The 1,077,500-nt window shown below is 42.1% G+C and overlaps 3 protein-coding genes, 1 non-coding gene and 3 pseudogenes across 15 annotated transcripts in view; 3 read left to right on the top strand and 4 right to left on the bottom strand.

Annotated features, from left to right (window-relative positions):
- Positions 1-35,414, bottom strand: part of LOC126267250 (mitochondrial inner membrane protein OXA1L) — a 37,836-nt gene extending 2,422 nt beyond the window's left edge. The window contains exons 1-5 of one of the 3 annotated variants that reach the window (XM_049972269.1): positions 35,182-35,414; positions 24,137-24,515; positions 14,509-14,652; positions 5,141-5,226; positions 2,427-2,699 (exon numbers count right to left, since the gene is read on the bottom strand). In XM_049972269.1, coding sequence (XP_049828226.1) covers positions 2,427-2,699; positions 5,141-5,226; positions 14,509-14,652; positions 24,137-24,515; positions 35,182-35,259 — 960 coding nt within the window. In that variant the 5' untranslated portion in view covers positions 35,260-35,414. Of the gene's footprint in view, positions 1-2,426; positions 2,700-5,140; positions 5,227-14,508; positions 14,653-24,136; positions 24,546-35,004; positions 35,032-35,181 lie in introns of those variants that run through there. The other 2 variants (XM_049972268.1, XM_049972270.1) reach the window with 2 other exon arrangements.
- A 135,437-nt stretch (positions 35,415-170,851) lies between these two features.
- On the bottom strand, positions 170,852-869,814 carry LOC126267249 (uncharacterized). 9 transcript variants are annotated; one of them, XM_049972258.1, is made up of 7 exons: positions 737,395-737,472; positions 566,243-566,281; positions 281,039-281,220; positions 244,442-244,603; positions 203,509-203,716; positions 189,351-189,546; positions 170,852-172,863 (listed from the first exon to the last, which is right to left on the bottom strand). In XM_049972258.1, the coding sequence occupies exons 3-7, from the start codon at positions 281,210-281,212 to the stop codon at positions 172,668-172,670; spliced, it is 936 nt and encodes a 311-aa protein (XP_049828215.1). In that variant the 5' UTR covers positions 281,213-281,220; positions 566,243-566,281; positions 737,395-737,472; the 3' UTR covers positions 170,852-172,667. The 9 variants fall into 9 exon arrangements, with proteins under 9 accessions (XP_049828215.1, XP_049828218.1, XP_049828219.1 ...); XM_049972261.1 differs by lacking the exons at positions 566,243-566,281; positions 737,395-737,472 and adding an exon at positions 869,563-869,814; XM_049972262.1 differs by lacking the exons at positions 566,243-566,281; positions 737,395-737,472 and adding an exon at positions 823,367-823,686.
- On the bottom strand, positions 211,818-211,935 carry LOC126268269 (5S ribosomal RNA; annotated as a pseudogene).
- Positions 214,977-215,051, top strand: Trnas-cga (transfer RNA serine (anticodon CGA)). The gene has a single exon. It is a non-coding gene; the product is annotated as a tRNA-Ser (tRNA).
- Positions 646,796-646,913, top strand: LOC126268470 (5S ribosomal RNA; annotated as a pseudogene).
- Positions 869,815-929,942: 60,128 nt separating the features above from the next.
- Positions 929,943-1,077,500, bottom strand: part of LOC126267463 (UDP-glycosyltransferase UGT5-like) — a 264,174-nt gene continuing 116,616 nt past the window's right edge. Inside the window, exons 2-8 of one of the 2 annotated variants that reach the window (XM_049972734.1) lie at positions 1,001,826-1,002,011; positions 993,083-993,342; positions 978,410-978,700; positions 966,353-966,446; positions 961,358-961,580; positions 940,246-940,465; positions 929,943-930,671 (exon numbers count right to left, since the gene is read on the bottom strand). In XM_049972734.1, coding sequence (XP_049828691.1) covers positions 930,389-930,671; positions 940,246-940,465; positions 961,358-961,580; positions 966,353-966,446; positions 978,410-978,700; positions 993,083-993,342; positions 1,001,826-1,002,011 — 1,557 coding nt within the window. In that variant the 3' untranslated portion in view covers positions 929,943-930,388. The remainder of the gene's footprint in view (positions 930,672-940,245; positions 940,466-961,357; positions 961,581-966,352; positions 966,447-978,409; positions 978,701-993,082; positions 993,343-1,001,825; positions 1,002,012-1,077,500) is intronic. The other variant, XM_049972733.1, reaches the window with a different exon arrangement.
- LOC126268447 (5S ribosomal RNA) lies at positions 998,580-998,698 on the top strand (annotated as a pseudogene).

Below are 1,077,500 nucleotides of genomic sequence, written 5' to 3'. Positions count from 1 at the left end.
AAACTTTGTTAATTCAACCCAGCTCAAAAAGTTGGGCTCAGAACTATACAACTCAGTATGACACACAGCAGAGGGTAGAGGATGGAACTGTATTTCATTTAAACAACAAATTTGTGATAAACTTGTGACACCATAAATGATACTTCCTATGACCTCTGTAAAATGTTAATTCCCTTTATCTCTCAAAGCTATTCTTAATACTACAAGGGTGCTGGGATGTGGACTACAAGATCAACAAACTTCCCAAGAAAATCATGTTCACACACTGAATTGTTTATTGTTATTCCCTGTACGGCATGAAACCACTATTTATTGCATAGAGATGGTATAACTGATACTTCCACAAACTGTGCAAATCATAGTTTCCTAGGGTGAAACAAGTGTTGAGTGTCTAGTTAAACTTACCACACTACAAACAGACAGCCTTAACTGAAACACTGGGAGTGTCATTTCTACAGATAATAGTTGTGAAGGAGTTCAGTTTCTACAAGCATACTGTCATATTTTAACCCACAAGTCGTTGATTCATAAAGTAACGTGTTTGGAGACAGTATGAATCCCTTGGGGAGGCAGCATCACCATCATAGTAAAATATATAGTGCAAGGTGGTTTGATAAGTCTTGTAGACTTCCACAAAAGTATGAAACCTTTTTGTTGAATCTTCTTCATTGGAAGCTCGATTATTCTAAAAATCATAAAAAGAATTTCAATAATGTACAGTGTACACCTTATTGTTGACAGCAGTCTGAATTGATCAGCGTGTCAAATGTGACTGAAAATGAAGGAAACAGAGTTTTGTGTCATCATCAACCATTTTCATTTGAAGGATTGGCCTGCCACACACATCAAAGCAGGACTAGATGAAATTCACATGGACTCTACACCATCATTGAAGACTATTTACTTCTGGATTAATGAATTTACATGTGATCGAAAAACACCAAAGACAAAGCGCACTCTTGCTGTCCTATTGAGGTCACGCGAAAGGAAACCACTGACAAAATGCACGATACAGTAACGAAAGACCGCTGAATAAAAATTCTTGACATTCCTTAGCTGTAGTCATTTCAACTGAGCAAGTGAATAATATCATGCATAGAGAATTGACTATGATGAACCTGTGTGCGAGGTGGGTGCCTTGATTGCTCACAGTCGAAGAAAAGTGCATCCAGCACAACATTTCAACATTACAATCTGCCGATTTGTGACTGTTAATGAAACCTGAATCTATCATTACGCACTGTAATCAAAATGGCAGGCAAAACTATGGACACCGGCTGGTGTAAGTGCACTGAAGGAGGCGAAGACCATTTTGTCAGCTGGTAAGGCGATGGCTACTTTTTTGGTATTTAGAGATTAGTTGGAAAAATGCAGAACGGTGACTGGACTCTATTATGTTTGATTGTTGGATCATCTGAAACTTGCATCAGCTGGAAAAGGACCAAGGTTGGATGGAAAAAAGTGCTCTTTCACCAGGATAATGCATCACCCCACATATCAGCGATAACAATGGTGAAAGTGCAGGGATGGACTTTGAATTGGTTCCTCATCCACACTGTTTACCAGAATTGGCCCCAAATGACTTCTTCCTGTTCCCTAACTTGAAACTTTTGCTTGCTGGGAAAATTTTTTCTTGAAATAAGGAAAAAGCTGGAGGAATGCTGGATCAAGCATACATCCCTCAAATGAAACTTGAGAAATACGGTGAATTTTTTTAGCTTTTTTTACCACCACACTTATTCAACGACCCTTGCACATTGGAATACACTTTTCTCAATGGTTAGAAACTGTGCAGCTGGATTGTGCATTCATATATTCAATTGTTACCACAGGCCTGTTGGTGACCAGAATATGAAGCAACACCTGCAGGTATAGTACAATGACACAGCAATAGTTACATCTGAACCTGAGCAAAAATTGGTGGTATGTGAGATACAGTGGAAGATCTGTAAGGCTCACACATCATTTATACAATGAATGCACAACAGAAACTCCATGGCTATAGTTACAAATTATCATAATCTATGAAGGACAGGATGGACATATTGTTCCACTGTGTTCTCTTTGACACCATCTGATCATACTGTTTGTTCTAGCTGCCTTCTGGCTTCCAAAATATGCCTTGATCCTACTCTCAGATATTCCCTTTCTGTGCAACATAATACATTTGACTCTCTCTTTTCTATTTGTGTCGAGTCCCATCTCCCCTCCCCCATTTCTATCTTTCCTCCACCTACTCATATATCGTACAAGAATTCTACTGTCAAATTTTTTGTAAAAAACATGATAGACTCCCACTTGGAAATAAAGATAAATGAGAAGTGAGCCAATAAATAAGAAGTGAGCCAATAAATGAGAAGTGAAGCAGTGTTTCTGTAAAGCTATAAGACTGACTGTGTACATATTTTTATAAACAATCAACTTACGCCAGGGAAATTTATGGTGAATGGAAACACACATATTGGCAAAGCCCTGAGGACATACTTCATCATTCCCATATTTGCTGCCTGTAGCCGAGCTGAGTCTGCTCCAATTTCAATAGTAAGCAACATTGTGCAGCTTGTTATGATAGGCAACAAATAATATTGGTCAGGCACAGTCAAATCTGTGAACCAGAAGAGTCCACCAGTCATCATGCTTTCTACAGGAACATTTGCCATTCTACGCAAGCCTATGAAGAATGAGATGAAGAGTGGTGCCTGGAACACAAATACAAAAACATGAATAAATGTCTAAAAATATGCAAACTAATTTGGGAACATCATTCCATCACATCCATCTACCTTCTACTCTATCTTTTAACAACAATTATATCTCAATTTATCGGCATAGCAAGATTTTTTTAGTATAATCTTATATAACAGAAAGTTTAGTTAATTTCATGGCTGAATAAAGAGCATGCTTAACACTGACTCATTCCCATAGTAACTAGTACATCTATACTGACAGTTCAACAGCAGCACAGAAAGTTTTTATGTTATTTAAGTGCTCTCTCTCTCTCTCTCTCTCTCTCTCTCTCTCTCTCTCTCTCTGTGTGTGTGTGTGTGTGTGTGTGTGTGTGTGTGTGTGTGTGTGTGTGTGTGTGTGTGTGTGTGGTGGGGGGGGGGGGGGGGGCATGCTTGCGCGGGTGTGTGTGCACTTGCAATTTCTGTGCTTCAGTATTTTCTAACTATGCTCTCTCAGCTACAGTGAAAATCATGAGCAACCAACTGAAGGAGGAGAAAAAAAGAACTTGTTTGTTTCTCTGTGGTTGATGAGAAAAAAATATGCTGCAATTTTACAAACAGAGACATGGGAGGTTCTTTTTTGAGGGGTGGGGGGGGGATCAAAGGAACTGAAATCTTCTATTTTAAGAGACCAAACAATCCACATTTAGAAACTATGGTGAATTCTGGAAGCCTGAACAAGCAAAACTCTGCTCACACTAATCACTCATGAAATCTGAGAAGTTATGATGAAGGTGATCAAGCTGATGATGTATTTCGTAATTTCCACAAAGCTTTTCGTTCAATTTCTCATTATAACTTTGTACAGAAAATAAGAGTGGATGGAATTGTCAATCAATAAGTGATGCCTGTAATATTTTTCTCTCTCTGATGCTCTTACATTCAGACAGGTGTTAAGAGTTAAAAAGATCTGCAAATGTGTCAAATATTTAGGCACTACAGCTAAAAGGGCACATAAATCCATTTTCAGGGAAAGCTTATGCCAAGCGGTGAGACACTGGAAGAAATCTTAAAAAGTGTACTTTGTTTAAGCAGGAGGCTTCTTACAGAATTTCTGTCTGATTCATTCTTGAGCAAAATATGGAAGACAACAGCCCCTCTTGCCTTCTAGGGAGACTTCTGATTTTATTTAAAATGTACTTTGAGGCAAATAAGACCAAAATCTTTGGCAAAAAATCTAACTTCACTGTGACCCTACCACAACACTGTATGACTGATGTAGGGTTAGAAGTATATGCAGTTTTTTTTGCTTCAGAGTGCCGCAAAAATATTGTACCTCTTGCATATAAGTAACTTACCATATCTCCAACAAATAACACCCTAATTTTAAAATTAAATAACACAAAAACTAATACCAAAAGAAGAACGCAATAAATAGTATGTTTATTGTGAAAGCTGTAACAATTTCATGCACAGGTTTTGAAATAGCAGTTACAAAGGCTTCCAACAGGCTGCATATGACTTGTATCAGCTTGCATAAATAAACTCTTCCTTTGCAAGCACTTCTTTTCACAATGTCCAAGACTCACAGTAGGATGCCAGACTGACAACTCAAGCTCATCCAATGTCTTTCCATATGTACTACAAAAAGTAGTCACAAAGAGTCAGACTGGGTGAAGCATTCATCAAGAATCCAGAACACCTGTTTGGTGGGATGTGGTCGGGACCCATCTTGCTTGAAGAACATACACTACTTATCAATTCTCACATGGGGAAGGGGCTAACAATGCCTCTTCTGCATACCACAGCTCAAACATCAACTTTGGAAGAATGTAGTGGAAATTTTCAGAATCCCAAAATCGCCAGTTTTTCCCCACAAATACTTTCAGGTGGAAGTATACTTCATCTGTGAGCCAGATGCAGTGAGCAACACCAATCCTTAATTATCTATCATTGTGAGAACCTGGTTTGCAAAGACAGCATGTTGTGGCACAGTGGGTATGGGCATGACCTGACAACTCTGGATTTTATATGAACACTTGTAAAATATTTCTCAGTATTGTATACATGCTGGAATGATTCAAATCAGTCTCTGCTTACTGACCACTTTCGTGTTTTGTTTACAAATATTAACCTCTAATCCACGATAGTAATTCTTCCAGGATGGTTTCAGAACTGAATTGTTCACATGTGAGGCTGTTTACATTTAATTTATTCTGCAAAATCAGTCAGGTCTTTCTTTGCGAAAATAATAGGTTTAATCAATGCTTCAGCTTTTTCGTCATCCACCCGCACCCTCTTCCACCTGGTCAATTTTTCCACTGCTTTATCTGCTTTAACTTGTTCCACTATACAAAGCATCTATGTATTTTACGATTTTCCTTCTAAAAGCTCCTTGGCCACTGGCTGCTTTCCTTTTCAACAAAAAAGGCAATCAAAACATATGTTTAAAGACAAAATAATGAAATGCATACCTGAGCCAAAGGAACAAGCATATTTTTGAAGGGGTTGATTTCCTTTTCCTTCATGAATGCTGATAGTTCTTGAGCATATCGAGCAGCTGAAAATTGTGTTAATAAATGAGAACCTCTTAAATAAATCTTCAAAAAATGAGACAGTATTTCTAATGAAACTAGAAAGAAAAACTGAGTCCCCCTGCCCCCAAACTCGCAGCACAACAGAGGTCCACAAATCTAACTCCCCAGTAAGGCCAATTTGTTAACTTCAAGAATACACTGGCATACATACTTTCCTAATTATTAACTAATAGTGTCACTGAATTTTAGTATTTTGAAACCATATACCCAATAAAAAATACATGTGAGTTAACTTAACAATGATTCAAAGAAGTAAATATCCCCAGAGAAGCTACATTTACCTCATTTGATATTATTAATCCATTCACAAATTTGCCTGTCAAAGAGACATTTGAAATTACGAGAAAAAACCTTATCCCCAGAGAAGCTACATTTACCTCATTTGACATTATTAATCCATTCACAAATCTGCCTGTCAAAGAGACATTTGAAATTACGAGAAAAACCTTATGAAATACACAACACTAACAATAGCAGAGATTTCCCAGTTAGCCGATCTGCTTAACTAGTGATATTCCATAATTACTTCTCATTTAACAATAAAAACTACCAACAAATAGAATGCTTAGCTATGGGTAACAACCTGTCAAGTCCCCTTGATGACATATTTGTCAGCCACCTAGAAAACAAATTTTTTGAAGGACAAACTAAACTTTCTGAAAAAAAAGTATATTACAGAAGATAAACTTCTCACTCTACAATAAAACGACATTCACAACTGAACACGAAACAAATCAATCCTTAAATTTCTTAGACCCCACAACTGTTGATGAACAGCATGAAAAAATTTTTTACATTTACAAGAAACCAGCTTACACTGATATCACAATACACAAATTATCACACCATCCAAACACATGTAAGTAAGTTGCTTTTAGATCCATGTTGAACAAGACATATACAAAACATTTAAAAGCCAAAGAATAACACACAAAATTGATGCTGTCAAAACAATTGCAATAAATAATGGGTATTCACAAAAATCAACTCACAAACTATCCAACAAAATACAGTTCAACATCAGTAATAGAAGCACTACAGGAATAACAACCTTCACAAGCATTTCCAATTTAAGCAAGACATCAGAAAAAATTGCTGACTTATTTAGAGACATCAATATTCTCCACAAGCAACAAACTTGGGACACCCCTGTCTCACACAATAAACATTATGACCCGAATAATGATAACAGAAACAGTTGCCCTGCAAATTACATAGGTAAAACAGGAAGAGCTTTCCATACATGTTACAAAGAACTCACTGACAGTTTTAGACTTAATCACTTTGATGGATGGTTGGTTGATCTGAGGGAGGAGATCAATCAGCGAGGTCATCGGTCCCATCGAGTTAGTGAAGGATGGAGAAGGAAGTTGGCCACACCCTTTCAAAGGCACCATCCCGGCATTTGCAAGTGATTTAGGAAATCACAGAAAATGTAAATCAGGATGGTTGGACGTGAGTTTGAACAGTCATCCTCCCAAATGAGTCTCCAGTGTGGTAACCACTGCGCCGGGCCACCTCACTCGGTAACCACTTTGACAAATCCACAATAGCTAATCACATATAATTCAACAGATACCAACTAAGTGACATCCACAACAGTGTAACTGTACTCCACAACAGTGTAACTATACTCCACACAGAAAGCCACAGTTAAAAACTTTTTCCACTGGAATAATTAGAAACATTGTTACAGAAAGAAAAAAATTCTGAAAATATGTTGACTGAACAAATGAACTTTAGTAGCCACAGTTTTTTCATTATTTTTTCCTAAAGAAACAAATGTTAAATAGTGCAACCAACTGATAACGTACAGCCATATTTGTATTATAAATGACATCTATGTATAATATGTAACAGCTTTGTATTTTCTCTGAAATAATGACACCCATTTGTTTGTAGTAATTCAGCACCTTTATATTCGAAATTTTTTGACTTGGGCTTGCAAACATGTTACAGAATGGAAAATGTATATATGTACATAAACATGTCTACTCATATTGCAGATCAGGACCATATATCCACTACTGGAAACAATAAAAGTTATTTTTCAATTTGTCTTAATTTTGCAAACTTATATTCACAATATGCCACTTTGTAATACACCAAGATAATCTTACCAGGAACAGAATTGACCTAAATTAAGAAAAAAAATTGATGTAGACTGTCAAAGCATCTGAAGATGAGCCCCAATGGCTCCAAATGCATCATGCATTGAAATAAAATCACAATTTGTGACTGGAGGCTATTGTTCTTTATTCTATGAATTTCTTGTGAAGGTAACACAACTGTCTGTTTACTTATACTTTGATAAGACTTACTTTAGAAAAAGGAGTTATATGTTATACAAACATGATATGGTAATAACAAAAAATATACACTTATACAAAGGTATACTCCACTCACCTCAGCAACTATGTAGGATCAGTGAAAATTCCCCAAGAAATAAATGAGAAGCATCTTGAGCAATAAAAGTATTTTCAGAAACTTGGCTTTTTCAAAGTCATGGAACCAAAGGAAATGAAAGATCAAGGGAGTACGTGTGGAAACACACAAACAGGCCATTTAAATGAGGTGACTGGGGAAGAAGGATACAGAAAAAGCTCAGGTAAGTATGAAAATGGGGTTGGTCTGTAGTAATATCAGTTTCTGAGAGGAAATAGTGGAACACAAATGAAATGAGACAGCAAAAGGAAGAAACTGGTGATAGGCGAAGACACTGGGAGCATGAAGATCGAAATACCATTATCAGTCAACTATTTCAGCAAAAACCTGTGCCTATCAAAATGTTAATGTATTTTTGGACCTAATAATGATTGACAACCTTCTCTGGAAGAAAGATTATGTTGAAGACTAACTTGGCAAGTAGATAGCAGGAGAGTGAATGATCTTTCTGGTGGATCAGAAGAACTATACTCTCTGAAATTAGTGGGAAGTCTCTTAATGTGGAAGGCAGACACCCCTCTTAAACCACGATGAAGTTTTAATTGACTTAGGAAGTCATTTCTGTTAACAGAATAGTGTAAGGCATAAGGCAACCAGATAATTTGTACCAGACCAGAAAATGACTAATATTGCATGATGGTGTTATGTTATCTCGCAGTCTAAAGTATGTAGATGGCATTTGGTTAACACGAATGGTTTGAAGAGTTACACTGCCGACTAATCGTAACATTATTAATGACAGAAACATTCACATGATAGTATTGCTCAAAAGAACAGGCACTGCAGAGAACTGCAACTTATAGCAATGACTCCAGGAGCTGTCTTTAAAGTAGTCTGAGTACTAGAAGACGACCAATATGAAGGACAAATCTAAATTCATACACCGACACTACAGCACAATCCTTGCATATTGACTGTACAAAAACAACCAACAAAATCTCATCCCATGCATATTTTTGATAGAAAATGGATGTCCAAAAGAATAACATTTTGCAACACTGTAGTTACATGTACAACAAGTAGCTATAAGTGTTCTGCCCACTTAGAGCAGTGGGTAGAGTTTTGTGCTAGAATACTTGAACCCAATTCTGGGTCTAGGTGTACTTATTTTACTTTATAATTTTAGACTGTGTGATATGGTATCTGGCTTATCAATGATTACACAGTATAAAACATGAGCAGTTATTTAATACTAACACAGAAATGAGAGTTCAGACGTTTTTACTATTCTGTTTCTGAAGATTTATTTTCCGTTTAAATGGTTACTATACTCATTACCACGAATTACATCCCCCTATGCATTCTGGTCCACTGGCAACATTGCTTCCCTGTTTTTCAGTTATTGCCCTTTCCCAGAGTAAAAAATAAATAAATAAACAATAATACATTGAGGTGACAGAGGCCATGGGATACCTCCTAATATCATGTCAGACCTCCTTGTGCCCGGCATAGTCCAGCAACTCCACATGGCATGGACTCAACAAGCCATTTGAAGTCCCTGCAGAAATACTGAGCCAGCCTGCCCCTTTAGCTGTCCATAATCGTGCAAGGGTTCTGGTGTAGCATTTTGTGCACAAACTGACTTCTGCATTATGTCCCATAAACATTCAATGGAATTCATGTCGAGTGATCTGGGTGACCAAATCATGTGCTCAAACTGTCCAGAATGCTCTTCACACCAATGGTCTGGTGGCATGGTGCATTGTCATCCATAAGAATTTCACCATTGTTTGGGGACAGGAAGTCTATCAATGGCTCCAAATGGTCTCCAAGTAGCCGAACATTACCATATTCAGTCAATGATCGGTTCAGTTGGATCAGAGGATCCAGCCCACTGCACGGACACTTGGCCCACCCCATTATGGAGCTGCTACCAGCTTGCACAGTGCCTTGTTGACAACTTGGGTCCATGGCTCCATATCGCCTGTGTGACATTCAAACCCCACCATGAGCTATTACTAACTGAAATCAGAATTCATTTGTCTAGGCCACGGTTTTTCAGTTGTCTATGGTCGAACCAAAATGGTCACAAGCCCAGGATAGGCACTGCAGGCGATGTTGTGCTGTTAAAGGCACTTGCATCAGTCGTCTGCTGCCATTAACGGCAAATTTCACTGCAATGTTTTAATGGATACACTCATCACATATCCCACATTGATTTCTGCAGTATTTCACAGGTATTCTCAGCACACTATTGACACTGTGGATCTCGGAATATAGAATTCCTTAATGATTTCCTAAATGAAGTGTCCCATGTGTCTAGCTCTTACTACTATTCTGCATCCAAAAACTGTTAATTCCCGCTCTGTGACCATTATCACTTCAGAAATCTTTTCATAGGAATTACCCGAGTACAAATGACACCTCCACCAATGAACTGCCCCTTTATACTTTGTGCATGTGATACTAACGCCATCTGCATATCGCTATCCCATGATTTGTCACCTCAGTGTAATAATAGTAATAGTAATAATAATAATAATAATAATAATAATAATAATAATAAACTGGTCACTCTTACTGAATACAGTGTGTGTGTTTAACGACTCTACATTGGTAAGTTTTGTAGTTATTTCTATCCTATAAAAGGTAATTTATTTGTAACTGATTATGAATATTTCTGACATATCTTACCAGTGATTCTTATTTTCAATGTTAAAAAAAACCCTAGTTGAAGGATATGTGTTTTGAAGATACTGTGTACTACAGCATTATTGGGCAGATAAAAATTAGAAAATAAGAAGAAAAAAGTTGTATTTGCAACAGGAACTGAACTCCTGAATTCAAGTATTCTCATACGAAACTCTACCCACTGTACCAACTGGGCAGCACAGCTACAGAGTACTGAATGAATGTAGTTATATACATGTGATCACAATGTTGCCAAATTTCCATTTTTGAAAACCATTTTTTCTGAAAATAGTCAAGGAATGAAATTTTGTAGCAGACACTTTTTTACTTTTAGTTTGCATGAAATCTCATTGTGGTGTCAGAGTATGCGAATCTTGATTCACCCTGAATATGTGAACAACTCAGTGCGCTAGCGATGTACTACAGCACCAGGATCCACAGACAATGGCAAATTTCTCTGGCAATTATCTCTGTTATGAAACCTCAATTTTCTAAAGAATTGGGTAAATACCAATATGAGAACAATAACGAACATCAATACCTATGAAAACAGCACAAAAATTCAAACAACAGAAACACCAGGATGGAATAATGACAATATTATGAAAAGGATAGATTGTTACGCCTCATATATTGGAGATGAGTCGCAGATGGGCACAGCAAGAATACTATCAAACAAGTAGTCATTGGTCAAAAAGGCCTTCATCAGAACTGGACAACATACACTCACACAAACACAACTCACACACACATAACCACAGTCTCAGACTGCTGGGGCCAACTCTGGTCTTTTTGACTGATAGCTACTTGTTTGACATTCTTTTTGTTGTGTCTATCTGCGACTAACATTTCCGCTATACATTGAAGTTATATTTCTTTAGGCATAGTATCTTTAATGCTCAAGATACCGTACTGACATCTTGGACGGTCATGCCGAGTGACTGACTCAAGAATTAGACTAGATATCTGAATACATGTAGAATGTCTAGTGAGCAAATGGGTTGAGGAGTGTGGTGGCTACCAATTAAGCAAGTGTAGGTTGTTCTTTGTCAACATCTGGCAATTTTTTGAGGGTCTGTGAATCCCATGAGAATTTCAACAATTTCTTTGAAGCCATGGAGACAGATACCAGTTGAGCTAGTTCAGATACCCACTGAAAGCAGACAGCTTTGTTGTGAAGTGGTACAACAGGCTGACGTGATCCCACTCCTTACAAAAACTTAATTGCAACTTTCATCCTGGAGACAGCTTTGTAAAACTTTCAGCGTATGACCATGACCAACTGAATTAGAAATAGCTGCTTTGCTGGAGAGAGTGTCCTCATCACAACAGTGAATAGAATAGTTTGGTGCGTCACCTAAGGAAATCAGTACTGCGACAATGTATTTATGACAGAGGTCACCATCAACTATGATAAATGGTATCAGCAGATACATGTGACAGAACAACAAATCATTTCCAATTCAATGTTGGAAACAGTGGCCATGAGCTGCCACATAACTCAGAAGCATCACCTCACTTTGTGATACAGTGGGGTATGTGTATCTCTGCTCATCACACAACAATCCATAAAAATTGTAGCAATAATATTTTTGGGTGCAGTGAGTTTTAAACGAATTGTATCCAAGGTGAATAGCTTGAACCAGAGCCTTTTTTAATTTTTAAAAGATATATTTAACAACATTGGGGGGGGGGGGGGGGGGGGAGAAGATGACACATATCTAGTATCAATGGAAATCGACCCCTAACAAAGATAAAAAATGTTAGTTTTGCAAAATCCCAAACAGGAAAACGCCTTCTGTAGCCAGTAATCTGGGTCACACTGAGCTTCAGAGGTGCTTCCTATGCCACCTGAAATCAAACACGTACGTAGCTTCACTGCAGAGGGACAGATCAATCTCCATTAGCAGCTGCAGTGGATCATCATCTCAGTTACAGTGATGTTCCACACCATAGATGAATGTAATAATGGAGGGAGAAGGAGCTTAAAGATTGGGGAAGGATGGGGAAGGAAATCGGCCACACCCTTGGAAATTAACTATCCCAGCATTCGCTTGAAGCAACTTAACAGAAATCATACAAAACCTAAATCTGGATGGCCGGATGTGGGTTTGCGCCATCATCCTGCCAAACGCAAGTACAGTGTGCTAACCTCTGAACTACCTTTCTTGCTGAATGTAATAGTACAGTGCGGAAGGAACTACTTGGCTGTGGCACAAGAATTTAGTACATTTCCAGTGTAGTGTGAATATGAAGCTGAACTGATTTTCAATTAAAGGCATCTAAGATTTAATGAATTTTGTGTTGTTACAGTGTGCCACCTGCATGATATATCATGTCGCAAGTGGATGTTAACCAGAACTATCCACATTACAGTGAGCAAACCTATATTGAACTTACTTGAACATATGTTTTGGTTCATTGTCTGGAACTGAAATTGTCAGGAACCTAGGCTTTCAGTTCCAATCAGTGCAAGATGGTGTCAGGAAAAAATATGTGAAAGAAATTTTCTGAATCTGGAAAATTGGGATTCAGGACACACCTGTTAACACTAAGAAGATTTATCATGTTAATTCAAATGAAGAATTTTCGTCATCCTCTTGCAGATTTTAGTGTGCTTCCTTTTAAAGTTAAAACACCACATGTCAATCTGTGGGCAGCAGGTCACAGGTAATCAATTTTGGCTATTTACTAGCTGCTCACAAAAGTAGTCTGTTGGTCCCTGGTGAGGGACTGGAAGGAAGACTTTAAAGCCACCCCAGCAAGGTCATCTACCTTCGATCCTATTACGCACATCTGTCGACACTAAAGAAAGCAATGTGCATCTTGGAGCTAGCTCCAATCAACTCTCAGAAGTCCATTCCACAACACACTGCCATCATCATCTGGAAAAACGATTGCTATCACATTTGGACAAGTATGGTCCATCAATTGCTCATGAATGTAAACCAAATTTCTGTTTGTCTCAAAGTCTATTACAGTGGGCATTATATTGTGAATGAAGGATTGTATTTCTTCACAAATGAAATTTTCAGTCTCTAAGATTGTTGTGCAAATAGTATACATTAAATCCAAGACAAAATGTCATGCTTATCAGTTAACTATGAGCTACCTTCAATATTTTGAGTTAATTACAATACAGAATTATGATAAAGACATATAATTCATCATATAATAATGAATCGAATGGAAATCACTTTTTTCTAGCATCTGTTGCAAAAAATGGATAATGATTTCTATTTATTGGAAGGTGGGAGACCGAGTGGATAAGATACTTTACTTAAAATGGGTTGTGGGCTGCAACTACCATCTCTAGCACAATATATGGACAGTACTACAACTGTCCACTGCTTAACACATTATCATCAAATTTCCTGCTGTAAGCAGTACAGAACCAACTGCAACTTTGGAACCTAAGCTCATTGTAAAACAATGGTGTATGGTTGACTCAAAGCTTTTCTGTGCAAGCATTAAATATGGAAAAGGAATGTGTTAGCAATGATCATGGTAGCGTATGTAAACAGTTATAATGTTCAGTCCCATACTGATTCAGAGTAAAATGAGCAACTTATATCATTGGATGTGTGGCTCCAGTTGCCCGAGACTGCAGTCATATGTGTGAGTTGCATCTGCGTGTGTGTGTGTATTACTGATAAAGGCCAAAAGCTTTATTGGTGATATCTTTTCTTTTTTGTGCCTATCGGCGACTCAGCATCTCCGCTATAGGGTAAGTAGTAACTTTCCTTTTCATAATATTGTTACAATAACACAAATTGTAATAAATACTGCCATCAATGGCAAATATGATGTCTTTTTTTTTAAAAAAATCCATGAGGTTGTTATCCTACAACAAATACAGTTGATTAAAGAGTCTGGTTGCTATTCGATTGATCCTTTAATATAATAAAAGGAACCCTCATTTATGGAAAATGCTGAGCATACAAAAATTCATTTGTGAAAATGTTAGAATAATTTTACAAGAATAGAAGTGAAAGCAAACAAGCATAGACATAATACTAATATAGCAAAAGTGACCAAAAATTACCCCCATAATTATAATTTACATAACCCAAACACTGTACAGCATCTGCAATTTTGTGTTTTTCATTCTTAATTTTGAAGTTACTCTACCAAAAAGTGACGGAAAACTCAGTTAACATTGTAATTACCTTCCATTGCATTTCCCATTTGCCTAGCTTCAGTCATTTTAAGTTGTAATACTTGAAGCTGAGGAAGATTATTATTCATTTTAGCACTATTTCTTTGAGCAGCTATCACTAGAGGAAACATCAGGACTCTTACTACAACTGTCCCTGAAAAATAAACACAAGCATTAAAAGAACGTTCGTCTACTTAACACTGTCGACAACATGTAAATTAAAATGCAGTTTTACATTTATACTAAAATGTCAAAAGTTTAAGGTGGTCAAGAAGTTCAGAATCTACTATATTTAAAAACTAAACCACAACGTTCTACGATTAATATCTGTATTCTGTAATAAGTTTGCTACCGATGGTTTGATTTTCCTCCATCACATATCTAAAATGAAACACCTATTGCAGAATTGAGGAAAATGTTATAAAACCCCTAAATATGAGCAAAAACATGTGTAATTGACGTATATGATCAAAAATCGCAATCCTCTTACAAAATTTGTATTACATCTGACTAGGTGAAGTAAATTAAATATCAACACAATGTGTATACAATAATTTGTAGCAATGAATTTCATCAGTTCTTAAAAATTAAAGTTGTATAAAAGCAAGTAAAAACTTATTAAAAAATACTGAACTTGGAATCTGGGTACAAAGTAATCTAACTGTTTTCCAACATGATACGACTATAATTTATAAGTTCACAACATTACTCAGAAAAACACAAAAAATGATGAATATGTTAAATTAAACTAAAAACGTCACAGCAGCTAAGCAGTTAAACCATAAGCATACATGCAGTTATCTGCTAATGATGTACTTCATCACCAATGGTGTTATTCTTTAACACTTTTCCTTTGAGCTACACTTCATATGCTCACCACTGTTTCTTATTTTAGGCTTGATGGGAGAAACAGAGAAGTGAAAAAAATGAGTTTACTTCCCCAATTGACATTATAAGCTTATCAGCAGTTAGCTCAGAGAATTTCTGTACACTTGGCAAAATGTAAACTTGGAAGAAAGCTCAGGAGCTATAGTTTCAATGCATGCCCTCTACCACTGCTACCGATCTCTACAATCTACAGTATGTTGTTTGTGTGGTGCAAGGTATATAGTGTATATATGAGTAGTGTATGTAGTTGTTGCGATTGTATCTTGTCGGATTTCAACATGAAAGTCCTTAAAATATGCTATCGCAAAACCCTTGATCTATTTCCATGTGACACCTCTGTCATACCATATCATGTACACAAAAAGTATGGTTTTAGCACTTCACAAGTTGCTTTCACCCCTACTTGTACTCCCATAACTGAAGGGCCTCTCTCCCTCTCTACACATCCAGTAGGTGAGCTCATTTTACACGTGTTAGTGTGGCAAAAAATAAAAAAAAAAAAAAAAATAAAAATAAAAATAAATAAATAAAAAAAATGACGATAATGGAATGTAGTCTAATTAAGTCGGGTGATGCTGAGGGAATTAGATTAGGAAATGAGACACTTAAAGTAGTTTTGCTATTTGGGGAGCAAAATAACTAATTATGGTCGAAGTAGAGAGGATATAAAATGTAGACTGGCAATGGTAAGGAAAGTGTTTCTGAAGAAGAGAAATTTGTTAACATTGAGTATAGTTTTAAGAGTCAGGAAGTCTTTCTGAAAGTATTTGTATGGAGTGTAGCCATGTATGGAAGTGAAACATGGACAATAAATAGTTTGGACAAGAAGAGAATAGAAGCTTTCAAAATGTGGTGCTCCAGAAGAATGCTGAAGATTAGATGGGTAGATCACATAACTAATGAGGAGGTATTGAATAGAATTGGGGAGAAGAGGAGTTTGTGGCACAACTTGACAAGAAGAAGGGACCGGTTGGTAGGACACGTTCTGAGGCAGGGGATCACAAATTTAGCATTGGAGGGCAGTGTGGAGGGTAAAAATCGTAGAGGGAGACCCAGAGATGAATACACTAAGCAGATCCAGAAGGATGTAGGTTGCATTAAGTACTGGGAGATGAAGAACCTTGCACAGGATAGAGTAGCATGGAAAGCTGCATCAAACCAGTCTCAGGACTGAAGACCACAACAACAACAACAACAACAACAACAATAATAACAACAGTATGGTGTGGCAGCTGTACTGGCTATTGGGTGACTTAACAAGTCACTATCCAATAAGAGTTCACTAGCCGGAAACAGGCGACATTTAATCAATTATGACCAAGACATTCTTCAAGACTCAGTGTTTGAATTTAAAAGGTTAATGACTGACAAGCTAGTTCCAGTTTCTGCTGTGGTACTTGATAACCTTAAAGCAGCCATTCCAAGTGTGCCACTTCTCATCCATTTTGGCTGAAGCATGCACCTTCCTGTTTTCCAGCCAATAACCTCGATGAGTTTTGCTTCTTTATGTGATAATGTCACACATGCTAAACTGACAGTAATTTGAGACATGAAGCAGCGGCATCCTGTCAAACCCAAGTACAGTGAGCTAACCTCTGAACTGATAAGACTGAGTTATGAGTGACACAAGAAAAGGTGGTGGATGGGCCTTCGGTACATATTGGCTCTGTCCGGAACAATTCATACCGACTGTCTTGTTTTCCATTATCACTGCAAACTAGCAGTAGTTGTATCATAATTGCGTGGTGAAGCTAAATGTTGCAAGTTGTGTTGGCAATATCAACCCATGGATTAAATCAGCATTTCCTCTCTCACATCTTCCTTCTTCACAAGGGCCTAAAATATCCCTTAATTCTGTCACCACTTGTGATGCAAAACATCTGTCTCTTGAGCCACTTATAATGTGTTCAGTCATGTCAAATGTGAATAGGAAGAAAACAGGACAGTCAAGCGAGACATCGAGTAAGAACTTAGAATCAAGGTAAACTGCACTAGGAAGATATGTAAAATTGGAGGATTTTTAGCCTTGATCTTATGGGTTTTTAACAGGGTCTATGAATTTATGGTGTAGAATACCGAAAAACTTAAAATCGGAAAATGTAAAATCGAAGTTCCACTGTAATTTGAAATTAAGGTTCCCTTTTTTCTGCTTGCATCCTCAGTTTAGAGCACAAGACATTAAGAGTTTTCGGTTCCCACAGCAATATTCAGAATGAATAATTATATTGAGGTGCAGTTTCAGTATGTTCTAGTGGACAATGTTGTACATTTTCTGACCTAATCCATTAAATTTCAGGCATGCAGCCATGCAAATAAAATTTCTTCTACTGATATTTCATCCTGGTATCGTCCAACCATCCTCAGAGTAAGTCACAAGACTTGCGACTTATTCTGAGAATGGCTGGATGATACGCCACTGTTCGCGAACAGCTGAGCGTGTTGATGGCCGCGGTCAGCCGTCTTCAGGCTGCTGCCTCGGAGTGTACCGGCAGTGGGGAGTCTGGTGCGTTGCAAGGTACACCCCAGGTGTTACATGATTCACCCACTGTCCCTGCTGTCGAGACATCTTCGCGGGTACCGGGCGCAGTTGGGCCACCCTCTCCCCAAGGGGAGTGGCGGGTTCAGCGGCGTTTGCGGCGCACGAGGCGGAGGGTCAATGTGGAGGCTGGCCGTGTGGCATCACCCGCTCTGCCTGTGATTGGACTGCTCCTTCAGCAAGGTCCAAGCAGGGACACGGGTGGAGGGGTTTATTAGTTATTGGGAGCTCCAACGTTAGGCGGGTGATGGAGCCCCTTAGGGAAATAGCGGAAAGGTTGGGGAAGAAGGCCAGTGTTCACTCTGTCTGCTTGCCGGGGGGTCTCATCCGAGATGTGGAGGAGGCCCTACCGGCAGCGATAGAGAGCACTGGGTGCACCCGACTGCAAATTATTGCTCATGTCGGCACCAATGACTCCTGCCGTCTGGGTTCAGAGGTCATCCTCAGTTCATACAGGCGGTTGGGGGAGTTAGTGAAGGCGGAAAGCCTCGCTCGCGGGGTGGAATCAGAGCTAACTATTTGTAGTATTGTTCCCAGAACCGATCGTGGTCCTCTGGTTTGGAGCCGAGTGGAAGGCTTAAACCAGAGGCTCAGACGATTCTGCGGAGAGCTGGGGTGCAAATTTCTCGACCTCCGCTATCGGGTGGAGAAATGTAGGGTCCCCTTGAATAGGTCAGGCGTGCGCTACACGCCCGAAGCAGCTACGAGGGTAGCGGAGTACGTCTGGAGTGCACATGGTTTTTTTTTTTAGGTTAGAGAATTCCCTCCCTAAGCCTGACAAGACGCCTCCAGAGACGCGGCAAGGCAGGAGTAGGCAAAATGCAACAGGGAATAACAATATTAATGTGCTAATAGTAAACTGCAGGAGCGTCTATAGAAAGGTCCCAGAACTGCTCTCATTAATAAACGGTCACCACGCCCATATAGTACTAGGGACAGAAAGTTGGCTGAAACCACATATAAACAGTAATGAAATCCTAAACTCAGATTGGAATGTATACCACAGAGACAGGCTGGACAGCGAAGGGGGAGGCGTGTTTATAGCGATAAGAAGTGCAATAGTATCAAAGGAAATTGACGGAGATTCGAATTGTGAAATGATTTGGGTGAAGGTCACGGTTAAAGCAGGCTCAGACATGGTAATCGGATGTCTCTATAGGCCCCCGGGCTCAGCAGCTGTTGTGGCTCAGCACCTGAAGAATAATTTGGAAAATATTTCAAGTAGATTTCCCCACCATGTTATAGTTCTGGGTGGAGATTTTAATTTGCCGGATATACACTGGGAGACTCAAATGTTCATAACAGGTGGCAGGGACAAAGAATCCAGTTAAATATTTTTAAGTGCTTTATCTGAAAACTACCTTGAGCAGTTAAACAGAGAACCGACTCGTGGTGATAACATATTAGACCTTCTGGTGACAAACAGACCCGAACTATTTGAATAAGTTAATGCAGAACAGGGAATCAGTGATCATAAAGCGGTTACTGCATCAATGATTTCAGCCGTAATTAGAAATATTAAAAAAGGTAGGAAGATTTTTCTGTTTAGCAAAAGTGACAAAAAGCAGATTACAGAGTACCTGACGGCTCAACACAAAAGTTTTGTCTCAAGTACAGATAGTGTTGAGGATCAGTGGACAAAGTTCAAAACCATCGTACAATATGCGTTAGATGACTATGTGCCAAGCAAGATCGTAAGAGATGGGAAAGATCCACCGTGGTACAACAACCGAGTTAGAAAACTGCTGCGGAAGCAAAGGGAACTTCACAGCAAACATAAACATAGCCAAAGCCTTACAGACAAACAAAAATTATGCGAAGCGAAATGTAGTGTGAGGAGGGCTATGCGAGAGGCTTTCAATGAATTCGAAAGTAAAGTTCTATGTACTGACTTGGCAGAAAATCCTAAGAAATTTTGGTCCTATGTCAAAGCGGTAGGTGGATCAAAACAAAATGTCCAGACACTGTGCGTCCAAAATGGTACTGAAACAGAGGATGACAGACTAAAGGCCGAAGTACTAAATGTCTTCTTCCAAAGCTGTTTAACAGAGGAAGACTGCACTGTGCTTCCTTCTCTAGATTGTCGCACAGTTGACAAAATGGTAGATATCGAAATAGACGACAGAGGGATAGAGAAACAATTAAAATCGCGCTAAAGAGGAAAGGCCGCTGGTCCTGATGGGATACCAGTTCGATTTTACAGAGTATGCGAAGGAACTTGCCCCCCTTCTTGCAGCGGTGTACCGTAGGTCTCTAGAAGAGCGAAGCATTCCAAAGGATTGGAAAAGGGCACAGGTCATCCCCGTTTTCAAGAAGGGACGTCGAACAGATGTGCAGAACTATAGACCTATATCTCTAACGTCGATCAGTTGTAGAATTTTGGAACACGTATTATGTTCGAGTATAATGTCTTTTCTGGAGGCTAGAAATCTACTCTGTAGGAATCAGCATGGGTTTCGAAAAAGACGATCGTGTGAAACCCAGCTCGCGCTATTCGTCCACGAGACTCAGAGGGCCTTAGACATGGGTTCACAGGTAGATGCCGTGTTTCTTGACTTCCGCAAGGCGTTTGACACAGTTCCCCACAGTCGTTTAATGAACAAAGTAAGAGCATACGAACTATCAGATCAATTGTGTGATTGGATTGAGGAGTTCCTAGATAACAGAACGAGGCATGTCATTCTCAATTTTGAGAAGTCTTCCGAAGTAAGAGTGATTTCAGGTGTGCCGCAGGGGAGTGTCATAGGACCGTTGCTATTCACAATATACATAAATGACCTGGTGGATGACATCGGAAGTTCACCGAGGCTTTTTCCAGACGATGCTGTGGTGTATCGAGAGGTTGCAACAATGGAAAATTGTACTGAAATGCAGGAGGATCTGCAGCGAATTGACGCATGGTGCACGGAATGGCAATTGAATCTCAATGTAGACAAGTGTAATGTGATGCGAATACATAGAAAGATAGGCCCCTTATCATTTAGCTACAAAATAGTAGGTCAGCAACTGGAAGCAGTTAATTCCATAAATTATCTGGGAGTACGCATTAGGAGTGATTTAAAACGGAATGATCATATAAAGTTGATAGTCGGTAAAGCAGATGCCAGACTGAGATTCATTGGTAGAATCCTAAGGAAATGCAATCTGACAACAAAGGAGGTAGGTTACAGTACACTTGTTCGCCCACAGCTTGAATACTGCTCAGCAGTGTGGGATCCGCACCAGATAGGGTTGATAGAAGAGAAGATCCAACGGAGAGCAGCGCGCTTCGTTACAGGATCATTTAGTAATCGCGAAAGCGTTACGGAGATTATAGATAAACTCCAGTGGAAGACTCTGCAGGAGAGACGCTCAGTAGCTCGGTACGGACTTTTGTTAAAGTTTCGAGAACATACCTTCAGTCAAGCAGTATATTGCTCCCTCCTACGTATATCTCGCGAAGAGACCATGAGGATAAAATCAGAGAGATTAGAGCCCACATAGAAGCATACTGACAATCCTCCTTTCCACGTACAATACGAGACTGGAATAGAAGGGAGAACCGATAGAGGTACGCAGGGTACCCTCCGCCACACACCGTCAGGTGGCTTGCGGAGTATGGATGTAGATGTAGAATATCGGTGGATGAAATTTTATTTGCTTGGCTGCATGCCCAGAATTTAGTGGACTATTCACTACACCGCAAAAAGTTGGAAACACACATTATCTAATCTATTCAAATATTTTAAGGTTTATATCTGTCAAACTATTACACAAACTTTTTTTTAATTCGTGGAACTATAAATTTTCTCATGGAGCACCGGAAAGAGCATTTTAGAAGACTTCAGTGGCATAACATGTGGAACCTGTTTAAATAGTAACAAGACAGCTGCGCTGCAAAACCACTGTCTGCCATGTAGAGAAGAGATCCCACAAATTTGAATCGTATCCTAAAAATGCAGGTAAACATGTGATTGAGGTGCAATGCCTGTGTTTACCTATACAATTAACATCAGATTGTGCTCTGCTGTTGTAGCAATTGGGCAACCTGATTGTCAAGCTATTCAAGACTTTCAAACATATATGACAGTTGAAAAAGTGTATACGGTTTTCAGTTATGGCAAATATTACCAACTTGTTTGAGTAGCACTTTGGCCACACACTAAAAGACATTCTGATCATAAGTTCTCACTATCCGTTTTTCCAACAAAAATTAAAAAAGTGAAATGCGAAGAATAAAGCATGTCAATGAAATAGTAATTGATGAGAAAAATTATGCTAACATTTTAGCAGCAATAATACACAATCCATGTGTCAATATGAGGCAGCCTGTATATGGTCAATGGAGTATTTTGTAAGTACTACTTTCCTATGCATTTCAGCCTTTCTACACTTTGTGCTCTCAACCCTTTATGGTAATGACTTTCAAGATCAGTAATAGTTCTTTGAAAACTTCAAAACAATGATGTGTTTCTGTGCAAAATTTTGTTTATGAATGAAGCATTATTTACAAACAAGGGCAAATCAATACTCGCAAGGTGCACCATTGCTCAGGTGAAAATCCACAGGGGCTGAGAGAAATTTTTCCCAATGTGGTTCGAGCTTTTCAGGAATCACATTTAGTCAGTGCAGTGGCACCACTTGTGTAATAAAGAGTCCTCTCCCAATCCCATTTATTTACCCATCGTAGCAACCACCCTGTTTTTGTAGTTATAAATGGCACTCACTCAGAATAATATAGTTGCTTTAAGTTTTGTTTCTCTATACGAATCTCATATTGTGAGCATTTTGTTATTTTACAATTTTATAGTCCCTGCCCCCCCCTCCATTATCCTTCTTCCCTCCCCTACAGGCCCTAACTGAACCTTGTATGTATTATGCATTGCCAAGCATACTATCGTTTTTTTATAATGTATATTTAGATTCACATTTAGGTTTCTGTTCCTATTTCTGTATTATTTCATTTCATTATCACATTGTTCATTTATTTCTATAGGCACAAATAGCATCACTGCACCAATATAGTTCAGTACAGCTGGCAGTTTCTGGTAGTCAAGGTTTGTAAGGCCATCTCTCCATCAGTTGCATACTGATGCTGAGGACTGACATGCGACGCCACACTTTAATAAAGACTTTAGTTCTAGGTGTCTTCTTTTGGAGAATTCTTTACAATACCTTCTGTATGTTAACTGTTAATGATTCCCATCAATTACATTTGTGGCTATGACACTGTACTTTCGTTTAGCAGGTGTTCTGATGATGGGTTGCGCCTGAAACGCATTATTATATTGCACAATTTTTTTTTTTTTTTTCAACAGTCAAACAGTTGATTCTGGTGACTTATTCAGATGGGCGTAAACCTTCTCAAGTTTACGCCACAGTCACAAATCTCGTAAGTAACTTTACGTTGCACTTTAACATAATGGTGGTTCTAGACATTTGCTCATACAGTGGTTTCACAGCAATGCTGACTTAGAACAGAAAATGCGCGATTAGATAACACTTTGCTGTGAAGCTCTACAATTCACGAACGATGCTGCATTCTAGCAAGATTTCCAGAACGCAGTAAAGCAGTGACAGGCCTCAAACGACACGTGAGCTTTTATGAGATCCATTTCTCAAATGAGAAATCCATCTCTAGTCCCATGGTAAAACTTGATACTGAATGTGAAGCTTAAAGCCGGTTGTTTATAAAAGAACCAATATGAATCACTTTGACATAGTCCCAGCAAAGAAAAACCCAGTGCAATGGAGCACAATGTCCTGTAGTTTTGATTACACAATCGATCATGAACAAAACTGATGTTACCAGCTGCCCATTTATTTATCATGCCAAACATATTTTCTGGTCAATTGTATTATTTATTCCAATTTTGAAATTACACTAAAATTGATTTCAGAACTGTAAGATTCCATCATTAGACATCTGTAATGGATACCACTATTAATTAAGAATCCACAAATTAAATATATCTTAGTAAACTAGAAAAGATTAAAACATCAACAGATTTGACATGTTACACAATCTTGAGAGCCTGTAGCTTACTGTCACCTAGATGCCAGTTAAACCTTAAAGACTACTTATGTCCACGAGTACAACCACAAGAGTCGCAGTAAGTATGCAGCTCTCGTCGTTCTTTTTTCCAGAACATAATTATTTTACAATGGACAGCAGTGTACTTACTATATTCAAGCACTCTCTTTAAGTCAGCAGCACTGCGGCTTGTGCACTTACCTACAACAATTGAACCCCACCAAGGAAGTCCACAATCTACGTGGAGAAATTCTAAGCAGTGCTGGACAAGTCCTATAGGTGACCATCCACCAAGACCTAAACTGACGAATGATGGTTCTGTACCAACTGCCTGTGCAGCTTCTGATGCTACATCAAGAACTGGTGGTGGAGGTACTGGTGGCTCAGGTATCTTTTCAAGGATTGTTTCTGACAAGCTAGTTCCAGTTTCTGCTGTGGTACTTGATAACCTTAAAGCAGCCATTCCAAGCGTGCCACTTCTCATCCATTTTGGCTGCAGCATGCATCTTCCTGCTTTTCCAGCCAGCAGCCTCGATGAGTTGTGCTTCTGTATGTGATAATGTCGCACATGCTGAACTGACTGTAATTTGAGACATGAAGCAGAGTCAGTCTGTAATGAAAAGTATTTTTATACAGCATTAATGTTAATAGTTTTCACATAATACTGTTCTTTACATCAGAGACAAACTTTCCTCATTATTATTAAATGACTGTTGTTCTGAAGCAGTTTACAAAAAAATGTTTTCAAAATTGATAATGAACAAAATGTTACTATGCAAACCTGTACAACACATGCTGTCAAATATAAGCAATACTACATAACACAAACTTGTACAATGGTGAGTATGAGGCAAATTTGAATGTTCATATACACTGCACATTGATTTGCTCCTTACACAAGGAGTCTTGAGGAATACTGAGAATATTAAGAATATGTTGATAGAATAGAAAATTATCATTGTACACTAGCTAATGGAGCAGTATTAATGAAGTAATACCTAAGCAGTACCAATCAAGAACATTTGCTTTTATCTATTTATATTTGAGATGACTGTAATTTTATATTTTAATAATCATAAAACCCAAATTTTTATAGATCGTTTCTGTTTCAATTGTATTACTCAACCCTGTGTACCTATAGATGTACATTGTTCACATAGGTATTTTCTTATGAATACTTCTAGAAAAAATTGTATTACCTGTAGGCCCTACAGGCTAATTTTAACAGAAACATACATCATACAGTACTAGCTTACATTTGCCTTTACTGGATTGAAAAATGCTTTTATCTTTACATATTGAAAAGGGATACCAAATTTCTATATTGTGTCATTTTGTATCTCAGCAAATAATTTTTGCACAAGTATAAATAATTCCACCTGGACCTAAGATGACTCAGCACTTCTATTTACACCTCAGAACAATATGAGACAAAGTTTGCAGCACATGAACAGGTTTTGATCAACTTGTTGGCCACCTTATTCCCTTTACATTTCTTAACTTCCAAGATGTCAAGGAAAGCTACATACTCTATTTCATTGGTGTGTGATGAGATCTGCATTCTGAGACTCTTGAATGCTCATCATTGGTCTGAAAGTGCGGAAGTCACTTCACAATTAAGATTTAAACTTGCTGCTGTGAAACAAGTTCTAATCATGTTAACAAGATATGAGGGAGTAACACAGCACTTGCTTACCAATTGCCTCTCTAATAACAACAGAATGAAGTCATGGGAGAAAGACTGTATGAAACATGGTAAAACTTCCTTCACAATTTTTAAGCTTACTTTATCCAAGTTAAACAGTTTACAGTCTTGCATTCTACAGACCCGAGCCATAACATGAAAATGTTCAATATAAGGCTGATCTTGGATAATGATGACACTGCTGAGGAAATAATGATTTATCATGAGCCATTAGACATATAGACTTCTCCATGCATTATCGCCTTCACTGTACACATCCATATTGCTCCTACATATTTTCTAATGTCTTCTACAGGCCATTGTCTCTACCCTTTCTTAGCTCTTGAAATTCAGCAAGTTCCTTTCCTGGCTCATACTTTGCATAGCTATTAGTCTTTTATTGCAAACTTTCCTTTTAGACCACACTGGAAACTTAGTTTTGAAAATTGTTTATTTTACCAGAAGCATTCCAGCCATTTTCACTCTCCCGTTGTTTTTTTTTTTTTTTTTTTTTTTTCCTTTCCTAGTAATCTCTTTCACTGTTGTAATAACTTTTAATCTGGTTCCACGGTCAATGTTCATTTGTAAAATGATCTTTAAAGAGGATTGATCACACATTTTGTGTTAACTGTTTTGCAGGTAACGTACAAAAATTAATGAAACTACAGTTACTTAGTTACCCTACAGCACCAGAGTTAGCCACATATGATGCCAAACTATTTTCCTCTCTTGCATAAGGAGCATGTCATAGAGGCACCATGAAGAGGGGGAAAGTATGCCTCTTAATACACAGTGACAACTGTCATCAAGTAATGTAGAAAAAACATATGGGATATTGTGATAGTTCCAGCAGCTCACAGAACAGTCATACCACATGAGAGGTTCAAATATGTGATTCAGTTCTTCCTCATTACACCCATTCTTGAAGTATGTGCATATTGAGGCAACTCTTTCAGATCAAAATGTCGGTGCAGAGCATCCAGGGCATATATCATACTGCTGATCCAGTACTTTCCAACAACACAGAGGCCAGATACCTCATGCAGACAATTGGGTGTGGAATTATGAAATTGCAAGAGATTATCTTTTAGCAAAATAAGGCAACTTTTATTTAGTTTCCACTACGATGGCTGTTGATCTGTATTTAAAAAACTAGAGAATTCCCATTAAGGGGTAAGGTCTACTCATGTATTTGAATTATGTCAAATTTAACTTAACATTCATGTCTGTGTTACTGTGTGGAGGAACCTCCTCCAAGTCTGAGCTGCGGCTAGTTCTCACTAGCAGTTCTCTCTTCAAGTGTTCCTTGGCTGTTCTGTCATTCACTTCACATTATGTCTTCAGGCTACCTTCTGATATTTGACAATTTGACATATAGACTACTGTGGTTTTTGCTAAATATGCAGCTCAATGGTATGGCTTAATGATGGTATCATGTTTTGTAAGATATTCTGGAGGTAAAACAGACCCTTAGTTGGACCTCCAAGCATTGTGTTATGAACATCAACAAAATTAAAACAAGTATAATGGATGTAGTTGAATGAAATGATCCAAAGCTGAGAGAATTAAATCTGGAAATTAGAGACAAAATGTAGTAGGTGATTTTTGTTATTTGCAGCAGTACAAGTCATAACGGCCAAAGAAGCGAGTATTTAAAATTCAGACTGGCAATAAAGAACTTACGAGAGAAAGACAAATTTGTTAACATTGAACATAAAACTCAATATTTAGACCTTTCTGAGGTATTTATCTGGAACAGAGCCTTGAATGGAAGTGAAAAATTGACGATAAAACAGTTCAGACCAGAAGGGAATTTAAGCTTTTGAAATTTGATGCTACAGAAGAATGCTGAAGATTAAGCTAGTAGGTCACATAACCAATAGGGCAATACTGAAGTGAACTGAAGAAAAAAATACGAGCTTGGCACATAGGACATTGTCTGAGGTATCAAGGAATCACCAGTTAATGGAGAGAAGAGTGGAACATCAAAATGAGCAAGACTACACAGGCTTAAGTATTATAAGCAAGTTCAGGGAGATTTAGGTTGCAGTGATTATGCAGATATGGAGAGGCCTGCACAGATAGGTAAGCATGGAGAGCTCATCAAATTAGTCTTCAGACTGAAGACAACAACATGTTAGCTTGCTTGACTGAGATGTTGTCCATGTCTTCACCACGTTCCAGAAAAAATAAATTCTCATTGAACTAAAACATTTGTCCAAGTGACTTACTTCTGCTCTGACTGCATGAAAAGCAGAAATATTTTGTCAGAGCGCATCTCTTGATCAGTGGTTGTCAATCTTTTTTGCTTAAAACCCAATACTGACACTGTAGGGTAACACCTCGGGCTGGAAAAGAAGGGGAATGGAGGAGTAAAGTGGCTGCTCAATGACAACTTCATTTTTGCCAAACCACGGTTATTGATAGCCTACAACTTACACGTTTTGAATTGCCATATTATAGGGTATCACACCAAATACTTTTAAGTCAAATAGAACATAATATATTGTAACTACATGCACTTCTCTGAAGGCTCAGATGGCCAGTTTCCCGTATCTAAGTGCATACTGTGGTCACTTTACCACAACAGGATCCCATGGTTTTTTTCCCCTGATTTCCACACACATTTTTTAGGCATCTTCAAGTGCCACATGGAACTACATTTTTAGACCAAAAGACATTGTTTAAACATTGAACCACAATGAGGTAACAAGAATAATATAACAAAAATGTTTTTAATAAAAATAACTGCACGTGCTTCCTTGGTCAATCTCACTGACAATGGCAACATACATCAATTAAAACTAGCCTGGCCATTACCTGACAGCCAGTGGCGCTGTTCACAGCCAAAAATATGCCACTTTCCCAGCCCCTGAAATTTTACTGTACCTTCCCCCTACCGATCTTATTATTAACTGGTAACCTACAGAAATTAGTACGTTATATTTATAACAGTATGTGGAATATGCAACGTGATGACAAATATTCTGAACGTCACTTTTTTTTTTATTCATTGCATGGTGCTACAACACATTAATTCAACTGCATATTACTTGCCACAAACATGTAGCCTACTGTATTTGAAAGTGACCATCTCAATAATGTGCATCCACTTCTGTCAGACATTTATAACACACTAGTTGAACGTGCTGGTTGCGTATGGCCGTGAGTTGTCAGAAATGAAAGACAAACAATAAAATACTCCCACTCTCGCTTCTATTAAACCTGTAGTGACTGCCCTATATACCACTCTGTCCCTGGCATGAGTGGTAGACTTTATATAGCTCAAGGCTGAATTCACCATTGGTAATTAAAATATTACTGTCTCTAAGTATTTTCATTTCTTACTAAGCAAGAAAAATGCGCTCTTGACATGCTCTTGACATTAGTTGACTTTTTGGATTCAGCTGTTTGTTGCTTGGTGCATGTTATGATAACATTCAGCTGGGGGAGAACCACAGGCTGCATGAATACTTTATTCAGGCCACAGTTTGACAACCACTGTCCTCAGATGTGTGAGAGCTACTTTTAGACCAAGGAATTATGCCCCGTAAAACACTTTAAAAATAAGGGTGACTTATTTGTGCATGTTGGTCGTTTCTTTCAAAAGATGTCTTCTTAAACCCTCTATACAACTGTTTCCTAGCAGACAGTCAATCTGCAAGTATGGAAACTACTTTCAATCATCACACAAAAGACTTTTGGTTTGTATAATTTTGGACAAAAGTGAACTTGGCAATGGATGTGAAAACATGTTCAAATACCTTCAGTTGCTCCTCTTGAACAATCTTCCGCACAGTGGTTGGGGCTTCCATTTTTCTTAATGGGTGTTTATTGGATCTTTTCCCTTCTTGCCTTCCCCTTCCTTCGATTTACTTTTCAACATTCACAACAATTAAGTTAGGCCAGGATATAGGCAGAATCATACAAGCATCACTCTATATCCTTTCAAACAAGTTCTTTCTCTAATTTATTCTTTCAATTTCTCATTCAGACTTATGAGTGAGTCTGTGTACTCCAACATTAACACCTTAATGGCTTTCCAATGAATTAATAACACAGAGTATATAACTTCTTCATTTGTCACCTCAAATATGTCTGTTTTTATTAAAGAATGGCAAGATCGGGGACAGTGTAGTTTCTAAAATATTCTAAGGAGCAATGTTGGCAGTTCTCATGATGTGGTGTGATAGAAACTCAAGAGGATGTGTGAGTGAATGATCAGGCTGTCTGTCAGACAAAGAGAAGAAGTTATTAATCTGTGGTGATTTCAATGTAAACTTTCTAAGTAATTCTGATAGGAAAAGTGAACTAGAAGTGTTCAATTTCCCTACACGTGTAGCTCAAGACAGTAGCACGCTAATATTGCTGTTGTGGTCTTCAGTCCTGAGACTGGTTTGATGCAGCTCTGCATGCTACTCTATCCTCTGCAAGCTTCTTCATCTCCCCGTACCTACTGCAACCTATATCCTTGTGAATATGCTTAGTGTATTCATCTCTTGGTCTCCCTCTATGACTTTTACCCTCCACACTGCCCTCCAATACTAAATTTGTGATCCCTCGATGCCTCAGAACATGTCCTATCAACTGGTCCCTTCTTCTTGTCAAGTTGTGGCACAAACTCCTCTTCTCCCCAATTCTATTCAATACCTCCTCATTTGCTATGTGACCTACCCATCTAATCTTCAGCATTGTTCTATAGCACCACATTTCGAAAGCTTCTATTCTCTTCTTGCCAAAACTATTTATCGACCATGTTCACACTAATAGATAATGTATTTGTACAGAAAGAGGATGTAAAACAAACACTTGATTTCCCTGTGGTAACTTACAAAACCTAACAGGGTGTACAGGTCAGAAACCATTAAGTAAAAATGTGAGGTCGCTCAACCAGAGGAAGCTTAAGAAATGTTAATTGGGGAGATGTATATAATGAGCTAAATGCCAATGATAAATGCAACATATTTCTTGGTAAATTTATATTCCTTTTTGAACATTGTTTCCCAAAGAAAATTACTAAATTTAACACCACACACTTTTAAAAGAAACCTTGGATTACCACAGGTATTAAAGTGTCTTCAGGGAGGGAAAAAAAAACTGTATGAGACAGTAAGAACTGGTAAAGATCCAGAACTAGTTTTACACTATAAAAATTTTTGTAACATATTGAGAAAAGTTGTAAGGAAATCAAGAAATATGTATGCTAGAAAAGAAATTAACAACTCCGGCAATAAAATCAAATCAATATGGAATGTTGTTAGAAGGGAGACTGGAAAAGTAACCACTTGGGTAGGTAGTATTACTATTAAAGAGAACGAGGCCATCCTAACCAACAGTACACAAGTAGCTATTATATTTAACAACTGTTTCTAAAGTGTAGGAGAAAAAACTGGCGAGAACAGTTCAAAAGAAAAAGCCAGTCTATTTTGAAAAAAATTAGTCAGATTAAGTTTCGCGTAACAACCTCTTGTGCAATAAGTAAAATTATTAAATCTTTGAAAAATAAAAGTTCTGTTGGAGTAGATGACATCTCTAATAAGATACTAAAACAATGTGGAGCAATTACAGCTGATGTTCTGAGTCACAAATGTAATGCATCACTAACTCAAGGGATTTTCCAAGACAGGTTAAAATATGTAATTGTCAGGCCTCTATGTGAAAAGGTGGACACCACAGATGTCAATAATTATCGGCCAGTATCTTTGCTTACAGCATTTTCAAAAATCTTCGAGAAAGTAATGTACTAAAGAATGGTTAGCCGTCTCAACAGTAATGCGATACTTAGTAAATCACAGTTCGGATATGAAAAAAATGTTGTTCCACTGAGACAGCAATATACAATTTTACTGTCCACATAATAGAGTCTTTAAATAGTAAAATGAGAACAATAGGAATTTTATGTTTGTCCAAAGCATTTGATTATGTGAACCATGACATTATGTTATAGGAATTACAATTCTATGGTATAAATGGAGTAGCATACGAGTGGTTTAAGTCATACCTACAGAACAGGAAGCAAAAAGTTTCCTTATGTGGGTCAAGTGATCTAAATAAGTTTGCCACTTCATTTAACTGATGTGAAATTACGTTACGTGTTCCACAGGGTTCAATCATGGGTCCCCTTCTGTTCTTGATACATGTGAACGACCTCCCTTCCTATCTGAAACAGGAAGCTGAACTGACACTGTTTGTTGATGATACAAGCATCATTATTAATCCAGTAACAGAAACCCCAATTGAAAATTATACAAATAAGGTCTTTGGAAAAGTCATTAATTGGTTTTCTGCAAATGGGCTTGCTCTAAACGTTGAAAAAACACAGTACTGTTCCTTCAATAAAGGTAACACATCAACAGAAGTCAGTAGATAGGGTAGAGCATAGCCTACTAAGTTTTTGGGTGTACATATAGATAAGAATCTTAATTGGAAAATTCATATTTTGGATCTTCCAAAGCAACTAGGTTCAGCAACTTTTGCAATCAGAATAACTGCCTATTTTGAGGATATAGAAATTAGAAAGCCAACATACTTTGCATACTTTCACCCTCTGTTGTCATACGAAATAATATTTTGGGGTAACTCAACATTTAGACAAAAAGTATTCACTGCTCAAAAGAAAGTGGTTAGAATAATGTGTGGGGGTTCATAGTCGCACATCTTGTAGACGTCCTTTTAAAAGATTTGGAATTCTTACAACAGTCTCACGGTACATTTACTCACTAATGAAATTTGTTCTCAACAACATGGACCAGTTTAAAACCAACAGCGACATTCATGATTATAATACCAGAAAAAAGAAATACTTACACTATCCTTTACTCAACCTATCTTTGGCACAGAATGGGGTAAAATATGCTGCTACAAAAAGTTTTGACAAATTACCAGATGAAATACAATGTCTGACAGACAGCAGTAATGGCTTCTAAAATAAACTGAAATCATATCTCCTTGACAACTCCTCCTATGTAGATGAATTCCTCAAAAGGAATAAATAAATGTATAAATATAGTATATGCATTTTGTGCCATTTAAGGGAATGGGGTAAATAATAGAAATATTAATATTTAAATCTGTATTGTAATATATAAATATATTTAAAAAATCTTGTATCATATGTGCATTTCTTGCGCACTTGACACGTTCCACATCATAACGGTTACCGTACTATGCAATTGATCAATGGAACATGCAAGCAACTAACTAACTAACCAGCTGTAAGTATCCAATAGGCAGCAGAATTTATAGCAGTGGGTTTCATTTATTGTGCCAAACTATGATGTGAATATAATCACAGAATGCACACTAAACTTTTCTTCTACAACTAGAGGTGGGATTGTGCTTAAGAAACTAATTCAGTACTGAACTTTTGCTCAACCACAGATAATTAGTGATAAATATCATGTCAAACAACATATTTTAATACACAAGTTTCCACCCTTAATTAACCTCTTAAGATATAACTCATTGTGTGATAACTGTTAAGTGACGATGCAGTGCGTAAATGCTACTTACGCATTTTGCAACTCCTAGGTAGCGTTCTAGGAACACACTGATGAGAAATGCAATAGCATAGGCAAAGAGCTGGTTTTAAGCAGACGATGGGAAAATGGCAAACAAATAATATGCTGAAGGAAAACATCAGACACGAGTCAAAAAAGCATGGTGTTTGACACCAAACCACATCAGCCCAGCTGATATTGGAATCTTGATTTGACACTGAAGTATTATCCCACGTTGACTCTCACTTCTGAAGCGATATCCAAGAATTTTTCCTTCAAGATGTCAAAATGTGTTTTGTAGCAGTGGTGTGAAGCTAATTTCTCATACCTAAACTGTAATATAATGCCAGGATGTTTGATATACCTAAAAGAAAAAAATACTGAAAACAAAATTACAGCAGGTACTGTGGAACTACAAAACACTGTGAGGGTGGGAATATGAGCCAAGTCAATACATAGCCTATCACACCAAGTAATGTCTGACAGCAAGACAAACTCATATTGGAATGGGGAAACATTCAATTTCAACAGTAATGATATAATTGGATAATTTTCACATCTCTCACAGATTCTGGCTGAAACAATCCACCAGTGGATACATGAAACATGTGACCTGCAAATGATATGTGCAGAGAAGCTAAGTATTCTGGAAAGCACTGACCCTATTTTTCAAGTTAGGCAATTTAATTGGTTGCATACAATTATACTGGCGTATTTTATATACTCTCATTCCCTATTGACCTGCAACAATTTCCAAGACAAAGTCTATTTCTTTAATTTTGTCACCCAAGAAATGGCGGAATCCGCAGTTTAACACAGGTATACAACGTTCAGTATACATAGGAAAAAATGTAAACGAATTTATTTTAATAAATATCTGGCACTGGTGAGTCATAAAAAGATAAAATAAGAAACAGGTATGTACAAGTCAGTTGTTTTCCAATCTAATGCCTTATGTTCAATAGTAGGCCTATGCTTAATTTATGACAGTGTCACCTCACCATTTTACACACACTCAAATAGTAGCATTCCTCTCCTCTACTCTGTCAATCAATGTAACCCCCTTTCCCTGAGTTATTTCCAGCAAACCTTACAAATTAACTAATGTTCCAAAATCCTTATGACAACATGCCACCAAACCTCTACAGTAATTCAATGTCTCTAGAACTTCTCTCTGTTTCTGCTAAGATCTGAACATTCGTCTAATTCATGGAATATATGTCCGAATTACTGACTGCTAACCATCAATCTCCTACAAAACAATGCGCAGCATCAGTATGACACAAAGGTCCTGAATGTCTGCCTTTCAGTTATTAGGTTCTAAATTGATTCAAATATTCCTGCCACAGAATCAAGACTTGATGTCCAAGAATGAAACCTATAGGCCAACCTCTCCATTTATTGCCATCTCCTCAAACTACCACATCCACTTTCATGGCTATGAGTTCTCTATAGGTCCTCATGCTGTAGCGCTACCGTTGGTATGTGTACGTCCTTTAGCAGATTATGAATGACGAAACTAAATGCTCTGTCATTAGTGTGGCAATGCTTTATTTAGCGGTATGATGAAGAGTCAATAATATACTATACCGCGAACGTGAAATGGCTTAAAATAAGGTAAAAGTCAGATATATAAAGTGCAGTTGCTTGGCAGTGGCTCTGCTTAGCAACATATCTGAGAACGATAACAGTGATAGGCCACTGATTTTCGACAGCAACACATTTTACTAGAACGACGTATTTGCCGAGATTTTAACTAATTGGCAGACGAAATACAATCAATTAACAGATACTTCGAAATTATCTGTCACCAAGTAGTCAATACTCATACACATCAGTTTCTGCTGTATATTTGTAACATAGTTTACTTGCAAACACAAACAAACCATATAAATCATGTAACATAAGAATCACTGTAAACCATCACGTGAAAACCGATAGGACGTAACTGCTTCAATTACGTATTAACGAAACTCTCCAGACAGTCATTACAGAACCTACAAAACGACCATGATCTGCACACTATAAATACATGAACTATAAACTGCTGTTTCTTGATGTACCTTCAATACTTTCGCTATGAACACACAATTCGTTACAGTCGATCCACGCGCGTTACAAGTAAACACACTTGCCGCCATCTCTCTAATCTAAGATATTGTTGTGATGAAAACACAGGTACCTAGTCCACGAGCAACTACAATGAGTACGGTACTACTGGCGTTCGGCTGAAATCGACCGATTGAATATGGCGCGAACGAAAACGTTTAAGCCGCGTTAACCTCCTGTTCATAAAACGTCGTTACTTACAATAAATAAAGGTCTGAGAGCACGTCTGTGTGATGTCAGCAATGTACTGTTAGCCCGTATTACACAACACACCTAAGGGCCCTTTTAGACGATAGATTGCGAGCCGGCTGCAGTGAGCTGCATCGATTTATATAACACGCGGTCAAATGAGAGCTTTCAGACGAGCGCGTGTGAGCGGGTGCTTAGGCTCTCTGCAGCTGACCCGCCGGCTGTTCAGCGAATCGCCTGCTAATACGTTCATGAAGAAGAGAGCACTTGAGCAAAGCAGACGACTCTTGGTGTCCATTGTCAGCCTTTATTTTCAACTGGCAGATTATTGTCACACCGAAAAAAAAAGAGATGTTGAACAATTTATACTGGAAATTCAATTTAGGATTCCTCCAAAGCAGATTATCCTAATAAAAACAAGAAAGCTGAGGCATGGAAGGAATTATACAGGGTTTATAACGCCAACTACAAGACGTTGCCCCAGGAAGAGGAGAAAATGATCGGCAAGAATTTCATTTTCATAGCTTACAACATTTTTTTTTCAACAGAACTCATTTGTGATATATCTCATATGGTACAATTTCATTCCTTCTGTGCAGCTTAATTAGTGCTGTTATAAATAAAAACACACAACACTTGAGGCGCTTTTATTTAAACTTTGTGTGTATTTATTGGCAATACATAAAATATTCTGTTAAGAAGCCATGGAACACGCAGTTAGTTACATTAGTTCGATGCTTTCTTCTGTCGGTTCTTGGTAGAACAGTTTCATACGAGTTTTGTTTCACAATAGTTAAAATAGAGGTAAGAATAATTACCACTAAATTTTTAATTATTCTTTCAACGATATGAGGCTTAATGTTCTTCTAATTGGTTAAAAAAACAGTGCAGAAAGTGTAAATGGTTGTCTTTATTTTTGTAGGCATCGGCCTTGCCGCAGTGGATACACCGGTTCCTGTGAGATCACCGAAGTTAAGCGCAATTGGGCGTGGCTGGCATTTGGATGGGTGACCATCCAGGCCACCATGCTCTGTTGCCGTTTTTCGGGGTGCACTCAGCCTCGTGATGACAATGGAGGAACTACTCGACCGAATAGTAGCGGCTCCGGTCACAGAAAACCATCATAACGACCGGGAGAGCAGTGTGCTGACCACACGCTCCTCCTATCCACATCATCAACTGAGGACGAGACGGCGGTCGGATGGTCCCGATGGGCTACTTGTAATTTTTGTAAATTAAGTAACAAAATTTCAATACTGATTTCTAGTCTGCTGTGCTAGATGATAATTCCATAGTACATAAGATACTCCTTCAGTTTTACACATGTGAGTACTGCGATATACGTTTCTCAGTATCTCTGTAGAAATATTCAACGAACTTGTTCCTTACACCTGTTGCAGTGTTTGGTCTGCTGTTGGTAATCATTTCACTGTCGAAATCAATTAAATCTTCCTACTGTAGCGTATCTTTCAACTGATAACCATCACGAACTCTAACAACATTGTGAAGTATGACACAGGCTTTCGCAATGTTTTCTGCAAGATCAAGTGAAACGTTCGAAGGTCGGTGGAAAATTCGCCATTTGGTAGACTGGTTTACAGAAGTACACTCCATAAAACCTGTGGCTCTAGTGAAACGATAATTGAATACTCTATTTCCCAGTGGTATGGCTCTATCTGCAAACGGACACATTACATTATGTGGCAGGGCGAATGCCTCATGTGCAACAAATACGAATGGTATTTTTGGTTCAGATGTCCCAGACAGTGGGCATGCGAATGACGGATTCAGTTCTCTTTCTCAAGTTTTCTACCAATAGCAATTTTTTAATAGAGACGAATCCGAACTTTTTCCATAGTCCGAGCGTCTACTGCTGAAAAACAATAATTAGAATCAGACAGTGAGGAGAACAATAGAAAAGTAGCCTTTACAACTGTAAAACACTGATGCACTGTCTTTAGGTTGAATCATTTCCGCCTGTTTCTCGTCCATTGCTACAATACAGTTTGGAAAATCAGCTGCTGCAAAAAATTCCAGTGGCAATTTCTTCCCATATTTCCTTACTTTGTGTTGGCATTGTGATGTCTCTCAAGTGGTCCCAAATCTTCATACATACGTCGTTTATTATTTTAGATATATAATTCCAAGTCTGAAGCTGTAGGATAAATCTGCCATGGTACATCCTGATCCAAGATAACTGTGGAGATGTAAATACTAATTTCAACATAGAAATGCTTTTTAGGATTTTATTCTGTGAATATTCTTTCCACATTGAATTTCAGAAAATGGTTTACAAAAGGAATGGAAAAATTTAAGATTCTCTTTTGTGAGATATTTTCGTAAGATAAGAAATTCGAAATCAGGTTCTGCTGGAGGTAGAAGAGCGAAATATATTAGTGCCGAAATCCTTTCGTTTTTTACCCCAATTTTGGAAAACAAACTGTAAGTAATGTTGCATCTCTTTTTCTGAATGAGAGTGGAAGTCTTTTCTTGTGTAAAATTTGTGTTAGTAACCTGCAACAGCGTTGTGGATGTAACAGACAAATAATTTCGAACAAATATTGCATTTCGTTCCCAGAATGGTAACGAACATTCCTGATGATGGTGATTTTTCGCAAGATGCAGGGGAATTTGAAAAGGGTCAAAGATATGAACGACATAGTGAGGCTACCGATGAACAAAGACCACAGAGGAAATGGGAGCCTAGCAGCACAGATGGAAATCAGTCTGATATCAATAAGCTTTGTGATGTTCTACACAAAAATATCGAGCGACGTGAGTATTCAGATGAGCAGTCTTCAGATGAGGGCAAATTGTTTTCACTATCTTTAGTCAATGACTTAAGTGATATCCCTAACAAATCTTCACGCCAGTCTTCAACACAGCTTCTTCCCAATCGTGTTTTACAAAGTTTTCCACAACACACAAATCAGCTGTTTCATCCCAACCAAACAGTGTTTTTTTCCAGAAATCCCACATCAAAAGACACACTGTTCACAATCAGCACAACAGATTTATTAACTAAAACACCACTGTCGCTACATTCCTCAGTCAACACTGCCTTAGGAACAATCATCATGTGACAATCCATCTGTTACTCCTTCTGTCTAATAGATCTGCTTCGTCACATCACTGGAATGAATAGAATTTCGGCACATCGCAGATTACGTGTAATAAATAGCATTGTATTTTGATGACATGTGGGGGCAAAAGAGGGAACAATAAATACTTTTACACTTCAGTACATTATTTCATTTTCTTCTTACCTCTGAGTCAAGGCAATCCTCTCCTCAAGAGAAATGCATTTTCTAATGTTGGTGTCCTGCACATTGAATTGTGGTTTCGAAATAGCACAGAGCTGATCAAACGATGATACTGGCATACAATAGAAATTAAAAAACTTTTGTGGCCCCGTCCTCCTCTTCCTTTTTTTAAATACAGCCAGAGCTACTACAGTGGCAAATTATTCCACTTCCACCACGTTATGAGAATCACCAGCTTAGAAACAACTGTGATGTGAAGGTGTGAGGTGAGGCTCGTGTGAAATGCTGGCGTAACTACAGTGAGGCGTCCAATAGCTGTCTTAAGTGGTTCGCTGCAGCCAGCTTGCAGTCTCCTTTCTAAAAGGGCACATACACTTTTGCACCTGCGACCCAACTGTACAGGTCTGGAACTGCCAACTTTTTCATAAGCCTGTCACGCGATACACTTGCGTCCGCAGTGACACAGATAACAATCGTCAGACGCTCTCACCAGAGATCGCCCGATAACAGCGGATGACAGCTTGGTCATTTTGCGTCTGATCTCATTCGTCAGTTTTTGGCGGGGCTGAGCATGTTAAGTTATGTTAGTATCCAGTCTGTGTATGAAGGAGGTTAGATTGTAACCTCCATGGGTGGGATGGATACCACGAGTCCTCTTTGCTTGGAGACGAGTGCTGCCTTGCGACATTTGCTATTAAAAGATGCCTAATGAGCTATATCTGTCTCGAAAAGAACGGTTCGAGTACTATATACTCTGGCTTCAGTTATTGGAATTACCAGAGAAGCTCTACGAAATACCCATATATTACGAAAATATGTAGTTTCAATGAACACCACACTAAGGATCTCTTCAAAACATGTTGTTCAGAGAAAGGTTTTATATGCTACATTGACAACTTTGGTGTATAATGGTTTGGCCAATTAGGCCACATGCACATAAACGTTAACGTACTTGGTGAAAGTGGATGTTTTTATTATACAATGAATGCACGAAATGTGTAAGTGCATATGCAAGCATCATTTAATTAATGAAAAGTAGATTTGCGATTTCACAGCAGCTCACTTTGTTCTCAGAATGGCGTATTAGAGTTCAAATCACATGTCTAGGCAAGCACTAGAAGTCTGTTTTGCTGAATTTATTTGAAGTTGTGCAGTTATATATCAGTTAACTTTCAATGACTGCCATTCAGCATATGTATGAAAGACAAACATGAAGTCTCGAATAAGATACTCTGCACATCTAAAGCTCTGTAAAGTGGAAAAACATACGTGCACCACATATGTAAACCACAAACCACTTTATGGTACAGAATAACCAGACTACTGACATGAAAACGCCAATAAGAAGTAACAATAATTTATAGACAGCTAATGTCCACCTACCACAACCCAAAAAGACCCACTACAGTAACTTTAAACGTAAGGAACACCATCCTTGTCACTTGAACAAATTATTTTTCGAGGTGATAATCTACACCTGAAATCCCCGATGATGATTTTTTCCTACTTGCTGTTTCCATTAAACCTGCGATTTCAGTCCATAGATTCAGAGTTATATCTGATTACGATATTTCTCCTTTTCAGGATGCCACAAGCTACTCCTTTGACTGAATGCATCATTTTTCCACTGTCCATGTTTTGTGTTGTGTTAGCCATTTGTGACCGAAAATAACAAACTCTCAAGCGACGAGATCAGCTACATTGTGACCTCACACGTAGTGGCGCACTGTTTTCAAAAGATCGGCAGTCTTCGAATGACGTCGGTTGTCGGCGGAATCCACCGATATCGGTGTCATTGCGACTGCAGCCTAACGTGTAGTCTGCACTAGCACTCCAAGGGAACATACGCAGAACCACAGGCTTGTTTGCGTCAGTTACATCGTTGAGTGTGAACGGTGACATTTTTGTAAAGCTGCTATTTATTCGCACTAAAACTTGTGAGAGGTGTAACTTCGTATTTATTAAGCAGTTATTGTTATCTTGTGCAGCTATAATGAAATTACGTTACGATTATACAGCATTATGGACAATGTGTTCCTTTTATGTCCTGTTGGTACAAGAAAATGACTATCTGTGTTTAAGTTTCACAGCATTTTAGACATGTACGATGTAGTTACCTATGCATCATTTGCCTTAAGTACTCGCCTTAGCCGTTAGGAGAAGGGCAGAACAACGAGGTAATACCAGAAGCAGGAATTGGGTTCGACTCTGGCTAGGAAGAAGGGATGAAGGCAGGACGACGGCCGTAGTGACCGAGCGGTTCTAGGCACTTCAGTCTGGAACCGCTCGACCGCTACAGTGGCAGGTTCGAATCCTGCCTCAGGCATGGATGTGTGTGACGTCGTTAGGTTAGTTAGGTTTAAGTAGTTGTAAGTTCTAGGGGACAGATGACCTCAGATGTTAAGTCCCATAGTGCTCAGAGCCATTTGGACCATTTTGAAGGGAGGGCGTATATCTCTTGTTAATGCAGGAGTTAAAGCCTGAAGATCCACAAGTATTTAGGAACTCTGTCAGAATGGATGTACCTTATCGATGGTACACTATAGGACGTGCGCAAGTGACAGAACAATGAGGGACGCTATTTCATATCAGTGCGACCGCAAATATTCATAGTGACTTTTTCAGTTCTCACTGGTCACGGCCAGCACAACTACTCAGACTCTTGCGGCTATTCTTACAACACTACCCTTCCTGTCATGTTGAAATAGTACAAAAGATGCAATCAAATAAAATAAATGCTGTACTTTCACCAATTAAGGCGATAGGTACACATCCAAAGCAAAATTAGATCCAGATTTACGTGAAACATGTAAACTCAGAATTAAGTATGCCTGGACGTACTTTATTATGGTAAAGCGTGTCTAGAGGATCACACAGACACCTTTCCTTGTCGTGTGCCTCTGAAAATACGCTTGTTTTCTTTTTTACATTCCATTTCTGCAATAAGAAGCTATCATTGTATGTAAAACTTTTGTCAATGGCAATTAAAAAAAGATAATTATGATTTGTATTATTATTCTATTAATAAAAAATTACTCCATGAAAAATGTGGAGCATATTTCATGCAATAGCCAAAAGAGTCCATGTTTGCACATTCCACCACCTAGGGAACGTTTTTGGAACAGCAGTTTACCGATCTGAAATAATGTGACTGGTTGCTGTTTTTAACACCTAATTATTTACAAGCATGAAAGTAATTTATGGACAACAAGGTTATGTTCTTTCAGAAATTGTCTCTAATAGACAATCATTGTGTGCACCTCATTAGTGGTAAAAGACTGAAATTGATTTATTGATTTTGCAGTAGTAAATAAGGCATATTTTACCTCATCTTTTTCGATTTTATCTGTTTTTCACTTTAAGTGATCTACTCATCCATTTTAAAATCATGTACATATTGTAATGTCGCATATTTAAGTATACTTTTTACACCAGAATAGTAATGTAGTTCTACCATAACACAGTTCTAAATCGACCTAGTGAAGCCACATTGGATGTTGTCCAGCTCGTATTTGGCATGTCTTACATTATAACCATATTATAACTTATCTCCTATAAATAAATGCTGTTCCAAAACACTAGCACACTGAGGATTTCTCGAAAAGATACAATTTATTGATCTTAAATGTCAGATAATGAGTTATTGCATTTATAGGTTTCACGAGACCTATGGCACAGGAGAAAGCTGTGACAAGCAAATTATCATTGTGGTTTAGTCCAAAATCAAGTCCACACTGAGTGTGAAACTTGTTTTCGAAACATGTTTCCTCCTATTTGATATCCACACTCTTTACAACCATGTTTCGAAACATGGAAACATTAATCTGTAGCAATGTTTCAGGCCCGTTACCATACATCACAACTGCAAGCCTCAAGTATTTGTTTATATGTTGTGTTGTGTTTGTCAGTTGTTACGAGTTGTCTAGAGTCTTGATGTCGTGAGTATTTTGATCGATTTTGGTTAAAAATGGAGTGGACTATGCAGCGAACAGTGGAATTGCTATGACTTTTCCAGGCAGAGGACTTTTTGTGGGACATAAGGAAGAAGAATTATAAAAACAGTAATAAAAAACAGGATACAATAACATTCATCCATAGTTATTTTCCCATGGTTCACTTCCTTATGGGCTTACAAAGAAATCTGCAAATTCTTCTCGAATCTGTTTGTCTGTATTAGAAGCTTTGTGTGATACTTTTTGGCATGCAGCAGAAATCGATGCAATGTCATCTCGACTCCATGTTCCTGGGAATATCTCCCCTGTCTGTCTGTCATAAGAATCGAAGCTTCCTTGAGGGCTAAATTGCTTCTGTGCTCCAACATTTCCCCTTAAAAATGGTGAAGACACGCAGCTGTAAGAGTGACAGTTCGTTCCTTTGTCGGTGCAGCAACATAGGTCTTCTAAAGACGCGAAAAACCGAAGCCATAATCCCGAATGCATTCTCCCCACTATTCTCGCCCGAGACAATCGGTACACAATTAAAAATTATTTTTTTGGAACCTTGAATATGCCTTCCTGGGTAACTTTTCATTGTGTTTTCTTGAACGGAAAGACGTCGTCTGCCACGAAAACATAGGGTAAGGCCTTTGTCCCCCAGGCTGGTATTCAGCTTGTGGCAAGCTCTGTTTATTCTTGTTAATAAGTTCACTTAGCTCGCATTCTTGAAGACATCGCCATCTGAAATTCTTCCTTGGCGACGAATACATGCACACAAAAAGTTATAGATGCTGTCCTTCCACAAAGCTAAATGGACCTTTGCAGTTTCAAAATTCGCTACCACTAGCAACAGAGCACTGTATGACAATGTGCCTGTTATCAACTGCTTCCACACAATGGGGAAGTGAAGTATTTGTGTGAACACACATGATAGTTATTTTCAGTCTCCAGCATCTAACAGAAATAAATTTGATTTCAGACTGTGGAAGATTCGATAGATGGAGGGAACGATGAGGAAGAAGACATTTCTGGTCCTTCAACATTGACTTCTCCACCAAGGAAATCATCAAGGTGAGCGGGCTGTGCAAAGCCAGACAACAGAACATGGAATGTGGCTTTCACATTATTAAGTACTGTTCTAAAGCGACAGGAACAGCAATTAAATGATGAATGTAGTGCCTACAGACAGTACATGGCGCCAATGCTGCGGAAAATGCCACAGGTATGAAGAACCACAACAATGATCGAACTGGAGGAAGTGCTATTAAGTGAACAAATAGACTATTATGAAAGTCTGGAGTCATCCGTATATGCAGATGCTTCAGGGCATCAGCAACTTGTGTTGATTCCCCTGTCATATTGATATGACAACAAAGTGGTGGATGAAATAATGTTTGACGATTTTTGTAATGGAATATAGAAGAAATAAAAAATAGATAATATGCTTGTTTAAATGTATTTTTCATTTACTTACCTTTACATAATCCTTCAGTACTTCCACTAGTGCTCCACAAACTTCAGCTACTATTTGAGTTATAACTTGCTTTGAAATGTGAAATAAATACACCAGGCTCTGAAATGATTCTCCCATTGCAAAAAAACCAAGAATAAGTGCAAGTCTTTGGTTCACAGAAATCGCTTTCCTGAAATTTGTGTCTTTTTTTGAAACAATTGGTGCTATCATATTTGCCGGAAATTCAAATTCACTATATTTCATGTGAGTGAAGTTACAGAAACCTGAGCTGTCTTCCATACTCAGCTCCTGTAGCAAATTATTCCTACCACTTCTTCCATAATATGTTTTCGGCCACCAACGATGACGATAACATCCTTCATTTTGTTTGCATTCAGCTTCCAGTATTGACTGTGCAGCACCACACATCATTACAATTGCCTCACCACCCAACATAGCAGCAGACGATATGAAAACAATAGCGTTGCAGACGTTAGGAATACACTAGGAGAAACGTTTCCCCAACCAACACTGTGAACAGAAACAGAGACAGGAAACGAAGATAGGAACAGACGCAAAACGCGACAGGAGACAAGTTTTCCACCTGAAACATGTTTCTAGTGGCAGTGTGGATGTGGCTTAACATCCTTAGAAGCAGACAAGGAGGCCAGATTGCAAATGCGCTAGTTTTGGTTCGCATCTTGCAATCTGTAAAAATGTTCTTATTCACTTTCATGCATATGAGAGCTGGGACTCGTCATTGTCAATAATTCACAAATTAAGCATGAAACACGGAAATGGGAGTGAATATTCAAAACACATTGATTATCTGATGAAAACAAAATATCACTCATAGCCAGAGCAGAAAACTTAAAAAAGAGCGACACATGTGAGAAAGAATTAAAAGGTGACTTAGTCTCACCGTCAGTTGCCTATAAAGTATAAAAGAAAATGTACAAGCTAGATTTTTTAGGAGACTCTTTTTTCCAAACAAGAATGTCTTCAAATTAAGCACATAAACAGACCAAATATATTTTGGTACTGGTGCAGGCATATTTCTGCTGGTGTTTCAGTTGCTTCCAATAGCAAAGGAAGAACTTTACCTTCCTGGCAGCGAACTGAAATTTTTCGCACGAACTAGAAAATACTTCACATAACCAGCACATTTATTCAGCAGTGAGGGAAATTCTCCTTAAGTACTTTTTTAATATATACCACTACCTAAATGACTAATATGTAGTTGACAGATTCTCACTTGCAAAGAGAGAAAATACAGCAATAGTTGTAATTTTCGCACAAAGTAGAACATACTTCACTTATGGACCGTTGGGGGAGCTTCTAAAGTATTTTCGTACTATATACCTCTATGTAAATAACGAGTATAAAGTGGGCAGATTGTAACTTTCAGATTAGAAAAGGCAGTACTTGTTTCCAAATTTGTAATGAATGAACCATTTAAACATATAATGAGCTTCTGCTTTACTTCATCTGCTAGAGTGGCTGCCTCAGTCACGACGATACCTTGACAACAGAGATATCTATTGATGCCTTCGTGACAGCCAATGTTATATTGAAAAGTAGCGCAGCCACTGTAATTCTCGTAGGTAAGTCACTGGAGCTATTAGATGATGGTAAAATTTTTCGTCATAATCGTTTGGGAACAGATGCCAAACAATTAACAACAGCATATGAAAGAGAAATGGAAACAGGTGTGAGTGAAATTGTGGATAGCGAGTGGAGAAGCTCGAACTGTGGTTCATGAGCTACATTCTGGCAAAGCATTGTGTAAATCATAAAAAAATATATAACTGGTGCCGTGTCTTAGTATTTAAATCATGAATACTATGTGAGCTAAAGATCGTCTCATGGCGAAGTTTCGGATTTCTACCTACAGGCGAAATGTATTCCACCTTTCAATATAGTACTCAAATCCTACAGTGTACCATTTTACATATTATTTGACAAACATGTGAACCAATATATAAATCATCTAATGAGGAATTTATGTAGGTTTGGACAGGTTATTTGGAGTAAACTTAAATACATTTATTTCACTTATATACACTTTCAATGCACCTGGATTTTCATATCTCCTTCCATATCCTTTCTTTTTGTGCATAAACTTAACATCATCCATAGTACAGAAACTAAAAATGCAGATGATTGCTGTCGCTATTTCTTTGCAAGATTCCAACCGCTTATTAAGACCAATTAATGCTGGCTGTCATTCATATCACATCAAATTACGTGCCATCAAAATGCTCTGCAGTGCATTTCAAATGGTTGCATTCATAATGGCTGTCACTTCACGACACATCATGTCACAGCACTGTCACAGTTTCACAGGAAGAAAGTTTTGATGGCTGATGTCATCTGTCTGTTGTTGATCACATGAACCCAGAAGCTCATTTCCTCTCAATATGCAGCCATGAGCGGATCTCCATATTTCGTTTTGATGTTGTTTTCGTGGATGATATCACCTGGGCCTCTATTATCTTTATAAAGTGTACATATACTGGTACCATATTTAATATTTTACAATGAAATGGATTGCAATATGGCTGCAACTTGAAGTAAAAAAAAAAAGAATTTTGGGTAGAATCAGATTGATCAGGCCTATTTATTGTTAAGTAGCTCTGTGGATTGTACCTGAAACAGTTCTGCAAGTATCAATGGTCAATATTTATATAGACTCACTAGCTAATTTCAGTACAAATAAGGCACTTGAACTATTAATAAGCAAATACAAAGTGTAAATAAAACCTAAAGATCTTGAAGGGAAAGGAACTGGAGGAAATATGACTATTCCACAACAATTTGCACTTTACTGACAACTAAACTTAACCTTAAACACACCAATTTTTCGCCGGATGTGATAGTAGCTCATAGCACCATGTTCCTTCTAGCAATTCAGGGTGCAGTTTGATGCAACAAATAAAAAAACGGATGCTTCAGCTTTCTAAAATATAAAATACAGATTCTTCTTCCGCAAGCTCCTTGGATAGTGTATGGATTTCTCCTTCTGAACCACATAATGACATTTTTCGTACCCACACTCTCTTTTGCGCTGTTTTGCACTTCTGCCTTCAATCTCTAATATATATATGTTATCCCTGCAAGCTGCAAACCATTTGACTCCAATAAATGTCATTTTTGTACAAATGTGGACTCCAGCGTCCACATATATAAGCTAATGTGCTGTTTATGTGGACTTCGAGTATAAAAAAGTTGAAAATTATCTTGTGAATACTGCAGTTCTCATGAAGAAACAGTTAAAGGCAGCAATGCGACTTGCGATCACATGACTTGAATTGACTAACGTGCCATGAAACGCCTGACAGTGTGAATAAACCTTGACGGGATGTTGTCATGATGTGACGGTATCGTCATGTCCAGTGTGGATTGGTCTTTAGTGTTTTTGTAGTCGATGTGCTATGTGGTATGAAGAAATTTCGTGTTCTTCATACTTTGCAATGATCACTGTGGTGGTAAATAGGATGATTCAGTAGGTTCTGGCCCATTTTGCATTTTCTAGCTCACTCACTAATTTCACGCATTCCTTTACTAGAAAATGAAGTCTTACTGAGAACCAACTGAATCATCATACTATAATCACTTTTTCAGGTCCAAATCCCTTAATTTCATTTAAATTACTTAGAAAAAATGTAAAGATGGAAATTTTTTTATATTATGTTTACCAATTTTCAAAATAATTATTTTTTTCATAGTGTGAACATAAGGAAATAAAATTTAATATTTTTTATAAAAGGTGAATGTAAGAAACTAAATAAAATGCATTATGGTGAATTTAAGAACTCTATTCGTTACCTAAAATTTTCCTAATTCTTTCTTCTTGAGCAGTCATAAGATTTTTATGAACTGGCGATTGTAAACGTTTTTTGAGAGAAGTCTTATTTACAGTTCTACCACATTCACAATTAACTTTCAGGTAATATTTTTTACATTCTTTACAAATCAACAAAATCCATCTTTTCTATACTTATCTTTATGAAATTCTTTAACATTCTTTTTCATTTTGGTTATTCTAGACCGTCACCACACTGCTTTAGCTGTTTAGTATTGTCCATCTTAAGGATTATAAAATTTAATAGGAAAAATAAAAATTGATTCTTGAAAACTGCAAAACAACCACCACATTGTTCTTATTTTGGGCTCCTCTGACCCTATGTACACAGAGCTACATGAAGACTAAGTTCTGAATTAACAGAACTGCTTCATTTATTCATGCTGTTATTAATACATATGCAAGGGTGTTGATTGTTTTGCCAAATGGCTAGCTCTCCTTCAAATACTAACTTTTTGATGACTCTGTGAGATAATGGCTTAAGTCCTTCAGTTAATGTACTCAGTTAAGGGGTTTGACAGAGTAAAGAACTTCTAAGATTTTATATATATAGTTGGTACTCCTGTCACAAACTACTTTCTAAATGCACTTTTATCAGTTTATTTCGGGTGTATATAAATTACTTTGTTCACGATTTGGTATTTTATTTGAAGTAATGAGATTTAAATAACATGTAAAAGTTAGTATGAATACTGAAAACAACTCTAATAATAATAATAACGTGTGTTTAAAGAGAAACATGTTCCCCCATTATTTTCAGTGGATCATGCATTACTGCCATCTCTGAATGAGGTTATGAACTGTTTAGTTCAGTGCAAGAGAATGTTCTGCCCACACAGTGCGAAAGAATGTTTTTCCGCAAACAGCACAAGAAGATGTTTATGAAACTTCACGCATCGCGCGACCTTGCCTGCAGTGATGGAAAGTATTGCGATATCTTTTCTAGAGGCTGCATGCTGCCAGATAAAATAAGAATTGCAAACTCTTGAGCACTGTCCATTGATATTACGCAGATATTAACCGAGTTTGAAAATTCAAAATGCTAATGTAATCTACATAAAAAGAGCTATTCAGAAAAATGAGAATTGAATATAATTTTCTAATTTACTTACAGAATTTTTCAGTTTTTATTTTTTCTTTCTTTCTGACATTACTTCAAAATAAAATGCAAACAAGCTGTAAAGATTTCTTGTTTTTTTCTCATTTTAAATCATTAACAGTTAAAAATTTACAGGAAATATTCTGGGCTGTGCATTGTCAGTTACACTTTTCTTACCATACATTGTTACATACGCTAAAGTATCTGTAAGAATTTTTTCACTTAAAGTTGTACAAAGTTTCATAGTCAGGGCTCAACAAGCTTTCAGCAGCAAATTGATTAAGAATGTAGGGAAGTCTGCAAAGAGAAAGAAAGTCTTGTTGCTAGGTAGTTCGCATGCTAGGGGTGTGGGCCAACTTCTGCAGGATGAATTAGGGTTGGATTACCAGGTCACAAGTTTTTTCAAACCTAGTGCTGAACTTGGGCAGGTTACAGAGGATTTAAGTTCACTATGTAAAGGTTTTACTAAGGAAGACACCGTGGTTATTGTGGGTGGGCCGGGCAACAGTATTGACAGAGATCCGGGGTACAGCATAAAGTGTGACCTGGCAAAGACTGCATCGGCATCGAATCATACCAGTGTTGGGTTTGTGTCGGTTCTGGAGCGCCACGACCGACCTCATTTGACCTCTTCTGTCAGGAGAGTTAATTTGGACTTGGAACGGCTACTTGGATCTGGTGCAGGGTCACACATTGGTGTGGTTCCTGTTGATTCACTCTGTAGGTGGGACTATACTAGACATGGCCTACACCTCAACAGGAAAGGGAAGGGTAAACTGGCTGGGCTGATAGCAGGAAATTTAAAGGGGGGAGGAACTACATCTCATGTTGGAAACTCTTTTTTAGTGAAAGATCAGTGTCCAGTGGGAAACTCAGCCAGGCAAGTACTAAAGATGTTAAAAAAGTTCAAGATACTCACAAAAGTAAAGTGAAGAGTAATGTTAGTATATTTCATCAAAATATTGGGGGATTGAAGAATAAAAGTACTAAAGATGTTAAAAAAGTTCAAGATACTCACAAAAGTAAAGTGAAAAATACTGTTAGTATATTTCATCAAAATATTGGGGGATTGAAGAATAAAATTGATGAGCTTCTGCTTTGTTTAGAAGATATAGAAACCAAGAATGTAATAGATATACTATGCCTGTCTGAGCATCTCATTGTCACTGATATGCAAAAGGTTAGCATCAATGGGTACAAATTAGCTGCACATGTAAGTAGAGATAATATGATGAGAGGAGGAGTTGCCATATATGTCAAAAGCTTCCACAGTGCAAAAAATTTAGAAACTAAAAATTTTTGTGTAGAGCAACATATGGAAGCATGTGCCACTGAACTTAAACTAAATGATGGCACTTTCATAATTGTAACAGTGTATAGGTCCCCCTCAGGAAATTTCCAGCTATTTCTAGAAAACTTGGATGCTTTGTTGTGCTATCTGTCAGACAGGGGGAAGCAAATTATCATTTGTGGGGATTTCAATGTTGATTCCCTGAAAGAGTGTAATAGGAAGAATGACCTTTTAGTATTACTCAGTTCTTTCAATTTGAGCTCCGTCATTGATTTTCCTACTCGGATAACAAGGAACAGCAGTACATTGATAGATAACTTTTTTATAGACCAAGATAAGTTTAAGGACATAAATGCTTATCCTGTTGAGAATGGTCTTTCAGATCATAGTGCACAGCTTGTTACAGTACATGACATAGCTCCATGCAGTATAATAAATCAGACTTTCAAAGCAGTGCGTTCAATTAACAATATAAATATTGCAAACTTTAGGGAAAGCCTACAGCAGCTAGACTGGGATGAAGTGTATAAGGAACCTGATGCAAACTCGAAATATAACTTATTTCACAATACATTTTTAAGGGTATTTGAAAATTGTTTTCCCAAGAAAATAGTTAAACATAATTCCAAGAAAACATATAAAAAACCTTGGCTAACTAAAGGAATAAGAATATCTTGCAACCGTAAAAGAGAACTGTATCTAACAGCAAGAGGGAGTACTGACCCCGAAATTGTTCAATATTATAAAAACTATTGTGCGGTACTAAGAAAAGTTGTTAAAAAGTCCAGAAGCATGTGTATCATGTCTGAGATCAGTAACTCTGATAATAAAATTAAAGCAATTTGGAATATTATTGAAAGGGAAACAGGGCAACCAAGAGCACAGGAAGACTTTAGTGCAATAAAACTGAATGACAAGTGCACTAACAAACAATCAGAAATTGAAAATATTTTGAATAATCATTTTTTAAATGTTGTGGAGAAAATAGGATCTAGATCTTCACTAGAATAGGCAAGGCTATTAATAGAAGAGGCCATACCTGCGCAGTTTGAAACAACTGTAATTCCACCAACCTCTCCCTCTGAAATCAGTAAAATAATAAACTCACTGAAAAGTAAAAGCTCTTACGGAATTGATGGCATTTCCAGCAAAGTACTTAAAGCTTGTTCCCCACAGATAAGTAGGATTCTCAGCCACGTATGTAATAGCTCTTTGGAGCAGGGTGTTTTCCCTGATAGACTGAAATATGCCATTGTAAAACCATTGCATAAAAAGGGGGATACGTCGGATGTCAACAACTACCGCCCAATCTCTCTTCTGACAGCTCTATCAAAAATTTTTGAGAAAGTAATGTATTCAAGAGTAGCCTCCCATATTTGTAAAAATAAAGTACTAACAAAATGTCAGTTTCGTTTTCAGAAAGGCTTTTCAACAGAAAATGCTATATATGCTTTCACTGATCAAATATTAAATGCTCTGAATAACCGGACATCACCCATTGGTATTTTTTGTGATCTCTCAAAGGCCTTTGATTGTGTAAATCATGGAATTCTTTTAGATAAGCTAAATCATTATGGTTTGAGTGGGGCAGTGCACAAATGGTTTAATTCATACGTAACTGGAAGAATGCAGAAAGTTGAAATAAGTGGTTCGTGTAATGTTAAAACAACAGCTGATTCCTCAAACTGGGATGCTATCAAGCACGGGGTCCCACAGGGTTCGGTCTTAGGTCCTTTACTGTTCTTGATATACATTAATGACTTACCATTCCACATTGATGAAGATGCAAAGTTAGTTCTTTTTGCTGATGATACAAATATAGTAATAACATCCAAAAACCAAGAACTAAGTGATGTAATTGTAAATGATGTTTTTCACAAAATTATTAAGTGGTTCTCAGCAAACGGACTCTCTTTAAATTTTGATAAAACACAGTATATACAGTTCCGTACAGTAAATGGCACAACTCCAGTAATAAATATAGAATTTGAACAGAAGTCTGTAGCTAAGGTAGAATTTTCAAAATTTTTAGGTGTGTCCATTGATGAGAGGTTAAACTGGAAGCAACACATTGATGGTCTGCTGAAACGTCTGAGTTCAGCCACGTATGCTATTAGGGTTATTGCAAATTTTGGTGATAAGAATCTCAGTAAATTAGCTTACTATGCCTACTTTCATTCACTGCTTTCGTATGGCATCATATTCTGGGGTAATTCATCGTTGAGTAGAAAAGTATTCATTGCACAAAAACGTGTAATCAGAATAATTGCTGGAGCCCACCCACGGTCATCCTGCAGACATCTATTTAAGGATCTAGGGATCCTCACAGTAACCTCACAGTATATATATTCCCTTATAAAATTTGTTGATAATAATCCAGCCCAATTCAAAAGTAATAGCAGTGTGCATACCTATAACACCAGGAGAAAGGATGATCTTCACTATGCAGGGTTAAATCTGACTTTGGCACAGAAAGGGGTAAATTATGCTGCCACAAAAGTCTTTGGGCACCTACCAAACAGCATCAAAAGCCTGACAGATAGCCAACTAACATTTAAAAATAAATTAAAAGAATTTCTAGATGACAACTCCTTCTACTCATTGGCTGAATTTTTAGATATAAACTAAGTAAAAAAAAAACGTTAATCATTAGTGTCATGCAATATTTTGTGTAATGTAATTTCTTGTACAGACATCTTTTATTAACCTGACACGTTCCACATCATTACGAAGTGTCGTATTCATGATCTATGGAACAAGTATTAATCTAATCTAATCTAATCTAATCTAATCTAATCTGTGAAGACACAATATTCTTTCTATGAGTCATGTGAACTACATAGACTGGATAGATCGTTATGAAATTATATGTAGTTATGTCAGTGTCTGATTTGAGTAGTGTAACTCATTTAAAATAGTGAAATGCATCGTCTGCTTTGAGAAAATTATTTAAAGGATTAATATTCCACATTTCCCATGGGAAAATTTCGTTTCCTCCATCTTTCAAGAACATGTGATGTGAGTCAAGAGGAAAGGTTCATGCTTTGAGGGATGACAGCATTAAAATTCTGAACAAAAAGCTTCACATGAACATATCCCCTATTACGAATGGTTTTTAAGATAGAACATATTTCATATCAATTTTGTACATTTCACTTGAATAACTCGAAAACTGTACCTTCCAAAGAAAATGTCTTACAGTACAAAATTAAACTGTATTAAATTTCCTACAAAAAATTTCTATTCATTTTTTCTCTAGAACTAATGGTTTGTGCGAAGAGAGTGTGAGAATATTAAAAACTCACTTGACACACATGCGTTGTAGCTTACGTAGTAGTTTTTATAGGCCAACTTGAGGTAACATATTGAGGTAGCACATTGAGACGAACTGTTTGATATGGGACACTTGTAGTCTATCAAATCGGTAAACTACCTCAAATTGGCCTACAAAAACTATATAAGCTACAGCGCATGCATGCCGAGCGAGTTTTTCAACATTCTCGCATTCTCTTCTCACAAACAATTAGTTCTAGAGAATAAATGAATAGGACCTTCTTTTGTAGGAGATTTAATGTAGTTTAATTTTGTACTTAGACTCGTTTTCGCTGAAAGGTGGGGGTTCCAAGTCATTCAAGAAAAACGTACAAATGTGATATTAAATGTGTTCTATCTTGGAAACCATTCGGAACAGGACATACATCGATATGAAGTTTTTTTGTTCAGAATCACTAACATTATCACCTCTAAAAGCATGTACATTGCCACCTGACTCACCCTATATTTTGTAGATTAACATGGTCGAATAATGAAGGGTCGAGTAACTGATTATTTTTACGATTTTTGTGAAATGTAACAAATACGAAATATGGCATATCAAATTCCACTGACTTACAGTAATTTGTAATTGGCCTATCAAGTTAGAAACTTTTTCTTACCACTTAATCCTGCAACTTCTACACTTTGTAGTTCATAAAGAAATAACAGAATTTTCAGATTTATCAGAACTCATAAGTTCATTCATATTTGACAACTGATACACAAATTTCCATCGATTCTATTACAATTTTTCCTTCCTTAGGAAGTGTATCTTCAATTTCTATTCCAGCATCATTGTAATAAGTCCATCTAAGAATTGCATCTCCAGAACTAGAAGACCTTGAAAAAATTATGCTAAATCTCCTTCGCACATAATTTCTTAATAATCTTTAAAAAATTCACAAAGTATTGGTAATGGATAAAGTACTTCATTTTTCTTACTCTTAATTTTTCCATTATAAAGAATACGTCTTTCGAAGCTTATTTTATTAATAACAAATGAAGTCAAATATAACATAGCTGAAACTTCCTGGCAGATTAAAACTGTGTGCCCGACTGAGACTCGAACTCGGGACCTTTGCCTTTCGCGGGCAAGTGCTCTACCAACTGAGCTACCGAAGCAAGACTCACGCCCGGTACTCACAGCTTTACTTCTGCCAGTACCTCGTCTCCTACCTTCCAAACTTTACAGAAGCTCTCCTGCGAACCATGCAGAACTAGCACTCCTGAAAGAAAGGATATTGCGGAGACATGACTTAGCCACAGGCTGTGGCTAAGCCATGTCTCCGCAATATCAAATTTTGACATTTTATACTTAGTTGAACAATGAAAAATTAAATATTTTTTTGGTGATTTTATGAGTGAAGAATTACCTAATGAACCAAAAATTAGAATATGGAATAATTAATTTTGATACATCTGATCATTCTGAGACTCATTCAACTGGTTATTATGAGAATAATAATAAGAGGTTTAACATCTTGGTTCAAGTGAGTTGTACTATAAGGGATGACTTCTGAATTTTGAGCAAGTAATATGTGGACATTTGTGTCTACTTGATTTCAAACTATTACGCATGATTTGTAAGTTTATGATAATTTGATGTCAATAAAGGACATTTTTGGAAATAAGGAGCAGCACAAAGGTCACACGATTAAAGGACAAATAAATTTAGAAAATGTAAAAGATGAATTAGATTCAAAACTTGATCCAAAAATAGAAAGAATAATTAAGCAATTCCATAAAGAATGATGTGTCATTTTTAAAACAACTAAATGATACATTGATTTTAAAAGTAGGACAAGTGTGAATGTAAATGATCTAGTAAATGGTTATGCTACTGTTACTAAATAGTACCTAGAAGAACAATATATTACAAATTGTGTATATACAAGCATTCTAATGCAGTTGAACAATCATGTGAGTAATACAGAGTTCAATGAAATAATTTCACAGATTCATAAAGATGATTTCAACACCATAACAATTCTTGATGAAAAATGAAAAGCATACATACAGATATTACATTTGGTTGAGATAGATGTAACAGACACGAAACACACTATGTGATAGACAAATAATTAAATGTACTCTTATGGCTGGAGATGAACAAAAAAATAAAAATTGTTGAATGTGATTTGAGTCTTAAATTAATTAATTTTGTTGGTAAGAATATATTCAGAGATTTGGAATTTGTCGATTTGGATATTATAGTAAGTGAATATGAGAAACTATATGAAACAAGTCATTGTAATAATCTAACAATAATTGTTCAAAATCCAAATATTGTAACTATAAGATTAAAGGAAAAGGTAAGAACAGTTCAGTTGATGTTACATTAATTACATTTGGCTAAATATTTTAAATTTAATGAATTTTTATTCTCCTAAAATGAAAACCATAACTACTTTTTGGCAAAATCATAAACCTTACAGATTAACAAATTAAAATGGGAGACAAAGAATTGAAGGTCTTTGTACAATAAGTAATATTAAAAGGAGTAAATGCGCTAAAGATTTTTGTAGGCAATGGGATGAGCAAATTGCTCATGTTTAATATTTATGATGAAATTTTTAGCTGTTTCCGATGTTTTTTGAGAATTATCTTGTGCCATTTCAGTTGAAGATGAAACAGGTCAGAATATAGTTGATGCTTTAGAACAAATATTTAGAGAGGGCGTCAGTTCTAAAAATTTACAAATGGACAATGTAAAACAATTTTATAATAAACGTTTTCAAGAATTGATGAAATATATATTTATCATTAACAACTTTCACAGAATTAAAAGCGACTGCTGACAAACGATTTAGAAAAACACTTAGGGAAATATGTGTAAAAATTTTTCTCACTAACGAAATTATAAATGGACTGATCTACTCTGTAAATTAGTTGATGAATGTAACATAGCAAAACATTTAACTATAAAAATGAAATGAAAAGAAGTTAATGAAAAAGATTATAAACCAACTGTTGTTATAGATAAAGATAAAAATAATTTTAGGAAAGGAGATAAAGTTAGAATCAATAAACGTAAAGAGTTTTAGAAAATAAATGTGCAATTAAATGGTCAGCAGAAATTTTTGAAATTGAAGAGGTTATTCATTCTGGCGACACTCCAATCAGTAATCCAATCACATATAAACTGGTAAGATTAAGTGCCGAGAAAAATAATGGGAAATTTTTATAAAAAAGAACCACAAAAAACAAAATATCCCGATGGATAGCTTGTTAAATAGTTTTGAGAAAGAAAGATGACAAAGTATACATTGATTGGTTAGGATGTGACAATTCACACAAAAGTTTTTAAATAAGGATAATATCATCTTCTATGTTGGACCTAGGTCTACCAGTAAAAATTATTTTTTAGTAAAAAAGGTTATATATATAAATGGGAGCCTTTATTGAAACATAAAATCAGTTTGATATTCATTATAATATTCATTCTGCTATTGTTTTATGATATTCAAATAAAAGTTAACAAAGCGATTCAAGATTCGATTCGTTTGAGGATTCTAAATATGAGCTGATGGATTGAAATGATGGATATAGTGAGATGTGTTTATTAAACATATTGAACAAATGGTTATGAATGTTATATGAAATTGAATCATGAAAAATGTGTTTGGAAATTTACTTTTATTGATAAATGAGTAGTGTACGTGTTCGACGACCCTTGTTCATTCTATTTTCAACATCTCCATCAATTAAATTAATTTAAAAATATATTATAAAAATTTAAATATATAACTCTATCAAACAGTACGATCGTGGAAATTAGCCCATTCATTTTTACCATCTGTGTGTTAACTTATGAAGACAAAGATATTGTCTCTAAATTCATAAATCAATAAACTGATGAAAATGTGAGTTATTTATAAAATCTCAATGGACAAGAAATATTTAATGGTTATGAATAGATCACAAAACAGACGTAAGTTGCTTAATTTATTACATGAATTTTATTTTCAGATTTGGATAAAATTCGTGAATAATGTTTTTGACTCTTTCAAAATATTTCTTTTTTTAATTCTGTATCTTTTTGATTAGAGAAGATTTTTCTAGTGATTGTCTAACTGTACTAATGTTATCATTCATAGCTTTCCTAAATAATTGATGTTAGTTCCTCTCTAGTCAGATGACATAACACAATTTTATCTGTTGTGTTGTTGTTTGCCTTAGTTGTGAGTTCTTGAGAACTTTAAATGGCTATTTTTCTAGAGAAAGTAGTAATAGATAGTAAGTATTTTATCTCTAACTTCATAAGAATTTAAGTTGGTTCATTCAACAACAAGTTACTTTCTCTATCAATAAAAATATCTAAGTAATATGTCATCAAACGACATGTTGCAGAATTCTCTACCATCTTCTTTTCTATGTGTTTTAAATGCTTATTCAAACATTTCTTCAATAATGCCATAGTCTAGACTTACTCTTAAATAGTAGTATTCAAATTTATTATCTGGATGTTCACCTGTATTGGATCTAGATAATCCAGATATGAGTAACTTGTCTGTTGTTCCACCAACTTTATAGAAATGATCTTCCTATGGTTATTTTGTAGCCACTACATAAATCATTTCGTTCTGTTGTATTTTTGACATTTATTATTTTTTGTTTTAACTTAATTTTTTAGAGTTTTCTCGTCATAACTATATAGCAACTTGTTGTTTTTGTTCATTTTCTATTTATAATTTCTTTTGGAAATCTATAGCAAGTTCTTTAGATTAACCTTTTTCAATAGGAGATATATATTTAATATAATTGATTAATATTTTTTTCTAATGTCATTATCTCTCAGTTCATCAGCAACTTTAGTTCTTAATTTCATTACTAGTTTTTTAAAATTATTAGCAGTTAATAAAACCCATGTCTTTTTTGGATATCATTTGTCTGATCTCTTTTTTTCAAATATATTCATATTCTAAGGCTCAGGGAAACATCACATTTTATTTCTGTGCATTCACGATTATAATTAATTAATGATTGTATAGAATGATATTTTATTAAATTTTCAGAGACTTTGATATCAGACATCGAATTTTTATAATGAATAAAGTTTAAAATATCATTTGTAATTAATACATTTTTCTTCAAATAAAGGCAGCGAAATTTCCTAAATTTAAGTCATTTCTGAAAGTATTTGTATGGAATGTAGCAATGTATGGAAGTCAAACATGGACGATAAATAGTTTGGGCAAAAAGAGAATAGAAGCTTTCGAAATGTGGTGCTACAGAAGAATGCTGAAGATTAGATGGGTAGATCACATAACTAATGAGGAAGTATTGAATAGGATTGGGGAGAAGAGAAGTTTGTGGCACAACTTGACCAGAAGAAGGTATCGGTTGGTAGGACATGTTCTGAGGCATCAAGGGATCACCAATTTAATATTGGAGGGCAGTGTGGAGGGTAAAAATCGTAGAGGCAGACCAAGAGATGAATATACTAAACGGATTCAGAAGAATGTAGGTTGCAGTAGGTACTGGGAGGTGAAGCAACTTGCACAGGATAGAGTAGCATGGAGAGCTGCATCAAACCAGTCTCAGGACTGAAGACCACAACAACAACAACATATATAAATGGAATAACAAAAATATAAAACAGTATTATAAAGGAGCAAATAAAAGATGTTAGCCGTAATGGAAGCAGCATTTAGAATATGGAAAAAATATATTAATATTCATTTTTCTTGTGGTATTAATAATACTGTTATTTTAATTATAATTAAAGATGGGTACATTCACATGAAACATCTGGTCATCGGTGTTCAAAGACTGTAAGTGACAAAACACTGTGTGTTTGGTCATGCATTTTTTCCAAATAAGAATAGTGGTCCTGTAGAGATACATATGGAGAAATATGTGATGCTATATGCAAACTACAAAAAACCCACCTGAATATCAAACAAATTTAGTTGAAGTATTACTTCATGAAATTGGACAGCCATTAGGTACAATGATTTAGATGGTTATGAATCAATAATATATCCATTACACAATGGTACACATTATGAATCATTACAAGATGATATTGATGGCACTGAACATTTATATGGAAAAAATATCAACACAAACAACTATAGCATAATCTAAACCAGTTATGCTAACACAGATTTAAATGAATAAAGTAAAGCACTAGGCTGAATTTAATAAATTTGATCACTTATTAATTATGAATTGTGTTCTATAAATTTTTTATCAGAAATTGGTCCAGCTACGAAGTCACCATGACCCACAAATTGGTTGAAATTTTTACCTCAAGACTTACAAAAAATAGATGGATTGCCTCAAAGACCAAATAGTAAAGTTTATTATTTGTTGACAGCATGACGTATATGGCTTATTTACAAACGTCACAATTAATTCCGAATCAATATTTAGTACAGGATTATTTAGAAACTTCTTCATAAATGGTTTAGTCAACACTTATTCAGCCAGAACATTTTTATTCTTTAATGATGTTTTCTGTGTATAATTAGATGAATGAAAATTTACTTATAAATCACAGGAGTTTTAACTAGAGAATTTCCAGGGTTAACTACCAGAATGTACTGTGCATTCAGATCCATTAAAAGATTGTTCGATTTTTACAATGATGATACTTTTTATTAATATATCGCCTTGTGGTGTCAAGTCCAAATTTGTAAATATTTTAATTCTGAGAAGAAAATTGATGATATTACTTCATATAAATATACGAAAGATGGATATAGAATTGTGTCTAGACATTGTGTAAGTGCATATCATGTAAAATTTAAACAATAATCGAATTCCTTATGTATGTAGAAAAAATATTCCTAAACATTATTTTAGAAAACATTTGCAACGAATTCCGAGTGAAGACCATTTGAAAATATTATTGTCAATGAAAAATGAAACAGCAGAAAAAGTGTAAAGCTTGTCAACATATGAAAAAGTTAGACTCTTTTTACAAAAATCCTTCTTACAATGATAATCATAATAATAAATGCTAAATGTGTTTTAAAATACACGAAAAATAAGAAAGGATAATCATCTCATACTTAATTTTAAATGTCTATTAAAAATATCCTAACTGATCGAATTTTCAAATATTAATTTTTAAAAATCTGTTGTATTTTATTTTATATAAATAGGAATGCTAAATGGTGGAATTCAAAGTTGTTCCTCTTTATGATTATTGTAAAAGAAATAATTTATGAGGATATAGTAAATTAAATGAAGCCTATCTAATTAGATTTATTAAAAAGACATCAAGTCACAAATTGAACTCTACAAGGAGGAAGCGATTGGAGACAATTACCTAATCGTAAAATTAAAAATGATGATAATATTTTCGGAACTGTAGAAGATACTACATTGAAAAATATATTTCCCTTTTTCTAAGAAATCATTGAGAAACCAAAAAACTAGGAATGTTAATGAAGATAAACCATTGAAAAAATTTCCATTTTCTATCGATGTGATTGTGAAACAAAAAAACAATAACCAATAAAGAAGTATGATGTGATTGTTAGATTAATTTATTTGAGAAACCAAGAGACAGTAGAAAGTTAAAGATTAACTAGTTGATACTGCATTTGAAAACAGTGTACAAACCATAAATTTTGAAAATAATATGAATGCAACTGAACCTAATCATTTCTTGACTGTGGCAAAACCGAAAATTATGAAAGAACTAAAAGATAATCTAAGAATACGTCGTGGATAGAAAGTAACGTTTCAGGCTTTTGTGCATACTAGGTGCAGATAAGCAGAAATATTATGGAATTTTAGTTCCAAGTAGATAACTATTTTATCACATATGAAAGAGAGGTAATTATAGCATATAAGATTGGTAAACAAAATATTTTATAAAAAATACGAAATTTTCAAGCACATGGATCTGGATCCAAACTAAATAGAATCATCGGTTTACAATCATGAATTAACAGATATGTTCCACTGAGAGCATCATCTTACATCGATTTGCCAGATAAAATAAAGTTAAAGAAGCATCTATTAATAGGAAAAATACAGATCAAAAGTGGGCTATAAAATCAGTAGATAAAAATTCAGAAACAGTCAGAAAATATAAAAATGTTGGTCTGAAACATGATGAAAGACTTTTGAATTTCCTATAGTGGTTGATTATATTCCAAAAATTGAAAATATAATTAATGTATTAATGTTTATTCGTTTGATGAAAACTATTAAGTGTATCTATTAAAGAATATGAAAAGTAAGAAAGAGTAACATGTAAAACTCCTTTATTTCAAGGAGGTAAACAATTCATAGTACTGTTATATAGTAAGTTGATCTAGGCGTTTTTTCATGAAATTAATAAACATGATGAAGTAAAAGGTTTTTATGCAACATGTTTACTCCATTCAACTAGTAACGAAGAATTAGGTATTCACACATCAAACTGTTTAGTCAGCAAACAATTAAAGTAGAAATGCTAGAGAAAGGTGCCTATGTAAATTTTAAATATTGTCGATATATGTGAAAGCTCCATTCATTATTCACTCTGATTCTGAAAGTTTGCTATTGAAGATGGACAACTGTCAACAGAATCCAGAAATTTCATATACCATGAAATATCAGAAGCATGAACCAAGTGTTATTGCATTAGACTAGTAAACGGTCACTATAATGATCCTATCTTTTATAGAAGAACAAATTGTCTAAAAAACTTATTCAATGCAGAAAAATAGAGGTTGAAGAAAATGGAAGAATTTATTCTGAAGTTGGAGAAATGAAGTCATTAAGTTCTGAAGAACAATAAAAGTATGCAAGATCGAGGAAATGTACGTTGTGTAACTGTCATTATTTAAATAAAAATATAAAGGTTCATCGTGATAATTTGATTGAAAACCATATAAATCCACTATGTAATAAATGTAATTTGCAGTTAAAACATCTGAGTTTTGTACCAATTTATTTACATAATTTATCAGGATGTGATTTGCATCTGTTTGTGAGAGAACTTGGTTATGATGGGAAAGAAGTAGAACTGAGACCAAACAAGGAAGATAGATATATTAGTTATGGTAAGAGAGCAGATAGTTTGAAAATGAGATTTATTGACAATTTAAAATTTATTGCTTCTTCACTTGATAATCTTCCATCAAATTAGAAAAGTGAGAAAATGAAAAATAACAGAAATTTTTTCCCAGAAGATTTACTCGGTTTAGTGACCAGATAATGTATACATTCACATCCTGATTATATGGATTCTTGAAAAAGTTTGAAGAGACACAATTACCAGCAAAAGAAGAATTCTATAACAAACTGAATGACTGAAAGAAATGATGAAGATTACAAACATGCAAAAATAGTTGACAACATTTAATATAAGAAAACTAGATGAATATTATGATCTGTTGTATTGTTATTATCTGATGAACTTAAAAATTTTAGAAAAACGTTTATAAAAGTGTAGGATTTAGATCCATCTCGGTATTTCACTGCACTAGAATTGTCTTACTATGTAATGTTGAAAATGAAACAACCACATGATTTATTACATTATTAAGATGTGATATTAATGGTTGAATTGGGAATAAGAGGAGGAAAATCACAGTGTTGTAAAAGGTACATTAAAGTGAACAATGAATTTATGAACGATTTTGATGGTAAAAAGGTATCTAAGTATCTAGCACTTTAGATGTGAATAATTTATATGTATTGCTATGAGTAAGTATTTAGCAAATGAAGAATTTGAATGGATAAACCATTTTAAAAAGTAAGTGAAATTTGAGATACTGATGAAATTCGAGATACGAGGGCCACTCCAAAAGAAATTATTTATGTAAAAATACAGTTTTCGTTCTACATGTGTGAAAGTTTTACATTGTGTAGATACATCCTTCCCACTTGTTTTTAAACTTAGTTCAACCTGTTCCCGTGAGTGGCGCTGTCACAGCATGTCTTCAAGATGGCTGCTACACTTGACGTTCGTCAGAAGCAACGTGCTGTCATACCTGTGAAAACAAGACAGTGGGAAACATCCACATGAGTTTGAACAATGTGAATGGAGATGCTGCTGTCGATCGTGTTACAGTTAGTCAGTGGGCAAGCAGGTTATGTGATGAAGGTGGGCACAGCAATATTGAGGCTTGTCCTCGCAGCAGCAGGCCTCGTATTGCACACACTCCGGACAATGTGCAGAGAGTTACCGAATTGGTGACTGCTTACAGACACATCACAGCGAACGAATTGTCACGCTACATTGGTATAGGGGAAGGAATGTTTGCAGAATACTGAAAGTGTTGGCGTTAAAAAAGATTTGTGCCAGGTGGGTTCCTAGGATGTTGATAGTGGCTCACAAAGAAACACGAAACGGTATGCAGCGAACTTATGGAACAGTATGAGAATGGTAGAGATGAATTTCTTGGAAGCATTGTGACTGGTGATGAAACATGGATCCATCATTTTTCATCAGAGACGAAGAGGCAATCAACGGAGTTGCATCATGCAAATTCAACGCAGAAAAATTCAAAACCACACGTGCCTCTGGAAAAGTTATGGCTATGGTGTTTTTCGATTCCGAAGGTCTCTTGCTTGTGGAAATCATGCCAAGTGGAACCACCATAAATTCTGATATATATGTGACGACACTGACGAAACTTCAATTTTGACCGAGTCATGTTCGACCACATCAGCAGAAGCAGGATGTTTTGCTGTTGTACAACAATGCATGGCCACATGTAAGTCAGAAAACCATGGAAGCGATCACAAAACTCAAATGGACAACAGTGAAACACCCGCCTTACAGTCCTGACCTGGCTCCAAGTGACTATAATCTCTTTGGGAAACTGAAAGACTCTCTTCGTGGAACAAGGTTTGAAGATGATGACTCCCTTGTGCACGCTGCCAAACAGTGGCTCCGACAGCTTGGATCAGAATTTTACCATGCGAGTATACAGTCTCTGGTTGCAAGATTGTTAACTACTTTAGAAATAGAATATAAATATGTAGTACATTATTGAAATATCAAGTAGTATATATCATTAGGAACGAAAGTAATAAAAATACACAGAATTTTAAAACTTAACCAAATGCAGTGATTGAGAAAATGAGAACTAAATACAGAAACGATTTTAAAAAGGATTTGTATACACTGATGAATTATTCTGATGAATAATTCGGTCTTTGGCAAGACAATGGATAGTATTACAAATAGAGTTGATATAAAATTAGTCAGATGCAGGAAATGTGTTAAATTAATAGTAAAACTGAACTTTAAAGCAAGAACTATATTTAATGAAAATCTTGCTGCTGTTCATTTGAATAAGACAAAAATCATGTTTAATAAACACATCTATGTTGGTATGAATATACTTGATTTATTTTAAAAACGGATGTACGATTTTCTCTATAGAAGCTGAAATATGGAGAAAATATTGAATTGTGTTATCAAGATACAGACAGTTATATCTATAATGCACAAACTGAAGATTTTTATGAAGATATGAAATCGATGGTTGATGTATTTGATACTAGTGATTATCCTGAAAACAGTATTTACGGTATTCCAAAAGTTACAAGAAAGTTGTAGGAAAAATTAAAGATGTATGCAATGAAAAATAATGGAAGAATTTTGATGTGTGAGAACAAAAATTTACGATTATAAAGTAGGTGATAAAGCATTAAAAATCTAAAGGAATTAAGAAATCCATTGTCAGAAACTAGAATAAGCTTAGAAGATTATAAAGATTGTTTGTTCAACAATAGGAAACAGTACAGACGAATTAATATGATTTGAAGTGAAAAACACAAGATATACAACTGAAATAAACAAGAAAGAGTTGAGCCCTCGTGATGACAAAAAATATATTTTCGTAAATGAAACAGGTACATTACCATAGTCATTACAAATTATAAAAAAGCTAATAAAATGTTTTCTATGTAAATGGGGACTCTAATCAACAAGCTCAGCTTACAAGTGCCTCAAAAGAGACTGAAAAATGAAGTGAGTTAGAGATAAATGTTCTATATAATGTTATTGGATGTGAATATACTAGACATGGATAAAGACTTTGTATTGAGTTTAATAATGAGTTTAAGATTATTTTACCAGATAGATATTCTAAATTATTACTGATTGGGATTTTTCATTAATTGAAATGAATAAAGTATAAAGGAATGAAAGAACTTAGAAATAGCAATAATGAATTTCATGATATTAAATTCACAATGAGAAAATTTTGGAGTTTTTGATAACGAATTCTTTGTTCCAGGGTTTTTGAAGCAGGAACCCGGAAATTCAATATATGAATCCCCGGTGTAAGCTTATATGCCATAAAATAATAAAAGATACTTTTTGGATTCACCTTAATGCATTTCATTTATTTTCTTGCATTCACCTTTTATAAAGAAATATTACATTTTATTTTATTATGTTCACATTTTATAAAAATATGTTAAATTTTATTTTTTGTCATTCACCTTTTGTATGAAAAAACTCCATTATTTTGAAAATTGGTGAATGTGACACCAAAAATATTCATTTTTATTTATTTTTCTAAGTAATTTAAATGAAATTAAGTGAGTTAGACCTTAAATATAGTAGGATGACACAGAAGGTTCTGTGTATGGTTTCATTTTCTAGTCAAGGAACAAGTGAAATGAGTCAGTGAGCTAGAAAATGAAATCTGAGTCACAACTTAGTGAATTATCTTACTCTGATAGCCATGCACCAAATTTATATCGTCGTCACTTTATATCTTGAATGCAATAATGTGAATCAACAAGTAAACAATGGCCCTAGCTCAAACATTTATCACAAAGTGAGATGGCACAGTGATTAGCACACTGGACCACTATTTGGTGGGACTACAGTTCAAACATGCTACCAGTTATCGCGGTTTAGGTTTAATGTGATTTCCTTAAATTCCCTGATGCAAATGATGGGATGGTTCCTTTGAAAGGGCATGGCCGACTTCCCCCTCTTTCTTCCCTAATCCGATGGGACCAATGACCTCCTATTTTGGTCCCTGCCCCCAAATCACCAATCTACAATCTAAGATTTATCAGAGATGTTCGCTAAAACCTTCCCTACTATTGTGCCAAAGATTTAATCAAAGGGCTTTGACACAGACATACATATGTCTGTTGACTTTGATAAGTATTTATCATTGGCCATGAATGGTACATTGTTGATGTTACACAGACATCCACTCAAGGCTATTTACCATACGTCACAGCCAGAATCTGCACTACACACCTACTGTGCACAACATTATTTCTCCCAGCTTGCTTGTATATAAATGCTGCTCTGCTGCTAAAACATTAATTTGAAAATATGTCATTTTCTATGGATGACTTGTTCCCTACACATCAGGAACAAATTAAATCACGTATGTATCTTGCCACTGGCCCAACTTTTAATTCGAAGAGTTGGCTTAAAATTCGTGAACTTGGAACACAATCTACTGAAGTAAGTTAACACAAGGTATTAGGTCTTGCGCACTACGACCTACAGGAAATAATGCAAGTTTACATTGTCAGTGACACTAACAGACAGTATGAGAAGTATGCCAAATTTTGGCATTATAAGTTTTTTCATGCTGTGAAATAATTATGGACATGGTTTAGTGCTAAGAACAAGGAACAGCGTGAGTACTGTTAAGACATGCACATTAAATGCATGTTATAATCAATGGCTCTATGTTATAAGATGAAAGTACTGCATCTCCAGTGCACAATGGCTTGAAATATGCTTACACATTATCAAAGGAGCAACACTGCCTGCATTACAGTTATCTCGTAAACTGAAGTTCTCTACAGACTTTCATTTTTCAAATTTTTAATCACTTGTTCCTTGTTACTGGGACGAATACCATGTTCTTGTTTTTCGAGTGAAGTGCTTGTGATTTACTTTCTTCTTTTTGATGAAAGCATTAAGGATTAATGTTTTTATTGTGCAGGAATTTTTATTGTTTCTATATGAATACTGGTGAACCACTCTGTAGGTGCTGTACACAAATATTAAAGACACTTATTTCTAAGAGTAAGCTTCTCCATTCATGTAAAAGAGAAAACATTAATTGAAAGCCACATTTCTTGGGTTTAAGCACACACCATGGCAAAGTACTTAATGGAATCTATCTCCCTCAAACACTCTCTCATACAATAACCTCATCGATTATGACCGACAAAAATTTCTTAGTTAACCAGGTTCTTGGAAATCCTAAAGAGTAAATAAATTTTGTATATTCAGCTTGTCTTTTCTACATTTTAAACAAATAACTTCTTTTAGCCTTGCATCCTAGAGAAATATGAAGTACAATATCAGTTCCTTTTGTGTTACAATTATGGAAATAACAGCTTAAAACAGCAAAGTCTAGCACTATGTAAGACTCTATGATCACCTTTACATGTAAATTATACCATGGATCGAATTACCTGAAGGAATGGAAAACAAACGTGATAACACTGGTAAACTGTATACTGGTGTATCTTTCTGCTTACAATAAGAGCAAGCTTTCAACAATGTCATCATGGTCACAAGTCTGGGTAGATAATTAGTTTTGAGAGCCAGACTCATAGTGCTTTTCAGTACATAAGTTACCTAATTTGTGATTGATCTGTGAAGATACCATGGATCGAATTACCTGAAGGAATGGAAAACAAACATGATAACACTGGTAAACTGTATACTGGTGTATCTTTCTGCTTACAATAAGAGCAAGCTTTCAACAATGTCATCATGGTCACAAGTCTGGGTAGATAATTAGTTTTGAGAGCCAGACTCATAGTGCTTTTCAGTACATAAGTTACCTAATTTGTGATTGATCTGTGAAGTTGTCGTACCCGTTACCTTTCTTAAAAAGGCGAGTTTAGTTACAGTGCCGAAATCTTTGTCCATGTTTTTCAAAGACAAGGCATTTAACTAAATTTTTACGTGTAATTAACAGCGATTTTAAAAGTAAGTGTTCAGTATTCATGCCACTAAAACTCAGAAATGAGTCCCAGTACGATCAAGGAAGTTACATGGTTAGTAGCCTACTATCCTCCGTCTGCGAAGAAGGTTCCCATTTTTACTTGAAGGGAGTGGTTTGAAGACATAAGGGCTCGGACGTTTCGCCCTCTGGAAATTTCTAGAAGATTACAGAGTATTCTAGAGCATTCCACTACATTCCAGAATGTTCTGGAATGTTCCACAATGACCGGGGTTGTTATGGAATAGTCTGGAACATTTGGGAAGATTACACAATGTTTGGGAACATCCACGATCATTGTGAAACATTCTGGAACACACTCGAATGTTGTGGAATGTTCTGGAACATTGTGGACCATTCTAAGCCGCTTTGGTATGTCCTGGAATTCGCCACTGGTGGGGATACCCATTGGTAAGGATGTATAAGGCAGACCCCTCATGGGTTCGAATCTCAGTTCCTTACCAGTGACGAAGGAAAAAACCGATAAAGTGGTGCAGTGAGCGAATAAAAACGAACAGTGCAGTGTGAGTAATGACAGTAATAAGGAAAATAAAGTGTTAACCTTGTGTTAAGTGTATTTGTTAATAAAAAGTTGATTTGATTTATATTTTAGACAATACTCAAATGTAAAAAGAGGATGAGATCTTGCCAATTCCGAAGCAAACGGGCGAAAACAAAAAGAACAGCAATAAAACGAAGCAGGCGCGTAGAACATGTTCAAGAGCCAACGAATGAGAATGAGCACTGTGAGAAGCAGAGAAACTGAAGAACACCCGAAATGTATGGATTGAAGAATTGTAACACTGTCCTATAATAAAAGACTGCTACCTTAAGCCAGCTATGAAATGATCACCCTATGGTAAGTGTGACCGAGGTCAAGTGGACAGTGCCACCTAACAAATGAAGCATTCCACTCCAACCCGATGAAATAATATATCACACACAAAAAGGTCGTAATCGGAAAATGGATAACATCTGCCAATTTTGTAACGCGAAATAATCATCAGAGAAACACTGGGATTCTATTGCATGAATGGAAAAATTCGATTACTACCGCGGGAAGCAACTAAGAAGGAATTTTTACATTACGTGACTGGGGAAACTCCAGAATCGAAACAGTTTCTACAAAGTATAAAAGTGTAAAACGCCTGCTTCCTAATAACCTCTGTCGATGTCTCTTTGATCAACACTAACAGACATGAAATCGATTATTTTTCTTCCATCCAAGGATAAATCTATCATAAAATGGGATTATGACTCCTACTACAGAACGAAGACCATACATTTCTGCAAGTATATTTCATCAGAAACGAACAAAAAGAAATTGTTCAACAATGCACTTATATTAGTGGATTGAGACAAGAAGTAGTCCGATGTGTACAGAGGATCTTACATGAATACAATTAATTCTCTCTGGATTCCAGCGGCTATCTGATTTGGTGAAGGCTGCCGGTCTTGCTTACGAGATGAAGGCAGAGCTCACCATCTGCAGCATCGTTGACAGAAAGACTGCGGATCTTTGGTGCAGAGCCGGATGGAGGGTCTGAATCAGAGGCTCAGACGGTATTGCGACCGTATTGGCTGCAGATTCCTTGACTTGCGCCATAGGGTGGTGGGGTTTCGGGTTCCGCTGAATAGGTCAGGAGTTCACTACACTCAGCTGGCGGCTACACGGGTAGCGGAGGCTGTGTGGCGTGGACTAGGCGGTTTTTTAGGTTAGAAGGCCTCGGGAAAGTACGGGGTGGGCTGCAATGTCAAAGGGTGCTTGGCAATTACAGGACGTGCTTGGATCAAGGAACAGTCGGAATTTTAGTTGTAAATTGTTGTAGTTGCGCTGGAAAAGTCCCTGAGCTTCAAGAGCTAATAGAAAGCACAGAAGCTGATATCGTTATAGGTACAGAAAGCTGGATAAAGCCTGAAATAAGTTCTGCAGAAATTTTTACGAAGTCTCAGACGGTGTTCAGGAAAGATAGATTAGGCAGAATTGGTGGTGGAGTGTTTGTGTCTGTCAGTAGTGGTTTATCTTGTAGTGAAGTCGAAGTAGATACTCCGTGCGAATTGGTGTGGGTGGAGGTTATACTTAACAGCCGAATTAAGTTAATAATTGGCTCCTTCTACCGACCCCCAGACTCCGATGATACAGTTGCGGAACAGTTCAGAGAAAGTTTGAGTCTCGTAACAAATAAATACCCCACTCATACGGTTATAGTTGGTGGGACTTCAACCTACCCTCGGTATGTTGGCAAAAATACTTGTTCAAAACCGGTGGCAGGCAGAAAACGTCTTCCGAGATTGTCCTAAATGCATTCTCCGAAAATTATTTCGAGCAGGTAGTTCACGAACCCACGCGAATTGTAAATGGTTGCGAAAACACACTTGACCTCTTGGCCACAAACAATCCAGAGCTGATAGAGAGTATCATGACTGATACAGGAATTAGTGATCACAAGGTCATTGTAGCTAGGCTCAATACCATTTCTTCCAAATCCATCAGAAACAAACGCAAAATAGAAGCCTTCCTAAAAGACAATTTCCATTCCTTCCGAACTGACTATGCGAATGTAGACGAGATGTGGCTCAAATTCAAAGATATAGTAGCAACAGCAATTGAGATATTCATACCTCATAAATTGGTAAGAGATGGAACGGATCCCCCGTGGTACACAAAAAAGGTCCGAACGCTGTTGCAGAGGCAACGGAAAAAGCATGCGAAGTTCAGAAGAATGCGAAATCCTGAAGATGGGCTAAAATTTACAGACGCGCGAAATTTGGCACGTACTTCGATGCGAGATGCCTTTAATAGGTTCCACAACGAAACATTGTCTCGAAATTTGGTAGAAAATCCGAAGAAATTCTGGTCGTATGTAAAGTACACAAGCGGCAAGACGCAGTCAATACCTTCGCTGCGCAGTGCCGATGGTACTGTTATCGACGACTGTGCCGCTAAAGCGGAGTTATTGAACGCAGTTTTCCGAAATTCCTTCACCAGGGAAGACGAATGGAATATTCCAGAATTTGAAACACGAACATCTGCTAGCATGAGTTTCTTAGAAGTAGATACCTTAGGGGTTGCGAAGCAACTCAAATCGCTTGATACGGGCAAGTCTTCAGGTCCAGATTGTATACCGATTAGGTTCCTTTCAGATTACGCTGATACTATAGCTCCCTACTTAGCACTCATATACAACCGCTCGCCCACCGATAGATCTGTACCTACAGATTGGAAAATTGCGCAGGTCGCACCAGTGTTCAAGAAGGGTAGTAGGAGTAATCCATTTAACTACAGACCTATATCATTGACGTCGGTTTGCAGTAGGGTTTTGGAGCATATACTGTATTCAAACATTATGAATCACCTCGAAGGGAACGATCTATTGACACGCAATCAGCATGGCTTCAGAAAACATCGCTCTTGTGCAACGCAGCTAGCTCTTTATTCGCACGAAGTAATGGCCGCTATCGACAGGGGATCTCAAGTTGATTCCGTATTTCTAGATTTCCGGAAAGCTTTTTACACCGTTCCTCACAAGCGACTTCTAATCAAGCTGCGGAGCTATGGGATATCGTCTCAGTTGTGCGACTGGATTCGTGATTTCCTGTAAGGAAGGTCGCAGTTCGTAGTAATAGACGGCAAATCATCGAGTAAAACTGAAGTGATATCAAGTGTTCCCCAGGGAAGTGTCCTGGGACCTCTACTGTTCCTGATCTATATAAATGACCTGGGTGACAATCTGAGCAGTTCTCTTAGACTATTCGCAGATGATGCTGTAATTTACCGTCTAGTAAGGTCATCCGAAGACCAGTATCAGCTGCAAAGCGATTTAGAAAAGATTGCTGTATGGTGTGTCAGGTGGCAGTTGACGCTAAATAACGAAAAGTGTGAGATGATCCACGTGAGTTCCAAAAGAAATCCGTTGGAATTCGATTACTCGATAAATGGTACAATTCTCAAGGCTGTCAATTCAACTAAGTACCTGGGTGTTAAAATTACGAACAACTTCAGTTGGAAGGACCACATAGATAATATTGTCGGGAAGGCGAGCCAAAGGTTGCGTTTCATTGGCAGGACACTTAGAAGATGCAACAAGTCCACTAAAGAGACAGCTTACACTACACTCGTTCGTCCTCTGTTAGAATATTGCTGCGCGGTGTGGGATCCTTACCAGGTGGGGTTGACGGAGGACATCGAGAGGGTGCAAAGAAGGGCAGCTCGTTTTGTATTATCACGTTATAGGGGAGAGAGTGTGGCAGATATGATACACGAGTTGGGATGGAAGTCATTACAGCATAGACGTTTTTCGTCACGGCGAGACCTTTTTACGAAATTTCAGTCACCAACTTTCTCTTCCGAATGCGAAAATATTTTGTTGAGCCCAACCTACATAGGTAGGAATGATCATCAAAATAAAATAAGAGAAATCAGAGCTCGAACAGAAAGGTTTAGGTGTTCGTTTTTCCCGCTCGCTGTTCGGGAGTGGAATAGTAGAGAGATAGTATGATTGTGGTTCGATGAACCCTCTGCCAAGCACTTAAATGTGAATTGCAGAGTAGTCATGTAGATGTAGATGTAGAACTGATTGGCCTATTCAAACCAGCACTAGACCGAATGATTTCTGATGACCATAAAATTATAATTCGAGCCGAGAAAAGACCACATGGAGGACATGAACGTCCATTTAACGCAATTCAGATAGACGAAGACACCAAAGTAATTGTGGAAAATGAAAACACAAGACGTGACATAGTTGTACAATGAAGAGAAGGACTACAATGCATTGCAGACACGCCATTCATATGATGCCCTCCAATATCCATTAATATTTCCGCACAGAGAGGATGGATATCATTTTAATGTGAAACAAATCCACCGTGAAACAGGAGTAGAAATAAACAAAAAAGTTACTTTCAAGGTCTTCTAAGCTTACCGCTTATTGATCAGGGACACTGAAAAATACAATCACATTCCCAACATCGACCATTTATTCCAACATTTCCTGGTAGATATGTATGCAAAAATAGATCCGGAATGGATGCTTTACGTAAGTTTGAATGAGACGAAACTACACATGGGAGATTACATCCACCTTTGCGACATTGCAACAATCTTAATCTTACACTAATCATACATAGGCATTTCGAGAGACATGCACTGCACAAATACTCTCAAGATGCCATGACTGGCGGAAAACAGTAATGTTTCTCCTGATTGGCGGTCGCAGCCAGATTGGCGCATATTGCCAAGTCCAATATCAACAAAATCATGTAAGCTGAACTCGCTAATCCACAAGAAGATCCGGAACTGTACGACATAGTAGTGTAAAACGTGATTCACGGATGGTGTGGGCAATTAAACCACAATTCGGCTTGCAAGAGTGATGGAAAATCAACAAAAAAAACCAAAACTGTACTTGAACAATACACAAAATATGAACTCTAGGCAGTGACCAATTGAAAACAGATAATCAATGGTTTATACCATAATACACCACTTTCCAAAATGTTCCAAGCACACATAAATGTACAATACTGCAATTCAGTGAAATGCATCAAATATGCCTGTAAGTATGTGAACGGAGGCTACATGGCAGTATTACAAACAGCCAAAGACAGCGAACAACAAAACAGAAACAACGAGATCCTCATGTACCAAATGCGAAGATCCATAAACAGTAACAAAGCAGCATGTCGGATTTTTGGTTTTCCCATACACAAACGCGAACCAACTGTGCAACATCTAGCAGTACATCTGGAGAATGTACAGAGAGTTTACTACACAAAATACACCGCCAGAAAAATTGCAAGCGAACCATCTCAAAACACAACATTACCTGCTTTTTACCAACTGTGCCAAATCGATCCTTTCCCGAAAACATTAATGTATGTCGACGTCCCTACCCACTATACGCGGAACACAACAAGAAAAAACTTTCAACGACGAATATCATCACGGAAACTGGCGCACTAGGCCCAGTATACACCATACATCCGAACAACGCCGAATATTTCCATCTCCAAATGTTGCTACACGTAATACAAATAGTTTCAAGGATCTCAAGACTGTTGACAGTTATCTAGTAGCAGCGAACGACAAACACTGGTAATTAACACTATTTGATGCCTCACTCACAGCATCAGCTGAACAAATGAGAGAATTATTCGCCATAATTCTAACAACAGTTAACTAACCGAATCCAAAAGAACTGTGGGAGTCCTTAAACCAGGCATGAGTGATGACATACTGTACCACATCCACCAAACTTATCCTGAACTGACCGTAAAATTCAATGACGACATCTTCAATGAAGCACTCATTCGCCTAGAAGATATATGTTTAGCAATACACAACCAGACCGTAGTACAATTTGGGATGCAAGCACCACAAAAAGATGCTGTCAGTGTGCTGAACTTCGAAATTACAAAGGAAATAAGCTACAACATCAATGAAGTACTTCAGTATATTGCTCACAGCAAACCACTCCTCAATGACAATCAAAAGGAAATTTACAAAATTATCATGGACCAGATTAGTAATGGCACTGGTGGAATTATTTGCTTGGACACACTTGACGGCACCGTGAAAAATTTTTTAATAAATCTATTACCGGCGGAAATACATGCTAAACAACACATCCCACTTGCACTGGCATCATCTGGCATTGCAGCCACACTTATGGAAGGAGGACAAACTGGCCATTCTGCCCTACAACTGCCAATGAATATAGCTAAAGAACAATTACTGGTATGTTTAATCTCAAGAGCAGCTGGACAGGGTGAATTTCTAATGCAGGCTAAAATTATCTTCTGGCATGAAAGCACAATGGCACATAAAAAAATCACTCAAAACTATGACAGAACATTACAAGACTTGCAAGGAAACTCTGAAATGATGGGAGGAGCTCTACTCATACTCTCATGAGATTTTCGACAAATATTTTCAGCTATCCCCCGTCAACCTCAGCAGACAAGACCAGCACATGCCTAAACAATCACCTCTCTGGCCACACGTGCAAATACTGTGACTAACAAAAAATAGGATAGATGAATTATCAAAAGACGAAACAACAGGCGTTTTGCTCAACAACTTTTACAAACAGGTGAAGGCACATATCCTACTAACCAGATGCCCAGCCTCATTAAACTGAAAAGTGATTTCTGCAACATAGCCACTGCTGAAAACCAACTTATATACCAAATTTACCCAAATATTGTTAACAACTATTCAGTACAGACTGGCTCTTTGAAAGGGCAATTTTCGCAACTAAAAATAATATTCTCGAAGATATGAACTTTATTATTCAAAAGAAAATTCCCAGTGAGGAGAGAATATACAAATCGATCGACATGCTTGTAAATGTTGAAGAAAGTATGAACTTTCCTACAGAATTTCTAATCTCTTTGCAAGTACCATGAATGCTCTTACACTGCCTTTGACTTAAAATTTGATCTCTGATCACACTACTCAGAAATATCAACTCACCAAAACTATATAATGGAACAAAGGTGACTGTCAAACAGATATCGAATAACACCATCAAAGCCGAACTTATGACAGGAGAGTAGAATGGACACATGTTATATATCCTCAGAATACCCCTGATCTCTAGTGACCTGCCATTTGAATTTGAAAGACTGCAATTTCCAATCAAGTTAGCCTACAGTTTTAGAAATAACATAGTGCAAGGACAAGCTTTAAAATCTTGTGGCATCAACCTTAGAGACTTCTGCTTCTCTCACAGTCAACTATATGTAGCTTGCTATCGAGTAGGAAATTCGAAAAATTTGTACACATATACACCACGTACCAAAACGAAAAAATATTGTTTAGAGACAAGTATTGTAAATACACACATAAAAAAAAGTTTCACATTACCTCGGTACCGAGAGTACCAGAACCTGTACAGAAAATTGAAATAGAGCTCAACATAAACATCATTTCCGCCCTTTTTATTGCTCATGAAAACCATACGGTGAGACCTTCAGAGGTGGTGGTCCACATTGCTGTACACACTGGTACCTCTAATACCCGGTTATCGAGAAGGAAGTGATTCACAAGATGTGCAGGAGGGGGGCGTGAATTGTCGTCCATGAAGACGAATGCCTCGGCAATATGCTGCCAATATGGTTGCACTATCGGTCAGAGGATGACACTCACGTATCTTACAGCCATTACGACGCCTTCCATGGACACTAACGGCGTACGTCGGCCCCACATAATGCCACCCAAAAACAGCAAGGAACCTCCATCTCGCTGCACTCGCTGAACAGTGTGTCTAAGGCGTCCAGCCTGACAGGGTTGCCTTCAAACACGTCTCCAACGATTGTCGAAGGCATATTCGACACTCATCGGTGAAGAGAACGTGATGCCAATCCTGAGCAGTCCATTCAGCATGTTGGTGGGCCCATCTGCATTCCGCTGCATGGTGTCATGGTTGCAAAGATGGACCTCGCCACGGACGTCGGGAGTGAAGTAGGTCATCATGCAGCCTATTGCGCACAGTTTGAGCCGTGACACGATGTCGTGTGGCTGCATGAAAAGCCTTATTCAACATGGTGGCTTTGCTGTCAGAGTTCCTCCGAGCCATAATTCGTAGGTAGCGGTTACCCACTGCAGTAGTAGCCCTTGGACGGCCTGAGCAAGGCATGTCATCGACAGTTTCTGTCTCTCTGTATCTTCTCCATGACCGAACAACATCGTTTTGGTTCGCTCCGAGACGCCTGGGCACTTCCCTTGTTGAGAGCCCTCCTGGCACAAAGTAACAACGCGGACGCGATTGAACCGCAGTATTGACCTCTAGGCGTAGTTGAACTACAAACAACACAAGTCGCATACCTCCCTCCTGGTGGAATGACTGGATCTGATCGGCTGTCGGCCCCTCCGTCTTATAGGCGCTGCTCATGCATGGTTGTTTACATCTTAGGGTGGATTTAGTGACATCTCTGAACAATCAACGGGACTGTGTTTGTGATACAGTATTCACAGTCTACGCCTATCTTCAGTAGTTCTGGGAACCAGGCTATTGCAAAACTTCTTTTTATGTGTGTAATTAGAATATGTTTTCAGTAATTTTTTAGCTTGTATACTTTAAAATTTATTCTTTTGTTCCAGCTACCACACAATCTCACATCATCTCCTTAAGGGAACCCCAGATAGTTTAAACTAAGACATTATTTAATTATAATGTAATCTGAGGTGCAGGAATAGCGTTATTAGTATTTTGATGTCTATATAAACTGACATAACATGAGACACAGTACACAAACAAATTCTACAGCTACACGACTACTCGGAAATGCACATTTACGTGATTAGCAAAGGGTTATCGAGCTACAGTTCCCCACTTCCCTACCTTCTACGCTCGAATAGCTTACAGGGAAGTCGAATGCTTGAAACTTTACATGCGTTTTTGTTATGAGAAGTGTTGCTAGGTTAGTTATAAAGCATTTTACTTCTTCTGAACCGCCAAGCTATTTCTAACATAACAAAATAAAATATTTTTGCTGTGAGAAAACATTATGAACATCTGGAAATGTGAGTGACGCTGTTGTTTGTTGTTAAACCAATTCTTCTCCTAGAACAGTTTGAAAGCCTGGATCTGTTACAAAGCACAAAAATGTTTTAATTTTTACTTCATTTGAAAGGTCGCTCCACATCACCCCTCCTCTTCCTTTTTATTCCATCATGGTTATCTGGAAGGAACTTCCCCAGTCCACTAATACTTTTGTTGTTAAACCTGTATAAACTCTTCACTTTCTCTCTTCAGTATATCGTCAGGCAATGTATGTGTTTTTTTCCTGCTCAAGCTTCATAAATTTTGTGATTTTTGCTAAAAAACTTGGTAGAACGTAACCTCAACAAAACTATTCAGCCAGGAGTATGCTACAAAGCTCACTTCAAAACTTGGTGACTGTTCTCCGTTTGTGAGAAACTTCTCTGGTTTTATTGATTCGAAATCGGAGAATGTTTTTCACATTGAGCAACCTCCCCCATTCTTTAACTCAAACTGTGAAAATTCTCAAGTGGTGCATATTCTTTAACTCATTTTTTCCATGCAAACCTATGCAAAGGTGGAGCTAAGGTTTTGGGGTACACTAGGAAATATATTTTTTCGTCTTGTTTACTAATAAATACTCTAAGTCTACATCTACATTCATATTCTACAAACCACTGTGAAGTGCATGGCTGAGGGTACGTTCTATTGTACATGTTATTAGCATTTCTTCTACATCTACATCTATACCGTGCAAACCATGATGAGGTGCATGGCAATGGCTACATCTCATTGTGCCAATTATTAGGGTTTCTTCCCATTCCATGGGGTGCAGGAAGAATCGCTGTCTGAGTGCCTCTGTGCCTGGTGTAATTATTCTAATCTTGTCTTCAAGATCTCCACGTGAGCAATATGTAGAATGTTGTGGTATATTGACACAGTCATCATTTAAAGTTGTTTCTTGAAACTTTTTTATTCTTCAGTATCACTGTAAGACTCTCCCATGGTTCAAAAAAACCTTTGGCCATTTGTGCTGCCTTTCTCTGTAACATTCAATGATTTGTAAGCAATCTCCTTTGAAGACTGATTGCACTTTACCCACAACAGATCATATGTGATCATTCCATTTCATATCCCTACAAAATGTTACATCCAAGTATTTGTATGAGTTCCCTGATTCCAACTGTGACTCTCTGTTGTTATAATCAGAGAATACTATGGTTTTTCGTTTTGTGAAGTGTATAGTTTTACATTTCTGAACGTTTAAAGCAAGTTACCAATCTTTGCACCTCTTTGAAATCTTATCAAGATCTGACTGAATATTTATACAGCTTCTTTGAGACATTACTCCATTACAGATGAATGTATCACCTGCAAAAAGCCTGAGTTTACTGTTAATATTGTCTGCAAGACCATAATATACAATAAGAACACTAAGGGTCCCAACACACTTCCCTGAGTTACACCTGAAGTTACTTCTACATCTGACAATGACTCTCCATCCAAGATAACATGCTATGTAATCCCTACCAAAAGTCCTTAAACCGGTCACTAATTTCACTTGATATGCCAAATAATAAAACTTTTGACAATAAGCTTAGGTATTGTACTGAGACAAATGTTTTTCGGTTATCAAGAAATACTGCATCTACCTGACCACCTTGATCCAAATCTTTCAGTATGTCTTGTGAGAGAAGTGTGAGTTGGTTTTCACATCATCGAGCTTTTCGGAATCCACACTGGTGGAAATGGAGGAGATCATTTGTACAGGAAACATTAAAACATTAGGCATTCACACACCATAATTTAGGCTGAAAGTGAAGTAGATCGTCAACTGATGCACCCCTTGTAGAACAAATAATGACTCCAGTTTTGTGATGTGACGCTACATGTTAATGCAAACACATCTTTCCAGTTCTCCTATACTTCGGCCTCAAAAATTTTCCCACAATGTCATCAAAGTTAAGAGAACGACATATTTCATTGGAAGGTTACCCTCATCTGCGGCATGTAGAGGCCAGGCCTACTAGATGAGTGAACCTACCAACTGAGTGCTTTTATTATTCATAGATCAGAAATATTTTCATGATTTATCATACCCACTACAACTATGTTTGAAATTTGAGCTCTAGCACCTAACAGTTAAGCTATAATTTATTCTCGTCTTTATTTCTTAACGCAGCGGAATGGGTCACACATCTGACTAATAGCTTATGCACATCTGATGGGCTCACTCCACACTGGCAAGACCACATTTCCTTTCTGTGGCATATATTTTAATCAAAGCTTGGGCATACTAGCAAAAATGGAGCTTATGGTATAATACCTCAACAAAATGGCTACTCACAACTCAATAATCAAGAAACCGTTTGTTTCATATATCTCCTCTTTTATTATAATAAATCCTTTCATGATAATGTTACATAATTTCTTGAATTACGCTTAAACACAATAATTAAACAAAGGATTCTCCACCCACTGGGCATGACATTACACAAGCATTTTACTATTCTATGGTCTTGTAATGTTTCTGTTTATTGTTACTGTGCACTTTCTGCTTCATCCTCTCCCACACTCTCATAAGCTGATTCACTAGTGACGTAATGAATTTACTGGCTATTGGGCAGTACTAAGGAAAATCATGCTTGATCCTCCATGTTTGAAACTAATTCACTACTGTCTCATGCAAATCATATAGATTAAATTTAGAAAATAAATCATATTGGCAGTATAAAACACATCACAAAAACAAAATGTTTGGTTATCTACTTGTTCTGTTTCCCCACATCAATCAATAGTCATCCCAGATTTACACTTCACTGACCCACATAATAAATTTTCCTACCACAAACTCTAGAGTATTTATACACATCTCCCTGTGCAATGCAGCCCACATGGTGTTGTTGAGTAGATGGCTGACTCACCTTAATTCTCTCTCAGACTATCAGAATATCAGGCTAGTGTCACAATGAATGTATCTCATAATGGAAATTTTGGTATCTTAATTTTCTCACACACGGAACCTCAAAGCTTGGACAAGCACTTCTATTTTTTATTGTCCCATTGTCTGGTTAAGGCCCACACTGTACTCACCATACGGAAGTGCTTGTCTTTAATTCAAGTTCTGAACATGCAGTTCTTAAATATTTTCAAATTAGGTATACACATGCAAGTATTTCGTTGTAGTATTACCACACAACTATGCTTGAAATTAGAGCTCTAGCACCTAATGCTTAAGCTATAATTACAACATGTGGTTTTATTGTGAATGTTAGTCACTTCCAAAGAATCCTGTGTTCCCCATGAATTTCACTTGCCCATCTTTTTCTGAACCATTCACATGAGCCTCCCAGCAATAGTTTCTGAAAAGAGAAATCATTATTTTTATCTACTCTTAAATATTCCACATGCATACCATTTTCATTTAATTCTTTTTTAAGGAGCACACATAAAACACGTCTTCACACCTCAGGAACCAGCAATAGAGTGCCAAACTACGGCCATTCATTAGGTCATCCCACCCTTCCACAGAAGTGGGGCCTGCCACAGTGGCTGAGCGGTTCTAGGCGCTTCAGTCCGGAACCGCGCGACTGCTACGGTCGCAGGTTCGAATCCTGCCTCAGGCATGGATGTGTGTGATGTCCTTAGGTTAGTTAGGTTTAAGTAGTTTTAAGTTCTAAGGGACTGATGACCTCAGATGTTAAGTCCCATAGTGCTCAGAGCCATTTGAAGAGAAGTGGGGGAGGACCTTGCCACTGTACTGGTCAGCCACATTCCAGGTTCTCTAGTGCTCTGGTATACCTCCTCTCTTTGGTTCGGCCAAAGGTGACCAGAGGACTGTCTCAAAGATGATTATAGAATCTACCTTCACCATCTGTGGTCAGCAGATGACTAGCCTTTAATCCAATTCACAAACATCAACAAACTGGATATAGGGATCTTTTTAAGGAAGTGCACATCTGAATAATTAAATATATAAATTGTCGTTCTTTCCTACATTGGTATCCAGATTCGGTGTATTACATGAAATAGTGTTATTACACAAAAAATGCTGTTCTGACAAGGACAACGAAATATGTTGTTGTACATATATACTGTACCCTTCATCATGTTTAGGTCTTAGAACTGCTGAAGCACGTAATCTGGACCAAGACATTAAGTTTTTAAGAAACATTTTGTTTAGTTTAATTTTGAAAATGATCTTCCTGCCATAACAGAAATACTGATAGAGTCAAGCAGAGATGAAGAGGTGTGCAGACGTGTGGGACGCTACTTGGAAGAAAAGTGGATACTCAAATGAAAACGAGACAGATGGAAAAGAGATGTGGGTGGGTCACATGTTGCTAAGGTTGCTCTAACAATGCAGAGGAGTTTCGCTGGGAAGTCCTTACATATCCTCCATACAGTCCCAATCTCTCCCTAAGTGATTTACATCTTCTGGCTGTCCTCAAGAGAGACATTTGTGGCTCTGGATTTGGTTCAGTTGAAGAGGTGGACGACTGGGTACAAACATGATTCTGTAGGTAACGGCAAACATTTTTCCAAGAAGGATGCTGACTGTCTTGTCTCACAGTGAGATAAATATATCAACAGTTATGGCGATTAGCTTTGAAATAATGAACATTTACTTCCTTTTTTCCATCTCTCTTTTTTCCATGAGTGCCCCTTATATTTTCCAGAAACAGAAAGATTGTGAAACATTTAAGTAGCAATAGGTTTCTTGTCTTCCAAAATTCTTGTGACATAAGGCTTTTAGGCTAAAATTTCATGTGAAATACATGTGGTAAAATCTGATTCATTGTTTCTAACCTGAATTTCTATTCTTCTCCGGATATCTTCATTTTCTAACTTAAAAATCGATTAACAGGACATAAGAAAGAAAAATACTCTTTAACATTCTATAGGTTGATAAAACATGTTTAATTATTAAATTAAAAAATCAACAAAAGTTTTGAAAACTGTAACTTGAAAAGATTTAAGTGTATCCACATTTCTATTATCTGAAGATAGCTCATAAAAAATTTCTCTCACTTCATAGGTACATTTGAGGTCAACTTTGGAGCAATGCTCCAAACTTCCTCCAGAACTTTCACTCCTCCCACTGCAGCTTCATCCTTCTCAAGGTGACTTGATAGTTTCGCACACCCTGAAGAAGTTGAGAGGCACTCATTAATGTTCAGTTCACTATACTTCAGCATTGGGAGACTGCAATAGTTTGGAAACTAGGATAATATTTTCCAAAACCTTATTTTGGAATACGTGAGGCAGGACGAAATCAAAAGTTTCTATACTTTTTATCAAATAAAAAGGGTCTTCCCTCTCTACTTTCTTCTTACTCTTTAAATGATACTCGATAGGGCATACAGAATTTGTATGCAATTCTGTTCGACTGATAACAATGTATCAAATCTCGTTGGCTCCATTTTCTTCAGAGTCATTGCAGCACATCTGTCTGTTGCATCAGTTTCATTTATTTGTTGGTACCGAACCACAAATACACTAATTAAAACAGAAAGACACTGCATTTTCTTATAAAACTGTTGTAGTTCACTACATTCATATTGGTATCGCTTAGAACCAAATTCAAATTAGTGTTTAAAAGGGTATGGACTCAGAATCTGGGACCTGTTATTTAATTCTTGATTGCAAACCTGAGTGTAATCCACTCACAGATGCAGCACCATCACACCCTGGACCTCTTCACTTATCCAGTTGTACATTCATCTTCCTTAAATCAGTAAATACTTCTTTTCCAAAACTCTCGCCACAATGGACCCTAATCTCACAGCATCCTAAAAACAATTCCTTGATTCAAAACTCCTTTCCATCTTGTTTAGATTAGATTTACTTTCATTCCAATTGAGCCATAGTGAGGAGGTCCTCCAAGATGTAGAACATCTCAGAAAAACAATAATATGTGACTAATATTTACAACTGAAACAAATAAGCTAATGTACCTTCTGCAGGTCCCAAGTGAAATGATCGTATTTTTTTAATGAACACTATATGAAAGAATCATTTTACAAACAATTGAGCTGTTGGTTTGAAAAAGTGAAATATTTTTAATGAAAATTTCATTAAGGAATAAATATATTGGAAGCAGTAGTTAGTATCCCTAGTTCCCTATACAGGCTACTGCAGGATGTTCTCGAGTTCACATCACATATAGCTCTTATTCACGTTTTTTTGCATGGAAAACTTTAGCTTGGTTTGATGAATTACCCCAAAAAAATAATCCCATACGACATTATGGAATGAAAGTAAGCATAGTATGCCAGATTTTCCATTTTTACATTCCCTATGTCTGACACAATTCGTATTGCAAATAGAGATTTGTTAAGACACTTCAGCAGTTCTGTGTTGTGCTCCTCCCAGTTGAATTTATTATCAATCTGTAATCCCAAGAATTTAACACTGTCCACTTCTTCTACCTGCTTGTCATTGTATGTTAGGCATATACTTGTGGGACACGCCTTACAAGTTCTGAACTGAATGTAGTGTGTTTTTTGAAAGTTTAGTGACAAAGAATTGGTTAAGAACCAGTGATTAATGTCCACAAATACTTTATTAGCCGATCTTTCTAAGACTACACTTGATTTGCTATTTATTGGAATGTTTGTATTACCAGCAGACAAAACGAACATGGCATCTCGCAATGTTACTGATGAAAGGTCATTGGTACACACAAGAAAAAGTAAGGGCACTAAGCTAGAACCTTGTGGGACCCTACATGCAATTACTTCCCAGTTGGATGATGCCTGATAGCTTAATACATGTCTCTTTCCTAGTAGCACCCTTTGTTTCCTGCCAGAGATATAAGATTTGAACCGTTTTGCGGCATTTCCTGGTCCCACCAGCCTCCTCCTTCACTATATCTCATATTGTCGTTATTTTGTTATCTGATATGACTAGTTTTTCCTTGTAATATATTTGCTTTGATGTCCATAAAACAGTCTTTCATAATTAGCAGTATTTCTTGTAATGTGCTATAGCATCAACATCAGAACTGTTTTGGATTGACAGATACAGTTTACTTTTTGTTTTACAAGATACCTCTATTCCTTGAATAGTCCGTGACATCTTTATGGAACGTGCTCTAACCTTGGTTAATGTTGGGAGAAAACAGATTCAAATAAGGTAAGCGCTTTATTAGCAAAAGTGTTTTATTTTTCATTCATGCCATGAGCACTGTAAACATCACTCCAGTGAATGTCTCTGAAGAGAGTCCTAAAATAATCAATTTTTGGCTTATTGATTACCCTCATGAGTTCAGATTTAACAGATTTTATATCCTGTTCAGTAATAACATTTAACAAACTGAACTGCATGTCATTGACTATTGGTTGTGTAATATAATTTTGTTCATTGGACTTTTCTATAAATATATTATCAACAGTTGTTTGTGAGCAATTGGCTACCCTAGTGGGGAAATTTAGAGTGAAAATTAAGTTGAATGATATTGTTAATAACTCAAATAAGTTCTTATTGGGAGAGTCTTTAAGGAAATCTACATTGAAGTCATCAACAACCACTATTTCTTTGTTTTTGATTGTTAAATGTGCCAGTACAGCTTGAATGTGGTTTATGAATAGATTAAAGTTACCTGCAGGTACTCGATGTACACTTAATATTATGAAGGTTTTTTTCTGAAATTCTACTTCTGTTGCACATGCTTCCATATGCTTTTCTAGGCAAATTTATGAATGTCTATGTTCTTAAATTGATGACAGTTCTTGATGAATGTGGCAACACCTCCTTTCTCCATTTAAGCTCTACAGAAGTGAGACGTTAACCTAAATCCTGTAACACTTAAAAGTGCTAGACCAGTGGTCACATGATGGGTTTGTGGACTCTAATTCATGTGTGCAGATAATTAATTGATTAATTTTATTTCTCAGTCCTCGAATATTTTGACGCAATAAAGATACCTGACATTTCACAATGACTGAGTTAAAATTGAGTAGAGTTTAAATTTCTGCTGACTGTTGAAAATTCGTAACCAACAGCTGTTTATGCTGATGTAATAAGCCAGAATGATGTTTTTTGGTTTCTTTCTCAAACTGAAGGTTTGTATCAATCCTAACCTCTCTTAAAACTTGGTTCCTTAAAACTTGGTTTAAAACTTGGTTTATTTCTGTCCTCCCTACCCTAAAAAGGGTATTTCCTGAACCCTATAATCACTGGTATTTTATGACTCGTGACAGTGTCTCGCTCCTTTAACTTTCCTGCTATTTTCCCAGCCAGTTTACTCTTCCCTTTCCTGTTGAGGTAAAGGCCATGCTTAGTATAATCCCACCTATTGAGAGAATCAACAGGAACCACATCAATGTGTGACCTTGCACCCAACACAAGCAACCATTCCAACTCCTAATTAACTGTATTGACAGAAGAGTTCAAATGAGGTCAGTCACGGTACCTATGAAGAGATACAAGCTCAACACCAATATGCTTCGATGCTGATGCAATCTTTGCCAGGTCACACTCTGTACTGTGCCCAGTATCTCTGTTAATACTACTACCTGGCCCACTCATTATAACCATGGTGTCTCCCTTAGTGAAATCCTTGCAAAGTGATCCCAAATCCTTTGTCACCTGCTCCAGACCAGTACTAGGTTTCAAAAAATTGGTGACCTGGTATTCTGATCCTAGTTCATCCTGCAAAAGTTGTCCAACACCTCTTCCATGGGAACTACCTAACAACAACACTTTCTTTCTCTTTACTGATTTCCCTACATTCTTACTTTTCATTTTGCTGCTGATAGTTTGTTGTGCCCTGTCTACACCTGCAACTGCTTGAGGCTCATCAGCTTCTACCTGAAGCACCAGGAGAACTTAATTTTCCACATTCACCCTAGCTGTCAGACAAAGTTCTAGGCCTGTTCCTCCTGTTGCCTGTCGCCATTTCCCACATCTCTTTACCCTTCTCCGTCCTTAACCTGTCAAGATCACCCCTGGCTTTGTCTAATTTAGCCTGAAGGGGGGCGATTTTACCCACGTGTTCTAGTATCTTCCTATTCTATGACATATCCTACAAAACCACTGATGAGTCTCATTTACTTCCCCTATTCCCACGCGACTACAGTCACTCACACGAAAAAAACTACAGCACCCATCACACTAAAGCCCTAACCTAACCAAAAAAAATGTTCAAATGTGTGTGTAATCTTATGGGACTTAACTGCTAAGGTCATTAGTCCCTAAGCTTACACACTACTTAACCTAAATTAACCCAAGGACGAACATACACATCCATGCCCCAGGGAGGACTCGAACCTCCGCCAGGACCAGCCGCAAAGTCAATGACTGCAGCGCCTGAGACCGCTCGGCTAATCCCGCGTGGCACCTAACCTAACAATTCTACGGCAAGTCAAGCACTTTTCACTCATGATAAACGTAATAGTTTATTAAGAATAATTCAAAGAAATCACAGATAAACACGAAAATATAATTCCATAAATTTGGCCTATACGCAACTGTTTGTAAACAAAAACAATAGTGGAAAGTTTCTGAAACAACTTAAGCTTTACGCTACTTTGCGGAAATGTGAGTTAAATAATGAAGAGGTACGCTACAGTTAAATTGCTGGAGAGCGCAAAGAACAATTAAACTAAATTCTATTGATATGCTGTGGCAAAACGTAAACAGAAAGTACGACTGTAAACCGACTATACGATCTTTTTACTTAACTCTGTTTACTTAACAACAACAACACAGAGTTTGTCCTTTTCTCATACAGTGAGAGTTGTATCTACAGGGGATCTAGGAAAATGTAGATAGTCTTTGATAGATAACATCTTTGGAACAAAATGACATACCATTGCACTTTTTTGCAGTGGTGTAGTCCATTGCTGTATCAACAGATCCAGCAGGTGAAAGTGCAGCAATGAATGAAGTAAGAATGTCGTTTGAGCAATGCAAGGCTGTATTAAGGTACAACAGCAATGGTGTAAAATGTGCAGAACTCACTGACCAATACGTACAAAAATTTGTCATATTTGGGACACATTTGAAGCCCATGGTGGTGTTCAGGAGGTGCGTAAGGACAGGCCTGGCCGACCAGAAACATCAACAAGTCCAGCTTCCAGCAGTGCTGTTTTTCAACTTTTTACTTTGTCACCACAAAAATCTGTGAACCAGGGTGCACGTTAAAGCTGCATAAGCCGATCAAGCTAATAGAAAGTGTATATACATCATTGCAAGCCAACAATAAGGATGACATAGATCGATGAACATACGTTATTGCACGCCAAGAATAAGGACGACATAGATTGAAGGACTGAGTACTGCGAGTGGTTTGAAGGCATGATTTGTGAGGATGAACGTTTTTCAGGGATGGTTATTTGGTCTGACGAGACACAGTTCAAACTGAATGGTACTGTAAACCACCACAGCAGCGTTTACTGGGCTCCTGAAAGTCCTCACGTTCACATGGACAAACACGTTAATCTACCAGACATTAATGTGAGCTGAGCCCTGTCCTTGCAGTTTGATTGGCCCATTAATGTCTGAAGGTACCTTAACTGCTAAGGCGTATCTTCATATGCTGCAAACATCTATTCTAACTGCAATTCATGAGGTGTTTGGAACTGAAAGGTTTTACCTACAACAAGATAGCGCTCCACCTCACTACAGCAGACATATCAGAGCCTACTTGGATGAAAATCTACCTGGACAATGGATAGACTGAAGAGGAGCTGTTGGGTACCCATCATGTTCTCCACATCTTACATCTCTTGGCTTCTGCCGTGGGACACCTCGAAAAATAAAGTTGATCAACAGACACCAGCTACACTAAACGAGCTACAAGAATCCATCGAAACTTCCTGTGTGGTTATGGCACCGAAAACACTGACAGCTGTAGTTTTGTCAATATTACAGGGCATTGACGTTGTTGGTTGCTAATGGGGTCACTTTGAACACATAAATTAACCTTTCCTCCAATGCAAAAACTATGATATGGCACTCTGTTCAATTAATATTGACCATCAAAGAGCGTTTACATTTTTCTGGACCCCTCGGTACAACAAGTGAAATGAATGGCTGCTGTTTAATTTCATTGCTGATCCGCTCTGAAACACAATAACTTGAAAGTTCTGTCATCTCGTTTTGAATTTGTGAGCTTAAAAAGTTTGCTTCAGTTTTTTCATTTAGAAGGCATGACCTCAGAAGAGGACAATATCTAGAGAGGAGGTCTAAGAAATTGCCATTCTGTTCCCCTATTTCCGATTTACGATGGCCACCAAAAGCAATCTGACATAGAGCTAACGACCTTGGAACATCCGGTACTATATAAATGATAGCATCCTTTGGTTATGACCTTCACCTACAAGAGTATTATTGGTTTTGTGGTGTTTCTGCATTCTGTTAGTAATGCAGACATTTAAATATTAAGCAGAAGATCCATGTACTTGTATTTGCTTGTTTAGACGTTGTCAGTCATTAATCTCTCCTTTATGCCATGCATTTTCTCCACCTATGAATGACAAGCACACTACACATTACGTAGTATAACCATAACTAATCAATTTTCTGAAGTGTTTTAGTGTAATCATAATAATAAATGCTACCAAACTACCTATTTGTTTTAGGGTCTCTGAGAAAACGACCACGAGGCTGGCATGTCCTATTATTTACAATTTTTCGTTTACTCCTCTTCATTCAGTTTACCTTGGAATAATCCTCTATCAGCGCTAAATGATGCATTTTGCTGATTATCTAGAAGTTCGTGATGGATCAGTGTCTATTACTGGTGGTCTGTTTACAAATTGTGCATAATCAGAATTTATATGTGATTCATTTTCACAGCTGTTCTTATGTCCTCTATGAACCTGCAGACTGTCAGAATGTTCTCCCACTTCGTTTTTGCAGCTGTACTGTCTTCCACTTTCAACTTTTAAACAGTCAGATTATTTCCCAATTTCTTTCGTTACTATATGTAGTACATATCTGTCCTGGGTGTGTAGCTGATCGCTGGAAATTTGTAGATATCTTCATTGTTATTTTAACTTCTTAGTCTTGGGAGTCCTAGTTTTCTCTTTTGAGCACTGATTAAACATTACCTGCTTCTAGACATCGTGGCTTTCTACATCTACATCCACGGCTACATGGATACTCTGCAAATCACATCTAAGTGCCTGGCAGAGGGTTCATTGAACCACCATCACAATTCTCTATCATTCCAATCTCGTATAGTGTGCGGAAGAATTAACACCGTATCTTTCTGTACGAGCTCTGATTTCCCTTATTTTATCTTGATGATCGTTTGTCCCTATGTAGGTTCACATTCGAAAGAGGAAGTTGGTGATTGGAGTTTCGTCACAACTTAAAAGGCCTTTCTTTAAATGATGTCCAGCCCAAATCTTGTAACATTTCTGTGACACTCTCGCCCATATTTCGTGATAATACAAAACTTGCTGCCCTTCTTTGAACTTTTTGGCTGTACTCCGTCAGTCCTATATGGTAAGAATCCCACAGAGTGCAGCAGTATTCTAAAAGAGGACGGACAAGCGTAGTGTAGGCAGTCTACTTAAAGATCTGTTAGATTTTTCAAGTGTCCTGTCAATAAAACACAGTCTTTTGCTACTCTTTCCCACAATATTTGCTATGTGTTCCTTCCAATTTAAGTTGTTTGTAATTGTATTTAGTTGAATTTACAGCTTTATGATTAGACTGATTTATATTGTAACCAAAGTTTAATGAATTCCTTTTAGCACTCATGTGGATGACCTCACACTTTTCGTTATTTAGTGTCAACTGCCAATTTTCGCACCATTCAGATATCTTTTCTAAATCGTTTTGCAATTTCTTTTGATCTTCTGATGACTTTATTAGTCGATAAACGACAGTGTCATCCGCAGACAAACTAAGACGACTTTCCAGATTGTCTCCCAAATCGTTTATATAGATAAGGAACAGCAAAGGGGCTATAACACTACCTTGGGGAACGCCAGAAATCACTTCTGTTTTACTCGATGACTTTTCGTCAATTACTTCGAACTGTGACCTCTGTGACAGGAAATTACAAATCCAGTCACATAACTGAGACGATATTTCATTAGCAAACAATTTCACTATGAGACACTTGTGTGGTACTGTGTCAAAAGCCTTCCAGAAATCCAGAAATACGGAATCGATCTGAAACCCCTTGTCAATAGCACTCAACTCTTCATGTGAATAAAGGGCTAGTTGTGTTTCACAGGAACGATGTTTTCTAACCCCATGCTGATTGTGTGTCAATAGACAGTTTTCTTCAAGGTAATTCATAATGTTCGAACACAATATATGTTCCAGAATCCTGCTGCATATCGATGGTATTGATATGGGCCTGTAATTAAGTGGATTACTTCTACTACCTTTCTTGATTATTGGAGTGTCCTGTGCAACTTTCCAGTCTTTGGGTATGGATCTTTCGTCTAGCGAATGGTTGTATATGATTGTTAAGTATGGAGCTAATGCATCAGCATACTCCAAAAAGGAACCTGACTGGTATACAGTATGGACCAGAAGACTTGCTTTTATTAAGTCATTTAAGTTGTTTCACTACTTAGAGGGTATTTACTTCTACGTTACTCATGTTGACAGCTGTTCTTGATACGATTTCTGGAATATTTACTTCGTCTCCTTTTGTGAAGGCATTTCGGAAGGCTGTGTTTAGTAAATCTGCTTTGGCAGCACTGTCTTCGATTGTATCTCTATTACTATCACGCAGAGAAGGCATTGATTGTTTCATGCCGATAACATACTTCACATACAACCAGAATCTCTTTGGATTTTCTGCCTGAAGTCCACGCTAAATTTCGAGCTCCTGTAAAAGATCACCAATCTTGGCGATTTTGTGTCTGTTTAAATTTGGCACGTTTGTTCATTGTTTCTGCAACAGTGTTTTAACCTGTTATGTATACCAAGGAGGATCAGCTCAGTCGTTTGTTAATTTGTTTCGTATAAATCTCTCAATTGCTGCTGATAGTTTTTCTTTGAATTTAAGCCACATCTGGTCTACACTTACATTATTAATTTGGAATGAGCAGAGATTGTCTCTCAGGAAGGCGTCAAGTGAATTTTTATCTGCTTTTTAAATAGATATATTTTTTGCTTATTTTTGGATTTGGGGATTACAATATTCAATTTCGCTACACAAACCCTGTGTTCACCAATCCCTGAATCGGTTTTGATGCTCGTTATTAACTCAGGATTATTTGTTGCTAAGAGGTCAAGTGCGTTTTCACAACCGTTTATTATTCGCATGGGCTCATGAACTAGAACTAGCTGCTCAAAGTAATTTTCAGAGAATGTGTTTATCACAATTTTGGACGGTATTTTATGCATACCTCTGGAATTAAAAATGTATTTTTTCCAACATATCGAGAACATATCCACCACCAACTATTATCGTATGAGTCGAGTACGTATTTGAAATCAAACTCAAGTTTTCTTTAAAGCTTTCAGCAACTGTACCATATGAATTGGGAAGTCAGTAAAAGTATCCTATTTTTATTTTATTCTGGTTGCCAACAATGACCTCTGCCCATAGTATCTACTTCAGTTTCGCGATAAGTTAAACTACTTCTAACAGCAACAAACACGCCACCACCAACCGTTGTTAGTCTATCCTTTTGGAACACCATTAGTTTCTTCGCAAAAATTTTGGCTGAGCTTATATCCGGCCCTGGCGCGACCTCCCACTCTACCACAGGTGAGGGGTCAACCTCTGAGCTAGCAGAAACTGGGTTACCACTGGTGAGGACCAATTGGAGGAATCGATAAGTTAAACTGCTTCTAACAGCAACAAACACGCCACCACCAACCATTGTTAGTCTATCCTTTTGGAACACCATTAGATTCTTCGCAAAAATTTTGGCTGAGCTTATATCCGGCCCTGGCCCCGGTGTGATCCCCACAGCCAGCCCACAACAGTATTGCACGCCCACTGTACCCCCAAGTTGTGTAACTGAAGCCATCACAGCCTGAAGCTGAGAGCGAAGTGTCACCAACTTGGCTCACATCCACACACAACAATCGCAGTCCCTGTCCATACTAAAGACTGTGACAAATTAAGCTATGTGGATAAATGGGCTATCGACTCGCACTACGGAAATCTACTGTAGACCCTGACTAAAACTCAGGAACTGTGTCTAATAATAGGCAGATATTAAAAAAAATAACTACTGAAGCACTCAGGCGAAACTAAATAACTTGCTCCTGATTGTGAACTTGTAATATGAGAGGAGAGCTTCTGTAAAGTTTGGAAGGTAGGAGACGAGATACTGGCAGAAGTAAAGCTGTGAGGATCAGGCGTGAGTTGTGCTTCAGTAGCTCAGATGGTAGAGCACTTGCCCGTGAAAGGGAAAAGTTCCGAGTTCGAGTCTCGGTCGGGCACACAGTTCTAATCTTCCAGGAAGTTTCATATCAGTGCACACTCCGATGCAGAGTGAAAATCTCATTCGGGAACTTGTAATATGTCACAAAGTCGGTTTACTTTCCGACGCAAACGGAAACGCGAGAACTGTGGCTATTAGATATTAAATTTACACGCAGATACTCAGGAAAGTAAACTATTAAAGCACACGGATGACATAATAAAATTCGCTCCGGGTTAGGAACTCGTAAATGTCACAAAAGCGGTTACTTCCGTGTTGCTGCGTCTGTCTCGCTCTGCTACTACTGCCTGACTAACTTAATGCAAACGTATAAGAGCAGTCCATATAAAGAAAAACCAGAAATACATTTTACATTAATTGAATCACACCTAAAGGAAACAAACTACATTACACAGATAATTGATGTACCCAATTATAATCTCAGAATCACGTTCTGTTGGCAGTTTACTTCCATTGTAATATTGCATCGGTCACAGCCATATGAAAAAAAACGTAAGGAATTGTTAGTAGGCGAGTCTGTTGTTGTTAACGTCAGCTGAAGGAAACACACAGTGAATAAGGTAGCGCATTCCAGAACACTAGCTGACGTACAGGCCGCTGCTTGTGTAGAGAAGCAACACTGATGGAGTGTGCCTGTGTGCCACACACAGTGCTGGCCGCCACAAGCTGTTAACATTCTTGTTAGCACTGAACAATAAAGAATACTAAACACTTTTTGGCAGTCTTCGGTTCGCTTCTCCTTAACCCTTTAAGGCTCAGAGGCTAAATTTTTAGCCATCGCATTTATCTCTGAATGTGCAAATCATTATTTTTAATTTAGAGAGACTGTTTCTGGGAAATTTACTTCTACTCAGCCTACCATAAACTGTAATTTTGTAGTGAATATTATTCCTAGTTATCTCACTATTGGGAGGCGCAATATTTGGCCACTGTTCACATAGTAAGTGGCCAAATATATTCTTCTGAATTTTTCGTAACTCATTTTGGTTTATTTGTTCAGTACAAAGAAGAAAACATTGATTAATTGCTCAATGGAATTTAATGTAAACTTTAAACGATACAATTAGTATTTCAAAACAATGTCTACTGACACCACACTGAGTTTATCACAACATATGAAAAATGCCAAAGAAAACTAACCATGAAATGGTACAAAACAATCCAGACACAATGCCACTTCACAGCTTTGCAGATAGTGTTAGACCTTTTGACACCTTTCTTTGTGCTGCAGTAAGCACATCTTCTGCAACTACCTCTGACTGGTAAATGATCCCCAACATTAGTAAATTGTGGCAATGATCTTATAGCTCTGCCACTCTTCTTTTTTATCTTGTAACTTGAAATTGTTACTACAACATTTGGTCTTCTCCCTTTCTGAACTCTACTGCATTACTTCCCATCAGTTCATCTGCAAGCAGCCTACAGAACCTCAAATGTGTCATTGGCTTTTCTCTATGTGTTGACAGTTGCATAGTTGACTTGCATATAATGTACGCATTCACAATATCATAGTCTATGAGAAAGTAGAAAAGTATCATTCTTCATCTTCAAGACTTCCAAGAAATACAGTAGCAAGACACAAGTTGGCCAAACAGGTTGACACCCCCCATGTATTCACGTATACTGAAAGGGCATGGAATGTCTTCTTTTTCCCCTGACTTTTCACTCCTTCCAACAACTGTTTGTGCACTTGGATTGTGCATATTTGATCCAATTACAACATATTTTTTTGCCTCTATCCTTCCATTTACAGACTGATACCTCTCCTGCTGTAGCAAAATCACTGTCTCCAATATTAAGGTCAGTGTTTTTGCACAAAATATGTTTTGGATAAAACTTTCTGTTTGTCTGTATAGTTCCACATGCAAATAGGTCCTGTGAAACAATGGTATAGTTGCAAAAAATTTGTCAAAGAAGACAAGTAACCATTTGATTGGAACTCACTTGTCAACCTTAGCACTACTGCTTCACGTAAGGTAGATTTATTAATTCCTACACTTTTTACCTTCATATACCTCAAATGCTAATAAGAACCCTGTAACTGCACAAGGCATTGCCAATACTTTGAACCCACGCCTGACATGCTTCAGGGGCATATATCTCTGAAACCTACCATGGAATCATCTATAGACAGGTACCGACTAGGACTGAAAGCACTTTTATAAACCTTATGATGGTTTACCAATGGTCTTACCTTGTACAACTAGTCAAAGTCTTGGTTACCTCTTTGTATCATTTTTTCATTATCATTGAGGTGAAGGTTTCTCATAATTTTGAGAAATCTCTTCAGTGACATTACCTTACAAATTCTTGGCACTTTAAAATCGGCATCAACTGGCCAGTAGAGCCTAAAACTTGGTAAAACATGGTATCCCATCCGAAAGGAAGGCCTTCAGTTCAGCAACAGAAAGATATAATTCAACAATTCTCTGTTGATCATACAAATTTGACTCTTTCACAATTGTTTCCAACATTGGTCCCATACATGCTAGAAAAATCTGGAGTGGTGATGATAAATCAATTGGGAAATTGACCCATGTGGCTGAGTGAAATGAAGAGTGGAAAATGTTTGACGAACTGCTACAGTTTTTGAGAAACAAAAAGTAATATTGTTTTCATCACCAGAACCATCATTAATAGTATCAAGAACATCTTTCTGAGTTATAATTGCACTGTCTAGAGAAAGGTTAGGTGCTATTTCTCCTTCACAGTCACTTTTTGAATCCACTACTTCCATGTCTTGCAGTACAGTGGCGAGAGTTGGCTCACCCTGATAGTCACTGTCAGCTGGCGGTCTTGTGCTAACACTGCCTACAGTGATGTTTGTGGCATCGTCTGCATCACTGTCACCTTCTAAATCTGAGTCGAAAACTTGATCATCACTGATTCCTTCAAGAAAGCAATTTCTGGCTTCAGCACTGATGTTCTCCAGTTCAGCTGCAGTATAATAATTTCTGGACATTCTATGAGACAAATAAACGAGAACTGAGCCTTTGAATAACATAATTGCATTTCACATAACACATAATGTACATAATAATCCATGATTTGATACAAATATACGGAAAGTCACAGCATGACAAAGTAGCTGTAAAGCCATACTGTCTTAGTTCAATCAAGTGATCTAATGAATGGACATGATGATCCTATACTGCAAGCAGCCGAAAGTTTAATTCAGAAACTGAAGTTGTTATTGTTATTTCTTCTGAGAAGTACACAGATATTTTCATAAACATTAACGATTGACACAACATAAAACAATTGTTTACTATTCCATCAATGTAACACTGGAAATAACGTTATAACTTAAGTGAGAACGACGCCTCTATATATACAACAGCATATAATTCATAAATAGTGAGTCTGTTCCGCATTTTTAAACGTTTTCTATGTAACATCGACGATAGGCGGCACCTCAAGTGGCGGGAGTGGACAGTGGACAAATAGTTGTCAAAATTTCATATATGTGGCAGCACTAAATAGAGTCGACTGTCCTCAACAAAAGTGGCTACATATTCGACCACAGAACATTCGGGTGCAGTATTGTAGATGATAAGGTTCGAAACTAATGGGTATTTGCAGAGATATTGGGTCGTAGTGGAAGTGTCCAAATATTTAGCCACGACTCGATAACCACAGAACAACATCGAGTATTGTGAGCGTTAAAGGGTTAATTAGTTTATGTTGCTAAATTGAGAATAAGAATAAATTTTAAAAAGAATGTCGGATTCGAAGAGCCCACTACTTTTTTTAATTGTTGCTGGCAACACTGTTTTCGCATGTTTTCTTGTCAGTGATTATTGAGGTTATGTTTTTATACTGTGCTCTTGCTTTCCAGGTCAGTGTTTGAGGGGTATTGACATGAAAAGATACAGTACAATCAGTGAGTGCTTAGTGTGAAAATTCACTACAAGAATGCTGATCGTTCTGCAGCAACTTTTAGGAAATTCCATACCATTCTTGGACACATCAGTGCACCAAAATCCTTTGTCGATAGGTTGAGCAATAAATCTGAAAAAAAGAAAAAAAAACAGTGGGCATCAAAAGCCCTGGAAACCCTCAGAGCAGCAGGAGTGAGGCAAACATTGTTGCTGTTGTGCTCAAGAAATACGCATGTGTCCGGTAACAAATCACAGAACTGTAACAAAAGTTCTGCATTTTCACATATTCAGAGTTCAGTTAGCACAGGAACTTAGGCTAGAGGATTACTGGAAACGACGGCAATTTGTGCAATGGATCCTGGAGAGCCATGATTTCACAAAGTGCATCATTTTCTCAGCTAGTGCTCACTTCCATATAAATAGCTTTGTAGACAAGGATAACTGCAGAATGTGGGGATCAGAGAATCCAAGAGTAGTTCTTGAGAAAGACATGCATTCTCAGCGAGTTACTGTTCGGTGTAGGATTTGGAGAGGGTCTTAATTTATATTTTTCAAGGTGAACAGGAAAGTGTTATCACGGTGAATGGAGATTGTTGGCATGTGATGCTCACTGATTTCCTCTGGCCCCATCTGGATCAAAATCACATAGAGAGAATTTATGGTTTATACAAGACGCTGAAACTTGTCATATGTCAGGATACAGAACTACCACACTGTGTGAAAAGTTCATGGCCAGATTAATCTCATTATGAGGAGACCAAACCCATCCACCTCGATCTTGTGATCTGACACCTTATAACTATTTCCTAAGGGGTAAGCTAAATCACGCTTTTACCGAAACAAATTCTGTAAACTGTTGGAACTCAAATGTAGGGAAATGTGTGGTTGGGAGAAGGTTAATTTCATGGACCAAAGAATCATGTGTAGGACTAATAACGGGGGGGGGGGGGGGGGGGGGGGAGTAATACGCCCGATATTGTGTTTCATACTTAAATCTCAACTTCTCCTGTTTTGTTTGCTTATTTCAAATAAATAAATTCGATGGTAATTTCCAAGAAATGGTGCCTCACTATGAACAACATGTATCAAAAGCTCGACTCTCGAGATGTTGACGAGGAGATGGCAAATGGAGAATGTATTGGAAACAGAAAGTCATTAAAAAGCAGAGGGTCACAGCACTTTTTCCACTCTCGCCAATTTATTACAGAAACGAATAATGTCACTTACATTACGCATCAGGAATATCTCTGTTGTAGACACTATTCCTTTTTCCCTGTATCCAGGGCACACATTTGACACATCTTCTAGGAAAATTGGAAGAGCCTCACAGAAGAGAGATTTACAGACCTCAACTTATCGAATCAATTAACGTATAGGGAGGTGCCAACGATCATAAGACTGTGGTAGCATCTATGATAGTGGGTCTTACAAAGAATGCGAAGGAAATAGGAAGATGTGGCAGGATACAAATTTCGGAGTATCTTAGCAGTCAGCATAAAATATTCGACGATGAGGAAGAAAATTTGGAGACAAATAGGAAAAAAAACAAAGGCATCGTGCAATATGCCATAGACAAGTATGCTCCAAGTAAGGTCTTAAGGATGGGAAAGACCCACTATGATTTAAAAGCAATGTTACAAAACTGTTATGTAAATAAAGAGAACTTCATGACAGATTCAAGAGAAGTAAAAGGCTAACATATAAACAAAACCTGAACAAAGTGAAAATGAGCGTAAGGAGAGCAATGAGAGAAGCGGTCAATGACTTTGAAAGTAAAACTTTGTCAACCGATCTCAGTAAAACCCCAAAGAGGTGCTGTTCGTATGTACAAGGAGTAGAAGTATGAACCCTGAATTTGATAGCAATAATTACACATCTGTTGTTTGAAAGTGATAAAGAATATTTTCTTCAAAATAATGTCCATTGCTATTTACATATTTCTCCCACCTCTCTTGCAGGCTATAAATGCCACACAAAAAAAAGAGTTCTTCTTTTGAAGCGAAACAGTCAGCGAGCCATTTTCTTACATTGTCATCGAATTGAAATGTCATTCAGCGAGAGACTGTCCCAGTCATGCAAATAGATGATAATCGGACGGAGCCAAGTCTGAAAAATAGACTGCATGCCTTAGTATTTCCCATCTGAACGCCTGCCTCGTTTCCCTGACACGTTTTGTTGTGTTTGATGGGGCGTTATCTTGCAGCAATATGACTTTGTGTTGCCTTTTTCGATATTCCAGTCGCTTTCACGTAATTTTCGATTTAAACCAATTATTTGCTGTTGGTAACGATCAGTGTTAACGGTTTCACCAGGTTTTAGCAGCTCATGATAAATTACACATATCTGGTCCCACCAAACACAGAGCATTGTCTTGTTGCCAAAGCGATTTGCTCTAACACTGGATGTCAATGGTTTTCCTGGATTCACTCATGATTTACGACGCTTAGGATCCATTTTTCACCACCTGTCACTCTTCCTTTTGTATTTGGCGAGCAGCATGTCACTAGTGGTCTTGCGATTTGCTTCCTGTATTTAATTCTGTTCATGCAAAACCCATTTTCGCACTTTCTGCACATTTCCACAGCTTTCATCCGAAGAGAAACGGCTTTTTGGGTCACATTCAGTTGTTCCTGTTAAGTTTGAGTATCATCTCCATCCAATAAGGCCTCCAATTCGTTGTCTTCGAACTTTTCGGTGGTTGCCCATGCCCATTGTTTCTTGCATCAAAATCACAACTTTTGAATTTTTTGAACCACTCAAAACACTGTGTTTTCCAAAGAACATGTTCGCTGAAAACCTTGACAAGCATTTGATGCGATTCTGCAGCAGTTTTCTTCAAATGATAACAGAAAACCAATGCTGTTCGCAAATTGTAGTTCGTAGGCAAACAACTCGACATGTTCATGGGTTTGAAACAGATACTGATGAACGGAACTTGGATTACTGTTTGTTGACATTCGTCGTCGGCTTTTACAGGAAGTAGAAGGCGCCGCAGACGCGGTCTCATGGGCCCTACACTGACGACTAGCACCATCTGTAGGGAAATTCCGGTTTCATACTTCTGCATCTGGTAAAATCAGTAAGTGGATCAAAAACATCTATCCATTCACTCGGTGACGATACTGGCACCAAAACGGAAGATAACAGAGAGAAGGTCAAAATACTGAATTCGGTCTTCCAAAACTGTTTCACTGCAGCCAAGATCGTAGCATGGTCCCTCCTTTCAGTCATCGTATGAATGTCGAAATGGCGGATACTGAGATAACCGATAGCAGAACAGGAAAGCAACTGCAATCGCTAAATAGTGGAAAATCTTCGGGATCAGATGGGATACCTGTAAGATTCTACATAGTTATGTGAAAGAACTTGCTCCTATTCTAGCAGTAATTTATCAAAGATAGCTTCAGCAACGAAGGGTACCTAACTACAAGAAGAAAGCACAGGTTATTCCTGTTTTTAAGAAATGCCATAGTACAGAAGCACAAAACTATAGACCTATATCATTGACATCAGTCTGTTGTCGAATTATGGAACATGTTCTATGCACAAGAATTATGACTTTTTGGAGAAGGAAAATCTTTCCTATAAAAATCAACATGGATTCCAGAAACAGGGATCCTGCGAAACCCAGCTCGCTCTGTTCTTCCATGAGATCCACAGCGCCACAGACAACGGTACGCTGGTTAATGGTGTGTTCCTTGACTTCAGGAAATCATTTGAAACCGCCCTGCACTGCCATTTAATGAAAAAGATACGAGCTTATCGAGTATCAGAGTAACACGTCAGTCTTAACGAAACAAAATGGACAGTTGTAAAGGTAATTTCCGGAGTACTCCATGGAAGTGTGATAGGACTTTTACTATTTGCAATATTCTATATAAATGGTCTAGTAGGAATCGTCGGATGCTTCTAAGGCTGTTCGCAGATAATGCAGTAAATATTGAGCAATAAAGCCATAAGACAGCAACGATTTGCAAAATGGCCAAAGAACTGATGAATGGTGCAGGTTCTAGCAGTTGACCCTGAACGTAAATAAATTTAACATATTGCACACACATGAGAAAATAAATCGACTGCTGTGCAGCTACACCATTCATAATAAACCGATGTAAACAGTATCTATAGTAAAATATCCAGGACTAACTATCCAGAGCGACCTTAAGTGAAATTACCACATAAATCAAATAGTGGACAAGCAGATGCAAGGCTCAGATTCAAAAAAAGGATCTTAAGGAAATATCACTCATTCATGAAGGAAGTGGCTGGCGCTTGTTGGACCTATTCTTGGGTATTGATCATGTATCTCAGATCCCTACCAGGTAGGAGTGACAGAAGAGATATAGAAGATCCAATGAAGAGTGGCGCGTTTCGTCACAGGACGATTTAGCCGGTGTGAGAGTGTTACGGAGATGCTAACAAACACCACAGGCAGATGTTACAAGAGAGGCATTGTGCATCATGGAGAGATTTACTATCTACATTTCGAGAGAGCACTTTCCGGGAAGAGTCAGACAACATATTACTTCTACCTACATATGACCACGAGGCGAAAATTCAAGAAATTAGAGCAAATACGGAGGCTTACCAACAATCATTCTTCCCACACGCTATTCGCAGGACCCTCCGCCACACACCATTAGATGTTCTGCGGACTATGGTGTAGATGTACCAGATAAGTCATAAGTTGTGAAAATATAAAAACTGAAATATTTACTCTCATTTGACGTTCGTAGTCAAAGTGGAAAACAACACCCATATTTCCAACATTGGAAGTCGAGCTTACAATATGTCACTATCAGTGAGGCCGCTACTCTGATGAGTACCATTTTTTGGAAATTACCAGTTCGATTTATTGTGGCTTCGGATCCAGCATTTTTTCTTAGGCAACCCTCTGTTTGGTGCCTCCCAAAATAAGGAGCCAGCTTTCCACGGAGACTGCCCCCATCTAAGATCCTCTGCTCCCCCCCCCCCCCCACACTCCCTAATACTGTGGGGTCTGCGGAGCTGTTATTTACACCGTTGAACCTAATAACTTACCGAAACGTAGAGGATAGAGTACATTCTCTGTTTTATTCACATGAACCACTGCCTCACTTATTTTGCGCTAATAAAAAGCTGCCCTTCTTTTAACTTTTTCGGTGTTCTATTTGGTAAGGATCGCACACCCCTCGGAAATACTTTAGCCGAGGACAGACAGATGGAGTACAGGCAGTATCTTCAGTGGATTTGTTGCATTTTATGAGTATTCTACAATAAAATGTAGTCTACAGTTCACATTCTCCACAACACTATCTATGTTATTATTTCAATTTAAGTTGTCTGTAAATGTTATATCTAAGAAATTAGTTGAATTGACAGCCTTTAGATTTGTGTGATTTATAGTGTAACCGAAAGGTAACAGATTCCTTATAGTACTTATGTGGATGACTTGACACCATTGTTTAGGGTAATTGTCAATTTTCACACCATACGGATATTTTGTTTAAATAATTTTTTTGTTTTGACCTTTCGATCACTTTACTACATGATAAATGACAGCATTATTTACAAACAATCTAAGATGACTGCTCAGATTGTCTCCTAAATTACACTACTGGCCATTAAAATTGCTGTATCAAGAAGAAATGCAGACGATAAACAGGTATTCATTGGACAAATATACTACACTACATCTGACATGTGATCACATTTTCACGCAATTTGGATGCATAGTTCCTGAGGAATTAATACCCAGAACAACCACCTCTGGCCGTAATAGCGGCCTTGATACACCTGGGCATTGAGTCAAACAGAGCTTGGATGGCTTGTACAGGTACAGCTGCCCATCCAGCTTCAACACGATACCACAGTTCATCAAGAGTAGTGACTGGCGTATTGTGACGAGCCAGTTGCTCGGTCACCATTGATCAGACGTTTTCAGTTGGTGAGAGATTTCGAGAACGTACTGGCCAGGGCAGCAGTCGAACATTTTTTGTATCCAGAAAGGCCCGTACAGGACCTGCAACATGCGGTCGTGCATTGTCGTGCTAAAATGTAGGGTTTTGCAGGGATCGAATAAAGGGTAGAGCCACGGGTCGTAACACATCTGAAATGTAACGTCCACTGTTCAAAGTGCCGTCAATGCGAACAAGAGGTGACCGAGACCTGTAACCAATGGCACCCCATACCGTCACACAGGGTGATGCGCCAGTATGGCGATGACGAATAAACGCTTCCAATGTGCGTTCACCGCGATGTCGCCAAACACGAATGCGACCATCATGATACTGTAAACAGAACATGGATTCATCTGAAAAAATTACGTTTTGCATTCGTGCACCCAGGTTCGTCGTTGAGTACGCCATCGCAGGCGCTCCTGTCTATGATGCAGCGTCAAGGGTAACCACAGTCATGGTCTCCGAGCTGATAGTCCATGCTGCTGCAAACGTCATCGAACTGTTCGTGCAGATGGTTGTTGTCTTGCAAACGTCCCCGTCTGTTGACTCAGGGATCGAGACGTGGCTGCACGATCCGTTACAGCCATAAGGATAAGATGCCTGTCATCTCGACTGCTAGTGATACAAGGCCGGTGGGATCCAGCACGGCGTTCCGTATTACCCTCCTGAACCCATCGATTCCCTATTCTGCTAACAGATTGGATCTCGATCAACGCGAGCAGCAATGTCGCGATACGATAAACGGCAATCGCGATAGGCTACAATCCGACCTTTATCAAAATCGGAAACGTGATGGTAGAGGCATCACAACAACGTTTCACCAGGCAACGCCGGTCAACTGCTGTTTGTATATGAGAAATCGGTTGCAACAATTTCCTCATGTCAGTATGTTGTAGTTGTCACCACCGGCGCCAACCTTGTGTGAATGCTCTGAAAAGCTAATCATTTGCATCTCACAGCACCTTCTTCCTGAGGTTAAATTTCGCGTCTGTATCACGTCGTCTTCGTGGTGTCGCAATTTTAATGGCCAGTAGTGTATTTATGTAACATTAGGGCAGCAGAGAGCCTACAACACTGTTTTGTAAATTGATACTATTTATGCTGGAACAGCTCTACTGAAATATACAACAGGTACCATATAGTTAAACGTGCTTGAAATGTCTCAAGAGAGTTACAAAAAGAAATTACTTTAGTTTCAAACATAAACTGATTGTTACTTTAATTACAAATCTCAGCCAGTTTGTGCTGAATTAGTCAAAAATGCAAGGAGTTTAAATGTCATGGATATGTTAATAAGTTCACAAATAACAATAATAATTGAATATGGCTCACAGCCTGGAGGAGGTAACAATGCAGGTAGTTGGCACTGGAAACTTACCGGTATTATATTTCTGATAAATCTGTCTGTCTTCCATTTATCTTAACTCTTTTTCATTCTACATCTAAATAATAGGAAAAATGTTGTTGTTGTTGTTGTTGTTGTTGTCTTCAGTCCTGAGACTGGTTCAAATGGTTCAAATGGCTCTCAGCACAATGCGACTTAACTTCTGAGGTCATCAGACGCTTAGAACTTAGAACTAATTAAACCTAAGTAACCTAAGGACATCAAATACATCCATGCTGGAGGCAGGATTCGAACCTGCGACCGTAGCGGTCGCTCGGTTCCAGACTGTAGCGCCTAGAACTGAACGGCCGCGCGCCGGCCGCGGTGGTCTCGCGGTTCTAGGCGCGCAGTCCGGAACCGTGCGACTGCTACGGTCGCAGGTTCGAATCCTGCCTCGGGCATGGATGTGTGTGATGTCCTTAGGTTAGGTTTAAGTAGTTCTAAGTTCTAGGGGACTAATGACCACAGCAGTTGAGTCCCATAGTGCTCAGAGCCATTTGAACCATTTGAACGGCCGCTCCGGCCGTCTCCTGAGACTGGTTTGATCCAGATCTCCATGCTACTCTATCCTGTGCAAGCGTCTTCATGACCCAGTACTTACTGCAACCTACATCCTTCTGGATCTGCTTAGTGTATTCGTCTCTTTGTCTTCCTCTACGATTTTTACCCTCCACACTGCCCTCCAATGTTAAATTTGTGATCCCTTGATGCCTCAGAACTTGTCCTACCAACCGGTCCCTTCTTCTTGTCAAGTTGTGACACAAACTCCTCTTCTCCCTAATTCTATTCAATACCTCCTCATTAGTTATGTGATCTACCCATGTAATCTCCAGCATTCTTTTGTAGCACCACATTTCGAAAGCTTCTATTCTATTCTTGTCCAAACTATTTTTCGTCCATGTTTCACTTCCATACATGGCTACACTCCATACAAATACTTTATGAAACGACTTCCTGACACTTACATCTATACTTGACATAAACAAATTTCTCTTCTTCAGAAACGCTTTCCTTGCCATTGCAAGTCTACATTTTATATCCTCTCTACTGCGACCATCATCAGTTATTTTGCTCCCCAAATAGCAAAACTCATCTACTACTTTAAGTGTCTCATTTCCTAATCTAATTCCCTCAGCATCACCCAACTTACTTCGACTACATTCTATGATCATCTTTTTGCTTTTGTTGATGTTCATCTTATATCCTCCTTTCAAGACACTGTCCATTCCGTTCAACTGCTCTTCCAAGTCCTTTGTTGTTTCTGATAGAATTACAATGTCATCGGTGAACCTCAACGTTTTTATTTCTTCTCCATGGACTTTAACACCTACTCCGATATTTTCTCTTGTTTCCTTTACTGCTTGCTCAATATAGAAACTGAATAACATCGGGGAGAGGCTACAACCCGGTCTCACTAGCTTCCCAACTGCTGCTTCCCTTTCATGCCCCTCGACTCTTATAACTGCCATCTGGTTTCTGTACAAATTGTAAATAGCCTTTCGCTCCCTGTATTTTACCCCTGCCACGTTTAGGATTTGAAAGAGAGTATTCCAGTCAACATTGTCAAAAGCTTTCTCTAAGTCTACAAATGTTAGAAATGTAGGTTTGCCTTTCCATAATCTATTTTTCGTCAGTATTGCCTCACTTGTTCCAACATTTCTGCGGAATCCAAACTAATCTTCGCTGAGGTCGGCTTCTACCAGTTTTTCCATTCGTCTGTAAAGAATTCGCGTTATTATTTTGCAGCTGTGACTTATTAAAATAATAGTTGCGTAATTTTCACATCTGTCAACACCTGCATTATTTGGGATTGGAATTATTATATTCTTCTTGAAGTCTGAGGGTATTTCGCCTGTCTCATACGTCTTGCTCATCAGATGGTAGAGCTTTGTCAGGACTGGCTCTTCCAAGGCCGTCAGTAGTTCCAATGGAATGTTGTCTACTCCTGGGGCGTTGTTTCGACTCAGGTCTTTCAGTGCTCTGTCAAACTCTTCACGCAGTGCCGTATCTCCCATTTCATCTTCATATACATCCTCTTCCATTTCCATAATATTTTCCTCAAGTACATCGGCCTTGTATAGACCCTCTATATCCACCTTCCACCTTTCTGCTTTCCCTTCTTTGCTTAGAACTGGGTTTCCATCTGAGCTCTTGATATTCATGCAAGTGGCTCTCTTTTCTCCAAAGGTCTCTTTAATTGTCCTGTAGGCAGAATCTATCTTACCCCTAGTGAGATATGCCTCTACATCCTTAAATTTGTTCTCTGGCCATCCCTGCTTAACCATTTTGCACTTCCTGTCGATTTCGTTTTTGAGACGTTTGTATTCCTTTTTGCCTGCTTCATTTACTGCGTTTTTATATTTTCTCCTTTCATCAATTAAATTCAATATATCTTCTGTTACCCAAGGATTTCTATTAGACCTCGTCTTTTTACCTACTTGATCCTCTGCTGCCTTCACTACTTCATCCCTCAAAGCTACCCATTCTTCTTCTACTGTATTCCTTTCCCCCATTCCTGTCAGTTGTTCCCTTATGCTCTCCCTGAAACTCTGTACAACCTCTGGTTCTTTCAGTATATCCAGGTTCCATCTCCTTAAATTCCCACCTTTTTGCAGTGTCTTCAGTTTTACTCTACAGGTCATAACCAATAGATTGTGGTCAGAGTACACATCTGCCCCTGGAAATGTCTTACAATTTAAAACCTGAAACCTGTCAGTATCCCCAGCCTTTTTGCATGTATACAACCTTCGTTTATGATTCTTGAACCAAGTGTTACCTATGATTAAGTTATGCTCTGTGCAAAATTTACCAGACAGCTTCCTCTTTCACTACTCTCCCCCAATCCATATTCACCCACTATGTTTCCTTCTCTCTCTTTTCCTACTCTCGAATTCCAGTCACTCATGACTATTAAATTTTCGTCTCCCTTCACTACCTGAATAATTTCTGTTATCTCATCATACATTTCATAAGTTTCGTCATCATCTGCAGAGCTAGTTGGCATATAAACTTGTACTACTGTAGTAGGCATAGGCTTCATGTCTATCTTGGCCACAATAATGCGTTCACTATGCTGTTGGTAGTCGCTTACCTGCACTCCTATTTTTTTATTCATTATTAAACCTACTCCTGCATTACCCCTATCTGATTTTGTATTTATAACCCTGTATTCACCTGATCAAAAGTCTTGTTCCTCCTGCCACCAAACTTCACTAATTCCCACTATATCTAACTTTAACCTATCCACTTCCATTTTTAAATTTTCTAACCTTCCTGCCCGATTAAGGGATCTGACATTCCACACTCTGATCAGTAGAACGCCAGTTTTCTTTCTCCTGATAACGACATCTTCTTGAGTAGTCCCCGTCCGGAGTTCCGAATGGGGGACTATTTTACCTCCGAAAGATTTTACTCAAGAGGACGCCATCATCATTTAACCATACAGTAAAGCTGCAAGCCCTCGGGAAAAATTACAGCTGTAGTTTCCCCTTGCTTTCAGCCATTCGTAGTACCATCACAGCAAGGTCGTTTTGGTTAGTGTTGCAAGGCCAGATCAGTCAATCATCCAGACTGTTGCCCCTGCAACTACTGAATAGGCTGCTGGCCCTCTTCAGGAACCACACGTTTGTCTGGCCTCTCAACGGATATCCCTCCATTGTGGTTACACCTATGGTACCGCCATCTGTATCGCTGAGGCACGCAAGCCTGCCCACCAACGGCAAGGTTCATGGTTCATGGTGGTAGGGAAATAAATGATAGTTATCTATTTTGTAGGATCTAATGCTCATGAAAGGAAATGGAGTTGAAATAGTGGCAGTGAAAACATTGATTATCATAACAAATTGAAGTGTCATGATAACCACCTAAGAATGACACTGAACAACAACCAAATTCAACAGCAGTACCTGTAACTAAAGCACACTCGGTGCATTATTCTCACTCAACATTCCAATTTGCTTGTGTGCTCAAAGAAGTGACTGCAGTGAGAATGATCCGGGTTGTCATATTTTTTTAAATTTAGCATTCATGTCATCATACAAACAATGTTGGACTTCTCATACATAGACATCCAAAATATGGACTGTACAAAATGAAACTGCCTACAGTGTATGCCAGCAAACTTACAACTTATTTGCATTTGAATGGTGTGTAGTTATTTGTTTCTCAGTGGGAACTATATAGAGAATAAATAGTAAAGTAGATAATAAAGTATTATACATATAAAGAGAGAAACTCCTTATGGGATTAATCACACAACTGCATTACATATACTAGAGAATAGTTCATAAATCCATTTTATTTATCAAGATACTCATTTACTAAGTAGCAGCCTTTATCATGTAAAAATTGTCTAAGTTCTAATTTAAAATTTATATCATCCTTTAAGTCTTTAATGTACTGACATAATGTATTAAATGGGTTAATTAGCACGAGTTCATGCTCTTTTTATTTGTTCTATGTTAGATAATTCCGGTTCCTTATGTTACAGTTGTGGCAGTCAACATTTGTGTGTTGGTTGCTTAGTTTTACTTTGTTTAAGAGTACACACTAAAATATACAGCGTGATGGCAGAGGAAGTATTCATAATATTCTGAAAATAGGTCTGCAATAAGCTTCTATAGGACTGTGGATAATTTTTGGAGAGGCTGATTCTGTAAAATAATTAGATTTGAGCTGAGCCAGAATGCTTTTCCATATGAGCTACACAATGAAAATATACAAAGTATGCCATTCTGATGCCTTCTGAGGTGCAAACATTTGTGATAACTCTCACAGCTAAGCAGGGAGCTAATTACCCAGATATCAATGGAAAAGAAGGAGATCTTACTAAATCCTTGAGTCCCTTCAAGGAATCATGATTTTGAAAGTGTTGCAAGCCATTTGCAAAGAAAATTTAATTGTGCTTTGTTAGATCAATATGCACCATGGCTAGTATACCCCAAGCAACTAAAAGGTGTCCTATGCAAGCACTTTTTTTTGTTCCCTCTTGTCACTGGCACTGTTAGATGCATTTTGGGATCATTTATCACTAGGCCATTCACAAAAATTGAAAAATACGCATGAACACCATCAGAAACAGGTTAAAACCCAGCTTCACCTTGTAAACCCCTCCATATACAAAAAGTATTAGATTGCTGGCCAGCTCTTTTGACAAGAAATACAGTACATCTGTTTATGCGTCAGTGCTTGTAGTTATATGATGAGAGGAATACGTACAGTTTAAGAATTTGAATTATAGTACTTATTAGGTTGGTGTAGCGATCTGCTTCTGCTTTCTTCAACTGTTTTCAAAAGTTAGGCTGTGGGTTGTTTAATCATTAAACCGACCACAAGATGTTTTCCATTTGCTTATTTCCAAAAGCCATGTCAGCTCCTCACTGTATGTCAGTCACTACTTATAAAAACACAGGTTGTTGTGCAACACTACCAAGCGTCAAAGCATAACAAGCTATTGGCTTCCACCCATGGGGGTTACCTCTATGCTTCCACCACTGATATCTCTCTCTGTCTGATGTCACACAAAGCACTCCCTTTCTTTGTATACAAAAACAGATGCTTTCCGATATGTAGGTAATGCCACATTTACTAGTTAACTCAACAATTTTGTTTTAATAACTTTGATTCTTGGAATTACACTTTTGGGGTCAATTCTAGTGTCCAATTCCACTCTTCAGCTATGAGCAATGACATCGTACCTAAGGCAGAGCCTTTGAAAACAACTGATGATATTCATAAACAAACGAATGTAGCATACAATAAAATTACACAGTTCACATGATTAGTTACATAGCCACAGATTATACTAACAAGAATTAAAGGTAACAAAAATAAATAAGAACAGAAAAAGAGAAGTACACATGTTTGAAGTAAATTATTATCGTAATTTATGTGATTAAGAAAAGCAAAGAGAACCATTAAATCGAGTGCAGCATAGAGCATGGTGAAGTCATAATACTAAGAATGAGCATTAACTCATAATACTAATTGTTAAATGTAAAGGGACAAGTACACAAGTAACGAAAATTGACAAAAAAAGTAGGGGCTAACAAATACTGGAAGCGTTAAATGGAACTGACCTCTATTGGTTAATTCTAGTTACCGAATCCAGCCATTCCATCATTTGTTATTCAGATCGTTTTAACAATAAGTGTGTGTACTAAAGTGTTACAGGTTTTCTACACATGGCATTACAATCTTCATTACTATGAAAAAGAGAAAAATTTGGAAGCTGCATATACAATATTTATTAGTTTTTCGGAGCAGTTCTCAGATCAATAAGAAATTTAGAAATCCTACAAAAACATATTCCACAGATTTACTACAAGAATGTCCAAAATTATGAATCATCGAAAAGTTGGAATCGATAACTAGAATTGACCTATGTAGAAGATCAGTTCCAGTTACCAATTCAAATTTTTGTTATACACTCCAGTAGTTTTAGAGGGAAATTATAAATGTAGAAATGGTATTACGTTTCAGTTCATACAGTTGCAAAAATAATTTATGTATGAATCATGGAGCAATTGGAATCTGTAACTGGAATTTACTTACATAGGTTAATTCTAGTTAACGATTCCAATATTCTTTATTTTTTGTAGATATTCGTTTGTCATGTATTGGATTTTCTTTCAGAAGTTAGTATGTCGATTTTTCTACATTTTATGCTTGTGTTTCGTATTTGTTGTCAGTCATTTAATTTTTCCATTTTGTGATACATTTTAGTTTCTCCTCTCCCAAAACTCCCATTTTCCTGCGTCTCTCCCATTAAGTGCTATACCTAATATAAAATTAATGCTATTTTATAACAGTATTACTTTACCACGTTCTTTACTGTAATGCAATTTAAGGGCTCTCTGGGCTTTTCTAGTCGCATAACTTACGAGAATCCTTCTAACCAGGCATGGAAATTTGTTTTTCTTGTTATTAGTTATTTTCGGTTCGTTTCGATTTCAGTCGTGACTAAGTAAATAACAGCATGAATGTGATTGTAGTTTTATCGTATGCTACCTGAATTTGTTTACAAGAATGATCCGTTGCTCTCATAACGGGCGTCTTGGGAGCCCTGTGTAATTGCTTCATGACATCATCAGAAATACCAAAAGCATGACGGCGCTGCCTGGTGACTAGACCTTTAAGCCACTTGTTGGCCACGCCTTTATGATGCAGACTCGCCTTCAGCTGTCGTTTTGGAATGTCAAGTCAATCCAGATTGTTTGAATGAAGCTGCTATTAAGAAAGTAAAGGTAGAAACTGGGATCGAATGCGAATAGTCTCGATTATGGTGACATACTAACCCGCAGCATAGTGAGAGTAGAGACAGATTAGAGTCTTACGTTATAGATTCAAGCCAACTGATTATTAGGTGAATGCCAGAGTGATTTATGGCATAACACATATTATGCATTCAGGACAATACCTCTAATTTTTTAACATATTATGTGCAGCTTACTAATGTAACTACGAATAAGGCGTTTGTAGTACGAATTTGTCTTTGCATCCATACCAGCAGTAGCAATTGCGGGAAAACGGATCACATACGGTAAAGGATACGTAGTGGAAGGCCCCTTGCATTTTCCCAGTTTGTGTACAATATCTGTACGCAATTTGCATCAGAAAACGCGTTGTATGCTTGTTAATTTTCTAACATATGCTTTTGGCCATGACCTAGCAACATTATTTTTTATTATGAAAGATGCGTTAAATACGGGTAAGAGCATTTAAATATGATGCAAACAAAATATCTAATAGATTACCTATATGCAGCGTCTTTGCCTTAGGTATGACATTGCTCAAAGCTGATGAGTGGAATTGGACACTAGAATTTATCACACTATTATTTGGTTAGTTGTATTTAGTTTTTATAATAAAGCAGATAACCGAAAAAAATAATTGGCATTTTATATCTTTAATTAAGCTAGTCAAATTTGCTCATTTATCGATCTTTAAATCGACATGTAATAGATGTGATTCAGAAACATAAATGCAGTTGTGTCAAAAAGCTTTTGTTTGCTTGCACTAATAAACGTTTAAATAAAGTTATAACCCATTCTACTTTTCCTCTTAACATAAATATGAAAATTAAATCGAAATTATTTAACCGAGATTTGGGATTTTTCTATGTGATAAAACTGGTTTAATTACTGTGTGGATTATATCTCCTTGCACTGACAAATTCGTTAGTGTTTGTTTATATATGTGATGGTCTAAATTTGGGAAATGTAATAGTAATGTGAAGGAAATGCTGTGGTATCGATCTCTTTGTTAACGGTAAAGAAAGTGTTCCACAGGCTTGTTTCATTAAACATCTCCATTATACAATATTGGACATAGAAATTGTTTCACATTATGTGACACAACATGTCCTCTCTGAGAAATAACTTTTGTATAAAATTTTGGCATGTCAACGAGATTCACAAAAATACTAAGTTAGTTACAAAGAAAACCTGAGCATAAGGTACATTGTAATGTAGAAATAATTTGTAAAGAAACCATATGTAACAAGTCTGTGATTATTCACTGACAGAAAGAGACAAATGTATTAATCTTCAATAATATGAAGGACATGACTTAATAAAAGTTTTGGGTACATAGTTGAATGCAAAGGTTAGTAACATATATGGTAACAAGACTGTAGTTGGTAAAATCATTTTTTAAACTTACAGCAAGCTTAGCTTTTAAAGAAAGAATTATATCTATGTATAATAGCATTGTGTGCAGTATATTTATAGAAGAGTTCATGAAATAATGTTTTCCGTATCAACCTATCTATTGCATTTGTACCTGGTTACTAGGCAGCAATGATATTTGTTGTGATTGTTTAATCACAATGAACACTGTAACAATGATCATGTATATACATCATAAGTAATACTTCATGATTAGCAAAGGTGTTACAAAAGCTTGACATGTAAGACACAGATAGTTAAGTACAGCTTTCATTTTGTTTATACCTGAGCAACTTTGTTTCATCATTAGTGCAGTGAAAAATGGCATTAACGAGACCATAAAAGTTTTCAGCTGAGGTATTTAAGTATTCTAATAAGGAATTTAACCAAATTGATTCAATTGTTAAGAGCTAACACTATATTTTACGGACTATAAGAAATTACAGACTATAAGACACACCTTAATTTTTAAGCAGTATAAGAGCATTACTTGTGCCACACTTCTTGACAGATTTAACAATAATGTCTTCCCTCATTCTGGACAATGACTATGTTATCCACTGGCACACTGGTTTGATTATGGGTTGTCTTAAAGCTCCATTAATTCATGTTGGGTTTCATCTGTCATCCATTTGTTCCATTCCTCTCTCATATTAACTTCATATGGTTTATTTACCGAGGCAGCCTCTTCCATCCAGCCCTTGTTATGTACTCCAACGACAACACCTGGTAGTATTTCACAAAGTTTTAGCTTTTTTTTGCACTTTAAAATTACCATTGCATTAAATTTAGTAGCATCAGCACTACATGAAAGGACAACAGTATAGTGCAATTTTCCATGCCCACTTGTTTTTATGGTTACAGTTTTAGCACTTTTCATAGCAACAGTTCTGTACCTTGGCGCATCAAATGTCAGTGGAGTTTCATCCATATTCACTACTTGGTTTAATGCCACACTGTTGGTCTTTTAGTATTGAGTAACAAAGTGAAGGAAAGATAATATCTTCTCTTCACACTCTTGTGGCATTTTCTGAGATTTTTTGGCTTGGTTTGCACAACACCACCAACCAACTCTACCCTTAATGTCTGTTAAGATTCACTGTAATGCTAGCTTACATGCATGTATTTGAATCATTGTTGTAATAATTCCAGTGCCATTTTGATGACATCTTTGAATCCGTTTAAATACATCATCTTTTCGTTTTGCCCATTTTGCATTCACTCCTCTCATGCACATTTAGTATTCCTCAATTTTTTCAGTTCTTCTTTACTAGCCCACCAATTGTGAATAGCTTTTTCTGTTGGTGAAAGGCTGAAATGTCACTCAGCTGCTCTGTTTCCACATTCTTTGTTCTAAGCTATTAGTGTTTTCATATGAATTAGTAAAGAAAAACATTCGAAAAATGTGCAGAATTGAAAATAGCTGATTGTCACAGATTTTAGTGTCAATATTGTACCATCATCTAGTTTTCCTTGACGAATAATGAATAATATATATATATATATATATCGGTGTCCTATTTATCTTGACCACACTAAATAACTGTTTGTCCAGAAGAGGCAAATTACAAAATGTTTCAGGCAAATGTTTCTTAGCTGGCAGGGGGACATCAATCAGCATGATTGTCTATGTTGTAGCTTTGTTATTTTTACAGAGATATGAAGACAGGATGATTTTTTTTTAAATTGCACCCTGTATTCTTTATTCAGTAGTTCATTCCCTCTCCCAAAGAACTATTCAAAAATCTATCACAGTGTACCATTTACTGCAATACAATGTTATCAGTTACATAACACAACACTGATGTCAATGCTTTCAGCACTTTAGTGCTGGTACTCAGGGTAATGCAATATATCTATGTGCTGACATTGATTCAGATGATACAGTTACTGAAACGTTCAAAGAAAACTCGCGTTTGATTTGAAACATATTCTCAACTCATACGATAATATTTGGTTGTGACTGTAATTTACCCTTGATATGTTGGCGAAAATACGTGTTTAATTTCGAAGTTATGCATAAAACATCATCACAAATTGTGCTAAATGCATTCTCAGTAAATTTCGAATAGTTAATTCATGAGTGCATGCAAATAGTAAACGATTGTGAAATCACACTTGACATCTTAGCAACAAATAATCCTTAAATTAATAACGAGCATCAAACCCGATTCAGGAATTAGTGAACACAGAGTTCTTGTAGCGAGATTGAATATTTTAATCCGCAAATCCAAAAATAAGCAAAAAATATACCTATTCAAAAAAGCAGATAAAAATTCACTTAACGCCTTCCTGAGAGACAATCTCCACTCATTCCAAATTAATAATATAAGTGTAGACCAGATGTGGCTTACATTCAGAGAAATAGTATCGGCAGCAATTGAGAGATTTATACGAAATAAATTAACAAACGATGGAGCTGATCCTCTTTGGTACACAAAACGGGTTAGAACACAAGTTGCAGAAATAACGAAACAAACATGCCAAATTTAAACAAACGCAAAGCCGCCAAGAGTGGCGATCTTGTACAGAAGCCCGAAATTTAGCGTCGACTTCAATGCGAGACGCCTACGGGTTCCGCAACGAAACTTTGACTCGAAATCTGGCAGAAAATCCAAAGAGATTCTGGCTGTATGTGAAGTATGTTAGCAGCAAGAAACAATCAATGCCTTCTCTGAGCGATAGCAATGGAGATACTATCAAAGACAGTGCTGCCAAAGTAGAGTTACTAAACCATGGAGGTAGAATAAGGGGAGATGGCGCTACAGACTTACGCTGCACGTAGTTTTGAAGCCAGCGGGCGGGGCCGGCCGCCATATTGGATCCCCCAAAACATTATCAGACGAGTGTTTACAATTGCTTCTTGTTCATTATATCTGTCATGTGCACGCGATATTCGTGTTATATAGAAAATGTTACACTGTTTAAGTGAACAACAAAGCATAAGGAACGCAACTTCAAACGTTTTTCTGGTCTTAAATGCGCATTCGGTACAGTAATACGACACGAAAATAAGACGCTTTTGGCCTCAGTACTGTAATTGTTTATACACTTCGAATAACCGAGATGAGAAGTATGTGCCATGAAAAGCGTGCTTTCCTAATTCATTTCTACTCACTTTCATTGTGTTTGTGTCGATAATTGATAAAGCCAGAACTCCAAAAGCAATGATTGATAGTTTAGAGGCACCAATTTGTATTCGTTGTATTTTCAAGTCAATTGCAAAATTTTAATGTTCCAGTTTGCAAGAAACTTACTTCGTTTTCTTTGGTGTCCCATAGATGTATGCAGGGATGATATAAACAAGCCAGCTGTCATGTCAACAAAGTGAAAGATTCGTTAAATATGAAGGAAAAGAACTGAGTTTGAGATTGTCAGGCCCAACGTAGTTAACACAACCGCTTTGTTTTTAAATTGTATCTACCAAATGACATTCAGTGTGGCAAATAACAGTAATTTACAGGATAACCTGACAACACAGTGATTAATGTAATTATCTAAGCCTGGCTTTAGGTAGGGAACTTTGCTTTAACAAATATGTAACCCTTTAAGTACTTATAATTTAACCACTGTAGCAGGTGTTCTGCACATTTTTATGAAGATTTAATTAAGTAAATGTAGTTACATTACTTTTATATTAAGTTCTTGCATTTTAAAACATTAGTCCCCATATCCAGGATATTTCTTGTCAGGACGTTTCGGTTACTTGGGAATAACCAAACAATGAAAACCAAGTGTATTGCTCACCTCCAGAGAGCTCTTCGCGTTGGGTTGATACGAAATCTAAAGTCAAATCACAGAAATAAGACCATACTGTAAAACTTTATAGTGCATCAGAATTGCAAGAGTATATAAGAATAGCGCCTAAATAAGCCCACTTACGAATGAAATGTGATTTGTTTAAAGTTTAGACTACAATCAGAACGATTAGTACACCCGTAAGTGACGGAAGCCGGCATTTTTTTTTATCAAAACACTTCACGACTACACGGAATCAAACCACCAGAAGCGACTGTTTTGGGGTTGCTAACATGGTGGATCTTCACTTGGGTCGGCTTCAAGTTTGTGACGTCATGACAACTCCTCTTATTTTTTATCTCCGTGTACTAAACACAGCCTTCCGAAATGCCTTCACTAAAGAAGATGAAGTAAATATTCCAGAATCCGAATCGAGAACAGCTGCCAACATGTGTAACATAGAAGTAAATATCCTTGGAGTAGTGAAGCAATTTAAATCACTTAATAAAAGCAAGTCTTCTGGTCCAGACTCGTATACCAATTAGGTTCCAGGCAGCCGGAGTGGCCGAGCGGTTCTAAGTGCTACAGTCTGGCACCACTACGGTCACAGGTTCGAATCCTGCCTCGGGCATGGATGTGTGTGCTGTCCTTAGGTTAGTTAGGTTTAAGTAGCTCTAAGTTCTAGGGGGACTGATGACCTCAATTGTTAAGTCCCTTAGTGCCAGAGCCGTTTGAACCAATTAGGTTTCTTTTGGAGCATACTGATGCATTAGCTCCATACTTAACAATCATAGACAACCGTTCACTCGATGGAAGATCCGTACCCAAAGACTGGAAAGTTGCACAGGACACTCCAATATTCAAGAAAGGTAGTAGAGCTAATCCACTTAATTACAGGCCCATATCAATACCATCGATATGCAGCAGGATTTTGGAACATATATTGTGTTCGAACATTATGAATTACCTTAAAGAAAACGATCTATTGACACACAGTCAACATGGGTTTAGAAAGCATCGTTCCAGTGAAACACAACTAGCTCTTTAGCCACATGAAATGTTGAGTGCTATTGACAAGGTATTTCAGATCGATTCCATATTTCTGGATTTCCGGAAGGCTTTTGACACTGTACCACACAAGCAGCTCGTAGTGAAATTGCGTGCTCGTGGAATATCGTTTTAGTTATGTGACTGGATTTTTGATTTCCTGTCACAGAGGTCACGGTTCGAAGTAATGGACGGGAAGTAATCAAGTAAAACAGAAGTGAGTTCTGGCGTTCCCCAAGGTAGTGTTATAGGCCCTTTGCTGTTCGTTATCTATATAAACGATTTGGGAGACAATCTGAGCAGCCGCCTTCGGTTGTTTTCAGATGACGCTGTCGTTTATCGACTAATAATATCATCAGAAAATCAAAACAAATTGCAAAACGATTTTAAAAGAAGTATCTGAATGGTGCGAAAATTGGCATTTGATCCTAAATAACGAAAAGAGGGAGGTCATCCACAAGAGTGCTAAAAGGAACTCGTTGAACTTCGGTTACACGATGAATCAGTCTAATCTAAAAGCCGTAAATTCAACTAAATACCTAGGTATTACAATTACGAACAACTTAAATTGGAAGGAACATATAGAAAATGTCGTGGGGAAGGCTAACCAAAGACTGCGTTTTATTGGCAGGACACTCCAGAAAATGTAAGGAGACTGCCGACACTACGCTTGTCAGTCCTCTTTTAGAATACTGCTGCACGGTGCGGGAACCTCGCCAGATAGGACTGACAGAGTACATCGAAAAAGCTCAAAGAAAGGCAGCACGTTTTGTATTATCACGAAATATGGGAGAGAGTGTCACCGAAATGATAAAGGATTTGGCCTGGAAACCATTAAAAGAAAGGCGTTTTTCGTTGCGACGGAATCTTCTCACAAAATTCCAATCACCAACTTTCTCCTCTGAATGCGAAAATATTTTCTTGACACTGACCTACATAGGGAGGAACGATCACCACGATAAAATAAGGGAAATCACAGCTCGTACAGAAAGATGTAGGTGTTAATACTTTCCGCGCGCTATACGAGATTGGAATAATAGAGAATTATGAAGGTGGTTCGATGAATCCTCTGCCAGCCACTTAAATGTGATTTGCAGAGTATCCATGTAGATGTAGACAGCGGACAAATGTAAACATAAGTAGAATGCACACCCGTCATTCCGTCAACCAGAGCTGTGTGAGTAGAATGTACACCAACGGAGAGAAGGTAGAAATGTTATTCATCTATGGGGAATGTAAGTTAGCAGAACAGTAATTGCAATACTGTTTTCTTATGTACGGGTACATTTAGTACAGTAGTTTAGTCCTTTTAAATACTGTTGTATAGAGTAGGGAAAAAGTAAGGGCTGTCCTTCCTACAAACTGCATCGACATGACGTTTCTTTTATTGTTTTTGTTGAAGGTAGGCGAAATGCTACGCAGGCAGCGGAACTGCACAGAGAGTGATATCGGGACAAGAACCCACCTTCCCGATGGATGTTTTCTCGTCTTGCTGCGGTACTTCAGGAAACGGGAAGTTTCAACCCACAGCAACGCAATCGTCGTAGCAGTCGCACATACGAAGCTGCCGAAGTTACTGTTCTCGCTTCCGTTGTTAGGAATCCACATATGAGCACACGACAGCCTGAACAGGAGATTGGCATTCCTAAAACCATTGTACATCGTGTTCTTACACGTCACCAGTTCCATCCTTATCATGTACACCTGCATCAAGAATTGCATGGGAATGATTTCCAGAATCTTGTAAAGCTCTGTCAGTGGGCATATCAGCAAATTCTCGTCAACCCAGACTTCTTCTCCAGTGTTCTGTTTACTGATTAATGTTCCTTCTCAAACAAAGGACAGGTAAACACAAGGAACATGCATTATTGGTCCAGCGAAAACCCACGATGGCTTAGACTGGTGGAACATCAGCATCAATGGAGAGTTAACATCTGATGTGGGATGCTTGGTACTATAACTATTGGCACTTATTTCATCAATGGTAGTGTAAACGGCACAGCGTATGCCAACTTCCTCAGACGAATCCTTCGTCCTCTTCTGGATGAAGTGCCGCTAAGGACCAGAATTCGTATGTGGTACCAACATGACGGATGTCCAGCACATAATGCCTTACGTACATGTCGTATTATGAACCAAAGGTATCCTGCCAGATGGATTCGTCGAGGAGGAGCAGTTACTTGGCCTGCAGGGTCTCCTGAATTAAATCTTCTGGACTTTCTTCTTTGGGGATGCTTTAAAGACGTTGTCTATCGCTATGTTCCAGTAACTCCAGAGGACATGCAGGAACGTATCGTGCTTGCTTGTAATTCTCTTCAGCAGACAACAGTGGAAGCAGCAAACAATTCTTTCATTCAACGAGTGCACCAGTGTATTGGTGTTCAGGTTCACCACTTTGAGCACCTTTGAATGTTCTACTCCTGGGCAATGCTACAGGAGAGTCATAGTCAATTTTGTGTTATGTTTTTACTTGGTTTTCATTTAGTTTCTGACAGCTCCAGCATGTGGACGAGTTTATGATCCCGGACTCAAAGTCAATGTTGTGTTATGTAATTAATAATGTTGTGTTTCAGTGAATGGTATACTATGATTCATTTTTGAATTGGTATATAATAGAGGGAAACATTCCAAGTGGGATATATGTATATATAAAAAACATTTGTCTGCCTGTGTCTGTATATGTGCGGATGGATATGTGTGTGTGTGTGTGGTAAGGTTTTCCGCTCCCAGGATTGGAGTGACTCCTTACCCTCTCCCTTAAAACCCACATCCTTTCGTCTTTCCCTGTCCTTCCCTCCTTCCCTCTTTCCTGATGAAGCAACCTTGGGTTGCGAAAGTTTGAAATTTGTGTGTGTGTTTGTGTGTTTTTTATTCTGTCTATCTACCAGTGCTTTCTCGTTCGGTATAATTCATCATGTTCAAATTCTTCTCACATTCATTGTGCATTGTTCAGGAGTAGAGACTTTTTTTCCCCCTATATTCTGACAGAAATCTTTTTACGAACACTCGTTTTTTTAAAATGATTAATCAAACTAAGCATTCCCTTAGATAAAAAAAAAGTATTTTTGATACAAGTGTCAGTAGTGCAGATACCTATTGGTACACATGGTTAGTAGAACACTGAGAGTTATGTATAATGTTGATTGGTATTGTGTCGTGTTTTAGGAAACAAATACTGAGCTCATGTTGGAAGTACATATACATTTGTTTCAAATTCATAGGTACGGAAATAGATTTTGTGTTCCGTAGAACAGATATCGAATATTAATATTCTGCATAATTTGATACTCCTCCCTTCCATCTGTGTTTTTCTTTTTTCTTATTTATTTCTTATACATGTTTTATGATAGTGTTCCTTAAGCTATGCACATTATGTTATTAGTTTACATTTCGACTTCAGCTTTTACTATTTCACTTGTTTTAGTATCAGAACATGTTTATTGTTACCCAACACAAAGCATTAAAAAAATCACTAATCAGGTGCCTTTCTACACCAAAAACAAGACTCTCCTCATCTTCTGCATCCACAAGGAATTTTTTCTTAAACACATTTCAATCCATTGACAAGTACTTACCTAAATTCCTCTACTCTTTAACATATTAAAATATATGCCCTGTCCATGTATAAATTTGTATACACTTTTTTTGCTAAATTGTTATTATCTACCCTCTGGTTTGATATGTACTCCTCCCACAAGTTCCATACATTGTTGTAGCTTTCATAATATATTTAAAAGTCCAATGGTTGTCACAGCTAACAATGTCTGTCTGACCTTCCCCCACCTCAGCTATTTCTTTTTGAATTTATGTTTACTGTTTTAAAGTTACCTAATTTTTCATAAGTAGACATTTATGCAACAGACATTAGTGATTTCCATAATAAAGACAATGTATAAACTGTCATTAAATATTTTGCTGAATGATCATTATGCCAAATAGAATACACTGGTAAGTAGATTAGTTTGTTTCCATAAGTTATAGATTTTTGTCCATATACTGATGCAGGGTTCATCTGGCAGGGCTTTCTCATTAGGTATCATACTTGTACAGCTTTAGCTCAGTGACACTGTGTAATCCAAATAACCTTCTGGATTTTGGATGCAAAAATTGATATGCATTAGGAGGTGGATTTTCTATTACCTCAAAGGGACCTACAAATATGTTGAAAAATTTCTTTATTTCAGCAGTCATTATAATTGACTTTTCCTGGGATTTCACTAATGTCAAGCCACCCACTTTAAATTCTGAAAACTTGCCTTTTGCGTCATGCCTTCCTTTCTTATTTCTCCTTGTTTTTTCATAGTATTCCTGAGACTGAATTCCCTTTCCTGTGGAGACATGATTCTACAAGCTGGATATTGTATAATTTCTGTAAAGAAACTTACTGGTCTTCTGTCATACATGGTTTTGAAGGGTGTGCATCCAGTTGATGTATGTTGCAGACTATCCATGATATCTTCAAATCTGATAACTTGAAATAATTTATCCAATCTACATGGTTTTCATTACAGTAGGTTCTACAAAGCCTTCCAGTTTCCCTTATGTATCTTTCAGATGGGTTGCTGGATGGATGATAGACTGAGCTTAAGATGTGTCTAATTCTGGTGTGGTCAATGAAATCCTTCCAAGTTTAAGATGTGAACTGTGGCCCATTAGCTGAGTGGAGAGCTTTAGGTTTCCCAACTTCGCTGAAATACTCACTGGTAAATTTTGTAATCAGCTGTTTACTGGTCACTTTCTTTAGTGGGTATAGTTTGATCAGTTTTGAGAAAAGTCTACAACTACAAAAATATAGCAATAACCCCCTTTTGATTTTGGTAGAAGTCCATTTATGTCGACTGCAGTAAGATCCAGTTTTTTTTCTGACAATATGTACTGCATCAACCACTTACTGTTTTGGTTATTAGCTGTGACTCTTTGACCTTTCTCACAAGTAGCAAGTTTTCCCCCCTAGCAGTATTGTAAGAATATAGGTTTTCTTGTATTTTCTGTGTACTTTTAATGGTTCCACAGTGTCCAATGCTTTCATGAATGTAAGTTATGAGTGTGTCAGTATGTTGTTCTGACCAGCATAGTTTCCAATCTCTAAGTCAGGCTTGTACATTCTAAACAATACTCCCTTAAAGAGAACATCATTCTAGTCAGTTGTTTCTCCTTCATTTTTTTCTGGAGAATGTTTAACTAGTCTGCAGTTGTTATCTTGAGTTTGATTTCTACTAAATTTTTGCAAATTTTCAAAATTGCTTTTTACTGTCTTTAAATACATAATTTTAAACTGATTTTCTTCATCCCCTGTACTGTTTTGTGTGTCATTTCCTATTGGTATTCTTGAGAGATCAGCAGGTATTACCTTTTCTTTGCCTTGAATGTATTTTACATCATTACTGAAGTAGTATAAAAATGCCATCCTGGTAATTCTGTTGTGATAAAGCATACATTTTTGAATGTAAGATAATGCTCTGCAGTCAGTATATATGATTACTTTATGACTTAAGAGGTAGTTTTTAAACTTATTAAGGACCCAATGTATGGCTAATAATCCGTTCTCTGTTATGATACAGGATTTCTCATGTTTCTTTGACTCAGCTGTCAACAGCTATTGATTTGTTTTCTATCTTTCCTGCTTCTACCTTTTCTTGAAAAAGATGTGCTCCCCATTCCACTGTTACTCCTATCACATTGTAAATGATCGGACAAGGCGTTCTGCCTCACCTGTTGGCTACAGATGGAAGGGAGGTGTCATAATGTGGCAGATGCCATTGTGTGTGCATATGTCTTTGAAAGATTGTGCTTCAAACTGAGGACTGTTGTCTGAAACCAGGATGCAAGGCAAGCCCTCTATGGAGAATATCATTGGCCGGGCATTGACAGTTGTGTCTACTTTTGGAGATGGATAATGAATGACTTAACAAAAAAGAAAAAAAAAGCATCAATTGCCAATAACTAGGAAGTATCTAAAAAGAACTAAAGAAAGCAATATGGGCTGTGCAGGGATGGCCATAGCAAAAACAAATTGTCAGCACTGACTGCTGAACTATCACTATGTCATGCAGAAGTGTTCCACCTCATGATCGACAGGCAGCCAAAACACATGGTGCTGCACCAACAGTTTTGTGTCAGAGATCTCCCAGTGAGCAGATGTAATAAGCGGAGGATCTTCTGCCACAGAGCTGCAGCAACCAGGTCGCAGAAAGAAACCCCTTCCACCGACAAGAAGAATAATGCCATCTGAGAGGCAGGGGCAATGGTGTAGTGCATAAAAATTCTGAAGCAGGTCCGATGCCTAGACCAGAAGAGAGTTAGTCTATCCTTATTGTATCATATGTATGGGCTGCCAAGGCACCTGGTCCACTGCCACAACAGAAGCAATGTCGAGGAACTAATGATGGGGATGCTGCCCACTGTGTGGCTCGCCTCAGTAACCAATTGAAAGCACAGCAGTTCTTTTTGATAGAATGAGGGATCAGGGCCCATGTGAAGAAGGTACAGAGCAATTACATTCACATTTATGACATGGGTCAAAAATGGGTATCATAATTGGATTGGGACAAAGAGAATCCAACATGAAAACAGGGAGCAGCTTTTTCTAATAAGGATGCCAATGGACAAAACAGTGATACCAAGGAATTTTAGTTGGTAATTGAATTCAGTTTTGCACCATGCAAGAACACATGGATTTTTTAAAGCAATGGAAACTCTAGGAAGGAATATTGACAATGTAGGGAAAGATAGATTGCTACTTACTGTAAAGATGAGACATTAAGTTGCAGACAGGCACAATTAAAAGGCCCTTATGCATAACCTTTCAAACACAGCCTTCATCAGAAAAAGAGAAACACACCCCATTCATTCACAGAAGCAAGCACACCTCATGCACACATTACCAGCAATTCAGGCCAAAATTAATGTGTCTTCTTCTTTACAGTAAGTAGTAATGTATCTCAATGTATGCTCACAGAGATGCCCAGAGGTGCCTCACACAGAGAGCATCCCAGAGTGCCCCTGAGAGCTAAAACACCAAGAAGAATCGCTTCTCGGCTTTTAGCAAGATCAATGTGTAGTTTTTTTTTAATTTTATTTTTTATTTTTTTATAAGGAATAAGGGAAAGGAAAAACTTCATTCAACTATGATAATAAATACAAATATCACCCTGCAAATCAAATCTATTTTGAAACGGGCCTTCAACTTTCACCCAAATATAAATCCCCTCACTCGCTGCAACACGCCGTCTATTCCTCGCATGAAGAGATAACGGTTTGTTTTTTAAGGCATATATGATTTTTTTAAGGCATATATAATAGCAAGAGCTTTTTCCACCAGAGAATAAAGTTGCTGAGCTGAGTAGAGTGTTTTGGTGCATAAGCAATAGGCTGTTTGGAGGCATGGCCAGGACTAGATGCTCGCCACATTGAAATGTGGCAAGACACGATGCAGAATGAAGACTGTCCTTAAGCTGCACAAAAGCATGCTCACAGGCTGCAGACCAAACAAAAGGAGCACTTTTCTGAGGCAACAGACGCAAGGGGTGGGCAATAGTAGCTGCTCTGGGAATAAACTTGTGAGAGTACACCACTCTACTGAGCAATGCCTGAAGTTCTTGTATATCAGATGGAGATGGCAAAGCCATAATGGCAGTGACATGTTATTTCATGGGACGCACACCCTGCTGGGAAATTCAAACCCAAATAAACAATGGAAGGCTGGAAAAACTGAGACTTAGCGAAATTACATTTGAGGCTCACGACTTGTAGAAAAAGTAAACAAAGAGGTTACATAGGTGGTCCTATGTGGGAGTACCTGTCAAGACAAGATCATCAAGACAGTTAATGCAGGAGGGACAATCTGATCTAAACAATATTAAAAGATGGCGGGCGCACTAGGAACCCCAAATATTAGCAGCTAATAATTAGCTGTTGATACTAACAGAAGCCAAAGGCATGTTTATGACAAGCAACTGTTCTGATGGTTCTTCCAGGTGGAAACCAAAGGTATTCCTTGGAAAATTCAATTTTGGAAAAGAATTGATTCCTGGACAACTCTCTTAGCAGCTTCTCAAGGCAAGATAGGGGGTAAGTGTCTATGACTCCTGTGCATTAATAGTGACCTTGAAGTCACCACATAGCTGAAGTTGACCAGGCAGGTTCTTCATGCTCACTAAGGGTGTAGCCCTCTGACTAGAGGAAATCAGTCTAATCACCCGCAATGACACGAAATGATTGAGCTTTGTCTCAACCTGGTTAGATAAAGGTACTGTCACTGGCCATCCATGAAAAAAAATGAAGGCGGGTGGAGGGTTTTTGAGGGTGACGAATGCCTTGTAATTGTTTGCACTGCCTGACCGTGGAGCAAACAGACCAGAAAATTCAGAACACAAGGAATCAAATTCATGATAAGGCACTTGGTCTGACACCAGATGTACCACGACTGCAATAGAAAAACCAAAAGAAGCAAAGGCATCTAACTGAAAGAAATTTTCAGTACTCACATAATTAACCAACAAGTATGAAACAGAACATCGCCTGCCCGATTGGTCGTGCGGCCTAACTCACGGCTTTCTGGGTGGGAAGGAGCGCCGGTCCTTGCCATAAATCTGCCCGGTGGATTTGTATCGAGGTCTGGTGAGCCAGCCAGTCTGTGGATGGTTTTCAGGCGGTTTTCCATCTGCCTCAGCAAATGCAGGCTGGTTCTCCTTATTCCACCTCAGCTACATTATGTCGGTGATTGCTCTACCGCCATTACTCTACCAAGCAAACATAGGGGTTACACTCGTCTTGTGCGCAACGTTCCCTGGGGGGGGGGGGGGGTCCACTGGGGGCTGAACCGCACAATAAGCCTGGATTCGGGGTGGGGCGGTGGAGGGGTGAAGTGGGCTGCGGTAGTCGTCATGGGGTTGTGGACCACTGCGGCTGCGGCGAGGATGGAGGCTCTCCGTCGTTTCTAGGTCCCTGGTTAACATAACATAACATGACATGACATGCAACAGAAGAGACATCTGACTTGTAAACTGTGTTGGCCATGATTTAGTCAAGAATAGGAATATGCTGTTTGTTATACCTTACCAGTTGTCCATCCGTGTATGCCAACGGTGGTGACTCTAGCCTGGTGTACGTCTTTGAGTTGAGTAGGAACACGGCAGACCCTGTGTTGACTTACAGGATTAATGGCTTATCCATCATGCACACTTCAATGAAAATTTTGTTCTGGCCTGCAGATAACAGCAAACACAATGATAAAACAGTGTGAATATCAACATTCATTGGTTCCTGCAGTGACTCTTGGAGAAGTGATGGGGAGGAGGTAGAGGATGAAAACCAGTGCTATGTGATTTCTTTTTACATTTACGTCAGGAGCTTCACCATTTGAGACAGGTCACCCGCATAAGGTGTATGAAACAAGAGGGGCATGAAGGAAGTGGTGTTTGCTGTTCCTGCTGTTGCCGGCGTGTTCTACATCAGCCTGGTTGGCTTATTTGTACTGCAGCTACCAAACTAGGCTCGATATGCTGGGGCTGCATGCTGTCAACAGTGGAAACATCGCTCCAAGGCTACAGCCTGTCGGCTTGTGGGGCAGCAAACCTCTAACGGCTCTGCAAAATTTAAAGCCTATTCTAATGTAGGATCCTTATACTGAAGGGCACCTATACGCACCTGGTTATATGGTGCCAAACAAATGGTCATGTCTCTTATCATGGTGTCTGCATAAGAATACTGAGACTTAGCTGTGATGAGCCTAAACTTACAATTGAGGCAGTGAAGCTTGGCTACTCAAGCTTGATATGATTGCTGTAGCTTTTTTTGACATTAGTTGAATTCAACACACACAACAGCCACATGTGTTCACTTGTGTTGATAAAAGGACAGCAAACTACACATGTAATGAAAAAACCTCTGTGTGGACTACCCAGAATACCTAAAAATGTTGACAAAGTCACTCCTCGTAACCATCCCACTCTTCTGCACATCCATCATTGGGGTTAAATGGCAGTAGATGAACAACCAGTTGCTGAACCTGAGTCAACGAGTTCAACAATCATTTCAACATGACTGTCTGCACCTGCTGTTGGTGCAGAAGTGACTGGAGTAAAGCCTAGATGGAACAACGAAACAGCACGAAAAGCACAGAATCCTAAACACCGAAAACTCAACCATCAACTTCACTATTTATATTCTGAATAGGAACACAAGGACACACATGGCCATAAAAGAGATACAATTTATTGGGTCATGGAGTGACATCAACAGGAATACGATAAAAGTAGTTTACATGTATCAAATCCATGTAATGACTGAGGGCCTGGAGGCCCATGTATGCCCTTATAAAGATGGTGGTTCCCTCAGGTAGTTGTGGGTGTGACATCTGTCAGTCAGTTCACATTGCACTTGTTGTAGTGGCCCGACTTAAGTCCACTGTGGTCAACAGGTGTAGTAACTGGCAGGTGACTGCAACAGGGTATTAACCAAAGGTGATGATAGACTGAACTGTAATTTGTGTTACAATTGGTAGTAATATTTGTAGAATTGGTTTAAACTTGTAGAAAATTTTATTACTGATGATAATATACAGATTAAAGTTGAATCTTTTACCCCACCAAAATAATCAGGGTTTAGGGATTTATCATTCTGAAAATGCTCTCAATGTCATTCAACATTTATATTTTCATTTATTTCAAAGAAAACAACTACTAACTCAGTACTGTCATATACACAGTCCACTCGCATTAATGTTAGCACTGCATATGTTTGACACTGGCAAGCAAAAACCATTCACAGATAGGAGGTGGCAGCACTACCAATGCAGTGCATATAAAGAATGTTGGGGGGCAGCGGGGGGGATGCGTAATAGAGTGCAGTCATTGTTGTGATGTGGAAACAGAGTAGTTTACCTGACATCCAGAAGGGTATAATCATTAGCTTTCAGGCCTAGGGTAGAAGCGGTTCCAAAATGGTTAAGTTTGTAAACTGTTTGCATGCCTCCACAGTTAAAGCATACTGTGTGTGGCAAAATGGTGCTATCCAGAACTGGCACTGAGGCAACTGTGGTGCATCACAGGCCATAAATGATAGCTCTGAATGATAGTTGTGGAGATGTGTATGAGTGAATAAATGTGCAACTTTTGAACAGCTGAATGACCAGATGAGCCAAGGGGCTACCAACAGTTTGTCTTTAATGACTGCTCAGTGACCTTTGCTTCATATGGGCCTCCACACCTCTCCAGGGGACACCACCTTGATGAAGCACTGTCCGTGCTGGTGGAAAGGCTTGCGTATCTGCGTGAAGCTGAGGGCTATGCTGAAGGTAGAGGACCTACTGCCAGAAAGGCCTCTGCTAATGGATCAGACTAAGACTGTCCCACAATGTCCTATCTTCCCTATCCACTCCCAGTCCTACCCAATTCCCTTTCCAACCCGAGGGGTGCATGACACATGGAAAGATGTCTCACAAATGGAGCCTCAGAGATACCGGGTGACCTACCTGAGTAAGTAGCCTTGCACCGTGGGGGTATTCGTGGTGTGGACCATGTACATCCTCAAATCTCATAAGACCAATATGGACAAGATTAAAGAAAATAAAGAAAAACAAACTGAGGGGCAAATTGAGACCTCAGACACCCAAACATTGGGGCCAGGACCAATGGTAGACATTCCCACTACTGAATCATGGTCTAGCCTGAGCCAGAAGTGGGGACTGTAACCGAGAAGTTAGACCAGATTAAGATCAAAACCTTGTCTGGCACCCAGGGGAGGAAACTACTCAGGGAACAGAGTAGAAAGGATGGGAAAGAATGGCTTCCTAAAGACAAGTGGAGGGAATTAAAGGAACTTGAACCTAAAACCCCCAGGAAAAAACTGCCTCAGGTTGAAGGAGATACACAGACCCCCACAACGTGAAACACAGGTAGCAAGAGGATAAAGGAGGAATCTAAGACTCCCTCCTCCCTGGATAAGTGAGTCCAGAAAAAAACTGAGGCAAGAAATAGGGAAACAGACCTATAGTACTGCAGGCTCCGTTTTTAGGATGGCAGTTATCCAGGAAGGCTACCACTTGCGGCCATCACCTCACAGCAGGAGGAATTGGTACAGATGGCCCACTTTGAAAAGATTGGGGGGATGCTGACCCAGGACCAAACTTCAGGAGGGTCTATCTAGATCACGGTGCCCTGATTTTTATCTGTGAGAGGGTGCACATTGTGGAATGGCTTAAGGACAATGTGCCCATGATATCCCCATGGGAAGATGCAAAGCTGCACATCAAGGCTGCAGAGGAGTTTCATAAGACAGCAAAGGTGTCAATGTGGGTACCAAAAATCCTTGACGAAGTCTCTCCTAAGACTCTGTTTGAGAAAATAGGGGCCCAGAACCCAAAAGTCTCAACAAAAGACTTGAGGGTGATCAACCAGAAGGTTGTACCGGAAGGATGAACGCTGGTGGTGGAGGTCGGAGAGAAGTCCCTGAAGGCAATGCGGGAGCAGGACCTGAAATTGTTTTTAGTGTTCTCACAGGTCACGACCAGTGTTGTCAAAGACCTCAAAGATGGCAGCAAGACAGGGACTGGAGGTGCTGCAGATTAATCTGGAGCACAGTAAAGGGGCCTCCGCTGCCCTGAGCCATTGCCTGGGGAGGCAGGAAATGGACATGGCCCTGATACAAGAACCCTGTTTATATAAAGAGGGTGTATCGGGCCTCAGTAGCACTGGAGATAAGCTGATTTATGCTAGAAATCAAAGAAACTCCAGAACATGCATCTATGTAAGAAATTGAATTTCTTTCATGCCAATGATGGATTTTTGCTCCAAGGACTTAGTGACTATTAAAATGCAGCAATGTGAGGAAGGTATCACGAGGGAAAGTATTTAGGCCTTAGCATACCTTCCTTATGAAGACAGCTCTCCTCCTCCTTTTGAGGTGAGGAGACTGGTAGAGACAGCAAAGTGACCAACTGCTGGTAGATGTGACGCCAATGCTCACAACCTTGTGTGGGGCAGCAAGGACACCAACAGTCCCCCTGAATAGGTCAGGCATGCACTACACGCCGGAAGCGGCTACGAGGGTAGCGGAGTACGTGTGGAGTGCACATGGGGTTTTTTTAGGTTAGAGAATTCCCTCCCTAGGCCCGACAAGACGCCTCCTGAGACGCGGCAAGGCAGTAGGCAAAATGCAACAAGGAATAACAATATTAATGTGCTCATAGTAAACTGCAGGAGCGTCTATAGAAAGGTCCCAGAACTGCTCTCATTAATAAACGGTCACAACGCCCATATAGTACTAGGAACAGAAAGTTGGCTGAAACCAGACGTAAACAGTAATGAAATGCTAAACTCGGATTGGAATGTATACCGCAGAGATAGGCTGGACAGTGAAGGGGGAGGCGTGTTTATAGCGATAAGAAGTGCAATAGTATCGAAGGAAATTGACGGAGATTCGAATTGTGAAATGATTTGGGTGAAGGTCACGGTTAAAGCAGGCTCAGACATGGTAATTGGATGTCTCTATAGGCCCCCGGGCTCAGCAGCTGTTGTGGCTCAGCACCTGAAGAATAATTTGGAAAATATTTCGAGTAGATTTCCCCACCATGTTATAGTTCTGGGTGGAGATTTTAATTTGCCGGATATAGACTGGGAGACTCAGACGTTCATAACGGGTGGCAGGGACAAAGAATCTAGTGAAATATTTTTAAGTGCTTTATCTGAAAACTACCTTGAGCAGTTAAACAGAAAACCGACTCGTGGCGATAACATATTAGACCTTCTGGTGACAAACAGACCCAAACTATTTGAATCAGTTAATGCAGAACAGGGAATCAGCGATCATAAAGCGGTTACTGCATCGATGATTTCAGCCGTAAATAGAAATATTAAAAAAGGTAGGAAGATTTTTCTGTTTAGCAAAAGTGACAAAAAGCAGATTTCAGAGTACTTGGTGGCTCAACACAAAAGTTTTGTCTCAAGTACAGACAGTGTTGAGGATCAGTGGACAAAGTTCAAAACCATGGTACAATATGCGTTAGATGAGTATGTGCCAAGCAGGATCGTAAGAGATGGGAAAGAGCCACCGTGGTACAACAACCGAGTTAGAAAACTGCTGCGGAAGCAAAGGGAACTTCACAGCAAACATAAACATAGCCAAAGCCTTGCAGACAAACAAAAATTACGCGAAGCGAAATGCAGTGTGAGGAGGGCTATGCGAGAGGCTTTCAATGAATTCGAAAGTAAAGTTCTATGTACTGACTTGGCAGAAAATCCTAAGAAATTTTGGTCCTATGTCAAAGCGGTAGGTGGATCAAAACAAAATGTCCAGACACTCTGTGACCAAAATGGTACTGAAACAGAGGATGACAGACTAAAGGCTGAATTACTAAATGTCTTCTTCCAAAGCTGTTTAACAGAGGAAGACTGCACTGTGCTTCCTTCTCTAGATTGTCGCACAGTTGACAAAATGGTAGATATCGAAATAGACGACAGAGGGATAGAGAAACAATTAAAATCGCTCAAAAGAGGAAAGGCCGCTGGTCCTGATGGAATACCAGTTCGATTTTACACAGAGTACGCGAAGGAACTTGCCCCCCCCTCTTGCAGCGGTGTACCGTAGGTCTCTAGAAGAGCGAAGCGTTCCAAAGGATTGGAAAAGGGCACAGGTCATCCCCATTTTCAAGAAGGGACGTCAAACAGATGTGCAGAACTATAGACCTATATCTCTAACGTCGATCAGTTGTAGAATTTTGGAACACGTATTATGTTCGAGTATAATGTCTTTTCTGGAGACTAGAAATCTACTCTGTAGGAATCAGCATGGGTTTCGAAAAAGACGGTCGTGTGAAACCCAGCTCTCACTATTCGTCCACGAGACTCAGAGGGCCTTAGACACGGGTTCACAGGTAGATGCCGTGTTTCTTGACTTCCGCAAGGCGTTTGACACAGTTCCCCACAGTCGTTTAATGAACAAAGTAAGAGCATACGGACTATCAGATCAATTGTGTGATTGGATTGAGGAGTTCCTAGATAACAGAACGCAGCATGTCATTCTCAATGGAGAGAAGTCTTCTGAAGTAAGAGTGATTTCAGGTGTGCCGCAGGGGAGTGTCATAGGACCGTTGCTATTCACAATATACATAAATGACCTGGTGGATGACATCGGAAGTTCACTGAGGCTTTTTGCAGATGATGCTGTGGTGTATCGAGAGGTTGCAACAATGGAAAATTGTACTGAAATGCAGGAGGATCTGCAGCGAATTGACGCATGGTGCACGGAATGGCAATTGAATCTCAATGTAGACAAGTGTAATGTGATGCGAATACATAGAAAGATAGGTCCCTTATCATTTAGCTACAAAATAGCAGGTCAGCAACTGGAAGTAGTTAATTCCATAAATTATCTGGGAGTACTCATTAGGAGTGATTTAAAATGGAATGATCATATAAAGTTGATCGTCGGTAAAGCAGTTGCCAGACTGAGATTCATTGGAAGAATCTTAAGGAAATGCAATCCGACAACAAAGGAAGTAGGTTACAGTACGCTTGTTCGCCCAATGCTTGAATACTGCTCAGCAGTGTGGGATCCGCACCAGGTAGGGTTGATAGAAGAGATAGAGAAGATCCAACGGAGAGCAGCGCGCTTCGTTACAGGATCATTTAGTAATTGCGAAAGCGTTACGGAGATGATAGATAAACTCCAGTGGAAGACTCTGCAGGAGAGACGCTCAGTAGCTCGGTACGGGCTTTTGTTAAAGTTTCGAGAACATACCTTCACCGAAGAGTCACGCAGTATATTGCTCCCTCCTACGTATATCTCGCGAAGAGACCATGAGGATAAAATCAGAGAGATTAGAGCCCACACAGAAGCATACCGACAGTCCTTCTTTCCACGTACAATACGAGACTGGAATAGAAGGGAGAACCGATAGAGGTACTCAGGGTACCCTCCGCCACACACCGTCAGGTGGCTTGCGGAGTATGGATGTAGATGTAGATGTAGATGTAGAGGTACCTTCTTGCATTTCTTTTAGCTAACGACTTGGAGCTCCTGAATAGGGGCAATGAACCTACATTCAGGAATAGCAGAAGGGAAGAAGTAATTGACGTAACCTTTGGTTCCATGATGATGGGCAGCTATGTCAAACAACAACTTGTGGTGTTAGGGCCATCCTCATCGGACCACATGTACATTAAATTCAAGGTTGAAATGGGAATCAGACAGACCATGACCTATAGAAATTGCAGGAAAACAGATTGGGAGACATACAGAAGGGACCTTGACTTAGGCTTATTGGAAATGAAAACCTCAATAAGGAATCTAGTAGAGTTTGAGGAAGTAGCAGAGGCTGTTACCTCTGCCATAGTGACCTCATATCAGGACAACTGCACAGTCACCAAGAAGTGCACAAATAGGAGTGTGCCTTGGTGGAATAATAGCTTTGAAATGCAAAGAAGACAGGTACAGAGACTGTTTAACACTGCGAGACATAAGGGAAAATGGGCAATCAGACAAGCAAAGAAGGCATCCTGGAAGGTATTCTGTGGGAAAGTGGAGAGCATGGCTGCTCGAGCCATACTTCACAGGATTCTCACTACAGTACCAACAAATCCAGGAGGTATGTTGAAGAAGGAGAATGGGCAATATACAAAGACAGCACATGAGATGCTGGAACTGCTCCTCAAAACTCACTTTCCTCAATATTCTCTGCCAGACAACACAGACCAGAATGTAATCCCAGAGAGATAATGTTTCTCAGGAACTTGAAGAGAGGACTGGGAATTGGCCAAGGAGTGTGTGGACTTTAACAAAAGTCAATGGTTGGTGGGAACATTCCATTGTTCAAGTCACTTGGCCCAGATGGAATTTTTGCAGCTCTCCTGCAACAGGCAGGAGAGAAGCTCATAAGAGTCCTATGCAGGTTATTCATGGTTAGCCCAGCAGTAGGAATCATTCCCAATGCTTGGAGGGCAGTGAAGGTTGTCTTCATTCCAAAGCCTGGGAGGATTGATCATACCAAGGCCAAGGATACGAGACCAATCAGTCTGTCCTCCTTCATACTCAAAACATTGGGAAAACTGCTTAATGTTTATGTTGAGGAGAGGGGGCTAAGTATGGCCCCTCTATGTTCAAACCGACCTGTATATCAACCAGGTAAATCATGTGAGACAGCTTTCCACCAACTCATTAGGAGGGTGGAGAAAGAACTTCACTTCCAAGAAATAGCCCTCTGCATCTTCCTGGATATCGAGGGGGTCTTTAGCAACATGACCTTCGATTACAGGGATGGGCAGCAGAGGTGCATGACCTAGGGACAACTATATGTAGATGGACAAGGGCCATGCTTAGTGGAGGGAAGGTAGAGGCTGCCATGATGAATGAAAAGATGGTAATTAACACCACTAGAGGCTGCCCACAAGGAGGAGTTCTGTCCCCATTATTGTGGAATCTAGTGGTGAACGAACTCATTGAGGAACTAAATTCCAGACAATGCTTCTGCCAAGGATACACAGATGACCTTGTCCTAGTAATACTTGGCAAATTTACTGACACAGTTAGAAGTATGGCACAAGGAGGATTGGACATTGTGCAAAATTGGTGAATCAAATAGGATCTGAGGGTTAATCCTAAGAAGACTTGTGGTGCCATTTACGAAGAGACATCTAAAGGAATCTAAAGCTCTTTGATGAAACTCTGCCTGTTAAGGGGATAGTGAAATATCTAGGGGTAACCTTAGATGAGAAAGTAATGTGCCCCCCTCACATTAAGAGCATCTGCTCCAAGGCAAAAAGTTCTCTAGTGAGTACCAGAAGGGTTTGTGGCAAAAACTGGGGCCTAAGCCCCAGGGGTGTGCACTGGATGTATACCACAGTGGCTAGACCTAGGCTTTCCCACGGGGCCGCAGCGTGGTGGAAGAAGGTAGAACAGCAGGTTACAGCTAAGGAGCTTGCTAAGGTGCAGCGACTGGCCTTTTTAGGTATAACAGGTGGAACTAGCAGCACACCAACTGCTGGAATGGAAGCCATGCTGGATATGCCTCCACTACACCTTCAGGTCCAGATGGAAGCAGGAGCTGGGGCATAGAGACTTAAAGTTGGGCTTGTGACAGATGTCAGTAGGTAGCATGCAAATCAGTTACACTTGCACCCTTTTGGGACATCATTGCCATGGTCTTCTGGTCTGCTGGATGTCAGGGTTGGTCATGATTAGAGACTGGATTATATGCATTTGCAAGTTACATATGCATTTGCATGTTGCTTATGCATTTGCATATTTAGCTGCTTTTCAGCGGTTATTACGTATTTGAACTAAAAACTAATGATGATACATATTTTTGCTCTATGTTTACAATATTTTAAAAATTTAGACTGGCGGTCTCTAACTCGATCTAGTTTTGATGTCTCACAGCTTGACCATGACCTAGAACTGCATGCAATCACTAATCGAGAAGCCACTGTCTAGTGAAGTCGTTACAGAAGAGGAACAGGAACAGCCAGACAGAGTCAATACTCCAGCACCTGCACCCCCTGTTAATCCCCTCTGCTGTCATACCATACGCGTCAGTAACAGTTAAGTTAAACTACACAAGCTTTTAGTCACAGCCGGCCGCTTTGGCAGAGTGGTTTAGGTGTTTCAGTCACAGATTCAAATCCTGCCTCAGGCATGGACGTGTGTGATGTCCTTAGGTTAGTTAGGTTTAAGTAGTTATAAGTTATTGGGGACCGATGACCTCAGATGTTAAGTCCCATAGTGCTCAGAGCCATTTAAACCATTTTTAGTCGCACATCCTTCGTTTTCAGTTTAACTTACTCTTTACTTGTACACAGCTGAACGTGTTTATAATGTGTAGTGTGTGACATGTTGTGCGCCATGCCGCCCAAAAAAAGAGACATTGTTTCATGGATAGCTGCTCATCTTGGAACATTTACATTTTGTGGAATTATGTTTTATATTGTCAAGTTTGTGAGGAAAATTGTTCTGTGCAAAAAAGTTTCAAATAGACCAGCATGTCAAGACAAGTCTTCATATCATGGAAATACAGGAGAAAGGACCACGACAACATCTGACAACAGCAAGTTGCAGTAGCAGGGATTTGTCTAAAGGTAACCAAAAAAGTTGGTTTAACATAGATCTATGTGAAGCATTCATTGCAAGCAATATTCCTCTTCACAAACTTACAATCCCTATCCTCAGAGGCTTCCTGTGCAGTATTGCTTAAATCAAAATATACCAGATGAAACAACATTGTGTAAAAATTACATACCGACAATTTACGTTAATGTTCTAGATGTTCTGGAAGAAATACGCAATGAACTCAAGAACAGCATTATCTGGATTTCAGTTGAGGAGACTACACACACTTGTGGCCACTGCATCTCAAATTTAATTGTTGGTGCTGTAACAGAAGAGTCATCTTCTTTCTATTTAGCAGCCTGCAAAGAACTTGAAAAAGGAAGTCATTCTATGATCCAAGATTAGTGAATGAGAGTATTATACATATGTTTCCAGAATCTTCTGCAGATGAAAGGATTTTTGTGTTTATTTCAGATGCTGCTCCCTATATGATTAAAGCAGGAAAAGCCCTCCGATTATTTTATTCCAATATGATTCATGTGATGTGCTTTGCTCATGGAGAGCATTGCCTTGCTGAAGAAGTACGTTCCATGTTTGTGGATGTAAATAAACTGATTTCATCCACAAAGAAAGTGTTTCTAAAGGCTCCTGCTCGCATCAAGACCTACAAAGAAAAACTACCAAATGTGCCTTTACCTCCCGAACCAGTGGTAACTTGTTGGGGTATGTGGATCAAAGCTGTGTTGTTTTACAGTGAACATTTCAAGGCCATTAGAGGTGTAGTAAACTACTTTGATAGTGCAGAGGCTTTGGCAGTTTGCCAGTGCAAGGAAGCTTTTAATGACTACAGTATTTAAAGAGCCATAGCTGTGATTAGCACTCAGTTTTCCCATATACCTGCAAGTATTAAAATGCTTGAAACTCAAGGTTTGGCATTGAATGAATCTATTCAGTTAATGAACAAAATTATTCTAGTGAACTCCTTATAGCTGGAGATATTCCCAAGAAAACTTAAAGAAAAGTTTTAAAACATATTAAACAATGACCCAGACTTCTAACCCTTGTACCAAATTGATAGTTTTATTAATGGGGTGGGTAAACTTTTACCAGAAACAATAATGTCAACATAGAACCCACGTTCAAATACTGCCCAGTTACCTCAGTTGATGTAGAACGTCCTTTTCTGTTTATAAAAATGTTCTGAGTGATTGAAGGCACAGTCTTGCTACCGATCATTTGGAACAGTACTTGGTTGTTTGTGATTACAGCAGTAGAAAAATGTAAAATAAATTGTAATGGCTCTGAGCACTATGGGACTTAACTTCTAAGGTCATAAGTCCCCTAGAACTTAGAACTACTTAAACCTAACTAACCTAAGGACATCACACGCATCCATGCCCGAGGCAGGATTCGAACCTGCGACCGTAGCGGTCGCGGGATTCCAGACTGTAGCGCCTAGAAGTGCTCGGCGCACCCCATCTGGTCAATAAATTGTAAATGATGCTATGGTCCAATAGTGTTAATTAAATGTTAATGCTGTTCAAAGAAATTCATGGTTGTATGTTCTTTTTTAAATAAAATATTACAAAGTTTTGAGCCTGCCCCTCTCTGTGTGATATATCTTGAAGTTGGTCCTGTACATGTGGATTGTTTCATTGAGACTCACTTGCATTGCATTTGCTTGCTACCGGCAACAATGGCAAAGAAGGAACAATTCTTGAAACATGGTATGCATCCCCATTTTGCAAATTTTTAGAAAATAAGCCCAGAAATGCCCCCTTCCTAACCTCTACCAGTAAGTATTCAGAAAATATCAGCATTCTAAATGTACCAATTTTTCGCATGGCCAGCACTCTTCCTCATAATTGATATGCACAGGTAACAGTAACTACCATGTTTTTTTATTATTTGATCTTACAAATTTCGACACTTTTCATGCATTTTTAAGCATTTTTCATGCATATTTACATGCATCTTTTAAGGTTTGTATGATGCATATCTAGTCATGGCTTTGTTCTGGGTGTGGGCTCCCACTTGCAGTGGTGTGCTTCTACATTGCCACCCTCTCTATGCCCTCCATTGTTCTCCCATCACCTGCAGCCTCGGGGCCCAGTGAGACTCACACCAGCACCTATCAATATGGAGCCCATGAATTCTTATCCATCTTATTTCTCCTCATATGGTGTAGCTAGAATTCCCATGTTTTGACAGATATTTACAGTGAGCTCACCTACAAGTTTTGGTTATTATTCTTGTGGCTCTTTTTTGTAGTTAGAAAATAAAATCATGTCACTTCATTGCATACTGACTTTGAGCATTTCATTCTATTTCTTTGTGCTCTGCAAGGATGGTCTTGTTTTCTTAGTGACTACAGTGTTACTGTCATCAGTAAAGAGAATTTTTCCCTGTGACTAAAAATACTGTAAAAGTCATTATATTTATTTAGTGTACAGTACTACGTCTAATCAAGACTTAGAAATACACAATAAGCAGTACTGCAGAATTCCGTAGTTTGCATCAAAACAGCAAAAGCCATTTAAGCTACCACGAACCAAAAATTCAAAATTCCAAGAGCTAAGCAAGGAAAATTTGAAGAATTATTAACCATGAAATTAATAAACTTGGCAAGGCAAATGATATTTAACTACAAGACACAGTAGTTGTGAGACAGATGATATAAAATTAGAATCATTGGCTACTAAATTCAATGAATTCTTCCTAACAGTAGCAGATAGCACACTGAAAAAAAATCAGCCATCAAAAGTAGATCCAATAAACTTACTCAGACAGTTAATGCATACACCTCCAACAGACTTAAGTTTTACCAACTTCTCTGATAGAGAGAACCCAAAAATTGTTAAGTCACTAAAAAGGAGTCACTCTTGTGGCTATGATAGTATCTCAGCCAAGGTAATAAAATCTTGTGCTGCATTTTCCACACCAAGTATGTGTGAAAATCTGAAACTGGCTACTAGGGAGAAAGTGTGCTCTACATGATTGGCTTATTACAAACTGTGTTCATTTTAGTTTTTGCATTTCTAGAACTGTTTGCTATGATGGGCTTGGTAGCAAATGAATGTACAGAAAAGTGATGATATAGAATGAGATTTTAATGCAGTGTCTTAGGCACACTGAAATGCATATTTCATACTATAGCAAGGTAAGGATGGGAAGAAACAGTGTATCACCATGTGCAGGAATCACAGTAATATGGTATGAGAAGTTGAGAGAGTAGACACCAGGACAAATGGAAATTTGGGCTGCTCCTGGAAGTGTGCTCAGGTACTCAAAGTATTTGAGGTGACCACTCATGACAAGCAGGAAATCTGAATTCAAGACCTGGTCTGGCACAAATTTTCATTTATTCTGAAATATTCTACAATTTATTGCCTATTCATAAATTCTCGTATGAGACAACACCTCTGCTGAATAAAAATAAACAAATAAATGAACAGGAAAGGAGACAAAATATATTTGAAGAATTACAGAGGAATCTCACATCTTCCAGTAACATACAAAATCCTCTCTAAAGATTTGCTGAACCAACTTGAGCCACAAGCAGACCCACATATTGGAAAGTATCAGACAGGATTCAAGAAAGGGAGGTCCTTTATTGAACAGATCTGGAACACCAAAACCATACTAAACATCAGATGATGCCGGAACACTACAGTCACATATGAGCGTTTCAAAAAAAGCTTACAATAATGGTGATAGACAGCCTAAAAGATTTCAGAGCTGATAGAAAGACCAGAGGCTTCATCCAGGAAACTTTATTAGACACCACTTCAAAAATGAAATTCATGAGAGAAATCTCAGACCCATTCAAAATACACAAAGGAGTCTGACAAGGAGATGACTTACCACATCTAGTGTTCAACATTGTGCTGGAAAAAATAATCAGACAATGGGAAAAGCATGTCAAAGGTATCAAAATTGGAAAAGAGGAAGGAAAAAGAATCATTGTAAAATGCCTGGATTTTGCTGATGACCTGGCTATATTAACAAACAACAAAGATGAAGCCAAGCTAGCACTAGATTAACTACATGAAATCTTGTTTAAAATTGAACTCCAAATTTCCTATGAAAAAGCTCAGTATATGGACACCAAATCAACTGGAAAACTTTCACTGAAAACACAGTATGGAAAAATCTCACAGGTCACTTGCTTCAAGCACTTTGGAGAAACCATTTAACCCACAGGACTGAACACAATCTCCAACAGAGAAAGAATATTCGAACTGCAAAAAGTGTACAAACTGACATGGAACACTATAACTAAAGAGCAATTTCTTGTAATGCAAATCTACAGCGCGACAACTCAGTTGCTTTACTAGAAGAAACAACAGTTGTTAGAGGGATGACAAAAATTCTTATAAAAACCAATGCTCCTGTACTCTGGGATGGAACTTGAATCAAACGACGTACAAAGGAACTCAATAAACATGCAGACAACATCACATGTAAAGTTTGGAAAAGATGCCTATAGTCCTATGGACACTTAGTAGGATGGATGAAAAGAGACTCACTAAGAAAATTTTTAACATCATTAATGCAAGTAAATTAAAGACTAACTGGATAAAAGAAACACAAGAATACCTACAACAACTAGAAATTCAGAAGAAGAAATTGAGGCCAGAGGACGTTCAGAAGTAAAATAAAAAAAAGAAACTAGAACAAATCCCAACCAAAGAAACAGCTGAGAAGAAATGAACAGATGAAAGGAAGAAAAAATACAGTGAAAAAAATGAAGAGGTTTTTGGGAAAAAAGAAAGGAAGAAAAAGAAGTAAGGAAGTGAGAAGTGAAGCTGTGTTTGACTCAATTCACATGCTCACCTAAAGGGGAATAGTTGAGAATAATAATAAATGAACAATGAGTGTTTTGAAATTCTGACACAACTGGATATTCATAATGACACTATGTGTAGGCAGGAAGTAAAGGTTCTTACCAAACATGTTCTGTTTCTCACCTGCGTCACACCATTCAATATTTATGCTATGCTTTGCAACATTTTACATACATAAGTTGTTCCATGCTCATGGGCTTACCACATTACGAAGACCAAAAATATCAAACGAGAACTGAGAGATCTGTTCAAAGTGTTTCAAGCCAGTAGATACGAAAACATATAATGAGAAGAACAGGAAGGAAGAATGAAATAGTGTAACATGTTCAAATGGCAGCCTTACCATATGTCATATGTGTCAGAATAGGTAATGTGCTCTACCAAAGAAGCTTCTAAGCAATTGTATGGTCTGGCTGCAGGATCCACTAAGGGTGAAGTAAAGAACACTGTGTGGCATTTGCTGTGTTATTCAGTGGTTTGGTATTTAACTAATTTGTAAATGAAAATGATAATCTTATTTTATTACAATGAGTAATTACTAAATAATTTTTCTCCGGCTAAAGATTTGGTCAAGTTGCTAAAGAACTCCCAGTTAACATTGCATTAAAGTGTTGTCAGTAATTGTGTAAGTGTCACTAAATTGCAGTTCATACAACAGATTCTATACAACTATTGATTATAATGGAAACAGCAAAATGATCATTAAAACCACTGAATATCAGGTGCGCACAACACTGACGTATGTCACCTGAAACAATATTCTTCATAACTCGTGCGTAATTAATTTTAGTTCCATACATCAGCAAGAAAAGTTTGTTATATGGATCGTGCTATGAGTGCTGTTTTTTAAAGAACCAATCTGATTCGAATTATTTTTATTAAAATGAGTTCGGTACCACTGGTGCACATTTATTTTTACACATTTTTTTTGCCTTCGGCATTTATGTTTGCAGAGTTGCGTAATTTGAATTTGCCACTGAGATAATTGTTAACATGGTGGCAGACAATTAATAGAGACTTTCTATTGTTAGAGCAAATTTCCTTTTAACAGGATAAGTATTTGAAATGCTTATTAAGCTTTGCTTTCATATTGTGCACTATTTGAACTAATTTTCATCAAGCAAACCTTTGATACTTTCGTAAGAAACAGAGATAAAAACGTGATACAAATTGCTATCATCAATGGCTGCGCTCCTTGCAGCAGAAAGAAATAATTAACACAGATAATGCTTATTGAGAGAGGAATTAAAGTTACAAATAATTATTCACTCATATTTATAATAATAGTGAACTCGTGAACTCTATTCTCAAGTAATAATTAACAAATAATTACAATTTCTTAGCAGACCTCAGTTTGATATATGTCTTGTGTCTGCAACCTACAAAAGCCAACCAACAGAAGGTAAAAACAAAGGAAGACAAAACGCAGATCATAAAAGGAATGGATGTTGCAATTGCAGATGTGTACAAAACGTTCTGTGGTTGTGGTGCCACCTGCATAAGAGAAACCATAGTGCCTGTTGAAACCTGCATAGAAGAACACATATGCTCAGTTTGATTTGGGCAGAACAGCAGATCAGCACTAGGTGAACACCATTGTGGGCAGCCTATAAAGTTCTAAAAAGCCTGAGTGGTTTTGAAACAATCTTGGAGTACACTCTCACAAAATAAGGTGTCAAATAGAAGTACTGAAGCAGCCTATCATCATCATCAGAGTAGATGTGTACAAGGTCCTGACGTCCCAACTGCCAGTAGTCCTTGAATGATAGTTTGCAGGTGGTTACCAGGCAGAAAACTGACCAGAATGGGTACTGTACAAACTGCGTAAACAAAGTGCATTCCCGGAACTAGCATTATATAACTGCCATCACCTACAAGGAAACATGGCCCCTAGAATCTTATTACAAATTTGCAGTGGAATGCTAGTTAGCAGCAAGATTTGAAATTCATAAATGAGGTACACTATACCTGCTCCTGTACCAACACAAACAAGTGTCATTTTAGTGCAAAAAAAAGGAAAAAAAGAAAGAATACAGATGTCTCTGTTCTTAGAAATTGACTGAGGCACAACATTTGAAATACCCACCTCTATTTAAAACAGACTACATCCTGAGGAATGCTACTGCAACATGGATTAAATATTTTTTTTCATTTTAGTATTTCATATGATGGTGGAACTGTAGACTCAGAAAGATTTTAATGAAATTCTGCATTATTTTCTGCAATAGCATTCATTTTAAAGCTGTCATTTGTAAAGTGTCCGCAGCTCGTGGTCTCGCGGTAGCGTTCTCGCTTCCCGAGCACGGGGTCCCGGGTTCGATTCCCGGCGGGGTCAGGGATTTTTCACCTGCCTCGTGATGACTGGGTGTTTGTGTCGTCTTCATCATCATCATCAATCATCCCCATTACGGTCGGAGGAAGGCAATGGCAAACCACCTCCACTAGGACCTTGCCTAGTATGGCGGCGCGGGTCTCCCGCGTCGCTCCCCTACGCTCGGTAAACGGAGTATGGGACTCATCATCATCATCATCATCATTTGTAAAGTAATTCTCTGAAAATCTGTTATTGACTGGGTGTTATAGCTCACACAAAGAACACATATACTGTTGGGAATGTTAATTGTTTGGGAGAAGAGAACCTTTGTGTTCCTTGGGAAATGAAGGCCAATTCAGACAGAGCACCACATTATCTGGCCCCATGCCCATTACAGTCAAGGTGTGACGGATGCTCCAGAGATTGTTCATTGATGACTGTTTTGCAACAATAGCCATGTAGTTCTTCTTTAGCACATTCCATATTAAGGTGTCTGTTGAGGTCTTATCATATTAAGATGTCCGTCGAGGTCTTCTTCCTTCACCCCCCCCCCCCCCCCTCCCCCCACTCTAAATGTCTGTGTATCATTTGATCCCATGCTTATTTAACAGTCTGAATTGACTGTCCATTGATATTGGACCAAGTATTTTCCATATTATTTTTCATTTACGTTACAACCAAGTTTCTCCCTCCTCTTTCTTGGCATACACTTCTCTTCATGTTCATTAATTTTCATATTCTTCCTCATTCTTCTACAGTCCCAAAAGGTGCCCTTCATCAGAATATCTTCAAATCACAATGTAAAAATCAACTAAACCAGTCCCTCCTATCTTCTTATCCAGATTCTTTTTGTTATGTTTCCTTCCTTTATATACCATTTAGATCTGTTGGGGGAATTGCATCACAAGAATCTTGTAGTAACTACTTTAAGGAACTTAATATTATGGCAGTATCAAGTACATATATTTATATTTCCTTGGTGTATACTAAGGAAGATATAAATTAATGTAATCTGAGGAGCTTGGTACAGCTGCATGACACAAGAAATGCACATACAATTGACATGCCATACACCAGACTAGCAAAGATCCATCACAATTATAAACATCATAGCATCATGTTTTTTTTTAACAAACTCTGATAAAGTGTGTATGAATAAGTTCAAAAATAAAGTTGGTAAATGAAAGAATTTCACAAGACAGGATAACAGAACATTTACTTTTACGCTGAAAAGTTATTTACAATAATAAAATGTGGTACTGTAGAATATGTAATCTAATGTGAAAAGACTGGTGTGTAAACATAATGTAATACTGTAGCTATATTAATTAATTAATGTAAACATATTAATGTGTTCTGTAAAGTCTAATGATGAAATATTTCATGTTATTAAGTATCTCTATCATTTGTCTCTTATTTTTAAGTATGATCTTCTCTACATTCTTTATTTTTCTCTTCATCTACGTCTACATACACCCAAAATCATTGTGAAGTGCATGGCAGAGGATACTTCCCACTGTAACAATTGTGAGAAGCACCAGTTGTGTATGTTGAGTGAAGAGACTTAATTATTCTTTGGCTGGTCAGCAGAGTGGTGATTATTCATTTATTCTTTGTTCGTTTATTCTTGAGATAGTTCTTTGTTTATCAGTTGTAAAGTGATAATCCACTGTGTAAACAATAAAATAAATAGTTATTGTGAGATATTCTGTGAGTATCTGTTATGTGGTGACCCCAAAAGCACAAAAGGAAAGAACATATTCAAGCAGGCACAGAGCAAGATGGTGGCTTTGCATTATGGTGATCAAGACTGGGTAGAAGAACAACTTTCATACTTGAAAGAGGACCGAGGGACCTGCAGACACAAGCTGCATCATGTAGACACAGAGAGTTGCATTGACAAGTAATATATATGTCGGACAAAGGAGCTGTGGAGTCTAACATGCCTGCCAAGCCAACGATGAAAACGCAAGTGCCAGAATTCCTGCTAGAGAAACCAGTACTTTTGTTTGGATATTAGAACTAGCTTTTATGCAGAATAATGTCACAAACGACTATACAGTGTTTTTAGTTTCAGTTAATATCCTAGACACTTGAGCGGTGGAAATGGAACTGGACATTGTTTTGAAGCCTCCTGCACAACCATTTGAGAGACATGGTGGTCCAATACATGGCCAAATCCGTAGTCCAGCACATGCAGCAGATATTTTATTTGAAATGTGTTAGTGACAGTAAATTTTCTGAATTATTGGGACTTCTCTGGAGTAGTGTGGGGGAGGCAGAAATGTCTGTTAAGACGATTTGGCATGTGTGGCTGATGCAGCTGCTACTGTCAGTGCAAATGGCAGTAATAACTTGTAGGTAGGATAACATTTGTTCTGTTAGGTCACTCAGTGACAAAGTACATGTGGCAGTGGAGCAGGCAAGCGCTTCAGCAGTAGCACAGGTAATGGCCAACTGCAACACAGTGGAAGCCACAGCTACACAATAGAAGCCAAGAAAGTCTGTTGATGAGCAGCTCTGCAGTCTAAAGTCACAGTTAGGATGAAAAAAAAAGCATCAGAATCAAACAAATGAGACAAAATGAGGAACTGTAAAGTAGAGGGACATTCACCCAGCAAACAGAGGCAAAAGCCAGAGGAATAAGATGGTAGAGTATGTTGGTACCACAAGACTTATATTGGTCAACCATGTGATATACAGTCCCCTGCACATTCCCAGATGGCCCCTGTGGCCTGCAGTAGGTGCAGCAGGCCACATAGTTTCACAAGAGCGGCAGAGTGGATATGAAGGGATGGACATAAAGACCACAGACAGCGGTGGTGGAGAGAGAGAAGACAGCCACGGCGCAACACTCAAGAATGGCCCTGTTATTCAAGATAGTACTTCCACGCAGATGCAGGCATCCAAGAAGTCTTGCCCACTCTTGTTGTCACACTAGTTGTACGCAATGGGCAGAAAGGCGAATTGATGTTACCTAATCGACTTGAGCTTGGACATTACAGTACTGCTGTTTAATTGGAATCGGAAAGAGATGGTGGGTGCAGGACTCCATGTAACTGCCACTAACAACTCACCCATTGTGACTTGCCGCAAACAGCAGATGACTACGGACATAGGTTTCAGCAAAGTTTTTAAATGGAGAGTAATACTGGCTGACGTTCACGAGCTGATTATAGGTGCAGATTTCATCCACCACCATGGACTGGAGTTGCAGCTGAGCACAGTGCAAGGTAGGAGAAGCAGTGGATGATAATTGGCACAATAGAGAGAAGTACAAGCAATGCAGTCACTTCACCTTACGATTCAATCAAACCTGAAAAGAGCAGAAGATACTGCATACTGTAGTACACCACAGCTAGCTAACTGGTCTCGTGACAACTGAGAAGACTAGTGCACAACTAGTCCATAGAAGCAAAAACAGAATTTGACAAGATGTTATGGACTGGCATTGTAAGAAGATCAGATAGCCCATGGGCATTGCCACTTCAGCTCATTAGGAAGACAGGTGGCACATGGTTTCCCTGTGGGTATCATAAGGTTCTCAATGCATGAACAATACCTGACCATTATCCCATACCTAACTTTCAAGATTTTGTGAATGTTTTAGCTGAGGCTACAATCTTCTGCATGATAGACTGCAAGAAGGCATACAACTAGATCCTGGTAGCTGGAGAGGACATTCCCAGGATGCCTATGATAATACTTTTGGGACTATTTGAATATCTCCATGTGCCATTTGGACTAAGAAATGCATCCCAGACCTGGCAACGGTTTCTGGATAAAGTGTTGAAGAGCCTGGATTTCAGCTTCATATATCTGTATGAAGTTTCAATAATTTCATGGACAGCTGAGTTACATGACAAGCAGCTTAAAGCAGTAATGGACAAATAAAGGAACTTGGACTCATAGTGAATGAAACAGTGTGTGTTCTCTGCCAGGGACAAGTGGTATTTCTTGGGCATGTGGCATCAACATCTGGTATCCATCCACTCAAGGAGAAGGTGGAGGCTTTAAGGAACCATCCTAGGCCAATCAATTAACAGCAGTTATGAAGATTTCTGGATTCTCAACTTTTATTGACTCCATGTACTGGGGGGGGCAGTGGAGATGAAGGCAGTGATGGCAGAGACACTGGTGGGTCCAACAGAACAGGCAAACAGTCTAAACCAGGGACACAGCATGTAGCAGGCTTTTGAAAAGCTAAGAGCTAGCTTAAAAAAAGCACTACTGTTGTCTCACCCAGTTCATAATGTGCCATTGGTGAATGTCATAGATGCCAGCTAATTGGCTATTGGTGCAGCATTCTATTGAAATGTGGAGGGCATTTAGATGCCTTTAGGCCTTTTCTCCCAAAAGCTATTGCAAGCACAGGTTAAGTGGAGCACATATAATACAAAAATTACTGGCCATATATGAAGCTATACTACACTTATGGTTATATGTGGCAGCTTGGCCATTTACAATCTACACCGATGTTAAACAATCATGTTCACTTTCCAGATGGTGAAAGAAGGATGTTCTTCTTGGCAGTCCTACCATAGGGATGGCGGTTATTACTGAACCAAATGGTTTTCAGTTATATCAGTTTTTTCTACACCAGTTTAACAGAACTGTTAAAATCACTCAAAATAACCAGTTTCTGGAATAACTGATTTTTGGTTCTTTATTCTTACTATTACATGTAATAAATGTAAAACGTGAACAAAATCTGAAAAATTTTGATGCAGTTTCGAGGTACATACATGGTGTTTCAGAATGACATTACACAAAAAAAAGAAAAAAAAGTCTGGTACACATGAGCTCAATATTGCAGAGAAAAATTAGTCCTTCCACTGTTTGATACTTTTCTTGAAAAGTGATAAGTGGCCAGCTACTACAAAATATCACCAATATTCAATATTGATTCTAATTTCTTGTAAATCTGCTCAAAAATAGTGTTTTAATTGATCATACAACTATTTGGGCATTAGGAATAGTCATTGCTAAGTGGTGGAAACTGGGGATGAATAAATGTTTTTCAAGTCATTTTCATGAGCTACAAGCTGATAAAGGCATACTGTGTAGGCACAGGCTGCTGGGCAAGTACCTTTATTTTTATTGTATACTATACAACTTGACTAGAAGAAGGGATTGGTTGGTAAGACATGTTCTGAGGCATCAAGGAATCACCAATTTAGTATTGGAGGGCACCGTGGAGGGTAAAAATCATAGAGGGAGACCAAGAGATGAATACACTCAGCAGATCCAGAGGGATGCAGGTTGCAGTAGGTACTGGGAGATGAAGAAGCTTGCACAGAATAGAGTAGCATGGAGAGCTGCATCAAACCAGTCTCTGGACTGAAGACCACAACAACAACACACTATGAATGAATTGTTGTGAAATTTTAATTTATTGCTGTATTATAATTTACTTCCTCTTTCATTATTTCATACAATTGGTAGACCAACCGTCAATCTTTTAAAGCTAATGAATCACTGTTATTCACTGCTACATCAGTTTGTAAAAATATTTCCAGATTAGGGTTGGTACCTTTCTTCAGTTCAACGGATTTCTGGCAATGACAGTGAGAAACTTCTAGTAATCTTCTAGTGTTGCAAGATGACGAAGAATGCAGGCTTTTATCTCCATTGAAAATACTGGATTAGTTGTGTCCTCTAACAGTGAGACTAAAGTAGGGAACATATGCAGCATGTCACTTTCAATTCGGTTTTGCCACAGCTCCAATTTCTCTATAAACGTCTTCACACTTTTGTTCTAAGATAGTACAGTTGCCTGATTACTGTGAAGTGAAATGTTAAGAATATTTAGTTTCTGAAAAATGACAGTGAAGTAAGCTATTTTCAATAGAAAATATCTGTTGCCAAAGTCGTCTGCTAGAGAGTGACTTTTTTTTTTTTTAAGAAACAGTGTGCCTTATTCATCAGTTCAGACATTATTTTTTGTACTTTACCCCTTGAAATCTATGGAGCACTATCAAAAAAGAGCAACTGAGTGTGTTCAGCACCCATGTCTTCACATAGCATTTTAAAAAGCCTTGAAATTATAGATTTTGCCTTAATAATATTAACTGTTCGTATAACTCTTTGCAGCAACTTTATGAAGTGGTGGGCTAAGTTGTTTAGTGTCCAGAGCCTCCAGATGTTTTATGTAATGAGTCAATACTGTGACAGGAGCTACAGTTTCAACTTTTGCTTACAATCCACCATGAATTTCAAACATTGAGCAAGCTCCATCTGTGCATACTCCAATGCATCTATTCCATGATGTCCCATTTTGGTAAAGAAGTATTGATCATGTCAAAAAGACTTTGAGCATAGTTGTTTTCAGTATCAGATCACAGGAAAGCAATTCCTCTGGAATTTTAAATTTGCCACTGAAACAAACATAAGCCAAAAAATGAGCATCTTTATGGATATCAGTCGCTTTGTCCACTTGAAGTGCAAAACAGTTGTTACACAATTGATCGAGTAAATCATCAGAAATGTCTAAAATTCTTATATGCATTGTGTCATTAGAGATAGGACACTTTTCAACTGTTGAGCAAATGACTCACCAAACATTGTTGATATTGTATCAACGGCTGCTCAAAAAACCAGTGTTTCTGCAACTGTATGTGAAATCTGGTAAGAGGACAAACGGGCCTTAGAAGTCATATTGATCATTCTAACAACATTCTTCTTGGTAAACAATAAAACATTTAGTTCCCTGACAAATAATTCTTTTGTTTTCCCTTTCATTCAGCAAATGTGGTTTCAAGGTGCCTCTCTAAATTGTTAGGCTTCATGCTATCAGCAGCTAAAATGGTTAAAAAATTACACACAGCAGACATTCTTCTCCACTTATTGTGGTTTTCGTAAGGAGTAGCAACAAGTAGTTCTCATCGTATCTTTTTGTTTTTGCTTTTGGAGTATCTTCCTCCTATCTGCCAGTTGATGGACCATTGGTGTCTTCATGTCTGTCACTAACCAGCAGATTATACTTGGATTGTCAAAAGAGATAGAGGTGAAAGCAGTTAAAATTCTAAGAATTCATGTAGATTCTAAGTTAACGTGGGAAACACACATCAACAATATCTGCACAAAATTGTCTCGAGTTATGTATTTAATGTGGAAACTGAGAAGCCTAGTGACGAAAGAATATTTAAGAGTTATTTATTTTGGACTCTTTCGGTCACATATAGAATATGGACTGCTGATATGGGGACACTCTCTTCACATCACTGAAGTTCTAAAAATTCAGAAGAAAGTGATAAGGGCAATGAGCAATTCTGGTAGATTAGAGCACTGCCGGCCACTGTTCATTCAGCTGAAAATATTAACAGTTATTAATCTTTATATATACACCTCAGCATTGTATGCAAAAAACAATATAGCAGATTTCGAAATGAGAGAAAACATACACCACCATAATACCAGAGGCAAAACAAAATTAGACATACCTAGGCACAGGCTGACAAGAACAGGAAATGCCCATCTAATCAATAGTATAAAAATATTTAATAAACTTCCATTTTCTTCTCGGTCGGCTCACATAAGTAGCTTCAGGAGCAAGCTACTAAAATGGTTACTAATCAATCCTTTTTACAATATAACAGAATTTATGAATATAAAATCAATTGACATTAATTTTTAAGTATTTCATTATGTGATGTCACTGAATGTGTTTATCTTATGTTATGGTGTATGTTAGCATCTATGGGTACTATTTGCAATGTTCATTTAGCTTTAAGATATTATTCAAGGAAAGTGTTATATTATATCCATGTAAATTGCCTATTCCACCTCAGGTGGTCAATGGTGAAAAAAGAATATGAATATGAATATGACCAGGAACTATGACAATACTATGGAAAGGATAGATTGCCACTTACCATATAGTGGAAATGTTGAGTCGCAGACAGGCAGAACAAAATATGGTTCAAATGACTTTGAGCACTATGGGACTTAACATCTGAAGTCATCAGTCCCCTAGAGCTTAAACCTAACAAACTTAATGACATTACACACATCCGTGCCCAAGGCAGGATTCGAACCTGTGACCGTAGCGGTCGTGTAGTTCCATACTGAAGCGCCTAGAACCGCTTGGCTACACCGGCTGGCCAGGCAGAACAAGAAGATTACTAAACACATACACACTTGGCCAGAAGGCCTTCTTCCAAAAAGCTGTGGAGTGGGAGCAGGTGAGAGCAGAGATGGGTGAAGGGCGATGACTAACAAAGGTTGAGGCATGGAAGGTTATGGAATGTAGGATATACTGCAGGGAGAGTTCCCACCTGTGCAATTCAGAAAAGCTGGTCTTGGTAGGAAGGATCCAGATGACACAGGCTGCGGAGCAGTCATTAACATGAAGAATGCTGTGTTGTGCAGCATGCTCAGCAACTGGGTGGTCCAGCTGTTTCTTGGCCACAGTTTGTCGGTGGCCTTTCTTGCAGACAGACAGCTTATTGGTTGTCATTTCTATGTGGAATGAAGCACAGTGATTGCAGCTTGTAGCCCACATGACTGCTTTCACAATTAGCCCTCCCTTTGATGGATGATTCTTGTAACTGGACTGGAGAAGGTATGCTGGGAGGATGCATGAGACACGTCTTGCGTCTAGGTGCATTACAGGGATATGAGCCATGAGAAAAGAGGGATAAGAGCAAGGGTTGTGTAGGGATGGATGAGGATGTTGTGTAGATTCTAAAGGCAGCAGAATACCACTGTGAGAGGGGTGGAGAGGATGGTGAGTAGGACATTCCTCATTTCAGGGCATGATGAGAGGTAGTCAAAACCCTGGCAGAGAATGTGATGCATTTGCTCCAGTCCTCGGTGGTACTTAGTCACAAGGGAAATGCTCCTCTGTGGCGGGACAGCGGGACTTTGGGAGGTAGTGGGTGACTGGAGAGATAAGATATGGGAGATCTGTTTCTGTACAAGGTTAGGAGGGTAATTACAATCTGTGAAGGCCACAATGAGACCCTTGATATATTTCAAGAGGGCTGCTCATCACTAAAGATGCAACAACAATAAATTGCTATGTTGTATGGAGGGGACTTCTCTATATGGAATGGGTGGCAGCTGTCGAAATGGAGATATTACTGGTGATTGGTAGGTTTGATATGGACAGAGGTACTGATGTAGCAATCTTTGAAGTGGAGATCGACATTGAGGAATGTGACATGTTGATGTCACGAAGATGTCATCAATGAATCTGAAACAGGTGAGGAGTGATTAGGAACGATTTCTCAAGATGGCCCTTGAATAGGTTGGTATACCTGTAGGATGGTACCAAGTGAGTGCCCATTCCCATAACCTGGATTTATTTGTAGGTGGTGCCTTCAAAGAAGAAGTAATTGTGGGTGAGGATGAAGTTGATGACGGTGACCAGGTAGGAGGCTGTAGGTTTGGAATCTGTAGGGTGTTGGGAAAGGTAGTGTTCAATTGTGGCAAGACCATGAACATTATGGATGTTAGTGTAAAAGGAGGTAGCATCAACAATGATGAGCAGGGCACTGTGTGGTACAGGAACAGGAACTGTGAAGAGTCAGTGGACAATATGGTTGGTAATTTTTATGTAGGAGGGTGGGCTGTGGGTGATAGGCTGAAGGTGTTGGTCAACAAAAGCAGCAATTCTCTCAGTCGGGGCACAGTAACCAGCCACAATGGGGCATCCAGGATGGTTGGCTTTATATACTTTAGGAAGCATGTAGAAGGTAGGAGTGTAGAGTGTAGTAGGGATGAGGAGAGACATAAGACTCTGGGAGACCTTCTGGGATGGGCTTAAGGATTTGAGTAAAGACTGGAGATTCTGTTGGATTTCTGGAATGAGGTCATTGTGGCAGGGTTTGTAGGTGAACAAATCTGACACCTGGCAGAGTCCTTCTGTCAGTTAATCCTTGTGAACAACAGTGGTGGTGCCTTTGTCAGCAGGTGGGATAATAAAGTCGGAATCAGATTTATGGTGGTGGATTGTGGCTCTTTCTGTGGAAGTAATGTTAGCTTGCATGTTGAAGAATTTGGGGAATGATGATGAGGAAAGGTTCGAGGTTAAGAAAGTCAGTAAAATTAACAGGGCGTGATTTGGGGCAGTAGAAGTGGATCATGGTTGAAAGGAGGAGTGAACTGAAACAGACATGGTACAATGTGGTTCAACATTAGTCTTAGGTTGAGTCTGACTGATACGGTTGGTGGCAAAAAGTGTTTCCACTGTAGGAACTGGGAGAAGAGGGAAGGTCTTTAACAAGTCCAGCCTGATTTAATTTGGAAGTGGAACAAAAGGTAAGACCTTTGGAAGGGACTGATACTTCTGCAGGGCTAAACTTATGGAGGAAATACTCATGACTGTTTTATGGGTCTGTATGACGATGGAACAAAGTCTTTGAGGGTGAGGTAAATGTAATAGATCTGCAAATGAGGGTTTGTCAGCTATGAGGGACTGTGGGGAAGATTTGGGACTGTTGCAGAGGTGGTAGATAGTGGTAGGGAAAGTTGGGAGTAGGAAGTGAACAGATTGGAGAGTTGTTTGAGCTGGCATTGTGCAGGCAGCTCTAGTTCCAGGAGGGGAAAATTTTCTTTTTGTTAGATGGGATCCAGGAATTTGGGATTGCGCAGTAGGAGAATTTGATGGATGGAGAGGAGGTACAGCAAGAAGGTTTGGTCCTGATTGACATGGTTTTGCAGGACAATGTTGGTGAGGGTTAAGGGCTGGCAGATTCTGAACAGATGGAGGTCATTGTGGAAGGAGAGTTTGCAGCTGGAGATGGGAAATTTGATGGCAAGGCTATTTGAGGGTATCCCACAAGCCAAGCAACAATTCAGGAACAGTATGTGGGATCTCGTTCTCACTAGAGATAAGGAAACTTTTCATGGTGGAGGATAAACATTTGTAAAAAACATAAATAACATAGGAATATGTGAGGAAAAAATCACAAACGTACACCAAAATACATAGGAAAAATCACAGAAAGGATGGAGTGGATGAAGTATGGGGAAACAAGAAGAAACCTGGGGCAATAGGTCGCTTGGTAAAGGCAAAAATGAACTCAAAACTACTTGAAAAACTGATGAGATCAAAGATAAAAATACTTAAAGATATTGTAATGGGGGTTGTAGGTCTGTGGGCGGGTAGTGTATGAAAAAGAGGAAAGGGACCGCTTCATAATGCAGTCAAGTCTTTCTCATGAAGTCTGAAAGACTGTGAGGAGGTGTCGAGGTACACAAGCCAAAGGTTGCAGCATGTGCAATAGTTAAAGATACAGTCACGGTGCACTGGCCAACATAACACAGCTCACCCGATCATTTCAAACAATGCTAAAAATTTAAACTTGGTTTCATTGCTGTCAGCTGCATCTGGTGTAAAAAGACATAAGGCGTAATTCAATTCAGGTCAATGGCATCTTCTTTGTTTGAAGGAAATTACCAACATAATTGTTTGATATCAAGAATTTTTTAAAATATAGCTGCCCCGTGGGGGTCACTCCCCACAATTTGAGAACCACTAGTGTAGACCAGGTGGGTGCAAGTCTTGCTCACTGCATGTACACGCATACCTTAAACCATGACACACGAAAACTGGGACATTATTGTCCCAGTGATGCTATACCAATTCGTATTGCTGATTTCTGTCAGCATTGTTATTAAAATGGCACTGATTGCTTTTCCCATTTTCTATAATAACACGATACCTCAAACCAATGAAAATTTTATGAATAGAAATTATTTCTTGTTTTGAAAAAAGGTTTATTTAAAAATGAAAAAATTTAGAGCTGCTGCTATTGATAATCAATATTTTGATTCCTTTACTTGGTTATTAGTAAAAAATAAAAATCAACTGTTATAACTGAGGCCAGGCAAATACTGAAAAATACTGGTTATTCATAACTAAGATACTGGTATCAGTTTTAAGCAGTCCGTTTTTCCCATCCCTATTTCTCCAACAGGAGTTTGTTAGGCACTTTACTATTGATATAAGGCACATTAAGGACAGAACATAGTGGCTGATTTTTCTCAAGGATCAGTGCAACTTCTGCCATGATAATTTATGACCAATTGAGAGTGGAACACGCCACCAACGAATAGCTACAACAGTTGTTGTAAAGCAGCTACATCCCTTAAGTTCAAGGAAGTGTGGTTGATAGGCAGGAAAGGCCTAATTTGGTGTGGTATGTCCAAGACTCAGCCTAGGCCATTTGTGACTCATCACTCTGAAAGTCAGTTCTTGACAGCATCCACAATCTCACACGTCTTTGTATGAATGCCACAGTCAAGCTGATGATGAAGAAATTTGTATGGCTAGGTATGAAGGAAAATTGCAACATGTTGGTGAGGGCATGATGGCCTGTCAGAGATACAGAGTTGGCAGACATGTGTACCAGCCAGTGGGTGACTTTCCCAAGACTCAGGTGCGCATAGACCTCGTGGGCCCTCACCCGCTATTGTTAATTGTTTATGGCTATGAACAGTTATATATGTTGGGCAGAAGCAACTCCTGTAACAGACACATAATCAGAAATGACAGCAAGGTCCTTATTAAATATGTGGATTTCACATTTCAGATGTCCTGCTCACATCACCGTCGGCCAAGGGCGACAACTTGAGTAAATTTTGTTTCCTGATCTCTAAATAATGTGGGTCCCCACAATACCATACCATAAGCTACCATCCCTCAAACAATGGAATGGTGGAGAGATGGCATAGAACACTAAAGGTCATGCTATGTTCCATGATAGTTACTGGACATCAGCTGTTCCACTAGTCTTGTCACAACTACGTACAGCAATTAAGCCAGACATTGGGACTTAAGCTGCTGAGATGGTTAATGGGGAAAAATTCTGTGTACTGTCAGAGTTCTTTTCAACACAGCTGGCATCTGTGAATCTCAGTCTTCAGACATGAAGTAGGGAGGCATGGTCATTACTATGGAAGTTGGATGGAAACAAAATTAAAATAAGGAAGAACACTCATATATTAGCTAAAAGGATTGCTTCACATTTACTGTCCACATCAAGAGTACCAAGGGATAAAAGTCACATAATATACATCAGATACAAACTTCCATTGCTGAAAAGGAACACTAATGAAAAATCTCAAGAACTTTCTCTGTATCTGAAGTTTCTGCTGTTTTTCAAACTCTAAAACCTGGAAAGGCACCAAAAAGTGATGGAATCCATCCAGAATTTCTTCTGCATAGTGGGAACTATGCCAAAAGATGGCTGGTGGACTTCTTGTCTGACATTATAATATTTGTTTCAATGTCACAAAAAATGAAGCAATACTCAAGCCCGGCAAGGCACTAGAGCAGCCTAATAACTATTGCCCAATCACACTACTGAGCACTATTTACAAGTTACTTGAAAGAATTATATATGATCAGATTAGTCTAGTGCAGAAGAAACCCCCTGGATTCAACCACCTTCGGACAATTTGGACTATCCTGAACCGGATCCGAATAGGCCATGGAAGATGTGCAGACATTTTCTACAAGTGGGAAAAATCTTTATCACTGCCATGTGACAGTGGTGTGGAATGACAGACAGATGCCCTATGTTGTATTAACATGTCCCGCACTTGCCTACAAGGATCCTTTCAAAGATTTCCTGACGGTGAAGAGTGATGTTGTAAAATAAATGAAAGACCCATTTTATGGTGGAGAGTGTGTATTTAAAAGTGAACATGTAGTAGTTTTGTAATCTTTGTGTATATATTGCCATATAATAAGCAAGTAAATAAATAAATAAATAAATGGAACCAGGCTGCCATATATGTTGCAATAATTGAAGCTCCAGATAACCAGGCTATGTCCACCCCAGCATCATGTCATGGGGATTCAGAAATTGTTTATACATAAAGACATTGTGACATTCCCATGTGATGTTGCGGGCAGATGCTATACATGTACCATCACAACCACTATATTGGGGACCTTCCTGCATATTAAAATACAACCTACATATGATCCAAATAGCATACATTGAATGACCTCTGACAGTGTCATGGGAGCAGGTGAAACCAATATATGTGCACACTACAGACACACCTGTTCAACAGCAAGAAAACATCACTGCTACAATGGTGACTTTGACCCCTGCCAATACAGAAAGCCATACAACCAACAGCACTGCTACCTGTGAGACGACAAGTGAGGTCACAAAAGAAGCAACTTATAGTGACTTATAGGAGGGCTAGTTGACAGTATGGCACAAGTTCCTTCACATTCTGGGAGCTCCGTTCTATTGTGAGGAGGGGAGGGGGGGGGGGGGGGGGGGCATTCTGCGGAAAGCTTGAAACACCAGTTACAAACACATAGTGCAGAAACTTAATTATTCTTTGGCTGAATGGCAGAGTGGTATTTAGCCTACTTGTTTACTCTTTGTGAGTTTGTTCTTCAGCTAGTTCTCTGTTTGTCAGTTGTCAGGTGATAATTTGCTACTGTAATCAGTAAAATAAATAGTTATTGTTTGATATTCTGTGAGTGTCTGTTTTTTTAGACTAAACTAAGAGCAATGAATAAACAGTTATTAGTGCTGTTTGCTATTCCATTCACATATGGAGTGTGCAAGAATGAATATTTAACCACCTCTGCTTGAAATCTAATTAGTTTAATCTTGCCTTTATGGTGCATGTGTGAGCAATACATATGTACATACTGAGTTTTAATATATTCCTGTATTCATAATTGAAAGCTGGTTCTTGAAACTTTGTTACTATGCTTTCTCAGGATAGTATGTATTTAGCTTCAAGCAGCTGCCAGTGCAAAGCATCGTGGATTCCAAAAGCATCAATCAAGCAAACCCAATTTGCACATTTTTCACATGATATCTTGAAAGCCATGGATCAAGAGTCAGGTAGATAGAGTATTTCTTGGTTTCCAAAAAGCATAACATTACATTACATCAAGGCAATTTCATCTCAAATCATACAGGTCAATAGTGATTGTGTCACATCACTATTTCAAAGTTTGCTGAAAAAAATATATGTTGAAGTTCTACATGATACTTCTCCAAAACTACAGTATTTTGATTTTTTTTATGATTTAAAATGCTACAGACCTCTCTTTAAATGAGAGTATTTGTGAAAATGTTGTAATGAAAGGGAACATTGAAAGTTTGTAATACAGAACCAAAAATGATAGAGATCTGAATTTATTTTCAATAAATACATTGTTTCCAGTATTATAAGACATGATTAATATGTACACACTTCTGAACCTTTTTTGGGAAAAAAAACTGTGAAAATTTTTTTTGTGAATATCAAAGAAATGAGAAAGTGGAAGGACCACTGTCTGTCAGCTATGACATTAACACATTAAATTCTGGAAACATCAAAATATTTGTACATAAAAGTGAAAGAATCAAAAATATTTTGGTTACTGAGAAATTAATTTCTCCAAAACCCTCATCCCAAATGCACTAAAAATTTCATGGTACATTAGTTTGTCATTGAACTTAGGGAATGTACAATCAGAGTGGGCAGTACTTCTCTGTACAAAATGTGAGAAAGTTTTTAGGTAGACGTAGCTCTACTCTCATGGTCAAACAATAATGGACACTTAAATTGATCACTGATTTTAAGTAAATGTCATGCAAAACTTGTATTTCTGAATCAATATAATTACTTTACAGCATTATAAGTGAGTGGGAAAACATCTCATAATTATGTTTGAAAGCATTTTATATTAAAACTAAGATATATAGAATACTTATACCAATTTTTCTTTTTATGATGTTATTCAAGAATTATTATTGTCTTCTGTCATGATTTTACTTCTTTATGACTTTCCATGAATTAAAATTGCCTACAATGAAGCAATCAATGCTACAGTGTTGAAACGAATTCATTTGTTTTTTTCATCTGCTTCTGATTGAACATGCACAGCCGAGTTGAATTTGCACACACACAAGAGTAGTTCTTGGGAAATAGTAACTGCACATTGATCTTTTGATGATGACCATTTGAAAGCATTAGAAGGACCATGAGGTGTCATAGAGGTTATATCTTGCAGCTCATGAGAAACACTTATTATTTGTCTCACCCACCACTGATTGCCATACACACAAGATATGAAGTGGCTCAGTACAAAGTCTTCTAATGTATACTGTGGTTGCTGCATTTCATTCACAGTAAAGAGCTGCATTTCATGGAGAGCTGTTATTGCAATGTATACACCACACCAGGATGAAGCGCAGTAGTGACTCGATTGAATTCCTGTCACAGTCTTCATAGTAGACCACTCTTCTCTCTCTTTTTCTTTTTTAAACAGAATTCCCTTAATATACTATTATTTAGAATTAAGAGTTTCATGTTTGTTATTAATGTTGATATGGTGTGTACAAATCCAGTATCATCTCTTATAGCACCAATAGCTTCATGCTGGAGATAAAATCCTGCTGCAAGATGTTTACAGAAATCTCTTATCCTGCCACAGGCACTTTTTTCATAACATGTTGCTGAAAATATCCACTTTTTGTCTTAATTGCTGCACTACAGTGTTGACAAAGCTCATAAAGCTGAAAGCGGTTTTTAAAATGAGATGCTGTACCATCAGTCACATACACATGTTTAGAAAATGCATGGCCTCCAGATGCTATATCATCAGTTATGGTGCTGAAAGGGTAGGATGCATGTGCACTGTCATAAATGAAATCGTCACTGATAGCAAAACAGTGTTATGCTCCAAGGTAGTGAGCAACACATGTGAATGAATATTGATACCTGCGATGTGTGCCAGTGATAACTTTGACTTTTAGTTGCGGCTTATTTTACTTCTACTATGGCCTGTCTCTGAATCCTCCAGTTGTGATGGTGAGCTGTTCCTTTCATGACCCATTGCCAAACCTCTGTAACAAACTCCTGTGGCTCTACTGTCTGCTTCACCAACTTACCTCTCTCCCACAATGCAAAGGTTACATCATTATCAATATCCTGAAGTTGTAATGCTTCAACAGTCATCATTTCAGCACCATGACATGTTGCATACTCCTGCAACCAATATTTATCTTGCAGTTCTTGACATATATACAAAAGCATCAGGTCCACCTCTTTGTACTTCTTTCCTGTTCCACTGTTTATGATGAAACAAGTACATGTGCATACTTCCTTCATTGGCATTTTACCCATTTTGGTCATAAAAAGTAGAACTTTGAGAGGCCAATTTTTACATTCAGTTTCTCCTTTTTCATTAGGAGATAGCTTCCCTTATTGATATTATCATATATCTTTGTACCTTTTTAACTTTTTATTGATTTTCACTAATAGAGATAACATCAACCTGGTTAGGACTTTGCCTGCTGCAATCTTTGTCATCACTTAGGTAATATTCCAGAGCAACATTAAGTGCATCATCTTACAATGGATACCCACAGTAAGAACCTGGACATGCCCAAATACTCTTCTCATTCTTTATTTTACCAGCTGTTTAAATCAGATAATGTGAGGAAGTGGGTATGTATCTCTGTATCTACTGCTTAGAGTAGTTACCTGGTATCAGTGTGAGAAAATGCACCTTTGCAGTGGCTACTGGAATAGCAGTAGTTTGGTTTTGAAACCACACATTGCATTTCATGCACATATCAATATCTTCTGGTTCTGCACCAAGTGCATCTACATTATATGCTTCACAAAGTTTTGAAGATCTTGTGTGCATAAAACTTTTCAATTTCTTCCACTTCTCTTTTTATGTACTGTATCTTCTTGTGCTTCTTACCTTTCCTGAATGTTTAAAGAGGCTGTAGTAGGAGCTTTAGCAGAAATGCTAACAGTCAATGCATCAACAACTTCACACCAAGGAATATCTGCACTGTCTTTTTCAGTTTCACATTTGGGTGATAGTGATTGTTCAGGTGGAGTTGTCACTAAATTTCTTTATGTACTGAGCATAGCAATTCCTGCACAATGGATGTGATGCTAAAACTGTTACTTGAGGACAAAGATATTTCTGCAATACCTCTGACAGATTTCCAACAACCTTGAAGTGTTTTTCGCTTTTCTTGAACACCACCTTCTTGTGCCTTTTATTCTTGGTGCATACACCTCACTCTTTCACTACTGTATTTCCTCACTGACACTATATCAAACAAAGAGTTCAAGCCAAACACAAAACTCAATGAGAATGGTTTATGCGCAATTTTTCGCTCATTTGTTGTAAACAGCATGCATATTTTACACTAGAAATTCAGTGATGCAGAATACAAAGAATGTCGAAAAAATTTTAATGCTTTACACAGAAAAATATTACCCACTGGATTTGTAACGACATATTAACCAAACAATATTTTCTGTAGTTCTCAAAAGTTTTCAGATGGGGGTTTTTGAGTAAATAATTCAAAAAACTCATAAAAATGCAATTTTTTACATTTTTTTGTAATAAATATTTACATAATACAGGTAGCTGGAGCAGAGAAGATACTGTTTATAATTACATCAGTAGTATCTGGTAATATGACAGGGAAGATAGAATTCTGTCACTTTCCAAATGAGAAAAAAAAGTTTTTGAATGGAAAAATTAACTTAAATTTCGTATCTTCATCTCAAATTTGTAAGTTAAAGGAAGCCCATAAGTTTGCATGTCTTAGCTAAATTTCAACATACTAAGAGGGTGCAAGACATCTCCAGTACTTTTGGTTTTTAGATATATATTTTTTTCTGTACTGTTTTAAGAGTTATTTACAAAATATACATTTTTCAAAGGGCTGTACCATTTACAGAAATTAAGAAAAAAAAACTTTATTTCTTAACACTTGTGAAGTGGAGGTCTAATATATATTTTTTCCAGAGAAATTCATGACAATGAACTGACACGACCTGTATGATTTGAGGTGAAATCACCCATTAATCCCATTAATACTTGTTTCATAGATAATGAATATGACATTTTGTAATGATGTGGAAAGCATCAGTTTAACATAAGTTTTCTTTATACAACATAAAGGTGTATAACTTTGCTTCCACTGGATTATGCCCAACATTTGAAGCTCTAATGAAACAAATTGGTTGCACATATATCATTCAGAATATTTTCCATCACTGGCCACTACTTTCCCCCATCTTTCAGGCAATGTATGAATCCCGCATTGAACAAATTGTTCATCTTTTGAAGCAATCACGAAACGATCTAATTTGTAACTTCTTCACGAGATCAGAAGTGTTGGTCAGCCAGGCCATGCGCCATTGATCTAAACAGGTAATAAAGGGAGAAATGTCTGGAGAATACATTGGGTGGGGTAGGACTTCCCAATTTAACATTTCCAAATACATTGTGACCTCTTTTGCAACATGGGATCGAGCGTTGTCATGCTGAAAAATCACTTTATCGTGCATCTCACTGTATTTCAGCTATTTGCCTTTTAATGCTCTGCTCAGATGTATTAATGGCATTTGATAACAAGCACCTGTGATTGTTTTGCTTGGTTTTAGCACCTCATAGTACATGGTGTCGAGCTGGTCCCACCAAATGCAGAGCATGATCTTGGAGCCATGACTATTCAGTTTGGCCGTCAATGTGGAAGCTTGGCTGGGATATTCCCATGTCTTTTTTGCATTTAGGGTTATCATAATGAACCCATTTTTTGTCCCCAGTCACAATGTGATGCAGAAATCACTTCCGTTTTTGCCTGTAAGCAACTGTTCACAAACACAGAAACGCCATTCAATGCCTTTTGGTTTCAGCTCACATGGGACTCAAGTTCCTTCTTTCTGAATCATGTCCACAGCCTTGAGACGTTTCGAAATGGCTTTCTGTGTCACTACCACTAATCATGCCAATTCTTCTCGAGTGTGACACGAGTCTTCACTCAGCAATGTCTCCAATTCTGCATCTTTGGAAACATTCTCTCTTCCACCACTATGCTAGTCCACAATGTTAAAATTACCATTCTTGAAATGTTGAAACCACTCATGACACATTCTTTCACTAATAGCATCCTTACCATATGTACTTATGAGCATTCGATGAGACTCAGCTGCTGTTTTCTTCATATTGAAACAGAACAGTAACGCCTCCCACATGTGATGAGAATTAGGCTCGTAAACTGATATTTTCAATCAAGAACAGCTTTATGATGCAGACACAAATTGACTAATTTTTTAATGAGGTTATGTTGACTAAGGTCCAAGCTAACTGCCTGATATCTGTGATCTGTTTCTTTCGACCACTACTTACAGTTGTCACCACCTATCAGGAAATGGCAGAAGCAAAGTTGTACATCCTGTAATTAATTTTTTATACAGTTATTACTTCATTTCTTCAAATTCATCTACTGAGTAGAAAGGGTTGTCACTCAGAAATTCTTTTCATTTGTTTTCAAATGTTGTTTGGCTATTGTCACTCTTTTACTGCTATTTGGCAATGAACAAAGATTTTTGTGGCTGCATAATGCACCCCTTTCTGTGCCAAAGTCAGATTTAACCTAGAATAGTGAAGCTCATCCTATCTTCTAGTGTTCAATTTGCAGAGAATAACTTAATAATTTTATGAAAGACATTATTTAGTTTCCACAGCTAGTCATAAATGCACTTCACTATTATTTTTTAGTTGAGACGGGTTATTAATAACAAATTTATATATTTTGTGAAGGTACAGTGAGTATCTCGAGTTCCTTAAATAAATGTCTGCAAGGTGAATTTGGGCATGCTCCAACTATTATTCTGATTACATGCTTTTGTGCAATGAATACTTTTTCTTCTGGTGATGAATTACTCCAAAATATGATTCCATATGAAAACAGTGAATGAAAATAGGCATAGACGGCTGATTTACTGATATGTTTATCACCAAAATTTGCAATGACTCTAATGACATAAGTAGTTGAATGTAACCATTTCAGCAGATCATCAATGTGTTTCTACCATTTCAATTTCTCATCAGTGCACACGCCCAGAAGTTTTGAATATTCTTCCTTAGCAACAGACTTCTGTTCAAAGTCTATATTTATCATTTACTGTACAGGATTGTATGTACTGTGTTTTCCCAAACTTTAAGTCAATTTTCAGAGTGCCACTAAATAATTTTCTGAAAGACATTATTTACAGTTACCTCAGTGGACTATCGTTGTTGGGCGTGGTTACTACACTTGTATCATCAGCAAAAAGAACTAACTTTGAATCTTCATGAATATAGAGTGGCATGTCATTAATATATATTAAGAACAATAAGAGACCTTAGACTGAACCCTGTGGGACACCATTCTTGATACCTCCCCAGTTAGAGGACCACACTATCTGTACTGTTAACTTTAACCTTCTGCATTCTTCCAGTTAAATATGAATTAAATTATTTGTGCACTGGCCCACTCATACCACAATACTTAAGCTTATCTAGAAGAATTTCACAATTCACACAGTAAAAAGCCTTTGAGACATTACAAAATATCCCAGTGGGTGATGTTCAGATATTCAAAGCATTTAATATTTGATTAGTGAAAGCATATATAGCATTGTCTGTTGAAAAGGCCAACTGCAAATTAGAACAGCATGCCACCCTCCACCTCAAAAAACTATCCAATCTCCTGGTTTCCCACCTCCGGAAAGGCAACTCACTCACCCTCTACAACCTTCTTAAAAAACCTTAATCCTACTCCCAACATCACTACTGCTGAAGCCCAGGCTATCCGTAATCTGAAGGCTGACCGATCCATCATCATTCTTCCGGCGGACAAGGGTTCCACAACCGTGGGACTTGATCGTCGGAAGTATGTGGCTGTGGGACTGCATCAGCTTTCAGACAACACTACATACAAAGTTTGCCAAGGTAATCCCATTCCTGATGTCCAGGCGGAGCTTCAAGGAATCCTCAGAACCTTAGGCCCCCTACAAAACCTTTCACCTGACTCCATCCACCTCCTGACCCCACCGACACCCCGCACCCCTACCTTCTACCTACTTCTTAAAATTCACAAACCCAATCATCCTGGCTGCCCCATTGTAGCTGGTTACCAAGCCCCCACAGAACGTACCTCTGCCTACGTAGATCAACACCTTCAACCCATTACATGCAGTCTCCCATCCTTCATCAAAGACACCAACCACTTTCTCGAACTCCTGGAATCCTTACCCAGTCTGTTATCCCCAGAAACAATCCTTGTAACCATTGATGCCACTTCCTTATACACAAATATTCCACACGCCCAGGGCCTCGCTGTGATGGAGCACTTCCTTTCACACCGATCACCTGCCACCCTACCTAAAACCTCTTTCCTCATTACCTTAGCCAGCTTCATCCTGACTCACAACTTCTTCACTTTCGAAGGCCAGACATAACAACAATTAAAGAGAACAGCCATGGGTACCAGGATGGCCCCCTTGTACGCCAACCTATTTATGGGTCGCTTAGAGGAAGCCTTCTTGGTTACCCAGGCCTGCCAACCCAAAGTTTGGTACAGATTTATTGATGACATCTTCATGATCTGGACTCACAGTGAAGAAGAACTCCAGAATTTCCTCTCCAACCTCAACTCCTTTGGTTCCATCAGATTCACCTGGTCCTACTCCAAATCCCATGCCACTTTCCTTGACGATGACCTCCATCTGTCCAATGGCCAACTTCACACATCCTCCCACATCAAACCCACCAACAAGCAACAGTAACTCCATTATGACAGCTGCCACCCATTCCACATCAAACGGTCCCTTCCCTACAGCCTAGGTCTTCATGGCAAACTAATCTGCTCCAGTCCAGAATCCCTGAACCATTACACCAACAACCTGAAAACAGCTTTCGCATTTCACAACTACCCTCCCGACCTGGTACAGAAGCAAATTACCAGAGCCACTTCCTCATCCCCTCAAACCCAGAACCTCCCACAGAAGAAACCCAAAAGGGCCCCACTCGTGACAGGATACTTTCCGGGACTGGATCAGACTCTGGATGTGGCTCTCCAGCAGGGATACGACTTCCTCAAATCCTGATCTGAAATGAGATCTATCCTTCATGAAATCCTCCCCACTCCACCAAGAGTGTCTTTCCGCCATCCACCTAACTTTCATCACCTCTTGGTTCATCCCTATGAAATCCCCAAAAAACCTTCCCTACCCTTTGGCTCCTACCCTTGTAACCGCCCTGGTGCAAAAACTGTCCTATGCACCCTCCCACCACCACCTACTCCAGTCCTGTAACCCGGAAGGTGTACATGATCAAAGGCAGAGCCACATGTGAAAGCACCCACGTGATTTACCAACTGACCTGCCTACACTGTGAAGCTTTCTATGTGGGAATGACCAGCAACAAACTGGCCATTCACATGAATGGACACAGGCAGACAATGTTTGTTGGTAATGAGGATCACCCTGTGGCTAAACATTCCTCGGTGCAAGGCCAGCACATCTTGGCACAGTGTTACACTGTCCGTATTATCTGGATACTTCCCACTAACACCAACCTGTCAGAACTCTGGAGATGGGAACTTGCCCTTCAGTATATCCTCTCTTCCCGTTACCCACCAGGCCTCAACCTCAGCTAATTTCAAGTTGTCGCCGCTCATATCTCACCTGTCATTCAACAACATCTTTGCCTCTGTACTTCTGCCTCGACTGACATCTCTGCCCAAATTCTTTGCCTTTACAAATGTCTGCTTGTGTCTGTATATGTGCGGATGGATATGTGTGTGTGTGTGTGTGTGTGTGTGTGTGTGTGTGTGTGTGTGTGTGTGTGTGTGTGTGTGTGTGTGTGTGTGCGAGTGTATACCTGTCCTTTTTTTCCCCCTAAGGTAAGTCTTTCCGCTCCTGGGATTGGAATGACTCCTTACCCTCTCCCTTAAAACCCACATCCTTTCATCTTTCCCTCTCCTTACCTCTTTCCTGATGAAGCAACCGTTGGTTGCGAAAGCTTGAATTTTGTGTGTGTGTTTGTGTTTGTTTGTGTGTCTATCAACATGCCAACACTTTCGTTTGGTAAGTTACATCATCTTTGTTTTTAGATATATTTTTCCAACGTGGAATGTTTCCCTCTGTTATATTCATATCATTAATTTTCAATGCGTTTGATAGAAATAAAGTCTTCTTGTGCTCTAGGTTGCCCTGTTTTCCTTTTAACAATATTACAAATTGTTTTAATTTTATTTTTGGATGTGCTAATTTCAGACTTATTGCACATACTTCTGGACTTTTTAATAATTTTTCTTAAGACAGTGCAGTAATTTTTATAATGTTTCACTGTTTCTGGATCATTACTCCTTCTAGCTATAAGACACATTTCCCTTTTCTGTTCTCAAGATATTTTTATCCATTTATTGAGCCATGGCTTTTTAGATGGTTTATTACAATTATATTTTGCTGTTTGTTTAGGGAAACTGTTTTTAAACATACTCACAAATATATAATGAAACAGATTAAATTTTAAATTAGTATAAGGTCCCCTCTACACTTCATACCAGTCTTAACTGTTGCAAGCTTTCTGTAAAATTTCAATTGTTAAATTGTTAATTGAATGCACAATTTTGGAGGACTGTTTTGAATTACTGCATGGAGCTATGTCATATACTGTAACTGGCTGTACATCATTATCAGACAGATCATTGTTAATAGGAAAAGTTCTTATGTGATTAAACTTATCTTGGTCTATATAAACATTATCTATCAGTGTGCTGCTTAGGAAAATCAATACTTGATATCAGATTGAAAGAAACAAGTAATACCTCAAAGTCAAGCTTTCTCTCTGACTCTTTCAGAAAATCTACATTGAAATCAGCACAAACAAAAATGTCTGACAGATAGCACAGCAAAGAATCCAAATTTTTCAAAAATAGCTGAAAATTTCCCCTTGGGGACCTATACATGACTACAATTGTAAAAGTACCATTATTTAGTATAAGCTCACATGTACATGCTTCTATATGTTGCTCTACAAATTTTTTTAGTTCCTAAATTTTTCACACTGTGACAGATTTTAACATATATGGCAACTCCTCCTCTCTCCATAGTGTCTCTACTTATATGTGCTGAAAGCTTGTATGCACCTACATTAACTTTTTCCATAGCTGTGATTATATAATGTTCAGACAGTCATAGTACATCTGTTCAACTCTTAGTTTCTAAATTTTCTAAACAATCAAGAATCTACTTTTGGTTTTTAATCCCCTGATATTCTGATGTAATATGCTAACATTATTTCTCATTGTGCTTTTATGAGAATCTTGTGACATACTAACATTATTTTTCACTGTACTTGTATGAGAATCTTGTTATATTTTAAGATATGTAGTACCTGCCTGTCCAATCTTCTCGTTAAGCTTAATTTCATTCAATGTTGAATAATTGGATGCTGATCTTAGCTTAAAAAAGAGATACTCTCATGAGTTTCTGTGTCTCCCCTTAAGGATTTTGCTGTCATCCCAGCCAATTTACCCTTCCATGTCCTATTGAGATCCAGGCTATGTCTAGTGAAGTCCCACCTACCAATACCATCAACAGGATCCAAACCTATGCCTGACAAAGTAGCCACCCAAAGCATTTGGCCTATTTCTGTATTGATCCCCCTGATGTAGCTGTTCAGTTGGAGCCAATTATACTGCATGAAAGCAGCGTGGTTCATTGCAGATGCTATTTTTACCAGGACACACTCAATACTGTAGCCCTAATCCCTATCAATACTGTTCCCCACTTCACCCACTACTACAACATGATCCTGCTTTGTATAACCCTCGTACAGTGATCTCACATTCTCTATCACTTGGCTAAGACATGCACTGGGCGCGAAAAAGCTTGTGATCTGCTATGTGTAACCTAATTTTTCTTGCAAGATTTCTTTAGAATTTGTGTTGCGCATCTCTGCATATGTTCAATGTCATCTTTCAAATGTTATCAATATCTGACTGAATATTTGTGCAGGTTTTATCAGACAGTACTTCATTACAGATAACTGCATCATCTGCAGAAAATATGAGCTAACTGTTAATATTGTCTGCCAGTTATTAACACAAATATGAACAGCAAGGATCCAAACTCACTTCCCCGCTGCACACCTGCAGTTACTTCTACATCTGTTGATGACTCTTTATTCGAAATAACATGCTGCATCCTTCCTAACAAGAAATCCTCAGTCCAGTTACAAATGTGGCTTGATATCCCAGAGGATCATACTTCTCTATACTTCTCTGATAAGTGTAGGTGGGGGTACTGACTGAAATGCTTTTTGGAAACCAAAAAATACTGTATCTACCTGACTCTTGATCCATGGTTTTCAGGATGTCATGTGAAAAATATGCACATTGTGTTTTGCTTGATTGATGCTGTTGGAATCCATGCTGTTCGCATTAAGGAGGTCATTCAGTTTGAGATACCTCATTATGTTTGAGCTCAGAAATATACTTTATTATATAAATAAAATAGAAAGAAACATTCTACATGGGAAAAATATATTAAAAACAACAATTCCATGACTTAGCAAATGGGAAAGCGCTGGTAGATAGACACAATAAAAAGACAAACAACGCTTTCCAGTTTGGTAAGTCATGGAATCTTTGTTTTTAATATACATTATTAGTAATATGTCATGTTTCTTGCTTGCATTTGACAATAACTTTAATTGTGGTCCTACATTAATAATTAGTAAATGACGGTGGTATTCTGAGACCAAACTTCAATTGTTGGAACAGGTGAGACAAAGAAACAACCAAGAAGTTCTTCAAAAGTATGAATTTACTTTTATTTCTATAATACAAAACTGTAAACAGAGAACTAAACATTTTATTACTTAGTATTTCAAAATCAAATTAAGTTAGGACTCCATGTGTTTTCCAATAACTATAAACATGTGATGCTTTTAGAATAAATTTTACCCTTTGTGAAACTTTTCCACATCACTGTTGTGCTATGTGTTTTTTTTTATGATACAGTTTTCTCACACTACTCTCTACATAAAATCTGCTTCTTTTTTCTATAGCTTCCCTGTTACTGGAAATAGGAAATTTAATACTTCAATAAGGAGTCTGTAGTAAATGAGGTTGAAACAGAAGATAACTCAGCAATTATCATTGCTTTGTATCTAATCTGTTGACTGTTATTAGCACCCAAAGGATCTAGTTCTATCATCTAATCCAGATTGAATACATGATTTTGGCTTATTATTGTGAACACCTGTCATAGAAATTGCATATAGAAAATTTAAAAGTCCTTAAAGCTGATCAACATATACAGTTAGAGTAAAGAGATTTACAGTTGTGAAGTGTCCATTTTGAATCTTACATGTCTGTGGAACTAGATATCTCCACCACGTAAGTAAGTATATGCCCATGTACATATATTTTTATATAAAATATAATCACCTATACAAACTAGCTCTTTAACCTAATTACATAAAAATCTACACTATAACACTAAATTATACAGGCTCAACTCATAATATGAGTCGACATTTTGTGCAGGTTTACTGTTCTGTAGTATATCAGAAACCACATTAATTCTAGTCAAGGCATTTTTTTACTTTCTTACTATTTAACAGTTACAGACAAAAATAAAATTAATGTCAATGTCAGATAACAAATTTAAACATCTGAAATTCAACCACTTTGAATGGCACATACCAGAATAAAATAATTTATAGTTTCAGCATTCATATTTACACTTCTATAAACACTATACTATACATCTTGAGTAGTTGCAATAATATATACATGCTTCTCTCAAATGAGCTTGTTAATTATCACTATGGATTTAGCTCTATCATGTAAAATACATGTCTCAGGGTACACTTGTCAGTCTGACTGCATATTCAAATGTTAGATGCAACAGAAAATGAAAATTCAACAATGAAACACTGACCCATAATTGACATTCACCCATCTGGAAGAGCTGGTGATATATACTCAAAGACATTTACATTAACCACAGGAATTACAATATGGAACAGAACAAAGAATACTTTAATTCAGTGCAACACAGATTTATGTGTAATACTATAGTAATCATCAGTTTTATATTTGGTCGTGTTGAAATGTTACAATATATTCACAGCAGTGATCAAGAAAACAATACAGTTCACTGCAGAAAGACATTTTGTTCAAGTTAGTAGTGTTTCAGCATAAGTGCTGACAGATATAGTAGCTGATCAGTCTGTCAAATTATAAACATTAACAGTTTCTTCTGACGTTTACTACAACTAACTGTTATTAGATTTGGGATCATTAAAATCGCTGCACTATTTACAGTAATTTAAAACAGCCTTTCTTTGGCACTTCTATATTATTATCTAACTTTCACTGTGCTGCTCTTGAGCTTTATCACTGCCCAGCTAGTGCTTATTCAAATGCAGTGAAGGCATATAAACCTACTGTAGTATTTCAGGAATTAATACCGCAGCTTTAAAATTCAGATATGTTTTGAGATATTGCCATTGGAGAATTAGAGAGAGAAAGAAGTAGATAGTTCTGCACTGTGCTTAGAGTGCTGTAGTGAGATACCTGAATGTGGGATTGGGTGCCATTCGGCTAGCTGGTTGCTATGTCTGTGACTGTGATGGTGAAATGCTGGTTGATTCAGTGATGATGGTTGGCGTAGGTACATCAAGAGAATCATACAAAGGGAACTCACAACACAGCACAAATTTAAGAAACCATGGCACTTCTACGTAGAAAGAAGGTGGAATGGGAATCAGTGGTGACGTAGATGCCTTGTAGTAACGATATTCAGCATTACTGAAAAAGAAGAAATTTATTAAATGTGACAATCTACATACATGTCACATATGCATATACATTTACTTGTGCCCATAATTGTATTTGATGCATAAGAAGCAAATTAACTTACCATGTAAGTGGAACAACTGGATCAGATGTGAATGTTACTAAATTTTCTCATACTATGTAATTTCTACTGTTTGGAAGATTTAAAATTTTCATATCAGAAGAAGAATCAAGATAGGAAACAAGAAGACAGGGTATTCGTTGGAAGGAGAAGTTGCTCAAAAAACTGAATCATGAGAAATGCAAGATTCAGGAAATGGTTCTAAATGCTTTCCAGTATATTATTATATTAATAATACAGTATTTTAATAAGCTATTTTAACTGCCTGTATTTTTACTGATCTAACACTAGATACATGCCAAGACCAAATATTTATTTCTGTATACTATGTTTGGTCTGTTAAAGCAGCAGAACAATTAACTACAATTTAGCGAGCCACTCCAACTTGTAGGAGAAAGGAAGACCTCTTCTGCCTCACAAATAAGGTCCATTTTTATGATAACATAAATAATAAGTAAAAATGGGGACAACCATTCACTGAGCTGATGTATTTGTGGTGTGCAGACATACATAAAACCCCAGATAATTTCACTAGCCTTTGACCTACTACTACTTTCTTTCAGTTTCAGAATGAACTTGGGAGATCAGGTAGAGATGGGAGGGGCAGATGGAAAGTGATTCATTATTAACTTCAGCGTTGGACCTGAGTAAAAGTTTGGAAAGTTTACTGAATGGTAAAGAAAGCTCTAATCAATAGGAATTAAAGAAATATGGGAGCAAGGAAAAGAACAAAATTTATATAGATAAATATTAATCCACAATAAATATAAACTAAGAAATATTGGAAGTTGGAGTGAAAGAAATTCTGTGATTAAGAAAGTGAAAATAACAGTGCATTCATCACATAATGCTTTATGAATTTGGTTTAATTTTTGATTCTATGTATAATTTTTACTTACATTCTGAATATAAGAATATTGTCAAAGTTTTGAATATATTTTTTAGTTCTAAGTTCTGTTTGTTCACTTAAGATGTTTTTTTGGATTTTTTTCCAGATGTATGCAAATTTCTGTTTCCTCTAAGGATTTCATGAATTTTACATACAATATAAAATGATTATTATAAAAGATAATAAATTTTGTTAAATCATATCTCTGACATATAAATCGATACTGTAAACAGCCATGCACAAATATGACAAAACAAAGGTAAATCATAATTGAAAAATAACATTTAGGACATTATACTGTAAGTAAGAATTATACATAGAGCCAAACATTGTATGGTAGGTATTATTAAATAGACCTATGCATTTCAAACAGTTTGTCGGGCAAAATCAAACAATGGGAAATCCAGGTAGGAACTTCAACGACGCAGGGAAAGATCAATTCGCTACTTACTGTAAAGAAGGCACATTAAGTTGCAGACATGCACAATTCAAAGATACTTACGCACAGCTTTTGGACACAGCCTTCATCAGGAAAAGAGAAACACACACCGTTCATACATACAAACAACGCACATCTCACACACACATGACCACCAACTCTGACAGATCATGACATTCTGGCCTAAGCTACTGTACTTGGCAGTCATGTGTGTGCGAGGTGAGCTTGCTTGAGTTTGAATGGCGTGTGTTTCTCTTTCATTGATGAGGGCTGTGGCAAAAGCATTGTGTAACTGTCTTTTTAATTCTGACTGTCTGCAACTTAACTATCCTCTTTGTGGTAAGTAGCAATCTATCTTTTCCTACTTTGTTGATGCAGTATGTTGAGGCTGCAGAACAGCATATACAAGAAATAAAAAGATATATGTTATATTTAAACTGCTGTAGTGTGTAAAGTGAAATATGGAGTAAGAAATAGCTAGAATCTAGATTCACCAGAAAATGGTTATACATTAAGAAAGACAAACTCTGAACAAAGATAATGTGATTTTTAGACTAAATTAACAAACAAAGGGATCCTCATAAATCTGTAACAGAAAGAGGGGCTGAATCGTGTTTTACCAGCAGTCAACAATGAGAAAGCTGAATACGGGCATAAAATAGAGTGGTCACCATGTCTGATTACCATGCAGCATGCTTAGGTTCAATTACTGGCTGCTTGGGGACTGCATGATGTGTTGTAATGTGTTGTCAACTATAAAAGACTTGCAACTTGGCACCAAACTTCTCCAGGTGGGGACTCCTGTCCATCAGTGCCATATGATAATTTCATTTTATTTCCAGACTAACTTGTAAAAAGAAGAATGTTCAAGAAGAAGGAATGATCATTAGTGTTTAATGTCCCATCAACATTGATGCCATTAGAGACAGAGCACAGGCTTACAATGTTTTGAGCTCAGGGAAGAAATTGGCCGTTCCCTTTTGAAGGAACCATCCTCGCAAGTGCAGGGAGCAATTATGGATTAGATTAGATTAGATTAGATTAGATTAGATTAATACTTGTTCCATAGATCATGAATACGACACTTCGTAATGATGTGGAACGTGTCAGGTTAATAAAAGATGTCTGTACAAGAAATTACATTACACAAAATATTGCATGACACTAATGATTAAGTTTTTTTTTTTTTTTTACTTAGTTTATATCTAAAAATTCAGCCAATGAGTAGAAGGAGTTGTCATCTAGAAATTCTTTTAATTTATTTTTAAATGTTAGTTGGCCATCTGTCAGGCTTTTGATGCTGTTTGGTAGGTGCCCAAAGACTTTTGTGGCAGCATAATTTACCCCTTTCTGTGCCAAAGTCAGATTTAACCGTGCATAGTGAAGCTCATCCTTTCTCCTGATGTTATAGGTATGCACACTGCTATTACTTTTGAATTGGGTTGGATTATTATCAACAAATTTCATAAGGGAATATATATACTGTGAGGTTACTGTGAGGATCCCTAGATCCTTAAATAGATGTCTGCAGGATGACCGTGGGTGGGCTCCAGCAATTATTCTGATTACACGTTTTTGTGCAATGAATACTTTTCTACTCAACGATGAATTACCCCAGAATATGATGCCATACGAAAGCAGTGAATGAAAGTAGGCATAGTAAGCTAATTTACTGAGATTCTTATCACAAAAATTTGCAATAACCCTAATAGCATACGTAGCTGAACTCAGACGTTTCAGCAGACCATCAATGTGTTGCTTCCAGTTTAACCTCTCATCAATGGACACACCTAAAAATTTTGAAAATTCTACCTTAGCTACAGACTTCTGTTCAAATTCTATATTTATTACTGGAGTTGTGCCATTTACTGTACGGAACTGTATATACTGTGTTTTATCAAAATTTAAAGAGAGTCCGTTTGCTGAGAACCACTTAATAATTTTGTGAAAAACATCATTTACAATTACATCACTTAGTTCTTGGTTTTTGGATGTTATTACTATACTTGTATCATCAGCAAAAAGAACTAACTTTGCATCTTCATCAATGTGGAATGGTAAGTCATTAATGTATATCAAGAACAGTAAAGGACCTAAGACCGAACCCTGTGGGACCCCGTGCTTGATAGCACCCCAGTTTCAGGAATCAGCTGTTGTTTTAACATTACACGAACCACTTATTTCAACTTTCTGCATTCTTCCAGTTAAGTATGAATTAAACCATTTGTGCACTGCCCCACTCAAACCATAATGATTTAGCTTATCTAAAAGAATTCCATGATTTACACAATCAAAGGGCTTTGAGAGATAACAAAAAATACCAATGGGTGATGTCTGGTTATTCAGAGCATTTAATATTTGATCAGTGAAAGCATATATAGCATTTTCTGTTGAAAAGCCTTTCTGAAAACCAAACTGGCATTTTGTTAGTACTTTATTTTTACAAATATGGGAGGCTACTCTTGAATACATTACTTTCTCAAAAATTTTTGATAGAGCTGTCAGAAGAGAGATTGGGCGGTAGTTGTTGACATCCGACGTATCCCCCTTTTTATGCAATGGTTTTACAATGGCATATTTCAGTCTATCAGGGAAAACACCCTGCTCCAAAGAGCTATTACATACGTGGCTGAGAATCCTACTTATCTGTGGGGAACAAGCTTTAAGTACTTTTCTGGAAATGCCATCAATTCCGTAAGACCTTTTACTTTTCAGTGAGTTTATTATTTTACTGATTTCAGAGGGAGAGGTTGGTGGAATTACAGTTGTTTCAAACTGCGCAGGTATGGCCTCTTCTATTAATAGCCTTGTCTCTTCTAGTGAAGATCTAGATCCTATTTTCTCCACAACATTTAAAAAATGATTATTCAAAATATTTTCAATTTCTGATTGTTTGTTAGTGCACTTGTCATTCAGTTTTATTGCACTAAAGTCTTCCTGTGCTCTTGGTTGCCCTGTTTCCCTTTCAATAATATTCCAAATTGCTTTAATTTTATTATCAGAGTTACTGATCTCAGACATGATACACATGCTTCTGGACTTTTTAATAACTTTTCTTAGTACCGCACAATAGTTTTTATAATATTGAACAATCACAGAAAACCTAAATCTGGGTGGTTCGACATGGATTTGAAGCATCATTGTCCTGAATTTGAGCCCAGTGTGCTAACCACTGTCCATCTCACTCAGTAATAATGTTCGTGCACCAGTGATATGGTAGTGAATTATTTTACAGAGAAGTTGGAAACAATGAAGCTCATTGTAAGACAAAGGAAAGAAATCTATCAGCTTGAACTTAAGGAGTTCGACACAAAAAGAAAACTGTAACATCTTTGGGCATATTATGCTCTGTCAGTAACATTGTAGTAAATGAGAAGAAACCAGACTGTTATTAGGAGTATTGTGAAAAGTGTACACTGAATTCTGGTATTTAATAGTATTTTCCCTGAATAAAACATATTGTGCCATGATTAAAAATATTTACAGTAATCCTTAAAATATTTTTCCAAGAGAATGCATGTAGAAATTGCATGTTGGCTAAACTGAGGATTATTGGCAATAAAAGTTCTCTGATTACTTAGGAGTATTAATGTCTCACTAAAGTAGTCATTGAATATGTGCTGACAAGATGGAATTTGATTTACTTTGACATGGTGAAATTATGATCTTCTTCCACTGAAACATAATAATCATACTCTAAGGGAAAAAAGAAAAAAAAATGCATTTGTCATTTACAACATGATTTCTGACTTTGGAATATTCTCATTTCTAAGGATATTGTGTTTCACTGCTCAATATTTCTGACAACTATGAGGCAGTAAGAAACATAGTGAATGTGTTGAGGAAAATTTACTACAGACAGGCATTGTTATCCTGATGCAATATCGCCTAAGTATTATTCTATGTAGTATGTTTCTTGTAAATGGGTTTTCCATGACTGCTGCAGCCGCAGCTATCATTAAGGTCCTGTGAGCTGGAATAACTATTTTTAAGTCCGCTCATTTACAGTCACTGCATTCTTATTAGCTAAAAGATGTGCAAAACAATTGTATGGCTAATGATAATTCAGACTGAAACACTCAATAAAGGAAACTGAGATACCCCAACTGCAGCTTTAACACTGTTCCTTAACTCAAAGCAAGTTTCGGGTATCCCGCAGAAAGATAATAAAAGAAATTCTGATAGTCAAGAAAGGGAAAACTGTAATGTAAGGGCAGTAAAGAGAACTGTAAAATACTGATGAGTTATTCACAGAGTAATGGAAAAAACTAGTGTATAATTATTTACAGGTGTTCTATCTGTTTTTGTGAACTTTTGCTGTGACTTCTCTGCAGTACAGTACATAAAAAATGCTCATTCATGTAGTTTGCTAGGTGGTGTGGATCATTTATTGCTTTTCCTACTACGTTATCAGTATGTTATTATACCTTTGTTTTTCTCTCTCTGTTTCCTTTTTAATGACATTCCAGAGGGTTAGAAAAGTTAAGTGTTAGGAAGTTTTTTGATGGTATTTGTCTGGAGTATAGCTTTGTATGGAAGTGATATATGGACAATAAGCAATTCAGACAAGCAAAGATATAAGTTTTTGAAATGTTATGCTGCACTAAAATGTAGAAAATTATATGAGTGGATCAAATAACTAGTGGGGAGTTATCAAACTGAAATGGGGACAAAAGAAATTTGTGACACAGCTTGATTAAAAGAAGGGATCAGTTGAGAAGAAATATACTAAGGCATCAAGGAAACATCAATCTGAAATGGAAACACAAGCAGGTGATAAAAATTATAGAGGAAGACTGAGGCTCGAGTACATTAAGGAGGTTGAAACTGATGTTGGTTGTGGCAGTTGTACACAGAACAGACTAGCATGAAGAGCTGAATTGAAGCAATCTTCAGACTGCAGGTCACATGAATAACAACAAAGAGAACTCAGACAGCTAGCCTGAGGAAAAAGAAGAAGAAGAGCAGAAGAAAAAGAAGAGCAAAAACCTGAAAAGAAGTAATAGATAATAAGGTATAATCATTTTAGATTTAGTGTTTATATCATTAATTGATATAAAACTAAATAGTCATTCATTGAGGGGTTGAATACCTAACTCTTTCACTGAACTGAATAATAGCAGTTATTTAGATCAGTATCGTTCAATGCACAGTTAAGGCATTACTGCAGTGTTATCCGCCCGGAGGTCTTGTACACTTCTGAATACCTAGTAATGAACAAAAAGGCCTAATTGAAAAACTGGAGGCCAAGGAAAGAAAGATTTTGAGAAAGAACTTAGGTCTCATCAAAGAGAATGGGGAATATAGAAGATGTCATAATCATGAACTGTATTCCCACATAGAGAAGATAACCAATACCATTTGGAAAAAGAGGATTATGTTTTATGGACATATGACCTGAATGAGCCCTGGAAGTCTCACCAATCATACGATCACCTACTTTCAGAAGAAGAAAACAAAATGGGCCTGGTTCACAGAGGTAGAGAAATACCTTAAAGATGTGGGGATCACCCATGATGACATCTTGGAGCATGTCCCACTCAAGGAGAAACTTATGGTGTGGCAGGGTTTCCAAGAAAAGCCAAAACTAAAAACAGGAAAGGCTTTGACCCAGGAGAGGAAGGAGCAATGCCGAGAACGAATTTGGGAACACTGGGAAAACATCAGAACACATAAACCAAGACAGTTGAAATAATGTATTACAAAGATGGCCTGTATGAAATGAATGAATGAAAGTAATTGGTATATTTACTGAGTAACATCTAGTTCTTAAACACATCCAGTGTGTTCTTTCCCTCCACTGACAGGTGTATAGTATATTATAATCACTGTCTGATAACTTGAATATTTTGTGAATAAAACTGTCTGGCTCACTAAATAAATATTCTATTTATGAGGCATTTCAGCAACTGCAATCATCAGATATCTGCAATTAAGATTAAAAGAACATAAAGAATGGAAGTTGTTTGTTATACAACATCAAGCTACAAAAAATTATAAGATTAAAAATGTTTCTAAAACATTCTCTCAGCAAAAAAACTTTGAATGTACAGAAGAAGGTTCAGAGTCAGTATTAAAACATATGCCTGATTGGGGTGTCACCTAACCAACAGCTGAAAAATTTATTTATTTATTTATTCTCTTTAAGGTATTGGTCTTCTGACTGGATTGATGTGGCCTGGCATGAATTCCTCTCCTGTGCCAACGTTTTCCTCTCAAAATAGTAGTTGCAACCTATGTCATCAATTATTGTATTTGCTTGGTGTATTCCAAACTCTGTGTTCCTCTACAGTTTTTACCCTCTACAACTCCCTCTAGTACCACAGAAGTTATTCCCTGTTGTCTTAGCAGGTATCCTATCAACCTGACCCTTCTTACTGTCTGTGTTTCCCATATATTTCTTCCCTCACTGATGAAACGGAGAACCCCCTCATTCCTTTCCTTATCTGTTCACCTGTTTTTCACAATTCTTCTGCAGCACCACATCTTAAATGCTTCAGTTCTCTTCTGTTCTATTTTCCCCACAGTACATGTTTCACTACAATACTGTGATCCAAATGTAATTTCTCAAATTAAGGCCTGTGTTTGATATTAGTAGACTTTTCTTAGCTAGGAATGACCTTTTTGCCAGTGCTTATCTGCTTGAATCATTCTTGCTACATTTGCCATGGATTCTTTTGCTGCCTAGATAGCAGAATTCCTTGACCGCATCTACTTTGAGATCCCCAGTTCTGATATTAAGTTTCTCACTGTTCTCATTTCTGCTACTTGTCATTACTTTCATCTTTCTTTAATTTGCTCTCAATCTACATTCTGTACCCATTAGACAGTTCATATAATACAACAGATCCTGTAATTCTCCTTCACTTTTACTGATGACAGCAGTGTCATCAGTGAATCTTATCATCAATATCCTATCATCTTGAATTTTAATCTTGCTCTTGAATCTTCCTTTTATTTCCGTCATTGCTTCTTTCATGTGTAGATTGAACAGTAGTGGTGAAAGACTATATCTCAGTCTTACACCCTTTTTAATCTGAGCACTTCGTTTGTGGTCTCCTACTCTTATTGTTCCCTCTTCTTCCTGTAGATATTATATATTATCTGTCTTTCCCTATAGCTTACCGCTGCTTTTCTTGAATTTCAAGCATCTTCCACCATTTTAAATTGTTGAATGCTTCTTCTAAGTTGGCATGTCCTGTGAATGTATCTTGATTTTTCTTCAGTCTTGCTGCCATTATCAACGCAATGTCAGAACTGCCTCTCTGGTGTCTTTAACTCTCCTACAGACAAACTTATCATCATCTAACAGGTCCTCAATTTTTTTTCCATTCTTCTGTATGTTATTCTTGTCAGCAACTTGGATGTGTGAGCTGTGAAGCTGACTGTATGATAACTCTTGGACTCATCAGCTCTTGCTATTTGTGGAATTGTATGGACAATGTTTTTGAGAAAATCTAATGGTATATTGCCAGTGTCATACATTCTACACACCAGCATGGATAATTATTTTTTTGCCACTGCCCAATTATTTTAGAAATTCTGATGGAATATTATCTATCCCTTGTGCCTTAACTGATCTTAAGTCCACCAAAGCTTTTTTCACTGGATTCCCTATTTCTTCCCTATTCACTCCTGTTTCTTCTTCTATCATGCCACTGACCAAGTACTCCCCCTCATAGAGGCATCCAATGTACTCCTCCATTTATCTGTTCTCTCCTCTGCATTTAAGTATGGAATTTCCATTGCACTCTTAATAGAGGCATCCAATGTACTCTTTGCAGTTATCTATTCTCTCCTCTGCCATTGCACTCTTAATGTTACTGCCCTTGTTTTTAATTTCATCAAAGTTTGTTTTGACTTTCCTATACGCTGAGTCATTCCTTCTGAAAATCCTTTCTTTTCCCATTTCTTCACATTTTTCATGTAGCCATTTCGCCTTGGCTTCTCTGCAATTTCTGATTATTTCCTTAGACTCCCTGCACTTTATTTATTTCATTCATTAGTGACTTGTAGCTCTGCGATCCTGAATTTCCGAGAACATTTTTGTGCTCCAGAATGTCAAATCAAATATTTGTAACAAATCCTCCTCCTGTTATATCATTTCTGCTGTCATTCATATTACCCTATACTTGTCTGGCCAGAAATCCTTGTTGTCTTTGCATTTCATTTCACTGATCCCCACTATATCTGGACTGAGCCTTAGTATTTCCCTTTTGAGATTTTCTTCATGATGTCAAAACTTCTGACATTCCATGCCCTGACTTATAGAACACTATTTTTTCATTGGGTATTTGATCCTTCCTCATGGGCACCACCTGTGAGGAAACCATGGGTAACACAAGAAATACTTCAGCTGATCCCCCAGAAAGTGGGACTAGTCTGGAATCTTTCGCCAATGGAGAGATCATCATGAAACTCTTTCAATTTCAGGCCACATGTCCTGTGGATACACACTATGTGTCTTTAATGCAATGGATTCTGTTGTCTTCTACATCGTCAGGCTGTTGATCAGTGCTGAATTTTTTGCCTTTTAGGGCCAGTTTCTCGTCCCAAGGTCAAGTGAGTGCTGTGAACCTCCGTCCACTCCTCTGCTCTCTTTGACAAGGCCATTGGCAGAATGAGTGACTTCTTATGCCAGAAATATTAGGAAACTAGTAGTTTTTATCACAGGTTTTTGTGTTGCCCTAACAGAAATCTTGTTTTGTGTGTTTGCTTCAATTCTTATAGGGAATTAGCAACTTTTTGACTCAACAGATTAAAAGATAATTAACAGTCTTAATTTAAAGTTCTTTGTTCACTGCCTTGCACCAGCCAAGATGCAGACCCACTGTGAATGCTGTTCTCAAACATGGGATGAGTTGGTTGATGTTTGTAAGCAGCTGGCAATCACCTTGACTACTGTCAAGTGATTGGCAGCTGCTGATCAGTATTGGAACAGCTCCTGAGAGTTTGGTACTTGTGATATCTCTATCAGAGGCACCTCAAGTACTATCCTCTCCCATGGATCCTGTCTCCTCTGCAGAAAGTACAAAATCTGTCATTACCCATCCCCATTATGAGAGGCATGTCAATGGTAGATCTAGGCCTCATGTACAGGATAGAGGGGGACCAGGGAGGACTCAGGGTACTGTACTAATCTCCTAACCAACAAGTTTCGGGTGCTGTCTTTCACTGAAACTGAAACGGTGCCAGTGGGACTCACTTAACCTGTTTTGGGAGAAAACTGTTTTGTCTGGTGTCAGGACGATACAAATACAAAAGGGTAGGGGTCTATTAATTGTCAGCAGTTCAAACATATGACAAATAATGGTACCCTTTAGGGAAATGGCAGCAAGGGACAGGAAAGGACACCAGGTGCACTCAATGTGTGTGCCTGGGGGCCTCATTCAACATGTTTAAGAGGCTATTCCAGCAGTCACTGAGGGAACAGGGTACAACCAGCTGCAGACTGTGGCACACATTGGAACAAATGGTGCCTGTCTATTGGGTTCTGGGGTCATTCTTAGATCATTCCAGCGACTGGCAGAGAACACTGAGCAGACCAGCCTTGTGCGTCAAGTTTCAACAAAGCTCCCAATTTACAGCATTGTACCCAGGACTAATTGTGGCCCTTCATTTCTGAGTCAAGTGGAAGGACTGAGCCACAGACTTTGAAAATTCTGTTACAGTCGAGGTTAAAACTTCCTGGAATTGCATCATAGGATTGAGAACTGTAGGGTCCCCCTAAATAGGTCTGGTGTGCACTATATATCAGAGGCTGCTACTCAGGTAGCTAACTGTGTGTGGGGCACACACAAGGTTTTTTTATATTAGGTGACTCTCCCTCCACTCCAGATAACAATAACTGTAGGAAACACAGAAGTATCAGTATAAGATTAGGTAAACCAGAAGTATCAGTATAAGATCAAAATAAATGTCTCCAATAGGAGACAGTATTAAAATCCTAATGGTGTACTGCTGAAGCATTCGCAACAGAGTGCCATAGTTTTAACAGCTTAAGAAAAGCAGTGGAGCTCACATAATACTAGGTACAGAAAGATGGTTCAAACATGAAATTAATAATAGTGAGATGTTTGGGGAAAATTCAAGTGTGTATCAGTACAATAGGCAAATGGGAAATGGAGCTGCTGTATTTGTCACAGTAGACAAGAAACTCAAATCTATTGAGTTAGAAGCCAAAGCTGCACATGAGATTGTATGGGCAGGATTCAGTATCAGGGGTGGGCATAAAATGATAATTGGATCATCCTATTGCCCGCCACACTCATCTCTTGATGTAACCGGAAACTTTAGAGAAAACCTCAGTTCACTTAAATGTAAGTTCCCCTGTCATACAGTACTCATCAGTGGAGACTTCACTCATCCAACAATTAAATGGAAAAATTACAGTTCTGTTAGTGCTGGGTGCGATAAGACATCCTGTGAAACATTACTAAATGCCTTCTGTGACAACCTAGAACAGATAGTTAGGGATCCCACTCATGATGAAAATATATTGGATCTAATGACAACAAATAGAACTGACTTCTTTCAGGATATCCATATCAAAACTGGTTTCAGTGACCATGACACAATTGTGACAACAGTGATTACCGAAGTAACAAGGACAACTAAAACAAGCAGAAGAGTATATATGTGCAGTAAACTAGATACAAAATCAGTAGTGTCATGAGGAAGCTGAAACTTTCAGCACAGGTGAGGAGCATGTAAAGGAATTCTGGCTCAAGTTTAAAATTGTAGTTGGATAGGTATGAAACCAGTATAACAGTTCTCAATGGAAGGAAACTTCCATGGTATACAGTCACTGCAAAGAAACAGAGAGATGCTTAATAAAACATGTTTGGCTGTCAAGAGAGGAATGTGAGATGCCTCTAAGCACTACCATAGCAGAATATTTCAAGGAATCTTTCATAAAACCAAAAGAAATTCTGATTATGTGTAAAGGCTGTTAGGACACCAAAGTTAGTGTCCAATCCCTAGTGAATGAGACAGGAACTGAAACTGAGGATGGCAAACCAAAAGCTTAAATGCTTAACACCATTTAAAAATGTTCCTTTACAAAAGGAAAACCCAGGAGAATTGCCTCAATTAAATCCTTGCACCACTGAAAAGATAAATGAAATAAGTATTAGTGTCAGTGGTGTTGAGAAACAGCTGAAAACGTTAAAACTGAACAAAGCACCAGGCCCCAGTGGAATCCCTACCAGATTCTGTTCTGGATTTGTGGCTGAGTTAGCCCCTCTTCTCCCTATAGTCTATCATAGATCACTTGAGCAAAAGACTGTGCCCAGTTCTTGGAAAAAGATACAGTCGGATCTTGATAAGATTTCAAAGTGATGCAGAAATTGGAAACTTTCTGTAAATGTTCAGAAATGTAAAATTTTGCACTTCACAAAATGACAAGAATTGTGTCTCCTATGAGTGTAATTACTGTAGGAATTGGCCAACTCATACAAATACCTGGTTGTAACACTTTGTAGGCTTATGAAATGAAATGATTACATAGGTTCAGTCATAAGTCAGGGAGGTGCTAGACTTTGGTTTATTGGTAGAATACTGGGGAAGTACAATGAATCTACAAAGGAGATTGCTTACAAATCACTTGTGCAACCAGTTCTAGAATATTGCTCAGATGTGTGGGACACATACAAGATAGTGGGAGAATGTCACAGAGATACCGAAGAAACTGAACTGGAAGACTCTTTGAATTTAGACATAAACTATCCCAGGAGAGTCTATTACCAAAGTTTCAAGAACCGGTTTAAATAATTACTCTAAGAATATACTACAACCACCTATGTATCACTCACATAGGGATCATGAAGAAAACACTAGCAAAATTACTGCAAACACAGAGGCATTCAAAGAATCATTCTTCCTGTCGTCTGTATGTCAACGAAACAGGAAGACACCCTAATAACTGGTACAATGGGACATAGCTTCTGCCATGCACCTTGAGGTTGCTTGCAGACTATAGATGAAGATGTAGATGTCTTCGGCAACCATAGCTGATTTTCTTTTTTTTCAAAAATTCTAGTAGTGGTAAGGTTCAAACCAATGACTGAGGATGTTTCTGGTTACTAGTCAAAGACATTACCCCTAGACCATGGGTGTCAGACAAAAATTATTCTAGCTTGGAGGTGCCACTAGTGTGGGTAATGTTGCTATCAAATTTTGCTGTTGCTTTATTATTATTCTATTTTTTTCATTTCCATTTATAAAAAGATGAACATTCTTTAAATTATAGCATACAAAATCAAACTACAAAACACAGGTTAAAAATAATATAATTGCATACTCTTGACATTAACTTTTCACATGGTGGCAATTTGTCAGAGGAGAGTTCACCTACACTTAACAACTAGTATTCATTGGACCTGTTAATAATAACTATACAACACCCACATGAATTTCAGTACTGAATACATTATACATTAACAGAAAGTGGTGGTTATAAAAATAGTACTTCCTGTTATGTGACATGTGATGAAAAAATTACACTGAAGAATTTTATTAGAAACAAAGAAATAAGTTTACATTGAATTTGATAATCTCCTTTTAAGTACTGTCCTTGGCTAGCAATGCACTTATCCCAACATTGACTCCTCTCAATGTAAGGAACGGTCTCAAAATATTTTCCTGTACACAAAGTTTTAATTTCTGGGAAGGGCCACAAGTTGCATGGTGCTAAATCTGGTTATCAAGGTGGATGTGGACAAACAGGAACGTTTTTTCCAACCAAAAACTCATAGATCAAAAGAGAGGTGCAGCATGGCATATTGTCATGATGAAGAAAGAAGCCATTAGCCCATTTTTCTCGTCTCTTTCTTCGTGCACTGTTTCTCAAACACTGCAATATTCCCTTGAAAACTCCATGTTTACAGTTGTTCCCCTTGGAAAAAACTCTGGCCATCCTATGCTCTCAATTAAGGAAAAAAATGAGCAGCACTTTGGTATTCAATTTTGACTGATGTACCTTTTTAGGGTGAGGAGATTCACAGGTTTTCCATTGTGAAGTCTGAATTTTCATCTCAGGGTCATACACATGGACCCAAGTTTCACTTATAGTTACAATTTTGATCATTCAGTTTCTACAATCTGTCATACAGTTTTCCATCTGTTTATCACTTGAAAGTCTATGAACAAATTTTGCATTTGAGGTTAATGGATGTCCTGAACATTGCTTGTCATCTACTGACTCATTTCTGCATTTAAATTGCTCATACTGCTTGTAAACAATCTTAAAAGTCACAGCATTATTGCCATACACCAATTTCAACAATTTTATAAGTTTCATTGGCACTTTTTTCCAACTGGAAACTTAATGTTCATGCATTGTTTGAAATTATGCATGACAGACATGGTAAACACAACCCCATTCTAGTGTTTCTGGATGCTGACTGACAACTCAGAATATGTTCCAAATTGACAGTGCCTGTCTCAATGGATCAGGCTGTCAGTCAAATTACATGTAATGGTTGTGACATCAACAGCTGCTGCCAAACATTTCATTTAGCATATTTTTCCAACACACCTCATAATTACATATGACCAATTAAAAAAGTCTGTGCCCTATGAACTAAAACTTAGCCAAACAAGAAGCTTAAGTATGTAGACTTGTAAAACAGATCATAAAAAATGAAACAATTTGATTATTCAATTCAGCTATTTTGGAAGGCAGCTCCACCTTTAGATCATTCACTAGAAACGAATAATAATGATAATAATACGAAAGGATAATCATGTTATCCTTGAATGTATAAATATGCCTTCTTCAGGTCTACGATACAAAGAATCTTGGCGTTGCTTTTGGGTGAGAAAGGGACTGAGAAAGTTCAAGAGTGCTAACGTTGGCATAGATTTCCTTACCATAGGTAGCCTAGAAAATAGGTTATGCCACAAAATAGAAAATAAATGCAACAAGTATATTGACTCAGGAGTGAATAAAATAAACTGCAACAACTATAATAATTTTTATTTAGGACAAACAGGGAGTAAATTCATGACAAAATTAACAGGGTTCGCTCCTGCAAGGGGAGCAGTAGTACACTGATGACACTTAAAAATGGAGAAGTGTAAGGAAGTTTAGGTAAGTGAAAGCATGGAAGTCTTGTTTTATTAGTGTGTTGTATGCTGACTGTGCCATATCTCCTGTTGTTGGCAGGGCCACATCACACCACGAATTTGCTCTGCTGGCAGAGCTCCCACTGGTTGTACTACAAACAACCTACCTTGGGACGCAAGTAGCTCATTCTTCCACAAGATGGAGATGCCTTCCAAAATATTTGAACTGAATAATCAAATTGTTTTATTTTTTGTAATCTGCTTTACAAGTCTACAAATTTTAGTGTTTTGTTTGGCCAAGCTTTAGTTCATAGGCCACAGTCTTTCATTTATTGGTCATGCATAATTATAACAGCAAACGCTACTTTATAATAGTAACTTTCTATTAATGTGAAACATATTTACTACTAAAGTTTATGTGGCTGTGTACAGGTATTATTAACAGATTCAATGAATACTTCTTGTTAAGTTTCAGTGAACTCACACTGACTGACTGCCACAATATAGAAAGTTAATGTCATGAGTATGCAATTATATTAATTTAAACTGTGTCCTATAATTTGGCTTTTTATGTTTGTAATTTAAAGAACATAAGTCTTTTTATAAGTGTAAATGGAAGGGAAATGATTAGGCTCAGGTTTTAATACTGATACTGAACCTTGTTTTGCAAGTCTGAAGTTCTCTGAAGAGTGAATTTTTTGAAAATATTTTTAACACTTTAATATTTTGTAACTTGAAGTTGTATAAAAACACATATCACCATGTATGTTCCTTTAATCTTAATTGCAGATATCTGATGATGGCGGTAGCGTAAGTGGCGTAATAAATAAAGGCATTTATTTAGCTACCCAGACAGTATTATTCATGAAATATTTCCAAATAATTGTGGACTCATTCAAGAAATTTATTTCTTTTATTGATAAGAAATTTTGATGCATGACTGATATTTGTATTTAGTTTGGGCTTTTGTAATTTGTACTTACTCTCTATATCTCTCATCTGCTGACTTTTCCAAAAGAGGCATGCCAGATAGAAACAGGATAATAAATGTTGTAAACAGTGGGGAGAGAATGGCTATCCATTCAATGCCTTCAAGTACATTTATAGAAATAATAAATATTCCCCACCATAATACAATCTCTCCAAAGTAGTTTGGGTGTCTTGACAGCCTCCACAGACCTGAAACACACAGAAAAAATACACATTATATATTCAGTTTATAAAAGACAAATTCAGAAACAAATTACAAATTCAATACTATTGTAGCATGTTGTCTTCACATTTTGAGTAACTGCTGATTTTCCTCTTCATATTTCCACTTGGTTATGAACTTTATATTTAATTTGTTGTTGTCCAGACATAATTTTTACCTCCAGTTCATTTTTTTATGATGCAGATTTGTTTTTCTTAGAACATTATAGAAATACTGTCTTGCCACTAATTCCTAGGACTGGTTATTACATATTATACATTCACTTCAAAAGATTTGTAGACATCAAAATCCACAACACACAAACACCAAAAATATGCTTGCATAAAATCAGTAGAGTAATTAAAATATAATTAGAACTTTTCATATCAGAAAGTAAATCATTCTGAATCGTGCTTATGGTGGAAGATTTATTTCAATTTGCAATATGACACAATGTGAAAAACCTTAATGAACAGTAAATTTTCAGTTGTAAGTTAACTTATGTAATTGTTCCAATAATGAGGTTTAGGAAATGTAATTGTTGTTATTTTATACAGTGTAGCATGGTAGTGACCATGTGGAATAATCTGTAGAGAAATGTGCAGGCATTATGGAGTCAGTCTTGTAGGGTGATTGTATTTGGATTGTCTTTGGAGTCAATCAGTACAGAAAGTATTCTATTCTGCTGATTTATTATGTCAAGTTTGATATATTTTTATGAGATTTGATAACATTGTGAAGATCAAACTAGAGTCAAGGGTAAATAATTTCACTAATTAGTGTGCTACTTTTTTGTTCCTTCACACATGATGCATCCATTAGAAATATAATGGAGTGAAGCAACACTGTCAAAAATTATTCTTACAGGAGCAAATAAGAGATAAGTGGCATTCTACTATGAACAGTTCAAATAATTTTGTAATGTGCTTTGAAAATAAGCTAGAAGCCAAAGTACACAATTTGCTATTTTTCATCAACATAACATTGTAGTAGAATGTTACATCATGAAACATGATTTCAGCACTTCGTAATAATAATAAATATCAGAATTAAACTGAAAATTTTTGTAAAATCTCAATGTATTGTCAATTACATGTTATTTACAGGAAATTAGTTTGTATTCCTCATTACAGCATAGTTTTACGTCTGATGTTCCACTGGCAGACAGTTAATTGTGAACTGTAGACTAGTCATGTAGATGTCGTCATTTAGATGTAGACAGCAAATCATCTTAGTTTTTACAAGTGAGTGAGGTGGAGGAATTTTCCTAGACCTTGTTGAATGGAATATTTGGGGATTCACTTACAGTGATTTAGTGAAAACATTGAAAAACCTATCTGCTCTGAAAATAATTGTGATGCAAACAGCAAATCAAAGTGAGTGTTGTGCTATAATCTTGGAAATAAAAATGGGTTAGTCAGTACAATAATCTTACTTAAATTCATTCCCTCCATTTTGAGAATATGATTAAAAAATTATAATTGGATGTTGATGCTATAATGGCAGTAGGCCTACTTGACCTCACCACAAAGCATTTGTAATCCTGCAAATTGGTGTCATAAAGTTACTGTATTCTACAGCTAGAAATGTCACATAAGTGACACCACAATGTACCCATACCCTATAGTGACAAACATTATGTACACAATCTGTCTTCAAATCAAATTAATGGTTTCTACTGCATTTTCATGCTTCATCTGTATATGTGTGTATGAGAAAGAGGACCAATGGGGCACTTACATAAATAGGTAAGGTACACAAACTAAATGTTATCATCAGCTGACCATAGTATGAGACTAGCTGTTAATATAATGAGCAGATTCTCTCTGCATATGATCATATCCCTGTCACCCACACCATCACTCACACCAGCATAACTCAAGGGGTTCTGTAAGGATCAGTGCTTGGGAACTGCTGTCTGCAATGTCTGTAAATGGCCTGCCCAGTGACATACTATGCAAAGCTGTGCTTTATGTAGGTGACACAAGTCATACATTTTGGAAAAAATGTTGACATACTGAAACAACAACAAAAAAGAGTACCTTAAGTTATCAAATACCTGGTTTAAAGATAATGTCTTGTTTGTTAATTATGAAAAGATTGTGAGCATATTTTCAGAATAATCATGCTGCCACTGAGTGCAAATCCTTTAAATTCCTCTGCATATATCTACATTTGAAATACACTTGAAAGAGTCATACTGAATATATTTGTAAAAATCTGTCATGTGTTATTTATTTGTTGTGTAAAAAAAGGACTTGCATTTCTGAAAAGTTGTTGCTTCAGTCCTATTATGCTTTCTGTCACTGCCACATAAGATTTATCATTTTTGGTGGGATTATTTTCCTGGAGCAAGACAAATTTTCATCATGCAGAAGATGACCTGCAGACACATGTTCAAAATCTTTAAAACTAAAATATCTTGTAGGTCTTGTTTTAAACAGCTACATACACTAACTGTCCATACAATTGCCTTTTGCACATCAAAATAATTATAAGATATATAGACTAAGACAGCCTGTAGCTTAGCATAAAATATGCCAAGATTTAGAAATAGATATATCTATCCATATTTTATCATGTATATTTGAATAAATTGTATGTAGTAATATACAATATGTAATCCCAGTTTTCTTCTAATTTGTCAGACCCCACTGTAAAAGAGATTTTTAAATTACTCATAACATCAATTGGATTTAAATATTTAGAGTTGGATGAGTAAATTAATAAAATACAAACTACATGAACAAGTCATATTCAGAACAAAAACACTTAAATCAATTTCTTTTGTAATACTGTTTCTTAAAATATCCACCAGAACACAGTGACATTTGGGGAGAACAAACTGCAATTATCTTCAGTTTATAAGTCATAATTTCCATCAGGATCACAAACTCATTCAACTCATTCTTGATCATTGCCATCAATGGTCCCTCCTTGAAGTAAAAATAATTTTGGTCACACAAATTGGCAAAATACAATCAGGATTTGTTTGTTGTATCTGAATAATAATTCATGCACATTGGAAATGACAATGTCAATCAAGGGTGCCCATAAAATAGTTGTTACAGGGGCCTAGATCTGGGGGTATGGTATATTTTTAATATTTTGGAAGACAAATGGTGACTTGCAAGCAAGCCATAAAATTTTTTCAGGTCTAACCATGTTAAAAACCAGTGTAATACTGACTTTTGAACCATTTTATTGAAAGAAAAACAACTGAATACACTATATTTTTCCTTTTCCCGACAGCAAAGAGAGATAGAGAGAGAGAGAGAGAGAGAGAGAGAGAGAGAGAGAGAGAGAGAGAGAGAGAGAGAGGGGGGGGGGTGAGGGTGGCAGACCATAGGTTTGAGCATCCTTGGTGGCAAAGTTGCAATACTACAATATTTTTGAACAATTTGTTCTTTGGATAGTCAGATAAGGTCATAAAAGAGAATACAGGACACAACTTCTTCAAGACTTTGATCTGATATCTGAATGTATATAATGATTCCATTATGGGAATGAGCCATCCTTGTCAGGGCCAAAAAAGACTGCATGTTGGGCATCAACTTCTGAAATTCTAATCAAATAAGTAGTTCAAGATGCTGCTTTCAGTGGCTAAGCGATGAACATGTTCTCTAATGACATGACATGTGAGACTTTACTGCAGTCAGAGTGACTCACTGTCAGCCACAGCCAGATTTTTCTTAGCACTTCTCTGGGTAACTTAGATTTACTGCCTTAAAATTTTCATCTTTAGGTTAAAAAGTGCTGTTTGTATGATTTTCTTCTAATAACAATACACATCAGACCAAGTGAGTTGTCTGCCATTGCATATTTTTACAACTGAAGCAAGCACCCTTTTGTTTATCTTTCACTACTGAACGTGATGGCGATGAGATTAAGTCACAGGAGTTAGTTTTGAAAGAAATATGAATATAATTCCCTCTAATTATACTGATTTACGTTTCACTGGCTTCTCTAAATCATTTCAAGAGTATAGGAAGATGGTTCCTTACATCACCACTAGAAATTTTCTTCCTCAATTTTTCTGGACACAAGAGAAATCAACAACAAATTTAATTTTAAGTTTTATAAGCCTACAGTCCAATTTATTGATAATATGGCCTCAAGAACTATCTGTACTTCATGTCTGGTTGGATACATGTTACCCTACACCATGATGTACCTGATATGTATAACAGTTCATATTATTATTTAACAAGTGATGGATTTTTTAAAAATGAAAGTATTTTTATGAAATCTGCATTTGTTAAGTCACAGTTCTAATCAGTTTTAATTATTGGTATGCACTCAGAATGTTTAGCATTTATCATGGTTCTCATTTTATTCTGTGGTAAGCCATGTCACTATTAAATCACAAAGTGATAATTCAAGTCCTTTCCAGAATAACTTTTTGACTCTGCAGCAAAGTGTGTGGGTATGAAACTTCTTAGCAAATTAAAATTGTATGCTGGACTGGGACTCACTGGTAAGTGCTCTGACAACTGAGGAACCCTAGCTTGATACATGACCTGTTGTTACAGCTTTACTTCCACAGCACCTCATCTTCTACTTTTCAAACTTCACAAATGTGCAGTAGAGTGAAACATTCATTCTGGAAATAATCACCCAGATTGTGGCTGCTCCCAGTCTTTGCAATATTCTTTCTTGCAGAAGTGCTAGTCCTACAAGTTTCACAAGAGAACTATGAAATTTGTAAGACAGGAGACAAGGTATCAGCAGAAGTAAAGCTGTGAGGATAGGTTGTGACTCATGCTAGAATAGTTCAGTTGTTAGAGCATTTGGCTGTGAAAGGCAGGTCTGAGTCCCATTCCAGTACACAGTTTAACCTGCCAGGAAGTTTCATTCCAGTTTTTTGTTCCACTATCTTGACACTAGCAACGTTCAGTCCTTGCTTTAGTCCCATGATGAAATGCATTACCCTTGCTCACACTATTGTGTTTAGAAATGTATTACTTTTCTTAAGTCAGCTGGAGGTCTGGTCACTTTTATCACGGTGCTGGTCCGGATCTTTGAAAATCAGTTGAATCAGTTCTGCACAAAACCAGTTGCGTACGTGTTTTCTCACACCTGCTTACTTAATATAGAATGGTTCTTTACAGTGAACCATATGGAACTCCATTTACTGCCCAAGCACTACTGTGTATTGTCAAAAGTGGACTATCAGACCTTTTCTGCCAAAAAATAAAAGTAAAATCAGGTATGGAAAAATTCACTGAACTGAAAGTCTGCAAAAGACATTTATCAGAAATCAGAATACAAAATTTTTCAAAAGACCTAGCAAACCAAAGCTGGGATGAAGTGTATAGCGAAACAAATGCAAATGTGAAATTCTCCAAATGTTCAAAATTATTTAAACAGAACTTTGAAATGACAGTTCCAAAAGTATCCGCAACAGAATCAGTGTCTCATAAAAACAAATAGCAGGTATTAATAAGTTCTTAAAAATCCTTAAGTACCTCAGTTACATGAAAAAGAGCCATAATGAGCCAGAGTTCTTACATTTTTATCACCGGTACAAAAAGTGTAGTAGAAAGGTGCTGATTGTTGCAATAAAGCAGTTTAATGACAAAATAATACACAATGCAGAGAATAAAGCAAACCAATTTGGAATGTCATAAAAAAGGAAACAGGGAAAGGAAAAACAAAGGATTAACAACATACTGATGACAGAGTAGGATAAAGTAATAAATGATCCACATCACCTGGCTGACTATGTGAATGACCAATCTTCAAGTATTGTGGTGTAGTTACATCAGAAATTAACAAGAAATAAATAGACAACTGTAAATAATTATGCATAAAGTACCATGATGTTACTACCAACCACAGAGAATGACATCAGTAAAACTGCACAAAAACTAAAAAATAAAAAGTTCACAGAGTTAGATGAAGTGCCAAAGTGTCTACTGAAACAATGCATAGGGGGTATACAAGCTCCCTTAATAAACATAATAAACTAATCCCTCCTGTCTAGGAAATTTCAGAGTATTTAAAATGGGCTGCTAAGGAAAGGCACTGTAGAAGAGACAGAAAATTATCAACCCTTTTCCCTGCTTTCTCCATTCTCAAAAATTATAGAATAAAATATGAAAGGCAAATTAATGAATTACTTGTCAAATACAACTTTCTAAGGGAATCACAGTTTGGTTTCTGAAGCGATAGAGATACACAGTCAGCTACAGCAGAATTCACAAAAGTGTTACTTGATGCTTTTGACAAGGATGAGTGTGCCACAGGCATATTTTTAGAACTTTCTAAGGCTCCTAACCATAAGATTCAACTAAATAAGCTAGAAGCATTAGGAATAAGAGGGACAGCTAATGACTCGTTCCATTCATACCTAACAAAGAGTAGAGGTAACAGGTACTTCAAATACGTCTATTTTTTTTAAAAAAAATACTTATCAGAACCAAAATACATGATTAGAGGAGTTGTTCTGGGTAGCATTTTAGGACCAGTACTGTACCCAATATACATCAGTGACTTTCCCAGTATTGTTAGTTATGGGGAAAGATTTCTCTTTGCTGATGACAGCTATATTATAGTCACTGAGAAAACAAGTGAACTCCTTCCTGAGAAAGCAAATCAAGCCCTCAAGGAAGTTTACAAATGGTCAATAAATAAGAAAGTGACATGGACCATAAAGAAAACAACTACCATAACTTCATTTTGAAGAGTGAAAATATAAATATAATGAAGGTGGCAGCTCTAAAGATAGTGTAACAAGTGCAAAATTTCTAGGAATGAATACAGATTTTCAGCTGAAGTGGTGTGAACACACAAAAATGCTTCCAAACAGAATGTCATCAGCATGTTATGCCCTTAGAATCATGTTGTCAATGTGTAACCCAGTGTCTGTTAATTACATACTACTCATACAGTATGTACACTGAATTCTTAGCTATGGCATTCTTTTCTGGGTAACAAATGAACAATTTTCAAAATTTAGAGAATGGCCATAAGTATAATAACAAAAACTAGCAGTCACACTAATTGTAAAGATCTGTTGAAAACAATGGGGATTTTAACTGCCCCATGTGAGTAAATTTACGAGTCAGTTGTGCACATCAAAAATAGCATTGATAACTACTTGCACAACAGCTCTGTCCATGACCATGGAACAAGATCTGTACTGAACTTACATTTACTAAGAAAGACTATACATAAAACTCAAAACAGCATTTTCTATCAAGGAATAAAACTATACAGTAAATTGCCAAAGGAGATTAAATACATTGCTAAAAGAAACTTATTTTAAAAAGCATTTAAATAGTATCTGTTATGTAATACATTCTGCATCTACATCTACATTTACATGGTTATTCTGCAATTCACACTTAAGTGCCTGACAGAGGGTTCATCGAACCATTTTCATACTACTTCTCTAACATTCCACTCTCGAATGGCGCGTGGAAAAAGGAACACCTAAATCTTTCCATTTGAGCTCTGATTTTATTATTATTATGATTTCTCCCTACATAGGTGGGTGTCAACAAAATATTTTTACATTCGGAAGAGAAAGTTGGTGTTTGAATTTTCATAAATAGATCTCGCCGCAAAGAAAACCGCCTTTGTTTCAGTGACTGCCACCCTAACTCGCATATCATATCAGTGACACTCTTATCCCTATTGCACAATAACACGAAACGGGCTGCCCTTCTTTGCAATTTTTCAATGTCCTCCATCAGTCCTATCTGGTGAGGATCCCACACCATGCAGCAATATTCCAGCAGAGGACGGACAAGTGTAATGTAGGCTGTCTCTTTAGTGGGTTTTCTTGCATCTTCTAAGTGTTCTGGCAACAAAGCGCAGTCTTTGTTTTGCCTTCCCCACCATATTATCTATGTGGTCTTTCCAATTTAAGTTGCTCATAATTATAATTCTTAGGTAATGACTCGAATTGACAGTCCTTAGATTTGTGCGATTTATCATATACCCAAAATTTATCGGATTCCTTTAAGTACCCATGTGGATGACCTCACACTTTTCTTTTTACACATTCTGTACACTGAAAGATTATTTAGATAACACACAGTAGGGGTTTGGTAAAATAAACACTAGTAACTAATAATAGTGATAACATAACATACAACATTCAACATAACAATTTCCCACTATACTTCTTCCCTCCTTTTCCCTTTTCTGGAGAAACTTACTCTCAAAGCTACACAGTGTATAACACTAACACCTTATTCACATTATGAATGCAACATCTCATTCATTACAGAGGTATGCTGTTTCAGTTTTTCAGGCTAGCAAATGGGGAGCTGCAGTGCACAAAATAGTCCTGACATCAGCTGATAGTGTGCGTAGTCTTATGAAACAATGTGTATATAGTGTTTGCAGTGTGTCCGTCCAGTGACTGGAAGTAAGAAATGAATGAACAATGTAGCATTAGCCTCTTTAATTCTAATAACTCATTTGTAAAACAGTTCTGCACCCTAAGGGGCAAACCGAATGCAGTAGCACTGTTTCAAAAAGAGTGGCCTTGTATTTGGGACTGTCAAGGCCTCAGTCCACATCCAGCCATCCTGATTTAGGATCTCCTTGGTTTCTCTAAATTATTTCAGGAAAATGTCAGGGTGTCCCTTTTATAAGGCTGTCGTTGACTACATTCCCCACCCTTATGTTACTAGACCTGTATGTCTGTATATGCGAATTACTTTATTTTTGTTGTTCTTAAGTTGTAATACAAAGACACACTCAATATCCTTGTAAAAGAGAACTATGATGAATAAAACTACTACTAATACTAGTACTACTACTACTACTGCTACTACTACTACTGCTACTGCTACTGCTGCTAGACAGTATCCTGTTAAAAAGAAAATAATGTGGACCCAGGCAAGTACATAAATTAAATGAGAAAACGTACATAACAAAAAGTGTAGTATCATCTGACAATGCAGTCTTACAGCTTCCTTCTTCATCTTAAGGAACTTATTTTTTTTAAAACGAATGTGTGATGAAAAGTCATATTCCATTAGATAATAACAGTGTACACAATCTGTGGAACTCCCAAGGGGCAGTCTCCCTCCCTCCCTCCCTCTCTCTCTCTCTCTCTCTCTCTCTCTCTCTCTCTCTCCTCTCTCTCGTTCTCTCTCTTTGACACACACACACACACACACACACACACACACACACACACACACACACACACACACACACAGAGTAAATATGGGTGAAATCGTAATGGTAAGATCAGTTTAATGAAATTTCATTACAAGAAATTCAGTTTATATTAATGGTCACACTAGACGTATTCAGCCTCAAATAGTCTGGTTTTTTTGATCAATGAAAATTAATAACGATACATAATTTACTGTTGATTATGTTGTTTCATAAATTTGATGAATATCAAGTAGTTTTAAGAACAGATATACAAATAAACTTATATATCAAATAAAAACTAGAATATTAAGTAGAGACTGTCCATAATTAAAGTGTCAGTTTCAAAACACTGTATAAAGGAAACCACTGCTCAGAATGACATCAAATTTGAACAGCATACTATTGATGCAGGGGAAATGTCACAAAAAAATTGAGCAATAGATGGCACAGTAAGTTTCTTAATGCAAATGGGATCAGCTGTGAATGACAGATGAATTGCATTGCAACAGCTATGGTTTCAGTCGCACATTACACATCTGTACTGTTCAGTGTGCATGACTGCACAAATTTAGTAGCCCTCGTCAGTATTTGTCTGGAATGTTTAAAAGTATCAGTGGTTAAACCAGTGCATAATAAAGGAGATATAGCATCTCCAGATAACTATCGACCTATATCATTTATACCGAAACATAAAAAATAATATAATACTGCGTGCTTAAACATATGAGTCAATATTTGAAGGATAATGGTATACTTACCTCCTCACAATATGGTTTCAGATACAGCCTTTCTACTGTCAAAGCAGTTGAGAGGATGGTGGCAAAAATATACAACTGATTTGAAAATAAAGATTTTATCTGTGCAGCACTGATGAATGTCAGGAAAGCTTTTGATATGGCCTCCCATAACATTCTCACAAAAACTCTACCATTACAGAGTGAAAGACATTGCTATGACTATGCAGTCTTCCTTGGACAATAGAAAAGAGTTAGTTAAGTTAAATAATGAAATATTTGAATGTCTTCCAGCTGTAAAGGACATACCTTAAGGATTTGTTCTTGGACCATTCCTTTTCATTATTTACATACATTTACATAACTTATTAACAGTTGTACCATGTGATGCAGTGCTATATGCATATGACATAACATTCATCACATGTGGTACCGACTTTGAAATTGTGCAACACAGCAGTGGCAAAGGAGGGATGTACTAAATAGCTTGAAGCAAAGGCACTGCAGAAGAATGATAGTAAAACTGAAGGTACTGTATTGAGTCTGAATGCTCCCAGTCATGACAACAAAAGAAGCAAACTGTCAGGATTTGAAAGAGATCAAAAGCTCAGCTGGGATACTCATGCAGGGAAATTATGTCAGACTAGCATGTCTCATCTATCTGCTGTACAAGCTGAGGGGCAGTATCAGTAAAGAACTACTATCATTTGCATATTTTGCATTCTTCAGTGTGCTAGGGTTGCAAAGACTCATAACAGTTACAAATGTCTTGGTCCTGTCTACTTCAACAAATTATGTGAAAATCCCTATTCAGTGCCAGTGTGTAATTTTGAGATGGATGACAAGTAAAGTAATTTATTCTGCTCAAGAGTTCCTCTAGTGTGTGTCAAGTGACTCACATTTCTTATCAGAATGAGCAATAAATTAACTACAAACTTTACAAATACCACACTGTGTAACTATTTTATTACTGTTTCACATACTTTTTGTTAATTATCTGATTATTCCATATCTTTTTCATTCACTTAACTATGTAGTTCAGTTATCTTGTAATCATTCTGTTAGGAAACTTTCTGCTGTTATAGGCATTTATTTAGATATGCAGGGTATCTATCTTACCTTATTTTCTTATAGCTAATGACATTGGCCCAAGTTTGTGTTATTATTATTATTACTGTTTTTATTACTGTGTGAACTTTGATGACACCGATTGAATGTAAATACGCTCAAAGGTGACATAAAACTTATGTTTGTAACAGTTGTGGTACTGTTAGTTAGGTAAGCTCATCCATCATGGCAAGGTCACACATCATTGAATGGAAAAATTGGTTTTTAATATTTCTGTTCACATGGCCACCTTCCATTAGTTGTTCTGTGGACAAAAACTGCATACAAAGCAAAATGACATCAGTTTTTAATTGCCCTGGGGTCAAAACCAAAAAAAAAAAAAAAAAAAAAATCAAAATGCCATCTGTTTGTAATTGTTGTAAGACTGGCAAAAGACGAAGAAACAGAATGTTCTACAGCAAATTGTAGTATCTCTGGGGTCACGTTCAGAATGCATTGCACAATGTTTCCCTTGAATTCACCTACATATGTAGCTGCAGCTGCACTGGCTGTCCAATGTGCGGGAGAGTCCCTTCTTGTATTAAAATGATCCTACACACTCATCCACATTGTTGAAGGGTTGGAATGATGTTGGAGCACAAATGACTCTCACAGCATTTACCTGTGATGGTACACATAACAAGACCCACAGAACTTGCCTCCTCAAAAACATATGGCCCTACAACAAACGACACCATCAACATGCAACATTGCAGAATGAAGAGGTACGGGTTGATGTCTGGATTTTCCATTGACCATATTCTACAATTCTTCATATTGCCCTGTCCTTGGATATGGAAATGTGCTTCATCTGTCCGCGGAATGTTCCATGGCCATTCATTGTCCACTTCCATGTGAGCAAGAAATTCTGGATTGAATTTTTGTCTTGCTGATGGGTCTATGAACAAGTCTGACTTTGTATAGATAGCAATGCAGGATGATCCATTGGACTGTGCTCACAGGTATGTCCAACATTCGGAGCAGTTCCCTGTGCACTGCATGTCTGCACACCACCGACCGACCCCTGAATTGCTGTGGCAACACCTTCAACTGATGTTTGATCAAATGCTTTCCTCCCTCTGCTACACTGCACTTCAAAAGAGCTTTTCTTTTGGAAATTTGTAACCATTTTCTCCAGACCCTTAGCAAACATTGGACCAATGCCATTTTGAATACCCTTGAGTGTCCAGAACTTCTGCAGGGCTACGGGCGCACAGTCACCATTCTTGTAAATGAGCTTCACCAGCAGCTTGCATCCGACCCTGGTAGCTGAGTGGTCAGCACGACGGACTGTCGGTCCTAAGGGCCTGGGCTCGATTCCCGGCTGGGTCGGAGATTTTCTCCGCTCAGGGACTGGGTGTTGTGTTGTCCTAATCATCATAATCATTTCATCCCCATTGACGTGCAAGTCGCCGAAGTGGCGTCAAATCGAAAGCTTGCACGAGGCGAGCGGTCTATCTGACGGGAGTCCCTCGTCACACGCCATTATTATTATTACCAACAGCTTGCGATCTTTCATGGAGACAGCCATGCTGGGCATCTCAGATGTAAACTGGGGGACAGCAGTATGGCGCGCATCTGTTGGTGTGCATGTTCTGACACTTACGGTGCCATCTTTGGTCAAATTTTCGTTTTTTTTTGTTCATAACATTTCCTCCTATGCTGTTCAAATTTGACGTCATTCTCAGTAGTGGTTCTACAGGACGCCCGGGAAGCAGGGACGAATATTGAGGGGCTATAGAACCTACAAAATTTATTGAAAATGTAATGATTTTTTACGAACACATTAAGTAGCTTCTCCCTCTTATGTATGAAAAATTATATTCTCCATATGACCACCCAAGGACGCAAAGCAACGAGCAATGCATTCATTGAAGTTCTCGATGACGTGTTCACAAACATCTGCCGTCGCATGGTGTTTTGTTTGTGGTGTGGATGGGTACGCTTTTGATTTCTAAAAAAAGGGCAATTGTTTCACGCGATGTGTGACATGTGGCATCATCTCGCTGAAACCAAAAATTGTCATTTTATCAATAAGAGGGAAAACCCAATCAGAAAGCATGTTGCGACAACGGTCGCCGTTCACAGTGACTGTAGCTCCATTGTCATTTTCATAAACGTATGGACCGATCAATCCTCCTGCCCAGAACCTACGCCCACACAGCCGTGCGTTGTGGATGCATCTCATCTTCCTCAGTCACTCGCTGATTTTCGTCCGCCTAAAATCTGCTTATTGACGTACCCACCGAGGTGGAAGTACATCTAAATTGGAAAAATTATTCTTGTTATGAAGTTCTCGTTCTCCTATTGTAGAGCCAAGACACACTGAGAAAATCGATGTCTCTTTCCATGCCCTGCAGGCTTCAACTCTTGTGTAAGTTGAATCGTGTACGCATGCATTTTCAGATCTTTTGAAAGGATTTCATGCAATTATTGAGCTCGTCAGCGAACCGGTTTTTTGGGGCTTACGGTCACATTGTGACGCACGACAGCAATGTTTTCATGTATTCGAACAGAAAACGGTCGTTCTGTTTTCAGAACCCCATGTTCTCAAACTTTCGGATCAACTTCCGAAGTAATGACTCGGTTGAAGCAGCATTACGTCCGAGTTTCTCATGCAATTCACGAACTGTTGACGTCGGATTTTCACTGTTTCTGTAACAACTTTTTATCGCTTGGATATGTTTCTCAGTTGTCAACAATGACGAAATTAAACATCAAACAACAATGCTCACCACGCAAAAGCTATCAGGCAACTAATGGGAAGGATGGCAGATAACAAACATGAAAAAAACCACGGCTGCAAACCCTCATATGACAAAATGGCATACAATTCAAATTCGTCCGTACTTCCCGGTCACTCGTTATTTCTACACTATTTTGAAACTGGAACTTTAATTGTGGACACCTTGTACAAAAAAATGTAAAGTTGTTTGACAAAATTAACACTGTATTGTTATTGAAGAATAATGTTTATGAACTCACCATCATTACACCATTTTCCTTTGTTGGCTGGATCTTGCCTAAAAGAAAACTTTTGCAAGTCTGCATACGTTTCTGCCAGGAGTCCAATGACAAACAACCCCGTACCAGCGGAGTCAAGAGTTGTCATTGTTTTGGGAGAGTGTGGGATGGCATGCCGAGGTGCGTTGATAAAAATAACTGGCAGGCTAACAACGAACACCCAAACAGCCTAAGTGCAACAAGAAAACAAAACAATAAATTTCTGGCTTTCAACTTAAAAATACTACTTATCACTTTAAGATTATTGTACTATGTACCATTACCCCGTAACAATCACTTTAAAATATTGACGACTGCATGTTATTTAAGTGGAAACAAAATTTATGTTGCCAATGCTGAAATCTGTCACAAGATCTGCTTGCACTAATTCATATTGTTCTTGTTTCTGCTATTTCGTGATTTAGGAACATATTAAAAAGTTAGCCATTGCATTATATTAACTTAGAAATGGGGCTGTTCAGCCGTAGGAACTGGATTGATGTTAACATCTTTCATCTCATTAATGGTAAGAAGTAACTTATTATTAATGCCTAATTTACTGAATAACGTATGCTACACTGAAATTAAAAGATAATGTCAATAATTGTAAAATGATTAAATGAAGTAAAATCTGGAAGGAAATAGTATAAACTATGATACTTCATCATAAAGACACATCCAAATTTTCCAAGCATCTACTATTAACCAGTTACCACTGACTTTATCATTAAATTCACATCAGTGACCATGAAACGAGTTGATGAGAGATCCACTGCCTCAGCTCAATGCCCACATGTGAATTGCAGTAACGTACTCAGAGCTCGGCAAAGTACTTCGAAGCATGCCACAATGTTTAGAACTCTAATCGCCATCAGTGACTTCAAATAGCATTTCTTCGCAGTGATGTCCCTGAGAAGTCTCACATTACAGAGGATGGATTAATTCTGAAATTTGTTACTTCTTAAACCCTTTAACTACGGTTGAATTATGTGGAAGTCGACTGCAATCGAGCGTTACATGCGGTGGACTGCTGTAGAAGTCGGCTGGGAAACAGACGTTCCCTTCGACGAACTGCTGCAGCAGTTGGCATTGAGATGGTCATTCTCTTCAGGATACCTCATTATGCTTGAGCTCAGAATATGTTCTAAGATTCTAATGTTCTAAGATTCTGCAACAAATTGATGTCAAGGGTATTGGACAGTAGTTTTGTGGATCACTTCTACTACAGTTTATATTAGGATTCCTTCCTGTTCCATTCACGTATGGAGCGAGGAAAGAATGCCTCTGTACCTGTAGTAAGCATTCTAATCTTAACCTCACGACCACTGTTGAGCGATACGTAGGGAGTTGTAGTAGATCCCTAGAGTAATCGTTTATAGTCAATTCTTGAAAATTCGTTAAAAGAGTTTCTTGGAATAGTTTACATCTGTCTTCAAGAGTCTGCCATTTCAGTTCCTTCAGTATCTCTGTGACACTCTCCCATGGATTAAACGAATCTGTCACCACTCGTGGTGCCCTTCTCTGTATATGTTCAACATCCCTTCTTAGTCCTATCTGGTACGGGTCCCACACACTTGAGCAATATTCTAGGATGGGTCGCACAAGCGATTCGTAAGCAGTCTCTTTTGTAAACTGATTGCACTTCCCCAGTATTATACCAAAGTCTATTACCTGCTTTATCCACGACTGAAACTATGTGATCATTCAGTCTCATATCCCTACAAAGTGTTGCACCCAGGTATTTGTATGAGCTGGCCGAGTCCAACAGTAATTATGGTCATAGGATACACAATTTTTGCCGTTTTGTGAAGTGCAAAATTCTACATTTCTGAACGTTTAAAGAAAGTTTCCCATTGCTGCATCACGTGAGTGGTATTCCCAACTACCTGTTCTGAGTAGTTTTCAGAGAAGACATTTAGTAATGTTTCACATGATGTCTTATCGCGCCCAGCACTAACAGAACTGTAATTTTCCCAGTTAATTGTTGGATGAGTAAAGTCTCCACTGATGAGTACTGGGGAAATTACATGCAAGTGGAATGAAGTTTTCTCTAAAGTTTACAGTTACATCGAGAGATGAGACTGGTGGGCTATAGAAGGATCCAATCTTCATTTTATGCCCACCTCTGATACTGAGTCTTGTCCATACAATCTCACGTGCAGTTTCAGCTTCTACCCTAGTAGATTTAAGTTTCTTGTCTATTGCCACAGATACACCACCTCCATTTGATATACACTTAAATTTTCCCCAAAAATCTCACTATTACTGATTTTAGGTTTGAACAAGCGCTCTGTACCTAGTATTATGGGAGCTTCACTGCTTTTCTTGAGCATTTCAAACTATGGGACTTTGTTGCGAATGCTTCAGCAGTATACCATTAGGATTGTAATACTCTCACCTGCTGGAGACATTTATTTCGATTTTACGGTGATACTTCTGGGTTCCCTACAGCTGTCGTTATTTGGAATGGATGGAGAGTCACCTAATCTTAAAAAAGACCTTGTTTGCACTCCACACACTGTTAGCTACCTGAGTAGCAACCTCTGATGTGTAGTGCACATCTGACCTCTATAGGGCGATCCTACAGTTCTCAGCCGGGCGGGGTAGCTGTGTGGTCTCAGGCGCCTCCCTGTCGGGGGTTCGAGTCCTGCCTCGGGCATGGGTGTGTGTGTTGTCCATAGAGTAAGTTAGCTTATGTTAGATTAATTAGTGCGTAAACTTAAGGACCGACGACCTCATCAGTTTGGTCCCATAGTCCTAGCCACAAATTTCCAGATTTACAGTTCTCAACCCTATGGCACAAGGCAGACAGTTGCAGCCAAGCTTGTAACAGCACTTTAGACGTCTCTGGTTCAATCCTTCAAATCGACTCAGAATCAAAGGGCCACGATCACTTCTGGAGACAATGCTGCAAATTGTGAGCTTCGTTGAAACTCCAAGTGCAAGGCTGGTCTTCTCAACCTTGTCTGTCAGTCGCTGGAGTGACCCTCGAATGACTTAGGAGCCCGGACGACACGCATCATTTTTTTCCCGTGCGCCACAATCTACAGTTGGTTGCATCCTGTTCCCTCAATGCTGCTGAAATAGCTTCTTTTGCATCTTGAGTGAGGCCACCAGGCATACATACTGAGTGCTTCTGGTGGCCTTTCCTGTCCCTTACTGCCATTTCCCTAAGAGGTGCCGTCATTTGCCGTACGTTTGAACTTCCGACGATTAATAGTCCCCTACTCCTGACATCGGACAAAACAGGTTTCTCCAAAACTGGTGAAATGAGTCCCACTGGTTCCGTTCCCGTTTCAGTGCAAAAAGAGTACCTCAAATTTGTTACTCAGGGGGATCGGTACAATTCCCTGATTCCTACCTGGTCCCCTTCTAACCTGTATAGGACGCTTAGATCTACCATTGACATGGCACTCGCGATCAAGTGTACTTGGGGTAATGACAGATCCTGTACTTTCTGCAGAGGAGAAAGAGGGAGAGGATGGTACCTCCGGTGGTATCACAGGTACACGACTCTCAGGAGCTCTTCCAACACACCGACTCGCAGCAGCTGCCAATCGAATGACAGTAGTCGGGGCAATCTCCAGCTGCTTGCGAATGTCAACCGACTCATCCCGTGTTTGAGAACAGCATTCACAGTGGAGCTGCATCTTGATTGGAGCAGTGTGTTGAAAGGCAGTGAACAAAAAAGAACTTTAAATTAAACCTGTTAATTATCTTCTAATCTGTTGAGCTAAAATGTTACTAATTCCCTGTAAGAATTAAAGCAGATTTATATTAAGGCCACACAAAACCTGTGGTAAAAATTGCGATTTTCCTAAAACGTTTTATAGTGATTATATTTGTTAGCAAACTCGAATGCTGGGTTAATTCATTAATTGCAGATAATATATAGGGCTACTCCTGTTAAGGGAAAAATAGATATAACAAAAAATGTTAGTCAGAAAATCCGCTATAGTAACTAAATCACAAACCCCGATTTGTTGCAATTGCTCGTAGATTATACAAAGAACAATGGTAGCTTCAGCAAACTCTCAAAAACGCACGTTTATTTGTGTTGAAATACAATGAAATTGAGGGGTGGTGTACATTTTGGCTAAACTGTGAACCACCTACGCTGATTTGCTACGAGTTAAGTTACGTACCTAAAACACTTGTACCAGTAACTTAATAAAATAGTTTTTTAAGCGTCCGAAAATTCTGAAACTAACCTGTTTTTCACGTAACTGTGCAATGAAATTAGGGAAAGATTGTTTTGAACGAAAATAGGCCTACTGTACTTAAAAATTTTAGAAGAGAACAATTTAGTGCAACCCTACAATTGACGATAACAATAGTTTATCGCGGCACTCGCGGATGTTCGAAATTTCACATTATATCACAATACAAGCCGCTATTGATACAATTAATGAAAGATTATCGAGAAGAAGCGACGCGAACCGTAAAATATGCTAATGTAGAACTTTAAATCGACACACGATCTTGTACGGGCGGTCTCACACAAGGCCAAATTCCTAAGTTGGTTTTATATATAAATAAACGTGCATATTGTACGGATTTTTCGCTTCTGATTCTGTGCACACTTCTACACCGGCGTGCTAAAGAAAAACACTGCAGTGTAAGTATGTCTCAATCAAAATCGCTAAAATGTGCAGCAGCAACAAAGCACGTCTTCTGCCTGTTGCAGATAACAAATAGTGTCTTTAGGTACATTGGTGTTTTCTGGCCCTTTAATAGTATCAGACCCAGGAATAACTGATGACTCATCATAAGACGAGGAGAACGACGAAGAAGTATCCACGCCTTCGCATATAAAGCAGAAACTAGTATGGACAAGTAAAAATGTAACACGACAAAGACGTCAGTTATCGGCCACAGATTCTGGTCTGGAAAGTGTAGTTGATACAAGAAGTTCCTTAAGCTTGTTTTCCCTGTTTATAAGTGAAGAAATTGTGGTTCATGTATACAACGAGACAGAAAGAACGAAGAAAGAGTGGACAGGCGTGGCACAAAATGAATTCTTTATTTTTGTAGCTGTGTCTCAAGTTACGACAAGAGTAAAAAAAAGTCTTTATCGAAGTACTGGTCAAAACATCCACTTCTTGAATCTCCGATTTTTTCACTACTTCTTTCACGAGATAGATATTTGTGTGTCCTACGATTTTTACACTTCAGTGATGATACTGTGAATGCAACAAAATACCTGTTCAAACTTCTTTCTATTTTGGATCACTTTCGTATTACCTTCAAAAAGCGTTTATACCATTTTGAAAACCTTCTGTTTAAAGGGAGACTAAAAATAAAACAGTATATTCCAGTTATGCGAAATCGTTTTGGAATAAAAATGGTTTTGATTTGTGAAGTTCAAACAAATTATATTTTGGACTTCATTATTTACTGCGAAGAAGACACAAATGTCACAAAACATAATCTCGGGGTCTATGGAGACGTCGTCGCAATTCTAATTGAGCCATATTTGCAGAAGGGGCCTACGTTATTTTGTGATAACTGGTACACATGCCCAGCACTCTTCTGTTGGTTGTATGAGTGCCTTTGGTACAGTACGGCCCAACAGAAAAGACATGCCGAAAATGGAAGAGAAATTGCAAAAGGGAGAACTGACATAGAGATCTGTTTGAGCGCTAATGCTGGTAATGAAACGGTGTGACAGGAGGGATGTCTTAAGTGCTTTTCATTTAGCGGACTTGGAAGAGACATCTAAAAAGGGCTACACAAATGGTGCAAAACGTGTCAAATCTTCCGCTGTGATTTATTGTAAAAGTCAATGGCAAGGGTTGGTCAGAGCGATTGTCGTTGTGGTCTTCAGTCCTGAGACTGGTTTGATGCAGCTCTCCATGCTACTCTATCCTGTGCAAGCTTCTTCACCTCCCAGTACCTACTGCAACCTACGTCCTTCTGAATCTGCTTAATGTATTCATCTCTTGGTCTCCCTCTACGATTTTTACCCTCCACGCTGCCTTCCAATACTAAATTGGTGATCCCTTGATGCCTCAGAACATGTCCTACCAACCGATCCCTTCTTCTGGTCAAGTTGTGCCACAAACTACTTCTCTCCCCAATCCTATTCAATACTTCCTCATTAGTTATGTGATCTACCCATTTAATCTTCAGCATTCTTCTGTAGTACCACATTTCGAAAGCTTCTACTCTCTTCTTGTCCAAACTATTTATCGTCCATGTTTCACTTCCATACATGGCTACACTCCATACAAATACTTTCAGAAATGACTTCCTTACACTTAAATCTATACTCGATGTCAACAAATTTCTCTTCTTCAGAAACACTTTCCTTGCCATTGCCAGTCTACATTTTATATCCTCTCTACTTCGACCATCATCAGTTGTTTTGCTCCCCAAAAAGCAAAACTCCTTTACTACTTTACGCGTCTCATTTCCTAATCTAATTCCCTCAGCGTCACCCGACTTAATTCGACTACATTCCATTATCCTCGTTTTGCTTTTGTTGGTGTTCATCTTATATCCTCCTTTCAAGACACTGTCCATTCCATTCAACTGCTCTTCCAAGTCCTTTGCAGGAGATGAAAACCGCGGAAAGTATATGAAGGAGCACTAAATGGTACCGAAAAGTTTTTTTTCCACGTAATAGACAAGACGCTGTTCAATGCATTTTGTGTGTACATGTGGAAAACTGTCGTATGCGCATTTCCAGCGGGGCTTGACTCAGGAAAATTGTGAAACTACAAGGTCAGCAAAAGGAGCCAAGTAGGGGTGGCAGTCGAAGTGACTGCTGGACGTTATCTTTCAGTTTAACTGCGAAGAAAAAATACAATAAACGAAAGCAGACAAGAATTTTCTGTATAGCCTGCAAGCAGACAATATGTAAATTTCCCTGTTTTTGCTATGTATCACGAAGTGAAAAACATTCCGTGGTGTTGATACGTAAGTTAATGTCGTTTCTCTGAGTATTGTGCCTGTATTTTTGTATGAGACCCAAACATAAGCAACGGACACCGTGTTTATTTCTGTATTCTCAAATAATGTGTGTTAAATTTTTGCAGAAACTGAGTTTGTCTCTGTTGCGTTGATTCATGAACAGTGTAAACCATATAACTTTGTGATCAAAAGTATCCGGACACTCCAAAAACATACGTTTGTCATATTAGGCGCAATGTGCTGTCACCTATTGCCAGGTACCCCACAACAGCGATTCAGTAGTCATTAGACATCGTGAGAGAGCAGAATGGGGCGCTCCGCGGAGCTCACTACTTCGAACGTGGTCAAGTGATTGGGTGTCACTTCAGTCATACGTCTGCACGCGATATTTTCCACACTCCTAAACATCCCTAGGTCCACTGTTTCCGATGTGATAGTGAAGTGGAAACGTGAAAGGACCCGTACAGCACAAAAGCGTACAGGCCGACCTCGTCTGTTGACTGACAGAGACTGCCTACAGTTGAAGAGGGTCGTAATGTGTAATAGGCAGACATCTATCCAGACCATCACACAGGAATTCCAAACTGCATAAGAATCCACTGCAAGTACTATGACAGTTAGGCAGAGGTCAGAAAACTTGGATTTCATGGTCGAGAGGCTGTTCATAAGCCACACGTCACGCCTGTAAATGCCAAACGACGCCTCGCTTGTTGTAAGGCGCGTAAACATTGGACGATTGAACAGTGGAAAAACGTTGTGTGGAGTGACGAATAACGGTACACAATGTGGCGATCCGATGGCAGGGTGTGGGTATGACGAATGCGTCATCTGCGCAATGTCAACAGTAAAATTTGCATGCGGTGGTGATATGATATGGACGTGTTTTTCATGGAGGGGGCATGCATCCTTGTTGTTTTGAGTGGCACTATCGAAGCATGGGCCTAAATGGTTCAAATGGCTCTGAGCACTATGGGACTTAACATCTGAGGTCATCAGTCCCCTAGAACTTAGAACTACTTAAATCTAACTAACCTAAGGACATCACACACATCCATGCCCGATGCAGGATTCGAACCTGCGACTGTAGCGGTAGCGCGGTTCCAGACTGAAGCGCCTAGAACCGCTCGGCTACAGCGGCTGGTCGGCACAGGCCTAAGCTAAAACTAATCTCCTCCCGAACAGGCCATGAAAGCCCAACGGTAATGACCGGGCACCGTGTCATCCTCAAATCACAGGCGTCACTGGATGCGGATATGAAGGGGTATGTAGTCAGTACACCGCTCTCCCGGCCATATGTCAGTTTCCGAGACTGGAGCCGCTACTTCTCAATCAAGTAGCTCCTCAGTTTGCCTCACAAGGGCTGAGTGCATCCCGCTTGCCAACAACGCTAGGCAGACCGGATGGTCACCCATCCAAGTGCTAGCCCAGCCCAACAGCGCTTAACTTCGGTGATCTGACGGGAACCGGTGTTAGCACTGCGGCAAGGCCGTTGGCCCAGCACAGGCCTACATTGATGTTTTACGCACATGCTTGCTTCCCACTGTTGAAGAGCAATTTGGGGATGGCGATTGCATCTTTCAACACGTTCTAGCACCTGTTCGTAATGCACGGCCTGTGGCGGAGTGGTTAAACGACAATAACATCCATGTAATGGAATGGCCTGCACAGACTCCTGATCTGAATCCTACAGAATACCTTTGGGATGTTTTGGAACGCCGACTTCGTGTCAAGCCTCACCGACCGACATTGATACCTCTGCTTAGTGCAGCACTCCGTGGAGAATGGGCTGCCATTTCCCAAGAAACTTTCCAGCACCTGATGGAACGCATGCTTGCGGGAGTGGAAGCTGTCATCAAGGCTAAGGTTGGGCCATCACCATACTGAATTCCAGCATTACCGATGGAGCGCGTCACTGACTAAATCATTTTCAGCCAGGTGTCCGGATACTTTTGATCACATGAATTCGTTTGGAATGGAAACAAAAAGAAGATAAAGTTCATTTCTGCATATTGCGAGATTTCTTATGGAGCATTCGTACAATGTGAAAAATGTGTTACCTGACGCTGATAATAAAGCGTGTGTATTACGTAATGTAATTGTTGACAGTTGATAGAAAGCATAAAAGTAAGCACAACGATTATGTTTATTTCCGCTATATGACTGGTTTCGCAACAGAAATGAGTGTCATTTCAGTACAATTTTTTAATCTATCTACTACGCCAATGTGGATACAAAAGGGGGAAAAATCGTTTGCGTGTTATTATACACTGAGGAGCCAAAGGAACTGGTACACCTGCCTAATATCGTATAGGGCCTCCGCGAGCACGTAGAAGTGTTGAAACAACGTGGCATGGACTCGACTGATGTCTAAAGTAGTGCTGAAGGGAACAGACACCGTGAATCCCGGAGGTCTGTTCATAAATTCGTAAATGTAGGTGAACAGCACATTGCAAAGCATCCCAGATATGCTCAATAATGATCATGTCTGGGGACTTTAGACTCAGAAGAGTTTTCCTGGAGCCACTCTGTAGCAATTCTGGGCGTGTGGGGTGTCCTATTGTCCTGCTGGAATTGCCCAAGTCCGTCGGAATGCACAATGGACATGAATGGCTGCAGATGATCAGACAGGATGCCTACGTACGTGTCACCCGCCAGAGTCGTATCTAGACGTAAAAGGGGTCCCATATCACTCCAACTGCACACGTCCCACACCATTACAAAGCTTCCATCAGCTTGAACATGCTGACGTGCAGGATCCATGGATTCATGAGGTTGTCTCCATATCCGCACACGTTCATCCGTTCGATACAATTTGAAACGAGACTCGCCCGACCAGGCCGTGTGTTTCCAGTCATCAACAGTCCAATGAAGGTGTTGACAGGTCCAGGTGAGGCGTAAATGGTTCGAATGGCTCTGAGCACTATGGGACTTAACTTCTGAGGTCATCAGTGCCCTATAACTTAGAACTACTTAAACCTAACTAACCTAAGGACATCACACACATCCATGCCCGAGGCAGAATTCGAACCTGCGACCGTAGCGGTCGCACGGTTCCAGACTGAAGCGCCTAGAACCGCTCAGTCACTCCGGCCGGCCGAGGTGTAAAGCTTTGTGTCGTGCAGTCATCAAGGGTACACGAGTGGGCCTTCGGCTCCGAAAGCCCATATCGATTTTGTTTCGTTGAATGGTTCGCACGCTGACACTTGTTGATGGCCAGCATTGCAGCAATTTCCGGAAGGGTTTCACTTCTGTCAAGTTGAACGATTCTTTTCAGTCGTCGTTGGCCCCGTTCTTGCAGGATCTTTTCCCGGCCGCAGCTATCTTGGAGATTTGAAGTTTTTCCGGATTCCTGATATTCACGGTACAGTCGTGAAATGGTCGTATGGGAAAATCCCCACTTCATAGCTACCTCGGAGATGCTGAATCCCTTCGCTCGTGCGTCGGCTGTAACGCCACGTTCAAACTCACTTAAATTTTGATAACCTGCAATTGTAGCAACAGCAACCGACCTAACAACTGCGCCAGACACTTGTTTCATATAGACGTTGCCGACCGCAGCGCCGTATTTTGCTTCTGTATATAACTCTGTGTTTGAATACGCACGCCTATACCAGTTTCTTTGGCGATTCAGTGTAAATGCGCGCTTTCAATGGCGAAAATAAAATATGAAATATGTATAAAATGTCACCAACATAAAATACCAACAAGCATATAGTTTATATATCAGCGATTATGGCGGTCATATCTGAGAAAATCAAACTGGGCTGCGCGCGGCCGTGAACCGGCCGTTCAGGGGGACCAAGAGGTCGTCGGTGTTTCCCGCCCACAGCGTCGCCAGTCGTTAAAGGATTCAAATGCGTAGTTATTGATAGCTTGTAAATATTCTCTTTGACTTTATTAATTAAAGCAGTTGACTCTAGTGTCCACAGATCTTTTTGATTGCTAAATCATTTTGTGCCATTCTTTTATTTTTACTAATTAATTATTACTTTATTAATTACAGTGATTGATATAAAACGGGTGGTTACAAGTAATTTGAATTTACTACACATTCTTTGTTTGAAGTGTTAGAGAGTTTAAATCAGGATGGCTGTAAGGAAATTTCAATCCTGCTCCTTCCACCTGTGGCACCATCTTCCATATCAGAAGTAATAGTTCATCTAGTAGACAATAATATTATAGAAGTAACAAAAATGTCGTACTGACACCACAACAGTTGAAAATGATCTAGTTTCCTACAAATTTTTAGGAACTGACATCAAGAATGCATAACTGTCTTTGCAACATCACATGTTGGTGAGCATATGCATGTATATGATTTTTTACCAGTTCCACATTATGGCCCTGATCGACCATTCAGTGCCAATGCATGATCCTTTGTCAGTTGCGTCATTTGGGTGTGGTGTGGAGGGTATGGGGCTTGCACAACGTTTACACAGACATCTGTCAACTTCCCAGACCACAGAAACAAATAGCAACTCAGATGGAGACGAGGTACTGGCAGAAGTAAAGCTGTGAGTACCGGGCGTGAGTCGTGCTTCGGTAGCTCAGTTGGTAGAGCACTTGCCCGCGAAAGGCAAAGGTCCCGAGTTCGAGTCTCGGTCGGGCACACAGTTTTAATCTTCCAGGAAGTTTCAAATAGCAACTCAGTTGGCATCACACGGTTGCCCCTGTTCCAGCCCTCACAACAACAACAAAAAAATAACCTCCCTTTTAGCTACAGAGGTAGAATGTGTATGGTTACCTAAGTTTTTCAAAATACCAAAAGAGAAATGAAAACTGTATTTGAAGATAAAGACACCATTCAGTACTGAGCAGTTTCTTCAATGAAATCCTATACGTTTCCGAGATGATACACCTCCCATTATTGAGACTGCAATTTTCCCCCGTTTGATTCCAGGTGAAGGTAATGTTCATTACTGTTAGTAGGCCACATCCAACACCATCACGTAGGGCACTTTAATCATTGTGCCGGTTGTAATGTACCACATTAGGAACATCATTTTTTCAAAATACGTAAACGTGTTCACCACACTTTTCCATTTCAGGTATGGAAAATAACGTCTGGCGCATGAACTGTGCTGGCACGCAAGAGCTCTCTCTGTCTGACAAGACTCCACAAGCGTTTCACCAACAGTGTATTGAATTCCACCTATAACTCATGGACGTTTTGGGGTTTACTGACATGTTGTTATTGTGGTCTTCAGTCACAAAGACTGGCTTGATGCAGCTCTCCATGCTAGTCAATTCTGTACAAGCCTCTTCATATCTAGGTAACTACCACAACCTACAGTCATTTGAACTTGTTCTCCTTCTACAGATCCCCCCCCCCCCCCCATGCTTCCTTACATTACCGAACTGACAACTCCTTGATGAGTCATATCAAATGATTCCTTCTTTAAATCCAGTTGTGCCATAATTTTTTTATAGAATTTGATTCGGTACCTCTTAATTTGTTATTCAATCTAATTATTTAATATGCAGCTCTCTTCTAGAGCACCAAATTTCAAAATCTTATATTCTCTTCTAGTCTAAAATGCGTACTCTCCACTTTTCAATTGTGTACAAGTCTACACTCCAGACCAATACTTTCATAAAAAGACTTCATAACACTTTAATTGATGCTATATGATAACAAATTCCTCTTTTTCAGAAATACTTTTCTTGCTGTTGCCAGTCCTTCAGCATCACCTGATTTAATTCGATTACACACCGTTACGCTGGTTTTCCTTTTATTGAGGTTCATCTTATGACCTCCTTTCAAGACACTATCCATTCTGTTCAACTGGTCTTCCATATCCCTTGCTGTATTTGAGAGAATGACAATGTCATAAGCAAAACCTTAATATTTTTTTTCGTCACCATGAACTTTAATTCCCTTTCCAAATTTCTCTTGGTTTCCAATAGCAGGCGTAGGCTACAATCTTGATTCGCTCCCTTCTTAATTATGAATTTTTTCATGTCCTTCAACTGTTATAATTACACTGTGGTTCCTGTACAAGTTGTAAATAAAGTTGTGCTTCTTGTATTTTATCCCTGCTGCCTTCAGGATTTCAAACAGTGCAGTCCAACGAACACTGTCAAAAGTTTCTCATAACATAAAAATGCTATAAATTTTTCTTTGTCTCTCTGAAATCTACCTTTTAGGACAAGTAGCAGAATCAGTACTGCCTCGTGTTGTTAAATTTCTCTGGAATTCTAAATGATCTTCCCTTAGGTCAGCTTCTGTCATTTTTTCCATTTTCTGTAGGTTATCTGTGACAATACTTTGCACCTACGACTTATTTAACAGATGATTCATAGTATTCACACTTGTTAGCATCTGCCTTCTTTGGAACTGGAATTACTACATTCTTCTTGAAGTGTGAGGGTATTTTGCCTGTGTCACAGCAGGTGGAATAATTTTAACATGTATGGCTCTCCCATGGATCTCAATAGTTCTGAGGAAATGTCATTCTCCTGCAGAGGTCTTGTTTCTGCATAGGGGTTTCAGTGATCAATCAAATTCTTTTCACAGTATCATATCTCCAACTTCATAGTTACCTGTATACTTTTCTATTTCTATCACATTGTCCTCAAGTTTGTTTCCCTTAGACAGGCCGTCTATTGATTGCTTCTAACTGTTAGGACAATATCCCTGATTTTTTATTTGTGAAGTAACATCTGAGAGCCGAATCAGCATTTCTGCTTTTGCTTTTCTACCATTAATTTCAGTTCGCGTTTTGTCCATGAGTGTCTGGAAACAGCCTTTACATACAATCAGAATTTCTTTGCATTTTGTGAGAAATCCTTTTATAATATTCTGCTACGGTAGTCGTTGCAGACTTCACACATTTACTTTTCAACAGCCAAAAGCGTTACATTCAACCAGTTAAGGAGTAATCTCTGCTTCTTTAGAAGTTTCATTACAGTGACTGTGTATCATAAGGGAACTGTTCTACTATGCTACCCCAGTCAGCTAAGGAAGAGCTCAAGTAGATACAAGTGTAGATAGCACTCAACAGACTTCCACTAATAAACCAACTGTTTAAAAAACAGTGGAAAGTATGAGGAAAGTTCTGTTGTCAGGTAGCAACCATGGAAGAGATGTGGGCCAGATCCTGCAGGAAAAATTAGGTGACACATACCAGGTCACAAGTATTTTCAAGCCCAGTGCACGTCTTAGCAAAGTAATAGAGGATGTAGAATCATTGTGCAAGGCTTTTACAAAGCAGGATCACGTTGTGGTAGGGCATGGAGCGGGGAACATAATTGATCGGGATCAGGACGACAATATTGAGTGTGACCTGGTAAAAATAGCATGTGCAACGAACCAGACAATTATTGGCTTGGTTCCTGCTTTCATGCGGATCCCAATTGAACAGCTCTGTCAGGAGGGTCAATATGGAGCTAGATCAGCTGCTTTGGGCGGATACTTTGTCAGGCACAGATTTTGTTCCTATTGGTGGTATTGGTAGGTGGGACTTCATAAGACAAGGTCTGCATCTCAGTAGGAAAGACAGGAGTTAATTGGCTGGGCTGAAATCAAAAACTTTAATAGTGGGGGCTCTGATACTCATTGGAGTACCTCTGTTTTAGGTTAAGATCAGTGTCAGTCATTTAACATTGACTGAAATTAAGCTTAATGAAGAGCTCAGACATGCAGGTACTAGAGATGTTAAAATATCACAAGATTCTCATAATAGTACAGTGAAAAATAATTTTAGTATGTCACAAGATTCTTATAAAAGCGCAGTGCAAAATAATGTTAGTATATTGCATCAGGATATCAGGGAATTAAATAACGAAGTAGACGAGCTTATGGTTTGTTTAGAATATTTAGAAACTGAAGGTGGAATGGAAGTACTATGCCTGTCTGAATATCATATAGTCACAGGCACGGAAATGGTAAATGTAGGTGGATGTAAGCTTTCAAAACATGCAAGTAGAGACACCATGGAGAGAGGAGGAACTGCCATATATGTTAAACTCTGTCACAGTGTGAATAATCTCGAAACTAAAAAAAATTGTGTAGAGCAACATACAGAAGCATGTGCATGTGAGCTTAAAGTAAATAATGGTACTTTTATAATTGTTGCTGTATATAGGTCTCCATCGTTAAATTTTCAACTAGTTCTGAAAAATTTGGATTCTTTGGCGTGCTGTCTGTCAGACTGAGGGAAGCTAATTATTGTCCGTGGTGATTTCAATGTAGATCTTCTGAAATAGTCCGATATAAAGCTTGATCTTGAAGTATTACTTGGTTCTTTCAATTCGACGTCAGTTATTGATTTTCCTACTCAGGTGGCGCAGGAAAGCACCACAATGATACATAATGTTTTTATAGACTAAGATAAAAACTTTTCCGGTTAAGAATGGTCTGTCTGATCATGATGCACAGCTACTTACAGTATATGATATAGCTCCATACAGTAATGCAAAACAGTCCTCCAAAATCGCGCATTCAGTTAACGATTTAACAACTGAAAATTTTAGGGAAAGCTTGCAACAGTTAGACTGGGGTATGGTGTACAGGGAACCTGATGCTAATTTAAAATTCAACCTTTTTCATGATACTTTTGTGAGTTTATTTGAAAACAATTTCCTAATAAACAGTGAAATATAATAGTAAGAAACCATCTAAAAAGCCATGGCTTACGAAAGGAAAAAAAATCTTGTAAACAGAAAAGGGAAATGTATCTCATAGCTAGGAGGAGTAATGATCCAGAAACAGTAAAACATTATAAAAACTAGTGCACTGTATTAAGAAAAGTTATTAAGAAATCAAGAATTATCTGTATTATGTCTGAGACTAGCACATCTGAAAATAAAATTAAAACCATTTGGAAGATTGTTGAAAGGGAAACAGGACAACTGAGAGCACACGAAGAATGTATTTCTATCAGACTCAATGAAAAGTTAGTTGTGGAGGAGTCAGTAGTAGAAAATATTTTAATAATCATTTTTTAAGTGTTGTAGAGGAAATAGGATCCCACTGTTCATTAGAAAATGCAAGGCAGTGTATGGAAGACGCAGTACCCATGCAGTATGATAAAATTGAAATTCAACCCACCTCTCCTACAGAAATAAGGAAAATAATAAATTCACTCAAAAGTAAAAGCTAACATGGAATTGATGGCATTTACAACAAAGTACTAAAAGCTTGTTCCCAACAGATAAGTAGGATTCTCAGCCACATTTGCAGTAGCTCACTGAAATAGAGCATTTTTCCAGATGGACTGAAATATGCTATTGTTAACCCATTGCATAAAAAAAGGGGATAGATCTGATACTAACAACTACTACCCAGTATCACTTCTGACAGCTTTATCCATAATTCTTGATAAAGTAATGTATTGAAGAGCAGCATCACATATTTGTAAAATGAAGTACTAACAAAAAGTCAGTTTTGTTTTCAGAAAGGCTTTTCAACAGAATATGCTATATATGCTTTCACTGATCGAATGCTAAATGCTTTGAATATCTGAACATCACCCATTGGGATACTTTGTGATGTCTAAAAGACTTCTGATTGTGTGAATCATGATATTCTTCTAGATAAGCTTAAGTATTGTGATATGAGTGGGGCAATGCACAAATGGTTTAATTCATATTTAACTTGAAGCATGCAGAAGGTTGAAATTAACAGTACCGATAGCCTGCAAAAATCAGCAGAGTCCTCTAACTGGGGATGTATCAAGAACAGTGTCCCACAGAGTTTAGTCTTAAGTAGCTTATTGCTCTTAATATATATTAATGACTTTTCACCCTGTATTTATGAAGATGCAAAGCTAGTTCTTTTTGCTGATGATACACGTATAGTAGTCATACCCAACAAACAAGAATCAGATGGTGAAATTGTAAATAAGGTCTTTCAGAAACGTGGAGTCTCACTAAATTTTGAGAAAACATAGTATATAAATTCCTGTCCAGTAAATGGCGTAACACCATTGACAAATATGGACTATGACTAGAAGTCTGTTGCTAAGGCAGAATATTCAAAATTTCTGGTGCGCGCACTGATTAGAAATTGAACTGGAAGGAACACATTGATGATCTGCTGAAACAGTTAGGTTCAGTTACTTCTGCTATTAGGGTTATTGCAAATTTTAGTGATAAACATATCAGTAAATTAGCCTAACACGTCTATTTTCATTCACTGCTTTCACGTGGCATCATATTTTGGGATAATTCTGTATTAAGAGAAAATGTATTCATTGTACGAAAGTGTGTAATCAGAATAAAAGCTGGATCCCACCCGAGAACATCTTTCAGACATCTATTTAAGAAACTCGCGATATTCACAGTACGGATTGGCGAGCGGTTTGAGGCGCCATGTCACGGACTGCACGCCCCTCCCGCCGGAGGTTCGCGTCCTATCTCAGGCATAAGTGTGTATGTGTTGCACTTGGCATAATTTAGTTTAAGACGTGTGCAAGTCTAGGGACCGATGGCCTCAGCAGTTTGGTCCCTTAGAAATTCACACGCATTTGAACATTTGATATTCACAGTACCTTCGCAAGATAAATGTTCACTTATGAAATTTGTTATTAATAAGTGATGCCAATTCAAAAACAACAGGGAGGTGTATAGCTACAACATTAGAAGAAAGGATGATCTTCACTGTTCTGGGTTAAATCTGACTTTGGCACAGAAAGGGGTTAATTACGCTGCCACAAAAATCTTTGGTCATTTGCCAAATAGCATTAAAAGTCTGACAGACAGACAACCAACATTTAAAAAAAATAAAGAATTTCTGAATGGCAAATCCTCCTACTCAGTAGATGAATTCTTGAATATGAAGTAGTAAAAAAAATAGTGATGTTGTGTAAAGAAAACTTATTTTAAAGAAATACCTTCCACATCATTACGAAATGTATTCATGATCTATGGAAAAAGTATTAATGTAAGTATGTCTGTCTGTATGTATCTACGAAGTGAAAAATCGGGTTAACTATTCGTTTAAACCTGAGCCACAGTTCTTCTACATGCTCCTCTCCAGAGGTAAATGTTTATAGTTGCTTACTGAGGTACGATACTACTGCATCTTTATGTAGTCTGCAGAAAATATGACTCCCATAGTTGAGGGCAAGGGAACCTCCCCCCCCCCCCCCCCGACTCCCCATAGCTCTCATGCCATAGAAGGATGCGAAGAAGTGTAACAGTTGTTTCGTAAAATGTTTTCTCTATTAGCACCCTTTGCTCAATTCTAAACTGCTTGATTAGACACACATGGAAGAAATGTGAGAGATTCAGAATGAAGCAACAATACAATTTTTATGTAAATCGAAATGATACACAATGAATGTGGCCAATCGATAAACAAAAATATATTACGCAATTCAGAACCGCCGTGCTTTCTCAGGGACTCTTTAGTAGAGAAGGTGACGGTCAAAAAGTATACGTGTTTGGTGCTGCTTCTAAATGATTTGTGTTGACCCATTCTTCTTCGCTGAGAGGATTCGATAGGGCGTGTACTTATTGAAACATTGGTTGATGCCAAGCTTTTAGTAGGGGAGGGAGGACAGGCTCTTATTTTCCAACATGACAAGAGCCCACCTAAACTGACACTGGTTTTGTATCGGCATAAGACAATTTCTGCACGTGACTGCCGAACTCGCTGTCCCTTTCAGTAGATGGTTTCTTGCATACTGGTGGAAGTTACATTAAGGGTAAATCCTGTGTCTTTCTGTTTCCAGTGAGGTCACTGAAACCGAGAAGGATGAAAAACCACTACCAAACACATCCAAACACATCATGTCAGATCTACTTTAGAAGGTCTGATGAAAACTGGACCATCAATGGACCCAATATAGCAGAAATCTTGAACTAGCTTCTTTGAGAAACTGGAAATACAGCCTCACGAAATTGTCAGATAATTAACAACAATTCTGTATGTCCCTGGGCCACAGTTAGCCCTAATCATCTGAATGTAATCTAAGGAGTCTGCACCCAGTTTTCGAAGACCGTGCAAGTGCTAGGCCTAAAGATCAGTACTTCCGAACTCTGCGTCAGCTGTATGGCAGTCTATGCCTCTGTGGGTCAAGACAGAGGGTCTCTGTTCAAACAAAATGCCTCACTGAATCCACTGTGCTGCTACGTTGCCACGGAAAACACGACTGCTATGTGTGTCAAGAATCCAAGAGGATATCTACAGGGCGTCCAGATCTTTTGTTACAATTATACACACGGCATTGGATCCTAAAATATTTTGAGCCTAGGAACCAAAGGGCAACAATTAGTACTTGAGGCAGTAGTGTCGAAAAAGTTTTTTGTGAGGCATGTTTTTGCAAACTGCTTATGTGTCACAGGGGTGTAAATACGGTTATGTGGGTCCTTGGGCAAATGCATTAGGTGATCCCCCGTATATGACTATTCCCACTCCGCCCCATTCTCAACTCAACAAAACGTCGCCCACACGTCTCCCATAGCTAGCCATCCTCTCCTCTCTGTCCTTCCACACACTACATTACATCATTACCCGGGCCACTCTCCTCCCACTTGTGTTAAACAGCTAAATAAACAAGAAAAACAGTTAAATACTGGAACCAGTTAATTCCATAAATTATCTGGGAGTGCGCATTAGGAGTGATTTAAAATGGAACGATCATATAAAGTTGATCATCGGTAAAGCAGATGCCAGACTGAGATTCACTGGAAGAATCCTAAGGAAATGCAATCCGAAAACAAAGGAAGTAGGTTACAGTACGCTTGTTCGCCCACTGCTTGAATACTGCTCAGCAGTGTGGTATCCGTACCAGGTAGGGTTGATAGAAGAGATAGAGAAGATCCAACGGAGAGCAGCGCCCTTCCTAACAGGATCATTTAGTAATCGCGGAAGCGTTGCGGAGATGACAGATAAACTCCAGTGGAAGACTCTGCAGGAGAGACGCTCAGTAGCTCGGTAAGGGCTTTTGTTGAAGTTTCGAGAACATTCACCGAGGAACCAAGCAGTATATTGCTCCCTGCTATGTATATCTCGCGAAGAGACCATGAGGATAAAATCAGAGAGATTAGAGCCCACACAGAAGCATACCGACAATCCTTCTTTCCACGAACAATAAGAGACTGGAATAGAAGGGAGAACCGATAGGTACTCAAGGTACCCTCCACCACACACCGTCAGGTGGATTGCGGAGTGTGGATGTAGATGGAGATGTAGATGTAGATGGAGAAGCGTAATACAATCTTTAAACTTTTTCCCGGTTCATCTATACAGAAACAAACTGTTCGTCCCTGCTAAGCAGGTCGAAGGCTTTTTGCAGTCACTCGTTGACCAGTATGGTGTGGAAATATAAGATAGGACGTTTTAAATTTCACGTTTAAGAAATTGTTCACGCAGGAGAATCGTGCAAATATAGCCAGCACCTGAACAGGGATTTTGCTTCCACATGTGATTATTTCAAGTGCCTGCGTTCCCCTCCCACCCTCCCCCGGTTCAGCCACCTCGTTGCATTTTCAGACACAGTGAACCTTTTTCACAATGTCCTTCATCCACGACATTTTATTTTCAAAATCCACACTTAGTCTTTAAGACCAGGTTCGGGGCACCTGTCAGTAAAACCTTTACAGTGTAATACGTTTTGAATTATAACTCAAAAATTTAATATGTCAACGAAAATTAAGTTATGTGACTAGCAGAGTGTATAACTAAAATCTGTTCACTTTTTCTCGTTCCTGAATAGTGGGGAGCGTGCAGTGCGAGACGTGTAGCAACCAGCATAGCTGAGAACTGCATTGGTGGTATCGGTAGAGCATACAAAGTGGAACGTAAAAGGATGGCGAGTCACATATAAATGCTTCATTTATTGAAAAAAAGCGGATAAATCATCAGTACCTATTTAGTGTATGCTTAGTACATAGGAGAAAATCAGCTATTGTCGAATATCAAGAATGCGTGCTTTCCGACATGCCAAGAACTCTATTTACGGATCAAAACAAGCTGTTTCGATAGATCTTTATTTACTGTAATGAAATGATAATTAAATCAAGACCCTAAGCTGTCGACAGGCGTTGATATACATCAATGGGGACAGTTGAAAACGTGTGTCCCGACCGGGACTCGAACAACGGATCTCCTGCTTACATGGCAGACGCTCTATCCATCTGAGCCACCGAGGGCACAGAGGAGATAGTGCGACTGCAGGAATTTATCCCATGCACACTACTCGTGAGATCGACATTCCCAACTTAATGTCCACACACTACATTCGTAGTGCCCCTGGGTATATCAACGCCTGTCGACAGCTTAGGGTCTTGATTTAATTATCATTTCATTCTAAGAGAGCTCATGGTCTGCGATGGTATCTGTATCCATAACCGAAAGAACAGATACTATTTTCATATATTTATTTACTATAGCGGAAAGCACCAATTAACTCCTATACGAAGCTGTTGGAACTCAAACAATGTGAAATACTATGAAACAGGATAAATAGATCGTGCTTCAGATCCAAAAAAATGTGAGATTTTTTCAATATGATTTTAGTACTGATATCTACTGATTATCGTTTCATCACCGGGAAAGAAAGGGGAATGACGGAACACTTAAAAGAAGTTACAGAAAAGAAAAAAAATGTACAGGAGCGTGGCAAGAAAGGCAGTAATGTAAATACACTCCTGGAAATGGAAAAAAGAATACACTGACACCGGTGTGTCAGACCCACCATACTTGCTCCGGACACTGCGAGAGGGCTGTACAAGCAATGATCACACGCACGGCACAGCGGACACACCAGGAACCGCGGTGTTGGCCGTCGAATGGCGCTAGCTGCGCAGCATTTGTGCACCGCCGCCGTCAGTGTCAGGCAGTTTACCGTGGCATACGGAGCTCCATCGCAGTCTTTAACACTGGTAGCATGCCGCGACAGCGTGGACGTGAACCGTATGTGCAGTTGACGGACTTTGAGCGAGGGTGTATAGTGGGCATGCGGGAGGCCGGGTGGACGTACCGCCGAATTGCTCAACACGTGGGGCGTGAGGTCTCCACAGTACATCGATGTTGTCGCCAGTGGTCGGCGGAAGGTGCACGTGCCCGTCGACCTGGGACCGGACCGCAGCGACGTACGGATGCACGCCAAGACCGTAGGATCCTACGCAGTGCCTTAGGGGACCGCACCGCCACTTCCCAGCAAATTAGGGACACTGTTGCTCCTGGGGTATCGCCGAGGACCATTCGCAACCGTCTCCATGAAGCTGGGCTACGGTCCCGCACACCGTTAGGCCGTCTTCCACTCACGCCCCAACATCGTGCAGCCCGCCTCCAGTGGTGTCGCGACAGGCGTGAATGGAGGGACGAATGGAGACGTGTCGTCTTCAGCGATGAGAGTCGCTTCTGCCTTGGTGCCAATGATGGTCGTATGCGTATTTGGCGCCGTGCAGGTGAGCGCCACAATCAGGACTGCATACGACCGAGGTACACAGGGCCAACACCCGGCATCATGGTGTGGGGAGCGATCTCCTACACTGGCCGTACACCTTTGGTGATCGTCGAGGGGACACTGAATAGTGCACGGTACATCCAAACCGTCATCGAACCCATCGTTCTACCATTCCTAGACCGGCAAGGGAACTTGCTGTTCCAACAGGACAATGCACGTCCGCATGTATCCGGTGCCACCCAACGTGCTCTAGAAGGTGTAAGTCAACTACCCTGGCTAGCAAGATCTCCGGATCTGTCCCCCATTGAGCATGTTTGGGACTGGATGAAGCGTCGTCTCACGCGGTCTGCACGTCCAGCACGAACGCTGGTCCAACTGAGGCGCCAGGTGGAAATGGCATGGCAAGCCGTTCCACAGGACTACATCCAGCATCTCTACGATCGTCTCCATGGGAGAATAGCAGCCTGCATTGCTGCGAAAGGTGGATATACACTGTACTAATGCCGACATTGTTCATGCTCTGTTGCCTGTGTCTATGTGCCTGTGGTTCTGTCAGTGTGATCATGTGATGTATCTGACCCCAGGAATGTGTCAATAAAGTTTCCCCTTCCTGGGACAATGAATTCACGGTGTTCTTATTTCAATTTCCAGGAGTGTAGTATTAATGGAATACCCAAAGGGGAGGGAGTAGCCGGAAAAGATTCCATGCATCTTTCCATGTGTGTGCGCCACTTAATCATCAAGTTTGGACTGAAAAGTCTGTGGTATGTAACGGCTGTGCGTATTTTCCTTAGTCTTTATTTATCTACTACGAAGTATTTTTATCAGCGATACTGCTACAGATGTTTAAGTTTGGTGTATAGCAACCGTTTGGCCATCAAACGCTAATATTTATCTTGACTTCTTTATTATAAAGTTTTTCGCTTCTGTAGGGCCGTTCAAGGTGACGTAGGTGCATTTCAGTGTTGTGAAGGCACACGGTAGAAACTTAGTTCCCACATTGCCATTAACAAGTTTTGCTATCTTGAAAGACGCACCCATGGTGACCAAATCCAGCGCTTGATTTGTCACCTCTTTCATATCACAGTAGACAATTTACAGTATGGTGTCAGATTTTATGAACGATTTGTATTTCCAGCCTATTCTGACACTTATTCATTTACGCAAAGCTTTCGTTGTCTTGTTTAATTCAGCCTTTTGGAACCATATAAAACCTGCATCCCTGGGCAGTGGCACTATTGCTGTCCCCTCCCCCCCCCCCCCCCCCCCCCGTCCCCCCAGCCTTCGGCCCGCCGCAGAGCCAGCTCTGAACCTAGCTTTGTTTAAGCATGTGGAGGACATACTAGTAGGCATCCCTGCCGTAGATAAGCAACTAAAAAAGTTAGGTCCGGATGGAATCACAGGTGGTTTTACATTTATCATAAATCTCTTGCCCAGCACAAAGTCCTAACTGACTGGAGAAAAGCATTGATACGTCTATCATCTTGGCTGTACCTTTACATAATACAAAATCTTTCTCCGTGTCATTCTCCATCTCAGCCATACGACTATGGAACGCGCTCCCCTGTGATCTGCGTCTTATCCAGAACTACTCAACATTCAAGAGGGAACTCAAAACATACATTTTAGGGACGGTATAGCCACCATTCTTGTGCCCCTCCCATCTCTTTCTTTCTCCTCTCCATCACAGCTTCGAATTTTACCGTTCTATTTCTCTTCCTCTAACCTATCTACCTCTTATATATCTCTTTCACCCCATTCTATCGCCTTATGTCTCTGCTCGATGAGAATAACTCACAAGCTGCAAGAACATAACGAGAAAATTCCCAACTAACAATGTGACTGACATTCAGAAAAGAAAAGTATGTTTACTTTCATATACATAGTCATTATTATTATTATTATTATTACTATTATTACTATTACTATTATTATTATTATTACTATTATTATTGTTTGTTATAATTATTTTTATTGTTATAATTATCATTGTACTACTGTTATGATATCTATTTTTTTTCTTTAACATCAATACTGCATAATAGGCTATATGTCCTTAATGTTAAGTAGAAACTGTAACTCGTTCAATCTGAGTATGCCTGGTTAGGTGTAAGAGGGGGCCTGAAGGCCCTAATCTTGCCAGGTAAAATAAATGCATAAATAAATAAATAAATAAATAAAATAAATAAAAGCACACTTGACTCTTGTGTTAAGAAGGGTAAACGAATGGACCCGCAAAATCACAAACCAATATTCTTAACATCAGTTTCCTGCAGAATTCTTGAAGATATTCTCAGTTCGAATATAATAAATTTCATTGAGACGGCAAAGCGTCTGTCCACAAATCTGCACCGACGCTCTTGCGAAACTCAGCTTGTCCTTTTCTCACTTGATATCCTGCGAACCGTGGATGAAGGACAACAGGCAGATTCCACATTCCTAAATTTTCTGAAGCGGTTGACACGGTATCCCGCTATAGAAGTTAACAAAGGCTCCAGCATATGTGAGTGGCTCGAAGAATTCTTAAGTAATGGAAGCCAGTACGTTTTCCTCGACGGCGAGTCTTCATCTGAGACGAGGGTATCGTCAGATGTGCCCAGGGAAGAGCGTTAGTACCGCTGCTACACCCTGCAAACATAAATGATTTGATGGACAGGGTGAGCGGCAATCTGCGGTTGTCTGCTCATGATGCTGTGCTGTACGGGAAGATGCCGTCGTTGGGCGACTGTTGGAGGATACGAGTTAGAGAAAATCTGCAGTTGGTGTTTTGAGTAGAAGCTAGCTCTAAACGTAGAAACTTAAAAATAAATGCAGATGAATGGGAAAAACACTCTCATAATGCTTGATTATGACACCAACAGTGCGCTGCTTGACACAGTCACAGTGATTGAATGTGTAGGCGTAACGTTGCATATGCGAATGGTCGACTTCGTTTGATTGGGAGAATTTTAGGAACGTGTGGTTCGTCGGTGAAGGATACCCATGGTACGATAATAGTGCGACCCTTATTGACCACTGCTGTAGTGTTGGTGATCCGCATCAACGCATTTCGGAGGCGGGGCTGCTAGATTTGTTACCGTTAGGTTCGATCACCACGCAAGTACGTACTGTTAGGATGATTCGGGAACTCCAATCGGAATACCTGGAGGGAAGGCAACGTTCTTTTCGAGGAAGACTATTGAGAACATTTAGAGAACCGGCACTTGACGCTGACTTGAACGATTCTCCTGTAGCTGACGTACATTTCGCATAAGGACAACGAAGACAAAAGAAATTAGGACTCGTACGAAGTCATGCAGGCAGTCATGTTTTCCTCGCTCTTCTTGTGTGTGGAACATGAAAGGAAGTACTAGTAGTGGTACCCTCCGCCACGGAGCATACGGTGGCTTATGGAGTATTTACGTAGATGTAGATCAATGAAAGTAACAAAGGCTGCATACTACCTAAGGTACATTTTAATTAAATACAAAACCATCTGTTTCCTATGAGAATATTTATTTAACTACAGTCCTGGCCATTAAAATTTCTACACCAAGAAGAAATGCAGATGATAAACGGGTATTCATTGGACAAATATATTATACTAGAACTGACATGTGATTACATTTTCACGCAATTAGTGTAAGTAGATCCTGAGAAATCAGTACCCAGAACAACCACCTCTGGCTGTAATAACCGCCTTGATAGGCCTGGGATTTGACTCAAACAGAGCTTTGATGGAGCGTGCAGGTACAACTGCGCATGTAGCATCAACACGATACCACAGTTCATCAAGAGTAGTGACTGGAGTATTGTGACGAGCCACTTGCTCGCCCACCATTGACCAGATGCTTTCATTTGTTGAGAGATCTGGGGAACGTGCTGGCCAGGGCAGCAGTCGAACATTTTCTGTATCCAGAAAGGCCCGTACAGGACCTGCAACATGCGGTCGTTCGTTATCCTGCTGAAATGTAGGGTTTCGCAGGGATCGAATGAAGCTTAGAGCCAGGGGTCGTAACATATGTGAAATGTAACGCCCACTTTTCAAAGTGCCGTCAATGCGAACAAGAGGTGACCAATGGCACCCCATACCATCACGCCGGACGATACGCCAGTATAGCGAAGACGAATACACGCTTCCAATGCGCGTTCACCGCGTTGCCGCACAACACGGATGCTACCATCACGATGCTGTAAATAAAACCTGGATTAAACCGAAAAAAAATGCCTTTTTGCCATTCGTGCACCCAGGTTCGTCGTTCAGTACACGATCGCAGTTGCTCCTGTCTGTGATACAGCGTCAAGAGGAACCGCAGTCATGGTCTCCGAGCTGATAGTCCATTCTGCTGCAAACGTCGTCGAACTGTTCGTGCAGATGGTTGTTGTCTTGAAAACGTCCCCATCTGTTGACTCAGGGATCGAGGCGTGGCTGCACGATCCGTTACAGCCATGCGGATAAGGTGCCTGTCATCTCGAATGCTAGTGATACGAGGCCGTTTGGATCCAGCACGGCGTTCCGTATTACCCTCCTGAACCCACCGATTCCATATTCTACTAACAGTCATTGGTTCTCCCACCAACGCAAGCAGCAATGTCGCGATACGATAAACCGCAATCGCGATAGGCTACAATCCGACCTTTATCGAAGTCGGAAACGTGATGGTACGCATTTCTCCTCCTTACACAAGGCATCACAACAACGTTTCAGCAGGCAACGCCGGCCAACTGCTGTTTGTGTATGAGAAAACCGTTGGAAACTTTCCTCGTGTCAGCACGTTGTAGGTGTCGCCACCAGCGCCAACCTTGTGTGAATGCTCTGAAAAGCTAATCATTTGCATATCACAGCATCTTCTTTCTGTGTGTCAAATTTTGCGTCTGTAGCACTTTATCTTCGTGGTGTAGCAATTGTGATGGCCAGTAGTGTAATAAGACATGCGTTTTACGTTCAGAATAAAAACAAAGAATTATTACTCAAAAAATTAAATAACGCGAAAACAGTGAAATAATATCTAATATTGTCCTTCAAGACAAACAACATTGAGTAGATAATTTTAGAGTAGTACACAATTTTGAATATTCCCGCAAAACTGTAAACTGCGAATGAAACATACCTGCTTTGTAACGTAAACTCATGCCTTACGTAAATGAGTTTTTCCTCTTTCTTGTGTGGTCCATTGTTACAGAAAAAACAGTATTTCACGGTGTTATATTTTATTTTCAGCTGTACTGCGCGAACGGTGCTTTTAGCCGAACCACGCAATTTGAAAGCCTGTTCCTCTTCCATTCACAGGAGTGTAGAAAAAGTGAATACTTCTGCGCCTCTGTCCGAGCTGTTATTTCCATTCTTTTGTCTGCTCGATCTCTAGGGGATGGAAACATAGCAGGGTGAAGAACATACGTGGTTTCTACGCTGAAACATGAGTCTTGGGGTTTCCCAAGCAGCTTCTTGAGAGATGTACGGCGTCTTGCTTCGTGTTCTACCTACTAAGATTTTTCAACATTCTTGTTACACTCTCTCTCCATCAAACATGCCTGTGACTTTAATAATACATTCTTGGGTTTCAAGCCGCGTCAAGTGGTTTACTGCCCAGGAGCTTTCGGCAGAGATCTCCTCTGCCATTGTCAAGTGGATGACTGTCGTGTGGTTGTCATTGCCGTGCTTATATAGCTGCGCCGTCGCTCGTGACGTCACTGATGATCAGTTTTGGCCGCGCGACCGCCGGGCCCGCTTCAACTCCCTCAACACCGGTCCCACGCTGTACTCAGCTGCAACCCACCGTCTCTATTGACGGTGATGTCAGAAATTCTAATCTCTATGGCCTGGCCTCCTTTATCACGATATCCCAGAAGCCATTAGTCCGTTTAGTCCGTAGACGTCTCATCGAATGCAATTCGGTGTCCGTTTTCCAGAGCATGTTCTGCTACAGCTGACTTTTCGGGATACCGCAGACGGTAACACCTTTTATGTTCTATGCGTCGCTGTTCAATAGTGTGAACAGTCTGGCCACATAGATCTGCCCGCATCCACACGGTATCTTGTACATTCCTGGCGTTCTGAGGCCTACATCGTCTTTCACAGATTTCATTAGTTGCCGGATCTTTGCCGGAGGCCTGAAGATTGTGTCAATTTTATGCCTCTTCAGGAACCGACTAATCTTCCCTGTTGTCGAACCACAAAACAGTAAGAATTCAACCTGCTTGGTGTCGTCTTCAGAGGTCTTCTTCTTTTGAGGCTTGGATGACGTTGCTTGTGAAGTCTGTTTGTTGTTGTAGCCGTTTTCCATAAAATCTTTTCGTAAGTGACTCAATTCTCTCGGCAAGTTTTCAGCGTCTGAGACGCTGTTGCTACTACAGGATCCCAAAGTTGGTTCCAGTTTGTATAGACATTCAGCCTGTTGATATTTTGGTTCAGTCTCTCTTGTTAGCTAGTACTACCATTTTCAAATTTCGTGGTATCAAATCTAGGGTTATTATTCTTCACTGGCATCTTATTGACTTTTTTAGCGGCTTTATATTCACATTGATCAGAGGTCGGAATCCATGTTAGCCCCTCTAGGTACCTTGAGATTCACAACGTAGCAATGGCTCTGACCATCTATTGCTATGTGGTCGATCTCAAACTCACCAAGCACGCTGCCTGGGCTGCGTCTCATGATGGCCTTCTTTGGTAGGTGTTGAAAGGTCGCGAACATCAGGAATAGTCCATATTTGGTGCAAATGCTTATTAAGTATTCGTCATTCTTGTTAGTTCTGATATGAGGAGCGTATCTTCCAACAACCTTCCGGTATCTCTTTTCTGTCCCGACCTGGGCGTTGAAATCTCGTAGCAGTGCCGTCGTATGGTGACCCTGGACCTTACCTAGGACCTTACCTCGAGGGTAGCGCAGTAATTGTCTGTGGTCCCTGGATTTTTCCTGTTACATTCGTTGATTAGTGTATGAAAATTATCCAGGTAGTACCCCCTATTGTAGGATCTGAAGGATATTACTGAGGTTTCGTCATTGGTCGAGGATAAGGCAAGTATTCTTATAGTCCATTTGTGATGTACTGTAAAACCAGTTCCCAGGAAGTGTGCTTCTCCATAATCGTCATACCATGTTTTCCTTTGTGAATTCTACATCCTTCAGATTCCATGACATCTTCATCTGGAAACCTAGTCTCTTGGGGGAGGGGGGGGGGGGGGGCGGGGCTGCTGTAATGACCCTCTTGACCCTCTTGTTGTTCAGAACTTACAGTGGGTGTTAGTTACTGTGGAGTACTACTAGCGTAAGGAATACGAAAATTGCGAAGGAAAATGTTTGTGACGTGAAAATGTGCTTATGTTTCGCAAGTGGAGTTATAGTGCGATCTCCAAAATGCAACCAGGTGACAGGATGACAGGAAACGCAGATGCCAAGTAGGTAATCATTTATTTATGTAAAAAAAAGAAAAAAAACAAAACAACTGTTTTATAATCCACAAATATTGCATATCAGAAGAAAACTATTTCATTCTAGATTCAACTGAAGATGCCTTAAAGTAAAAGGCGAAACGCGTCTGGAAGAAATGAAACACAATGCAGCAAGAAAAGTGGTTTTTATTTCCAAGACAACATAGACGTCGGTAGCGCTACCCTGAAAAACAATACACAGTCGTCAGCGATGTGTCCACGACAGAGTTTATCACTGTTGGCAGTTCATGGCTGGTTGTCGAAGGTGAAGCGTTTCTTGTTGCATGCGTTCATACGTTGAAGAAAAATCGCCAGGAATGGCGGTCGGTGACATCTGGCATAAGAAGTCACACTTGTTCTGCCAACGGCCTTGTTAAAGAGAGGGGAGGAGCGGACAGATGTTTAGGGCACCCTCTTATGCTTGAAGTAGGAAACTGCTTCTAAAAGGCGGAAGAATCAGCAATGATCAATGGCTTGAGGATTCAGAAGGCATTAAAGAGACATAATTTGTATCCACAGGACATATAGCCTGTAACTGAAAAAAATGTCGTGATGATCTCACCATTGGCAAAAGATTCCGGAGTAGTCCCCCCTTCGGTTCTACGGGAGGGTACTGCCAAGTGAGAGGTGATCATGAGAAAAAGTTTGAATAACCAACGAAAGGGTAACGTTCTACGAGTTGGGGCGTGGCATGTCTGAAGTTTGTACGTGGTAGAAAAGACAGAAAATCTCTGAGGGGTAATATCAAGGCTCAATCTAGATGTAGAGGGGGTCAGTGAAGTGAAGTGGAAACAAGACAAGGATTTCTGGTCAGAGGATTATAGGGTAATATCAACACCAGCAGAAAATGTAACGGGAGTAGGACTCGTTATGAAGAGGAAAGTTGGACAGAGAGCAGGTTACTGTGAGCAGTGAACAGGAAACCAACACTGAAAACAATAGTTTGGGCATAGATACCGACGTCCCCTCCACCTTCAATTTATATAATATTTCAATTTTATGATTAGTAAGTGCTCGAATAAGCCGATGGTGCAATAAGGCTAGTTAATGCAGACAAAAAAAAGCAAAATGTGGGAAATAATTCACGCAGTCGAAAATATTTCTACAGTGCTAGGAGGTAGTGCCATGAACAACATACTAGAAATCCTGGCCGCTGTGGCTGAGTGTGGGAGAGGGAAGTGCGTTTGAAGGTCACTTTTTGAACGTTTTTCTTGAATAACTCGAAGACCGTGACCTCCAGCGAAAGAAAACGTATCACAGTAAAAAATGTAGGTACACTAAATTTCGTTCAAAAAAGATCTTGCTAACTTTTTGTGTAGAGATAATAGTATGCTAGCGAACGAGAGAATAATCAAAATCTTGTGCATTGTTTCTGAAGGCCAGCTATAACATTGCGAACTGCATAAAATGATAGCGGTAGGTTAGCTGAATGGCACTACATAGTTATGTAATTTTATTTATTTTCAGTGGAGATACCTGGTGATGGGAATGACAAATTCAGCTTGCTTGCAGTTAACGACTTTTTACTCAGTATATACAGTATAGAAGGAGGAATACGTGATTAAATGTGTAGAGGATTTGGACACGAACAATGTGCGAAATTTAGCGCACGGTGCTTCCATCTTTAGTACCGACAACCGCTCCTAAGCTGGCTAGGCACGAGTCGGACTGCCGGCCGGTGTGTGGCCGAGCGGTTCTAGGCACTTCAGTCCAGAACCGCACTGCTGCTACGGTCGCAGGTTCGAATCCTGCCTCGAGCATGGATGTGTGTGATGGCCTTAGCTTAGTTAGGTTTAAGTAGTTCTAAGTCAAGGGGACTGATGACCTCAGATGTTGAGTCCCATAGTGCTTAGAGCCATTTTTGAACGAGTCGAAATAATCTCTAACGATCTGATACAGATACGCCATGCCACGCTCTCTCAACTGTAAGACAGTGTTCATCAACTGTAATAATTGGCGAGTAGTGGCGTGCCGGTCTCTGAGCGCGTCATGACTACAGAGAGGTCTGAAGAACATGATGGCCAGGGCTACAGCCGCACGCCTTCTGTACCAAGGTAGGGCAGGACTCCGCGGGCACCCTGCGATCTTACGTTATCTTGCTGAAACACAACCCACAGAGGCCTCTAACAGGGCGCAGCCATCAGTCTTAATACGTCAGAAATGTAACGGCTGCTGTGCAGATTGCCGACAATTCGAACCAGAGGTGATCGTGTAGCATACTGAGTGACACCTCTAACTACACGAAGCACGCGACCCGTATGAAGACGAGGAACGCAGTTCAATCCATCAAAGTTCGTTCTTCTTGCAACCTTCAGAAATGAATGCGCCCTTCGTGACACTGTGCACAAAACAGGAATTCGTCTGAAAAGATGACGAGGTGTCACTCCTCTGTCCAATGTTGTATTTGGACATACCACTGTACGCGTCTGTATGCAACCACGTCAAGGAAAGATGCAACAATGATCGACGTGACGCTTCAAACGTCGTCATACAGTTCGTGTGCCTTGCTGTAAATGAACTCATTGCGTGACTCGAGGTACGTGACGTTGCTTTATGATCGTGCACGGCCGAGTGATTGTCTCTGTCCTCTTGGGCGCCAGTCGCTGGGGGTCGTTAAGGCCGTGCTTGTCTGTTAGTACCGCCCTTCCAAACCCTTTGATTACTCATTCGCGCGACAGTCGTGGCATGCTGACCAACGCGGGCAGAAATGTCGATGTGGCACGATCCTGCCGCCGTCGAATCGAGAAACTTTATAGTAGCGTTTCGTCTCCTTACATGAGGCATTACAAGATTTTCTCATAAAAAACAATCATTCAAATGCGACTGTTTAGTGAGAAACCCTCAGCGCAATATTTCTTTATATACAGAAGGCAGATCGTGTTACCTCGACGTAGTTTGTTCAGCTGCTCTGAAGTGCTAATCAGTTTCATATCCCAGCACGTAGGACACTTCATGCCAGTTTCAGGTTGGTTGCATGCTGACTTCTTTGTGTTCCAATTTTCATGTCTAGGAGTCCACGAGAGCGTGCTGAAGAGTAAGGCCTCAAATTTTTTTTATCTGTTCTCAATATAAGTTGAGGTATTACATGTCAGGCTTATTACTAGGTCGACTTTCCCGCTTCGAAGACGGAAGTAGCAACCCTCTACCGTGAGGGGGCTCCGAATTGTAGTGTGTGACTGGGCGGTGTGTAACGTAACTACGTCGGCGCCTTAGAAACAGCGTGCTGTAATGGCATTTCTTAATCGCAGAGAACGTGCCTCAAATTGAAATCCATAGAAGAATGAAATCTATGTATGGTGATGGTTGTATCGACATCAGTAATGTGCGACATTGGGTTGCTTGTGCTCGTAATGAAGAAAACGGTGGTGCTAACGTCAACGTACGTAGCAGAGGTCGGAATGAATGCCCGCGAATAGCAACTGGCGAGGATCGTCGGAATCGGGTTGATGAATTCATCGGAAAAAGTCGTCGGTAACACAAAAAAAATGGCTCTGAGCACTATGGGACTCAACTGCTGTGGTCATCAGTCCCCTAGAACTTAGAACTACTTAAACCTAACTAACCTAAGGACATCACACACATCCATGCCCGAGGCAGGATTCGAACCTGCGACCGTAGCAGTCGCACGGTTCCCGACTGCGCGCCTAGAACCGCGAGACCACCGCGGCCGGCGTCAATAACACAGACACAGCTCTCTGGTAAGTGTAGCGCATCACGATAGCGTGCACAGACCACCATTCCAGAACTACAACACAGAACACTGGATGCTGGGAGAGTGCCTCGAATGCTCACTCCTGACACGAAACAGAGGAAATTGGACATCTGTCAATAATTTATTTTGCGTTTTGAGCGTAAGGGTGAGGAGATCCTTAACGACAGTGCGACGACTTGGGTCACTATTTTGATCGCGAAAACAAGAGAGTATCAATGTTCTGCCACAAAGGATCACCGGCGCCTAAAAATGTTCATTCCAGCAGCAGGTAAAGTAATGCCTACAGTGTTCTGGGATGTTCAAAATGAGTTGCATTTGGAATTCATGCGTAAAGGTACCACCATAAACTCTGCATGATACTGCGAGGTTCTCATGTGAGGTACTGCGAGGCCATCAGAAAACTGAAACCACGAATTCAAAGAGGTCACCAACACATGGGGCACTCCCTTCTTCAGCATGATAACGCCAGATCGCGCACGATTAACCTCCATACTGTCCCGATTTGGCATCATCCGATTTCCATCTTTTCTGAAATTCAAAGAACACCTCCGAGGACTTCACTTTGGTAGTGATAAAGCGGGGCAAGCAGAGTTGATGTTGTGGCTCTGTCAACAAAATCAGACACTCTGCAGTGACCGTATCAACAAAATGGTCTCTCGTTGGGAGACATGTGATGATGAGAAACAAATATACAGATTTTTTTTCATTAGGCTCCCGGCTGGTCTGATGCGGTAAGCCGCGAATTTCTCTCCTGAGACAACCTTCTCATCTCAGAGGAGGACTTGCAACCTATGTCCTCAACTGTTTGTTGGATGCATTCCAATCTCTGTCTTCCTCTACAGGATGAATTGTTTGGGGGAGGAGACAAGACAGCGAGGTCATGTCTCATCGCATTAGGGAAGTACGGGGAAGGAAGTCGGCCGTGCCCTTTCAAAGGAACCATCCCGGAATTTGCCTGGAGCGATTTAGTGAAAACACGGAAAACCTAAACCAGGATGGTCGGACGCGGGACTGAACCGTCGTCCTCCCGAATGCGAGTCTAGTGTGCTAGCCACTGCGCCACCTAGCTCTGTCCTCTACAGTTTCTGCCCTCTATAATTCTCTTTAGTACCATGGAAGCTTTTCCCTACTGGCTTAACAGAAGTTATGTTATCGTGTCCCTTCTTCATGTCGGTGTTTTTCGTATATTCCTTTCCCCTTCTCTGAAAACATCAAACGTATCCCTTACTATTAACGTACCTCATTTCTTTGCGCATTGATTCTTCCTGACTGGTTTCTTAAAATTCACTCTACTTTTCATCATTAGTGTATTGTGATCTGAGTCTAAATCTGACCCTGCAGACGTTTTACAAGCCAATATCTGATTTCGCAATATCTGTCTTATCATGATGATCAGCCCTTTTCCAAGTATACCTTCTCCTATTGTGATTCTTGAACAGAGTATTCGCTATAACTAGCTGCAATTTATTGCAGATCTCAATTAGTCTTTCTCCTCTCTCATTCCCGCTACCAAGCCCATATTCTACTGTAACCCTTTCTTCTACTCGTTCATCTAAAAGCGCATTATAGTCCACCATGGCTATTAGAGTTTCATCTCCGTTTACTTAGTGAATTACCCGTTCAATATCCTCGTATACTTTCTCTATCTCTTAATCTTCTGCTTGCGACGTCGGCATGTATACCTGAACTACTGTTGTCGGTGTTGGTTTTCTGCCGATCCTGACGAGAAGAACCCATTCACTGAATTGTTCACGTAACTCACTCGCAGTCTTACCTTCGTATTTATAACAAATCCTACTGGTGCTGTTGATATTACCCTATATTCATTTCTTCCCGTTTCAATTCACTGACCCCCATTTTACGTAGATTGAGCCTTAACATTTCCCTTTAAAGATTTTCTAGCTTCCCTAGCACGCTCGGACTTCAGACAGGCCACGCCCCAGCTCGTAGAACGTTATCCTTTCGTTTGGTTTTTCATTCTTTTTCGCATTGTCATCTCCCCCTTAGCCGTCCCGTCACGGAGATCAGAATGGAGGACTAGTTCGAAGTGTTTTGCTAATGGAGAGATCATTATGACACTTTTTCAATTACAGGGCATACGTCCTATGAGAATACATTACGTGTGTTTAATGCAGTGGTTTCCACTGCCTTCTGCAGCCTCATGCCGTCGACCGTTGCTGATTATTCTGCCTTTTAGGGGCAGTTCCCCACCACAAGGGCAAGAGAATGACCTGAAACTCCGCCCTCTTTGACGAGGCCCTTGGCAGAATGAGGGCTACTTCGTACGTTGGAAGTTTTCGGTCGGCCTGGTGATTTTTATTCAAGATTTAAGCAGTGGCGTGTTTGAACTTTAGGACACTTGGATAACTTGTCAAAGAAGCTACCATTAGTCTATCACAATGAAGATGTAGCATGTTAATAAAGTTTTTTTTTATATTCAAAATGCTTTGGGAGTTATCACGCAATAAATTCGTAGCACGCCCTACTGTCAACTATTGCACCATCTCCTGGGATTGGTAAAAAACAACGATAAGTAAAACCTGTTCAAAATTTAAACGAAACATCAGATTATCTTGAGTGTCCTTCTGTGTGCGCAGCTCGTGGTCGTGCGGTAGCGTTCTCGCTTCCCACGCCCGGGTTCCCGGGTTCGATTCGCGGCGGGGTCAGGGATTTTCTCTGCCTCGTGATGACTGGGTGTTGTGTGCTGTTAATTAGGTTTAAGTAGTTCTAAGTTTTAGGGGACTGATGACCATAGATGTTAAGTCCCATAGTGCTCAAAGCCATTTGAACCATTTTTTTTTTGTTCTTGTGTTGTCATAAAACACTTTGCGCAGAAGTGAAATTAATTCTGCACTTTTCGCAACAGTGCTCCAAGAACAATGCTAAGGGTAGGGTCAACGCATTCCTACCGATTGTTCCAAGTTTTCAACAGTGCCATAACAGGTAGAGTCCTCTTCAGGACGATCTAAAAGAAATGGAAAAGAAAATGACTCGAATGGGGAGATAAGAAAGTCAGAGCGCCACCCAAATATCACCAAGCAGTGGCCACTTTGCAAAGTGGTACAGTCTCCTGGTATACGAAGAGACGGATTGCAAGTCCCAATATTAAGATCTGGGAAGTGAGCCGCGCTCCGGAGCCCCGAACTCTGGGTCAGGTGTGGCTGCGGCTGCCTACTCTGCATGCATACGAGTACAGTCATCGACCGAACAGCGGTCTGGCGCCGCAGTGCGCGCACCAGAGTGGAATTTTAAAAAGCGAGCACAATGGGCCACTGTCTTCTTCCTGGACCATCTTCTCCTGCTCAGCCATATAATACGAGAGCAAGGAGGACACTTAACTACCTGGCACCGGAAGACGATCTGAAGTAAAAGTGCAGTTATTTTTTCACGAAGTCTACTTTATGGTAAAGAACTTATCAACATTTGCACCCACGAAGTGCGATTGTGGGTCTGCTAAGTACCCATTTGTATACGCTACACTTTTTCACTACACCCAAAAAGATTTTCAGACAATTGTTTTTAGATGTGGGAAAACGTGTAAGTTAGAGGATGACAAAGACGGTTGAGCAATTCTTGCATCAAATCCCTTACTTTTTTCCTTGTTAAAGCACACTTGACGGCAGGTCCCTGATCCGCCAGGCCCCCTCTACAGTATTTTTCTTCCTGTAGCTTATAAGAACCGTAGGCTATTTCATTCTTATAAATTGAATCGTCCGATACTGGATAAGATAGATAAATCGAGCGATACCACTTCTGGTCGAATTATTGCGGTTTTCTGTTTTTGCTCAAAAACTCAGTTTTTCATTACTTTCCTTCTGATTTGCTATTTCTGTATCTGTTTTATAAATCATGAGAACATTTTAGTATGATGAACATAAAAATAGTTTGACTCCAAAAACCTATCTGATATTTATCAAGATCAATTTAAATAAAAATAAACAGATTGATACTGCATATACACTCCTGGAAATGGAAAAAAGAACACATTAACACCGGTGTGTCAGACCCACCATACTTGCTCCGGACACTGCGAGAGGGCTGTACAAGCAATGATCACACGCACGGTACAGCGGACACACCAGGAACCGCGGTGTTGGCCGTAGAATGGCGCTAGCTGCGCAGCATTTGTGCACCGCCGCCGTCAGTGTCAGCCAATTTACCGTGGCATACGGAGCTCCATCGCAGTCTTTAACACTGGTAGCATGCCGCGACAGCGTGGACGTGAACCGTATGTGCAGTTGACGGACTTTGAGCGAGGGCGTATAGTGGGCATGCGGGAGGCCGGGTGGACGTACCGCCGAATTGCTCAACACGTGGGGCGTGAGGTCTCCACGGTACATCGATGTTGTCGCCAGTGGTCGGCGGAAGGTGCACGTGCCCGTCGACCTGGGACCGGACCGCAGCGACGCACAGATGCACGCCAAGACCGTAGGATCCTACGCAGTGCCGTAGGGGACCGCACCGCCACTTCCCAGCAAATTTGGGACACTGTTGCTCCTGGGGTATCGGCGAGGACCATTCGCAACCGTCTCCATGAAGCTGGGCTAAGGTCCCGCACACCGTTAGGCCGTCTTCCGCTCACGCCCCAACATCGTGCAGCCCGCCTCCAGTGGTGTCGCGACAGGCGTGAATGGAGGGACGAATGGAGACGTGTCGTCTTGAGCGATGAGAGTCGCTTCTGCCTTGGTGCCAATGATGGTCGTATGCGTGTTTGGCGCCGTGCAGGTGAGCGCCACAATCAGGACTGCATACGACCGAGGCACACACGGCCAACACCCGGCATCATGGTGTGGGGAGCGATCTCCTACACTGGCCGTACACCTCTGGTGATCGTCGAGGGGACACTGAATAGTGCACGGTACATCCAAACCGTCATCGAACCCATCGTTCTACCATTCCTAGACCGGCAAGGGAACTTGCTGTTCCAACAGGACAATGCACGTGCGCATGTATCCCGTGCCACCCAACGTGCTCTAGAAGGTGTAAGTCAACTACCCTGGCCAGCAAGATCTCCGGATCTGTTCCCCATTGAGCATGTTTGGGACTGGATGAAGCGTCGTCTCACGCGGTCTGCACATCCAGCACGAACGCTGGTCCAACTGCGGCGCCAGGTGGAAATGGCATGGCAAGCCTTTCCACAGGACTACATCCAGCATCTCTACGATCGTCTCCATGGGAGAATAGCAGCCTGCATTGCTGCGAAAGGTGGATATACACTGTACTAGTACCGACATTGTGCATGCTCTGTTGCCTGTGTCGATGTGCCTGTGGTTTTGTCAGTGTGATCATGTGATGTATCTGACCCCAGGAATGTGTCAATAAAGTTTCCCCTTCCTGGGACAATGAATTCACGGTGTTCTTATTTCAATTTCCAGGAGTGTAGTTAAACAATGTTTTGATGTAACAAACTGTTGCATGAAATCAGAATTTCAGCGAGGTTGTCACAAAGAATATTTATCTTACTGAAAATATTCAGAAACGTATCGCTGACTTGTAGACCCTTTGGAGGCTCTGAGCACTATGGGACTTAACATCTGAGGTCATCAGTCCCCTAGAACTTAGAACTACTTAAACCTAACTAACCTAAGGACATCACACACATCCATGCCCGAGGCAGGATTCGAACCTGCGACCGTAGCGGTCGCGCGGCTCCAGGCTGTAGCGCCTAGAACCGATCGGCAACCCCAGCCGGCCAGACTCTTTGGAGTTGTTACTCGCACATGTACTGCGAGTTAGATAACTGAAAGTTGATTTTCGAAAGTAGAAGTTGGTCACACAAGGGCTGAATTTTTTAGAAGCATATTTCACACAACTGTGAGATCAAGAACTAATACTTAAGAAAAAATCATTACGAGTTAAAGATCTGGGCAGACAAATTTCAGGTTTTGCAGAATCTATAACATTCCCTGGACCACTGCAGCCTTCAAGAAGATAGGTGTCAACAATTAGATATAACAGTGACACAGTAACTTAATGTTTATATTGCATCGTTACACTAATGTGCAATTATTGACTTTCTTCAATTATTGATGCACCCTATATTGTGTGATCGTGTTATAAACTCCAGAACACTTTCGTAAAATTCTCTAGTTAATGTTTTTTCCTTGATTGGTAGCATGAACCCTTTTTGTATCCCAGTAAATTCTAACCAACCTTCCCAGAGGATGGAATCGACTTTGTCCTTTTCGAAGCATCACCACTGCTCTTCCGTTCAATGGAACAAGCTCCCGCGAATTAAACCTCCCCTGACGGCTTGGCCGGCCTCTTCTTGGCAGTCTTGACGCGAGGAGATCATTTTAGCTACGTCGCGTATTGAGCACTGTGTTTGTAGCCATTGCTATTTGTTAAGTGGTGATACCCCACCTCATTGTCATCAGCGTTTGATGGTTCGCCGTTTCCTGACTCAATGCCCGGTTTCTTAACCGCTTATGTTCCATTGTATGTTTGCCGTCTGAGTTACCGCCCGTTTTAGCGAACGGCACGAGGGTTCCCGACTGCGTTTTACTCTTTATTCTGTTGCAGTAATACGGCGAAGGATATTTAGTCTTTGCTTCGGGACCTTCACTGTCTCTACGGCGTATTTTGTAGACCTTTCTCCAAGGGGAAGTCCTTATTTTTAGCTATCTTTCCTTCCGTTGATGGGGCTTAAGGTGTAATCGCTTTGAAAATCTCTTACTTAACAGTGTTCTACGTTTACGAAATGGGCGCTTATGACCTCAGTTGTTTTTGCGTCCTAAAAAAAAAACCAAAAAGTGGCTTCCTTCCTCTGCTTTAATTGTTGCTTCCGACGCGAAGTAGCGGACCCGTCTGTCATTCACAACGAATTCATATATTTTTAATAAAATTGTGTGTTGAAATTCAGCATCCAGACAATAATAATGGTATTTAAAACGGTTTTTGACTAAAAAAGGCGTAATCAGCGCTATTTTTAAGCAGAACGCTTCAGGGATAACGTTCGTTCGTGCAAAGCTCTGTTAAAAACCAGACTGTGTCTGCTATATCTACCTATTAAATAATTGGTTTAGGAATATTAGTTTGGCAACATGTAAGCCATGTTTGTTTGTAGGTAATTTTGATGTTTCTTTACAAAATTAACATGTGACATTTCAACTGTTTTTCTTTAATTTAATCAGCTGACATCCAACAAAAGCAGCAATTTGAGACAGTGAACATGTAGGGTTCCGAGCTACGACTTCGCAATCGAGCACTGGACAGTTCTGCACTTGTAGGGATTACGAACTACCTTTTAATACGTACCTATACATGTGTCAGATCGCCTCAAGAATGTCCCATAAGGACCCTGAGAAATATTAATCTTGTTTACGGAAGTGCTTGAGACCACTAACGAAGTTTTGTTGAAAAACAAAGAAGGGAAAAAAGCACTTGTCGATGATCGTCGACTGTTTGAACGAAACAGAATGTTCTCATCATAAACAACTAAACTTTTTTACATATTTATCGTTAAAATTAACGAATTTATAAAACGATATATCTCTTTTAGGAATCTTACAGGTAACTCACCTGGAATGTCCAGAAAACAGCAAAACGGATAATATTGCTCCTTCTATCGTCGAAACGTTTATCACGCCCGATCTTCAGGATCCTATATAGCAGGTATCCTGACAACCGAGCTCCCCACAGACAGATGAAGATCGTGACCATCAGCTGCCTGCTGTCGTAGGTCTGCAAAAAACGTTTCATAATACGTCAAACTCTATATGAAGGTATTATTTCTTGATATTACGTGTACTGCTAAAAATCGTACTGAGCCAGGAACTGAATATTGTCTACTGACTGAAAGTAATTTATACCTAATTTTCTTCAAGAAAATGTTAATTATTCTCCGTGGAGAAACAATATGTAATGCAAGAAAATAGAGGTAGCACAAGAAGTAATGAAAAGTAAATGTGCTCGAAAGACTGAACAAAGGCGATTCGTACTATTAACATAATGTTGGCAGTCACAGTCTCAACAGTTGGTGCACTGATCACATTAATAGTTAATTTTCAAAATAATGTCTATACTTATCAACTATATAAAGTTTTCAACATAATAGGGTAAAAATATGATCGCTAACTGTTAATGAATATTTCCATGAAAAATACCGTATGCCCTCATAAAATCCTTGGAGGCACAGTTAACAAATTGTTACAACTGTCTGTCGGGGCTGGAAGTGCCTACAGTAGATTAACAGCACTCCCGCACCATTGACTGTAAGAGAAGGCGTCAAAAATCGTTTCGCAGGCAGTTGATTTACTGCAATGCATTGACGATTTCAAAAATTCCAACACAACACAAAGAGCTCAGGGATATTACACGATCTGCTCAGACAATCAGCTTTCTAGGTTGATAATAGAACTCTCCAGCGTTCATTCCTACAAGAAACAAAGCAGTGCACGTGCCTGTGATCTCAGGAGTATTGTTCGCGTCGGTACCAGTCGTTAAGGCAGGGGAGAGGGAACAGGACTGATGAGAACGTCACTAGGGATTTAGAGACATGGTTTCTTCCTGTAAGAATTAAAAGCTTCCGGACTTCCGAAGCCCGCTGTTACGACTGCCTACTGGCACAGGCAGTAATCGCCGTTTTTAGTACATGTGGCAGCTACATGAACCTGAAATGACGTAATCACGTGCTAATACGCAAGAGGTTCAGAGTTGAGAGAGGGTGGGGGATGGAACCTGTAATACCTCACACATCCCCGACTGCGACATACCATACATAGTCTGTTTAGTTTTGTGGTTGCGATATAGAGTTGGCTGCATAAACTTTCTTCCATGCTTCTTTTGATATCTAGTGGGTGCACACTTGAGCGAGTATTTCAGAAATGGTTCAAATGGCTCTAAGTACTATGGGACTTAACATCTGAGGTCATCAGTCCCCTACACTTAGAACTACTTAAACCTAACTAACCCAAGGACATCACACACACCCACGCCCGAGGCAGAATTCGAACCTGCGACCGTAGCAGCAGCGCGGTTCCGGACTGAAGCACCTAGAACCGCTCGGCCAGAGAGGTCGGCGAGCGAGTATTTCTCCTGTCAACTAATTTTCGTTTGTCACCCACAGCAGAAGAAATAACAAAAAATAATATTCGTCCCTTCTTGTTCTGGCATCAGTTTTAGCGAGTGGACCAAGCGAGAAGGGCGCTCGTATTTTTTTATGAGAATTTGCTTAGTAAAGTAGTGAGTTGATGAAAAAATTGGTGTTGCCTACATTATTTCAAATACGACGTAAAACTTAGCGATATCTGTGTTACTAGCTTATCCAGAAAACAGACAGGAAATGTGGAGCGTGTGTGTTGTAAATCTGGAGAGATCTGAGACTGGAGAAAGCAAGGAAAAATATTTTCTATAGTATTATAAACTGTTGACAATTTTGCAGAAGCGGAAGGGGTGATGTAAACGAAGCACAGTTTCTTACAAAATGAAACTCAAAACAACTGAGAACCTGTATCTTAATCACTGAACATACTAATGCTGCCATTCATATCTACAATGTTTTTATCTGAGGGAGTTGAGTGTATATGTGATACGTGCACATTATTTTGCTGCCATACAGGTAACATTCCGCTACATGCACAAGACTTTGTAAAACAAAACTGTAATGGTTTTGCCGGCCGGAATGACCAGCGGTTCTAGGCGCTACAGTCTGGTACCGCGCGACCGCTACGGTCGCAGGTTCGAATACTGCCTCGGGCATGGATGTGTGTGATGTTTTACATTAGTTAGGCTTAAGTAGTTCTAAGTTCTGGGGGACTGCTGACCTCAGAAGTTAAGTCCCATAGTGATCAGAGCCATTTGAACCATTTTTGTAATGGTTTTTGACATTGTCTGTTAACATGAGAACAATTGATCGCAAGCTGGTGATCAACGCTACTGGAAATTTTCAGAACGCAGATCCATCAGGCATTTTCAGTTGCAAGGAGGATAGCCGTGAACGGCCAAGTATACTGGTGTGCAAACTTTGCATGGTATTTCACAGCCAAGCAACATAGCTCGATGTAACGTAGACCGTACATAGAACTGGTACAGTGTAGTACAGCAGATAACTGAAAGATACACAATAAGACGAACAGAAATGACACTCTTATTCAAAGACAATAATTACACTAAAGTCACCGCGATTGGGAAGGCGAGACGTGGTTCTTAAACGGGTGTGTGATCGCCACGGAGCACAACGTGGTCCGATGGTGGCCGCAAAGTTCGCAAAGAGCTCCTGTGGTAGGACGTTGCGTTCCTTCACCAGCGCTGCTGACAACTGTTGGATGGTCGATGGTGCATATGAAAATGCTGCAACACGTCTTTCCAATGCATGTCAGACGTGCTGCATGACATTTACGTCGGGGGAATGGATACAGCAGGCCATTCGCCGAATATCTTCTCTTTCCAAGAGTTCCTCTAGCTGTGCTGTTCGATGTAGTCGCGCACTGTCATCCATAAAAATGAAGCCAGGGCCGAGCCCTCGTCTGAAGAGACGCACATGGGGAAGGAGTACAGCGTCATAATAACGCTGACCTTTGAGTGCACCGTGTTCAAGGATCTGGAGGGCCGTACGCTCACAGCAACACTGTGCTTCCCCGCACCACAGTACCGAGATCCCCAAAAAGCCTGTGTTCAAGAATGTTCTTTGGCGCATTAAGTGTTCCAGTCTATCGCTATATCAGGGTGTCAACACAACGCAAAGTACAGGTCATCGGGCAAAGGGACCACCCCCATGCAGCCTCCGTGTGGATGCCTTGCAGTCCTGTTCAGTGTGGTTACAACTGCACCCGCTGTTTGACGTGGCTCTCTTCTTGCTTGTAGCTGACATCTGCTGCTGTGGTTGGCCCTGGTCGACCATCTCCTCTCTTTCGGGCTGCAGAGCCTGTGATTCGGAATGCCCCCATGCACGTGAAACATGACCGTGAGCACTACCGAGCTCTTGGGTTATACTCGACACATTTCGTCCTTCTACCAGTTTTCCGATGATTCTCCCACATATCTATCTATCTATCGCATTCGCCTTACCCCCGAATTTTGCGCGGGGTTGGCGTGGTTAAATCGTATTTGGCATGTTCATTTGAAGGGGTCGCCGGTTGCCCTTCCTGCCGCCGCCCAGTACCTCCCGGGACGGAATCACTGTCTGCGCCTAGTGTAAATCACGGAAAAGTGCGGATGTGTTTCAAATGTCAGGCGGGACGTGGGGACCAGTCCAGTATTCACCGAGAGCGCTGTGGAAAACCGCCTAAAAGTCACATCCCAGTTGGCCGGCACACCGGGCCCTCGTCGTTAATCCGGCGGGCGGATTCGATCCGGGGCCGGCGCGCCTCCCCGAGTCCAGGAAGCAGCGCATTAGCGCTCTCGGCTAACTTGGCTGGTGATTCTTCCCTGTATGAAGTCATTCAAATATTGCCTCCGGCCCATGTTGTAGCGGCAAACACCACAGACGTAGTAAGCGGATTGTCATATCGCTGGCTTAGTTGCGGAGTATCTTTGCGGGCATCTACATCTACATCTACAACCATACTCCGCAAGCCACCTGACGGTGTGTGGCGGAGGGTACCTTGAGAACCTCTATCGGTTCTCCCTTCTATTCCAGTCTCGTAATGCCCGTGGAAAGGAAGATTGTCGGTATGCCTCTGTGTGGGCTCTATTCTCTTTGATTTTATCCTCATGTTCTCTCCGCGAGATGTACGGAGGAGGGAGAAATATACTGCTTGACTCCTCGGTGAAGGTATGTTCTCGAAACTTCAACAAAGGCCCGTACCGAGTTACTGAGCGTTTCTCTTGCAGAGTCTTCCACTGGAGTTCATCTATCGTCTCCGTAACGCTTTTGCGATTACTAAATTGTCCTGTAACGAAGCGCGCTGCTCTCCGTTGGATCTCCTCTATCTCTTCTGTCAACCCTATATGTTACGGATCCGACACCCGTAAGCAGTATTCAAGCAGTGGGCGAACAAGTGTAGTGTAACCTACTTCTTTTGTTTTCGGACTGCATTTCCTTAGGATTCTTCCAATGAATCTCAGTCTGGCATCTGCTTTACCGACGATTAATATGGTCATTCCATTTTAAACCACTCCTAATGCCTACTCCCAGACAACTTATGGAATTAACTGCTTCTAGTTGCTGAACTGCTATATTGTAGCTAAATGATAAAGGATATTTCCTTCTATGCATTCGCAGCACATTACACTTGTCTACATTGAGATTCAATTGCCATTCCCTGCGTCATGCGTCAATTCGTTGCAGATCCTCCTGCATTTCAGTACAATTTTCCATTGTTACAACCTCTCGATATACTACAGCATCATCCGCAAAAAAGCCTCAGTGAACTTCCGATGTTATCCACAAGGTCATTTATATATATATTCTGAATAGCATCGGTCCTACAACACTCCCCTGCAGCACACCTGAAATCAATCTTACTTCGGAAGACGTCACTCCATTGAGAATGGCAGGCTGCGTTCATGTTATCTAGGAACTCTTCAATCGAATCACACAATTGGTCTGATAGCCCGTATGCTCTTACTTTGTTCATTAAACGACTGTGGGGAACTGTATCAAACGCCTTGCGGAAGTCAAGATACACGGCATCTGCCCATGTCTATGGCCCTCTGAGTCTCGTGGACGAATAGCGCGACCTGTGTTTCACACGATCGTCTTTTTCGAAATCCATACTAATTCCTACAGAGTAAATTTCTAGTCTCCAGAAAAGTCATTATACTCGAACATAATGCGTGTTCCAGAATTATACAACTAATCGACGTTAGAGATATAGGTCTATAGTTCTGCGCATCTGTTCGATGTCTCCTCTTTAAACCGGGGATGACTTGTGCCTTTTTCAATCTTTTGGAACGCTACGCTCTTCTAGAGACCTATGGTACACCTATGCAAGAAGGCGGGGCAAGTTCCTTCGTCTACTCTGTGTAAAATCGAACTGGTATCTCATCAGGTCGAGCACGGGATACGGAGCTGTTACGTTGTGCTGTGGGTAGCTCTGCATGTGAACTTCATTGTTATGGATATTCGAGTGTTGCTACAAGTGCTATTACAGTGAAGTAATGAGATATGGAGGGGAATTCAATGAAAAGGGTCGCAAAGTAGTAATGAAATATGGGCAGTGCCGCCGATAAAGTGTTTGAGTATCCGCTCGTTGCGTGTTGTATCGTACAACATCAATCATCCGCGTCGTGTTCTGTCTCCCAGAATGAACTAATGTGAATCAGTAAAAATTAGTTACCACAAAAGAGTGCAATCAAGTGCCAGTGTCTTGTAGCGAACGTGAGAACGTGCGTTCGATCATCGCGTTTCCGCATCATGAACAATCAGCCGCGCCACGACGGTAACGCGCACGTTCGTACAAGTGAGAACTGAGAACTGAAAAGTTAACTCTATGAGCAGTGTTATATCATTACTAATGTCAAGGAGGACTCGTACCAAATATCTTTGTATGCGGGATGAGCGTAAGAACTTTCGTTCGATCATTCGGCTTCCGCAGCTAAACAATCACCCACGTCGCGCCGGTTACGCGTACGCTCGTCCAAGTGATATTGTGGATAGATAATCATCGAGACTATCAAGTGGGATGAGCAGTTATGACTTACAATGCAAACAGCGCAACCTGTGATTTCTTATCGTCTCAGAATATAGGTGTTCATACCAGACGTAGGACAGTGTTGTGCTCCCCTGAACCCGCTTGCATATTTAGATACATAACTTCAGGCAAGCCAGCAGCAGTCTGGAGCAGAACTGTACGACCGCAGCGGGATTATCAGGTACGTGGTCGAAACGAGAAACCAGTTAAAGGGACCCCCACCATTTGTACTCACGGAATAGGAAATATTCCTTTAACTGCCTCGTGTTGCGGGACCAGCCGTATTTGGCACTACAGTCGCGCTGCCGTCTAGCCATGTGAAGCCCAACTTTCTGTGCACGATTGGGAGACCTCTGGCGACATGGTCCCGCACTTCCATTCAGTTACTTTATCCTTAAGTTTTGCAGAGCAGTGTAATTTCGACGTATCACGACAACTTTCTCAGCGAGCACTTGCTGCTAGTCAAAACCTGTTCTGTTTTTTTTTTTTCAGACAGATAATTAACAGATAAGTCTGTCTTTGTGATGGGGAAAGAATTCGATTTGGGACTGCAGTGTTCAACTACCATCCCGTCGGTATGTGCGGCCTTGCTGACACGTCTCCGTTAGGATATCGGAAGCCACACTGTCTGCAGTGTCCCACAGTAACTTAAGGCCTCATGTCAGGGAAATATTACTATCGATGTACAACTGAAGCGACGTCTTCAATTTCTGGACGTGGGAGTACCACATTATGAAGCGCTGCTTGTTCTATCCGTTTGCGGACTCTTCTAGCTGCGTGGAAAGGTACGTTGTCTTAGTCAGTCTGCGAGACAACTACCATGCGGAGTAAATGTTGTCTCCGATAACTGATACTATGAAATCTCTTTTCTCTGTGACTAGTGAAAGTAATAACATTTTGTATTGCAAATCTTAAAGGTCTCAAGTTAATGTAAATCTATGAACACTGAACACTGAACACTGTGTTTATCTTGTATAATGTAGGTCTTTTATTTCCGATTTTTAGCATGATTCCTGTCAGAGAGAGAGAGAGGGAGAAGAGTGAATATCATCGTCAATTTCCGACCCCATGTCCTGACCCTCTGTCCCGTTAAAAACCGTCCTTCCAAGCCACCCGTACTGAGTTGGTACATTAAAGTAGCACGTTAGTGAAGAATTTCCGTTCCCGACACAAAAAGGGGCTGTGCATGCTTTTTTGTATTGTGAAAAATAAAACAACTTTTTTCATCAACAACAGATGTCGTGTTAATTATCCCATGGAACGTTTTCGTTTGGGCCGTCTCGATCTATGTACCCCAAAAACAAAGCAACGTATTTTCAGGAAAATTAGAGAAAAGGTACTTCAGGACTCTCAGAAATAACAAGTATATAAAGAGTGTCATGAGAGCTTTAAGGGATGAATAGATGGCAACAGGACCGCATCTCGGTAACTATCTGATACTGTGGGATTAAAGTGTATTGTTAAAGATTAAAAGCCTGCAAAAGGACACGTTCAGTTAGTGTCTGTATTCCCAATACTGCTCGATAATCACAGTTTGATAAAATTTCAAATCATCATATTTCCGTGCGCAAAAAATAAAATATAATAAAATAAAATTTTAAAAAATCTGTAAAAAGTATAGGTGAAGTAATGAGTTAACGCACAACATGGAAATTACGTGTGATATAAAAGAACCTTAGAATTATCAGGAGAAACGCGAACATTATTTCAGATATTCATGGCTGTCCACTCTTACTTAAAGCATCCGTGAAGTCTGAAAAGTGGGAGAGCAGTGAGGTACCGTCGGAGCTGAATTTATGAATCTATGAGTCGCACCTGTGTAGCTCAGTCGCTAACATGTAAGCGGTGAGAGACGGAAGTACTTTCCATCAGACAAAGGCGATTAACCCGTAGTGGTGCGAACACATCGTGAAATGACTGTGAAACGTACATGGTCCCATCACACTAATGTGACCATCACCTATGTGCGGCGGTTCTAGGCGCTACAGTCTGGAACCGCGCGACCGTTAGGGTCGCAGGTTCGAAACCTGCCTCGGGCATGGATGTGTGTGATGTCCTTAGGTTAGTTAGGTTTACGTTGTTCTAAGTTCTAGGGGACTGATGACCACAGAAGTTAAGTCCCATAGTGCTCAGAGCCATTTGAACCATCTGAACCTATGTTCGGCGTGAAAGTGCAATAACCACTCATAGACAGCAGGTGGAAACACTAGTTCAAAAATGGCTCTGAGAACTATGGGACTTAACATCTATGGTCATCAGTCCCATAGAACTTAGAACTACTTAAACCTGACTAACCTAAGGACATCACACAACACACAGTCATCACGAGGCAGAGAAAATCCCTGACCCCGCCGGGAATCGAACCCGGGAACACGGGCATGGGAAGCTCGAACGCTATCGTACGACGACGAGCTTCGGACAGGAAACACTAGTACTAGAGAGTATATAAAGCGTGTAGGAAGGGATGCGGAAAACAGTGCAGACGTTGTCGTAATGCGGAAGCGAAGCGATTCAGCTGACGTTCAAAGGGGCATGATCATTGACTTGCGGGCCAGGGGTGGAAGCATTTCCGGAACGGCTAAGTTTGTAAACTGTTTGCGTACTGACGTGGTTTAAGTGTATCGTACATGACAAAACGGCGCTATCGAACACCCGCGCCAGACAGTTGTCGTCCACCACAGGCAACAGATGACAGGAATCAACAACTGCAGGGGTCTGCACGGGCGAATGGACGTGTAACTGTTGAGCAACTGACCATCCAGACGAATCATGGGACTACCAACAGTGACTCCTGAACGACCACTAGGCGAAAGTCGCTACGCATGCGCCTCTGCAGCAGGCTCCTCATACACGCACCCATGCTGACTGCTGTTGCTTAGCGACGAAGGCTGGAATTTGCACGCCAATACCGCAAGTGAACGTCCACTGAATAACGACAGGTGGTCTTTTCAGATGCATCATGCTTTATGCTCCATCGTACAGATGGCGGTTCGCGTGTCCTGCGTGAAACGTTTGAAAGCCAACATGCTGCAACCAGGAGGGAGCTTTGTGGTCTGGGGAATGTTTTCGTGGCATTCACTGGCTGGTCTCATCATTATGGAAGGCACAAATATGCCTCAAAACTTTTTTTTATATAGGAATCTTCATTTAGGTTGGCAACAGAAAGTAGTGGAATCCTCGACATTGTGTTACTTTCTGGTAGAACTGAATAGGATTCATCAGGATCGACGAGGGCAACCATCCACAGATTTCTGAAGCTTCCAACAGGTAACTTCTGTGTTGTGTAGTCAGTAATCAGCCCAATGGACTACGAGTTAGGCACCAAGCTGGCAGCAGTCTTGTACTGACTGTGAGTGTTCACGCATTCAGAGGAGTATTAAAATACTCTGTTAAACATCCTAAAGTTTACCGTCCCCGAGGTATATTTTGTCTTCGTGATTTATGCGATCGGAAGATGAAACACCGGCGTGCAGTCTACACGTCGAGATACTGCCGCCTGCACGCTACCTAACACTCCATCGCTGTCGCTTCTCACTGAACGCATCTCTCTCTCTTTCTCTCTGTCTTTCTGTCTCGTCCGCTCGTCTCAACCTCATGGTGCTATTTTAAATAATACTTGTAATTCGAAAAACGTCTTTATTAGTTAGTGATACGTGATGATCAATATTAGTGCACTGTTTTCCTCTGATTTCAGTCCTGAATATTTATTTACTTGAGTAAACTTTAATCTTTTGAGCACATTGCCAACTATCTCTATGGTTAACCTTGATTTATCGTCGTACCAACTGATTGTTTGAGTCACGCCTGGCCGCGCGGGATTAGCCGAGCAGTCTTAGGCGCTGCAGTCATGGACTGTGCGGCTAATCCCGGCGGAGGTTCGAGTCCTCCCTCAGGCATGGGCGTGTGTGTTTGTCCTTAGGATAATTTAGGTTAAGTAGTGTGTAAGCTTAAGGACTGGTTACCTTAGCAGTTAAGTCCCATAAGATTTCACACACATTTGACCATCTTTTTTTAGTCACCCCTGTCGGTAGGACCGAATACAATATTTTTTAGGACGTGCTGATAGAATGCTTCGAAAGCATCACGGAATGAAATCTTTTTCGATGGATTTTACTTTTAAAAGGAACTAGCGGAACCTCAGACGTACCACCACACTTGGGGTAAAGAGGGAGTAGAGCAGTTAGGAAATTATAGACCTAGTCTGTGTTACTCGACCGTCACTGTTTGTTAAAATTTATAAACAGTTTTCAGACAGACTGCTACGCCACAATTATTTGTTATCCTGATTAATTTTCGTAATATATCATATTTATAGTTATGACATCATCAGACAAAAATGATAATACAAAAACGTTTAACTTTAATACACAGAGGTCTTACTGTAGTAGTATCTAATCTCACTTTGTGTGCGCGGCTCTGCTCATTGGAAGTGGCTGCCCTCTTGTGGCTAATACTCCTCCACCCCTCATTGTGGTATTCGAGAGAGCAGAGGGTATTTTCTGTACCTCTGACACTTTCTCCGTTTTCCTGCCCTAGTTGCGTATGGTTCGCGAGAAGAACGACGCTAGTAAGCCTCCTTGTGGACTCGAATCTTAATTTTTCCTTCGTGGTCTTTTCTCTAGATGTACACAGGAATAAGTAATAATCTGGCTGACTCTTCTAGGTTGATTGGTTGATTTGGGGGAGGGGACCAAACAGCGAGGTCATCGGTCCCATAGGATTAGGGAAGGAAGTCGGCCGTTCCCTTTCAAAGGAACCATCCTAGCATTTACCTGAAGCGATTTAGGAAAATCACGGAAAACCTAAATCAGAATGGCCGGATACGGGTTTGAACCGTTGTCCTCCGGAATGCGAGTCAAATGTGATAACCACGTCGCTACCTCACTGGAGTTTAGTGTGCATATCTGTGACGCTTTCGTGCTTTTGTTAACTGAATCTGCTGCTAAACGTCTTAATCTGCTCTGACTCTTCTCTGTTCCCTCTGTCAATACTGTCCGGTGCGGACGAGCAATGTTCAGGCATGAGTCGAACAAGTGTTTTGTATGCTACTACCTTTGTTAATGGACTACGTTTCCTGAGAATTCTTCCAATGAATCCCAACCTTGCATCCGCATTACCCGCGATTAATTTTATTCTGCCGTTCTACTTCAGATCTCTCTGTACTCATTCTCCCAAACATTTTATGGAAGTAACTGCTTCCAATGATGATTTTGCTATCGTTTAATTATACAACAAAGGTTTTTTCTGTCTATGTACACGCAAGACATTACATTTGTTACGTTGAAGACCAACTGCACTCCCTGCACCAACCGTCGATTATCTACACGTCTTCCTGCATTTCGCTACAACTTCCTCTGTATAAAAAAAGCGTCATCCACGAAAAGCCTCATGAAACTTCAGACGTTGTGTGTGTTTGTGAAAAGTAATGGACCCACAACACTCCCTGGGGCACGCCCGAAGTTATTTTTACAAGACTTTACTCCGTTTAGAATGATATGCTGTTGTTCTGTTTGCTAGAAACTCTTCAGTGCGGTCACGCAGTTGGTCTGATATTCCATACTCTCGTATTTTGTGCATTAGGCGGCAGTGCGAAACTGTACGGAACTCTTTACGGAAGTCGAGGAACAGGTCATCTGCTTGGACTCCTTACCTACTTTTCTGGGTCTCGTGGACGAAAAGAGCGAGCTGGGTTGCACATCTGCATTGTTTTCGGAACGCATGTTGATTACTACAGAGGAGGTTTTCGCTCTCCGGAAATTTCATAATTCGCGAGCTTATAATATGTTCCAAAATTCTACAAGAGGCCAATGTCAGAAATATAACCCTATGAAATATAACCCTATAGTTATGTGCGTCTATCTGACGACCTTTCTTTAAAACGGGAATAGACAGTGCCTTTTCCAATCATTAGGAAATCTTCTCTCCTCTAGAGACTTATAGTACAGTGCTCCTAGAAGAGGGGTTTTTGGACTCGCATTCGGAAGTACGACGGCTCAAACCTGCGTCCGGCCATTCTGATTTAGGTATTCCGTAATTTCACAAAATCGCTTCAGGATGATTCTTCTGAGAGGGCACGGCAGATTTCCTTCCCCATCCTCCAACGTGAGCAGCCGTCTTTGGTTGTTTGCAGATGACGCTGTCGTTAATCGAATAAAAAAGTCATCAGAAGACCAAAACAATCTGCTAAACGATTTAGAAAAGATATCGGAATGGTGCGAAAATTGGCAGTTGACCCTAAATAACGAAACGTGTGAGGTCATCCACATGAGTGCTAAAAGGAGATCGTTAAACTTCGGTTACACGATAAATTTGTCTAATCTAAAAGCCGTAAATTCAACGAAATACCTAGGTATTACAATTACGAACAACTTAAATTGGAAGGAACATATAGAAAATGTTGTGGGGAAGGCTAACCAAAGACTGCATTTTATTGGCAGGACACTTAGAAAATGTAACAGATCTACTAAGGAGACTGCCTACAATATGCTTATCCGTTCTCTTTTAGAATACTGCTGTCGGCGTGGGATCAAAAAATGGTTCTGAGCACTATGGGAATCAACTACTGTGGTCATCAGTCCCCTAGAACTTAGAACTACTTAAACCTAACCAACCTAAGGACATCACACACATCCATGCCCGAGGCAGGATTCGAACCTGCGACCGTAGCAGTCGCACGGTTCCGGACTGCGCGCCTAGAACCGCTAGGGATCCTTACCGCATAGGACTAACGGAGTACATCAAAAAAGTTCAAGGAAAGGCAGCACGTTTTGTATTATCGTGAAATATGGGAGAAAGTGTCACAGAAATGATACACGATTTTGGCTGAACATCATTAAAAGAAAGGCGGTTTTCGTTGCGACGGAATCTTGTCAAGAAATTAGAATTATCAACTTTCTCCTCCGAATGCAAAAATATTTTTTTGACACCGACCTACATACGGGAGAACGATCACCAAGATGAAATAAGGGATATCAGAGCTCGTACGGAAAGATATAGGTGTTCATTCTTTCTGTGCGCTATACGAGATTGGAATAATAGAGAATTGTCAAGGTGGTTCGATGAACCCTCTGCCAGGCACTTAAATGTGATTTGCAGAGTATCCATGTAGATGTAGATCCTTCCCTAATTCGAGCTTTTGCTCCGTCTCTAATGACCTCGTTCTCGACGCGACACTCTTCTCACCCTCCCCTAGAAGAGGGTCACGTTCTTTCACATATTATCTGTAGAATCGAACTGGTATCCCGTCAGGTCAGTGGTCTTTCCACAGTTGAGCAGTTTCAGTTGTTTTTGTACTTCTTGGTCACTTATTTCAGTATGCGCCGTTTCGTCGTTCGTGCGACTGTTTAAAAGAAGTATAGTGCGATCTCCTTCTGCGAAACATTTATGCAAAAGATGTTAGGAATTTTCTCCTTTTTTGTGTCATCCTCTACTTCAGGGCCTTTATAATCTCTGAGTATCTCGATAAAGGGCTTCGATCCGTTTACTGATCTAACATAAGGCCAAAATTTCTTAGCATTTTCTGTCAAGTCAGTAGATAGAATTTTGCTTTCGAATTAGTTAAACGCTTTGCGCATGCTCTTCCTTACGCTAACTTTGGCTTCCTTTGGTTCCTGTTTGTCCGTGAAGATGTGGCTATGTTTAAATGTGCATTTTTGTTTATTTATTTCCAACGTGCTCCATTACAATATAGGTAATACTACGAGGGTCACTCCAAAATAAATGCACACTATTTTTTTAAAACCATCTTTTATACGTGTTTGAAAGTTTTACAGTGTGTAGATGCATCCTTTACGAACAATATTTTCATTTCTCCACATAATTTCCATTCCTAGCAACTGCCTTACGCCATCTTGGAACCAGCGCCTATATACCCGCACGGTAAAATTTTGGACCAACCTGTCGGAGCCACTGTTTGGCAGCATGCACAAGGGAATCATCATCTTCAAACCTTGTTCCACGAAGAGAGTCTTTCAGTTTCCCAGAGAGATGACAGTCACATGGAGCCAGGTCAGGACAGTAAAGCGGGTGTTTCAGTGTTGTCCACCGGAGTTTTGTGATGGCCTCCATGGGTTTTTGACTGACATATGGCCGAGCATTGTCGTGCAACAGCAAAACATCCTGTTTTTGCCGATGTGGTCGAACACGACTCAGTCGAGCTTGAAGTTTCTTCAGTGTCGTCACATATCCATCAGAATTTATGGTGGTTCAACTTGGCACGATGTCCACAAGAAAGAATCCTTGGGAATCGAAAAACACCGTAGCCATAATTTTTCCAGCAGAAGATGTGGTTTTGAATTTTTTGTTCTTAGGTGAATTTGCATGATGCCATTTCATTGATTGCCTCTTCGTCTCTGGTGAAAAATGATGGAGCTATGTTTCATCACCTGTCACAGTTCTTCCAAGTAACTCATCTCCACCATTCTCGTACTGTTCAAAAAGTTCGTTGCATACCGTTTTTCTTGTTTCTTTGTTTAGCACTGTCAACATCCTGAGAACCCACCTAGCACAACCGTTTTTTAACGCCAACACTTTTAGTATTCTGCAAACACTGCCTTCCCCTATCCCATCGTAGCGTGACAATTCGTTCACTTTGATGCGTCTGTCAGCAGTCACCACTTCGTTAACTCTTTGCACATTGTCTGGAGTGTGTGCAGTACGAGGCCTGCCACTGCGAGGACAGTCCTCAATATAGGTGTGCCGCAGGGGAGCGTCATAGGACCGTTGCTGTTCACAATATACATAAATGACCTTGTGGATGACATCGGAAGTTCACTGAGGCTTTTTGCAGATGATGCTGTGGTGTATCGAGAGGTTGTAACAATTGAAAATTGTACTGAAATGCAGGCGGATCTGCAGCGAATTGACGCATGGAACAGGGAATGCAATTGAATCTCAATGTAGACAAGTGTAATGTGCTGCGAATACATAGAAAGATAGATCCCAAAGTAGCAGGTCAGCAACTGGAAGCACTTAATTCCATAAATTATCTGGGAGTACGCATTAGGAGTGATTTAAAGTGGAATGATCATATAAAGTTGATCGTTGGTAAAGCAGATGCCAGACTGAGATTCATTGGAAGAATCCTAAGGAAATGCAATCCGAAAACAAAGGAAGTAGGTTACAGCGCGCTTGTTCCCCCACTGTTTGAATACTGCTCAGCAGTGTGGGATCCGTACCAGATAGGGTTGATAGAAGAGATAGAGAAGATCCAACGGAGAGCAGCGCGCTTCATTACAGGATCATTTAGTAATCGCGAAAGCGTTGCAGAGATGATAGATAAACTCCAGTGGAAGACTCTGCAGGAGAGACGCTCAGTAGCTCGGTACGGGCTTTTGTTAAAGTTTCGAGAACATACCTTCACCGAAGAGTCAAGCAGTATATTGCTCCCTCCTACGTATATCTCGCGAAGAGACCATGAGGATAAAATCAGAGAGATTAGAGCGCACACAGAAGCATACCGACAATCCTTCTTTCCACGAACAATACGAGACTGGAATAGAAGGGAGAACCGATAGAGGTACTCAAGGTACTCTCCGCCAAACACCGTCAGGTGGCTTGCGGAGTAAGGATGTGCATGTAGATGTAGATTGCCGTGCCTGCTTTCATTATGTAACCTGCTTGCCCACCGACTATCTGTACTGCTATCGACAGCAGCATCTCCATACACCTTTCTCAACGTCTTGTGGATGTTTCCCACTCTCTAGTTTTCACAGCGCGGATTTCTATAACAGCACGTTGCTTCTGACGAACGTCAAGTGTAGCAGCCATCTTGAAGATATGCTGTGACGGCGCCACTCACGGGAACAGGTTGAACTAAGTTTGAAAACAAGCGGGAAGGATATCTAAACACAGTAAAACTTTCACACATGCAGAATGAAAACTTTATTTTTACACAAATAGTCTGTGTGTGTGTGTGTGTGTGTGTGTGTGTGTGTGTGTGTGTGTGTGTGTGTGTGTATGTAGTTCAATGTAATGTTTGTGTTGCATGATGATGAAGATGATGATGACGAGAGAAGGGTGAGGGTGGAAGTCGGTACCGGCACGTAACCTATTCCTCGCGAATAGCACCGAGGGGCAGCCAAACTTAACGTCCCCATCTGGCGGACGGATCACCATCAACAGTGTCACATGCTCTGACTTCATGTGACGCTGTGGAGAGGTTTGGCATTTAAACGAGGACACTGGCGCAAAGTCTGATGATCAGGAACTTAACACCACCACCTCTCCTCCCCTTGCCGGCCAAATACTAGCAGTGAAATGTTTTCCATCACTAGGATTCGAACCGGCTTACCCTTGGGTCGACCGCCACCGCTTTAAACCAGCAGTTACGATCTGTTTCATAACGTGCAGGCTTTCATGGCCGGCGTATTTATTAGCTAAAACTTTCGGGTCGAGAGGCCGCGTCGATCTGTATAACTACTACTTCCTGACGTTTCTTTGCCAACTGCGGGCAACATCTTCCGAGGTAAATCAACGACTGGCTGCCAGGCCGTGGAGCTCCCGTTTATATAGAGCGCATAGAGAGCACCACCGACTGTAAGTCTATCTCTGACTAACGTCTTTAGTCTCGATTGAAGGTAATCGACTGTTACGTCGTTGGTGCAGCGTCGACCGCCATATCTTAATCAACTTTAAGCCTTCCTCTTTCCTATTAAAGTTATTGTGGTGTTGTAAGTAGGCTGTTTAGGTTTTTATGTTGGTAACGCCACATAGCGCTCTGTATGAAAATCACTGGCTGCGCTGTGTGCAGTCTGTGGCTGGTTAGCATTGTTTTAATATTCGCTATTGTAGTGTTGGGCAGCTGGATGTTAACAGCGCGTAGCGTTGCGCAGTTGGAGGTTAGCCGCCAGCAGTGGTCGATGCGGGGAGAGAGATGGCGGAGTTTTGAGAGCGGATGATCTGGACGTGTGTCCATCAGAGACAGTACATTTGTAAGACTGGATGTCATGAACTGCTATATATTATGACTTTTGAACAATATTACGGTAAATACATTGTTTGTTCTCTATCAAAATCTTTCATTTGCTAACTATGACTATCAGTAGTTAGTTCCTTCAGTAGTTTGAATCTTTAATTTAGCTGGCAGTAGTGGCGCTCGCTGTATTGCAGTAGTTCGAGTAACGAAGATTTTTGTGAGGTAAGTGATTTGTGAAAGGTATAGGTTAATGTTAATCAGGGCCATTCTTTTGTAGGAATTAGTGAAAGTCAGATTGCGTTGCGCTAAAAATATTGTGTGTTAGTTCAGTGTTGATCAGAATAGGTAAAGAGCGAAATGTTTGTGCACGTTCAAATAACGTAAGGGGTTTACCAGCACAGTAATTCATTAATTTTTCTAAGGGGACGTTTCAGTGTTTCTGAACCTCTACAACTTCTCTATACATGCGTGTTTAGTAATGCGATGTCCTGGCTAGCACACTCGTCTCACTAATAGGGGCTAATTTTAAAAGAAAAGAGGAAGGCTTGAAGTTAAATAAGATATAGCGGTCGACTTCGTGCCAACGATGTGACAATCGATTACCTTCAGTCAAGAATAACGACGTTAGTCAGAGATAGAATTACAGTCATGCAAATGGAAAAAAGAACGCATTGACACCGGTGTGTCAGAGCCACCATATTTGCTCCGGACACTGCGAGAGGGCTGTACAAGCAATGATCACACGCACGGCACAGCGGACACACCAGGAACCGCGGTGTTGGCCGTCGGATGGCGCTAGCTGCGCAGCATTTGTGCACCGCCGCCGTCAGTATCAGCCAGTTTGCCGTGGCATACGGAGCTCCATCGCAGTCTTTAACACTGGTAGCATGCCGCGACAGCGTGGACGTGAACCGTATGTGCAGTTGACGGACTTTGAGCGAGGGCGTGTAGTGGGCATGCGGGAGGCCGGGTGGACGTGCCGCCGAATTGCTCAACACGTGGGGCGTGAGGTCTCCACAGTACATCGATGTTGTCGCCAGTGGTCGGCGGAAGGTGCACGTGCCCGTCGACCTGGAACCGGACCGCAGCGACGCACGGATGCATGCCAAGACCGTAGGATCCTACACAGTGCCGTAGGGGACCGCACCGCCACTTCCCAGCAAATTAGGGACACTGTTGCTCCTGGGGTATCGGCGAGGACCATTCGCAACCGTCTCCATGAAGCTGGGCTACGGTCCCGCACGCCGTTAGGCCGTCTTCCGCTCACAACCCAACATCGTGCAGCCCGCCACCAGTGGTGTCGCGACAGGCGTGAATGGAGGGACGAATGGAGACGTGTCGTCTTCAGCAATGAGAGTCGCTTCTGACTTGGTGCCAACTATGGTCGTATGCGTGTTTGGCGCCGTGCAGGTGAGCGCCACAATCAGGACTGCATACGACCGAGGCACACAGGGCCAACACCCGGCATCATGGTGTGGGAGCGATCTCCTACACTGGCCGTACACCTCTGGTGATCGTCGAGGGGACACTGAATAGTGCACAGTACATCCAAACCGTCATCGAACCCATCGTTCTACCATTCCTAGACCGGCAAGGGAACTTGCTGTTCCAACAGGACAATGCACGTCCGCATGTATCCCGTGCCACCCAACGTGCTCTAGAAGGTGTAAGTCAACTACCCTGGCCAGCAAGATTTCCGGATCTGTCCCCCATTGAGCATGTTTGGGACTGGATGAAGCGTCGTCTCACGCGGTCTGCACGTCCAGCACGAACACTGGTCCAACTGAGGCGCCAGGTGGAAATGGCATGGCAAGCCTTTCCACAGGACTACATCCAGCATCTCTACGATCGTCTCCATGGGAGAATAGCAGCCTGCATTGCTGCGAAAGGTGGATATACACTGTACTAGTGCCGACATTGTGCATGCTCTGTTGCCTGTGTCTATGTGCCTGTGGTTCTGTCAGTGTGATCATGTGATGTATCTGACCCCAGGAATGTGTCAATAAAGTTTCCCTTTCCCGGGACAATGAATTCACGGTGTTCTTATTTCAATTTCCAGGAGTGTACATCGGCCCCGCGTGACGTATGGTGGTGCCCTCTATGTGCTCTATGTAAACGGGACCTCGTCAGCCTGGGGCCAGTCGTCGACTCACCTCGGAAGATGTTGCCCGCAGTTGGCAGCGAAACGTCAGGAAGAAGACGTCTTACAGATCGACCACGCCCTCTCAGACCGGAAGTTTTAACTAATGAAGACGCCGGCCGTGAAAGCCTGCACGTGTGATTTGACGCCTCTACAGGGAGGATGTGTCGGTTGTGGTACGACGACTGGAGGGTCTTCATAAGAAGAAAGCTCAACAACTTTGTACACTCACTTCTTTGCTACGTTGCCGTGACGCAGGGACAATTCCGAATTTTTTGAAGGTGAGATGACTGTTTCACTCAGCGCAAGCTCACCGCATCTACTCACGTATGGAAGTGGCGATGCCACAGGAGCGGTTTCATCAAACACGCCGACGACTGGCGATAACTAGCAGTCAACTGTTAAATCTCCATTTATTTCATAGCAACGCAGTGCAGTTTTGTGATTGGAATAAGGTAGACAGGTTAACGTTTACATCTATGGAGGTGAATGCAGAAATGTCTTCTAATAGGCGGAAGAAGTGCGAGAATTTACAGAAGGGCAGACAGGGAACGCCAGTTACAGATGATCCCCGTGTGGTTATTAATTTGTCGGGAAAGGAATTATCTAAGGAAAAAATTTCTGTTCTCTCTAAAGGAGGAAATTTTGCAATTACTGCATCAAAGGTACCCACGGAGGATATTGTAGCTAATATAGAGGCGGAGTTTCGTCAGTTATCACCACATTCTGCTGATGAAATCAGGATGGAAGCAGTCAAGAGCCTGCGTAAAGCTAAGCCACCTAACAGTAATTTGTCACAAGGAGAAAGGAAGGCGTTACGGGAGATTAATGCGGACAGGACTCTTACTGTACTTACTGCTGATAAGAGTAATGCTAACGTTGTGATGAAGAGCGAGAATTACCATAGGAAGATCACTGACCTTTTGAAGTCTAAACTTACAAAAAGCTTCAAAAGGATCCTACAACGAATGTGTTAGGAGCTACCAATCGCTTAATAAAAAAGTCTTCCATTCCTACAGAGGATAAAAAATATCTATTCAAAACGGAAGCTTACCCTCCTAGATCACATGGGTTACCGAAGTTACCGATAGTCAGGTCTACTGCATCGCCTACTCAAGAGTTAGCTAGACATCTCGCCTCCTCCGTACAACCGCATATTGGTACAACTGATTATCACATTAAAAATTCTAAGCACTTTATCGAAAAACTGAAGGAGATTACTGTCAACCCAGGTGATATCCTTGTCAATTTTGATGTGGTATCCCTGTTTACTATGGTTCCTGCTGGTGAATCACTTTCATACATGGGTGATATGTTTCCCACTGATATAGTAGCTCTGTTTCGACATTGCCTGTCCACGACTTATTTCTAGTACGATAATGAGTTTTGCGAACAAACCGAACGAGTGGCTATGGGCTGTTGCTAATCTATTCATGGAATTTTTTGAACAGCAGGCGCTGCAGTCTGCCAATAAAAGCCCTTTGATGTGGTATCGGTATGTTGGTGACACTTTTGTGTATGGAATCACGGTGAAGAGAAATTGTATGGTTACTTGCTGCACCTAAATAGTATTAATCCAAAGATACAATTTACTATGGAGAAAGAGAGCAACTGACTATTTAATATTTTGGATGTATAAGTAATTAAACGGGCAGATGGGAATCTAAGGTGTGTAGAAAAGATACTCACACCGACCATTACCTCCATCAGGATTCGAGCCATCATCCCAGGCAGAAGAGGGCTGTCCTTCAAACATTGGTGGAAAGAACAAATAAGATCTGTGAGTCATTTATTTGAAAGACGAACTAAATCATTTGCGAATTGCTTTTAAGAAAAATTGGTAAGTTGACAACGTGATAGATCGAGCACTCCATCCCAGAAGAAAAGTGTCCGACAACATTCACCAATAACAACTGTCAGCTGGAAAAGTTTTTCTTCCATTTATTCGCCATATTACTGACCTTATTGGGAAAGTTCTGGCCAAGTTACAAGTTGAAACAATCTTTAGACTCACCAAGACGATTAGTGACTGTTTAAGATCGGCGAAAGATGCACGACACACCTTAGCAACTTCTGGGGCGTAGCTGTGGGAAGGTTTGTATTGGAACAACGAAAAGAAGTGCCAATACCCGCTTAACCGAACAAAAAAGAAACTGTCGACTGGGACATACCGAATGTGTTTTTAAATTCGGTGATTATTAAATAAAATTTAGTGAGGCGAGCATGCTAGCCAGGACATTCCATTATTATGCACGCATGTATAGAGAACCTGTAGAGGTTCAGGAACAACATAATAATTTTAATAGACAAGATGAAGGCTTAAAGATAGATAAGATATGGCGGTCGACTTTGCAGCAACGAAGTGACAATCTATTACCTTCAATCGAGAGTAATGACGTTAGTCAGAGATAGACTTACAGTCAGCCCCACGTGACGTATGGTGGTGCCCTCTATGTGCTCTATATAAACGGGACGTCCGTGGTCTGGCAGCCAGTCGTTGACACACCACGGAAGATGTTGCACCAGGTGGCAACGAAACGCCAGGAAGAAGTAGTTTTACAGATCGGCCTCTCAGCCCGGGAGTTTGAACTTATAAGTTCTCTTTGCTTTGGCAGCAGCTTTCTAACACTGTTGTGGAACGACGGCTGGTCTTTTCCATCCCTCACATACCCGTGTAGAGCGTTTCGTACGATTCTCCTGAATTTTTTCCATTAATGGTCAACCGTGTCAGTGCTGGAGATGAAATTTTCCTGTTGATGGGTCAGGTAATCCGAAATGCGTCTTGCTAAAAAGAAAGATCTTCCATTACTTTCTTTGTGTTCCTATTTACGGCCGTGTTAAGTGATGCTGTAATGTCCTTATGATCTTTGATTCCCTTTTCTGAGTTATAAAGTACGGGTGTATCTGTCACCATGAGACATAAGGCGTTATTTTCAAGTGTCGATGTTGTAAGTCTTCAATGTACACTCCTGGAAATGGTAAAAAGAACACATTGACACCGGTGTGTCAGACCCACCATACTTGCTCCGGACACTGCGAGAGAGCTGTACAAGCAATGATCACACGCACGGGCACAGCGGACACATCAGGAACCGCGGTGTTGGCCGTCGAATGGCGCTAGCTGCGCAGCATTTGTGCACCGCCGCCGTCAGTGTCAGCCAGTTTGTCGTGGCATACGGAGCTCCATCGCAGTCTTTAACACTGGTAGCATGCAGCGACAGCGTGGACATGAACCGTATGTGCAGTTGACGGACTTTGAGCGAGGGCGTATAGTGGGCATGCGGGAGGCCGGGTGGACGTACCGCCGAATTGCTCAACACGTGGGGCGTGAGGTCTCCACAGTACATCGATGTTGTCGCCAGTGGTCGGCGAAGGTGCACGTGCCCGTCGACCTGGGACCGGACCGCAGCGACGCACGGATGCACGCCAAGAACGTAGGATCCTACGCAGTGCCGTAGGGGACCGCACCGCCACTTCCCAGCAAATTAGGGACACTGTTGCTCCTGGGGTATCGGCGAGGACCATTCGCAACCGTCTCCATGAAGCTGGGCTACGGTCCCGCACACCGTTAGGCCGTCTTCCGCTCACGCCCCAACATCGTGCAGCCCGCCTCCACTGGTGTCGCGACAGGCGTGAATGGAGGGACGAATGGAGACGTGTCGTCTTCAGCGATGAGAGTCGCTTCTGCCTTGGTGCCAATGATGGTCGTATGCGTGTTTGGCGCCGTGCAGGTGAGCGCCACAATCAGGACTGCATACGACCGAGGCACACACGGCCAACACCCGGCATCATGGTGTGGGGAGCGATCTCCTACACTGGCCGTACACCTCTGGTGATCGTCGAGGGGACACTGAATAGTGCACGGTACATCCAAACCGTCATCGAACCCATCGTTCTACCATTCCTAGACCGGCAAGGGAACTTGCTGTTCCAACAGGACAATGCACGTCCGCATGTATCCCGTGCCACCCAACGTGCTCTAGAAGGTGTAAGTCAACTACCCTGGCCAGCAAGATCTCCGGATCTGTCCCCCATTGAGCATGTTTGGGACTGGATGAAGCGTCGTCTCACGCGGTCTGCACGTCGAGCACGAATGCTGGTCCAACTGAGGCGCCAGGTGGAAATGGCATGGCAAGCCGTTCCACAGGACTACATCCAGCATCTCTACGATCGTCTCCATGGGAGAATAGCAGCCTGCATTGCTGTGAAAGGTGGATATACACTGTACTAGTGCCGACATTGTGCATGCTCTGTTGCCTGTGTCTATGTGCCTGTGGTTCTGTCAGTGTGATCATGTGATGTATCTGACCCCAGGAATGTGTCAATAAAGTTTCCCTTTCCCGGGACAATGAATTCACGGTGTTCTTATTTCAATTTGCAGGAGTGTAGTTTTCGGATAAAGCACTTGGAACTATGTTATTCAGTTATCTGTCTCTGCTAATTAAAGTAATCACCTGAGGCTCTCAGTCTATAGCCAGTAAGTTAAAATCTCCACTTAACAATTGTAACATCACCAGCGTACCTCACAAGTGTAAAAACACTGCACAATAATTATCGGGTAAGCCAGAATAATGGAAGGAGTGTACGCCACAAGAGCATGCTTATTTCTGTTGAACAGAGTAATCCACAACGCAGTCAACACTAAAAGCTAATATGTGAAGATATATGTCTACTTAAGCTCAATGATTTTGTATTACGTTATGATGAAGTCATACCTCGAAACATGTTTCTGTATTAAATAATTTAAAAAGTAACATATATATGTTAAGTCCCATAGTCCTCAGAGCCATTTGAACCATTTCTTAATTGGAATGACCATTTAAAATAAATTTTAGGAAATGCAAATGTCGGAATGAGGTTCAATTGGAGAATCGCAAATGAAATTTAATACGTCCCAATCAGAAATGACTTAAACAACACTTTTTTGACCGATTCTTGAGTATGGTCCATCAGTCTGCATCAAGTTGTATTAATAGAAGAGATAGCAAGGATTCAACGAAGAATCACGCGTGTCTTCACGGAATTATTTAGACTGCGCGAGAGAGTTACGAAGATACTCAAGTAATTCCTGGCCAGACGGTACGAGAGAGGTGTTGTATATAGCGGAGAGATTTACTACTGAAATCCCGAGAGAGAACATTCCGGGATGACACGGTAAACGTTACTTTCTCAAAATGGTTTAGATGCCTCTGAGCACTATGGGACTTAACTGCTGAGGTCATCAGTCCCCTAGAACTTAGAACTACTTAAACCTAACTAACCTAAGGACATCACACACATCCATGCCCGAGGCAGGATTCGAATCTGCGACCGTAGCGCTCGCGCGGTTCCAGACTGAAGCGCCTAGAACCGCTCGGCCACTCCGACCGGCGTTACTTTCTCCTATATAAGTTTTACGAAATGATGACTAGAAGAAAATCTGAGAAATTAGAGTTCATACGAAGGTTTACCGACACTTATGCTCTCCACGCGCCATTAGCGAAGTTATCAAGGAATGGGGAAAAAGGTAGTCATACCATCCGCTGCTCACTATTAGGTGACTTGCGGGGTATAGATGGACACCGCGCAATACAAATAAAAGATCAATTTTTGGAAAGCACTGAAGTCCCACACATTGCGACATTGTGAGTTACTATGGATGGACGTCATTCTCGGCAACCGGAATAAAATAATAATTGGATCCTTTCACCGACCTCCCAATTCAGATGATACAGTTGGTGAAACGTTCAAAGAAAACTTAAGTTTGATTTCAAACAGGTACCCGACTCATAAGATAATAGTTGGTGGTGACTTTGCCGAAAATACATGTTTAATTCCGGAGGTACGCATAAAATATCATCCGAAATTGTGCTGAATTCTCTGAAAATTATTTCGAGCAGTTAGTTCATGAGCCCATGCGAATAGCAAACGGTTGTGAAAACGCACTTGACCTCTTGGCAACAAATAATCCTTAGTTAATAAGGAACATCAAAACCGATGTAGGGATTAGTGAACACAGGGTAGTCGTAGCGAGACTGAATATTGTAATCCCCAAATCCTCGGAAAATAAGTGAAAAATATACCTATTCAAGAAAGCAGATAAAAATTCACTTGACGCCTTCTTGAGAGACAATCACTACTCTTTCCAGATTAATAATATAAGTGTAGACCAGATGTGGCTTGAATTCAAAGAAATAGTATCGTCAGCAATTGAGAGATTTATACCAAATAAATTAACAGACAACGGAGCTGATACTCCTTGGTACACAAAGCTGATTACCACTCTGTTGCAGAAACAACGAACTAACATGACAAATTTAAAAAGAAGTAAAATCCCTAAGATTGGCTGTCTTTTACAGAAGCTCGAAATTTAGCGCGGACTTCAATGCGAGATGCTTATAACAGTTTCTACAAGGAAACCTTGTCTCGAAACCTGGCAGAAAATATAAAGAGATTCTTGGTCGTACGTGAAGTATGTTAGCGGCAAGATACAATCAATGCCTTCTCTGTGCGATAGCAGTGGAGGTAACATTGAAAACAGTGCTGCCAAAACAGAGCTACTAAACACAGCCTTCCGAAATGCCTTCACAAAAGAAGAAGAAGTAAATATTCCAGCATTCGAATAGAGAACAGCTGCCAACATGAGTAACGTAGAAGTAAATATCCTCGGAGTAGTGAAGCAACTTAAATCACTTAATAAAAGCAAGTTTTCTGGTCCAGACTGTATACCAATTAGGTTCCTTTCGGAGTATGGTGATGCATTGGCTCTATACTTAACAATTATATACAACCGTTCGCTAGACGAAAGATCCGTACCCAAAGACTGAAAAGTTGCACAGGTCACACAAATATTCAAGAAAGGTAGTAGGACTAAGCCACTAAATTACAGGCCCATATCGTTAACTTCGATATGCCGCAGGATTTTGGAACATATAATGTGTTCAAACGTTATGAATTACCTGGAACAAAAAGGTCTATTGATACACAGTCAACATGGGTTCAGAAAACTTCGTTCCTGTGAAACACAACTAGCTCTTTATTCACATGAAGTGTTGAGTGGGATTGACAAGGGATTTCAGATTGATTCCGTATTCCTGGATTTACGAAAGGCTTTTGACACTGTTTCACACAAGCGGCTCGTAGTGAAATAGCGTGCTTATGGAATATCGTCTCAGTTATGTGACTGGTTTTGTGATTTCCTGTCAGAGAGGTCACAGTTCGTAGTAACTGACGGAAAGTCATCAGGTAAAACAGAAGTGATTGCTGGCGTTTCCCAAGGTAGTGTTACAGGCCCTTTGCTGTTCCTTATCTACACTCCTGGAAATTGAAATAAGAACACCGTGAATTCATTGTCCCAGGAAGGGGAAATTTTATTGACACATTCCTGGGGTCAGATACATCACATGATCACACTGACAGAACCACAGGCACATAGACACAGGCAACAGAGCATGCACAATGTCGGCACTAGTACAGTGTATATCCACCTTTCGCAGCAATGCAGCCTGCTATTCTCCCATGGAGACGATCGTAGAGATGCTGGATGTAGTCCTGTGGAACGGCTTGCCATGCCATTTCCACCTGGCGCCTCAGTTGGACCAGCGTTCGTGCTGGACGTGCAGGCCGCGTGAGACGACGCTTCATCCAGTCCCAAACATGCTCAATGGGGGACAGATCCGGAGATCTTGCTGGCCAGGGTAGTTGACTTACACCTTCTAGAGCACGTTGGGTGGCACGGGATACATGCGGACGTGCATTGTCCTGTTGGAACAGCAAGTTCCCTTGCCGGTCTAGGAATGGTAGAACGATGGGTTCGATGACGGTTTGGATGTACCGTGCACTATTCAGTGTCCCCTCGACGATCACCAGAGGTGTACGGCCAGTGTAGGAGATCGCTCCCCACACCATGATGCCGGGTGTTGGCCGTGTGTGCCTCGGTCGTATGCAGTCCTGATTGTGGCGCTCACCTGCACGGCGCCAAACACGCATACGACTATCATTGGCACAAGGCAGAAGCGACTCTCATCGCTGAAGACGACACGTCTCCATTCGTTCCTCCATTCACGCCTGTCGCGACACCACTGGAGGCGGGCTGCACGATGTTGGGGCGGGAGCGGAAGACGGCCTAAAGGTGTGCGGGACCGTAGCCCAGCTTCATGGAGACGGTTGCGAATGGTTCTCGCCGATACCCCAGGAGCAACAGTGTCCCTAATTTGCTGGAAGTAGCGGTGCGGTCCCCTACGGCACTGCGTAGGATCCTACGGTCTTGGCGTGCATCCGTGCGTCGCTGCGGTCCGGTCCCAGGTCGACGGGCACGTGCACCTTTCGCCGACCACTGGCGACAACATCGATGTACTGTGGAGACCTCACGCCCCACGTGTTGAGCAATTCGGCGGTACGTCCACCCGGCCTCCCGCATGCCCACTATACGCCCTCGCTCAAAGTCCGTCAACTGCACATACGGTTCACGTCCACCCTGTCGCGGCATGCTACCAGTGTTAAAGACTGCGATGGAGCTCCGTATGCCACGGCAAACTGGCTGACACTGACGGCGGCGGTGCACAAATGCTGCGCAGCTAGCGCCATTCGACGGCCAACACCGCGGTTCCTGGGGTGTCCGCTGTGCCGTGCGTGTGATCATTGCTTGTACAGCCCTCTCGCAGTGTCCGGAGCAAGTATGGTGGGTCTGACACACCGGTGTCAATGTGTTCTTTTTTCCATTTCCAGAGTGTATATAAACGATATGGGAGGCAATCTGAGAAGCCGTCTTCGGTTGTTTGCAGATGACGCTGTCGTTTATCAACTAATAAAGTCATCATAAAATCAAAAGAATTGCAAAATGATTTAGCAAAAGTATCTGAATAGTGCGAAAAGTGGCAGTTGACCCTAAATAACGAAAAGTGTGAGGCCATCCACATGAGTGCTAAAAGGAATTCGTTAAACCTCGGTTTGCACGATAACCAGTCTAATCTAAAAGCCGTAAATTCAACTAAATACCTAAGTATTACAATTACGAACAACTTCAATTGGAAGGAACACACAGAAAATGTTGTGGAGAAGGCTAACCAAAGACTGCGTGTTATTGGAAGGATACTTAGAAAATGTAAGAGATCTACTAAGGAGACTGCCTACGCTACGCTTGTCTGTCCTCCTTTAGAATACTGCTGCGCGCTGTCGGATCCTTACCTGATAGGACTGACGGAGTAAATCGAAAAAGTTCAAAGAAAGGCAGCACATTTCGTATTATCGCGAAACAGGGGAGAGTGTGTCACTGAAATGATAAAGGATTTGGGCTGTATATCATTAAAAGAATCGTGTTTTTCGCTGCGACGGAATCTTCTTACGAAATTCCAACCACCAGCTTTCTCCACCGAATGCGAAAATATTTTGTTGACACCGACCTACATAGGGAGGAACGATGAGCACGATAAAATAAGGGAAATCAGAGCTTGTACGGAAAGATATAGGTGTCCGTCCTTCCCGCGCGCTATACGAGATTGGAATAATAGAGAATTGTCAAGGTGGTTCGATGAACCCTCTGCCAGGCACTTAAATGTGATTTGCAGAGTATCCATGTAGATGCAGATTTAATTTTGAAATTTGGCTCTAAGGTGGGTACAACCTTTCTCTGTAATGGAGAAAAAGTGGGGAGCCCTGCGACGTCATCCTCGGGCTGGACGGCGCTTGAAACAGCCAGGTGTCGCCACTAGAGATCATACCTCGGATCTTCGCTAACGGCGCGTGGAAAGCAGAATTAATCCGTGATGCATAACACCTCTCTTGTACCGTCTGGCACAGAAATTACTTGGGTGTCTTCGTAAATCGTTACCATGGAGACAAGCGCCACTATTCTTTGAATCTTCACACTCTCTTCTATTAATGCAACTTGATAAGGGTCCCAGACTAATGAGCCCTGCTCAATAATCGGTCGAACAATTATCTTCTAATCCATTTCTTATGTTGATGTATTACATTTCCTTGGGATTCTCCCACTGAACCTCATTCCCGAACCTTATGTAAACATTTATGCTGATTTTTAAGGAGAGGTAACAAGTAAAGGCGAAAATGTTGTCCTCTGAAAAGTTCCTTGGCTAAACCCAATACACTGTTTTATTTTTTGGGGGAGACAAATGATTTAGCATGTGGATTGCTAAATAGCATTTTAATCTTTGTATAAATACCGTTATAAAAGCACATAAAAAGTCACAGATCAGTTTGAAAACAAGATGGCAACATTCAGATGAAATAACGAAGAAAATTAATCAAGAATTAATTGCATAACCAACGAAATATAGCGTAGTAAACAGTCTGTAATTGCTATCGCGAGAATAAATTACGACCACAAGACAAGTCTTGGAGATAATACCATTAGATGTCACTAGATTGCGGGACGAACCAAAGCTCGAGAATTCAACAGAATCGCGATTGAGATCTCTTAACTATTTATTAGTTGGCGTTGGTACATACGGCCTGCACCATAGAAGATACTGTAGTCCGTGATTCTCAGTTTTGTCTAGTTTTGCGATCCATAGTGCATTAAAAACTGGTCGTTGGCATAGTACAAACAATAGTCTTTTTTTCACGGGCTAATCGAAAGATCAAACAGAACCAGAGATTTCCAGAACTGTGACTTAAACAGTTCGAATAGTTCGAGTTCTTATTATTTTCGGCCATAATAGCTATGTTTGTGAACCGTGATTGTGTGGGATAATTATTTGTTTCTAGTTTCTGCTACCAGTCACTTTTTTATTTTATGTGTAATCTAACATAATACAACGCGTTTCGAACATGTTATGTTCATCTTTGGGCGTTTATACATACATACATACAGAGAAATGCTACTTAAAAATAAACAGTCTTAAACTAGATTAATCTAAAACTCTTTGTCCATTGTTTGTTAATGTAGCGGCTGGTATGGCATTTGCGATGAGGATGGGGGCAGTGTATGGCTAGAAATCGAAATCAGTGATGTCTTCTGCTGGTTTTCTTCCTGTGGTTGACTATGTATGATATCACAGCCTGTATAGGATGCAGATAGATTTGAATCAGTTATGTGTTACGAAAATAGTGAGAAAGTGTTTTCTATGACCTTTGATCACTTACGATTTCATCATCTTGATGCTTCACTTGCATCACTGGTGTAATGGCGGCGGAGCTGTTGATTGACATTACACTATTGCGCATTGTATTTTTTCAGTGATTGCCAACGTAATTCATTGCACAAATTGCTTTGACGTTATGCGCACACCACAAGATGGCGGACTGTAGCATGTGAGTCTGTATCAATTATTGAGGCTTTGTATCGATATTCTTGGTACTGACAGATTTGTAGTCAACAAGTGCCCCAGCATTCAAATATGTACAAGTGCCTTGTATTGGAGTAGTATCTGACAAATTAGAAAGACTATTCAAAAACACAGAAGTAAAAATCAGCTTCAGCACCAGCAACAACTTAAGTAGGAAGCTTATTCACAATATAAAACCACCAGATACAAATCTTGATGCATCTGGCATTTACAAAATTACCTGCAGCCAATGTAATAAATATTATATCGGCCAAACAGGCAGAAATGTCAGAAACTGTTTCAAAGAACATTTAGACTGCTACAGGCTCGATAAATGTAACAAATCATCAGTAGCAACTCACATTAAAGACACAGGTCACCATTTGAAAATCGAAGACAACCTCGGAACTATACACAAAATAGGAAAAAGTAAAAGAATGGATACCATGGAAGAAATAGAAATTTTCATACATAATACAAAGCATGGAGATGACATTCTTAATGAAATAACCGAATTAAAAAACTCATCTTCAACAGTCTTAAGCCAGTTCTAACTCAAGAGATTCAAGATATGTCAATGTAAATAATTGACTACAAATCTGTCAGTACCAAGAATATCGATACAAAACCTCGATAATCGATACAGACTCACATGCTACAGTCCGCCATCTTGTGTTGTGTACATAACGTCGAAGCAATTTGTGCAGTGAATTGCTGTTTCCGCCTTTAACAGTTGACTATGCCACTATGGCTGCAGTGCATTAGGACTTCGTTTTTATGAGACAGGTATGCCTCTTCACATTTAAAGCGCACAAATTTAAATTTTGCTCGTACTACTTTTCAATATGCTCTATGTATTGTTCTTAAGCTGTGTATAGTTTGCGAGTGTATCTACATTTTTCCCATTTATGCTGCAGATCTGATGATGGTCATTAAAGACCGAAACCGGTAATCTGTTAAACAGAAAAGATTGTGACCATAGACGTAAATTAAAGGAAACTTAAAGAGTTTTAGATTAATCTAGTTTAAGACTGTTTATTTTTGAGTAACATTTCTCTGTATGTATGTATGTACAAACGCCTGAAGATGAACAGAACAGGTTAGAAACGCGTTGTATTATGTTAGATTAAACATAAAATAAAAAAGTGACAGGTAGCAGAAACTACAAATAAGGAAGTTCGAGTTCTGTTGAGATACAGCCCTAATATTTACGCTTTTTCATCCCACCTGTTTCGCACCTTCCTGTAGCGAAATCACAGCGGCAGAGGCGGACAGAGTGCGTCTGCGCGAATAAAACTCCAACTGGTCTTTTTATGTCCTCCCGTTTCGGTAAAAGGGTCGGTGCCACCCACCGGCCTTTGTTGCGTGCCTCCAAAACGTACCTGCACAGACAGAACCCGTGACGAGGGTACCAGGCGCCTGCAGGCAGGCTACGCTGCTGCTCTTTGGTCGCTGCACTGCTGCTCTGGCGCCGTATAGTAGGCCATCTGGAATCGGAAAGTGGCGAATGGGGTGTCGGTTTGCAAGCGGTTAGACCTTCGTCATGGGTTCTGTCTGTACAGGTACGTTTTTAAAATTATCAGCAAAGGCGGGCGGGTGCCATCGAGGTTTTGCCAAACTGGGCAATCTTAGAGGGACTCTTTGCCATTTTATTCACGCATCTCCCAATGATCAGGTCACATGAAGACACAAAATAGGAGGTCTGAAAAAGCAGAAGCACACTTAGCTGCTTCAGATCACGTTCAAATTTCGTCGAATGTTTTTTGAATTGTCCCTAGTGGTTCCAGCATATAGAAGGAAAAAAAAAAAAATGCGGTCGCACTGCGCTTCCAAACGGGTGCGATCACGTTCGATGTGGTTCAAATGGTTCAAATGGCTCTGAGCACTCTGGGACTTAACAGCTATGGTCATTAGTCCCCTAGAACTTAGAACTACGTAAACCTAACTAACCTAAGGACATCACACAGCACCCAGTCATCACGAGGCAGAGAAAATCCCTGACCCCGCCGGGAATCGAACCCGGGAACCCGGGCGTGGGAAGCGAGAACGCGTTCGATGTGGATGCAGCCCCACTGTGAAGGACTGAAACGCACGAAGGTAGCAGAAGAGTCAACGGTTGTGAAGGACATTTTCGTGTTGCATACCATACTGCGTACTTTGTGGGAATTATAACCTCAGGGAAAGGGGAGGTTTCATTTAGGCCCTTTATGCCACCACCAACAAAGGCATTTCGTGCTGATTCTGAATGACAGTGTATCTGGAATGTTTTCCTCGGCCACCCGTAAAAAAAATTGCGTGATTTCAATGCTTTGCGTTACTCTTCTAACCTCCATCGCAGAGGCGTCAAAAGAAGGAATGAAATTTGGGTAAGTAGGTCTGTGACTAGTTTCACATAGTGTGACATGCTCACGGTGGCGTAGGGTAGAATTGTGGTGAAATTCGGTGCCATTATGAAACCATTAACCCACTCTACACGTCACTTATACTTCTGAGGTGTGGCCTTTTTTTCTCATGTACCGACAACGTACTGTTTGAAGTGCCGTTCCAAGGCTACACGGTTTTGTACCATTCCAGATGAATGTTGTACTCACCTTTGAGCTAAATTTCAAACATAAGCATCGCAATGTGTGGGAATTGCGGGCTTTCGAAAAAGTTGTCCTTAAATTCTGTTGCACAATGTAGACGCAAGCAGGAGATGACGCCGTTTCCCTTAAGATATATGTAAGAGCTATTGTTTCAGACTTTCAGAGCTGTCACAAACCACACCACAGTAAGTGAACCGTCGGAAGACCTCGTTAAACGCTGAAATCTTATTTAAGTAAACCAATCTCTTTTTTAATTACTTCATGCCGTCGGAAAGATTCAATTAGGTAGTTGCGGTCGTGACGGATGCGCCTGTGTGGTAGACTGACCCGTATCCCATTCTGCTTCCGCTCACCTTATGGACAGTAGTAAGAATGGCTATTCCAGTCTATTACCGCAAAGTAGTTCAGAGAAAAATATCTGGCTTGTATCTCCTGTGCGCACCTTTGCGGCATTTTCTGGACTCGATGACTCGTTTATGCTTTAAGCGCGAATTGTTTTCACAGACATTTAGGCAAGTCAAGAAAATAATCCCACTTCAATTTCCTTGAATAAGCAGCTGATCTAAGCCTCTCCCCGGCTTTCGCATATAACGGTGAGATATTGACGCTATATACAACCGTCTATGGCAAGGTTTATCAATCTAACTTTTGTGGACCAAATAATCAAACTGCGAAACTTTCCTCGTATAAATTATTCGGTCTAGAATTCGAGTCATAACTTCAATCTAGTAATTGCGCAAGTAGGTGGAGACCTGCATAAGTAGAGGTACGAAACATACCTGACAAAGTCTGGAACAAACCTTATCTAAAGACCACTTCGTAAGTACTGTTAAATTTTTCTGTTATAAGCATAGCGCACAGATCTTAAAAATCTATCTCAGTCACTCTGTTTCGTGTCAGAGGTCACTTAAATCTCAATAGATAGTCGGCATAACCTACTATCAGCAACAATTTTAACTTAAAAGTGTATCTTTTTCCGTAAAAAAGCGGTCAACAGTTCCAAGTTCATGCTTCTAAACGCGCAACACAACAGAATGATTGTCGTTATGTGGCGAAACTTCAGCCAGAATCAAAATTTATGCTCAGTATATTAATTAAGTTAATCACAGGTTTTTGTGAACATCTGAAGGTGTCTTGAGATAAAGATAAATTCGGACCGATAACCAGTGTTACAATTGAATTGAACGAAGGAGAAATAACTCCAAATACGGTCGAAGAGACATTTAACTGTAGGCTTCATTATTTCATTTCGAATTCACCAATTCCAACTCAGGAAAGTTGGGGGCTTCAACTGGCAGATGACAGCAGCGGACAGAGATGCATGGAAAAACTTCTTAAAATGTATTTAACAACTTAATGAGGCTACATTTTGTATAGACTAAATTAGCTGAACAATAAGTAAATAAATAAATTCCACCCCTTACGCAGTATCATGGATATTAAAAGAAGAAACGTTGTGGGAAAGCTGCTCTTTAATGAATAAAAGTAACATCATCACAACTAGCGAATGCCTCCACACACACACACACACACACACACACACACACACACACACACACACACACACACACACACACACATGCACGCGAAATAATTAGTTTTGTGAAGACATTTGTTAGGACCTTCTTAAGCTGTAGATGTAGACATATTTGATAGACAAGAAAGAATTAAAAAACGTGATCACTCGCAACTGAAATTAAGTAGCCGAATAAAATGTAGAACGAAACATGGCTTCACAAACAACGCGTCATGTTTAGTGGATGATAATCTCTACTTTGAATATACAGACGAAACGGTCTTAAAAGCAGTTTGAAACGAGATGACTAACCAGAAAGAGCTGGATTTATATTCCAGAGGACCGGAGTTCAAAAACCCGCTTAGCTATCCTGATTTAGGTATTTTACAGAGAAAGCTGGGATGGTTCCTTTGCAAAAGCCACATGGCTGAGTATCTTCGCCATTCTTCCATTATTTTAGTTGCCATTGGGATCATGACCACAACCATCATTTTTAATAATCCATTCTTTCCACATTTGCAGTTGTTAAATGGAGTAAATTTCGTTTTGTTGTATTTTTGTTTGCGTTGCCAGGTAGTATGACACGTGAGTTATTTTCAAGTGCGAACATATGTAGAAGCCATCATAATGGCCACGCCTTGTATAGTGGTCAAGAAGGAAGAAAGGATGGAAGATTATGGTCTGTCGCATCTACGACAATGTGATCTACTTCTTCATTTCTATCCACATCTATAGACCGCAAGTCACTGTCACTGTCACCGTTTTTTCTGTACCAATCGCGAATGATGTGGGAGAGGAGTGATCGTAGGGTTAGAATACTGTTGCAGAAACAACGAAACAAACATGCCAAATTTAAACAGACGCAAAATCCCCAAGATTGGCTCTGTTTTAGAGAAGCTCGAAATTTAGCGCGGACTTCAATGCGAGATGCTTATAACAGTTTCCACAACGAAACATTGTCTCGAAACCTGGCAGAAAATCCAAAGAGATTCTTGGTCGTACGTGAAGTATGTTAGCGACAAGAAACAATCAATGCCTTCTCTGCGCGATAGCAATGGAGGTAATATAGAAGAGATTGCTGTCTAAGCTCTATGTGAGCTAGAATCTCTCTGATTTTACTTTCTTCGTTTTTTCGCCAGATGCGTGTTGGAGAAGGTAATGCGCTAGTTGATCCTTCTAGGAACTTATGTTCTCCGAATTTTAAGTCATCCACGACCTGATGTACAACGCCTCTCTTGTAGCGTCTGCCACTGGAGACTGATGGCCGGCCTGTGTGGCCTAGCGGTTCTATGCGCTGCAGTCTGGAACCGCGCGACCGCTACGGTCGCAGGTTCGAATCCTACCTCGGGCATGGACGTGTGTGATGTCCTTAGGTTTGTTAGGTTTAAGTAGTTCTAAGTTCTAGGGGACTGAGAACCACAGAAATTAAGTCCCATGGTGCTCAGAGCCATTTGAACCAATTTTTGGAGATGGATGAGCATCTCAGTGACGCTTCCGTCCCAGCTAAACGAACCTGCGACGAAATGCACTGGTTTTCTTTGGAGTTCTATTACTTTTATCCAATGTATCTGGTAAGAACCCCAGACTGATGAGCGATACTCAAGAGTCAATCGGAGATGTGTTGAGCTACCTACTTCGTCATTAGGGACGGATCAGAAGTACAGTTTCGTGAAGGCCAAGGGCAGACGATTGCCCGTGCCTTTCTCAAAGAAATCACCGCGGCATTAGCATTGAGAACAGGGAATCCATGTTAAATCTAAATCTAGATGATCAGAAGGCGATTTGAAACCCGTCTTCACGATTGCGAGTCAACTGTCGTACCATAGCGCACATCTCGTGCACCCAGAGTCTGAAAACGAGGCAGTTTACACCAACGGCAGTGTTATCAGACGGCAGTGAAAAAGGCATAACGATATGTTTATCCAGTGCGCCACTAGAAGACGCATGGATGTACCCTCCAGTCTCGTCTCATCAGATAATCTGGTCCGTCCATAATCACGTAATCATCGACGGAACGTTAATATTTAGCCTACTTTCTCTTGTCCATACTCGGGCTTAAAGTGGGAAAATTACAACAACAGAAAGTTAAACGTAGTTGTGGTGTCTTTTGTGGTGCGGAATTACCTGACCCAGAAAGAATGTCAGGAGGGCGATGATGATGAAATTGGTGCCGCCGGCGAAGTCGGTCAGCTTATCGAACTGGAAGGTGGCGGCAACCGCGAAGAAGATGAGCTGCATGGCCACCGTGACGATAGCGCTGATCGCCAGGTGGTCCTCGTCCAGCAGCTGCACTGCCATCACTGCACCTGCAACAAGCGTACCCGCAACCTGAGGATGGCGCGGCACAATGCCGGTGAAACGCGTAGCCTAATACTTTTCGACAATTTCCGTATTTTTCGGAGTCACTGTCGAGTAGAATTCTCTTCATGATAAACGTTTCACATTTTGAATGCTCCCAAACTTCCTGCTTGATACTATTGCAATTTCAGCTCTATAGCCATTTCATACGTCATCTCTGTTGAAATATGTACGAGGGTCACTCCAAAAGAAATGCACACTACTTTTGTACAAATACAGTTTTCACTCTGCATGTGTGAAAGTTTTACAGCGTGTACATACATCCTTCCCGCTTGTTTTCAAACTTAGTTCAACCTGTTCCCGTGAGTGGCACCGTCACAGCATGTCCTCAAGATGGCTGCTACACTTGACGTTCGTCAGAAGCAACGTATTGTCATAGAATTCCTGTGCTGTGAAAACGAGACAGTGGGAAACTTCCACAAGAAGTTGAAAAAGGTGTATGGAGATGCTGCTGTCTATCTCAGTACAGTTAGTCGGTGGGCAAGAAGGTTACGTGATGAAAGCGGGCACGGAAATATTGAGGATTGTCCTCGCAGCAGCAGGCCTCGTACTGCACACACTCCAGACAATGTGCAGAGAGTTAACGAATTGGTGATTGCTGACAGACGCATCGCAGTGAACGAATTGTCGCGCTACGTTGGGGTAAGGGAAGGAAGTGTCTGCAGAATACTAAAAGTGTTGGCGTTAAAAAAGGTTTGTGCCAGGTGGGTTCCTAGGATGTTGACAGTGGTTCACAAAGAAACAAGAAAAACGGTATGCAACGAACTTTTGAAACAGTACGAGAATGGTGGAGATGAATTACTTGGAAGAATTGTGACAGGTAATGAAACATGGCTCCATCATTTTTCACCTGAGACGAAGAGGCAATCAATGAAATGGCATCATGCAAATTCACCCAAGAAAAAATTCAAAACCACACCTTCTGCTGGAAAAGTTAAGACTACGGTGTTTTTCGATTCCGAAGAACTCTTGCTTGTGGACATCATACCAAGTGGAACCACCACAAATTCTGATGCATATGTGACAACACTGAAGAAACTTCAAGCTCAACTGAGTCGTGTTCGACCACATCGGCAAAAGCAGGATGTTTTGCTGTATCACGACAATGCACGGCCACATGTCAGTCAAAAACCCATGGAGGCCATCACAAAACTCGGATGGACAACACTGAAACACCCGCTTTACAGTCCTGACCTTTCTCCATGTGACTATCATCTCTCTGGGAAACTGAAAGACTCTCTTCGTGGAACAAGGTTTGAAGATGATGACTCCCTTGTGCAAGCTGCCAAACAGTGGCTCCAACAGGTTGGTCCAGAATTTTACCGTGCTGGTATACAGGCGCTAGTTCCAAATGGCGTAAGGTAGTTGAGAGGGATGGAAATTATGTGGAGAAATGAAAATATTGTTCGTAAAGGATGTATCTACGCACTGTAAAACTTTCAAACATGTAGAATAAAAGATGGATTAAAAAAATGTGCATTTCTTTTAGAGTGACCCTCGTATTACGTCTTAAGTTCAGAGTTGGACTGGTGTTGATCAGGACGCTAATATTCGTTTGACATACGATATAAACGGCATTGACATGACGTACTTACCATATGCTACGGTATACGGTGTGGCTGATTACAACAGGATAACAAAGAATCCCCACCCCCACTTGAAAATAGCGACAGATTCGTAAGAGCTATAGTGTCCGTAAGGAAATAATACTTTCAAGTAATTTTATTAACTATTGCATTTTAGGCTCTATAGCAGTTTTTAACCATTAGTCAAATGGGAAAATAATATTGTTCACAACAGAATCGGGAGTAAGGGCCACATAATTAAGAACAGACACACCATAAAATGTGGAGGAACGCTGGCAGTTTTCTGATCAACTAATGCAGTTAGTTTAATGTTTGGGTTTATACAAAATTCTTGAAGAACAAAATTATCTATGGTTCTTGGGGCATGACACGTCTTCATTCTTATATTCAAAATGGGTGTTTTGAACGTTTTACCCTACTGAAAAAATTTCTGCGGTCTCTAGTCGTTTAGTGCAAGGGTGTAGTCATTGATTCGCAAGGATAAAAAGCCACTGTAAGAAACTTCTCCGAAAAATGTTAAACTATTGTGAAAATACTTTTTAAAAGTTAATTCTTAAGTAAATGAACCCTATTAATTTCCTTCAAATAACCTGTGTTAAGGAACCTAGGAGACTCTCACCCTCTCATTCTATTAAATCTTCGTTGATCCATTATGGATCGTGGGACGACGGCTGGCATGAACTTCTTGATGCAATAATTTACCAACAGCCGTATGTATTGTAGAAATTTATTTTATTTTATGAACTTCTATGTGTAACCAGTTTCGGCATTACATTGATGCCATCTTCAGGCCCCACTCGTCATAGTCGTAAAATCGCTATACACGGAAAGAGCCATGTAAGTGGATCCGTGAATCAATCGTCCTGAACACTTGTTTGTATTGTAGAAATTTATTTTATTTTATGAAATTCTGTGTGCTACCAGTTTCGGCATTACACTGATGCCATCTTTAGGCCCCACTTTTCATAGTCGTAAAATCGCTGTACATGGAAGGAGCCATATAAGTGGATCCGTGAATCAATCGTCCTGCAACAGCCGTATGTATTGTAGAAATTTATTTTATTTCATGAAACTCGTAGCACATAGAACTTCATAAAATAAAATAAATTTCTACAATAAATACGGCTGTTGGTAAATTATTGCATCAACAAGACATTCTACTAAAGGTTACTTAGCGGACCTCACCCCACGAAGAATTATTGTCGTCAACGTCCTGACTGCGCCAGGCAGGCCTCACGTTAATTCAAGCGGGTAGTAAGTCCTGTGCCGGGACGCGACAAGCGTCAGACCGCGACACTAATTGAGTGGCTGCGCCCCGTCTTTGCGGACGCACCCACTGCCGCGAGAGCACAAGTATCGCAGTGCGGCAGGCCGTCAGGGGCCGAGATAGAGAGAGAGCGTCGATCCGACACGGCGCTCTGGCACGGCTGGAGTTTGCAATTCCCGGTGATGTCTGTGTTTCTCTGTGTGTGTCGCCAGGAGGAGGAGGAGCTGGGGATCAATACGGGAGGGAGGGGCAAGGTCGGGAGGGGGTCTCCCCGGCCGCGGCACAGACCATTGTGCCGTACCTGCGCCCGCTGCGCTCCCCCGCGATCACAACAGAAAGACATAGTCAACCCTGCGCGGTCACGCCAGGCAGCTGCAGACAGCCTCTAGCGTCCTGGTGTCCACACATAGCAACAACATTATCCGAACCTCCCGCCAAATTAAAGTTGCGTGTCAGATCGGGACTCGAACCCGGAACCTTGTTTTGTTCGGCTCTTTAATCTGGTTTCGGTATTACACTACTGACCATTAACATTGCTACACCACGACGATGACGCGCTACAGAAGCGAAATTTAACCGACAGGAAGAAGATGCTGTGATGTGCAAATGATTAGCTTTTCAGATCATTCACACACTTTTGGTGCCGGTGGCGACACCAACAACGTGCTGACACGAGGATAGTTTCCAACCGATTGCTCATACACAAGCAGCAGTTGACCGGTGTTGCCTGGTGAAACGCTGTTGCGATGCCTCGTGTAAGGAGGAGAAACGCGTACCATCACGTTTCCGACTTTGATAAAGGTCGGATTGTAGCCTATCGCGATTGCGGTTTATCGTATTGCCACATTGTTGCTCGCGTTGGTCGAGATCTAATGACTGTTTGCAGAATATGGAATCGGTGGGTTCAGGAGGGTAATACGGAACGCCGTGCTGGATCCCAACGGCTTCGTATCACTAGCAGTCGAGATGACAGGCATCTTATCCGCATGGCTGTAACGGATCGTGCAGCCACGTCTCGATCCCTGAGTGAACAGATTGGGACGTTTGCAAGATAACAACCAACTACACGAACAGTTCGACGACGTTTGCAGCAGCATGGACTATCAGCTCGGAGACCATGGCTGCGGTTACCCTTGACGCTGAATCACAGACAGGAGCGCCTGCGATGGTGTACTCAACGACGAACCTGGGTGCACGAATGGCAAAACGTCTTTTTTTCGGATGAATCCACGTTCTGTTTACAGCATCATGATGGTAGCATCCGTGTTTGGCGACATCGTGGTGAACGCACATTGGAAGTGTGTATTCGTCATCGCCATACTGCCGTGTCACCCGGCGTGATGGTATGGTGTGCCATTGGTAACACGTCTCGGTCACCTCTTGTTCGCATTGACGGCACTTTGAACAGTGGACGTTACATTTCAGATGTTTTATGACCCGTGGCTCTGCCCTTGATCCGATCCCTGCGGATCCCTATATTTCAGCAGGATAATGCACGACCGCTGCCCTTGCCAGCACATTCTCCAGATCTCTCACCAATTGAAAACGTCTGGTCAAGGTGGACGAGGAACTGGCTCGTCACAATTCGCCAGTCACTACTCTTGATGAACTGTGGTGTCGAGTTGAAGCTGCATGGGCAGCTGTACCTGGACCCGCCATCCAAGCTCTGTTTAACTCAATGCCCAGACATATCAAAGCCGTTATTACGGCCAGAGGTGGTTGTTCTGGGTACTGATTTCTCAGGATCTATGCACCCAAATTGCGTGAAAATGTAATCACATGTCAGTTCTAGTATAATATATTTGGCCAATGAATACCCGTTAATCATCTGTATTTCTTCTTGGTCTAGCAATTTTAATGGCTAGTAGTGTAGTATGAAATATAATGTTAGAAACTTAACCTCCTGTCGACCTCGAGGTCGCTAGAGATGGAGCACAATCTTGAAACCGGAAAGGATGGGGAAGAAAACTAGTGAAAGTTCCTGTCCCGATATTGAACATTCCCCAAGTTACCGCCCACTAGCGCTGAGAGGCGTCCGAAATCAGTTCATGGTTTGGTTCAAACTTCTCTTTTGAAATCGTTGGACTGCACGTCTAAAAAGTGCATTGGTGCCGGACTGCCTCCACAGTATGTTCCGTCGAGCATCATGTGTCAGACATACACTACCTGACAAAAAAGTTTGAAGTACGCAGAAGACATAGTCGGTTGTCAATGTAACTACGTACACGTACACACCATTGGCGGGTATGTACATGAAAAGAGATGTAGATTTCTGCTACAGGTAGAACGGTCACCAGAGCGCATGAGTGTCGCAAATGTTTAGAACTGTTACTGGTAGGGTATAAGAGGGGCGCGAGCAGCCTCAGATCGTGAGTGATCACTGTGAAGGACACGGAGAATCCACTTACTCGTGCGAGACAGCATTACCAGCAGATGACACAGATAGGGCCTTCACTGCGAGTAGACATTGCACCAGTTGGGTAAAATCGTACAGGTTCTAGATTTGCGGGATATTCATATGTGACAGTTGCTCGACGTTGGGCTGCGTGGGAACGTGGGGGCAGGCATACAAGTCGTCAAGGTTCCGGACGACATCTGACCACCGCAAAGGAGGACCGCTGTATTGTGCATCAGGCACATAGTAACACCTTCGCACCTGCATCTGAGAACAAGTAATGGACTGAAACTTCCTGGCAGATCAAAACTGTGTGCCGGACTTTTGCCTTTCGCGGGCAAGTGCTCTACCGACTGAGCTCCCCAAGCACGACTGACGACCCGTCCTCGCAGCTTTACTACCACCAGTACCTCGTATCTTACCTTCCACTGTCAGAAGCAAAGCTGTGAGGATCGGGCGTGATTCGTTCTTGGGTAGCTGAGTCGGTAGAGCATTTGCCCGCGAAAGGCAAAGGTCGCGAGTTCCAGTCTCGATCCGGCACTCATTTTTAATCTACCAGAAAGTTTCACTTCAGCGCACACTCCGCTGCACAGTGAAAATTTCGTTGTTGAAGTAATGGACTCCCTGCAAGATTCTGTATCGTTCTGTACAATTATCGGACTAGTAGCAGCCGGAATAGGGAATTACAGTTCCATACGGTTGCGGGTAGAGTGGTGCCATGACCAGGAAGTATGGGCAGCTGATGAATGGCGCCGCTTTGTGTTGAGATATGAATCGCGGTCCTGTTCTGTCCCGGATGATCATGTCGTCGTGTATCGGACACCTGGGGAGAGGCCTCATTACTTCTACGTTCTGGAGACGCACAGCGGTGTCATGGTTCAAATGGTTCAAATGGCTCTGAGCACTATGGGACTTAACATCTATGGTCATCAGTCCCCTAGAACTTAGAACTACTTAAACCTAACTAACCTAAGGACATCGCACAACACCCAGTCATCACGAGGCAGAGAAAATCCCTGACCCCGCCGGGAAGCGGTGTCATGGTTTGGGGAGTCTTCGTGCATGACTCCAGGCCACGGCTGGTAGTGACTGACGGATCTCTGACGGCACAGCGGTACATCACCACAACCGTTACCTCTGATGGGACGGTATCTCAATGCCTTTTTTCGACGACGGTCATCCACACACGACAGGGATCTATATGAAATGTCTGCGTGATGTTGAGATACAAGGTCCCTAGATATGTTCCTAATAGAACATACGCAAGACGAGGTCGGACGTTGACTCCATCCCAGCGGAATTATTCAAGATGTTAGAACCAGTTACAACGGTTGTGTGCCAGCTTGCCTCAGAAAAGGATACAAAGTTTTATGACACCCTTTCCAACTCAAATAGTCCATGAACCCAGGCCAGAGGGGTGCAACATCGTACTTGTACGCAAAATATCTTCATAAATTTAACACGATAGTGTGATCATTGAAATAATACCGCATACCTCTCAACCCGTGAAGTTTCATTTCCTTCCCTCTTCCCCTTCTGGGTGCTTCACTTTTTTTTATATCAGGCAGTGTATACCGCACTCGCCGGTGTAGAAATTCTACGCCACTGAACAAGCTTCTTTTCCAATGCCTAACTTCTTCGCTCGATTGGATTGTACTGTCGTTTGTAATGGACGCCTGGAAATCAACTTAATCGCGTGGACGCGACTGGGTACTGACTGGCTTGATGCAGCCCACCCTTCTCTCTCCCAACCCCTATTTATTCCCGCCAAAAAGCCAGCGCGCAGTTCTGCTTTAGTCTCCTTCGCGTACCTATAACCCAAAATTTGTTGGTGTCGACCAGAAGCTGGTATTGTTCACTGAGGGTGGCCACTACATCGCAGATGTTCACTGTTTCGTATCGTCACGATAGAGGTTCAATGTTAGAGTGACGCTCCCGACAACTCTTTTTGCCGTAAAATGAAATGACACGCTGAGGTGCGTTGAAAGAAGGAACGGCGTATAAAAGCCGTGTTGTCCGATTGGAGATACCACTCGCACTGTCGAACACTGAATACGCAGGTTTACTTTTAAGATTACTTCCACTACACAGGTGGCTGTCGGTAGCCGAAAACGACGTTAAGTCATAGTAGAGCAAAAATTTTTTGTTCAATTTCTTTTGACGAATGAGTTGACTATGCTTCTGAGTAAATTTCGTGGATAATTTATGGACTTTATCACAGAGCGTACAAAAATCATTCAAGCTGCACATCAATGCCTAAGCGACAGAGAGTGTCAGACACTAAGTAACTGCTTCGCTTGTTTGTCCATCTTTAGAACGAAATACGTCACTGATTCTGTGTATCAGGGATCCGACAGTTTGTTGGTAGCTATGTAGAGGTATTTGGCACTAGATATTTATGCGCAGGTCATGCTAATTTGCGTACGCGGTGATGGTGCCTGATAAAGATCCAGATGGATTCCTTAGGATTTACATGGGACGAATTCGTTCGTCGAAACATCAACGTGAGTTCACTATAATGGTTCTCAAACCACTGTACCATGATTCTGCCTCCGAGACGTGGACAATAATACTGTTGAAAGATGACGTCGCCGTCGGGGGAGACATCGAGCATGAAGGGATGAAGATATTCGCAGCTGTCAGCGTGTCTTCGATTACTACCGCAGGTCCCACGCAAGCGCAGTGGAATGTCTCCCATTGCATAATACTGCTCCTACCAGCCTGTGTCCGTGGCGCGCTGCACGTTTCTAGCCGCCGTTCACCTCGATGACGGCGTTTATGGAGACGAACGTCGACCTAGCGTAGCAAAAATGTGGTTCACCCGAAGAGGTGAATCCGGACCGTGGCCACTGCAATCGTAATTGACGATGTCGTTGTATCAATACGTGAACACGTCTGCTGCTTAGCTCCATGTTCCAATAGACGACGCATGGTGTGCTCCGAAACACTAGTGCGTGCACCAGCATTGCGTCCTTTCGACAGAGATGCGACAGATCAGGAAGACGAGCAAACAGAACGATTTGATCGTTAATTTTACGCTGTTAATATTCATAAAACTGTGAGGTAAAATTTACATAAACGACAATTTTACAATTTGCAACTGCACTACTAAGTCGGTGGCGTACTAATAGACCAGTAATGTAAACCAGAAAAGGTCAAATATGAAGAATAATTCGCGTAATCGCAAGTTTCTGTACAGTGGTAGGAGAGATTGCCATGAACAGCATACTAAAATTCCTGATCGTTGAAGGGCGTTTGAATACAACTTCTGTAAGTTTTTCTCGAATAACTCTAATATCGCAGCCTCAAGCAAAACATATCCCAGTACAAAATTAAACTACATTCAATTTACTACAAATAACGTCCTATTCACTTTTTCTGTAGGACGAATAGCTTGCGCGCAGCGAGTGAGAGAATACTGAAAGTCACGCGCGACGCGCATGCGGTGTAGCTTAGATAGTTCCTGTAGGTCAGTTTCAGATAAATTCTTTACCCGACAGACCACAAGTGTCCAGTATGTTCATTTCAACTTCCCCAATACCGCTGTCGTATGTTATAAACAGTTGTCGCTCACCCCCTGTATATCATATTACGCAAGCGGACCACAGATATCAGTGTCTAATGAAGAAAGAAACAAAGGCGTGTTAGCAGACGGTATTTTCTGATGTAAGCGAAAAACCAAGCAGAAATTACTGTACGCAAAAACCAACAATTTGTTAACGAATTATTTTTCTATGTAAAAGATAAATCCAACTGCAAATACACTCCTGGAAATTGAAATAAGAACACCGTGAATTCATTGTCCCAGGAAGGGGAAACTTTATTGACAGATTCCTGGGGTCAGATACATCACATGATCACACTGACAGAACCATAGGCACATAGACACAGGCAACAGAGCATGCACAATGTCGGTACTAGTACAGTGTATATCCACCTTTCGCAGCAATGCAGGCTGCTATTCTCCCATGGAGACGATCGTAGAGATGCTGGATGTAGTCCTGTGGAACGGCTTGCCATGCCATTTCCACCTGGCGCCTCAGTTGGACCAGTGTTCGTGCTGGACGTGCAGACCGCGTGAGACGACGCTTCATCCAGTCCCAAACATGCTCAATGGGGGACAGATCCGGAGATCTTGCTGGCCAGGGTAGTTGACTTACACCTTCTAGAGCACGTTGGGTGGCACGGGATACATGCGGACGTGCATTGTCCTGTTGGAACAGCAAGTTCCCTTGCCGGTCTAGGATTGGTAGAACGATGGGTTCGATGACGGTTTGGATGTACCGTGCACTATTCAGTGTCCCCTCGACGATCACCAGAGGTGTACGGCCAGTGTAGGAGATCGCTCCCTACACCATGAATCCGGGTGTTGGCCCTGTGTGCCTCGGTCGTATGCAGTCCTGATTGTGGCGCTCACCTGCACGGCGCCAAACACGCATACGACCATCATTGGCACCAAGGCAGAAGCGACTCTCATGGCTGAAGACGACACGTCTCCATTCGTCCCTCCATTCACGCCTGTCGCGACACCACTGGAGGCGGGCTGCACGATGTTGGGGCGGGAGCGGAAGACGGCCTAACGGCGTGCGGGACCGTAGCCCAGCTTCATGGAGACGGTTGCGAATGGTCCTCGCCGATACCCCAGGAGCAACAGTGTCCCTAATTTGCTGGGAAGAAGCGGTGCGTTCCCCTACGGCACTGCGTAGGATCCTACGGTCTTGGCGTGCATCCGTGCGTCGCTGCGGTCCGGTCCCAGGTCGCCGGGCACGTGCACCTTCCGCCGACCACTGGCGACAACATCGATGTACTGTGGAGACCTCACGCCCCACGTGTTGAGCAATTCGGCGGTACGTCCACCCAGCCTCCCGCATGCCCACTATACGCCCTCGCTCAAAGTCCGTCAACTGCACATACGGTTCACGTCCACGCTGTCGCGGCATGCTACCAGTGTTAAAGACTGCGATGGAGTTCCGTATGCCACGGCAAACTGGCTGACACTGACGGCGGCGGTGCACAAATGCTGCGCAGCTAGCGCCATTCGACGGCCAACACCGCGGTTCCTGGTGTGTCCGCTGTGCCGTGCGTGTGATCATTGCTTGTACAGCCCTCTCGCAGTGTCCGGAGCAAGTATGGTGGGTCTGACACACCGGTGTCAATGTGTTCTTTTTTCCATTTCCAGGAGTGTATCTTTAATTACAGACCATTGTTGCTGCTTTACTTTAATAAACAAAACACGCATTTTCTTGTAGTTGTAATAACGGAACATAAATGCCCTCAGGAAATATATATTAGTGGTTCTCGTGTGGCAAGCAGAGAGAGGTGGCACAGTGGGTAATACAGTGGACTCGCAACCGGGTGGACGACAGTTCAAATCCACGTCTGACCACCCAGATTTATGTTTAACTTGATTTCTCTAAATCGCTCGAGACAAATGCCAGAATGGTTCCTTTGAAAGGGCACGACCAGTTTCCTTTCCCATGCTCGATACAATCCGAGCCTGTCCTCCGATTCTAATAACCTCGGAGTCAACGGATCGTTGAATCCTAATCTTCTTTGCTTTGCCATGGAAAGACAATCAGCTTTGCTACACAATTACCCAGTTACTTGTTCCTTAGATCATATTCGCAATAAACGTTACGATGTGATGACCGGAGATGACTGTGCGAGAACTACAAGAAATGGTCAAAATGACACATTTCAGTAGATATAACGTCTCTCCAAGTTTTAGATGTATACACTTCTGGACATTAAAATTGGTACACCAAGAAGAAATGCAGATGATAAACGGGTATTCGTTGGACAAATATATTACGCGAGAATTGAGATGTGATTACATTTTTCACGCAGTTTGGGTACATAGATCGTGAGAAATCAGTACCCAGAACAAACACCCCTGGCCGTAATAACGGCCTTGAGACGCCTGGGCATTGAGTCAAACGGAGCTTGGATCGCCTGTACAGGTACAGCTGCCCATGCAGCTTCAACACGATACCACAGTTCATCAAGAGTAGTGACTGGCGTATTGTGACGAGCCAGTTTCTCGGCCACCATTGGCCAGACGTTTTCAATTGGTGAGAGATCTGGAGAAAGTGCTAGCCAGGACAGCAGTCGAACATTTTCTGTATCTAGAAAGGCCCGTACAGGACCTGCAACATGTGGTCGTGCATTATCCTGCTAAAATGTAGAGTTTCGCAGGGATAGAATGAAGGGTAGATGGCTCTGAGCACTATGCGACAACTTCTGAGGTCATCAGTGGCCTAGAACGTAGAACTAATTAAACCTAACTAACCTAAGGTCATCACACACATCCATGCCCGAGGCAGGATTCGAACCTGCGACCGTAGCGGTCGCTCGGTTCCAGAACCTAGAACCGCACGACCACTCGGGCCGGCATGAAGGGTAGAGCCACGGGTCGTAACACATCTGAAATGTAACGTCCACTGTTCAAAGTGCCGTCAATGCGAACAAGAGGTGACCGATACGTGTAACCAATGGCACCCCCTTCCGTCACTTTGGGTGATACGCCAGTATGGCGATGACGAATACAAGCTTCCAATGTGCGTTCACCGCGATGTCGCCAAACACAAATGCGACCATCATGATGCTGTAAACAGAACCTGGATTCATCCGAAAAAAAGACGTTTTGCCATTCGTGCACCCAGGTTCGTCGTTGAGTACACCATCGCATTTGCTCCTGTCGGTGATGCAGCGTCAAGGGTAATCGCAGCCATAGTTTCCGAGCTGATAGTCCATGCCGCTGCAGACGTCGTCGAAATGTTCGTGCAGATGGTTGTTGTCTTGCAAACGGCCCCATCTTTTGACCCAGGGATCGAGACGTGGCTGCACAATCGGTTACAGCTATGCGGATAAGATGCCTGTCATCTAGGCTGCTAGTGCAACGAGGCCGTTGGGATCCACACGGCGTTCCGTATTACCCTCCTGAACCCACCGATTCCACATTCTGCTAACAGTCATTGGATCTCGACCAACGCGAGCAGCAATGTCGCGATACGATAAACCGCAATCGCGATAGGCTACAATTCGACATTTATCAAAGTCGGAAACGTGATGGTACGCATTTCCCCTCCTTACACGAGGCATCACAACAACGTTTCACCAGGCAACGCCGGTCAACTCGAACCTCCACCGGGACCAGCCTCACAGTCCCTGACTGCAGTGCCCTAGACCACTCGGCTAATCCCGCGCGGCCATATGAGAAATCGGTTGGAAACGTTCCTCATGTCAGCACGTTGTAGGTGTCGCCACCGGCGCCAACCTTGTGTGAAGGCCCTGAAAAGCTAATCATTTTAATATCACAGCATCTTCTTCCTGTCGGTTAAATTTCGCGCCTGTAGCACGTTATCCTTGTGGTCTAGCAATTTTAATGGCCAGTAGTGTAGTACGCGTAGTAGCATGGTTGCACTAGGGGGTAGACATGTGTGAACATAAAGACAATTATCCGCTCCGTAATGTCGTATTGAATTAGACCTGATCCCAAGACGTCCCAGTGTTAAAACAACTGCTTGCGGGAAGGAGAAGTCGGCCGGGCCCGCATCGAACCAGGCCGGCAGAAAAATGTCGTGAGATCGATGTGCCAGTAGTTTGGATGTAGTTTTTAGGCGGTTTCCCCACATCTCACTAGATGAATACCCGGCTGGTTTCCTTGTTGGTGGTTCCAGTGTTCGCCACAGGTACATGCTGTGGAAAGAACTAATTGACTTTCACACAGAATGCTATTCGCAAACAGATTGGGAACACTGCTCTGTTCTGGGTAAAAGGGGGGGGGGGGGGTAACAGGAGACTGAGGACCTTAGCTGTTTGATCTTCTTCAACATGTACTCAGCGTCAGCATCAGTTCGGACCTGCAGATAGGCTACCCCAATTAACAGATTTCCAAAGTGGAGTTTTATCGCAGTTTTCCTGGCAACTTGTGTCAGCGCATGGAGACAGGTACTGAAGTTTGCCAGAGCACAAATGGAGTCCATATTGAGCACCAATACCGTGAGTTAAAAAGTTGAAGAGGTTTTCTATCGACTGATACATGTCTATTTTCTGTCTGTCTTGCAATTTTCGCAGTCATCTGTACCAGTTGTTACAGGTATAACTGACGATAATTCTGTTGATGACTAAGGACAACATACTGAACAACATTGCATCAGTATTTACTCAATTTTCAGACTAATAATTATAGCTATTACGAGTAGTATGTTTTCAGGTTGGTTAGTACCTCCAAGTACGCGTGGCACAAGTAAGTCTTTAACATTTATTTTCTCCTGGGCAGCAGATTAGGTATTGAAGTGTGGATGGATGGAAGCAAGGCGAATAGTCTATACTGAGGAGTGTAGTCAACTTCATGGGAATTACGAGTCTGCAGAAAAGACAGGTAGTAACTTGTATGCTGTATTTGCAGGAGGTTTGGGTGCAGAAAACAAAGCAAAGCTGAAGTGGGTACATATTAATGCATAATTTATCACCATGCTAACCATGCTGTGTTTGTGGTTACATGCTGGCCATTTGCAGGATCCTTCTGTAAAAGTGACTATTTCTATTCCAGAATTCCTCTATGGTGTAGAAGGAGTTGTGAAGGAGAAACATATGATGATACTTTTGCTATCTGTCAGACGTTTTATTTACATGGGTACATTTGACAGACTTTTATAATGGCATATTCCATTCCTTTATGTGTCAGAGTTAGATTCATTAAAAGTTGTTGCAGAGTTTTTTTCTTACAGTGATGTACTTCTTAATATCTTTGTTACCCCCAAATTCAGGTGGATTCGTGATTACAGGTTTCATAAGTGAATAAATACACTGTAAGCATGTGGTTATTTTTTCCAGCTACTTAAAAGAGATTCCTGTCAGATGTGAAATCCATACATAATTACTTTTTTGGTGCAATGAATAGTTTTTGCCTAAGTAAGGAATTACCCCAGATTACCGAAATTTTCCCATAAGATACCAGTCAATGAGAATATACAAAATATATTCTTTTACTGATTTCTGTATTCCCAAAGTTGGCAGTTATTCTCATGGAAAAGTAGCCGAACCTGTTTTAGCAGGTCTACCGTATTTAAGTATTTAAGTTTCTATAGTACTAGCGACCCATCCCCCACTTCGCTCGTCTAGGACTGGACTAAGTATCTAAGGCCGAATGACAAGTACAGCGTGGCCGTAATACACAAACCGTCCTCGTCAGTCTATTTGTTAGTGAAAACGTACCAAAATCCCTAGAGTAGTTCCTCAGACTAGCATTTTCATAAAGATAGAAAAGCGCGGCGACAAACATTTAAATTACGATAGGTATAGACGCACACATAAGAAGTTAGAACATTCTACTCTGATAATTATTTCTGTTGGTACAATAGGTTAAGAGGACGTGTGATATTTTACAGTAAAAAACTGAATGAGCTGTGTTTTTCGAAGTTTAAAGCCAACCGAGTTTTGTATGTTACTGATCTGTACAGCACACGAAGAAAACATACTAGTTTTGATGACTAGACTGAATCATGCATTGCAAAGAGAACAAAATCACAAGTTATTGACTGTCTAAGATCTGTAGTGTCTACCAGCGTACTATTGTGTGCGCTCGGGCTGTTAATTACAGAAAATGAAAAAGCACCTTGTCTGTATCTTTCAGAGCTCTTAGTTTATGTTTTAACTACAGTGGAGTTCAGAGCTAAATATTTTACAGTAGCTTTGTGTTGTTACTCTGCCACGATCCACTCGTTGCGTAATTAAGCAAGCGACCGCAGTGTGTTGCAAATTAATGTTTTGGGAAATTCTGAGAATTCTTTCTGGTGTGTATACATATTTCTGTTGTGCTGAGGGTGAGATAACCATACGCAGCACGTTGACAGAGCGAACACCCAGGGAACACAAGCCGTTCTATCTCTCCGCGACTGGAGACTCAGTGTGCTGCACTGAAATGCATTGACAATGTAGGCTTACTTTGAACTGCATGACACACATGGCCGTACGCAGCGATTTCCTGAGGCCAAGACAACACTGAAAAATACGTGTCCTTTAAAAAACTATGTAAGGCATGAGGGAGACGGGAAAATTTTTTGAGGGGCTTACATTATTAGGAGGGGAAATGGCTAGACTCAGCGTAATTCATGGCATTTGGATTGGATGTGAGGTTCCCTGTAGTGAAGGTCAGATCCGCAACTTTATCGCAGGTTATGGGTAGCTTACGTTACATTGTCAAGTCACACAACATCACACTGTGATAAAATTTCTTTTATGTTTGGAGCTGAGTACTTATTGCTCTGGTAAACGTTATTGTTGATGTCATTAGGTACTTTTGCTGGGAGCAAGTAGTTACGTTGCATGTTGGAAGAAAGTGATGCGATAATGTTGTCAGTGGCATATACCCCAAAAACTCTCTAAAATTTAGTGTTCTCCAAGGAAACTTTGCGATGAAATTACACAGATAACTACTACAAGTAAGAATGTGACGAGACTTGCACTTGGCAGTACACAGTCGATTACATTTGCTTGTGTAAGATGGTTCAAACTGCTAAATTTGTGCTTGCATTTACTTCTTCTTTCCAACAAGTAGTGTCGTATGATGCGTCGAAACAGTAACTTCCATGGGAGAGTTTATTGGGTAGTTGTAGACCTTTTGCGGCAAAAATTAATCATGGCAGATTGGATATTATGTAGAGGAAAGAATGCTCTTTGGAAGTTGATTAAGGGAAGTATGAATCAGGTGTTTCTTTCGATATAAAAGTGTTTAAAAGTTATTTGTTACTGCAGCAAATCTTTTTCGGCCGATTTTAGCTCTCTTCTCTTCCATATAGCTCAAAACCTATAAACACAAAAGAGACAAAACGCCATACACAAGCTACTGGAGAGTAAGATCACAAAAGGAGGGCTTCCTAAACCTACTACGTGATAAAGTTAAGCTACTTTGATGCGACGAAATTTAGTGACGATTTTGAGCGCCGCTTGGAGCAAATGCAGTATAGCCAATGAAATGGCATAAAACTTGCAGAAACTGCACACTGAAAACTGCTTAATCATACTGTCAAGGTCTGTAGCGTTACCACTATTATTCAATTAAATGCAGACAGCTCTTCAAAATTTTCCAAACTTCTGCAAATGTTTTGTTACCTTGCACGTAAGAGGCTCCTTACTTAAAAAATATTGAACTTCGAGGAATAAAATCTGTATACAGCCCATTGATTGGTTAGCAAAATTGGATACAAAATTTAAACAAATGGGCGACCGCTTGACAAAGTATAACCCCTCAATAAAGTGTGGCTTGTTGTTGCTTATTATCTTCTATTGTGCCATAATAGTGAAAAATCCTTTACTGAAAATGCAAAGTAAGTTGTAAGTGGCTGTGTTCTTATGAACATCTTTTGTAAACTCACAGCATGTTACAGACAGTGTAGGGATCAACAGTTATTTGCCACTGCATACTTTTTTTTTACATTTAGGAATCATTCACAACCCATTCATTACCTTTTTTTACGAGCACCGTTATACTGAGCAGCGGAGAACCAGAAACGAACTGCCGGGAGAAATTTCATTACGTCTCCTTAGTTTTCCTGCTGGAGACACCCCGCTCGATGTAGGTTAGCCATTTTGTGCTGGATTCCGCTAATGGAATTCCACGCCGCTAAAAAAGAGATTAGCTTTCTTTTATCTGCTGCGTGAAACAGCTCGTTCCCACCCCCATCCCCCACCACGGGACATCAAAGGGCGGCAGTAAAAGCCGGAACACAAGGCAGGAATGTCATATCGGACTGGCCCGCGGAAAGGAGGACATGACTGTTTCAGGACTTGTGCTGTCCACATCTGGCTGCGATGCACTCAGCGCATTCCATGTTACACGACGTTGCAAGGGGAGAGAATATTTAACGTACCGTTGGTACAAAGATTGAGCAATCCTAGGGTTAGTTCTAACACGAAAAACTAAGCGTCCCGCACACACCTGGAGGTATCACGGAATACTTAATAATTACATCCAGCAACAAATAAACCAACAGCTGTATTTTAATCTCTGATTTACTCCTGAGGCAAGCGGTTTCGGCATTCCATTATGCCATCATCAGGTGGTATGCGACAACATAGTGGCTGATCCTATGTATCGCCAGACGAAATATCAAGCAAGAGAGATCCGGTATCCGCACCAGCGTATGTGTAAAACGGCTACAGACTCAAGAGTTGGGCTAAGAGTGTTTTCGGGTGTATACCCGTGTTACAGACACTGGTCCGTAACTTCAGGCACTATATTACCATAGAGGGCTTGATGATGGTATAATGGAATGACGAGAACGGTTGCCTCTGGAATAAATCAGAGATGAAAGTACAACTATTGATTTACTTATGGCTGGTTTTAACAAATAATTTCATTTATGATACATGATGCCACAAACGTCGGAATATACCCCAAAAATGAATCAATAACGTTGAACATGATACGATAGCGGATGACATACTTCGCTGCACGTGCAGAGGTTGGGCTGAAGGGACTATTGAGCGAGGCATTACCTGCATTCTGACAAACAGAGCAAATTTGGAACACCTTTTGTAAATGTGATCTGTTGTAAACACCGTAGTTACAAAATTATTTCCCCAGTGTAACCAAGGAAAACCAAGTCTTATTTTGTGTTTCTTTCCTTTCGTCCTACTGTTTTCGTTTATAACACATCATTTTGTAAAGAAAACGTGTCATTTACTGGCAATATCGCAATTCAGAAGCGTATATTCATTTACTTGTGATGCAGTAAGGTAATTTTTTGTTGTACTGTACTTTGCAATAAATCAGAGGAGACCGCGAGACAGGTAAATAAAGTAATAAATCTTAGCTCAATGTAAACACATAATTGTCCAACTCAGTGAAAAAAATACTGCCTACTAGGCGAAAGACTCGAAGCCTGAGCCCCACGCGCTAAGGTCCCGCACGACTAAATTAGATTAGCAAATGAGGCACTAAAAATAACAGATGAGTTTTGCTATTTGAGCAGCAAAATAACCGATGATGGTCGAAGTAGAGAGAATATAAAAAGCAGAATGGCAACAGCAAGAGAAGCGTTTGTGAAAAAGAGAAACTTGTTAACACTGAATATAAACTTCAGTTTTATAATTTCTTTACTGAGGGTGTTAGTCTTGAGTGCAGAACTGAAAGGAAGTTCAGACAAGAACAGAACAAAAGCTTCTGGAATGGAATGTAGAGCCACAGGTGAATTCTGTATGCAGGGGTTGGGGGGGGGGGGGGGTAGGAGAGTGTTAGAAGCGTTGACGGAGACCAAGGCTTGACTACGGTGAGCAGTTCTAAGCGGATGCAGGTTGCAGTACTTACTCTAACATGAAGAAGCCTGCACCAGATGGAGCAGTGTGAACAGCTGCATACGAACAAAAACCAGTCTTAGGAATGAAGACAACAACAACAATTTATTTCAAATAAAATGAGTCAAACGTTACCACTGCTACGTTTGGAAATATTCTTTTGTGATTAATACCTATTCGTCTGCAAGAACTTGGACTAACCAACTGAGGAATTCTGTCTTGGTGACAATTTAGTTTATTGAAATAAATAATCTTATAAATACAGCGATAACACACAGACGCGTAGTGGGAAACTGACTGGCAAGGTTCGTAATACTTAAATAACACGTGAAAGTTGCAACACTTGATGCATCTGGCGGATGGAACGATGACTGATATTTAACAAACGAATATTTACTATCATTTTCTGGATGGAGTTCGAAGTTTACGGTTTGGTGTAAAGAACTCTTCTTACTTATTTTCAGTATTAAACTATTTGTCCGCAGTTACAAGCCCTAAAAATGTTGTCTTTTTTTTTCTTTATTGAATTTCAATTCCCCCCCGAAGGGGGCGGGTTGGCAGCAGCGTAGTATGCCGCTCTTCGGCCTACAGACTTTGTTAAAAAGCTGAAGAGAATAAATAATAAAAACAGGCGATAAAACCGGAGACTTAAATAGGAACATGGCGAAAAAAAATCGTGGAACTTGAAACACAGAACAAAGGGATGATGATGTGAATAAAATACATACCAAGCAGACAGGTAAAATAATAGACAGACAATTAAAAAACACAGCGACTGTCTGGTTTCTGTTCGCAAAAGACATAAAATTCACACCCAGCGACAGCATGGTCTCTGTTCGCAACACTAGAAAGTCGAAAAACACTGAACAATCACTGGCAAATGTGACATACCACAGCCGAGAGCAGCGGGGGGAAACTGGACAGATGGTGGGAAAATAAAAAAAGGGGTGAAGGAAAGGAAAAGTGAAAAAAAGGGAAGGGGGGAGGGGGGAAGAGAGCCGATGGGGGATGAGGGTGGGGGGGGTGCTGGGCAGACGCGACAGGGAGTTGGGAAGGCAGAGGAGGGGAATAGAAAAGGACTTGGGGAGGGGGAGAAGCAAAGCAGGGAGAGCTTGCGAAGGTAGGAAACAGGATGGAAGAGGGAGCCCAGGGAAAGGACAGAGGAAAGGAGGGGGGTGAGGATCAGAGTTGATAGGAGGGATAGATGAAGGGAGAGAGGGCATCATCCGGGAGTGGGAGTTGATGGAAGCCACCTTGGGAAAGGAGATGAAGGGGTAGAGATGGAGGGTGGGGTGACACAATAGTGAAGGCGTGGCAGTGGGCGGGGACAGGAGAGGAACAACCAGGGGGTGAGGGGGATCAAGGCAGCGGGAGGTGTAGAGTATGCGGATATGTTCGAGGAATAGTAGCAGATGGGGGAAAGGAATGGGGTCATAGAGCATCCACATGGGGGACGGGAGGTGTATACGGAAGGCGAGGCAGAGTGCATGACGCTCAAGGATCTGGAGGGACTTATAGAATTTGGGGGGTGGGGGCAGATATCCAGGCAGAACTGGCATAACAGAGGATGGGACAGATTAAGGATTTGTAGGTGTGGAGAATGGTAGAGGGGTGCAACCCCTATGTCCAGCCAGAGAGGAGTTTGAGGAGTCGGAGGCAGTTGTGGGCTTTGGATTGGATGGAGCGGAGATAAGGGATCCAGGTGAGGTGGTGGTCCAAGGTGACGTGAAGGTATGTGAGGGTGGGGGTAGGGTGGACAGGACGGGCACAGACGGAAGGGAGAAATCCAGGAGCCGGAAGGAGCAAGTGGTATGACCTATGATGATTGCCTAGGTCTTGGAAGGATTGATTTTCAGGAGCTACTGGTTGCACCATGTGGCAAAAAGGTCAAGGTGATTCTGGAGAAGGCTTTGGGACTGTTGGAGGGTAAGAGCGAGGGTGAGGAATGCGGTGTAATCGGCATATTGCAAGAGGTGTACTGGAGGGGGGGGGGGGGGGGGTTGGAGCATATCTGCTCTGTACAGGAGATAGAGGAGAGGGGAGAGGACAGAGCCCAGGGGCACACCTGCAGAGGGGTAGAAGGTGTGGGAATTGGCATTATGGATGGTAACATAGGAGGGGCGGCGGGAGAGAAAGGAGGCCATCAGACGGATGTAGTTGACAGGAAGGGCGTAAGTTTGGAGTTTAAAAGTGCTGTCGTTCTTACAGAAAAGATAATGATTTTGGGTGCTGGGGTCTGGAGCGAAGTCAGTGTGCCATCTTCTCCCAAAAGTGTTCCATTGGGTTCGGGTTGGTGCTCTGGACAGACCAGTCCATTTCGGGAATGTTATTGTCCTCGAACCTTTACTCACAGATATTGCTTTACGACAGGGTGCCATTTTATGAACCGCCACTTACACAATTTGTTCAATATGAGCACTCGACACGTCGACGAGATGCTGTACAGCACCAGATTTGCATCTGGTTTCCACTGTTACGTTTTGAAATATTCTTTTGTGTTTAATACCTATTCGTCTGCAACAACTTGGACTAACCAACTGATGAATTCTCTCTTGGTGACAATTTAGTTTGCTGAAAGAAATGAAAAGTTTTGGCTTCACGGTCGTCGTCATAACTTATAAACGCAGCGATAACCCACAGACGCGTGGCTTAAAAGCTGTATGGCGGAACTGACTCTAAATACTAAAATGTGACAGGTCTATTCGAGAATTATAAGGAATCCGTTAAATTTCGGTTACGATAAATCAAACAAATCTAAAGGCTGGCAATTCAAGTAAATACCTAAGAATTACAATTACAAACAACTTAAATTGAAACGGTCGTATAGATAATGTTGTGGGGAAGGGGAAACCAAAGACTGAGTTTTACTGGCAAAACACTTAGAAGACGCAAAAGGTCTACTAATAAGACTTCGTATACCATTACTGTGCGTCCTAAGCTAGAATACTGCTGTGCGGTATGGGATCCTTACCAGATAGGATTGTCCGCAGCTCGTGGTCGTGCGGTAGCGGTCTCGCTTCCCACGCCCGGGTTCCTGGGTTCGATTCCCGGCGGGGTCAGGGATTTTCTCTGCTTCGTAATGACTGGGTGTTGTGTGATGTCCTTAGGTTAGTTAGGTTTAAGTAGTTCTAAGGGGACTGATGACCATAGATGTTAAGTCCCATAGTGCTCAAAGCCATTTGAACCAACCAGATAGGATTGACGGAGGACATCGAAAAAGTTCAAGGAAAGGCAGCTCGTTTCATATTATCGCGAAACGGAGGAGAGAGTATTACGGATGCGATAAGTGAGTTCGGACGCCAGTTATTAAAACAAAGGCATCTTTCGTTAATGAGAGATCTTTTCATGAAATTATAATTAGCGCCATTCTCCTCTGAATGCGAAAATATTTAATTAACGCCATACATAGAACGAAACGACCATCGTAATAAATTGAGAGGAGTCGTAGCTTGTACGGGAAGCTTGAAGTGTTCATTTTTCCCACGCGCAGTTCGAGAGTGTAACGTCAGAAAAATAGTCTGAAGGTGGTTCGCAAGTCCTCTGCCAGGCACTTAAACACGAATTGAAGAGTAGTCATGTATTCTCAAACTGTTTATTTCTTGAAGTCATATTTCATCACGTAATAGCAGATGGAGATCTTCTTCCAGAATACGTCGCTGCCTAAGCCGTGACTGCTTCTCTGGCATCGTCAGCAAAATGTCAGCGTGATCGTTGGATGTACACTGACGAAAAAATATCGCAACACCAAGATATAATTAATCTAGAGAAATTAAATTTCGGGAATACATTTGTCTAGATAACATATGTAAGTGATTCACATTGTTTGATCACAGGTTAATATAAGTGCGAGATACAGAGTGCGTTCCATAAGTAATGAGACCAATTTTTTTTTCTGACGCAACGGTACACCATAGCGTGTTGTAACCGGCTGGGTGTGGAGGAGGGTGTTAGCTTCAAAACGCTCTTTGTCTCATTCGGCTGCGAGCTGCCGGAGAGTCAGGACGTGCGTTTCCGTCAACCCCGTTTTGAGTTTATGTAACATGGCACAGTGGATCATTCTGTAGAGCGACGCTACGCTATCACATTTTGCGTTAAACTTGGGAAGTCCGCCACCGAAACGTTTCCATTACTTCAGCATGCCTTTGGGACTGATTGCTTGTCCAAATCACAAGTTTTCTGATGGCACAAGTCGTTCATAGAGGGCCGAAAGGAGATCACCGACGAACCTCGCAGTGGAAGGCCATCAACCGCACGAGTCGACAAACATGTGACGCGTGTGCGCTATTGGCTGAACTCTGACAGACGGATGAGCGTACAATTGATAGCAGAAACTCTAAACATGTCAAAAACGACCGTTTTCCGCATTGTGACCAAAGATTTGAACATGAGAAAGGTGTGTGCCAAACTCGTCCCAGAAGTGTTGACCGACGAACACAAGCACATGAGAGTGCTTCAGTGCCGAGAAATGTTGGAAATGTGTGGAATCGATTCTCATTTTTTTACTCAGTTATCATTGGTGATGAGTCGTGGATTTCTGAGTACGACCCTGAGACAAAAAGGCGGAGTTCAGAGTGGGGCAACCGATCGTCGCCCCATCCCAAGAAGGCACGCATGAGCAAGTCCAGGATCATCCATCAAAACCATGCTCATTGTCTTTTTTGACGTCAGAGACATTGTCCACCACGAATTCGTACCTACCGGGAATACAGTGAACTCAGCTTTCTACTTGGAAGCGCTCAAAAGACTGAAAAAGAGGGTCTCGCGCTGCCGAAGCGACTTCAAGGACACGTGGAAAGTTCACCACGACAACGTACCGAGTCACAGCGCCTTCATTGTCAATGACTTCCTGGCCAGGACCAAGACCCCATTGGTTCCCCAACCTCCCTACGGTCCTGACCTGGCTCCCGCTGACTTTTTTTAGTTTCCGCTGTTAAAACCAGTCATGAAAGGAAACAATGGGACACGACTGAAAGCATCCAGGCGCATGTTACATCAGCTCTAAAGGACATTCCGGAAAAGGCATTCCAGGATGTCTTCCAGGCATGTAAACATCGCCTCCAGAAATGTATCGACTCAAGAGGGTGCTATTTTGAAAAATTTTGATTATTTGTACGAATATATTCAGTAAATAATTTTTTATGAATTTGCTCGCATTACTTATGGAACGCACCTTGTAAGCCATTGCAGTTGTAAAATGCTGGTAGTTTGATAACCGGCGTAACTACCAGAATGTCGAATGCAAGCATGCCAACATGCATGCGTTGTGTTGTATAGTTTCGGATGTCAGTTTTGAGGACGGCGTTACGTGCCTGTTGCACTTAGTCGTCATACAGGCACGGTTAATGCTGTTTGTGGATAACACTGTAGTTGTCGTCCGATAATGTCCCACTTGTGCTCGACAGGAGACAGATCTGAGATGGAGCAGGTCTAGACAATGTATAGACACTCTGTAGAGCACGTTGGGCTACAACAGCAGTATGTGAGAGAGCGTTATCCTGTTGGAAAACACCCCCTTGAATGCTGTTAATGAATGCAGAAAACAGAATCACCAGACGGACGTACAGTCGTGGACAAAAAGAGCGAGACCCCTCGCCTTTTCGTTATGCTGATCCGCACAGCTTTAAAGTCTGCTACACAGCATAATAGGCAAGGCGACGAAGTGTTACCAACATATCATGCAATTTCGCTCATCTGATGTGCTGAGATAGCTAGCACTGGAGAAACTCGAGCTTCGAAGACGCCACAGCATCGTCTGCCACCACTTCGTGGGAAACGAAATACCTCAAGCATAAGCTAATGTGTTGTATTCGCATATCTGTGACTATGACTTGGATCTAAAGTGTGGTTATTGATAGTACGTATGCTCAGATTGCGAATCTAACATCAAGAATAAAGACAAGGGGAAATGAATTAGGAGTTCTTCCTCTTCTGTAACATCAAATACGTTTTAGTTATTCTTTCTTAAATGGACTGCGCAGAAAATCATTCACCACAAGTGAATAACTTTTTAGTAACTCCAGGTGATATTGACAGTTTGCCGGCGCGGTTTAGCCGTGCGCTCAACGGCATCATATCACGGAACGCGTGGCTCCTTGCTCCGTCGGTTCGAATCCTTCCCCGGGCATGGATGTGTGTTAGGTTAGGTAAGTTGAAGTAGTTCTAGATCTAGGGGACTGATGACCTAAGCAGTTTGGTGGCATAGTTCTTAGAGCCATTTTTTGACCTTTCGCGTAAATTTTCTTTCCATAAACGGTCATATCTTTAGATTGCGTTGACATAGCTCACTTTTTTACACCACCAAGGGACCGTATACCGCAGGAAGTGCGACACATTTCCTCTTATTATGTCCACCCGTACTCGAGATAAACGGATTTTAAGGGTTGGGTAGGCAGATAGACGGTCAAGCAAGTGAGACTAGTAGGGTTCCATTTTTACCGATTTACACGACGAAATCCTAACAACGAAAATAGCTACCACAGTTACTGAACATGAGGGCCGCATAATAATTTCCCCTACTATTTATTCGAAATGTTCCAGTTGCAGTCGATGCATCAGAATAGTAATCGTAGCTACGCTTTCGATCCAAATCACGTTTACAGAAATGCAAATAAAATCCATTTGCCTATACACGTGGTAATTCGGATCCCACTATTAATGCCATCGAGTTTTAGATGTACGAGCATTCCCATTGCTAGCTACCTTAAGGAACACTTCCGCTATTGAACGATTTCTGGCTGTGGCATGTCTAATGGAGAATTCGGAACACTGTAGAATACGTTGGCAGCTACGTCGCCGTTTATTTCCTGGGGTGGTGCAGAATTATCCTACTAAATTTACTCGCTAATAACAGTTTTTGTTATTTCGATTAACATCCCGAATGATTGTCACATAAGCGGTGACATAAAGGTAGACAATTCATGTTTTTGAGTCCAGAAAGCTCTACGCAACAGAAACTGCAGATCATTTTGCCATTCTCATTGCGAAATTGCCGGCTTATTCACGTTTGGCGTAATAATAGAGGGCTGTTTGCCTGGGTTGTCTGCTAGCGTAGTGAAAGGTGTTTGCTACTGCAAGGGAGGTCTGGTTTGTTTTCGGTTCTAATCTCGATGGAGGCAGATAGACCATCAGTAAAGGAATTTTAAGAAATTCAAGCCCCCCCCCTCCCCCCAATACATTTTATTGCTCCCTTTATTCAGTACCAGCGCCCTGTGGATGTCGATATGAAACTCTTGTAGAATTTCATACTTGCTATTGCCTACTTTTTCCGCTTCTGTCAATAATTGAATTGACTTAAGTGTGGCACTGAATGATTTTAAACTGAATTTCGTTTTGAATCTTCACGCATTACTAAATTTGCACACTTTCATGGTACGTCAAAAACGGTAATCCAGTATGACTGGTCTGAACGTTGACACAGACCATTTCGCGGCCGAATGCGCATAATATTTTGCTAATTCGTAACGATCTTGGGTACTTTTTCTTATGTTATCTCGGTAAGCTGAAATTCATTTTTATTAGTACAGTTCATACTAATTAGCCTTTCTTCTTTCATTTATATCTTATATTTAGGAATTGTGGTTAATACACTAATCAGCGTTAATATAGTCTTACACATGATTGAAATCAGTATGACAAATTTCGGATAGTTTTTCAATTTCACGCCTGTGCACAGTATGTCGGTAGCACTTCGTCGCCTTGTCTGTTATGCTGTGTAGCAGACTTTAAAGCTGTGTGGGTCAGCACAACGAAAAGGCGAGGGGTCTCGCTCGTTTGTCCACGACTGTACAATTTCGCAGTCAGGGTGCGTGGAACATCGACGAGAGTGCTCCTGCTGTCATACGGAATCGCACTCCAGAGCATAACTCCAAGTGTAGGTCCAATGTGTCTAGCACGCAGACAGATTGGTTGCTGGCCCTCAACTGGCCTTCTTCTAACCAAAATGCGACTATCACTGGTACCGAGACCGAGTCAGCTCTCTTCAGAAAGCACAACAGACTTCCGCCTTGCCCTCCAATGAGCTCTCGCTGTACACTCTGGAAGTCGCAAACGGTTGTGGTTTGCGCTTCTGGCTCGGAGCTGTGCTTTAGGTAATTGATTTGTAACAGTTCGTTGTGTCACTATAGTGCCAGCTGCTGCTCAGCTTGCTGCTGCAGGTGCAGTACGATGCGGCAGAGCCATACGCCGAACACGATGGTCTTCTATCTGGGTAGTGTCACGTGGCCGTCCGTAGCCCTGTCCCGTTGCGACCGTACAATCTCGTGACCACTGCCAGCAATCGTGTACAATGGCTACATTCCTGCCAAGTCTTTCTGCATTGTCGCAGAAGGAACATCCAGCTCGTCGTGGCCCTATTACAAGACCTCGTTCAAACTCAGTGAGGTGTCGATAATGGCGTCTTTGTCACCTTAAAGGCATTATTGACTACCGTCAACTCATAGCGTCCAATCTCAAATGAAACTGACGCCCACGACCGTTACAGCGAGTATTTAAATCAAACCTGAGTTGCATCCTCATAGTGGCACCACTAGCGCCACTCTTATGCGACTGGCGCAAAATTTGAATACACACTTTGTTCCAGACGTAGAAACACGCCTACCAACTTTCGTTTATGTTGCTCAACTCCTTCTTGCTGCTGCGATTTCTTTTTCCATCAGTATATATGCCACGGGTTATTCCACGTCTGTATCCACGGCAGAGTGAACCTCGTTTCAAACAGCTGATCGGGGAAGCTTGTCCCTCCATAGCATCAGCAGCTGTACATTTCGTCCGCAGGCTTTTTAGGACGCACGTTGAATTGTGCAATAGGGATTATTGGCACCTGTTTAAAAATCTCACTAAATGAACTTTTGATCCCCAGAACAAGCATATGAACGCTGTCAACTGTGTACAGAATATTGCATCCATCCCTAAACTAAAACAGATAGAAATTTAATTTAAATTGATTTGTACACAGCTGATTTAGGCACATCGGTTTTCTATCTTTATTTAGCTGATACTCGTTTCGTCGGGTACCAGCTCAAGCCAGCATCAGTTCAGGATTATTCAACTATGAAGACACCAGTGAGAAAGCAGACAGTAAAACACTCTTCAAATTATTCCGATACCGCGTTTTTATAGAGAGATAAGCAACTTTCATGCTTCTTGTCCATTATTCAAGAAAAATGAACAGACTGACAAATGCATCACCAATTAACGAACCACTGTGTTGATACACTACTGGCCATTAAAATTGCTACACTAAGAATAAATGCAGATGATAAACGGGAATTAATTGGACAAACATATTATACAAGAACTGACATGTGATTACATTTTCACGCAATTTGGGTACATAGATCCTGAGAAATCAGTACCCAAAACAACCACCTCTCGCCGTAATAACGGCCTTGATACGCCTGGGCATTGAGTCAAACAGAACTTGGATGGCGTGTATAGGTACAGCTGCCCATGCAGCTACAACACGATACAACGGTTCATCGAGAGTAGTGACTGTCGTATTGTGACGAGCCAGTTGCTCGGCCGCCATTGACCAGACGTTTTCAGTTGGTCAGAGATCTGGAGAATGTGCTGGCCAGGGCAGCAGTCGAACACTTTCTGTATCCATAAAGGCCCGTACAGGACCTAAAACATGCGGTCGTGTATTATCCTGCTGAAATGTAGCGTTTCGCAAGGATCGAATGAAGGGTAGAGCCACGGGACGTAACACATCTGAAATGTAACGTCCACTGTTCAGAGTGCCGTCAATGCGAAAATGGGTGACCGAGACGTATAACCCAATGGCACCCCATACCACCAGGCCGGGTGATACGGCAGTATTGCGATGACGAATGTGCGTTCACCGTGATGTCGCCAAACACGGATGCTGTTAATAGAACCTGGACTCATCCAAAAAAATGTCGTTTTGCCATTCATGCACCCAGGTTCGCCGTTGAGTACACCATCGCAGGCGCTCCTGTCTGTGATACAGTGCCAAGGGTAACCGCGGCCATGGTCTCCGAGCTGATAGTCCATGCTGCTGCAAACGTCGTCGAAATGTTCGTGCAAATGGTTGTTGTCTTGCAAACGTCCCCATCTGTTGACCCATGAATCGAGACGTGGCTGCACGGTGCATTACAGTGATGCAGATAAGATGCCTGTCATCTCGACTGCTAGTGATATGTGGCCGTTGGGATCCATCACGGCGTTCCGTATTACCCTCCTGAACCTACCGATTCCATATTCTGCTAACAATCGTTGGATCTCGATCAACGCGAGCAGCAATGTCGCGATACGATAAACCGCAATCGCGATAGGATACAATCCGACCTTTATCAAAGTCGGAAACGTGATGGTACGCATTTCTCCTCCTTACATGAGGCATGACAACAACGTTACTCCGGTCAACTGCTGTTTGTGTATGAGAAATCGGTTGGAAACTTTCCTCATGTCAGCACGTTGTAGGTGTCACCACCGGCGCCACCCTTGTGTGAATGCTCTGAAAAGCTAATCATTTGCATATCACAGCATCTTTTCCTGTCGGTTAAATTTCGCGTCTGTAGCACGTCATCTTCGTGGTGTAGCAATTTTAATGGCCAGTAGTTTAGTTACGACTGTGAAGACTCATAGTAAAGTGTGTCATAAGGACGCTATTCCGAATGACTTTAAGGCGATAAAGACGCCATTATCAGCAGCTCACTGAGTTTGAACGAAGTCATGTAACAGGGCTATGAGAAGCTGGATGTTCTTTCTGCGACAATGCAGAAAGACCTGACAGGGATGTAGCCACTGTACATGACTGCTGGCAGTGGTGGTCACGAGAATGTACAGTCGTAACAAGACCGGGCTCCCGTTGGCCACGTGGTCCTACCGAAAGGGAAGACCATCATGTACGGCGTATGGCATTGGCCCATCGTACTGCTTCTGTAGCAGCAAGCTGAGTAGCAGTTGGCACTACAGTGACACAACCAGCTGTTCAAAATCGGTTACTTCAAGGACAGCTCCGAGCCAGACGCCCTGTAGCGTGCACTCCACCGATCCCAAACGACAGCCATTCGCGGCTTCAGTGGCATTTATTTAGTGTAAGGCGCTATACACATGGTTTACACTTATTACATTATGAAATTATTCGATAAAATACACTATGAAATACATAAGTGAAGGATACATATTCAGATAAAATATAATACATAAACACAATAAAAAATAACATCACAGAAGATTTTTTGCGTTAGACAAGTCTTCAAATTCTGTCGCCCAAATTGGCGATCCATTCGAGGCTGGGCGGTGTGGCGTTGAAGAAGTCAGCCCGACTACCCTGGTAGGCTCTTAATTCACAGTCCCGGGCGATGTGCTGTATTGTTTGATTAGGTACCCCACAGTGACAGCTAGGCCTGGGAAGCTTTCTCCACTTGTGTAGATTGTGTGCACATAGTCTATGCCCTGTTCGGATTCTGTTTAGGCTTTTCCATAGCTCTCGTGTAAGTTCAAAGCCCTTAGGTTTCTTTGATGGACAGATAAGTTCACGGTTGTCAGGGGAGGCACTATCACTCCAGCACTCGTGCCATTTAGTATCCATGCTGAAGTTGGCAGCTGACAGTTGTTGGGCCAGTCTTAAAGGGGGGTTTCTGGAGCGGAGTCGTATTCTTTCCAAAGTTGGGATATCTTCATGGATGGGAAGTAAGGGGTTATTCATTATTTTTGTGTATTCCTCCATTAGAGCTTCCTGTCTTCGCAGGGAGGGTACAGCTATATGACTAAGTGTTGGAATCCAATATAATGGGATAGTCTTTATGCATCCTGTTACGGTTCTCATAGCAGCGTTGAGCTGGGTGTCCACCTTGTTTACATGCTTGCTGGTTAACCTTGCTGGTGCACAGTACTCGGCTGCAGAGTACACTAAGGCGAGTGCAGAGGTTCGTAGTGTGTCTGCTGCTGCTCCTCAGTTAGTGCTGCAGAGCCTCTGAATGAGGCTGTTTCGTGAGCGTATTTTATTGGAGACATTTTCCAGGTGTCGTTTGAAGGAGAATGTCCTATCTAGAGTGACCCCCAGGTACTTTAGATGTGGTTGATATCGCAGTTGACTTATTCATATGAAGCTTCAGCTCATATCCCGCCGTTCTGTTGTTCAAATGACAACAGCTGACTTCAGTCTTGGTGGGATTTGGTATTAGCCTCCATTTGGTGAAATACTCATGCATTTTGTTTAGGTCAGTTGTGAGGATGTTTTCAGTGTCTTCAGTGGTGTCAAGGGAGAGCTCGTTGGAGGCCAGGGAGGAGGTCTGTTGTGTTCTCTGATGGTTAGGAAGAGGCCAGTCGAGGGCCTGTAAGCAACCTGCCAGCGTGCTAAACACAGTGGACCTACATCTGGAGCTACGGCCCGGGGTGCGACTTCGTGTGACAGCAGGAACAGTCTCGTCGTTATCCCATACACCCTGACAGCAAATCTGTACGTCGATCTGGTGATTCGACCCGTTGCCATTCATTAACAGCGTTCCAGGGGACGTTTTCCAACAGGATGACGCTTGGCCAAACACCGCTGTTGTAATCTAAGGTACTCTAGGGTGTGTCCACATATTGCCTTGGCCTGCTCGATCACCAGATCTGAGTGGCCAAGCGGTTCTAGGCGCTAAAGTCTGGAACCGCGCGACCGCTACGGTAGCAGGTTCGAATCCTGCCTCGGGCATGGATGTGTGTGATGTACTTAGGTTAGTTAGGTTTAAGTAGTTCTAAGTTCTAGAGGACTGATGACCTCAGAAGTTAAGTCCCATAGTGCTCAGAGCCATTTTTTGCACCAGATCTTGGGTTGGGTTGTTTGGGAAGGAGAGCAGACAGCGAGGTCATCAGTCTCATGGGATTAGGGAAGGGCGGGGAAGGAAGTCGGCCGTGCCCTTTGAAAGGAACCATCCCGGCATTTGCCTGGAGCGATTTTTAGGGAAATCACGAAAAACCTAAATCAAAATGGCCAGACGGGATTGAACCGTCGTCCTCCCGAATGCGAGTCCAGTGTCTAACCAATAAGCCACCTCGCTCGATTTTCATCAGATCTGTCTCCAATCGAACAAATATGGCACATCATCAGACGACAACTCCAGCATCATTCACTATCCATGTGTTGGCCGACCAAGTGCCATGAAACTCCATCCCACAAACCGACATCCAGCACGTGTACAACACAATGCATGCAGTTTGGAGGCCTGCATTCAACATTCTGGTGGTTACAGGGGTTATTAATGTGCCAGTATATCACATTTGCAACGGCTCACCTCGCGCTTAATTTAACCTGTGATCTTGTAGTTTTTGCCACTTACATGTATTACCTAGAAAAACGTATTCCCAACATTTCATTGCTCTGCATTAATTATTGGTGTTGCGATGTTTGTTTTCCTAAGTAATCTTCGCAGCAATTTAGCTTATAAGAACAGCCACGGTTTATGAAACGAGGTACGCGTGTTGACATTCAGTAATGGAGCTTATGATCATGATGTTGAGCGCCCAAAAGCCACCATCACCACCATTATGACCATCATTACAACCACTAATATTAGTAGTACTTGCAAGACGTTGACAACAGCTGGCATTCTTCTGCACTTGCTAAGCAACCGTCTCCCAGGCTGGCATTCTTCTGCACTTGCTAAGCAACCGTCTCCCAGGCTGGCATTCTTCTGCACTTGCTAAACAACCGTCTCCCAGGCTGGCATTCCTCTGCACTTGCTAAGCAACCGTCTCCCAGGCGTCATGACGATGCAAGTGCGGCTGCGGTAGTTCAGCGTACGAGCCACTCTCCCCTCCATCACGAAGGGCTGCGGCCCACAGCTAAAGCCGTTCGTGTCACCTCGCCACGCCTCGCCGCCTACCCGGAAATGCAAAGCGGATTCCTGGCTTTGATCGTCAGCGGCCCGCACTCCGCTCAGCCAGCACATTTGATGAAGCCCGTAATCTAATTTCCTCTGCCGAGACGGCAGCCCGGCTTGATGTGTTATTACTCCTAGAAGTGGCACACGCAAGTAATTACTGTACGCAATAAGTCATTCGCTGGCAGAACAGCGCACACTGAGTGCTGCTTGTTCGACTACTGTCGAGTGTTAATGACTTATAGTATGTTAACTAGTATCAAAATATTCTATTCGAAATTATAATAAAAACAGGCGCTCCACAATTAACCAAAATGAAAAAATTCTTAACGAGGTCAGACCGCACTTCGCAGATGAGAACCAGAAACATTTGCTGCTACATATTCTCTTTTAGGGGTGTGAAAGTTGGAGTTCGGAATCGAGGATTGAAAACTGAAAAGAGGCATGTATAATGTATTTGTATCCCAATCTTTTGATATACCCTGGCTACTTAAAAATATGTCGGGGGTCCTACATCTGATGAAAAAGTAAAAAGAGCTGCTATGTATACAGCAAAGAGAGACGATATGAGTGGAACATACTGTGAGGTACGAGAGATATGACATTACGATTTATTACTCTAGAAAAGATACATGGCAATAGGTCCTTTGGAAGACGGAGAAATTCCTGTCTGTGCAGTACGTTGACCGCGTGGCTTCGCTAGATGGTGCCAAAGTTGGTACGCAAGCCTGTACCGGGCGTCTCTCCAAAGAGTCATCAGGCGTATTTTTTTTGGTATTTCGGCAGGTATTTGTAATTTCGAAATTAATTCGCTGAAGGCGAGTTCCTGACATCAGTTGCACTAAACATAGATCTACTAAGCAATAGTGACATATGAAACTTAGTTGATGAATTTGGTGGACCACGATATAAGGATGCAGACAGTGTGACATACAGTAGTTTGGGTCGGTCCCGGGAGCGTGCACGGATAGCCGAAGGGATTAAGGCTACTGCCTGGCAAAATTTGCGTCGGGTATCAGCTTTGTACCTAATACAGCTTATGCACTAGAGCAATGGCTCTTCTCTCAGTTGGAAGAAGATGAGCCAGAGAACTTCATTTCCCAGCAAAACAGCGCGCCACCATACTGGCATAGTGAAGTATGCGATTGGTTGAAGTTCAGCGCAACCATAGATAGGCTGCAAGGAGCCCGATGACAGGGCCTGATTTGCATGGCCTCCACGTTCACCCGATCTAACGCCATGCGATTTTTTCCTTTGGGGCTTCATCAAGGATCGTGTGTACGTACGTCCGTTACCAGCAGACCTCCCTGCATCAAGAAACTGGGTTGAAGCAGCTGTTGCTACAATCAATGGAAACACACTTATCAACGTTTGGAAAGAACTCGGCTACAGACTTGATGTATGCCGTGTGACAAATGGTGCTCACATTGAACATTTATAAGGTTCTTGGTAAAACTGTTTGAGTTTCTCTTTCATTTGACATATCATTTATAACTAAGTTTACTATAATAAATATCATAAAGCGTTAAAACCCCGATATTCATTTATAAACACCCTGTATATCCTGCTTATCAGCAAACACATTAACATTAGAAAAAAATATTTAAGCGTGATATTCTTGTGACATATAAACCATGCAGAATTGTGTTTTCTGCTGCGAAGTAATGAATATTGTATCCAGCAAAAAGATGCATGTACTGTAGGCCTGTATTGTTAATTACTCGCAGGTGGCAGGTTGTAGTTACATGATAGCGTCTAACAGGTGTGTGGCCATCACTGGCCAAATTTTTTGAGGCAGGACCCTGCCGGAAACTATTTTGTCACTCAAAGGGGCAAAGGTAACGTCCTTACTGCGATCTAAAGGATTTTGGTTGCTACCCAATAACGGGCATGCTACCTTTCAGTCCAAAGCAGATACCATCGAATGTGAGATACCACATCCGCAAGTAACGGTGAAATTATGGTTATATTTAAGAACCTCATAAAACGAAGCAGAAGAAGTGAATAGCTAAGAACTGATTTTTGTAAGTTATTAAACAATTCAATTTCAGTGTTAATCTCATGTATGTTCACAAGGTGATTATAAGATGAAGAGTAATGATGTTTCTCAGGCAGAGGGGTATTTACTCCCTATTTGGGGCTCAGTATATGTTAGCATTAATAAGTAACCAATTATCGGCAAGAAGGCGATTTTCGTTAAAACAAATCATTTTTATAAAAAAAAGGGGCACACTTTCAAGCGCAGCGATACACCTGCTAAAATTCCAATAAATAGCAATAAATTGAAATTGCAGTATACTGAAACTGACAGAAAAAAGTTGCCAGGGCCTGGCAACGTTGGATCACAGAGTAGTTCCTTCAGAACTTGCTGCAGAAAGAGCCTATTAAGTTGGCCACTGCTTTTCTCTAAATAAGAGCCTTTAAATAGGGACCAGAGAGAGCATGCATCCCACACTTTCTGACTGGATCGAGGAGGCAATGCGCCGGCCCGTGTGGCCGAGCGGTTCTAGGCGCTACAGTCTGGAACCGCGCGACCGCTACAGTCGCTGGTTCGAATCCTGCCTCTGGCATGGATGTGTGTGATGTCCTTAGGTTAGTTAGGTTTAAGTAGTTCTAAGTTATAGGGGACTGATGACATCAGAAGTCCCATAGTGCTCAGAGCCATTTTAACCATTTTTGGAGGCAATGCGCTTCCTTGATCACTACAGGCTGCTGCCAAACCACATGGATCTATGAGGGCTGTTCGGAGAGGAAGGTCCGATCGGTCGCAAAATAGAACCAACAGTGAAAATCAAAAATGTTTTATTTGGTGCTACTTCTCTACAATGTTGCCGCTCCGATTTAGACATTCGTCGTAGCGTTGTACCAACTTTCCAGTACCTTGGTTACAAAAGACAACCGTGTGCACTTTCCACGACATCTTTTCGCTGGTCTGCAATTCTTTATCTGTCGTTTTTGTAACGAGCAATTCATGTGAATAATGGTGAACATCAGAGCGATCCACGTCGGGGCTGTATGATGGGTCATCAAATACCATCCATAGAAAACGCTACAGGGGCGTCCTAATTGCCACTGCAGAGTGCGGCCGAGAATTCTCATGAAGAAGCAAATGCATGACAGATACGTTATGTGGGGTTGTGTGAAACCAGGCGAAACCTCGCAGTGGGCACCTATACTCGGCAGTTAACATTGCTGTTCTAGGCATCTTCACGCTTTTTCTGTGTGCTCAGAACTCCAAAGTGCGACGTGACGCGATTGACAGGCGTGTTACAAACAACGCCCAACACGTCTGTGCACAGCTTCACTGTATTTTTTACTGTCGTTTCCATTTCGCTACATATAGGACCTGACTATCCGAATATCCCTCGTACAATTTAGAATGAGGATATCAACAAATTTGAAGAGCAATAATTTGATTTGTTTTATTACTCGCAAGTCACGATAAGCACCTGTTAATTTTACGATGGCAGTAAGAATTTACGTACAATCATCAACAAACCTCTTGATTACACAAGCTGCTACTCAGGTAACTGCCAAAAAGTCCTTCTGCCACTGAATCATGATCTGTCAGTCTTGTTCTATTATGTCTTTTGGAACTGTTCTTGATTTTATGTGTGATAATTGTATCGTGATTTCGTGACACAGCTGAGGTCCCACCTGCTCAGTCTGTGGCGCGAAAGATGCAGCTGTTTTCTAGCTGTGGCACTGGGCGCGTCCTACGTGAGCGACAGAAGTGCATTGTAGACAACTGGGTCAATATCTTCCAGTAAAGAATTATTAAACTGATAATTCTGTAATAGTCACACTTGCTAGCACATCCCTTCTTTGGAACTGTAATGATTACTATATAATTTACACATGTTGTTTGGGGCGATCTAATGTTGTAATTTATGGCAATTTGAAGCCAAGATCGCTTGATGTGAAATAGTTTATTTCATGACCAGTTTCGATAGTAACTAACTGTCATCCTCAGATTCTCAGATCTACAATATACGAATAGAATAAAGTTAATGTAGTACTCTGCATGATCGTACAAGCCGGCCGAGGTGGTCTCGCGGTTCTAGGCACGCAGTCTGGAACCGTGCGACTGCTACGGTCGCAGGTTCGAATCCTGCCTCGGGCATGGATGTGTGTGACGTCCTTAGGTTAGTTAGGTTTAAGTAGTTCTAAGTTCTAGGGGACTAATGACCACAGAAGTTGAGTCCCATAGTGCTCAGAGCCATTTGAACAATTTTTTGATCGTACAACAATTACATTCGAAGAAGCATTTTACCTGAATAATAAAAATTGCATATCTCTCAGAAATTCAATTAGGCATCAGTCTCGTCGACATACTGAAAACGTGTTCCAATTGCCATAACACAGTTCCACACTGGTTTATCAGATATATAAAAAAAACTTGCTAAATAAAATATCCATAACACCATTAAGGACTACGGGGGGAAAAAACAGGTACGTCAGTAAAGATGATGTGTCGACGGCAACAAAGGACGACTGAGCCGACGCGTTTTTAGAGTCCTTATAAAGTGGTTTGAAGCTTGGTCGCCAGACGGCGCAACAACGTGTACATTTTATATCGAAGATTTTACTGACCACTACAGGGTGTTTCAAAAATGTTCGGTATATTTGAAACGGCAATACAAACTAAACGAGCAGCGATAGAAATACACCGTTTGTTGCAATATGCTTGGGACAACAGTACATTTTCAGGCAGACAAACTTTCGAAATTACAGTAGTTACAATTGTCAACAACAGATGGCGCTGCGGTCTGGGAAACTCTATAGTACGATATTTTCCACATATCCACCATGCGTAGCAATAATATGGCGTAGTCTCTGAATGAAATTACCCGAAACCTTTGACAACGTGTCTGGCGGAATGGCTTCACATGCAGATGAGATATACTGCTTCAGCTGTTCAATTGTTTCTGGATTCTGCTGGTACACCTGGTCTTTCAAGTGTCCCCACAGAAAGAAGTCACAGGGGTTCATGTCTGGCGAATAGGGAGGCCAATCCACGCCGCCTCCTTTATGTTTCGGATAGCTTAAAGCAATCACACGATCATCGAAATATTCATTCAGGAAATTAAAGACGTCGGCCGTGCGATGTGGCCGGGCACCATCTTGCATAAACCACGAGGTGTTCGCATTGTCGTCTAAGGCAGTTTGTACCGCCACAAATTCACGAAGAATGTCCAGATAGCGTGATGCAGTAATCGTTTCGGATCTGAAAAATGGGCCAATGATTCCTTTGGAAGAAATGGTGGCCCAGACCAGTACTTTTTGAGGATGCAGGGACGATGGGACTGCAACATGGGGCTTTTCAGTTCCCCATATGCGTCAGTTCTGTTTATTGATGAAGCCATCCAGGTAAAAATAAGCTTCGTCAGTAAACCAAATGCTGCCCACATGCATATCGCCGTCATCAATCCTGTGCACTATATCGTTAGCGAATGTCTCTCGTGCAGCAATGGTAGGGGCGCTGAGGGGTTGCCGCGTTTGAATTTTGTATGGATAGAGGTGTAAACTCTGGCGCATGAGGCGATACGTGGACGTTGGCGTCATTTGGACCGCAGCTGCAACACGGCGAACGGATACCCGAGGCCACTGTTGGATCACTTGCTGCACTAGCTGCGCGTTGCCGTCTGTGGTTGCCGTACACGGTCGCCCTACCTTTCCAGCACGTTCATCCATCACGTTCCCAGTCCGTTGAAATTTTTCCAACAGATCCTTTATTGTATCGCTTTTCGGTCCTTTGGTTACATTAAACCTCTGTTGAAACTTCGTCTTGTTGTAACAACACTGTGTTCTAGGCGGTGGAATTCCAACACCAGAAAAATCCTTTGTTCTAAGGAATAAACCATGTTGTCCACAGCACACTTGCACGTTGTAAACAGCACACGCTTACAGCAGAAAGACGACGTACAGAATGGCGCACCCACAGACTGCGTTGTCTTCTATATCTTTCACATCACTTGCAGCGCCATCTGTTGTTGAAAATTGTAACTACTGTAATTTCGAAAGTTTGTTCGCCTGAAAATGTACTGTTGTCCCAAGCACATTGCAACAAACGGTGTATTTCTATCGCTGCTCGTTTAGTTTTTATTGCCGTTTCAAATATACCGGTCATTTTTGAAACACCCTGTATATATATATATATATATATATATATATATATATATATATATATATATATATATACTTTAGACAGGAACGTAGTCCCAACTGGACAATAAACACTAACTCAGCTCACAGCACAAAATAAGTACACAACCAGGCACAGGGTCCAATAGTGACAGATATCTACGATTACTCTTTGAATTCATTCTCTCCCATTGCAGCCAGCACCGTCTGCACCATCTGCTTCCTCTTATCCAGTGTAGCTTCCGTCCTTCCTTCCTCTGCTGATGATCAACTCTTGAACTTCACCCATCTCCTATCTCAACAGCTCAACAACCGTAAATCCGCCATCTTTGTTTCCCTTGGTCTAGAAAAAGCATGAGACTGTGAATGGCATTCCGGTTTCCTTTTCAGGCTCCTCATTTACGCACTTCCAGCCAACTATGCCCGCCATATTGTGTTCTTTCTGTCCAATCGCCCCTCCCCCCCCTTTGAAAGCGTCAATCTACCGTACCCTCTCCGCCCCAGCCCCCTAATGGCTCACTCTTCCTCCTCTCCCCACACCGCACATTCTCTCTTGCCCTTCAATGTCGCCCACCCCCTCCTCCCCTTTCCTCTCAAATCTATATATCCGAATACCACCTATAACTGTCTCCCTGCTCCCACAACCACTTCTGTCTCATCACCGTCTCTTACCAGTCCTCATTCCTCATCATCATCGCTCTCCACGCTCTCTCCATACCAACTCTTCCCTTCCTCTATAACCTACCGCCCCAGAGCAGGTCCTTTTCCAGTTTTAGTGAAAGTGTACGGTTCTCCGTTTTTAATGGTAGCTGTATCTTCCATCATGTTCAGTGTTTCTTTGTCATGTGTTTTTTTTTTCTTTCAAGTGTTCAGTTTCTTCCAGTGATTTTAACTGAGCTGTCTGTCCACAGTTTTATCACTGTTTTTAAACAGTTCGTCAGGACAGAGTTGTATTTCCTATATTCCCCCATTAACAACGCCTTTTAAAATAATTTTCATTCATAGTACATATGTCTCCTTGTTTTGTTTTTGTTTTGCCATATATGTCAGAGACAAGTTCAACTAGCTGAAGACCGCGTTGTTTATACCGCTGCTAGCACCAGCCCCCACCCACGCACATGGGACAAGGGGGGGGGGGATGACATAACAATAAAGAATAAACCAGGTGTTACATCCCCATGGTCCGCAGCTCGTGGTCGTGCGGTAGCGTTCTCGCTTCCCACATCCGGGTTCCCGGGTTCGATTCCCGGCGGGGTCAGGGATTTTCTCTGTCTCGTGAGGACTGGGTGTTGTGTGATGTCCTTAGGTTAGTTAGGTTTAAGTAGCTCTAAGGGGACTGATGACCATAGATGTTAAGTCCCATAGTGCTCAGAGCCATTTGAACCATTTTACATCCCCATGATGGTAGGCTCGTACCTAGAGCAAGAGAGATTATTACGTTATGTAAACAGAAGCATCAAATTTTTATTATTCAGGTATTTGTAATTGGCACCTTGTGTATAACTGTCGTACGACCATGCAGATTACTACGTTAACGTTATTGGTTCAAATGGCTCTAAGCACTATGGGACTTAACATCTGAGGTCATCAGTTCCTTAGACTTAGAACTACTTAAACCTAACTAACCTAAGGACGTCACACACATGCATGCCCGAGGCAGGATGCGAACCTACGACCGTAGCACTCGCGCGGTTCCGGACTGAAGCGCCTAGAACCGCTCAGTCACAGTGGCCGGCATTAACGTTATTCTATCCGTACAATGTAGATCTGAGAATCTGAGGACAATAGCTAGTTGCTGTGGAAACTGGTCACGGAATAAACTATTTCACATCGAGGAATCTTAGCTTGTAGTATTACAAATGTAATGGTTACATTCTTCTTCATGTCTGGGGTATGTCCCAAGCCTCATCTATCTGTGTCCCATATGGAACAGTATTGTCATGATGTGTCATCAGATGGACTTGAATAATTGTGAGGAAATGCTGTTTACTCCACTTAATTAAAAAAGAATCCCAAAGAAAACATTTGTCTTCGTCATGTGCTTCAACTTAAGAAGTGAAGAGCTGTTGAATTCTTCCTTCTGTAGTATTACCATAAGCGATGAACGTTTTTTTTCTATGTATTTTCATTTACGTCACTTTCTCTAGACGTATTTTTTATTAGCAGAAAAGTTTCCATCTATAACCTCTCTACTGTACACTGAAGCGCCAAAGAAACTGATACAGGCCTGACTATTCAAACAGAGAGGCAGAATACGGTGCTGCGGTCGGCAACGCCTGTATAAGACAACAAGTGTCTGGCGCAGTTGTTAGATCGGTTACTGGTGCTACAGTTACAGGTTATAAGGATTTAAGTGAGTTTGAACGTGGTGTTACAGTCGCAGTACGGGCCGCTCGGTGTGACTGAGCGGTTCTAGGCGCTTCAGTCTGGAACCGCGCGACCGTTACGGCCGCAGGTTTGAATCCTGCCTCGGGCATGGATGTGTGTGGTGTCCCTAGATTAGTTAGGTTTAAGTAGTTCTAAGTTCTACGGGACCGATGACCTCAGAAGTTAAGTCCCATAGAGCTCAGAGCCATTTGAACCATTTTTGAAGTCGGAGCACGAGTGATGGGACGCAGTATCTCCGAGGTAGCGATGAAGTGGTATTTTCCCGTACGACCATTTCACAAGTGTACCGTGAATATGAGGATTCCGGTAAAACATCAAATTTCCGACATCGCTGCGGCCGGAAAAGATCCTGCAAGAACTAGACCAACGACGACTAACGAAAATCGTTCAACGTGAGTGAAGTGCAACTCTTGCGCAAACTGCTCCAGATTGCAATGCTGGGCCGTCAACAAGTAGCGTGCGAATGATTCAGCGAAACATCATCGATATAGGCTTTCGGAGTCGAAGGCTCACTCGTGTATCCTTGATGATTGCACGACACAGAGCTTTACGTCTCGCCTGGGCCCGTTAACACCGACATTGAAACATGTTGTTGCCTGGTCGGACGAGTCTCGTTTCAAATTGTATGGAGTGGATGGACGTGTACGGGTATGGAGACAACCTCATGAATCCATGGAACCTGCGTGTCAACAGGGAACAGTTCAAGCTGGTGCAGGCACTGTAATGGTTTGGGGGGCGTGTGCAGTTGGAGTGATACGAGACGCCTGATACGGCTACATACGACTCTGACAGGTGACACGTAATCATCCTGTCTGATCACCTGCTTCCATTCATGTCCATTGTGCATTCCGACAGACTTGGGCAATTCCAGTAAGACAATCCGACGTCCACACATCCATAATTGCTACGGAGTGGCTCCAGGAACACTTTTATGAGTTTAAACACTTCTGCTGGTCACCAAACTCCCCAGACACGAACGTAATTGAGCATATCTGGGATGCCTTGCAACGTGCTGCTCAGAAAAGGCCTCCACTACCTCGTAATATTACTGATTTATGGACAGCCCTGAAGGATTCACGGTGTCAGTCCCTTCCAGCAGTATTTCAGACATTAGTCGAGACCAAGCCACGTCGTATTGCAGTACTTCTGCGTGCTCGCGGGGGAAGGTATACCAGTTTCTTTGGCTCTAAAGTGTATTTCTGTGTGCAGATTTTTGACAAACCACTGCAAACGAAGACCTGCCATCTACAGATACAGCGACGCTAGTGGTAAAGGCGGAAATCCACGTAGGCGACCACGGCCCAATTAGGACATGAGCAATAAGGCAGCGCTTATGTTGTGTTCGCGCATGCGCACTTGGTAAATTTGTAACCGGTTATCACCGAAGCGTTAACTGAGCAGAGCAGCATGGGTTTACCATGCGTCACTCACTAGTAACGTTACGCTCTACCAAGACGACGGTTCGGCAGTTTGGTAAAGTACATAAATAACGTAGTAAACGGCAGGATTACCAGTAGTATTGATAGCATTGGCATGGGAATAAACATAATGAATGTATGCGAGAGAAACTCGGACCCGAAGTCGTCTGATTTTTGCTTGTTTTTTCCCCCCACGTAATTAGAACCGCACGTCGCCAGTGGTAGTCCACTGTGTATTTCATACCCTTACAAAACATAAACGGCATTTTACAAGTAATGTAAATTAATTGATCGTATAACTTCTGTGATGTCATGCAACCAAAGCAATTAGTCTTGATGCAGATTTAGTTCACATGCACAAACAAAATAATCTCCTATAATCATTGTTTTTATTTTATTCTCAATGTAACGTTCTTCATGATGATCAAAGGCAAGAGTTTCTTGTTATTACTGATAAGTGCGGAAGCTGTTATGAATAACAGAAACACGTTTTATATATTCTAGACGAAGTTTTATTAATTTTTTTTGCGTTTTTTAAAAATTTTCCATTGTTTGAGGAAATTGCGTTTCCTAGCGCTACATGATAAACCTGTAACGCTTTTTTTTTATTTTTGCTGCAACATCACTCTGTTTCGCGTTACAAATCAATAAATTTCGAACAAAACCTGAATTAAACATTGAGAGTTTCAATTTTGCTATAAATACTGTTTACTTATAAGTAACAGATGGAAGGATATCTGCGTAGAACAAAAATGTTCCGTAGGTAATGTGGCCTTTTATATATCCTCGCTAAATTTCTAGACGTTTTACTGCTTCTGGTTTCTAGAGGAATCTACTAAGACAGATCGTATACCCAAAGCTATAGAAATGAGGTAACGCCCGACAGTAAGGGCGATAACGGGTTTAGGATATTAACTTACCAAGACTACTACCAAAACTACCTTAGACTTGGTTTACTTCTCATAGTCTACGGTAGACCACAGCAGTTTTACAAAAGAGTTCAAATGTGTGTGCAATCTTATGGGACTTAACTGCTAAGGTCATCAGTCCCTAAGCTTACACACAACTTAACCTAAATTATCCTAAGGACAAGCGCAGTTTTACAATTCTACCTGCTAGCTGTCCAGGCACTATGTGGAACACTGTGAAGCAAGCTGTTGTAGTCATCCTCCGAAATTTACTTCATTCAAGCCATTCTGTTTGAGTGCTACAATTCTCAAAAACGTCAGCGGATTGCGTTATGTCCTATAACGTAGCGCAGTTCCAGTTTCTGCAGTCTCCCGCGAACTGGCGCCAAGACGCTGGCGCCGTCTGGCGCCGCTTGTCATCTCTCTTAATGCGCCATCGCTGTCATTACTTACGCTCGGCTCCTCCTTTTGTTTTCCTAGCAACTCTTTTGTTTGTTTCTCAGGCACACAGGTAGCAAGCTTTTAGCTCCGTCTCCCTTCTGTTCTCCCGGTAGCAGATTCCGCGGCACCGTTTTTCTGCGCTAGGTGTTAGGTGCTAGGTGCTCTTCGAGGAATCGATTATCTCCGCACTGCCCACGTGTACCATGCATCAACACTCGTAAAATGGAATACACGTGATAAAGTTCCACACGAAGGGCGCAGTTCTAAATTCGTTGCAAGTTTATCTCTAACTACAGCAGAAGACACCAGACTTCGGGGGCAGAGTGTAGGCGGCAGTGTCGTCCATAGCGTCCTACAGGGTTTGCGAGGTATGCTTCCTAACAACCGCGTCGTAGACAGTACGCTACACGTTTGCGAGTAGTACCTGCGCGAACACCGGATAACTGAGTGGTTAAAGCGCTACTGTGGAAGGAATTTCAGCAGCCAGTCACTATTTACGTTGTCAGATTTTTTTTTCTTTTATCGGTCGGGGTTATTTCTGACCAGTCTACGGAAGGTGCACATTTAGGTTATTAGATCAAACAAATAATAACAAATAATGTATGTCTGATTATTTTTTCTTAATATTCCTATTTTCCTCGGCGTTTTCGAAGTGTGGCTTACGAGATATGACTACCCTCCATCTTCAACATATTTTGCATGTATTTTACACGCGTTGATGTTCATCTTATATCCTCCTTTCAAGACACTGTCCATTCCGTTCAACTGCTCTTCCACGTCCTTTGCTGTCTCTGACAGAATTACAATGTCATCGGCGAACCTCAAAGTTTTTATTTCTTCTCCATGGATTTTAATACCTACTCCGAATTTTTCTTTTGTTTCCTTTACCGCTTGCTCAATATAAAGATTGAATGACATCAGGGAGAGGCGACAACCCTATCTCACTCCCTTCCCAACCACTGCTTCCCTTTCATGCCATTCGACTCTAATAACTGCCATCTGGTTTCTGTACAAATTGTAAATAGCCTTTCGCTCCCTGTATTTTACCCCCGCCACCTTCAGAATTTGAAAGAGAGTATTCCTGTCAACATTGTCAAAAGCTTTCTCTAAGTCTACAAATGCTAGAAACGTAGGTTTGCCTTTCCTTAATCTTTCTTCTAAGATAAGTCGTAAGGTCAGTATGCCTCACGTGTTCCAATATTTCTACGGAATCCAAACTGATCTTCCCCGAGGTTGGCTTCTACCAGTTTTTCCATTCGTCTGTAAAGAATTCGCGTTAGTATTTTGCAGCAGTGACTTATTAAACTGATAGTTCGGTAATTTTCACATCTGTCAACACCTGCTTTCTTTGGGTTTGGAATTATTATACCGTATCAATTAGGACCCTCTAATGTTTTAGGTGGCGGGTTGTTCATGTATCATATATATTGAAGAATAAAGATTTTTTTTTAAAAAAAAAGCACACAAAACAGATTTGATAAGATAAATAGTCACTGACTGCAGCATTTGCTTTTGACACCGTTCCTCACAAGCAGCTTCTAATTTAATTGCATTCCTATGGAGTATCTCAGTTGAGTTGTACTACTGAATTTCCTGCCGAAGAGGGCCATATCGCGGTAATTGGCGGAAAGGCGGCTAGTGGAACAGAAGCAATTTATGTGGTTCCCCAAGCAAGTGTTATAGGTCGCTGTTTTTTCTTTATATTACCGATTTATGAGAGAATCGGAGCTGCCCTCTCAGATTGTTGGCACGTGATACTGTCATTTACCGTCTACTTAAGTCATCAGAAGATTAAAACGAAATACTAATTGACACTGCAAGATATCTGCATGGTGCGAAAAATGGCACTTGACCATAAACAATAAAAAGTTAGCAGTACCACGTTTGAGTACTAAAACACTTAAATTTCGATCATACAATAAATTACGAAAAGTTGAAGGCTATCAGTTCAGTTAAATACTCAGGGATTATAATTACGAACAGCGTAAACTGCAATCACCACATAGAAAATGTCGTGGGGAACACGAACCAAAGACTGCGCTCTACAGGCAGAATACTTAGAGGATGTAATAAATCTACTAAAGCAGCTGTCTGCACTGTGCTTGTCCATTATATTCTGCAGTACTGTTGTGATCTGTGGGCTCTTTATCACACACAATTGATGGAGGACAACGAAAACAAAGATGTGCAGCTCGTCTTGTAGAATCATGAGAGAGGGAGGGGACACTGTGTCACAATACGATAAGCGAATTGGATTGGCAATCATTAAAACAAAGGCGTTTCTCGTTGCAATCACTGACTTTCTACTCCGGGTGCCAAAATATTTTATTGACTCCTAACTACAAAGGAGAAAACGACCATCGAGATCAGATGTTGCAAAGAAAGATTTACTTGTTCATTTTTCCTACGTGCTATTCGGGGATGTAACGCTAGAGAACAGTCTGAAACTTAAGCCCGAATTCCAGAGTAATTACGTAGATACAGATGCCGAAGCAAATATCCATATCGGTCATAGGTCGCCTCAGTGGATTTCCATCCGTACTGCCGGAGACTGTTCGTATATGTAGGTGGCAATTGCTCGTTGCTGGTGGTTTTTCTTCTGCAGTGAGAAATACAGTTGTGATGTCTCAGACGAAGCAAATTAGGTATTTCCTCATGAAAAAGGTAAATACTGGCTCTTATGTTTCGAACAGGAATTCAAGTAAGCGACTGATATATGACGCATAGAAAGCTATAGACTTTATTTTTATGATTCACGTATGGGTCCAATATTACGACGCGAGGTACGATCTACCGAAGTCGCGTTGATGGTTGGCCTTCCTTTGTGTCCAAATTTGTTTCATCCTTTCATCAGACCTCGGTGTTCCAGTCCGTTTTCTAATTTCCCTCTGAGCAACTTTTCAATCAAATATATTCTGTCTGAATGTTTTTCTACATGTAACGTCTGCCTGAGTTATACCGGCTACTTCAAGAACATCCTTAATCGCAGCGATTCATTTAACTGGCTCAGTTTTGGTCTTTCTTCTGTTTTCGTAGAATTCCACTATTTGTTTTGTCAACCTAGTGGGTGACATTCTTTTAATGTGCCCATACAGTTTAAGTGTTCGTTTTCTCATGTCACCATATATATCTGTGTATGCTTCTATTTCCTTATTACTTCTGAGCCTATAAGTTTCTCTACCATTAATTTGGGGACCTAATATTTTCCTAATAATTTTTTCTTTTGCATTTCTTAATATCCTTCTTTCTATTTGAAATTAAAATTTCTGCTCCATAAAGACATTCAGGTTTGGTTATAGTGCTGTAATACCTAAGTTTACTGAAATCAGAAAGTGATTTTTTGTTATAAATACTTTGTGTTAGTCTGAATGCAGATGCATTTTTTGACAGCGAGATTCGTTTGCAGCTTTTTCCATACCGTTTTCTTGTATGATTGCCCTTTTTATTTCCCATATTTCGTGTTCAGTAACTTTGGTGCTTGTCATATATTTCGTTTTTTCAATTGATATTTGTAGTCCTACTTTTTCCGCCATTTCATAAAGAAGTTCAATTTGTTTTCGACATTTGGTAATGTCCTAGCTAAAATTTCCAGGCGAGGCAATCTACTCTAATATTATTTTTAACTAACTTGAGTGATTGATTTATATTTTGATTCGACTTTTGCTCTCGCCATTCTGCAGTTACCTTTTCCAAAACAGAAGTAAACAGTAGTGGGGGGGGGGGGGGGGGAGACTCCATCTCCCTGTCTAATAACAGACTTTATATCAAATGGTTCAGAAATTTCTGCCTTGATTTTACTTAAGAGCTAGCGTCGGTTAACGTTTCATTAATCAATGTTAGAATTTTATTATTAGCTCTTGTTCCTTTCAAATTTGGAAGAGAGATTCACAGTCAACAGAGCTGTAGGCCTTTAGGATTTTATTACTGATGGTTTGCAATATTGCTATAGATTACAAAAGGGTAGAATGCAAGTGCTTCTAACTTCTAAAATCGAAGCACATGAAGATGACAAATATTTTTCTTACTACTTTCCTTAAAACAAATACCACTGTAGATGAATTTAATTGATGAGAGATTCAGTTAAACTTTAAATGCTCCATTTAATTTCTCATTCCAGATTCATTCAATAAAGAACGATCTGATCCTTTCGATGGGAATCCTTGCTTTGGGAAAACAAAATTATTTCTGGAGCTTATCGGTGCCATAAATCGTAAGCATTTCGGCAGGATTTCATGTAACGAAACCTCTATCACGCAATTACTTTTGACGAGATCTTTGCCACTGCACATGCGCGTAATTGCCCCACCTAGCGTCAATGTTGATTACAGTTACCTTTCTCCTAGAGTGTTGTCCACAACAGCTACCAGTGATACATTCAAAGTTGTTTACTTCGCATAACACCACTCATTGCTGCCATACGGGATAATGTTTTAGAACACCTCAATTCATATACGAGGGTTGGAACTTAAATAGTAGCAACTATTTATTCACAAGCGATACAAAAGATACGCATGTTTGCACCTGTCATTGTCCTTCAAAGTATTCACCAGCATTGTGTAGAAACCGATGCCAACGATGTGGAAGGCGTAGTATACCTTTAGCAGAACCTATTCTGTTGTTAGTGCGAATGGAGCTGTCTACTGCCTGTCGAATCTTTCGAACAGTTCTGAAGCGAATGCCACGAAGTGGTTCCTTCATCTTCGGAATCAAATCAAAGTCACAAGGACTTAAGTCCGCTGAGTATGGTGGATGGTACAGCACTTCCCAGCCCCATCAATCGAACTCAGCAGCCACAGCATGCGCTGTATGCGCCCGCGTATTGTCGTGCAAAATAATGGGTGGGTTGCGCAGAAAGAGTCGCCGCTTCTTTCGAAAAGCTGGTCACTGGTGAGGCTCCAAAAACGAACACATTGACGGTCTGCCGTGGAGGAAAGTGATGTGTTAGGATAACACCATCACAGTCGTACATGAGAATCACCACTACGTTAGACCGTTCCATTCGCAACCATCAACAGAACAGGCTCTGCTAACGGTATACTACGCCTTCCACATCACTGGCAACGGGTTTTACACAACGCTGGTGACTATTTTGAAGGACAGTAACAGGTGAAAACATGAAACTCTTTTGTATCGGTTGTGAATAAGTAGTTGCCACTATTACGTTACAACCCTCGTAGAAAGAAACTTTTACCAGAAAAGCGAACCTTCCGGATATACTTGATATTAATTTTCTTTCGGATGTAGGCATCCATTTAGCAAGATGGGGATTTCTACACTGATATCGCACCAGTCCGGCTGCTTGTGGGATTTTGGTGGGCCATGTCAGCTTGTAAAGTAAAACATCTATTCTGTGAAAACAAGGCGGAGAAACGGTCTTTACGTTGCGAGCATAGTCCTATACTACTCAAGAAAGACGTAGCACACTTCAATACATGTTACTTTCAGTAGATCTCCACATGAGTTGAGGATTCCAACTGAGAAACCTCAGGCTTGCAAACCCAGCTTTGATGCTTTTCCTTCTGGCAAATTATCGAGTGAGGTGGTGCAGTGGTAATACACTCCTGGAAATTGAAATAAGAACACCGTGAATTCATTGTACCAGGAAGGGGAAACTTTATTGACACATTCCTGGGATCAGATACATCACATGATCACACTGACAGAACCACAGGCACATAGACACAGGCAACAGAGCATGCACAATGTCGGCACTAGTACAGTGTATATCCACCTTTCACAGCAATGCAGGCTGCTATTCTCCCATGGAGACGATCGTAGAGATGCTGGATGTAGTCCTGTGGAACGGCTTGCCATGCCATTTCCACCTGGCGCCTTAGTTGGACCAGCGTTCGTGCTGGACGTGCAGACCGCGTGAGACGACGCTTCATCCAGTCCCAAACATGCTCAATGGGGGACAGATCCGGAGATCTTGCTGGCCAGGGTAGTTGACTTACACCTTCTAGAGCACGTTGGGTGGCACGGGATACATGCGGACGTGCATTGTCCTGTTGGAACAGCAAGTTCCCTTGCCGGTCTAGGAATGGTAGAAAGATGGGTTCGATGACGGTTTGGATGTATCGTGCACTATTCAGTGTCCCCTCGACGATCACCAGAGGTGTACGGCCAGTGTAGGAGATCGCTCCCCACACCATGATGCCGGGTGTTTGCCCTGTGTGCCTCGGTCGTATGCAGTCCTGATTGTGGCGCTCACCTGCACGGCGCCAAACACGCATACGACCATCATTGGCACCAAGGCAGGAGCGACTCTCATCGCTGAAGACGACACGTCTCCATTCGTCCCTCCATTTACGCCTGTCGCGACACCACTGGAGGCGGGCTGCACGATGTTGGGGCGTGAGCGGAAGACGGCCTAACGGTGTGCGGGACCGTAGCCAAGCTTCATGGAGACGGTTGCGAATGGTCCTCGCCGATACCCCAGGAGCAACAGTGTCCCTAATTTGCTGGGAAGTGGCGGTGCTGTCCCCTACGGCACTGCGTAGGATCCTACGGTCTTGGCGTGCATCCGTGCGTCGCTGCCGTCCGGTCCCAGGTCGACGGGCACGTGCACCTTCCGCCGACCACTGGCGACAACATCGATGTACTGTGGAGACCTCACGCCCCACGTGTTGAGCAATTCGGCGGTACGTCCACCCGGCCTCCCGCATGCCCACTATACGCCCTCGCTCAAAGTCCGTCAACTGCACATACGGTTCACGTCCACGCTGTCACGGCATGCTACCAGTGTTAAAGACTGCGATGGAGCTCCGTATGCCACGGCAAACTGGCTGACACTGACGGCGTCGGTGCACAAATGCTGCGCAGGTAGCGCCATTCGACGGCCAACACAGCGGTTCCTGGTGTGTCCGCTGTGCCGTGCGTGTGATCATTGCTTGTACAGCCCTCTCGCAGTGTCCGGAGCAAGTATGGTGGGTCTGACACACCGGTGTCAATGTGTTCTTTTTTCCATTTCCAGGAGTGTATATTGGACACGCATTCTGGAGGACCAGTGCACGATTTCCAGTCTAGATACCTAGATTTAGGGTCTTCGTAGTTTCCGTAAATCACTTAAGGTAGATGACGGTACGGTTCCTGCGAAAAGAACACATCTCATTTCCTTCTCTAATCGTAACTTGTGCTCTGCCTTTAGTGACAATGTCTTCTAATGACTCGCTCACTCACGATCGTGAACTATAATCGTCGTTCCATTTTTGTGTTTTTCTTAACTTCGTAATAATCAAGCACTGTAATCATTTTCATTATTTTCCCAGTTCGAAATTTTAGTACTGAAAGTACAAGACGTACCAGTGGCCACAGGAGTTTAAAAGGTTAAACTGTCGTACTGACTACCCTAAACATACTCGATTAGGTGTCCTATGTTGCGATAATGTATCGGAATTTTCGTCCAGTATCCAATAACTGCTGCAATTTTAAGGAGAAATGACACTTTGGTGGGATGAAGGGTGGTTAAGAGAGAAATCTTGCTGGATGTATTACTCTGTAGAAAGTGTCTGGCGATGCAATTCGATATTATGCCTATAATACGAGTAGAAACGAGAGCTGAAGACTGTCATTTAAGAAACGTAACAATACCGTCTCGGAAGACAAGCGATCTAAATTTTACGGGAGAGGAAAGAAAAGAATTCTAATGACTTAAGAGACTTACAAAATAATGTATTTGTGGTCGGCAGTAACTGCATAAACGGATATAAATAAATCAGCATAAGATCATCGAAGTTAAGCGCTCTTATGCTTGGCTAGCATTTAGATGGGTAACCATCCGGGTTTGCCGACTGCTGTTTGCAAGCGGGTTGCATTAGCCCTTGTGACGCCAATTGCGTAGCTAGTTCTTGATGGGGAAGTAGCGGCTGTGGCCACTAACTCTGACAACGACCGGGAGACCGGTGTGCTGATTGCATGCTCTTCCATATCCGCATCCAGCGATGCCTGTCGGTGAGGAAGACACGGCGGTCGGTCGGTACCGTTGGGCCTTCCGAGCAGCGCGGGATTAGCCGAGCGGTCTAAGCCTCTGCAGTCATGGACTGTGCGGCTGCTCCCGGCGGAGGTTCGAGTGCTCCTTCGGGCGTGTGTGTGTGTGTGTGTGTGTGTGTGTGTGTGTGTGTGTGTGTGTGTGTTTGTCCTTAGGATAATTTAGGTTAAGTACTGTGTAAGCTAGGTACTGATGACCTTAGCAGTTAAGTCCCATAAGATTTCACACACATTTGATCATTTTTTGAGCCTTCCGCGGCCTGTTCGGACGGAGTAAATAAAATGCTTAATTTAATAAACTGCAATCACCAATGCTTGTATTTCATCCCCCACGATTATACCTCTCAGTTTCATTGGTTACGCAGTTACGACCACTTTTCCCAAGAGGTTCACTATTACGAAAGACACCTCTCTTGTGTTAGGTGGTTCACCCACGGACGTCACGTAGGTACTTCCACAAGGAGCTAGGCATTTTAATTGCACCGTCACAATGCATAGATTCACTAGTGAAATTCTTCATATATAATCCATCATAATAGAGGAGAACACTAACGTTTATACCTACAAAACTAGAGGGAAAAATGACCCTTATTGCCCCTTGTTAAAGCTGTCAGTGACTCAGAGACTTCATTATGCAAGAAAAAAAGTTTTTGATCATTTGTCGAATGACATAAAATGTCTGACAGATAGCAAGCAAATTCTACATCTAACTTAAAATCGATTCTCCTGGTCAACTCCTGTATTCCATGGACGAATTTCTACTTAAAATCTGGTAGCCAATAAGAAAAGGAAAGAAAACAGCACTTATTTTTAAATGTAGTTGCATAAATAGGACTAAAAAAATGTAATAATTAATGTTAGCGCTAATCATGTATACGTATCCTGTAAACTAACTCTTCCACATCATTTCGATAAAAGAGTTTTTCTAATGATCTATGGAACATGTACCTAAATAACTAACTTGGGAATAAATGTTTCACCCTACAGTGAAGAGTACGCCATTTTGTAGCTTTCTGTTATATTAAGTGCAAGGTCGGCACTCGAACCTGGAACACGATTTTAACCTATTAAGTTGTCGCAAATCTGCTTTGGCTAGAAACTGCTTACGCTGATTTCTGATTTTGCAGCCGAGGTGGTGTTATTTTTCTCATGATGTATCAACATATTGTTGGGTGTGTAGGATGCAGAACTCTGTCGCTTGAATTTCCCTTTTTCCTTGGAAGTTGTTGAATTGTTCTACTGAAACAGGAACACGTTCTGATTATTCTGACCCCGCCCCCCCCCCCCCCAATCCACCACCCAACAAGCCCGCTTCTCTTTCGCCGCTTGCAACTAATTAGACTGAAAACCTCCTTAGTTTGTTAAAAAGTCGTTGCCGTCTTCCCTTTGCAAAACTTATCTCAAATATCCGTTGGAAAGTTCTGCGTGCCTGCAGAGTCTCAAGAATTATAACTCAACGACTTTCTCGTGTATAAGTTCTGCGGCGAGACCTTTTCAGCCTGCACGCGTCACCCCTACTTGTTTGGCTGTGTGCGCTGCAGATGCCGATAATGATTTACCGCTTGCTCAGGCGCACCCATCCCGACCGAACTTCCCGACGAGAACTTCGTAGAAACGGCGGTGGTGGGGTAACAAACACCCTAGCAAAGGTCTGCATCACAGCCCTAGAGGTAAGATGAGCAACTGAGTGCTACGTCATATAACTGAATCGTTTTGTTAATTCGGGAGGAATGTGTCCGAGCGTTAAATACTGGCGCTGTCTTTATTCTTTTACATTAACGTTCAAGCAATTGCTTTGACGAACAAGAGAAATAACTATTTACATTACTGCTGTCATTATTTAGCTTCTAAATCATCTAAAGAAAAACACGGAGCGATTCAAAAAGATTCATTCTATACATAGTGTTTGGGGTGTAACTCCAGGTAGTGTGGTCATTGGTACCTTAGTATATATCCATACGTTTCTAATAGTCTTCCAGCAAACAAGCCACACAATTTACTATCTGATGTTTTCTGCATAGTCATAACTGCACCACTCAGTGGTCTAGCCTGTCAGTATAGACCCTCCACTGTACATCCACGCGTCTACACTTCAACACCTGGCCTGATGCCCGGGTTTCACTTGCCACATTTACTTGGAGGTACTTACCAACCTAAAAATATACCACTCTAATAGCTCTAATTATTAATCTGCAAATGAAGTAAATACTGACGTAATGTTGTTCAGTATACTGTTCTCAGTCAGTAATAAATGCATCTGCACTTATAACCCTAAAACCACATATGACAAAACTACACACAGATGAACCAAAACATTATCATCACCTGCTCACTGGTGACACAAATTTGTAAAATAAAAGAAACGTACGTAAGTTTTTTGATAAGCGTGTACATATAGTGTCTTTTTTATAGCAAATTGTCTTCTTTTTCTACTCGAATATTCATATTTCTTAACTGTCTCGTCGTTCTGTTGTAATTTACATTTCTAACTTCAAACTTATTATTTATCTGTTTTCCAAAAAATGAGACTATATTATGCCTTCTGAAAGTGTATTATGAAACTATAATTCTTCTAGTTGACATGTTCTTGGGTGTGAATATGTTTCTTGTCGATGCGTGATTACAAACTAATTAATCTTGTAATTATAATTCTTCACGCTTTGTGAGTGGCTGAATAGAAAACTTTTATTTGAGGAGTTATCACAAGTGCTACATCAGTTATTTACGTTTAACAGCAAATGTCTTTCATTATCACTGTCGAATCGAGAACCAGTAATTTTGTTTCTTGGTTCACTATAAGCCGGTGTACTTGCTGTTATGCAACGTACTGGTGACATACGTTTATCGTATCCCTCTAACATTATTCGGCATATATCGGCATACTGCCGGTGTTCAAGGGAGAGGCCATTATATAATAGCGCCCGACAGATTTTCCACTACGTCACTTTTATTGTGTAATTGGCGACCTGCTACTTCCTGCCAGTGGCCATGGCCGCTTGCAGTCCATATGAACCCAGATGCGCCCTTCCGGCACGCAAAAATATTCACCAGCATTTGTGTATATTCGGTAGAGCCTAGGTCCCTGGCAGAAAACGGCTACGATCTGGTAAGCTCAACTCTCGTCCGTGCAACGCATCTGTGACGTTGCAGAGGACTCACTGATACAGATAACACGCTCGCTCTGTCATTACCCAACATGCAACTAGTGGAGATCCTGATGACATGACAAGAGAAGAGACTTTGCGCTCTCCGTTTGAACTGCCCCCAAAATGGACCGCCCATAAGGTATGTAGGGATATGGCATGTCACCTTTGACTTCCACACCATATGTGATTCTTTTTTTTTGGCGGGGTGGGAGGGGGGGCAGGTTGTGAAGGATTATGTGCCTCCTAGCAAATTTGGGAGAAGCGTGGTGCGACATAGCAACAGCAGTGAGAACAGTAACTACAGACAGGCTCGCAAAAGTAAGGGAAGAGTTTTATTATCGTCCGAACGTTTATAATGGGTTCGTGGGAGGTGCAGTCAACTTCGTGAGAAGTACAGAAATATTAGGAAGTCTTTTCTGAAGATTTTGTCTGGATTATAGCTTGGCACGGAAGTGAAACGAGGACGATAAAAAATTTCAGAGAAGAAGGAAATAGAAACTTCTAAAATCTGGTGCTAAATACGTGCTTTAAATTTGTAATTCGCCAGACATCTTGTTTCCTGCCCTATCCTTAGACATCAGTCTTCTGACTGGTTTGATGAAGCCGCCACGAATTCCTCTCCTGTGCCGATCTCTTCATCTCAGAATAGCTCTTGCAACTATATCCTCAATTATTTGCTGGATGTATTCCAATTTCTGTCTACAGTTTTTGCCCTCTAAAACCTCCTCTAGTACCACAGAAGTTATTCCGTGATGTCTAAACAGATGTCCTACAATCCTGTCACTTCTCCTTGTCATTATTTTCCATATATTCTTTTCCTCACTGATTCTATGGAGAACCTCCTCATTCCTTACCTTATCAGTCCACCTAATTTTCAACATTCTTCTGTAGCACAACACCTCAAATGCTTCGATTCTCTTCTGTTGCTGTTTTCCCAATGACCATGTTTCACTGCCGTAGAACGCTGTGCTCCAAACGTACACTCAGACATTCCTTCCTACGTTTGATACTAGTAGACTTCTGCCGGCCGCGGTGGTCTCGCGGTTCTAGGCGCGGAGTCCGGAACCGTGCGACTGCTACGGTCGCAGGTTCTAATCCTGCCTCGGGCATGGGTGTGTGTGATGTCTTAGGTTAGTTAGGTTGATGTAGTTCTAAGTTCTATGGGACTGATGACCACAGCAGTTGAGTCCCATAGTGCTCAGAGCCATTTGAACCATTTTGAGCCTAGTAGACTTCTCTTGAGCAGGAACGCCCTTCCTGCCAGTGCTAGTCTGCATTTTATGTCCTCATGCTCTGTCCTTCATGGGATATTTTTCCGCGTAGCTAACAGAATTCCTTAACTTCATCTACTTCGCGATCACCAGTACTGATGTTAAGGCTCTCGCTGCTCTCACTTCCGGTACTACTCATTACTTTCGTCTTTCTTTGATTTACTCTCAATCCCTATTTTGTACTCGATAGACTGTTCATTCCATTCAACAGAGCCTATAATGTTTCTTCACTTTCATTGACGACAGCAATGTCGTCAGTGGACGCTATGACGTCAGAAACGTTTGGTTGCACGGTCCGTGTGCCGACGGCTTAAGGGCAGCCTATGCATGGAATGGTAATACCCTACTCCAGATGCTGCCAGTCTCTGACTAATGGTAAGGGAAGACACAGGATGATGAAAGAAGGGCATTACTTATCCCAGTTGACAGTTGCAAATACGAAGTTGTTACAATCGCTTGGCACACAGTGTGGTGATCCTCCTCCTGTGATGGTCACATGTAGTTGGCCGGAGCTTTGGCGACAAGTGAACCTGCCTTAACATTCATATGGAGTCCAACAACGGACCAGTGTCACATCAGAATGCGGCACGGATCTGGAAACTGCACGATTCAACCAGCCGCCCAACTGGGCATACACAAGTGTGACACCTTTCAAACTCTTTGCCCGTGCTGATAACGTTGCCTTGCGGCATCTCCGTTTCTCCCACAATTATCACTGACCGTATGACGCTTCTCACGCCCCTCTTATGGCCTATCTGACGTGGTAACAACACTAACTAAAACAACACTAGTACACTTTGGTGGTACTCTACCTGTCACGTACAGAGCTGCAACTTTAAGCATTTACATACCCACTGATGACCATACATTGGACAACGTCTCCTGTATACTTCACTCTTTTTGTCAGCCACAGTGTATACACAAATAACACGTATAAAACGCAATCAGATAGCAGCAAGATAACAGTAGTGCAAAGCAATTTCTCGCCATCAGAAGATGAGATTACACAAGCGGCTGCCCTGCTTACCAAAAGTGAGCAAACAATTTAAGATACGGTAGGAGTGCTCTTCTTTATTATGTCATATCAAGTGGTGAAAATGTTGACTCTGAGTACTGATACATACTATAAAGCGATTCCGAACACACGATACTTACAATGCATTTTAATGAACTTATTGCAGTGGTTTACGTCTACGGTAGTCGTGTTTTCTTTTAGACCTCTTGTTTTAGTTTCCTTCACAGATAAAAACAGAAGTGCTAAATCAGGCTAGCATGCAGGTCACTGTATTTCTCAAACGTTCGATCCACTGATCTTCAAATGCGTACACTGTGAAAGTGGTCTGTAATCATCTACATCAACCTCTACATCTGTACTCTGCAAACCAGTGAGATGCATGGCAGAGGGTACATCCCACTGTGCCAGTTATTAGGGCTTCTTCCTGTTTCATTCACATATTGAGCGTGGGAAATATGATTGTTTGAATACCTCTCTGCACGCAGTAATTATTCTAATCTTATCCTCACGATCCTTATGTGAGCGATCAGCAGGGGGTTGTATGTCCCTGAAGTAATCCTTTAAAGCTGGTTTTTGAAACTTTAATAGACTTTCTGGGATAGTGAGCTCCTGTCTTTAAGAGTCTACCACTTCAGTTTCTTCAGTATCTCTGTGACACTCTCCCACAGATTAAACAAACCTGACTATTCGTGCTGCCCTCTGTATACGGTGAATCTTTCGTATTAGTCCTATTTGGTAGGGGTGCCACACACGTGAGCAGTATTCTAGAACCGGTCGCACGAGTGATTTGCAAGCAGTCTCTTTTGTAGACTGATTGCACTTCCCCAGTTTTCTAGGAACAAACCAATGTCTACCACCTGCTTCACCCAAAGCTTTACAGAGTGTTAAATCCAGGTATTTGCATAAGTTGGCCGATTCCAACAGTGACTCATTGATATTATAGTCGTAAGATACTAAGTTTTTTCGTTTTGTGAAGAGCACAGTTATACATTTTTGAACATTTAGAGCAAATTGACAATCTCTGCACCATCTTGAAATCTTATCAAGATCTGATTGAATGTTTATGCAGCTTCTCTCACATAAAACCTCATTATAGGTACCTGCATCATCTTCAGAAAGCCTGATTTTATTGTTAATAACATTTGAAAGGTCATTAACGTGCAACATGAACAGCGTGGGTCCCGACACACTTTCCTGGGGCACACAAGAAGTTATTTCTATAGCTGATGATGACTCTGCATCCAAGATAAAGTGTTATCTTCTGTCTACTAAAAACTCCTCAATCCAGCCACAGATCTCATTTGGTACCCCATATGATCATACTTTTGACAATAAGCGTAGGTGCGGTAGTAAGTTAAATATTTTCTTGAAATCAAGAAACACGGCATGTACCTAGTTGCCTTGATCCAAAGCTTTCCGTAAGTCAAATGAGAAAAATACGAATTGGGTTTCACATGGTCGATGTTTTCGAAATCCATGCAGGTTGGCACTGAAGAGATCATTCTGTTCAAGGTACGTTATTATGTTTGAGTTCTTAATATGTTCTAAGATTCTACAACAAATCGATGTCAAAGATATTGGACGGTAGTTTTGTGGATCACTTCTACTATACTTCGTGTAGACGGGTGTCACCTGTGCCTTTTTTTGGGAACTGGGCAGTTTTTTGTTCGAGGGATCTACCATCGATTATAGTTAGAAGAGGGGTTACCTGAGCCGCAAATTCAGTGTAAAATCTGACAGGGATTTCGTGGAGACCTGGAGCTTTCTTCAGTTTTAACGATTTCAGCTGTTTCTCAATACCACTGGCACTAATATTTATGTCATTCATCTTTACAGTGGTACGAGGATTGAATTGGGCCAGTTCTCCTGGGTTTTCCTTTGTAAAAGAACATTTGAAAACGGAGTTAAGGATTTTAGCTTTTCCTTTGCTGTCCACAATTTCAGTTCCTCTCGCATTCGCTAGGGACTGGAAACAAATTCTGGTGCCACTAACAGCCTTTATATATGACCAGAATTTCTTTGGATTTTGTGAAATATCATTTGACAATTTTCTGCTACGGTAGTCATTGAAGGCATCACGCATTGCTTTCTTGACAACCAAATACATTTCATTCAGCATCTCTCTATCATAGCCCTACGCTTTCTTTTACATCCAGAAGTTTCTTTACAGTGATTGTACACCACGGAGGTTCCCTCCCCACCCCTCCCTATTATTAACTGTTCCACTGCGTTCATATCTGCCGACTGTATGTTCAACCATTCTTTTAAACAGGCTTTGACCTTGTCTGAAAGTTTCAGGTTCCTCACAGCCCCTGTGCGGAAAAAACGGGACGTCCGCCATGTTGTTACCACATGGACTTCTTTAGTCCAGTGGGATGCCATCCAGCAACTGTGGCAGAATATCTCTTAGGAACTGTAGATACGTGTGGCTTTTAGGATTTCTGTCAAGAAAAAGGAACTAATAATACGATTCTTGAAAATTCAACAAAACACGTCGACAGTTCAAGGTCGGCTGATCCCACTCGCAAGTAGAAACTTCATCGTAGTGACACGTGGATTCTGCGTTACCGCTACTAACACGTAAGTTGCGTTTATCTCCTCAGCATTGTTTTTTTTTTTGTTAGCGTATTTTATTGTTGATACTTCCAGTTTCTTGTCACTTTTTACTAATTATTGCTTGGAACAACCGGAATAACTTTCAGCATACAACCGCACCGCTAATGTCACAGTTTGGCGACATTAACAAAAAACGAAAAACATATCCACTTTTGGAAAATTGTAGGTACAGAAATCTCAATAGTTTCATGAAAAAGTGTTAGTCACAGCAGCAGAAAATAGGCTGATGAGCTTCAAATGCACAGGTAAACATGTGCTTGCTTATATTTGGTACAGTGTGGAAGACGTTTATGGGACCTCTTCTCTTGACGGCCCGATGTCATCTTGATATTGTTTGATCAACGGCTAGACATGTTATTGTACTGAAGTTCTCTTCGGAGGCTCTATGCAATGCCACAGAATGAAGTTCCATTAAAAAAAAGTTGGAGTCACAATTTGGCAGCAATAAACGTTAAACACTACTTACGTACCTAAGAGAATTTGTTACAGTGTCCTCTGTAAATGGAAAATCCGCATTTCCATTTATTTACTAGTCCTGGATATGTCTGAGTGGTTTGTCTTAGCTGCCTCTGCCTGTATTACATAAAAGACAGAAAGATCGGTCACTGCGAGGTACTTCTCCAACAGCTTGATAACAGTGTGATACTGACAAGACAGTGTTCTGGATTTAGGGGACATAAGTGCCTACACGGCCACACGATCGATTACACAAATCTAAAGGGTGTCAGCTCAACTAAATACCTACGAATTACAATCACAAACAAATTAATTTGTAACGATTACATTGAAAATATTGTGGAGAAGGCTAACCAAAGACTGCATTTTATTGAAAGAACGCTTAGAAAATGCAATAGATCTACTAATGAGACTGCCTACATTACGCTTGTCCGTCCTCTTCTGGTGTAGCAATGCATGGCGTGGGATCCTTACCAGATGGGATTGACGAAGGACATCGAAAAAATTCAAAGAAGTGCATGTCTTTTCGTATTGTCGTCAAGTGGGAGAGAAGGTCATCAAATTTCCTTTCATTAGGACAGTGTAATGCGGTCCACGACTGTGATATAATTTTCGAAATGGTGAATAGCAGAAATCACTCGTTGTTACAGTTTTAGATTTATTAGAGCATATCCAGATTTCAGCTAGTAACTAGCAATTATCAGCTCAGTATTTCGGAGTTGTTATACATGCCCTAGTACTTCTACAACTTAAAGACTTAATGAACTGTGACAAGAGCCTGAACAACAGGTCTAGATGTACTAGGGCATGTATAACAACTCCGGAATACTGCATTGATAATGGTTAGTTACTAGCAGAAATTTGGATCTGCTCTAATGAAGGTAGAGCGTAACCAGTGACTGATTGGTGCCCTTAACCATTTTGAAAAGGGAGAAGGTGTCACAGATATGATACGCGAGTTGTAGTGGCAGTCACAGCAACGAAGGCGTTTTTCGTTGTGGCGAGATGTTTTCACGAAATTACGGCCATCAATTTTCTCTTCCTAATGCGAAAATATTTTATTGACACCGGCCTAAACAGGATGAAATAATCATAGTAATAAAATAAGGGAAAGGAGAGCACATGCGGTAAGATTTAAGTGTCCGTTTTTCCCCTAGTGATGTTCGAGAGTGGGACGATAGGGAAGTAGTCTGCCGAGCACTTAACTGTGCGTTTCATAGTAGTCATGCAGATGCAGAAACTCTTCCGCAGCCCTTCGCTTAAGTAAACCAAACCGCCTGGATGTCGTCCATGACTTCAGCACCGTATTGATCCAAAGAATCCAAGAGAGTTTCAGTGGCGTTCAACTCCTGTTTTGTTGACGTCGGTGATAATTTAGGTGGACATCAGATACGCACATATTAAGCATACGTTTTAGAAAGATTATGTTAGTCTGTAACACCATAGCTCTAATGCTGTACTGATTTAGTTTGCTTGTGTTTTATTTAATGTTACATCATTGAGCTTCTGTACATGAGTTTGTTTGAATCGATAACATAAAATTGTATACTCCTTTCATTGTAAAAACTTCGATGTCATGATATGATTCTATGCAATGTAGTGTATCTTTCATTTAAATTCTTTGTCCCATTTGGAGGGAACAAAACTTACTGTATATAATTGTAATTTTGTGTGAATAATTTTTGGTAGAAATGTTAATATGTGCAAATGTTCTGTTTTATTTATTGTATTTGTTTGCTGTTATGTAAACTGCTGATCCTCACTTAGGGTTCTTAGTTAGTTTGTATGTAAAAGGAGTAGTGGTTCCCCTCGGGAACGAAACTGTGTAGCGCGCGCAAATTGTTGTTGGCCCATGTAGAAAAGGTGGAACAAGAGTCAGTCGGGGAAGAGGTACCAGTCGGGGACGAGCTACCAAACTGTGCATTGCCATGTAAAAGATGCATATTGTGCTGGTTCCGAGAGAGGATATTTTCTGCTACTTTCCAATGCCTCGGATGGATGGATAAATATGATACGACTCTGGAATTGGTATTCATCATCGCCACCACGAAAGGCCAGAGTCCAGCAATTCTGTCTGCAAATCCGCCTACCGACTTGCAGTTGCCACCACATTGCGCAATCACTGTAAAGGAGTACTATAATAATGTACAGTGAAGGATCAGCTAAATGGATGTGTCAGTGTGGTGAAATATAAGGTAATTTACAACTGAATTTATGCACCTACCTTGATTTTTCTCCTTATCATAACACCTCTCAGGTTCCTCTCCGTTTGAACTAAAGTGATTACCGAGTGTCCCTACTGAAATAACATTAAAGACCAGTGTTTTGCTAATTAATGCCTCTTGAACATAGTAAAAAGAAAGTTAAAGTTAATGATGCTTGCTAAAAATAATTTTCCTAGTAAAACTGCTTATTAATGTGTTGTTGCCAACTTCAAATTAAGAGTTCTAAGACTGAGGCTTATAAAGTTTTGCTTAGTAAATGATCACATTACTGCCTGTTGTAAATCGCAGAAGGTGAGTCAGTATCTTACATATATGTTAATTTTGTCTCTCAATGTAGTAAAAGTGGAAAACTGCAGTGTGTAACGTTATATACTCATGTTTGCTAAGTGTTTGTCTATCTTGTGTGTTGGAAGTGCATATTAATAATATAACAGGATCCACAGTTTGCCGATTGTGTTAATGCTAGGTAACAAGTAATGGGAAGACCACTAATTATGAAAAACCTTATTTCTTTATTCAAATGATAGTGAGAAGCAACCTGTTAGTGGATCCCAATTAGCTTTCATTTTAAATAGTAAAGCAATTAACTGAGAGAGACTTAACCTACATCCAATTAATGATTCAGCAGTGAATAGTAATAATAACGTTATAAAGACCATTCAGTTTGTGTAAGCCCTGAAAGTAACAGTGTGTTTCGGTATCTGTTATAATTTTGCAAATAGTTTGTGCTGCTCTAACTGTTAGTTTCAATCTTAAAGTAAACATATGTATGTTTCAAGAGTTCACTGCACTCGCGTGTGACAAAATATAGGTTGTGTTTATCCGTCAACGTTATTAATGACTATATTCTGGAACGAGAATGTTAATCATTTTCTTGCCTAGTTAGGCTGGCGACCGTTTTCTTTATCAGTTAAACTGTGCAGATAGGCCAAATTTTGTTTGTTGCTGTTCAAATATTTACGTAATTTTGACTTTCATTTCCGATAAGCCACCTCCTTTAGGTATAACATGGTCAACACAACAAAATTCCTCTCAGAGGGTAACACTGCTCTGTTGCTTTATACCATAACTGTTTTAACTAGATAATTATATTTCACGACCTACTTCAAGCTTTAAGGTTATGGTACAGCAGTAGCAGACGGTAGTGTTATAAGTCAACTGCGAGAATGAGACACACGTGCTAATTATTTTTATTTCCAGAATGAGTTACTTTAAGCGGAAGTGTGTGCTGTTTTGAAACATGCTGACAGATTGAAAGACTGCCACTATAAAACTTTAGGTGGACTTCTTGCCCTCATACCATGGGCGGCTGCGAAGAGCAGGTGAATGTCAATCCACGGCTGCCTTTAGTCTGATATGATAGCTTCAACCGAAGGATCCGAACTGTCCTGGAATGCATCTTAAGCTGTGAACAAAATCGGCTCCTGGAATTTGGTCATACGTTGTATTTGCATTCAGCGACCCAGAGGGTATCCTCAGATGCAGCATTCACATTTTTACTGCCGATAATTCTGCAGTGGGCTTCAATACATAGCACGGCAGACGTTATGTTTTGGTTTTCAAGCTGACGTCCTTTTACAGCTATATTCAAGACCAAAGTTTTCGTTTACCTCTCACCAGTGTTCTATGTGCCACCCACCAGATGTACGACAAACATCCAGATGATAGTCGAACTCGTCCTGTATTTTTGCGAGCTTGTCTGGAGGTATTGCATTCACTGCTGGTGCTATGCGGCGCTGTAGTCTCTCCAAAGTTGTTGGAAGGAACATGGACGGTATCTTTTACACACACACACACACACACACACACATATATATATATATATATATATATATATATATATATATATATATATATACAAACAGACACGAAATCAGGACACCTTGGAGGCCAATGGTGCGATGCAGCGTCCGTATGACCCTTACAGCGAATCCATCGTTACGGCAGTCATTGTAAAGACATGCTCCCACATGCACGCGTCAGTGGCATGGCGCTCCGTCCTAGAATGAACTGTTCAGCATGTTCTAGAATAGATGATAATTAATTGAAACCTTCAGCTGCCGACAGGTGTTGTTGATATACCTTGATGGGGACAGCTGAAAATGTGTGCCCCGACCTGGACTCGAACCCTGGATCTCCTGCATACGTGGTAGACGCTCTATCCAGCTGAGTCACCGAGGACACAGATGGATACAGCGTCTGCCATGTAAGCAGGAGATCCCGGATTCGAGTTCCGGTCGGGGCGCATAATTTCAGCTGTCCGCATAAAGGTATATCAACAACACCTCTCAGCAGCGGAAGGTTTCAGTTAATTATCATTTTAAAAAAAAGCATAATGTACAATTAGTAACGTGCACTACTCTGGCAACTGAGAAAAATTTTCAAAAGAAGTTTTACGCGTCTATTATGTAACCAGTGGGTAGAACCAGAACATTAGAGTTCATGGTGGCCAAGCGATGCCGGCACAGTAGCTCAGCGTGCTCTGCCAGAGAGCTGAGTGCTCATTGTAGTAAATAAAATACATGAAAGGATTAACAGTAAACTTGAACAGGTGTCATGAGATGTCCACTCCAACCAAATGCAACGAATAGTAACGAAAAAATGATCCGTAGAGCCCGTTCAATCGGATTTTAGTCGCACCAAGAGCTCTATTTTTTTTTATTTTTGTAAAAGTGGTTAGCGTTCGAGCTTCGTTAAGCAAACTTGTATGAGACGAGGCGACCGTTCGACTCCCTCCCAGACCTTCATTTATGAAGTAAAGTGTAAATTCTCTACACTATTCGTCTTGCTACATTAACTACGTCTCACAGCTACGCAGGTTAACTGCCGAATGGGGTCTCCCTCTGTGTCTGCAGCTCGAAGCGTTTAGGTGCAAAGTAGTTCTGGGTACCTTACCAGGTTGCATGTATAAGGAATATTGCAAATCACGAGAGGCACACGTTATCAGGAAAGCTGTAAGAGCTTCTTCATTTACTTATCGATGATTATAAATATGTTTGTTGTAATAATTAAATTTAATTAAAAGTAATTGGCCAAATAATATGAAACTCACTAAACCTTCATGCATTTTTTTAATTGTGTCACCTGTAAAATGTCATATAAATTGAATAATATGCCCAGTGATGGAAAAAATATAGATTAAAAATTAAGCTCCAGTGGAAGTCCAAGCGTCGCCACATACTCGTCGTCTTACGTAATTCGCGTGCTAACCACATGACCACTATGAACTCTAACATCCGAGTACTGCTCACAGATACAGCAGTTACGTAATGAACGCGTAAAACCTCTTACGGTTTTCTCGGAACTGCCAGAGTAGTGACTCTTACTACTTGCACATTATGTTGTTTTAATGGCCTCCTAAAGGTGTACAAAGTTTGAGGTAAATCTGTAATCCCACCGTCGTGGCCTCACCTTGCAAGGCTAGCAACTGTAATAGAAAGAGATACACTACTGGCCATTAAAATTGCTACACCAAGAATAAATGCAGATGATAAACGAGTATTAATTGGACAAATATATTATACTAGAACTGACATGTGATTACATTTTCACTCAGTTTTGGCGCACAGATCCTGAGAAATCAGTACCGAGAACGACCACGACTGACCATAATAACGGCCTTGATACGCCTGGGCATTGAGTCAAACAGAGCTTGGATGGCGTGTACAGGTACAGCTGCCCATGCAGCTTCAACACGATACCACAGTTCATCAAGAGTAGTGACTGGCGTATTCTGACGAGCCAGTTGCTCGGCCACCATTGACCAGACGTTTTCAATTGGCGAGAGATCTGGAGAATGTGTTGGCCAGGGCAGCAGTAGAATATTTTCTGTATCCAGAAAGGACCGTACAGGACCTGCAACATGCGGTCGTGCATTATCCTGCTGAAATGTAGGGTTTCGTAGGGATCCAATGAAGGGTAGAGCCACAGGTCGTAACACATCTGAAATGTAACGTCCACTGTTCAAGGTGCCGTCAATCCGAACATGAGGTGACCGAGACGTGTAACCTGTGGCACCCCATACTATCACGCCGGGTGATACGCCAGTATGGCGATGACGAATACACGCTTCCAATGTGCGTTCACCGCGATGTCGCCAAACACGGAATCGACCATCATGATGATGTAACAGCACCTGGATTCATCCGAAAAAATGACATTTTGTCATTCGTGCACCCAGGTTCGTCGTTGAGTACACCATCGCAGGCGCTCCTGTCTGTGATACAGCGTCAAGAGTAACCGCAGCCATGGTCTCCGAACTGATAGTCCATGCTGCTGCAAAGGTCGTCGAACTGTTCGTGCAGATGGTTGTTGGTCTTGCAAACGTCCCCATCTGTTGACTCAGGGATCGAGACGTGGCTGCACGTTCCGTTACAGCAATGCGGATAAGATGCCTGTCATCTCGACTGCTAGTGATACGAGGCCGTTGGCACCCAGCACGGCGTTCCGTATTACCCTTCTGGACCCACCGATTCCATATTCTGCTAACAGTCATTGGATCTCAACCAACGCGAGCAGCAATGTCACGATACGATAAACCGCAATCGCGATAGGCTACCACCCGACCTTTATCAAAGTCGGAGACGTGATGGTACGCATTTCTCCTCCTTACACGAGGCATCACAAAAACGTTTCACCAGGCAACGCCAGTCAACTGCTGTTTGTGTATGAGAAATCGGTTTGAAACTGTCCTCATGTCAGCACGTTGTAGGTGTCCCCACCGGCGCCAACCTTGTGTGAATGCTCTGAAAAGCTAATCATTTGCATATCACAGCATCTTGTTCCTGTCGGTTAAATTTCAGGTGTGTAGCACGTCATCTTCGTGGTGTAGCAATTTTAATGGCCAGTAGCGAACAATTTGGTCAAGCCGCGCGTAAGCCGTTGCTCTTCTGTAAACATCATGCACGGCTCCACGACGCTCGAAGTTCTGGTTTCTCTCGTTCGTTTGTTGCCAGTCAATGAAGTGCTTCGTTCCGCTACTTTTTTGGCACCTTCCGCAGACAACTGTGAGCATCCTGCTGCTTCCTGCCTTCCGAGGCAAGTCTTTGGCGCGCGATACCGACATAAACAAATACGCACGATCGAACCCACAATGCCGTCCCACAGTTTGTCAGCCGCTGCCGCAGCCATCAGCAGACGGGTCCAAGTCGATCTCCCCTTTTTGAGCCGGTTCAGCAGAGTGATTTCCCGTGTGTCGCGCTGCCCCAGGAAACCCTGCAGCAAGACGTACCCTCTGACTAGGGCGCGAGCGCCAGAGCAGTGCTGTCGCAGCCGGCTGTGCGGAAGGGAAGCCGGAATATGCCGCGACATTCAGTCTCACTTGTAAGGTTTTCATTTGCTTTCTGCCACTGTAAATAATTCACCTTCACTGTACTGGGGCAAAGATGAATGAGCGCGCTGCACGAGTAGTGAATAAGATCCTTGACTCTGTGTTTAAGTTTGTGCTTCGCTTGCTCGCCTTTCAGTTGTGTAGCGCTGGGGCACTCCTATTTGAGGTTTAGCAGCAACTGCTGACCTACAAGTATTCCAGCATGCTGGAATTCGAAAACAAATCACATGACGAAAACAAATTACAGCTGCAAGATCCGTCGTGGAGACACTACCAACAGTAGTCATTAGAAAGGGGAGTGATCGAAAGATCGAACAGAAACCGAAATTTCTCGAGCTGTGAATTAAACTGCTCGATCAGTTCGAGCTGTGCTTACGCACTGCGCTATTATTTGGGTTGTTTCGAGATTTTTTTATGTTATTTATCTTGCTGCTAATATTTGTCAATTATGGTAGTTATTGTAAACGTTTGTTTTCTCGATTATTGTAACTGATATCGAAAAATGTGCTAGCTTGTTGGTTCTGAGAACGCGTTGCTCGAGATGGGCCTTGGAAATTCCTGAGAGTGGAAGATGTATGTAATTAAATAATTTCAAAACATGTTTATATGCTGAAGCAAGCATGTAGGCAAAAAGCCACCACTAAATGAACATAAAATGCGATGATTAATGGCGTATTATTATTATAGTTGACATATTTCTAATCTAGAGACAACAGTCATGGACCATCCACAGCAACTAAATGCATGTTTATTACCTCTAGTAAGTTATTTTTCCCATCGCGAGCGCAAACCGAAGGTCACATCTGGGCAGCCATCAATGGCGACCGTAAAACGTTTGGTCGGGTCCCTTAAAGGTCGCGGCCTGTGTGGCTGGGTTTTATCGCGGCCGTTTGTGTTTGCACGCTACCCAACCTGGAAGGCGGGCTTTGATCCTTCCCTAAACTCCCCACGGCCGCTGACGCAGCATTCAAAACTCGGCAGCGCGTGTTGTGTACATCAAAGTGCGAACCGTTTCGTGCTGGTAAGATTAGAACTGGCACGTGCTTCTTTGAAGGGCTGGTACAACACGTGTCCCGTGCTCCAGCGCCCTTTCTGCCCTCACCCTTCCTCACTGGAATTAGTGTGCGACACCGAGCATGGTTTTAAATATCACAAGACTTCAAGAAGGTGCACTGCTTCTGTTGAGCCATGACGATGTCTTCTCAGCTTCTATGCAATACGACCAGCCGCTGTTTTTCCGGGCTGTGCTTGTTGACCTTTTAATAACCCAAGAATATCTTGGCTCACAAGCAAATAATAAATTAGTTACGTTTTTAGGTATAAATTTCGTGAATTTAAAACTTCGCTTCAGGAGAAAGACGGAATAATTCCTCTACAATGCTACAGTCGGCTGCTTCTCTCACCAGCTGCTGTAGCCTCACTAACGACAGCTAAACATCTCACTTATCTCCTTTTTTCAGTAATGATTCTAAAAATGGATACAGAAAGCTTGACGTTTCTAAGAGGCTGCGTCTCCAATAGGTGTGATAGTTTTTAACCCTCAAATCATGCCTCTAATAATAAACGGAAATAAGTAAATACAGTTCATCAAAAATCGAGACAAACGGGGCGAAGTCAATAAAAAAAACTATTTAGAAATGTTACATTAACATAAATTCGTTCTTTCTCTTCTCAGTTTAGTGACCTAAAGATTACCTCGAGATCTTCTTGGAAAATATTTTGTGATGTTTACCACCTTGTCCGACTTCACCTCTGAACTTCTCATTGTCCTGATGAACACACATGGAAACTGTAGTAATGACGTATATATCTTTCGGTTCACATGCATAGCTTAACACAAAGTTTTGTTACTTTAAGGCTGGCACTGAATGAAAATCTCTCTTAGTAGTACGAATATAGTGCACATTACTTTAAACAACCATATTAGCCCATTGGCTAAAATACTTTATATATATATATATATATATATATATATATATATATATATATATATATATATATATATTATGTGTGTCTGTGTGTGTTTCACCACATAATTTGTTTCCAAATTGCGCACAATGGTGAACTACTCGTTTCTCGGAATTGGAGAGGAAAGTCATTAATCACGTTGTGTCCCTTCCGGCACAACGCATTAGCTGTGCGGTTCGTTTCATGGATAAAGGTGCGGTTAAAACCTTCCGGGATTTAAACGGCAGCTGAATCATATCAGGAGAAAACTCCTGCAATGCACGCCACAATCGTACCACTGTCCCAATAAGATGTTCGGCAGAATTTCTGCGTATTTTCTCTTCTGATGACAGGTCATATGTACCTCGCTATCCATTCGACTGTAGTTTGCAGCCGCACGTCCTTGAGTAAGCTTGCCCAGTCATATATAAATCACATCGACCAGTTTTCTCGGCTTATATCCTGAAAAGGATTCATCACTGTATAAAAGATTATTAGTCAGAAGTACCTTCCGGCTTTCAGAATATGATTGTAAAAAAAGTACAAGCCATACAAAAATTCGGTTAAGTGCGAGTAGGACTCTTGTACCGGGGGTTCCGTATACACTTAATCATGTATACAGGCAGTTCATCCGTCCCGGGAATCGAGAATCTGGCGATTTTAGCCTGTTTTCAATATCTATAGAGGCATGATACTGGTCCAAGGAATTCCAAGACTTCCAGGAATGTGTTAATTTCAATTTTCTTGTGTAATTTTACATTTGCTATTGTAATTTTTTACTTACTTTATCAATTTTGGAGTTATATTAACGTGTTATGCTAACTGGCAATTGTAGATGCGTTGGCTTCATCTGCTGTCGTCTCTGTTGCGATTACTGGTAAGATTTGACGGGAGTCTCCACAGGTGAAAACGGGGCACCCGGCCATAGTGCTACTGTTGTTAAGCAAATGTCGAAATGCTTTGAGGAACGCTAGAATCAATGGAAGTGCAGTCTTGCATCGGTTATCAGCATTACTTCACTCTGAAACACTGCAGATGCCGTACGACTTGTAGTCATAGACTGTCAGTGCAAACTTTACGCATATCACAGCTAGATGCCAAAGGCATCGTTTTCACAGCGGCTGGGGATTTCATTTCACCGTATCTCAGCGAATTAGCACGAAATATTTGTAAATGAGATACACAAACCTTCCTCGTGAATCACTCTACCCATTACTGGAAATCAGATCAAAATCCCTGCAGGAGTTTTTGATGTATTCGAAGGATTACAATTGCAGTATAAGATTTTAATGGCAAAAAATAATTTGTTATGTGATATAGTTACCGTTTAACACTTTTCGGATTTTTCCCTTTACTTGTACTGTGGATCCTTGCTTGTTGCCAAATTTCACGAATCTAACTGAAAGGGAAGTACCCTATAGTTTTTTTAAGTAAGTTTGCAAGTTTCAGAATGTGTGACGCAAATGGTGGTATGTTTTGATTGCATTGACTTGAAAGGTTGAATTTTTTACGCCAAAAAAAGAAAATAGACCTTAGTATGTGACATAAATCACTTGTTATGTCTACTCGTCCCTTTGAAAGAGGGGTCTTAACCGACGAACAGACTGACACACAGATAACAAACGGCGAATTTTTTTTCCTGTGACGTAATTGAAAATAAACACTTTCAGGATTTTTTCCTTTAGCTGTACTGTAAAACCTTGGTTCCTGCCGAATTCCAAGGTTCTAGGTCAAGTGAAAGTACGAGGGTTGCCCACAAAGTAATATACCGCATTTTTTTCTCGGCCGAAAACAATTCTACGAACGCGGAACGTTACGTATGTATTATCTGATGTCTTATGAGTGAGCGCGCCAAGTTTCCGTCATTTATGACAGATAGCGTAGCTGCAGGACAGTTTCAAAATGGCGTCTGTAGGTGAAGTACAAGCAACGTGCTCTCATTGGCTTTCTCACTTGCAGAAAAAGAAACTGTGTGGAATATTCACAAACGCTTCTTCAAAGTCTAAGATGCATTTGCTGTCGACAGAAGTACAGTTAGTCGCTGAGCACGGAGGGTGAGATCATCAGAAGGCGGTTCGGCGGAGCTCCCCGTCGGTGGGATGGTCTCCGGCGGCCACGTGGCCTGCAGCATTGGGCATTGTTGGGATTTTCGCGCATTACGCGAAAAGTATGTAACTTATGGTGAAGAGCGATGCGTCAGTGGATTGTGGACAGCAATATGCACCTTCTGAAAGGTCGATCTTTGTTTCACCTAACGAGACGCAAAATTTATAGTAACCTCAAAATCGGTTAATATCACGAATACTGAAAGATTAATAAAAATAGTAAATAACAACTTCAGGGATGAGCGAGCACTCATCCAAAACTTTTCGTCATAGTGGATCGAGTGCCATAGTCATATTAAGAGTCATAAATAATTAAGCCCGTAAAGAACATTAAACAAAGTTTGAGCGATAATTGTTTATAAAATTCAACAGACAATTCATGACAAAGAACGGCGCTATATTTTGGGTGGCATCACACGTATTTTAAACTAGTTAAATTATACCATACTCTTAACTTGCAATAGTTTTCATTGTTTACAACTTATTATTAACATTTATCGCCCATAATTAATTAATTATTATAGATATGAAGATTTTGAGCAGCGCAACGTGTAAATCGCTATAGATTACGTCTAAAAACGATGCTATATGCCGTTCTATGTTAAAACTGTGCACCACAGATGTAAACAAACAAATTTGCGCTGAGTGGCGAAATTTTGGAAAAACTAAAACTTGATTTACGGGCGATAGAATAATCCTAGAAATTAATGTAACATGGTATATAAGATGTACCTTTTAGCGCGGTTTCGATGGTGTACTTATTTCTGTCGAGGAATGTATGTATCAACATTTGTAACCTTAACTGTTGAGATTGGTACTTACATAAGCAGGGGGTGGACATTCGAGCCTATATAAGCGAGCGGTCATATTGGCCAGGGGTGAGTCGCTGGTCATTCGTTTTGGAGGGTGGGTGGAGAGCGAGTCCCACTTGAGGGTGTCTCATGTGGTTGTTTTAGAATTTCTTCTCGCGCCGATTTATTTCGACAAAGAGTATTGTTTAAGAGTGAAAGTGTGCAAGCATATATTTGGTGAACTGGAAGTGTTATGATTATTTGAGTGAATACGATTTACGAGATATACAACGTCGTAAGTGAACATGTAGCGAACTGTGATTTCGGGTCAAAACTGTTAGAACAAAAAGGACAGTAGGACTTGTGGTTCTGTTAGAATTGATTGAGTAATTTTAGTTTATAGCAGCCTACATTACTGCTATTGGGGGTTCGGAGACAAATTATTATTAAAGTAAAACTGTAAACCGTCTCAGCAGTGCTAATTTCATTGTGTGAAAGAAAAGAACAACGCCAATAAATAGTGATTGAACTGTGTCGTGAAAAACTGATTTTAGTACAATAATCGCCTAATTCTTGTTCCCTAGTATAAACTGTACTCATGTCAGAGTGAATAATTAATTCAAAAACTATAACTAATGCGCGGGTGTGGAAATGTATACTAATGCACCAAGTGTGGAAATCATCCCCTGAGACTTACGTGAGAGCCAAAAATTTACAATAAAATTTTTGACCAAGATTTGTATATGCACATTCCGTGTTGTAAGACGTGTATATTTCTATTGTCTATTTTCAAACAACAATTTATGACAGATGTTTATATTTTATTAATAGGATTAAGTAGGAATAATTAATATTTGTCATGTTGGAAATAATTGTGGTAGCAGGGAATGTCTGCACCAAAGTACTGTTGACAAGAGGGACCGCAAATTGATATAATTTTAAAAAGAGCGTGAAAGACCGCGCATTTATACATTTTGTAATGGTAGCAGGGATTGTCTGCACCAGAAAGCACTGTTGGCCGGAGAGACCGCACTTTAGCGTTCGTAGGAAGTCAGTAGTAAGCGAGATGTGAAGCGAGTCGGTAACAGGTCTGAAGCGAGAGGTTGAGAGGAGCGGTGTGCCTGCCAGCCACTAGCTGTGATTTACAAGAGATTATAAACGGATGTACAGAGACATCAGCTAACTATTATCATAAGAGGAATCAACATTATTAAATTTTTTATTTTAGAAAATCAAGGCTACTAAAGGTATGTTTGCACAATGCTAGTTGTAAGGTTATTGTAAACATTATTGAATATTTTTTTTTAGAAACTCAAGGCTACTGAAGGTATGTTTGGACAATGCTAGTTGTAAGGTTATTGTAAAAAGTAAGTCGAACTTGAACGTTTGTAAAATCATTTCATTCAAAATACTATTAATTTTTGCCAGCAATATTGCATTACTGATTATAATCCATCCCAAAAACCATCAACGTAAAACTTTGCAAAATTTTACTGTTGTCAAGAAAAGGTTTAACTATGAATTACGTAACATCAGTCAAATGAATCAAAGAATAACGTCGGTTTTCCTATTAAAGAATAGCGTCAGCTTTGGTAATAAATACAGCCACTTATTATGACAGCCCACCAGCAGCTAATAGAGTATAGCAAAACAGAGTAAGTATATTCATGTCGCAGTTCGATGTAGCAGTCAGATGGCGATCCAGTAACAGTAAAAAAGGTAAGAAATAGTTTTGGGTTATTGCAGGTAACGACTGAGGGCCACGACGACGAAACATTCTAAGTTTCGTCGAAATAATCAGAAAATCACTTTTAATAAGCTGCAATTAAATTTGTATGCGAAGATTGAGAAAGAGACAACGAACTCATCCGACTAAGGGAAGATTTCATTTGTTATTATTAAGCAAGAGATAGAAATCCTGAGGGAACGTTTAATAGGTTGTTGTAGAAGGGAACAAAAGAGATATAGAGGAGACGGGAAGGTTTCAGTGTGAAAACGCCTCAACCGCACTTCTTTCTTTATTTACCGCCCAGTCGCGACTGGTAACTCAGAACCAACTTAATACTTAACTTTTTTATGTGCAGCATTACCACAAAATTTCTGTGGTTTTGTTTTTTACGTATCCACGGGATAGATCGTACAGATGAACATAGTCGGAAGTTTGTGACGGTATTTAGTAAGTTGGGCCGTGTTCGGAGAAGCCGGACCACCATATAATGACCTATCCAACTAATGGGCACACCGAGACGTTAGTTGGCCGCGTAACTCTCTCTTATTTTCTTTTCTGCCTCTTTTCCGGAGGGGAGTCTCTCGGGACGGGCGGTGTTTCTTTCCTGCCGTTAATGGCCATTTGATACGACCGGTGTTTGGCCCGGCTTCATTACGGGCGTCGGTGGCCGTGGCCATGGGGCGTAGCGTGGCGACCCACCCACGGGTCGCTGCCCAGCCAACAGGTGGCCACGGGGTCGCCGGCTCAGAGCCGAGTCCCTGCCGGGCACGCGCCACGTGGAGAAACACCGCACACACTGGTTCTGGTTGTAATCAGCCTGCGAGGTAGCGCCTCAGTTACACTGGCATGTCTGACGCCTGGTCATTGAGTGAAACAGAGCTTGGATGGCGTGTACAGGTACAGCTGCCCATGCAGCTTCAACACGATACCACAGTTCATCAAGAGTAGTGACTGGCGTATTGTGACGAGCCAGTTGCTCGGCCACCATTGACTAGGCGTTTCCAGATGGTGAGAGATCTGGAGAATGTGTTGGCCACGGCAGCAGTCGGTCATTTCCCGTATCCAGAAAGGCCCGTACTGGACCTGCAACATGCGGTCGTGCGTTATCCTACTGAAATGTAGGGTTTCGCTGGGATCCAATGAAGGGTAGAGCCACAGGTCGTAACACATCTGAAATGTAACGTCCACTTTTCAAAGTGCCGTCAGTGCGAACAAGAGGTGCCCGAGACGTGTAACCAATGGCACCCCATACCATCACGCCGGATGATACGCCAGTATGGCGATGACGAATACACGTTTCCAGCGTACGTTCACCGCGATGTCACCAAACACGGATGCGACCATCATGATGCTGTAAACAGAACCTGGATTCATCCGAAAAAATGACGTTTTGCCATTCGTGCACCCAGGTTCGTCGTTGAGTACACCATTGCAGGCGCTCCTGTCTGTGATGCAGCGTCAAGGGTAACCGCAGCCATGATCTCCGAGCTGATAGTCCATGCTGCTGCGAACGTCGTCGGACTGTTCGTGCAGATGGTTGTTGTCTTGCAAACGTCCCCATCTGTTGACTCGGGGATCGAGACGTGGCTGCATCATACGTTACAGCCATGCGGATAAGATGCCTGTCATCTCGACTGCTAGTGACACGAGGCCGTTTGGATTTAGCACGGCGTACAGTATTACCCTCCTGAACCCAGCGGTTCCATATTCTGCTAACAGTCATTGGCTCTCGATCAACGCGAGCAGCAATGTGGCTATACGATAAACCGCAATCGTGATAGGCTACAATCTGACCTTTATCAAAGTCGGAAACGCGATGGTACGCATTTGTCATCCTTACACGTGGCATCACAACAACGTTTCACCAGACATCGCTGGTCAACTACCGTTTGTGTATGAGAAAGCGGTTGGAAACTTTCCTCATGTCGGGACGTTTTAAGTGTTGCCACAGGCGCCAACATTGTGTGAATGCTCTGAAAAGCTAATCATTTGCAAATCGCAGCTTCTTCTTCCTGTTGGTTAAATTTCGATTCTGTAGCACATCATCTTCGTAGTGTAGTAGTTTTAATGGCCAGTAGTGTGGGCTGGCCACAGACGGTTTCCCCGTTCCTGCCAGCCGCCATTGTTGCAGTTCTATGTTGAGACTTGAACCCCCGCTTGTGGCAAATTGTGCTGTTGTGCTGTTCGCAATGCCGACTAAATGTTAATGTTAATGTTTCTGATAGACTTAAAAAAATGCAAAGTTGGAAATGCAACAATATCAGACACTAGAAAATACGATTCTACTGCGAAATTTTCGACTGTACTTTACAGTTAGGATGGAAGCTTGCACAGAATAACAATGAAAATGGCAGAAATCCATGACTTCGACACCGTATTTTTCACTTGGTTAATCCAGGTACGTAGCCAAGGACAAGCAATATACATTCCTCTGATTTGTGAATAATCCTTGAAACGAAGAAAGAAGGGCGTTACACGTATTTTAAAGCGTCTACCGGCTGGCTTACGAGTTTCAAATTTAGGCATGCCATTTCTGTCAACACTGGAACAATATGTTTTTTTAATGGTCGGTTATCCGGAAAACTTTTATCCACACATCCCCATCCCCTATAGCTTTGCGCAATCGATGCTACAACATTACAGTCTCCACTGTTGCGGACATTCATCTGTATGATACGAGATCCGAACTGTAATGCTCCGAGGTCAGATTGAATGCTTTTTACTTTAAAGATATTTACACCTTTGGATACAATGACTGATGATAGCTTTTCGGTCGCATCCCGTATATAAGGGTAGAGTTACCTACTGTTAGTAGGGAAAAGGCGCAGAGTTATTCGAAATACATTTGGTGAACATTTATGCACAAAATTTTTCCTGGATCTTAAATATATTTTATTTTTCAATTTGGGTGATGCATTTGGGCAATGGCTGTCATCCGATCTGTACGTGAGAGGAACAGAGCAAATCCAACGGGAATTTCTGTCCTATACTTTGAAACACCGAGCGTAACTGGCATTTCACATGATCAAGAGAGAATTCACGATAGACAGCGAGGTCTGTAATTTTCTGGTCTCGTTTTCTTTTTTCAGCCTTCCCATTTACCTTATATAAAGGACAACTGCTGACATACACAGTTTAAACCTTTTCGGTCTAGCCGTTTTTTTGACGTATATGGACGTCTGATGTAAACTGGTGTGTGTGTGTGTGTGTTTTTGTCAGTCTCGGGAGATGGACGGCGAAGAGAATGAATAGCGTATGCCAATTAACCTTCCTGCAAACCTAGTGAAGATTTTTATTGTTTTGTCCGCGATCTTCAGGCAGAACCACGTAGTTCCGAATGAGACGATGTAGGTGACCAAGACTGAAAAAAAAAAAAAAAAAAATAATCGCTTTCACCCTTAGAGGGTGGAAACGATATTGATCGTCTTTTTCGATATGAGTAGCATCGTCCACGAACTATTCTTGCTTCCTATAAACATTAAATAAGTAATATTTGTCACAAAGTATTAAAAGGCTCGATTTCAGTCTGGTGTGGCTTTTCCACCTCATGCGATTTCTTCTTGTTGCGTGACAGCGCCCCTAGCCAATTCCTTGTTGAATAGAAAGTCAGAAGGCTACGCCGTCCAATTTAATCACAAGATCTGTCAGGTTCGCACCATTTTCTCTCTTTTTAAAAAAATTGAGTCATAAGTCTTCTGACTAGTTTGAAGCAGCCCACCATGAATTCCTGTTCTACAAACTAGAAACGCATGTGCAGCGTTTGCAATTTACCTAACTTGAGAAGGTTCACAAGGCCGTGACCGACCAGAAAAAGACATAAAATTGTGGAAGTATGGTAGCTGTTGTGGTCTTCAGTCCAGGGACTGGTTTGATGCAGCTCTCCATGCTACTCTATCCTGTGCAAGCTTCTTCATCTCCCAGTACCTACTGCAACCTACATCCCTCTGAATCTGCTTAGTGTATTCATCTCTTGGTCTCCCTCTACTACACTCCTGGAAATGGAAAAAAAGAACACATTGACACCGGTGTGTCAGACCCACCATACTTGCTCCGGACACTGCGAGAGGGCTATACAAGCAATGATCACACGCACGGCACAACGGACACACCAGGAACCGCGGTGTTGGCCGTCGAATGGCGCTAGCTGCGCAGAATTTGTGCACCGCCGCCGTCAGTGTCAGCCAGTTTGCCGTGGCATACGGAGCTCCATCGCAGTCTTTAACACTGGTAGCATGCCGCGACAGCGTGGACGTGAACCGTATGTGCAGTTGACGGACTTTGAGCGAGGGCGTATAGTGGGCATGCGGGAGGCCGGGTGGACGTACCGCCGAATTGCTCAACACGTGGGGCGTGAGGTCTCCACAGTACATCGATGTTGTCGCCAGTGGTCGGCGGAAGGTGCACGTGCCCGTCGACCTTGGACCGGACCGCAGCGACGCACGGATGCACGCCAAGACCGTAGGATCCTACGCAGTGCCTTAGGGGACCGCACCGCCACTTCCCAGCAAATTATGGACACTGTTGCTCCTGGGGTATCGGCGAGGACCATTCGCAACCGTCTCCATGAAGCTGGGCTACGGTCCCGCACACCGTTAGGCCGTCTTCCACTCACGCCCCAACATCGTGCAGCCCGCCTCCAGTAGTGTCGCGACAGGCGTGAATGGAGGGACGAATGGAGACGTGTCGTCTTCAGCGATGAGAGTCGCTTCTGCCTTGGTGCCAACGATGGTCGTATGCGTGCTTGGCGCCGTGCAGGTGAGCGCCACAATCAGGACTGCATACGACCAAGGCACACAGGGCCAACACCCTGCATCATGGTGTGGGGAGCGATCTCCTACACTTGCCGTACACCTCTGGTGATCGTCGAGGGGACACTGAATAGTGCACGGTACATCCAAACCGTCATCGAACCCATCGTTCTACCATTCCTAGACCGGCAAGGGAACTTGCTGTTCCAACAGGACAATGCACGTCCGCATGTATCCCGTGCCACCCAACGTGCTCTAGAAGGTGTAAGTCAACTACCCTGGCCAGCAAGATCTCCGGATCTGTCCCCCATTGAGCAGGTTTAGGACTGGATGAAGCGTCGTCTCAGGCGGTCTGCACGTCCAGCACGAACGCTGGTCCAACTGAGGCGCCAGGTGGAAATGGCATGGCAAGCCGTTCCACAGGACTACATCCAGCATCTCTACGATCGTCTCCATGGGAGAATAGCAGCCTGCATTGCTGCGAAAGGTGGATATACACTGTACTAGTGCCGACATTGTGCATGCTGTGTTCCCTGTGTCTATGTGCCTGTGGTTCTGTCAGTGTGATCATGTGATGTATCTGACCCCAGGAATGTGTCAATAAAGTTTCCCCTTCCTGGGACAATGAATTCACGGTGTTCTTATGTCAATTTCCAGGAGTGTATTTTTCCCTACACGATGCCCTCCCATACTAAATTGGTGATCCCTTGATGCCTCAGAACATGTCCTACCAACCGATCCTTCGTCTAGTCAAGTTGTGCCACAAATTTCTCATCACCCCAATTCTATTCAATACCTCCTCATTAGTTGTGTGATCTACTCATCTAATCTTCAGCATTATTCTGTAGCACCACATTTCGAAAGCTTCTTGTCTAAACTATTTATCGTCCACGCTTCACTTCCATACACGGCCACACTCCATACAAATACTTTCAGAAACGACTTCCTGACACTTAAATCTATACTCGATGTTAACAAATTTCTCTTCTTCAGAAGCCCTTTCCTTACCATTGCCAGACTAAGATTTTATCTTGTACAAATTATTCTTCTTTAACGCTCAGAGACTTTTGGTTGGAGTTTCGCGATCACCAGAGGGTTCATTTATTTACTTACTGCCACATACTGATTTTTGTATCGCTGTCTGTCATTTTCAGTACAACCAGTATCTTGGTCCAGTTTGTCATTTTTTGTTGCTTCCATTTTCTCACATTTATCGTCGATTCGACCTGGAGAAGGGGAACATCTCTCTCACATTCATCGGGATGAAGTTATGCATTTGTGAGCTGTGCCCTCAGACAATTGAGTCAACAATGCAGTAATCTGTAATTAGCGTTGTGTGCTGTGCATCTAATTGTTACCATGCACAGACCCATATGATGAACAGAATCCTCATCACGTGGTGTTCTTGAGCGGGCAATCACTTTTCTGTACTTAGCTCTGAATTTTGTCCTTCACAAAATTAATTTGAAGTTATTCGTTCAAGACCATGACTTATTGTTAAAGAACAGTTTCACCGGGATAGCTGCAGAAAAGGAATCAGCGTGTCAACGCACGGAGCTCGCTGTTGACCCACTGCAAACTATACGGATTACGTGACATAAGATCGACCCTGACTAGATCGTGTCCAAAGAAGTGATTGATATACATGTTTCAAACTTAAAAAGCCATTGATGCTAGGAAGACGACAGATTCATAGTGACAGGATGATGGCTTTGGAAGATAGGAGGAACACGTAGACTAAGTCTAGATAATGGTTCTTCGTGCTCTTTAAAAGATCATACCAACAATAAGATTCAAGGAGATGTAAGAAATACTACTAGACTAATATTTGAAATGAACAGAACTTGAATCAGAGCTACATGATTTATATTTTCCGTGGTTTCCCTAAATCGCTTAAGGCAAATCCCAGGGTGATCCCTTTTAAAAGGGCACTGTTTATTTCCTGTCATTCCTGGAAGGCGACTGTGCACTAAGTCTCTAATGACCTCATAGTCAACGTGACATTAACTTCCTTGTTTATGTAAGTGAGCTAGTGCTCCATACCTCAATAACTTTACGTCGACAAGTTATTGGACTCCGACGGATTCTTTTGCTTTCCTTACGATGGGATATTTGCTTCCGCGTCATCAATTCATAAGCATTGAATTGTGACGCGCAAGCAAAAATATCATTGTAAAGGAATGCTTATGAAGGCAAAGTATCTACGCCACATTCGGCCAGAAGACGTAACGGAATGGCTGGACAGCAGAAACCTGTGTGGCATTAGCGGGGTGGCGGGGGTAACAGATCGTTAAGTGGAAGCCCCTAGGTCATGGGAAGATTTGAATTCCTGGCGGCTCCCACGCTAGGGGCTCTGCTTACCGCAACGTAACCCTAACTCTAACACGTTCCGCTTGGATATATTTCGGGAATCAATAAGGTCTATAGCAGAGCTTCTCAAACTGGGCGTTATCGGCCCCCGAGGGCCTTTTCACATCTTCCGGTGGCTGTGGAACGGCAAGAGGCGTCAGGGGGTGTTGTGTCTTTCCTTTGGTGGTCTTTTACCTACCAACAGACAAACGTGTATGTAAATTTAGCTCCTTAAGCACTGGTAGAGCAATAAATAAGAACAGAATCCAATACAATCGGTTAAAATGACATTAATATTGAAAATTACTTTAAAAACCATATTAACTTGAAAAGACACAAAGGAACGAAAGGTCTTTTAATAAATTTTGCAGGGAATTAATACATTAAATTCTAGGAGCTGTTGCAATGTCAGGAGACGTTTTGCCCAGATAAGGGCAAAGCACGGACTAGGTAATCACTAACCTCTTAACAGCAACGAAGCGTTGGTAATGACACTGCTACAGCTGTGCGTACCTTGACCTATAACTGGCGGAGCACCGTGAAAATCAGTGGCAATTAGTTAGTGACATAACCTGTGTATTCTCTCAAAACTGTAGGTAAAAGTAAGTGCCTGTAATATTAGAATGAAACCTGAAATTAGGATTCACCCCTCGCTTGGAAATATAAAAGAACCTTTGTGCCTTATTTGTAAAAACACATTGTCATATAAAGTTAAGAAGCCATTAAAATTGAAAAACAGTCTTGGTTGCAAAGTTCTTTACACTACTGGCCATTAAAATTGCTACACCACGTAGATTACGTGCTACAGACGCGAAATTTAACCGACAAAAAGAAGATGCTGTGATATGCAAATGATTAGCTTTTCAGGCAGCGTGCTGACATGAGGAAAGTTTCCAATCTATTTCTCATACACAAACAACAGTTGACCGGCGTTGCCTGGTGAAACGTTGTTGTGATGCCTCGTGTAAGGAGGAGAAATGCGTACCATCACGTTCCGACTTTGATAAAGGTCGGATTGTAGCCTATCGCGATTGCGGTTTATCGTATCGCGACATTGCTGCTCGCGTGGGTCGAGATCCAATGACTGTTAGCAGAATATGGAATCGCTGGGTTCAGGAGGGTAATACAGAACGCCGTGCTGAATCCCAATGGCCTCGTAGCACTAGCAGTCGAGATGACAGGCATCTTATCCGCATGACTGTAACGGATCGTGCGGCCACGTTTCGATCCCTGAGTCAACAGATGGGGACGTTTGCAAGACAAGAAGCATTTGCACGAACAGTTCGACGACGTTTGCAACAGCATGGACTATCAGCTCGGACACCATGGTTGCGGTTACCCTTGACGCTGCATCACAGACAGGTGCGTCTGCGATGGCCTACTCAACGACGAACCTGGGTGCACGAATGGCAAAACGTCATTTTTTCATATGAATTCAGGTTCTGTTTACAGCATCACAATAGTCAAATCCGTATTTGGCAACATCGTGGCGAACGCACATTGGAAGCGTGTATTCGTCATCGCCATACTGGCGTATCACCCGGCGTGGTGGTATGGGGTGCCATTGGTTACACGTCTCGGTCACCTCTTGTTCACTTTGACAACACTTTGAACAGTGGACGTTACATTTCAGCTGTGTTACGACCCGTGGCTCTACCCTTCATTCGATCCCTGCGAAACCCTACATTTCAGTAGGATAATGAACGACCGCATGTTGCAGGTCCAGTACGGGCCTTACTGGATACAGAAAATGTTCGACTGCTGCCCTGGCCAGCACATTCTCCAGATCTCTCACCAACTGAAAACGTCTGGTGAATGGTGGCTGAGCAACTGGCTCGTCACAATACGCCAGTCACTACTCTTGATGAACAGTGGTATCGTGTTGAAGCTACATGGGCAGCTGTACCTGTACAGGCGATCCAAGCTCTGTTTGACTCAATGCCCATGCGTATCAAGGCCGTTATTAAGGCCAGAGGTGGTTGTTCTGGGTACTGATTTCTCAGGATATATGCACCCAAATTGCGTGAAAATGTAATCACATTATAAATCTAGTATAGTATATTTGTCCAATGAACACCCGTTTATCATCTACGTTTCTTCTTGGTGTAGCAATTTTAAAGGCCAGTAGCGTAATTAATCCAGTTACTTTTGCACAGTATGATGATGTCCCGAAAGGGCGAAAATCCTTATTCTAATAAAATATTTTTGCAGCCCAGACTGCTTTACAGTTTGATATAATTCAAAACGGTTGCAGTACCAGCCGGCCAGAATGGAATGGAATTTCCTTGAAAAATTATGTTACGACCAAGTGAATAAGCCTATTTCGTTTGTACAAGCTTTAAAATTAAAAGTTAAGAACCCAACACTGGAGACAACGAATTCATCCGACTAATGAAAAAGTGTTGTGGCTAAGCGACGAAATGGCCTTTAAAGTGGAATAGAAGTTTTCAAAGTTGAAGTGATAGGTAAATAAGCAAGGATGGTTTTCAATTTATTTATTGCGTTATCGATTTCAGGACTATCATTCTCGTCTTCAGATACACACTGCGTATATACATGCACACTGTATGTATACGTCTATTCGATGTTAGGTGTAACTTCCTTGGGACCATAGTTTGCTCTCAACACCGATCAACAACATGTGCAACAAACTTGTGTCTACAACACCGCACAAAATACATAACTTAACTGACCGCCGAAACACAAGCATTAAGAAATGCTAGTAATAGAAGCACAAATAGGAACACACATCTGCCTCGATGCATCCTTCCAGAAAACATCTCGACATAGGTGCTACGCTTGTATTTTAAGAGCATAGAGATGAGTCAAGTTGGTGTAGTAAATAACGTTTTCATTTAAATCATAAAAGATTTCTTTTGATACTCCTTTATTCTTATACTTTTCGCGCTAAACCTATTGTTGGTGGCCATTCTTTACATTCTGTTTCGCCGTTTGTCACCATACATACACCATTGACACACCTAGAAGAATAAATTCTGTAATAGTCGTCCTCGAAGGTTTAACTTATTTTTCGCTGTTTGTATTTGCTGTATTCTACAACTAAAATACTTATTTATGCTCTCGAAAAATTCATTACGATTCAATTCGGTTTTTACCGAGCGAGGTGGCGCAGTGGTTAGGACACTGGACCCGCTTCCGCGTGGACGAAGGTTCAAACGCGCGTGCGGTCATCCTAATTTACGTTCTCCATGATTTCCCAAAATCGCTTCAGGCAGATGCCGTGATGGTTTCTTGCCACGGCCGATTACCTTCCCCATCATTCTCTAATGAGCTTGTACTCCGTCTCTAATGACCTCGTTGTCGACAGCTCGTTAAACGGGCGTTGATAACCGCGCAGTTGAGCGCCCCACAAACCAAACGCCATCATCATCATCAGCAGCAGCAGCAGCACGTTACACACTAATCTCCTCCCTCCTCCTCCTCTATTCGGTTTGCAATAGTTATATCAAGTTCTATTAGCGCGTTTAAGAGCAGGATATTAAAGACACAAACTGTTGCTTTTGCTATCCGCTAGCTATATCTCCGATGTTCCTCCTCGACGCTTGCCACTATCATCCATTATTCTATTTCTTTCTTCGAACTAAAATTTATTTTATGTTTACTCCCACAGAATTGTCTCGACTATCTGTACATTTTATTGAATGTCAATGTGATACTATAAAATATTTTCCTCTGTATAAAGCATTGATCATTATGCTGCTCGGTTCGAAGCGCCCTTTCCGGTTTTGGTTCCATATCTGGGAAGTCAGCTGTGTCTTCACTCTTCAGTTTCTACAACAAGGCTTCCTACTGACTAAGCATAACGATAAAAAGAGACACCAGGCCCTTAGGGCAAGCCCGAGCTGGTAAAGGTATCCAGAAAGAATCTTCACTCACCAACGGAGTGAGCGCTATTTTGAAGCTTCCTGGTGGGTTAAAACTGTGTGCCGGGTCGGGAAACGTCTGTCGTGTTTGGAAAGTATGAGAGTTGTCTTGCCAGAAGTATAAGTATTGGGGAGGGGGCGGGGAGGGGGAGGGAGTGTGCGGAAGGGGGAATCTTAATTCCTGCCTCGATCCTCAGACGCTAAGAGCATTATTAGTGACACACCATGCTCCGGGCTCGATTCCCAGTCCGGTATGCAGTTTTCATCTGCCAGATAAAGATATGCTTACAGGAATTCATGTTCACTATTGGCCATTAAAATTGCTACACCAAGAAGAAATGCAGATGGTAAACGGGTATTCATTGAACAATTAAATTTTATACTAGAACTGACACATGATTACATTTTCACGCAATTTGGGTGCATTGGTCCTGAGAAATCAGTACCCAGAACAACCACCTCTGGCCGTAATACCGGCCTTGATATGACTGGGCATTGCGTTAAATAGAGCTTGGATGGCGTGTACAGGTACAGCTGCCCGTGCAGCTTCAACACGATACCACAGTTTATCAAGAGTAGTCACTGGCGTTTTGTGACGAGCCAGTTGCTCGGCCACCATTGACCAGACGTTTACAATTGGTGAGAGATGTGGAGAATGTGCTGGCCAGGGCAGAATTCGAACATTTTCTGTATCCAGAAAGGCCCGTACAGGACTTACAACACGCGGTCGTGCATTATCCTGCTGAAATGTAGGGTTTCATAGGGATCCAATGAATGATAGAGCCACGGATCGTAACACATTTAATATGTAATGTCCACTGTTCAAAGTACCGTCAATGCGAACAAGAGGCGACCGAGACGTGTAACCAAAGGCACCCCATACCATCACGGCGGGTGATACGCCAGTATGGTGACGACGAATACACGCTTCCAATGTGCGTTCACCGCGATTTCTCCGAAAACGGATGTGACATTCATGATGCTGTAAACAGAACTTGGATTCATCCGAAAAAATGACTTTTTGCCATTCGTGCACCCAGGTTCGTCGTTGAGTACACCATCGCAGGCGCTCCTGTCTGTGATGCAGCGTCAAGGGTATCCGCAGCCATGGTCTCCGAGCTGATAGTCCATGCTGTTGCAAACGTCGTCGAACTGTTCGTGCAGATGGTTCTTGTCTTGCATTCGTCCCCATCTGTTGACTCAGGGATCGAGACGTGGCTGCACGATCCGTTACAGCCATGCGGATAAGATTACTGTCATCTCGACTGCTAGTGATACGAGGCCGTTGGGATCTAGCACGGCGCTCCGTATTACCCTCCTGAACCCACTGATTCCATATTCTGCTAACAGTCATTGGATCTCGACCAACAGCAGCAGCAATGTCACGATACGATAAACTGCAATCGCGATAGGCTACAATCCGACCTTTATCGAAGTCGGAAACGTGATGGTACACGTTTCGCCTCCTTACAGGAGGCATCACAACAACGTTTCATCAGGCAACACCGGTCAACTGCTGTTTGTGTACGAGAAATCGGTTGGAAACTTTCCTCATGTCAGCACGTTGTAGGTGTCGCCACCGGCGCCAACCTTGTGTGAATGCTCTGTAAAGCTAATCATTTGCGTATCACAGCATGTTCTTCCTGTCGGTTAAATTTCGGGTCTGTAGCACGCCATCTTCGTGGTGTAGCAATTTTACTGGCCTGTAGTGTATCTTCGAAAATGGCGCATTGCTGGGATCTGACTCTAGCTCCTTCTGACACGTGAGATGTAGTAGTTCGTATTACTCAAGCTTCATTTCAGTACGTTCCACATTGTTGCAACTTCTGTCGACGTCCTGTGTGCGAGGGAATTGGTAGTCTGATAGGCGTCCAGGCAGGAGCACGGACGTGCACGGTAGCTCTCAGAGGATATGAGGATGTACATACTGAAAAGGCGTGACAACCTCTGGTTCTGGATAGGAATGGCGAGCTACGGAAAACTCCCCAAGCTGGGAGCGACATGCTGGCGACAGCTGACGCCCTCTGGTTATTACTTCTGGGGCCGAAAGGTCCTGGCCGCATTATTAAACTTCGCCGCGGCTGACATGGCGTTGTCAATAGCTGCATGTCATGTTCAATACGGAATCCTGATCCCAGAAATCGAAGAGAAAAAAACCTAATGTGATATCTCTGTGGGATTCCATGTAATCTGTCTGTGCCAAAGTTTAATAGCCTGTCGGCGGGCAGACTTTTTCGATTTAGATTGCGCCTGGGCGACCGAAGGTGCATCGAGCGCATAAAAATGGCTTTAACAAAAATCAGAAGCGAGACTGAAATGCAATGGAAAAATTCTAAGAGAATACAATTAAAAAAAAGAAAAAAAAGAAGACCGTCGCTCGACCGATTCTCGCTATTCTCGAGCGATTCTCAATCTAGACGTCTAACCAGGTAGGATTAAAACAGAGGTGATACATAAGAGCCTTTAACGTTTCCAGCCTAGAGCTTAGTTTTCGTATTCAATCAAAGTGATGTTAGCTGTCTTTTTATTCAAATCTGTACACTGCACATTTTTCAAACAGAAGTCTTCAATAGTCGATATGTTACGCCACAGAGTTTCTGAGTACACGCAATGTGATCTTTGGTTTCAGCATTGTAGTAGCCAGTAGCACCCATTGGAAAGTGAGAGAGTCAGGTGTTTGTCATGCTGCTGCGCGGTCTGGAAATAACTGCCAGAAACAGAGATGCAAATCCAGAGGATGTTGCTTTTTGGAAATGCGATTCTGTTAAGATGGATTTGAGAAGTGTGAAGATATACAGGTAATGTCGCTGTATTGCTTGCTCGCGAGTAATTTATCATGTTTGAGAAAAGCAAATATTTAATACGATTTTTTTTGTTGATTTAGGTTACTTGGATTAAACAAAGTTATCTGCTCACATTGTTTCTACTCAGAGTTACATATTCACTACTCCTTTACCATTTTATTAACTAATTTTATGGCAGGGACATATCTTTTAACAAAAAGCGAATTTTGTAAAGATTGTTGTTATTGCTGAGAAATCAGAGTTTGACAATACAGTTTCTGAATGCTAGTTTCTTCTGTATCATTCAATAAATTCAGCTTCTACCGTCGTCTCATAACGAAAATTATATTTTCTAATCGTGTATCGGAGATTTGCACTTCGCGGAACTGTTGCTCAAAACATGAGGCATTATGTGCTTAGCGTAGTTGCTTTTCCTTGCATTGCACTTGGACAAGTCTTTTTATTTTTCTTTAGCTGCTTTGCTGCGGTGTTTTCCTTTTTTACACCACTTTCGAGCAGTGCCGAGTTTTCGTTACCATAAGATAAGTCACAGTTTGCTAGGGCAGTTTAACATTACAGCCAGGATACAGTAAAAATGATATGCAGTTAAGCTTTGTATTTCAAAATTATCATCAGGGTCAATTTAGATAAGGTTCAGTCCAGATTTCATTTCTTTGTCAGACGATTTTATTCTTAAAGCGCAGTGTTACATGTTCGAGTGTGCTTTGTTTATTGAATAGCCAGTCTGCGCATGTAGAATTTGCAGGGAATTTTAATTAAAGCATTTTGGACATTTTTCTTCTTTCGAGTTTCAGTTTGTAATTTTTATGAAGACTTTTTATTCTGTTAGTTTTTTTGTTACAACTATAATTCAGGTACTGTGATGTCACGCACTTTAGTACTGTTCATTGTGCTGCATGATACAGAACTTCACACGACAGCTTCTTTAGTCCATTGTTTTAGGTTTTCTAATCATCTTTGGTAAAAGTTAATTGCAATACAGCTATTCAGTATCAGATGGATTTGGTGTCTGTCAGCGTTTACATGAGCACGCCACCTGCATTGTTCAGATTCACGTTACAAAACCGACATACAATAAAGTTTAAGGATAAGAAAGTAGTTCTCACACACGAAGCAATAAGCAACAGATACACTTGGGGTACCGTATGCCTGGGATGAGCGGTTTTAGGAATTTTCTGTGATTTTCGTAGTCAGATGAAACACTGTCTCGATAGCGAAGTTACAACAACTACTTTTTAACGACAACTTGTGCAGGCGCTGCTTTGCCAGCTACCACTAGCGTATGAATTTCGTACATTTTTCATTACGTACTGTCATTTGTATTTTTATGATTTATGCTATTTTAGAGAATTTTTTTGGGGATTATCTGCGCGGTATTTTCGTTGTTTGGTGAAAAGTAATTGTATTGGGCTATGGACATTGTAATGCAGATTCCATGTGCTACCATTTAATATATGCAAGATTTTTATCAGTCATTCACTAACTATAACAATTTATATATTTGTAGACAATTTTTGACTGTCAGTTTTATTTTTGATTGGCAATAAAATTTTGAGTGGTGTTTCATTTTATTACGTACCGGCATTATGACTACTAAAACTGTATCTGCGTCAACTTCTGTAGGCACTAGTTTTGGACATCTTAACGCCAACGTTGTAGGACTGCTGCTAGAGATAATAAGGAAAGAATATGTTAGGTCACTGAGAGAGACGATTAGGTCACAGGAAAAATTCAATAGGGCACAGGCAGAGACGATATCATATATAATGCAAAATACCAGAAAACTGGAGGAAAACACTAGGAAACAGGAAGCGAAACAGGAAGACATAAAATCACAGATACGGAATTTGCCAGTTCAAACTAGGAAAGAGATTCATGAATGACTTCAAACCAATAATAAAAAAATATTGAGGCTATGTTCCGAAACGTTGAATAGAACATTGTTGACAGAACGAAAAATATTTAGGAAAAGATAAATGGTTACATGGGATGAACATTTCAAATATTGAAAAAAATCAGCGCCAGAATAGAGAACTGTTAGCAAAAGTAGACAGTGTAGTGTCGAGTGCTGTGATGATTGAAGTATATGAACAGAATGAGCAATTCGATACCACTACTCGCGAGGTGGGTGAGCAAGCTGAAGCATAGAAATTACAATCGGAAACAAAGGAGAACTAGTCACTGTTACTGAGAAAGTTGAACTTAATACAATAGTGACAAAGTTATCAAGCAACACAGATAGGGGTTCTTTCTTTACAGGACAATATTTCGGAAACAGAAGAATATCAAGTTTACAGATTGTCAAACGAAAGTCAACCAACAAACAAGCAGTAACGAGAAGTAAATACGATGCGCGATCAGTTCACACGAGTCAAAGAAAAATTTATTCGAGACGGTGGTGCTAGTGATGTCCGTCACACCCATAAAGATAATTTAGATGAACATGGAAACTTGGGACATTTAGGCGGACATTCTCTGGAAGAAGATTACTCTCATAGACAAGATGGTGGACAGACAGTGAGGTACACCGCAGAATGACGGTTTCTATTGCAAGCGTCTGATAGAAAATTTAAAATGTTTCGAAATTTTCATAAAAAAAGTTACAAACCAAACGTGGCTGCTTGATTTGTCACGTGTGTATCCGAAAATGTATGCGTCGAGGACAGTACTGCATGATGACTGCAATGTTGTTGTTGTTGTGGTCTTCAGCCCAGAGACTGGTTTGATGCAGCTCTCCATACAACTCTATCCTGTGCAAGGTTCTTAATCTCCCAGGACCTGCTGCAACCTACATACTTCTGAATCTGTTAAGTGTATTCATCTTTTGGTCTCCCTCTACGACTTTTACCCTCCACGCTGCCCTCCAATATTAAACTGGTGATCCCTTGATGGCTCAGAATATGCCCTACCAACCGATCCCTTCTTCTAGTCAAATTGTGCTACAGATTTCTCTTCTCTCCAGTTCTATTCAATACCTGCAATGTAGCACATAGGAAAACATTTGAAATGTGTTGTTACAAAAATACGCTAAAATTTAAGGAGAGAAAGAAATTAGAAAGAATGTGGGAAGAAAGAAATTCACGAAAAATTTCGAACAGCGCATGTGTCACGTCTGCTAATGTATTAAGGAGTTGTTAACTTGCTACTAAAAAGAGAGGTAGAAGACAATAATTGTGCAGGAGAAAAGTCTTAGAACACAAATTTTTCGAATCTTGGGGGCTTATTAGAGTTGCAGATGTTAGCACAATACAGAGATGGAGTCTGCCATCACATCAGTCGGCAAAATGACGATCTGAAAAAAAGTGGGCAATCCAGATCAGAGTGTCACAGTAGAAATTTGATCCCCTTTCCTCAACGAGTCCCGTGTATCGACACTATGTCGGGTCACTCAGCTTTTCGAAATGAGATCTGATGGATGCTGGAGAACGCTGCATTCAAAGAATGTAAGAATAACCTTCATCCTAGACTCAAATCTTTACTGACGTTGAAAAAGAAAAATACAATGTTAATAAAGAAAAGTGTTATTATTCTACATAGAGGGTGACTTAACTGTGTATACTGAAAATAAAACGACTTACAAATATTGCTGTAATGTATGAAAGTTAGGTAGCATTTTTCAGGAAAACCAGTATTTACGGATCTATCGTAAGTTTCTGTAACATACAAACGACAGATCGGAAGAACATTAAAGTAATTCACATGTAAAATGATCTCCCAAAGGTTTAATAAAGCTGATTCGTGTAATCTAAGCACGCTGGTCGAAAAATGTCAAAAAGTGTTTCAGTCCTTAACCAAGTGAAGGAGTTTGGTAACACTGGGGCACAGTACTTGCTGCTGCGGACACAGCCAACTGAACCTATACGCTTCCTTATATGTGAGCTTAAAGGCATCTCTTCAGACATCGGCACGCGGCCGCCTGTTCTCAGGAAAAATAAAAAATAAAAAATAAAAATAAAATGGCTCTAAGCACTATGGGACTTATCATCTGAGGTCATCAGTCCCCTAGACTACTTAGAACTACTTAAACCTAACTAACCTAAGGACAGCACACACATGCATGCCCGAGGCAGGATTCAAACCTGCGACCGCAGCGGTTGCGCGGGTCCAGGCTGAAGCGCCTAGAACCGCTCGGCCACACCAGCCGGCGCCTGTTCTCACTACAGGTTGTTTCCAAAGGCCTTTTCTATGAATAACAAAGTTTTTTTTTACTTATTGGTTAAACCGCAGGTACGTAAAGAACTGAAAAGAAATTTGCAAATAGTCTGTTTTTCCTGTAAACCACTTTTGCAAATGTATCGAAGTTCCCCTGTAGCTGAGAAAAATTTTAATCATGTCTTGACAGCAAAAAATTTAAAAAAGTAAATGCTAACTTCCCACAATGCAAAAAAAGCCACATTTGATTAAGGTTTTCCAGCCCAGCCCTTTTCATACCCATGACTGCACATTAAATAGCCGGCCAGGGTGGCCGAGCGGTTCTAGACTTTACAGTCTGGAACCGCGCGAACGCTACGGTCACAGGTTTGAATCCTCCCTCGGTCATGGATGTGTGTGATGTCCTTAGGTTAGTTAGGTTTGAGTAGTTCTAAGTTCTAGGGGACTGATGACCTCAGATGTTAAGTCACATAATGCTCAGAGCCATGTGAACCATTTTGAACCAACTAACTTGTAGCTTTCATTGTCATTGCCTTTCAGTTAAATAGATAAGCACTGTTCCCCATCGTTCAATATTTGCTACTGTTATTTTGTAAACCATGTTGCCACAGATCAGGCGGCACTCTGAATGTCACGTAGAACTGATGTATAGTACAAAGTTTTCGCTATGTCATCTCGGCTTTTTAACATATTTAGGAATTACGTGATACATTGTTTTTATTTGTTATCGATCTCCCACAGGACATGAACGTTACGAGCAGACTACTTCTGAACACGTTCATAAAAAAAGGCCTATTGGTTGAAATATTTAAGAAAGAAACATACCAGAGGAAAACAACGGTATCAATTATAAAATAATAGAAAACTTATTCATTTTAAGTAATTAATTCTAGTAAATTCTCCCTATGCAGAATATTTAAATATTTACTAGACAGCTAGTAATTATGTTTGTTTTGGTAATGTTTCAGGAATTCAATAATTCGTAAAAGTGTTTCAGAAGTACACGACAAGGTACTTAGTCATATGACTAAGTAGAGGATGTTAAATTTATGTGTGGTATTTAGCCTAACTCTTCCTTCTCTGTATTCAAAGTCTGTTCGTCGAGATTACGAGATCAGTGCATTATCTCTGGATTCCTTCTTCCCTTGAATTTAGAACAACCAACAGCGTTACCTGCACCTATGTGGCTATGTATGCTTTTGATGATAACTAATACAACTATAGTAATCAGTTTATGGAACCGCACTGTCTAAGAGAACGTCGCTATTACAAAGAGTAAAAAAAAAAAAAAAAAACAAGTTTTGCCCATGAGAAACATCAGACGGTGCTAAGAGTATTAGAGACAAACTTTGCGCACTAGAGGGCGCAGCTTGCAACTAGTTAAGCGCTCCGAGAAGCAGTTCAGTTTCTCGTCACGAGGACGCAGCGATCGAGCGCTGTTAATGGGAGGCGGTCTTTTGGAGTGGAGCCCACAGCCTGCGCTCTTAATAAGTACTCATAATGGAGGATTAGCGACTGTGTGAAACCGCCTCGCTGCACTGAGCACCCACGGGAATTTCAGTGTAACTTGTCAAGAGGGCAAGTGTCCAACTTCCAGGGTCCATCTTCACTGCTAACTCACCTTCTTCTGAAAAGCTCGCATTTGCGAGACTGCTGCTCTTTAGCGAACAGTCAGCATGAGTCTCTTTCTAGGAAATGTAAAATAAAACAGTTTCTCCGCGATCACATTTTTTTTACTTACTAGCTTTATACCCACAGCTTCACTTGCGTACATGTATATCACATATAGTTCACACATACATGTCTGAATCTCTGCTGTTATCATATGACTAAGTAGAGGATGTTAAATTTATGTGTGGTATTCAGCCTAACACTTAATTCTCTTTATCCTCCACCTATCTCCTACAACCTCCTCTTCTCCTCCTTTCTCTGTCCATTTCCTCTTCCACTTACTCGCTGTGTAAACTCTTGCTCGACCCTCTCTCTGTCTATCTTCTCCACACCATTCTCGCTCTGTCCATCTCCACCTCCCTCTCTCTCTATTCATATCTTCCTCCCTCCTCTCTCTCTTTCCATCTCCTCCTCCCTCCTTTTTTATCTTCTCTTCCCCCTCTCTCTTCTCATCCTCTCTTCCTCCTCTCTATTTATCTCTTCGAACCTCTCCTCCCCTCCTCCCCCTACATTCAGCTCCCCCTCCATTCTCTCTGTTTATCTACTTCTTCAACTCTTCTCAGTTCATCTCCTCTTCTCTTTTTGTCCATGCCCTCCTCTCCCTCTCTCTGGTCATCCGCTCCTCCTCCCTCTCTCTGTCTACATACCTCTCCCCCTATCTTCATATCCTGCTCTCACCTATACTTATCTTCTTAACTGTTCTTTCTCAGTCCATCTTCTCCTCTCCCCTTTCTCTGTCCATCTCATTCTCCCCTTTTCTCTATCCATCTCATCCTACTCCCTTTCACTATCATCTCAACCGCTCTCCTCCCACTGCTTAGCTATCCCCATCTGCACTTGCAACCTCTGCAGTGCGTTCTACCTACACAGGATGCCAGTCGTGTATGTCTGGTTTTACCAATGTTTTTTCACCCCAACCCCTCTCCTATGAGAGCTTGGTGCTATTTACTCCCGCAGTATTTCTTTCCAGACAGTATATCTGCCAAATCTGGATGGAATCAGTTCAGTCGTTTAGGACGATAAGTGGAACATACATACACATGCACCTACACATACATCCATTTTTTATGCTTAAAGATATACACATCTGTAGATAAATAGGACGGGCAGTTTAGAGTCCACCATTTCGGAAGCGAGTGGTGTAAGTCAGCTGTGTGTCACCTACGCTACATTCCTAACACCGACTGTCATAATTCCTTGTGACGGTTATTTGTTTTCTGTTTACTATTTCCACTTGAATAAACGCAGTACCTTATGGAAATTAATATATTAAAACAATTTTAAAGTGACTTACTCACAGATTGAGGATGTGTGCTGGGACGAGAATCAATCCCAGAAATTTGTTTTGCAATCCACAAGTCATGACCCACTTTCACAGCCTTATTTTCACCCTTACCTCTCTCTTACCTTCCAAGCATAGACTAGCGGCCCAGGAAGAAAGATAACGACAGAAGCAAAGCAGGGAGAGCATGGGTGGACCAGTGGGAAAGAACAATGCCCTCGAAAGTCAATGTTTTGGTTTCTAGTTCCGTTCCAGACCCATTTTAACCTGCCAGGAAGTTTCAATAAAGCACATACTCTGCTGCAGAACGAAGGAATCATTATGGAATTTTAAAGTAATTTCCACAAGACTTTCCTACTCTATTTTCTACTGTGGACGTACTTCACGCGAGAAACACATGACCCTACAAATAAATTCAGTTGCTTGCAGAAATTAATTAATCACCTGTTTATTATCATGTTTTCCTTTAATGTTATTATTTAATTCCACCGCCAGTCAAGGCGCTACATTGCCTTTTATTGCTAGAGCAATAGTAAAATGTACAACGTTTCTAAGAAAATAAAAATATTAAATATCTACATGTTTTTAAAAACATTAAAAGCGATTGCATGTGGAAGATTTTTATGGGAAATATAGTTTTTTGCTACAGCTACCTGGCTATTTCATAAAAAGGTTGTTTGTTGGGCGAGTGGGTGAGTAGAGGGAGGGAATTAAGGGAGTAAACAGCGAGGTCATCAATCTCTTTGACAAAAGATGGGTCATCTGGAGTAATGGCGTCACTCAGAAATTTGATCGAATTATGAAAAAGCTTTCTATATCCAGCATCGGATAAATATGTGGAAAAGATAGAATTTATATAGCCAAGATCGCATAAATAACATAAAGGTTTTTTTGCCAGACAGAACAGATCGCTCCTTCTAATCTGTCAACATGGAAATGAAATGATCGTGTGGCATGATGGTCGCAGTGTAACTACGTAAGTATGTAGGATTGGTAAAACTGGGGCACTGATGGCAATACTGATGCCAAGAGAAGCAGAAGGACATGGGTCGTACCGATATCAAGGTTAGAGAACAGATGAGCCCGCCCCCCCCCCCCCCCCCGGGCTCTTCGATAGATGATCATGCAACTGATCGGCAGTCAACATGATTAAGGGTAACGAGAAATATGGAGAAAAAAAATGCCTTCTTGCCTGGCGATTCGAAAAAGTGAAAAGGCTAAAAGTGCAATTGAACATGAGTTGAACCGACAATCATAAAGAAAGGTGGGAGTGATATTCACGTAAGTAGGTGGGTGGACCCAGGCTCCCCCCCCCCCCCCCCCCCCCCCCCGCCCCCCGCGTGGAGAGCGAAACGAAGGAGGCATTCTACCAAGATGTGAGCTACTGTCTTCAATGCTGCGCAACCACATAGCATAAAACTATGGGTTAATTTGGAGTGACCGATGTGGAGGCTACATAGAACAATGGCTTCCTTCCGAAAGGAACAGGAGGAGAAGCGCCATGCAATGGTAGTCTCCATGATAGTCCGGAATTTTTTGCAGGGGATTGGATATTATTCCATCTCCCAATGATGGAAGGACTTATTTGCCCCAGAAAATTCGCACACGGGTTCATCAAAGCGAATGTTGAGCGATTAATCACTTCTCTAGGCAGACGAAACGGAAGAGAATTGAAGCGTATGAAATGTGGTGTTACAGAAGGACGCTGAAAGTTAAATGGATTGATAAGATAAGAAAAGAGGATGTCCTCCGAGGAAATGGTGAAGAAAGGAACATACGTAAAACACTGGCAAGAAGAGGCGACAGGGTGGCAGGACATGTGTTAAGACATCAGGAATAATCTCCGTGGTACCAGAGGGAGCTGTAGACGACAAAAGCTATACGGGAATACAGAGCTTGGAGTACAGCCAAGAAATAATTGAGGACTTAGGGTGCAAGTGCTAATTTGAGATGAAGGAGTTACCGTAGGAGAGAAATTACAGGTGGGCTGCATCAAAATGGCCAGAAGACTGCTAACTCAGAAAGCAAACAGTCGACCTGACTCACATGATTTGGATCCCAGATGAAAACAGTAGACAGAACGACTAAAAATGGTTCAAATGGCTCTAAGCACTATGGGACTTAACATCTGAGGTCATCAGTCCCCTAGACGTAGAGACTACTTAAACCTAACTAACCTAAGGACAGCACACACATCCATGCCCGAGGCAGGATTCGAACCTGCGACCGTAGCAGGCGCGCGGCTCCGGACTAAAGCGCCTAGAACCGCTCGGCCACGAACGCCGGCTCAGTACGACTACGGTCAGAGAGATGACCATTAATTGCCGACGTCACAGGAAGACAGGAATTACATCGATCAATAGACCAGACTGCTCAGCGAGAGCCGGCCGGATTGGCCGAGCGGTTCTAGGCGCTACAGTCTGGAACTGCGCGACTGCTACGGTCGCGAGTTCGAATCTTGCCTCGGGCATGGATGTGTGTGATGTCCTTAGGTTAGTTAGGTTTAAGTAGTACTAAGTTCTAGGGGACTGATGACCTCAGATGTTGAGTCCCATAGCGCTCAGAGCCATTTGAACCATTTGCTCAGCGAGCCACCACAAATCAAAACGCATCCAACGGAAGCTAGTTTAATAAAACTTACGGCTCTTTTAACTGCTCTCAGCTCTGTTGTAAAAACAGTACATGTTTCTGACAATAAATGGTATTCCTGGATGGTGAGAGATGTAAAAGCATTTTGTCGATGCTTTTAAGGTCATCGGTGCAAGTAGCACAGTGATTCCGAAGGACTGAGGGAAATGCCGCAAGGCAATGGTTGTATCAACTTCAGGTTTTTGATATAGATCTAGATCAGTCCTAATTCTTCGTCGTGGTAATAATGGAAGGCGTTGCGGACTGTGGGAAAACACCGGAAGCATATTTTATGGGGGATAGGTGGGTGTCCTAACAGTGGGCTATTAGGTGCATTCCAACTAGCAATCGCACATGAGAGCTGGTGTCAGAAGGTCGATCCCCCTTGTACGCGAAGAGAGTTTGATAGCTTGGATGATTAGGCAATTGTCGGATGGCGATTGTGTAAGTGTGGAAGGGCTGCTATCGTCGAAAATGTGGAGGTAAGATCCCCTTTTCTTCAAGGAGACTCTCTGCAAGACTAGAAAGGAAGGTGACAGTGACTAGTCTTACTCCACGATGATGTACTGCCCTCAATAATTTCGAAGCCGAAGGGGCCATTGAACCGATAAACATGGCAACCATAGTCCAATCGGGATAGGAGCAGGTCCCAGTAAACAAGGAATAGAGAAACGTCATAGACGAACCAAGAGGTGTGGGAAATTACGCTTAAAATATCGACGTTTCCCGGCGACACTAAATATCACATGAACGACGTCAAGAACAGTATTTGTTTACACACTGCAAAATCTAAACTGAAAACATCTGCCGAAACACCAGAGAAAATGCGCCCGACGATTGTGAGGACAGACACTGCGTACATATAAGAAACCGTAGTGGTCTCAGCATTGACGCCTGAGGCACCTGAAATTGACCGTGCCCCGGTCAGACGCCACCTCGTAGCTGTTCTCATTATTGAGAAGAATCACCTTCTGCTGTCTGTTCTTAAAGTATCAGAGAAACCTTTTGTGAGCTACTCCTCTTGTTTCGTAATGGTCCAACTGCTGCAGTAATACTTTGTGATCAAGGCAGTCAAACGCTATAGTTAAATCCAAGAAGACGTCCAGTGTTCGCAGCTTTTTGTTTAACCTGTCCAGTGCCTGTCAGAGAAAAGAGGATACAGCATTTTCAGTTGTTAAACCACTCCTGAAACCAAACTGTACGTTTGACAGTAAATTATGTCAACTGAAATGATTAATTATCCTCTTACAGATACACTTTTCAATAATTTTTGCAACCAATAATGGCATAGAGTTGGTTCTAAAATCGTCTACACTATCCCTTGCTTCTTTTTTATAAAGCGGTTCCACTATGAGTACTTTAATAATTCAGAAAACTGACCATTACTAAAGAAAACATACAAATAAGGCAATGTAATACGCTAATACAGTATATGCAGGACAGTTTTTTGGTATCCTGCTACATGCTCTATGATATCACAGAGAGTCCTTCAGCGATTTAATTATTGACTCAAGCTTCCCCTTGTCAGTCCACGAAGGTATACTTCGGATGATAGGCTTGGGAAGCCATTGTCTAAGAGTGATCATATTATTCTCTGTAGAAAGAAAGTTTTTATGAAATTCATTTACTATATTCAGAAACTGATTGTTAAATACTGTACATGTCACTATCAAAATTTTTTTTACTAAGTGTTGACTTTATATCCACGACCTTGCGCTGTTGGCTAGACAGTTGCTTCACGAATGACCATACTGTTTTAATTTTATCCCCAGAATTAGCTATTCTATTTGAAGAATAGCATTTGCAGCCGACATCCTCAGCTATGTCTTGGATATATTCCAATAACAGTCCTCTTCTAGTTTTTACCCTCTACAGCTCCCTCTAGAACCATCAAAGTTATTGCTTGATGTCTTAACATTTGTACTATCATCCTGTCCTTTCTCCTTGTCATTCTTCTTCATATGTTCTTTCCTTGCCGATTCTGCGGAAAACTTCCATGTGGACGGAACGCTAAATCCTAATTTCCCTTCCTTCCTTATTCTGGGGAGAATCACCTCATTTTCAACCAGTTCACCTAATTTTCAACATCATAATCATCAGCTAGTATATAACGAGAGTTTGCCTGAAGTTCCCACTGAAGCTTATAATCATTTTACTACGCTAGATTCGGCAACGGAACGAGAGAATATGTAAATATAGGGTGAAAAAAGAAGTGCCGTCCGCTACGCACTTAATTACGATTCGTTCAGTATAATAGTAAATTTAGTTTTCACCGCAATGTGTGCGTCCGGAATGGACATTCCGCTTGCTAGAAGGTCAATAAAATATGTGTGACAAATACATTTGACGATACAAGTGAGAAAAAATCGGTCTCGTCGACTGTAGTGAGGAAGCGTAATTAAACTAATCTCGACATTCAAAACAACGATAAATACCCATGTGATTTTAACGCTGTGGGTAAATGGTGTAAGGAATCACAATATTACTTTGTGGCCTGTTTCTGACAAAGAGTGACAACTTAACTGGACCCTGACAATTGCAGCAGTATCCTTTCGTACGTTATTCATTTATGGGTCCATTTAGCTTTTCAAGATTAAAGTCACGAGTCACATCTAACCTGGCCTGCCTGTTTTGTAATAAATACATGTTGTGTGTTTATGATTTGGTGCCTCCTTGTTAGAAAGAACATCTCAGAAACACCTTGCGAGATTTTAACGATTTTGTGGATGTAGCTGACCATCATTCTAAGCTGTCAATAGCAGAAGACGACAATAGAACATTAGGAAAATACAGAACAGAATTTGTCCAGTGATCCACTCGTTACTTTTGCATCATATTGTCCCTTATCTCTCATGGTGAGACAGCGCTCAGAGATCGAGGAAAGACGAATAGGAGATCATGCACTGGGCACTGAGACTGGTGCAAGTTTTTTTTTTTTTTTTTTTTTTTTTTTTTTTTTTTTTTTTTTTTTCAAAGTGCTGAGCCGGAGCTGGGAGTTATTCATGGGTAATAGGTTCATGTCCGACTTTTGTTACGCCACGAAAAATGGACCAGCGATAAGAGCGAACCAGGCCAGCGCTACGTCAGTGTCATCTTTATCTTCGCAAAGATTTTTCTTCTGAATTTCTTTGCAGAGCTTTTGGTGAACGAAGTTTTCGAAATGCTATCAGACTATGCAACGAATTTAGCCTTCACTGCGCTCTAAAAAAGCTCACTACTATTACTATATTTGGAGATACAGATTACAAAAGAACCTAGATTTCTAATCTAAAAGAGAGAATGCAGAGAGCCTATACAATAACCTTATCTTGTACTTTAGCGGCGCAGTACGTAGCTTATTCTGATATAAGTACCGGATTGGCTGTAAAAAAGTTCCTTTACGCACTACCCGTTCCCAGCATCGGGCGTATTATGTCTAGGCCAGAAGAGAAGATGAGTACGAGATTTATTCGTAACTGACAAGCGAATGTGTCATAAAACTCAAACGTTACCGGAGGCACGAAACCTGCTTGGCGATGAAGTTTACTTACGAGTTGAAGTTAGATACAATTTGAGCCCTCGCTAGTTGTAACCTAATATATTTATTTGCCACGAAATGTGTACTGATTAACGAATACCTCTAGTTTAAACTTAACATGTAGTTTTCGCCTAACAGTCATTCCAAATCACTCCAAACACAATTTAATAATGTTATCTACTTAATATTCTGCAACAGACTTCATTAACTATAAATTATATCGGAACTGCTTTATAGCGATGTACCATTTTAATTGTGATAAACAATGGGCGAAAGACATAAGAAAATCAATTGTGCATTCGGTTCCAAACACTGAAACTTGCAAGCATGCAACCCCTTGTGAGGAATGTAAAGTCGCAGGCTTCTCTTTTTCTGCACTACGTGAAGCAATTGGTAACAGGGAAATCTTACAAAGACGTGTATAAGGCCTTTTAACTCAGTATGGCGACGTGAGTTAATCTTAGAGCCTCTTGGTAAATGTCGCACGGCAACCTAATCGGTTGACTGTGGCCCCGTCATTGTTGTTCCAATAAGTACACTGGGGTGTCGTCGAGTATCGAGAGCGGCGCAAGAAATATCGACTACCGCAGAGATCCTGCACGAGGTAGCAATGAAATTATAGGAAGAATACGCGCCTCCCCTAGTTCCGAGGCCGTGCGCTGGAATAGCGTCGCCAGAGACAGTTCTGTTCGAGATCGGATACTGCTCACTTCCAGGAAGTTCGTGTCGGAATAACATCATTGTGCTCTCTACTCGCTGTGACACCGCCCGTGTCAACCGTCGGGGAGTGGAGAGGCTTCCGTCCCCTGTGAATTGTGCCATGTGCGAACGCTTTCACAAATATGTCAACAAGTGCCTACGAACTTGTGTGTTTTCTAGTGGCTGCAGTGAAGCCACAGTACGGCCGTTTTGAACTTATATAATTCGCCACTCAGCAATCATGGCTTATTTAGTGTGTTCTGAACCGCTAGTCCTCGCGTGCAGTTTCATAGTTACAGCCAGGTCTGCACAGCAGAGATGAGTTTTGTTGTAATTAATAAAGTATTACGTATTCAGAGTGTTTTAATTAATTGTATTTTTACTAACCACGTCGGCGTCCAAGAAGTCGAACACAGTACACACAATTAATTAAAAACTTTCACTGGTAAACAGTTTAATTAAATATACTGTGCAGTATTTGCTTACGTCCTGGCAGTGCGGCGATGCGTCGTGGCATCGACTCCACAAAACACCGAAAGCACGCTCTTGGAACAATGTCGGGAGTCTGGCAAATCTCTCTCCTCTCAGATGTGTTTGGTGGGAGTCAGCTCGTATACCTTGGAGGGGGGGGGGGGGGGGGATGAAGGCAGGGAGGGTCACATAATCACGATTTGGAAGCGATGAGTTTCTGTATTGTCTTGGTAAAGCACATGGCGCTCGCAGAGTGCTGTAGCGAGCAAAGGAATGCAGAAAATCAGACAGGGAGTTCATGTATTGTCCGACAATGTAATGGTGTACCGAGCTAGGTGGCGCAGTGGTTAGCACACTGGACAAGCATTCGGGAGGACGACGGTACAAACCCGCGTCCGGCCAGCCTGATTTAGGTTTTCCGTCATTTCCCTAAATTGTTTCAAGAAATTGCCGGGATGGTTCCTTTGAAAGAGCACGACCGGTTTCCTTCCCCATCCTTCCCTAACCCGAGCTTGCGCTCCGTCTCTAATGACCTCGTTGTCGACGGGACGTTAAACACTATCTCCCCGACTCCTTCTCCTCCTCCTCCACCTCTTCGACACTGTGGTAAGACGGCGTACTTATAAGGAGCCTCATTTAAATACGTATAAATATACGCCCTAATAAACCTCTCAACCAAATGTTTGAACGGCATTCTGTTGGCAAATAGGACTTTATGTGGTTTCCGACGTACTGCTCCCCTGCCATTGGCAGGTACCAATGTGCACGGCGAGCAACAGCCGAATGCCCAACGGTGGGACATCGTACACCCATTCTAGTCCTTGTCTCGTAAGGAGTGAGCGTAGGTACATATACCAAATAAATTAATAAGCGGTGGTACTGATCTCTCGCCGTACACAACAGAGGTCAGAATGCTGTTGCAGAAGCAATGAAAAAATGTTCAAATGTGTGTGAAATCTTATGGGACTTAACTTCTAAGGTCATCAGTCCCTAACCTTATACACTACTTGACCTAAATTATCCTAAGGACAAACACATACACCCATGCCCAAGGGAGGACTCAAACCTCCGCCGGGACCAGCCGCACAGTCCTTAGACCGCTCGGCTAATCCCATGCGGCAAGCAATGAAAAAATGCATGCCAAATTTAAAAGGACGCAAACTCTCCAAGACTGGATATGTTTTACTGAAGCTCGAAATTTAGTGCCAATTTCAGTGCGAAATGCTTTTATTAGATTCCACAATGGAAATGTGCCTCGAATTCTGGCAGTAAATCCAAAGAGATTGAAAGCAAACCAGCGGCAACAATATAGTCAATATCTGGTCTGCGAGATGGCAGTGGTAATGTGTCCGATGACAATTCCACCAAAGCGGAGTTACTAAATACGGTTTTTCTGTTCAAATGGTTCAAATGGCTCTGAGCACTGTGGGACTTAACATCTGAGGTCATCAGTCCCCTAGAACGTAGAACTACTTAAACCTAACTAGGACACACACATCCATGCCCGAGGCAAGATTCGAACCTGCGACCGTAGCAGTCGCGCGGTTCCGGACTAAAGCGCATAGAGCCGCCCGGCTGGTTTTCTGGAATTCCTTCATCAAAGGAGACGAAATAAATATTCCGTAATTTGAATCTGGAACTGCTGCCAGCTTGAGCAAGTTTTAAGTGCATATCCTCAGTGCAGCGAGACAGCTTAAATCACTTAATGAAGGCAACACTTGCGGTTCAGACTGTATACCAATTACAGTTCTTTCAAGATGTTCAAATGTGTATGAATTCCTATGGGATCTAACAGCTGAGGTCATCGGTCCCTACACTTACACACTACTTAAACTGACTTAACGCTAAGGACAACACACACACCCATGCCCGAGGGAGGACTCGCACCTCCGGCGGGAGGGGCCGCACGATTCGTGACATGGCGCCTCAAACCGCGCGGCCACTCCGCGCGGCTACACTTCTCTCAGATTATGCTGACACAATAGCTCCATACTTAGCAGTCTTACGTAACCGCTTGCTTGACGACAGATCCGTCTATAAAGACTGGGAAGTTCCACAGATAATACAAATATTTTAAAAAGGAAGTAGGACTAATCCGATGAATTAGGAACCCGTATCACTAACGTCGATCTGCAGTAGGATCTTGTAATATTAATGACTACATCGAGCGAAACGATCCGATAACACGTATTCAGCACGGATAAAGAAAATGTTTTTCTTGTGAAACACAACTAGCTCTTTAGACAGGGGTTGTCAAATTTGTTTCTTATTTCTAAATTTCAAAAAGGCTTCTACTCAAATTCAAATTGAGTGCGCAAGGAGTAACTTCTTAGATGTGCGACTGGATTCGTGATTTCCTGTCAGAAAGGTCACAGTTCGTAGTAACTGACTGAAAGTCATCCAGTGAAACAGAAGTGATAGCTAGCGTTCCCGAAGAAAGTGTCATAGGCCCTCCGATGTTCCTCATCTATATAAGCTGAGCAGCCCTCTTATATTCGTTTGCAGATGATGCTGTCGAGTACTGTCTCGTAAAGCCATCACATCATCGAAGCCAATTTCAAAACGAGTTACACAAGAAAGTATGTGTTGCAAAAAGTGACAACGGACTTTAAATAATGAAAAGTACGAAGTAATTCACATGGGTACTAAAAGGGATCCGCTAAATTTCTGTTACACAATAAATCACACAGTTCTAAAGGTTACGAATTCAACCAATTACTTAAGTATTACAACAACGAATAACTTAAATTGGAACGATCACATGGGTACTGTTGTGGGCAAAGCGTTTATTAAAGAGACTGGCTACTCTAAGCTTGTCGGTCCTGGAATTTTACTGCGCGGTCAGGGATCCGCATCAGACAGGATTGGCGTAGGACATCGCAAAAGTTCAAAGAAGAACAGCTCGTTTTGTACTATCGTCTAAACAGGGGACGGAGCGCCACGGATACGATAAACAGCAATCATTGTAAGAAAGGCGTTTTCCGTTGCCGCAAGATCTCTTCACGAAATGTCAATCACCATCTTTCTCCTTCGAGAGAGAACATGATCAACAACTGTGAATTTATTTGCAGGGAAATTATGGGTCAAACTGGCGAGAAGTATCGCCTGCTGCTACAAATTCCCCAGTAAAACACACCATTCAAAAAGTATTACAGCAGCATATGCCACTGTAACTGGCTGATTCATTTCCTGTATGACAATAAGTCAGTGTACATCGAAACAGCCAGCCAGAGTGGCTGAGCGGTTCTGGCCGCTACAGGCTGGAACCGCGCTACCGCTACGGTCGCAGGTTCAAATCCTGCCTCGGGCATGGATGTTTGTGTTGTCCTTAGGTTAGTTAGGTTTAAGTAGTTCTAAGTTCTAGGGGACTGATGACCTCAGCAGTTGAGTCCCATAGTGCTCAGAGCCATTTTTTCTACATCGAAACAAATGTTTGTTTCTTTACTTTTTCTGGTATTCCGTTTGAATAAACATGGCCATCTTCATACCACTAATTCTAAAATTAAGTGTGGTATAGCTAACCACCATACAAGGTAACATAAGGCAACCTAGTTACAGGATAAAACTGTATACAGGGTGAACATCAATAAAAACGACAAACTGCAGTGACGGACTCCTGACTGGAAATTGAGGAAGAAAGGTCCTGTGAACATGTGTCCGGAAATGCATCGTTCCCACGGTAGATAGCGCTGACGAATGAAAGTTCCTCTGGCCACGTGCGTGTCTGTAACACACAGATAACTTTTATTCTGGTTGTTGAAGCTAGTTCTGGTAAAGGTTGCTTCGTCGGTAAAGAAGACTGATGACAGAAATCCCACAATTGTGATGGTCTAGTGAAAAAACCATCGACAAAATCCTTCCCGTAGAGGTAAATCCGCTGCTGATTACCCTTGCACTCGTTGCAGATGACAGGGATAGTAGTGGTTGTCATGCAGGATACACATAATCGTACTTTGGCATGCACCATATTGGCGGGCCACTTGCCTGGAGCTTGTACTAGGGTTCATCTCAATGTCCTGCAGAACCTGGTCGTCGAAGTCTGGTGTACGCACAGTCCGCCGCCTCTCTGCACGTTCGTCTGTCTGAAAAGACCCATGATCACACAAACGCCCAAAGAAGGGCTTGAAATGTTGTGAGATGTCGCTGGTGTCTGTAAGGGTACTTTTTTGGTGTAGCCGTGTTACCTGTTACCTCTGGACTGTTTCCATCTGATTGGCCGTGCACAAACATTATGTCGGCTGGTAACCAACATGGATACCCAGACCATTCTGCTGCTTATAGTAAGCTTTTTTGTCTCTTTCTCTCTCTCTGTCTTTTTTTTTTCGTGTGACTAGGGCCTCCCGTCGGGTAGACGGTTCGCCGTGCCGTGTGCAAGTCTTTCTATTTGATGCCACTTCGGCGACTTGCCCGTCGATGGGGATGAAATGATGATGATTAGCACAACACAACACCTAGTCCCTGAGCGGAGAAAATCTCCGACCCAGTCGGCAATCGAACCCGGGCCCTTAGGATTGACATTCGGTCGCGCTGACCACTCAGCTACCGGGGGCGGACTACAGTACGCTGCGTCAATCACACAGCCTGCTACAAACAAGGAACACACGCCAAGTGGTCAGGGGAACTTTCATGGTCAGCGCAATCTATCGTGATTAAGATGCATTTCCGGCTACATGTTAATAGCATTTTTCTTCTTTTATTCCTAATCAGGAATCCGTCCGTGCAGTTTATAGGTTTTATTAATGTTCGCACTGTATACCCCTGGTGACATGTACCGTTTGGGGGCTGGTGTACGTACCAGTCAATAAGTGCTGAATAGCGTGATTTGCGTGTATCGCCTAGTGGTTATAACGGGAGAGTAACCTCACCGTTGCACTTGTGAGGAGTGAAAAAAATACCAAATAACGCTTGTACTATAGAAAAGTATCAAATATTGTATATGGAAACATAATGCAGCATTGATTACAAAGCACTGCATTTGTTGCCCGATACGTATTCGTATTCTAGCGACAAAGGGTGGCACAGTGGGCCGGCCGCTGTGGCCAAGCGGGTCTAGGCGCTTCGGCCCGGAACTGCGCTGCTGCTTCGGCCGCAGGTTCAAATCCTGCCTGTGGCATCGATGTGTCTGATGTCCTTAGGCTAACTTTAGGTAGTTCTAAGTCCAGGGACTGATGACCTCACATGTTAAGTCCCACAGTGCTTAGAGCCATTTGAATAATTTGGAACAGTGGGTGCAGCTTTCCCCCTTTTACCTCTAGCATCTACGTGCTAGTCACCAGTTACCGACTGGTATGTTTGGATACGTAGGCTATAACGGCTTCGTGCACTGGCTTCCTATGTCACCAAAGGTGTATACATTTTTAATCCTGTAACTGTGCCGCTATATGCCAATTTGTATGGCCATTAGCTGTATCATACATAGTCCATTTTGCTAGTTTCATAGTTGGTGGTCTGAAGATGGTCATGTTTGACTGAAATGGGTTACCAGAATAAGTAAATATTAGTTGTCATCTAGGATGCTGTTTTAGTGATACTTTTTAAAAAGATCGCTGGCGTACCAACATGAGTGCAAATATAATTACTTCATTTCCAATTTCGATCGTACGAAATATTTAAGCATTCTCTACATTTACATCTACATCTGCATCCATATCCCCGCAAGCCTACTGACGGTGTGTGGCGGAGGGTACCTCGAATACCTCTATTGGTTCTCCCTTCTATTCCAGTCTCGTATTGTTCGTGGAAAGAAGGATTGTCGGTATGCCTCTGTGTGGGCTCTAATCTCTCTGATTTTATCCTCATGGTCTCTTCGCGAGATATACGTAGGAGGGAGCAATATACTGCTTGACTCCTCGGTAAAAGTATGTTCTCGAAACTTCAACAAAAGCCCGTACCGAGCTACTGAGAGTCTCTCTTGCAGAGTCTTCCACTGGAGTTTATCTATCATCTCCGTAACGCTTTCGCGATTACCAAATGATCCTGTAACGAAGCGCGCTGCTCTCCGTTGGATCTTCTCTGTCTCTTCTATCAACCCTATCTGCTACGGATCTCATACCCCTGAGCAGTTTTCAAGCAGTGGGCGAACAAGCGTACTGTAACCTACTTCCTTTGTTTTCGGATTGCATTTCAGTAGGATTCTTCCAATGAATCTCAATCTGGCATCTGCTTTACCGACGATCAACTTTATATGATCATTCCATTTTAAATCACTCCTAATGCGTACTCCTAGATAATTTATGCAATTAACTGTTTCCAGTTGCTGACCTGCTATATTGTAGCTAAATGATAAGGGATCTTTCTTTGTATGTATTTGCAGCACATTACACTTGTCTACATTGAGATACAATTGCCATTCCTTACACCATGCGTCAATTCTCTGCAGATCCTGCTTCATTTCAGTACAATTTTCCATTGTTACAACCTCTCGATATACCACGGCATCATCCGCAAAAAGCCTCAGTGAACTTCCGATGTCATCCACCAGGTCATTTATGTATATTGTGAATAGCAACAGTCCTACGACACTCCCCTGCGGCACATCTGAAATCACTCTTACTTCGGAAGACTTCTCTCCATTGAGAATGACATGTTGCGTTCTATTACGTAGGAACTCATCAATCCAATCACACAATTGGTCTGATAGTCCATATGCTCTTACTTTGTTCATTAAAGTAGCTGCATTTGCTTTAACGGACTCCCGCTACGAAGCACAAAGCACGTGTGCAGTGCCTACACTGCGGGAGGGATGTGTGGTCTGTCTTCCACCCCCCTCCCAACTTGACTCCCCCCCCCCCCCCCCCCCACACACACACACCCCTCTCTCTACTCCTTCCACGGCGTCTACGTGTAGTATGGTGCTTATTTCCTCATTTCGCAGCATTCGCATTCCACCGTCATCGTCCAAGTATAGGTGAGCATACGAGGCTCTTTGAGATTTGTATCTGTTGGGAAGTACGCAGAATGACACGGAAACAGCAATACATAACCTGCGGCATGAATTGCACGCACTTACCTTCCGAAATGCGTGGATGGGAATGCCTGAGGCAGGATATCAACGAGCACGGGCTGACCGCCAATACTGTAGACCGCGACACAGCTACACGTAAACAGCACAAGCGAACCGCAGCAGGGCCGTGTATCGGCAGCGGAAGTGAGTGGGAGATTAGGCATGCGTCGAGTGTCGTCGACATGCTGCGTGTTGATACCGCCTGGGACGGCGGACAAACAAAGCCGGCGCCTCGAATGGAACAGCGGCGCGCTCTTCGTGGAAGTCACAGGGCCACCGGGCACGAACAATGCCGCTGGGGTCATTGTCGCTGCCTGCAGCACATGTGTGTGCCAGGGGCGTTTGTGGCTGCGTATCTCTTCGCGCGCTGATAACTCATGCAGCGGCACTATAATGGTACTTCTTCAAAGTACGGCTTTACCCAAACCTGTGTTACACGCGGCATATACGAGGAACGTTCAATACTTAATGGAACGCTTTTTTTCTGCAAGCACTTGTTTTATTTTCACGACTTCAATACGCCATATTATTCCCCGCTCTTGTGGCTACAAAAGCTTGTTTTTCAACAGAATACCTGTTCAATGCGACGCCCTTACGGCACATTACTGGGAGGGCCTCTATGCCCGCGTAGTACCACTTTGTTGGTCGACGTCAGAGCGAAAGTCTTGCTGCATCAGTAACCTCCCCATCAACCAGGTACTGCTTTCCGCGGAGTGCATCCGTCATTGTGCAAAACAGTCGGAAGGTGCAAGGTCCGGACGGTACCGTGGATGAGAAAGAACACTCCAATGAAGTTTAGTGCGCTCTTCTCAGGTGTGGAGACTTGTGCGGGGCCTTCCATTTGATTGTGTTCTGTGGATCACATCGAATGAGTGACCGCACATTCCAATATTGCGGGAGTCACAGCTGAGTGCTGCCGGCCAGCACGCGGGTAGGTCTTGTTGTGATGATGATAAACGCCTCGCCCAACGCCTCACCGTGCTTTTGTTCACTTCAGGTCTCCGTAGACATTCTTCAAGAGCCTATGAATGTCTGCGTTGCTCTGGTTTACCGCCAAAAGAAACTCACTGACAGCCCTCTGTGTGGGGCGCACATCTGTTACTGATGGCATTTTGAAGGCTACGTATAGCGCTGCCACCTACAGGAAATTCATGAAACTACAGGGGCTGAAGTGGAAATATTCGACAAAGTCCCACAACAAACTCCGCATTTTTTTCTGCTGAAATTCTTCGAGCTAGAGACTGGGATGCATTACTTATTGAACTTTCCTAGTATATCTTTAAAGAAGTGTTTTATAGCCAAGATCGCGTTCAGAACTGTCTTTTCTTCACCCGTTCCGACACGTAAGACAGTCATCTTTAGAGCTTTAAAAACCTTTTTGGTTGTATCTAATGTTCCATAGTGCGTTTAGTACGCATGTCATGTTAACATTTTAGTGGATATTAACATGACATCAGTAACGAATGCGCAATGGAACATGACGTACAACAAAAAATGTTTTTAAAGATCTGAAGAAGACAGTCTTTCCTTGTCGAAACTGGTCAATAAGAAACACTTTTGAACGCGATCTTGGCTATTAAAAATTTCTGTGAAGTACATACAGATCTCTCCCAATAATTTCTCATTATCATATCTGATTGTCATTTATATAAGAAATGTGATATTTAGCTTTTGCTGCGAGTATGCCATCTTTCGTCGACCTGTAATGCTTGAGTATAGCCTGGATGTAATTGATTCCCAGTGTGTGATACTGTTCTCCTGATAAATGTAGTATGATCTTGAAATTAAAACATTAATTCTTTTTAGTTTTCAGAGATCCGTGGCGTCGGAAGGTGTCATTTTTCTGGCACCGGGAGATCCACCCACTGTTAGGGCTGTAAATGGTGCGAGACAAATTATGCAACCTATTGCACCACAATGGCAAAAACGGTGGAAGGAGACACTCTGATGGAATGAGAGGGTCAAGGAGGTAGTGGTAAGGAAGAACAAGGCCTTCAGACAATGGTACCGAGAAAGGACCGAACTAGCAAGATAGGAGTGTAAGAAAAACAAGAAAGACGCAAATAGGACAGTGCCTGATGAGAGACGTAAGTGGAATGAAGAATGTAAAAATATGATGGAGGAAAGTAGCAGAGGAAGTAACAAGGTCTATGTGGAATGGTCAAAGGTAAGTGGAGCGGTTTGAAAGAGGCTGCAACAATGAAAGATAAAAATGGGAAAGATGTTAATAACAAAGAGACACTTTAGTGTGGAAGAAGTGCATTGAGCATTTGCTAAATGCGAACAGACTTGGGAGATGAGGTTAACAGACTGAAGTAGGTAGAAGTAAACTCTGAGGGAGTGGGAGGGTCCTTGGATGGGAACAAATGGAAATTGCACTGAACAAGCTGAAAGGAGTAAAGGCACCAAGTGTGGACGAAGTAAGTGTCGAAATGGTAAAGCCAGCAGGGGTGTTGGGAAACAGTTGCTGGATCTTGTGATGAGGGTTGTGTGGAATGAGATGAAGACGCAGAAGATTGGAAGGGGCACTAATTGTCCCTCTATTCAATTAAGGGGAGTAGGAAGGATTGTAAAAGCTACAGGGGAGTCACACTGATACTACATTGTGCCAAGCTATGTGGAAAGATCATGGAGAGCAGGATATGTACAACGGTCGAGCACAAATTGAGAGAGGAACAGCATGGCTTCAGACCTGGGAGATCAACTGTTGACCTCAGATTTGTAGTGAGACAGCTCTAGGAACACCACTTGTGATGGGCTTTCTCTGTGTAGAAATTTAATAGCATAATGGTCTTAGATGATATAATGACTGCGGTGGCACGAAAAACGGGAGAAGATGAAAAGAATGGTGTTCGCCAATGTCTTAATGATATGGGGAAATACGAAGGAGGAGATGCAGAAACAGCTGGATTCTTGGGAAGAAACTGTGACAGTATGGAATGAAATTTCATGTAAACAAAAGGGAGATCCCGGCTGCAAGTAGAAAGAAATATAGACCAACAAGCGGAATAAATACTGGATGTGAACAGTTGAAGCCGGCCGCAGTGGCCGAGCAGTTCTAGGCGTTACAGTCTGGAATAGCGCGACCGCTACGGTCGCAGGTTCGAATCCTGCCTCGGACATGGATGTGTGTGATGTCCTTAGGTTAGTCAGTTTTAAATAGTTCTAAGTTCTAGGGGACTGATGATCTCAGATGTTAAGTCCCATAGTGCTCAGAACCATTTGAACCATTTTTTTTTTGTGATGAAGTGTGTTGAGAAAAAGAGGCGAGGACTTGACCAGAGTGAACGTAGAAACATTGTGGGAAAGCAGGACCAGTAGGCGAGGCTTATGCTCCAAACAGACCCAGCCTGCGGGAGCAAACTGTTCAAGGTGATGATTATAGCACCACAGATTTACTCGGAAACGTTTGTTGGCGGAGCCGGATCAATTTTCTGCATGCTCCCGCCGATAGTTTCCTTCGAAAAGAAGCAAGACAACACTCAGAAAAGACGACCACATAAGCTTTCCATGGCAATAAATATGATTTATTGGCTTCAAATAAATATGCCCACGTCCATTACTTTCCTCAAACGTCATCTCCAAGTAGTTTCTAAGTAGGTGATAGAAGCCTCTGCCAACCGGAAACATGCTCGCGGACACTCTCCCAGAAAGCAGAAAAATGGCTAATCTGGATACCGTGCCCTCTTTCAAAGCTTTCTGTATTGGCAGGACAAATTGTTTGGGCACTGAGACCCACTTTCTCGTTTTAGATTCGATATACCCAACATTCTTAAAACATCACCTCCGCCCTGTAGGGCTCACAGCCTGCTTTCTTCATCACTGAGGGCTGCCCTTCAACTACTGATTTTGCTTGCTCCAGAACCGCTCCAAGAAATTGCTTTAACATCCACGCCTTTCAGCTAACAACCCCCAGAGCCATATTTACAAAAGGAGCTGGAAAATACCAGCCTTCATTGGACAATCACTCATCCTTAAGCCAGAATAGTAGACCAGACTCAATCCAAGACCAGCCAAACATATCCAGGTTAGGCGATGCTGCCTCCCTCTAGACACGGGAATGATAGGAGTATCGTCTTTAGGATGTTGATAGAACAGTTACATTTGAGAGCAAAGCCAGCCAAACATCATGGACAGCCTGCTGTAGGAAGGTTTCAGTTTCACATCGTAACTTATAAAATTATGTTCCATGAAATTACTAATCACTTGGACGGGTTTGGTAAAAAAACTTGCGTACGCTGTGCGATTATTTGATTATGGCCACTTACCTATTCCATACCATCCTCCATCACCTTCTGTAGCTAAGCTGCCGTATGAGATACTGTTATCACGGGCTCAGTGCTACCTACAGTGCACCGTATGAGATTATAAAATCGATATGAAGGATGATGACACATCGACTGAAATGAGGTATCACTTCATAAAGTGGCACACGTGCTCAAAATGACTGATAGTCGGCCATTTCGTATGTGCACTCAATATCAGAAACTATCAGTATGCCTAAGTGTAGTGTTTCATTGAAAGATGCCATTTCACCCTGGGACAAAGTGCAACATTTTCGAAATAACTCCTTATAGAAGAGGACTGTGATGATTATGATTATGTCGTGTTCTCTTCTAGACGTGGCAGGTAAGGAGTATGGTTGGTATTGTGTCAAGTTGTGTTTCAGGAGGAAACCAAGGATATCTGTGTACCCTGGCCAATAAAGGACTGAAACATCACACATAATATTTTACAGTCCGCATTATTCTCTTTTCTAAACAGAAAACGAATGTCGAGTTCCGTGGCGAATTGAGTGTCGGACTACAAATCTAAAGGTTCCCCGTCCGTACTTCAGTCACTAGTTGGTTCTCTCCCTTCTACATCTGCTGCATCAGTGTGAAAAAAAAGCCAACTTGTACTGTGGTTCAGAGTCGACGTTCCCGTATAACTGGTTGAGTTTGTGGCGACTCACTTTCTTAAAATGAAGGTGGAATTTGTTTAAAATATTTTAAGAGCTCGATTAGGTCCCGAGCGTTACTGTTCCGCCTAGATTCGAGAGAGACATCACAGTGAGGGGCCTAAAAATAAGAATCCTATGTAAAATTCATGTCACCAGTTTAAAAATCGTAGCCGGGGTCCTCGCATTAGCATATGACTACACTGAAAAATGTTCCGCGGCTCTGGACGCCGCTAACAAAACAACCCGACACGAAATACTTAAACAAAGAAAAAATGCGGCGATTCAAAAACTGAATGCTACAAAAAATTACTGACAATATAATGAAAACACCTTCATATCATTTCACTCTGTAAAATTCACCATTGATAACTGAACTAAAAACATAGGTATTATTACAGGCACTGTCCAGCGATTTAAAAACTGAACGCTACGTAGAATTACTGAAAATAAAATGAAAATAGTTTCATATCGTTTCACTCTGTAAAATACACCACTGGCGATTGAACTAAAAACATAGGCAATATATTCTTCCAATAATATTACAGGCACTGCATCTCAAGAAATAACTTCCTAAGAGTCTCTCAAAAACAATAACTGCAGTGCCATGGCGCAATTATAAATAGATCAGTCCCGAATGAATAGAATACGACTGTCTGTTGCAATGTCATTCTTGTCTTGCTTTTTCAGAGAGCAAAAGCTTACGCCTCTTAGGTCACCTACCGAGCGAGGTGGCGCAGTGGTTAGCACACTGGACTCGCATTCGGCAGGAAGACGGTTCAATCCCGTCTCCGGCCATCCTGATTTAGGTTTTCCGTGATTTCCCTAAATCGCTTCAGGCCAATGCCGGGATGGTTTCTTTGAAAGGGCACGACCGATTTCCTTCCCCATCCTTCCCTCACCCGAGCTTGCGCTCCGTCTCTAATGACCTCGTTGTCGACGGGACGTTAAACACTAATCTCCTCCGCCTCTTAGGTCGCCTTACCATTTTTTTTATCTCATTTTGTTCGTTATTGATCATTGCATTTGTTCGAGGTGGACGCCCCACGACGCCCGCCCAGTTTCATCGGTGATCCATTCATTCAGTTTTTTTTAATTATTATTAGAGAGGGCAGCTAACCCTCTGACTGAACACGCTGAGCTCCCGTGCCGGTGGACAGTTACAGGTTGTAGATACATGAATGATGACATGTGGAAGTTTTGGTCTGGTCGTGAGTCGTGCTCGGATAGTCAAATGGTAAGGTGACCCCTCGCGATAGGCGGGAAATTCATGTTCGAGTCCCGGGCCGGCACAAATTTTCATTGTCGTCATTCCATTCTACAGCTACTGCTGGTAGTTCATATTCATAATTGCGAATACATTTAATGTATTTCATAACGGCATATCTAAAGGTACAATGCATCGTAATTCGGAATAATGCAGGCACTGGAACATCATATTTTTGGTCATTAATTGAAAGGATTAGGTTATGGGCGGTTTTACTAGGGGGCAGCACCAAGAATAGACGGAGATGAACCAATGACATACAAACCAACCACTTTGCGACCAAGGTTTTACTTGGCTAGAAGGCCTGGAGTATTAAATTTCTGAACTCTCTAAATTCGATAAATTGGTTGTGGAACTTGTCTTACGGGAAGACTCTGGTTGGAGTTGTAAGGGGTTCACCACCCTGCTGGAGCAAATGTAATCTGAATGTATTGCTCACCTGCTAGAACGACAATTCACAGGCACTACCTGAGACATAAAATATCTTTGCCCCTGTTAAAAGAGAGCTGCAATAGAGTCGCAGGTCAGAGCAGTCTCTGCCGCAGTTGCAGTCGCTCGCTGCTACACTGTAGTTGTAGACTGTCGCTGGTATAGCGCAGTTTATAGTTAGCAGTTGTCAAAGTCACATTGCAGAACAAATTGCAAAATTTTATTATATGGAACTGAATAATAATTGTGATCAGCCGCAGAGCTAAATGATACCATGGAATGAGATGATGATGATGAACAAATGAATAATTGTTAATATAATGAAAAATCAACAGGGTAATTAAGTCAACCATCTATTGTCAGGTAAATTTTATTATTTTTATTGGCATGCACGTAGTTAAGTCACTTGTCTGAGATGTTAATATGAATTTGTTTCAGTCCTTTCTTTTGTGATTCGTTAGTCCCAATTCACCCAGATTTGTAATATATTCAGTTTTTCCCGTTCAATGGATTGTAGAGCTTTATTAATAAAGTAGAAAATTTTCAGAATATAATTGTTTTTACCAGTCAACTATAAAAGAAATTTTCCCGTGTAATGAATTGTAGATCTTTATCAATAACGTAAAAATTTTTCAGAATATAATTGTTTTTACCAGTCACCTATAAAAGTATAATTTCCCCTTAAGTCACTGGCAGTCGCGATTCAGTCATTTATCTAAATTAAAATATTCCAGAATTTTTGTCAGATCATAGTCATGTGCTCATTAGTAATCAGACGACCAACTGTGCAGCTGTGTCACTAAGTGATGTCAGTTTCTCTCGTAATTCAGATCTCAGACAAATGTTATCCAGCATTGCACTAAGCTGTGCCGTTTACGAGCAGATATATAGACAGCGTTATCCACCGACACCATCACGAGGTAAGGGTTTTTCTGTTTATTTCCCACGGGCAAATTCAGATTGATTTCACAGGGCCATGGCCTGCTTACTTCAAAATTTATCAGTTCTTCATAAGTTAAGATTTGTCAGTTTTCATACGTCAGAATTTAATTATCCAAATTTAATTATTTTTATTTTTTATTTTCTGTTCGCGAAGGTTACACATCATTATTTTATATTTTTTTATTTACGCGGGAAGGTTATAGAGTCTCCCAAATATGGTAACATTAACGTATCCTGAAGCATCATATTGTGAAATGAAAATGATACATGACAAATAAGAGGCCCCACTCTGGGCTCCAAAATGTAGTGAACTGGAAATCTGACAAGCAATGTCACAATGAAAGCAAATCCTTGAATGATTAAAACAAAGATCATTTACGTTTATTATCATATCATTAATGCATTTATAAATCTATGGCCGGTTTGAATGGGCATGGAAAGGACTCAGTTATGGGGAAAGTAGAAAGGGTCGGTTTTTGCGTGAAGGTGCTTGTGCCAGGGGAGGCGAGGTCGTTGCGAAGCGTTAAACACCTTATCGTCGTGCCGCTGTGGACTGACTGCTGGCAACTCTCGTCTTCTGCGTTCAGCGGCTTTAATGCGATTCCTTCCGTGTCCCTGCTGACTGGCCGTCGGCCATAATCCTTTAGGTACCAGGCGGCGGTCAGCGCTCTGATCTTACGTCTGGGCTAAGAGGCGGTGTTGGCTAATATCGGATGGCTGAGTTCAGACGCGGAGAAGTGGTGATAGATACTTAAAGATCCAAGTACTGAGCCGCAAGGTAAATCCATTCAACATGGAGCGGGAAAAGAACAAGGCACGAAATGACGATAACCACTGGAAAGCAAGCAAGGATTTGTTCTGCATGTACGAGGGTCACTTCAAAAGAAATGCACACTATTTTTCTAAAAATACATTTTTTATTCTGCATGTGTGAAAGTTTTACAGTGTGTACATACATCCTTCCCGCTTGTTTTCAAACTTAGTTCAACCTGTTCCCGTGAGTGGCGCCGTCGCAGCATGTCTTCAAGATGGCTGCTACACTTGACATTCGCCAGAAACAACGTACTGTCATAGAATACCTGTGCTGTGGAAACGAAACAGTGGGAAACATCCACAAGACGTTGAAAATGGTATATGGAGATGCTGCTGACGATCGCAGTACAGTTAGTCGGTGGGCAATGCAGGTTACGTGATGAAAGCGGGCACGGCAATATTGAGGATTGTCCTCGCAGCGGCAGGCCTCGTACTGCACACACTCCAGACACTGTGCAGAGAGTTAACGATTTGGTGACTGCCGTCAGACGCAACTCAGTGAACGAATTGTCACGGTACGTTGGGATAGGGGAAGGACGTGTTTGCAGAATACTGAAAGTGTTGGCTTTAAAAAAGGTTTGTGCCAGGTGGGTTCCTAGGATGTTGACAGTGGCTCACAAAGAAACAAGAAAAACGGTATGCAGCGAACTTTTGGAACAGCACGCGAATGGTGGAGATGAATTTCTTGGAAGAATTGTGACAGGTGATGAAACATGGCTCCATCATTTTCCACCAGAGATGAAGAGGCAATCAATCAAGTGCCATCATGCAAATTCACACAAGAAAAAAATTCAAAACCACACCTTCTGCTGGAAAAGTTATGGCTACAGTGTTTTTCGATTCCGGAGGACTCTTGCTTGTGGACATCATGCCAAGTGGAACCACCATTAATTCTGATGGATATGTGACGACACTGAAGTAACTTCAAGCTCGACTGAGTCGTGTTAGACCACATCGGCAAAAGCAGGATGTTTTGCTGTTGCACGACAATTCACGGCCACATGTCTGTTAAAAAACCATGGAAGCGATCGCAAAACTCGGATGGACAACACTAAAACACCCGCCTTACAGTCCTGACCTGGCTCCATGTGGCTATCAATCTCTTTGGAAAACTGAAAGACTCTCTTCGTGGAACAAGGTTTGAAGATGATGACTCCCTTGTGCACGCTGCCAAACAGTGGCTCCAACTGGTTGGTCCAGAATTTTACTGTGCGAATATACAGGCGCTGGTTCCAAGATGGCTTAAGGCAGTTGAGAGAAATGGAAATTATGTGGAGAAATGAAAATATTGTTCCTAAAGGATGTATCTACACACTGTAAAACTTTCAAAGATGTAGAATAAAAGATTGATTAAAAAAAAAATAGTATGCATTTCTTTTAGAGTGACCCTTGTATTATTTTAGTCCACTGCAGCTACTGCATTAATTGTTAACGCTGTACTGTTTAGTTGATATAGAGCTCAAATTTGACACATTTTGCCTCACTAAGGAAATTATCTGGTAGATGAAAAAATGAAAAAAAGAAGGAAAAGAGCGAGAATTAAATACAGAAAAATAGATACCGCGATAGTAAGGGTCTTTTGAGATCTAGAGAGCAAATCTTCTAACTATAATATCTACTTGCATTTATTTTGTGGCATTTCATCAAGCCCCCCCCCCCCCTCCCCGCCTCCCCCCCCCCCCCCCCCCCCCCCACGGCCTCTTCCTTCAGTAGTTACACAAATCCGCAACTCTTACGGATGTCTTAGTCCACGTAGTTTCGTCCAGAGCTAAGGGTCCACGGTTTCATTTGCAAACTGAGAAAACACTGAGGTTTCAATAACAAACGAAAACGGTACAGAACGTTTATTATCAACATGCACCACAAACACTAACACATATTTGACGCACTCCAAGGTGACTGGAAACAGCGTTGAGTCTGTATCATAACTAACAACTCTGCTTTTAACGGTCTGCTCTCAGACGAGGTGGCATGTGATATTATTGTTTCGGTGTTAAACAAGCAATGCACCACAATTACACATTACGCTGAAGGCCGATTTTGTGAAATATTCAGTACCATGTACCAAAACAGAGAGTAGAATCTCTTGCACATTGCTGATTCTGTTTGCATGAAATTCACGTGTATAGTATGTTGACTGATCCGATTTGACATGGGGACGGAAGGACCTCAAAGTACAAAGTCAAAAATCACTATAAAAATTAAACAATTTTACTATTATGCGTCTCAAATGATTCCAGTTGATTGGAGGGAAGCAAATTTGAAATTTGTTTGGAGACAAAGCACTTTGAAGTTATCAGTGTATTTTGTTTGATATTTCAATTAATTAAGATTACTGAAAACATGGTCTTTTCGATAAAACTTGAATCTGAGCATCTGTAAATTCTGTGGTTCTAACGTCCTGTTCACAATTATCACTTGGATCCTTCTAATTACTGAATAAAAGGAAATTTTCATACCACTAGGGTTTCGCCTTTATTATTTCAAAGGCGTCTTCAGTGGCCCTAAATATATACTTCTTTGTGTATACTATCTTGTTTTACACATTGGAAACTTTACGTCGAGGCTATAAACAGTTCTGGCACATTTTGATTTTCCATTTGGTAATAACAGTTTATATTTCAACTTAAAAATTTCTTAGATGCTACCCCACATGTGCTCCTTTTCTGGTTTTAGAGCTGTTCTTCTTCTGGTGATAGCCATTCGAAACTTCATTTGCCGGCACTAGAAAGTGAACACTTATTTTGCTTCATTTCATTTTGTATGTTGTTGGCAATTGTTAGATGTTGTTGCAAAATATCGAATGTATGTTTGTTTTATCTACGATCTGTGTGAGAACAGGTGTTTGTTTTCGTATGGTTCAGTGAGTGTGTACAAACTTTTTTATTTTTTAATAAAAATTGGTATCCATTTTTACACATAAACATGCAAAAACCAATGCCAATTCAATCACACACACACACACACACACACACACACACACACACACACACACACACAAAGCTCACCGATATTGCTACCACACATTCGATAATTGGCAACAACATTCAACAGTCGACAACAACATAGAAGACATGACATGAAGTAAATCAATGAGATTTCGAGTGGCAATAAGGAAAAGAAGAACAGCTTTAACACCAGAAAAAGAACACATGTAGAGCACCATCTACGAAATTTGTAGGTAGAAATTTTAACTATTATTGCGGAGTAGAAGATGTCCACATGTAAGACAAAATAGTATATATACATTTGTGTTTCAGATCACTGAAGCTGCCTTTCAGAAAAAGAAGATGAAACCTGTCTGGCATGGAAAAATCAGTTTTATTCATTTGTAATTGATTGGATGCAGTGATAATATGTGGTTATTTGAGTCCACGTATTTTGATCCAGCGCTTCGGATGAGATACATGAAATGCTTCAAAAGACTCCTTGAAGAAAGAGTAAAAAACTAAGTTCAGTAGAGCTTTCGTGTTGGGCTTGGGGCGCTTAGTCACTGGAAACTATCCCCGACAAAATCTATTATGTCACTGGTGTTAGTCAGGCAAAAAATCTAAAAAAGAAACCAAAAGCGAAATCTTTAAACACTCAGTGGGGGGCTGATAGACTAATTGTAAACAAAAAGACTAGTATGAGAAGAACCGGATGAATTCAAAAGATTGTTAACTTGTAGCCAAAATCATCAGGATCAACTGCTATTAAATGAAAATTTATGTTCAGACGAACGAAGAGTCTTCCGTTTGAAGTAATAGAGTACTGTAATCAAATGGTTCAAATGGCTCTGAGCACTATGGGACTTAACTTCTCAGGTCATCAGTCCCCTAGAACTTACTAGAACTTAGAACTACTTAAACCTAACTAACCTAAGGACATCACACACATCCATGACCGTGGCAGTATTCGAACCTGGGACCGTAGCGGTCGCGCGGTTCCAGACTGTAGCGCCTAGAACCGCTCGGCCACCCTGGCCGGCAGTACTGTAATCGAGCACCTTAGAACGAATCAGTGATTGTTCATTCACAGTGAAAGGCACATCCTGGGAAGGGGTTTGCACATTGTACAGGCGTCTGTAATTCAGCGATCAGAAGTGCATAAAGTTACAGAAGAGACCATAAATTAGTAAAGCACGCGTATACAAGAATTATGCAGTTTGTTCTCGGAAGCCTTGTGCAGGTTTTTAACTTTATTTTGTGAGCGGCGGAGGAGAGCATGTACCATACAGGGCAAACGCGAGCTCTTCCGTTGTCGCTGATGTGCGGCGCTAATTCCAGTTAGCTTCATGGCGCCATTCCATGCTGCGACGCGCTTATCGGAAGACTCGTAAAATTTGCATAATTACCGGCAAGACCTCTGGCCATTACGCAACCCTTGTGCTAAGCCGAACGGGCGGGATATTAAACCTCGCGATCTTCCTCCCCTGTTGTTCTCACACTATGGAAGCAGTCTTTGCACCTCCCTACGCAGGCCATTAAAGACACAGGTTATTTAGCATCGTACTACCGAACGGTGTCGGGTTGTCTGAAGCTTCATCCCTGTAAACAGTTTGGTCGTCGAGCTGAAGCAACGCGGTTACCACCATTAAAGACTTCAAGATGATGTTCAGTGTATGCACTATATCACGCTTTCATTCATGAATGTAAGTACTGACTATTATCAGTAAAAATCATCGCCAACCATCCACTTAGGGCAAGTGGCACCTCGAGGCTTTGCCAAGCACAACTGTCTTCAGCTGAAAGCACCCACATCTACACCTACATCTACATGATTCCTCTGCAATTCACATTTAAGTGCTTCGCAGAGGCTTAATCGAACCACAGTCATACTATCTACCATTCCACTCCCGAACAGCGCGCGGGAAAAACGAACACACAAACCTTTCTGATCGAGCTCTGATTTGTTTTATTTTATTTTGATGATCATTCCATCTTATGTAGGTTGGGCTCAATAAAATATTTTCGCATTCGGAAGAGATAGAGATAGTTGGTGATTGAAATTTCGTAAATAGATCTCGCCGCGACGAAAGACGTCTTTGCTTTAATGACTTCCATCTCTACTCGCGTATCACATCTGCCACACTCTCTCCCCTATTACGTAATAATACGAAACGAGCTGCCCTTTTTTTGCGCCCTTTCGATGTCCTTCGTCAATCTCACCTGGTAAGGATCCCACACCGCGCAGCAATATTCTAACAGAGGACGAACGAGTGTAGTGTAAGCTGTCTCTTTAGTGGACTTCTTACACCTTCTAAATGTCCTGATAATGAAACGCAACCTTTGGCTCGCCTTCCCCACTATATTATCTATGTGGTCTTTCCAACTGAAGTTGTGCGTAATTTTAACACCCTGGTACTTAGTTGAATTGACAGCCTTGAGAATTGTACTATTTACCGAGTAATCGAATTCCAACGGATTTCTTTTGGAACTCATGTGGATCACCTCACACGTTTCGTTATTTGGCGTCAACTGCCACCTGCCACACCATACAGCAACCTTTTCTAAATCGCTTTGAAACTGATACTGGTCTTCGGATGACCTTACTAGACAGTAAATTACAGCATCATCTGCGAACAACCTAAGAGAACTGCTCAGATGGTCATTTATATAGATCAGGAACAGCAGAGGTCCCAGGTCGCTTCCCTGGGGAACAACTTCAGTTTTACTCGATGATTTGCCGTCTATTATTACGAACTGCGACCTTCCTGACCGGAAATCACGAATCCAGTCGCATAAGTGAGACGATACCCCATAGGCCTGCAGCTTGATTAGAAGTTGCTTGTGAGGAACGGTGTCAAAAGCTTTCCAGAAATCTAGAAATACGGAATCAACTTGAGATCCCCTGTCGATAGTGGCCATTACTTCGTGCGAATAAAGGGCTAGCTGCGTTGCACAAGAACGATGTTTTCTGAAACCATGCTGATTAGGTATCAATAGAACGTTTACTTCGAGGTGATTCATAATGTTTGAATACAGTATATGCTCCAAAACCCTACTGCAAACCGACGTCAATGATATAGGTCTGTAGTTCGATGGATTACTCCTACTACCCTTCTTAAACACTGGTGGGACCTGCACAATTTTCCAATCGGTAGGTACAGATCTATCGGTGAGCGAGCGGTTGTATATGGCTACTAAGTATGGAGCTATTGTATCAGCGTAATCTGAAAGGAACCTAATCGGTATACAATCTGGACCTGAAAACTTGCCCATATCAAGCGATTTGAGTTGCTTTGCAACCCCTAAGGTATCTACTTCCAAGAAACTCATGCTAGCCTAATATTTTCTAATGGCATCTAACGATTTCGCATTAGGTCGCTGTCGTTGTTTCGGTCCTTTTTTATCGGTTTGAATCCACGAAAGAATTTCTTTTCCCGTCCACCATCCATTCGCATGTCTATGTGCAGGTGTGTTACAGTAAAACTTGGCTACTTGAACCAGTGCAAACGGAAAACTATTTACGGTATGGGTACACAGCTTTATAGGAATGATGTTCACACTGTGCGTTGCAGGATCTGTGTTGTTATAATGTTAGTGTCATGACTTGCCGTTAGGCGCCGATACTGTTACGGCGACATAGGGGCTGAAACACAAGCATGAGGGTGCTCTGCAGTTGCAGACAGTCAACATGAGTCTGGACGAGACGAGGAGGGCTTTTCTCGTAAAGCTGTTTTATCAGAACAACAGCTACAGTGCTACTGCTCGTTTCGAGTACCGATGTATTAAAGGGATACGGAGAGGTGCTCTTTCCACACAGTGATTGAAGAACATCATTCGGAAGTTCGAATTAACTGGCAACTTGGGAATTATTCTTGCCGACGGACAGTTGCGCCACGAGTTGCTGAAGAAATTACTATTGCCTTGGCCTAGAATGCCGAACGCAATGTGTCATCTTCAAACAGTGCACGAGCTGTGTCACGACAGCTGAACGTTCTATGGTCCACCGTTGTTTCGCGCAGTAGTAGAGCAATGTCTAATGAGGTTCCAGGCTGGCGTGGATATAGGTGGTCGTTTCATTGTGCAGCGATTGTAACCTGGAACGTAACCATGGTACGCAGTTAACAAAGTTACCCACTCCTGCGGAAAATAAAATGTATTTCTTTCAATGATTTATTCGTTATTCTTCTTCCGAACGTCCTTACAAATGTTTCCACAAAGTTTCATTGTTCTACAATCTCTCGTTTGTCACTGGGGCCTCTCAAGTAGCGGAAGTATAATTATAACCACCTAGTCCCACGCCGGAAGCAGGTGATTTTTTTCTGTTTTGAGGAACAAATGCCATGCGTTTTCGCACGATTGCATGATTGCTAACTTTCTGTAGACAACGTCGATTTGGCACAAGTCTAAAATTTCATTCAAGCATGGATAGACCAACAAATTTCTCTCCACCGCTTTTCCACTGAACAACCTGTGTGAGTTTCAAATAGCAGCGACGAGGCATTGAACTCCGATCACTCCTTTTTTGGCATTTTTCTCCGCTGCGAACTTATTCAAAAAAATCAGTATTACGAGGGTTGGTCAATGCGTAATTGCAACTTTCGTGTCCCATAGGCCGTTTAGGTTTTTATGTTGGTAACGCCGCGTACCGCTGCGTATGAAAATCGCTGGGTGCGCTGTGTGCAGTCTGTGGCTGCTAACCTCTTCATCTCGAAGTAGCACTTGCAACCTACGTCCTCAATTATTTGCTTGACGTATTCCAACCTCTGTCTTCCTCTACAGTTTTTGCCCTCTACAGCTCCCTCTAGTACCATGGAAGTCATTCCCTCATGTCTTAGCAGATGTCCTATCATCCTGTCCCTTCTCCTTATCAGTGTTTTCCACATATTCCTTTCCTCTCAGATTCTGCATAGAACCTCCTCATTCCTTACCTTATCAGTCCACCTAATTTTCAACATTCGTCTATAGCACCACATCTCAAATGCTTCGATTCTCTTCTGTTCCGGTTTTCCCACAGTCCATGTTTCACTACCATACAATGCTGTACTCCAGACGTACATCCTCAGAAATTTCTTCCTCAAATTAAGGCCGGTATTTGATATTAGTAGACTTCTCTTGGCCAGAAATGCCTTTTTTGACATAGCGAGTCTGTTTTTATGTCCTCCTTGCTCCGTCCGTCTTTGGTTATTTTACTGCCTAGGCAGCAGAATTCCTTAACTTCATTGGCTTCGTGACCATCAATCCTGATGTTAAGTTTCTCGCTGTTCTCATTTCTACTTCTTCTCATTACCTTCGTCTTTCTCCGATTTACTCTCAAACCATACTGTGCACTCATTAGACTGTTCATTCCGTTCAGCAGATCATTTAATTCTTCTTCACTTTCACTCAGGATAGCAATGTCATCAGCGAATCGCATCATTGATATCCTTTCACCTTCTATTTTAATTCCACTCCTGTACCTTTCTTTTATTTCCATCATTGCTTCCTCGATGTACAGATTGAAGAGTAGGGGCGAAAGGCTACAGCCTTGTCTTACTCCCTTCTTAATACGAGCACTTCGCTCTTGATCGTCCACTCTTATTATTCCCTCTTGGTTGTTGTACATATTGTATATGACACGTCTCTCCCTATAGCTTACCCCAACTTTTTTTAGAATCTTGAACAGCTTGCACCATTTTATATTGTCGAACGCATTTTCCAGGTCGACAAATGCTATGAACGTGTCTTGATTTTTCTTTAGCCTCGCTTCCATTATTAGCCGTAACGTCAGAATTGCCTCTCTCGTACCTTTACTTTTCCTAAAGCCAAATTGATCGTCACCTAGCGCATTCTCAATTTTCTTTTCCATTCTTCTGTATATTATTCTTGTAAGCAGCTTAGATACATGAGCTGTTAAGCTGATTGTGCGATAATTATCGCACTTGTCAGCTCTTGCCGTCTTCGGAGTAAGTCCTCCAAAGCTCTTTTAAATTCCGATTCTAATACTGGATCCCCAATCTCTTCTAAATCGACCCCTGTTTCTTCTTCTATCACATCAGACAAATCTTCACCCTCATAGAAGGCTTTCAATGTATCCTTTCCACCTATCTGCTCTCTCCTCTGCATTTAACAGTGGAATTCCCGTTGCACTCTTAATGTTACCACCGTTGCTTTTAATGTCACCATAGGTTGTTTTGACTTTCCTGTATGCTGAGTCTCTCCTTCCGACAATCATATCTTTTTTGATGTCTTCACATTTTTCCTGAAGCCATTTCGTCTTAGCTTCCCTGCACTTCCTATTTATTTCATTCCTCAGCGACTTGTATTTCTGTATTTCTGATTTTCCCGGAACATCGATCAACTGAAGTATTTCTTCTGTTACCCATGGTTTCTTCGCAGCTACCTTCTTTGTACCTATGTTTTCCTTCCCAACTTCTGTGATGGACCTTTTTAGAGACGTCTATTCCTCTTCAACTGTGTTGCTACTGCGCTATCCCTTATTGCTGTATCTATAGCGTTAGAGAACTTCAAACGTATCTCGTCATTCCTTAGAACTTCCGTATCCCACTTCTTAGCGTATTGATTCTTCCTGACTAATGTCTTGAACTTCAGCCTACTCTTCATCACTACCATATTGTGATCTGAGTCTATATCTGCTCCTGGGTACGCCTTACAATCCAGTATCTGATTTCGGAATCACTGTCTGACCATGATGTAATCTAATTGAAATCTTCCCGTATCTCCCGGCCTTTTCCAAGTATACCTCCTCCTCTTGTGATTCTTGAACAGGGTATTCGCTATTACTAGCTGAAACTTGTTACAGAACTCAATTAGTCTTTCTCCTCTTTCATTCCTTGTCCCAAGCCCATATTCTCCTGTAACCTTTTCTTCTACTCGTTTCCCTACAACTGCATTCCAGTCGCCCATGACTATTAGATTTTCGTCCCCCTTTACATACTGCATTACCCTTTCAATATCCTCATACACGTTCTCTATCTGTTCATCTTCAGCTTGCGACGTCAGCATGTATACCTGAACTATCGTTGTCGGTGCTGGTCTGCTGTCGATTCTGATTAGAACAACCCGGTCACTGAACTGTTCACAGTAACACACCCTCTGCCCTACCTTCCTATTCATAACGAATCCTACACCTGTTATACCATTTTATGCTGCTGTTGATATTACCCGATACTCATCTAACCAGAAATCCTTGTCTTCCTTCCACTTCACCTCACTAACCCTACTATATCTAGATTGAGCCTCTGCATTTCCCTTTTCAGATTTTCTAGTTTCCCTACCACGTTCAAGCTTCTGACATTCCACACTCCGACTCGTAGAACGTTATCCTTTCATTGATTATTCAATCTTTTTCCTCATGGTAACCTCCTCCTTGGCAGTCCCCTCCCGGAGATCCGAATGGGGGACTATTCCGGAATCTTTTGCCAATGGAGAGATCATCATGACACTTCTTCAACTACAGGCCACATGTCCTGTGGATACACGTTACGTGTATTTAATGCAGTGGTTTCCATTGCCTTCTGCATCCTCATGTCGTTGATCATTGCTGATTCTTCCGCCTTTAGGGGCAATTTACTACTCCTAGGACAAGAGAGTGCCCTGAACCTCTATCCGCTCCTCCGCCCTCCTTGACAAGGCCGTTGGCAGAATGAGGCTGACTTCTTATGCAGGAAGTCTTCGGCCGCCGCCAATGTTGATTATTTATCAAAATTCAGGCAGTGGCGGGGATCGAACCCGAGACCGAGGACGTTTTGATTATGAATCAAAGACGCTACCCCTACACCACGGGTACGTGGACTCATTGTTGGAATATTCGCTTGTGTAGTGGTGGGCAGTTGCATGTGAACAGAACGTAACGTTGGGTAGTTGGAGGAGAGCCGCCAGCAGTGGTGGATGTGAAGAGAGAGAGATGCCAGAGTTTTGAGAGGATACTTTAAGCGGACGATCTGGATGTGTGTCCGCCAGAAAAAGGAAATCTGTAAAGATGGATGTCATGAATTGATATATATATATATATGTAATGATGACTTTTGAACACTATTAAGGTAAATACATTGATTTTTCTCTTTCAAAATCTTTCATTTGCTAACTATGATTATCAATAGTTAGTGCCTTCAGTAGTTAGAATCTTTTATTTAGCTGGCAGTATTGGGGCTCGCTCTATTGCAATAGTTCGAGTAACGAAGATTTTTGTGAGGTAAGTGATTCATGAAAGATATAGGTTATTGTTAGTCGAGGCCATTCTTTTGTAGGGATTATTGAAAGTCAGATTGCGTTGAGCTAAAAATATTTTGTGTCGGTTTAGTGATGATCAGAATAAGTAAAGAGAGAAATGTCTGAGTACGTTCAGTTTTGCTGAGCTGTTTGAAAATCAAACGACGTAAGAATTTTTCCAGCACTGTCATTCACAATTTTTCAAAGGGGACATTTCATTCTGATAGCTGTGACTTCTTATGAGTGTCCATTCTCCGTATGCGCCAAAGTCGAAGTGGAGGGAGTGACTAGTTTTCTGTACTCTCAAGATACTAAAGCTGCAGCGGTTCTTTGCAAAATGCAGCTACACCATAGTTTTGTCTGTCTCAGTGAGCGAAATATTTACCAGTGGATAAACAAAAAAAGAGATGAATTATAAACTCACTATATTTAAATCAAAAAGCATCAGTGAAAGTGAGAGGTAAAGATACCAGCTGATAGAACCAGGGAAGGGACTAAGACGAACCTGCTGTCTGTCTCCTACCCTTTTCAATTTATACTCAGAAAACACAACTGATCACTGTTCACTATATGACAAGGGGGTAAAAACTGGAGGAGGAATTGTTCAGACGGCGTGGGCCTTGTAGCTACGGTCAGAAAGAATTACGGGGTGTAGTTGATACCGTTGATACCCAAAAGAAAGTTTTATGGACTAAAATGAACTACAATGGAAACAAAAGTAATGGCACGAGGATAAAAGGTAGACACACTGAGTGGAGAAGTATTAGAACTGGCACTCAGCTTAAAATACCGCGGAAGCAAGATAGAAACGGACTGAAAGAGCAGCACAGAAACTAAAACCAGAATAGTTATGAAGAAAGAGGCATTCTATAAGAAAAGGAGCATGAAATTTCCTGGCAGATTAAAACCGCGTGTCGGACCGAGACTCCAATTCGGGACCTTTGCCTTTCGCTGACAAGTTCTCAATCAGTGGTTAGTAGAGCACATTTCTCTGCAGACTGCAAATTTCATTCTCAAAAGGAGAATTTCGTGCAGCAATATCGAAAAAGGCGTGAGAAAAAGGCTAATAACATAGTTTGTATAAAGTGTCCTCTTACATGGTGCTGAAACATGGACACTGACGAAGAAAGATGTAAAAGACTGGAGACTTTGGAATGTGGACATGGCAGTGAAAGGAAAGAGTAAGTTGAATGGATAGAGTGAAAAATGAAGAGGCACTAAGAAGAGTGGCTCTCCCTATAGTTTACCTCTATTTTTCTCAGAATTTCGAACATGTTGCACCATTTCACACTGTTGAACGTTTTTCCTGGTCGACAAATCCTATGAACGTGTCTTGATTTTTCTTTAGTCTTGCTTTCATTATTAACCGCAATGTCGGAATTGCCTCAATTTTCTTTTCCATTCTTTTATATACTATCCTTGTCAGCAACTTGGATGCATGAGCTGTTAAGCTGATTGTGCGATAATTTTCGCACATGTCGGCTCTTCGTCTGTGGAATTGTGTAGATGTTTATCCGAAAGTCAGATGGTATGTCGCCAGACTCATACATTCTACACATCAGCGTGAATAGTCGTTTTGTTGCCACTTCCCCCAACGATTTGAGAAATTCTGATGGAATGTTATCTATCCCTTCTGCTTTTTTTTTTATCTTAAGTCCCCCAAAGCTCTTTTAAATTCTGATTCTAATACCGGATTCCCTACCTGTTCTAAATCGACTCCTCATAGGGGCTTTCAATGTATTCTTTCCATCTATCTGCTCTCTCGTTTGCATTTAACAGTGGAATTCCCGTTGCACTCTTAATATTGTCACCCTTGCTTTTAATGTCAGCGAAGTTGCTTTCACTTTCCTATATGGTGAGTCAGTCCTGCCGACAATCATGTCTTTTTCGATTTTTTCACATTTTTCATGCAATTATTTCGCCTTAGTTTCCCTGCACTTCCTATTTATTTGATTCCTCAGTGACTTGTATTTCTGTATTCCTGAGTCTCCCGGAACATTTTTGTACTTTCTCCTTTCATCGATCGACTAAAATAGTTCTTCAGTTACCCATGGTTTCTTCGCAGTTACCTTCTTTGTAACTATGTTTTGCTTTCCAACTGCTGTGATGACCTTTTTAGAGACGTCCATTCCACTTCAGCTTTACTGCCTACGAGCTATTCCTTATTGCTGTATCTATAGCCTTAGAGAACTTGAAGCGTGCCTCATCATTCCTTAGTACTTCCCTATCCCCCTTCTTTGCGTATTGATTCTTCCTGATTCATGTCTTAAACTTCAGCCTACTCTTCATCACAACTATGTTGTGATCTGAGCCTGTATCTACTCCTGGGTAATCATTACAATCCAGTATCTGATTTCGGAATCTCTGTCTGACCATGATGTAATCTAACTGAAATCTTCCCGTATCACCCAGCCTTTTCTAAGTATACCTCCTCCTTTTGTGATTCTTGAACAGAGTATTTGCTGTTACTAGCTGAAGTTTATTACAGAACTCAATTAATCTTTCTCCTCTCTCATTCCTTGTCCCAAGCCCATATTCTCCTGTAACCTTTCCTTCTACTCCTTCCCCTACAACTGCATTCCGCGGAGTGGCCGCGTGGTTAGAGGCGCCGTGTCACGGATTGCGTGGCCCCTCCCACCGGAGGTTCGAGTCCTCCCTCGAGCATGGTTGTGTGCGTTGTGTTTAGCATAAGTTAGTGTAAGTTAGTTTAAGTAATGTGTAACTCTAGGGACCGATGACCTCAGCAGTTTCATCCCTTAGGTTCAAATGGCTCTAAGCACCATGGGACTTAACATCTGAGGTCACCAGTCCCCTAGACTAGAACTACTTAAACCTAACTAACCTAAGGACATCACACACATCCATGCCCGAGGTAGGATTCGAACCTGCAACTGTAGCAGCTGGGCGGTTCCGGACTGAAGAGTCTAGAATCGGCCGGCTGTCCCTTAGGACTTCACACACATTTGAACTGCATTCAGTCCCCCATGACTATTAGATTTTCATCTCCCTTTACATACTATTTTACACTTTCAATATCCCCATACACTTTCTCTATCTCTTCATCTTCAGCTTGCGACGTCGGAATGTATACCTGAACTGTCGTTGTCGATGAAGGTTTTCTGTCAGTTCTGGTAAGAATAACCCTATCACTGAGCTGTTCGCAGTAACGCACTCTCTGCCCTTACTTCCTGTTCACAACGAATCCTACAGACCATATTCTGCTGCTGTTAATATTACCCTACCGTCATCTGACCAGATATCGTCGTCTTCTTTCCACTTCACTTCACTGACCTCTACTGTATCTAGACTGAGTCTTTGCATTTCACTTTTCAGATTTCCTAGTTTCCCTACCTACCACGTTCAAGGTTCTGACATTCCACGCCCCAACTCGTAGAATGATATTATTTCGTTGATTATTCAATCTTTTTCTCATGGCAACCTCCCCCTTGGCAGTCGCCTCCCGGAGATCCGAATGGGGGACTATTCCGGAATCTTTTGCTAAAGGAGAGAGCACCATGACACTTTTTCAATTACAGGCCATATGTGCTGTGGATACGCGTTACGTGTCTTTAATGCGGTGGTTTGCATTGCCATCTACATCGTCACGCCGTTGATCTTTGTTGATTCTTCCGCCTTCAGGAACGGTTTCCCACCCATAGGACAAGAGAGTGCCCTGAACCTCTCTGCCCGTTCCTGCGCCCTCTTTGACAAAGCCGTTGGTAGAATGTGGGTGACTTCTTATGCCGGAAGTCTTCGACCGCCAATGCTGATTAATAATCAAAATTTAAGCAGTGGTGGGATTCGAACACGGGACCGAAGACATTTTGATGGTCCTTTGTTTCTCTTTATGGTCTTCAGTTAGGCGGCAAGGAACCAAGCGGGCAAACACTTTTGTGTGCCAAAGTTGTGGACAACTATGTCAGCACTACCAACAGAGACCTCCAGTTGTGCAGCGAGGTGTTGTGATCCGAGTTGGTTTGCGCTACTTTGTTGCGATGATGACAGACGTCTCGCCCAACGACTCACTGTGCTTTAGTTCCCTGTCAGGTCTCCTTAGACATTATGCAAGCGTCTACTGCTGTCTGCAATGCTCTAGTTTTCCGCCAAACGAAACTAATGATAGCTCTCCGCTTGGAACGCGCCTCCATTACGGATGCCATTTCGAAGGCAACGTACAGTGAGGACACCTATCGGAACTTCATGAAACTATAGGGACTGAAACGAACTGGAATATTCTACGATGTCCTACAATAAATTGCGCATTTTTCAATCGAAACTGACCAAGAAAAAATGTCTTGCATTGCTTACTGAACGGCCCTCGTATTGATTAGTTTCATTCGTCGATTTAATGATGATGATGGTAACAAATGTGACCTGTTAGCGAAATGCGCAACGACTCGTCGTCAGTTTTGACGGGCACGGGTTCACAGCAAATGTGTGTCCCCTGCCGTTATGCTAACGCAGCACTGCCGGCCTGGCCAGCGCACCGGTTTGTTTATCTGCACGTTCACAGTTGCGCTTAATAATTGCACGCCCTGGTTCGCCGCTGCTATTTACTGCATGCAAACTGGCGGGTAAATTTGCGTAACATGCTGCCCTTCAACAATGCCTCTGCACTAGCTCTGTGTAAACAACCGTATAGCTGTGTTATTGTGGTGTGTGTGCCGGATACTTGGGTAATGCGCTGGTGTCCAAGAGTATAGCACAATTCGGCTTAGAATAAACGATTTCTATAATGTAGAACGCACCACATAACAGGATGAAAGAACACCGTGGGTGAAAGACGAAGGAAAAGAAAGCAGATAAATCAACGGAAGTACCTATTACTTAAGTACGGTAAAAATTGTAAGAGAACGCGTTCGCATTGGTTGTGGTTTATTTATTTATTAATTATCAATCTTTACAATGTAAAGTAAAACCAGTAATCGATTATTAAAAGTGGTCTTGGCGTTAAGTTCTGAGCGGTAAGGCAGACAGCTGGCCGGAGAAAGAGCACAAAAATTAACATATTCAGTACAGGAGGGCGTGCTGGAAAGTAACGCTTCCGAATTTTTTGTGTGAAAACTCTCAAAGCGTTTTCAATAAAACAAAGTTCGTTAACACTGCATGTCTTTATTTTTCATGTCTACATATTCATTTCTCAACATAGTGACCCTGGAGAAGAACACAGTTCTCCTAACGGGAGACCGGTTTGTGAATGTTTGGCTCTGTTGATCGGGCCACAACATCACCTCTGCTTACACCGCTTCATCACCACCAATGTGAAGTCCTGAAAGGTGTTCTTTAAGTTTTGTAAACACAGTCATGCACTCCGGGCTTTGTCACACGCGTTGAGGTTTGCATCGCCGTTTCCTTTATTACGAGCACGAAGAAACCAACGTCGCACGTATCTGTTATCGATAAATCATCACTATACATAGCTTTCATTCTTCTATGGAATTCAGTTGGAGGCACGTTATCTGCGATTAGAAACTCTGTTACAGCACGCTGTAGTCACGCACCGACGCAATTACGTTACACGGCGGCGTGTTACGCGTTACAGTGCGGAGTCTCTTGCGTCAGCGAAGCGGGAAAGATGATCGAGTAATATGCAACACATCTAATACCTCAGTCAATAGTGAGAACGAAATAAAAGTTCGGAGGCATTACTTTTCAACACGACGTCATATTTTTACCCGTATCTACGAAGTTGTCTTAAATTGATCTGCAATTCTTGCGCTAAGAAGTACCACAGTTTCATTAAAGGGAAGTCAATGCCTATGCCTCCGTTACTAATAAAGATGCGACTACATGTCGTCTTTGTTTCACGAAATCTTTATTACTATTCTGCTGGCTGATAGATACTGAAAATGTGCATTACGAGTCAATAACTACACTCCTGGAAATGGAAAAAAGAACACATTGACACCGGTGTGTCAGACCCACCATACTTGCTCCGGACACTGCGAGAGGGCTGTACAAGCAATGATCACACGCACGGCACAGCGGACACACCAGGAACCGCGGTGTTGGCCGTCGAATGGCGCTAGCTGCGCAGCATTTGTGCACCGCCGCCGTCAGTGTCAGCCAGTTTGCCGTGGCATACGGAGCTCCATCGCAGTCTTTGATACTGGTAGCACGCCGCGACAGTGTGGACGTGAACCGTATGTGCAGTTGACGGACTTTGAGCGAGGGCGTATAGTGGGCATGTGGGAGGCCGAGTGGACGTACCGCCGAATTGCTCAACACGTGGGGCGTGAGGTCTCCACAGTACATCGATGTTGTGCCGTAGGGGACCGCACCGCCACTTCCCAGCAAATTAGGGACACTGTTGCTCCTGGGGTATCGGCGAGGACCATTCGCAACCGTCTCCATGAAGCTGGGCTACGGTCCCGCACACCGTTAGGCCGTCTTCCGCTCACGCCCCAACATCGTGCAGCCCGCCTCCAGTGGTGTCGCGACAGGCGTGAATGGAGGGACGAATGGAGAATTGTCGTCTTCAGCGATGAGAGTCGCTTCTGCCTTGGTGCCAATGATGGTCGTATGCGTGTTTGACGCCGTGCAGGTGAGCGCCACAATCAGGACTGCATACGACCGAGGCACACAGGGCCAACACCCGGCATCATGGTGTGGGGAGCGATCTCCTACACTGGCCGTACACCTCTGGTGATCGTCGAGGGGACACTGAATAGTGCACGGTACATCCAAACCGTCATCGAACCCATCGTTCTACCATTCCTAGACCGGCAAGGGAACTTGCTGTTCCAACAGGACAATGCACGTCCGCATGTATCCCGTGCCACCCAACGTGCTCTAGAAGGTGTAAGTCAACTACCCTGGCCAGCAAGATCTCCGGATCTGCCCCCATTGAGCATGTTTGGGACTGGATGAAGCGTCGTCTCACGCGGTCTGCACGTCCAGCACGAACGCTGGTCCAACTGAGGCGCCAGGTGGAAATGGCATGGCAAGCCGTTCCACAGGACTACATCCAGCATCTCTACGATCGTCTCCATGGGAGAATAGCAGCCTGCATTGCTGCGAAAGGTGGATATACACTGTACTAGTGCCGACATTGTGCATGCTCTGTTGCCTGTGTCTATGTGCCTGTGGTTCTGTCAGTGTTATCATGTGATGTATCTGACCTCAGGAATGTGTCAATAAAGTCTCCCCTTCCTGGGACAATGAATTCACGGTGTTCTTATTTCAATTTCCAGGAGTGTATATGAAGTGGAATAGTTAGGCACCTTAGCATATAAAACCAGCTTAAAAAGCGTTCTTCACCGGTTGCATATCTATGAAGTTTTTGGACTTCGGTTCAAATGGTGCAAGGGATGTAATAAGAAGGCTGACGAAATTAAAAAAAAAAAAACTCTAACTCATCTGTAGCATGGTATTCTGAGGAGTCGTAGTAGAGCGAATGATATACATATATGGATTTGTTTCCAGTCGATAACGGGTCACTTCAGTATAAGGGCAACGAACATACCGGCCAGCTTGCAACGTCTCGCACTCACTCTAACTTCGCGCCCCCTCTGTGACTACTATCGTCTGCTTCCAGCCCTATGTGGCGATGACAGTTACATCCAAGGAAGTTGGTACTGTGGTATCCAACAGTGCACAAAACGTCACCCGCTTTTCCTGAATTCCGCTTTCAAGTTGAAGGAGACCATTACCATCAATAGGCTAAGAAGAGGCTATATGAATACCAACAAAAAGAAGTACATAATAAAGTTTTGAATAATTGCAATTTCTGTGTCGTTGAAGGCATTTAGCATATTAGTGGTGTGTATAAGGTACAACACACGAAGACGGGAAACGCTACTCCAAATTCTCAAAATTGTTGATTACTTCTCATTGTAGTTACTTCTAAGTTACTTTAAAAATAAACCTGTGAACGCATCTGTAAATTCATTAAACTCTATAAAAGGGGGAGCTAGTATTACTTAAAAATTTTGAATTATACTTTTTAACTGAACTTTTTTAAATTTGAGAACCAAGTTTATGATTTAAGAGTTAACTCAGAAGACACCATGTGAGTTTATTTGTGTTGCTGATAACAAAGGAGTTAAATTTTAAAAACAATTCAGTACATTTATGTTTTATATGAGAAACAATTTCATTGTAATGTTATCACATTTTTATTTATGCTTTATGGTTTCTTTTATCGTTATTTCATTCATTTAACACTACTTGGATGGGTGGAGCTAGGGAGGGTTCGGCTGGCTGCAGTACGTAACTGCTACACAACGTGCGGATATTCAAGATGCATTGCGATTAAAACTAAAACATTAAAATGTGGAAAACATGCAAATGTGGTTACCTAGACAGATTATCTTGATGTGGTTGTGAATTTTTTTTTTAGGTAAGCGTTAAGGCGTCGATGCAAGTAGGCGCTTCTTAAAGTCAGCTGAAGGATGGTGTTTGGAGGATTTATGACTTGGTATGCTTGCGAATCAAATAGGTTTAGAACTAGGAAAACTGTGACATGAATGGAAAGATGATGCAGCTAGTTGGAGAAAGGAATTTCCTGTTTTTATTTCAAGGATTAAGTCAATTGCGTAGAATCCATGCTAGTGATGGCAATACGGTTAGAGATGTTGCACGTGGTACGGTGGGAATGGGATCAGACAAGGATATCTAGGACGGAGAAAGTCAAATGCAGTAGTTGTGGGAGTAAATGGCAGTGGAATACGTACAAAACACAAAAAGGGTGGCTTGCGCCATTTGGTTAAAGATATGGGGTCACTCAGACGGATGGGTATTTGGAAGGAGGGTTGTGACAAAACGAATAACTCTTCTATGAAGCGGACGAGGATGGGATGTGGGAAGTCAGGAAGGGGTGGTGTATCTATGGGGTGGGCGTTTTGCTTGCAGGTAGTGCAGCCGTAGCATTAATAAAATATACAAATATGCTTTCTAAAGGTTTTGAAAATATAAGATATGTAAACATTTTTAAAATTACTAAATATGAGCGGTTTTGCATTGAAGATTTTAAGTAAAATAGTGATGTCTGTTTTAAAATAAGTTAGTGATGATCATCTTTAAAAAAAGAACATTTCGCTATACTGAAGGTAGAGGAAATCAACAGTCGGGGAAAAAGGTTGTTGGAGGAAGGATGTTTTGGAAAGAATGTGGGCTCGAAGAGTTGGCGGAGACTTCGAAAAACCGTTACGAAAGAGGAGGCGGGAGGGGGGGGGGGGGGCGAAGAGGAACCCTGACGCAGTGGAAGAGAAATATTCTGTTAAAGGTGGAAGAATTGCTAGAAGTATGAGCGGATTGGGGGATTTCATATTCACACAGGGGGGAGGCGGTTAAATTTTCGTTATAACAGCTCGTGGAGAGTGTGTAGGTGTAAAGTCGGGAGAGATATGTTGGATAATTGCGTTCGAGAACAATAGTTAAATATTACAGGTCAGACTGACAGGTTTGCAGGAAGTGTATGAAATTGAAAGGTTTTCAGCATGGGAACTAACAAGCTCATACAGGATACTGGTGGATGGTGGTAGACGGATACAGAAGGTGAGGTGGAGGGCATGGCTTTCTAGGATTTGTAAGGAGTGGTAAAATTTGGATGGAGCAGAAATCCAGGACTAATGCGGGCCGCCACGAATTCCTCTTCTATGCCAACCTTTCCATCTCCGAGTAGCACTTGAACCTACTGCCTCAATTATATGCTGTATGTATCCCAATCTCTGTCTTCCTCTATGGCTCTCTCTTTTACGACAGAAGTTATTCCCTGATGTCTTAACAAATGTACTGTCATCCCGTCCCTTCTTCTTATCGGTGTTTCCGTACGTTCCTTTCTCTGTCGATTCTCGGGGAAACCTCCTTATTCCTTACGCTATCAGTCCACAGTCGTTTCGTTGCCACTTACTCCCATGATTTTCGAAATTCTGTTGGAATGTTATCTATCCCTTCTGCCGTTTTTGATTTTAAGTCTTCCAAAGCTCTTCTAAACTCTGATTCTAATACTGGATCCACTGTCGGTTCCCTATTGACGCTTTTGTCTTCTAGTATGTTAGCAGACAAGTCGGCTCCCTCATACGGGCCCCTAGTGTACTCTTTCCGCCTGTCCGTTCTCTCCTCCGCGTTTAACAGTGGAATACTCGTTGCACTCTTAATGTTACTGCCCTTGATTCCAGTTCACCGAAAGCTGTTTTGACTTTTCTGTCTGCTGATTCTGTTCAACCGATAATCATTTCTTTTTCGATTTCTTCACATTTTTCATGTAGCCAATTGGCCTTAGCTTCCTTGGACTTCCTACTTATTTCATTCATAAGTGACTTATATTTGTGTATTCCTAAATTTCCATGCACATTTTTATACTTCCTTCTTTTGTCGAACAGCTGAAATATTTTTTCTCTTACCCACTAGTCGATCAACTGAAGAATTTTTTCTTTCCCCCACGGTTTCTTCGCAGGTACCTCGCTTGTACCTACATGTTCCTCCCGGCTTCTGTGATTGCTCTTTTCATAGATGTCCTCTCCTCCTCAACCGCACTGCCTACTGAGCTGTTCATTATTGCAGTTTCTATAGCCTTAGAGACCTTCAAGCGTATCTCTTCATTCCTTAGTACCTCTGTATCCCACTGCTTTGCGCATTGATTGTTCGTGGGCATTCTCTTAGCCTCCCACCTACTCTTCATCTTTACCAAATTGTGATGTGACTATATCTGTCCCTGGTGACCCCTTACGATTCAATATTTGGTTTCGAAATCTCTGCCTGACCATGATGTAATCTAACTAAAATCTTTCTGTATCTATCGGCCTTTTCGAAAATGGTTAAAATGGTTCTGAGTACTATGGGACTTAACATCTGAGGTCATCAGTCCCCTAGAACTTAGAACTACTTAAACCTAACTACTATAAGGACATCACACACATCCATGTCCGAGGTAGGATTCGAACCTGCGACCATAGCTGTCGCGCGGTTCCCCGGCCTTTTCCAAGTATACCTTGTCCTCTTGTCATTCTTGAAATTTATTTCAGAACTCAACTAGTCTTTCTCTTCTCTCATTCCTACTATCTACCCCATACTCTACCGTAATTCTTTCTTATATTCCCTCCCCTACAACCTTATTCCCATCGCCCATGACTATTAGATTTTTATCTCCCTTTACGTTCTGAATTACCCATTCAGTATCCTCATTTGCTTTCTCTGTCTCGTCATATCCGGCTTGCGCCGTGGACCTGAACTGTCGTTGTCGGTTTGCCGTCGATCCTGATGAGAATTACCCCATCGTTGAGCTGTTCACAGTAATATGCTCTCTGCCCTACCTTGCTGTTCAAAACGAATGCTACTCCCGTAACAGAATTTTATGCTGATGTCGATATTACTCTATACTCATCCGACCAGAAATGCTTGTCTTCTTTCCATTTCACTTAACTGACGTCCACTGTATCTAGATTGAGTCTTAGCATTTCCCTTCTCAGATTTTTTTTAGTTTTTCTAACACGTTCAGACTTGAGACATTCGACGACCCGACTCGTAGGACGTTACTCTTCCATTGGTTATTCAATCTTTTTCTGATGTTCGCCTCACCTTTGGCAGTACCCTCTCGCAGATCCGAACCGGGCGCTAGTCCGAAATCTTTTGCCAATGGAGAGATCATCATGACGCTTTTTTTTTTAAGTTACAGACCACATGTCCTGGGTATACAATTGCGCCTTTAATGCAGTGGTTCCCATCGCCTTCTGCATCCTAATGCCGTTTATCATTGCTGATTCTTCCTCCTTTGAGGACAGTTTCCCACCCCAACTGCAAGAAAGTGCCCTGAAACTCTGTCTGCTCCTCCGCCTTTTTCAGTAAGACCGTTGGCAGATTGAGGGCGTGCCTTCTTATGCCAGAAGTCTTCGGCTGCCACTGCTGATTATTTTTATTCATAATTTAAGCAGTGGCTGGGTTCGAACCCGGGACCGAGAAAGTACTGATTACCAATCAAAGACCGCGGGTGCACATACGTTCAAGCAGTTAGTCGTTTTCGTCCATTGTGTGCTTATTGTTAGATGGTTATTTGGTGCAGATTCCTTGTTTACAATCGAGAACGTATAGATCATTGTGTGAATCCATTTCTAATTGAACACAATAAATGGGCAAAAAGCGTGGTAGAATGACGAAGATAGCGAGGATGAAGCATGGCGGCAGGGAGGGAAGGGGGGATGTGCAGAGAGAGAAAGAGTAAGAGAGAGAGAGAGGGAGGGAAGAGGGACTTTTTGAAACTGGCCGCACTGCTGAACTGTCAGCGACTCTTGCGTCATCGTGCGCTCTATTTGGAACCTGACGGGCTCGCAGTAAAGTAGCGGAACGGTTTCTCTGAAAAGTTGGCAAACTGTTGGGGGGAGAAGGTGGTCCAGGCAGGCGAGAGGCGGCGATAAGAGCGAAAATAAACGGCGGCACTGCACAGAGAGCGACTCCAGCGCGGCCGCTGGCTACTGGCGGCGGTGACGCCTTGGGCGGGGCAGCTGATTGGTCGCGCCTGCGCACCTCCCCGTTCAGCTGCGCCCGCGCCCTGATGGCCTCACCACAGTGTCACGGCGTGCCCAAACTTTCTCGGAAGGACTGGGCGGGCTGCTGATGACAGCATATTTCGCCGCCTAGGTTCTTCTCGCAATCGCCATAACAGCAGCTGTCATATCGAGTCACGGTTGCAATGCTGAACACTGAAGCTGCAGCACAGTGAAGACGGCAAGCAACAAATGTCGCACTGACACGAGAGGTATTACATGCTTGGATGAGTAAATGATTAGCATTCAGTACAACTACAGAAGTAGCACCATCTACTCTGACGGAAAAAAATCGTAACATCAAGAAATAATTAATGTATAGTAATGAAATTTCGGGAATGCTTTTGTCTACGTAACAGTTGTAAACGATTAACATAGCAAGATTACAGCTTAGTGTAAGCTCGAGTTAAGACATCGCAAATGTGAAATTTTGGTACAATAATAACCGGCGTATCTACCAGAATGTGGAATGCAAGCATGCAAATATGCATGCATTGTGTTGTACAGGTGCGGGGTGTCAGTTTGTGGGATGGAGATCCGCGCCAGTTGCACTTGGTCGGTCAATACAGGGACGCTTAACGCTGTTTTTGGATGATGCTGGAGTTGTCTACCGATGAAGTCACATATGTGCTTTATTGCGGACACATCTGGTGACCGAGCAGGCCAAGGCAACATGTCGACAATCCGTAGAGCATGCAGGGTTACAACAACAGTATACGGGCGAGCGTTATCCTGTTGGAAAACAGCCCCTGGAGTGCTGTTCACGAATGGCAGCACAACATGTCGTATGGCCAGACAGATGTACAAATATACAGCCAGGGTGCGTGGGATAACCTCAAGAGTGCTCGTGCTGTCAAACTAAATCGTACCCCAGACCGTAACTCCATGTGTAAATGCAGCGTCTCTAGTGCGCAGACAGGTTGGGTGCAGGCCCTCAACTGACGTTGTTCTAACCAACACACGGTCATCATGGCATCGAGGCAGAACCAGCTTTCATGAGAAAACACAGCAGCCATTGTTGTGGCATTGTTGCCCTCACCAGCAACGTTCTCCAGATCTCTCACCCACTGAAAACATCTGGTCACGGGTTACTGACGAGGAACCCCTTGATTGAAAGGTCGCAAGAGGCCCACTCTGTTTACGGCATTCGACGCCTCACATATTGTCTAGCATGCAACCACAATGTTGTCTGCTAATGGCAACAGGGGGTGGGACTGGATGTATCCCGTGGTGATCACAGCATATGGCTACAGGGCGTAGTTGAGCTGCTTAGTCGACGAGTAACTCACAATAATGCTACAGTGCTAGTGGTATTGATACAAATCAGAGCAATGGCAACGATAAACAACGCAAATATTGCATAATATCTACAACAGCTACCGAAGTTGAAATGCGTCATAAAGGAACCCAAGGAATTCCGCAGAGTGAGGAGGAAATGGCTGAAGAAATATTAGCGTTTCTGCAGGATGAGTCAGTGGAACGTAAGGTGCCACATACGTTCGACAGTGCGGACAAATTACTCGAGGAGTACAATGATGACGATACGCACTTAACAACTGAAAGTGATATTTAAACAGGTGCCGTACCATGTAGTTCATCATTCTTGTCGGACAGGCAGGCACAAATCCTTTCTCCAGTGAAACACGGTATAGGACAGTCGTCCTCCAAGGGATGGGCACTAAACATAATTACGTACATAGAAGATCATAGGCAGTATAATAAAAAAAAATTAAGAACAGATTTCGAAAAAGTCCGCAGCAATAAGACCTTGTAGTGCATCTGGTGTTTGCGTGTTTCAGGGAAGCTCGATGAAATATACAGGATGTAGCAAGGTAGTGACCTACGTTATGCACATCAAATTGCACGTAGATTACAATGAGTTCAAGGGCAGCAGTGGATGGTTGCATGACTTCAAACAGAGCTACGGAATTAGAGGACATAAAATAACGAAATTAAAAAAAAGCGTAGCCTTGACGATGCATAGCAAACTGCGGAATAGGAGCGAAAATTTATATATGATATAAACTAACTTTTTCCATCGTTCAGTAAGAAATTGGTTTTTACTTCGACCGATCGAGATGTGAAGGAGAAATGCATATGGAAAGAACCATGAGAATTAGAAAGGTGAACAAGATCGATTAACATCAATGCCTTAAAACATTCGTATACAATTATGCCGACTGTTAATGTGGATGATAAATTGGCTGGGAAGTTATGTGTTGTAGTGAGAGAGGTTGGAGATGCTCTGCCTCCTACCATTCTTTCTCGTTTGCGTGATGTTGCAAACGCAGTAGGGAATATTTACGTAACAGGAAGCAAGAGCGGGAAAATGAGCGTAAGAGAACTACACCTATGGTATGAGCAGTGCTTTTGGCTAATAGCTGGTCAAAATAACTTGACTTTGCTTCATTCCTGGTCTGTGTATAAAAATGATTCTCCTTTAGAGCAAACTGTCTCTCCCGAAAATGGTGTGGCATTGCAATTCGTACCACCTGAAACCACTGGACTAATGCAGCCTCTGGATGTTAGTTTTTTTCGTGCCTATAAAACATGTTATCGCACTATCTGCAGCTTGGCCTTAAAGGATAGTCAGTTTCACGATATGTTCCACGACAGACTGTTGCGCATTCGCTTGCATGGCCTAGTGTTCCATCATTTTTCATCACCCCGTTACACCAATATGATTCTATATGCACTCTTTAGGACTGGATATCTAGTTGTATCTTCTGCACGGTTTGTAACTCCCAACGAGTTCTTTCGATCCTGATGGTGCGAGCTTTTGTGATCAGTGTGGTGCACCATTTTTCATCCGGTGCTCAGGGCGCTAGTTCATGGTTTGTTGTGAACATTTCTTGTATACCGACGATATCCGTCTCGTGAAGTGTGATATATACATCCTGTAGAAGGTTGATGTCTGCATCTCCCGGACATTCATTTTCTGTCACTCTGCTGATGCACACGGTGGGTCATTAGCAACTAATATATTTTCTGTGGTAACTGTTAATTCAACGCTTTCAAATGAGTCTGACTAAAGATTGAATTTGCGACCTCGCAGTCAAGGGATTCCTTGTGAGACCCTGGCACGTCATTAACCGCCAACCACCATTGATGGACACTGGCACAGAGATGAATAAGCAGGGAATGACGTGACCTAATCTGTCATACAACCTCACCTCAACTCGATGTCCAGCCAAGTTAGCGCCAGTATTGCTGCCAGCCGTGGCCACTCTCTTTGATAAAATACATACCGTGTGCATCCTCAAATAATCTGCAAATTTAATCATGTTTTCTTCTTCGTTATACTGTATAGCCCATGCACAACAAGCAAAATATTGCATTCACTTCCTAGCGCTGAAATTTTAATGGCCTGTATGTATTTCTACGGCAGAGCCTGGGGTCGAACGAAAACCATTATATGGCTTCGCCCTACGAAATATGGTTTTTGTTTCGGAACAACTAAAGTCTCTGTAGCTGCTGCGCAAGGTTTGCTGCAGCTGTAGGTAATATTTTACCGAATGGACGCGGGTTTCAGATGTTACTGGCAGCATCTAAAAATCATGGGAGGAAACGATCCAAGTGATACGTTTAGTAAGGAGGCAATCATGCGCTGCACCCATTATTGCAAAATGAGTGATAACTTCCTCTTACTTGCTGGACCAAGGACACTGAGACTACCCGAAATATCGTCAAGAAGCTGTATCACGAGAAAGCACCAAGTGCATGGCCTGTAAGTGTAATCGTTTCTTCCTGTTGACCCTTATTCATTTCAAGAAGCATTTTTACCTCAGTACAGGGCTCCGTGAGTACGTTTCATGCTACAAATATGGAGGTATGGAGGTTGATCCCCGTCGGTCCTGTAATTATTCCTGTCGCTTATCGCCTCTTTCATCTCTTGTAATGATCAGATAGTGTGAAAAATGCTCAGAGGTTAGGAGTCTACGCTAAACTCAAGTATTCCTATACCTGGATGTGTGAGTCACAGATCAGAGAGAGGAAAGAGGTTACCACCTTGTAATAGGACACCCTCTAACATTACCCTTTTTATACAAAAAACCCATACCATTCATACTATCGATTCTTCTATAGGTGAACATTATCTCAATTGTTTAAGAAAGAAAATCATATGATTTTGCATACGATGTATTGTATTTCAGACTAAAATGCATAAAAAGAAATTAATTTGTTACACTCTGTATGTGCGGTTAAAATAATTATTCTTTTGGAAATGGTTGAAACTACAAAAGTCTGGCATACTTAAAATTCATATTATTAATTGCATTTATTTCTGGATTCATTTACAAAATAATGTTATAACATGGTGATGACTCCTCTTCTGTCAAGAAAGTAAACTCTTTGGAATTTTATGAGTACAGCAGAATGTAAGTAATAGTGGGCATGTTTCTGATGGAGACAGACGTTTTTGTATGATCGGCACTAGCAATGAAATCTGGAATATTAAGTGGAAATTGTAAGAACGGTGTGATATAGAAAAATGTGACAAAGAATAATACAGGCAAATTTTCATCAGTTATTTAGTCATCAGCAATCCCACAACGCTATAAATCAAAATTTCAGCCGCAAGAGTGTACCCCTAGACACAATAACTGAAGCCAACAACAAGAGAAAATGAAGGCACTAAGAAAAATTTAATAGTGATGTGTGGGCGGGTAAGATTACAACCTCTTGCTGGACCATGTCTAGTAACGCACTATCGTGTTCACAACAGGTTTATTGCACCTTATAAGGAGACTGAAGTAGTCACCAGCATCACAGAGCTTTTGGTACTACTGGAACTCATATGGTCTTTTGTAATTCTAACATTTAAAGCATAGAAGAGGAGTGGAGCCCACACAAGAAACAGTTGTCCGATTCCAAGTTCAAACGCTGAATTACGCAAGTATGCAAAGCGTTCTGGGAGTGAAATTCACATCACCTAACGGAAATACAACTGTTGGGCCACCTGAGATTCAGTTCCACAGAATGTTTCAAAAATACTTTTACAAACAGTGGGGACAATTTTATTCCACCAAAACGAGAAGAAATGTTAGATAAACATATGTTCGAAAGTCTTTCGTTTTCGAGCTATTAATGAAAGTTTACAATTATGTTGATTGGAGCATAAACCCATAACAAGTTTCGCATTCTCCCATGACATGTCGATAAAGAGTTTCTGCATCCGAGTGGTGTGCTGCGTGGACCAGTCGTTTGAGGTGCCCTCAGTGGCAGTGTTTCAGAGGACTCAGGAATGGGGAACGTTCATGCCATAGAACTGGTCCTTCTTCAAGTACCCATCCCTAATAGAAGGTATGAGCCAGTGCATCTAGAATACTGAGACTGAAATATGCTAGAGTTCCATCATGCATGAATCACACGTCTCTTCTTAGTTGCAGCAGTACATCCTCTAGTAGGTCTTGGAGGATATTTTGAATAAACCCCCTCTACACAGAACCACCTGGTGCTGGGAGAACGGATGGCCCTATCAGACAGTAACTGCAATTCCTTAAACTAGTTCTGATTCGCAGCCTGTACTGTAGTACGAGGACTGCGCCCGGCCCATGCGTGATGGTTGTGGAAATTTGTTATTCCCTCTCTTCCAAACATTGCCTCGTCTGGAAACAAAACTGAGAAGACAAACAATGGATTGGCAGATTTTGAAACAAACCACCGGCGAAAGTTCTCCCGTGGTGGGTGGTCGGCTGACATAACCTCCTGCACACGTTGAAGATGATGCTGAATTTCGAGATAACTACAGGCCAGGGACACTTGTCTTGTGCTCATACCTGGCTCTCCTTCGACAGCCCCTAGAATGTGGTCTTCTTGGTCAGGCGTACGAGCAACACGTAGTCGTTCTCGGTCAACAGACGGTGCTGCTAAGGATCCTGTAACGGCAACGCGACAATAACACAACACCAAAGGTTGGAGGGCTCGGTTGTCTTAGGTCTGGAAACCATACGAAGCCTCGTGTCCATTAAGTTTCGCACGCCTGTACATATAGAATCGTGCACGCCTGCTCACGAAATGACTATCCTGCCAAGTTTGAACGGAGCACTTTCAGTTAACGCACTAGCTGTACTACATGTGGACGATGGTCACGTTGAAGACAGACGAATGATGAACGTAAAGAAGTCTCGATGGCAATACAACGCCATCTAGGATACATCCAGTCAGACGGGTGCGATATAAATGAAGCTGCTGGACTGTACCTGGAAAGCCGCTGAACTCGAAAACTAAGGAATTTGGATATAACAATATTGTGGAAGGAAAGTTTCTACTCACCATGTAGCAGAGATGTTGAGTCGCTGATAGGCACAACAAAAAGACTGCCACAAACATAGCTTTAGGCCAGTAAGGCCTTCGTCAAAATTAGATGACAAACACACACATACACACTCACGCAAACGTAACTGACACACGCAGGACTGTAGATTCAGGCAACTGAGGACACACTAGATACAATATTATTACGTTCCATCCCGGATTTTCCACTGTTTGGCATTTGGATATATATTTATTTCAACTTTTTTCTTGTTTTGATGTAAGGAAACTGTTCCCAAAGTTTGTAAAAGTATTTTTCAAACACTTTGTATATTGACCAATATTTATAGAGCAACAGAGTAATGCTTCACAGCTGCCCATTCAAACACAATACATGACCCGCTTCAGATCTCGTCTTCCATTATTTACACGTGGCAGATCGGATTTACCTTCATCGCCTTACTAAAGATTCACAATAAATATTTGAATCGCTCTGAATTCTGGGACCTCGCCATGTTAAAAACAAATCGAGAAGAGTAACGGTGTATTCACGTCCGAACAACAACGCCATGTACATTGGAAATGCTTTCTATAATTTCCACGAAAGCTCTCTCGCCGGAATAACACTCATCTGCATATCGAGACCGCAATAACTAGTCTGCATTTATGCCCATGAATGTTTCAGGGAAATTATTTCAAATTTTACATCTTACTCGGAATTTATAACTACCTACTGCCTGAGAATAAGCTACTGCAGACATTAATTTAAATGTTACTTCTACTCCTAGCAGCAGAATATACCTTTTTTGTAACGATATAAAATTTTAAACGCAGTTAACGATAACACAAGTTAAAACAAAAACAGAAAATGAGTTCCTAGTGAAATACTTATTTTTTCTGAACGAAGTTCATTTAACATCCCTCTTTTTTTTTAAAAAAAACCAGGAGTCTATGTGGCCATCTCCAGGTACAAGTCAGTGAATTTTGTGTTTACAGTAGTGTTTGTCTTAATGTCGTCATATCCACTGCGTGCGTTATTGACAAGATAGTAAACCAGATGGCCCTCTTCAAGACGACTGTGAAGTACGTTGAAAGATTTGTTCCAGTTTCTGAATTTTCTACCCAAGACGGAGGAATGTACTCCACCCAAGTAGTAGGTGGCTCGGAAAACCATGTTTGCTCGATAATTGAGTATTGAATGTCCTTCAAATCACATAGCAGACTCTGGACGGGTCGAACAGGCGTGTGCGCCTAACTTACCGATCCTTCGTTGTTTTCTTTTGTGGCATGTGAAGACTATGTACCACATTACACCAGCAGCCAAGAGAGCTGACATGAAACGGAGTCCCGCCACTCTCGATTGAGTTTGAAGGCCACTGCTCCGAAGGCTTCAAAAATAGGGCATGAGGCTCAGGACGCATTGTTACACACTCGTAAATTTATTCCAAAATGCTAACGTGAGGAAATTTTTCTGTTCTCTTACGGCTTGGCTCCTGTTGGTGTATTGATGTTTTTTAGGGTATTATTGTCCTCTTATGTGACGTAAGACCAGTTACAACGTAATTTTTTATTGGTTAACAGGGAAATGATGCGTATTTCTCAGACAGGTTTTTCTCTGGAACCAGGGAATTTAATAAAAAATGTCATCTAATAAGTTTAAAGTCATTGCACGAGGACATGTATAAGATTTTCTTTTTACTTATTATGTAGAGATTTTATGTTGTCACTTTAAGATAGGTCACAATACTGCTACAGAATTTTCAGATGCTCTGACCGCATTTACGCAAGATAGCCCTACATTACAGTCTGTTGTTGCAAATCGCCAGTAGAGTTATTTATTCATGTTTTTTGCTGAGTATTCGTATGTTTCAAACCGATTTTCAAGTATACTTGCGTGTGCTTGGCACACTGTGAAACTTTAAAACATACCTGGGACACGTCATTTTCTGCATTATGCATGAAGAGCACACGTAATTAGTAGTGCAAAACATTCGTATCCTGCTGTCCCCTGCTTTTGAAATTCTTATCAACTATGACACGTCCTCTAAACATATTCTGCATGCACCATTTTAGATCAATAGTAGCAAGATTTAGGGCCGCTCTGTAGCAAACAGGGCTTTTCATGTTGAACAAGGCCTACAGTTGTGGTGTGACTGATATTTATAACATAGTTGAGATTATTGTTTTTCATTCGAAAACAATAGTTTCGATACACGTAAATAAGTATATATGTTCTACATTCACATGTGTACTCTGCAAATTGGTTCTTCATACCAATATTACCTAGGCCGATACACAGGTGCCTGAAAATATATTCTTTGTAAATCGATAGAGTGTAGAAGTAACACCAAAATACAGCTGATGAAACAGAAAAGAGGTTTGTCTTGTTTTAATTGAGTATCGTCCTCGTCATTCACTCTCGCAAACTAACGCAGCTGGTGAATGATGCGTTGAAAATGATACGTTTCATAACACAAATTTAACTTCTGTCCGTGACTAATGATTTTTCAGGGATTGTCGTCATGGCCCAAAGCACCTTGTACATCGCTTTTCCGTTGACCCGCCGATTTGACTGATATCTCGCCAATGAACACCGAACTCAGTATTGTCTTTCAACTAACTATGCGTCCTCTAGTGTCACTGAGGGGGCAGTACTCAACAACTGTAAGACTCAACCTGCGACAAATACAGGTCGCTGATCTCCCTGTGACGACACACAACTTCGTTTCATGACAATAGTTTGGTTGTAACAGGCTGAAACTTTAAGTGTTCTTTTTTGGTCACCAGCTGTTGCATGAATTTTATGTTTTTTAAAGATTCTTCATGGTGCTGAATAGTTTCTTTTAATTATGCTAGTGCATCACACAGTTAACTAAATGAGCCAGTTCCATTTTCACTGCACTTTTATACAAGTTATGCCAAAAGATCATACATTATTCCTTAAAGTATCTACACATACATCTACATGGATACTCTGCAAATGACATTGAAGTACCTGGCGGAGGATTCATCGAACCACCTTTACAATTCTCTATTATTCCAGTGTCGTACAGCGCGGGAAGAACGAACCCCTATATCTTCCCGTACGAGCTCTGATTTCCCTTACTTTATCATGGTGATCGTTTCTCCCTGTGCAGGTCCGCGTCAAACCAAATATTTTCTCATTCGGAGGAGAAAGTTGATGATTGGAATTTCGTGAGAAGATTCTGCGCAACGAAAAACGCCTTCGTTTTAAGGATGTCCATCCCAAATCCTGTATCATTTCAGTGACACTCTCTCCCCTATTTCGCTTTAATACAAAACGTGCTGCCCTTCTTTGAACTTTTTCGATGAACTCCGTCAGTCCTATCTGGTAAGGATCCCACACCGCGCAGCAGTATTCCAGAAGAGGACGGACAAACGTAGTGTAGGCAGTCTCCTTAGCAGACCTATTACATTTCCTAAGTGTCCTGCCGATAAAACGCAGACTTTGCTCAGCCCTTCCCACAACATTTCCTATGTGTTCCATTCAGTTTAAGTTGTTCGTAATGTTAATTCCTAGGTATTCAGTTGAATGTATGGCCTTTATATTTGACTGGTTTATCGCGTAACCGAAGTTTAACCGATTCCTTTTAGCACTCATGTGGATGACCTCACACTTTTCGTTATTTAGGGCCAACTGCCAATTTTCTCACCATACATATATCTTTTCTAAATCGCTTTGCAATTTGTTTTGATCTTCCGATGACTTTACTAGTCGATAAACGACAGCGTCATCTGCAAACAACCTAAGACGGCTGCTAAGATTATCTCCCGAGTAGTTTATATAGATAAGGAACAGCAAAGAGCCTGTAACGCTACCTTGGGGAACACCAGAATTCACTTCTGTTTTATTCGATGACTTTCCGTCAATTACTACGATCTGTGTCCCCTCTGACAGGAAACTACGAATCCTGTCACATAACAAGCATATAATAACGGTGAGCTGGCGAAGTCTCCAATGCGACTGCCCTCCTCCCTATTGATGTTTACCTGCAGTTTTTGTAAAGCTTGTGTTTGTGTATTCTATGTTGTGCTGCGTGCAGAGTGATTGGTGATCAACAGTGTAAAATGGGGAAGATAGCTTCAGTTATGCTGTACGTATCCTCATATGGCGAGAGTTGGGAAAACGTAATGCACCAAGGAACATTGTCGAACGTGATCGTTTTGGTGGTCTAGATACTATGAGGTGGGTACACATAACATTGCATGGCGTACTGGCCTCCAAATCTTTGAACACTTATACTCAACTGTCATCGTTAATTTGACACTGTACTCCTTTCTCATGTGCCCCTTTTCAGGGGTTTTCATTTTTAGGGTTCAGCACCCCTGCTGGTAAAAACAGAGCCTTTAAAAGGCTCACCTTGTTGTCCACGTCGGTGTCCGGCTGTTAAGAACCCTTTTCTCAGGAACGCGTCGACGTGTGAAGTTGAAATTTATGTTTCACGCTAAGGTCCAAGGTCCGTTGATGGTGTAAAATATTTAAAATCCTATGTCCACGCAGTCACAAGGCACAGTCATTTACGTCACATAATATATTTGTCAGTATCGATAACAGGCAAAAATCGTCGAGGTTTTCGATTCCCGGAATGGATAACCTACCTATATATATAATTAAATTTGTATGGAACACTGGGCGCGTATTTCCTACTCGCACTTTCCCGCATTTTTATGGATGACAGCTGTAGAGGAAGACAGGGATTGGAACGCATCCAGCGGATAATTGAGGATGTAGATTGCAATTGCTACTCTGAAATGAAAAAGCTGGCACAGGAGTCAGCAGAAAAAAAAAGAAAGAAAGTATGTGATGCGTTGGGGAGATGTATTGCAGCACGTCCATCTCCACCAACGACCACCCAGCAATGTTATCGCGCTGGCGGCAGAATGAAACGCTTATCACAGTAACTCGTTACCAAACTTGTTGCCAGCACGGGAGCATGTTACAGAGGATGTACTGCGATCTGTGGTGATCACCCGCCCCATTCAGAACCATGACCTCCTTTTTATAATGTCCCAGGGACCATCATAAATCGCAGTGACTTCAGTATAATTATTGTTCTAGAATAGAAGTTTCATTTCTGTTCGTCTCATTGCATATTTCTTTCAGTTACCTTCTGCACTATACTGTAGTATTTCTTTCTGCGTGTGGTCTAAGTTTCATCGGGCTATGTAAATTGGCAGGGACACATTATGCAAATGCTACTTACTGTCGTAGTGGCCCCTTTTCAGTTAGAGGGCCCGCACAACAGGCAAGCAATGTGAGCTGCTGACTTCCCTTTAAGAATTCAGATAGTATCATCGCCAGTGGATGTAAACAACAACAGACTTTCCGCATAAACATGGAACTATTTCGTGAAAAGCCATGTGACAGAGATCCACTAATTGTAACTAATGTGACTACGTGTAGCACTCCGCCGAATCAACGTTATAAGCACGCCAGGAGAATGAGACTGGCAGTGCGTACCTACAGCTAGGACAGCTCTGGCTAATATCTACGCCAGCTCTAGCTTAGTAGACACTCGCCATAGCATTCAGTAGAACGTTGTATCTTTGTAATTGTGTAGAGTGGTATTTTGGTTATTATTTTCTTTTCATTGTCTTGTACTCTTATCTGGCTTTTGCCTCCACAAGAATTGTTGTGCTTCTTGTTGTTCTTGCGTTTGGAAATTAGTGCAAGCCAAGAAGGAGTTTTAGTTATAAAAAAGTGTGTTGCATGAAAATAAACTTCTAGAAACCCCACTGCAAATATAGCTATATGTTTGGTAGATCCCTTTCCGTAAAATGTATTTAAAAAAGGTTCAGCCCTACGTCTGAATGATGAACCAAATGGCAGACAATCTCTCTGTTGAGGCGCCAGCACCTGGAAGAGAAATGGGGCTCTTTTTTCGAAGATCAACGTACCACAATAGAGAGGAGAGTGACAAAAGTTTTGTACATCTAGTACGATTTGAAAAATGAAGTCATTATATCAGGCGTCATTTTATTTATATTATTAGTTTCGAACAGTGTCCATTCTCAACTGCATCTGATAATTATACAACAAGCCATAACAAAAGAGGAGAAAAACATGGAAGCCATTAACTACATTGGATGTAGCATTAAATGAACACAGTATTTACCTATAGGTATGATATAAGGAACACATTATGCCTAATGAGGAAATATGCGTCTGCTTTTAGCGCTCACCTACACGCTGAGAATCACAACTCACGGGACGGTGATAGCATATTTGAAGTTCTACACAGCCATTATGAGCAGATGTAATGAATACACTGGAAAAGCTCGAGTTGTACAGTCACTTACGTAAATATCCTGACAATATTCTAAATGAGACAGAATAAAAAAAAGATTTATAGAAAACTTTGATCAAATTCTTTGAACTCAGTCCTATTGGTGCTGGCCTGCATCTTGCATTCCTACGCTGTGACGCCACATGCGATGATTGCACAGTGTTTTAAACCTCCTGTGCAGCAGTTGGAAACCATCCTGACTGTTGCCTGCCATACGGATCATAGCCAGGAGCAACGACGTGGGGTCGTCGACGATATTCTATTCCCCGTTTTGTTACCCTTCATGGCAAGCTATCCTGGACTTATATTTCAGCAATATAATTCCCACTCACACACAGTGAGAGTTTCTACTGCTTGCCTTCGTGCTTGCCAAACCCTGCCTTGGCCAGCAAGGTTGAGGGCGTTCAGAGCATTATGGGTAGCGCCGTCCAATCAGCTCGGGATTTTGACGATGTAACGAGCAAATTGGACAGAATTTGGCACTATGTTCTTCAGGAGCACATCCAAAAACTCTACCGATGTTAAGCCGACTAACTGCTTCCATAAAGACCAAAGTGGGAAAAACGCGTTATTGACTTGTTTAATTTGTGACGAATTTTCTCTTGAATAAATCACCCAACTCTTATGAAATTGTAATCATTTGTTGTCTGTATATGTACATCACATCTACTGATTTACGTCCCATACGGATAATTCCTTCGTGGTGCGTAGGATTTTTTTTTCTTTTTCCTTCAAGTACATTCAGAAAGTCGCCGAACTGAGGAAGCAGCGGAAATGTTGCCATCATATCAGACCAGTCCAGATGTTTTCTTTAGCCGCTTGGTCAGCAACGACGATTGCTGGATCTGTCGCTATGACCCTTAGGCAAAAGAGCAAAGCAAGCAATGGAAACTTGTCGAATCATAGCCTGCCAGGAGAAGACCCTGCCATAATTTGGCAAGATGATGACGAGTGTGGTTGGAGATCATCGTGGTGTGGTGCTTACACATTATGTTCGTAAGGACGACGTATTTCAGGAGCTCACTACCGAAATGTCTTGATGAGGTTGTGGGGAACAATCAGGACGAAGAGGGTAGGGGGGGAGAGGGAGGTTTCTCCTCGACAACGCCCCAGCTCATTTTGAACTCATTCAGACATGCTGCTTGTCTGAGCTACTAAATTTGTCCCCAGTATTCTTCTTACATGGCATTCAGTTACAGCTTCCTCTTTACTCGGATGAAGATTTCATTACGTGGCAAATATTTTCAGAACAACGACGAGTAGGTTTTCGAGGTGGACTCTTTCCCGAACCACCAAAACGCAACTTATATCCCCAAGTTTCATGGTGGCAGCTTGATTAGTTCGAGGTGGCATTTAAAATTTTATGGTTACCCCTCGTAAGTTGTGGTTGTTACCTTTGGCTAGTTGGAGACTATCAGCGCCTTGCACCACAGCAAGTTAAGTGACCTCTGATGTAACGATGTCGCCCCGCCGGCTCTGATGAGGGCCATAAGCTTAAAGACTGGCGATCGATCGCCGGCGAGGTGATGAGCCCGTCAGGCCGCCAGTATACGCGGCCACACCCATTTCGTTTTACGCCGCCACCCCCACCCCCACCCTCCCACCCCCGCCAGAGGTGCGCGCGTATGCTACTGACGTCAACGCAACGCAAACGTTAGCCTCGTTCGTCCTTCCACCTGACCTCCGACCTGCCGCGACATTTACTCGCGTAATCGACACTGCACTGCCGCTCCATGTGTCATCTCGCTTGTCTTGTTCGTACAGGGCAGGGGAAGCTCCCTTTCCATACAAAGCTGCCTCAATAAAGTTGTTCTTCAATCACTATCCAGAGCGTTTCTCTCTCGTCATAGATTTTGGAAATCTATTATGCTATTTTGTATTATTTAGCATCCGCTTAACTTTTGCTCTATTGTCTAACACAGCCGGAGTCACACATAAAATAGCAGTTGATCTCACCTAGGTGGAAAGGAAAATTTGGAACGGATTGTTGTCTTTATATCAGATGACCGACATACTCAGCACTGTAGCGTCGATACGATGTTGAAGAAACGTTTTTAAGATTCATCTTGAATGATAACAGCTGAGCTGTTCTTTTAAAGAATTTTTTAACGACCAGCTTCGTAGCTTAGAAGGCACACACCGGGTTAGATGTGTTAAATCATGACAGGAAAGTTGCAATATCGAGCTGACCCAGCATTCCTCGTCTGTGAATATTTCATACATAAGGAATGTTCGGTATCGTCCATGCCACAAGTTTAATGCCATGATTTAACATATCTAACCTGATGATGTGACTTCTAAGCTATGAAACCTGTCGACAAATAAATTATTTAAAAGAGCAGCAGAGCGTTATTATGTAGGATGTCTGCTCAAGGCTGCGGTTGGATGGATTTCAACATGACATTTTTTAGCGATAATAATGTTTATTTATACCTTTCATTAGGATGCAAGCTTCCTAGAGAAATGTCAGCGGATTGTTAATCGCTTAACGACGATGCTGCCACTCGGCTGATAACATGAGGAGATTACGAATATATAAAGCCATTAGTTCAGGCAAAAAATACGGAAAATGTGATACACATAACGTCGAACAGGGAAAAAAGATTTGTGCTCTTCAGGCTGAGCTACAAATGGTGTACTTCGAATTAGACAAGTTGAAGAGGGAAAGAGGCAATGGGAACTGAATATTGCTAATACTACACTACTGGCCATTATAATTGCTACACCACATACACCACAAAGATGACGTGCTACAGACGCGAAATTTAACTGACAGGAAGAAGATGCTGTGATATGCAAATGATTAGCTTTTCAGAGCATTCACACAATGTTGGCGCCGGTGGCGACACCTACAACGTGCTGACATGAGGAAAGTTTCCAACCGATTTCTCAAACACAAACAGCAGTTGACCAGAGTTGCCTGGTGAAACACTGTTGTAATGCCTCGTGTAAGGAGGAGAAATGCGTACCATCACGTTTCCGACTTTGATAAAGGTCGGCTTGTAGCCTATCGCGATTGCGGTTTATCGTATCGCGACATTGCTGCTCGCGTTAGTCGAAATCCAATGACTGTTAGCATTTGAAGTCGGTGGGTTCAGTAGGGTAATATGGAACGCCGTGCTGGATCCCAACGGCCTCGTGTCACTAGCAGTCGAGATGACAGGCATCTTATCCGCATGGCTGTAACGGATCGTGCACCCACGTCTCGATCGCTGAGTCATTGATGGGGACGTTTGCAAGACAACAACCATCTGCACGAAAGGTTTGACGACGTTTGCAGCAGCATGCACTATCAGCTCGGAAACCATGGCTGCGATTACCCTTGACGCTGCATAACAGGCAGGAGCGCCTGCGATGGTTTACTCAACGACGAACCTGGGTGCACGAATGGCAAAACGTCATTCTTTCGGATGAATCCAGGTTCTGTTTACAGTATCATGATGGTCGCATTCGTGTTTGGCGACATCGCGGTGAACGCACATACTACATACATCGCTATACTGGCGTATCACCCGGCATGATGGTCTGGGGTGCCATTGGTTACACGTATCGGTCATCTCTTGTTCGCACTGACGGCACTTTGAACAGTGGACGTTACATTTAAGATGTATTATGACCCGTGGATCTACCCTTCATTCGATCCCTGTGAAACTCTACATTTCAGCAGGATAATACACGACCGCATGTTGTAGGTCCTGTACGGACCTTTCTGGATACATAAAATATTCGACTGCTGCCCTGACCAGCACATTCTCCAGATCTCTCACCAACTGAAAACGTCTGGTCAATGGTGGCCGAGCAACTGCTTGTCACAATACGCCAGTCACTACTCTTGATAAACTGTGGTATAGTGTTGAAGCTGCATGGGCAGCTGTACCTGTACACGCCATCCAAGCTCTGTTTGACTCAATGCCCAGGCGTATCAAGGCCGTTATTACGGCCAGATGTGTTTGTTCTCGGTACTGTTTTCTCAGGATCTATGCACCCAAATTGCGTGAAAATTTAATCACATGTTAGTTTTAGTATAATATATTTGTCCAACGAATACCCGTTTATCATCTGCATTTCTTATTGGTGTAGCAATTTTAATGGCCAGTAGTGTATTTTCCCCGTGCACTGTACAGTTGCTTGTGGACTACATGTTCATGTGTACGTGAAGATGAAAATATAGATGATTTTAGCATGTTGTCGAAATAACTATCAGATAGATTCTTATTTTATTTTTTTGAGCGATCAGCTACAGATGTATCAGGATGGAGTATTTGAAAGTTCATTGTAGCATTCTCGTATTAACTGTTGTATTCTTGTATTAATTCGCGAACTTTTCCTTGCTGATACCTTGCAAAGATGTTTTAGAATTAGTATCAATATATTCAGTGTAGATCTTTGAGGTGTCTGTCTGAGATGTTTTCCCAGTGACGTGCCACCAGTGCCACGTGTGACGAATAATTTGAAACTGATACGTGTTTCTTTCGGGCGCTTGGAATTACTAGTCGGTCTACGTGTGTCAGATACAGCGCGGGGGGTGGGTCTGCAGTATTAGTAGGTCTGAACTACTGATGAGAAAATTCCACTTATTGCGATTGTTCCAAGTGGTTGCTCTTATACAATATTTTCTATTAAATATTCGTGTAGCGTTCGCATTCTACGGCTCAATCGTCCACTAATTTCGTGTCCTAAGGTAGCTATGAATTTCGGGAGTGAACTTGTATCCATCCGCATGGTCTTGCAAACGTTCCGTGTGTTTGTGGAATCAGTAGGCTCGTTTCTGGTTACAGAATCGTATTCCTGTCATTTAATCCGTAACATTATGCGGTCAGTTACTCACTCTCCCCTTCGATTCAGTTTATTCTAAGGTATACTTGAAATCGTGAACAAAATTGAGTTATGTGAGTGCTAATATATCCGATTTACCTTCAACGTGTCTCCTAATTAGCTGATTCGTTTACTGCATGTTTAAATACGTATTGGTTTACTCTTTGCCTATCGCCATTTCGTAATCACTTGTTACAAGACGCAACCTTTGTGCCTATGATAAAGTTCACCTAGCATTTGATATCGGAGGTAGTTTCCCCCATTTATACGAGGGTCGGTCAAAAAGTAATGCCTCCCATTTTTTTCCTACTTAAAAAAATTAAGTTAAGTGAAAAATTTGAATTTGGCGCCATTCCTCAAACCTTCTTCTGCAATCCACTGCAGTAGTAACTTTCTGTGTCAACAGGTGGCAGCACAGCAGAAGTTTGTAAGATGGCCGACATCGATGTTCGTTTGAGACAGCGTTGTGTGATTGAATTCTTGAATGCAGAAGGTGAAACGCCCATACGCATTCATGAAAGACTGAAGAAGGTGTATGGTGTTGTGACAGTGGATGTCAGCACTGTTAGACGATGGGTTCGTCGTTGTAAGGAAGCTGAAGGGCAAACACCGTTGACTGACGAAAAGCGGAGCGGCAGGCCGGTGAGTGCAGTGACTCCACACAACATTCAGCAAGTTGATGACATCATTCGTGGTGACCGTCGGGTGACTGCAGATGAAGTGTGTCGCATTATTTCTCTTAGTAAAGGCAGTGTGATCACGATTATTAAACAATTGGGGTACTCAAAAGTTTGTGCACGGTGGGTTCCAAGAATGTTAACCGATCAGAATAAAGAGGCAAGGAAAACAATTGCCTCCCAACACTTGCAGCGCTTCCGTTTGGAGGGAGATGAGTTTCTGAAAAAAATTGTGACCGGGGACGAAACATGGATGCATTTTTTTGAACCCGAATCAAAGAGGCAGTCAATGGAGTGGCGTCACACAAGCTCGCCGAGGAAGAAAAAATTCAAAACTGTGCGATCGGCAGGGAAAGTTATGGCAACAGTTTTCTGAGATACAGAGGGTGTGATTCTGGTTGATTTTTTGGAGGAGGGGTGCACAATAAATTCTGTTCAATACGTCACAACCCTCAAAAAACTTAAAGCACGTCTTCAGCGAGTTCGCCCAACAAAATCAATGGCAGATGTTCTTCTTTTGCATGACAATGCAAGACCACACACCAGTCGTCACACCTCTGACGAGATTGTCAAAATTGGATGGGAAGTTGTGCCTCATCCCCCATACAGCCCTGACCTGGCACCATCAGACTTCCATCTGCTCGGGCCACTAAAAGAAGCTCATCGTGGGATTCATTTTGAAGATGAGGAGGCCGTCAAAACATCCGTGCGTCAATGGCTTAGGAAGTAGAGCTGTGATTTTTACCGTGCTGGGATACATGCCCTTGTTCAAAGATGGACCAAAACTGTAGAGATGGGCGGAGATTACATTGAAAAATGACAAAATGATCCTCAATGTTGTGGTTTTCAACCTATGTAATTGCATTTAAATTTCCTGACAATTAAACGTAGAAAAAAAATAGGAGGCATTACTTTTTGACTGACCCTCGTAGCATTGTGTAACCAATTCTGATGCGTGCTAATTTCAGCTAAGGTAGGGCTCACCCTCATCCGTCTCTCATTATCATAAAGCAAAACACACACACACACACACACACACACACACACACACAGAGAGAGAGAGAGAAAGAGAGAGAGAGAGAGAGAGAGAGAGAGAGAGAATACATACATGTAGTATTACAAACAGTATGTAAAGGAGCATATTGTAATCATACAAACAAACAAACCTGTACTCCTATTAGAAATAGAGCAGCCATTTGACATATTGTTTCATTCCTGTGTCATGACTGCTGTGTCCTACTGGAGAAAGTTTACCTTCAAGATGTGACGATGAACCATGTACACACACACACACACACACACACACACACACACACACACACACACACACACACACACATATATATATATATAATGATTGTATTAGCGTTTCTGCGGTGTAACGTTTCGAAAAACATGAAAGGAGCCCTCTGACATAGAGTGCGCGTCCATCAGTATGACACTGTGAAAATGTTTTGAGTGTAAGCGACGTGATTTGAAGCAGTATGACGTCGCCTCTCCTCCTCTTGAGCTCCGAAATTGTTGACAAACTTTTCTTTCGTAAGCGGGATTCGAGCCAGCTAATAGTCTTGAGCCCAAAGACTAATTTGAGGAAACTCTCTTGTGCAAGCCTCTTCATCTGCGAATAACTACTGCCACGTACATCCACTAGCACCTGCTTACTGTATTCGGGCCATACTATTTTTACCCTCCACTGTTGCCTTCATTACCGAGCTGTCTGGTCCTTGATGACTTAGGACATGTCATGGCAGCCGCTCCCTTCTTGTAGCCAGGTTGACCATAATATTCTTTTTCTCAACTCGAAGCTGTACGTCACTGTTAGTTATTAGTTACACTTATCTAATCTTCAGCATTTTACTGTAGGACTACTTGTTCTTGTCTACACTGTTTATCATCCATGTTTAGTTTCTGAACAAGTGTACACTCAAGTCGAATATTTTCAGAAAATACTTCCTAAAATTTAAAATATGTGGACATAAAATGAAACAACAGCAAACTTGTTGTTTCATTTAATGTCACTAACAGTCACGGTAAAGCCTTACCCAAGATGTTCGCATTCAAAACATGTTGAGCCGTGGTAAAATTGCTGTTTTTGAAGAGCGCGCCGCCCTCCGTTTCTGGCGATGGCGCCGCTGTGGCAATCTCAGCTTTGGTGTCTCCCTCTGGTGGGAAAGGGGAAAGGTTGCCTGTTCACGTGCAATTAAGCGGCGCTATGAGCTCGCCGATCGGTATGTCTGGGTCAGTCTCTCGTCCTCAGTTTGCTAGTCTGTCTCTCGTCCGCATTTGTTAGGCAGTTTGTGTCTGTCTGTCGTTTGGAGTGCTAGTATGTCTGTCGTTCGGATCAACCTTTAAAGCCAGCAAAATGAGAGTCTTTCCACTCCGCCAGTAAGAGAACTCAGTGATTGGGCGCCCGGTCGGGGCTTAGTTCCTGCAGCTGAGTCTGCGCTTTAGGCCTCCAGTCTGCTCCAGTTTGCTCAAGCAATGGTCATTGGCGTTGGATCGGTCGCGCACTAATACACAAGATGACTTGCCCGTCTTGAGCGTCGGCGCATGTGAGGTCGCCACGTGAGTCCAGTGGGCCGCGGCGTATAGCGAGGGGTAGTGACTTCGCAGTCGACACGAGAGCAACAGGAGTCAACCCACGACATCAGTCTGGCTGGTGAGAGCTGCGACGCCGTGAGACGGGAGATAGGCGCGCCTTCTTGCGTTCGTTGAAGCGGCTGGCAGCGAACGGTTCGGGAGAGCGATTTGGGTGCTGCGCCAGGTCTTCTCGAGAAATCGCAGTTTATTAGAAGTGATGGGTGATATGTTGTTTGATTTCCTCTTGTTAAATTGTACTTGTTTTCTCGGTGAGGACACCAGCCGTTTTGCTTTGGGGTCGTCCCACCATTCTTCTCCGTTTGCTTACCCGCGAGAAGGTGGTTGTTTATAAATTGGGTGTTTCGTTTTTCCCTTGTGGAGTAGAGGCGGGTTAGAGCAACCTGCGGTTCGTGTTGTTCGGTGATCTCCCTATCGATCTACCGTACGTTAGTAGTTGCCTATGCCATGTTTGTCGCATTTGGTGTGTTAACGAATTTATTGCTTGGAGTGTAACGGCCTAATACCTGAAATAAGTTTTGCTCTTTGGAAACTTTGGTATTATTGCCTATGATTTTGAGAGGCGGTATCTGTGTGCTGTAGAGCATCTTAACTATTGTTTGGCCAACCTTGCAGAATTTTATATAAGATTGCATTTCATGGGCTTTTATTTAAATGATCATTTTAGTATATAAATTTGCCACCCTTTCACCGTAAGACTTTTCTTAGAAGTTAAAATGAAGTTGCACCTTCGGTGGCAAGGTTAATATTTTAATTGTTAGTGTTTTGTACCATTGCCATCACTCCTACGTGTGCTTGTGTAAATAGTTAAAACTCTTAGTTTAAAGCAATCTGGTGTGTTGCAGATTTGCACCAATGTAGTCTTTCAGAGCTGTTGTGAGCGGTCGTAACTACGGCCGTGTCAAAATGGAGCGGCAAGGTTCTTTGCTCAAAAGCTCATACAGTCAAAACTTGTGTCTTTCTGCCTCTGAATAAATTGTAACTTTGATATTTAGAGGGTGCTTTCTGATCATAATTTTAAATCTGTTTCTTTTAAAAAATACTTTTAGGCACTATTAAAGTAAATAAAATTCCCATTTGTTAAAAGGAATTTGGTTATGATTTCATCAGTTACTCCCTGGCAACTACTTTCATGCTTACATAGTGTGAATAAATGTGTTAATGTTCTTGATGAATCGCTAGTAAATAAAAAAAATTCTTAAGAATATACTTTGAAAATAAATCACGGTTCACATATAGACATAACATTGTGGTATTGTCCAGAGACATCGTGCACACCAAAGACGGCAACACATCTCGACACCGCAGAAGTTAGCGAGGTGTCGCTGCAGTTCGTAAGAGATGGAAAAGAGCCACCGTGGTACAACAACCGAGTTAGAAAACTGCTGCGGAAGCAAAGGGAATTTCACAGCAAACATAAGCATAGCCAAAGCCTTGCAGACAAACAAAAATTACGCGAAGCCAAATGTAGTGTGATGAGGGCTATACGAGAGGCGTTCAATGAATTCGAAAGTAAAGTTCTATGTACTGACTTGGCAGAAAATCCTAAAAAAATTTGGTCTTATGTCACAGCGGTAGGTGGATCAAAACAAAATGTCCAAACACTCTGTTACCAAAATGGTACCGAAACAGAGGATGACAGACCAAAGGCCGAAATACTAAATGTATTTTTCCAAAGCTGTTTCACAGAGTTCACTGTAGTAGATATCCAAATAGACGACAGAAGGATAGAGAAACAATTAAAATCGCTCAAAAGAGGAAAGGGCGCTGGACCTGATGGGATACCAGTTAGATTTTACACAGAGTACGCGAAGGAACTTGCCCCCTTCTTGCAACGGTGTACCGTAGGTCTCTAGAAGAGCGTAGCGCTGCAAAGGATTGAAAAAGGGCACAGATAATAAGGGACGTCGAACAGATGTGCAAAACTATAGACCTATATGTATAACGTCGATCAGTTGTAGAGTTTTGGAACACGTATTATGTTCGAGTATAATGACTTTTCTGGAGACTAGAAATCTATTCTGTAGGAATCAGCATAGGTTTTGAAAAAGACGGTCGTGTGAAACCCAGCTCGCGCTATTCGTCCACGAGAATCAGAGGGCCATAGACACGGGTTCACAGGTAGATGCCGTCTTTCTTGACTTCCGCAGGGCGTTCGATACAGTTCCCCACAGTCGTTTAATGAACAAAGTAGGAGCATATGGACTATCAGACCAATTGTGTGATTGGATTGAAGAGTTCCTAGATAAGAGAACGCAGCATGTCATTCTCAATGGAGAGAAGTCTTCCGAAGTAAGAGTGATTTCAGGTGTGCTGCAGGGGAGTGTCGTAGGACCAGTGCTATTCTCAATATATATTAATGACCTTGTGGATAACATCGGAAGTTCACTGAGGCTTTTTGCAGATGATGCTGTGGAGTATAGAGAGGTTGTAACAATGGAAAATTGTACTGAAATGCAGGAGGATCTGCAATGCATTGACGCATGGTGCAGGGAGTGGCAATTCAATCTCAATGTAGACAAGTGTAATGAGCTGCGAATACATAGAAAGATAGATCCCTTATCATTTAGCTACAAAATAGCTGGTCAGCAACTGGAAGCAGTTAATTCCATAAATTATCTGGGAATAGGCATTAGGAGTGATTTAAAATGGAATGATCATATAAAGTTGATCGTCGGTAAAGCAGATGCGAGACTGAGATTCACTGGAAGAATCCAAAAGAAATGCAATCCCAAAACAAAGGAAGTAGATTACAGTACGCTTGTTCGCCCACTGCTTGAATACTGCTCAGCAGTGTGGGATCCGTACCAGATGGGGTTGATAGAAGATAGAGAAGATCCAACGGACAGCAGCGCGCTTCGTTACAGGATCATTTAGTAAATGCGAAAGCGTTGCGGAGATGATAGATAAACTCCAGTGGAAGACTCTGCAGGAGAGACGCTCAGTAGCTCGGTACGGGCTTTTGTTAAAGTTTCGAGAACATACCTTCACCGAAGAGTCCAGCAGTATATTGCTCCCTCCTACGTATATCTCGCGACGGTACCATGAGGATAAAATCAGAGAGATTAGAGCCCACACAGAAGCATACCGACAATCCTTCTTTCCACGAACAACACGAGACTGGAATAGAAGGGAGAACCGATAGAGGTACTCAGGGTACCCTCCGCCACACACCGTCAGGTGGCTTGCGGAGTATGGATGTAGATGTAGCTGTAGACATGTGTGAGGCGCTCGTGAAGGAAACAGCTCCTCTGCTCAGCAGCATCCGGACCGTTAGTCAGTACAGACAGCCAAGCACGGAAGCGCTCTGCCCTAGTTTGTGACCAGAGTTGAAGCATACATCACCATCGAGTAGGATTGACAAATGATTCAGAGTTTCAGCTGTACTTTTACTTTCGTAAATATGGAACACCACACTTCAAGATAACAGTTTGTTAATTATTGCTCAAGTGATGATTTAATAACTACTGGCAGTTGTAAATTATCAAGCCCTTCCGTGGCAAAGAAATGTATCGAGTTAAGTAAATCTTTTTATGATTTGTATAATACAGTGGACCAATTTTTTATGTTTTCTAGGTTCTACGTGCCAACTCACCAGGAAATTTAGGAACCCACAGTTATGACCAAACGACTGTAGTTTTGTCTGGTCATAATTTGGATATCGATCGTTACATGGCTGTCTAAATAGGAGAACTTATGTAGTATGATTGGTGTCTCATTTCCTAATCTAGTTGCATCAGCACCATCTGCAGCAAATCGACCACGTTTCATTACCCTTTACTTTTGCTAATATTTATCCTATAAACTGTTGTCAAGACAATATCCATTCACTTCTACTGATCGTCCAAGTCCCCGGTCGCCTCTGACCGAATTACAACGCTACTCAGTTTTTTAAATTTTTACTCCCCAACTTTAATTCACTTTCTACATATCTCCTGGTTTCCTTTTATGTTCGGGGTATCCGCGCGGTCTAATGGCGCCTTGCTACGGTTCGCTCGGCTCTCCCTGTCGGAGGTTCGAGTCCTCCCTCTCCCGTTAGGAGCACACACGCAAGTGTGTAAGCCTAGGGACCGATGACCTGAGCAGTTTGGTCCCATAGGAACTTACCACAAATTTCCAAATTTCCTTTTCTGTTTGCTCACTGTGCAAAAAAATGGTTCAAATGGCTCTGAGCGCTATGGGACTTAACATCTATGGTCATCATTCCCCTAGAACTTAGAACTACTTAAGCCTGACTAACCTAAGGACATCACATTTCACCCAGTCACCACGAGGCACAGAAAATCCCTGACCCCGCCGGGAATCGAACCCGGGAACCCGGGCATGGGAAGCGAGAACGCTACCGCACGACCACGAGATGCGGGCCTCACTGTGCAGAATGAATAACATCCGGTATCAGTAGCTACTTTTGCATGTAGCGTTGTCAAATACACTTTCCATGAGACTTACCGCTTTCTGCTTTCCCACGACGAGGATCAATAATCCGCTTACACTGCGAAGAATTTCACGGCCCAAAATTGTTTAGAACAGACACTGATTTGTTGTTGGAATGAAGGAGTAACTGACTGAAAAGCACTTTACAAAGCGGCACTACACTGCAAAAACGACAGCGCTGTTGCTCGTCGCACGTGTCGGTGAAAACGTCACAAAACACGAGCGAACGCGGCGGAAGGAGTCGGGACACTGCATTGCCGAGACGTGAGTCGCGCCAGCCGCGACTGATTCACCCGCCAGACAGCAGTAGCTGTCCGCATCCATCGGCCTCTGCGTAGTCTAAGCGAGCGCTGTCGCGACTCAGCAAAAAGTTCTTGCGCTGTGCGTAGCGGCTGAGGGGACACCAGGGTTTACACACACTGCCTCTCTGAGCCTACACCGGAATCACACTGACAACCGAACGCCTTCCAGAGAGCATGCAGTGCACCTAGCCGGTATGCAGAAAAGCTGAATAATGTTACTCGAGCACTGGGAATACGTTAACAACACTCTTTGAAATAATCAAGAAATTAAACTAGATATCACACCTTATGAAAAATAAGCTGCCAATTATCTCTGCTACAACGTGGGACAGTATATACACCCTAAAGTAAGGCTCCAGAGAAATTACATTTTAGTCACACACCAACTGACTACGTAATATTACTTGTATAGTTCGCCGCCCGAAGTGGCCGAGCGGTTCTAGCGCTACCGTCTGGAACGGGACAACCGCTACATTCGCAGGTTCGATTCCTGCCTCGGGCATGGATATGTGTGACGTCCTTAGGTTAGTTAGTTTTAAGTAGTTCTACGTTCTAGGGGACTGATTATCTCAGAAGTTAAGTACCATAGTGCTGAGAGCCATTTCTTTTTTGAACCTGTATAGTTATTTATCCCTAAGTTGCTGAGATGTGAAATGGAATCCAATCCATATGTTGCGTAAAATCAAATTTATTTTATTCACTTACATCCGTCGTTTTTTATTATTTTTACAACTCACATTGCACCGCCATTCCTAGCTTTTTTTGCCTAGGTAGTATATCTACATCTACATCTACATCCACACTCCGCAAGCCACCTGAGGGTGTGTGGCGGAGGGTACTTTGAGTATCCATCGGTTCTCCCTTCTATTCCAGTCTCGTATTGTTAGTGGAAAGGATTGTCGGTGTGCCTCTGTGTGGACTCTAATATCTGATTTATCCTCATGGTCTCTTCGCGAGACATACGTAGGAGGGAGTAATATATTGCTTGACTCCTCGGTGAACATATGTTCTCGAAACTTCAACAAAGGCCCGTACCGAGCTACTGAGCGTCTCTTTTGCAGAGTCTTCCACTGGAGTTTATCTATCATCTCTTTAACGCTTCCGCGTTTACTAAATGATCCTGTAACGAAGCGCGCTGCTCTCCGTTGGATCTTCTCTATCTCTTCTATCAACCCTATCTGGCACGGATCCCACACTGGTGTGCAATATTCAAGCAGTGGGCGAACAAGCGGACTGTAACCTACTTCCTTTGTTTTCGGATTGCATTTCCTTAGGATTCTTCCAATAAATCTCAGTCTGGCATCTGCTTTGCCGACGATCAACTTTACATCATCATTGCATTTTAAATCACTCCTAATGCCTATTCCCGGATAATTTATGGAATTAACAGCTTCCAGTAGCTGACCTGCTATATTGTAGCTAAATGATAAGGGATCTTTCTTTCTATGTATTCGCAGCACATTACACTTGTCTACATTGAGAATCATTTGCCATTCCCTGCACCATGCGTCAATTCTCTTCTGAGCCTCCTGCATTTCAGTACAATTTTCCATTGTTACAACCTCTCGATATACTACAGCATCATCCGCAAAAAGCCTCAGTGAACTTCCGATGTCATCCACAATATCATTTATGTATATTGTGAGTAGCAACGGTCCTACGACACTCCCCTGCGGCACACCTGAAATCACTCTTACTTCGGAAGACTTCTCTCCATTGAGAATGACATCATATATGAAATAAGTCAGACTGAAATTTCTCCATGCATTCCAGAGCTACACTCCCCTACATCTACCCTCATCCCGTGGCAGTATTGCGGTGTAATACTCCCACACTAATTTTTCTTTTTGCGGAGAGTGAGTCATATGTACCCAAAGATATACTGGATGATTCAAAGAGGACTTAACAACTTTGGAACGACATAGCAATTTATTGAGATAACTTACAGAATCGGTAGTTGTATCATTTTGTACCTCAGGTTTCACATAAAAGTGTCAAGTGTTATTTTGGTTCCATGTGATTACCATTTCTGAAGCGGAAAACGTCGCACGGTAATCAATTCCTTCCCACACTCGTTGTAGCAAATCGAGCGTAATATGTGCGACAGCATCTTAGAATAGATTTTTCAGGTCGACTACAATATTTGGTAGGGGAGGAACATACACATGGTCTTTAATGAAACAACAGGAAGAAATCCAGTTGTGTTAAGACTAGGGAGCGAGGTGGCCATGCAAAAGTTCACGGCCAATCGACCAACCTGGGAATCGATTATCGAGGAAACCTTGAACTTACACAAGGAAATGAGGTGGCACCAAGAGTAAATTCTAGGTCTGCATGGAGCTTCTTTAGCGTATTCGGTGAGAAATTTAGGCCGAACGTTTGCGCAGAACTCGTTTCATGAAATAATACACACATCGAGCACGCTCCGCACCACTGAAAGTAGCCGTTTTAACTATGCACTACACTGGCGCTCCTGGTGGCGGGATGGGGTACTGATGCACTACGTGAATCAATGTTAGTGTTATTTACCACAAAATGACACATCTACCGATTCTGAAGTTATCTCAGAGAATTTCTATATTGTTCCAAAGTTGTAAGATCCTTTTTGACTCACCCTGTATATAGAATGACGCCATACAATATATTTAGTACGAGTAAATTATATTCTTTTTTCTGTGGCCGGCCGGAGTGACCATGCGGTTCTAGGCGCTACAATCTGGAACCGCGTGACCGCTACGGTCGCAGGTTCGAATCCTGCCTCGGGCATGGACGTGTGTGATGCCCTTAGGTTAGTTAGGTTTAAGTAGTTCTAAGTCTAGGGAACTGATGACCTAAGATGTTAAGTCCCATAGTGCTCAGAGCCATTTGAACCATTTTTATCTATGGTGTTGGAAATAGCCTCCAAAGGTGAATGGTCCCCTAGACTTAGAACTACTTAAACCTAACTAACCTAAGGACGTCACACACATCCAAGCCCGAGGCAGGATTAGAACCTGCGACCGTAGCAGCAGAGCGTTTCCGGACTGGATCGCCTAGAACCGTTTGGCCACAATGGCCGGCTCCAAAGATGTCTTTAAAGATGTAACATGTTGGAAACCGGTCAAATAGTTTGAAAATACAATCGCAATACACCACCGTCGCGTCGACAGGAGAAGAGGTCTGGAGAAGAGGTCCAGCAATCTTATACATCTACATCTACATACAAACTGCTTAAGTCATTAAACGGTGCGTGGAGGAGTGTACGTCGTACCACTGCTACTCATTTCCCTGGGCAAGACGACTTATAACTTTAGCCTGTCGCGACACAAAGTAATGTTACCCTCTGAGAGGATTTATTATTTTGACCGTACGTGCGTGTCTAACGGATAAAGGTACCGGACAGTAATTTTGAATATGATGAATTCAACAGAAAAACTAAACATGCTTTAAACTTCGTGGTTTAATGAAAGTAGTAAATTTCGTAGACGAATGAAAAAATGAATGGTTGCCAGCCCAATTAGGTACATTAATTTGGAAATATACACTCCTGGAAATGGAAAAAAGAACACATTGACACGGGTGTGTCAGACCCACCATACTTGCTCCGGACACTGCGAGAGGGCTGTACAAGCAATGATCACACGCACGGCACAGCGGACACACCAGGAACCGCGGTGTTGGCCGTCGATGACGCTAGCTGCGCAGCATTTGTGCACCGCCGCCGTCGGTGTCAGCCAGTTTGCCGTGGCATACGGAGCTCCATCGCAGTCTTTAACACTGGTAGCATGCCGCGACAGCGTGGACGTGAACCGTATGTGCAGTTGACGGACTTTGAGCGAGGGCGTATAGTGGGCATGCGGGAGGCCGGGTGGACGTACCGCCGAATTGCTCAACACGTGGGGCGTGAGGTCTCCACAGTACATCGATGTTGTCGCCAGTGGTCGGCGGAAGGGGCACGTGCCCGTCGACCTGGGACTGGACCGCAGCGACGCACGGATGCACGCCAAGACCGTAGGATCCTACGCAGTGCCGTAGGGGACCGCACCGCCACTTCCCAGCAAATTAGGGACACTGTTGCTCCTGGGGTATCGGCGAGGACCATTCGCAACCGTCTCCATGAAGCTGGGCTACGGTCCCACACACCGTTAGGCCGTCTTCCGCTCACGACCCAACATCGTGCAGCCCGCCTCCAGTGGTGTGGCGACAGGCGTGAATGGAGGGACGAATGGAGACGTGTCGTCTTCAGCGATGAGAGTCGTTTCTGCCTTGGTGCCAATGATGGTTGTATGCGTGTTTGGCGCCGTGCAGGTGAGCGCCACAATCAGGACTGCATACGACCGAGGCACACAGGGCAAACACCCGGCATCATGGTGTGGGGAGCGATCTCCTACACTGGCCGTACACCTCTGGTGATCGTCGAGGGGACACTGAATAGTGCACGGTACATCCAAACCGTCATCGAACCCATCGTTCTACCATTCCTAGACCGGCAAGGGAACTTGCTGTTCCAACAGGACAATGCACGTCCGCATGTATCCCGTGCCACCCAACGTGCTCTAGAAGGTGTAAGTCAACAACCCTGGCCAGCAAGATCTCAGGATCTGTCCCGCATTGAGCATGTTTGGGACTGGATGAAGCGTCGTCTCTCGCGGTCTGCACGTCCAGTACGAACGCTGGTCCAACTGAGGCGCCAGGTGGAAATGGCATGGCAAGCCGTTCCACAGGACTACATCCAGCATCTCTACGATCGTCTCCATGGGAGAATAGCAGCCTGCATTGCTGCGAAAGGTGGATATACACTGTACTAGTGCCGACATTGTGCATGCTCTGTTGCCTGTGTCTATGTGCCTGTGGTTCTGTCAGTGTGATCATGTGATGTATCTGACCCCAGGAATGTGTCAATAAAGTTTCCCCTTCCTGGGACAATGAATTCACGGTGTTCTTATTTCAATTTCCAGGAGCGTATGTTTAAGAAAATTAAATATTAGTTGTTGAAGTTACTTTCATTAATATTTCCCTTTGAATAGTGCACAGGATACTAACTGACACAGGGCACTTTGAGCTGTGTGTAGCAGCAGTCACAAATACTGCATGTACTAGTAATCATAGAAAGCTAAATTTGTACCAAACTCACACTAATAACAGCTACACTTAAGATTGTTACTTGGATCAGTACTAAATTGTTACTGCAAGAAGTGCAGAATTAAAATTGGCCAGGAGGCGGTTCTGACTTTACTGACATATAAGTACCACAAATAAAAATAAATAATGCCACAATTACACTGTTTATACTCCCATTTATGGAAATCTGTCAGACATCAATAATATTCCAATATGAGAAGAATATGGCGGGGACCCACAAACTGATATTGTATCACTTGTCAAACTTTATGATTATTTCAGTAGCAAAATTCAATTAAACTAAATTTAATTCTTAGCTTCACTTGAAATAGTTTATGTTTTTACTTTTCAAGGCAAATTATTCGCCGGCCGGGGTGGCCGAGCGGTTCTAGGCGCTACAGTCCGGAACCGCGCGACCGCTACTAAATTTAATTCTTAGCTTCACTTGAAATAGTTTATGTTTTTACTTTTCAAGGCAAATTATTCGCCGGCCGGGGTGGCCGAGCGGTTCTAGGCGCTACAGTCCGGAACCGCGCGACCGCTACGGTGGCCGGTTCGAATCCTGCCTCGGGCATGGATGTTCGTTTTTGGAACACAACCAACGACCAGCTTAGGACAGAAGTGATGACACTTTGTGCAGGACCTGACCATCGTTTTGCAGGACAATGGTCAAGCACGTACAGTGCAAGCTGTTACTGATTTGTTTGTCTGATGGGGCTGCTAAGTGCTATACCACCTACTGCACTCCCCTGATTTAAGCGCTCGTGAGTTCAACTCGATTTCTAAACCGAAGGAAACACTTCACGGTATTCGCTTCATAACTGCTACAAATTCGTCGTCCAATAGTCCACCCCTTTCGAACTGTCAACACAACTGGCACTACTAAGAGTATCTTACGACTTCCACGTCACTGGCAACGGATTATACACAATGCTGGTGACCACCTTGAAGGTAAGCAAAACTTTGAAACACGTATCTGTTTTGTACGAGCTGTAAATAAATAGTTGCCACTATTAAGGTTCCAACCCCCGTAGTTCTGGTCATGGGGAAGGTATCAGCTGTGTTAGTCGGTCTGCATAGGGTAAAAATTGACTTTAGTAGTATGAGGACGTGGTGAGAAGTAATGTCTCCGATATTTTATGTGAAAACACTTGAAACTTTTCCATTCTCTAGTTGGAGCACAGCGATCGGTATATAATTCTAAAAATAAGAAAAAAACAGTCTCGATCGCGTTTTCAGATTTTTTGTTTCTTAGCAACCTGTTTCGGCACTTTCCTCAGACAATCTACACGCTTTCTCCCGCCATCAGCAGCTAAAATGGCGGGGAAAAGCCTGAAGATGGTCTGAGGAGCGGGCCGAAACCGGTTGCCAACAAATAAAACAATTTGAGAACACGATCCTGACTATTTTTATTTGATTTTTAAAACAAACATTATTAACATTCTACATCTTTATTCTTCAGGTCTACATATTTGAAGTCTTCTGCCGCTAGGGAGTTCCGTGTAGCGTTGTAGCGTGTACCATGGCGGTGTGTAACGTAATTACGACGGTGCGTGAGAAAGTGTGCTGTCATCGAGTTTCGAATGCTAAGAGTTCGTCCACACATGGAGCACCATCAACTTCAGCACGACACTGCCAGACCTCACACGACCACTGCAACATGTGCAACAATTCGACGCTTTGGGGTCATCAGTTATCCTTCATTCAGTCCCTCGGCCCCGTTTCATTTCCATCTGATCTCAGAACTTAAAGAACACCTTCGAGCACTGAACTTCTATAGTGCTGAAACGGTGCAAGCAAAGGTGAGGCTGTGGCTCCGTCAACAAAGCCACACATTTTGCAATAACATCAACAACCTGATCTCCGGTTGGAAGACATTTCGTCCCCTAGGTGACTATGTTAAGAAATAAATAAGTAGACATGAAGAATAAAGAGGTAGAACGTTAATAACGTCAGCTTTATTTCAAAAGCTTGAAGACTCATCATCTACAAAATTCTGAGGCATTACCTTTCAGCATGCCCTCGTAAATATTTGAGTATAATGAATGTAGCGTGTCATTAAGTTATAGGTAAAGAGGCTGCAGTGCAGTAAAGAAAGAAAATGAAATTAAAGCGTGCCATAGACACGGGTTCCCAGGTAGATACCGTGTTTCTTGACTTCCGCAAGGCATTTGATAAAGTGTTCCATAGTCGTTTAATGAACAAAGTAAGAGCAAATGGACTATCAGACGAATTGCGTGATTGGACTGAAGAGTTCCTACATGATAGAACGCAGCATGTCATTCTCAATGGAGAGAAATATTCCGAAGTAAGAGTGATTTCAGGTGTGCCGCAGGAGAGTGTCGTAGGACCGTTGCTATTCAAAGTATATATAAATGACCTTGTTGATAACATCGGAAGTTCACTGAGGCTTATTTGCAGATGATGGTGTAGTATATCGAGGGGCTGAAACAATGGAAAATTGTACTGAAATTCAGGAGGATCTGCAGTGCATTGACGCATGGTGCAGGGAATGCCAGTTGAATCTCAATGTAGAAAAGTGTATGTGCTGTGAATACATTGAAAGAAAGATCCTTTATCGTTTAGCTACAATATAGCAGGTCAGCAGTTGGAAGCAGTTAATTCCATTAATTATCTGGGAGTAGGCATTAGGAGTGATTAAAAATGGAATGAACATATAAAATTAATCGTAGGTAAGGCAGATGCCAGACTGAGATTCATTGGAAGATTCCTACTGAAATGCAATCCGAAAACAAAGGAAGTAGGTTACAGTATGCTTGTTCGCCCACTGCTTGAAAACTGCTCAGGAGTGTGAGATCCGTAGCAGATAGGGTTGATAGAAGAGACAGAGAAGATCCAACGGAGAGCAGCGCGCTTCGTTACAGGATCATTTGGTAATCGCGAAAGCGTTACGGAGATGATAGATAAACTCCAGTGGAAGACTCTGCAGGAGAGACGCTCAGTAGCTCGGTACGGGCTTTTGTTGAAGTTTCGAGAACATATGTTCACCGAGGAGTGAAGCAGTATATTGCTCCCTCCTACGTATATCTCGCGAAGAGACCATGAGGATAAAATCAGAGAAATTAGAGCCCACACAGAGGCATACTGACAATCTTTCTTTCCACAACAATACGAGACTGGAAAAGAAGGGAGAACCGATAGATACTCAAAGTACCCTCCGCCACACATCGTCTGGTGGCTTGCGGAATATGGATGTAGATGTAGATGTAGATCGTCTCCCTCGCAGACGAGAATCAATGCCGCCCATCTCCAAACGCAACTTTGCACCAATCAAGGCTACTATAGCATTTTTCGCAACATCAAAGGAGGTTGCTTTCAGAAAACGGTTCCTTGTGGCTGTAGTTGACACGCTGGGTGCAACATTATACGATTCAGTTTTGCTTCTTTCCTGAACTTTCGGTAATATTATCACTATCTATTCGACACTTTTAGATAGCTAGGCGATAAACTGCATGCTTCCTTTTTTCTAACTGTAACAAAATACTTTTTATACATCTGTAGAAAAAAAGGCTTTCTGGCGTCCTCTGCCCTTTTCCGTCCTAAGCTTACCTTCCACAGATCTCAAATAGCGATCTAAATATAGAAATCGTCCAAAAAGAAAAAAAACGGTAGTGCACTGCATGAAGGAACTGTGGAACGCGCAGAACATCTGAAAATGTTTGGTTTATAATGTCGAGAGCCACTCGAAAGGGTGCCTCGCCGCACGCAGAGCGCCGGGAGTTCAGCCGTAACTCACAGAGAACGCGACGCGGCTTTGCTTCAGAAGCCGGTGCAAGCCTAGCAAACATTTCCTCGACGCCGCCATGGCGGAAACGTTGCTGTGTTATTTTTGACGCCACTAATATGTAGAGGAAATGACCGAGCCCGGCCGTTTATTCCATTACTCGCTGAAATCGGCCGGGCGTAAGCCGATGAAAGCTCGCGCAAGAAGCCTCTCCCCGTCTCTAAATAAACAAAATACCGCCGCGAACCCGCACAACTTCGAGCTGCGTCAAAAACTGAAATTTACTATATTTACTGCCCGAAGACATTGCTTTCCTGCTCAACAGATGTGTGATCCTTGTGCTAATTTTACAAGGGGCAGTCAAGAGAAAATCGAGCACCCGCCATAACGCGACCATGGAATGGTTCCATTCAGGAGTAATCAACACAACGCGTTAAGACACTTATCTTCCAGCGGGATGAGACGATCAATTCCTGTTTCGTAGAACGCGGTCTGCCGCTGACACGGATTCACAACCGCATCCACTCTCGCACTTCCTCGCCCAGAGGCCGACGGTTCAAACCCGCGTCCAGCCATCCTGATTTAGGCTTTTCGCGATTTCCCTCAATTGCTTCAGGCAAATGCGTGGGTGGTTCCTCTGAAAGGGCACGGTCGACTTCCTTTCGCATCCTTCCCTAATCCGATGGGACCGATGACCTCACTGTTTGATCTCCTCCCCCAAATCAATCAACCAACTTCCTCGTCGAACTGAAACCGACGCCCTCCCACGTCTTTCATCAGGAAGCCATAGATGTGAAAAGCACATGGTTGAATATCCCGGCTGTACGTAGGATGACGAAGTGTTTCCCAACCAAACAACTGAAGCGTAGTCTCGGTCCGATTGGGATGAGATGTTGGGCGTTAGGCGGCCTATGTGACCGAGCGGTTCTAGGCGCTCCAGTTCGGAACCGCGCACCTGATACGGACGCTGGTTCGAATCCTGCCTCGGGCATGGAAGTGTGTCATGTCCTTACGTTAGTCAAGTTTAAGTAGTTTCTAAGTCTAGGGGACTGATGACCTCAGATGTTAAGTCCCATACTGCTCAGGGCCATTTGAATCATTTTGTTGGGCGTTATCGCGCAGCAGGATGATTCCATCCGACAACATTCTTGGACGTTTAGACTTTATGGCTTGTCGTAGTTTCTGCAGAATGTTTTCAAAGCGCTATGCGCTAATTGTGGTCCCATGCTCGAGGAACGCGACGAACAGAAAGCTCCTGCAGTCGGAGGTCATCATCAACTTACCGGAACTTGCACGAACAGCTTTAAATCTCTTCGGCAGAGAGATGTGGATTTGTTCTTAGGCTATCGGTCGAGATCATCCTATTGCGCGATAACGCCCGCTCCCTCACCGCCACTCGCACGAAGGCTACGCTTCAGCTGTTTGTTTGCGAAACACTGCAAATCCCCCGTATAGCCCACATCTTTCACCGGGTGATTTTCACATCTTTGACGACCTGAAGAAAGATGCGTGGACGTCGACTTCAGTCGGACGCCTTTCACCAAAGAGAAACCGATCGTGTCCTCTCCCAGCGGGGTAAATATCTTAACGCTTGTGGTGATTACTTTTGAATCGAACCATTATGGCAGGTGTTCCCTTTTCATTTGACTTCCTCTCATAAAAGGATCCTGTACAACACTCGATGAATCCTAAAGGTGTTAGAAGTGGAGGAATATGCATCGAATAACCAACCCGGAAGAAATGCTCTGTAACAATTTGGGTTGTTAGAAGAGGAGATTTGCTGACAGATTGTAAGTAAGCTGTTTAGGTTTTTATGTTGGTAACGCCACGTAGCGCTCTGTATGAAAATCACTGACTGCTGTGTGCAGTCTGTGACTGGTTGGTCTCATTGTTGGAATATTCGCTTGTGTAGTGTTGGGCAGTTGGATGTGAACAGCACGTAGCACTGAGCAGTTGGAGGTGAGCGGCCAGCAGTGGTGGATGTGGGGAGAGAGATGCCAGAGTTTTGAGAGGTTACTATAAGCAATCGATCTGGACGTGTGTCCGCCAGAAAAAGGAAATTTGTAAAGATGGATGTCATGAGTTTATATATATATATATATATATATATATATATATATATATATATATATATATATATATATATATATATATATATATATATATATGACGACTTTTGAACATTATTACTGTAAATACATTGTTTGTTGTCTATCAAAATCTTTCATTTACTAACTATACCTCTCAGTAGTTAGTGACTTCAGTAGTCAGAATCTTTTATTTAGCTGGTAGTATTGGCGCTCGCTGTATTGCAGCAGTTCGAGTAACGAATATTTTTGTGAGGTAAGAGATTCATGGAAGGTATAGGTTATTGTTAGTGAGGGCCATTCTTTTGTAGGGATTTTTGAAAGTCAGATCGCGTTGCGCTAAAAAATATTGTGTGTCAGTTTAGTGTTGATCAGAATAGGTAAAGAGAAAACTGTCTGACTATGTTGAGTTTTACTCAGCTGTCTTCGTATCAAATAACGTAGAAGTTTACCAGCACAGTCATTCATAATTTTTCTAAGGGCACGTTTCAAGATGTAGTTCCTCATTAAAAATTTTAGCCCCTCGTCCAGAAGAACGACGGTGGTCTGGCAGCAGTACATTTGCCTCTACTCCATAAAAATAATTCCTAAAATATCAAGGAGTTTTTAAAATTTTTTATATGAAAAAGAGTTTAGTGTTTCTTTTATAATTTTTAAAACTGGCACTTGTACTTTGATAATGTTATAACTTATTTCTCCCTCATTTTTAGACAAATATTAATAGAAAGAATGAATCACTTAACAGTCCTGCAGTTTTTCCTACACTAAAAGCGCCAGGAACTGCACTAGATTGCGTTTAGGACAATGTAGTGGTGTTATGAAGAATGCGGTGGCAGTGCTATTGCCGTTTTGGTATGTAGCGATGTGCAGTGTGGGAGGAAGGGTAGCGGGAAAATAGGGTCTTTGGACAGGGGTTGTTACATGGAAGCTAAGCCACGGTTATGTAGAGGGAAGAGAAGTGTAAGATTGACGTGAGAGAGAATAGGAAGGAGTGAATCAGATCTGATAGGAAAGGTATTTCAGGGAGGAGATGTGGAAGTTGTATTGGGGGAGAATGTGGAAGGGCACGTTGATGTGTAGTTGGTGGGAAATGTTGAGAGGGAAACGGCTGTTGCAGTTTCGTTGGGAGAGGATATGGAGGATGTGTTTCGTATATGGCTCGTGAGATGAACTTGAAACGTACAGTTCTGGATCATCTGGTGTTGTAATAAGCTATAAATATCCCAGCAGTGTACAATTTGTAATAATAAATGCCGCTGATGATGGGACGTTTCCAGCAGATTAGGCTGTAACTTGCACCCCAACTGATGACCCTGAGCAGAAATGAAATTAGAATTACATTAATACCTCCAGCTGCTGACGGGCGTTGATATATATCGACGGGGACAGGTGAAAATGTGTGCCCCGACCGGGACTCGAACCCGGGATCTCGTGCTTGTATGGTAGACGCTCTACCCCTCTGAGCCACCTAGGGGACGGAGGATAGCACGCCTGCAGGGACTATGTTTCGCACGCCTCTCGCGAGACCCACATTCTCACCTTATATGTCCACACACTACATTCGTAGTGTCCCACCCCAACACACTCATTACTCGTGGAAGACATTATTACCACGTCCCGTAAGAGTTCGGGGAATATGTGTGCATTCGCACAGAAGAAGGAGGTCATGGCCGGTATTGCCAGAACTATATACATATATGGATCTGGTGTCTGTTCTTTCGTACATGTCCGACAGAACAGACACCATGTCTATATATTTATACTGAGCAGAAATACTCGAACACTGGTCAGATTCTGTGCACATCTTTAATCGGCTACTACTGCAATAGCAACGTCAGGTTACACTAAACCAGTGTTAAAAGATACCGGTTGTACATAACTGAAGTAATAGAGGTATTTATCTGATTGGATGTTTAATATTTTATAAAGTTACGTGTGACGAAAATTCACAAAATCCTATTTAGAAAGTCAGTTATTCCACATTATCTTCCGTGTGGCTGAGAAGTACATAAATTACTTTCCTGCTTTCGAAACCATAGTAAGTCAGTTCGAAAACACCTGAGTTCCAAATACTTCTATCTCAGCAACAATTCAACATTGTTATTTGCTCACTGTGTTTCATATTGCACCATGTCATCTAAATTTCGCCGGCCGCGGTGGTCTCGCGGTTCTAGGCGCTCGGGCATTGATGTGTGTGATGTCCTTAGGTTAGTTAGGTTTAAGTAGTTCTAAGTTCTAGGGGACTTATGACCATAGATGTTAACTCGCGCAAATGAATCTTTTCTTCCGACTATACGGCTGTTTCAATTTACAACCTTGCTGTCTAGCGACTTTTTTTGGTCTTTGTATTTCTATACTGCATAGTTGAGGTGATTATATTCACTTCTAATTCACTTCTATATTCACTGCCTGTAGAGTCTCAATGCAATTTGTATATCACAATGCCACATTTCAAGTTTTATCTCCTTGGAAGACAATTGGTTATTTAAACTTTATACAGTTATAATTACTGTCATTTGTCATTCATTATCATTACCATTATCAAAAAGAATCATTCGGTCTAAAAAAATCGTAACTATTATGTTATTTGAGATATGTGCGTAAAGAACGTACTGTTGGAAAGAGCAAACTCTAGAGGTTTACTTGGTTCCCACTAGATAGCAACAGTGTGCGCCCACTTCGGTGCTAGTAAAAATGGTGTCGGGGCAACAGAAAACCTTTGGTGTTCTAAATTTTGCGTAGTGCGGGTCAGTAATAATTGTTCAGCGTGACTTTCGTACTAGGTATCGTGTGGATCCTCATACAGGGCAGAGACATTAGACGACGACATGAACAATTCCGAGAGATAGATTGTTTGTGTAAAGGCAATTCGCCGGGCCCTCCCCGAGTGTCTGACACAAACGTCGAACGCGTCCGCCGTAGTTTCACAAGGAGTCCACAGAAAACCGTTCGCTGTGAAGCCCGACAGCTCAATACGCCACCGATATCCGTCTGGCGTGTGCTGCGTCGATGTTTACACACGAAACCATACAAAATTCAGCTACTGCAAGCTCTTCGTAAAGGTGAGAAACAACAACATGTGGAGTTCTGTAATTTCGTTCTTGGCAAGATGGAAGATGGCAGTTTTCTTCCACGCTTAGTGGTTAGTAACGAGGCAACATACCATTTAAATAGAAAGGTGAACCGTCATAATATGACAATATGGGGTACGGAACAACAACATGAAGTTGTTCAAATGTCCCCTAGAACTGAGAACTACTTAAACCTAACTAACCTAAAGACATCATACACATCCATGCCCGAGGCAGGATGAACCTGCGACCGTAGCGGTCGTGCGGTTACAGACTGTAGCGCCTAGAACCGCTCGGACACTCCAGCCGGCCATGAAGTTGTACCACATGAGAGCGACTCTCCAAAATTTAATGTGTTTTGAGCAGTTTCACGGGAAAAGGTGTATATCCCGTTTTTATTTGCCGAGAACAATGTTTCAGGAACCATGTATGTCGATATGCTTGAGAACTTTTTTTCTCACACACTGTTTCGAACTACTTCATTTACCAACAGAATGGAGCACCGTCACACTGACATCTGGAAGTGCGGGAATTTTTAAATCAAAGGATTACCGAACGATGGGTCGGCCACACTCGACCAAATGACTCAGCCTTACATTACTGGCCTCCAAGGTAACCGGACCTGACTCATGCGATTATTTCTTGTGGGGGTTTATAAAAGGCTCTGTTTATGTGCCTCCGTTACCAACAACAACGAATGAACTGAGACATCGGATAACAGCAGCTGTGGACATGTTCACTGCAGTGTGGGAATAATTTGAATACCGCATTGATATATGCCGTGCATCTGAAACGGGCCATATTGAACACCTATGAAGAAGTATGAAAAAAAAACTTTTTGATTTTACAGTTAATGCAAAAAACAAAATTCATTGTGTATGTTTATTAGTTTCAGAAATATGGACGTACAAAGTAGGATGATTTTTTGATACACTCTGTATTTGTCCAGTTCACCTACACTCTGTGTGTGTTATATGTACAGAACAGTAAAAAAAAAGAGAAAAAAACATTAGCATTGTCGCAGGCATACCAACCAGAGTTTAGACGGAGTCTGAGGCGGGAACTAACCAGTAATGCCGCAACTGGATTAGACCTGGGCACACATTTCAGCACCGTCACCAGCTGCCAAGCGCCGAGTACACATTCAGCAGAAAGATGACGGAGACAGAAGACCAAGACTGAGAGAGAAAGACATATTCGTTAGCGCATAAAACGTGATGCAAAAAAGAAAAAAAAAATCTGCTACGCCATAAAGCACAGTGAGAACTGGGAGCAGCAGTGAACAGCTTTTAATGAACTGTTCAGTGAAGGTTGGAGAACGTGGATTGCTGACAGCAGAGAATAAACAGAACCTCACGACATACTAGTCCTTTCAAATACCCCAGCTTTCCAGTTTTTACTGGGGGTTGATCACTGGGGTCGATAACATTCAGAGTAGTAGCAATCGATTGCGCGATCAGAACACTGTAGTGACTCTACGTCCAAGATGTTCCAGCACCTCCCATGAACTAGCTGGTACTGATGGGGAGACTGTTTTCCGCTACCAACACGTCGCAAAGTGCTCGTCGCATTAACTTCATCACAAAAGCCAGAAGTGAGGAACTCTCGAGGTTCCTGCTCCTGTTTCTGTTCTGTTCATCACTCAGGCGCCTCTGGGTGGTGAGACCTATCACACTGGTAGGGAAATCAACCGAACGCTCGACTAATTACCAACACTGGGTACATCGCCGATGGTCATCAAGGGCCGTCACAGAGTTCGGAAAGGGACAGAGCACACTCCAACGACCAGTGCGAAAGCAAACATTCGCGCTGCGTCAAAGGTTGCAGCCTGCCAGACAACAGCCTCTGCTAAAGCGGCTGTCTGGGCTAAAGCACCGGATATACAGAGCTCAACAATCCGACATTTTGAATCCCAATGCGTGGACAGTGTTGTATGCTTTAAGTGGGGTAGCAACGTGAAAGAGTATATTTGTGTGTGCATTACTGTCTTGCAGCCTGGCTGATGGGACGGATGTGTGTTTATCAGTTGCTCAACTGTGTATGAGAATTAACGGTCGAAAGTATTAGCCACTAGTGAGGGTCAGTTAGTTTACTGCTTTTTCAATCAGTTTGATATTACAGTGATTATCTGACCTAACTCCCAATACTCTTTTAATAACTTGCCGGTTTGCTTTAGTTTTATTCCTATATTTACCTAACAGTTTGTCATTTCTCAGGTTTTTTTTTTTTACTTTTTAAATAACTTCCTGACAGATGTATTTTAAAGCTTTTGAAATACACTTTGGGTACTCGTGCAATTCCCTCTTGTGCTAACATGAAACTTTTATGCCTGCTGTATTCCATTTTAAGACTATTTGTAATTGTTTACGAATGTAGCTCTTACTTTCCGTAAACTTGGGTGGGTGTACCTCACACAAACCAGAAAATACGATACTCATAACGCATTTTAACTGTATTTGGTAAATATTTAGAACAGCAACGTTCGACATACATGGAACGTAAGCGAATGTATCATACCCCGAAATACTCGTCTAATCTTGAGGTTATTTTAGTTCTGTCTTTGGAACTACAAAAAAAAGCGCGTTTTTCTCACCAGACGCGTTTCGCTTTATTGACGTGAAGCATCATCAGTGGTCCGTAATTAAGTAATTTACATTCTTATTTGCTTAATTATAAACCTCTTAATTATAAACCACTGCTGCTGCTTTACCTCAATAAAGCGAATAGCGTCTGACGAAAAAACACGACGCATTTTTTGTAGTTGTAACGACAGAATGACAATGCCCTCAAGAATTGTAAAGCAACGACGTACAGTATGGTCCCAAAAATGAAGACATTAAACTCGTCTAATCACCTATTTTAATTTGATTGCGTCTTACAGTCAAATGTTAGCCAACACATTTACTACGCTGTAATGTTGTTTGCGCAAGAAATGTACATTTGATGGCCTTAAGAGCGCATTAAAAAGTATAAGTTCAAATGGCTCTGAGCACTATGGGACTCAACTGCTGTGGTCATCAGTCCCCTAGAACTTAGAACTACTTAAACCTAACTAACCTAAGGACATCACACACATCCAGGCCCGAGGCAGGATTCGAACCTGCGACCGTAGCAGTCGCACGGTTCCGAACTGTGCACCTAGAACCGCGAGACCACCGCGGCCGGCAAAAAGTATAAGTGTTCCGTAGAGTTTAAACGAGCGCTTTCAATGTGGGATTCAAAATGGGGGATTGTTCAGGTTGTCCTACACAGTGCTCTAGCCTGGGCGTGCAGAAGCTGTCATGACCAGACGGACGACAGCAGGCATACTCCGAGTAGCCTCAACTGATGACACATCAGCGTTGAAGTCTGACAGATTCTTCTCAAATGGCTCTGAGCAATATGGGACTTAACATCTGAGGTCATCAGTTCCCTAGAACTTATACCTATTTAAACCTAACTAACCTAAGGACATCACACACACACACACACACACACACACACACACACACACACACACACACACACACACACACATGCCCGAGGCAGAATGCGAACTTGCGACCGTAGCGGTCGCGCGTTTCCAGACTGAAGCGCCTAGAACCGCTCGGTCACAGCTGCCGGCGATTCTCCTCAGTCATTCTAACAACACAGGGGTGTCTTCTGTTGGTCCCTTGCAGTCCATTTTAGTTCGATATTTCCCCATATGACAAACTTTAAAATGCTACTAAAATTACACCACCCACAACGTCAGAGTCCTTGCACTCCATAGTTTCGAAGCCGCTGCAAAGCAAATAAAAGGTAGTGTCTGAGTAAATAGAAAAAGAAATAAACAAAAGAGTAAAAGTTGTCTGGAAATCTTCCGATTAATTAAATAGGGTTTTCAGAAGTAACCTTCAGATGTACCTGGAAAGACACCTTACGATCAGTGTCTGTTGCCATCTTCGAGGTATAACATTGAGATATGTGGCTGCAATCCTAAAATTATTCAGAAATGCAGGGTTCCTGAGCGTCCAATGCAGAGATGTTTATCGGTAATCACTGGGCGAGAGAGGAAAATAGGTAAACGGATCAGGGAACTGGCCTGTTTGGCAGACGAAATTATCGTGAAGGAATATCACTTCATCACAGTAATTTTGATGTTAATTCAGATTGAAGGTTTAGAGTTGACTTGTGTTACAGCTCATCTTCTTATATAATTAAAGCGAATCGCCAGTTGTCAGCAGGGCGAAATGCTTTTAGTTTTAATCAATTCTTCGCCCTGTTGACGAACTGCTATTGACAGTAATGAATATTGTATCTGAAAATGACTTGTTATAAAGGTCGAAACAGATAATCCGAATAAACGTAAAAAGTGCTCCAGACTGTGTCATCTTTCTAACGTCACATTGAAAGTGGCCAGTGTGCCCTCAGACGGTATATCTTCAGTTATGTAAGTTGCAGTTACAGTTATAATCTAGTTTCAGTTTCAGGAGACAGGAAAAATATTTTTAATTGCAGTACTGTAATATCATGCCCCAAAGAAGACGCTAGTGTTTATTTAAAAATTTGGAAGGGCTGTCTTACAACATGCAGGGTGTATTCAAGATTTGTCGCTTTCAGAATATTCAGACGACGAGCCTGTGAAGGTAGCTGTACAAAATAAGCTCACCTGAAAAGTTTTAGATTTTAAAACACAAATTCTTGGCTGCCGCTGAACAAAGGACATGACAAACTGAGACAGTATAAGGAGAAGATATTACGTTGCAGGAATGCTGTTATTGTATATTCCATGGAAAAACGTAGGAGGCATGACGACTCTCGTATTAAATTCCAGTCCTTGTACGATACTGGACGGGACAAATGGCACCGCAGTACAGACCGCCGGTGTTTCTGCGCCCAGCTGTAGATGGAACAAGGGCGTGCGCCCAGCAGGTGACAACAATAGCCGGCTCAGGGGGCGCCGCGCAAACAGGGACTTCCTCGGCGGCGCTCCCCATGAATACCAAGGCCGGCGGCGAGCCGCCAGGATAAGGAGATTAGGGCGCTCTGCCAGGGCAGACTTCACAAGCACCGGGACTACGAGTATCTCACTAGAGCCACGCCCGCCATTCTGCAGCGGGCATATATCAAGGCAGGTGACACTGCATGGACCTAGAAGCGCAAACAACACGAGCAGAGGACCGTAGACTAGGGCTTTACGTTTATGATTTACTCTTACAAGGAGACCACACAGCAGTCGAAAGTTTATAATCTTTTCTTCTTTTGTTTTGAGTTCTGAGCTTCACATACTATAGAAATTAAGCTCACAGCTCAAAAATCAATATCTGGGCGCAGTACAAGACAAATCCCAAAAATTCCCAAGAAAATCGACTCTGGAGTTCTCCGAGCGTCTGTAATACTTTAGAGCAGGCATGCTCATCGACCTGCTAGTTCGAGCTTGCTCCCGCTCATGCTAATAGGGATGACTGGGAGGCGGGGGGGGGGGGGGGGGGGGGGGGGGGGAGAGGAATCGGAGCAGCTCGGCATGAGACACTACTGTCAACGAATCTATTCCATAACCGCTAATGTTAATTCTATGTAGGTGTGTCGCTTCGCTCTGACTAATTAATGCAAGACCTTTGCATTGAAGAGAAATGAGAATGAACGGAAAAGTTACATTTCTTTTAATTGATGAGGCAAAAAATTGTAGCAGTTAATTCAGACTGTGCGGCTGGTCCCGGCTGAATTTGAGTCCTCCGACGGGCATGGGTGTATGTGTTTGTCCTTAGGATAATTTAGGCTAGGTAATGTGTAAGCTTAGGGACTGATGACCTTAGCAGTTAAGTCCCATAAGATTTCACACACATTTGAACTTTTTTTTTATATCTAATTTCGAAACAAGAATATTTCTTACGACTGATGTAGCATTATGATGAATGTCTTTTTCGGACGAACTTTTAAACTGACATCACCTTGTTTTTCGTGACGAAATACAAAACACTGGATGTCAATGAATTCGATTTAATTTGCTTTTCACTATAGCACCTTATCTGATATCACTCTAAGAGCACTGGTAAATCGAAGATAAGCTTTTAAGTTGCAGTCTGGAAATGAACTTCTGTGGGGAGAATTCGTTCTCTTCATTGCAGAGAACAGTTCAAAAATGGTTCAAATGGCTCTGAGCACTATGGGACTTAATATCTGTGGTCATCAGTCCCCTAGTACTTAGAACTACTTAAACCTAACTAACCTAAGGGCATCACACACATCCACGCCCGAGGCAGGATTCGAACCTGCGACCGCAGCGGTCGGCAGAAAACAGTTGGTCGCACAAGTACGTCACTGTAAAATTGTGATTTCAAGGGAATTTGTGATAAAGAAAACTTGTCTACTAGTCTACAAGACTTATTTTATTGCGAAATTTTTATCAGGCAACCGGCTGTCACTCTGTAGGTCTACAAGTTCTGCACTGACATCTCATAAACTGATGCTAGGTGTCTTACCTTCGCTTTGAAGTTCCTATCCAGCCTATAATGCAGCTGTTCATCGACTTACAAAGCGCTACTCTCCACTACTACTCTCGCCTTTAAGTATAAGTAGTGCAGGATACGTTAGCCGATGCACAGCGACCAGTTTTCCGTCCAATGCGCTGGGCGACTTGGTTCAAATGGCTCTGAGCACTATGGGACTTAACATCTATGGCCATCAGTCCCCTAGAACTTAGAACTACTGAAACCTAACTAACCTAAGGACAGCACACAACACCCAGTCATCACGAGGCAGAGAAAATCCCTGACCCCGCCGGGAATCAAATCCGGGAACCCGGGCGCGGGAAGCGAGAACGCTACCACACGACCATGAGCTGCGGACTGGGCGACTTGATTCGTATGTCGGAAGGGGAGGCTGACAATCGTTTACAATCTTTTGGCCGATAGGCGATGACAGAATCGATGCGCACACTCTGAAATCTTTCTCAATCGATTTTACAGAAACTATTCGGTAAAAAATTACACTTTTGCTTTCCTTGTAGCTTTATTTGTCAGGTTCATTATGATATGCCCATCATTTCGTTAATGGTCATAGTTATTGGGATATTTACGTGGGAGTAAGACAATTCGTGAAATTACAAAAAGTTTGCAATGAAAAAAAAAGGGCCGCTGTGATTTTGCGTCTGCTACATGTTACATAATATGTTTCTGCGTATGAAATTTTTCTTTAGATTTGTTTGGAGATCTCTAGCTATCACCAATCTCGAGAAAAGTGCTGTGACGTAGTACACTCATTTGTGATCGCGCCGCTCGAGCGTTAAAGCCAGAGTGAAATATCCACAAGATTCCTCATATTTCATAAATGGTTTGAGATATCGAAATGAGACTTAGGCAAATGATAACACTCAAAGATGAGAGTATTTCGCTTTACGGTTATTATGCAAAACTACATTATCTACCGTGTTATTCAACTAACTACAGACTTTCCTGATGAAAGAATGTAATTTTTAAGGGCAATCCCTAGCTGGTGAAACGTGAAACACTATGGGTTCTGGAACAACATAAGTGAAATCATTACACCTTTATTTTTTTACCTAGAATATGCTTTTTCATAAGATATTCAGCTTACTTTTCCTCAGTTCCTCACTTAATGAACCACTGTTTCAGAATTCTCTCGCAATTGCGTCTGTACAACATGTCAGCGGAGGTGTCACTGTGTAAACTCCGTTGAAATGAAATGTCGTGTGGCTAGGGCCTGCCGTCGGGTAGACCGATTACCTGGTGTAAGTCTTTTTAGTTGACGCCACTTTTGCGACTTGCGTGTCAGTGGCGATGATATGATGATGAAGACAACACAACACCCACTCCCGGAGCTGAGAGTTTTGGCAAAAGAAGCAAATTTTAATATGGCAACGAGAGAAATGTGCAGGTGTTACTCAAAATTCCCCTCTCGTGACTCTGCTGTAAATTATGCAAATGGTTAATAAACTATGCGAAAATAAAACGCTGCATTTTCGGCGGATTTCTTTTTAGATACTAATCAAAGAAGCAGTGAAAAACCTTTTTGAATGTTCAAATGGTTCAAATGGCTCAAAGAACTATGGGACTTAAGATCTGAGGTCATCAGTCCACTAGACTTAGAACTACTTAAAGCTAACGACATCACAGACATCCATGCCCGAGGCAGGACTCAAACCTGCGACCGTAGCAGCAGCGTGGTTCCGGACTGAAGCGCCTGGAATCGCTCGGCCACAGCGGCCGGCTTTGAATGGACACCGTGCAAGTGTGGGTGCGGAGGGGCCCCTCTTACTATTTACCAAAAATGTGAGTGTAGGCTTCAGTCTAGAACGGCATTCCCCCTCTAAGCGATACCCCGCCACTGCTTCTCCCCACACGCTTTCTCAGCCGACTGCGCCTCTAGCGGCCACGCCATTTTGCGCGCACTATACGAGTACATACCGTCGTATCTACGGTATTTACATTATCATTTTTCTTTGACAGAGATAAACGATCAAATATTCGTAGAATTTCTTTGACAAAGATCTTTGATGTGGCGCTCAAAAAGGGGTCTCACACTGTCGTCATTTCTTTCGTCAAATTTCAGTATGGCGGACAACTACTTGTTACTATCCGCTGCAGTTGCCTGTACCACTGTTGCGTTGTATGTGCATTTGGAAGGAAAGCAGCGGAAAAAGGCAAACATACTTGGGTGAAGCCTTGGGTATTACGTCGACATAATAAAAGCATTCAGAAAAATTTGTTACGTGGACTTCAAGCGGGCCGGACGTTGTGGCCGAGCGGTCCTAGGCGCTTCAGTCCGGAACCGCGCTGCTGCTACGGTCGCAGGTTAGAATCCTGCCTCGGGCATGGATATGTGTGATGTCCTTAGGTTAGTTAGGTTGAAGTAGTTGTAAGTTCTAGGGGACTGATGACCTCAGATGTGAAGTCCCATAGTGCTCAGCGCTATTTTTTGAACTTCAAGCGGAGGACCTCAGGTCTTACTTACGAATGGATGAGGGTGCATCTCAGTATTTGCTGAGTAAAGCGGCTTTTCACGTTACAAAACAGAATATTCACTTGAGAAATGCTAACTGTGCAGAAGACAGACTCACCTTGACACTAAGATTTCTTGATACAGGAGAGAGCTACTCTAGTAACACTCGAATAGCACATTGCACATTAACCAAAACAATTCCAGAAACGTGTGAAGCGATTTTTAAAACACTCACTGGGGAATATATGAAGGTAAATAATGTTTAGCACACTACATAGGCAATATAAATATTTTTATTTTTGAATAATTTAATTAATAGAATTAGTATTCCAACAACTACAAATTTAATAACAAGTACGAAACAATGAAGCTGTTTTTAACTAGTGGCATCCAGAGCTCAAAAATAGAGAAAGTCAAATGGAGAGCTTAGAATATTTTATTTTTATTTTTTGTGTGATCATGTCCTCTATTCTGGCTTGCTAAAATGCTGCCAGTATGTTTCCAGATGTAGATGTGGATAGCTGTAGCTGTGATTGTGGATGTGATGTCGCCTGCAGCAAGTTCCCCCTGGCCCTTCAGAACGCGATTAATAGCATGCAGTGTGTCCTAAGTATTTGACATATCAACTTGACAAAGCAACATGGTTGTGCAATATCGGCCTAAGACTACAGCGAACGCAAGATATGGTTGTTCCACAGAAGACATCGCTCACTTTGCACTTTCCCTGCTCTACCTAGTGACGTCTGACGGGCGCAATTTACCGCGAGCGCTCACTACCGATGAGGCTAGCGGGCGTGAGTGTTCGTGTTCTTCTAGTCGCCTTCTGGACAGGCTTGCTTTGGAGTACTACACTGAAGAGCCAAAGAAACTGGTACAGGCATGTGTATTTAAATACGCAGATATGTAAACAGGCAGAATACGCCGGTGCGGTCGGCAACGCCTGTTTAAGACAGTAAGTGTCCGGCGCAGTTTTTAGGTGGGTTACTGCTGCTACAATGGCATGTTATCAACATTTAAGTGAGTTTGAGCGTCTTGTTATAGTTTGCGCAAGAGTGACGGGGCACAGCATCTCCGAGGTAGCGATTAAGTGGGGATTTTCCCGTACGACCATTTCACGAGTGTACCGTCAATATAAGGGAATGTAGTAAAACGTCAACTCTGCGACATCGCTGTGACCGCAAAAAGATCCTGCAAGAACAGGGCCAACGACGACTGAAGAGATTCGTTCAACGTGACAGAAGTGCAAGCCTTCCGCAAATTGCTGCAGATTCCAATGCTGGGCCATCAGCAAGTGTCAGCGCGCGAACCATTCAACGAAACGTCATCGATATGGGCTTCCGGAGCCTAAGGCCCACTTGTGTACCCTTGATGAGTACACGACACCAAGCTTCATGCCTCGCCTGTACTCGTCAAAACCGACATTGGACTGTTGATGACTGGAAACATTTTGCCAGGTCAGAAGTTTCGTTTCAAATTGTATGGAGCGGATGGAGGTGTACGCGTTTGGAGACAACCTCATGAATCCATGGACCCTGCATGTCAGCAGGGGACTGTTGAAGGTGGTGTAGGCTCTGAAACGGCGTGGGGCGTGTGCAGTTGGACTGTTGTGTGAACGTCTAGATACGACTGTGACAGGTGACATGTACATTAAGCATCGTCTCTGGTCACCTGCATCCGTTCATGCTAATTGTGCACCCCAACTGACCTCGGCAATTCCGGCAGGGCAATACGTCACCCAACATGTCGAGAATTGCTACAGAGTGGCTCAAGAAACACACTTCTGAGTTTTAAACACTTCCGCTGGCCACCAGACTCCCCAGACATGAACATCATTGAGCATATCAGGGATGCCTTGCAACGTGCTGTTCAGAAGATAACTCCACCCTCTCGTATTCTTACGGATTTATGGACAGCCCTGCAAGATTCATGGTGTCATTTCACTTCAGCACTACTTCAGACATTGTAAGGTGTCAGGCAAATCCAACACCTTCCATGAAAACCCTGACATAATAAGCAAATCTGTTAGTATGTCACATAGCTCCGAATAAATCATGACATTAAATTAACCAAAGTAATACGAGTAACGAGTGAGCAAATGGAATACCACAGACTAACACAAGAATGCCTAAATGCATGTCATACCTTCCCACCGAAAGACAAACGCAGTTCCGAGGGGAGAAACGGGAACAGAAGCCGAGAGCAGAACCGTGTTAAGCTAGAAGGCCCTACGATAAGGGACGGACTGGACACCCACGTCGCCAGCTAACCACTAGGGCTCACCACCCGGACGTTTTAGCGTGAGACTTTTTCGCGTCTCAGGTACGTCAAGGACCACCCCCCCCCCCCCCCAGCCCATGTTAAAAGATAGAGCACTCCAGAAGAACAGTATAGATCTTACGATAACGCTAAATGGACCACACCAGCTGCAGGTTTTAACGTGAGACTTTTTAGCGTCTCTGTTACGTTGCAAACTTTAAAAACATTGCCCCACCACGAAAAGTATAACGTTTCTCATTGGATAGACAGAATCTTTGTAGGCGGAGCTTAAGGTTAACATTGAGACCCTGATTGGTCAGATGAAAACACAGCCAGATAGTTTTTTTTAAACCAACTTCGGTAAATTGTAGTAAGGAGAAGTTAAGAGAGTTGCTTGCGAGATGGCGAGGTGAGCGGAGCTGAACTGCCCGCCGCTGCCCTGACGCTGCCTAAACACCGACAAGGTAATGAACGCATGCGATGCCGCATTTTTGAGCGCATAAGGCTTCACTCAGAACTGCAGAAGTCTCATCTGTTACACCCCCTTTTTGCGTAATACTAGTGTCGATTGTTAATTAAAACTCATGGTGTTCACATTTGCCACTTGAAGAACAGATCTGAAACGCGATGATTTTTCTTTTATATAGTTATTGAGAAGCCACATCAGCCACTGTAATTTACAACAAGTTAGATAAGTAATTAAAGATAATTGAGGGTCACTGTAGACCATTTTGATAGTTTTCTCATTTGTGAAACTTAATTTAAACCTAGATTATAGACGTGATATGGCATAGGTCATCCTTCGATCCTTTGTAGAACTTGGAAACCCATTGAGGGAATATTCGTTCACATTTTTGTTGAACGCAGTTGGTTTTTACCATCCTGTATTAAAACACTTAATTTTATCAATAGTGCAATTTATAAACAATGGAATAAAATTTCCAATGGTAAACTTAACTGCTTTTTCGACGTTATTTTACCAGCTAACTAAAAATAGGATAGCCTTGAACCCCTTCCACTAGATTTAGTTAGTATTAACATTCTTTTACAGGGAGTGCAGTGGAACTGACGCTGAGATCATTTAGTATTTGGTTATATCATCGCTAGTCTCACTGAACTCTTCTGAATTCTACATGTCATGTGTGGTCTGGCGTCTCCTTACCAGCAAGAGGTCCCAGGTTCAAACAAGTCAATTCCCTAAAAAACACGCTCAGAGCGTCGTTGCGCGAAAGTGGTAGGGAGACACGATGTAGAACAGACAGACACCACCATGAATGTTTAGAACATTAGTCAAGTCCATGTCACGTCGTGTTACGGCAATTTTGCGTACTCGCGGAGTCCCTACACGATATTAATGGCAGGTGTATCAGCCTATTTGGTTCTTCATTGTAAGTCAAATATTTGACAGATACAGGTCGGAAACGCTCGTCGTCAAACTTAGCCACGTATCAGTATTCTGCGGCGTAACAATAATTAGCTTTTGTGAACACAGTGTTCATCTGTGTGTGTTCTTGTGCGCAGTGGTTGATACTGTTTTAAAATGAGCGACTCGCCGTAAACTGCTGTGTAATTTCTGGGACGCATTAATCCACTGCAGTTCGTTTATTTTGTACGCTAGAAGCTGGCTGCTCTTGAAAAAGGAGGCGGTGCTTGTCTTAGCAGCCAATGTGCTATGAGCGTATCACAAGCTTCCGTTCCCAGCATCCTCCGCTCAGGGGCCAAGCCACAGTGCGCGATAGAACGCTCGCCTGCCACGTAGGTCACCTGGGTTCGACTCCTGAGCAACGCAAATTTTTAAACAAAGCTGCATGTTCTACGAGCAGTTCCGTGAAGCGCGAAATACGTAGATGGGAACAAAATCGGTAGCTCTCTAGACTGTTCATCGCCATCAATTTTTTTCTTTTTTTTCCATTCATTTCGAATACCTACATCTTTTAAATACAAAATCCATCAAATATATGCTAATTAAAACGTATCCGATGTATTTTTTTAAATGCATGGTTTCTCTTTTGTTAATTACATGTTGCACAAATAAATCCCGTTTTCATCGCAAATATAAATTTTTAATTACCAATTTTTACCAGATTGTTAAGAACGATTACTTAAATTTTAAATAATTTTTTATCTTTGTGTATCTTACTCTTGAGTGATGTGCTCGAAGAACAAGTACGATTGCTACAAAATTTACCACTATAGGGAATCGAAACGTGGCCAACGTGGCAGGCGAGCATTCTACCACAAAACAACGTAACCCGTAGAAAAAATGGCCTGACTGAAGGGTATTCGGGAAACCTGAAAGCTGATTTTCTCGAGACTTTTTGAGAACTGCAGCCGCGCTGCGTGGCAGCGTGGTTTGAGGCGTCATGTGACGAACTGTGCGCCCCTCCCGCCGGAGATTCGAGTCCTCTGTCGGGCATGGGTGTGTGTGTGGTTCTTAGTTTAAGTTAGTTTAAGTAGTGTGAAAGTCTAGGGACCGATGACCTAAGCAGTTTGAGAATTGCACTGGGTTATTGATATCTGACTTCTGAACTTCAAGTACCATAAAAAAAAGAGAGGGAGGGAGAGAAACTGCGCATGAGGGTGAGCCTGTGTCATATATGACGACAGGGACAGAAACTGCAGACACTAAAATCCTTTCTGTGTTTATTAATTCTGAGCAACATCAATCTGTGGCCGAGCGGTTCTAGGCGCTTCAGTCCTGAACCGCGCTGCTGCTACGGTCGCAGGTTCGAATCCTGCCTCGGGCGTGGATGTGTGTGATGTCCTTAGGTTAGTTAGGTTTAAGTAGTTCTAACACCATAGCTCTAATGCTGTACGGATTTATTTTGCCTTTTGCTTTGGTTTAATGTTATAACATTGAGTATCTGTAAATGTGTTTGAATCGATAACATACAATTGTATACTCCTTTCTTTGTTAAAACTTTGATGTCGTGGTTTGATTCTATGCAATGTAGTATATCTGATATTTAAATTCTTTGTCTCATTTGGAGGAAACAAAACTTACTGGCCTATATATAATAGTAATTTCTGTGTGAATAATATTTTGTAGAAATGTCAATATGTGCGAATGTTCTGTTTTATTTAATGTGCTGTTATGTAAACTGCTGACCTTCACTTAGGGTTCTTAATTATGTCATGTGTAAGAGGTAGTGTGGTTCCCCTCGGGAACGGAACTGTGTAGGGCTCGCAAATTGTGGTTGGCCTAGGTAGAAAAGGTGGAACCACGAGTCAGTCGGGGACAAGCTACCAAACTGTGCACTGCCATGTAAAAGTTGCATGTTGTGCTGGTTCCTAGAGAGGCTTTTTCTACCACTTTCCAATGCCTCGGATAGATGGATAAACAGCTGGAACGATTCTGGAATTGGTATCCATCATCGCCACCAAGAAGGGACATAGTCCAGCAATTCTGCCTGCAAATCCACCTACCAACATGCAGTTGCCACCACGTTGCGCAATCACTTTAACGGAATACTATAATAATGTACAGTGAAGGATCAGCTTATTGGATGTTATAGTGTGCACAAATATAAGGTAACTTATAACTGAATTCATGCACCTACCTTGATTTTTTCCCTATTACAACACCTCTCAGGTTCCTCTCCATTTGAACTATGATTACCGAGTGTCCTAGTTGGTGGAAAAAATGAACGCCTCAAAACATTAAATAATGTTGTTTGATCTTTGGTAAGAAGAGAGTATTCAGATTTACTGTGGATTTAGTGAAATTGTGGGAGGCAGTAAATATAGTTTTGTGAAAGCCTCCCAGTGATGGAAAAGTCCAATTTAAAGTTTTGTGGAATTTCAAAGTCACCAATTTAATCATTTACTTGAAAGTAGAAGACTGTGATAATAAAGACAATTTGCTGTTTCTTTAAAAAAATTAAAATTCTTAAAACTGAGGCTAATAAAGTTTTGTTTAGTTAATGATCATAGTGCAGCCAGTAGTAAATTTTAAAAGGGGAGTCAGTTTCTTGTAAATTTGTTAACATTGTGTCTCACTGCAGTAAAAGCCGTGAATTGCAGTTCTGGAAAGATGGGTGCTTGCTGAGCACTTGTTTCTTTTGGGTATTGAAAGTGCATATTAATAGTGTAATAAGATCCACAGGGTATCCTTTACCACTATTTATGAAAACAATTTCTTTATTCAAAAGACAGTGAGAAGTAAGCTGTTAGTGAATTCCATTTAACTTTCATTCTAAATGGAATAGTATTTAGTTGAGAGATATTTAACCTGTGACCAGTTCATAATTCTGCAGTGAACTACATCTATAATTTTATGTCAGCTAGGAAAATATTTGAACAATAATACTGAACCTGTGTCCAATTAATGATTCTGCCGTGAATATTAATAGTAATGTTACAAAGACCATGTAGTTTGAATAAGCCCTGAATGTAATAGTGTGTTTCATTATCTGTTATATTTATGCAAATAGTTTGTTCTGCTCTGTTAGCTTCCAGTCTTAACCGTGAACATATGCAGGTGTCAGAGTTCATTGCACTCGCGTGTGGCAAAGTATAGGTTGTGTTTGTTGAAGTTATTCATATCTAATTTCTTTAACAAGAATGTTAATCATTCTCTTGCCTAACTGGGCTGGTGACCGTTTTCTTCAATCTTTAAACCGTGTAGTTAGGTAAAATATTATTTGTTACTGTTTAAATGTTTACGTAATTCTGACTTTCACTTCCGATAAGCCACCTCCGTTTGGCACAACACGGTCAACATAACAAAATTCCTCTCAGAGGGTAACACTGCTCTGTTGCGTTGTACCATAATCTTTAACAAGATAGTTTTATTTAACGACCTGCCTTCAACTTTAAGGTTATGGTATAGTAGCAGACAGGAATGTTACATGATGATCTCACATGTTAAGTACCATAGTGCTCAGGGCCATTTGAACAACATCAAGCAACAACTGAATGTGTGGCAGTTAACCAAGACCTGTTACACATCAGAAGATCGGGGGAATGGGAGACAGTAAAATCACAAACGTGTTGCTTACGGAGTGGCAACGCTTTTATTTTGGACGTATAACGTATGAATACGCTTAATTTACTATCCAAACTATTCGTAGCTATAATCCAAACACATATAAGCTTGTAATTATAGTTGAAGACAAGGTCAATTTGCCTATGTTAATGTCCACACTATAATCAGCTGCACTGGTGTTGGATAGTTTGAAGTGCCCGCCACGAATTGCTCTCCTGCGCCAACCGCTTCATCTCAGAGTAGCACCTGCACCGTTAATCCTCAGTTATTTGTTGGATGTTTTTCCCTCTGCAGCTTCCTGAAGTACCATCGACGTTATTTCCTGATGTGTTACCGCATGTCCTATCGCCTCGACCCTTCTTGTAGTTGGTGTTTTTCAAATGTTCCGTTCCTCGCCCATTCCGCAGGGAATCTCCTCATTTTGTATTTTATCAGTCCATCTAGTTATGAATATCCTTTCATAGCATCACATTTCAAATGCTTCGATTCTCTTCTTCTCCGATTTTCCCAGAGTTTTAGAGGTTATACTGACTGAAAAGCAAGTGTAATGTCGTCCGATGCCACTGGGTTCTTTTACGAACATTAAAGCGGATAACTGTTGGGAGACAGAGAGATAGAAAGAGAAGAGGAAAGGAACGAGAAAGGGGACGATTACGGGAAGAAATGAGATGATAGAAGGGATGCAGGGAGAGAATGGGCAGGGAGAGTGGGAGAGAGAGAGTGGGAGAGAGGGAGAGAGAGAGAGAGAGAGAGAGAGAGAGAGAGAGAGAGAGAGAGAGAGAGAGAGAGAACACATTTGGCCGAAGCAGCTATCAAGCCAGTAACGTGGCCAAAGGCCGCGCGACATGCTGTACAATCAAAATACTGTGGCTCTTTTAATCTGGCCCCTCTGTCTTTGTTGCTATTAGTGCGCACTATGGTAAAGTCTTTTCCGAAGATTCAAGAGGATTATGATTTACAATAGACTTTTAGTTTATTTATCTTTTCTTTCACAGCTGGCTCCAGTTCTTCATGTCTAGGGGTCTGGTTCCTGAGGCTGAAATTCTCAATTTTAGGTCCTCATGGCTGTATTGATCTAAATAATTTTGAAGAACGTCAGAGGCGAGCTTACTACTACTTCACTCTGTGGTAATAGCAATATTACAAACAATTTACAATTTTTCTTAACAAATGAATTTCTGTTACGGTCGATTATTATTTCAGAAATAAATCCAGAAATAAACATAATTAACAGTAAGGGATTGCGTAATTAATAATGGAAATTTTAAGTGTGCCAAATATTTCGTAATTTCAATTTTTTCTGCAAAAAGAAAACCAATTTTAACTGTACATTCAGAGTTAGTAAGTATCGTTGTAACAACAAAAATGAAGTAATTCCTTTTCGTAAATTTTAGTTTGAAATTTAACGTAATGTGTATAAAATTATTTTAAAATTTTCGGAAAAAACAGTTGAGATAATACTGACCTGTCCAAAAATTCCAAAAACATTACTGGTATCGACTACTACCATTAAGGGAAAGTAATGCCAGAGGAGGATGTCCCTATACACTCCGAAGAAGGGCACATTTTTCGCCCTTTCCTTTTCTGTGAAGTTGGCATCCCATTGGCTTTGTTTAACGCTTCTAGGTACGGCTGTTAGGGGGAAAAGTGTTTGGTTGTTTTGACCATGCTGGAGCCCTGCTGAGCAGCAACTGTGGCATTGCGCACTGGTGCCGACGCGTCCTGTAAACCCGCCAGCTCTCGAGAGCCGGGCATTTATTTACGTTAGACCCGACCGGTAAAGCCGGCGAGTGGCTGCTGGGAACTCAGGCGAGCGCTGCCAGCCGGCCAGCCCGTGCAGCCTAGAATTGTTGCCTGGACAGAACATACCAATACCCGTAACGCAACGGTGAAAAGGCGCGTGAGGACATACGTGCGCAAACAGAGATACAAGAGAATACTGATAGTGTTTATTTTGCTCTTTCAGGGCGAGACAGCTAAGACAGACCATCCAAAACACCTCCAAAAAGAGTTAAACACACTGCTGGAAGAAAAGCAACTCCCTCAAGATCAACGTCATTTTATTGACAACTGAAGCGACAGGTAGTTCGTCATTGTAGCAGTATCTGATAAACTCAGAGCAAATGAAACACACATGACACAGCAAATAATCTCTAAAATGTCGCACCAAAAGCCTGTATTCCCTAATCTGGTGGCAGCGTACGCGTGTATTATCACATGCAAACGATCATGAAGCTGTCCCAAGCATTTTGCGCTTTTCCTTGCAATGATCCTTGCAGGCGCTGGAGAACGAGTGAGTTTTCGCCTCATCATCTCTCGTACATGTTCAGTTGGGGAAAGATCTGGTGACCTTGCTGACCGAGGCAGTTGTTGTTCACCATGAAGCGCACGTTGCGCCACAGCAGCCGTACTTGGCCGTGTTTTGTCCTGCTGAATAAGCACATCATCTTTCTGTCGAAGCCGGCCGGGGTGACCGAGCGGTTCTAGGGGCTACAGTCTGGAACCGCAAGATCGCTACGGTCGCAGGTTCGAATCCTGCTTCTGGCATGGATGTGTGTGATGTCCGTAGGTTAGTTAGGTTTAAGTAGTTCTAAGTTCTAGGGGACTGATGGCCTCAAAAGTTAAGTCCCATAGTGCTCAGAGCCATTTGAACCATTTTTTTTCTGTCGAAGAAATGGCAATAGCGCGGGAAACAACCTGTGCAACAAAGCGGGCATCTTACCCTGCAGAAATACCAAAGGTAACCGCGAGAAATTTGGAGTAGGAATTAAAATCCATGGAGAAGAAACAAGAACTTTGAGTTTCGCCGATGACACTGTAATTCTGTGAGAGGCAGCAAAGGACCTGGAAGAGCAGCCGAACGGAATGGACAGTGTCTTGGAAGGGGGATATAAGACGAAAATCAACAAAAGCAAAACGAGGATAATGGAATGTAGCCGAATTAAATCGGGGGTTGCTGAGGGTATTAGATTAGGACATGAGACACTTAAAGTAGTGAAGGAGTTTTGCTACTTGGTCATCAAAATAACTTATGATGATCGAAGTAGAGAGGATATAAAATGTAGACTGGCAATGGCAAGGAAAGCGATTCTGAAGAAGAGAAATTTGTTAATATCGAGTGTAGATTTAAATGTCAGGAAGTCGTTTCTGAAAGTATTTGTATGGAGTGTAGCCATGAATGGGAGTGAAAAGTGGACGATAAATAGTTTAGACAAAGAGAGAAGAGAAGCTTTCGAAATGTGGTGCTACAGAAGAATGCTGAAGATTAGATGGGTAGATCTCATAACTAATGAGGTATTGAATAGAATTGGGGAGAAGAGAAATTTGTGGCACAACTTGACTGGAAGAAGGAATCGGTGGAGCCTTTGAGTCGTAGGCGAATGCACTCTGGAACAGGCAGCTCACCAATTCCAGGTCTTACACGTGTACGAATATGACTCGTATACAGACAGAAGGTACGCTCACGACGGGAGACAACACAGTGCCATTGTACTATGCCGTCAACTCTTTCACACCGGAGCAGCAATGCTGAACGGTGTGATGTCAGTAGTAGCTTTACCAAAGGAGCAAGCTCAACCAGACGATTCCCAGTGGTCCCTGATGTGCCCACATTGCCTCCCTGGATGATGTTCGGTCGGACACTGTGCTCGCACAGTGCGTCGCTCATGATATGAGTCTGTGCTACGCTGACGTCCAAAACGTGGTCTGCAGATGTGGGAACGTTCTATAGAGAATTGTTCAAAGCAGCAACACACCACCGATACATTGTGCCCAACATCTGGAGGTTTGCTCACTCAGTGATGCAGGAAAGACGATGATGATCTCTGGCAGATAGGACAACAGAGCACTGGTGCACGCACTAGAGTGTTTGAGACATGTTGTAAGCTCGCCACTATATCTTTCTGTTTGAAATTTAGCCCAACTTTACCTCAAACTCTACAAACAGTTTATGTATTACCAAAACTAAGTACCCACAAACTGTTATCCATCTTGAATCCTCATGCTGAGCTTCGACTAAACAAAACCTTATTAGAACTGTAACTGGTCTGAATCCAAATTGTTTATATTAAATGCGCAACTGTAGTAAAACAATTATCTGGCCCTGATCAAAATTTCCACTTACCTCAAGTCTTGACAACATTGTTGCAGATTTCTCGAAACACAACAGCAAACAGCAAGCAAGATGCGCCTAAGCTTGATATCTATTTATAAATAAAATTTCCAAACAATATTCAAAATGTTGCATACCATATGGCGCAATGTGGTTATGTGTAATGATAAATCTTCTTCAAACAGTGGGATCGGGAGAGTAACCATTTCTTTGAAATGATATTCCAAGACACCGATTTTAGAATGAAGTGTGCATTCAAAAAGACAGAGTAAAACTTCGCGTGATCTTCACGCGTAACATAAAATTGGTCTGAACAGTAGTACTATTAACAAAGTGAACAATGATTTGAAAAGGATACAGTGTGAACAGAGAACTTCGATAAAAACCAAACAGCTTAATCACTTCATATCTTAATTCATGACCGAGGGAAGTGGAGTGGTCTTTCTCTCAGATCTGAGCAAGTTAACTAGCTGATAGTAACTATTCTAACAAATTAGGTCCGAAGTGCTGAAGTCTTACCTCGAACTTCTTCTCTTCAAGAATAATAGCATTATTCAAAATTTTATTTCTTTTCGCCTTTCAGTATTACATCACATTCATCCTTGCTGTTTTTTACAAAAAATCTCTCTTCACCTAACAGATATAATTACAAGCCAACAGAGAACTAGTGAATACGTCCATCAGCTACCACACTTTAACTAAGAATGTATCAAACGGCGCAGAGGCAAAGACTTTGCCACGACAAGACCAAAGATTGTTTAACAGTAACGTCTCTCTCTCTCTCTCTCTCTCTCTCTCTCTCTCTCTCTCTCTCTCTCTCTCTGACGTGCACATCGATAGCTCACAAAAATAAAAAATGACATGAACGCTTTACAATGTCACATGGCGTGACGAGTGACATACTTTTCCGTCATATGTCCATAAAACTACCCTTACACCCACAAATCGATCCCGTTCAAAGGGCTGAAACAGTGTAACAGGAGAACGTTCTAGATGGTGGGTCATGGTTGTATCACCTTTAAACTCAGCGCAGTTACTGCCTGCAGAGCCAAAACAGAAGGTTCACACACAGGTTCCCCTGGCGCCACCTAATCCCGATGACCGTGTCGGACGAATCACTAACACTGCAATCCCTCATTACGCACGTATTATACCTTGGTGCCACTCAACACAATCCTCGAGTAAGTTGTATTCCCCCCCCCCCTCAATGTATATGCAGACATGGTTTTCGCTAAGTTATGACGAACGAAGTTCTGAATTTGCTAATTCAAAGTTTATAGCTGCCTAATTATGAGACCAACCTAACTTTTTTAAATCGAGTTCTATAACATTTTGTGCGACATAAACTGTGTGGAAGTTCTTCAAATGCTAGCAAAATGACAGTGCCGTAAAACGTTGTCCAACTGTCAGTAGATGAAGTCCCACGACCGTCTGTCATATTGTATCAAACGTAAGCAAACGCCTAACTCAGTTACAGTTCGATTGTTTACGCCTGTCTATGCTTGAAGCCCATCAGTCTGTGCTCTCCTGTAATAGCGATCAGACAACTGTTTCGTGAAAATATTCATACTTTCACGATGCACAGCGTGTTCATTTTAACTGAAGACATTGCAATATCTCGTAAACTACACATCGGATCAAAAAAAGTTATAATTACAATTTGTTTGTCTCGGAGGGGACATCAATGACAACACACTTCAACCCCCATCCCAACCTGCACGTGGTTGGCGGGAGGCAACTTTGAAATCTCCAATGAGAACCCCCCTTTTTTCTTTTTTAAAAAAATTACAGATTACGATTCTACTGCAAAATCTATATCTGTTTTGTCTGAAGCATTTTCTCCATTTCATGGTGGCGCTGTAATCGGAGGAACAGATGTGAGTAGACAATATAACTTTCGACGTGCTACTCAATGGCCTTGAATATCCAATGACACTTGGGACCCACCTCCATCCTGCGAGGGTAGGAGGAACAGAAATGGGTACGCAGTCATAGTTTACGACAAGCTACTCAATGGCTTTGAATATCCAATGACTCTTGGGACCCACCTCCATCCTGCAAGGGTAGGACAGGACAGCATTTCACAACTTTTAATTGGAAACACCGTTGACAGTGTTGTATTCCTCGGACATATCGAACGGGGACAACTCGACGCGCCATCGTGGTCATGTAGCGAACTACTATGAATCATAACAGACAGTACACTGGGACCGGAGCTCACGTGCCGACGTAGAACAGATAGCGGCTCTAAATATTACAATACTTCCGCAGTGTTTATTGCTTGCACACCTATCTATAATTTGGAAAACAGACGTGCAAGCGGACGATGAATGTTGTAACTAACCGGGTAGTGTTTTGTGCTCAGAGCCATTTGAAAGGGCACTTCAACGAAAGAAAACAACCCTCACTTTCTCTGCCGAGGTACTGTTTTCTGACCAGTCTATATTCACAAACCATGGCAGCGTTGACCGGCATAACACGCATACCTGGAGTGTGGAAAATCCCTGCTGGTTACAGCAAGTTGACCATCCACGTCCTTCGTCGGTTAACGCACGGAGTGGCGTCACGGGGAATAAACTCATTAGTCCGTATTTTATAAATGGCACGTTGAACGGAAGCGAATACCGAACGTTTTGGCACTAAACAAAAAAAAGTGCGAGGTCATCCACATGGGTGCTAAAAGAAATCCGATAAATTTTGGGTATACGATAAATCGCACAAATCTAAGGGCTATCAACTCGACTAAATACCTAGGAATTACAATCACGAGCAACTTAAATTAGAAAGACCACATAGATAATACTGTGGGGCAGGCGAAACAAAGACTGAGCTTCGTTGGCAGAACACTTAGAAGATGCGACAAACCCACTATAGAGACAGCCTACATTACACTTGTTCGTCCTCTGCTGGAATATTGCTGTGCGGTGTGGGATCCTTACCAGGTAGGATTGACGGAGTGAAACGTCCCCTTTGAACAATTGTACATGACTGTGCTTAAACTGGCACACAATATTTTTTGCGCTCCGCAATCTGACTTTCAAAAATCCCTACAAAAGAAGGCCCTGTCTAACATTAAACTAAACGTTTCACAAATCACTTACCTCACAAAAATCTTCGTTACTCGAACTACTGCAATACAGCGAGCGCCACTACTGCCAGCTAAATAAAAGATTCAGACTACTGAGGGCACTAACTACCGATAGGCACAGTTAGCAAAAGAAAGATTTTGATAGAGAACAAACAATGTATTTACCTTAATATTATTCAAAAGTCATCTTATATATACCAGTTTATGAAATCCAGTCTTACGAATGTACTGTCTCTGATGGACACACGTCCAGATCATCCGCTCTCAAAAACTACCATCTCACTTCCCCACATCCACCACTGCTGGCGGCTCACCTCCAACTGCCCAACGCTACGCGCTGTTAACAGCTATCTGCACAACACTACAATAGCGAATATTACAACAATGCTAACCAGCCACAGACTGCACACAGCACAGCCAGTGATTTTCATACAGATACGTGGCGTTACCAATATAAAAACCGAAACAGCCTACTTACAGGAGGACATCGAAAAAGTGCAAAGAAGGGCAGCCCGTTTCGTGTTATCGCGCAATAGGGGTGAGAGTGTCACTGACATGATACGCGAGTCAAGGTGGCAGTCACTGAAACAATGGCGGTTTTCTTTGCGGCGAGATCTATGTATTAAATTTCAATCACCAACTTCCTCTTTCACATGCGAAAATATTTTGTTGACATCCACCTACGTAGGGAGAAATGATCATCATAATAAAATTAGAGAAATCAGAGCCCGAACGGAAAGATTTAGGTATTCCTTTTTCTCACACGCCATTCGAGAGTGGAATGATAGAGAAGTAGTGTGAAAATGGTTCGATGAACCCTGTGCCAGGCACTTAAGTGTGAATTGCAGAGTAACCATGTAGCTGTAGATGTTTTTGGACAGGAATTACTGGCACTATTGCACGACATTGCCCTGGACTATCGATAACATATATGGTTTCAACATGACGGTTGCTTAGCGCATTACGCAATTGAAGCACAGGAGGTATTATACCATGTTTACACTGGTCGGTATATCGGCAGAGATGGTCCTATTAATTAGCCCGCTAAGTCGCCGAATTTGACGTCGCCAGATTTCTTTCTGTGGGGGGTATTTAAAAGATAAGGTGTACCACTAAGTGCCAGGAGGCCGTGAAGATATGGTCGACCGCATCAGAAACGCCTGTGCTGACATTTCCGCAAATATGCTTCTGTCTTGTGTACGGTCATTTGAAAAGCGGATCACTAAGTATACTGAAATTGGCGATACTATTTTTCAACACTTACTCTAATTGGAAAAGCAGAGTAGCGTTTGCCTCGAGCCACCGTCACAGTGGAGCGTCGAGTAGTCGTCTGTTCGATATGTCGAAGAAACATAACGTTGCGAATGTCGTTTCCAATTGCAAACTATGAAAGACTGGCCTGACCTACCTCGCAGCATGGCGGTGGGGTCCCTCGTGCCATTGGATATTCAAGAGCCATTGAGTAGCACATCGTAAACTATGAATGTGTACCCATTTTTATTCCTCTGATTACAGTGCAATCTGTCGCGAGACGAACAAACTGTTTCACACAAAACGTATTGCCTTAGAATCGTAATCCGTAATAAAGAAAAAACGGGGGTGCCCATTGAAGATTTCAAAGTTGCGCCCTGCCACCCACGGGTTTGGGTGTGAGGTCGAGCGCGGTATCATTGGATGTCCACCTACGAGATAAACAAATTGGAATCAAAACTTTTTTTGATCCGGTGTGTAGTTGTCGAGCTATTTCAATGTCTTCAGTTAAAATGAACACCCTCCGCATGTTGAGGAGAAGTGGATAGGGTTTTCGTTTAAGACGAATGTCGCAGTTGTATGCTGAAAGGTATCCCAAACTTGGCATGTCCTCGCGACCTGTCTTTGCAATTATAATAAAAAGCGCTTCACCCGTAACACACAGTCCATAGCTCGCTACGAGACAGACTGAAGTGTGAGTTGGATTAGCAAAAGGAGTGTTCGGCGAATACTATAGTCCAACATGTTTTGTCCTTTGCAAATTTCGCTCCATCAACAGCTTCATGACAATTAATTTCAAGAGCGGTTAATTTCTCCGAATAGTGTCCATGGAATCTAGGGAAAGATGCTGGGTTTCTGTGCAATATTTTGTTCACGGATGAAGCATGGGCAAATCAGTTATGTTAACAAGTAGTCAGCTAAATATTTACGCTGGCTGTGAGGAGTTAATTAACAACGAACTTCGCCTTTCAATTTGTGGTACAGACATTTCAAGAATCGCATCAGTAGTTTCTGCTTTGTTGATGGAACTGTAAACAGCTCCAAGTTCCCAACATATAAGCCTCCGCTGTTATTGGAAGACGTCTCACCGTATGCAAAACAATTCTGTTCGTATCAGATGGACGCATCTCCGCCCATTCCGCACAGAAAAAAAAAACAGAAGCTTTTAATATAGTTGAATCTGTTCTTCAGGAAACACAAAAAGGCCTGTGCATTCACCATACTTGGACACGTCTGGACTTTCATCTGTGAGATGGAAAAAAAGAGGTCTCAACGATTTCCGAAAACATGAACTCCTATCTAATACTACAGCAAAAATCATATAGTTGCATCAAAACAAGATTGTAGAGTTGAGCTTGTAAGAACGCAAAGGTTTAAGAATGGAGAGGTCTGCGGCGATAACATAGAACAAAATGTTTTCGTGCTTCTGGCCGCGTCAATTGTTTAAAATGCCACGATTTTCCACCACATATTCCCTGGCCCTTCTCAAGCAGAGTAACTGTAGTCAGTGAGGATTAGGTCGAAAGTTTATAACTTTCGACATAATATTCACTGACTACAATGCTTACGTCAAAAATTGTCAGCAAACTCAAGCGAAAACTGCTCCTCAATATACGTACTCATTCTATCTGGGGTGGTCATCTTAGCAGCTTCAGACTATTTATATTCTTGAAGTAGGTTGTGGTGACAGACTGATCTGTAGCGTAGCCAGGGGTCTTCTTATATTGAAAGGTGATAGTTTGCTTACGAATTGGTGTAGTCGACGAATGTGATGTGAACATGATCATAATGAGTTTCGATGATTCGTTTATGTCTGTCATTTTATGATTCCATGTGTAAAGGCTGACAGGTAGCATAGATAGATTCAGTATTTCCGAAAGTTTACTGCAGGGAAGTATTAGGGACTACATTATTCTCTGATGTTCAAAATATATGAAGCAGGAGAGGTGCCACCAGTTTTCAGGAAAAAGTTAAATGTGAGGACTACCAATCTTCCGCATATCCTGTCTGTATCATCAACACTGCCAGATGAGCTGTCGATGACAACGTTAAACTAGATGTTCCCTTGCTCCATTTTGACATTTTCTGTCTAGCAAGGCGGACGCAGAGCTCATGTTGCAACGTTCGCACAACTATCTCAGAAGACTAAAAGGCCTCGGACAGGTTCATGCTACCGTTCTTGAATTGCGATCATTTGTTGCTGTTCCACAAGGTCACTTAGTAAGCAAACTAAACGAGTACGTAACATTTTAACCAACTGAAGACAGTCTAAGATGTGCATGTCTCCATAACCACACAATATGAGATCCGAATGAAGGGCTCAAAAGTAGTGCGCTAGTGCACAAAAGGAGTACACGTACTTAAAGTTACGCAGAGTTATGGTTTTGGGTATAAAATGTAGACTGTCAATGCAAGGGAAGCGTTTCTGAAGAAGAAAAATTTGTTAACATCGAGTATAGATTTAAGTGTCAGGAAGTAGTTTCTGAAAGTATTTATATGAAGTATAGCCATGTATGGAAGTGAAACGTGGACGATAAATAGTTTGGACAAGAAGAGAATAGAAGCTTTTTAAATGTGGTGCTACAGAAGAATGCTGAAGATTACATGGGTAGATCACATAATTAATGAGGAGGTATTGAATAGAATTGAGGAGAAGAGGAGCTTGTGGCGTAACTTGACTAGAAGAAGGGATCGGTTGGTAGGACATATTCTGAGACATCGAGGGATCACCAATTTAGTATTGGAGGGTAGCGTGGAGGGTAAAAATTGTAGAGAGACACCAAGAGATGAATACACTAAACAGATTCAGAAGGATGAGGCTGCAGTACGTATTGGGAGATGAAGAAGCTTGCGCAGGATAGAATAGCATGGAGAGCTGCAACAAACCAGTCTCAGGACTGAAGACAACAACAACAACATGGTATTGTTAGTGGAAAGATAAGGAAAATCTATGGCTCTTTTTCTGTAGCGGGAAAGGTGTAGCCGAATGTGAAAGAAAAAAAAAAAAAAACATAGCAAAACTGCAGGTAGAGCAGTATACAAGGATCCGCCGAAATATAGAGTAACAGTAACAGAAATAAGGAAAAAGTAATATAATAGATATTGTAAGCTTGGTTCAACATTTAGTACAGAAAATTTGATCCAGTATCGTTATCAAGAATGTATAGAAGAATAAATAAATACATAAAATGAACAGTTAGTGGACGACTCTTAAATACACAAAAAACGATATATTTTGAAATGTTTGGACATTTACAAAGATATTAATGCTGTTATTTTAAACGAGAAGTGATTAGATATTTGGGAACAGCACTGATAGTAAATCAGTAGAGCACATCACTGCTTTCAAATACTCTGTCTGTGATACTTGAAGGACCATGAAGCAGCCCTTGGATTCGAATAAAGTTTAGTCGGTGTGTGTTATCTGCAAAGTAGTAAAACGAAATTTCATGTGTCATGCAGCAATTCGTGAACCGCGGTGTGCTACGATAAGAGGCAAAAAATCGAATCGGCACTGAATGTGTGACTGATAAATTGCTTTCCAGATAGCATCGATGTGAGTCAAATGGATGCTGGACGAGGGCCACGAGAGAATCGCTGTCGTTTAAATTCGAGGTACAGGCCACGGGCGGCATGTCACACCAATTGACAGGCCACACAACACGCGTTGTCTCGTACGAGCACTAGCGTTGACGATTGCCTGCAGTGTCCTGTGAGAATGCGTAGTTACGAGGTTAATTCCTACGTTATCAGTCCACTTGATTTGTAACATTCTTCAATAGTGAAACTAAACTCAGTCCGAATAGATCTTGGGAGACCCTAACACTGCTGACCGACCGCCGTGTCATCCTCATCCTGTAGGCGTCACTGGATGCGGATAAGGAGGGGCATGTGGTCAGCACACCGCTCTCCCGGCCGTATGTCAGTTTACGAGACCGGAGCCACTACTTCTCAATCAAGTAGCTCTTCAATTTGCTCACAAGGGCTGAGTGCATCCCGCATGGCAACAGCGATCGCCAGACCTGATGGTTACCCATCCAAGTGGCAGCCAAGCCCGACGGCGCTTAACTTCGGTGATCTGAGAGAATCTGTTACCATTGCGTCAAGGTCGCTGGCCCTGTCTTCGATAGTAACACCTTTTAAATGCTGTTAGTTTTTTCCTCTCCAGATTTCATACTGCCTACGTTTCTCTTACTTACAATGCTGTGCTCCAGACAAACAATTTCAGTAGCTCCTTCGTCTCATCAGTACCTGATATCATTAGAGCCTCGTTATTGAAGAAGCTTTCTTAATTGTTAATATATATCCACTTTGATCGCTCTTTATTATATAAATTCACAATATCACTGCTTTTGACTTTCTGCGATCATGAGACGTGTAAAAACAAAATGGAAACAGACTGGTGTAACAATAAGAGGTTCATGAACAACGTATTAAATATTTTCCTGTTTTCTTCTGTGGAATGATTTTATTAGCTCATTATTTACACAAACGACGATTATCGTTTCAACCTTTGCAACTTTCAAGTTATCCGCCAATACACAATGTACAGTTTTGTTTCGTATGGAATAACGGAATATAAGTTAGATCACCTGCGTCTATTTTTCTAGATATTTACGTTTCTATGTGTGATAATACAGATTTGGTGTGTTTATTGAGATTGTGTATTAGTTTCCTCGCTGTTGAGGCTTGTTAGAACTTTGTGGATTCTCTGCATTTTTTTGCACTTGAATTAGTTTGACAGCACAAACCGCTGTACTGACAAATGTATGTTTACAATGAATTTAAATTTCACGTAATTTCAGCGATCACAGTTGCGTACAAAGAACATATTACTATAAGCCTTCATGCACTCTGCAAAGATGTAATTTTGCTCGTGTACAAATGGTTCAAATGGCTCTGAGGACTATGGGACTTAACTTCTGAGGTCATCAGTCTCCTAGAACTTAGATCTACTTAAACCTAACTAACCTAAGGACATCACACACACCCATGCCCGAGGCAGGATTCGAACCTGCGACCGTAGCAGTCGCTCGGTTTTAGACTGTAGCGCCTAGAACCGCTCGGCCACTCTGGCCGGCTTTTGCTCGAGTGTTCTACTGTTTTTCTATTTACTTCGTGGCATCGTGAGGTGCTGAAAATCATCCTCTCTCTTTCAGGAAGTCAATAAAACTAAACTAAACTCCGCCCGAACAGGCCTCAGAGTGCCCAACGCTACCCACTGATCGTAGTGTCATCCTCAGCTGACAGGCGTCACTGGCTGATGATATGGTGGGGCACATGGCGGAACACCGCTCTCTCAGCCAGTATCAGTTTCCGTGACTGGAGGCGCAAGTTCTAAATCAAATAGCTTGTCGACTGGCCTCATAAGGGCTGAGTGCGCCCCATTTGCCAACAGCGTTCGGCAGACCCGTACGGTCACCCATTCAAGTACTGGGCAATTCCGACAGCGCTTAACGCCGGTGTTCTGACGAGAACTGGCGTTACCACTGCGACAAGACCGTTGGAAGGAAGTCAATAAATTGTTTCTACGTATAGTTTGTGTTTTAGCTCTGTTTCATCATTAAGAATTTTGTCTGGAATGGCGTCTGTGTGGATACAAATTTCGAGTCCTTCCAAAATATTCATTTCGGTTCCTTTAACTACACGATGAAGAGCTTTCATTGCATTGTCTAATTGTTCTACTTAATGGTCGCGTAAGTGTGTGTAAGTAATGAGCTGATAAAATCGCTGAGCAGCAGGAAACAGGAAAGAATGTAACGTATCATTCACCTGATCCAATCCATCCTGCGGTCCCATATGAAAGGAAGTTTTTGAAATAATAGGTTCAGCTTGCTGGAGAGAAAATTAAATGCTTTGTACACAAAGCTATATGAATAAGTGCTAGCTACGGCCTGAGCGCTTCCTATACCTAAGGAAACATGAGTTACAGCCAGAAAGCTAGGTAGTGACGAGGCAACAAAAGGGGCGAGAATCACAGATTCAGTAGTTTGAAGTGGTTTATTCATGCTTATTAATTAAAATGGTTTCACGTGGCTAAAGAGTCTAACAGCCGTCTTTCTTCCTTTTCCTGGCGTTTTCCAGTGTTAACATTCTACATCTTTATTATTCGTCTCCACATATTTGCGCCCCTTAGAGGCTAGGGGGCTCCGAACTGGCGTCTGACATGGCGGCGTGTAATGTAACTATGTCCGTACGCGAGAAAAATGGGTTGTAATCCAGCTTCGAATTCGAGGAGTTCGTCCACACGTGGAAGACCGTCTCCTTTGGCGTGACAATGAGAGACCATTCTTGAGCTTTGCGATATCTGCAACCATCCGTCGCAATGGGTTCCTCCATACACTCCCGACTTGGCCCCATCTGATTTTCGTCAGTTTCCAAAACTTTAAGAACACCTTCGAGGGTAGCACTTTGACAGTGATAAAGCGGTGCAAGCAGAGATGAGGTTGTGGCTCCGTCAACAAAGTCAAACATTCTGCAGTGGCGGTATCAGCAAACTAGTGTCTCGTTGGAAAAAAATGTGTTCGTCGCCATGGTGACTCTGTTCGAATGGTTCTGATCACTATGGGACTTAACGGCTGTGGCCATCAGTCCTCTAGAACTTAGAACTACTTAAACCTAACTAACCTAAGGACATCACACACACCCATGCCCGAGGCAGGATTCGAACCTGCGATCGTAGCGGTCGCGCGGTTCCAGACTGAAGCGCCTAGAACCGCTCGGCTGCTGCTTTCTCAGATAGCTATGCAACAATCCAAGCAAATCACATCTAAAATTAAATGGACTACTGTTCTGATGTTTCTCGAGCAACGCTTGATGCTCTGGTTGAGTGTGTGGTATAATGTCTGTGTGAACATAAAACTCTGAATCTTCCTCCCCTGAATCATTATTTAGCAACGTCATTATTCTTAAAATCAGAATGAAATATACGGAAGTGCTAAACAAACTACCTATAGACAAACTTTTTAGCGAACAAAGTTGAAAAACATGCTGTTGTGTGAAAAGTGAGGAACAAAACAGTAACTATTTAAGTAAAAGTCTGGATGGTCGTTAGCGCATTCAGAGGGCAGTCCAGCCAGCATCGCTTTGTTGTCTCTCTGTGGACTGTTTTGCTTACGTGATGGTGTATTACGGCCGTCAGCCGTTTTATCCTTATTAATGCTATTAGGTTTCTTTTTCTACAGACATGGCCTTTAGTCCAATACAACTTACTATTGTCACATTAGTATATTTCAGTTTTAGTTTAACACAACCAATGATGTCAGAATGCCGAAACCCCTCATAATATAATTGACAAGGTGACTACTGGGTGTATCCTATGTTACTGCAACTTTTCAGATGGAGAGCACAACGCGATATGTCCAGAGAATGTGTAGGTGCGACTCGTCTTTCTTCGGACATCTGCTTCTACAGCACACTCCACATGCCGACTAACGGTGTGTGGCGGAGGATACTTCTGGCACCACTAAATCTGTTCCACGCCTGAATGGCGCGTGGGAATAATGATTGTAGGTATGCCTCTGTATTAGCTCTAATTTCTCCAATTTTCTCCTTGTGGTCACTTCGTGAGATGTATGTGGGAGAAAGTAATATGTCGCCCACCTTTCCCTGAAAGTGCTGACTCGAAATTTGAGTATTAAAACTCTCTGTGATGTTCAGCGTCTCTTTAGTAACGTGCACCACTAGAGTTTATCGAGTATCTCTGTAACGCTCTTGTGGCGACTAAATAAACCCGTGACGAAATGCGTCGCTCTTCGTTGGATCTTCTCTCTCTCTCCTTCATCGGTCTATGATCCCAGAATACTCAAGAATCGGCAAAACAAGTGCTTTGTAAGCCACTTCCTTCGTCGATTGAGAAATGTCAAATCATTGGCATAAGGGGGTATTGGAGTATCATACCGACAATTGACGCAGACAGATGGGGAGACAAGATGTGCAACAAGAAGAGTAGGTACATATCCTACCAGATGGGCCACAGGACGACAAGACAATAGGATGGCACTACACCACGTCATAGACAAGAAACTCTTGGATGGTGTAGATCCACTTGGTACAAAGAGTGGTGTTCTGTGGTGTTCAGCACTTAGTGTCACTTCTGTTTGTGATGGTTAGACTGACGCCATAGTGTTCCAGACGCAACAAGTGGCAGCGATTGTTGAGACCCATATGCATCCAACTACGAATCATGATGTGGGAACATATTGGATGTCGCAGTAGCACTGATTTGGGTGCCAATTGGCTGGTGGATGGATGACTAAAGCGTCCTATCGACAATGAAGTCACTGTACGCGGTACCAAGTGCCATACTACGGGGATAATGCAAGACCCAAGGCTGCAGTCCACATCACAAACGACCTGAGGCATTTCCGGATCCTTGAATGGCCCACCAGGTCCATTGACTGTTCCCCAGGTATGTGATGTACTATCGTATCACTGTCAAGCTATCAATCTTCATTAACTAAGACAAGCATATGTTTCAGATATGGCAAGAGAGTGCTATAGATGACTGTCACAGGCTGCAGGCTTCCATGCCACAACAAATAAATGCTGATGTTGAAGTCGAACATCAGATCTTAATGGAATGGAAGTTAATCAGTAATTAACAGTTATCTCCACAAAATAATTGGCGCTTCATGGAGCCTTTCTGTCTCCGTCAGCGTAGCGGTTCCCACCTGAAGCCCGCCGTCCTCGCACTTTGTCCGTTCGGTAAGGCTCCACTATTGGATCGCATTTCCATCTCACACCAAGTTTCAGAACTTGTGGCTGCCTTTCACAGCCAGTGTGACAGCCGTTGTCCGCCGAAGTGTTACTTCTACCTCTCTTGTTATGCAAACGAGTTCGTTGAAAGCTGTTAACAGCTTACATTTTCATTTGCATTTTAAATTCTCGAACTGGCGTCTCCTGGATATTCCACTAAGACGCTTAGCAAAGGCCAATTTCGTCGGCCCTTGCTTTATAACATCTGTTGCCCTTTTCATATTTCGTATTATTGGCTTGCTTTCTCCAACTGTTAAATTTTTTGATGAGAGCGATGTATTAACTCGTGAGCAGTTGTGTCAGAGATAGGATTGACTGTTGTGTTGGAAGGAGAGTTCTGTCAGCCCGACGGATGGAAGCGGTCGGCGTGTCAGGAGAATGGTTTTGTCGCCATGTGCAACACTGGCCATCAGAATCTGTAGCGGAATTCTAAAGCTCGGTATTTGAATGCAGACAGTGTTTGTGTGCCCGACACGTGAGGCACACCATTTTCGCGGCCTTGCCGACAATGCACTTTCAGCACACCACCGCCTCAAGCTGTACGGTGGTTACCGCGATTCTGGCACAACTGCCGACGCCGAACTGCTGTGAGAAATCACCTCTGTGACACATAGGTCACTGTGTAATACGCAGCTTGTAAAAGCGGACAGCAGCGTACCCTCGCCCCTTCCCCACTGTTCCTATACACCACTCACAAGCATGTGACGGTACCGTGATAGATTCATGACTCTCTTGCATTTGAGTACCAGTTGTTTCTGCCGGAAACTACCATTTTATTAATTTTGTTTTGGTCTAAAAGTGTCCTCTGCCTGAAACCACCGATGCTGTTGCAAGACAGAGACCTCTAACGGTACATTGAGCTACCTCTGCGGATATAGTGCCTCCGAATATGTCTCATGAAATGATGGGTGGCTGAAAACTGTCCCAGTTGTTTCAAAGTGTAACCGCCTCCTTTAAAAGTCAACTGTTTACTGTTTACCAATTTCTTGGTTCAAATAGCTCTGAGCACTATGGGACTTGTCTTCTGAGGTCATCAGTCCCCTAGAACTTAGAACTACTTAAACCTAACTAACCTAAGGACATCACAAACATCCATGCCCGAGGCAGGATTCGAACCTCCGACAGTAGCGGTCGCGCGGTTCCAGATTGTAGCGCCTAGAACCGCTCGGCCACTCCGGCTGGCTTACCAATTTCTTCTTTTAATCGTTGCTTACTATGATGATAAAGGTCAATTGTGTGAAAAGCCGCGCGGGATTAGCCGAGCGGTCTAAGGCTCTGCAGTCATTGACTATGCGGCTGGTCCCGGCGGAGGTTCACGTCCTCCCTCGGGCATGGGTGTGTGTGTTTGTCCTTAGGATAATCTAGTTTAAGTAGTGTGTAAGCTTAGGGACTGATGACCTTAGCAGTTAAGTCCCATAAGATTTCACACACATCTGAACAATTGTGTGAAAAATTTTAAAATAAATTTTTTTTGTCTTGTTGGGACACAACGAGTTAAATACAGAGGCTACACAGCAGTTGCTGTTGACTTATAAACCTTATTAGACTAGAGTGTTTTGCAGCTGGCGACAGGTTCGCTTTACAACGGTGTTCATTTTGTAAACGCATTGCTCGTGAGCCAAGTAGTGTGTGCCCCACTGCTGGGCTGCATCGACCACAACAACAGGCTTGTTATCAGAGCACGATACCAAAGTTAATGACGAGGAACTTACACATCAGTGCAGTGGGTATTCATTAGTAATGGGTAAAGATTACGTGGAAATATTATCCTATTGGTCTCCATTTTATCCTTCCGTGCTTCCTTCCTTAAGACCCACACACCGTTTATAGACAGTTGGCCTCGAGGGAATTTTGGGATGGATCATCATCATCGCTGTCATCGTTACAGTCTAGCACCAGTCACACTATTCTAATCCACGTTTCATAGGAAAATAATCAAAAGGCATAATTTTGTTGTATTTTAATATTTTAACTATAAAAAAGCTACTTGTATACATTTTAACATAATTTGACTGAAGAGCAATAGTAAGGTTGAATTTAAGTGTTCACACTCTTCACGTTCAACAGCTACAATCAGGCCACTTAGCTACTATTACGCCCAAAGACGTTGTACAGTTTTCTGTGACGGAAGGGTTCTCAGTTGCTGTGCACCGATGAATACACCTGGACTTAGTTCTATGCATTGGATTTTTATATTACACGAAGTGTTCAACAGATGTGTAGCACACCTCTAAAAATTTATTTTTGTACGGCAACAGCCGGTTAGTAGCCATACCTCCCAGAAACACCTCATCACTGCAGGGTGCATAGGCTCACTGCATGTCTAAGGGCTGAAGTAAGTGAGTGGAGACTGCGGTAGTTTTCCTGATAGCTTCGGTCAGTTAAGGTCGTACCCATGTTACGTGTATGTTGGGTGTGTTGCATGCCTATAGGGCGTTGCCTCATAACGATCGCTTTCTTTACGTGAGCAGTTAGAGTCCTACTAGATTCAATAAAATATCCGAAAGCGGTGAACCATCTAGGAACTGAGTGAGGTACTCTACAAAACATTTTTTTCTACGTAGCTACCCAATTGTCAGTTATTTAAGAGTAAACAGTAATTATAGGGAAAATAAAAGTATCAAAGTTTAACTCAGGTTTTATTCGAAAATTGTTTATTTGTAGCCTGAAACAGAGGGCTGTTGTAATAAAAACAAAGAAAACATTACATGTTTATCATATAGCGCTAGCAAACGCAATTTCCTCAACAAAAGGTAAAGAAACAAAGAAAATGTAAAATATCGCCACAATACTTGATCGAACATATATAAAACATGTTTCTGTTATTCATAAAAAGCTTTTGCATTTACAAACGATAAAAGGAAACTCTTCCCTTTGATTATGATGAAGTACGTTCTATTGAGTACAAAACAGTAAACATAATTATATACATATTTTATGTTTTTTAATGTAAACTGTACTTGCATCAAAAGTAATTGATTTGGTGACATTAATTTTTATTTCTTATAAAAGGCCATTTCTATTCTGTAAGGATATAAAATAGACAATGGACTAACACTGAATGACGTGCGGTTCTAATTATGTGCAAAACAACCAAACACCTCCCGTTTCCTGCCTTACACATTCATTTTTGTTTCCTACTAATTCGACAATGCTATCGGTAATCCTACCTTATATGTAGTGTACCAAATGTACAGAACCATAGATCTGGTAGACCGCAAGTCTGGTAAGGGCACATGGACGACGTCACTAAAGTATCGAAACATCGAAAATGTACTCCTTGTAGAAGTACTGAAACGACACGAGGCGACATCCTGCTTGCGAAAATATTTTCATTTAGAGGGTGTCAACGTGGAATGAAATGGAGCAGCTCACAAATCTGCAGTCTTCCACGTAATTAAGTAAATGCCATGTGGTTATTAGACTAATGCGCGTCACAACGCTTCCGACGGCTTGTGTGTCAGTTTCCCTCCTTATTTTGCCAAGCTGCCTCTCACTTGGTCTCACGAAGCTAAGTCGACTCCTTCATTATCCAGCAGGAATTTGCCATTTGGTAACCTGGTCATGAAGAGCGTGGCAACAGGTTTTACCACCGTTCTCGCTGCATACTGCCGAGCATTCGAACACCCTGTAACGATTACCACAACAATACTACTTCAAATCCAAAAGCTTCCCACCCCATGATTCATAATTGGAGAGATATGCGACTCGACAATTACTGCTTCCTTTGAACGTTCACCAGGTCCTCTACGGACCACGTTGGCATAGATACGATTGCGACAAGCAGAAGCGAGGTTCACCATTAAAAATGACAGAATATCACTCACTGTCCCAGTTGACTTATTCTGCACCACCCAAGTCACTGTTGTTTGTGGCATGGTGTCAGCGGCAACCCGAAATCTTAGCTCAGCATCCAGTAATCTGTTGCAGACGTTCCGTGGTGACATTATGCGATCACAAATACTTCTTTATCGCTTACAGCACCTTGCCAGCTTCATCAAGACCGTCTCATTGCTGTCGAATCGTACCAGATTGTTCGTGAAGGTGCTTGTATAGCACGTAACCTAACGGAAAGGTAGTTACCTAGAACACTGTAGTATAGTACGAATTTATTAACGTATTTGCATGAAGTATTTCCGTTTGTTTTTGTATACAAATTGTAATGTTCATGATTATTGCACAGATAGTTGGAACCGTGAGCAAGTAAAACGCAGGATGGCCATAAATTATCCTTACAACTCAAGACTTTGATAACTTTAAAACTTTACTAAATAGTAACAGATTTTTTATTTGATGACTCAAAGTTTTTTATCTTCAAGATGACGCAATTTTGATGCTAAATTGAACTTGAAAACCAGATAAAATGACGCCACAGGAGATAGCTCAGTATGAGGCCTGGTTCATACAGACGACGTCCGATACCCAAGTCCAATGAAACTTTCGAACACGGTAAGGAAGGCAACCAACGTCCCACCCAGCTATACCTGATTGGCACACGTCTTTTATGAGGACAGCGTACTCCATGAAAAGGAAATGAGGCGATCAACAGAACACATTGACCTTTAGAAGAGGTTAGGCTATATCCCTACAGGATGCAGTTGCTTCATGCATTAAAGCCTACGGACAAATCTCAGAGCGAACACTTCTCTATGAATATGCTAAGCAAGATTCACACAAACAATGACTTCTTCCAAAACATTTTTTTTTCCGATGAGGCAACGTTTCATGTTTACGGCAAACTGAATCGTCATATTTTACGTGAAATGGAAAGAGACGGCCACAAGGTTTGGTGCAGGCTGAAGCACAATTGCATCACTCATCCATTCATTTGCGTCGAGTCTGCCGTCAACGGTGGTGTTTACCTAGGCAAAAACAAGAGTTTGCTGGACCACAACTGGAACACCTGCAACCTGATGGCATATTCCAGCTGGATGGGGCACCATCCCACTGGTCCCTAACTGTCCATCAGCTTCGAGATAGAAAATTTCCGGGCAGATGGAATGGAAAAGGTGGTACAGTTCCACGACTGCCACAATCCCCTGACCTCACACCGCTAGAAATCTTCCTGTAGGGTTTTCTAAAGGAGGTTGCGAGGTGCCGGGGCTAGCAGTGTATTTAACACTAAATTCTTCTCGAATCTTCATATGGAAATGATGGTCTAAGCCCTCCTCCCCTTTCTAACTCCGCGTTTCTTCTTCATTCATGTGCAACAGCAAAAGTCGAACTGACGGTAATCGACCGTGCAAGTGGAGTAGAAAAAAAGTTTGGAACCTGCAATAATTTAATTTGATAGAAATTAATTTGATAAAGGAAAGTTTCATTAACGTAGTGAGAAATGAAAGGGTTGCCTTACCGATCTACAGAATGAAAGTTCTGTCCAAAATAACAATTTGATTTATTATGACTAAACTCAAAATAAGAAACAAAAGACATGAAACATTTACAGTACGTCAAATTGGATACTCAAATAAATGCTGCGAAGGTGAAGTTGGCCATAAACTAGATTGTGACATTTATGACCTATTGGTATGTGGAGCCAATTCCTTGCAACTCAAATCTTAAGAGAAACACTCAGCCAACCCAACATGAATTGCTGCTACAGTAGTGAGAACTCAGACAATGAACACGCAAGACAGAACCACGTTAGAAAAGGCGGGTACAGGCGCGCTCTGCTGAGCTCTGATTATCACCTAGCAAAATTCCCTAATCTGCCGGTGCTAAGGACATACATTACCAAGCTGTCTTCTTAACCGCAAGGACACGATCTGGCATACCGGAGGCGATCGCTGGTTGCTTCGACGTCCCGTCGTGGTGATGATAATGTCGCCAGTATAGCCCGAAACAAATTCTCCTGGTCTTGTTGTTCCAGACTAAAGACTTCCTAGCAACACAAGTACGCCTCTGAGGGAGACAAAGAAGGCTCGCCACACAATCACTGACGGTACAGTGATTGATTTTAACAAGCGAAGTCACACAGTAACTCCGATACAGTCAACTTTAGCCTAAACTGCTCAAGACGGACAACATAGGCCGCTTGTACGCAGAACGCTCAAATGCCAGCTGTACTCGGAAAGTTACGATGAAGTCGAAACTTCAGCAACTTCGTCAAACAGTTACAATTAAATGAAAGTATATTAGACAGCCAACGGAAGGCAGGCTGTCCAGAGCAGCGAGAGCTCAGTCTTGTAACCTACTCCGACCGAAAGACGAGGGCCGACTCATCCCAGAGCACCTGTACAAGCCGAATACAGAACATTCCGCCCCTACGACAGTGGCCGTGGTTAAACGTTCCAATCAGAAACTCTAAAACCGAGGGAAAATTCCACTCTACTGCCGAAGCACTACTATTCCACCAATGGAGATACTTGGCGCCAATTCCTTCTCCTATTTTTCTACGTCACGGAGCTATTCCCTGAGCAAGCCAATCACAGTTATGATTTTGAAGAAAACGCGGGAATTTGCCCGCCAAGACTGTCTGGGAACCCAAGTCATTTCCACGCCTAGCTGGTAACCCGTCAGAATGTGTTTTCACTAAGTTTCTGCGAAGTAACGGAATCTCTAGCCCCAGCCGCTCCTTTAGGCCCCGGTGGGCGTGTCGCTCCCGCTCTTATGACAATGTCGGCGTCTGGACAGCATCCACTCGACTCCCTCACACCTGTCGGCATAACCCTTTCAAGATCATCAGAACCTACCTGTCACCAGACCACCCGGGTGACGAGAGAGGCTGCGTGGGAAGTCCGCGTGTGAAGGAATAGCAACTTTTCACTGCATGCAATTAAAGAGGAAAATATTCATATCTTATGAGTTCTCAGTACTAGCCTTGTAATGACCATACTCGGCTATACTTCCCCAAATCGAATTACTCAGAGTAAGATAGAAATAGGAGAGGGGGCTCATGCCACCTCTCATGGTATACCGAACCAAGATTAGAGACACACAGGACGTGAAGGCACGAATTCGCAATACATTTGAACGTATCACCGTGGAGATCCTAAATCGTACGTGGAGAGAAATGGAATTCCGACTAGATACTATCCGTGCCACTAATTGTGCAGACGCTGATGCATATGAATGAGGAAACAAAACTTTGAGTTATGTTTAATACCAACTGTTAATATTTAGTTTGGTTTTAAAGGTGTTAAACTCGTCAGTTGTAAAGATAATTTATGGACACACTGTACCTGTAGGTTACGTTCACTATTTTTCACACTCCATGACAGTAACACTGCGCTTTGTTATACATCGAAACACTGAGTAATGGCTTACAAAGCCGAAACTAGTTGGGTAACGAAAAAGAGATCCAAATAAATACTGCCTTAGTGGAAGAAAATGTCGCTTTCTAGAATGATATTTTGCCACGCACGATATCATAGTGGCTATAAAGACTGTTTCTCCAGTCACGCGTCATATACACTGCGAGAATAAAGTACCTCCTGCATCCCTCCAAACAAATGTTTCGTTTTTCTTTCAAGTTAACGGCTCGGCGAACACAACGACGGCGCGGCGGAAAATGTGTTTTTGTGATGTGCGCCGGGCGTCACGTAGCAGCGGATAAAAAGCTTCCCGCGCGTCGCTATGACGGCGTTTTGCAGCTGACTGGGCAAGGCCGCCAGCGGCAGCCAATCAGATCGATCGGCGGGCGCCCCATGCTGCACGCCACCACCTCCACCACAACCCACACAACCACAACCACGTCCGCTGCTCGCACCAGCCACTCTACTCAACACCACTGCAATGCTCCCAACGTTGCGTATTATCAATCTGAGAGGAAAGAATATTTTCTTTCTTTGTTTTTAGCGGCCCGAAACGAGTCCTTATTATCCAGAGCTTACGGGCTGTATATATTTACAGGAAGCTGAAAAAATGTTTTTCTATAAATGATATGTGGAAGACTTTGTGGCTGTACGGTAATTTTTATTTCATTGGTCTCTGGGTATACTAAGCTGATCAGACGTCCCGCTTTTGCCGGGACAGTCCCAATTATCACATAAATAACCTGGTATCCCGAGAAAATAATTCGGAACAAGATTTGTCGCAGTGTTTAATCGAGAAAACAGTTGTGAAAAATCAGTTTCATGGAATTAGACCTTTATAGAAATATATATTTTCACAATACTCCCTAAATGCCTACCACATTTGGTTTAACTCGTCTTCTTGTTGTTGTGGACTTCAGTCCAGAGACTGGTATAATGCAGCTCTCCATGCTACTCTATCCTGTGCAACCTTCTTCACTTCCAAGTAACTACTGTAGCCTACCCTACATCCTTCTGAATCTGCTTATTGTATTCATCTCTTGGTCTCCCTCTTCGATTTTTACCCTCCACGCTGCCCTGCAATACTAAATTGGTGAAAAAATTACGGCTGTAGTTTCCCCTTGCTTTCATTCGTTCACAGTACCAGCACAGCAAAGCCGTTTTGGTTAATGTTAAAGGCCAGATCAGTCAATCATACAGACTGTTGCCTGTGCAACTACTGAATAGGCTGCTGCCCCTCTTTAGGAACCAAACGTTTGTCTGGCCTCTCAAAAGATACCCCTCCGTTGTGATTGCACTTACGGTAGGGCTATCTGTGTCGCTGAGGCACGCAAGCCTCCTCACCTACGGCAAGGTTCAAAATGGTTCAAATGGCTCTGAGCACTATGGGACTTAACATCTGAGGTCATCAGTCCCCTAGAATTTAGAACTACTTAAACCTAACTAGCTTAAGGACATCACACACATCCATGCCCGATGCAGGATTCGAACCTGCGACCGTAGCGGCCGCGCGGTTCTAGACTGAAGCGCCCAGAACCGCTCGGCGACATCGGCCGGCCAACGGCAAGATCCATGGTACATGGGGGGAACACGTCTTATGCCTAAAGAAATAATTACAGGCATATTGAAAAGCAAAGCAGGCATTACTTACCCCCGCCTCTAACTTGCCACTTTATCGCCCTTGAAACAAATAAAACCAAAACCAAAGGACGTGTACAGAAGCATCACTTAAACCATTTCTCCTAACGCGACTGCAGCCATATGGAAATTAATTTTGTGAAGAATGCTAGCGTTGCGGCATGTGTTAGCAACCCTCATTGAATACTGTTCGTCATGTATGCACGCTTGAAATTTTGAAATTTGTGGTAATATCTCATGGGACAAAACTGCTGAGGTCATCGGTCCCTAAGCCTACACATTACTTAAACTGACTTACGCTATGGACAACACACACACCCATGCCCGAGGGAGGACTCTAACCTCCGACGGGGGGAGCCACACGGACCGTGACAAGGCACGTGAGACAGCGCGGCTACCTCGGGCGGCGATGCACGCTTGCCCTAACGGCCTACAGTCAGACGAAATCTTAAATTTTAGTGTGAAATATATAATTTATATCTGATTATTGATTAGTAATAGTAAACAGTTTTCAGGATTAACAAATTGTATCTAAGTATCCAGTAAATGACTAAACATGGCAGAAAAGCTAACAAGGCTTTTACAATTAAAGTATATGTCAGTCTTTTTTATTTCTGAAGAAAATAGTTCTATTTGCGTGTACTTTATCTACGTGATCCTTTCCAATGCACAAAATGTAGACACATTCTGCTATGGGTTCCCCAGCTGCTGCATAGTCAAAGGCCTGTTATCGATTTTAAAATGACACAATAACTGATAAGAAGGGAAGCGTAATGAAGTTAGGTATAAACACAAGTGTTCTGGTTTTTTCTCTTCCAAATCTGGTCTGCCTAAGGTACACCAGCAAAGCCAATTCAACTCGCTAAGTAATTTAAAGCACAAATTTCACTGACTTTAACAATGACAGTTAAATAAGTATAGTGACCAAAATGATTCTGCATCTTTGGTTAACAAAGCAGTGTTTAAAAAATTCCCCCGCCCCTCCTCCAACTCACTAACTATTCTACTGTGTTTTAAGGCCAACTTATAACAGGGACGCAACGCACAATTTAGAAATGTTTATATTTCCTGTTTACAAGACTATTAAAACACTCGAGAGAAGTTCTTGCTTTATTTTAACCGTGATGCTGAAGTAATGACGTGCGGTGAAGTAATGACGTGGATTATATGAGGGCAAAGCCTAGAAGACAGTCAGGCCGCGGCGCTGACGTCACAGCACGTGACACTGCAGGTCTTACAGGTGATAGCAGTCGTCTCCGGCGGGGAACGAGTAAGTATATCACGTAAATTTAATAATTATTGACTGCGTGTTTCAATGCATGCACTCCCTCGGTAGAGCACAACAAAGTTAAGATCTTTAGTGAGCACCTTTCCAATTAAATATTGGTTTCCCGAGCGCTCTGCATGGAGCCGAGCGTATGCGAAGTGTGGCGAACAAGCAGACTAGTGTGACGTCAGAAGTTCGTTGGGGGGCCCGTATTTTTCGTGGACTCCATATGGGGGTTTCGGCGGTAGAAGCTGTGGTTGAATATGCTAACGGTCATTACTAACCGACGTTTGCTCCTTCTACCAGTGGAGTAAAAGTTGCATCTACATCTCTGCCCCGTATGAGACCTTAAGATGCGTTGCGGTCACTACTTCTGTTATCACTAACATTCCCCCTCCCCTCCTCCACACGGGAATGGTTCGTAGGAATAATGACTTTCACGAAACGTCCGTACGAGATCCGTTTTCTCTGATTTTTTTTTTGTCGTGGTCATTTCGCGAAACATCCATGGATTCAAAATGGTTCAAATGGCTCTGAGCACTATGGGACTTAACTTCTAAGGTCATCAGCCCCCTAGAACTTAGAACTACGTAAACCTAACTAACCTAAGGACATCACACACATCCATGCCCGAGGCAGGATTCGAACCTGCGACCGTAGCGGTCGCGCGGTTCCGGACTGTAGCGCCTAGAACGAAACATCCATGAGAGGAAGAGCTATGTTCCCGAGTCCTACAGGAACGTACGCTCTCCAACTTCAATAACGAACCCATGATACAACACCCCTCTTGCAGCTTCTGTCACTGGAAGAAAGGAAGGAGTTTAACATCCCGTCGATAACGAGGTCATTAAAAACGGAGTACAAGCTCGTGTAAAGAAAGGATGGTGAAGGAAATCGGCCCTGCCGTTTCAAAAACACCATGCCGGCAATTGCCGAAAGCGGTTTAGGGCAATCATGGATAGCGTAAGTCTGAATGGCTGGATTTGAACCATCGTCCTCCAGAATGCGGGTCCAGTGTGCTAACCACTGGGCAACCTCGCTCATCTGACACTGGAGTTTGCTAAGCATTTCCGTAACGCTCCCACGACGAAACGCACACTTTTCGATAGATCTTCTGTATTTCTTCTGTTAACCCTATGCTCCGAGACTGATGAGTAATAGACAAGAATCGGTCTGACAAGTGTTTTGTGTGAAATTTCTTCCGTAGATGAATCACATTTCCTTACTATTCTTCAGGCGAAGTGTTGCCTGGCATTTGCCTTATACACATCACTTTTATGTGTTAATTCCGATTTAAGGCGCTCCAGACGATTAATCTTAGGTACCTCAAAGTTATTTTTGGTTTCAATGACTTACCACCACTAGCGTAATCGAGTTAGTTTCATATGCCACTTTTCAGCCTACCACTGAATGTGCATGTGGGTATATTTTCCTGTCCCTTGTACAGGTCTTCAGATCTTCGTGGTTTTGCAGTTAAAAAGTTGATGACTGTGTTGAGTTATAGGTAAATGTTCGCGAGAAAAGCTGGAAGTTTCTGCTGTAAGTACGGACAAGGAAACAATTAGGCGGTTGTTCTTACTTGTACAAATGTTTCTCGAGCATGGCGTATCCGCAAGTTCCGGGCCTGTTTAAATTACGTTGGTGATATGTGCGTCTCGCTAGTAAGCTTTCTACTACGACAGGCTACACTGCATTAATAAAATAAAACTTTTAATGTAGCTACAGTCTTCATTATAATCCGAAGCTTTTCTCAGAAACGCTCATTAAAATACGTTTTCTTTGAAATAGCAATGGCTAGAAATAATACAATGATTGAAATATTTCACTTGGTAAGTTCAGGGCTCATCAATTTAGGCAGATTAGCGACAGTTTAATTTCTACGCATGAGGAACCTAGAGCACGCTTCCCTTCTGATTAGGGATGCTCCCATACCATCAATGTATCGATGCCTACTCCAGTGAGTGTAACTCAAGTCGTCCTGCGATACCACGCATATGAGTACTCCAAAAGTATTGATTTTTTATGCAAATGAAGTAATGGCATTTTAGTTGACTGATTATTTGCTCTCTAATAAAGGCAATAAATACTGTTTTTATTAACGATGACTTCTCAAAAAAAGCAGTAGCTGTAAATATTTAGGAGGCAGTTTATTTTCATTCTGAGTTATGGGTGCACAAGTTTTTAAAGTAGACTCTTTAGGCACGGATGTTAACCATATTTGTACAAACACGGAAAAATCACTTGAATGTTTTCCCTTTCAGCAAATGGATTGCTGTCTGAGGATATTACAGCGTTTGACAAATAAAAAGACACTTAGTCGCTATGGTGTGTTTCAAGAGCTAGGCGGGTCCGGGCGAACCGCCCCCCCCCTCTCCTCTCCTCATCCCAGCCCATACTCTCATGGGAAAAAAATGTAATGTCAGGTGTTTCTCTTTCAAGAGAAAGATTTAAAAGTTGTATTAAGAGGATCTGAGGAGGATCAGAAGTAGAACTTTTTTATGGCTACCCACAAATCACCATTAGTCTTCGAAAATATTAAAAATACTCCATATTCCCAGCCCTAGCCGCCACCCCTCCGACCCCCCCCCCCCCCTCACCCTCTCCGCCGTCCCCCGCTAACTATCGTGCGGCCTACCTTGATGTGTTTCCTTCCCTTTCTACGACTGTTCGCTAGCTGTTTGTGACATTTTTAAAAGTCGTATTCCTGTTCTAGGCGCTTCAGTCCGGAACCGCGCGACTGCTACGGCCACAGGTTTGAATCCTGCCTCGGGCTTGGATGTGTGTGATGTCCTTAGGTTAGTTAGATTTAAGTAGTTCTAAGTTCTAGGGGACTGACGACCTCAGACGTTAAGTCTCATAGTGCTCAGAGCCATATGAACCATTTTCGGATTTCTGTGTTACAGTAGACGAAACAACAACTATTCCGATTCACTTGGGCTACTTTGGTGCTCCTAAGCCATACTTCTGAGTTTAATTAATCAACAATCGAGATCGCAGTGACATTTGTTCATTATTACCGGTTTCAACTTATGTTAAAGCCATCCTCACGTTTCTTAAGCCTCCTATAGCTGATACTGGCGGCTCCACGGTTCTTCATATGATACCACGATATTACACTGTGATATCACGTGAAAAACCAAGGAGCCCACAGCACCAGCCATAGGTGGCCCAAAAATCAGAGGAAGCCTTTAACATAAGCCAAAACCTGTAATAACAAACAAATGTTATTGCGATCTCGACTGTTGTTTTAATCAAACTTAGCACCAGATCGCTGAGCTCCAAGGACAATGTTGTCTAAATTTATGATACTTCTGAGCTTTGATATGGCTCGCCCGCATGCTGCATGATCTTCAAAATGCAGGTTTTTAAACCTTTGGTTCATCAGAGTAACAACGGCTGCATGGTTGTCAATTCTATTAAACATATCTTTTCTTAAGTTTTGTCCTTAAACGTTCTTGCACTCTCTGACAATTTGTGGAACTTCTGTGATACTATTAAGTTCTGACGATTGACAGTTAAACATTGGTATAATTTTGGATACTGTAAGACACTTTTATCTAGACGTTTAATAAATGTGTAAGTTGACCGAGTTTTTCCGTCTCTATAGAGTGGAACGTCGGGTGCTCAAAAGACTATCAGCTAATAATAATACAGGAAGTGAATTTTCTGTGTAAGTCCGCGATCATTGTGAATATGTGAATAAAACCGTCTACATCGCATATAAAAAATTCTTTATTTATTATGATGTTTCGGTTACCGCCATCATCAGTTATCCAAAAGCTTTGAACTTCTAAAAGCAGGTTCTGTGTCAGTATTGAAAACTATGCCTTATGAGACTTAGTTTCAGTACTCACACAAAATCTAGTTCTAAGCTTTTTGATATCTGATTATGGCAGTAGCCGAAAAGTCGTAACAAACAAAGAAATTTTTATAAGCGATCTAGACCGTTTCATTCACAAAAATAACATTTAAGATTTCAGATATCATTTTTCTCAGATGTACCTAGTTGCAAGCACTTTTCTTTCGGTACTATTTAAGTACCGAAAGAATGATTCGATTCTAAAAGTACTTCGTTTCTACACAAAAGCATCTAATATTTACTTGTATAGGAACATCCCAACTTCTGATCGCGTCAGTGTATTAAATAAAGTGACACGCCTTAGCTCATCCCACACATTGTTAAACACTGAAGATTCCAGACCGTGGAAAGGAATTCCAGAAAGTAGTAGTTCGCAAAAAAAGGAACTCTGTCACTGATTCTATCAAAAGCTGTAATACATTTTCTACATTTCTAACTGAATTCACAGACAACAGGTACACCTTAAACATCAAAGTTAATTAGCGTAAGCATTACGGTTTCTATCGGATTGTTTTTGCAATACAACTGATGATAATTTATTACTCAATATATTACGTCGACAGACCTTAGATGTTATTTTAGCAAGGTAACACCACATTGCACATGCACACTATACTGTAGCCCTAAAAATAGATTTTCAGACAAATGCTGAGTATTCGGTTCATACAGGTTAGACAAACACTAGAGCAGATACTGCAGTGAACAAACAGGAAATTGTGTCCCTCATTGATGTAACTATTCTATTCATCAGAAATATGAATGCACTAGTGTTTAAAAAAATCATTTTCTTCATATTTTGCATTCTGTCATCATCGTATAGTTTGAAGATCTGACAGCACGGGAATTGTGGAGCACCTGTTACTTACTATAAAAACATTATTTGTTTATACAATAAGCGGAGCTCATTTCTCATAGTTTTGCATTTAACATAAACGACGAAAGCTCAATACTGCTAATATCTTTCCTATCTTCATATGAAGCACAGGACTGATTCTTAAGAGACTTCCAGTAAACCTCACTATAGGAGGCTCAAGAAACGTCTCACTGCCTTATTCAAAAGTCCGTAGTCCTGGGCATCTTCAAAGTCGCCCACACCGCTACAGGTATTTGCTATTAACGTTTCTGCTGCGTCAGTAAACCTTTTATCCATACTCTTCATACTGATTGTGTCTTTTGTGTAACTTTATCGAGTCGCAAATTCTGCATGGCTAAGTTTTTTAATGTATTAGCTTCAAATTAACTGTAACTGTGTGTAAATTCCAGGTCTACAAAAACACTGGTGCATATAAATATTCTCTTTCGCGATATTCTCTCTCCAAACAATTATTTTCAAGAACTTATTATCTTTGCTTGAGAAGGTTATAATTTTTATTTCTCTATTGGTTCATAATTTACGCAACTTTCGAACTATAACCTGATTTAAGGACAGTTTTTTTTTATTTAACTGAAACAAAGTACGAAAATAAAGAAATTTTTAAAATGAAAGGATGTGCAGTATTCTTCGGAGAAGCCCCCAAAAAATCAGTTCAGCATTTAAGACACTGACGTCAGTATCTCAATGGATACCTGGAAGGTGGATTTAGATTCAGTGTCCCTCCGACTCCGAGGTCCTTGGAGACGAAACACAAGCTGGGGTAACGAAAATGTGCGGCAGTAAAACGTCCGGATCTTTTTCAAAGGAATAATTCCAGCATGCCGTGTGTATTTTAGGGAAACCACCCAAAAACGCACAACGGGTTGGTCCGACGGGTCTTCAATTGTCAATTTCCCAAATGCAGTAAGGGGAGAGAAACGCAAGTGATGTCGAAAGTTTGTTCTCGTTTTGCTGTTATGCTCAGATGGCCTACAAGATTTAGGAGCCTCCTAGGTACAAGAAGGAGATCTAGCTTCGAATTCCAGCCGGTTACAAATTTTCACATTTTCACGACGTTATCATTACATCACAGGTTCAGCATTCCTGAACGGTTTCCGCTTGTATTATGTCAGATCTTTGCATTCTATTACCTTCATCGCCATTCTACATGAGCATACGTGTACATATATAGACTATTCCGCAATCCACAATTTAATGCGTGGTGGAGGGTAGTTCATATCGATATGAGCCATTTTCTAACCTGTTCCTGTGGCGTATCGAGCGAGGGAAAATTACTGTCTGTATACGTGTTTACTCATATCATCCCACGCGACGTACTTGGTCACTCAGTCATCTTCGAGTACAGGTTCTCTAAATTTAAAACCCACGAGAAGTATGCCTTATTTCTTCCAAGAATTTTTACTTGAGATCCACGATCTCATTTTACGCTTTCTGTACCGACCTGTTACAATTATATAATCGCATTTCTGATGTCTTTCGATTTCCGATGTCGCGCCTACTTTATAAAGACTCCGAACGCTGGGGTAATATTAAGGCAACAGGTCGTACTAGCGTTTCTAAGCTATTGTCTTCACCGACGTATTGACCTTTCCCAGAATTCGTCCAGTACATCTTAGTCTTTCATTCGCCTGACGTATTACAAATTTTACATATTTGTCCTGTTCCATATATCTTCTTGGTATTTAAACGATGCCACATGCTCCAGATGTTCATTGCAAATCTGCTATCTGATACTGCCATCTTCTTTCTCTTTGTTCTAAACATTGTCTTGCAATTATCCATATCCAAACAGTGTTTCAATTCATTATACCAAGTAGTAATTTTTGCAAGTCTTTCTGCAATTTCTTACAAACCTCTGGCAATGGTACTTTCTGTAATTACATGACATTGTCAGAAGGAAAGCGATCTCTATAACAATGTAAAGAGTTTTCAAATTGAAGTTTTATTGCCCAGATCGCAGTTGATATATGTTCTGATCACGCTGATCACCAGTTTCAGTAAACTTATATGGCCATCTCCAGATAACCGGATACGTGAATTATAAAGCCCCTACGTGTACCATATTGGCATCTGGCCACTGAAAACATGGAGGTAAACTCATGGAAAAGCAGTTCCCATGAAACACTAAGTAAACTAAAATAAAGGCCATAACTATCAGATAGAATGTTTCCACTGCTGTAAGATGTGTGTATGTCGATAACAGACTTCGCACAGAACCAATTATCAATATACGCATATCTGACGGCAATGGATATGGTCTATCTGATGTATCTGACATTTCTGTGCCTTTCTGATACAATTGTGGTTTGTTGTACTGCACATAGTGCCAATGACTAGATGGCAATGTGCCACACGTAGGGGCTTTATAATTCATGTATCCGATGATCTGATGTTGGCAATATAACTTTGCTGAAACTAGTAATCAGGATCTGTATCAACTGCGATCCGGGCAATAAAACTTCTATTTTGGAAGCCTTTTTGCAATGGCACTTCCCTTCAGACAACATAATCGTTATTGAACAATATGATAGTGGTTTTACTTGGGTATGAATGAAAGTTTCGGCTGTATTCAAAGGCCTTGTATTACGTGTTATTGTTGTAGGCGCTACAGTGCATCATCTGCAGACGCCTCCATGTTAAAGCAGTATACGCGTCATAAAAGACCTTAATAGATGGCACAAACAAATCTATACCTTATTGATTATTGATGTGCTGGTGCCATCACTACCGTAAGAAGGAAAGAAGGAAATCATCATCGCGGAAATCTGTATCGAGTTGTATTATGGCGGTTACTTGGTTATCCACAGGATTACCCGGTTTATCACAGAGGACCCTAAAGGTGGTGCACTCGAAGTAAAACAATGCGAGACCTTTAAATAAAGCTGAAGGATTCATTAACAATCAATAAAAAACATCAACAGGTGGCGCTCAACGGTCTATCTGAAGATGGGTATATGGGTAAACCGTTTATGTACATTAATAACCTCCTCCTCTGCTCCCGTAACATAACATGAAGCTCGTATTCATCGTATAGGAAAGACGGGAAGATATGTTAAAGTATCAGCAAAAGTAAAACAAGGATAATGAAATGTAGAATAAGTAAATCAGGTGAAGGTGAGGGAAACAGATTAGGAAATGAGTCACTAAAAGCAGTAGAATTGTTTCGCTACTTGAGCAGGAAAATAACAAACGATGTACAAAGCAGAGAGGTATAAAATGCAGATGGAAGTTGCAAGAAAATTATTACTGAAAAGAAAAAAATTCTAGTATCGAATATAAATGTAAATAAATGTAACTGTTAGCAATCTTCTTCCCTAGGTATTTGCCTGGTGTGTAGACCTTTAAGGAACTGAAACATGAACGTAAACAGTTCAAACAAGAAGTAAATAGAAGCTTTTAGAATGCGGCGCTACACAAGCACGTATAACTAATGGAGACGTGCTCAATCTAATTGGGGAGTAAAGAAAATTTATGCACGTTAAGAGAAGGTATCTGTTGCTAGCACGCATCGTGAGGCATCAAGGAATAGTCAATCTGGACGTCGGGAAAGAGTGTGACGTAAATCTTATAGAGGATAACCAAAGCTTGAATAGTAAACAGATTCAAATGGATGTGGGTTCCAGGAGTTTGCAGTGATGAAGGGGCCAGCGTGTAGAGGTCCATGAATCAAGTTTTCCGACTTCACAGCACAACGACAACAACATCACTGATAACACTCCCTCGGCATACACCTGATGATGTTACCCTGTTATACACTCCTGGAAATTGAAATAAGAACACCGTGAATTCATTGTCCCAGGAAGGGGAAACTTTATTGACACATTCCTGGTTTCAGATACATCACATGATCACACTGACAGAACCACAGGCACATAGACACAGGCAACAGAGCATGTACAATGACGGCACTAGTAAAGTGTATATCCACCTTTCGCAGCAATGCAGGCTGCTATTCTCCCATGGAAACGATCATAGAGATGCTGGATGTAGTCCTGTGGAACGGCTTGCCATGCCATTTCCACCTGGCGCCTCAGTTGGACCAGCGTTCGTGCTCGACGTGCAGACCGCGTGAGACGACGCTTCATCCAGTCCCAAACATGCTTAATGGGGGACAGATCCGGAGATCTTGCTGGCCAGGGTAGTTGACTTACACCTTCTAGAGCACGTTGGGTGGCACGGGATACATGCGGACGTGCATTGTCCTGTTGAAACAGCAAGTTCCCTTGCCGGTCTAGGAATGGTAGAACGATGGGTTCGATTACGGTTTGGATGTACCGTGCACTATTCAGTGTCCCCTCGACGATCACCAGAGGTGTACGGCCTGTGTGGGAGATCGCTCCCCACACCATGATGCCGGGTGTTGTCCCTGTGTGCCTCGGTCGTATGCAGTCCTGATTGTGGCGCTCACCTGCACGGTGCCAAACACGCATACGACCATCATTGGCACCAAGGCAGAAGCGACTCTCATCGCTGAAGACGACACGTCTCCATGCGTCCCTCCATTCACGCCTGTAGCGACATCACTGGAGGCGGGCTGCACGATGTTGGGGCGTGAGCGGAAGACGGCCTAACGGTGTGCGGGACCGTAGCCCAGCTTCATGGAGACGGTTGCGAATGGTCCTCGCCGATACCCCAGGAGCAACAGTGTCCCTAATTTGCCGGGAAGTGGCGGTGCGGTCCCCTGCGGCACTGCGTAGGATCCTACGGTCTTGGCGTGCATCCGTGCGTCGTTGCGGTCCGGTCCCAGGTCGACGGGCACGTGCACCTTCCGCCGACCACTGGCGACAACATCGATGTACTGTGGAGACCTCACGCCCCACGTGTTGAGCAATTCGGCGGTACGTCCACCCGGCCTCCCGCATGCCCACTATACGCCCTCGCTCAAAGTCCGTCAACTGCACATACGGTTCACGTCCACGCTGTCCCGGCATGCTACCAGTGTTAAAGACTGCGATGGAGCTCCGTATGCCACGGCAAACTGGCTGACACTGACGGCGGCGGTGCACAAATGCTGCGCAGCTAGCGCCATTCGACGGCCAACACCGCGGTTCCTGGTGTGTCCGCTGTGTCGTGCGTGTGATCATTGCTTGTACAGCCCTCTCGCAGTGTCCGGAGCAAGTATGGTGGGTCTGACACACCGGTGTCAATGTGTTCTTTTTTCCATTTCCAGGAGTGTACATTTGCCGTCAAGTATAAAACACTGAGAACACTCGTTTTTGTTCAGTGAATTTAACTTATTTGTTCAACTGATATAACAGTAACAGTAATACATTGTAAACTGATTTCAATTACGTTCATGCCAGACTGTTTTCGTCTCCACCAACCGTATCCCCCTCCCTCCACGACCCTATACACGCCACAGTGGAGCGCTCATTTTGCGAGTAGGTACAATGGAACCGAGGCAGTAGTTGCGACAGACTGTAGGCTTGCTGGAGCGGCGCAGGCCCAGTTGTCCGCCTTCACGGCTTTAACGTCGGTCGCCAAATTGGATTTCGCGAGGCAGCCAGACAGGAAGGAAGGGGGAGGTAGGGGGAGGGGCTGCACCTGGAACCTCTCAGCTTGCCCTGGCAGGGCGTCTCGGCACAGGGCAGCCCGGCGAAGGCCAGGGTAGGTCAACGCTGAGCAGAGCGGCAACACACACCCTGCTCCAGGCAGCGAGGCAAGGGCCGACGGAGGACGGAACGCTCAAGTGCTCCGCGGGTTGCCCGCACTGCAGGCGCTACCTCACGCTAACCCCTCTCCGCTAGTTTTCAACTCGCAGCTTACAAAGGGTGACCGATTTTGCTCATATTTCGTGCGACTTTACATCTACAATTACATGACTCCTCTGAAATTTGCACTTATTTGGCAGTGACGTAATTCATGCATTCAGAGACGACAGTGATTAATGCAATTTCGTGAAACGATAACGCCGCATCAGAAACGCCTTTGTTTTAGTGGTTACGACTTCAACTGACTTATCATATCCATGACCCTCTCTTCCTTGTTTCGCTGTCTTTCTTTGAACGTTTTCGATGTCCTCCCTCAATTCTATCTGCTAAGGATCCAGTACTCAGCAGTAATATATCAGAAGCAAATTTAGCAAGTATCTTCTGCCAATAGAACGCACTCTGTTGTTCCTCTCCCCATAACATTTTCTATACGATGGTTCCAATTTAGGTTGTTCGTTATGGTAATTCCTAGATATTTAGCTGAAATGAAACAGTCTACATTTGTATGGGGGCTATAATACTTTCCCGCATAGCTCCAAATATTTCAGTTTCACTCGACGACTTTCCTTCGTTTACTGCCAACTACGACCTTTTTCACTATATCTGACGTTCATCTTGTGAGAAACAGCAATTTCATTGATATTGAAGACAATTCTCATTTATTGTCCCGTCACAGTTGCACATTTTTCAATGCAGCACTTGTTTCGATCGCTCAGGATCATCACCAAGACTAAGTACTTGCATCAGCAACCCATCTTGGCTGCTCACAACCACATATCAAAGTATATAAGTACTGATGCAAATACTTGGATCTGAAGATAATCCTGAGTGATCGAAACATGTGATATAAAAATGTGCAACTGAGGTGGAACAATTATCTTACATATGACCTTTTTTGTCAGAAATACAAGGATCCTGTCGCACAACTGAAGCGATACCCATTAGGAGCGCAATTTAATTAGATGCTTGTTGCGAGGAACAGTGTGCAAAACCTTCGGTAAATCTAAAACATAATGTGGAATATACTTGAGATTCCCTGTCTATGACGCCCATTACTTCGTGTCAATAGTCAGCTGTGTTTAACAGCAACGACATTTTCCGAATATGTGCTGGCTATGTACCAATAATTTTCTTCGACACATTCCTCGATGTTCAAACAAAGAGTATGTTCCATAACCTCACTACATATCGACCAATGGTATGGATGCATAATTCAACAATTTTTGTTCATGTACACTGAGACGACAAAAAGTCATGTGATAGCGAATGCACATATGCAGATAGCGGTAGTATCGCGTCACGAGGTGTAACAATCCCATTCAAAGGCGGAGCTGTCACTTGTACTCAGATAAGTCATGGGAAAAGGTTTCCGATGTGATTGTGGTCGCACGGTGGAAATTAACAGACTTTGAACGCGGATTGGCAGTTGGAGCTAGACGAATGGGACATTTCATTTTTGAATTAACTAGGGAATTCAATATTCAGAGATCCACAGTGTCAAGAGTGTGCTGAAAATACCAAATTTAAGGCATCCCCTTTCACCACGGACAACGCAGTTGCCGACGGCCTGCACTTAACGACCGAGAGCAGTGGCATTTGCGTATTGTTATCAGTACTTACAGACAAGCGACACTGCGCGAAATACTCACATACATCAGTGTGGGACGTACGACGAACGTATACGTTAAGACAGTGCAGCGAAATCTGGTGTTAATGGGCTGTGGCAGCAGAGACCGCCTTTGCTAGCAGCTTGACATCGCCTGCAGCGCTTCTCCTGGGCTCTTGACCACATCTCTTGGACACTACAGTACTGGAAAACCGTGGCCTGGTTAGATGAGCGCCGATTTCAGTGTTAAGAGCTCGTGGTAGCGTTTGAGTGTGGCGCGGACCCCATGAATCGATGGATCCAAGTTGTCAACAAGGCACTGTGCAAGCTGGTTGGTGGCTCCAAAATGGTATGGGCTGTGTTTAAATGGAACAGACTGGATCCTCTGATGCAACTAAACCCATCTTTGACTGGAAATGGTTATGTTCGGCTACTGGGAGCCCATTTGCAGCTATTCATACACTTCTTGTTTCCAAACAACGATGCAATTTTTATGGATGACATTGCGCCATGTCACCGGGCCACAATTGTTTGCGATTAGTTTGAAGAACATTCTGGACAGTTCGAGTGAATGATTTGGTCATCCACATCGCCCAGCACGAGCCCCTTCGAACATTTATGAGACGTATTCAATAGGTCTGATGACAGGTAGTAAAAATATTTCTGTTTCACCCTGCAACAGCTGGGTACGAAAGGCAGACACAACAGCAGTGTCACGATTCCTTATTATATCTCGCCACGAATATACCACAAAGATTATTATTATTATTATCATTATTACTATTAAATAATTATATTATTATATCTTTATTATTAAATAATAATTCCAACCTTGCAACATAGACTGATTTTCATTATTATCATTTTTTGTTATTGTTATCTGTTTTTCTTCCTTCACTAAGAAACATAATTTGTTATAGCGATTCAAATTTTTGGTGGAACATTGGAAGAAATTAAGAAAATCATGGAACTTGAACACAGTAAGAAATGAAACTTTAAACACTTTCAGTGGTCTCTTTAGCATTTAATTTATTTACGCAACCAATTTCGGTGTTCCTTTACAACACGAGTGCAATAATAACGGGAACCAATATTACATAACCGGTGCCCATAGATCTCTGGTATAAACGAAGTTATCCTTCCGTTCATCAACCGACGACGGTCAGGACAATATTCAAACCGGAATGTGCAAAGATAAAAAGCAATGGTAATGTCTTAATATTGACTATCATCTCTGGACGTTCTGGTCTGAATATGTGGCTGACAGTCGTCGGTTGATGAACGAACGGATAGTGTCGAGTAAAGCAGAGATCTACAGACGCCGGTTATTTAATACTGGCTCCTGTTATGACTGCCAATTTGTGTTGGTCAAGGAACCTGAAGATGGTGCAATGGAACACCGAAACTGGTTGCATAAATAAATTAAATGCAGATGAGGCTGTTGCATGTGTTTTAATTTACATTTCATACTGAACAGCCTAAGTCCTTGTAACCATCTATCACAAGAATGGACATACAAATGAACACAGTATGGCTAGATCCTTAGCCAGTGGCACTACTGAGGTTGCTCGACGGCTGGCGATCTCGTATGGTGTTCAAGAGGATAGTCAAACTTTGAACTTCGATTTCTCTGAAACACTAGAGAATCGCATAGCACTAGAGTGGCTTTCGTTTTTTCTCAGTACGTACTACAATCACGAGAGCGGTGACATGCTGTCTGTGTGTTTCTCCTATAAGATTTGCTTCGCCGAGGATAATGGCCAGAGCAAGATCGTAAAGTACAGAATTCGGTAAAGAATCACTCTGGTTTAACTACACCGTTCGGAAAATTTTGCGAAAAGAGAGACTACTACACTCCCGCTACAAAACACGGCGAGGGGAAACTGATAGAGGACTCTTGCATCTGTAAGTAGGGCTTTGCGCGAGGTCTACAATGATTTTCACAGTCAGATCCTGGCGAAAGAACTACAGGAAGTCAAAGAAAGTTCTGGTAATACATAAAAAAGAGCGAATGCAAGCCTTCCATTCAACACTCGTGGGTAAGCGTGGTGTTGAAAGTGAAGACGTGAATCTTAAAGCAGAAACATTAAATATCGTTGTATAAGAATCTATTCATTTTCGAGGATACTATCGTATCAGTGTGACCACCGCACACTCAGTTAAGGCTACTTAAAACAAGCAAAGCAACAAGCCATAATGGAGTTCCGGTTATATTTTACATTGAAAACTCCGAGTGTTCAGCCCCTTTCCTAACTTATATTTATCTATAATATACTGCGTAGAGAATAGTCGCATGTCAGCAGAAAAGTGCCCAGGTCACGCTTGTTTACCGGAAGGTTAACAGACCGGATGCACACAATAACAGACCAATATCACTGACATCCGTCTGTTGCAATATTCTGGAGTTTTTTCTGAGCTCAAACATTATGACGTTGATACAGGGAAACAAGCTCCTCTCAAATAATAATCACGGATTAAGGAAATCCACTCGTGTCAAACACAGCCTTCGTTATTCACATACACCTTGCAATGAAGGCCGGTCTCTGTGGCCAAGCGGTTCTAGGCGCTTCAGTCCGGAACCGCGCTGCTGCTGCGGTCGCAGGTTCGATTCCTGCCTCTGGCATGGATGTGTGTGATGTCCTTAGGTGAGTCAGGTTTAAGTAGTTCTAAATCTAGAGGATTGATGACCTCAGATGCTACGTCCCATAGTGCTTAGAGCCATTTTTTGCAATGATGATATCTCTATCTTGTAAATTTGGGTCGTCGAATATTTGCCTAATAGAACACAATATGTTAGACTAAACGATGAATGAACCACAGAAATGAAAGCAAAGTTGGGTGTGCCCAATGAAGCCTAATAGGAGGTCTAATATTATATGAAGATATTGAACGGGTCATCGGTATGTAATGGGAGATGATAAGCTATAATCATGGGGGAATGAACTGCGATTGTAGGGAAAGTAATTGGAAACTTTGTTCGGTACAATCTGGGCTCGGTAATAGAAATGAGAGAAGAGAAAGACCTACTGAGTTCTGTTAGACGACGATGAGTTCAAATTGGGAAAGGTAAAGCCACCAGAGAGGGAGTTCTGACGTCGCGCTTGATAATATAACCAAGAATTCAAAAAAAATTAAGACTCGATTATTCGATATATCGACGTAGGAAAAACGCTCGATAATGTAAATGGTGTAAAATGTTCGAAATTCTCGGAAAAATGGGGATAAGGTGTAGAGAAAGAGGGTAATATACAATATATACAAAAGCCAAGAGGGAACAATAAGACTGGATGACCAAGAACGAAGTGTTCGGATGAAAAAGGATGTAAGACAAGGATGCAGTCTTTCACCCCTGCTGTCTAATCTTTAAATCGAAGAAGCTGTGACGAAAATTAAAAAAAGGTTCAAGAGTGGGATCAAAATTCAGGGTGAAAGGATATCGGTGATAACATTCGCTGATGACATTGTTATCCACAGTGAAAGTGAAGGAGAATTACAGGATCTGTTGAATAGAAAGAATAGCCTAATGAGTACAGAATACTGATTGAGAATAAACCGGAAAATAAGAATAGCGAGGAGCTTAACATCAAAACTGGTGTTCCCCAAGTCGACGTAGTTAAGGAATTATGCTACCTTGGAAGCAAAATAGACCATAACAGATGATACGAGGACGTAAAAAGTACACTAGCACAGATAAAGAGGACATTCCTGGCCAAGAGAAGTTTACTTGTACCAAACATAGGCCTTAATTTTAGGAAGAAGTTTCCGAGAATGCACGTTTGGAACACATTACTATATGGTAGTGCTCATGGACAGTGCGAAAACCGGAACAGATTTTCCGCAGAATCGGTGAACAAAGGTACGTAAAGTACGAGAGGGTTCTTCACAGAATCGCCGTAGAAAGAATCATATGGAAAACACTTGCAAAAAGAAGTTACAGTGTAATAGGACGTGTGTTAAGACATCAGGGAATAACCTGCATGGTGCGCTGGGTGCTATAGAGGGTAAAAGCTGTAGAGGAATGCAGGGAGTCGAATACATCGAACAAATGTCTGAGAAGGCAAGCGGTACTCTTGAGTTGAAGAGGTTAGGGCAGGAGAGGACGTATCAAACCAGTCAGGAGACTGATGACTCAAGAAAAAACATATGTAGTGTCTTGGCTGTCGAAGATCAGTTGTGAACGTCCAGGGGAACGATCGTGGTGTTTCGGACTTCTGAACGTTTTGTAGGAGATTTGACAGATTCTTTGTATTGCGTGATCTGACGTTGCTGTGCGTTGGTTAACGGCCGTATTCAATTTGCTTGTTTAATAAGTCGTGGAAGTATGTGATGGTAAATGGTGTTCGTACACCGAAATGTGAATGAACACATATCAAGTTGTCCATGAATTGTAGTTACATTTAAAGGAGAACACTTACTACTGGTACACGCAATGCGTCAAATTCAGCAATACTTTCTCAGCGAAATTTGTAAGACGCAGACTACAGACAACAAAGTTAAGAACTAACTTTTTACTTGTGATTGACATTCAAATGAAGTACTGCGAGCTACTGCTTTTTACTTGACGGTAAAACAGAAATGAAGTTTCAAGGCGTGCCTGAAAATGAAATTTGGTAGTTCGAATTAAGTCATGTTACAGAAGGAGTAGATAAAGTCAACGAAATTTTTCAATATTACGGATTTTACATCTAAAGACACAGCACCCTATCTTCCACAAGATGGGGAATATTAAACACCATTAAAAAAAAAGTCATCTCCAGAGCCTTTAAAATGCCACTAACTCTGCTGCCATTCTGCATTAAAAATGTTTCCTGATCAGCCATAAAAAATGTATAATCATCTATAAACAAGATAGCATAATGTCGCATTTCACTTGTTATGTTCATCTGATGTACGTAACACTGCATAAGACGAGAGATAATACGAGGATTACTCGGGAAGTAAGGAACGATCGATAGTGAAATGGAAACCACAGTGAAAATCCGAAGAAGTTTTGCACAGGTGTGTTGGGCAGGGGCACTGCCTTTAGTACGCCCGTAGATCACGTTAAGTGGTTCTTTTTAGTTCTGAGCACACACGGAGCACATAAAGATACCTAGAACAATAGTGTCTCCCGCCAAGTACGAGGGCCTTGTGAGAAATTTCTCCTGAAGCTATGCAGCCAACATTACGTAACTGTCGTGCGTTTTTTTCTTCACGATAATTATCAGCCGCATTCTGCAGGGGCAATGAAGATGCTCCTGCATCGTTTTGAATTGGAAATGTTTGATTACCCACAATACAGCCCGTAATTGTCTCCCTCTGAGTTTCAGATCTGCTCACATGAACCGCTGGCTATGATAACATTTTGGCACACACAACGAGCTGCAGGCCAGCATAGATAATTGGTGGAAAGCACTGTCGGCTGCCTTCTATAACGAGGGTATTGGAAAGTTGGTACAACGCTACGACAATCAGTCGGATCGACGACTATGAAGATAAGTAGCTGAAAGTTGTAGCTAACTGTAGCAAATAAAGCAGTTTTGATTGTCACTGTGGTTTCCATTTCGCGACCTATCGTTCCTTACTTTCCGAATAGTCCTCGTAACATGGCATTTAATTTCGCATTTGCTTGTTCCCTGGCATGGATTGAAAGTGCCTGTAAATGACGTACAAGTCAGTCAGTGTAAAGAATAAGTTTTTTCAGAACAGCCATTGTGAAATGATCTCTTTTTAAGCAACAAGTATGCTATTCGTTTAGACTCTTAATACGCAAGCTTCCACATAAATGTCGTATATTAAATAGAAAGTCCATCAAGAAGAGGTTGGGTTTGGTGTTGAGCATGTTAAATTGTCTATCTGCCAGCTAGTATACGAAATAAGTTACTTTTTTTTGTCGTGGCATAATACATCTCTTACGCAGCGGGTTTAATGAAAGATGCTGACGGCAAATTTCCCGTTCATGATGTAGTTATGGATATCATTATTCCCTTAGAATTGTGACTTTTTTTTTCAACATATGCTATCGCAGAATAGCTTTAGCTTTATTACTATTTAGTTGTCGTGAAAGTAGCAAGTTTTTAAAAAGTTCGTGGAATAAAACCACGAAGTATTGTTGCAGCATCCTTTTGTGCAATAAATATTTCACACCTGAGTGTTTTGTATGTGTGTGTTTGGGGTTTACGGGTGCTCAACGGCGAGGTAATCAGCGCCCTTACAAATTTTAAAAGAAACAAATGTGGCTAAAATGTTGTCACACCGGGACGAGTGAACCTACAAACAGATACTCATTCATTCCTTCGCACCTGAAACATATGTAGTAAAATATGTACTGTACACTTTATCGGTGTATGTATCTCGTGTGAGAGCTTAAGTAAAACTTAATTAGTTTCTTGATTTGTCATCTTATTTACACCTCTACATACTGCACAATATTTTATTGAACCCTATAAGAGGGTTTATTCGCGTTCCATTCACCAATGAAATGCATTAGGAAACATCGCTGTTGTGGCTCTGTGACACTTTTTTAATAGTATGGTCTTATCTTCGCTCTTCGTACGGGAGTGTTTTGCAGAGTTAGATCCGTATAGAAATACAACACTAGGCGGAAATAATAGTGTCCGAAAGGTTAAGCGTTAAAGGAAACACAATAGAACTGTTGACACTGGCAGTGGGGGGACACGGCGGTTGCGGGGCAAATGCGGTGAATGGAAAAGGGAAAGGTCACACGGTTGACGGACTGTAAGAGCAGGTGTCATGCATTCAGGAGTAACTGCTGGTGTCACCAACGTCGACACACCGCCAAGTAGCGCAGTGTTCTCCACCTGTGTTTGCGGCGGACGTGGCTACAAACAAACTGCCACAACACTGTCGATCAAAGTCTTTTCAGATGCGGAAAACAAATACTCTCTCTCTCTCTCTCTCTCTCTCTCTCTCTCTCTCTCTCTCTCTCTCTCTCACACACACACACACACACACACACACACACACACACATACAAACGACGCCGACTGATACACATCGGACTTTCACATTATAGGTCTTAGATGAAAAAACCACCCAAATAATACAGGTTACACTGTCTTTTGTGACTGTAATAAAAGCCTTATATAGACCACAAGCATTTCGCTTTATTTTAAAGTATTTTCAGTGATCATTGTGACAATGCAGTTTTTCTTACAAATATGTTTGCCAAGATCTTAAACAGTTCTCATGTTTTAAATCACTACTATTGAACTTCGTTAAGTTACTGTTATTACACGTGGTTTTGTTCTTACTTCCTTCCAAACTTCCTTCTACACTTAGGTGTTCGATTTTAGTGCGCATCCTTCACTGAGAGTAGATCAACTTACACTTCGTGTACTTTGTTTTGATCGTGCGGGATGTGATCGCCTTTTGTTTTTTTGTGGTTGTGGTGGCGTTCCCTGTCCCTCCCTCTCTTTGTGTGTGTGTGTGTGTGTGTGTGTGTGTGAGCGTGCCTGTGTGTTCGCGTGTGTGTATGCGCGCGCGCGTTTGTGTTTGTATGTTTGACTAGTGTGTATCTACACGCTTGGGGAGGGGAAGGGGTGGAGGAAGATATGTCTAACTTGTGTGTGTGTGTGTGTGTGTGTGTGTGTGTGTGTGTGTGTGTGTGTGCCGACCGCTGTGGCCGAGTGGTTCTAGGCGCTTCAGTCTGGAACCGCGCGACCACTGCGGTCGATTGCATGTGTGTGATGTCCTTAGGTCAGTTAGATAGGTATAGGGCACTGATGACCTCAGAAGTTAAGTCCGATAGTACTCAGAGCCATTTTAACCATGCCTTAACTTCTCTTACTTTCTTATGCTCTTTATATATTTTTTCAATCTTCCACTGGTCTGTCCTGAGTAACGAACATTGCAGCTGTTACCCTGAAGTTGTACACGTACATGTCAGATTTTTTAATGTGTCCGTATCATCCTCATTCTTCACGTATTTCTCTAATAAATTATTACTATGCTAAGTCAGATTTATTCCTGTTTCTTAACACTGTCGCTAACTCCGTGAGTCAGTTTATTTCCATATGAGTATGTGCCAGCTTGATGACGTAAAAAAAAACCACTTTGATAAACTTTACGAGCCTCATGAACTTGATCAGTTTTATTTACAGAAGAACGAAAACTTTAGAATGACCGATCTTTACACTGTATTGTCACTCTTCCTTAACCTGTTAAAATAAAAATTAATGACTCGAGTGAATGATTGTGTAAAATTGCTATACCAGACAACATGTGATGTGACTTATTGCTATCGAAACATAAAGTAATTCTAATTGTTGGTAGGAGCAAAATATTGCTTAAGAATATACTAGAAGAGATACGGCATTGATTCAAAAAGTAACTGTGGAAATCATAATAGCACAGAAGAATGTCTAACTTCCGAATATTTCACTTAATTTACGTTCTTTTCTCTGTTTGTTGCCGTTGCGGCTGTCACTTTGACTAATACATTTTTTGAGACAGAATAAGCATTCAAGAATCACGTTTACATCCTCAGTAATTTCCTTAAAATATCGTGCATGAGAGACATTCATATAACGTTACAAACTCCTATGAATTACAGATCTCTCATAATGCCTACACAGCTGGGATATTTAATGAAAAATACGCTTTCAAATACAACATAAACAGGAGATAAAGTACATAAAGGTAGTCTCATATACGCCAAGGCTGTTGCAGGCACGGCCATGTTAAAAAAATGTCAATCCAGATAAATACAATTCGTTAATTCATTTAATATTTATTTAATAGGACGTCTTTGTTAATGACAAGACGTCATACAGTGACCAGAAAGAACATTATGACCACCTCCATCATGGACAACAGTGACGATGTGCTGTGGCATGGAGTTAAGCCTTGGTAGGTCGCTGGTGGGAGTAAGCACCACATCTGCACAAGCATGTCACCTGATTCCCGCGAATTCCGGAGAGGGGGCCGGTGAACTTTGACGCCACGTTCAATTACATTCCAGATGCGATCGATCAGGTTCAGATGTGGCGAGCTGGGTGCCAGCACACCAATTGGAACGCGCCACTGTGTTCCTCAAACCACTCCATCACACGCCTGGCCTTGTTACACGGCGCATTATCTTGTTGAAAAATGCCACTGCCTTCGGGAAACTCACCATGAAGGGGTGTACGTGGTCTGCAACCAGTGTAGGATACTACTTCACCGTCATAGTCTCCAATGGTCCTACCGATGCCCAAGTGAGTGTTCCCCCAGAGCATCATGGAGCCGTCCCGCAGCACGTATCAAGGAGCTGTTTCCCTGGAAGACAACGGATTTGCGCCCTCCAATCGGCATGATGAAGAATGTATCGGGATTCATCACATCATGTAACGCTTTGACACCGCGTCAACGCCCAGTGCCGATGGCCACATGTCCATTACTGTCGTAGTGGCCGATGTCGTTGTGTTAAGATTGGCACATGCATGAGTAGTCGGTTGCAGAGGCCCATGGTTAGGAGATATTGGTTCACACACACTTGCACTCTGCCCAACATTGAAGTCTGATGTTTGTTCCGCAACATTTCCTGTTTTAACAGTCTGCCCAGCCTGCGACGTCCGACATCTGTAATCAGAGGTGGCCGCCCAACCGCACGACGTCTGGATGTGGTTTCAACTCGGTTGCGTCACCTGTTGGAGAATCACCAGAACACACCGGACAAGTCGTGCAATTTCCGAAATGCTCGTACTGAGCGTTTGGGCCATCACAATCTGCCCTCGCTCAAACTCAGATACAGCGGGCGCCTTCGTCATTCTACACACGGACAGCACGTTCACTGACAATACATGCACTGTGCTTGTGTCTGACTAGCAGTAATTCATCGCCGGTGACGCTGCTACCGCTTGTACGGTATATATCGATAGGGAGTCGGTGGTCATAATGTTCTGGCTGATCTGTGTAAAACATGTCGTTTGACATCGAATAATAATAATAATAATAATAATAATAATAATAATAGTAATAATAATAATAATACACTACTGGTCATTAAAATTGCTACATCACGAAGATGACGTGCTACAGACGCGAAATTTAACCGACAGGAAGAAGATGCTGTGATATGAAAATGATTACCTGTTCAGAGCATTCACCCAAGGTTGGCGCCGCAGGCGACACCTACAATGTGCTGACATGAGGAAAGTTTCCAACCGATTTCTCATACACAAACAGCAGTTCACCGGCGTTGTCTGGTGAAGCGTTGTTGTGATGCCTCGTGTAAGGAGGAGAAATGCGTACCATCACGTTTCCGACTATGATAAAGGTCGGATTGTCGTATCGCGACCTCGCTGCTCGCGTTGGTCGAGATCCAATGGCTGTTAGCAGAATATGGAATCGGTGGGTTCAGGAGGGTAATACGGAACAACGTGCTGGATCCCAGTCGAGATGACAGGCATCTTATCCGCATGGCTGTAATGGATCGTGCAGCCACGTCTCGATCCCTGAGTCAACAGATGGGGACGTTTGCAAGACAACAATCATCTGCACGAACAGTTCGACGACGTTTGCAGCAGCATGGACTATCAGCCCGGAGACCATGGCTGCGGTTACCCTTGACGCTGCATCACAGACGGGAGCGCCTGCGATGGTGTACTCAACGACGATCCTGGGTGCACGAATGGCAAAACGTCATTTTTTCTGATGAATCGAGGTTCTGTTTACAGCATCATGATGGTCGCATCCATCTTTGGTGAGATCGCAGTGAACGCACATTGGAAGCGTGTATTCGTCATCGCCATACTGGCGTATCACCCGCCGTGATGGTATAAGGTGCCATTGGTTACAAGTCTCGGTCACCTCTTGTTCGCATTGAAGGCACTTTGAACAGTGGACGTTGCAATTCAGATGTGTTACGACCCGTCGCTCTACCCTTCATTCGATCCCTGTGAAACCCTACATTTCAGTAGGATAATGCACAACCGCATGTTGCAGGTACTGTACGGGCCTTTTTGGATACAGAAAAAGTTCGATTGCTGCCCTGGCCAGCATATTCTCCAGATCTCTCACCAATTGAAAACGTCTGGTCATTGGTGGCCGAGCAACTGTCTCGTCAGAATACGCCAGTCAATACTCTTGATGAACTGTGGTATCGTGTTGAAGCTGCATGGGCAACTGTACCTGTACACGCCATCCAAGCTCTGTTTGACTCAATGCCCAGGCGTATCAAGGCCGTTATTACGGCCGGAGGTGGTCGTTCTGGGTACTGATTTCTCAGGATCTATGCACCCAAATTGCGTGAAAATGTCAGTTCTAGTATAATATATTTGTCTAATGAATACTCGTTTAGCATCCACATTTCTTCTTGGTGTAGCAATTTTAATGGCCAGTAGTGTATAAACTATCGAATTCAGCTTTATTGATATACCCCAAAGTTGAAAACTGAAAGTACAATAAATCGGTATGGAAGACAGAAGGCGATCACTGTAGGATTCTGTAGAGCGTAATTTGCAGTCAGAATTGGGTTTAGTATCCAGACACACGGATATTTCATCTACATTATTACTGAAAGATCCCGTAAAACACATAACTGCAAGTCGAAATGATTGTTATCGATGTATTATATCATAGTATCATTCAAAAAGGTCTTCCAGCCAAAATAGGCCTACAGTTTGAAGAAAACTTAGCGTAACTGTTTTTTAAAAACATGTGACGAACGTGGATCCAATTCATCAGTTGGGATCGCTTTCGTTAATCTTGCCACTAGGGGACCTTTTTTTATTCGTTAAGTCAAAATCCTCTTAATCGGTAGTTAGCGAGAAGTCAGTAAAATGAATCTAGCTGCAAAGTATATTTTCAAGATACACAGCGCGCTATGAATTGGCAGATACACCGTTTCCTAATACTCATCTCGGCTTTATGTAATGAATGCTTAATACAGCCTCCAGAATTCCGCTAGTAGCTCATTCGCAAGTGTAACGACCGAACTAAAGCTGAAAGACGCTCCCTTTGGGGGTTACACGCCTCCTCACTGGAGTGTAAACTCATTACCAAGCTTTGAATTCTGCATGGGGCCAGGGCCCTGCACGTTTGCCCTTTGGAACTGCTTAACTACGCCAGAATTCGCAACTGGCGTCTTGTGTAACGGCAGAACCAGTCCACAGCTCGAGACTCGTAGCTGTGAGTGCTACCGTGCGTTATGGAGGCCGACAACTGTGCTAACGTTCTCGTTTGCTGATCAGCATACTGCTGCTGTAAGTACGTAGATTGATATCGATTTAGAATTACAATAATTGGTATGTCTATGTGGATGTTAATGACTTTACATGTACGGGGTACCGGAGGAAGAATGGTTAGTATTCAAGGATTTGACATGAACTATCTTTTGAAGCAAAAAACTTCATATGGACATATGTTTTATATCGCATGGTTCCCGAGACAGAACACATGTTGTGTTCATTGTTATTTATTTTCTGTATTGTTTAATACATTATCAGATTTATACATGTGCAACAGTTAGCAAACGCCACAACATGCGTTTTACAAAGCATCAATTGAAAAATACGTACTTTTAATACATTCACCTATAATTTTAAGCATTATCGTACAAGTCACATTACAGCTGTTTTACAGGTCACAATACATATTCGAATATCCCACTATCAACTTCAATGCATTTTTGCACTCTTGGGAGAAGATACTGTGTTGCTTGTCTGAATGCCTCTGCTTATTCCCAAATGATGACAGCAGCGTCCATGAAGCGACCAATCAGTTCATCTTGCTTATTCACCTTTCTTTTGTACACCTGTGTCTTTATCTAACCCCAAAACAAAACTCGAATGTCGTTTGCTCTGGTGATCTTGGTGCCCTCTAACTGGACTACATGACCAATCCAGCGATTAGGGTAAGTGCGGTTGAGATGTTTCCTCACAAAATGTGGCAGGGCTCCGCCACGCAAGAAGTACCTTACACTCCGCGTGACTAAAGGGAAATCCTAAATGTCTTCAACAAACGAATTTTCAAAAAAAAAAAAAAATGCAAGTAATTATGTCCCGCCGTTCACTCTTTTAAAATGAGTTGACCTATCCACATGTTACCGATCATGCCGCAAAAAACGTTGATCGAAGAAATTGGAAAATGATCCCGTTGTGACGTTTGCTATCAGCAATTATTAAGTGTATTGTTCATTACACTCCGTGTAAACGTGCATTGATCAGTGAATAGTATAAATGGAAGTAAATGGCGATTGTCATCTAATCAACAACAAAATTCGTTTGGCATTGTGGCGAATGCGAATATTGTGGACAAGTGACGTGGGTACAAGTTTTCTGTATCTAATGTTCATCATGCACGTGTTCGTGGGACATTGATACGTGCAGAAAGTCACCGTGTGACGGTATTAGGACTACGCTGCACAAATTCAACAATCTGTTACTATTTCTGTACAGGCTTTTGAACTACATGTTCTGGAGAAAAATGGGAACTTGGAAGGACTCTTGTCCCACACTGCGTGCCGATAACTCTGGCAAACATTCTACGACCAGGAATTCGACCTGTCGGAAAGCGCCAATGGTATTCTTATACATCAGCAGGAGCACTACAGTCGCAGCATTTCAGCCAGCGCGTGTTCAAACACAGTTAAGCGATGCTTCTCTTTGATACGCTCTAAGTCCCTCGCACTACCTCACTCACAACAGAACATTGAGATCTGTGCGTTCAACGGGCTAGCCTAGTGGTAGAAAGACACCCCGAGAAAAGGGGTTGAAAGCACTTGCGCAGGTTGGGAATAAAACTTCAAAGAGCTTGGGTGGGTAATATACATTCGTCTGCACCACTAGTCCAAAACCTAATCACCATTCGGAATTCAGTATAGGACATATACGAAGCTTTTTACTCGAAATGAGCGTCCCTGTCATATTCCTGAATACTGACCATTCTACTGTGCCCTGTATCTAGCATGGTAGGCTAAAGTCAGACATTTAGTTGCTCCTGAGCTTCTTAAGGTAATATCTCCCATTTCTGGAGTTTTTCACAAAAGAGAAGACCAGGTTAGAAAATCAGTGAAGAACTTTTCATAAAATACTGTTGTCATAAGCAGGAAGACTTTCATTTGCATCTATACTCTCCAGAACACGTATTGGTTTGGAGCACGAGTTCGTTGCGTTTCAAAATGGTTCAAATGGCTCTGAGCACTATGGGACTTAACTGCCGTGGTCATCAGTCCCTTAGAACTTAGAACTACCTAAACCTAACTGACCTAAGGACATCATGCACATCCATGCCCGAGGCAGGATTCGAACCTGCGACCGTAGCGGTCGTGCGGTTCCGGACTGTAGCGTCTTTAACCGCTCGGCCACTACGGCCGGCCGTTGCGTTTCTCCACATGTTTAATTAACACAACAGATACACATAAAACATTCTTCAGTCGTTAATAATATATTCTCCTTCACTACTTACAACAATGTGCGAACGCTGGCTAACTTTTTCGATTCCACTTCTGTAGAAATCACGTGAGTTTAAGGCAAAGAACTCATTGAGGCATGTTAGGAACGCATTTTCATCTGGAAAGAAAGTTCCTTGAAGGTTTTTCGGTATAGGGTGGAAAAGGCGAAAATCTGAGGGCGCAATATCACGTGAATAAGGCGGGTGCGGAATGACTTCACTAACCAACTCCTGTATAGTGTTTCCTGTGTAAGCAGAATGAGGACAGACGTTATCGTTGAGTAGCGTCACTTCGTGCAGTCTTCCTGGTCGTTGATCTTGGACTGCATCTGAAGGCGTCTCAGTTGTTGACATTGTCAGCAGTGATGGTTACACTTCGGGGAAGCAATTCTTAGTACACCACATCGTCGCTATGCCACCAGATACACAATATTATCTTCTGTGGAATCGCGCAGGTCTATGTCCGGGGAGTTTCTGCCTTGTTCGGGCTCGACCACTTCTTTCTTTTCCTCCTGTTAGCATAAAGATATCATTTCTCGTCACCAGTAACGGTACAGGATAGGGTGTTCATGAGCCAGCTGATGACGAGCAAGCAGAGATGCCACCTGCCAATTTTTGTGTTTAGGCTTAGAGTATGTGCTACCAATAAACCTGATTTTTGAACTTTCCCCATTGCATGCAAATGTCGTACGGTGGTAGAATAATCACAGTTCATCACATTTGCCAGTTATTGTGTACAATTCCGAGGATCATTGTGCATTAATTCTTTTAAACGATCTTCATCACACCCTGAAGGCCTTCTTGGACGCGGAGAGTCACTAAGGTCAAAACGATGCTTCTTAAAAAAAAAAGAACCATTTTCTTGCCGTGTTCTGTCCAATGATATTATCCCTGTACACGGTGCGAATGTATCTGACTGCCTCTGCTGGTGTCACCCCTTTACTGAACTCAAACAGAAAAATGTCGGAAATGTACCGATTTTCTCCACTTGTTATTCCATTTTCTAGCGTCCACAGCTCCATTCACTACCTCCAAATGACAAAATGACAATTTGTAAACTCAGATACCAACAGTGATATGAAATAAAAAATGACAGCAAAATTCATAGCAACCGGAATACCACAATGCAAAACAAAACCGCTACGAACTTCTGCGCCAGCCTAATATCTGCTTCGTGTGAAACGTACACTTCTGCAGTCACTAGTTCTGTCGAACCGCTACTATTGTGATGAAACCCAACATGATAGCTTTAACTAACCATGAATGCCTGCGTGCGTCACTACAATATTTGTACACTTTCCCGCGTCGTTGCTCCGTAGATTAGCCTCGGTACAAGTTACGGGACTACCATACGCTATCATCGGGTCCCCAGGACACCACATCAGAGATGACGTACATGCCACATTAGAATCACAACACAGTGTCTCGCTTACCATGTACCCTAACTCTACCTATCGGCGCAGCAATAGCACCCTATCATTCCATACTCTACCACTGTTGCTGCTGCTCGCCTCTGGAACATTCTACCCTGTGTAATATTCCCTATTAGAATTTCCGGTACTGTTACTAGAAATAAATCTTCATGATTGTGGCTGACGGAGGGGCATGATCGGTTAGGAAAGGAAGCTGTTACAACAATATTACAGGGTTGCATGCTAATACTGACGGGGGTTTTGGTTCCATTGTATTCAAAACCATTATTGAGGTTTAATATCAAGCTATCCTTTAAAAAAAACGGAAAGAAAGTATGAGACAATCAGCTTTTCATCTCACAAAATAATGACGTTTAATGTCGACACATGCCAAAAATCAAACAGCAGTCTTTACATACCACTCTGGTGACACATATATCCAACACTGCAATCCAAAATCATCGGCGTATTCGGCGCTATAGACTCGAACACTGCCTTAATATTCACTCCCATATTACTCAGAGAATTATAAAGCTATAATCATTCTATAAAAAATATATTTTCTCACATTTCACTTTAATTACGGCTACTGTCGATGGTCTGCCCGCGACGAAGGCGACGCGTTCAACCGTTGTCTTTCGACCAACACCTCTGACTTCTTCTCAGCGATTGCTACCAAAACTAATGCCACTGACGCAGCGCTCTCGGCACTTCGATAAACGATACCTAGAGCACTCGTGACCTGTGTGAATACACGATTATAACGTCCAGTAAGCTATTGTGGAGCCCTTACACATGTACACTGCGTACTGCTCAGTGCCTTATTGCATTTAAGGAACAGACTCTTCCTTCTGTCATTCCAAAACTTTCGGCGAAAACATTAACGAATTTGGCCTGCTTTTCTCCGTTGAAAGGTAAAGGATATTGTCTCATCCCACTTACGCTTCTTTCTGTTTTCTTTTCTCAGTCTCCTTATTTCCTTTCCACCTCCCTTGATTACTTTATTCTCTGTCACTTGCCTCTTCATACCGCTCTCCCACATCTCTCACAGCCATTGCTGTAAGAACTCAGAGTTTGAATCTACAGGCCTGCAATTTGTTGTTCTACTTTTCATGGACAAAAATCAACTGTGCTTTTACTCTCCTATAGCTTCTAGTGTTTTCGCAAATTTGTCTTAGTTATTTCTAAATGTTGAACTCTGAATTAGGTTCAAGACCTTTTCATTATCCATTCGTACTGTTATTTTACAAATATAGTAATAAGCACATAAAATACAAACAGCTCCCTAGTAGCGTGTGGTTCTGATGACTTCGACGACTCAGTGTGGTATGGACTCCATGAGACACCCAAAATTAATTATTTGCCCAAACAGTTCTCACTACAAATGTCATCACAGTTCTCATAATATAAACCTGAAGATCTTGCCCGATTAACAGAGAAGTTGGATGTTTTGGAAATTTCTGGTAAGTTCCTATGCGACCAAACTGCTGAGGCCATCGGTCCCTAGGCTTACACACTACTTAAGGGGAGGTTTACTATCTTTGGCCCGAAAAAAGCATGTTCTTTGAGAATTTTATCTCGGGATGCGTTGGAGATATCAATATCAAATTTGGTCAACATGTTTATTGATATTTCGCCTACAAACTGGAATTTTTTCGACCGGAAATGTCGAAGAGCAAAAGCAGAAGTACCGTCGGAACGAAACAAAATTTCGATATAGACCTCCACGCGCGGTCTGTCACGGGTCAGCCGGCTCGTCTGAAATCAAAATTGAGTCGACGTTAGTGAAGTAGATACGAGTCTTTAGGAGTTGTACCTCGCTTAAGTTATTTGGACCACAAGAAACCAAATGGCGGCCATTTGAAGAATAGAGTTTTTTCATCGATTTTTCGACTTTGTCGGCCAAGTAAAAATATTTATAGTTGATGGATCGGAATAAAAGTGGTGCAGCTCCTAGACAATTTAGTTAGCTTCGTCGGAAACAAAGAATCATGCCAATCGGTTCAGTAGATTTGAAGTAACCATACCACGCGATTAAAAAAATCATTTAGAGAAAAACGCGTTTGAAGATTTGACTACATATAAATGCAATATTATGCAACTTACGTTCAATCTGCTATTCAAAGTCCATAAACTAGTCCTTCCTCTTCCTGATAGAGGGCGTTCTGGTCGATCTGGACCATCCTGCGCTGCTCCAGAGTCGCTCGTATGGCCGGTGTCAAGCGGTTTTCGGCCGCTTGAATCCGGTGGTCGTCCAAATACTTGGCGAACTGCGTCGAGTAGAGTACCAGGGTGACGTCCATCGTTGTCATGGTCTTCAGAATTGCTGAATACCCTTCGTTGAAGCTGCTCACTGCCAGGAAAGTCGCAATCTCCACAGTCTTCGCACCAGAATGCAAATGCTTGGGGGCTAACTTCCAAATACACGCGTTCAAACTTTCATTTGAATTTTGTGTGTTTCCTCCAAAGCACCGGTAAAATAACTCGTCCTCCGAAAGAAAGAAAAAACTGGTGGGTGAAGAAGGCCGATTTCAGGCAGGTGCATTTTTTTTGTTCAACCGCGAATAACAAACATTTCCGTTATATATTCTTAGAAACTGTTGCAGGGGTGGATTCTAAACACTTTTGTGGGTTCAAAAATGCAATTAAAAAACGATTTTTTGAACCAAAAGATAGTAAACCTCCCCTTAATTTAATGTAAACTAACTTAACGCTAAGAACAACACACAGACCCGTGCCCGAGGGAGGACTCGAACCTCCGACGGGGGAAGCCGCGCGAACTGTGGCAAGGAGCCTTAGACCAGTGAAGTCTATCACGTGTGTTGAGTACGTGAATTACAAATGCGTCGTCTAACATGTGTCCAGAGGAGGGGAAATGCAGATTTTGGGGGGACAAACAAATAACTAGAAAATAAAATGAAACTGCATTTGATAAAATAGCCGAAAGGCGTCGGAGTAGTAATATTATATTCCAGTAAGAAAAATGGGTTTGTATTTATAAAACGAATGTACAGTAACGTTAGGCACTGCACAGGTCAGCTCCCCGCGTCCAACTGCCGACCTCAGCGCTGCCTTCTCCTCGTGACACGTGCAGACGCGGCCTGTTTCTCTTCCATCAGTCGCGCTTTTTCCAGTTCGGATTTCCGAACTCTCCGCCTCGAGGAGGAAACAGCAGTCGGTGACGCCTGAGTACTCGATACATTATGAATGAGGCGGCCACTCACCGCCTCCCCCCTCCCGCCCCCCCCCCCCCTCCCCCCCCGCCCCTGCCGCGAATGCTTCCCCAGCAACACCCTGCCTTCTCTCCAGTGGACCCGAGCGCAGAGCGCAGCTTGATCTCTTTGTGCTTGCATCGATTTCATCATTTTTAAACGACGGCGCCTGAAGTGCTTCGGTAATTGTGTGCTGCAAATAGAGTGATTTTGCCATTGCTCTCTTCTGCGATTTGGTTAGTCCTCCATAAAAGACGGAAGGAAGGCTGGTGTTTAACCTCCTCTCTGTGGCAAGTTCCAAGATGTCACTCCCGAGCCTGAGGGCGATGGGAGGAGGGATGTTTCAAGAACTTATAACGATTCTCTCTTCTTGACCACAAAAATACGAGGGACGTTCAATGAGTAATGCAACACATCTTTTCCTCGGCCAGTTTCGGTTGGAAAAATTGGGAATCTGTTGTGGGACATTGTGGAATATTATGTTCCGATAGGTGGCGGCGCTATACGGAGCCTTCAAAATGGCATCTGTAACGGAGATGCTTTCCAAGCAGACAGCTGTCACTGATTTTATTTTTGACGGAAAATCAGAGAATCGCAGATATTGATATGCGCTTGCAGGATGTCTATGGAGACCTGTCAATGAACAAAAGAACGGTAAGTTTCTGGGCGAGGCATATGTCATCATCGCAACAAGGTCGCGCAGACTTGCCCGATCTCCTGCGTCCCGGCCGGCCACACACAGGTGTGACTCCTGTAATGTTGAACGTGTGCACACACTCATTCGAGGTTATCGACGATCACAATCAGACACCTCGCTGCACAACTGGACGTCTTTGATGGTAGCGCTGACAGCGTCCACCAGTTGTGATACTCAATGGTGAGGCGCTGCAGTCAGGGACTATGCGGTTGGTCCCCGCGGGGGTTCGAGTCCTGCCTCGGACATGGGTGTGTGTGTTTGTCCTTAGGATAATTTAGGTTAAGTAGTGTGTAAGCTTAGGGGCTGATGACCTTAGCAGTTAAGTCCCATAAGATTTCACACACATCTGAGCATCATCAGCACATTAGGTAAATTACGGGCCAAATTTGAAGGAATTCGGAAGCAAAATCTGGTAACGTGTTATGTATACTATACCTACAGAACCATCATTGGTCATGCTTTGGAAATAAAAGAGAAACGCGTGTGAATTAAACCTCCCTGAATTTGCAGTGTACCTAAGACAGAAAAAGCAAATAATTTATATATCAACAGCAACTGTGGAAGATGGACAACCAAACAAAAACACTAAATCGATGTGCAGATTAAAGGATACACAATTTATCTGCATCTTGCACCTTTCCTGAATTTTTGTATAAGTAGTATTATGTGATGTTGTCGGAGGTATCGAAACCAGTCAAGTAAATCAAAACAAAAGGAAGTTCCTAGCAATGGTTGTGCAAGGATTTATTCAGTACATTTCTGATGGTTTTTTGGGTAGGGACTACAAGTAGTAACGTGCATGTCGGTAGGAGACACTCAAAGAAGCACAAGATTTAAGAAGTTGGTACGCCACTGAGGCGTTTGTTGATAGGAGCGGTGTGGTATTAAACTGAGGAGTGTGTAGGTCTCATATGACGATGAATGTAGTGTAAATGTAAGTCAAAACGCCCTGTTAGAGAGAGCTGTAAAGACAGAATAATTAGACAGCTCTAATGTTATTACTGGCAATGGGTTACGTAGTGAGAAGTTATAAACAAACTCTTTACATATCGAAATATTCGATTTTACGCCTACATAGTAATGCGTTGCCCCTCTAATTACACCTGCGTAACCACTGTTCCTGAATGTTGCGCAGCTTTGTTAACAAAACCACGCAGTTGCTGTAGAGATTCAGGAAACATTGTCGTGGTATCTTCCCACAGAAAAATGGATCACTACAAAAATGCACTTCGTGATGAATGAATAGTCATCCGCTCCCACTATTTTAGAGACATAAAATAATACTGTAATACTTTTGGTTTAGAAAAGTATCATGTGTCAAGACGTGTGCTGAAAGTCACCAGACATGATGATTACGACGTATTAATTCCCTCACAGGGCAGAGAGACGAGTAATACCTCTAATGGAGATGTATTTTTCAGCAGCCGTTGCTGTCCACTGACGGGATGGCAACAGCTGCCATTCACAACGAAGCTGCACGCACCACTGCCTAATCTTGTTGGACAGTGTTAATTTCAGAACCATGCAGGCGCACCTGTACTTCGTTACCTGCACTACTTCGCTTTATGTTTGGCCGATATATTCTAGTTCACAAATACTGCAGCTTTGGTGAAATACTATTTTTCGTGTTAAAGATTTAGCATGTTTGGATCACTTGGTAGCCTCAGAGTTACTAGTGATATTCTACTTTTTGTTGTGAAACTAAGCGTAGAATGAAACTCGTCAGATAAGATACTCTACATTTAAAAATAAACAGGTGAATGGAAGAAAGTGAAATTTACAGTAGGTCTCTCCAAGTAGATCACAAAGATGAAAAATTTCTACGCATCTACTAGACAGTTACGTTTCTCATACTTCTCTTACATTCTTTTTTTTTACAGTAAGATTATAAATAAGTCGATGACCCAGCTGATTATGGCGACCAGGATTCGAACACACAATCATAAAATAGGGAGGACAGAAACAACGGGGTGAATAGAAACGAGACTTCCAAAAAGCTGCAATCCTATCATGTCGGAAGACAAATGGGAATATCATTCAAGGAATTGTTTGTGTAGGTTGGTAGTGAACCAGTCTTAGAGAAAAATTGTGAATTTCGAAGTTGGCGACACTGTCAGATGATGTTTTGTTCATTCTGTGACAAACATCGGATGTGGTGCTGAACTTGCTTACTACGAACGTCATTTGTAATTACGGATCTAAATTGTGTTGTTTTAATTTACGTACATCATAAGCAAATGTGCAATCCCGCTTCATTAATCAACAGTTCTGATTCAAGCTACGAGGGTGAGTCAAACGAAAACATTAAATTTGTAATAACAAATCGAAATTTCGCCCCGTTATCCTGTAAGTTGGTAAGCATGCTACAAACAGTGTGCAGAATGGCCTGTAAGTGGCAGCATAGTGCAGATGCACACATACCGTCGCAGTAAATGTTCATATAGCTCTGAGCACTATGCGACTTAACTTCAGAGGTCATCAGTCGCCTAGAACTTAGAAATAATTAAACCTAACTAACCTAAGGATATCACACACATCCATGCCCGAGGCAGGATTCGAACCTGCGACCGTGGTGGTCGCATGGTTCCAGACATTCGTCTGTTGCTATCCCTGTTAATACACATAGTTACGGTTCTAGGCGCTCAGTCAGGAACCGCGCGACTGCTACGGTCGTAGGTTCGAATGGTGCCTCGGGCATGGATGTGTGTGATGTCCTTGGGTTCGTTAGGTTTAAGTAGTACTAAGTTCTAGGGGACTGATGACCATAGATGTTAAGTCCCATAGTGCTCAGAGCCATTTGAACCATTTGATCACATAGTTAATCTGAATACCGCACTAACTAGTTTCCCACCACACCAAAAGAGAAACTAACATTCCTCTTTACAAAAAATTGTTGGAACGAGAAGCAAACTAACGCTTACGCAATGACACTTGCACCGCGAGAAACAGTTGATGATTAGTACTTCTTTGGTCTGATTGTATTTACACACTAAGAGCGACGATGCCTCTCTTTGGAGAGACATACGGTGTACAATTGTTAGTGATTCTGCAGAAGGAATGCTGTGAACGATGTGATATTGTACCTCCAATAACGTAATATTCCCTGCAGAATATACTGTCACCTTGGACTCTTTATGGATTGTCGTTTTTCATTTCAGTGATCACACATATCAAAGAAATAAAGGGCGATCAAAACGTTTCCGATCGAAAGCCATACAGTGCAGAAACGGTGTGCTATCAGGCGAAATCGCCATGAGCATTTAGCCAGTCATCCCAGCGACGCACCAGGTTGAAGATGAGCTTTTGGTAACACACTGTGTCCTACTGCGTGAAGAACTGCCTGCTGCACGTCCTTGTCCGACAGGAATCTTCGATCATTCGAGGCCCTTTTTAAGGGATGGAAGGCGTGATAATCGCATGGGGAGAGACCATTACTATAGGGGGATGCTCGGGTGTCTCCCACTTGAGTCGGCGCAACTTCTGCGTTACGACAGTTGCGATATGGATGTGCATTATCATAAAACAGCAGCAGCAGCAGCAGCTCCTCTTGTTGCTAGTTATCGGCAGACATGTTGCTGCTTACAGATTCTTCATTCTCTCACGGATGTGTACCGGTGTTGGTGTTTCGGCATCCAAGAAATGAAGAACAGAACGTTGGTTCTATTTGGACACGTTTGCCAATAACCTCCTCATAGTTCCGATTTCCGCGTTCACCGCAAGCACTTCCGAAAGACACGTATGTCAGTCTGATCCCTTACCTACGGGTCAGCGCTTATACCGGGTGATCAAAAAATCAGTATAAATTTGAAAACTTAATAAACCACGGAACAATGTAGATAGAGAGGTAAAATTTGACATACATGCTTGGAATGACATGGTGTTTTAGCAACAAAAAAAAAAAAAAAAAAAAATCACTAAATGTCCGACAGATGGCGCTGGATAGCAAAACCTCAATGACTGCGCATGACAATCACGTATAAAACGAGCTGTAATGAGAGAGAGAGAGAGAATCAGATGCGCCAACAGTCGCAGAATGTTGACGTTACCTGAAAAGGCACTTTTAATGAAGCTGTATTATCAGAATGGGTAATCTGTTAGTTCAGCGTTACGATCCTATCGCCATAGGAAGGGGATTCGAACGGGTAAAGGTCCGTTAGCAAAAGCAGCTGTGGCGAGAACGATTTCGAAGTTCGAAGCCACGGGTTGTTTAGACGATAGACCCCGTATTGGCCGACCGAGCACAAGGTGTAATGCTTCTGAGACAGTTCAGGAAGAAATGGACACTGTAGCAGGTTCGTCTATGCACGGGGAAGTCAGCGCTCGTGCAGTAGCACTTCGCACCGGCATTCCATACACTACTGTTCGGTTGCCACTTAGGCGTATGCTCCGATGTTATCCGTGCAAAATCCATTGGCATCATCAACAGTTACCTGGCGATTTAGTGACGCGGAGGACATCTGCGGTGTGGGCGTTTCAAAACATGGTGGAAGATGATGATTGGTCGAGTAACGTGTTGTGGACTGACGAAGCTCATTTGACGCTTCGAGGGTCTGTCAACTGCAGAATTTACGCTACCGAAAATACTGCAACTGTCGTGGAAACTCCATTGCACGACGAGAAAGTCACGGTATGGGTTGGATTTACCACATCTACTGTTATCGGACCTTTTTTCTTCGAGGAAATGCGTGATTCTGCTTTTGTGACTGCTACCGTGATGGTTGAGAGGTACGCCGATAGTTACAGAATCGCATCATCCTCAGCCTGGCTGATAAACGCCTGCTGGAACGTACGATGTATATGCAGGATGGCGCTCCACCCCCTATTGCTAGACGAGTGAAAGATCTCTTGCGCGCTTCGTTTGGTGATGATCGTGTGCTCTGCCGCCATTTTCGTCATGCTTGGCCTCCCAGGTCTCCAGACATCAGTCCGTGCGATTATTGGCTTTAGGGTTACCTGAAGTCGCAAGTGTATCGAGATCGACCGACATCTCTAGGGATGTTGATGCTGAAAGACAACATCCTACGCCAATGCCTTACCATAACTCCGGGCATGCACTGCAGTGCTCTTCATAACATTATTTCTCGACTACAGCTATTGTTGAGGAATTATGGTGGACATATTGAGTATTTCCTGTAAAGAACATCATCTTTGCTTTGTCTTACTTTGTTATGCTAATTATTGCTATTCCGATCAGATGAAGCGCCATCTAAAAAAAAATGGCTCTGAGCACTATGGGACTTAACATCTACTGTCATCAGTCCCCTAGAACTTAGAACTACTTAAACCTAACTAACCTAAGGACAACACACAACATCCAACCATCACGAGGCAGAGAAAATCTCTGACCCCGCCGGGAATCGAACCCGGGAACACGGGCGCGGGAAGTGAGAACGCTACCGCACGACCACGAGATGCGGGCGAAGCGCCATGTGTCGGACATTTTTTGAACGTTTGTATTTTTTTGGTTCTAATTCAACCCCATGTCATTCCTAGTGTGTGTGTCAATTTGTACCTCTCTATCTACATTATTCCGTGATTTATTCAATTTTCAAATTTATACTGACTTTTTGATCACCCGGTATATAGGCATCGGAGTCGTGCTATGTTGCATATATGCTGTAGTAACGCCCTCTAGTTTTTGATAGCTCCTTATAGTCAGAAGGTAGTCGAGCAGAATCATACTTACATCCCTGCTCCTTAAAATTGGTACACCAGGAAAGACAGTAAATTAAATTTTACTTATTGTTCGCATACAGTTTAGCGGGAAAAATAAATAATTAAATTTGTGCGTGCTTTGGGGGTGTACAGTGTGTGACATAACTGCCGCCTCTAGCAGCAGCAATGACCCTTGCTTGTCATCGAGTCGAACAGAGCTTCGATGACAGATGTGATTCTACGATACTTCACCTCTATACCAGCGTTCATCAATCGCAGTGGCTGACAAGTGGTGTCATGCTAGTCTCTCGGAAAACCGTTACCAGGTGGTATCCACGGGTAAGAATGTGGAGGACGTGATGGCAGGGCAATAGTCGAACAGCCTTTTGTGTCAAAGTAGGCCAGAGCAGCACAACATGTGATCTCGTGTTATCTTGCTGAAAGATGACATAAGGAGACCGCTAAGATAGGGCGTGAGTTAGAAATGTAACCGTTGATGTCCAAATTAAAGGCAACTCGATCCAGGTGTGATCGCGTTGAGTACCCAGTGGCACCCCATCCCATAATGCTTGGCGCTGGTCTCTTTTGACGATGACGAATGAAATCTGACAACGTTAATTCTCCTCAGAATATCCACAACAGTTCCGTAAATTATAATGTTATACGCAGACTGAGAGTCGTCTGCAGAGACGCTGTGAGCCATTCCTGTGTTGTGTCCGGCACCACTGTCGGAGCCCCTCGCCCTGCTGACGCATGGAGCATACTCTGGACTTTAGTCGCTGGTGCTCTATAAGGCGTCACATTGTCCGTGTAAATACTTATATTGCAGCAAATAAGCACATTTCCTGACTCAAAGAACGTGATGTGGTTGTATGACCCTACATGGCAAAGCGGCAATGTCTGTCCTCTCAGGTGCTAGTCGCATGGTGCTCCTGAGATCCCATGCGGCGCTGAGTTTGGCCCTTTTTAACTCATCGATTCCACATTACCATGGCAGTCGTGGGATCCCAACTAACACGATCAATAAAATTGCGGGAAAATAAACTACAGTCTCGACAGGCCACGATCCTGCCATTGTCGAATTGCGATACGCGCCAGTGGGCATTTGTCCTTCTTACACGAGGCATAACACTATCTTCTCACAAAGAACATTCAAATGTCGTTTCTGAAAGAGAGTTCACTCAGGAGAGTTAGCTTGGTAGTCAGCGCGGAAGAATGCCACGCCAGGGGGCCCGGGTTCGATTCCTAGCTGGGGCAGGAGATTTTCTCCTCCCGGGGACTAGGTATTATGTTGTCCCCATCATTTCATCCCCATCTCCGACACGCAAGTAGCCCAATGTCGCGTCGAATGCAATAAGTACTTGCCTTCGGCGGCTGAACTTCCCTGAATGGGGGACTCCCGGCCACAATGCAGTATGATCATTTCATTTCATTTCATTTCTGAAGGAGAAACCGGCTGCATTATATTTCCTTACACAGAAAATGTAGATAGCATTTTTACTACCTGCTTCGGCTGTTGTGCTGAAGTACTAATGATTGCATATTGAAGTACATAGTACATTTCATGCCAGTTTGAGGTTTATTACTTACCGCGTTCCTGGTATTGCAATTTTAAGGGACAACACGGTATTTCCCCACTTCTGGGTTCGTATTATTCAAAACGTAATAACTGTTCCAAAGTTTTGTTGTGAAACAACAGAGTATATACTAGTCACCAGAAGAACTTTAAGAATGGTCCACCTCAAGGCTCAGTCCTAGGTCCGCTACTATTTTGCTTGTGTATTACATTTTTTTATAGCTGTGTTGTTGTTGTTCCGCATGATGCGTCCCAGGTACTGGAACTTTTCTTGCTTTCACGGTGACCAGTACTTCTTCCTCTTTCTTCATTCTTCGTAGAATCTCGATATTTGTGACATGCGCTGCCCATAGTATTCTTAACATTCTCCTGTATAGCCATATCTCAAAAGCCTCCAGCCGCTTACCCAACGATTCTGTAAGAGTTCATGTTTCAACACCATAGATGAGGGTGGAAAATACGTAACAGCGTAGAAGTCTGATCTTCTTCGTCTTTGCTAAGCCATGATTCTTGAAAAGGTCATTCATCTTATTGAAGACAGCCCTGGCTTTTCCAATTAAAGTTCTCACCTCATCAGAAAGATACCACTGGTCATTTATTGTAGTGCCAAGGTACGTGTGTTTATGTACTTGCTCTATGTGATTTTGGCATGTCTTAATGTGAAATGCAGGGACTCTGTTTTTACTGATTATCATTACTTTCGTTTTTTGAGGGTTGACGTCTAGACCTTATTCAGAGTTTTTTGTGCATGTCTATCGGCAAGGTACTGCAAACTATCCTCACTATTAGAAAATATTACTGAGTCGTCTGTATATCGGATGTTGCTGATATACTTTCCGTTTAAGAGCACTCCAATCTCTACTTCATCAAGAGCTTCCTTAAAGATGTGTTCTCAATAGATGTTGAAAATCAGTGGATATAATATACAACCCTGCCGTAAACCTCGTAGAATGTCTATCTCTTCTGTATTTTCTCTGTCCAGCCTCACAGAAGCCGACTTGTTCCAATATAGGTTCATAATTATACATAGGTCTTTATCATCCAAACAAATGCTTCTTAAAATTTCAACAATCTTATGGTTTTTTACTCTGTCGAGAGCCTTCTGATAATCAATGAAGCAATCATAAATGTCGCAATTCACGTCCCTGCAGCTTTGAAATGGTACCTGGATACTAAATAATGCTTCGCGCGCGTTAAATGCATTTCTGAAACCAGACTGTACAGAAGAAATTTGTTCTTCACAGATCTTGTAAAATATTTGGTGAATTACCCTCAGAAAGATCTTTAGCGGGTGACTCATGAACTGATGGCCCTGTATGCACCACAAGTCTTAGCTCCGGGCTTTTTGGGCAGTGTAATAAATTCGGATTTAAGCCATACCCGTGGAAAGTTACCAGGGTCGTAGATGTCATTGAATATTGCAGTCAACCATTTTCAATTATCCTCACAGAGCAACTTGAGAATTTCGGCATTCACATTGTCGGGACCAGGTGATTTACCCTCTTTCGTTCCATTTATTGCAGCTTGTACTTCTTCCAGCAGAATTCTACCTCCTGTTTCGCTATATATTTGAGGAAGTTCTGGACGGTTGTCATAAAAGAGTTGTTCTATGTCTGTTTCCCAAGTTTCTTTAAGCTCATCTTGTCCAACTATTATTTTTCCTTCATCATTCACCATCCTGTTTCCTGTCCTTTTTCTATAATTTCCTGTCACTTCCCTAACTTTTTTTATGAATATTGAAACTATCATGCTTCAATTGTAATTTCTCTATTTCATTGCACTGTTCCTGTACTTCTCTTCCCTTAGCTTCTCGTATCCATTTCCTTACCTCCTTGTGTGATATTCTTGTATTCATCAGGATTAATTTTCACTTTCCTTCTTCTGTCCTTCATTTTAAGTATCTCTTTAATAATTCATGACTTCTTTTTTGTGACACTGGATTTCAGATGTTCTTCTTTAACTGATTCCATTATGGAGTTTATATTTTTAATTTTCTCTTCTGTGCACAAGTTGCGTGTCAGAGACTTTCGTTCATTATTAAGATGGACTCGTGCATTTTCTCTTATGGAAGATTCTTTCAGTTTGCGGATATAATACATTTTGAATTTTTTTCTTTTGAACTCTCTTCATTATGATTTTAAAGACACCAACTAGGGAAACGTCGTCTGAGTTAATTTCGGCACATGGATAGGTTTTCATTGAGAGACAGCTGCTTCTATATATTTGATTCATCAAGACATAATCAATCCGATTCCAGGTAATATTTTCGACTGACTCCCTCGAGGACTTCCAGATGTAGAGACGTCTGGATGGTAGTGTGAAGATGTGTTAGTTAATACAAACCTCCACTCTCGTGTAAATGCACTGAGTAGTTCTTCTCTCTCATCCCTTTCACCAAGTCCATAGTGACCTATAATGTCGCATTCTGATACCCTTCCTATTTTGGCATTAAAATCTCCCACAATTATTGCAAGATATTTCTTCGGTAGTTGTAGCAAACCTCTTGAGATTTGGGAATAAAATTCTGCAACTTCTTCATCACTATGGTCTGCTTTTGGAGTGCAGACCTGAATAATGTTCAGTTGTTTGGGTAGAGCACTTATTTGGAGTAACATCACTCTCTCTGAAACAGGTACACAATTAGTGACATATTCTGCGATTGCTTTCGATACTATAAATCCTACTCCAAACTTATACTGACCATTAGATGTTCCTGAGTAGTAAATTCCGTGTTCATTGATGTTACAAGAACCTGAATCTGGCCATCGCATTTCACTAATGCCCATGATCTTAATGCTCATTCTTTCCATTTCCTACATAGCATTGCTGATTTTTTGCAGCCTGAGCTATCGTGTTCACATTCGACGTCTAGTGTTTGAAATAGCGGAAGTGAACAAATTACCCCACAGATTCAACCAGGAGCTGAAAATGGCTGGTGACAATTGGTATTACAAATTTATCTCTCGTCATCCTGAAATAGCAATACGCCAGCCTAAAGCAAACTTTCCTGCCAGAGCTCGTGGATTTTACATGGAGAAAGTTGATAATTTTTTAATATATTGCAAAATATTACTGATGAAAATAAATTTGATGCTACACGAATGTTCAATGTAGATTAACTGCTTTGTCCACCGTTCAGAACCTCAGAAAATATTAGCGCGAAAATGAAAACATCAAGTTTGTACGATAACAAATGACGAAAGAGGAGGCAAAACGACAGCAGGTTGTTGCATGAATGCTGCCGGATGTTTGTGCCACCAACGCCTATTTAAGCTCACAAACTGAGCGCCTTCAGGAACTAAATTTGCATGCTCAGAAAGCGGTTAGATAACAAGTGAGATTTTCGTGCAGTGGCTCTAAAGCTTTATAGAAACTGTATAATTGACAAGAAAGTTTTGCTTTTCGTGGATGGGTACTCTACACACACTAAAAACACTGGCGCAGTTAACTTGGCAACAGATAACGCGATCATTACGTTCTCGCTTCTCGCGTATACTACCCACCACCTGCAATCTTTATATGTGGCCTTTGAAAGCCTCTCTCTGTGTTCTACAATCAATCTTGAGACACTTGGATGCTAGATAATCCTATGTAGTCTATGACCCAATTTCAGATAAGCTAGCGCAATTCGTATGGGTCTAGTAGCCAACGCTGCAAACGGGATCCAAAGTAATGGAATTTTTTGGCGTGTTAACGAAAATTTTTTTGGTGACAGTCTCTTTGCAGCAGCAGTTTCACCAGTAGTTTCAGCAGAAACTTCAGCTGCGGTTTCAACAGATGTGTCTAGAGGATTTACAGCGGAAGCTGCAGCAACAGCAGCAGCTGTAGAGGTTGATGCAGGAAGGTCTGCTGAAAATGATGTAACTTCTCTAGAAGCTCTAAAAACCTACATAAAGGCAAAGGAAATATTTCTTCTGCGTAAACGCAAAGGAGTGAGAAAGAAGAAAACACCAGCAGAAATTACAGTTTTGACTTCGTCTCCATATAAGAAGAAGCTGGGAAACAAGGACATGAAGAACGACTTCTCTGCCAACTTAGTTTCGAAGAATGGCATAGTTACATGGTTTTGTAAATTATGCTAGAAAAACAAACAGAGAAATATGATTGTATCTACGTATTGTCGGCTGCGCTAGAGTGGAGCCAAAGAAGAAGAAATATTTTCGTAATGAATGTAGTTAAATTATTTTATTGAATTAAAATGTTATTGTCATTTTGCTTCTTAGTGATCACATCAAGGCTGTGCAACATTGGGGCCAATGTTATACTTTTTCACCATGGTTCAATTTCGAAAACCGAAGGTCCAGTATAAGACAGTGTATTCCTAAATTGCGTTAATGTAGGTTTAAATCGAATATTTTTCGTGATACATAAATTTTCAGTTTAAATAATATCCGTATGTTATGATTCACAATAAATGTATTTCTATGTACAGATATTTTCACAATTTTTCACTCTTCAAATTTCTGGATAAAATCCGAATGTGCTTAAGCTGTCTTACCCTACTGTGGAAATCCCTTGCACCTCTTGGACACTACAGCAGATGTGATCAATTACACAGGCTGTTCAGTGTACCTGAATACATTGAAACATCTCGAAAACTACACATCGAATGAAAACAACTTATAGTTAAAATTCTTTGGCGTGGAAGGAGGACATCCACCGATACAAAACTCGACAGCTAACCCACCCCCACTGTGCGTGGTGGTGGGCGGCGGAGGGTGGGGGGTGGGGGAAGGGCGGCAACTTAGAAGTACATAGTAATCGTAAATGAGAACCCTTATTTTCTATTGCAGATTCGGACTCTACGGAAAAAGATACCACGTTTTGTCTGAAACATTGTTATCGTTTCGCGACAGATGGCGCTGTAATCGGAAAAATCAAAGCTGGTAGAAAGTCGTACCTTTCAAAATGCTGCCCAATGGCGCTTGAATTAAACCCCCGCTTCCACGCTGCGAGGATATGGCAGGCAGTCATTTCATAATTTTTAATGGGAAACCCCATTCTCAACGTTGTATTCCTCAAACAAAACAAAAAAAGGACTGCTCGAAGCGCCTCTGTGGCCGTGTAGCGAACTGCCACTTATAATAGCTTGCCGCGCAATACGACTTGTAATAACAGGCAGCGCAGTTCTATTAAAACTTACGAAATAACTGCCCGTCCTACCCTCGCATCGTGGAGGTGGGAGGCGGGTTAATTCAAGTGTTGTTACACAGGGTGAAGCGAAATTCGTGCACCCGGGCTTCGCAGCGCGACTCCCCACATGTCAGCGATAAAAAATGTCTGTCACAAAATTGCGTTCGGCGAGTACATCCGACAGAAAAAGGACGTTAAAGAGTGGCAATCTGGCAACACTGTAACCACATGTATGACAACTACCTCTGTTAGTACATACTGGTCGTGCTGTACAGTTGGTCCAGTGGATGCCGGCACGGTAGCTCAGCGTGTTCGGTCAGGGGGTTAGCTGCCCTCTGCAATAATAATAATAAAAAAAACTGAGTTAATGGATCAACGACGGACTGAAACGGGTGTCTTGTGACGTCCGCCCAGAGCAGATGAAACGAACGAAATGAGATTAACCGGCACGGTAACTCAGCGTGTTCGGTCAGAGGGTTAGCTGCCCTATGTAATAAAAAAAAAAAACTGAGTTAATGGGTCAATGACGAACTGAAACGGGTGTCTTGCGACATACGCACCCAGCAAATACAACGAACAAAACGAGATTAATAAAAAGAGTGGATAGAGATTTGGGTTAGCATGCACGAGGTCGATGGTTCGATCCTGGGTTGAGGCATATGTTTTTTATTTGGTGAATGTAGTCCAGGTGGTACGGCATCTGACATCTTAATCCTCAACAGCGATTGCAGCGGGTCGTCTACAAAATATTTGCACTTACATATTGCAATCGTAGAAATAGAGGATTTTTCAGCTTTGAAAGAAGCCCTCTCCACGTAGTGGGTGTGAAATTATTCGCACCACTACATCTACTAGATGCGAAACCTGTTTTCTTTGTACCCTCCTCCATTGGTACCATAGATTAATACCAACTATTATTCTTGTTTCGTTCAGGTCCGTTGCATTCCGTTAGGCCCTTTCATTACCAGTAGCACTAGCAACGTGCTTTGCGAATAATTTCCAAACTCGGCTACTATTTGTATGTTTTATCCCACTAATTATGCCTTTCAATACTGAGTATGGTAACCGCATGCTGTTCAGTAAATACCTCGATGTATTATTATTATTATTATTTTATCGATGCGATTGTGGAAACATCACGTCTATTACCGTTAGGGAAACAGTGTAATTCGAAACCGAACATTTCACAATTAGCGGCGTTGGTATGAATCTGTCAGAGGGGTAACGTGCTTTAGGTGGAATAGCGCACAGGACTGACGGCGTGTTTATACTGTATGCGCTGTCCACCAGACAGAGACTAGTTGCAAGTGGAGTAACGCGCCCGTGACGGATGCCAATGTACGTGCGTACACGTATCGAATTTTCTAGTTGTAGACCTCTAAACCAGTGTGGCAGACGCATGGCATACACGAACGAAGAATATACAGGGTGTTACAAAAAGGTGTGGCCAAACGTTCAGGAAACATTCCTCACACACAAAGAAAGAAAATATGTTATGTGGACATGTGTCCGGAAACGCTTACTTTCCATGTTAGAGCTCATTTTATTACTTCTCTTCAAATCACGTTAATCATGGAATGGAAACACACAGCAACAGAACGTACCAGCGTGACTTCAAACACTTTGTTACAGGAAATGTTCAAAATGTCCTCCGTTAGCGAGGATACATGCATCCACCCTCCGTCACATGGAATCCCTGATGCGCTGATGCTGCCCTGGAGAATGGCGTATTGTATCACAGCCGTCCACAATACGATCACGAAGAGTCTCTACAAAAAATGTTTCAAATGGCTCTGAGCACTATGGGACTTAACTACTGTGGTCATAAGTCCCCTAGAACTTAGAACTACTTAAACCTAACTAACCTAAGGACATCACACACATCCATGCCCGAGGCAGGATTCGAACCTGCGACCGTAACAGTCGTGCGGTTCCGGACTGCGCGCCTAGAACCGCTAGACCACCGCGGCCGGCAGTCTCTACATTTGGTACCGGGGTTGCGTAGACAAGAGCTTTCAAATGCACCCATAATTGAAAATCAAGAGGGTTGAGGTCAGGAGAGCGTGGAGGCCATGGAATTCGTCCGCCTCTACCATTCCATCGGTCACCGAATCTGTTGTTGAGAAGCGTACGAACACTTCGACTGTAATGTGCAGGAGCTCGATCGTGCATAAACCACATGTTGTGCCGCACTTGTAAAGGCACATGTTCTAGCAGCACAGGTAGAGTATCCCGTATGAAATCATGATAACGTGCTCTATTGAACGAAGGTGGAAGAACATGGGGCCCAATTAAGACATCACCAACAATGCCTGCCTAAACGTTCACTGAAAATCTGTGTTGATGAAGTGATTGCACAATTGCGTGCGAATTTTCGTCAGCCCACACTTGTTGATTGTGAAAATTTACAATTTGATCACGTTGGAATGAGGCCTCATCCGTAAAGAGAACATTTGCACTGAAATGGGGATTGACACATTGTTAGATGAACCATTCGCATAAGTATACCCGTGGAGGCCAATCAGCTGCTGATAGTGCCTGCACACGCTGTACATGGTACGGAAACAACTGGTTCTCCCGTAGCAATCTCCATACAGTGACGTGGTCAACGTTACCTTGTACAGCAGCAACTTCTCTGACGCTGACATTAGGGTTATCGCCAACTGCACGAAGAATAGCCTCGTCCATTTGTCCTCGTCGTTTTAGGTCTTCCCCAGTCGCGAGTCAAAGGCTGGAATGTTCCGTGTTCCCTAAGACGCCGATCAATTGCTTCGAACGTCTTCCTGTCGGGACACCTTCGTTCTGGAAATCTGTTTCGATACAAACGTACCGCGCCACGGCTATTTCCCCGTGCTAATCCATACATCAAATGGGCATCTGCCAACTCAGCATGTGTAAACGTTACACTGACTGCAAAACCACGTTCGTGATTAACCTGTTGATGCTACGTACTGATGTGCTTGATGCTAGTACTGTAGAGCAATGAGTCGCATGTCAACACAAGCACCGAAGTCAACATTACCTTCCTTCAATTGGGCCAACTGGCGGTGAATCGATGAAGTACAGTACATACTGACGAATCTCAAATGAGCTCTAACATGGGAATTAAGTGTTTCCGGACACATGTCCACATAACATCTTTTCTTTATTTGTGTGTGAGGAATGTTCCCTGCAAGTTTGGCCGTACCTTTTTGTAACACCCTGTATAGATATGCTTCTGGTCCTTGGTGCATCTGATAACCGGGCTGGTGTTGCTGCTCGTGAATATGCTGCTCGACATCCTCGTCGACGCCATCTAAATAAAAATGTGTTTCGTCGTCTGGAGCTGCGTCTTCGGGAGTCAGGTTCTCTCCTTTCACCATCGTGTGACAATGGTCGCGTACTCTTGCTACTGAGGAAGCTATTCTGGAGGTCATACACCAAGAACCTCAGCGAAGTACATCCAGCATTACAAGGCAGCTGCGTGTCTCGCAAGGCATGGTCATTAACGTGCTGCACCTCTATCATTATGCTTTCTCGTAACACCTGCATCCTGCAGATCGCTATCAGCGGACGCAATCCTGTGAGTGGTTCCAACAACAACAGGAAGCCAACAATGACTTCATGAACACCATAAGATGGTCAGATGAAGCAGCATTTACTCGTGAGAGTGTCTTCAATATGAACAGTGTCCACCATTGGTGTGAGGTTAACCCGCACATCACCCGCAACTGTGGATATCAATTTCGCTTTGGAATCAACATCTGGTCCGGAATATTGGGCGACAGGTGTTTGAGCCCCTACTTGTAGCTTTACCGGTTGACTGCTTGAAGGTATCATGCATTCCTCTGAAACTATGTGCCTGATGTGCTGGAAGATGTTCCACATGTTCAGCAGAATATGGTTCCAACATGATAGTGCACCTCCACACTCTGGAATTAATGTGCGACAGTATTTGAACAAAATATTTCCAGGGAAATGGCTCTGACGTGGAGGTCCAGTTGTATGGCCACCGCGTTCATCTGACGTAAATCCCTGGATTTCTTCCTGTGGGGACACCTGAAGGAGCACGAGTTCTCTACTCCGCCGACGAATGTGAAAGGATTGGTAGCATATATTCATGCTACTCTTGTTACCGCGGACGCAGCTTTGCTGCCAAGGGTCCAGTGCAGTATGATCTGGTGGGTTGCACAATGCTTGGATGTACAGGGAGGTTCTGATTACAACGTATTCTGTTGTGGTCATGCGGTCATTAATATGGACATTTTACCGTCGCTAGTTACTAATGTGCGACATCTTGGTGCTCATGTTACATGTAGTTTGAATGACAAGTACTGTGCTATCGTCTTAAGCATCTCGAACTTGATATTGTTTCTGTAGTTATTCTGTCCCGTGACAGGTAGTTTGTTTCAACTGTCTCTTTCTTATTTGTCTAACCATGAATTTGTTATGTTCAGCGTTACAACATGTTGTAAATTTGTGATACATGTGACCTAAGACGCGGTGTATATTACAGTTTGAAATGTCAGAATGAAATCTGCAACTACAAAAATTCGCCTCAATTCAGCAACGAACCATCGACCTTCTGCATGCTAACCCAAAACTCTGCCCACTACACCAACCATACAGTACGGCTGAAATGTACTGATATAAGTAGTTACCATACATGTGGTTACAGTGTTGCCAGGTTGCCACTCTGTAACGTCCTTTTTCTGCCGGATGTACTTGATGGACGAAATTTTGTGAGAGACATTTTTTTATTACTAGCATGTGATGATTCGTGCTGCGAAGCCTGAGTGCGCGAATTTCGCTTCACCCTGTATAGCATATTTACCAGTTTCCCTTTTTCTGATTACATCGCCATCTGTCGTGTAACTGACAAAAATGCTTCAGACAAAACTTATCTATCCTTTCCGTAGAATCCGAATCTGCAGTATAAAATGTGGGTTCCTATTTTAGATTTCGACGTTTCTCCCCGTTCTCTGCCCCCACACACAGGATGTGGTGGGAGTTGAGTATGGTATCAATGGATGTCCCTCTCCGAGACGAATAAGTTTTAATTATAAACTTTTTCGATCCAGTGTGTTGTTTTCGAGATATTTCAATGCCTTCATGTAAAGTGAGTACCGTGTATAAATAAAACTGTAAACAATGTACATATTTTATGATGTAAAATTGCCATGAAATTAGGAATAATAATAAGGCAGTATATATAGAAGCGCACCCTGACTACTGTAGTGAATGCGTTTATATAGCGCAGACATTGCTCACAAACTCATGGTGGTTACAGCCCTCTGCCATCCTCCACACCTACAAATCCTTAATCCATCCCATCCTCTGTTATGCCAGTCCCACCTGGATATCCGCCCCCCCCCCCCCATCAAATTCTATAAGTCCCTCCAGGACCTCCATGCACTCCACCTCGCCTTCCGTATACACCTCCCGTCCCCCACGCGGATCCTCTACGACCTCATTCCTTTCCCCCATCTGCTCCTATTCCCTGAACATATCTGCATACTCTACACCTCCCGCCGCCTTGATCCCCCTCAACCCCTGGTTGCTCCTCTCCTCTCCCATCCCTGCCCCCTGCCACGACTTCAGTGTTGTGTCCCCTCTACCCTCCATCTCTCCACCCTTCATCTCCTTTCCCAAGGTGGCTTCCGTCAACTCCCCCTCCCAGATGATGCCCTCTCTCCCTCCATCTATCCCTTCTATCAACTCCGATCCTCACACCTCCTCGTTTCCTCGTCTTATCCCTGGGTTCTCTCTTCCCCCCTTCCATCCTGTTTTCTCTGCACCTAATCTCTCCCTGCCTCCATCCCTCCCCCCCCCCCTCCCCTGAGTCCTTTTGTATTCCCCTCCTCTGCGTTTCCCCACTCCCTGTCGCATCTGCCCAGCAACCCTCCCCCCTCTTATGACTCTTCGTGCTCCATTGGCTCCTTTACTCCGTCCCCCCTTCGTTTTCCCTCCCCTTCCCTCTTTTCTTTCCCATCATCTGTCCAGGTTCCCCCCGTCTGTGGTATGTCATATTTGTGCCAACTATTTAGTGCAGTGTTCAAGTGAATGTTCAGTGTTGTTCGTCTTTCCAAAGTGTTGCGAACAGAAATCACGCTGTCGCTGGGTGTGAATTTTATATTTCTTGCAAACAGAAACCAGACTGTCGCCGTGTTTTTTAATTTTCTGTCTATTATTTTACCTGTCTGCTTCTTATGTATTTTATTAGCATCATAAACCCTTTGTTCTATGTTTTAAGTTCCACGATTTTTCCGTCATGTTACCATTTAAGTCTCCGATTTTATCGCATTTTTTTATTAGTTATTATCTTCATCTTTTTAAAACAAATTCTGTAGGCTCAAGAGCGGCATACTAAACTGCTACCAGCCCGCCGCCTTCTGGGGGGAATCGAAACTCAATAAAGCAAAAAAAAAAAAAAAAATTCACAAACTCGTAGAGCAAAGAATGAGATCTGTCACGTGGCAAGCCTCTCCACGGGGCGGTGCTAACATTTCGCTCTGTTGTGATTGCCGCTGGCGCCACCTGACCCCGCTGCAGGCAGTGCGCCAACGTGTCTGCCAGACCCGCCTGTTCGAACACGGCGACCCAGCGAGGTGTTGGGCCGCCGGGTGGAGTACGCCGTCGACTCGGCGCTTGTTTGCGTAAGGTGGTGATTACATCAGCTGACGCGGCGCGCGCTCTCGCGACCGCCAGACGGTCTGGCCGTGCTCCGACCAGTTTGCGAAGCGGAAATTCGATAACCGGATGTTTCTCCAGCTACAGGCGAAACAAACTGGCTGTGCAGTGGAAATAAACAGCAGCCAGGAGTCAATCATAACACGGCCGCTAGTGCGGCGATTGCTTCCCAGAATTACGGAAGAATGTGAAATAAACTGCAGTTCATTTCTCAGGAACGGTGCAAGTTTGATCTGCGAGAGAACGTAAATGCAGTGGGCTACCTGGAACTCGTAACTAGTGGCATCTTCGAAGGATTTAAACCAGAAATGGTGAGAGCGTTATCGTTTGTTATTTTCAGTAAAAAGATATCCTTCAGTGCACGAAATACCGATTCACTGCATGCGATTTGCAGGTGATATTGCGTTAATAGCTGACAGCACAAAACATACGCAGAATGCACTGTATTTTCATAAATTATGAAAACATTCAACTTTAAATTGAAATTTAAAAAAATTATCGTAGAACGTAAGTAAAAATTAGGGAAAAGTGCGAATGGGGCTCGCGCACCGAGGCTTCTGTACAAACATAATAATGGACTTACAGGGTGATCCAACTGCCCCTACAGGTGTCGTTTAATGCAACCCGCAATATTATAGCTGGCTTTGATAAACCGCGCTCGAGATTTCCATATTCTTTCACTAGCTATAAGCAAACTATTAGCCTTACAGAAAAAAGGTACACAACATTTTTCTAGGAAATTTAATTTAGTTACAATCAGTACTGTATTACTTTTTCGCTACAGGCAGAATTTTTGAGTTATTAAAAAAGAATGTACAAAAGTGATCCTACAAGCACTTCACTTAAATATTCAGCCACCAACGTTCAGGATTTGTACTATGTATTCAAGGCAATCCGTCTTACCACTGAACAAATACTTGCGACTGCACGGATTATTTCCCACATTTGACGTTTCCTGGTCTTGATTGACTGGCTTTGTTAGGCCACTATCGAGGACTTACAAATTGGAAAACTGAAGTTTGTGTAAGTTTTATGTAACAGTTTTTTGAATTTTAACAGCTTAAAATAAACAATTACATCGTGCTATTGTTAGGACTTCTGATAACGAAACTAATGTGCTCGTAAGCGTCAAGTTTTGATCAAATTTTCAAATGGCTCGGACCACTATGGGACTCAACTGCTGTGGTCATTAGTCCCCTAGAACTTAGAACTACTTAAACCTAACTAACCTAAGGACATCACACACATCCATGCCCGAGGCAGGATTCGAACCTGCGACCGTAGCAGTCGCACGGTTCCGGACTGCGCGCCTAGAACCGCGAGACCACCGCGGCCGGCGATCAAATTGTCAACGCAGTTACTTTTAGCATAATGTTTGCGAAAGTCGCTTTTCTTTCATTACCCTCACGGGCTTGTTTAAATCAACAGTGGCAACGAAGTAGACAACTACGCTGGTGGCGTAACAGCTCAAACAACAGAGACCAAATAATGTCGACACAGTTCGTGTAGCCGGAGTTTTTCTGCAGTGGTAGGAGAGAGTGGCATAAGCATCATAGAAGAAATCTTTACTGGTGAGGGATGAGTGCGAGGTGGAGGTGGGTTCAAAGGTCACTTTGATACGCTTTTTATCTAATAACATCGAAAACCATGGCCTCCAGCGAAAACGTTTCCCAACAGAAATTTAACTACATTAAATTTCCTACAAAAAAATTCAGCTCATTTTTTTCTATAGGACTAGCAATTTGCGCGTAGCGAGCGAGAGAATGTGAAAATCTCGAGAGTGGTTTATGAAGGAAAGCTGTATCATTATGGGTTACATACACTACTGGCCATTAAAATAGCGACACAAAGAAGAAATGCAGATGATAAATGGGTATTCATTGGACAAATATATTATACTAGAACTGACATGTGATTATATTTTCACGCAATTTGGGTGCATAGATGCTGGGAAATCAGTACCCAGAACAACCACCGCTGACCGTAATAACGGCCTTGATACGCCTGGGCATTGAGTCGAAGAGAGCTTGGTTGGAGTGTACAGGTAAAGCTGCCCATGCAGATTCAACACGATACCGCAGTTCATCAAGAAGAGTGACTGGCGTATTGTGACGAGCCAGTTGCTCGGCCACCACTGACTAGACGTTTTCAACTGGTGAGAGATATGGAGAATGTGCTGGCCAGGGCAGCAGTCGAACATTTTCTGTATCCAGAAAGGCCCGTACTAGACCTGCAATATGCGGTCGTCCATTATCGTGCTGAAATGTAGGGTTTCGCAGAGATCGAATGAAGGGTACAACCACGGGTCGTAACACTGTTCAACGTGCCGTCAGTGGGAACAAGAGGTGACCGAGACGTGTAACCAATGGCACACCATACCATCACGCCGGGTGATAACGCCGGTATGGCGATGACGAATACTCGCTTCCAATGTGCGTTCACCGCCAGGTCGCCAAACTCGGATGCGACCATTATGATGCTGTAAACAGAACCTGGATTCATCCGAAAAAATGACGTTTTGCTATTCGTGCACCCAGGTTCGTCGTTGAGTACTCCATCGCAGGCGCTCCTGTCTGTGATGCAGCGTCAAGGGTAACCCCAGCCATGGTCTCCGAGCTGATAGTCCATGCTGCTGCAAACGTCGTCGAACTGTTCATGCAGATGGTTGTTGTCTTGCAAACGTCCCCGTCTGTTGACTTAGGGATCGAGACGTGGCTGCACGATCCGTTACAGCCATGTGGATAAGATGCCTGTCATCTCGAATGCTAGTGATACGAGGCCGTTGGGATCCAGCACGGCGTTCCGTATTACACTCCTGCACCCACCGATTCCATATTCTGCTAACAGTAATTGGATGTCGACCAACGCGAGTAGCAGTGTCGCGATACGATAAACGGCAATCGCGATGGGCTACAATCCGACCTTTATCAAAGTAGGAAACGTGATGGTGTGCATTTCTCCTCCTTACACGAGGCATCACAACAACGTTTCACCAGGCAACGCCGGTCAACTGCTGTTTGTGTATGAGAAATCGGTTCGGTTGGAAACTTTCCTCTTGTCAGCACGTTGTAGGTGTCACCACCGATGTGAATGCTCTGAAAAGTTAATCGTTTCCATATCACATCATCTTCCTGCCGGTTAAATTTCGCGTCTGTAGCACGTCATCTTCGTGATGTAGCAATTTTAATGGCCAGTAGTGTAATTTTAGCATAATGTTTACGAAAGTCGTTTTTTTTCCTTACCTTCACGGGCATGTTTAAATCAACAGTGCAAGGAAGTAGCCGACTATGTTAGTGTCGTAGCAGCCCAAACAACAAAGACCAAAAATTGTCGAACACAGGGAATAGTTCGTATAGCCGGAATTTATCTGTATTGGTAGGAGAGAGTGCCATGAGCATCATACCATAAATCTTGACTACTGAGTGATGAGTGCGAGGTGGAGGTGGGTTTAAACGTCGAAAACATTGGCCTCCAGCGAAAACGTTTCCCAACAGAAATTTAACCACATTTAATTTCCTACAAAAAGAACCTGCTCATTTTTTCTGCAGGACTAGCAATCTGCGCGCAGCAAGCGAGAGAATGTGAAAATCTCGCGCGTGGTTTGTGATGGCGAACTGTAGCATTGTGGTTTGCATAAATCTATAGAGGTAGGGGCAGCTCAGTCATCTTGTAGATAGTTCATCCATCTCGGTAGCCGAGGATTTTGACGATTTTGCCTGTTATTGACAACCATACTGACGAGATCCCGAAACATGTGACATAAATGTCCTTATCTTTTCATTGCACTGACATTGAAGCTTGAGTGGTTCACATGGGAAAAAAGGGACCACAGACCTTAGAGTGTGACATAAAGTTCAACTCGGTACGTCTACCCGATCCTGAGAAAAAGTCAGGTGGCCATGCAGACAGACGGACGACAAAGGGATCCTACAAGGGTTCCGTTTTTACCGATTGAGCTACGGAACCATAAAAATGAGGACACCTGACAAGCCGGAAAGAAATAAAGTTACAGCAGACCAAATCTGCAACACGACAATCACAAAAAAGAATAGCAACAGGTAAATCACATGAATGTGCCTCCAACGAACGACGTCTAGAGAGCAAGTTGTTTAGTATGGGAAAGAAGACCCACGTTTCCAGAATGAGATTTACACTGTGCAGCGAAGTGTGCGCTGATATAAAACTTCCTGAGAGATTAAAACTGTGTGCCGGACCGAGACCCGAACTCGGGACCTTTGCCTTTCGTGGGCAGGTGCTCTACCAATCTTTTTTAAAATTTTTTTTTAATTCTCATTTTGTTCGTTTTCTTTCGTTTCATCTGCTCGGGGCGGACGTCGCAAGACACCCGTTTCTGTCCATCGTTGATCCATTAACTCAGTTTTTTATTACAGAGGGCAGCTAATCCTCTGACCGAACACGCTGAGCTACCGTGCCGGCAACTGAGCTACCCAAGCACGACTCATGCCCTGTCCTCACAGCTCTCATTCTGGAAACGTCCCCCAGGCTGTGGCTAAGCCATGTCTCCGCAATATCCTTTCTTTCAAGATTGCTAGTTCTGCAAGTTTCGCAGAAGAGCTTTTGTGAATTTTGGAAGGTAGGAGACGAGAGTCTGCCAGAAGTAAATCTGTGAGGACAGGGCGTGAATCGTGCTAGTGTAGCTCAGTTGGTAGAGCACCTGCCAGCGATAGGCGCGGGTCCCGAGTTCGAGTCTCGGTTCGGCACACAGTTTTAATCTGCCTGGAAGGTTCAAGACCCAAGTTGTCAAGACGTTCACGTGGAGTGTACTGCTACGTGGTTGTTTATGTTGGGGCCTTCAATAACGACAGAAAGCTGTTACAAACTAAGGGACTCTTCCTCTGAAGAAGGACCAGCTCGACAGGAAGCTAACCAAATGAATACGTTTTGCAAGTGAACAGCAGAGAAAGCACACATCAACTATGGTTAAAAGGTAAACTGAACTTTTTTGATATTTATCTCGACATAACCAATTTTTAAAGACGTGTTGTAGGGAAAAAGTTCAAAGGAAAACCAAGGGGCGGCAGCAAAAATACACTTCAAAGCAATAAAAAACAGAAAACGATGCACCTCGAAGCAGTTATCCGAATGGGACGGAAAATTATAGATGTGATTTACATTTACAATCAAACAAATGGAGGATTTATTCATAGAAAGAGCAAGTCAATAACGCGTTGGTCCACTTCTGGTCCTCATACAAACAGTTGTTCGCCTTGGTACTGATCGACAGCGTTGTTGGGTGTCCACCTGAGGGCTATCGAGCTAAATTCTGTCCAAATTTCGCTTTAGGTCATCAAAAATGCGTGGTGGCTGTGAGGCCCAGGCCGTAATGCTCCAAACGTTCTCGATTGGAGAGAGATCCGGCGACCTCGCTGGCGAAGATGTAGGGTTTGGCAAGCATGAAGACAAGCTGTAGGAACTCTCGCCGTGTGCGGGTGGGCATTGTCTTATTGAAATGTAAGCCCAGGATACCTTACCTTGAAGGGCAAGAAAATAGGTCGTAGAATATCGTCGACATACCATTGTTCTGTAAGGGTACCGCCGATGACAACCAAAGTGGTCCTGTCAGGGGAAAAAAAAATGCCACCCCAAGCCATCATTCTTGGTTGTTGGGATGTATGGCGTGCGACAGTCAAGTTGGTATCCGCGCCTTTCAGAGAGACTCGAGGCGCGTTTTCGGTCTGCAGTCTCATTGACTGGAATAGAATTTTCTTCAGTGATGAGTCCTGTTTCGAATTACGCCCTAATGACCATCGAAGAAGTGTCTGGAAACAGCCCAGACAGTGGTGGGATACCAATCTGACTTTTGCCCGCCTTATGACCCGAGAACCCGGAGTGATAGTCTGGAGTGTCATATCTTTTCATAGCAGGTTCCCTTTGGTTGTCGTCTGCGGCACCCTTACAGTAAAGTGGTACGTCTGCGATATTCCAAGCCTCGTTTTGTTGCTCTTCAAGCAAGCCATCGCTGACTCACACTCAACAATACGAGGTGTGACAATAAAGTAATGAGACTGATTTTCTTTGCAAGATGTGGCAACCCTGCAGGCTTGCGTAAGCACAATATTTCTGACCTTGGTCTATAAGCTGCTTCTAGTCCAAGCGGCACATCATGCAACTGCTCAGTCGTGAGTTGTGCTGTAATAAGTTAACATGTGTTTGTGTCTCTCGTCACGGATATGGAACCGCATAATATTGCGCAACGGTATGCCATTTCTTTTTGCGTTAAATTGGGTGAACATGCGACGACAACTTAGTAAGCTTGAGAAGGCTTTTGGAGAGGAGGTTATGACAAGAGCTCAAGTTTTTCGTTGGCATAAAATGTTTAGTGAAGGCAGAACGAAGGTTGAGGATGAAGACTGCAGTGGACGACCATCAACCTCACGGATGGATGTCAACTTGGCCAGGATGAGTGAACTCGTACGATCTGATCGAAGATTATTCGTGAAAATGGTTGCAGAAGAACCGAACATCAATCGAGAAACGGTTCATCTAATAACCTTCGTATGAGAAAGATTTGTGCAAAAATTTTCCCCAAAGATCTCACATCACAACAGCGAGAAACAAGGAAAAATATGGCAGCCGATCTGTTAGAACAAATGGAAATCAATCCAGAATTGTCGAGCCGTGTTATCACTGGTGAGAAAAGTTTTTTTTTTTTTTTTTTTTAAGTACGAGCCAGAGACAAAACGCCGAAGCCCGCAATGGTGCTCAAAGGGATCACCCAGACGAAAAATGCTCGCATGTCAAAGTCAAAAGTGAAATGTATGCTTGTGTGCTTCTTTGATTGCTAGAGAATTGTTCATAAAGAGTAGGTACCTCCTGGACAAACAGTTAGCCAATATTAGTACAAAGAAATTTTAGAAAGACTTCGTAAAAAATTTCTTCGTGTCCGTGCCAACATTGCTGATAATTGGATTCTGCATCACGATAATGTGACATCCCATATTGCTGTCAGTAAAGCAATTCTTAATCTCAAAACAAATTTCAGTACTACCACAGCCACCTGATTCACCAGATATCTCTCCGTGCGACTTTTTTCTATTTCCAAGAGTCAAAACGGCGGTCAAGGGACACCATTTTAAACAACACAAGATGTCCAAGAAGCTGTGACATAGGTCTTGGAGGATATTAGAGAAGATGAGTTCCAGAAATGTTACCATCAATGGCAGAAGCGCTGGAAAAAGTGTGTGCAGTCAGACGGGAACTACTTCGAAGGAGACAACACTAAACTTGACTAAGACGGTAAGCAACATTTTTTATTACATGAGTCTCATTACTCTATTGTCGCACCTCGTACAATGCACTCCCGCATACGATCGTCTACTGCTTGTGTTCGTGCTTCCTAAACCCTACCTTGGTCCGTATCTCGGGATTCTGACGATCTAATGAGCCATTTGGGCAGAATTGAGCAGGATATCCATCAGGAAGATATCCAACAACTCTGTCGATCATTGCCAAGCCGAATAACTTGGTTCGAATGGCTCTGAGCGCTGTGGGACTTAACATCTCAGGTCATCAGTCCCCTAGAACTTAGAACTACTTAAACCTAACTAAACTAAGGACATCACACACATCCATGCCCGAGGCAGGATTCGAACCTGCGACCGTAGCGGTAGCGCGGTTGCAGACGAAGCGCCTAGAACCGCTCGGCCACCGCGGCCGGCGCCGTATAATTTCTTGCATAAGGGCCAAAGGTTATTGACTTGCTCAATATGTGAATCTCATTCTCTTGAACAAATCGTCCAAATTCCTTGAAACTGTAATCATTTGTTTGTCTGTACACGTACAGACGTACTGATTTCCCTCCGACTCGGATAAATTCCTTCGTGGTGCATCGTTGTTTTTTCCCCCTTAGAGTGTATAATAGTCGAAGATCTGTTGTAAGTATCAAAGTGTTAATATTATGGAGAAATGAAGACCACTGCACAAAACAGGGAATAGCGGTTCAAGTACAAGATGAGCGGAATGAAACTCATTGACATGAAATACTTGTATTGAGCGTATAGTTTAAATGTTATAAAACAAATTGATTACTGGCGCAGAGAGAGAATACGATGGGGGATACGGTGCTCAGATTACATTAACAAGGTATCACCTACGCAAGCGTTGCACAAAAGCAGGTGAGACAACTCAGTGAGCGTTGGGCACGAGGGGAAAGTTAAGTCGTTCTGGGTGACAGAAAAACGGCGAGTGTTAACTTAGCGCGTATCCTGGTTATGGATCGAGAGGACTGACATTTTCGTGTGGAGTGCGGTTTCTGTTCTTGTGAAAATCACGTGTGAAAGTAACAAAACCGATTTAGTCTGGCGCAAGTTATAGTTCCATGTATGGACAGACTTCTTGTCAGCTGCCTTAGCAGGTTCCACTAGCGCAGATCGTCAGTCAACAACTGGTGCTCTCTCCTGGTATTAAGCGACCTCGCACAATACTGAATCTCGAATTCTCCTAAATATTTGAGATGCGTCTCGTACTAGAATAGCATTTGATTTTACAATCGTCGGAAAGCTGAGAAAAATTGGTAAACCGTTTTCTGCATGCTTCCATTGCGGGCGCAAAAAGATAGGAATATAAAACAATTATTTACTGTATCACTGTGAAATGCAAAGATGGGCTAAATGGGTGGATATGGAAAAAGAAAATTTATTGTTTAAGGTGATTGCTAGCAATAAGCTGGATATCTGTGGTCGAATTAGGGTCTGGCACAAATATACATTTGTGAACAACATATTAAAGATTAAAAATAAATTATACATCGTTTATTTTTCAGTCTCAGTTGCACTTTTTTTTACGATATGATTAATCTCGATCCCTGTGGGTCATCGTCAGATCTATGTAACTGCGTAAAAAACACTTGGTGTCTGCATTGGAACTACCCGTCACAATATTAAAAACTCTCTCTCTCTTTAAAAGCATTATTGATGCCACACATTATGGAAATAACAACGTTATGTTGCCTTCAAGGCCAGTAATATTCCTTATTGAAGTGTGACAAAAGGTATCTCAGGCTTGGTTGTTGTTGCTCGAGAAACGATGTGTACACTCATAATTTCCAACAGCTGTCGTGGAGATATTCGTCTACCAGCAGCTGTCTGGTGGAAGATGCGAACGGGAAATTGGGACCTTCAGCCATGACTTAACTGCTTTTGTCCGTCGATTTCGCGTCGATTCTCGATGGACAGTAAGTATCCTCTGTAGTCAGCAGGGAAAGTTTAATGCACCTCCGAATAACAGTCGCAATTTCCTATCAGGATCTGTAGTTCTAGGACAGCTGGAAGAATCTAAAATCCACAATAGCTGCAGATGATGTGCAATGATCATGGCCAATAAGCCCGAAACAAGCTGTTTCCTATTGTTGAGAACAATTAATGCGCCTGAGAGAATATTTGGAAACCTCATATGGCGGTAGTAGTTGAAATAGGCTATGTGCCTGTATGCAGCACTAAGTTTGCGACTGTGGACATTATTTCAGAAGAACTAGATGGTCGCTAATAACGCTAACAACACCACCACCACAAGAAAGCGTTCAGAGAGCTCTACCCACTTCTTTCGCGTCTTATACGTAAACTGAAAGGATTTTAGATATCAACCATTCACCATGCAATATCTTTTGAAACGTGTCTGAAAGTAAAGAGTAACTAAAGATCAGCTACTAAAAGTCGTTTGGACTGTAATAGAATAACTGGCAGTGTGTAAAAATTTTTCGGTACAATTATAACAACACTAAAGGATCTATGTCAGTGTACTTACACTATTACAGTTGTACGTGGAGACAGTATATGGACTCACCTGAAACAATCGAGACAATAATTAGTTTACCAATCATTATCTTGGAAAGTAATGTAAAATTTTGAGCTTAAATCAATACAGAAGTATTTAAAGTACAATTATTACATTTTCAAAATCAAAGATTTAAACAGGCCCTTATAAATCACCATTTCAGTGATAAACTAATTACGAGGTTGTACTGAAAAGTAATGCTTCAGAATATTTTTTGTGAAAGCATTTAAAGCTTTTTAAACAAAATAAACCTTATTAACATTCTACATCTTTATTATTCGTCTCCACATATTTGCGCCCCTTAGAGGCTAGGGGGCTCCGAACTGGCGTCTGACATGGCGGCGTGTAATGTAACTATGTCCGTACGCGAGAAAAGTGCGTTGTAATCGAGCTTCGAATTCTAGGAGTTCGTCTACACGTGGAACACCGTCTCCTTTGGCGTGACAGTGAGAGACCATTCTTGAGCTTTGCGATATCTGCAACCATCCGTCGCAATGGGTTCCTCCATACACTCCCGACTTGGCCCCATCTGATTTTCGTCAGTTTCCAAAACTTTAAGAACACCTTCGACGGTAGCACTTTGACAGTGATAAAGCGGTGCAAGCAGAGATGAGGTTGTGGCTCCGTCAACAAAGTCAAACATTCTGCAGTGGCGGTATCAGCAAACTAGTGTCTCGTTGGAAAAAAATGTGTTCGTCGCCATGGTGACTCTGTTCGAATGGTTCTGATCACTATGGGACTTAACGGCTGTGGCCATCAGTCCTTTAGAACTTAGAACTACTCAAACGTAACTAACCTAAGGACATCACACACAACCATGCCCAAGGCAGGATCCGAACCTCCGACCATAGTGGTCACGCGATTCCAGACTGTGGCACCTAGAACCTCTCGGCCACCCCGCCAAGCTGGTGACTATTTTGTGAAATAAATACGTAGATATGAAGAATAAAAATTTAGAATGTTAATGAAGTTTATTTTATTTTAAAAAACTCTTAAGAGTTAACACATAAAAAATTAGGAGAAATTACATTTCAGAACGTCCTTGTACTATAGTTTAACAACCTGTTTGTCTACAATTGCTGGCTAAAGATAAACAACTTCCAAACACGTCATTAAAAGTAGCTCAGTTATCTTTTGCTCAAAACTCAGCACTCTACAAAACAATTTTGTTTCTTGTCCCAGTCGCAAAACTTTTACAGCTGTGAACAGTTTCTACGTTTATGCCATCGCCAGGTAGCCATTTTGTTCTCAGAGCTCTCTAGGGCCGTCGGAGTAGCGTGTTACACAGGTTAACATACAGTTCCCGGCCTGCGGCTGATCCTGTCTGATGATAACTTAAACGTCTAAATTGGTCACAGCTGTAAAAGTATACGATTGGGCTGAAAATGAAATTGCGTTGTAGTAATTGACTTCGTCGATGACTCGCACTCATATGCCTAAGTTTAACATAGCAGCCTATATAAACTGATCAAAGAGATATTTTATCACATTTTAAATTCATTTGTTATAAGGAAATATGGGACTAATATGCAACGAAATGCGCACTAGCGAATAGTTCGAGTACTCCGGCCTTGTTGAACTCAACATATAAATTACAGAACGCTGGTACGTATAACTATAATCTATTGACACAATTTAAACCTATGAATGCATGCTTTGCGGTCACCATTAAATCACAGTGGGAATAGGAAAACTGACTTCCTGTGCGTACTTAGGCGTCTTAGTTCATTTGCATTTTCTGCGTGCATGATTACAATTAAGAGACATTAAAAATAAAGAAATTAGGTGATCCTACATATTGATAGCAAGCAATGAATTACTCAGTCATCATTTCTGGAAACAAAGATATCGATATCAGCATCTGAAACGTACTCCCACAGCATCTTGCGCACTTTTTAAAAAGTTGCCATTTTGACAATTGTCTTTTCCTTTTTTAAAACTTATTTCTTTTTGCTCAGATATTGTGCAAAGGATGATTATATTACGAAAAGTTAAAACAGTCTCAAACAGTCTCTACAGAGACTTCAAGAGTTTGACATTAGTACAGTAGTACATTAGTATGTGGTTGCGCAAGTGATCGACGAAGCAAATTAATGTTTTTGTGGTAAATATACTCGCATTTCAGGGGACTGAGGAACTTCGTGGTTGACATCCTCGTTACTCCATTAAAGAGTACGAGGGAGTCTTTATCTGAGAATTTTTGGTTGTAACATAATTAATTTAACAACTTATTAACATATTAACTAAGTCATTGTATTCTATTGCACTCAAATACAAAAAAAGTTAATGTTAGACTTCTTTCCATATCCGACACACACAAGCATTTTTGTTTTGATGAAGCCGATATTGATCTCTAAAACATGGAGATGTTCGTCCCTTTAACCATTGTTTACTCGTGCAATTCTAGTGACTAGTTTCAGAAAATTATTGATTTTAAATTTTATTACATTAACGTTCATTTATGGCCTAAATACAAAATCACCAATTCAACAATCAGTCACATAAAGAAAAGGCACATTTTATCGAAACTTTATACTGAACGTATTTTGCCCCAAGCTACACATACGTCGACACAATTTACGAAAAACAGCGCCACATTTTACATTATTTCCTCTACTACAACTGTTGCTTGTATTCGAAGAGGCGAGTCGTCAGGCTGGTACCGCGCCTCGTTTGAAACATTGCAGGCCCTCGTTCGAAATACCAGTCACAGTTTGTGACAAGGCAATATGAATCCCCGTGTCTTCGCCAATGGAAGTATGTGTAGGACACCACACGCTGACGCTGACGCGAAGCTCTGACTGTTTTTGTCATGTTTAGTCACGTGAAGCTTGCCTGAAGAATTTCATACCTTCTGAGTTTAATATTTCCAACGCCGTATTCAGTCCAGAGAGCTTATTTACAAGTGTGTTGCTATTTACTTCACAGCTGCATTTTAACTTCTTAGATTGCGACGTGAACTACCTGCTGACATATACAACCATTTAAATAAATATCAAGTAGTCTGTGATACAATACACAGAGCACTCTGTAACGAAGTGTGGAAAGAAACAAAAATAAAATTGTGTAAAATAATGGCTACGAACTGGAATAAAACTTCCGCTTCAACTCATGGTAGGTGGGTTGGGGTAAAATAACTCTGGAAAATCCTCTGTTACTCCTTAGCAGCTCTGCCAGCAAATCCCAGGTTAACGTCGTCTTCCCTCCTTGTGGAATGCAGCAGTAAGGAGGAGAAATGCGTACCATAACGTTTCCGACTTTGATAAAGGTCTGATTAGCGTATCACGATTGCGGTTTATCGTATCGCGACATTGCTGCTCGCTCTGGTCGAGATCCAATGACTGTTAGCAGAATATGGAATCGGTGGATTCAGGAGGGTAATACGGAACGCCGTGCTGCAACCCAACGGCCTCGTATCACTAGCAGTCGAGATGACTGGCATCTTACCCGCATGGCTGTAACGGATCGTGCAGCCACGTCTCGATGCCTGAGTCAACAGATGGGGACGTTTGCAAGACAACAACCATCTGCACGAACAGTTCGACGACGTTTGCAGCAGGACGGATTATCAGCTTTGAGACCATGGCAGCGGTTACCCTTGACGCTGCATCTCAGACAGGAGCGCCTGCGATGGTGTACTCAACGATGAATTTGGGTGCACGAATGGCAAAACGTCATTTTTTCGGATGAATCCAGGTTCCGTTTACAGCGTCATGACGGTCGCATTGGAAGCGTGTATTCGTCATCGCCATACTGGCGTAGCACCTGGCGTGATGGTATGGGGTGCCATTGGTTACACGTCTCGGTCACCTCTTGTGCTCATTGACGGCACTTTGAACAGTGGACGTTACATTTCAGACCCGTGGCTCTATCCTTTACGCGATCCCTGCGATACCCTACATTTCAGCAGGATAATGCACGACCACATGTTGCAGTTCCTGTACGGGTCTTTCTGGATACAGAAAATGTTCGACTGCTGCCCTGGCCAGCACATATTCCAGATCTCTCACCAGTTGAAAACGTGTGGTCAATGGTGGCCGAGCAACTGGCTTATCACAATACGTCAGTCACTAGTGTTGATGAACTGTGGTATCGTGTTGAAGCTGCATGGGCAGCTGTACCTGTACACGCCATCCAAGCTCTGTTTGAATCAATGCCCAGGCGTATCAAGGCCGTTATTACGGCCAGAGGTGGTTGTTCTGGGTACCGATTTATCAGGATCTATGCACCCAAATTGCATGAAAATGCAATCACATGTCAGTTCTAGTATAATATGTTTGTCCAATGAATACCCGTTTATCATCTGCATTTCAACTTGGTGTAGCAATTTTAATGGCCAATAGTGTACATAAAAATGTATAAAACAAAGAAAATAATTTTCGCAAAACACTTTTCATTACATGTATTTTAAATGAGCTCAAGTCTTCTCAATGCCACTTCAAAACGCTGATTTGCTCACAACATAGTAACGTTACAGCAAATTGAATGTGCCGGTAATATAAAGAACGGAAAGACCTTCACTTTTACATTCGTTCAGCAGAATCACGTTGCTTTTCTATGATCGAACGCATGCTACAGTGATTTGAACAACGCTATTTACGTAAGTAAAGTGTAATAGCTGAAAATATGTCACAATTTCGCAGTGAAAGTTGTCAGATACAATGCAAAATAACTTTTCATATAATTTTGAACTGGAAATTAAGTAAATGGATTTTAAGTAATTTTTCATGTAACCAACTAATGAAAGACCAATGCTCATGATTACAATTTTAGCGCAGCACAGAGGAACGGATTTTAGTTCAGGTCAAAGTGGTTCATAAGGCCAAGAATAAAGCTGGAGTTACAAACTATGTATTCTCAGTTATAATGTGTATGGAACTACTGAATGGTCAAGCTACGTAACTGAGTGGGGGCCCTTACTGACGGACAGCAGTTCGTTAGCAAGTTAGGATGGATGATGACAAGTAGAAAGATGTTGCCAGCCCCTCCAGCTTCGTTATTGAGGCACTCCACGCACACTTAACCCAAGTGTAATGGTATGGGCATCTTCTCCACACATAAAACTGCACAATCTTACTCTAGCGAGGTCAGGTATTTTCTTTGCCTCGTGATGACTGGGTGTTGTCTGATGTCCTTAGGTTAGTTAGGTTCAAGTAGTTCTAAGTTCTAGGGGACTGATGAGCATAGCTGTTAAGTTCCACAGTTCTCAGAGACATTTGAACCATTTTTTTCATACTCTAGCCTCGTGACCGTCACGAAACACACACTTGTGTCGAAGTGCTACAAATGACCTATTGACCACTCGCAAAATAAACAGCGTTTACAAAGAATTTCAGTGCAAACAAAAATGCCAAATAAACATGGACTCTAAAATGCATGCTTTAATGGCTAACAGCAATTGTTGATCTTCGATACTGTGAAACAAATCTTTTCTACTGCAAGCTCTTTGCTTTCCATATTTTGGGAAGTGGTAGTATGAACCAAAACAAGAAAAAAAGTCCACTCCAGTAAACATGTACTCTAAAATGCCTACCCTAAAAGTTACGAACACTTGTTCATTAGCACAGTTGTGTTTGAAAGTACCGGAGATGAACAGGTGTTCATATCTCTTAAGGTATTCATTATAGGGCACATGTTTACTGGACATTTTTTCATTGTTTTTGTCCATACTACTATTTCCAAAATATAGAAAGCAAAGAGCTTATAGAAGAAGAGAATTGTTTCACAGCATGGAAGATTAAAAATTGCTCTTAGCTCTTAAGATATGCGCTTTAGAGGCCTTGTTTACTTAACTTTTTGTTTCGAGTGATCATTCCTGTCACATCCCTCAACATTGACCATCACTTCTGAAACATCCTGTATATAAATATAACACAGTATGAATTTGAAAATTTACAAAAACTTCAATTTACGTGTTTCAGCTAGTTATCTGAACGACTAATACGTGACACCAGACTCATCTACTTACGTATTCGTACAGCAAACCAGCAAACACAGTACGAAAAACAATTTCTACGTGTACAGCCCTAGTATTACATAGCAGAACGAAGAACGAATGTTTCTGAGTAGTTACCACGTAGCTGTACGCATGCTAATGAGCAACATTGCATATTTAAGCGTAAATTTCTCACAAAAATTCCGTAATCGAGATTTAAATAAGTGAATTTGCATACACATACAAGTTAATACTTAATTACATGTACGTTGCCTTTATTTTTAATGTAGTCAATGAGGCGAAAGGAACAGGACGAAAATAATCGCGCAACCGAAAAGAATCAGTGTGGTGCTCAAGTGTCAACATACGGTCCCTGGTTGCGTGTTGGTATGTTCGAACTCTGACGAGAAGACGAAAGTGACGTCACGTATATGCCTTGCGCAGAAATTGACATTATTAGAAAACCAAACAGACAGGTTTTGTGTCGTCCATGTGTTTTACGAGCGGATCAGAGTTCCTACTAAATGTGTTTCCAAAAAGGGCGTAGCCGTGCATAGAACACTCTCTCTGAAGCCAAACAACGTAAATATGTTTATACTTGTAGTGGGCGTGTTAGACAGCAGAGATCTACATGAAAGATAGGTCTTTAATTGAAAAATTATTCAAAGTAATCAGGGCTTCAAACACATGATAATTAGTGTCGACACGTATCTTCCACAGTACCATAAATATTTGACGACATTTCGAGACTTCCGCTGCGCCTAATACGCTGAAAAACGTGCACCACAGAAATTGCCGAATGCAACCCACACAGCAGTCTGCACGTAAATTCTTCGTAAAAATAAAAATCCCGGTGCGATTGAGCCTCTGATTTCTCTCGAACTATACAGGTCTAAAAGCGTCAGGCAACCCATAACTTGTGTTTAATCATTCACTGTTCGATCGATATTTCACAGCCCTGCTTTCGATGGCCAATTTGAATCAGCCTCTGCTCAGTGGTGTACCAAACAATTATTGCTACAGATTAGGTAACTGAGCTAGCAACAATAATTCTTCATCAAACAGTATCCAATAGTGGAAAGGAATTTTATGCCTTATTCTTATCACGACCTATTTATGTCTTCATTAAGACCATACATAGTTTTCACCAGGCCTCTTGTGTTCCCTACTTTTAACTGGAACCATCCCAGGTAGCAGACTGTGTTACCATCACAACACACTTGGCAGCTCTGGAATTTGTCTGTAGTCATAATATTGGTGTTGAATTGTCAAACGAAGCCCCTTTTATCGAGAGCATTTCTGTAAGTAGTATTTCGACTAATTTGGGTTGTTACTCTTCCCTCAGGATTTTTGAGATCATATGAGAAGATACCGTGACAAAACTATTCCATGTAGTGTACAAGAAATGTGAAACAAGCGAAATACTCTCAGACTTTACGTAGGGTGTTGTAATTACAATTCCAAACCAACACAGTAATAAGTCTTGTTGAATGTCAGTGTCAGTATTGTGGCTCCAAAATTCTTATAAGAATTATTTACAGAAGAGTGGAAAAACTGTAGGTGGTGACTTCCGAGAAGATAAGTTTTGGTTTCAGAAATACGTAGAAACACGCAAGGGAATACTCACATTAGGATATACCTTATAAATCTATGTTTGTAACATTTGTAGATTTAGAAATGTAGATGCAGACTGAGCAATGAATAAAGGAAGCTAAAAGAAAATCTGGAAAGGTAATCAAAATTAGGAGAGAAAAACCCAAACGTAAAGATTTTCTAATGGTACTGTGTATCTGCCAGAGATATATACGAGGGCTATCCACAAAGTACATTACGTTTTGGAATTAAAAATAACTAAAGTATTGGAATTTTTTTTATTATATACAGATGAAAGCCACACTTAAATACTACTTTTCTACATAGTTGCCATTTAAATTAAGGCACTTATCGTAGCGATGGACGAGCTTGGAAATTCCTTCGTCGTAAAATTCGGCCGCCTGCGCCTTCAACCACGTAATGACTGTCTTTTGGGACGGAAAAGGTGTGATTTTTGTGGATTTCCTGGAAAGAGGCACTACAATAAACTCTCAAAGGTACTGCCAAACTCTGCACAACCTCAGAAGAGCAATACAAAACAAGCGCAGGGGAGAGTTGGGCTCAAAGTTCTTGCTGATTCACGACAACGCCCGGGCCCACACGGCAATTGCCACTCGTGAAGTTCTCGAATCTTTTAAGTAGGAGTTGTTTCCTCATCCACCGTACAGTCCCGACCTGGCACCGAGCGACTTCCACTTATTCCGAGCAATGAAGAAGTGGTTGGCTATGCAGCGTTTTGATGACGACGCACAGCTTCAAGAAGAGGTAACAACGTGGGTGAAGGCGCAGGCGGCCGAATTTTATGACGAAGGGATTTCCAAGCTCGTCCATCGCTAAAATAAGTGCCTTAATTTAAATGGCAACTATGTAGAACAGTATTTAAGTGTGGCTTTCATCTGTATATAATTAAAAAAATTTCCAAAACTTTATTTATTTTTAATTCCAAAACGTAATGTACTTTGTGGATAGCCCTCGTATATCTGTCAGAGACGACAGATGTATTGGTAGTATCACGAAAAATGTTTATATTGTAAATATCAACAACTAAATCAAACGCTATAGAGTGCAGTCGAATTAAATAAGACGATTCTGAAGGAAGTAGGAGATCACGCTAAAAGTAGTAGACAAATTTTGTTATTAGAGCAGCAAAATAAGTAACGATGGACGAAGAAGACAGAGTATAACTTGCAGATTGGCAACAGCAAGGAAACCTTCTCTGAAAAAGATAAATTAATTAAAAATCCAATATAAGTGGTAGGAAATCGTTTGTGTGTAATATAGTCGTGAACGGAATCTTTTGAAACTTGGTGCTACTCTAGAATGCTGAAGATCAAATGGACAGATCGGATAACTAATGAAGAGGTATTGAATCAAATATAGGAGGAAAGAGCGTTATGACAGACCTGTAAAAGGCTCTGAGCACTATGGGACTTAACATCTGAGGTCATCAGTACCCTAAGACTTAGTACTACTTAAATCTAACTAACCTAAGGACATCACACACATCCATGCCCGAGGCAGGATTCGAACCTGCGACCGTAGCGGTCGCGCGGTTGAATACTGAAGACTGAAGCGTCTAGAACCATTCGGCCACTACTGCCGGCCGTAAAAGAAGGGATATGATTGAAACGGAGCTTCCACAGCTTCGGGTGGAGCCCCATTCACTTCAGTGGAGAGAGGGAGAGAGCCCACGTAATAGCGCGTGTTATAGTGCGAGGCAAATTACGTGACTTGCAGCTCTGTACACATCTTCAGAAACGTCTGCTGGCTGTCTGGGAAATTCACTGCACTGCTACCAATATACTGTCATTCTAAAAGAAGAGTCGCTTTGATCCCCGACGCGGAGTTAAAATTGTCGATATGAGACCAACGAATCTCAATAAAAAATACGATTGCCATAATAGTTCGATGTGTAGCGTAGCTAGACATATACATTAATCATAGCAACAACCAACGCGTATGTCTCACTTTGGATTTTGCCGAAAATTCGGACAAGATCGATAAATTCTAATCTGAGTGGACAAAATACCAAGTACCTTTATATAGGTTGACTCTTACATAGAAGATTACAGCATCCTGGCACTTTTTACAACGCTATTTACTTATTTAAAGAGCACCGCTACCGGTTTCGAGCCGACGGGTTCATCTTCTGACGGTTAATTCACGTTGTACATTAGACTTCGCCTTTTGTTTCCCCAACCCACGAAATTTCCTTCGTGGTGGTGCCGATGGAGAACCTGCGTTCAATAAATAGCATTGTAAAAAGTGGCTGGTTGCTGTAATCTTCTATGTAAAGACTCACCCTGCATTTTGTACACAGCCACGGCCTCAAAATGTCAGTTTTTGACGAAATAGCACCAAGTACTTTTACTTACGAACCATACGAAATTATGAACGAGCAGTCTGGCTACCGGCAACCGACTCACAATTAGTCATATTGACCACCTATCGTTCAATACGCGTATTGTTACCAGCATAAGTACGCAAAGTCATTGTCGCGAAGTCCTGCTCGTTCGTGAAACAATACTTCCAGCTAGCTGATAGCGCCATGCTCTGCTACATAGTCTCCTCCCACAGTGTGGGTGTGAGCCCATTAAACAACAACACACTTCCGTCTTGAAAACAGGCAAACGACCAAGCCAGTACCTGTGCCATTGAATGGGAACACACTCGCGAACCTTTTCGAAACTTTTCGGACGGAGAGAACCACTTCATTGATCTCTGAATATGAACTTCCAAAATACTCTCCACAACACTACCTATGCCCTGGAGGGTGTAAACGTTGCCTCGCGAATCTGCCGACCAGCTGCTGAATTTTGCGAGGTTCCAACAACTCCACAAAATTATTTGATACTCAGGCCATTTCCAGCTCCCATTAACAGAACTTCTTTAAGGTGCTACTTCGCAGCAGGACCTTTACAGATTGTTCTACAACGGTGTCAGAAAACACCAACCATAACGGAACGTCATACACCTTTTAGCCAGCCCTGTAAGTTTCATCCACAACCATTTAGGAGGATTACAGAAAGGGTGGCCTTTTACCTCAAGACGAGAACACCTGCTTGCCCCAGACACTGATTCTGGCGGGCAATACCAAGCACTAGCCGACGGGCACACCCTGGACATGACATGTTACAGGTTAGTGGTACACAATCTGATACATCAAGAAATAATTATTTAACGATGTGTGTCCAGAAACGAGCCCAGTGCCACATTCAGGACGAAGGTTGCAGCCAGCGGACATACCATTTCGCCATAGTGACAGCTTCCTCAATAATGTCCCAGTTCTCCAGGCAATGACCAGCCTTCAGAAATCTCTGTAGCACTGAAGCATGTGGTAATATTTGTGTTTAGCCATGCAGTTCATCAGCATGGTTGGGCTATGCATCGCCATCCACCATGTGTTGACCTTTGCCACAGGATTGCCGACACTATCATCGACACATCGGGGCTGCAAACCATCGACCATTGTCTGTCTCTTTCACTCTGCCTGTGTCTTCAGCAGACCAGGAGCCGGGGATCTTGCCACCACCCTATGGTCCGAGTTTCCTATTGTCGAGTCCTCTGAGCTCCATACTCCTCAGGTTCGATGCTGCCAGATTACGAAGTTTTATCCACTGGTCGAGGGTTCGTCATTTGGACATCACTGCTGTCTCGCGCTAGGCTGGGCAGTAACCTGCTTCGCTCCAGCCACCCGAGGTGGGACACCGTCATGCTATTCTGACTCAGCAGACAAGCTACTTCTTCAAGAAGTGTTGATGGTAGCGCATCCACATAAGCATGCCTGGATGTACCGTCCAGTATGTGACACCTGTCATCTGCTTACTGCAGACACACTAGTCTGTATCTCTTTATGATTAAACTAACCTTTCCCCCTTAACGTTACTCTCAAATGCGTTTGACTAAACTGCTCCTTTCTGTGTCCACTTCTTCCTCCCTGTCTGTCCACTTCATTCTCCCCCTCTGTCTGGCTGTTTGTTTTTTCATCTCCTCATCCATCTCTCTTTGTCCATTTCCTCGAATCCCTCTTCCTAACCATATCTTAGCCCCTCTTCCTTCTAACCATATCCTCTTCCCCCTCTCTTTCCATCTTCACCTCACCTCTCTTCTTTTCCACCTGCCCACTACCCCTCTCCACCTTTCACCTGTTTCCTTCTTCTCTACCCATTTTCTTCTCCCCCTCGCTCTGTCAATTCACTCCTCTACCGACGCCACCCTGTTCCCAGTCATACTCACTGGCATGTATGGCGCCCCTGCAACGAAATTCAGTGAAATATTTTAAAAATTCCAAAATAGAAGTTTTATTGCCCAGCACACAGGTAATTACAGCTGAGTAAAGCAGGCTAATAGTACTTCCACAACACGCCTGTCAAGCAGGACAGCTAACATGTTCCTGATCTACATTAACGATATAGCAGACAATCTTAGTAGCCGTCTTAGATTATTTGCAGATGATGCTGTCATTTACCGTCTTGTAAAGTCATCACGTGACCAATACGAATTGCAAAATGATTTAGATAAGATATCTGTGTGGTGAGAAAAGTGGCAGTTGACTCTGAGTAAAGAAAAGTATGAAGTTATTCACATGAGTACTAAAAGAAATCCACTAAATTTCAATTACCCGATAAGTCACACAAATCTGAAGTCTGTAAATTCAACTAAATACTCAGGCATTACAACTACAAAGAATCTAAATTGGGACGATCACATAGATAATGTTGTGGGTAGAGAAAATCAAAGACTGCGATTCATTGGCAACAGGTCTACTAAATAGAATGCTTATACCATGCATTTCCGCCCTATTCTGGAGTACTGCTGTGCGGTGTGGGATCCGCGTCAGGTAGGTCTGACAGATGACATCGAAAATGACCATAAAAGGGCGGCTCGTTTTGTATTATCACGAAATAGGGGACATAGTGCCACAGACATGTTACGTGAATTGGAGTGGCAGTCATTAAAACAAAGGCGTTTTTCGTTGCGACGGGATCTTCTCAGGAAATTTCAATCACCAGTTTTCTCCTCCGATCGCAAAAAACATTCTGTTGACACCCACCTACGTAGGGGGAAATGATCATCACGATAAAAATAAAAGAAATCAGAGCTCGCACAGAAAAATTTAAGTGCTCGTTTTTCCCGCGCGCTTTTCGAGAATGGAACGGTGGAGAGACAGCTTGAAGGTGGATCATTAAACCCTCTGCCATGCACTTTATTGTGAATAGTAGAGTAATCACGTAAATGTAGATGTAAATGTAGCCTGGGAAAACCATTTCTTGTCCCTGGCTTGTTTCTTGTTGTCCTGCAAAGCAAGCGGATTTACCAATCTGAAACTATTCCTACACAACATGAGTGTCGTGCACTGTAGCTCATACGTCGGAGGCTGCAGAAAACACGTTTTTGCCTGTACCTCCGCTTTTACTGGAGCTAAGACGTCATAAACCCCATAATGCTGATACTCTTGAGGATCGTCCGTGTCCGTATCAGATTTGGTAGAAATCGATCATGGAATTTGGAAGGAGATCCTGGACAAATAATAACTTTGACAACATTCGATTGCCTTCTTTGCCCACATTTCCACCCGCCTCCTGCAGAGCATCTTCCCGACAGCATTACATGCAAGGTGGTAATGGAGTGAAATGTAGCTTGTAAAAAATTTAGAGGGTGACCAAACCTTCAGTGCAGTAAGCAGATTCAAATGGATGTGGGTTAACTCTAGATTCGAAGAGATGAAGGGGCTTCGACAGGAGTAATGTGGACAGCTGCACGATACAAGTCATCAGGCTGAAGACCGTAACAACAATAACGATGACTCTTGACATCTTGGATATTCGGGAATCCAGCCGGATGTTAGCGTCATTCTCGCACGATATTTCAACAGCGTGCCTCTCTGTCTTTCTTCAGGTGCTACCTGAGACTGATCCTTGGGTCGATCGAGTCCAGCTTTTATGCCTGGAAGGCAAGACCACAACCGTTGAGGACGGCCAAAACGGGCGGGGACGGCAGTCGGAACGTCCGCGACTGGAGGGGTCCATTGAAGTCGAGTGTGGAGGTGCGGACCACAGGACTGAACACTCGACTCGGTGCGGACCGATTAGGGAACGCCCAGCTCCTTCCAGGCATAAATACTGGACTCGATCGACCCAAGGACCAGTCTCAGGTAGCACCTGAAGAAGACAGCGAGGCACGCTGCTGAAATATCGCGCGAGAACGACGCGAACATCCGGCCGGATTCCCGAATATCCAAGATGTCAACAGACCGCCGGGAAAGCATGAAGAATTACACGATTATTCTTGTTTTTGGAATAGGTTCCATAATATTATTCTGGCGACCGTTTGTAGTTGATTTACTCAATGAGTCATTCAGATACAGACGTATTTGATGAAGTATGGGTTATCGATAGTCAATAGCCTTGCTGCAGTGTATAACAGTACCGTCTGCTACTGCTATACCATAACCCTAAAGTTCGAGGCAGGTTGTGAAATAAAACTATCTTGTTAAAGGAATTATGGTATAACGCAACAGAGCAGTGTTATCCTCTGAGAGGAATTTTGTTATATTGTCCGTGTTGTACCTAGCGGGAGTGGCTTATCGGAAATGAAAGTCAGAATTACTTAAATATTCAAACAGTAACAAATAATATTTTACCTAGCTAAACTGTCTTGCCTAATTAGGGAAGAGAATGATTAACATTCTTGTTTAAGAAATCAGTTATTAGTAACTTTAACGGACAAACACAACCTATATTTAACCACACACGAGTGCAATGAACTCTAACACCTGCATATGTTCACGGTTAAGATTGGGAGCTGACAGAGCAGGACAGTCTATTTCCATAAATATAACAGATAACGGAACACAATATTACTTTCGAGGCTTATTCAAACCGAATAAGTTTTATAACGTTACTATTAACATTCACTGCAGAATCATAAATTGGACATAGGTTAAGTTTCTCTCAGTTAAATAGTTTACTATTTAAAATGGAAGTTAATTGGAATCCACTAACTGGTTGCTTCTCACTATCTTTGAATAAAGATATCATTGTTTTCATAACTAGTGGTCTTCGCGATACTTGTTGAGTAGCATTAGCACAATAGGCAAACTGTGGATCCTGTTATACTATTAATATGCACTTCCAAGACACAAGAGATACAAACACTTAGCAAACATGAATATATACCAATCCACTATTGCAGTTTTCCACTTTTACTACAGTGAAATATAATGTTGACAAATTTGCAAGAACTGACTCACCTTTTAAAGTATACTACAGGCAGCACTATGATCATTAACTAAGCAACACTTTATAAGCCTCAGTTTTAAGAGCTTTTAACCTTTAAAAGAAACTGTAAATTGTCTTTATTATCACAGTCTTCTACTTTCAAGTAAATGATTAAATAGGACTGTTTGGAACTCCAAAAAACTTTAAATTAGACTGTTTCTATCCCTGGGAGGCTTTCACAGGACTACATTTACTACCTCCCACAATTTCGCTAAATCCACAGTAAACCTGAACATTCCCTTGTTACCAAAGATCAAACAACATTATTTAATGTTCTGAGGTTTTCATTTTTTTTTTTTCGACAAACTAGGACACTCGGTAATCATAGTTTAAATGGAGAGGAACCTGAAAGGTGTTGTGATAGGGAAAAATGAAGATAGGTACAGGAATTCAGTGAGAAGTTACCTTATATTTGAGCACACTAACACATGCAATAAGCTGATCCTTCACTGTACATTATTATAGTATTCCGTTATTCGCTCCAGCCACCTGAGGTGGGACACCGTCATGCTATTCTGACTCAGCAGACAAGCTACTTCTTCAAGAAGTGTTGATGGTAGCGCATCCACATAAGCATGCCTGGATGTACCGTCCAGTATGTGACACCTGTCATCTGCTTACTGCAGACACACTAGTCTGTATCTCTTTATGATTAAACTAACCTTTCCCCCTTAACGTTACTCTCAAATGCGTTTGACTAAACTGCTCCTTTCTGTGTCCACTTCTTCCTCCCTGTCTGTCCACTTCATTCAGTGAGAAGTTACCTTATATTTGAGCACACTAACACATGCAATAAGCTGATCCTTCACTGTACATTATTATAGTATTCCGTTACAGTGATTGCGCAATATGGTGGCAACTGCATGTTGGTAGGTGGTATTGCAGGCAGAATTGCCGGACTCTGTCCCCTCTTGGTGGCGATGGTGGATACCAATTCCAGAATCGTTCCAGCTATTTATCCATCCATCCGAGGCATTGGAAAGCGGCAGAAAAGCCTCTCTCGGAACCAGCACAATATGCAACTTTTGTATGGCACTGCACAGTTTGGTAGCTCGTCCCCGACTGACTTTTGTTCCACCTTTTCTACCTACCAACTACAATTTGTGCGAGCTACACAGTTCCGTTCCCAAGGGGAACCACTACACCTCTTACATAAAAACTAACTAAGAATCGTGAGTGAAGGTAAGCAGTTTACATAACAGCAAACAATCATTTTAAACAAAACAGAACCTTTCCATATATTAGTATTTCTACAAAAAATTATTCACCCAAATTCCAAATGTATACAGTAAGTTTTGTTCCCTCCAAATGGGACAAAGAATTTAAATGACAGATACACTACTTTGCATAGAACCAAACCATGACATCAAAGTTTTTACAAAGAAAGGAGTAAACAGTTTTGTGTTACCTATTCAATCAAACACCTTTACAGAAGCTCAACGATGTAACATTAAGTAAAACAAAAGCAAAATAAATCAGTAGAGTATTAGAGCTATGGTTTTACAAGTGGTAACGCCGGTTGCTGTCAGATCGCCAAAATTAAGTGCTGTTGGGCTTGGCTAGCACTCGGATTGTCTGGATCTGCCCAGCGCTGTTGGCAAGTGGGGTGCAGTCAGCCCTTGTGCGACCAACTAAGAATCTATTTGCCTCAGAAGCAGCAGGCCAGGAGGGCAGTGTGCCGACCACGAGACCCTCCATATCCGCATCCAATGTCGCCCGTCGCCTGAGAATGACACGGTGGTCGATCGGTTCCGTTGGACCTTCCGACGACTATTCGGACAGAGTTTAGATTAGTTTTATGGGATATCGATTAAATCTCAAACGTTAGAGAGTAGTAACGCCGGTTCCTGTCAAATAGTCACAATTAAGTGCTATTGGGCTTGGGTAGCACTTGAATGGGTGACTGTCTGGGTCTGCCCAACGCTGTCGGCAAGTGGGGTACACTCAGCGCTTGTGAGACTAACTAAGGATCTACACTCCTGGAAATTGAAATAAGAACACCGTGAATTCATTGTCCAAGGAAGGGGAAACTTTATTGACACATTCCTGGGGTCAGATACATCACATGATCATACTGACAGAACCACAGGCACATAGACACAGGCAACAGAGCATGCACAATGTCGGCACTAGTACAGTGTATATCCACCTTTCGCAGCAATACAGGCTGCTATTCTCCCATGGAGACGATCGTAGAGATGCTGGCTGTAGTCCTGTGGAACGGCTTGCCATTCCATTTCACCTGGCGCCTCAGTTGGACCAGCGTTCGTGCTGGACGTGCAGACCGCGTGAGACGACGCTTCATCCAGTCCCAAACATGCTCAATGGGGGACAGATCCGGAGATCTTGCTGGACAGGGTAGTTGACTTACACCTTCTAGAGCACGTTGGGTGGCACGGGATACATGCGGACGTGCATTGTCCTGTTGGAACAGCAAGTTCCCTTGCCGGTCTAGGAATGGTAGAACGATGGGTTCGATGACGGTTTGGATGTACCGTGCACTATTCAGTGTTCCCTCGACGATCACCAGAGGTGTACGGCCAGTGTAGGAGATCGCTCCCCACACCATGATGCCGGGTGTTGGCCCTGTGTGCCTCGGTCGTATGCAGTCCTGATTGTGGCGCTCACCTGCACGGCGCCAACACGCATACGACCATCATTGGCACCAAGGCAGAAGCGACACTCATCGCTGAAGACGACACGTCTCCATTCGTCCCTCCATTCACGCCTGTCGCGACACCACTGGAGGCGGGCTGCACGATGTTGGGCCGGAGCGGAAGACGGCCTAACGGTGTGCGGGACCGTAGCCCAGCTTCATGGAGACGGTTGCGAATGGTCCTCGCCGATACACCAGGAGCAACAGTGTCCCTAATTTGCTGGGAAGTGGCGGTGCGGTCCCCTACGGCACTGCGTAGGATCCTACGGTCTTGGCGTGCATCCGTGCGTCGCTGAGGTCCGGTCCCAGGTCGACGGGCACGAGCACCTTCCGCCGACCACTGGCGACAACATCGTTGTACTGTGGAGACCTCACGCCCCACGTGTTGAGCAATTCGGCGGTACGTCCACCCGGCCTCCCGCATGCCCACTATACGCCCTCGCTCAAAGTCCGTCAACTGCACATACGGTTCACGTCCACGCTGTCGCGGCATGCTACCAGTGTTAAAGACTGCGATGGAGCTCCGTATGCCACGGCATACTGGCTGACACTGACGGCGGCGGTGCACAAATGCTACGCAGGTAGCGCCATTCGACGGCCAACACCGCCGTTCCTGGTGTGTCCGCTGTGCCGTGCGTGTGATCATAGCTTGTACAGCCCTCTCGCAGTGTCCGGAGCAAGTATGGTGGGTCTGACACACCGGTGTGAATGTGTTCTTTTTTCCATTTCCAGGAGTGTATTTGCCTCAGAAGCAGCAGGCCGGAAAAGCAGTGTGCTGACCACAAGCCCCTCCATATCCGCGCATCCAATGTCGCCCATCGTCTGACGATGACATGGTGGCCGGTCGGTTCCGATTGACCTTCCGACGACTATTCGGACAGAGTTTAGTTTAGTTTTATGGGCTATCGATTAAATCTCAAACGTTAGAGATCCCTTACGATACGATAGGTGAGCCTGCAACGACCGGCACCAAGCCTGGGACAACTAGCTGCGGCCGGCTGGTATTGTGTCGTTATCTGAACCGCGCGCAGGCTCTAGTCCACGGCAGGACTGCTGGCAGCTCGCCACACGGCGCCACGGCCGGGTTGGGACGGCGCCGCTCTGGCCCGGAACGCGCTGATAGCCCTGCCGACACGGCGCTGGTCTGGCCTGCCCATTCAGCGCAGCCGCCGCCACCGCCGCCTCTCATTGATCACAGCGCTCGGGCCTGCCTGCCTGGCATGGCCAACACGGTTCGAGGACGGCACGCCGCCAGAACCAGGGCCAGGGCCGGGCGGAGCGGAGCGGGGCGCATGCAGTGCCGCCGCCAACTCGGCCAGCAGCCGGTGAGGCTCGGCAGTTCCCAGTGACGTACGCGATGCGTCCGTCGTCTATGACGTTGCAGCTGAGTAAACAAAAAGCAGACACACCGCACTCGTTCAGTAATTCTACACAGGCGCACACCGCCTCCTCTCTCTTTTTTTCTCTGTCCCCCTCCCTCTGTTCTCCCGCGTGTCTGCCTCTCAGGCGAGAGTACGCACTCAGGTTGGATGACATATACTAAAAGATTATTGAACACAAGCCGCTAGCGGCCTTAATGAATTTAATGAAAGGCATTCTGAAAAAAATAAAAGCCATACGCTATACACCTACCGGGTGACAAAAAGTCAGTATAAATTTGAAAACTTAATGAACCACGGAATAATGTAGATAGAGAGGCAAAAATTGACACACATGTTTGGAATAAAATTCTGAAGGTGGCAAGGGGTAAAATACAGGGAGCGAATGGCTATTTGCAATTTGTACAGAAACCAGCTGGCAGTTACAAGAGTCAAGGGACATGAAAGGGAAGCAGTGGTTACGAAGGGAGTGAGACAGGGTTGTAGTCTCTCCCCGATGTTATGCGATCTGTATATTGAGCAAGCAGTGAAGGAATCAAAAGAAAAATTCGGAGTAGGTATTAAAATCCATGGAGAAGAAATAAAAAACTTTTTAGGTTCGCTGATGACATTGAATTTTGTCAGAGACAGCAAACGACTTGGAAGAGCAGTTGAATGGAATGGACAGTGTCTTGAGAGGAGCATATAAGATGAACATCAACAAAAGCATAATGAGGATAATGGAATGTAGTCGAATTAAGTCGGGCGATGCTGAGGGAATTAGATTAGGAAATGAGACACTTAAAATAGTAAAGGAGTTTTGCTATTTGGGGAGAAAAGTAACTGATGATGGTGGAAGTAGAGAGGATATAAAATGTAGACTGTCAATGGCAAGGAAACCGTTTCTGAAGAACAGAAATTTGTTAACATCGAGTACAGATTTAAGTGTCAGGAAGTCGTTTCTGAAAGTATTTGTATGGAGTGTAGCCATGTATGGAAGTGAAACGTGGACGATAAATAGTTTGGACAATAAGAGAATAAAAGCTTTTGAAATGTGGTGCTACAGAATAATGCTGAAGATTAGATGGGTAGATCACATAACTAACGAGGAAGCATTGAATAGGATTGGGGAGAAGAGAAGTTTGTGGCACAACTCGACTAGAAGAAGGGATCGATTGGTAGGACATGTGTTGAGGCACCAAGGGATCACCAATTTAGTATTGGAGGGCAGTGTGGAGGGTAAAAATGGTAGAGGGAGACCAATAGATGAACACGCTAAACAAATTCAGAAGGATGTAGGTTGCAGTAGGTACTGGGAGATAAAGCTTGCATAGGATAGAGCAGCATGGAGAGTTGCATCAAACCAATCTCAGGACTGAAGACCACAAGAACAACATGCTTGGAATGACATGGGCTTTTATTCGGAAAAAAAGACGCGTGGAAGATCTCTTGCGCGTGTCTTTGGTGATGATCGTGTGCTCCTCAGCCGCCACTTTCGTCATGCTTGGCCTCCCAGGTCCCCAGGCCTCAGTCCGTGCGATTATTGGCTTTGGGGTTACCTGAAGTCGCAAGTGTATCGTGATCGACCGACATCTCTAGGGATCCTGAAAGACAACATCCGACGCCAATGCCTCACCATAACTCCGGACATGCTTTACGGTGCTGTTCACAACATCAGTCCTCGATTACAGCTATTGTTGAGGAATGCTGGTGTACATATTGAGCATTTCCTGTAAAGAACATCATCTTTGCTTTGTCTTACTTTGTTATGCTAATTATTGCTATTCTGATCAGATGAAGCGCCATCTGTCGGACATTTTTTGAACTTTTGTATTTTTGGTTCTAATACAACTCCATGTCATTCCAAACATGTGCGTCAATTTGTACCTCTCTATCTACATTATTATGTGATTTATTCAGTTTTCAAATTTATACTGACTTTTTGATCACCCAGTAAATCTCCTTTATTTCACTCCAACACAACCGGTTTCAACCATGTATGTCATTCTTGATGCAATAATTTACCAACATCAGTATGTATTGTAGAAATTTATTTTATGAACTTCTTATGTGCTACCAGTTTCGGCATTACATTGACGCCATCTTCAGGCCCCACACGTCATAGTCGTAAAATCATATGCACGGAAGGAGCCATATAACTGGTACCGTGAATCATATCGTTATGCAACAGCTCTTGGTGGCCAGGTGACACAGACTGGGGCGGTTAGCAAACATCGATGTTTGGTAGCACATAAGAAATCAATTTCTACAATACATACGGCTTTGGTAAATTATTGCATCAAGAAATACATGCCAGCCGTTGTCCCATGGTCCATAAATGATCAACGAAGATGTATGTTATTATCCCGCACAGAGTAAATGCGGTTTGTGATGTAAGTGTCCTTTATTCTGCACTATTCTGCAAATGATAATGACCAAGAAGGCCGGAGGGGTTACAGCGAAATAAAGGTTAATAGGAAATACTCTTATTTTCCGCCTGTCGGTCGCTAGTTTTATTACGGGGTGCCCAGAAGGCAGTGCACCGCATATTTTTTTTCTTGAACAATTCTTTATTGAACATATTGAGAATTATACACACGAAAGAATGGTGTTTTATCTAAATACCATATTTCTCCACCTAATCTCCATCCCGTTCTATGGCCTTCCTCCAGTGCGAAACAAGGATGAGTATGCCCTGTAGGTACCAGCCCTTGTCCTGGTGGCGGAGTCAGTGCTTCACTGTGTGAATCACCTCCTCGTAGTCCTCAAAATGTCTTCAACGAATAACATCATTTAATGGCCAAACAAGTGGAAGTTGGAGGGGGCTAGGTCAGGGCTGTAAGGTGGATGGGGTAACTTAGGTCTGTTATCTTTCCTGCAGATGATTCTACAGGGGTGGTCTTAATCGGATGTTGGCCTATTCGCGATATGTTTAACACCTTGAACGCCTTTTAAGGGCTGAAGTAAAATTTGTCCAACCATGTTTTGTGATGTGTTCAGCAGTTCTCAGACAAGAGTGGAGCCGAGCATTATCATGTTGCAGCAAAATATTTCCTTGGTTGCTGTGGCGCCGAAGTCACCGGAAGCGCGTCTTGAGTTTTGTTAATGTGTTGACATATGCTTCTGAATTAATGGTACCGTCTCTTGGCATCACGTCAATGAGAGTCACAACTTCACAGTCCCAGAACCCGATGATCATGGCATTACCGCCAGAAGCAGTTGCATTGAATTTTTCCTTTTGTAGGGGAGTGGGAACAGCGCAATTCCAACGACTGTAGTGTACGCCCCCGGTAGCTGAGTGATCAGCGACACAGAAAGTCAATCCTCAAGGCCTGGGTTCGATTCCCACCTGGGTCAGAGATTTTCTCCGTCCAGGGACTGCATGTTGTGTCGTCCTAATCATCCTCATTTCACCCCCATCGACGCGCAAGTCGCCGAAATGGCTGCAAATCGAAAGACTTGAACCCGGCGAACGGTCTACCCGATGGGAGAGGCCATAGTCATGTGGGGCGGCGAAGAAGTTGTCGAATGAGTTGTTTGAATGTTCATTTCACGTAACAGACTATTGCCGATGCAACATATGTGGGACGGCGAAGAAGTCGTTGTTTAATGTTGAATGAAAGTTGAACATTGCCACCTTAAATCACGCGAGCCTGGCAACTAATTTGGTGGCCAGTCAGAAAGCGAAGGGAAACTTACTGACCTTAGTTCCCAGTCTGCACGGCCACATTCCTGTACAGCCCAGCTAAACGAAAAATATCCATAGTTCTTCACGGGATTAGGGCTGCTTCAATAAAATTTAAAGTTCCAAACAAGATTTTATTATCTTAAAGGCTCACACAAATTACTCGAAACTTCTGAAAATGCTAAAGACATTAAATATTGTTAATTCAGCCAATCGTTTAATAGTTCAGAGGCGACTTCTACAGCAAGTTCCTCCCGAATAGTTCATTACTCTAACTAACGGTGCTCTATTAATAGTTCGCAATAATGTTAAAAAAAAAGATTAATGCTCGCCTTAAAAGTGGAGTTAGTCACCACTTGCCACGCGGAATTATACTTCACACGGACGGCACAATAACAGTTTGTTACCGAAGTCTAAACGATCCAGGACGGTGTACAGTCCTCGCGATTTTCAATGTCCGTTTACATTGCTAAGTACGCGCATGTCACAGCCCGCTATGACGTCACCCGAGGCGAGGCGCGATCGGACGTTAAGCTCGCATGGACTAGGCGTTGGTCTAATGCGGAGTGAGCTTACTACTGCCTCTGCCGCTCTTTTTATATAGCTCCGGCGCGTACCGCCAAGAGAGCATCTGTTCTTTCCGTTCATATGCAGATGCCTGCGGCCTCCAAATGACCGCTATCTCAGGCACATAATCTTAAATATCACATTTAATAATAGCTTTACAAACTTCTCAATTTTTGTATACATACATCTGAGCAGTACAGAAGCACGTAGAAAATCTCAGCCCGCTAAAATTAAAACTTTACTCTCTAGAATTTTTACAATGGAACTAACGGTAGATTGTTACCTCTGAACCATAGCTTTATCAAGACTTGTATCAGCTGTTAATTATGCTACAAGACTAAAACTTGGTGTAGCTTTGTTAATTGTCCTATCTGATCATTGGTCTTAAAGAATTTGTTTTATCATTAAAATTTAAAGTACTTAATCTATAATGCTTATGTACATTTTACTCACAAAAGTAGTTTTTACTAAATTACTAAAAAACTAGAAGAGGTAACTGATTGTGGTATTTCCATTATTATTATTAGGGTGAACTGAAGCATCCTACCAATTTTCAATATTGTAGCTCTATTATTTCGCGCCTCTGATTTTTCCGAAAAACGCGGATTCTGGAGTCAATTTTAGTTTTATGGTTTTGGAAACCAGCACCACTCATTAATGACTTCTTACTGCACCTTCTCACCAAATTTTGGCCTCCTAGCGTCATTATTTAGCGCCTCCTATTTTTCTTTCAAAACGTGAATTTTACGTAAACTACTAATTTTATAACATTAAGATTTGTTACCTGAAACATTATTACATAGAACTATACTTTAACAAAGTTTTACACACAAATCTTAATTTTTACTTTTATGTTAAATGTGGTGCAATACTATATGCAGGCGCGTTACGATGACGTGACGCTACTAGCAGTGAACTAGGGTAAGTCCCGTGCACTCGCTCGCCTCTGTATCTTATACATGATACAGCGCTTGCTTTGCTTCATCACCCCCTTTTTAATTTTCGTGAAAATCTATTTTTGAACAAAACTAAATTTCTAAAAGAACAAACAAGCGATGGATTACTTTAGTATACCTCTTTCAACTTAAGTTGCTTCTTCTTAGGAAATTCCTTATTACTACATACACAAAATAACCATACTCATATACACATAGAAAACCTAGTACAGAAGACATTCACAAATTATTTACATACATTTACATGGAAATATAAATTTTTCAATGGTTACAAAATAGTTATTTTTTTTTTTCTTTAAAATCAGTCTCTTCCTGAAAAAGAAAATACACACGACTTTTATCACTGCAACGCACTCACATTTTTCTTTTACTATAATACTCGGCACTGTGGTGGGTGTCCTATTGTAACACTCATTTAATTTCACTGATTGACAAAATTGTGGGAGGAAATTGTATTCACTGTGGTTTGCGTCTCTACTTCCAATCTCCCTACCGCTTGTTGTCAGTCATTCATGCAGCCTGCATGTCCCTGAGAAACAGACAATACAGTCTAAGTTTCTGTTTTCAACTTATATCTAAGGTAGGACAAAGTACATTTTATAGTTTATATTCTGGCACTATTTTACTAATTGTGAAGTTGTCAGAAAGACATTTAGCACTAAGTCGTATCTGATACAATAGCTCCTACTTTCTTCTTTCATAAATAATCTTTTAGGTTCCTAAATAGTGAAAATTCTTTTAGCAAATTAATATACTAAGATCTTGCTTCAACTTAGAAAATTGAGTAACCTTTTAGTTTTAATGTACTCTGGCTTAATTATTGTATGGATTAGTTCATCAAAGAAGTCATTTGCTGACCAGCACTTTGCTTTATTGTATGAATTACTAAAGAAATTAGTTATTTTCAGTATACCGAATCCAAATTTCTGCATTTTCCAATATTTGTGTGTTTCTGTTGTCTGTTTAACTATTTATTTGCCTCAAGCAAGATTTAGCGTTTTTCACCATTTCACGAGACGTGAGGGAATTATTCTTTAATCCTACATCATTTACTTCAATTTACTTACTTCACTTCTTCACCTTATTCATTTTCTCCCTTTTCTTCCAGATTCAAAATACTTCATTTCTCCACTTCTTTCTCCCTTTTCCTTTTGTCAGCCTATTGACGTCCTGTTTCTATATATTTGGTGCGATCCTCACACCACTTCCACACATCTCCATTTATTTAATTCTAAAACGCCATTGCTTGCCTCTATGAGCATTACCTTCTTACGCTGTTTTCCTTCAGACAACCTTATTTCTAGCAACATACTACCTTCTGCATAATCTCATGGATTATTCATTTTCATACCGTACTTCGTATACTGCAAAGTGTCTCTCTTAGTTGTAGTTTCTAACCCTTTACAATTACATGAAATATTTTAATTTATTTATTTTAGCCATGTTTGCCTCTTATTGGTACTCAGACTTTTGTTTTGCCATTCACTAGGTAGATCCTTACTAAGAATACTTAAAACCTAATAGCATATATACAACATGAAGACATATGTGATTCTTACCTGTTATGATAGACCAGAAGAAGGGAATGAAACTTGAAAAGGAAATAAAGTTTCACCCAGCTGGGACTGCACGGTACGCCAAACCGTGTATCCGCCAAAGAGTGGCAGACTCCCTACAGTAATTAATTACTGTTAATTTTAAATTCCTTTAGATCCACAATATTTCTTAGACCTAGTTCTCTCTTACTCTTTGGATATTCCAAACGATAGGCATTTGCATGAGGTTTACTTACTATTCTAAATGGTCCATGATATACATGCATAAACTTTTTAATTTCTGCAGAAATTTTCTTTGATTTTTCTTTTGTTTTGACCAGCACTAGCTCACCAATTTTAAAACTAGTGGGGGAAGCCCTTGCATCATGCCTCTTTTTCCTATCTAAAGCTCTTTTGCGTATATTTGCCCTGGCCTGTGCTTTCTTCTCATCCAATGTACTCTGACTCAGAACTGGAAAGTCAATCATACTCGGAATGATATTATGTGGTTCCTGATTGAACATCAGCTCACATGGAGCAAAACCTGTGGCATCGTGTTTCAGATTATTAATTATCTCTTCAAAATACTTAATATGATCAGCCCATGTTGAATGCTTCCTAGCACAGTAGGTTCTACATAGTCTATTCAGTTCTCGCATAACCCTTTCACTCATATTTCCTTGCGGAAAGTATGCTGAAATCCTTATATGCCGAGTTCCGCTCCTTTCAAGACACAACTTAAATTTTTCTGATACAAATTGAGGACCATTATCTGACAATATGTTCTTTGGCTTGCCAATTTTCACAAAATAATCTTTCTCCAATTTATCTACAAGTGTTTTGGCATTGGCTCTCTTAATCGGATACAGTTTAACATATTTACTAAACCCATCAATCACCACAAAAACATGCGTACATCCTCCTTTAGATGTCGGGAGAGGTCCAAAAAGATCAACTGCACATAACTCTAAGGGTTCACTTGGGTCTACGTGATGCATATCCCCTTGCACTATTTTATTTACTGCTCTTACCTTTTGACAAATAACACAGGATGCTAACCTTTCTGCAACTCTACGATGCATGTTATCAAAGATGACTTTCTCATTTAGTTTAGCAATGCACTTTTTTGTACCATAATGACCATACCTTAGATGTACATAATCTATTAGCAGATCTACGTGTTGTGAAGGAAAACACACTTTCCATTCTGCTAAAGTTACCTTCCTCCTACGGAACAAAATTCCTTTGTGTAGACAGTAATATTGTGCTACCTTTGGATAATTAGGGTCCCCTAAATAGCTTTTAACTAGCTTCAATTGATCATCCTCATTCTGTTCTCGTCTTAAATTCTTAAATACTTTCTTTAAGGCACTCTCCTCTCTGAGCTCATGTACTGTCAACATACTTACCTCATTCCTTTCTGCCAAAGGAAGTTCTGATTCATTCCATAATTCAGCACTTCTTGATAGCCCATCTGCTACCAAATTGCTCTTTCCCTGTATATAATTAATTTCAAGATCAAACTGCTGAAGGTACATGGCCCACCTTGTCAACCTTGGATGCCTTAGTTTACAAGTCTTCAAAAATGTGAGTGCTTTGTGATCACTATAGATAATTACCTTCTGTCCTAACAAACAGTGCTCAAACTTCTGCATACCAAATACTATGGCTAGTGCCTCTAATTCTGAGATAGCATAATTTCGCTCAGCAGATTGTAATGAACGACTTGCAAAAGCAATAGTATTATGAACCTCCTGGTCGCCTTCTGTTTCTAGCTGAAACAATTCTACAGCAATCCCATAACCACTTGCATCCACTGACATGCAAAAGGGTCTTGTAAAATCGGGATGGTGCAAGAGCGGACTATTAATCAAACAATCTTTTAATCCCTCAAAAGCAGACTGGCATTCTGGAGTCCAAACCCATGGGGTATTCTTTTTTAGCAGGTTGAGTAAACATGGATCATTAAATAAATGATCTTTAACAAAACGTCGGTAGAATCCAAACAAACCGAACATTGACCTGAGTTGCTTTTTATTTCGGGGCGCTTCAAACTTTTCAATACATGATAATTTGGATGGATCAGGTAATATACCCTCTCTGCTAATTTCATGGCCCAGGAATTTTATTCTGTCCTTTACACATTCAGTCTTTTCTAACTTTAATTTCATACCTCCATTTTCAAGAGCTTCTAGTACCCTGTCCAACAGACTGATATGTTCTTCCCATGTGGGAGTTGCCAACAGAATATCGTCTACGTAAATGGTTACTTGATCTAATAATTCCTGTCCTAATACATGAGCCATAACTCTTACAAAGGCACACACTGAAATATTCAATCCGAACGGAACTACTTTATACTGGTAGCATACTCCTTCATACAAAAATGCTGTATACTTACGTGATTCCTTAGCCAGCGACAAATTCCAGTAACCACATGTTATGTCCATGGAAGTAAAGTACTTAACCCCTCGGAACTTTTGAATTAACTCATCCATATTTTGAGGACGATCACTTTCTCTGATGACAATTTCATTTAACCAGCGTGCATCCAATACTAATCTAACACTTCCATCACGCTTAGGCACTACAACAAGAGGACTATTGTATTCACTAATTGCTTGCTCTATGACACCCCATGCCAACATACGTTTAATTTCATTTCGCACTGCTTGTTTCCTTGCAACATGTATTGGATAAGGCTTCTTAAAAAATACCTTCCCAGGCTTGATATTCAAATGGCATTCATAACCTTTAACTTCACCAGGTGCGTTTGAGAATACATTACTATGCTTAGTTAACACACTCTTTAACTCTGATCTTTGCTCGTCAGCAATTTGCTTTGTTGATTGTACCTTTTCCTCTATTTCCTTTAGGATGTGTCTCTCTTCAACCTTAGCACTTTCCTCATTCTCACTGAAAACCAAATTTTCCTGCAAGTATCCTTTATTCTTTATTACTCTAATAGGCAGTTCCCAAGTTTCATTACTACCGCCTATATGACTTCCTATAAAAGACTCTCTTATCACTTTAGAGTCAGGTAAAGTTAAAATTAAGTTGTTCTGATCAAAATTGATCTTTCCCTGGTACTTTGATAAGAAATCAGTACCAATCAATATATCAACACTTAAGCCTAGCACAATCAAACAAGGATGATCTATTACTACGTCATTTATACCAATGGGTATCAAAGCTTCGTGTTGAACTGGTCTAGAGACTTTTCCAGTAGCACCTATAATCTTTAAGCCACTTACTTTCATAACTGTTAACTTCTCTTTATTGGGTATGGTGTCAAAAAATGTTTGTGATAAAGCACTTGCTTCACTGCCACTGTCAAGCAGACAACGCACAGTGACTCCTGATATGTTTACTTTGATAACAGGGTGAGTTACTTTACATTGAACAGGTTGCTCACACACCTCGTCTAATAAATCTCGTTCTATGTTCTTCCAGCTAAAGTAATTCTGATCAGTTGCAATTACATTTACATTTACATCCTGGGGCTCATCATGCTCTATAATCTTAGCTGCTTTCTCTAATCTGTCCACTAACTTTAAATCGAAGCATCTGACGACTTTTTCTACTTTTGTTTGCTGCACATCAGCCAAACTATCCTCTACCTCTGAGCAACTGCGTCCCTGCGCAATATTGCTGTTCATAAGAATGTCGTCACCTTCAACCATTTGTGGCACGTTTACACAGCTACTAGATTCTTTCACCTCGTTACTATTTCTACCCCCTTCATTCATCATTTCCTCCTCTCTAAAGTTTTGCAGTACTGATTCTACTTCTGCTACTTCTACTTCAGCTTTTAGATTGCCATTTTCATCGAAGATGTAAGCTTTTACTTCATCATTATTCCCATCAGACTCAAATCCATTATCTATTTCTTCCCCATTATCTACCTTGAGTTCCTGTTCTTCCTTGACCCATTTTTCTAGTGTATCCAAAATACTATCCACTATTTTGTGAGAGTGGCTTAACACATCACTGGTATTATCTGTATTTATTTCGTCATCCATGTTGTCTGTCTGTGTATGTTGGCTGATTGTCTGTGTTTCCGTTACTGGCTGTGTTACTGTTACCGCCTGGTGAGCGCCAGTTTCCTCATAGACGGGATTTAGTTTCCCACACGCGGCCTGTTGTGTTCATCTGTGACACCACTAGATATAGTAGCATCATGACTCCCTTCTTGTCTTAATGGCATAGGATTTACTTCTCCACTTTCGTCATAGTAGTTGTTACGAAAGCGTGGTGAGTATCTACCCCCTCTTCCTCTGCCACGGCTTTGGTTTCGATAGTTTGTTTTGGTGTGCCTAACTTCCATATTTCTAACGTTCACGTTTCCATTATTTTGTACGTGATTGTTAGAAGATTTGTTATTCTGCTGCACCTGCTCCTCAACAGCAGCTACTCTTTCCACTCTTTCCAGATATTCAATAAATTTGTCTATATTATCTCTAGGGGCGGAAATGATCCTCTTCTGCCAGTACCACGGCAGCTTACCTTCTAAACCCATAATGATCATATCTGGCTTCATCTTTTCTGTCAAATGTGACAGTTTTGAAACCCACTTCCTAGCGAAATCCTTTACTGATTCACGCCCTGGGAAAAACTTCTTACCACTCCAGAATTCCCTTAACACATCATTTTGTTTGTTATGTGACCAGTATTCGTTGATAAATGCAGACTTAAATTCAGATAAAGTTTTACATTTGATCATTACATCCGCTGACCATCGCAAAGCATCACCTGACAAATGACTTCTTATAAATGAAATTTTTTCTCTTTCTGACCAAGTGTTGGGGAGAACATCCTCAAAGTCATTCCAAAATTCAAGAGGGTGAATGTACTTATCAGGATCAAAGCGCAAAAACTGTCGACACCCTATAAAAGCGGCGTCAACTGAAGTCACATGCTGTACAGTAGAATGACTAGAATTAACAGAGGTTACTCTATTTTCTAGGTTAGCAATGTTAGTATTTAATTCCTCTACTTGTGACTCTACTGCTTCTATCCTGGCAGAACATCTTTGTTCCACTGCACCACGAATTTCGGTACAGGTTTCTTTTACTTTCTCAATGTTTTTCTGACAAGTATCTACTTTAATTTGTACCTCTTTAACTTTGTCAGAGCAAAGTTTGGACTCGTTGCTCAATCTTTCGGACAACCTCTCTTCCAAAAGTTCATCTGCCTCTTGATAATTTTTTTGAATTTGATCTATTTCACATTTGAAAGTACTATGCATTTTAGTTAACTGTTGCCCTACTTTTACTTGAATGTCATGATGAATAGCATCTATCTTATAATTCAAACTATTCCATTTTGATTGCAGTTCTTCTTTTAGTTCTTTATTACTATCCTCAATTTTATTTTCCAACCCTTTATTACTAACCTCAATTTTATTCTCCAACTCTTTATTACTATTTTCAATTTTAGCCTCAATTTTATTTTGGTTTGATTCGAGTTTGGCAAACAGTATTTGCATCCAATCCGGAGCTTCTACCTTGATACTTTGTATCTCTTGACTTGACTGAGCTGGAGATATATTGAGCTCAGTTTCACTACCTGACAAAGTTAGCAACTCTACTGGCTCCCTTTTGACTTCTATTTCACTTATTGATTGCATCCCTGCACTCTCATTTAAATTAAAGTCATAATTTACTGGTGACAAATTACGTTCTAGTTCAATATTTGAGGGATTAATGGAACCATCCTCATTAAACTCAATTCCTGATCGTGAGGATTCTTGGTCAGAGACCGGTTCCCTTCTGAAATGTACACTACTTTCCATATCTTTTAGTTTGTTAGCAGCAGTTAATAAATATTTTAAAAGTCTTTAACTTAACTTAAATGCTTGATTTCGACGAATGATGTCGTCGCGGTGTACCAGCAATCGTGATGCGACGCGTCGCGACGTATTGAAGGCAGCAGCAGCAGCCGTAGCGTCGAGTACCGCCACAGGAATCGCCTACTGCAATAGCTCCAGGGGGGGGCAGCAAGGCACCGTTGACCGCTCGGCGCAGCCGGCAGCTGTCTCGCAGATCAGCGCAGCTCCGCGATGACGCACCGTCTTCCTTTAGTCTCAGCGCCGTCGGCAGCCGCGATCCAGCATCGTCGCCTTCCTCACCATCGTCACTAACCAACGTACAGCGGTAGACACTTATTGTTTATACACTACACCTGCCTTTACTGGTAACACTGTTCCCACACTAGTTCAATTCAGTGTCTTGTTATTGCCTACCGAGTTCGTTAATTTATACCAATCGCTTTCACACATCGAGCACTTTTATTTGCTTTTAATTCAGTTTTCCCGGCCGATAAGCACCATATGTGGGGCGGCGAAGAAGTTGTCGAATGAGTTGTTTGAATGTTCATTTCACGTAACAGACTATTGCCGATGCAACATATGTGGGACGGCGAAGAAGTCGTTGTTTAATGTTGAATGAAAGTTGAACATTGCCACCTTAAATCACGCGAGCCTGGCAACTAATTTGGTGGCCAGTCAGAAAGCGAAGGGAAACTTACTGACCTTAGTTCCCAGTCTGCACGGCCACATTCCTGTACAGCCCAGCTAAACGAAAAATATCCATAGTTCTTCACGGGATTAGGGCTGCTTCAATAAAATTTAAAGTTCCAAACAAGATTTTATTATCTTAAAGGCTCACACAAATTACTCGAAACTTCTGAAAATGCTAAAGACATTAAATATTGTTAATTCAGCCAATCGTTTAATAGTTCAGAGGCGACTTCTACAGCAAGTTCCTCCCGAATAGTTCATTACTCTAACTAACGGTGCTCTATTAATAGTTCGCAATAATGTTAAAAAAAAAGATTAATGCTCGCCTTAAAAGTGGAGTTAGTCACCACTTGCCACGCGGAATTATACTTCACACGGACGGCACAATAACAGTTTGTTACCGAAGTCTAAACGATCCAGGACGGTGTACAGTCCTCGCGATTTTCAATGTCCGTTTACATTGCTAAGTACGCGCATGTCACAGCCCGCTATGACGTCACCCGAGGCGAGGCGCGATCGGACGTTAAGCTCGCATGGACTAGGCGTTGGTCTAATGCGGAGTGAGCTTACTACTGCCTCTGCCGCTCTTTTTATATAGCTCCGGCGCGTACCGCCAAGAGAGCATCTGTTCTTTCCGTTCATATGCAGATGCCTGCGGCCTCCAAATGACCGCTATCTCAGGCACATAATCTTAAATATCACATTTAATAATAGCTTTACAAACTTCTCAATTTTTGTATACATACATCTGAGCAGTACAGAAGCACGTAGAAAATCTCAGCCCGCTAAAATTAAAACTTTACTCTCTAGAATTTTTACAATGGAACTAACGGTAGATTGTTACCTCTGAACCATAGCTTTATCAAGACTTGTATCAGCTGTTAATTATGCTACAAGACTAAAACTTGGTGTAGCTTTGTTAATTGTCCTATCTGATCATTGGTCTTAAAGAATTTGTTTTATCATTAAAATTTAAAGTACTTAATCTATAATGCTTATGTACATTTTACTCACAAAAGTAGTTTTTACTAAATTACTAAAAAACTAGAAGAGGTAACTGATTGTGGTATTTCCATTATTATTATTAGGGTGAACTGAAGCATCCTACCAATTTTCAATATTGTAGCTCTATTATTTCGCGCCTCTGATTTTTCCGAAAAACGCGGATTCTGGAGTCAATTTTAGTTTTATGGTTTTGGAAACCAGCACCACTCATTAATGACTTCTTACTGCACCTTCTCACCAAATTTTGGCCTCCTAGCGTCATTATTTAGCGCCTCCTATTTTTCTTTCAAAACGTGAATTTTACGTAAACTACTAATTTTATAACATTAAGATTTGTTACCTGAAACATTATTACATAGAACTATACTTTAACAAAGTTTTACACACAAATCTTAATTTTTACTTTTATGTTAAATGTGGTGCAATACTATATGCAGGCGCGTTACGATGACGTGACGCTACTAGCAGTGAACTAGGGTAAGTCCCGTGCACTCGCTCGCCTCTGTATCTTATACATGATACAGCGCTTGCTTTGCTTCAACATGACATTTACATTTATCGACTACCGTTTTGTTTCGGGCTCAAATTGGTTATCATCAGCTGTAACAATCCGGGATAAGAAGGCCTCCCCCTCATCTTCAAAACGTTGCGACAAATCAAGAGAAATGTCTTTTCTCTGAGATTTGTGATCCACCGTTAGACAGCACGAGACCCGTATTGCCACACCTATGAATATCCAAGAGTGCAAATAACTGCATCCACACTTCCTTTACTGATTGACAGGTGCAGAGCCAGCTGCCGAGTCGTAATGCGCCTGTCCTCGCGAATGACAACACCAGCTCACTGCAAATGCCACGTGTTACAGACGTGGACAGCTTCCCCGACCGATGCAAAGCATGCAGTTCCGCAGAATCGCCTTCTGATGACTTCACCCTCTGTCCCCAGCGACTAACTGTATTTCAGCCGACAGCACAAGCGTTTGTGAATATTCCCCACAGTTTCTTTCTCCGTACATCACATACAACGCCCTTTTGAAACTGTCCTGCAGCTACGCAACCTGTTGGGAGTTACGTAAACGTGGCGCGCTCACTCGAGAGACTTCAAATAATACACTACTGGCCATTAAAATTGCTACACCTCGAAGATGACGTGTTACAGACGCGAAATTTAACCGACAGGAAGAAGATGCTGTGATATGCAAATGATTAGCTTTTCAGAGCATTCACACAAGGTTGGCGCCGGTGGCGACACCTACAACGTGCTGACATGAGGGAAGTTTCCAACCGATTCCTCATACACAAACAGCAGTTGACCGGCATTGCTGGTGAAACTTTGTTGTGATGTTTCGTGTAAGGAGGAGAAATACGTACCATAACGTTTCCGACTTTGATAAAGGTCGGATTGGAGCCTATCACGATTGCCGTTTATCGTATCGCGACATTGCTGCTCGCGTTGGTCTAGATCCAATGACTAATATGGATTCGATGGGTTCAGAAGGATAATACGGAACGTCGTGCTGGATCGCAACGGCCTCGTATCACTAGCAATTGAGATGACAGGCATCTTATCCGCATGGCTGTAACGGATCGTGCAACCACGTCTCGATCCCTGAGTCAGCAGATGGGTATGTTTGCAAGATAACAACCATGTGCACGAATAGTTAGACGACGTTTGCATCAGCATGGACTATGAGCTTGGAGACCATGGTTGCGGTTACCCTTGACACTGCATCACAGACAGGAGCGCCTGCGATGGTGTGCTCAACGACGAACCTGGGTGCACGAATGGCAAAACGTCATTTTTTCGGGTGAATCCAGGTTCTGTTTACAGCATCGTGATGGTCGCATCCATGTTTGGCGACATCGCGGTGAACGCACATTGGAAGCGTGTATTCATCGTGGCCATACTGGCGTATCACCCTTGGCTCTACCCTTCATTCGATCCCTGCAAAACCCTACATTTCAGCAGAGTAATGCACCACCGCATGTTGCAGGTCCTGTACGAGCCTTTCTGGATACAAAAAATGTTCGACTGCACTACTGGCCAGCGCATTCTCCAGATCTCTCACCAACTGAAAGCATCTGGTTAATGGTGGCCGAGCAACTGGCTCGTCGCAATACGTCAGTCACTACTGTTCATGAACTGTGGTATCGTGTTGAAGCTGCATGGGCAGCTGTACCTGTACACGCCATCGAGGCTCTGTTTGACTCAATGCCTTGGCGTATCAAGGCCGTTATTACGGCTTGAGGTGTTTGTTCTGGGTACTGATTTCTCAGGATCTATGCACCCAAATTGCGTGAAAATGTAATCACATGTCAGTTCTAGTAAATATATTTGTCCAATGAATGCCCGTTTATCATCTGCATTTCTTCTTGGTGTAGCAATTTTAACGGCCTGTAGTGTAGTTTCGTTCTGATACTACAATTACAAATTAGAAGTTTGTGATTTAACAATGTAGTGTAGTACAACAGACGAGCAGCCAGTCCCTTCTGGATATCATATGAATATGTATGTGTGCATCATATGGTCAAAGGATGAGATGTAGATTTTTAAAATTATTTATATTGTTTTTAAAGTAGAAATTTTATGTAGACCACTCTCCTTAAAAACCATAATGCTTATGTTCATATGTGGTGAGAGTTTCGTCGCACATGCCCGACAGAAGAGACACAACTGTTGGTAAGAGCAACCTTGTAAAATACAATATTAAAAGAAATTAGGATTTGAGACACATACAGGTACTGAAATAAATCAGTGGTGAAAACTGAAAATTTGTGCTGAACCAGGACTCGAACTCATGCTCTCTTTTCTAGAACGGTTACGTCGCGCGCGGCTGCTATCCAGACACCATCGCCGTCCACCGAAGTCCTCAATCTGTCACGCTCATGCAGCATCCCCAGGAGAACACGAAATGTGCCACCACCAGATTTTCGGCAACTTCGCTCAATGCAAGAGGATTCAAAATAAACGAAAATGCATTTCGGCCCATCCGTAGATACTCGACCGTTTCTGAAGAAATGGCGGTCGAAGGTTTCGAGGTAATTTTTGAGCACTTTACCGCGTGATACCATCAGACGAAATGGTGGCTCAATGCTAGTGGTCTAAAGTATTGATTGGTAACTTGCAGACCCGGTTTCGACAACAACAACAAAAAGAGAAGTGTCTGTGCGTCGCGGCTTCTTTATTTTGCGTAGTGTTCGAAACCCTATTATTACTTTTATTTTTGTTTTTTATTTATGTACCCACTATAACGGTACTTTGCGGGCAGGCGTGTCAATTAGCACCATATTAATTAAAATCGGGGAAGAATTAAAAAAGGGGAAAGTAATAGGAAACTTTAATAACTGCACAGTATTACTAAGAAGCAATATAATGAAAAGTAAGAAAAAGCAAAGTAGCAAAGTCCAGGCGGGACATAAAGATAGAGGGGCGCGTTTTTTTTTTAATAAAAGAACATGTAACACATTATTGAGCTCTATACCTTCAGTTATCGCGATGGGGCTAGTCGATGAAAAAGTGGTACGCGACTGTGAAATTCTTTAAAGGAGATTATCTAAAGACTCTTCAAGCACGTTTAAAATACATTACGTGTGACGAAGTGATCAGAAACATTTATTGTCGGGTGGAGTGAAAATGAAACCCACAACATAATTCGAACTTTGTGTTAGCTAGGAAAAATACTCTTGGGGAAACTATTATGGTTGTGTAACCCACGAAAGTTGTGCGCAACGGAAAGCTATAGTTTACGTAATTCTGCATTTTATAAAATGGTGAAACGCGTGTGCGGTGAACATTAATGGAATCTTATCCTTGGACGGTTGCGGGGGTAACTGATACAAACAACGCACCAGCATAAAAAATAGTTCGCTTATTAACTATCAGATATTAATAAATGGGGACCTAAAATACTGAAAAAGAAGGATAGGATCATCAGCTCCAATCCTGATTCATATTTCACATTTAATTGGTGAAAAGAGAAGTGTTAATAAACAAACTACATTTCAGTTTTATCCACGATTTTGGCTTCATTACGCAGTCTTGAGTACATGATAAACAATATCTGTTGATGTTGTATGCAAGGTATCGTCATAATATTTAGCCAACCAATATTGCGGGACAACAAAAAATGTAAATGCATGAAATTGTTCTTACAGGGGATGTATAATGTGTGAGTGCGACAAACTATATTGAGAAACTGAACATCCCTTACGTACTTGCATGTTTATCTGCGAAAATGGTCCTTGTCGGTACATCAGAGCAGAGTTCGAATAGAATCGCTGGAACATTGCACACCATTCAGATTAACCGAACATCTAAATACGCGTAATGCTGGTACCACCAGGATGTGTTCTTTCTCCTCACCCCCGTGGCAGTAATTGAATTAAGAGTCAGCCGGAAAATAGCATTTAAATAAATTGACGACCATTGAGTTAGCGTCACGAATTTTCAAACGTCCACTGCCATGTATGAAGGCGAGTGGCACCACGAGTGTTAACGTCGATCGATGGGTGTCGTCGTGACCGTATTGAACGACATTGAGCGGTTACACAACGTCAATAGAAGGTTACTACACGAATGTTTCTTATCAGATTTAGAGGATACAAGGGCGTTATATTAATTGTAAAACCAGGATTTCACAATAATTGAACATGTACATTGTATGTTGATGGATTGCAATCTTTTTAAATTCTCATATTCTGATATTTCATTCTCAAATCAGTTCTTTAATTAATGCTTATATTTTGTTCATGTTTGTTCTTCAGGGAGATTTGGTGCATTCCCTTGGATGATACCGAGCGTTCAAACATTCGAAACACAGATATCCCGAAACAACACTAGCGTCGCACGAAGACAGATGTGCCAGATGTAATTTCTTCGTGTTTATCTCAGTCGGCAAAGAAACGTTTCAACACTGCTGACGTTGTCAACATTGCTGAAGATGTCGTGCATTGGCAATAATTTCGCGGCAAACCATGCATAGCGGATCAATTTTCCGAAAACTAGCGCTTGTAGCTGATTATGAATCAAGACACACTACAGGAATTTAACCGAAAATAATTCCAAATAATTTTCTCAATTTTTTTTTTCTTTCAAATCATTCATCTCACATTACCAGACGAATAAGGACGACGAATCAATATGCACTGGAAAATATTCATGCAGACATGGATACATCAATGAAAAATAAAAATAAAGGTAATAATCGAGTTTCGAACGTTGGGCGCAAAATTAAGAAACGGTGACGCTAACCACTGTGCCATCAGTCCGTCTGAAGATATCAAGCGGTAAAAGGTTCATGAAGTATCTCGAAAATACCTCGAAAACTTGGAGTGTGGTTTTTTCAGAAACGGTCCAGTATCTACGGATAAGAAGAGGCACGTGATATCTTACTTTGACGCCGCTTGTACTGAGCGAAGCCGGGTTATGGCACTTTCTGTGTTCTCCTCTTAAGTCCTGCAGGAGTTCTAAGGATCCGCATTGGAAGTAGCTAGTGCCATCCTCTCGCTTGATGTTACGATGATGTGTCTACATGTCTAAGTATTTCAATGTCTGACATTATTATGTAGTATTGTCTACATAACACGTTTGCGCAGTTCTGTATGTACACTCTGTGCTTCATTTCTGCATGCTTTATCTTTTGCACCACCATTTGAAAATTGTAGTTGTGAAGTAAATAATTTCTGTAGTCAACGGCGAATATGATGCCCTTTAAAAAAAGTTCTTGATAACCTTTGACACCGCTGAGTTTCCTGGACTTTTCAGTCCCTCTCTAAGCACACTGCATCCCCAGTGAACATTATCACATCTCCTTGGCGTGTAGTGCAACTGCAGTTTTACCCCTCGTGTATAGGCTGGAAACACCAGAAACGTCCAAAACTGTTCGACGAAATTTGAACTTGATCCAAAGCAGCAAAGGGTGCTTATGCTATTTCAGCCCATCTGTTTCGCGATCATGGAAGGGTCCGGCGTGCATAAATACAACGGCAAAGGGTCTCCCTCTAAGACTCCAGTTTGGCAATGTCCTCGTGGCACCCGCTCACATACACTGATAATTTTTTAAATGTGCCTTTACAGAGAAAACCTGCGAAATATCCCAAGGAACCTGCAGGCAGGCAACCACTTTACACCCTTCTGATGCCAGTTGCCTCACTGTAGGCTTCTAGGGCTGATTCGCAGGTTTTATCTGTAAAGGAACGTTTCTCAGTAAATATATGTGTGTGCCACCCAGGATATTGCCCGAGATCTTAGAGTGATCCTTTGCCATCGTATTCACGCAGGTGTAAAGGTGGCACTCCTCTGTGATCAGTAAACAGGCGGGCATGAAAAAGGAGGGCTGAAAAAGCGGAAGCACCCTTTGCTACGTCGAATAATTTTAAACGGTCCTTAGTGATTCTAAACTGTTCACTAGAGCAAAAACTGCAGTCGCGTAGCATTTCAAAGGGGAGCGATCACATTGATTGGAGATGCATCCCCTCAAAGTCCTTAGAGGTTGAAAAGTCCGGAGGTGTCAGAAACGGCAAATATTGTCAATGAAGCTCGTCCTTTTGCTCATCGCAGTGCAAACTGTCGTTTTCGATCTCGAAATATGCGATAATCAACGCTCCAAGGACGTCATTGACGCGCTTTATGGTACTCCCTGAGGGCTTTTCGTGTAGATTCTGAGTGGCGGTGTGTCTGAAATCCTATCTCCGGCCAACCATCAGAAAATCGCGTGATTTCAACGCTGTGTGTCGCCGTTCTGCCCTAAGTGGTGAAATGTGGGTAAGGGGGGGGGGGGGGGTTGTTGACCTTCCCATCATGTGATACGTTTAAAGTGATGAGGGGAGAAACTTGGTGTCAATGAGGCATCATTAACCCACGTTACACCTGACAAACTTCTGAGGTGTGGTCTTACTCCCGCATGTTGCAACACGTTACTATTTGTTGCGACGTCAGGCCCGAGGATGATGTCGCAGGACGCCACGCTTTTGCGCCATTGCAGAGAAAGGATGTAGGCACCTTTGAGCCAAATTTTATTTTAGTCTTATACGTTGCTATGGGACTCAATTACAGTTTATTTTAGTCTTATACGTTGCTATGGGACTCAATTACAGGGTTCCGAAAAAGTGGTCCTTTGTGTTGCACAGTGTAGATTACACAAGCCTACGTTTTGAAAAATTTTTGCTAAATGGTTTGTCAAAAACAGGTGTTCTTCAATCAGCAGAGATTTTGAAAATTACTTTCATTTGTCAAAACCAGGCGTTCTTCTATCAACAGGGATTCTGAAAATTACTTCATTTTGTTCTATCACATCTGGTTTTTTTCACAAAATAGGTTCTCTTATTTCAAAGATCTCAGTCATCGGAACACAAAAATTGAAATAAAACTCCAATCAATATGCTGTAAAACGACTGCCTCTCGTGGTTCATTGTAATTCTGATGTGATAAAGAAATTTAATATTATTGATGCTTTTGAAACTCGCCTATTTAAACTGGGGCCCCTAACAGAAGCTTTTCATGCTTTCTCACGCCACTTCGTAAAGCCATAATCTGCTTACGCAACAACTAACATACACAGTGGGTGTTGAGGGGAAGGGAGGGGAGGGGTGCAGGGAGCGAGAAGTGAGTCTGTTGCCGATGTTCTTCTTCGCATGAGGGATTGGAAAGGAAAGCACATGAAGGACACAAGCGTCTTTGTTTAGGCAACTCACTCATCTGTGTAGTTCATCAAAAATGGTTCAAATGGCTCTGAGCACTACGGGACTTAACTTCTGAGGTCATCAGTCCCCTAGAACTTCGAACTACTTAAACCTAACTAACCTAAGGACATCATACACATCAATGCCCGAGGCAGGATTCGAACCTGCGACCGTAGCGGTCGCGCAGTTCCAGATTGCAGCTCCTAGAACCGCTCGGCCACTACGGCCGGCTGTAGTTTATCGATTTGTGTGAAGTCAAGAGGAGAGTTTCCCGTAACCATCGGACTCAAACAGTGGTGTGGTAGATGGTGTAGTAAATGAAAACTAGCTGTATTTGGATAATACATTATGTGCAGACACTAGCTACTGATTACTATGGGATCTAGCTATTTGGTCATTTTCGGTTTTATACGAAGGATAGATGTCATATAATAAAAGCTCTTACAAACATGCTTTGTTTTGTCATAAAATAAAAGCTCTTACAAACACGCTTTGTTTAGACATTAAATTTTAATCATTATGAGGGGGAGAGCGCACCGTTACTCTCAGCCTAATACGTCAGCCAGATTCAATTAAAAGTCATACCGTTACTCTCAGCGTAATAAGTCAGCCAAATGCAATTAAAAAGTCGTGAGTGCCTGAATATAGGCAACGCATCATTCTGACCTGGGTTTAAATTTTACAGGAGAGTTCTGTGCTACTCTCAGGCTATGCACGCACTCGCGCATGCGCACACGCACACACACGTGGAACCGCGCTATGTCTGTATAATGCCAAAGTTGGTAGAGTAGGTGCCGTTTGTTATTCCAAGAGGCTGATTACGGTCACACCTCTTTAAGAACATGGTCACACTTTTTTTCCCATAGTGAATATTTCTCTTGATACCATAGTGCTCCATCACCCATAACATGATAGCTCTCTTATGGCGGTGTAATTCTGCAATCCGTTCACCTAGCTGGTGCTACTGACTGCACGATTCCGTGTGAGCAATAACGCTGGCCCCGACTGACACGGTGATCTCCACTTTATACTAAAAAAGACACTTCTTGAACTGAGAGATGCCCGTTGTCGCATGCGCTGTTAACGCTATCTGAATCAAGGGACCCATAAGAATAGAGGCGTCAGGCCTGTTCCCATCAACACAAGAGCTTCAGCTGCTCAATGAAAGCGATCATTCGTAGCCATGAAGCAGACCTGTGCATTACCTTAGCGTCACGTTGGACAATACCTTTGTGTGGCGCCAGCGTAAATTGCGTGCACGAGAGTTGCAGGGGGGCGAGGCAGATATAAGCAATAATCCTAGCGCTTGTTTATAGGCAAAATATATTTCTGACTAACATGTAGCTTTGTACTCAATCCTAGAGCTTGTTTATAGGCAAATTTCGAAATACCATGTAGCTTTGTTCGAAATACCATGTAGCTTTGTATACTTAATGGAAACGTTCATGGCAGGACGTTAACTAGTGACAGACGTAATCAACATACCGATGGGTTGTAGGTTGTTGTTTTTTTTTTTTAGTAGCTTGGGAAGAATTAGTTATCCCCATAAGTGTAAATTGTGAGTCTCGTACTGGTATATTTCCCATTAGTCTAATTTTGGTCTTTCAACTTAAAACATTTTTTGTGCGGGCTCTACGCATTTATGAGCATGAGTGGAAATACTTTTGAGTTTATACTTTTGAGTTTCTGGTTAAAATTAAGAGACCTGAAACCATGTTAAGAGACTGAAACCACTGTATCTTTCATTATAGCAGTTAGAACAAAATCATTTGTTTTATTTCAGCTTTGTTTTATTTGTTGCTGCAGTAATATTGTGTCGAGAAATTCAGCGCGCATCTGCCACCTTCTGCGCTCGTCAGGACTGTTCAGACTGTTCCTCCGCCGTCCACACCACGTGTGTTGAGTACGGTGTATTTTCGTGTCGCCGGCAAACAGCTTCGACGCCGCTACCGCCTCGGCTTTGGCGCTTCCAACGACTTGTACACGGCGTCGTCGTCGTACTCCAACACATCCAAGTCTCTGAAAAAAAAAAAACAGTGTGTACGCAGCTTACCTTCGTATCGTTCGCTAACAGTTTCGACGCTGATACCACCTCAGCTTTCACGCTTCCAGCGACTTGTAAATGGCGTCGTCGTACTTACATAAATGCAAGTCTCTGGGAAGAAAAAGAGCGTACATAAGCAAGAGTTTACTGCGAGTCGTGTGACCTCCTATGTGCTCAGATACCAAGGCATACCTTCGCATCTTTCGCAACGCCGCCGCAACCTTCTCAGCTTCCGCGCTTCTAGTGACTTGTAAATGGCGTCGTCGTCGTTGTCGAAATACGTTCGCCTTCTACAGCATTCAGTCTGCCCGCTGCGACCTGACTCTGAAACTTTGCCTACATCTCCCAGCGTCTTTCCTTATATAGGAGTACTACAATGCTAAGCGTGGTTTCCGTGGAAATGTGCTGTGATGTGTTTCTTTTACCCATTGTTCATAACAATTCTACGTGCGTGTATCGATACAACACAACCATTCGTGAAATATGAAACGAGGAAAAATGCACTGGCTCACCCACTGATTCTATGTTGGATATATAGACTGAAAACTTGATGATTTTAATCCCCAGATAGTTTTCACGTAACTGGCAGACACTAGCCTGTGCACTGCGGTTCTAGGCGCTACAGTCTGGAACCGCGCGACCGCTACGGTCGCAGGTTCGAATCCTGCCTCGGGCATGGATGTGTGTGATGTCTTTAGGTTAGTTAGGTTTAAGTAGTTCTAAGTTCTAGGGGACTGATGACGTCATAAGTTAGGTCCCACAGTACTCAAGAGCCATTTTTTGCACTGCGTTTTTAATCGATTTCTGCTATCTAGACATGTACCAGCGTGTTGCTCCCTTTTAATAAGGATTCATACAAGAGCCGTGCACAACATTATGTACTTTTAATATAATCAAAAGAGGCTGAGCCCTTCCTAAGGCACTAGAGTGGTATTCGAATCGTACTAGGTTCAACTCTCCCGATGGTGTTGGTATATTCTTACTTCGCAGTTTCATTTCACAGCTTAACACAACCGAATAACCCTCAACCCTTTTCTGGCTTAACATTCGTCTCTTGTGACTTTGTTGGTAAGGAAACAGTAAATTCTAAGCTTTAGATTTCTTACTTTTTGACTAAATGTCAAAAAGTCATAAACACTTCGTCAACAGCCTTGTCAAAGAGGGCGGAGAAGATAAGAGAGTTTCAGGGAACCCTTTTGCCCTTTGGGGTGGAAAACTATCCCTAAAAGGGAGAATAATTAGCAATAAGCAATGATATAACGATGCAGAAAGCAATGGAGACCACGGCATTAAATATGCATAATTTGTACGAGGGTTCGAACTTAAATAGTGGTAATTACTTATTCACAACCGATACAAAAGAGTTACATGTTTGCACCTGTTACTGTCCTTCAAAGTAGTCACCAGCGTTGTGTAGAACCCGTTGCCAGCGATGTGGAAGCCGTAGTATACCGTTAGCAGAGCCTGTTCTGCTGATGGTGCGAATGTGCGGTCTACTGCATGTCTAATCTCTGGAACAGTTCTGAAGCGAATGCCACGAAGTGGTTCCTTCATCTTCGGAATCAAATCAAAGTCACAAGGACTTAACCCCGGGGAGTATGGTAGATGATAGAATACTTCCCAGCCCCATCGACCGAACTGAGCAGCCACAGCTTGCACTGTATGCACCCGCGCATTGTCGTGCAAAATGATGCGTGGGTTGCGCAGAGAGTGTCGCCGCTTCTTTTGCAAAGCTGGTCGCAGGTGATGCTTCAAAATCGAACAGTAATACTGTACATTGACGATGGTATTCGTTTCAGAACTGTTACGGTGATTCGACGTCTTCTTTTAATCTGACTTGACGGGTAGCCCAAGCACTAGAGCAGTGCTCAAGAATGGGTCCCGCAAATATTCTACAAGCGGTCATCTTCGTACATGGGCTACACTTTCCTAAAACTCTTTCAGTAAACCGAAATCGATCATTCGCCTTCCACCTTCCTTACTTATTCGTTGCCTTTCACATCGCTCTGCGATGCATATTCATCCGCATTAATTTACATTTTTATACGTTTAGAGCCAGCTGTCCTTCACAACACTAAACAAAATTCTGTTTAATGCGATCTGTATCCCTCTACAGTCACTCAACTACAACACTTTCCCCTACAGTATGGGAGCATCAGCGAGCAGTCGCTGACTGCTCCTCACTCTGTACGTCGAATAGTTTTTGTATGTAAAGACCAAGAGGCATCCTACCACACTTCCATGGAGCCGTCCTAACGATACTCTTCTCTCTGACGAACACTCGCCGTCCAGGATAACTAACTGGATTCTGTTTCTTAGTAAGTCTTGTAGCCACTCACATGTCCGCGAATCCATACCGTGCCGGCCGTTGTGACCGAGCGGTTCTAGGCGCTTCAGTCCGGAACCGCTCGACAGCTACGGTCGCAGGTTCGAATCCTGCCTCGGGCATGGATGTGTTTGATGTCCTTAGGTTAGTTTGGTTTAAGTAGTTCTAAGTTTAGGGGACTAATGACCTCAGATGTTAAGTCCCATAGTGCTCATAGCCAGCCAATCTATACCGTACGCTCATACGGGGTGTTTCAAAAATGGCCGGTATATTTGAAACGGCAATACAAACTAAACGAGCAGCGATAGAAATACACCGTTTGTTGCAATATGCTTGGGACAACAGTACATTTTCAGGCAGACAAACTTTCGAAATTACAGTAGTTACAATTGTCAACAACAGATGGCGCTGCGGTCTGGGAAACTCTATAGTACGATATTTTCCACATCTCCACCATGCGTAGCAATAATATGGGGTAGTCTCTGAATGAAATTACCCGAAAACTTTGACAACGTGTCTGGCGGAAAGGCTTCACATGCAGATGAGATGTACTGCTTCAGCTGTTCAATTGTTTCTGGATTCTGGCGGTACACCTGGTCTTTCACGTGTCCCCACAGAAAGAAGTCACAGGGGTTCATGTCTGGCGAATAGGGAAGCCAATCCACGCCACCTCCTGTATGTTTCGGATTGCCCAAAGCAATCACACGATCATCGAAATATTCATTCAGGAAATTAAAGACGTCGGCCGTGCAACGTGGCCAGGCACCACCTTGCATAAACCACGAGGTGTTCGCAGTGTCGTCTAAGGCAGTTTGTACCGCCACAAATTCACGAAGAATGTCCAGATAGCGTGATGCAGTTATCGTTTCGGATCTGAAAAATGGGCAAATGATTCCTTTGGAAGAAATGGCGGCCCAGACCAGTACTTTTTGAGGATGCAGGGACGATGGGACTGCAACATGGGGCTTTTCGGTTCCCCATATGCGCCAGTTCTGTTTATTGACGAAGCCGTCCAGGTAAAAATAAGCTTCGTCAGTAAACCAAATGCTGCCCACATGCATATCGCCGTCATCAATCCTGTGCACTATATCGTTAGCGAATGTCTCTCGTGCAGCAATGGTAGCGGCGCTGAGGGCTTGCCGCGTTTGAATTTTGTATGGATAGAGGTGTAAACTCTGGCGCATGAGACGATACGTGGACGTTGGCGTCATTTGGACCGCAGCTGCAACACGGCGAACGGAAACCCGAGGCCGCTGTTGGATCACCTGCTGCACTAGCTGCGCATTGCCCTCTGTGGTTGCCGTACGCGGTCGCCCTACCTTTCCAGCACGTTCATCCGTCACGTTCCCAGTCCTTTGAAATTTTTCAAACAGATCCTTTATTGTATCGCTTTTCGGTCCTTTAGTTACATTAAACCTCCGTTGAAAACTTCGTCTTGTTGCAACAACACTGTGTTCTAGGCGGTGGAATTCCAACACCAGAAAAATCCTCCGTTCTAAGGAATAAACCATGTTGTCCACAGCACACTTGCACATTGTGAACAGCAGAAAGACGACGTACAGAATGGCGCACCAACAGACTGCGTTGTCTTCTATATCTTTCACATCACTTGCAGCGCCATCTGTTGTTGAAAATTGTAACTACTGTAATTTCGAAAGTTTGTCCGGCTGAAAATGTACTGTTGTCCCAAGCATATTGCAGCAAACGGTGTATTTCTATCGCTGCTCATTTAGTTTTTATTGCCGTTTCAAATATACCGGTCATTTTTGAAACTCCCTGTAAGACTTTCGTTAATAGGCTGCTGTGGGACACCATGTCAAACGCATTTCGAAAATATAGGGATATGAACTCTGCCTGTTGTCCTTCATCCATGGTTCGTAGGATATCGTGCGAAAAAAGGAAAGGCTGAGTCTTGAAAAAGGAAAAGCTGAATCTCGCACGAGCGATGCCTCCAAATCCGTGCTGATTTGTGGACAGGAACGGTTGTATTTCGAGGAAAATTCTTCCGTTCGAACTTAGAATACAGTCGACAATTCCTCAGCAAACAAACGTTAAAGACATTAGTCTGTAATTGTTGCGGGCCTCGTACTAGAGAGAGAGAGAGAGAGAGAGAGAGAGAGAGAGAGAGAGAGAAATCGAACAAATGCCTCAGCTAGCCGGCTGCAGTGGCAGATGTAATTATGACAGTAATGAAAATGAAACGTAGATGGAGAGGACACGTAGCCAGACGATAGGATGGCAAATAGGAAGTTCTTTATTAGATTCCAGGCAGTAAGAAAAGACAGAGACGATAAGTCAGAGGAATGCTGGTAGATGACAGAAAAGATGGTTGAGTATATCCAAAGATCATGGTGTTTCGCAGAGTGAGGAGGGAGAGGTGGGGTCGGCTGGAGTGGCTGTGAAGTTCTAGTCGCAACTGTCTGGAGCCGAGCGACCGCTACGGTCGCAGGTTCGAATCCTGCCTCGGGCATGGATGTGTGTGATGTCCTTAGGTTAGTTAGGTTTAAGTAGTTCTAAGTTCTAGGGGACTGATGACCTCAGTTTAGTCCCATAGTGCTCAGAGCCATTTGAACCATTTTTGAGAGATGGGCTTTTACCGATCATGACGACGTTGTTATAGTAACCTTACTGAGATCATTAAATTAGAGCACATACGCTGCCTGACAAGAAGAAGGTGATGCACCCAGGAGGGAAGATGAAACTTCATGGGTTGAAAGGATATGTGGTGTTTTTTCAGTGATTACAAACTAGAGTCGAATTTACAAATCAACTTGGCAGTATGAGTCCACTTATTAGTATGACGTTGCGCCTTCTTCTGGCCTGTATGCAAACACTGATTCAGTCGGCAAGGGCGCCATAAAGCCGTCATATCCTCTCCTGAGGCGAAATCGATCACAGCTGTAGTATTTTCTCGAGTCAGAAGCAGTACAAAATTCTACATCACAGGTACGTACAATAATATTAGGGAATACTCCTTAAAGACCAGTTTACATAGTTAACATAATGAACTAATTATTTTCGCCCAGAATTAAGCAAAAGCAATTGCACCGGGTTCAGCGTTCATCAGCTCCTCATCACACCATGATTCAGGGCAGCATGAAGACTGGCACAGATGATCCCTTCTCGCTTCTCCTACGCATACATATTCTCAAAGTCCCATGTTATTGGCCTGTCCGATGAACTCCACGTGGATAATTCAAAAGTACTTCCACGCTGTAGGCACTCAGCAGGTTTCATCCTCGTTTGAAGGCGGTCACATCCAGCTGTCCACAGTTGTTCTCCGATATTACGTGGAGACATAGTTAGTGCTGACATTGAACTAAGAAAACTGCTTCTGGATTTCAGTCTAAATTTAAGTGGTTGATGGCCTTGGAAAGTGTGAAAAAGATTTAATGCAACCTTTTCCTTTGCAGCGTTTGCACCAGTTTTACGAGGTACAAAAACACGTGCATTATCTGCCAAGTAGTTAACCTTGTTTGTAGGTGTAGCTTTCAGACATGCACTTGTCAGTCGTACAGTTCCATTCAGTGCAACGAACACTTAATTTGTGCACGCAGAGCTGTATCATACACTGAAGAGCCAAAGAAACTGGTACACCAGGCCGATATCTGCAAGGCCCCCCTGAGCACACGAAAGTGCCGCAACATGACGTGGCATGGACTCTACAAATGTCTGAAGTAGTGCTGGAGGGAATTGACACCACGAATCCTGCAGGGCTGCCCATAAATCCGTAAGAGTAGAAGGGGGTGGAAATCTCTTCTGAACAGCACTTCGCAAGGCATCCCTGAAATGCTCAATAATGTTCATGTCTGCGGAGTTTGGTAGCCAACGGAAGTTTTTAAATACGGAAGAGTGTTCCTGGAGCCAATCGTAGCAACTCTGGACGTGTGGGATCTCGCATTGTCCTGCTGAAATTATCCAGGTCCGTCTGAATGCACAATGGACATGAATTGATACAGATGATCAGACAGGATGCTTACGTACGTGTCACCTTTCAGAGTCGTATGTAGACGTATCGGGGGTCCCATATCACTCCAACTTCAAACGCCCCACACCATTACAGAGCCTCCACCATCGTGAACAGACCCCAGCTGACATGCAGGGTCCATGAATTCATGAGGTTGGCTCCATACCCCTACACATCCAGCCGCTGAAATAATCTGAAGTAAGACTCGACCGACCAAGCAACATGTTTCGAGTCATCAACAGTCAATGTCGGTGTTGACGGGCCGAGGCGAGCGTAAAGCTCTGTGTCGTCAAGGATACACGAGTGGGCATTCGGCTCCGGAAGCCCATATCGATGATGTTTCGTTGAATGGTTCGGACGCTGACACTTGTTGATGGCCCAGCATTAGAATCTGCACCAATTTGCGCGAAGGGCTTCATTTCTGGCACGTTTAACGATTCTCTTCATTCTTCGTTGGTCCCGTTCTTGCAGGATGTTTTTCCGGACGCAGCGACGTCGAAGATTTGATGTTTTGCTAGATTCCTGATATTTACGGTACACTCGTGAAGTGGTCGTACGGAAAAATCCCCACTTCATTGCTACCTCGGAGATGCTGTGTCCCATCACTCGTGCGCCAACTGTAACACCACGTTCAAACTCACTTAAATGTTGATTACCTGCCATTGTAGCAGCAGTAACCGATCTTACAACTGCGCCAGACACTCACTGTCTTATATAGGCGTTGCCGACCGCAACGCCATCTTCTGCCTGTGTAAATATCACTGTACTTGAATACGCATGCCTACACAAGTTTCTTTGGGGTTTCAGTGTATGTGGCACGCGTACTCCCCTGCAGAGAAACAGAGTGCCAAAGTGGAGGTTCCGATGAATTGAGGTTGGGCTTCTCAGTAACTGCCAGTGATATTCCGAATGACGTTATTTCGGGCTGACACTTTTAGTTTGTGTTGAGACGGTGTTTGTGGTATGATAAAGATATTGAAACGTGAAGCAGTTTTCCAACTTGGTACCCTCCAGACTAGTTTGACATCAACTTTATATACTTAATACTGGAACTGAGATGGAGCTGGTACCACGTATGTTCTGTAGGGCACAGATCTGGAGATCATTCTGGTCATGGGAGTACTTCAACATGATTCAGGTAGTTCGTAGCGACACGTGCCACGATGAGAACATAGGATGCAGTGACGTATCATTGTGCCACCATAATTCCCTCAATCACTACCAGCCATGACCCGAAATCATACACTATGGTTCCCAGCACAGCCGCGCGGGATTAGCCGAGCGGTCTGGGGCGCTGCAGTCATGGACTGCGCGGCTGATCCCAGCGGAGCTTCGAGTCCTCCCTCGGGCATGGGTGTGTGTTTTGTCCTTAGGATAATTTAGGTTAACTAGTGTGTAAGCTTAGGGACTGATGACCTTAGCAGTTAAGTACCATAAGATTTCACACACATTTCAACATTTTTGTTACCAGCACAATATCTCCAGGAAAAACAACGCTGCCCAAAATACTGGAAGAGCGCTCGCCATGAAATCCAAGTTTTCTCACCTTCAGCCTAACTGTTGTAGTACTTGCAGTGGATCATGATGCAGTGTGATTGTCTTGTTAGATGTCTTCCTATTACACATTACGATCCTCTTAAACTGTCGGCGGTCTCTGTCAGTCAGTAGACGAGGTTGGCCTGTACGCTTTTGTGTTGTGCGTGTCCCTTCACGTTTCAACAATTGACTGTTCCCGTCGACTGTGAAAGCAAACATCTTAAGATTCACTCCCTGACATCCGCTTTTCGTACAGTAGTTTTATGTGGGCATTCCACTTTATGTCACTCCAGACAGTTAATCTTACGTGTATCACGGTTTCTTTTTCTTTTGAGTCGTTCATCGCCAATAGCGTAATGGAACAATAATGGGTCTCTTCACTTAATTATGCGCAATGCGGTACATTTATTTCCGTCAGGGTAAACTGCTAATCCCTGTACCACTATGGATCCTCCACAGGTCTTCCTACAATTCGCTACATTCTTCAGACGCTGCAACTTTCCCGTAGACAACACTATCAACTGCGAACAGTCTTATAGAGGTCCAGACGTTATTCACCCGAAAATATGTACTGGAAACGGTAACCGAACTTAAACGACAGGTAGTTTGATGGCCAGTGGAGTACAGTAAACTCATACTGATGGTCTTTGAACCTTAAAAATGTGCGAGCTGTGTGACACATTACATTGTCATGCTGGTAGATTCCACTGTGCCAAGGAAAAAACAAACTGCGTGTAGGGGTGGACATACTAGGTGCAACAATAACGTAATGAGAGTGATTTTCTTTGCAAGATGTGTCAACCCCGCAGGCTTGCGTAGGCACAATATCTTTGACCTTCTTCTAGTCCTAGCGGCACATCAATGCAACTGTTCAGTCGTGAGTTGTGCTGTGGTAAGTCGACATGTGTTTGTGTCTTTCGTTACTGAAATGGAACCGCATAATATTGCGCAACATTATGCCATTTCTTTTTGCGTAAAATTGGGTGAAAACGCAACGACAACTTCAGAAGGCTTTTGGAAAGGAGGTTATGACAAGAGCCCAAGTTTTTCGTTGGCATAAAATGTTTAGTGAAGGCAGAACAAATGTTGAAGATGAAGACTGCTGTGGACGACCATCAACCTCATGCAGGGATGTCAACTTGGCCAGGGTACGTGAAATCGTACGATCTGATCGAAGATTATCCGTGAAAATGATTGCAGAAGAACTGAACATCAATCCAGGACCGGTTCGTCTAATAATGACTGAAGAATTGGTGTGACAAAGATTTGTGCGAAAATGGTCCCCAAAAATCTCACACCACAACAGCGAGAAACACGGTAAAATGTGGCAGCCGATCTGTTAGAGCAAACGGAAATCAATTCTGAACTGTTGAGTCGTGTTATCACTGGGGATAAAAATTGGTGTTGTCAGTACGATCTAGAGACAAATAGCCAAAGTTCGCAATGCTTCCCAAAGGGATCACCCAGACCAAAAAAAGCTCGCCTGTCAAAGTCAAAAGTGAAATGTATGCTTGTGTCTTTCTTTAATTTCAAGGGAAATGTTCATAAAGAGTGGGTGCCTCCTACACAAACAGTTAACCAATATTACTACAAAGAAATTTTAGAAATGCTTCGTAAAAGAGTTCTTCGTGTCCGTGCCAGCATTGCTGATAATTGGATTCTGCATCACGATAATGCGCCATCCCATACTGCTCAGACAGTACAGCAATTTTTAACATCAAAACAAGTTTCAGTACTACCACAGCCAACGTATTCACCAGATATCGCTCCGTGCGACTTTTTTCTATTTCCAAGAGTCAAAACGGCGGTCAAGGGACACCATTTTCAAACGACACAAGATGTCCAAAAAGTTGTGCCAAGTCTCGTGGAGGATAATACAGAAGATGAGTTCCAGAAATGTTACCATCAATGGCAGAAGCGCTAGAAAAAGTGTGTGCAATCAGAAGGGAACTACTTTGCAGGAGACAACACTAAACTTGACTAAGACGGTAAGAAACATTTTTTTTTTCACATCAGTCTCACTACTTTATTGTCGAACGTCGTAGTCTTAACCACAGATGCATACCTTTGATGACCCATTGTATCTTTCAAAATGACGACATCGCACAGGGAACTCCCCAGATCATAACGCCTCATCCTCTGGCCTGGATCCTTGCGAAGATTGATGCAAGGTATATGTTTACAGGCGTTTCGCGCCAAACACGCCAACGATCATCTGTCCTCTTGGACGTCAGCTAAATCTGAAAAAGCAACATGTCGCTACTCAGTGGAATTCAGTTGCGCTATCGGAGTGCAAATTTCAGCCTTCGTCGCCAATGAAGAGCATGATTGAATGAACGAGGTCCTTACTGCGAAAGCTCATACGCAGAAACGTTCGCTGAACAGTCGTTGAGGCGACACCTTTGGTAGCTCTTTGGTTGATCTCTACGCTCAGTTGCTCAACAGTTGTACGTCTGTTCGCCCATTCAAATCTCCACAGCTGCCGTTCACTTCTGTCAACTTCGCCCATGAGCACCAGAGTTTCTCGGCACCGATTTGGATGACACCATTTTGCCATGCACGCTGTACTTTAACCACAGCCTCACGCCAACAGTTTACAAACTTAGACGTTTTAAAAATGCTTCGAACTTTGGCCCGAAAACCATGGTTATGCCCTTTTGGACGTCAGCTAAATAGGTCCGTTTCTGCATTACCACAAAGAATAGCTCCGTCTCTGCATTACCACAAAGAATAGCTCCGTCTCTGCATTACCACAAAGAATAGCTCCGTCTCTGCATTACCACAAAGAATAGCTCCGTCTCTGCATTACCACAAAGACTGTAGTTTTCTGCGTTCCCTCGACACTGTTTATACACTACTGGCCATTAAAATTGCTACACCGCGAAGATGACGTGCTACAGACGCTAAATTTAACGGACAGGAAGGAGGTGCTGTGACATGCAAATGATTAGCTTTTCAGAACATTAACACAAAGTTGGCGCCGGTGACGACACCTACAACGTGCTGACACGAGGAAAGTTTCCAACCGATTTCTCGTACACAAACTACTGTTGACCGGCGTTGCATGGTGAAACGTTGTTGTGATGCCTCGTGTAAGGAGGAGAAATGCGTACCACCACGTTTCCGACTTTGATAAAGAACTGATTGTAGTCTATCGCGATTGCGGTTTATCGTATCGCGACATTGCTGCTCGCGTTGGTAGAGATCCAATGACTGTTGGCAGAATATGGAATCGGTGGGTTCAGAAGGGTAATACGGAACGCCGTGACGGATCCTAACGACATCGGATCACTAGCACTCGAGATGGCGGGCATCTTATCCGCATGGCTGTAGCGGATCGTGCAGCCACGTCTCGATCCTTGAGTCAACAGATGGGGACGTTTGCAAGACAACAACCATCTGCACGCACAGTTCAACGTATTTTGCAGCAGCATGGACTATCAGCTCGGAGACCATGACTGCGGTTACTCTTGACGCTGTATCACAGACAGGAGCAATTGCGATCGTGTACTGAACGACGAACCTGGGTGCACGAATGGCAAAACGTCATTTTTTCGGATTAATCCAGGTTCTGTTTACAGCATCACGAGGTCGCATCCATGTTTGGCGACATCGCGGTGAACGCACGTTGGAAGCGTGTATTCGTCATCGCCATATTGGCGTATCACCCGGCGTGATGGTATGGGGTGCCATTGGTTACACGTCTCGGTCACCTCTTGTTCGCATTGACGGCACTTTGAACAGTGGACGTTACATTTCAGATGTGTTATGACCCGTGGCTCTACCCTTCATTCCATCCCTGCGAATCCCTACATTTCAGCAGGATAATGCACGACCGCATGTTGCAGTTCCTGTACGGGCCTTTCAAGATACAGAAAATGTTTACTGCAGCCCTCGCCAGCTCATTTTCCAGATCTCTCACCAATTGGAAACGTCTGGTCAATGGTGGCTGAGCAACTGCGTCGTCACAATACGCCAGTCACTCCTCTTGATGAACTGTGGTATCGTGTTGAAACTGCATGGACAGCTGTACCGATACACGCCATCCAAGCTCTGTTTGACTTAATGCCCAGGCGTATCAAGGCCGTTATTACGGCCAGAGGTGGTTGTTCAGGGCACTGTTTTCTCAGGATCTGTGTACCCAAATTGCATGAAAATGTAATCACGTGTCAGTTCTAGTATAATATATTTGTCCAATGAATACCCGTTTATCGTCTGCATTTCTTCTTGGTGTAGCAATTTTAATGGCCAGTAGTGTAGATGGACGTGGAAAACTGAAATTTGGATAGCAAAAGCAAGGATACCGCTTTACCAGAAGCAATCTACTGCAGCTGAAGACGGGGCTAAAGCGGGCTCCGGAACGTTCTGTCAGCCGTTGCGGAGCGCGCAGCTCCTGGGCGGCTCGCGTTAATTGCGGCTCTCAACGTGACGCGACTAACGAGCGGCGCCCTCTGCGCCTGTGTAGGGCCGCGGCACCACAGTCAGGCTGGCAGGAGGGCACACGCAGAGGTGGCGGTGGCGAGAACGCTGCAGAAATAGTGCCATCCCTGCTAAGAAGCACTCTCCACTTTGCGCGCTGTGGAATTCCAATTGCCTGGGTGTGACAGTTGTGGAAATAAACGCGTTTCAGGATGAAACTTATTTACAAGCTGCGGTAAAGGACTGCGTTTTGAAAAGCATCACTCAAAGAGAATTTGGGATGAAAGGATTCACCGCACTTTGTTTTAGACGGTGAAGATATTGGATGGGTGCACTACTTCTGACCTTTAGAATTCTAGAATCATCAAGGTTATAATATAGCGATATCCTACTTACACTACTGCCCATTAAAATTGCTGGCCACTGATATTACTACACCAAGACGAAATGCAGATAATAAACGGGTATTCATTGGACAAATACACTCCTGGAAATGGAAAAAAGAACACATTGACACCGGTGTGTCAGACCCACCATACTTGCTCCGGACACTGCGAGAGGGCTGTACAAGCAATGATCACACGGCACAGCGGACACACCAGGAACCGCGGTGTTGGCCGTCGAATGGCGCTAGCTGCGCAGCATTTGTGCACCGCCACCGTCAGTGTCAGCCAGTTTGCCGTGGCATACGGAGCTCCATCGCAGTCTTTAACACTGGTAGCATGCCGCGACAGCGTGGACGTGAACCGTATGTGCAGTTGACGGACTTTGAGCGAGGGCGTATAGTGGGCATGCGGGAGGCCGGGTGAACGTACCGCCGAATTGCTCAACACGTCGGGCGTGAGGTCTCCACAGTACATCGATGTTGTCGCCAGTGGTCAGCGGAAGGTGCACGTGCCCGTCGACCTGGGACCGGACCGCAGCGACGCACGGATGCAGGCCAAGACCGTAGGATCCTACGCAGTGCCGTAGGGGACCGCACCGCCACTTCCCAGCAAATTAGGGACACTGTTGCTCCTGGGGTATCGGCGAGGACCATTCGCAACCGTCTCCATGAAGCTGGGCTACGGTCCCGCACACCGTTAGGCCGTCTTCCGCTCACGCCCCAACATCGTGCAGCCCGCCTCCAGTGGTGTCGCGACAGGCGTGAATGGAGGGACGAATGGAGACGTGTCGTCTTCAGCGATGAGAGTCGCTTCTGCCTTGGTGCCAATGATGGTCGTATGCGTGTTTGGCGCCGTGCAGGTGAGCGCCACAATCAGGACTGCATACGACCGAGGCACACAGGGCCAACACCGGGCATCATGGTGTGGGGAGCGATCTCCTACACTGGCCGTACACCTCTGGTAATCGTCGAGTGGACACTAAATAGTGCACGGTACATCCAAACCATCATCGAACCCATCGTCCTACCATTCCTAGACCGGCAAGGGAACTTGCTGTTCCAACAGGACAATGCACGTCCGCATGTATCTCGTGCCATCCAACGTGCTCTAGAAGGTGTAAGTGAACTACCCTGGCCAGCAAGATCTCCGGATCTGTCCCCCATTGAGCATGTTTGGGACTGGATGAAGCGTCGTCTCACGCGGTCTGCACGTCCAGCACGAACGCTGGTCCAACTGAGGCGCCAGGTGGAAATGGCATGGCAAGCCGTTCCACAGGACTACATCCAGCATCTCTACGATCGTCTCCATGGGAGAATAGCAGCCTGCATTGCTGCGAAAGGTGGATATACACTGTACTAGTGGCGACATTGTGCATGCTCTGTTGCCTGTGTCTATGTGGCTGTGGTTCTGTCAGTGTGATCATGTGATGTATCTGACCCCAGGAATGTGTCAATAAAGTTTCCCCTTCCTGGGACAATGAATTCACGGTGTTCTTATTTCAATTTCCAGGAGTGTATATTATACTAGAAATGACATGTGATTACATTTTCATGCAGTTTGGGTGCATAGATCCTGAGAAATCAGTACCCAGAACAACCATCTCTGGCCGTAATAACGATCTTGATACGCCTGGGCTTTGAGCCAAACAGAGTTTGGATGGCGTGTACATGTACAGCTGCCCATGCAGATTCAACACGATACCACAGTTCATCAAGAGTAGTGACTGGCGTATTGTGACGAGCCAGTTGCTTGGCCACCATTGACCAGACGTTTTCAATTGGTGAAAGATCTGGAGAATGTGCTGGCCAGGGCAAAGGCCCCTACAGGACCTGCAGCATGCGGTCGTGCATTATCCTGCTGAAACATAGGTTTTCGCAGGCACCGAATGAAGGGTAGAGCCACCGGTCGTAACACATCTGAAATGTAACGTCCACTGTTAAAAAGTGCCGTCAATGCGAGCAAGAGGAGACGTAGACGTGTAACCAATGGCAACCCTTACCATCACGCCGGGTGATACGCCAGTACGGGGATGACGATTATATGTTTCCAACGTGCGTTCACCGCGATATCGCCAAACACGGATGCGACCATCATGATGCTGTAACAGAACCTGGACTCGTCCTAAAAAAATGACGTTTTGCCATTCGTGCACCCAGGTTCGTCGTTGAGTACACACCATCGCAGATGCTCGAGTCTGTGATGCAGTGTCAAGGTATCCGCAGCCATGGTCTTCGACCTGATAGTCCGTGCTGCTACAAACGTCGTCGAACTGTTCGTGCAGCTGGTTGTTGTCTTGCAAACGTCCCCCTCTGTTGACTCAGGGATTGAGACGTGGCTGCACGATCCGTTACAGCCATGCGGATAAGATGCCTGTCATCTCGACTGCTAGTTATACGAGGCCGTTGGGATACAGCACGACGTTCCGTATTACCCTCCTGAACCTACAGATTCCATATTCTGCTAATAGTGATTGTATCTCGACCAATACGCGATACGATAAACCGCAATCGCGATAGGCTACAATCCGACCTTTATCAGTCAATGTTGGAAACGTGATGGTACGCATTTCTCCTCCTTACACGAGGCATCACAACAACGTTTCAACATGCAACGCCGGTCAACTGCTGTTTCTGTATGAGAAATCGGTTGGAAACTTCCCTCATGTCAGCACGGTGTAGGTGTCGCCACCAGCGCCAACCTTCTGTGAATGCTCTGAAAAGCTAATCATTTGCATATCACAGCACCTTCTTTCTGTCGGTTAAATTTCGCGCCTGTAGCACGTCATCTTCGTGGTGTAGCAATTTTAATGGCCAGTAGTGTATTTTGCGTGTACAAAATAGTACGAAGGATAGGAATGTATAAATTTGTAGCTGTTTTAGGAGCATACAGGGTATATGATATTTAGTATTCAAAGCTGCCACCACTAGCAGAAACCTAGGCTTTAAAGCGACTGGTTGTCGAGTCGAACTGAGCTGGGTATGTCATTACATGCTGCCTCAACTCTGAGCCAGAGTTCCTCAGTGTTGGCTAGCTAATCGTGCAGCCTCTATCTTGGTAATATATGACGATAGGTTTTCTCTAAGCGGGAGATCTGGAGAACAATCTGGCAAGGTCAGCAGTTGAAAAAGCTACGTATTGTGGCAGGTCAGAGCAGCACAGGTGACGTGCAGTATTGCGTTAATTTGTTGAAAGATAACGTTTGGAGACCTCGAAAGTAGAGCACAACCACCGGCTTTGACACATCAGAAATGTAGCAGCAGCTGCCGAAGTTACCCAGTGGTACGTCATACCATCGTTCCAAGAGGTTGGCCTTTGTAACGATAATAAATTCAATCTGACAACAATTCCATCCTAGGAGATCCTGAACGCACAACTGCGACTCATCTAAAAAGACGACTTCCTGCCACTCCAGTGTCCAGTTTCATAGTTAGCTCACCACGCCTACAAGCTTCTCTTTGCTGCATCATCACAATATGTCGAAACAGTTGTCGCCGTGCTGACAGTTCCTACTGCTCTAGACGTCGTTGCTCAGTCCATGTGGATATTTGTCGTGCTGCAAACAACTCATTTACTGGATCAACGTACGAGACACGACTGTGCGATCCTTATGGTGGAACGGACAATGTGTCTGTCCTCTTGGGCACTAGTCACATGGGGCAGTTGAGTGTGGTCCTCCAAATCCACAGAGTTGTTGGATAATGACAGTCACGAGCAGAAACATCAAACGATAAACTGCAGTCTCAATAGGCCATGCTGCTGCCACTGTAGAGTTCCTGCATGCGCTGGTAGATGTTTCTTTTTCTTTTTTCAGAAACATATATGATTCAGTTGAAATTTCTGAATGAAAAACCTGCTGCTTAATCTTTCATTGTACAGGTTGTCCCATAAATGTTATGACAAACTTCGAGGGGTTGTAGGGGGTGTCTTGAGGAACAAATCGATGATAGGAACCCGTGTCCAGAAACGTCATCCAACGACGCTCCAGACTGTCGAGACTAGGTGCCAGCGCCTGCCATTAGGCCACCCCTTCAGCAGCAAAAGTGACTTCTTACACTGATGGACTGTAGGCGGAATTTCTCGCAATGTTGTTTGTTTTTCAAAGATTGCGACTCATAGCCACAACAGTCATTGAATAAGATGCACCTGGATGCTGTGTAAGACAGGTCTTATCTCCTATGAATACGATGCCCTATTGGCTTGGTGGATGACCGTTTCGGACGTTAGTTTACATCGGCTGTTTATTTTTTTTTCTGCGCACTGAAAAACAATGGAAATTTTAGAGTGTTCCAAGAGAAAAATAATTTGTGGATGGAAATCAATGTCTAAAACGTGAGCCACCAAGGCAACAGAGTATTTCATTGATAGGAGACAAGGCATAGCAACACAACAGCTAGCTCCATCTTCTCCACTGGCTATCGTAGCAGTCAGTTGTGATGACTGAATAACAAATAATACTGCGAGACGTTCCTTCAGTGTACAAAGCCACGTTTGCTGCCAAAGGGGTGGCCTAGTGGCAGGCACCGGGGCCCAAAACATCAACGCTCTGCGGTGTCGTTGAATGACGTTTCTGGTCACGTGTTCCTGTCCTCGAATTGTTCCTGAAGACACCCTCTACAACCCCTCGAAGTCTGGTGCCATAGCTGGGACATCCTGTATACAGAATATATACTGAGGTGCCAAAGGAACTGGTAGAGGAAGGCGTGTTCAAATACAGAGATATGTGTACAGGCAGAGTACGACGCTGCAGCTGGCAACGCCTGTATAAGGCAACAAGTGTCTGGCGCAATGTTTAGATCGGTTACTGCTACTACGATTTGAGTTTTAACGCGGTGTTCTAGTCGGCGCATGAGCGATGGGATCCCTCATCCCGCATACCCGAGGTAGCGATGAAATGGGGATTTTTCACAAACGACCATTTCTCTAGTATACTGTGAATATTTGGAATCAGGTAAACAAAAAATCTCAGACATTGCTCCGGCCAGAAAAAGATCCTACAAGAACGAAACCAATGATGACTGAAGAGAATCGTTCAGCGTGACGGCAGTGCAACCCTTCCATAAATTTCTGTAGATTTCAATGCTGGGCCTGTCAACAAGTGTCAGCATACGAACTATTCAAAGAATCTTCATCGATACAGGCTTTCGTAGCCGAAGGCCCACTCGTGTATTCTTGATGACTGCGTGACACAGAGCTCTGCGCCTCGTCTGGGACCGTCAACACCGAAATTTGATGATTGGAAACATGTTGTTGTCTGGTCGGACGAGTCTCGTTTCAAACTGTATCGAACGGATGAACGTTACGGGTATGGGGACATCATCATGAAGCCATGGACCATGCATGTCAGCAGGGAACAGTTCAAACTAGTGGAGGCTCTGTAATGGTGCGGGGTGGGTGTAGTTGGAGTGATATGAGGCCCCTGATACGTCTACATACGACTGACAGGTGACACGTAAGCATCCTGTCTGATCCATTCACGTCCATTGTGCATTCCGACGGACTTGGGCAATACCATCAGGACAATGCGACACCCCACACATGCATAACTGCTACAGGGTGGCTCCAGGAACAGTCTCCTTAGTTTAAACACTTCCGCTGGCCACCAAATTATCCAGACATGAACACTTTGAGCTTATCTGGGATGCCTTGCAACGTGCTGTTCAGAAGAGAACTCCACCCCCTCGTACTCTTACGGATTTATGGACTGCCCTGCAGGATTCATGGTGTCTGTTCCCTCTAACACTACTTCAGACATTGGTCGATACCATGCCACGTCACGATGCGACAGCCGAGCGGGATTAGCCGTGCGGTCTCAGGCGCTACAGTCGTGGACTGTGTGGCTGGTCCCGGCGGAGGTTCGAGTTCTCCCTCGGGCGTGTGTGTGTGTGTGTGTGTGTGTGTGTGTGTGTGTGTGTGTGTGTGTGTGTGTGTGTGTGTGTGTGTGTGTGTGTCCTTAGGATAATTTAGGTTAACTAGTGTGTAAGCTTAGGGACTGATGACCTTAGTATATAAGTCCCACAAGATTTCACACACATTTGACATTTGACAATGCGACACTTCTATGTTCTCGGGAGGGGCCCTACACGATATTAGGCAGATGTACCAGTTTCTTTGGCTCTTCAGTGTACGAGGCGTTACTCCTATGTACTTTTCTGTAGTTACACTGAAATGATTATCGTTTGAATATGCAAGCATGTAGCACACTTCGTGCCAATTGGACCTGTGTTTCGTCCCGTGTTGATGGTGCTACAATTTCATTGGTCACTAGTGTTTAACTTTTGAAGATTATAAGCGCTAAGTACTTCCTAATTCCTGAATGATCAATGACACTACGAGAATAGTTCACATTTCCCTATTCAGTAAGTGCTATTTGAAGCTGCAAAAGCACACCTTCATTGTTATAGTTTCTACATGAAGCAGCCACACGCTTCACTAGTCGTTTCGCGAATTAAAAAGATTTCCGCTCGATGTGTGCTTCATCTGTTACCTATTGACCAAAAATGATTTCGAATGAACACTGAACAACAGGTTCGTTTATACGTAATCAGAAGATCGTTTCTCCGACGTTTCGTACTGGCAGATCACTACCGATTTATTTGTCGAAACAACCACATGGGCACTCCTTGTATCTAACGTGAAACCTGCATTACACTACACTCACGGCCCTTACATGTGATACAGTTGCAATATGCATTTTTTATGTTAACAGTCTTGGTTTCTGCATATGGATACGCAGCCAAAGGATTTTTTACAGAAATCGGATCTTCATCGAAAAATCCAAAATACATCTTGGCATATTAGAACCAACAACTTTTATTCACATACAAAGTAGACAAATATTAAAATCGTGCAAGACTTAGCTACGAGTCGTTTTTATTCACATCACTTATCGCCTAAGAAATAAGTGGATTTATTTAGAAACAGTCTTATTAGTACATTACTGTACCCGTTTTAAGAATTTTTTTTCTTTTTCTGTATATGAGTGGATAATTTTTGCTGGTATTAGTATGAAGATACACTATGTGATCAAAAGGATCCGGACACCCCCCAAAACATGTTTTTCATATTAGGTGCGTTGTGCTGACACCTACTGCCAAGTACTCCATGTCAGCGACCTCAGTAGTCATTACACATCTTGAGAGAGCAGAATGAGGCGTTCCGTGGAACTCACAGACTTCGAACGTGATTGGGTGATTTGGTGTCACTTATGCCATACGCCTGTACGCGAGATTTTCACACCCCTAAACATCCATAGGTCCACTATTTCCGATGTGATAGTGAAGTGGAAACGTGAAGGGACACGCACAACACAAAAGCGTACAGGCCAACCTCGTCTACTGACTGACAGAGACCGCCGACAGTTTAAGAGGGTCGTAATGTGTAATAGGAAGACACCTAACGAGACAATAACACTGCATCATGATCCACTGCAAGTACTACAAAGTTAGGCTGGAGGTGAGAAAACTTTGATTTCTAACGAGCGGCTGCTCATTAGCCACATATCACGCCGGTAAATGCCACACGACGCTTCGCTTGGTGTAAGGAGCGTAAACATTGGACGATTTAACATTGGAAAAACGTTGTGTGGAGTGACGAATCACGGTACACAATATAGCGATTCGATGGGTATGGCGAATGCCCGGTGAACGTCATTTGCCAGCGTGTGTATTGCCAACGGCAAAATTCGAAGGCGGTGATGTTATGGTGTGGTCGTGTTTTTCATGGAGGGCGGTTCCACCCCTTGTTGTTTCACAACACAGGCCTACATTGGTGTTTTAAGCACCTTCTAGCTTCCCACTGTTGAAGAGCAATTCGGGGATGGCGATTGCATCTTTCAATACGATCGAGCACATGTTCATAATGCACGGCCTTTGGCGGAGTGGTTACACGACAAAAACATCCCTATAATGGACTGACCTGCACAGAGTCCTGACCTGAATCCTACAGGACACCTTTGGGATGTTTTGGAACGCCGACTTCGTGCCAGGCTTCACCGACCTACATCGATACCTCTCCTCAGTGCAGCACTCCGTGAGTTGGCTGCCATTTCCCAAGAAACCTTCCAGCACCTGACTGAAGGTATGCCTGCGAGAGTGGAAGCTGTCATCAAGCCTAAGGGTGGGCCAACAACATACTGAATTCCAGCATTACCGATGGAGGGCACCACGAACTTGTAAGTCATTTTCAGCCATGTGTTCGGATACTTTTCATGACATAGTGCATTTTTGTGATCAAGCAAAAGGATTACAGTTGTATGCGTTCTCATGTTACGATATACGATTCTTAAAAAAACGGTATTTAAAATACGAAAAGGATGCAGCCTTTTCCCCGTACTGCTCGACAGGTACATCGAAGAAGGAATGACGGAAATAATAGAAAGATTCAGGAACGGTATTAAAATTCAGGATGAAAATATAAGATGCACCAATGACATTACAAGTGCTAGCCTGAGATGAATAGGGTGGCTGGAAGTGGAATTCTTGGTGAGACGCGTCAAACCAGTCACAAGACTGATGACAGAAAAGACATGAGAGAGAATTATCTTTTATTGCATATCAATCTCACTGTGTCATTTCTTTTAAATGATCGAAACTATATTGTACGACGAACCTTCGCTGAGGTCGACTTCTGCCCGTTTCTTCACTCACCTGTAAACTATTCTCATCAGTACTAAACTAATGGCTCTGTAATATTCATTGTAATATTTATGCCTTTTTAGCAGCGATATTATTTCATATATGTTGGAATTGTTACCTTTCTCTTCGCTTCTGAGGGTATTTCGCTTTTTCCGTATAACTTGGATACTACGTGTAATAGTTTCGTCACGGTATGTTCTGTTAACGATCTCAGTAACTCTGATGGAATGTCGTCTACTCTAGGTTCTTTGTTTTGCCTTAGGTCATTCAGTGCTCTGTGACATTCTTCCCGCAGTATCACGTCACCGCCTCTTCGCCTGTTTCCACTTTTCTTTCAAAAATACTATCTTCGGTTTCTTTCTATGAGGCTTCCTCTTTCTTTCCGCCGATGGAGAAAAAAATGGTTCATATTGCTCTGAGCACTATGGGACTTAAGATCTGAGTTCATCAGTCCCCTAGAACTTAGAATTACTTAAACCTATCTAATCTAAGGAAATCACACACAGCCATGCCCGAGGCAGGATTCGAACCTGCGACCATAGCGGTCACGCGGTCCCAGACTGAAGCGCCTAGAGCCGCTCGGCCACACCGGCCGGCTCACCGACGGGGAGACAGAAAGACTGTATGACGAGCTAAAAGAAAAATTAATTGCGAGGGACCTGGCAGCCGAAAAGAGGAAGCGGAAGAGAAACAAAAACAGTGCCAATACGGAGGTCTGGAATTGCTAAAGTTTATATGTGATACGATTTGAAGGACCTGGACGTAGGGGGCAGATCGGGTTTCAATGCCCTCCTGTCGAGTATGATTCATTGTATTAATGACTGCGCTACATAACCTCCGTCAGACACCGTCATGGTAACGGAAACCAGCTGTTCAAATACTCGGTGACTAACAGAACAACTTACTAGCAAAACGGGTGGGCACTCTAGACCCAGGTTGTCTTATATGAAACACTCAGCAACAGATGAGCCTATACTAATATTTCTGTAGCATTCGGATTCTTCCTGTAAACACAGTTTCACAAACCCATTTTCCGAGAGTTGTGGCCAGGACCACTGCGAGTTAACTATGAAAACGTGTGGGATCGCTGAAACAGTGGCAGAGCGGTAGGTTCTCACAATTCAGATGCCGCACGATGTTATTTATTGCAACTTTCCCGCCTTTCTACCTCATAGAACGCAATAGTTCATTTATTTTTCTGTCCAGTATTAATACGTTGATACGTCACGTTGCAGAGGAAAAAATTATACTGATAATTAATTATGTCCGTAATACTATTTTGAAGCATAGCGATTATCGACTTGGTGCACAATGTGAGTGTTTTAGCAACATTGGAAGTACCAGAAATTCAACGCAACAGATTCATCATGAACACTGAGTGACTATGTGCCTAAAGCACTCAGACTGGTCAAGTCTGGCGTCAGCCTAGCTTAGTGTCGCCACCACCAGTGAAGAATGGTGCCACTCAAACTGACAAGTTGGCTGTAGCTTCTGTTGCCAGAAATGTGGGGCACATTTTAATGGCTTCGAGCAAGTGAGCACCGCTACTGGTATTTCCTATCCGAGCGATTTATTCTCCTCGACCAAGTTTGGGACGATTGCCAGCCGTTTCTCTAAAATCGATCTATCCGTCCAATGCTGCATTGCGGCAACTATTTCCAGGGTACCGGTGTCTGAGGACGCTTCAGGCAAAGTGGACATCGCATCGATATCTATACCAGAAAATATGTCTCCTCTGTATTTTAGTAAACGAATCTTTCTCCCTTTTCTCTGCAGCGGTAGCTTCTTAAAGAAAACAAGCATGTCACATATTTATTGCGACTACAAATCTTATGCATCTTTACAGGAAGTTCTGCTTTTGTACTATTTAAAAAACTATCCCTCGGTTTCTATTTACTGATGTATCGGATGACAACCACGTGCTCTCAATATGAGTATTTACATCTTCCTATATAAACCTCTATAAAATGCGCAGCATATATTGCGGTCTTCCCCATTTTCATTCACTGATGGAACGTGTGATGAATGCCTCTGTGGCAGATGGCATTGCTTAATTTTATATGCACGCCCTCCACAGGGCAGAATACCTAGAGAGTTGACAAATACACTGTCTGTCAAAAAATGTATGCACTCAGAAGACACGGTCGGATGGCAGTGTAACTTCATAAACGTACGAAGGGTTCCCCAAAAAAAATAGGAATTATGTTTTAAAAGCTAAATATTTTAAAATTGTTTAGAAAACAACCTTATCCACCTCGAAACACTCTCCATTATAACTAATTCATTTGTCCCACCGGTGCTTCCATAGTTCGAAGCATTTTTGTAGTAATATTTGGGAATGGTTGACAGCTCCTCTCTCGTTTTTTTGTTGACTTCTTCAGGGCTGTCAAATCGGTGTCCTTTCATGTCTCTTTTTTACCCTTGGAAATAAGAAACAGCCACACGGAGCCAAGTCAGGCGAATAAGGTACGTGGGACAGCGGAACCATGCCGCTTTTAGCCAAAAACTGTATGACAGCGATGGCTGTATGTGCAGGTGAGTTGCGTGATGGAAGAACCAGTCTCCTGTCTGCCACAAGTCGGGTCTTTTTTGACGAACACTGTTGTAACTAATCTCTGACAGGTAAGCAATTGTCTGTCGACGGTCAGTGAGCACAAGTCCTCGAATTTTACCAATGTTTTCGTCGATTCGGGCAGCTAAAGCGTCGTGGAGGTGCTCAGCCAATGGCAGACACTACAAGAGACGCGTTCTGCATCATGTGTGGTATATTGCTAAAGTTTCGATAGCGAACAGTCCTAGAAGTGGCAGCCAACACATTGGTTCCTCCTACGTACACCTCACGAAAAGACTACGTAGATAAAGTTAGCGAGATTGGAGCCCACACAGAGCCTTACCACGAATAGTTCCTTCCGCGAACCATTCGCGACTGGAACAGGAAAAAGGGGGGGGGGGGGGGGAAGGTCACAGTGGTACTTAAAGTACCCTCCGCCACAAACCTTGAGGTGGCTTGGAGTGCATATGTTGAAGTGTAGTACTGCCGAGTCTCCCTCATAAATGGTGTATGTGTCTTAGGAACGCTAGAGGTCGTATTAAGCTTCCACGGGAATACCCGATGTTAGTTTCATTCCTGTAGAAAATTTGACTTCCAGTGTGCTCTATTAGTGAAATCTTCTCGAGTCAATCACTAGTTTGTCAAGTTACTCCATATTACTTTATCTTCGTTATTAGGCGACGTTGTGGTACAATGTCGCACGAGTTTCGTGAGAACGAAAACCACACCTTGACTTGCATCTATTGTTCAAAATATATGGTGTATATACCGTGTGACGCAAGCTGTGTTTCACACGACTTGTTTTTCCTGAATCCGCACTGATTTTCTGGGAGAAACTTGTTTTCCTCCAGGAACGTAGTGTTTGAAATAGCAATAAACACATACATGTCAGTAATATTGGTCTGTAATTTTGTGCATCCGATTTTTACCTTTTTTATAAACGGGACTGGCGTGCGGACTATAAGCTTCGTAAGAGATTCTCGATAAATACGAGGAAAATTGTAGGAGATTATGGAAGCCGCCTGGTAGAATTTTCCACAGAACATAATTTAACCGTCGCTAACACTTGGTTTGGAAATCATGAAAGAAAGTAGATGACGTGGAAATGATAGTTACACAATGATTTCGAAACAGACCGTAAGTTACTGGTTATGAACTAAAAACTATAATTGAAGGAATTGCGAACAGGTAGGAAACTGAAGAAATGTTCAAATGAGTGTGAAATCTTATGGGACTTAACTGCTAAGGGCATCAGTTCCTAAGCTTTCATACTACTTAACCTAAATTATCCGAAGAACAAACACGCACATCCATGCCAGAGGGAGGACTCGATCCTCGGCAGGAACCAGCCGCACAGTCCATTACTGCAGCGCCACAGGCCGCTCGGCCATTTTATGGAAGTAACTGCTTCCAGTGATTGTTCTGCAATAGAGGTCATGAATAGAGGATATTTCTGTCTATGTATTTGCAATACGTTACATTTATTTATGTCGAGGGTCAAGTGCCGCTCCCTGCACTAAGTATCGATTTTCCGCAGGTTTTCCTGCATTTTGCTGCAATTTTCTAGTGTTGCGACTTCCTATATACAGCGGCACCGCCGAAAAGCCTCGTGGAACTTCCGACCTCATCTACTAGGTCATTTCTACACGGAGTCTCTTTCCTAACATTAGTCAGGCAGATTTTCTCTGGTGTTTCAGGAGACACTTAAAATTTCTTCTGTAAAGTTTGGAAGGTAGGAGACGAGCTACTGGCAGAAGTACAGCTGTGAGTACCGGGCGTGAGTCGTGCATCGGTAGCTCAGATGGTAGAGCACCTGACCGCGAAAGGCAAAGGTCCCGAGTTCGAGTCTCGGTCGGGCACACAGTTTTAATCTGCCAGGAAGTTTCATATCAGTGCACACTCCGCTGCAGAGTGAAAATCTAATTCTGGAAACATCCCCCAGGCTGTGGGTAAGCCATGTCTCCGCAATATCCTTTCTTTCAGGAGTGCTAGTTCTGCAAGGTTCGCAGGAGAGTTTCTGTAAAGTTTGGAAGGTAGGAGACGAGGTGCTGGCAGAAGTAAAGCTGTGAGTACCGAGCGTGAGTCGTGCTTCGGTAGCTCAGATGGTAGAGCACTTGCCCGCGAAGGGCAAAGGTCCCGAGTTCGAGTCTCGGTCGGGCACACAGTTTAAATCTGCCAGGAAGTTTCATATCAGCGCACACTCCGCTGCAGAGTGAAAATCTCATTCTGGCACTTACAATTTCGTTTTCGCATTGTGTAGCTGGAGTCAGCCCAAACAAATAGTGGTGATCACGCCTTCCATGTGACGTTCAGTATCGACAGAAAGCGCCTGATTGTTTCCCGTCACAAACAAAATGATTCTTAAGACGGTATTTTACGTGTACGGTCGATAGAGCAGTCTCAGATTAGTCTAGTGCGATGATTGTTTTCCCGGTATGTGTTAACAGGGACGGTAAAACTCGAAGAATAACCGGTACTCCAGCAACGGCAACTCTGCCCTGGCCCGGGCTGACTGATACCGTGAAGCAAGCAGTGATGCTGAGTCGCTGCTGGACTGCTATTCATTCTTGATGTTTTACTATCCCTGTTAAAACACACCGATAAAGTGAATAATTGCGGAACGGTGTTTCATATGGGTACGTAAAACTCTTAAAAATAATCTTGGTTGTAATAGGAAACAAATCGACGAGTTTGTTGATACTGGGCGTCGCATAAAACAAGTGATGAGCAGTAGTTGTTTGGACTAACTCCAGCTACAGGCAAATATCTGCCGAAACACCAGAAACAAGGCACCTGACGACTCTGAGGAGACACCTGGTCTATTGTGAAAGGCAATGGATCTATAGCTCTCCCCAGGGGTACGCCCGAAGTCACTTTTACATCTGAAGTCTTTTCTATGTTGAGAATGACATGCTCTTTTCTACTTGCTAGAAAATCTTCAATGTAATCACATAGCTGGTCTTATATTTCGTATGGTCGTAGTTTGTGCATTAGAAGGGGCAATGCAACGGTGTCGAATGCCTTCCATAACTCAAGGAACACAACCCCTAACTGTGCGTTTATAAGTTTATGCCGGCCGCGGTGGTCTCGCGGTTCTAGGCGCGCAGTCCGGAACCGTGCGAGTGCTACGGTCGCAGGTTCGAATCCTGCCTCGGGCATGGATGTGTGTGATGTCCTTAGGTTAGTTAGGTTTAAGTAGTTCTAACTTCTAGGGGACTGATGACCAGAGCAGTTGAGTCCCATAGTGCTCAGAGCCATTTGAACCATAAGATTTATCACTGTCGGTTCTGTTGTGTACGAAAAAGTACCGCCATTGGACGATCATAAGGAACTGTAGAGACACCCCTGAGCAAAATTACTATGTGGTACAATTAACGACAGCTTTCTTTAAGAGTCGACAAATGTAAGACAGTAGCCACAAAAAAGAAAAAGAAGTGGATCATATTCGAAGACAAGATTTGTGGTGATCATCTTAAGCATGTCAAATGAATCATGTAAGTATTTAGAGTTAACACTAAGCGAAACTGCCAGCGAGAATTTGAGTGAGCGGAAAGTATTAGGCCACCAAAAAACTATAATTTAAAACAAATTTCGAAAACCTTTATTTGAATTTGTAATTTACGAAACTTCACAAGTAGCAGCAAAAATCATAACACTTTAATCATTTATACAAACTGAACCAGCTTAACCAAGATGTCCTGAAAACTTGAAATCAATAAGCATAACGGGAAAGGCGTTAATTTGCAATCTTGCATACTACTGAAGTTACAAGTAACAGAATTTCATCATAGCAGTTGGGAAGCCAGTTTACTCCTCGCCTCTACTCATGGACATAAATGATTAGCTACAGAACTAAACCACAGAAAAGATTACACTATAAAAGTGTAACAAATACAACTTATTAATGCAAGCACAATGGAGCAAAACCATCCTGACACTAAATTAATCTGTTAAAAAGCAAAGTAATAATCACTGTGTGACTACCCACAAACCTTCAAAGCAGTAGCTTAAGACATTAAGGAATTAAAACCATTTTAGTTCAATAGCAGAACTGTTAAATATATTTACAACAGAACTAGTAAAACTAACTGACTGCTGAGTGTGCAGATCTGTTTTATAAATACATTCATTTTTTGTTTAGCGCAGCAGGGAGCTCATCCGGTGGCATAAAAGGTGGTGACTGTGCAATACACTGATTACAAAAATGTGCTGCCTAATGATCATTTGCAAGAGAAATCCTATTTAAGAAAAACCTTAAAACTATTATGTTATTGTTGATGTTGTGGTCTTCAGTCCTGAGACTGGTTTGATGCAGCTCTCCATGCTACTCTATCCTGTGCAAGCTTCTTCATCTCCCAGTTGCTACTGAAACCTACATCCTTCTGAATCTGCTTAGTGTATTCATCTCTTGGTCTCCCTCTACGATTTTTACCCTCCACGCTAAATTGGTGATCCCTTGATGCCTCAGAACATATCCTACCAACCGATCCCTTCTTCTGGTCAAGTTGTGCCACAAATCCTATTCAATACTTCCTCATTAGTTATGTGATCTACCTATATAATCTTCAGCATTCTTCTGTAGCACCACATTTCGAAAGCTTCTATTCTCTTCTTGTCCAAATGATTTATCGTCCATGTTTCACTTCCATACATGGCTACACCCGATACAAATACTTTCCGAAATGACTTCCTGACACTGAAATCTATACTCGATGTTAACCAATTTCTCTTCTTCAGAAACGCTTTCCTTGCCATTGACAGTCTACATTTTATATCCTCTCTACTTCGAACATCATCAGTTATTTTGCTCCCCAAATACCAAAACTCCTTTACTATTTTAAGTGTCTCATTTTCTAATCTAATTCCCTCAGCATCACCCGACTTAATTCGACTACATTCCATTATCCTCGTTTTGCTTTTGTTGATGTTAATCTTATACGCTCCTCTCAAGACACTGTCCATTCCATTCAACTGCTCTTCCAAGTCGTTTGCTGTCTCTGACAGAATTACAATGTCATCAGCGAACCTAAAAAGTTTTTATTTCTTCTCCATGGATTTTAATACCTACTCCGAACTTTTCTTTTGTTTCCTTTACTGCTTGCTCAATATACAGATTGAATAACATCGGGGAGAGGCTACAACCCTGTCTTACTCCCTTCCCAACAACTGCTTCCCTTTCATGTCCCTCGACCCTTATAACTGCCATCTGGTTTCTGTACAAATTGTAAATAGCCTTTCTCTCCCTGTATTTTACCCCTGCCACCTTTACAATTTGAAAGAGAGTATTTCAGTCAACATTGTCAAAAGCTTTCTCTAAGTCTACAAATACTAGAAACATAGGTTTGCCTTTCCTTAATTTTTATTCTAGGATAAGTCGTAAGGTCAGTATTGCCTCACGTGTTCCAGTATTTCTACGGAACTGATCTTCCCCGAGGTCGGCTTCTACTAGTTTTTATATTCGTCTGTAAAGAATTCGTGTTAGTATTTTGCAGCTGTGGCTTATTAAACTGATAGTTCGGTAATTTTCACATCTGTCAACACCTGCTTTCTTTGGGATTGGAATTATTACATTCTTCTTGAAGTCTAAGGGTATTTCGCCTGTTTCGTACATCTTGCTCACCAGATGGTAGAGTTTTGTCAGGATTGGCTCTCCCAAGGCCGTCAGTAGTTCCAATGGAATGTTGTCTACTCCAGGAGCCTTATTTCGACTCAGGTCCTTCAGTATCTAGTAGAATCTAGCTTGACTAAAGCATTAACTTTTAATACTACGATTGACTCGCGGATGTATCGAATACATACAATGCTCCCCATTATGAGTGCAGCGGAGCGACCTCATCAACGTGCTTAGACTAGTTCCTAAACACGTACCAATCATTGACGTGCAATATGATACAGAGCGTACACTGAGGCGGTAAAAAGTAGTGTCGGACATCCTTTTGCTGGGCGAAGTACAGCAACTGGACATGGCATGGACTCAACACGGCGTTGGAAATCCAGTGCAGAAATATTGCCGAGTCTGTAGCCATCCGTGATCGCCGGTGCCGGATTTTGTGCACAGACTGACATCTTGATTATGTGCCACAAAATTTCTACGGGTGGCCATATCACTGGCTCGTACTGTCCAGAATGCTCTTCAAACCAATCGCCAAAAGCTGTGGTCACGCATTGTCATCCATAAAAATTATACTACTGGCCATTAAAATTGCTACACCAAGAAGAAATGCAGACGATAAACGGGTATTTATTGGACAAATATATTATACTAGAAATGTTTTGCGATTACATTTTCACGCAATTTGGGTGCACAGATCCTCAGAAATCAGTGCCCAGAACAACCACCTCTGGCTGTAATAACGGGCTCGATACGCCTGGGCATTGAGTCGAACAGACCTTGGATGGCGTGTACAGGTACAGCAGTCCATGCAGTTTCAACACGATACCTCAGTTCATCAAGAGTAGTGACTGGCGTATTGTGACGAGCCAGTTGCTCGGCCACCATTGACCAGACGTTTTCAATTGGTCAGAGATCTGGAGAATGTGCTGGCCAGGGCAGCAGTCGAACATTTTCTGTATCCAGAAAGGCCCGTATAAGACCTGCAACATGCGATCGTGCATTATCCTGCTGAAATGTAGGGTTTCGCATGGATCGAATGGAGGGTAGAGCCACGGGTCGTAACACATCTGAAATGTAACGTCCACTGTTCAAAGTGCCGTCAATGCGAACAAGAGGTGACCGAGACGTGTAACCAATGGCACCCTATACCATCACGCCGGGTGATACGCCAGTATGGCGATGACGAATGGACGCTTCCAATGTGAGTTGACCGCAACGTCGCCAAACACGGTTGCGACCATAATGATGCTGTAAAAACAACCTGGATTCGTCCGAAAAAATGACGTTTTGCCATTCATGCACCCACGTTCGTCGTGAGTACACCATCGCAGGCGCTTCTGTCTGTGGTGCAGCGTCAAGGGTAACCGCAGCCATGGTCTCCGAGCTGGTAGTCCATGCTGCTGCAAAATACTTTGAACTGTTCGTGCAGATGGTTGTTGCATTGCAAACGTCCCCATCTGTTGACTCAGGGATCGAGACGTGGCTGCACGATCCGCAACAGCCATGCGGATAAGATGTCTTATCTCGACTGACAGTCATACGAGACCTTTGGGATCAAGCACGGCGTTCCTTATTACCCTCCTGCACCCACCGATTCCATATTCTGCTAACAGTAATTGGATCTCGACCAACGCGAGCAGCAATGTCGCGATACGACAAACCGCAATCGCGATAGGCTACAATACGACCTTTATCAAAGTCGGAAACGTGATGGTACGCATTTCTCCTCCTTACACGAGGCATTACAACAACGTTTCAGCAGGCAATGCCGGTCAACTGCCGTTTGTGTATGAGAAATCGGTTGGAAACTTTCCTCATTTCAGCACGTTGCAGGTGTCGCCACCGGCGCCAACCTTGTGTGAATGCCCTGAAAAGCTAATCATTTGCATATCACAGCATCTTCTTCCTGTCGGTTAAAGTTCGCGTCTGTAGCACGTCATCTTCGTGGTGTATCTGTTTTAATGGCCAGTAGTGTACATTGTTGTCTGGGAATATTACGTTCATCAATGGCTGCTAGTGGTCTCCGAGTAGTCGAACATAACCATTTCCAGGCAATGATCGATTCACTTGGATCAGAGGACCCAGTCCATTCCTTGTACAAACACAGCCCACACCATTATGGAGCCACCAGCAGCTTGCACAGTCCTCCATAGTTTCGTGAGGTCTGCGCCACACTAGAACCCTGCCATCATCTCTTAGTAACTGAAATCGGGACTCATTTAACCTGGTCGTGGCTTATCAGTTGTCTGCCGAACTTGACCACCCCACCTGACAGACTTGTGGCATCTCCAATCAAAATTGCCACTACGCCAGTTGCGGGCAGCAGATTTCCGTACGGCACCGCTATACACGCCCTGACACTCAGATAACAGCCGTAAGTCACAAGGCTTAGGCATCTGCCTGCCGGCCTAGACCACCAAGCCGTCGGTAACACCGAATCATATCTCCGTAGCCCAGCCAGCGCCATGCCACCTAGGCGGGAGCTGCAAAGTGTATGGCCGGCGATAACGTGCAAGCTTGACTACAATCGATTCATTGCACTAGAGACAATACCAAACTGGCTCAGGTATGAAATGTGACTATCGTATAAAATCGGTATTAAGGAAGGACAATGGAAGACTCGGATCTACATCTACAACTACACTGAAACTTCGCAAGCCACCGTACGGTGCGTGGTGGAGGGTACCCTGTACCACTACTTCTCATTTCCCCTCCTGTTCAACTCACAAATAGAGCGAGGATAAAACGGCTGTCAGTGCGCGTCCGTATAAGCCGTAATCTGTCGTATCTTCGTGCTCCTTCTACATCTACATCTACATGGTTACTCGGCAATTCACACTTAAGTGCCTGGCAGGGGGTCCATCGAACCATTTTCATGCTACTTCTCTACCATTCCACTCTCGTATGGCGTAGAGGAAAAAGGAACACCTAAATCTTTCCGTTATAGCTGTGATTTATTTTATTATGATGATCATTCTTCCCTAAGTAGGTGGGTGTCAACAAATATTTTTGCATTCTGAAGAGAAAGTTGGTGATTGAAATTTCGTAAATAGATCTCGCCGCAAAGAAAACCGACTTTGTTTCAGTGACTGCCACCCCAACTCACCTATCATATTAGTGACACTCTCACCCCTATATTACGTAAACAGGAAACGAGCTGCCCTTCTTTGCACTTTTCCGATGTCCTCCGTCAATCCTACCTGGTAAGGATCCTACACGGCGCAGCCATATTCCAGCAGAGGACGGACAAGTGTAATGTAGGCTACTACCTCTTCAGTCGGTTAGTCGCATCTTCTAAGTGTTCTGCCAACAAAGCACAGTCTTTGTTTCGCCTTCCCCAGAATATTATCTATGTGGTTTTTTTTCCAATTTAACTTGCTCGTAAATGTAATTCCTGGGTATTTAGTCGAATTGACTGCCCTTTGATTTGTGCGAATTTTCATATACCCAAAATTTATGAGATTTCTTTTAGTACCGATGTGGATGACCTCGCACTTTTCCTTGTTTAGTGCAAATTGCCACTTTTCGCACCATACAGAAATTCTCTCTAGATCATTTTGTAATTAGAATTGATCGCCTGATGATTTTACTTGCACATGATGTATGTTGGCGGCAGTAGAATCTTTCGGCAGTCAACTTCAACTGCCGGTTGTCTAAATTTTCTCAATAGTGTTTCTCGAAAAGAACGTCCCCTTCCCTCCAGGAATTCTCATTTGAGTTCCCGATGCATCTCGGTAACACGTGTTGTTCGAACCCACCGGTAACGAATCCAGCAGCCCGTCTCTGAATTGCTTCGTTGCCTTTCTTCAAGCCGGCCTGGTACGGATCCCAAATAGTACTCAAGAATATGTCGCACCAGCGTCCTATATGCGGTCTCCTTTACAAGTAAACCAATCTTTCCTCAAATTCTCCCAGTAGGATGATGCTGACAACTTGCCTTCCCTACCACAGTTCTCACATGCTCGTTCCGACTCATATCACGCTGTAGTATTACGCCGAGATATTTAAATGACTTGCCAGAGTCAAGCAGGACACTAGAATACTGTACACGAATATTACAGTTTTGATCTTCCTACTCATCCGCATTAACTTACATTTTTCCACATTTAGGGCTAGCTGACATTCATCGCACCAACTGGAAATTTTGTCTAAGTCGTCTTGTATCTTACTACAGTCATTCAACTTCGACACCTTACTGTACACAAAGGCATCCCACTCTGTCCGCCACACCATTTATGAACAGAGAGAACAACAGCGGTCCTATCACACTTCGGGCCATTCCTGACGATACCCTTGTCTCTGGTAGACACTCGCCGCCGAGGACAAAGTATTGGGTTCTATTATTTAAGAAGTCTTCGAGGCACTCACATATGCTCATATCTTCGTTAACAGCCAGCAGTGGGGCGTCGTGCCAAAAACTTTCGAAAAATTTGGAAATGTGGAACATGCCTGTTGCCCTTCATCCACAATTCTCAAAAATGGTTCAAATGGCTCTGAGCACTATGGGACTAAACATCTATGCTCATCAGTCCCCGAGAACTTAGAACTACTTAAACCTAACTAAGCTAAGGACATCACACAACACCCAGCCATCACGAGGCAGAGAAAATCCCTGACCCCGGCGGGAATCGAACCCGGGAACCCGGGCGTGGGAAGCGAGAACGCTACCGCACGACCACGAGATGCGGGCCTCAATTATCAGAATATCATTTACGAAAAGGGTAAGCTGAGTTTCGCAGCCGAGCGACGCTTTCTAAAAACATGCTGATTCGTGGACATAAGCTCCTCGGTCTCAAGAAAGTGTATATTCCGACTGAGAACATGTTCAAGGATTATGCAGCAAAAAGAAGTTAAGAATATTGGCCGGTAATTTTGCGGGTACGTTCTATTACCCTTTTTATATACTGGAGTCACCTGCGCTTTGTTCCAGTCGCTTGGGACTTTTCTGCTGGGCAAGAGATTCACTCTTTGTAAAATCGAACTAAATTTCATTCGGACCTGGATGATTTATTTGCTTTCAAATCTTTCAGTTGATTCTCTACGCCACGTATGCTTATTACTATGTCTTCCATACGGAAGTCCCTCCGATGGTCAATTGACAGTATGCTTGTACAACTCTTCAGTGTGAACGATTTCTTTAATGTGACATTTAAAACTTCGGCTTTCTTATTGCTATCTTCAACTGCACACCACACTGGTCAACAAGGGACTGAATGAAGCCGTAGACTTGGTTAGCCATGTCATATGCGACTAGAATTTGTTGGAAGGGTTGACGGAAATTGTAGTGCATCTGTAAAGGAAGTCGCACAGAAAGAGCTAGTGCGACCAGCCCTATTGCTTTCCTATGTATGAGTCCGTATCGAGCAAGCTTGATACCAGACGACGATCAGAGAGACGCGCTACTGGGGTCATAACAGATAGGTTTAACCCGCACGAAACTGGACTAGAAATACTCGGGGAACATTTACTGGGAATCCATGGAAAAAAAGACGACATAGTTCTCGATAAACCCTGTTGGGTAAATTCAGAGAACCTATATTGGAAGAAGACTGTGGGCTCATTACGCTTTCACCATCGTATACCTCGCGAAGGCATCACGAGTAAAGGACTTCTGTTCGTAAAGAGGCACATAGACGGTCATTTTTCCCTCGCTCAATACGTGAACACAACAGCAAACAGAATCGATCATAATGGTTTGATGTACCATCCACCGTAAACTGTACTGTGACAATGCACGTTACAGTCGCAATATAGATGCAGAAAAACATGGAGAGATCAGAAATTAGATTAAGCATGAGCAATAAAGGACTACAACGAGAAGGTGTCAGGAAAAATAGCGTAACACCCGAGGAACCTAGAAAGCAGAACAGAAAACGCTTTGATCATTCTGTCTCGTGTGTCTGTCTACACTGAGTCAACTTATTTCTTGGTCAGTTACTAATAACTGCTCCACTTTCGGTGTATAACATCCTGGAGTTGCTAGTCTCCCATCAGGTGCTTCCCCAAGTGGCGATATGCATATGTTCACTGGGATTATAAAATACCGGATAACAACTAGCATCTGCTGCCATGTAGTTGCATACTGGCTCCTCAAATGCTAATGCAACGGAACCTTAAGATACTGCCGGACAGATTAAAATGGTAAACAGAAAAACGAACAACGAGAATTATTTTTTTGGAAATTTGTGGTAAGGTCTTATGGGACCTGAGGTCATCGGTCCCTAAGCTTGCACACTATTTAATATAACTTAAATTACGCTAAGGACGACACACACACCCATGCCCGAGGGAGGACTCGAACCTCCGACGGAGGGCGCCGCGCAGACCTTGACAAGACGTCCCAGACCGCGCGGCTACCACGCGAGGCGGATAAAGACAATTAAAATATGGAATGTCCATGGACTGCGTCAGGGATGCAAGTCTATCACCGACACTTTATGAAGTATATATACAGAGAAAGCATTGGGAAGTGGAAACAAAAAGTGTAAGAGCATGGGAATCCCAACAAATGATGCGAGGGCTGTTCCGAAAGTAACGTCAGATAGCTCGCAAATGAAAACCACACTGAAAATAAAAATAAAAATATTCGCAACAGTTAGACACACCTTCCAGCTACCTCTCTAAACAGCTGCTGCTCCGACTCAGATATTTGTCGTGGCGTTGTACAAACTTTCCAGTACCCTCGTCACAGAAAGCAGCCGCCTGTGCCTTCCGTCAATTCTCTACGCTCGTCTGCCTTTCGTGGTCTGAGCCAAAATGTTGCCTCTGTAGCCAGCGGTTCATGTGGCGGAGATGAACAACGGAAGGAACCAATTAAGGGCTATATTGTGGGTGATAAAACACTTCCCATGGAAAACGCTGCGCGAGCGTCTTCATTGTCCCTGCAGAATGCGGCTGAAAATTGTCTTGGAGAAAGAAACGCGTCACATTAACGTTATGCGGGCTGCATGGTTTCAGACGAAATCTCTCACCAGATCCGCATACTTGGCAGGAGACACTGTTGTTTTAGGCATTTTAGCGTGATCACTTTGCGCTCTGAATTGAAAAGAGCGATGCGGAACTATCAGTAGACATTGCCCAACACATCTGTACAAAGTTCCATCGGATTTGCTTTCCGAATACGCTTCGTAATAGTATATATTCACTACAATTTGTTGGTGATCAGGCAATTTTGGCGCAAGTTGAAGAAGACACTGAATGTATCATCCGGAAACTAATAGAGGAGTATAAGAAATGGGTCCTCCAGGTAAACATTAATGAAGCAAATTACATGGTAATAGGAAGAACAAATCAATATTTGACATTGGGAGAAGGGATAGGGACGATTACACATAGTATATCTAGGAATAAGGATCACTAAGATAGTAAACAAGATAAGGAAATTAAGACAAGAATAAATGGTGGAAGGTTCACTATTGTAACATTTAATGATATTTTATGGGAGCAACATATTAGAAAGGAAACAAAAGATAAAATCTTCAAATCTACTGTTAGAAGCATGTTGATAAGAATAATTCCCTCAACAGCTTGTAAAACAGTTGTTTATTGAAACACAACCGGTTTTGAACCCTAAAGCCGCATCATCAGGTGCAACAACGTTAAGTGGTCGTAGGAATAACCATCACTCCAGGTCAAAATTTGATGTTCAGTGACTGGCATTGACAAAAGTGACTGAATAGAAAAATTTGACTAGGAGCGATGGGTATGCCGATGACCATTTAATGTTGTTGCATCTGATGATGCGGCTTTAGCAATGAAACCGGTTGTATTTCAATGAACAACAGTTTTACCACCTGTTAGCGGTATTCTTCCTAACACCATGTCTTTTAACAGCTGCGGATGCCCAGGGTATGAAATAGTTTGTACTATCAGAAGCATTATGAAATATGGAGCTTAAGTAAGGAAAGTTAAATCCAGATTAAGGAAAATATCGATAGCATCGGAGATGGAATTTTGCAGACGGGGTGCAGGGACATACAGGCGGAAAAGGCTCAGAAATCATCAGGAAGAAAGTGGGTATAACATGTTCGATTATAGATTTTCCGGAAGAAAAACAACTCATATGATACAGTTATACGGAAAGGATGTGATAGGAAAGATTGAGGTTGCCACGACAGGTCACGGAATGGGTACCACCAGAAAGGAATAAAAGAGTGAAATCACAAACCATTTGGACGCAAGGTATTTAGACGCTAATTGGAGGAAAATATACTGAAGAAAATTTATGGACAGATAGGCACAAATAAATAGTGAAAATTAAACTTGGTTTATAACCTTGGGCAACGGCCTTGCCGCAGTGGATACACCGGTTCCTATGAGATCACCGAAGTTAAGCGCTGTCGGGCGTGGTCGGCACTTGGATGGGTGACCATCCAGTCCGCCATGCGCTGTTGCCATTTTTCGGGGTGCACTCAGCCTCGTGATGCCAATTGAGGAGCTACTCGACCGATTAGTAACGGCTTCGGTCAAGAATACCATCATACGACCGGGAGAGCGGTGTGCTGACCCCACGCCCCTCCTATCCGCATCCTCCACTGAGGATGACACGTCGGTCAGATAGTCCCGGTAGGCCACTCGTGGCCTTGAGACGGAGTGTGCTTTATAACTTCGAGCTACTGAAAAATGTAAATGTTTTGTAAAACCAGAAATAATAATAATAATATACAAGTAAAAATGTAAATGTTCGATCGTCCAAAATCTTTTATCTCCGTAGGTTCCTGACCGGTTGCTTTGAAATTTTGACGCAACGTTTAATTTTAATACGGACGTGCTTTTATGTACCTAATTCTTTAATATATGTTTATATTTAATACATAAAGGCAAAACATTGTTACGAAGAATGTCGAAATGTATCTTTCCAATTTACTTTAAATTTTTACTCGTTACTGTAATAAACGTTTAGACACTTGTAGACTATACACCTTTGAAAGGTTGTTAGCAGCCAGGAAAGTTGTATTTATGGCTTATTGGTTTGTGATTAGAATACTGCTACAGAATCTGAATTTGCAGCAACAATAAAAGACGTTCAAAATCAGAGAGAGTTGGGGATGGGAGCAGCAGGAGATGGACAGAGAAGTGGGAGTAAATGAAATGGACATGCAATACGTGAAGGAGGAGATGGAGAGGGAGAGAGGGCAGGGTGGTATGGGGGGAGAGAGAGAGATTGGGAAGAGAAGATGGACAGAGAAAGGGGGAAAGAGATGACGGACAGAGAGAAGATGGACAAACAAAGGGAGAGGGGGAAATGTACAGAGACAGGGGAGAGGAGCAGGTTATGACTTATATCCAATTCCCATACACATTAGGAAAGTGTACTTTCGCTTTCCTTTCTTTTCCATTTAGGAAGAGTGAGCCACAGCAAAGCGTGGCCAGGTACAGAAAGTAATACTAATAACAATGAAATTAAAAATATGTTCGGTACGAGCACAGGAGGTCAGCGACTTCCTCACTTGCTCCTTGGCGCTTCCGCCATCGTGTCTATAACTGGCCAACGCTGTTGGCTCGCGGAGTCTCCCTTAGGTCAACAGCGGACGCCTGTTCCCTATTCGGTGTCCTGTGCCGACCGCCCGGCGCATTGTTCCTCGCCTGACGTGACGCTGCTGGCGCCGTGTCAAGCAGCCCGCCGAATTAGCCGGCTCGTTTCTTTATCGCGGCCGCTGCCGCCACCGCACGGTGCTGCGCTGCCAGCTGATTGGATTAACGCGACTGTCACGTCACGTTTGGATGGCTGGCTACTGCGCGTGCTGGCAGAGATGGGACGGCGAGCGCGCTTGACAGCACACGATGCGCCGCGATCAGATCTGACGAGCGAAAGCGTAGGGGTTAGCTAGGACGAGAGAACACGGACTTACAATCACGGAAAAAATATATTCATACACCGTTGTTCAGGCAGAATAATTTTATTTGTTCGAACTAAAAACCTCAATCACAGATGTTATTTGGTAGACTAACACCACGGGGTCTCCTTCCTAATTTGTATACCCAAAAGGTTAGCTAAACAACCGTCTGCGAAGAGTGCATGTACACTACTGGCCATTAAAATTGCAACACCAAGAAGAAATGAAGATGATAATCGGGTATTCATTGGACGAATATATTGTACTAGAACTGACATGTAATTACATTTTCACGCAATTTGGGTGCATAGATCCTGAGAAATCAGTACCCAGAACCACCACCTCTGGCCGTAATAACTGCCTTCATACGCCTGGGCATTGAGTCAAACAGAGCTTGGATGGCGTGTATCGGTACAGCTGCCCATGCAGATTCAACACGATACCACAGTTCATCAAGAGTAGTGACTGGCGTATTGTGACGAGCCAGTTGCTCGGCCACCATTAACCAGACGTTTTCAGTTGGTGAGAGATCTGGAGAATGTGCTGGCCAGGGCAGCAGTCGACCATTTTCTGTATCCAGAAATGCCCGTATAGGTCCTCCAACAAGCGGTCGTGTATCATCCTGCTGAAATGTAGGGTATCGCAAGGATCGAATGGAGGGTAGAGCTACCGGTCGTAACACATCTGAAAAGAACGCCCACTGTTCTAAGTACCGTCAATGCGAACAAGAGGTGACCGAGACGTGAAACCAATGGCACTCCATACCATCACGCCGGGTGATACGCCAGTATAGCGATGACGAATACACGCTTCCAATGTGCGTTCACCGCAATGTCACCAAACACGAATGCGACCATCATGATGATGTAAACAGAACATGGATTCATCCGAAAAAATGACGTCTTGCTATTCGTGCACCCAGGTTCGTCGTTGAGTACACCATCGCAGACGCTCCTGTCTGTGATGCAGCGACAAGGGTAACAGCAGCCGTGATCTCCTAGCTGATAGTCCATGCTGCTGCAGACCTTGTCGAACTGTTCGTGCAAATGGTTGTTGTCTTGCAAACGTCCCCATCTGCTGACTCAGGGATCGAGACGTGGCTGCACGATCCGTTACAGCCATGCGGATAAGATGCCTGTCATCTCGACTGCTAGTGATACGAGGCCGTTGGTATCCAGCACGGCGTTCCGTATTACCCTCCTGAACCCAACGATTCCATATTCTGTTAACAGTCTTTGGATCTCGACCAAGGCCTGCAGCAATGGCGCGATATGATAAACCGCAATCGCGATAGGCTACAAGCCGACCTTTATCAAAATCGGAAACGTGATGGTACGCATTTCTCCTCCTTATACGAGGTATCACAACAACGTTTCACCAGGCAACGCAGGTCAACTGCTGTTAGTGTACGAGAAATCGGTTGGAAACTTTCTTCATGTCAGCACGTTGTAGGTGTCGCCACCGGCGCCAACCTTATGTGAATGCTCTGAAAAGCTAATCATTTGCATGTGACAGCATCTTCTTCCTGTCGGTTAAATTTCGCGTTTGTAGCACGTCATCTTCGTGGTGTAGCAATTTTAATGGCCAGTAGGGTAAATTCTGTACCAGCTGGCTTCACGCAGTGAGGAGAAAAATATGTACACACTATAACAAATATAAATTACGCCTTCAGTGGCATGCTGCACCTCATGCAAGTTCGTTCCGATTCATGGTGAATGTCGTGCAAAAGCATAATGCGCCGCAAAGGCAAGAAAACAGTTGTGGAGTAAAGGCAAATTGTTATTTCACAATACGAAAAAGGAAAATCATTGTTAGCAATCGCTGATACTATTGGGAGAAACGGGGCAACTGTAAACAGATGAAAGTAAGTTTAACAAATTTGTAAATGTTGGTGTGTGTGAAGTTCAGACACTGAGTTGGATCCCAAACACATTCAACCCACGAATTATGCTATGCGGATTTATGGCTACATCTGTTGTTGGGCAACTTGTTTTTGTTGAAGGTAACATGGATAGATTTCAGTATTTAAACAACCTAAAGAAAAATCTGGAAAAAAGTGTTGACATCTTGGGTTTAGCCACAAATTAATACCTTTAATAAGACATTGACCCTAACAGTAAAGCGGAAATTGTTTGTGTTTGTTCCTGCATACTCCCCATGTTCTCAAGCTTCTGGCAGACCTTAAACCACTTGAGCTTATTTGGCGTATGCTTGAAAGAATGGTCACAAAACACAAAATACGAAGTAAGACTGCTTTAAAACAATGTGTACAAGAAAGGCAAAATATTAACTCAGAGACTACCATAAAATCGGTTCATTCCGTGCCAAAGCGGTTAACAGAAGCGATACGTAGAACAATAGAACAGAAAACCCTACATAGTATTAACATTGTCTTTATACTGTATTTACATGCGTTGTAATTTCTTTTGTAATTATGGCTTCTTTTTCCGTACTTTTTCTGCAACTGTACAGAATTTTATATACTTTTTGCAGAATGCTAATTTAGCTCATCCTTTTGCACGTACATATTAGGAAGGAAGCCCCACACTGTTAGCTTACCAAATAACATTTCTGCTTGTGATCTTTAGTTCTAATAAACAACATTATTCAACATGAACAACGGTGTATGAGTACTTTTTTCCATGACTGTATACAAACACTGTGAAGTGCATGACAGAGGGTACTTCCCATTGTACGAATAAACAGTGCTTTTCCCCCTTCCATTCGTGTAGGGAGAGCGGGAAGAACAACTGCTAATAAGCATATGTATTACCTTTGTGATTACTAATGGAGCGATACGTAGGAGACTGTAGTATATTCCTAGATTCCTCACTTAACACTGGGCATTGAAGTTCTGTAAGTAGTATTTCGTGGTTTGATTTGCGTCCATCTTCGAGCAACTTCCAGTGGAGGTTTTTAAGGATCTTTGTGACACTCTCCCGTAGGGTAAACACACCTATGACCATTCGTGCTGCCCTTCTCTGTCTGTGTTCAATATCCCCTGCTAGTCCTATTTGGTATCGATCCCATACACATGAGAAACATTCTAGGATGGATTGCACGAGTATTTTGTAAGAAAGTTGTTTTGTAGTCTAACTGCCTTTCCCTCGCATCCTGTCAATGAACCGAGGTCTGTAAACTGCTTCCTTACTACTACACCTGTGTGACCGTCCATTTCATATTCCCACAAAATGATGAATCTAGGTATTTTTAGGAGTTGACCCATCCAAATTATGATTCGCTGATACTGTGATCATAGGATACTACGTTTTGTGTGAAGCGCACAATTTTCCATTCCTGAACACTCAAAGGATGTTATCTATTTTTGCAACAGTATGAAGAATTATGTGGTATGACCGTACATTTTTGGAGCTTTCTTTAGACACTGCTTCGTTAGAGACAACTGCATCATCTGCGAAACGTCTGCCACGTCGGTAATGTACAACATTAAAGACACATTCCCATGGAGTACACCTGAAGTTACTTCTACATCTGTCGATATTCGCCATCCAAGATAAGACGCTGCATCCTCCGTAGCAATAAATCTATAGTCCAATCACAAATTTCCCGTTGATACCTCACATGATCTCAGTTTCTAAGTAGGTGTGGTGCTGAGTCGGATGCTTTTTGGAAGTTCAAAAATACTTAAATCTACTTGACTGCCTGGTCCATGGCATTCAGGATATCATGTGAGGAAAGTGTTAGTTGTACACTCCTGGAAATGGAAAAAAGAACACATTGACACCGGTGTGTCAGACCCACCATACTTGCTCCGGACACTGCGAGAAGGCTGTACAAGCAATGATCACACGCACGGCACAGCGGACACACAAGGAACAGTGGTGTTGGCCGTCGAATGGCGCTAGCTGCGCAGCATTTGTGCACCGCCGCCGTCAGTGTCAGCCAGTTTGCCGTGGCATACGGAGCTCCATCGCAGTCTTTAACACTGGTAGCATGCCGCGACAGCGTGGACGTGAACCGTATGTGCAGTTGACGGACTTTGAGCGAGGACATATAATGGGCATGCGGGAGGCCGGGTGGACGTACAGCCGAATTGCTCAACATGTGGGGCGTGAGGTCTCCACAGTACATCGATGTTGTCGCCAGTGGTTGGCGGAAGGTGCACGTGCCCGTCGACCTGGGACCGGACCGCAGCGACGCACGGATGCACGCCAAGACCGTAGGATCCTACGCAGTGCCGTAGGGGACCGCACCGCCACTTCCCAGCAAATTAGGGACACTGTTGCTCCTGGGGTATCGGCGAGGACCATTCGCAACCGTCTCCATGAAGCTGGGCTACGGTCCCGCACACCGTTAGGCCGTCTTCCGCTCACGCCCCAACATCGTGCAGCCCGCCTCCAGTGGTGTCGCGACGGGCGTGAATGGAGGGACGAATGGAGACGTGTCGTCTTCAGCGATGAGAGTCGCTTCTGCCTTGGTGCCAATGATGGTCGTATGCGTGTTTGGCGCCGTGCAGGTGAGCGCCACAATCAGGACTGCATACGACCAAGGCACACAGGGCCAACACCCGGCATCATGGTGTGAGGAGCGATCTCCTACACTGGCCGTACACCTCTGGTGATCGTCGAGGGGACACTGAATAGTGCACGGTACATCCAAACCGTCATCGAACCCATCGTTCTACCATTCCTAGACCGGCAAGGGAACTTGCTGTTCCAACAGGACAATGCACGTCCGCATGTATCCCGTGCCACCCAACGTGCTCTAGAAGGTGTAAGTCAACTACCCTGGCCAGCAAGATCTCCGGATCTGTCCCCCATTGAGCATGTTTGGGACTGGATGAAGCGTCGTCTCACGCGGTCTGCACGTCCAGCACGAACGCTGGTCCAACTGAGGCGCCAGGTGGAAATGGCATGGCAAGCCGTTCCACAGGACTACATCCAGCATCTCTACGATCGTCTCCATGGGAGAATAGCAGCCTGCATTGCTGCGAAAGGCGAATATACACTGTACTAGTGCCGACATTGTGCATGCTCTGTTGCCTGTGTCTATGTGCCTGTGGTTCTGTCAGTGTGATCATGTGATGTATCTGACCCCAGGAATGTATCAATAAAGTTTCCCCTTCCTGGGACAATGAATTCACGGTGTTCTTATTTCAATTTCCAGGAGTGTATTTCCCATTACCGATGCTTTTCCGGAGTTGTGATATTGGAGATAACTCATTACGTTTGATTTCGGATTCTACAACGAACCGATGTCGAATAATTGGACGCTATGTTGAAGATCACTTCCACTTCCCTTCTTGTGCGTGGGTCTGGTCTGAGATTTCTTCCAACATCTGGGCACAGTTTTTTGTTTGAGGAATCTACGCTATATTTACATTAAAAGAGAATCTAAATCACAAAGTCAGTACTGATTCTGTTCCGTCGGGACACTGAGCAGTGGAGGGTGGCAGAAAAATAAATGAAACTTCCCTGCAGATTAAACCTGTGTGCCAGTCAGGGGATCGAAGCCAAATCTTTGATCTTGGTACGCAAAATCTTTCCCTACTGAGCTGTCCAACCACGGTTAACGACCGTGCTTCGCGGCTTTCTTTCCGCCATGACCCTCTCTCCACCTTCCAAAATTCACAGAAGTCCTTCTGCATACCTTAACCGCCAAGTGCCTTGCACTGGAGGATACTGCGGATAAATGACTTAGCCATTGCTATGGGTTTTCATAATGAATATTTCTCTCTGAAGTTTACTTTAATTCAGCCTTCGCTACATCACTTAGAAAAATTTTATACGCTCGTCCTATGCACTTTATTGAAATCTCATCCTTTCTGTACTAATGGCAATCCCTTTAAGATTTTGTTCAAAACGGTTCAAATGGCTCTTAGCATTATGGCACTCAACATATGAGGTCACCAGTCCCCTAGAACTCAGAACTAATTAAACCTAACTAACTAACCTAAGGACATCACACACATCCATGCCCGAGGCAGGATTCGAACCTCCGACCGTAGCGATCGCGCGGTTCCAGACTGCAACGCCTATTGCCGCTCGACCACAACGACCGGCTAAGTTTTTGTAGAAGTCGTTTTCCGTCCTAGTGTCATTTTCAAATTTTGTGCTATTTTATGGGAAAAGAAAAGCTCTGATGTCAACAAACGACACTAATGAATAGAACTGTACGCTGGCGGAAAAAACGCAACACCAAAAGACAATTAATGTAGAGTAATGAAATTTCGGGAGCACATTTGTCTAGGTAACACATTTCAGTGATTTAATTTGCAAGATCACAGGTTAATGTAAGCGTGAGATAAGCCATTGCCAATTGGAAATGCTGGTACATTAACAACAGAGTCAACCGCCAGAAAGCTGAATCCAAGCATTGTGTTTTACAGGTTTGTGGGGTTTAGTTCCAGGCCTATTGCATTTGGTCGGTCAATACAGAGACGGTTAATGATCGCTGTGGATGACACTGGAGTAGTTGTCCGATGATGACCCAGATACGTTCGTGTGGAGATAGGTTTGGTGACCGAGCAGGCCAAGAAAACATGTCTACACTCTGTAGAGCATATTGGGTTACGACAGCGGTATGTGGGAGAGCGTTATGCTGTTGCAAAATAGCCCGTGGAGTGCTATTCATGAATGGCAGCACAGCAGACCAAATCATCAGAGTGACGTACAAATCTGCCGTCAGGGTGCATGTCATAACGAGGAGAGTGCTCTTGCTGCCAGACGAAATCGCACTCCAGACCGTAACTCAAGGAGTTCGTCCAGTGTGTGAAGCACGCAGACGGGTTGATTGCAGGCCCTCAACTGGCCTGCTTCTAACCAGCACACGGCCATCACTGGCCAAGAGGGAAAACCATCTTTCATCGGTAAACACAACAGACCTCCACCCTGTCTTCCAGTGAGCTCTCGCTTGACACTACTGATGTCGCAAATGACGCTGGTTTGAGGTCAGTGGAATGCGCGCTCCAGGGCGTACGGCACGGATCTCTCTTGAATTAACCGATTTGAAACAATTGGTTTTGTCACTGGTGCCAACTGTTGCTCTAATTGCTGTTGCAGGGGCAGTACGATGCGGCAGAGCCATATGCCGAACACAACAGTTTTCCACCTTGGCAGTGCCACGTGGCCGTCCTGCACCCGGTCTTCTTGCGACCACACATTCCCGTGACCATCGCTGCCAGCTATCATGTACAGTGGCTACATTCCTGCCAAGTCTTTCTGCAGTGTCGCAGAAGGAATATTCAGTTTCTCGTAGCCCTATTACACGACCTCGATGGACCTCAGTGGGATTGTAAGTAGGCTGTTTAGGTTTTCATATTGGTAACGCCACGTAGCGCTCTGTATGAAAATCACTGACTGTGTTGTGTGCAATCTGTGGCTGGTTGGCATTGTTGTAATTTTCGCCATTGTAGTGGGCAGTTGGATGTTACCAGCGCGTAGCGTTGCGCAGTTGGAGGTGAGCCGCCAGCAGTGGTGGAGGTGGGGAGAGAGATGGCGGAGTTTTAAGAGCGGATGGTTCAAATGGCTCTGAGCACTATGGGACTCAACTGCTGTGGTCATTAGTCCCCTAGAACTTAGAACTACTTAAACCTAACTAACCTAAGGACATCACACACATCCATGCCCGAGGCAGGATTCGAACCTGCGACCGTAGCAGTCGCACGGTTCCGGACTGCGCGCCTAGAACCGCGAGACCACCGCGGCCGGCTAAGAGCGGATGATCTGGACGTGTGTCCATCAGACGCAGTAAATTTGTAAGACTGGATGTCATGACATGCTATATAGATTATGACTTTTTAACACTATTAAGGTAAATACATTGATTGTTCTCTATCAAAATCTTTCATTTGCTAACTATGTCTATCAGTAGTTAGTGCCTTCAGTAATTAGAATGTTTTATTTAGCTGGCAGTAATGGCGCTAGCTGTATTGCAGTAGTTCGAGTAACAAAGATTTTTGTGAGGTAAGTGATTTGTGAAAGGTATAGTTTAATGTTAGTCAGGGCCATTCTTTTGTAGGGATTATTGAAAGTCAGATTGCGTTGCGCTAAAAATATTGTGTGTTAGTTTAGTGTTGATCAGAATAGGTGAAGAGCGAAATGTCTGAGTACGTTCAGTTCTGCTCAGCTGTTTGAAAATCAAATAACGTAGGGGTTTACCAGCACAGTAATTCAATAATTTCTCAACAGGGACGTTTCAGGATGTTCATAACGGTGTCTTTGTCACCTTAAAGGCGTTCTTGACTAGCGTCAACTCACCATGTCCGATATCAAAGATAACGCTCACAACTGTTACAGCGTGTATTTAAGGCAAACCTGATTTGCATCCTTATAGTAGTGCTACAAGCGCCACTGTTATGCGACTGGCGCGAAATCTGAATATCACTGCACGATTTGTAACCATTCTTTCTCATATAATTACAAAGAATATAATGATTCCAATAATTCAGGTTCTTGACCCAATGGTCTATAATATATTTCATGATGCATACGGTACAAACTATCGTTTATGTCGCACATATCCTTCTCGGTGCTGCTATTTTTTTCCCTTACTGTATGTTGTGAAGAACGCGTCAAAATAATTTTTTTTTTTTTGAAGAGGTGTCTGCAGGATGCACTTATAACAGTTCTTATATTACATTACAGATATGAGTCATATAATACGTATGCTGAAAGTACTATTTAAAAGGAGTGTTTTTTCTTTTTTTTCAAAAAATGATTTAGTGGCTCATTAGTGAATGAGAATACGCAGAATAAACTAGTTTCTAGATTATTAGGTGATCTAAAGCAATATTCTGTGTTGCAAATTTAGCTGAACTAAGGTGCTATGTCATTCTAGGATGCGCGTTTTCCAATTACGATTGTACACCTGAACATTGCTACACTAGTAAGATCAGTGTCTAACGTCCCGTCGACAACAACGACATTAGAGACACAGCCAAGTTTGAATGTTCTGTTGTTCTTGCAGCAGGGCGAATGATATTCGATCCTATATTTCACGCGACTCGCAAACAGTTCTGACTAGATATTAAACACTTATACTGTCGTTTAGTGCCATTTAAAGGAATGAAGTGCAGCCCCACCGATGCCTACATTGAGCACATTTGTTGTGAAGTTTATGTATGCGAAAATTCATTTACAGATTGGGGTTCGTAAAACATTTGCATCTGCCATCCGAATTTTTTGCAGCTTAACAACGCAAATTAACAAACGATTTACTATCAAATACTAGACTGCTCGTCAATCACTGTCTATCAAATTTCATTCCCGTTAACGTATTCGGGCCGACCACTTGCTGGTCGAATAGCGACGCATTGTCATGTATTAGTGATCTCAGCTATGGAGGCATGTTTGCGCTTTAGGAGACGACGTATTTCACCTCACGAAGACGTTCAAAACCACGTGCGGATTTCTAAATACGCGCATCCAGAGAATGTTTGTGCTAGGAAAGCACTGATAGTAACGAAGCAAAAGTTTTCTTTTATGAACAGAACAGATGAATGGATTTACAAATATACAGCAACATTTTTGATCATCAGACAGAAGCCAACGGAGAAAATGGAAGGTTTTACAAGGAAGTCTCCCAAAAGACTTATTACAATGGCCGGCCGTTGTGGCCGAGCGGTTCTAGGCGCTTCAGTCCGGTATCCCGCTGCTGCTACGGTCGCAGGTTCGAATCCTGCCTAGGGCATGGATGTGTGTGTGCTGTCCTTAGGTTAGTTACGTTTAAGTAGTTCTAAGTCTAGGGGACTGATGACCTCAGATTAAGTCCCATAGTGCTCAGAGCCACTTGAATCATGTTTATTACAGTGAAACGTTGCTTCTTAGAACTGTTTAACACGAGTAAATCATGGAAACTTCCTGACACCCGGTATCGTGCCTAACGTACATAATGCTCTTACCGACTGAGCTATCCAGGTTCGACTGACGACCCGTCCTCACAGCTTAGTCTCTTCTGCGTACTTTGCTGGACGAGCAAATCTAAGTTAGTGTGGGCAAACGATAAAGTCTGGAGTTCGGGCCTCAATCCTTCATTTTGTTTTAATCTTCCAGGAACATGCCGCTTCAGAGGAAACATTCATTCTCTGACAATCCTTTGCGATGCATTCGCTGACGTGAAATTAGAATCATTTTGTAACGTGGCACCTTTAATAAGCATTAACCTGTTTGGTGTGTGTGTGTGTGTGTGTGTGTGTGTGTCGTTTAGGATCGCTCAACGGCGTTAAAAGAAGCGAATGTGGGTAAAAGGGCTAAAAATGTTACACCGAGAGCAATAAATCTACAAAATGACACGCACTCACCCACACCCGCCTCACTCGCGTTGATCCACACAATCACTAGATTTCACACGCCCTAAGTCAACGGGGAAAGAGTGAAAGGTGCTGCGTCTTTGACTGAAGCATTAAGAAAACGACAGAGGACCTAAAATAACAGAACATGGAAATGTAACTGGTTGACCACTTACAAAAAACATGAGTAAGCCAGTCGAACCACATTCATTTGAATATCACTTCAAATAGAAGGCACATCTATCGGAAAATTTGCCACTACCCTTTGGTCTGAAAACAAAACACGGTCTAGTAAAATATGACTCACAGTGATCCGTCGCCACAAGCACCACACATTGAAGATCCCTCTCCAAGCAGTCACTGTCAACGCCCAAACAAGGATATCGAATGAGTAGTGTTCCTTACTACGAATTTAAGCACTGAGCCACATAACGATATGGCAGTGAACAGTTTGTACGAAAGAGAAATTCGCCATCACCTCGGTTTTCATGTAACTGAGGCTGCACACGCAGCGAAAACACAGCCCTACCTCTCCCCTTGAATAAGCTACGAGGAGTCTCGAAAGCTAAGTCGAGTTCAGTCGTCACTGAGTAACTTAGTCAGAATTATCCAACGTGTGACGTGGTGACGATGTAGGGTGTAGCGCCACAGTGTTTGATATTGCAGAGTTTGTATAGATCTTTGATTTTAAGAATATTTTGCATCTTATTTGAATACTATTTTAGATCGCTCAATGAAATTGTGTAAAAGACATAGAATTTTTGGCAAGAACGGCAGCGTCAGAAAATATAAAAGTTTCTCTCAGTTTCATTATGTTTCACATCTTCTGACTCTGCTATTATCAGATAAAATGTTATGTTTTGTAGCATTTAATTGACACAGATCGATCTGAAGATAATCATAACTGATCAAGACTCTTAATCAAATGAAACATCAACGTTCTTCCGATCAAAGACTGATACAAATTTTCCACTACATCACGATGTCATTGAGCACCCTATTACTTAGCTTTCGATAAATAACTTACTTCATAAGAATTTTTGCTTACAACCACAGGATAAACTATTTCAAAACGTCCATCCTACAGTCTCACGTAGGTTTTATAAAAAAACTGTAGCTGCGAATCAATCTTCGCTAAAATACTAAATACACTCCTGGAAATGGAAAAAAGAACACATTGACACCGGTGTGTCAGACCCACCATACTTGCTCCGGACACTGCGAGAGGGCTGTACAAGCAATGATCACACGCACGGCACAGCGGACACACCAGGGACCGCGGTGTTGGCCGTCGAATGGCGCTAGCTGCGCAGCATTTGTGCACCGCCGCCGTCAGTGTCAGCCAGTTTGCCGTGGCATACGGAGCTCCATCGCAGTCTTTAACACTGGTAGCATGCCGCGACAGCGTGGACGTGAACCGTATGTGCAGTTGACGGACTTTGAGCGAGGGCGTATAGTGGGCATGCGGGAGGCCGGGTGGACGTACAGCCGAATTGCTCAACACGTGGGGCGTGAGGCCTCCACAGTACATCGATGTTGTCGCCAGTGGTCGGCGGAAGGTGCACGTGCCCGTCGACCTGGGACCGGACCGCAGCGACGCACGGATGCACGCCAAGACCGTAGGATCCTACACAGTGCCGTAGGGGACCGCACCGCCACTTCCCAGCAAATTAGGGACACTGTTGATCCTGGGGTATCGGCGAGGACCATTCGCAACCGTCTCCATGAAGCTGGGCTACGGTCCCGCACACCGTTAGGCCGTCTTCCGCTCACGCCCCAACATCGTGCAGCCCGCCTCCAGTGGTGTCGCGACAGGCGTGAATGGAGGGACGAATGGAGACGTGTCGTCTTCAGCGATGAGAGTCGCTTCTGCCTTGGTGCCAATGATGGTCGTATGCGTGTTTGGCGCCGTGCAGGTGAGCGCCACAATCAGGACTGCATACGACCGAGGCACACAGGGCCAACACCCGGCATCATGGTGTGGGGAGCGATCTCCTACACTGGCCGTACACCTCTGGTGATCGTCGAGGGGACACTGAATAGTGCACGGTACATCCAAACCGTCATCGAACCCATCGTTCTACCATTCCTAGACCGGCAAGGGAACTTGCTGTTCCAACAGGACAATGCACGTCCGCATGTATCCCGTGCCATCCAACGTGCTCTAGAAGGTGTAAGTCAACTACTCTGGCCAGCAAGATCTCCGGATCTGTCCCCCATTGAGCATGTTTGGGACTGGATGAAGCGTCGTCTCACGCGGTCTGCACGTCCAGCACGAACGCTGGTCCAACTGAGGCGCTAGGTGGAAATGGCATGGCAAGCCGTTCCACAGGACTACATCCAGCATCTCTACGATCCTCTCCATGGGAGAATAGCAGCCTGCACTGCTGCGAAAGGTGGATATACACTGTACTAGTGCCGACATTGTGCATGCTCTGTTGCCTGTGTCTATGTGCCTGTGGTTCTGTCAGTGTGATCATGTGATGTATCTGACCCCAGGAATGTATCAATAAAGTTTCCCCTTCCTGGGACAATGAATTCACGGTGTTCTTATTTCAATTTCCAGGAGTGTATTTAGTTTGACTGTGCAGAAGGTGGCACACCACATGGCTGTTTATTAGTGACTCGCGTTTCTCTATCTGGAGCTTTCGCGCGAAGTGTGACAGTCTCCAAAGAAAAAAACAATTCATTCACTAAATCCTGGAATACGAACCTACTTTGTCCCCCTACGTTGCAACACCTATTGGACGCTGACAGGCTGCACACACTGCCGTCTGCGCCAGCCGGCACGAACATAGGCGAAATCAACAGGTTGTTGTTGTTGTGGTCTTCAGTCCTGAGACTGGTTTGATGCAGCTCTCCATGCTACTCTATCCTGTGCAAGCTTCTTCATCTCCCAGTACCTACTGCAACCTACATCCTTCTGAATCTGCTTAGTGTACTCATCTCTCGGTCTCCCTCTACGATTTTTACCCTCCACACTGCCCTCCAATGCTAAATTTGTGATCCCTTGATGCCTCAAAACATGTCCTACCAACCGATCCCTTCTTCTAGTCAAGTTGTGCCACAAACTTCTCTTCTCCCCAATCCTATTCAATACCTCCTCATTAGTTACGTGATCTATCCACCTTATCTTCACTATTCTTCTGTAGCACCACATTTCGAAAGCTTCTATTCTCTTCTTGTCCAAACTAGTTATCGTCCATGTTTCACTTCCATACATGGCTACACTCTATACAAATACTTTCAGAAATGACTTCCTGACACTTAAATCTATACTCGATGTTAACAAATTTCTCTTCTTCAGAAACGCTTTCCTTGCCATTGCCAGTCTACATTTTATATCCTCTCTACTTCGACCATCATCAGTTATTTTGCTCCCCAAATAGCAAAACTCCTTTACTACTTTAAGTGTCTCATTTCCTAATCTAATTCCCTCAGCATCACCCGATTTAATTGGACTACATTCCATTATCCTCGTTTTGCTTTTGTTGACGTTCATCTTATATCCTCCTTTCAAGACACTGTCCATTCCGTTCAACTGCTCTTCCAAGTCCTTTGCCGTCTCTGACAGAATTACAATGTCATCGGCGAACCTCAAAGTTTTTACTTCGTCTCCATGAATTTTAATACCTACTCCAAATTTTTCTTTTGTTTCCTTTACTGCTTGCTCAATATACAGACTGAATAACATCGGGGAGAGGCTACAACCCTGTCTCACTCCTTTCCCAACCACTGCTTCCCTTTCATGCCCCTCGACTCTTATGACTGCCATCTGGTTTCTGTACAAATTGTAAATAGCCTTTCGCTCCCTGTATTTTACCCCTGCCACCTTTAGAATTTGAAAGAGACTATTCCAGTCAACATTGTCAAAAGCTTTCTCTAAGTCTACAAATGCTAGAAACGTAGGTTTGCCTTTTCTTAATCTTTCTTCTAAGATAAGACGTAAGGTCAGTATTGCCTCACGTGTTCCAACATTTCGACGGAATCCAAACTGATCCTCCCCGAGGTCCGCATCTACCAGTTTTTCCATTCGTCTGTAAAGAATTCGCGTTAGTATTTTGCAGCTGTGACTTATTAAACTGATAGTTCGGTAATTTTCACATCTGTCAGCACCTGCTTTCTTTGGGATTGGAATTATTATATTCTTCTTGAAGTCTGAGGGTATTTCGCCTGTCTCATACATCTTGCTCACCAGCTGGTACAGTTTCGTCAGGACTGGCTCTCCCAAGGCCGTCAGTAGTTCTAATGGAATGTTGTCTACTCCGGGGGCCTTGTTCCGACTCAGGTCTTTCAGGGCTCTGTCAAACTCTTCACGCAATATCGTATCACCCATTTCGTCTTCATCTACATCCTCTTCCATTTCCATAATATTGTCCTCAAGTACATCACCCTTGTATAAACCTTCTATATACTCCTTCCACCTTTCTGCCTTCCCTTCTTTGCTTAGAACTGGGTTGCCATCTGAGCTCTTGATATTCATACACGTGGTTCTCTTCTCTCCAAAGGTCTCTTTAATTTTCCTGTAGGCAGTATCTATCTTACCCCTAGTGAGATAAGCCTCTACATCCTTACATTTATCCTCTAGCCATCCCTGTTTAGCCATTTTGCACTTCCTCTCGATCTCATTTTTGAGACGTTTGTATTCCTTTTTGCCTGCTTCATTTACTGCATTTTTATATTTTCTCCTTTCATCAATTAAATTCAATATTTCTTCTGTTACCCAAGGATTTCTAGCAGCCCTCGTCTTTTTACGTACTTTATCCTCTGCTGCCTTCACTACTTCATCCCTCAGAGCTACCCATTCTTCTTCTACTGTGTTTCTTTCCCCTATTCCTGTCAATTGTTCCCTTATGCTCTCCCTGAAACTCTGTACAACCTCTGGTTCTTTCAGTTTATCCAGGTCCCATCTCCTTAATTTCCCACATTTTTGCAGTTTCTTCAGTTTTAATCTACAGGTCATAACCAATAGATTGTGGTCAGAGTCCACATCTGCCCCTGGAAATGTCTTACAACTTAAAACCTGGTTCCTAAATCTCTGTCTTACCATTATATAATCTATCTGATACCTTCAACAGGTGTGTCGGCGAAAATGAATGATTCTGCTTTGCGCACATCTCTGTGTACGCCTCCTATGCTCAAATATTCCTGTATGTCAGGCGAGTGGGTTGGGAATGAGTTACTTTCCACCTCCCTTCTCGTTCAGTTCTTTAACATTACGCTTATACCGATATTATTATCATTACTATGATTGTTATCAGGAGAAAGAAAACTGGCGTTCTACGGATCGGAGCGTGGAATGTCAGATCCCTTAATGGGGCAGGTAGGTTAGAAAATTTAAAAAGGGAAATGGATAGGTTAAAGTTAGATATAGTGGGAATTAGTGAAGTTCGGTGGCAGGAGGAACAAGACTTCTGGTCCGGTGACTACAGGGTTACAAACACAAAATCAAATAGGGGTAATGCAGGAGTAGGTTTAATAATGAATAGGAAAATAGGAATGCGGGTTAGCTACTACAAACAGCATAGTGAACGCATTATTGTGGCCAAGATAGATACGAAGCCCACACCTACTACAGTAGTACAAGTTTATATGCCAACTAGCTCTGCAGATGACGAAGAAATTGAAGAAATGTATGATGAAATAAAAGAATTTATTCAGCTAGTGAAGGGAGACGAAAATTTAATAGTCATGGGTGACTGGAATTCGAGTGTAGGAAAAGGGAGAGAAGGAATCGTAGTAGGTGAATATGGATTGGGGCTAAGAAATGAAAGAGGAACCCGCCTGGTAGAATTTTGCACAGAGCACAACTTAATCATAGCTAACACTTGGTTTCAGAATCATGAAAGGAGGTTGTATACATGGAAGAACCCTGGAGATACTAAAAGGTATCAGATAGATTATATAATGGTAAGACAGAGATTTAGGAACCAGGTTTTAAGTTGTAAGACATTTCCAGGGGCAGATGTGGACTCTGGCCACAATCTATTGGTTATGAACTGTAGATTAAAACTGAAGAAACTGCAAAAAGGTGGAAATTTAAGGAGATGGGACCTGGATAAACTGAAAGAACCAGAGGTTGTACAGAGTTTCAGGGAGGGCATAAGGGAACAATTGACAGGAATGGGGGAAAGAAATACAGTAGAAGAAGAATGGGTAGCTTTGAGGGATGAAGTAGTGAAGGCAGCAGAGGATCAAGTAGGTAAAAAGACGAGGGCTAGTGGAAATCCTTGGGTAACAGAAGAAATATTTAATTTAATTGATGAAAGCAGAAAATATAAAAATGCAGTAAATTAAGCAGGCAAAAAGGAATACAGACGTCTCAAAAATAAGATCGACAGGAAGTGCAAAATGACTAAGCAGGGATGGCTAGATGACAAATGTAAGGATGTAGAGGCTTATCTCACTAGAGGTAAGATAGATACTGCCTACAGGAAAATTAAAGAGACCTTCGGAGAAAAGAGGACCACTTGTATGCATTTCAACAGCTCAGATGGAAACCCAGGTCTAAGCAAAGAAGGTAAAGCAGAAAGGTGGAAGGAGTATATAGAGGGTCTATACAAGGGCGATGTACTTCAGGACAATATTATGGAAATGGAAGAGGATGTAGATGAAGTTGTGAAAATTACCGAACTATCAGTTTAATAAGCCACAGTTGCAAAATACTAACTCGAATTCTTTACAGACGAATGGAAAAACTAGTAGAAGCCGACCTCGGGGAAGATCAGTTTGGATTCCGTAGAAATACTGGAACACGTGAGGCAATATTAACCTTACGACTTATCCTAGAAGAAAGATTAAGGAAAGGCAAACCTACATTTCTAGCATTTGTAGACTTAGAGAAAGCTTTTGACAATGTTGACTGGAATACTCTCTTTCAAATTCTAAAGGTGGCAGGGGTAAAATACAGGGAGCGATAGGCTATTTACAATTTGTACAGAAGCCAGATGGCAGTTATAACAGTCGAGGGACATGAAAGGGAAGCAATGGTTGGGAAGGGAGTAAGACAGGGTTGTAGCCTCTCCCCGATGTTATTCAATCTGTATATTGAGCAAGCAGTAAAGGAAACAAAAGAAAAATTTGGAGTAGGTATTAAAATTCATGGAGACGAAGTAAAAACTTTGAGGTTCGCCGATGACATTGTAATTCTGTCAGAGACGGCAAAGGACTTGGAAGAGCAGTTGAACGGAATGGACAGTGTCTTGAAAGGAGGATATAAGATGAACGTCAACAAAAGCAAAACGAGGATAATGGAATGTAGTCCAATTAAATCGGGTGATGCTGAGGGAATTAGATTAGGAAATGAGACACTTAAAGTAGTAAAGGAGTTTTGCTATTTGGGGAGCAAAATAACTGATGATGGTCGAAGTAGAGAGGATATAAAATGTAGACTGGCAATGGCAAGGAAAGCGTTTCTGAAGAAGAGAAATTTGTTAACATCGAGTATAGATTTAAGTGTCAGGAAGTCATTTCTGAAAGTATTTGTATAGAGTGTAGCCATGTATGGAAGTGAAACATGGACGATAAATGGTTTGGACTATAAGAGAATAGAAGCTTTCGAAATGTGGTGCTACAGAAGAATGCTGAAGATTAGATGGGTAGATCACATAACTAATGAGGAAGTATTGAATAGGATTTGTGGCACAACTTGACCAGAAGAAGGGATCGATTGGTAGGACATGTTCTGAGGCATCAAGGGGTCACCAATGTAGTATTGGAGGGCAGCGTGGAGGGTAAAAATCATAGAGGGAGACCAAGAGATGAATACACTAAGCAGATTCAGAAGGTTGTAGGTTGCAATAGGTACTGGGAGATGAAGAAGCTTGCACAGGATAGAGTAGCATGGAGAGCTGCACCAAGCCAGTCTCAGGACTGAAGACAACAACAACAACATTATTGTTATAAGGGAACTGTTAAGTTTACTCGCTGCAGAAGTCTGACGAGGTATAAGAAAGAGCCTAAAACCTGAATCTTGTCTGGTGAAATAACATACATACTTACATTGGCTGTTCGTTTTAGTTCCGTGTAATTGTCACATTCTTTCCTAATCCTAACCTTCCTTTCTTTCCCAGAGCTTTCCCTTCAAGAATATTAATGACGATATTGAGATGTTTGAAAACATGTTCAGTATATTTTGTTTTTCTGTTTTCCATTTCTTTTAATAATCTTCCCTCTTCGTTGACTTTCCTCAAGGCTTCGAGGTTTATTTTCATTTCGGTCCACAACATTCTTGTTATTTTCTGCTGTATCCACATTTCAGCAGCTTTGAATCGTTTCCAAATTACCTAGAGTGTAATTTTCACTTCCGTAGAGCACTGTACTCCTTACAAATGTTTTTCAGACATCTTCGTTCATATGTTTGCTGGTTAAAATGTTATTCTCAGTCAAAGGCTTGCTTTGCCAGCGCGATCCTTCTCTTCATTATATTAAGCGTTACTCTTCTCTTCACTTCTAGTGTCCTCTGTGAGTATACTATTGAGATAAAAAAAATTATGTCACTGGACAGTTCTGATGCTTTCAGTTTGCCCCATACTTTTCAGTACTATCATTCCTTTTTTTATTTACTTTTAATTTCCCTAGTTTAAGAGTGACTGATGACATATGCAAAACTCTACTCAATTCCTTTTCGGATTGTGCAACTACCACAATGTCATCAGCAAATAAAAGCACAAATAATTAGTCATTTAGCGAACTTTTATCACTAACATACGCGTTATTTATAACTACCCCCTAGTTTACAGAAGACAAATGCGCGAAACTACAAGGCTGGAATAAAAATGGTACATAAGAGTGGATAGGGGACCACTCCAGTTTCGATTCGGAATACGGGAAATTGCATTGCTGCAGAGCGCGGCACTAAGGGGTAGGCATGTCAGAACATGTATTAAAATCGTGTGCTCCGTATTGGTACACCGAATTAATTCGCACCTGTAGACAGTAGGGCTGGTGATAAAATATCGATGTATCAAATATCTTATCCCAAGAAAAAATCGAAATATGTAAGTGACATATTTGCCCCAATACATGGACATAACGATATTAAAACAGGAATATGGAGTGTCGATATTTTTATTTTATATTATATTTTTTCACGATTTTACAGTAAATATCTGAAGTTGTTGCTCTGAAATTGTAGTAGAACGTAATTTTACTTTCACTGTGTTAAGAAGTCCCACTACTTTTTGAGCTTTCATCACGTCCAATCTTCCTCTTTGACTGTGTGAAGCAGAAGTCCGATTGTTGCATTGGAGAGGGGGGGAGGAGGGAGCCGGCAGGGGGGGGGGCGGTGTGATGGAATAACAAGATTTCCAGTTTGAAGGAGCAGTACACGAGTTGCGTCAAAAAACAATTATTAAGAGGACTAGTGAGCTATTTCTTCACATCGGCATTCTTCACAAGCAGTTGCTGAAAATGATGAACAAAACTCTAAATGACAGGTCTGGTCTTTATGGTGGGCGGAGACGTTTGAGGGGAAATGCTGATATGATCGGCGCTCAGCGCTAGCAACAGACACCACATCGTTTAGCTTCACTATGCAATTTTGACACTACAGCTGCCAGGTCGCTGGCGTTGGCAGAAATGATAAAACGGGGAAGTCGACATGCAGTATTCAGGACAAATCCCATGTGTGACGAAACCGAACGATGGACCCATTGGACTCCTTTTATTGTGCCACTTACTTGAGTTACCATTACTAGCAAACTGGTTGTCACCAAGCGCGAAAATGCATCGATTCCCTTTCAATTCTTGCTCTAAGAGTGATAGGCAGGCTGCCAGGTTGTTGATGTACAGAATATCTAATAAGAAATCAATACTTAAGGGGGGACGTTGATGGTAAACACACACTATTTCAAAAACGCACCAAATCGACAGTTTCGTAGATATGGCAATAAAATTTTGTACCACGCTTTACATGAAAGTAACTCATTTACATATAAAATCCTTTGATTATATATATTCAACTTTTTCTGAATGAAATTTGAAGTTTCATTTTCAAAAAATAATGTATGTTCCTTTTTCTCAGAAAGTATTCGGAGATTTCTACAAAAATTTCTCTGTTTCATCTCTTTCAGTGTTGTAAGCTTCTCTCATGAGGTTTTTGGAATAGCACAAATAGGAAACTTTTCATAATTTTTTAAATATAATTCCACAAGTACAGTTTTAAATTCATGCAAAATTCCAAGCACTTTGCCCCATATCTTAGCTTGCAATCTGAATTTCAAAATTTCCTCTTGAGACAACGTTTATTAGGTTTACACAAATATGTGTACAAAATTTCATAATTCTAGCGTTCATAGAATCTGAGGAAAAGGTACGCAAACTTTAAAAATCGAACTTTTCAGGAAACGCAATATAAAGTTCAACCTTATGTCACGTCTTCAGAAGGCACCACGTTTGTACTCTGGGTCGTCTTTCCCTTCAAGGCTTATCTTCTGGTTTCTTGTTGTCTGTCTTCCTACCTTTACCAGGTCCTCGACTGACTTTTCAGCTTCAGAGATACGCTTGAAATCTATTTTTCTCCGGATGTCTTGAGTAAAATTTCTTTCTTGAAGCCCATTCTTTCTAATACCTTCATCCTCCCTACGTTCCCATCATTAAATACAACAACTGCATCATAAGTTGCAATTCTGACAACCGTAGCAGATGCAAATGTGTTTTTAGGGCATTGTTTCCATATGAGTGAATTTAGAGACTCATTTGGATTATGGATTTTTCTACGAATACACTTTTTGAGAAGTGCAGCATAGGCCAAAGATGATCTGTAAAACCAAAGAGTATGTATCACGGCTTTCTAGATGCATCCCTGCTGGTCCTAGCGGAGGTTAGAGTCCTCCCTCGGGCATATATATATATATATATATATATATATATATATATATATATATATATATATATATATGTGTGTGTGTGTGTGTGTGTATGTGTTTGTGTTTGTCCTTAAGATAATTTAGGTTAAGTAGTGTGTATGCTTAGGGGCGGATGACCTCAGCAGTTACGTCCCATAAGATTTCACACATATTTGAACATTTTTTTAGATGTAGCCCGCACACGTTTGGTTGAAACTAATATACAGAATCGTTGTTCACTGAGCTGGTATTGAAGTGCTGCTTCAAAACGTGGGCGTGGCAGGGAGGCCGCGTCACACTTTTAATTAATTTTCAGGCATTCAACATTGAAACTTTGGGAACTTGTTGTCCATGAGTTGTACTGACAAAAAATCTAAAGTTGACATTTTTTGTCAATTTCATCAACGTCCCCCCTTAAATATAAAACTCTAAAACAGGCATTATATTGGCAATGTGCTGCTAATATTTTTATAAGCTGGTACATCGGCATTTTTCCGTCGATATACCTATGTACCCATACATTTTTCGATGTCGAAACGCTATAATAATATCTTTTTTAAATATCGATATATCGGAGTCGATACTTTTAAAAATATCAACAGTCCTAGATGGAAAGGCAACCGTTGCACAGATTACCAAAGTGGGTTGTTGTCATCGTGCCTTCCCAAACAACAGCAACAGAACGCAGCAGAGACTTCAATGAATTGCACGAACGTTCTTCCCCCCATATTGATATTTGCTACGTCCCTAACAGTGCCCATATGAAGCTCCTGCACGATGAGTTGAAAACTATGAGAGATGCTCTATTCACTGATATGTATCTATATTCTTTATGTCTTGCAGTTTCTACAGAATCAGTTCCTGAAAGCCTGGAGGCAATTACAAATAACTCCGTACATGCAAAGGAGCGTCCGGTTTAGATATCTGATGTTGTCATCGCCAAAGAAGATACGTACCCAGTACGGAACAATTAGGTTGGTGCATTAGTTCGTAGCGTTCTTTGGTTTACACGTTCGTATTCCGGTTGCTATGGGTTTATTTATCGATTGTCACTTTTACCTGTAGTTCAGTGTTGCTATTTGAGTTTATATATTGTCATTTTGTCGTTTGGAGATAGTGAGTGAAGCTGTGGACGCTAGAAAATGCAATGCCAAGTGGAGAAATCGGAACATTTCCGACATATTCTTCGAGTTCAATCAAAGAGGGGTGACAGCTTCGGAGGCAGCCAGAAACATTTGCGCTTTGTTTAGGGGTAATGCCACTGGACAGAGCACGGCAACAAAATGGTTTTCTCGTTTTAAGGACGACCGTTTTGACAGTAGTAACCATCCATGTTCAAGAAGACCTACGGGCTTTGATGAAGATTCTTTAAACGCATTAATTCACAATGATCCACGTCAGTGTACTCGAGCATTGGCAATGTGATGAACTGCGATCATTCCACCACTGTGCGACGTTTGCTTGCAATGGGGAAGGTTAAATAATCGGGTGTATCTGTAGCGCACGCTCTAAGCCAAAATCACAAAAACTAGCAGGTGATCGCATGAGCATCTCTGCTTGCTCGTCGTCAATTGGTTCATGAGCAACACCGACCATTCCTATCCTGTACCGTTACTGGTGACGAGAACTGGTGTCTTCGTGCTAGCGTAAGGAAAAGGAGAGAATGTTAGAGCCCAGACAAAGAAGCAACTCCCCGTATAATAACCTACGCCTTCACAGAAGATAACGTTATGCATCTGGTGGAACAGCGGCAGTGTGGTGTACTACGAAGTGCTTCTCGAAGTACATCCATCACTGCTGACATTTATTGTCAACAAGGACAACGACCGGTGAGACTGCGTGAAGTGATGCTACTCCACGTCAAAGCCCGCCCGCATTCTGCTAGACAGGCAGGAAACACTATACAGAAGTTGGGTAGGGATGTCATTCTGCACCCACCTTATTCACCTGATCTTGCGCCCTCAGATTTTCACATTTGCCGCTCTCTATCGAACAGCCTTCAAGGAACTTCCTTTCCGGATGAAATACGCTCCGAACATGATTCGACGAGTTCTCTGCCTCAAAACCACACGATTTCTGCAGGCGGAAAATCGAAAAGCTACACCAGTATTGGCAGACTGTTGTAAAAAGTGAAGAAGAATATAAATTATTGACGAATCCTACCGAGATTAGTGGCTATCACGTACAGAAAGAAACAAGATTCAGTCTCTAGACATTCTGACTCAGAGTTCCAAAAATCTCTTGAGGGATATGCTACGATGGTTGTTCTCCTCCTCCCCAAACTCAACCAGTGTTCTAACCCTAAAGACATCCACGTTGGCTTACACTAAACACATACTTCTGTTACTTCATTTCCTATACTGCTAAGGGAATTTATTTTTCCCTTTATTCATAAAATATACGAGAGGCGCTTGATAAGTCCGTGAAAAGTCCGAGAGATGGCACCACCGGCGCGTATCGAGGTTATGTTTACTTAGTAGCATCTTTGCTCACGCTTGACCAAAAACGGAATGGTATGAGTGTCGCAAGGATGGTTTGCAGCTGATCAGGAAGAATATGCAGAACTTCAAGCGTCGTTTCGTCACTGTGAATGAAACACGGATACATTACTATACTCCTGAGACCAAAGTACAATCTTAACAAGGGGTTACTAAGGGAGAATCAGCGCCAAAAAAAGGCGAAGACCATTCCTTCGGCCGGAAAAGTTATGGCGACTGTCTAATGGGATTCTCAAGGGATAACCCTCATCGACTGTCTGGATAAGGGTAAAACTATTACAGATGCATATTATTCGTCGTTATTGGACCGCCTGAAAACCGAGCTGCAAGAAAAACGCCGGCAATTGGATCGCAAAAAAGTCCTTTTCCATCACGACAATGCATCAGCACACACCTCAACGGATGTGGTCGCAAAATTAATGGAAATAGGATTCCAATTCGTTTCACATCCTCCCCCCCCCCCCCTCCTATTCTCCAGACTTGGCTCCCTCAGACTACTATTTGTTCCCCAGTTTGAAGTAATGACTGGCGGGACAAATATTTTACTCAATGAGGAGGTGGTTGCAAAAACTAATAGCTATTTTGCAGACTTGGACAATTCCTATTATTCGGAAGGGATCAACAAATTATAACAGCGTTGGACGAAATGTATAAGTCTAAAAGGAGACTATATCGAAAAATAAAAAAAGTTTACCCCATACACGCAAGTAGTTTTTATTTTTGCACTGACTTTTCAAACGCCCCACGTATTTCCCATTAACATCTATGTTCCAATGTTCATGTAGGGTATATTCAAACATTTCAAGGTGTCTAAACATCATCATGCCCCTTTGCACATGCTCTCAAATCAGAGATGTCGCAAACACTTGCAAAGGGGGGATGATGATGGACTTCAGTGACTCTGAAATCCGTTGCATTTGAATATATGATTACCAAGAACACAACCACTTTGTGAACAATGAGAAGTGGACATCTGCTCCATTTCATCTTTCAAAGGGGTCCCATGTTATCATGCTATATTTTGTTGTGAGCTTGTATTTGGTTTCCAATCTTCTGTAGCTCTTTGAAGGAGAGAAAAATCACGAAGTCGGAAATGTAAGGGCAAGATAAAAATTTATCAGTTTATGCAGAACACGACGCTGATATCTATGAAATTCTGTTATGTTGATACATCGATCATGCTATATTTTTTAACGTAAATATAGTGTCAACTTCATTTGCTATATTGATTTTTCTGTGCGATTTTGATGTGATAACATTCCAACAAAAAGTATCGATTTCTTCACTTTGGTTAGTGTCACAGTCGCGTTGTATTTATGGAAGGACATTTCCGCCAGTTGTCTCTAGGAGAGAGGAGGAAGAAGAAATATTATGTGCTACCCCTCTAGTTTTCCGTCTCACAAACAAGTGGTGTAATATTCCACACTTGTAACAATTATTCCATATGTGCGCCCACAACAACAGAATTTCAATTTACGTGAAAGGCGCTATTTTTTCAATAGAATTTTATCGGATTTCCTCTTGACTTCCAGCTGGCCAGCGTTTAAGTACCAGAACATCGACAGCCTCCGCAGACAAATTGTTATAATTCGAAAATGTTTAAACTTGGAGTTAAACGGTCTCATTTTACGCCAAGGATATTGGTCCTGCAAACCATTCTGCTTAAAGACTATGACGGCTCTCTAATAACAGGCATCTGCATTTGCGATAGTGATCTTCATTCCATCCTTACGATGTACTCTGACCATTTAGCTTAGCATCATGTCGGATGCAATTTGATGATGAGGTTTCGAAAATTGTTCCTCGCACGTAATCCAGGAAGTCGTGATAGGTAGCGCACCTCTTTTCCTAAATATCTTCGGCTGGGAAACTGTTTTTATTATGTCGTTGACCAATCTACATCTACATCTACATGACTACTCTGCAATTCACATTTAAGTGCTTGGCAGAGGGTTCATCGAACCACAATCATACTATCTCTCTACTATTCCACTCCCGAACAGCGAGCGGGAAAAACGAACACCTAAACCTTTCTGTTCGAGCTCTGATTTCTCTTATTTTATTTTGATGATCATTCCTACCTATGTAGGTTGGGCTCAACAAAATATTTTCGCATTCGGAAGAGAAAGTTGGTGACTGAAATTTCGTAAAAAGGTCTCGCCGCGACGAAAAACGTCTATGCTGTAATGACTTCCATCCCAACTCGTGTATCATATCTGCCACACTCTCTCCCCTATAACGCGATAATACAAAACGAGCTGCCCTTCTTTGCACCCTCTCGATGTCCTCCGTCAATCCCACCTGGTAAGGATCCCACACCGCGCAGCAATATTCTAACAGAGGACGAACGAGTGTAGTGTAAGCTGTCTCTTTAGTGGACTTGTTGCATCTTCTAAGTGTCCTGCCAATGAAACGCAACTTTTGGCTCGCCTTCCCGACAATATTATCTATGTGGTCCTTCCAACTGAAGTTGTTTGTAATTTTAACACCCAGGTACTTAGTTGAATTGACAGCCTTGAGAATTGTACTATTTATCGAGTAATCGAATTCCAACGGATTTCTTTTGGAACTCATGTGGATCATCTCACACTTTTCGTTATTTAGCGTCAACTGCCACCTGACACACCATACAGCAATCTTTTCTAAATCGCTTTGCAGCTGATACTGGTCTTCGGATGACCTTACTAGACGGTAAATTACAGCATCATCTGCGAACAACCTAAGAGAACTGCTCAGATTGTCACCCAGGTCATTTATATAGATCAGGAACAGTAGAGGTCCCAGGACGCTTCCCTGGGGAACACCTGGTATCACTTCAGTTTTACTCGATGATTTGCCGTCTATTACTACGAACTGCGACCTTCCTGACAGGAAATCACGAATCCAGTCGCACAACTGAGACGATACCCCATAGCTCCGCAGCTTGATTAGAAGTCGCTTGTGAGGAACGGTGTCAAAAGCTTTCCGGAAATCTAGAAATACGGAATCAACTTGAGATCCCCTGTCGATAGCGGCCATTACTTCGTGCGAATAAAGAGCTAGCTGCGTTGCACAAGAGCGATGTTTTCTGAAGCCATGCTGATTACGTGTCAATAGATCGTTCCCTTCGAGGTGATTCATAATGTTTGAATACAGTATATGCTCCAAAACCCTACTGCAAACCGACGTCAATGATATAGGTCTGTAGTTAAATGGATTACTCCTACTACCCTTCTTGAACACTGGTGCGACCTGCGCAATTTTCCAATCTGTAGGTACAGATCTATCGGTGAGCGAGCGGTTGTATATGAGTGCTAAGTAGGGAGCTATAGTATCAGCGTAATCTGAAAGGAACCTAATCGGTATACAATCTGGACCTGAAGACTTGCCCGTATCAAGCGATTTGAGTTGCTTCGCAACCCCTAAGGTATCTACTTCTAAGAAACTCATGCTAGCAGATGTTCGTGTTTCAAATTCTGGAATATTCCATTCGTCTTCCCTGGTGAAGGAATTTCGGAAAACTGCGTTCAATAACTCCGCTTTAGCGGCGCAGTCGTCGATAACAGTACCATCGGCACTGCGCAGCGAAGGTATTGACTGCGTCTTGCCGCTTGTGTACTTTACATACGACCAGAATTTCTTCGGATTTTCTACCAAATTTCGAGACAATGTTTCGTTGTGGAACCTATTAAAGGCATCTCGCATCGAAGTACGTGCCAAATTTCGCGCGTCTGTAAATTTTAGCCCATCTTCAGGATTTCGCGTTCTTCTGAACTTCGCATGCTTTTTCCGTTGCCTCTGCAACAGCGTTCGGACCTTTTTTGTGTACCACGGGGGATCCGTTCCATCTCTTACCAATTTATGAGGTATGAATATCTCAATTGCTGTTGCTACTATATCTTTGAATTTGAGCCACATCTCGTCTACATTCGCATAGTCAGTTCGGAAGGAATGGAAATTGTCTTTTAGGAAGGCTTCTAGTGGTACTTTATCCGCTTTTTTAAATAAAATTATTTTGCGTTTGTTTCTGATGGATTTGGAAGAAATGGTATTGAGCCTAGCTACAATGACCTTGTGATCACTAATCCCTGTATCAGTCATGATGCTCTCTATCAGCTCTGGATTGTTTGTGGCCAAGAGGTCAAGTGTGTTTTCGCAACCATTTACAATTCGCGTGGGTTCGTGGACTAACTGCTCTAAATAATTTTCGGAGAATGCATTTAGGACAATCTCGGAAGACGTTTTGTGCCTACCACCGGTTTTGAACAAGTATCGTCTGTTTGTCGGTAACGCTTGGAGTTACCCAGTAAACGTGACCTCCCAGGTCGCAGATACTAACACGAAAACATTACCCTACTAAAGGATAACCTGATAAATGTGAGTTAATTGCTAGCACTAATGAAAAGCCGACAGTTTCCAACGGAGAAAAAAAGTTCTGGAACCGAAAGTAACTCGTTTGACACTGAACAATTGGAGCCACTGAACTGGTGAAGGTGGGCTAATAAATGCCGTTTGAAACAGAAGTTTATGAAAGTTAGTTCTGATGTCTGTAATACCGGCCACATTCCCTAAGAACTCTGTATATAGAAGCATTTGGCAGTGTTAAGTAGATCATTGTTGACAGTGGAGAAACCAATTTAATCAAAATAACTGCCAAGCCAATTAAGAGGAATTCTTCGCAATAAAGAGCGTTCACGCGTAAATTGGTAGGCTTCGGAAGAGTATTAGTGTAACAAGGAGGCATTCAGATGGTACTTCGCTGTTATTGACGCTTTTCAACAAGAACAGCATAAAACGTTTTAAAAACGTAAAGCCTCAGGGCTTGGAGGCCGAAGCGCGTTTAGTGGCAGCCATTTCCTTAGGGACGCAGTTTTGTGAAAAACAGGGAAAATGAGGAAAAGGAAAAGAAAAGGTGAAGATTGCAGGCCAAGAAGACGGAGGAAGGAAAAGAACAAGAAATGAACTGTAAGGTCATGGTACTATTGCAAGCTATGCGACTTTTTCTCCATGTTGTGAATGGTATCATACAAAAAAAAAATTAATGCAATGTCTACCTTATACTTCAATATATAGTCATGTTGATCTTAATAAATGAGTAAACAGGTTAAGGAGCGATGACGATTAAAGAACAATTTGAGGAGATGCCACAAAGAGTGGAAAGGGAGGAGGGAGAAGTAGGAAGTTACCCCGGACGCCGTGATGTATCCTAGTTACACCGTTAGATACCCTACGTACTTTCTGAGAAAGTCAAGACCATCGTACGTGAGTGCTTTGAGCACGTTATACCATGGAACCTGAAAAAACCGATACGTCCTTAGATTACGTGTAGAGTTTGCTTGTATTTAAATTTATCTTACGTGTGATACCGTTTATGATATTGAGACACTAAACCATTACTGGGAATGTTCATCTACTGATGCTCGTTAGTCTGTAACTGCCGAAAGAAAAAGCGCTGCATGTTGCCTTACCGGGCAACGACCCGCAAAACCTCACAATAGTTCTCATGAGAGAACCTAGTTGCGTAAACTGCAGCAACTTTTGTAAGTAATCATGGACAGATATTCACACTACCAACTACATCACTTCTGTATGTTATAAAACGGAACTAGTTGCCTAACACATGAGCTGCAGCCCAAAAATACTGACCCAAAATGTCTTTCATAGAATCTGCCAATGTCAGAGGCACTGTTTTTGCTTCTGACAATCTCTCACAAACCGACTAGAATGAAAGCTAACGCTCCTACTTATTTTTGCAATTTTTTTTAAAGATTATTTCACGTCACACAAAATGAAAATATATGATACATTCCTCACTATGAATGCGCTGAAACGAAAATGAATACTCCCTGCAACTCCTTCATAGCTGAAAATCTCTCTAGGATCTTACCTATGGAGTTGGTGTAGTGGGTAAACACTGGATTCACATGCAAAAGCAATGGGACTCAAATCGCCCGTCAAATCATGCAGATATTGGTTACCCACGGTTTCCCTATAAAACATTAGAGGTCGGTCCCCAATTGGTTTTTTAAACGGAGATTTGGCCCATTTCCTCCCCATTCCTTCTCCAGTCCTATTTGTAAATGTTTGTATGTTTTCCTGGACTAGAAAAGTTTCACTAATACCCAGATGCTTTTTCAGCCACTGGCCATTTACATGCATATATAAATACGGAACTGACTTTGAATTTGGCTGGCAGTCTCCGATACAGTCAGTTGCGTGACTGAATACTTCTTTAGTGTGATTAAGTTATTCTTGCCCTAGGGGTGGGAAATTGCCCCTAAAGGCGGAAGAATCAGCAATGATCAACGACATGAGGATGCAGAAGGCAATGGAAACCACTGCATTAAAGACACGTAACGTGTATCCACAGGACATGTGGCCTGTAGTTGAAGTGTCATTGTGATCTCTCCATTGGCAAAATATTCCGGAATAGTCCCCCATTCGGATCTCCGGGAGGGGACTGCCCAGGGGGAGGTTACCATGAGAAAAAGATTGAATAATCAACGAAAGGATAATGTTCCACGAGTCGGGGCGTGGAATGTCAGAAGCTTGAACGTGGTAGGGAAACTAGAAAATCTGAAAAGGGAAATGCAAAGGCTCAATCTAGATATTGTAGGGGTCAGTGAAGTGAAGTGGAAGGAAGACAAGGATTTCTGGTCAGATGAGTATCGGGTAATATCAACAGCAGCAGAAAATGGTATAACAGGTGTAGAATTCGTTATGAATAGGAAGGTAGCGCAGAGGGTGTGTTACTGTGAACAGTTCAGTGACCGGGTTGTTTTAATCAGAATCGACAGCAGACCAACACCGACAACGATAGTTCAGGTATACATGCGGACGTCACAAGCTGAAGATGAACAGATAGAGAAAGTGTATGAGGATATTGAAAGGGTAATGCAGTATGTAAAGGGGGAAGAAAATCTAATAGTCATGGGCGACTGGACTGCAGTTGTAGGGGATGGAGTAGAAGAAAAGGTTACAGGAGAATATGGACTTGGGACAAGGAATGAAAGAGGAGAAAGACTGAGTTCTTTAACAAGTTTCAGCTAGTAATAGCGAATACCCTGTTCATGAATCACAAGAGGAGGAGGTATACTTGGGAAAGGCCGGGAGATACGGGAAGATTTCAATTAGATTACATCATGGTCAGACAGTGATTCCGAAATCAGATACTGGATTGTAAGGCGTACCCAGGAGCAGATATAGACTCAGATCACAATATAGTAGTGATGAAGAGTAGGCTGAAGTTCAAGACATTAATCAGGAAGAATCAATACGCTAAGAAGTGGGATACGGAAGTTCTAAGGAATGACGAGATACGTTTGAAGTTCTCTAACGCTATAGATACAGCAATAAGGAATAGCGCAGTAGGCAACGCAGTTGAAGAGGAATGGACGTCTCTAAAAAGGGTCATCACAGAAGTTCGGAACGAAAACATAGGTACAAAGAAGGTAGCTTCGAAGAAACCAAGGGTAACAGCAGAAATACTTCAGTTGATTGATGAAAGGAGGAAGTACAAACACGTTCTGAGAAAATCAGGAATACAGAAATACAAGTCGCTGAGAAATGAAATAAATAGGAAGTGCAGGGTAGCTAAGACGAAATGGCTGCAGGAAAAATGTGAAGACATCGAAAAAGATTTGATTGTCGGAAGGACAGACTCAGCATACAGGAAAGTCAAAACAACCTTTGGTGACATTAAAAGCAACGGTGGTAACATTAAGAGTGCAACGGGAATTCCACTGTTAAATGCAGAGGAGAGAGCAGATAGGTGGAAAGAATACACTGAAAGCCTCTATGAAGGTGAAGATTTGTCTGATGTGATAGAAGAAGAAACAGGAGTCGATTTAGAAGAGATAGGGGATCCAGCATTAGAATCGGTATTTAAAAGAGCTTTGGAGGACTTACGGTCAAATAAGGCAGAAGGGATAGATAACATTCCATCAGAATTTCTAAAATCATTAGGGGAAGTGGCAACAAAACGACTATTCACGTTGGTGTGTAGAATATGAGTCTGGCGACATACCATCTGACTTTCGGAAAATCATCATCCACACAATTCCGAAGACGGCAAAAGCTGACAAGTGCGAGAATTATCGCACAATCAGCTTAAAAGCTCATGCATCGAAGCTGCTTACAAGAATAATATACAGAAGAATGGAAAAGAAAACTGGGAATGCGCTAGGTGACGATCAGTTTGGCTTTAGGAAAAGTAAAGGCATGAGAGAGGCAATTCTGAGGTTACGGCTAATAATGGAAGCAAGGCTAAAGAGATATCAAGACACGTTCATGAGATTTGTCGACCTGGAAAAAGCGTTCGACAATATAAAATTGTGCAAGCTGTTCAAGATTCTGAAAAAAGTAGGGGTAAGCTATAGGGAGAGATGGGTCATATACAATATGTACAACAACCAAGAGGGAATAATAAGAGTGGACGAGCAAGAACGTAGTGCTCGTATTAAGAAGGGAGTAAGACAAGGCTGTAGCCTTTCGCCCCTACTCTTCAATCTGTACATCGAGGAAGCAATGATGGAAATAAAAGAAAGGTTCAGGAGTGGAATTAAAATACAAGGTGAAAGGATATCAATGATACGATTCGCTGATGACATTGCTATCCTGAGTGAAAGTGAAGAAGAATTAAATGATCTGCTGAACGGAATGAGCAGTCTAATGAGTACACAGTATGGTTTGAGAGTAAATCGGAGAAAGACGAAGGTAATGAGAAGTAGTAGAAAAGAGAACAGCGAGAAACTTTACATCAGGATTGATGGTCACGAAGTCAATGAAGTTAAGGAATTCTGCTACCTAGGCAGTAAAATAACCAATGACGGAAGGAGCAAGGAGGACATCAAAAGCAAACTCGCTATGGCAAAAAAGGCATTTCTGGCCAAGAGAAGTCTACTAATATCAAATACCGGCCTTAATTTGAGGAAGACATTTCTGAGGATGTACGTCTGGAGTAGCAGAAGGTAGTGAAACATGGACTGTGGGAAAACCAGAACAGAAGAGAATCGAAGCATTTGAGATGTGGTGCGATAGACGAATGTTGAAAATTAGGTGGAGTGATACGGTAAGGAGTGAGGAGGTTCTACGCAGAATTGGAGAGGAAAGGAATATGTGGAAAACACTGATAAGGAGAAGGGACAGGATGATAGGACATCTGCTAAGACATGATGGAATGACTTCCATGGTACTAGAGGGAGATGTAGAGGGCAAAAACTGTAGAGGAAGACAGAGATTGGAATACGTCAAGCAAATAATTGAGGACATAGGTTGCAAGTGCTACTCTGAGATGAAGAGGTTAGCACAGGCAACGAATTCGTGGCGGGCCGCATCAAACCAGTCAGTAGACTGATGACAAAAAAAAAGTTACAATGCGCTATTGTATCCAGAGTATTCACGAAATCAAGGGTCACACAGTACACCTGGCGTAAACGAGCTGAATACAGTTCCCCATCATACAAAAAGACTCAAAAAATCGCGAACGTGGAGTAAGTTAGATGTAAACTGTGACAGGCATCCCTCGTTGACGTCATACGCAATATATAAAACTAACTGAAACGTATTGCTGATCCTGTTTTGAAAATGCCTTTGCTATTTAATCTTAACGCTTGCTCATTCATCTTCTGTGTGAGTGAATGCACTCTCAATTAACCATTATCCGAAATAGCTGAGCAATCGAGTTCTCTTTCTCTCTCTCTCTCTCCCTCCCTCTAGACGCAAGGAAATTAAGCTCACTTCACACGGACGAGTTAGTACCAGCGAATTGTCTGGGAGAACGCTCGGCGCTTAACTTTCTGTCGTGCTGTTGAAAGGCAAGATCGCTTTACCGACTGTTGACCATTAACTGCCTCTGATAGATAGCCTCTCTTCACAAGCGCGCTAGTCGGATTAAAGCGGAGGAGGCTTTGCGTACGCATTCGTTAATCGACAAGAAAAAGCTCTAATGAAGTTCAAAAAATACTACAACGATATGTTCGGAAAAAAAAGTTCCATGTACTTAGAGAAGACAGTACTCGTCAAAACTAGGAAGAAAGATCATATAAACATGCCAGTAAACAATTACTTTTTAACATTACATTATTCTGCTTGTGTGGAATACAGTACTGGTTTGAGACATAGCAATTACACTTGTTCCCTGCATCAGTTATTCCGAACGCAGGGTACTGATCGCTGATGCTGCAGAGTTCACAGCTTATGTTATATTCACAGATAACGTAGAATTCAGGAAGGATGAAATAATAACGTAACCAACAGTCGCATATGGGCAGATACAAACCCCCGAACGATCATGGAAACTAGAAATTACGTAACTAAAAATGCATTAAGTATGCGTTTTTGTAATACTGTTATTGCAGATTGACTCTCCAAGGACACCAACGCAGCCAGACAGAAACGTAGACATCCTAGACGACAGACCTTAAACTCTTTGGATAAAATTTTTGTCCAAAAAATAATATTTTATTAAGTCACCTGCAGAGGGCAACAATCAACTGATATGAATCCCTTGTTTCGACGACGGAGGTTACCAATGTGACTGACGTAAACAATATTTATCGTCAATTGCCTCGAAGACACTAGGATAAATTTACAGAAGACGTGACACATAAGAGCTGCAACAAATCCCATAGATCACAAAATTCAGTGCGTGAGTTGTACTTTTTACTCTGTAATTTCGTGTCAGACCTACGAAAGAGTTACATTACTGAATTTTTTCATGCAGGTCTGTTATTCTGGAGCAAAATATCATACCTAAATTAAAAAAAAAAAAACTGCTGAACCCTCTGTTATTGTGATTTTTAAAGCTTCGATAACGCTTTGGTCTTTGTGAATGACATAATCGTCACCTATGAGTGATGCAGATACTTATTTATAAATCGAAAGTAAAATTGCGGCCTTTTAACCATTTTCAAGTGGAGTAAAATAAAAATATGCCACCCTCTGCACCTCGGAGTAGCATTTGCAACGTTCGTCATCAATTATTTGTTGGATGTGCTCTAATCTCCGTTATCCCCTAAAGCTTTTACCCTGTACCGCTACCTGTAGTACCATGGAAGTTATTCCCTGATGTCTTAACACACGTTCTATCATACTATCACTTCTCGTCACTGTTTTCCGTATGTTCCTTTGTTCGCCATTTCTCGCGTAATCTCCTCATTCAATATCTTATCAGTGTAATTACTTTTCAAAATTCTTCTGTAGCACATCTCAAACTCTTTGAATCTCTTTTCCGGTTTTGCCCCAGTCCTCGGTTCATAGAGAGAATTCAAAAATTTTACTTTTAAAATGTCATAATATGACAGTTTTACTTCGTGCTTCAGCGCTCGTCAAAAATTTTAAATTAACTGACAAGTGTATGTCATCGTCATAACTTCTTTTTAGACTGTAATCTCATTCCCTCGTCCCAGAGGGGCGAGGTTGGGCAGGCAAAAGAACAATACTTCGCTCAAAATATCGAATCAAAATAGCTTAGCAGTCTAAATTTCCAATTGTCATTTTGTTTGAACAACCAGTTACAGCGCTCCATTACTGGTTGCTCAAATAAAATAATAACTGGAAACTTAGACGGTTGAAGGTATTTTGATTGGATATTTTATATGTAACGGTCGAGGTCCCACAACTATCTGAATGAAGATGGAGTTACAGAGCATACTCTTCCGCCAGAAAAGTTTAAAGATAAAAATTGGGAATAAAAAAGTTAAACGGCTGAACAATATAAAGATATCTTAAAATACATAAAAGGACGCTTTTCACTCATGCTTAAAATAACACCTAGGGAAACGTTGTATGAATTTTAACCAGTGAATTGCGAAAAAATAACCATTGCATTGTATTACACTTCACTACAATTTGATGGGAGGGATATAACTCTGGACGGAGTGATAGGAAGAGCGAATGAGGATTGGTCCTTTAACTACGCCAAACTATTCTGGAAGCTGCTCTGATCAGGTGGGTTGGGTTGTGAGGATAGGTATAATTTGGGAGGGTGGTAGGTAGGAAAATGTTTGATTCGGAAAACACATAACCAGGATGGGGGGCCAGATCAAGGGGAAAACAGAAAAGGGGGTGAATGGGGAGCGCTGAAAGCGGAAGTGAATAGGGAGGAGTGGGCTAAATCTGTTAGTAGGAGTAGATGTCAGGGCGGTTGTCATTGTCATGGAGTAGCTAATAAGACTCTTCGGGAGAGTTTATGGAGAGTGTGTAAGTGTCGAGTGCTTGGGACGTCTCGATGTATGCGTGGCAGTACACCAGGATTTGTGAATAGGTGAAAACAATGGACTTGCTAGAATCGAATTTACATAAACTATAGGATATTTGACGATGATCGCTGGGGGCGAAGAGGTGGGAAAAAATTTGGTAAAGGATTGTCGTAGGTATGAGCAAGCGGTTCTGGACAGCAAAGCAAAGTGCACACCGTTCAAGTATTTGGACGGGCTGACATTATTATCGGGGAGATACCCAGGTGACATTTATGTAGCTGAGAACAGGCCGGATCAAGGCTCTGCAGATGTGGAGGTAGATGGAAAGATGCAATCCCCATGTACGGTTGGTTGGCTGTTTTAGTCTGTTGTGAATTTTCTGTTTTGTGGTTGGGGTTTCTATGTTAATTTACGAACAACGGTTAGTCCGAGATACTTTAGCGTGGGTAGTATTTGGATAGGGCGGTATAAAAAGTAAAGATCACGGAGGCGGAAGACATAGGTGGTTCGTCCTCTAATTATTGCCTGGATTTTGGAGAGATTAATCTTGAGGAGCCACTGGTCACACCAGGATGTGAACTGGTTGAGATAGTTCTGGAAAAAGGGTTGGGGTTTGTGTATGGTAGGTTAGAGGGCTAGGAAGGATGTATCACCATGATAGTGATAGAGATGAGCGGGAGGTGGTGGTTTAGGCATGTCAGCGGTGTAAAGGATATACAGGAACGGAGAAAGGACAGAATTTTGAGAGATACCTGCAGCAGGATAGAAGGCTAGGGAACTGGTATTGTTAATGGTGAGAAAAGATGATGGCTAGATAGAAATGAACTAATAGGACGCACATAACTAATTGAAAGTGCATATGTGTGTGTATAGGAATCCGTATTTTCATACACGATCATGCTTAACGTAGGTTAAGGGAGACAGAAATGGTGGACTGGCAATTATTAAGCTGATGCGATAGAAAATGGGTTAGATACAGCAGCTGATCATCGGAAGAGCAACTGGAAACCACTCTGGTTCATAGATAGTGGTAGGTGTTGGTTTAGGCGGTCATGGGTACACTGAGGAAGAATGGGTTCAAAGACCTTGCTAAAAACTGAGGCTGATGCGGAAGGAGGAGATTTCACTAAGGGACTTACTGGGTTTTCGGAAAAGAAGGATTCTGAATTTTTTCCACAGATCTAGATAATAGCCTCTGTAGAAGACAGTGTTGTAAAGACTGCATGGGCTGCTGGAGAGGAAGGCGGACATTCCTTTAAATGTATGCACGTAACGCAGTCGTAATCAGAGTAATGTTGCGTTTCTTACGGGGAAATTTTAATGTCGTGTGCTGTGACTGGCGTTTTCAGTTCTGAGTTGTGTGGTTCAAGTACTAGAGACTGGATGGAAGAGGTGGGACTGTGAAATTTAGGGGGATAAGGAGTTATCGAAATGAGGGTCCTTAGGAATTGCGAAGATGGCAGAGAGATGGGATACAATTTGATTATCTTTACTCAAGTTACTGTGGGGGAGAAGATAATAAGGCGCAGAATTGTTGCTGGCGAGACAGTGGTACGCTTTTCAGTACTTAGAGGGGATGTTAGGGGGATGTATACTTAATTCTGGACCGTGTTTGACACCAGTCCCGCCATGTTTTACTCTTGGGATGTAAACTCAGCCAAAAGTTGGAAACAATGTGAAACAAGACTGATCCGACCGAATGACTTTCTTCCATTGCTCTGCAGTCCGGGTTATATGGCTTCGGCACCATTTTCTTCTGTTTAAGGACATTTACATTACTTGCGAGTGGTTCTGGAAATCGAGCTCGTTCTGGAGTTCCCTGCTTAAGGAGCTGACGGGATTGACGAGTCCCACATTCAGTCCAGGAGTAACTTTCGTAGATGTCGCTCTCTTATTTTTCGTTACAGTGCTCCTCAATGACCGTCTTTTACGATCACTCAAAAAACACTTTCGCCCGCTTTGTGACTTATCGGATGATGTTTTCCTGCTTTCCCTGTAAGCGTTATAAATCTTCGACACGGTGCCTCTTGAAACACCAAACACTTTTTCCACCTTGCTATGGAAGCACCAACCATAACAGTACCAACAATTTGACCATGTTCGAATTCATTTAGTTCCGTTAGGAGACACTCACTAAACAGAAGATTGTTCTGACCATAACTAACACTTGCGACGTTGTGAGAATAGTGTCCAAGTGCCGTGGGAACCGTGGGCTCCAAAATGCATACCTTAAGGGCTATGTGCACTTCATCTTCGATACTATGAAACAAATCTTTTCTACTGTAAGCTCATTGCTATCCTTATTGCTGTAGCACGGGCAAAAACATGAGAAAAAGTGCATCAAACAGAGGTTCTGAAGTATATACCTTATGAGCTATGAGCAATTAAACTATTGTTGCCTATATCTGCTGAATTTTGGCCAATGTAGACAGGTCTCGGCTTTCTTCGAAAATTTTTACCCATCACACTCCCCACTGTCTCTTTCGCTTGTGATTTTATCCAGCGGTTTCGCAGGGTCGGCATTGTCAGAATCGGATTTGGCAAGGTTAATGTTAATTGGTGGCCAGATGCCCTTCCTGACCCCATCCCGTACCCCTGGGATGGAATTAGTGTTCCCCAATTGTCTGCACCTAGTAGAATCCATGGAATAGCGCGAACGTGTTCAGATGTCTGCGAGTCGTGTAACTGAGGCGGGAAATGGGGATGGGATGTGTAAAACCGCCTAAAAACCACATCCAGGTTGGCTGGCACACCAGCCCTCGTCGCCAAGCCGCCAGGCGGATTTGATTCGGGACCAGCGCGCCTACCCGAGTCCAGGAAGCAACGCTCTCGGCTAACCTGGCGGGTACCCACCGCAGTCCTGTGCATTACTGAATTATTTCTTGTACCTCAGGGTAAGTGTAACCAAACTATCCCATATTTTAGTCAAGTTGTGTCATCGAAAGCTTTTTCCCGACACGATTCAGATTCTCTTTATTGCTTATCCTCTCTATGTACCTATATTTTAATACTGCCAGACTCGCAGGTAGCTTCGGTGAAGTTTGGAAGGTAGGAGTCGAGGTACTGGCAGAAATAAAGCTCTGAGAACAGATCGTGTGTCGTGCTTCTTTAGCCCATCGGTAAAGCACTTGCCCACGAAAGGGAAAGGACCCGAGTTCGAGTCTCGGTCTGGCACACAGTTTTAATCTGGCAGGAACTTTCATATCGGCGCACTCTCCGCTGCAGAGTGAAAATTTCATTCTAGCAATATTGTTCGTTATTAAGTGATGACTGTCTGCCAACATCGCCGCTGCTGCGTTGAAAGACCTCTATTGCGTTGCTGGATGAAAATTTCAGACACGGAGCCCTCTAAAATCCCCTGTGTTTTTCAATATACAAAAGAAAAATACTCTGTTGATGGAAACCAGGGTCCAAAACCGTCGTCAACAGAGACAACAGAGCATCGCATTCGTTGGAGACAAGACCTTTCTACGCTGCAGCTAGCTCCATCTTCTCCACTGGCGATCGTGACAATCAGTCGCGATTATTGAACAACAAACAACACTGAGAGACATTGCACCTACAGTGCGTCAGCGTACAAAGTCACTTTTGCTGCCAAAGTGTGGCATAGTGGCAGGCGCCTATAACTTCGACATTTTGTATTGTCGTTGGATGACGTTTCCAGACACGGGTTTCTGTCCTAGGTTTGTTCCTCAAGACACCCTCTACGACCTCTCGAAGTTTGTCGCAACAGTTCTGAGACACCCTGAATGAAGCTACACTCCAGACAGATAGTTTCAGAAAAGATTAACGCATAAATTTAATGTTAAACTATTCCTCTTTTTTAAACAAAATCTTTAGTATTATCAAGCTGCTTTTATGTTCTTTTATTTAATTCAAGTACACTCTTGATCACCTTTGTTTTAGTTTTATTGCTATGCATCCCACAACGTGTTTTCCATTCCTTTCGCCTTATCTTCCAAGTCCTTTGCCATCACTGTCAGATTTACAATATCATCGTTATATCAATTTTTATTTCTAAATGTCTTCCTAGTTTCCTTTCCTGCTTGCTAAATGTACAGACTGAACAGCATGGGCCATAGGCTGCAACCCTTTCTCACTACCTTCTTTATTACTGTTTCCCTACCATGTCCTTCGACTACGGGAGTTTGGTTTCTATATTAGTCACAGATAACTTTCTGCCGCCTGTACTTTAATAACTTCTGATGTTAAATAAGTCTGTTTCACTCAATCTTGGCAAACTCTTTCACTAAGTCTAGAAGTGCCGTAAATGCGTGTCTTTCTTTCTTAAAACTGTCTTAGAAAGCTCGAATGGTGACATTGCCTTGTGTGTTCCTAAATTTCTCCGGAACTAAAACTGATTCTCCTCGAGGTCGACTTCTACCAGTCCTTCCATTCTTTCACAGATAATTCGTGTCAGTATTTTGAAGCCATTATTTATTAAACTGACAGTTCGGTAATATTCATGCCTGTCAGAACTTGCCCTCATTGTAGTTTTAGCTTGCCTTTATTCTAACTGAAAGAGATCTGTCATTCAGATTACGAACTTCTCCGTTCACACCCTGCGTCGAATTCGGCTAAATTACTTCACTTCCGACAATAGCCTTCATAATTAGCCTCTAACGCAGACATTGGCGGCTGTTGTTCAAAGATTGTTATTTTATTCGAGTTTTTGTTTGAAAACTCAGCCAGGAAATGCTTTGTAGCCAAGTGTAAAAAACTCTTTATTTGTTCCACATTTCCACAGAATGACCAGATATGATGTTTCTAGGAGAAAAGAGGATCAACAGCGAACAACCCGAGTGTTGCTGATCCTACCTGATAAGACGTCCGTGTATGATGGGAAGTCAAATGAAAACCGAACGCCCGCCACAACGAGACCGTTAAATGGTTCCATTCAGGAGCAATCACCACACGCTCTCCGATGGGAGACGGGACGAGTGATTCCAGTTTCGTAGAACGCGGTCGGCCACTGACGGATAGACAACCGCATCCACTCTTGCACTTCCTCGTCCCACATATCCGCGCATGTCCTCCTTCAGGTCACCAAAGCTGTCAAAATCAAACGGTGAACGACCAACTGTAAGGAGGATGTCGCAGTGTTGCCCACCCAATTCGCTGAAACGTAGCCTTTGACTGGCGGTCTAGGGGCACGCCTTATCGTCCAGCTTCGGCTGCAGGGGTCCTCTGCTCGTCTAGTTCCTCGAGCATTGAACCAGTGCGTAGCGCTGTGAAGACACTGCAGAAACTGCGACCCACCAAAAGTCAAAATGCCAAGTAATCCTGTCGTATGAGATCACGCTGTTGCACGATAACGCCCGCTCCCACGTCGGCAATCGAAGGCTACGCTTCAGTGATTTGGTCGGGAAACACTTCGACATCCTCCGTACAGCCCCGATTTTCAACACATGATTTTCACATCGTTGGCGACCTAAAGTTGGTTTCTGTTGGACAGGGAAGAACACCGAGTGAATGGCCCTCTGGTTAGCACACTGGACTCGCATTCGGGGGGACAGCGGTTCAAACCTGCGTCCAGCCTTCCAGACTTAGGTTTTCCGTGGTTTCCCTATATCGCTTCAGGCATATGCCGGGATGGTCTCCTTGAAAGGGCACGGCCGACTACTTTCCCCATGCTTCCCTAATCCGATAGGACCGATGACCTCGCAGTTAGGTCCCCTATCCCAAGTCAATCATCCAACCAACAAGGAAGTGCAAGAGTGAATGCGGTTGTAGGTCTGTCAGCAGCTGATTGTATATCCCAGTGGGATAAATGTGTTATTGCATGTAGTGATTACTTTTGAGTTGACCCATTCCATAGTCCGAATGTGGTGGGTGATCTGTTTTCATTTGACTGCTCGTAATACAGGGTGATTCATTTATCCCTACTGCTGGGTTTTACACAGCCAGCAGCGGCTTCAAATACCATGTGCAGGATTTACATGTTCTCTCGTTTGCTATGTGAAAACTATAAGTCCTACAGAAAAAGTGAACAGGACCTTTTCGTAGGAAATTTAATGCAGTTCAATTACACTACTGGCCATTAAAATTGCTACACCAAGAAGAAATGCAGATGATAAACGGGTATACATTGGACAAATATATTATACTAGAATTGACATTTAATTACATTTTCACGCAGTTTGGGTGCATAGATTCTGAGAAATCAGAACCCAGAACAACCAACTCTGGGCGCAATAACGGCCTTTATATGCTTGAGCATTGAGTCAAACAGAGCTTGGATGACGTGTACAGGTACAGCTGCCCATGGAGCTTCAACACGGTACCCCGGATCATCAAGAGTAGTCACTGGTGTATTGTGACGAGCCAGTTGATCGAGCACCATTGACCAGACGTTTTCAATTGGTGAGGGATCTGGAGAATGTGCTGGCCAGGGCAGCAGTCGACCATTTTCTGTATCCAGAAAGGCCCGTACACGACCTGCAACACGCGGTCGTGCATTATCCTACTAAAATGTAGGGTTTCATAGGGATCCAATGAATGGTAGAGCCATGGGTCGTAACACATTTGAAATTTAACGTCCACTGTTCCAAGTGCCGTCAATGCGAACAAGAGGTGACCGAGACGCGTAACCAATGGCACCCCATATCATCACGCCGGGTGATACGCCAGTATGGCGATGACGAATACACGCTTCCAATGTGCGTTCACCACGATGTCGCCAAACACGGATGCGACCATCAAGATGCTGTAAACAGAACCTGGATTCATCCGGAAAAAATGACGTTTTGCCATTCGTGCACCCAGGTTCGTCGTTGAGTACACCATCGCAGGCGCTCCTGTCTGTGATACAGCGTCAAGAGTAACCGCAGCCATGGTCTCCGAGCTGATAGTCCATGCTGCTGCAAACGTCGTCGAACTGTTCGAGCAGATGGTTGTTGTCTTGCAAACGTCCCCATCTGTTCACTCACGGATCGAGACGTGGCTGCACGATCCGTTACAACCATGCGGATAAGATGCCTGTCATCTCGACTGCTAGCGATACGAAGCCGTTGTGATCCAGCACGGCGTTCCGTATTAACCTTCTGAACCCACCGACTCCATATTCCGCTAACAGTCATTGGATATCGACCAACGCGAGCAGCAATGTCGCGATACGATTAACCGCAATAGTGATAGGTTACAACCCGACCTTTATCAAAGTCAGAAACGTGATGGTACGCATTTCTCCTCCTTACACGAGGTATCACAACAACCTTTCACCAGGCAAAGCCGATCAACTGCTGTTTATGTATGAGAAATCGGTTTGAGACTTCCCTCATGTGAGCACGTTGTAGGTGTCGCCACCGGCGCCAACGTTGTATGGATGCTCTGAAAAGCTAATCTTTTGCATATCACAGCATCTTCTTCCAGTCGTTTAAATTTCGCGTCTGTAACACGTCATCTTCGTGGTGTAGCAATTTTAATGGACAGTAGTGTATGTACTGGGATACGTTCTCGTTCGAGGCCTCGGGCTTCGAGCTATTCAGAAAAAACATGGAATGATTACTTTTCTGCGTTTTTATTGAATAATTCCAGTAAAAACGCATCCTAGTACAAAATTTAAATTCATAAAATGTCATACAAAAAAGGTCTTTTTCATTTATTCTGTAGGAGTAGTAGTTTGGGCATAGCGAGCCAGAGAAAATGAAAATATTGCTTCTTGAAGCCGTTGCAGATTGCATAAAACCCAGCGATAGTGGCAGCTGGATCACCCGTATATTGATAGCAATGGAGATCCTACAACTCTTCTCTGCGGCACATAGCACACGAGAAGGTTCGCACGTTCCCGCTGAACTTCTGCCGTCCCCGGATACCATACTTTGTGCCCCTTGCGCCTCCTTAATATAACACCGACCAAACATCCGCAGCAAGAACGCGACGCGGCCGGTGCACGCCCATTACAAAACGCGCTGTAACAGCTGCCGTATACTAATTAGACAGCGAGGTGCGACATGCATTATTCACGGCGTCCCGTCGTCTGCGAATGGACCGCAATCGCTCCCACGGCGCCAAAGTGCACCATTAAGATGCCACAGCGTCCGCCCGCCGTGCCTCTCAGCTCCGCCACGTCCACCAAGGAATGCACGTGCTGCAATATTCGTCTGTCTCTGTCTAACGAAGTACAACATAGACACTTGTTTCTGTCCTCCGCCACTTTCACCCGTTTCGCATACACCGACTGCGATTTCGATATATGGTTCAGTATTACTCTGATGAGACCAAACAATAAAGTCATTACGCACCGCGAGATTCAACGCTGCCTGGTAATCTCGCGGGCACGTGACGCGGAAAGGAAAGTACGTTAACAGAGCAGAGACGAATGAATGATTTTTCTAGCGATGACGCGGACCGGAAATGGAGAAAACCATTAACATAAGCGACTTTCACAATGACCAGTTTTTTTATGCCCTGGCGCTTTGGAATGAAAACCTCGTAAATACGAGCCGCAAAGCATATCGTTTCTTCCCCTGCTACTATCATAGCTGCCGTGCCAGGCAAAAATACGTTTGGGCTATTCACTTCGGCACTGCATTGGGTCCTAGCAAGCCTAGATTTACTTCTACAGAACGTCGAGCAGATACTACAACACGTACAAAATATTAGACGACTTTATACATAACTTGAACAAGATACAATACTTAACTTGGAAACAATTCCACACGAGTGCCACTTATGTGTTATACGCCCACTATTGATCCTGATTTATATTAACGACATAGGAGACAATCTGAGTAGCCCTATTAGATTGTTTGCAGATGATGCTGTCATTTACCGTCTTGTAAAGTCATCAGATGACTAAAGTGAATTGCAAAATGCTTTAGATAAGATATCGGTATGGTCCGAAAAGTGGCAATTGACCATGAATAAAGAAAAGTGTGAAGTTACTCACATGAGTGCTGAAAGGAATCCACTAAATTTCGATTACGTAGTAAGTCACACAAATCTTAAGGCTGTAAATTCAACTAAATACTTAGGCATTACAATCACAGTTAACCTAAACTGGAACGATCACATATATAATGTTATGGGTAAGGCAAACCGAAGACTGCGATTCACTGGCAGAACACTTAGAAGGTGCAACGGTTCTACTAAAGAGACTGCTTACAGGACGCTTGTGATCCCTGTTCTGCAGTATTGCTCTGAGTTGTGGGATCCGCATCAGGTGGGACTGACAGATGACCTGGAAAAAGTTCAAAGACGCGAGGCTCGTTTTGTAGTATCGCGGAATAGGGGAGATTGTGCCACAGACATGATACGTGAATTGGAGTGGCATTCATTAAAGCAAAGGCGTTTTTCGTTGGGACGGGATCTTCTCGTGAAATTGCTATCACCAGTTTTCTCCTCCGATTGCGAAAACATTCTCTTGGCACCCACCTACATAGGGAGAAATGAGAATCACGATAAAATAAGAGAAATCAGGGCTCATGTAGAAAAATTTAAGTGCTCGTTTTTCCCGCGCGCCGTTCTAGAGTGGAACGGTAGAGTGTCAGCTTGAAGGTGGTTCACTGAACCCTCTGCCAGGCACTTTATTGTGAATAGCAGAGAAATCGGATAAATGTAGATGTATTTCTTATCGTCACTGTACTCTATAATCACTTGAACAATACAGAATGATAATATCATCTCAACGTTCAACTGATAATAAAATTCGTTACAGTTCTGACTTCTAGATCAACTCTCGCTACTGGATCCATCTAAGACGGTGCTTCCGCCATAAGCGATGAATGCATAGTCGGGCTGAGCGGCCTTTGCTCTGACGTAGGTATTCTTCCAGCAGCGATGGCGTATGGAACCTCTTGAGGGAGTGTCTACGCCGATATTTCTCATTCGTTCCTGCGCCAGGCAGCGACTGTCCTTACTTGTTGTTCCGTCGTAAGGTACCAACTTTGGCATGAAACGTCGTTCTTAGGATGACACCACGGTAACCATGTATGGAAAGTGGTCCAGGAGCAGTGAAATCACGACGAGGCCACGAGATGAACTTCCATGCCTCGTCAAACAACGCGGAAATCTGCCCGCTTTGTAAGGCATGATAGGCGGCGGTCTACAGACGATGAAGCGACGGAGTACTGTGGTGGAGTAACAATGCTGGAATAGGCACGAGAGTCTCTGAGCTCACTGTTCTATACATCTACATTTATACTCCGCAAGCCACCCAACGGTGTGTGGCGGAGGCCACTTTACGTGCCACTGTCATTACCTCCCTTTCCTGTTCCAGTCGCGTATGGTTCGCGGGAAGAACGACTGCCGGAAAGCCTCAGTGCGCGCTCGAATCTCTCTAATTTTACCTAGACAGCAAGCTACACCGCGATGCAGAGCGCCTCTCTTGCAGAGTCTGGCACTTGAGTTTGCTAAACATCTCCGTAACGCTATTACGCTTACCAAATAACCCTGTGACGAAATACGCCACCCTTCTTTGGATCTTCTCTATTTCCTCTGTCAACCCGACATGGTACGGATCCCACAATGATGAGTAATACTGAAAGCCACCTCCTTTGCTGATGTACTACATTTTCTAAGGACTCTCCCAATGAATCTCAACCTGGCACCCGCCTTACCAAAAATTTTATATGATCATGCCACTTCAAATCGTTCCGTACACATACTCCCAGATATTTTATAGAAGTAACTGCTACCAGTGTTTGTTCCGCTATCATATAATCATACAATAAAGGACCCTTCTTTCTATGTATTCGCAATACATTACATTTGTAGGCACCAAGTGCCTATCCGCTGCAGATCTTCCTGCATTTCGCTGCAATTTTCTAATGCTGCAACTTCTCTGTATACTACAGCATCATCCACGAAAAGCCGCATGAAACTTCCGACAGTATCTACTAGGTCATTTATATATATTGTGAAAAGCGATAGTCCCATAACACTCCTCTCTGGCACGCCAGAGGTTCTCACATTGTTGAACATGACACTCCGCAGCAGACGATCCGTACGATATCATGAATAATGACTGCAGTAAGCACGAATTTATCGGTATTGGGCCCTGGATCAATCGAAATACATCGCCTAGTCGGATGATTCACATTTGCTGTTACGCCAGATCGATGGTCGTGTCCAGAAACGGCAGCATGCAGGCGAAGGCCTGCTTGAAACATGCACCGCGCCAAGGGCCCAGGCCGGTGGAGGCAGTTTCATACTATGCCTGGGGACTTCTTGTCATATTCGAAGGCGCTATGCCAGCTGTGGATTACCTGAACATTGTTCTAAACCACCTGCATCCCTCCATGCTTTAACTCTCCACCGACACGAAATGCATCTTCCAGCAGGATAACTGCCCGTCTCACGAGCCCATAATTATGCTACAGTGGTTTGAAGAGCATAATAGTGAACTCACGTTGACGTCTTGCTCACCAAATTCGCCTGATCTCCCCCGATGGAACACAACCGAGAAGCCATTGCTCGCCAGCTCCCGAATTTCGAGCGCTGTGCATAGGCACCTGAACTTACATACCTCCGCAAACCTGCAGTGCAGAATCGTTTCTGTATTGCGTTGCAAAAATGGACAAACGCTCTATTAAGAAGGTGGTCATGATGTTTAGGGGAATCGCCATATTTTCTTCCCTTTGAAAAGAATTCAGTTCTCTTCAAGGGAAAAAGTTTCCCACCTCGAACGACTAAAATCGAATAAAAGTAAATTAAAATACAGAGACGTGATCGTTTTACCTGTCTCAAGGTCGTTATAGGCAGAATCACGCAGTTTTACACACTCGATGTTTGTGGATTAACGGGTGTGAAGCACAAGTCACTGCAGAAACAATACCCATGAAACAGGTAATTATGACCAGCGGGTTCGCAAAATTCATATTATTTGCCAAAAGGTGAAACATTTCTTGAAACAATCTGTGACTTAAATATTCATATTTCTCTAAATAGATATTGCTGTTTTGTCATACGTTCTTCACTTATTTGTTACCAACGAGCAGATGTCGAGTTTCAATGAAGTGGTTATGACACTGCGGAATGGTCCCGAAAGATTACAATTGCGTTTCAGGCCAGGATGCGAACCTTGGACCTTGCCTTTCGCTTTCAGTTCTCTTATCCACAGAGCTATTCCTGGCTACACGATTGCTTTCATTCTCCGACAACAGTAACCGTTAATTCAATTTGTTCGGGAATGTACACTAAACTGACATTGTCACAACTCTACGAAAGTAGCTCACAGGAAACATTACTAAGGCCTCGAATGCATTTCATTGATTATAACAAGGGGAAAAATTTATTCGTCTCATATCAGTCGACATATTTACACACGACAGTCATAAAGTTGATGGATGAAATGGAATTGGCCATTACACAAATTGGTGTTGAGTAAAGAGCGAAATGTTCCATTCGCTGTGGAATATATGCTTTGCTTAAATGTCAGTAATTAAAACTGTAGCTTTTATTCGGTTTGTGAGACTTACTCAGGTGCCGTAATCGGTTTCGTAGGAATAGAGGAGGGTTCGAAATCTAGCCCGAATAACTGTTTTAACTCTACATATATTGTCTTTTTATATTGCCTACATGCTGATCGTACGAGGTTATAAACGCTAGTGCTGTAGGATCAGCGAATTTGGAAGATTCTAGACAGTGGAGCAGCGTGATTGGCTTCTTCTCTGGTTAATGGTTCAAATGGCTATGAGCACTATGGGGCTTAACGTCGGAGGTCATCAGTCCCCTAGAACTTAGAACTACTTAAACTTAATGAACCTAAGGACATCACACACATCCATGCACGAAGCAGCATTCGAACCTGCGACCGTAGCAGTCGCGCAGTTCCGGACTGAAGCGCCTAGGACTGCTCGGCCACCACGGCCGGTGCAGATTAAGGGTAGCTATCGAGATATAACCTCCCAATATCGGAAAGTGTATCTGTATGCATGCAACAGCATGCGTATCTAGTATGTTACATAACGCCGCGCATAAAAACGTGATTTTCTTGTACTCATACATCGGGTTTGTTGGTGATACAGAGGTGGGGTCAAGTGTTTTCGATAGCCCTTGGCGTAGGACCATTTTATACCCAATAGAAGGATCGTCTCAGAGTCACTATCCTACAGTACAGCGTCAAATTACACACTTCCTCCTGCTTATGCAAATGGAGCAAATCGGTTGGTTCTTACTGTATTTGATATGGTCTACGACGGGCTTGATGGGACTTACAGGGACACCATTAATTCATGGGCGTTACGCCGTCAGAAGAGGACCAAAACCTAGCCAAGGATTCCAAGTCGGCTCTGCATAGCAAATGGCTGAAATCTTTACAAAGTAGTCGTAGAATCCGGATCTCAAACAGTCTAGAAAATTTTCTTGATATGTCTATACGTTTTAAAGACAAAGAGATTCAAAGTTACCCTACTTCTACACTTGAAATCCGGTACGAGGTGAATACTAAATAATAAATAACCGCAGAAAATTACTAAAATTTTAACTGGTAATTATCTAGAAGAGGTAACTCTCAGTTTTCAAAAAAATTTATCCGTTACTGAAAACCACCACAAAACTTCTTTTTTGGATATCAAAACCCAACCACTGATTCCGAGACGGCTATGCACACAAAATGCTGTAACTTTTACCATATAAGAGCCTGATCTCGTACCACCTTGAAAATTTTTGATCTTTATCCGTTTCCGAGATAACAGAGACTGAAAGTTACCCTCCTTGTACGCCTGAAACGCGAACGTAAAATCCGGTGTGAGGTGAAAACATAGCTTATAAAGTGATGTAGTACAGAGAAATATACTGTAAAATGTCGCGTTATCATTTTGGAACCCCACGTTGTAGTACTGTAGAAAATTCAATGTTTTTTTGCATGTAAAATGCGGCGTGAGGTCTCAAATTAGTTTTGCATTATTTCAGTTTCACTGACCAATACATTTCTTCTAAGTTACATGCCTTCCTGCAGCAGGGGAATGAAGCGAACCAGCGAAAAATGCTCATATCGGAGCACAAAAAATGCGATTATGTTTCTGTTTATTTAAAAAAGTCTGACCGAAAAGTGTGGTTCCAGATTCCTCTTCTACCATCCTAAGTACCATTAAAAATTTTCCCAAAAATTTTGGTATGCAAACATATTTGCGCTTTTTTATGCTGAGACGGGAGAAGACAGGAGCAGTGTAAAAGAGACGAAAAAGTAATAAGTGCTGGAAGACAGTAAATAGTGGCTCTGTTATAGAAAGAGCAAAGGAGACAATGTCAGCGTGAGTGTAATAATGGAACGCAGTAGCAGTGGAACATAGTTGATAGTGACAGAATAGTGTTAGGAAAAGAGTGGAGAGAACAGTGCCACATGGGGAAGGGAGGAGGGAGGAGGAAGAAAGCGTAAGTGGAAGTATGTGAGAGCCAGTGGTAATGAGAGAGAGAGTGTATGACAATGACAACGAAGAAGAGAGAGAGAGAGAGAGAGAGAGAGAGCATAGTAGGAAGAGAGGAGTGAGATATTAGCAGTAAGAGTGTAAGAGGGAGAGGGCGATAGTGAGAGGACACTGCAGTAATAGGACAGAACTAATGAGCCTGTGGCTGTGACAGGTGACAATGGCAGAGAGACAAAAAGAGATACTGACAATGTCGGGCTGAATGAGTGAGTGATAAAGGGCAACCAGAAGAGGATAGGTATGAGCGACTTGCAGCTTTGGACTAGTGGATGTGAGTGAGTTATAGTTAGTGGAGCGTGTGTGCTTTGAGGAGAGTTGAATCGTAAGAAAAGTGCGAATGCGTTCGACTGCCAAATTTTTGAGAAAATTTTCGAAGCTGCTGAAGAAGATAGAATGAGGCAGTTGGTGCCCCATTTTTCAGTCTGAGAGTTTTAAGTAAATAAGAACATATTCATATTCTTTGTGCTCCTATAAGAGCATTTTTCCCCTGGTACATAGAGCTCTTTAAGTTCGGTTCCTGGTTGATTCTAGAATTTTTATGGCAGTGAATGTGACATTCATTTCTGGTAGTAGTTACTTTATAGTTATTAGTATATGTATTGGTGTGTCAGTTCTCGCTTTGTAGGAAAGCTAAGGCTTGCGACATACACTATGACCACGTGTAATATAGCACTATGCTTTCGAAACAAACTTTCGATTAATACCACTTTTACTTACAACCAAACACTAAGAACTGAGTTATTTAAGAAGATTCAAGAACGACCGGAATTTCTGACTTCGTCAATATCACCGAAATGGTAGGCTCTCTTTTAAAATAGTACAGTAACATATTCTGACAAGTTATAGCTTGGAAACTAATATAATATCGGAAATCTTAATTTTAATCTTTCTGCTGCACAGAAGTGTTGGTAGATAGACAGGACGTAAACTCGGCGCCACAACGAGAAATTCTGCGTTCTGATGGACTTCCGTCCGCAGCACCTCCGTAACGTCCGATTGTAGTAGTGTAAAGGAGCGTCCGACAGCTTGGCTTACGAACCTCCGAGCCATAAAAGCTCTACAAAAGTTTGCGAAGTTGTGCTGCAGGGCAGGGCTCAGCGAGGATTACTCCTCAGCCCTCGACATAGACAGGGAAGGGAAGGGATGGCGATGTGGAAACATTTGAGATAGCAGCCCTTGCAGATCGATGAAGGGTTGGAAGAATAAGTAATAACAATAATATCGCTAGGCAACGGCGTGGGTGAGTTTGCATAAGACATAAGACATTAGTTAAATCTTTGTATTCAAAAATTTAGCCTGCGTACGTTTGTGCTCGCAGAACTAGAAAACTAGTTGGTCGATTGACTCGAAATCAATGCTTTAAATGCCCCGATACCGTAGTATATGTATATATACTACGGTGTAGGGCCATTTAAAGCATTAGAGAAATTGATTTTGAGTGTATATATATATATATATATACTACGGTGTCGGAGCATTTAAACCATTCGAGTAATTGTTTTTCCCATATATATTCTTTATCATTATGTATACTTTTAAAATAAATTATATACACAACTATGTGCTGTTTTGTATTCTTTCTCTCAGATGTTTTTCACATAAAACAGTGAAGTTGTATTTCTTGTTTATCGGCGTATGATTAGAATACTACTACAGAATCTGAATTTGCTGTAAGAATAAACGAGGCTCAAGGTCAGACAAGGGCGAGAGTCGGGGGGAAAGAGGAGATGGGCAGAGGGGTGTGAGGAAATGGACTCAGAGAACGGGAAAGAAGACCCGGGCAGACAGAGTGACGAGATCGACAGTGTGGGAGGAAGAGGTAATGGGCAGGGAGGGGTGGGGGGAGGAGGAGGAGGAGATGGACAAAAAGAGAGGCAGTAGGAGACGGAAAGTGACAAGCCGGAGAAGATTAGGATCTATATCGAATTACCATCCACATTAGAACGTGTGCTTCCTCTTTTCTTTCTTTTCCATTTAATCAGTATGAGTCACAGTAACGTGTGGCCAGGTACAGCAAATATTTCATAAATCACTTACACGCTATATGGTTAAAATACTGCACCCATAAAAATGTATATCACTTGCCAAAAACCGAAGACTGGTATATTTTCAGCAGTAAAGACAGCATTACTGTGTAATGGTGTACAGATAAAATTGTCTTGACTGGGATAAGTTTTCTATTGAGCAGCCAGAGAGACCCATAACAACTACATTAGCTCAAGATGATGAGCTACTGAATGCGTATTGGCCAAATGTCACACACGAAAGTTGAATCAGTTGGTAGTTGTTTATATTGGTAACATATGGTACATAGCCTACACATAATTTTAAAAAAGAAACAACCTCAATATGTTTCCTGTTCTGAATTGCGCCTACTCTTCTCACTTTTTCCACACGTCCTATCTAGCTCGCCAATTTTTTTTTCAGTTTCTTCAATGTATGCAAAGAAATATACATTTTTCTTTTTCGTGTTTCCATCGACATATCGCTCTTAACAGTACGTTGTTATTTAGATACGAATTCGAGTTTCTATTTCTTTTTCGGGCAATTTGAACATAGAATCTAATGGGCCTCTCTCTGCGCAAAGCAGTTACTCCTCTTTCGCCCCTCTCCCCCCCCCCCCCCCCCCCCGGTCCTTTACGTCTATGCAACATTTTATAACGTCACCATTCTACAAAAGACAGCTTTTAATCTGAGATTTGCAACACACCTTTCATATGTAACACTACTTCTTGCAGGCCTTCTTTGATGATAGCTATTGTCTAACTACAATCTTCAAAGCCTTAAACGGATCAAAAGACAATGTTTTTCTTGTGTTATTGAGGAAATAAAAGTTTCACCGTAACTGAATTAATTTATTCCTTACAGTACATGTTTTATAATTTAATTGAATGAGTACTCCGAACCCACATTTTTTAATTTATTTTGTAAGTTTAATTACCTGTCCATCAGGTATTTTACGCCATTAACCAAAGTTTCGAACATTTTCGTTACAGCTTTATTCACCTATTTATTAAGGTGACGTCTATTTTGATGTGTAATTGCCACGCCGCGCGGGGCAGGAGCGTGGTTTGAGGGCCTCGTCACGGTTCGCGCGGCTTACCCCGTCGGAGGTTCGAGTCCTCCCTCGGGCATGGGTGTGTTTGTGTTGCCCTTAGCGTAAGTTAGTTTAAGTTATATTAAGTAGTATGTAAGCCTAGGGACTGGTGACCTCAGCAGATCGGTTCCATAGGAACTTACCAACAAAAATTAATTGCCGCCACTTTTTCACGAATTCGCTTTGAATTCCGACTTATTATTTACCGTGAACTGCGATAGGGAACATATATAATGCCCAGTTTTAGCTAAAATCAGTAGAAACGTCTTCAATAGAAAAACTGTCTACAAGCAGACATCGAAATCACATCATATTCTGCTTTAGTCAATGAAATAATATTTGTAAGGAAAACTTCATATACGACTTTTTTTGCCTTGATCGCATGTAGGTTTACCTAAGGTAACAGGAACTTCATATGTGAAGCTTTCATTAGACTGAATTCATAATCGGTCTCGAGCTGACAAAGTCAATAATGCATAGGAAAAAAAAATAGTTTTATACTGTAGATCACAAGCTAATGAGATCAGATTAAAACGTAGAGCGAGCTATGCGGAGTAGTAACTGAGGTACTGGACTTCGATTCCGAAGGATTGAAGCTCAAATAGCTCTCCAGCCATCCAGATTTTTAGAGTAACCCACGGCGCTTCAGGCGAATGCAGAAACGGTTCTTTTGGAAAGGTCATGACTGCTTGGTAGCCTTATCCTTTTCCAACTTGAGACTATATTCCTCCCTCGCGACTTCCTCGTGGACGAGAGGTCAAACAATTTTATTTTGCAATAATGCTATTCTCACTTTCATTGAGGATAGAAATGCCATCAGCGAATCTTATCACGTCCCTTCACCTGAATTTTAATCCCACTTTTAAAAATCTCTTATTTCCGTCATTGATTCGTCGATGTGCAGATTGAAAAGGATGGGCGAAAGACAACATGCCTGCCTTACACCCTTTTTAATCTGAGTACTCCACTCTTGGTCTTCCACTTGTGTTGTCTCCTCTTGGTTCTTGTGCATACCGTGGAACCTCGCATATCGGGCATAAATTGTTGCCCAGTGTCACTCGTAGCGTGAAACACTCGTTAAGCGAAACTATTTATCCCATATAAATTAATGTAAAATACTACAATCTGTTCCAAGCAGAAGAATATCAAAAAATTTTATCTTATTCATGCCATTTATTCAAAGAAAATTATACACACAGTGTTATGTTCTTTATTATTCACGATACGTAACTAATTCTTTTATACTAGGAAGCTACCCATAGTCATTTGTTTCTGCCGACACTTCAACATTTGGTGAAAATGAGACAGAGCGCCGTCGTAAAATAAATTTGTAGCTCGCGGAGCCTCTGCTATATTGGAGTGATGATCTTCATTGTACGTTGCAACCAATTCCCATGCTTTCAGCATTTCTCTTATTGCGCTAGAAGATTGCTACTTTATTATTACCGCCTCCTGCTCCTCATTCTCCTCCGAACTACTCTCCAAAACTTCATACTGTGAAACACACTGCAACTCCATCAGTTCTTCGGTGAACTTGGCTGTGATCTTCCACAAGCTTATCGATATCATTGTTATCCACTTCTAGACACATGTTCTTGGACAAAGACACAACTTCGTTGGCTACAGGCTCCACAGGTACTGACTCAAATGCGTTAGAGTCACGTTCGACAAAGCAATACGGCCAAAGCTTCTTCCAAACAATAGTGAGAGTTCTCTTGGTATCCCCTTCCTATGCCTTTTGGATCATCTTGAACGCAGGCAGTGATGTTGAAGTGATTTCCAAAACTCTCTGAGAGTGAATTAGTGTAGAGCTTCCTAAAGTTAGAAATAATCTGCTGGAGTAACGGAGTGGTGTTGGGAGGCAGGAACTGGATCTTGATGAATTAGAATTCTTCAAGGAGGTGCTCCTGTTGGCCTGGAGAATGAGCAGGAGCGTTGTCCATAAGAAGCAATACATGGAGTGGCAGATTCATCTCATGCAAATATTTTTTCACCAAAGGACCAAACACTTCATTGATTCAATCACAAAAGAGATCACATGTCACCAAATCTTGTTGTTGGACCTCCACATCAAATTTAACCTGCTCTTCTGGACTTTACAATTCTTGAAGGCTCATGGAGTCTCTGAATGGTAAACAAGCAGCGGTTTAATTTTCAAATCGCCGCTTGCATTGGCACAGAATAGCAGTGTGGGGCGGCCTTTCATTGGCTTGTGATCAGGCAATGCGTTCTTCTCTGCTGTTATAAAGGTGAGCGTCTGCATCGTTTTCCAGAATAGACCTATCTCGTCACAATTAGAGCCCTGCTGCATCAGATAACCCTCAGAATCTACGAGCACCTTGAAGTTGCTGATGAGGTTCTCCGTTGCCTTTGTGTCGGAGCTGACTGTTTCGCCGGGCCTCATAACGTTCTGTTCTTCTCTTAAAGTTCTCGAACCACCCACAGCTTCCTTTAAATACTTCTGGGGTCACTGATGATCCTGGCGTCTTCTTAACAAGGTCGGCGAAAATCATTCTCGCTTTCACACAAATGATGTTCTGGTTAATAGTGTCGCCTTGCAATTGCTTTTCATTTACCCACATAAGGAGCAGCCTTTCGACATCGTCCAGAATACGAAACTGTTTACTCTCGTCACGTCCTTTGAAGCATCTATCTCTTTAACCTTGTCCTTGTTCTTGAGGACAGCGCAAACAGTTGAGGACAGCGCAAACAGTTGAGGCAGACCGACTGCATGTGCGTGCTAAATCAACAATGTTCACACCACATACGCGTTTTCAATGATTTTACGTTTCATTTCTAAGGACATTTTCTTTCTCTTATGGTCGTCTTCTTGAGGCTTTATCTTTGGGGACATTTCTACGAAGGTGAACTAATTTGCACACGAGAAAACACACTGTGATCACAAGTTTAGAAAAATATATGATCACAAGTGCACTAAGGTAATAGCAGAAAGAGCGCTAAACCCCGACTGCAGTACATAATAAAGACATTGTTCATATGCCGCTGAGACAATGGAAGGTGTTCATATTGTTGAATTTTTCCCCCCGCTCTGCTGGTGACGTCGCACTAAATCGTCGCCATTCCTTATGCGAAACATCGTTCATTAAGAGGGTCATTTTCTACAATTTATTTTGCTTTTTATGCGAATTGCGCGTTATGAGAGGTGCTCGTTAAGCAAGGTTCCACTGTATTGCATATTACCTTCCCCTCTAGCTTACCCCATTTTTCTCGAATCTCGAACATCTTGTACCATTTGACATTGTCCAACGATTTCTCCAGCCAGACAAAACCTGTGACGTTTCTTGATTTTTCTTTGTGTTTCTCCTTACATGGGGCAAAACACGATCTTTTCACGAACAAAGAACATTCAAACGCGGTGTTTGAATGAAAAACCCGCTGTGTACTAATTGCTTCTATACAGAACGCACACTATGTGATCAAAAGTATCCGGACACCCCCAAAAACATACGTTTTCCATATTAGGTGCATTGTGCTGCCACCTAATGCAGGTACTCAGTAGTCATTAGACATCGTGAGAGAGCAGAACGGCGCGCTCCGCGGAACTCATGGACTTCGAACGTGTCATACGTCTATATGCGAGATTTCCACACTCATAAACATCCCTAGGTCCACTGTTTCCGATGTGATAGCGTAGTGGAAACGTGAAGGGACATGTACAGCATAAAAGCATATAGACCGACCTCGTCTACTGACTGACAGAGACGGCCGACAGTTGAAGAGAGTCGTAATATGTAATAGGCAGACATGTATCCAGACCATTACACAGGAATTCCAAATTGCATCAGGATACATTGAAAGTACCATGACAGATAGGCGAGAGGTGGCAAAACTTGGATTTTATAGTCGAGCGGCCGCTCACAAGCCACACATCACGCCGGTAAATGCCAAACGACGCCTCGCTTGGTGTAGGGAGCGTAAACATTGGACGATTGAACAATGGAAAACTTTGTGTGGAGTGACGAATCGCGGTACACAATGTGGCGATCCGATGGCAGGGTGTGGGTATGGCGAATGCCTGTGAACGTCATCTGCCAGCGTGCGTAGGTCCAACAGTAAAATTCGGTGGCGATCATGTTATGGTGTTGTCGTGTTTTTGATGGAGGGGGGCTTGCACCCCTTTACGTGGCACTATCACAGCACAGGCCTACATTGATGTTTTAAGCACCTTCTTGCTTTCCACTGTTGAAGAGCAATTCGGAGATGGCGATTGCATCTTTTAACACGATCGAGCACCTGCTCATAATGCGCGGCCTGTGGCGGAGTGGTTACACGACAATAACATCCATGTAATGGACTGGCCTGCACAGATTCCTGAACTGAATCCTATAGAACACCTTTGGGATAATTTGGAACGCTGACTGTGCCAGGCCTCACCGACAGACATCGATACCTCTCCTCAGTGCAGCACTCCGTGAAGAATGGGCTGCCATTCCCCAAGAAACCTTCCAGCACCTGACTGAAGGTATGCCTGCGAGAGTAGAAGCTGTCACCAAGGCTGAGGGTGGGCCAGCACCATACTGAATTCCAACATTAACGATGGAGGGTGCCACGAACCTGTAAGTCGTTTTCAGCCAGGTGCCTAGGTACTTTTGATCACATAGTGTTGATGGCGTTACTGCTAGGTACTTTGCGTAGAAATGTTGATCGTTTTCATATCCAAGCATGTTGTACATTTCACGTCATTTTGAAGTTTCTTGCATGCCTCCATCATGGTTTTGTGATTTTAATGGTGAACAATATACATTATAGTATCCTATTATTTCGTGAAATGTCGCAGAATTCTTTCGTGAGTTTAAAGAATTTCCGCGAAGTATAGTTTAAGTTTCCTGGTCCGGAAAGGAGAGGAATAATTGTGAATCGGAAGCAGCTCCCTGCAACGACGGTGACAAACTCGGTGAAAGGACGGTCAGGAACAAACGGTCCACCTCACAAAGGGTCGTATGAAAGCCAGCGGAAGCGTCCTTAAAGAAGCGAACCCGCGGGACGCAGCCACAAAGGAAGGTGGCGTTGGTGAAAGGGCGTCACAGGCACGAGCGGGTGCTCCCTTGTGGTCTGCTCTCAATGCGACAGAAAAGTCGTCCCTCGGCAAAAGTCGCACGAACGGTTATTTCACGATGTGTGGAGGTTGTCTAGTTAGGCTGTTTCTTTGAAGGAACGGGATTTTTTTCTCTAATATTGGCGACCACGATTCTTGCAAAGCTTTTGTTGACAGATCAAAAGGATTCGACGTAGAGTTCTTCGACGTGGAGTTCCTTGTTGGCGTCTTCTTGAAGTAACTAAGGCAAAGTGTTGTTTAGAAGATGGATAAGAGGAGAACTAATCGTTTCAAGATCTAGACCGCAGCACATGTCGCAATCGAAAGGTCTCTCCTTGTGCCTTGTGGAATTTTATTTCTGTATTAATGAACATAAACGTGTCGGTAGAAGCTGCTGTGGTCACCACGCACTAAATCGTTGGTTTCCAATTGTAATGGTTCTTTATTTACGTGACAATTACTGAACTCCAACCCCAGTTCTCGATACCAGTAATGTCGTACTACTTTTTTGCGAAGCAACAGACATATTTTCGTGACAATATTCACATTTGGTTTTATTGATGTATAGGTACTCCGATGTGTCGATATATTACAGTGATATGGTTCTTCTGTCTGTGAGACTGTCATAATCTTTGACTTGCTTGTAAACGTTTTGGCGCGAATGCGCACAGGGCAGTCTTTGTTTCACTTTGCAGAAGTTAAGTTGTTACTTCGCTATGTAAAAGAACAGTCAAGTCTTGTGTTTGGTTAATGTGGAAATTAAATATATGAAGATTGATACAAAACTGTTTTCTTGATGATGTGACAATTAAGAAGTATATTTGAATTTACAAGAAGTTTAATAACAATATGGATCGTGAACACCAAGTCAAAAATTATTTCTACCATACCATTGTTCTGATCTGGGATTGTTTGATAATTAAGAATTTCCTGAAAAACGCATTTTTTAGGTCTTCAAATATAGCTAAAATACAGATCTGGACCTCCTAGCAGCCAAAGTGGAATCACCCTAGAATCAACAAGAAGAGCCATAACAACTTAGACGAAATCTACGTGGGAATCCATTCAAGATAAGTGCCAAAATTAATGACTTTTTTTACAGTGGCTTCATTATTTCCATTCTGACGATACCATCCACAGTCAATAACTTTGTTGTTGCCCGATAAAGCGAACATATGCTGCGTGAGCAACATTATTAATCTGATTTCTAACCTACTTTGCAAGTGGTGGTGTTGTTAGACAGTACAGTAATGAAAGGAGCCGAAGGAAATTCGGTGTGACATCTAATATTGTTTTTCAGTACAACAAAAAACTGGACATGAGAAAAAAACTAGGAGATCGTCGGGTGCCGACATAGATGACTAGTGACCAGAAAGGTATGGGCATGAAGTATCACATATAGATTCGGGAAATGTTTGGAAACAATCCGCAAGACTCAACATAGTACAGCCGTGATTCTGGACGGAACTTAGCTCCGTCATCACATTCACCCATTCTTTACAGAGTGCTGCACTGAGGAGAGGTATTGATGTCGGTCGATGAGGGCTGGCACGAAGTCGGTGTTCCAAAACATCCCAAATGTGTTTTATGAGATTCAGCGCAGGACTCTGTGCAGGCCAGCCACTGAGTGACTAAGGATGGCGTAAACAAAGAGATATGGTCCAACTGTAAGGATACATTCCTGACGTATACAAGAGTGAAATATGTATGATTGACATGGCTCCTGAAATGCATAATTCGCATGTTGTAACTCATTTTCTACAACTTTAGTTGATCAATGTAACACACAGGAACGCGAAGTACCTGAACATGTCATGGAAGGCTGCGGCAGCACTCGCTGTCACCCAGTGACACATTCTCACGTCAAAGGATTCAATTTGACGGTGGGGTGATGCATGTATCAACGTTGACGGGAGGTCATTAAAAAAATTTTATGACAGAAAGAATTATATGTGGTATGCTCTAGCTTCTGCTCCACTGTGTTCGCCATGAATAATACACAACAAAGAGTTGTAGAAATGAGTTCTAACATCTTTATATGAGTTTTTAGACTCATGTCCATTATAGGTATTTTCTGCTTCTATGTTTGAATGAAGAATGTCTCCTGGCGTTTCGTTGCATCTCTTTGTAACGGTATACACACACACAGTTGTTCCTGGATATACACTCCTGGAAATTGAAATAAGAACACCGTGAATTCATTGTCCCAGGAAGGGGAAACTTTATTGACACATTCCTGGGGTCAGATACATCACATGATCACACTGACAGAACCACAGGCATATAGACACAGGCAACAGAGCATGCACAATGTCGGCACTAGTACAGTGTACATCCACCTTTCGCAGCAATGCAGGCTGCTATTCTCCCATGGAGACGATCGTAGAGATGCTGGATGTAGTCCTGTGGAACGGCTTGCCATGCCATTTCCACCTGGCGCCTCAGTTGGACCAGTGTTCGTGCTGGACGTGCAGACCACGTGAGACGACGCTTCATCCAGTCCCAAAGATGCTCAATGGGGGACAGATCCGGAGATCTTGCTGGCCAGGGTACTTGACTTACACCTTCTAAAGCACGTTGGGTGGCACCGGATACATGCGGACGTGCATTGTCCTGTTGGAACAGCAAGTTCCCTTGCCGGTCTAGGAATGGTAGAACGATGGGTTCGATGACGGTTTGGATGTACCGTGCACTATTCAGTGTCCCCTCGACGATCACCAGAGGTGTACGGCCAGTGTAGGAGATCGCTCCCCTCACAATGATGCCGGGTGTTGGCCCTGTGTGCCTCGGTCGTATGCAGTCCTGATTGTGGCGCTCACCTACACGGCGCCAAACACGCATACGACCATCATTGGCACCAAGGCAGAAGCGACTCTCTTCGCTGAAGACGACACGTCTCCATTCGTCCCTCCATTCACGCCTGTCACGACACCACTGGAGGCGGGCTGCACGATGTTGGGGCGTGAGCGGAAGACGGCCTAACGGTGTGTGGGACCGTAACCCAGCTTCATGGAGACGGTTGCGAATGGTCCTCGCCGATACCCCAGGAGCAACAGTGTCCCTAATTTGCTGGGAAATGGCGGTGCGGTCCCCTACGGCACTGCGTAGGATCCTACGGTCTTGGCGTGCATCCGTGCGTCGCTGCGGTCCGGTCCCAGGTCGACGGGCACGTGCACCTTCCGCCGACCACTGGCGACAACATCGATGTACTGTGGAGACCTGACGCCCCACGTGTTGAGCAATTCGGCGGTACGTCCACCCGGCCTCCCGCATGCCCACTATACGCCCTCGCTCAAAGTCCGTCAACTGCACATACGGTTCACGTCCACGCTGTCGCGGCATGCTACCAGTGTTAAAGACTGCGATGGAGCTCCGTATGCCACGGCAAACTGGCTGACACTGACGGTGGCGGTGCACAAATGCTGCGCAGCTAGCGCCATTCGACGGCCAACAGCGCGGTTCCTGGTGTGTCCGTTGTGCCGTGCGTGCGTGTGATCATTGCTTGTACAGCCCTATCGCAGTGTCCGGAGCAAGTATAGTGGGTCTGACACACCGGTGTCAATGTGTTCTTTTTTCCATTTCCAGGAGTGTACATTAGGGATTCCACATAATGACCCATGGTCTCTAGTGGTTCGGTACAGAGTAATACACTGTCTGACAAGAAAAGTGAATCACCGTGAAGACATGCTCGGGTGCCAGTGTAATTGAATACTCGTACACACTGGGACTGCTGATATTTTTAAAAATGTGGAGAATCCAATATATCGATATTTAAAAACAATATCATATCGGCCCTCGCTATATAGAAAAGTATTATCGGTACATCGACAGGAAAAATATCGACGTACCGGCTGAAAAGAATATCGGCTGCATATCGTAAATATACTGCCAGTTTTAGAGCTATGTATTTAAGAACTGATTTCTTATTAGATATTCTGTACTTCAACAAGCTAGCAGCCTCCGTGTCCCCCTTAGAGCAAGAAGTGAAAGGAATACGATGCACGTTCACGCTTGGCCACGACACCGTTGCTAACAATGGTAACTACAGGTAAGTGGCGCAACAAAAGGTGCCTCATGGGTCTATTGTTCGGTTCCGTCACATATCAAATTTGTCTGGAACATTCACGTCGACTTCCACTTTTTTTTTCATTTCTGCAAATGCCAGCGACCAGCAGTTGCAGTGTCCAAACTGAGCGGTGAAGTTAAACGTTGCAGTTTCTGTTGGTAGCGCCCACGGCCGTGAGCATTACACTGTCACACCTCGGCCCACCACAAAGACAGATCTTGTCATTTAGATTTTTGTTCATAGTTTCAGCAGCTATTTTTGAAGAATGCCGGTTTGAAAATAGCACACTAGTTACGTTAAAATTTATTTTTAAAGTAACTGGTGTGCTATTTCTTCACATCAGATATCTTGTCACTCTCTACCCCCCCTCCACCCCTCACCCCCCCCCCCCTATTGCCACCCGCTGGGCATGTCACTCTCTAGCCCCCCTCCACCCCTCACCCCCCCCCCCCCCCCCTATTGCCACCAGCTGCGCAATGCGACTTCTTCTTTGTGCCCTCTATTCTTGCTTCACAGAGTCAAAGAGAGAGACCAGACGTGATGAAAGCTCACAAAGTAATAAGACAGTGAACAACTTCAAATATTTATTGAAAATTGCGAAAAAAATGTAATATGAAATGAAATTATCAGCACTCCGTATTGCAGTTTCCGTATCGATATACCGGTGAAAATATGTCGCCGAAAGTTATCTATGTCTTTTGGAAAAAAATATCGATGTAATAATATTTTATTAACAGCCCTAGTATGCACCACAGGCGGGTATTACCTGTGAGAGGTAGAACGGCCGCCAGAGCGCATTAGTCATGGTCACGGGATCAGGCGAGCAACTGCGGGTGATGTGATGTTAACAAAGGCACTCTCATCGGTAGTCACCTTCCGTAGCCCGTTAATGCCAAATTCGCCGCACTGTCGTAACAGATACGTTCATCGTCTGTCCCATATTGATTTCTGCGGTTATTTCGATCAGTGTTGCTTGTCATCGTGCGGCCATAATCATGTCGGAAACCTTTTCACACGAATCAGCTGAGTAACAATGACAGCTCCGCCACTGTACTGCCCTTTTATACCTTGTGTACGCGACACTACTGCCATCTGTGTACGTGCATGTGCTACTTCATGAATTGTGTCATCTCATTGTGTACATCGCCGAATCATGGGAACAATCAGAGGAACTCTAACTCATGCTGTGGGCCACCACTCAAGAGAGTAACAAGCAAGAGCAAAGTAACTGTTGTATGCCAAGTATCCTGTTACATATGTCGTAAGGTGGTTTGTACAAACCGGAACAAGCCAAGGCGCTCCCCGTCCAGAACAATACTCTTGGCCACATAACGGGAACGTTCCTGATCTGAGCTTATAGCACGTTTGCAGTCAGCCTCTGTTATATCAGCCCATTATAGCACGACACCTTTCTGGGTACACGTACGAAAAATTAATATGTGTGCATGCAGTATTCCGCCAGGAATACTCCAAGAAATATCGGGTCGGCAGAAGGAGAGTTTATGTGATCTAGGAATTTTTACCTCTTCATCTTTAGGCTTAATTTGTTGCGATACGATGGCTAGCTGCTTTAAAGCTGGGACACCTGCCACTAATTAGCAAACGTATAGGGGAGTACGTTGATGTGCAAGAGCGTGGTTCACGGGGTAATTTGTAGTACGCTGCAGTGCTCCTACTCCTTTTATGCTACTAATTTAGACACTGTGCTAATAGCATAATCACATCAATTAGCAGATTAGTATAAAGGTGAGCAAGGCTTTCAGACTACTTTGGTGGGATAAGTGGTCAATGGATTTGCCACACATTGCAATTGAGTTAAAGGACTTAGAAAAGTCACTAAAAAGACACAGAAAGAGTCACCAACAGCGAGTAGCAGTAATCGATATCTAATAGTATTGACACACCTTTCGTGTTTTGCACTTATATTCGTCACCATGAACCATTTTTATAAACAACAACCTCCATCCAAGTGCACATACCTTCAATCATGGAACCGATAGCTTTTTTTTTTAAAAAAATGCAGTCCCTCCACTTACAGTCACAATGAGTAAAAAAGGCCCAACGCTACCGACCAGGCGCCGTATCATCCTCAGACCCTAGATGTCACCTCATGCGGATACCGAGGGGCACGTGGTCAGCACACCGCTCTCCCGGCCGTATGTCAGCTTACGAGACCAGTGTCGCTACTTCTCAGTCAAATAGCTCCTCAATTGGCCTCAGAAGGGCTGAATGTGCCAGCGCTTAATCCCAGCATTGTTGGGTTGGATTGATTTGGAGGGCAGACCAAACAGCGAGGTCATCGGTCTCATCGGATTAAGGATGGGGAAGGAAGTCAGCTGCGCCCTGTCAAAGGAACCATTCCGGCATTTTCCTGGAGCGATTTAGGGAAATTACAGAAAACCTAAATCACTATGGCCGGACGCGGGGTTGAACCGTCGTCCTCCCAAATGCAAGCCCAGTGTGGTAACCATTGCGCCACCTCTCTCGGTCCCAGTCTTGTAGTTGCATCGTAAGTCACAAGTACAATTAGTAAAAGCTCAAATAAGTAGTTTGTGCGTTAAATAGTGTTACCACAAGTGAATATCTGATTCTGTCTTTTGCTATAGTCATTAATGTAATTATGTAAACAGTAACAAGTATCAAGTCCAGTAAAATCAGTATCTGTCGTATTGCTTGCAAATAATAACTTTTAAACAATCCCTGGCTATCAAGTTAATCGACTGAAGAGAATGACGTTGATGTAACACTTTACAGAAAGAAATACTCGTATTTATGATGCCCGTGCAAAATTAAGTGGATTTCCGTTCACATTCCATACACTGGCTCACTCGCTTGGTGAATTAAAGAAATCTCACTTACTTGGTATCGCCTTTCGTCCACCATCCACGCCGTTGTGTATTTTTGTTTACTAACAATTATTAATATGATTCCCGGAGCTCTCACTGCCAGCGTTGGTTATACGTACAACTGCCCCATCAATTAACTCAAACTAAGCTGAAAAAATTCAGTGTTAGATCATGGTTAACACAGTCAACGACGCGCAATTTTTCACGGCACACTTATTATACTTTTTTTTTCCTACTTCGAGTGACAGTTTTATCACATATACTGAAAACTTCAGTAGTGAATTCTTGCCGAGTCATTCTGATGCAAACTAAAAAGGTAATGCACTTATGCCGCTCACGTGGCACAATTATGACTACATCGCCTCGTTGACGTAGCTATTTTCCTGAAATGCGTCATCGGAAACTCATCACGAGTGATTAGTCGACTTAATAACGGCCACTGTTACTGATGGCCCGCCACGCAACGAAATAACCGGCCTTTAATCCCAATTTCGTATTTGCGTAGCAGGTTAACACGGTAAACAGTGTAGCGTCCAATATAGCGCTCTAAGCTTTCACTGGCACATACTGTAAATGCTATATATTGTTCCACTGACTTTCTGTTGTGAAATCGCTTTAAACACTGTCAGGTGTGATTCCAAAACGCATCTCTCTATGCATTAGCCAGAAACAATTCTATGTCAACAGCATTCCACGTCCATTCTCTAGTAAATACCACTTCATGAGTCTCACGCAAAAATCCACCTCAAAGAAATAATTTACAGCCACTGCCCTAGTTTCTTCTACCAACATTACTTCACAAGAATACAATTCAGAATTATATAATTACTGTATTATCCTGAATTCCTCTCTCTCGGTTTAAAAACATATTAAAGACAATTTTAAATTATTCATATTATTAAATTAAACACAGTTATTTTACAATGTACATATATATTAGATACAATTATATCCAGTTCCCATTGTTTTCATCTTTTCACGAAAATGATACATACTCGCGTGGTAATACGCAATGCGTGTTTCCACCTGTGGTTATTATAAGAATAAGTATACACTGTGCGAGCAGCTAACACTCAGTAAAGCGTCCTGGTACGATCAAGGGAGATATATGATGCAGTAGCCCTCTATCCACCATCCAAGAATGAAGTTTTCATTTTAACCTAAAGGGCGTGGTTTTGAAGATACAATTGCTCGGAAGTTTCGCCCTCTAGAAATTTCTAGAACATTCCTGAACATTCGAGACTATTCGAGAACATTCCAGAGCATTCTAGAAAGTTCCACAACGATCCGGAATGTTTGGGAATAGTCTGGAACATTCGGGAAGATTGCAGAATGTTGGGGAACATCGTGAAACATTCCAGATCATTGTGGAACATTCCAGACAGTCTAGAATGTTATGGAATGTTCTGGAACATTGTGGATCATTCGAAACCTTTTTGGTATGTTCTCGAATTCACCACTGAGGCGCTTTGGCAGGAGTATATAAAGCAAGACCCATCGTGGGTTCGAACGTCAGTTTCCTATCAGTGACGAAGGGCGGAACCGAAAAGTAATGCAGTGAGTAAATAAAAACAAACAGTGAAGTGTGAGTAGTCAAAGCGATACAGTGACCATATAAATCGAAAATGAAGTGTTAAAAGTGTATGAAGTGTTCTTAGTGTATTTGTTAATTAAAAAATTGATGTGATTTATATCTTAGACAAAGCCAAAACGTAAAAGAAGAGGAGATCTTGCTAGTTCTGAAGCAAAACGGTGAAAACTAAAAAAAAACAGCGAAAAACGAAACGGACGAAGAGAGGGAAGCACATTTAAGTTCCCAACAAATGAGTATGAGCAGCGTGAGAAACAGAGAAAATGGAAAATAACGAAATGAACCGACTGAAGGGTCAAGAATTTGCAAAAAAAGTTGTGCAATGAGTGAATAAAAAGTGAAGTGTGGGTAGTTAAAGTGATATAGAGACTGAGTATAAATCGAAAATAAAGTGTGCTTAGTGTACTTGTTAATAAAAAGTTTATTTGATTTATATTTTGGACAAAGCCCAAATTTAAAACAGGAGATCTTGATAGTTCTGAAGCAAAACGAAGAAAACAAATGGAACACCGGTAAAACAAAACAGACGAAGAGCACGAATCACGTTTAAGTTCCCAACGAAAGAGAATAAGCACCTTGAGAAGCAGGGAAACCAAAGAACAACGAAATGAACCGATTGAAGGATCAAGAAATGCGACACAATTTTATAATAAGACTACGAACTCAAGCTATCACCGTCCGAGAAGCGCGGACAAGTAAACAGTGCCATCTAACAAGTGAAGCATCCCACTACGATCCGACGAAAGAATACAAGACACAAGCTCGTCGTAATCGGAAAAATAATCAACATCTGCCAATTTTACAACTCGAAAAAATTTAGTGCGACAATACAAGGATTCTGTTGCATGAATGGAAACATTCGATTACCACCACTGGCAGCACCTTCGCAGGAAGTTTTTTTACATTACATGACCGGAGAAACGCCAGAATCAAAACACTTTCTTCAAAATATAAATCCGTACAACGCCTGCTTCAAAAATTCTTTCGGTATCTTATGATCAACACTAACAGAGATCAAAACGATTATGTTTGTCTATCCAAGGACAAATCTAACATAATGAAGGCTCATCAGTACCACTATCCAACGAAGACCACAAATTTCTGGAAATATATTTAATTGTTAATGAAAAAAACAAACTGATTAACGATGCACAAATATCACTGGATTGAGATGAGAAGTAGTCCAGGATGTACAGAGCATCTTACACAAATAGAATCAACTGATTCACATAATCAAAATAGCACTAAATTGAATGATTTCTGATCACTATAAAGTTAAATTCGAATCGACAAAAGACCGCCCGAAGAACACGAACGTCGATTTAATGCACCTCAGATGGAAGACGCTGGTATCGCAATTGTGAACAATGAAAACATCGGCCGTGACAACGAAGAAGAGAAGATCTCAAAGCGTTGCAGAGACACACCGGTCACAGGATGCTCTCAAGTTTCCATTAATATTTCTGTGCGGAGAGAGCGGATATTATTTTAATGTAAACAAATCCAACCTGAAACAGGCACAGAAACAAACAAAAAAGTCAGTTCCAATGATCAGAGACAATGAAACATACAATCACATTCTGAACACTCGCCGTTTATTCCAACAATTCCTGGTAGACATGAACGCAAAAACAGAAGCGGAACGGAAGCTTTACGTAAGACGGAATAGAAAGAAGCTACGCAGAGAAGAATACACCCGCCTTCGAGAGGCAATCATAAATGACGGAAACGTTGACGACATTGGAACAGGGGTAATCTTACCCTCATCATACATAGGAAGTCCGAGACACATGCGCGAATACACTAAGATACAGACAAGCCCCCATGCACTGACAAGACATAATAATCCGAGTTTTCCGACGAAAACAAATAAGATTTATTGAAATCATCATATTACATATTTGGAGCTGTTGGATGCTGGATGTATACAATCTAACGGTAAAGACGAGGACTGCCAAACTCACACTATCTCATATGGCTACACTACAGAATTTATCTCACGGACATCGACAAAATAATCCGAGCTGAATTTCCCAATCCACAAGAAGATCGGGAACTGTACGAAATAGTAGTGTAAAGTATGATTCACGGATAATTTTTTTTAATCAGTCTTCTGACTGGCTTGATGCAGCCCGCCATGAATTCCTTTCCTGTGATAACCTCTTCATCTCAGAGTAGCACTTGCAACCTACGTCCTCAATTATTTGCTGGATGTATTCCAATCTCTGTCTTCCTCTACACTTTTTGCCCTCTACAGCTCTCTCTAATACCATGGAAGTCATTCCCTCATGTAATTACAATGAAATGAAAACCCTTAGCTGCTTACAGGCGTTGACATACGTCAACAGGGACAGATGAAAATGTGTGCCCCGACCTCATGCCTTAACAGATGTACTATCACCCTGTCCCTTCTCCTTATCAGTGTTTTCCACATATTACTTTCCTCTCCGATTCTGCGTAGAACTTCCTCATTCCTTAGGTTAGTTAGTCCTCCTAATTTTCAAAGTTCATCTGTGGCACCACATCTCAAATGCTTCGATTCTCTTCTGTTCCGGTTTTCCCACAGTCCATGTTTCACTACCAAACAGTGATGTACTCCAGACGTACATTCTCAGAAATTTCTTCCTCCAAATGCTTCGATTCTCTTCTGTTCCGGTTTTCCCACAGTCCATGTTTCACTACCAAACAGTGATGTACTCCAGACGTACATTCTCAGAAATTTCTTCCTCCAATTAAGGCCGATATTTGATATTAGTAGACTTCTCTTGGCCAGAAATGCCTTTTTTGCCGTAGCTAGTCTTCTTTTGATGTCCTCCTTGCTCCGTCTGTCATCGGTTATTTTACTGCCTAGGTAGCAGAATTCCCTAACTTCATCTACTTCGTGACCCAATCCTGATGTTAAGTTTCTCGCTGGTCTCATTTCTACTACTTCTTATTACCTTCGTCTTTCTTCAATTTACTCTCAGTCCATACTTTGTACTCATTCGACTGTTCATTCCATTCAGCAGATCATGTAATTCTTCTCCACTTTCACTCAGAACAGAAATATCATATCATTGATATCCTTTCACCTTTAAATTTAATCCCACTGCTGAACCTTTCTTTTATTTCCGTCATTGCTACTTCGATGTACAGATTGAATAGTAGGGGCGAAAGGCTACATCCTTGTTTTATACCCTGTACGGCAGCTGTAGCATTCCTCGTGTCAAGGCGGTCTCCTCCACAATGAGTGCTGCTGGCTTTTCAGTTGACAGACTGACTACAGCTCCTCAGAGTTTGATGTCTGGTTCTCTTATGTAAATAAACAAAATAATTTCACTGAGCTCCGGTTTATAAAGTGCAGTTATTTTAGTTTATTAAGTAGGTCCTCGGTAAGTAGGGACGAATTTGAATGTTGCGCCATTTTGTCATAAGACGGTTGGCAGCCGGTGGTTTTGTCATGTTTGTCATCTGCGATCCAGTAGCCTGATAGCTTTTGTGTGGTGAGCATTGTTGTTTGATGTTAATTTTCGTCAACTGAGCAACGTGAAAGTCCCACGGCAACCGCTAGTGAACTACATGTGACACTCTGACGCAATGCTGCTCCAACCGAATCAGTTCGCAAACTGATACGGAAGTTCGAGACCATGGGTTCTGTTTCAAGCGTTAAGAAAGCAGGACGAACGCGTTCTGAGCCAGAAAAACGGTTCGCCGACGAGCTCAACAATCGCATTTATGACAAATTTCACTGCCATGAAATCCTTTCAAAATATCTAAATACGCACGGGTGCAAGATTCAACTTACACAGGTGTTGAAGCCTGCAGATCATGCGAAGAGACATCGATTTGCTCCGCGGGTCTTGGTTCGACAAGCAGAGAACGAGAATTCCATAAAAAGAATAATTTTCTCAGATGAGGTGCACTTCCATCTCAGTGGGTACATCAATAAACAGAACTGGAGAGTTTGGGGTACCGAAAATCTGCGAGTGACTGTGGAAGATGAGGTGCATCCACAACGCACGACTGTGTGGCAGGCGGTGTGATCGGCCCATATTTTTTTTTGAAAATGATGAGGGAGCTGCCGTCACTGCACAGCAACCGTTACCGAAACATGCTTTCTGATTGGTGTTTCCCTCTTATGGATGAAAATGACAATTTTTGGTTTCAACAAGATGGTGCGACATGTCAGACTTCCCGTGAAACGGTTGCTCTGCTGAATGAAAAGTTTCCTCAAGAAATTATATTTTTGTGTGGCAACCAGGAATCACCCGCCAGCTCATGCGATCTTACGCCTTGTGATATTTTCTGTGGGGATATGTGAAATCAAAAGTGTACATGAACAAACCACAAACATTACACAAATTGAAGGATGAAATTTAAAAGGGTCATTAACGGCATCTCACTAGATGTTTGTGAACGCGTCATCGAGAACTTCAATAAACGCATTCCTCGTTGCTGCGCGGTCTTGGGTGGTCATATGGAGCATATAATTTTTCATACATAAATGGGAGAATTTACTTTAGTCTTTGCGAAAAACAACATTACATTTGCAATAAATTTTGTATATTGTATGGCTCTTAAACATTCGTACCTGCTTCGCAGACACTCTCCAGATGTGCGGTGAACTATCACGTGAAGTGTATTCCTATAAGTAATCATTGAGATGTGTAGCTTTGTCAGTGATGTATTTAGTGTTGGCAGTGAAGGGATTGAAGTGGTGAATGTTGCATGTAGCTATTGACTGTCATTGAAAGCATACTGTACAGCCGTGTAATCGCGCTGTAGTCACTTGCTAGTGAATTAATGAATGTCCAGAAAGTTACTGCACTTCTCTCACCATTATTTGTGTTACTAGGTAACTGTGTAAGTCTCTTCCATTCGGGAATTGCTAGCGCTCGTAGAGTCGGTTGCTGTGTGATCTCACTTACCACACATCCACAGCATAGCCTATAAGGTTCAAGTGGCTCTGAGCACTATGGGACTTCACATCTGAGGCCATCAGTCCCCTAGAACTCAGAACTACTTAAACCTAACTAATCTAAGGACATCACACACATCCATGCCCGAGGCAGGATTCGAACATGCGACCGTATCAATCGCATGGTTCCGGACTGAAGCGCCTAGATCCGCTTGGACACCGCGGCCGGATAGCCTGTAAGGTGGGTGTCAATATTTATGATGGAATAGGACTGATCATGTTCAGACCTAGAACAGTAATCTGCTGTAATACGTTGCTTGATTTATGTTAAAATATACTAAATTCCGTAACACCTAGGTGACCTACCTCTGTTACAGATGGAGTCAGTTATCTCCTCTAGGCCTCCTCAGATGTTGGGAGAGCTCAGATTGGGGTGATGCATGTGATATCCCTCGTGCTGCGAAAAGTATCCCAGCCATTGATATTGGAGACAATGAAATCCACAGTGCCGAATACATTATGCCAGCGTGTTACATTAGTACAGTTGGGACAGTCTCTTCAGTGTAGTAGACAGTTGAGAGATCAAGTTTTGGAGCTTCATCACATAACAGGTCACGTATTAACAACTGCAACTTTATCATTTGATAAACTGGAAATAACTCCACTATATAAATATAAACTTAGTGAATTTATTTTGTCTACTCACATGTGAGAACTGGACAGAAAATGTTGGAGGTCTATAGTACGTCTGCAAGCTGAGAAATGAGCAGCGCTTGTGATGGGGCATGTTGCTTTTCTCACCAGGGCACTACAACTGCCACTCAAGATAACTAAGAATTAGGTTCCGTCTAGCAGGGTAGTGCAGCGTGCAAAGAATTACGTACATTCTGTCGATATTCTTGGTGTTAACGCACTTTGTGGAAAGTAAACACTTCCAGGCATGCCTATACAGTCGGTATAATTTTGTGAAACAACCTGTATTTGCTTTTCGTGACGTAGTGAGACAGATAGCTGAGGAATCGTCTGCCTGCTCTTCAGATTTGGGTGGGGGTGGGAGGGGGGAGAGGGTTTGTGCATCAGTGCATCACCACAATCCGGTCACATACCTATCCTCAAGCTTCTAACATCAAACCCTTCCACCCCCCCCCCCCCCACTCCTCCCTCCCCGGCCCTTTCCACATTGTTACATACCAAGAAGACAATGTATCCCTTAACACGGTTTGCTGCGCTTAGATATGGTACATAAATTTAATATTTTTCCTCTTAACCAACTAATTTATCACTAAAAAATTTAGGCCATTAAACCTTACTTTTTAATAGTCCGCTATTTTTCCGTCCCCTGCAATGCGGAAACCATTAGTGCTAAATAAACAATGAATAGGGCCTTTTTTGTACAAAATTTAGTATAGTTTAATTTTGTACTGGTAAACATTTTCGCTGGAACCACGGTTTTCGACTTCTACAACAAAGTATAAAAGTTACCTTTAAACTATCCTCCAACCCCATGCTCTCGCCCCAGCAGTGGGGACTTAATATGTTGTTCATGGCACTCCCCCATACCACTGTAAAAAAATTTAGCGACTACACGATTTTTTTCTCCTAGTTTTCCTTCGTTAACTGGTCTATTGTCACGAAATGAACAGGACATTACTTGAGCTATGTATTCGTCAGTCTTAATTTTTTATTCATTTTGGACTGCCGTGGTTATGGTTGCGCCAGGCTAGGGCTACTATTGTTACTACACTTCTGGAAATTGAAATAAGAACACCGTGAATTCATTGTCCCAGGAAGGGGGAACATTATTGACACATTCCTGGGGTCAGATACATCACATGATCACACTGACAGAACCACAGGCACATAGACACAGGCAACAGAGCATGCACAATGTCGGCACTAGTACAGTGTATATCCACCTTTCGCAGCAATGCAGGCTGCTATTCTCCCATGGAGACGATCGTAGAGATGCTGGATCCAGTCCTGTGGAACGGCTTGCCATGCCATTTCCACCTGGCGCCTCAGTTGGACCAGCTTTCGTGCTGGACGTGCAGACCGCGTGAGACGACGCTTCATCCAGTCCCAAACATGCTCAATGGGGGACAGATCCGGAGATCTTGCTGGCCAGGGTAGTTGACTTATACCTTCTAGAGCACGTTGGGTGGCACGGGATACATGCGGACGTGCATTGTCCTGTTGGAACAGCAAGTTCCCTTGCCGGTCTAGGAATGGTAGAACGATGTGTTCGATGACGGTTTGGATGTACCGTGCACTATTCAGTGTCCCCTCGACGATCACCAGAGGTGTACGGCCAGTGTAGGAGATCGCTCCCCACACCATGATGCCGGGTGTTGGCCCTGTGTGCCTCGGTCAAATGTAGTCCTGATTGTGGCGCTCACCTGCACGGCGGCAGACACGCATACGACCATCATTGGCACCAAGGCAGAAGCGACTCTCATCGTTGAAGACGACACGTTTCCATTCGTCCCTCCATTCACACCTGTCGCGACACCACTGGAGGCGGGCTGCACGATGTTGGGGCGTGAGCGGAAGACGGCCTAACGGTGTGCGGGACCGTAGCCCAGCTTCATGGAGACGGTTGCGAATGGTCCTCGCCGATACCCCAGGAGCAACAGTGTCCCTAATTTGCTGGGAAGTGGCGGTGCGGTCCCCTACGGCACTGCGTAGGATCCTACGATCTTGGCGTGCATCCTTGCTTCGCTGCGGTCCGGTCCCAGGTCGACGGGCACGTGCACCTTCCGCCGACCACTGGCGACAACATCGATGTACTGTGGAGACCTCACGCCCCACGTGTTGAGCAATTCGGTGGTACGACCACCCGGCCTCCCGCATGCCCACTATACGCCCTCGCTCAAAGTCCGTCAACTGCACATACGGTTCACGTCCACGCTGTCGCGGCATGCTACCAGTGTTAAAGACTGCGATGGAGCTCCGTATGCCACGGCAAACTGGCTGACACTGACGGCGGCGGTGCACAAATGCTGCGCAGCTAGCGCCATTCGACGGCCAACACCGCGGTTCCTGGTGTGTCCGCTGTGCCGTGCGTGTGATCATTGCTTGTACAGCCCTCTCGCAGTGTCCGGAGCAAGTATGGTGGGTCTGACACACCGGTGTCAATGTGTTCTTTTTTCCATTTCCAGGAGTGTATTTATAGCGATTTAAAACTATAACGAAGTTATTACAGGGAGACACGGTGCTTGCAATTTTCAGTGAAGAATATATCATGGTATTCGTTCTCAGTAGTTCGTCCTTTTCTTTACAAACTAAACGAGGCGGAAGTGAAGTTAATCTGTTTTAAATAAATTGCAGAGTGTGCAGTTTCCTGTATTTAATTGTTGTGTGGAACTGAGACAGTTGGTTATTCTTAGTTTCAGGGAAGGTATCTCGCCATACCATCGTACATTAATAAAAGAAGATCTGTAAGTAAAGGCGGATTTTATTTACAGCTTAAGTTTATGAAACAATCACTTTTTCAAACACCTCCATAATGGATAAGTGATGATGACACACTAAGAGACCTCATGGTAAAGCACAGCATATTGAGAAAGCGATTCACAAGCTCGAAAGTTATTCGAATTAAGATGGATTGTTGAGAAGTTGAATCGGCTTCTGATAGAAGGCTGCTAATTCGACAATTATTTAAAAACATAAAAATATATGCTGTATTCTCGTAGCGACGTGCTATGTAGAATCGTAAGACATACCGGTATGTGTTACGCAGAGAAGATGTTGCAGGGACCCAACACTGATGCGCTCTCGCGACTGTCAGTCAGCTGGCGGCTTTATCGCGGCTGAGGCGTCTTTAACTGACTGTCAGAATCAGGGCAGATAAGGAAAGGAGGTGAGCCACAGATATCGTTTATATAAGGCTTATGTAAGGACAATGAATGAATGGACTCCTCTTTGTCCAACTTCCATTCAATAAACGCATATGTTTCAAAGAACAGCAAAATATAGGATGTTTCAAATTGATTCAGCCGTTTTCACACTACCACGTCTGCTGCAAAAATGGGGTACATTTTATCTTATGCGTAAGACTACAAAATATTATTTTCAAAAGAACCATCCTATTTTACACGGGCGGATCTTTTACGTGTTTACATACACAGCTTTCGCGAACTGCTTACAATTACGTTTAGGATCAAATTTCTGTTTAAGATTTCACAAATGTTCAGTTTTCCCTCCACCGGATACATTACAAACATCCAAACGATAGCGAGATTCGTCCCATACTCTTTGTAAGTTAGTGCGTTCACTGCACTTGCTATGAGGTGAAGCAGTTCACCCAAAATTGTTGTAAAGGGAGACACGTAAACTGACTCTTTCACAAACCCTCACAAGAATCACATACCGCTATATCTTGCGACCTTGTAAGTCAATCTGCAATACGAAATCCCCTTTACCTCTTGCGGCCGATCCATGTCATGATCAACAAAGTGTAATGATCGTTGAGCCACAGTAAAATGATTCTTAAAATCCTGAAATCACAGACACTTTTTTCAAGAATCCTAGTCAGTTTCAGTAACACACAACGTCTTTATAATGTCGTCTATTCACTTAGACTGTTCAGACTCGTAAACATGCGAACAACAACGCAAACTTTGTCAACAAAAACTCTTCCCGTGGCGATACGACCATTGTCAGTCTACTACTGGAAGCTAGCCAACACGGTTGTTCATTATTTTTGTTAACAATGCTAACCATCAACGGTAGTCAAACATTAAGCAAACACACTGCCAGGCCTAAAAACTCCCACACTTATCCTATGGTTATCTATTCTTCTGATGAGCTTCAGGCATAAAAATTATATTTTAGTTCAACGACATACGTCATTTTCTTATCTCATTGCATGTTTGTAATTTGAAATTTCGAAGCTACTTTTTTTTTATTGAGAGATTTGCGAAAGAAATAACGAAAGAAATTCAAAAGTCAGGCCTGACAAAAAGCAACGATTAACAACTACTACATCATCTTAAAACGAGGCCTTAAGGAAAGCCAATCCTCGATAAGTCATTCGAAACTGTTTTCTGACAAGATCTCAAGAAGAAGCTCTGAAGCGTTTGTTAAGGTGGAATATATCAGGAAGCTGACTAGCACCAACCAATGTTATGACTAACGTATTGAAAACTGTATCAAAGAGGCTATTGTTGAAGAGTCACGCGCATTTAGGAAAGTGACAAAACTGAGAACAACATCGTCAGATTCCACTCAATCTACTCAATGGGCTCACTAACATTCGTTGAGGAGTTAAACCGGACACACGCATCCAGTAGCGTGTATCAGTGCGTTCCGCCCTTGTGATGCATCCTGACACAGTGTCCATGAGACATGTTATGCAGTAGTTGTGATTTATGACTGGATAACCATCACACACAGCTCAAGGAGTTAGTCGCAGTTGGTTCCGTAGTAATCACATGTGGCTCCTAGAAAAAGAAATACTGTAAATAGGTGATCTGTAAGGGGACTGGTGAGGGGAGAAAACTAAAGTGGGGAGGGAAAGAGAGCGTAGACATAAGAAACTAAAGTCTGTGGACAGTTACTAAAGTTATTCCGTCGGTGTTCGGGAGCGGTGCCATAGTGCATTGTCTTGGTGAAGGCACGGGTCCCCAGGTGTGTGTTTTAAGGCTAACGAGCAGATGCACACGATCAATCCGTGGGCGGCTGTACTGTAAGCCACTGAGAGACGTTGACAAAATGCCAAGGGGCTCCATGTACGCACATGTAAACATCACATAGTGGCATCAGCAGCTGCCAATACATTTTCATTTCTCACAACAGTTTCACATCTAAATCAAGTCACTGTATTTTAACGATTTCATCTCCACTGATTCCATTCATTTTATTTTACTAGACTTAATTCAGCTGATTTGCGTCCCCATAGCTCGGTAAGCCATACACCTCTGTCGTGTCAGTTCCTCAGATGGCGCTACATTCGGAGGGAGAATCTGATTGTTTGTGCCGAAAGATAAAATTAAATGTAAGTTAATGTAAGTGACAAGAGTATGAGTTGCTTCTGGAAGCGAGATTGTTTAAGGCAACTGCTCATATCAACAGCATGTTTCGAATCACGGTCTGGCAGAAATGTTTCTCACAACGTTATCAAGACACCTTTATCTCCGACAAAAAAAGACAAGCAAGTTTTTAGCTCTGAGAAATAAAACTGAGTGGCTAAAAGCCATGGAATGGGCTGTTCCACCTGAAGCTGTTCCAAGGGTGGCATGCGAGTGTTGCGGCGTACTGCGCGGTTATTGATACATCAGAACAGTCTTTTGCAGTCAGGTGTGTAGAGAACCACCCTTTACAACCCCTCAAAGTTTGTCGCAACATTTCCGGGACCCCCTATGTATGGGTTCGGTACGAACCAGGGCGTACTTGTAATAAATCTAACGGCCTTATTATAATTCATACGGATTTTATGTAGAGTGGTTTTTCCGACTGTGCCACTGATATCGTTTTCCTACAAAAAAGAATGAAGAACCTCATTTTCCCGATAAGTAATTTAGTTTTGGTAATCAATCCATTGTCTATGAGCAATAGGTATGACTGATATACGAGGGTGTACTCAAAAAGTAATGCCTCGGAATTTTGTATGTGAAAACTCTTAAGGCTTTTTAAATAAAAACATTGTTAACATTCCACATCTTCATTCTTCATCTCTACATATCTGCAGGCCTCTACCGCTAGAGGGCTACGAATTGTGGCAGGTAACGTGGCAGTGTGTAACGCAACTGCATACATCAACAAAAGATTTGCATCACCTTGGTTCCGAGAGTTCCGGAACCTCGAAACCTGTACGAAAAATTGGAACAGAGATCATCATAAACTTCATTTTCGCCCATTTACTGCACATAAAAACCACACATTGCATGTTGTATCATCATACAGCGAGACCTTCAGAGGTGGTGGTCCAGATTGCTGTACACACCGGTACCTCTAATATCCAGTAAAAGGTCCTCTTGCATCGATGCATGCCTGTATTCGACCTGCCGTACTATCCACAAGTTCATCGAGGCACTTTTCGTCCAGATTGTCCCACTCCTCAACGGCCATTCGGCGTAGATCCCTTAGAATGGTTGGTGAGTCACGTCGTCCATAAACAGCCCTTTTCAATCTATTCCAGGCATGTTCGATAGGGTCCATGTCTGGAGAACATGCTGGCCACTCTAGTCGGCCGATGTCGTTATCCTTAAGGAAGTCATTCACAAAATGTGCACGATGGAGGGGGAGTCGAATTATCGTCCACGAAGGCGAATGCCTCGCCAATATGCTGTAGATATGGTTGCACTGTCGGTCAGAAGATGGCATTCACTTATCGTACAGCCAGCCGTCACGGCGCCTTCCATGACCACCAGCGGCCTTCGTCGGTGCCACATAATGCCACCCCAAAAGAGCAGGGAACCTGCTGGACAGCGTGTCTAAGGAGTTCAGCCTGACCGGTTTATGTCTCCGACGAATGACTGGTTAAGACATATACGACACTCATCAGTGAAGAGAAGGTGATGCCAATCATGAGCGGTTCATTCGGCACGTTGTTGGGCCCACCTGTACCGCGCTGCATACTGTCGTGGTTGCAATGATGGACCTCGCCACGGACGTCGGGAGTGAAGCTGCGCATCATGCAGCCTATTGCGCACAGTTTGAGTTGTAAAACCACGTCCTGTGGCTGCACGAAAAGCATTGTTCAACATGGTGGCGTTGCTGTCTGGGTTCTTCCGAGCCATAATACGTAGGTGCGGCCATCCACTGCAGTAGTAGCCCTTGGGCAGCCTGAGCGAGGCATGTCATCGATAGTTCCTGTCTCTCTCTGTATCTCTGCCATGTACTTCCTTCCTGGTGGAATGACTGGAACTGATTAGCTGTCGGACCCCCTGTCTAATAGGAGCTGCTCAAGCTTGGTTGTTTACATCTATGGATGGACTTAGTGATATCTCTGAACAGTCAAAGGGACTGTGTCTGTTATACAATATCCACAGTCAACGTCTATCTTCAGGAGTTATGGGGAACCGGGGGCGATGTAAAACCCCGTTTTGATGTTTGTCTACAGGTGTCTGAGAAACAGTGTGCTATAATCGAGTTTCGAATAGTTCGTCCACACGTGGAGCATCCTCTTCTTCAGCATCACTTGCCAGACACCACACGAGCACTGCGACATCTGCAACAATCCGGCGCCTTGAGTTCTCTCTCATCGATCACCCTCCACGCAGTCCCGTCTTGGTACTATCCGATTTTCATGTGATTCCAAAACTTAAAGAACACTTTCAAGTACTTTGATACCGATAAAGCGGTGGAAGCAGAGGTGAGGTCGTGGCTCCACCAACAAATTCAAACATTCTACACTAACTATATCAACAAACTGGTCGCTCGTTGGGAGTAACGTGTTCGTCGCCAGGGTAACTATGATGAGAAATAAATATGTAGACTTATAGTATAAAGATGTCGCCGTTTCTTTTACTATAAAAGCTTTAAGAGTTTTCACATAAAAAATTCGGAGGCATTACTTTTCACCACGCCTTCATATTAAAGCGAAATTTCGGTTACAAATTTCCGTTACATGAGGAGAAAATCGGTCCGTTGTCACTGGCGAGATGAAAGCCTCATTCGTTATCTTTGCACGCCCTGTAGTTTGAACGGCGCCTGTTTTGATAGTATCGGACCGGAGATTACCGCATGCAGCACTCCAGTCAGACAGAAATACACACCATCTGATCAAAACTATCGGGACACGTATTAGTGGACATTAATATTGAGTACGCCCAGCCTTAGCCTTTATTACAGCTTGAACTCTACAGGGGACGCTTTCAGGGATATCTGTCTGAATGTGTGTGGGGGAGCGGCTGACCATTATTCCTCAAGAGCCGACGTCGGACGCTGAGGTGTGGAGCGAATAGTTGGTTCAAATGGCTCTGAGCACTATGGTACTTAACATCTGATGTCATCAGTCCCCTACACTTAGAGCTACTTAACTCTAACATAAGGACGTCACACACATCCATGCCCGAGGCAGGATTCGAACCTGGGACCGTAGCAGTCGCGCGGTTCCAGACTGAAGCGCCTAGAACCGCTCGACCACAGAGGCTGGCCAGGTGTGGAGCGAAGTTCTCGCTCAGCTCAAAGGTGTTCCATTGGGTTCAGATCAGCGTGCTGGACTGGCCATTTCATTTCAGGAAATTTACTGTCCACAGACCATTGGCTGAGAGATGATGCTTTATGACAGGATACACTGTGATGTTGATCCGAACTGTTCCGGTATCTATGCCGCACACAACGATGAAATGTGTTCATATCCTTAAGCATTTACCGCTTTCGTAAGTGCAATAAGAGGACCACAGCCTAACCATGATAAACACATCTATACCTAATAGCATGTCGTGCGTACTTTAATGAAAGCACCACACACGGTGACAGGCAACATTCTCCAGGCACTCGCAAAACCCAAACCCTTCTGTCCCACTGATGGATGATGTAGCGTGATTCGTCAATCCAAATCACTCGTTCCCATTTATTCACTGTCCAATTCCGTCGCTCATTACCCCAAATCAAGAATCGTTTAGCGCTGACTACAGAAATATTTGGATTATGAGGAGCTTATCAATCAGTCTCCCCATTTTTTTAACTGGTTATGCACAGTCTTGGCGCCAGCTTTACTACTGATAACACTTCGCAATTTACAAGTAGTACTATCCACTTATGTCAGTTTATTTTTGTACAACTACCCTCCGCAATCTTGGACGGTCCGTGTCAATACATGAGGTCTGCCTAGTCGCTTTAGCTGCGGTTGTTCTTTCGCGTTTCCACCAACAGTCGACAGCTCTAGGAGGGCTGAAACTTCCCGGAATGGATTCATTACTCAGGTTACATTCAATGACTGCTCCACGTTCGAAGTCACTGAACTCTCCTAAATGACCCAGTCTGCTGTTACTGCTTCTCCACTGACAACACAATGCTGCTCCAATTTTCTTTTTTTAACCTGGTGGGCAGATTACTTTTGATCACGTACTCTCCAGTTGGCCGCAGACCGAGCGCACCTAGGTCGCAAGAGACGAATTTATATAAGTGGCCGGCCCTATACTATTTTCATCAAAGAAATAAATCTGGTGCGAACATTACAGCTCGTGTTCATCCGCGTTTGCTGTCTCAAGTGCACTCAAGTACGATAATAGGAATACGTTTTATACTGTGGGTTACGCACACATCGACTCAATGACAGTACGGGACAACAGTTTTACTAGATCATTTAACTTCGACAGCACTTGTGGGGCGGCGGGTGGAATAATTGTTAATGTTCCTATTATTTATTTAATGCTGTTGTTTGCCGTTCTCAACACTGGCTTTCTAACTGCAATATTGGCAACAAGAAAGTGATCAGCAAAACACGAAGCCTGTAATTAGAATTCCTAGTGCCCACTTCATCTGAGAAATACATTTATAGTTACAGTTTATAGCTCTGAGGAATTAGGAGATTGTCTGGGGTTCATAATCAAAAACCATTCTCTCTAAAATGTTCACTATATTCTGAAAGTCACAGACCAAAAAGAATCCACACAATCCAACTACCAGAGCAGTTCAGAGTCTAATGCGCTGATGCCACTATAACTGTTCAAATTAAATGTTTAAGTGAATGCTCGCTATAATTTGATGATAATGTTCATCAAACGCCACGCTAATAATGGTAGAAAGTCTGTCATGCGGCGACACGTGAAAATACGACATACGAAAACTAAAGATAGATCATTAAAGTCATCCCAAAATTACCACTTCACTCGAAAACGATTTCATAGTTACGCGTATCCTGAGTAACATATTATTGCATCCGAGGCTGTTTATATCAACGATACCGACGCGAGAGAACTGGGGCCTTTCTTTTTTCGCGCAGCGTTCTTACATATAAAGCTGCGGTGCGGTCGGCTAAGGGAACGCCTGATCAAATGTGCTCTCCCGACTAGCCGCTGGGATAGTAATGCACCGCTTTAAGTTATTGAATAAATCATTGCTTCCTTTGCTGATGACCGATGAAGCTTTCAATTTAATTGTGCAATCAGCACACAAGTAAGTAATCATAATAAAAGTCTGACATGGCTAAGTCAAATATTTTGGGCGAGAGAATTAATTTAATTACACTACACGCAGTAGGCGAGCTCTGAACTTGCTCTTTGGAGATACGCTATCGCTATATTTTTATAGTTATTCTGTTGAAACTTCTCACATTTTTATGATTATAGCGGCTCTCCCTTCTACTTAAATTTAAACATCCTAGCTTTATTTATTAGCCTACTTAATCTATCTTGCTTCCTTAATTTCTAAGACAAAAACCAGAAAATCATGAATTTCAACTAAAATTTTAATTTGTGAGATCCAGAATACTCTTTATGCTAAATTATTATGCAAAAGGAATCAAATATAAATTTTTAAGTTTCTAGCTCTTTTCTGTTGCGCCAATGATTTTTACAGAAAAACATCCAAATTCCGAAAATGATTAAAGTTGTTGAACTGATAGCCAACACATATTGATTTTCTATTACTCCTGACATGCTATAAACGTTTCAGGTTATTTACTTCATTTTAAAGTATTGCGCAATATTTATGACGTCAGAGCTAGTTACAGCTGACTAGGCTGGCACATAATGGAAAGACTGATGTGAATCTTACAAGGCGTGAGTATGCTGCTTTCCTACACACTGACCAGCCAGCTGATCCAGATAACCTGCAGTGATGTGCGCGGCTGCAGTTAAAATGTAAAAAGAGACGAGTAGAGAAACAATGTAGCCTCCAATGTAACTGAATTTATAATATACGACAAAACTCCACCAATAATGCACCCTTCTTAGGGGACCAAACGGAAAGCGTACCATTCTCTCGTCACAGTTTTGTAAGTGTGATGAAAATTCCGAACTTGAACATAAGGTGATTTTTCTGTGCGAACTACGTGCGACTTAAAAACACATTTCACGGGTTTCATCGTACAGTTAAATACTGAAGGCCCTGAAGGCATTGTCAGTCTTTGACAATTTTTGATCTCCTTCCACATCCGAATCCGAGAAATACACTGATAACAGAAAACATTATGACCACAGGTCACGGAGACATTGGATGCCGCCCGGTGGCATTGCAGGCACGTGATACGTTAGCAAAAGTATGTATGGGGAGCAGATAGGGACAGGGGATCACTCTAGCGAAGATACGGGCTGCAAACGGGGAAATCCATTTAGACAAGCGACTTTGACGAAGGACAGTTATTATTACGCACAACCTGCGAACGAATATCTCGAAAACGACGAAGCTGATCGAGTATTCACGAGCTACTGTCGTGAGCATCTATCGGAACAAGCAAAAGGACAGTGAAACTACCACTAGGCGCTAAAGGGTTGAACGTCCACGACTCTTCACAAAACATCGGGTTCTGAGGCTTGTCTGCTCTGTATACTAAGATGGTACAGCGAAGACTTTTTCGTCGCGGCGAGACCTTTTTACGAAATTTCAGTCACCAACTTTCTCTTCCGAATGCGAAAATATTTTGTTGAGCCCAACCTACATAGGTAGGAATGATCATCAAAATAAAATAAGAGAAATCAGAGCTCGAACAGAAAGGTTTAGGTGTTCGTTTTTCCCGCGCGCTATTCGGGAGTGGAATAGTAGAGAGATAGTATGATTGTGGTTCGATGAACCCTCTGCCAAGCACTTAAATGTGAATTGCAGAGTAGTCATGTAGATGTAGATGTACGTGGCATCTCTGCCTGAAGAGCACAACGTTGATGCACGCACAAGTGTTTAGGAGCATACCGTATGTCGTACATTGTCGAACAGGGAGCTCCACAGCAGACCAATCCTACGTACTGACGTGTTGACCTAACGACATCGCCAGTTACGATTGCAGTGCACGGGATCATCCGGTTTCGACAGTCTATCAACGCAAACGAGTCGCCCTTAGGGTCAACCACATTTTTGCTACACTAGGTCGCTGGGCGTCTCCATAAATGCAATCATCGAGATGAACGGCGGCTCGAAACGGACGCAGGCTGGTGCTGTTGGAGATACTCTTTTATGCTTACATGGAAACTGTGGTAGTAATCGAAGACACGCTGACAACTGCGAACCACCTGCATCCTTTCATGCTTGATGTCTTCCCCGACGGCGATGTCATATTTCAGCTGTATAACTGTCCGCGTGACGGAGCTAGAATTGCGCTCCCGTGGTTTGAGAAGCGTTATCTCGGTTACCAAATTAGCTTGACACAGATCCTACGGAACCCGTCTGGACCACTATCGGGCCCCGCCATCGCGTACGCTAATTAGGACCCGGCATTTAAGCGAATTACCTGAAATGCGAATAGACATCTAATACCACATACCTCTGCAAACCTACCGGCAATCTGTCGGATCGCTGATACGCAGAATCAGTTATGTATTTCGTTCCGAAGACGGACAAATAAGCTATTAAGCAGGTGGTCATAATGTTTTGGCTCATCAGTGTATACTTCGACAAGGGCGCGCTTACGATAGTTTGTAGGGGGGGGGGGGGTAGACTTGGTGGTGTGGTGTAATTTTAATATTTCTAAATATAGTATAATTTTCCCTTTTCCTGATTGCTGTGAGATTCGAGGTAAGGGGGAAGGGGGGGGCTAGTCCATGGAGATGGGGTGCCTTTGCTTATCAGTACTGGAACTGACGTCTGCTAATGTGATAACATTTTCTTCTCTTCTTTTACGACGTACCTTTCTGTATACCATCAGCGTTAGGCAGTGACGCTTGACAAAGTTTCGTGCATTAGTTCCAGCGCGTCTGCTAGCTTAAATGTCTTGTTATTTCTCGCGACAAATACCTTAACTTGGCTCCAGATCAGTTTTGTTGAGTTCACTTTGCAGTGATATGGTTGAAACTGTAAAACTGCAGTACGGTGCAGTGGATGGCGTGGAAGTAATTGCTTTCCATGTTTCTAAGACGCTTATCACTCTGGATAAAAAGCATTCGATTTTTCATTTTTGTCCTGCAATTTTCAATTTTTTATCTTTCCTTAATTTAAACAGCCTTTATTGACAATCTTTTATACCATATCAATAGCTAAGAATTCATATTTGCAACAACAGCTGGAATTTTGGGTGCAGTATGTAATTAGAAACAAGAATATCTCCACTGTTCATGAAACGTGTTAACTAGATACGTGGAAATAAGCATATATTTGATGATTTCTGTATTTAAACGAAGTAGGTATTTCAAATTGAACGAAAAAAGAGAGACCAAAGCGGGATCTGAACTAGTGATCCACATACTTATCAGTTTGTGCAATGCTACCGATTCAGCGGCGCGTCCCCTTTACAAAACATCTTATCTTAAGAATGGGAAACCTCAGAGCCGATTTTTTCCTGCAGACTTGTAAAGAACGTTGAGAACAATCTGTTTCAAGCGCGTGTTTCACGACGAAATAGGCAGCAGCGTCAGACATTTTCGTATTACAAGGGCGACAATCAGAGCAAAATAGCGTAGAGACAGCGGCTTCAGACGAGTTTTGAAATTAAAAGTACGTAGCTAAAGAATCGACAGCAAACCAACACCGACAACGAGACTTCAAGAATACATGCCAACGTCGCTAGCTGAAGATGAAGAGACAGGTAAGGTATATGAGGATACTGAATGGGTAATGCAGTACATGAAGGGGAGATGAAAATGTAATAGTCATGAGGGACTGGAATGTACTTCTATGGGAAGGAGTAGAATAAACGGCTACAGGAGAATATAGGCTTGGCACAAGGAATGAGAGAGCAGAAAGACTAATTGAGTTCTGCAATAAATTTCAGCTAATAATAGCGAATACTCTATTCAAGAATCACAGGAGGGGGAGGTATACTTGTAAAAGGCCGGGTGATACGGGAAGATTTCAGTTAGATTACGTCATTGTCAGACAGAGATACTGGAATCAGATACTGGATTGTAAGGCGTAACCAGGAGGAGATATAGATTCAGATCACAATGTAATAGTGATGAAGAGCAGGCTGAAGTATAAGACAGTAGTCAGGAAGAATCAATACGAAAAGAACTGGAATACGGAAGTACTAAGGAACTACGAGATACGCTGGAAGTTCTCTAAGGCTATAGATACAGCAATAAAGGATAGGTCAGTAGGCAGTACAGCTGAAGAGGAATGGACATCTCTAGAAAGGGCGATTACAGAAGTTGGAAACAAAAACATAGGTACAAAGAAGGCAGCTGCGAAGAAACCATGGGTAGCAGAAGATATACTTCAGTTAATCGATGAAAGGAGGAAGTACAAGAATGTTCCAGGAAATTCAGGAATACAGAAATACAAGTCGCTGAGGAATGAAATAAACATGAAGTGCTGGGAAGCTAAGACGAAAAGGCAGCATGAAAAATGTGAAGGAATCGGAAAAGAAACGATTGTCGGAAGGACAGACTCAGCATACAGGAAAGTCAAAACAACCTTCGGTGACATTAACAGCAAGGGTGGTAACATTAAGAGTGCAACGGGGATTCCACTGTTAAATGCATTGGTGAAAGCGGAAAAACGGATAGGTGGAAAGAATATATTGAAAGCCTCTACGGGGGGGGGGGGGGAGATTTGTCTGATGTGACAGAAGAAGAAACAGTAGTCGATTTAGAAGAGATAGTTAATCCAGTACTGGAATCAGAATTTAAAAGAGCTTTGGAGGACTTAAGGTCAAATAAGGCTGAAGGGATAGATAACATTCCATCAGAATTTCTAAAATCATTGGTGGAATTTGCAACAAAACAACAGTTCACGTTGATGTGTAGAATGTATGAGTCTGGTTAGATACCATCTGACTTTCAGAAAAGCATCATCCACACAATTCCAAAGAGCTGAGAAGTGCGAGACTTATCGCACAATCAGCTTAACAGCTCATGCATCCAAGTTGCTTACAAGAATAGTATACAGAAGAATGGAAAAGAAAACTGAGGATGTGCTAGATAACGATCAGTTTGGCGTTAGGAAAAGTAAAGACACGTGAGAGGCAATTCTGATGTTGCGGGTAATAATGGAAGCAAGACTAAAGAAAAATCAAGATACGTTCATAGGATTTGTCGACCTTGAAAAAGCGTTCGACCGTGTAAAATGATGCAAGATGTTCGAAATTCTGGAAAAAGTATGGGTAAGCTATAGGAATAGACTGATAATATACAATATGTACAAGAGCCAAGAGGGAATAATAAGAGTGGTCGATCAAGAACGACGTGCTCGGATTAAAAATGGTGTAAGGCAGGGATGTAGTCTTGCACCATTACTGTCCAATCCGGACGTCGAAGAAGAAATGAGGGACAGAAAAGAAACGTTCAGGAGTGCAATTAAAATTCAAGGTGCAACAATATCAATGATACGATTCGCTGATGACATTGCCGTCCTGAGTAAAAGTTAAGAAGAATTACGTAATCTGCTGAATGGAATGAAGTGTTTAATTAGTACAGAATATGAACTGAGATTAAATCGAAGGAAAACGGAAGTAATGAGTAGTAGCAGAAATGAGAACAGCGAGAAACTTAACGTCAGGATTGACGGTCACGAAGTAGGTAAAGTTAAGTAATTGTACTATATAGGCAGCAAAATAATCAATGACGGAGGGAGCAAGCATGACATCAAAACGAGACTAACACTGGCAAAAAGGCCATTCCTGGCCAAGAGAAGTCTATTGGTACCGAACATAGGCATTAATTTGAGGAAGAAATTTCTGATAATGTACGTCTGGAGTACAGCACTGTGTGGCAGTGAAACATGGACTGTGGGAAAACCGAAACAGAAGAGAATCGAAGCGCTTTAGATGTGGTGTTAGAGACGGATGTTGAAAATTAGGTAAGGAACGAGCAGGCTCTGCACAATGATAGGGTATCTCTTATGACATGAAAGAATGACTTCCGTGGTGCTAGAGAAAGCTGTAGACGGCAGTAACTGTAGAGGAAGGCAGAGAGTGGCATACATGCAGCAAATAACTGAGGACGTGGGTTGCAAATGCTACTCGGAGAGGATGACACAGGAGAGGAATTCAGTAGATTGATGACCGAAAAAGATATGATTAAGAAAAACGTTGATTGGCTGTTACTGCGTTAGAATATCATAAAAGTTTCATTTAGCGTAAGGTAGTAAAAAGGTACCTAATAACATGATTAGACCCTACTTCTAAGAGCGGAACAACACCAATGTACGTGTGCTACAGCTGTTGACCAATATCGTGTTTGTTTACATCAAGTTTATTCTTATGATGAACATAGCAGAAGTGCTGCCAACTGAGTTGTGACGTAGAGCGGAGCGACTTCCGGCCTGGCCAGCTGGCCGCGTTCAGAATAGGTCAGCGCCTGTGGACACACTCACCGCCGTCCCCGCACTGCCACGCCGCTGCCCGCGCGCCACTGCGGCCGGCCTGCCGACGCCACGCCGGCGCGCTAACCGCCGTTGCGTAAGCTACGCACGCCTGACGCACTTATCGCGTAGCCCCCCACTCTCGAGGAGGCTGCGGCTCTGGCCGTCGTCATCCTACAACGGCCGGTTCCCAGCACGGAGCGGCGAGCGCTTTCCGCCGCGTCAAGGCGTCACGTGGGAGCGCCAGCCGCTGCAGTCTGCCTGAACACTGAAATGCGAGAGGCCGATTCCTCACTACAACAGAAGGAGCAGCTACCAGGTGTTCCAAAAGCTTACACACACCATACCGCTGCTTGCCTTTGCAATCAGTGGTTACAAAGGGTCCTCATGCGCATGAGGGGAGTTTATTTTTCGCTAAATTCATTAACCATATACGGAGTGCAGGAGTCAGTAACTAATACAACAAACAACTATCGTAATTCTTGTTTTACGGCCACTACGCCGTGTACAAGGCATATTTATGTGCATGAAGTTTCATCTTCTAGTGCTAAAGTTATCATTAGAGCATGGAGACACACAGATAGTAGTTTCAGACTTAAATAAGTTCAGGATCGCGGAGGGGCGCGCCGACACGAATTAGGAAGGATGCAGCCGGAAAGAGTTGACGCCTTCTGCTTCGTTTGTCATTAAAGCCGTCGGCACAGGGAACGTACTGTCGAACGTTAAAGTTGAGCGTGCCAAGTTCGACATGCTGCTGAACGCTCAGGAACTATGCGACTTGTGCATTCGGTACGTGGGCCCCACCGTGGTATACGCGATCGCTACGCACTCTAGCGGCAGTTGAGGGATGTTCCTAGTTCGTAAATCACATTGTTCACTCAACGGGCGCGCTTAAAATTCCCAAGTTAGCTCTATTAAAACGCACATTCCCTCCATCGTCCACGAAAAGAAAAGTACCATGTCCAATTAATAACGACACCGGCTTATAAAAGCTCCATTTTAAACAGTGCAGTATAAATTTGGAATACTTCTCCGCGTCAGATAAGCATTACTTCATCATTCACACATTTTAGTAAAACCTCAAGGTCAGTCTTACTTGATCACTGTTCCTACCCAGTAGCAGAATCTTTGCAACATGTGAATTACGAAGCGTAAAAGGAAAAAAAGGAGCAAAATATCTTCATACAAGTAGCGCAAGCTGTCCTGTAGATTGAGCCAAAGGAACAAAGTCACCTCAACAAATATTATAGTATATACTTATATTAAACTAATAATAAAGTATCAGAACCTAATAAAAACACGAATGTTAGGAAAAAGAATTTGGAACTTGCAAGACTCGAACCACCGCCCCAACCAACAACTCAGTAGCTGATAGTGACGCCAGTCTAATAACACTACACGCTGCACCAGTAACATACGTTACAGCAGTAACAGACCCCTAGGGTCTAGTCATGGTATGTTAGGTCCTGCAGGAAACCTTAATGGTAGATATGTTATTAATTGAAATTTAATTATTAAAAATTGTACCAAGAACAATGCGGTTTGGGTGCATCATCAGTGTGTGGCTGGCTTCAAATAGCCTACTCCCATAATACGCAAGTTACAATAATTCTTTTGCCAAGAATATGATGTTTCTCATTATTTTATTGGAACGAATCACACACAGTTAACAACGGGTTTTCCAGTGCTTCTCAATGTGCTAGTGCTCAGAAAGGGCATATATAAAGGGTGTTTCCAAAATTACCGGTATATTTGAAACGGCAATAAAAACTAAACGAGCAGCGATAGAAACACACCGTCTGTTGCAATATGCTTGGGACAACAGTACATTTTCAGGCGGACAAACTTTCGAAATTACAGTAGTTACAATTTTCAACAACAGATGGCGCTGCAAGTGATGTGAAAGATATAGAAGACAACGCAGTCTGTGGGTGCGCCATTCTGTACGTCGTCTTTCTGCTGTAAGCGTGTGCTGTTCACAACGTGCAAGTGTGCTGTGGACAACATGGTTTATTCCTTAGAACAGAGGATTTTTCTGGTTTTGGAATTCCACCGCCTAGAACACAGTGTTGTTGCAACAAGACGAAGTTTTCAACGGAGGTTTAATGTAACCAAAGGACCGAAAAGCGATACAATAAAGGATCTGTTTGAAAAATTTCAACGGACTGGGAACGTGACGGATGAACGTGCTGGAAAGGTAGGGCGACCGCGTACGGCAACCACAGAGGGCAACGCGCAGCTAGTGCAGAAGGTGATCCAACAGTGGCCTCCGGTTTCCGTTCGCCGTGTTGCAGCTGCGGTCCAAAAGACGCCAACGTCCACGTATCGTCTCATGCGCCAGAGCTCACACCTCTATCCATACAAAATTCAAATGCGGCAACCCCTCAGCGCCGCTACCATTGCTGCACGAGAGACATTCGCTAACGATATAGTGCACAGGATTGATGACGGCGATATGCATATGGGCAGCATTTGGTTTACTGACGAAGCTTATTTTTACCTGAATGGCTTTGTCAATAAACAGAACTGGCGCATATGGGGAACCGAAAAGTCCCATGTTGCAGTCCCATCGTCCCTGCATCCTCAAAAAGTACTGGTCTGGGCCGCCATTTCTTCCAAAGGAATCATTGGCCCATTTTTCAGATCCGAAACGATTACTGCATCACGCTATCTGGACATTCTTCGTGAATTTGTGGCGGTACAAACTGCCTTAGACGACACTGCGAACACCTCGTGGTTTATGCAAGATGGTGCCCGGCCACATCGCAAGGCCGACGTCTTTAATTTCTTGAATGAATATTTCGATGATCGTGTGATTGCTTTGGGCAATCCGAAACATACAGGAGGCGACGTGGATTGGCCTCCCTATTCGCCAGACATGAACCCCTGTGACTTCTTTCTGTGGGGACACTTGAAAGACCAGGTGTACCGCCAGAATCCAGAAACAATTGAACAGCTGAAGCAGTACATCTCATCTGCATGTGAAGCCATTCCGCCAGACTCGTTGTCAAAGGTTTCGGGTAATTTCAATCAGAGACTACGCCATATTATTGCTACGCATGGTGGATATGTGGAAAATATCGTACTATAGAGTTTCCCAGACCGCAGCGCCATCTGTTGTTGACAATTGTAACTACTGTAATTTCGAAAGTTTGTCTGCTTGAAAATGTACTGTTGTCCCAAGCATATTGCAACAAACAGTGTATTTCTATCGCTGCTCGTTTAGTTTTTATTGCCGTTTCAAATATACCGGTCATTTTTGAAACACCCTGTATATATAGGCTTGAAATGAATGCCAATATGGCGTCTCAACTCTGTACTGAAGGGAGACTACGTGCGTGTGACGTAGGTGGCGTTGTGCCATCTCATTGGTCAACGCTCAGACGCACGTTCAGAATATCTGACGTGCTTGATATTGCTCTGCACTTTCGGAAAGACTCCCGAACGTGCTATTCCACGCTATGACGTCAGAAACTCGGCACGTTCAACGCTCAACGTTCGGATGCACGGTCCGTGTGCCGATGGCTTAAGGCCCACTGCCTATTTATATCGTTCTTATTGTCTGGTTTTTTTATGCTTTTGGATTTCTATGGCCTCTTTGTACATCCTAGCAGGGTAATGATTGGATCTTAATGCTAAAGCAAACCACGCCAAATCGTCTCCACTTTTCTTTTAACCGTCAGTCTCCTGAGTGGTTTGACGAGGCGAATTCCTGTCCTGTGCCAACCTCTCCATCTCAAGTATAGCCCTTGCAACCTATGTCATCAATTATTTGCTGGATGTATTCCAGTCTCCCTCTTCCTCTATAGTTTTTACCTTCTACAGCTCCCTTTAATACAATGGAAGTTATTATCCCATCCCTTTTTCTTGTCAGTGTTTTTCACATTTCCCTTTCCTCTCCGATTCTGTGCAGAACCTCCTCATTCCTTACCTCATCTCTCCACCTAATTTTTAACATTCGTTTCTTGCACGACATCTCAAATGTTTCTGTTCTCTTCTGTTCCGGTTTTCCCACAGTCCATGTTTCACTACCTTACAATACTGTGCTTCAAACGTGAATTCTCAGAAATTTCTTTCTCAAACTAAGGTCTATGTAAGATACAAGTAGACCTCTCTTGGCCAGAAATGCTCTTTTTGCCAGTGCTAGTCTGCTTTTGATGTTCTCCTCGCTCCGTCCATTATTTGTTATTTTGCTGCCTAGGTAGTAGAATTCCGTAACTTAATCTACTTCGTGATCATCAGTCCTGATATTAAGTTTCTCGCTGTTCCCTTCTCTGCTCTTTCTCATTACTTTCGTCTTTCTTCGATTTACTCTCAATCCATTCAAGATAGCAATGTCATCATCGAATCTTGCCACTGATATCCTTTTACCTTGAATTTTGATTCCACTCTTGAACTTTTCTTTTATTTCCATCATTGCATCTTCGATGTATAGATTGAGCAGTAGGGGCGAAAGACTACGTCTCTGTCTTACACCCTTTTTAATCCAAGCACTTCGTTCTTGGTCTTCCACTCTTATTCTTCCCTCTTGGCTCTTGTACGTGTTGTATATTTACCCGTCTCTCCCTATAGCTTACCCCCGTTTATCTCAGCTTTTCGACTTGCGCCATTTTACATTGTCGAACGCTTTTTCTATGTCGACAAATTCTATGAATTATATCAATTTTCCATTAGGCTTGCTTCTATTATCTACCGCAACTTCAGAACTGATTCTTTGGTGCTTTGACCTTTCCTGAAGCCAGACTGATCGTCATCTAACGTGTCAACAGTTTTCTTTTCCATTCTTCTGTGTATTATTCTCTTCAGCAGCTTGGGTGCATGAGCTGTTAACGCACATCAAGAGCTAAGAAGTCTTCGGAATTATGTGAACGAGATGATATACCTTCACGCCATCGTGAATAGTCTTTCTGTTGTCACTTCCCCAAACGATTTTAGGAATTCTGGTGATATGGTTTCTATCCATTTCGAATTATTTTATCTCAAGTTTTCATAAGCTCTTTTAAATTTTGATTCCTGGTACTAGGTCCCTCTCTCTTCTATATCGACTCCTGTATCTCCTCCTATCGCATGAGGCAAGTCTTCAGCCTCCTACAGACCTTCAATGTACTCTTTCCACCCAACCGCTCTCTCCTCTACATTTAAAAGTGGCATGCCCACTGCATGCTTAATCTTATACTTGTAAGTTCACTGAAGTTTTTTTTCTTAGTTATCCTACACTTTCCATTTATTTCATTCCACAGTGACTTGTACTTCTGATTCCTGAATTTCTCTGAACATTTTTGTACTTCCTTCTTCCATCAATGCACTAAAAACTCTATAACAAGCTCCAGATACCCCTCGTGCAGGGACTCAACTCCAACTCCTGCAGTACTCAAATCTTCCTAGAAGACAGCCTTAACAGGGTGGGCAGGCTAAAACAAAAGTTGTAATGAAAGTTGTTCGTCTCGAAAGGGGGCATCCAGTGACATTAAACTCGTCCACCTGGCCCTACCCCAGGGGCTGCGAGGGGGTCAACTTTCAAATCTTCAGCAGGAAGCGCCAAATTTTATTGCGGATTCGGATTGTATGAAAAAAAATTCGTAACTTTTGTATGGAACAATTTTATTGCTGCGCGATTGATGACACTGTAATCGACACAAGTCAGAACTGATTGCAAGCTGTTGAAAAGCGGTAGGGAAATGTTCGATATTTTAACCACTGTCTGCGATACATTTTGTACCATTCAAATAACTGTCTGTGAGGCTCGGACGGCGAACATGCGTCGTAGTCCCCGGGCCCACTCTCGCTGTAGGTGCAACACCTCTAGGTGCAAGGAAGTAGTTCCACTGTGTCGAGAGCGGCTGTGACTGTACCGAAAACAAAGGACAAGATTGACGATTGAGAGAGGCTCGATATTACTCATCCATCAAACGGTGCCAAGTGGAGTGCCTCAAGGCTTAGTTCTCAGCCCTCTTCTAGTGTTAGTATACATACGAGATATGGAGAAATGGACAAACTCTGGGTTAAAACTTTCAGTATGGAGATGTTTTATGCCTTTTTTCTACAAATCAAAATGTCGAATATCTTTGTCAACCTACAGAGAGGGCCATTTAATGCATTAATCCGTTGGTTGGATGTCAACGGTCTAACAGTTTAAGTTGAGAAATCTTCTGTAGTTTAAGTCAGCCGCAGAAGGATGCGATCGACTAGCTTAGGCATTTCATGATTGGGGCTCTCCTTCCTGCTGGTGACTAAAGCGAAATTCTGAAGTGTGGTTCTTGACATGCGCTAAGCAGGAAACAGCTGGTACTTAGTCGGGTGGAGACTCTTGCCTGCTCTTTATCATGTAGAAGGGCAGGAAGGCAGCAGTTGAGTAAGCAGTGAGATAACGTTATCTCCCACATTGTTCACTATGTACGTTAACCAAGGCTTAAAAAAATTAAGGAAATTTGCAAAGGAAGTTAAGGGTCAGGAAGAAGTAACAAAAACTTTAAGGTGTTGGTGAAATTGTAATTCACTTCAGATGAATGGACAAGACCTTGAAGACAAGTCATAAGATGAACATTAACAAATGCAAAACAAGATTAATAGAACATGCTTGATTTAAATCAGACGATATTGGGGGAATTGCGTAGATTTATAGACAAGTTTTGCTATTTGAATAGCAATATAACTCACCATATAGAATGAAACAGAATACTGGATGAGCAGATGAGAACTTAACGATTTCAAAAATTCATACAAACGAAACAGTACAACTCATTCGCTTCAAACCTTATACTTTTAACATAGAATCTCTGGAAGTTTCTTACGAGTTACGAGTCCAGGGGCTTGAAAAGTGCTCCTCGAGTCACACGAAAAACTACCAGACGATGTTCAGACTCTTCCCTAATCTAGTGAAACATTGCGTGGCTGTGGAAAGGACTGTGGCAGGAGCGGGACAAATATTTTGTCTTGTACATACCAGCCCAGGATAGCCGCGATGTCCGGGGCGCCATGTCACGGTTCGCTCGGCTCCCCCCGTTGGAGGTTCGAGTTTTCCCTCGAGCAGGGGTGTGTGTGTTATCCTTAGCGTAAGTTAGTTTAAGTTAGTTTAAGTAGTTCGTAAGCTTAGGGACCGACGACCTCAGCAGTTTGGTCCCATAAGACCTTACCACAAGTTCCAAATTTCTTGTACATAATCCCATAAAAAATCACAAGCGTTTAAGTACGGTGTTCGTGATGGTCATCTGCACCACACATGATTATCATAAACTGCACGGCCGAGAAATCGTCCAGTCAGATGTGGGCTTAGGTGTTCATGTACAGTCAGTGGAAGAAAGGAGGTGCACGATGTCGTACAATCAAGTTGATGAGTCTTCTTCCAGTATAGGCAGAGGCCACAAAGAGAGCATGTCGAGGTAGTAAATGCCTGTGACAGTTTTCTCCATTAGAAAAAGGGCTGTAAATCTTCTCCTTGGATAATGCAAAGAACACATTTACCTTTGGCGAATCTCTTTCATGTTCAATAGAGAAATGAAGATTTCCGGTTCCCCAAAATCAAACACGGTGCCGATTGCCTTTGTCAGAGTGAAACGTTGCTTCGTTACTGTAAATTAACGTCTTCGATGAGTCGTTGTCACCGTTCATTCTTCTCAACATCTCGGCGAAGAAATAAGATCAAGCAACTTTTCCTGGAAAAGGTGCCTGGTAAAAATGCAGTACACATGGCAAAATGCGCAAGCTTTTCCACAGGATTTTGGAAACGATTGTTTTTGGGATCTGAAGCTCACGACGTGTTGATTTCTGTGGACTTCACTGGAATGACACTCGAAAGCGACCAACATTTTGCTCCGATACAGGAGGCCGACCAGGGCTTTTGCCTTTGCATACACAGCCCTTCTCTTCAAACTGAATGTACCATGCATAAATGGAGACTCAGCTTGGTGGCTCCTGGTGAACGTGTGTGCGACATTCTTATAGAGTAGCAGAGACCGACTCCTTTTTTTGCTAAGTGAAGGACATATCAGGTATTCTGTTGCGGTGTAGTTGCCAGTTTATATTCTAGCAGTCTGCAACACAAGAATTGCGCCTAACCGTAAAAAAAAGAATAAAAAACAAATGCAGAGACGCTCTATTAACAGGTCAAGGCTTGAAGCGAGTGAACTGTACCGTTGCGTTTACATAAACTTATGAATGTGTACAGTTATTTTGTACATACTCTGTATAAATTTTAAATCTGCAATAGCAAGAAAAGCTCTTGTGAAAAACAGAAAAATGTTAACATCTAGGAGGGGTAGACACATGAAAACCGAACGCCCGCCAGAATGGGACCATGGAATGGTTCCATTCAAAAGTAATACGCGCTTAGACATTTATGCAACTGGGTGCGGAGCCGATCAATTCGTGTTTCGCAAAATGCCGGCGGCCGCTGACGTATCCACAACAAACGCAGCCACTCTTCCACTTCCTCGTCCGACTGAACCCATGTCCACGCGTGCCCTCCTTCAGGCCGTCAAAGAATTAAAAATCGCACGTTGAAAGGTCCGGACTACCAGTCACTTAAGAGTAGCCTTCGTTTCATTGGTAGTGTGGGGGCGGGCGTTAGCTCGCAGCAGGACGATTCCGTTCTACAACGTATCGATAGCCCGAGGGCAAATCCAACAGTGGGTACATTCCACATCCACTCTGTCAAAAAATCCAGAGCTGTTCATACAAGTTCTGGTAAGGTCGTGATGACCTCATACGACTGCAGGGCCCTCTGTACTTCGAGTTCTTCAAGCGTGAAACCACAGTCGACGTGTAGCGCTATGAAGAGACTCTGCAGAGACTGTGACGCACTATACAGTCCAAATACCCTGAAAAGTTGTTGGACCGACGTGTTCTGTTGGACGATAACGGCCGCTACCCCACTGAAGAGGAGGAATTGGTTGAAAAACACAGCATCATCCTCCTTATAACCCTGATCTTTCACAGTGTGATTTTCCCATCTTTGGCTACTTGAAGAAAGACCTGAGTGGACGTCAGTTTCATTCGGACGAGGAAGTGGAAGCGTGGGTGCGGTCGTGGATCCGTCGGCGGCCAACCGCGTTTTACGAAACAGGAATGTTTTCATTTGACTGTCCTCTTTCCTTAAGGTATCTGCATGGAGAATAAATTCCTACGGAACCGACGTAGACGAAATACAGACTAGAAAAGAATAGAAGATTTTCACCATCTGATGGTTCAAATGGCTGAGCACTATACGACTTAACTTCTGAGGTCATCAGTCGTGTAGAACTTAGAACTAATTAAACCTAAGGACACCACATACATCAATGCCCGAGGCAGACTGTAGCGCCTAGAACCACACGGCCACTCCGGCCGGATTTGACCATCTGATTCTAAGGAAGAATGCTAAAGATATTATGGTCGGGCATGTTAGGTAACTAGTGAAGTGGTACTGAATTTAACCGGTTAGAAAAAAGTTTCGGCACAACTTGAGGAAAAGAAGGGATTGGCTGACTGGATACATGCTGCGGCTCTATGAAAACATGAAAATTATTCAATAGAATGAAGTAGTAGGTGGGTAGGGTGGTTGCTGGGGACGGGGGATGAAGATTGTGGATGAAGAACAAGCCTTGATTATAGTAAAAAGGTCAAGACGATGCAGGTTGCACTAGTAGCTTCAAAACGAAACACTCAGAATGAAAAAAAGAAATATTTGGTGTTCGACAAAAAGAGGTTGGCTTAACAGCGACTATTTTATTATGCCAGACGAAGAGTCACACACTGAGATGAAAAGACAAGGCGTTAGTAGACTACCGGGGACAGCTTCTTCTAACCAGCCTTCGGACTATAGACGACAACTTGTAATACCATAGTTAAGATACCAAATGTTTTTTCTGATTAGTTATGGTTTATATAAATTATGTTTTCTTTGATGTGTAATCTCTGATATGCTGGAAAGACGTATAATATGTTTTCTTTTCACCGTTTAAACAGTTTGCCTCATTTGGATGAAGATGACTTTAATAATGTTTTTTGTTGTTGTTGTTGAATAGGTAACATGTGTAAATGAAAGAATTTTGTAAAAGTTTGTATATACAACTGTGTATATACTGATTCACAGTTAGGAATTTTGAATTGTACAAATGAAAACTTGGTGTAATTCCCCTCTGCAACGAAAGTGAGTTAGCGCGCGCAAAACGTGATTGATGCGAAGGAAAAGGTGGAAACGATAGTCAGTCGGATAATAACAACCGTACAGTCAGCAACTAGTAATTGGAAGGTGCATTGTGCAGGTGCCGAGTGAGGCTTTCAGTGCTTGGAGATATTACAGAAAAGCCTCGGGTGGATGAATGGCTCTAATGCATTGCTCTATTGCTAGAAAATACCATAAAAGCTGATGATCGTCACCAAGAAGAGTATAACAGAGAATACCACTTCCAACGGTAAGTCCACCAGTTCTTAAGTACTCGCCACCAACATTGCGCAATCACTTCAGCAGAAAGGAGAAGTCAGAACTTTTGGAAAGTGTATGGATCAGCACATTTACTAACGTATGTGTAAATATAAGATAACTCATGTTAAATTCGTGTACCAACCTTGATTTGTTTCCTATCATGATACCTCTTAGGATCCACTCCTCTTGAACAGTGATTTCCGAGTACCCTGATCATGAGAACTGGTGAAAAAGAAAAACCAAGTGTTTAATTACTTTAGCTTAAACATGAGTACTAAAAAGTTGCCTAAAATTACTGAGGATTTTATTGAAGTTGAGGGAGGAAGTAAATGTTGCTTTTATGAAGACCTCCCCAGTAATTCAACTGCTTTAGTTCAGTGTCAGTGAAAGGGTTGAGAGAATTAACTGATTTAATGCTGTCTGAAAATAATAACGTTTGCGCTGATGATAAATAGGCAACACAATTTTGATGTTGGTTAGAAGTAAATGACATTAAAGCCATATTTAAAAATCATGTTGAAAAGATATTCTGCATTGACTGTCATAAAATTCTTATTAGGTGAGTGGAAGTTGTGGAAGAGTGTTTCCAAAGTTTGCTTTCTTCAATTTGTTCACAAAAGTGTGTTCAGATTGTTTTATGGAGATGGTCAAGATAAAGGGTACCCCATTTTAAGTTGCTCAAAATCCATAAATTTACTTGATTGTTGAATATACTAAATGCATTTTAATTTAATGTTGAGTTTTGTGTACATTGTGTGATGAAAAGTATGATATCATCTTGTGAGCCCCCACTTACTGTTTTTGTCTTACTGAAGATGAAATTACTGAGTCCCTTATTCCTGAGAACAGTTACAACATTACTTATTAAGGAATGTGTAAATCTTTCTACAAGTGAATGTTAGTTGTTCTGCTGTTTAGAAAGTGTCTGATGGAATAGAACTAGGTTCATGTCCATTTTTAGTTTAACATGGATTTCCACTTTTATTGTTGATGAAATAACTTATGCCAGGCAAAATATTTACTGTTAGTGAGTCCCAAAGTGTCAAATGTGTTTGTGGGAACTTTTATTTCCTATTGAAACTGGTTATATCCACTATACCACTTGCCTGCTTGTAAAACGGTTCGTTGCACTTCTGAGAAAGAAGTATAGGTTGTGGTTTTTTCATCAGAACCATTTACTGTTTATTTAACAGAAATGTTTCGCATTTCTAAGCCTAATTAGGCTGGTGACCGTATTATATTTCATTTGAGTAAACGTGATTAGCTGAAACATTTTTTAAATTGGATCTGTCGCTTTCTATGTCCTTAAGTAACACTGATATTAAGTTCGATAAGCCTAAACCATTAGGTATTACTCGGTCACATTTCTTAAATCCTCCCAGAGGGTAACATTAACTGCACCTAAATACCAAAATTGTTTATAAATATTATATCAGTATACTAAACGGTACAGTATAGTGCTATAAACTGGGTAATGTGTATGTTGTGTGAAATCGTTAGCAAGTTGTGAAGCGTCTATTTACTGCACTGTAGTATTAGCTGTCGGTGTAATAGCACTTGTTTCAAGAGACTTTCTTCTACATCATTTAAAAGTTCCGTCCGACTTTTGTTCGTGAAAATTATATTGCGACAGGCTTTAACAATAGTTCCACTTCGCTTAAGTAGAAAATTTTGTCATGTGAGACTCCAGCACGCTTTCAGAACGTAGGTAGTAGACTTATGATGTTACAACACTGATTCTTAGTTATACGACTCAAAAAGAAGAAAGAACTTAACGAGCTGTCAACGACGAGATCCTGATATTTGTGTTAACGTGTTTACGGCAATCGCGAAACCTACATCTTGGTGGCCGGAGGGGAATTCGACATGAGTGCGAGTCCAATGTTTTATACCAGTCCGCCACCTCGCTCGTTAGCAACCAGTATGAATCACCAAGCGATTTTTTTATTTACTGATGGTGTCTTAACTTTGAACTTGAGAAGCAATGTTGGAGTTCAAACACGTAGCTTGTTCGTATTTCAAAAATTATAGATGCACCTAATCAAGATTTTCTTTTGTCATTTTATACGTACATACGCAATGACTAACGTTGGAGAAGTTCGTTTTTAATATTGATGATCAGGTTTTACGTGCTCTGCATTAGCTTTCGTTGTAAACATGCGAGTTTCACATTTAAACCATTTATGCAGTACTGTGATCTGTAAATGTCAATCCAATCAAAGTGATTTGCTATTCCGGAACAAGTAAGATAGGTTGCAGTTTGCACAGCAGTGCAAATGAAGCTTCAATTTCGCAATACTCTGCAGTAATTAATCTACGTGTGTCAAACAACGCTACTCTTTATTTTAGATTCTCGTGTAAGGAGGAACAAATATGACGAGATACTTAATCAATCAATAAAGGTAATAAACCTGCTTTTATTTCAGTCATTCAAGATCTGAAGGTGCATTAGCGAGTTCAAAATCATAAAACAATAATACGAAGACGTAAAAATGCTGTTTTCGCTCTGTTTCTTTTTCTATACATCTATGACGTCGGATATTTAAAATGCGAAAGGGTGGTATTTTTTTATCATTACACTGACCTTAAGCAGACGGTTACAAATACGTAAAATTCTTTGTAATTTAACGAACAAATCATTTTTCCTAAAATATCCTTGACTGAAACCATATCGTGCTATCTGCCTGCTTGTATTCAATTAAAACACGAAACTGAAAAAATAGAACTTTACTCTGCTACACAGCCCCACCTAGCGGGGGCTAAAGCGCTACTAAAACAACATTAAACTTTTAATTAGCCTGCTTCTTCGTGTAAGGAATGCATTTCCTGCTCGCAGGGGTAATTTCTGTGCCCTGTACTATTGATTTCTTAAAGTCCAGCTACTGGTTGTCGTGTGGGCGAAGGAGAGAGGTGGGCGAGGTACGGGAAGTGAAGAGAGCAATTGTACAGCATAAAAAATTTAAACTGGTAACCTCAATATTACTTTTATCAAGCGAGAGAGCTACAAAAACATATATCAATTACACCAAAAAGTAAGCCAAAATTCACGTAGTGATATTGTTCAGTGGAGTCAACAGACACAGACAATAATTCCACTAACATGTAACAGAACAAATGATATTTACAAACAACAGAGACATATACATAAATGTCTACACCGCTTACTGTGGGCTAACTTGAAACACATGGGAAATTATGAAGAAATGGAAAGATCGCACAGAGATAATGTACGTCAGAAAAGATTGCGCTACTACGAAGTACAGAGCAGAGGCACGAAGAGATAAAGGAAGATATCGGAAGAGATGACAGCAACTCTCTGGATGAAGTAGTCTCAAGCACTCTACGTATTGCATGACCATAACCACGTAGCTGAACCACGAGAATTTTTGTATATATTCTTTTTAGTAAGTAAGGCGCATTTTATCGGAATTCTACCAACATATCTAAGACTTCCTTGCGGTGGTACCACCTTTTACGCTTCCTCGCGTAATTGATTTGACAGGACTTGAGTTTAATAACTACCTCATTAACAGACGTTCTTATATTAAGTAAAATGAACTCAGCCCGAACAGGCCATGAAGGCCCAACGGACTGACCAGGCGCCGTATTATCCTCAGCCCAGCAGTGTCTCTGAATGCGGAGATGGAGGGGCATGTGGTCAGCACACCGCTCTCCCGGCCCTATGTCAGTTTACGAGACTTCTCAATCAAGTAGCTCCTCAGTTTGGCTCACAAGGGCTGAGTGCACCGAGCTTGCCAGCAGCTCTCGGCAGATCGGATGGTCACTCAGCCAAGTGCTAGCCCAGACCGACAGCGCTTAACTTTGGTGATTTGACGGTAACCTACGTTACCACAGCGGCAAAGCTGTTAGATCTTATATTAAATAGGAAATAGAATTACATTTGTTTACCGTGTGACGCTTATTCAAAATGGTTCAAATGGCTCCAAGCACTCTGGGACATAACATTTGAGGTTAGCAGCCCCCTAGACTTAGAACTACTTAAAGCTGACTAACCCAGGGACATCACACACATCCATGCCCGAGGCAGAATTCGAACCTGCGACCGTAGCAGCAGCAAGGTTCCGGACAGAAGCGCCTAGAACCGCTCAGCCACAACGGCCGTCCGTGCAACGCTTGTCGACACACTGTAGTTATCGTGAAGATCTTAGGCTTCGTACGGTGGCGCCATCTATTAGCGGTTCTGGGAAAAGTGCCCGAAGCGGCCGGTTTTAGCACTGTTGTGAGCCTGCGACCAGGAAGATACCGAAGGACTTGTGCACTGTCACCTGCAGGTGGCTGGTGGAGCAACAGGAAGTGTCTGACGGTCACCAAGTTTTCTACAGCACGTTGCAAGGTGGCGTTGGGATTGAAATTCCAATCATCACCCAGCGCTATATGAATCGTAATAATCTATGATGCCTCGGAATATTATACGAGCTGAAGGTCCAGAAGGAGAAATCTTTTGTGAAATGATACATGGTGTTCTAAGGAAAATGAACTACAATTTGAAATTCCTTCTTTTACCTAATGTGGCTTATTTAATCTAATCTGTGTTTAAATGTCTTCCCTCTCCGGGATTGTGGATTTCCTACTGGCTATAGTGTGTGTGTGTGTGTGTGTGTGTGTGTGTGTGTGTGTGTGTGTGTGTGCGCTCGCGCGCCCTACCGCCGTAGCTCTCACTGGTTCACAACCCCATAACAGGCCAGAGCAATCCACCCACCTCACCGCCTCCCACACCGCACCCAGGGTTACCTGCGGTTCTGCCCCCAGTGAAGGTGGGCTGAATGTTTCGAGCAGCCAGTCGCCTGAATGGCAGGTTATCCAGTCACAACCATAGATCTGGTGAAAACAAGAAACGTGATTCACCACACCACGCAATACGTTTCTGTCGATCCACAGTCCAATCTCGATGTTTCCGTACCTACTACAGTCGTGAGGGTGGTGTTGAGTAAACGTGGAAAGACGTAAGGGTCACGTGCTGCGGTTCTCCAAGTTCAACAATGTGCGTTGACTGGCATGCACCAATCACTTGTGCCTGCATCAGCACTGCTGTCTGCCGTCAGATCTGCCACCGATCGCAGCATGTCCCGCTATCAGAAACCAGTAAGCCTCCGACCTCCATGTCCTGCGATATGTGTAAATGATGTAAACTCACTCACTTGAATCTTCATCTACATCTACATCCATACTCCGCAAGCCACCTGACGGTGTGTGGCGGAGGGTACCCTGGCATAAAAGGACGAAACCGGGGTCGTAGTCAAATAAACAACAGTACAGTCAAATGGCGGTGCGTTCATTTAAAAATCCATGCTGTGTGATGATACATAGACGTGCGCAACACTTTGTCGCCAACTTGTGTTCCGCCGTCCTTCAGCCATAGCCGAACATGTTCTCCCTTTCTTAGATATTCCCAGGCGTCGGTTGTCAGTGGATTTTCCCATTTGCGTCCCCTATTGGTCCTATGATGATTCCCCATTGGCCTTTACTATCCTTATTACATTCCTTACCTCTACATTCTTTACCACGAAACGTGCCTGTGGCATTCAGACTCAAGTTTGGAAGTTGCCTATATTTTTGCTCATCAGTGTGTGCATATGGACGATCTAGGAAAAGAGTAGGCCATTTTTTCGTGTTTATGCGCTCTTCATTCATATTACTCGCGCTACCGCATGCCTTTCCTGCAAACGCTTCCAAATTGCCGGCTGTATAACGGGCGCAGCTAATCCTGGGATGTGAATGGTCCCCTCGGAGCGGCGTGACAAGTGGACGCCAGCCGGCGTTCGTGTGCCCTGGGACGTGCCGCTGTGTGCGCTGGCCACGTGCCACGGTCCCACGTTTGTCAGTGCGGCAGCACACGCCGCTGCCGCACGCGGGCCGGCGCTCGCGTTTGTCATGCGGGCGTGGCGGGCCGCCAGCCGCCGCTGGTGCTCGCAAAGGAAGCCCCAGACTCCAGTCTTCAGATCTACCTGAGTGGCACTTGGCAGCCAGACCCAGTGGTTGCGAGTTACGCAATTTTTCTGAGGTAACTTTGGCGTCCTTGGTGACTGTTAGTTTTGTGGGCATTAGGCCGTGGTCTAAGGCATGTTAAAGTACCTAGCGTTTCTTCTCGTATTGCTGGAGGCATCCACAGTGTCCCTGCGGCTAGGGCCCTATTCTGTATCGTTCATACCGAACGGTGTAGTAGGTTAGTCTCGATAGTGAAGTCATTTTCGGTTCTTTATCGAAATATCCTATTCAGTATGCTTCTGAAACTTGTTACCGAACGGTCCTTCCACCGATTTTACGACAATTGTACCGAGAGGTTTTGGATTTCGGTCTTGCCCTGTCGATCGGTGAACTGTCGTTTATGTACACCTATAATTTGTTGTTTTAAACATATTTAGCGGTTTTAGGTTTGGATTTAGTCATTGTGTTACTAAAGAATCACCAGAGGACGCTTTCAGTTGGAAAATGAGTTAGACTATTTTCCTTTGTCAGAAATATGGTTAGGTTAGGTTGTTGCTGTGTATGATTACATAAAATAACCTTTTTGGTCAATATTCTCTCAAAATACGTGTTATTTTTATGCAAATAAGAGTTTAAACATCATTAAATACCAAGACATCGACTCTGCTTACGTATATTACAAGAGTGTGCATTGGTGTTACTAGTGCCTTTGTGTACTTATTTCCCACAAATGGATTAGTTAGTAATTATCGAAACGTGTTTACAACTTTCAAGTAACAACGGAAAGCAATTATGTGAAGCCAGATATTGGAAATGTTCCAAACTATCACGCATTTATGACACACACAGCACCGTTTGGCAACGAAGTCAGCCTACGTTCCTCTGCAGAATACTACAAGAATTGAGCACTGTGTGTCTGTTGTTTGGGGTGGCTAAGTGGATGCCGGCACGGTAGCTCAGCGTGTTCGGTCAGAGAGCCGGTTGGTGGAGGCTAATATTTTTTTCGTCTTCAGATATGCAACACGTTCTGAGACGTTGTTATTCGTGTAAGTTAAGATTTTTCTGCATTATTCGTTATTACTTACATGTAAAAGCGCAGTTACTCAGTAATGATTTCGTGATTTGTGTGTGTTTAAAACACGAAATATGAAATTGTTCGCGATGAAATTGCTGTGAGTGAAACAACCGACAGTGACCTTTATTTTTTTCCGTCAGAAATTATTCACCATTTATTCCGAATATGTAGTGATTTCGGAGTATGCGGTTGGAGAGGAATCTAAGAGCACAACTTGAACTACTGGGAATGTAACCAGCAGCAGTCATCTTCATAACCTTGCTTGTCACAAGTATTTATCTGCGATAGGATCCTCAAGCACAGTAGACAGTGATGAAAGATCGCTGCCGTAATATTTTTAGACTGTCGCACGCAGTGCGCATGCGCTGATCTGCGGCCGCTTGCTTTTGATTGGCTTGCGCGACACGAACCGACAACAGCGCTTCGGTTCTTTAGACCCGAACGGTATCGCTACCGAAATGCATACTGAACAATGAAGGGACTAATTCGAGTACTAGACCTTTCGGTGCTCTTGAGAACTGAAACGATCGGCACAATGGCGGGAAGATATAGAATAGGCACCCTGTCAAGTGTACCGTGACGTCTGCACGTTATCGAAAACTCGTTATACAACACGTGATTGGTCCTTTGGTTTCTTCACAGCTACGCTCTTCCCGTTTTCGTGCAAGACGCGGCGACACCTCATGTCGCTCGACAAGTGAAAGATCTGCTTAATGTAACCTTCCACGACGCTTTTCCAGACACGTGACCTGCAGGGTCATCTTGTCTGAATACAGTGATATTTGGTTCTGGGCATATCTAAAAGAACGCGTTTATCGGAGACACATTCGGTCGCTACCTGATGTGAAGGCCAGTATATAGCAACACACTTCTCAGATACCACGAGAACTGCTGCGAGCAACTTTTGATCACATTGTTTTATTGATGCAGCATCTCGTTCACGTCTCCAGAGCTCATACTGAACAAACTATGTAAGTGGCGGGTAATAAAAAACTCAACATTATGCCTTTCTGACTTGTTTGACTTCCCTGCCCACGTCCGATTCCTATTTATTTATTTATTTATTTAACGTATGGCAGTGCACATCATTTTACGCTTCTTACAAATGTTTGAACAAAGATATACATAAAAAAACACGATAAAATGTACAGATAATGGGCAATACAATTAAATAGAGACACGAAGATTATATATGGTAAATAAAATTTAATACAAACATCAAGATTGTATATAAAGTCTTTTGCTGCGTCTGTTGCCATCAGAAAATCACGTAACTTGCCACTGTATGCTCTTCTGTCGCACTCTTGGACGATGTGGCGGATGGTCTGTCTGTTAACTCCACAGTCACAGTTGTGAGTGGGTGTTTTTCCCCATTTGTGAAGAGTATCTGCACATCTACCGTAATCTGTCCGTACTCTGTTAAGGGATGACCATATTTTACGAGGTAGTTCATATCCGGCCGTCTCTCGATGCAGGGGAGGGCTTGACAATGCTCATGGCACACCTCTCGCCATTGTTCCCTCCAGGTCTTTATTGCATCAAAGTTTATACTTTGTAATTCCTACGCTGTTATCATTGCTGGATGTCTAGACCGAAGTCTGTTTCTTTCCGGGTCAGCCATATCGCAGTGTATAGGGAGCTGGGCGTTGTCGAGTATCTTCCTATATTCCCGGAGAAGAGCCTTCTTGCGACGTAGGTTCGCAGGTGGTATGTGGCTTAGAATTGGCAGCCAATGTGTTGGGGTTGATCTAATGGATCCACTGACCATTCGCATCGTGCTGTTCAGCTGTACGTCGACTTTTTTTTGTGTGTTAACCCTGTTCATCCAGACCGGGGCGCAGTACTCCGCGACCGAGTAGACCAGTCCGAGTGCCGACGTGTGTAGCGTGTCAGCCGAAGAGCCTCAAGTAGTGCCGTACAGCTTCTGGAGAATATTATTCCTCGTCTTTAGTTTGGCAGCATTAGTTTCCAGATGTCGTATATAAGTGAGCACTCTGTCCAAAGTGACCCCAAGGCAATTTGGATGCTCATTAGATCGGAGCCGATTTCCCTCGAGACGAATGTCAAGTTGTTTGCTTGCTAATTTATTATTGAGATGGAAACCTGTAGTTTCGGTTTTTGTAGGATTTGGCTGTAATCTCCATTTACGAAAGAATGTACTTAATGTCTCCAAGTCAGATGTCAAGGTTGTTTCCATGACCTCAAAGTTCTTGTGTTGTGTTGCCAAGACTCAATCGCCTGCGTACCCAAACTTCCTGGAAGATGTGGATGGCATATCGGCAATATATAAGCTGAAAAGCTAATTCATTACATTTGGAAACATTTCCGTGTGCTTTTTCTGCACTCAGAGCGCCAGGTCTGCACCTGGTGGTCAAAATTGGAACTAGCCTCTTCCCGGCATAAATCTGTTCCGCTTTACTGCCCTATAATGTGTACCAAGTTTCACAGTCATGCTATAGTTACAGCGCACATTAGACTCGCGTAAGCAGCTGCACTTTAATTATAATCACTCGATACTTAACAACGCAACGATCAGTTCATCCGACCGCTGCCGAAGATCGCAGCGTATCATCGACGTGTGTTATGGATCTTCTACTGCAGGAAATTAGGGCTTTTTTTGTATGGACTCTTCATTGTGCTGCTTTGCACATCTCCAAAGCTGAGATTGAACAAGATTTTGTCTGCAGTCAGTCACCGTTTAATACGGTCGATTGTTTTGCTTAGCTTTAAACGGGAAAAAAATTTGCCACCAGTCCGTGCCAATTTCGACCTCATATGACATCACATGTAATGCATATCGTCACTATTGTGGCGCATGATGGCCTTACTGTTTGGTGATTATCTGATGTTCTGAATTAGAATATTAGAGTACGTAAAATCATAAACTGTGACCGCTTTCTAGTATCTTTGATGCTAGCAACTTCGTACTTAGCACATAATACTGCTGATATATAAGCAAGTTTTGGCCAGCGTGGATAAAGAAGAGAAAACACGTAATTTTCCTAACTGCAAAGGATATAGTATGTGACGTACGCAAAATGCAAAGTGAATTTGTGGTAGAATAAAGATAAAAACTGCTTTCTTTCATATCACACGTGACTCAAGTACATTAATTAGTATTGTGCTATCAGTTTATTATAAGTTTCGGGCAATTCATTTCTTATACTTTTTTTACAAGCTTTCATTTGATATTACAAAGTTTCTATTTGTTTACAATTTTGTTTGGGTGTTGATAAATGTGTCAAATATACTGAGTTTCGCAGATACGCAAAGTAACAAAACATTATTTTTCGTAAAAAAAGTGTGGAATGAAGGCTTACGCACTAAGACCCAAAACTTCTCCAAAGACAAAATTTTTTGTTAAGATTGCTTTCGTTATTTTGAATTTATGTGGCCTCGTAACGAAATGTAGTTTAATTAAATCAAGCGCTGCTGCCGGAACGCCAGAAAGGTTTTTGTGTGTAGTATAACCTAGTACGAAAGTGAAACGTAGATAAGACGCGTTTTAGACAAGAAGGAACAGAAATTTTTCAAATCAGATGCTATACTTTTGGTTGGAGCATAAGTTCGTAGCGCTTTTTCTATAAGATGCACGTAACAGAGAGCTTGGTCATAAATAATATATTCTCTTTCATTATTTACATCAGTCTGGCAACGCTGGGGTAACTTTTAGATTCCGCGACTGTAGCAATCACGTGGTTGTTCGTAGCGCTATTTCATCCGGAAAGAACTTCCATGATGGTCCGTCGATAGAGGGCGGAAAAGGTGACACTCCGATGGCTCAATATCAGGTGAATAAGATGAGTGCAGAATGAATTCCCAGTCCAACACCTCATAGTGTTTTTTTGTCAGTCTAGCAGAATGCGGGCAGGCGTTATCGTGGGGTAGCACCATTTCACGCAGTCTTCCTGGTCATTGTTCTTGGATTGTGCCAGCAAAATGTCTCAGCTGTTCGCAATGAACGTTAGTAGTGATGGTTACACCGCAGAGAAGCAATTCGTAGTAAACCACAAAGTCGCTGTTCCACCAAATACATAACATTATCTTTTCAGAATGCGAACAGGTCTTTGTACTGGGAGTGGCTACTTTGTTTGGGCTCAACCATTCCTTTCTTTTCCTTACATTAGCCTATACGAATCGATTTCTGGTCACCGTTAACGAAAGGGGATAGGAATGTCGGTGTTGTTCCTGAGCCAATTGATGAGTAGCAAGCACAGAAGCAGAGACGCACATATAGCCATCCGCTGACTTTCGTGGTTTTGGCTTAGAACTTGCGGTACCCATACACGCGTTTTTTGAACCTCCCCCATTCCATGCAAATGCGCACAATCGCATTTGCCGTCACCCCTCTACTGAACTCAAACAGAAAAAAATGGCTCTGAGCACTATGGGACTCAACTGCTGTGGTCATCAGTCCCCTAGAACTTAGAACTACTTAAACCTAACTAACCTAAGGACATGACACATATCCATGCCCGAGGCAAGATTCGAACCTGCGACCGTAGCTCAAACAGAAAGATATGTCGAAATGTTCCGACTTTTTACACTTGTCACTCCATTTTCTAGCGTCCACACTTCCACCCACTACTTCCAAATGACAAAATGACAATATGTAAACTCAAATAACAATTACCTACAAATAAAAATGATAATCGATCAATAAACCCACAGCAACCGGAATACCAACATGCAAAACAAAAACGCTAGGAACATATTCACCAATCAATTAGAATGTTGAAGATTAGGTGAGTAGATCAAATAACTAATGAGGACATACTGCACTAAACAGAGATGTACAGGGGAATATTTTCCACCGCGTACAAACTCTAGGGATTTATCGATGAGAGGATACGGAACAGAAAATGTCTAATGAATTTATGCCCGGAAAACTTGGTTTCGATGCTAGAGACCATTTACTCCATCATACTTTGTTAGAGACTGCGGTGTAATACACGGTGTCCCATGCAGCCACGGTTACAGTACCGTATGTAGGTTTTCCTCCTAGAGGCTGGTGTTGTCCCTCATACGCCATGCCCTAGCGACCTCTCCTGCCATAGTAATTGGTAATGTTGTGTCCGATTCACTTCTCTTGCGGACTGGTTCAAATGGCTCTGAGCACTATGGGACTTGACATCTATGGTCATCAGTGCCCTAGAACTTAGAACTACTTAAACCTAACTAACCTAAGGACATCACACAACACCCAGCCATCACGAAGCAGAGAAAATCCCTGATCCCGCCGGGAATCGAACCCGGGAACCCGGGCGTGGGAAGCGAGAGCGCTACCGCACGACCACGAGATGCGGGCTCTTGCGGACTCACCTTGTAGTAGATGTGATACATAGTTGTACACAGAGGTTCCGTATTGAATCGAGAGCTTGCCGACATGGTGTTTACTTACTGAAAGGCCAATGAAGTAGAAAACATCTTTCTTGTGAAACACAACTAGCTCTTTCCTCGCATGATGTGTTGAGTGCTATTGACAAGGTATTTCAGATTGATTTCGTATGTCTGGATTTCCGGAAGGCTTTTGACACTGTGCCATACAAGCGGCTTGTAGTAACGTTGCTTGCTTCTGAAATATCATCTCATTTATGTGGCTGGATTTGTGATTACCTGTCAGAGAGGCCACAGTTCGTAGGAAGTGACGTAAAGTCATCGAGTAAATCAGAAGTTATTTCTGGCGTTCCCCAAGGTAGTGTTATAGGCCCTTTGCTGTTCCTTATCTATATAAACGATTTGGGAGACAATCTGAGCAGCCCTCTTAGGCTGTTTGCAGATGACGCTGTGGTTTATCGAATAATAAAGTCATAAGAAGATTAAAACAAATTGCAAAATGGCTCTGAGCACTATGGGACTCAACTGCTATGGTCATAAGTCCCCTAGAACTTAGAACTACCTAAACCTAACTAATCTAAGGACATCACACACATCCATGCCCGAGGCAGAATTCGAACCTGCCACCGTAGCAGTCGCGCGGTTCCGGACTGAGCGACTAGAGCCGCTAGACCACCGCGGCCGGCAAAACAAATTGCAGAACGATTTAGAAAAGATATCTGTATGGTGCGAAAATTGGTAATTGACCTTAAATAACGAAAAGTGTGAAGTTATCTACATGAGTGCTAAAAGGAATCCGTTAAACTTCGGTTACACGATAAATCAGTCAAATCTAAAGGTCGTAAATTCAACTACATACCTAGGAATTACATTACGAACAACTTAAATTGGAAGGAACACAAAGAAAATGTTGTGGGGAAGGCTTACCAAAGACTGCGTTTTACTGGCAGGACCCTCAGAATATGTAACAGATCTACTAAGGAGACTGCCTACACTACACTCGTCCGTCCTGTTTCAGAATACTGCTGCGTGGTGAGGGATTGTTACCAGGAGTACATCGAAAAAGTTAAATGAAGGGCAGTACGTTTTGTATTATCGCGAAATAGGGGAAAGAGTGTCACTGAAATGATACAGGATTTGGAGTGGACCTCATTAAAACAAAGGCGTTTTTCGTTGAGGCGGAATCTTCTCACGAAATTCCAAGCAGCAACTTTCTCCTCCCAATGCGAAAATATTTTGTTGACACCGACCTACGTAGGGAGAAACGATGAGCATGATAAAATAAGGGGAATCAGAGCTCGCACGGAAAGATATACGTGTTCGTTCTTTCCGCTTGCAATACGAGATGGGAATAATAGACAATTTTGAAAGTGGTTCGCTTTTGCAGAATATCCATGTAGATGTAGAAATGGCAACAAGCGGCGGGCAGTAAGGTTGTATCAGGAGCCCCTTCTCTACCGACAACCACCACAGCATTCAATGTTTGCCACAGTGTTTCACCGTTTGTCTGAGACAGGGTCGTTTCAGGACGCAGGAAATCATGAAGGACGTACCTGAAATGTTCGGACACCCGATACGGAGGAAAAAGTGATTAACACTGAGGAAGGCGACCGCCTTGTCATTACCAGGCAGTCGGCCTGCCAGTACAGAGTAAGACAGACGATTGTGTGGAACATCCTCCATGGCAGTTGTTATTACCCTTATCATTTACAGTGTGTGCAGGGCTTACTAACGACAGATTTGACATTTATGGAACAGTTCTGTCACCGGTTCTTCACTAGACAATCAAGATTTCGTGATTAGTGTCATCCATCATATTCAAAGATGAGGCCACCTTTACGCGGAGCGGTTTCTTCAACTTCCGTAACAGTCATCTGTGGGGTACTATGGAGAACCCCCGTGGTATGGTGACAGCGAATCAGCATCGGTGCAGCCGGAGTGTGTTGGCTGTGATGGCTGTGATAATTGGTGACCTCATTTTGGGGCTAGTCTACCTTCCACGTCGCCCAACAGGCGGAACTATCGGCGTTTCTTCCGGGGGATTTTGTCTCCCCTGTTGGAAGAAGCGTCATTGATGATTCGAAGGGTTACGTGGCTGCTACAAGATGGTGCTCCAGCCCACTTCGACGTTAATGTCCGGAAGCATCTCAGGCCGATAGATCGGACCAGGGGATTGAGGGGGGGTTGTCGTTGTCGTTGCACGTTGCATGGCCCGCTTGTTCACTGGATCTCAACGAGTGTCGTTTCTAGTTATGGGGCCACCTCAAAACTATCGTGTATGCAGAGCCCATTCCAGGTATGGAGACAATGGAGCAGTGTGTTCATGCTGGCTTTGACACTGACCGATGTGAACGTGTGAGACAGAACATGCAACTTGCATGCGTTGAGGCACATGGAAACGATTTTCAACCCATACTGTAACTGTGACTGCTTGGTACAGCGCGTATCGGAAAATAGTCTCTGTAACGATATATGCTCGAATAAATGGTTTCTAGCATGGAAACCGTCATTTCCGGAGATACGTTCATTACACATTTTTTGTTCCGTACCCTCTCATCGATCAATCTCTATAATTTGTGCACAGTAGGAAAAGTCACTCTGTATGGTACAACCTTACTAAAACTATTGTCTGATACTTGGGCGACGATTTTGGTAATGTAGAGAAGTGTGGCAATTGAAGTTGTAGAGGGAGAGGAAGGCTCGAATACAATAGATTTAAATTAATGTAGGTTGCACTAGTTATGCAGAGTTGAAAAGGCTTGGACAGGATAAGCTAACTTGGTGAGTTGCATCAAAACAGTCTTCGGAATGAAGACCACAACAAAAACAACATCAGTTTGGCCTCTCTGTACACATAGCATAGTATTGACTGGATCGACTAAACTCTATACAATGATATATTTATCCGTTTTCACTGATTTCACTAACGTCAAGTTGGTGCATACTCTCGCAACACCATATACCAGGTTTCGATTGTGCTGATGTGACCACGATGGAGCACCACACACTACAAATTGCTCCCACTTCCAATTTTCCGGAAGGACAGCCATCTAGCTCGCAGGGCTGCCGTTCCTGGTGGCCGCGGCTAGTTGGCGCAGGCAGAGAATTATATTAAAATCTCATTCCGCGGCCAGCGTGTTCGCACAGCGACTGTGCTGGTGTATGCTAGTAATGGGGCCGCACGCATCCTGCCGCATATTTTAATGCCGGCAGCGAGCTGTGGTAACAGGTGAGCCGACACTTGCTACAGGAAGCACGAGCTGGGCGCCCTACATCCGCATTTCCGAACCACGCCTGGCAGGGCTAAATGTCGTTGCTTCCGGAAAAGACGGCAGCTGGATTGCGCATAGTGATGTGACGGTTTATTGGAAGCTGGCTGGCAATAACACTCGCAATATGATTCCGCCTTTTTCCGAAGCTTTATTTGAAAACGTCCCGCCAGTATCGACCGTGATACAGCTCTGATTTCAGCAGAGAGCAACTGAATTCCCTAAAGATTTCTGAAATGAAAACAACTATTCCACGTTCAGAGTCTTAATTCCCGTCGTGCAGCCGTAATGACGCCGGACACCGTTGCACTTGAATCACCTGAGTACAAATGACAGCTACGCCAATGCACTACTCTTTTATACCTCGTGCATTCGATACTATCGCCATATTGCTATCCCATGACTTTTGTGACCTCAGATGCCATTTTTCACAGGCAGAACAGCTGTCGTTTTCTTTAAACTAGGTCATGTATAAATTTATGGTGTTTCTTTGTTTGATCAAATCTAAAACTACGTTATACGTTTACTCTAAGTCACAGTAAACAATATTTCACCACTATAAAACTCCCTACTCTATAGCGTAAACTGACTGAGGGAATGTAATTATTCTGCTAATAAAGTTTAAAATTTAAGAAAATCACTTCTAATTTGAAGCGTGTCAATGAAAAGTGTATCGCCCTGTTGTAAATACACCTACGTCTACGTGATTACTCTTATTCACAATAAAGTGCCTGGCAGAGGGTTCAATGAACCACCTTCAAGCTGTCTCTCTACCGTTCCACTCTCGAACGGCACGCGGGAAAAACGAGCACTTAAATTTTTCTGTCCAAGCCCTGATTTCTCTTATTTTATCGTGATGATCAATTCTCCATATGTAGGTGGGTGCCAACAGAAAGTTTTCACAATCGGAGGAGAAAACTGGTGATTGAAATTTCATGAGAAGATCCCGTCGCAACGAAAAACGCCTTCGTTTTAATGATTGCCACTCCAAATCACGTACCATATCTGTAATACTATCTCCCCTGTTTCGCGATAATACAAAACGAGCTGCCCTTCTTTGTACTTTTTCGATGTCATCCGTTAGTCCCACCTGATGCGGGTCCCACACCGCATAGCAGTACTCCAGAGCAGGGCGGACAAGCGTGGTGTAAGCAGTCTCTTCAGAAGACCTGTTGTACCTTCTAAGTGTTCTGCCAATGAATCGCAGTCTTTGGTTTCGTTCAATGCTTGATTTTTTGCAATCTCTGGCTCACCCAAAGCTACTATTTTAACACTATTGCTTCGACGTTAGTGCCAAGTTACGGCACGTTTGCCATACAGTGTCAGAAGTGAAACGGTGGAGGACATATGAAATTTCTTCAGCTAGCGTGCACTGAATAAGCTGTTGCTATGGTGCACATATTTTCATCACCTCAAACAGAAAGGAAATCAATGAATGAAATTTCCAAACAGATTAAAGAGGTGTAGCTCGCGGGACTCGAATTCGGATCCTTGCCTTTGAAGGGAAATTATCTTACCGAATGAGCTACCCAGGCACGACTCACGAACTGACTCACAGCTTTACCGCTCTATCACATTCCAAACTTCATAGAGCACTGGCCGCCAAAGGCAGCGTTCCGGGATAGTGTTCCGGTACAGCCCACAGGAAGTTAAAAAATAACTGCACGCTCCACTGCAGAGCTGGAGGTTCAGATGGAACCCTTGCTTCCATGCTCAATAATACACAAGTAAATTGCCTGTCCGTTTCGGTAGGTGCGCGTCAACACGGCGGACTGCTATCCGAAGAGGCCGGAGTTCGAAAATCTAACTGGAGGGGGAGTTGAACTTAGTCTCTTCCCCCCCCCCTCCCCCCCCCCCTCCCCCCCGAGCACACATCCAGTGTTCTAAACACTGCACCATCTCGCCCGGGTAAGCTGAAACAATGATTTAAGAGTTGCAATTAAATATCTATGTACCTCTCAACTTAGAAATTGATCTTTTTTCGCACAGGTTGCCTTTTCTGGCGTTTCGCATTTGACTGTCATATCCGAGGCGCGTGACTAAAGTTTCGGAAAACATTTCGGGAATCTCGATACACAAACTTCTGTACGACAAGGGAACGTTGTTCTCGAATCGAACGGCGCAACACGTGGCATACTTTCTCAGAAAAGAAGCGACATTTCTCTCTGGGAAAACTCGCCTGCTTAAACTTGTGACAGATTTTGCCGCGACGTAAATACGTAAGCAACTTCACTGCGAAATTTATAGCTGAAGTTTATAACTTCTCTCCATGGAGTTCTCCCGCGAGAAACGAGTAAAACTTTGTTTCCTATCTTTATTTTGTGTCATAGAGCAGAAAGTTATAGATCATTACTGACTGAACAGTAGGTACGTAGATTATTCTGTATATTTACGATGAAGACCTGACTAAATTTACGATGAAGACGTAACTCAACTGAACATTTACCATAAAAGTAAATATTAGCGATCTTATTCCACATAATGTCGCGGAAGCCACCTAAATTGACTTCAACAAGCAACGTAGATCTGAAAAAATTTACAGGCCCGTGCTATAATCCAAAAAATGGATCAAATGGCTCTAAGCACTATGGGACTCAACATCTGAGGTCACCAGTCCTCTAGACTTAGAACTGCTTAAACGTAACGAACCTAAGGACATCACACGCAGCCATGCCCGAGGCAGGATTCGAACCTGCGACCGTAGCAGCAGCGCGGTTCCAGACTGAAGCGCCTAGAACCGCTCGGCCACAATGTCCAGCCGCTATAACCCAGATCCTCACACGAGTCTACAGTTTTATTAAATAACTACGTCTTTCTTTTTGGTGCATGCATGATACTTAGGGCTCCATGTTTGTGAAGAAAAGAGTTATTCAAATTTTGCATGTACACAGTTATCCATTCTACTGAGGCTACACTATAGTTCAACAGAATTAGAAGCCCGCAGTTGTAATATTACGGATTGTTGAGGCAAGAGTTACTCGGTTTTTACTTTGAACAACTTTCGATATTCTGCTCCAACAAATTTGGAGCAGTTCACATTTGCGTACTGTTTACACAACAGGCGCTGAGAGTATTCTTTAGTATATGAGTTACCTACGCTGCTTCAAATATTTTACTGCCCTTAATGTTTCTTTTTCTAAACGCAGATGAATTACAGGATAACTGCTTGGACCATAAATGAGAGTTTATTGAGTTAGTTAAAGAACTAAGGCTCACAACTATAGCTTATTTTCAAAATATGAATTTTTCCGCTTGCGTTGAGGAGTTGGTTTATTCCGCTGATGGGAAAGGAGAGTCTCCCTCCACATGCAGTGCCCACTTTGCTCGCGGTGTGTGACTGAGTGAAGATGACTGTAGTGGTTGTGACTATAATGTGGTGTTAGGCTTGAAATGTAGATGTATGAGAGAAGGGCGAGGTGCTTGGATTTAATACAGGACAACGGGGCAAAATCTGATGGTTAGGAGCCATAGGACACCACTTCTCAGTGCTCGACAAATATTGCCGATGAAAATTTCTTCCACCAACACGACGCGAACCACGTACCTCAGAGCCGAGCGCCAGCTCACAGCATTGCGTTAGCGACTTCGGCAATGAAGACAGGTTATGCTGTTCGTATGTTACGCTACAAAAAGTAAATAAATAAATCCAGCAACAATGTCAGTTTCTCCGTACAGTGGTACTACAGAATTTTGTTTGATTTTTAATCGCTAGTACATGAAATGAAAATCAAAACTGTATTAGTTTGGTGCATAAGTTCGTAGCGTTTTTGTTTTGCGTGTTGGTATTCCGGTTGTTATAAATTTATTTATTGATTCTACGGCAAGCTGCAAAAGAGAGGGATAGAGAGAACGAGATTTGTAAGTGCGTGTGATAAACCACTTCCCTCTAAAATGTATCCCCTTCATACCTCCTCTTTGTTACCACAGATGTGTCACTGATTCATTTGAACTAAGACTGCAGTACATGCGAAGTGCCTATTTGTCTCCATCGCCCTGAGTGGAACGCATAATTTCTAATTAATGTTCACTAATCTGCAGTCTTTTATAATTGTTGTCCCCTGTACAGAAAACAGCGCGTAGGTCATGAAGACTTTATCTTGAGGCTGTAATAAGCTCTTAGCGAGGAACTGATATGTTATAAATTTCCAATTAGTTTGTTTATACGGGATGCCACTCCCATTTTATTAGCAGAAAACGAGAAACTGTACAGTGATATTCCACTTTGTGAATTTCAAGTAATCTCCAATCTACACACATAAAAACAAATCAATGAACTGCATATTTGCGTTATTACTGTCAAATTGTTCTCAATAACATGTCCACATAACCAGAAATTACTAATAATATGTTTGCTGGTACGGACCGCGGCAGACAACATGTCTGTCCCCCCAGGCCGGCCGATGTGGCTGAGCGGTTGTAGGCGCTTCAGTCTGGATCCCCGTGACCGCTACCGTCGCATGTTCGAATCCTCCCTCGGGCATGGATGTGTGTGATGTCCTTAGGTTAGTTAGGTTTAAGTAGTTCTAAGTTCTAGGGGACTGATGACCTCAGCTGTTGAGTCCGATAGTGCTCAGAGCCATTTGAACCATTTTTTTGTCCTCCGAGACTCCCGAACCAGCTCTGATCTTATAGACGAAGCTCTAATGTTGCAGCCGAAGCATTTCGCCCGCCATCCAAGTTGGGTGCGATCTGAAGTTTCGTCTGCCTTTTCGTTTAGCTATTGTTTTTTATACTGCTGGTAATTATCACTTTGAAATAATGGAATGATAGCCTGCTGTTGACAGATGCTTTTACGTGAAATACAGGTAAAAACGCTGTTTAGTTTTTCTAATATTAATAACAGCAGATTATTAGTTTGGCGCGCAACTTCCGAACGCAGCAACCAATCGTGGAGAAGGACCACAACTTAGGCATTCTTTCTCACGTACCTAGCAAACCTTTTGTCACCGGTACCTCACACCACTTTACGTAATCTTCCCTCAGCTGCCTTCTCAATTGCTCTAAGCAGAACTTCTAGTAGCTGATTATAATGGCTGCAAAGGCAGAAATATTACATTTGTAAATCACTGTTGCTATTTGAGTTTACATATTCTTTTGTAATTTGGATCCGCGCGGTATGAGGTGTCCTGTCACGGTTCGGGCGGCTCTCCCCGTCGGAGGTTCGAGTCCTCCCTCAGGCATGGGTGTGTGTTGTCCTTAGCGTAAGTTAGTTCAAGTTCGATTAAGTAGTGTGAAAGTCTAGGGACCGATGACCTCAGCAGTTTGGTCTCCTAGGAGCTTACCACAAATTTCCAAAAATTTGTAATTTGGTGATAGTCAGCGGAGATGTTGACTCTAGAAATGGAGTCCCAAATAGAGAAATCGGAACACTTCCGACATTTTCTTCTGTTTGAGTTCAACAGAGGGGTGATAGCAGCGGAAGCTTACACTAACATTTGCGCCGTGTATGGGGATAATGTCATTGGACAGATCACGATAAGAAAATGGTTTTCTCGTTTAGAGGAGGGTCGTTTTGATATTAGTGACTCTCTATGTTCTGGAAGACCTTCAGAGTTGGATGAAGATCGTTTAAACGCATTAATCTACAGTGATTCATGTCAGTGTACAAGAGAACTGACAAATGCGATGAAGTGTGATCATTCCACCGATGTGGACACCTGCATGGAACTGGAAGGTTGAAAAATCGGGTGTATGTATGAGTATTGCATGCTTTAAGCCAAAATCAATAAATCAACGGATAGCTATACAGAGTGGTCCATTGATAGTTACCGGGACAAATATCTCACGAAATAAGCATCGAACGAAAAAAACTACAAAGAACGAAACTTGTCTATCTAGAAGGGGGAAACCAGATGGCGCTATGGTTGGCCCGCTAGATGGTACTGCCATAAGTCAAACGGATATCAACTGCGTTTTTTCAAATAGGAACCACCATTTTTTGTACGTAAAGAAATATGAATGTTTTAGTTGGACCTCTTTCTTCGCTTTGTGATAGATGGCGCTGTAATAGTCACAAACGTGTAAATAGTCGACCGTTTACAAATTGCGGAAAAGGTCGATATCGTTTTGATGTATGGCTATTGTGATCAAAATGCCCAACTGGTATGTGCTATTTATGCTGCTCGGTATCCTGGACGACATCATTCAAGTGTCCGGGCCGTTCGCCGGATAGTTACGTTATTTAAGGAAACAGGAAGTGTTTATCCACATGTGAAACGTCTACCACGACCTGCAACAAATGATAATGCCCAAGTAGGTGTTTTAGCTGCTGTCGCGGCTCATCCGCACATCAGTAGCAGACAAACTGCGCGAGAATCGGGAATCTCAACAACTTCGGTGTTGAGAATGCTACATCAACATGGATTGCACCCGTACCATATTTCTATGCACCAGGCAATGCATGGCGACGACTTTACTTTGAACGTTGTGCACAGTTCTGCCACTGGGAACAAGAGAAATTACGGGACGATGGCAAATTTTTTGTACACGTTCTATTTAGCGACGAAGCGTCATTCACCAACAGCGGTAACGTAAACCGGCATAATATGCACTATTGGGCAACGGAAAATCCACGATGGCTGCGACGAACTGAACATCAGCGACTTTGGCGGGTTAATGTATGGTGCGGCATTATGGGAGAAAGGATAATTGGCTCCCATTTTATCGATGGCAATCTAAATGGTGCAATGTATGCTGATTTCCTACGTAATGTTATACCGATGTTACTACAAGATGTTTCACTGCATGACAGAAAGGCGATGTACTTCCAAGATGATGGATGTCCGGCACATAGCTCTCGTATGGTTGAAGCGGTATTGAATAGCATATTTCATAACAGGTGGATTGGTCGCCGAAGCACCATACCATGGCCCGCACGTTCGGCGGATCTGATGTTCCCGGATTTGTTTCTGTGGGAAAAGTTAAAGGATATTTGCTATAGTGATCTACCAACAACGCCTGACAACATGTGTGAGCGTATTGTCAATACATGTGCGAACATTACGGAAGGCGAACAACTCGCTGTTGAGAGGAATGTCGTTACACGTATTGCCAAATGCATTGAGGCTGACGGACATCATTTTGAGCATTTATTGCATTAATGCGGTATTTACAGGTAATCACGCTGTAACAGCATGCGTTCTCAGAAATGATAAGTTCACAGAGGTACATGTATCACATTGGAACAACCGAAATAAAATGTTCAAACGTACCTACGTTCTGTGTTTTAATTTAAAAAAACCTATTACCAACTGTTCGTCTAAAATTGTGAGCCATATGTTTGTGACAATTACAGCGCCATCTATCACAAAGCGAAAAAAGCGGTCAAACCAAAACATTCATATTTCTTTAGGTACTACACGAATACGTAATAAAAATGGAAGATCCTATTTTAAAAAACGAAATTGATATCCGTTTGACCTATGGCAGCGCCATCTAGCGGGCCAACAATTATGCGATCTGGTTTCCCCCTTCAAGCTGGACAAGTTTCGTTCTTTGTAGTTTTTTCGTCTAGGGTTTGCTCGACATCAGTTGGCTCACCGACCGTTGCTATTCTCTGTCGTTACTTGTGACGAGGAATGGTGTCTTCATGCTAACATCAGGATAAGAAAGTAATGGTCGAGCCCAAACAAAGCAGCAACTCCTCTTACATGGACTTGCGCGCACCCACAAAAGATGATGTTCCCTATCTGGTGGAACAGCGACGATGTGATGTACTACGGATTGCTTCCCCAAGGTGTAGCCATCAATGCTGACACTCGTTGCAGAAGTAGTCCAAACACAACTTCCATTAGGACTGCGAGAAGTGACGCAGCTCCACGATAACGCCCGCTCGCATTCTGCTAAACTTGCAAAAAACAATATACAGGAGTTGAGATGGGAAGTCATTCTGCACCCTCTTTGTTCAGCTGATTTTGCGTCCTCAGATTTTCACCTTTTCCGACCACTATCGAACAGTCTTCAAGTACTTCCTTTCCCGATGGAAATGTGCTCCGAACTTGGCTCGGCGAGTTTTTCGCCTCAAAACCACGTCATTTCTACAGTCGCAGTATCGAAAAGTTACCATAGCGTTCGTTCAAAAATGGTGCAAATGGCTCTGAGCACTATGGGCCTTAACATCTGAGGTCATCAGTCCCCTAGAACTTAGAACTACTTAAACCTAACAAACCTAAGGACATCATACATATCCATGCCCGAGGTAGGATTCGAACCTGCGACCGTAGCGGCCGCGCGGTTCCAGGCACTAGCGCCTAGAACCGCTCGGCCACCAAGGCCGGCACAGCGTTGGCAAACTGTTGTAAATAGTGGAAGAGAATACATTATTCATAACTGAAGACTCTGTTATGTGTATGTGCAGCGTGTATTAAACTTATGGAAAAACGGTACGAATCCCAATATGGTGCAGATGTATGGAGGAATTGACAATGCCCCACATAAATCTCGCGAAATGATCACGATTTGAAAATCAGGTAAATTAGAGCTTAACGGTGTTTTCCCGACAATCATTGTTTCCACGCGCCGTTCGGGAATGGAGGGGCAAAGAGGGAAATCACATAGTGATACAGGAAGTACTCTTCGCTACAAACCGTAAGGTGGCTTGAGGAGTGTAGATGTCGATGTAGGAGACTAAATCTGACACTTTGACGGACGTTGGTGCAGATACAGAAGCAGGTAAAAAGTAAAACTTCCTGGCAGATTAAAACTGTGTGCCGGACCTAGACTGGAACTTGGGCCATTTGCCTATCGCGGGCAAGTGCTCTAACATCTGAGCTACCTAAGCACGACTCACGCCCCGTCCTCACAGCTTTACTTCCGCCAGTACCTCGTCTCCTACTTTCCAAACTTCACAGAAGCTTTCCTGCGAACCTTTGCAGAACTAGCACTCCTGGAAGAAAGTAGTCTGTCTTACGAATAGGCGCGGACTATAGTATGATTAAATCTCGTGCTTACAAGTCAGTAATGGAATCAAGTCTGCAGTCAGGGATGTCCAGTGGAGTCTCTAGGGTTTGTAGTTTGTATCAGGGATGTCCAGTGGAGTCTCTAGGGTTTGTAGTTTCTAGTCAGAGAAACAAGGTGGTTCACACATCAAGCGCGGGACGTCACCACAAGAATCGGATTCTCATTCTGGAGGAGGGAGTTCATATCCCCAAACCGTCACACAGATTTCGGTTTTTGGTGGTTTCCCGGCCGGCGGGTGCGGCCGAGCGGTTCTGGGCGCTTCAGTCTGGAACCGCGCGACCGCTACTGTCGCAGATTCGAATCCTGCCTCGGGCATGGATGTGTTTGATGTCCTTAGGTTAGTTACGTTGAAGTAGTTCTATGTTCTATGGAACTGATGACCACAGATATTAAGTCTCATAGTGCTCAGAGCCATTTGATCCATTTTTGGTGACTTCCCAAAATCGTTTGAGAAGAATGGTCATTTGGACGACACGTCGGATTTCCTTCTACCTATCATGTCCGCTCCGAGCATGTGCTCCATGTCTAATGACTTTATCTGCAGGACATTAAGCACCAGTCGTCCTCTCCGCCTTACCTTTTTCTTTCTTTGGAAGGCACGTGAGTAGCAGAGTCTCAGACGAGCAGTGGGCGGTCTGTACGCTTCGCTCCTCGTGGCAGCCAGAGTTCCCTGTTTACGCTGCGCTGTGGGGTCCCGCCTCTTCAGGACGCTGCCTGCCGCTGAGTGAGGGTGAGCTGCGAGGCACGAGCCAATCCGCCACTGCGGACGTCAAGCCAGGCTGGGAGAGCTGCCAAACCCCATCTGCCGGCCGACTGGCAGCTGTTCCGTCTAGCGCCTCATTACCGCGGCTCGTGGGGCCTACCTCCTGAGGACGTATCCGGGCCCACAGACATGACATACTACCATTCTTTTAAATCAAGGCTCCTTTCTTCATTTTTAAATGCAGGATTACTAATGAAACCTATAATTTTCCCCTTCTACCAATAATTATCCCTTCTATGAAAATTAATTGGAACGACTGTGATAAGAATGAGTGTAAAAGAGAAAACCAATCACCATTTTCTATAATTTGTAATGAAAATACTTATTGTGTGGAGTACTCACTGCCTGTGCATTTAAATGTGTTAGTGACAAGATTTCACCTACATGAACGTGTGGTTTCTGTTCTTTCGGACATGTCCAAGAGAACAGATACCAAGCATTCGCATAATTGATATGCCTTAGCTTAGTAATGAACCCATCTTCTTCGGTGCGTATGCGCAAATACGTCCGATCTCCTGTGGGACTTTGGGTAGCAAACACGGTGTCTGAAGGGAAGCAGCCTACTCACGCCATACAAAATTCATATGCTTTCCATTGTGTGCCAGCGTAGTCCGCTGTAACCAGCTATGACGTCATGAATGTTGCGCAATACCTTAAGAGCAAAGTAAATAATCTGAAAAGTTAGTAGCATGTCAGGGGTGATGCTAAAATAATAATGTGTTAAGTTTCAGTTTAATAACTTCAACAGTTTTCTAAATTTGAACGTTTTATGTAAAAATCATCGGCGCAACAGGAAAGAGCTAGAAACTTCAAAATTTATATTCGGATTCCATTTTCGTTGTAATTTTATGGAAACAGCATGCTGGACCTCACAAAGTAATATTTTGATTGAAATTCATCATTTTCTGTTTTTGTGTCCTAAGAGTACGGAAGCAAGATAGATTAAGTAAGTGATTAGATAAAGCTAGGATGGAGATACCCTATAATAACAAAGATGTGAGAAGTTTCAAAGAGGTAGCTATAAAATTATAGCTGTAGCGTCTCTCCAAAGGGCAAGTTCAGAGCTCATCTACTGTGTGCAGTACAACTAAAATAATTCTCGCGCCAAAAGTATTTAACCTAGCCAAATTAAAATTTTATTATAGATACTTACCTGTGTGGCGATTGCACAATTAAATCGAGAGCTTCATTGACCTTCAGCGAATGAAGCAATTAATTATTTATTAACTTGAAGTGGTGTTTTGCTAGCCCAACGGCTAATCAGTAAGGCAAATGTTGGCTGCGCCTTCGGCGGTCCGCACCGCGGCTATATAAATAAGAGCGTGCGAGCTACAGTAAAGCCCCAGTTCTCTGATAGATCCGTATCAGTGCGCACTCCGTGTCGGAAGCCACGTCGCTTTTGTGCAGCTGCAAGGAACGGCCTTGGATGCCGTATTACGTAACTCGGTATTCACGTAACAATGAATCTGGATTGGAGTAAAGTGTTAACTATGGAACGACTCCAATGATTTAGTCTCAGTCTCCGTGTGACGTATTTTCACGTGTCGCTGTAGGACAGACTTTCTACCATTACTAGCGTGGCGTTTGATGGGCATTTACATCAAATTTTGGCGAGCATTCACTTTGAACATTTACATCGATAACGATTATTGAACAGTTTCGTTATCTATGGATAATACGATATGCGCAATAGGCGCTGAACAGCTCCGATAGTACAATAGCTGATATGGGTTATCATTTGTCTGGAATTTTAAGCTTTATCGTTTTCAGAATATAGTGAAAACTGTCATAAACCGCATTTTCTATGAATCCCAGACAGCATTCTAAATCCTCAGAGTAATGAACTTCAATAATCAATAACTTAAATTCTCCATCAGAGTGGGCACAGTGAACTCTAATTACAAATGGCTCTGAGCACTATGGGACCTAACATCTATGGTCATCAGTCCCCTAGAACTTAGAACTACTTAAATATAACTAACCTAAGGGCATCACACAACACCCAGTTATCACGAGGCAGAGAAAATCCCTGACCTCGCCGGGAATCGAACCCGGGAACCCGGGCGCGGTAAGCGAGAACGCTACCGCACGACCAGGAGCTGCGGACGGATTCTAATTACAGGCACCACGTTTTTACTAATCACTTTCTGGTTGCCGACATTGTAGTCAGAGATCCCGTGTTGAGAATGGCAACATACAAATAATAGAAATAATAAATTTACGACGCGCCGCCCCACAACTCAATGGACAGGGACTGCGGATAGGTAGCGCTCGGTGGGAATGTGAATCAGCAGTGAGGCATGCCGAGGTAGCCCGCAGGTTGCGATCATGCTGTGTCCGGGGTGGCACAGTGGTTAATGCATCTGATGGTAAGCAGGAGATCCCGGGTTCGAGTCTCAGTCCGGTAGACATATTTCACTCGTCGCCACTGATTCCGTATAATGTCCCACTGCAGCTGACAGTAGCGACCCCCTTCACTTTACAGGTACGATTTCACCTAGCAAGACTTTTTGAGACGCGTTTAAAGCATATGGAAGTGCGAACTGCAACATTCGTTTGGAAAAACTTGAAAGTCTTTAGCTTTCGATGTATAACGAATAACTGGTACACTTCATATGTTGGACCGCTATGTTTCATGTTAGATTCAGAACGCGGATCTCGAGATGAATCTTATTCTGAGTGGAGACAAATTACTACAACCACTGGGTTCAGGTCTGCGACAACTTCAGTTCTTGCTATGTATGAAAGACCTCCCATCTTGCACACATGAAGCAGAAAAAAGTTCTCTTTTCCGGTGGCTCGAACATCAAGCTCAACAGAGCTGCAACAACAGGAATAATAAATGAAATACTCAAAAGAATTATCGACTGGCTCTAGTAAATGGCATATCATTTAATATAGACAAATTCCATTCTACTGCACAAGGCAAGGTATATCATGATCAAAAACAATGCAGCACTGGCGAAAAAAATATATTTCAGCGTTACTACTTGTTCAGTGAATTAGAGCAATCAGGGCTATAAAAGAAGAAATGTTCCAAAAATTTCGATCGGTACTTAATTTTTGACAATTAAACAATTATTTGTTTATGAGACGTAACGATAACGCGGTCAATAGTGAGACTGTATCTTATTTACTCACATGCGATCGGTTTCGGTGGACCGCTCCACCGTCATCAGTCCCCTATGCCCATCAAACGTGGTAATGGCATTAGTCATCCAAGAAATACGGCGATTGTACTTCAAAATTCGTCTAACTTACGATGCGTACAATATATGTTTGACTTACTCATTACAAAGGGTAAACGTTAACAACATCGACAAACTGCCGGGACATATTCCTGACTGGAAATGGAAGGAAAAAGGTGCTATGAACATCTGTCCGGAAGTGTACGGTGTGCGGGCAACGACAATAGACCGCCCCGGTACAGAGTACTGAGCTGCATCTCATCCTAGTCACAGCAGATGTTCAAAGTGGCGCCATGGGATTGCAGGTGATACGGATAGTAGCGATTATCGCGCAGGATACACGTAATCGTACTTCCGCTTACGCCATATTGGCTGGCCACTTGCCTGAATCTTTTAGTAGGGTTCGTCTCAAAATCGAGTAGATAGCGATGCTCCCAGTCTGGTGTACGCACAGTTTGCCGCCTCCCTGGACTGAAAGGAACCATTATCACACAGACACCCAAAAAGGGCTTCAAATGTGTGATGTTGCTGGTGTCTGTGAGGGAACTGGTTTTGGTATAGCCGTGCTGCCTCTCGACCGTTTCCACCTGCTCGGTCGTACACAAACACCATCTCTGCTTGTCCTCGACACGAATGCCGGACAATTCTGGTGCTTATGGTACGCTGAGCCAGTCAATAAGCCTCCAACATGCAACACACGACACGTGGTCAGAGGTACTGTCAATCGTCAGCGCCATCTACCGTGGCAACGATGCATTTTGCGGGCACACGTAAACAGGACTCTTCTCTCCTCCATTTCCAGTCAGGAATCCGGCCCTGCAGTTTGCCAGTTTTATTAATGTTCACGTTGTATGTGATTGGCTACTCTTAATGACTGTCAGCACCGCAGCTGCTGTTGTAGTCATTTGGCGTTCAGCAGTAAATATATTACTGCAGAACAGAATTAATTATGGTTACTTCATGGTTTCATGATTTCACTGGTAACGTGAATTGTTATAGTTTCTTTGGTTTGTTACACCGTTTTGGATGTTGTTTTTTAATAGTTACTTTTCACATTATGATCTCATAATTCTTGGATGACTAATGCTGTTGTTACATTTGATGTACTTAAGAGTATAGGCTTGAAGGTACAGCACAAAACCGAAAACGGTCGTATATGAATAAATAGACGCAGACACATGGCTGAGGGTTCTACTCATATAATGATCAGCCGTAGTCCATGTCCGAATGAGGTTGAGGATGGATGTATCAAAATTACATTGGTAGCCATTCCCGCCAACCGCGTGAAGGTTTGAGTTAACGCAACAACCACGTCGTGGAGAAAAGGCAACAGACCCTGCGTCAAAAGGGAAAGTCGCCTGGAGTCGCAGCTGGAGGACGTTCAAATAGCTCTGAGCACTATGGGACTTAACATCTGAGGTCACCAGTCCCCTAGAACTTAGAACTACTTAAACCTAACTAACCTAAGGACATCACACACATCCATGCCCGAGGCAGGATTCGAACCTGCGACCGTAGCAGTCGCGCAGTTCCCGACCCAAATGGTATCATACATAAACGCTAACATCAATAAACTTTTGAACACAAATCGATTACAAAATCGAAAATATTCATAACGTTCGCCATTTATACTGCCGTACAGAACGCAACGTCCTCGAATCCATGTAATTTTATTTACAAGTGAGGTAATGGTGGCAGCTGCCTCTGCCGATGTCGTTTTATTCATTCCGCAATATTATATCTGCCCTTCAAAAACCATCCGCGAGATTCTCATATTCACTCGCTCGTTACGCGCGAGCTATTAGTCAAAATGGTTCAAATGGCTCTGAGCACTATGGGACTTAACATCTATGGTCATCAGTCCCCTAGAACTTAGAACTACTTAAACCTAACTAACCTAAGGACATCACACAACACTCAGCCATCACGAGACAGAGAAAAATCCCTGACCCCGCCAGGAATCGAACCCGGGAACCCGGGCGTGGGAAGCGAGAACGCTACCGCACGACCACGAGATGCGGACTATATTAGTCCTAAAGAAAAAATGAACAGGACCGTTTTGTAGAAAATTTAATGTCGTTAAATTTTGTACTGCGATATCTTTTTCTGGAGGTCACGGTTTTCTAGTTATTCAAGAAAGACGTACAAAAATGACCTTCAAACATAAACCTACCCCCACATTCATCCCTCACAGGTCAGGATTTCTATTATGTTATTCGTGGCACTAACGTTTACCACTGTGCAAAATTTTTCGAATATGTGAACTATTCCCGATATTAGCGTTCTTTGGTATCTACTGACATAGCTAATGCGCTATCAGCACAGTGGGCTATTTCGTTAACATTATTAGTTTAAATGTGCCCTTGAGAGCTTTTGTAAACGTTACCCTAAAATTTTATGCTGTTAACAAAATCGTTAGATAAAATTTACACAAACGTCAGTTTTACAGTTTGTACTTGCTCGACTAAGCCGGTGGCGTAATAAGGCCAGTCAATGAAGATCAAGAAAGGTCGAATGCGGTAAATAATTCATGGAATTGCAAATTTTCGTATACTGGTAGGAGGGTGTGCCATGAACAACGTACTATAACCCCTGACCGTTGGGAGCTGAGTGTTGGAGTAGAGGTGCGTTTGTAGCTCACTTCTGTACGGTTTCCTTGAATGTAGCTCACCTCTGTACGTTTTTCTTGAATAACTCGCAACGTTCAGTTGTAGCGAAAACTTATCACAGCACAGAATTTAACTATATTAAATTTCAGCAGGACTAATACACTGAAGAGCCAAAGAAACTGGCACACTTGCCTAATATCGTGTAGGCCCCCGCGAGTGCGCAGAAGTGCCGCAACACGACGTGCAGTGACTCGACTAATGTCTGAAACAGTCCTTGAGAGAACTGACACCATGAATCCTGCTGAGCTGTCCATAAACCCGTAAGAGTACGAGGAGGTGGAGATCTCTTATGAACAGCACGTTACAAGGCATCTCAGATATGCTCAATTTTGTTCATGTCTGGGAGTTTGGTAGCCACCTGAAGTGTTTAAACTCAGGAGAGTGTTCCTGGAGCCACCCTGTAGCAATTCTGGACGCGTGAGGTGATGCATTGCCCATGTCCATTGGAATCCACAATGGACACGAATGGATGCAGATGATCAGACAAGCTACTTACGTATGTGTCACCCGTCAGAGTCGTATCTAGATGTAGCAGAGGTCCCATATCTCTCCAACTGCACCCGCCCCACGTCGTTACAGAGCCTCCACCAGGTTGAACAGTCCCATGCATACCCATACAAGTTCATCCGCTCGATACAATTTGAAACGAGACTTGTCCGACCAGGCAATATCTTTCTGGTCATCAACAGTCCAATGTCGTTGTTGGCTGACCCAGGCAAGGCGTAAAGCTTTATGTCGTGCAGTCATCAAGGGTACAGCCTTATGATTAAATAAATAAAACTATATCAGAATGAAGTTTCCACTCTGCTGCGGAGTGTGCGCTGATATAAAACTTCATCTCAGATTAAAACTGTGTGCAAGGCCGAACTGGAATATGGGACCTTTGCCTTTCGCAAGCATGTGCTTTACCGACATAGCTACCCAAGTACGACTCACGACCGGACCTCACAGTCTTATTTCCGCCAGTATCTCGGCTCCTACCTTCCACACTTAACAGGTACCTTGTTCGAATCGGTCCGTCACGCAGTTTTCTTACTAAACGTTTGTGACCGAGGTATGACAACAGTGCTATGCACTGAAGTTTTATGTTTAAGATTTCGAGATTGGACTATAGTTTCAGTTCTTCGAGAGTGTGGATAGCTTCTCGTTTTATAATAGAATTTAATTCTCGAAGTTGACTGTAATAGTCAGAGATAATAGTTTAAAAGGATGGAAGAAGCCTTGTATTTATTACTTGCACACTACAACAACAAACTTTATTACCGAGAAAAGGATGGAAGTTCACAGTTCAGAGTTTCGCCACCACTGATCACGTTAAAGGCAGAAAACTGTTTTAGCTGAAGACAGAGGGAAAGGAAATAATGCAGAAATTACATCTCCTCCTTTATCCTGCTTTTTTTCTCGAAACTACCGAAAAGATAAGCTGTCTGGGTATAGATTCGGACTCTGCCCTTCTCATATGATATAACAGTGCTCAGAAAAGAAATAAAGGAGCACGAATGTGCACTTCAACGCCCAAAGACGTTTAAACGCACTAGAAGTCACAGTAAAATAATCCAAGACTAGCAGCTGAGGCAGATTGCTTCACTAATGGCGTAGGGCCGGAAATGATTCAGACCAATTTCCAGAAGTAATGGCACCGTCTGCTGCTGGCAGACCTGGCAGAGATTCATCTGCGACACGACTGGCCGTGATATTTTTCTTTTTGCTTACGTTTCGGAGAGAGAGAGAGAGAGAGAGAGAGAGAGAGAGAGAGAGAGAGAGAGAGAGCTAAGAGGGTAATGCCCACCATCAAGGATATTAAAAACGGTTCACTAGATAGATTGTCGAGGACACAGGAATTAGCTTGTCGAACAAACCCCTAGAGCAATTAAGAAAAACCAACGGACGTACTAGAAAATATAGAGTAAATACATATCCGTGTGGTTATAATTAAAGTGCAGCTACTCACAGAGCTCCACTGTGAACAGTTAATTATCGTAGGGCAGCCAAACTTGGCAGATACGCTAATGCGTGAACGCGGAACATATTTGCGCTTAAAAAAAAGATAGATCGAATGTTGGCCACCAGGTGCAAATGAATACAAGAAAGACACATAGAAATGTTTCCATATACGAGTACACTGAAGAGCCAAAGAAACTGGTATACGTGTCTAATATCGTGTAGAACACTTGCGAGCACGCAGAAGTGCCGCAACACGACGTGGCATGGACTCGGCTAATGTTTGAAGTAGTGCTGGAGGGAACTGACACCATGAATGGAGCAGCGCTGTCTACAAATCTGCAAGAGCAGGAGAGGGTGTAGCACGAATGTGTACTGCAACGCCCACAGACGTTTAAACCCATTACAAGTCACAGTAAACGAATCCAAGACTAGCAACTGAGGCAGATTGCTTCACTAATGAAGTAGGGCCAGAAATGATTCAGACCAAGACACTTCTGAACGGCTCCTTGAAGGCATCCCAGGTATGCTCAATAATGTTCATGTCTGGGGGGGTTGGTGGCCAGCGGAAGTGTTTAAACCGAGAAGAGTGTTCCTGGAGCAACTCTGTAGCAATTGTGGACGTGTTGGGTGTCGTATTGTCTCGCTGGAATTGCCCAAATCCATCTGAATGCACATTGGACATGAATGGATGCAGTTGATGAGACAGGATGCTTACGTATGTGTCACCTGTCGGAGTCGTATCTAGACGTATCTGGAGTCCCATGTCACTCCAACTGCACACGCCCCACACCATTACAGAGCCTCCATTACACAATTTGAAACGAGACTCGTCCGTCCATGCAACATGTTTCCGGTGATAAACAGTCCGGTATCGGTGTTGACGGGCGCAGGCGAGGCCTAAAGCTTACTGTCGTACAGTCATCAAGGGTAAACGAGTGGTATTTCCGCTTCGAAAGCCCATATCGACGATGTTACACTGAATGGTTCGCACGCTGACACTTTTTGATGGCACAACGTTTAAATTTGCAGCAAGCTACTTCTGTCACGTTGAACGATTCTCTTTAGTATTCGTTGGTCACGTACTTGCAGGATCTTTTCGGCCGCAACGATGTCGGAGATTTGATGTTTTACGGGATGCATGATATTCAAGATACGCTCGTGAAATGATAGTACGGGAAAATCCCCATTGCCGACCGCAGCACCTTATTCTTCCTGTTTTCGTATCTCTGTATTTGAATAAGCATGCCTGTATCAGTTTCTTTGAGGCTTCAGTGTATAATGCATTAAGACCAGGTCATTGGCAGAAAATGTCAAGCAAGTGAGAACGGCATGACGCCTTTATTATTAACCACCGCTTATACCATTTATTCAGTAAGAGCAGGCGAGACGTCCTCGAGTTCTCCATCTATAAAACGATGTGATCAACAGTTACTCGTAGCAGTTCCGCTGAAATCTGAGCGACGTGCTCCAGTGTACTGGCCTTCAGCTCAGGTAGAGACCGAAATCGTCCATGGCAAACTCGTTCATCCGCCCAGCTAAAAGTCAGGTGATCTTGCAGGCCATGCATTTGGAAAGCCTCTAGAGATAGCATTTCTTGGAAGATTGCATTAAACAAATCTTTCATTGGGAGAGCAGCAGCTTGCATGAAAACAGTGGTTTCCAGACAGTTGCACTCTTTCAAATCAGCAGTCACATACTTGTACAAGGAGGTCTCGATAACGTGCAGACATCACGTTACTCTTGACAAGCCCTCTGGATGTATTCCCATCAAAGACGAACGGACCGAGAATAAAGGTGCTTGTGAATTCACACCTTACTGTAACACAGTGAGTCCAGTGGCTCTTCGTGCACAACACGCAATTAAACAGTGGCTTAGACTCGGCGGTTCTGTGTGTTCTCTGCAACCTAATGTGTAAAATGTGCCTCACCAATACACTGAAGATCGCCCAGCTACATATCACCAAATCCGATCCGTGTCAAACTCCGAAGAGCAAATTCACAACGTTGCTGCAAATCATCAGGTTTCAGTTGTTGCACCGTCTGGATCTTGTACGGGTGCCTGTGAATTATAAGCGGCGAAACTTTCCGTACTGTTGACCATGGAATGGAAAATTCTCGTGAAACTGCACAAGCACTATCACTGCCAGGAGCACTTGCTGGATGGTCAGTTACTTCAGCAGTAACCTGTGCGCCACCTCCAGCGAGGTGGCGCAGTGGTTAGACACTGCGGGAGGACGACGGTTCAATCCCGCGTCCGGCCATCCTGATTTAGGTTTTCCGTGATTTCCTTAAATCACTCCAGGCAAATGCCGGGATGGTTCCTCTGAAAGGGCACGGCCGACTTCCTTCCCCATCCTTCCCTAATCCGATGAGACCGATGACCACGCTGTCTGGTCTCCTTCCCCAAACCAACCAACCTCGTCAATAACTTCCACCGCGGAAGGACACCTTCCTCACACAGGTGCCAGACCAAGCTCACCAGTGTTATCGAATTTCATTGTCATATTCTTTAATTTATTTCATGACGCCGGGCCTCTCCACAGACCTTTCAGTCAGCGATAATCTCTCAGTACAGCAGTGCAAACGCTGCCGTTTGCATAAAACAGTTCCTCTAACAGCGCACAGTCTCTCTTCTCAATAGTCATACTGTTCACTCACGTTATACGTTATCTAATGACAGCATGGATGTCATACCGTCAAACAAATAAACAGTGTATAGCGCGAGATTTGCATCTACCAGCCAGGGTAGCCGAGAGCGCTAACGCGCTGCTTCCTGGGCTCGGGTAGACGCGCCGGCCCCCGATCGAATCCGCCCGGCGGATTAACGACGAAAGGCCGGTGTGCCGGCCAGCCTGGCTGTGGTTTTTAGGCGGTTTTCCACATCCCCCTAGGTGAATACAGGGCTGGTCCCCACGTTCCACCTCAGCTACATGTCTCGCAGACATTTGCAACACACTCGCACTATTCCAGCGATATTTGCATCTGGTGGCCAAAATCAGAACAATTTTTTCCAGTGTAAATCGGTTTCGCATTAACGCCTTAGAGTATCTACAAAATTTCGCTACCATACAATAATTAAAGCCCATTCCGGACCTCTGTGAATAACTGGACTTTAATTATAACCACACAGCATCTTCTCTTCAATATTAGCTCAGTCTCTTTACCACAAGGGCAAATAGCTGCGAAGTTGAAAGTCTCGACATCTTTGGAGTAATTTATTTAGCACGCGTAATTGCGCTCATGAGCGTAAGTTAGGGACATTCCAGATGTGGAGACACTGAAGCAGCTTATTCTTGCTGCCTTTGACACTGTTAGGATGCTGCCTTGCACATGTGAACGTGTGCGACAGAACATACTACTGCGCGTAGACGCATGCGTTGAGGCACATGGAAACCAATTGCAACACATACTATAACTGTGCCTGCATGGTACAGCGCGTGTTAGACCGCAGTCTCTCTAACAATGTGTGATAGAATAATGGAGATCATGCATTTCCTAACATAAGTTCATTAGACCTTTTTCGTTCCGTTTCCTCTCATCAATTAACCCCTAGACTTTGTACACGGTGCAAAAAAAAAAAAAAAAAAAAAAAAAAAAAAAAAAAAAAATCACCCTGTAAAATGTGAGTCATGTGTTAAGGATATGTTACCCTGCAAGTAAATGTGATGTATAATGAGAGCAGGCGAGAAGCCGCACCGACCTCTCACAGAAATGAAAACAAAAAATTAAGCGGTATGGACTATGTTACAACAGAGGAATTCGTGAGTCAAAACTTCCCAAATGGAATGCAAGAGTCATGACATGTGGTACTCGTGTAGAACAAATACGAAGTACGTACGCCCGGAGGCTTATCGCCTTGTAGTCAAGGGTTCAAAAATGGCTCTGAGCACTATGGGACTTAACATCTGTGGTCATCAGGCCCCTAGAACTTAGAACTACTTACACCTAACTAACCTAAAGACATCACATACATCCATGCCGGAGGCAGGATTCGAACCTGCGACCGTAGCAGTCGCGCGGTTCCGGACTGAGCGCCTAGAACCCCTAGCCCACCGGGCCGGCGTAGTCACGGGATCCCAGTATCGGGCACAGGTGAAACACAAGATCTCGGACACAAATCTGTTAGTGATTCGGATTCCACTTTAAGCTGTAGGTGCGATTTGAGATAACCGCGTTGAGGCATGAGGACGGAACGCCTAAACAAACAAACATCGAAACAAAACGAAACAAACACACGACGGACGTCAGTTGACTACGGTGCGCGGCGGAGAGAGGACTCCTGTTGTCGAAGCTGCCTGGCTGGCAGTGGACTGTTAGTGGCTTTAGACGTGTGTGTGTTAAACACACGAGTATTATTAGGTGGCAAATATGAATACAGCAAATACGGCTCGCGACTTGCTGAACAAGAGCCATGAACATTTTCCGAATTTTAAGGGATCGCAAGTTCCTTACGGGATCGGATGGCTGTGCAATATTTGTATCATTATTTCCTACATTTATTGATAAACAGTAAGTGTGGTGATGGAGATACGTTGCTGACTGTTGCAGGGCCGTATGTGCTAGATGATGAAAATATTGATGATCCGTAAGAGCAACACGCAGAGGAGATGCAACGACGTCAGTGCGTTTCGTTTGGTTGCACGAAGAAAACTCTACACTGCAGAGTACTTTCGAAACAAATTAAAAGACGCAAACATAGATTATGAAGTGAAGATACAAATAAATTCGGGAAGTTTAAAGAAAAGAAGGAACAGAGCGTAGTTACATACTGTAAAGAAGTCGTGGAACCCGAGGACAGAAATTCAGTGAATTAGAAAACCATGTATATCAACAATTTATTCAAGCCAGAAATGCCTTAAGTGCAATTCATGACACAGACTTACAAGTCTGATGACTGGATTATGATAAACGAATCTTTCTGGACTTTAAAGCCTTCACATCACTGGCTGTTCACTTTCAAAAAGAAATACAAAAAAATATGACGAAATAAGTAAGCAAAAATTATGAAAATGAACTGGAAGAAGAAAATAAACTGGAAGAAATTGTGGTCTGTTCTCTTACAGCAACTAATGTCAAATTCCAACAGTATGACGACACATATCTCATCAACACAGATCAGTCTTGTTTTAACTCTGAAATGAAATTGACCCGCTGGATATCGTTAGTTAGAGCAGACAAAACTAAATCTAGTGTAGACCAATTGCATGCCATTTCCCATAGTTAAACCATACAATATGCCATAACAAAGCAGGATCTTTTAGCTACATTTTAGTTATGTTTGCAGGAAAAAATTGTGTATCTAGCCGTAAGTTCAACAACAGATGAATAGGGTACTTGCGAAAAACCCCAGTGTCAATTGTAGTGCATCAGGCAAAATGGAGAAAAGACTAGTGAAAGATTTTAATGAAAGTGCGATTCCTCCTTATGCGAACAAAGATTTTGCCTTACTCTTTGACAGCTGTACAGGGCAGAAGGATCATGCATTGCACCGTTTTGGTGAGAGTAGACGTGCTTACCATCCTACAGGTTGTACACCTCTTGTGCTACCGTTATATGTGTTTGGCTTTAGAGAACTGAAAAATATTTTGTGGAAAGACTCTACGAGTTTGCAAAGCTGCACAGATACATAGAGCACCCTTATTTACGGGATAGTGTGGCTATTATCCTCACACAATCAATTTCGCTCTACGAAATTCCAGGACATGTTCAGATATGCTTGGACAAGTGTAGGATTTGATGGTGTACAGATGGAAATCTTCAAAAACGCTAAAAACATTTGAATTGATAGAGCACAGGGAAAAAATGTATGATTGGGAAACTGTTGGGTTCATTTGTTGCAGCTAATGTGACAAGCTATTATGTTGTCATCATTCAGATTGACAAGAACCATCTAAATCGGGCAAGCAGGTATACCTCGCTTACTCACTCACCAGATGTAACAGTTAGGTGCCTCGATAAGAGACTCGTATCATGTGACACACATAGTGTCACCAGTGTTGTTTATGACACACCAGACGTATTTTCAGGTGAAGGATTCGGCTTGTCATCAAACATTTGCTGTTCCCATTGGAGAGCCACTTCCTTTCGGCTGCTGTTAAGAGTAGTTGTGCGGAATTAACTTTCATTATTGGTCCCTTCCTTACATCCCGCTGTTGCAAACGGATGTTACACCACGTCACAGACACGAATTTGAATACAGCGAACGGACACGTTAATGACCGGACGGACAGTTCATTATTCTGTGAAAAATAGATGGGGCACGTAGGAGATTTGAAAACGGGTCTCCCGCTTTGCAGTCCAGCACCGTGATCAGATAACCACGACGCCGTGACTCTTCCACTTTGCTCGATGTTGTACACCGTGAGCTTGCACCGTTGACTGTTTCTATGTTGCTTCATTTTTAAAGGTTCAATACACTTTCTTCCTGTTTGCACGCTTAATCTGTGTTCAGTTTTTCACGGGCTATCCATGGGCCACCTTGCCAATAAATCTGAGAAGATGTACGATTGTGAGTTTCTCTTGTACGCAGGTGGTCATAATGTTTTGGTTCATTAATGTACGAGGGATTTAGTAGTTCGCATGTAACTTTACATGCAAACGCCTTGAAACATTTACATACATACTCCGCAAGTCACTGTATAGTGCATGGCGGGGAGTACTTCGTAACAATATTTTTGATTTTCTGTTCTGTTCGATTCGTGTACTGAGCTAGGGCATAGTGACTGTATGTAAATGACTCTACACGCACACTAATCTCCTATCTTAATTTCAGAATTCTGTTTTCTAAATTCCAGAATTATAACCAAGAATAACCGCCAACCCGAGTAACTTAGAAGTAGATATCCTCAGTGTAGCGAAGCAGCTTAAATCACTGAATACAGGCAAGGTCTCCGCTCGTGGTTAGATGACAGTCTGGTTCCTCTCAGTATATGCTGATACAATAGCTCCTTATTTATCAATCATATACAATGGATCGCTTGTTGAAAGATCCTTACCTAAATACTGGAAAGTTGCACAAGTCACACAAACACCCAAGAAAGCAAACAGGAGTAATCCGTTGAATTACAGACCCATGTCGCTAACGTCGATTTGCAGTACGATTTTGAAACACATATTGTGTTCGAACGTTATGAGTTATTTCGAAGAAAACGATTTATTGACAAACAGCCAACAGGGATTCAAGAAATGTCGTTCTTGTGAGACACAGAAATAGACACGAAATAGATTCCTATTGACAGGGGATGTTAAATTGATTCCCTTTTCTCAGATTTCCAGAAGGTCTTCGACACGGCACCTCACAAGTGACTCCGAATAAAATTGCGTGCCTATGGAATATCGTGTCAGTTGTGCAACTGGATTCGTGATTTCCTGTCAGAAAGGTCGCAGTTCGTAGTAACTGACGGAAAGTCATCGAGTAAAACGAAAGTAATACATGGCGTTCACCAAGGAAGTGTTACAGGCCCTCTGCTGTTCCTGATCTATACAAATGGTTTAGGAGACAATCTGAGTAGCACCCTCAAGGTTGTATGCAAATGATGCTGTTATTTACCTTCTTACAACGTCATCAGATGATCAAAACAAATTGCAAAACGCTTTAGACACGATATCTGTATGGTGCTAAAAGTGGCAATGGACACTAAATAACGAAAAGTGCGAAGTCATCCACATGAGTGCCAAAAGGAAACCGCTAAATTTCGGTTACAAGATAAATCTTACAAATCTAAAGGCTGTAAATTCAAATAAATATTTGGGGATTCCAAATATGAATAACTTAAGTTGGAATGATCGCATAGGTAATGCTGAGGGTAAAGCAAACCAAAGACTACGATTTATTACCGGTGAAAGTGCAACATGTATACTAAAGAGACTGCCTATTCTACAATTGTACGTCCACTTCTGAAATATTGATGCGTGGTGTGGGATCCGCATCATATAGGATTGACGGAGGACATCGAAAAAGTTCAAAGAAGGGCATCTCTTTTTGTACTATCACGAAGTAGGGGAGAGAGCGTCAGAAATAGGGTGGCAGCCATTAAAACAAAGGCGTTTTTCGTTGCGGTGGGATCTTGTCATAAAATTTCAATCACCAAGTTTCTCCTCAGAGTGTGAAAACATTTTGTTGGTGCCCAACTGCAAACGGAGAAATCATCATCATAAAAAAATAAGACAATTTCAGACCTCGCACAGAAAGATGTAAGTGTTCGTTTCTCTCGCGCGCTGTTAGAGAATGCAACGGTAGAGAAATGGCTTAAAGGTGGTTCGATGGACCCTCTGCCACGCCCTTAATTGTGAAATGGAGAGTAATCATGTATATGTAGACATACGTGTAAATGACGCAAATTACTGAATATTCATTATGGGACCAGTCGCAATTTTACGTTAATGCTGTGGTACAGCGGTAATTAAATACGACCGAAAATAGCTTTAACTCAATGAGAAAAATAATTACGGGTAAATATTGAGAGTGCTTTGATGGTGGTGCTGCACCTGACAACATCGCCATTCAGAGAGAGAGGTAGAGAGAGAGGTTACAGGTGACAGGGGAGCGCGCTGCGGATATTGGATACAGGAGTGCGGATATTGGATACAACGCCCGGGCGGCCGAAAGTCCCAGCACGATTGCTTCTGTCGGTATCGAGTGGCAGGCAACTTCCTGGTGGAATGTTATCTGCACCACTTACCAAAGCAGTCCTTCTGTCTCTTCTTCTGCGCAGTTTTACCTTTTTTCCTCTAATGCACGATTGGTTGAATTTGCCGATTACTTTTACTGATTCATTAACTGCTTTCCGTCTTGCTACAACGATACTCAAGATATAATTGTAACTTGATAAGCCTCGGGTACTAACATTAAACACAAAGTGGCCTTTGGAGTGGCTTTCATTTGGTTATCTTATTACCATCTAAATAACGTAGTCATATCTTTATGGAAAACGGCAGGTATTGCTCGTACTTAAACCTTTTGCAGGAAGTTATCTTTCTGTAATTTGGTAGGGATTTGATACCTTAGCTTGTCGTTGGTTCGAAACTGAAGGTTGCTTTTGATTCTCGGAACAAACTAAAATACTAGGGGCAGAAGTAACTACAGTGTTGTTCTTCTCACTTCAATGTGTTTCTGCTGCTTAGTTAGCAGAATGTGTGACTGCCAATGTGGTGTTCTGTTGTGTTCTATTAACTGCCTCCTGCCACACCATAAAAACCTACGAACATAGTGGTTGCAGATAAAGAACAACAGGAGACAAAAATGACTAGTTTAGATTATTATATTAATCTATAAATCTATTCCACAGTCGCGGAGATGATTGTAAGTCAAGAGCGGGTACAATTAACTTAAAAGGAAGAAAGGTTAGAGTTTACCGTATCAAAGACATCGGGTTTTTTAGAGACGGAACGATATCTCAATTCGACACGTAAAACTGGTGACGGTATTGACATTGTCTCGTTCTACGTATATAACTATACCCCACAAGCTATCCTACTGTGCATGGCGGAGAGTATTTCTGGTACACCACTATCAGTATCCTTCTCAGAGCCATAGCAAGGTGATCCTAAGCCCTTGGTAGAACTACCAAAGCTGCTTCGTGCACCCCTTCCCCCAATAAATCACTCTTCTGCAATTTATTTCTATATACATCTAGGAAATTTTGTAATTTGTATGGCTGGTTTAATTAAAATGAATTGTTATAGAAAAATATAACTTAAATGAACTACATAAATGAAAAATTTTACACGCAAGAAATTTTGTATCATTGTAGTAAACAAATTATAAATTGTGTAAACTTTCTAAAAAAATTCATAGGAAAGCAAACTCCATATCTTATTGTTTATGTAGCAGCTATGTATTTTGGTATGACGTGTAATGAATAACATAATTTACTTGCTCCTCATAAGTTATTAATGTGCATAAAGTATTAATTCGAAATAGAACAGTGACATAATTAAGTGTTCAGAACACAATCCTTTCCAAGAACTAAATTTTGAATATAATTTAACTTTCCATCTCCTTGCTTCGAGCAAAATACACATACTGATTATGGCACAGAAGTCGAGTTTAGAAGCTGTGCCGTGTTCTCTCAGCAAGGTATCTGAATTTGACTTCCTACTGTATCTGTACTCGCAGTTAATTAGTTAATTTGCTGAAACTGCAATTACAAGATGCTGTAGTCACTGAAACTGTCGTTAGTATCCTAAAATATATTTAGATATTTGGATAATCACCCATGCTTCGAAAAAAGACCGGCTGGAGTGGCCGAGCGGTTGTGGGCGCTGTAGTCTGGAACCGCGCTACCGCTACGGTCGCAGGTTCGAATCGTGCCTTGGGCATGTATGTGTGTGATGTCCTTAGGTTAGCTAGGTTTAAGTAATTCTAATTTCTAGGGGACTGATGACCTCAGACGTTAAGTCCCATAGTGCTCAGAGCCATTTGAACCATTTTGAACTTCGAAAAAAAATAATTAAAAAAACATCCGAAATGTCGAAAAGAAGCTACGCTTTTGCCTAATGAGCTCTTCTTTCTACAATTTGAAAACTGTAATTTCCTTAACTAGCTCACCTGTGTCGATATTTCTGGTACCACCAAAATATGCTGTATGTTTCGTAAAACAAAGTACAGAACTCTCATTTAAGGTGTTCCTGACAGTGAATTAAAGTGAGATGAAATGGTGCGCTACACGGGAGACTTGTTTCCAATTTAATTACTATTCTATAAAATACTTTGAAGCCCTCTAGTTTAAAATCACTGCAGTCTTCAGTGGGCAGAGATCGGAAAAAATCGGCAGCCATCCGTCAAATAGCATATTTGCTTCTAGTCCCTCTCACCAGCCGTTGATGGCCTACAATAACATGTAGCTGCATGTCCTCCATTGTTTAACATGAGAAAACTGTGTAGGCGACAGGTGTATCAACCATGCGCAGTGTTGACACGTTAAGTGACACCTGTTTGGTAGCAGACAATTCCTTATGGTTATACAATTACGAAATGATACTGTGACAACGGAGTGTGTTTACAGTCCCGGCCGGAGGGAAAAGACTTCTTCCCGAAGGCAGTGACAGGAAGACAAGGGATACGTTCCTCTCCCAGTTACTTCTTAAGCCATCTTTCGTCTTTTCCAAGTCATTTTTTGCGCTCCCCGGGTGCCTGCGCCCTTGGCGGCTGCCTAGCTCGCCATGCAGCAAATGTTGTATTGTGGACATCTACAACTGTGGAAATGAATCATGATGAATAAGACCGTTTCAGCTGGATGTCAGATCTTTATTTCTGATCGAACTACTTTCGCAGCGTTAGAGCCATATCTTCAGGGATACTGATTTATAATTTATTCCAAACGATAAGCAATACATAACCCAACTTTCTTTGTCCCAGTGTGATAAAACTGTTTAACCGTCAAGAAGTCAATAGTCGAATTTAAAACAGAGCATAATGTGGGGGATTAGCCGAGCGGTCTAAGGGGGTGCAGTCATGGACTGTGCGGCTGGTGTCGGAGGAGGTTCGAGTCCTCCCTCGAGCATGGATATGTGTGTTTGTCCTTAGGATAATTTAGGTTAAGTAGTGTGTAAGCTTAGGGACTGATGACCTTAGCAATTAAGTCCCATAAGATTTCACACACATTTGAACATTTTGAACATAATCTGGGGAACATCATCCCGATACAGGTTCGCAGAGACCGCGTAGACGGGCCTGATGTTGCCACGGCGATGTCAAGCCTTTGATTTCCTGTTTAGGGATGATGTGCCGCATATTCTGCTCTGTTTTAAATTGGACTACCAACCTCTTGAAGGTTAAATAGTTTTATCACAATGGGACAAAGAAAGGTGGATCGTCTATAGCTTATCGTTTGGAACAAATTATAAATCTGCATCCCTTAAGATGTGCCTCTAAAGCCGCGAAACTAGTTGGGTCAGAAATAAAGATTTATCATACAGCTGAAGCGATCTTATTTATCTTGCCATAGCCCCGGCACGGCCCTTCGCGAAGTGCGTGTAAAGAATTTCTGTCGCTAAACATCAGTACGAGCTCTAATTGCATCGATTTCCCCGTCGTGGTCATTTCGCGCGACGTATGAGGGAGGTAGTTACATGTTGCCGGACTCTACTCAAAAAAGCCAATTTAAGCCTCTCTGTGTCGCACAACGCGTCTCTTTAGGGGCGACTGGAGTTAGTTGAGCATCCTGTAATGCTCTCGTGCTTTTGTTAATCCAACCTGTTAAGGGTGTTAGACTGGTCATCAGTACTAAAGAACCGATCTTGCCCGTTTTTCCAAGTCACTTCTTCCGTGGACAAATGAAATTTCCTTAATATTCTTCCAGTGAATCGCAGCCTGTTATCAGTTCCCAGTGACTTATCACCTGTACAGTAATGGAACGGTGAAGGATCTTATTGGAAACAGTTCAGCCACTTACCATGCTATTTGAGACTACAGTGCAATTACCAATAAGCGTAAATGTTTGCATCGTAAATAATGTCTGTTCAGGTACTTAACCACTACTACTTTAATAAATAAATACATGTCTTTATGCATATATTGTAGCAATTGGAATATTTTTGAGTAATAATCGTACAGTCACAAAGTCTCTATAGTTTTAATTTGTTTAGTTATGTGTCAGTTTGCCGAAACTCAATGCGGTATGTGAGTGTGTGCAATCTGCTGTTATTCCATAGTATACATCCATCACGAACAATAGAGATGCAGATGATATACTGTACCTGGACTGGTACCTAAAGACTGTTGAATACATTCCTAGAACATCTAAACACATTACACCGAAACATGCAGTTCACCATGGAGGTTGGTGAAAACCCCATTAACTTCTTAGATCTTAACATATGTGCCACTAAAAAACACATAATTTCAAAATTTACATAAAACTCACAACAACAAACATGGTACTACCATCATGTTCAGAACACCCAATAAATAACAAACATTCCCCCTTCCATCCCATGATGGAAGCCACACCGATGTGAAAACACAGTTTCCAGACAGAATTAGAAACAATTAAACGAAATGCGTCTGACAATGGCTATATGCCTGACTTAACTGACAATATTCTACATAATAAACAAAGAAGAAAAATGTTGCGCTATATGTATGCCCATTCTGCAGCAACAGTCATATCTAAAACTAACTAGTACTCTATCCCATACTTAGGAATGCTATACGACAAATTACCCAAAACTCTCAAATTCGCAGCTATAAAACTTTATGTAAGAGGTAGTGTAGCTCATATCTTGCTCAACAGCAAGGACAGAAACAGATTTATTAAGTGACAGTGATGTTTATAAAATCATTTGCAGTGACTGCAACCAAACTGTATGTTGGTCAAACAGGCAGGGCTATAGCAACTCGGCTGACTGAACACAAACGCAGATGGAGATTACATAGAATCCACCTTTGCCGAACATGTGCTGAAGAAAGGACACACATACTAAGCCAATGCAGAAATGCTACATACAACGTCATTTTAATAGTTACATCTTAAAGGCGTGTACGAGCCTTGTTTATCTGCTTTGGGCTGACTTTACCAAATATAACGTGTTAATGGTATACAAAATTTTAGTATCATACTCGATAATGGCGTAAAAGACGAAATCTAGACAGTACAGAAGAAAAATATAGTAACATAGAGTAAAATGGCGATATATTTTATAAAAAAATAATTACTTGTAATACTGCAATATTGTGTATTTTAATCATGTATTGTGATTAATACTGTCCAATGCGTAAATTGTAATTTACAGTGTAAATCGTGGTTGCTGCCCAACTGGCTAGTATTCAGACAGTTCTCAGCCATTGTCACGTCGTCCCAAACTACAGCATTACATCCGTATAACCTGTAATACGATAATATAGTATAGTTTAATTATTTAGTTCATTTAATATTGACCACTGCGTAAAGTGTAAGTTGTTGTTGTTGTGGTCTTCAGTCCTGAGACTGGTTTGATGCAGCTCTCCATGCTACTCTATCCTGTGCAAGCTTCTTCATCTCCCAGTACCTACTGCAACCTACATCATTCTGAATCTGATAATGTATTCATCTCTTTATCTCCCTCTACGATTTTTACCCTCCATGCTGCCCTCCAATACTAAATTGGTGATCCCTTGATGCCTCAGAACATCTACCCATCTAATCTTCAGCATTCTTCTGTAGCACCACATATCAAAAGCTTCTATTCTCTTCTTGTCCAAACTATTTATCGTCCATGTTTCACTTCCATACATGGCTACACACCATACAAATACTTTCAGAAATGACTTCCTGACACTTACATCTATACTCTATGTTAACAAATTTCTATTCTTCAGAAACGCTTTCCTTGCCATTGCCAGTCTACATTTTATATCCTCTCTACTTCGACCATCATCAGTTATTTTGCTCCCCAAATAGCAAAACTCCTTTACTACTTTAAGTGTCTCATTTCCTAATCTAATTCCCTCAGCATCACCAGACTTAAATCGACTACATTCCATTATCCTCGTTTTGCTTTTGTTGATGTTCATCTTATATCCTCCTTTCAAGACACTATCCATTCCATTCAACTGCTCTTCCAAGTCCTTTGCTGTCTCTGACAGAATTACGATGTCATCGGCGAACCTCAAAGTTTTTATTTCTTCTCCTTGGATTTTAATACCTACTCCGAATTTTTCTTTTGTTTCCTTTACTGCTTGCTCAGTATACAGATTGAATAACATCGGGGAGAGGCTACAACCCTGTCTTACTGACTTCCCAACCATTGCTTCCCTTTCATGTCACTCTACTCTTGTAACTGCCATGTGGTTTCTGTACAAATTGTAAATAGCCTTTCGCTCTCTGTATTTTACCCCTGCCGCCTTTAGAATTTGAAAGAGTATTCCAGTCAACAGTGTCAAAAGCTTTCTCTAAGTCTACAAATGCTAGAAACGTAGGTTTGCCTTTCCTTAATCTTTCTTCTAAGATAAGTCTTAAGGTCAGTATTGCCTCACGTGTTCCAACATTCCTACGGAATCCAAACTGATCTTCCCCGAGGTCGGCTTCTACTAGTTTTTCCATTCGTCTGTAAAGAATTCGTGTTAGTATTTTGAAGCTGTGGCTTATTAAACCGATTGTTCGGTAATTTTCACATCTGTCAACACCTGCTTTCTTTGGGATTGGAATTATTATATTCTTCTTGAAGTCTGAGGGTATTTCGCCTGTTTCATACATCTTGCTCACCAGCTGGTAGAGTTTTGTCATGATTGGCTCTCCCAAGGCGGTCAGTAGTTCTAATGGAATGTTGTCTACTCCGGGGGCCTTGTTTCGATCAGGTCTTTCAGTGCTCTGTCAAACTCTTCACGCAGTATCGTATCTCCCATTTCATCTTCATCTACATCCTCTTCCATTTCCATAATATTGTCCTGAAGTACATCGCCCTTGTATAGACCCTCTATATTCTCCTTCCACCTTTCTGCTTTCCCTTCTTTGCTTAGAACTGGCTTTCCATCTGAGCTCTTGCTATTGATACAAGTGGTTCTCTTCTCTCCAAAGGTCTCTTTAATTTTCCTGTAGGCAGTATCTATCTTACCCCTAGTGAGATAAGCTTCTACATCCTTACATTTGTCCTCTAGCCATCCCTGCTTAGCCATTTCGCACTTCCTGTCGATCTCATTTTTGAGACATTTGTATTCCTTTTTGCCTGCTTCATTTGCTGTATTTTTAAATGTTCTCCTTTCATCAATTAAATTCAACATATCTTCTGTTGCCCAAGGATTTCTACTAACCCTCGTTTTTTACCTACTTGATCCTCTGCTGCCTTCACTACTTCATCCCTCAAAGCTACCCATTCTTCATCTACTGTATTTCTTTCCCCCTTTCCTGTCAATTGTTCCCTTATGCTCTCCCTGAAACTCTCTACAACCTCTGGTTCTTTCAGTTTATCCAGGTCCCATTTCCTTAAATTCCCATCTTTTTGCAGCTTCTTCCGTTTTAGTCTACAGGTCATAGCCGATATATTGTGGTCAGAGTCCGCATCTGCCCCTGGAAATGTCTTACAATTTAAAACCTGGTTCCTAAATCTCTGTCTTACCATTATATAATCTATCTGATACCTTTTAGTATCTTCAGAGTTCTTCCATGTATACAACCATCTTTCATGATTCTTGAACCAAGTGTTAGTTATGATTAAGTTGTGCTCTTTGCAAAATTCTACTAGGCGGCTCCCTCTTTCATTTCTTAGCCCCAGTCCATATTCACCCACTACGTTTCCTTCTCTCCCTTTTCCTACTACCGAATTCCAGTCACCCATGACTATTAAATTTTCGCACCTCTCAGTATCTGAATAATTTCTTTTATTTGATCATACATTTCTTCAATTTCTTCATCATCTGCAGAGCTAGTTGGCATATAAACTTGTACTACTGGAGTAGGTGTGGGCTTCGTATCTATCTTGGCCACAATAATGCGTTCGCTATGCTGTTTGTAGTAGCTTACCCGCATTCCTATTTTCCTGTTCATTATTAAACCTGCTCCTGCATTACCCCTATTTGATTTTGCATTTATAACCCTGACCAGAAGTCTTGTTCCTCCTGCCACCGAACTTCACTAATTCCCACTATATCTAACTTTAACCTATCCATTTCCCTTTTTAAATTTTCTAACCTACCTGCCCGATTAAGGGATCTGACATTCCACGCTCCGATCCGTAGAACGCCAGTTTTCTTTCTCCTGATAACGACATCCTCTTGAGTAGTTCCCGCCCGGAGATCCGAATGGGGGACTATTTTACCTCCGGAATGTTTTACCCAAGAGGACGCCATCATTTACTCATACAGTAAAGCTGCATGCCCTCGGGAAAAATTACGGCCGTAGTTTCCCCTTGCTTTCAGCCGTTCGCAGGACCAGCACAGCAAGGCCGTTTTGGTTATTGTTACAAGGCCAGATCAGTCAATCATCCAGACTGTTGCCCCTGCAACTACTGAAAAGGCTGCTGCCCCTCTTCAGGAACCACACGTTTGTCTGGCCTCTCAACAGATACCCCTCCGTTGTGGTTGCGCCTACGGTACGGCCATCTGTATCGCTGAGGCACGCAAGCCTCCCCAACAACGGCAAGGTCCATGGTTCATGAGGGGAAAGTAAGTGTAAGTAAGTGTAAGTAACAAAGTTAAAAAGGAAATCAAGGAAGTCTGATGCCCAACATTCTGTGCAAGTATTGTATCTTCGTTTATGTTTCGTTGCCTAAGAACCAATGTCCCCTGCGGACGCTAGTCAGTTCTTTCCTGAAGATGGCCCAATAAGCCGCAAACTAGTTAGAAATAAACAAATATCATTAGAACAAAAACATTCATGGCACTGAATGATGAACATAAAAGTAATAATAATAACTTATTTAGAAACTTCTCAATTGCTGAATGCCTATTTCGCTGAGAGAGAGAAAAAATAGTCTTTTCAAACAACACACCTAATATTTGCCATGACATAAATATAACTAGATATAAAACTGTGGTGTCACCGCCAGACGCCACACTTGCTAGGTGGTAGCCTTTAAATCGGCCGCGGTCCGGTAGTATACGTCGGACCCGCGTGTCGCCACTATCAGTGATTGCAGTCCGAGCGCCGCCACACGGCAGGTCTAGAGAGACTTCCTAGCACTCGCCCCCAGTTGTACAGCCGACTTTGCTAGCGATGGTTCACTGACTTCTACGCCCTCATTTGCCGAGACGATAATTAGCATAGCCTTCAGCTACGTTATTTGCTACGACCTAGCAAGGCGCCAGTATCCGTACTATTGATATTGTGAATCATGTACCATAAAGAGCGACATTCTTCATTAATGGATTAAAGTTAAGTATTCCACCAGCTACGTCCGTTTTTCTCAATTCTAATTCCCTTGTCGTGTTCCAGACCTCACGCCAGCCTGCGTGAGCTAAAACGCGTGCATTTCGGCCTCCTTCAGCAATATGGTTGGCTCTCCTGCCAACTACAACAAAAAGACTCATCCTCAATGTGTAGTACTGCCGTGGCAATAGAAACTAGTTTATCAAAACTTTTAAAACACCTTGGGCTGATGTAAACAAATGATTGTGAAAGTATTAAGTTGTGATGTACATGTTACTGTGCTCTGTGTGCCAAGCAACAAAGTTACCACCAAAAATATAAGTTAGTGCAGAATGAATTTTCACTCCGCAGCGCTAATCACATAATGTACACACTATAGCATATTTACCTTCCTGTACAGCAGTCTTTTCCGACACATAATCTCAATGGAACACGCAAAGGAAGCTAACCACACTTCACACAAATTACAATGTAAAAGTAATTGTAAATTCATCTCATGATGGCAACATTGTGCAGAAACGCGTCGTGGTAATAAACTATGAGTAACAAGTGACTGTTGCAGCATATATCATTTCATAAAAAACTTACAGTATAGTCACAGCCTTAAATAACATCCTTCCGACGTGGAAACAAGTTAAGTGCAAAATATTTTGTACATTGCGAAGAATTCACGGAGGCTGAGAAAAATTTATGGAATCAACAGCTGGAACACTTCTACAGTGTTGAAATAAGAAAGTATACCCTGACTTACAAACTGTGTGTATTTTAATGTTAATTATGAGCGAAAGTAACAATAGCTTATGATACACATAACGTTATTAACACCGAACGATGTGCCGTAGTGATTATCACACAGCACTCGCATTCGGCAGGACGACTATCCAAACCCACGTCCCGCCATCCTGATATAGGTTTTCCGTGATTTCCATATATCGCTTCAGGCAAATTCCGGGACCGTTCCTGTGAAAGGGCATGGCCGACTTCCTACCCCATCCTTCCCTCCCCGATGACCTCGCTGTTTGGTTCCCTTCCCCACAAATCAACCAACCAACCAACGTTATTACCAAAATATAGTTCTTCTCAAATGTGTAAATGACTGTTTCGACTTAAGGCAATGACACATTCCCATTAAATGTCAAAAACAATTCAAAAATATGGAGCGCTCGGTAAACAGTGGAGACAACATGATGCACCTATTAGGAGCTTAACTAGGGGAATGGGCTGTATACGCATTAAGGAAGCTACTTATTGAATAACAAGCGTTAAGAAACGACAGACAAAGGCGAATAGGTGCCGTTAGGAAACGAAGATGTTTATACAGGGTGTTACAAAAAGGTACGGCCAAACTTTCAGCAAACATTTCTCACACACAAAGAAAGAAAATATGTTATGTGGACATGTGTCCTGAAACGCTTACTTTCCATGTTAGAGCTCATTTTATTACTTCTCTTCAAATCACATTAATCATGGAATGGAAACACACAGCAACAGAACGTACCAGCGTGACTTCAAACACTTTGTTACATGAAATGTTCAAAATGTCCTCCGTTAGCAACGATACATACATCCACCCTCCGTCGCATGGAATCCCTGAAACGGCCTGTGTGGCCGTGCGGTTCTAGGCGCTTCAGTCTGGAACCATGTGACCGCTACGGTCGTAGGTTCGAATCCTGCCTCGGGCATGGATCTGTGTAATGTCCTTAGGTTAGTTAGGTTTAATTATTTCTATGTTCTAGGCGACTGATGACCTCTGAAGTTAAGTCGCATAGTGCTCAGAGCCATTGGAACCATTTTGGGATCCTTGATGCGCTGATGCAGCCCTGGAGAATGGCGTATTGTATCACAGCCGTCCACAATACGAGCACGAAGAGTCCCTACATTTGGTACCGGGGTTGCGTAGACAGGACCTTTCAAACGCCCCCAGGAGAGCGTAGAGTCCACGGAATTGGTCCTCCTCTACCAATCCATCGGTCACCGAATCTGTTGTTGAGAAGCGTACAAACACTTCGACTGAAATGTGCAGGAGCTCCATCGTGCATGAACCACATGTTGTGTCGTACTTGTAAAGGCACGTGTTCTAGCAGCACAGGTAGAGTATCTCGTATGAGATCATGATAACTTGCTCCATTGAGCGTAGGTGGACGAAACTAAAATGAGCTCTAACTTGGAAATTAAGCGTTTCCGGACACATGTCCACATGATATATTTTCTTTATTTGTGTGTGAGGAATGTTTCCTGAAAGTTTGGTAGTACTTTTTTGTAACACCCTGTAGATGAAGACCACAATGTTTGGAGTAGTCTGAAAAAGGCATTCATACAGCGGTGGTGGTAAAATATCTCATGATGATGATGATGAAGGATTGACCGATTGCATTTGTTCTAGACGTTACCACAGTTTGAAAGGAGAGTCGAGTTTCACCCAACCCTCTATATAAACAATTAAAACTATTACGCACTAGAAAGTTTACGACTTATGAAGGCAATCAAGTGTACCAACACTCGGTAACGATCTTCATCATGAAAAACGACGTTATCACAGCCGATACAACTATATCAATATCCTGCCAATCTTTTTGCGTATTATGCTGCGCGAATAGGGTAACGATATGCAGGATATGGATACAATTTGGAGCTCGTACGTAGCCCACTCCTCTCGGAATCTACGTTAACTTTTAGAGCTGACATACGAATTGCCATTATCTGTGTTTTAAGTCCCCACTCCAAGCAGGACATAAAAGCACCTTATGGCACCTACGAACTGAAAACTTTACTCTCTCGCTCTCTGTCTGTCTCTGTCTCTGGTCCCCTTTCAGATAATATTCCTGGCATTAAAAGGCTTCACGTTGTATTTAATACGAGACAACTTCACGGATTTACTTCATAATTACCGAAATTTCGGCTTGATAAATCTACATTTAACTAACGAATGTACCGCATGTTAAGTAACGGCCATAAGACGAAATAAGTTCCATGATCAGACAAAGAGACAATCACCTAATGGTCTGTAGTCTCTGGTGATTGTCTGCAGCAAAACGGACGAAATAATTAGATAAAGTCAACGATTCCGAGTTAAGGAATTTCTGAATTTTTTCCTTATGTTTCACGAACAGTTTTATACTTTTTCATAAGTGACAGATTAGGATAACGCAGATTTTGTGCTCGTTGTGCTCCTAAATTTCATACAACTTTAAGATTCACAGAATGGAGTTTAGTTCTAACCATGCTGTTGCAGGTGACCGTTTTGTCGATCACCTTGTTACGGGAGATGAGACATGGGTTCCGTATGTGAAAGTCGAGAAAAAAAATGGGATACCCATGAAGTGCCACCAAGTATATTCTACGAATAAGGTTACTGTCACCATGTTTCATAAAAGGGAACGGGGTATAAAAGTCAACTGAACAGACTTTAGTGAAACTTTAAAAATATCTACGACGATTGTTCCAAAAGAAACTAAATGCCATGTTGACTCCCAGTGTCGTTTGGCTGCAGGGCAATTCACGTCCACAAGTTACCACAGACTTCGAAAAGTCTTGAAAAATTACTAATAGGAGTTGTTTGACCAAACCTCGTCCTGCCCTGATGTGATGACCGACTTCTACATTACGTGAAAGAAAAGGCTTTCGACAAAGCTTCTCGAACAATTAGAAACTTCAGGACCCAATTGGATCATGGTTAAGATCGCTGGGGCCCGCCGTTATTATTTTTACATGTGTTTACGTTTTTGTAATAACCCAGTGGAAGGTGTTTTTCATAGGAGCTCAGTTGTTATGTTGTATCGTATGTTCTACGCGTTGACTTCGTTTTGATAAGTTCGATGAAGTTATTTTAGTTATCGCCTTTTGTAATTCTCCTATTTAACATCAGTATTTGTGACTTGTTGCTGCTGTCCTGGTATAATATCTTGTCTTTCCATGTTTCTGGTGTCATTGTTCTTGTTGTTGGTGCTGAGGTGATCTGTTCGACGTTCTCTACGCTAGTCTATCTTCCGCAAATCTGTTCATCTCTGCGTAACTACTGCAATCTACGTACATTTGAAGCTGCTCACTGCACTCAAGTTTCGGTCTCCCTTTACAACTTTCACACCCCACACTCCCGTCCATTACCAACTTATGTATTCCTTGACAACTTAGAATTTGTCCTACATATTTATCCCATCTTTTAGTGAAGTTATGCCACAAAGATCTTTTCTCCCAGGTTTTAACTAATAGCCCCTCATCAGCTGTTCGAGCTACTCATCCCAAATTATCTCTTGCAATACGAAGCGATTGCAGGGGGCGAGTACTTCGTGTCAATCTTTTGAAAATATTGTCATCTAGTCAGTTACCTTATATTTTGAAATTTTGAAAAAAAAAATCATTGTTTTTTAGTATATTTTGCGAAATTCCATAAATCTTTTAAGCTTTGAAGTTAAACTGGACGCAAAAATTAAGTCTAAATAATAGATGTCACCTTCTACAATGAATATTATTAAGTATTCTCAGATTCAGGACCTTACTACACACAAAAAGTAAATTATGAGTAACAGTCAATAAAAATCAACGAAATTTGCCTTTTAATCTTGTTTCGTGTTGGTCATTAAGTGCCCCCAGCTTGGTAGTACACCTTATTGAAAATGTATTGACATCGTTAAGGGCGTCGTAAAAGATATTTTCAGGTTCTGGACCCTACTTACAGGACAGTACTTCTTTCAAAAGTACTTCCTTAAAAAGTCAACAACAATTCATGAATATTGTTTCGTTTTTTAAAACTTTTTAAGGATCGGTATAAAGTACACTTCCCTTGGTAAAGCACGTTGTGGAAAATGCGTTAGTCTTGCTAGGGTTAAGTATGTTAGTAAATGGTTCAAATGGCTCTGACCACTATGGGACTTAACATCTAAGGTCATCAGTGCTCTAGAACTTAGAAGTACTTAAACCTAACTAACCTAAGGACATCACACACATCCATGCCCGAGGCAGGATTCGAACCTGCGACCGTAGCGGTCGCGCGGTTCCAGACTGAAGCGCCTGGAACCGCTCGGCCACTGCGGACGGCAAATGTTAGTACCACAATTGAAAGGATTCTATTCACTTTTCGTCTGTAATGTTTAATCGCCCACTACTCACTGCTACATTTCACAAAAATATTTTTAGATGTTTGCATATTTCTCTTTTTAAGAAAAATTGTGCTTAGTATTGCAACTATGCATTCCACATCCCCTGTGCGTACACGATCTCTGGCTATTTTGTTATACAAATAGCGAAACTCTTTGTGTTCCATTTCCAAATCTAAATCCCACATCTCATCAGATTTAAATTGACTACATTCCATTACCTTTATTTTACTTTTGTATGTGTTCCTCCCATAATACTCAAAGTAATTATTTCTTCTCCTCTAACTGTAATCAGTATTTCAAATTTTTCCTTGGTTTCGTGTACTGCTTGCTCAATGTACAGATGTTAGCGGGGTAGGCTACAACCCTGAGTCAGTCCCTTCCCGTTTACTGCCTCCCTTGTAACTGCTTTTTGATTCCTATAGAAATTGTAGACAGCCTTCCACTCCCAGAATTTCAAAAACTGAGTTCCAATCAACATCATCAAAAGCTTTCTCAATGGCCTGAAGGCCCTCAACTGATCAACTCAACAAATTATATGTAAATTGAAGGTGGAGAGGGAAAAAAAGGAAAGGAATCACTGTTCTCAGCGGCGTCGGGCTATTATGCGGAATCGGCGAAACGAGTGAAAATGTTTATAGACCGGGATTCGAACCTGCTTACTACGCAGAACACAGTGTTATCACGGCTGCGCCGACTTCCTCCGGCCAATCCACATTCTCATCGAGCACCACCTACACATTCATATCAAATGTACAGATGTTATAAATGTAGGTTTATTTTTCTAAGGAAATTCGTCGTGTTCTGTTCATAACAAACGAAATGATATGGCGACTTTTTAGTATAGAACTTGTGTTGCTATAGCGAGACTGCCGCCAAAATCTGATAACGCGCACAACCCCTCGTATGTACAGCCACGCTGTGCAGCAACTTGGAACGTAACAGATAAGAGGACGTTAGGGGAACGCGAGGCTTGTGTGTGGATGCGTCGGGGCACTGGAAGCTGCTTGTACTGCCACAAGCCAGGGTGCCCCGCTGGAAACAAGTGGGGCAGGCGCCAGGGCACGCGGGTCTAAATATATTGCCTGGAGCGCCGGCCGCTCTCCAGCAAGAGGTTGGCCACACCGCCCGGTCATAATACAAGCACACTAGGAGACCTGCATCCCGAGTAACAGTTTACCAACTCCAGGTAACACTGTAGGAGTACGAAGGAAACTTGAGTGTTTCTCATCATGACTTATAGATGGCGTTGATATACGCTAATAAAAAAAATCCCAGCACTAAGAAATATGAAATTTCGGGAATACATTTGTCTAGATAATGTACTTAAGTGACTAACGTTGCAAGATCAACGTCAGCGCGAGAAAGGCCAATGAAAATGTGGAAGGTTAGTACATTAATGCCGGCCGCTGTGGCCGAGCGGTTCTAGGCGCTTCCGTCCGGAACCACGCGGCTGCTACGGTCGCAGTTTCGAATCCTGCCTCGGGCATGAATTTGTGGGATGTCCTTAGGTTAGTTAGGTTTAAGTAGTTCTAAGTCTAGGGGACTGATGGCCTCAGATGCTAAGTCCCATAGTGCTTGGAGCCATTTGAACCATTTGGTACATTAATAACCAGTGTAACCGCCAGAAAATTGAAATCAAGCGTGCAAACATGCATGCATTTTATCGTATAAGTTTCTGATGCTATATGGGATGGCGTTCCATGCCTACTGAATTTGGTTGGTCAATACAGGGAAGCTTACTGTTGTTTGTGGATGACGTTGGAGTTGTGCAATGATGTTGTCTCATACGTGCTCGAATGGAGACAGATCTGGTGATCGAGCAGGCCAAGGCAACATGTCGACACTGTGTAGTTTTATAACAGCAGTATATGGGAGAGTGTTATCCTGCTGGAAAACGCCTCCTGGAGTGCTCTTCATGAAAGGCAAAACAACAGATCGAATCGCCAACTGTCGTTCAAATTCTTGGTGAGTGTGCGTGGGATAACCACGAGAGTGCTCCAGCTGTCACAAACTCGCACCACAGACGGTGACTCCAGAAGTAAGTCCAGTGTGTCTAGGCATCTACATCTACATCCATACTCCGCAAGCCACCTGACGTTGTGTGGCGGAGGGTTCTATCGGTTCTCCCTTCTATTACAGTCTCGTATTGTTCGTGGAAAGTAATATAGTCGAATTACATCAAAATGTTAGAAGTAATCACAATCAAGATACAGTAGCCCATTACAAACAGTATTGTAACGTGCTTAAAAATGTTATTAGGAAGACGAAGAATATGTGCTATGCAAATAGAGTAGCTAATTCAGAGGATAAAATTAAAACCATATGGTCAGTTGTGAAGGAAGTGTCTGGTCCACAGCATCTACATCTACATCCATACTCCGCAAGCCACCTGGCGATGTGTCTCGAAGGGTACCTTGAGTACCTCTATCGGTTCTCCCCTCTATTCCAGTCTTGTATTGTTGTGGAAAGAATGATTGTCGGTATGCTTCTGTGTGGGCTCTAATCTCTCTGATTTTATCCTCATGGTCTCTTCGCGAGATATACGTAGGAGGCAGCAATATACTGCTTGACTCTTCGCTGAAGGTATGTTCTCGAAACTTCAACAAAAGCCCGTACCGAGCTACTGAGCGTCTCTCTTGCAGAGTCTTCCACTGGAGTTTATCTATCATCTCCGTAACGCTTTCGCGATTACTAAATGATCCTGTAACGAAGCGCGCTGCTCTCCTTTGGATCTTCTCTATCTCTTCTATCAACCATATCTGGTACGGATCCCACACCGGTGAGCAGTAATCAAGCAGTGGGCGAACAAGTGTACTGTAACCTACTTCCTTTGTTTTCGGATTGCATTTCCTTAGGATTCTTCCAATGAATCTCAGTCTGGCCTCTGCTTTACCGACGATTAATTTTATATGGTCATTCCATTTCAGATTACTCCTAATGCCTACTCCCAGATATTTTATGGAATTAACTGCTTCCAGTTGCTGACCTGCTATATTGTAGCTAAATGATAAAGGTTCTTTCTTTCTATGTATTCGCAGCACATTACACTTGTCTACATTGAGATTCAATTGCCATTCCCTGCACCATGCGTTAATTCGTTGCAGATCCTCCAGTATTTCAGTACAACTTTCGATTGTTACAACCTCTCCATATACCACAGCATCATCCGCAAAAAGCCTCAGTGAACTTCCGATGTTAGCCACAAGATCATTTATACATATTGTGAATAGCAACGGACCTACGACACTCTCCTGCGACACACCTGAAATCACTGTTACTTCGGAAGACTTCTCTCCATTGAGAATGACATGCTGCGTTCTGTTATCTAGAAACTCTTCAATCCAATCGCACAACTGGCCTGATAGTCCATATGCTCTTACTTTGTTCATTAAACGTCTGTGGGGAACCATATCAAACGCCTTGCGGAAGTCAACAAACACGGTATCTACCTGAGAACCCGTGTCTATGGCCCTCTGAGTCTCGTGGACAATTAGTGCGAGCTGGGTTTCACACGACCGTCTTTTTCGAAACCCATGCTGATTCCTACAAACAGGCTCTCAACTGGCCTCCTCCTAACCAACAAACGGCCGTCACTGACGCCGAGGCAAAACTAGTTTTCATCAGAAAACACAATAGACCTCCACTGCTCCTTCCGAACAGCTGTCGCTTGAATAACTAAAGTCGCAGGCGATGCTTACGAGTCAGTGAAATACACGCTACAAGGCATCTGGCTAGGAGCTATCTTTGAAGTAATCGATTGATAGCAGCTCCTTGTGTCACCGTAGTGCCAACTGCTGCTCGAGCTGTTGCTGCAGACGCAGTACGACGCGCCAAAATCATACTCCGAACACGACGGTCTTCCTTCTCGGTAGTGCCACGTGACCGTTCGGAGTCGAGTCTTCTTGGGTTCGTATTTTTCCGTGATGAAAGAAACCAGCAGTCATGTACAACTGGCCGGCCGCGGTGGCCGAGCGGTTCTAGGCGCTACAGTCCGGAACCACGCGGCTGCTACGGTCGAAGGTTCGAATTCTGCCACGGGCATGGATGTGTGTGATGTCCTTAGGGTAGTTAGGTTTAAGTAGTTTCTAAGTCTAGGGGACTGCTGACCTCAGATGTTAAGTCCCATAGTGCTTAGAGCCATTTGAAATGGTTCAAATGACTGAGCACTATGGGACTCAATTTCTGAGGTCATCGGTCCCCTAGAAATTAGAACTACTTAAACCTAACTAACCGAAGGACATCACAGACATCCATGCCCGAGGCAGGATTCGAACCTGCGACCGCAGCAGCAGTGCGGTTCCGGACTGAAGCGCGTTGAACCGCTCGGCGACAAGAGCCATTTGCACCATTTTGTACAACTGGTACATTCCTGCCAAGTCTTTCTGCAAAATATCGGAATGAACGTCCAGCTTCTCGTAGCCCTATTACACGAACTCGTTCAAGCTCAGTGAGGCGTTTATACTGGCGTCTTTCTCATCTTAAAAGTTTTCCTGACTAACGTGAACTCACGACGTCAAATCTCAAAGATAAATACGCTCACAATCGTTGCAGCGTGTATTTAAAAAGCACTCCGTCTTCAGGCTACAAGTGGCCCATCGGGACCATCCGACCGCCGTGTCATCAGTTGAGGATGCGGATAGAAGGGGTGTGTGGTCAGCGCACCGCTCTCCCGGTCGTTACGATGGTTTCTTTGACCGGAGCCGCTTCTATTCAGCCGAGCAGCTCCTCAATTGGCATCACGAGGCTGAGTGCACCCCGAAATATGGCAACAGCGCATGGCGGCCTGGATGGTGTATTTAAAGCACTCCTGATTTACATCCTCATTGTGGCGTTACTAGTGCCACTCTTATGCGACTGGGGCAAAATTTGAACAGACGCTATGTTGCAGATGTAGAAAAACGCCAACCAACTTTAGTTTATCTCGCACTACTCCTTCCTGGTGTTAGCAATTTTTTTCCATCAGTCTAATGGTACAGAAAGTGTCATCTTAACGTATGGATTAGTTTCGTTTAACCCAGTTAGCAGCCATGTTGTGTGTGCGCTCCTTTGAAATGGATACACTGAAGGACGTCTCAGAATTGGAACCACTTGTGCAAACATCGGGGATTTTGAGAGTTCTCAATCAGAACGTACTGGAACTACAGGTGACTCGGAGCATAATGCCTGGGTGCAATATAAAATCTGGCTCAAATACATAAAATTAGTGCGAAGATCACAAGTCCCGCGACGCTTGTCGAAAGCAAGCTACCTTCACGTCAAAGCAAGCTATCTTCAGCTCTAATGTACAAATATCTTTAAGAAAGACAAGGTTAGTACTTCAGAAACATAAGACACAGTATCGGCGGACGAGGCAGTCTCCGTCTTACACCTATTCGTAATCATCCATTTCGTCCAAATTATGACATGTATGCAGGGCTTGATCAGAAATGAAAATGACAAAGGTGGAGGCCAGGTAGCAGTTGGCGCAGCGGAACGAGTGCAGAATGGTAATAATTTGATTTCGTATGCGGAAACATTTTTATTCTCAATTTTTATGTACTTAAACTGCAAATAAACCGAAATAATGCTCACTACGTTGTATTTATTAATATTCTCATAAAACGAAAGACAAAGGGAACTTTGGAATTGCGAATAATTTTCCAGAACTGGATTGCTTGTCACATTAGAGAATTTTAATTTATGTAAAATTAGATGCCATTATTATTCGACAGTTGATGATTTATACATGCTGGGGAAATATTCATCATAAAACAGAGGAAGCATTGATTTTCTCGGCACACGTTATAAAAGGAGCACTTTTACAGTTACATGGTTGTTTTAAAGTTTCTATACAAAAAGAAACTTAGTTCACATTCACAAAAGGTTATCTCTCATCCCACGTGTTTCACAACAAAAAGCTGTTAAAGACCTAAATGCTGAATGACAGCAGTAACTGGTTATCTAAAATAAAGAAAATTTTTACGCCATGTTGGCTTTTAAATGGTTTTTAATAATCAAAACAGATCGTCCTTCAATACTCTCAAAACGAGAAAATTCAAACGATATACTGAGCATTATCTCGGTTTATTTGCAGTGTAAGTAACGTAGTAACAGAAGATAAAAAAAGCTTCCGCTTAGGGACTCGGATTCACGTTTTGTTTCTTTCCACTGCGCCAACCGCTGCCTGGAATCTAAGCAAACGTGTTTAAGTTGCCTCACCCGACCTGCAACAAAAATTCCATCTTTTTCTAAACGCTTGGACGTATGGAGCTCCCACTTCTGTGATATTCATTTACGTCGAAGCCCTGCGTATACAATAAATTTGGAGAAAGTCGGCGATGACTAGTCCCCGTATTAGTTCTATGGAATTACTGTATTTTACATTGATAAGGTTTTAATCATTATTAATTATACTTGTATATTTTATCTGAATAAGGGATCTTGCTCTCGAACTAGTCATGTGACTTATGGTCTTATCGCGAATTTGACATTGTTCAGCCATATTTTATAACTTGCTAATATTTCACAACCACGACATCTCCTGCAGCTGAAATGGATAATTTTAAAATAGTAACTGTAACAGTTCTCCCATTCCCCACCTTTGAAGTATGATGATAATTCTACGAGGTACTGGAGGAACAACAATCGACGTAAATGAAATCCCCAGCCTGTTCAATGAAGTATTATTCGAACAAGGGGACGACTCACATATTTCGCTGCTGCCAAATGTTGCACATTGTTCTAGCGCACGTTCCTTTATCTCGGACTTGAGAATGACCGAACCTTTCCATTGTTTACTTGTTTGGTGCTAGATAACCTCCGCCCGTAAGACACAGCAGAAATCGACCCAATACCTTATCAGTTGAAACTATGCCAGGTAGATATTTTTTATCCTGAAGTGCGTGATTTCGCAGGCTACTTGCACTTGTTGAATCATAGCAGAAACTCGTATCCACAATATTACTTAAACAGCAGTAGGGTTCCATTGGTAATACATTATGGAAGAGAGATATGAAAATGTACTGAACCCTTCATAAGAACGAACAGACCAATAAGAGTGAATACAAAAATTCAGTCACGTGTGTAGGTAAGGCAGCACGATACATATCCAGAGTTGCGAATAATTCACTATAACGTAAAATTCAACATCACGAATCAAAATACAATATAACACACATGAAACCACACAGTGACTGCAGACTATAAAAAAAATGGTTCATATGGCTCTAAGCACTATGAGACGTTACATCTGAGGTCATCAGTCCCCTGGACTTAGAACTACTTAAACCTAACTAACCTAAGGACAGCACACACATTCACGACCGAGGCAGGATTCGAACCTGAGACCATAACGGCAGCTCGGTTCCGAAATGAAGTGCCTATAACTGGCCGGCTGCAGACTATATAAAACTCCGTTCATCGTGTGCGTCAATGCAATGGCTATGCTCATATCCACATCCGATATACAGAGTAACCAAGAAATGTTGCGAAAAACTTGTAAGGGAGGTCGGGCACATCATAAGGATTGTGAATTGCATGCAATCCACGGCCGCGAACGTCAGGGGTAAGTGGTAACAGAAGTCGAAGATCGGAAAGGAAACAAGTGAGTGATTCATTTGAGGCATTTACTGGACATAATGAGTACTCATGATGTACGACATGAATGCAGCTTTTACGTTAGAACAGATGCTCAAATTTTGCACCATCAGACGTGGCATGCATACCTAACATGGGCCGAGTACTGACTGCCTGACACGCTCAAGGACACTGGGCTCTTGTTTGTAGCAATTGCGCAGACGATTCTTGCGACGAGATCTGTTTTAGTCTCCACAGGACTGCGAGACGTCAGAGATTTGTTCATTTTGGAGTGGCTGTTCGTAGGCGTTTGAACAGGTCATTCCATCATTCCCAGGTTCCCCTGCCCCCATGCTGATTGGATTCATCAAGCCTTGATTTCTTTCCACATCCACATCTACGTATATACTCCTCACGCCAACACATTGTGCTTGGCGGAGGGTAACCTGAACCACTGCTTGTCATGTACTTTCCTGTTCCACTCGAAAATGGATCGAGGCAAAAATGACTATTTGCCTTCATACGAGCCCTCATCTCTCTGATCTCATCTTCGTGGTCCTTACGCGAAATGTACGTTGACGGTGCTAGAATCGTCCTACAGTCAACCTCAAATCGCGGTTCTCTAAATTTTCTCAACAGTGGTCCTCGAAAAAAACGTTGCCATCCCTCGTGACTCTCATTAGAGTTCCCGAAGCATCTCACTAAAATGTGTACTGTCCGAACCTACGTATAACAAATTTATCAGCCCGTCTCTGAACTGCACCAATGTCTTCCTTTAATCCGACCTGGTGAGGATTCCAAACAGTCGAACGGTATAATCATCTTGGGGCTGAAGCTCTTTTTTCCGTGTTTGCTTTAATAATACGTATGTTTTGGATAGGGTCCACCTTTAGCAAAACATAATTTTGTTCTTTAGCCCAAACATGTTTCACTGCAGTTGCAGCATCTTCAGTGGGCTTTTATTTCTCCTCTGTTAAAGATAAAGAATGTTGTTTCCTGTTTGTATACATGTAACTATTAGTTTTTAAATCGTAATTACATATATTTGAAGAAATAAACACATAAATTATCAATTCATACCTTTTTACCACATGGTATGATTTTTCTGATGTGTTGTGTTTCTCCAGTGACTGTTTTGCTTCACAGTTTGTCATCTGAAACCACTTACACCTTTAAGTAGATAAATTGTTTAAGCCAAAATTACGATTTGAAATAGTTATTTCCATGCCTGAAATTAATTAATTCAATGTGTGTGTGTGTGTGTATGTGTGTGTGTGTGTGTGTGTGTGTGTGTGTGTGTGTATTTACAAAACGTTTCACTTTTTCTTTTTCCTCATCTTCATCACTGTCAAATACTATATATTGAGTTGTCACTGTCACTGTTACACTGTTTACCAGCTCTAAAAACTAACATGTCGGGCAGCGGAACAGGTGAAGGTGTAAAAACAAGATGACTGACAGTGGGACTGTTGAAGGTGTTCCTGGCGGTTGTTCTGAATCTTTGAGAGGTGTCTGTGAATTTGTGTGTGTGCATGTGCATGTGCGGCGTGTGAAAAGGGGAGAGAGAGAGAGAGAGAATTTTTTTGTGGTTTTAGGGCGCACAACTACAATGGTCATTAGCGCCCTGACTAATTTAGGAATGTACCGAGAGGCACAAGGTTGAAACAGCAACTAAAAGGGACAACGCTATAAAAGACGTATTAACAGACATAGGATTAAAAAACTACAGCATAATCAAACGTCCTTAGACAGGTGTGTCAAGTTGATAAAACGAAGAACGCGAGCAGCAGCTCCTGGGTCATCCGGTAAAATGGCATCCAGAGTACATGGCAGGCCAAGATCAAGACGCAGCGTAGTAAAATCCGGACAGAACGTTAAAATGTGGCGGACCGTCAGCAATTGCCCACATGGACAGAACGGCGCCGACGCTGCCGTCAGCAGATGGCGATTGGCTGAACTGGCAGTGTCCAATTCGTAGCCGGGCCAAAACGACCTCCTCCTCCCGCCGAAAAGGACGTGAGGAGGACGTCCAAGCTACGGGAAGAGGTTTCAAGGCCCGAAGCTTGTTGTCCCTAAGTGTAGCCCAAGGGGCATGCCACAGCGATAAAATGCGCCGACAAATGATGGTGCTACAATCTGATGAAGGGACACAACAAGAAGCCGGCCGAAGCTGGAGGACCGCAGCCTTGCCCGCGCCATCTGCAGCTTCGTTCCCAGGGATACCGACATGGCCAGGAACCCACATAAAGTAACTGGAGACCCGTCGTCCACCAGCTGCTGAAGAGAGCGTTGGATCCAGTGCACGAAAGGGTGAACCGGATACGGATCACTGAGGCTCTGGATGGCGCTCAGAGAATCGGAGCAGATGACATAAGCAGAATGTCGGTGGCGGCAGACGTAAAGAACAGCCTGGTAGAGGGCAAAGAGCTCAGCTGTGAAGACTGAACAATGGCCATGTAGCCGGTATTTGAAACATTGTGCACCGACAATAAAATAACACCCGACCCCGTCATTGGTCGTAGAGCCATCTGTATAAATGAAGGTCATATTAATGAACTTCGAACGAAGTTCGACAAAACGGGAGTGGTATACTGAACCGGGGGTAACCTCCTTTGGGAGCGAGCGGAGGTCAAGGTGAACGCGAACCTGAGCCTGGAGCCAAGGTGGCGTGTGGCTCTCGCCCACTCTAAAGGTTGCAGGGAGTGAAAAATCAAGGTGTTGAAGGAGGCGACGACAGCGAACTCCAGGGGGTAGCAGGGCAGAGACATACAACCCGTATTGACGGTCGAGAGAGTCGTCAAAAAAGGAACGATACGATGGGTGGTCGGGCATTGACAGAAGCCGACAGGCGTAAGACAAAGCAGCATATCGCGCCGGTAGGTGAGTGGCAATTCACCGGCTTCAGCTTGAAGACTCTCGACGGGACTAGTATAAAACGCTCCGATCGCAAGCCGTAAACCCCGATGTTGTATGGAGTTGAGGCGGCGTAAGATGGACGGCCGTGCAGAGGAGTATACAAAGCACCCATAATCCAGCTTGGAGCGGACGATCCACCGATATAGGCGAAGTAGGACGGTTCGATCCGCTCCCCACGTCGTGCCACTGAGAACACGGAGGACATTTAGAGAACGGGTACAACGGGCAGCCAAATATGACACATGTGGAGACCAACTAAAGTTTCCTGTTAAATGTAAGACCTAAAAATTTTTTTGTCTCCACGAATGGGAGAGCAACGGGGCCGAGTCGTAAGGACGGTGGGAGAAACTCTTTGTAGCGCCAGAAGTTAATACAGACCGTTTTCTCGGCAGAAAAACGGAAGCCATTGGCGACACTCCAGGAGTAAAGACAGTCAAGAGAACGCTGAAGAGAGCGCTCCAGGAAACATGTACGCTGCGCGCTGCAATAGATGGTAAAATCGTCCACGAAAAGGGAGCCTGATACATCATCTGGGAGGCAATCCATTATTGGATAGATCGCTATGGCGAAGAGAGCGACGCTCAAAACGGAGCCCTGTGGCACCCCATTTTCCTGGCGAAAGGTGTCTGACAGGACAGAACCCACACGTACCCTGAACTGTCGATCCATTAAAAAGGAACGAATAAAAAGAGGGAGGCGACCGCGAAAGCCCCATGTATGCATGGTGCGGAGAATGCCCGCCCTCCAACAGGTGTCGTAAGCCTTCTCCAAATCAAAGAACACAGCCGCGGTCGGGCGCTTCCGCAAGAAGTTATTCATAATGAAGGTCGACAGGGTAACCAGATGGTCAACAGCATAGCGGCGCCTACGAAATCCACATTGTACATTGGTAAGTAGGCGTCGAGATTCGAGCAGCCAAACCAACCGAGAGTTAACCATTCGCTCCATCACCTTACAGACACAGCTGGTAAGCGAGATGGGTCGATAACTGGAAGGCAAGTGCTTGTCCTTCCCCGGCTTAGGAATCGGTACAACAATAGACTCGCGCCAGCATGCGGGAACATGTCCCTCAATCCAGATGCGATTGTAAGTACGAAGAAGGAAACCTTTACCCGCAGGAGAAAGGTTCTTCAGCATCTGAATATGAATAGAATCAGGCCCCGGGGCAGAGGACCGTGACCGGGCAAGTGCATTTTCGAGTTCCCGCATGGTGAATGGGGCATTGTAGTTTTCACAATTCGAGGAGTGGAAATTAGGTGGCCGAGCCTCCTCTGCCTGTTTTCGGGGGAGGAAGGCAGGGGGGTAATGAGTGGAGCTCGAAACCTCTGCGAAAAAGCGGCCGAAGGCATTGGAGACATCCTCAGGGGCCACAAGGACGTCATTCGCGACCGTCAAGCCAGAAACTGGTGAGGGGACCTTAGTGCCAGATAGCCGGCGCAGGCTACCCCATACAACAGAAGGAGTAAAACTGTTGAAGGTGCTTGTGAAAGCAGCCAAGCTGGCTTTCTTGCTTTCTTTAAAAATACGACGACACTGCGCACGTAATCGTTTGTAATTGATACAATTCGCTACTGTAGGGTGGCGTTTAAAGGTGCGTAATGCACGTCGACGAGCACGTAAGGCGTCTCTGTATGCTGCGGTCCACCAGGGGACCGGTACAGGGCGTGGAGAAGAAGTAGTGTGAGGGATGGAATATTCAGCAGCAGTGAGAATGACTTCCGTGAGGTGTGCGGCCTGACTATCGCAGCTTGTGAAGGTTTGATCCTGAAAGGTCGCCCTGGAAGTGAAGAGCCCCCAGTCTGCTTTGGAGATGTTCCAACTAGTTGAGCATGGAGAGGGGGTATGATGCAGGAGATGGATAACACACGGGAAGTGGTCGCTCGAATATGTATCAGAAAGCGCATACCACTCAAACTGGCGTGCAAGTTGGGTAGTACATACAGAGAGGTCTAAATAGGAATAGGTGTGACAGGTGTCTGAAAGGAAAGTAGGGGCGCCAGTATTGAGGCAGACAAGATTGAGCTGGTTGAAAACGTTTGCTAACAGGGAGCCCCTCGGACAGGATGCTGGAGAGCCCCAAAGAGGATGATGAGCATTGAAGTCTCCAGTTAACAAAAATGGTGCAGGGAGCTGAGCAATAATTTGCAGCATGTCTACCCTGGTAACGGTAGATGACGATGGAGTGTAAACGGTACAGATGGAAAATGTAAAAGTGGGGAGAGTAATGCGGACGGCAACTTCCTGCAGGCCGGTGTGCAATGTGATGGGATCATAGTAGATATCATCCCGGACCAGCAACATAACCTCTCCATGAGCCGGAATACCTGCCACAGGGGGTAAGTCAAAACGCTCAGAGGTGTAGTGTGCCAAGGCAATTTGATCGCATGGGCGTAGCTTCGTTTCCTGGTGGGCTACGACGAGCGGACGGTGCGAGCGGAGCAGCAATTTCAAGTCCTCTCGGTTGGAACGAATGCTGCGAATATTCCAGTGAAAAAGTGCCATCGTGGAAGAAGAGGATGCAAGAAGGGGTCATCTCGAAGGCCGCTGAGGGCCCGGCTTCGAGCGAGCATTGCCGCCGCTAGCAGGAGGCGGACAGTCAGCGTCCATTTGTCCTATAGGTTCATCTTGTTAAGATAGCCGGAGCTTCCTCCGCTGGTGAACGGCCAGATGTTCGGCTACCAGCGGTGCGGCCAGGCGAAACGGATGACGGCCTGGGGCGGCAACCGCTGGGGGGCGCAGGAAGAGAAATGCGCCGTGGCGGGGAAGGAGAACTGTGCTTCCTATGATCCTTCTTGGAAGGCCGTTTTGTGGAAGGATTGGTCGATGGCTGAGGGTTAGAGGTACGTAGAAGGTCTGCACGAGACGGTTCTTTCTTGAAGGCCCGTGCTTCTGACTTCTGGGTCTTCGTCCTGGCAGAAGCTGATGAAAGTGCTTATGTCGGAGGGGCGACGGGAGGAAGAGGATACGTCGACCGGGCGATCTTAGCACTGGCCGAACGTAGTTCTGAAGGTCAGATCGCATGTCTGCGTCGCCACCTCCCTGGTAGTCCAAGGAGAGGCGAGGACAGTACTGTACTTCCCCGCTGGGAGCAACGTGGGCTTCCTGCTAGCGAATAGCTTGCGAGCAGCCGAGGTGGAGACTTTCTCTTTGACCTGAATTTCTTGGATACAGCGTTCTTCCTTGTAGACGGGACAGTCGCGGGAGGACGCTGCATGGTCACCGCGACAGTTCACACAACGAGGAGACGGAGGTGGACAGTCACCCTCATGGGCATCCCTGCCACAAGTCACACATGTAGCCGCATTGGAACAAGAATGGCTAGTGTGATTGAAACGCTGACACTGGTAGCAGCGCGTAGGTGTCGGGACATAGGGGCGAACAGAAATAACCTCATAGCCCGCCTTGATGCGTGACGGCAGCTGAACACTGTCGAAGGTCAAGAAAAGTGTCCGGGTCGGTACAACGTCATTGTTGACCTTTTTCAAGACCCTATGGACAGCCGTCAGGCCCTGCTCAGCGAGGAAAGACTGAATCTCCTCGTCAGTCAATCCGTCGAGTGATCTAGTATAGACCACTCCACGAGACGAATTCAAAGTGCGGTGAGCCTGCACCCGGACAGGGAACGAGTACAGGAGTGTGGCCCGAAGCAGTTTTTGTGCCTGAAAGGCGCTCTCAGTTTCTAGTAACAAGGTACCATTACGCAACCTGGTACAAGACTTGACAGATCCGGCTATGGCATCTACGCCCTTCTGGATAGAGGAAAAATCCTTTCCGTGCTCAGATCGCGAAACTACAAGGAACTGTGTGGCAGGCGGTAGTACTTTTGTCACTGGTGGCTGGTCAAGTTTCCGTTTGTGGGCAGAAGTGGAGAGAGAAGAAGAAGAGAAATCCATTGCAGAGGAATCCCCCATGATTGCCATCGTCTCCGATGGCGCGCTCCTTCCTTGTGGGGACCCTCTCAGAGGGCACTCCCGCCTTAGGTGATTGTTCACACCTCAGGTCACACCTCCCGAGGAACGGACGGAGGGACCAATCGGCATGGTCGGAAGGTGTCAGCTCAGGCAATCACCCCTCCCTGGGCCTGGCCTTTACCAGGGGGTACGTGCGTGCCTTACTTGTCTACCCAGGGCGGGGAGTTACGCGTTACCCCGTCACCGGCTACGCGTGCGTACGCGTGGGTCGGCCTTCAGGCATGCACAGGGAGGAAGGAAGAAGAGGAAAAAGAAAGGAGAGAGGGAAAGAAAGAACATACTGTCTCAAACGCCGAAGCGGAGACCAGAGAAGGAGAAGAAGGCAAGGAGAAGAAGGCAAGGAGAAGAGTAAGTAAGACAGTGAGATGGAGAAGAACAAAGAAAGGAACCAACCAAAGGAAGGAAGAAACCAGAAGAAGTGAAAACCAAAATGAACGCAAATATAGGTCGTGAAACCGTCCGTCTCCGGACACAGGCGCTAACTACCCCCTTGAGGGGGAGGGACTCCTTTTAGTTGCCTCTTACGACAGGCAGGAATACCTCGGGCCTATTTTAACCCCCGGACCCGCAGGGGGGGGGGGGGGGGGGGGAGAGAGAATGTGTAAGTGGTTGCAATGACAAACTGTGGAACAAAACAATCACTGTAGAATCACAATACATCAGAAAAACCACACCATGTGGTAAAAAGGTATGAATTCATAGTTTGTGTGTTTTTTCAAATATCTGTAATTACGATTTAAAAACTAATAGTTACAAGTATACAAACAGTAAAGAACGCTCTTTATCTTTAACAGAGGAGAAATAAAAGCCCAGTGAAGATGCTGGAACTGCAGTGAAACATGTTTGGGTTAAATACAAAATTGTGTTTTTCTAAAAGTGGACCCTATCCAAATTCATAGTCGAACGGTACTCAACAATGAGTCACACTAGTCTCCTACATGCGGTCTCCTTTACAGATAAACCACACTTTCCTAAAATTCTCCCAATGAACCAAACTCAACCGTTCGCCTTCCCTGCTACAATAGTTACTTGCTCATTTCATTTCATACTCCATTGCAACTAACGCCCAGTTATTTAATCGACGTTACTGTGTTAAGCAGCGCACTGCAAATGCTGTACTCTAACATTATGGGTGTGTATTTCACACTCATCTGCATTAACTTACTTTTTTCTGCATTCACAGTTAGCTGCCACTCATCTCACCAACTAGAAATTTTGTCAAAGTTATGATGTATCCTTCTACGGTCATTCAACTACACCTTCCCATACAACACAGCATCATCGGCAAACAGCCAGAAACTGCTGCTTACCCTGTGTGCCGGATCATTTATGCATACAGACAGTAACAGTGGTCCTGTCACACTTCCCTGGGGCACTCCTGACGATATCCTTGTGTCTGATGAACATTCGCTGTCGAGGACTAAGTACGAGGTTCTGTTACTTCAGGGCCTAAGCAAGTCTGTGTTTGCAATGCGAATGATGTCAGACATAGGAGGTATAAATGTAAAAAATCTGACTTATTTTGCTTATTTTCACTCCATTATGTCATATGGTATCGTATTTTGGGGTAACTCCACAAAATGAAAAAAAATTGTAGTTCAGAAGCGTATAATAAGAGTGATATGTATTGTAAATCCAAGAACATGATGTCGAAACCTAACCAAAGAATTGGGCATACTAACCACAGCTTCTCAGTATATTTATTCGTAATGAAGTTTGTTGTAAATAATACATCTCTTTTTCCAACTAACTGCTTAGTACACAGTACCAGCACTAGGAATAAGAACCATGTACATACAGATTTAAAATCACTTACTCTTGCCCATAAAGGAGTCCAGTATTCAGCAACGCATATTTTCAGTAAGTTACCAGCAAACATTAAGAGTTTAGTTTCAGACAAGGCACAATTTAAACGTAATTTAAAAGAATTTTTGGTGGCCAGCTCCTTCTATTCCATCCATGAATTTCTCAACAAGTTCAGTAGACCATTTTAACGAAAATTTATTATATTTTAATTTTTGACAATACTTGGTTGTAATAGCCAAGTAACTACCTACTGCGTGAAAGATGGGTGTGTGGAAGGCACATGTAAGTGTTAAGTCTGTAAATAGTGGAAGTTTAATTTTAAATCTTTTAGATAATTTGACTGTTTTTAACTGATGATAATTGAAATGAATAATTTAATTTTTGACAATAATTAGTTGTAATACCCAAGTAACTAGCTACTGTGTGAATAATGGATTTAATGAAAGCAGATGTAAGTATTAAACTTGTAAATGTTAGAAGTTTAACTTTAATTCATGCACATAATTTTACTGTTTATTGACTGAGGATCGTTAAAATTAATGAAACTCAAGTTTTTCTAATTACATTTTTGTAAGTGTTTATCTGACATTTTCCACACCCAGGAGGATCCCCTCTTTTGTGGGTCTATGGAATGAATAATTAATCTAATCTACGAATTGAATTCTTCGAGCCACCAACATACCTGGGAACCTACTCCGTATGCTTGTACCCTCGTTGACAGTCGGAAGTGCGGCACCGTGGCAAATGCTTTTCGGAAATCTAGGAATATGGAATTCACGGGTTGCCCATCATCCATAGTTGGCAGAATCTTGTTTGAGAAAAGGGCAAGCTGAGTATCGCATGAGCGATGCTCTCTAAAACCGTGCTGATTTGTGAACAGATGCTTCTCCCTCTGAAGGAAATTTCTGTGGGGAGCCACGAAATCTCCCATGTATCGCTATTCTGTGGATTCTAAAATGGATATCACAATAGGAATAATGTGTGCAACTGCTACAATCAAAGAAACCATCGGTGCCTTCGAGCGTGTCTGGCAGTCAGTACTCCGTCGGTGTCAGGCATGCGTGGCTCCTGATGGTGCAGAGTTCTAGCGTCTGCTGTAACATTACAGAGCTGTATTCACCTCGTACACCATGTGTACCAAATACTTAGTATGCCGATGCTTGTAGAGAACGTTTACGATCTCCTAAGTGCAAAGTACAAGATTCGTGATTATTTACTCGTGTTTTCACTTAACTGTGTGGGACTGCTGCAGTGCCCAGTAGCGATATTTCATTTGAATATGCAAATGAACAGATAGCAGAAGAAGTAGAAGACACTTACCTGCTGATACAACCTAGTCCTTCAACAAGCACAAGCAGGATTTCTACACTTATTAGTGTTCCATATGCAAGGATGTGGCAGACATTACGTATGCGTGGTATCTATCCTTATTTACAGTGGATTTAACACATTCAAAAAGGAAATGAAGGTAGGCAATTGCTATTTTGTAATTAGCTAATTACAAATCGCCGAGTAATCCCATTAATACTGTTTACTGATGATACAGTTTGCAGCCATAACGGTATCAGTAACAGTAATAACACAAATCGGTGGTCCCACTGTAACCTCCCCCTTTACTATTGGTGTTTGTCTTACCTAACTGCAAATCGCCGAAGAATCCAATTAATACTGTTTATTGATAACGCAGTTTCAATCGTGGCGCTATCTGTAACAGCAAAAACTCAAATCTGTGGCACAACTGTAACCTCCCCCCCCCCCCCCCTTACCAATCTGTTAGTGCGATAATATGGCCGTGATTGCGTATGCCAAATGAATTTAATTTTGCACAAGGCTCTCATCTCCTAAGAAAATTTGACCGATTAGTGGAGAGAAGTGTACAACAAGTTGTTCTAATGAGCAACCTATTCCACTCTTGCACTTTACACTTATATGGATTTTTGCTTAATACTTAAAATGGAAAGGGGTACCGAATGACTCAATGAGTCCACAGCAAATCTGACTGAAATAATTAATTAATAAAGTCGCCAGCCAATTTGGGCAACGTCTGCCCGATATCTGATCAATGATGCGCACAGCAATGAATACGTACTTGTTTTGTTGCACGTGTGGCAACATAAGATCTACAAACGTTTCTGACAACTCAGCACGTTACGAAACAATGAACAAAGAAAGCGAAAGTCAGTCCTCAGATATATTAATATAGACAAGATATTTGAAACTCGTTGTTGAAAAGTCAATGATTTACTCGAGATAGCTATTTTGTTGCGACAATAATCTACGTAAACTGACATTAACGTTTATTTATGTGAACTAGTTTCCTAGATATGGCAAGCAACGTACTTTGAGTAGAACATTTATGGACATTTACTGGCCGGCCGTTGTGGCCAAGCGGTTCTAGGCGCTTCAGTCTGGAACCGCGCGACCGCTACGGTCGCAGGTTCGAATCCTGCCTCGGCCGTGGATGTGTGTGGTGTCCTTAGGTTAGTTAGGTTTAAGTAGTTCTAAGTACTAGGGGACTGATGACCGCAGATGTTAAGTCCCATAGTGCTCAGCCCTTTTCAACCATTTTGATCATTTACTGGGTCAAATAAGCAACTCTCTGCTTACAACAGACTGACAACGCCGAAATACGAACCATTCCAGTACATAATAGCATTATTACAACAGACACAGATATGAAACACGTGAACTTGGATCTGAAATTGCCAGAGTTACTTTAATTTTATGTTACGTTACTTTGCTTTGTTTTTACTCAGTTAGCAAGAATGACTTTGTCACTAAATACGTATTATGAAATAACACTGTTAACTTATAGAGTTAATTTAATTACTTTCTGTTGTCTTTTAGTAAACAAACAAAACTGGCAACGTAGTCTTCTTATATTTTTCTTTTAACTCATTGTCGGGCGTCGCGTAATCTCATCATACCAATGCTACTCTAACACATGTAAGGTTAACTATTATTGAGCGCCAACGTCAGTAGGTAAGGAGTCTACACGAAGCTTCCAACGCTTCTGACATGTGTTACCCAGTCCTGAGTGCTTCGGATACTTCACAAGCGACTTTTTTTTATTTTTTACTTCCATGAAGAAATTTACTTAGGCATTAAGTCGTTGACTGTTTAAACACTCAGGTATTCATTCAATAACTGGACAGAAATGGAACCCTAAGTAGGTGACAATGAGTGGGGATAATGATAAGATCTGAGATTTACAGTTTTTACGTACAAAACTTATTGGAATAAAATTCCCTGACAATGACACTGGGCAATGCCTCAAAGATTCTAATGTGAACGAAAATAAAACAACCTTACAGTTCGATGCAGATGTGAAGTCGTGGTCTTCGTTGCCGTCTAGAATGCTTCTACTGCTCTATGTAATACTGCAGGCACACTTTGATTCGCATTGACCAGTTACAGGACAGGATCTCGATGTTATTGGAGTCTCTTACATCTGCCCACTCTCGTCAGGGCTCGGTAGTAACAACTGAGTCACACACACGGGTCCGACAGTGCACGCCACTGGCCCGTCTTCCCTATTACGTCTCGCGACCAAGTAACTCTGCGCGCTTTGCTGTGACGTCACACTCGCGTTCCGAGACAGCGCTGCTATACAAGTCTTTACTTTCTGCCGACGATATCGCTTTTCCTAACTTTCCTAACGGCATTAACCCAGAGCAAATACATCATAATGCAAAATCATTTATACAGGTTACGGGACTTATCACATTTCTAACTAACAATATTATTTAAAAATTTACAGAATAAAACAAGTACATCATGTATTTACAATGAACACAATAGGCAAAAATTTTAGGCAGCACATCTCTGTTATAGTAATACACAACGAAAATCCACATGCCTTTGTAAAGATACATTTTCAAGAACACCTCTCTGTACATGTTTGGTAAGGTGTGGTAGGCAATCAGTCGACTAGGATCCCATTATCTAGACTTTCTTGACAACGAGCTTCTAGCATTATTAGAAGAGGTTCCCGTGGCTTAAGAATTCTAGCATCGTGGGGCCCCTGCACATTCTATTTGTGAGGTCACATTCGAGTTGTGAGGTGACACACTAAATGTTTCGGCATAAATGGTCTCATTTCTTAGTCATTAAAGTCCCCAGACATACTCATTTCGATTTTTGCCCAGGGGAATGGTTGAAAACGAAACGTACAAAGAAAAAATTAATCACAAGAGGTGAACTGATCGTAAGGGTTTTGAACAGTGCTAGTCTCATAAAAAAAAGTTGGCTCAGAAGAACTTAACCGTGGTGTTGACAAAAGAGTTGTAAAGTGCACGGGAAATGGAGGTACATAGGGTGATTCAGCTGCCCCTATTAATAGGTTTTATCAAATTCGCAACGCCTTCAAAAACAACGCTCAAGATTTTTATATTCACTCACTCGCTACACGCAGACTATTAGTTCACAGAAACAATGAAAAGGACTTTTTGTAAGAAATTTAATGTACTTAAATTTTGTACCGGGATATGTTTTCGCTGGAGGCCATGGTTTTCGTGTTGCCCACGAAAAACGCGTTTCAGGGTCACTCATTTTTTCTGTAAGAATATTAATTTGTAGGTAGCGATCGAGTAAAAGAAAAATCGTGCGAATGGTACTATTTCAGGCATTGCGGGTTGCCTCAAACCATGGATAGGAGCAACTGAATCATCCCCTATTCTTATTCTTTTGGTAGACATACCGTTTACAAAAGAAAGAAAATTTTAACTGTTCAAAGAGACACACAGAACAAGGTGGCACAGTGGTTAGCACACTTGGAATCGCATTTGGGAGGACAACAGTTAGAAACCGCATCTCGCCATCCTGACTTAGGTTTTCTGTGTTGTCCCTAAATCGCTTCAGGCAAGTGCTGGGATGGTTCCTTTGAAAGGACATGGCCGACTTCTTGCCCCTTCCTTCCCTAATCTGTTAGGATCAATTACCTCGCTGTTTGGTCCCCTCCTCCCAAACCAGCCAACCAATCAATCTGAATATGTTATTCTCACACAGGTACATCACATTACGCACAAAATCCCGATTTGTTGCTGGGAAGATACGAGAAAGAATTCATCTCCTCGTAAAATACGGGCAACTTATAATGACATGTGAACGACATGTTGCCAAGAGTGACAGTGTGCACAATCTCGTATGACGTCAAGCTTCACCTATCGCTGAAGTAGCTGAAGACATCACAACAGCTTCGGCAGATTGCCCACACTTGTCGCTAGCTTTTGCAGACATACAGAAACACTAGAAATTCCCTTCACATTTCACGATTTTATGGAATACAATTGTAGTGACAGTATTTTACATACGGGCCTGGAAAAAATAACTGGCGTTTGTAGCTCAATGTGTGAGACTGTATAACAGAAATATTTTTCATCATTTATCACTCACCGTAATTTCAATGTAGACGTTTTCGCGACTAGGATACCTAGGTGCGAGTGTGCAATTACAAGTCAAGTAATTCACGAAGCTAGGGTAGTAAACACGCCCCTGTCCGACACACAATTTTCCAAGAAAACAGTTATGTTTTTACTCTGTTTCCCTGAACTGGAAGTATGTGACAGGCTGTTTAGAAATAACTGTTGTAAGAGCTTACACAATTAAAAAAAAATATTTGTGCGAAAATATTGACATTCAAATACACTACCGAAAAAAGTCGTAGCACTAAAAAATAATTAATGTAGAGTAAAAAAAATCGGAAATACGTTTGCTTAGAACCATTTTCAAGTGATTAACATCGCAAGATCACACGTTAATGAAAGCGCGAGATCAGCCATTGCAAGTGTGAAATGCCGGTATAACCGCCAAGGTGTTGTATCAAGCATGCAAACGTGCATTAATTATGTCGAGCGCGTGCCGGATGTCAATTTGTGGGACAGAGTTCCATGCCTGTTGCACTTAGTCGGTGAACACAGGAGCGCTTAATGCTGGTTGTGGATGACGCTGGTGTTGTCGTCCGATGATGTCCCATATGTGTTCGACTGGAGACAGATCTGGTGATGGAGCAGGGCAAGGCAACATGTCGACACTCGGTAGAGCGTGTCAGGTTACAACAACAGTGTGTGGGCGAGCGTTATCCTGTTGGAAAACTCAACCTGCAATACTGTTCATGAACTACAGCACAAGAGTTTGAATCACCAAACTGCCCTCTGCAGTCAAGGTGGGATAACCTCGAGAGTGTTCCCGCTGTCAACTCAGACCGTAACTCCAGTTGTACGTCGCTTGTAACTAGCACGCAGACAGCTTGGTTGCAGGATCTCAACTGGCATCCTTCTAACCAACACACGGCCATACAACACAACAGACCTCCACCCTACACACCAATGAGCTCTCACTGGACACCACTGAAGGCGTAAATAGCGGTGGCTGGTGGTCAGTCGAGTAACCAATTTGTAACAATTCATCGTGTCACTGTAGTCCCAACGGCCGCTAAAACTACTGATGCAGATTCAGCACAATGCGCCAGAGCAACACGCCGAATACTGTGGTCTTTCCTCTCGGTAGTTCCACGTGGCCGTTGGAAGCCCCTTCTTCTTGCAGCGAACATGATCATGACCACCGCAACCAGCAAACATGTGTAGTGGCTACATTCCTGACAAGCCTTTCTGCAATATCGGAGAAGAAACATCCAGCTTCTCGTAGCCCTAATTACACGATCCCATTGAACTCAGTGAGTTATTGATAATGGCGTTTTTGTCGTCACTTTAAAAGCATCTTGACTAACTTCAACTCATCACGTGATATCTCAAAGGTAACCAAACTCACGACCGTTAAAGCATGTATTTAAAGCAAACTTGATTTCCAGCCTCATAGTGGTACAACTAGCGCCATCCCTACGCGAGTGGCACGAAATCCGAGTAGACATCATAATTCAGATTTAGAAACGTACCTACGGACTTTCTTTTAAGTCGCACAACTCCGTCTTCGTGTTGTTACTCTTTACCGTCAGTATAATTCCAGAAAAAGTATAGTACACTACTGGCCATTAAAATTGCTACACCAAGAAGGAATGCAGATGATAAACGGGTATACATTGGACAGACGTTTTCAATTGGTGAGAGATCTGGAGAATGTGCTGGCCAGGACTGCAGTCGAGCAATTTCTGTATCCAGAAAGGCCCGTACAGGACCTGCAACATGTGGTCGTGCATTATCCTGCTGAAATGTAGGGTTTCGCAGGGATCGAATGAAGGGTAGAGCCACGGGTCGTAACACATCTGAAACGTAACGTCCACTGTTCAATGTGCCGTCAATGCGAACAAGAGGTGACCGAGACGTGTAACCAATGGCACCCCATATCACGCCGGTTGGTACGCCAGTATGGTGATGACGAATACACGCTTCCAATGTGTGTTCACCGCGATGTCGCCAAACACAGATGCGACCATCATGATGCTGTAAACAGAACCTGGATTCATCCGAAAAAATGACGTTTTGCTATTCATGCACCCAGGTTCGTCGTTGAGTACACCATCGGAAGCGCCCCTGCCTGTGATTCAGCATCAAGGGTAACCGCAGCCATGGTCTCCGAGCTGATAGGTCATGCTGCTGCAAACGCCGTCGAACTGTTCGTGCATATGGTTGTTGTCTTGCAAGCGTCCCCATCTGTTGACTCAGGGATCGAGACGTGGCTGCACGATCCGTTACAGCCATGCGGATAAGATGCATATCATCTCGATTGTTAGTGATACAAGGCTGTTGGGATCCAGCACGGAGTTCCGTATTACCCTCCTGTACTCACCGATTCCATATTTTGCCAAGAGTCATCGGATCTCGACCAACGCGAGCAGCAATGTCGCGATACGATAAACCGCAATCGCGATTGGCTCCAATCTGACCTTTATCAAAGTCGGAAACGTGATGGTACGCATTTCTCCTCCTTACACAAGGCATCACAATAACGTTTGACCAGGCAACGCTGGTCAACTACTGTTTGTGTATGAGAAATCGGTTGGAAACTTTCCTCATGTCAGCACGTTGTAGGTGTCGCCAACGGCACCAACCTTGTGTGAATGCTCTGGAAAGCTAATCATTTGCATATCACAGCATCTTCTTCCTGCCGGTTAAATTTGGCGCCTGTAGCACGTCATCTTCGTGGTGTAGCAATTTTAATGGCCAGTAGTGTATATTAACACACTGACCGTCAACCGCTGTCCGTAAGAAAAACCTTAGCACTCAGTTCGCAAAATATTTTAACATTTTACCGTGTGAAGTTGTCCTATGGATCGCCCTATGGATTCCATCTATGAACGACCTGAGGCTGTAATTCAATTCCAAATGGATATGCGTGGGAAGTGGCCACTAGATCGCCGACACAAGTGACAGAAAAATAAGCAAAACTAGTGTGGTGCAAGAAGCGCAATATAGACGGATAATGTGGCTTGCAAGGCAGACCGCAAGGACAAAGTTACAAAGCTGTGCGTCATAACAGCTTCTGGCGGTGAGTCTGGCTTGCTTGAGATGTAAGTGTGCGTAAACACTGTGCCTTGCTTACGACTGATTCTCAAACAGCCTGGTGCATGAAACTAAGCAGGCTACCGTGCGATCTTCAAAGAACTCAGTACGTTGCTCTCAATGAAGAGACGTTGCAGACGATAATTAGTGTACTTCAGGTAAAAGTGATCAAAGTGCTACAGTGGGGAATCGTAATGTTTCAATCATTACCTTTAACGTCCGCCACCGGTAGCTGAGTGGTCAGCGCGACAGACTGTCAATCTAAAGGGCCCGGGTTCGATTCCCGGCTGGGTCGGAGATTTTCTCCGCTCAGGGACTGGTTGTTGTGTTGTCCTCATCATCATCATTTCATCCCCATCGACGCGCAAGTGGCCGAAGTGGCGTCAAATCGAAAGACTTGCAGGCGAACGGTCTACCCGACGGGAGGCCCTCGTCACACGACATTTTATATCACCTTTAATGAAGTTACGTAATTAATTTTTTGTTTGTTTACTGGTACATGTCTGCAAGAGGGATGAGAAAAACCGACAGGTTGAAACCGATACCAATATTTTAGTTTTGAGTAACCTATGTTTTTCGGTATTTGTTTGTTTCTGGCTATAACTGGTTGTATATGGAATGTCTGTTCTTTCGAACATAACCGAAAGAAGCGACATACTTCTATCTTGTAGCCATTATGAATGAAGACACACAAAAAAATGACTGACATTACATGCTAGTGAGTATCGATGTAACTCAATGTGAAAAGTTGAAAATGTCTGCCGGACCGGGCTTCGAACCCAGATCTCTTGCTTACTAGGCAGATGCGCTGATCACTGTGTCAGATCGTGCAGTGGTCTGTGCATCTGCCTAGTAAGCAGGAGATCTGGGTTAGAATCCCAGTCCGGCACAAATTTTCAACTTTCAACATTGATTTACATCAGTGCCCACAAACAATGTGCCCACTAACAACTAATGTCACCTTTGTGTCTTGTAACAGGCTGTTTTCATTTTTTACTAAAAACTGGAAATCAACTTTCGGAGCTAAATTTTTGTTTGTTGAAAACGAGTAATGTTTATTCGTAAAATTTCCATTTCTTTTACCTAGTGGATTATTACAGAAATTGGGAATATCTATGAGCACTATTTTAATAACAACGCCTACAGTTAGAAACTAGCAGCAAACACATGACGTGAGAATCTGTACAGCATTGCAGAGGCAACAATTTACCTGTTGCCGTGCGGCGCGGTCTATTAAACGGTAGGCCTGCACGTACAATGTATAAGGCATGCCCCCTAACTGGTCTGCATGGTAGTATCTCACAGTCGTTCTCGGGTGTCGGTTGGATTGCAGAGTGGCATCATCCCTAGTTTGGAAGTATTTTACTAAGTGCGGTAGCAATGAAGCAAAACGCTGCATTTGCCTACAAATATTAAAAATGAAAGGAGGAACAACAAACTTTAATTTCACAAGCTTTGTTTGAGAAAATGAGGTCGATTTCTGAAGCAGCCTCAACTGCAAATCGATCGTGACCTCTGAAATGTCGCTGGACGCCTCAGGATAAGTAAATAACTAAACGGGCATGGGTAAGGTGAAGGCCATTTATCAAAAGTCATTTATTACTTCACAAAAGTCTAACAATATTTTATTGCACAGATACCAAAAACACTAATAAAATAATGATTTAGGCAGTTACTCCAAAATTTCTTCAGTTAAAGCAACTGATTATTAATTAGTTACTTTAAACAAATAAAATACCCCAATTTAAGAAGGCTAACAATCAAGTAGTACAATGAAATATAAATGAAACACACGCTTAGCGCTGGACAAACAATGACAGCAAAGATTCTACAGATTACAATTCCAACACTTGGCTTGTCAAAGGGGATGCTTGACATTAACGAATATAACTTACAAGAAGTGCAGCAACATATAATTACACAAGGCTGGTATCTGACGAGCTGAGGCCCAGAAAGTACTAATATTTTATGCAATGAGACCAGGAACAATTCGCAAGGCAAATATCCATTATTTGATCAGTCAGAAAAGCCCCTTGGGTATAATCACGATACTGACGTGGACAAATAATAAAATACCATTTAACAAATTGAGCATTACACCAATATTAAAATTATTACGTTAAAACCAAGCTTCAACCGGGAAAAACATGGAGGGGGCAGGTAGGGCCGGCCAGCTTTGAGTAAGATGGTTTCGAATAACGGGCACTTCAGGTTAAATTAACGCCCGATTTCTACGAGACAGAATCTAAACTTATGAGGGATGCCATAGCAAGCCATGAGGCCGCAACGTTTCATAGGCTATGGCCCGCGCGCACGTAAACAACCGACGCAGACAGGCTACCCACAATGAAACGGTGGGTAACAGATAACACCGCGGAGCAGCGTCTACAAACGTTACGAACAGCTCGGGAAGCCGAGAGAAAGCAAATAGACATATAATTCATGCATAATAATCATAAAATATACGAAAATGCTCAAACCAAGACTATAACTCAATGTGAGCGTGGCCCTAAGCCTTACAGGTTACAACAAGAATATTACAAAAGAAGTACTAAGAGGATTAACTGATTAATCTTACAATAAAATATAACAATAAGTTAACAAGGAACTTCCTTGCAGATTAAAACTGTGTGCTGGGCCGAGACTCGAACTCGGGAACTTTGCCTTTAGCGGGCAAGTGCTCTACCAACTTTTCTTTAATCTCATTTTGTTCTATATTGTTCGTTGTATATGTTCGAGGCTGACGTCCCATGACACCCTTTCAGATTGTTTATTGACTCATTCACTCAGTTTTTTTTTTTTTTTTTTATTACATAGGGTAGCTAACCCTCTGACCGAAAACGCTGAGCTACCGCGCCGGCGCCAACTGAGCTACCAAAGCAATACTCACGCCCGGTCCGCACACCTTTACTTCCACCAGTACCTCGTCTCCTACTTACTATGAGGACGGGGCGTGAGTCGTCCATGGGTAGCTCAGCTGGTAGAGCATTTGCCCGCGAAAGGCAAAGGTCTCGAGTTCGAGTCTCGGTCCGGCACACAGTTTTGATCTGCCAGGAAGTTTCATATCAGCGCACACTCTGCTGCAGAGTGAAAATCTCATTCTGGAAGTTAACAAGGGCTACACAGACACGTTAACTTAAGTGACTTTAAAGGTAACAGTCATATCTTGAGGGCTAACAATCAAACACTACAATAGTAATTGTATTTAGAAAGAGGCGAAATCTCACCAGAGTTATGGAACTTAATTATCCATATGCCAAGATTCACTGGGCCGCTAGCGTTTGCTTACCACGGCCATAGGTAATTTTATAGACGTTACCTCAGTCAGTGAAGCAACAACTTCCAGTACTAATAAAATTCAATTTCGACTTCAGCTGTCAATTATACTCGTGGCAGTCTAGAACATGTGATACAATTAATTTCAGGCCCAAATGACAAGCAGGCATTGGACAAGTTGCAATTAAAAGAAATTTTAAGACACATCAAATATGGTACTCAATTTCAAACAGAGGCACAAAAGGTAAATTTAATACTTGAGTTAGAGTGGCGGAGAACCACAGGCAATCCAGCGCACCGGGATCAACTTCAACACGGGAGCACATATGTCAATCAAGTAGCGAGTACCTTACCCCCAAATAGCAGAACAGACGGCTGTTTAATTGGGAAGTACATTCTCCCGCACCAACTTGACGGTCGCACGTATCTCACATTCCTGCGAGAGGTTCTGCGGGACATGCTAAATGACCCAGAGTGAGATTTTCACTCTTCGCGGAGTGTGCGCTGATATGAAACTTCCTGGAAGATTAAAACTGTGTGCCGGACTGAGACTCGAACTCGGGACCTTTGCCTTTCGCGGGCAAGTGCTCTACCAACTGAGTAACCAAGCACGACTGTAAAGTTTGGAAGGTAGGAGACGAGGTACTGGCGGAAGTAAAGCTGTGAGGACGGGGCGTGAGTCGTGCTTGGGTAACTCACTTGGTAGAGCACTTACCCGCGAAAAGCAAAGGTCTCAAGTTCAAGTCTCGGTCCGGCACACAGTTTTAATCTGCCAGGAAGCTTCATGCCAAATGATGTTCCCACGCCTGTTCGTCGCCGCCTTTGATTTCAGCACGACGGAGCCCCCGTGTATTTCAACAGAGGGCACGTCTGCAGGCAACCTTCGCTGGCCTCTGGAATGGCCCAGTCGCACGGTCACCACGACCACCCGATCTGTCCCCAATAGTCCTTGTATATGAAACACTTGTTGTATCGCCGGAGGATCTAGTAGGCAGGACTGTTGCGGCCGCAAGATGTCTTCGAGATGCACCAGGTATCTTTGAGAGGGTGCGCATTTCAATGGAGCGTCGTCGTTGTCAGGCGTGTCTCGATGCGTGTGGACAACACTTTGAGCATCTCTGTAGCAGGCGTGAATTTGTAGCGTGTGACTAATTTAGTAGCGCTCGATGCCCTTTGTGATCACTGGTTCCTATGCGGTTACTGATACTTGTTGTATGCCAGATGTGCCATGACGCAGATGTATTCTCTGTATAAGCAGACCAGTTGTCCCGGCGCAGGCCGCAGACAGTTGTCAGCAGAGCGGGAGTCCGTCCGGATGTACTGGCTGCACTGCTCGACGCAAGCACTGCGCACGCCGCGATCGAACCCAGCGCCGCACGCAATGCTTGCGCAGAGCAGAGCAGCCTCCCGCGGGCAGAGTTAAGCTGAACCGCCGGGGCGCCGGGCCACACTCGCGCGGACACGAGTACCTGTCCGCTGCCTCTGGAGCTTTCCTGCTGGAACACAGATGTAGCAGAGCAGTAAGACCGTGCAATACCTGCCGGCCAACGTCCCACTGGTAGAGCAGTCAGTTATTTCGTTTAGACGACGTTGCTAATTATTATGAACTACACTACTGGCCATTAAAATTTCTACATCACGAAAATGGCGTGCTACAGACGCCAAATTTAACCGACAGAAAAAGATGCTGTGATATGCAAATGATTAGTTTTTAATAGCATTCACACAAGGTTGCCTCCAGTGGCGACACCTACAACGTGCTGGCACGAGGAAAGTTTCCAACCGATTTCTCATACACAGACAGCAGTTGACCGGCGTTGCCTGGTGAAACCTTATTGTAATGCCTCGTCTAAGGAGGAGAAATGCGTACCATCACGTTTTCGACTTTGATAAAGGGCGGATTGAATCCTATCGCGATTGCGGTTTATCGTATCGTGACACTGCTGCTCGCGTTGGTCGAAATCCAATGACTATTAGCAGAATATGGAATCAGTGGTTTAGGAGGGTAATAGGAACGCCGTGCTGGATCCCAACGGCCTCGTATCACTAGCAGTCGAGTTGAAAGGCATCTTATCCGCATGGCCGTAACGGATCGTGCAGCCACGTCTCGATCCCTGGGGATGGGACGTTTGCAAGACAACAACCATCTGCTCTAACAGTTCGACGACGTTTGCAGCAGCGTGGACTATCAGCTCGGAGACCATGGCTGCGGTTACCCTTGACGCTGCATCACAGACAGGAGTGCCTGCGATGGTGTACTCAACGACGAACATGGGTGCACGAAAGGCAAAACGTCATTTTTCCGGATGAATCAAGGTCCTGATTACAGCATCATGATGGTCGCATCTGTGTTTGGCGACATCGCGGTGAACGCACATTGGAAGCGTGTATTCGTCATCGCCTTACTCCTCTCGCTCACCTTTTGTTCGTATCGACGGCACTTTGAACAGTGGACGTCACATTTCAGATGTGTTACGACCCGTGGCTCTACCCTTTCTTCGATTCCTGCGAAACCCTACATTTCAGCAGGCTAATGCACGACCGCATATTGCAGGTCCTGTACGGGCCTTTCTGGATACAGAAAATGTTCGACTGCTGCTCTGGCCAGCAGATTCTACAGATCTCTCACCATTTGAAAACGTCTGGTCAATGGTGGCCGAGCAACTGGCTCGTCGGAATACGCCAGTCACTAGTCTTGATGAACTATAGTATCGTGTTGAAGCTGCATGGGCAGCTGCACCTGTACACGCCATCCAAGCTGTGTTTGACTGAATGCTCAGGCGTATCAAGGCCGTTATTACGGCCAGAGGTGATTGTTCTGGGTGCTGATTTCTCAGGATCTACGCACGCAAATTGCGTAAAAATGTAATCACATGTCAGTTCTAGTATAATATATTTGTCCAATGAATACGCGTTATTCATCTTCATTTCTTCTTGGTGTAGCAATTTTAATGGCCAGTAGTGTAGATTACTCCTGCGAATAATCCCACTCAATTCTCATCGGTCACCGATAGATTATATAGTAATGGAGAAATAACTAAATGCATGTATTTATCAAGAAAGGTGCTATACAGTGCCTTCGCAAAGTCTCTCCGCAGCGGCCAGCTCCTCGTGTCTCGCCTTGACGGTTGCGTAAGGTTGGCAACGCATCCATATCACTGTATAAGCTAGTGGGCCGAGATTCACTGCTAGTTGCTGCAGTTATGTTGGCAGGCAGGATTCGACATTATTACAATTAAAACGATGAAATTTCTTTATTATATTAGTTACAATTAAATACACTGCAATCATCAAGCATCACAGAAGAAGCGGGAAATGCTTTCCTCTTTCTTGAAGAAATAGTTCAACGCGTTTACATTTATTTGCGAACACGTTAACCAATGTTTCGCGTGTAATCGAACTCAGCTAAACAATTGAGCCGGCCGCTATGACCGAGCGATTCTAGACGCTTCAGTCCGGAACTGCGCTGCCTCTACGGGCGCAGGTTCGACTCCTGCCTAGGGCATGTGTGTGATGTCCTTATGTCAGTTAGGCTTAAGTAGTTCTGCGTCTAGAGGACTAAATGTAAATGTCGTGTGACTAGGGCCTCCTGTCGGGTAGACCGTTCGCCGGGTGCAAATCCTTCGATTTGACGCCACTTCGGCGATTTGCGCGTCGATCGTGGTGAAATGATGATGATTACAACACAACACCCAGCCTCCAAGGGGAGAAAATCTCTGACTCAGCTGGGAATCGACCCTGGGCCCTTAGGATTGAAATTCTGTCGCGCTGACTACTCAGCTACCGGGGGCGGACAGTCTAGGGGACTGATGACCTGAGATATTAAGTCCCATAGTGCTTAGAGCCATTTGAACAATTGTAGTTGTCTTCAGTTCGGGTTATTTTGTTACACAAATGTTTTATCCGCACCCCAAAGAAAACAGTAGGGCGGAGTCAGATCCGGCGAGTAAGGGGCCAGAGATCTTTCGTAATTACTCGATCTCCAAAGATTTCATTCAAAAGTCGTAGGGACTGGTGTGCCGTATGAGCAGTAGCATTGTCATGTTGGAAAATGAATGATTGATCTTATTTTCATTCAACAGAGCGTAAATGGGTAAATTATCTGGAAACAATAGATATCGCAAGTGACGGTAATATCGAAAAAGATCGGCTCCACAATACGCGCTCGCATTATGGAGACCCACATTCCGATTTTCTCTGCGTGCAATGGCGTTTTCCTTGAGGCATGTGGATTTTTTGGAGACCAAGCTCGCGAATTTTGAGAATTAATGTAGCCAAGTAGGTGAAACCAAGCCTCATCAGTGAAAAAGTGCTCGATCTGAAACACCAACTTCACGTCGGTTAACAAATCACTGAAACCATTCACAGTACGCTATTCGTTTCGCATAGTCCATACAAGGTAACTGTTGCACACCAGTAATTTTATACGGGTAAACGCCCAGTTCTTTGGTTACGGCCTTACGTGCTGTCGCGCGAGAGACTTTAGCCTCTTGCGTTAATTTTCTCACTGATTTTGTTGGACTCCGCAACGTGACGTCCGAACTGTCGTCAAGCTTCCGTTGTGTTAAAACTGCCGGCCGCTGTGACCGAGCGGTTCTAGGCGCTTCAGTCCGGAACCGCGCTGCTGCTACGGTCGCAGGTTCGAATCCTGCCTCGGGCATGGATGTGTGTGATCTCCTTAAGTTACTTAGATTTAAGTAGTTCTAAGTCTAGGGGACCAATGACCTCAGATGTTAGGTCCCATAGTGCTTAAAGCCATTTCTGTTAAAACTGCGGGTCTACCAGTTTGAGGTGCACCATGAGCTGAACCTGTTGTCTGTAATTTGCGAATTAAATCACATGCAGTGCCACGATGTGAACATCTCACATGCTGTGAAGCTTCCTCTGGCGCGGAAAACCTGTTCCACTAAAAACGCTCTCTCCGCAATAGTAAGCATTCTCACTAGACTCATTGTACGCCAGATCTAGACAATAACACAGCTAACAGCTGCAGCCCACACGTAACACTACTTTCCCCCGTCATACCACGGAATACGTGTGGGAGGGACGTGTCTGTGCTGCCGACCTTATACGCGCCTCGCAAGGTGGGACGCGTGGGTCGCCGCTGCGGAGAGAGTTTGCGGGTGCACAGTATTTTGAATAGCAGTAACAAATACGAGGGTAATCCCAAAATTAAGGTCTCCTTAAACATGCCCCCGCCGCACTGCGGCGCTCAGTCTTGCGTTGGCAGCCGTTGAGAATGGAGCTCCCGTTGGATGTTACCGCCAAGTGCGAATTGCGCGCAGTTATTCGGTTTTTGAACGGAAAGGGCACTGCGCTGATTGAAACCCATCGCCAATTGACGGAAGTGTATGGTGAGTCGGGTATGGAGACAACCTCATGAATCCATGGACCTTGCATGTCAACAGGGGATTTTTCAACCTGGTGGAGGCTCTGTAATGGTGTGGGACGTGTGCAGTTGGAGTGATATGGGACCCCTAATAGGTCTAGATACGACTCCGACAGGTGACACGTACGCAAGCATCCTGTCTGATCACATGCATCCGTTCACGTCCATTGTGCATTCCGACAGTCATGCGACATCCCCCCCCCCCCCCCCCCCCCACTCATGAATTGCTACAGACTGGCTCCAGGAACACTTTCCTTGAGTTTAAACACTTCTTCTGGCCCAGCAAACTCTCCAGACATGAACATTATTTAGCATATCTGGGATGCCTTGCAACTTGCTGTTCAGGAGATATCTCCACCCCTTCGTACTCTTACACATTTATGGACAGCCCTGCAGGATTCATTTTGTCAGTTCCCCCCAGCACTACTTCAGACATTACTTGAGTCCATGCCACGTCATGTTACGGCACTTTTGTGTGCTCGCGGGGGATATTAGGCAGGTGTTCAAAATGGTTCAAATGGCTCTGAGCACTATGGGACTAAACTGCTGTGGTCATCAGTCCCCTAGAACTTAGAACTACTTAAACCTAACTAACCTAAGGACATCACACACATCCATGCCCGAGGCAGGATTCGAACCTGCGACCGTAGCAATCGCACGGTTCCGGACTGCGCGCCTAGAACCGCGAGACCACCGCGGCCGGCTTAGGCAGGTGTACCAGTTTCTTTGGCTCTTCAGTGTGTAAATGTATGGTACCAGTTTTTTCGGACATAGCTTGGTTCATCACTCCAAGTCACACGTTTCCAGTCATCCACGGCCCAGTGATGGCGCGCTTCCAGCGTCGCTCAGCGCTAACTGCAGGAAACGTGTCTGATGAGGAGCTGACCGACCACTGTATTCCATTCTTGTTAACTCCCTACAGCAAGTGACTGTGTTAGCTGAAATGCTGGTAGCACCTTGAAAGTCACCATTGATACCTTCAGCAGATTTCATTAAAGTTTTTACAGCCATCTTCACCGATTGAAATCCCCTTCTAGCCGGCCGTGGTGGTCTCGCGGTTCTAGGCGCGCAGTCCGGAACGTTGCGACTGCTACGGTCGCAGGTTCGAATCCTGCCTCGGGCATGGATGTGTGTGATGTCCTTAGGTTAGTTAGCTTTAAGTAGTTCTAAGTTCTAGAGGACTGATGACCACAGCAGTTGAGTCCCATAGTGCTCAGAGCCAAATCCCCTTCTATACACGCAGGACAGGACAGATAGTTTAATTTGTCGAAACGGGCCAAAATGAGTGGCTGTCAGTTGCACTTGAACATACTAGTTTATTCATTTGCCAAAAATTACAAGAGTAAAGAAAACATTAAAAACAGAGCAAGCCGAACATTAATTTTAGAATTTAATTCCCGGCTAAATGCGCCGTTCAATCTGACGCCTCAAGGACAAAACAACTTTAACTTAAAATCGGCTGAAGGCCAATAACTTAAGGCTCAAAACAGGAATTTGAATTTTAAAAGGCAGAAGGCCTTATCCTAAAATTTATTTAAATCAGGCTGAAGGCCCAAACAATCTCACCCCTTAAGGGCAAAACAACTGTAATTTAAAATCGGCTAGAAGGCAACAAGGACAAATAACAAAAGGCTGCACAGCAAACGGCGCTCAAAAGATTCGGAGGGTCGGCCTGGAATACAAACACTAATGCTCGCTTAGGTGAGACAGACAGTCGGCCCAACAAATTCTCAATGTGACGGCAACCCAACCGACAGACAGTCAACGGACCAAGCGACAGGATAACTTCCACTCCACCTGACCAGCACACAACAGGGAGTTCAATGGTTCAACGCCGAAGGTGTCGGCGCCCACAACGAATTACACTTTCAGCTGTCAACTACACACCATGCTGGACAGCCACAACACGATGAGGAAAATACACTGCCTGAATTTACGTCAGCGGTCAGGGCAGGTAACCGGAACGTTAACGGCCACAAGGCAGAAGATTCCGCTGGTGCACTTCAATTCAAGATAATCAAGTTAAGTTAAACTCGACAGCGGGGCCAGGTAGAATTTCGGCAACTTGAAAACACACATTGTTGCTTGCGGGAATGTCCCAACAGCCCACAACGAAATTCAAACGACACAATGTGAACAGTTGGGGCTGGCTGGTAGATTAAGTAAAGACTCAACTTTCATGTCTGGGATTCGAGAGCCACGGACCTCATAGCAATGGGAACAGTGCCTTACTCTCTGACAGCGAGTGGACGCCGCCAGCGGCCCCAGCCAGACACACACCAAGGAGACTTCCTCGCCGCTCCACGCCAAGCAACCAACTGCCCGCACATGGCACACCCAGAAGCGCGAGGCCAGTGATAGTACAAGGGTACGAATATCGATACACGCTGCTACTGCGACTCACAGTGGGAGAGGATAACAGCATAACCGCGATAACCGCGCGAGACTAATCACAGAATAGCAACCAAGGTTTAATGCAAAGCGTAACACGAGCCAGCCACGGCTCACCGATGTCCAACGTTCCCTGTTCGTGACAAGTGGTCTGCCTGATTGTCACTTAGTTGTGGTTCTTGTTCCACGTTTCCGCTTCACAGTTACATCACCGACAGGGGCGGCTTTAGAAGGCGTCCCTGACAGATTTGTTACTCAAGAGATAGCCAATGACTAGTCCGTGTTCCAAGTCTCTGAGCTCTCCTGACAGACCCATTCTGTTGCTACTGCTTGACTACTGACAACACAATACCCCCCACCTCCTTCCACAAGCCTTTCGTTGCACGTGCACGTTCGATCAGTTAGTGCGCCTCTTACAGATATTCGGTTAAATGGTCGAGAACCAAACATGCAGCCAGTATGAATCATAAATCACACAGATACTCGCAGTTTCTCGTATAACCCGTTGAAGGCGCATACAGTAGTTCCGGGTTTCGTTGATACTGTAGTTGCCTGAACTTATAGGCACAAAAATTAAGCTTTATCGACAATTAGCGAGGAAGAGGAAACCGCCAGCCGTCGTTCGGTATCAGGTCCTTTTATTTACTTCCCTTCAAGTAGCACGTCTCGAATCTCAGCTGCTTCCTGAAATCCAATCAAGAACAACTGCCGAGATGAGAAACATAGAAGTAGATATCCTCGGTGTAACAAAGTAACTTAAATCAGTTAATAAAGGCAAGGCCTCCGGTCCAGTTTGTATACCAGTCATGTTCCTTTCAGAGTATGCTGATAAAGTAGCTCCATATTTAGCAATTATATACAGCCACTCGCTCACAGAAACATCCGTACCTAAAGACTGGAAAATTGCTCAACTCACACCAGTACCCAAAAAGGGAAGTGGGAGTAATCCGCTGAATTACAGGCCTCTATCACTAACGTCGATTTTCAGTAGGGTTTTAGAACATATATTGTATTCGAACATTATGAAGCACCTCGAAGAAAAAGATTTATAGTCAATCATGGATTCAGAAAATATCCTTCTTGTGAAACAACTAGCACTTAATACTCATGAAGTAATACGTGCTATAGACAGGGGACGGCAAATTGATTCCATATTTTTAGATTTCTAGAAGGCTTTCGACGCCGTTCCTGACAAGCGTCTTCTAACCAAACTGCGTGCCTACGGAGTGTCGCCTCAGTTGTTCGAATGGATTCGTGATCTCCTGTCAGAAAGGTATCAGTTCGTAGTAATAGACGGAAAGTCATCGAGTAAAACAGAAGTAATACCCGGCGTTCCCGAAGGATGTTGTTCCCGATCTATATTAACGACGTAGGAGGTAATGTGACTAGCCGTTTTAGATTTTTTGCAGATGATGCTGTCATTTACCGTCTTGTAAAGTCATCAGATGATCAAAACGGCTTGCAAAATGATTTAGATAAGATATCTGTATGATGCGGAAAGTGACAATTGATCCTGAATACAGAAAGAAAAGTGTGAAGTTATTCATATGATTACTAAAAGGGATCAACTAAATTTCGATTACACGATAAGTCACACAAATCTGAGGGCTGTAAATTCAACTAAATAATTATGGATTACACTTACAAATAACCTAAATTTGAACGTACACATAGATAATATTGTGGGTAGAGCAAACCAAAGACTGCGATCCATTGGCAGAGCACTTAGAAGGTGCAAGGTGCAACGGGTCTACCAAAGAGACTGCCTACACTACGCTTCTCCGCCCTGTTTTGGAGTATTGCTGTGCGGTGTGGGATCCGCATCACGTGGGACTGACGGATGACATCGAAAAAGTACAAAGAAGAGCAGCTCATGTTGTATTATCGCGAAATAGGGGAGATAGTGTCACAGACATGATACGTGAATTCGAGTGGCAATTATTAAAACAAAGGCGTTTTTCATTGCGACGGGATCTTATCACGAAATTTCAATCATCAGTTTTCTCCTCCGATTGCGAAAACATTCTGTTGGCACCCACCTACATAGGGAGAAATGAGCATCACGGTAAAATAAGAGGAATCAGGCATCGCACAGAAAAATTTAAGTGCTCGTTTTTCCCGCGTGCCGTGCGAGAGTGGAACGGTAGAGAGACAGCATGAAGGTGGTTCATTGAACCCTCTGCCAGGCACTTCATTGTGAATAGCACAGTAATTACGTAGATGTAGATGTTGATGTGGATGCTTCTCCGCTGTTATGTTTTGTTATTATTATTGCTGAGGCGTATCCTCACCAGTAAAAAAAAAAAAAAAAAAAAAAAAAAAAAAAAAAAAAAAAACAGCTTGACGTTCATTTGTTTCAATCGAGAAACAGAATTAAGGTTTGTTTTGTAAGATTGTGGATTAACGCTTAATCTACCCTGTACCGCGTCTGTACCGCTTCTGTCTAAACTGCAGAGAAGTGACGTAACTGGCAACATCACGATATTCGAGCTTAGCAGCTAAAAAGTAACACAAAACCATTATGTACAGCACATTGTGCACAGGCCTGAAACGCCAATCCTTTTTATGTTTATTACCGCCCGTATACTAAGATCTCCTTGTAGGTGAAGCAAGGCAGCATAGATCGTACACAAGCACTGTAGTTTGCTATCCGTTTGTAATTAACGAAGTTTGGCTGTGACTCTCCAAAAGGAAAAATTACATTAAACGCATACCACCTCACAGTTAACCAATCTATGGCAGTCTCATTGTTTCGTGTTCATTGGACGGACAGCGGTGGCAATTTTTGCGGCTATTCAGGAGTCGCCAGCACTGATTGCGGCGCTCCCTGCTGAAAAAGGAAGAAAACATGAAATTGCGGGACTTCTGCACCGTGCGGGAAACAGATCCCACCGAACAGAACAGACGTTACAGTTTTAACGAGTGCAAAAACCAGTAATTTTTGTATTTGACGAGGCGTGTTCTAGTGAACGAAAGGCTAGGATGGACATGTATGTTAACTTCTCTTCCTACCACCACTGACAGATTGTTGATTTGGAGAATCAACAGGGGCAGAGATCAGTTTATTTACTTATATTTCTCTACTAACAAATAATACAAATATAATACTACATGTATCGTTAATTAAATACTTTGTTGTCTTAAACAGTAGTATTGTATTTTGCTTTTATTGTTTCAGCTTAAACACCTCTTAGATCGAGAAAAAAATGAAACTCCCTATAAGCGTTATACCAGGGCTATACATTAATTAAACTCTGATTGGCTATTAAAAATAAAAGAAAGGTAAATTTATATCTACATCTACGTGATTACTCTGCTATTCACAATAAGTGCCTGACAGAGAGTTCAATGAACCACCTCAAAGCTGCCTCTCTACCGTTCCACTCTAGAACGGCACGATCCCTGATTTCTCTTATTTTATCATGATGATCATTTCTCCCTATGTAGGTGGGTGCCAACAAAATGTTTTCGTAAATCGGAGGAGAAAACCGGTGATTACAATTTCATGAGAAGATCCCGTCGCAACGAAAAACGCCTTTGTTTTAATGATTGCCACTCCAATTCACGTATCATGTCTGTGACATTATCTCCCCTATTTCGCGATAATATAAAACGATCTGCCCTTTTTTGTACATTTTCGATGTCATCCGTCAGTGCCACGTGATGCGGATCCCACACCGCATAGCAATACTCCAGTATAGGCCGGACAAGCGTGGTGTAAGCAGTCACTTTAGTAGACCTGTTGCACCTTCGAAGTGTTCTGCCGATGAATCGCAGTCTTTGGTTTGCTCTACCCACAATATTATCTATGTGATCGTTCCAATTTAGGTTATTTGTAATTGTAATCCATAAGCATTTATTGAATTTACAGACTTCAGATTTGTATGCCATTTATTATTTTTATTTACGAGATGCGATCAAAATATAACGGCAATTTTTGTTTTACTTAAAAAATATTTATTTATTCATCAACATCAACATTCTGCCATTCAAAGTAATCCCACTCAGATACAACAAAGATAAGCCAGCGCTTTTACCACAATTGGAAGCACTTCTAGAACTCTCTTTTAGTTGCGGTGTTCAGCTCCTCTAGTTATACTGTTGTCAGTTTTGGCAAAACTGCAGCCTTTCACGGTTCTCTTCAGTCTTTGGAGTATAAAGAACGTGGAAGAGCCATGTCCAGAAGAAGCGATGGCTGAGACAACATAACGGTTTTGATTTGTGCCAAAAAAATCACAACGAAGCATCGAGAAGCGTACTGGAGCGTTATCGTGATGCATTTCCCACGAGCGGTTTTGCCACAATTTTGGTCGTTTTCTCCGGACTGCTTGACGCAAATGACATGTAACTTCGAAGCAGTATTCCTTGTTGAGCGAAGACCGTCAGACAGGAACTGATGATGCATTATCCCACTGCAAGCGAAGAAAACAGTGAGAAGAACCTTCGCATCTAACCGAACTCGTCGATTTTTTTTTCTCTTGTCTTGGCTTTTCAGACAGTTTCCATAGGGACGACTGATCCTCGGTTTCTCCTTCTTATCCGCATATCCATGTTTCGCCACCTTTAGAAGTTTTGGATCGTTGTCGACTTCATACAGCAATTACTGAAAGATGTCTACGCGACGTCGTTTTTGGTCGAAAGTTAACAGTTTCGGAACAAACTAAGCTGCTACACGTTTCATGCCAAAAACATCCGATAAAATTGTATGGCATGATTGAGAGAATACGTCATCATCATCAGTAACCTCTCTGATGGTGATTCGGCTATTTTCCAGGACCATTTTGTTTTCTTCTTACACCTCCTCGTCAGTAATTGACGTTCTAGGGCGCCCATGGCGGTCGTCGGCTTCAGCGTCATGTCGACGCTATTTGAAACGTTTATACCACTCGTACTATCTGGTCTAACTTGTAGTACATTCGCCAAAAGCCACAGTCAACATTTCGAATGCGAAGCTGTACTTAATTCTATTTTTCAAGCAAAATTTAATGCAAGTAGAAATCCACAGAGCGGTCGAAAACACGTAGAACCTTTTCGACTGCCAACAATAAACTAAATATTCAAAACAGTTGAAAATGCAAACATACATCAGGAATATGTGTACCAACATGATAAAAAAATTGAAAATCATATATATACAGCCCGTGAAACTAAAAATTCCCCTTTACTTTTCGATCATACCTCGTACAATTTGTACTTACCTACTGACATCACTTCTTCACTTGGTCACCAACCAAATTCAAACACTTATCGTACCGTGACACTAGCATCTTTATACGTTCATCGAAGAAAGGTGCCGCCTGGCGCTTTAGCCAATTGATGGCAGCAATTGGAGGTCTTCGTCGGTCATGATGTTATGACTAGTCAGTGAGGCCTACTTCCTGGGAAAAAGGTGAATGTCGCTGGGTGCCAAGTCCCGACTATAGAGAGGATAATGAAAAATCTCCGAGTGACATAGTCTAAACTTTTCCTTTGTTCATTCGGAGTAAGGGGTCGCACATATTTGTGGAGGAGAATGATTCCTTTGGAAATCAGCGCGCCATTTGTTTTTGATTCACCTTTGGAGTTTCGTAAGTCTCACAATAAACCTATGATGTCTTAGCATCCTCAAGCGTTATTCGCAAGAAATTTGTTGTCAAATTTCCTTTGCGTCTCCAAAAACCGGTAACCACAATTTTGCGGTTTGACACCGTCTGCCTTTTTTGGGCTTATTGAGAGAATGAATGTGCATCCAATTTTCGGCATGTTTCTTTGTTTCAGAGTTCACGCACGGGCTGTACCTGTGTCTCGTCCCCAGTCACGGTTCTGTTCAGAAATTCCTCCGCTTCTTCGTGGTAGTGCTGAAGGAACGTCAAAGCCGAACTAATTCTTTCAGTTTTGTGAACTTACTTTGGTACGCACCGCGCACAGAACTTATGGCCAACACAAACACTTTGATAAGACCTACGCGAAACATTCACTTGTTGCGACAACTGGGTGTCGACTTCTTTTGAGTCGAAACATTTGTACTCGAATATTCGCAATCAGAGCAGAAATGCGAATGGACGGGGCTCGATTGTTTTTTGCGTTTGTAACAGACCGTGTAGTAGGCCACTTTTGTCGCCAAATCCTGCATACCGCCCTTTACTGGTATGGAAACGGCAGGGAACTTCTTTCCTTAAATGATCCACTGGACATATCCACCTGCACAGTTGTGATTCTTTCTTGAAGAGACACGTCTCACTGAGATAATTATTTAACAAGTCTTAATGAAGTTGCAACACCTATCATACTGAAAATACTAACCGTAATCGCTACAGCTTCGAAACAATGGATGACAGTTGGCGGGCGACAACGAGCAGTCTAGACTCCGTTCATCATGAGAAAAAACCTCATGTAGACATTACACTATGTATTCCTCCGCGTTTGATGGAACCTCACTTGGAGCGGAAGCCAAGCTGTCTCGAGTACAGTCAAGTACAGTAATGAGGATACGCTCTATGCTGTGCGTTACGCATATATCGACTTAGCAGTAATACGGGGCAACAGCTTTACCGGCGCATTTAACTTGGACTACACCGGCTAGGCAAGTGATCCAAGTAATTTGCAGTAAATACGTAAAACAAGACGAGCACAGAACAATATGGCTTTGAATATCATTTAATTTTTAAACAGAAGGAAAGAATGTTTCTTAGGTGACCAGATGGAAAACTTAACATGCTCTCGATCTTAGCTAACATAGAACTGTAATTTAAAAAAGAAAGACTGATGAAAATTTCTGACTTAAACAGTGGTGAAACTTCCTGACAGATTCAAACTGTGTGCTGGAGTGAGATTCGAACTTTGTGCCTCTGCCCTTCGAGGGAAAATGCTCTACCAACTGAGCTACCCAAACACGACTCTCGACCTCTCTCCATAGCTTTAACTTCTCCTGTATCTGCGAAGGTTCGCAGAAGAACGTCTGTGAAGTTAAGTATGAGTTAATCACTGCATATTTGATAAATTTCATATGTAAATGATTTGGGTATGCAAACCGAACAAAAAAAAATTGTAGTATACAAGGGATTTCAAACTGTCATACACCAGTCTACTCGATTAGCAAACTATGACGCCACCATTTACGCCACGACATTAATTACAATGTTCACTATTATATTTATTACATACTGTTCCTCGAAAACCATCAAAGCTGATTTTTCTCTGTAATCTTCAGAAAAACATTAAGAACAAATTGTTTATAGCCATTAACGGTGTTCCGCGAGCGTGTTTCGCTACGAAGCGGGAAGCAGTGCCGTCCATTTTTGCTGTACGTACGAACAGCTACACAATCTGACCACAAGTGGCGCTTACAGAGAACATGACTGTACACGATTTTTTAAATAAAAATTATGTAACTTAAGTATGATTAAGAAAAATTTTGATAGCTGTTAACACATCACAATGTCTTAAAGTTTTATTTACAGTGACATATTAATAACATATTTAATACGTAACTTGGACCTACTTCCAAAAACGGAACAACCCCAGTGTACGACAGCTACGGCTGCTGACAATCATCACGTTTGTGTTTGTTTACATCAGGTTTATTCTTACGATGAACGGAGTATAGTACTGGGGGCCAGGGATCTCTTCACATCTTTATGCCCGAAACGTTACCTATTTGCGTTAGGTCAACGGCGTCTCTCCACCAGTGATCGATCCTCCGCAGGTATTCGTAGTTTAGTTGGTGTTGAAAACCGTCCTATATACTTCAGCACCTTTTGCGGATCTTCCAACGCCATGCACTAATCTTAAATATATATTATGGACAGCAACGACCCGATGATACTCCCGTGGTCTACTATAGACAGTATACGCGGGTGAGTCAAAAGAAAACCTTAAATTTGTAATAACAAACCAAAATTTCGCGCCGTTATCCTAGTACAATATTATGGAAATGGAAGAGGATGTAGATGAAGATGAAATGCGAGATACGATACTGCGTGAAAAGTTTGACAGAGCACTGAAAGACCTGAGTCGAAACAAGGCCCCCGGAGTAGACAACATTCCATTGGAACTACTGGCGGACTTGGGAGAGCCAGGCGTAACAAAACTCTACCATTTAGTGAGCAAGATGTATGAAACAGGCGAAATACCCTCAGACTTAAAGAAGAATACAATAATTCCAATCCCAAAGAAAGCAGGTGTTGACAGATGTGAAAAGTACCGAACAATCAATTTAATAAGCCACAGCTGCAAAATACTAACTCGAATTCTTTACAGACGAATGGAAAAACTAGTAGAAGCCGACCTCGGGGAAGATCAGTTTGGATTCCGTAGAAACACTGGAATACGTGAGGCAATACTGACCTTACGACATATCTTAGAAAAAAGATTAAGGAAAGACAAACCTACGTTTCTAGCATTTGTAGACTTAGAGAAAGTTTTTGACAATGTTGACTGGAATACTCTCTTTCAAATTCTAAAGGTGGCAGGGGTAAAATACAGAGAGCGAAAGGATATTTACAATTTGTACAGAAACCAGATGGCAGTTATAAGGGTCGAGGGACATGAAAGGGAAGCAGTTGTTGGGAAGGGAGTAAGACAGGGTTGTAGCCTCTCCCCGATGTTATTCAATCTGTATATTGAGCAAGCAGTAAAGGAAACAAAAGAAAAATTCGGAGTAGGTATTAAAATCCATGGAGAAGAAATAAAAACTTTGAGGTTTGCAGATGACATTGTAATTCTGTCAGAGACAGTAAACGACTTGGAAGAGTAGTTGAATGGAATGGACAGTGTCTTGAAAGGAGGATATAAGATGAACATCAACAAAAGCAAAACGAGGATCATGGAATGTAGTCGAATTAAGTCGGATGATGCTGAGGGAATTAGATTAGGAAATGAGACACTTAAAGTAGTAAAGGAGTTTTGCTATTTGGGGAGCAAAATAACTGATGATGGTCGAAGTAGAGAGGATATAAAATGTAGACTGGCAATGGCAAGGAAAGCGTTTCTGAAGAAGAGAAATTTGTTAACATCGAGTATAGATTTAAGTGTCAGGAAGTCATTTCTGAAAGTATTTGTATGGAGTGAAGCCATGTATGGAAGTGAAACATGGACCATAAATAGTTTGGACAAGAAGAGAATAGAAGCTTTCGAAATGTGGTGCTACAGTAGAATGCTGAAGATTAGATGGGTAGATCACATAACTAATGAGGAAGTATTGAATAGGATTGGGGAGAAGAGAAGTTTGTGGCACAACTTGACCAGAAGAAGGGATCGGTTGGTAGGACATGTTCTGAGGCATCAAGGGATCACCAATTTAGTATTGGAGGGCAGTGTGGAGGGCAAAAATCGTAGATGGACACCAAGAGATGAATACACTAAGCAGATTCAGAAGGATGCAGGTTGCAGTAGGTACTGGGAGATGAAGAAGCTTGCATAGGATAGAATAGCACGGAGAGCTGCATCTAACCAGTCTCAGGACTGAAGACCACAACAATAACATCCTAGGATTTGGTAAGCGTGCTACATACAGCGTGCAGAATGTCCTGTAGGTGGCAGCATGGTGCAAATGCACACATACCGTCGCCGTGTCAGTATAAAGATGGCCGCCCCACTTGCTACTTGCACCAGGGAAGAACAGCGTTCTGTTATTCGGTTATTGCGTAGTGAAGGTATTGAAATTCATCGACGAATGAAGGTTCAGTATGGTGGTGCATGTTTGTCACGGCAGCAAGTCTACGAATGGAGTAGCAAGTTCGCAAATGGTGTGACTTCAGTGGGAGATGCTCCTCGTCCAGGTCAGGCACAACGAGTTGTGACTCCACAGAACGTTGCAACATTTGAAGCCTTAGTTAAGGAAAACCGCCGAGTGACACTGAATGAGATTGCGGCATGTTTACAGATTACTCATGGGTCAGTACACCGTATTTTGCGTGATGTGCTCCAGTTTCACAAAGTGTCTGCAAGATGGGTGCCACTGCAGCTGACTCCTGAAATGAGAGAACGACGTGTTGACGCTTGTGAAGAACTTCTTCGGCACTTGGAACGAGAAGGTTATGGATTCCTTGCAAAAATCGTTACTTGGGACGAAACCTGGGTTCACTTCCACCAACCGGAAACGAAGAGAGCGAGCAAGGAATGGCGCCATTCGTCATCACCAACACCAAGGAAGTTTCGAACAGAACCATCGGCAGGGAAGGTTATGCTGATTCTCTTTTGGTAGAAAATGGCGTCATTTTGGAGCATTACATGCCTAGAGGGACCACTGTCACTACTGCATCATACACAGGTCTCGTAAAATATCATCTGCGGCCTGCAATCAAATCAAAGCGATTTGGATTGCACTCAGCAGGTGTCCTTTAGCAACATGACAATGCAAGGCACCACACTGCCGGTACAACAGTTGCAACAATCACAGACGTGCATTTTGAGTGTCTTCCTCATCCACCATACTCACCAGATCTTGCCCCAAGTTATTTCCATATGTTTGGACCACTCAAAGACGCAATGGGAGGAAAGAAGTTCTGTTCTGATGAAGAGGTACGCCACGAGGTGCATGAGTGGTTGCGCGGACTACCAAAAGAATTTTTTTCTAAAGGAGTTTATGCACTTTGTAAGCGCTGGAGAACTCGCATTGAGCATGGGGGAGAGCGATGAGACTCATCAACTCCGAGATAGCGATGAAGTGGAGATATTCTCGTACGACCATTTCACGAGTATACTGTGAATATAAGGTACAGTCCGCAAATGTCACGTAACAGACAGTTTTGTTCAGGCGGACGCGTGTAACATTTTCGACGCGGAAGAATATAGTCTCAACGAAACTATAACGAATCGCACATTGAGTCATTCGGGGCTTACCCTCATTTGACGCACTTTCTCTTACAGTGAAATTTCACATCACGGTGTCAACTCCGTGCATGCTCACGCCTCCTGACGCGGATGACAGTTCTGTGACGTTTTCCCGACAGAACGTAGAACTACTTAAACCTAACTAACCTAAGGACATCACACACATCCATGCCCGAGGTAGGATTCGAACCTGCGACCGCAGCGGTCGCGCAGTGCCAGACTGAAACGCCTAGAACCGCTCGGCCGCACTACCGGCTAACACACATACTCGCTGGCTAAAAATATTTAAATAACTGTTCATACCAAATCCCACAATATTTCCTCTAGCAACTGTCCAACATCCTCAGGTGGTTCGGCCTCGCTCCTGGCTGGTACGGCTGACGGTACCCGCACACCGACGCCCCGTTTTTAGAACACGCGCGCGAAGAATGCGCAGCCGCGGAAATCGCGCATGCGCAGTGATTTGCCATATTCAAACTGCCTCTGCCGAAATTCGAAGAGCGGCTGCGTTTGTCAACTGCGGCCAGACGTTACTCACCAAAGACCGTACTAGGCCTGTTGTTATCAAAAAATCTTGATTTTCGCGTCGTGATTTAATAGCAGCCAATGTATGGTTCCAGGCTGTGTTCAGTTGAAATCCCATATCCTTGTTGATGAGATTATGGGCTGTACGGATATGTATTGCTTCCTTAATGACGCACAACGTGATCCGACTATTTATAACACATCAGCCGGGAAAGTTTGAAGAGTCACAACTGTCCATACCCTTGCCTCAGACGACCCCATTTAGTATGATAGTGACCATTTGGAAGTGATTTTATTGTTCATAACGCAAAAACCATTAACGTATCCGATCGCGAGCGCTTCTCAACAATCACTGTTCTCCAGTCTTAACTATGACGTATGACATTCGTACCGCCAGAGAGAACTCGGTATCGATACTGGCCGGAGAGCAGCGATATAAATTTACACTTACGCTTTGACAACCGTACCAAGCGTAATTATGCGCAGCATGCAGTCTGTTTTACGCAGCTTACGAGGATGGTGTGTTCAGATCCATTGTCTGCATGAGAATGGACACGCGGTCGAAATTAATTACTCATTTAAACTAATAGCCTGGGAGAAACCGTATCGTTCTTAAAAAATACACTACTGGCCGTTAAAATTGCCACACCAAGAAGGAATGCAGATGATAAAGGGGTTTTCATTGGACAAATATATTACAATATAACTGACATATGATTACATTTTCACTCAATTTGGGTGCATAGAACCCGAGAAATCAGTACCCAGAACAACCACCTCTGGCCATAATAACGGCCTTGATACGCCTGGGCATTGAGTCAAACAGAGCTTAGACGGCGTGTACAGGTACAGCTCCCCTTCCAGCTTCAACACGATACTACAGTTCAAAAAAGTGTAGTGACTGGCGTATTACGACGAGCCAGTTGCTCGGCCACCATTGACCGGACCTATTCAGTTGGTGAGAAATCTGGAGAATGTGCTGGCCAGGGCACCAGTCGAACATTTTCTGTATCCAGAAAGGCCCGTACAGGACCTGCAACATGCGGTCGTGCGTTATCCTGCTGAAATGTTGGGTTTCAAAAAATGGCTCTGAGCACTATGGGTCATCAGTCCCCAAGAACTTAGAACTACTTAAACGTAACTAACCTAAGGACATCACACACATCCATGCCCTAGGCAGGATTCGAACCTGCGACCGTAGCGTTCGCGCGGTTCCAGACTGAAGCGCCTAGAACCGCTCAGCCACACAGGCCGGCTGTAGGTTTTCGCAGGGATCGAATGGAGGGTAGAGCCACGGGTCATAACACATATTAAATGTAACGTCCACTGTTCAATGTGCCGTCAATGCTAACAAGTGGTGACCGAGACGTGTAACCAATGGCACCCCATATCATCACGCCGGTTGGTACGCCAGTATGGCGATGACGAATACACGCTTCCAATGTGCGTTCACCGCGATGTCGCCAAACACGGATGCAACCATCATGATGCTGTAAACAGAACCTGGATTCATCCGAAAAAATGACGTTTTGCCACTCGTGCACCCAGGCTCGTCGTTGAGTACACCATCGCAGGCGCTCCTGTCTGTGATGTGACGTCAAGGGTAACCGCAGCCATGGTCTCCGAGCTGATAGTCCATGCTGCTGCAAACGCCGTTGAACTGTTCGTGCAGATGGTTGTTGTCTTGCAAACGTCTCCTTCTGTTGACTCAGGGATCGAGACGTGGCTGCACGATCCATTACAGCCATGCGGATAAGATGCCTGTCATCTCGACTGCTAGTGATACGAGGCCGTTGGGATCCAGCACGGCGTTCGGTATTACCCTCCTGAACCCACCGATTTCATATTCTGCTAACAGTCATTGGATCTCGACCAACGCGAGCAGCAATGTCGCGATACGATAAACCGCAATCGCGATAGGCTACAATCCGACCTTCATCAAAGTCGGTAATGTGATGGTACGCATTTATCATCCTTACACGAGGCATCACAACAACGTTTCACCAGGCAACGCCGGTCAGCTGTTGTTTTTGTATGAGAAATCGGTTGGAAACTTTCCTCACGTCAGCACGTTGTAGGTGTCGCCACCGGCGCCAACCTTGTGTGAACGATCTGAAAAGCTAATCATTTGCATGTCACAGCATCTTCTTCCTGTCGGTTAGATTTCTCGTCTGTAGCACGTCATCTTCGTGGTGTAGCAATTTTAATGGCCAGTAGTGTAATTGACACATTTTCAAAGAGGAAGAAAAAAACTACCAGAACGTTGGTGCAGGGATCTAACGGTTTCCAGGTCGCAGCTCCAGGAATTGGGGTGTGGACACGGTTATCGCGTTCCAATTTGCGGCGGATGCTAACTTGTCGGCGGGCTGCGCGCTTCCACGTAAACACAGCGGCATGCGGCGAAGTCGGTCAGCGGCGGCCTTGGTGCGACGTTACGTCACGCCGCCAAGTGGATTAAAGAGGGCTCAGTGCGGCTGGCCGCAGTTACCATTCATAGCAGCAAGCGTCAATGGAGCACGCCTCGTAGTCCGTTCAGAGTCGCCGGGGGTGGACGCTCGTAGACCGATTTGCAAGAGCAATGGAGCGGATCCGATCTGAACGACAGCACAGTTAACGCGGCACGTCCTTTGTCCAGATTCGGAACGAAGTTGCTGCGCCAGGGCTATTGCACACGGGTAATTGTCTCTGTGATTCAGTTTCGTTCCTGCCGCTGAGTTCTCAGATTGACTGCACAGTCGATAGGCAACAGCTGCTGTTGGCTTTCAGTAAAATAGTGGCCTGTGATACGATGAATGCTGAAATGCTAAAGAAACATACCATGATGACGGAATGAACGCTTCACTAGATCACTGGTGGTGCTAAGAACATATTAAGAGTATTTCTCAGCATGACGGAGAAAGCATGGATAGATATGAAGTTTCGTTTCTGTAAAAGTGGTGCTTGTGGCGCAATAACTCCAGTGTTAATTTGATCTGGAGAATATTTATATAGTAAGAAAAATTGGACGCAAGTTTCTTGTGTCACTGATATTACTGTTGGAATGTTTGGAGTCCTGAGGTAGGCAAAACAACAGACGTCAAACGAATTCAGCGACGCGCTGCTGGGTTCGAAACAGATCGGTGTAGCCGACTGGAAAGTGTAAGGAAATGCTCGGAGCTCTTAAATGGGAACCCTTGGAAAAAATGCGACGTACTTCCCGCGAATCCTTGTGGGTAAATATAGTCAACCTAGTTTCGAACAAGTCTGTGCGATACTTATCATGCCACCATCGTAGATACCGTGCACGAATCGTGATTAGGGGTCATACAGTGGTATACGGACGTCAGTTTTCCCTCATCAGTATAATCAATAACACAGGTATCCTCTGTCATGCACTGTATACTGGCTCTAAAAGAGTAAGTGTAGATTTAGACCCAAAACCAAAAACGTAACAAAGCTGCAACCACAGATGGGAACACTGAAGAAGTGCACCATCGCGTTGCTGTGTACAGGATCGTTATAATTAACAGAATGAGGTTTTCACTCTCCAACGGAGTGTGCGCTGATATGAAACTGCCTAGCAGATTAAAACTGTGTGCCGTACCGAGACTCGAACTCGGGACCTTTGCCTTTCGTGGGAAAGTGCTTTACCATTAGAGCTACCCAAGCAAGACTTACGCTCCGTCCTCACAGCTTTGCTTATAATTAAACTTCCGCTACTTCAGAGGGCCTCCATGAACAAGTGATCGTAGGACAATGGAACTTTGTGGAAACATTTTTAAAGACATGCTGAAGAAAAATAACGAATAAATTACGGAAAGAAACACATTATAATTTCAACATGCATAGCAGTTTTGAGACCCCAGGTTACAAACATTGCTCATTGTGACGACCATCTGCATCAACGGTGGCCTGGAACCGCGCTACAGATTGCTGCCGCAACATCTAAAGTGGGATGTTGGCTTTTCCTTCACTACGCTCATCTTCAGCTTCCAACGCGTGTCAGTGCCTCTTCATGAAAACTGTCCTTCATGTAACCCCGCAGCCAGAAAACATACGGGTTCAAATCTGATGATCTTGGGGGTCAAGCAGTTTGAAAAGATTAGCGAATGATTCCGTTTTCTACAAATGTATTGCAGTCTTTCTCGGCGTATTCCACTGATGAATTCTTCTCGGGTTATCAGCCGAGTGGTGGCGTCGTCTTGTCGCAACGTTTCCATGAGTTTCATACCCATCGCCAGAAGATGATGGGGACGAAACTCGTCGAAACGTTGCGACAAAACGTCGCCGCCACTCGGCTGATAACCCGAGAAGAATTCATCACTCACGAGCAATGTGAGACCAAGGCACCACTCTCCTACACAGCAAGTTGTCATGTTGCCGAAGAAAATCACAGTAGTGTGTGTCGTTCATGCTACATGTTCTTCGTTCTAGGGGCATGAGTTCCCCAAAGAAAAAAAAATGGCTCAAATGGCTCTGAGCACTATGGTATTTAACGTCTGAGGTCATGAGTCCCCTAGAACTTAGCACTGCTTAAACCTAACTGACATAAGGACATCACAAACATCCATGCCCGAGGCAGGATTCGAACCTGCGACCGTAGCGGTCTCGTGGTTCCAGACTGAAGCGCCTAGAACCGCTCAGCCACAACGGCCGGCTCAAAGAATAAGGGTTCAGTCATAAACTGTGCCGTGAAGCCACACCACACAGTGACGCGTTCACTATGCAGGGGAACTTCATGAACGTCCGTTGGCGGTGACGATCTGCAAATGCGACAACTGTGAGTGTTCACTGCCCCAGTGAGCGTAAAGTGTGCTTCATCACTCCACATAACGTTCCAGGGCCACATGTCTTCAACTTCACCCCTTACGAGAAACGTAAGAGCGGAGTCTACTCGAATGTCTATGTAGCATGACAAAAAGTCTGCAACTGTCTGCTGTACCCCCTCGTCCGAAAGGAATCGTCGACCGTTCAAGGCCTTTTCTTAAGGGACCTAAGGCATGATAATCGCATGGGGTGAGATCAGGACCATAGGGAAGGTGGTCGAGTGTCTCCCACTTGCCCGTAATGGATGAGGCCTGGCCTCCCAGATCGACCATCGTCCTTTGTTGAACCGCGACCAGCACTGAACTTCTCGTACCATTCCACAACGGTGTTTTCCGACAGATATGCTGCCCCACATACACTACTGGCCATTAAAATTGCAACACCACGAAGATGACGTGCTACAGATGAAAAATTTAACTAACAGGAAGAAGATGCTGTGATATGCAAATGATGTAGCTTTTCAGAGCATTCACACAAGGTTGGCGCCGGTGGCGACACCTACAACGTGCTGGCGTGAGGAAAGTTTCCAACCGATTTCTCATACAAAAACAACAGCTGACCGGCGTTGCCTGGTGAAACGTTGTTGTGATGCCTCGTATAAGGAGGATAAATGCGTACCATCACGTTTCCAACTTTGATGAAGGTCGGATTGTAGCCTATCGCGATTGCGGTTTATCGTATCGCGACATTGCTGCTCGCGTTGGTCGAGATCCAATGACTGTTAGCAGAATATGAAATCGGTGGGTTCAGGAGGGTAATACCGAACGCCGTGCTGGATCCCAACGGCCTCGTATCACTAGCAGTCGAGATGACAGGCATCTTATCCGCATGGCTGTAATGGCTCGTGCAGCCACGTCTCGATCCCTGAGTCAACAGAAGGAGACGTTTGCAAGACAACAACCATCTGCACGAACGGTTCAACGACGTTTGTAGCAGCATGGACTATCAGCTCGGAGAGGATGGCGGTTACCCTTGACGCTGCATCGTAGACAGGAGCGCCTGCGATGGTGTACTCAACGACGAACCTGCCTGAGTGCACGAATGGCAAAACGTCATTTTTTCGGATGGTGGTGGTGGTTAGTGTTTAACGTCCCGTCGACAACGAGGTCATTAGAGACGGAGCGCAAGCTCGGGTTAGGGAAGGATTGGGAAGGAAATCGGCCGTGCCCTTTCAAAGGAACCATCCCGGCATTTGCCTGAAACGATTTAGGGAAATCACGGAAAACCTAAATCAGGATGGCCGGAGACGGGATTGAACCGTCGTCCTCCCGAATGCGAGTCCAGTGTGCTAACCACTGCGCCACCTCGCTCGGTTTTTTCGGATGAATCCAGGTTCTGTTTACAGCATCATGATGGTCGCATCCGTGTTTGGCGACATCGCGGTGATCGCACATTGGAAGCGTGTATCCGTCATCGCCATACTGGCGTATCACCTGGCGTGATGGTACGGGGTGCCATTGGTTACACGTCTCGCTCACCTCTTGTTCGCATTGACGGCAGTTTGAACAGTGGACGTTACATTTCAGCTGTGTTACGACCCGTGGCTCTACCCTTCATTCGATCCCTGCGAAACCCTACATTTCAGTAGGATAATGTACGACCACATGCTGCAGGTCCTGCACTGGCCTTTCTGGATACAGAAAATGCTCGACTACTGCCCTGGCCAACACATTCTCCAGATCTCTCACCAATTGAAAACGTCTGGTCAATGGTGGCCGTGCGACTGGCTCGTCACAATACGCCAGTCACTACTCTTGATGAACTGAGGTATCGTATTGAAGCTGCATGGGCAGCTGTACCTGTACACGCCATCCAAGCTCTGTTTGACTCAATGCCCAGTCGTATCAAGGCCGTTCTTACGGCCAGAGGTGGTTGGTCTGGGTACTGGTTTTTCAGAATCTATGCACCCATCAGTTCTAGTATAATATATTCGCCCAATGAATACCCCTTTATCATCCGCCTTTCTTCTTGGTGTAGCAATTTTAATGGCCAGTGTATATGTGTGTGTGTGTGTGTGTGTGTGTTCTGTTCTGGACACATGTAAATAAACTGCAATATTGTACAATATTGTATTTATCTTCTGATACCGGGCAAGTGACTTTCAAGTACAACGTCTGACCTGTACGGAAATATACATAATGGATCTACGAATACAGGTCGTAGACGCTTGATTGACGACATATGTAAGTTTTATCTGGCTGTGAGTCGTGCACGGAAAGCCGAATTGTAAGGCGACCGCCCCCGATAACCGGGAAATCCGGGTTCGAATTCCGGACCGGCATAAATTTTCATTGTCGTCATTCCATTCTGCAGCTGGTGGTTGTCCTTATTCGCAATTGCGAATTTATTTGATCTCTGCCGCTGCCCTGAAACCCCTAACGACTTGTTTCAAAGAGGACCAGCAGAAAATTTTATATAAATAAGATTGGTCTCAAAGGCTGCATTTTTCATCAGTTTTGTTATTAGTGGCCCAGCAAATATACCTTTTTTCAGCTTCAAAAATGACTCTGAGCACTATGGGACTCAACTGCTGTGGTCATTAGTCCCCTAGAACTTAGAACTACTTAAACCTAACTAACCTAAGGACATCACACACATCCATGCCCGAGGCAGGATTCGAACCTGTGACCGTAGCAGTAGCACGGTTCCGGACTGCGCGCCTAGAACCGCGAGACCACCGCGGCCGGCTTTTTCAGCTTCGCTTCAGTGGAGTTAGGAAACTTTTCTTTCAAATGACTGAACGTCCGACAGTAAATAAGCCCTTAAAAGCTCAGAAATCTTACGTACTAAAACATTTTGAAAGGTAGTTCGGATTCTATGCAGCAAAATAAAAACTAATTGATGTATCACATCCCAGATGCAAAATAGATGTTAAGTAGTGTAATTAGATTCCATTGACCTACCAGATTGCGGGGACATTGCTACTTTTCTGGCCCTGTTGCAAATGTTCCCAGACATGGGAAAAAAGTCGGGTGATTTAGCGGGACAGTCGAAATGCCTTACGCTGTCCGAGTGTTCGTGAAACCTGTAAAGTATGTGTGCATCTTTTTTAATACGGTTTTTATCATCTTGGACGACAGGAGTGTCCGCATCTTGCTTTTCATAAAGATACAGAAGGAAGGCAACACTTGGTCACCAAGAAAGTTGGATCTGCAACGAATTGACGCATGGTGCAGGGAATTGTAATTGAATCTCAATGTAGACAAGATTAATGTGCCGAGAATATACAGAAAGAAAGATCCTTTATCATTTATCTACAATATAGCAGGTCAGCTACTGGAAGCAGTTAATTCAATAAATTATCTGGTAGTAGGCATTCGGAGTGATTTAAAATGGAATGACCATATAAAACTAATCGTCGGTAAAGCAGATGCGAGACTGAGATTCATTGGAAGAATCCTAAGGAAATGCAGTCCGAAAACAAAGGAAGTAGATTACAGTATACTTTTTCGCCCAATGCTTGAATACTGCTCACCGGTGTGGGATCCATACCAGATAGGGTTGATAGAAGAGATAGAGAAGATTCAACGAAGAGCAGCGTGCTTCGTTACAGGATCATTTAGTAATCGCGAAAGCGTTAGGGAGATGATAGGTAAACTCCAGTGGAAGACTCTGCAAGAGAGACGTTCAGTAGCTCGGTATGGGGTATTGTTGAAGTTCCGGGAGCATACCTTCACCGAGGAGTCATGCAGTATATTGCTCCCTCTTACGTATATCTAGCGAAGAGACCATGAGGATAAAATCAGAGATATTAGAGCCCACACAGAGGCATACCGACAATCTTCCTTTCCACCAACAATACGAGACTGGAATTGAACCGATAGAGGAACTCAAGGTACCCTCTGCCACACACCTTCAAGTGGCTTGCGGAGTATGGATGCAGATGTAGATGTAGATATATATCCTGATTCGTGTTCACAGTAGGACTAAGTTGAATCTGTGTGCGCAAACCATGCTATAAAAACCAAAGTATCGCAGAACCATCTCCTGCCACAACTACGGATTCCGCAAATTGAGGGTTAACCACCTCATTGGGCTGTTGGTGTACGTAACGCATTTCGTTATTTGAAAAGAAGCAGACTTAAGACTCGTCCCATGTTACAAATCTCTAGTCAGCTACTGCCGCCGGCCGCAGTGGCCGTGCGGTTCTAGGCGCTACAGTCTGCAACCGAGCGACCGCTACGGTCGCAGGTTCGAATCACGCCTCGGGCATGGATGTGTGTGATGTCCTTAGGTTAGATAGGTTTAAGTAGTTCTAAGTTCTAGGGGACTGATACCACAGATGTTAAGTCCCATAGTGCTCAAAGCAATTTGAATCATTTGAACCATCAGCTACTGCCCACTCTGAGCAACGTCCTTATTGCGGGGCACCCGAAATCAAATGTCTACTGCATCCAGTTCTCTTCGTGACGTTCGCGCTGAAACTGGTTGAGATGGCCCTGTATTCACTGACGCAACAGACAGTGTCGGTTTTGAAACCGATTATCACTGGCAAGGCGAGGCGACCTTCTCTGGTCCCTACAGGTTAGGATCTTTTTATGACAATTATTCTTACATTGCGTTACATAGTTACGAGTTGTACATCATTCCTTGTAGACACGTTCGACAGTAAGCGACAATACTCCACAAAATTTCATTTGCAGTGTGCTCATGATCACGTCTAAAGAAGTCCGCAGCTCGTGGTTTCGCGGTCGCGTTCTCGGTTCTCCAGTACGGGGTCCTGGGTTCGATTTCCGGTAGGGTCAGGGATTTCCACCTGCTTCGAGATGGCTGAGTGTTTGTGTTGTCCTTATCATTTCATCATCATTCATGAAAGTGGGGAGATTGGACTGAGCAAAGGTTGGAAATTTGTACGGGCGCTGATAACCGCGCATTTGAGCGCCCTACAAAACAAACATCATCTTCATCACCACCATCTAAACAAAACAGAAGAGGTAGATAAGATCCAATGAAGAGCGGTGCGTTTCGTCACGGGATCGTTTCGTTGGCGCGAGAGCGTTATGGAGATGTTCAACATTCTCCAGCAGCAGACGCTACAAGAGATGTGTTTAGTGTCACGAAGAGGTTTACTAATGAAATTTCGAGAGAGCACTTCGCGGGAAGAGTCGGACATGTTACTTCCTCCCTGATACACCTCGCGAAATGACTACGACAAGGAAGTTCGAGAAATTAGAGCAAATGCAGAGGCTCACCAACAGTTATTCTTTCCGCGTGCCATTCGCGCGTGGAACAGGGAAGTGAAGATCCGTTAGTGATAACAGAAATGTCCTCCGCCGCACACTGATAGGTGGCTTGTGGAGTATGATGCACATGTAGATAGCTCCTAATCTGCCATACTATCACGTCTCCACGTCGACTCATGCAATTGTGTTGATTCCATATAGCCGACAGGCGTATAACGAACTTAAGAACATCACAAACATCCATGCCCGAGGCAGGATTCGAACCTGCGACCGTAGCAGTCACACGGTTCCCGACTGAAGCGCTTAGAACCGCTCGGTCACCGCTGCGGCGGTGGACGGTCACATGACGTAGATGATATACGAAATTTTTGTCCGGTGAGCTTATTATACGATGTTATATAATCAGTGTGAACAGTAATGCATTGGTGTATACATTCGAAATTATTTTTTGATCTTTTTATGACAGTCAGTTGAGCGTTACGTTTGTCAAACAATTGCAAACGAAGGTATGACAATCTGTAAAACTACAGGCGTTGAGGCGATACAATTTTGACAATACGCAAACCTACAGGCGTTGACGCGACACAATATCAATAACTTCTTGAAAGTCAAGAAACTCGTTTACATCTATCGACGGCTGTCAGCAATAAGCCGTGAAGCAAAAAAAAAAAAAAAAAAAAAAAAGAATATAAGATTCGTAATCAGAGCAACGCCTTGCTTGGTATGGGTGAATGGTGCGAATAGAGTTTTGCATAGCCAACAGAGACGTTAAATTTCTTTCTGTGGAACTGTGAGAGGGGCTCACACACCGAAAAAGTGCCATGTATATTTTTCCAGTAAGCAAACGCCAGATTAACGGCACGTTCGATTAAAATTCGCTACGCAGTTACGCTGCAGCGAGCAGTATTAATTTACGCCCAGCCTGTGACATTACTCATTTGCTTTAAAGCGACACGTACCTGCTTGTTTTATGGCCAGACGTCCATATTTTAAACATTGCTGGCGTTTTCGTTCGTCAACAGCTCATTACCCAAGTTGATATTTACATACTCACGTTATTGAAACAGCTGTACATGTTTGTATTCCTAATAGTTCCTGAACGAAGCTCGTCTATAAGAGTAACGAGAAAGAAAGAGAGTTTTAGAATGCATCGTGGACAAAGCAAGACTTAGAAGGAATTGTTTCATGTATCGGAGTGGCTGTTGCACTGCATCTTGTCCGCCTAAGGCAACGCAATGTCAACGCCTCTTTATCCGTCCAGTAGCTTGTATCATATGTCTTTCCCGCACAGCCTCTTGAGATTCTGCATTCCAGTTCTTCCTGGTCTATCTCATTTACACATCACTGGATGTCTCCATGCCCACACTTTCTAAAGTATTCTGTTACCGTCCATTCGCCTCATATGAACACACCATTCTAGTTTTTCGCTTTCTATTCACTATACAAATGTTGAATCTGTTTTCATTGTTCGTTTGACGTCTTTTCTTTATCCTCTCCGTTAGAGAGGCATTGTAACACCATTCTGTTTTACACTATTTCCACTAAGTGTAGTCTTTTCTTCATTTTGTTTGTCAGAGTCTACCCGTCTGCCCTATATGACGCAATGCCCCCCACAAAATTTTTGCTCAGTCTTTTGTTTGTAACTACAGTGATTTTGTAACTGCATAGTAGTGGATGTAGTTGCTTTGTTATGACCTTTGCTTTCTTTCTTTTGTGCTATACATCTTAAACATCCAGGCTATTCGCTACGAACATGAAACCCTAATACTTATATTTTTGATAATTTCCTTCTCTGTTTTCAACTCATGTAGTTCCGCCGTTACGGCCATACTTATACACTAGCGGCCATTACAATTGCTACACCACGATGATGTGCTACAGACGCAAAATTTAACCTACAGGAAGAAGATGCTGCGATATGCAAATGATTAGCTTTTCAGAGCAACCACAAAAGGTTGCCGCCGCTGGCGACACCTACAACGTACTAACATGAAGAAAGTTTCCAACCGATTTCACATACACAAACAGCAGTTTACCGACGTTCCCTGGTGAAACGCTGTTGTGATGCCTTGTGTAAGGAGGAGAAATGCGTACCATCACGTTTCCGCCTTTGATAAAGGTCGGATTGTAGCCAATCGCGATTGCGGTTTATCGTATCACGACATTGCTGCTCGCGTTGGTCGAGATCCAATGACTGTTGACAGAATATGGAATCGGTGGGTTCAGGAGGGTAATACGGAACGCCATGCTGGATCCCACCAGCCTCGTCGAGATGACAGCCATCTCACATGCATGGCTGTATCGGATCGTGCAGCCACGTCTCGATCCCTGAGTCAACAGATGGAGATGTTTGCAAGACAACAACCATCTGCACGAACAGTTCAACGACGTTTGCAGCAGCACGGACTATCAGCTCGGATATCACGGCTGCGGTTACCCTTGACGCTACATCACAGACAGGAGCGCCTGTGATGGTGTACTCAACGAAGAACCTCGATGCACGAATGGCAAAACGTCATTTTTTCGGATGAATCCAGGTTCTGTTTACAGCATCACGATGGTCGCATCCGTGCTTGGCGACATCGCGGTGAACGCACATTGGAAGCGTGTATTCGTCATCGCCAAACTGCCGCATCACCTGGCGTGATGGTATCGGGTCCCATTGGTTACATGTCTCGGTCACCTCTTGTTCGCATTGACGGCACTCTGAACAGTGAACTTTACATTCAGATGTGTTAAGACCCGTGGCTCTACCTTTCATTCGATCCCTGCGAAACCCTACATTTCAGCAGGATAATGCACGACCGCATGTTGCAGGTCCTGTACGGGCCTTTCTGGATACAGAAAATGTTCGACTGTTGCCCTGGCCAGCACATTCTCCAGATCTCTCAACAATTGAAAACGTCTGGTCAATGGTGGGCGAGCAAGTGGCTCGTCACTATACGCCAGTCACTACTCTTGATGAACTGTGGTATCGTGTTGAAACTGCATGGGAAGCTGTACCTGTACATGCCATTGACTCAATACCAAGGCGTATCAAGGCCGTTATTACGGCCAGAGGTGGTTGTTCTGGGTACTGATTTCTCAGGATCTATGCACCCAGACTGCGTCAAAATGTAATCACATGTCAGTTCTAGTATAATATATTTCTCCAATGAATACTTGTTAATCATCTGCATTTCTTCTTGGTGTAGCCATTTTAATGGCCAGTAGTGTAGTTGCTTTGTTATGACCTCTGCTTTCTTTATTTTTTGCCATGTGTCTTAAACATCCAGACTAATAGCTATGAACATGAAACCCTAATACTTATATTTTTGATAATTTCCTTCTCTGTTTTCAACTCATGTCCTTCCGCCGCCACGGCCACACTCATATAACGTTGTTCAAATATTTATCTCCACAGCCTATTCAACGTATTACTACAGTAAAATTATAAACTTGTAGTCTACAAGACAAAAAAAAAAAGGCGCACCACGAAGAAATGACACGAATGGGATGATTGAAGTGGTGTCCATGTACAGACAAAAAAGTGGTTCAAATAGTTCAAATGGCTCTAATCACTATGGGACTTAACATCTGAGGTCATCGGTCCCCTAGAACTTAGAACTACTTAAACCTAACTAATCAAAAGACATCATACACATCCATGCCCGAGGCAGGATTCGAATCGGCGACCGTAGCTGTCGCGCGGTTCCGGACTGAAGCGCCTAGAACCGCTCTGTCACAGCGGCCGGCAAAAAAATGGTTACAATTTCAAAAAAAATTGGATGATTTATTCAAAAGAAAGAGATTCACAAACTGAGCAAGTCAATAACGCGTTGGTCAATCTCTGGCCCTTATGCAAGCAGTTATGCTGTCCAACTAGAGCGTTAGGTCGTGAAAATTCCGAGAGAGTTGGAGGACCCTGCCCGTGATGTTGCAAACGTTGTCAGCTGGGGAGAGCTCCTGCGACCTTACTGGCCAAGAGAGGACTTCGTAAGCACGAAAAAAAAGGTAGTAGAAACTCTCGCTGTGTGCAGGGCGGCCTTATCTTACTGAAATGTAAGCCCAGAATGCCTTGCCACTGTGCGGCTGGTCCCGGTGGACGTTCGAGTCCTCTCTCAGGCATGGGTGTGTGTGTTTGTCCTTAGGATAATTCAGATTAACTATTGTGTAAGCTTCAGTATTGATGACCTTAGCAGTTACGTCCCATAAGATTTCACACACATTTGAACATTTGATGGCTTGCCACGAAGGACAACAAAATGTGGCGTAAAATATCGTCAGCGTACCACTGAGCTGTAATGGTCCCGCAGATGACAACCAAAGGAGTCCTGCTAAGAAACGAAGTGGCACCCCAGACCATTACTCCTGGGTGTTGGGTTGTACAGTGGGCGAAAATCAGAGTGGTATCCCACCGCTGAAGACACGTCGCTGGTCAGCGTGGCTAAATTTGAAGCGGGACTCTGTCTAGTGATTCTACTCTAGTCAGTGAGATTCCATAATGCCCACACGCAGATGGCGGCAATTTCTATTGCTTGTCTTCGTGCTCTCCAAACATACCTTGGCGACAAAGCTCGTCGGATCACTCCCCAGTTGAGGACATTTAGAGCATTATGGGCTGGGCCCTCCAACCACTTCGGGATTCTGCTGATTTAAAGCATCAACTGGACAGAATTTGGTACGATACCTCTCAGAAAGACACCCAACAACTCTGTCAATGCCAAGCTGAATAATTCCTTGCATAATGGCCACAGGTGGACCAGTGTTTATTGCTCAGTTTGTGGAGTACTTTTTCTAGAATAAATCAACCACTTTTTCTGAAGTTGTAATCATTTGTTTGTCTGTAAATGAAATCGACATCTTCGCGTTTTTGTCACATTCGTAAAATTCCTTTGTGGTGCATCTTTTTTTTTCTTTTTTTGTCTCAGATGTAACTATCTTATTTGTCTTGGGCTACGTATCAATTGGTCGCCCGCAAACAAGAGACTACCGATTTATATAATTTAATTTCCTAACAAAGCACCTGATTCTGGAGGAATACCCATAAGACTGGTGACAGTTTCTGTTTAGAAGCACTGGAATTGCCTTTGTAGGTATTTTACGGTTACATGGATGGTGGGGAAATCCCTTATTAAAGTTAAATACATAAAAAAAGTGATGCGAGTGCAGTAACTATAGTGCAATAATTGTTTTGTTCTCAGGGCATAGCCTCTATGAACGAATCATATAATAATGAATGGAACACTGGGTAGAAGATACGGAAAAGCAAAATGGGCTTAGGGTTGCCACATCATGCATAGACAATTTATTCCGCGTCAAACGCTAGCAGAAAAAGTGATAGCATATGGAAAGGAAATGCTATTAATATTTTTTGATTTAAGTAAGGCTTATTATAGCGTGACAATTACATACTTATATTAACAGATATGAGTGTAAGAGAAAGAAAGTTCTGCTATTTATATCAGTGCAGTGTAACAGGTTTGATATTCTTCTCCTTGTTATTGATGTTGTTGTTGCTGCTGTGGTCTTCAGTCTGAAGACTGGTTTGACGAAGCTCTCCACACTAGTTTATCCAGTGAATGCCTCTTCATCTCTACTGCAATATGCATCCACTTCAACCAACTTACTGTTTTTATCCCATGGTCTACTTATAATTTTTACCCTCTCCCCCTTCTCTTCCCTCAGTCATCATATTGACGATTCCTCAAGGAATTAAGATGTGTCCTATCAACAGATACCTTCTTTGAATCAAGTTGAGCCATAAAATTTTATACGTCCCAGTTCGATTTAGTATTTCTTCAGTAGTCACTCTACCTACACATCCAATCTTCAGCATTCTTCTATAGCACCGCATTTCAAAGGCTTCCGTTATCTTCCTATCTGAACTGTTTATTGTACATGTTTCACTTCTGTACAAGGTTCAGCTAAGGACAAACACCTTCAGAAAAGAATTCCTAGCACTTAAATTCACATTGGATGTTAACAAATTCACCTTTCTCAGCAATGCTTTTCTTGCTACAGCTAGCCTGCATTTTACATCATCTGTGCTTCCATTATCATGTTATTTTACTGCATAAATAGCAAAACTCATCTGCTAAGTCCCTAATGTGACTCCCTATGACTCACCTGATTTAATTTGGCTACATTCCATTACCCTTGTTTCATTTTCGTTAATAATATAACTTTTTAGTTTTGATTTCGAACTCATAATTTATGTCACCTTGTCGTAATCGTCAGCTTCTAAATGTGATCGTAGGTTACAACATTTTCGAAGATTAGAGAATAGAACCGCCAATACAATTTCAACGTAATGTAGTGCGTATATGAGGTACCGATCCAATCAAGCTCCTAAAAGATGACATCCTTTCACGTTGTTTTTTTATCAGAGACATCACTTATTATATTAATGTGTTAGGTTATGACTTCTAATCTCATCACTTAAATCATTTTGTTCGTAACTCCAGCATCGCCCTGTGTGTTACGATTTGGACAAGAATGTGCTCATCAAAGAACGCGATAAAATACCAGCACTGTCGAATTAGGTAGTGAGTTTCTGCATATGAAAATGCGTTTCTAACTTACATCTCAGTTCACTTTGTCTACAGATAGTGCTTGCAAACCGTTGATTCACTCATGCGTGCGAGGAAAGAAAATTCCATTTTTCGGATGCTACACTCGATATTTATAGAATCTTTGAAATACGGCGTTAAAATATAAATACACAAAAATGGCATTTAAGGTAATCAACTGGTCCTTGAGGGAGCTCCTAATTACTATTCTGTACATTCAAGTAGAACAGAACCCGTCGATTTTGCACGTTATTGATCACATCTTAAACCTACGATTTTTTTCCCATTTTACACCCACGTGCGTTTTATTATCGTAAAAAGCAGGCTGTTAAGTGATGTTCACTGATAATGGAATGCATGGTCGTTAACCAGAAGGGTTAGGGTTCTAAACCTTCGGTTTCCCATTTAAACTAAATTCTATAAGAGTTACCCAAAATTTACTTATTTGATAGTACCAACTCATTATGTTTTAGGTAGATTACCGACATGGTAAGCAAATGTAATCAATATATGCTAAATTCATATTTTATACTATTAAAGATGAATATGAATGATTCTTCTTGCGATTAAATCCGGGGTGTTCGACGAGTTAGTCACAATTCTTTTTAATTCATATACCACTATGTCAGATTTTCACTGAAAAATCTGAAATAGACTAGATTGAAACGATTAAGAAAATGCTTTTGCATAGAGGCAGAAACAATCATGATAAAGCGCTAAATTAATACTTCTCAAAGTGGAGAAACGGAAATCAACCCAATAACAGCATTTCCCTTCTTGCTCGACAATGCTAAATCTGCGATTAGTAGATCACAATCACTGCTAACTTTCGTGAGAATTATAGCCTCCAGATTTCAGGAGGGAGCAGGGGAAGACGCATAGTCTTCTTGTGCCTTTAATGGGCTGCATTACCAGAAAACTGCCCACGGGGGCTCTGCGCCACTTCAACTTAGTTCCATAACAGAGAAACCTACAAAACAAGCGCTATCGACGCTTGGCTGCTTCAGTGTTGCCGACAGCGCACCTATGCGGGGGATGCTGCAGCATCCGGACACACGTGGTCAGTTCCCAGCGAGGAGACGCAACGCCAGAATGGAAGGGTCACGGGAAGACTCAAGAGCAGCCAGAACTTGGTTCGTCTAGGTCAGGGTAGCGAGCGATCGACTCGCAAGTGGACACGAACCAGCACACACTTCTCGAGTCGCAGCTCACGCAGAAAAGCGGTTCCGTAAAAACAATGATCGCGTCACAGTTTCCATGGCTCTTCTCTCGCAATGTGAGAAGACGCAAACCTTTAGCGCTGAAATAAAGCAAATAAAAAGATTTTTTATAACCGGAAATCAAAACATTGTAATATGTGGAAAAAAATGCTGGAATGTAAAACGTGAAATTTGCGTTAGCGGAGTGCCACCACTTCATATAATCACACTAAAAAATCAGTTTTATTTATTTTCTTGACTATAACAAATATCCTTTTTCGTTGCAGAGAAATAATCCATCATCAATGGGGAACGTAGTAATACACAAGCGGTGACAGAACCTGTTTCATCAGTTGATATTAAGAGCTTAACAGTGTAATTGATTTTATACTCAATTTAGTTTAAACATTCTGGATGAGCAAGCTGCAGAACGTAGAGGGAGCAACTATATTCAAAATTAGACAAAACATAAGAGTATAGTTACATCAAAGATTTAAAGTATGATGTATAAAATTTAGAGAAATGATTGCCAAACAAAAATACTGTTCTTTTGCATATTTAGAAAGTGAGTGCTCATAATGAAACACAACGGTACAGTCCACTTTCGGTTTATCACAGCAGAACGTCATATCGGCTACCCAAACTGTGTCGTCGTGTTCTATTTACAACTGGCAGTTAATTATAGAAGCGCACAATTACACGCAGCGGCCGACAGGAGTGCTGGCCAAACTATGCGTTAAATGATACATTGTTATCAGTCACCGTGCCATGCAGCCAGTCAGCTGAAGTACACAGAATTTGCCAGAGCAGTCTACCGGGCAACACAGCAAGCGCGTCTGCGCGCTTGTTTACTTCAAATAGCGCGCGACCAGTTTACTCTGGCCGCGAGCAGTTTTTGCAGGCCTGTCCACTCACCGCCTTTTACGTCGTCACTCTGAGCAGAAGTAACGGTGGCCGCAGTCGTGGGTGCCTCGGTAGCGAAGATGCGTGTACCGCCATCGGAAGGCTACTGGCGAAAGCGTCCACTACCGCGCGCTCGCACACATACACACCGCCCCGTTTGCCACCCACAATCGATATCTCTGCTGCCTCTGCCTTTGCTGTTGCCTCTTTCTCACTCACGTACCAACATCGAACAGCTGAGCGTCGTGCGCTGGCGCGTCTTCACTGTCTCTGACATCTAGCGGTCACACCGTGTACCAACAGTGAGCCGCAAAATGCTAGATGCCGACACGTGCAGGGTCACCGCCTTCTGAACTGTACGTGAGTCTGGTGTACCAGTAAATGTCAAATGCTCAGAGCTACTAACTGCTTCTCAGTCATCTCTACAGCACATATTTAGTAACAATGAAAAACTATTTGCTCATATATAAAGAGTTCATTGATTTCTAGAAACAACAGCTTCGGAATCTCTGAACATTTTAACCTGTAATAACAAGATAGTTCTCTATCTGCTGAGCTAACGCAGCGAATTTGAAAGGAAAGAAGAAGACTGGAAGATAGCTTCAGGATCCGGATTCGACTCCCGGTCCACACATTGTTGTGAAGTATGACATACAATTTGTTATGATCACTTTTTTTATTACCATTGTAACTGTTCTGCACTTTCTGCGAGTGCGGTACGTAATATTTACTTCCGGAATAATGTAACATCTGATAAAACCTGTAATTTCAGTTGAATTTCATTTTGGTACTGTATTATCATATCGTATGATGCGAAAGGCCGGGAGAATACTGTAATTTCAGTGGATTTTCATCTCTTCTGCGCTGTCTACGTCTACAGCTATACTCGGCAAGCCACATTGCAGTGGATGGCGGAGGGAACTAAGTACACTACTTTTACTTCCTCTCTTTCCCGCACCAGTCGCGAAAGCTTCGCGGGAAGAACGACTGCCGGTAAGCCTCTGTGTGGTTCCAATCTCTCTAATTTTATCTTCATGGCCCTTTCGCGAGATCTGTGTTGGAGGAAGCAACAGATTTGTTGACTCTTCTAGAATCGTACACGCTAGGAAATTTCGTGCTTACTAAAAGAATCTGTAACGAAACGCACTGCTGTTCTTGAGATCTTTCCTGTTTCCTCTATAAATCCTATCTGGTACGACTCCGAGACTGACGAGCAATATTCAAGTATTGGTCGAACGAGGATTTTGTAAGCTACCTCTTTTGTTGACGAACTACATTTCCTGAGGACTCTTCCAATAAATCTCAGCCCGGCATCTGCCTTTCCTGCTACTAGTTTTACTTGGTCTTTCCACTTTAAATCGTTTCGTATGCATACTCCAAAATATTTTATGAAAGTAATTGCTTCCAGTGATTGTTCTGCAGTCATGCAGTCATTAATAGGTCGTTCTGTCTGTGTGTACGCAATGCGCTTGTTTATGTCAAGAGTCAGTTGGCAGTCCATGCGAAAAGGGTTGATGCTGTGCAGGCCTTTATGCAATTCGTTACTGTTTTCTACCGTTGCGATTTCTCTGTTTATAAAAGCGTCACCCGCGAAGATTCTCAGAGAACTGCCGATGTTGTCTACGACGATGTTTATTTATACTGTGAAAAGCAATGGTCCTACGACTCTCCCTTGGGTCACGCCCGGAGTGAATTTGTGGGGCGGCGGGTGGAAAATTAAATTTTTTATATATTTCCTATTATTTGTTGCCGTTCTCAACACAAGCTCTCTAGCTACAATGTTGGCAACCAGAAAGTGATTAGCAAAAACGTGATGCCTGCATTTGAAGTTCACTGTGCCCACTCTGATGGGGAAAAAAGTTACTGATTATTGTAATTCATTATTCTCAGGATTTAGGATGATGTGTGGGATTCAATGAAAATGCAGTTTACTATAGCAATTTTCACTATATTCTGAAAACAATAAAGCGTAAAAATCCAGACAAATGATTACCCGTATCAGCCATTGTACTATCAGAGCTGTTCAGAGTCTATTGCGCAGATCCTATTATCCCTAGATAAAGAAACTGTTCAATAATCGTTATCGACGTAAGTGTTCAAAGTGAATGCTCGCCAACAATTGATGTAAATACTCATTAAACGCCACGCTAGTAATGGTAGAATGTCTGTCGTGCAGCGGCATGTGAAAATACGACATACGCAAAATTAGATTAAATCACTGGAGTCTTTCCGCTATTAATTCTTTACCCCAATGCGAACTCATTGTTACGTGAATACCGAGTTACGTAATACGGCATCCAAGGCTGTTCCTGGGAACTACAGAAATGCGACGCGGCTTCCGACACGGAGTTCTCTATCAGAGAACTGGGGCTTTACTGTAGCTCGCACGCTCTTATTTATATAGCCGCGGTGCGTACCGCTGAAAGCGCAGCCGACAACATTTGCCTTACTGATTAGCCGCTGGGATAGCAAAACACCACTTCAAGTTACTAAATAATTAATTGCTTCATTCGCTGAAGGCCAATGAAGCTCTCGATTTAATTGTGCAATCACCACACAGGTAAGTATCTATAGTAAAATTTTAATTTGGCTAGGTTAAATACTTTTGGCGCGAGAATTATTTTACTTGTACTGCACACAGTAGATGAGCTCTGAACTTGCCCTTTGGAGAGACGCTACAGCTATAGTTTCATAGCTACCTCTTTGAAACTTCTCACATCTTTGTTATTATAGAGTATCTCCATCCTAGCTTTATCTAATCACTTACTTAATCTATCTTGCTTCACGGAAAATCATGAATTTCAACCAAAATATTACTTTGTGAGATTCATCATGCTGTTTCCATTAAATTACAATGAAAAAGGAATCCGAATATAAAATTTGAAATTTCTAGCACCTTCCTGTTGCGCCGATGATTTTTTCGTAAAACGTCCAAATTTCGAAAACCGTTTAAGTTACTAAACTGAAACTTAATACGTTATTATTTTAGCATCACTCCTGACGTGCTATTAACTTTTCAGATTATTTACTTTACTTTTAAAGTATTGCGCCACATTCATGACGTCATAGCTACTTGCAGCAGACTAGGCTGGCACACAATGGAAAGCATATGAATTTTATGTGGCGTGCGTAGGCCCCTTCCCTACAACTTCCACTTTTGAAAACTTCTCTCCATTGAGTACATGCTGTGTTCTGTTTGTTAGAAAATCTTCCGTCCAGTGACACAGTCGGTCTGATATTCCGAATGCTTGTATTTTGTTCATTAGATGACATGCTGAGCAGTCTCGAATGCCTTATGGAAGTCAAGAAACAGGGCGCGTACTTGGGCGCCAGTTCAAATGGTTCAAATGGCTCTAAGCACTATGGGACTTAACATGTGAGGTTATCAGTCCCCTAGAACTTAGAACTACTTAAACCTAACTAACCTAAGGACAGCACATACATCCATGCCAGAGGCAGGTTTCGAACCTGTGACCGTAGCAGCAGCGCGGTTCCGGATTGAAGTGCCTAGAATAGCTCGGCCACCGCGGGCGGCGTTTATAAAACCCATGTTGATTCTTACAGAGCAGATTTCCTGTCTCCAGAAATCTCATAATACAAAAAGAGCGTAAAAAATGTTCCAAAATTCTACAACTGACCGACGTCAGAGATATGGGACTATAGTCGTGTGCGTCTGTTCGACGACTCTTCTTGGAAACTGGAATGACCTATGCTTTTGTTCCAAGCATCGGAAAACTTCGCTCCTGCACATGGATGATAGATGAGTTGCATGTTCTTTTGCATACTCTATGTAGAATCTTCTTGGCGTCCCTTCAGATCAAGTGGCCTTCCCTCTGTTGAGCGATTTCAGTTGTTTTTCCCTCTCGTGGTCACTTAAATGTCTTTCATACGACGATTTCCTTTGTGACACAGCTCTGGAAGTGACGTTTAGTATTTCGGCCTTTTATATTTTGTCCTGCTTTTCAATGCTGTTATGGCCACCAGGAGTCTGGGCAGTTGTCTGCAATCCAGTCACTGATTTACGGAAGGCCATAAATTTGAAAGATTTTCTGTCAAGTCGGTAGACGGACTTTTACTAGAGAAATTATTGAACGCTTCATGCGTGGCTTTCCTTACGATAATTTTGGCTTCGGTTTTCGAGGAGAGTAGGGAGTTGAGGAATGCTGGCTTCACTGCTTGCATCGCATCAAAGAGGGGGTTCAGGATCTGATCTTCCTCGGAGTCGGACGGTCTTGCGACTTAGTCGCTCGGTTTCAGAAGAACTTAGAATTCTCGGACAGCCTTCGCGGCCAGGTGTTGACACAGAGTTGCTGCACGGCAGAAGTCGGCGCCTACATCATCAGGACGCTGCCTACTGACGACGTGCTGCAGATTTCAGTACTGGTACAGTATTTTGCAGTTCCAGCATTGTAGGACCTTATCAATTTTATACTGAATCCCTCGGCAGCACGCGCGCTCGCTTTGCTACAAGTCCACCTTGCTTGTTTCTTCATGTGATCCCATTTGAGCTCTCACTACTAATTGCGATACTGCTATATAGTCAGGAGATTAATATTTGACTCATTAGGACCTCCAGTCATTATCGTCAATCTACTGCATCACAGAAAGTAGAAGCCCCTTGTTCTCAAGCCAACTCTTATTCTCATAATATTTCAGTATACCCTATCCTTTAGCCCACTCTTTGTGTCGATAATCATGTACATTTATGTTCTGATGTATAATAAATCTCATTGTAATATTTAATCCGCATATCATTTCGTAGATATATGCAGAATCCCATTTCATGTTGTTTATTATGATTAAGTTCTCTTTTTTCTGAGTAGATTACGATTTTTATAAAATTATTGTGAGTGTGCACTCTTTATTTTACCAACCAGCAGGGTCCACCATCATTTTCTTCCTTTACCTTAGCGCACATAATCAGTTAGGTGGTATGCAAGGAGGGGGTCGAGTGCATGTCCAGTTCTCATGCAAAATTCGTCTGAATTAAAGAGGTACAAACTTTTCTCCACCCCGGCACCTCTCATAGTACCCTCTGCTATGTTTCATACAATGGATTGCCGAGTGTATATGTAGATGTATATCATTAGTAGGTTAACGACCAAAGTTTTTCGTTTGGTGACTTGTCTGTGCGGAGCAGTATTAAACACTTGTCTTCACCCAAATTCGCATCTGTATTAATCTTACTAGATATTATCGTATCTTTTACGATTATAAGCACACCTCCTCCACCAGTGATCACTCTGTCTAAGGAGATATGTAGACAGCTACCGTAAGAAAAAGAACGTTTTTGATTATAGCTGTATTTATGAATAAGTCATTCGTACTAACTTTCGCTGGTAACGTTTGACAGAAGTAGCTTTCAAAACACTCGTATTCGCGCCGGCGATAGGGTTTGTGTATGAGGAAGATGAGAGCCGTTTGTAACGTAACGAGGAAAAAAGGAAAAGAGGAAAGAAAAATAAAGGTAAAATACAGATTACACAAAACAAACAATGTAGCAAAGTCAGTGCTTCAGTATTAACTTTTTGTGTGCCTGGCATCGGTAAAAGAAAAGTAAAACTGTCATCGAACCGAAGATTGGTATGAGCACTGCAGTACTTTATCAGACATGATCCTATTTATTTGAAGTGGTATGCCATTGTCTTCCTCTCGCCCCTGAACTGATTTAGGGAGCCAGTTGTATTAACATGGGGAGCTAAAGTTTAACGAGCCAACGGCCTTGCCGCAGTGGTAACATCGCTTCCCTTCAGATCACCGAAGTCAAGCGCTGTCGGGCTTGGCTAACACTTGGATGAGTCACCGTCTAGGTCTGCAGAGCGCTGTTGACAAGCGGGATGCACTCACCCCTTGTGAGGCCAATTGAGGAGCCACTTGACTGAAAAGTAGCGGTACCGGTAACGAAAACTGACAACGGCCGGGAGAGCGGTGTGCTGACCACATGCCCCTCTGTGTCAGCATCCGGTGTCGCCTATGGGCTGAGGATGGCACCGCGGCCGGTCGGTATCTTTGGGCCTTCAAGGTCTGTTCGGACGGTTTTTGTTTGTTTACATTCTAACGAGGGCTCCCTAACACGGTAAAACTCGGCATTTTTCACATTAAAAAACTTTGCCAGGCGGGAGGAAGTGATTAGTGATGGGTACAAATTCTAGGGCTGACCATCCATAGCAACCCTAATCTCGAATGAAATTTTCACTCTGCAGCGGAGTGTATCTGAATTGAAACTTCCTGGTAGATTAAAACTGTGTGCCGGACCTAATTCGAACTCGGGACCTTTGCCTTTCGCGGGCAAGTGCTCTGACGTCTTTTTTTTATTTTTTTAATCTCATTTTGTTCGTTACTGTTCGTTGTTCGGGGCGGACGTCCCATGACACCCGTTCAAGTTCATTGTCGATCCATTCACTCAGGTTTTTATTAAGAGGACATCCAACCCTCTGACCGAACACGCTGAGCTACCGTGCCGGCATCTGAGCTACGACTTCCGCCAGTACCTTACCTCCTACCTACAGCTCTTAGAGCACTTGCCTACCAAAGGCAAAAATTTCCCGAGTTCGAGTCTCGGTCCGGCACACAGTTTTAAACAGCCAGGAAGTTTCAACCCTAATCTTGCTTGGGTAGGCCATTTTCTGTTTGGCAAGAGTTATTACGGCGCAAGATCTGTTTGTTGCCCATATCGCCGTAGAGCAGCAATAGTAGCGTTATATTTTGTTGTGAGGTGCACAGTGCGCCACACACCGTCAGGTGGCTTGCGGAGTACGGATGTAGATGTAGATGTAACGCATCCAGCTAAGGCTAATGCCACACTATCCAATTTCCTCCTTGAACTTTAACATTTTTTTAGCGTTATAAGTAGAACTAAGAGATACAAACTGTAATTACCACACTGTGCTGACAGTATCGCCCTGTAAAGTTGTCGCCCACGACTGTCGCTGTGAGATGGGCTTTCACAGTAGCTGTCGTCGGTTGTTTTTATCGCAAGTCGCGCAGCAGTCGCGACGTATACTGCACTCTGTTTCGATCGCGTATGGTAATGTTTGAAAACTGTACAGAAGTTGTCACTTGAAGAATATTAAAAGTGGTTAAGCAATTCACATGAATTTGGATCAGAAAGTGGTTAATTACAACCTAGGTTATGGTAATGTAAAGTTTATTTTACGGGTAGTAAATTAAATACTCTGTTTAATAACAGAAACTTGCATCAGTTTCACTGCCAGTTCTTATTATACACCAAATAAAATCACGTAACTTAGTTTCTTTCTTTTGTAAGTTAGTTTTTATTTTCGACGACAATAAGACGAAACATGCTACAGACTTACAGCAACAATCAAAGAATTTCTTCGGATATCTCTATATGTTTTGTGTAACAACGCATACTTTCATTCACTTGAAAGAGTCACAATAATTAGATGAATCCATCAGTTTCGTAGACGGCTTTTCTACCACGACGAACGACAAACATACAGAAACTGAGCGCCAAAGAAATTGGTTCACGTGCCTAATATCGCATAGGGCCCCCGCGAGCACGCATAAGGCCGCTGCACAACGTGGCATGGACTCGACGAATGTTGGAGGGAACTGACACCATGAATCCCGCAGGGCTGTCCATAAGCCCGTAAGAGTACGAGACGCTGGAGATCTCTTGTGAGCAGCACTTTGCAAGGCATCCCACATATGCTCAATAATGTTCACGTCTGCGTAGTTTGCTGGCCAGCGGAAGTGTTTAAACTGAGAAGAGTGTTCCTGGAGCCACTGTGTAGCAATCCTGCATGTGTGGGATGTCGCATTTCCCTGCTGGAATTGCCCAAGTCCGTCGGAATGCACAATGGAGATGAATGGATGCAGGTGATCAGACAGAATGCTTACATACGTGTCACCTCCCAGAGCCGCATCTAGAGATATCTGGGGTTCCACATTACTCCAACTGCGCATGCCCCAGAACATTACAGTGCCTCCACCAGCTTGAAAGGACCCCTGCCGACATGCAAGGTCCATGGATTCATGAAGTTGTCTCCACACCTATACACGTCCATCCACTCGATACAATTTGAAACGAGACTCGACCGACCAGGCAACATGTTTCCACTCATCAGCAGTCCAGTCTTGGTGTTGACGGACCCAGGCGAGGCGTAAAGCTTTGTGTCGTGTAGTCATCAATGGTACGCGAGTGGACCTTCGGCTCCGAAAGCCCATATCGATGATGTTTGGTCGAATGGTTCGCGCGCTGACACTTGATGGCCCAGCATTGAAATCTGGAGCAATTTGCAAAAGGGATGCGCTTCTGTCACGTTGAACGATTCTCTCCACTCGTCGTTGGTCCCGTTCTAGCAGGATCTTTTTCCGGCCGCAGCTATATTGGAGATTTGATGTGTTATCGTATTCATGATATTCACGGTACACTTGTGAAATGGTCGTAGGGGAAAATCCCTACTTCGTCGCTACCTCGGAGATGCTCTGTCCCATCGCTGTTGCGCCGACTATAACAACACATTCAGACTTACTTAAATCCTGATAATCTGCCACTGTAGCAGCAGTAACCATCTGACAACTGCGCCAGACACTTGTTGTCTTACATAGGCTTTGCCGACCGCTGTGCCGTATTCTGCCTGTTTACAAATCTATGTATTTGAATACGCATGCCTCCACCAGTTTCTTTGGCGCTTGAATGTATTATGCTCTTGCAGCGAAATGTTTACATTTATAATGACAGCTCATCTTGCAAGGTGTTTCATAGACTGCTTGCAACAAAACTTCAAAAGCTGCAGATTTTTTGTCGCAATTTTTATTGTGGCGTGTCTCCCTCCACCGCAATGTCGTGATTACTATCGCTTCAATGTAGTGTCCTCGGCCTGTTCCAACGCGAATAGAGCGGGCAAAAGCTTTCAGACATGCATCGCATCAGATGTTACTGGTAATAGTTAACTTGGTGACAGTGCGACTTTGTAAACATTACAACGAACTCCTAACATTCCAGGTATTTTTGCTGTGTTTTTCCGACGTCATAACTGCTTGAATGGTGCGTTGCATCGGATGCTGTTGTGTAAACTGCACAGTATTTCCATGGGACAGCTGTCTTCATTTTCATGTGCTACTGGCGCATACCATTTCTTTTTATTTTTTAATTTTTTTTAACTATCCTTGAGAAAGGGACGCTGGCCGACTGAGCACTCTCAGGCTCTTTGTGGCGTATGTTGCATTTTGATTTTATTCTTTGTTTACATCCAATTTTTGGTCTGCAGTTGTTACGTAGTTCAATTTTGGTTACAAATTGTAATTTAAATTTAGAAAAATTGTTAACAGCTGTGTTATCGTTGCTCTTTGGTAGTGTGCCTTACAAGCTATTTTCTACTTCCAAGTCTAAAACCAAACACATGTTTTCTATATATTCTTAAACTGATTCCATTTTTGGTTGTAGTTAACAGTGGTTGCTTTCGACATTTATAACTTATTCTAAGCCTATAACCAATTCTAAGTTTATATTTATTGGCCAACTCTTGTCTTGATATAATCGGTCAGATGTGGTCAGGTGAGATGTTTCCCTGGTAATGGTGTGCTTTCGGTTTGGTTTGTCATCCATTTAAGTTGTTTACATCTGAGTTTACAGGTGATAAGTGAGGAGGAGGGGTGATGTATCTTGACAGTTTGTTCATCTGGTCGTTAATGTCTTCATAAGCGTTCTTTGTGTTAAGGGCTATGATTAGGGGTGGATGTATTCGTGATTGTCTAGGTTTGGTCGTGAGCCGGGTCTTTTTGTGAATATTTGGGCCCTGTCAGATCTGTTTTAACTATGTGTCGCCCTTACCTGACACAAAGTTTGTATAATCTGGTTAGTAGGTGTAGGACATTTGCTATAGTGTTCACTCGTGTCCTGGCTGTGGTTCATTCGAGTCGAAGTATACTACGAAATATTCGTCGTTGTGTTGCGCAGTAACGCTCTAATGTAGGTCTTTTCATTCCTTCCAGACGTGTCTGATGGATTGAGTTAGTTGTCGCGTTGGTGGAGGTCGCATTGCAGTTGGTCTTGTTGCCGTTTGCGGTTCAATGCAAATGTGCAGGGTCCTACGTCGATGGATTTGGTCACGTCTGTTGTTACGCCCAAGTAGGGAGTCATTAGTCGATCTTTGTTGTCTGAAACCTGCTTGATAGTCACAGAGGAGTTGATGCACGCCCGCAAATTTGCTGAGTCTATCAGTGAAGATCGTTTCAAAAGTTTTCCTGGTGATATCTAGGATGTATATGGCAAGGTAGGGTTTAAAACCAGGATTGTTTGTTCTCTTAATTTCACGATGGATCGGCCTCTTTTCCTGGATTAGTCTAAGGGCGTCTTGTGGTGTAGTCGGTTTGTAGTTTTTTACAGTTACTTTGGGGATTACTTCGTCCACAGCTGTTTGCAGGGTCACCTCTATCTTGTTGTTGAGTTCCATATCCTGATCGGGGGTAATAATCATGGCGAACGGCAGCTGTTTTTGTATAATGTCTTAAAAGATCTCATAGTTTGCTGCTGTCATATGTGTATTGGTTCGTTCTGTGGTTTCTGGGGGACCTCCATACATTATGGTAGTCTTAAATATGGCTGGCAGATTGTCTCTCGTTATGCTGTCAACTATTTTTTGTCAGTAAGTTCTGCGCTGAAAAGGATGTGGTCCGGAAGGGAGTGTCCACTGTGAACAGTAGAAGCTGGTCCAGTCAGGGTAGTCTGCAGATGATTTCTTTGTCAGGAAATCATGTAATTTTGTCCCACTATTAAGAGTCGTTGTGTCATCAAGCAGGTTATGTCTGGCATTAAAGTGTACCATAATGATGTAGCGCTGAAAGTTCGCCACGTAAGGAAGGAAGCCTGCTGGGATATCAGTTAGAGGGGTAACGTAGAGGCATATTAGCCTTAGCCTGCCCCTTTTCGGTCTATTCATGCACATCTAGTTCCGCAGTGTTTCGGAATTGTGGAGCAAGGGGAACTTCTCTTGTCGGGAGTTCTGTTCGGCGTTATAGTACCACTACCCGTCGGCCGTCTTCTATGTTTGTAATGTGGCAGTTGAACCCCAGTAGCTAGTCGCCTTCGTCCAAGTTTCTGCAAGTCCTGCGACATCTATGTTATTTTATTCTAGGGAGTATATGAGTGAAGGCTTTTTGTTGTTGAGACCTGTTACATTGGCGAAAAAGAGACTGAGCCATCCTTTGTTAACCATTATGAGTGTAGGCAGGAATGGGTTAGGAGGGGAGGAGGGTGTTTGCTAGACTTAAGTACTCTATTTGTTCCTTACTACTTCTCTATAGGATAGGTCTTTAATGTAACTGTGAAAACTTTGCTGAAGAGGCTATGACACCTGTCTCGTGACATTTAAGGCGTATTTTTTGTGCTGAAATAAATGTACAAGAGCAGTAGTGGTCATACGAATTAAATTTACTTTTTGTGTATATTCTGAAATGACTCTGTCTGTGTTTCTACTTAGTTGCATTGGGAGGTCAGCTACTTTGAGGGCAGCCTCTTTTGACATGACGGGATATGAGCTATAGCGCAACATTTTCTCCGTTGCAGTTTTTACGTTTAGATGTGTACTGGAGTAGGTTTCCCCGAATGATTTCACGGAGGCTTCCACATTTGACAGCTGTATTTGGTGCTGCCGTGGTGTCCCCATGCGCGACGCGTGTCAGCGCAGCACGTGTGCTAACTGTTAATTCGTTGCATTCGTTTGCCTGCGGCTGGTGGTGTATTAGTGCGCCAGCGCTGGTTGAAATCCCATGTCTGTTAATCAATTGTTGTTGTAATTATTTATTTCGACTGCTTCTTAGTGATGGAGTACCTGTACGTGGAGGCGGACGAGAGGATATTCATGAAGTGTCGGGCTTCAAAACAGTGTTCAACAAAAGCAGACTTTTCTGGCTGACCCATTCTGATGTGACGTCTGTGTTTATCGTATCTGTCTTCAACAATGCGACGCTTTTGGTCAATGTAAGCGGCCGGTAAGAGGTTTAAACGAGCCAGCAGGGCACTGCTGAGAAAAAGAATCCGTAATACAAGACAAGACAGACACATTCTTCGGCAGCTTGCTCTCACTTCATCTGAATGTCTCGTCGTGTCTGTCAACGGATTCCAGGGAGCGGGTGGACAGCGTCAAATGGTCACTTTCAGTCTGGACGCGACGGCAGACCATGGCGCCTCAAACTTCCAGGTTCCATCGCTTTATATGCCGATCATCATAAGAAGAAAACCTGTGCAGACGCACTACGTTTAATTTCACAGGTGAACTACTGAGTGACGCTGCAATATAAGAGTTTTGAAAGGAGTCAAATTTTGCGTCCACTCCAAAGACTTTGACAGACTTTGTGAGTGCCATCGATTAGGGTGTTTTAAAACTTTCCAGTGAGACTTCGGAGGAAATAAGGCAAAAGACTTGCAGGGACATAATCAGGACGCCCGCACCCAAGCAGAACGTCACTACTGAGGAAAGAAAAGCGCTCCTGCCTGTAAGAGGGGTCACAGAAATAATAATGAACCTGCGGACAAAGGAATTGCTACTGTTCTGTCTGCAACATCTTATTGTGCTGTGCTGATGGATTTACTGCACCGAGGGTCTAAGGCGCTGCAGTCATGGACTGTGCGGCTGGTACCGGCGGAGGTTCGAGTCCTTAGGATAATTTAGGTTAAGTAGTGTGTAAGCTTAGGGACTGATGACTTCAGCAGTTAAGTCCTATAAGATTTCACACACATTTGAACATTTCTTTTTTATTTACTGCAGAACTCAGGGCATCGGCTTCTCCAGAAGGAAGCAAGGGATGCTGTACAATGAAAGACGTCCGCCTCCTCAAACCCAGTTTTCTGGCCATCTGAAAAAGTTCTTAAGAGTACGAGTGCAATCTCCAGCACGGCTTTATGGCCTGCCAAAGACACTTAAAAGAGTTCCGCTTCGCACTACTGGAGCAATATAGACGACCCAACGTACTACGCAGCAAAAATGTAGCTTCTCTTTGGAGACCTTTGCTTGGGAAATGTGAACACTACGTTAGGATTTCAGAAGGTTTTATACGGCGGCTGAAGACCCGCGTCTCGAACCAACTGACACAATCTTATGTATGTCCATCATTTTAGCAGGGACGACAACCTTTTACTATGGTGACAAGTAAATATAAACGCCTACAGCCGTCCTTATGACTGGAGTATTCGCTGAGATATGTCTTTGGATGTCGTATTTGAATGGTTCTCGAGTTAGTTGTCAGTTGATGGTTGGAGTGCTGACGCATTATCTGCGTATCCAGTAATGCTGGCAACAGATGTGGTATGCATGGGGATGATATCAACCTGTATCGTATCAAAAACAGCCTGAAGATGACGCACTGAAGCGTTGAAACTGGTACCGACAAAATAAAATAAAATCAAGAGGACGGCTGAAGGTGTTTTTATTTACTTGTCACAACTGACACAATAGTGAGTTTCGATACGGCTTCTTTGTTCACACTAGTGCTTATGCTGGATTCACATCAACTCGTAGAAGGTAAGCTGGAAGAGGATTTCTTACATCTTTTCAAACATGTGCTTATGTGCTTACCTCGACTTACTTTTTATTTAACGACCAATATTTTGAACAAACCGACGTCGTTATTATGGCTAGCCGTCTGTCTCCCATAGCAGTTAAACTGTTTTTGAAATACATCTAGGACGAAGCACTTTAGTTGATAGTTTTCACTGATAAATGTTTTTGGGGATACGTAGACGATAACTCATGGTTTTCGCCCCATGGGTCAGCAACGATTTCTTCATCTTTGGAAGATGTGAACTCCATCTGAGCACATGCTTCACCATTGGAGTGGAGAAACATGCAGACCTGTCGCTCCCGGAAGTCCTGGATCGTAGAAGAGAAGACGTCTCCTGGGGTCACAGGGTGTTTCGTAAGCTTATCTACGAGCTTCTCAACGCAGCGGTGAATTACTGTCTCTCGCTGATAGGACTACAGCTGTCTCAGATCTAGAGAGCTCATCACTAGAGCAAAGACAGGCACCTCCACTCTTGGTTTGTCCAGAACGGGTACTCCGATAAACAAATTCGCGACGCATTTCGATCAACATGCACTCAACCACAAAAGCAGGCAAAAGAAACGGAGACGTCCACGAGGTTGGTTTTTCTGTCTTATGTCGGTGGTGTTTCCTTTAAGGCTGCGTTCACATTATCACGGACAACGGTCGTCAGACGCCGTCGTCAAACGTTGCTCGGTAACATCTGCCGACAGCTCAGTCACTATGCCTCCGATCTCATTCGTCAGTTTCTGACGGGATCGAGGAGGTTAGTTTAGACTAGAATCTACTTTATGCATGAGGTAGATTATATTTTAACTTCCAAAGACGGGTGGGATAACACGATGCCTCTGTGCCTGGAGGCGAGTGCTGCACTGCGGCTTTTGTTATTAAAAGATGCATGTAAATGAGTTAAGTCTGTCTCGAAACGAACGTGACGAGTACTGTACACTCTGTCCTCAGTTAATGAAATTATCAGACAAGTTTTACGAATATACGAGATGAAGGGAAAAACACCATGCCACAAAAGTTAAAAAGACTTCAGATTTGTGACGCTACTTTCCTTCTCTCATCGGCGATTAGCGCCAGAAGGAACCACCACCTTAGAAACTAAGAGGCCGTAATTTATGATTTCCATATTTATAAGCGTGTATTACGAAAATGAACCCCATGAACCATGGACCTTGCCGTTGGTGGGGAGGCTTGAGCGTACCTCAGCGGTACAGATAGCCGTACCGCAGGTGCAACCACAACGGAGGGGTATCTGTTGAGAGGCCAGACGAACGTGTGGTTCCTGAAGAGGAGCAGCAGTCTTTTCAGTAGTTGCAGGGGCAACAGTCTGGATAATTGACTGATCTGGCCTTGTAACGTTAACCACAATGGCCTAGCTGTGATGGTAGTGCGAACGGCTGAAAGCAAGGGGAAACTGAAGCCGTAATTTCTCCCGAGGGCATGCAGCTTTACTGTATGCTTAAATGATGGCGCCCTCTTGAGTAAAATATTACGGAGGTAAAATAGTCCCCCATTCGGATCTCCGGGAGGGGACTACTCAAGAGGACGTCGTTATCAGGAGAAAGAAAACTGGGGTTCTACGGATCGGAGTGTGAAACCTCGGATCCCTTAATCGGGCAGGTAGGTTAGATAATTTTAAAAGGGAAATAGATAGGTTAAAGTTAGATATAGTGATAATTAGTGAAGTTCGGTAGCAAGAGGAACAAGACTTCTGGTAAGGTGAATACAGAGCTATAAATACAAATTAAATAGGGGTAATGCAGGACTAGGTTTAACAATGAATAAAAAATAGGAACGCGGGTAAGCTAGTACGAACAGCATAGTGAACACATTATTGTACCCAATATAGACACGAAGCCCACTCCGTGTTCGATTCCCGGCGGGGTCAGGGATTTTCACCTGCCTCGAGATTACTGGGTGTTTCATTTGATCATCATTCCTGAAAGTGACGAGATTGGGCTGAGAAAACGTTGGGAATTTTTACGGCCGCTGATGCATACGCAGTTGAGCGTCCCACAAACCAAACATCATCATCATCCCACGCCTACCACAGCAGTACAAGTTTATATGCCAACTAGCTCCGCAGATGAAGAGACTGAAGAAATGTACGATGAGATAAAAGAAATTATTGAGATACTGAAGGGAGACGAAAATTTAATAGTTATGGAGGATTGGAATTCGACAGAAGGAAAACGAAGACAAGGAAAAGTAGTGGGTGAATATGGAATGGGGGTAAGGAATGAAAGAGGAAGCCGCCTGGTAGAATTTTGCTCAGAGCATAACTTAATCATTGCTGAATCATGTAAGAAGATTATATACGTGGAAGAGGCATGGAGACACTGGAAGGTTTCAGATAGATTACATAATGGTAAGACAAATTTAGGAAACAGATTTTAAATTTCAAGACATTTCCAGGTGCAGATGTGGACTCTGACCACAATCTGTAGTTTATGAGCTGTAGATTAAAACTGAAGAAACTGCAAAAAGGTGGGACTTTAAGGAGATGGGACCTGGATAAACAGAAAGAACCAGCGGTTGTAAAGGGTTTCAGAGAGAGCATTAGGGAACAGTTGACGAGAAGGTGGGAAAGAAATACACCATAAGAAGAATGGGTAGCTTTGGGAGATGAAATAGTATAGGTAGCAGAGGATCAAGTACGTAAAAGGACGAGGGCCAGTAGGAATCCATGGGTAACAGAAGAGATATTGAATTTAATCGATGAAAGCAGAAAATATAAAAATGCAGTAAATGAAACAGGCAAAAAAGGAGTACAACGTCTCAGAAATGAGATTGACAGTAAGAGCAAAAGCCGGTCGGTGTGGCCGAGCGGTTCTAGGCGCTTCAGTCTGGAGCCGCTAGTCCACTACGGTCGCAGGTTCGAATCCTGCCACGGGCGTGGATGTGTGTGATGTCCTTAGATTAGTTAGGTTTAAGTAGTTCTAAGTCCTAGGGGACTGATGACCTCACATGTTAAGTCCCATAGTGCTCAGAGCCATTTGAACCATTTGAAGTAAGTGCAAAATGGCTAGGCGTGGATGGCTAGAGGACAAATGTAAGGATGTAGAGGCATATGTCACTAGGGGTAAGGCAGATACTGCCTACAGGTAAATTAAAGAGACCTTTGGAGAAAAGAGACCCACCTGTATTAATATCAAGAGCTCAGATGGAAAACCAGTTCTAAGCAAAGAAGGGAAAGCAGAAAGGCGGAAGGAATATATAGAGGGTTTATACAAGGGCGATGTACTTGAGGGTAATGTTATGGAAATGGAATAGGTCGTAGATGAAGATGAAATGGGAGATATATTGCGAGAAGAGTTTGACAGAGCAGTTGAACGGAATGGACAGTGTCTTGAAAGGAGGATATAAGATGGACATCAACAAAAGCAAAACGAGGATATTGGAATGTAATCGAATTAAATCAGGTGATGCTGTGGGAATTAGATTAGGAAATGAGACACTTAAAGTAGTAGATGACTGAAGCTATATGGGGAGCAAAATAACTGATGGTCAAAGTAGAGAGGATATAAAATGTAGAACGACAGCGGCAAGGAAAGCGTTTCTGAAGTAAAGAAATTTGCTAGCATCGAGTGTAGATTTAAGTGTCAGGAAGTCTTTTCTGAAAGTATTTGTGTGGAGCATAGCTTTGTATGGAAGTGGAACATGGACGATAAATAGTTTAGACAAGAAGAGAATAGAAGCTTTCGAAATGTGGTGTTGCAAAAGAATGTTGAAAATTAGAGGGGTAGATTACGTAACTAATCAGGAGATACTGAATAGAATTGGGGAGAAGAGAAATTTGTGGCGCAACTTGACTAGAGGAAGATATCGGTTGACAGGACATGGTCTGAGGCATCAATGGATCACCAATTTAGTACTGGAGGGCAGCAGGGAGGATAAAAATCGTAGACGGGGACCAAGAGATGATTACACTAAGCAGATTCTGATGGATGTAGGTTTCAGTAGGTACTTGGAGATGTATTTTGCACAGGATAGAGTAGCATAGAGAGCGGCATTAAACCAGTCTCTGGGCTAAAGACCAGAACAACAACAACATTACGAATATATGGGATCTCTCGAAAACTCGTTGTTCAGAACGTTGTTTATTATGCTGCAGTGGCAGGATGTGCGACTTCGGTGTGTAAAATTTTTGCCAGTGAGTTATGAGCACCTAATGGTTAATTTACATGGTGAAAGTACATGTTTCTGTTATATGATGCATGGATATAATCTGTGTGTAAGAAATCGAGTATTATCTAATTAATGATAGGTAGATTTGTAATTTCACAACACCTCACTTTATTCTAAAAATGGTGAAAATTAATGCAGTACTGGCAAGATATTCAGATAATCAGATTCTAGTACACTTCACTGCACTGTAACCACTTAGCCAGTGGATTTGAGAAAGGAAGTGAGAATATTCCTGGGGGTAGTATTATTTCAGATTGAGTATTGCTTTAAATAAAGAAAATCAACAATATTACAGTGTCTGTTAATGCACTTGAATAGCTCCAAAATTCGATATAGAAAAAATTAAAAATTTCGTAGTACAGTTATCTGAGGTGCAAGAGTGAAAATATTAGATTTTATATTAGTTTTTAAAGCATCGTAAATAACGTCTAACGTATTACACAAAAGCATTGAAACAGCCCTTTTCAGAAAGTGGTATTAGCCTAATTATTAGAAAGATGTCTAAGTGTCACTTATGGTTTTCCCTGAAACAGAACTGCATCTTTAGTGCGAAAATTGGATTTTTTATCAAACCTCTACAGTTAGAGGCCATTTCGAAATCTGTTTTGCTGATTTTTTTTTAACATTGTGCAGGCGTCCGTGAATCAACCATCAGTGACTGTCATTCAACAGACGTGTGAAAGACAAAGTTTAGTGCAAGATACTCTGACACCTAAGGCAGTGAAAAGTGGAAAAACATATGAACGCATCTGCAGCCTACTTCACGTAACAAATCACCAACCAACTATCTTAAAGACAACGCCAGTAGGCAGTAATAATAATTTGTAAACAGCTGATGTCCACCTACCACGACCCAAAAATATAAGCCATCCTGGTCACTTGAACAAATTATTTTTCAAGGTTATAAACCATACCAAAAATTCTGATAACGATTATGCCCATTGGTTGTTTCCAATAAACCTGTGATTCCAGTCAACAGATTCCGAACTGTATTACGGTTATGATATTTTTTTATGCTCAAGATTGGACAAACTCCGCCTTTGACTAATCTTATAAGTTTCTCAAAATTCATGTTTCGTGTCGCATCGACCATTATGACCGTAAAAACAAACTGATATGAATTTCACCGGTTGTCGTCCGAAATACACTACTGGCCATTAAAATTGCTACACCAAGAAGAAAAGCAGATGATAAACGGGTATTCATTGGACAAATATATTATACTAGAACTGACATGTGATTAAATTTTCACGCAATTTGGATGCATAGATCATGAGAAATCAGTACCCAGAACAACCACCTCTGGCCGTAATAACGGTCTTGACACGCCTGGGCATTGAGTCAAACAGAGTTTAGACGGCGTGTACAGGTACAGCTCCCCTTCCAGCTTCATCACGATACCACAGTTCATCAAGAGTAGTGACTGGCGTATTACGACTAGCCAGTTGCTCGGCCACCGCAGCAGTCGAACTTTTTTTGTACCCAGAAAGGCCCGTACAGGACCTCCAACATGCGGTCGTGCATTATCCTCCTGAAATGTAGGGTTTCGCAGGGATCGAATGAAGAGTAGAGCCACGGGTCGTAACACATCTGAAATGTAACGTCCACTGTTCAAAGTGCCGTAAAAGCGAACAAGAGGTGACCGAGACGTGTAACCAATGGCACCTCATACCATCACGCCAGGTGAAACGCCAGTATGCCGATGACTAATTCACGCTTCCAATGTGCGTTCAGCGCGATGTCGCCAAACACGGATACGACCATCATGATGCTGTAAACAGAACCTCGATTCATCCGAAAAAATGACGTGTTGCCATTCGTGCTCCCTGGTTCATCGTTGAGTACACCATCGCAGGCGCTCCTTCCTGTGATGCAGCGTCAAGGGTGACCGCAACCATGGTCTTCGAGCAGATAGTCCATGCTGCTGCAAACGTCGTCGAACTGTTCGTGCAGATGGTTGTTGTCTTGCAAACGTCCCCATCTGTTGACTCAGGGATCGAGACGTGGCTGCACGTTCCGTTACAGCCATGCGGATAAGATGCCTGTCATCTAGACTGCTAGTGATACGAGGCCGTTGGGATCCAGCACGCCGTTTCGTGTTAACCTTCTGAACCCACCGACTCCATATTCTGCTAACAGTCATTGGATCTCGACCAAGGCGAGCAGCAATGTCGCGATACGATAAACCGCAATCGCGATAGGTTACAATCCGACCTTTATCTAAGTCGGAAATGTGATGGTACGCATTTCTCCTCCTTACACGAGGTATCACAACAACATTTCACCAGGCAACGCCGGTCAACTACTGTTTGTGTATGAGAAATCGGTTGGAAACTTTCCTCATGTCAGGACGTTGTAGGTGTCGCCACCGGCGCCAACCTTGTGTGAATGCTCTGAAAAGCTAATCACTTGCATATCACAGCATCTTCTTCCTGTCGGTTAAATTTCGCATCTGTAGCACGTCATCTTCGTGGTGTAGCAATTTTAATGGCCAGAGGTGTATGTATGGTGGGTCGATGAGGTCGGCTACACTGTGAGCGCGCAAATAGAGACGTACTACTTTGAAACGATCAGCCGCCTTCGGCCAATGTCGGTCGTCGGAGGAGTCCACCGATAACGGTTGGCTATCCAAGAAACATCAAACGTGTCTTCTGCCATATGGTGCGAATGCCAATGGTGGACTCCGTCAAAGACGACCTAGGACAACGGTGACCAGGAAGATAGAATATGGTGAGCCAGTGTGGCATATCTTACCTTTGCCAATCGTGTCGCACTGTTAAAGACAGATATGATGAACACGGGCGTCACACCAGTTTGGGTCAACCAGAAAAATTTACTGTTGTTGAATACTGTTTTGACACGGTACATGGCATGAGCTACAGAGTGAGAACCTCTGGTCCGCCTTCAGGTACTGAGACTGGTTTGATGCAGCTCTCCATGCTACTCTATCCTGTGCAAGCTTCTTCATCTCCCAGTACCTACTGCAACCTACATCCTTCTGAATCTGTTTAGTGTACTCATCTCTCGGTCTCCCTCTACGATTTTTACCCTCCACGCTGCCCTCTAATGCTAAATTTGTGATCCCTTGATGCCTCAAAACATGTCCTACCAACCGATCCCGTCTTCTAGTCAAGTTGTGCCACAAACTTCTCTTCTCCCCAATCCTATTCAATACCTCCTCATTAGTTACGTGATCTATCCCCCTTATCTTCAGTATTCTTCTGTAGCACCACACATCGAAAGCTTCTATTCTCTTCTTGTCCAAACTAGTTATCGTCCATGTTTCACTTCCATTCATGGCTACACTACAAACAAATACTTTCAGAAACAACTTCCTGATACATAAATCTATATTCGATGTTAACAAATTTCTCTTCTTCAGAAACGCTTTCCTTGCCATTGCCAGGCTACATTTTATATCCTCTCTACTTCGACCATCATCAGTTATTTTACTTCCTAAATAGCAAAACTCCTTTACTACTTTAAGTGTCTCATTTCCTAATCTAATTCCCTCAGCATCACCCGATTTAATTTGACTACATTCTACTATCCTCGTTTTGCTTTTGTTGATGTTCATCTTATATCCTCCTTTCAAGACACAGTCCATTCCGTTCAACTGCTCTTCCAAGTCCTTTGCCGTCTCTGACAGAATTACAATGTCATCGGCGAACCTCAAAGTTTTTACTTCTTCTCCATGAATTTTAATACCTACTCCGAATTTTTCTTTAGTTTCCTTTACTGCTTGCTCAATATACAGATTGAATAACATCGGGGAGAGGCTACAACCCTGTCTCACTCCTTTCCCAACCACTGCTTCCCTTTCATGCCCCTCGACTCTAATAACTGCCATCTGGTTTCTGTACAAATTGTAAATAGCCTTTCGCTCCCTTTATTTTACCCCTGCCACCTTTAGAATTCGAAACAGAGTATTCCAGTCAACAGTGTCAAAAGCTTTCTCTAAGTCTACAAATGCTAGAAACGTAGGTTTGCCTTTTCTTAATCTTTCTTCTAAGATAAGTCGTAAGGTCAGTATTGACTCACGTGTTCCGACATTTCTACGGAATCCAAACTGATCCTCCCCGAGGTCCGCATCTACCAGTTTTTCCATTCGTCTGTGAAGAATTCGCGTTAGTATTTTGCAGCTGTGACTTATTAAACTGATAGTTCGGTAATTTTTACATCTGTCAGCACCTGCTTTCTTTGGGATTGGAATTATTATATTCTTCTTGAAGTCTGAGGGTATTTTGCCTGTCTCCTACATCTTGCTCACCAGCTGGTAGAGTTTTGTCATGACTGGCTCTCCCAAGGTCGTCAGTAGTTCTAATGGAATGTTGTCTACTCCGGGGGCCTTGTTTCGACTCAGGTCTTTCAGTGCTCTGTCAAACTTTTCACGCAGTATCGTATCTTCCATTTCGTCTTCATCTACATCCTCTTCCATTTCCATAATATTGTCCTCAAGCACATCGCCCTTGTATAAACCTTCTATATACTCCTTCCACAAAGAACAATTTAATTATCAGGGACACGGGAACTCAACCGGTATAGGTAGCCACAAAGCATTGTCAGCTGCATAAACCAATGCAACGAGTTAACACAAATGAGGAATCTAAGCCAGGTCAGATAAGCCGGGCACCAACACCTTGCGGCAGGTGTTCGCTGGGTCCACGGCTTGTGGCTGCACTTTTCCTGCACCGCGCGTGCGGAGACCGCAGCCCGTTTCTCCGGATGGCGGCTCTGGATGAGTGAGGCGTAAGCTCCCACCCTTGGCGCCTGCTCTTTACTACCGAGCTGCAGTGTTTAATTTCTGAACTTTTAGGTGCCGGAACGCGCCCTCTTCTACCACTCCCCATCCCCTTTCGCCGGCCACAGAGAGAGACCTGTGATAAGACTTCATTTTTTAGAAAATACTGTTCTGAAATTTAGAAATTTAAATCACAATATTTTATGATCAAAAACATAACAGCACAAGGTTCCAATATAAACACCGAGCGAGTTGGCGCAGTGGTTAGCACATTGGACTCGCATTCGGAAGGACGACGGTTCAATCCCGTCTCCGGCCATCCTGATTTAGGTTTTCCGTGATTTCCCTAAATCGTTTCAGGCAAATGCCGGGATGGTTCCTTTGAAAGTGCACGGCCGATTTCCTTCCCAATCCTTCCCTAACCCGAGCTTGCGCTCCGTCTCTAATGACCTCGTTGTCGACGGGACGTTAAACACTAACCATCACCACCACCACCACCACCAATATAAACAACAGCTGCCACGGCCTGCCGCTGTACCAGTCTCACTTTGCTCCATAGTTCTGCTTCGTATGTATTGGCACAAGTCGGTAGTCTTCGTGACTACGACATCATGTTTTCAAATGATGCCAGCCGCAACGTTCGAACAGTTGCTTTGTAGCTGCTCTATGAACGTGCGTTCAGTATTAATCAACAAGGCATTTAGCGGCATGACTATGAAGATATTCCTGCTCCATCTGGGTCTCGTACAATTCCGACTACCCACGTCTTCACGAAACGTTCATTCCGTGTGCATTTTGTACCATCACATCACGTTGGCGACCCATTGTTACGTTCACTTGTACTGGCGCAGAGGCAAATTATAGTTATGTTGTGATTTAATACACATGTACTATTTCAAATCTCCGGTGCTGAAATGTTAAAGAAAAAAACAAAAGGTCTCTGGGAGGTGCCGGAACGCGTTCCGGCCGAAATTAAGCCCTGCCGAGCTGGCGCATTAATAATTGGTGAGCCACAACAACAGTGTGTCAGGCGCCTGGGGGTGACCCTGGGCAGACGTCTAACTTGGCAACCCCACATCTGCGAATTCAGGGAAAGGACGCTGAGGCAACTCCTCACCTAGTAGCCCCTTATCAACCAGGTGTCAATTATGCCTCCATAGACCACACTGCGGTGTCACACTCTATCTGGCACAGAAAATTTTGAGAGTGTAAATCTCTGCCGTGATCATCGTATGAACAGTTTCTTCGGCCCTCTTCAGGACAAAAATTCAATGGCAGACCAATATGTCAAAATACTTCACGCAGCAACAAAGAGGTTATGGACGAGGGAGACGCGCCGACTCTGGGGAAATATTTAGAAGATAAATGAAACGCTTGTACTTGAGTAGAAGGCGATCAGAGTAATCGCGAGAGTGGATAACAGAACACATTTCAATCCTTTGTTCATTAAATATACGATCTTAACATAAATAAACGTTTATATTTTTGAAAATGTTTATTACATATTTTCTGAACTATCAAACATAATTTAAGAAATCAGAGACACCAGTGTAGCCTGTCCATATTCAGTCTTACCACGAAACAGATTAGCAAAACTAACAATAGATAAGTTTATGAAGCAGTCAAATCGTATAACAAATTTTCTACACTCACCAAAAGTAGGCCAGTTAAATTGTTTAATCTAAGACTGTACAGATTCTTATTACCAAATTCCTTTTTTTTGCATAGAAGAATTTCTTCATATGTCTAGTACCGAAACATAAGTTTCATATAATTAATTAATGTAAAATTTTATATTAAGAAGTGTTAATTAATTAAGTATACTTAAATATACTCTCTTAGGCAAAAAAAGACGACATACCTTGAAGAATTTTGGCAGATATGTACAGACACATAAATAATCACAGTTTCAGAAAAAATTAGATGCTTTGGGGAGCAAGTCAACAACGTATTGATCAACCTCTGGCTCTTATGCAAGCAGTTATTCGGCTTGGCATTGATTGACAGAGTTAGTTGGATGTCCTCCTTGGGGATATTGCTCCCAATTCTCTTCAATTGCTCTTCAATCTGCTGCATTTGTGTGCCCCCTCCTCACACCTGCACAACTTCGTCTTCATTCACAGTGACCTTGCCACCTGCAACTATGTCATGCTCCATAAAGACTTGGTTTGAGTGGCTTTGCAGCCCCTTATTCGGGCCGTCACAAGGTACTATCATACTCTAACAATCTGCTCCAGCTAAATGTGACAACTCATTGTTAGATCAGAGCATACCAATTCTTGCATCCCCTTCAAATCCCTGTCCCTCACAGTGCTGCAGTAATTCCCTCAGTGTTGAAATTCTCATGTGCTCATTCTGGTGACTTATCTCTCACCAGCACTGCCAAGTGTCACAATGATCTCCATCGATGTCTCGCCATTCATCCCTAAGGATCTTTCAATCCATATCCATGACAATACCCTCTTCCTTCTCCATACCCCTCCTCATTCCTTCAACAACCTCAACACTGCCTACATTACCTTTCTGAAACATTACCCTTTAACTTCTTCTGCAGATGAGGCCAACATAATTGCCTCTATTGACTCCACCAGGCAGTGTACCATTACTTTCCCTCTTGTCTCCATGCCCTCAACCTACTCCCCCTTCCCCTACCCTCAAATTCCTTTATTTTGTGCAGGTTGTCCCCTCCATTCTCCTTTCTGTCACTGAGATTATGTGCATTCTTCAACTCCTTCTCTCTTGCAGAGCAGTGGTTCAGCCTCACTTCTCCTCATGGCAGCTACGACATGGCTGGTTACACTGCTTCTGTCACACTAGGAGCTCCTCTGCCCTACGTGCTTCCCATGCTCTACACTAAGGGGGGAGGAGCCTCTATGGTGGCAGCCGAGTCAGTATGAGTCAACCATCTCTGTGGGGATGAACCTCTTTAACTTGTTTTCCAGTGTGGTCTCTTGTCAGCCATGTTTTGTATGTCATTCTTTTTATTTGCCATGAGCTTTGTGTAAGGTCTCCATTAATGAAATGTGTATCATTCAAAATGTGTCTCTAGTATTTCCTACTATGACATAATTTTGGAGTACTTGCATACCCTTTTACAGAGAGCTCTTATGACAAGATATTTAATAGCATTACAAAAAGATGAAATTTTTCATTTCTGTTGCATACTCCCAGGCAAGAATAATATTGAACCAATGTCCCTGTTCATAGATTTGGAAAGATTCCAGATATTCATTAAGACACCATTATGTTTGCCAGACTAAAGAATGAAGTCAAAGAAAAACAAATGTTCACTGTGGTCCAATAGTACCGAGCGGCTGCCATGTTGTCCCCAGCCCTCAGGTGTCACTGGACGTGGATACGGAGATGCATGTGGTCAGCACACTGCTCCCCCGGTTGTTGCAAGTTTTTGTGACCAGTGCTGCTATTCCTCAATCCAGTAGCTCCTCAATTGGCCCACATAAGGGCTGAGTGCAACCCACTTGCCAACAGCATTCAGCAGACCTGGACAGTGACCCATCCAAGTGCTAGCCAATCCCAACAACACTTAACTTCTGTGATCTGATGGGAACCAGTGTTACCACTGCAATGTTACCAATGCTTTTGGTGTGTGTGTGTGTGTGTGTGTGTGTGTGTGTGTGTAGCTTTTCATTCCATAGATCTATAATGACAAGAGCCACACAAATATGGAATATATTATAAAAACGAAAAGGTATAATACAAACTGCAAAAGAAGCGGAGAAGTGGTAACGTATGCTACTTTTCCTTCCACAGATCTCATGCAAATTAATCCTTGAGGAAGTGGGTAGCTATAAAAACTGAATATGATTTATGATCAAGCCTGTCAGAAAAAAGTGTATAGGATAATTTTATAACACTTACTTACATGTGTAGTGCCCCCAGAATTTTATGAAGTCTGGAGACACTTGTTTTCCAGCCGTTTTGAACACGCATTATTTTAAAGCAGGGCGTAAGGATGAGCATGGGATACTGCACCCATTTATCGTTTGTGGAGGCGAAACTGGAAGGGAGATAATTCGGCAGTGCTGACAAGTGTTCAGCGCGACCTGCTAAGAATAATTAAATACGGCCCGGAAGCTCCGTGGCCGGCGGCAAAGAGTAATGTAGCTTTGTATTGTTGAAAAACAAATGGAGTGACTCGAGATAGTGACTGTTTATTAGATGTTGAACTGCTGTTGAGAGTACATGGACTGGATGTTGATAGTCAGCCATGATAAAAGCTTACGTATTAATTGTGTTCAAAAATGTGTAATTAACTGATTCTGGGTGCCTGGTAATGTGTGGGCTTATGTCATAAAGTTTAGTTGTTTTTTGTACAAAGTGGAAATAAATATGTTCTGGTGCATTGAAGGATATTCCAAGAGTAGCGTATTTTTTTAAATAAGGAGAGAGAGTGAGAGAGAAAGAGAGAGAGAGAGAGAGAGAGAGAGAGAGAGAGAGAATTTCCCATTCCTAGCAGTGAAATCTTCGGAGAAGTGTCTGGTGCTAGTAGAAGACATCAGTGTTGCAAGAAAGCAGAACCAGCATTCTTCAACAAGTAAGTCCATGAAAACGCTTAACATTACACCAGGCCACCGCACATGGGTAACAGTTTTTTCAGGAAGTTCATTTTCCATTATCTAAAGGATAGAACCATTAGAAGCTTATATCCATTCTCAAGAATTTGCTACAGGCTTAGCACTTTTATACACATGAAAAGCTATCTTCTTTCAATTAGGGGGTATCACTATTTACATGAGGATATCATCATGAAAGTTACACAACAACATAGATGAGATTACTGTATGTGCAAGTAAGCTACCGAAGTGCAATGGAGTGAATGAATGGAGTGTGAGTATGAAATAATAAAATCTGTTACTAATCTAAGTTCTGAAGTAGTGTGAAGGACATTTTTGTTTAGTTTTTGTGTGCAGTTTTCCACATTAATATTCTTGTATGGAGATTCCTTTGGTGTAAATAATGTATTAAATAATTTATATAACTATTTTGTATTAAAATAACTAAATGTGATGTGCCTCTTCTGTCACAAATTCTTTCACAGCTAACAGCATATGCAATTTTAAAGAGTACTACATGACAGTGCTAGAGTGTCCAAAGCAGCCAGTAGAAGATCCATATTAGGTTGCAAGGAACATTATGTTTTAATGTCCCACCAATGTGCAAGTCACTGGAGATGGAGTGGAAGTCAAGGTTGACCAACAATGAGGAAGGGAACTGACCATCATCATTTCATCGAACCACCCTGGCATTCATCTTAATTAATTTAGAAAAAAAATCTACATGGCTGAATGAGGATTTCAACAGCACTCCTTTCAAATGTTAGCCCAGTGTCTTAACAACAGCACCAGTTTGCTTCATGTATGGGTACATTTGTGTACTCTGTAGCAGTAGTATTCCTCAGGCTCCTATCTAATATAAAGCAATTCAAAAATAAATCAGAAACATACCACATTAGCCACCTCTTTAACATATTATTTGAATAGCTGGATTCACAGGTCGAAAAGTTCTGGTAGCTATTTGCAATTAACAGTGTTCATTGTAAGGCTGTCTGCCACTCGTGGTCTCATGGCAGTGTTCTCGCTTCCCGAGCATGGGATCCCAGGTTTGATTCCAGACGGGGTCGGGGATTTTCACCTGCCCTGAGATTACTGTGTGTTGTTGTGTCATCTTCATCATCATCATTCATACCCATTATGTTCAGAGAAAGGCAACGACAAACCACCTCCATTAGGACCTGGCCAAGTACGGCGGTGGAGGTCTCCAGCGTCATTTCCCTACGCTCTGTCAAGAAGCTTGGGACTTCATTTCCATTTCCATTTCCATTGTAAGGCTGCATGACCAGTAGCAGTGTACTGTAAACAGACTTCTATCATTACAGCTTAGGTAATTATTACCTTTGAGAAATATCAATATAATCAAGCAAATATGAAGTTACTAAAAGGAGGTAAATTACAGTTTTTGAGTACAAGTGAGGAAGCAGCAGAATTCCTTCTAATTTGAGAGGGTAGATAAAAAACTAACGCCTTCTGTGTCATAAAAAATAACAGTAGAATTAGTACGAATCATTGCCTGAACTGTCCTCTACACAACACTACTGTTCAATGTAGTCGCCATGCATTTGTACACATTTGTGCCAACCATGATTCCAGGCATCAAAACCAGTATGTAAAAAAAAATCAGGGAGTTGCTTCTTGACACATGATCTGAAAGTTGCTTTAGCCTCATCCATGAAGAAGTGTATGGGAACACTGTAATGGACACCAGCAGTGCACATTGTTTGCTGAAGAAGTTTGATAACAGAGAAATGAGCCTTGTGATAATAACCCATGCAATGTGTGGCTAACAACATTTGTCACAGATGCCAGTCAGGGACATGGTGATGAAATAATGCAAGAAAACAGATGCATCATCAAGCTTCATTACACGTCTTTTTCACAATGCGAGGGATTGCACAATTGGCTTGCTCAGTTATGGCTCATGCACCCTACAGCTCCAATTTCGTCTCATCTGGCTTGTAATTTTTTAGAACTATGAAAGATGACCTACAAGGTTACAGTTTCAATGATCTGGTTGAGGTTAATGACAGCTTGAAAAACGTTGGTCAAGAAGCAAAAAATGAATTTTTCCAAACTTTTTTTGATGCCTGAGTTTGACAATATCATAAATGTGTACAAATGCATGGTGACTATGAAGTTGAACAGTTGTACTGTGTAGTGGACAGTTCAGGCTGTGATTTGTACTAATTCTGCTATTAGATGTTTATTATTTATTATTATTATCATTATTATTATTGTGACATGGGGAATTACTTTTTGCAAGTTGTGACATAGTCATAAGAAAGTTTTCAGTAATGCAGAAAATATTTGCATTATTACATTGCCAGTCTGGATCAATTTGTTTAGTTGTAATCAGGTAATTAATTTCAGCTGGTAATAACCATCTTCAGACCTTGGTACAAACATGTCATTTTTTATCCATCTTCCTACTTTCAGATAGCATAAGCATATTAAGCAGTACAGTGACAATTTATTGTTAATCCACTGTACAGATTAAATTTCTATGATTTGTACACCTTGTACACCTTGACTAATTTTATATCCCTGTAGATTATCCTTCTTGATGGGAATTCCGAAACTTAATGAATGAATGAACCAGGATTTTTTTATTATACTTAAACATCTGTCACATGATGTACTTTTTTATTTTGATGTTTTCCCTTAAACAAATTTTTCAGTCATATCTTTATTTCTGCTAATTCAAAACATGCAGAAGGCATCCTATTTTCACACTCAGCTGGTAGCTGAGGCCTAAATAACTGATATTTAAAATAGTCATGAATGTGAAAGTGATAACCACATGTAGTAATTGGACTGTTCTTCTGAAATTGCTTACAGTTTGAACTTTGTCTTCACCATCCACCTGGTCTCATCTTCACCTAATCATTTCTTTGTCTCCAGGAACAACCCCACCCCCCTCCCTCTCCCCCAACCCCAAATTCCAGTTCTATAAATTTTCTCTTCTCATCCTTATCTTTTATACTCTGTGGTTTCTATATTACTGGGAGCTGTCTGCATGCTCTTAATGTTTTCTTTCTCTCTTTTGCTTTGCGACCCATCTTTTCCTCATATAAGCTTCTGTTTTCCATGGGTTACTGTGCTATTTTAAAACTGAGCTGTCAACTATCCCCTGCCATTTGAACTCCTTAGGCTTTCAGACTTCACTAGTTTCCAGACTTTTATTGTTGATTTTGGTCTTGTTCTATTAGGCTCTATCTTGTGGTCTAAGTAACACTCGCTATTAATTTCTATATACGAGGTCTCATTCCTTCCAACCTCTTCATCTTATTACTAGGCAATGGAATGCACAGTTCTGGGAGCTAGTGATTTTGTATCAATTTGTTCATGCCCTTTTATTTGATAGTTATGATCTACATACAAGTCACTCTCACAGTTCTCTTTACATGCATTTTGCAATGACAACATTTTTTCCAGTTGTAAAGGAACCTATAGTTACTTGATGCAACATTTTTCATGTTTACAAACACTGCCAGAGGTGAAAAGTGGCAGGAATGAGTACTGACAAGCTGTATTTTATCAACAGTCCAGGTTTTAAGATATCTATAGCATTTGTTTTCACTAAGCATCTTAAGTAACAGAAATGGACTCTCTGCAAATATGAAAGAAAACTTTTTTTCCATTATCAAACACATCTTGCAAATTTTTATAGACTACTACCTGATGAGCTTTTATTAGAACAGATATACTTTTTGTTCCACAGGAGATCCTCAAGGTTGTAGAACTTGTTATCAAACAAAAATTGACAGTCATTTAAAGTATGCTAATGTGTATTCCACAGATCCTAGGTGAAATAGTCTTGTAAAAACATCATTTAAGGGTAATAATAGTATGAATTGAAGGTCCAGTGGTAAAGCGCCAGATTGTGGATCCAGTGTTCTAGCATTTGACCCCGGTCATTCCTGGTACTCATTCCTGCCACTTTTCACCTCTGGCAGTGTTTGTAAACATGAAAAATGTTGCATCAAGTAACTATAGGTTCCTTTACAACTGGAAAAAATGTTGTCATTGCAAAATGAATGTAAAGAGAACTGTGAGAGTGACTCTAAATAGGCTGATATAGATTATAAGAGGCATCTGAAGTACAATTTTTTTTCATAAAATTAAGCTGCTTAATAAGAAAAAATTGGCATATTAAAAGTTTATAGAAAATGCATCAAACAAGTGCGAAGTGGCATGGCAGATTATCACACAAGAACATTCACCTAACCACACATAGGAAGTATCACTTGAACCAGCAGTGAGTTCTTTGTGTCTTCAGTGAAAGAAACTGGCAACATAACGAACTTGACCAACGCACCTACAAGTGAACTACTTGGTAAGCAGCTACAAGTGAAAGTCTTTTCAGTGAAAAACTATCACATCCACTGATATAGTAAAAGCAGTAAAAAATTTCTCCAACTCTAAAACTGTGGATAATTACTGGCTAGCCAACTACATTATCTAGAAGACTACTCATTTTCTCTGTGAATGTTTAACCTTCATTTTAAACAAATGTCTTCAGTCCAGAATTTTCCAACATCGTGGGACCGAGATGGAACCCTCGAACTTTTATTCTTTTCCTGCCAGCGGAAAGGGTGGACCGCTGGTGGGTTCTAACACCCAATCCAACAAGACGGCTCGTGTAGCCAGTCCTCCTGATTCAGTTACTCGTAACAGAATGCAAACTGCTTCACAGAATGTGTTTCTCACAATTAAAAGAAAAGATGGGAGTTTCGAAAAAGTTTCGCCATTTTATATCCAGAAGGGCCTAGAAGGTATTGCTGGCACATTAAAGTCTGTAAAGCACTTGCGAAATGGCACCTTTTTGGTTGAAACATCTAGCTCCCAGCAAGTCCAGAACCTTCAGAAGGCACAATTTCTTGGGGAGTTTGGGAAGAGACTGAATTTCACAACACCTTGAACTACAGCAAGGGTGTTGTGACTTGCAGATATCTCGTTGACATTCCCCAAGACGAACTGAAGGCTGAATGGTCCCGGGAAGGAATTGTTGACGTGCAACACATTATGAAATGGGTGGATGGTGCTCTCATAAAGACTGACTCATTTATCCTTACATTTAACAGCACCAAATTGCCAGAGCATGTGAAGGCAGGTTTCCTACGTCACAATGTACGGTCTTATTACCCCAACCCCATGCAGTGTTTTAAATGCCAACACTTTGGACACACTACTCTTGGCTGTAGACTGGAAGCCACTTGCGGGAATTGTGGTAAAGCCGCCCATGAGGGAGTTGGTTGCTCCTCTCCTCCCAAGTGTGTCAACTGCTCTGGGGATCACCCTGTGTGGAGTAGGGAATGCAGAGTTTTCCTTGAGGAACGGAAGATCCAGGAACTTAAAACTACAAAACTCATCCCGTATGGGGAGGCAAAGAAAATTTACAAGTCCATGCAGCCGCCCACGTTCGCTGCTTCCTTTTCTTCCATTCTCAAACAGCCACTCTTGAAAACCGATGCCGCTACATAAATGGAGGTAGCTACTGTCAGCACTAGCACCTGCGTTTGTCAATGTACGTGTGCTGCTGCCATTCCTGTGAAGCCTGCTGCTCCCCTCCGGCCTCCTGACCAGGCCGTGGTAGCTGACATCATGGAACTTCCTGCGCCTTTCCGGGTCCAGTCTTGTGCACTGCCCAGCACTGCTACACCCCCTACTGCTTCTGAGGTTTTGGCTCCAATGCCACCTCAGGCCAGAACATAGAGGCCAAAGACAAAGGTGAAGACTCACCCACTAAAGGAGACTGAAGTTATACAGTCTGCTGAGTGGATGTCATTCTCTCTAATGTCTCTCTCGACTCCTCTTCTGAGGCGATGGAGGTTGATGTCAGACTGGGGCAATCATCTCGCCCCACAACTGAGCCTCCACCTGTTGTGGGCTCTCCTCCCTGACAGAAAGTGAGAATGAAGATACTCCCACCCTGATAGATGGCTCCCATTATACAGTGGAACATGAATGGATTCTGGGCACATGTGGAGGAACTGAACCTCCTAGCACGGCAACGCCCCCTGTGCTTGTGTTTACAGGAAACGCATTTAAAACCATCTGATGTTCCTGTACTAAGGGGCTATACGTCATATCGCAAAGATGACCTGACTGGAGAAAGGGCCAAAGGCGGAGTCACTGTGTTTGTCAATAATGACTACCATTCCTCTGCTCTCCCCCTGGATACTGACCTGCAAGCAGTTGCAGTTGAAATTCATTCACCTCGGAGGCTTATCGTTTGCTCCCTTTATTTACCCCCTCTGGATGCAATGACCTTAGAAGCTCTCACAGATCTTATCGACCAACTCCCCTGCCCATTTCTCCTCCTGGGAGACTTCAATGCCCGTCATGTCCTGTGGGGCTCCACTTCTCTTTGCACTCGAGGTCGAATTTTGGAGAGCCTCCTAACATCTCAAGCGTTATGCATCCTCAACACAGGTACTCCAACTCATTTCTCTACTGCTACAGGGTCATTCTCAGCCACTGACCTATCTTTCTGCTCTCCAACCCTCACCGACTCTGTTCACTGGGAGGTCATTGACGACCTTCATTCCAGCGATCATTTCCCTATCTGCATTCATCTCCTGGATGGTGTATTGCTGGAGCAGCGGTCACCATCGTGGATAATTGGCAGGGCTATCTGGCCACTGTTCACTCGGTTGGCTGTCTTTGACCGCCACAATAGCGTACAAGAATGGGTGGATCACATCACATTTGTGATCCATCATGCTGCTGACCTGTCCATACCACAGTCTTCTGGCAATCTTAAGCAGCGCCTTGTGCCTTGGTGGACATAAGAGTGCCGTTCAGCCATCCGGGACAGACGTGCGGCTCTTCACTGATTTAAATGCCGCCCAACAGCAGTCAATCTTACCACCTTTCGAATCGCGAGAGCCAGGGCACGCCGTGTCATTAAAGAGAGCAAGAAAAGGTCATGGCAGGAGTTCCTGGACTCCATCAACCGTTCCACTTGTTCCTCAAAAGTATGGGAAGCCATCCGAAGGATTTCTGGTAAACATAGTAGTTTACCAATAGCTGCTGTCCTGAACCAGGGATGCCTCCAAACGACACCCAGAGCCATTGCTCAGACGCTGGCAGAGCATTTTGCACAAAGTACTGCCACTGAAAATCAGGATCCAGCGTTTCATCGCTACTGTGTGACTGTTTAAAGAGCGACCTTGGACTTTTGGTCGAACAGTTCTGAGGCCTACAATTCCCCTTTCTCCATGTGGGAACTTTAATCGGCACTTACTGAGACTTCTGACACTGCACCAGGTTACGACCATATCCGGTACTCCATGCTTTGACATCTGCCAGCGGCATCAAAGGAAATCCTCTTCGAATGTTTTAATCTCATATGACAGACAGGAGTGTTCCCCACCTCATGGAGGGAGGCAATCCTCATGCCTCTCCTCGAACAAGGAAAGGAACGCACATGTCCCGGTAGTTATCGTAGTATCGCCTTGACAAGCTGTGTCGGAAAGACCCTGGGATGGATGGTTAACCGGCGTCTGGTCTGGCTGTTAGAGACCGGACAGCTCCTTAGTCGCTTTCAGTGTGGATTCCGAAAATTTTGGTCCATGGTCGACAATCTGACCCTCCTAGAGATGGCTATTCAGCAGGCTCTTCACAGTATCGGTATCTTCTTTGATATCAGTAAGGCATATGATACTACTTGGAGACACTGTATTCTTGCACAACTGCATCGATGGGGCTTTCGTGGCCGCCTCGCAATTTTCATTCAGTCTTTCCTGTCACAGCGGTTTTTTTGGACCCGCGTTGGTAACACACTGTCTGATCGCTTTGAGCAAGAGAACGGTGTCCCCCAGGGTAGTGTTTTAAGTGTTACCCTCTTTGCCATAGCCATCAACAGTATAACGTCTACAGTGAGGAGTCCAGTACAGTGCTCCTTATTTGTGGACGACTTTGCTGTTTTCTGTTCCTCCTCCAGTGTTGCAACCATGAGCCATCAGCAGTTAGAGGAGTGGGCTGCAAAGACAGGTTTTCAGTTTTCTGCCGATAAGTGTGTTTGTGTTCATTTTAATCGTTCTCATTGTCTTTTTACTTTGCCTGCCTTGCATATGGGGGATACTGTCCTACATTTTAGAGACACAGTGCAGTTTCTGGGCCTAATTTTTGACTCCAGGTTGTCATGGCTGCCACACCTACGTGACTTGAAAGCCAAAACCCTGAAGGCACTGAACATCCTCAAGTGCCTCAGCCACAGGTCTTGGGGAGCGGACAGGATGCATCTCCTTCAGTTTTGCCGAGCTTTTGTGCATTCACGGTTGGACTATGGGTGCACAGTATATGGGTCAGCGAGGCCTTCTTATTTGCAGATCCTTGACACTGTTCACCATGCTGGGATTCAACTGGCCACGGGTGCTTATCGGACCAGCCCCATACCCAGCCTCTGTGCTGAGGCTGGGGAACCACCACTTACCATCCAGCGACAGCTCCTGCTGGTGCGCCAGGCTTGTAAGTTTCTTGCAGCTCCCAGCTCGCCTGCTCACTGTCTTGTTGCCCATCCACCTCTGGACCGCCTTTTTTCCCGCCGTCCCCGGGCTACGTTGCCGTTTGGGATCCGTGTGCAACGTGTACTAGAGTCCCCCGGTGTGGAGTCTGTACAACCCCAAATCCAGAGTTCTAACCACCTGCCAACCTGGTTACTGAAGAGGCCCGGAGTGATTTTAGATTTATTGCAGTACAAGAGAGGTTGCACTAATGCCACCATTTTTAAGGCAGCATTTTCTGCCATTTTATCTGAGCACCATGACTATGTAGCTGTTTTTACAGATGGGTCGAAACAAGGGGATTCTGTTGGTTGTTCAGTTGTTTTTCCGGATTGTGTCCTCTAGGTCTGACTGCCTCAGACTTTTACTGTCTTTGATGTAGAGTTGTCTGTGATCTTGCGGGCACTGGAGCACATGAGACATTCTTCCTCTCCTAAATTTCTTGTCTGTTCCGGTTCACTCAGTGCCCTTCACTTATTGCAACGTTTGTATCCAGCAGACAAAATTGTACAGACCATCCAGGATGCCCTCCTCCGACTACAGTGACTGGGGAAGGTTGTAGCTTTCTGCTGTGTTCTGGGGCATGTCGGCATTGCTGGGAACGAAAGGGCAGATCTCGCAGCCAAGGAGGCGTGTCTCGCCCCACAAGTATCTCAGTGTGCTATCCACTTGCATGCACTCACCTCGCTGTTGAGCTCACGGGTCATGTGTCGGTGGGAGGATGAGTGGGTGGAAGTGACTGACAGTAAGCTCTGTACAGTCAAGCCCACAACATGTGTGTGGTGTACTTCCTTTCAGCCCCATCAACGGGATGAGGTTCTCCTCACTCGGCTTCGAATATGCCACAACCCTATGACGCATGGCTACCTGCTCCAGCGAGAGGACCCTCCAATGTGTGGTGCTTGCGGTGTCCAGGTCACTGTGTGCCACATTTTATTGGATTGCGTTTTATTTTCTGACCTGCAGGCCGTGGCTGACTTGCCAGCGGACCTGCCATCTCTTTTAGGCAACACTCAGACCAATGTGGCTAAAGTTTTAAAGTTCTGTGCCATGTCAAATGTTTTTACAAAGACTTTAGGGAGAGGATTTTAATTTGCTCACTGTGTGACAAGCTCGCCCATATTTTATGTAAGTGGCCATCCAATAACAATTTCCTGTGACATTCTTGTTGTTATGTTTACCCTTTCCTTAGGTTTTACTTTCTTGTGTAGCATTTTCCTTCTTTTCCTGCTTTCTTTGAGTGTGTGCCTTAGTTTTCTTAGGTCTGTCCACATTTGTTCCTTTTAATGTGTGTCAGGGCGCTGATGACCTTGATGTTGAGCGCCCATAAGCCCCAACACACCACCACCAGATGAAAAGAAGTGAAGTGGTAAAGGCTGCCAGTCTTGCTTGCAAGATGAAAGCAGAACTGACCATTTGCAGCATAGTAGACAGGACCAATTGCAGACCTCTGGTACAGAGCTGAATGGTGGGGTCTGAATCAGAGGCTCAGATGATTCTGCAACTGTGTAGGCTGCAGATTTCTCAACTTGTGCCAAAGGGTAGTTGGGTTTCAGGTTCCGCTGAATAGGTCAGATGTCCACTACACGCAGGAGGCGGCTACACAGGTAGCAGGGGCTGTGTGGCATGGACTGGGTGGTTTTTTTAGGTTAGAAGGTCTCGGGAAAACACAAGAAGGGCTTCAGTCACAAAGGGAGCAGGCTGAAAACAGGAAAAACGTAGATACAGGAACCGTTGGTATAACAGTTGTAAATTGTTGTAGCTTTGTTGGGAAAGTTCCAGAGTGCCAAGCGCTAATAGAAAGCACTGATGCTCAAATCGTTATAGGCACTGAAAGCTGGCTAAAGCTGGATATAAGCTCAGCCAAAATTTTGTGAAGAAAGTAATGGTGTTCTGAACGGATAGACTAAACACGGTTGGCAGTGGCATGTTTGTTGCTGTCAGAAGTAGTTCAACTTGTCACAAAATTGAAGTACAGACTTCCTGTGAGTTAGTATGTGCAGAGGTCATTGAGGGCAACCAGAATAAAATAAGAATAGGATCCTTTTCCAACTTCCCTATTCAGATGATACAGTTGCCAAAAGGTTCAAAGAAAACTTGAGTTTGATTTCAAACACGTACCCGACTCATACAATAATAGTTGGTGGTGACTTTAATTTACCGTCAATATGTTGGTGAAAATACATGTTTAATTCAGGAGGCATGCATAAAATATCATCTGAAACTACGCTAAATGCTTACTCTGAAAATTATTTTGAGTAGTTAGTTCATGAACCCACGTGAATAGCAAACGGTTGTGAAAACGCACTTGACCTCTTAGCAACAAATAATCCTGAGTTAATAACGAGTATCAAAACTGATTCAGGGATTAGTGAGCACAGGGTTGTCGTAGCGAGATTGAATACTGTAATCCCCAAATCCGCAAAAAATAAGCAAAAAATATACTTATTCAAAAAAGCAGATAGAAATTCACTTGATGCCTTCCTGAGAGACAATCTCCACTCATTCCAAATTAATAGTATAAGTGTAGACCAGATGTGGCTTAAATTCAAAGAAATAGTATCAGCAGCAACTGAGAGATTTAGACCAAATAACTTAACAGATGATGGAGCTGATCCTCCTTGCTACACAAAATGGGCTAGAACACTGTTGCAGAAACAACAAAACAAACATGCCTAATTTAAACAGATGCAGATCTTTTACAGAAACTAAAAATTTAGCATGGACTTCAATGTGAGATGCCTATAACAGTTTCTACAGTGAAACTTTGTCTCCAAACCTGGCAGAAAATCCAAAAAGATTGTGGTCGTATGTGAAGTATGTTAGTGACAAGAAACAATCAATGCCTTCTCTGCATGATAGCAATCGAGATACTGCCAAAGACAGTGCTGCCAAAGCAGAGTTACTAAACACAGCCTTCTGAAATGCCTTCACAAAGGAAGGACAAAGTAAATATTCCAGAATTTTAATTGAGAACAGCTGCCAACATAAGTATCGTAGAAGGGAATATCATCAGAGTAGTGAAGCCACTTAAATCACTAAATAAAAGCAAGTCTTCTGGTCCAGACTGTATACCAATTAGGTTCCATTCAGAGTATGCTGATGCGTTAGCTCCATACTTAACAATCATATACAACCGTTCACTTGACGAAAAATCCATACCTAAAGACTTTAAAGTTGCACAGGTCACACCAATATTCAAGAAAGGTAGTAGGAGTAACCCACTAAATTACAAGCCCATATTGTTAACGCCAATATGTAGCAGGATTTTAGAGTGTATATTGTGTTCGAACATTATGAATTATCTCGAAGAAAATGGTCTATTGACACACAGTCAACATGGGTTTAGAAAACATCATTCCTGTGAAACACAACTAGCTCTTGATTCACATGAAGTGTTGAGTGCTATTGACAACGTATTTCAGATTGATTCTATATTTCTGGATGTCTGGAAGGCTTTTGACACTGTACCACACAAGTGGCTCACAGCAAAATTGCATGCTTATCGAATATCGTCTCAGTTATGTGACTGGATTCGTGATTTCCTGTCAGATAGGTCACAGTTCGTAGTAATTGACAGAAAGTCATTGAGTAAAACAGAAGTTATTTCAGGGGTTTCCCAAGGTAGTGTTATAGACCCTTTGCTGTTCCTTATCTGTATTAATGATTTTGGAGACAATGTGAGCAGCCGTCTTTGGTTGTTTGCAGATGATGCTGTCATTTATCGACTAATAAAGTTACCAGAAGACCAAAACAAACTGCAAAACAATTTATAGAAGATATTTGAATGGTGCAAAAAGTGGCAGTTGACCCTAAATAACGAAAAGCATGAGGTCATCCACATCAGTGCTAAAAGGAACTCCTTAAACTTCGGTTACACAATAAATCAGTCTAATCCAAAAGCTGTAGATTCAATTAAATACCTAGGTATCACAATTATGAACAACTTAAATTGGAAGGTACACATAGAAAATTTTGTGGGGAAGGCTAACCAAAGACTGTGCTTTATTGGCGGGACACTTAGAAAATGTAACAGATCTACTGAGGAGACTGCCTACACTATCCTTGTCCGTCCTCTTTTCGAATACTGCAGTGTGGTGTGGGATCCTTACCAGATAGGACTGACAGAGTACATTGAAAAAGTTCAAAGAACGGCAGCACTTTTTGTATTATCGTGAAATTTGGGAGAGAGTGTCACAGAAATGATACAGGATTTGGGTTGGGCATCATTAAAAGAAAGGCTCTTTCGTTGCGATGGAATCTTCTCATGAAATTTGAATCACCAACTTCCTCCTCTGAATGCAAAAATATTTTGTTGACACCAACCTACATAGGGAGGAACGATCACCAAGATAAAATAAGGGAAATCAGAGCTTGTACAGAAAGATATGGGTGTTCATTCTTTCCATGCACTATATGAGATTGGAATAATAGAAATTGTGAAGTTGGTTCGATGAACCCTCTGCCAGGCACTTAAATGTGATTTACAGAGCATCCATGTAGATGTAGATGTAGATGAATCAGCCTCACAGGCAGGATGATGATTGTACTCGTTCAGTACTTGACCAGAGGTGAAACTTTGTTTCCTGTTGTAGACATTATCAGCAGCATGGAAAAGGTCTGTCTCTGCCTCACCTGCATACAAAGCAGAGGCAGTGTGTCAAGATTGTGCATAATCTCACTGGGTCTGTCACTTAAGGGAAACCTTTTGAGGGCACAAGGTGCAGCCATTTAACTTTCATGAAAATGTTAGCATAGTGAATGGCTCCCACAGACTGTTATGAAGAGGATGCACACAGATATTATGCGAGTGATTACCAGGAATGGTCTGAAGATTCTGGGTGGTGTCTGAATACTGAAAGTCTGGTTTATGAACAAATCATTATTTTGAAAGCTACATAATCATTTGTAAAACTGATTAGATAATTTTGCTACTATGGAAGGACTTTAAGTATTAATAGTAATATTACTAGGAGGGATCAGATTATATAATGGTAAGACAGGGATTTAGGAAGCAGGTTTTAAATTGTAAGACATTTCCATGGGCAGATGTGGACTCTTGACCACAATCTGCTGGTTATGAACTGTAGATTAAAACTGAAGAAACTGCAAAAAGAAGGGAATTTAAGGAGATGGGACCTGGATAAACTGACTAAACCAGAGAATGTACAGAATTTCAGGGAGAGAATAAGGGAACAATTGACAGGAATGGGGGAAAGAAATGCAGTAGAAGAAGAATGGGTAGCTTCGAGCGATGAAGTAGTGAAGGCAGCAGAGGATCAAGCAGGTAAAAAGATGAGGGCTAGTAGAAATCCTTGGGTAAAAGAATAAATATTCAATTTAATTGATGAAAGGAGAAAATATAAAAATGTAGTAAATGAAGCAAGAAAAAAGGAATACAAATGTCTCAAACATGAGATCAACAGGAAGTGCAAAATGGCTAAGCAGGGATGGCTAAAGGACACATGTAAGGAAGTAGAGGCTTATCTCGCTAGAGGTAAGATAGATATTGCCTACAGGAAAATTAAAGAGACCTTTGGACAAAAGAGAACCACTTGTATGAATATCCAGAGCTCACATGGAAACCCAGTTCTAAGCAAAGAAGGGAAAGCAGAAAGGTGGAAGGACTATATAGAGAGTCTGTACAAGGGCGATGTACTTGAGAACAATATTACGGAAATGGAAGAAGATTAAATGGGAGATATGATACTGTGTGAAGAGTTTGACAGAGCACTGAAAGACCTAAGACGAAACAAGGCCCAGGGAGTAGACAACATTCCATTGGAACTACTGACAGCCTTGGGAGAGCCAATCCTGACAAAAATCTACCATCTGGTGAGCAAGATGTATGAGACAGGCGAAATACCCTCAGACTTCAAGAAGAATATAATAAATCCAATCCCAAAGAAAGTAGGTGTTAACAGATGTGAAAATTACTGAACTATCAGTTTAATAAGTCATGGCTACAAAATACTTACACGAATTCTTTACAGGCAAATGGAAAAACTGGTAGAAGCTGACCTCGGGGAGATCAGTTTGGATTTCATAGAAATGTTGGAACATGCGAGGCAATACTGACCCTACAACTTAACTTAGAAAATATGTTTCTAGCATTTTTAGACTTAGATAGGGCTATTGACAATATTGACTGGAATATTCTCATTCAAATTCTGAAGGTGGCAGGGGTAAAATAAAGGGAGCAAAAGGCTATTTACAATTTGTACAGAAACCAGATGGCAGTTATAAGAGTCGAGGCACATGAATGGGAAGCAGCGGTTGGGAAGAGAGTGAGACAGGGTGGTAGTCTATCCCAATGTTATTCAATCTGTATATTGAGCAAGCAATAAAGGAAACAAAAGAAGAGTTCAGAGTAGGTATTAAAATCCACGGAGAAGAAATAAAAACTTTGAGGTTCGCCGATGACATTGTAATTCTGACAGAGACTGCAAAGGACCTGGAAGAGCAGTTGAATGGAATGGACAGTGTCTTGAAAGGAGGATCTAAGATTAACATCAACAAAAGCAAAACTAGGATAATGGAACATAGTCGAATTAAGTTGGGTGATTCTGAGGTAATTAGATTAGGAATAGAGACACTCAAAGTAGTAAAGGAGTTTTGCTATTTGGGGAGCAAAATAACTGATTTTGGTTAAAGTAGAGAGGCTATAAAATATAGACTAGCAATGGCGAGGAAAGTGTTTCTAAAGAAGAGAAATTTGTTAGGATCGAGTATAGATTTAAGTGTCAGGAAGTTGTTTCTGAAAGTATTTGTATGGAGTGTAGCCATGTATGGAAGTGAAACATGGATGACGAAATGGGAGGTATGATATTGAGTGAAGAGTTTGACAGAGCACTGAAAGACCTGACTCAAAGCAAAGGCCCTGGGAGTAGACAACGTTCCATTAGAACTACTGACAGACTTGGGAGAGCCAGTCCTGAAAAAATAGAGAATAGAAGCTTTCGAAATGTGTTGCTACAGAATAATGCTGAAGATTAGATGGGTAGATCACATAACTAATGAGGATGTATTGAATAGAATTGGGGAGAAGAGGAATCTGTGGCACAACTTGATAAGAAGAAGGGATCGGTTGGTAGGACATGTTCTGAGGCATCAAGGGATCACCAATTTAGTATTGGAGGGCAGCGTGGAGGGTAAAAATCGTAGAGGGAGACCAAGAGATGAATACACTAAGCAGATTCAGAAGGATGTAGGTTGCAGTAGGTACTGAGAGATGAAGAAGCTTGCACAGGATAGAGTAGCATGGAGAGTGGCATCAAACCAGTCTCAGCACTGAAGACCACAACAACAACAGTAATTTCGTGCATGAAATATGTTGTGCTTTAGGATATTAGAAAGGTTTCTGAAATCGCTTCATGTATCCACATCAGGATATCCCATTTACATGTATAAGCACCATATTGAAATTTATGGGAAATTAGGAAAAATTCAGAATTAATGGCTTAATCAATTAGTGTAGTATGAACCTTATGCAGAAAATTCAGATCAACGAAAGTATAATGGCAAAGGTCAGAATATAATGAGCACAGAGGCAAACATCTGCAATGAAAATAAGGCTACTTCCGAACTTCAGTGTCAGCTGTTTGGTAAATTAATTAATTTCACAGAAATTGAAATACATCAGTGAAAAGTTAGAATGCCAGTCTTTGTAGTGGGTGTTGTAGTACAGTCAGACCTACTGATTTGTTTGGTAGAAATTTACTCTTGCGTGTTGTGTTAAGAAGTTCACTATCTATACCTTCCTATTAGCAAAACTTTCATGAAAATTACATGGACTAGAATAATCATTAAATTTAAAGTAATAACCTGAACAATGAACTGAAGTAAAATCCAGTTAATTCATCAAGGGAGGACACAGATCAGAAAAAAATAATTTTTTCAGTAGTTGTAATCACAACAGTTAGAACAAATGTAACTTGCTGTATCTGAAAGTAAATTTATGTCAGGGGCAAGAGAAACAAATAGTGAAATTAAGAGTTAGGACAGAAAAAATATAATGAGAAAGTAGGGTGAGGGGTCGTTTAAATGGAGATTTAGTCCAGGAAGGTGTTGGGATGCACAACTTCAGGAGACTAGTATTAGGTGGGAGGATCCAAATAGCTTATGTCATGTAGGAAGCATTCAGGTCCAGGGAACTGTCCAGCAAAGCATTTTCAGCAACTGGATACTTTAAGTCCCCAAGATGGACAACTTTTCTATGCACATACATGAGCTCATCTGGTTTAGTAGTGGTGATGCATATATGAAATGTTTGCAGTGGCAACATATTATCTGATGAGCAATATGTGAAGTTTTGGAAGTTTCTTGGCAATTGATATTTTACGAGCTGCCAGTGGTGGGGTAAACATGTTTGCAAATATGCTCTCACCATAACCCAACAACAATCCCACACATTTATCCTCCAGTCTTACTTAACCTTCGTATTGTTCTCAAAAGCCTTAAATTAAAAGTCTAGCTGCAACATGTCACTCCACCAATTCCTCCTTAAATTCTAGACTGATCAGTCCTTAACTCTTACCCAGCTTGCGCATTATGAACATATGGTCTCTGCCAATGATAACTCCTGACAGTTGCTATCACACTTTAAAATCAGTGACCTTCCAGCCCCTGTATGAGCTATCATTGTTAGAGTAGTTCTCTTTGAAGCCAGCCACAAGTTTGAACAAAGTATCTCACAGAACCTTAGAAACTGTCTGTCTTGTTAGTAAAATATGTCAGAAATGGCGTCCTCCTCTCACAATTGCCATTCAGAACAACCTTATCCTAGCCAACATGCCCAACTTACACACACTATTTAGCGTCCCATTTTCCGGACTTCTCCCACCCAAGCCCAACCGCAAAACTAATCCAGCAATTTACAGACTTCCCCCCCCCCCCCCCCCCAAAAAAAAAAATCAATCTTTAATCCCCATCCAGGTCCCTCCATGATCATAAAACATTGATCTTTACAAAGGCCTAACCTTCAGCCCCATACCAAAGTCACCATTGCCTAGTCAGAGTCACAGATTTCTTCTCACTCACATGTAACTTCAACTAGAAATACCAGTTCACCAACTGATCCCAACTCATAACCAATAGAGTGAAAATCAAACATTATCAAGAACAATTCCAACTCAATTTATGAAGAGATCTTCCTTCTCTTCCCCTAAACCATTCTTTTCTCGCATTCCAAAAATTTCTCATTTCGGGCACTGCTTCTCAACCCTTCCTGAAAAATACACTCCTGGAAATGGAAAAAAGAACACATTGACACCGGTGTGTCAGACCCACCATACTTGCTCCGGACACTGCGAGAGGGCTGTACAAGAAATGATCACACGCATGTCACAGCGGACACACCAGGAACCGCGGTGTTGGCTGTCGAATGGCACTAGCTGCGCAGCATTTGTGCACCGCCGCCGTCAGTGTCAGCCAGTTTTCCATGGCATACGGAGCTCCATCGCAGTCTTTAACACTGGTAGCATGCCGCGACAGCGTGGACGTGAACCGTATGTGCAGTTGACGGACTTTGAGCGAGGGCGTATAGTGGGCATGCGGGAGGCCGGGTGGACGTACCGCTGAATTGCTCAACACATGGGGCGTGAGGTCTCCACAGTAGATTGATGTTGTCGCCAGTGGTCGGCGGAAGGTGCACGTCCCCGTCGACCTGGGACCGGACCGCAGCAACGCACGGATGCAAGCCAAGACCGTAGGATCCTACGCAGTGCCGTAGGGGACCGCACCGCCACTTCCCAGCAAATTAGGGACACTGTTGCTCCTGGGGTATCGGCGAGGACCATTCGCAACCGTCTCCATGAAGCTGGGCTACGGTCCCACACACCGTTAGGCCGTCTTCCGCTCACGCCCCAACATCGCGCAGCACGCCTCCAGTGGTGTCGCGACAGGCGTGAATGGAGGGACGAATGGAGACGTGTCGTCTTCAGCGATGAGAGTCGCTTCTGCCTTGGTGCCAATGATGGTCGTATCCGTGTTTGGCGCCGTGCAGGTGAGCGCCACAATCAGGACTGCATACGACCGCGGCACACAGGGCCAACACCCGGCATCATAGTGTGGGGAGCGATCTCCTACACTGGCCGTACACCTCTGGTGATCATCGAGGGGACACTGAATAGTGCACGGTACATCCAAACCGTCATCGAACCCATCGTTCTACCATTCCTAGACCGGCAAGGTAACTTGCTGTTCCAACAGGACAATGCACGTCCGCATGTATCCCGTGCCACCCAACGTGCTCTAGAAGGTGTAAGTCAACTACCCTGGCCAGCAAGATCTCCAGATCTGTGCCCCATTGAGCATGTTTGGGACTGGATGAAGCGTCGTCTCACGTGGTCTGCACGTCCAGCACGAACGATGGTCCAACTGGGGCGCCAGGTGGAAATGGCATGGCAAGCCGTTCCACAGGACTACATCCAGCATCTCTACGATCGTCTCCATGGGAGAATAGCAGCCTGCATTGCTGCGAAAGGTGGATATACACTGTAGTAGTGCCGACATTGTGCATGCTCTGTTGCCTGTGTCTATGTGCCTGTGGTTCTGCAGTGTGATCATGTGATGTAACTGACCCCAGGAATGTGTCAATAAAGTTTCCCCTTCCTGGGACAATGAATTCACGGTGTTCTTATTTCAATTTCCAGGAGTGTATTATTGTAACCTCAAACTTTACTTAAGCTGAGTCCCAAGCTATATATCACCTGAAGGTAGATCCATCTACCATCATCTTGCCTGTGGACAAGGGCTCAAGTACTGTTGTATTGGACTGTAATGAGCTTGTGGCAGTGGGTCATCATCAACTCTTGGAGACCTCAACATACAAAATTGTTCCTAGTGCCCCATTTCTTCTACACCCAGACCTAGTTATATAAAATCCTGAAAGCTCTGGACTCTCCACAAGAATTATCAACTGTTTCCATAAATTCCTTATTCGTCCTGATGTTTGCACCACCATTTTCTATCTACTTCCCAGAACACACAAATATAACCATTCTGGTCGACCATAGTAGCTGGCTTTAAAGCCGTCACCTAACACATCTCATTGCAGGTTGACCTTTTCCTCCACCCCATCATATAGGCCATCCCATATGTTATAAAAGACACCATCTCATTTGACATAAGAGAAACCACCACTTCCTAGATCATCTCAAATCCAGTCCCACTCCCCTCCTAACCAGAACCATCCCTGTCACTATTGATGTGACCCTGCTTTACACCAACATCCCACATACATAAAGCCTGTCAGTCCTATTCTCCAACATCTGCAATGTCCACTTGCAAGTCGTCTTAAAATCTCAATTGTCACCCTATCCAATTTCATCCTTACTTATAAGTACTTCAGTTTTGAGAGCCAGACCTACAAACAAATCAGGGGAAATGGCATGGGAACTGGGATGGACCCATATTATGACAACCTCTTCATGGATTGCATGGAACAGGTGTTCCTCAGGATCCAGAAACTGGGCCCACAAACTTGGGGCAGAGTTGTCAATGACATCTTTGAGATCTGTACTCATGGTGAAGAAAAACTTTTCTTCTGGCATCAACTCAACTCATTTTTCAACTCAAACCCAAAGCCACTTTCATTGATGTTGACCACCTTAATGAAGCCCACGTCCAAACTTCAGTCAACAATAACTATGCTTTGACAGCTGATACCTCTCTTCCACATAAAATGCTCCATTCCTTACTGCCTAGGCACCCACAGCAATTGTTATTTATGTATTTACGTGTCATATTCCATAGGACCAAATTGAGGAGCAAATCTCCAAGGTCATGGAATGCATCAGTACATGAATTTACAACATAAAAGTAATAACAGATAAAAATAAATGTTTATGAACCTGAAAAAAGTCAGTCCATAAGTTTAAGTAAACACAATTAACAATGCACAAGAATCAGCTGAATTTTTTGAGGAATTCCTCGACAGAATAGAAGGAGTGACCCATGAGGAAACTCTTCAGTTTGGATTTGAAAGCATGTGGACTACTGCTAAGAGTTTTGAATTCGAGTGGTAGGGATGCAGTAGTGTACTGCACACCTTTCTGTGCAAGAGTTAAAGAAGTCTGATCCAAATGCAGGTTTGGTTTTTGCCAAGTGTTAATTGAGTGAAAGCTGCTTTTTCTTGGGAATAAGCTAATATTGTCAACAAGAAATGACAATAAGGAATATATATATTGAGAGGCCAGTGTCAAAATATCCAGACTCATGAACAGGGGTCGACAAGAGGCTTGTGAACTTACACCACTTATTGCCCGAACTGTCTGTTTCTAAGCAAAAAATATCCTTTTAGTATGGGAAGAGTTACCACAAAATATAATACCATACAACATAAGGAAATGCAAATAAGCAAAGTAAACTAATTTTTATGTTGAACGATCACCCTCTTCTGATACCATTAGAATAGTAAGAATAGCAGTATTAAGTCTTTGAAGAAGATCCTGAACATGGGCTTTCCATGACAGCTTACTATCTATCTGAACATCTAGAAATTTTTAACTGTTCAGTTTCATTAATCATATGCCCATTCTGTGAAATTAAAACTTCAGGTTTTGTTGAATTGTGTGTTAGAAACTGTAAAAACTTAGTCTTACTGTGATTTAATATTAGCTTATTTTCTACAAGCCATGAACATGGGTCATGAACTGCACTACTTGAAACTGAGCCAATGTTGCACACAACATCCTTTACTACCAAGCTAGTGTCATCAGCAAACAGAAATATTTTAGAGTTGCCCATAATACTAGAGGGCATATCATTTATATAAATAAGGAACAGGAATGGCCCCAACACTAATCCCTGGGGCTCCCCCACTTGACCGTACCCCATTCAGACCCCACATCACAGCCATTCTCAACATTGTGAATAATGACCTTTTGCTGTCTATTGCTAAAGTAAGAGGTGAACCAATTGTGAACTATCCCTGTATTCCGTAATGACCCAACTTATGTAGCAATATTTTGTGATAAACACAATCAAATGCCATAGTTAAATAAAAAAATATGACAAGTGTTCGAAACCTTTTGTTTAACACATCCAGTACCTCACAGAGAAAAGAGAATATAGACTTTCAGTTGTTAAACAATTTCTAAAGCCGAACTATACATTTCATAGCAAATAGTGTGATATAAAATGGTCAATTACATACACAGCCTTTTCAATAACTTTTTCAAACACTGATGGCATAGAAATAGGTCTAAAATTATCTACATTATCCCTTTCCCCCTTTTTATAGAGCGGCTTTACTACCGAGTACTTTAATTGTTCAGGAAACTGACCATTCCTAAACTACAAATTACAAATATGCCTAAATACAGGGCTAACATGTGCAGCACATTACTTTAATATTCTGCTAGGCACTCCATCATAACCATGAGAGTCCTTAGTCTTCAGTGATTTAATTATTGACTCAATCTCCCCCTTGTTTGTATCACAGAGGAGTATTTCAGACATCAACCTTGGAAAAGCATTTGCCAAGAAAGTCAAATAATTCCCTGTAGAAACTAAATTTTTATTTAATTCACCAGCAATGCTCAGAAAACGATTGTTAAATACTGTGCATATATCTGATTTATCAGTAACAGAAATATTTGTACTGCGAACTGACTTTATGTCATCGACCTTGTGCTGTGGACCAGACACTTCCTTCACAACTGACCATATGGTTTTAATTTTATCCTGTGAATTAGCTACTCCACTTGCATACCACATACTCTTCGTCTTTCTAATAACATTTTTAGGCACCTTACAATACTATTTGTAACAGGCTACTGTTGCTTGATTGTGATTACTTCTAACATTTTGATGTAATTCCCACTTTGTTCTACAAGATATCCTTATCCCACTAGTCAGCCACCCAGGCTGCCTATTACTGCTAATACCCCATTTAGAATGTTCTAATGGAAAGCAACTCTCAAAGAACATGAGAAATGTTCTAAGGAAAGCATTATATTTGTCATTTATGTTATCAGCACTATAAATATCCTGTCACTCATGTTCCTTGATGACGTTTAGAAAACTCTCTATTGCTGTTGGATAAACTTTCCTACATAATTTGTAATTAAATGTGATATTTTTTCAGTACTAAAGCCTTTTAGTGTTAAAATTTGTGCATCAGGGTCTGAAAGGCCATCACCCTTTTACTAACAGAATGCCCATCCAGTAATGAAGAATAAATAAAAATATTATCTATGGCAGCCTCCCCCCATGAACCATGGACCTTGCCGTTGGTGGGGAGGCTTGCGTGCCTCAGCGATACAGATGGCCGTACCGTAGGTGCAACCACAACGGAGGGGTATCTGTTGAGAGGCCAGACAAACGTGTGGTTCCTGAAGAGGGGCAGCAGCCTTTTCAGTAGTTGCAGGGGCAACAGTCTGGATGATTGACTGATCTGGCCTTGCAACATTAACCAAAACGGCCTTGCTGTGCTGGTACTGCGAACGGCTGAAAGCAAGGGGAAACTACAGCCGTAATTTTTCCCGAGGACATGCAGCTTTACTGTATGATTAAATGATGATGGCGTCCTCTTGGGTAAAATATTCCAGAGGTAAAATAGTCCCCCATTCGGATCTCCGGGCGGGGACTACTCAAGAGGATGTCGTTATCAGGAAAAAGACAACTGGCATTCTACGGATCGGAGCGTGGAATGTCAGATCCCTTAATCGGGCAGGTAGGTTAGAAAATTTAAAAAGGGAAATGGATAGGTTAAAGTTAGATATAGTGGGAATTAGTGAAGTTCAGTGGCAGGAGGAACAAGACTTCTGGTCAGGTGACTACAGGGTTATAAACACAAAATCAAATAGGTGTAATGCAGGAGTAGGTTTAATAATGAATAGGAAAATAGGAATGCGGGTAAGCTACTACAAACAGCATAGTGAACGCATTATTGTGGCCAAGATAGATACGAAGCCCACACCTACTACAGTAGTACAAGTTTATATGCCAACTAGCTCTGCAGATGATGAAGAAATTGAAGAAATGTACGATGAAATAAAAGAAATTATTCAGATAGTGAAGGGAGACAAAAATTTAATAGTAATGGGTGACTGGAATTCGAGTGTAGGAAAAGGGAGAGAAGGAAACATAGTAGGTGAATATGGACTGGGGCTAAGAAATGAAAGAGGAAGCCGCCTAGTAGAATTTTGCACAGAGCACAACTTAATCATAGCTAACACTTGGTTTAAGAATCATGAAAGAAGGTTGTATACGTGGAAGAACCCTGGAGATACTAAAAGGTATCAGATAGATTATATAATGGTAAGACAGAGATTTAGGAACCAGGTTTTAAGTTGTAAGACATTTCCAGGGGCAGATGTGGACTCTGACCACAATCTATTGGTTATGACCTGTAGATTAAAACTGAAGAAACTGCAAAAATGTGAGAAATTAAGGAGATGGGACCTGGATAAACTGAAAGAACCAGAGGTTGTACAGAGTTTCAGAGAGAGCATAAGGGAACAATTGACAGGAATAGGGGAAAGAAATACAGTAGAAGAAGAATGGGTAGCTCTGAGGGATGTAGTAGTGAAGGCAGCAGAGGATAAAGTAGGTACAAAGACGAGGGCTGCTAGAAATCCCTGGGTAACAGAAGAAATATTGAATTTAATTGATGAAAGGAGAAAATATAAAAATGCAGTAAATGAAGCAGGCAAAAAGGAATACAAACGTCTCAAAAATGAGATCGCCAGGAAGTGCAAAATGGCTAAACAGGGATGGCTAGAGGACAAATGTAAGGATGTAGAAGCTTATCTCACTAGGGGTAAGATAGATACTGCCTACAGGAAAATTAAAGAGACCTTTGGAGAGAAGAGAACCACGTGTATGAATATCAAGAGCTCAGATGGCAGCCCAGTTCTAAGCAAAGAAGGGAAGGCAGAAAGGTGGAAGGAGTATATAGAAGGTTTATACAAGGGCGATGTACTTGAGGACAATATTATGGAAATAGAAGAGGATGTAGATGAAGACGAAATGGGAGATACGATATTGCGTGAAGAGTTTGACAGAGCACTGAAAGACCTGAGTCGAAACAAGGCCCCCGGAGTAGACAACATTCCATTAGAACTACTGACGGCCTTGGGAGAGCCAGTCATGACAAAACTCTACCAGCTGGTGAGCAAGATGTATGAGACAGGCAAAATACCCTCAGACTTCAAGAAGAATATAATAATTCCAATCCCAAAGAAAGCAGGTGCTGACAGATGTGAAAATTACCGAACTATCAGTTTAATAAGCCACGGCTGCAAAATACTAACGCGAATTCTTTACAGACGAATGGAAAAACTGGTAGATGCAGACCTCGGGGAGGATCAGTTTGGATTCCGTCGAAATGTTGGAACACGTGAGGCAATACTGACCTTACGACTTATCTTAGAAGAAAGATTAAGAAAAGGCAAACCTACGTTTCTAGCATTTGTAGACTTAGAGAAAGCTTTTGACAATGTTGACTGGAATACTCTTTTTCAAATTCTAAAGGTGGCAGGGGTAAAATACAGGGAGCGAAAGGCTATTTATAATTTGTACAGAAACCAGATGGCAGTAATAAGAGTCGAGGGGCATGAAAGGGAAGCAGTGGTTGGGAAAGGAGTGAGACAGGGTTGTAGCCTCTCCCCGATGTTATTCAATCTGTATATTGAGCAAGCAGTAAAGGAAACAAAAGAAAAATTTGGAGTAGGTATTAAAATTCATGGAGACGAAGTAAAAACTTTGAGGTTCGCCGATGACATTGTAATTCTGTCAGAGATGGCAAAGGACTTGGAAGAGCAGTTGAACGGAATGGACAGTGTCTTGAAAGGAGGATATAAGATGAACATTAACAAAAGCAAAACGAGGATAATGGAATGTAGTCAAATTAAATCGGGTGATGCTGAGGGAATTAGATTAGGAAATGAGACACTTAAAGTAGTAAAGGAGTTTTGCTATTTAGGAAGTAAAATAACTGATGATGGTCGAAGTAGAGAGGATATAAAATGTAGACTGGCAATGGCAAGGAAAGCGTTTCTGAAGAAGAGAAATTTGTTAACATCAAATATAGATTTATGTATCAGGAAGTCGTTTCTGAAAGTATTTGTTTGGAGTGTAGCCATGTATGGAAGTGAAACATGGACGATAACTAGTTTGGACAAGAAGAGAATAGAAGCTTTCGAAATGTGGTGCTACAGAAGAATACTGAAGATAAGGTGGATAGATCACGTAACTAATGAGGAGGTATTGAATAGGATTGGGGAGAAGAGAAGTTTGTGGCACAAATTGACTAGAAGAAGGGATCGGTTGGTAGGACATGTTTTGAGGCATCAAGGGATCACAAATTTAGCATTGGAGGGCAGCGTGGAGGGTAAAAATCGTAGAGGGAGACCGAGAGATGAGTACACTAAGCAGATTCAGAAGGATGTAGGTTGCAGTAGGTACTGGGAGATGAAGCAGCTTGCACAGGATAGAGTAGCATGGAGAGCTGCATCAAACCAGTCTCAGGACTGAAGACAACAACAACAACAACAACTATGGCAGTGCTACTGTTCCTCTGCACCCTCATTGGAAAAAACACAGTCTGCATCAGATCATATCAGTTTAGGAGATCTACCAACATCCTTTTTCTTGCACCATCATCTACAAAATTTATATTGAAGTCACCACATATGCCTAATTTCTGATACTTCCTACAAAGAGAATCAAGAACCCCCTTTATCTTGAGCAGAAATGCTCTGAAGTCAGAGTTAGGGGACCTATAAATGACAACAAACAGAAGTTTAGTTTCACTAAATTCAACTGCCCCTGCACAGCATTCAAATACCTGTTCAGTGCAGTGCCACAATACGTCTATATCTATAAGCAGATCACTAACTTTATTCCTAATACATCTTATATTTTGATGAAATATGCTACTTCCTTCTCTACTTGGAAACATCCATCCTCAGAAGGTGAGCACTTAGTAAGAGGGACTACCTTTAAGCAGGTATACCTATCAGCTGACTTCAGTCTAAAAAAGATGCAGCTCTAACACCAATTGCTACAGGAATTTTTCCATGAGTGATCCCACTACCACCACTACCACCACCACCACCACCACCACCACCACCACCACCACCACTACCACCCACTACACTGTCACCTGTAAGCTTTGCCAGCCTCCCCTACCCATACCTATTGAGGTGCAGGCTATGCCTAGTGAATCCCCATCTACTGATAGACCAAGTGGCACCACTGAGATGTGACCCATGCCCTCTGCCATCAGCGCCCTCCCCAGTCCCATGTTAATGCACCTGACAGCCACTTTAAGATGAGGTCGATCATGATGCTGAATCAGTTGCATGAAATGCATGTTATTGCCACCAGTTTGAGTAGCTATCTTTACCAGGTCATCATCTACATCATATTCCCCATCCCTATCAAGACTGTTCCCTGCTCCACCCACTGTCACTACCTGATCCTCCTTCAAAAAATTCCTACATAACTCCCCTGCTCAACTGCCGAATCCTCCAACACCCTCATCAACAACCTCTCCCAGGCTTTCCTCTCCCACAGCCATCCTATAGATCTTATTCACAAACAGACCTCTTACCCCCTGACTTATTCAGTTCCCACTTCCAAAAAACAGAACTCCCATCTCCTGCTTGTCACACAGTAACAACCAAGTCATGAATACCCCAGAATGAGACCCCCTCTCTCCCTCTCCCTCCTCCCCCTCCCTCCCTCTCCCCCCTTTTATTCCATTATCCTCACCTCATCACCCAAAGTGCACAAAGTTGACCAGTAGCTTTGTTATCCTCTGCCATATGGCATTTGGATGTGGTATGTAGGGACATGGAGTCATCAAAGCACTCTCCTGGCTGTTTGTTGGCTTTGCAGACCTTAGAGCCACTAATTGTCATTCAAGTAGCTCCTCAGTTGTTTTAAAAAGTCTGAGTAGACCTCATACCAGTTTATCTCTCTCTCTCTCTCTCTCTCTCTCTCTCTCTCTCTCTTTCTCCCTCTCTCTCTTCTCTCTTCACATTATTATTTGCACTACTTATTTCTCTTTATCTTAATTGATTTTTGCTTCTCAAACTGTCCTTACTACCTGTGGATTGAAGCTAGCACAGTGCTCACCGATGTTTCACCTCCGACCTGCTGTCACTGACATCTCATCTTCATTTTTGTCTGTTCTCTTAAAGGCGGGCCACAGTGACCTGCCCTTCCTTTTCAGCCTTCCCCAACCAATCCCTGTCTCCTTGGTTTTGAAAGCTAGGTAGCACATTACTTATAAGTTCAACAGACAAAAAATTTGTTATCTCAGTGAGCATGCACAGATGAATCGTGAACTCTTTACAAATGGCACAGTGATTGAGTCACATGTTCAGCCACTTGTACACTGCCTCTGTGTGAATTGTAATGCAGCAGCAATCAGTGAGACACTTGGGGTCCAAGCAGATATTGTCATTTCCATGTTTACATACAGAGTGCCTAGAAGAGGCAGTCATATTTGGCTGTTCCCATGGCTGAACAGTGTGTTTAGGTGCTGGATTTGTTGGTGTTTTGCAATGGACTGTTTGATGTGACTATAAGCAGTGGTGTAACACACCTGGCTACAAACACAATAGCAGAATTGTGGTTGGAAAAAGAACCTGACAGAAGGACCAGAGATGCTTCTCAAAACTTGTGAATAAAAATCACTTTCAAACCTGACAGGAACTGTTGCAGGCAGTGAATGAAGGTCCTTCACTATATGTTAGTGAGAGAACATTATGATGAGAACTGTATGCAGAGGACATTTGGAAATTGTCACCTCGCAAAAGGTCGTTACTCACACAGGCACAAAAAACTGAAAATCTTCAATGGGCTAAAAGTCACTGAACATGACGGTAGCTGACTGGCAAAATGTAATGTGGTCTGACAAATTACATTTTTTCCTACATTCAAATGAAGCATGCCATAAAGTGTACTGAAAGCCATATGGATAACCACATCTTGAATGTGTGCAAGGTCAGGTGCAAGCTGGAGGTGGGTCTGTAATGTTCTGGGGTGGTTTTTCTTATCATGAATGGGCTGCTCATTGGGAGTGACCACTAACATGAACCAGCATGTTTATTTAAAGATTATGAATGATCAAGCATTGCCTTTCAGTCAAAATCTGCATGATGAGTATGCTATTGACATCCCTATTTTCTCAAGATGACAATAGCAAAGTTCATTGGGCTGGAAAATGTGACTGGTTTTCTGAATTCTCCCTGACCCTATTACATCTCGAATGGCCTGTAAAATCTCCTGAATCAAACGCTACATAAAATCTGTGGGATGCTTTGGAACAGCAGGTAAAGCAGCAACATCAGCACCACTGCAATTTGGTGGAATTGAGTGCGCAAATCCTCAGAAAGTGGCGTAACCTGGATGCACTGTACCTGCACAACCTTGTGGACTCACTTTCTAACTGCAACTACATGCCTGTCATCCAGGGGTGGAATTACATGGTATTCAATGATGCTTTTAATGCTTTCTCTAGGAGTAACTAATTTTTTGTCTGGCATGCTTACTTTTATTTGTCTATCTGTGGTATTACACATTTCACCTCCTCAAGTTAAGTAATGCTCAGAAATTGTGTGTCTTTATTTATTGGTATTAATTTATTCTCATTTGACATTTAAATAGAGGAATATATGTAAATAGGAACACAGAATGAAGAAATAACAAATTCTAATAGATACCAGTATTGAGGTTATGTCTCACCTGTAGTCCAAATAAGTGATTTACTTAATTCAAGAAATACAACATTTTTCAGCAAGTCATGATCCCATTTTCAGGTTCTTGAGAGTTCTGCAAGTGTGTTTAGAGCCTCCAGTTATACCATGATATGTACTGATCTTATGCACTTGAAAATGCATGTTTGCTGCTTGACTGTTTGTAACTGCTCTTAATGGCATTATACTTTTAAGAACCTAATAAAAGTATCATGCTCCTGAAACATGTTGTGGCTTTAAATTAAATAAATTGAACATTTGGACAGCTAATGCAACTTAATGTCAGTACAGTTATAGTGATGCAGTTGTGAAGCCACATTATAACAAGTTATCTAATGTACATACTTCCTTTACCAACAAATCAACATTGATAAACTAATGATATGATGATGACTAAAGGCAACTTACACCTTTTACAGAAAACATATTACCCATCTTAACAGCAACAGAAGTCTCATGCTCTTTATTTTTTAGGCTGGCAGTTTGATAACTGCCGAAGTGTTTTATTAGTGCCCTGCAGGACAGAAACGTAAGAATTTTGCTAGTCACACGATTCTTGGAACATTATGGTGATCTCAAGTAATAGCCAATTAAACTTACTATGCACAGAAGGGCCTCTTTCTCTATGCAGATGGTATTTTCTACATTACACTTAAAGAAGTTGTCAATGTATCTCTAAGCAGACGAGGTTCTCTGTGGCACCCTAATGAACTCTGGGAATACTCCTGAAGAGCTGTCATGGCAAGCAAGCACATGCACACAGTCATATTCCCCCTTAAAGTGAAATTGGAGAGTTAGAGCACTACATATCAGTATATACATAGCATCACTGTATGTACTGGAAGTCTTCTGTTAACTGTAAATGATAATGCTGTTAAACTAGCATCAGGCCCAGTGCCTTCACCCAAATTGGCCATACAAGAAATTATATTAATTTCTCACGTGTGAGTGTCTAATTTTCCTAGACCGTTCTGTATGCTCAAATGTTGATACTGGAAACTGTAATGTTTCTTTCAAACCTCACTTCCCCAATAATGAATTGATCTGGCTCAATGTTGTTCTGCTGAAGAAAAGAGGTGATAGTTAGAACCAGAATTTTAATTTGAGTGTCAATGTTGTAAATAAATATATTAACTTATCATTTTGATGATGTCCATTGTAGCTTCTTAGTATCAGCACAATATATAGAATTAGAGTATTCCTGTGTGCCACAAAAGAATGTTGGATTCATTCTGTCCACTGTGTTAATTTGACTGAGAAGTAGCAGATGTTTATAAATTATTGACTCTTCAGCAGTTTCCAAATGATACAGTTCAAGAAAATATCCAGAATAACAACAAATCACATGTAATTCTCAGTACACCACCAAACGGTTGGCTTCCATCATACACTTCCCACCAACTTCTGACTAGCCAACAAGGGCAAAGATTAAGGATATGTCCAAGAAAGTCTTTTACGTAATGAATGAATTAATTATTCATATTTTTTTCTAAAATTAATTTATGTGCTTTTTATTAACCATTTCAGTGTCAACAACTTTTAATTTAATTATGTCATGCGGCAAAACTTCTTTCTGTCAAATCCAGTGTATGAAAAATAATGCAAGTTTCTGAAAAATAAATAAAATTAATAGTATACTTATTATATTCCTGTTTAAATGTACACTGATCAGCCAGATTATCATGATCACTTACCTGTACCTAATAGCCAGTATGTCCACCTTTGACACAGATAACAGTGTCGTGACATTTCATGGCATGGAAGCAATGAGGCACTGTTATGTTGCTGGAGGGAGCTGGCAGCACATCTGCATTCCTAATTCCTGTAAATTCCAGGGAGGGGGTCAATGAGCTCACTCTGACCCCATGCTCAATCACATCCCAGATGTGTTTGATGAAGGTTCATATCTGGCAAGTTAGGGGGGGCAGCACGTCAATTGGAATGTGCCACTGTGTTCCTTGAACCACTCCATTACACTCCTGGCCTTGTGACATGGTGCATTATTTTGTTGAAAAATTCCACTGCTGTCAGGAAACATGACAGTCGTGAAGGGGTGTAAGTGGTCAGCAACCAGTGTACAAAACTCCTTGGCCATCATGGTGCCTTGCACAAACTCTTCTGGATGAATGGAGGTCCACATGAATGTTCCACATGATGCTGCTATCACCAGGATGTGCTTATATCTGTAGTAGATCAGTGGTCACAACGTTCTATCTGATCAATGTATATCCTCTGGAAGACAACAGATTCGTGTCCTCCCATCGGCACAATGAAGAGGTTTCAGGATTCATCAGACTATGTGATGTTCTGCCATTGTACCAACATCCAGTGCCAATGGTCACATGTTCATTTCAGTCATAGTTGGCGATGTTGTGGTGTTAACATTGGCACTTGCATGGGTTACCAGCTGTGGAGGACTAACGTTAGGAGTGTTCATTACACCATGCATTTGAACACACTTGTACTCTGCCCAGCAGTAAAGTCTGTTGTTATTTCCCCCACAGTTTGCTTCCCATCCTGTTTTACCAGTCTGCCCAGCCTATGATGTCTGACATCTGTAATGAGGAGTGGCCACCCAATCCCATGACGTGTGGATGTGGTTTCACCACCTGTTGAAGACACTCATCAAGCACTCCTTGAACACCTGACAAGTCATGCAGTTTCTGAAATGCTCATGCGGAGCTTCTGAGCCACCACAATTTGCCCTCGGTGAAACTCTCAATGCACCATGTTCCTGACTAACGGTCATTCCTCACTGGATGACACTGCTATCAACTGGATGTGTTTATATCTATAGTAGGTTGGTGGTCATAATGTTCTGTCTGATCAGCATACGTCCCATATGCAAGTATACGTAACAACTTTAGGTACATTATTTAAACAACAAGAAATGTGGAGTTGTCAATTTAACTTTATTGGATCGTATAATGAATTTATGGCACAAAATGTTTTGTTTATTAATTAATAAAAGTGCATCACTTACCAGTTCCATAACAACCTCCACTGTTATTACATCATTATCATTTCTTGACTCTGCTTCTAGTACTGTTTGCTCATTGCTGTAGTTCATTGGAAAATGTACTATAGCTTACTTATCATTGACTAACTCACTAACTTACTATATGTGCACTGAAAAAACAGTTCATCTCAATTATATATTAACTGTTCTTTGCATTACATAATTAATTACTTTGCTTTACTTTTTTAACTATGTATCATCTTTATAGTCTTGTGGCAGGTTCAGCTGGATGCTTATGTTGAGTTTTTGAGTTTTATTCTTGGTGACCATCTTAGCTTTCACAGGGCTGGCAATGTGTGCAATGTGGTGCTCTCAGAGTCATGAGAACAAATGAGTACTGGCAGTTGTTTCAAAAAACTAATGACATTTACTGAGAAGCCACCCAAGTGACGTCAAAACTATTTCTCTGTGTGATTTTATTTTTATTTTTATTTTTTTTTATGTCTTCCTGGATTTTAGTTTAATCTTCATCCCATTCCCCTTTCCACTTAGGAAAGTCTGTCACCTTAAGGCATCTTAACATTGCCATTTCTGAAGCTTCTCATCCATGTCAAGTCGTCCTCTCCATCCTGTACAGCCATATTAACTAAGAAAATAATGTGAATTTTTGGGCACATTTATAAAAGTACCCATTCTGTTCATTCATACTAATGATAAAGGATGCATTTTGAAAGAAGTTGGCCTCAGTAGTATCTAAATGTTGCATTAGCCTGTCAGTGCTAATTTAAAAATTTTGACTGACAAAACACTCCCAACCAGATGGTCTCAGGTTTATTCTAAATCTTTTCCTGCATTAACAGAGTGTTATGCTGCATTAATTGATTTATGCTCCAAATGTGAAAGCTACATTTTGTACAGTAATCATACTGGCACCTTCACATAGCTTAGTTATTATTCCAAAGTTTTAGAGTTGCTGCATGCAGCTTTGCTTTAAATAGCCTTGTTTATTAACATAAGACCACTGGATTCATTAAACAAGGTTTTTCCTACTTTCATAAGTTGGTAGCAACCATAAAAGGTCAATATTTGTTGATGGTAATAGATTCCCATGAGCCACATCACTGAAAGTCTTCTTGGAGAGCATGGATAGTATTTAGATTTTGTGGTTGGGGAGGAGGGCAACAAAATAAGTTGGGAACTTGTAAAGCTTTTTATTTATGGGTAACTGACTACAGAGCTGACTTATAGAAATCAAAAATATTAATATAAAAATACATTAGTGAAATTAGTAATTACAAAAAGTTATATTTCCACATCAAATTGTACATACATTTCACTGTTATTAAAATTTCTGATTTATGTACATGATCATAAAATATGACAATGAAAAAGAATTCAATAAATATACTACACAACAAGAAATGAACAGAAAAACACAAAATAGTTACAAAAAGAGTTATGAGACAAAAAATTCCAGTCACATAATCTTCATTCACACACTAACTAAATATACTATAAAACCCTTATAATACTGAATAGGTTACAAATATAGGAACAATGCTATTTGGTAAACAGCATATTTTGCATTACCTGTCATGGAGAAAGTGGTCTGTTTGTGCAACAAAAAGTCACTGTTGTCACTGAAGTTTCTTTCTCAGAATCAAAAAAATTTGTACTTTCTTTATTATTTTCTTCAAAACGAAGCCTACCACAACTGCAATGGTCAACAAGCCCATAGCAACAACAAAAATCACGTCCAGCAATAGGTACTGAATGAAGTTCAAGTCAGCAGCTGCTGATCGCATGTGAGATGCTCCTTTGTGCCTAATAATGTACTCAGTCCAGTGTACAGCAGTCTCTAATGGTGATTGTGGGCGATCTCTGAATAACTTAGATCTGAGCTTTGCATTTTCTCTGTAACTGTTTAAAAAAATGAAAATCACTATCACTATTTTTAATCAATACTTTAATATTTAGCATTGACAAAACCATTGCATTCCTTAAACTCATGTTGTGGCAAAAAAGTATAATGAATGGTTGTAATTTGTTGTCATTATGTTTTGGTACAAATAAGGCTTTATCAAACAAGTCACAAATTTTAATTAATTTATATTTTATCCATAGTAAAATCTCTATCAGCATTAATCACTAGAAGATGATCAGAATTGTTCCTTGGCCACAGTTTCAGTCAATAATTCTCAGTTTTGTTAAGTAGAGGCTATGGCAGGTTGCTAAGACTCTGAGAAAATAATGCAGAGGAAAGTTAGAGGCTAAAGATTGAGAGAAAGAGAGGAAGAATAGAAATCTACATTTCATCATCATTGATTTCTACATTTATATCTACATACATACTCTATTAAAAACAAAGATTCCATGACTTACCAAGTTGGAAAGCACTGGTAGATAGGCACAATAAAAAAAACACACAAACACGCACACAAAATTTCAAGCTTTCGCAACCCACAGTTGCTTCGTCAGGAAAGAGGGAAGGAGAGGGAAAGATGAAAGGATGTGGGTTTTAAGGGAGAGGGTAAGGAGTCATTCCAATCCCGGGAGCAGAAAGACTTACCTTACAGGGAAAAATGGATAGGTATACACTCGCGCGCGCACACACACACACACACACACACACACACACACACACACACACACACACACACACACACACACACACACACACACACACACACATTTACAGACACAAGCAGACATATTTGAAGGCTCTTGTGTCTGTATATGTGTGGATGAATATGTGTGTGTGTGCGCGCGAGTATATACCTATCCTTTTTTCCCCCTAAGGTCAGTCTTTCCACTCCCGGGGATTGGAATGACTCCTTACCCTCTCCCTTAAAACCCACATCCTTTCATCTTTCCCTCTGCTTCCCTCTTTCCTGACAAAGCAACTGTGGGTTGCGAAAGCTCGAAATTTTGTGTGTGTGTTTGTGTGTTTTTTTATTGTGTCTATCTACCAGTGCTTTCCTGCTTGGTAAGTCATGGAATCTTTGTTTTTAATATATTTTTCCCATGTAGAATGTTTCTGTCTATTTTGTTTACATACACACTCTGTAAGTTTCAATGAAGTTCATGACAGAGGATACCTGTCTTTTATTACATGTTAGAGTTTTTCCCATTTGAATTGTGTATGGAGGCAGGAAGAAAATATGTTTGGATGCTCCTGTACTGTATTAAGTATAATCTTGACTTCACAGTTCCTATGGAAAGATAGATAGGGGCCAGAAGGATATTGCATTGTTACCTGCCCCAAGCAGATGACATGCATTTGCTCCACATTCCATATCATTTCTGTGAGATACACTGATGCTGCAGTGCTCATCTTTGGGGTGCAAGTGTAAAATGCAACATGAAATCACCTAAGTCCAAAATCCAAGTAATTTTCATGTTTAGTTACTTATTTTTACATATATAAACCAACTTCTGATGTATTCTTTGGTCTGAATAACACAAAATGTAGGAGGTAAAATTGCCTCAAAAACTTCATATATATAGTTTTCTTACAGTGTGTGCTGTGAAAAACATATTCTGTGCTACAGCATCAGCTGTAATTAACATGTGTGCTTTATACAGTTTTAGCAGTAGCATACTTGTTGAAAGAATGGTTCACCCCAAATTTCAGAGTACGTCAACATGAGTAAATGTACATTTTGAGAATTTTCAAGAGTTAGGAGTGTTGTTTTCAGATGCTTGCAAATGTATGTTTTTGAGAATCTTTATCTAAGTGATTAGTGTTGTGCAAACCTATTTCATAGTAAATTAGCATTTGTGATTTGCAGTTACTGCAAACAACTAACAGGATTGTATATTGTATGTATTCATCACATATTAATGCTACTGACGAATCCAAACATAACCTGAAAGACATTTCAAAGAAATGAAATTCTAGATTTGTCTGTAAATTGCTTCAGTCCTATATAGATACTGTTAACACTTGTAGCATATCAGGCTCAAATTAAAAGAGAATTGACAAGTTTAATTTGAAATTGTCCATGTTCTGTTCTGTAAAATATTGCACTCAAGGGATTGGAAGTGGCTGGGAATGGACATGTTGGGAGGGTTACTATGAGTCATGTACCAGAGATACCAGGGTATCTCAAGTTCCATCCTGTACTGTGGGTACTGTCTTTTTTACGGAAATGCAGGCTCTGTCACTACCCATAGACTTGACTGGAAGTGCTGCTGCAATGTTAGGTCTGGGTATTCTGAACAGGGGAGATAAGGATTAGAGACAACTCAGGTTTTTTTACACCCACCCCCCAACCAACAAGTTTAAGGTGCTGTTTTGCACTGAAACCAAAACTGAATCAATGAGACTTATTTCACACCTTTCGAAATGTGCTTTTTTGTGTTTAGGTGAGGTGAACACAAAAGGACAAGAGTCTGTTAATCATTGCAGTTCAAAAATATGGTGAACAATGGTAGCCCTTAAGGAAATGGCAGCAGAGGTTGGGAAGGAGCACTAAGTACCCCCCACCCCCACCCCATCACCCCACCCCCACCCCACCCCCCCTCACCTCCACAGTGTGTGTGTGCCTCTCGGCCTTATTCAATATGTTGAAGAGGCTATTCCAGCTGCCATTGAGAGAACAGGGTGTAACTAACTGCAAATTGTGGCACACATTGGGAAAAATGATGCCTGTCATTTGGAACATGAAGTCATACTATCATCATTCCAGTGACTGGCAGAGAAGGCTGAGAACACTAGCCTTACTCATGAAGTCTGAACAAAGCTCAAAATCTGCATCTCTGAACCTAGAACAGATTGTGGCATTCTTGTTCTGCATTGAGAGACTGCAAAGGTTCTGTGACAAGCTAGGCTGTAACTTCCTACACTTATGTCATAGGGCTGAAAATTGTAGGATTCTGTTAAATTGTCAAGTGTGCACTACACTGCATAACTGCTATGCAGGTAGCTGACTGTGTGTGTGGAGAGCGTACAAGGTTCCCCCCCCCCCCCCCTCCCCCCTTGATTAGGTAACTCTCCATCCAGTACAGACAACAATAGCTGTAGTAGGCCTGGAAGTATAAGTGTAAGATCCAAAAACATGCCATCCCACAGGCGAGAGTACTACAGTCTTAATGGTCAACAGCCCAAGCATCTGCAACAAAGAGCCAGAGGTTGAAGCATTCCTGAAAATCAGTGAAGCACAAATAATATAAGGTACAGAAAACTGATTAAAGCCTGAAGTTGACAGCAGTGAGATTTTCATGAAAGACTTAAGTGTATGGTGAAGGGTAGTCTAATGGGAAATGGTGTGGTTTATTTGTCACTCTACAAAACAAGCTCAAATCCACAGAGACAAAAATTGAAGCTGCATGTGGGATTGATTGGGCAAGACTCATATCAGGCGTCAGCATAAAATAGTAGTTGAATCCCTCTAACAACCACCAGACTCACATCCTGATGTAACTGACAACTTTAGAGGAAACTTGTACATAAGTTCTCCAATCATACTGGAATAATCAGAGGAGACTTGAAACATCAAGCAATTAATTGGGTTAGTTATAATTTTGTTAGTGGTGAACATGACAAGACATCCTTTGAAACATTACTATATGCTCTCTCTGAAAACTAAGTGGACAGAGAATATGGAGCTCCTCTCATGATGAAAATGTATTAGGTCTAATGGCAACAAATAGACCTGACCTCTCTGAGGATGGTCACACTGAAAGTGATATCAGTGACCATAAGGAAGTTGCAGAAAGAAATGATTACTGAAGTAAAAAGGACAACTTAAACCTGTAGAAAGAGTTATTTGTTTAGTAAACTAAAGAAAGAAGTAGTAGTGTCACATCTCAATGAGATATTTTTAGCTCATGAGAGGAGCATATAGACAAACATTGGCTCTAGTTTAAAAATATAATTGACCATGCACTGTATATATACGTATCCAGTAGAACAGTTCATGATGGGAGGTTACCCCCCACCCCCCATGATATAAAGCCAGTGTAAAGAAACTTATAAAGAAACAGAGAGTACTGCATAATAGATGTAAAACAAAACAAGGGGCTATAGACAGAGAGATGCTGAATGAAATGTGTTTAGCTGTCAAGAGAGCAATACAATAAGCAATGAATGACTACTATAGCAGAATATTGTTTAATGATCTTTCAGAAGACCCACAAAGAGTCTGGTCACACATGAAGGCTGTTAGTGGCATCAAAGTTAATGTCCAAATCATTCATATGTGTAACAGATACTGAAACTGGTGACAGCAAAGAAAATGCAGAAATGCTTAACACCATTTTCAGATGTTCCTTTACAAAGCAAAACTCATGAGGATTGCCCCAATTTAATCTTTTTACCAATGGAAAAATGAGGGAAATAAGTTTTAATTAGTGACCTCAAAGAACAGTTGAAATAATTAAAACTAAACTAAGCCCCAGGACCTGATGAAATACCTATCACATTTTATACTGAAGATGCAGTAGAGTTAGATCTTTGTTTAACTGTAATATATCATGAATTAAAAAAAAAAAGTGTGGCCAGAAACTGAATGAAAGCACATGTTACACCTGTCTACAAGAAGAACAATCAAAATAATCCACAAAACTGCCATCCAGTATCATGAACATCTTGTTGCTATAAAATATTAGTACAAATTCAGAGTTCAAATATAATTAGGCATCTTTAACAGAATAACATCCTTCATGCCAACCAACATGGATCCTGAAAATGCTACTCATGTGAAAGTCAGCTCTAATTTTTCTCAAACATCATACTGAAAGCCTTGGATCAAGGAAGTAATGTAGGTGCAGTATTTCTCAATTTCTGAAAAGAATTTGACTCAGAGCCTTGTCTATGCTTATTATTAAAAGTATGATCATATGGGGTATCAAGCAAAATTTGTGACAGGACTGAAGATTTTTTTAATACATAGGATGTAGCAGGTTACCTTAGTGGGCAGTCATCAACAGATCTAAAACTGACTTCAGTTGTGCCCCAGGGAAGCATGTTGGTACATCTGTTGTTGATGTTGTATGTTAATGACCTTGCAGATAACATTAATAAATATTTCAGACTTTTCAAAGATGGCACAGTTACCTAATATACACTTTCTGCAAGAAGTTGCAGAAGTATTCAGTCAGATCTTGATTGCAGCCTGTCATGGACTCCTCTCCAGTGCTAATCTTTTTTTATCTCATAGCAGCACTTGCAACATATGTCATCAGTAATTATTTGCTGGATGTTTTGCAGTCTCTGTCTTCCTCTACAATTTTTACCCTATACAGCTCCATCTAGTGACATGGAAGTTATTCCTTGATGTCTTAACAGATGTCCTATCATCCTGTACCTTCTTCTTGTCAGTGTTTTCCATATATTCCTTCCTTGTTGATTCTACAGAACACCTCCTCATTCCTTACCTTATCAGTTTACCTAATTTTCAATATTTGTCTATAGCACCACATCTCAAATGCTTTTATTCTCTCCTGTTGCAGTTTCCACACAGTCCATATCTCACTATTATACAATGTTGTGCTCCAAAAGTATATAATCAGAAATTTCTTCCTCAAATTAAGGTCTATGTTTGATCCTAGTAGATTTCTCTTGACCAGAAATGCCCCTTTTGCCAGTGCTAGTCTCCATCTTATGTCCTCTTGCTCTGTCTGTCATGGGATATTTTGCTGCCTAGGCAAAGAATTCCTTAACTTCATCCACTCCATGATCACCAGTTCTGATGTTAAGTTTCTCACTGTTTTCATTTTTGCTACTTCTCACAACCTTTGTCTTTATTCAATTTGCGCTCATTCCATAATCTGTACTCAAAAGACTGTTCTTTCCATTCAGTAGTTCCTTAATTCTTCTTCACTTTCACTGAGAATAGTAGTGTCACCAGTGAATCTTATCATTGATATCCTTTCACCTCGAATTTTAATTTCACTCTTGAACTTTTATTTCTGTCATTGCTCTGCGATGTAGAGCATCAACAGTAGGGGAGAAAAACTACATCCATGTCTTGTATCCTTTCAAATCTGTGCACTTCTTTTTGGTCTTCCACTCTTATTGTTCCTCCTTGGTTCTTGCACATATTGTATATTGCACATATTTCCCTATAGTGTACCCTATTTTTCTATGGATTTTGAACATCTTGCACCATTTGACATGGTTGAATACCTTTTCAAAGACCACAAATCCTATGAATATTTCTTGATTTTTCTTTAGTCCATTACCAACCACAATGTCAGAACTGCCTCTCTGGAGCCTTTACCATTCCTAAAGTAAAACTGATCATCATTTAACAGATCCTCAATTTTCTTTTCTATTCTTTTCAATACCAGTCTTGTCAGCATTTGGATTCATGAGTTGTTAAGCTGATTGTGCAATAATTCTCACACTTACGGGCTCTTGCAATCTTCCTAATCATGTGGATGACTTTTTCCGAAAGTCAGATGGTATATCACCAGCCTCATAAACTCTATACATCAACATGCATAGCCATTTTGTAGCCACATCCCCCAATGATTTTAGAAATTCAGATGGAATGTTATCTATCCTTTCAGCCTTTTTTTATAATTAATCTTCCAAATCTGTTTTAAAGTCTGTTTCTAATACTGGATCCCCAGTCCCTTCTACATCAGTTCCTGTTTCTTCTTCTATCAGGTCATTAGAAAAGTCTTCCCCTCATAGAGGCCTTCAAAGTATTCTTTACACATATTTTCTCTCTCCTCTGCAATTAACAGAGTAATCCTGATCACCCTCTTAATGTTATCACTTTTGCTTTTAATTTCACCAAAGATTTATCTGACTTTCCTACATGCTGGAAATCACAACTCATCCCAGCTGAGTGCAGCTTCATAATTGTAAAGTTAGCACTTCCCTCATTCTTATCTACTATCTAATGCCATTTTTCACTGTTATTAACATTATTGGCCACTTAGTATCACTTGAATCTTTCCATGTTTGATTTTTCTTTGATGGTTGTACTGTTTGCTTCTCCCAAACCCCCCAATTTGTATCATCCCATCCAATCATAATTTTCTAAATTCAGCTATAATATCTACAGCTCTTCTGTGTGTCACTTACACCGAAATTTGTGGTTTTTAAGAAGAGTATTAATTTTATGTTTCTTTTGTGTGTGTTACTTGGAGTCCAGCTGCTCCAAAATCTTCCTGAATTTTTCAGATCCATTGTTTCCTGTCTTCTTTCTAAGATTTCTTAGCAATGCCTTCTATCTAAGGTTTCTTATAACTGTCTCCTTTCTAAGAGTTCTCATCACAAAACCAAATCACTGATTGTAGAAGAATCAGCTCCAATAAATCCTCAGAAGAAATATGATTGTTGGAATGAAGGATGTGATCAGGTGGTACAAAAAGGACACCAAGCTTGAATAGGCTATAGAGCACAAAAGTTAGAAGAATCAGATTTAGATCTAATATAACAAAGGAATTCCTGACTGGAAACACAATAATGTGGAGCAGGTTATGCACAATATGTACCCAGTAGATGCACTGTTTTCGTCTACAACCAAGAGAAATGTACTCCATACTTGGCTTTTTAGACCTTCCCGCTCCTTCAATGTGTAAACATTGGTTTCAGTCTTAGGTCTTACTGCACTGGCTTCCTCGCACTGCATGATTTCAGAGAGAGACACACCACAAATGAGAAGCCCGTACTGGCTGCAGTCTCACAATGATAATGGCACGTGTAATGTGTTTGAAGTTGCATGCTACGTATTTGGTCACAGTTTCTATGTTCGGTCACAGTGATTTGGTTTTGGTAGGCACTTCCCAGGTTTCCTGTTGTACTCCATATCTTTATTAATTTGGTTTGATCAGATTTCCAGCTATTGTTATTTTGAGCTTTTTCCACTACAGGTGTTAATTTTGTATTGATCTTTATGAGGTAGTGATCAGGTCCTCTGTCTATTGCCCTTAGGGCTTTACTATTGTGAATTTCACAACAGTGAAATTTATCCAGGCAAAACTGGTTGAGCTGTCATTCAGCCTTTCTGAATTTAGGATGTTTCCAGGTTTTTAATTTATGAGGTTTCCTTTTAAATCTTATTGATTTTTAGATAAATTTAGAAGTCCCTGTGGATTTCAGTCAATCTTTGACCAGAATTAGATTTTCACTCTGCAGTGGAGTGTGCACTGATATGAAACTTCCTGGCAGATTAAAACTGTGTGCTGGTTCGAGACTCTAACTCGGGACCTAAGCCTTTTGCGGGCAAGTGCTCTACCAACTGAGCTACCCAAGCACGATTCACACCCTGTCCAGTACCTCGTCTCCTATGTTCCAAACTTTACAGAAGCTCTCCTGCAAACCTTACAGACTAGCACTCCTGAAAGGAAGGATATTCCAGAGACATGGCTTAGCCACAGCCTGGGGAATGTGTGGATGGTAGGACATGAGGTACTGGCAGAAGTAAAGCTGTGAGGATGGGGCGTGAGTCATGCTTGGGTAGCTCACTTGGTAGAGCACTTGCCTTCGAAAGGCAAAGATCCTGAGTTCGAGTCTTGGTCTGGCACACAGTTTTAATCTGCCAGGAAGTTTCAATCTTTGACCATTTTTGTCAGTTTGCTTGTGAACTAGCCATTTTCCAATGACATCTTGGTCTGTTCTTTCTTGTCCTACTTACACATTGAAGGCACCAGTGAGAATTTTAATGTTTGATGGAGAAATGTTGATTAAGGTTTGATCCTGTAGATCCCAGAATTTGAGTGTTTCTATTCTATCCTTTAGAGTGTTATTTTTCTTACTGATGAGAGCATGTACAGTGATAATTGTGTATGTCTAATTTACAGATTCCAGAGTTTATGTTGCAAGTCTGGGCAGTTGAGATTTAAATTCTATAATAGAGGCAATGATTTTGTGTTTTATTAGGAATCAATTTCCAAATTGTGGCCAACTTTTCATGTCTCATTTCTCTGGTATTCCCCTGTGTTGGGGGTTTGGAGGCAGGGAGGGGGGAGGGTTTCTGCTGGGACAGGGGGGTTCTGCTGTCGGAGGGGGGGGGGGGGGGGGGGGAGAGCTGCTGGATTTTTAAACACACTGATCAGTCATTATCTTCTAAAAGATTTTCCATGGTCTACTCTCTAATGGATGTCCTTGAGATGAGGTTGAACCTTGAATTATAGCTCTGAATGTTGTACAAAAAGGTGGTGATGAAAGATGATGCTATGAAACTGTTAATGGTGCTAGAAACAAATGCACACCTTGGCCTCAAATCTTAATACCACTGGGGTTGAAGAAAACAAGTTTACCAAGGGAGCAGACATGACTGAAGACAGAAGGAGTCTGGCACAACTAAGTGGAAGCAATGCCAGACTCAGCTCTGGGCCCCACAATTGCTGTCCACGTACTCCAAAGACTGGAATCCCCTGGGGAATTTTTTGGGTTACTGTATTTGTTCTCACTGTTTACCAACATACTGCACCTTATGCCTTTAGTACCCCTCACTTATTTTTACAGATTGCTTGTACTTTTACTTCACTTCTAAATTCCTACAAATATAGAATACAATGTATCACATCTTACCTTGAATTATAAATCAGTTCTCTGAGAGAGTGAAGCAAAGACTCTTTTGTGATGTCAGCATAGTCAAGTTTTATGGCCATACCAGCATCAGTCAAACTATGCATGTTAACTTTCTGATCACCATAGATCGGAGTACCTAATATGGGAACACCAAAATAAACTGCCTCTATAGTTCCCAGAAGACCTCCATGGCCAATAAACACTTTCACAGAAGGGTGACCTGCAACATTTGTGTGTTTGTTTTAGGCACTTAATAATAATATTAACTGCACATCATTACAGGAAGAATAATGGCAAAACAGTTAGGAAATATCTGTTGACAACTTCCTTTATTGACATACTCAATGAGATATTTTCAGAATTTTCTTAGCCAATATGTCGGTAAATGCATACCATTTATATGATTGATTTGTGTAAATATTTATATGATTTTTGATCTCTGTTTAACATTCAACATATTCTATGGAAAAAAATTAAGACATACATTAACAACATAATGCAACTATTATAAATGCAGTTCCAAAATATCACAGAACTGTTACAAAGGTGGATAGTTGTCTTCGGTTCATTGATAGAATTTTGGGAATATGTGGTTCATCTGTAAAGGAGACCACTTATAAAACACTAATACGACCTATTCTTGAGTACTGCTCAAGTGTTTAAGATCCCTATCAGGTCAGATTGAGGGAAGACATAGAAGCAATTTAGAGGCCGGCTGCTACATTTGTTACTGGTAGGTTTGATCATCACACGAGTGTTCCGGTTATGCTTCAGGAACTCTGGTGGAGTCTTTGGAGGAAAGGAGGCATTATTTTCATGAATCACTACTGAGGAAATCTAGAGAACCAGCATTTGAGGCTGAATGCAGTACAATTTTACTGCCGCCAACTTATATTTCGCGGAAAGACCACAAATATAAGATAAGAGAGATTAGGGCTCGTACAGAGGCATGTGGGCAGCCATTTTTCCCTCATTCTGTTTGGGAGTGGAACAGGGAGAGAAGATGCTACTTGGGTATGAGGTACCCTGTGCCACACACCGTATGGTGGATTGCAAAGTATGTATGTAGATGTAGATGTAGATGTAGAAACCATTTGTGGTTACACAAGCTTAATTCTGCATAATGCAATTAACAGAAAAACATTAATTTGAAGGTAAATAAAAAAATGTAACATTCTTTGCTTCCTTAAATGGATACTATTTATCTCCAACTGCTAGCTTAATACATATGTCTGAAAAGAATTTTCAGCCCTTAAATTTAAATACTCATGAGTGAACATGAAAAAGTTTTCATTTTTCTTATGTATCTCCAGGTCTTCATAATTTTCTCAACATATTTCTGTGGATGACTTTTGCTCCAGAAGGTAGAACCCCACTCTGGACCTTAGACAACGAGGAAAAACTATTTTTGTCTTGCATTTTGGTGGTAGAATCATATTTACATTAAAACTGATTTTTGCTATGACAGACTATACCTCTGAGGAGTGGTAGTACTGACAACACATTGTAAGAATTTCAAAATATTAGAAGAGGTCTCTGTAAGATGTATGATTATCTACTGTGTGATTCATGAAGAAAGAACAGATTTCAGTTGTTTATTGCAGACAAACTACAAAAGGTAGAAACACATTGCACATGTCACTGGATGGAGGAAGGTTCAAAGTTTTGACACAACTGTACTGTTGATTCTTTTTGCAACATGGCAACTATACCATAAGAAAAATCATTTTGTGTGATGGAATTTATATGAAGTTACTCAGTTGTTGAAGTACAATGTGCAATCTGTTGATCATTCAACAAGAAGGTGCCTCTGCACAAGCAAATTTACGACTAGTGTACAAAATTCTAAGAAGTTGGTTGCATACACAAAAGGATGCACGTCTGATGAAAATGTCAAGTGTATCTGAGATGTGTTCAGATGGAGCCCTCATAAGTCTACAAGATTGACAAACCAGGAGCTTCAATTTCCTCAAACAATGGTGTGGCATGTTCTGAAACAATGCCTGCATATGAAGCCTTACAAGTAACATTTACTGCAGCAGTTGTATCTCAATGACCATAAGAGTAGAATTTTTCATTTCAGTTCTCCAGGACATGGCGGTGGACACTTTTTCTGATAAACTAATCTGTTTGGACAAATTTCATCTATCAGGTAATGTAAACTGCCATAACATAAGAATTTGGAGAGCACAAAATCCTGGCATCATTGTTGTACATGAAAGAGACTCACCAAAACAGAATGAGTTTTGTGCTGTTTCTGTTGACAAAGTTTATGGATCTTTCTTTTTTTTCTGAGGATACTGTGACAGGACTGTCATACTTGGACCTTCTGACAACTGGCTGTTTCTTCAACTTCATGAAGATTCTAATGATTTCATTTTTATGCACGAAGGTGCCCTACCTAACTTTCACCCTGGGGTGTAGTGTTATGTTAACAATACTGCCCCACAATGTTTGATTGGAAGAGGTGACAAAGAGATCTTGTTCATTGCTTTTGGCCTCCCAGGCCACCAGAGCTCTCACCTTGTGATTTTTTTTCTGTGGGGGTACATGAAAGACCGAGTCTTTGTCTCATCTATGGCATTTACCCTTGAAGAGCTAAGAAATCAGACTGAAGCTATCAATTCAATAAACAGGGATCTGTTGATTTGTGTGTAGAATGAAATGGACTGCCATTTAGCTGCTCATGTGATCCATGGGACATGAAACTAACTAACTATGCAAAGTGTAAATAAAACAGAAAGAAACTTCCACATAGGAAAAATATATTAAAAATAAAGATTCCAAGACTTACCAAGCGGGAAAGCGCCGGCAGACAGGCACATGAACAAAACACACAAACACACACACAAAATTGCGAGCTTTCGCAACTGGCAGTTGCTTCTTCCTGACGAAGCAACTGCCAGTTGCGAAAGCTCGCAATTTTGTGTGTGTGTTTGTGTGTTTTGTTCATGTGCCTGTCTGCCGGCGCTTTCCCGCTTGGTAAGTCTTGGAATCTTTATTTTTAATATAACTATGCAAAGTGGACAGATGAGAGGCCTGGCACAATGCTTGGGGTATTATTCAGTTATCCAAATTTGTGTTAGGTCATTGTGTAAGGTCTTGACTGGATTACTTGAATATTTCCACATTTCAACAAAAGGTGACCGTGCTTTATAATTCTGGTCTGATATGCTGGAGCTGGCAGCTGTGGGTGTGTGAGGTGTGTGTGTGTGTGTGTGTGTGTGTGTGTGTGTGTGTGTGTGTGTGTGTGTGTGCGTCTGTGTGTGTGTTAACTGACCAAGGCTGTTGCTGATAGCTATATGTTAGTGTGTTCTAATCATGCCTGTCTGCAACTTCACACGTCTTCTTCATTGTAATTAGCAATCTGTCTTTTCTTACATTTTTGACATTGCTACCTGTAGTTTCCATTGTTTGCCTTATAATTTTTTCATATTTAAGTGCTTTTTCTACTTCATGGAAAGTTGAGAGGCCTAATTCATTGGGTTTGGTTTTTATTGGGGTATTTACATTGATTTGTGAACTTTTTTGGATTCTTCATAGTTCAGAAGCTTATTAAATGCTGTTTCCATTATTTCAGAATATTCTTTTTTACTGTGTGTGTGTGTGTGTGTGTGTGTGTGTGTGTGTGTGTGTGTGTGTGTGTGTGTGTGTGTGTGTGTGTGTGACATTCTTCCATCTTTACCTTTCACATCTAACATCTAACATTGGGGGACCATATTGGTATAGTTATTTCCAAAAGATGCCCCACAAAAAGTAAATGTTTTCCAGGTTTTTAGTTGCTGGTGAAGTAAACCATATGTAATAATTTACTACTCAACATATAGTGAACATGCTGAGTCACAGATAGACACAACAAACAGACTGTCAAACAATTGGCCTTCATCAGAATGGGACAACACACACACACACACACACACACACACACACACACACACACACACACACACACACACACACATTCATAATTTTTGTTATTTACACACACACACACACACACACACATTCATAATTTTTGTTATTTACAGAGTGCCTGGCAATGGCATATGCTGAAATGGGCTCATCATCAATGATATAAATTCAAACACTTTACATAGCAGAGTAGCTGGCTATTATTCATAATAGCACAGACATTCAGTCTATCCTATTCATAATATTGTCATAATTCTGACCTGGATTGTCCATTGTTTGAGATAGGTAATTTGTTGCACATCCTATCCATGTGAATATTCAGTTTCATTAATGGATTGTTCCATTGGTTTTTGGTAGAATACTCTGTACATTATGAATGAAAAACACATGACATCTGTAACATTCTAGAATATTTATTATTTTACAAAGAGGTTTTCAATAATTGCACCATTCTCAGGTTCAAAGATGTTCTCTTTTGTTTGGTGTCAAAATGGAGACCCAATACTGTTATAGAGTCTTTGCCAAAACAATCTTCAACTGATGCTCATAGTCTCAGTTTTATTTCTTTTGAAGTTAACCAATTTACCTGATGTCAATTATGCCTTTTCCATCATACATTCTTTGACTGAACTATGGAGTTTATTTACTATGGGAGGTGATGAATTTGGTATCAGTATGTACCACTCATGACTACTTTGACATCTAAAGAAGTTAAGTGTATCATTTTTATCATCAATAACCAAAAATAATAAGCACAAACAAATAATAATAATAATAATAATAATAATAATAATAACAATAACAATAACAATAATAATAAACAGAATGAATTCTTGAAATAGCCTACTCCAGTTAGGACATTTAAAGAGCTTGATTTCTTAGTTTTGTCACATGTTACTATTTGGTTTTACTTCAACAATATTTGCAATATTATTATATGTCTGTATCAAAGGTCTTCATTGAATCAACCACTGTGGTAAATGCATGTTGTTTTTGTTCAGAGCCACATAACACAGGCAGCGCAATATCTAGCACAACTTTACGAGGAGGTTACTGTGAAACCCATATTGGGCCTGGAATTTAAGGTAACTGTTCCTGGAATTTTTAGTTTGGTTTTTGTTATTACCTCACAAACTATTGCAATTGTTAATTATCTAGTGAACCTCTGATTCCATATTTCCACACAGGCATACCTATAGTAAGCTTCAAATTACCCAACGAAGAAAAGAATCACTGTCTCCAGCTAAAACACTGGTCTGATCCAGATCTAGACACTAGTTTGTCCTGTACAAGTCCCTTCATCCTCACATAGCTACTGCAACCTACATCCATCTGAACATGCTTACTATAGCCAGGGATAAGTCTCCCTCTACATTTTATTTCAGCCATAATCAGTTGTTTGAAAAGTGCTTGTGAAGAAAACAAATTTGTTAACACTGAATCCAGATTTAAGTTTTACCAAGTATTTTATGAAGGTATTTGATGGAGTGTGGCCATTTATGGAAGTAAAACATAAATGATAAACAGTTTAGACAAGAAGAACAGTTAAGAAGAGAATCAAAGGTTTTGAACTGCAGTGCATCCATATCATGAGTACAGTTTTCTATTTCTAATACTAAATATTCTCTCTTTTATATCACTGTTTTTGCACATAAATTGCTGACAGCATTGTCTATACTTAACTTTAAACCCTGAATCAAACATAATGTTCTCCCAGAGTGGCCGCAATTCACCCTTGACATTAAAAATTAAGTTTTCGCTTAAGTTTATGACATTTGTGCAGCGATCAGTTAGGTTAATTTACTATAATTTCCTTTCATATTGCCTTTTCGGAGCGGTAATATTTTTATTAGTAACAACACTTGGAAAATGTCATTTATACCCAATAGGTAACTGTCTGAATGAAAGATTTTTAAGCAATAATAGCACAGTTAATTCTCAAAATAATGCAGGCATCTTTATCTCCTTTTAAGGAAGGAGGACGTAATTTTGTGCCAATACATGCATGATTCTTGCGGTAAACTGACTTTATTAAATTCTGTCAATAATGTAATCATGATTACTAACTTTCTGATTTCTAATCTATCATAAAAAGGTTTGTACATAAGCTCAGTTGTCTTGATGAGTTTTGGCGCCCTGTAGGATCAATTCAATGCCTCCGTCCTGTACAGTTACATATGTTTTGTAAATTTCATTCATTGTGTCACTGATACACGACTTGCTACATTCTCATGTTACATTGTCTGACACAAACGAGTTTTCTATGTCATTAATATCAGAATGAATATCCAAGGCTGGCCATTGTGGCCCAGTGGTTCTAGGCACTTCAGTCCAGAACCGCACTGCTGCTACAGTCGCAGGTTCGAATCCTGCCTCGGGCATGGATGTGTGTGATGTCCTTAGTTCAGTTTAAGTAGTTCTAACTCTAGGGGACTGATGACCTCAGATGTTAAGTCCCATAGTGCTCAGAACCATTTTTTGAATACCCAAAACCAATTCTTCACTGTTTTATTTACATACTAACATGCGTTGGAAAAGAATTGACAAATTTAGTGTGACTTCCGACCACCAATTGAGGAGAAATGACATAATTTTACTGCAATTTATGGCTTTCATTTGGAGATAAATGCCAAATTTTTTGTACAGTATTTACAGTGTGCTGTAGCACAGTAGCACATGATCACCAGCCATGACTGACTATAAGCTCATAATACAGTACCACATTCAAATGAGAGGTGACTTACATAACAGACAATTAACTACAGAGAAACATTTTGTCACACTTTTTCCCTGTTTGCTTATCATCTCCAGTATATCACCAATATTCTCATTGTTAACCCAACCGTATATGGAGGCAACATCAGTCAAATGCAAATCCTCATTTTTCCAACTAACTGGCTATATTATTTACTAATGTTAAAACAATACAGTAAGTACATTCCATATTACATCAACATATATAAGATTGGTTTCATGTTTAGACAGGTTAATTCACTCTGCCTTACTGGCTTTGCTGCCAAATGTTACCCTAAATTAATATACCCTTCGTAAAAATTAAGAGACACTGCATAGTGTTATTGACCATGTTCTGAATTCAACAGTCACTGACACACCAGAAAAACAACAAGTGTGTCAGAAGTGGAAGGAAATGTATACAGACACTCTAAAACGCCTGCAGCAACACAAAATAAAATATTATAGAACAGAAGAGTGAGCATTTCACTTGTTTGTAAATTTGTTCAACCAGTTACCAACAAACAATTTCATTAGTTTCACCCAAAAATTGTTTCTGGGACCACAGGCACCACTCTTGCCTCTGTCAAGTGCTTGAGTCTGGGTCTGAAACTACAGAAGCAAATGAAGAAAAGACTTGTTGTGCTCCTACTCCCTCTGGAGGTCCCAATGAAACTTTGACATGTGTGATGTTGCTGCTGAAGAATCTTCAAGCAGCACAGCAGCAATTTGTGAGAGTTTGACACTTAGCAAAAACCCAGGGCTGTGGCCCCTTTTAAGTAATCTCATTAATATTTTAATTAAATGTGGTCCTGTTTAAGTACGTAATCACACTTATCCAATTAACAATGAGGGAAGAAAGTTTCCTGACACTTAGTACTATAGAAATATTGCCAATGGCAAAAAAGTTAAGAGGGACTGGCTTCTTTACTCTTTATCAATATGTATTTTTTCTGTTATGAAATGTTTAGTAAAAGTGTAAGCAGTCTGTCTGATACAAATAAATTCTCAGATTGGCAGCATTTATTATCGACTTTGAAAAGACACGAAACAAGTGATTCCCACAATGAAAATTTGAAGTCAATGGTATAATTGAATAATATGTCACAGACAAAGAACACTGTAAATCAGATGCAACTAAGACTAATAGAGAAGGCAAAACAGCACTGTTGTGATGTACTAGAAAGGATTATTACTATTATCAAGTTCTTGGCAACAATGTCTGACTTTTTGCAGTTCTTCCAAAAAGATATGGGAACATGATAACGGAAATTTTTTGAAAGCAGTAGAGATGCTGGCATCTTTTGATTCAGTTATGTGGGAACATAGTCACAGAACTGAATCAAAATCTGACCCAAGTTGGATGAGTATGACCCACTATTTAGATTACATTCAAAATGAAATTATTGATTTACTAGGCACAAAGATAAAAACATATTTTGAGGAAAGTAAGAGATTTTATGTGTGTTTCCATCATATTACACTGCACATGAGATGCAAGCAATACAGAACAAATAACAGTAATATTTAGGGATGTTTATCTAAACCATACAGACCTTATTCAAGAAATTTACGTCTTCTTTTCAGCATCGACTATTAGGTGGTCAATCATTTGCAACCATTTACCAGAGATAAAGCTAAAAGCTTTAAGTGGTATGAGATGGTCGAGCAGAAATGAAGCAACCAAGCCCTTACAGTTCTACACAGAAAAGGTATTTGATGCTCTGTTGGAGATATCAGAAGCCTCTTCTACACTCATGCTCATAAATTAAGGGTAATGCTGGTACATGGTGAAACAACGCTCTGATGGGCAGTTTGCAGGTTTAAATCACCTCAGGGTATGACCATGCAGTGCACTTGACCTGCAGTTGTCACATGGTGGCGCTGGCAGCAGTTCATACACGCAGAGGTGTGTGGGTGCATGTCAGGGTATGATGCATTGAGTAAGTGTGCAGATGTTTTCAGACATACTCATAGTGACTGTGAGTTGAAAATTGCTCAACGAACACATATTGATGACATTATGAGGGGTAGCATACTAGGGTGACTGGAGTCTGGTCAAACCCAGCAGATCGTAGGGGCCCTCCATGTGCCACAAAGTGTGATCTCAAGATTATGGAAAAAATTCCAGCAGACAGGAAACATGTCCAGGCACTACAGTACGAGACTTCCACAGTGTACAACACCACAAGAAGACTGATATCTCGCCATCAGTGCCCACAGACAACCACGGAGTACTGCAGGTGGCCTTGTTCAGGACCTTACCGCAGCCACTGGAACAGTTGTTTCCAGACACACAGTCTACAGACAACTGAACAGACATGGTTTATTCACCCGGAGACCTGCATTCCACTGACCCCTGGTCACAGGAGAGCCCATACAGCCTGGTGTCAATAACACAGAACATGATAATTGGAACAGTGGTCCCAGATTATATACACGGATGAGTCCAGGTACAGTCTGAACAGTGATTCTCACCGGGTTTTCATTTGGTGTGAACCAGGAGCCAGATACCAACCCCTTAATGTCCTTGAAAGGGACCTGTATGGAGGTCGCAGTTTGATGGTGTGGGGAGGGTTTATGATTGGTGCATGTACACCTCTGCATGTCTTTGATAGAGGAACTGTAACAGGTCATGTGTATCGGGATGTCATTTTGAACCAGTACGTCTGCCTTTTCAGGCTGCAGTGGGTCCGACCTTCCTCCTGATGAATGACAATGCACAGCCCCACCAAGCTGCCGTCGTGGAGGAGTACCTTGAAACAGAAGATATCAGGCAAATGGAGTGGCCTGCCTGTTCTCCAGACCTAAACCCCATTGAGCAATCTGGGATGCTCTTGGTCGACATATCCCTGAATGTCTTCAAACCCCTATGACACTTCAGGAGCTCTGACAGGCACTGTTACAAGAATGGGAGGCTATACCCCAGCAGCTGCTTGACCACCTGATCCAGAGTACACCAACCCATTGTGCGGCCTGTGTACATGTGCATGGTGATCATATCCCATATTGATGTTGGGGTACATGCGCAGGAAACAGTGGCATTTTGTAAAATGTGTTTTGGGATGGTTTTCTCAACTTATCACCAGTACTGTGGACTGATCTGTGTCATGTGTATTCCCTATGTGCCTATGCTATTAGCACCAGTTTTGTGTAGTGCCACATTGTGTGCCTATGCTATTAGCACCAGTTTTGTGTAGTGCCGCATTGCGTGGCACCACATTCTGCAATTATCCTTAACTTATGAGCATGTTATTGCACCAACAGTCTCAAAGCAAATTCACTTCTTTAAAAATTCAAAATTATAAATTCATTTGTTCTGTTTTAATTTGGTATGATGTTTTGAATGAAATTAATTCTTTAAGTACAATGATGTAAAACCCAACAATTAATACTCAGATATGCATGAATTTGTTAAAGAGCTTGATTGACGAATTCACACAATATTGCACAGATGGAAACTTTAAAATAGCTTTAAAGCTACCTACCAATGTGCAAAGAAACTAAATGCTGAAGCAATTTTCCCTCCAGTAAATATACTTCGTGCAAGAAGAAAACTGACTCAGTTTCAATATGAACATCATGACGAAGTTTTGTTAGAACCCAAAATGAATTTCAGAATAGAGTTTTTTTCCTGAATTCTAGACGAGACATTAATTTCTTTAACAAACAGATCTGAAGAGCTCAAAAGTTTAGATGACATTTTTGGTTTTTTCAGTAGTACATTATTTAGTTACCCTAAGGAAGAACTGATGAATTGTTAATTCATTAAATTTCGGGCATGCAACCACGCAAATAAAATGTAGTAATTTTATTTGCGCAGGTGCATGCTTGAAATTTAATGGATTATTCATTATGCCATGAAAAGTTGAAAATGCACATGATGAATAGTTGCGAATATTTGCATATGAAACTTACAGACCATTCCAGAAATGAAACAGATTCCAGAAATGAACCCAACATTGACAGTACTGATTTTAAGGCCTCATTTCCTAGAAAATCAGTCTTGTGTTCCACATAACATTCTTCAATATCTTTTCAAAAATGATTTAATGTCAACATTTCCCAACACAGCAATAGAGCTAAGAATATTTCTAACTCTGCCAGTCAGTTGCATCCAGTGAAAGATCATTTTTGAAATTAAAAATTATAAAAAATTATCTAAGACCAGCAATGCATCAACAGAGGCTTACAAATTTGGCTATTATTTCAATAGAACATGAGATCTTAGTTTAGGTACTAAACAGACAATAGAAGATTTTGCAATTATGAAAGCAAGAAAAGTTTGGTTTGTATGAGTATATGTAAGTGTTGAAGAAACTTTCACTCAAGTCAGCAAACAAGCTTGAATTAAAGTATTCTTAGATTTGCCAACAGTGATTCTCATTTATATATAATAGCTAATGAATTAGTATGTAAATGGATTTTCTTTTTTAAAAATTATTATTAAAGAAATTCCATATCATGAAAATGCCGAAGACAAGTCTTTAATACAAGTGTGAAAAGAAAAAAGCTTGGTATGGGAGGGGGGGAGGAAGGGGGGGGGGGCAAATCTGGTTTGCATGCAAGCGCTATTGGGGCAAGCAGTGCCCTGGAAGTACTTAACAGAAATGGGGTCAACAGAAATTTGTGGCACAATCAGACTGAAAGAATGGATTATTTGATAGGACATATTCTGAGAAATTAAGAGATCACCAATATAGTACTGGAGAGAAGTGGGGAGAGGGGGGGGGGGGGGTGTAAAAACGGTAGATGGAGACCAAGAGATGAACACAGAAAGCAGATTCAGGATGATGTAAGTTGGAGTATTTATTTGGAGATGAAGAGACTTGCACAGGATAGAATAGCAAGGAGAACTGCATCAAACCAGGCTTCAGACTGACGACAACGACAATGATAACGACCACCACCACCACCACCACCACACTTCACTTAATCAATTTCAGCAAAACCAGCATCAATAACTGTGAAGTAATTGAAAAATAATCATTACTAAATTAAAGAGGGTAACTAGAACAAGTAGAAGAGTTCACACATTCAATAATATGAAGTCTTGTCATATCTCAAAGAATAACTCAAAACCTACATCCCTATGAAATTCCATATAGAATTTATGGCAGAATTAGCTTCCATTTTAACCCTAACATACTACATAATATACTACATACTCTCCCTCTCTCCCTCTCTCCCTCTGTGTGTGTGTGTGTGTGTGTGTGTGTGTGTGTGTGTGTGTGTGTGTGTGTGTGTGTGTGTGTGTGTGTGTGTGTGTGTGTGTTTCTTACATACGAGGTGCATTCAAGTTCTAAGGCCTCCGATTTTTTTTCTCCGGACTGGAAAGAGATAGAAACATGCGCATTGTTTTAAAATGAGGCCGCGTTCATTGTCAATACGTCCCAGAGATGGCAGCACCGTACGGCAGATGGAATTTTACCGCCAGCGGCGAGAATGAGAACTGTTTTAAATACTTAAAAGGGCGATGCTTTTCTTACTTGAACAGTGTGCAATCACTCGTTTTCTGAATTTGCATGGTGTGAAACCAATTGAAATTCATCGACAGTTGAAGGAGACATGTGGTGATGGGGTTATGGATGTCTCGAAAGTGCATTCATGGATGCGACAGTTTAATGAAAGCAGAACATCATGTGACAACAAACCAAAACAACCTCGAGCTCACAAAGCTAGTCTGACGACATGATCGAGAAAGTGGTGGGAACTGTTTTGGGGGATCGCCGAATGACTGTTGAACAGATCGCCTCCAGAGTTGGCATTTCTGTGGGTTCTGTGCACACAATCCTGCACGACGACCTGAAAATGTGAAAAGTGTCATCCAGGTGGGTGCCACAAATGCTGACTGACGACCACATGGCTGCCCGTGTGGCATGTTGCCAAGCAATGTTGACGCCCAACGACAGCATGAATTGGACTTTCTTTTCGTCGGTTGTGACAATGGATGAGATGTGGATGCCATTTTTCAATCCAGAAACAAAGCGCCAGTCAGCTCAATGGAAGCACACAGATTCACCGCCACCAAAAAAATTTCGGGTAACAACCAGTGCTGAAAAAATGATGGTGTCCATGTTCTGGGACAGCGAGGGGGTAATACTTACCAATTGCGTTCCAAAGGGCACTACGGTAACAGGTGCATCCTACAAAAATGTTTTGAAGAACAAATTCCTTCCTGCACTGCAACAAAAACGTCTGGGAAGGGCTGCGCGTGTGCTGTTTCACCAAGACAACGCACCCGCACATCGAGCTAACGTTACGCAACAGTTTCTTCGTGATAACAACTTTGAAGTGATTCCTCATGCTCCCTACTCACCTGACCTGGCTCCTAGTGACTTTTGGCTTTTTCCATCAATGAAAGACACTCTCCGTGGCCGCACATTCCCCAGCCGTGCTACTAATGCCTCAGTGATTTTCCAGAGGTCAAAACAGACTCCTAAGGAAGCTTTTGCCGCTGCCATGGAATCATGGCATCAGCGTTGTGAAAAATGTGTACGTCTGCAGGGCGATTACGTCGAGAAGTAATGCCAGTTTCATCAATTTTGGGTGAGTAGTTAATTAGAAAAAAAATCGGAGGCCTTAGAACTTGAATGCACCTCGTATTAGGAAAACAATGAATGATCAAACAACTGTGAGTGGACTGAGGATGTCTTGGTACGGGGAATGTAGAATGCTGTCCTAGATGGAGAGTCATTGAGAGTGAGAGAAGTAAAAGTAACTTCATGTGTACTCAACTAAAGTGTATTGGGAGTCTTGCTGTTCATATCATACATCAATAATCTGGCAGACAATATTTACAGTAGCCTCAAGCATTTTGCAGAACATGCAATTGTCTATAGTGAAGAACTGTCAAGAAAATTGTGCAAATACTCAGTCAAATGTTGAAGAGCTTTCAAGAATGCACAAATATTGGCAACTTGTTTTAAATTTTCAGAATTGTAAAACTGTGCACTTCACAAAATACAGAAACATAGTATATTATGGCCACAATATCAATGAAACACAATTGGAATCAGTCAAATCCTTGGGTGTAACAATTTGTGGTGATATGAAATTGAATGTTCACTTAAGCTCAGTCATAAGTAAAATTAGTGGCACACTGGCTTCATTAGTAGCATACTGCAAAAACTGAAGCAGCCTATGAAGTAGACTGCTTACAAAATGCTTGAGCAACTCATCCTAGAATACTGGTCACGTGTGTGGTACTCATACCAAACATGACTAATGGGGATATTGAAGACATACAAAAAATGGCAGCATGAGTGGTTGGAAAATTTCGTCATCTCTCCCAATGCATGAGGGGATGCAAAGTGTAGACAGCCTCTTAGATAGTTTACCCTGGGCAATGTTGCAACATGGCACAGCAGTGAAAAGTTTACACAACTTTGGTGAACAGATGCACTTTTGCCTCTCAGTCCATATGAAGACAAAAAGAGCAAACAAGAAATTTTAAAATGAAAAGACTGAATGTATGTCATTTCAACATAGAAGGCTAAACAAGGTCAAAGGGAGAAATCCTCACAAAATTTTAACTGGAGAAAGAGTCAGTGTCTTACTCTTCCAAGACTCACATGATAGATAAACTATCAATTGACTCAAATTATCAGGATTTACCAGTGTGGGCTGCACTAGTCATGACAAGCACAGCTGGCCACTTGTATGGAAGCTGGCCACTGTAATGAAGAAGGAAGTCCTAGGGAATTCAGACAGAAAAGTGATGCCAGCAGAATAGACAATAGGTACAATACTTTACGAGATTGTGCTCTATAATGTCTGTAAATCTCCATTGCAGTAAAGACCATAGGTGTTCCACTCAATGCTAACCTACCAGCATTGTACACCAGTAATTTTCAGTCTCGACACCCCAGATGGTGCTACTCAAGATCCACAGCTAGAGGTACTGGACTAAATAACTGAGTAGACAACCAGAACCTACATGTTCTATTTGAGTCCAAAGATATCCTGATCTTGAAAACAAAGGAATTGGGCACAATTTAAACACCTGATCTGACCTTTGTCAAATGCAGAGAAACAGGTACACCCATGCATCTACAAGAGAGGCCTTCAAGTCATTCCCATGGAATCATACCTACCCAAGGGGGCAATGGAAAGTCAAGATTTTACACATTCCATCAGGAAGGGCTGGGCCCTGCTTCAGAAATTATGTGTGAGCCATGATGTCTCACAGGCTGTCTCTTGTCTCTAGTCCATCTGAGGTTGTGACTGTACTGAAATCAAACTGAGGACCGCTGAAAAGAAAGATTTCCAAACACCTGAACTGCTTAACAATTCAGTCAAAATGGACACTGTGAAAGAGATTACCCAGGCCGTGAAGTTAGTGAAGACAGGAAATCTTGCCAGATCTGATGACATCCTACCAGAATTCTTTAAAGAACTAGGAATATTAGGAAGAAGGTGGTTGGCTACACTCTGTACAGAATACATCAGATTGGGTGCAGTCCCCAAGATCCAGAAAGAATCATAAGTCATTGCAGTGCTAAAATTCAAAACTTCTGGAGATAATCCCAAGAATTTCAGACCAATATACCTGCTGTGTACCTCCTATAAATGATTAGAATATTTCTGGCTACATTAACTCCATACTTTGAAGCCAACCTCCCCACATACAAAGCAAGATTTTGAGATTGTAGAAGTTGTTGTGACTAATTGCTGTTCCTCACAACATACACATAGCAAGACCCCCAAAACAAGAGAAAAAGACGTGATTTTCATAGAGCTTACATTCATTACAATACAGTATGGATTGAGGAACTACTGCTTAAGGTAACTAAAATAATTGAATGCAAACAGATCAAAATGCTCTGAGCACTATGGGACTTAGCTTCTGAGGTCATCAGTCCCCTAGAACTTAGAACTACTTAAACCTAACTAACCTAAGGAAATCACACACATCCACGTCCAAGGCAAGATTCAAACCTGCAACCATAGTGGTCACGCGGTTCCAGACTGAAGCGTCTACAACTGCTCGGCCACACTGGCTGGCCCAATGCAAACAGACCTACACATTAGTCAAAAACAAACAGGAAAATCAAGGTTTCACTTCATGGTATGAACAGCATGATCCTGAATAAAGCCTGCTGCAGGGTTCAGCACTCGCACCCATCCTTTTCAGTCTATATACTGTTGACATTCAAGATACCAAATTGCATAAATTTGCATATGCAGACAACATGGACATCACATGTTAAAGCAAAAAATTTTAACAACCGCATCAAAATACTGAATGCAGATCTGGAAGAGCTGAACACCTACTACTCCAAGTCACAACTACATCCAAAACCAAGTGAAATGAATGGCACCATAATGCATCTTAACAATAGAGACATAAATACAAAACCACAGTTCCCTATGAATGGACAATGCATCAAGTATGAGAATAAGTGTAAATACTTCAGAATGAAATTAGATTACACTCTAATGCATAATTGAGATGCTGTTCACTAGTCTGGATGAAAAGTGCACATGCAACTAAAGCAGATTTCCAACTGAAGGAGACAATGTGGATAAGCTCTGGAACACTTCAGGCCACACCACTGGCCTGGCTCCCATCCTAGCAAAGTTTATGGAAAATCAGTTAACAACTGCAAGGCTTCAACTTGAAGATTGCTTGGAAAGAACTAGAACCAATGTTTGGTCGACAAACTCACAAGAAGATCGAAGAACTAAAACTCCCAAGCAAATTGTGGACAACTATGAACTACATCAGAGTGAGAGTTGTTGTATGTAAATAACTGATGGCCGAATGGGGTCTATCAGACAGTCCTGAATGTGAATGTGGTGAAATATTTCACTGCGTTCCTTTAGTTGTTCTGTCTTATAAAAATACGCTTTCAAGCAGTCCTTAACTTTATCTTACACATCTTACAGACATTTGACTGTTATTCTTATACACCTCCATATTTCTTTGTGTCTCTCTCTACAGCATTCTCTTGCTATATTTCTACCCTCTCTTGTCAGTCTACAGTTGTCATTTAGCCATTCATTTCTTTCCTTCTTCTTGTTCCAGTTTCTTTCCCCTGTAACTTTGTAGACTCTGTTTCCCCTATCTTGGTTTCCCATCATTTCCTCATCTGCTGTCAGAGCATTTGGAATTGATTTTACTGACATATGATCTGTTTGGTTAATGACTTCATTTACAGTCAGTTTACATGTTTCAGTATGGATCCTTCTGTGTGGAAAAGTGATACTATCAATGAGTAAATTATTATTAGTAGTGAAATCACACAGCATACCTTCCTTTTAATTACTTTCCTCATGTAATGTGGATTTTCCTATACTCCTCCACATTAATATCTCCAAAACTAGCAACAGGTTCTATTCTTGTACTTTTCTATGTGCACTTTCAGGGTTCTCATAAAACTGTTGTTTATTCCTTCTGTTTCCTCTGTTAGTGTGTATGCTGCTGTTGCTGTTATATTTCTGAACTTCTCTCTCATTCTCAGCCTGTTCATAGGTTCAAATCCCAAGAGATTTCCTCTTATCCTCTTTGTTATTATTAATCCTGTTCCAGAATGACCTGTTCTTCTTTCTGCTGCACTAAGCAGTAAAGTTTACTGAAGCTTATCTATCTGTCATTGCACTTGTGATGTCACTTCTTGTAATCCCATAACATTGTACTTAACCTTTGTGATCTCTTTAGCCATTTCTTTCATTTTTCTGGGCTTCTTCATCGTTCTTATATTCTAAGTTGCTTAGCCAAGTCTTCTACATCTACATCTACATCCATACTCTGCAAGGCACCTGACGGTGTGTGGTGGAGGGTACCTTGAGTACCTCTATCTGTTCTCCCTTCTATTCCAGTCTCGCATTGTTCGTGGAAAGAAGAACTGTCGGTATGCTTCGGTGTGAGCTCTAATCTCTCTGATTTTATCCTCATGGTCTCTTCGCGAGATATATGTAGGAGAGAGCAATATACTGCTTGACTCTTTGGTGAACGTATGTTCTCAAAACTTTAACAAAAGCATGTACCGAGCTACTGAGCATCTCTCCTGCAGAGTCTTCCACTGTAGTTTATCTATCATCTCTGTAACACTTTCGCGATTACTAAATGATACTGTAACGAAGCGCGCTGCTCTCCGTTGTATCTTCTCTATCTCTTCTATCTTTGGATTGCATTTCCTTAGGATTCTTCCAATGAATCTCAGTCTGGCATCTGCTTTACCAACGATCAACTTTATATGATCATTCCATTTTAAATCACTCCTAATGCGTACTCCCAGATAATTTATGGAATTAACTGCTTCCAGTTGCTGACCTATTTTGTATCTAAATGATAAGGGATGTATCTTTCTATGTATTCGCAGCACATTACACTTGTCTGCATTGAGATTCAATTGCCATTTCCTGCACCATGCGTCAATTCGTTGCAGATCCTCCTGCATTTCAGTGCAGTTTTCGATCGTTACAACCTCACAGCATCATCTGGAAAAAGCCTCATTAAACTTCCTTTGTGACCCACAAGGTCATTTATGTATATTGTGAATAGCAACGGTCCCATGACACTCCCCTGCGGCACACCTGAAATCACTCTTACTTTGGAAGACTTCTCTCCATTGAGAATGACATGCTACGTTCTGTTATCTAGGAACTCTTCAATCCAATCACACAATTGGTCTGATAGTCCATATGCTCTTACTATGTTCATTAAACGACTGTGGGGAACTGTATTGAACACCTTGCGGAAGTCAAGAAACACGGCATCTACCTGGGAACCTGTGTCTATGGCCCCCTGAGTCTCGTGGATGAATAGCGCGAGCTGGGTTTCACATGACCGTCTTTTTCGAAACCCATGCTGATTCCTACAGAGTAGATTTCTAGTCTCCAGAAAAGTCATTGTACTCGAACATAATACATGTTACAAAATTCTACAACTGATCGACGTTAGAGGTATAGGTCTATAGTTCTGCACATCTATTCGATGTCCCTTCTTTTGTTGGTATACTCCCTGAAGTACACAATTCCTTCCACCAGACACTGGACATGTGCTCTAAAATTAGTTACATTATTAATGAAGGACACAAAGGAAAAAGTAAATAACAAAGGTCAAGAGCTGTCTCTTTACATGTGAAGAGAACAGGATGATGGCCTCTAGACAGTCTTGTTTAACTTAGCACAGCACATCCTGATACAAAATATAAACAAGAGGCATAAAATGATCTTGAAATCCAGTCAGATATTTTCTAATGCAGATGACACTGGGAATGTGGTAAGACACACAAACACCCACAAAGACATTTACAAAATAGTGGTAGTATAATGAGCAAAAACTGGACTTACTCTAAATGAAAACAGGGCAAAACATATGATAATCTCTGATTCTAAGGCTAGAAGAACACTGCATAATTTTCAGGCTATAATAAAAATTCCACTATCTAAATGTCATTTTAACCAGTGATAACAATAAAAATCATTGTTTTAGAAAAAGGATACAAGTAAGAAATAGAGCATATTACTGGTATGTGAACTTACAGGTATTTACGATTTCTCTAATTACAAGAACAACTAGTGGAGAGCATATTATTCCCTTTGAAGGCCAGTGTTACATCACGTGGATCATAAACTTGGATGTTGACAGAAATGGATATATGCAAGTTAAGATCATTTGAAACAAAATCCTGAAAAAAATCTGTGCTGGACCCTTGAGTGACACAGAGTTTCAGAATATGACATGACCATCAATTACGACAGCTTATACAAATGAATGATATACGAGGATAATCCCAAAACTAAGGTTTCCTCTTTATTTCTACAATGGTTTACATCAGTTTAAAGCTTGAACATTTAGCTATTTTTTGACATAAGCACCATTTCTGTCGATGCATTTTTGTAGACACTGTGGCAGTTTTTGTATGTCCATATATAGCAGCTTGCTGCCATGCTGTTCAGAAAGTTATGAACCTCTTCGTTCACCTCGTCGTTGGAGCTGAATCGCTTTCCGGCCAAATCACTAGGCACCAAGTCAGGACTAAAGGGTGGTTGGGTGATTATGTTCCACTGAAACTGTTGCGGGAGAACAACAGTTTGCCGAGCGATGTGTGGGCGAGCGTTGTCATGGAGAATGTGTACGCCCTTGCTCAACATCCCTCTTCTCCAGTTCTGAATTGCCTGTTTGAGGTTTTTCAGTCTCACAGTATCTGTCAGTGTTAATTGTGGTCCCAGTGGGCATAAAGTCAACCAACAGTACTGCTTTTTGATCCCAAAAAATGGTTTTCATGACTTTATGGCAGACTGTGTTTGTTGAATTTCCGCGGCTTTGGCAAAGAAGGATGCCGCCACTGGCGTGACTGTTGCTTGGTCTCAGGTGTAAAGTGGTATGCCCAGGTTTCCTCACCTGTGACAATTGAGTACAGAAAGTTGTCCTGTTCGTCTACAAGGCAGTGAAGAAACGCGCGGGAAGCATCAACTCATTGCTGCATGTGATCCTCAGTCAGCATGTGTGGCAACCATCTTGTGCACACCTTCTGGTAGTTCAATGATTCCATTAAAATTCTGTGAGTGGTGCTTCGGAAAACCTCAGGACCCAACATGCAGAGATCATCCAGGGTGATCCGCTGATCTTCATGCATGCTTTGTTCAACCTTCAACACTGTTTCCTCAGAAATTGATAGTGTCCCACTCCTTTGTCATGAATTTCGGTCCGGCCAGTTGCAAACTCTCTACACCACGTGCAAACATTTTTGATATCCATGTAGGACTCACCATACACTTCCATCAATTGCTGATGGATTTCAAACGGCACAGTGCCCTTTGATTTCAAAACAGAATAACTGCACACAATTTGCATTCGGCAGTAACATCCAATGGGAGCCTCATTCTCAATGGCTGCCAAGCCAAGACCGAGCACCTCAGTGTGGCATGTGCATGTTTACACACAGTGCGTGAAGCACTCTTCATAAAAGTGTGACCATCTGCCACACAAACAGAGTTCTGTAGTTATAAAAAAATGGGAGACCTTACTTTTGGGATTGCCCTTCTTTAAATGCCAGAGAATACTCTGGTCACTATACATGGAATGAATGGCAGATGACAGGATGCCAAAAGAATAATGGAAAGAAGATAGTATTCCACCAGAAGGAGGGATCGACCAAGAGTAAGATGGCTAGAAAATGTGTTGGCTGACCATACCAAGACAGAGATCTCATGATGGAAGAGAAAAGTAGAGAACAGAGATATATGGAAGCAGACTGTTGATGGGGCTAAGACCCATCAAGGTCTGTAGTGTCAAAAATGAAGACGTAATTTCTTCATTGAGGAATGTTTTTTGTTGTATGTCAATCAGTTTCTCCAAAACCAAGTGTTAGAAATCTGATAAAATATGTTAAATAAGCATATATTAAATAAGAGCTTAAAAAAACTATTGTTCTGTCATCTAAAGAAGGAGTTCTTGAAATTCTTCCATGGGCTAAGTAAATAAGAAAAAATGAGGAACTATATATAAACTTACTGAGTATGTCAAACTGCGGTAACCATTTTTTGACCATAACATTTTCAGGTTGATATGGAAGTGAATCTTCTTCCCATTTCCAAAGAATTCTCTGCGGAAGTGATGAGAAAGCTTCAAGATATGCATGTAGCTTATCCTCATGCACTGTTGATGCTTTGATCATTGAGCCCATGTTAAAGTAAATAACTCCATGAATGGCACCATCAAGGAATTCTTTTATGTCCTAAAAACAAATAATAATTTTTATTTCCTGTTCAGTGACTAAACACTTAACTACTCTAACTGTGAAAAACTGAAAATTATTACTATATTATTTGCTAGTAAGAAATTGTGGTACATTCTTCTTTTAGTCAGAAGGAAGAAACATTGAAGATGTGAAACCCCAAGAACTAGACCAGTTTACAAAACTGAAGAGATCAATAGCACTTTTGGCTTTGAAGTATTCGGTACTGTTTCAGTCTTATAATCAATGATATGTTTCCCGATGAAGCATAAGATACATTTGACCTAATGCAGCAACAGTAATTTTTTTTTTACTGTCCACAATTAATGTGAACATTTCTGTCATTTACAACATGTAAACATAATGCTCCTCAAATATATTCATCCTATTAATTTCACTTGCAACTAAAAGAACAAGTGATGGCATAATTTTGAAGACAAATGTATGTTGAAGACACTGTAACTAGTGTATAGAAAATATCATGTAACCTTGTGATATATTTTATTTTAATTTAAATGGTTCAAGATCACAATTTATTATTCATTAGTTAAATATTTACATTTTAATTATGGAAATGATGTTGGCTTCTTAAAAAAAATTGTTTAATGGAAAAGTCTGTAAAATCATTATTTAATCAAAGCATATTATTAAAATTTGGTCCAAAAACAATAAACATATTGTAAATTAGCAATTTAAAAGATATCTCATCATTTTCTTCTCAGTACACATTTTATTTCGTTAAAACAAAACACAGGTGCAAAAGAAATCAACTTTCAAATTTTAGACATTCTGCAATATCCCAGCATAAAATATTAATTCCTAAAATGACTATTGTCTTGGTCTTAGTTCTTTGCTTTTTCTATCCAAGGAAACGTATATTTTATTTAATTTTATATCTCACTAAAAAATTGGCACACCTTCCTAATTGATCCAAATTTTCATTTGTGCCTCAGTTCTCTTGCTAGTCCCATGAAACTCTAACAGCAAAGCAAAGGCTCTCCAACTGTATTGTAATAGCACCTCAGCATCGAACAAAATGTGGGATCCTGTCTGAAAACCAGGCATAGGTGAAACATCCTGGCAGATTAAAACTGTGTGCCGGACCAAGACTCGAACTCAGGACCTTCGCCTTTCGCGGGCAAGTGCTCTACCAACTGAGCTACCCAAGCACGACTCACACCCCGTCCTCACAGCTTTACTTCTGCGAGTATGTGTCCTACCTTCCAAACTTTACAGGAGAGCTTCTGTAAAGTTTGGAAGGTAGTTTTAATCTGCCAGGAAGTTTTGTATCAGTGCACACTCTGGTGCAGAGTGAAAATCTCATTCAGGAAACATCCCCCAGGCTGTGGCTATGCCATGTCTCCACAATATCCTTTCTTTCAGGAGTGCTAGTTCTGCAAGGTTTGCAGGAGAGCTTCTGCAAAGTTTGGAAGGTAGGAGGCGAGGTACTGGCAGAAGTAAAGCTGTGAGGATGGGGTGTGATTCGTGTTTGGGTAGCTCAGTTGGTAGAGCACTTGCCCGAGAAAGGCAAAGGTCCTGAGTTCGAGTCTTGGTCCAGCACACAGTTTTAATCTGCCAGGAAATTTCATATCAGCACACACTCCACTTCAGAGTAAAAATAACATTCTGCAGGTATAGGTGCTTTAATCAAATGAAACTATATGGTTCCAGAGATCTTTTCAAGTCCTAAACATCTATGACATAAAGGTATATAGACTTTGTGTGGTCGAAGATGTGCATATCAGCACCCAAAGGTTTAGAAACTAAGTATTTATCTTGGTCTTACATTCTCTGTCCACGTAGCTGTCCCTATTAAAGAAACTAACTTCACATACCCGTAGAAAGTGCTTATGCCACAATATCATATGGGCAGCATGGAGATATTACATGGCTGCTTGTCTTAGCCACAAACTATAGCCAGACAATTTATGACCATCTCCCTACTTAATCTCTGTTTTTGTTCCTGCAGCTGGTAGTACTATCTTAGGAATAGGAGGTTAGTGCAGATAACAAAACTGTAATTCAGTGATGCTATTTTAAAAATTTAATTGCATCATTGAACTCTCTAAATCAGAGGATTATATATCCTTCAGATTTTTATCTGCAACACTGTCCATAGCTTATGCCACAATACGTCTTATTAAATCAGACTTGCAGCATGGGGACAGTGCTAACCTGACTAGGTAGTAATATGTTTGTATGCTGACTCCACTCAAGCAGACCTATTCTATGTTTTTTTTTTTTTTTGGCAATTTTTCTTAACAAATTTGCTGGCCATATCAACAGTAGTATATTGGTGTTACCTCTTTCTACAACATTATTTTGCAGCTTGCTACACAGGCATGATGGCTCCTGTAGTGAGGCATTGTAAATAGGAGTGGCATTAAGAGCAGACTAGGGAATTTTGTAGGTTGGGTATGTGGTAGAAATACCACTCAGGGTTAAATGGGAATAATTTTATGAATGGTATTAATGTAAGGGCAGCAAAGGGTTTGGTGGCACAGTTTTCTGCTGAGCACTTGGTCAGCAACAATGGCCAATTCATAGCTTGTGCCTTATGGATCCTTTCACTCTTTGCTTAGGTGGTGTCTATCCCTCCAACAATTGCAGAATTTCCCTGGTCTCCTCTGTTCACTGAGCTCTTACCTCTCACTACGCCACTCTGGTGCTCACACTTTAGCTCGGTAGGGCTATACAGTTCTATGAGTCTTCATAAACACTTCTTTCATTAAACTCCTCCTCCATAAATTCTCTACTGGACCTTGTCCCTGGTCTCATGTCTTATTTCATTCACTGGTTTGTGCCTCTATACCTGTCTGCACAATAACACTGTGATGTAATTTCATAATTGATTATTGATCATCAAAGCAATGTCCATTGTGACACGTAACAGCTGACACATTGAACCGAACCAAAATTTGTATGAAGTGTACTTCTTTATTTATTTTTTTATTTTTTTACACATAAGACATATTTATGACAACAGGGCAATATTGCTGATTGATTACTGATTCCATAGATACCACACAATTTGTCTGAAATTTTATTTCAGGATTCTTTAAGAAACCTGTATTTTGAATGTTGAAACCACTTAAAAACATTACTCCATATTTTTCTGCCATAATGGAATAATAAGTTTCATGGATGACAAGCTCATTTAGACAATTCCAAAATAGTATCACCTACAAACATAAGATGATGACACATAACATTCAAATTAAGTTAAAAGACTGGTTCGAAAAATAACATTTTTTTCAGCAGATGATAGAACATAAAATTTTAATCCAAATGTATGAATTGAATTAATTTTATTAAAATACAGAATATTAAATCATCCGCAACTTCAGAAATATTGCAGACTAAAAAAAAACCTGAGCTTCTAAGAACAATTTTGGAATCAACACAAAAATTACTTTAAGAGGAAATATTTTATACATAATGTTTGTGATTTAAATTTTGCAAGCATTTATCTTATTTTGCTAAGATGGAAGATAGTAATAACAGACTTAAGTATTGTTGCTACCACTCAATATGTAATTAAACAAATTTAATATGCAGCAGAAAACTCTTTTAAGTTAATACTAATATAAAGGAAAACAGATATAGCCTTCAAGCAACCAAATTCTGTTGCTATACATAACTTAATACCTCATTTTGTGACATCACATCTCTTACACTTGTGGGAGTGTGACAACTTTAAATACTTTTTTGTAAATGCCAAGCATCACTTGAGAGTGAGTTGACATTGTTGTACATCAAGTACATCTACAATACCTGTAATTTTTGTGAATGCCAACCAAATGTAGGTTGGCAACAGTGCATAGATATGTTAGATATGTCCAATGTCAATTTTTAGCACATTTTGTGAAGAGGTATGAAGACATACGGAAGTATGAAGACAAGTATTGGTTTATCAATATGTACACTGCACGTAGTTATAAACAGCTGGCACCACAGATGAACTTCAGAATAAGAGATCTGGAACTGACCTCAGCCATGAAATTCATGTGGCATGCTATATTGAATAGCAGCTCAAGTTTCTTCTTTATTGACCTCCAAGTATAGATAATGCCACAATGCAATCTCTTCAATGCTGTGTTCCTATGCCCTTTGCTTGCTTCACCTCACCCCCCTCCCCCCTCCCCCCTCCTAACAGCCTTCTACTCTCATTTTCTCTGGGCAGCTTACCTCCTTGATATGACAACCTCTTATTCCACTTCGACCAGAGTCATAAGATAATTTAGCTGTGTGTTTGGGCATTATAAAGAAGGAAAGTTTGTTAGTTACCATACTGTCCTTTTTCAGTTTTTGTTCATGTCCCCATCTTCTACTCAACACCTCTATCACTCATTTGATTGATTTTATTCCATCCAGCATCTTCCAGAATATTATTAGCACTGAAATATAAGATTTTAAGTGCAGAACTTTTATTGGACCAACAGGAAGTGAACTGATACTATTGACATCTAATAGTATTTTATCTGAAATGTATCATTTTGTTTATCTGAAACATCAAAAAAATTACTGAAATGAACAAGGTTTAATACATGATCTTCAATTGACATTAGATCTCCAGAGATAAAAATTATGTGACAGAATTAATGAGCTGAGCTACTTTATATAAATTCCCTCAGTGACTCAAAGAAAAAGAAGTGTCATTTTCAGATTTTTCCAGACATCAGTGGCCAATACTTTTTGTTATCAGTAATCAGTATAATGAATACAGTTCAAAAAATAAATGTGCCATATTCTCACATTGCCAAGTTTCTTACCTGGGGAAGAGGTTTAGGTGCTGGTGGGAGATGCATTCCTCCAACTTCTATGACACCTGGGACAAATGGTCTTACTGAGTGCAGGGTGAAATAGCTGAGGGAAAAAGAAAATTGTCTTTTTACATTTTCACACCTTTCTTTATGCACAAAATTAAGACAGAAAAGTAAAAATTGTGTGTGTGTCTTTGGGGTGGGGGTGGGGTGGGGGGGCAAGGGGTGGGTGTGGGGGGGGGGGGGGGCAGCTAAAGGAATAAATAAAGAGAGAGAGAGAGAGAGAGAGAGAGAGAGAGAGAGAGAGAGAGAGAGAGAGAGAGAGAGAGACCAACTGCCATGAACTCTTCATTGCCAACAAAATTTTATCATTTTGAAAATGTTGCTGTTGCTGTTTACTTCAGTCCGAAGACTGGTTTGATGCAGCTCTCCATGTCAGTGTATCCTGTACTTACTACATTCACAACTTTGTTGCCCTTTGATCTTCTAACTCCTCCCACTTCTCTCCACTAGCAAATGATGATTCCTCGATGCTTTGGGAAGTATCCTACAAATGAGTCCTCCTTTTAGTGAAGTTTTCGCATAAATTTATTTTTTATTCAGTTTGATTCAGTGACTCTTCATCTGCTATCAATCTGGCAAGCAGATCTTCAGCTATCATCTGTAGTGCCACATTTCAAAATCTGTTCTCTTCTTATCTGTACTTTTTATCATCCATATTTAATTTTCATTAAGGGCTACACACCAGACAAATACCTTCAGATAAGACTTCTTAATGCTTAAATTTATATTCTGTGTTAACATATTTCTATTTTTCAGAAATGTTTTCCTCTCTATTGCATATCTGCATTTTATATCCTCTCTACTTTGACCATTAACAGATAATTTTCTGTGAAACAGAAAAATTCATCTCATCTTAGCATCTCATTTGTCAGACTAAGTTCCTCAGCTTCATCTGTTTTAATTAGAATATATTCCATTACTCTTACTTCACTTTTGTCTTTCGAAGATGATATCATTCTGTTCAACTGATATGCACAGATGTCTTCTCTCTCTCTCTCTCTCTCTCTCTCTCTCTCTCTCTCTCTCTCTCTCTCTCTCTCTCTCTCTCTCCCCACATGCCAATGTTTGGTGCATGGTGGAGGGTACTTGTACCACTAGACATTTCCTTCCCTGTTCCAATTGCATATAGAGCAAGGGGAAAACATCTATCAATATACCTCCATATGAGCCTCAATTGCTTTTATCTTGTCTCTCTGATCCTTACACAAAATGTACAGTACTGGTAGTAGCTTCATTCTGCAGTCAGTTTCAAATGCCTGTTATCTAAACTTTCACAATAGTGTTTCATGAAAAGGATGTCACCTTTGCTCCAGGAACTCCCATTTTAGATCATGAAGCATCTCCACAGTAGTTTGATCAAACCTCCCAGTAACAAATCTAGCAATAAGCCACTGAACTGCTTTGATGTCTTCCTTTAATCTGACCTGGTGGGGTCCCCCAACACTTGTGTAAGAATACTACATAATAAATCAAAATACTCACAGCTGTCATTCTGATGTTATTTTATTACATGCAACCAGTTTCAGTGACTCAATACAGCATCTTCAGGCCTTAACTGATGCTGAGGAGTTGAATTCCAACTGTATTCATGATCCCATCAGTGGCCAACCTGTATGCAGGTGGTGTACTGAGTCTCCAAATCTGTTTGCAATATAACAAAATAACATCAAAACAAAGATTATGTGTGTTTCATTTTATTACATAAGTGAATGGCAGAAGTCCCACAGACCATCAATCAAGAGGACAGACATTCAAAACCTTGAGAATGACTGGGTTGCACAAGTGTTCTATAAGTGTTCTTCTTTATACATGGAACGTGCTTTTCTGGAATACTCCCAATAAACTGAAATCATCAATTCAACTTCCCTACAATTGATTTTATGAGGTAATTACATTTTATAACAATTTGCAATGTTACAGTGTCAACTGGCACACAATTAATGCTGTATTTGACCATTACAGAATTGTTTTTCCCACTCATCCACATTAACTTATATTTTTCTGCACTTAGAGAAAGCTGACAGTCATCAAGGCAACTAGAAATTTTGTCTAATCATCTTGTATCCTCTTAGGGTCACTCAATGATGACACTTTTCCTTACACCATAGCATCATCAGCCAAACAAATGTATACTGCTGCTGGTCTTGTCCATCAGTTCATTTACTTATGTGGACAATAAGACAGTCCTATACACTTACCTTGGGCAATCCTGACAATAGCCTCATCTGTGATGGACACCTGCCACTGAGGTCAATGTACTAGGTTCTACTAACTAACAAGTCTTTAAACCACTGACACATTGAGGAAGCTAATATTCATTAACTGCATGCACTGGGACACTTTGTTCCATGCTTTAAATAACTCTAGGAATATGGAATGTATGGAATCTGTCTGTTGCCCTTCATCCATGGTTCACAGGGTATCATGTGGGTAAAAGACAAGCTATGTTTCACATGAGCAATGTTTTCTAAATGCATGCTGATTTGTGGACAGAAGTTTTTGCATCTCAAATCCTCTGCTGTTTCTGAGGGAGTTACAATTCCATTAGCAAACCTCAAAGTTCTTACTTAATCCTCTGAACTTTAAGTTCCCTTCACATATTGCTCAGCATACACACTGAATAAAATGGGGGACAGACTACAACACTGTCTAGTTCCTTTCTCAACTACTGCTTCCTTTTAACAATTTTTTAACTCCTGTAATTCCAGTGTGGTTTCTCTACAAGTTGTAGATAACCTTTAATTCCCTTTGTTTTATACCTGTAACATACAGATTTTCAATAAGCATATTCCAGTCAGCCCAGGCAAAATCATTCTTTAAATCTATCTAAGTAGGTTGATGAATGACAAACCTATCTTCTAACACCAGGTTGGTATTGCCTCGTGTGTTCCTATGTTTCTTTGTTGTTTTTTTTCTGCCAGTTTTTATTTGAAGAATAGTAAAATAATGTTATGTACCTGTAATCAACCAGCAGAAACTGGAAGGTTTAATATTAACTGCATAATGGTAAGACAAAGATTTTGAAACCACATTTTAAACTGCATGACATTTCCAGGGGGAGATATGAACTGTGACAAATTAAAACTCAAGAAACTGCAAAAAGGTAAGAAATCTGATACTCCAAACACCATCCCATAGCATGCCAAACTTTGTTTTCCTCAAGATAACATGTTCATGAGTAGTCCCTGCTTGGATGTTCAATTGGGTACCTTTTTTACCTCCAGGATAATTAAACTGAAGAGGATACCATCATAAAAAAGCCATATGGAAGAGCTGTGTATCTTCAGGGAATCTGAATACTCTAGTTTCCCCATGGTGTCACAACATCAGCCCAGTGTGGCTATGTTGGCTAATGTTACAAGACATTAGGCACTCATCCCCACTGTTTCCCTCCAACTACTGATTGGTTGCTGCCCCTCTTCAGGAGCCATATGTTAGTCTGGCCTATCCACAGATAGGTTGGTGCATAATGTGAATGTGAATGTACCCATGGTATGGCTATCAATATTGTTGAGGTACATAAGCTCCCATATTGTGACAAAGGCCATGGTTCATGAGGGAATGAAAATCTTGTTACATGCAAAGTGGGAAGGTGTTCATTAAGTGTGTAAATTAATTTATGACAAACTACTTTAGAAAAATATTATAAGAATTGAAAATTTTGAATGGCAATACATTCTTAAAAAAAGTTACAATAGCAATCAATTTCCCTACCATTGTTGTGTACAATGACCATCATAAAAAATAATAATTCTGAGAGTTTGTAACAATAGACGTATTTACAGTAACTATTATTGATGAAACCTGTTTTACCAGTCAAGCAATAATGTTGAAAGTTTTTACTAATCAGAACAATAGTTATGAGTATCTGCAGCTGAAATTTTCAGGAAGGTTGAGAATTATCTTTCCACAGCCTCGATTGGAACATTTACCTACATTACGGGTTTTAAGATTTTATAACTCATTCTCATCTGAGTTGCAGATAGGCACAAGAAAAGCACTGTCACAAATAAGCTTCGGGCAACAAGGCCTTTATTAAAAATCACTCACTACACACACACACACACACACACACACACACACACACACACACACACACACACACACACACACACAGATTAGAGTCGCATGTGTGTGAATTGTGTTTAGGCACCTGCACGGAGTGTGTGTATGAGAGAGAGAGAGAGAGAGAGAGAGAGAGAGAGAGAGAGAGAGAGAGAGAGAGAGAGAGAGAGAGAGAGAGCTATTTTTTTTTTACAAAGGCCTTGTTGGCTGAAAGCTATAATTGTGACAGTCTTTTTCTTGTCTTGTGCTTATCTGTGACTCAGTATCTCTGCTACATAGTGAGTAGCAACTTTTGTTTTCATAATATTGTTACATTCCATCCTGGATTTTCCATTCCTTGATCGCTCATTCTCAGATGTTCCCGTTAATACAGCAAAACACACTGAAATGAAGTGCATTTTAATTTCTTGATTAAATACAAGAATTAAACACCTAAAGTTAGTTACTTCTATAAGAAAAGAAGAAGCAGTTGTTTTTACTACATTTGCAGTTTTATTTGTGGGAACATTCTGAAATGAGAATTAAAATTTTAACACCAGTCATGAAAATAAAAAAAAAGTTTCAAACTTGTTGTGGTAAGATCACTCATTTTCTTTCTGAAGTAATTTTGTCATGAAGCTCTTGTGGCTAGATGCTCTCCCACATTCATGCCTGCAACTTGTCTGCTCAAGCAGACAACACAAAAGCTGCAGCAGGAGATGTCTGGGCACACACTAAACTGTCTGTATGTAGTGAGAACCATAGCATAGCATGGATTCTCTCCCAAGCCTGTTCTTTGCTATATGTGGGTTTTTACTGGCAGAAAGTGTGGTTGGAAGCCTTTACTCCATGATCAACACTTCCCACATGGACACCAAGCAAGCAACACCTCAGATGCTGCTGCTGATTGACTTTTGCGGTGTGCAATTTCATGACAACAAAACTTAATGACTTCAAACAATGGAAAGTCTAGGATGGATTATTACAATATTATGAGAAGGAAAGTAGCTACTCACAAGATAGTGGAGATGCTGATTCACAGACAGGCGCAACAAAAAGACTCTCACAAGTAAAGCTTTTGGCCATTGGCCTTCATCAACAATACATACACACACACACACACACACACACACACACACACACACACACACACACACACACACGTGGTTTCAGTTGCCAGAGACTGCAGTCTTGTGTGTGTGTGTGTGTGTGTGTGTGTGTGTGTGAGAGAGAGAGAGAGAGAGAGAGAGAGAGAGAGATCTGAAACTTAACGGCTTGCCACTCAGTGCTCCCAGATAGGCGTATGGGCATTCAGAAAATTACACAACGGTAAGTCAGCTTTATGTGATCACATGGCATGGGCATTGCAGATTACTTGCATTACCATGGAGAGGCAGTGGGTCTAACTGTTTTAAATAACTGAGTACATGTGCCTCCCCCCCCCCCCCCCTCCCCTTACCCAGACAGTTATTCCACGTGCAATATGGGCGTCACCTTTTGATTACTACCAACATTAATACTACCCAGTACATCAGTCTGGTGCCCTCCAGAACCTGCTAAATGGTGTTGTGTGCATATCCATGCAAGCATACTCACTAGTCCTTACATAACTGTCCACAAGTTGCCTACCTATATGCGAGAAATAACTTTGCCTGTGTTAGTGCACCTTTCTGTGAACTGATAGATTCATCCACCACATATCTCATCCATTATTATCTTTACCCATCACCTAAGAGCATAGACTTGTATGGTAAGAGATCCATAACACCCTGTCATTTCTTATGTATGTGTACACCTGATGTGTATGCCACTGCAGTGTGCAAATACCACACCACTTTGTGTGTGTGTAGATGTAACTATTGTGCCCTTGCTGCAATGATGGCTATGTGTCAAGTAACTTTTAATGCAGTGAATGTCTAGCACACTGTGGTAGATGGACATCCACATTACAAACCATTTGATGTTGCTAATCAGAATACTGCACCCCATTTTCTTTACACAGAGGTAAATTGTATGTTAAACATGACCATCTAATAATGCTGGGATCAAAATATTGTGTTCTGTGTTATCCACACAGATGTAAATTACATCCATACGCCCTATCTAATGTAAGGGTTGTGTTTCCTTATCCAGAGAGGGTGAACTTTTTATGAGTGCCAATTTCAGCTGTATTAGTGGTAAGATGTATCCAGCCCACACACGATAGCTGGACCATTGAGTACATATATCCACATCTGCATATTTGTGTAACATCCCACCAACATACTGGCATCAGCATTCTGTTATGTTAATTTGTAGTATGATCTCCCTGTAGTGGGTACATTTCATCCAATAAATGGACTATTAGTATGCTAATGTGTTTAAATTGTTTTCTCTCCTTTCATAACCCGAGTTGCCCATCCCATAACAGTCAGCTTATACGACAATCACTAGCAATACAAATGAGGATGAAACAAATTCCAACACTGTTGATGCTGGGGTGCAGTCTGAATTCATTACATGCTCCCTGCTCTCCCCTCCTCATGCTCCACACAGCCCTTGTGTGTCTTGCTTGCTGATACATTCTGGTATTGTTAGCAAACATAGACAAAGCTTCATCACCCATTCACAGTGCCCCAGTCCATGCTACATACCATGACTTATCATCACCAAGAGCCCCCCCCCCCCTCCCCCCTGTTGTGGCCTCGCACCTGGATGATGATGCCTCTGACATGATCCTTTCCCCCATCATGCCAGTGGCCCGATTATACTGATTCCTGTGCACAGTATGGCTCTCTTGCACCAATGTTTCTACAGCCAGAGTATAGACATGATGGCACAGCCAAACACCAACACTAACATACAACACCCCCTTTGAATATGGTCCCAGCCCATCACTGACAACCACCCACACCCCCCTCCCAGCCTGACCCCCCGGCACTCTCCACTAGTGGCCCCCAAGTTGCAAGTGAAAATGGCAAGATTTCAGGCTTTCATCAATCACTGAGCACCATTACTCAGGTACAAGCAGCCCTCCAACACTCCAGAGACAGGTCAAGCATCCACCCACCTGCCACTGTTCAATGCCTATGACCTCAGCTATGGTTTTCATCCAATGAAGCAATATTTATGGCTTTCTCCACCACCAGTGACTCTGCAAAATTTGCATTGATGGTCATGCAACTCAAGCCTGCAGTCACGATGGAGGCACATTGTATCACACCCAACCAATTGCAATGCAACAGTTCTGCTGTGTCGAAAGATTGCTTGATATCACGATTTGTGTCATCTGAAATATGCTGAGCCCAACATAAGCCTGAACAGCTGTAATTCCTGAATTGTCTGCGTGCTGCTATCCACACAACCTTGGCCATACACAATTATATGAACATTGAAGCACTGCTCATTTTGACTGATAGGGTCTTTCAAATGCTCAACCTTTCACTGACTGCTACTACCATCCCCCAGAGCTTCAACGCGTAGCCACAACAGTCATTTGCTGGATCATCCACATATGCAGCCTATGCCTGAACTTACTCCTCCCATCTCGAAAACCCCTGTGGAGGTGGCTCAATTAATGACACATGTGAGTGATAAGATGGCAAAACTGACATCCTCTGCACCAGGCCAGACTATGCCATGATGTGTGGCCACAAACACTGTGTACACAGTGTGCACAACCTATGTGATGCCAATACCTCTAATGTACCCTGCCTACCAGCCACCAGTGAGCACACTTATGCAAACACAGCCTCTCACCCTCCCCCTGATCCCCCTCTGCCCCTCCTGGCCAGCCAGTGGCTACAAAAACATTTGTGACTGTTGAGGTCTCTGCTGGTATCACAAGCACTTCAGCAGCAATGCCACATATTGTCAAACACCATGCTTAAGTAGACCAAACATCGGCGGTGACTGGTAGCAGGCACATCCAATTGATAATTGATCTCACAGTGCCTGTTCATGCATGACCATTACGTCATGTCTTCAACATGTCGTACCTAGTTGATACTGAATCTGACTTGTCATCTTTCCTTGTAAGCTGTTATGCCCTCACCTTCCTTCTACTGCTCACTGCAGTCAATTACTCAGCCATTACAACCTTTTGCTCCTGCACAAAATCCATCAACCTAGGACCTAGTAGAGATTTACCACAGTCTTTCCCCACTAATGAAATTATAGACCCTATTTTTGGTGCTGATTTCGTTTCCCACAGTGGCCTGCTCCTCACCTGGTTGTTGCCATATCATTGTTGGCACATCATTCCATCATAGCTCCTACCAATCCTGTATGGCCACTCACCTCGCCATCAAACAGCTATCCTATTGTCCCCCTTTTGTCCGTCTCCTCACAGAATTTCCTCCCCTCACCCATTCTTCCAGAAACCCCTAGGAAGTGTACCACGGCATGTTGCATTATATACTGACAAAACTGGGCACACCCTTTGGCCTTTTCAAGAGCATCTTTATGCATTTCTGGCTCCACAACGCTGCTCAAACCATGCTGCACATCCTAGACAATGTTCTCTGCAGCATTCCTTACAAACATCTGTCAGAAAATTACAGTGATGGCTAAGTCCACATAGTTCTGCTACCCACGCCTGTATGACTGTTTTAACCACTTTTGGCAGCACTAAAACTCAACACGAGCAGTAATAATGTGAGTACATTTATAGTGATAGGCAGAAAGTAACTGACACATCTGATGAAAAGAAAGATTTGAAGGTTCTTGCAAGCAGGCATGCAGACAACTGGCAAACACGAGATGATAAAAAAAAAGGGGGGGGGGGGGCTTTGTGGAACTTTACATGTGTTACCCAAAATGCCTTTAAATGTTGCTACAGGCATTTTTTGTAAGCATCCCAGTCTCCCGCTGCATTGTTGTACTCAGGGAATGGTAACAAATATGTTGTTGGTGGAGCTGCAGGTTGTGCCAATGTAGTTGTTAAATTGGAAATGGCAACTGTCAGTGCCTGCTACTGCTCAAGAAGAGATTTAAGCACTGCCTCCATGGAAATCAAACTCAAAGGACCAATGACTGATGTGGACATGTGGAGCTGAATAGCGTACTCATTACCAAAAAAGTGTTATAATGTAAGAACACTGTGACTGATTCTTTGTACAGTACAAACAGAGGAAAGGCAAAGTACAATACAATTAGCAGTATGCAAGAGACCAGCGGAGCCTTGAGCTCTGGCATATATAGCTATTAGTTCCAAAAGATGGTGCATCTAGCACACTACACACACAACTGCTGTTGTATTAGCAAGCCATGAGGCCCTAGTTTCCATATCAAGCACAAGCTTCGTGTGCAAACTATGAAGCAGTGCACATGCAAAACTGATAGTTACAGAAAAAGGGGAGCAACGGTTGAGAGGGGAGTGAGACAGGGCTGTTGTCTATCCCTGATGTTATAATCTGTACACTAAGCATGCAGTAAAAGAAACTACATAAAAATTTGGCGAGGGACTTAAATATCAGGGAGAAGAAATGAAAACTTTGAAGCTTGCCAGTGACGCCATAATTCTGTCAGAGACAGCAAAGGGCTTGGAAGAGCAGCTGAACAGGATATCAGATGAACACCACCAAATGCAAAACAAGGGTAAAGGAATGCAATCCAATTAAATCAGATGATGCTGAGGGAATTAGTTTAGGAAACAATAAACCAAAATTAAACTTCCTGGCAGATTAAAACTGTGTGCCTGACCCAGACTCGAACTCGGGACCTTTGCCTTTCGCGGCAAGTGCTCTAGCAACTGAGGTACCGAAGCACGACTCACGCCCCGTACTCACAACTTTACTTCTGCCAGTACCTCGTCTCCTACCTTCCAAACTTTACAGAAGCTCTCCTGTTAACCTTGTAGAACTAGCACTCCTGAAAGAAAGGATATTGCAGAGACATGGCTTAGCTACAGCCTGGGGGATGTTTCCAGAATGAGATTTTCACTCTGGAGAGCTTCTGTAAAGTTTGGAAGGTAGGAGACGAGGTACTGGCAGAAGTAAAGCTGTGAGTACCGGGCGTGAGTCATGCTTCGATAGCTCAGTTGGTAGAGCACTTGCCCACGAAAGGCAAAGGTCCCGAGTTTGAGTCTCGGTTGGCCACACAGTTTTAATCTGCCAGGAAGTTTTATATCAGCGCATACTTCGCTGCAGAGTGAAAATCTCATTCTGGAAACAAAAATTAGTTGATGTGTTTTGTTATTTGAGAAATAAAATAATTGAGGATAGCTGAGGCAGAGAGAGGATACCAAATGTAGACTGGCAATGGTACAAAAAGCATTTCTGAAGCAGAGAATTTTAACGCTGAATACAGGTCTAAGTGTTAGGAAGTCTTTTTTAGCACTATTTGTTTGGAATGCAGCCTTGTATGGAAGTAAAATGTGGATCATGAACAGTTTAGTCAAGAAGGAAATAGAAAATTTTGAAATTTGGTGCTACAGAAGAATGCTATTAATTAGATAGATAGATTTTGAAACTAATGAGGAGGTATTGAATAAAACTGGAGAGAAAAGACATTTTTGGCACAATTTGATTAAAAGAAGGGATTTGTTGATAGGACACATCCTGAGAGATCAAGGGATCATAAATTTAGTACTGAAGGGTCTTGGGTGGGGTGTGGGGTGGTGAGATTGAAGAGGGAGATCAAGAGATGAACACAGTAAGCAAGTTCAAAAGGATGTAGGTAGCAGTAGTTATTCAGAGATGAACAGGCTTTCACAGGATAGAGTAACATGGAGAGCTGCATCACACCAGTCTTCAGACTCAGGATGACAATGACGACAACAACAACAACAACTACAAAATTTAATGCTCGACAGGTAGCAAAGCTGATTTTGAAAATAGGTTGAAAAAGATATTCCTGGATTACTACTATTACACAGAATACATTTTATTTATAAACTTTGAGTTCATAAATGCAAAAGTGTTATGTATTTACTTGTATTATTAAAATAAATATTGAACAATGGAAAATCCAGGATGGAATGTAACAATATTATGAGAAGGATAGTTGCTACTCACCATACAGCAGATATGCTGAGTCGCAGATAGGCACAGATTTGTTGTGTGTACCTACAACTCAGCATCTTCGCTATATGGTGAGCAGCAACTTTCCTTCTCATAATATTGTAAACTACATATTGTTTTGATTTAAGTGAACTCATTTGTAAGTTGTCAACATGTGGTCGTATTTAAATAGCATTTAAGTTAACATTCTACACAATTTTCAAAATTATTCATCACGAAAACTTATGTCAATTACTTATTCATTATCTCAAGATTTCATTTTGTGAACTACCTCATTACAGTTCATTACAAAATGTCACGAATGAGCCATGGAACATTTAACTTACTAAAAGTGCACTAGTCACTATAACGATAATCTTAGATAATTTTTTTGTGTCATGTATTGCTCCTCCACATATGTCTGCAAGACAAAGCTCTTAAAGGCTTCATGTATGAAGTAAAAAATTCATAGAGGGCAACACACATGCTTTGATGCTGAGGTGTTATCATACATGCTTAGTTTTTAAAAGTTTCCTGTAACTGCTAAAAAAACTGTCAATATTTCACCTCTTAAGATATGTAGTCCCCCTTAGCTGTGCTGCCATGCCTGTGTATTGCACTATGCCAATCACCAATGGGTTCATTTTTGGGATGTGTGCCAATGTCTGTGGCACTCTTTGGCCTACATTTATCTGCCATAAACAATTCACAAAATTCCAAAACAAACACCTCCTGTCAGGCAGTTGGCATAAGCAAATTATTGAATTAAATAAAAATTTCAAGGACATACAGCAAATGTTTTCTACCTGTACTTTATGCAAACTTTTACACTCTTTGTGACAGTGTGCACCAGCCAACAGCACTTTGCTACAATTTTTTGTTGTTGGCAGAAATAATACACATAGGGAGCCAACACCACTACAGTAAAAATTGCAATAAAAATACCATGTGGCACTTCGGTGCTTACCTTATAACTTACCTGTTGACAAGAAGAAGACTTGTGTTTTTTGCTATTTCTGGCAATGGAGGCAAGTCAGAACCAAAGAAACGACTTGCCACTTTCTGTGATGGTATGTCAACTAGCAGTTTACGAATTATTTGATGCAACAAATAAAGACCAGTATTGTATGTTCTTTCCCAGAATGACATTTTGCTACCAAGGGCAGCAAAAAGATTTGGTATATAAGCTGGATTGTCAGGATTACCCATCCTTCCATTAGACCATGGCATAAGAGCACATGAACTCAGTGCAATGAATGGAGCCTTGAACCTGAAAAATAAATATTTTCCTGAGTATACATATATGACATGTTTATGGTTTTCTTTGTTTCTTGGATTCATTATTTTCTAAGAAAGAAAAGACTTATTTTATGAAATTCTTGTATAACTTGTCGATTCGGTTTCAGATGGTCATAATGGCAAAGAGAAAAAAATTAACAAATTGAGTATATCAAGTACTTGTAAATCTTATCACACAACATTTATTCAGATGGATAAGGTCCTGTAATAGAAATGTCATGAGCTTGAAGTTAGTAACTTTTGAAATGAAGACTCCATCTGAATCATAAAATTTGACGTGAAAGAAACTAATGCACATGCTTAACATGGATTAGATAAATATAGATTGCAACCAGGTTCAAATGAATAGGGGTTGGTTCATTACTACAGGCAAAAAGGAGGATAATGCACAAAGTTTTCATAATGGTCTAAGGGTAAGTTTTCAGACATTACATGAAACTGTGAAATTGGTAACACACTGAACTATCATTAAGATGAAATTAAAATTAAGTTCTCCATTAACAATCAAAACTGTCTACATTGAGGAACATTCTTATTTGAAATGCAGTACAATGGAAACTGTATGCCATTGGTAGTGTTTTGCGAATCAGATAGTATTACTATCATGGGACATATGAGCACGAAGTCATTGGTCTCTTTAGGCAGAAAAGACATTCTACACACACTCAGTTTTCCTACTTGGCCTCCTCGGTAGTGTCTTTGGTACTGAACTTGGTTACTTCCTGTGAGTCTCATTTTGTCCAGCAATCAGTATAACTACATTTATTTTCATAAATTTAAAGGATGGAAGGAAGCTGCAGCTTCTTTAAGTGATTAGGAAAACCACAGATAATCTACATCAGGACAGCTACACTGAGAGTCAAACTTCACTATTCCAGTCACTGGCTGCTGAGGTCAGGCTGTGAACAGCAGCACACGATTAGAGAAGCAATCTGGGTGGTAGGGATAAGGGTGAGGCTGGGGCAGGGAATGAGAAGGGACAGCAGAGTAGGGATGGAGGATGGTAAAGTCCTACTTGTGGGACCATAGAGGGTTGAGGTGGAGACAGGCTACTTATGGTCAGGAGGCTACACACAAGGCACACAAGGCAGGGGATGGGGGAGGGGGGGGGGGGGAGCAACGAAAAAGGAGAGAAGTCACCATGACCCACTATATCCTCAAGCCCAATAACTTCTCCTTTGAGGGCACTACCTACAAATAAATCTAGGGTATAGCATTAGGCACCCACATGACACCATCCTACACCAAGCTAATCAACGGCCACCTAGAGGAATCCTTTCTAACTACACAGAATCCCAAACCCTTCACCTGTTTCAGATTCACTAATGACTTCTTCGTGGTCAAATTGGAGGACACCCTGTTCACATTCCTCCAGAACCTCAATACTTTTTGCCCATTTGGTTCACCTGGTCCTCCTCTACCCAATAAGCAACCTTTCCTGCTGCTCACCTGCACCTCAAAGATGGCTACATCAATATCTCTGTCCACATCAGCCCTACCAACCACAGAAATACCTCCACTTTGACAACTACCACCCATTCCACACCAAGATGTCTCTTACATATAGCTTAGCCATCTGTGGCCAATGCATCTTTAGTGACAAGCAGTCCCTCTTGAAATATATCAAGGGTTTCACTGAGGCCTTCACAGATCATATTTACCCTCCCAAACTTGTACAGAAACAGATCTCCTGTGCCTTATTCTGCAGTCACCCTCCCCTCCCCCCCCTCCCCCTCTCACTTTCTCACCTCTCAAAGTCCCACAATACAGCCACAGCAGAGCATTCCCCTTGTGAATCAATACCATCCAAAATTGAAGCAACCAAATCACTTATCTGGCATGGTTTTGACTACCTCCTGTCGTTCCCGAAATGAGGATTGTCCTACCCATTATCCTTCCCACTCCTCCCAAAGATGGTATTCTGCTGCACACCAAACCTAATGAACCTAAACAATATCTTTATCAAATCCTACACAACCCCTGTTCCCAACCCCTTGCATCATGGCTCATATCCCTGCAATAGCTCTAGATGTAAGACCTGTTCCATACATCATCCACCACACCTACACCAGTCCAGTCACAAGCCTCACCTATCCTGTCAAAGGCAGGGCTACCTGTGAAACCAGTTGTGTGATCTATAAGCTAAGCTGCAACCACTGTGCCGAATTCTACATTGGCATAACAGGCAACAAGCTGTCTGTCCACATGAATGGCCACTGACAAACTGTGCCCAAGAAACAGCTGTAGCACCCAGGTGCTGAGCACACTGCCCAACATAATGTTCTTCATTTTAAAATTAAAAGGAAGGTCAGCGTTGGCCATAATACTGATGTTTTCTTGATAGCAGAATCGATTTTTTATCACATAGTGATCATCTTCAGTGCTGTACAAATTAAACTCAGACACTGATATCCAGTTATCAATAACCAAAAATAGGGAGCGATCACAATGAATTTTAATGACTGCTTCACTGCCTGTGCTGTCTGAACCCTTCCTTCCAACATCAGCTTTTCTCAACCGCACAGGTGGGAACTCTCCCTGCAATATGTCCTATGTTCCTGTAATCTTCGTGGCCTCAACCTTCATTAGTTATTGTCCTACTCCCACTTATCGCCCTTCCTTTTCCCACTGCAGCACTACACAGCCTTCTATTCCATCAATGGACCCACAGTTCGAAAGTCTTTTTACATCTCTCCTTTTCCACTGCCTACCCCCACCCTCCCTCCCTTCATCTAACGTGCTGTCCTACTCTCTCTATCCACCTCAACCCTCTATGGTGCCATAAGCAGCACTTTACCCAGTCCCCCACACCTACTCTTCTCTCACACCCCCTCCCTTCCTGCCCCAGCCTCTCTCTTCCCGCCCCCAGACTGCTTGTCCCAAGTAAAAAGACCTGAACTAGGTGGCCGAACAGCTCCAGAAGGGGTTGTACACACATTTCATTTTCTTAGATTATATATCTTGAAGGACAACATTATAATGCAAGAAAAATTTTCAGTAAGTTCGCAAGTTTCAGTATCTTAAAAATGAGGAAAGAAATGATCTTAAAAAGGATATGCTAATCCAAAAGTAACAGTTTTAGAAATGTCGGAGGATGCTTGATGTCTACATTGCATACGTCTCCAGGACAATAAAGATATCTACTGAATATTGTCTACAGAACCTACTATGAAGTTGGCCTATAAGCTTCTCAATTCTACAGTCAGTTGAAGCACTAAGTCTCCATCAACTATGTTCTTTGCTATAATGTAAGTGACAGCTAATTCGCGATGTCACAACTAAGTTATTTCTTGACTTTCAGTGTATCAAGTGAAATTTGTGACAGGATTTAGTATGGTTTCAGGATATTTTTGTAGGGCAGATATACTATATTATCTCGAATGAAGAGTAAGAGACACTTTTAGAAATACCTTCAGGTCTTCAGAAGGAACAAAATCAATACATTCCCAAATTTGATTAAAAGGATTAGATATTTCGTTCAGTTACTTTACTGTGTTTCCCAAAACAGAGATTGGATTTATTTGTGATATGAGTGCATAAAGCATCATTCACACGCATTCAGAACAGTGTGGAAAGGGAAAATCTCACTTTTCATTTTTTTTCTCCCTGCTCATCATACATCCTCAGTGGAAATGGAAAGCTAGATATTTACATCCACATGTATACTCTGCAAACAACTGTGCACTGGATGGCGCATGCCAGAGTTCCTTCCCATTCCATTTGTGTATGGAGTGTGGAAATAATGACTGTGTTAGCACTTCAGCCCCTGCATCCCCTGTAGGGGACATAGAACGCACACTTGAAAAAGATCTAGTGACAAGGTTCAACGGTTGGTCACAGTGCTAGGTATTTCTATGCATAAACAAAAGGCGGCAGTACATGTTGGAACTGAAGCAAGTAACACCAGCTTGCTTGTCATACGCTTTTAGACAGCATCATAATGGCTGACCCAAGAGGAAGGCATTTTTTATGCTCAAGCATGTAAATAATTTTTATCAGCCATATTTCAGCGATTACGATGGTTCTTTCAATGCAGTTATGTTGTTATATGTTTAAACTAAAACATTACAGTTAAGAAACACACTAAAAATAATTTTTGAGACATGTATCATGTTGCAAATTTTGAATGTCCCCTGTAGGGGACAATGGGTCTCAGCACTATAAAAACTCATGTTGATTTTTCTTGCATTATAAATGTATTAGTCAAGATTTCTTACACTTTAATTCTATTTTGTAACAGATTTTTATCATAAAATGTTCAACAACCATAAAATACATGTCTAATATACACAAATTGTAAGCAAATTTTTAAATTTCTGTATATTTTCTGTTCTCTTTCCCTTTCAAATTTGAAAGAATTTCCAAATTTTATTAAAAAGAATTTAAATGGAGATGATGATAACATAGTACTCTTTGATGATGATGATGATTACACACATGCAGATTTTGAGATCACTAACGCTGTTCTCAGCAACAAAAATGTCGACAGCAGTGAAGAAGAGGGAGAGGAAGAGTATGATAATTCCATTTCTTCTAACCATTCTTTGAATACAACAACATTCTGGAAGAAAACTTCAACCTTTCCTCCTCTCCCACCAGCACCTGAATATTATCAGCCTTTGGTAAGTGATGTGCATTTGAGCCCTCAACAATATGTGAATAAATCTCTCTCTGAAGGTGCCTTTGTTAACAAAAGGAATTTAAGAGAAACTGTAAAACCTACAAATGTATGCTTTTAGAAATGAAAAAGATTTTTCCTCTCACAACAATGATGTCATACCTTAAATAGTCCAAGATTAGGATGTATTGGACCAATGAAACTAGAATAAGTGCTATAACAGAAAACATAAAGTGTGACAGATATTTCATGATATGAAAATTCCTGAAACTCATTTCTGATGACAATTTTTGGAAAATGCAATTCATTTATCAATACATTTTGAGGTGAAGTAGATTAATTCAAAGACATCCAAAAGTTGCTTTGGATGAGCAGATGATCCCTTTATGGGGCCATGTACCAGCTTGGTAAATTATCAAAACAAAGAAAATATTCTGTGGTGTTAAGGATTTTTCTTAGCTGCCCTTCATTGACTATCACTTTGTTTCTTTTTTTTATAAAGGGAAAGGTGATGTGATTGTAAATGATGATGATATAAAAAATTGGATGTGGGTTAAAAAGCAGTTTTGAAACTTGCAGTAACTCTTCCTTGAGGGATAATAATAGATATGGACAGACACTTTACCTCTGAAATATGTTTGGACGTGCTGCATAGTGAAACTGAGTGTCAGGGTCCAGGAACAATGCAAAGGAGTATAATTCCTCATTGTCCAAGATTATGCATGACAAAGAGGTGCAGAAACGGAATGGTTTTTAATAGGTCAGTCAGAAATGAGGGACAAATATCAGTTGTTAAATGGTTTGATAATCACCATGTGGTTTCGATATCTAGTAAAGGAGTCTACCCTGCTGGCAAGAGCTGGTGTTGAAAAGGAAGTGGTGCTGACTTCTTGGCTAGGCTGATTAGCCTGTATGCACTTAGAGCCCAATTTCTTGTTCTTGCTGTACTTGTAATTATGCATTTCATCGGTTTTGCAATGTGTGCTCCACTGATACCAGGGGTCACAAAAAGCCCCCAAGAAAGTGGTCCCGAGTTCGAGTCTTGATCGGGCATTTAGTTTTAATCTGCCACGAAGTTTCACATTTTAGACTGTTTAAAATTTGGGTAGAAATATGAAAAATCTCTCTGCCAAACTGTACAAAATGATTTGTAGTCTGAGATTGATCGGAATTGTGAACATTGAGCACCAATGCACAGCAGATGTAAGGCCATAGTTCTTTAGCCACTAGATGATTTATGAACAAAGAATGCATTACATCTTCCAGAATTCTATGAACCTGTCACCAAAAAACACTGTCATTTTCCAGGATGCTCGGCTAACAAAGCATGAATATGTTGTCATACAGGGAAAGTTTTCTTGCGTTTGCAAGGCACACACATCTGTTTAAAACTGTATCATGCATTGTGACTCTGGCTGTTACATTTACTTCAGTCCAGAACTATACACTGAAGACTTTGATTTAAATAATGCTATTTTTGTAACATCTCAAAAACTCTAGGCACAAGTTTAGGAAGGAAATTACATTCAAAATCCCAAGGAACTGTTTATTTACTGTATAACTCTTTATTTACTGTAACACAAATTAATAAAAGAAAATTAACATAAAATGTATTGTTAAATATCATTTCCCATATTGAGTAATGTGGAGGCCTGATATCCCACAGAGGGGACATGAGCTTTTCAAAAAATAAAGAGGAATGATTCTTAAAATTATTTTTTGGGAATGTTATGAATCATAAAATAAAACAAATGCAAACAGAATGGAAAAAAAATCCCAGGAATGAGAAGGGTAAATGCTGCTCAGTGCACAATAATTAGTCCAATCTTATATTAATAGTACCAACAGCCTTGCCACAGTGGTAACAATGGTTCCCAAAGTAAAGTGCTGTCGGGCTTGGCTAGCACTGAGATAGGTGATCATCCAGGCTTGCTGAGTGGTGTTGGCAAGCAGGGTGCACTCAACCCTTGTGAGGCCCATTGAGAAGCTACTTGATTGAGAAGTAGCAGCTCCAGTCAGTAAAACTGACAAAGGCCAGACCAATTGTGTGCTCACTACATGCCCCTCCATATATGCATTCAGTGGCACATATCGGCTGAGGACGATATGGTGGTTGGTCGTTACCATTGGGCCTTCCGAGGCCCATTCGGACAGAGTTTAGTGTTTTGTATTAACACTTCCTGTGAGAGTGATAAATAGGAGGCTGCATTACATTCCTGGATTCCTCACTTATGTGTGGTTTCTGAAACTTTGCAAGTAGACTTTTGTGGGACAGTTGTTGCTTATCTTCACATATCTGCCAGTTCAGGCTTTTCTGCAACTTTGTGTCCATCTCCCATAGTGCAACGAAATCTGCAATCATTTATACTGCCCTTCAGTATGTCATGTTAGTCCTACTTGTTAGAGGTCCCACAAACTTGAGCAATAATCTAGGAAGGACTGAATGAAAGTTTTGCATGGAACCTCCTTTGTAGACTTATTGCATTTTCCTACCATTGTAAATAAGTAAACCACCCTTATTACTGATGAGTAAATGTATGTGATCACTCCATTTCACATCCCAACAAATTGTTATGCCCATGTATTTGTATGACTTTACTTATTCATATTGTGGCTCATTGATAGTTAAACCTTAGACACTACACTAGTTTTTGCATTTTGTGATCTGCACAATTTTACATTTCTGAACACTTAAAGCAAAATGTTACTACTGGTACCATTTTAAAATCTTATGAAGAGCTGCCTAAATATTTATGTTGTTTCTTCAGACAATACTTTCTTGTTGATAACTGCATTAGCTGCAAAATTCTCAAGTTAGTATTAACATTGTTCTACCAGGTTGTTAAGATACAATAAAGCAGCAAGCATCCCAACATATATCCTTTTAACACATGAGGAGCTGAAACTACTTCTACAACTGCCAATGACTCTCCATCCAGGATAACATACTCTATCCTCCCTACCAAGAAATTTTGAGTCCAGTCGCAAATTCTGTTTGTTACTACCAAAAGTCAAGAAATAATGCATACTTTGAGTGGCTTGATCCATGTGTATCAGGATGTCATCAGAAAAAAAGCACCAGTGGTTTTACATGAACAATGTTTTCTACATCTACACTGATTGGTACGTAGAAGATAAATTTTGTTCGAGATATCTAATTATGTTTGTGCTCAGAATATACTGTAAAACACTACAACAGATGGGTGCCAATGATAGTGGATGACATTTTTGTGGATCACTTCTGGTGCCATTCTTGTAGAGTGGGGTGACCTGCGGTTTCTTCCAACTAGGGGATGCATTTGTGTTCAAGGGATCTTTGTGGTATTATGATTAAAAGAGGGGATCATTCAGTCAGAAATTCTGTGTAGAATCTGATAGAGATACCATCAGCTCCTTCAGATTTGTTTAATTCTAGCAAATAATGCTAGAATTCAACATTGATGCTTTTGCTTTCTTACCTTCAATTTTGGTTCATGTGTGTTTCAGAAGTGTCTGGACACAAACTTTGATGAGGCTGGCAGAATTCCCATTCAACCAGAGTTGGGTTTTGTGACAGTTATTGCATTAAGATTATGCTACAGTAGTCAATAAGAGTTTCAGACATTGCCCTTTAGGCACTCAAACACTTTCCCTTAAATATCTCTTCAACTATATTGCTAATCATTGTTTTACACTAATGTGCAGTAGTCACTATTTCTTTAGAAGTTCATTTGCAGAGACTGTATTCATGAATGACCCTCCCATCACAAGCTGTTATACATACATGTTTGTCCAGTGTTTGGTCAACTATTCTACTGAACTTGAGTCGTAGATCTTCTACATAATCCTACACAGAGCTAGATGTTTAAAGTATACAACTGACATGTGACACTATTGCCTCTTTATTTAGTTTATTGCATGTACTTGTTTCAGTTGCCCATAAGTACTTTGTCAATATTTTTGCTACAATTACCTCACTGTTATCAATTCCAGTTTCAGGTGGACACTGAAGGGCATCCAGAATGAGTGAGGGTTGTCAGCGTCACCCTGGCCTTCCAAAAATGGCTTGTGCCACTGAAACACCTGCCTTTCTGAAAGACATTCAATCTCAAATGTCTGCTCAATTGTCGGAAATGTTTCAGCAGCTGGTTTCACACATTTCATGTAGAATTCGAGTAAAATCATCAGACGGTCAATTCCAATTACAAAATGATCTAGAGAGAATTTCTGTATGGAACGAAAAGTGGCAATTGGCATTAAACAAAGAAAAGTGCGAGGTCATCCACATGGGTCCTAAAAGAAATCAGATAAATTTTGGGTATATGATAAATCGCACAAATCAAAGGGCTGTCAATTCAACTAAATACCCAGGAATTACAATTACGAGCAACTTAAACTGGAAAGACCACATAGATAATATTGTGGAGAAGGCAAAACAAAGACTGCGCTTTGTTGGCACAACATTTAGAAGATGCGACAAACCCAGTAAAGAGACAGCCTACATTACACTTGTCCTTCCTCTGCTGGATTATTGCTGCACCGTGTGGGATCCTTACCAGGTAGGGTTGACGGAGGACATCGAAAAAGTGCAAAGAAGGGCAGCCCATTTCGTGTTATCACACAATAGGGGTGAGAGTGTCACTGATATGACACGCAAGTTGGGGTGGCAGTCACTGAAACAAAGGCGGATTTCTTTGCTGCGAGATCTATTTACAAAATTTCAATCACCAACTTTCTCTCAAATGCGAAAATATTTTGTTGACACCCACCTACATAGGGAGAAATGATCATCATAACAAAATAAGAGAAATTAGAGCTCGAACGGAAAGATTTACGTGTTCCTTTTTCCCATGATCCATATGAGAGTGGAATGGTAGACAAGTAGTATGAAAATAGTTCAATGAACCCTCTACCAGGCACTTAAGTGTGCATTGCAGAGTAACCATGTAGATGAATACTGTATTGTGGTTGAAGCCAGCCTGCCAAACGAAGTTTCACATAGGGAAACATCCTGACTCTCCAGGAACTCTGAGTAAAAAGGGGTTGGTAGCATTGGAAAGCTAACAGCCATCACCGTTTAGCTTGGGTGGATAGATCCTACTCCAATAAGAGCATCAGAATAAAACTGGTAATATTACTTTCCAAATAAACCTGGTACATCTACATCGGATGACAGTATGTGCTGAGTTGAATGGTTGATTTAAGCTGATAGTCTGATTTATGTGAGGGAAACTGTGCATGAAGTCAACATTTCCATTGGCAGTTTAATGGATATCACGCACAACCATGATGTACAACCAGAAAATGAGCTCTTGTTGGGTTCAACAGCAACTCTCAGATGAGTATGGAGCCAAATGAATGAGTGTTGTCTTTCCAGCACTAGCTGTGGTTTCAGCTGGAGCATGTTCCATTGCTACACTGCTACATAGGGAATGAAAAATGGGTGAATTGTGAGACATTTGAAAAGAAAAAACCATCAATGTCAGGGAGAGACACTGTCTCCCCATCCCTGCCGACTAGTTCAAAACAATTGTGTTTGCAAAGAAAGTTATCCTTACTGCCTTTTGGGACATGCAGACGTGTGGCCGGTCGATATCCCCCCCCCCCCCCCCCCCCCCTCATGGAGTTATTGTGCGCTCTGGAATGGTAGCAGATGGCTATCTGGAGGAATGAACCAAGATTGCTCTCAAAAAGTGTCGTGTTGTTATACAGCAACATCCAAATGCATGTACCCACGGTTACACATGATTTGGTAGGGTGTTTGCTGTAAGTAGAACCCTCCATGCAGCCCAGATCGTGCACTGAGAGATTTTTGACTCATCATGTCATTTAAGAAACACTTGGCCAGTTGTCTCCTCAAAATGGGTGCCAACATACATGAAACTGTTGTTTACTGGCGTCTAATATATGGACACTAGTTTTGTTGGATTGGATTACAGATGGAACAAATGCTTAGACAACCACGGTGACTATATGGGTAAGTAACACTTACCAGTGCCTTACTAAATATGTGTATTTGATCTCCTGAAGAACTCTTCTGTAAGGAAAGACTTTTTAGCTTTACATTTTGAACTATACTCATACTGTACGTGGCGTAGGTGTGCAGTATAGCCAAAGTATAGGGCGGTTATCATGAAACTACTTCTGATTGAGAGGAGCCCCATTAAAAACAAGTGATAATAGGGCAATGAAACTTGGCGGAAACATTTGTAAGGACATGCAGAAGATAAATAATGAATAAACCATTGAAAGAGACACATTTTAATATCCACGTGAGAGGGTAACATTTGTTAATTGATTCCACATTACAAAAGTTGTTCAGTGTGACAATCATTTGCATCCACAACAGCCTTGATTTCTCTTTGTGTGTTCTGCTATGTACAGTATGTACCACCATCATCTCTCATCACACAGCACCTTTTTTATATTTTGTCTATATATCCTATATGTATTCTGGTATGTGAATTATGAGCCACTACTGTCACCTCTCGTCGTATACCATCTTAACATAATTTTTCAAATTGATTTGTCCTATATCATGATGTGCTTTGCTGTACAAATTGTATGAACTACAGGACCAATAATAAATCAAATCAAATCCCTGCCCAAAGCCTCTCATGCGACATGTTGCTCACCTGTCTTGCCATGTTTGTTTTCAGTCTCCAATGTCAATTAGTGTATTGTTGATAAGCCCTGTACTTCAGGTAACCCCCAACTACACAGATTCTTGAGGCCACACAGTTTGGAATGACCAGCCAATGATTCAGTTTTCTCCATATGTGTTATGGAGTAACCAAGTGACCTCACGAGCAATGTGTTAATACTCGCAATGAGCAGCAGCACTATTGCTGTTGTTTTGAAAGCCCTGCTCACCTTGTCCAAACCTGTGTTGACTGTCTGCAACTGTAAAGCTCACCAATGCTTCTGTGGTAGCCCTTGTCTCTGTACCAGTACCAGTGCCTAATGGCGAGTCATGACACAGACAATGCAAATACTGCAGCGCACAGTCTGGACATCATTCCTATAAAACTGTGTATCCACATGATAACAGTTTTCATGGTCAATGGAAGCGTCCAATTACACCCATCGGCTTTGACTGTTGTGGTGTGTGATGTCACGATGGCTCGGAATTTAGTTTGTGAGAGTGTCGTGTTTGTAGGTGTCGCTTTGATGTGATCAGTGGTGCTGTCTTGTGGTGTGTTTATGTGTTGTGTGTTAGATGATGTTTTTGGTTTAGTTTGCTTGTTTGGCATGTTTATAGGTGGCGTATTGTTGTGGTCAGTGTTTCTCTCTTGTGGTATGTTTATGGGTAGCGTGTTATGTAGTGTATGGGGTTCATTTGTGTGGTAGCACTGCACATGTCTGATGTTGGTGGTAACCGTGCTTTCAGCAGAGCATTTTTCAGTTAGTTAATGATTTTGGATTTGTTATGTCGATGTTGTTGTAATTTTTTTCAGTTTGTAGTGCATGAATTGTGGTGAATAGCTTTGTTTATGTCTTTGGTAGGTATGGATATGACTGACAAGGTCAACAGTTTTCAGCTGTTGGCGATGATAGGGGACAGTGCGTTGTCTGTAATAAAATTTCTTCAGCTGTTCGGCCTGTTGGCTGAAGTCGTGAAGTGTTCAGTGTGCTGTGAAGAAATGAGGTTTACTAAAATTCCGGCGTCTCGAACCAAGGACTGCTATAAGTGGAGATGTTGTAGGGATAACTTATGGCACTCCATTAAGCGAGGTTCTTGTTTTGAGAAGTCTTGGTTGTAAATGCGAGAAATAGAGTTAATGACTTATCATTATTGTTACAAATCCTCTCACAGTTTCTGTACGCATGAGGTGGGTGTGAGTGAGAGAACGGTGCTTGATTGGTGTTCTTATTGTCATGAGGTGTGTTCTGATATATTAAGTACAGGGGTCGGTTGGGTGGGCATGGTGTTGGGGAGATTGACGAGTCGCAGCTTGGGAAGAGAAAGTATGGGAGGGGCGAGTCTTTGGTTGGTTTATAGGTGTGGGAGACTGTGGTATTGGGGGATGGGTTTTTAGAATCTGTATTTAGGGTTTTGGAGGGCTGGGCAAAAAGGAAATTAATGAGATTGGTTGAGGATTTTATTGAAGAGGGTACCACTATAGTCTCAGACGTGTTTTTTTCTTATAGGGGGTTGGGTCAGCAGGGGTACAATCAATTAGTAGTGAACCACAGTGTTGAGTTTAAGAATTATGAGAGGGGTTTTGGGTGGCAGTTAGTCAGTGATTGGGAGGGAGAAGAGGCGCTCTTCTAACCTTCAGTCTCATCTAGATGAGTAGGCTGCTGTTGGCAGAAGAGTGTCTCTGAGGGCTATTGCAATTTTAGGTTAGTAGAACGTATAGGCCGAAGGTTGTGGGTTAGTTAGGTGTTGGGTAGGGGGTGGTGGCTGTAGATTGCAGGGGTTGGGGTGGTTAGTTGTTGGTGAAGTTTGTAGAGGGATGTGTGTGTGTGTGTGGGGGGGGGGTCCTTTTTTTGATTTTGTGTAGAGGGTTTTTTTGTTACAGTTGTTGTTAAGCTGTCGAGTTTGAATGTAATTTTTTTTGTTTTGTTTTGGTTTTGCTTGGTTTATGTGTCTTTTATTTTGGGGGATTGGGTTGTAGGTGGGCTGAGAGTTTTATTTGGTTGGGGTTTCCTTCTGTTTTTTTGTTTGTTAAATGGTTGGTGGGGTGTTTGTGTGTTGTTTGTATTGGTGATTTGGCATTTTGATTTGCTGTTGACTTATATGACTTTAGGGGAATGTTTGATTGCAAGGTGTGGTTATGGCTATGGCTGGTTTGGTATCGTTAGTTGCTGTTGACCTATCTAGGTCAAGGGAAGTGATTGATTCCAGTGGATTATGTGTGTAGTGGATTAAATTTTGGGAAGGTTGTGGTGTCTTATTATTTTAGTGTTTTTTGTCGTTTGGTGTAGTGGCGTGTGTTTATATTTAGTTTGTTCCCACCCAAAAACCCTTAATTTTCCCCCTCTTGTCCCGTTAGTTTCATTATATTTTTGGAGGAATATCTGTTTGGTTGTTTTTCGATCTATTTTTATGTTTGTTGTCATGTTTACGTGATGACGTCAAGGAACGGTCTGTGACTTCTTGTGAATGGTCGTTTCCGCCATATTGGTAACGTCACTGGTCAAAGCACAGGGGTGGCATCGGACGCTTCCGTTATCTGTATATGGAGTAACCAAGTAACGTCACGAGCTATGTGTTAATACTCGCAATGAGCAGCAGCACTATTGCTGTTGTTTTGAAAGCCCTGCTCACCTTGTCCAAACCTGTGTTGACTGTCTGCAGCTGTAAAGCTCACCAATGCTTCTGTGGTAGCCCTTGTCTCTGTACCAGTACCGGTGCCTAATGGCGAGTCATGACACGGGTACCCACATGATCACAGTTTTCGTCTACACAGGTTCAAGTAGCGAAACTTTAATTATAATTAGCCTGTATTAATCACTGTATCGAAAAAATGAAGCTAAACAATTCTTTTTTGGTTTGTTTGCAGAAACAGTACTGTAACACGCGACCAGAGGACAAAAAAAAAAAAAAAAGGTTCACCTCTCTCCAGCTGTGTGCTTTGATTCTAGACATTGTCTCAAAAAACTTAGCTGTGTAACTTTATTTTTCCTAAGTGCTAATTAATACTTTTTGAGTAACCCTCATATGTGCCGTAAAAGAGTAAGACAGGAAACTCGTCCCAATTACCCCCTGCTGCTGGCACCAGAATGGCGATGTCTTGACGTTAAATATACCTGTGTACGAAGCCGAGGAAGCAGTCCGTGTTGAAGAGCTCCGTGATGAGCAGGTCGAAGTGCAGGTCTGAGCGCAGCAGGTGCTGCGTGGTGTTGTGGCTGAGCACGGCCTCGCAGGTGCTGAGCCCCATGTAGGCCAAATGTAGCTGCTGCTGCACGGGGTTCTCCGAGGCGCGCGCGCGCAGCGACACACCGCCCGTGGCTGGCGCCAGCATCGGCCCCTCCAGAATGTGGTCCGTGTAGTTGGCTAGCGGCTGCTTCTAAGGAAACAAATACGCCGGTCCGTTTGCAACAAGTACATAAAAAAAGCACTCCGTCTTTAGGCCACGAGTGGCCTACCGGGACCATCCGACCGCTGTGTCATCCTCAGTGGAGGATGCTGATAGGAGGGGCGTGGAGTCAGCACACCGCTCTCCCGGTCGTTATGATGGTATTCTTGACCGAAGCCGCTACTGTTCGGTAGAGTAGCTCCTCAATTGGTATCACGAGGCTGAGTGCACCCCGAAGGTAACACGTGCACTTAACAAGTACTGGGTGATCAAAAAGTCAGTGTAAATTTGAAAACTGAATAAATCAAGGAATAATGTAGATAGAGAGGTACAAATTGACACACATGCTTGGAATGACATGGGGTTTTATTAGAACCAAAAAATACAAAAGTTCAAAATTGCTTCATCTGATCAGAATAGCAATAATTAGCATAACAAAGTAAGACAGAGCAAAGATGATGTGCTTTACAGGAAATGCTCCATATGTCCACAATCATTCCTCAACAATGGCTGTAGTCGAGGAATAATGTTGTGAACAACACTGTAAAGCATGTCCGGAGTTATGGTGAGGCATTAGCGTCGGATGTTGTCTTTCAGCATCCCCAGATATGTCGGTCGATCACGATACACTTGCGACTTAAGGTAACCCCAAAGCCAATAATCGCACGGACTAGGTTCTGGGGACCTGGGAGGCCAAGCATGACGAAAGTGGCGGCTGAGCACACGATCACCACCAAACGACGCGCGTAAGAGATCTTTCACGCGCCATCTGTAGGACATTTTGTGAACTTTTTTTTTTTGGTTGTAATAAAATCCCATGTGGTTCCAAGCATGTGTGTCAATTTTTACCTCTCTATCTACGTTATTCCGTGGCTTATTAAGTTTTCAAATTTATACTGACTTTTTGATCACCCTAACATGACTACTGAAATTTATTTTGTCCACTGTGGTCTCCATGTCGGGCACTGGCAATATGTCAATCCTATTAAAACTGCTGGTAGTTGTTAAAAAGACACAAGACTTATTACAAAGCTGATTCGGAACGTAAGTGCCGTCTGGGTATTAAAAAGAATAGCATTTTTTCATTTGTATTTTATCACAAAAAATCTACACACATGGAACTACTTTTCGAAATAGTCACCATGCAAGTTAAGGCATTTCATATCTTCACACTAATTGCAACAGACATGCTTCGTAGAATTTGACCGGCTGCAACGTGAACCAGTTTTGGACGTCTACCTTCTCCTCATCATCACTTTCAAAGTGCTGGCCGGTAAGACGTCTCTTGAGATGAGAAAACAAATGGAAGTCGGATGCAGCTAGGTCCAGATTGTAAGGAGAGTGACCGTTGTTCCCAGCTAAATGAATCGAGCAGCGTCATCGTTAGGTATACGGTATGCTGTCGCGCATAGTCATGCGCTGTAACGTCTTCAGTGAACTGTAGCGTTGATTGTTCTGTCTCGTTCCGCCCAATACACTAAAACTCCGTGACAGTCCCAAAACATTGGCATACGATTTTTCTTGAAGAGGATACAGCGCACCAATTCTTCGGTCATTAACGACGGTCGTCCAATACGCTCCTTGCCGTGGACCTCCATTCGCACCACACCTTCACTTACTGCGACTCTCCATTAGTTTCACTAGCCTGACGACAAATTTCACAAAGTCGAACATTTCTTACATTCAGGAACTTGATAATGGCTCTTATTTCTCACGTGGCGGGCTTATCGAGTGTTTTAAACGCTATCACAGACAAACAGTGACTTCAAACGTTAAGGTAACGAAGCGAAATGGCTTGGCTGATTCGTTCTCGAACTGAAGGATGTAACTACGCCTATGCGACTATCATGCAGTCAAATGAATGGGAGATAAGCGTGAAGTGTACTTTTCTGGATTAGCTTTGTTTCTGACACCGGTAACGTGGAACTACAGCTTCGCCTCATCAGCAAAGACTTAGACAATAGGTAGAGGCCTGCCAACATTGGCAGAATAGTTTATGTTCGCTGCAACCAGCAACAGTTAAAGTGGACACCCGGCAGTAGGCGAAGACGGATTACGGATGTCCATCACAGTGATCTATATTAGTGATTGGCTAACCCGGTACAAGGTGCACGCTCCCAGCTGCAGGTTACCGATCTAATGGCTTCCAGGGACAACAAAAATTGTTTTTCAGTGTTTTATGAAGTTATTGACCCAACTATGCATCACACCTCCACAAACTAGAAGACTGGCTGCCCTCAAGTCACAGTTGGAAAAAATAATGTCAATCTATCTTCACAACTTCTTTTTTTTTTTTTTTTTTTTTTTTTTTTTTGTTGGGTTTACTGACTTTCAGCACGTCCCCATACAGCCATCTCAGCAGTGGAAAGACGACACGACAGTGTGGTTCCACAATTCATAATAGTCAATGGGGTCAAGCAATACCCTAGTACAAAGTTACAGAGGTTTAGAATTGTCAAGTGAAGCGAAGCAGGAGCTTTTCGTGTCAGTTATGACAATACGAAGGTAAAGACAAAACAACACCCAGTTCCAAAGTAAGGAAAATCTCCGATCCGGCTGGGAATCAAAGCTGGGCCCCTTGAGTTAGCAATCAGCCATACTGATCCCGCAGCTACTGAGGCAGACATTCCTTCCCATTCATGTTGATGCACATTTCCTTAAAGGGCAGTAACTGAGACTGAAATCAAGACATCCATTTGTAGCAGTCGCCAACAAAATTAAAAACTTCACCATCAATGATTACTGGACATCACTTTCGCAAGATTAGAATGTCACTAACTTCTACCTCGTGACAGATCCAACTCTGAAGGTACCAGGATTTTCTTTTCCCAGAAGAACAGAGCGCAAGGTCAGCTGCATTCACCACAAACGGCTGTATCTGCAACAAGGGCCTGCTGCTTGGCGGCCTAGGTGTAGCCTCGCCCCAGTACATTCCACCTGAATCCCAGAACTACTGAGGCTGGCTGGCTGCCTACTCGTTGACCAGCGTCTGTGGCCGCTAGATGACGCTGATGGCTGATGCTCGTGTGGTAGAGTCGTACTTTTGACCGGTGACAGGCCAGGAGACTGCGCCGGTCAAATGCAGAACGATTTTATCGGCTGAGCCGAGAGCATTTATACTCCATCTGTCAATGTTGTTGCAGGAGGCAGGCTCACGATATGCTACTTAATAATTTATCATACGATATGTTTAATTCCAACGTAAGTTTCATTACACGCATTTTTTTTGACCCTTCTCAAAAGACCCTGAAGAGGATAGTTTGCAACGGTGGCCGAAAAATCAGAGAATTTTACATTTTGACAATGTAGTCAACATACCCTGAAGAATTTTACTGACATTTCCCAACATGATTTTGATAAGCTGGTACTGCGAACGGCTCAAAACAAGGGGAACCACAGCAGGTAGCTTTCCCCCAGTGCATGCAACAATACTGTAAAGGTAAATGACGATGGCTTCCTTTTGGGTAAAGTATACTGGTGGTAAAATAATCTGCCATTCGGATCTATGGGTGGGGAATATTGAGGAGGGTGTCATCAGGAAAAACAAAATTGGCATTCTAAAAGTTGGATTGTGGAATGTTAGATCACTTAATTGGATTGTATGACTAGAGAATTTAAGGAAAGGGAATGGATAAGTTGAAGTTAGATATAGATACTGGATGGTCAGTCCGTGAGCCATAGGACTGCATAAGCACCAGGCAAAATTGGAACGACAGTATTCTACGGCCCTCCACAGAGGCCGCACAGCATGAGGCTATGTTGCTCGTCACTTGTCACGTTCAGTCAATTATGTGAAGAGGTGGTATCAATCCACGCCGGCCACTTCGTGTGTCGGACCGAAGAGGAACCTCTTAGACAGTGTTTACAATGGGACAGATCGCATTATGGAAATGGGACTTCGTTACAGGACTCATATGGACTTGGGTTGTACACCGGAATGTAAGCTGAGTATTTGTGTTGTTCTAACAAAGTATACCTTAGAAACATTGTGCTGTTATTATTTCGGTGGTTATGTTTCTAGAAGGCGTGCCTAATGTGAAGCTGGGAGGAGTGCCCCAGTGACACTGACATCAGTGGCACCTTGATGAAATACACACATCAGAATGGGCATTTCAGTGTAAATTAAAGAAATGCGGAGGCAGGAAGAAAATAACTTCTGTTCAAGTGAGTGCAGGGTTAGAAATATGAAGTCAAATAGGAGTATTCCAGCAATAGTTCTAGTGGTGTATAATAAAATACGAATAGTGGTAATGCATTATCGTAGCGAAGGGAGACATGAAGCCAACACTCGCCACAAAAGTACAACCAGCTCCGCGAATGAGATGACTGAAACACGCATGATGAAATAGATAAAAGGACTAAATATAAAAATGCAGTAAATGAAGCTGCTAATAATAATATCATTGTAACACTTAAGGACCCACTAATCTTGTGAGGTGGCTACGATGTATGTATAATATATAAAGATTTTTTTAAATGAAGCATGCGAAAATGAATACAGAAAATAAAGATGGACAGGAAGTGCAAAACACCAAGGTAAGAATGGCAAGATAGAAATGAAAACGTTTAGAAGCATGCACAACTAGAGGAAAGATACATGTCGCCTGTAGGAAAATTAGACACCTTTGAAGAAATGAGCAGCTGTATTAATATCAAGAGCTCAGTTGGCAAGCCAGTACTAAAAAATGTACGGCAAGCTGAAAGGTGGAAGCAATAGAAAGTAACATTGTTGGAAAGGAAGAAGAAGTAGATGAAAATGAGTTTGAAGATTTGATGCTTTGAGAAGAGCTTGACAGATCTAAATCGGAACAAGGCTCATGAATTGAACGCTTGCCAAACCCTACCTTGGTCAGCAAGGTAGCCGTATCTCTCCCCAACTGAGAATGTTTGGAGCATTGTGGGCAGGGACCTCCAACCAGCTCGGGATTTTGACGACCTAACTCAACAACTGGGCAGAATTTGCTGCAATATCTCTCAGGATGACATCGAACACCTCTCAATCAACACCAAGCCGAACAACTGCATCCATAAGGACCAGAGGTGTTCAATTTGAGAAGCTCTTTCTGTTCAGTAAATCATTCTTTTTTTGTGAAGCTAATCCATTTGTTTGTTTATTCATGTTTATCATATCTACCGATATATATCCCATTTTCATAATATTTTATTGCTGTGGCGTCTTTTTTTTACATACATAGCTTTTGTTTTGGAGATCCTATTTAGTTTATACAGCCAACGGCCTTGCCGTAGTGGTAAGATCGGTTCCCGTCAGATCACCGAAGTTAAGCGCTATTGGGTTCGGCTGGCACTTGGATGGGTCACCGTCTGGGTCTGCCGAGTGCTGTTGGAAAGTGGGATACACTCTGCCCTCGTGAGACGAATTGAGGAACTACTTCATTGAGTAGTGGCACTACTGGTCACGAAAACTGGCAACAGCCGGCAGAGCGGTGTGCTGACCACATCCCCCTCCGTATCCACGGGCAGTGATGCCTATGAGTGAGGATGACAAGGCGGTCGGTCGGTGCCGTTAGGCCATCAAGGCGTTCGTTTTGATTTAGTTTAGACCACACATTATTTTAGTGTTACTGCAAATACAATCTTCAGTCTTACTTTAAAAGTGGTGTTTAGAGTTCTCCGATTTTACAATATAGATCGGAGTTTATTTCCACGTGCGGTACACAGTTTTAATCTGCTACATGGTTCCAACAACGCAGACTGCATTGAAATAAAAAAAATGGTTCAAACGGTTCTAAGCACCAAGGGGCTTAACATCTGAGGTCATCAGTCCCCCTAGAACTTAGTACTACTTAAACCTAACTAACCTACGGACATCACACACATCCATACCCGAGGCAGGATTCGAACCTGCGACCGTAGCGGTCGCGCGGTTCCAGACTGTAGTGACTACAACCACTCGGTCACTCCGGCCGGCAGACTGCATTGCACATTGAGATTAATTCTGGAAATAACCCCGTAGGCTCTGGGTAAGCGATTTCTCCACGATGTTCTTTCCTTCGAGTGTGTTAGAACTGCGAACTATGAAGGAGAACAACTGTGAAATTTGGAAAGTAGAGGGTAGTTATGCATTACTCGTTCCCTTCGTTACTGATTATAGTTATATAAAGACAGGTTACAATTAAAGTGCAGCTACTCAAGGAGGTTCAGTGTGGGCTGTAATTGTCGTACGGAAGCGAAACTTGGTAGATGTGCCAATTTGTCAATGCAAGAAAGACGCATGGAAATGTTTTCAAATGTAAATGATTAGTAGCGGGAGTTGGACAGAAAACGTCAAACAAATGAGAAAAGCGTAATATTGGTTTTATTATTAATCACTGCTTACAAAACTTGATCAATATGAGCACTGGAGACGTCGACGAGTTGTTGCATCCATAGAATGTCGTCATCAACAGTTGCTCGCAGCAGTTCCGGTATAATCTGAGCAACGTGTTCCTGTGTAACTGGCCTTCATATCAGATACAGACCGAACGTTCATTTAGATATACCCAGAGTCAGAATTCACAACGATTCAGATCAGGTGATCTTTCGTGCCATGCATCTGGAAAATATCTGGAGGTGATATGTTCATGGATGGTTGCACTGAGCAACACTGAGGGAGTTACATGAGATGTTGCCCCATCTTGCATGAAAACAGTGGTTTCCACACAGTTGCGCTCTCCCAAAACGGGTATCACATGCTGTACATGGAGGTCTCGATAAGGTGCAATCACACCGCAACTGACAGGCCCTCTGGGTGTATTCTCTTCACATAAGAACGGAATGAGACTAAAGATGCCTTTGAATTCAGACGATACAGTCACATACGGCGAGTGCACTGACTCTTCGTTCACAACAACGCGGTTTAACAATACCTCAAATTCGGCAACTCTGTGTGTTCACTGCCTCCTGTAGTGTAAAATGTGCCTCGTCACTCCATAGAATATTGCCCGGCAATATGTCATCAACTTAGATCTGCGCCAGATACCGAAGAGCAAATCCAGAACGTTGCTGTGGTTCATGATGTTTCAGTCGCTGCAGTGTCTGGGTCTTCTACGAGTGTAACATAGACCACAAAACCTACAGTACTGTTGACCAAGGGATGGACAATTCTCGTGACGCTGCACAAGCACTAGCACTATCTGGGGCACGTGCTTCATGGTCTTAGACGACAACAGCAACCTCGTCAGTAACTTGAAGCGTGATAGAATGCGTTCCGCTTCCAGGTGTAACAGTAAGCTCACTCATGTTTTCCAGTTTCATCAGCATCTTCTTTGAAACATTTTAATGACATCGGATCTCTCTTCAGACCTTTCTGTCGGCTGTTATATATCAATGCAGCACTGTAATTGTTGCCGTTCACATAAAAAAATGGTTCAAATGGCTCTGAGCACTATGGGACTTAACATCTGAGGTCATCAGTGCCCTAGAACTTAGAACTACTTAAACCTAATTACCCTAAGGACATCACACACATCCATGCCTGAGGCAGGATTCCAACCTGCGACCGTAGCGTCCGCACGTTTCCGGACTGGAGCGCCTAGAACCGCTCGGCCACACCTGCCGGCGCCGTTCACATAAAGCAGTGACACTAACAGTGTACGTTCTCTCTTCTCGATAGCCGTTCTGTTCAGTTCCGTTTTACTTGTCAAACGACAGCGCGGGTGTCGTACCGTCAAACGGTGCGCAGCGCCAGATTTGTACCTGTTGGCTAAAATAGGACCTAAGTTTTTCCAGTGTAAATGTTCAAACGTGTGTGAATTCCTAAGGGACCAAACAGCTGAGGTCGTCGGTCTTTAGGCTTACGCACTATTTAAACTAACTTATGCTAAGCCGGCCGGGGTGGCCGAGCGGTTCTATGCTCTACAGTCTGGAACCGCGCGACCGTTACGGTCGCAAGTTCGAATCCTGCCTCGGGCATGGAAGAGTGTAATGTCATTAGGTTAGTTAGGTTTAAGTAGTTCTAAGTTCTAGGGGAATGATGACCTTAGAAATTAAGTCCCATAGTGCTCAGAGCCCTTTGAACTTATTCTAAGAACAACACAAACACCCCTGCCGGAGAGAGGATTCGAACCTACGGCGCAAGGAAGTGTAAATGTTTCCGACACTAATGCATTAACGTATTTACCACGTTTTGCTGCCATATTATAATTATGGCCTACACTGGACCTCCGTGAGTACTTACACTTTAATTATAACGAGCCGGTAGTAGATAGGTACTGGCGGAAGTAAAGCTGCAACGACGCAGGAACACTACCAGCGAAAGTCAAGGTTCTACGTTAGATTCCTAGTCTGGCACATAGTTTTAATTTTCCATGGGTGTTTGTAGTTTCTTTAACGGTGTCATATGTAACCTCCTTGTTAGGACTTTTTATCTGTCTATTCAACATGCCTTCCGTTCAGTTTTCTTCAGCTTCTCGTGGACGTGCTGTGTGAATTACAGTTTTGAGCCAAAAATAACTCAAATATTTTGTTGCAGGTACCTGCGGGAAGTAGCTGAGGACATGCAAATCGTGTCCTCTCGCAGCCAGCGCCTTCATCAGCGGTTCGAAGAAGTCGAAGTGGCTCTTCCCGAAGTGCGGGAAGATAGCGAGGATGCGTGCGGCGGACGCGGGAGCCGCCAGACTTGCCACCAGGAGCAGCACCAGCGCCGGGCCGCGGAGCTGCATCTGCAACACAGCAGCAGACACTACAATGCAGCGCGGTGCTGCCGAGAAGTATCCGCAAGCAGAAGCTGCAACAGGAAGCTATTTGGAAACGAGTCACGTCACTTTCTAACGGAAGTACTAGAAACGTAATGTCTCCGCAAACGTACATCTTTACAAAGTCTGTTCTACATAGACGAATTTAGCAAACAGTCATCGCCTAAAAGCAGCGACTGCGAGAATTAATGTACGATTAAGCAGGCACAGACAACGTATTATTCGTTTCGCTCATCAGAGGTGAGAATCTTAAGATATTTCTTTCGCTGATGGTAACATGTTACAAGTTGAAAGCTCCACTGGCACAATTGTCAACAAAAAGTGGCGCGAGCTGGGTGTGGATGCTGTGACGGAACGTCACATAAATTGACATTTCGAGAGAAATTAAAAGGGTTTTTGTGTGTTAAAAAATAGTGACGTGTGAACTATAAATTATTGAAAGACTGCGTCCGTGTGCGCGATGAATATCAAATATTAAAAAGTGTAGTTTATTATCTATAAACCTCGCAACAGCGATGCGTTTAACAAATAGCCTTTTGTTTATAGTATCTATGTAATGTAGATGAAGGAGAAGAAGAGAGATATTTTTTTGGGTTAGACTTCTTTTTCTAGCTTGTTTCGTCTAGCAGAAGGCCGCCATTGTATCACAGACTGATTTTTAATGTAAGTCTCTCTGCAAGTTATCAGAACAGATGTCCAATCGTTATTAGAAAGTGTTCGTTATTGAAGTAGTGGGCACCTCCCATAATAACCACGATTAATTGTAATTAATAACTCTGTTTCAGAACTTCGTGTTGCGGGGAGCATCTCATTCCCTAGCAGCGTTTGGTCGGCCATTACGCTGACGATATTTTTTTAGTTAGAAATTCAGTCTGCAATATTAAATGTAAATGCCGGAGACTTCTCTGTTTTGATCTTTTAATAGTTTCAAAGTCAGTAAAGTAAAGACAAATTCCATCTATTAATGTTTTCGTGCTGAATGAGTTCAGTATGTTTAAGATTGGCCGCTCAACGGCAGATGAGATTCTCATCAGTTTTTGCCTTACAGATAACGAATAGTAAAGGCAGAAAAATATTCCGTTTAATAAGCATAAAAATATCTCAGTTTCTTGGTGAAAGTTGATACCTAAATGACTAGTAGCCCTTTAGAACCAAATTAACCATTACAGTTTGCGTAAAAGCACGCATATTTTCTCTCCATAATAGCATCTCTCACGCGAACTATCTGTTAGAAGGCGGTGAGTCGCGGGCTGTGTATAAAATATTTCGTTCGTTCTTGGGAATAGCCGATGTCCGTACTTATGTTATCGTGGTATTGGCTAGTCCACAATATTTAAAAGAGTAAATAATATTGCAGTACAGAGCAAATGATATTGCAGTATTCAGGATATTTTTTTTATTAATCACTGCATACATAGAATTTAACAAAACTCCCAATCCCGAGTACCGCGATAATGCACGAGATGCCGTCAGGGCAATGAACAGAATGAATAGTTGGAGATGCTAATAATAAATCAAATAATATGCGATGTCTGGCAGTTTATGAGCGCATTAATACAGAATAATACCATTGGTTCCTTCTTTGTACAACGTTACTTTTGAGCATTTTTACCTAATTTATGTTTTTTCTGTAACTAGCTGATGTTGTATATTATTGCATTCTGCTCCATCAGTGGATGCCGGAAGAGCCTCTTGAGCATAATGACCGACGCCTCCAAGCAAACGCACTGAGTCACACGGTTATCCATCTGATCGTATCCCTTCCCACTTTTCACTGCGTCTTGCCAATGCCGATGCTTAACAAACCGCTAACCTTTGGCACTTGTATCCCTCTCGCGAGCCATTGTCACATTGTGTGTGTTGGGAAATGTGCTGATTTCCTCGTGAGGGGCGGGCGCTGACGACCGCGCAGTTGAACGCTCCACAAACCAATCATCATCATCCTGGTGTGCTACAATCGGTCTTAGAGTGACAAGAAGAGCAGAGAATTCTACAGAATTGTATCACACTGTGTATTCGTCATTGATGTTGTTCTTGTTGTGGTCTTCAGACCGAAAAACGGTTTGATGCAGGTCTCTACACTACTCTTTCCTGTGCTGTGTAAGCATTTTCATCTCGGAATAACTAGTGCAACCCACATCCTTCTGAATTTCTCTCTCTCTCTCTCTCTCTCTCTCTCTCTCTCTCTGCGATTTTTAAACCCCCAGACTTCCTTCCAACATGAAATTGGTGATCCCTTGTGTCTCAGAACGTGTCCTATCAGCCGATCCCTTCTTTTAGTCAAGTCGTGCCACAGATATCCTTTCTCCTCAATTCTGTTCAGTACCTCCTCAATACCTATGTGATCTCTCCATCTGATCTTCAGCATTCTTCTGTAGAATCACATTTCAAAAGTTTCTATTTACTTCTTGTCGAAACTGTTTGTCGTCCATGTTCCACTTCTGTACATGGCTCCAGACAAATATCTCCACAAAGGACTTCCTAAAACGTAAGTCTATAGCAAAACTCATCTACTACTTTAAGCCTATCATTTCCTGATCTAATTTCCTCATCATCACCTGATTTAATTTGACTACACTCCATTATCCTTGCTTTGCTTTTGTTGATATTCATCTCATATCCTCTTTCAAGACACTGTCCATTCCGCTCAACCGCCCTTCCAAGTCTATTGCTGCCTCTGACAGAAATACAGTGTTATCAGCAAACCTCAAACATTTTTTCTTCTCCTTAGGCTTTAATTCCTACTACAAACTTTTCTTTGGTTTCCTTCAATTCTTGTTCAATACACGGATTGAATAACATTGGGGACAGGTCCTGTCTCTCTCTTTCTCAATGACTGCTTCCCTTTCATGCCCCTCAACTCTTATGACTGCTGTCTGATTGTTGTACGAGTGGTCAACAGCCTTTGTTCCCTGTATTTTACTGCTGCTACGTTCAGAATTCCAAAGAGAATAATCCAGTCAACACTGACAAAAGCTTTCTCTAAGTTACCAATACGTCGGTTTGCATTTCCTTAACCTGTCTGCCAAAATAAGTCTTAGGGTCAGTATTGCCTCGCGTGTTCCTACATTTTTCCGCAATCCAAACTGACCTTCCCTGAGGTCGGCTTCTACCAGTTTTTCCACTTACCTTTAAGGAATTTGTGTTAGTATTTTGCACCCCTGACTTATTAAACTGATAGTTCGATAATTTTCACATATGTCAGCAACTGACAGCACACAAGAATCTCAAATCAACAGACAAAGAAACTGAAGCTGGATGTGAGATTTTTACATAAGGCGAGGATCAATGGTGAGCATATAACCGGGTCTTTCCATCAACCACCAGCCTCATCGCTAGAAGTAACCGAAAGCTTTAGAACGAAGCTCACCTAGCTAACACATTTGTGTCCCAATCACAGTGTAATCATTGGAAGAACTTAAATCGTCCAACAATCGTTGAGAGGAAATTACAGTTTGTGAGTGGTGGGCATGATAAGACATCTGCAAAACAGTACTAAATACTGTCTGTGAAAACTACATAGGAAGCTCATTTATCATGAAAGGACTAAATGTGATAGAAGTAAATTACCCCAGACTCTCTGAGGATCTCCGTATTTAAGCTCATGTCAGTGACTGTTATGCAGAAATTGCAACATTGATTATCAAAACACTTAGGGCAATTAACACCAATAAAAAGCTTTATTCAGGGTGTTACAAAAAGGTACGGCCAAATTTTCAGGAAACATTCCTCACACACAAATAAAGAAAAGATGTTATGTGGACATGTGTCCGGAAACGCTTAATTTACATGTTAGAGCTCATTTGAGATTCGTCAGTATGTACTGTACTTCCTCGATTCACCGCCAGTTGGCCCAATTGAAGGAAGGTAATGTTCACTTCGGTGCTTGTGTTGACATGCGACTCATTGTTCTACAGTACTAGCATCAAGCACATCAGTACGTAGCATCAACAGGTTAGTGTTCATCACGAACGTGGTTTTGCAGTCAGTGCAACGTTTACGCATGCTGAGTTGGCAGATGCCCATTTGATGTATGGATTAGCACGGGGAAATAGCCGTGGCGCGGTACGTTTGTATCGAAACAGATTTCCAGAACGAAGGTGTCCCGACAGGAAGACGTTCGAAGCAACTGATCGGCGTCTTAGGGAGCACGGAACATTCCAGCCTATGACTCGCGACTGGGGAAGACCTAAAACGACGAGGACATCTGCAGTGGACGAGGCAATTCTTCGTGCAGTTGGCGATAACCCTAATGTCAGTGTCAGAGAAGTTGCTGCTGTACAATGTAACGTTGACCATTGACCACGTCACTGTATGGAGAGTACTATGGGAGAACCAGTTGTTTCCGTACTATGTACAGCGTGTGCAGGCACTATCAGCAGCTGATTGACCTCCACGGGTACACTTCTGCGAATGGTTCACCCAACAATGTGTCAATCCTCATTTCAGTGCAAATGTTCTCTTTGCGGATGAGGCTTCATTCCAACCGTGATCAAATTGTAAATTTTCACAATCAACATGTGTGGGCTAACGAGAATCCACACGCAATTGTGCAATCACGTCATCAACACAGATTTTCCGTGAACGTTTGGGCAGGCATTGTTGGTGATGTCTTGATTGTGCCCCATGTTCTTCCACATACGCTCAATGGAGCACGTTATCATGATTTCATACGGGATACTCTACCTGTGCTACTAGAACATGTGCCTTTACAAGTACGACACAACATGTGGTTCATGCACGATGGAGCTCCTGCACATTTCAGTCGAAGTGTTCGTACGCTTCTCAACAACAGATTCGGTGAGCGATGGATTGGTAGAGGCACACTCACTGAAGTAGATGAAGAGGCACTAGTGACATATTTCAAAGAGGAACTTGAAATATTTAGCTCTGTGCAGACCCTGTAGCAGAACTGTGACTCAAGTTTAGAAGCATAGTTGACCAAGCAATGGACACATTTGTACCTACTATAACAGTTTGTGGCGCAAGAATGCTACATGGTATACAGTATCTGCGAAGGAAGAGTACAGATTGCGAGATGCTGAAAGAAATGTGATGGCTATCAAAAGGGTAATGAGTGAAGCCTTCGGTGATTACTGTAACAGGATCGTACCAAAAGACCTCTCACAAAATCGAAAGAAAGTGTGCTCGAATGTGAGTGCAAGCAGTGGAATCAAAATTAGTGTCCAGACACTCGTAGGTGACACAGGGTAAGAAAGCAATGAACAGCAATTATGAATACCAATTTCTATTGTTCTTCTATGAGGAAAAATTCAAGGATAATAACCCCAGTATAATTCTCACCAATGTTTAGTCAGTGGCTTTGGGAAGAGACAAAATAACTAAAACTGAACAAAGCTCAAGGACTAGCTGCAGTCCTTGTCCGAATCTACATAGAATTTTCGTATGAATAAAATCTTACAAATTTTCAAGTTGCGTCACTCGAGCTTTCGATGGGTCTCACTGCCATCGTCGTCAGGAGTAAAAATCACTGTGCTGGGGCTGGCACGATTGCAGCCTTTTGCGCCAATCAGAGAGGGCCTAAACGACGCATGCGTGGGAGGCGAGTTGAACAACTCGCAAGCTCTGCAGTCCGCCACGGTACGAGTGACGCCACATGCTGGAATGGGCCGGCACGGGCACCACGTTTGTAACTGCCCAACTCGTTCTCCTCGCAAACGTCGTTTCAGAACACTCTTACTGGTGCCAGGTGCTGCAGGCATGCATGTACAAGCAGAGAACCGTGTCAGCCCCGGCAGTCATTGGTTTTCACTCCCGACGACAATGGTGGTGATATCCATCAAGAGCTCGAGTATTCTATCCGAAATGACGTGGCTTGAAAAGTGAGAAGCTTTTATTCAGGCATGCAGTCGCGAAAAATTCCGAGGACACAATTTCCATCTGTTAGGCCCCTTTTTTTTTAAACCATAAAATACCGAAGATTTCACAAACAAAGAAAAGCTTCGCCGTGTGGTGGGAAGAAAGCACAAGTTACACCCGTCTAGAAGTACGGTAGCAGCAGAGATGTAAGAAACTATCATTCAATACATTTGCTATCAAAATTTTGTAGAGTCCTATATCACGGGCCATTATTATTTGAGGTATCTCAAACACAACGATGTCATTCCGAAAATATCATTAATAAGTAACCCATCTCTAGATTGAGCAGCGGCCCAGGAAAGTGAGCTGGGAGCCTTACTGTCCGCGCTGTTTATCAATGACGTGGCGCACAGTGTTATTCATAGTCTCATACTTTTGCAGATGACGCAGTATCCGTAATGACTTTCTGTTTGAAAAAAGACGAACAGACACGAAGTCAGATCTTACTTGTGTCTGAAAGAGGTGTAAAAAAAGATTAATATGTTCAGAAATGGAAAATCGTGCACTTCACAAAACGTAAAAACGTTGTACCCTATAGCTCGAATTAAATAACTGTGACGGAAGATTACAGTGGCGAAGGGCAGTGTTGTCGGAGTGCTTCGAACAACGTTCGACAAGGCTCTGCGTGTACCTCCCAAAGAGCCGACACTTTGAGCACCTGGCACTCGAGAAAGTGTTGAGATCGGCTGGTGGCTGGCCCCTACCTGTCGACTCGCTGAACCACAAAGTTACGAGGCTAATCCCAAAAGTCAGGTATCCCATTTTTTTATAAGTACAGAACTCTGTTTGTGTGGCAGTTGGTCACAATGTTATGAAGAGTGCTTCACACGTTTGTAAACATGCGCACGCCGCGCTGAGGCGCTCAGTCTTGGCTTGGCAGCCGTTGAGAATGGAGCTCCCGTTGGATGTTACCGCCAAGTGCGAATTGCGCGCAGTTTTCAACGCAAAGGGCACTGCGCTGATTGAAATCCATTGCCAATTGACGGATGTGTATGGTGAGTCGTGCAAGGATGTTAAAAATGTTCGGAAGTGGTGTAGAGAGTTTGCAACTGGTCGGACAGAAAGTCACGACGAAGAAAGGGGCGGGAGACCGTCAATTTCTGAGGAGACACTGTTGAAGGTTGAGCAAAGCATGCTTGAAGATCGGCGGATCACCCTGGATGATCTCTGCACGTGGGTTCCTAAGGTTTCCCGATGAACCGCTCACAGAATTTTAACGGAAACATTGAACTACCGGAAGGCGTGCGCAAGATGGTTGCCACGCATGCTGACTGAGGACCACATGCGGCAACGAGTTGATGCTTCCCGCGCATTTCTTCACCGCCTTGAAGCCGAACAGGACAACTTTCTGGACTCAACTGTCACGGGTGACGAAATCTGGGCATACCACTTTACGCCTGAGACCAAGCAACAATCACGCCAGTGGCGGCATCCTTCATCGCCAAAGCTGCGGAAGTTCAAACAAACACAATCTGCCCGTAAAGTCATGACAACTGTTTTTTGCGATCGGGAAGGGGTATTGTTGGTCGACTTTATGCCCACTGGGACCACAATTAACACTGACAGTTACTGTGAGACTGAAAAACTTCAAACGGGCAATTCAGAGCTGGAGAAGAGGAATGTTGAGCAAGGGCGTACACATTCTCCATGACAACGCTCGCCCACACATCGCTCGGCAAATCGTTGCTCTCCTGCAACAGTTTCAGAATAACATTATCACCTGCCCACCCTATAGTCTTGACTTGGTACCCAGTGATTATCACCTGTTCCCTAAGTTAAAAGAACATTTGGCCGGAAAGCGATTCAGGTCCGACGACGAGATGAAAGAAGAGGTTCATAACTTTCTGAACAGCACGGCGGCGAGCTGGTATGACATGGGTATACAAAAATTGCCACAGCGTCTCCAAAAATGCATCGACAGAAATGGTGATTATGACGAAAGATATCTAAATGTTAAAGCTGTAAACTGATGTAAACCATTGCAAAAATAAACAGGTCTCTGTACCTGTAAGAAAATAGGAGACCTTACCATTGGGATTACCCTCGTATTATAGCTTACAACTCTACTATAAATGACCATAATATCGACAAATCACTATTGGATCAATGATGTCATGCAATATCTGGCTATACAAACCACGTGACAGACTTTAGTTTCTTGGTAGGATAGTGGGAAGATTCAGTCGGTCTACAACAGAAATTGCTTTCAAAACAGTTTTCTGATCCATTTTAGAATACCGAGAGTCCCATAACGAGTAGAACAGACTGGGGATATCGAACGTTACAAAGAAGGGCAGTGCGAATGTTAAGGCGTTCATTCACGAGAGAGCATCTTGGAAATGCTGAGAAGTCGAGCTGGCACGTGCTTCAATATAGATGTAAAGTGACCCAGCAATAGCCTACATATGAAGTTTCGCGAACCATTCTTGAGGAATCTTTGAATACACTATGAGATCTTGTGTACCATTGACGGCGCACAGTGGGCCAACTTGATTCAAAATCTGACACAACGTAAAAATGAATAAAAACCCTACAAAATTATGTTGTTTTTAGATTCTTTTGGTCGCTCATCAGGGATCAGATATCGAGATCACAAAATTCAAAATGGCGGATCTAATTTGGCGGATCAAAAATTATAAATTAAGTGGGTTCGAGCAAAACTTCGGATAACAAGTTTTGTGAGGTCACTGATAACGAATTGGAAGTTGAAATTGCCGAACTGAAACATTTTATTCGATACTTCATACTTTGAAGTCGAAATCATAGTCACTTTCATCGCTTGTGTCACTATTGCTATTAGGAGGGTCGCTGTCGGATTGTCCACCGGGAGAAGTCAGGTGGAGTCTGCTTTTATCTTCTTCAGTTGTCATTTTCTGGTGGAGGTAGTAAGTTCCTAAGGGACGAAACTGCTGAGGTCATCGGTCTCTAGGCTTATACATTATTTAATCTAACTTACGCTAAGGGCAACGTACACAAACGCATGCCTCGAGGGAGGACTCGAACCTCCGACGGGGCAGCCGCACGAACCGTGGCGAGGCGTCCTAGACCCCGCGGCACTTCTGGACTCTCGAGATGAAATGAATGGATCCAAAGATTCCTATGAAATACGATGTGCATCGTTGTCTCACGGGAATATTTGCGTGGAAAACCTCGTTAACGCCGGGTACTCTTATTCCGAGCTCTCTGCGCGTCTTCACATAGCCCACCAATCGGCAAGGGCGCAGATTCGATTCTGGAATGTCCGTGCATTAGAACTATGTAGACTGATGTCGGCATCAGGAATTACTGTAGAAAGTTGTGAGTCGATGAAGGTTGCACCCCACTTTCGAAAAATATACAATATTTTTCGGAGTTCTTGATAGATATGTTATAGTTTTAGAATCCTCTGTACAAAATTTGAATAGTTCTGCAGCATTTCGCTAAAAAGTAAAATATGACTCGGGGAAATTTTAATCTTGTAAAAAAATTGTTAGTTTGGGAAAAAATATTACGACCACAATTCCGAATAGCACCCCGAAAATTCTACAGAAAACCCTAATAACACTTTTTGTGCTGATAATAGTTTATTAGATACCTGTAATAATGAGGGACCCATTTTTATCGTGTGGCACTGTCGCACGTCCATTAAAAACGTACAAATAAGTGCACGGAAATACATTTGATTCGTTAATTACACCACTAAGATAGTAGGAGAGCCAGTTACAGAAGTGGAGTCACTCAGAGGAAATTTTGTAGCCAAAGACTTTGGATAACGCCGGTAGTAGTTTAGTTTTACGTCAATATATGACATTATACCGGTTAAAAATGTCAAACATACCTTCTGGAGTGCTACCCGTCTTATTTCATCCACATAACTAGACAAGATCGTTTTCGTATTATTAAACAGGTCACACAAACAATATCTGAAAAATATGTCGTCGCTCGATTCACTGTTTACCGTCAACTGTCACTACACTTATCATATAGACATGAGACTGGGATGATAACGCAGCACTCGGCAATAATGCGCCTGTGGAACCGGCACAAGATTTAGCGGAACTAAAGTCGAAACGCGCACTTCTTCTTCTTCTTCCGTTCTTCCTGAGGGTATTTTAGTTCTATCGTTGCAACTACAAGAAAATGTATAGTTTTTTATTGTTATTTATTTATTTTTAACCAGATGCGTTTCGCTTTATTGAGGTAAAGCATCATCAGTGGTGTTGATTTCCGCTTTCTTTCTCGCCTACATCGGGAAATGTCGTCTGCTAGCACATCTTTCGTGTTTTTCTTCTTTTGACACTAACATTCGTGGTTTAATTTTTATTTGCTTTGCAGAACTATGCATTCTTCACATTTTTCACAGCACACTTTTTCGCACATCACTGTTTTCTGTTGAAGAAGAACTGTAAATCAGCTACGGACGGTGTGGCCACACAAATGAAGATTTTTCTTGTATTCTGCCCAAGTTTCTGCGACACTTTCCACATCGTTTATTTTGAAGAGCTGGGCGCTGTTGTTACCATATCTCGTGTCGCGAACAGCTGTGGTTCGGCCATTGATCACGGGATCCGCGTCCTATCTCTGGTTTATTTTTTACGCAATGCTTTATTTAATATAGTGCGCACCATTTAATTACTTGTGAATTATATACGCGGAATTAAAAATTTCGAAATCGGCAATTAATTATGCATGTTTTGTAACTAATTACCGTTCAACACTTTTCAGTTACAGTGTTAGTACGAGACAGATAGCTCCACTAAAGTTACATAGAAATTATTGCATAGATGTATATGAGTGAGCTGAGTCGATTTTAACCACATTTCTTCTAAAAAAAGGTTTACTTAATACATTTTTGCGATTAGATTTACATAGCGCACTCTTTGAGCCTCTACATAATATTTTTTGTTCTCCTCGAGGTAAGTTTCTACGCAGTTAACAATAATTTCGCTGCTGAATAATTCAGTGACGATTACTAAAACTGCGGCAACCAGAAATAACTGAGGATGATCTTAGTTGTTGTTTTCAGTTTGAATAAAACTGTTAGTTCAGAAGATGGTTTTGCCTTAGGGAACGGCCCCTATTCCACGTAAGACGTCACATCCGGGACCAAATATCGTGCGACAGATACGACACACAAGTAACGACACGTATTAGGGTATACAGAATGGATACTTAAGCGTCATGGAATACCTCTCACTCATTCACTAATGAATATGAATCGTATTAACATGTCGTGTTTCGTGCTGAAGTGAAGAATTGTTACCACTCTTGCGAGGCTATAGGTGATACCACTTCACGAAGTTCTAAGGCGAGTTTTTCCTTTTTTTCCTCTTCAGTGCTTCGTTGCCTGAGCAGTACTACCTCTTTTTTATTTTCTCCTCAGACTTGCTTTACTTATCTAACTTACCGTAACTGTGTCACCTATTCTGATATATTCTTAAGGATCACACTGGACATCACATTTTTTCCATTAGTGGAGAGGTAAATGAGGATTGGTATCGATATATATTATTAACGATGAATTACTTTTTGATTATTAGCAAAAATATGTATTAAACACTGCCAAAATGCATGTAGTTTCAGAAGAAACGTATGAAACTAGAAAACCTTGCATAAATAAATATAAAACTGTAATTATGGCTCTGGATACTCTTAATGCATGTCACTGGACAAATTTTTGCACATTCAAGACACAGAGGAATACGTCATCAACATTCTGTCAATCTTTGTTAGCCAAGAGGAACAAAGCTTTCTTCTGGACTTGGGGCCTCCTGCGAGTTGTCTACCGATGCAGATAAACTCTCTACGAAAACTGTCGTGAATTAAGCCACTTCTGTTTTCTCTGAATTTATTGTGATTTGATTTTGTGAATTCTGCTAGAATCAAGTTTTCCTCTATGGTAATATTTTTCACGATAAGGTGGGTAAACTGGGTTACGAATCTGATTCCCAAATGATGCCTGCTGTTGGCTTCTCTCATGTTTCTTGTTTGGAGGTACTACTTTGGCGTACTTATAAGAAATTGTAGCGTTTAGTTTTAATTTCGTTATAGTATTCTTCCCCTAAATTTTGAAATACGCCTTTTCTACGTCTAAAACACTGCCACAGTAGACTTGAGTGAAATGAATATCTTAAAGTTACACCAATGAGTTATAATGAAGCAAAGTTTCCTTTCCAAATCGGACCTCCTTTGGTAGAACAGTTTCATCTTCGCCCAGTGACGTTTCTGTACATGTTAGTATAGTTCTCTAAACACTTTGTCTAATCAGCACTGGAAGATGAACGGGCGGTAATTTGTTGCTCGTATAAAATGTCAGAATAGGTACTGTTTTAGATCATCGTCATTTTTCAGGAAAGTAAGCCTATTCTGGTCAGTAATAGTAAGGGCTTACAGGACAAGCCTACGTGACTCAGATGAAAGTTAGATATTTTATCAAGTTCTGGTAAGTGTTGTTTCCAAATTTGATTACAACTTTTGTAGCTTCCTAGTCTTGTAAGTCCAGGTTTGTTTGATGGTTGTTCTTGTAAAGGTATTTGTAATCATCTATTTTCTTATATATCGTGCTTGTAAAAGTCTTCTTTGATTAGAGAATTTTGATCTTCATACATCGCGAAAAAATTTTCTACCTTGTAGAGTTCTCTGCATTTCAATCGTAGAGGGGAAAGTTGCCAGTGTCATTGTCGACAGTTGTCATGACCGTCAATATACAAACCGAAGAAATGCCAGTCATTCCCTGTTGATCCAATGTTGATTCGGTTTATGAACTTCGCAGACCGAATTCACTAACAGCCCCGGCTGACATATCAGCTCTATATAATTTTGAATGAAGTCAGAACAATTACTGCGTACTGACCAGTAGCAAATGTACCCAGAGACATTCATGGCGAGAACACGAAATTTTAACTCTGACGCTTTTCTCAGCCTGTTACAAATTTCTCGTGTTCCCAGCCAATGTTAGAAACTAACACAAAAATGGAAATAGAAAGTTTCCCACGTACCAGAACGTTACCTGCCGAACAGCAAAATAATATGCACAAGTATCACTCAGACTATATCCTCTCAACTAAATACGTAGGCAATAGCACCCAGCTATAAAGCTGTAACATTAGTGTATTTGGAAACTAACACCGTTATTCAAGAGATTTGAGTTTTATTTTGCAAGAAACTGCATCCCTTTTCTTCCGCGTTGCCCCCACCCCCCGCCCCCCACCTTCACACACCCATAGCTCAGATCAGAGGTATGCTCTTGATTATGACTATCAATGTTCAAATGGCTCTAAGCACTATGGGACTTAACATCTGAGGTCATCAGTCCCCTGGACTTAGAACTAAGTAAACCTAATTAACCTAAGGACATCACACACATCCATGCCCGAGGCAGGATTCGAACCTGCGACCATAGCAGCCGCGTGGTTCCGGACTGAAGCACCTAGAACCGCTTGGCCACAGAAACCGGCCTATCAATGTTCAAGTCCATCAAGTAGGCAGCTTACTGAATTAGTCGCGGAAAACGCAAGAAAATATTTCCACGTGACATGACACTTGTACGCGAACAAGGCAAAATTTCCACTTGTTTGCCATTGCTGATTTCCCATACGCGACTCTTCTTTCGTCTTAGGTTCTCCGAGAGTTGTCTGCTGTGTCTACTCTAATCATACTATTAGTTTTTAATCGTCTTTCTCTTATGTAACGGGCTTGCCCCAGAGGGAAAAAAAGAAAAAAAGAAAAGAAAGAAAGGAAAAAGAGAGAGAACACCGGTTCCCGTCAGATCACACTGAAGTTAAGCGCTGTCAGGCTGGGCTAGCACTTGGATGGGTAACCATCCGGTCTGCCGATCGCTGTTGGCAAGCGGGGTGCACTCAGCCCTAGTGAGGCATATTGGAAACTACTTGATTGAGAAGCAGCAGCTCCGGTCTCGTAAACTGACATACGGCCGGGAGAACGGTGTGCTGACAACATACCCCACCATATCCGCATCCAGTGACACGTGTGAGTTGAGGATGACACGGAGGCCTGTCGGTACCGTTGGGCCTTCATGACCTGTTCGGGCTGAGTTAAATTTCTCTTACGTACATCTGTTAAACTTTTATATACCACGTTATCAGTATTCTATTTTACTTTTAAAACATTGTACTTCGGTCATTATTATTTGCTTATCCCTATCCCCTTCCCCGCTCTCTGTAGGCCTTCACTGTAACCCTTTACTACCCTTGTTAAGCACCTCCATTTCATATGTTTCACCAGTGTGCCTGCGCACTTTCTCAACTATAAGCACTTAGTGAAATTACAATGAAATCCAGATCATTAGTTGCTTAGAGGCGTTGATATGAGTGGGGACAGTTGAAAATGTATGCCCCAATCGGGCCTCGAACTCGGGATCTCGTGCTTACATGGCAGACGCCATCTTCATATAAACACTTAAGCTCTAGTTGTAGACTTCATTTTCTTAAATCGTGGATGAGTCATATAACACTATTTATTTTAAACGTCCGTTTGCTGTTACTTTCTTAGTCGTACAGCTTATTTAATTTTTGTCAATATTATTGTAGCCACCAGGTTATGACGTTTGTTGGACTGCAGATAAATGATTAGAGTTGCAATTCTCCGTTGCAGGCAGAACGGCAACCAGTATGCACTGGTGGTGTTCATACTAGTTATCACGTATGGAAACGTACATAAAGGGCGTGAACAGTGCCAGGTGATGAGTGATTACTGAAGGACGCAGAGATGCCTCGTATTCGTGTGAGACGAGCTTATCAACACGCGACGGAGCTTGAAAGGGACCTCATTGTGGATCTCCATTTGTCCAGCGGGTCGAATCGTGCAATATCCATATTCGTGGGGCATTTGGATGTGACAGTGCCCCGTGCAGGTGACTGCAGGAGAACGTGAGGACAAGCATTTCCATCACAAAGATGTCGGTCGACTACATCTCACAACCACAAGGCAGGATCGCCGTATTTTGCACCAAGCACATCATAACCCTTCACACTGAGTGAGGCGGCGTAGTGGTTAGCACACCAGAGTCGCATTCTGGAGGATATATATATACGCCCGAGAGAGGACTCGAACCTCCGGCGCCGGCGGGAGGGGCTGCGCAATCCGTGACGTGAGGCCTCAAACCGCGCTGCCATTCCGCCAAGCGGCTACGGTTCAAATTCAAGTCCTGAAGTCCTGATTTAAGTTTTCTGTGATTGGCCTACATTGGCAAATGTCGGGATGGTTCCTTTCAAAGAGCGCGGCTGACTTCCTTCATCATCCTTCCCTAACCCGATGGGACACATGACCTCGCTGTTTGGTCCCCTCCTCCAAATCAACAAACCAACCAGACTCTCCACATCCACAGGAGCCACCCTAGAACAGGTAATGGACTCAGTATAACATACTGTGACATACCTCATCATTGGTTGAAGACTAGCAGCAGACAGACTAGGGAATTACCGACCCATGCGTACGCTGCTGTTAACACAACAGAAACGGCTGCGTTTGGATTTGTGCTGTGACCGGGAAGCATAGGCTGCTGAGGGAAGGCGTCGTACTGTGTTCAGCGATGAATCGCCGTTATGCAGAACTCCGGATGGTCATCGTCGGCGTGAATGGCGGCGACTTGGAGGAGGGTCCCATCCTTTCAATGTTTTGGATAGGCACAGTGGTGTTACCCCTGGCTTTGTTGTATGGGAAGCCATCGAGTGTGCTCCAAGTCAAAGCTGATAGCGACTGAGAGTGCGTCACGGATATCCTGGGTCCTCATGTGTTACCTCTTGCTCAACACTGCCGCGGTACCATTTTTCAACAGGACAATGCTTGTCCATGTGGAACGTGTATTTATGAACTGTCTGTGTGACGTTGAGGTACTCTCACGGGCAGCAAGATCGCCTAGTCTGTCTGCGATAGACCACGCGTGAGACCACCTCGGACTTTCCCAATACCCGTATCCAGGATGTGAAGGACCAGTTAGAACAGTTGTGGGCCGGCTTGTCTCAGGAATGGACGCAACGGCTTTATGACACCTTTCTCAGCCGAATAAGTGCATGCATCCTGGGGCCAGAGTGTGTGCAACATTAACATTATGAAGTATCTCGAGGAGAACGGTCTACTGACACACAGTCAACACGGAATTAGGAAATATCGTTATTGTGAAACACAACTAGCTCTTTACTTACACGAAGTGCTGAGAGCTATGACAAGGGATTCAAATTGATTCCGTATTACTAGATTTCCAAAAGGCTTTTGACACTGTACCAAACAAGCGGCTTGTGGTGAAATCGCGTGCTTGTGGGATATCGTCTCTGTTATGTGACTGGATTCGTGATATCCTGTCAGAGAAGTCACTGACTGAAAGTCATCGACTTCTGGCGCTCCCCAACGCCCATTTGCTGTTCCTTATTTACATTAACGATTTAGCACACCATCTGAGCAGCCGTCTTAGGTTGTTTGCAGATGATACTGTCGTTTATCAGCTACTGAAGTCGTCAGAAGATCAAAACAGATTGAAAAACGATTTAGAAAAAGACATCTTTCTTGTGAAAAAACTGGCAACTGGCCTTAAATAACGAAACGTGTGAGGTCATCCACATCAGTGCTAAAAGGAATCCGTTAAACTTCGTTTACACTATAAATCAGTCAAATCTAAAGGGCGTAAATTCAACTAAACACCTAAGAATTACAATTACGAACAACTTAAATCGGAAGGAACACATAGGAAACGTTGTGGGTAAGTCTAACCAAAGACTGCGTTTTATTGGCACGAAACTTGAAAAATGTAGCAGATCTACTAAGGAGACTGCCTGCACTACATTTGTCCGTCCTCTTTTAGAATACTGCTGCGCCTGTGGGATCCGTATCAGATAGGACTGACGGAGTACATCGAACAAGTTCAAAGAAGGGCAGCACGTTTTGTATTACCGCGAAATTTGGGAGACAGTGTTACTGAAATGACACAGGACATCATTAAAACAAAAGCGTTTTTCGTTGCGGCAGAATATTCTCACGAAACTTCAATTACCAATTTTCTCCTCCGAATGCTAAAATAGTTTGTTGACCCCGGGCTACACAGGGAGGAACGAACATCATAATAACGTAAGAGAAATCATAGCTCGCAAGGAAAGATACACGCCGAGCGGTTCTAGGCGCTACAGTCTGGAACCGCGTGACCGCAACGGTCGCAGGTTCGAATCCTGCCTCGGGCATGGATGTGTGTTATGTCCTTAGGTTAGTTAGGCTTAAGTAGTTCTAAGTTCTAGGGCAATGACGAACTCAGAAGTTAAGTCCCATAGTGCTGAGAGCCATTTTGGAAAGATACACTTAGTCGTTTTTTGCGTGTGCTGTACGTGATTGGAATAATAGAGAATTATTGTAAAGGTGGTTGAATGAACCCTCTGCCAGGCACTTGAATGTGATTTGCAGAGTATCGATGTAGATGTAGGTGCTAGTAAGTTTGCACACACCGCAAGTTCTTTGCGATTTTTCCTTGTTTTTGTAATCATCGAGCCGTACGGTCTAAGGGCGCTGCAGTCATGGACTGTGCGGCTGGTCCCGGCGGAGGTTAGAGTCCTCCCTCGGGCATGGGTGTGTATGTTTGTCCTGAGGATAATTTAGGTTAAGTAGTGTGTAAGCTTAGGGACTGATGACGTTAGCAGTTAAATCCCATAAGATTTCACACACATTTGAACTTTTTTTTTAATCATCGAAGTATCATCACATATCATCTCAACCAGTGAAATTTGATTTCGTTTCCTCCTCCTCTTCTGAATGTTTCATTTTGTCGGTCAGCTTGCACGATTAAATGCAAAATTTCACTGCTTGGAGAGCGCTTTTGTATAATCAGTAAAAGAGCTGTTTAGTCTGTTGCTGATATTTCAACAAGTCTTTTCCGACTCGTTAACACAGGGTATTACACTAACTTGAATGTAAAAGCGTTATGCTTTACGGTCACTACCTTGCTAGTCTATGTGGTTGGATTTTAATCGATTTCCACGCCTCACGTCGTGAAAACTGTGCAGCCATCTCTTTATTTCAATGTTTAATTTTTTTCAGCGTACGACAGATACGCAGTCATCTGTCTTGCGTGTTAAACTGTGAACTTTACTGGTCGATCCTACAGCGTTCAGCCACGCGTGTCGCATTTATACGGAGATTGAAATTGCAGAATATATTCACAGATAACAAACAGAACGGTACGCTACAGCCGTTTGCGTCATTAATCCATTTACAAAAGAGAGCGCTCCGTAGAGATTGCTGTGTCGTGTTGGCATACCCTCCCACACAGATGCTTCTGCGACGTCCAACTGCTGTCTCTCAATCGAAAACTGATCTAAACGCTGAGCACTAAGTTAATAAATGATACACAAATATTAACACAGTAACTTGCGTCAGCGTGTATCACCTGAGACAACCTCGGGATATATGAGCTACATGACGAGTGGTGTGAAGCAAAATTTCGCAATTAATTAAGGAAGAAGGAAGGTTAGTGTTTAACCTTCCGTCGATGACGACGTCATTAGTGACAAAGCACAAGCTCGGATTCCTTATAGGTTGGAGTAGGAAATCGAGCGTGCCCTTTCAAAGCAACCATTCCGGCACTTACGTGAAGCGATTTAGGGAAATCACAGAAAACCTAAATCAGGATGATCGGACACGGATTTGAACCTTCGTCCTCCCGAAAGCAAGTCCAGAGTGCTAACCACTGCGTCACCTTGCTCGGTAAATCTCTCTAGTGCATGTTCCATACGTCTAGAAAGCATTGTTCACCTTTGAACCAACTTCGTTTGTAAACGATTTATTATCTGGAAAAAAATAATGCTCGTAAGAAACATGCCTTACATCAGAAGTGGTGTATGTGGAAAGGGGGTAATATGTAAAATGAAATGAAATGCTCGTATGGCATTGTTGGCCGGGAGGCCCCATGCGGCGGAGTTCGTCCGCCGTATGCAAGTCCTTTTTAGTTGACGCCACTTCAGTGACTTGCGGGTCAATGATGATGAAAGACACACAACACCGAGTCTCCCGCCGGGAATCAAACCCGGGCCCCTTGCGTGGTAGGTGGAAACGCTACCGCTACGCTATGGAGGCGGACGGTAAACATAATCTATCAGACTGATAAAAATTCGAATCTATAGTTTTCTCTGGCGATAGAGCTCTGTGGAAAGTTCGTTTTCATAACTAATCCTAGTAGGATGTACAAGATCCAGCTCATTGCCACCGCATAGACTTCTGGATAATGCTCTTCAGCTACAGTTCTATGGAATCTCGGCCAACCAAACCTTTGCAACGCACAGTATTATATACAAGAGGACAAGGGGCAACGGATTTAACATAACCAAACAGAAAAATAATAGAATGAAAGTGGATGCTATCCACACCATTCGTTCCGACAGATGACTCTTTTTCGTCTATGAGATTTTTCAGTCTCCAGCGTTACGTTCTCCATCAACGGTCTATAAAAGATTGACGAGTCCATTCAAAGCAAGGACAACGTGATGTTGTTTGCTCAGGCAATTTTAAGCAAGAATTTACTTACGTTTGCTTGTGGAGAACAATATGAAATTTCGTATTAAATAATCTGTGCGTTAAATGTTACGTGTTCAGTGCTAACGTGAATTTTGACCATGCGAAAGTGGCGCATTGCCAACGCATAAGCAGACAATGAGTGAACTATATGAAATAAAATCGTTGTAACTTCTGAACGGTTTGCGTTAGGACGTTCTGACTGCACGGTTGGCCGCTGGGCATGATGGAAATTAGTAGCTCATCCGCAGGACGAAGCCCACTTTCATTTGGATGGGTTCATCAATAAGCAAATGTGACGCATTTCGGGGACTGAGAATCCGCATTTCGCGATCGAGAAGTCTCTTCGCCCTCAACGGGTGACTGTGTGGTGTGCAACGTCCAGTCACGGAATACTCGGTGTGATATTTCTTGATAGCACGGTGACTACCAAACGGTACGTGAAGGTTTTGGAAGATGATTTCATCCCCATCGAAGCAGGAAAGTGTTTGATGTGCCGGAGGAGCACTTGGGGGGACCGCATTCTGGCTCTGGGGTACCCAGAGACCATTGGCATGGGCCTCGATTGGCCTCCATATTCTCTGGATCTGAACACATGTGACGCCATTTGTGGGGCCGTATTAAAGACAAGGTGTGCAGCAATAGCCCCAAAACCATTGCTGAGCTGAAAACAGCCGTTCAGAAGATCACAGGCAGCATCGATGTTTCGACACTGCAGCGGGTCATGCAGAATTTCGCCACGTCATCACCAATCGTGGCAGGCATATAGAACATGTCATAACCCAAATCCGAAAATCTGTAGTAAAGTTTACATGTTGAATAAACTATAAACACTCCATATTTTGTAATTTGCGTTTTTTTTCATATAGTTGTCACCCTGTGTGTGCTGAGAAGGGCGAACAATGGATGTCTAATGTCCTAGGCTAGGGTTGCGCAGTACCAAAACTACGATTCGGTAGTTGTGCTACATTGCAAAAATGGCCTAGTAAATGGATGAATTACCAGTAGTATTGGCAGCATTGATAAGGAAAGAAACATAAATGAATGTGTGCGAGAGAAAGGGGGAAGCCGACGACTTCTTTTTGTTTGTTGTTTCTTTGTTTTGCTCATAGTTAGAAATGCACATCGTTTGGCGTTAGACCATTGCGTTTCGCTGCAAGGGCAATTTACATATACAAACGTAAAAATGCATGTAATTATTGTTATTATGTACTCAGTAGAATGGTTCAAATGGCTCTGAGAACTGTGTGACTTAACTTCTGAGGTCATCAGTTGCCTAGAACTTAGAACTAATTAAACCTAACTAACCTAAGGACATCACACACATCCGTGCCCGAGGCAGAATTCGAACCTGCGACCGTAGCGGTCGCTCGGTTCCAGACTGTAGCGCCTAGAACCGTACGGCCACTCCGGCCGGCGTCAGTAGAATGTTCTTCATCATGATCAAAGGCAACAGCCTCCTGTTGTTACTGATAAGTGCGAAAGTTAGTCATAAACAACAGAAACATGTTTTCTATAATCTTGAGGAAGTACTGAAGCTATGTTTGGCATGTTTTGTTTTGTGCTTTATTTAAATTTTACCTTTTTAGGAATTTGCGCTTTATTGTGCTGTATGATAGACCTGTGTTTTTTTTTTTGTTTTTACTGTAACATCCCTCTGTTTCACGTTTCAAATAAACAACTTTCGAATGAATACAGAAGTAAACATTGTCAATTTCAGTCTTGAAATTCAAAGGAATTACTGATAATGGCTACGAGAGAGCATTGATTGAAATCAATGGGAAAGTTTAAAATTTGTGTCGGACCGGGATTCGAACCCGGGTTACTAGGCACATGCTCTGACCACTACTAAGCTATCTGGACTCAGTGGTCATCGCACCTGCTTATGCAGTGCACCTACTTATGTAGTGCTCCTTGACCGTTGTCCTCATAACGGCAACACTTCGTCGATTCTCGTTTGAGTTCGAGAAAGTTGTGCAGCTCACTGGCCGTCCTCGACGTACCTAACCGACTTGATACCCGCTCGCAACCAGTCTCTGTAATTCCATTGTATCTTAATTCACAGTGGCTTCTGGTGTGTTACTTCGGACATGTCCGAAAGAGTAGACACCACATATATATAATTTTAATTTTGCTATAAATACTGTTCAGTTTTAAGTAAAAGACAGGTGGATAACTATGTAGAACAAAAATGTTCCTTCGATTACACGGCTCTCTATATTTCCTCACTCAGTTTCTGGACGATTCACAGTTTCTGGTTCCGAGAGGAATCTAGTAAGACACAGATCGCATACGTAAGCAAAGCGATCGAAATGAGGTAACGCTCGATAGGTACGCAACATACCTACACACAGAGAAAGCAGTTACCAAGGCTACCAGTAAAACTGCCGTAGTCTACGCTTACTTACGATAGTCTGCATTAGCCTACAGAAGTCTTACAACACCCATACATTGTAGAATATTTTGAGGTGCTTTGGATTGGTGATCCGCATAGTATCACGAATTAGGAATTTTGCCCGTTTAATTCGATCATGATGCACAGGAGAACAACTATTTAAATGCCTCTGTGCACGCTATAATTAGTCTAATATCGGCTTCGTACTCCCTACGGGAATGACAAGTAGTGGGCTATAATATTTTACTAGATTATTCACTTAATTCTGTTTCTGAAACTTCGTGATCAGGCTTTCGTGATAGCTGGGGCCGTCTACCTGTTAGCGTCTGCTATTTCAGGTTTCTTTAGCAGTCCTGTGACGTTCTCCCATGAGTAAAGCAAGTTTGTGACCATTCGTGCTGCTCTCTTTGTGAATATTTGGTACAGGTCTCTCACATTTCAGCAAAATTCCAGGAGGCGCCTCAGGAATGCTTCGCATGCAATCTCCTTTATAGACTGACTCCAATGTCGTCTAACGAAGAAAATATGTGTTGTGGTTGGCAGGAGAGCCAACCAGGGTTACTACAGGAGGCCGAAATACACGCGTCTCAGCTCACGCAGGCTGACGTGATGTCTGGAACATGACAAGAGAATTAGAATTGAGAAAAACGGACGTAGCTGGTGGAATACTTAACTTTAATCCATTAATGAAGAACGTCGCTCTTTATGGTACATGATTCACAATATCAATAGTATGGATACTGGCGCCTTGCTAGGTCGTAGCAAATAACGTAGCTGAAGGCTATGCTAACTATCGTCTCGGCAAACGAGAGCGTAGAAGTCAGTGAACCATCGCTAGCAAAGTCGGTTGTACAACTGGGGGGAGTGCTAGGAAGTCTCTAGACCTGCCGTGTGGCGGCGCTCGGCCTGCAATCACTGATAGTGGCGACACGCGCGTCCGATGTATACTACCGGACCGCGGCCGATTTAAAGGCCACCACCTAGCAAGTGTGGTGTCTGGCGGTGACACCACAATACGAGCGTATGAAATATGAGACTAACTTTTGTGTTTGGACTGACACGTTCCTAGCTAACAACACATTGCGTCATTTTCAACGGAAGACAATGTATAGCAGTACTAGTAACTTCGGGCGGACCGCAAGTGAATGTTGTGGGACCATAACTGTTCAAACTGTCTGTAAATCATTCCGTGGCTATCGGCTGAAGCTCTTTCAGGCGTTTCGCGGATGATGCTGTTGTATACAGACAAGTCGCAACGCTAGTAACTTGTAGCGAAATGCAGGAACACCTGCAGGCGCTTGGTGCACGGACCGGTGGTTGACGCTCAACTTAAAGAAATGTTAAGGTATGTAAGTAGGCTGTTTAGGTTTTCTTATTGGTAACGCCACGTAGCGCTCTGTATAAAAATCACTGGCTGTGCTGTGTGCAGTCTGTGGCTAGTTTGCATTGTTGTCTGCCATTGTAGTGTTGGGCTGTTGCCCGTTAACAGCGAGTAGCGTTGCGCAGTTGGAGGTGAGCCGCCAGAAGTGGTGGATGTAGGGAGACAAATGGCGGAGTTTTGAAATTTGTAAGACTGGATGTCATGAACTGCTATATATATTACGACTTTTGATGATATTAAGGTAAATACATTGTTTGTTCTCTAATAAAGTCTTTCATTTGCTAACTATCCCTATCAGTAGTTAGTGCCTTCCGTAGTTTGAATCTTTTATTTAGCTGGCAGTAGTGGCGCTCGCTGTATTGCAGTAGTTCCAGTAACCAAGATTTTTGTGAGGTAAGCGATTTGTGAAACGTATAGGTTAATGTTAGTCAGGGCCATTCTTTTGTAGAGATTTTTGAAAGTCAGATTGCGTTGCGCTAAAAATATTGTGTGTCAGTTTAAGCACAGTCTTGTATCATTTTTCTAAGGGGACGTTTCAGGTATTGTACCTGAACAAACAGAAACACTCGTTACTGAACAATCACAGGAATCGAACACATCCATTCAATATCTGGGACTATGCATACGGAGCGATTTAAAGTACAACGACCGCATGAAACTAATCGCAGGTAGACAGATGCCAGACAGAGTCATTGGAAGAATTGTCATCAAGTGTCGTCCACCCACGAAGAAAGTAGCTTACGGAAGCTTTGTTCGGCCGATGCTTTAGTTTTGTTCCTTAGTGTGGTTAAAAGGATAGGTAGAGAAGACAGAGAAAATCCTAAGAAGAGAAACGCAATGTCACAGCACCGTGTAGTAACTAAAAAAGCATCACGGAGGTGTTCATCCAACTCCAGTAGCAGTCTATAAAAGAAATGCTGCCCATCATGGTATGGTATGCTATTAGTATTCCGAGTGTGTACTTTCCTAGAAGAGTCATCTAGCACATTACAGTACCACCTCCTATTTGTACATTTCGCAAAAGACCATGAAGGGAAAATGATAATCTAGCTCACGAGGAGGTCTACAAACAATCATTTCCACGTAACACCCGTGACTGGAACGGGAAATGGGGGAAGTGACAATGGTACAGAAAGAACTCTGAACCAAGTGTACGAGTAGACTGCACTTTTCCAGTATCGTACCAATGAACCTACGAATAAGTGGTCATTCCACTGTATAGAGGGTTGTCCAGAAATTAAGTTCCGATCGGTCGAGAAATGGAAACCACTGGGAAAATCCGGTAAAGCTTTGCACAGACGTGTTGGGTAGTGTCTCTAGTACGCCCGTCGATCATGTCGCGTCACTCTTTTCGGTTCTGAGTGAACACTGAGCACGTAAAGATGCCAAGTATGAGGGCCTGGTTAGAGATTTCGCCTGTGTCATGCAGCCCACATAACACAACTGTCGAGCAGTTCCTTCTTCATGCCAATTCTCGGCCGCACACTGCAGGGGCAATGAAGACGCTCCTGCAACGTTTCCAATGAGAAGTATTTGATCATCCACAATACGGTATGTGATTGGCTCCCCCTGAGTCTCATCTCTGCTCACAAGAACCGCTGGCTATAAAGACAAAATTTTTCCGCAGACAACGAGCTGCAGACCAGTGCAGATAACTGGCCGAAAGCATAGGCCGCTGCTTTCTGTGACGAGGATATTAGAATGTTGATACAACACTACGACAAAACTCGAAGTTCGAGAGGCGACTACGTAGAGAAGTAGGTTGAATGTGTATCTAACTGTTGCAAATAAAACGTTTCTGGTTTCCGTTTCGCGAGCGATCGGAACTTACTTCCTGGACAAACCTCGTATATTACTCGGCAAAGTGAACCGAAGACTTCGTCAGGGTGGCAGTACAGTCGTGTTTAAGCCCGGGAAACGGGAAGGGGCACAAATGGCTCTGAGCACAATGGTACTTAACATCTGAGGTCATCAGTCCCCTACACTTGGAACTACTTAAACTTAACTAACCTAAGGACATTACACACATCAATGCCGAGGCAGGATTCGACCCTGCGGCCTTAGCAGCCGCGTGGTTCCGCCTTAAGCGCCTAGAACCGCTCGGCCAAAGAGGTCGGTACAGGAAGGGAGAGGCAGTAACAGCGCACAGTCCAGTTTTCTTAGAAGTGGTATACTGCTACATGCTACACGTATATACGCTGTTAACCTGCGTAAAAAAGCAGACCACCACTTTCATTTGATTACATTCTTCGCACACTATCAACTTCTTTTTCTTCTTCTTCTTCTTTCTCCTGGCCTGTCCAGAATGTCGACCTAAACCCAATATAACACGTTTGGGATAAATTAGAACGTCGAAATCGCTCCAGACCCCAGCGTCCAGCTTCTCTCACTTACAGTGTTCTCTTCCGCAGCACAGCGTCCTTTTACTGGCGTGGTTTGCACACCGGCGACTTAACTTTTTAACATTTTGCTCGCACGCTCCGTAACATTTTCTGCCCTTCTACCGCTTCTTTCTCCGTATCTCCAATAAACTGACTGGAGTGAGCAGTAAGTCTTCGCGGTCGCAGGAGACTGCATTTTCCTCGATCACTTTGCGTGCTTGCGCTGCTGCTCTGAACTCTAATGTGGCTGTACACAGTCAGGAGATTGCGTCAGTTCTCGCTACGGTCACGACTGCGGTTCACTGCAGTAAGGAACTGTAAGACAAGATGGAAAAAAAGGAACTGCTTCTTGAAAGATTACGCTCACATCTATTTAATCTCCGTGTTTATTTTCTTTCCTCGGTTTCAGTATACGCCCGAGCGAGCTACCGCCGCGTGGCATGCTGGTGTGGTGTTCCAAGTCAAACATAGCTACTACAGATCGCCGACTTCGCGAGGCGGAGTAAACACGGCGCCTCTCGCCTGGGTAGGCGCTCCGGCGACGCGTATTCTACCTAGCGCGCAGCACGCGGAGACTTTCAGCCCAGCCGGCGCGGCACCGCAGCGGTCCGGTCCGCGAGGCGTGGCGAGGCGAGTTTGCATCCGCGGAGGCAGATGCGTCCGCTGCTGACTAATTTAAGGCGCTCAGCGCGGGCGTCCGAGGCGGCCCGCCAGACGCCGCGCTCCGCGGCTCTCATAAATCTTTCAAGGATTTCCAGAGTCGGCCGGAGCAGGCAGCCGCTGCTGTAATCCTCCAAGACGGGCTGCTCGGCGCCGCGCCGACAGTGTTTACCGTGAGAGGGCGCAGCATTTCCAGCCCCGGCCGTGGCTGCAGCGCTGGAGCTGGAGACTGCTCGTTATCTGGAAGGAGTGGAGCATTCTGCGCTCCGGTGATCCTCCTGACGACCGCCCTTCTAAATATTACATGGCCGGTCGTCCCGGCGCTCGACCTCCCGTCGCGTGCGACTTTCCTGCTGAGGACATCTAACGAGCTCCGCCCGAGACGGAGACGTCGCCCGGCTCCGCGCACAAGTCACACAGCTGCTGAGTGTCGGAGAAAAGGGCCTCAGAATGACTTGAAACTTCTGTTCTTCGCTACCTGTCGAAACCTCTTCTACGAAACACTGCTCAACAAGCCAGCAACAGGGGCACGAAACTCCTGGAGGACGCACCTCATGGATAACACTGCAATAAATGAGTTAATGGTGCTCCACAGTCCCGCAAGAATTATTGTTCTCTCCACATAAAAGTCAGCGCACGCCTTAATAACAGTGGATGGGAACTCTCAACAGCAACGCAAGTTTTGTACCGCGTATGGTTACTGGATTATTTTAGTATCCGATGAAAGTGAAGTGAGCTCCTTTTCTTATTCTCTGTGTCATACTTATAAATGTACAATCGATATTTTTGAAACAGAAGTCTTCAGTAGTTACGCCACATAGGTTCTGAGTACAAGCAATGTAATCTTCATACAAGGTGGTCCATTGATAGTGACCGGGCCAAATATCTCACGAAATAAGCATCGAACGAAAAAACTACAAGGAAAGAAACTCGTCTAGCTTGATGGGGGGAAACCAAATGGCGCTATGGATGGCCCGCTAGATGGTGCTGCCATAGGCCAACGGATATAAACAGCGTTTTTAAAAAATAGGAACCCCCAGTTTTTATTACATATTCGTGTAGTACGTAAAGAAATATGAATGTTTTAGTTGGGCCACTTTTTTCGCTTTGTGATAGATGGCGCTGTAATAGTCACAAACGTATATGTGGTAACATTCCGCCAGTGCGGACGGTGTTTGTTTCGTGATACATAACCCATGTTACAATGCACCATTTACGAATTGCGGAAAAGGTCAATATCGTATTGATCCATGGCTATTGTGATCAAAATGCCCAACGGGCGTGTGATATGTATACTGCTCGGTATCCTGCACGACATCATCCAAGTGTCCGAACCATTCGCCAGAAAGTTACGTTTTTTAAGGAAACAGGAAGTGCTCAGCCATATGTGAAACGTCAACCACGACCTGCAACAAATGATGATGATGCCCAAGTAGGTGTTTTAGCTGCTGTCGCGGCTAATCTGCACATCAGTAGCAGTCAAATTGGTCGAGAATCGGAAATCTCAAAAAAAGTCGGTGTTGAGAATGTTACATCAACATCGATTCCACCCGTACGATATTTCTATGCACCAGGAATTGCATGGCGACGACTTTGAACGTCGTGTACAGTTCTGCCAATGGGCACAAGAGAAATTACGGGACGAAGACAGATGTTTTCAACGCGATCTCTTTAGCGACTAAGCGTCATTCACCAACAGCGGTAACTTAAACCGGCATAATAGGCACTCTTGGGCAACGGAAAATCCACGATGGCTGCGACAAGTGGAACATCAGCGACCTTGGCGGGTTAATGTATGGTGCGGCATTATGGGAGGAAGCATAATTGGCCCCCATTTTATCGATGGCAATCTAAATGGTGCAATGTATGTTGATTTCCTACGTAATGTTATACCGATGTTACTACAAGATGTTTCAATGCATGACAGAATGGCGATGTACTTCCAACATGATGGATGTCCGGCACATAGCTCGCGTGCGGTTGAAGCGCTATTGACTAGCGTATTTCGTGACAGGTGGACTGGTCTTCGAAGCACCATACCATGGCCCGCACGTTCACCGGATCTGACGTCCCCGGATTTCTTTCTGCGGGGAAAGTTGAAAGATATTTGCTATCGTGATCCACCGACAACGCCTGACAACATGCGTCAGCGCATTGTTAGTCCATGTGCGAACATTACGGAAGGCGAACTACACGCTGTTGAGAGGAATGTCGTTAGACGTATCGCCAAATGCATTGAGGTTGACGGACATCATTTTGAGCATTTATTGCATTAATTGCATTAATGTGGTATTAACAGGTAATCATGCTGTAACAGCATGCGTTCTCAGAAATGATAAGTTCACAAAGGTACATGTATCACATAAGAACAACCGAAATAAAATGTTCATACGTACGTATGTTCTGTATTTTAATTTAAAAAACCTACCTGTTACCAACTATTCGTCTAAAATTTTGAGCCATATGTTTGTGACTATTACAGTGCCATCTATCACAAAGCGAAAAAAGTGGTCCAACTAAAATATTCACATTTATTTACGTACTACACGAATATGTAATAAAAATGGGGGCTCCTATTTAAAAAAAACGCAGTTGATATCCGTTTGACCTATGGCAGCGCCATCTAGCGGGCCAACCATAGCGCCATCTGGTTTCCCCCTTCAAGCTAGACAAGTTTCATTCTTTGTAGTTTTTTCGTTTGACGCTTATTTCGTGAGATATTTGGCCCGGTCACGATCAATGGACCACTCTGTATACACTGAAGATGGAGAGGGGAGAAAGGAAATGGAAAAGGAAGGATGTATTGATGATGCTTGATTCAGCGCGGTGTCTGTTCACACAATTTATCCGCCTCGATATGTTGAATTACTCTTCATCGAGATCGCACAATTACGTCCGAGCTGCTCCAGAAATCCGGAAGGAGCGAGCATGGAGGACGACCGAATAGGTGGAACTAGGTGTGAGTGTAGGTCGACCTAGGTGCGTACCTAGGTAGTCCGCGCATTTGCAATTAAGCACTGTGTCCAGTTGGAGCAGCGGTTAACGCAACTGCTAGTAAGCACGAGATTCCATGTTCTGGCACACATTTTCACTTGTCGCCGCTGACTCCACATAAAGTTCCGATACAGCTGACATCATGAATTCCTTCCCTTCCTTAATCTTCCCCGCCTCTATCATCAATTTATATAATATGTATGACGGTTTGCAAATACACTCCTGGAAATGGAAAAAAGAACACATTGACACCGGTGTGTCAGACCCACCATACTTGCTCCGGACACTGCGAGAGGGCTGTACAAGCAATGATCACACGCACGGCAAAGCGGACAAACCAGCAACCGCGGTGTTGGCCGTCGAATGGCGCCAGCTGCGCAGCATTTGTGCACCGCCGCCGTCAGTGTCAGCCAGTTTGCCGTGGCATACGGAGCTCCATCGCAGTCTTTGACACTGGTAGCATGCCGCGACAGCGTGGACGTGAACCGTATGTGCAGTTGACGGACTTTGAGCGAGGGCGTATAGTGGGCATGCGGGAGGCCGGGTGGACGTACCGCCGAATTGCTCAACACGTTGGGCGTGAGGTCTCCACAGTACATCGATGTTGTCGCCAGTGGTCGGCGGAAGGTGCACGTGCCCGTCGACCTGGGACCGGACCGCAGCGACGCACGGATGCACGCCAAGACCGTAGGATCCTACGCAGTGCCGTAGGGGACCGCACCGCGACTTCCCAGCAAATTAGGGACACTGTTGCTCCTGGGGTATCGGCGAGGACCATTCGCAACCGTCTCCATGAAGCTGGGCTACGGTCCCGCACACCGTTAGGCCGTCTTCCGCTCACGCCCCAACATCGTGCAGCCCGCCTCCAGTGGTATCGCGACAGGCGTCTGGATGAAGCGTCGTCTCACGCGGTCTGCACGTCCAGCACGAACGCTGGTCCAACTGAGGTGCCAGGTGGAAATGGCATGGCAAGCCGTTCCACAGGACTACATCCAGCATCTCTACGATCGTCTCCATGGGAGAATAGCAGCCTGCATTGCTGCGAAAGGTGGATATACACTGTACTAGTGCCGAAATTGTGCATGCTCTGTTGCCTGTGTCTATGTGCCTGTGGTTCTGTCAGTGTGATCATGTGATGTATCTGACCCCAGGAATGTGTCAATAAAGTTTCGCCTTCCTGGGACAATGAATTCACGGTGTTCTTATTTCAATTTCCAGGAGTGTAGAAGAAGAGGAGAAGAACTGTGGCAGGAACTGTGGGACAAAGAGTAAACAGGTAGAAGGACTCACCAGCTGCTGCCAAACATTAAAGAACGGCTCCAACTTTCGTACTTTCAACCTAACAAGGGAGTGCTGCACTTTCTCGCTGGTCATGAACCGAACCCGGCTTATCTATGCCGGTTCGGGAAAAGGGCTACCCCCTCGTGTGACTGCGAAGCTGCGATAGGCACTCCGGATCACGTGATCTACGAATGTCCCATTTTCGATGATGTAGCCACTGACCTAAGACACCAACTACCAAATAACGACACTTATCACCTAATTATATAATTTGAAGGCGGATAGTCGTCTTCGGTTCATTGGTAGAATTTTGGGAAGATGTGGTTCATCTGTAAAGGAGACCGCTTATAAAACACTAATAAGACCTATTCTTGAGTACTGCTCGAGCGTTTGGGATCCCTATCAGGTCGGATTGAGGGAGGAAATAGCAGCAATTCAGAGGCGGGCTGCTAGATTTGTTACTGGTAGGTTTGATCATCACGCGAGTGTTACGGAAATGCTTCAGGAACTCGGATGGGAGTCTCTGGAGGAAAGGAGGCGTTCTTTTCGTGAATCGCTACTGAGGAAATTTAGAGAACCAGCATTTGAAGCTGACTGCAGTAAAATCTGCTTATATTTCGCAGAAAGACCACAAAGATAAGATACGAGAGATTAGGGCTCGAACAGAGGCATATAGGCAGCCATTTTTCCCTCGTTCTGTTTGGGAGTGGAACATGGAGACAAGATACTAGTTGTGGTACAAGGTACCCTCCGCCACGCACCGTATGGTGGATTGCGGAGTATGTATGTAGATGTAATTAGGAACCCGACCACATTCAAGATTATAAACCGTCTTGCCAGCGAGGTATCGGCAAAGGTTTTGCGGGAATATCGTAGGGCAAATATATGAACTATTGATCACTATATGCCACACTGCGACCATCCCATTCCGCCAGGGCGTGGACTGGTCTATCACCGTAAAGTTAGGAATCCGCCACGTCTTGGAACAGGGGGAAGGTGCGCAAATATCTAGGACTTGACAACTGCACACCGATAACGACTTAATAGGTAGGCAATTTTTAAGTATGAAGTAGATCAGGATAGCCTTAAACACTGCTTGCAGCGATTTTCTGTAAAGGCTAGCCCGGTGCCAGGGGAACAGCCACTGGGATTAGCTTGGTGGGTATGGCCAAAAAAGTAGGTTTATACATTCACTGGCACGCCTGTAATGCTGCAGGAGGTAGCTTCTTGGAATAGTTAGATTAGAGTAAAGAGACTATAGTTCTTACCCACTGAATAACTAACATCTCACATCCTGTAGCATGTAAGAAGGTTAAAACTAGAATGCTGCTAAATATCATTGAATGTATTGTAGATCTTAAGACCCACTAATGTATGAGGTGGTAGGTTATCAAGTATGATATTTTGGTTGAATAAAGATTTTTAAAAAAAATATGTATGACAGCTGCGGATTCCGCATGGTCTGTTCTTTCGGAGGTGTCCGAAAGAACGGACACCATGCATTTACATAATGTGATATTTGGTTGTCTCTAGCATCGTCGTTGCCAGCGTAGCATTCATTGAGAAGTATGTTAGAGAGTGAGGTGTTGGTCACGCTGTTGAGCGATCTGGAAATAACTAGCAGAACACTGAGATGCAAAGGCAGAGGATCTTGCTCTCTGGAACTATTATTTTGTATAGACTAATTAGCGAAGTGTGAACATATTCAGATAATTTCGCTTCATTGATTGCTCGTGCATAATTTATCGTGAGTTCGAGAGAGGCAAATATTTTTTGCATGATTTTTTCTTTATTTGTGATTCGGATCAGTTAATTTGATTCTCGCGATGTGACCAGATAAAGTTATCTGCTCACACAGCTTCGACTCAGAGGTGCAAACTCACCACTCCTCCACTATTTCAATTACATATTACACTGAGGTGACAAACGTCATCGGATAGCTACATGCACATATACAAATGGCAGTTGTATCTCGTATACAAGGTCTCAAAGGGCACTGTAGTGGCGGAGTTATCTTTTCCACACCGGTGATTCATATGCAAAGCTTTCCAAAGTGATTATGGCCGCACGACGGGAATCTAGAGACAGGGAACGCATAATGGTACCTCGAGCTACACGCATGGGAGATTTCGATTCAAATGGCTCTGAGCACTATGGAACTTAACATCTGAGGTCATTAGTCCCCTAGACTTGAAACTACTTAAACCTAAATAACCTAAGGACATCACACACATCCATGTCGGAGGCGGTATTCGAACCTGCGACCGTAGCAGCAGCGCGGTTCCAGACTGAAGCGCCTAGAACCGCCAGGGCCACAACGGCCGGCGGGACATTCCGTTTCTGAAATAATTAGAAAATTAAATATTGCACGATCTACTGTGTCAAGAGTGCGCCTAAAATACATTTCTCACCATGGACAACTCAGGGACCGGCCGCACATAACGATCGAGAGCAGCGGTGTCTGCGTTGTGTTGTCAGTGCTAACAGACAAGCAATACTGCTTGAAATTACCATACAACGCGACATGGGACGTACCGCGAACGTATCTGTTAGCACGCTGCGTCGAAATCTGTCTTTAATGGGCTATGGCAGCAGATGACCGAATCGAGCGTCTTTGCTAACACGACTTCCACCTGCAGATTCTCTCCTGGGCTCGAGACCATAATGGTTGGACCCTGCAGGCTGGAAAACCGTGGCCTGGTCAGATGAGTCCTAATTTCAGTTGGTAATAGTGGATGGTAGAGTTCGATTGTGGCGCTGACCCTATGAAGTTATGGATCCAAGCTGTCAATAAGACACTGTGCGATCTGGTGGTGGTTCCATAATGGTATGAGCTGTGTTCACATGGAATGGACTAGATCCTCTTGTCCTGTTCAACCGATCACTGACTGGAAATGGTTATGTTCGCCTACCTGGACGTTGTGTTCACAATCAACGATGGAATTTTCATTGTTCACAGTTGGTTTGAGGACCACACTGGACAATTCAAGCGAATTTTTGGCCACCTAAATCGCCCGACACGAATCCTGTCGAACACTTACAGGACATATTCAGGAGGTCAGTTCGCGCACAAAATCCAGTACCGGCAACACTTTCGCAATTCTGGACGTCTATACAGGCAGCATGACTCAGTGTTTCTGCTGGAGACTGCCAATGACTAGCTCAGTCCATGCCAAGTTGAGTTGCTCCACTACGCCGAGGAAAATGAGTTCCGGCAAGATTCTAGGAGATACTACATGACTTTTGTCAGCTCATTGTATACGACAGAGTAATATTTTTTAAATAAGAAATGGGTTTTGTGAAGATGGTTTTAACTGTTAGGGAATCAGAGTTCAACAAAACGGTTTTTGAATGCTAATTCCATTCAATCATTCAGTAGGTTCAGTTCTTCTGCCGTCTCATCACAAAAATCTTGTTTTATAAACAATCTTCGTGGGGGGGGGGGGGGGGGGGGCGTGGGCGGAAAATCACCTTAACACAGTGTTTCTCAAGAATACGGCGTATCTTCGGGGAAAGAGCACCCACATACGGCAAAAACGCACTAGATCTGAAGCAATTACTATCTTCTTTCCCATCACAGGACGTCTTATAACAAAGACCACCTGTGAAGGCCTGTCCAATCGGTTGTACTTGGTAACGTTCACAAGAAGATTACAGCTTTACTCGGCCCTGTGAAGAACAATTTACAGCTTACTAAAGCTGGTGTGCATCAGATTCCTTGCGGAAATTGTGAGAAGTCATACATAGGTCAAACAACACGCACCGTTCATGAGAGATGTGTGGAGCATCGAAGATACACACGCTTATTACAACCAGACAAGTCAGCTGTGGCCGAACATTGCATTGATACAAGGCATTCCATGAATTACAGTGATTTGAAGATTTTAACATCCACCTCTTCGTTTTGGGAATCTGTCTTCAAGGAAGCTGTATAGATTTTTTTTTGGTCATCAGTCTACTGACTGGTTTGATGCGGCCCGTCACGAATTCCTTTCCTGTGCTAACCTCTTCATCTCAGAGTGGCACTTACAACCTACGTCCTCAATTATTTGCTTGACGTATTCCAATCTCTGTTTTCCTCTACAATTTTTGCCCTCTACAGTTCCCTCTAGTGCCATGGAAGTCATTCCCTCATGTCTTAGCAGATGTCCTATCATTTTGTCCCTTCTCCTTATCAGTGTTTTCCACATATTCCTTTCCGATTCTGCGTAGAACCTCCTCATTCCTTACCTTATCAGTCCACCTAATTTTCAACATTCGTCTATAGCACCACATCTCAAATGCTTCGATTCTCTTCTGTTCCGGTTTTCCCACAGTCCATGTTTCACTACCATACAATGCCGTACCCCAGACGTACATCCTCAGAAATTTCTTCCTCAAATTAAGGCCGGTATTTGATATTAGTAGACTTCTCTTGGCCAGAAATGCCTTTTTTGCCATAGCGAGTTTGCTTTTGATGTCCTCCTTGCTCCTTCCGTCATTGGTTATTTTACTGCCTAGGTAGCAGAATTCCTTAACTTCATTGACTTCGTGACCATCAATCTTGATGTAAAGTTTCTCGCTGTTCTCTTTTCTACTACTTCTCATTACCTTCGTCTTTCTCCGATTTACTCTCAAACCATACTGTGTACTCATTAGACTGCTCATTCCGTTCAGCAGATCATTTAGTTCTTCTTCACTTTCACTCAGGATAGCAATGTCATCAGCGAATCGTATCATTGATATCCTTTCACCTTGTATTTTAATTCCACTCCTGAACCTTTTTTTTATTTCCATCATTGCTTCCTCGATGTATAGATTGAAGAGTAGGGGCGAAAGGCTACAGCCTTGTCTTACACCCTTCTTAATACGAGCACTTCGTTCTTGATCGTCCACTCTTATTATTCCCTCTTGGTTGTTGTACATATTGTATATGACCCGTCTCTCCATATAGCTTACCCCTACTTTTTTCAGAATCTGTAACAGCTTGCGCCATTTTATATTGTCGAACGCTTTTTCCAGGTCGACAAATCCCATGAACGTGTCTTGATTTTTCTTTAGCCTTGCTTCCATTATTAGCCGTAACGTCAGAATTGCCTCTCTCGTGCCTTTACTTTTCCTAAAGCCATACTGATCGTCACCTAGCGCATTATCAATTTTCTTTTCCATTCTTCTGTATATTATTCTTGTAAGCAGCTTCGATGCATGAGCTGTTAAGCTGATTGTGCGATAATTCTCGCACTTGTCAGCTCCTGCCGTCTTCGGAATTGTGTGGATGATGCTTTTCCGAAAGTCAGATGGTATATCGCCAGACTCATATATTCTACACACCAACGTGAATAGTCGTTTTGATGCCACTTCCGCTAATTATTTTATAAATTCTGATGGACAGTTATCGATCCTTTCTGCTTTATTTGACCGTAAGTCCTCCAAAGCTCTTTTAAATTCCGATTCTAATACTGGATACCCTATCTCTTCTAAATCGACTCCTGTTTCTTCTTCTATCACATCAGACAAATCTTCACCCTCATAGAGGCTTTCAATGTATTTTTTCCACCTATCTGCTCTATCCTCTGCATTTAACAGTGGAATTTCCGTTGCACTCTTAATGTTACCACCGTTGCTTTTAGTGTCACCAAAGGTTGTTTTGACTTTCCTGTATGCTGAGTCTGTCCTTCCGACATATCTTTTTCGATGTCTTCACATTTTTCCTGCAGCCATTTCGTCTTAGCTTCCCTGCACTTCCTATTTATTTCATTCCTCAGCGACTTGTATTTCTGTATTCCTGATTTTCTCGGAACATGTTTGTACTTCCTCCTTTCCTCAATCAACTGAAGTATTTCTTCTGTTACCCATAGTTTGTATGGCCCTTTTTAGAGATGTCCATTCCTCTTCAACTGTGTTGGGTACTGCGCTATTCCTTACTGCTGTATCTATAGCGTTAGAGAACTTCAGACGTCTCTCGTCATTCCTTAGAACTTCCGTATCACCCTTCTTAGCGTATTGATTCTTCCTGACTAATATCTTGGACTTCAGCCTACTCTTCTTCACTACTATACTGTGATCTGAGTCTATATCTGCTCCTGGGTACACCTTACAATCCAGTATCTGATTTCGGAATCTCTGTCTGACCATGATGTAATCTAATTGAAATCTTCCCGTATCTCCCGGTCTTTTCCAAGTATAGCTCTTCCTCTTGTGATTCTTGAACAGGGTATTCGCTATTACTAGCTGAAACTTGTTACAAAACTCAATTAGTCTTTCTCCTCCTTCATTCCTTGTCCGAGGCCCATATTCTCCTGTAACCTTTTGTTCTACTACTTCCCCTACAACTGCATTCCAGTCGCCCATGAGTATTAGATTTTCGTCCCACTTTACATACTGCATTACCCTTTCAATATCCTCATACACTTTCTCTATCTGTTCATCTTCAGCTTGCGACGTCGACATGTATACCTGAACTATCGTTGTCGGTGTTGGTCTGCTGTCGATTCTGATTAGAACAACCCGGTCACTGAACTGTTCACAGTAACACACCCTCTGCCCTACCTTCCTATTCATAACGAATCCTAGACCTGTTATACCATTTTCTGCTGCTGTTGATATTACCTGATACTCATCTGACCAGAAATCCTTGTCTTCCTTCCACTTCACTTCACTTCACTGACACCTACTATATCTAGATTGAGCCTTTGCATTTCCCTCTTCAGATTTTCTAGTTTCCCTACCACGTATAGATTAGATTAACTAATAGTTTAATAAGTAGAGGTAATGGTTTTAATTTGGACAAAGCATGGAATTCGCCTCTTCGGGTAATTAAACTGCAGAGAAGTCGACATGGTGTCACCGCTGCCAATCATACATCGATAAGCGAATCGAAAGTCTGTACGCCTTCGCCACAGGCGGCGCATGTGTAAGTGTATTCCTCTGCTGCCGACCAGCATCTGTGAGCCGCATGCGCAGCACCGCCGCGGTGGAGCATATAAGGCCGCACTTGGCATCTTGTAGTGCTCTCCATCTCTCCACTGTCCATACCCTCGCCCAAGGTGGCTTCCACCAACTCCCCCTCTCTGATGATGCCCTCAACACCTCCATCTACCCCTCCTACCAACATTGATCCTCCTCTACCGCACCCTGTGTTTTTTTTCTGGAGGGCACCCTCTCTCCCTTCTCTTCCTCTTCCCTTCCTCCCTCCCTCCCTCCCTCCTCCCCCGGCTTCCCTTACCCCCACTACCTTCTTTCCTCCCCCTCCCATCTCCTATGCCACTGGCATCGACACACTCCCCTCTCCCTCCCTCCCCCCTCTTTTTCCCCTTTTGGCAGGTCCCCGGACTCGCACACTTGTAGTGAACTTTCGCGCGCCAGAGATAATCGCCTAGTGTTTGTGTGTATCGTCGTGTTCGTGTTCAAGTGTTCCAGTGTTTAATCGTTTGTGCTCCAACACGCGCGTGTGCCATCTGTCATCTCTGTGTGTGTACACTTCTCTGAACATTTTTATTTTGAACTATGCGCCTGTGAACGGCTCCGTTGGTTCTGTTCTGCGATTGTCTCCTTTTGTATCATTAGTTTTATCTGTGACCGAAGAGCGGCGTAATAAACCGCTGCTGGCCTACCTGTATTAGGTGTGAAATTAACAATAAAGAAGAAAAAAAATCTTGTGATCAGTCTTGTGACTCACTCTCAGGATAGCCATATATAAATAATGTTCCTTACGGTTTATTTGGAGAATTCTAGGAAAGTGAACGTTTATTGGGAAAATTCTGGAAAAAACTAACTCGTCTATATGGGAGACTACGTTTTGCACAGTACTGCGGTCTATTACGTCCAGCCTTGTCCTCAAATATGGGATGTCTAGGAAACCTGCTTACCAGGTTCGCTAGACAAACAAATCAGACAAGTCGTATTAATGAGTTTTATTACAAAATGAAAAGATATAATATTTAACTTTGCAATTACACAGATGTGTCGCAAGAAAAGGGCGACATACGAAATATTTAATCTTCAGTATAACCAATCGCAAGTCTGTGCTACATAGACAGTACAAGCGAAATTACTAGTGTTCAAGCTGCTACACAAGTCATTAATCTTGAAGCTACTGTTCAACTGGGTCGTCACCAGTCGGTTGCGGCGCTTCTGTCCTTTTCAAAGAGGGGCCGCTGGTATCGCGCTGTCGTCCTGGAGAGGGGTCGATCAGCGTGCGATCTACTCAAGCCGTCTTCTGTGTGGTTCACCATTGGTGTGCCGGCGCTTGACTTCCGCCGTAACACGATCCTTTCTTGAGTACTGTTCGAATGTTTGCGATTGCTACCAGGTAGAATTAAAGGAAGACTGTGAAGCAATTCAGAAGATGATGACGATTTTGGTTTGTGGGGCGCTTAACAGCGTGGTTATGAGAGCCTGTAAAAATTCCCAATCTTTTCACTGTGCGGACTCGCCGTTTTCCGGATGAGCACAATACAAACACCCAGTCCCCGGGCGCAGAAAATCCCCAACCTGGCCGGGAATCGAACACTGGACCCGTGATCCTGAGGCAGCAACGCTAACCACTAGACCGCGAGCTGCGGACAGCAATTCAGAGGCGTTCTGATAGAATTAGTACTGGTAAGTGCGATCAGCAAACGTATGTTACAGAAATATTCCATGAACACAAATGGGAATCCATGGAGGGATGACGAATTTCCTTTTGCGTAACACTGTTGAAAAAAAATCAGAGAACCGGCATCTGTAGTTGTCCGCAGAACGATTCTATTGCCGCCAGCGTATATTTCGCAGAAGGACCATGAAGGTAAGGTAAGAAAAATGAGAGCTCGTACTGAGTCATGCAGTTGTTTTCCCCTTGCAGCATTTGCAGGTGGAACAGGAAAGGGAGTGACTAGCAGTGGTAAAAAACACCCTTCGCCATGCACCATTTTGTGGGTTACACAGCATGAGTGTTTACAAATTATTAAAGTGATATTTGTTTACCTTGTTTGCAATCGTTATGAGGCGTAATTATAGTTAAATCATGTTTTTGATGTAGGGCACGACCAAACCAAGAAATTTCACCACATGAGGGAATAAAAAGTGAAAAGTAATGTAATCAACAACAATTGTGGACCTTAACGTGAACAGCCGTCTGAGGATGAACCTATCCGTTCGAAACGATTTATGTGAATAGACAGCATTATCAAAAGTGGATGGCTGCTGTTGTCTTCACTGTAAGAATGAACCTGTAGTTTCGTACACAGCCAGTCTCAAAATGTCAGTTTCGACCAAATAACTCATCTATTCTTTTCTACTGTTCATCGTCCACGTTTCACATCTGTAGACGACTACACCCCTGACAAATACTTTCTTACACGTAAATTTATATTCGTTGTCGAAAAATTTCTTTTTTTTTTTAAGCAAAACTCAAATACTAGTTTTGTGTCCCGTATCGTAATCTATTTTTCTCAGCATTATGATATTTAAATCTACTACAATCCATTGCCCTAGTCTTACTTTTGTTGATGTTCATTTCACAAGCTTTTTTCAAGACGCTATCCTTTCCGCCCAACTGATCTTGCAAGTCCTTTGCTGCCCGAGAGAATTCCAATAGCATCAGCATGCTTCGATGTTTTTATTTCTCCTCGCTGAAGATTTATTCACTTATCAAATTTCTTCATGGTTACAGTTTGCTTGCTGAATGTACAGACTGAATAATGCCGGGGAAAGGCTACATCACTGAAGTACTGCTTTCGTCATAACTGCAGTCTGGTTTTTATATATGTTGTAAATCCCATTTCGCTTCCAGTATTTTATACCTGCTACCTTCAGGAATACAAAGAGTGTACTTCATTCAGATTATCAAAAGGTTCTACCCTTGTCCTGAACCCAAACTTATCACCCTCAGAACAAACTCCGCTAATAGTTCCAGTCTTCTGCAGATAATTTGAGTTAGTATTTGCAATCATCACTCATTAGTCTAATGGGTCGACAAAACACCGATTAACACCGATCTTCTTTGGAATCGGAATTATGACGCTCTTTTTGATGACTGAATTCATTTCATCTGTCTCCTATATCCTAAATACATGGTGGAAGATTTTGTCGTGGTTTGTTCTCTGTTTGAGATTAACAATTCTGCGTCAGATGCCTTGTTTCGACCTAGGTCTAGAATCAAGGAATATAGTGTTACACTCTCGAGGAATCATCTTAGAATTTGCCTGCGTTTATTTAAGGATACAATACCTGTGTTAATGGGTAATGTTGTCTCCACAAATACAGACAAGCTTACATTAAGGAGGAAGAGATTAACTAATAGCATCATACGAAAACTAAAAATTATGGTAAGTTTTAGAGGCTTTTGCAGCTACCAGAAACGCCTATTGATTTCTATCGCATTTACCAGTCATCTTGCGAATTTCTACGTAAATGCCTGCAGGATTGTTTTCCATATCTTATACTTTTTAGCGACAAATAAAGCGGTCGGATGTAGAGGTAAATTATACACAGTTGTTGGAATATCCAAACGCTATCTGTAAGGAATTTTGAGACTTTTAAGGAAATAGTTCGGTGAGGAACGTAGCTGTTCGATCGAAAGGACGGACGATATGATCTTAATGACGAGGTGTGTTGGAATTACTGAAAGTGCTGCGTGACGAATAAGCGCTGATAATCTGTCTCTGGAAAAAATCGCTCTCAATCGAAGAGCCTTCATGCTGAACAAATAGGCTATGTCAGCAAATAATTTCACTTCTGCGGCTTAGGGACGGACTAATCAATGTAGCCACACTTCTTCCTCTGCAATCACAGCAATTGTCTCGGTACTTTAATGTGGCACTTCGTCAAAGTGACTTCGGAGGTGAACGCAGCAGAACTTCCGATAAAGGTATTCCAGAGACAGTAATTTCGCTCGTGGTGATGAATCTTATAAGATGTTGTACCGAATTTACATAGCATCGGAGGTTCTATGAGGCATTTTGTCGATGATGCAATTACAGTTGTGGATCAGTATAAGGTCAGGGTTCCCACGAAAGTGATACATAATACCATCGAACTTATAATGAAAGTAGTAGTTACATATAAGACAATCGTGACAGAATTACATAGCTAGTTTCGTAATATGCGCAACGAAGTAAGACGTTTGCATAGGTATAAAAGCACTCACTGTCCTGTTGTGTTATTAAGTTACTTTTAGGTCTACTTTGTCCAACCTCCTTCTTTCCTAATTACCTCGAAAATTCTCTTCGGCGCTGATTTTGTTACGGTTTGTAGCTCTTGTAGTGAATTTGTCGCTCACTCTTCTCGTATCGCTATTTTAAGCTCACATACGGCCTCAAATTGCTTCCCATTGCGATAAAGACGCTTTGCAAATGTTCTCCAAAGGTTTTCCGTGGGGTTCAAATCCAGGCTACATGCTGGCCAGAGAAAGACATTGATATCCTTGTCTTAAAACAACTTTTTTGTTGTACAGAAACCTGCACAGATGCATGATCTTGTTGAAACATTAGAATTTCGTCCCGCTGGTCCTCATACGTTCTAATCCATTCTGTCTTTGGCATCTGAGTGGACATATGAGAGTTCATTCTGGTGTTCACCCAAGCAATGAGTTATTTGCCTTTAGTGCAGAATGCTGTCCAAATCATAACACTTCCATCACCGAAGTTTCTGCTCATTTTGCCTGCTGCTCTGTTCTCAGATCAGGCCAATTATTTTTAAATCCATCCAGGCCATCAAAATTAAACTACTTCTCATGACTGATGATCAGTTTATCGTATTCTCAAGTCCGTGCGTATGCCTTTCTGCAAGCTAGAACCTAGCCTTTTCATGTGTTAGAGCAGATTATTGCATTTATTTCTTGAATGCAAGAGGTTTTAGTTTGACAAAATTTATCATATACGTCTGACAGTTACCGAAAACTGCAAGTCAGCAACAAGATGGGAATAGTAGTTTGTGTGATCTTTCCTTTGCACAGATGTAACAGTTTCGAAGCCTCAGATAATTTTCTACTTTGCCCATATTTTCCGGTCTGTCCACATCGTGCGCCGAATCTAACGAAATTCTCAAACACCGTATTTGAACGGTTCAACTTCTCGGCGATTTGACGATTAGAGTGTCCCAATTCCTTTTTAGCACCGATTTTTTTGCTTTTTCATCAGATGATAACTGTTTTCCGCGTGGCTACGTCACAATCGTGGTTTATGTTAACAATAGCCACTGTCGCTAACGCTGTCTGTTTCCCACCTGAAATCAAGGCACGGGAACGCACACTAACACCTCACATAGCCGACTGTCTTTATACCGAGTTCTATCCTCCAAAACAGGAATCGCTGATGTCTTGTTACGTACTGTACTACTGACCTCAAATGTGATACCATTTGTCTGTACACTGCATCTCATACTATTGCATATACACTGCACCCAACTATTCCAACCGAAAATGTTAATTCTCCTACGAATATCCACGCCTTTGTACTGAATACCACTACTGTATATGGGGTGTTTCCGTAAGAGCATGCAGAAATGTAGTAGAACATAGAGAATGCTCCGCTGAACAATTTGAGATAGGATCCTGGGGTCGGCGAAGCCTGTTTAAGGAAATATGGAAGTAAACTTGTCTACCGCTTTGTCTAGCATTACTGTTTCCCACATTATTTATAACTACCATACATGCAAGTTTACACGTACTGTGCGGTATATTTACATGTACATTCTTTATTTTCTGCAAGGAAACAAGGAAGTCATCATGCAGTTCTGCAGAAGAATCGTCTGGCTCTGGTCTGAATGTATTCCTGAGACCGAGTAGAACCATGGGAATGGTCTTGGTCCATTTAGCCTCGTGGCACATTAGCGCTGCCTTAAGTGAGCAATGCCATCTCTCGACCATCCCGTTAGTGGCTGGGTGATAGCGCATCGTTTTGTGGTGAGTTGTGCCGCAAGACTTCGCGAGTTGTCTGAACATGGATTCAAATTCTCGTCATCTGTCTCTGGTGACGTGTAACGAACAGCCAAAGCGTGACACCCAATACGACACTAAAGCGAAAGCCTGCTGTACCGTTTCCACCGGTGCAGCTTCCGCCCAGCGCGTGTAACAATCTATCATGGTAACTATGTAACGCTGGCCGTCGGACGATGTGGTGTACTGGAAGTTGTCGTCATTGACTGACTGTAGGAGAATACAAGATGACTTGGACAGGATTTGTGATTGGTGTAAAGAATGGCAGCTAACTCTAAATACAGATAAATGTAAATTAATGCAGATGAACAGGAAAAAGAATCCTGTAATGACTGAATACTCCATCAGTAGTGTAGCTCTTGACACAGTCACGTCGATAAAATATTTGGTCGTAAAACTGCAGAGCGATATGAAGTGGGACAAGCATGTAATGGCAGTTGTGGGGAAGGCGGATAGTCGTCTTCGGTTCATTGGTAGAATTTTGGGAAGATGTGGTTCATCTGTAAAGGAGACCGCTCATAACACACTAATACAACCTGTTCTTGAGTACTGCTCGAGCGTTTTGGATCCCTCTCAGGTCGTATTGAGGAAGGCCATAGAAGCAATTCAGAGGCGGGCTGCTAGATTTGTTACTGGTAGGTTTGATCGTCACGCGAGTGTTACGGAAATGCTTCAGGAATTCGGGTGGGAGTTTCTAGAGGAAAGGAGGCGTTCTTTTCGTGAATCGCTACTAAGGAAATTTAGAGAACCAGCATTTGAGGCTGACTGCAGTACAGTTTTACTGCCACCAACTTACATTCCGCCGAAAGACCACAAAGATAAGAGAGATTAGGGCTCGTACAGAGGCATATAGGCAGTTATTTTTCCCTCGTTCTGTTTGGGAGTGGAACAGGGAGAGAAGATGCTAGTTGTGGTACGAGGTACCCTCCGCCACGCACCGTATGGTGGATTGCGCAGTATGTACGTAGATGTAGATCAACCATGTCGATGTGGACGTGGTGGAAACGGACCGTTATTATCGCAAAGTTCCCTCTCGGTGCTTTCGTGTGGCAGCATATGTTGTTGCTTTAGCATTTAAGACAACACCTCGCACATTCAAGGCAGTCTTTCTGTCTTCCCGCCCAATACGGTAACGACTTGCCACTACGCGGGTCGTCGACTGAATATCGGGGCGACACAAGTCGTGTAGCATTGTGGAGACGTCCCTTCTGAAGGAAATAGGTAAGGAACGGCCGTGGTCTTGACGTGATCAAGTCACAATTCAGCTTGACCTTACTCTCTGGAATCTGGATTAGTTAGAGATCCAACGTCGATGTTCCTGCTGATAAAAGTCCTTGATCTGATTGTTGAGCGGCGGCGACTTCGGCGTAATCAATCGTGCTAGCAATGCTTCAGACCTGATACAAACATTCGGCCACAATACTGTTTATGCCGGAGATGTACCGGACGTCCGTGTTGAATAGTGAGATGAACATTAGCTGATGGTGTTGCCTAGGTGAAGTTCGTATTGCTCCGGCGAAAGGCGTAAATTAGTTATTTGTGGTCGGTGTAGATAATAACATATCTAGCTTCTAGTGGAGACCTTCAGTATTTGATGGAGTCATAAATGGTCAGTCGTTCTCTGTCGTAGGCACTCCGCAACTCATATGAGGGCGATAGTCTGCGAGAGAAAAACGCGTCGTTGCCCTGTGTCAATACATCGTTGTTGCAACGCTGCGCCGATCGCCATCTTGCTAGCGTCAACCACCAGCGCCGAAGTTGCAGTAGACTCAGGGTGCGACAGTAGCGCAGCGTCTACAGTGCTCTTTTTGGCTGCTTCAAACGCCACCCACGTGCTATCAGCCCACGCTACAGGCGAGTTACCCTTGTTCCTTGGGCCTGTGAGCGTCGCAATTAAAGGCTCCTTTACAGGAGTGTGTGACAAGTGACGGCGATAAAAATTTAACATTCCGAGGTATCGACAATTCCTTGGCCGTGAAATCCAAGATGGCTTCCACCTTCTCTGGCAGTGATAGCGATCCTGTTGCCGTTATCCTGCGCCCTAGGAAATTCACCTGGGGCTGGCTAAAACACATTTGGTGGTATTTAGGACGATGCTGTGGTCTTCCAACTGCTTGAACATTTCCGTTAAATGCTGCCGATGTTGATCTGCCGATGACGAAAAAACGAAAATATCTTCCATGTGAAACCGGTCATTTGGGAGTTTGTTATTTGCAATTCTAGAATTTCTATGTACTTCGGATGTCTCAGACGCTAAGCGACAATTTCGAATTGCTTATTACTCGCGCGCAGTCTTTGGTCACAGTTGCTGTGTCGCTGGAAGATGTGCTTGCTCCGTCATCGCTGCTTGGCAGCGAGGTGTGCGGGAGTTCTGTCGTTAGAGGAGTAGTGAGATAGACGCCAAGCAGAAGATTCGTAGAAATGGAGACGTAAGGTTAAGTGCTTCTGTGTTTAAATAAATTGGTTTGTTTTTGATTATTGTGAAAGAGAGGAGAAAGATCCGATTAGTGATTTAGAATGAAATGAGATTATAAAAGTATATGAAGAGGAAGGTAGGTAATACTTTTTATTTAGTTGCATTGTAGTCGTGCATTGTTTGGAACCACTTTCGAATGAGATATCTGTATCAACAACTCTACATTTTTCTTTAAAGGCCCAGTATATTCAGTGTAAGGTGTTTCCCCATTTATTAATTATTTGTCTAACATTTATGAGAGTAACAGATTAATACCAATGTTGTCCTTTGTCATTGTTAACGAAGATTGTAACATGAATTTCATATAAGTAATAATACATGTGATAATTTAAAAACAGTTTGTTAAATAAATATTTTACCTAAGAGCATTTTCAGCTTCATCGATACAAGTCGTTTTTATTTCAAGAGTGTCTTAATGATGAGTATGAAATAGTTTGCTTGTTGTCTGGAGCACTGCACTAAGTTCTCAGCAACTGTAGTCAGAAATTTGCAGCTAGTGCACAAAGAGCACTAAGCACCACGTCTCCAAGTGGTTACAGTACAACGTAAGATATTTTTATTTCAGAATCAGTTTATTACGAAAATTATAAACGTGCAGGGACCATTTAATGAACAGCATCATTAGGCATATCATTAATTCACATGATCCACTTCGTTTAATTAGGGAGATTAACAGCAAAGTTCAAGTAGTCAGTTTGGACATTATTAAAAAGACCATGAAACAGGGCAAAGTACTTGTTGTATTCTCGCAGGAAGATATACACTCCTGGAAATGGAAAAAAGAACACATTGACACCGGTGTGTCAGACCCACCATACTTGCTCCGGACACTGCGAGAGAGCTGTACAAGCAATGATCACACGCACGGCACAGCGGACACAAGAGGAACCGCGGTGTTGGCCGTCGAATGGCGCTAGCTGCGCAGCATTTGTGCACCGCCGCCGTCAGTGTCAGCCAGTTTGCCGTGGCATACGGAGCTCCATCGCAGTCTTTAACACTGGTAGCATGCCGCGACAGCGTGGACGTGAACCGTTATGTGCAGTTGACGGACTTTGAGCGAGGGCGTATAGTGGGCATGCGGGAGGCCGGGTGGACGTACCGCCGAATTGCTCAACACGTGGAGCGTGAGGTCTCCACAGTACATCGATGTTGTCGCCAGTGGTCGGCGGAAGGTGCACGTGCCCGTCGACCTGGGACCGGACCGCAGCGACGCACGGATGCACGCCAAGACCGTAGGATCCTACGCAGTGCCGTAGGGGACCGCACCGCCACTTCCCAGCAAATTAGGGACACTGTTGCTCCTGGGGTATCGGGGAGGACCATTCGCAACCGTCTCCATGAAGCTGGGCTACTGTCCCGCACACAGTTAGGCCGTCTTCCGCTCACGCCCCAACATCGTGCAGCCCGCCTCCAGTGGTGTCGCGACAGGCGTGAATGGAGGGACGAATGGAGACGTGTCGTCTTCAGCGATGAGAGTCGCTTCTGCCTTGGTGCCAATGATGGTCGTATGCGTGTTTGGCGCCGTGCAGGTGAGCGCACCAATCAGGACTGCATACGACCGAGGCACACAGGCACACATGGTGTGGGGAGCGATCTCCTACACTGGCGGTACACCTCTGGTGATCGTCGAGGGGACACTGAATAGTGCACGGTACATCCAAACCGCAATCTAACCCATAGTTCTACCATTCCTAGACCGGCAAGGGAACTTGCTGTTCCAACAGGACAATGCACGTCCGCATGTATCCCGTGCTACCCAACGTGCTCTAGAAGGTGTAAGTCAACTATCCTTGCCAGCAAGATCTCCGGACCTGTCCCCCATTGAGCATGTTTGGGACTGGATGAAGCGTCGTCTCACGCGGTCTGCACGTCCAGCACGAACGCTGGTCCAACTGAGGCGCCAGGTGGAAATGGCATGGCAAGCCGTTCCACAGGACTACATCCAGCATCTCTACGATCGTCTCCATGGGAGAATAGCAGCCTGTATTGCTGCGAAAGGTGGATATACACTGTACTAGTGCCGACATTGTGCATGCTCTGTTGCCTGTGTCTATGTGCCTGTGGTTGTGTCAGTGTGATCATGTGATGTATCTGACCCCAGGAATGTGTCAATAAAGTTTCCCCTTCCTGGGACAATGAATTCACGGTGTTCTTATTTCAATTTCCAGGAGTGTATTTGGTTTCTCTCAGAGTTGGAAACGCAAAAAGTCACCCAAAGTTGAACGACGGCTAAGTTACAAGCAACCGACCATTAAGAGTTAAAAATCAAACGAAAGTAATTTTTAAACGAAACTTTCACGAGAAAGCGAAAGAAAATGTTAGTCCATGCACTAGCATCGAGTTAATGAAGCGTTGCCATGTTCGAGCAGCGTTGCTGAGTTCAAGTCATAAATTCTCTCTGAAACTGTCGAAAAGGAGTCTTGAGAATGTTTCGTTTAGCTACAGGGTTCCGTGCGTACGCTTTTACGCTGTCCAGGACGCTAAAAATAACTGCACCACTTAGCGCATGATTACAGTCACGTAACAACGGCGCTGGATATCTATTTGGTATTGTGCTGGCATTCAGAGCTTTGTAAGCACAAGGCCACCATGCACCACCCTTTTTCGGGACCAAAGATAGCGGTGTGGACCAGGGACTGTTGAAAGGTCGCAGTACACCTTCACGAATCATACTTTCGCAATTTTAAGATGATCTGGATCCAAGACGTGGTGGGGGGATCACCGGTCGTTTCTATGTAATTGACGGGAACTTCCTTAGGTACCCCAGGAGATCGTGTCAGTGTCTGAAACCCATGCAGCAGCACCGCGTAGTCACCGTCCGCCATCCGGACTACTTGGGCAGTATGGACGGTTGTAACCCACCAAAATCTGGACGCTGTTAAGCCAGTGGTGTTGTCGACTACGCGTGAGTTCTTCATCCCGGCAGTAGATTGTAATGGGCGAGAAGGTCCGCAAAGGCAAAATCCCAGGTCAGAGCGCCGTACGTTGTTATAGCCGATTTGTTTGAAGCGGTCAGACAGAATAATGTGGATGGTAGCTTCCTGTAAGTGGACAAATCGATCCAGTGTCTATTTAATATTTCAAGCCGGTCCGCCGATCGTAACAAACAGGCTAGGAGACACTGATCGGCAAGCGGAGGATGCACCTACTCACGACCGCCGCTGCTATTTGGTTAAATGCAGGAGGTTGCGCGTCTGCGCATTTGCCCCCAGAATTTCCGGTGATACCGGCAGGCTCAGTTACGGAAGAGGTCGTCGATGATACGCTGCTCGAGCGTAGGCGGTATCTATTTAGGTTACTGTCGTTGCTCCGGTCATGTCAAGATAACAATTCACCGCTCTGCTTCGTCAGTAGATCTACCTTGGCCGAAGTCGGTGTCATCGCGTCCTGGATTTTATCTGCCAATTCCGTTGGCACGTCCAAGTCTGTGTCAGACTGTGAGGCTATAATTGCACTGCCAGGCGACGACAAACGACTGCTCCATATTGTGCGTAGTACGCTGTCCGGAACGGCTGCCACGCCTATTTTGTTTTTTTACGTGTCGCAACCACTGCTAAGGATTTCTGTCTCCATACTTTACCGTACTGAGAACCTGACAGATTCGCTCTTCCTGCGATGCTGACACTCGCCAAACCAATTCAGCTCTAAGGAGGTCAGACGATTTATACAGATAACATTCCATCAGAATTTGTAATATCATTGGGTGATTGGGAACAAAATGACTATTCGCGTTTGTGTGTAGAATGTATTAGTCTGGCGACATACCATCTGACTTTTTGAAAAATATCATCCACCCAACTCCGAAGATAGCAAGAGCGAGCAAGTGCGAGAATTATCGCACAATTAGCTTAACATCTCATGCACCCACGTTGCTGGCAAGAATAATATACAGAACAAAGGAAAAGAAAATTGAGGATGTGTTAGGTGAAGATCAGTTTGCCTTCAGGAAAAAGAGGCAATTCTGATGTTGCGATTGATAATGGATGCAAGTATAAAGAAAAATCATGACAAGTTCATAGGATTTGTCGACCTGGAAAAGCGTTCGGCAGCGTAAAATGGTGCAAGACGTTCGAAATTCTGAGAAAATGGGGATAAGCTATAGGGAGAAGCGGATAATACGGAATATGTACGAGAGATAAGAGGGAATAATAAGAATGGAAGACCAAGAACAAAGTGCACGGAGATGTAGTATTTCGCCCCTATTGTTTAATCTATACATCGAGGGAGCAGTGATGAAATAAAAGGAACGTTGAGAGGTAGAATTAAAATTCATGGTGAAAGGATTTCAACGATGATTCGCTGATGACATTGCTATACTCAGTGAAAGTGAAGAAGAAATACATGATCTGCTGAATGGAATGAACAGTCAAATGAGTAGAGAATATAGATCGAGAGTAAATCGAAGAAAGACGAAAGTAATGAGAAGTAGCAGAAACGAGAACAGCGGGAAACTTAACATCAGGACTGATGGTCTTGAAGTAGATGAAATTAAGGAATTTTGCTGTCTAGGCAGCAAAATAACCAACTATGGACAGAACAAGGACGACATCAAAGGCAGACTAGCACTGGAAAAAAGGGCGTTCCAGGTCAAGAAGCCTACTAGTATCAAACATAGGCGTTAATTTGAGAAAGAAACTTCTGAGAATGCACGTTTGGAGCAGAGCATTGTAAGGTAGTGAAATATGGACTATGGGGCAACCGGAACGGAAGAGGATCGAAGAATTTGAGATAGGGTGGTACAGACGAATGCTGAAAATTAGGTGGACGGATAAGCTAAGGAATGAGGACATTCTGAGTAAAATCGGAGAGGAAAGTAATATGTGGAAAACACCGACAAGAAGGAACAGGATATAGGATATATATTAAGATGTCAGGGAATGAGTTCCATGGTATTAGACTGAGCTGTAGAGGGCAAAAACTGTAGAGGAAGACAGAGATTGGAATTAATCCAGCAAATAATTGAGGACATAGGATGCAAGTGTTACTGTGAGATGAAGAAGTTGGCACAGGAGAGGAATTCGTGGCGGGCCGCATCAAACCAGTCAGACGATTGGAAAAAAAAGAAGATTTAACCACTGGTGACGAGGTAATTATACCTTGCACTTCCGCAGCGTACTGGTGACCTAACTGGCTTTGCCAGCGTAAACTTGGTAGCGTCCGCCAAAATTTCAGAATAGAAAAAATTGGCCTCCACCTGTTCAAATCACGAAGCTGGATTTTGTCGCCAGAACGGCTGTAGTGTTACAGACAATTATGACACTGCGGGATTCACATCAGTCATTTTGCAAATATCTTCCATAATCCAATGATAGTACGCAGCTAAACCACGTCAGGGCCACCACTTCGTCGGTACAAGCTGTGCGGACTGGCGTTTGGCCATTACAACCTGCATGTACTTAATACGGCGGAACCGAACTACACAAACACTGCCTCGAACAATTAACGTTAGCTTTGTTGATCGCAGCCACCGGAGACGAAGCACGGCTTGTTCGATCGTTCCTGGCTTCGAATTCAACTTAACATGAAGGAAACAAACATCACAGATATCTCGTAACTACGCACGGACTAACTACAAGCACGGTAGATATAAAAAATTAGAAGCATAGTTAAAGAATAATAACACCCAAACACATGTATATAAACACGGCGCCTCTGGTGCTGGCGCGAAATGTTTGACTGTAGGGTGTTTGTGAACGTAACTCACATGCCACGCGTGATGCACCGCTACTTGATCCCGCGATGTCACCATATACTTATTGATCGGAAGGATATTACGCGAATAAAGCAAAATATTTAGTTATTGAAAAGGATATTCACTCTTTGAAATAGCTATTTACTACTACGCTTTATCACATTTGTGAAAATGCGTTTATTGGCTGTGTTACGTGATACGACACAAAGTAATGAATACATTGCACACACAGTCTTCTGTGTGTTAAATCCATACTTCCACACCACGTATTATAATGTACAGCTATTTCAATAGCATCATGCGTAGCTACGCGATCCTTACCTGCATTGGGACAGCTCGGCAGGGACAGTATCGAGCGCATATGACGATCTATGGCCAGCCGAACAGGCGGACATTTATGGGCAACTGATGTTACTGCCCGCACAGTAGCTTGTTTACTCACCAGCTCTCATCATAACAAAACTGCTGATATGCCAGCGCAGCTGCGGGTAACGGCTAGTCATCAAAGAATTCAGCAAAACAGACATGTCAACTGACATTCAACAACTATAATTGAGAATATGTGTGTAAGACAAACGTAAATTTTAGAGTATGATACTCTGAACACCTAAAACGAAAAGTGCAAACACGTACATCACATTTGCAAACTCTCGAATAACAGAGTCATCTGTCTAGTAGTATATTAATTCGTAGACAGCTAATGCCCACTACCGCCTACAGCAAGTTTAAGCGAAAGATACGCCACTCTTCTCACCTATACAAATTTTTTGAGGTTGTAATTCACGCCTGAAATATCCAATAAATATTTCGCCTACTTGTGATTTCCAAAATGCTACGATTTCAGTCCACAGATTCCTAGCGACATTCCGGATACGATATTTTTCATCCTCAGGATGAAACAAACTCCTCCTTTCTTCTACTAAACTTACCAGTTTCTCATAGGCCATATTTCGTGCCAGCCGATGTGGCCGAGCGGTTTTAGGCGCTTCAGTCCGGAAGCGCGCTGCTGCTACGGTCGCAGGTTCGAATCCTGCCTCGGGCTTGGATGTGTGTGATGTCCTTAGGTTATTTAGGTTTAAGTACACAACTGGCCATTAAAATTGCTACACTACGAAGATGTGCTACAGACGCGGGATTTAACCGACAGGGAGAAGATGCTGTGTTATGCTAATGATTAGCTTTACAGAGCATTCACACAACGTTGCCGCCGGTGGTGACACTTACAACGTGTTGACATGAGAAAAGTTTCCAACCGATTTCTCATACACAAAACAGCAGTTGACCGGTGTTGCCTGGAGAAACGTTGTTGTGATGCCTCGTGTAAGGAGGAGAAATGCGTACCATCACGTTTACGACTTTAATAAAGGTCGGATTGTAGTCTGTCACCATTACGGAACGCCGTGCTGGATCCCAATGGCCTCGTATCACTAGCAGTCGAGATGACAGGCATCTTACCCGCATGGCTGTTAACGGATGGTGCAGCCACGTCTCGATTCCTGAGTCAACTGATGGGGACGTTTGCAAGACAACAACCATCTGTACGAACATTTCGACGGCGTTTGCAGCAGCATGGACTACCAGCTCTGAGACCATAGCTGCTGTTACCCATCGTACTGTATCACAGACAGGAGCGCCTGCGATGGTATACTCAACGACGAACCTGGGTGCACGAATGGCAAAACGTCATTTTTTCGGATGAATCCAGGTTCTGTTTACAGCTTCATGATGGTCGCATCCGTGTCTGGCGACGTCGCGGTGAACGCACATTGGAAGCGTGTAATCGTCATCGCCATACTGGCGTATCACCCTGCGTGATGCTATGGTGGGCCATTAGTTCCACGTTTCGGTCACCTCTTGTTCGGACTGACGGCACTTTGAACAGTGGACGTTACATTTCAGATATGTTACGACCCGTGGCTCTACCCTTCATTCGATGCCTGCGAAACCCTACATTTCAGCAGGATAATGCACGACCGCATGTTGCACATCCTGTACGGGTCTTACTAGATACAGAAAGTGTTCGACTGCTGCCCTGGCCAGCAGATTCTCCAGATCTCTCTTCAATTGAAAAAGTCTTGTCAATGGTGGCCGAGCAACTGGCTCGTCAAAATACGTCAGTCACTACACTTGATGAACTGTGGCATCTGTACCTGTACACGCCATCCAAGCTCTGTTTGACCCAATGCCCAGGCGTATCAAGGCCGTTATTACGGCCAGAGGTGGTTGTTCTGTGTACTGATTTCTTAGGATCTATGCAGACAAATTGCGAGAAAATGTAATCACACGTCAGTTCTAGTATAATATATTTGTCGAATAAATAGCCATTTATCATCCGCAATTTTTTCTTGGTGTAACAATTTTAATGGCCTGTGGTGTAGTTCTAATCTATGGGACTGATGATCTCAGATTTTAAGTCCCATAGTGCTTAAAGCCATTTGAACCATATTTCGTGTGTGACGACGTCGGCCGATTCGACAAGAGAAAACAAACTGTTCCAAATTTCATCGGTTATCGTACGAAGTCTGTATGTTCGACTGCATTGTGAGCGTGCACGTATTGGTGTACTTATTTGAAAACACCGACCGTCGTCGGACGATATCGGTCGTCGGCGTAATCCACCGACTTCGGTGACACTGTGACCGCAGCCTTAGGAAAGTATGGCAACAGAAAGGGAATCCGACGGCTAAGCAAATTAAATTGCCCATAATAGCCGGGATCAACGCTAAAAAGAAGATGTGACCATTTTTGAAACACCCTGTTCATCACATGTGTACTATGTTTTGCCTTTAGTAGTGCACTGCTACGGTGGACGTTTGCGCAACAGCGTGATCTAATTTCGACGAGTGTTTCATGTTAGCGTGTGTTTTCCGATCGCCTCCATCAAGTACTGCACTAAAGAGTGGAGCAGGCAGCCTGTTCTCAGAGAGGGCGCCTAGATTCGCTTCTACTGCAACACGCAGAAGGCCAGCAATTCCTTTGTGGGGGCGGGAAGGCGCAATCACTCTAATGCACGAAAGCTCTCAGAGGTGTACGCGGCGCGGTTACCCAGCCGGGGGCATTCGTGCAGACCGACAGACGTAAACAACGAGGGCTGAATGCGCCCCTTACGGAGCCCGTGGAATCGTCTCGTTCCTTCTGTACCGGCGTTCGGCGAATCACGTGTTACGGGGTAGCTGGAGAGGATACAAAGTAACCGGCACCATCGCTGAAAAGGCAGAACCGCGCTGAATGTGCGCAGACTATTGCGTTTAGTCCGTATGCCACTACTTTTCGCTCTGCTCTTCTCACCAACAGCTGACCAAATTTATATAAATAATATAGTATAAATTATACGTTGTCGCATTGGAAGCCAGATTTGGAAGCTGGGTAGATCTGCAGACATTGAATAAGACTCCCTAACCGAACTTTCCACCAGCCTGTCGTCTTCTAAAGTCGTGTCCCCAGCGCAGAAGACAAAAATGGTTCATATGGCTCTGAGCACTATGGGACTTAACATCTGAGGTCATCAGTTCCCTAGAATTAGAACTACTTAAACCTAACTAACCTAAGGACATCACACACATCCATGCCCGAGACAGGATTCGAACCTGCGACCACAGAAGACAGCTCGTCGGTTGTGGGATCTTCTACGGCTATGTCGTCATCTCGAACTTGAACCTATGTGTGTGCTTTTTTCTTGTGGGATGCCACTTGCCCTGGCTAGTCTCTTTATCTACAGAGGGCAAGATCTGTAGTACTGACAATGATGGTAAGCAACACCTCTCTTTAATGCACACTGTTTGTTTATATTTTAAAATATCACTTTTTACACTGTCGTCTACAATACTCGACATAGCTTTCTTAATAGTGCGGTAACTTTTCTGACAACTACTGATAACCGGGATGTAAATTTTAAGTTGACAAACCAGAATAGCTTGAAAAATAAGCTTCACACGAAAAAAATGTGTAGAATCCGAAGTGAATTATTTTCGAGGGGGACATCTGCTGGTGCTAAAATTAGCCCGCCATCCCAGCCCCCTGGGGTTGGGTGGGAAGCAACTTTAAAATTTCAAATGGGAACTGCATTTTTTATTGCAGTATTAGATTCTACACAAAAAAACGACGTACATTTTGCCTTATTTTTTGCCTGATTCTTGATAGTTGGCGCTGTAGTTCAAGAAAATCCATATTCTCATTTTTGCTTGGAAAATAGTTACGGTAAAACTAATTCCTCTCTCCAAACCCCGTCCTCTCGGGATAGAGGGAGAATTTTAGAGAATCAAAATTTACAAAGTAAATAAGTATTTTTTATCTATCCGTAACCATTTTCCACGCAAAAATGAGAACATGGATTTTCTTGAATTACAGTGCCAACTACAAAGATTCAAGACAAATGTTTAAGACAAAATGTACATAGTTGTTATGTAGAATATGATTCTGCAATAAAAAATGGGGGTTCCAATTTCAAATTTTACATTCGTCTCCCACCGCACCCCCCAGGGGGCTGGGATGGCTGGCTAATTTTAGCAGCAGCAGATGTCGTCCTCGACTATAATCAACATGGGAATCTACACATTTTTTCCTGTGAAGCTTATTTTTCGAGTTATTCTGATTTGTCAACTTAAAATTTACACTCTGTACAGTACCTGTCCGTCCGAAAGAGAGATACACGTTCGGTTCTGAAAAACACCCGAAACAGAGCGACTAGCGCAGCCGACGTACTTGTCTTCCAGGTGCGCGAAAGCATCTCGAAGGTGTCCGATCCGAAGCACCTCGGTTGTAATATCATTGCTCTTATGTTTCTCAAAACTAGTGAAATTTAATAAACGAAAACGGTAGACTAGTAGGGTAACCATGATAGATTGTCATAATGAAAAGTGGATTAAATACAACGAGAAATATGTAAATAATTAATAAGAGAAGTTTGGTGTTTTGGCGCCTAACACCAGAATTTGCCGTCCAATCAGAAGCAAGTTCAGTACAACTGACGGACTTTCCCAGGGTACTAGTACATACTGTACCATCTGCTGCTTGTACCTCACTACACTTTTGTACCATACGCTACTTCACATGTATCAAGCTGCATCAAGGCGAGCTTCTAGCAAGAAAAAATACTGGTGGCCACAGCCAGGAATATCACTGGACGACTACTATAAACACATCTGAAGTGTCACATATTACAAATATTAATCTGTATATTGGGCAAGTAGTAAAGGAAACTAAAGAAAAATATGGAGAAGGAATTAAATTTCAGGAAGAAAAAATAAGAATTTCTAGGTTCGCTGAAGAAATTGTAATTCCAGCGAAGTACTTGGAAGAGCAGATGAAAGGGATGGACAGCATCTTGAAAGGAGGATATACACTGAAGCGGCAGAGAAACTGGTATAGGCATGCGTATTCAAATACAGAGATATGTAAACGGGCAGAATATGACGCTGCTGTCGGCAGCGCCTATGTAAGACAACAAGTGTCTGCTACAGTGGCAGATTACCAAGATTTAGGTGAGTTTGAACGGGTGTTATAGACGACGCACGAGAGATGGGACACAGCATCTCCGAGATTTCCCCGCACGACCATTTCACGAGTGTGCCCTAAGTATCAGGCATCCGGTAAAACATCAGCTCTACCACATCGCTGCGGCCGGAAAAAGATCCTGCAAGAATGGGACCAACGACGACTGAAGAAATCGTTCAGAGTGACGGAAGTGCAACGCATCCCCAAACTGCTGCAGATTTCAGTGCAGGACCACCAGCGTGCGAACCATTCAACGAAACATCACCGATATGGGCTTTCGGAGCTGAAGACCCACTCATTTATCCTTGATGACTGGACGACACAAAGTTTTACTCCTTGCTTGGGCCCATCAACACTGACATTGGACTGTCGATGACTGGAGACATATTGCCTGGTCGGACGGGTCTCGTTTCAAATCGTACTGAGCGGAAGGACGTGTACGTGTATGGAGACAACATCATGAACCAATTGACCCTACATGTCAGCAGGGGACTCTGCGAGCTGGTGGAGGCTCTTTAATGGTCTGGGGTATATGCAGTTGGAAAGATATGGGACCCCTGAGACATCTAGATACGATTCTGACAGGTAATACGTACGTAAGCATCTTGTCCGATCACCTACTCCTATTGATGTCCATTGTGCTTTTCGACCGACTTGAGCAATTCCAGAAAGACAGTGAGACACCCCACACGACCACAATTGCTCCAAAGTGGCTCCAGGGACAGTCTTCTGAGTTTCTTCCACTGGTCACCAAACTCCCCAGAGACGAACATTATTGAGCATATCTGGGATGCCCTGCAATTTGCTGTTCAGAAGAGATCTCCACACCCTCGTACTCTTACGGATTTGTCGTCAGCCTTGCAGGATTCATGGTGTCAGTTGCCTCCGGCACTACTTCCGACCTTAGTTGAGTCCATTCCACGTCGTGTTGCAGCACTTCTGGGTGCTCGCGTGGGCCCCACACGATATTAGGCAGGTGTACTAGCTTCTCTGACTCTTCAGTGTGTAAGGAACATCAACAAAAGCAAAAGAAGGATAACGGAATGTAGTCGAATTAAATCAGGTGATACTGTGGGAATTAGATTAGGAAAAGAGACAGTAAAAGTGGTATTTGTGAAGAAAAACAAGTGATGACGGCTGAAGTAGTGATGATATAAAATGCAATTTGTTAACATCGAATATGGATTTAAGTTTTGGGAAGTGTTTTCTGAAGGGTTGTCTGGCGTGTAGCCATGTATAGAAGTGAAACATGAACAACAGTTTAAAAACGAAAACAACAGAGTCTTCTGAAAAGTGGTGTAGAGTGAATCCTGAAGATTAGAGGGGTTGCTGAATAGAATCAGGGGGACAAGAAATTTGTGGCACAACTTTAATAAAAGAAGGGATCGGTTGATAGGACATATTTTGAGACAGCAAGGGATCACCTGTTTAGTATTGGAGGGAATTGTTGGGGACAGGGGAGGAATAAAACTCTTAGAGGTAGACAAAGGTATGAAAACAGTAAGCAGATTTAAAAGGACGTAACTGCAGCATTTTTTCGGAGATGAAGAGGCGTAGACAGGATAGGTGGTGGTGGTGGTGGTGGTGGTGGTGGTGGTTAGTGTTTAACGTCCCGTCGACAACGAGGTCATTGGAGACGGAGCGCAAGCTCGGGTTAGGGAAGGATTGGGAAGGAAATCGGCCGTGCCCTTTCAAAGGAACCATCCCGGCATTTGCCTGAAACGATTTAGGGAAATCACGGAAAACCTGAATCAGGATGGCTGGAGACGGGATTGAACCGTCGTCCTCCCGAATGCGAGTCCAGTGTGCTAACCACTGCGCCACCTCGCTCAGTGACAGGATAGGATAGCATGATGGAGAGCTGCATCAAACCAGTCTTCGCACTATGTTGGCAGTGGTAGAGTGCTCACTGTATTTATGGTTTCAGAAATATTTGTCGAAAAAGTGCACACGGACAGTGTGAAGCTATGGCTTGACTATGATGCTTTCTCGTAGAGACGTCTAACTGATTTTATGTGGGTTGCATACTTGCATCGCTATGTTCTTCCAAACTGACCCTTTACACTGGCCCCGTCAGTTTGAAATATAGAGAGCTCTTTTTTCCGAATACAAAACTGTAGACCCGAATATCGACATTACTAGACATGGCCCTACTGGAAGTGATAAACCCATGATTTCCTCCAACCTTCGAAATGACATACCCAGCCACTTATTTGGGGCAAACCATTTAATTCGGGATCTTAGACAAATATAAATCAGCGCCTGAGGTGTAAGCGACGATAAAGCGTCTTAAAATCCTTGGCGTGACAGAGTATTGAACTTCGAACAGTTGGATTTGATGTCTGACCCACTTCGCCACCAAGCTACACTGTCATTTATTTCACGATTAGTGAAACGGTCACAACTAATGAGCAACTGAATAAAAGGTAGCTGTACTTGTGCAGATCATGTAACAATGACCAATGGACTAGACGTGGGACGCATACACAAAGCACCCCAGAAGTCCACAATCACTTAGCTTTAAGCACACCTCTATTCGATTAAAACCACCATCATGTCAGCCACGTATAGAAAACCCGAGTCACCGTTGGCAGCGTGAGATTCTAAATGCGATTACAAGGTTGTGTTTGCGACGACGCTGAACAACAGGCTGCAAGCAACTACATAATTCACATTCCTCGCAGTGGTGTACAGGTCTCGCAGTCAGTCTGATATTTATTTCGGGTTTTTTATTTTAATATTTTCTTGTAATGTTCGACTATAATTCATTGTGGTCTGTGAGTCAAGTAAGATCGTCCTCTGAGCAGAGGTTATTTGCGCCCGTGAAGAGTCAACAGCTAACAGGCGCTCTATGCACTCGCAGTGAGTAGCTAGTAGATATCGTGGGAGAGGAATCACATGTTGACTGCTGTCCGTTGCAAAGAGCGTCATCTCCAAGCCACAAGCTTCCTGACAGCAGTTCCCAGCCAGCTAGGACGTGTTTCATTCCTAGCTCCTCTGGGGACCTTAATTCCGCAGCGACTGAGTTACATTTCTAGCGTATCACTCACCTTAACTGGCTGGCGTCTTACGAGTCTGGGTGATCTAAATTGAAGGGTATCTGCCGGTGAAAGATCGTGTTGGGGATCGGCTCGTGATAAAGGTGTCCATAACAAAGAGGTATCTATTAGCATGGAAGGTGGAAATACGGTATCTGGATATACATGAAAGAAAAACCTTTGATGTTTAAATGAACTTAGTTGCCAGATGCGCACATTTATCGGTCTAAGGCGCTGCAGTCATGTACTGTGCGGCTGGTCCCGGCGGAGGTTCGAGTCCTCCCTTGGGTGTGTGTGTGTGTGTGTGTGTGTTTACATTTTGCACATTCATGATAGTTGAATAAATATTAAATAAATAACTTGGCCACATTTATCTGCTGCACAACGGACCACAGTACGACGTAAAATAGAAGTTTTCGAGGGAGTGTGTAAGTATGTGCTGTCGTAAAAATATCACGTTTATTCAAGAACAGCTGAACAAAATAGGTTCAAATGGCTCTGAGCACTATGGGACTCAACAGCTGAGGTCATCAGTCCCCCTAGAACTTAGAACTACTTAAACCTAACTAACCTAAGGACATGACACACATCCATGCACGAGGCAGGATTCGATCCTGCGACCGTAGCTGTCGCGCGGCTCCACAGAAGCGCCTAGAACCGCTCGGCCACTAAGGACGGCGCAGCTGAACAAACTAATAATCTAAACAACCAATAAATCGGTGATGGTGGCTGTTTTTCATACCCTCTTGGCTGAGTTACAAAATTTGATTTACAACTGCATCTTGGAGGCCCCAACACGATTTATCATTAATTATTAATTATGATAGGGTCAGAGGAATCTTTCAATGACGACATTCACGCACATATGCACTTATAATAGATATTCAGGACAAATATAAGAAAAAAGAGAAACGGCACCAGTATGCACGTGGTTGGCCAACGATCGTTCCCTTGGCTTGAGCGCACGAAGCAAGTGAACAAGAATTCACCGATAAGAATAAACTTAATAGTCGCACCATGCAAGAAGTTCTGAAACTAATTTGGAAGATTTGCCCCGAGAATGAGTAACTTTGACATTTAACAATTCTCACAATCCGCAAATGCTTGATGGTCACACAGAAAAATTATGCATAAAATGAGTGGTAAAATGCAGAATAGCTGACCAGACTGGACAGGATATACTACAGTGAGATACGATCTGCGATCATGAAGCTCTCAGATCCGTACTTAACAGGTTCTGAGACAAGGATAGAGTAGAACAGCAGCTTCCTGAATTCCAATAAAGAACAACTGCCAAAATGAGAAACATAGCAGTTGATATCCTCGGAGTAACGAAGCAGCTTGAATCACTTAATAAAGGCAAGGCCTCCGGTCCAGTTTGTATACCAGTCAGGTTCCTCTCAGAGTATGCTGATAAATTAGCTCCATATTTAGCAATTACATACAACCACTCGCTCACAGAAAGATCCGTACCTAAAGACTCGAAAATTGCTCAAGTCACAACAATACCCAGAAAGGAAGTAGGAGTAATCCGCTGAATTACAGGCCTATATCACTAATGTCGATTTGCAGTAAGGTTTTGGAACATACACTGTATTTGAACATTATGAAGTACCTCGAAGAATACGATTTATTGAGTCATTGTCAGCACGGTTTCAGAAACACAACTAGCTCTTTATACTCATGTAGTAAGTGCTATCGACAGGGGATGTCAAATTGCTTCCACGTTTTTAGGCTTCCAGAAGACTTTCGACACCGTTCCTCACAAGCGTTTTCTAACTAAACTGTGTGCCAACGGAATATTGCTTCAGTTTTTCGACTGGATTCGTGATCTCCTGTCAGAAAGGTCACAGTTCGTAGTAATAGACGGAAAGTCATCGAGTAAAACAGAAGTAATACCCGGCGTTCCTCAAGGAAGTGTTATAGGCCCTCTACTGTTCCTTATCTATATTAATGACATAGAAGACAATCTGAGTAGCCGTCTTAGATTGTTTGCAGATGATGCTGTCGTTTACAGTCTTGTAAAGGCAACAGATGACCAAAGCGACTTGCAAAATGATTTAGATAAGAGATCTGTATGGTGAGCAAAGTGGCAATTACCCTGAATAAGGAAAAGTGTGAAGTTATTCACATGAGTACTAAAAGAAACCCACTAAATTTCAATTACGCGATAAGTCACAGAAATCTGAAGGCTGTAAATTCAACTAAATAGTTAGGGATTAAAATTACAAATAACATAAATTGGAACGATCACATAGATAATATTGTAGGTAGAGCAAACCAAAGACTGCGATTCATTGGCAGAACACACACAAGGTGCAACAGCTCTACTAAAGAGACTGCTTACACGACGCTTGTCCGCCCTATTCTTGAGTATTGCTGTGCCGTATGGGATTCGCATCAGGTGGGACTGACGGATGACATTGAAAAAGTACAAAGAAGGGCAGCTCGTTTTGTATTATCGTGAAATAGGGTAGATAGTGTCACAGACATGATACAGGCTGAATTAGAGTGGCAATCATTAAAACAAATGCATTTTTCGTTGCGACGGGATCTTCTCATGAAATTTCAGTCACCAGTTTTCTCCTCCGATTGTGAGAACATTCTGTTGGCACCCACCTACATAGGGACAAATGATCATTACGATAAAATAAGAGAAATCAGAGCTCGCACAGAAAAATTTAAATGGTCGTTTTTCTCGCGTGCTGATCGAGAGTGGAACGGTAGAGAGACGTGGTTCATTGAACCCTACAGGCACTTTGTTGTGAATAGCAGAGTAATCACGTATATGTAGATGTTGCATGCGTTATTAAGTGCAACTGTTCAAAATATTACGAAATTAGCAAGAACAATTCCGTATACTGCTCAACGAGCAATGAGCAATGACGGCTAGACGTTAATTTTGACTGGAGCTCTACAAAAATAAAGATAATAAGTTAACTATGAATAGGCACACTCACATCTAGTCGGGGTCGCCCGTCTCGCATCTCCAGGAACACTGCTGGGCGGACTCTTTTGGAACCCACGCTCCCGTTCCTCCGGAAGCTGCCAGAGAGCTCCCTATTGTGAGGTGCCAACCTGCACAAGAGCTTCGTCCAAGGCGAACAGAAACCTCTTTGCTACCTGCTACGTGCTTTATAGGACTGTCTATCCTGTCACAGTAGCAAACTACTTTTACTCCCAGAGTTCTAGATATTGAAATTAACCTTGTACACTCTCATTCATCAGGTGAGAAGAGGGAAATATGTATTGAATATGTAAATACATATTGGGGCTCCGATAATTAATCTTAGCAAAATGTGAGGTGAAAAAAAGGTAATATAACTTGTGGCTATTATAGACACAATCAGCTGTTCAATCCTTTTCTTTACGTAGTTTTAGTTTTCCCCCTGAATTCAGGAGAGTACATTGAGTTAAATATTAAACAAAATGACGAAGAGGCTCAGGTAGAGATCCTCCAAAATGTACTCCGAATAAGGAACAAACTTTTGGCAAAAAAAACCTCCTTACTATGATTTAAGATTCCCTAAAAGAGGCCCGTCCTTTGACTGTCCTGACTATTCTCTGCTGCACCTGCACAATATAGTGCACTAATCACTGTGGTCTAGGGATGGCAGCACGATAGCTCAATGCATTCGGTCAGAGGGTTCACTACCCTCTGCAATAAAAAAACTGAGTTAATTGATCAATGATGAACTTTAACAAGTCCGCCCAGAACAAATAGAACGAACAATAACGAATAAAATGAGATAAAAAAGGGGGGTAGCGTCTTTGATTCATAACCAAAACGCCATGGGTCCCAGGTTCGAATCCCGCCACTGCTTAAATTTTGATTAATAATCAGCATTGACGGCCTAAGACTTCCGGCATAAGGTCCCCCTCATTCTGCCAACGGCCTTGTCAAAGAGGGTGGACGAGCGGACAGAGGTTCAGGGCACTCTCTTGTCCTATGTGTTTCGGAACTGCATCTAAAGGCGGAAGAATCGGCATTGATCAATGGCATCAGGATGCAGAAGGCAATAGAAACCACCCGATTAAAGACACGTAATGTGCATCCACAGGACAGGTGGCCTGTAACTGAAGAAGTGTCATGATGATCTCTCCATTGGCAAAAGATTGCGGAGTAATCCCGCATTCGGATCTCCGGGAGGGGACTGCCAAGGGGGCAGTTTCCATCAGAAAAAGACTGAATAATCAACGGAAGGATAACGATCTACTAGTCAGGGCGCGGAATGTCGGGAGCTTGAACGTTGTAGGCAAACTAGAAAATCGGAAATGGGAAATGCAAAGGCTCAATCCAGATATAGTAGGGGTAAGTGAAGTGGAAAGACGACAAGGATTTCTGGTCAGATGAGTATAGGGTAATATCAAGAGCAACAGAAAATGGTGTAACAGGAGTAGGAGTCGTTATGAATAAAAAGGTAGGACAGAGGGTGTGTTTCTGTGAACAGTTCAGTGACAGGGTCGTTCTTATCAGAATCCACAGCAAACCAACTCCAAAAACGATAGTTCAGATATACATGACGAGGTTGCAAACTGAAGATGAAGACATAGAGAAAGTGTATGAGGATATTGAAAGGTTCATACAGTATACAGGGGATGAAAATCTAATAGTCATGGGGGACTGGAATCCAGTTGTAGGGAAAGGAGTAGAAGAAAAGGTTACAGGAGAATATGGATTTGGGACAAAGAATGAGAGAGGACACATTAATTGAGTTCTGTAACAACTTTCAGTTAGTAATAGCGAATACCCTGTTCAAGAATCACAAGAGGAGGAGGTATAATTCGAAAAGGCCGTGAGATACGGGAAGATTTCAGTTAGGTTACATCATGGTCATACAGAGTTTCCGAAATCAGATACTGGACTGTAAGGCGCACCCAGGACTCAGATCACAATACAGTAGTGATGAAGAGTAGGATGAAGTTTATGACACTAGTCAGGAAGAATCAATATGCAAAGAAGTGGGATACAGAAGTACTAAGGAATGAGGAGATAAGCTTGAAGTCCTCTAAGGCTATAGATACAGCAATAAGCAATAGCTCAGTAGGCAGTATAGTTGAAGAGGAATGGGCATCTATAAAAAGAGCCATCACAGAAGTTGGGAAGGAAAACATAGGTACAAAGATGGTAACTGCGAAGAAACCATGGGTAACAGATGAAATACTTCAGTTGATTGATGAAAGGAGGAAGTACAAAAATGTTTTGGGAAAGTCAGGAGTACAGAAATACCAGTCGCTGAGGAATGAAATAATTAGGAACTGCACGGAAGCTAAGACGAAATGACAGCAGGAAAATTGTGAAGACATCGAAAAAGAAATGATTGTGGTAAGGACAGACTCAGCATACAGGAAAATCAAAACAACCTTCGGAACATTAAAAGCAAGGGTGGGACATTAAGAGTATAACGGGAATTTCATTGTTAAATGTAGAGGAGAGAGCGGATAGGTGGAAAGAATACACTGATAGCCTCTTTGAGGGGAAAGATTTGTTTGATGTGATAGAAGAAGAAACAGGAGTCGATTTAGAAGAGATACGGGATCCAGTATTAGAATCAGAATTTAAAAGAGCTTGGGAGGACTTAAGGTCAAAGAGGCAGAAGGGATTGACAACATTCTATCAGAATTTCTAAAATCATTAGAGGAAGTGGAAACAAAACGACTATTCACTTTGGTGTGTAGAATGTACGAGTCTGGCGACATACCATTTGACTTTCGGAAAAGCATCATCCACACAATTCCGAAAACGGCAAGAGATGACAAGCGTGAGAATTATCGCACAATCAACTTAACAGCTCATGCATCCAAGTTGCTTACAAGAATAATATACGGAAGAATGGAATGCTCTAGATGACGATCAGTTAGGCTTTAGGAAATGTAAAGTCACGAGAGAGGCAAGTCTGAAGTTCCGGTTAATAATGGAAGCAAGACAAAAGAAAAATCAAGACATGTTCATAGGATTTGTCGATCTGGAAAAAGCGATCGACAATGTAAAATGGTGCAAGATGTTCGAAATTATGAGAAAAATAGGGGTAAGCTAAAGGGAGACACGGGTCATAGACAATACAACAGCCAAGAGGGAAAAATAAGAGTGGACGACAAAGAACGTAGGGCTCGTATTAACAAGGGTTAAAGACAAGGATTTAGCCTTTCACCCCTACTGTTCGAACTTTACATTGAGGAAGCAATGATGGAAATAAAAGAATGGTTCAGGTGAGGAATTAAAATTCGTGTTGAAAGGATATTAATGTATGATTCACTGATGACATTGCTATCCTGAGTGACAGTGAAGAAGAATTTCATGACCTGCTGAACGGGCTCAACAGTCTAATGAGTACTCAGTATGGACTGAGAGGAAATCTAACGAAGGCGAACGTAAGGAGAAGTAGTAGAAACGAGAAAATGGAGAAACTTAACATAAGGATTGATGGTCACGAAGCAGATTAAGTTAAGGAATTCTGCTTCCTAGGCAGTAAAATAACCAATGGCGGACGGAACAAGGAGCACATGAAAAGCATTTCTGGCCAAGAGAAGTCTAGTAATATCAAATATCAGCCTGAATTTGAGGAAGAATTTTATGGGAATGCACTTCTGGAAATTTATGAGAATGTACGTATGCTAGTGAAACATGGACTGTGGTAAAATCGTAACAGAAGGGAATCGAAGAATTTGAGATGCGGTGCTACAGACGAATGTTGAAAATTAGGTGGACTGATAAGATAAGGGATGAGGAGGTTCTACAGAGAATCGGAGAGGAAAGGAATATGTGGAAAACAATAACAAGGATAAGTGGCAGGATGATACGATATCTGTTAAGACATAAGGGAATGACTTCCATGGTACTAGAGGGAGCTGTAGAGTGCAAAAACTGTAGAGGAGGACAGAGCTTGGAATACATCCAGCAACTAATTGAGGACGCAGGTTGCAAGTGCTACTCTTGAGATGTAGAGGTTAGCACAGGAGAGGAATTCGTGACGGACCGCATCAAACGAGTCAGAAGACTGGTGAAAAAAAGGACTGTATACCTTGCCAGGTACACAACAGGGACACAAAGAACATACCATGCACAGGAACGTCGCTAGAACACGCTCTAAATTGTCACTGAGGTTGAGTCACAATGCTTGTTGGTACTTGCCGAGTTCCCTGTCCGATTATCTTTTAACGCCCTCTGCAGGCTCGCTTTGAAGAGTACACGGCCGGTCTCCCCTGTCAGCATATTCCTGTGTAACGGTTCTTCCCTGTCAGGCGGAGGAAAAGTGAGTGAAATCAGTAAGTAGTGCAGGGTAAAGATTTGACTCGGGAAAGACAGGCCATAAATGCGATGTCAGCATGATATGAATACTACAAGATACCTCCAAAACTAGTCAGATTTTTTCTTATATTGAATCGCCTTGATACATCTTTAGGTCATCGCCTAACATTATCTTTTGATGTGTCAGGCCCAGGTGGCTAATGTACATGAACGCTGTTTGAGAGTTTGCCGACCGTGACGAATACTATATTGACTACCACATAAAAAGTACAGGGTTATTACAAATGATTGAAGCGATTTCACAGCTCTACAATACCTTTATTATTTGAGATATTTTTACAATGCTTTGCACACACATACAAAAACTCAAAAAAAGATTTTTTAGGCATTCACAAATGTTCGATATTTGCCCCTTTAGTGATTCGGCAGACATCAAGCCGATAATCAAGTTCCTCCCACACTCGGCGCAGCATCTCCCCATCAATGAGTTCGAAAGCATCGTTGATGCGAGCTTGCAGTTCTGGAACGTTTCTTGGTACAGGAGGTTTAAACACTGAATCTTTCACATAACCCCACATAAAGAAATCCCATGGGGTTAAGTCGGGAGAGTGTGGACACCATGACATGAATTGCTGCACCACGACCGATCCATCGGTTTTCCAATCTCCTGTTTAAGAAATGCCGAACATCATGATGGAAGTGCAGTGGAGCACCATCCTGTTGAAAGATGAAGTCGGCGCTGTCGGTCTCCAGTTGTGGCATGAGCCAATTTTCCAGCATGGCAGATACACGTGTCCTGCAACGTTTTTTTCGCAGAAGAAAAAGGGGCCGTAAACTTTAAACCGTGAGATTACACAAAACACGTTAACTTTTTGTGAATTGCGAATTTGGTGCACGAATGCGTGAGTATTCTCTACCGCCCAGATTCGCACATTGTGTCTGTTCACTTCAACATTAAGAAAAAATGTTGCTTCATCACTGAAAACAAGTTTCGCACTGAACGCATCCTCTTCCATGAGCTGTTGCAACCGCACCCCAAAATTCAAAGCGTTTGACTCTGTCATCGGGTGTCAGGGCTTGTAGCAATTGTAAACGGTAAGGCTTCTGCTTTAGCCTTTTACGTAAGATTTTCCAAACCGTCGGCTGTGGTACGTTTAGCTCCCTGCTTGCTTCATTCGTCGACTTCCGCGGGCTACGCGTGAAACTTGCCCGCACGCGTTCAACCGTTTCTTCGCTCACTGCAGGCCGACCCGTTGACTTCCCCTTATAGAGGCATCCAGAAGCTTTAAACTGCGCATACCATCGCCGAATGGAGTTAACAGTTGGTAGATCTTTGTTGAACTTCGTCCTGAAGTGTCGGTGCACTGTTATGACTGACTGATGTGAGTGCATTTCAAGCACGACATACGATTTCTCGGCTTCTGTCGCCATTTTGTCTCACTGCGCTTTCGAGCGCTCTGGCGGCAGAAACCTGAAGTGCGGCTTCAGCCGAACAAAACTTTGTGAGTTTTTCTACGTATCTGTAGTGTGTCGTGACCATATGTCAATGAATGGAGCTACAGGGAATTTATGAAATCGCTTCAATCATTTGTAATAGACCTGTAGTAATGCCTGCAGGACATCAAGAATAAAAAGGAATTTGATGTCCTTTAATTATAGCCGGGCCGGCCTTTGTGGCCGTGAAGGTCTAGGCGCTACAGTCTGGAACCGCGTGACCGCTACGCTCGCAGGTTCGAATCCTGTCTCGGTCATGGATGTGTGTGATATCCGTAGGTCAGTTAGTTTTAAATAGTTTTAAGTTCTAAGGGACTGATGACCTTATAAGTTTAGTCCCATAGTACTCAGAGCCATTTGAACCATTTTGAACCAATTGTAGCCAGTAAAACAATTAACATAGTAACAAATATCGAATCTGGCTTCAGGAATAGATCTGCAGTTTCGATTTTGTACTAAAACAACATTTAAACAACACGATGCGATAAGCAATCGCTCGTCCTGACACATTTACCTGAAAAAATACAGCTAATAAAATAAATATTGTAGTGATAAAGGGTTTCTACAATAAATGAAGACGTTGTTAATTGCTAATATGGTAATTATCATTCGATGAATCAGATTCTGTTACAGAGCTTGCAACACGTACCACTATCTGTTTTGAAAGTAAGATCCGAAATATATCAACAGGAAGAGGAGGTCCCCGCTTTCGCATTTTTTGATTTTCACAACACTGAACGTGACTATAGAGTTTCTTTGACATTTCTTATACAGAGTCTGTGACATATTTGACATTCGTTCTCAAATCGTTTGGGTTATATGCAAATTTTGTGACATTGGTTTGTGTACAAGGTGATGACTTCCTCATAAAAAATAAAAAAAAAAACAGAAAATAATACAGCTTTTACAAGATACGTTTCTCCAGTCAGAGCTTCTATTCTGTCTGTGCTTATCTCAAAGACGTGTAACTTGCCCCCTCCGTTCTCTTTCGTCACTTGATATTTGATGATGGCAGCTAATGGGTCTGAAGGAGAAGATACTCAGCTATATTGCTCAGAATTGTCACAGGGAGATTTGGGTACTCCTGGGCCTCTCGAGACCACAGGACGATGCCCCACTGAGCAGGTATGGGAAGATGTTGACAGACATGTGGACGTCTGTGTAAGTCTTGGATACTGCTTCCTCATATCTCCTCGGACTCGAGGCGTATGTTGACTAGTAACGGATCAACCACAGGTTTCAGTGTCTCAGAACGTAGAACACATGCTGCAGTTAGTCCTCAACGTCCTTACTACAATACGAAAAAATGTACTACAACAAAGCCGAACCTCCTATCTAGTTTCAGATCACTCGTTACGCTGATTGATCGTCAGTGTATGATTCATCAGTATCTAAAACACATCTGGTAAGTACATCAAGGTGATATCGGATAAAAATTCAGTTCTTCACTATAAAACTCACTACTCTCCCTGTGACCAACTAACTATTGTAAAAGACGGTACACAGTTATCGGCCCCTTCCATACAAAATTGCTTTTTGCTCTGTGTTTTTATTTTCGAAAAAAACGACATTCCGTTTGCGGAGTGGGTGATTACCTTGTTTTGAGGTGTTATGTTTTTTTTTTATTTTAGACACAATCACATTTTTATGATACAATCATAACCGGTTTCGACCTTCCAAGGAAACGCATGAACGTATAAATACTTGCCCATCAAATGCCGCCCATAGCATCTGACGATGGCCTTTGAAGGGCGAAGCTCATTATGAATGTATCATATAAAAGTGATTTTGTAGAAAATAAAGAATAATACCGTAGTCATTTTGTTATGCTGATCCAGCATATCTATAGATAGAGAGCATTATAAGACAGCCTTAGTATTCATAGACGGATGAAAATTTGAAATTAGAATCCGAAATCTCTGTACTCGCAATACCTTGTGTTCGGCAGCTTCCGATATCAAATTGCATTAAAACTGTGCTTCCACTTATGTCAATAAGAAACATTAGACACAACTGTGAAAGCCAGATACAATTAGCGTCAGTTGTTCTCGTAGCGTAGATGATAGCGCGTGAGACTGTTCCGCCCTTGGCTTGGGTTCGATGCTTACTTCCGTCCCATGACCAATTTTTGCATCGCTCTTGTTAACTCGGAAACGGAATAATGAACCGATTTTTTCCGTAACAATTATTTCTCTGCACAACCTATCCGGCAATAACCTTAAAGGGTTTTCAGACTGTTTCTGACCACCCTGTGTATTGACAGACAAGTTACGCACCTGTTTGATCTTGGAGTAACGACGAAGCCAGCAGTACTGAGTACCTAACTACTGTATACAGTATTAAAGTAGTACTGTACATTCCCAGAGTGGGCACCTGGGCACCTGACCCCAGATTTTTATCGTGGAAAGAGATTCCCTTGGTGCAATGCATGTGGTGAACCTGAAAAACATCAGCGAACTGCTTTAAGAGTGAACTGTCTCGCACACGGGATGCCTAGAGATATACGAATGTGTGGACTAATGCGTGCATCACCTCTGGTTAACACGGCTAATCCGTTAAATTAATTTCGTTAGTTAGCGCCAGTAGGATATGAATACCGTCGATCTATTGTTAAGGCATCCAAAGATCAGTTTTGTGCATTAAGACACAAACTTGTGTTTCATTTTGTAAAAGAAATACCATGATCGTCAGTTTGTAAATTTTTTTCTTTATGAGGAAACCTTTGTTATTTATACGTATGGTGAGAGAAATTTTAAAAAGCTTTGTTTCACATAAAGTCATGGAGAAAGCATTCATTGCACAAGGTTGACAGCTCATTTCAACGCGACAGAGCATTAATGACTTTGGAGGAAGCTTACGTACAGGAAACCCCCAGACTTGGATAGAAGGTGTGTTAAGATGATGGATATGTACTGATACTAAAAATGTACGCTCTGAGCGATTATTGTGGTTTAGATGAAGTTTCGTTAACTGAACAGAGCTCAGACTACACAATAAGATTACGATTATAAGAGCTCTTAGCTATTTTTAAAGTCGTCAATCGAAGCTTATGTCGATGTGGTTCGTGTGTAGCATCGTCGCGAATTTGATATCTATGGATGGAAATTGTGAAAGCGACTGAACATTTTGGTCAGTAACTTAGTATCTTTCTGCTCTGTCAAAATCTCTGTAACATCTTGTAATAGATATTCTTTATGGGAAGAATTTTGCTCCGTCATTTCCATGTCACTAATACAGAACTGCATTTGCGATGTAAAACCGCAGAGCTCCTTCTGTGTACCTATGAAAATGAATGACATTTGCTGTTGAAATCTACGCAGAAAGATGGTAAGTCCAGGGCGAAAGAGAGAGAGTGCTGGAGAAGATAAGTACTGTTTTTATTTCGACGATAATTATTTTGAATCTTTAGAAGTAACACTTACATGATGATGCAGTTAATATTTGCAGGAGCGATTAACTGTTTCTGTTGGAAATGGTTATTACGTGTTCTATTTTAACCTGAGTGTATAACACATTATGGCACCGGTATTAACGTGCTTAAAATATTCCTCTTTGTATTAAATTTCACCCATGAGTGAACAACAACGCGATCTGACTTCAGTTAATGAGAAATGAAGTACTAAGCAAAATTTATTAGCGAACATATAAAGGACGTCTTTAACATAAATTAAAGAAAGATAAATTACAACGAAGATACAACGTATCACAGTAAATTTTTATCTCCTTGTAGGAAAGACGCGTGGCATGTAGATGTAAATACACTTTGTGTGTCCTAATGCTTAATGACAAGAAAATGATTCACTGAAATTCAAAGTCTCAAAGTATTAATTGTTGAAGCACGTGTCTTATTGTTTTTCTGCTCCTCGCACTTTCCTTGTTTGGCTGAAAACTGCATACAAAGGAAGAAAATTCTGTGTCTCCTGAAGGCAATCTCTTTTCAGTACGTTGTACTCACACGTGTTACTAGTACGAACAGTGTCAAAATGGGCTCATTTTCCAATGAGCATGTTAATTCGTAGGATACAAAAACAATTCCAAGAGGAAAACAATTCGTCAATTTTTCTGTTGACTTCAGGTGTTACTTAGAAAACAGACCTGAAAATTCATGATCAATAGATACAAATGTTCTCTCATGTAACATATGGGTGTACGATACCGTACATTCAAAGAAGTAAAATAACCGAATTTGCTTTATACTGTTATAGAGAGTAGGAAAGTAGCGTAAATGACAACATATGTCCTCGGATAACTCGCTCGAAAATAGATACTGAACTTCGCATATTCACATATAGATGTGATTTGAACAAAAACCTGACCTCGCTCACATCGATACAAAATTTGCAAAACCATGCCCCACAGCAGTATCTGAAAAATCATGTAATATAGAATTACGCCAATGCAGTACAAGTGAGCAACGATCCAATAAATAATCCTGAACGCTGCGGCTTAGTAATCTTCACCACAAGTAATTCATAACATAGTATTCTTAGTTTTATGAAGAGGTCAGCAATGTAGTACGATACCAACAGCGTCCGGTGCAGAGTGAGGGGGGGAGAGGGGGGGGAGAGGGGGGGGAGAGGGGGGGGAGAGGGGGGGAGAGGGGGGGAGAGGCGGGGGAGAGGGGGGGAGAGGGGGGGGGAGAGGGGGGAGAGGGGAGAGGGGGGAGAGGGGGTGAGAGGGGGTGAGAGGGGGTGAGAGGGGGTGAGAGGGGGTGAGAGGGGGGGGTGAGAGGGGGTGAGAGGGGGGTGAGAGGGGGTGAGAGGGGGGGGAGAGGGGGGGAGAGGGGGGGAGAGGGGGGGGAGAGGGGGGGGAGAGGGGGGGGAGAGGGGGGGAGAGGGGGGGAGAGGGGGGGAGAGGGGGGGAGGAGGGGGGGAGAGGGGGGGAGAGGGGGGGGAGAGGGGGGGGAGAGGGGGGGGAGAGGGGGGGGAGAGGGGGGGGGAGAGAGGGGGGGGAGAGGGGGGGAGAGAGGGGGGGGAAGAGGGGGGGAGAGGGGGGGGAGAGAGGGGGGAGAGGGGGGGAGAGGGGAGAGAGGGGGGAGAGAGGGGGGAGAGAGGGGGGAGAGAGGGGGGAGAGAGGGGGGAGAGAGGGGGAGAGGGGGGGAGAGGGGGGAGAGAGGGGGGAGAGAGGGGGGAGAGAGGGGGGAGAGAGGGGGGGAGAGAGGGGGGAGAGAGGGGGGAGAGAGGGGGGAGAGAGGGGGGAGAGAGGGGGGAGAGAGGGAGGGGAGAGAGGGGGGAGAGAGGGGGGAGAGAGGGGGGAGAGAGGGGGGAGAGAGGGGGGAGAGGAGAGGGGGGGAGAGAGGGGGGAGAGAGGGGGGAGAGAGGGGGGAGAGAGGGGGAGAGAGGGGGAGTGGGGGGAGAGAGGGGGGAGAGAGGGGGGAGAGAGGAGGGGGAGGAGAGGGGGGAGAGAGGGGGGAGAGAGGGGGAGAGAGGGGGGAGAGAGAGGGGGGGGAGAGAGGGGGGGAGAGAGGGGGGAGAGAGGGGGGAGAGTGGGGGGAGAGGGGGGGAGAGAGGGGGGAGGGGGGTAGAGAGGGGGTAGAGAGGGGGGTTAGAGAGGGGGTTTAGAGAGGGGGGAGAGAGGGGGAGAGAGGGGGGAGGAGAGGGGGGAGAGAGGGGGAGAGAGGGGGAGAGGAGGGGGAGAGAGGGGGGAGAGAGGGGGAGAGAGGGGGAGAGAGTGGGAGAGAAGAGAGGGGGAGAGAGGGGGAGAGAGGGGGGAGAGAGGGGGGAGAGAGGGGGGAGGGAGAGGGGGAGAGAGGGGGAAGAGGGGGAGAGAGGGGGAGAGAGGGGGAGAGAGGGGGAGAGAGGGGGAGAGAGAACCACTTAAACCTAACTAACCTAAGGACACCACAGACATCCATGCCCGACGCAGGATTCGAACCTGCGACCGTAGCAGTCGCGCGGTTCCGGACTGAGCGCCTAGAACCGCGAGACCACCACGGCCGGGCGAAAGTAATGACAAGCAGCAGAAATGAGAGCAGCGAGGAAAATATCATGATTGATGATCACGAAGTAGATGAAGGTAATGAATTCTGCTATCTAGGTAGCAATATAAGCATTGATGACGGAGTAAGGACGACTTAAGAAGCAGTCAAGCACTTGCAAAAAGGGCATTTCTGGCCACGAGAAGTCTACTAGTATCAAACATCGGCCTTTAATTTGAGAAAGAAATTTCTGAGACTGTACGTTTGGAGCACTGAATTGTATGGTAGTGAAACATGGACTGCGGAAAAAACCAGAAAAGAAGAGAATCGAAGCATTTGAGATGTGATGCTACGGAATAATGTTGAAAATTAGGTGGCCAAATAAGGTAATGAGGAGGTTCTCCGCAGGAATGGCGAGTCAAGGAATGTAAATTTCCTGGTCATTAACTTAGTATGTCGCTGACTATTACTTTCCCCAGTCCAAATCTGACGTCTGACTTTTAAACAAGGTTCATGAGTATTAATTATTTTAAAAGTGACAGGATGGCATCTAATTATTTCAGTTTTTTAATTTTTATTAACTAGTGCACACACAATAAAGTTTAAAAACAGCAGTGGCCCTAACTCACTGCCTAGAGGTAACCTGTGTGCTAAATGCTGATGAAGAGTTCTCGTTAGGCAACACTGTACGGATTTCTATTTGCTGGACAATCTAATGCTCAACTGCAAACACGCGATCTAGTGT

This window comes from Schistocerca gregaria, chromosome 4 (assembly GCF_023897955.1).
Source record: "Schistocerca gregaria isolate iqSchGreg1 chromosome 4, iqSchGreg1.2, whole genome shotgun sequence".
NCBI lineage: Eukaryota > Metazoa > Arthropoda > Insecta > Orthoptera > Acrididae > Schistocerca > Schistocerca gregaria.
Note: the sequence above shows the minus strand (reverse complement) of the source record. Positions and strands in the feature narration are given on the sequence as shown.

What these genes read in the sequence shown, in the direction of transcription:
- LOC126267249 (XM_049972261.1), bottom strand. Translation starts at nt 281,212, where the DNA reads ATGGCAGTGCAGCTGCTGGACGAGGACCACCTGGCGATCAGCGCTATC. An exon ending in TGACATTCTTTCTGGGTCAG is followed by an intron (nt 244,604 to 281,038) that starts GTAATTCCGCAC and finishes CGTTTTTTGCAG; the next exon opens with ACCTACGACAGCAGGCAGCT. An exon ending in CTGTTTTCTGGACATTCCAG is followed by an intron (nt 203,717 to 244,441) that starts GTGAGTTACCTG and finishes TGTTGCACTTAG; the next exon opens with GCTGTTTGGGTGTTCGTTGT.